Here is a 1,077,421-nt window from a genome sequence, read left to right as displayed (position 1 = left end):
CACCTTCTCCTTCCTAGTCGCTGAGCAGCTTGGCGCTTTAGGGTTCCGTGGTCCCGCGCGGGACAAGAGTTTTCTAGTCTTTTCCTACATCCCTCCCCCTCCCTCGCTCTCTAGTCTCCTGCTTTCCCGGTCTCCCGTCGGTCTTCAAAGGGCATTGAGCTAAGGCTCGCAGAGCTAAGAAGGGTGTGTGTGCGTGTGTGTGTGTGTGTGTGTATGTATGTATATATATATGTGTGTGTGTGTGTGTGTGTGTTGGGCGATGGGGGGGGGGGGTGCGCGTGCCAAGCTCGCGGCTTGGCGACCGCCATTTTAAAAGCCAGTGAGAGATCTGAGCGCGTGGGGGAGGCGGCCCTGGTCGGTTGAAGATTTGATCCCAATCTCCTCGGTTCAAGAAGAGAATCGGACTATCCTCTCCCCCTGCTAGAAAGCCAGCAGATAGTAGAAATAAAGAGCAAGCTTGATAGGGCACCTGCCGGCACCAGGCAGGAAGTGGAGGAAGGGCAAGGAGAGTGCCTATCAATCTATATAGACTTGGCCCAAGTGCAGGGCACACCTTCCCTCCGAAGTCAAATCGCCTTGTTTCCCTGGTGAGATGAACTACCCACTTTGATGGATTGGTTGCTCCCTCCTCTTGGCGAAGCTAGTAAATTGGGCCCAGGATTGTGTCCCTGTCCCAACTAGAGCAGTTTGCTGTGATCCCTGGTAGTGCTGGTCAGGGCTGTCTCGACGCTTCTGGCTTTCCTGCCCTTGTCTGGCATGGTTGCAGAATAATTACTTGGGGACTGGTCTGAATATGATGCCTTACATGGGAATAAGTAGGTGGAAGGTGAGGACGAGGGAAAGATCCTGGACTCCCGCTGAAATGTTACAAGAGGGTAGGTGCTTTGGTGGGAAAAAGCACTGAACCAGGAGCCAAAAGATCTAAAGTTTAGTCGTAGCATCTAAGCATTAGAGAACCGCGGAAAGGACACTAAAAAGGCATCTAGTTACCTCCCTACAACTCTTCCCTCTTCATTTTACCCAATGAGGAAGCCAGATCTCTGGATAAGTAAATAAGTGGCAGAGCAGTTACTCGGACTCTGAGCCCAGAAACTAAATGCCCACTCGGATGTACTTCCATTAGCAAATCTTTTGGACTTTGGGGTAAATCATCTCTCCTCAACCTCAGTTTTTCTCTGAAATGAGAGATCACTGTAAAAGCAAGAGTTTGGGAATGGGTGATACAGGACCATAGTTTTAGAATTGGTAGAGACTTTAGAATCCAGGTGGTATCAAAATGGATAGAATGTTGGGCCTCAGTCAGGAAGACTCATCCTCAAGTTTGTCCTCAAACATTAACTGTGTGACCCTGGGCAGGTTACTTACCCCTGTTTACCTTAGTTCCCTCATCTATAAAATGACCTGTAGAAAGAAATAAAACTCCAGTATCTTTGTCAAGAAAACCCTAACCAGGGACTGAATATGACTCAATAAAGGAATTTCAGAGGACCCTATGTTACCTTTCAGAACAAACAAAATCAGGTCTTCTTGAACCCAGACCTAGAATTCTAAGTAATAATTCCATTAATTTTTTTAATTTTTAATTTAATATCCATCAATAAAAAATGGATCCTAAGTAAAACATGTTTTGCAACAGTGTGGAAAATGCAGATAACTCCTTGGAGTCTCCATAGAACACCAAAAGGTTAAAATATACCTATAACCTACAGCTTGTTATGTATGTCAGTGTCTTAAACCCAGATTTTCCTGTCTTCCAAGATAGTCTTATGCTGCAACAAGTATCAAACATTTGTCTGCCAAATGGTAGATGCTGGAGATATGACTTACAAAACAGTAGCTCCCTAACTTTAAGGAGCTTATATCCATTAAGCTACACACTCTTTCCTACAGCCTGTAGGAATAAACTGTACATATTAACCTTTGGCAAGATAACTTAGTGACCTCATATTTTCTATCTAAAACTTATTTTATAGGTGAGGAATTTGAAACCTGCAAAAGTTAAGTGACTTAAATATTCAAGGACCAGGATTTTAGTTATAAAGCTGAATTTGAACTCAAGGTGTGTGAACCAAAGTTCAGTTTTCCTTTCCACTTTGTCCCTGTCTTATATGCCAATCTAGTGCTCTTTCTAATATAACACTGTTTATCATACTGTTCTATGTTATGTGAACAGAGGTTCTCTTACTATTGTTTCTTTAGAAGTATGAAATTACACATTTTTAACTGTGAAAATAAGTGTTTCCTCTTTCCTTTTCCCATTTCCTAAGTGGAGACTTCCTACCCTTTTCTTTATCCTGGAGATTTTCCAGACCCCTAGATCAGCATTTATGGGTACCATCAGTGTATTTCAAGTCCAAAAGTATTCTGTGGCCAAAATATTTTGGGAAATGCTGTACTAAACCATTTTGCCATCTGCTTCTTCCATTATACCACATTTTCAGTATGCCTGCTTCTCACAACCCATGACCTAACTGCCTTTTAATTACTGCTTCTAACCTCATATCACTTTGTCTGGATCTTTTTTGCACTCAACAAATGTAATTTTTCAATTTTGTATCATCAGTGTCTTAAACATAGTAGAGCCCCCTATACTGAATCAATGTTAAATAAAACTGGGAGAACAAGTTAAAACACACTTGCATTGAATTTAAAATAAAGAACGAGACCTGATATTAACTTTGAATCATATAACTAAATGCCTTCTTCTCTGAAATAGTAAAATTGTAACTAATGAAGTTTTGAACTTTGTGTCATCATTGTTTAGCATAATGCCTGGAACATAGTATTTATTAATAAATGCTTGTTGACTGATGAGTTAAGGTCTTCAAAGACTATATAATGACTTTTAGAGTCTGAGATTCCTTCCAGCTTTGAAGTTCTTTGACTCCTATGAATAATGTATGGAAGACTTGGAAGTATTTTTTCAGATTATTCACAAATGAATAATGTGAATTACTATAACAAAAAATTTTCAAATTTAAGACCCTCTTACAAGTATCCAAACTATTGACTCAAAATTATGACATTCAGTTGCAGACAGCATTATTCTTTGATACTGTATTTTGTAAAGTGCACACAAAGTTTCTAATTGAGGTTTCTCTTTGCTGAATCTGGTTACATAGTTTCAAAGGATAAAAACTACTTATTGAGCTTTGTGGAGAAATGCCTAATGTTGAAAGTGACTAGTTTATTCCAAGGAAAACTTTGAAACATCTGTCTTCTATTTGGTATTACTTTAGGCTCCAAATGATATTTTTAAAAGATAATTACAAATGTACTTTTTAATGTATCATAGATACATTTCAGAAATATTTTGCTTTTTTTAAAAAGACCAGCAGAGCCTTAAGATACTGCCTAATATAGACAGTAGGCCAGCAAATGACGGTCAAATAGGAAAAAAAAATAACTTTTGTTCTTTGCACAGATCTCAGCCCCTATTGTCAGCTAATGGGTAATTATAGAACCTTAGAATAGAAAGAGATCTGAACCTGAAAAGTCAATTGATCTAATCCATACCTGAATAGGAATCACTAAACATTCCCAACAAGTGATTATTGGTTTTAAAATAAAGCCCTCCAGAAAAAGAGGACTTGACTATCTCCGAAGAAAAGTCATTCCACCAAGGCAACTTTATCAAGAAGTGACTCTTATTTTGAGTCAAAAACCTACCTTTTGATTCAACAAAATTTTATTAAATAGTAATGCTGAGATATACAAAATTCAGCTAAGAAAGGAGCCCTGCCTTCATGAAGCAAATGACATTAAATAGGGAGAGAAGACATACTATTTGTCTATTCCTACCCATTTTTAAAATTACATTTTTTCTAACCAACTTTAGGCCAAAGTCAGTTTTTCACTATCACCTCCAATACCCCATAATCGAATCTATTGTCAGTGCCTATTAATTTCACCTTTGTAATATGTCTCTTATATGTTCCCTTTTCCAATATGGCCCCTACTGTAATTCAGGTCCTTATAACCTCATGCCTCCATTATTGTAATAACTTGCTAATGAGTCTGCCTTAAGTCACTTTCTATTCCAATCCTTCATTTCAACATTAAAATGATTTTGGCCATTGGGCTAAACAAGATTGGGGGTAACCAACAGGCCTCAAACCTATTGGTGAATTGGGTGGATTTCTATCCCAAACATGTAAAGACTTCCTCTGACAGAATGGACAGATGAGAAGAATTTGTTCTAATGGCCATGAAGGTAGCTAAAGCAGGTACCGTGGAGTCTTAGAGCTTGGTCAAACATCAAAGATATCAAGGCCTCCACTGATCCTGGGATGTCACCTGGTGATGTCTTTGATCCTCTTCCAGAATGATGAACCACAGTGATTTTCCTGAAGTCCAGTCTGATCATATCATCCCCACACACACCCCTTACTCAAACTCTAGTGACTTTCTATTGCATCTAAGATCAAATACAAAATACTCCACAACACATACTTTTGATCTATTGGCACTGATATCCTGGCTATTCCATAAATACCACATTCCATTTCTAGGCTGTAGGCCTTCTCTCTGGCTATCTTCCATCCCTGAAATGTTCTCCTTCTTGCACCCTGACTACTGACTTCCCTGGCTACCTCTAGGCTCCAACTAAAATCCTACCTTTTACATTAAGCCTTCTCTAACTACTCTTAATTATAGTGCCTTTCCTTTGTTAATTATGTCCTTGTTGAGTGATGTTTTTCAGTAATATTCAACTTTTCGTGACCTCATTTGGGATTTTCTTGACAAGGATACTGGAGTAGTTTGCCATTTCCTTCTCCAGATCATTTTAAAGATGAGGAACTGAGGCAAACAATGTTAAACAAGTTGCCCAAGGCCACAAGCTACTAAGTGTCTGAGGTCAAATTAGAATTAAGGACCTACTGACTCCAGGTTTGCTCTATACCAACTAGCTTCCCCACAATTATGTCCTATTTATCATATATATATATATATATTAGTAGTAGTCTCTTGGTAACCGAGGATGACTATTGTCTTTGTGTGATTTTGTGCACAAAGACACTTGTGCATGAAGATTTAAGTGGAAAAGTCGATGCACAGAGACAGTCCCACTCTCTTGGCGTTGGAAGCCTGGGTCTAGTGGTACGAAAAGTCGTTACACCTGGAGACTTCCTCAGCTGCATTGGATGGCCGTGTTGTCTTTTGTGCTCCAACATGCCCTAAGCACTCCACAGTGCTTTGCTGCGTCGCCCTCTCAGCCGTTGAACTTTCTTACTGGTTTCTTCCGCCTATTCCGCCGAAATAGTCTTCACATGCTGGGTGAGCAAAGAGTCCTAGTTCACCAGGGGTCGACGACTACCCGATGGCTACCCTCCTGTCGAAGCCTTTGCCCGGGGTGTGGCCACTGCCTCATGCTAGCAGCTACTGGGAGCCACAAGTGAGAGCTGGGTGTCAGGTGAGGGTCAGAGGCTGGAGAACTGCCCTAAGAGGGCACGACAAGCCCTCCATACCAGAGATACTACCCCTCCCTGAGCACCCCATATACCCTATACATATATATAGCTTTTGAGAAAGGAAGGAAAGAAAGAGAGAAAAGAAAGAAAGGAATTAGAGAAAAAGAAAGAAAGGAAGGAAGAAAGGAATTAGAAAGAGTAGAAGAAAAAGAAAAGAGAGAGGAAAGAAGGAAGGAAGAAAGAAAAGGAAAGAAGATATATATTTACATTTTGTCTCCCCCATAAGATTGTAAGATCTTTCAGGACAAAGAATGTCTTTTGCCTTTTTTTTCCCCACCATCACTTGGGATGGTACCTAGCACACACCTAAATAAATATTGATTAATTTTTTTTTTTCTGGACACAAGCATAGATTTTATTCTGGAAAAGCAAAAGGTAAAAGACAAAATAGCTCACTTTGAAATGTATTCTCTGTTGGGTCTATGTGTCTGTGTGTGGGTATTAATTTTTTTTTCTGGACACAATCATAGATTTTATTCTGGAAAAGCAAAAGGTAAAAGACAAAATAGCTCACTTTGAAATGTATTCTCTGTTGGGTCTATGTGTCTGTGTGTGGGTGTGAGTATTTGATAATTAGCCCTTTAAGCAATGCTCTATACCCTTTGGACACTTCAACATTAATAGATTATGGGGTTCAATATTAAAATTGAAGCTTGCAGTAGATTTTAAAATGCATTTAGACAGTACAATCATGCATTGTTTAAAATATGTAGAGGTATGAAAGTGCCAGGTATATTCAGAGACAAGTGATTGATCTAGTGTGTCCAGAATATGGAGAGGAACACTTTAAGAAACAAAGGTTAATCTATGACAACAAAAATAATTTTATAAAGATTCACCCATATGTCATTAGATATGTTCCTAAAATGCTACTGTATAAAAGTTTGGGAAGTTGAATTATTTGAATTGCACACAGAGGTCACTAAAAATATTTGTGTTGAATCTTTTTATTAAGCAATCACTTGCTACTTGTTTTGGTTTGGATATAGTTCCAGCTTCTTTAAAGCTAAATGTATGCTAATTTTTTTCCATCTGAAAATTGAAGTTGGGCAATTCTGGAGGCAGAGACAAGTTAGCAGAGTAGAGGCACCAAAAATTTGGACCTTTTGGAGAATTCTCTCCAACCAATCTTAAAGTAATGCTTTAAAACAAAATCTAAAAATAATGCTTTGGTACTTGATGGTTTTAGAATTCATCGAATTTGGTGTTCAATGCATTTTGATGAAAGAAAAAAATTGTCACAGTATTCAACATTTGTTTGGCAACACATTTGCTAGAATTTCATGACCTCAGGAAGCATATGCACCACTCCAGCTGAATCAAAGAATTACATGTTAGTTCAGGGGCATGATAAAAAGGTCAATATTGAGAAGTTTCAGGAACTTCAAAGGGAGCAGCAACAGCTAGTGGGGGGGGGGGTTCTTCAGAAGAGAAAGCAAAAAAAGGATGTCCCCATTTCAATAATCAAAGAAATGTATATGTAAAATGGGAGGAAGTACAAGACTATTGAAAAATATCACATTGCTAAAGCTTTAAGAAGCAGAATTGTAAATTTGTTAAATGACCAGATCATTTCTCACTTTAGAGGAATTTTGAAACATAGACAAAAACAAATATCATTAGATAAGTTTCTTGTGAAGCTTGTACCTGATAAATCTCAAGCAGGACTCAGTGGTGATAAGAGACAGAAAGAGAAAGAGCTCCAGAAGGGAAGTTGCCCTCAGATATCACGTAAGGGGGCTTCTCTTCCAGATGGTAACATTTCTCTTCCCCACCATCTCTTTATGCCATGAACCCCTCTTAATACAGATAAAGTTAAATTGAAATTATTTTATTTAATTATTTTTATGTCTAAATGTTAATGTGTATTTAGTAAAATACAACTCCATTCATGTATATAATGCCATATAAAATCTGGATTATTATTCTTTATGGGAAAAATCCATTTGGTACTCTACCTTTTTGGTACTCAATCTGCCATCTGGAATGAATGAATGATGAGTAACAAGGTACCACTATACAGGAGTGACAGAATGAACAAGGGAATGGAATGAAGCAATTTTTCTGGAGAAAACAAAAGTCAAAGAGGATCTATTTCACTAGAGTGAAAGGGGAGTGCTCCCCCCTCAAAATCATGCAGGCATGCCAAGGAGTACCAGCATAAGTCAACAGCAAGCCATCTATCCCTACCCCACCCATACTACTACACATTCTGAACCTGGACCCAAGCCAACTTAGAGTTTCCTAGATCCTACCTGAGCTAATAGCAGATCATCTCGCACCCATCACTGGAAGTTCTAGACCTCAGGAGAAGCCTACAATGAGGCCCTAAAACTGAGTGTAAGAAAGTCCAAGGTGTTCCTGGCCTATGTAAACCCAAGGGGAGGCCCAGTGCCCTTGTCCAAGCATTCAATGGATGACTAGTGGCTAATGACTTCATAAGACATCAAGAAACACACGAACAAAAAATACTGAAAAACAGAAGAAAATAAAAAAATATCTCACTGAGGAAAAACAAACTGACAGAAAATAGATGCAGGAAAGACAATTTAAGAATTATTGCATTATCTAAAAGGTTTGATAAAAAAATCTAGACATCATATTACAAGAAATTATGAAAGAAAACTGCCATGTTATATTCTTAAACAAGAGGGCAAAATAGAAATGGAAAGAATCCACCAATCACCTCCTGAAATGACAACTCCCAGAAGTTAGCCAAATTCTAGAGCTCCCAAGTCAAGAAGAAAATACTGCAAACAGTCAGAAAGAAATAATTCTAATATCATGGACTCATAGTCAAGATTACTAGGACCTAGCAACTAATACATTAAGGGATCAGAAGTCTCAGAATATGATATTCTGGAAGACAAAGGAACTAAGTTTTCAACCAAACTACTGTAAAAAATAGAATTAATAAAAGCATACTTCTCAGATCATAATGCAATAAAATTATAATCAATAAGATTCAGGAAAGAAAAAATTTTAATTAATTGGAAACTAAAAAATCTAATTCTAAAAAAGAGATAGGTCAGAGAACCAATTATAGAAACAATAATTTCACAAAGGAAAATTACAAAGAGGAGAAAACATAAAAATTTATGAGATTCAACCAAAGCAGTACTTAGGGATAAATTTATATCTCTAAAGGTTTACACAATAAAAACAGAGAAGAAAATCAATTAATTTGACATGTAGCTAAAAAAACTAGAAAAAAAGAACAAATTATGAATCTCAGATTAAAGACCAAATTGAAAATCCTAAAAATCAAAGGAAAAATTAATGAAATTGAAAGAACAAAAACCATTGAATTTATAAATAAGACTAGGAATTGGTTTTATGAAAAAAAATAAAGTAAATTGAGCATTGGTCAAATTGATTAAAAAAGGAAAGAAGAAAATCAAATTGCCAATATAAAAAATGAAAAGATGAATTGAGAACCAGTGAAGAGAAAATTTGCACAATTGTTAGGAGTTATTTTGCCCAATTATATGCCAATAAATCTAACAATCTAAGTGAAATGGACATTTACAAAAATATAGAATGCCCAGATTAGCAAAATAAGAAGTTGAATACTTGAATAATCTCACTTCAGAAAAAGAAATTGGACAAACCATTAATGAACTCCCTAAGGAAAAATCCTTAGGACCAAATGAATGCACAAGTGATTTCTATCAAACTTTTAAAGAGCAATTAATCCCAATACTATATAAAGTATTTGGCAAAATAGGCAAAGAAAAAGTCCTACCAAATTTCTTTTATTACACAAATATGATGCTGATACCTGAGCCAGGAAGAACAAAAGTGGAGAAAGAAAATTATAAACCAATTCCCTTAACCTATGTAGATTCAAAATTTTTAAATAAAATACTAGCAAGAAGCAATATACCACAAGGATTTATTCATTATGACCAGGTAGTATTTCTACCAGAATGCAGGACTGATTTAATATTAGGAAAACTACCATCATAATTGACTAAACTAACAAACCCACAAAAATCATCAATGTTTCTATATGTTAACAACAAATTCCAGGAGCAAGAGCAAGAAAGAGTAATTCCCTTTAAGATAACTAGACAATATAAAATGCCAGGGAATCTACTTGTCAATACAGAAATCAGATAAACACAATTACAAAACATTTTTCACACAAAGTCATAGCTATACAATTAGGAAAATATTAATTGTTCATGGGTAGATTGAGCTAATATGATAAAAATTATAGTTCTACACAAATTTATTTACAGTAATTTACTTAGTGCTATACCAATCAAACTACCAAAAAATACTTCATGGAACTAGAAAAAGTAACAAAATCCATCTGGAAGAACAAAAGGATATCAAGGGAATTAATGAGAAAAATGTGAAGGAAGGTAGTCTAGCACCCCCTTTTACCAGGATAAGATCAAAATGGGTGCATGATTTAGACATAAAGGGTGATATCATAAGCAAATTAGGGGAGCATAGAAGAGTTTAACTGTCAGATATATGGAGAAAAGAAGGATTTATGACCAAATAAACCCTCATGATTAGAGAAATGCAAATTAAAACAACTCTGAGGTATTACCTCATACCTGTCAGATTGGCCAATATGACAGAAAAGGAAGGTGATAAATGTTGGAGGGGATGTGGCAAAATTGGGACACTAATGCATTTTGGTGGTGTTGTGAACTGGTCCAACCATTTTGGAGTGGAATTTGGAACTATGCCCAAAAGGTTATAAAACTGTGCATACTCTTTGATCCTGTAATACCACTACTACGTCTATCCAAAAGAGGTTTAAAAAAAAAAAAGAGGGCAGGATCTACTGGTAGAGAAATACTTATGGCAACTCTTTTTGTGGTGGTAAAGAATTGGAAATTGAGGGCATGTCCATCAATTGGGGAATAGCTGAACAGATTGTGGTATGTGATGGTCAGGGGATACTATTATGCTATAAGAAATGATGAGCAGAATGATTTCAGAAAAAAAAAAAGCTAGAAAGACCTATGTCAAGTGATGCATGATGAAATAAGCAGAACCAGGAGAACACTGTACCTAGTAACAGCAATATTGTATAGTGATCAACCATGAAAGACTTAGCAATTCTCAGAAATGCCATGATATAGGGCACTTCTGAAGGGCTTATGACAAAGAATGCTATCTACTTCCAGAGAATGAACTGTTTGCTTTGAAATGCAGTTCAAAACAATATTTTTCACTTTAGTACATTTGTGTTTTTATTTTTGGATTTTGGTTTTATGTGAGTATTCTTTTACAATGAACAATTTGGGAATAAGTTTTTCATGATAGTACATGTATAAACCATATCAAATTGCTTACCATCTCTGGGAGTAGGGAAAGAAGGAAAGGAAACAATCTGGATCTTAAAATTTCAGAAAATGTTATATTCAAAATTGTTATTTCATGTAATTGGGGAAAGTATTTTAAAAAATTAAAAAGCAAAGAGAAACTAGATCAATGGTATCAAACTCAAACAGAAACAGAGCCCTGAAAGCCTCATTTCGATTTAGAAAACCACAAATTAAAATCTATATTTTATTATATTTTTATATATTTGTTAAACATTTGTCAAATACATTTTTTTAAACCATTACCTTCCAACTTAGATTCAGTACTATGTATTAATTCTAAGAAGAGCAGTAAGGACTAGGCAATTGGGATTAAGTGACTTGCCTAGGGTCACATAGCTAGGGAAATGTCTGAAGCCAGATTTGAACCTAGGCCATCCTGACTCTATGCCTGACTCTCAATCTACTGAGCTACCCAGCTGCCCCATGTTAAATACATTTTAATCTGCATTAACCTGTATCTGCACTGAGAAATATTGCAGATCTCCTTAATGGCCCCAAACTATAATTTTGATATCTCTGAACTAGATGATCTTTAGAAGCCATTACAGCTCTAAATTTAGATGATTCCATGATAATTATCAGCACTAATAAGTAATGCCAAACAACAAATAATTTCCCCACCTACCCCCAAATATTTATCTTCATTTACAATGTAGTTTGTCCTCCCCTGTGAGAAATGTTTTTAAAAATTGTTTTCAGGAGTACATTTTAAAAAATTTAATTGCCATTTTATTTTCTCTTTCAAAGAAAAAAAGAAAAATATAATTTTCTAATGAACAGTAAGGAGATGGAAAAGATCTGGGGATCAGAACAGATTTCTATCCTCCTCCTACATTTCTTTGGCTGACCATGTCGGTTGTGATGAAATGCCCTCAATCTTTCTACTTATCTTGACTTTTTCGACTATCCCTAAGTCAGCTTTAAATGGCTTAATTTGAGTCTACATTTCATAGCTGCTAAAGGTAAGTTCAATTTTTTTCCTTTTGTCCCTTAAAAATAAAATATAGCACAGCTGTTTTTAATTACAGTGGCTGGATCCTGAGGCCCCACCTGGGGAAACTGTTCCCAAGCACCCACACACACACCTTGCAAACAACCCAATTAGTAGACCCTCAGGTTTTCACTTTGGGGAGGATTCTATCTTTCAGCTACTTTGCTGACAGCAAATAGAATGCTTCTTAATTAGCTGTGGGGGAAAAACCTGGGGAAAAGCTTTTACTCCCTCTCAAGATAGAAAGTAACCCTGTTCTGCCCAAACGGAATTTCATCTCTTGGCCTAAAATCTCTGAGAAAACAAAACTAAACAAAATAAAACTGCAGTTGATTTTTTATTAGAGTGATTATTAAGCTAAAATTAACAAAGTTTTAGCCTTTCTTACTTCTGAAAAATCTACTTTCTTTTTTCCAAACCCCACTGTCTTTAGACTTAAACTTAAGTGAGAAGTAAAACATGGAGAGATCAGTCAGGAAGAGTAGTGTTACAGTAACAACAACAACAACAACAACAAAACTGGTTCCTTTTTCCTTAAGAGACTTTCACAGACCAAATAAAGTAAAAAAAATTATTAAAACTCCTTTTTCCCCAGGCCATACAAAAAAGGGGCCTGGAAGCACATGGTAAAAACATGTGGTTATAGCAGTTTCACCCTGAGGGGGAAGTCAGATGCTTCCTGTTGCCCCTCCTATACTTAGCCTCCAACAAAAGGTTTCCTCTCCCACCCTCCAACCAAGGAGTTAATCAAATCAAGGTATGACATCCTTAAAGGGACCACACCTTTTTACCTTTAATTTTTACACCCAGACTTTAACTTCTAGCCATATCGCCATCTACTGACTGAAGCTAGAATTCTAAGCAATTTAAAAAATTACATATATATATATATGCACACACACACACACACACACACATATATATACATATATATAAATTTAAAAATATATGCTACTCTACATGAAAGTTTTCTGGATTTTGCACAATTAGGAACCTTAAAGGTTTCAGAAAATTTTCTGATCCTAAATATTGTGACAAGAAATGCTACCATATGAAAAATTAAAGCTGAAATGCAGGCAGACATGCAAATTCAATTGGACAATTTCAGATACTTCTTATATGATCAAATGGAAAATACCGACCCATGCAAAACATCTCTGATTTTTACCAGCCTGTTCCTGAACCACTAAGAGAGAAAAATCCTTCCCCCGAAATAGAGATGGAAGACCCCTCTCCTATATCTCAGCTTCAGAACTACCTCTCATGTGCCCTGCAACTCTTGGCTGACCTTACCTCACCTGATCCTTCTCCTGAAATCCCATCTTTTCCTGTTCCTTCTCCCATCCCATGACCAATTTCAGCCCCGAGGAAATCTCATCCTCCTAACAAAACGGTTCCTCCCCAAACTGACTCTCCCTTACCCAATTCAAATAAATTCCTTTCCCCCTTAAGGGAAGTGCCCAAAATAGGACATAATGGGGATGTAGTGACTCTAAGACACCATATGCCTTTTACTCCATAAGACATAAATGAATTGACATGCAATGTTCCCACTTATAAAGAAGATCCCTTTGTGGTAATGAAAAAGATGGCTAATATTTTTTCAGTATAATCTCCCTTACAAAGAGGTTGAAAATCTACTCCAGGCTTTCCTAAGAGAATGTGACAAAAATAAAATAATTTCTCATGTCAATAAAACATAGGGGCTCAATGCAGCACACTGGCCATTGCAGGATCTTGAATGGGACTATAACAACTCTGAAGATTATTTATAATTATATTGTAGGGAGGGTATTCTAGCTGCAATGAGAGATTGCTCTGAAAACACAGATAGATGGACAGAATTTGAAAAACTTAAGCAATCAGATGATGAGATGCCATTCAGATTCATGGATAACCTCACTGAGTTTGGGGGTTGGTACCTAGACTTTGATCTTTCTAAAGTAAATGACATAAGACAAATTAGAAGACACTTTGTCAATAACTCTTGCAAAGTGATCAGGAATTATTTTAAGACTCATTGCCCAAGGTGGCTTGAGATGGATCTTGATAAATTGAGGAAAGCTGCTATTTATGTTTCAATACAAAAAAACAAAACAAAAAAAAACAAGAAAAAGAGGAAGAGACTAATGATTTCATAGAAACAATTAGGAAAGAATTGAAATATTTAAGAAATAGGATTGATAAATAGGAAAAAGGACATGATACCCAATCAATGGCACTTGCCCCTCTCTGAGAATTTAACTGTCAACCCCTTACCTGCCACTTCTGTGAGAAGAAGGGCCACAAAATGATGGACTGTAGAAATTTATTTGAGGCAACCAAAAATAATATGTAGTTTAATAACTACAGAAATAACTATAGAAATTACTATAATAATGATTATAGAAATCACAATTTTAGGAATGATAACAATTCTAGGAATAGAAATTGGGAAAATGATAACTCAAAACAACTAACCCCAGAACAGTATAATTTAAGTGGAGCTTGTCCATGAAATACTCAGGGTGCTACTGCCCCTCCATGTGTGGCAGAAGGTGGTGCCTCTTAGACTCTATTGTTTTTGTTGACATTAATCCTTTTCAGTTTTGTCTCCCCTCCAAATAGTAGCAAAGAAAAAGAAACAGATTTTTGAATACAATACCTCTGTAATTAAGAAAAATACATATTTTAACATTCTTTTTTTCCTTCTTAAATGTGCCATAGAGTGTTTGATTTTTTCTCTCTCATTTTTTGCAATTGAAGTAAATGCCACCAGTATTTCTTTTAACTATTTTTTATTTTTTGCAATAGAATAAGCTAAATGTCCATTTGCCTAGCATATAAATCCATACCCAAAAGCTTTAGACCATGGAAACCTGCCATTTATTGATAAATGTTATGGGGCTATGATTAATATTTGTGTCTGATTCTAGGAAATGGGATCAAAAAGGAGCACAGACTCCATGCACACAGTACCATTGAAGCACTCATTTAACCTGAATAGTGCCCAAAAAGAGCACACAGGTAAAAAAAGAAACCAATTCAGGTGGGGTTGATGAACTTCTATGTCTATATTGTGATAATTAATATGTTTTGGGAGCAAGGGAAATATATAACAATTATGACTGCTGAAATATGTTTCTACTGTGTCTTGGTTTTATATAAATATAAGATGGTTGCCAGGGAATATATTCCCAATTTATGAATATGCCCAAGCCAACTGGGTTTTATAGAGAAATTTAATTTATAATACACTGATTAATCAATAGAAAAAGAGAGAAAGGAAGAAAGGAATAAGAATGAATAAATCAGTCAGTTGGTTTTATCACTCACCCAAGATCTCTCTAGGTAAGGCTTCTCATGCCAACCTCAGGCTCCACCTTCAAGAGAGCCTCCTTTCAAGAAATGGTCCAGAGAATTCTCCTCCTGATTCCTCCTGAGTTCTCCTTCCATAGCCTCCTTCAAGACCTCTCCTGGAGCTCTCTCTTCTAGGACCTCAGGCCCCACTATCTTTAAGGAAACAATCTCTAGTTCCCTCCCCTCAGTTCTCACATATACCAATCACTGTTGATGTTTCCCCTGTGCCAATGGTGGCTCTAGCTTAACCCAGGACCTCCCAGAGGTCTGACCTCTTTGCACATGTCTGTTGAAGGTCATATTCTCAAATAATTAAATATTGATCTTTGCTGCAGCCCTTCCTAAATCCTTTTACTCTGAGTAGGGTGGAGATTGTATTTTCCAAGACCTGGTTCTGTCATTCCAAGTATCTCTATTGTATCAATTCTAAAATCAATCATGACTCAAAGATTGATTTGACTCAAAGAACTCCTGTTCTATGCTTAAGCATAGGTCAAAACCTTTTCCATTGTTTACCAAAAGGTTTCTGTCCTAAAGTAGTCTTAAGTAGGGAGGAGAAGGATCCTCCCATGCCAAGGGGTTTCACATTCCAATAGAGTTCTTATTATCAGTAGGAAATTTTTTCCAGTATGAAATTTCCTAATGGGGAAATTTCCAACATTCATAAGTCTAAGAAATTTTAAGGTTTACAATCCCCCCTGATGATCATTGGGAGACTAGTCTCCCCATTGATCATTTAACATAATCATTTTGTAGTTCTAAATGTACTTCTAACTATAGATATACACAATATTCAATTTTCTAAGAGAAATTAGAATAGTGAGAGAGGAAATAGAAAAGAAAAGAAAGCAAAACCAATGTTTTGCTAGGCACATTGACAGAAAGCCAAATTAGGGGCAGTCCCTTTTGGCATAAATGTGTACAATTACAATAAATGTTCAATCAAAAGTTCAGTCCAATCAATCATATCCAAAGTTCATTCTTGATCTTCTTGATGAAGTGTAGGTTTTCGGCATCTTTCTGCAACAGTTCATTCTCTGGATATAAAAGTTTCAATCTTTTTTCTTGAAGATCTTTTCTCGAACAGAATCAAAATCTTTGATTTTTTATAACAGTAAAATCTTAAACAAAATTCAAAATTCGTGGATTTTTATAAAAATACAATCTCAAAAAAAATTCAAAAATTCTTAGATTTTAAATTAAAATACAATCCCCCCTGAAGTAAGTATTAAAAAATATCAAGTTTAGCTCAGAATGCAATGCTCAGTTATGGGGATGTATGTGTCAATTATCAAAAGAATAGAAAAATAATCAAAAACATAAGAAAAATTCAAAATAGGCCTTGTATAGGTCCAGTTTAAAGTAATTTCTATCCCACAAGTATGTAGGACAGAATGCAGTAATATTTCACTTAGCCATTTGTAGCCAAGACTACAGGAAGTTGCCATAATATAAGAAGAAAAGAATTAGAATTCTATTTTGATGGGGAAATGCCATTCCCTTGTCTGATTTTTTTTTCCTCAGGGATATAGGGAGCCAGCATGATAGTCAAGCTTTGTACTTGTTTGAGTACTTCGTAAAGAGTGTAGATACAAGGAAGCCCTACGACTTAAACATAAGTTAAGCGTCGCAACCTCGAGTCTCACTTTAATATTTCTTGTGTGCTCTATTGGCACTATTCAGGTTTAGTCTGTGCTCCTTGTTTTTATCCCTTTTCCTGGAATCAGACACAAACATTAATCACAGTCCTATAATATTTTATCAATAAATGGCAGGTTCCCATAGTTTAAAGCTTTTAGGCATATATTGATATTATAGCAAGAGTATATATATTAACTTGTATTACTGCAGGAAAAAAATAATATTAATATTAATTATGTGTACCTTCAGTACAAAAAATGAGAAAAAAATTCAAATATTCTGATCAAAAAATAAAAGAAAAGAAATAAGAAAAATAAGAAAAAATCAGTAATTCAATATATTCTTGAAAAAACAGCATCCATTTGTCTATGGATTATTATCTCCAATTCATATGATAAGATATAGTCACAATTCATATGATAGGATAGAGTCAATCAGTCTCAGCAGAAGATACTTTCTTCACATGTGAGCAGTGAATCCAAGAGTCTCTTTCTCCAATCTTTATAGATGTTGGAGTAGTTAATAATATTTGGAATGGTCCTTCCCATGAAGGTTGAGTTGCTCCAGTTCGCTTGAAATTCTTGATATAAACTTTATCTCCTGGGTTCAGGTCATGCAGAGAAAAGTCTAATGGTCCAGCTTGTACTGCAGCTCCAGATTCATGAAGTTCATGTAGTTTGTGCTGTAACTCCTGTATATAGGAAGCAATAGTAATATCTCCCCCTAATAGCGATGTATAAGCCGGGGAGAAAGGCTTAGTCTGTATAGGTGGATGTCCAAAAAGCATCTCAAATGGTGAAATATGTAAGTCTCCTCTAGGCCTGCTTCTAAGATAAAATAGGGCCAGAGGGAGAATTTCAGGCCATTTTAAATGGGTCTCAGTGCATAATTTGCCAATCATAGTCTTAAGTTCTTTATTCATCCTCTCCACTTGGCCTGAGCTCTGGGGGTGATATGGAACATGGAATTTTGGAGTTATCCCCAAGCAAGAATATATTTGGTTTAAGACAGAATCGGTAAAATGGCTCCCTCTATCAGAGTCAATACGTGCTGGTAGGCCAAAACAAGGAATAATTTCCTTTAAAAGTATCTTTGCAACAAAATCTGCTGTGGCTCGGGTCATAGGAAATGCATCCAGCCATCTGGTTAGTTGATCTACAATTACTAGACAAAATTTATAATGCCCAGCCTTTGGCATCGTTATGAAATCTATCTGTAGATGTTCAAAAGGTGTGTAAGCCAGAGGACGTCGCCCAAAGGCTTTTCCACGATATGCATGTTGGTTATATGCCTGGCAAATGGGGCAGGCTGAACATACTTTAGAGGCTATAGTAGTTATACCAGGGGCTATCCATACTCTCTTGACAGAGTCCACGATGCCCTGGGTGCAAAAATGACCATTTTTATGAATAGATTGGCAAATTTGGTTATAGAAACTTCTAGGGAGCAGGGGTTTTCCTTCAGATGACACCCATACTCCATTAATCTGTTTTGCTTTAAATTTTGGTTTCCATTTTTCCACTTCCTTTTCATTATAGGAAAGTGATAAATTTAAATTATCAGTGGTTGTTAATGTTAAAATTAATCCAGGTCCTTCTATGGCTGCTAGTTTTGCAGCGGCATCTGCTCGGTCATTTCCTCTAGAGACAGGGTCAGAGCCACCTGTATGGGCAGAGCAATGAACTACAGCTAGGGCTTTAGGCAGTTTGAGAGCACAAAGAACTTCATTAATAATTTCTGCATTAGCTATGGATTTTCCAGCTGAGGTTAAAAATCCTCTCTGGAGTCATAGCATCCCTACTGAGTGACAAATGCCAAAAGCATATCTAGAATCCGTATAAATTGTTGCCTTTTTATCCTTGGCAATTATACAAGCTTGTTTTAGAGCTATGAGTTCTACTCCTTGAGCGCTAATGTTAGAAGGTAGTGAAGCTGACCATTCAGTGGCAAATTCTGAGACTACGGCAGCTCCAGTGTAATGTATGCCATCCCTCATAAAAGAGGAACCATCGGTAAATAAAATCAGATCTGCATTGTCTAAGGGAGTGTCCAAGAGATCATCTTGAGGCTTTTCTGCCATGGACACTAATGTTTCACAGTTATGTAATGGTTCTCCTGAAGTAGGTAAATCTGGAAGCAAGGTGGCAGGGTTAAGAGTTGAACAGCGTTTCAAGGTAATATTTTCACTATTTAATAAGGTTATTTCATACCTTGTAATTCTCTGATCCGAGAATGCCTGTGTTCTATGTTTTATCAATAATGCTTCTATCTCATGTGGGCACATTATTGTTAATGGATATCCCAATACTAAATCAATGGTTTTTGTTACTAGTAAGGCTGTAGCAGCTACTCCTCTAAGGCATGGTGGTGTTCCTGCTGCTACTGGGTCTGGTTGGGCAGAATAATAAGCAATTGGGTGCTGAGAAGGTCCCAAAGTCTGAATTAACACGCCAGAGGCTACTCCTCTTCGCTCATGCACATATAAAGTAAATGGCTTGTTGTAATCTGGGATGCCTAGAGCAGGGGCAGACATGCTAATGACACCAGGCCAGCAGCATCTCAGCTGCTTTCACCACCTCCATCTGAATGTTTCAGAATCAGTCTCTTCAGAATGAGTCTCTCCAATCTGAATGTTTCAGAATGACTTTTCAGCTCTTCCCTGAGCTCTTATTTTTAAGGGCAAAATCTCCTCTGTCACCTCCCCTAAGTCCTTACATCTACCAATCACTGTAGATGTTTCTAAAGGACAGCCCATTCTTAGTCCACACCTAAGAAGGTGTGGATTTTTTAGAAATTCACTCCAGGAAAGCTCTGAGTAAGTTTTCCAGTTCTTTGTTCCTTGTAAATTCACAAGTTGCTTGTCCTTTATAGGTACTTAGCTTAAGAAAAGTATGGGTTTAAGTACTTTTCATTGTTCAGAAAAGAGTTTACAACTTTATCTTCCCCTAGGGCAGACCCAAGTAGGTAAAGTAGAATTCTCACATTCCTGCTTTAAGTAGAGTTCACTGCCCAAATGGGGAATGGTCTTAATCCAATCTTATAAAGCAGGGTCTGGGAAATTTTAAGGTTTACAATATGAAAGGACTTGAACCTAGTATGAGACTTGAGGCTTCAGCTCTTGATATATGTTAAGATGCAGGATTCCTTGAACTACACTCTTTGTAAAATACTTTCTATCAAAGTACCTAACAATTGGCTGTTCTTGCTTCCCTATCCCTGAGAAATGATGAAAGACCAGACCAGGGAAGGATACTTCCCTTTTACAAAAAAAATCTAGTCCTTTTTTCTCTCTTATAGTATGGCAACTTCTTACAGCCCTAGCTTATAATGGGTAAATACAATATTACTGTATTTCCTCCCTTACAGATTTGTAGGATAATAATTTACTTTAATTGGACCCTAATACAAGGGCCTGTTATGAATTTATTCTTGTTTTATTCAGAAATTTTATACATATAGTTTTTGATATTTTATTCTGATTTTGAATTTTTTATTTCTCCCAAAGTTTGAATTTTTCTTCTCTTTATTTTTCTTTTATATTTTTGGTTTTTCTTTTGATAATTGACTCATACACCCCCATAACTCAACCATATATGCTGAGTTGAGTCATGTGTTGGTGAATACCTTCTTCAGGGAGGATTGTATTGTATTTTCATAAAATTCAAAGATTTAAAATTTTGTTTGAGAAAACAGGAAAAGAAGCTTGCTAACTCCTTCAATCAAGAGAATGCACTATTTGGAGAAAGATGCCTCCAGATGCCTACACTGCATCAAGAAGATCCAGAATGAACTTTTGGGTGCAATAGATTGAACTAAAGGGAAGTTGAACATTTATCGTAAATGTACACTTTTATGCCAAAGGGGACTGCCCCCAATTGGCTTTTTGTTAATGCACCTAGCAAAACATTGGTTTTACTGTCTCTCTCTTCTATTTCCCTTTTATCTCTAATTATTGTAGTTTCATCTTAGAAGGTGAGATATTGTATACATCGGTAGTCAGGACATTTTTAGGGGGTACAAGATGATTATGTTAAATGATCAATGGGGAGACTAGCCTCCCAATGATCATTGGGGGGGGTTGTGAAAAATAAATTTAATTCTCCCCTGATTGTGAAAATAAAATTAACTCTCCCCTGATTGTGAAAATTAAATTAACCCCCCTGCCCATTTTTAGATTTAATCACCAAAAGTGTAAACACCCTACTTAAAGTTGAGTGGGAAGATCTGCCCATTTTTAGATTTAATCACCAAAGATGTAAACACTCTATTCACACTTGAGTGGAGGAGGTCTGTGACCCACATATGGAACAGTGGGTGACAAATCAGAATTAAACTGACTGCCCCTGGGCAGTCCTAAAGTAAAACTTCAACTGTGATTGGTAGATGTAAAATTAGGGGAAGGCACAGGAAGTGATGTAAAAAAGTCTTTAAAAGGGAGTTACAACTTCCTGAGTGCAGTTTTTACTTGGAGTTCTACTTGGAGTTGAACTTTCTGTGAGAGGTAGTCCTTCATTCTTTGGAATTGAGACTGGAGAAGAATCTGCTTACTGGACCTGAGACCCTGTTCCTGGTAAGGCTATTCTTAAATCTCTTCCTTTGGACTGACACATTGTGAGTGAAAATCCTTTCCTGGATTTTCTGAAAACAACAACAACAACAAAAAACAAACAAACAAACAAACAACAACAACAAAACTAGCCTCAAGAGAGACCTACCTCTTGAGAGAGACTTCCCTAGGTCCTCAGCTTTGCTGAGACCACTAAGGACTAACTCTCCTTCTCCTGGTTTTGAGCCAAGGACTGGGAATAAATTACTTAGTGCTTAGGATAGATATCTTCTCTATCCTCTCTCTGATTTTCTTACTTCATTCTTTCTATATTTTCTAAATAAAAATCTCTTTGGAATAAATTAAATACTTGGAGACTCTATTTTAAATATAATCCAGTTCAACCTTTTTATACAATTAATCCCTTTTTCACCGTTTACTCCACATATTCTAATTTCCAGTCACTGAATTATCAAAGATAAAGTCTATACTCCTGAGTCTAGCATTCAAGGCCAACAAAAATCTGATACTTTTCTAGACTACTTTCCAACTACTAACCTTTTTTTTTTTTTAAACCCATACCTTCCCTCTTGGAGTCAATACTGTGTATTAGCTCCAAGGCAGAAGAGTGGTATGGGCTAGGCAATGGGTGTCAAGTGACTTGCCCAGGGTCACACAACTGGGAAGTGTCTGAGGCCAGATTTGAACCTAGGACCTCCTATCTCAAGGCCTAGCTCTCAATCCACTGAGCTACCCAGCTGCCCCCCAACTACTAACCTTTTTAAAAAATTGTTTCACCCAAATTATTGTCCTCAATATGCAGTCCTATTTCTAACATTGGGGAACATTAACTTAGGTAGTTCCATTCATTTGTCCTTTTCTCTCTTCACCTATACAAATCCTACTCATCAAAAAGAATCAACTCAAATCACAACTCCTCACTATTCAAAGGTGATATCTCTCTAAAATCTTTTAGTAATTCATTTTAAAATTTGGAATTTCAAACAACTTTGTGACATTACTTTTATTATCTGGAGCTGTTAGTTTTCTTAACAACAACCAATTACTGATGACTTACTATGTACTCTGAGACATTGTGTTGTTTTAAGAAACTTGAGTTTTAGTTCAACCTAATTAGCAGAAGAAAGACAGCCTCAAAGGTTAGATAATTCTGCATGGAAAATTAGGAGATAAGCTGTTTTAGTCTCAGTCCTAACTCCAGTTGCAAAGAGGGTGTGATGGAAAGGAAATCTACATATCTATCTATGAAAGAAATGAAAAGTAAAGGCTTAAATCAAATATGATGAATAGTAAAGTTTTACATTTTCTTTACATCTGTGTCACCGAATGCCTTAGTTAGGTGACAGAGTTTTTACCTTTTTCTAAAGCAAGAATTTTGAGAAAAGGAAGGACATTTGGATTATAGTTCTGGTTCTGCCACTATGATCTTGGGAAATTCCTCTAACTTTTCAGGGGTGATGGTTACATATGCAGAATTTTAGCACTGACAGCTTCCTGAAATCTCAAAAGTAGTTCTTTTTATATTATGGACTCCATTGGAAGTCTAACAAATACAGTCTTTAAATAAAAAATAAAATGCATAAAAATACAAAGGAAACCACTTATGTTTAAATATAGCTATTAAAAAAACTAAAGTTCATAGGTTCTGGATTAAGACCCTCTGACCTAGATTGAAAATGAGGTTGTTTTAATTGAACTATTTTAAATCCTTTCCATGTCAGAAATTTTATGATTTCAAATACTGGTCATTTTTAGAATTTATATGCCAAGTGGATTAAATAGGGCACCAAATATATAATTTTTGTATAATCCCTTCATAACATCTACAAAATATTAAAAAGAGAGTAGCTATTTTTAGAAATCAACTTCATGGATATTCTATACTCACCTTCTGAATAGTGTAACCCCCATTTAGAAATTTCATAAGAAAATGAGCACTACTAGAAACTAGTGCTTGTAGCTTAATTAGCATCTAATTTGATTTCTACTGAGACAGAAATGAAACTTTTAGAAGATAGAGTTTCAACCAGTTGTGTTATGGATATCAACTTTTTATTTATAAAATATTAAAATTCTTATTTTAATTTTAATCTCTTAGATTTTATGTATTTGTATTCTGAAAAGTTTTACTAAATAAAGTTTTTGTTCTTTAAAAAATTGAAACTTAAAACTCACTCTTTAACAGAAACAGCTGGGAAAACTGGAAAACAGTATGGCACAACCTAGGTATAGTCCCATATCTCATACTCTATACCAAGATAAGGTCAAAATGGATATATGATTTAGATATAAAAAGTTATGCCATAACTAAATTAGGGGAACACAGAATAATTTACCCAGCAAATCTTTGGAGAAGGGAGGAATTTATGACCAAGCAGAAGATAGAAAGTATTATAATATGTAAAATGAATAATTTTGATTATATTAAATTTAAAAGTTTTTGTATAAACAAAACTAACCAAGATTAGGAGGAAAACAACAAAACTGGGGGTGGGGTAGGGTTTGTGTAGCATATGTCTCTGATAAAGATCTAATTTCTCAAATTTACAACAAACAAAAGTCAAATTTATAAGAATATAAACCATTCCCCAGTTGACAAATGGTCAAAGGATATGAACAAGCAATTTTCAGATGAAGAAATCAAAGCCATCAATAATCATATGAAAAAATCTTGTAAATTCCTGTGATAATCAAGAAATGCAAATTAAAACACTGTTCAGATACCACCTCACACCTATCAGATTGGACAATATGGCAGTAAAAGAAAGTGTCAAATGTTGAGGGAATGTGGCAAAATTGGTACACTAATACCTTATTGGTGGAGTTGTGAACTGATCCAACCATTCTGAAGGGCAATTTGGAACTACACTCAAAGGGCTATAAAATAGTACATACCCTTTTGATCTGGTAATGTTACTACTGGTGCTGTATCCCAAAGAGATAATAAAAAAGAGAAAGAATCTACTTACACAAAAACATTTGTATCTATTCTTTTTGTGGAGGCAAAGAATTAGAAATTGAGGGGATGTCCTTCAATTGGGGAATGGCTGAACAAATTGTGGTACACTTTGGTAATGGAATATTATTGTGCTATAATCAATGATAAGCAAGATGATTACAGAAAAAAGCTGGAAAGATCTATGGGAATGACACAGACTGAAATAAGCAGAACTGAGAAAACATTGTACACAATAACAGCAATATTGGACAATGGTTATCTGTGAAAATGCAACATAATGATCTGAGGCAGTCTTGAAAGACATAACAAGGGAATGCTATCTATCCACCTCCAGAGAAAGAATTGTTGGAGTAGTCTTTCACATCAATGTATCTTTGCTTTTTAAAGGGTGGGTTTTGGTTATGTATAACTTTGCTTATACCACAATGACAACTATATAAGTGTGTTTTGCATGACAATAAAAAAATTAAACTCCTAACCTACTTCACTTAAGAATAGTAATACCCTATTCAGGTTACATTTAAATTACAGATGAATAGTTATCTAAAAAATTTAGTATATGATTAAATATCTTGTCAGTAGTAAGAATTTTTTTCTGCCAACTTTCTTTAACTTCTATAATTACTGAGGATCAAATGAAGTCACAAATTCAAATTCTATGTTTCAGGCTCCTATAATACTTTTATTCTGAAATTTGAGAATATATATACATATATATGGAATGTTTCTCTTTTTTCTTCATCTAACATACATTGACTTAATATAGGCTTAGATAAATGTAAGTGTATATATCATAGTTTGATAAATTAAAAAAAATTTCAAACACTTTCTGAAATTTACTATAGCAAAATTTTTGCCTTAATCAAATAATTATGATGTGTGTGTACACATGCATAGGTGTGTATGTAGTATATATACAACTTAAGTATATTATAAAGAGTGGATCATCTTATGTTTAAATAATCTGTTTTTTTCCTTCTATAGATAACATGAAATTTTGTTGATATCAAAAATTACTATGAACTTGAGACTTCTGTTTTTCAAAGATCTAAAAAACAAGGTAATTTAATGAAGAAGTAGGAAGGCTTTTTAAAAAATGATCACTTGGTTGCAGTTGAACTCACTTCCCTAATTTGACAATAAAAATCTTCATTTCATTATGAAATGATGTATTAAAAGTAAATTAAAGCCAATTTGATTTATAATGTAGGGATACCCTATTTGTAGATTTAGCTATGTGATGCAATTATTATGGATTTCTTATTAAATGAGTTGTCATTCTTTACCCAGAAAAAATAATTCTTAAAGAAAGGATACTAATTTGCACCAAAAAATGATGAAAGACAAGCAGTGATAACATGAATACTTGGATGATATGTAAAAAATTACCCTCTGAGAAAGGATTTTTCATAGGGTCAAACATATCTATTTTCTAAATGTGAATTATAATTTTCTGTATTTAATTCTTGACATCAACCAAAAATTTTTAAAGAAAATTTATACAATTTCATTACTTAAAAAATATTAATAGTGAATCAGTGGCCCAACAAAGTATTTAAAAAACTTTCTATTGCTAAAAATGTCAAATTATAAAAGGACACCATCAACCCTAACAAATCAACAGCAAAGTAGGCAGAAATGAATAAGACAGATTTGTTTTCAATGAAAAGAAACTTGATCTGAGTGGGAGTTCCAGTTGCTAGAAAAGTAAATTTGTCTAAAGTATCTAAAAAGTAAGATTTTAAATATATAATATATTTATAAAAGGTAATATTGATGATCAAGGCACTGCAATTTAATGTATATTCAAAAAAGTCATGCAATAACTTATAACTGATTGCAATTGCAACAAATCACCTTTGGAAAGAAAACTTTGATCTTGAATGCTCATTAAAAAATCTTCATTACAAAAACCTCTGACAAAGGTCTAATTACTCAAATTTATAAAGAGCTAAATCAATTGTACAAAATCAAGCCATTCTCCAATTGATAAATGGGCAAGGGACATGAATAGGCAATTTTCACGTAAAGAAATCAAAACTAACAATAAGCACACGAAAAAGTGTTCTAAATCTCTTGTAATCAGAGAGATGTAAATCAAAACAACTCAGGTATCACCTCACAACTAGCATGACTAGTTACTAGTCTACTAGACTAGGCTAACATGACAGCAAAGGAAAGTAATGAATGCTGGAGGGCATGTGGCAAAGTTGGGACATTAATGCACTGCTGGTGGAGTTGTGAATTGATCCAACCATTCTGGAGGGTAATTTGGAACTATGCCCAAAGGGCACTGAAAGACTGTCTGCCCTTTGATTCAGCCATAGCACTGCTGGGTTTGTACCCCAAAGAGATAATAAGGAAAAAGACATGTACAAGAATATTCCTAGCTGCACTCTTTGTGGTGCCAAGAAAATTGGGAAATGAGGGGATGCCCTTCAATTGGAGAATGGCTGAACAAATTGTGGTATATGTTGGTGATGGGATACTATTGTGCTCAAAGGAATAATAAAGTGGAAGAATTCCATGGGAACTGGAAGGACCTCCAGGAATAGATGCAGAGCGAAAGGAGAAGAACCAGGAGAACAATGTACACAGAGACTGATACACTGTGGAACAATCAAATATAATGGACTTCTCCATTAGTGACAATGCAGTGATCCTGAACAACTTGGAGGGATCTATGAGAAAGAGCACTATCCACATTCAGAGGAAAAACTGTGGGAGTAAAGACACTGAAGATAAACAACTGCTTGATTACATGGGTCAAGGGGGATATGATTGGGGATGTAGATTCTAAATGATCCTGCTACTGTAAATGTCAACAACATCAAAATAGGTTCTGATCAAGGTCATATGTAATACCCAAGGGAATTGCACATCTACTACAGGAAGGGTGGGTGTAGGGGAGGGAGGGAAAGAATATGATTCTTGTAACCAAAGAATAATGTTCTAAATTGATGAAATAAAATTAAAATTAAAAATAAATCCATTACATGTATTATGGAACTTAGTCATGAAGGAGAGCAAAAGCAGGAATAAGAGTAAAAAAGTAGGCTCAGCTGGAAGAAGAAATGTTGGCGAGGTACTAAAGAATAGGCTAAGAAAGAGACAAGATAAAGAGTGCCTTTCTTCCCATGATGAGTCTTAATTTGATGTTGATTACAATTGAATGTTATCAAGTTAAGCAAACTTAAGTAATATAACCAAAAGACTAGAAAAATAAGGTTCATATAATTTTGAATAGGGGAAATTAAGTTGTTAAACCTCCTATGATAGCCCAAGGTCATGGTATGATCAAGACTAAGAATAAATCTGAAGGAACAAAAGGGTAGATTTAAAAAAAACTATATGATATACTATTTCTATATATATTTAATCTTCCACTATATAGTATATATGCATATAAATAATAGTATATATATTACACACACATATATATATATATATATATATATATATGCTCATAGTATTAAATTGTGGTACAGTAGTGTAAAATTGAGATTTGAACTCTGGACTTCAATCCCCACAAGCCCTTGCTCCACTTCCCCAAAATGCTTTGTAATCTCATGGAATTCTGAGGTGGGCAAGATCGAGAAGGTACTTAAGCTGATTGCAAAGGCTTTTGAACTCTCTCTCTCTCTTTTTGGACTTCTGTTTTTGGGGCAGACGTGGCTCTTTCCATAATGTAGGTGAGGTCTTGTCTAGGCCTCTGGCCTAGGCACGTGTTTTTTCTTACTTGTATATTCTTAAATTCTCAACCTTTAATAAACCTCATAAAATATAATACTCTTTGCAGAGAGAAACTAATTTCTACCTGTCTCAGATGCCTCAGTCTCCCCTAAATTTTAATCTTTATAGTAGTATATATAGTATACTGTACCTCCTACTGAATTTATATATTAGTATGTATATACATGTATATACATGAAGTATACTGTACCTCCTACCTAATATATATGTTAAATATCTGTAAAATATATGATGTCACATTATAAAAGGCATACTGTGCCTTCCTGCTCATACAGACATACACACAGATATCTTCTGAAAATGAGTCACAAATAAGTTTTGCATTAAAAGGAGTTTGATCTGAACAGAAATTCTCAGTGCTTTAATAGCAAAGAAAAGTAGTATCATAACATATTTTATTCCTGGACTGCTCCAATAGTTAGGAAAGTTTTCCTTATTTTTAGCTAAAATATGCTTCTCAATAGCTCCCACACATTGCTCCTAGTTCTTCTGTCCTTAGAGGTTAAATAAAACCAATGTAAATCCACTTCTATACTATAATCTAAGAAAAGTTTCATGATGACCAGTATTGCCACCCCCAACATACATATCCAAACAGTTTCTGTGCATATCTTCTGAACATTCCTATTTATTTCACTGACTCTTTATGGTTGGTTTTGGGTACATTTACCATTCTGGTTTCAATTTTCTGGAGAAGTACTCCAGCAAATGGGTTTGGAACAAGGACACATATGATACCCAGTGGAATTGTGTGTCAGCTATCGTCAGCTAGGGGAGGGATGGCAGGAGGGGAGGGAGGAAAAGAAAATTATTTTTGTATTCAACGAATAATGTTTGAAATTGACCAAATAAAATGTTTAAATTGAAAAAAAAGAAGTACTCCAGTATTTTAATAACCCCTTTGAAATGTCAAGCTGAGAACTAACTTGCCTAATATAATGGAAAGTGTTGAACTTAGAATCATAGCATTTGAGTTTAAAATCCTGACTCTGACTCTTACTGTGTCACCTTGGCCAAGTAACTTCTCTCTGAACCTTTATTTTTTTACCTATAAACTTATTGAGTTGTATTAGATAACTTGTTATGTCCCTTTCAACTCTATATAATATTTTGTGGTCTAATATAGACTAGAGATATGATGCACTTCATTTCTAATAATCTGTTTTTGTTAATGCACTTTAAAATCTCATGAGCTTTCCCCCCATGGTCCTGTCACATTATTGCTCATATTGAGCTGAGCTAAAGTCCTTCTGGTGTCTGCCATCTAGCTAATGCAGTAGTCGCCACTGTAAGAAACACTAGCATGGGAAAAAAAGTAGTCAATAGCTGAAAACCAGGCAGCTTCTATATAATAAGGGGGAACTGGGCTGATCCCAAAACCAAGGCTTAAGAAAATGTTGACGTATTTAAGAACTTGAGCAATTGAAATGAAAATGTGCACCCTTTGAGGTACATTTTAAACCCTCTTTTAGACACTTATTTCTTAGATACTTGACTCTTGACTTCTTTCCCTCTCCTTTCAATTCTGAAACTTCCTTCACCTCTGGCCTGTATTTCTAAGTCTTGAATATACCTCCTTCCTCTGCCCCCCTACCTCCTTGCTAATTGATGACAATCTTAGAATCACAACATGTCATAGAAGGAAGGGAACTTAGCAGTTAGCCAAGCCCCCATCATTTTACAGATAAAAATAATGAAACTTAAAGACATGGATTTACTTGTTCATTGCTATGAAGGTAATACATAGGGGAGCTAAGAAGTGAATTCAGGTTCAATTCCTAAATCTTTATTTAGTCCCATTTCTACTTGTGATAGGAGCAATATTCTTCACTCTGCCCCAACCATATTCCAGTTAGGTTAATTTTTACTTAAAAGGATTGGGACCATTCTTGAGTTTTGCTTGTTCAGCGTGCCAAAGGCTCAAGTTTCCATTAGGAGTTCTAGAAACGTTCTAATGCTTGGCTAGTTGATGACAACAAGCAACTCAAGCAAAGGAACTTCATTCAGCCAAATCAACTCAAGGTGACTTTAATGTCTATGCTTTTTTAATATCCTGATATGGTTAAGTCAATGCTTTTTAAACTATTGAATGACCTACAATTGTCACATTTTATTTCAGTATTGAACCTAAATTACTAGGGGTGTGACCTGAGTAACATAGAATACCACTACATCATACTATCTAACCTTGTATAATATTTTGCTTGTTTCTCACACAGATCAATGAAACTGTCTTAACCTTTGCTACAAAAACCTTGAACCAGACCTGCTACTAGCCAGATCTAGAGGCAAAGCCAAAGAAGAGCACAATATATCAGAGTTTTTTCTTATGGACTCTTGTCCAGATACATTTTTTTTTTCAAATTTGTTACCTGTGCAGATGCTTTTTTTTAAAACTTCAGGCTAGGATTTTACATTTTTCCATGCTAAATTTCAGAATTCTAGCATTTCTTATCTTTTGGATCTGAATCGTGTTAGGAAACTCTCCCAACTTTGTTATAGGAATGTAAAGGGATGCTTACAATTTCCAGAGCTTATCTATTGACTCTGGGAAGACTTAGCCCTTTCCATTGCTAAAAGAAGGAGTAGGAGAAGAAAAGGTCTGGTGAAAGGTAATGATGTCTGCAAGTTCAAGAGGAAATGAATGGATAGGCCATTCAGCAGGCCTCCACTGTCATTGTTGCCCAACCTCAGGAAAATGGGAAAGGACTGTAGCTGGGCTATGGAGCAGCTGCAGACCTGTTGCCAAGAAAAAAACAAACAAATAAAAAACTGGTGACATGCATCATTTTCTTCACTTAATTCTTGGGTTTTCCTCAGTCTTTTGCTTTCTCAATTTTGATTGATTTGGTTTGGTCATTGACTTTCAAAGAAACCTATTTCTCCAAACTAATATGTTTGCTTGTTGTATTGCTGGCTTGTACATATGTCCTTTATGATTAAACACAGATGAGAGGGAGGCAAGTCTATGGTAAAGTTCCTAGAAGGAGAAATTTATAGATATGATTAAAACTGGTAAAAATATGGGGGCTTGTAATGAAATGAAAGATATATTATTAGTTCATTTCTCCCCTTACTTTCCAAAAACAGAGAGAAAGATTAACTGAATGGGACTTAAAGTAATATAAGTACAAATGAGTATAAAGCACCTTATGTGGAAGAAGTGGAAAGACATATTCCTTGGAAGGCTGTTTTGCTTGGAGAAGGTATCTTCTTTAACCTGTTTGGGTTTAGGTGACTACAGAGAAAGCCATGCCTGAAGGGAAAATTTGAGAATAAAACATGACCCACAATAAGGTCAAGGCTAAGTAAGAGGAAACAACTAGTTTTGTTTAGCAAATTTTCTACCTTTTTCCCTGCCTCCCACTATTGAACTATTTGATAAGTGTAAAAATTGAGACTTGAACTTGGGACTCCATTTCCCAGGAGTCCTTGCTCACTTCCCAAAATGCCTTGTAACCTCACCTGGGCTGAGAGCAAGATGGGGTATTTAACCTGGCTGTAAAGGCTACTGGCTCTCTTTCCTACTTCCGCTTCGGAGCAGACAGGTCTTTTCATGATGTAGGTGAGGTTGTCTAGGCCTCTCTGGGCCTACACATGTGCTTTCTTATTCTGTATTTTCTTTAATCCTTAACCTTTAATAAACCTCTAAAAATATGATACTCCTTGCCGAGAGAAACTAATTTCTACCTGCCTCAGTTTCCCCCCCCCAAATTTTAACTTTTACATAAGAATGCCGTCTACACCTTCCTCTAAGTAATTAAAACAAATATTCAATAGAACAAGCATAAGGGTAGAGAACACAGTAGCCAGAGGACTCCCTCAAATTTTTTATGGATCATCTCTCCATGGATCTGGTTGCTTGGTTCTGAATCTGACTAACTGTGCTATCATCCAATCACTACAGCTGTATCGTCTCCATAAGAAGATCATAAGAATCTTTGTTGTTTGCCTTGCTAACATCTGAATAGACTATTCCAATTAGTATTCCCTAAACCTACCAATTTAGTGGCTGTCAAAAAAAGAAAATGATGGACCTATGCTAACCTGTAGTGATTGTTGTTTCCCTTCTAACCAGAGTTTGCAAAGCATTTTAAAAATATGCCCCCAGATTAAGCTCACTAACCCATAGTTTGAAGACTCTATTTAGCTTGACCATTTAAAAAATTGGAACATTTGCCCATATCCCATCACAGGAGTTTGAGCTGGAAGGGAACTTAAATATAATTTACTCTAATAACATTATTTAAATAATGAGGAAACTGAGGGCTAGAGGTAAGATGACTTGTCCAGGGACAAGTAAATAACAAATTAAACCAAATACCTGACTCAAAATTTAGAGCAGGTTCTACCCTACTATCACATAATTCTCTCATCCTTTACAGTTTTTAAAGTCCACCCCCCAGTAGTTCAGGAATTATGTCTGCAAGGCTTCTCTCTCTTTCCTCTACCTCCTCTCCTATCCTGGGATATAATTTATTAGGGTTTGGTGGTTTGAATTCATTAAGGGCAGTTAGATGTTCTCTTATCATCTTTTCCCTTATCTTGGATTCTAGTTAACTGTTAACTAATTTTGTTCAATGCTTCTCAACCTGTTGATCGTTCTCCTCTTTAGAGACAGTTTATGCCTATGAAGAAGCTTATACTTTAAATAAGGAGAGAAGACAGAGAAAAGAATTCAAATTGACAGTATATATTCTAAGATTGTGATTATATATGAGCCGTGGATTATAGTGAAGCACTTATTTTGAAGAGGAAGTTTAAAAAGGAGTTTTAGAGACAAAAAATTCTCCTTTATAAATGTCTCATTTCCATGAAACAGAGAAAAAGCTTGTAGGGTGGCAGTATGATACTCAAGAAGAGACACATCCTAGGTAGCAAGAAATATAGTATGAGACAAAGTGGGAGGTCAAGTCTAGAGATGTAAATCTGAATATTATATTGGTAAATTACTAGCTTAAATCCCATCAATCTCTAATTTATACTTCCACCTATCTCCAAAGTGGGGGAAAGTGCCATTGTTACACTTGAAACTAGAGAACTGAAACAGAAAATAGGTAACAAATGTGGACTAGTGGAATGTTGTCTGAATGATTTTAAAGGAAACAGTACATTTTAAACTCAGTCTCTGATAGAGTTTTATACTTATCTATCATATACTTTACTTTTTGTAGCCCATTACTTGCAAATACTTTGCTCCTTTAAAATGTGGAAAAATCATTTTTCAGTTAATTAAGAAAAAAATTTCTTTGTTCTAAGGGCCTCTTCAAGAAACTAAAACAAATTTAAAAAGCAGCCATATCCTAGCCTTTTGCTGTGATTAGGCCCATAGAGCAAGAAGACATTTTAGAACCAGGGGTTCTCAATGCCACTAAGCTCCCCCACTCTTTGAATCCTCAGTAGGTCTCCAGCTGTGATAATCTTTGGTGTAATCTAGGGGTAACTTTTGGACCTAATTGTTAGAGTTTTCTTGAAAAAGACTGAGCTCTCAGTAAGGAGTAAAACCTTATGGTGACAGTATCTGTTACACTCCCTTTAGCAGCAGGAGATTGTTAAAGAGTGTTATTGGGCTTTGTTAACCCCTCTCTTAAAGCAACTGGAGAAAGGCTTAAATGGAATCTTTATCTTTCCCCAAATGTTCAGCAGGGAAAAACCCAGCCAGTAGAGATATCTATTCCCTTTCCATATGGTATCATAAAAGATATAGGAGCTACAGACCACTTTAAGAGCATAACCCAATATAATTCGCTGAAGAAAAAAACCCACAAATTAGGGATCTGTCACCAACCCTCCTGTAGGGGACCAAAAAGCCAGTAAGAGGCTAAGGAATAATTAATCAGTCATGCACATTTTGTTTTTGGACTATAAACACTGAGATTCAAAGAAAACTCATAACTACTTACTTTCTTCAAGAGGTGATTCATTAGGTCCTTTTATGGTTAATCCCAAAAGGAGAATCAGGAAGGGGAGGAAATGGAAACTTTTTAATTTATAGGAATTAGATGTTTATTAATATCAGAGTAATTGAAGAATCAGACAATTATGTATAGTCAGATAATTGATTGGGGAGGGCAAAGCCTAAAAGAAACATAAAACTAGGAGAAAAGATAAAGATTAGAAGACCCTGGAGGCAACTAAAACAATCTGACCTACTCAAACAAGCTACTGATGTAGGAATAGGAGAAAATGGAAATATATATTGCCTTTAACTATTGCCATTTCTGACAGAAGTTTAACAAATGTAAAGTAATCTCCACCAGGAGGAGTCCAAAAAAGTCCAGAAACCATCTCAGCCAGCAGACATTTTATTTCTTTGCCAAGAATGGAGACATGAAAGCCAAGAGTCACATTGATTTAAAGATTAAATTTACTTAGAAAATGTTAAATATACAAAGTGAATGAACTTTTCCTCTGGGAGAAAAATAACAACTCAATTAAGAGAGTCTAATACCTTATCAATGAAAGAATTCCCCCAAATTTCTAGCACAGTAATCTGGAAATAGGGAACTTGTCCTGACTCCTCAATATGCTGATGGATTCCTAGAGACTTTCTCTCACTTGAGGGATCTGAAGAGATTCTGGAACTGCACATCTTTCTCTTTTAAAGTTGAAAACCAGAAGACCAAAATTTCTCCTTTAATTAGCTCTCTTCAGCTCCACTCCTCCTACATTTCTGGTGGGTCTAGTTCTCTTGTCTTTGACTGATCTTTCTAATCCTAGACCTGATAGTAGTTAAAATGGGTTAACTAACAGGATAATTATAGAGTTGAACCAAGAAACAACTCATCATTCAAGTAGCTCTGAGTAGAAAAGGCTTTGTACCTGGGTTCAATTCTCCTACCTTGTAATATCACATACATTCTGGGCCAGAAGATTCTAATACAACTGGTAGATAGTCTTCTTTTTTTTTCTTCTTGGCTTTCACTGGAGTGAGTATCCATCAGTTCTCTCTGCCTGTTCATTATAACATCTGACTAATTCTCATATAAGAAATAGTTGGTTGTGGTGATTAATACCTTTGATAATGATTTCCTCCAATCTCTGGGACTATTTTGTAGACAGATAAATTGCCCAAAAAGCTTTCTGTTGGTCTTGTAATTTGGGAGATCCTTAAATGCCATGACTTCTCAATAGCAACTTGTCTTCTTATAGCATGTTAGAGATTTGCTTACATTAGTTGGAGATTAGTTCTGTTAGAGATTAGTTTCAATCAGTGCTGACTTTTCAGGGAGTATTAGAATGTAGACATTCCAGAACCATTCTCCTGTTGATGTAAAGAACTTATGTGGGAAATTTCAAGCTCACCTTGATTTAGTCTAGGCACAGATGGTCTTTTACACTCAAATCACCAAGTCTAAGTCCTGGCATAGATTTTAAAGGCATTTTACCAAATGTGTCAGAAAAATATTGTATGGAAACTTGAGCTCCTCTGTGCAGGATAGTATTGAAATACACATTCTGAATTTCTACCATCACCTCTGTAATGAGTCCAGGGAGAAAAAAAGCATAAGGAATTGATGATGAATAACTATCTTTGGGGCCCAGTATAGACTCTTTTCCTGACCTTACCTCAGTTTCCTAAAGTGAGATCAGAATATTTTTCACTTCTGAATGACTAATGCTGCATTTTCTTTGCTAGAACATCTAACACAAGCATGGCTATCTAATCCATAATTATTTCAAAAGGTAAATATCTTACCCTAATTATTGTCTGATAGAGGTATTCTTAAGTTAGACTTTCGTGTCCTCTATTCCTTTGGTCTCCCACCTTAACTAGATGAGTAAGAGTGTACATTGTTCCATCTCTCACTTGATTATCTCTAGTCCTGGACCTGCATCTTGAATTTACTTCTTGTGGCACATACACAAGAAAGTCTGGGACCTGCTGAAGCTAAGCCCTAAGTATTGCGCTAACCTCTGAAATTCAGTATGACTTGCCTCTCCTCAGATTGTGAGCTATTGTTTCTATGTCAAAACAGCCATGATAACATTGGATGTATAAGGGTTAAGTACCAAGCCCTGGCTCAGTTTTCACAGTGTGATCCTCTACACTTATATATATCAATCTCTGAACATATCATTCCATCCTGAGGAACAACTCAACAGACTTTTTTTCTTTGGCACACTATTAGAGATGAGATTAGCATAAGCTTCTTCTGATCTTCCTTCTTCATTCATTTCAACTACAGTATGTATATATTCACGCCACGTAACATCTTGTTGCACTTTGCTGAAGTTATCTATTGCCTCTACAGCTGTCCCTCTAAGGACCTCTCTCAATTTCATCATTTTGGCTAGTGGACTTTCTAATGGCTCAGACCAACTCTTTCCTGTTTAAACCAAATCTTTCAGGGTTGTTATCCTGAGGAATCAGGGTTCATGTCCAGAGAAAATGCCAAATGTTTGGACCTATACTATCTGTCTACCACAATATAGCCTAAGCTTTACTCATAGATGAAATGGAATCTTTTGACTTAATTACGATATTCACTTTCTCTATAGGAATGCCTTCTTTGGTTTGAAGAACTCCTCCTTCTTTGAGCAATTGCTCCTCAGAGGTCAGACTAGTCCAGTAATATGTCTCTACTGTAAATCCCTTATGCATATTTCCATGATTAATATTCTCAACAAAGATGAGAAAAACTTTTTGAGTTGTCTTTCCTGCCTTAACATTAGTGTCCTTACTCTTAATCCTTTCATTTTTCTGTGCAATATCTTTAAGAGATCTTAAGAGAAATCTTTCCTTAAAGTAGCTAGGAAAAAACTGTGAGCATATAAATAAACTGTCAACCTCTGCTTTTTATAGAAAAACAATTCCAGTTTTTTCCCTCATTCTAGGAGATCCAAAATATAAACAAATTTAAGATAATACACTTCTTAAAATTAATGACTGAGGCTTTTGGAATTCTTCTGTATGATAGCTTGCCTAGCCTGGGACTTTTCAGGTTAAAAACTCTACTGAAGTATAACCATTCAGAAAACAATTGCTTGCTTTGGAAACAAAAGACTATAGAATCTCAGAACTGACAGCTTGGAAACATTACAAATTTAAAACAAAAAGGAAAAACTTTGTCAATTTCTTGCAAAAATAAAAGATCAGTAATTATTGATATGTATATGTGTTTATATATATGTATTCTTGTTGATGAGTGTTCCCATATAGTGTGTGTGCTGGTGTGTGTGTATGTGTGTTGCCTATCTATTTTATGTGAGTCCACATGGGACTAGTCTTCTCTGCCCACTCTTCTCTAAGGGAGACTGATTCCTTGTAAGAAGGGAAACAGTAAATGAGGTCCAAAGCTATTCTATTTTGCTTTGATCCATGAGGTTCTATCTAAAATTATGTGTATCTGCTCCCCTTCCCAAATCTTGTTAATCTAAGGGAAATAATGTTCAGGTTTAAGCTAAGTTCTTCAGAGCTATACCTTAGCAGAGAAGGAATTTCTCTGGCAATATATGCAAGGCTTGAATCCCTGCTCATCAAATTCCACTTGTATGATGAATACACATAGTAAGTGGCAAACAGTTCTATTTTTTTCCAAGTCATTAGTAATTAGAAATCAGAGAAGGCATGAAAATGAGAACATACTTCAAAAAAATACTCAGAAGAATGAATTTTCATGCTAGGATTGAGATATCTCAGTTCCAACCAAAAGGATTTTCTAGTCCTAGATCTCACCCCAAGAGAAATGCCTGAAATCTTGTGAAGATTAAATTTAACTCTCCCCTGATTGTGAAAATGAAATTGTAACCCCTGCCCATTTTTAGATTTAATCACCAAAAGTGTAAACACCCTACTTAAAAGTTGAGTGGGGAGATCTGCCTATTCAGCAAAAGTGTAAACATCCCACTTAGTAATTAAGTGGGAGGTCTGTGACCCATGTGTGCAATAGTGGATGATGAATCAGAATTGACTGACTACCTCCTGGGCAGTCCTAAGCAAGGCTTTAGACTATGATTTGTCCACATAAAAATTAGGGGAAGGCACAGGAAGTGATGCAAAAGAAAGTGTCTTTAAAAGGAGTGACAACTTCCTGAATGTAGTTCTACTGACACAGTTCTTTCTTTCTTTGGAGTGGAGGCTGGTGGAGAATCTGCTGACTGGACCTGAGATACATCTCAGTGAAAGGCTGACTCCTTTCATATTGGATTTTCTGAAGAAACTAGCCACAGGAGAGACTTCCCCAGGTCCTTGGCTTTTCTGAGGTCTAAGGACTTACTCTCCCTGCCTGGGTTGAGCCAGGGGCCTGGAGTAAATTACTTAGTGCTTAGACTAGATACCTTACCCTAATTCTCTCTCCCTGATTTTCTTACTTCACTCTCTATATTTTGTAAATAAATCTCGTTGGGAATAAAGAGATTAATTTCCTGGTGACTCTATCTTAAATATAATCCAGTTCAACCTTTTTATATAATTACCCCTTTCCCCCAATACAATCTCTAGTATAGTATGCTGGAGATAGTGACTGATTAAGACACCAGCTCCTTTACATGTTGACTTCTTCCCAGAGTCTTCCTCTCCCTGAAGAGAATCAGAAACCATTTGTCTTTTCTCGAGTAATTAGTCTTTAGCAGTGAAGAAAAGCTTTAAGAGAAACATTGAGCAGGGTGTATGAAGAGTGCAAGGGGGACTAACATTTGCAGTATGAGGACTTGTTGAACCCTTTTCAGGGCTGCTCATTACCTTTGGTTTCTATCTGTCACATAATTTTTACCTGTGACTCCAGGAACTTATAGCATGTTCAGTGAGGGTGATATTTTACCCCAAGCACATGAAGACTTCCTTCAGTTAAATGGTTGAATGAGGGCAATTTGTTCCAGTGGCCCTGAAGTTGATTGAAGCAAGCACTGTGGAATGCTTAGAGCTTGATCATACCTGGAAGATGCCATGATCACCCACTCCACTGTCATGATTTTAGTTTAAAAAATTAGTTTGTTAAAAGATTGCTCAAGAAAATCTAACTAGCCAGTAGACACTCACTACAATATAGACACCAAAGAACAAGAGCAAGGGTAAAAAGTGGGGCCCAGGAAAGAGGGAAAAGCTCCAGCAGCAGGGCAGGAGATCTGGACCTGAGAGAGAGTATGACCAGAAGAGAGGAGCAAAAAAGAGTTACTTCCTATGACTCAAGTCAATATATACCCCTTGTGATGTCATCACTTAGTCCTACCCCAGGACATCTCTGATTGCAAAATAGTCACACAGGAAGTGGACTCAGAGACCTCAACTCTTCCCCCCCACCTCCCAACACAGAAAGGGGAATATCCTAAGGATGCCAACAGACCAGGAAAATGCCAATACATTCTTCTACATGGCCAGGCCACAGTAGTCCAAAATGACAGTTGCCTATCACCTGGTGTCTAGAGCTTGTTGACTTAATCATTCAAGAGAGTTCTTGTTTACAGATAAACAAGGAAGAAATCTTTACCCTGCCTTCAACAAAAGCTAGCCCAGTGAGAGGCACTGAGGGCTGGGAGTAAATTACTTTTAACCTAGAAGTTAGCTGACCTTCTAAATTCAAGGTTTAAAAATTTCATATGAAAATGATTATAGTTCAATATTAATTTTCCACATTATGGAGTTATTGTCTTCTTCCTCTGGTATAACTCTTTGGTGTCTCATATTTTGTAATATTTCTTCATAGCATTATGGGAAGGGAATTTCCCTCCCTATTATGCCACTTTGTTTGACATCTTCAATCAGTGACCTGGATGTCCTTTACCAGTGAGAGTGTGCAAGTACAGAGAAACCCTCAGATAATGGAAGTTGAAATCAAGGGTATGGGAAACTGATCCCACAAGCACTGCCCCCTGGACAGTGCCAGGTAAATAAAGGAACTATGATTGATTCTTGAGATGTGATGTGGGAGAGCTAGTGGGTGGAGAAAATTGTTTATAAGGTGAGTCGAAGGCGCATCCTCTCCCTCTCCCTCTCCCTCTCCCTCTCCTGGCTGGGGTTTGGAACCTGAAGGAGCCCCTATTGGTGGTGAGCTTCAATCTATCAAATGACAAATAATGTAGTCAAGTCTTTATCTCTTTCCTATGTTATGCTCTCTTTTCTAATTCTACTTTGATGTAATAAAGCTACTAAAACTACTAAGAGCTTCATAATTTAATTTTAATTATCACAGCATTTAGTGTCTTCTGTTTATTCATATCTCTATATTCCATTGAGGGCAATTAGGTGGCATAGTGGACAGATTGCTGGACCTAGAGCCAGAAAGACTCATTTTCTTGAATTCAAATTTGGTCCTAGGTACTTACTAGTGGTGCGACTCTGGGTGAGTCACTTAAACCTTTTTGCCTTAATTTTTTAATTAATTTAAAAAATTTTTTAAATTAATCATCTGTAAAATGACCTGAAGAAGGACATGGCAAACCATTCTGGTATCTTTGTCAAGAAAACCTCAATGGGGTCCTGATGAGTCAGACATAACTGAAAAATAAAAACAATAGACTCTATTCATGGTTTGGGTATTTGTGCAGCAAATCAAAGGGCCAGGCGTTGCCAACTTCTGTTTATTTCTGATGTCCATTTATTAAACTTCTGCTGGCTTCCACCTCCCGAGATGGATTTACACTCCATGTGGGCAGTTTTCAGCCTCTTTGTATCATCTGGGTTCAGAATACTGGAGTCTTCATATGCTAGTAGAGAAGCTTGGGCAGAGTACTGTGAACTTCTATTCTTTCTACCCACTTTGATAACTACTGAACCCATGTTCTCAGTATGAGCAATCAAAGTGCTATTGATTCAAACTTCAAACCATATTAGAAAGCAATAGTCATCAAGCTATCTGGTATTGGTTAAAACACAGAGCAATGGAATAGACTAGACAAGGGAAAACTGGAAACAATGGAACTTGGTAACTTAATATTTGATAAAATAGAAAATGAGGAAAAATTTCTCATTTGATAAAAATTGCTGGGAAAACTGGAAAGCAGTCTGGCAGAAATTGGACTTAGACCTAAACTTTATGCAACTTTAACATTAAAGATAATACTATGAAAAATTACGTCTCTGTTATAGATAGGTGATGTATTCTTTTTTAAACCCTTACCTTCCGTCTTGGAGTCAATACTGTGTATTGGCTCCAAGGCAGAAGAGTGGTAAGGGCTAGGCAATGGGGGTCAAGTGACTTGCCCAGGGTCACACAGCTAGGAAGTAGCTGAGGCCAGATTTGAACCTAGGACCTCCCATCTCTAGGCCTGGTTCTCAATTCACTGAGCTATCCAGCTGCCCCCAGGTGATGTATTCTTAACCAAATGAGACAGAGGCAATTGCAAAAGATAAAATAGATATCTTTGTTTACTTGAAACTTCTGCAAAGACAAAATTAATACATCTAGAATAAGATATGGTCAAATGGGGAAAAAAGTCTTTGTATCACATCTCTTTGATTATGGTTTGGTATATGAAATATATAAAGTACACAAATATGTATACATATATGCACATGTAATTTGCAACTAATAGCCATACCTCAATAGATAAGTTGTCAAAGGATTTAAACAAATTCTCAAAAGAACTGCATGTTTTGCAGAACCACATGATGCTCTAAAAGATCTAAATCAGTGATAAAAAGAGAAATGCGAGTCAAAACAACTATGGAGTTTTACTTCATACCCTGAAAATTGGCAAAAATAACAAAATAAAAGGTAGAAGTTAATGGTGACGTTGTGGAATGATAGGCACGCTGTTACATTGTTGATAGAGCTAAGAAATGATACAACCATTTTGGAAAGCAATTTGGGATCATGTAAGTAAAGTTACTAAATTGTCTATACCCTTTGAAGCAGAGATTCCATTACTGGGTTTATATCTCAAGCAAACCATTGATAGGAAGAAAATACAGCTAAAACACCAAAATTTCCTAGCTGCCATTTTTGTGATAGCTAAGAATTGAAAACAAAGTTGATGCTCATTGTAGTTAAACAAATTGGAGTATATATGAATGTAATAAATATTACTGTGTGTTAAGAATGATATGTATCTTGAATACTGAGAAGCATGGAAAAATCTTTTTGAACTAATGCAGAGTGAAGTAAGCAATGCCAAGAAAACAATAAACACAGTAAATACAACAACATAAATGGAAAGGAAAATGGCACAATAAAAAAACTAAAATTAAATGTAATAAATTTATCAAGATCAAGCAGAACTTGAATGAAAAGATATAAAGGGGACACCTGCCCCTGAACCTACCTCTTTAAGGAGGTAGGAGGCCCACAGTTGTTACACACTGTACCATACATGTTTTTAGATTTTTTTAATGTGTCAATCAGTTAGGCTAACTTAAAAAATCCTCTCTAAAATTCTACTAGTTTTATGAGATGCATCTCAGAGAGGAAGAGGGAGGGTATGTATGATAACTATGATGATATAAGAAATAGAAGATATTAAGATAAATAAAATTACAGGGTTGGCCTAGATTGACTCTGAGGCCCCTTCCATTTTTAAATCTTTGATTCTATGATCTTGCTTTTTTCATTTTTATTAATTTTTCCTTCTGTATAGTTTCTCTGTTGGTTTATTTTTCTGTGAGCTATGCTTTTCCTTGGATTTTTCCCTTTGACCTTTAGGTCTTTCTGCCTTTTTCTTGAATTATCACTTGCTTTTCTCTGATTCCCATCTCTACTTTTTATATGTACCTTTCTACTGCTATACAACCCCCCAAGGCTCTGGACCTCCTTAGCCTTCTTGATTTGGAAGCTCCACCTAGGTTCCTAAATTAGACACTCAAATTTACATCTAATATCCACTCCTTCAGGTATGAAACCTCTTTCCCCTTCTAGCCCACTCTGTACTCTACTCTGTGTTGCCTACATCTTCTATCCCCCAACTCCTCCATTTTCTTTGCTTTTCTTCGGGATGGCTGGGATGAATCAGTGGGACCTTTTGTTGAGAGAAGAGAGGTTTCTGACGGAATCTTTCCTGTGAGAAGATGGCAGGAATCACTACTCAAACCATGAAGCACAGGACTGTGAATGCTTGAGCTTTCTACTACCTGGCATATCAGATGAAGGTGAATGCAAAATGGGAGTTTAAAGATTTTCGTGTTTTTTCATAATTTTTTTTGGTTGTTTTTAACTCGTATACTAAATCTGACTTCTTATCTTGTGGATATAACTTTATTAACTATAGGTGACTCATAGTTTCTTTTTATTGGAGGTTTACAGGAAGCAACTATTTGTCTATTATTCTAATCACATGATCCCATATTCTGTAATATACAGTGCATTCATATTATATATGCATATATAATATACAGAAAGAGTACATGTGTAAAATTAATTCCTATATATATGAATATATTTTATTATTGTTATAAAGCAAAGTATAAACTAGCTGTTTCTTTAAGGCTGGGCCTGATCAGTGTTTTTACCTTGGAGGGGTCTCATGATCTTGGTTTCCAAATCCACAGATTTTAATAAGGGTCAAATTAATTTGTTAGATAAGTGCCTAGATAAAAAGGGCCTTCTAGTAAGTACATTTTTATATAAATGAGTGTTGATTTCATAGATGTTAGAAAAATGTTCTTTTATCAAATGATGAAATATTCCCACTCAAATATTGATTATATTATTAATCTGATCAGCAAACCTTTTTCATATTTAATGGAAATTTGAATTCATAAGCAGTTGTCTTATTTATCAAACATTTTAAATTATTGTTTTAAATATGTAATACTCTCACAATAGCTTACTGTGATTCATCATTGCACTGTGGAAATGACAATGGATAAACCACTTAATTTCTCAGTGTCACAGACACTGTGTATGAGTTATAGTACAATTTGCTAGTGTACTTTGGTAGGTGAAATTTCCTCACTAGGAGTTCCCTTTACCAATAAAACTGAGGTCTGGATCGACAAACAAACAAATAAATAATCTCTAGCATTGTACTTGGTACACAGTAGAACCTTAAAGATAATTGTTGGATGGAATTGAATTTTATGTATTTAGAGAGCTACAAATAGAAAATAATTTTCCTAAAGTCAGATGGCTGATAAATGTCAGACCCAGGCATAAATTCAGTCACCTTGATTCTTAGTGTAGTGTGCTTAATACTACTCCTTACGTATATTATAATAATATGTATATTATATGTCAATGAAGCATAAACTATATTCATGTTATAATTTAAAATATGGTTTATTATTAGGTAAGCTCAGAGAAGATTTGGTAAGTCATGTAATATAGAAATAACACCAAAGAAGAAGAAATAAACTTGATATGGTAATGAATCTTTTTATTATAAACAAATATTTGAAGGAGTAATTGAAATATATGAAGCAAACTCTAACTGCCTATTAAAGATTATCATGGGAAAATAAAATCAGAAATTTGAAACATTCAAATGAAAGCTTCTATAAATTAATTTTATTAGGACTTCCAACAACCAGGAAAATCATCTACGGAGAGAGTCTGTTTTCAAATAAACAGGTGTCAGAATCTTTTTAGGCATGTATTTGGGAAGTCCTAGAATGTCATAACACTGACAGTGTGGTGACAAAAAGAGACAACTATTTTATATAGAATCATGGAAATATCATCACTGAAATAACTAAATATGAAGTTCCTGGAGAAACCAGAGCATTAGAAAGTATTAAGCCCTAACTTCCTGAAGAATTTTTGGTATAGTAATCTTATAATTGTAGGCATACTTTAGGAGTGAATGTACCAATTGGAGGTGTGTAGACCTGGTTTAATGATACCTAAAAAAATTCATTGCATCATGCCAATTAGTCAACAACCATTCATCCCAACTATCTTAGATATTATATCTGCCCCTGTCCCTGCCCATCCTATTTTCAATTGAGACAACACTGTCCTTTGGACCATTGAACATCTCTTTCTCTGAGCTTTAGAACTCAGTCCTTGGGCTAAGCTGAGTTTGATTAATGAGGGAGTGCCTGCTCATCTATTTGAGTAAGTCACTTTTCTCAGATTGTACTTCATATCCTATCTCCAGACATTCTGGAACTATTGCCATTTGTTCTACTTTGTGTACAACTTGCCCTCCAACTCCTTTCCATCTTCCACTTTTTACCTCCTGCTTTGATAATAGTAATGAAATCAATACTATAATTGCTTCTGGAAAAGCTATACAATCAATTCACCAAGATTCTACTCCTTGATCCTATGACCAAAACCCTCTTCCTAAAGCTACTACTTCCTGGTGTTTCCTCCTTATTAGAATTAAGTTCTTTAAGGCCAGGTATTGACTTGATTTTGTATTTGTGTTCCTTGTACCTAGCAGAATGCTTAGAATATAAGTGCTTAATAAATATTTTAATCCATTAATTCGTTAAAGTATTTAGTGAGTACCTACTATGTGCCATTTAGTGTTACCTGGAATTGGAAATAGTATGATAGGCATTGGGGATAGATACAAAGGCAAGTCCGAAATAGTCATTGCCCTCAATGAACTTATATTTTATCAAAGAAGAGCTGGAAGGATAATTCCAGAATCTAGTACTAATCTCATGCCCATAAACCCAAAGATTTCAGAGAATGGATTTCAGGTCAGTGAAGTTTTTCCTAAAATTTTGATAACTATTTTAATATAATAATTTCCTTTGTAATCTTATGTTTTATATTTTTATGCATTTAAAAACATCATTATGAGAATGGGTTCATAAAGTAAGACTGCCAAAGACATACAAAATAAAGAACAGATTAAGAACTCCTGCTCTAGTCCAACTTCCTCATTTGGGCCAAAGTGAAATACTTGGTCAAAGACACTCAGATAATAAATGACAGAGGATATCAAAGTTTTCTAAATGTAAGACAAAGGCTCTTTTTGCTATGCTACTCAGTTGAAAGAACAGCTAAGTCTAAACTACAAATTTGACAGTCCTTTTGGTATAGTTAATAGATGAGAAAGGAAGTATTTCCCAATCTACATATAATCAATCTGGAAGGATTGTCAGAATATTCATCAGCCTATGAAAAAGATATAAGAAGTGTCTTTGAAAATGAAAGATAGTCAGCTGCAGAGATCTCCAGTTATGTGGTAATTGTTCCTTTGTCTTTTAGAAACACTAAAAAGGATAATACTTTTAATTAATGGTGAATCATGCTTTGGTGATCTATTCATATTCTCTGGCATGTTGCTGTGGAGGTGGTAAGCAATGAAGTGTTGATAGCTATATTGAATCAACTTGGAAAGGGATTAAGAATCTCAGCATGACAACAAATATGTATTTTCTTGTTATAGAAACAGATCAGTCTCCTGTTTAAGAGCCTACCATGGTCTTTTATATCGATTCCAAACTACCCTGCTTAATTTTCAAAGCCCTCCACCAATTCACACCCCACCCTCCTTCATAATACCAACCAGATTTCTCATTACTCCTTTATATATATATACATATATATATACATATATATATATATATTCTTTCCCAGCCAAGAAAATCCATTTGCCATCCCCCTCACTTCAATTGCTTATTCCCATCTTTCAGCTTTTACACATGCCTTTTCCCATCTTATTTTAAAATTTATCTTTTAAAAATAATTTCTTTCAGTTTGATTAACACCACCCACCAGTCCACTGCCTTTCAATCATTACTTTCCTTATTAAAAGACAACACTTACAGAGAGATGTAGATCACCTATGTAGTATAGTAAAAAGAACACTATATTAGAAGCTAGAAGACTATGGTTCTGGTTCCAGTTCTATCTTTGACTTTGCAACTTTGGACAAAAAACTCCTTTCTGGGTCTCAGTTTCCCTAATATGCCCTATGAAGTCCCAATCCCAAGAGTAATAAAAATTTTGAGAAAACTAGGAGTGATGTGAGAGGGGATGTGTGAACTGGGATTGGTTTGTGGAGATTTCTGTGAAGAAGATCAGAGAGGCTCAAAGTTCCAGAAAAACTTTCAAGTTCTCCATATTGAGGACAAGAATTTAGTGGAATAATTTCTACATACCCCAGAGCCAATGTCTATGGGGACAGTAAGATGCTGGCAATGTGGATGGTATCATGACCTCTCTTTCTAGGTGAACGAGATTAACCCCTACCAGATATTCTTTTTCCTGCTAAGACAGCCACATGTAGGGAGAGGTATCAATAGCCCTTATCCCATATTTAAACAGAAGTTTTCTTGTTCCTTGTTGTCAGAGAATACTCTGACTGTTATTCTTTCGCTGATTTGAATAGCTCCTACCCACCCACTCCCCACTGAGTGGTCTGTTCACTGCTTCCTTTTTATGTTTTAATATATTCTTTTTTGATGCACAAAAATTATTTAGTATGTTCCTCTGGGCTATGAAATCATTAGGACATATAGGAATTTGGGGTGGGTGATAGGGAATAGGGCAGAGATCTAATTGGTCTAGAATGAGCAAAATAGTGCTCAGTTATGAAGACAGTCCCTTCATCAACTGTCAGGAAAAACAATGAGTTTTCTATAAGACCACAAGTTCTGACTATCTTGCTAGTGCTCAACCCTCAGAGTTTTAAGTTAATCCATGGAAGAATAAAAGAAAGAGAATTAATAGCTTAGGGGCAAGCTAGATGTTAAGGCTTGGAGGATCTCAGGAAGTATTGACAAAGTAGACAGTAAGCCTGGTGGTCCTTTTGTGTGGAGTCATTTTAGGTGAGTCTGACTGCAATTCTATTTTTTTTGGTCAAAGATTGCCATTTTCTCCATCTCGTTTTATAGATGAGGAAATTAAGGCAAAGAAGGTTAAGTGATTTATTCACTTTATTTATTTATTTATTTATTTATTTATTTATTTATTTATTTATTTATTTATTTATTTATTTATTTATTTATTTATTTATTTATTCACACTCCTAGTAAGTGTCTGGGGATGGATTTGAATGCAGGGATATTTGTCTTCCTAACTCCAGGCCCAACATTCTATCTACTATGCCTCTTAGCTGTCTAGCTCATTAAACAAATGGAGTAGTTGACTTTTACTGCATGAAATCCTATGCAGTCAAGCTGTAGGTCAATTTATAGGTGGGTTCTGAGACATCCTTAGAAGTAAGGGGGAAGTAAGGAGATAGGTATTTCAGGTGGAGGATGACCAGATGGCAGGAAAGAGAAGGAAGGTAAAGGGAATAGTGTTACAATCAAGTCTAATATTATGTATCTTCACATCTCCATAGTAGAGATTCCAGTCCCAGGAGATATATTAACCAATAATGACCTTGTCTTCCCTGAGGATATAGTACTGAATCCAAACTCTGACTAAAAAGAAGACTCTACCAAATGAGACTCAGCAACTTGAAAAATGTAAAGAAGTTGACAGTATTCTGGAAAGTCCATGAATAGATTAGCAAAAAGTGGAAGTACTTGCAAAGATAGAAGGAAAAGTGCTTTATTAATAGGGATGCAAAGAATGTCACAAAGGATATGGCAATAAAGAAGACGGTCTTCTTTTGTGTTCTGCAACCACAAACCCAGTTTAATTGTCTATGTCAGGCTATTATCTATCAAAGGAGGCATAGGTCCAGTCTTTTCATGAGTTTCTACCACCCTTCTACTAAAGTGAGAAAGGGATTTCTAAGATAGTCATTTCTTTTTCTTTTTCTCTCAGTCCCACCAAGGCACAAATACACTGGGAGCCTCTCTCTATCCCAGCTGATCCTGGGAATGAGGCTTGGGTATGGGTAGCCCTGAGATTTCTAACACTGCATTGGGATGGGATGAGTACCCAGATACAAGAGTTGGGGAAGAGACAGAGGTGGTGGTGTTGTGAGCTTGAGTGCTCAGTTTGAGCTCTCATCTTAGGTCAACCACCCTGAGTTTTGGTAAACGAATAGATGGGGCCCATGGAGCTAGCACTCTAGCTTCTGAAGATTACAATGGGAGCTATGACAGCAGGGGTTCCTACTCCACTTCCTACAGAGTCATGCAAGAGGGAGTATCTGGTCAATATTAAGTTGCGCTGGAACTACAAACTACCAACTCTCTCTCATCACAAAATCTCTGATGCTATTATTTCCATACAGGAGGAGGAAAGGGAGATTCTCTTCATCCCCCAAGGTCAACAAAGGACATGGGGCATATTTGTTTCTATTTGTTTCTCAATGGCAAAGTAACTAAATACTATAACTAAATATTAAAAAATAATAATTTATCAACTGCCACTTTCTCTCCGGATTTTGGGTAAAGAAGAGACAAAGGCTCACAAAGGTATACTTTGGACTGGTTCTATCATAATATTTTGAACAATGTCTTAAACTCTTTTTCAACATCTTTGAGCCTTGGTGGAATATTCCAGTCTTTTGCACCTTCTGTTTGGAGCTAGGTCTTATTCCCTATCAGCAAAAGAAAGGGGAGAGCTGGGTGTTTAGATAGAAGTGTAGGTCTCAGGCCAGTGAGAGGAGAAGGGTATTAGAAATCATCCCACCCCAACTACAAAATTTTTCCAAGGTATTATCATTGTAAAATCACATGTGCACCACATATTCCAAACCTGTTCCTACTATGCAATTCTTAACACATTCATGGTTAACCTAAGAAGAAATGTCATAAAATTAGTGCATTCAAAATCCATGTTTGCATATTCAAAGGACAAATATTTGAGTACCCAAAGGTTGCATACCATATTTACTCACTATTATGGGCATCCTTATACAATTATTGCTCCTTAAAATTAAGGCCTTTAAAATAAATCTATGAACATAAGTAATTTGTTGTTCCACTCTGAGATTTCTACTCATTCCTTAAAATGCACATGTCATTAGTATACTTAGCCATTAAAAAAAAAAAAAAGCTAATCTCATTCAGTCCAGAACCCCTAGTGAGGAAACTTATTCTACTCATACAAATCATCAAAAGTTCTGCAGTTTATGCTCTTAGAATATCTGGGGCAGTCAGGTTAAAAGATGAATTTAGAGTTCCACCAATGTGTCAAAGATTAGACTTGAGCCAAGTCTTTATCATTCCAAGGCTAATTCTATCTACCCTACCTTATTCTGCCTCATATGTAAGTGGGAAGGGTAGATGGGAATAGCACTCAGTCCCTTTCCAAATATTGCATTCAGCTGCACAATGACTCTAATCTCAATGATGTAGCTATCTCCCCCATCAGAGCAGACCACAATTAGATCACATATTCTCAGAGTTAGAAAGAATTTTAGGGGACAACTTCTTTTAGTCCATTTCTGAAAGAGACTTTTCTCTGTAATGTAACTGATAACATAGTCTTTGCTGTAATGCTTCCAATAAAAAGTAACGCACTACCTCATGAGTCAACCCATTCCATTTTGGGATAGCCCTAATTGTTTGGAAGTCTTATATTCAATCTACCTTTTCCTTGCTGCCACTTCTAGCCATTGCTCCTGGTTCTGCCGTCCAAACAAATCAAATCTAATCCCTCTCTTATGTGAGAATCCTTTAAAAACTTAAATAAAAAATTATTAATAGAAATCTACTTTCCCTCCCAGCAATCATCCCCTTAGAGGGGGGGAAACAAGAAAAGCAAATCCCTTAAAATAAGCATTCATGTTGTTGTTCAGTTGTTTCAGTTGTATTTGACTCTTTGTGATCCCATTTGGGGTTTTCTTGGCAAAGCCAATGGAATGCTTTGTCATTTTCTTCTCTAGCTCATTTTATAGATGAGGAAACTGAGGCAAACAGGTTAAATGACTTGCCCAGGGTCACGTAGTTAGTAAATGCCTGAGATCATATTTAAACTTAGATCTCCATGCCTCCTGGCCTGGTACTCTATCTACTGCTCCAAAGCTGCCCCATAAGTATTTATAGTAAAGGGGGTAAAAAAACCCATTATTGGCCATGTTCAAAGAAATACATTTTTTACTTTGTGCTCTGAAATTTTTATTTACTTTTCTGTTGGAAGGTTGTATGGTAGGTTTTGTCATTTATCCTCTGGAATAATGAATGATCATTGCCTTTTCACAATTGCTTGTTTTTTGTAATATTGATGTTATAGTACAAATTGTTCTCATTCTGCTCACTTTAACACTTCATCAGTACATATAAGGCTTTCCATGTTTCTTTGAAATCATTTATTATCCCATTTCTCATAGCACAATAATATTGCATTACATTTATAAACCACAATTTGTTTAGTCATTCCTTAATTGATGAGAGTCTGCTTAATTGCCTGTTTTTTATACAATGAAATGAGCTGTTATAAATATTTTTGAACATATAGGACCTTTTCTTCTTTTCAATTCTTTTAAACATTTTAAGTTAGCTTTCATATTTCCTAACCCATTCCTTCCTTTTCCCTTCATTCATTAATTAGGGATAAACTTTCAGTCCTTTTGATCAATTCCTGTCATGCTTTCCTGTCCTTTGTAGTTCTTGTCCATGTTCTCTCATGTATTTTTCTTTAAAAAAACATTTTTTATTCCAAATTTTACAAAACCAAATAAAACAAGCATTTCCATATACAAAGAAAAAGCAGACTGTACAGAAATGAAATCAGAAACATCTTATGAGTTTAGCTTATTTTTCTTCCTATCTACATAATAAATCCCATCTACCTGAGTCCCAGCCCCTCTCTACCTTCCCTGTATCACAGAAAGTATATTCTGGGAGACCAACATGTACATATAAATTAAGTCTTTCGTATTTCATCTTTCAGTTCACTTTCTTGAGGTAATACTAATAGTCTATTCTTCCAGCATTAGTTCTGTAACTGTGTATAATGTTCTCAAAGCTACTCACCTCACTGTCTTGTGTAGTTCTTTCCAAGTGTTTTTTTAAAATTACTTCTCATTGCTTCTTATGGTACAGTAGAATTCCATCACAACCATACACCACAATTTGTTTAGCCTTTCCCCAATTCCTGGGCATCCCCTCAGTTTTCAATTCTATGCCAGTACAAAGAGAACTTTTATAAATATTTTAGAATATATGGGTTCTTTTCATTTTTCTCTGATCTCCTTGGGAAAAAGACCCAGCCCTGGGTTTAAAGATATACACAGTTTTGTAACTCTCTGGATGTAATTCTAAATTGCTCACCAAAATGGTTGGTTAGTTCATGGCTCCACCAAGAGTGTATTGGTATCTCCATTTCCCCACATCCCTTCCAACATTTGCCATCTTGCCTTTTTGTCATTTTAGTCAGTTTCATAGGAGTGAGGTGATATCTCAGAGTTATTTTGACTTACATTTCTCTATTTAGTAGTGATTTAGAGCATTTAAAAAAAATGCCTACATATGACTTTGATTTCTTCATATGAAAATTGTCTGTTCATGTCTTTTGCTCATTTATCAATTGGGGATGGCTCTTATTCTTATGTTTGATAAAGTTTTCTGTATATTTTAGATAAGAGATTTCTATCTGAGAGGCTACCTTTAAAATCACCTCTCCTCACATTTTTCTGCTTTCCTTCTAATCTTGGCAGTATTTGCTTTATTTGTATGAAATCTTTTCAATTTAATGCCCCAAATTAACCATTTTGCCTTTAATGATATTCTCTATCTCTTGTTGACTCATAAATTCCTCTCCTATCCATAAATCTGATAGGTAATATGTTCCTTGTTCTAATTTACTTATGATATCTTTTTATGTCCAGATCATGTATCTATTTTGATCTGATCTTAGTGAATGGTGTAAGATATTAGTCTATACCTAGTTTCTGCCAAATTAGTTTCTGATTGTTGAAGCATTGTTGTTGTTGTTGTTGTTTTACCAAATAGTGATTTCTTATCCCCCAAACCTAGATCTATGCTTTTGTCAAATACAAGATTATTATAATCTTTTACTGCTGTTTTCAATATGTTTGTTTTGTTCCAGTGATTTACTTTTGTATTTGTTACCCAGTATCAGATAGTTTTGATAATTACTACTTTACAATACAGTTAAAAATCTGGTACTGCTAGACATCCTTCCTTTTTTTATTTTTCATTCTCTCACTTATTTTTTACAGAATATCTTCCCAACATTCTAGAGACCTTCCTTTAGATCAGAAGTTAGAGCTTAATTGTTTTGTGTGTGTCATGAATCCCTTTGACAGTCTGGTGAAGCCTATAGATCCCTACTCAGAATGATCTTTTAAGCAATAGAAGGGAATGTGAAATTTCAGGTAAAAGTTCATGAAAATAAAGATGTAATTATTTACCCACCCAAGTTCATGAACCTCCTGAATTCTATTTATGGACCCCATCTTTAAGACTTGCTTTCAGATCTGTTAGCCAACAAGCATTTTTAAAGTATCTCTTATGTGCTAAGCACTGTGGCTAGAAAGTGTAAAGATTAAAATTTAGGGGAGAGGGGGAGACTGAGGCAGGTAGAAATTAGTTTCTCTCTGCAAGGAATATATATTTTTTAGAGGTTTATTAAAGGCTAAAGATTAAGAATATACAAGTAAGAAACATGTGCCTAGGCCAGAGGCCTAGACAAAATAACCTCACATCATGGAAGAGACGCCTCTGCTCCAAAAAACGCGGAAGTCCAAAAAAGGGGCCGAGCCCTTCAAAAGCCTTTGCTTAAATATCTTCTCGATCTCGGCCCAGGTGAGATTACAAGGCATTCTGGGGAAGTGGAGCAAAGGCTCATGGGGATTGTAGTCCTGTATTCGAGTCTATTTTTTACATCCCCCCGTGTGATCATTTGTGGAAAAATTAATTTTTCCCCAAAAGGATCATAAAAACATAATAAACTTAAAAGATTACAATAGTGTGAGGATAAGAAAAAAAAGAATAAAACCAATAATTTCTGAACACATTGACAAAAAGCCGTTAGGGGGCAGTCCCCTTTGGCATAAAAGTATACATACAAATAAATGTTCAATCAACCACACCCAAAGTTCAATTTTGTGCAACTTGTGGTCTGGAGGCTTCTTCATGGTGGCTTCTCCAACAGTTCAGTTCTGGATTCAGAGAGGTAGCATCTTCTTTACCTAAAATTCTTCTCAAAAAGAATTTAAACTTTGCAATTTAAATAATGATATTTTTTACATTCCCCCGTGTTGTGGGTGATTGAAAGATTCAGAATCAGTTAGGGATGCATGGCTGAGGTATGAGGTATATGAATCAATTGGCAAGAGATATGCAAGGCTTTCTCACCAAAAAATGAGATCCATTTCCTCTTTGTATCTGGCCATGATCACTGTGAGTAGAAGGCAAATGAATTGAACAAGGTTAACAATTTTTTCATCTTTAAAAATACAGTAGTACAAATATGTAGATATCAAAATCCCCAAAATTCTCAATAGCCCAATTAATTACAATAGCAAACAAACACACTTTCATATTTCACATAAGTTGCTGTGTGACATTTTTAAAACCTATGAATTGATGGACATTTGTCACAATTTTTACAAACGTAGCAATCTTTCAACCTTGGTAATAAACATATATATATTTTTTTTTAAACAAAGTAAAACTCATCTTGGGTTTAGAACATAATCAAGAAATCTATATATCATCCTGGTAGAAGTAAAGTAGTGAGCTGAAGAGCATAAATAAAGGGGTGCTCCTTGTTCTTGGAGGCTTTTCCCAAGGGTACAAATGCCCTGAAATTAACTGCCCAACTTCCATTCACATGTGGGAAGGTTGGGGGTTATAAAATACATTTCACTTCAGCTACTAGAATGGGCCTTACCTCGTGGTAGGGGCAGGCAAAAATAACCAGACTGTTAAAAAAAATTCCAAAATCATATTTAAAAAACCCTTAAAATCAAATCATTTGAGGTATTTAGCACATTAAATTTTTCCAAGGTTGTTAATACAATTATAACCAGTTCTGAAGTCCATCTATCCTCAGCAAAATAGAAAAAAGCTGTTTTTTCATATATGGGCTTATTCACAACAATATTTGTTCAACAGTTATAGGGGAAAAACAACAGAATTTCAAAACTCAGTACATTCAAAATAAATTCAATCAACCTTCAGTTCACAGAATAATATTCAATCCAGTAATATATGAACTTAAAATCACAAAGTTATATCTTAAACAAAAAAATGCAATAGAATACAGAGATTTTTTTATAAACCATTGGAGTCTGAAATGCCTTAGAATATAGCCTTTAGTCTCTTCAAAGTTCCTTGGTTTTTTTTTTTGTTTGTTTGTTTTTATTTATCCATTTAAATGTCTATTGTCCGAAGGTAGAGTAGTAAAGGCTAGGCTAAGGGGTTCAAGGGATCCGTCCAGGGCCCCATAGCTGGGACAAATCGGAGGCCAGACTTTAACTAGAGACCTCCCGTCTCTGGGCTTGGCTTCCAGTTCGCTGGGCCACCCATTTTCCTCCCCAAAGTTAAAGTTGAATCTTTGGGCTGAGTCTGCTCCCAGACGGGCAGGTAAAATCAATGAAACTGTCAGAAGAGTCAAAAATCCTTTTAAACAGCCCATTGCTATTAAGTTTCTGTTTGAAAAGATCTGTTTCTTCTCTTTAGTCTTTTCTGTCTTTCCCCTCTCTGATACCCCTGTGGCCAATACCCCCAGCCACGTGGAGGCTTAGCCTAAGGGAAAATTACCTGGTCTCCTTTCCCTCTGGTCTCTCCCCTCCGCCCACGTGGCCAATACTGTTACCAGCTGGTCGCAATGAGTCCTGAGCGATCTGCTCCAAGGATCTGGGTGATGAGCCGGCTGGGTCGGGCTCCTGGGTCTGGGGCACAGAAATAGGCAGGCAGCGGGCCGCTGAGAGGCCAGGAGCAGGAGCGGCTGCGGGGGTGGGCAAGGCCGGGACCAGGTACCAGGTGAGGACGATCAGGGCTGCAGGCTGCAGGCAGGAAGCGGCAGGGCAGGTCCGGAGCCTGTAGCAGCTTTGCGAGGGTAGAAAACCTTGGCCAGAGAGATATGGCTCAAAAAAAAAATTTCTAGGTACTAGCTATTAAAACTGAATTTAAGATCAGAAAAGAAATCAGAAGATTGAAAGTTCTTTTTCCCGTAGTGGTTAGCCAAACTGTAAAGATTAAAATTTAGGGGAGAGGGGGAGACTGAGGCAGGTAGAAATTAGTTTCTCTCTGCAAGGAATATATATTTTTTAGAGGTTTATTAAAGGCTAAAGATTAAGAATATACAAGTAAGAAACATGTGCCTAGGCCAGAGGCCTAGACAAAATAACCTCACATCATGGAAGAGACGCCTCTGCTCCAAAAAACGCGGAAGTCCAAAAAAGGGGCCGAGCCCTTCAAAAGCCTTTGCTTAAATATCTTCTCGATCTCGGCCCAGGTGAGATTACAAGGCATTCTGGGGAAGTGGAGCAAAGGCTCATGGGGATTGTAGTCCTGTATTCGAGTCTATTTTTTACAAAAGAAAGGCAAAAGACAGTCCCTGCTCCCAAGGAGCTCAGTCTAATGAGGATGACACTATGAAAACAACTATGTGCAAACAAAATATACACAGGATAATTTGGAGATGATTAAGAGGAAGGGATCAGAATTAAAGGGGTTAAGGAAAGGCTTTTTATAGAAAATGGGATTTCGAGTTTTAAGAAAGTCAGGTAAGCTAGAAGGCCAGGATGAAGAGGGAGATAATTCCAGGCATAAGGTAAATCAATGAAAATATCCAGAGTTTGGATATGGATTATCTTTTTTGAAGAATTGTAATGGTAGGGTCACACCATAAAAACTATATAGGATGAGTAAGGTATTAGAAGAATGGAAATATAGGAAGGATCAAATATATATCAAATATAAATGAAAAGCTATAGTTTTTTTAACCAAAATAAGCAAATTATTTCTGTCACTGTGAATAAACAAAGTGATCACAAGGAACAGTCACCAATTTCTGCCCCTACCCTCACCTTTCAGCTCCCACCTCATACCACCTTTTATTTTGGCACAGAAAAGGATGAAGAAAGAAATATAGGAAAGTGAGGGAAAAGCTTATGAAGGGTTGTGAAAGCCACACAAATTATTTTACATTTGATCCTAAAAGTAATAGGGAGACACAAGTTGGTTGAATGAGGGGATGGCATACTCCAACCTATAATTTAGGAAGACCTCTAATAAGGAAGTTCAGAATGTAGGAGGGAGAATAATTTAGTTTTGAACATGTTAGGCATAAGATGTATATTAGTATCTATATGTATATAGGCATATATTGGGAGACTAGTTTGAAATGCCTACTAGGCAGTTGGAGATGAGTCTGGAGTTTAAGAGAGAGGTAAGGGCTTGATTAATAGATCTGAGAATCATCAGCTTAGAGATTATAATTGAATCCATGGAAACTGATGTGATCATGAAGTAAAATTGTATAAAAGGAAAAGAGAAGGCCCAAAACACCACTGGGTTGTCCATCTGTTAGTTGGTACTCATAACAAAATTAGACCACACGCTTTTTCAATTATTTATTTCCTTGATGACATTTCTTATACTATTTCTTTCACATAGATAATTTTTAGAGCTCTGCTGCAGCTTACTTATACCCACCATATGTTTCTCAATTAAATCTTTTAGATCACTTGAAACTTTGACTCTTTGATGATTTTAGTGTTCTAGAAGTCAAAACCATACACTGTCACTGGTAGGACAATTGCATGAAAAAAGTATGAGGTTTTGCAATTGCATAAGTTTTTATGGGAAAGGGTGACCAATATATTTTCTTTTTTCATTTTTTGTTTCCATATTCTTTTGAACATATTAAGTTGAAGCTATTGTAATTGTTTTTCATGTTATCTCTCCTTTATCCTTTTTCATAATTTGATGTTGATCTTTAACTCATCTCTGATCAGTTGGTAATCTGATTAGACCCTGACAAATGCTTCTAATTTGACTTCCACATTGTTAACCACTCATTTCTTACCTCCTATGAGATAATTAAATTTTTGTGTTCCTTGGTGTTTTCCATAGTCAACATCCTCTAACTCAATTCTAGAACAAAGTTTTCTTGATAGCAAAGAGTGATTTATTTGAATTCAGAGGACCCAAGTCAAATTTCTTGGATAAAAATAGCCTTTCTAAGTCTGCTCTCTCATCTATAAAATGAAGTTATCAGAATATGTGACTCCAAAGACTTCTAATTTTAGATCTTTGATCATATATTTAAACATGAGGCTTCTGAATTGTTAATAAATAAACTTTCATTTTCCATACTTGAGTTACATTTTCCATCATCCTATTCTGTATTTATCTTTGCACTGTAGTCACCTTTCCACAAAATCATTTTGACTTAGAGAATTCTTGTCAAGTTCTTCATATAACTTATCTAAATCTTTATTTTTTTTTTACTTCCGTCTCTGCAACAGATTTTGGCGCATGAACTGCGAGTATCTTCATTCTGTAAGGCTTGGAATATGGAAGTCCTTGGACGGGAGACCTAAAAGCAAGGATTCTTAACTTTTTCCTATGTCATGGACTCCTTTGGCAATGTAGTAAAGGTCATAAAATATAGAGGATTTCAAATTAAACCAAAGCATAAGGAAAATAATGATGTATTAAAAAAATTTAAATCCATAGATCCATATCCACAGACCAAATTCCATGTTAAGAATCTCTGGCCTAGAGAATGCTTTCTGATAATGATAGTCCTTCCCTTCCATTCTCTAGTCCTTTAAAGAGTACCAATATCATAATTTGAGCCTATAAAAAGTTACGTAAAGAGAATGATAACCTGGCAAAGCCTAGTGCATGACTAATCTCTGGTAAGAACCATAAATAAATACTATAATTAACATCATCCCATTTTAGGAATTTGAAAAATATACTTTCTGGTCATTGTTATTCATTTATTCAGTCAGTCAGTCATTTATTTATCCATTTATTGAATATTTATTTTAGATCAGCTATGTTGAAGATATGAGATATTGTGAGAAAAAAAGATATATAAGACACATTCCTTCCTCTGAAAGACCTCATAATCTAGGTTCAGAGGCATAATAAATAAGTAAAAAAAACGAACATTTAATGCAGTGATTTAAAGTTTGCAAAGTGCTTTACATTTATTATCTTTTATATTATTTTCCCCATTTTTTTTCTGATGAGGAAGCAGTCTCAGAGAAGTTACATGACTTATCAAGAGTCTCATAGTATCTGAAAGCTCAAGCCTTTAAAAACCACACCAATCTATCTCTAATTTTCTAAAATATCGTCTTGCTAAAACAATATATAAGGATCTTGTTGCTAGTTCTCAATCAACTTTATCTAGCATCCTTCTGCCTTCATGCCTGAAATGTACACCATTTGCTGCAAAGGGAACAAATCCATTCTGGTAGAAATGAGTCTTTGTCATTGGCCACTTTTCTGGCTTTGCCTCTGATTCTGATGCTAACCAGAAATATTCTGACTTTGACATATGTTCTGATTCCATTTCTGGATTTCCTTGATTCTGGTCTGACAAACCAGTTCACTATCTTCAGAAATAGGTTGATTCCAGACTTGATCTTGGACTGAACATTCTTTAGTGTTTCCATCACAATTATTTACCTTGCTAACTCCAAATGATTGGTGACCTGGTAATGGCCTTATGGAGTTTTCCCTTGATCTCTGACCCAGATAGATTGTGTCTGAACTGCAGTTTCTTTCTGGGTCTGGTCTTGATATTGAATCAAGTAGAGAATCACTTGTCATTGGTTGCTTAGCACCTGTCACTGGTACTTGTCTGCCCCCTAGTGGTGGTGTATAGCACTACTCTTTATAGATCTGCTTGAACATCAATTTAACCCCTGTTGTACCAGCCACATTTGCTTGGTATTTCTATTCCCTGGAGTTCTGGAGGATTTGAAGGAAGATCATTTCTTGATTTTGAGACTAAAAGCAAGGGAGTTTTAGAAAGACAAAAATCCCTTTCAATTGGAATGCAAGGAGAGCTGTCATGGAGTAGGTAGCATTTTAGCTGGGCTTTTTCTGTTGTATTAGAAAGATGCTTGGGAGGACCTGAATTCAAATTTCAGCACTTCTATTTATCCTTTTATTGGCCTTGGGAAAATGACTTCCACTTTCTGAATCTGTTTCCTCATATTTACTATGAGGGACTTAGTCTAGATGTTCTGTCTTAAAATCCCTTCAAGGTCAAAATGGCATGACTGAAGCTCTTTCAGAGACTCAGTAGGATTTGAATAAGTAGAGATGGAGAGGGGTACATTCTGTGAAGAGGAAATGGTATGCAATCTATAGGTTGAAGAGTACAAGGAAGGGAAAAGAATAGAAATTGTTTGGAAAAGTTTTAGTATGTGGGTTTGGTAGACAACAAGGCGAGACTTTGCATCCAGATTGTGGAAGACTGAATGTCTTTTTAAGGCATTTGGACTTTATTCTAGAAGCAATACAAAGTCATTGGAGATTTTTAACAGGAAAATGATATGACTAAATGACTTTGTAGATGGAATTTTCTGGTAGCCATATACAAGATGAATTGAAAGGTGATGGTTGACTAACTATTGGGCAACCAGCTAAGGAGGCTATTGTTATACTTCAGACATGAGGTAATAAAGATTTGAACTAGGGTGAGAACATTAAGAATAGAAAGAAAGGCACAAACGTTGTGGTTTCAGTCCAGTGAGGTGCACAGACATCTTCCAGAATTTCCCAGAAGAATGTAGTTTATTGTTTTCAAGTATATGATATGTAATCAATTCAAGTATTTTTAATTTCTAGGTAGAGGTTCTGCATTAATGAACAGACAATTTTTATTTAACAGCAACATTTTTTATGTAATGTGCTACACTTTTTATAAAAAGTTTTTTTTTGTTTTCTATGACTATTGTTGTGAGTTCTTATTATCCAGTTATATGTTTAATTGTGTGTGTGTGTGTGTGTGTGTGCTTCCTAAGTGCCCTTTAATATGGAGAGAGGGTCTAGACCTGTGATTTTATTAATATAGGCAACTCTAGTGTCAAGATACTCTCTTTACTGACACAGATTGTACATCAAGAAATTGTACGTCATCTACTTGGAAAGACACTACCATTGCTCAGTGAGTCGACCCCAGGATTGCATATCAGGGAATGAACATGTGAAATCACCTCTCATAAACTGAAAAATTCTTTCAATGACCCCAACCTTCTTCCTGGGGCAAAGGTCCATTTGAAAAATGCCAACATTTTTGTGTTGCCACGTGGCTACCAGTCACTCAAAAACAGCCACTGAATAAAAGAGTTGAAAGCTGCCTCTGCATCTTCTATATACCTTATAGTCTTAGGGTGTTGCCTAAAATAGTGAGAGTTTAAGTGTCTTACTCAGGATTACAGGAATATTATGAATCAGAAGCAGTATTTGGACTTAGGTCTTTCTAACTCAGAGACCAATATTCTGTGTACTATGCCATTCAGGATTTTGTCCTTTAATGTTCTTAATGGTTTAAGGTCTTATGCTTAGACAAATTAGGAGTAGCTTGATATGGAGAAGAAGAAACAAACAAGCATTTAAAATATTTAAAAAAATGATTGTCATGCAAAATATACTTCCATATTGGTCATTGTTTGAGAGCACACTCACACAATAACCCAAACCCTGAACTAAGACCAAAGATAGACTGATGTGAAGACAACTCCAACAATTCTTTCTCTGGAGGTGGATAGCAAGGAATAAGCATTTAGGCAGTGTCTACTATGTCCCAGGCACTGTGGGAAATGTTGTACAAATATTATCTCAAGTGATGCTCAAAACAACCCTGCAATGTAGGTACTATTATAATACACATTTTACAGTTGAGGAAACTGAGACAAACAGAGGTTGAGTGACTTGCCCAGGGTCATATAGCTAGTAAGCAGCTGAGGTCACATTTGGACTCAGGTCTTCCTGGCTCCAGGTCCAGTGCTTTGGTTTTTATGTTTAGTTAAAAACATATTTGAAATAACAATATGATGAGGTCATTTGTAAATTCATCCCGAAAACAAGCCAGTTAACTTTGAGCAATAACAAGACATGAATTATGATAGTAGCCTCCAATCCCAGTCAGCTATGTCCTGAATATACACTATTTTCCACAATAGGATGTAGATAGCTTCCTGTAAACTAACCACTGCTACTAAAAAAAACCTGCCACATACACAACATTATGTATATAATATATGTAATATATATATATTTATATATAAAACTGTTTTGAAACAGATATAATTTCTGGCTACAGAAAAAAACATGATAGTCTTCTAATCATGACTTTGCTCATGTTATTTCTAACAAGTTGTTAGTATAGTGTTCCCATCTGTGGGTACTTGAAAAACCATGTCAATTTTATCATGTAGTAAGACACAGTCAAATTATTTCCATAACTTTGGAAGTCATTCATTCCACATTTTTTTGTTAGTTTTTGGCATTCAAGGCTATTTTGTTGCTCTGACCAAATGTCTGTGTCTTGATAGCAACAACATTTGCTTTCTTCTCATCCTGATATTTTTGGAAGAACAAATTGACAGTTACTATGAATGATTCTGAGAGAGTAAGCAGGAGAGCATCTGTTGCATGATGGATCTTCCCTTTCTGAAGTTCACTGCAAAGTAAAACCTTGACTGTTTAAAAGGCCAGGAGGTATTGAGTGATTGAATGTAATAGCAAAAGGGCGTTAAAGTTTGAGTCTTTGTCAGCTCCTTTAATAGCCAGGAATAACTACTGTTCAGAATGGAGATGCTAACAACTCTTGCCCAGAATGAAGCTTATTTCCTTTCCAATTTCTAATTGCCCTGACCACTTACTTTTTTATTTAAACTAGAATGAGTTCTACTTTAAAGTAATTGAACATGTAAGAGGTTTAAAATGAGAGGTAGTCGCTGGTAATTGATAATGTTTTTATGCTTTAATTGATTATTTTCCCAGAAAAAGTTGAGAAAGAAGGCACTTGTGATACTAACTTGAAAACAATGCCAAATGATTTCTTAAAACATAAATGCAGATGATTTGTGATTTCATCAATGTAGACATTCCCTTCAATGCACTGAAGCATCCATGCCTGCCCATACTGCACAGCTCTTTTCTGTGTTCTCCAGAGAGGGACAATCCAGTTTCTCCTGAGGTCTAGTACCACCTATTAATAATAGCTAACACTTATATAACACTTACTATGTGGCAGGCACTGTGCTAAATACTTAACAATTATCTCATTTGATCCTCATATCAGCTCAGCAAAGCAGGTACTATTATTAACCTCATTTTACTGATGAAGAAGCTGAGCAGACAGAAATTAAGTGACTTGCCCAGGATTCCTCAACTAGTAAGTGTCTGAGGCTAGCTTGTAACTTAGGTCTTCCTGCCTCCAGGTCAAGCACTATCCACTGGGCCACCTAGCTGCTTATTGGACACTTAAAACTAGATGTTTCAAAGACATCTCAAATTCAAAATTTCCAAAACAGAGCTCATTATCTTCCATGCACCCCTCCCTCCAACTTATCCCTCTTCTGAATTTTAATGTTACTATGGAAGGCAACATTGCCTTTCCAGTCACTCAGTTTTGCAACCTTGGGATTATCCTTAATTTTGCTTTCTCTTTCACCTCGTGTTCCCATTCAGTTGCCAAAGTTTCCCCTTCTTTCTCTTCACATGCCAGTATCTTAGCTTAGATTCTCATCATCTTTTCCTCAGATTATTAAAATAGTTTTCTGATTAGGTTCCCTGATTCAAGTTTTTCCCACTCCAGTTGTTAGTTCCTTGAGGGCAGGTACTGTCTTTTGCCTCTCTGTATCCCTAGTGTTTACCACACACAGGACCTGGCACATAGTAGATGCTTTATTGATTGGTTGATCACCTTTTTCAGAACTTATTTTTCCTTTTTAATGTTCAAAAGGCAGATAAAACTCCCTCATCTTCAGACCAATAAATGTTACTTGCTATTTCATGAGATGATAGGGCTCATAATCTTGCAACAGCGATCTTCCGAAGATTTTACAAGTGAGTTTATAATCTAAATCAATGATCAATATCCTCTGCTTGACAAATAAGTTGAATGTGTTATGATTAGGATAGTTTTTAGATTCTTTTGCTCTTCTAAATGTGACAATTGATTTTTTTTAGTAGGCTTGTGATTACATTTCTAGATGGAATTCAAATGAGAAATTCCTTTATCAATACAGATAGGCACCTGCTCTGCAATCTATACAATTATGGAGTTGTCTTGTGAGACTGAGAGATTAAGTGATCAGTTTCATACAGCCAGTATGTATCTCATATGAAACTAGGACATAGATATTCCTAATTCTAAGGCTAGTGCCCTATCTACTACAACAGTAGTATCAAAATTAAATAGAAACCAATTCTTGTAGGTTGCAAATTGTCTTAGAAAAATCACAAATTAAAATTATCTATATGTATTGTATTTTTGTTTATTTTGTTAAATGTTTTTCAATTACATTTTAATCTAGTTCAGACTCTACCTCTGCTCTAAACTGTACCATTTCTTAGGGATTCTAATTTATATCAGTTAATCTGTGTAAAATTACAATAAGCAGTCAATATTCTTTCTTATATCCATTTCCTGCTTTTCAAAATAAATATCAGTCTTAAATGCATCAAGTTAGCTTCATTGAAATTGCATTCCATATGTTTCTCTCATTTTTATTCTTTTTACAAGAGTTATATTAATCTTCATCTCTGCTTTAACAAGTCAATCTGACTACGCAGATAGTTGATTCCAGAATGGCCCTCATATAGGTAACAAGCAATTTCCTGTCTGTGAAAATAAGAAGGTTATTCACTATATGCAATGTACAATGACTTTTCTTTCTTTTTTTTAGCTGTTCCTTTAGTGCTTTTTGTCCCTGTCTTATGATCATTTCCCATGCCTCCACACTGAACTCTTCCTTGGGATAAAAATATTAAGTAAAAAATATCCAATATAGAAATCTAGTATAGAATATCCAATGTAGAAAATATCCTATATAGAGATTGATTTTTTTCTTGAAAAACATTTCATGATATGTAGAATTTAGAGAAATCTACAGATCTTTGACTTCTAACACCTTCCTGATTTCCAAACTCTGTTTTCCAGTATATTCTCATTATTCTTGACTATTCCCCCTTCTTGTGTTAAAATCACCAAGTATTAAGGTATACATTGGTTAAGTTTATAAGATTTTTTCAATTCATGAAATTTCTGTCTTCCCATCCTTTTCAAAAGAATTAGCTTCATAAGCTCTTAGCATTTTTTTTGATGATCTCTTTATAAATATGTATCATGGGTATTGAAGTATGAGATGAAAAATATTTCAAGAAACAAACTTTCTTCTTGCCTTTGGTACTGGAAAATAAATTATTTGCCTCTCCATAGAGAATCTGTAAGCAACAATTTTTCTATCTTCTAGTTTCATTTATTTATCAGTAAGCAATGATATCAAGATGAATATAATTTAGTTCTCCCAGGGTTAGATCCATTTATTTATCATTGAAAAATGATCTCACATTTGGAATATCAACATTAGTGTTTATAGATGGTCAAAAAACTTTTTTCCTTTGGCTACTTCCTTGCCAACATCTCTTTAGAAGTGTAAGGGACCACTTAAGACTAATATCAATGTGTATTTTCTTTTGTTTTGTGGGTTACCATTCTAGGAGTATCCTACTGCTGGGATGCTGTATGAAACCTTCCTAGCAATTGTAGAAGCTGTCAGAACTTTTGCCTGACAGTCATGGACTTTGAGAACCAAAGGGGTCACTTACACATTGTGAAGAGTCATCAGACCAGGATGCTAAGTTGAAAATGAGTTCTTCTTGATTACTTATACTGATATTTTTTTCCTTTCAATTTTCAGCTTTCCTTCACTGGTCCATTTTATATATGTGCACTTTATTGACCACCTAATTAATTTTTTAAAGTGAATACATCATCAAAGATTTTTGGGAACATCTTCAGAAAGATTATTAAAATTCTGCACTTAGTAAAATTGTAAAACAAGGCAACAGAAGCCAGATTGATAATTATCTTGCCAACAGCTTTCAATACCAAGCCATTTGGTGAGACTAAATTAAAAAAATAGATAGTACTGTGATAAAATTTTTAAAAAATGTGTTCATACATATGTATATAAAATGTACATATGTGTAAAATGTGTGCTATTAGGTACATATATGTAATATACATACATCTCTCAAGTGTATTATATATAAATAATTATATGTATATCAGATCTAGGGTAAATGTATATGGTTTTTCTGTATATACATGTGTATATGGTACCCTGTATATATGAGATACATATAAGATCCATATATGATATATACATATACACACATACAGGGCTACATGAATATAATCTTAAGATATTCCTGGTGACAATATACAAATAATCGGTTGTAGAAAAGAAAACAATATTTGAATTCTCAGACTCAAAACTTATCTTATAGGAGTGTGGTTAGGCCTAACCCAAGAGCCATTATACAGCCCTGCTCTGGTTCTTGACTACAAGATGGAGAAAGGACTAGAAAGGAGTAGATAGCAACCAGACTAGACAGAATTTTAACCAAGCCCCTTTCCTATGTGATCCTTTTACTAGAGACCTCATTTCAGGCACCTATTCTCTTTCCTTTTCCCCAAACAAAGGGGAGAACTCCCCTGGTTTTAATGGAAATCCCAGTCTGGTTAAGCCAAACTGTGCTGGCCATTGTACCTCCAGGTTTCAGATCTGACTGAAGAGGGGGATACTATTCTAGAACCAAAGTTTCAGTTTAGGGCTATCTAGATATTGCTAACTAGCTCAAGTGTTCTAAGCAGAGAATATTTAGGAAGTCCCTGATAACTTCACTAAAATGTATCTTTTCCAGCAAAGATGAAAGTAGAGTTAGCATTCTTCCCATGTTGTCTCTTAATCAATTATGAACATTGCCCTAGAAAGGGATTCCTGTTTTGGCCCCAAATTCCCAGTATGTTTAAGTGAAGAGCCTAGAGCATTAGGTTTGACTGAACTCATTTAATCAAATAGGTGTGACTCCCAACCAGTTTTTAAACAATGAGGACAGAACAGAAATATTTGAGTATTTGAAACCACATGAATTTTCAAGAAAAAATTTAGTTCAATAAAAATATTAACTTTGATAATTAAAATAATTTTAAGCATACATTTTATAAATTTAGAATGAAATTCTAAATAACTCTTAAAAATATGATAGCATGTTGAAATAGATTAGTCTTGTCAGGAAGACCTGATTCATAGGTCTCTGACTCATACTAACTGTGGGACCATCTATCCAACCTTTACATTCTCTAGCAATAACATTGAACATTTTGGATGAATTTTCAATATGCATTAGTTGAAGGGGTTTCAACAGTTGGAATTCTTTATCCTGATGAAATCACAGGTATAATATACTCAGAGGTAATATATAACCAGGTAAGGAATTGCTAGCTGTGTGAGGTGTGAGAGTCTTTTAAAGTTTACTTGACATAAGAGTATGAGATTGGCAGAAAGACAGAAAGGGAACAAGACATACCTTAGAAGCTATCTAGTCTACCCCATCCCATTTTTCAGGTGAGGAAATCAATACATTGACTTTTGGTCATTCAGTCATGTTTGACTCTTTGTGACCCCATAGACTCATCCATGGGCTGTTCTTGGCAAAGATACTGGTGTGGTTTGCTATTTTCTTCTTCAAAGGGTCCTCATTTTATAGATGAAGAACAGAAGCAAATAAGGGTTAATTGACTTGTTTAGGATCACACAGCTAATAAGTATCTTCATCTGGATTTGAACTCAGATCTTCCTGACTCTACACCCAGTATTCTATCCACTGCCTTCCCCAAGCTGCCCCAAAATTGTCAGTTGGTGGCCCCAGTGAAATCTCAGAGAGATTAAATCACTTTCATCAAGTCACACAGTAAATAACAGAAACAAAATGTGAACTCAGATTCTTTGACTCCAAAAAATTCTTTTGACTATTGTAACAGTTAAAATTTAGGGGGAAAACTGAGGCAGGTAGAAATTAGTTTATCTCTGCAAGGAGTATTATATTTCTAGAGTTTTATTAAAGGTTGAGAATTTGAGAATATACAAGTAAGAGAAGCACGTGCTAGGTGGGCCGAGAGACCCATTTTAACCTCACCTACATCATGAAAGAGCCCTCTGCTTGCAAACGGAAACAGGAAAAGCCCCAGTAGCTTTTACAGACAGGTAAAATAGAAATTTTAACTTTGCCCAGGTGGAAATCTCAGTGAGATTAGAGGGTATTCTGGGAGCTAGCAAGGACTCCTGGGGATTGGAGTCCGGAGTTCAAGTCTCCATTTTTACATTTCACCGTGTGATCATTTGGGAAAAAAAGGCTTTCCCCAAAGATCATGAAAACATAATCAATTTAAAGATTACAATAATTTGAGGATAAGAGGGAAAAACAAAACCAAACCAATAATTGCTTGACACATTGACCAAAAGCCAGTTAGGGGGCAGTCCCCTTTGGCATAAAAGTATACATACAAATAAATCTTCAATCAACCATACCCAAAGTTCATTCTTGTGCAGCTTGTGGTCTGGAGGCTTCTTCATGGTGTCTTCTCCAACAGTTCAGTTTCTGGATTCAGGGAAGTATCATCTTTCTTTACCTAAAATTCTTCTTTAAAGGGAATTTAAACTTTGCAATTTAAATAATAATATTTTTTCATTTCCCCATGTTGTGGGTGATTGAAAAATACAGGATCACTTAGGGATGCATGGCTAATGTATGAGATATATGAATCAATTGGTAAGAGAAATTAAAAAGACATCAGAAAAATTAAAAAAAAGAAAATTTCTGGTTGAAAATATAGACTATCAAAGTCTTATGTGTAAAAATTTTAAGTAAAGGAAAAATAAATCCATAACAGGTCTTTGAATTAGGGCCCAATTAAAATGATCTAAGCAATGATGCATTTACCCAGTCAGTAGCCAGGACTACAGAAAGTTACCACACCATGAAAGACAGAAAAGAGGGACTAGATTATAGGAGCCAAATTTGAGATATTTGGTAGAATGTGGAACAAGGAAAACCTGACTTTAACACATGTTAAACAGCCGCAACCTCGAACCCCAAACACATTCAAGTCCTCTTTGTCTAGGCTCAAAATTACATCAATCCCACCAGGATTGGTTGGTCTCTTTGAACTTGTGCTCTATTGGAACTATGCAGTTTAGCTTTGTGCTTCTTTGGCACTATGCAGTGGCTCTTTTTGTATGCTCCTGTCCTGGAATCAGACAGAATCATTAAGCAAAGTCCCATAATTTTTTAAAATAATTAGTGGCATCATTTTTATACTCTCAAGCTTTGGGGGCATGCATTAATATTATAGCAAATGCATTTTAAACTTATATTACTGCAAATCAAAAAAGTTAAAGAAAATCTTAATACTGGCGACACTTGCTTCAAATATAAAAAAGAGAAAAATTTAAAAAACTGAAATAGTATATTGCACATGCAAGAAAAATATAATAAAAGAGTTTTAAAGAATTAAAAAATATAGCTTATAATCATTGATACACTGTGTCAGCTAAGAAAATGTAGAATACAAGGCTTTCTCATCAAAAATGAGATCTATTTCCTCTTGATATCTGGCCATGATCCACTGTGAGTGAAAGCAAATGAATTGAGCAGTAGTACAAATATGTAGTTATCAATATCCCCAAAATTCTCAATAACCCAATTAATTACAATAGCAAACAAACACACTATCATATTTCACATAAATCGCTGTATGGCATTTTAAAATGGATATTTGTCACAAGTTTTTACAGACATAGCAAATCTTTCAACCTTGGTAATAAACACATTTTTAAACAAAGTAAAACTCATGTTGGGTTTAGAACATCATCAAGAAATTTAGATATCATTCTGGTGGAAGTAAAGTAGTGAGCTGAAGAGTATAAATGAGTGTTGCTCCTTTCTTTGGAGGCTTTTTAGGGGTACAAATGCCCTGAAATTAACTGCCCAACTTCCATTCATATGTGGGAAGGTTGGGGTTTAAATTGTATTTCACTTCAGCTACTAGAATGGGCCTTACACCTCATGGTAGGGGCAGGCAAAATGACCAGAGATTGTTAAAAAATTTCTAAAAATCATGTCTAGAAAACCCTTAAAATCAGTTAAGATATTTAGCACATTAAATTTTCCAAAGGTTGTTATACAATTGTAACCAGTTCTGAAGTCCATCTATCCTCTATGTGACAATTTACAAAGTCAAAAATAGAAAGGCTGTTTTTTCATATATGGGCTTAGTTACAATGATATTTGTTCAATATGGTTATAGGGGAAAAGCAACAGAATTTAACAGTAGTTAAAACTCAGTACATTAAAATGATTCAGTGTAACAGAATAATATTGAAGGCAGTAATATATGAATTTAAAATCACAAAGTTAAATCTTAAACAAAGCAAACAGTAAAATGCAATAGAAATACAGAGATATGTATTAACCATTGGAGTCTGAAATGCCTTAAAAATATAACCTCCGGTCTCTTTAAATAAAGTTCCTTGGGTTTTTTATCCATTTAGATGCCTATTATCAGAAGGAAAATTGATAATGGTTAAGCAATGGGGGTTAAGTCATCTATCCAAGACCACACCACCAGGAACTGTCTCAGGCCAGATTTTAACTAATGACCTCCCATCTCTAGGCCTGGCTCTCAGTCCACTGAAACACCCAGCTGCCTCCCCAAAGTTAGCTAAAGGGTTGCACAGAGCTGAATTTTTTTTCCTGACATGCAGGTGAAGTCAATAAAAGGATCAATGCAATTAAAAAATATCCTTGTAAAATAGCCATACTTTTAAGTTCTCATTTGGAAAAACCTTTCTTCTTTCCCTCTTGTCTCTCCCCTCCTATGATACCCTCAGTCCACGTGGAGGTTAATCTAAGGGAAAATTACACAGTTTGTTACCAGATGGTTTTTGATCCTGAAGAAACTGGGTCTGCTATCAGCAGCCTCGGTCCTGGGTCTGGGTCTGGGGCGATGAGTTGGAGGCCAGTTATTTTTTTTGCTGGGCCAGGATCAGCTGGGCCAGATGGGCGAGAGACCACTGGGGTGGGCAGGGTCGGGACAGGAACACAGGAAAGCAGGGCCGGGAGCCAGAGCAGGGCTGAGATGAGTTTAGAGGCTTGCTAAAAAGGCTGGAACGAGCAGCAGCTTTGCAAGGGTAAAAAACCTTGGCCAGAGAAATGTGGTTTAAAAAAATGCTAGGTTAAAAATTTGGAGAAGTTCTCATCCAATCTAGTGGTCGCCATAACTGTAACAGTTAAAATTTAAGGGGTAAACTGAGGCAAGTAGAAATTAGTTTCTCTCTGCAAGGAGTATCATATTTTTAGAGTTTTATTAAAGGTTGAGAAATTGAGAATATACAAGTAAGAGAAGCACGTGCTAGGGGGGCCGAGAGGCCCATTTTAACCTCACCTACATCAAGAAAGAGTTCTCTGCTTGCAAGTAGAAACAGGAAAAGCCCCAGTAGTTTTTATAGACAGGTTAAATAGAAATTTTAACTTTGCCCAGGTGGAAATCTCAGTGAGATTAGAGGGCATTCTGGAAGCTAACAAGGACTCCTGGGGATTGGAGTCTGGAGTTCAAGTCTCCATTTTTACACTATTTCCATTGTACCACATTATCTCAGGTATAGAGCTAAAGAGAAAGTAGAAAATTTTAGCAACCATTGTTCCTCCTGTCAGAAAACTGAGGAAGAGAGAAAATGGAAGCCCTGGGTGCATCTTTCTATATTCTTTTATAGTAAGATATTGACCAAGAATTCCTCTGAAAAAAGAATCAAAATTCTCCCAATTTGCTTGATGAATTTATAGGTTATGGATCTTTTCAACAAAAGGTATATACTTCCCATGGAAGTAGATACTCATACTACTACTTGCTGAAAGATATTTACCATAGCAACTTACTGGAATGACAGAGGGAATTTCTAATTGGTCCCTAGTGACTGTAGACTGTGAGGAAGATAATTAAGGCCTGAGCATCAATAAGGATAAACTCTTGTTGGAGAAACCTTCTCTTAAGTACCTTATGGGTGAGCCTCTCTTCTCCTTTGAACCCTCTTGCCTTAGGATTCTTTCCCAGGCCTTTATATATCTTGATCCCCTATAAGAAAGTAGGGATGACATTTCTTTCTCTTCCTCTCCCTATAGTAGCAATGATGACTTGTGGTAGAAATATATTATCATATATTTATATATATAGTATATGTTACCTAATTGAGCCCGAGACTAGATTTAGTCATGAGATGGCTTATTCTACCTTTTTGTTTCTTTTCTGAACATATCAATCACTAGCAATTCTGAGAAATGAATATTTCCCACCTTGGCAGATACCTTGTGCATTGGGAGTTTCTGAGCTCCAGAATAGAGAAGTTCAAGTTCAAGACGAAGAAGATTTTTGTAAAAGCCTGTACCTCAGAGGAGAAGAGGACCATCATGAGCAACACTGCAAACTAGGACACTAACAAAGCCATACTCTAGCTGAGAGGGGTATCTGGACCTTTCTACTTCTCTATAATAATTGCTGTGACGTGCCCAGACAGTGTCTAAGGTGAATGTGAAGTCTCTGTTCAGCAGCCCCTTAAAAGGATCTTCTGGTGGAGCATGAGTATAATGAGCTATTTGAGTATTTTATATTTTTTACATTTCTTCTTGTAGGCCTTTGTATGTTTTGTATCAAGAATTTTCTGTGAAGAAATGAATAACTGTTCTATATTTGATTTGCACATTATACATTGAGTTCCTTTGTGGGAAGAAATCCTCTTTTCTATATTTGGGGGGATCTCAGGCATTAGCCTTGTATGATGAGCCATATCTAAGATTTGTTTTGGGGTGAGAATAAAGAGAAGAGAACCTCCTTCTCCCTCTCCCCAGGATAAAGCTAGGACTGGGTAGCACGGGTTTTTTAGGGGTCTAGTGAGGTTTTCAACTACTTCTGGTCTAATTAGGTCTCCTATAATTGTCTTAGGCTATATTTGCTATAGTTTGCTTTTTAGTCCCCTAAAGGCTAAAGTCTAGAGGTAAGATCTTATTCATAGCTTTTCTATTCCATCTTGTGTGGTCATTGGTGTTGTTAACCTTCCTGTTTAGAAGCAGGCCAATTTTACATTGAGTTAACATTCTCTTAACAACAGCAGGCTTCTTCCTCAGCCCAGTAAGAGGGTTCAGTGATATCTGTTTTCTTAAGTCCTATCATGCTGTCAAAGAAATTGTTTGTTGCCTTTAACGATCCCAATATGTATCCTAGTAATAAAATTCATATTTTGAATGTGAGCATTCTCCTAGTGATATTCTGTTGTTTTGAATCATGGTACCTGATCACTGTGGAATCGAAATTTCAGATGCTTCAAAAGGCAGTTTAAGAGACATAAGATGCTTAAGTATGTTCACTGAGGATGGTAAGGGAATGGGTTTACCACCCAGTGAGGGGAAGGGGAGAATCATGCAAGTGTTGCATGCATAGCTACAAAATATTTAAAGAAACAGATGAAAGCCTCTAGATCCCTTCTTTGGAAGGCTTGGATATAGAAAAGATTTGTATAAAATGAGAATGCATGGTTGGTTTGCTACCTGCCTTAGTAGGATGAGTATTGATACTGATGAAATCATCATCACTTTGTATTCTTCTGGCTGATGTTTGTGGTGTAGAGGCATCATCATGTAGCTCCTTCAAAGAGCTACAGGGTAACAAATTATAATACCGATAGATAATTATAATATCAGGTTTCTCTTAATGGAAGTTAGGTTTACTTTGAAATATTCAAATACATTCAGAAGTGAGGAGTGATTTCTTCACTTTACATAGTTATATATTAGGAATATTCTGGAAGTCTCTTTTCTGGTCCAACTTCATTTTGTTTTATTATTTTTAAAAATAGAATTTGTTCCCAGGTATTTTGATCTCTCCCTTCCCTCCCTGCCTCACAGAAGGCATCATGTGACAAAAAAGATATGTGTATATAGATTATGTCTTTTATGTTTCTATTTCTGGTAGTTTTTTTAAATGAATTTTTGTTGACTACTTTTTTATATCACTATAATTTCCCCAATGTTATTCCCCTTCTCTTCCCATAATCATCCTATATAACAAATAATATATATTTTAAATTTTATTTGTATTGTCATGCAAAACACTTCCATATTGGTCATTTTTGTAAGAACAAATTCATACATAACCAAAACCCCCAAATAAGACCATAAATGCACTGATGTGAAAGACAATTCCAACAGTTCTTTCTCTGGAGGTGGATAGTATTCCCCATTATAAATCCTTCAGGATTGTCCTAGATCTGTGTGGGAGGGAAGCTGCTCCCCTCCCCACTCCCTGTGCCTGAGGACATTTCTCATATGACCTGCCCCTCTGCCCAGTAGTCCAATGGGAGTGCTTCCTCCCTCCCCTATCTGGTGTAAGGGAGTTGGCTCATACTCTGTGTGAGGGTTGCATTTTAGACACTAAATCTCTAAAAGGTTTGCCATCACTGTCTTAGATCATTGAATTGCTGAGAGGAACCAAGTTTTCACAGATAAACATGGTACAATATTCAAATGATGTTTTTCAAAGAGGAAAAAAAGAAAAATAGGAAGAAGAGAATGAAATTCGCAAATGTATAGATTAATACATTGAAAAAGTTTTAAAATATATGTGATGTACCATACCTATGAACTTCCTTTTTTTTTTAAAGGAATGCAGTGGGAGTGCTTTTTTTTTTTTACTCCATTCTGGTTTTTTTAATTAAAATTTTTTTTGCCAACATAGAAATCAGATTTTTGATCCTTTCACCCATGTAAGTATATGTGTGTTTGTGTGTTTGTGTGTATGTGTGTATGTGTGTATGTATGTGTGAGAGAGATACAATTCTATCATCTCTGTCCTCGCCTCAATCAGAAGTTTGCCTTAAAGGCTTCTGGCCTCTTTCTGGCCAATGGTACAATGAACACTTAAGGGCCACAGACAGCTCACCTCCAACAGGGAATACAAAATAGGGCAGAAAAGAAGTTCTGCTTTAGGATTAGAGCTCATCTTTATTTATCCTCCTTGCTAGTGTTTTGTGCTTCTGGGTTTTGGATCTATCTGCCTTGGATAATTTCTCTGCACTAGAATAGTCAGACCTACCTAATCTTGCCAGGCACCTAGTGATTGATGTCTCTCTAATCCTCCCAGCTCTGTTTATTTCTTTAGATTCAATGTCTAGTCTGTGTGACTTATATTACATGACAGTTCCTTCCTGCCTAATTAAAATTATGGTCCTGGATCCTGCTAGTCACCTATTTCCTGATGCGATGTTTGCACAAGATTTATTAGTTCAGTTATTTTGTATGAATTAGTCAAATAGTGGGATGCTAGAAAATTTTGCCTAAAATTACAAATTATTTAATAACCTCAAACTAGTCAATTTGGTCATCTTAATCAAATAGTGAGAGGCAGAGTGATATAATGAATAACTAGAGAGCTGACCTTTAACCTAGAAGACCTTTGCTTAAAGCTCATTCCATACACAATACTGGCTGAATGATCCTGGACAAATGACTCTAGGTAAAAAAGGTTATAAGTTGGAGGAAAGGTGCCATTTTGCCTTAATAAAGGGAGGTTCCTTCTCACCTAAAAGTTTCTCCATACCAATGAAATCATGAGTCTGGTCCTATCCCTAGTCTCTGAATCAAATAATTATTTCAGTGAAAACCTTCTTTCAGCATACTTATTTAGTGCCATTTAGATAAAGCAACCATATAGCTAGTGTCATATAGGATAAATGAGGCAGAGTCTAGATTCCTGATCAACCCAAAGGTTTTAAGGATGATTTTATTTGCTCATCCTTTATTATGAATTCTTGAAAACTACAGTCCCTTTTCAGTGAGGTTCATGTTCATTGAAAAACATAAATAAGAAAACCAAAAATAAATGGATTAGTCAACCAACAATACACAAGTAAAAATGAAATGGTTCTTATCCTCAAGGATGTTATATTCTTTTGAGGAGAAAGGTACACAAATAAACATATGATAATATATACCTATATAAACATATACGTACAAAAGAGGTAAATGGTAGGGAGAAGACACCTGTACCTTGTGGGGTAAATCAGGAAAAGACTCATGCCTAAGATGGCATGAACTAAACTTTGAGGTAAACTAGGGAAATTAAGAACCAGAAGTAGGAGGGAATGCATTTAAGGATCAAGGGAACCCTGGTTGTACAAAGGCACTGTGACAGTAGATTGAATATCATGTATAAGAGATAACAAGGAGATCAGTTTGACTGAACTGTAGAGAATGTCAAGAGAAGTAATGTAATGACTAGATAGGTAGGCTGTAAGAAGGTTATGAAAGGCATTAAATGTTAACACAAAAGATTATATTTATTCATAGTGATAATCGTGAGCTACTGGATTTTATGGATAAGTAGCCATATTTCATATTTTTATTCTTGTAGAAGTGTTATTGGATTCATGCATATATCAATTAGAAAAAAATTAACCTTATAAATTATTTATACTTATTCCTCACAAGAGTGCAGTTAAACTTTTTAAAAGAAGATTCTACTATTTAGACAGGAAAGGGCAGGAATCTTTCAATCTTTCACCACCTAATATGTGCCAGTCACTGTGCTAGAAATTAGAAATGTAGATACAATGAATGAAATGCTCTATTCAGAAGAAGCTAATATTCTGGAATTAGGATTAAATGACTCTTTGACCTTGGGCAAATAATTAACCTTTATGTGCTTCAGTTTCCTCACCTGTAAAATAAGATGGCTGTATTCCCTAATCATGAATCCTTTCCAACTTTTCAGGTACACACATACACACATATGCATACATATGCATTCATAAATAAGATATGTATACATATAAGATATGATAATTGTATGAGTAATATATGAAGGTAAATCACTTTCCCCCATTTTCCAGGCACCAAAAAAAATTAGTTAATTTTTAACCAGAATCATTTATATAATTCTAAAATATTTGCCAAAGTTTATTTAAATCTTTATATACATATAGCCATGTGTATATGTATGTATGCATGTATACATATATTTGCATATCTATAAAATCTGATGCTGGCATTGGAAGTCTTTCATACAATAGTGTTTGAGGAATCCTATGATCAATTGAAATAAATTGTACAGAATATGGAGGTAGAAGCTGACAGTCATGTGGGAAACTGTGGTAATTAATTATTCCCTTAGTTAAATAACAGTATCAATATGCCATCAAAATTTAATATGTGATGTTCAACAGTTTGTAAGAGAAGGAAATAGGTGGGGGGAAAGAGAGAGAGAGAGTCAGAGAAAAGACTGTGAATTAGTTATTGATCACACATAGATTAGGAATAGAATATTGAGTAACAAACATAAGGGAGAAAGGGAATCCAGGTTTGGATCCTTGGAGTTGATGGTGTTGGATGCATATAAAATAAATTGTACTGCTTTTATGTGAATGATTTGTGGGATGCTGAGGGCTGTTGTTCAGAAGGAGCAATGGGGATGTAACCTGAGGCCCATTTTCCTCTTGTTTTTCATTCCCTTCCTTTTCCCCTGTTTTCCTTCCCCCTTCCCTACTTTGTGGTCTCACTCAGTGTTTCCTATACTAAATGGTTGCTCCAGTTGCAAGTGAACTAGGCTACCTCTTTAAGTAGAGTTGGATAGAGTTTCTTCATTTGAATAAAAGGGCTTAGACTGGGTTGGGGAATGGTTTCAGCAACTGTATTTAAGAATTTTTTTTTGCCCTCTGGGGAATACATTCCTGATTGTTGATTCTATAAGAGGAACTGAATAATGCATTATTTAAATCTTGTATTCTTTTAAATGAAAAAAATTCCAATTATGAATGATGTTAGTTAGATTTTATAATGCAGGAGTAACTATGAAATTTAGTTGGAACCTATTGGGTTAAACATAATTATGTTTGGTCTCTAATAATGCCTGAAAAGCTGCTTTTAAGACTAGTGGTCAGTAAACACTAGTGAATATTTTTATCCATCTTATGCCTCCATTATATCTTATCTAAATGACACTGGGTAACAAGGTAGGCTAAATTTTTCATTGAGATGAATGGTTAGCTGACTAAACTGGAGAGATTTTGATTAGTAATCCAGCTGAAGAGGGTCCTGGACCCTCTAAGTGATATTAACATTTTGGGGTGACAAAGCCATGGCAGATGTAAACATTTGATTAGCAAAGTTCTCAGACCCTAGTGGCTCAGGGGGAAAAGAGTTCTTGGAATTATAATATGTGAATATCTTTGTGTGGTCTTTATTAATCCAAGTCCAATGCTCTAATTTTACAAAGGAATTGAATAACTTGCCTGAAGTGATATAGACTCAAATCTTCTCACCTTTTCCACTAGATTATATAATTATTATTAGCTATAAGAGGATAACTTCTTTTCAATGGCTGTATAAGGAAGAAATTTTGATTTTTTTTGAGATATAAATTCTTAGGTCAAAAGGCCCCACTGTGAAGATTACCCGTTGAAGAGAAGATTAGGAAAGATAATCATCCCATGCACTAGATAGCCATCATACTCATCATTTTCATTGAAATCAAAAGTAATTTTAAAGTGTTTAAATGGATATGATACCATATTGGGATAATTACACAGTTATAGTTCTTTCACTTTACAAGCAAAAAGAATACTATATTTTGGAGTTAGAAGATACAGATTAGTATCAAAGCTCCATCTAATACTACTTGTGTGACTTTGGGCATATTTTTTTTCCTGTTATTTGGTAATCAGTTTCTTCATTTGTAAAATTAGAAAAGTTGGATTAAGTGACGTATAAAGTCCCTTTCAGATATAAATTCATAATCCTATGATCCTAGAGAAGTGGGGTGTGTGTGTGTGTGTGTGTGTGTGTGTGTGTGTGTGTACTACTGTGGGTGATACTGTCAACATGGAATCTAGGAATCCCAATGGCCTAGTGAGGTCTGATGAACCTCAGGTTTCAGGACTAGTTTATAGGTTGGAGACCCCAAAGCTTGTACTTGTTCCCTTTTCCCAAGGTAATCTACCCTGAAGGGAATCCCAGGTTAGCAGTTGCAGACTGAGTGGGAAACCCTCAGGGGAATGACAACCCTAGTTGGGTGAGACTAAGCATATGCTAAGGACCCTCTTTGTTTTGGGTAATCTCCCCTATAGTATCAGACCCTTTCTCAAGAAGATCCACACCTGGGCAGGAACCATCCTTTAGTATCCATTGTAAGCAGCCCCTACTCTTATACCCCAGCCTCTAGCTATGATTCCTTTCCCAAGCTTGACTGTATCCCATCTGTGTAGTTTGAACACTCCCATTTTCTTTGTAACTATAGTGATGTCAATCATCTTTCCCTGCCCATGCATTCCCCAAATGGTATAGAGGTTCCCCATATACTTTTGTTCCTCAGAGTAGTCATCTAGTGTTGTGGCACAACCAGGGATAATATCCCCAGAGTCCAGGGTTCATACCCTGAAAAGTTGTGGAGCCTGACTCTGAGTGAAGAATTAAATATTGGACTTATCCCTATCCTGATTAAAGACTTGTTTTTTTGTTTTTTTTTTGGACTATTTGATAGTTCTGTGTTATTTCCAAATTAACAATGCTAAATGATGCTAATGAGAAAGAAAAAAAATCCCTTCTTGTTTTGTTTTCATCTTCATTGTCAAGCAAAATGACCTCAAAAGCTTGGACAGTAGAAAGAAACTAAATAAGGTGAAATTTAATAGGGATAAATATGAAGTCTTGAATTATATCAACAGTACAAATATGGGAATTGGGGTAGGGAGTGATCTTCATGAATTAACATCAATTCCTAAAACGACTTGGGTTAATTTTTTTTTGCAAGTTTTTAATTTCTTTGGATCTCAGGTTCCTCAATCTATAATGGGGAAGTTGTAAGAGATGATCTCTAAGGCTTCTTCAAATTCTAATGGTCTCTGATTCTAAGAATCAAAAGGTTTGACAGGAGAATCTCCCAACTGTTAACCTCTGAGAAAGACAGTTTGTAATCTTCAATAAAATAAAATACTTGAAATTCTAGCTCCACATCTACATAAAGAAAGCTATCAGCACATTTAGAACAAAGATTGATTTGCTGCTTCAAGTACAGAATGAACATTGAACCAAACCAAACCAACTAACCAAAAAGACCAAAAACATTGACAGGACAACTGGATAATTATAACATTGAATGCTTTCTCTCAAATCATGTCCTCTTACTTAGTCCATCTGGAGGAGTCTCCTGTTAAATAGAGGAAATATTTAGATATAGCACTTGTAGATATGATAGGAATGATAAACATAATAAAGTCATGATTGGGTTAACTAAAATGGTAATCCATAAATCATCTCTGGTAATTGCTTTTTATTGTCTGGAGGATGAATAATGGAAAATGAGACATTTGTATTTAAACTCAAAATAAAAGTGTTAAAACTTAGGGGCAAACTTGGCATGATTAGGCTAATAAGACATTGTGGTTTGTTAAGCTATATGATGACAATTAATATAAACTGATTTTCCAAGGTCCAATTTTTCCTACTCAGTTACTATTCTTTGCTCTTTCTCTTTTCTCATTTCCCCTAAATTTACTTTTCCAAGAAGTCTAATTGCTTCACTTTCTAACCTCATTTATCTTCCATTAAAAAAGAGAAAGCTATAAATTTAACTCTCAATTATTTGTATTAATGCAATCCAAAGAGATCCTGAATAAATAAAAGCCAAAGATAACCTTAAAACTTCATTTTAGCAATTGCTTTGAGTCCCTTCCTCTCCCTTCCTCCATCAGGTTCTTTATCAGAATTGCAAATATCACTGGCAAAATTGGCTGATTTGAATTTCATTGACTTGTCATTTCCTTTCTCATCCATTCTTTCATGGCTAGAATGATGGATGTGGGGGAAAGAGTACATCACAGAAAAATCAAAAAAGTTCTTAAAGATTTCTACTGGTAGAAAAGCAAATCCTTTTGAGATGACTATACAGCCTTTTTGAGAGTCACTGTCACAGAGTAAGAACAGGTAGGTGGCACAGTAGTTTGAGTGCTGGGCCTACAGTCAAGTAGACACATAGATACATCTTTCTGAGTTCAAATCTGGCCCCAGGCACTTACTAGCTTTGTGACCTACACAAGTCAAACCTGTTTGCCTCAGTTTTCTCATCTGTCAAATGAGCTGGAGAAGGAAATGGCAAGCAATTCTAGTATCTTTTCCAAGAAAACTCCAAATGGGTTTACAAAGAGTTGGACATAACTAAAAATGACTGAACAACAACAAAGAGCTTCATAATCATCAGATTCAGATGCCAGTTTCTTACAATGTGGACAAGCTGCTTTCTTAGCATCATATTTTTAATCTGAAGATATTATTTATCCTACCTATCTCATAGGGGTGTTGTGAGAAAAGTACTTTGCAAACTTCAAAGATCTATGCATTACTATATCATGGACTTGTGATTTCACTGTTGAAGGATCTCTACCCTCCAAAAGAGGCAGATCTCAAACCCTTACATGACATATGCCTGAGTCTCAGAGAGGTAGGATGTCTGTGATCATATAACTGGTACACGGCAGGGGAAGAACTAGAATTCAGGTCTTGCTGATTCCAAGTTCAACACCCCCTATACTGTGCCATACTTCATATACAAAACTCTATAGAAATGAGTGTTTTTTTAATGTTGTTTCATTAATATGTGCTGTGAGAAGAGGAATAATGTAACTGAGTCTTCCAGAATATCACACAACTTAAACTAATACAAAATGAAATGGAGACTGAGCCTATGATTTCAATGATAAAAGGAACTGCTGGATGAGAAACTTCTTTTACTCATGAGGTCAGTATCTTCTCCAAAAAAAAATGGCTAGAGTTCTGACAGGTTAAGTATATTGCATAGTTCACTATGTGTCAGAGGTGGGACCAGCCTTCTCTATATATAGGACCCCACACTTTAGAATATAAATCATTAAAAAAATCAATAACTCCAAAACTGATTGTGCCATACACTGGGTGGAGTTGTGATATGATCCAATTATTCTGGAGAGCAATTTAGAACTATGCTTAAAGGACTCTAAAACTGTTCATACCATCAATATCATTACTAGGTCTATATCCTGAAGAGCTTTAAAAAAAGGAAAAGAACCTATTTGTACAAAAATATTTATTGAAACTTTTTTATTGTAGCAAAGAATTAGGAACTGCGGGTTTGTCCATCAATTGCAGAATGACTGAACAAATTGTAGTGTACAATCGTGATGGAACACACTTTGTACTTTAAGAAATGACAAAGAGGATAATTTCAGAAAAAATCTGGAAAGACTTATATGAACTGATGAAAAGTGAAGTGAGCCAGACCAGAAGGACATTTTACACAGCTATACTATGCCATACTTCCTTTTTTAAAAGTTTAATTAATTAATTAGTTGATTAAGAATATTTTTCCATGGTTACATGATTCATGTTCTTTCCCACTCCTCTTCCCACCTCCCTTAGCTAACAAGCAATTCTACTGGGTTTTACATGTGTCATTGATCAAGACCTATTTCCATATTTTTAATATTTGCACTAGGGGGATCGTTTACAGTTTATATCCCCAATCATATCCCCATTGAACCATGTGACAAAGCAATTGTTTTTCTTCTGTGTTTTTACTCCCACAATTCTTTCTCTGGATGTTGTAATAATTATAAGGATTGTTGAGATTGAAGAGGGACAGGGAATAAGGAAGGTTTGTAACAAGGAATGAAGAAGTTTTAGGGACAGAGGGAATAGTGAGAAAAGGAGAGGAATACCACCTGCTGAGAGGCTATCTTTGAAATTTGGGGTTCCTGACTTCTGGTCAAGATGGCAGCTTAGAGAAAGCTAAAGTTCAGAGCTCCAGAAACCCTTCCTTACTGATCTCAAACTGAATGCTCCTAGGGCACTGAAATTCAAAACAAACAACAGAATAGACCCTGGGAACACTCCTCCTGGACCTGGATCAAAAGGTACGGCCCCCCAAAAATCAGAACCCGAGTTCACTCGGATCTAAGGGGTAGGCAAAAGGAAGGTCCCAGGACCCATCCCCCCCCAACCCAGGCAGCAGCAGGAACCTCAGGGCAGGCAAAAGGGCCTCGGGAGCCGGCTATTCTGAAGGCCACACCCTGAAAACAACCTGAGCCAGTCTCAGGGGCACCCAGACAGCAGGGAAACAGAGAGAGACGGGGGGAGCCTGTAGCTCCCTGACCAGATCCTTCCATCTGAGTCTCACTGAAGGTCCCTGCCTCAGGGCATACTCAATCTGAGGTTAATCCTATCACCAGCCCTCAGAGCTCTGGGAAGCCATGGCCCCTCCCTCTCAGAGTGCAGGGTCATCTGAAACAATAGTAACCCTCAGGGCTGGCAAAAGGGCCTTGGGAGCCAGCTATTCTGAAGGCCACATCCTGAAAACAACCTGACCGAGTTGTGGGGACACCAAGACAGCAGGGAAACAGAGAAAGACAGGGGGATCCTGTAGCCCCCTGACCAGATTATTCCATCTGAGTCTCACCAAAGGTCCCTGCCTCAGGGCATACTCAGTCTGAGGTTAATCCTATCACCACTCCTTGGAGCTCAGGGAAGCCACGGTCCCTCCCCCTCAGAGGGCAGGCTCCTCTGGCCAGCAAAGGCATTGAAATACATCTGAGAGTGTCAAGCCAGGCTCAGAGCATAGAAGTAAGGCAACAGAGAAGCATCGGGAGGGAACTGAGGAGGGTAGTAACACCAAAACACCTAAACACCAGCAATTCCGGGCTTCCTGGGGAAGACAGACAATTTGCCTGGGGCTAAAGCCACTGAACACCAGACAGATAACAGAAGAGCCAACCCCTGTCACTCAGATAGAGATGGCAAACAGCACAGAAGCAAAAAAGCCTCAAAATTCCAAGAAAAACAAGAAGGGGGAAACTTTGGACACATTTTATGGAGCAAAAATACAAAATACAGAGGAGATAGAAGGGAAAACACAAGCAAATGCGCTGAAACCTTCCAAAGGAAATGGAAGCTCTCCACAAACTTTTGAAGAATTTGAATCGAAAATGATCAAAAAGATGGAAGCCTTCTGGCAGGAAAAGTGGGAATTAATGCAAAAGAATTTCATGCAACTACAAAACCGGTTTGACCAAATTGAAAAGGAAAACCAGGCTTTAAAGGTCAGAATTAGGCAACTGGAAGACAATGAGCAGGTAAAAGAGCAAGAATCAATAAAGCAAAGCCAAAAGATCAAGAAATTAGAAGAGAACATAAAATATCTCACTGACAAGGTGACAGACTTGGAAAATAGAGGAAGAAGAGATAATTTAAGAATAATTGGACTACCAGAAAATCCAGAAATAAACAGGAAACTCGACATCTTAATACAAGATATAATCAAAGAAAATTGCCCAGAGATTCTAGAACAAGGGGGCAATACAGCCACTGAAAGAGCTCACAGAACACCCTCTACACTAAATCCCCAAAAGACAACTTCCAGGAATGTAATTGCCAAATTCCAAAGCTTTCAAGCAAAATAAAAAATTCTACAAGAAGCCAGAAAAAGATAATTTAGATATAAAGGAATGCCAATCAGGGTGACACAAGACCTTGCAAGTTCCACTCTGAATGATCTTAAGGCATGGAACATGATTTTCAGCAAGGCAAGAGAGCTGGGTCTTCAACCAAGAATTATCTATCCAGCAAAACTGACTATATACTTCCAAGGGAAAGTATGGGCATTCAACAAAATAGAAGATTTCCAACTTTTTGCAAAGAAAAGACCAGAGCTCTGTGGAAAGTTCAATATTGAAAAACAAAGAGCAAGGAATACCTGAAAAGGTAAATATGAAGGAAAGGGAAAAGGAGAAAAATGTTATCTTTTTCTTTTACTCAAACTCTCTTCTATAAGGACTACACTTATATCAATCTAACATGTGGGGAAAATGCAATGTGTAAATAGGGGGAAAAGAAAGACCAAATAGAATAATCTTTCTCACACAAAGATTCACATGGGAAGGGGAGGGGAAGAAAACTCCTATAAGAAGGAGAGGAAGAGAGTTTTTACTTAAACCTTACTCTCAAGGAAATCAACTCTGGGAGGGAAAAACATGCAGATCCATTGGGATCTTGAATTCTATCTTACCCAACAAGCTTAGGGAGAAGGGAAAACCAAGGGGGGAAGGGGGGAGGGAAAACAAAAGGGGAGGGAAGTAGAGGGGGATGGGGGAGGGAACAAAAAGGGAGGGACTAGAAAGGGAAACATATCAAGGAATGGGACAAGGGGGACTGATTTAAAGTAAATCACTGGATTAAAAGGTTATAGCTAAAGAAGAAAGGTTAGAATTAGGGAAGGATATCAAAATGCCAGAGAATTCACAAGTCACAATCATAACTTTGAACGTGAATGGGATGAACTCACCCATAAAACGTAGATGAATAGCAGAATGGATTAAAATCCAAAACCCTACCATATGTTGTCTTCAAGAAACACACATGAGGTGGGTAGACACCCACAAGGTCAGAATTAAAGGATGGAGTAAGACTTTTTTGGCCTCCACTGACAGAAAGAAGGCAGGAGTTGCAATCATGATATCTGATAAAGCCAAAGCAAAAATAGACCTGATCAAAAGGGATAGGGAAGGTAATTATATTTTGTTAAAAGGGACTTTAGATAATGAGGAAATATCACTAATCAACATGTAAGGACCAAATAGTATAGCACCCAAATTTCTAATGGAGAAACTAGGAGAATTGAAGGAAGAAATAGACAGTAAAACCATATTAGTGGGAGACTTAAACCAACCATTATCAAATTTAGATAAATCAAATAAAAAAAATAAATAAGAAAGAGGTAAAAGAAGTAAATGAAATCTTAGAAAAATTAGAGTTATGGAGAAAAATAAATAGGGACAAAAAGGAATACACCTTCTTCTCAGCACCACATGGCACATTCACAAAGATTGACCATACACTAGGTCACAGAAACATGGCATACAAATGCAGAAAAGCAGAAATAATAAATGCAGCCTTTTCAGATCACAAGGCAATAAAAATAATGATCAGTAATGGTACATGGAAAACGAAATAAAAAACTAATTGGAAATTAAATAATATGATACTCCAAAATCATTTAGTTAGAGAAGAAATCACAGAAACAATTAATAATTTCATCAAGGAAAATGACAATGGCAAGACATCCTTTCAAACCTTTTGGGATGCAGCCAAAGCAGTAATCAGAGTTAAATTCATATCCCTGAATGCATATATTAACAAACTAGGGAGAGCAGAAATCAATCAATTGGAAATGCAAATAAAAAAACTCGAAAGCGATCAAATTAAAACCCCCCAGCAGAAAACCAAACTAGAAATCCTAAAAATTAAGGGAGAAATTAATAAAATAGAAAGTGATAGAAGTATTGATTTAATAAATAAGACCGGAAGCTGGTACTTTGAAAAAACAAACAAAATAGACAAAGTACTGGTCAATCTAACTAAAAAAAGGAAAGAAGAAAAGCAAATTAACAGCATCAAAGATAAAAGGGGGACATCACCTCCAATGAAGAGGAAATCAAGGCAATCATTAAAAATTACTTTGCCCAATTATATGGCAATAAATACACCAATTTAGGTGATGTAGATGAATATATACAAAAATACAAACTGCCTAGACTAACAGAAGAAAAAATAGAATTCTCAAATAATCCCATATCAGAAAATGAAATCCAACAGGCCATCAAAGAACTCCCTAAGAAAAAATCCCTAGGGTCCGATGGATTCACAAGTGAATTCTATCAAACATTCAGAGAACAGTTAATCCCAATACTATACAAACTATTTGACATAATAAGCAAAGAGGGAGTTCTACCAAATTCCTTTTATGACACAAACATGGTACTGATTCCAAAACCAGGCAGGACAAAAACAGAAAGAAAAATTTAGACCAATCTCCCTAATGAATATAGATGCAAAAATCTTAAATAGGATACTAGCAAAAAGACTCCAGCAAGTGATCAGAAGGGTCATCCACCATGATCAAGTAGGATTTATACCAGGGATGCAGGGCTTGTTCAATATTAGGAAAACCATCCACATAATTGACCTTATCAACAAGCAAACCAACAAAAATCACATGATTATTTCAAGATGCAGAAAAAGCCTTTGGTAAAATACAACATCCATTCCTATTGAAAACACTAGAAAGCATAGGAATAGAAGGGTCGTTCCTAAAAATAATAAACAGTATATATCTAAAACCATCAGCCAATATGATCTGCAATGGGGATAAACTAGATGCATTCCCAATAAGATCAGGAGTGAAACAAGGATGCCCATTATCACCTCTACTATTTGACATTGTACTAGAAACACTAGAAGTAGCAATTAGAGAAGAAAAAGAAATTGAAGGCATCAAAATATGCAAGGAGGAGACTAAGCTCTCGCTCTTTGCAGATGACATGATGGTCTACTTAAATAATCCTAGAGAATCAACCAAAAAGCTAATTGAAATAATAAACAACTTTAGCAAAGTTGCAGGATACAAAATAAACCCGCATAAGTCATTAGCATTTCTATACATCTCCAACATAATCAGCAGCAAAAACTAGAAAGAGAAATCCCATTCAAAATCACCTTAGACAAAATAAAATACCTAGGAATCTACCTCCCGAGACAAACACAGGAACTATATGAACACAACTACAAAATACTCTCCACACAACTAAAACTAGACTTGAGCAACTGGAAAAACATTAACTGCTCATGGGTAGGACGAGCCAATATAGTAAAAATGACCATCCTACCCAAACTTATCAATCTATTTAGTGCCATACCCATAGAACTTCCAAAAAATTTCTTCACTGATTTAGAAAAAAGCATAACAAAGTTCATTTGGAATAACAAAGGATCAAGGATATCCAGGGAAATAATGAAAAAAAATACAAAAGAAGGGGGCCTTGCAGTCCCAGATCTCAAACTATATTACAAAGCAGCAGTCATCAAAACAATTTGGTACTGGCTAAGAGACAGAAAGGAGGATCAGTGCAATAGACTTGGGGCATGTGACCTCAGCAAGACAATATATGATAAACCCAAAGATCCCAGCTTTTGGGTCAAAAATCCACTATTCGATAAAAACTGCTGGGAAAACTGGAAGACAGTGTGGGAGAGATTAGGATTAGATCAACACCTCACACCCTACACCAAGATAAATTCAAAATGGGTGACTGACATGAACATAAGGAAGGAAACTATAAGTAAATCAGGTAAACACAGAATAGTATACATGTCAGACCTTTGGGAAGGGAAAGACTTTAAAACCAAGCAAGATATAGAAAGAGTCACAAAATGTAAAATAAATAATTTCGACTACATCAAATTAAAAAGCTTTTGTACAAAAAAAACCAATATAACTAAAATCAGAAGGAAAGCAACAAGTTGGGAAGCAATCTTTATAAACACCTCTGACAAAGGTTTAATTACTCAAATTTATAAAGAGCTAAATCAATTGTACAAAAAACAAAGTCATTCTCCAATTGATAAATGGGCAAGGGACATGAATAGGCAATTTTCATGTAAAGATATCAAAACTATTAATAAGCACATGAAAAAGTGTTCTACATCTCTTATAATCAGAGAAGTGAAAATCAAAACAACTCTAAGGTATCACCTCATACCTAGCAGATTGGCTAACATGACCCCAAAGGAAAGTAATGAATGCTGGAGGGGATGTGGCAAAGTAGGGACATTAATTCGTTGCTGGTGGAGTTGTGAACTGATCCAACCTTTCTGGAGGGTGATTTGGAACTATGCCCAAAGGGTGTAAACCTTAAAATTTCTTAGACTAATGAATGTTGGAAATTTCCCCATTGGGAAATTTCATACTGGAAAAAATTTCCTACTGATAGTAAGATCTCTATTGGAATGTGAAACTCCTTGGCATGGGAGGGTCCTTCTCCTCCCTACTTAAGACTACTTTAGGACAGAAAACTTTTGCTAAACAATGGAAAGGGCTTTGACCTATGCTTAAGCAAAGAACAGGAAGTTCTTTAAGTCATGATTGATTTTAGAATTGATACAATAGAGATACTTGGAATGACAGAACCAGGTCTTGGAACTTACAATCTCCACCCTACTCAGAGTAACAGAATTTAGGAAGGGATGCAGCAAAGATCAAGATTTAATTATTTGAGAATATGACCTTCAACAGACATGTGCAAAGGAAACAGACCTCTGGGCGGTCCTGGGTTAATCTAAAGCCACCATTGGCACAGGGGAGACATCGACAGTGATTGGTAGATGTGAGAACTGAGATAAGGGACTTAGATGGTTTCCTTAAAGATAGTGGGGTCTGAGGACAGGAGGGAGGAGGTTGCTCAGAAGGAGGTTTTGCTTGGAGGAGGTTTTGCTTTGAGGATGTTTTGGCTCTGAGAGGTTTTGCTCTGGAGGACTCTGAGAGGAGAGAGGTCCTAGAGGGAGAGCTCCTGGAGAGGTCTGAGAGGAGGGCTTGCTCTGAAGGAGGCTGGAGGTGGAGGCCCCTGAGACTGTTTCTCCATTTTGGTCATGTGAGTGATAGGGACTGATCTCTTTTCTTTGCCTCAGCTATCTAAGGGCTTGGGCCTTTAGCCCAGCCTAAGCAGAGGGGGTATTTAAGCCCTATTCCCTTCTCTCCCCTTTCTCTCTCTCTCTCTCTCTCTCTCTCTCTCTCTCTCTAATACCTTTCTTCCTCCTGTCTGTAATTAAAAGCTCCATAAAATGTTGACTGCTGACTTGAGTTTTCATTTAGGAATTACATAGCTGAATTCCTTGGTGACCTTAAATTAATATATATCAGTCTTTTAAAGTGATTTCCATGTCACAAGGGTGATAAAAGCCTGTCTGCCTTTTGATCCAGCCATAGCACTGCTAGATTTGTACCCCAAAGAGATAATGGAGAAAAAGACTTGTACAAGAATACTCATAGCTGCGCTATTTGTGGTGGCCAAAAACTGGAAAATAAGGGGATGCCCTTCAATTGGGGAATGGCTGAACACATTGTGGTATCTGTTGGTGATGGAATACTATTGTGCAAAAAGGAATAATTAAGTGAAGGAATTCCATGGAGACTGGAACAACCTCCAGGAAGTGATGCAGAGTGAAAGGAGCAGAACCAGGAAAACATTGTACACAGAGACTGATACACTGTGGTATAATCAAAGGTAATGGACTCCTCCACTAGGGACAATGCAATGTCTCTGAACAATCTGTAGGGATCTAAAAAAAACACTATATCCACAAGCAGAGGATAAACTGCGGGAGTAAAAACACTGATGAAAAGCAACTGCTTGACTACAGGGGCTGAGAGGAAATGACTGAGGAGAGACTCTAAATGAACACTCTAGTGTAAATACCAACAACATGGAAATGGGTCCGAACCAAGAACACATGTGAAACCCAGTGGAATTGTGAGCTGGTTATGGGAGAAGTGGTGGGAGTGGGGCAGGGGGAGGAAAAGATAATGATCATTGTTTCCAATGAATAATGTTTATAAATAACCAAATAAAATAATGTTTAAAAGAAAAGAAAAGAAAAGAAAATTTGGGTTCCCAAGAAATGGACTACCTATGATCACCTGAGGCGATGTCTTCTCTATTGATTGATATTGAAGATACCCCAGACTAGGTAAACATGGACCCCTGTGAGGGACAAGCCTCTCCCAAGACCAAGAACTGGCAGGGGTCCAATAAGGACTGGTTGAATGGCTATCCTCAGGTTCTGCTTCCTCTATGTTCCCCTGAAATGATAGTTCTCTTATCTGACTCCAGTTATTTAAATAAAGATGAGTTTTAATAACAAGTTTGGATTTGGGAGGGTATCAGGGAAGAGGGAATCAGCATTTCCCTAGATTGGGTTTGAGTCTCTCTCAGCTTTTGAGCTGAGGCCAGGCCTCACAGGCTGATGGAGGGTTTCTTTTATTCCTGTCTACGCTAATCTATGCTAGCTTTCTTAAGATCAAAATCTTAGTAGTAGACATCAAGAGGAAGAAAAGGTTCTGATCTTCAGAGCTGGTTGGGACTGTCTCTTCAGGCTGATGCCACTAAAGACCAGACTAACAGTTCAAACTTCTCACCTTAAATCCTTTTGTGACACGATCACAGGAATCCAGGTAGAGCACACAGTTGGGAAAATCAGAAATAGAGGTAGTTCTATCCAGAGACAGGGAGAGAGGCTCCTTCCAGTCCGAGGGCCAGGAAGAGACCTTTGCGAGCCAACTCACATTTTCCATCTCCCCCTCCCCCCACCAACTGTCATTCTTGTCAATATCTTCTCTCTAACATTTCAACTGCTGTTTGCTCCACCTCAGTGGCAGAAAGTCCAAAACTAGCTTCAGTTTTCCTTTCTACAATGTGAATAGTATACCTTCTCATAAATCCCTCAGAATTGTCCTGGGTCATTGCATTGCTGCTAGTAGAGAAATCCATTACATTCGATTGTGGCACAGTGCATCAGTCTCTGTGCATAATGCTCTCCTGATTCTGCTCCTTTTGCTCTGCATCAATTCCTGGAGGTCATTCCAGTTCACATGGAATTCTTCCAGTTTATTATTCCTTTTAGCACAATAGCATTCCATCACTACCAGATACCATAATTTGTTCATCCATTTCCCAATTGAAGGGCATCCCCTCATTTTCCATTTCTTTTTGCTACCACAAAGAGCGCAGCTATAAATATTTTTGTATAAGTCTTTTTCCTTATGATCTCTTTGGTTTACAAAATCAGCAGTGTTATGGCTGGATCAAAGGACAGGCAATCTTTTAAAGCCCTTTGGGCATAGTTCCAAATTGCCCTCCAGAATGATTGGATCAATTCACAACTCCACAAGCAATGCATTAATGTCCCAATTTTATCACATTCCTCCAACATTTATTACTTTCCTTTGCTGTCATATTAGCGAATCTGCTAGGTATGAGGTGGTACCTCAGAGTTGTTTTGATTTTCATTTCTCTAATTATAGAGATTTAGAACACTTCTTCATGTGCTTATCATTAGTTATGATTTCTTTACCTGAAAATTATGTATTCGTGTCCCTTGCTCATTTATCAATTGGGGAATAGCTTGATTTTTTTGTACAATTGATTAAGGTGCTTATAAATTTGAGTAATTAGACCTTTGTCAGAGGTTTTTTATTTTAAAGATTTTCCCCAAATTTGTTGCTTCCTTTCTAATTTTGGTTGCATTGGTTTTGTTTGTGAAAAACCTTTTTAATCGAATATAATCAAAATAATTCATTTTATATTTTGTAATATTCTCTATCTCTTAAAATTTTTCTTTTCCCATTGATCTGACAGGTATACTATTCTATCTTCACTTAATTTACTTATAGTTTCCTTTATATTTAAGTCATTCACCCATTCTGAGTTTATTTTGGTGTAGGGTGTGAGATATTGACCCAAACCTAATCTCTCCCATACTGTTTTCCAATTTTACCAGTAGTTTTTTTCAAATAGTGGGGTTTTGTCCCCAAAGCTAGGATCTTTGGGATTATCATTCACTATCCTGCTGAGGCCATTTATCCCAAGTCTATTCCACTGATCCTCCCTTCTGTCTCTTAGTCAGTACCATACTGTTTTCATGACCACTGCTTTATAGTACAGTTTAAGATCTAGTACTGCTAGACCCCCATCAAGGGAAAAATTATTTCCCTTGATATTCTTGATCTTTTGTTCTTCCAAATGAACTTTGTTATAATTTTTTCTAATTCAGTAAAAAATAAGTTTCTTCATAGTTTGATTGGTATGGCACTGAACAAGTAAATTAATTTGGGTAGGATTGTCATTTTTATTATGTTGGCTTGTCCTATCCATGAGCAATTAATGTTTTTCCAATTGTTTAGATCTAGTTTTAATTGTGTGGAACATGTTTTCTAGTTGTGTTCATATAGTTTGTCTTGTCCTGTGTTTGTCTTGGCAGATAGATTCCAAAATATTTTATAATGTGTATAATTAAAAATCTGTTACCCCCCAAAAGAACTATATTTCCTAGGAGCACACTGACTTCCTGTCATTATGTACTTTCTGTAGACAGGGAATCTTAGATAGGGATATGGGGGTTCCTGGCCTATTTTGGCATGATGACAGCAAGCATGTGGTGGTAACACAGGCATTTTAAATAGGCTGATCAGCCATGGACACATGGTTTTTATTTTTTTATCTCTTATTTCTTTATTTCTAATGGTCATTAATAAATATCCTAAAACATTATATTTTATTATTGAGATCTAATTTTAATTTTTACAGTTGTGTAGGGTGATTTTAAATGGAATTTTTCTTTCTAACTCTTGCATCTTAGACGTGTTGGAAATATATAGAAATGCTGATGATTTATGTGGGTTTGTTTTGTATCCTGCAACTATGCTAAGGATGTTGATTAATTCCACTACCTTTTTAGTTGATTCTCTAGGATTCTTTCAAGTAGACCATCATCTCATGTGCAAAGAATAATAGTTTGGTCTTTTCATTGCCTATTTTAATACCTTAAATTTCTTTTCCTTCTCTGATTGCTACTGCTAGTGTTTCTAGTACAATGTTAAATAATAGAGGTGATAATGGGCATCCTTGTTTCACTCCTGATCTTATTGGGAAGGCTTCTACTTTATCCCCATTGCAGATGATGTTTGCTGATGGTTTTAAATATATAATGTTGATTATTTTTAGTAAAGGTCCTTCTATTCCTATACTTTCTGGTGTTTTCAATAGGAATGAGTGTTATATTTTGTCAAAAGCTTTTTCTGCCTCTATTGAGATAATCATGTGATTTTTGTTGCTTTTCTTGTTGATATGGTCAATTATGTGGATGGTTTTCCTAATATTGAACCATCCTTGCATTCCTGATATAAAACACACCTGATCGTAATGAATAATCCTTGTGATCACTTGCTGGAATCTTTTTGCTCGTATCCTATTTAAGATTTTTGCATCTAAGAACAGGAGGAGTTGTCAAGATGATGATGTAGAGGCAGCAAAAGTTCAGACCTCTGAAAACCCTACCTTACCAATTAAAAACCAAATGCTCCTAGAGGACTGAAAACCAAACCCAACAACAGTACAGACCCATGGAACCCTCCTAATGGACTCAACTTCAAAGTTATTCTCCAAAAAGCCTGAATTTGAGAATACTCAGTTTTAAGGGGAAGGAAGAAGGAATTTCCCAGGACTCTCCCCCACCTACAGTACTGAGCCTCCAGATGAGACTGGAATCTCTGGGCAGGCAAGGGCATTCGTCTGGAGGGAGTATCTTGCGGACAAAGCTGTGCCAGGCTCAGGACTTTGAACACAGGTAGTGGGGAAGCAGCTGGAGAAGAAGCACAGAGCAGGCAGCCTAGTCACAGCAGTGGAGACATGCCATGCCATATTGCCTCCCCTTCCCAAGGTTTTCATCTCAGGGCACATCCAGTTCTGTAAGATCAACTCCACCAGACTTAATCTTATCAAACCTTCAGAGGGCAGGATAGCTCAAGCTCCAACATCCTTCCCCCCAAAACTGCTCTGACAGCCTTGCTAAGTTCCAAGGGTGAAGGTTGACAGAAAAGCCCAAACCCACAGATCCAGCACATAATGAGAGAAGCAAGACTACAGGGGAAAAGAAGGGACAAATATGAGCAAACAACAGAAAAAGAAAAAAAGAAATTACAATCAACAGCTTCTATCCAGACAATGAACAAAGAGCAAATGAAACAGAGGAGGATCAAGGAACACCAAGAAAAACACAGAAACTCCAGAGAATTGGACATAGACTTTTGTAGAACTCAAAATACAATTCAAAACACAATTAAGGGAAGCTGAAGACAACTGGGAAAAGAACTTAAAAAGTAAGATAAGTCATCTGGAAACAGAAAATAGTGTCTTGAAAGCCAAAATTAATCAGCTTGAAAATGAGGAAAAGGAGATGAAAGATCAGAAGGAGAACAATGACCAAAAAGTAAAGGATGAAATTCAGTCACTAAAAACCAGAATACAACTATTAGAAGCAAGCAACTTCACAAGGCAGCAGGAAACTATAAAACAAAATCAAAAGAATGAAAAAATTGAGGAAAATATGAAACACCTCATTCACAAAACAGAAGATTTAGAAAATCATTCCAGGAGAGACAACTTAAGAATCATTGGTACCAGAAGATCATGACAAAAGAATAAGAAATCTGAACATCATCCTACAGAAATTATCCAAGAAAACTGCCCCAACATTCTAGAAAAAGAGGGAAAAGTGGAAATTGAAAGAATCCACAGATTGCCTCCTGTACTTAATCCCGACCTGAGAATACTCAGGAATGTTACAACCAAATTCAATAACTAACAGACCAAGAAAAAAATATTACAAGCTGCTAAGAAGAAGTCATTCAGATACCATGAAACTACAGTGAGGATAACACAGGATCTAGTTGCATCTACACTGAAGGACCAAAAGGTATGGAATATGATATTCTGGAAAGCAAGGGAACTACATCTACAACCAAGAATCAACTACCTAGCAAAACTGAATATATTCTTGCAGGAGAAAGTTTGGTCATTTAATAAAATAGAAGAATTCCAAGCATTTGTAAAGAAAAGACCAGACCTGAACAGAAAATTTGAGACCCAATCACAGAACTCAAGAGAATCATCAAAAGGTAATTAAGAAAGGGGGAAAAAACAAACAAACAAACAAACAAACAAAACCCAAACAAAAATACCCCTTTTTAAATGGACACAATAAGTTAAAATGATATGTATCCCTACCTGAAAAGAGGATATTGGCAACTCTTAAAAATTGTTATTATCACCTGGATAGTTAGAAGAATTAAACTTAGATAGAATAGTGACAAACTGTATAGGATGAAATGCCAAGAAATATATATGTATATAGCTATATGTGTGCATATATATATATATACATATATATGTATGTACATATATATACACAACTAATTATAAAAGAGGTTAATACTAAGAAATGAGAAAAGAAACAAAATGGGGTAAATTTATATGTAACAAAGAAGTGCATGGTGGGGGGAGAGAAAATCAGTACTCTGGGAGGGTAAAGAGGTTGGAGATAGGAAATACTCAACTCTTACATGCATTGAAATTGACTAAAAGAGAGAAGAACAATCCAATCCATTGGGGTAGAGAATTGATTTGTGCCCTATAGGGAAGTAGAAGGGTAACAAATGGACTGGTGGGGAGGGAAGTAATACAAAAGAGGGAGAGGGTAGGGGGTAGTTTAAAAAGACTGCAAAGAAAATAAGAGGGGAATAAGAAGGTAGAAAGGGAAGTAAAATAAGGGGGGGAGTAGGGGGACTGATTAAAAACAAAACACTTGAATCAATGAGAAAAACCACTATCCACATTCAGATGTGGGCGTAGAAACACAGAAGAAAAACAACTGCTTGCATACATGGGTTGAGGGGATATGGCTGGGGAGGTAGACTAAATGAACATACTAATGCAAACACTAACAACATGGAAATAGGTTATGATCAAGGACACAAATAATACCCAATGAAATTGCTCATTGGTTACGGGAAGGGTGGGTGGAGGGGAGGGATGGAAATAATGTGATTATTGTAACCAAGGAATAATATTCTAAATTGACTAAATAATTTAATTTAAAAATAAACCACACTTGTGTAGAAGGAAATAGTGAAAGAAGAAAGGGCAGGACTAGGAGTGGAAATCAAAATGCTGGGAAATTGTAAAGATAATTTTAAGGTTGTGACTTAAAATCTAGATTTAATTAGTTGCCAAGGGAAATCTCAAATAAAATACCCAAGTCAATCTGGAAATTTATGGTAATTTAATTAATATAGAGGGAAGGAATTTAAGGAGAAGGAGGGAAGCAGATATAGGATTTCTCCTGCCTGGCCTGTGCCAGGGGGAGTTTAAAATCCCTGCTTCTAGGTCTCTGAAGAAGATTAGAGACTTCTAAGAGGATAAAGTTGGAAAGTAAAGGAGGAAAACTCAGCCAGAAACTCTCCACCAAACCGGACAATAGCTTTTAAACACGCTAAGATGCCAAAAGGCCCAGCAAGCTGCCACCAGCCAACTGTCCACCACCAGAAAGGTGCCCAAGAAAGGAAGTGAGCCAAATATATAGATCTTTCACTCTTGTGTCTCCTCCTTTAAATGCCCATATCTTCTCCTAAAGTACAGCCTAAGTAGGGTGGAGTAATTTAATGTTCACAATCTCCCCCCCCGCCCCCCCGATTTTGTTAGACTAAGTATCTTCATTGTTAAAGTCAGGAAATAGCTAAATCCAATCTTCACAAAATACACAGCTGTTGATACTATGGAAGTGATTGGAGCTATTGGAAAACCAGAGAGAGTAGCAAAACTACAACCTAAAATGATTACCTTAGGTCCACTGACTGTGGAGAATGCATTTTCTTTGTATGCCAGAATGTCCAATGAACCTTCTCAGGAGGGACTTGCTTGGTAAATTGAAAGCAACAATTCAATGTACTGACACTGGGGATATATCATTACAACTCCCAGAAGAATCTCTGAAAGCTTTTCCATTGCTGTTCTTAAATTCAGATAGTGCAGAGAATGAGTTGAATTCCATCTATCCTATTCCTGAGGTTGTACCAGATTTATGGGCAAAGTCTTCCACAGATGTAGGCCTATTGAAATTAGCTAATTCAGTAATAGTGAGAACTAAGGAAGGGCAAGTTCCTTGTATTCCTCAATACCCTTTGAGTAAATAAGCTATAGATGGAATAAGACCTATTATTGAGTCCCTAATTCAACAAGTGATCACAATACCGTGTTTTTCAGATTACAACACCCCCATACTGCCAATAAAAAAACAAAAGCTTGATCAAAATGGCAGAATTGTCTATAGATTCATACTGGATTTGAGAGCTGTAAATGATCAGGTAATAAAGACTCATCCTATAGCACCAAGTCCAGATGCTATAATCTCATCCATTCCAAGTCAAGCAAGATATTTCACCATGGTAGATTTATGTTCAGCATTTTTCTCGATACCAATTCATAAGGATTTTCAAAAGATCTTTGCTTTCATATGGGACAGTGCCCAGTGGACTTTCACTCATCTTCCATAGAGTTACTATGATAGCCTGAGCCAATTCTTTCAAATTTTGAACAGAGACCTTAAAACAATATTATTCAAGGAAAGTAAAATAGTACATTTTGTATATGATATCCTCCTAGCATCTCCATTTGTTAAAGTGTGTTTAACAGTTAGATTGAATTATATAAACATGGACATAAAATCTCTAAAAAAAATTCAGTAGCTTTTGTCTCACATTGAATATCTTGGTTTTGTCTTGTCAGAGGGTTCCAGAAGTATCACTAAGAAAAGAATAGCTGATATCCAGAAACTGAGTGCACCTAAGACCAAGAAACAACTCAGAGCTGTTCTTGGAACAACTGGTTTTTGTAGAGAATGGATACCTGGGTATAATGAAATTACTAAATGTTTAACTGATCTCATCTTTCCTTTTACTTTAAAAGTTCCTTCAGGCCTCTTTTATGTATAATAATTTACCTCATTATATTTTTTCTCCTTCCCCTCCTTCCAATGGATTCCTCTTTCTATTGCCTTAATTTTATTTTTTTATATATCATCTCATCATATTCAACTTTGTCTACATAGATTCCCTTTTTAAAAAGCCCCTTTCTTCTGCCTTAGAATCAGTATCATGTATTGGAAGAGTGGTAAGGACTAGGCAATGGGGGTTAAGTAACTCCCAGGATCACACAGCTAGGAAGTGTCTGAGGCCAGATTTGACCTTAGGAGCTCCCTTTCTAGACCTGGCTCTTAATTCACTGAGCAACCCAAGTGCTCCCTACATATATTCCTGCCATAATAAGGATAAAATTCTTAGGAGTTATAAGAATCAACTTTGACTTGGGATGGATGAGATTATAGCATCTGGACTTGGTGCTATAGGATGAGTCTTTATTACCTGATTTATATAGTTTAACCTTATTGAATTTTTTTTTTATTTTCTTGAGGTTTACCTTTTTGAGATTTCTTTTCAGTCTTGTATTTGAGAGGGAAATTTTCCATTTAACACTGGCCTTTTCATCAGGAATGTTTGAAAGTCCTCTATTTCATTGACTATCCATTTTTTTCACTTGAAAGATAATGCTCAGTTTTTCTGGGTAAGTGATTCTTTTTTGAGGTCCTAGTTCCTTTGCCATTTGGAAAATCATATCCCAGGCCTTCAAGAATTTAATGTAGAAGCTGCTAAATCTTGTGTTATTCTGACTCTGACTCCATGATATTTTAATTGTTTCTTTTTGGCTATTTGCAATATTTTCCAGACCTGGAAATTTTAGAATTTGACTATAAAATTCTTGGGAGTTTTCCTTTTGTATTCTTTTTTTCTCAGGAGATGATTGGTGGATTCTTCCTTTTAAAAATTATATTCTTGCAAATATTCATCCATTTCACCTAGATTGTCAGCTTTATTGTCTTTTAATTGGACAAAATAGCTCCTAGTCAATGCTTCAATTTCCTCTTCATTGGAGATGAATTCACTCTTTTCATTTTCCACACTGGTGATTTGATTTTCTTCTTTCCTTTTAAAAATCATATTAACTGACCTCTGCCTGTGGCCGTCCCAGGGCATGCTGGGAATGTCACAAGGGTAGTCTCCGCTCCCGGAGGGCTCAGTCCTAGTTCCTGGATCTTTCTTGCTTTAGGGGGTCAGGGGGAGAAAAGTTAGCCAGTGCACAGGCGTGGCCGAGGCTCCCTTCTCTGGTGGAGGAGACTTTCTGCTCTCTGCATCCTGGGGAGAGAGAAGACACGGGTTGCCTCATTGCGGGTGTACAAAGAGGAAGTCTGCCCACCTCGGGGCTCCCATCCCCTGAAGGAGCACAGTCTGTCTGGAGCAGAGACTCCAGAGCCAGATGGAATGGCCCCCAAGACCCTGAGGTTACCTTCTCAGGGGTCAATAACATTGAGGGATGTGGCTGTGGACTTCACAAGGGAGGAGTGGTGCCTGTTGGATCATTCTCAGAAAGAGCTGTACAAGGACGTCATGCTGGAGAATGTGCAGAATCTACAATCTGTGGGGCTTATGGTTTCCAGAGAAAATTTTGTTACCTGTTTTCAGCAAGAGGAATCACCATGGCTGCTAGAGAAAGACGGCCAATGGAGCTCCTGTCCAGAGGCAGAGATTAAATTTGAAGTGAAGGAGATGTATACCAACCTGAGCCTTTTTATGGAAGGATCTGACCCCCAGAGATGCATCAGTGAAGGTTCTTGTGATTTCCTTTTGAGAGACATCTGTGACTCTGAAATTAAGGAAATGACTCTTCTCAGAATAGTGAATACAGCACATGCTTTCCTGAAGAAGTAGGATTTATTCAGTTGCCAGAGAAACCTCCTGAAATGCTTATGTATCAAGGTAACCTAGGTGAAATGGCCTTCGACTTGTGTTTAGACCTCATTAGATATCCAAAAAGTAAATGTATAGAGATGCTTTCTGTGAATGATAAAGCTGGGAGACCTTTCAGTCAACACTCTGAGCTTGGTTCTCATCAAATAATCCACTCTGGAGAGAAACCTTATCAGTGTAAACAGTGTGGAAAGACTTTCACACACAGTGGGAATCTTGCCAGACATCAGAGAATCCACACTGGAGAGAAACCTTATGAATGTAAACAATGTGGAATGGCTTACACTCGGAAGGGTCATCTTACCAGACATCTGAGAATCCATACTGGAGAGAAACCTTATGAATGTTCACATTGTGGAAAGTCTTTCACAGAGAGGGCCTCTCTTCATCTACATCTGAGAATCCACACTGGAGAGAAACCTTATGAATGCACACTATGTGGAAAGGCTTTCATTAGGAGGCACCAACTTACTTTACATCATGCAGTCCATACTGGAGAGAAACCTTTTGAATGTAAACAATGTGGAAAGGATTTCACACAGAGGGGTAATTTTAATGCACATCAGAAAATCCACACTGGAGAAAAACCTTATGAATGTATACAATGTTGAAAGGCTTATAGAAATGGGTCTGAACTTCGTAAACATCAGAGAGTTCACACTGGAGAGAAACTGCCACAGGATAGGGTCCAGTCTCACTCATAGCTTCAGTGATTCTTGGCATGTGACAGAATGGTTAGACAAGAAGAATAAAAGATGGAAGACAGCTATGTATGTATTTCAGCCAGGGGCAGACTTGCATCTAATGACTTCCACCATGCCTCAGTCTGGTCTTTTTTTAATACCCATTTTCTTGGCTCACAGATGCATTATTCAACACACATAATCGAGTAAAGATAATTGAATAGGTAATATGTTAACTAATCAATTGATTAATATTCTGAGATCATACTATATTCTTTTATTGTAACTATTGATTTATGACAGAATGAAGAGGTTTTGCTTAAGATAAATGATTTCATCATAGGTGGCTTAATTTTCTCATTAACCTGTGAGGAGTCTAAGCTTACAAACAATCAAGGAAATTTACTTATTAATTTTAATAAAAAGAGATGATCAATCAGAAACTCTTAAAGACAATTCAACAATCACAGTACTGAGCTTGAGTGATTAGAGGAGTATACAATTCAGATTGTTAGGCAGGGTTAGCAAGGAATTTCTATAAAGGAGTTTATGGTTAGTGAAATCGAGTTACTGAGGCATGGTGAAGCTTGCTGTACCTACACATTTTGTATGGGCCTTTATGATTGGTTTATATGCTGACTTCAGGAATATATGTTTCTGGGGGGGTGGAGGTGGGGTTAGGGAATGTGGTTATGGCCTTGCTGGGAGAGTACCAGAACAAAAGTTAAGCCATGACAGTCTTTGGGTTTGGATTTTAGAGTCTGATCTCTTGGTGATATTTTTGGGAAATAGAGTGCAAATATATTGCTCTTTCTTAGGCTAGGGAGAGAACAAGAATCATGTCACTTCCATTAGTAAGGGTTGTTGATGAGAGAAGTCATACAGAGGAAACTGAGTAGACAATTCCATCTTGCCAAAGGGCCACTCTGTGACCTCTTGGCTGCCACAAGTGACTTTGTCAAGGTGTTGTGGCTTGATGGCTCCCAGCAGGAAACCTTATGAATGTATATAATTTGGAAAGGCTCTCTTAATGAATATCTGAGAATCCACAATAAGAGAAACTTTTTGAATATAAACAGTGAGGAAAGGCTTTCACACTGAGGAGTCATCTTGCTAGGCATCAGAGCATCCACACTGGAGAAAATCTTTATGTATGTCATCAATTCAGTTAGACTTTCACATGAAGTTCCATACTTGCTTCATTTCAGAAAATCCTCACTGGAGAGAAACCTCATGCATGATGCTAATCTTATAATTGCCACTTTAACTTATTTAACATGAGAGAATCCACACTAGAGAGAAACTAGGAATATGATCAATATAGTAAGGCCTTCAGGCAACAATCATGTTATTCCCAACTGAGAATTCCTTTTGGATTGAAATCTTATTTCTCTCATGACTGAAGAAAGACATTGAAATGGAGAGTCCAGAGGATTCATAAATACCCCAAATTTCATACTGTGCAAAAAATGTTACAATGATAAAGACTTTTTCTCTGAGAAAAAAAAAATAAAAATCATATTAACCAATGATCAATTTTATTAATTTCTCCTTTAACTTTTAGGGCTTTTAATCTCATCTTTAATTGAGGATTTGTCATTTGTTCTATTTTTTAGTTTTCTCCATTGCATGTCCAATTCAATGGTCTGCTTTTTCTCTATTTTATTGATATACATATTCAGAGATATAAATTTCGCTCATAAGTATTGATTTGGTTATATTCCACAAATTTTGTTATGTTGTCATCTAATTGTCATTCTCTTTTGTGAAATCATTGTTTCTACAATTTGTTCTTTGTCTCACACCTTTTTAAAGAATTATATTATTTAGTATCCAATTAATTTATAATTTGTCTTCTGTGGGCCATTGCTGATTACAATTTTTATTATATTCTGATCTGAAAAGGATACATTTATTTTTTTGTACATTTGGTTGTAAAGTTTTTCTGCCCTAATACTTATATACTTAATACTTAAATAAATAATTTCTGCCCTAATAATAATTTTTTGCATATGAAGCATGTGCTGCTGAAAAGAAGATATAATCATTTTTATCCCAATTTAATTTTCTTTAGAGACCTATTAAGTGTAACTTTTCTAAAATTTCTTCTATTTTCTTTACTTCTTTCTTGTTTATTATTTGTTTAGCATTATCTAGTTCTGAGAAGGGAAGGTTGAGATCCTCCACTGGTATAGTTTTATGCTGTCTTTTTGCTCCTTAAGTGCATTTAGTTTATCCTTTAAAAAGTTGGAAGCTATTCCATTTGATGCATCAGTGTCAAGAACTGTTATTACTTCATTGTCTATAGTACCTTTTATCAGTAAGTACTTTCCTTATCTCTTTTAATTAGGTCTATTTTTGCTTTAGATTTGTCTGAGATCATGATTTTTACTCTTGCTTTTTTATTTCAGTTGAAGCCTATTACATTCTGCTCCATCTCCTTATCTTTACTCTGTGTGTGTCTACCTGCCTCAGATGTTTTTCTTGTAAATGACATATCATAGGATTCTGGTTTTTAATCCACTCTGCTATTTGCTTCTGTTTTATGATTGAGTTCATTCCATTTACATTTATAGTTATGATTGCCATTTGTGTGTTCCCAGCCATCTTGTTTTTCTCTATTGATCCTGCACCTTCTCCTTTTACTCTGTCCCTCCACACAAAAGTTTTACTTTTAATTCCCCCCCATCCCCTACCCAGTTCACCCTCCATTATACTACTCCCTTTCCTGGCACCACCCTTCTTATTCCCCTCCTACTTCTCTAATGGGTAATATTCGATTCTATATTTGAGTAAGTCTGGTTGTTATTTTACTCTCTCAGCCAATTCCAATGAGAGTAAGGTTTAAGTATTGCCTATCAACCCTCTCCTCCACTGTAATAGTTCCTTTTATTTTATTCCTCTTTAGGTGATATAATTTACCCCATTTTCCTTTTCTCTTCTCTTTTCACTCAGTGCACTCTTCTTTTTCACATACTTGGGTTTTTTTGCATGTCATCTTAAACAGCTTACTTCCATACCCACTCTGTATGTATACATATTCATTCATAACTGCTATGATAACAATAAAAATTTTAAGAGTTGCAAACATCATCTTTCCATGTAGGAATATATAAGTGATTTGACCTTATTGAGCCCCTTACATTTTATCTTTCTTATTAGTCTTTTTATACTTCTCTTGAATCTTATATTTGGACATCACATTTTTTGTTTAGGTCTGGTTTTTTCAACAGGAATGCTTGGGAATATGTTTTATTAAATGATCATTATTTTCCCTTGAAAAAATATAGTCAGTTTTGATGGGTAGGTTCTTCTTAATTGTAAACCTAGTTCCGTTGCCTTCTGGAATATCATGTTGCAAGCTTTTTTATTCTTTAATAGTAGAACTATTTAGCAATAGCGGCTAAATCCTGTGTAATCCTGTCTGGGGATGATTGATATATTAATTGTTTCTTTCTGTCTGCTTATAGAATGTTCTTCTTTGCCTGATAACTCTGCAATTGACTATCATAATTCTTTGGAGTTGTCATTTGGGGATTTATTACAGGAGGTGATCTGTGGATTCTTTCAGTTTCTATTTTACAATTTTGTTCGAGAACATCAGGGCAGTATTTCTGGATAATTTCATGTAATATGATGTTTAGGCTTTTTTTTATCATGAATTTCATGTAGTCCTATAATTCTTATATTGCCTCTTCTGGATCTATTTTCCAGGTGAGTTGTTGTTGCTATTTTTACACTGAGATATTTCATATTTTTCTTCTATTTTGTCATTCTTTTGATTTTGTTTTATTTTTTCTTGATGTTTTGTAAATCCATTAGCTTCTATTTGCCCAATTCTAATTTTTAAAGAATGATTTTTTCTTCTGTGATCTTTTGAACCTCCTTTTCTATTTTGTCAATCTAATTAAAAAAATAATTTTATTTATGCAATTTAGAACATTATTCCTTGGTTACAAGAATCATATTCTTTCCCTCCCCTTCCCCATCCTTCCCATAGCCGACACACAATTCCACTGGGCATTACATGTGTCCTTGATCAGAACCTATTTCCATGTTGTTGATGTTTGCACTAGGATGATCATTTAGAGTCTCTATCCCCAATCATATCCCCCTCTACCCATGTAATCAAGCAGTTGTTTTTCTTTTGTGTTTATACTCCTAGAGTTTTTCCTCTGAATGAGGATAGTATTCTTTCTTGTAGATCCCTCCAGGTTGTTCAGGATCACTGCATTGCCACTAATGGAGAAGTCCATTACATTCAATTGTATCACAGTGTTTCAGTCTCTGGGTACATTGTTTTCCTAGTTCTGCTCCTCTCACTCTGTATCAATTCCTAGAGGTCATTCCAATTCATATAGAATTCCTCCAATTTATTATTCCTTTGAGCACAATAGTATTCCATCACCAACATATACCACAATTTGTTCAGCCATTCCCCAATTGAAGGGCATCCTCTCCTTTTCCAATTTTTTTGCCACCACAAAGAGTGCAGCTATGAATATTCTTTTACAAGTCTTTTTCCTTATTATCTCTTTTGGGTACAAACCCAGCAGTGCTATGGCTGGATCAAAGGGCAGATAGTCTTTTAGTACTGTTAGATTTAAAATGGTTGAAGGCCTTAAACTGTAACAGTTAAAAGAGTGATGTTTTAAACTGTAGTGAGTTAAAATGGTGGAAGATATAAATTGTGATAGATATAAGAGAGGGTGAGTAAATTTGACCGCAGAAAATATGTTTCACTACAGTGTCTTGGTTTTTAAATCAAATATAAGGTGGTCACCAGGGAAATATTCCCAATTATTCAAATATCCAAGTCAACTGGGTTTTATAGAGATTTTAATTAATACAAATGTGGAATTAAAGAAAAGAAAGAGAGAAAAAGGAAACAAGTATGAAGGGCTTTAAGCCAACATGGCCTAGACCTGAGTCTTAAGAGAGAGAGAGATCAGTCAGTCAGTCTTTTAACACTCACCACAAGGTCTGTCTAAGCAAGGATTCTAGTGACACCAGGCCAGCTCCATCTCAGCTGACTTCACCAGAGAGAGTTCGAGCCAGAGTCCTCCTTAAAGAGCCTTCCAGCCAGAGACTGTTCCAAAGGGCCTCTCTCCAGAGCCTCCAGAGAGACAGAGTCCCCTCAGAGGAGCTCCAGTGAGACCTCCTTAGAGATTGTCCTCCAAGAGCTTCCCTTCTCCAGAGCCTCTCTCAAGAGATTCTTCCCAAGCGATCCTCATCAGAGATCCTCCAAAAGAATTTTTTTCTCAAGAGATTCTGCTTTTTCTTATATAGGGGTTTTTCTCCTATGTCACCTCCCCTAAGTCCTTACATCTACCAATCACTGTAGATGTTTTCCAAAGGACTGCCCATCTGAATTCCTGCTAAGTTGACTAATCTCCTCAGTAAGTCTGAACCAGTGAAAACACAGCTGAGTCAACTAATCTCATTAAGAGAAAACTTGCCTGACCCTTTTAGGTACCTAGTATCTCATTGTATCAATTCTAAAAAACAGGCACGGCTCAAAGAACTCCTTGCCTTATTATAAGCATGGGTCCAAGTACTTTCATTGGTTAGCAAGGAGTTTTTTCCCCTAAATCAGTCTTAAGTACAGGTGAAGTAGAGGTCCTCCCATAGCAAGGATTTTTCTCCCCTAAAGCAGTCTTAAGTACGGGTGGAGTAGAGGTCCTCCCATTTCTGATCCTGGCGAGTTCTCACATCAAAATGGGGAATGTTTCCCAGTAGGGAATTTGTTCCAATGGAGGATTCCTCAATGTGGAAATTTTTATTCCCATATATATGTGGAAATTCACAAGTCTGAGAAATTTCAAGATTTACAGTACCTTTTGGGCATAGTTCCAAATTGCCCTCCATTAATTGCATTAATATCCCAACTTTGCCACATCTCCTCTAGCATTCATTACTTTCCTTTTGCTGACATGCTAGCCAATCTGCTAGATGTGAGGTGATACCTCAGAGTTGTTTTGATTTCAATCTCTTTGATTATAAGATATTTAGAACAATTTTTCATGTGCTTAATAATAGTTTTGATTTCTTTAACTGAAAATTGCCTATTCATGTACCTTGCCCATTTATCAGTTTGAGAATGGCTTGATTTTTTTTTGTATAATTGGTCTAGTTCTTTATAAATTTGAGTAACTAGACTTTTGTCAGAGGTTTTTGTAATGAAGATTGTTTCCCAATTTGTTGCTCCCCTTCTAATTTTGGTTGCATTTGTTTTTTTTGTACAAAACCTTTTTAATTTGATGTAATCAAAATTATTGATTTTGCATTTTGTGATTTTTCTCTAACCCTTGCTTGCTTTTAAAACCTTTCATTTCCCAAAGTTCTGACATGTATACTATTTTGTGCTCACCTAATTTACTTATAGTTCCTTTCTTTATAGTCAAGTCATTCACCCATTCTGAGTTTATCTTGGTGTAGTGTGTGAGATGTTGATCCAAACCTAATCTCTCCCATACTGTCTTCTAATTTTCCCAGCAATTTTTATCAAATAGTGGATTTTTGTCCCCAAAGCTGGGATCTTTGGGCTTATCATAGACTGTCTTTCTGAGGTCACTTACCCCAAGTCTATTCCATTGATCCTCTTTTCTGTCTCTTAGTCAGTACCATATTGTTTTGATGACCACTGATTTATAGTATAGTTTGAGATCTGGGACTGCAAGGCCACCTTCCTTCACATTTTTTTTTCATTTTCTCCCTAGAGATCCTTGATCCTTTGCTCTTCCAAATGAACTTTGTTATAATTTTTTTCTAATTCAGTAAAAATGTTTCTTTGTAGTTTGATTGGTATGGCACTGAACAAGTACATTAATTTGTATAGGATTGTTATTTTTATTATCTTAGCTTGTCCTACCCATGAGCAACTGATGTTTTTCCAATTGTTTAGATCTAGTTTTAATTGTATGGAGAGTGTTTTGTAGTTGTGTTCATATAGTTCCTGTGTATGTCTCAGCAGATAGATTCATAAGTATTTTATATTGTCTAGGGTGATTTTAAATGGAATTTCTTTTTCTAATTCTTGCTGTTGAGATGTGTTGGTGTTAATCTACTTTTTATGGAACTCTTTTTGTCACTGGACTCTTGTATCCCTTTTTCATTTAGTCAATTCTACTTTAAAAGTTGTTATTTTCTTTTTGCATTACTTTCATTTCTTTTCCCCATTTCTCCTCTGACTCACTTATTTGATTTTTGAATTCCTTTATGAAATCTTACAGAGGCTGAGACTGTTAAGGGTAAAATTAGGGTTATTGACTGAATATATTATATTAGTGGTCACCAGGGATTTAAATTCAATCCTAATAAAATACTAAAGTCAATTTGGGATATTTATGGTAGTTTAATTACAATAGTAGGAAGAAATTAAGAAGAGAGAGGAAAGGGTATATGATTTCTCCAGCCTAGCCTAAGCCAAGAGAAGTTCAGAGACCTCAGTCAAGGAACCTTCTCAGAAGATTAAATCTTGCTCAGCTTCCAGCCACAAGGTCTCCTCTGAGTTGAGAGACTTCCTTGGAGGATAGCACATTTTCAGGAGGTCAAGGAAAGAAGGAATCAGCAGCCTTACCACTCACCAAGGTCATGCAGGGAAGACGCCTTACATAAATAATGCTATAGAACCCAAACCTCCAATCACCCCAAAATGCTTTCTCAGAGCTCCCAATGTTGCCAAGCAAGTTCCTAATGTTGCTGAGAGAGAGAGGAACATTGTTGAGAGAGCCAGAGAGAGAGGAAGTGATGAGAAATAAATAGGCAGTTCTTTGCATTACTTCCTGCATCTCACATGTATCAACAGTAACTTAAGCTTGGCTTAGGACAGCCCAGGGGGTCTGTAAGTTGTTTCTGATTTGTCACTTGCTAGCACATGTTGGTCATAGGCCATCCCCCTCAGAGTTAATCCTTAAGTAGGGGTGTATACATTCCTTGTTTCTAGAATTCTAATGACTAAGCAGGGTAAAGTAAATATAAAATTCACAATCCCCCCCTGATGATGAGTGAGGGACTAGTCACCCAATTGATCACTAAACATAATCATCTTACACCTCTAAAATCTTCTAACTACAAGTACATACAAAATTTGGTTTTCTGTGGGATTTCTTTGATTTCACTGTCTCCTTCTGAGTCTGTGCCTTGCTCTTCTTTGTCTTCATAAATATTTTTGTGATTAGGTATTTCTTTTGCTATATTTTTCATTTGAATTGGTTTACTTAGTCAATTTAGAACATTATTCCTTGGTTACAATAATCATGTTATTTCCCTCCCTCCCCTCCATCCACCCTTCCAACAGCTGACACACAATTTCATTAGGTATTACTTGTGTCTTTGATTACAACCCATTTCCATGTTGTTGATGTTTGCACCATGTGCAAATGTGTTCAGCCATTCCCCAATTGAAGGGCATCCCCTCATTTTCCAATTTTTTTTTTGCCACAACAAAGAGCACAGCTATGAACATTCGTGTACAAGTCTTTTTTCCTTATTTATCTCTTTCAGGTACAAACCCAGCAGTGCTATGGCTGGATCAAAGGGGAGACAGTCTTTTAGCACCCTTTGGGCATAGTTCCAAATTGCCCTCCAGAATGGTTGGATCAATTCACAACTCCACCAGCAATGCATTAATGTCCCAACTTTGCCACATCCCCTCCAGCATTCATTACTTTCCTTTGCTGTCATGTTAGCCAATCTGCTAGGTGTGAGGTGATAGCTTAGAGTTGTTTTGATTTTCATTTCTCTGATTATTAGAGATTTAGAGCACTTTTTCATGTGCTTATTAATAGTTTTGATTTCTTGAACTGAAAATTGCCTATTCATGTCCCTTGCCCATTTATCAATTGGAGAATGCCTTGATTTTTTCTACAATTGGTTTAGCTCCTTATAAATTTGAGTAATTAGACTTTTGTCAGAAGTTTTTGTAATGAAGGTTTTTTCCCAATTTGTTGCTTCCCTTCTAATTTTGGTTGCATTAGTTTTGTTTGTACAAAACCTTTTTAATTTGATGTAATCAAAATTATTAATTTTACATTTTGTGATTTTTTCTAGCTCTTGCTTGGTTTTAAAAGGTTTCCCTTTCCAACGATCTAACAAGTATACTATTCTGTCTTCACCTAATTTGCTTATAGTTTCCTTCTTTATATTCAGGTAATTCACCCATTTTGAATTTATCTTGGTGTAGGGTGTGAGATGTTGATCCAAACCTAATCTCTCCCATACTGTCTTCCAATTTTCCCAATAGGTTTTATCAAGCAGTGAGTTTTGGTCCCCAAAACTCTTGGTCTCTTAGCCAGTACCAAATTGTTTTGATGACCACTGCTTTATAGTATAGTTTGAGATCTGAGATTGCAAGTCCTCCTTCATTTGCATTTTTTTTCACGATTTCCCTGGATATCCTTGATCTTTTGTTCTTCCAAATGAACTTTGTTATGTTTTTTTTTTCTAATTCAGTAAAAAAGATTTTTGGCAGTTCAATGGGTATGGCACTAAATAAGTAAATTTATTTGCTCAGGATGTCATTTTTATTATGTTAGCTCATTATACCCATGAGCAATCAACGTTTTTCCAGTTGTTTAGATCTTGTTTTACTTGTGTGAAGAGTGTTTTGTAGTTGTGTTCATATAGTTCCTATGTTTGTCGCGGCAGATAGATTCCTAAGTATTTTATATTGTCCAGGGTGATTTTAAATGGAATTTCTCTTTCTAATTCTTGCTGCTGAAATAGGTTGGTGATGTATAGAAATGTTGATGATTTATGCGGGTATATTTTTTATCCTGCAAGTTTGCTAAAGTTGTTGATTATTTTGACTAGCTTTTTGTTTGATTCTCTAGGATTCTTTAAGTAGACCATCATATCATTTGCAAAGAGTGATATCTTGGTCTCCTCATTGCCAATTTCAATACCTTCAATTTCTTTTTCTTCTCTAATTGCTATTGCTAGTGTTTCTAGTACAATGTTAAATAATAGAGGTGATAAGGGGCATTCTTGTTTCACTTCTGATTTTATTGGGAAGGCTTCTAGTTTATCCCCATTGCAGATGATGTTTGCTAATGGTTTTAGATATATACTGTTGATTATTTTTTAGTAAAGGCCCTTCTATTCCTATACTTTCTAGTGTTTTCAATATGAATGGGTATTGTATTTTATCAAAGGCTTTTTGCTAGTGTCCTGTTTAAGATTTTTGCATCTATATTCATTAAGGAAATTGGTCTATAGTTTTCTTTCTCTGATTTTTACCTCCTATCTTTGGGATCAGTACCATAATTGTGTTGTAAAATGAATTTGGTAGAACTCCTTCTTTGCTTATTCTGTCAATTAGTTTGTATAATATTGGGATTAGTTGTTCTTTGAATGTTTGATAGAATTCATTTGTGAGTCCACCTGGACCTAGGGATTTTTTCTTAGGGAGTTCTTTCATGCCTTGTTCAATTTCTATTTCTTATATGGGGATGTTTAGGTAATCTATTTCTTCCTCTGTTAGTCTAGACAATGCATATTTTTGTAAGTATTCATCCATATCACCTAGATTGCCATATTTGTTGCCATATAATTGGGCATAATAGTTTTTAATGATTGCCTTAATTTCCTCATCATTAGAGGTGAGGTCTCCCTTTTCATATTGAATTCTGTCAATTTGGTTTTCTTCTTTCCTTTTTTAATTAGACTGACCAGTACTTTGTCTATTTTATTTGTTTTTTTCAAAGTACCTGCTTCTAGTCTCATTTATTAAATCAATAGTTCTTTGACTTTCAATTATATTAATTTTTCCTTTGATTTTTAGGATCTCTAATTTAGTCCTCATTTGAGGATTTTTAATTTGTTCACTTTCTAGTTTTTTAATTTGTATGCCCAATTCATTTACCTCTTCCCTCCCTAATTTATCAATATATGAACTCAAGGATATACATTTCCCCCTGAGTACTGCTTTGTCTACATCCCATAGGTTTTGAAAGGATGTCTCATCATTGTCATTTTCTTCAATGAAATTATTGTTTCTATGATTTGTTCTTTAACTAGCCAGTTTTGGAGAATAGTATTGTTTAATTTCCAAATAATTTTTGATATACCTCTCTATGTACCCTTGCTAGTTATTATTTTCATTGAATTCTGATCTGAGAAGGTTGCATTTATTATTTCTCCTCTTTTGCAGTTGTTTGCAATGTTTTTATGCCCTAATACATGGTCAATTTTTGTGAATGTACCATGTACTGCAGCATTCCACATAGTGCTGACCAGCATATGGGAAGAGGAAGACATGCCCCCAGAACTCAGAGATGCCTCCATTATAGCCCTATACAAGAACAAAGGCTCACGAGCAGCCTGTGACAACTACAGAGGCATCTCACTACTCTCCACTGCCAGAAAGATCCTCGCCCGTGTTATACTCAACAGACTCCTGTCATCTGTTTCAGAGCAGAACCTGCCTGAATCACAATGTGGCTTCTGACCAGATCGCAGCACCATCGACATGGTCTTCACGGTGAGGCAAATGCAGGGAAAATGCCTTGAGCAGAACCTGAGTCTCTACATTGTCTTCATAGACCTGACAAAGGTGTTCGACACAGTGAACAGGGACGCATTGTGGGTGATCCTCAGCAAGCTTGGTTGCCCAGCAAAATTCGTCAAACTGAACCAGCTCTTTCATGTCTACATGACAGGGGAAGTCCTATCTGGTGGAGAGACTTCCGATCCCTTCAACATCTCCAATGGCGTGAAACAAGGCTGTGTCCTCGCACCGGTACTATTCAACCTATTTTTCACCCAAGTATTATGACATACTGTGATGGATCTAGACCTGGGCTTCTACATCAAATACCGACTGGATGACTCACTATTCGACCTTCACCGCCTGACTGCAAAAACAAAGACAACAGAGAGACTCATCCTGGAAGCTCTCTTCGCAGATGACTGTGCTCTCATGGCCCACCAAGAAAATCATCTCCAAACCATCGTGGACAGGTTCTCCACTGCAACAAAGCTGTTTGGCCTGACTATCAGCCTCAGCAAAACAGAGGTGCTGTTCCAACCTGCACCAGGGAGGCCAACTAACCAGCCGTGCAATACAATAGACAGCACACAGCTTTCTAATGTCAACACTTTCAAGTACCTGGGCAGTACCATCGCCAGTGACGGGTCCCTAGACCACAAGAATACTGCCAGAATCCAAAAGGCTAGCCAGGCACTTGGGCGGCTGCACTCCAAAGTCCTCCAACACAGCGGTGTAAGCACTGCAATGAAGCTCAAAGTGTACAACGTAGTGGTCCTCAGCTCACTCCTGTATGGTTGTGAGACATGGACATGTGAGACTGGAAGCACATGAAACAGCTGGAGCAATTCCACCAACACTCCCTCCGGTCAATCATGAGGATCCGATGGCAGGACCAAATCACCAATCAGGAAGTCCTCGACAGAGCCAACTCCACCAGCATCGAAGTCATGGTCCTCAAAACCCAGCTACAATGGTCTGGACACATCATCCACATGGACCCACAGTGAATACCAAGACAGGTATTCTATGGTGAACTGTCAGCTGGACTCAGGAAACAAGGCTGACCAAAGAAAAGATTCAAGGATCAGCTAAAGTCCAACTGGAAGTGGGCTGGCATTACACCGAAGCAACTAGAACTCGCTGCCTCTGTCAGAAGCAGCTGGAGAACCCACATTAACCATGAAGCTACCACCTTTGAAGATGAGCGACGTCGACGTCTTGCCGCTGCTCGTTAACGCCAACACCAGGCCACAACCGCACCTCCCGTAACAACTGGCATCCCATGCCCCATGTGCCACAAACTCTGCACCTCAGCCTTTGGACTTCAAAGCCACATGAGGGTACACTGTAGATGAAACTGCACAAAGACAATAGTCATTCTCAGTCACTGAGAGACTACCACTAGATATATCTACTAACTCTAATATTTCTAAGATTTCATTCACTTCTCTTACCTCTTTCTTATTTATTTTTTGGTTTGATTCATCTAGTTCGGATAGAGGAAGGTTCAGGTCTCCCACTGTATAGTTTTTCTATCTATGTCTTCCTTGAACTCCACTAGTTTCTCCTTTAGAAATTTGGATTCTATGCCATTTGGTGCATACATGTCGAGTACTGATATTTTCTCATTGTCCATACTGCCTTTTATCAGGATGTAATTACCTTCCCTATCTCTTTTAAGTAGATTTATTTTTACTTTGGCTGTGTCAGATATCATAGTTGCAACTCCTTATCCTTCTTTTTATCAGTTGATGCCCAATAGATTTGGATCCATCTTCTTACTTTCACTCTATGCGTATCTATCTTCCTCATGTGTGTTTCTTGTTGAGAGCATATGGTAGGGTTTTAGATTCTAATCCACTCTGCTATTCGCTTGCATTTTATTGGTGAGTTCATTCCATTCACATACAGAATTATGATTACTAGCTTTGTATTTCCCAGCATTTTGATTTCTACTCCCAGTCCTACCTTTTCTTCTTTCACTATTTCCTTCTACAACAATGTTTATTTTTAACCATTGCCCCTATTTCCCACCCTTATTTTACTTCCTTTTCTACCCCCCTACCTTCTTATTCCCCCCTTATTTTCTTTGCAGTCTTTCAAAAAAAGTACCCCACCCTCTCCTTCCCTTGTACTGATTCCCTCTCCACCAGTCCATTTGTTACCCTTCTACTCCCCTATAGGGTGCAAATCTATTCTCTGCCCCAATGGATTGGATTGTTCTTACCTCTTTGGGTCAATTTCAATGCACGTTATAGTTGAGTATTTCCTGTCTCCAACCTCTTTACCCTTCCAGTGTATTGATGTTCTCCCCCCTCCTGCCATGAGCTTCTTTGTGACATATACATTTACCCCCTTTTGTTTCTTTTTCCATTTCCTTTAGTATTAACCTCTTTTTTTAGCTCTAGTTGTATATATATATATATATTATATATATAATATATATATACACACACATTACTGGTAGCTTTACATATACATTTATATGTATTTATGCATACATATATCTATATACCTATTTATGTCTTGTCATTTCATCCTATGCAGTTTGTCACTGTTCCCTCTAAGTATAATTCTTTTAGCTGAACAGGTGGTAATAAAAATTTTTAAGAGTTACCAATGATCTTTTCTCATAGGGATACATATAATTTTCAGTTATTGAGTCTCTTTAAAAAAAGTTTTTTTTTGGTTTGTTTTTGTTTTGTTTTCTTTTTCCCTTCTTTTTAAATTATCTTTTGATGATTCTCTTGAGTTTTGTGCTTGGGCATCAAATTTTCTGTTTAGGTCTTTTCTTTACAAATTCTTGGAATTCTTCTATTTTTTTGAATGACCATACTTTCCCCTGTAAGAATATAGTCAGTTTTGCTGGGTAGTTGATTCTTGGTTGTAGACCTGGTTCCCTTGCTTTCCAGAATATCATATTCCATGCCTTTCTGTCCTTCAGTGTAGATGCACCCAGATCCTCCTCACTGTGGTTCCATGGTATATGAATGACTTCTTTTTGGCAGCTTGTAATATCTTTTCTTTGGTCTGATAGTTCTTGAATTTGGCTATAGCATTCCTTGGTGTTGTCAGTTGGGGATTAAGTACAGGAGGTGATTTGTGCATTCTTTCAATCTCCACTTTTCCCTCATGTTCTAGAATATCAGGGCCATTTTCTTGGATGATTTCCTGTAGTAATATGTCCAAGCTTTTTCTTTTGTCATGGTCTTCATGTAGACAAATGATTTTTAAATTGTCTCTCCTCAAATGATTTTCTAAATCCTCTGTTTTGTGAATGAGATGTTTCATATTTTCCTCAATTTTTTCATTCTTTTGGTTTTGTTTTATAATATTATGCTGCCTTGTGAGGTCACTTAATTCTAGTTGTTGTATTCTGGTTCTTAAAGCCTGGATTTCATTCCTGGCTTTTTGGTCATTCTTCTCCTTCTCCTCTGATTTTCTTTGGAAGTCATCTTTCATTCTCTTTACCTCATCTTTCATCTCCTTTGCCTCATTTTCAAGCTGGTTGATTTTGACTTTCAAGACACTGTTTTCTGTTTCCAGATGACTTATCTTAGTTTTTAAATTCTTTCCCCAGTTGTCTTCAGCCTCTCTTAATTGTGTTTTGAATTGCATATTGAATTCTCCCAAAGTCTGTATCTAATTCTCTGGGATTTCTGACTTATTGTTTGATGATATGTCCTCCTCTGTTTCATTTGTTCTCTGTTCATTGTCTGTTTCTTTTGTAATTTCTTTCTTCTTTTTCTGTTGTTTGATCATATTTACCTTTTCTTTACTCCTGTATTTGTCTGTGGTCTTGCTCCTCTCATTTTTTTTTTGGTTTTGGGATTTTCTGTCAGTTTCCCCTTTTGGAGCTTTGTCAGGACAGTGCAGTCTGTGGGGGATGGGTGTTGGAGTTTGAGCTTCCCTGTCCTCTGGAGGCTTTTGATTGGATTAAAGCCCAATAGTCCCTGAGGGAGGGGTGTTGGAGCTCTTTCTTCCCTGACCTTTGAAGACTTTTGATGGGATTAAGTTCAGCTGGGTTGGGCTGGGTGTGCTCTGAGGCCAAAACCTCCTGGAAGGCTGGAGCAATATGGAGGTTCTCAGTAGCTGTGACCAGTCTGCCAGCTCCCTCTACAGCTCCTTCCCCACTGCCTGTGTTCGACAATCTGGGCCTGGCACAGCTCTGCCTGCAATGTAAATCCTCCAGACCAGTACCTTAGCCTGTCCAGAGGTTCCCAATGCCCCTGGAGTCATAGAACTGTAGGTTGTGGGCAGGAGAGGTCCTGGGACCTTCCTTCTGCTTTCCCCTTAAACCCAAGTGTTCTTAAATTCTGGCTTTGGGGGGGGGCATACCTCTTGACTTGAATCCGGCAGGAGGGTTCCTTGTCTCTGTCATGTTGTTAGGTTTGATTTTCAGTCCCCTGGGAGCATTTAATTTGTAATTGGTAAGGAAGGGTATTCAGAGGTCTGAACCTTTGCTGCTTCTAAGCCACCATCCTGACCCAGAATTTCCTTCTTTTGCTATTTTATCATTTTCCCTGCCTTAATTTTTTTAACTTTTATTTTTAAGGTGGGATTTGTTTTCAGGGTACATGACACATTCTTTAAAACTTTAGCTTCTCCTTGCTGCTTCCCTCAGCTCTAGTTCTGGTTTTCTGCATGTTTCAGTTTTTCCAAGATAGAATGATGGCCTGTGGATTGAGGGCTAGTGAAACTTCCTCCCATTTCTGATTCAATCTCCTCTAGGAACTGTTGATGACTTGCAGAGCTCAGAGCCCTGTGAACTGGGAGCTTCACCATAGGTTTGAATAGGTTAAGTGCCTTGAACTTGGGGCCTCAAATCAGGCTTATTCTAGGACTTGGTACTTAAAGGGGGGTGGTTGTGGGGTGTTCTGCTATTTGCTTAGCCAGAGTCCTTGGGTCTTGATGTTCTGAATCTGGAGCAGTAGGTGGGGATGGGTGGGTTGCACTCCTCTATGTGCAGCTTTATTTCAAGTTCCCCTTTCACCCAAGTGAAATAGACCTTCTCTGCCTACCTTTCAAGTTGTTTTCTGTAGGAGAATGACTTTACTGCCTTACCTTTCATGTTGTTTTCTGCAGGAGAATGACTTCACTGCCTCACCTTTAAATGACTTCACTCTGTCCCCTTGTTGGTTCTATGATGTTTTTGTTTTGAGGTGCTATTTTAAGGTTGGTTTGACAAGACTTTCAGAGTAATTCTAGCTTTCCATGTTGCTTCTCTGCCATCTTGGCTCTGCTGCCCTGGTAGATTTTTTCAATTTCCATTTTACCTTCTGCTTCTAGAATATCAGAGTAATATTCCTTGATAATTTTTTGAAATATGATGTTTAAGCTGGTTTTTATCATAGCTTTTAGTTAGTCCAATAATTCTTAGATTATCTCTCCTGAATTTATTTTCCAGGTCAATTATTTTTCCAATGAGATATTTCAAATTTACTTCTATTTTTTTTATTTGTTTGACTGATTATTTCTTGATAGTTCATGGAGTCATTAGTTCCTACTTGCCCAATTGTAATTTTTAAGACTTTATTTTCTTATGTGACTTCTTGTACCTCATTTTCCATTTGGCCAATTCTTCCTTTTAAAAAGTGCTTTTTCCTCAGTGAATTTTTGAACTTCTTTTTATATATGGCCAATTCTGCCTTTTAAGAAATTCTTCTTTTCATTGTATTTTGAATAATGTTTTTTTTAACATTTGGTCAATATTGCTTTTTAAGAAGTTCTCTTCAATGGATTTTTGTGCTTCTTACCATTTTACCTATTCTGTTTTTTAAAGTATTAAGTTTTTCAATATTGTGTTTCATTTACTAACCTGTTAACTCTTTTGCCATGATTTTCCTGTATCCTTTTTATTTCTTTTCACAATCTTTCTTCTATCTCTCTTATTGGATTTTCAAAATACTTTTTGAGTTCCTCCACTAATTATTTTTGGCCTTTAGAGCAATTCCTATTTTTCTTGTATGTTTTGGATGCAACAGTATTGACTTTGTGGTCTTGTTGTAAGTTTGTGTTTTGGTCTTCCATGGAACTAAAATATCTTTCTATGTTGAGTTTCTTTTTTTTTGTTGTTTGCTCATTTTTCAAGCCTTTCCCTTTTCTTTTAACTTAAAAAAACTCTTAAAGTTGGGGTTTGTAACTGTGGTGAATATAGCATTTTTCAAGATTCATATTTTTTTTTGTGCACAGCTACTTTCAAAGATGGCACTGGTGATCTTTCCACTTTTAGTTCTTCCAAATCACTATGACATAAAGAGAAGTGTGTTTAATACCCTACCAGCCTGTGCAATGGTTTTTGAGTAACAATAAGCATTCTTTTCCATCTTGGGAATGTGACTAGAGCCTCCTGCTCCCCTGTGGCTGCAAATACTGGTGTGAGCTTGTGTTCCTACTCCTGAATTTGCATATGGGTAATGCAACAATATTTTTGCAACCAGAGTCAGTAGAGAGACCCTTATAATCTTTTTCTGAATAGTTGTTCCACTCCTACTTACCATGTGTGTCTGAGAGCTCCAGAAACTTGATTCAGGATGATTCTGCCACCCCCATGGTCTATTGCCATGGGGTGGGGGTGGGGGCTATGCCTTGATATGATGCTTTGCTCACCACTTCCACCTGAGTGCAATAGATTTTTTTTTTTTTGGTGCTAGATTTCAAAATTATTTTGGCCTGGAAAATTATTTTACTCTGTCTTTTTGTATCCTGCTCCAGACTTTGTTTTGATGACTCATATCATAGTTTTTGGAGGTTAATTTGGTAGAGATCAGGTGAATTTGTATATTCTCTCTGTCATTTTGGTTCCACCCCTCTACTGCTTATCTTTACAGTTTAAATCTTTCCTTTTTTTAAATGAATAGATTTAGTTATGTAACCAGTTGGATGCTTTTCTCTATAAACTTTTCAATCCCTTCAATCAATAACCAAGCAAAAGAATGATATATCAAGGGTATATATATATATATATATATATATATATATATATATACACATATATACATATATATAAATATATTTATATAAAGGATAATTAGAATTAAATCCTTTCAACAATGAAACAGAAGAGCTACAATATATTTTTCTTAACTTTATCACAATTGGAAATGTTACTTCTTTCACAATTGATTCATGTTGTACATACAGTTTTTACATCTGCTATTTGGGAAAACCTTAGTTGTAAGTCATAATCTAAGTTTTAAGTTAAATTGACCTTAAGGCACTGGGAAATGCTAATGAGTTGAAGAGTGTGAGAATAGGAAGACTACCTAACTCCCCCTAAGCAGAGGACAAATTTCTCATTAGTGAATTCAGTATAAATCATATTCATAGGTATAAAATAGAAAATGGACATAGCATCTGTAAGTCCAATAGAAAGTTTCTTCTTATTCTATAAATTTTGGGAGAGTTTTGGGCATGTTTTAAGGCACTAGGGATAGAACTAGTATACTCGAGGAGGAAAAAAATAGAGAGAGAGAAGAGATGAATGAGGGGTTAATTGGCTGGGAAAGACATGAGATAATGGGATCAAGTGCACATATAAAGGTGGCATAAAAACCCATATAAAATTGGCTTTGGCAAGTAGAGGGCCATCCCCAGACTTGGGGAAAGGATATTTTATTAAGTGAATTTGGGATAAACATAAAGGGAGAAGCAGGAACTTATGTTCAATGGCCTTAGTTTTCTCAGTAAAGTAAGAAGTAAGGTCGTTGGTTAAAATAATTGGAGGAGGGAAAGATATAGGAGGTTTAAGAAGAGAATAAAAGGTTTAGAACAACTTCATTTGAGGACTTAGACTAAATAATTAGTTAGAAAGATATAAAAGGATTGCTTTGATGTGGTGGGGGGACTGGTTGAAGTTGGATAATGTGAGGTTATTGTGTGCCCAACTCTATGAGCACAGTTGTAGGACTTCTTTTAGCTCTTATCAGAAGCACATAAGGTGAAACCAAGGAGGCAGAAGGTGGGAATAATCTAGAAGTCATAAAAAGAGATGAGCTGTGGTGATAGAATGAGTGATTTAGAGGTCAGTTGATGAATGTTAGAGTCAAGATGAGGAAAGGGCTGAGGAAAGTGAATTTGGACTATTATAGGGGGTCTAGTAAGGCACTAATACTGCCTTGAGATAAAAGAAGGTGGAAAGGGAAGACCTTAGAGCTGTGTTGGTGAACCTATAGTACACTGTGCTTGAGAATGCCAGAGGGGACTCTTCCCTTCCCTATCTCTACACATTCCTGAGGACGTTTCTCATATGACCCACTCCTCTGCCTAGCAACCCAATGGGAGTGCTTCCTCTCTCCCATGTCTTGGGGAAGGCAGGGGGCTGACATGCAGCATAAGGATTGCAGTTTGGACACTTGGTCTCTAAAAGTTTTATCATCACTGATTGAGAGGCACCTAAAATTCAGTGATGTTCATTAAAGCAAATGTAAATGTAGGATCTGTCACTAACCACTAAGTGCAAAATGAGGACAATAGCAGCACCTATCTCATAGAGTTGATATGAGAATTAAATGAGATATTATTTATAAAGTACTTAGCACAGTACCTGTCTTATAGTAATGCTATAGAAATACTTATTTTGCTCCCTTTCTTCCTTTATTTAATGGGGCATATTGGCCATAGGTATAGCAAGGCTCAAATGAGATAATGGATATTAAACACTGCAAACCTTAAAAGTAGTGGTTATTTGTTAGCTAACAGTTTTATCAGGCCTCAGTTTTAGTGGTGACTTCATTCCTTGAGCCTTCTACAACTTTGTTGCTGAGGTATAGGAGTTGTTCAGGGAGATCTAGTATTTCTGGTGAGAGGGCTTGCTGTGCCTTTTTCAGGGTTGCTCACTCATGTTTTGTGTCCACATGTCACCCAACTCTCATCTCTGGCTCTAAGGAGGTGTAGCATATATAGAAGTCACAACACAGTAAAGCTGTCTAAGTAGGTTGGCTAAACTAGATTGAGGGTGGCCAAGGGCTTTAAACTTGTTGGTGGCCCAGGGGGATAGCTATCCCAAGCACATGTAGTTTTCTCCTGGTGGAATGGTCAGACCAGAACAATTTGTTCCAAAAGCTGTGAAGGTAGCTTGGAGTGCTTAGAGCTTGGTTAGACCTTGAAGATGCCAAGGTCATCCACTACATCCTGGGCCATCACTAGTTTTCCTGACTTTTGTCTTCTCATTGTACATTGATGACTCTGGAAGAAAGAATGAGGCAGATGACTTTCTGAGACTTTGTCTCAGCAAAATTCAATTCACAAGCAAGTCAAGCCATCACTCATGATGTCATTAGTCTTTGAAAACAAAGGATGAACAACATCTCTCCTGCTGAGCTCAAATACTAGTTTAGAGCAACATGGGTGTATGCTTGTAAATGCTTAATAACCAGGGTCACCAGGAAAAAATGTCACACATGTGTAAGTTTAATCTGTATTAACGTTTTTCTCCATTATTTTCTTAAGAATAGATAATAAGCAAAAAATAAATCAAGCCCTTTCTTGTGGCAGTTACTGATTTCTGAGGTGTACAAACTTAACTCTGAAAACAGCAACCATTTCTCAAAACTAGCTAGAATTGACTCTAGCATCCCCTTCCATATGACTAATTGGATGCTTTAAAGATTCAGTGTTGGATTGTCTCAGTGCCTTATTACTTAGAACATATTTAATATTTTTGAGTGCTCTCAATGCCACCTCAGAAACTGAGATTCAACAGAACATGGATCAATTCTCTTCCACTTGTGTTGATTTTAGCCTGGCAATTAACATAAAAAAACAGGTTCTCCAGCAGTCAGCATCTTGCTATTCACATGTGAAACCATTGGTTACAGCAAACAGAAATTCTGAATGCTGTGGATAAGTTCACCTACCTTGGCAGTATACTTTCCAGGTTTGTCCACATGCACGAGGTCGATACACGTACTGTAGAGCTAGCTCAGTGTTTGGATGGCTTTGAAGGAAAGTGTCGGAGAGAAGAGATAGAAGGCTGTTTACTAAAAGGAAGGTCTACAAAGCCATTATGCTGACCTCATTGATGTATGTCTGAAACTCATGCCAGGAAACTGAATCTCTTCTATTGTTTTAGGAAGATTCTAAAGACCACCTGGCAAGATAAGGTAACAGATACTTAGATCCTTTTTCCAGCTGATCTGTCAAGCATTTAAGCTCAACTTTGATGGGCTGACCACATAGTTTGAATGGTAAACATGCATTAACCTAGAAGACTCTTTTACAGAGAACTCACACAAGGCAAGCACTCATGCAGAGGTCAAGAAAAAGTAATACAAGGACATTCTCAAGGTCTTCTGAAAATTTTAGTATTGAGTGTTAGTAATATTGATGGGAGACACAGACACAGGACTATCCTGCATGGAATGCCCATTTTAAAGAATGTACTGTGCTTTATAAGCAAAGCAGAATTGCAGTAGCTCAAAAGAAATGTGAGATATGAACATTTAAAGACATCTCCATCCCAAATGTTTATTAAACATTTAACCTCCCTGAGCCTCAATAGCTTTATCTGTAAAATGAAAGTGTCAGACTAGATGGCTTCTGAAGTCCTTTCTGGCCCTGCTGAACTATGGAAATAAAAAAATAAATGTTCACAAACCCAAAAATCAGAGACAAGAAGGGAGAAAATCTGTAGAACTTAAAGTCTCTAAGTAAAATTTTTTCTAGCATTTTTCCTTAGTTTTATTGGAATTTCTAGTGAAATGTCACCAATTTTTAGTAGTCATTAAAAAAGTTGAATTTCTCCCTACCCCTCTGCCCAGCCCCTGAAATTAGCTTTCCATGTGAAACTTGGCTTTTTAACAAATGTGAATGAAAAGAATCCAAATCTTTTTTTTCCATCTGGCTTTTCATTTTGCTGAGACAACAATAACAATTCTGGGTGGGAATAACAATATTATTATGTACAATGTCTCCAGCCAGGTTTTGAATTTGTCAAACCTGAGATATATGTCAAATATTTCTAAATACTTTTGAAATATTTAGAGTTTAAAGAAACTCAAAGAATATTTTTTCTGTGTGATTTCTTTTCATTTTTTAGGCTTTGCGATATTTGAACAGGAAAGCAATCTGTATATGATACTCTAGACTGAAAAATGTTGTTGTGTAACAGTTATTTGATGTTTGACAAGTTTTTGACATTCTTTAAGTGAGCATTTTTATGCCTTTACTCTTAGAAATAAGATTAGAAATAATTTTACCAAGATCAAGCATGAATATCAAATAAAACGAGGTTAGCATTGTATCTTTAAAAAGGGTGGAGAACAATCTAAATTTAGTAAACCATTTTTTCTTTAAAAAAATTCCACATTTTCTTATCTATTTCTGCCTAAAACTTTCAGATCTTTTTACTCAAGTTTAATCCTGATCCTATTGTCTTACTGAGAATTTTTTTTTGGTTGGAGATGGGGAGAAAATGAAGAGGAAAGGAAGAAGGGGAGAGAAGATTGCTAAAGTTCCCCAGTTCCTATTATCTTTATTTTTAAAATTTATTTATTTGTTTGTTACATTAAAATTCCCAAATAACTCCCTCCCTTGTTCCCTTCCTCCATTAGCAAAGACATAATTTAGCAAAAAAAAATAAGCACATGTAAAATTATGTCTTGCTTATTTCTATTTCTCAGTTCTTTCTCTAGAGGGATTATGTACAAGTAATTCTTCAAATAATAGTTCTGTTGTGGTATATGATGTTCTCTTGACTCTATTTGTTTCACTCTCAAAATTAGAAAAAAACCCACTGATATTGTCTCAGATTCTAAGGAAGAAGAGTGGTAAGGGTTAGGCAATTGGGGTTAAGTGACTTGCTCAAGGTGACACATCTAGGTCATATTTGAACCCAGGACCTCCCAACTCCAGGCCTGGCACTTTCTCCACTGTGTTACTTAACTGCTCTTTCATTTCACTCTTCAAACACATACACTCTTTGTGAAGGTCTTTCCATGTTTTTTTTAAATTAATCTGTTTGTCATTTCTTAAGGCATGATAGAATTCTATCACAATCAGCTCTCTTTGTGATGGACACCACAAAGAGAGCTCCTATAAATATTTTAGAATATATAGGCTCTTTTACTTTTTCCTTGATCATCTTAGGAAATAAATCTAATATTGATATTTCTGGAACAAAAGGTATACACAGTTTTATTATTCTTTGGGTATGATTCTAGATTGCTCCCCAAAATGTTTAGATCATATTAATCCATAGAAAGTAGTTTAGGGGTTCATTATACCTAGAAAATTCCTTTTAAACTTGACTTAATTTATAAGATTATTTGGATAGAACATTTTATCAAAGCTATTATTTCAAAAAGGAATGATGAACAGGATGATTTCAGAAAGATCTGGAAAGACTTACATGAATTGATGTAGAGTGAAATAAACAAAATCAGGAGCAACAATACTATGGAACAATCAAATATGATTTCTACTAATAGTAATACAATGATCCAGAACAATTTTGAGGGACTTATGGAAAAGAATGCTATTGACCTTCTGAGAAATAACTATGGGAGTAGGAAAGCAGATGAAAGCACGGGATTTAGCACTGGTTTATTTGGGTATATATTTTGGGGTTTTGGCTTTATAAGATTATTCACTTACAAAAATAAATAATATGGAAATATATTTTGCATGAAAATACATGTATAACCCAGATCAAATTGCTTGCCAGATCTGGGAGGGGGAGAGAAGATGAGGGGGAGACAATCTGGATCATATAACTTTAGAAAATTTATGTGGAAATTTATTATTATATATAGCGTGTAATGAAAAACATGAACAAAGCTATTCTTTCATTAAAGAAAACAAAATGAGATTGAGGCTGAGTTCAAGTTCTGAATTGGTCATATTGACTTTGTGACCATTAGCAACATACTTAGCTCAGATTCTGAAGACCATCTGACAAGATAAAGTACCAGACACAGCTCTTTTTCCAGCTGAATTGCCAAACATTCAAACTCTACAGAGAGCTCAACTCTGATGGGTTGGCTATGTTGTTTGAATCCCAAGCATGTTTACCTAAAAGACTTTTTAAAATTATTGATTTATTTATTTTTCAGTTACATGTAGAAATACTTTTTGACAATTGTTTTCTGACATTTTAGGAATCAGATTCTCTCCCTCCCTCTCCTCCTACCCCACCAAGGGGGTAAATAAATATAGGTTATGCCAGTTCTTTCAGGAAATACATATTCCCTTATTGCTGATGTTGTGATAGAATTCACATATCACCCATTCAATAAAAAAAACTTATGAAGTAGAGGGCAGCTGGGTAGCTCAGTGGATTGAGAGCCAGGCCTAGATACAGGAGGTCCTAGGTTCAAATCTGACCTCAGACACTTCCCAGCTGTGTAACCCTGGGCAAATCACTTAACCCCCATTGTCTAGCCCTTACCACTCTTCTGCCTTGGAACTAATACCCAGTATTGACTCCAAGATGGAAGGTAAGGGTTTAAAAAACCCCCAACAAAACTCATGAAGTAAATAAAGTGGAAGATGGCAGGCATTATTCTGCCATCAGGCTCCAACAATTCCTATTTTGGCTGTGGATAACATTTTTTATCACAAATCTCTTGTGGTTATTTTGGAAACTTGCTTTACAGATAATGATTTAGTCTTTCACAGTTGATCATTGTACAATATTTCTACTACAGAACATATTGTTCTCCTGGTTCTGCTCACTTTACTTTGCATCACTTCATAGGTACGTCTTTCCAGGTTTTTATGAACTCATTCTGTTCTTCATTTCTTGTAGAGAAATAGTACACCATTACAATTATATAACACAATTTGTTCATCATGCCCCAAGTAATGAACCACCCTCAGTTTTCCAATTCTTTGCCACTATAAAAGGAAATGCTAAAATATTTTGGTAAAGGTAAGCCTTTTCCCATTTCTCTGACCTCGTTGGGATACAGACCCAGTAGTGATATTGCTAGATCAAAGTATATGCTTAGTTTTATGGCCCTTTGAGCATGGTTCCATTGCTTTCCAGATTGGTCATATCAGTTCATAGTTTTACCAACAGTATATTATTATTCAAATTTTCCCATGCCCCCTCCAACATTATCATTTTCTTTTTTGGTCATGTTAGCCAAAGTGATAGGTGTGAGGTGGCATCTCAGAGTTGTTTTAGTTTGCATTTCTCTAATTAATCGTGATTTGGAACATTTTTTCATGTGGCAATATGTATTGTTAATTTCTTCTGAGAACTGCCAGTTCATATTTTTATACAATTTTTCTATCAGGAAATGTTTTGTATTCTTATCAATTTGACTCAGTTTTTCATATATTTGAGAAACTTTGTCAGACACACTTTTTATAAAAAATTTCTACTAAATTTCTTTCTTTACTTAATGTTGGTTACATTGATTTTGTTTCTATGATACTTTTTAAATTTAATGTAATCGAAATTACCCACTTCATTTTCCATAATGATCTCTGTCTTGTTTGGTCATAAATTCTTCCCTGATCCATAAGTCTGGCAGGTCATCTTTTCCATGTTCCCTTAATTTGTTTATGGTGTCACTCCTTTTGTCTTTATCCTAGTGCGTGTAGTGAGATGTTGGGCTATGCTTAGTTTCTTTCATACTGTTTACCAGCTTTCCCAGCAGTTTTGATCAAACAGTGAGTCCCCATTCCAAAAACTTGGATCTTTGGATTTAATGAAAATTGTAGCTTAGGTCCATAGCAATTTCAATTATTCTAAGGGTTTTCCTAATATTGAACCATTCCTCAATTCTTGGTAAAAAATCTACCTGATAATGGTGTATGATCCTTGTGATTATATGTGTGTGATCTCCTTGGTAGTATTTTATTTTGAAATTTTGCATGAATGTTCAATAGGGAGATTGTTCTATAGTTTTCTTTCTCTGTTTTAATTCTTGTTTTGATATCAGTACCATATTTGTGTCATAAAATGAGTTTTCAGAAGAATTCCCTTTCCCCTATTTTCCCATATAGTTTATATAGTATTAGAGTTAGTTGTTCTTTGAATGTTTGGTAAAATTTACTTGTAAATCTATTTGTCTCTGAGACCTTTTTCTAAGGAATATATTCATGGTTTGTTTCATTTCTTTTTCTGTAATGGTGTTAAGTTTCAATGTCCTCTTGATAATCTGTGTAGTTTATGTTTTTATAAATATTCATCTATTACACTTAGATTGTCAGATTTATTGGCATATAGTTAGGCAAAATAACTTCAAGTAATTGCATTAATTTCTTCATTCATTATGATTGTGCCTTTTTCATTTTTGATACTGATAATTTGGCTTTATTTTTTAAACTAAGTTATATGAATGGCTTATCTATTTTATTTGTATTTTTTCCCATAAAACCAACTCCTTGCCTTATTTATTACTTCAATGGTTTTCTTACTTTAAATTTTTTAAATCTCTCTCTTGATTTTTATGATTTCCAATTTAGTATTTAATTGGTGGGTTTAAATTTTTTCCCTTAGTTTTTTTTAGTTGTATGCCAAATTCATTGATCTGCTATTTCTTTAGTTTATTGATATAAACATTAATAGATATAAATCTCCCCCTCAGTACCGCTTTGTCTGCATACCATAAATTTTGGTATGTTGTCTCATTATCATTTTCTTTGTTGATTGCTTTTATGATTTGTTCTTGACCCATTTGTTGTTTAGGATAAGATTATTCAGTTTTCAATGAATTGTTATCTTTCTGTTACACTTTGATGAGTATAATTTTTATTGTATTGTGGTCTGGAAAGTATGCATTTATTATTTCTTCTTTTCTACATTTAGTTGTTGGGTTTTTATGCCTTAACATATGATAAATTTTTGTAAAGGTGCCATTTACCACTGAGAGAACAGTATATTATTTTTTATTCCCATTCAGTTTCCTTTAGAGGTCTATCTTTTTTTTTAAACCTTTACCTTCTTAATTAATTAATAATTAATTAATTATAATTATTATTATTAATTTTTAAATTAATTAATTAAATAAATAATTAATACTGTGCATTGGTTCCAAGGCAGAAGAGTGGTAAAGGCCAGTCAATGGGAGTAAAGTGACTTGCCCAGGGTCACACAAGTAGGGATGTATCTGAGACCAGATTTGAACCTAGGATCTCCTGTCTCTAGGCCTGGCTTTCAACCCACTGAGCTACCCAATTGCCCCCTTGAGGTCTATCTTTTAAAATAATTTTCTTAAAGTCCTATTTACATTCTTAACTTTTTTTGCTTTTTTTTTTTTGCTTAGGTTTATCTACTTCCGAGAGGACAAAGTTGAGGTCCACACTATTAATCTTTTACAATCTATTTCCTCTTATAACTTTTCCTTTAGGAATCTGGAATTGATACCATTTGGTACATATGTATTTATTGTTGACATTGTTTCATTAACCATAACACCATTTATTAAGATGAAATTTCCTTCCTTAATCTGTTTTCATTAAATCAATTTTTACTCTTGCTTTCTTTGCCTGAGGTCATGGTTGCTACTCCTGCTTCTTTTAGCTGAGGCATAATAGCTTCTGCTTCAGGCCCTTGCTTTTACTATGAGTGTCCTCCTACTTTAAATGTGTTTCTTGTAGATAGCATATTGTAGAATTCTGTTTTTTTTAATCCACTCTGCTATCGTTTTCTGTTATATGGGTGAGTTTATTCCATTCACATTCATAGTTATGCTTATTATTTGTGTTTTGCTCCCTCTTATTTTTCATGTGTTGACCCTTTCTCTCTCTCTCTCTCTCTCTCTCTCTCTCTCTCTCTCTCTCCCCACCCCTCTCTTTCCTTTTAGCTTTTCCTTTATTTTCCTTTTTCACAAATGTTTTGTTTGTGATGACTGCTTCCTTCAATTTGGCCTTCTTTTTGTCAATTCTTCTCCCCCCCCCCCCCCCCTCATCTCATTCCTCCTACTCTACTACATCCATTTAGGGTAAAGTAGGTTGCTATAATTTATTGAATGTGGGTGTTATTCCCACTTTTAGCTAATTCAGATGAGTAAAGCATAGCCCTCTAGTCCCTCCATATTCTCTTCTGCTATATTGTGTCTCATGTGCCTCTTCATGAGAGATTGTTTGGTTCCTTCTATCTTTCTTCTCCCCATGTGTTTCCCTTTCCCATTCCTTGATTTTTTTTTTTTGGATATCAACCTAACCTAATCAGCCTCCTTCCTTCTTTCTACATATTCTTCTATTCATTGCTCTAATAGTGATAAAGTTCTTAAGTATCTTAAATACTTTAGTTATCTTGCATACTATGAATACCTTACATGTATGTTGTATAATAGATATTGTAAGTATTACCATTATCACTTTCTCAGGTATAAATTAGTCAATTTGCCTTGTTGAAGTTCTTAAATTTTCACTTCACCTTTTTATGTTTCTCTTGAGTATTGAATTTTCCCATTTTCTTTTCAGGTCTGATTTTTGGTTCAGAAAAGTTTGAAATTCCCCTGTTTTGTTAAATATCAATCCCCTTGCCTTGATGATGCTCAGTTTTTCTGGGTATGTAATTCTTGGTTGTAGTTTTAGATCCTTTGTCTTTTTCATATTTCCTGGTCCTTTAATGTAGGAACTGCTAAGTCCTGTGCAATCCTGACTCTTGTTCCTTGATATTTGAATTATTTCCTTCTGGTAGCTCATATCATTTTCTCCTTGACCTGGGAGTTCTGGAATTTGGCTATAATAGTTCTGGGGTATTTTATTTTGGGGGTCTTTTTCAGGAGGTGATTGGTGGATTTTTTCAATTTCCATTTCCCCTTTTATTCAAGGATATCAGGGAAGTTTCCCCTGATTATTTCTTATAATTTGATGTTGAAGTTTATTTGTTTGTTTTGTTTTTGTTTTTTTTTTGGTCATGGTTTTCAGGTATTCCAATGATCTGCTCCTGGATCTATTTTTCAGGTTAGTCACTTATCTGGTGAGGTATTTTAGATTTTTTTCTATTTTTCATACTTTTCATTTTGTTTTATTGTTTCCTGATGTTTTATGTATTTTAATTCTAATTTTTGGAAAATTATTTTCTTCTTTGAGTTTTGTGTTTCCTTTTCCATTTGGTCAATCCTACTCTTTAAAGTGGTGTTTTCTTCAGTGTGTTTTTTGATCTCCATTTCCAATTGCTCTATTCTATTTCTTAAAGAGGCATTTTCTTCACTGTATTTTTGTGCCTCCATTTGCTTTTAGGCTAGTCTAGTTTTAGGGAGTTAATTTTTTAAAATTGAATTCTCCCCTCCCATCCTCTACTTTTGAATTTTTCTGTTGATTCTCTTATTATATGATTAAAAAAACTTCTTTTCAAGTTTTCTAGGGGCTCTTTTGGGGACTGACACCAATTCATACTTTCCTTTGAATTTTCACATATTTTCTTTTTAATCATCATTCTCCTTTTATGAGTTCATATCTTGGACTTCCTTTTCACTAAAGTAACTTTCTCTGGTCAGGTTTTTTCTTTGTCTTTTGCTCATTTTTCTAGTTATTCCCCCCACCCCTACCCATTACCTTATTTATTTGTTGAGGCTCTCTCTTTCTAGGGTAAAGGAAATATTGCTTGAAGTTTGAAGAATACTCTTCTTTGGTACTTGGGGTAGGTCTGGCTGCCTTAGTTTCCCAAACATTTTTGTTAGCGAGGTAGCCCTGTTGGCTTGCTCTGGGGAGGCTTGTAGCTGTTTTGTCCAGCTACATTTAGCACCCAATGTCACCAGATCCCCTGCCATTTTGTAGACTGAGCTGGTTCCCACTCTGCTATTTCCTTGTTCCTGCCAAGTGACTTAGACTGGGCAAGTCCCCTTTCTGCGCTCTACTGCCTCAGGAACTCTATTACCTTATTACCTCAAGTTCTCTGTTGCCACCTGGGAGTGTGTAGGTTACTGCTATTTTTGCCTTTGCAATCCTCATGGAGTGTCTTAGGCTGGGCTATTCCCCTACTTTGCTGCTTTCTATAGCTATGTCATGTGGCTTGGACTGGGTGTGTTCCCATTCTGGAGCTTCATTGTCTCTGGTGGAGCAGTAGCATATTGGGCTGGTCCAAGTAGCATATTGGGCTGGTTCTTTCGGTTCCCATAGATGCTATGCTGTCTGGCTTTTTTTTCTTCTAGTCCTAGTGAGATGTGTTCCTCATGCTTTTCTTTGTTTTGGGGTGATTTCTTTTCTTCCTCCCCCACCCCCATATGTGTGGAGGAATCAAGAGAAGGAAGCTTTTAAAAAATTTCACCACTTTAACTCCCAGCATGCCTAAATGCCTTTTAAGGAGAACTCACAGAAGACAAGCATTCCCAGAGGTCTGAAGAAGTGATACAAGGACATTCTAAAGTTTTCTCTGAAGAACTTTCATTTTAGTTATGAAACATTGGAGATACTGGCATAGGACCTGCATCAAAGAAGGCACTGTACTTTTTGAGTAAAGTAGAATTGCAGTAGCTCAAAATAAATGTGAGATGGGTACATTTAGAGACATCTCCATCCCAAAAGTTCATATGGACTTTTGTCTGAACTATGGTAGAGCCTGCTTAGATCTTATTGGTCTGATCAGTCACAGTTGGACACATTGTACAATGACTCCAACATAGTATTATCATTTTGCTTCTTTGTGAGTATGAAGGACAACCAACTATCCATTCTCTTTCCCCAACAAAATTCTACAATATTTAAACTAAACCAAAGTAGTTTGGCAGTTGTTATTTTCTTATATAACATTTTTGTGGATTGGCCCAGTGGTTCCCTAACTACTTTAGCAATGAATCTTATTAGATTTATATTACTTTGAAAGAAATTCCTTTCAGTTTTTATAGTGCTATTAATCTCAAACGTCAGAGCATGGACTTTGAAATTAGGTAAATTAAGGAATGTAACTATGTGGTATCATTTGAGGGATATAAGAAGACTCTCCTTGCCAAAAATATTCACTCCATACATAGATCTGTTAAGAAGAGAAGTCTATGAATCTTGATTTTCCAAAAGTCTTTCATAAGATGAAAGTGTTGCTAATATAGGTAACAACTTGAACTACACTAACCAGTGCCTGGTTATATAATATATATATATATAATATATATATAAATATATATAAATAATATAATATATAATATATATATAATACTGGACAAGTCATCTAACCTCTGTAGTCTTAGTATGAAATGATCTTTTATGTTCCTTCCAGCTCTAAAATTCTATGAATCTTCATATTATCAGTTAGTAATTTGCCATAGTTCTATTAACATCTACTTGCCCTGCAGAGATGGGAAGTGGGAAAGACACTTGGGATAGATAAAAGAGGATTGGTGAGTAGAAAGTAGGATATCAAAAAGTGAAAGTTGAAAAATACTTAAGATGCTCTTTTGGGGGCCTCTGAGCTTATAGCTATTGTTTCTCTCTTGTTCTACCTTTTATATACATTTCTACATATTGAGATCTTCATTTCAATATCACTTATCAAAGAAATACCTGAGGTAATATCTAAAGAAATCATTAAAGTTTTCCATGAGTTTCCTAATTGTCTGATTATAATTTATATTCATCATATCTCTCCTAAAAATCAACCCAATGCCATAATTCAAAGACTACTTGAATCTTATCTCTAGGGATATGTCTCTCATGTTATACCTTAAAGTATCACATATAGTACCTAATCACAATTGTTTAATCATTTTAATTTATTAATTTTTTATTTGTCCAGTTTCTATAATCTTACCTGCCTTTTATTATATTGTTCATTTTTAATGTCCATACAACTCATTGTAGATGATAAACTTCCAGGAAAATCTTTAAAATATGATGACAATATGTTTTATAATGTTAATAACCCTCACCCTCTACTTTATCTGGTTTGTAAATTTGGTTTGGATTTTCTTATATAAAATCTACTAAAGTGAGTTCTTCAGCAATAATGAAATAAATTTAACTAAGGTTTCACAGGGTAGTAGTACTTTTGCCTGTGACTTGCTTTGTTCACTTCCAAATAATTTATTTTGTATTAAGGATTTTTATTAATATCAGACTGCCACTTTTTTTCTCCTCTGATTTGTATAAATTCTGACTATTCCTATCCCTTCCTTTCAATATCTTCTCTGTTGCTAACATCTTTCTTTTTCTATCTACTCTGTTTTGATTCTTGCAATCCACCTCCATTTTTCAATCAGTCTTACTGCCCTTTGAGATCTACTTGGTGATCTCTTCCTGATGTATAAAGAAGCCCAAAGAGTCCTTTTACCTTCTTGAGGCTGTGCCAAATTGGGTAGTACAAAGACAAGAGTGAATTGAATTGCAGTGACCACTAAAGTAATTTCCCTTGCAAACATAAGGGTGAAATAGAATTTTTCTCCTCATTGAGTACTACTTATATATCGATTATATCTGGTAAGCTTAAGAAATAAACTAAGAAGTATTCAGTTTTTGATAGAATAGTCCAAGAAATAATTATAAGGGTTTGCCAGTAAGTTTGTCTTTTAATCTATATAACTTAAGATAAGGATACATTAATAATTGATCACTTGATAGGGGTACTAAGAAGAAAACAGTGAAAGCCATCCATGAAAATAACTGGGTTTTCAATTGCAAGTACTTACTGAACAGAGGCATCCATGATGGTAGAGAGATAGAAAGATAAGCGACAGGGAGAATCAAGTTACTCTCTAAAATCTATTATTTTGTGGATTTGACATAAATCTTCTTAATTTTCATTGTTCAAGCATACTTCACCTTTAAAAAGATATGTATTCCTAAAATTTTATGTGTAAAGTTTTTGTAAACCTAATAAAGCATAAACTTAAATATTCCAATTTTTAAAATTCCAAGATGAAATACCAGGTAAAACACATATTTGATTACCTTTTATTTTTTGTCTTTGTCAATCTGACTTGAGTTTCTGTATAGTTTTTGCTTTAGGTAAGGGGAATGGAAGAAAACTACCTGAAGTCCTAGAGAAAAATTGGCATTTTGAATAATGGTTTCAGAGGAAATATGCTCTCTGAGGTAAGTTTAATTATACAATGATTAGAAAACTACTCCTATTTTATACATGGACAATTAAGTAGAAACAGTTAAAGTGATTTACTGCAACCCAGAGATTCATGTCCTTTATATTTTACTCTTAATTTGTTCTAACATTTATGTCACCTCAAGTATTATATATTAATAATATATGGTGATTAACCATAATTGTTTTCAAATATATAATGATTGTTTCACTAAAAGTTTGTCTGATATGAAATCTCTATTAGCTATGCTAATGTATCATAAAGCTTTTTAAAAATTTATTTATTTTCAATATTTTTCCATAGTTACATGATTCATGCTCTTTCCCTCCTCTTCCCTCCCTGATCCTGAAGCTGACAAGCAATTCCACTGTATTATACATGTATCATTGTTCAAAACCTATTTCCATATTATTCATATTTTCAAGATTGATCTTTTAATGCTAAAACCCCAATCATATCTCTCTCAAACCATGTGATGGATCATATTTTTTTCTTTGGTGTTTCTGCTCCCACAGTTCTTTCTCTGGATGTGGATAGCATCTTTCTTATAAGTCCCTCAGAATTGTTCTGGATCATTGCATTGCTGCTAGTAGAGAAGTCCATTACATTCAATTGTGTCATAATGTATCAGTCTCTGTGTACAATGTTCTCCTGGTTCTGCTCCTTTCACTCTGCATCACTTCCTGGAGGTCTTTCCAGTTCACATGGAATTCCTCCACTTTATTATTCCTTTGAGCACAATAGTACTTATCATAAGTAATTAAAAAAAAAAAGCTTTGTTAGTTTTTTTTTTCTCCCTCCATAGCACTGTTATTTCCTAATGATTACCCCTTGTAACAAAGAAAGTTAGTTATACAAAACAAACTACTATATTGTTTCTGTTAAACAGTGTAGGCTATGTTCTGTGTCTGTAGTTTACCACCCTTCACCTGAGAGGTGGGAAGTCTGCTTCTGCAACAGTCATTTGAAAAAACCAACTTTAATATCTGGCACATAGTAGGTATGTAATAAATGTTTATTGATTGATTTCCAGTTCATTTGCTTTATGATCATTCTTTGCAATTTACTGTGAAATTTTGCTTAACTGCTCTCAAGTGTTATGTCTGGACCATAAATCTTTTTGTATATCCACATGGCAAAGACTGCTTAGTTGAATTCAAACCATAAGTGGATCACATCTAATAGGTTTAATTAAGTTTCATTTGGAATTATTCTACCATTAAGCTCATGCCCACAACCTCTGAAAAATGGGATGGACCTTGGAAAATAACAAACCTTGAATATCAGGGTGAGAATTCATAAAGGCAATGTAAATCACATTTTGTGGGTCCTCAGGTGATGGACTTAAAAAGATAAGCTATTGATGTTTTGTCAGGGAGAAGGGAATGGAGAGAGAGAGAAAGCTAAATGAGAACACTGAAAAAAATAAAGCTCTGGAGGCCCCTTTTCGGAATGAATAGATTATGCTTGGGAATAAGATATTGCACTTATAAAAGCACACAATCATACTTGGCTTAGCCTAGTGTTGAAAGTGACCAAATCTCCAGAAGAGCATTCAGAAAAGCTGCTTTTCTGACTTTCTGCCTCTGCCCTTTTTGCTTCTGCTGCTGAGCAGATTGCAGGCGATGGATGCCAATTCTACATTGCTAAATAATAATTCTCATTAGCATGCTGCCTTGCATGTGCCTTATAGAGCAAAATTCGGCTCCTCCTTAGGCTGAATTAGAAAAGCAAGGATAGTCTCAGGATGTACAAAGGGTCTGCAGCCGCACCTGCCTGGGAGATAGATATCAGTGCCAGTGGAGCATGCCCACATTTTCTCCCCATTTTCTCCTCCCTCTCCCCTCCACATGAGTTCAGTGAAGAAAAGAAATGTTCATTGGGAATTGGGAAATAGGGATCTTGTGTGCTTTCTGCCAGTTGAGACTACAACCCTGGAGGTTTCAGTTGTACTGGCTTCTTGTTCACCAACTTGATGAATTTCAAATTTCCAGGGCATGTCTGAATCGAACTCCCCTTTGGAGTGAGTGCCATTGACCTTTCTTCATGCATTTGGCCACCCAGTGGCAGGTGGTGTCTACTTGATGTTCCATGACTTAGCCCCAGTCCTTCCCATTAATGTTCTTTCTAAAAGTAAACTGAATGTTGTTTACTTTGCAGCAGATGCCAAAGTGACTGAATGACACTCTGAGGATGTACTCTCCACCTTACACATTCACTGTCTATTTAACAGCGGCCATATTTCTCACAAAGGCTTTCACATGCCATCTGCTATCACATGATACCATGTGCCAGGTCCCTATAAGAAATGTATTTGATCACCCAATTTCTCACTCCTCCCTTTAAAATGGAAAATTGGAGAAGAGATCCAAAGTACATTTCCAACTCAAGGAATTCTGTGCATTTCAACTACAGTGAATTAAGAAGCCATTTTTTTCTTGATTCACTATAACAAAATAGTATTTGAATGTCCTGATGAGTCATTATCAAACTTACTGCCCATCTGGAAAAGTCCCACATTTTTCATTGGGTCTGTCTTGTCACATTAACAGCAAAAATATAAAGTAAACTTTAGATGATTTGTCCCATATATTTTGCATCTTGATTTAGAGGTTGGCCCATTTTGTCTTCTCTCTGATGAAGCCTTGAAATCTGTGGTGAATCTCTGTTACATCCTGAAAGGGCAATTGAAGCAGGAAGGATAAAGAATGAGGAACAAGAGGAGCATAGACTAAATGTACTAGAACATTATAATAAATTTCACTGTTTAAAAATGCCACCATCACTGTTAATTGGGGGAAGATGTTAAATGATAGCAGCAAAAAAAAAAAAAGATTCACTTCTGTTCTTTCTCTTTCCTTCTCCCTCATGACCTTTGACAGCATGCTGTAATGTCTCACATTCTTTCTTTTTCCATGTTTTATTCTGAGACTGTCTGCAGGGAGGCTAAAATGGGCTGTCTAAGAGAGAGTCTGTAATTGAAAGTTCTTTCAACAGAAGGACTTATATCAGTCCTGCTGAGGGAATAGGAGCTCCACCTGCTGACTTTTTTATGTTTGCCGACTCTGGAAGAATGACATGCATAAAGAAATTGCATGGCAGTCATTTCTTTTATAATTTCTCAGTGGAAATATAGTTTTTAGAAATATTGATAAGATGTACCAGTCAACCACAGCTTTCAAGTTGAAATTGCAATCTATAGCTTGTTTTAGGAGTGGGGATTATGCTTTGAGTCTCTGAGCCAGTCTATGTAATTACTTTAATCTGTAACAACATATAAATTCATAAGTTGTTGCCATCATGGCTCTCTGGGAGTACTAGTCTTTGGAAAAGCTGCATCTTCAAGCCATAAATTTACACTCTATTGTTGGCCCAAGAGTTTGCTGTTTTGAGATGCTATAGCATCTTGTGATGGAGTGAGAACATTGTTGATCTTTGATCTAAGTAGCAAAGATCAAATCTCAGTGAAAACAGTCATACTTTCAAAAGCAAGGATGGGATTTTAATTTTTGATGTCTGTCTTAGATGGAAAAGCTTTCTTGAGTTGCTTGTGCTTTTAAAAGAGCACTATCTCAAAATTATTCTTTTTAAAGCATAAGCAGCTCATTCCCATTATATATCCATTTTAAAGGCTATGCTATATATTCTAGAAGCAATGAAAACATTTTATATTTAGAGTCAGAAGACATAGGTTGAAATCCCGGCTCTGCAGATTTCTACCTGCATGACTTGGGGCAATTATTCTCACTGGACTTCAATTTCTTTACCATTTAAAGAAGCAGCTTGGACTAATTGATCTCTATGTCTGCTTCTAGCTCCAGATCAAGGATCATGTGATAGCATATAGATCAATATTTTCTTTACATATTTTTCTCTCACTTTATAACATCTAACCTGAGATAGTACTTAGAATAAATGAGATGCTGATTCTCTAGCATCTTTATAATTTTCTCTTCTTGGCCTATTTAAAATACATTTTCTACTATGTAACTTGTTCCTTACATTTCACTCAGTGCGAGGATCTGCCACTGCATTTATGCAGCATTATCCTGTTATCTTCACCACGTATTAAGTATGGCACGTGACTGAATTGATTATTTTCACTGTCTTGATTCAGCAAAAGATATAGCATGGCAATCTCATCTTTAAGACTGAATTATAAATTGTCAGGTTTTTAATAAAAAAAAACTGTTGGCTTTATTTAATGATATAGAGTCCCAAGAGTCCTCTGGTCATAACACTAACTTGCATTTAAAGCAAGGAAACTCTGTGGTGTAGTGACAAGAGAATTTTGAACTTGGAGCCATAGGACCTGGGTTTGAATCTTACACTGCAGAAAATTACTTTGTATTTGCAGGCCTCAGATATTCTGAAAAAAATTTAGGACTTTTGTAAAAACAATGATGGTGACATTTTTAAACTGTGAAATTTATTATAAAGTTTTAGTACATTTAGTCTATGCTCCTTTTGTTCCTCATTCTTTATTCTTCCTACTTCAGTTGCCCTTTCAGGATTTAACAGAGCTTCACTATGGATTTTAAGACTTTATCAAAGGGAAGACATAATGGGCCAACCTCTAAATCAAGATGCAAAATATATGGGACAAATCATCTAAAGTTTACTTTTTATTTTTGCTGCAAATGTGACAAGACAGGTTTCTTTTTGAGCTGGACTATATCTCTAAAGTCTGTTATAGCCCTGTATAGATAGTCCTATTTTTGTATATTGTTGTAATTATGGGGAGTAGGACAAAAGAACCAGTGCGGGAAATGGAAATGTTGAGAGCTCTTCAGTTGCATGAGGCAGGAATGACAGTTGGAAACTGGACAAAGACTTCTGGGAAATTCTCCTGAGGAGGATTTCTTGAGTGCTGAGACACAGAAAGGAGTGGAAGGAGGAACTGTTTCTCTGGGCTATTTCAAGACACCCTTTGGAGATTTCCATCACTGACAGAAATTCTAACATTGAGGGTTCCTGTTAAAACATCGTTGGTTCCTATCAACAAACCTAATTTTTTCAAAAGCTTTCATTCCATGAACTCTTGAGATACTGGACTCAAATCAGTGAGCAGTGTTTCAGAGGTTCTTCCCTTTTTTTTCTACCTCTCCCCTGCCTAAAGAAAATTGTGTACTTCAGTAATTAGTTTTATTTAGAAAGAGATTTAGAGTGACTCACAATCTCTCTAACCTCTACCATTTGCCCCAATCAACAATTAAATCAAATAAGCAGTCAGATAGGGAATTCAATCTTTTTTATTTACATCCAGAGAGTAAACCCATTGGCAGACTCCATCTTGTTGCCAGTTTTCAAGAAGACACAAAGGGGAAGCTTGTGAGTGCCCCAAAACAGTACATATCTGGATTGAGGTCCCATATACCTCTCCTTGTAGAGAAGACTTCCCTGTGTCCCTTGAGGGCAAGCACAGCCATCAAGGGACAAGCCTTCACTGAGGACATTTTGACTCCCTCAAGTAATTCAGGGACTCTGGGAGGGAGTCATGAGGGAAGCCATTTTTATCAACCCTTTCCTCACTGCCTTCAACCCTCATTTGTCCATCTAAGGAGTGCGAGTCCCCCAAAATTTTCTTGAGCTGTACTATATCTGTAAAATCCATTATAATCCTGAATAGATGGCCCTATTTCTGTATAGTGCTTTAGCTTTGCAAGGCATTTCCCAAACATTATCCCACTTCATGCTCATGACAATCTTGTAAAATAAATAGGTAGTCCAATTATTAGTGTTGGTTAGTAATTTTCAGTCATGTCTGACTTCATGACCTCTTTTGAGGGGTTTTCTTGGCAAAGATTCTGAAGTGATTCACCATTTTCTTCTCTTCATTTTAGAAGGGGAAAACGGAGACAAAAAGCATAAAGTGACTTATCTATGGTCACACAACTAATCAGTGTCTAAGGACAAATTTGAACTAAAGGAAATGAGTCTTCCTGACGCCTGATTTGGCACTCTATCCACTATGCCACCTAGATGCCCCCAGTTGTTGGTATCATCCACATTTTATAGAGGAGGAACCTGAGCTTCAGAAATTTTGAGTGTTTTCCAAATGTACACAAATCCAAATAGTGTTAGAGCTGAAACTCACACTTACATCTTGTCACCACAAGGATTTCTATAATTGCTAGACTCTAGAATATTAGCTAAGCCCATTCATAAATACTCTTTGCTTTTTAGTACTTCAGCCTTTCTCCTTTCCCCATATATGTCTTCATATAAGAGATAGAAGAGAAAGATTTCATTAGTAATGTTCTTCTTCAGTAGCAATTAATATATCCAGAAGAGAATTAAGGAGATCCATTTTCAACATCAGCTAGAATTATACAAAATAGGTTAGGAAAAAGGGGGTCAAGAATAATGAATACACATGAATTAAGATTTAAATAATAGTTTAAATTTTTCAAGAGTGGAAAGAATTCCTGTTTTTTGCCATCATTTTAATGAAAGAAATAAATATGGAGAGGTTGGACCTTGAACTAAAGACTCAGCTTAGCTTCTTTGACCTCAATAGAAGGGGACTCCATTCCGCAGGTGGCCACAGGAATGATGGAATATCAAATTGTGATAGCCAGGAAGTGAACTCAGACATTGTGCTATGTTATATACTGATAGCACAAAGAAAGGCAAAAAACATTCCTGCCCTCAAGGAGCTCACACTTATCAATGTTTTCTAATATACCCCTCCCTTTTCCTTTCCAAAACATGCACATTTTTAATAATGAAGATCAAAAGAGAAAAAGTGTGTTCAATACAAGTAATATGAGCCAAACTCAACATTATTTGCTGGATTCTACACCCCGAGTCACCTACCTCTGCAAAGTCTCTCATCTTTATTCTTTGAAACTAAGCTTGGTTATCATAACTGTAGTAAGGGATTTTAGCAGGAGCCAGCAGATAGTAAGAGATTCTGCAAACCAACATTCCACACAGAACTCTCAGAAGCTGGGGAACTGAAACTCAGAGGCAGTTGCTGGACAGAGTTGGCGGACACCTCTAGAAGAGGAAGAGGCTGCTTTTCTCTAGCAGTCAGGAAAGCCCAGAGAGTTTCTGTCTGGTACCTATGGGGTGGACCCAGAGAGCCAGTGATTCCCTCTTCTTTGGATTTCTTGATATTCTGTCTATCCTTGCTGCTGCTGCTGCTGCTACAGAGAAATGGATTTCAACAATGCAGGTGACTTACTACTGGGATTACTGTTTGAATCAAAGAGATCTCCTGTTTTGTGAGATTCTTTGTCCCTTCATCCCTGTTCCTACCAAAACCCCCTAACCTTAATTACTAATTTAAGAATTTAGTTTATAATAATTATAGGAAGAGTATAAGGATTTAATCTCTATTTGGGTTAAGAGTTAGTTATTCCCTAATTCCCTTTTTCCCTTTACCCTTTAGCTAAATAAACCTTTTATTTTATATATATAGTTAGTTTTGAACTCTTTCTTTTAACTCACCTATTACATAACTTAATAGCACTGCTCCAATTACTTTATTGATTTTTCTAACTTACATTATATACATATATTTTTGGTTTCTACTTCCTTTTGCGTCAATTTTTTTCAGGTTTTCTGCAGTTTATCAGTATTTGCCATATTATTATATTCATTGTTTCTTATAGCACAGTAATATTCCATGACATTTCGCGTACCACAATCTCATTTAGCTACTCCTGAATAGATGGTCAAAAATTAAATATATGCACATGTATATTTACCTATATGCAAACATACATATAACACATACATGCACATATATGTATATGTAACATATGCATATGAAAGATTGTTTAAAAATTTTAAATATTTGTATGTTTCTCACTAATATTCTTCAGCATAATGACTCTCTTGTGCTATATACCTTTCTCTAGTCACTTTTGAACTTTGTAAAAACTTCTATCAGTTGCTGTTCAGTGAATAAAAGCATTTCATTTATAATCTTCAGATTATCTAAGAAATGAGTTTTTATGTATATATGTGAGTTTTGACATGCTGACCCAAGAAAAAGTGTAATGGTGATCAATCAGGTGACAAGCAAGATAATCTTCTCTACAGATCCACCAGTCTTGGATAGCTTCACCCAGAACTAATCATGCAGAAAATGCATGATGACAGGGTGCTCTATCTTGTTAAAATTTAAAAATGTATCAATCAGAAGTCACAAAACTAAGCAAGTATAAAATAGATTTAAGTAATCTTAAAAAATAATTATTTTTCTTTATTTTATTTTCATTATATATTGAGCTTTGATTTCTCTTCCTCCTACATGTCCCTTTTCCTCCCATTGAGAAGCCAAGTAATATTATATCAATTAAACATGTGAAGTCATATCAAACATTTCCATATTAGCTACACTGAAAAAAATGATTTAAAAAAGAAAGTGAAAAAAATGTGCTTCATTCTGCATTAAGAGTTCATCAGTTTTCTCAGGATATAGGGCACATTTTTCTTTATGAGTCTTTGTAATTGTCTTATATCAATGTATTAGTCAGGGTAAGCCAAATCTTTCACAATTGATTATTGTTACAATATTGCTGTTATTGTGTAAAGTGTTCTGGTTTTATTCACTTCACTTTTCATTAGTTCATCTAAGTCTTCCCAGGATTTTCTAAAACCACCCCATTGTAATTTCTTATAGCATAATAGTATTCCATCACAATAATGCACTAGAATTTATTCAACTATTCACCACTTGATGGGAATATCCTCAGTTTCTAATGCTTTGCCACCACAAAAAGAGCCACTAAAATGTTTTTGTATAGATAGAACCTTTTCCCTTTTACTTTAATATCTTTGGAATACAGTTATAGTAGTTGTACTGTGTGGTTTTAAAAACGAATAATCAATAACTAAATATTATATTTTATAAAGTTTTATTAATAATAACTAAAACAAAAGAACTGCCTGAATTCAGCCTGTTTGCAGGTCCAAGAGAGGAAGAAAGAGGAGTTATAGCTACTTAAATACAATCATGAAAAATGCAGGGACACAGGAAAAGGGAATTTTGGGAAATACTAAGGGACTTCTGGGGGATGAAGTCCAAAGGCTCAAAATCTCCATTTATCCATAACCCCCTGTGATCCTATTGAGAAACCAGTTTCCCCAAAAGGATCAAGGAAATATAATCAACTTAAAATGGCAATAATTTCTGGATAAAAGGGAAAAAGTAAAGAACAAAACCAATGATTACTAAGTTGACAAAAAGACAATTTTGGGGCTGTCGCCTTAGGCATAAGAGTATACATTCAAAATAAAGGCATTTCAACCCCCCGTAGTTCAATTCACATCCCAAAGTTCACTCTGGATCTTCTGGTGTAGCATGTGTCTTCTGCAGGCATCTATCTTTATGGCGCATTCTGGATTCTGGTAGGCAGCAAGTTTTTTATCCTAAAATTGCTCAAATTTAAATCAAAGTTCACAACAATAACTCCCCCCCCATGTGAATAATAACAAAGACAGGGATCACTCAGGGATGCATGGCTGAGTTATGAATTATATGAATCAATTTGCAAAAGAAAAACAAAGACATGAAAAAATCCCCCCAAAGAGAAAATTAACTTGTGGATGAAATACAAAATGTAAAAGTCTTATGTCAAAAAATATCTAAGTAAAAGAAAAACAAATCTATACCAGGTCCTTGAAGCAGGGTCCAATTAGACTGATTTAAGCAATTATGAATTTGCCCATTTGGTAGCCAGAACTATAGAAAGTTTGCCACACCATGAAAGACAGAAAAGGGACTAGATTTCAGCAGTAAATGGGAGCCAGTTTGGCAGCAAAAGTAGGTACTTGATAGAATGTGACTCAGAGGAAGTCCAGTCCCTGACATATGTCAAAACAGCTGCAACCTTAAACCCCCCAAAAGTTCAAGTCCTCTTGGATCTGGTCTCTTTGACCTTGTGCTCCATAGACACTATGCAGGTGCTCTGTGCTTCTTTAGCACTGTACAGTGGCTCTTTTTTTTTTTTTGTTTATTCCCTTCTGAAATCAGACAGAATCAAAGCAAAGTCCCATAATTCTTTTAAACAATCAATGGCATAATTTTTATAGTCTAAAGCTTTTTGGGCATGCATTAATATTAGAACAAATGTATTTAAAACTTATATTACTGCAAAATAAAAAAATAAAGAAAAATCTTCTCAATACTGTTGATGTGCTTCAAATACAAAAATGAAAGATAAAAACCTCAGATACTATAGTGCACATGCAAGGAAAAATATTCGAAGGTTTTTTTTTCTTTTTTTTAAATTTTATAATATTTTATTTGATCATTTCCAAGCATTATTCATTAAAGACAAAGATCATTTTCTTTTCCTGCCCCCCCACCCCTATAGCCGACGCATGATTCCACTGGGTATCACATGTGTTCTTGATTCGAACCCATTGCCATGTTGTTAATATTTGCATTAGAGTGTTCGTTTAGAGTCTCTTCTCTGTCATGTCCCCTCAACCTCCGTAGTCAGGCAGTTGCTTTTCCTCGGTGTTTTCCTTGGTGTTTCTACTCCCACAGTTTGTCCTCTGCTTATGAATAGTGTTTTTCCTCCTAGATCCATGCAGATTGTTCAGGGACATTGCATTGACACTAATGGAGAAGTCCATCACCTTCGATTGTACCACAGTGTATTAGTCTCTGTGTACAACGTTCTCCTGGTTCTGTTCCTCTCACTCTGCATCACTTCCTGGAGGTTGTTCCAGTCTCCATGGAATTCCTCCACTTTATTATTCCTTTTTGCACAATAGTATTCCATCACCAACATATACCACAATTTGTTCAGCCATTCCCCAATTGATGGGCATCCACTTGTTTTCCAATTTTTGGCCACCACAAAGAGCGCAACTATGAATATTCTTGTACAAGTCTTTTTCTCCATTATCTCTTTGGGGTACAGACCCAGCAGTACTATGGCTGGATCAAAGGGCAGACAGTCTTTTATCGCCCTTTGGGCATAGTTCCAAATTGCCCTCCAGAATGGTTGGATCAATTCACAACTCCACCAGCAATGAATTAATGTCCCTACTTTTCCACATCACCTCCAGCATTCATTACTTTCCTTTGCTATCATGTTAGCCAATCTGCTAGGTGTGAGGTGATACCTCAGAGTTGTTTTGATTTTCATCTCTCTGATTATAAGAGATTTAGAACACTTCTTCATGTGCTTATTAATAGTTTTGATTTCTTTATCTGAAAACTGCCTATCCATGTCCATGTTTTGGAAGTTCAATGGGTATGGCACTAAATAGATGAATAAGTTTGGGTAGGATGTTCATTTTTATTATATTGGCTCATCCTACCCATGAGCAGTTAATGTTTTTCCAGTTGCTCAAGTCTAGTTTTAGCTGTGTGGAGAGTGTTTTGTAGTTGTGTTCATATAGTTCCTGTGTTTGTCTCGGGAGATAGATTCCTAGGTATTTTATTTTGTCTAAGGTGATTTTGAATGGGATTTCTCTTTCTAGTTCTTGCTGCTGAATTATGTTGGAGATATATAGAAATGCTGATGACTTATGTGGGTTTATTTTGTATCCTGCAATTTTGCTAAAGTTATTGATTATTTCAATTAGCTTTTTGGTTGAATCTCTAGGATTCTTTAAGTAGACCATCATGTCATCTTCAAAGAGTGATAACTTGGTCTCCTCCTTGCCTATTTTGATGCCTTCAATTCCTTTTTCTTCTCTAATTGCTACTTCTAGTGTTTCTAGTACAATGTCAAATAGTAGAGGTGATAATGGGCATCCTTGTTTCACTCCTGATCTTATTGGGAATGCATCTAGTTTATCCCCATTGCAGATGATATTAGCTGATGGTTTTAGATATATACTGTTTATTATTTTTAGGAATGACCCTTCTATTCCTATGCTTTCTAGTGTTTTTAATAGGAATGGGTGTTGTATTTTATCAAATGCTTTTTCTGCATCTATTGAGATAATCATGTGGTTCTTGTTGGTTTGCTTGTTGATGTGGTCAATTACGTGGATGGTTTTCCTAATATTGAACCAGCCTTGCATCCCTGGTATAAATCCTACTTGATCATGGTGGATAACCCTTTTGATCACTTGTTGGAGTCTTTTTGCTAGTATCCTATTTAAGATTTTTGCATCTATATTCATTAGGGAGATTGGTCTATAGTTTTCTTTCTCTGTTTTTGACCTGCCTGGTTTTGGAATCAGTACCGTGTTTGTGTCATAAAAGGAGTTTGGTAGAACTCCCTCTTTGCTTATTATGTCAAATAGTTTGTATAGTATTGGGATTAACTGTTCTCTGAATGTTTGATAGAATTCACTGGTGAATCTATCAGGCCCTGGGGATTTTTGCTTAGGAAGTTCTTTGATGGCTTGTTGGATTTCATTTTCTGATATGGGATTATTTAAGAATTCTATTTCCTCTTCTGTTAGTCTAGGCAGTTTGTATTTTTGTATATATTCATCCATCTCACCTAAATTGGTGTATTTATTGCCATATAATTGGGCAAAGTAATTTTTAATGATTGCCTTAATTTCCTCTTCATTGGAGGTGATGTCCCCCTTTTCATCTTTGATGCTGTTAATTTGCTTTTCTTCCTTCCTTTTTTTAATTAGATTGACCAGTACTTTGTCTATTTTGTTTATTTTTTCAAAGTACCAGCTTCTTGTCTTATTTATTAAATCAATAGTTCTATCACTTTCGATTTTATTAATTTCTCCCTTAATTTTTAGGATTTCTACTTTGGTTTTCTGCTGGGGTTTTTTAATTTGATCGCTTTTGAGTTTTTTTATTTGCATTACCAATTGATTGATCTCTGTTCTCCCTAGTTTGTTAACATATGCACTCAGGGATATGAATTTACCTCTGATTACCATTTTGGCTGCATCCCAAAAGGTTTGAAAGGATGTCTCACCATTGTCATTTTTCTTGATGAAACTATTAATTGTTTCTATGATTTCTTCTCTAACTAAACGATTTTGGAGTATCATATTGTTTAATTTCCAATTAGTCTTTGATTTGGTTTTCCATGTACCATTACTGATCATTATTTTTATTGCCTTGTGATCTGAAAAGGCTGCATTTATTATTTCTGAATTTCTGCATTTGTGTGCCATGTTTCTGTGACCTAATGAATGATCAATCTTTGTGAATGTGCCATGTGGTGCTGAGAAGAAGGTGTATTCCTTTTTGTCCCTATTTATTTTTCTCCATATGTCTATTAATTCTAATTTTTCTAAGATTTCATTCACTTCTTTTACCTCTTTCTTATTTATTTTTTGATTTGATTTATCTAAATTTGATAATGGTTGGTTCAAGTCTCCCACTAATATGGTCTTACTGTCTATTTCTTCCTTCAATTCTCCTAGTTTCTCCATTAGAAATTTGGGTGCTATATTATTTGGTGCATACATGTTGATTAGTGATATTTCCTCATTATTTAAAGTCCCTTTTAACAAAATATGATTACCTTCCCTATCCCTTTTAATCAGGTCTATTTTTGCTTTGGCTTTGTCAGGTATCATGATTGCCTCTCCTGCCTTCTTTCTGTCAGTGGAGGCCCAGAAGGTCTTACTCCATCCTTTAATTCTGACCTTGTGGATGCCTACCCACCTCATGTGTGTTTCTTGAAGACAACATATGGTAGGGTTTTGGATTCTAATCCATTCTGCTATTTGTCTACGTTTTATGGGTGAGTTCATCCCATTCACGTTCAAAGTTATGACTGTTACTTGTGGACTCCCTGGCATTTTGATATCCTTCCCTAATTCTAACCTTTCTTCTTTAGCTCTACCTTTTAGTCCAGTGATTTACTTTAAATCAGTCCCACTTTTCCCCTCCCTTGATATGTTTCCCTTTCTAGTCCCTCCCTTCTTGTTCCCTCCCCCTCCCCCCTCTTCTTCCCTTCCTTTTTTGTGGTCCCTCCCCTCTAACCCCCTTGGTTTTCCCTTCTCCCTTCCCTTGTTGGGTAAGATAGAATTCAAGATCCCAATGGATCTAGATGTTCTTCCCTCTCAGAGTTGATTTCCCTGAGAGTAAGGTTTAAGTAAAAACTCTCTTCCTCTCCTTCTTATAGGAGTTTTCTTCCCCTCCCCTTCCCATGTGAATCTTTGTGTGAGAAAGATTATTCTATTTGGTCTTTCTTTTCCCTCTATTTACACATTACATTTTCCCCACATGTTAGTATACATAGATTGATATAAATGTAGTCCTTATAGAAGAGAATTTGAATAAAAGAAAAAGATGACATTTTTCTTCTTTCCCCTCTCCTTCATATTTACCTTTTCAGGTATTCCATGCTCTTTGTTTTTCAATATCAAACTTTCCACAGAGCTCTGGTCTTTTCTTTGCAAAAACTTGGAAATCTTCTATTTTGTTGAATGCCCATACTTTCCCTTGGAAGTATATATTTAGTTTTGATGGATAGGTGATTCTTGGTTGAAGACCCAGCTCTCTTGCCTTTCTGAAAATCATGTTCTATGCCTTATGGTCATTCAGAGTGGAACTTGCAAGGTCTTGTGTGACCTTGATTGGCATTCCTTTATATCTAGATTGTCTTTTTCTGGCTTCTTGTAAGATTTTTTTCTTTTGCTTGAAAGCTTTGGAATTTGGCAATTACATTCCTGGGAGTTGTCTTTTGGGGATTTAGTGTAGAGGGTGTTCTGTGAACTCTTTCAATGCCTGTATTGCCCTCTTGTTCTAGGATCTCTGGGCAGTTTTCTTTGATTATATATTGTATTAAGATGTTGAGTTTGCTGTTTATTTCTGGCTTTTCTGGTAGTCTAATTATTCATAAATTGTCTCGTCTCCCTGTATTTTCCAAGTCTATGACCTTGTCAGTGAGATATTTTATGTTCTCTTCTAATTTCTTGGTCTTTTGGCTTTGCTTTGTTAGTTCTTGCTTGGTGTCTTTGAGTTGCCTAATTATGACCTTTAAAGCCTGGGTTTTCCTTTTCACTTTGGTCAAACTGGTTTTGTAGATGCGTGAATTTCTTTTGCATTATTTCCCACTTTTCCTCCCAGAAGGCTTCCATCTTTTCGATCCTTTCCGATTCCAATTCTTCTTGGGTTTGTGGAGAGTTTCCTTTTCCTTTGGAAGGTTTCAGAGCATTTGCTTGTATTTCCTCTTCTATCTCCTCTGTATTTTGTATTTTTGCTCCATAAAATGTGTCCAAAGTCGCCCCCTTCTTCTTGTTTTTCTTGGAATTTTGAGGTTTTTGTGCTTCTGTGGAGTTTGCCATCTCTATCTGAGTGGGGAGGACTAGCTTTTCTTATCTCTGTCTGGTGTTCAGATGTTTTAGCCCTAGGTAAATTGACAGGTTCTCCTCAGGTGTTCTGTCTTCCCGGGGAAGCCAGGAATTGCTGGTGTTTCCGTGTTACTGCCCTCCTCAGTTCCTTCCCGATGCTTCTCTGTTGCCTTACTTCCATGCTCTGAGCCTGGCTCAGCACTCTCCGTGAGGTTTTTCAGTGCCTTAACCGGCCAGAAGAGCCTACACTCTGAGGGGGGAGGGGCCGTGGCTTCCCGGATATCTGAGGGGTCCTGATAGGATTAGCTTTCCCTGGGTTGAACTGAGTATGCCCTGAGGCAGGGACCTTCCATGAGACTCAGATGGAAGGATCCACCCAGGGGGTTACAAGATCCCCCCCATCGTCTCTCTCTGTTTCCCTGCTGACTGTGTTGGGTGCCCCCTCATCTGAGTCAGGTTGTTTTCAGGAAGCTGTCTTCAGAATAGCTGGCCCTGAGGCTCTGAGGTTCCCTCTACTGCCTTGGACTTGGCACTCTGGGTTGGGGGGATTGGGTACTGGGACCTTCCTTCTGCCTACCTCTTAGGTCCGAGTGATCTCGGGTTCTGGCTTTTGGAGGGGGGAGGCGTACCTTTTGATCCAGGTCCAGGAGGAGGATTCCCGGGGTCTATGCTGTTGTTCGTTTTGAATTTTGGTGCCCTAGGAGCATATAGTTTGAGTTCAGTAGGGAAGGGTTTCTGGAGATCTGAACTTTAGCTTTCTCTAAGCCAACATCTTGACTGGAAGTTCTCGAAGGTTTTTAAAAAAGTTTTAAAAATAAAAAAAATATTTAGCTTAAAATCAGTGACACACTGTGTCAGCCATGTGTGAGTACAAAATGGTTTTCAGAATAAAACAGTAACACAGTAGATAATGCACATTCAAAGAATTACCAGTCTCCCAAATACACAATAGCCCAATTACAAACCCATTATCATATTTCAAATATGTCTCTGTATGACATAAAAAACCCTATGAACTAATGGATATTTGTCACAATTTTTACAGATGTAGTAAATCTTTCAAACTTGGCAAGTATATTTTTAAAGAAGGTAAAACTTATTTGGGTCTGGAACATCATCAAGAAATCTAGATTGTTCTGCTGGACGTAAATTAAAAAATGAAGAGTTTGGCAGGATCTCTTTTTTTTTTCCAGATTCTTGATTTATAGAAATACCTTGTTAGGAACATTTCTTTGTTTCTCTACCTTTAATACAACATTCTTTATAATATAAATATAAATAGAAAATATCATTCATTCAGAAACAACTAGTTATATAAAATTATTTCTGAAGCCCCCCTAGAATTACCATTTAAATTCTTAGCTCATTATGTTCTCCAAAAGTTGCACACAATTTAACCACTTTTGTTGAAATCCACCCATCATCATCTATGTGACAATTAACAAAGGCAACATGTGATCTTCAATGGATTTAGTGATAAGGGTTTTAGGCAAAATGTTCATGGGGTTTATACAGTGATATTTTGTTCAGCAGAGGTAAATGTACAAAATAAAGATCAATATAGGCAAAACATAGTAGCTTAAAATGATTCAGTATTACAGAAAGGTATCAACTTGAGTAATACAGATAAACTTAACAAATTTAAACCTTAAAGCAACCAGTATATACAATAATATAAACAAATGAGAAGGTGCAGGCAGTGCAGTCAAAATCCTTTTCACCAATCCCAATAGACTTATTCTATATTTTAGAAGAATAAACTCAATATAGTTAGCAATAAGCTTTCAGATCTTTTTTCTCTTTTAAAGTTTCCTTCCCCTCCCCCAGTATTTATTATCCATTTAGATTTCATTTGTCAGAGATCTGAATTTCTTCATAGAAGCACAGGCAGAATCTCCACTCTGCATGTTGAGAGCAGTTAGGACTTTTAGAACTTTGTCAAAATATTACAGGTTGGTTTGTATTTTAAGCAGGCTAGTTTGTGGCATATTCTTGAATAGAAGGAAATAAAGTGGGAAATCTCCAATGAAAATAAAAAGTCCCAGGAAAAGAATTTAGCAGATCCAAGCTGAACTTTATAGCTCTACCATCTCAAACTGTTGTTTCAGAATTTCAAGCATGCTTTTCAATGGCATTTTTCCTGAAAGACACTGAATGGGGTTTGTTTAAAGAGTAAACAGAAAGAAGCAAATCTTCTAGGGAAAACAATAGCATATTTACATATGAGAGAAAAAAAATACTTCGTGTTTTGTGTCAAGAAAGAAGAAAAAAATGGGCTTATTCCCCAAAACTGACTTTAAATCTATTTTTGGATTTGGAACTAACTGCCCTCCCTCTGAAAAAGCTTTAGTAACCCCCTTTCTAAACTAGGAGTCTAGGATCAGCTTTAAAAAATCTGCTTGAAAATCAGAAGGTGTGGGGTTCTTTTCTCCACACTGAAAAATGGCTAGGACAGGCTAGAAACACAAATGTGGAGTGTGGAAAGGGATTGGGACAGAAAGAGTTTTATATGTCACTATCTGAGGGGGAAATGGCTGGGATTGGCAGGTCCTTGTGGTGGGTCTGGTCTCAGCAAAAGGAGGTTCCAAGCTGATTGGAGAGCAGTAAGGAATGATGGCCAAGCAGATGGACAGTAGAAACAGAAGGCAGTGGCAGGCATTATGGTGGGGCAGGAGCTCAGGCACACCCACCACTGGACCCTCGTGGTGGGCAGCAACCAGACAAATGCTATCTGATCAAACATTTTTGAGAATTCATAGTCCCTTCATGGTCACCAAAATGTGGGTTTTAAATGAATAATCAATAACTAAATATTATATTTTATAATGTTTTATTAATAAAAACTAAAACAAAAGAACTGTCTGACTTCAGCCTGGTCACAGGTCCAAGAGAGGAAGAGGGAGGAGTTATAGCCACTTAAATACAATCATGCAAAATGTGGGGACACAGGAAAAAGGAATTTTGGGAAATACTAAGGGACTTCTGGGGGATGAAGTCCAAAGGCTCAAAATCTCCAGTTATACAATTGCTGAGTCAATGAGGGTATATGTAGTTTTATAGTGGTTAGTTCATAGTTCCACATTGTTTTTCAGAGAGGTTGGAACAGTTCATAAATTCACTAATAGTACAGTAGTATCCTTATTTTCCCCACATATACTCTAGTTGTCAGTTTCCTTTTCTGTCATGCTAAAATCTAAAAGATGTGAGATAATATCTCAGAACTGTTGCGTTTCTCTAATCAATAGTGATTTGGGGAATTTTCCTGTTAACTATTGATAACTTTGATTTCTTCTTCTGAAAACTTCCTGTTCATATCCTTTGACCATTTATCAATTGAGGAATGATTCTTATTTTTTTTAAATAAATTTAGCTCAGTTCTCTATGTATTTGAGAAATAAGGCCTTTAATAGAAAAAGGATAAAAAATTCTATCCCCCACTCTTAAATTTCCTTCTTTCTTCTAATTTTGGCCGTATTAGTTTTGCTTGTGCAAATCCTTTTCAATTTCATATAATCAAAATTATTCATTTTAATTCCATTAATCCTCTCTATCTCTTGTTTTATAATAAAACACCTTTAGCCATAGATCTAACAGGTACATTTTCAATGGTTCATTTTTCAATTTACTTATTATTTTACCCTCTATGTCTACACTATGTACCTATTTTGACCTTATTTTGATATATGGTGTGAGATGTTGGCCTATGCTAGTTTCTGACAAATTGTCTTCCAGTTTTCCCAGAAGTTTTTGTCAGATACTGAGTTCTTTGACTCCAAAACTTGGATCTTTGAGATTATCAAACATTAGATTACTATGGTATTTTACTGCTATATAATGTATATATATATATATATATATATATATATTTTATTCCATTAAATAACCACTCTATTTCTTAGCCAATATAAGAGTATATTGAGGATTATTGCTTTGTAATAAATCTTGAAATCTGGTACTCCTAGGTCACCTTCTTTCACACTTTTTCATTGATTCTCTTGATATTTTTGACATTTTTCCCCTTCCAGTTGAGTTTTGTTAATTTTTTTGTCTTTAAAATGATTTTTTGGTAGTTTAATTGGTATGGCACTGAATAAGTAAATTAACATAGGTACACTTGTCATATTAATTATATTAGTTTGGACTACTCAAAAACAATTAATATTTCTTTAGTTGTTTAAATCTGTCTTTATTTGTGTGAAAAGTGTTTTGTAATTATGTTCATATAGTTCCTGGGTTTGCCTTGGCAGGATACTCAAGTATTTTTGACTGTGTGCAGTTATTTTAATTGGAATTTCTTTTTCTATCTTTTTTTTCTACAGGATTTTGTAGGTAATATATAGAAATGCTATGATTTTTGTGGTTTTATTATAATTTTTATTCTGAAACTTCATTAAAGTTTTTAATTGTTTCAACTAGTTTTTAGTTGATCTCTGTGTATGCTGTCATATCATCTGTGAAGAATGATAGTTTTGTTTCCTCATTGTTCTGATTTTTCTATTTCTTTTTCTTGTTTTATTGCTATAACTAGCATTTATAGTACAATATTGAATGGCAATAGTGATGATGAACATCTTTGCTTCACCCCTGATCTTGTCAAGAAGATTTCTAGTTCATCCCTTTTATAGATAATTCTTGCTCTTAGTTATAGAAAGTCACCGCTTATGTTTTTTAAAAAAAAAGATTATTGATTCTTATGCTTTTTAGTGTTTGTAATAGGAATGGGTGTGGTATTTTGTCAAGTTTTTTTTGCATCTATTGGTATAATCATAAGATTTTTGTTATTGATATGACAAAATATGCTGATAGTTTTCCTAATATTGAAGCCAGTCCTGAACTCCTAATGTAAATCCTACCTACTCATGCTTTATGACTCTTGTGACATATTTCTGTAACCTTCTTGTACCTTATTAAAAATTTTGCTTCAATATTTATATTAGTGAAATTGGTTTGTAGTTTTCTTTCCCTGTTTTTGCTTTTTCTGTTTTAGGCATCAAAACCATATCTGTGTCATAGAAAGAATTAGATAGGACTCCTTCTTTATCTATTTTCAAATAGTTTATATAGTATTAGAATGAATTGTTCTTTAAATATTTGGTATAATTAACTTTTAAATCATTTAGGTCATGGGGATTTTCGTTATGAATAATATTTATGGCTTATTTAGATTATTTTTCTGAAATGGAGTTAAGTTTTCTATTTCCTCTTTTGTTAATCTGGGTGATTTGTTGTGTTTTTTTATTTTTGGTAAATATTCATCCATTTCATTTAGATTGTTAGTTTTATGATCATTTAATTGAGAATTTAATTGAGAAAAATAGCTCCTACTAATTTCTTTTGATTTTATTTTCATTGGTTTTACATTCACCCTACTAATTTTTGATACTAGTAATTTGGTGTTCATCTTTCTTTTACAAAAATCACATTGTTAAAATTTGGCCTCAGACAATTTCCAAGTATGTGACCCTGGGCAAGTCACTTGACCCCTATTGCCTAGCCCTTACCACTTTTCTGCCTTGGAACCAATACATAGTATTGAAAGAGAGAAAGAAAAAGATTGTGTGTATTGGTTCCAAGGCATAAGGTAAGGATTTTTATTAAATAAAAATCACACTAGCCAATGGTTTATGTATTTTATTGTTCCCTCTCATAAAATCAGCTACTAGTTTTATTTAATAGTTCAATAATTTTAAAATAATTTCATCACTCTCTCCTTTGTTTTCAGGAATTCTATTTTGTTGTTTAATTAGGAACTTTTATGGATGTAAATTTTCCTCTCAGTACTATTTTGGATGCATTTCATAAGTTTTGAAATACTATTTTATTGTCATTTTTCTAATGAAATGATTACTTCTATGATTCACTCATTGACTCATTCTTTCCTTAGGATTACATTATTTAGTTTCCAATTGCTTTTTAACCTATTCTGTCATAGTCCTTTATTGAATGTATTTTTTGTTATATTATGGGTCTAAAAGAATGCATTTAATATTTCTTGTTTTTGTATTTGTTTGTGAGGTTTTAATGCCCTAATACATGGCCAATTTTTTTGTTAAGGTTCCATGAATAGCTGAGAAAAGGTATACTCCTTTTTATCTCCATTCAGTTTTCTTCAGATGTCTACTATATTTAACTTTTAAAAGATTCTATTTATCTCCTTGAATTCTTTCTTATTTATTACATTTATCTAGCTCTGAGTGGGGAAAATTGAGTTTCCCCATTAGTTTTACTGTCTGTTTTCTCCAGTAAATGATTTAACTTTTTCTTTAAGAATCTGGATTCTATGTCATTATATATATATATATTATAAATATATATATATATATATAATGACATATATATATATATATTAAAAAGGAGTTCTTTTCTTTATTGAGGTTTGTACCTCTTTTACCATTTGGTCAAATTTGTTTTTTAAAATGTTCTTTTCCTGAGGTTTTGTGTCTCTTATGAAGCTTTTAATTCTTTTTTCATTACTATCTTGTATTGCTCTCAATTCTTTTCCTAATTTTCTTTTACCATTTGATTTTTAAGCAATTCCTTTGCTCTTTCTTTAACTCTTCCAGGAATTCTTATTAGACTTCTGTCTAATCTACATTTTTTCATTCTGAGAATTTGCTCATAGCTGTTTTCACATTATTGTCTTCTGTATTTGTCTCTTCATCCTTTTTGTCACCCTCAGAGATTTTTTTTCAGTCAGATTCTTTTTTGTTGTTGTTTGTTCATTTTTTTCCAGTCTATTTTTAACTTTGAACTTTGTGTTTAATTTGGGTTCTATTCATCTGACAGGCACATGGAACTTTGTTAAGCTTCCAGCTTTTTGCTGTTGCTCTTTTCAGAGCTAATTCAGGGATTTGTAATTTTTCAGTATTTCCAAAGCAATGTGATCTGGGGAAAAGTGTATTCACTTCTCTCCTGGTCTGTGTTCTTGTCCCGACTCAGGAAATGTCCCTCTTTTCTTTTAGTCAGAAACTCCATTGCTTTTTATGGCCCTTGATCCTTTGGGGCCCGAAGTGCTAATGCTCATCTCTACTCTGGAACTTCAACATGGAAATGGTTATGCATAATGGAATTATGAAAGAGTATGAGTTCCTGTGCCTTTTACTAACATAGGGGTATCTCGTAACCTCTTTTTGACCAGTTGACCAATCTTAATATCTCTGAATCTAGAATCTAGAATATCTCTGAAGCTCTAGAATCTGCTTTTCCTACTATCATGACTGCCTCCACAGCACATTGCTGGTATTGCTTCCTCTGCCCCCATCCCTGTGTCACAGACTTTCACTTTACACTTCCTTAGTTGACTTGGGTTGGAAAAATGTTGCACCCAATCTTTTTTTTTTCCTGTGTGGGTCCAGAGATCAGTTTTACAGTTATTTGGGAGGAGTGAGCTATAGTCCTTTCTTTACTTCAAAATCTTGCCCCAAGTAATTAATCTTTCAAGTGATTTAAAAAAAAACCATAAATTTTTAACATTAATATTTTAAAAGTGATTAAAACTTAAAACTACACTAAGACTTTTGGGACATTGAATTTTTGTGTCAATGGGGCATTTTTTAAAATAGTTGATCTCTTTGGAACAAGGTATGTGCTTAGAAATTTATTTTCGTTGTCAAAAAATATATGGATGATTTCTGGTTTATTCTGTGATTATCTTTTTTTGTACATTGTTATTTCCATATTATTTCCTCCATTAAAGTGTTAGCTCTTTCAGAACAGATATAATTTTTTCCCTTTTAAAAATCCTCATTTAATGCAGTGTCGGGCATATAGTATGCCCTTATTAAATACTTGTTGACTTAGTATAATTCCAAAATGCTTTCCAGGATGATTGGACCAATCCATAGTTTCAACAGAAATGGAAACTGCAGACTTTAGTCGTCAGCCCTATATAAAGTTTTTACATTTATCCAGGTTTCTTTTGTATTAACCTGTAAGGTCATGATGGAAGGAGGGTTCAGGCAGGGAACAACCACCTTAATCTTGAACAAATGCAATGAATTTTCATTTTGTCTTTGCCATCACTATTTCCTTAGGTAGGCATAACATGGAAAATATTTAACTAATGACTTAAAATATGATGAAACACCAGGAAATCTTTTACTATAAAATAAACATTAAACCAAATATCCTCCTGATAAGCCTTCTCAACAGGTAAAGTGAAATTCTCTACCAAAGAGTGTTCTACACTTCAAATACTCTGTTTTGGATGTGTCAGAGGGGAAGGTTTGGGGCAGAAACTAAAACTCAATAGTCCACAGCAAGTTTTTAGATATGCCTCTGAGGAATATAATCTAAGAATATGATTGATTAGTATTCATAAATGTGAAAATAAAATCTTTTTAGTTTTGTACATGAAGAGTATATCAGAAAGGAAAGGAACAAAAAATAAACAAGATGAACTCAAAATCCTCTAACAAATGTTAGCCTGAAATATTGCCAGGTGTGGAGGTGTAGAAAAATGCACACATATTGTAGGTGGCAAAATCATAAACGGTTTAAATCCTTCTGTAGAAGTTTCCTTTGCAGATTTCAATTTAAGCACACATCTACAAACTAGCTATTGTGCTTCTTTAAACTTGGAACTACATTATAACAGAATTTGCTGTTGAAGCTAATCTCTAGTTCATTCCCTCCATGTTTTAGATGAGGAACCAGATGAGACCCAGAGATATGAAGAAACCTTCCACAAGTCAAAATCGAATTCCTCTTCCACATAGTTGCTTACAAGTACTTGAAGTCATTTTTCATGTTTCTTCTGAGTCTTCTTTACTCTGGACTAAGCTTCCATAGTTACTTCAGTTTATCCTCTTTTGGCATGGTCTTGGGCCCTTCAATTTTCTAGGTGCTTCTTAAACTATGGTACTGAGGACTGCACACAATACAATAGATGTGATCTGACCAGGGCAGAGGGCACTGTAATCATCAACTGGCCACTGGAACATACAATAAACCATTTTGCCATTTAAAAACACTATAAATATTAGCTATGATTATTAATAATAATAACCCTATTACCATATATATTATACAGATAAGGAAAGAAACTTTAGATTTGAGTTAAAGAATGAGTCACTGGTAAATTTACCAGGAATATCATTCCAAAATTTTGGACTTTTTATATTTCCTGGCTCTTTGTCAAGCTTGGAAGTGAGTAAGTGGAAAATTTAAGAGGCTCCAAAATCTACTTGACTTGGTATTGACTTGGGGGAACTGTGCTGGCCAGTCAATTAACTTGGCAGAACATGTTACATCCCTGGGCTCAGAAACATATTCCTGAGGGAACAAGCGCATGAGCCCTAATGCTGAACCTTATGACAAGTGAATCTACTGATAGATAGAAGCATTCTGATATTTTTTTAAAAAAGGAAAACTTTATGAGCTTAACTTTCCATATATTTCTAATCTACTCTTGGATAGGAAGTGGGTAGAAAAGGAATAGCATAGGATGGGAAAAGGATGTCAGTGGACTTAGGGTCAGGTAGACTGGGGCTCAAATCCTGCCTTGGACACTTAATGACTGTGTTTCCCTAAGCAATGCAGTTGACTTCTCTCCTCTTATTTCCTTGCCTAGAAAATGGTGATAATATATTTGTAGCATTTACCTCACAAGTTTATAATGAGTCTTAAATGAGATTTCTATTAAGTACTTTGCAAATTTAAAAGTATTATACAAATATCAAGTGTTTATGATTAGTTATTAGTATCATCACTAATTATGTTATCATTGTCATCATTATCACCATGATCAAAGATTTCCAGAGGGAAGGAAAAGGACATTAATGGAGGCAGTGGAAATTACACTTTACTATTTCTCCTAAGGCTGGTCTAGAACATGCCACTCAAACTCAGCTCATGTGCCACCATTAATACACATGCCATAGGTTGAAGATTTTTGATCTGTGGCAAATATATCATACTGAGACATTGGAAGGTATTGTGGTAGGTCATCATAACTTCCTCAGAGTCAAATCTTTCTCTGAAAATGAGTATTACATTATACAAAACTGGAATATAGAGGCACAGTGAATTTTTGATGGGAATATTTTAAGCCAAAGAGAACATCATATAAATAACTAAAACTGACACTTCAAAGACTTTAGCCAAGTCAGGTTAAATGCCAAGATACTGCTAAGCATCCCTGTTTCTCCCCGAGACACTTGCCCATTTGCTTTTCACTATCTGCTATTCTCAGTGCATCATTATTTCTCTTTCTCTTAGGTTATCAGGTTGCTGCCAACTTGCCTCTGTCTTCACACATGCTCATCTGACTTTTCTGTAAAGGTCTTTTCAGTCTAGCCTCTAGCATCTTTCTCAAACTGCTACATTTTCACTTCTAGGCTTATTCCTTTATTTTAGACTTCCTTCCTTCCTTCCTTCCTTCCTTCCTTCCTTCCTTCCTTCCTTCCTTCCTTCCTTCCTTCCTTCCTTCCTTCCTTCCTTCCTTCCTTCCTTCCTTCCTTCCTTCCTTCCTTCCTTCCTTCCTTCCTTCCTTCCTTCCCTCCATCCTTCCTTCCTTCCTTCCTTCCTTCCTTCCTTCCTTCCTTCCTTCCTTCCTTCCTTCCTTACCTCCTTCCCTCGTCCTTCCTTCCTTCCTTCCTTCCTTACCTCCTTCCCTCGTCCTTCCTTCCTTCCTTCCTTCCTTCCTTCCTTCCTTCCTTCCTTCCTTCCTTCCTTCCTTCCTTCCTTCCTTCCTTCCTTCCTTCCTTCCTTCCTTCCTTCCTTCCTTCCTTCCTTCCTTCCTTCCTTCCTTCCTTCTTCCATACCACCACACCAGACAATGAATACCACACTTATATGTAACTTCTTATCTCTTCCTGAAAGAAGGAGGTGTATTTCATCATACATTCTTCAGGACCAAGAATGGTCATTATAATAAATCAGAATTTACTTATTTATTTACTAATGTTTTCATTTACATTAGCCATTTTGGATACTTTTCTTCTGGTTGTGCCTTTTTTTTTACATCTTTTCATACAAGTCTTTCCATGTTTCTCTGATTACTCATAAATGTCATTTCTTATGATACAGATATTTTCAATTATAATCATGTGCTTCCATTTTATTCAATCATTCCTCAAAAATAATTATTTACTCACTTATTCCCAGATTCTTTATTACAATGAAAAGTACCATAATGGATTTTTTTGATATGCATGGAATTTTTTATATGTTTGATGATGTTTGGATATAATTCCAGTCATGAAATTACTGACTAAAAGCATGTAAAAGTATTATAATCTTTGGGGGGCAGCTGGATAGCTCAGTGAATTGAGAGCCAGGCCCAGAGATGGGAAGTTCTAGGCTCAAATCTGACCTCAGACACTTCCTAGCTGTGTGACCCTGGGAAAGTCACTTAACTCCCAGTACCTAGCCTTTACCACTCTTCTGCCTTGTAACCAATACACAGTATTGATTTGAAGATGGAAGGTAAGCATTTGATAAAAAGTTTGTCATTTTTCCTACATAAATTGAAATTGTTCCCCAGAATGATTGGACCAATTCTCAGTCCTGCCAACAATATATTATTGCGCTTGCTTTCCCACAATCTCTCTAGCTTCAACCAGGTTCATCTCTTATAATCTGAGTCACCTTGAGGAATGTAAGATAAAACCTCAGAGCTATCTAAGTGAATTTTTGTTAAATTTATATTTCTCTTATTATTAATGATTCATAATAATATTTAATATTGTTAATAGTTTACCATTAAAAAAAAGCAGATTGTGCCCTTTCTCCTCTTATCTCATGGGAAATGACTTGATTGTGCATAGAGATATTTATATATATGTATAATATGTGTGTATGTCTATGGGCATCATTTCCCTATATGATTTCCCTTTTTGATCCCCTATATGATTCCCTATATGATCCCCTTTTTTTTAAAGACTATTATCCAAGGCATTTGACTCATGAATGTTTCCCCCACACTATCATTTATCTCTTAAATTTATTTTTAAAAAATTATATAATGAAAATCATCAATTTTATCTTCTTGTTACTTTTACTATCTCTTACTAGTTATGGGTCATCTCATGTGCATGAGTCACAGGTCCAAAAGATATAATTTTCCTATAATTTCTTCATAATGTGATTTTTATATGTCATATATACATTTGTGGTATTTGCTTTGCAATTTTCCTAGGAGTTCTTCAGAGAATATTTCCCTAAATAATTTGATTCTTATGTTTTATCAAACATGAAATGTCATATTCTTTTGTTTCTGGGTCCTCTAAAGAATCTAGTATGTTTTTCTGATTACTAGTATTAAAATAGTTTTACTAATAGATGCATCTGGTAATGCTGTGCACCTTTCATTCTTGATTTGAAAAAAAATTCCTCTGAATCTAGTAGCAAGAGTTAGAAAGAGAAATTCCATTTAAAACCACTCTAAATAATATAAAATACTTGGGAATCTTTGTGCCAAGGCAAACATAAGAATTATGTGAACGACATTTCAAAACATTTTTCACACAAATAAAGTCATAGCTACAAAAATGGAAAAATATTAATTGCTCATGGTCAGGCTGAGATAATATAATAAAAATTACAATCCTGCCTAAATTAATTTACTTATTTAGTGTCATACCAATTAAAATACCAAATAATTATTTTATAGAACTAGAAAAAATAAGAACAAAATTCATCTGGAGTGACTAAAGGTCAAAATTATTAAGAGAACTAATGAAAAAAAATCATGAAGGAAGCTAACCTACCAGTACTGGATTTCAAACTGTACTAGAAAATGGCAACCATCAAAACAACCTGGTACTAATAAATAGAATGGTAGATCAATGGTGTAGATTAAATACACAATATACAGGAATAAATGACATAGTGACCCAGTGTTTAATAAATCTAAAGATCCCAGCTTTTGAAATAAGAAATTGCTAGGCAAAGCATAAACTAGACCAATATCAAGATAAGGTCAAAATGGTTATATGATTTAGATACAGAGTGATACCATAACTAAATTAGGGGAACACAGATAGTTTACCTGGCAGATCTTTGGAGAAGGGAAGAATTTTTGACCAAAAAAGAGATAGAGTGCTTTATATGTTGTAAAGTGAATAATTTTGATTACATTAAATTGAGAAGCTTTTTAAAAAACAACTAATGTAACCAAGATTAGAAGGAAAACAACAAACTGGGAAAATTTTTATGACAAATTTCTCTGATAAAGGTCTAATTTCTCAAGTTTATAGAGAATGAATTCAAATTTATAAGAATATAAATCATTACTCAATTGACAAATGGTCAAAGGATATAAACAAGTAATTTTCAGATGAAGAAATCAAAGCCATCAGTGATCACATGAAAAAAATGCTTGAAATCCCTCTTAATTAGAGAAATGCAAATTAAAATAATGAGGTACCAAATCATACCTATTAGATTGGTCAGATATGGCAGTAAAGGAAAGTGGCAAATATTGGAGGGGATGTGACAAAATAGGAATACTAATGCATTATTGGTGGAGTTGTGAACTGATCCAACCATTCTGAAGGGCAATTTGGAATCATTCCAAAGGGGTTTAAAACTGTCCATTCCCTTTGACCTGGTAATACATTTATTAGGTTTGTATTCCAAAGTGATAATAAAAAGGAGAAAGGATCTACTTGTACAAAAAAATTATAGCAATTCTTTTTCTCAAAGAGCTTTTTTTCAAATTTTGTCAAATTTGTCAAAGATTTAGAAATTGAGGGGATGCCCATCAATTGGCTAATGACTAAACAAATTGTGGCACAAGTTGGTTATGGAATATTATTGTGCCAAAGACATGATAAGCAAGATGATTTCATAAAAAAAACTGGAAAGATCTGCAGGAACTGATACAGAGCTAAATAAGCGGAATTGGGAGAACATTGTTCATAATAGCAGCAATATTGTACAATGATTATCTGGGAAAACTTGGCTACTCTCAGCAATGCAATGATCTGGGACAACCCTGAAAGATTTATGATGGGGAATGCTATCTGTCTCCAGAGAATGAACTGTTGGAATCCTCTTTCACTTAATGTATTTATGCTTTTATTTTGAGGTTTTGGTTATTTATGAGTTTGCTCTCACAATCACAAATATAGAAGTGTTTTGGATGACAATAAAAAAAGCTAAAAAGAAAAATAATTCTTTTCAGATTCAAGACATTTTGTTGCTCCAAATGAATATTGTTACTATTTTGCTTTAGAAAACAACCCCTTTGTAGCTTGATTTGTATAGCATAAAATCTGTAATTAAATTAGATTTTATAGTCTCTTTTTTTTATATTGGTACAGCCTAACAATGAACAGTGAACCTCTCTGCAAGTATTTGTCTTCTTCATTATATCTGTTTTAAAAAATATTTTATGGTTTTATTTACTATGTGTAAGTCTTAAGTGTATCTTGGTGGGTTAACATCCAAATATTTATAAAATTTGTAATATTCTTTGTTTTCTTCTAGTACTGAATAGAATTGCTGATGATATTTATGCTTTATTTTGTATCTCACTTCTTTCCTGAAGCTATTAATTGTCTTACTTAGCTTCTTTAGTTTTTGGGATTTCAAAGTAAGCAGTCATGCCATAGATAATTATGGATGATATTATGAATATATTGTAATTTATATACTTTAATTTCTGTCTTTTGCTTATTACTATAGCTAAAATTCATCCAACATGTCAAATAGTGATGGGGTATGAGGACAGTTTTGCTTTACTCTTGTGCCTATTGGGAAAGCTTCCAATGTTTCAATATTGAATACTAGCTTTTGATTTTAGATCTATAGATGCCTTTTATTTTATTAAAAGAAAGTCCTTCTATGCTTCTGCTCTTTTAGACTAACATAAACAAGTGCTACATTTTTGTCAAGGGCTTTTTATGAGTCTACTGATATAATCATGCTTTTTCTGAGATTTATTTTAATTGTTTTCCTAATGTTGAACCATTCTTGTATTCTGTACAAATTTAACTTGGTTTCAGAGCATCATTTTTGGATATATTACTGTAGTGTCTTTGACAAGACTGTCTTTAAAACTTTTGCACCAATATTTGTGAGGGAGATTGGTCTGTAGTTCTTTTAGATCTGTTTTACCATACCCTTATTTAGGAATCAGAACTACATCTTATTAAAATATTGAATAGAGTGCCTTTTCCCATTACTTTTGTAACTACTTTTTATAATATAGGTATAACTTGATCTTGAAACTCTTAATAGGAAACATTTATAAATCCAGACAGACAAGGATTCTGTCCTGTTCTCAAACCTTTAGGAAATAAATTTCAGATTCTGCTTCTCTTTATGAGATTGGACTTTTCATGATGTGTATTTCTTGTTTTGTTGATTTGGGTATTTAAATTTTTTTTGGTCACTAACCAACCATCTCTTTCAAGTTTTTCCTTTTATTGTTATATAATCACATACAGCAGTTTCTGATAATTCTCCTTACTCTCCCCTCATTTATTAAGATTTCTTCTTTTTTATTTTGGAATTTTATAATTTGACATCCCCTCTTTTTTGACCAGTTTTGTTAGTTTTAAAAATCAGTTTTTGATATGCAAAAAATAATTTCTATGTTAACTTAAAAATTCTATCACAATTTTGTTTTCTTTAAAAACTTTAATATATGCTATATTTCATTCTTATGTTATCTTTATTTCCTCTATATTACTTCTTCTTTACCATCCCAGAAAGCCATTCTATATAACAAAAATTTGAAGAAAAAAGTGGAAGAGAAAAAGTCAGTAAAACAAACCATCACATTTAATAAATATGGCATTATATGATGTATTCTTCTATAATTTTTGAAATTTCATCTTTTGTGGTTTTTTGGAATTTTTCAATTTGTTGCTTTTGTAGTTTTAGAACTTGCATGTTCAATTCATTACTTTTCTCATGTATTTTGTTTATGTTTTCAGAGATAAAATACCCTCCTCCTTGGTACTGTTTTAGCAATATCACCAAAATTTGGATATTTTGTTTCACTTGTATAATATTCCAGGATACGTGATGCTTTTTGTATACCTGGGTCAATAAAAGATATTTGAACTAGTAAGAAAAAGATCCAAAATGACATTCAATGTCTACAAAGTACAAGACTTATTCCTTCTTTGTACAAAGGAATGTTACCAAGTTGTGCTGCCTACTTGGAGAATATGAATGAGTCAATGTGTAATCTATATAGAGTCTATGATTCTTATCCTAATTCTCATTTGTATCATTAAGCTGTATCCCTAGAATAAGGTTATATCTCCACCTTGAGATACCCCAAAAGGATTATGGACTTCTTTTCATGCTGTAATTTCAAGTTCCCACTTGGGCATATTGTTCCAATATTATTGATACAATGTCATTGCTCCTTCTTTCATTTAACCAATTGGCACCAAGTATTTTTTTTATTTGAGCATTTCCAAACATTATTCACTGAAGACAAAGATCATTTTCTCCCCCCCCTCCCCCGCACCTCTCCCATAGCTGATGCATGATTCCACTGGGTATCACATGTGTTCTTGATTCGAACCCATTTCCATGTTGTTGGTATTTGAATTAGAGTGTTCATTTAGAGTGTTTCCTCAGACATGTCCCCTACACCCCTGTAGTCAAGCAGTTGCTTTTCATCGGTGTTTTTACTCCCACAGTTTGTCCTCTGCTTGTGGATAGTTTTTCTCCTAGATCCCTGCAGATTGTTCAGGGACACTGCATTGCCACTAATGGAGAAGTCCATTACATTCGATTGTACCACAGTGTATCAGTCTCTGTGTACAAGGTTTTCCTGGTTCTGCTCCTTTCGCTCTGCATCACTTCCTGGAGGTTGTTCCAGTCTCCATGGAATTCCTCCACTTTATTATTCCTTTTAGCACAATAGTATTCCATCACCAACATATATCACAATTTTTTCAGCCATTCCCCAATTGAAGGGCATCCCCTCATTTTCCAATTTTTGGCCACCACAGAGAGTGTAGCTATGAATATTCTTGTACAAGTCTTTTTCCTTATTATCTCTTTGGGGTACAGACCCAGCAGTGCTATGGCTGGATCAAAGGGCAGACAGTCTTTTATTGCCCTTTGGGCATAGTTCCAAATTGCCCTCCAGAATGGTTAGATCAATTCACAACTCCACCAACAATGAATTAATGTCCCTACTTTTCCACATCCCCTCCAGCATTCAGTACTTTCCTCTGCTGTCATGTTAGCCAATCTGCTAGGTGTGAGGTGATACCTCAGAGTTGTTTTGATTTGCATCTCTCTATTATAAGAGATTTAGAACACTTCTTCATGTGCTTATTAATAGTTTTGATTTCTTTATGTGAAAACTGCCTATTCATGCCCCTTACCCATTTATCAATTGGAGAATGGCTTGATTTTTTGTACAATTGATTTAGCTCTTTATAAATATGAGTAATTAAACCTCTGTCAGAGATTTTTATGAAGATTGTTTTCCAATTTGTTGCTACACTTCTGATTTTAGTTACATTGGTTTTGTTTGTACAAAACCTTTTTAATTTGATGTAGTCAAAATTATTTAGTTTACATTTTGTGACTCTTTCGATGTCTTGCTTGGTTTTAAAGTCTTTCCCTTCCCAAAGGTCTGACATGTATACTATTCTGTGTTTGCCTAATTTACTTACAGTTTCCTTCTTTAGGTTCAAGTCATTCACCCATTTTGAATTTATCTTGGTGTAGGGTGTGAGGTGTTAATCAGTTCCTAATCTCTCCAACACTGTCTTCCAATTTTCCCAGCAGTTTTTATCGAATAGTGGATTTTTGTCCCAAAAGCTGGGATCTTTGGGTTTATCGTATACTGTCTCACTGAGGTCGCTTGCCCCCAATCTATTCCACTGATCCTCTTTTCTGTCTCTTAGCCAGTACCAAATTGTTTTGATGACTGCTGCTTTGTAATATAGTTTGAGATCTGGGACTGCAAGGCCCCCTTCCTTTGTATTTTTTTTTCATTATTTTCCCTAGATATCCTTGATCCTTTGTTCTTCCAAATAAACTTTGTTATGTTTTTTTCTAAATCAGTAAAGAAATTTTTTGGGAGTTCAATGGGTATGGCACTAAATAGATAAATAAGTTTGGGTAGGATGTTCATTTTTACACATGAGCAGTTAATGTTTTTCCAATTGCTCTAGTCTAGTTTTAGTTGTGTGGTGAGTGTTTTGTAGTTGTGTTCATATAGTTCCTGTGTTTGTCTCGGGAGATAGATTCCTAGGTATTTTATTTTGTCTAAGGTGATTTTGAATGGAGTTTCTCTTTCTAGTTTTTGCTGCTGAGCTGTGTTGGAAATATATAGAAATGCTGATGACTTATGTGGGTTTATTTTGTATCCTGCAACTTTGCTAAAGTTGTTGATTATTTCAATTAGCTTTTTGGTTGAATCTCTAGGATTCTTTAAGTAGACCATCATGTCATCCACAAAGAGCAATAACTTGGTCTCTTCCTTGCCTGTTTTGATGCCTTCAATTGCTTTATTTTCTCTAATTGCTACTGCTAGTGTTTCTAGTACAACGTCAAATAATAGAGGTGATAATGGGCATCCTTGTTTCACTCCTGATCTTATTGGGAATGCATCTAGTTTATCCCCATTGCAGATGATATTAGCTGATGGTTTTAGATATATACTGTTTATTAGGAAGAACCCTTCTATTCCTATGCTTTCTAGTGTTTTTAATAGGAATGGGTGTTGTATTTTATCAAAGGCTTTTTCTGCATCTATTGAGATAATCATGTGGTTTTTGTTGGTTTGCTTGTTGATATGATCAATTATGTGGATGGTTTTCCTAATATTGAACCAGCCTTGCACCCCTGGTATAAATCCTACTTGATCATGGTGGATGACCCTTCTGATCACTTGCTGGAGTCTTTTTGCTAGTATCCTATTTAAGATTTTTGCATCTATATTCATTAGGGAGATTGGTCTATAATTTTCTTTCTATGTTCTTGACCTGCCTGGTTTTGGAATCAGTACCATGTTTGTGTCATAAAAGGAGTTTGGTAGAACTCCCTCTTTGCTTATTATGTCAAATAGTTTGTATAGTATTGGGATTAACTGTTCTTTGAATGTTTGATAGAATTCACTTGTGAATCCATCTGGCCCTGGGGATTTTTTCTTAGGGAGTTCGTTGATGGCCTGTTGGATTTCATTTTCTGATATGGGATTATTTAAGAATTCTATTTCTTCTTCTGTTACTCTAGGCATTTTGTATTTTTGTATATATTCATCCATATCCCCTAGGTTGGTATTTTTATTGCCATATAATTGGGTAAAGTAATTTTTAATGATTGCCTTAATTTCCTCTTCATTGGAGGTGATGTGCTCCTTTTCATCTTTGATGCTGTTAATTTGCTTTTCTTTTTTCCTTTTTTTAAATTAGATTGAACTGTACTTTGTCAATTTTGTTTGTTTTTTCAAAGTACTAGCTTCAAGTCTTATTTATTAGTTTAATAGTTCTATCTCTTTTGATTTTATTAATTTCTCCCTTAACTTTTAGGATCTCTGGTTTTCTTCTGGGGGTTTTTAATTTGTTCACTTTCATATTTTTTATTTGCATTTCTAATTCGTTGATCTCTGACCTCCCTAGTTTGTTCATATATGCACTAAGGGATATGAAGTTACCTCTGATTATTGCTTTGGCTGCATCCCAAAAGGTTTGAAAGGATGTCTCACCATTGTCATTTTTCTCGATGAAATTATCAATTGTTTCTATGATTTCTTCTCTAACTAACTGATTTTGGAGTATCATATTATTTAATTTCCAATTAATTTTTGATTTGGTTTTCCATATACCCTTACTGATTGTTATTTTTATTGCCTTGTGATTGAAATGGCTGTATTTATTATTTCTGCTTTTCTGCATTTGTATGCCATGTTTCTGTGACCTAATGTATGGTCAATATTTGTGAATGTGCCATGTGGTGCTGAGAAGAAGGTGTATTCCTTTTTGTCCCTATTTATTTTTCTCCATATGTCTCTTAACTCTAATTTTTCTAAGATTTCATTTACTTCTTTTACCTCTTTCTTATTTATTTTTTATTTGATTTATCTAAATCTGATGTGGTTGGTTCATATCTCCCACTAATATGTTTTTACTGTCTATTTCTTCCTTCAATTCTCCTAGTTTGTCCATTAGAAATTTGGGTGCTATATTATTTGGTGCATACATGTTGATTAGTGATATTTCCTCATTATCTAAAGACCCTTTTAACAAAATATAATTACCTTCCCTATCCCTTTTAATCAGGTCCATTTTTGCTTTGGCTTTGTCAGATATCATGATTGCAACTCCTGCCTTCTTTCTATTAGTTGAGGCCCAGAAGGTCTTACTCCATCCTTTAATTCTGACCTTGAAGGGTGTCTACCCGCCTCATGTGTGTTTCTTGAAGACAACATATGGTAGGGTTTTGGATTCTAATCCATTCTGCTATTCATCTACGTTTTATGGGTGAGTTCATTCCATTCACATTCAAAGTTATGATTGTCACTCATGGATGCCCTGGCATTTTGATATCCTCCCCTAATTCTGACCTTTCTTCTTTAGGTATAACCTTTTAAGCCAGTGATTTACTTTAAATCAGTCCTCCTAGACCCCTCCCTTGATATGTTTCCCTTTCTAGCCCCTCTCTTTTTGTTCCCTCCCCCTCCCCCCTCTCCTTCCCTCCCTTTTTGTGTTCCCTCCCCCCTTCCCCCCTTGGTTTTCCCTTCTCCCTACCCCTGTTGGATAAGATAGAATTCAAGATCCCAATGGATCTGGATGCTCTTCCCTCTCAGAGTTGATTTCACTGAGAGTAAGGTATAAGTAAAAACTCTCTTCCTCTCCTTCTTATAGGAGTTTTCTTCCCCTCCCCTTCCCATGTATATCTTTGTGTGAGAAAGATTATTCTATTTTGTTATTTTTCTCTCCCCCCCTATATCTTGGAGTATATCTTAGTACCATCAACAATTCCCCTCTCCCTTTTCCTTTCTATCCCCCATTTTCTTCATATCATCTTGATGCCCCAAATATTCCCTATGCGTGATTCTTCTTACTACTCTGATGATGCATATAATTTTTGAGAGTTACACATTACATTTTCCCCACATATTAATATATATATATATATATACATATATATATATATATATAAATTGATATAAATGTAGTTCTTATTGAAGAGAATTTGAATAAAAGAAAAAGATGACATTTTTCTCCTTTCCCCTTTCCTTCATATTTACCTTTTCAGGTATTCTATGCTCTTTGTTTTTCAGTATCGGACTTTCCACAGAGCTCTAGTCTTTTCTTTGCAAAACCTTGAAAATCTTCTATTTTGTTGAATGCCCAAACTTTTCCCTGGAAGTATATAGTCAGTTTTGATGGATAGTTGATTCTTGGTTGAAGACCCAGCTCTCTTGCCTTTCTGAAAATCATGTTCCATGCCTTACGGTCATTCAGAGTGGAAATTGCAAGGTCTTGTGTGGCCCTGATTGGCATTCCTTTATATCTAAATTGTCTTTTTTCTGGCTTCTTGTAAGATTTTTTCTTTTGCTTGAAAGCTTTGGAATTTGGCAATTATATTTCTGGGAGTTGTCTTTTGGGGATTTAGTGTAGAGTGTGTTCTGTGAACTCTTTAAATGCCTGTATTGCCCCCTTGTTCTAGAATCTCTGGGCAGTTTTCTTTGATGGTATCTTGTATTATAATGTCGAGATTATTATTTATTTCTGGTTTTTCCGGAAGGCAATTATTCTAAGATTGTCTCTCCTTCCTCTATTTTCCAAGTCTATGACCTTGTCAGTGAGATATTTTATGTTCTCTTCTAATTTCTTGGTCTTTTGGCTTTGCTTTATTAATTCTTGCTCTTTTGCAAGATCATTGTCTTCCAGTTGTCTGATTCTGATCTTTAAAGCCTGGTTTTCCTTTTCAGTTTGGTCAAACCGGTTTTGTAGTTGCGTTTTTTCCAGCTTCAAATTGTTGAATTCCTTTTGCATTATTTCCCACTTTCCCTGCCAGAAGGCTTCCATCTTTTTGATCATTTTTATTCAAATTCTTCAAGTGTTTGTGGAGTTTCCATTTCCTTTGGAGGGTATTGGAGCATTTGCTTGTGTTTCCTCTTCTATCTCCTCTGTATTTTGTATTTTTGCTCCATAAAATGTGTCCAAAATCACCCCCTTCTTCTTACTTTTCTTGGTATTTGGAGGTTTTTGTACTTCTGTACTGTTTGCCATCTCTTTCTGAGTGAGGAGGACTGGTTCTTAGTGTATCTGTCTGATGGTCTGTGGCTTTAGCCCCAGGTAGATTGTCCTTTCTCCATAGCTGTTCTGTCTTCCTGGAGAGGCCCATGGTCTGTCCTCCCCTGCCTGCCGGCATTTTGGGAGTTACTGCTCTCAGTTCCCTCCAGTTGCTTCTCTGCTGCCTTACTTCCACACTCTGGGACTGGCACAGCACTGTCAGCAATGTATCTCAGTGCCTTTGCTGGTCCTGAGGTTTCTGTTCTTTCAGAAGACCCTGCTCTCTAAGGGGTAAGGGGTCATTGCCTCCCTGGGTTCTGAGGGCTCCTGGTGGGATTAAGTTCAGCTGGTGTGGGCTGAATGAACCCCAAACCAAAAAAACAAAACAAAAAAAAAAACCTCCTCCTCTACAGTCTGTGTTGAATGCCTGGAGACTGGCCCAGGTTACTTTCAAGGTAAGTCCTTTGGACCAACCCCTTTGCTGGCCCTTAGGTTTCTGTCTTTTCAGAAGCTCTGAGGGCTCCTGATGGGATTGGGTTCAGCTGGTACCCTAAAGCTTGAACCTCCCTTAAGACTCAGATGGAAGGACCCAGCCAGGGGGCTACAGGCTTCACCCTTCTCTCTATGTTTCCCTGCCATCAGTGTTGGGCACCCTGGAGACTGGCTCAGGTTGCTTTCAAGGTGAGTCCTTCAGAGTAGCCAGCCCTGAGGCCCTTTTGCCAACCCTAAGGTTCCCGCTGCTGCCACAGGCTCAGCACTCTGGGTTGGGGGGATGGGTCCCAGGACCTTTCTTCTGCCTACCCCTTAGATCCGAGTGTTCTAGGGTTCTGGCTTTTGGGGGGCTGTACCTTTTGGTAAGGAAGTGTTTTCCGAGGTCTGAACTTTCGCTGCCTCTAAGCCACCATCTTGACCGGAAGTTTCTTTCTCTAAGTATTTTTTTTTAATATATTTTATTTGATCATTTCCAAGCATTATTCGTTAAAGACATAGATCATTTTCTTTTCCTCCCCCCACCCCCCATAGCCGACGCGTAAGTCCACTGGGCATTAGATGTTTTCTTGATTTGAACCCATTGCTTTGTTGTTAGTATTTGCATTAGAGTGTTCATTTAAAGTCTATCCTCTGTCATGTCCCCTCAACCTCTGTATTCAGGCAGTTGCTTTTTCTCGGTGTTTCCACTCCCATAGTTTATCCTTTGCTTATGAATGGTGTTTTTTTTTCTCCTGGATCCCTGAAAGTTGTTCAGGGACATTACACCGCCCCTAATGTAGAAGTCCATTACGTTCGATTATACCACAGTGTATTAGTCTCTGTGTACAATGTTCTCCTGGTTCTGCTCCTCTCGCTCTGCATCACTTCCTGGAGGTTGTTCCAGTCTCCATGGAACTTCTCCACTTTATTATTCCTTTGAGCACAATAGTATTCCATCACCAACATATACCACAGTTTGTTCAGCCATTCCCCAATTGATGGGCATCCCCTCGTTTTCCAGTTTTGGGCCACCACAAAGAGCGCAGCTATGAATATTTTTGTACAAGTCTTTGTGTCCATTATCTCTTTGGGGTACAGACCCAGCAGTGCTATGGCTGGGTCAAAGGGTAGATATTCTTTTGTCGCCCTTTGGGCATAGTTCCAAATTGCCCTCCAGAATGGTTGGATCAGTTCACAGCTCCACCAGCAATGAATTAATGTCCCTACTTTGCCACATCCCCTCCAGCATTCATTACTTTCCTTTGCTGTTATGTTAGCCAATCTGCTAGGTGTGAGGTGATACCTCAGAGTTGTTTTGATTTGCATCTCTCTGATTATAAGAGATGTAGAACACTTCTTCATGTGCTTGTTAATAGTTTTGATTTCTTTATCTGAGAACTGCCTATCCATTTCCCTTGCCCATTTATCAATTGGAGAATGGCTTGATTTTTTGTACAATTGATTTAGCTCATTATAAATATGAGTAATTAAACCTTTGTCAGAGGTTTCTATGAAGATTTTTTCCCAATTTGTTGTTTTCCTTCTGATTTTAGTTATATTGGTTTTGTTTGTACAAAAGCTTTTTAGTTTGATGTAGTCGAAATTATTTATTTTACATTTTGTGATTCTCTCTATGTCTTGCTTGGTTTTAAAGCCTTTCCCCTCCCAAAGGTCTGACATGTATACTATTCTGTGTTTACCCAATTTACTTATGGTTTCCTTCTTTATGTTTAAGTCACTCACCCATTTTGAATTTATCTTGGTGTAGGGTGTGAGGTGTTGATCTATTCCTAGTCTCTCCCACACTGTCTTCCAATTTTCCCAGCAGTTTTTATCGAATAGTGGATTTTTGTCCCAAAAGCTGGGATCTTTGGGTTTATCGTATACTGTCTTGCTGAGGTCGTTTTCCCCCAGTCTATTCCACTGATCTTCCTTTCTGTTTCTTAGCCAGTACCAAATTGTTTTGATGACTGCTGCTTTGTAATATAGCTTGAGGTCTGGGACTGCAAGGCCCCCATCATATGTGTTTTTTTTCATTATTTCCCTGGATATCCTTGATCTTTTGTTCTTCCAAATGAACTTTGTTATGGTTTTTTCTAAATCAGTGAAGAAGTATTTTGGTAGTTCAATGGGTATGGCACTAAATAGATAAATAAGTTTGGGTAGGATGGTCATTTTTATTATATTGGCTCGTCCTATCCATGAGCAGTTAATGTTTTTCCAATTGTTCAAGTCTAGTTTTAGTTGTGTGGCGAGTGTTTTGTAGTTGTGTTCATATAGTTCCTGTGTTTGTCTTGGGAGATAGATTCCTAGGTATTTTATTTTGTCTAAGGTGATTTTGAATGGGATTTCTCTTTCTAGTTCTTGCTGCTGAGCTGTGTTGGAGATATATAGAAAAGCTGATGATTTATGTGGGTTTATTTTGTATCCTGCAACTTTGCTAAAGTTGTTGATTATTTCAATTAGCTTTTTGGTTGAATCTCTAGGATTCTTTAAGTAGACCATCATGTCATCCGCAAAGAGTGATAACTTGGTCTCCTCCTTGCCTATTCTGATGCCTTCAATTTCTTTATCTTCTCTAATTGCTACTGCTAGTGTTTCTAGTACAATGTCAAATAGTAGAGGTGATAATGGGCATCCTTGTTTCACTCCTGATCTTATTGGGAATGCATCTAGTTTATCCCCATTGCAGATGATATTAGCTGTTGGTTTTAGATATATACTGTTTATTATTTTTAGGAATGACCCTTCTATTCCTATGCTTTCTAGTGTTTTTAATAGGAATGGGTGTTGTATTTTATCAAAGGCTTTTTCTGCATCTATTGAGATAATCATGTGGTTCTTGCTAGTTTGCTTGTTGATGTGGTCAATTATGTGGATGGTTTTCCTAATGTTGAACCAGCCCTGCATCCCTGGTATGAATCCTACTTGATCATGGTGAATGATCCTTCTGATCACTTGCTGGAGTCTTTTTGCTAGTATCCTATTTAAAATTTTTGCATCTATATTCATTAGGGAGATTGGTCTATAGTTTTCTTTCTCTGTTTTTGACCTGCCTGGTTTTGGAATCAGTACCATGTTTGTGTCGTAAAAGGAGTTTGGTAGAACTCCCTCTTTGCTTATTATGTCAAATAGTTTGTATAGTATTGGGGTTAACTGTTCTCTGAATGTTTGATAGAATTCACAGGTGAATCCATCAGGCCCTGGGGATTTTTTCTTAGGAAGTTCTTTGATGGCTTGATGGATTTCAATTTCTGATATGGGATTATTTAAGAATTCTATTTCCTCTTCTGTTAGTCTAGGCAGTTTGTATTTTTGTATATATTCATCCATTTCTCCTAAATTGGTGTATTTATTGCCATATAATTGGGCAAAGTAATTTCTAATGATTGCCTTAATTTCCTCCTCATTGGAGGTGCTGTCCCCCTTTTCATCTTTAATGCTGTGAATTTGCTTTTCTTCCTTCCTTTTTTTAATTAGATTGACCAGTACTTTGTCTATTTTGTTTGTTTTTTCAAAGTACCAGCTTCTTGTCTTATTTATTAAATCAATAGTTCTATCACTTTCGATTTTATTAATTTCTCCCTTAATTTTTAGGATTTCTAATTTGGTTTTCTGCTGGGGGTTTTTAATTTGATCGCTTTCGAGTTTTTTCAATTGCATTTCCAATTGATTGATCTCTGCTCTCCCTTGTTTGTTAATATGAGCTTTCAGGGATATGAATTTGCCTCTGATTACCACTTTGGCTGCATCCCAAAAGGTTTGAAAGGATGTTTCGCCATTGTCATTTTCCTTGATGAAATTATTAATTGTTTCTATGATTTCTTCTTTAGCTAAACGGTTTTGGAGTATCATATTGTTTAATTTCCAATTGGTTTTAGATTTGGTTTTCCATGTACCATTACTAATCATTATTTTTATTGCCTTGTGATCTGAGAAGGCTGCATTCATTATTTCTGCTTTTTTGCATTTGTGTGCTATGTTTCTGTGACCTAATGTATGGTCAATTTTTGTGAATGTGCCATGTGGTGCTGAGAAGAAGGTGTATTCCTTTTTATCCCTATTTATTTTTCTCCATATGTCTATTAATTCTAATTTTTCTAAGATTTCATTCACTTCTTTTACCTCTTTCTTATTTATTTTTTGATTTGATTTGTCTAAATTTGATAATGGTTGGTTTAAGTCTCCCACTAGTATGGTTTTATTGTCTATTTCTTCCTTCAATTCTCCTAGTTTCTCCATTAGAAATTTGGGTGCTATATTATTTGGTGCATACATGTTGATTAATGATACTTCCTCATTGTCTAGAGTCCCTTTTAACAAAATATAATTACCTTCCCTATCCCTTTTGATCAGGTCTATTTTTGCATTGGCTTTATCAGATATCATGATTGCCACTCCTGCCTTCTTTCTATCAGTTGAGGCCCAGAAGGTCTTACTCCATCCTTTAATTCTGACCTTGTGGGTGTCAACCCGCCTCATGTGTGTTTCTTGAAGACAACATATGGTAGGGTTTTGGATTCTAATCCATTCAGCTATTCGTCTACGTTTTATGGGTGAGTTCATCCCATTCACGTTCAAAGTTATGATTGTCATTTGTGGACTCCCTGGCATTTTGATTGCCTTCCCTAATTCTAACCTTTTCTTCTTCGGCTCTACCTTTTAGTCCAGTGATTTACTTTGAATCAGTCCCCCTTGTCCCCTCCCTTGATGTTTCCCTTTTTAGTCCCTCCCTTTTTGTTCCCTCCCCCTCCCCCCTCTCTTTCCCTCCCTTTTTGTTCTCCCTCTCCCCCTCCCCCCCTTGGTTTTCCCTTCTCCTTACCCTTGTTGGGTAAGATAGAATTCAAGATCCCAATGGATCTGGATGTTTTTCCCTCTCAGAGTTGATTTCCCTGAGATTGAGGTTTAAGTAACCCCCCCCCCCTCTCTTCCTCTCCTTCTTATAGGAGTTTTCTTCCCCTCCCCTTCCCCTGTGAATCTTTGTGTGAGAACCATTATTCTATTTGGTCTTTCTTTACCCCCTATTTATACATTACATTTTCCCCACATATTAGTATACATAGTTTGATATAAATGTAGTCCTTATAGAAGAGAGTTTGAGTAAAAGAAGATAACATTTTTCCCCTTTCCTTAATATTTACCTTTTCAGGTATTCCTTGCTCTTTGATTTTCGGTATCAAACTTTCCACAGAGCTCTGGTCTTTTCTTTGCAAAAAGTTGGAAGTCTTCTATTTTGTTGAATGCCCATACTTTCCCTTGGAAGTATATAGTCAGTTTTGCTGGGTAGCTGATTCTTGGTTGGAGACCCAGCTCTCTTGCCTTTCTGAAGATCATGTTCCATGCCTTACGATCATTCAGAGTAGAACTTGCAAGGTCTTGTGTGACCCTGATTGGCATTCCTTTATATCTAAATTGTCTTTTTCTGGCTTCCTGTAGGATTTTTTCTTTTGTTTGATAGCTTTGGAATTTGGCAATTACATTCCTGGGAGTTGTCTTTTGGGGGTTTAGTGTAGAAGGTGTTCTGTGAGCTCTGTCAGTGGCTGTATTGCCCCCTTGTTCTAGAATCTCTGGGCAATTTTCTTTGATTATATCTTGTATCACCATGTCCAGTTTGGTGTTTATTTCTGGCTTTTCTGGGAGTCCAATTATTCTTAAATTTTCTCTTCTCCCCCTGTTTTCCAGATCTATCACCTTGTCGGTGAGATATTTTATGTTCTCTTCTAATTTCTTGGTGTTTTGGCTTTGCTTTATTAGTTCTTGCTTTAAAGCCTGGTTTTCTTTTACAGTTTGGTCAAACTGGTTTTGTAGATGCGTGAATTTCTTTTGCATCATTTCCCACTTTTCCTCCCAGAGGGCTTCCATCTTTTTGGTCCTTTCTGATTCAAATTCTTCATAGGTTTGTGGAGAGTTTCTGTTTCCTTTGGAAGATTTTGGAGAATTTTCTTGTATATCTTCTTCTATCTGCTCTGTATTTTGTATTTTGGCTCCATAGAATGTGTCCAGAGTCGCCCCTTTCTTCTTATTTTTCTTGGTATTTTGGGGCTTCTGTGCTTCTGTGGAGTTTGTCATCTCTGAACGTGGAGGATTGGCTTTTCTTGTCTTTGTCTGGTGATCAGAGGCTTTAGTCCTGGGCAGATGGTTCTATGACTTTCCCTGGGTTAAACTGAATATGCCTCACTGGAACTGGAATGGAAGGGTCGGACCACGAGGCCACACTCTCCCCCTGGCTCGATTTCCGGAAGTTGCCTTCAGAATCCCTGGCCGTGAGGCTGTTTCGTCGGCCTGCGGGGGGATGGGCTGCCGCTTCCCCAAGCTCCGAGAGCACAGACTTTCACTGAGACTTGGATAGCAGGATCCAGCCCATGAGGCTGTCTTGCCCGCCCTGAGGGTTGCTGTTGTTTTGACCAGCTCTCTGCAGCGGAGGCCCCAGGCAGTAACTTTCACCCGGACCGACGGGCTCTTTGCAGCGGAGGCCCCAGGCAGTAACTTTCACCCGGACTGGGACTTGGGTAGAAGACCCTGAGGGTTGTTGTTCCTCAGACCCTGCTCTCTGAGCCCGGCGCGGCTGCCGCTTCCGGGAGCCTTGGACTCTGCGCTCCTACCCCTGAGGTCCGAGGGATCTCGGGTTCTGGCTTTTAAGGGGAGCCGTACCTTTTGAACCGGGTCCAGGTCCAGGAGGAGGGTTCCCAGGGTCTGTGCTGTTGATCGTTTTGAATTTCGGCGCCTTAGGAGCTTCTAGTTTGAGATCGGTCGGGAAGGGTTTTCCGGAGATCTGAACTTCAGCTTTCTCTAAGCCGCCATCTTAACCGGAAGTCTCTAAGTATTTTTTTTTTAACAAAAGAATATGTACTGAGAAAATAAACAAAAGTTATAAGGCATCTTCTCCCAATGACCAGGACCACACTTTATTACCTTCTATTTCATTGGAGAGTCATCTCAAACTTAAAGTGGTTGCACCAAAACACTAGTCTCACCAAATCCAGTTTTGAATAGCACAGTTGATGGATGAAGTCGCTCCTTTGTTTTCAGAAAGTGGTGCCTCTTTTGTCAAGGCAGATTCAGTTCTGGGACTGATCCTGTAAAACTTTCCTCTGGGCAGAGCTGGTGCCTCAGCTAACCTAGCTGCCAGCAAGCTGTGGCATGGACTTCAGTTTCTGGATGTCTGGTGCTCTTTCAACCATTCAAAGCTTGACCGTTTCATTGCTAATTCCTCCTTTACCTAAAGCAAGGAAGACTAGACAGGCATTGAAGCAACGGTGCAGCTATGTGCTCGTGTCCACCCAGGTGGGAAGATGAGGCTACTAGCCCTCTCCCCATCCAATGACGTTCAGCAGTTCTTGCCCACTCATTCAATTGCACCAAAAGGGGAAAGAGACTAACTTGCCTTTGGAGCAATTTTTTTTTTATTCAGCCCAATTTTGGCTGAGTAGTCTATTAAAAGATTGGGAGCAGTTGTCGAATCCCCGTTTATTTTCTAAAGTTCACTTGCAACATTTCATCAGACTATATATGCTGCATATACTCTTAGGGCTTGGGATTTTATGGGCCACTCTGTATTTAATGGATAATGGATAGAGAGAGAACTTTTTCAGGAAGACCTGGGTACAAGTGCTGCCTCTGACACATAATGGTTGTGTGACCCTGGGCAACTCACTTGACCTCTCATTGTTCTTGACAACTATTTGAAATAATGTTACAAAAAGGCACTGAGTTGCTTTAATAGAGTAATTTTCATTATCTAGGCATTTCTTAAATTAATCATTCATAAACCAACCATATATTTTGTGTGAAGCACTGTGCTAAGTGCTGGAAATGCAATACAAACAGTGAGACAATCCCTATCTTTAAGAAAAGGAGAGAAAACAGGTAAAAGGGAGCCATGACTAGGAAAGGAAGCTATTTTCTGTGGAGTCACAGGGACAGTTTACTGAGGTATTCACTGGATTACTGGAAAGAGATGGAGGCGAGAGACAGAAGGCCTACTACTATATATGTGGTGGCAGGGATAAGGCAATGAGATATCTTGAGCTAGGTAAGTTTGCACTAGTTCAGTCTCCAATCAAGATAATTCTGCCTCATTATGGGAATTTCTAAATGTGAGTAAATTAATCTCCTTAAAGCCTGAAGGCATAGCTTCTGGAGGTCCAGTGCTGAGTGAGCTGATTCAGGTGAGGAAGGAGAAGCAGTGAAATGATATTAGGGTGGATGGTAAGATAGCTAAGGTAGACTCTTGGACCACTTGGATGGCACATGAAGGAAACCACCAGGGGTTGTGTTTATAGAATTTTTATCTCTGGAGAGAGATAGGAATAACATAGTGAAATCCTAGTGATGAGGGATTGCTTCTTTATGTATATATTAGTGTTTCCAAGAAGGAGCGAGAAAGGCTCTGAAGCTGCAAAAATGTTATGGTACAAGGATTTCACTGTATATGTCTTCATGACCAGAAGCAACTCTAATCCAAATAAAGACTTGAAAAGCAAAGTATTTGATAAAATGTTGTTTTTGACAAGAATCAAGCTATTTAAATTCAAATTTTACCACTCTCCCGGAGTCCCAAAGTTTGAGCATTTCAATTGCACACTGATGATAGTGCCCAGCACATAGTAGTAGGTACTTAATAAATGCTTATTGATCGACCAATTGACACCAGGGATGTCTGAAAGAAAGACGCATTGGAATCAACGTGGTACAATTTCAGTGCCTTTTTTATGATACTGCTAAAATGATACCAGGAAAGAATAATTCATTCCAGTACTACATTAACTATTTGGAAAAGTAGATGAAGAAAGTATTTTACTAAATATGTTCAGGAAGAGAAAAAAAACAAGAGAAACAAAACTCTAGACCAATCTTCTTAATGAATATTACAACAAAAATTTTAAATAAAATACTAGCAAGGAGATTACAGCAATATATCATAAGGATCATATATTAGGATCAGGTAGGCTTTATACCAAGAATGCAGGAATGGCTCAGTGTTAGGGAAACAAAGCCAGCAGAAACCATATGATTATCTTAATAGATGCAGAAAAAGCTTTTGACAAAATTATCAATAAAAACACTAGAGAATATTGGAATAAAAGGAACATTCCTTAAAATAATAAATGACATCTACCTAAAACCTTCAGCAAGCATTACTGTTAACTGTAGACAATATAAAATACCTGGAAATTTACCTGTCAAGACAAACTCAGGAACTTTATGAACACAACTACAAAATACATTTCACACAAATAAAATCAGACCTCAACAATTAGAAAAACATTAATTGTTCATGGGTAGGCCAAACCAATATAATAAAATGATAATTCTGCCAAAATTAATCTATTTAGTGTCATAACAATAAAAATATCCAAAAATTATTTGATAATTAGAAAAAATAATAACAAAATTAAAAAATCCAAAAATATCAAGGGAATTAATGGAAAAAATATGAAGGAAGATGGCCTAGCTATACTGAAGGTCACACTATTATAAGGTGGCAACCATCTAAATAATCTGGTATTGACTGAGAAATAGAATAGTGGACCAATGGGAAAGATTGGCACTCAACACAGAGTAGTCAAAGACCACAGTAATCTAGCATTTGACAAACCCACAGATCCAAACTTTTGGAAGAAGAATTCACAAAAATGGAAAATGACAAATTTTGGAAAGGATGTAGAAAATTGAGATATTAATACACTGTTGGTGGAGTGGCAAACTGATACAATTGTTCTGGAGAGCAATTTGGAACCATGCCCAAAGGCCGATAAAACTGTGCATACCCTTTAACCCAGCAAGGTGTAAATAACTTAGCTATTATCACAATGTAAGGATTCAAGATGTCTCCAAGTGATTCATGATGAAAAAAGCTATTAACTGCCACCAAAGAAAGAACTGATGGAGTCTGAATGGAGGTGGAAGCATGCTATTTTTCATCTTATCTCCTTCATGATTTTTTTCTTATATGTGCTATATGTGTCTTCTTTCACAACATGATGAACATGGAAAATGTATGTTGTATGATAGGACATATATAACCTATATCAAATAATCTGCAGTCTCAGAAAAGGGCAAGGAAAGAGAGAGGGAAATAACATGAACTACAAAATGTCAGAAAACAATTATTATAATTGTATCAACATGTAAATAAAAAAGAATGATGAAAAGGCAGCTAGGTTGCTCAGTGGATAGAGTGCTAAGCCTGGAGTCAGGAAAACTTGATTTGAAATCCAACCACAGATATTTATTAGCTGTGTATCCTTGGTCAAGTCATTGAACATTATTTGCCTCAGTTTTTTCATCTGTAAAATGAACTGGAGAAGGAAATGGCAAACCACTCCAGTATTTTTGACAAAAGAACACTGAAAGGGGTCACAAAGTCTGATGACAGAAAATGATTAAACAATAATGAAAGAATGATACCCATGCTTACTAATTACATACTGATATTTGGATGAGATGTACTTGCCTACTGATTTGTGCTTCACAGTCTTTGAAGATGGACAAGATATGAAAATTCACAGTTAGTACTTTCTTCAGTTGACATACTGGCTAAAAGACATTTACCATGTGGTTTAATCTCAGAAACCCCGATAGGAAAAGTAATAGTATGATACTCAGTTTTGTTGTCTATATCTTTAGCTAGGTAATAGAGTTTTACTAAGAAAGTTTGTGTTCAGGGAATATATAAAATAGTAGACCTGTGTCAAGGCATCCTATACTAAGTAGTTGAAAGATGTTGTTTTTTAGTTGTGCTCAACTGTCCTTGGCTCCATTTGGGGTTTTCTTGGCATAGATACAATACTGGTTTGCCATTTCCTTCTCTGGCTCATTTTATAGATGAGGAGCTCATACAGGGGTAAATGACTTGCCCAGAGTCACACTACTAGTAAATTTGAGGCCAGATTTAAACTCATGAAAATGAGGCTTCCTGATTTGAAGCCCAGTGGTCTAGTCACCTACCTATCCCACTTGAAAGATACGGGCGCTGATATTCTACAAAATAGCTCTAGAGAATTTTGGAGTCTTGCAAAATAAACACATAGCAATTATCCACTGCTTTTTGGAGAGTAATGTAAAAATTATCTTTATTTAAATTACAAAGTTTAAATTCCTTTTGAGAAGAATTTTAGGTCAGGAAAGATGCTACTTCTCTGAATCCAGAAACTGAACTGTTGGAGAAGACACCATGAAGAAGCCTCCAGACCACAAGCTGCACAAGAATGAACTTTGGGTGTGGTTGAGTGAACATTTATTTGTATGTACACTTTCATGCCAAAGGGGACTTTCCCCTAACTGGCTTTTTGTCAATGGGTCCAGCAATTATTGGTTTTGTTCTTTTTTTTCTCTTATCCTCACATTATTGTAATCTTTAATTTGATTATGTTTTCGTGATCCTTTGGGGGAAAAAAATTATTTTTTCCAAAAACGATCACACGGAGAAATGTAAAAATGGAGACTTGAATCCAGGATTTCAATCCCCAGAAGTCCTTGCTCCACTTCCCCAGAATGCTTTGCAATATCACTGAATTCTCACCTGGGCCAAGATCGAGAAGGGGTATTTAACCTGATTGGAAAAGGTTTTGGTTCTCTTTTGTCTTTCCTGTTTCCACTTGCAAGCGGCTCTTTTCATGATGTAGGTGAGGTTGTCTAGGCCAGAGACCTAGACACATCTTATTCTGTATTTTCTTTAATCCTTAACCTTTAATAAACCTCTAAAAATATAATACTCCTTGCAGAGAGAAACTAATTTCTACCTGCCTAAGTTTCCCCAAATTTTAATCTTTATAGTTAGTAGGACTCCCTGATGTCCAACAGAAAAGCAGTTCTGAAGAATCAGACAGGTATATTCTGTAAAGGTGAGTGACTTTTTATAAGTTGTAAAGAAATGGTTAGAACTGAGATGATGATTTAAGAAAGAAACAGGGTGTTATAACCTGAGAGAGGGTCAGAAAAATTAACTGAATTTGTTCCATCTCAAGGAAGGAAGCCCCTTTTTTATTTTAGTTCAGTTGCGAAGACAGCTAGTTAATAGAATATAATAAAAAAAATAGAAGTGATAATCTGAAGGAAGATGAATAGAAAGAAGATGAGAATGATAGAATAAAGAGGAAAGAATAATTTCAAGGTTATTTTACCTCCTAAGGAAGGTCAGTAACAAGCCAACCAGTCTTTAAATGACTTTTTGTTTCATCTTTTCCTTTCTTCGGAAAGGCCCTATTTCATATAGAGTGTATATCTCAGAAATGGAGCAAAAGTGATGTAAATACATTGAAAATTAGCTTATGGAAGTATTTCCTTCAGAAAAAGCAGAATGAATTCAACCAGACAAACAAAAAAGAACAAATATCCTTTGAATAAATTAAGAGCTGTTGGCCTTTTTAAATGGTAAGGTGGGTATTATCATGGCCTGGGAAGTGGATCAGTTAGCTCAAGCTTCTTGTCCTTGAATCACCAAGAGAAGAACCTTAATAATTCTGCAGAAAATTCACATACTCTCTCAGCCCATGATGTACCTATCTCATCAATGCTGACATATTTTTTCCACCAGGAAAGCACTGTCAGTATCATTGTCAAGTTGCAGTAAAAAGAAAAATAGCATGAGAACAAGTGGTATTTTAATTTATTTTACATTCTGAATAGCTTCTACTTATGATAATAAGTAATACCTAAAAAGCTACAGAGAACAAAAATTAGCAGACTATGAATATTTATGTAGCAATCTTTTTCTTTTCCTAAAGAGCAGTGGATTTAAGCTTAGAAGATGTAGGTTCAAATCTTCTCTTTCATTTCTTGTTTGTATGACTTTGATTTAAGTTATCATACTTCTTGAGGACTCTTTCTTCATCTATAAAATTAAATAATTGTACTAATGTTCCTTACACATCTAAATTCTATGATAGTCTGACCTCCTATTATACAGGGTTGATTCCAAGGTAAGAAATACCTTGATAAAAATCATAATATTAATGATAATGATTGTATATTACACTTCAAGGTTGACAATGCACTCTATCTATCTATCTATCTATCTATCATCTATCTGTCTGTCTGTCTACCTACCTATAATCTCATTTAAATTTTACCACAACCATGTGACTTAGGTACAATAGTTATTTTCAATTATTTCTACTTTTTAGGTGAGAAAACAGACTTGGTTGGTTAAATAGTTTTCCCATGGCCACAGAAAGAACTAGTAAAAGTTAGGGCTGGAATTTTAACTCAAGTCTTCCTGACTCCAAGTACAGCACTTTCCCTACTATATAGGCCAAAGAGCAAATTAAATGACATTTATCATAGAAGATCAAATTGAAATTTCTACCTGATAACAAAGATCTGGAACTCAAGAGGGGAATAAGGGTTAGGCATCTAGATCTTGGGGCTAAACTGGCCCATCTGCTGTTCCCTGAACAGCATTCTATCTCCTTTCTTAGAACCTTTGCAAAGACCTCCATATCTTGGAAACCCAAACTTTCTTTACAGTTTGGACTGTGTGGTATTTCTTATGGGAACTCTTTTCTTTCTTGATCTCCTCAGTATTTTTTCCTCCTCAAGCATTATGGTCAGACATACCTATTTACCTGCTGTTTTTCTTCTCTTCACCTCCTACAAAATGTAAGTTCCATGGAGATTGATGCTATTTAGTTATTCAGGTATGGTTGACTCTTTGTGACCTTGTGGACCATAGCATGCAAATATTGTCCATGGGGTTATCTTGACAAAGATACTCTACTGGTTTGCCATTTCTTTCTTCAATTGATTAAGACAGAAGTTAAGTGACTTGCCCAAAGTGCTATGGCTAGTAAATGTCTGATGTTGAATTTGAACTCAAGTCTTTCTGACCCCAGACCCAGTACTCTATCCATTGAGCCACCTAGATGCTTTTCATTGGAAGTAGGAATTAATTTTCTACTTTGCCTTGTAATATCTCAAGCACCAAGTACTATGCTCTGCACATAGTTGGCACTTAAATATTTGTTTGGGTTGGATTGAATATGATTACCTATTGCTTGTAGATTATAAAGGAAAAAACAAACAAACCTTTGACCTAATATTTAAAGTCCTTTACATTTGCTTACTTTTCCAGCCTTATCTCCCATTATTCCTCTATAATTCAGCTATAAGAGAGAGGATAAAAAATGGATAGAGAACTAGCCTTGATATCAGAAAGACTTATCCAATTATTGACACAATGCCTGCATGACCTTGGACAAGTTATATAATTTCTCAGTGATTTAGACAGCTAACACTTTTAATTGTATAGGATACACTAACCTTCATGGGTAAAGAGAGTTTTCTTACTTGGCATTCCCTATGCAATAGAAATCACAAATCTAGTTCATAGCTCTATACCTATTTTTTCCATCAAACCAAATTATTTACTATTTACTCTGTCTTCCACTTATGTGAGTTACACAGACCATTCTCTGGGTCTCAGATATATTCCTCATTTATTTTTTCTTCTCAGAAACCTTGTTCTCCTTCAAGGTTTCACTCAGGTGCCACCTCTGTGAAATCTTATTTAATTCCTCTAAATATTAGTGCCCTTTCCTTCTTTAACTTTGTGTAGAAAGGAAGTGTTTAGCAAGCAGGAACTGCTCTTTTCCCCCTCATTTGTTTTTGTAGAGCCAATAATCTTAGAACACAAGAGGATTTAGAACTTTTAGAAATTAAAATTATGGATACTTTTAAAGGTGATATATTTGTAATGGGGGATTGGCCAAAAAGATTCCAGTCCTTAGGAACATGCATGGCATACTCTGTTTTTTCAGTTTTTCAAATGGAGGCTTTATGATGCTAATTTTGGAATTTTATGATGACTTGAAATGGAGGGACCATTCTCTCCATTCCAGGGCATTTTCAGATAGTCTGTGGCTCTCTCTTATACATTTACTGAGGTGCAGGGTCTTGTGAAACTTTAACAGGTCTAATAAAGACATTGGACCATGCTAGAGTTTGCTAGATGAGGGATCTGGTACTCCAACACAGTCTTGAAGATTGACTTCTTTGGCCCAGTCCAAGAGTGAATAAACCTAGGAACCAGATATATTATCCTGCTCCTAGGGAGCAACTTGTCCAGTGACTCTGCTGTATTTGGAAATAAATTTGGTGGGTGGGAGTGGGGAGAATAATTTGAGCAACTTCTTTAAGTTTGAACCAATTTTCCATTAGTGATTTTGTGGTATAGAAGGGAGAGTATGTCCCTGGTTTAGTGAGATGTTATAGTACTTGTTTTCTTACTCTGTCTTTTCAGTAAATGTCCCTTGGTAAAAGCTAACTGAAGTTAATTGGTTAACTGTTTTGAGGAGATATTAACTAGCACTTGAGAGTGACATGGGGAGTAAATACCCAGAGGAAGGGGAGCTTGAGCAGAGAGACAAAATCCCATTACCCTTGAGAGTTACCCTAGAACCTTGAAGGAGATGAAATCAGTTTCACTGCTAGTAGTCAGGCATGAATGTTGGGAGAGTAAGTTCAGAACATCACTACATTTTTATCTTAGCCCATTTGCTCTTATCTAATTGAAAAACTGCAAACTTCTGAATATTCTGTTGCTTACCATGCTAACAGATGTAGGCAAGAACAGAATAGAAGTAGTAAAAAAATAATCAGGACAGAAATAAATAGGAAGGCAACGAAAATATCAAGTGCTCATTCCTAAAAGAGTATAGCATCCTTCCATTCCACTCCCCATTCCACCCAGTGACTTTGGAAATAAGGCTCTCAATGAGGCATAAGCAAGACTCCAGAGCTACTATACTAAAGAGAATGGGAATGTCAGTGTAGGTATCATTGACCTCACTTATAAAACAGTCTCTGTGATGTGCTCCCATTATTCCTTCACTGAGTCTTCTGACTTGGACTGATCATCCCTTTCCCCTCTGAATGTAGCCATGATTCCTCAGCTTCTTCATAGCCAGAGCTTCTTACATTATTGTATTCCATATGGTCATGAAAGCCCTAATCAGTCATTTGGTTGAGAAATGTATTTATCAGAGTCCTCTGCCATAATACATAGAGAAAAATAGATCTCTGTTAGGCAGATGAACTATACACAGGTACCAAGCTGTTTCTGGCTATGTGTGTACCTCCAGCACTTAACACAGGGTCATGTACATTTTAGATGCTTTATTAATACATATCCTTGTTTATTTGTTGAGTTGAATGGCACACAGAATTCAGGTCAAATATTGAACTTTCTCCCATATATGTTGAATAACAGGATGTTGTAGTTGTTAGGGATTTTGCAGATTAGCTCATCTAAAGCTATTCCTTTCTAAAGATGAGAGAACTCAGGCACAGAAGGGTTAATTGACTTGTCCTAGATCACATGGCTAATAGTAACAGAGCTGGTACTTTTTTGCTGCCCCAAGATACCTATCATGGTATAACATTTATTCATTTGACATTCTGGGAAATTTCCCATCCCCCTATCCAGGAGTCTCAGAGTATTGGGTGGCTTCATAAAAGATCACAGGATTCATCCATGCATTTCTGTATACTTGTATATTTACTTTCTCATTTAACTTTAGAGAAGAAAATGAGGGAAAATGCTTTCCCATGTCATTTAACTTTTCTTGTCGGTTTCCCAACCCCCAAATTTTAGCACCAGCTCCTTAGAGAGTTTAAAATAATGTTTAACAATTCATTCTTCCATTAGGGAACATTTTGATTTTGTGTTCTAGGATACAAAAGCTTGCTCTAAGACAAAAAGAGAAAGGGACTAATTAAAAAATGAAGTACTTACCTCAGTCTGTATTGAGATATGGGGGAAGAATGGGTCAATGTGCCCTTCTCTCAAAAAATAAGCTGTCTTTGTCCCACCACTCCTGGGTAAGGTAGAATTTCACAATCTTTTGAGATTCCAATGAATGTCTAAACCTTCAGGAAAACACTGATGCAGAGAGCTGGGCCAGCAGCAGCTGTCTGATCCTTTTTATCCTAAACTAATTTCCCAAACCTGAAATTTGTAAAGGAAGAAAGTTCTAAATATAAACACTTCTCAAATTATTTTGCACTCAATCCCCTTCACTATTTCCTTTCTCCATGTGTTATCTCAGAAATATACTGACATATCCACATTCGCACCTTCACATGGACTCTCCATTGAATTTCTCACTTAGTTGTTGTTTTTGCTCTGAGCCATGGGCAGCAGCAGAACAGTTCACAGATGCTTGTAGAATCAATATCCTAATTTTTAGAGTATAATTATGAGAGAGAAAGGGAAATTATGGGAGCAAAAATGATACTTCCTTCTCAGTTCTAAGTACAGCCATTGGTAGGAAGAGCTGAATCCAAGTGTGTTGTTTGTGAGTATATGTACTTTTCTTTTTTTAAAATCATAAATGAACTTTTAGCATTCATCCCTATCCACCTACAAAATCCTATACTGATGCTTTATTGCATCATGAAAATGACCTTGAGTCCTCAAAAGATCATGACAGTGATTTGGCAAGTTCAATCAAGATGAATAAACTTTGAGAAAGATGGACTGTGTCTCAAGTCTGAGGATCAGTCTAACTATATAGGCATATCATCTGAACACAATCACCCATCAATGTATTTGGTTCCAGGAATTCATGACGATGATTCACTGAGGCACAAAGGAATTATGATTTGTGTTGACAGAGGAAATGCTTACATCAATGAAATTCTGGATTGTTGGAATATTAAAAGATGTGTAGGAAGAGTGGCAATTTTGTTGCTGGCAGGAATACAGAACAACCTCTCCCTATCCCACCAATCCTGCCAAGTTAGACTCCTGAGACGATTTTCATAGAGCCATGTAATGACCCAGGATATAATGAAAAGAAACTTTTATGACCTCATAGAGTAGAATTAATTTAGAGGGGCAGTTTAAGCAGATGTAAATATTTCAAAAACAGGAGTTCATGTTTAAGGATTTCCCTGAATGACTAGCTTCTTTGACTGGCATTTCTGAGTTACAAAAGAGCTAAAATATTCTCTGGAGCTCCATTGCCATGAACAAGGAAATGGCAGTGATAGAGAAACAGTAGAAGGGTGATGAATAGGTTTGCTAGCAAATGGTAGCAAAGCAAGAGAGAATTAAGCTAGCAGAGAAATGCAATAGTGTAGAATAGCAGAGAAAAATAGTGAATGGCAGATGACCAGTCTGAGGGATGATATCAGCAACTCTTAAAAGAAGTAACCAGTGCCACTAGCAGTAGAAAGATGTCACAGTAGAAATGACATCATAAAAGCATGAATTTCCCTGGCTATGTGTGTTCATAGAAGTTCTCTATGAACATGTCCTTTCTCCATTAGATGATTTCAGTTATGCATATTAATTATATATGTTCCTGTTGTTTGATGGTATAGTGGAAAGAATATTCTTGTCTATATGAGAGGAAATTTTCTTGTTACTTATTTGCTAATTTGTCTCTTTTTAAAAGTATAAACCCTTACCTCCATCTTAGTATCAATACTAAGTTTATTGGTTAAAAGGCAGAAGAGCAGTAAGGGCTAAGCAATGGGGGTTAAGTGACTTGCTCAGGGTCACACAGCTGGGAAGTGTCTGAGGCCAGATTTGAATCTAGGACCTCATGTCTCTAGGTCTAATTCTCAATCCACTGAGCCACTCAACTGCCCCTGTCTTTTTCTTTGAATGTGAGTAATATCTGGTTAGTCTGGTAAAGGAAACTGGAGCCGCACATGCAGTTTTTTAAAAAAATGTTTATTTTTTAGTAAATATTTCCTAATTACATATGAACGTTTTTAACAATAATTAAAAAAATTAATATCCCATTTCTCTCCCTCTTTTCTGCCCCTGACCTCACTTGGAGAAAGCAAGCACTTTGATATTAATTATACATGTGAAATCATGAAAAACTCATTTCCATATTTATCATGTTGCAGAAGAAAACATAAGCAAAATTTTTGAAAAAGAAAGTTAAGAAAAAAGAAGTATGTTTCAGTGTGAAGTCAGAATTCATCAATTTTCTCTAGAGATGGATAGCATAATTTATTATGGGTTCTTTGAATTTTCTTGTATCATTGTATAGATCAAAGTAACTGTCTTTAATATTTGATCATCTTTATAATATTACTGTAATTGAGTATAAGGTGATCTTGGTTCTGTTAACTTCCTGTAAGTTCTTGAGTTCAAATAAGTCTTCCTAGATTTTTTCTGAAATCATTTTACTTATCATTTCCAATTGCACAATATTACTTCCTAATCATATACCACAACAGATTCAACAACTCACCAATTTATAGCTATCTCTTCAATTTTAAATTCTGTGTCACCACAAGAAAGCTGCTACAAATGTTTTTGTACAAACAGGTCCTTTCCCTTTCCTTTGATCTCTTTGGGATACAGACCTAGTAGTGGTATTGCTGGGTCAAAGGGTTCACCCAGTTTACAGAACTTTGTGCATAGTTCCAAACTGTTCTCCAGAATGGTAGGACTAGTTCACAACTCTACCAATAGTGCATTAGTTTCCCAAGTTTTCTACATTGCTCCTAGCATTTGTCATTTTCTTTTTCTCTGATGTTAGCCAATCTAATAGGTGTGAGGTGGTATCTCAGAATTGCTTTAATTTGTATTTCTCTAATCACTGAGTGATTTAGAGCATTTTAAAATGTTATTGGATATTTTTTATTTCTTCTTCTGAAAACTGCCTGCTTCTATATTTGACTAATTGTAAACTGGGTAGTGGCTTGTTTTTTTTTTTATAAATTTGGCTCTGTTCCCCACATATTTGAGAAACTAGGCCTTTATGAGAGAAAAGTATTATAAAAAGTTTCCTCTCACTTTCCTGCTTCCTTTCCAATTTTGGCTATATTATTTTTGGTTGTACAAAAGTGTTTTAATGTCATGGAGTCAAAATTATCTATTTTACTTCCCATCATCCTCTCTATCTCTTGTTTGCTCATAAATTCTTGTCTTATCCATAGATCTGACAGGTACATTTTTCTGTACTCCTTTAGGTTATTTATTATCTCTCTCTTTGTGTCAAAACCATGTGTCCTGGCATATTGTGTGAGATGTTGCTCTATGCCTAGTTTCTGCCAAACCATTTTCTAGTTTTCCCAGCAATTTTTGTCAAATGTTGAGTTCTTTTCCAAAAGCTTGGATCTTTGGGTTTATCAAACAGTTGATTACTGTGGTCATTTACTACTGTGCATTGTGTTCTTAACTATACTACTCCGTTTCTTAGCCAGTACCAGATTGTTTCGATGATTTCTGTTTTATAATATAGTTTGAAAACCAGCAACTGGGAGCTGCCTTCCTTAATATTTTTCATTACTTTTATTCTTCCACATGAACTTTGTGACTATTTTTCTTAGTTCTATAAAATAATTCTTTGGTAGTTTGATTGGTATGGCATTCAATGAGTAAATTAACTTACGTAGAATTATAATTTTTATTTTATTTACTCAGCCTACCTATGAGCAATTAATAATTCTCCAATTATTTAGATGTCTTTATTTGTGGGGAAAGTGCTTTGTGATTATGTCCATATAATACCTTGCTTTGGCAGGCTCCCAAGTACTTTATATTATCTGTAATTATTTTAACTACACTTTCTCTTTCTATCTCTTGCTGCTGAGTTTTGTTAGTACATAGAAAGCTTATGATTTGGGTGGGTTTCTTTTATACCTGGCAACTTTGTTGAAGTAGTTAATTATTTCACCTTGTTCTTAAACTGATTCTCTATGGCTCTGTTAATATACCACCATCGTTTCTGCAAAGAGTAAGTGTTTTATTTCCTGATTCTCTATTTTTATTCTTTTAATTTCTTTTTCTTGTCATTGCTATGGCAAGCATTTCTAGTACAGTATTGAATCATAGTGGTGACAATGAAAGTCAGCTTGACTCTTGATCTTATTGGAAAGGCTTAAAGTTGATCCCCATTAGAGATAATACTAGCTCTTGGTTTTAGTTAGATACTATTTATCATTTTGCAAAAGGCTCCATTGATTCCGTGCTTTTTAGTTGTTGATTTTTTTTTTTTTAAATATATTTTATTTGGTCATTTCCAAGCATTATTCGTTAAAGACATAGATCATTTTCTTTTCCTCCCCCCCCCAACCCCCCATAGCCGACGCGTAAGTCCACTGGGCATTAGATGTTTTCTTGATTTGAACCCATTGCTTTGTTGATAGTATTTGCATTAGAGTGTTCATTTAGAGTCTATCCTCTGTCATGTCCCCTCAATCTTTGTATTCAGGCAGTTGCTTTTTCTCGGTGTTTCCACTCCCATAGTTTATCCTTTGCTTATGAATGGTGTTTTTTTCTCCTGGGTCCCTGCAAGTTGTTCAGGGACATTACACCACCACTAATGGAGAAGTCCATTACGTTCGATGATACCACAGTGTGTTTGTCTCTGTGTACAATGTTCTCCTGGTTCTGCTCCTCTCGCTCTGCATCACTTCCTGGAGGTTGTTCCAGTCTCCATGGAACTTCTCCACTTTATTATTCCTTTTAGCGCAATAGTACTCCATCACCAACATATACCACAGTTTGTTCAGCCATTCCCCAATTGATGGGCATCCCCTCATTTTCCAGTTTTGGGCCACCACAAAGAGCGCAGCTATGAATATTTTTGTACAAGTCTTTGTGTCCATTATCTCTTTGGGGTACAGACCCAGCAGTGCTATGGCTGGGTCAAAGGGTAGATATTCTTTTGTCGCCCTTTGGGCATAGTTCCAAATTGCCCTCCAGAATGGTTGGATCAGTTCACAGCTCCACCAGCAATGAATTAATGTCCCTACTTTGCCACATCCCCTCCAGCATTCATTACTTTCCTTTGCTGTTATGTTAGCCAATCTGCTAGGTGTGAGGTGATACCTCAGAGTTGTTTTGATTTGCATCTCTCTGATTATAAGAGATGTAGAACACTTCTTCATGTGCTTGTTAATAGTTTTGATTTCTTTATCTGAGAACTGCCTATCCATTTCCCTTGCCCATTTATCAATTGGAGAATGGCTTGATTTTGTGTACAATTGATTTAGCTCTTTATAAATATGAGTAATTAAACCTTTGTCAGAGGTTTCTATGAAGATTTTTTCCCAATTTGTTGTTTCCCTTCTGATTTTAGTTATATTGGTTTTGTTTGTACAAAAGCTTTTTAGTTTGATGTAGTCAAAATTATTTATTTTACATTTTGTGATTCTTTCTATATCTTGCTTGGTTTTAAAGCCTTTCCCCTCCCAAAGGTCTGACATGTATACTATTCTGTGTTTACCCAATTTACTTATGGTTTCCTTCTTTATGTTTAAGTCACTCACCCATTTTGAATTTATCTTGGTGTAGGGTGTGAGGTGTTGATCTATTCCTAGTCTCTCCCACACTGTCTTCCAATTTTCCCAGCAGTTTTTATGAAATAGTGGATTTTTGTCCCAAAAGCTGGGATCTTTGGGTTTATCGTATACTGTCTTGCTGAGGTCGCTTTCCCCCAGTCTATTCCACTGATCTTCCTTTCTATTTCTTAGCCAGTACCAAATTGTTTTGATGACTGCTGCTTTGTAATATAGTTTTAGGTCAGGGACTGCAAGGCCCCCATCATATGTGTTTTTTTTCATTATTTCCCTGGATATCCTTGATCTTTTGTTCTTCCAAATGAACTTTGTTATGGTTTTTTCTAAATCAGTGAAGAAGTATTTTGGTAGTTCAATGGGTATGGCACTAAATAGATAAATAAGTTTGGGTAGGATGGTCATTTTTATTATATTGGCTCGTCCTATCCATGAGCAGTTAATGTTTTTCCATTTGTTCAAGTCTAGTTTTAGTTGTGTGGCGAGTGTTTTGTAGTTGTGTTCATATAGTTCCTGTGTTTGTCTTGGGAGGTAGATTCCTAGGTATTTTATTTTGTCTAAGGTGATTTTGAATGGGATTTCTCTTTCTAGTTCTTGCTGCTGAGCTGTGTTGGAGATATATAGAAAAGCTGATGATTTATGTGGGTTTATTTTGTATCCTGCAACTTTGCTAAAGTTGTTGATTATTTCAATTAGCTTTTTGGTTGAATCTCTAGGATTCTTTAAGTAGACCATCATGTCATCCGCAAAGAGTGATAACTTGGTCTCCTCCTTGCCTATTTTGATGCCTTCAATTCCTTTATCTTCTCTAATTGCTACTGCTAGTGTTTCTAGTACAATGTCAAATAGTAGAGGTGATAATGGGCATCCTTGTTTCACTCCTGATCTTATTGGGAATGCATCTAGTTTATCCCCATTGCAGATGATATTAGCTGTTGGTTTTAGATATATACTGTTTATTATTTTTAGGAATGACCCTTCTATTCCTATGCTTTCTAGTGTTTTTAATAGGAATGGGTGTTGTATTTTATCAAAGGCTTTTTCTGCATCTATTGAAATAATCATGTGATTCTTGCTAGTTTGCTTGTTGATGTGGTCAATTATGTGGATGGTTTTCCTAATGTTGAACCAGCCCTGCATCCCTGGTATGAATCCTACTTGATCATGGTGAATGATCCTTCTGATCACTTGCTGGAGTCTTTTTGCTAGTATCCTATTTAAGATTTTTGCATCTATATTCATTAGGGAGATTGGCCTATAGTTTTCTTTCTCTGTTTTTGACCTGCCTGGTTTTGGAATCAGTACCATGTTTGTGTCGTAAAAGGAGTTTGGCAGAACTCCCTCTTTGCTTATTATGTCAAATAGTTTGTATAGTATTGGGATTAACTGTTCTCTGAATGTTTGATAGAATTCACAGGTGAATCCATCAGGCCCTGGGGACTTTTTCTTTGGAAGTTCTTTGATGGCTTGTTGGATTTCAATTTCTGATATGGGATTATTTAGGAATTCTATTTCCTCTTCTGTTAGTCTAGGCAGTTTGTATTTTTGTATATATTCATCCATTTCTCCTAAATTGGTGTATTTATTGCCATATAATTGGGCAAAGTAATTTCTAATGATTGCCTTAATTTCCTCCTCATTGGAGGTGCTGTCCCCCTTTTCATCTTTAATGCTGTGAATTTGCTTTTCTTCCTTCCTTTTTTTAACTAGATTGACCAGTACCTTGTCTATTTTGTTTGTTTTTTCAAAGTACCAGCTTCTTGTCTCATTTATTAAATCAATAGTTCTATCACTTTCGATTTTATTAATTTCTCCCTTAATTTTTAGGATTTCTAATTTGGTTTTCTGCTGGGGGTTTTTAATTTGATCGCTTTCCAGTTTTTTCATTTGCATTTCCAATTGATTGATCTCTGCTCTCCCTTGTTTGTTAATATAAGCATTCAGGGATATGAATTTACCTCTGATTACCGCTTTGGCTGCATCCCAAAAGGTTTGGAAGGATGTTTCGCCATTGTCATTTTCCTCGATGAAATTATTAATTGTTTCTATGATTTCTTCTTTAACTAAACGGTTTTGGAGTATCATATTGTTTAATTTCCAATTGGTTTTAGATTTGGTTTTCCATGTACCATTACTAATCATTATTTTTATTGCCTTGTGATCTGAGAAGGCTGCATTCATTATTTCTGCTTTTCTGCATTTGTGTGCTATGTTTCTGTGACCTAATGTATGGTCAATTTTTGTGAATGTGCCATGTGGTGCTGAGAAGAAGGTGTATTCCTTTTTATCCCTATTTATTTTTCTCCATATGTCTATTAATTCTAATTTTTCTAAGATTTCATTCACTTCTTTTACCTCTTTCTTATTTATTTTTTGATTTGATTTATCTAAATTTGATAATGGTTGGTTTAAGTCTCCCACTAGTATGGTTTTATTGTCTATTTCTTCCTTCAATTCTCCTAGTTTCTCCATTAGAAATTTGGGTGCTATATTATTTGGTGCATACATATTGATTAATGATATTTCCTCATTGTCTATAGTCCCTTTTAACAAAATATAATTACCTTCCCTATCCCTTTTGATCAGGTCTATTTTTGCATTGGCTTTATCAGATATCATGATTACCACTCCTGCCTTCTTTCTATCAGTTGAAGCCCAGAAGGTCTTACTCCATCCTTTAATTCTGACCTTGTGGGTGTCAACCCGCCTCATGTGTGTTTCTTGAAGACAACATATGGTAGGGTTTTGGATTCTAATCCATTCTGCTATTCGTCTACGTTTTATGGGTGAGTTCATCCCATTCACGTTCAAAGTTATGATTGTCATTTGTGGACTCCCTGGCATTTTGATTGCCTTCCCTAATTCTAACCTTTTCTTCTTCGGCTCTACCTTTTAGTCCAGTGATTTACTTTGAAACAGTCCCCCTTGTCCCCTCCCTTGATGTTTCCCTTTTTAGTCCCTCCCTTTTTGTTCCCTCCCCCTCCCCCCTCTCTTACCCTCCCTTTTTGTTCTCCCTCTCCCCCTCCCCCCCTTGGTTTTCCCTTCTCCTTACCCTTGTTGGGTAAGATAGAATTCAAGATCCCAATGGATCTGGAGGTTTTTCCCTCTCAGAGCTGATTTCCCTGAGATTGAGGTTTAAGTAACCCCCCCCCCCTCTCTTCCTCTCCTTCTTATAGGAGTTTTCTTCCCCTCCCCTTCCCATGTGAATCTTTGTGTGAGAATGATTATTCTATTTGGTCTTTCTTTACCCCCTATTTATACATTACATTTTCCCCACATGTTAGTATACATAGGTTGATATAAATGTAGTCCTTATAGAAGAGAGTTTGAGTAAAAGAAGAAGATAACATTTTCCCCTTTCCTTAATATTTACCTTTTCAGGTATTCCTTGCTCTTTGATTTTCGGTATCAAACTTTCCACAGAGCTCTGGTCTTTTCTTTGCAAAAAGTTGGAAGTCTTCTATTTTGTTGAATGCCCATACTTTCCCTTGGAAGTATATAGTCAGTTTTGCTGGGTAGCTGATTCTTGGTTGGAGACCCAGCTCTCTTGCCTTTCTGAAGATCATGTTCCATGCCTTACGATCATTCAGAGTAGAACTTGCAAGGTCTTGGGTGACCCTGATTGGCATTCCTTTATATCTAAATTGTCTTTTTCTGGCTTCCTGTAGGATTTTTTCTTTTGTTTGATAGCTTTGGAATTTGGCAATTACATTCCTGGGAGTTGTCTTTTGGGGGTTTAGTGTAGAAGGTGTTCTGTGAGCTCTGTCAGTGGCTGTATTGCCCCCTTGTTCTAGAATCTCTGGGCAATTTTCTTTGATTATATCTTGTATCACCATGTCCAGTTTGGTGTTTATTTCTGGCTTATCTGGGAGTCCAATTATTCTTAAATTATCCCTTCTCCCCCTATTTTCCAGATCTATCACCTTGTCGGTGAGATATTTTATGTTCTCTTCTAATTTCTTGGTATTTTGGCTTTGCTTTATTGATTCTTGCTCTTTTACACGATCGTTGTCTTCCAGCTGCCTGATTCTGGCCTTTAAAGCCTGGTTTTCTTTTACAGTTTGGTCAAACTGGTTTTGTAGATGCGTGAATTTCTTTTGCATTATTTCCAACTTTTCCTCCCAGAAGGCTTCCATCTTTTTGGTCATTTCTGATTCAAATTCTTCATAGGTTTGTGGAGAGTTTCCATTTCCTTTGGAAGGTTTTGGAGCATTTTCTTTTATATTATCTTCTGTCTGCTCTGTATTTTGTATTTTGGCTCCATAGAATGTGTCCAAAGTCGCCCCTTTCTTCTTATTTTTCTTGGTATTTTGGGGCTTCTGTGGTTCTGTGGAGTTTGTCATCTCTGAATGTGGAGGATTAGTTTTTCTTGTCTCTTTCTGGTGTTCAGAGGCAGTCCTGGGCAGATAGTTCTATGGGCTTTCCCTGGGTTAAACTGAATATGCCTCACTGGAACTGGAATGGAAGGGTCGGACCACGAGGCCACACTCTCCCCCTGGCTCGATTTCCGGAAGTTGCCTTCAGAATCCCTGGCCGTGAGGCTGTTTCGTCGGCCTGCGGGGGGATGGGCTGCCGCTTCCCCAAGCTCCGAGAGCACAGACTTTCACTGAGACTTGGATAGCAGGATCCAGCCCGTGAGGCTGTCTTGCCCGCCCTGAGGGTTGCTGTTGTTTTGACCAGCTCTCTGCAGCGGAAGCCCCAGGCAGTAACTTTCACCGGGACTGTAGAAGGCCCTGAGGGTTGTTGTTTCCGAGGACCCTGCTCTCTGAGCCGGCCGGGCTGCGGCTTCCGGGAGCCTTGGACTCTGCGCTCCTACCCCTGAGGTCCGAGTGATCTCGGGTTCTGGCTTTTAAGGGGAGCCGTACCTTTTGAACCGGGTCCAGGTCCAGGAGGAGGGTTCCCAGGGTCTGTGCTGTTGATCGTTTTGAATTTCGGCGCCTTAGGAGCTTATCGTTTGAGATTGGTCGGGAAGGGTTTTCCGGAGATCTGAGCTTTAGCTTTCTCTAAGCCGCCATCTTAACCGGAAGTCTCTAGTTGTTGATTTTGTAATAGGAATGTATATTGAATTTTGTCAAAGGTGTTTTCTGCATGTATTGATATCATCGTGATTTTTTTTCTTATTGGTATGGTCTATTATACTAATAGTTTTCCTAATATTGAACCAGCCCTATAATCCTGATAAATATCCCACTTGGTCAAAGTGTATGATCATTGTGATATATTGCTTGTATCCTTTGTTAGGGTTTTATTTTAAAATTTTACATTAATCTTCCTTAAGAAACTATAGTTTTATTTTTCTGTTTTTGATGTCTCTGATTTGATTATCCAAATCATATTTGTGTCATAAAAGGAATTTAGTAGGACTCCTCCTTTGCCAATTTCCCCCAGAAAATTTATATAGTTCTGAGATTAATTGTTCCTAAAATATTTGGTAGAATTCACTTGAAAATCCATCTGGACCTAGAGATTTTTTCTTAGGGAGTACATTGATGCTTTAATTTCTTTCTTTTTTTTTTTAATGTTTCCTCTTCTGTTAGTCCAAGTAGTTTATTTTTTGTGTAAATATTCACGCATTTCATTTAGAGTACAAGTTTTACTGGCACCAAATCCTCTTTTTTAGTGAGAGTAGCTTAGATTCATGGCTCTTCATTTCCTGCCCCTTCCAATACCACTATTCACTCCCTCAAATCTAAGCTAACATTGAAAAATTCAATGTCCTTCTAAATGCACAACTCTTGATCTCCCATTGCCATCAACTCCTTTCCCTGACCCTGTTCTTCCTTGTAGCACATCATTTTACTCCGGAGCTCTTAGCCTCTTCTTCTCCTTGCCCTTTACTGCCTGACTTTTCTTCCTCACTTTTCTTCTGTTCTTCACAGTCTCCTGATTGGGGCAAAGTAACATCTGCTGCTCTTGTAAGCCCGCTTTTTTTTCAAGAGGCCATTACAAATTTACAGAGATAAAAATAACAATATGAAGGATGTATTGTGCAAATCTTTTTAAAAGCCTGCAAAAACAGCAGAAAGAAATCAATTAGAATTGCCATGGCAACTACCAACAATTTTATATGCAAGAAGGAAAGAAAATAAAACAAGGGGAGTAAGAAAACAGAAAATGCATAAATTGATTGAAATACTACGGACTTTTAAATAAATATTATAGGGTGTATCCTCAGAAAATCAAAGGTCTTTCATTGAAATGATTGAATTATAATACAATGCATATAATCATAAATGAGCTAAGTGTATGGATTTTTACTCATGTAGTGAAATAAACTATTATTGATAAACTTGGAAACTATATATTTCAAAAGGAATACTAAAAATACAGATATTGGGAAATCAGAATTTTTATTTTTTTAAGCCAGATGTAATGAAACTTTAATTCAATTCAGTGCCTTCTAAAAGCCATTTAATGTATTAGGTGAGACAGAAAGGTAGTATCATGAAGACATGGAGTCAGAACGCTCTGACTTATTTTCCTTCATCAGGGATTTATCACCTTTGGGACTCTAGGGGTCACTTAACCTTTCTGTGCCTGTTTTCTCAGCTGCAAAATGAAGAAATTAAAGTCAAAAGACACTTCCATCCCCGAATCCATGATATCTTTGGTCCCTGCCTTCTAAGCACCCTCCCCAATATAGTTATAGAAATAGTTTCAGATTTGCCAAGTGCTGTTCATATATGATCTCATTTGAACCTTATAGATAACTCTATAAAGTAGATACAACATACATCATAATTCTTATTTCACAGAGAGAAGTACTGAAGCTTATTTCCCACTTTGGGAGACCTATTTTTTTTTGGATTCTTTCTTTGAACTTCTTTGGAGCTCTTCCACATCATCCACAGGAAACTCATCTTTGGGAAGCTACAAGACTGAATTAAGTATGTGAACTGGAATTAAGCTACAAGACCCAATCTGCCTCTCATTTATTTCTCATAAGTCCTCTCTATCCCACTGCTTGGACTATTTGATTGGAGAGCAGAGCCATAACATTGCTTACTTCTATCTAGGCTCTAGGGCAGTTTTGGCAAACTTTTAGAGATTGTGTGCCCAAACTGCACCTATAAACTGCCTGTGAACCCCTCATCCCATATTACCTCAGAAAGCAGAGGAAGGGCTTACTTACATTGGGCTGTTGGGCAGAGGGGTGGGGCATACAAAAATGTCCTCAGGCATTTTGGAGAGGGGGAATGGAGCAGTCCCCTCAATGACTCTGGGGCACACGTACCATGTCTTCACCAACATTGCCCTCCATTTTACTTTATTTATTTAATTAATTTAAATTTTTATTTTTTATTTTTTTCCATGTTACAAGACTCATGTTGTCTTCCTCCCTTCTTCCCACCCCTCCTCCTAAAGTTGAGCAGTGCCACTGTGTTTTACATGTATTATCACTCCAAACCTATTCCCATATTATTCATTTGGGTAATAGAGTAATATTTAAAAACTAAAACCCCAAATCATATACTCATAAATCATTTGTTTTCTTCTGTATTTCCTTTCCAACAGTTCTTTCTTTAGCTGTGGAAAGCATTCTTTCTCCCTCGGAATTGTCCTGAGTCATTGCATTGCTAGCAAAGTCTATTACATTTGATTGTCCCACAATGTTTCAGTTACTGTGTATGTTCTCCTGGTTTGGCTTATTTCTTCTGCATCAGTTTATGTAGGTCTTTCCAGTTCATAAAGAAATCATCCAGTTCATCATACCTTACACCACAATAGTATTTCATCAACATCATATGGTACAATTTGTTTAGCGGTTTCCCAATCAAGGGACATCCCCTCATTTTCCAATTTTTTTGTTTAGGTTCTCTATTTAAAGAGAGAATTCTCAGCACACTATTTCTCAAAAGCTATTTTGTTTTAAACTTCTTAGAAACTCTTCATCAAGCCCAAGAATAGAGTACCTTCACTACATCTCTTCCTTTTTTAGCATTTTAATGGGTATATGTGTTGTCTTCCCCCATTATATTGCAAGCTTCTTGAAGGCAAAGGTTATTTTTTTGGGTGTTTGTATTCTCTGGTACGTAGTACTGTGGCACATAGTAGGCACTTAATAAATATTTATTAATCAAAATGTTAATTCATAATCTAAACATTCTGGAGGACAATTTAGAACTGTGCCCAAAGGGCTTTAAAAGAATGCCTACCCTTTGGCCCAGCCATACCACTGCTGGGTTTGTATCCCAAAGAGATAATAAGGAAAAAGACTTGTACAAAAAGATTTATAGTCTCACTTTTTGTGGTGATAAAAAAATTGGAATATGAAGGGGTGTCCATCAATTGGGAAATGACTGAAAAAATTGTGTGCTGAAAGGAATAATGAACTGGAGGATTTCTATGTGAACTGGAAAGATTTCCAGGAATTGATGCGGAGCTAAAGGAGCAGAACCAGGAGAACATTGTACACAGAGACTGATACATTATGGCACAACCAAATGTAACAGACTTTTCTACTAGCAGCAACCCAGAGGAACTTAAAAGAAAGAATGCTAGCCACATCCAGAGAAAGAACTGTGGGGGCAGAAAGGCAAAAGAAAAACATGATCAATAACATAGTTTGATGGGGATATGATTGGGGTTTTAATGTTAAAAGATTATTCTATTGCAAATATGAATAACTTGGAAATAGGTTTTGAACAATGATACATGTTATCCATGTATACCCAATGATACATGATACTCAGTGAAATTGATTGTCAGCTCTGGGAGGGGGAAGTGAGAGGGTTGGGAAAAATGGGAAAAAATGTAACCACAAAAATATTATAAATATTAAATTTATCAATTTAATTTATGCATATAATGTATAATTTAATATTAATAATATTAATAATTAAAAATTACTTTAATTAAATAAATAAATAATTTAAAAACTAAAAAAGATTAATTCAGAGAGATTAAGTAATTTACTAATGATCATATAGCTGACAAGTATCAGAGGAGGGACCTGATGCCAAATCTCTCCTACTCCAACTTAACTACCACAATAACATTCAATTTTTATCTGGAAATAACAATAATTTGTGAGTATAAAGGACTCCCATGTATGTTTTCAAAGAGTTTTAAATAATTATCTTATTTTGACTTTGCATGAGCTCTATCATATTATTACCCTCATTTTACAGATGAAACTGATTTAACAAACTTACACACGATTTTAGTGACAAGAAAATATGACACAGCCTAAAAACTATAATAGATTATAAGATTACATAAGAATCAGAAGCCAATATTCATGGTGAATATGAGAAAATAATTCATGGAAAACAGGGAATATAACATGGGCTCTTGAAGGATCATAGATATGATGTCAACAGGTAGAGATGGCAGGATTGGCAGGAACATCTGTTCCTAGGGATTTTTTCTTACATACATATCAATTACAATTAAAGTCCAGCATGCAAAGAGAGCAGTGAACATACCTCTCCCCAGATCACATCAACTTAGAAGCATCAAAAGGTTCTAAACTTCCAGAAATAGCTAGGAAGACAACAGTGGGGAAAAAAAAACCTGAATCTTGAGACAGGGGCCCTCCCAACCCTACAACAGGACAAAGCCCAATATAACATAAAGTTCCAACTCAAGAAATCAGAAGGAAAATGAGCAAACATTAAAAAAAACCTGACCAAAAAACTACTCTTATGCCAGGGAAGACAAAAACATAAAATGAAAAGAATAAAGGAATAAAAAAGGTTACAAAAAAAACTAAAAGAAAAAATTTGAATTGGAAACAAGGGGGAAAAATCATTTCCAGAAGAGGAAAAAAAGGTTTTAAAAATCAAGTTTGTAGAGGAAAAATTAGGCAAAGAAACCAAAATCAAAGAAGAAAATTATGAAAAGATAATTAACAGCTTGATTTTAAAAGAAGGCACAGTAAAATACCAAAGAAAATAACACCTTAAAACACATAATTGACTAAATGGAAAAATAGGTGCACAAATTCACTGAAGAAAAGAAGTGATTAAAAAGTAGTATTGGGCATGTGGAAACTATTGATCTCAGGAGAAATCAAGATACTAAAATAAAGTCAAAAGAATGAAAAAAGAAGAAAAGGTAAAATATCTAATTAGAAAAAAACAACTAACCTGGAAAATAGATTGAGGAGAGAGAATTTAAGAATTATTAGACTACCTAAAAACCATGATCAATGAAAGAAATTTAAAAATCATATTTCAAGATTATCAAGAAAAACTGCATCAATATTCTAGAATCAAAGAGTAAAATAGCAGTTGAAAGAATCCTCCAATCACCACCTAAAGGAGATCTCAAAATGAAAATTCCTAGGAATATTTTTTGCCAAATTTCAGAGCTCCCAAGTCAAAAAGAAAATACTTCAAATAGAATGAAACCATTTAAATACCATGGAGCCACAGTGAGGGTCATACAAGATTTAGCAGCTATCACATTAAAGGAGTGGAGGGCTTATATGATATTCCAGAAGTCAAGACAGCTGCAATTATAACCAAGAATATTCTACCCAGCAAAACTGAGTTTAATCCTCCAAGGGGAAAAGTTGATATTTAATAAGATAGAGGACTTTCAAGCACTCCTGATGAAAAAGATCAGGACTGAATAGAAAAATCTGGTTTTCAAATACATAACTCAAAAGAAGCATATTAAGGGGAATATGAAAGAGAAATCAAAGTATTTGATAAGATTAAACTATTTTTATCTTTATATATGGAAAGATGATACATGTATTTTCTAAGAATTTTATCATTAATAGAGCAGTTAAAGTATTTTACATAGAAAGAGGGTGTAGGGCAGTTGTGTTAGGACTATGTAAAAGAAATGGAGAAATATTAATTGTTCATAGGTAGGCTGAGTAAATAAAATAAATATTACAATTCTACCTAAGTTAATTTACTCATTCAATGCCATACCAATCAAACTACCAAAGAATTATTTTAGAAAAATAGTCATAAATTTCTTGTGGAAGAATTAAATCAATGAAAAAATATTAAGGAAGGCAGCTCCCAGTTCCTGATTTTCAAACTATGTTACAAAATAGAAATCATCAAAACAATCTGGTTCTGGCTAAGAAACGGAATAGTATAGATTAGATACACAATGCACAGTAGTAAATGACCACAGTAATTAAGTGTTTGATAAACTCAAAGATCCAAACTTTTGGGTAAGAACTCAACCTTTGACAAAAATTGCTGGGAAAACTAGAAAATGGTTTGGCAGAAACTAGGCATAGAGCAACATCTCACACAATATATGCCAGGACACATGGTTTTGACACAAAGAGAGAGATAATAAATAACCTAAAGGAGTACAGAAAAATGTACCTGTCAGATCTATGGATAAGACAAGAATTTATGAGCAAACAAGAGATAGAGAGGATGATGGTAAGTAAAATAGATAATTTTGGCTCCATGACATTAAAACACCTTTGTACAACCAAAAATAATATAGCCAAAATTGGAAAGGAAGCAGGAAAGTGAGAGGAAACTTTTTATAATACTTTTCTCTGATAAAGGTCTGGTTTCTCAAATATGTAGGGAACAGAGCCAAATTTGTCAAAAAATGAGCCACTACCCAGTTGACAATTAGTCAAAGATAGAAGCAGGCAGTTTTCAGAAGAAGAAATAAAAAATATCCAATCGCATTTTAAAAAGCTCTAAATGACTCAATGATTAGAGAAATACGAATTAAAGCAATTCTGAGATACCACCTAACATCAGAGAAAAGGAAAATGACAAATGCTAGAGGCAATGTAGAAAACCTGGGGAATTAACGCACTATTGGTGGAGTTGTGAACTAGTCTTACCATTCTGGAGAACAGTTTGGAACTATGTCCAAACTTCTATAAATTGGGTGAACCCTTTGACCCAGCAATACCACTACTAGGTCTATTTCCCAAAGAGATCAAAGGAAAGGGAAAGGATCTATTTGTACAAAGATATTTATAGCAGGTTTTGGTGGTAGCAAAAATTTGAAAAATGAGGGGGCAGCTGGGTGGTTCAATAGACTAAGAGTCAGGCCTAAAGATGGGAGGTCCTAGTTTCAAATCTGGCCTCAGACACTTCCCAGCTGTGTGATCCTGGGCAAGTCACTTAACCCCCATTGCCTATCCCTTACCACTCTGCCTTGGAACCAATACAAAGTACTGATTCCAAGACAGAAAGTAAAGGTTTAAAAAAATTGAAAAATGAAGGGATGGCTGTGAGATTTAAAATGGTTCAGGTCTTAAACTGTAGTGAGTTAAAATGGTGGAAGATATAAATTGTGATAGATATAAGAGAGGGTGAGTAAATTTGACCGCAGAAATATGTTTCACTACAGTGTCTTGGTTTTTAAATCAAATATAAGGTGGTCGCCAGGGAAATATTCCCAATTATTCAAATACCCAAGTCAATTGGGTTTTATAGAGATTTTAATTAACAATACAATGAGTAATCAAAGAAAGAGAGAGAGAGAGAATAAGAAAGGAATAAGTATGAAGGGCCTGAAGCCAATATGGCCTAGACCTGAGCCTTAAGAGAGAAATCAGTCAGTTTTTTAACACTCACCATAAGGTCTCTGACTAAACAAGGATTCTAGTGACATCAGGCCAGCTCCATCTCAGCGGTCCTCATCAGAGATCCTCCAAAAGGCTTTCTCCAAAAGGATATATATCCTCAAGAGATTCTGCTTTTTCTTATATAGGGGTTTTTCTCCCATGTCACCTCCCCTAAGTCCCTACATCTACCAATCACTGTAGAAGCTTTCCAAAGGACTGCCCATTTAAATTCCTGCTAAGTCGACCAATCTCCTCAGTAAGTCTAAATCAGAAAAAATGCTGCTGTATCGACCAAGATCCTCAGTAAGTCTGAACGAGAGAAAACACAGCTGAGTCGACTAATCTTATCAAGAGAAAACTTGCCCGACCCTTTTAGGTACCTAGCATCCCACTGTATCAATTCTAAAAACAGGCCTGCCTCAAAGAACTCCTTGCCCCACCATAAGCATGGATCCAAGTACTTTCTTTGTTTAGCAATGAGTTTTCTCCCCTAAAGCAGTCTTAAGTATGGGTGGAGCAGAGGTCCTCCCATTTCTGATCCTGGCGAGTTCTCACATCAAAATGGGAAATGTTTCTCAGTAGGGAATTTGTTCCAATTAAGAATTCCCTGATGGGGAAATTTTTAAAATTCACAAGTCTGAGAGATTTCAATATTTACACTCCCCCCTGATGATCATTGGGAGACTAGTCTCCCCATTGATCATTTAACATAATCAATTTGTAATCCTAAATGTACTTCTAACTATAGATATACATGATATTCAAATTTCTAAGAGGAATTAGAATAGTGAGAGAGGAATAGTAAAGAAAAGAAAGCAAAACCAATGTTTTGCTAGGCGCATTGACAGAAAGTCAAATTAGGGGCAGTCCCTTTTGGCATAAATGTGTACATTTACAATAAATGTTCAATCAAAGTTCACTTCAATCAATCATATCCAAAGTTCATTCTTGATCTTCTTGATGAAGTGTAGGTTTTCCAGCATCTTTCTGCAACAGTTCATTCTCTGAATATAAAAGTTTTAAGCTTCTTTCTTGAAGATCTTTTCTCAAACAAAATCAAAATCTTGAATTTTTATAAAAGTACAATCTTAAACAAAAAATCAAAATTCTTGGATTTTTATAAAAATACAATCTCAAACAAAAAATTCAAAATTCAAAAATTCTTAGATTTTAAATTAAAATACAACCCTCCCTGAAGAAGGTGTTAAAAAACATTCAGTTCAACTCAGAATGCAATGATCAGTTACGGGGGTGTATGAGTCAATTATCAAAAGAATAGAAAAACAATCAAAAACATAAAAAAATTCAAAATAGGCCTTGTATAGGTCCAGTTTAAAGTAATTTCTATCCCACAAGTATGTAGGACAGAATGCAGTAATATGTCATTTAGCCATTTGCAGCCAAGACTACAGAAAGTTGCCATAATGTAAGAAGAGAAGAATTAGAATTCTATTTTGATGGGGAAATGTCATTCCCTCGTCTGATTTTTTTGTCATTCTCAGGGATATAGGGAGCCAGCATTATAGTCAAGCTTTGTACTTGTATGAGTACTTTGTAAAGAGTGTAGATACAAGGAAGTCCTATGACTTAACATATGTCAAGTGTCGCAACCTCGAGTCTCACATTAGTATTTCATGTGTGCTCTTTTTGGCACTATTCAGGTTAAATCTGTGCTCCTTGTTTTTTATCCCTTTTTCTGGAATCATATATAAACATTAATAATATTTTATCAATAAATGGCAGGTTCCCATAGTTTAAAGCTTTTAGGTATATATTGATATTATTAGCAAGAATATATATTAACTTCTATTACTGCAGGAAAAAAATTTAATATTAATTATGTGTACCTCCAGTACAAAAATGTGAAAAAATCAAATATTCTAATCAAAATAAAGAAATAATAAAAATAAGGAAAAAATCAGTAATTCAATGTGTTCTCAAAAAACAGCATCCATTTGTCTATGGATTATTATCTCCAATTCATATGAATCAGGGGCGATTGTAGTCCTGTATTCGAGTCTATTTTTTACATGGCCATAAATGGGTGAATAAGTATTCTATTGTGGCATATGACTGTGAAGGAATAAAATTTTGCTATAAGAAATGATAAGATGGTTTCAGAGAAACCTAGGAAGACTTAAATAGGCTCATGGAAAGGGAAGAGAATAGAACCAGGAGAATATTGTACCTAATTATAGCAACACTGTTAAGACAATCAACTGTGAAAGGCTTAGCTATTCTGATTAACAAAATATCCAACAAAACTTAGAGACTCATGAAGAGAAAATGCTATTCTTCTCATTTGAGAGAACTGATAAACTCTGAATGCAGATTAAAATTTTAATTCCAAGTTTAATTCTAAAAATTTTTTTAGTTTTATCTTTTATTTTGTTTTCTTTTTCAACAGGGTAATATAGAAATATATTTTTTGCATGACTTCACATGTATAATTGATATTACATTGCTTACTTTCTCAAATTTGGGACAGTGATAAGGGTAAGGGACAGTTTGGTACTCAAAATTTGAGATAAATGATTATTAAATTTTTTGCAAATATCAGGAAATATATAATGAAATAAATAAATATCAATTTAATAAAAAGAAAAAGAAGCTTTGTTTTCTCTCTGGGAGCTTTCAACCCACCTCTGACCATCTGCACACATAAATGCACACCCACACTGTGCCCCAACCCACAGATTTAATAATAATGGCTCACATTTATATATAGTTTTTAAAAGTTTGAGAAACACTTTCCTTAGGTATATTATCTCATTGAGTCTCACAATAATACTGTGAAGTTGGTGTTATTATTACCCCCATTTTAAGGATGAAGAAACTGAGTTTTAGAGAGTTGAGGTGAATTGTCAGTAGTTATATGGCTAGAAAGTGTCTGAGGAAGAAGGAAACTCAAATTTTCTTTACTCCAACTCTAAATCTCGAAGTACTACACCATTGGTGTCAAACTCAAATAGAAACAGAAGTCACTAAACTATACCTAAGGATCCTCAAGGGTCACATATTCACTTAGAAAACAACACAGGCTTATGACCTTTTTGTTAATACATAAACATTAAAATTATATAAGAATTACAATTTCATTTGATTTGGACCTTTCTCTGGAGAATTGTGGACTACATGTGATCTCTGGACCTTGTGTTTGACCCCTCTGTGTTACACACTGCTCAAGTATACCTCTTTGTCTCCATATCACATGCAAATCTTTATAATCACAATAAATGACTATAAAATGATAATTTACAATTAGAATTATTTTAGAAATTTAGAAATTTATGATTTTGTTCCTGATATAATCTCACCACTGGTGTAGAACAAACTGCACAATGATTTGCTAAACAGTTTAAGCTAAATAGCATTATGTTAAAGACATGATGAAGAACTTGGAGTTAGAAAGCTGGGCATTAATTCTACCTTGGTCCCTCACTAACTGTGTGATCCTAATGAAGTCACTTAAGTTTTCTGAGTCATAGATTTCTCATCTATAAAATGGGGATTATCAGGGTTATTTGGGACTCACATGAGATAAATATATACAAATGCCTTGCAAACCCTATTAAACTGCATAAAAGTCAGCCATGATTATTATTCCATTCTTATCTTTTTAGGTTGTCATTTATATAGAAATGTTCTTGAGCCGAGTCACTATCCTGCTATTATTCTTTCATAGTTAATATTCTCTGGGCTATTTAACAGGTGGATACACTAAGTACTTTTTATAATTGAATAATGTTTTGGGATATAATCATTCTTATTCTAGTTTTTCTCATTTATAAATGAGAAAGTTTCAACTTTGAATTTTAATTCAATGAAGTTCCGATAGATGATTTATCTTTATGCAGATAAAGCTGCCCTTCTACTATTGTTCCTTGATGCTTCATATTCAGCAGATTATTATGCAATTAAAGGAAATGATTACAAATAGTGGGAATGTTAACTCTTTCTATATGTTCAATGAATCATCTTTGGAACAATTTTAGTAGTAAGCAGGATGATGGGGATGACCCTTACTTCATCCTATTTGAACATGATTTTGATTTTATTGACTTAGTCTCTCTTTTGAGAGCATTTCTTGATACCTAGTTTGGAAGTCATGAGCATTTGTTAAGGAGATATCTATTGAGAACATTGAGGTTTTTGTTTTGTTTTAAGTAAGCCAGTATTATGTCCCAGTGATTGCGGGCAATAGTTTGTGAGTGTGAGCACATATGTGTGTGCACATATATGTACATGTATGTGCATGCATGTGTGTGATGACACACTGGTTCTAGCATAATTTAAAACAATTGAATTCTTAAAAATATTTTGGGGTTTATAGTTATAGTATGAGGATTTGTTATTTTTTCATTTATAAAGAATAGCAAGCTTCTAGTATATAATTCTGATACTTTCTTGTGTCTTGATAGATATTTAAGAGGTGTTTTTTTTTATAACTTGCAGTAATATATTGCACATTTTCTGCCATTGCCTTCCAAAATCTGTACCAATCGTTAAGTCCAAATGGATGATATATAACCTCAAGTGACCTGTCATTGCTACAAGGGAATCATTTTACACCTTCCCAATTAGTTTGCTATCCCACTTACCACAGTTCTTTTCATCCTTCCTTATACCTCCTATGGCTCTCCTCCCATTCTCTAAAGTTAGAATCTTGACTTATATTTCACTCAAAAATTTGAGGCCATTTTTAAGAGTTCTTTCTTCTTCTCATCTCATATCACCCTAATGTTTTCTGCCACTATCTTCTCCTTCACTCCATCTCACATGAAGAAATGGCCTTTCTTCTCAGCAAGGCAAATCCTTCTACATATACAAGTGATCCAATTCCATCCCATCTTTTCCACTAGATTGTCTTTTCCTTCATTCTCACTCTCTATCTTTGGTCCATTCTTGTCTACTGTCTGCTTCCCTGCTAAGTACAAACATGCTCAGTTCTGCCCTGTCCTTGAAAAACCCTCACTTGAGCCATCTGTCCCTGTTTGCTATCTCCTCTCTCTTTAGCTAAACTCCTTCAGAAAGCTGTCTATAATTTATGCTTCTCTCTCTCTCTCTCTCTCTCTCTCTCTCTCTCTCTCTCTCTCTCTCTCTCTCTCTCTCTCTGTCTCTCTCTGTATGTCTGTCTGCCTCTGTCTCTGTCTCTGTCTCTCCCCTATTCCATTGTCCCCTCTGGGTTCAGACATTATCATTCAATCAAAACAGCTCTCTCCAGAACTACCAATGCTCTCTTTATTACTAAATCGAATGGCCTTTTTCAATCTTCACTGTTCTTGATTCCTCACACTCTCCTCTTTGATATCCTCTGCATTGTCCCTAAATTCTAGTGCCTTCCTTCTGTTGATCTTAGATTTATCCTGCATATGGTATATTTGTACAAAATTGCTTGCCTATTATCTATCCTATTGGATTGTGAGCTCTTTGAGTCTTTTTTCTATTTTGTCTTTCTTTATATCCCTTGCACTTAGCACAGTGCCTGGCACATCTCATGATATTGATTGATTGATTAATTGACTAACACTATTCTATCCTGGCTTTTTTCTTCTTCTTCTTACTTGTCTTACTATTCCTTCTCAGTCTTCTTTGCTGGATCTTCATTCAAGTCACTCCCATTAAAAGTGAGTATCCTCCAGGTCTCTTGTTTTGGGCTCTTTTATATTCTTCTTTTATCCTATTTTACTTGATGATCTCATCAGCTCCCATGGCTTCAATTACCACCTCTAGGCTGATGACTGTCAGGTCTACTTATTCAGACCTGACCTTTTCTCTGACCTCCAGTCTTGCATCTCCAATTGCCTATTAGACATCTCAAATTGGATTTACTATAGACATCTTAAACTCAACATGTCCAAAGCTGAACTCATTACCTTTCCCTCCAAACCCTACCCATATCCAAATTTCCTTCTTTTCTCTCATATTGCGACCACTGTGGTGCAGGCCTTTTTCACCTCATACCTGGACTATTTCAATAGCTTGTTGGTTGTCTCCCTGACTCTAATCTTTCCCCACTCCAGTCCATCTTCTAATTAGCTGTCAAATTAATCTTTCTAAAAGGAAGACCAGGCAATGTCAGTTCTTTGGTCAATCAACTCCAGTGGCTCCCTATTTACCTCCACGATCAAATATAAAAATCCTCCATTTGACAGGTAACTAGCCTTCACAACCCGGTCCCCTTCTACCTTTTCTGTCTTCTCATAGCTGACTCCTTAAATGAATTCTGAACCATTGATACTGGTCTCCTTGATACTCTTTGATGAAGAAACCATTTCCCAAACTCCAAGAATTTTCACTATTTTCTATTTTCTATTTTTCCTCCTTGTTCCTATTCCTTGGCTTCTTTTGAATCACAGCTAAAATCATACATTCCAAGTAAATTTTCCCCAATTCCTCTTAACTCTAATATCTTCCTTCTATTTCTTCTATTTCTATTTCTATTTCTTCCTTCTATATCTGATTTATCCTGAATATGACTCATTTGCATATTATCATTTTTATGACATTTACACCATTAGATTGTAAACTTTTGTCTTTCTTTGTATCTCTAGGGTTTAGCTCAATGTCTGGAACATAGGAGGCACTGAATAAATGCTTATTGGTTGGTTGGCTGACTTCAGAGCCCCTAAACTCTCTAGTAGGGCCAGAGTAATATAACTGTGCACAGTAAATGAAGAAATGCTTTACCTGCTCTAATTTCAGCTGTCCCTGGTTTTATAGTTTTATACTGGCTTCTGTGAATTTTAAACTCCACCCTACTCACGCCATACTTTAGAAGATCTGATTTAGCTATTTCCTGATTAGTAACAATGGAGATACTTGGTAGAACAGAATCAAGTCTTGGGAACTATACATTTCTCCACCCTACTTAGTTTAACAAGGTCAGGATGCCTGCACCATACTCAAAGATTTAATTATCTGAGGAAATGGCCTTTAACGGACATGTGCAGAAAAAGCAGACAGACACCTGGGCTGTCCCAAGTCAAGCTAAGCTATCATTGGTACAGATTAGACGCAGGAAAGTGATGTAAAACCGTCTATATAAGGCACATCACTTGCTCTCTCTCCCTCTTTCCCTGGAGAGGCGACTCTGACTGGCAGTGTGCTAAGCATTCTGACTTGGCGTGGCGGCAGCTATTGTCTGGATTTGGTGGTGAGCTGATTCAGGTTCCTGCATCTTGGAGTTCAGGCTCATTCCTTCCTCCTTGTTTTTCAAAAACCTTATCTTCCTAGAGATCTCTGGTCTTCCTCCTGGCACTAGCCAGGCAGGAGAAATCCTACACCCTTTTCCTTATTCCTTCTTAATTTCTTTCCACTATATCAATTAAATCACCATAAATTTCCAGCTGACTTGGTTATATATATTTTTTACATATTTGGGATAACCATGGTGACCAAATAATTAACATAGTTTAGGTCACAATGCTAAATTATCCTTTACACTTCTAGAGGATTGTAGATAGGAAAGAAATCTTAAATCCTACCTCCCCCTGAATTAGATCTAGTCAATAGTATTAAAAACTCCAACAACTCTCAGGCTTAACCCTAGAACCTTGCCAAAGGGAGTGAGGGTAGAAGAAATAGCTCTAAAGGTTGCCACATTATGGTGCTAATATAGACATTCCTTTAAAGCTTTGATGCATTTTCCCCTTGCATGCATAAAGTTTCTGGGGAGAGTGTACTCAAAATTAGAGGGCATATATAGCCAAGGAGTAAATGAACAGTTAGTTACTAACAATCCTTTTATGTCTTGTGGAGTGCTCATGAAGTTCCCCTTTGATTAACATTTTTTATGGGTTCCAAGAGTCAGTAGCCTTGTAGAGTCCTGAAAATGCCTTTCCTTGAGGTGTCTAGATTGTTCTCAGTTGGGCCTCAAGTCTGTCAGTGACTCAGAGGGATGTCTACTCCAGGCATATGAAGACTTCCTGGAGGAATGGATGAATGAGAACAATTTGTTCTAATGGCTATGAAGGTGGCTGAAGCAGGTGCCATGGAGCACTTTGAGTTTGGTCTAAGACATCAAAGATGCCAAGATTATCCACCTCATCCTGGGCTACTTCCCATCATCCTGACTTTTTATTTGCTACTGGACTTCAAAGACTGCAAGAAACAGTAAGGTTGACTACTTTGTGCAACTCTGCCTCACTTCAATCCACACAGTCAAGACATCAGATGGTCATGTCATTGGTTGTCTTTGAAAATGAAGGATGAAGAACAACAACCATGTCTCAGATCTTAAGGTGGAGGCCCATCAACCACTGCTCCTCTGTGGATAGGTCTACTGGTTCTATAGATATTACTACCTCATTGGGAACTCTAAATATTCTGATCTTTTGAAGTTTACAAGGCCGACCTTGGTGGAAGGGGGAAGATATTCACTCCTCTCTCCCACCCATTCATCCAGCAATTCCCTTTCAGTTGATCTTGCCATTCATTTGGATCACCACTTGCCTGGCCTGATCTTGAATTGTATAATCCCTAATGGATTTACTGCATTAGACATGAGCCCAGAGTTGGGTTTGATTATTTTAAGTCACAAGATATTTTCCATGTGGCATTATGTACTTTCATTCAATGACCCAAAGACCATATGATCATTTGAGACTGATTAAGAATTTGTTTAAGCCTAGTTTTCTTTTGATTGATTTTCATTCGATTGAAATGAGATGTCTAGCTATTATCATATTGTAGAGATGGGTGGCGTGTATGTGTGTGTGTGTGTGTGCATGTGTGTATCTATATGACTGTCTAGATGTAGCTTGCAGGAAAGTATGAATAGATCACTGGAGTCTTCATTGCTTTCCTTTCTCTAAGAAAAAGTTTTGATTTATCCTAAGGATCTGGCACCAAAGGCTAGCAACTCTGTTCTCAGAGAAAGGATACCAGGAGCAGCTGGGTAGCTCAGTGGATTGAAAGTCAGGCCTTGAGATGGGAGGTCCTGGCTTCAAATCTGGCCTCAGATACTTCCTAGCTGTGTGACCCTGGGCAAGTCACTTAACTCCCATTGCCTATCCCTTACCACTCTTCTGCCTTGGAACCAATAAACAGTATTAATTCCAAGATAGAAGGTAAGGTTTTTTTTTTTTAAAGAAAGGATGCCAGATTAGTATAATATCCATTTGTCTCCTAAATATTGCTCATCCAGGGAAGGTGATTTTTTTAGGTCCAGCCTGGGGAAGGAATACCCAAGCTAGTGGTGTCAAATTCAAACAGAAACAAGGTCTGTTAAACTACATATAAAGATTCCTATGAGCCTATATTAACTTAAAAACCTTCCCACATATATTTCTATAATTAAAATATATCAATATATTAAAATCAGACAGGAACTACATTTTAATTTGGTTCAGGTCACACTTGGATGTGTTGAGTATCACATGTAGTCCATAGGCTATGTATCTGACACCTGGTCCCATGCCAAATATTCAAGGTTCTACTCCTTTTTCATTAAATGCCTGCTTCACAAATGATATACAGAATGGTTAACAAATAAACCTATTAATCAAAGCCAACAGTAAACATAAATCAGAGAAGGCATACAGATGAGAATATTCCAGACAATGGATGGATGAGCTCTATCATTAGAAGTGAGAAATCAGCTCACCCAAGAGAAAGTACCAGATCTCATTCAAGGAGAAAATTTCCTGAAGTCTCTAGTGTAGAAAATTGGCGATAGAGATGCGATCAAGATTCTGGATTCTCTATGTATCAGCTTTTTTGCAGTCTTTCTCTCCCTTCAAGGATCTTTCCCTGGAGAGATTTTGGAACTCTGTTTCTTTTCTGTCAAAACTGAAAGCCAGAAGACAAGGATCTTTCTTCTCCCAAACTCTTGTCAACTTGTACCTCACATAAATATGGAGGGTGGATTAACCCAATCAGAAGAGTCTTACATAATGGACTCTGAGCCAAAGGTTATAACATATTCTAGGGTGGGAATAGAACCCCCAAACCCTTTGTGTACTGTTCTTCATAAACTAAGTTTTAGCCAAATTCAATAACTAGCTATTCTCCTAATTTGCTATTCAATAGTCTCTCTTCATGCAATCACAAAGGCCATTTTCCATAAGTGGAATTCACTCCTACCTCATCATTGCATTTCATAAAATCTTTGCCATTTTCCCCGTTCCACTCACAGGTTACCTCTTATATGAAGAATTGATCCCTCCAGTTACTGGTTCTCTGACGCTCCTCATATTACCTTGTATTATATTCAGCTGTGAACATCTTTTATTGACCCTTGTAGAAAGTTTGCTCCTGGAGATCACAGACTGAGTTGTCTTATTTTTTTTTGTCTTGTATTCCCAGAAGCTTGCAAAGTGTTTTGCTTAGAATAAGCATTTAATAAATGTTTGCTGAATTCAGTTGCATATATATACTAAGCTATAGCAAATCTATACTACTGACTAGACCCTAAACCCATCTTCTACTCCCATATCTCTTTTCCTTTACTCATGCTGTTCCCTACTCCTGGGATGTCCTGGCCTCCCCATAGCAACTATCTAGTCAAATTGGGTTATGAACTAGTCCCCATTGCTCAACATTCTACCTTCTATCTGGAGTCTCCCATATCTGGAATGTTATAATAATAATAATAATTATGACAGCTAACATTTACATAGTGCTTTAAGGTTTACAAAACACTTGATCTCAAAAAGTTGAAGTCAGTTTTTCAGGGGTTTATAGCTAGTAAGTTACTGTGGCACAATTTGAACTCAGATTTCCTGACTCCAACACTTGATCTAGGTATTACTCCCTTCTCACTTTTATTTCAAAGAACCCTGATTTCAGTTAAAACACAACTCATTGACACCTCCTACGTGCCTTTAAGACCTTTCTTGATTACACCAGTTGATCCTGGTTCTCTGCTTGAAATGAATTCATAAGACTTCCTTTATGTTTGCTTTGGATTTATTATTCTGCGCACATGTTGCAATCTTCCAGTACAATGTAAACTCCTCAAGGGTGGGGACCCTTTCTTTTTCATCTTTATGTCTGCAGAACTTAGCACAATGTCTGACATGTAACGAACACCTAATGAATGCTTATGGAATAGAATAAACATTCCATAATACGGCAAGGTGCCACACATTGTTTACCTGTCTTCTATACAGAAAAGGAGCTGTTACAACATCTGAAATACTTGTCCAGAAAAAAGAGCTTGGGAACCTTGAAAGGTCTCGGTATTTCAGGACGAATTGGTTGGTGGTTTTGGTCATGCATAGAAGCCCAGCAAGTTATTTTAAGAAGTGGGATTAGAACTCTAAGCATACCTTGGAAAATTGTCCCAAATTCTTTGCAAGGGAAAAGGACCACATTTTATATACCAAATAACATCAAGACAGCTTCGACTTTTGCTTGACAACAGACATGAGAGGATAGAATCTTTTCTGTGTTTACTTGGAAAGGGGACTCTCTTAAGAGAGCAAACATGATTTTTCTGAGTGATCTGTTGTACACGATACATTACACTACACAGCATTTGCTTATGAACTATGTAAAAGGTTTAGGAAAAAATCACTTGGAACAAGCCACCACTTCTACATAGATATGCATATATAAATTTGCATCCATATTATATATGGATTATTTTAAGCTTGCCCTATTCATATAAACAAGCAAGAAAACACTTAAGGTAAATGCACTATATTATATTTTAGTTTAGGAAGAAATCATGTGCAGATTCAAGATGGTATAAAAAACAAAATTTAAGATCCATTCTGCCTTTGGCAGTCAGAAAAAGGTATCTGGAACCAAAAACATATGCTTAAATTTAGCTCCACATGTGGCAGCTAGCTATTGATTGAACACTGACGTGTGCTTCAGCTCTGGGGATCTCAACCCCCTCTCCACACCCCTCCAGCATGTGTGCACACACGCGCATTCACACACACGCACACACACACACACACACACACACTCCTAACACAGCTAGTTCTGCCTGACAGTCAAAGGGAATTTAGAGTCTATCTACTGTTGTACACTTGCTCCGAACTCCCCAGGTAATCGTCAGGTGACAGGAGAAGATTATATAGGAGGAGATTATTTGAAGAACTGGATGCATTATTTGCCTGTGGTCCCTGGTATTCAAAGCAGGCTATCTGTGGAATGAAAGAATGTTATGCAAAGCTGGGTCCAATTCCTTGGAGTGCACAATGGTATGATTTGCAGCAAATCCAAGACATCTTTCAAACATGCCTAGGTCATCAACACATTTGTCCTCTGTGATGGTATCTCAGTGATGGACATGACATCCCCAAGGGGGCGGATTTCTTAAATCAGCTCTACCTCAGGTAGCTGAGAGCAGTGTTCTGATGGCAGGATATAATTAGCAAATTAGAATGTGGGGGATAGTTTCTGGAAAACAGCCTGGGCTCATTTCTTTCAGTTACACACTGCACGTGTAGTTTTAAAGGTGAATTTGTATCCTTTTTATTTAATGAGATTAGTGAAACTTCTCCAGCTGGATCAAATAAGAGGCAGCATAGAATGCTAGACTTGTAAATAGGAAAACCTGGGTTCAAATCTTAGTTCTAGGATTTATGGGCTGTATGGACCATGAATAGGAAACTTGATTTCTTTGGGCTCTGGTTTCCTCATCTGTGAAATGAGAACAATAATATCTTCTTCATGGCATTGCTGTAAGGATCGAATGAGATAAATAATAAGTATTCCTTAAGTTCCTACTGTGTGTCAGGCACTGTCCTGAGTTTGGGGAATATAAAGACAAAAATAAAAGAGTCCTAACTCTCAAAGAACTTGGAGTCTATTGTCATCAGTTAATAAACTTAATGAATATTAAATATCTACAATTGATCAATAAACATTTATTAAGCATGCACTATGTGCCAGAGACTGTGCTAAAAGAAATGTATTAGAAATACAAAGAAAATTGAATGAAAGAAAGCAATAATAGCTAGGGAATCAGGAAAAGCTTCATACAGGAAGTACATATCAAACAGAGGCATCATGGAGTTGTGGATGAAGGGCGAATCTTGGGATTAGGACAGTTTTAGAGTCAGGATGGCCTGGATTTCAGGTTAACCTCTGGCACATGCTAGCTAACTAAGTCTAAAGGACATAAAAAATTTGCTGTTTTGCATTGGTGGAGAGAGTTTCCTTTCCCTTGAATTTCCTACACCAATGAAATCAGTGGTTTGGACAAAAATACCCCCACAAAACAATTTCAAAATACTTTATAAATATGTTAATCATATAGTCAAGAGTTAGTACTAAACATTAGGTTTTATGTAGTGAGCTGGGAGCAGGGGCATATGGTGATTTTTGAGTGTGCTGCAACTTCCCATGGATTCAATCCTTGGTGTCAAATTTTCTGTTTTTAATTGGAGTCAGTTTTCTTTACTTTCTTTTTAAATCCTTGCCTTTCATCTTAGAATCAATATTATGTACTGGTTCCAAGGCAGAAGAGTGATGAGGGTTAGGCAATGGGAGTTATGAGCTAGGAAGTGTCTGCGGTTAGATTTGAACCCAGGACCTCTTGCCTCTAGGCTTGGCTCTCAAGCCTGAGTCACCTAGCTGCCCTTTCAGAGATAATTTTTAGTCTATCCTCTAGCCTGAGAAGCAATAGTACTTCCATTATCTCTAAAAAGGGAAAACTGTCTCCTTGGGCAGAATTATAAAGTGTAGTTGAATGTAGGATACTTGAAGGCAGCCGGCACTGCTTTTCTTTTGTCTTTGAATTTCCAGTACTTTGCAGATAGTAGATACTTCATAAATGCTTGTTGATTGAATGGATGTTGCTCTTCAGGATCACATTTCCTCACATTATTTACATTTCAGATTGCAGGTTTTATTTGTCCTCACTTTTCAGATGGAGAAACTGAGTCTCAGAGGGCAAAATGACTTGCTTAGGATCACACAGAAAAGTAATATTTGATAGTTGAGTCATCTGGGACCTGTTAATGAGGTCAAGATTGGGAATGAGGTTTGATTTCCACAAAGACTATTTAGGCTCCAGTCTGACCCATGATCACAGGTTCCTTCCCGAACCTTAACTATCTATCTTGCAAATGTGTGGTATTAGTCAAAAGAGGACCAGAATAAACTTGTTGATGATGAGATGCACATCTATTCCTCTCTTGGGGAAAAGGATTTCCTCACATGCACCCCACTACTCCAGGTCTTTATGTGTGCAGGACAGCTCATCCTTGTGCCCCGGGCATCACTGAACTATCTAGGCGTCCTGGCATAAATAGCAGATGAAACTTTGCTCATTACTATTCACATGTTTGAGGACAATTCATTCAAGATTCACATAAAGTTAGCAATGGGCTTTTTCTAAATAGAGCTCAAACATCTTAAAAATAAATCTGAGCCTTTTAATGCTCTGTAATTATCTTGTCTATTATCTCATCTGCTGCTTAATCTTTCATTCCTTCCCTTGATCTTTTAACTATATGGGGGGTGTATGTGATGTTTTTGCATATCTCCTGAAGCAATTTCTGGATATTTTCAAAAGCTTTAGGTAGGGGGAGGGGCAAGGATCTGTCACATTCATAATACTTAATTTTCTAAAAATTAACTCCTCAGGTACCTTGAAGATAACATGCTTCTAAACTGCTAAATCCTGAATGCTTCAAAGTATCTGGAATGTGATAGAAGGGAAGGAGTGTGTAGAGATTCTCTCTCACGCTGAAAACTTTGACCCAGCCCCATGCCTTCCCAGTCCATTTTTTTTTAGTCATAAATTGAACACAGAGAGTCCTAGAGGGCTTCTCTGAGATTTTTTGACATTGAGAGGATAACACTGGAATAGCTAGACCACCCATTGGTTTTTCCACATTCTTTCTATATGATCCAGCCCATCTTTTCCAGTCATCCACTAGTTTTATGACAACCTTGACTATTTCTACATGATTCCTTTATTGTATTGGGCTGCAGCTGGCCCCAGCCCACCATACAGTACTTTGAATTAGAGAATCATAGAATTTGAGAGTTCTACAGCACCTCAGTAGCCATCTTGTCAAACTTATACACAATAAGAATTCTTATTATAACAAGCTTCTGCCTGAAGAGACCCCAAGAAAGGAGAGCCACCATTGTATCCAGGAAGCCCTTTCCACTTGAGTATTGCAAAAATTGTTGAGAATTTGTTGTCATTGTCATTTTTGCTGATAGCACACCTAAGACTACCTTTTTGCCATTTTCATTCATTGTTTTTGGTTTTGCCCTCTGGGGCAAAATAGAATAAATTGAATCTTCCTCCTTGTGGTAGCTTTTCGAATGAATACTCAAAGACATCTGCCATTTCCCCTCTCTGTCTTTTCTTCTCTGGACTAAATGTGTCCAGTTCCTTCAACCGTTAATATGATATGGACTCAAGATCCATCCTGTTTATCTTCTCCATTGATCTCTCAGTAATCCTTAATGTCAAAAATTTTAATTGTGCCCTGTCACTGCTGTACAACTTAGTTTTAGGAATGAAAGAATTTAAAAATCTTGTTTGAAATGTTATATTCTTAGGGACTTCATCTTTAATAACCTCAAAATCTTATTTAAGCATAGAACATCTATTGAAGTAAGTGTATTTACTGGTTAAAGATGGATACATGTATTTTTAAAGTTCCTACTATGTGCCAGGAACTGCGCTAAGCACTTAACAAACATGATGTCATTTGATCCTCACAACAACAGTCAGTGATATAATGACTCGTAATTTACAAATGAGGAAAATGAAGCATACAGAGATTTGGTGACTTGTACAGTTTAATATAGGCATCAGGTATCTGAGATCAGATGCTAATGCAAGTTTTCCAGGTCCTGGACTCTACATTCAACCACTGTGCTACCTAGATCTCTCTGAAAAAAAAAATCAGTCCTGCTATATAATAGGGACTCATGTAAAAAATTTTCAGAGCATTTTCATATGAGATTGGTGAGGCAATTATTATTACCTTTACATCTTACAAATGAAGAAATGATACTCAGAGAGCTGGAATGACTTGTCTATGGTTCCACAACTAATGAGAATCAGAGGTGGGACTAAAACTCAGATCTTTTGATTCAAAGACTAGCATAGTTTCCAATACCCCAAGACTCCTATTTGCTGCGTGTATCAATTAATTTTGTTATAGCTAGTAAAATTATAGAAGCAATCTAGGCATATCCTTGAATTCAATATTATCATCATTAAAAAAACACTTTTTAAGCACCATCTGTAAGTGGTAATGTGCTAAGTAAGGTAGTACCTTGAATAAATCAATTGACATATTTCTTACCTTCTGGTAAACTATAAGATAAGACAGACAACAGTCACACAGACAGATGTAAAAGACACCTGAACACATATTGAACAAGTGAATAGAGAGAGATGAGAGAGAAAGATACATTTAAATGCTTGAATAGGCCAATAATAGCAATAATAGTGTTGGCACTCAAGAGGCAGCAGCTAGTGCATGGATCAGAGATGGACTTGAAGTCAGAATTCCAAGGTTCAAATTCCAGTTCTTATACTTTCAATGGCAAGTATTTATGAAGTACCTTGGACATTAGTAGCCAGATGTCACAGTAGATAGAACACTGGACCAAGAGTTAAGAAGTCCTGAGTTCAAATGCTGTCTCAGATATTTACTATCTATGTGACCCTGGGTGAAGTCACTTGACCTCTGTCTCTCTCAGTTTTTTAAATCTGTAAGATGGCAATGATAACAGCACCTGTCTCTCAGAGTTGTTTTAAAGATAAAATGAGATAAAAAGTATAAGGTACTTTATTCATCCTAAAATATTATGTAAATGCTGGCTATTATTATAAACTATATTAGGGATGTTGGGCTAGATGTTGGGGATAAAAAAAGCAAAGAATATTACAGTCTCTGTTCTCAAAGAACTTCTGATCTTTTGGGGCTAGGGATGCAATATATATATCCACATAATTATAATACAGTGTGATAGGAACAAAGGACAGCTCCAGACAGGGCACTCTAAGAAAATTTTAGAGAAAAATTTTTACTAGTTTGTTAGCAGGTCTGGTTGGTAAGGTCTATAAGAGCAAGTATTGTCTTATTTATCATTTTTGGGTTGGACTAGATAATCTCTGAGGCTCCTGAGGAGATGATATCTCAGTATGACCTTGGGTAAATCACTTCACTATTCTAGTCCTCCATTTCCTCATCTATCTGTAAAACCGGGGAGTTTCAGTAAATGGTCCCTCCCAGCTTTAAATCCTAGTATCACAATCTTTTGATCTTTCCACAACTGTGGGTTACAAAAAAAAAAAGCTACTTCCTTGAAATTTTTGCAGTTCTTGTCTGCAATTTTTTTTTTTTGAGAAAAGAAGCACCCATTTCATTTGACTTCTGAACAGGATATGATTGTAGATTACAACCCATCCATTCTTCCTCATTCAATATAATTCTTTCCCACATCATTCTCCATTAGAATTCTATCAAAAATATTAGAAACCTTATATTGATACTTCCAATATTTCCTGGTGTAGCCTGATGCTTCTAAATATTCTTTTTACTTCCAGAATTTGTACAACAGAGACACAGAGAAGTTCTCCACTAAGCAAATAATTCTTGGGCTAAGATAAGGTGTTATATTCTTGTCCACAATTTCTAGAAAATCTCCATAGGGAACTGACCAACACTTAATGCCTTCTCCTAATTCAGAGGTTCTTAACCTAGGGTTCATTACTTTTTAAAAAAATGCCTTAATAATTATATTTTGACTTAATATGGTCTCTTTTGTAATCCTACATATTTTATTTTATGAAATTAGAGAAGATATTTTGAGAGGGGACCAAGAGGTTTTCCCAGAAAGTCTGAAGACCTATGACATAAAAAGATGAAGAGCCCTTTCTATAGTTTCTTTTGCATTTAGTTTCCAAGTAGAGAGTGAGTTATTTTTATTTGCAAGTAAATAAACATAACTAACTTAGAGTAAGTAAGTAAATAAACTTACTACTTTCCTAATGGAATATAAGCTCCTTGAAGGCAGGGACTGTTTATTTCTGCATCTCTTGTACTTCACTAGTAGGCCCTTGATACATGTTTGTGAATTAATTTTAATACTTTGTGCCACTCTTAGGCTGTCTGTTATCCTTCAGTCTCCACACACCATAGGATCCCCTCTTTTTTACTCACTATAAACACTGAATGTCTTTATGAAACTTTTCAAATGAGAATCACCTTTAGAGCAACAAGCACAACATCTCACATTTATTATAGCAATTCAAAGTTTGTGAAGCATGTTCTTCTTGAACATCCTGTGTCCTAGACACTGCTCTAGCTTGCTTATGCCCACCATTGAAAACAGTTTTATGTGTGAAAGGTTGTTTTAGAATAGACAAGAACAAATAAAATACAAACCAACCACATCCCTCATGAAATGGTGAATAAGAGGTGTTCTATATATAGTCAATTTGAAATTGAGACACATATAAATTAGGGAGTTTATGTCAAAGGAAAATAAAAACTGTCCTAGAGAACCCCCTTTTTAGCCATTCTAAAGGTTGCAGAGTTACATTTTTTTATTTGCAAAGGAGTACTGACTTTTTCTTCTTTTATAGACACAAGGAAAGTCATGTAAGGTTTTTCTTTTATGGGGAGAGTGCCCCAATATGGAGCCTTCAACAGTTTTTGGCAAGTGGAGATATTCTCCCCAGTCCATTTTAGATCTGGCAGCAAAAGACCCATATTACTAGTCAGTCAGCAACTGCCTACACCAGATGTTTTCCTTGAGCATGAGCGTTAACACTCCATTTGGCCTTTTCAGAATTGTATTGCAAAAGGAACAGAAATAACCCAGGAGGCAGCATGGCCCAAGCAAAAACAAAAAACAAATCACGCACCCTCCCCCCCACCCCCACCTCACCCCCCCCCCATAGCTCTGGATTAGGACATGGAAATTGAAATTTAGTTATAGCTTTGCCACTGAAAAAGTCTGTGGCCTTAGGTCTATTTTTCCATCTGTTTGGAGATGGAAACCTCTGATAAGACTTTGGTTGGTCACAGTGACCCCAGTAACTGTAGTTCTTCCTAGCTTGGAAAAAGAAAAGGCTCATCATATAAGATCAGGACTGGATGGCAAGATTCTTTTTTCACCTACAGTGGGAATTTTAAGGGGCTTTTGAAAGAAGGGGATATTGGAAGGTAGAGGTTACAGGTAACTTGCATGACCATGGGAACAGGTGGCTGTGACATTTATAGTATACCTCTTTAAGATCATGGTAGATGACCCCTAAAGGGACAAATGGAGAGTTTGTGTATGACCATGTTCTCATCGCAGGCATTCTCTCCCAGAAAATAAAGGACTTTGTAAGAAAATGGAGGGGTGTATTTGTGAGGTCATTGAGGAAAAGAAGTTGGGAGGGAGAGGTTCCATGAAAATGGGAGCTTCTGGGGAGTAAGGCATTCAACCAAATTGATTAAAGCTATGATTCCTTCCTCTAATTTATAGTTAAGATGTAAATTCAGTTGATACTTGCCTCAGAAAGAGGAGGAGTAATAAATAGCTTGCTATCTGAGTGATTTTCCCACCAGAGTTGAACCCTTCAGATTTGGCTCCCAGGCACATTGTGAAGAGGTAGAAGAGAAGAAAATTTTCTGTTTCTTCTAAAGAAAAAAACCCTTTGCTTCCCAGCTTGTCAGTGACAGCTGTCAAAAAATCCTTTTGTGAACTCTGGACTTAGAAATAATGGGGCAATCTGGGTAAAGTTATCTGGTGAATCATTTCCTGATATGCTATGAAGCTGCAAAGTCCATTGGAGTAGCAACCAAAGAGGAAGAACATTGTTCATATTGTGTGGTCATAAACACACTTTTCTAAATAATGTTGTGTCCCTCAATTGCCTTTGAGAACAAAGGGTCATCTTCAGACCACAGTGAGGTACAGGGTTGAGGATTACAAAGGAAATCTTTTATCTTGAAATATAGTTTTAAAAACTACATAACTGAGCCCAAAGCCCATTGGATCATTCTAATCTATTTTTTAGATTGTTGTTTGTAGGTTTAATTAATGGTAAGTTTTTGGGTGACTACAACTGATTTCCATGTGTGCTGTTGGCCTGAAAATATTTTGTTTCCTTTTTTGATTTTCTGGCTGGTTTGAAGGACCTAAAAGATTAATTAGTTCCCTAATCTGTCCGGGTTAAATTAGTTGAGATTGTTCTCAATCCATTTATCATGTTGTTTTTCAATTGTTTCATACATGCCCTACTCTTCATGATCTTAAGAGGAATTTTTTTGACAAAGATACCAGAGTGATTTGTCATTTCCTTCTCCAGCTCATTTTATAGGCAACTGAGTCAAACAGGGTTAAGTGACTCTCTTAGGGTCACACAGCTACTAAGTATCTGAGGCCATATTTGAACTCAGGTTTTCCTGACTCCAGACTCAGTAATCTATCTACCATATCACTTAGCTCCTCTCTCTCTCTCTCTCTCTGTCTCTGTCTCTCTCTCTGTCTCTGTCTCTGTCTCTGTCTCTCTCTCTGTCTCTCTGACTCTCTCTCTCTCTCTCTCTCTCTCTCTCTCTCTCTCCATATATATATACACATATATATGTCATTAGTTTGTGCATAAAAAAGATTAAAAGAAATTAAAATTTCCTTAGCTTTCAGAATATTAATCAAGGTATTGGAGAAATTCTTACTTTATCCTCATCTCCAGTTGTGTATAGAGTAAATTAATTAAAAAAAATTTATACTGGGTCCTGGATATGCTAGACAAAAATGAACCAGTTTCTGCTCTTAAAGGAGCTAATTTTTCAATAATCAAATCATAGGGAGTCACTGATATTGATAGTTAAAATTAAGTATAAATGTTCATTTTTAATATGGTGAACAAAGTTCTTATGCACAGAAAAGAAATACAAAGAAGATTATTGAATAATCAGTCACATTGACTCCTTGGTTAGAGATATGTTTATTGTCCCTTATATTTATCTCAGATTCTTGACTTTGGTTGTCCTCCATGCTGGAGTGTACTCTCTCTTTATCCCCACCTTTTAGAATCCCTTTCTTCTTTCAAAATGCAAATTAAACAACATCTTATATGGATAATTCTTTCCTGATTCTGCCATCTCCCCCAACTATTTTGTGTTTTTGTATATATTCTGTATATACTTGACCATATACTTGTCTCCCAATTAGAATATAAATTTCTTGAGAGCAAGGATTTTAAAATTTGTATTCCCAGTGATGCAAGACTTGGTATATGGTAGGCACTGCATAAATTACTTCTTCATTGATTTATGGAAGATTATAAAATTGGTTTCAGACATCTTTAGGCACTAGTTTATAAAATAATGGGTATTATATGGGGATAACAACAGAAACAATTTTCTTTATTGTTAAAAGGTCCAAGTAGTTCAGAAATGGGTTTTAAGATATTTACTGGAATTATAGAGATTAACCCACTCTTGGCACTTTTATCCATTTTTCCAGTTGACTGAATGAAAATGGGGTCTGAAACCTTGAAAGTGGAGAAATTAAATATTCATTTTCTTTTTAAATATGAAAACATTTAACAAATATGAACTTATAAACATACAATGAACAAAAAGAATGTTAATTATAAAATTATGAAGTTTTGCAAACTTTTAAGTTATTACTATATTAAACTTAATATAGTATATTATTATATGACAATATAACAATTCTTGTGTCCCATTCCAAATGCCTTTTCTTTTCTTCTGTATATTTAAAATATTATATTATTCCTTTTATAAACGTATCTTGAATGATAGCAATGGACCATAGATTTAGAGTTAAAAAGAACCTTACAAGTATCTTGCCCAACCTACTCATTTTACAGAAAAGGAAACTGAAATCCAGAGAAGCTGTTAGACCTGCCCAAGATCACACTGGTTTTAATTGGCAGATTTAAACCCAGAAATCTAATTGTAATTTTAATGCTTTCTACTGTACTATATAGAATGCTAGAGTCATACAAAGCTCAGGAGAGCTATATATTTGTTTTAGCACCACATTCTTTCTATCCAAGTCTCGACTTCCTAGAGAAGAGAAAAAATGTCATTTCTGCTTCTAAGCTGGGCCTCTTCTCTTATGCCTCTATATTTTTTTACTTAGTGATCTCATCAGCTCCCAGGGATCCAATTAGCATCTTAATTTTAATAATTCTCTGATCTATTTATCCAGAGCTAGACTTTTACCTAACTTCCAGATTTGCATCTCTATTTGCCAATTGGACATCTCAAACTAGATGTCTTTCATAAGTCTTATAAAACTCAACTTGTTCAGAACTTAACTCTATCTTTCCTTGAAAACGTTCCCTTTACTGCAAGCTTCTATATTACTGTTAAAGGTACCACCATCATCCCAGGTAAGTACTACTTAATATTTTTACCCTCTCTCCCTCATTTCCTATTTCCTAAATATAGTTTGTACATGATTGTTTGCTTATTAACTTCCCCATTAGACTGTGAGTACCTTAAGCCAGGAACTTCCTTTTGCCTTTCTTTATATGCCCAACATTTAGCATAGTACCTGGCATATAATGATTGACTGTCTAAGTGTCTAAAACCACTTTGGTACACAGTATTGACTGACTGACTGATAAAACTTGGTTGATCTCTCAACCCCAAGAGTCTCCCATGTATTCATGTACTCTGAACCAGTGACACTGGCTTCCTTGCAGTTCTTCAAAGAAGATACACCATTTCCCAACTCTGGGCGTTTTTAGTGGCTGGAATGACTATGCCTGGTATGCTTTCTCTCCTTATTTTTGCCTCCCTCCTTCCTTGGATTTCCTTAAGTCTCAAGTAAAAACTCATCATCTTCCTAATTCCTCCCACCTGCTTCCACACTGTTTCCAGTTTATTCCATATGTCTTAGTTCAACATCATTGTATGTATATTGTCTCCCCAATTAAACTGTGAACTCCTTGAAAAACAGGGAATAACTTTTACCTTTTTTGTATCTTAGCACAGTGCCTGATTCATAGTAAGTGCTTAATAATTGTTGCCTACTAAGAAGAGGCTATAATGTAAAGTTTACAATCAAATTCCAACCACTTATAATAATATAACATCGCTATTTCACTTCAGATTAGTAAGTATCAATTGAGAATCACGTCTCCAACCAAAATCATGCTAAGTCCTGAGAGGCATGAAAAATGAGCATCCATATGATGGATAGGTTAGGATGCTTGCAGGGTCCTGTCAGTTTCACTAGAAGGATGAGACATATTAGATGGCATTTATTTTGGCTTCCTCCCCACTCACCCATTTTGTATTCCCAGAGCTTAGCACATAATGCTTAATTATGCTTGTTGACCAACCAAAAAAAAAAAGTTGCCTAGCTGTGAATCTAGCTATGAAGGAGAAGTCCTCATGCATGATCTCAGATAAAAAAATGCTGCTTGTAGTGTTGCTGTGTGTGAAGTACAATGGTGGAAAAGGGTTTGATATAGGTTGTGAAGTTTTAGAAGCCAAACAGAGGAATTGGTATTTGATCCTAGAGAAAGACACAGGGGGGTTTTGAAAAGGGGAATGACATGATCAAATTTAAACTTTAGAAAAACAACTTTGGCATTTGGGTAGTAGATTTGTGGCAGGGAAATAATTAAGAGATTATTGAAAAAGTCCAGATGAAAAGTGAGGAAGGTTAGAATTAAGGTTGTATCTATGGGAATGAGAAGCAAGAGGCTGTTGTGGAAATAGAAGTGATATGATTTGGCATCTGACTGAATATGTGAGGTAGGAGTCAAGTGTAATGAATAAGTTAGTGAACCAGAGGCTGGAAGGATAATTTTGCCTTCAAAAGAAACAGATAATTAAGGGAGGGCTGTTTTGGGGAAAAGAAAGTGAGTTCCATTTTGGATATATTGGGTTTGAGATGCTAATGGAACATCCAGGATGAAATGTCCAGTTGGTGACATAGGACTGACGATGAGACTGGACAGAAAGACATGAGGTTCATCTAAATAAAGATAATAATTAAATTCATCATAGTTAATGAGGTCATAAAGTGAGAAAATATAGAAAGAGAAGTGAATAGCTCAGGGTAAAGCCTTAGGATATACCTATAGTGTTGGGCAGAAGGAAAGGTATTATAGTAGGGTTAATAAGCCAGTAAAGAAGAAATGGTCAGATAGGTGGAAGAGGAGACAGCAAGTACCACAAAAAGAGAGAAAGAGAATTGGGCAGGGGGTGAAGAGAGAGAGAGAGAGAAAGAGAGAGAGAGAGACAGACAGACAGACAGATGATGGATGGACAGTCAGACAGATAGAGGCAGAGAGAGATTGATACCATTAAGTGCTGTTGAGAAGTCAAGAAGAAAGATTGAGAAAAGTCCAGCAGATCTGACTATTAACAAATCACTACTAAGTTTAGAAAAGGCAAATTCTGTTGAGTGACATAGTTAGAAGCTATATTTCAAAGGGTCACAGAAAAAGAGAAATCTTTATTCCTCACTAAGGCTGTTCCTTTATTCCTATTCCCTCCTGCACTTTGCTCTAGGAGTCACTCCTGTCTCATACATGTTTAATCTCTCCTCCACTGGCTCCTTCTCTGCTTACATTCTAATGGGGGAGACAATGTGTAGATAAATAAGTACAAAGGAGACATTGACTTTTTATCTGCTTCTATATTTGCTTAGAGGTTTCCATTCCTTTCAAAAGAAAACTTAACTTTTTGAAGCCATTCAGGAATGCTCTCTTTTCTTCATTACTAAATATTTCCTCAAAATTACAAATTTCCTATACATGATGCTTTTACCTCCTTCCTAAGCAATGTTTCCTTAGTCCTTTGCAGTCTTATTCTAAACTTGCCACTTTACTGAAATAGCTTCTTAAAGGTCACCAACTACCTTCAAATGAATCAAATAGCCTTTTCTCAGTCCTCATTTTCTTTGTGGGATACTTTTCTTATTGGTGATGTGCTCAGGAGAGAAAAGAAAAGAGGGAAAATCTTGATTTGGAAATTTTGGATAACTATCTTATGACTACTGGAGGCAGACTGGTATTAAGATCAGGGCTATCCATATTGGACAGTTGATTTTAAAGTATCTCAAACACAAATTAATCTCCTATTTATTTCTGGAGTAAAAGTTCTTTTGGGGGGGGTCAATCCAACTTCTTCCTAAAACTTGGCAATCTGGGAGCATAAATGAATACATATTGGGGTTACTCAAGGTAAGGGGTTGACATGGTAAACATAGTGGTATGAGAAATATCAAACACTAGAACATGGGGCCCCAACTTGGTAAAAAGTCAAGATGATTCAGAATGGGGCTGAGATACCGGGAGAAGTTGAAGGGGTCAAGAAATTGTACGGAGAGAAACATTCAGTGAGTGTAAAGGATTGGGAAATTCAGTATTTACTATCCAAAATCTTGCTCACCCCCAAGTTTCAAAACTTCAAGAATCCATTAATGCCTCAGTGTGGTTATTCCCTCCACAGACAGAGGCACAATCTCTGAGCCTTAACAGATGTTCGTAAGTCATGACTTCCAACATTCATTGTCAGTTTTAGTTGGTGCCAAATCCTCTGGTGATGAGCTTCCCTGAAATTTGCTAGACCTTTTTCCTGAATCCTTACTTGAAAAAGGAACATGAATCCTTTTCATCTTTGGAGATCTCTTCCACCAGAGCTCAGCCATCTTTTTAGTAGCATTCACTAAATGCCTACTTTATGCCAAGCTAAGGTTTTTTGTCTGTGTAGTCTTGAGAGCCCAGACTTGCCTTCACATTACAAAGAGGTGGAGTAGGATTTAGTGGATCAGGATGCCCAGTAAAGGGAACAAATTCATGAGCTATTTAATGAAATAATTATTTTATTAACTGCCCAATTCTACAAGATTTGTTTTCTTCTATGATTTAAGTCCTTGACTGTAAAATGAGCTGGAGAAGGAAATGGCAAAACACTTTTTTTTTGCAAGAAAACCCCAAATGGTGTCATTCAGTTTATGAGCCCATGACTACATACTTCAAAAAAGCTTTGGTTTCATCAGTTTGAAGCCTTCCTTCATAGATCAAGATTGCAGCCCCTTAGATACGACTTTGTGAGTCGTATCTGTGGCCAACTAGAGAGGGGTTTATCAAGGTTGGTCCTCAGATGATAACCATCTACGTACAAACATTGCTAGCTTGTGTTTGAGGCCTTTCTGGGTCCTGTCAGAGACTTTACAGAACTCTGTTGGCAAAGCAGTGAAGAAACCAGGGTTACTTCTGTGCACCAAAACAAGGATTTATGTAAAGGATTCTATTCTTTTATTTAACTCTGAAGCTAAGCAGAAAAGGCCTGTGGAATTTCAATATGACCTTAAATTCTTTTGTCATTTTTTAAATCATTACCTTCCTTCCACTGATACAGACATTAAAATGGGTTAGTAAATCCTTGTAAAAATTTATGGACTTTATGAATGGATGTTTTTAATATTTTCAATTGCTGATTTATAGGAAAATTTCTTGTAGGCATGAATTGTCTGTTTAATATTAAAAAGATTCTTGCAGAGGGCCATCTGTTATGTGATCAAGCATGGAAATTCTTCACCCAGCTTTACTTCAGGAAAAATTTGAATATTTGTCAAGCTTTAAATATCCCAGGCTTGTTTTCTATTCCAAATGGAAAGGTGAATGACTTGGCTGAAGGAAATGATGTGTTTTAAAATATTCAGTAGCCATGCCTAGTTGCAGAAACCTTTGACCTGGCCATGGCTTTAAAAATAATTATTTCTTAAATTTCTCTCAGCACTATAGCTGCATAATTATAAAACACTGCTTTGAGGAAATGATAGGAGTGACTATCTGTGGATTTGCTAGCAGAATTATCTTTACATAACTATCACAATTAGTATTCTGCTTACTATTACAGTTGGGAGGGCAGCTAAGTGGTACAGTGGATAGAGTACTGGACTTGTAATCAGGAAGACTTATCTTCCTTAGTTCAAATCTTGCCTCAGATGCTTATTTGTTGTGTGGCCCTGGGTATGTCACTTAGCCCTGTTGTTTCAGTTTCCTTGTTTGTAAAATGAGCTGGAGAAGGAAATGACAAAACACTATTTTTTTTGGCAAGAAAACCCCAAATGGTGTCATAAAAAGTCAGACATGACTGAAAACAACTGAACAACAATGTCATAGCAATTAAGTCACTGGTGATCCAAATCAGTTTCCTATTTTTTATATACCAAGATGGTGCTACATGTCATCACCAAGGAAAACTGTACTTTCACTTAATTTTTTTGTCTGTGGTATTGGCAAAGCATCTGAGAGTGATCTCTGGGTAACTCTCTCCTTCTGTTCCTTTTTTGTTGATGTGAGAGGTCTGCCCTGGTTCAGCAGTAAAGTCTATGGTCATGAAATGGGATGAAACTAATCTATTCAGAGAGGGAGGATTCAAACTTGAATTTGGTCTCTTTGCGATGATATTCCCATTCCTCCAACGTTCCTAATAAACAGTTTAAGTAACAGAGGATATAAAACCACCTTTACAATATTTTTAAAGAATGTGGTAAAGGAGCAGCTGTGTAGCTCAGTGGATTGAGAGCCAGGCCTACGGATGAGAGGTCCTGGATTCAAATATGGCCTCAGATACTTCCTACCTGTGTGACCCTGTGCAAGTCACTTGACCCCCATTGCCTAGCCCTTACCACTCTTCTGCCTTGGAATCAATACACAGTATTGATTCCAAGACAGAAGGTAAGGGTTTAAAAAAAAAGAATATGGTAAATATGGAAAACTATTACTATATATAGGAGACATATAAAATGACCAATGGGAAAACATGATATTAGAAAAAATGGACCTTGAGATATAGACATTCTTGCAATTAATAAAAGGGAAAAACAAAAAGAAACTGCAGATGATTAGAGGGATGACTCAGAGTTTTCTTCAGAAAAACAAAGGAGCTATTAGAGTTGGTTTCCTGTACTATGTAATAAGAAACATAAGACATCACTTGGTTACTTAGTCCTGGTTTATGATGAACAAAGGAAAAAAAGTATCATGAAGATAATTGTAGTTTATGCAGCAAAATCTGTTGCAAAGGATGAAGAGAGAGAGAAAAAAGTTGTACAAGAATTTTACAACTCTCTCCTGTGGTCAAATGTTTCCCAGTTGGGGGTTCTCAATACTAATAAAGTCATAGACCTGGTGTGCCAAGAATAATTTGCTTTTTGTTTGTCCTTCTAAGTTTTCCAATTGATTTGAGTTGCTAACACAGAGTATTTTGTGATCTTGGCTTTCAGAAATGAAATATTATTTATAAAAATTACATACTTATAAAGTAAAAACATACTTACAATTCCTAGTATCCACTAACAATGATAGTAGCTCTTATTTATATGATGGATGCTTTAGGGTTATGAGACATTTCCCTCACAAGACACATATGATATATAGGGACTTTGTCAGTCTATTAATTCCTGCTTTTACAGATGAATCTAATAGTTAGAGTTTGAATAATTTGCTGAAGGTCACCCAACAGGCAAACATCGGTGATGTGACTTGAACTCAAGTGGTCTAACTTCAAGTCCAGGACTCTTTCTACTGTTCCATGATAGAACTCTGAATTTGCCTTAACCATCAACCTCTTAGTCCCATTTTAGGCAAAGAGAAATGGCCACCAAGAGAAAGATCAGTGTAGAATCAAAGCTTATTTATTGGATATCTTGGAGGAAGATGGTGGAAAATGAAGCAGTTAGAAGGTGGTGAAAAAACCCCAACCAAACTCAGAGATAGCTTGGCATGTGATACAGCTAAGCCAGATCATCATAAGAATATTTCTAGATAAAAGTGGAAGTAGGACAACAAACAGATGCAAAGTAGAACAGATTCATTGTTTTTTTTTTACTCTAATATATTTCAATTGGCTATAATAATGGAAGTGCCATATTTCAATTTTAGCATGTCAGTATCTAATGTAATAAGCAAAGAAGATGAATTTGGGGAAGAGTGACTGGACCTGATTTTATATATATACATACATACTATATATATACATATATGTATATATATACCTATATACATATATGTATATATACATATACATGCATATATGTATATATCATACTTTAATTATATATTTATACATTAATTACATATTTATATATTTAATTATATATTATATAAATATATAATTTTATATATTAATTTATATACTTAATAATATATTAATTATATATTTATATAATTATATATTAATTATATATTTGTGTACATAAATAACATATATATATATTTGTGTGAGTATGTATGTATTCAACTGTTTTTCTGTTGTGTTCAATTCTTCATGACCCCATTTGAGGTTTTCTTGGTAGAGATACTGTGGTGGTTTGTCATTTCCCTCTCCAGCTCATTTTATAGATGATAAAACTGAAAGCAAACAAGGTTAAGTGACTTGCCCAGGATAACATTGTTAGTAAGTGTCTGGGGTCAGATTTGAACTAAGGAAGATGAGTCTTTCTGATTCCAGGGCTAATACTCTATCCACCATGCCATCTAGCTATATATATATATATATATTTTTTTTTTATGAATGCGTATTTATATATTTATGTTCATGTAACCTCATGCACACATACCTTTCATAATAGATGCAAAAAAGGGACACTAAGAAATCAGTTTTCACAATAGTTTGAAGCATGAATTTTAAAAGATTGGATAATAGCGCAGATTTCCTACCTCTCACAAGGGAAAAAAAAAAGGATAACTAGAAACTTTTTGCAACTATTTTCTCTGCTTTCTTATCACTCTACAGTCTTTTTAAGAATCATCTTTGCATCCACTGAGATAACCTAGGTAAAATATTAGAAAAAGACTGTTGGATTTAGGGACTTTATAGATCACCTAGTCTAACTCTCTCATGTTGATTACAGAGGATCTGAAGTTCACAGTGGTGAGGGGAGTTGCCTAAGATCACAGCTATTACAATAAGTCTCAGGGATGACATTTGAACCTGGAACTTCTGACTTCTAACTGAGGCTATTTATGTTATCCAAATTGAGGTGGAAATGTGGAGAATATGACTTCCTACCATATTTATTTTGTAAAAATTGCATTTATTTTCACTTCACTAGTCCTTGTAAGAGGCTTCATTATGTAGAAGAGATGACTTGTGTTCCATAAGCATATGGCAATGCATCTCAGATGCTGGTAGGTCCCTATAAACTGGAAAGACTGAGTTATTAGTCTAGTATTATATACAGTCTGCACAGCTTTCATCCTAAGGTGAATCTAGATTCTTTCAGAGAAGCTCATCACCAGAAGGTTATCCATCAGATAAAAGTGGTGTAGAGGCTAGAGTGCTGGATCTGTGTGTGAGAAAACCTTAATCTGGGAGACCTATTAAGTGTGACCATGGGAAAGTCACTTACCCTCTCTATGTCTCAGTTACCAAACCTATAAAATGGGGACAACAGTAACCCCCCTCCCTCACCAGGATTGCTATGAAAATCAAATGAGATTAACCCAAGTGAGACAATTTGCACATCTTCAAATACTGTGTAAATGCTAGCTGTCATTATACAGTCTATTAAGGCAATGATGTTTTGTAATCAGTATATGTAAAAAAGTGCTCAAATAAAAGAACTAAAAGTTTTGAAATGTAAAGAACTGAAATATGGGACTTGGTAGAACACAATCCAGCTTTTAAGGCTCTTTTTAGAAAAAAGTATCTCCCATGAATACCTACATCAAGATGAGATAATTACAGATTTGATTTTGGAGATTCTGTAGCTTAACAAATACACTGGACACTAACATTAAATGAGGTCTTCAAGTAAAAGTCACATGACTCCTTTTTAAGATATCTTAAAAAAAAAAAGAAAACAAACCTTACCTGTTGTCATGGAATCAATACTGTGTATTGGTTCCAAGGCAGAAGAGTGGTAAGGGCTAAGCAATGGGAGTTAACTGACTTGCCCAGGGTCACACAGCTAGGAAGTGTCTGAGTCTGAATTTGAACCCAAGACCTCATTATCTGGGCCTGCCTCTCAGTCCACTGAACCACCTAGCTGCCCCACCCCCTTTTAAAAAACCTTGAGGAAATCTTTCTCTTTTTTTTAACTTTTAAAAATGGTTTTGTAATTCAACCTCTAAAACATTTAATGTATGAAATTTTGAAAAAGTCCATAAATGGGTAGTACAAATTAATATGATTTTATAAACCATCAAATTTCTTTTCAGGGCATTTGCAGATATACTAGCATCATTGTTTGGACTTTTCTTCTGTGCTTGAATTCTCAGCCTACCCATCTATATTTTTAAATTTATTTAATTAATTAATTTGTTTTTTACCATTCACACAAATCCTTTCTTCCTCTACATCCCAAATCAGTAGGGATTCTTTTTTTTTTTTGAAAATTTTATTTAATTAGTCAATTTAGAACATTATTCCTTGGTTTCAAGAATCATATTCTTTCCCTTCCCTCCCTCACCCCTTTCCATAGCTGACATTTAATTCCACTGGGTTTTACATGTGTCCTCGATCAGAACTTATTTCCATATTGTTGATGTTTGTACTAAGATGTTCATTTAGAGTCTACATTTCCAATCATATCCCCTCGACCCATGTAATCAAGCAGTTGTTTTTCTTTTGGGTTTCTACTCCCACAGTTTTTCCTCTGAATGTAGATAGCATTCTTTCTCATAAGTCCTTCAGAATAGTCCTAGATCATTGCATTGCCACTAATGGAGAAGCCCATTACATTCAATTGTACCACAGTGTATCAGTCTCTGTGTACAATGTTCTCCTGGTTCTGCTCCTTTCACTCTGTATCAGTTCCTAGAGGTCATTCCAGTTCACATGGAATTCCTCCAGTTCATTATTTCTTTGAGCACAATAGTATTTCATCACCAACATATACCACAATTTGTTCAGCCAATCCCCAATCAAAGGGCATCCCCTCATTTTCCAATTTTTTGCTATCACAAAGAGGCTTTGTACAAGTCTTTTTCCTCATTATCTCTTATGATCCAACAGTGCTATGGCTGGATCAAAGGGCTGGCAGTCTTTTAGTGCCCTTTGGGCATAGTTCCAGATTGCACTCCAGAATGGTTGGATCAATTCACAACTCTACCAGCAATGAATTAATGTCCCAACTTTACCACACTCCCTTCAGCATTCATTACTTTCCTTTGCTGTCCTGTTAGCCAATCTGCAAGGTGTGAGGTTATACCTCAGAGTTGTTTTGATTTGTATCTCTCTGATTTTAAGAGATTTAGAACACTTTTTCATGTGCTTATTAATACTTTTGATTTCTTTATCTGAAAATTGCCTAGTCATATCCCTTGCCTATTTATCGATTGGAGAATGGCTGGATTTTTTTGTACAATTGATTTAGCTCTTTATAAATTTGAGTAATTAGACCTTTGTCAGAGATTTTTGTAATGAATTTTTTTTCCCAATTTGTAGTTTCTCTTCTAATTTTTGTTGCATTGGTTTTGTTTGTACAAAACCTTTTTAATTTATTGTAATCAAAATTATTTACTTGACATTTTGTGATTTTTGTTTATAACTCTTGCTTGGTCTTAAAATCTTTCTCTTTGCAAAGATCTGACATGTATACTATTCTGTGTTCACCTAATTTACTTATAGTTTCCTTCATTATATTCAAGTCATTCACCCATTCTGAGTTTATCTTGGTGTAGGGTGTGAGATATTGATCCAAACTATGAATTTCAAAACTACTCCACCCTATTCAGATCATTCTTTAGAAGACCGGATTTAGCTATTTCCTGATCAATAACAATAGAGATATTTGGAATAACAGAATCAGGTCTTGGAAACTACATACTCCACCCTACTCAATGTAACAAGATTAGGAAGGGCTGCAGCAAACTCAAGATTTAATTATTTGAGAATATGGCCTTCAACAGACATATGCAAAAAAAAAGGACAGACCTCTGGGCGGTCCTAGGTCAAGCTAAAGCCACCATTGGCACATGTGAGATGTAGTTTGTGAGGTAGAGAACAACTTCTGGAGTTCTCAGGACTTCCTGTGAGGAGGGCAAGAGTTCATTTGGAAGCTGGTGCTTGAGGTTGGAGGAGCCCTGCAGACTGCTGTCCTTCAGATTGGTTACATGAGTGATAAGGACTGATCCCTTTCTCTGCCTTGGCTATCCAAGGCCTCAAGGCCCGCTTTGGGTCAGCCTGAGCCAGAGTGGTTCTGAGTTAAACTTCTTTCCTTCTCTCCCTTTTTCCTTCTCTCTCTCTCTCCCTCTAATACTTTCTTCCTCCTCTTGTAATTAAAACACCATAAAAAATGGCAGCTGACTTGAGTGTTTCATTTAGGAATTACATAAGTGAATTCCTTGATGACCTTAAATTAATATATATCAGTCTTTTAAAGTGTTTTCAATATCACAAAATCCAATCTCTCCCATACTGTCTTTCAGTTTTCCCAGCAGTTTTTATCAAATAGTTTTGGTCACCAAAGCTGGGATCTTTTGGTTTATCATAGACTATCTTGCTGAGGTAACTTACCCCAAGTTTATTGCACTGATCCTCCTTTCTGTCTCTTAGCCAGTACCATATTGTTTTGATGACCAATTCTTTATAGTATAGTTTGAGATCTGGTACTGCAAGGTCCCCTTCATTTGCATTTTTTTTCATTATTTCCCTGGATATCCTTGATCTTTTTTTCTTCCAAATGAGCTCTGTTATGGTTTTTTCTAATTTATAGGAAAAAAAGTTTTTCGGTAGTTCAGTTAGTATGGCACTAAATATGTAAATAGGTCTGGGTACGATGGTCACCATGAGCAGTTAATTTTTTTCCAATTTTTTAGATCTAGTTTCAATTGTGTGGAAAGTGTTTTGTAGTTGTGTTCATATAGTTCCTTTGTTTGTTTTGGCAGATAGATTCCTAAGTATATTATATTGTCTAGGGTGATTTTAAATGGAATTTCTCTTTCTAATTCTTAGTGCTGAGATGTGTTGGAAATATATAGAAATGCTGATGACTTATGTGGGTTTATTTTGTATCCTGCAACTTTGCTAAAGTTGTTGATTATGTCCACTAGCATTTTAGTTGATTCTCTAGGATTCTTTACGTAGACCATCATATCATCTGCAAAGAGTGATAGCTTGGCCTCCTCATTGCCAATTTTAATACCTTCAATTTCTTTTTCTTCTCTAATAGCTACTGCAAGTGTCTCTAGTACAATGTTAAATAATAGAGGTGATAATGGGCATCCTTGTTTCACTCATAATCTTATTGGGAATGCATCTAGTTTATCCTCATTGAAGATGATGTTTCCTAATGGTTTTGGATATACTGTTTGTTATTTTTAGGAAAGGCTCTTCCTTTCCTATACTTTCTAGTGTTTTCAATAGCAATGAGTATTGTATTTTGTCAAAGGATTTTTCTGCATCTGTTGAGATAATTATGTGATTTTTATTGGTTTGCTTGTTGATATGGTCAATTATGTGGATGCTTTCCCTAATATTGAACCATCCTTGCATCCCTGGTATAAATCCCACCTGATCATAATGAATAATCCTCATGATCACTTGCTGGAGTCTTTTTGCTAGTATTCTATTTAAGATTTTTGCATCTACGTTCATTAAGGAGATTGGTCTATAGTTTTCTTTCTCTGTTTTTGACCTGCCCGGCTTTGGAATCAGTACCATATTTGTGTCATAAAAGGAATTTGGTTGAACTCCTTCTTTGCTCATTATATCAATATATTATATATGTATGAATATATAATATATATTATATCAATAGTTGGGATTAGTTATTCTTTGAATGTTTGATAGAATTCACTTGTGAATCCATCAGGCCCTGGGGATTTTTTCTTAGAGAGTTCTTTGATGGCTTGTTCAATTTCTTTTTCTGATATGGGGTTATTTAGGTGTTCTATTTCATCTTCTGTTAATCTAGGCAATTTATATTTTTGTAAATATTCATCTATTTCACCTAGATTTCCATATTTGTTGCCTTATACTTGGGCAAAATAGTTTTTAATGATTGCCTTAATTTCCTCTTCATTAGAGGTGAGGTCTCCCTTTTCACTCTGTTATTGTTAATTTGGTTTTATTCTTTACTATTTTTTATTAGATTGACCAGTACTTTGTCTATATTGTTTGTTTTCAAAATGCCAGCTTCTGGTCTTATTTATTATCTCAATAGTTCTTTCACTTTCAATTTTATTAATTTCTCCCTTAATTTTTAGGATCTCTAATTTAGTTTTCATCTGGAGTTTTAATTTGTTCACTTTCAAGTTTTTTGACTTGCATGTGCAATTAATTGACCCCTTCCCTCCCTAATTTGTTAATATACAAAATCAAGGATATAAATTTCCCCTGATTACTACTTTGGCTGCATTCCATAGATTTTGAAAGGATGTCTCATCATTGTCATTTTCTTCAGTGAAATTATTAATTGCTTCTATGATTTGTTCTTTAACCAATTTTGTAGAATCATATTATTTAATTTCCAATTAATTTTTGAATTGGCTCTCCATGTACCCTAATTATTATTTTTATTGTATTATGATCTGAAAAGGTTGCATTAATTATTTCTGCTTTTCTGCATTTGTTTGCTTTGTTTTTATGCTCCAGTACATGGTCAACCTTTGTGAATGTACCATGTTCTCCTGAAAAGAAGGTGTATTCCTTTTTGCCCCTCTTTATTTTTCTCCTATTAAGTCTAATTTTTATCTATTTTTATCTATTTTATCTATTAACTCTAATTTTTCTAAGATTTCATTAACACCTCTTTCTTCTTTCTTATTTATTTTTTGATTTGATTTATCTAGATTTGATAGAGGACAGTTCAGGTCTCCCACTAATATAGTTTTACTATCTATTTTGTCCTTCAACTCCACTAGTTTCTCCTTGAGAAATTTGGATGCTATACCATTTGGTTCATATATGTTGATTACTGATACTTCCTCATTGTCTATACTGCTTTTTATAAGGATGTAGTTACTTGCCCTATCCCTTTTAATCAGATCTCTTTTCACTTTGGCTTTGTCAGATATTATGATTGTAACTCCTACCTTCTTCATATCAGTTGAGGCTCAATAGATTTTGCTCTAACCTTTAATTCTAACCTTGTGAGTGTCTACCCACCTCTTGTGTGTTTCTAGTAGATAACATATGGTAGGATTTTGGTTTCTAATCCATGCTGCTATTTGTTTTCATTTATGGGTGAGTTCATCCCATTCATGTTCAAAGTTATGATTGCCACTTGTCTATTCCCCAGAATTTTGATATCCTCTCCTAGTTCTGCCCTTTATTCTTTTGCTATATCCTTTTAAACCAGTGGTTTGCTTTTAATCATTCCCCTAATCCCCATCCTTAATATGCTTCCCTTTCTGCCCCCATCCATTTTTGTTCCCTTTCTCTTATTTTTTTAGGGTCTGTTAAGTTCCCTCCCTCCCTTTTTGCACTCCCCACTCCCTCCTCCCCTTAGTTTTCTCTTCTCATGTTCCCTGTAGGGTAAGATATAATTTGATACCCCAATGGATATAGATGCTCTTCCCTCTCAGAATTGATTTCACTTAGTGTAAGGTTTAAGTATCACCTATTAGCACTGTCTTACTCTCCTTATTATAATAGTATTCTTCCCCTCCTCTTCCCATGTGCCTCTTTGTGTATTTAGATTATTCTATTTATCTCATTTCTTCGATTCCTCCCTTCCTTTTTCTTTCTTTCTTTTTGCATATCATTTTATACCACTTATTCCAATCTCTACCTCTGAATGATTCTTCTAATTACTATAATAGTGAATATAATTTTTGGGAGTTACAAATAACATTTTCCCGTATATTAATATAAACAATGTGATCTCATTGAAACCCTTAAAGAAGAAAGTTTGAATAAAAAAAAAAAACTTCCCCCTTCTCCTCTCTATCTTATTTACCTTTTAATGTTTCTCTTGATTTTTGTGTTTGGATATTAAACTTTCCAATTAGTTCTGGTATTTTCTCTACAAACACTTGGAAATGTATTTTGTTGAATGCCCATACTTTCCCCTGGGAGTATTTAGTCAGTTTTGATGGGTAGGTGATCCTTGCTTGAAAACCCAGTTCTCTTGCCTTTTTGAATATCATATTCCAAGCCTTGAAGTCGTTTAGTGTGGAAGCTGCCAGATCTTGTATAATCCTGATTGGTACTCCTTGATATCTGAATTGTCTCTTTTTGGCTTCTTGTAAAAATTTCTCCTTACCTTGGAAACTCTTGAATTTGGCAACTACATTCCTGGGAGTTGTTTTTTGAGGATTTAGTGTAGAGGGTGTTCTATGGACTCTTTCAATGTCTATTTTGCCCCCTTGTTCAAGAACATCAGGGCAGTTTTCTTGGATAATTTCTTGTAGTATGATGTTAAGATTTCTGTTTATTTCTGGGTTTTCAGGTAGACCAATGATTCTCAAATTGTCTCTTTCAGACCAGTTATCCTGACCTGTCATCTTGTCAGTGAGATATTTTATGTTTTCTTTGATTTTGTCAGTCTTTTGACTTTGCTTTATTAATTCTTGCTTTTTTGCAGGATCATTAGTTTCCTGTTGCCCAATTCTGGTCTTTAAGTCCTGGTTTTCTGCTATAATCTTTTGATTTTTCCTTTTTGGTTTGGTCTATCCCATTTTTTTGTGGCTTCCAACTGTTTCTCCAATTGGGAATTCTTGTCCTTTTTAAACCGTTATTTTCTTTTTGAACTATTTTCCACTTTTCTTGCCAGAAGGCTTCCATCTTTTTGGTAAGCTCAAATTTAAATTCTTCAAGAGTTTGTGGCCAACTTCCATTTTGGGGGAAGGTTTTGGTGCATTTATTTGTATTTCCTCTTCTGCTATTTCCTCTGTAGTTTGGATTTTTCCTTCATAAAAATTATTCAGGGTCAACCTCTTCTTCTTGTTTTTCTTGGTGTTGGGAAGTTGTTCCCAGGCACTGTTTGCCATCACTATGGTGGTTTTTCCTTCCGTTTCCAGTCTGAAATCTGAGTGAGGAAGGCAGGCTCTCTGTGTATAGAGCTAAGGAGCAAATATTTTGCCTGAGGCTAGTTCTTGAGTCTCTGCAGCTGCTGCTGTTTGCTGCCCTTCTCTGTGCTATCTCCCTGGGGGCGCCCATGATATATGCTCTTCAGCCTGCTGGTTTAGCTCCTCTCAAGGGTAGGTCTTTGGTGGTTTTAGTCAGCTGCCAAGGACCTAGAGGTGTGCCTCACTTGCTCACTGATTGTAGTGCTTGCTGGCTCTGACTCTGGCTGTGGAGGTGGGGTGAGGGAGGATGGATCAGCTCGCATTTTGTTGGAAGCTTTTTCACCCCCTTATGTTGTGGAAATGCCCAAATCCCACATAACTTTAATGCTGTGCCCTACTATAGAGTCCCTTTGTTCATATGAACTTTTTTTTTTGCCTTTTGAGGTAGTCTATATTGGTAGGTGTTGAGGAGAGGAAGAATCCTGCATCTAGACTGCCACCATGTTTACCTGGAAGTCCCAGGGATTCTTTTTTCAGGTATGAATTAGATTGGATGGTCCATAATGACTCATAAAGCTCTGAAAATAGGTGACTATTGGACTTGGGTACAAATCCCATGAATATCACCCAAAATGCCAAAGGAAACAATTCTTAGCATCACAGATTTAGAGTTAGAAGAGGCATGAGAATTTAAATTCATCTTTTTATGGGGGAAGAAATTGATTTCTCAAAAAGATTCGGTGACCAATCAAAAGTTACATAACCAGTTAGTATCAGAGTTAGGATTTGAATTCTTGTCCCTGAATACAAATCCAGCATTATTTCTCACATACTATTTTGTTTCCCTGAGGTTCAAAGTTCTCCATAGTGTTGCTCTCCATGTATAGGCCATTTATTCCTATTGCTCTGTGTACACTGACCTCATTTCTTAAAATAGTCTTTGATGCTGTTAGACCAGACTTGGAGGATGGGGAACTTCTTTTTTATCCCTTGCCTCCCAGTATCACTTCAATTTTTATAATAGCTAGCATGGGATTTGGCTTGTTGGCACCCTCTACTGGTTCTTCCAAAAGAATAGCTTTTTCCTTCCGCCCCTTATTTATTCAAGTTTCTCAAGCATCCCAGTGGAGGCAGTTCAAAGTTTATCCTCTTCCATGTCTTTCTTTTTCCTGTTTGTAACCACAACACACTTCCCTCTGGGGTATTTTAAAAGTGGCTGGTTAAAAGCACCTTAGGGGATTGTGGTAAGTCTGGGTTCAACTACCTGGAACTAGAAAGTTGATAAATCTCTCCTACCATTCTCTCCAAGAATCAAATGATTCTGTGGTAAGTCAACTCACCATTCCACTAAATAGAAAGGCATAGCCCAAGGCACAGTCTGTGTTTCCAAACCAGGTTTATTGAAGGGTCTGGTCTAGCTGGTTGGATTCCAAATAATGGGGAAGGGTGTTGGATCAAGCCTGTTTCTGGCATTCAGTCTGATCATGTCTGTCTTCATGTCAACATAGACAAAAAAGGCTTCATTTACGATACGTTATCTACGTCTGATTTTTAATCTACATCTCAGATGTTTTGTAGACACTGATAGAACAGGATACAAGTGACCAGGTTCAGGACTGGTTGTTCTGAGGACTCAACCACACACAATAACCTTCCTACAGGACCTTGGAGGTAACCTTTATCTGGGGATGAGTCGTCTGCCTGGTGAAATTTCTCACTGTAACCTTAGTGATAGCCTTGTAAATAGCTGTTATCATAGAGTGGTATGTCTACACAATGAGGCTTCTCAGAGCTCAAGAACGTCTTCATGCAGGAAGCTCCCTCTAGCCTTGAAATCCCACATTAGAAAGTGACAGGCAGCATTCCTCCTCTGTCCCTTCTGTCCCTCCTCCCACCCCAGCAAATGTCTCAAATCTAAAACCTATTGGACTTTCCACAGAACTTCTCTTAGACCAGAACAGACCTATGATTTCATTGGCATAAGGAACTCCCAATAAGGGGGGTACCTCCATCTGTTTGTCACCTTCTCTGCAAAAGCTTTGCCCAGGGGTAGTGAGGAGGTAAGTGTTTTGTCTAGATTAGCAAAGCCAGTAAGTGTCAGAGGTAGGGTTTGAATCCACTTCATCCTGAAAGTACATACCCATTTCTTTCTTCCAAGAAGACTGAGAATTATGCATTAGATCACTAATAATTTGGGGGAAGCTGTTCTTAGAGTTCATACCTTTTCAGATAGCACTTTGGAACTTCTCTACTCAGCCCCAGAGTACCCCCCAAACCTCTTTATCCTGGAGGCTCATTCTAGCCTCAGAATACACACTTTGGACCCCTCCTTCTTATTGGTGGCCTTCCAGAATCTCCATTATTTTTCAGCCAATTTGGTGGTAAAATTTTTTTGCTAGACCAATTGCCTAGTACAACAGGTATGCCATCTATAAGTAGGTCAGTACTTGAGGCTTTTATAGCTTGGAGGGATCTATTAGACCTAACATTAGTTGGCATAGTTTTCAAGAAGCAAGTCAGTTCCATACCACAAAGAGGCATTGGAGTAGATCTTTAGTGATGATTATTATATCTACAGTCCAGAATCAGAGAATATTACTCCCTGCTGATGATATTTGTTCAAAAGTTTTCCCACTGCATTTCCCCAGAAAAAAAATACAATTCTATGGTGTTATGAAGAGTGATAGCCTGAAACATGAAGGATAAGGAGGATAGCAGGAAGATTAGATGGAATAATGCTTTCCTTCCCAACCTCCAAGGGTTAAAGTAAATAGGCAATAGATTTGGAGGAGGGGCTGGGAAAGATGGAGGTTGAGTGTCCAGCTTCAATGAATGGAGTTGGGGTGAGTGTCAGAGAGTGGAGGAAGCTGGTTTGGAATTACAATTTATTAACCTGAATTTCAGATACAAACCTGTCAGAGAAAAATATATTAAATTATTTTAATTCTAAGTACCCCTATTTAGAGAAATCTGAAAAGAGCAGAGTTTCCTTAGACCTTTATTGATATTTTGAACATAGGTCATGTTTGAATAAAAAAAAATCTACAATAAAACAGGTGAAAGTTTATTTAACAGTTTTGAATCAAATAGTAAAACACTAGTCTCTTAGAATCATTTCCCTAAAACCATTCAATCTAGTGAAAGGGTAGAGTTAGGTAATGATTGTAATTAAGTTAGAGTGCTCTCATTTTGTCTGGTTACCACCCTGATTCATTTTCCAGGAGCTTAAAGAGCACCTTCTTTTTATTTTTTCAAGAATATACTTTTTTCCAAATTACATTTAAAAACGATTTTAAATATTCATTTTCTAAAAATTTAATTCCAAATTCTCTCCTATCTTTTCCTTTCCCACTACTTGAGACGATAAGTAATTTGATATAGGTTCTAAATGTGAGATCATGCAAAACTTATTTCCATATCGGTCATGTTGTGGAAGAAGACACATAATTAAAAAACCCTCAAAAATAAAGTTAAAAGTAGTATATTTTGATCTTCAATTGGAATTCATTAGTTCTTTCTCTAGAAGTAGTGAGCATTTTTCATCATGAATACTTTAGAGTTGTCCTGGATCATTGTATTGCTGAGAATAGTTGTCATTCAGAGCTGATCATCATATATTATTGTTGTTACTTTGTACAATGGTTCTGCTTGCTTCACTTTACATCAGTTCATGTAAATCTATCCAAGTTTTTCTAAAATCATCCTCCTTGACTTTTCTTATGGCACAATAGTATTCCATTATAATAATATATCATAACTTTTTCAATTATTCTCATTTGATGTGTATCCCTTCAGTTTCTAGCTCTTTGCCACCACAGAAAGATATGCTATATTTTTTTGTACAAATAGGTCTTTTTCTTTTTTTTCCTCTGGTGGATACAGCCCAGAAGTGGTATTGCTGGATCAAACAGTATACACAGTTTTATAGCCTTTTGGACATAGTTCCAAATTGCCCTTCAGAATCGGTAGATCAGTTCATAACTTGACCAACTATGCCTCTTAAGGGTTCCTTAAATTTCTGCTCAGTTTTTTTAAATCATAAAGTGTTTAAAGCTTTGGTAAAAACGACATAAGAAGAGTTCATTGTTGGACCTAGTTTTACATGGATAGTGAAAGACTGCAATATTTCTCCTTCCATTGGAACCAAGGATTTCAACTAAAGCACTGTTAAAATATTAGTTTGTAATTTGTAGCTTGGAGGGAAGGGAGTGGAGAGAACTCTTAGCATTCTTCCCCCTGGGAGGATACTGCTTTGGCTGAGTAAATGATGATTAAGACATGAAAAATGCATGGGATTCCAGGTTGAGGAGGGCAAATAATAAGAATCAACATTTATATATCACTTTAGAGTTTACAAAGTTTTGATGTACCATTGCTACCTGACTCTCAAAATCATCCATGACGGATGGATAGAGAGAACAAATATCATAATCCCATTTTGCTAATAAGGAAACTGAGAATAGGTAATGAACTTTGCTCTCAAGTAGCTGATGGAAGATAATATACATGATTCTGCCATTAACATTTATGACCATAGAATAAATCCTATAACATAACAGTTCTCAGTTGTTTGGTTTTGGGGTGCTTTCCTCACAACAACTCTATGAGGGAGGTAGTTCAAGTATCAGTGTTCCCTTTTTATAGATGAGGAAACAGAGGCTCATAGAGATCAATCGACTTGCCTGGGGTCAAACTGCTAGTAAGAAATAGAACTTGGATTTAATCCTATGCCTCTCCTGAACTCACACTTTTTGCTATGCCACTCTGTCTCTTATAGTATGTTTTCTTACCACATCTAAAGACTATGACAGTAGAGAAAACAGATCCCATTTTTAGTGATTTGAAGAATGACGATTGCCCTCTAGGAACTGTTCTACCCTTTGAAGTTTTTGCTGTTTATGTCATTTTAGCCACATCTTTTTTTTGTTAATTGGCAATTTATGAAATCAATAAAAATAATCCAAGGGAAGGACAATTCTTAGTTTTACAGAATCTTTGGAAGATTTAGAGTGTGCTGGGCTTTATGTGCCTCCCTATCTGAGTACTGGAAGAGACGCAGCTATTACTATTAGACAAGGTATCTTTAATCAACCTTAATGTGGAGAAAGGATGGTCAATATTTATCTTAGATATTGAGTATATGCTATTACTTTGTGGTGATATCCCATCCTAAGTATTACCAGTCTCCCTTTTCCTCTCTCTAAACCACAGATTTACAGAATGTCAGAGCTAGAAAATACTGCAGAGGCCATTTAGTTAAGCCAATTAGAAATAATGCTCTTGGGGCACCTAGATGTCAGACCTAGAGACAGGAGGTTCGGGGTTCAAATCTAATCTCAGACAGTTTCTTAGCTGTGTGATCCAGGGCAAATCACTTAAACCCAATTGCCTAGCAATTACTGCTTTTTAGCCATGAAACTGATACTTAGTAGCAATTCTAGGACAGAATGTAAGGTTTTTAAAAAAAGAAAAATACCCTAGACAGCATCTCTGACCAATGACAATCTAGCCTCCACTTCATGACCTTTAGTGACATGATCTGCTCACTCTCAAAAGAGGAAAATGCAATTTGCTAAGGATATAGATATGAATCATACTACTTATTAGTAATGACCTCAGACTCTTAATAGCTGTGCAAACCTGAGCTAGTAATTTAATCCTGTTTGCCTCAGTTTCCTCATCAGCCAAATGAGCTGGAGAAGGAAATGGCAAAGCACTCCAGTATATCTACCAAGAAAATCCCAAATGAGATCACAAAGAGTTACATATGACTGAAATGACTTTACAATAACAACAAAAATCTCTCTCCTGACTTCTAGACTCACCTTACCAGCTGACTATTGGACATTTCCAACTAGACACCCTGCAGACACCTTAAACTTGAAATACCTAACACTGAACTTAATATTTTTTTTCTCAAACCCTCCTTACTTTCATACTTCCCTGCTACTGTCTAGGGTGCTATCATCCATCCTATCCAATCAGTTACTAAGACCTGCTATTTCTATTTTCACAATATTTCAAGTATATGCACCCTTTCTTCTGTGATACTTTCACAACTCTAGTGAAGGTCTTCCTCACCTCCCTCCTGGACTATTGCAATAGCAAGCTGGTGGGTCTTCCTGTAACAAGTCTTTTCCCACTTTACGCTATCTCCCACTCAGCTGTCAAATGGATTTCGTTAAAGCATAGGTCTGACCATGTCACTCCCTCCTTACTATTCAATAAACTTTAGTGACTCCCTATTGCTACCTCTAGAATCAAAACCAAAATCCTTTTTTGTTAAAGTCCTTCATAAATTGAGAATGAAATGTGTGGAACCAATAGAACATTATATACAGTAACAGAAATTTTGTTTGAAGAATGATTTGTATGTATTCTCCTCCAGAGAAAGAACTAATAATGAGCAAGGTATGCATACCTTTCATCTTCTTATACTATCCTCTTCACTGACCTCCTTGCCATTCCTTGCATTTTCACCCAGCTATTCTTCATTCCTAGAAAACTCTTTCTCTTTATTCCTACCTCCTCTCCTTGCTTCTTTGGCTTCCTTCAAGTCCAAGCTAAAATCCTACCTTCTGTAGAAAACCTTTCCCAATTTCTCTTAAGTCTAGTTCCTTGCCCTTAAGATTATTCCCCACTTATCCTGTACAGAGCTTGTTTGTACATAATTTTTTTGCATGTTGTTTCCCTCATTAGACTGTGAGTTCTTTAAAGACAAGGTTTGGTGGTTTTTTAAACCTTATTTTTGTTCCTATTGCTTAGAATGGTGCCTATGAATTTAAGAAATGCTTGTTAATTGACTGACCTGAGCCAAACAGAAGAAGTCTAATTCTTCTGACATATGACAGCCCTTCAAATGTAGAAGACAATCATTATGTATCTTTCCTCTAGGCTGCATCTCTAGTTCCTTGATGGATTCTCACGTGCCTTGATCTCTAGTTCTTTCACCTTCCTGGTGACTTTCTACTGAATGTTCCTCCCCTGGACAGTCACTTTCCAATAGTATGTTGCTCAGAATTGAACCAACTACTTAAGTATGGCCAGATCAGGGCAGTTCAGCAATATCCCTTCTTTTGTTTGGGTATCCATCTCTTAATGAAGCCTAAAATCAGTTCAGGTTTTTGGACTCCAGTATTGCACTGAGAGTCATAATTAGGTTGTCTAAGCCTTGGAGCCGAATTTAGAGGGTGCTGACAGCATTTGAAGTCCTTCATCAGTTTAGAAACAACAGAGCTTAGCACCTAGTTAGCAGGAATAATTAGTTAAAATAAGCATCTCCCAGATGGCAAAGGGGGAAAACACCCCCAAATCCCATCTACTCTGTTCCCCTAACCCTCTTGTTGTGGCCTCATGCCAGGTTTTGTAAGGTATCAATCTTTCTCCAGCCTGGTGGTAAGCTTTTCCCCTGCCCTCTGCAAATGAGGTCATCTTCCATAATGCCTGTCCTGTGTGTGGCTTGTGGGGTCACCTAGGCTGCAAAACTTTCAGGTTGCATTGTTTGCCCATTTGGGCTATCTTTGGAGATGAGCATGGTGGTTACTGCTGCCAGTTGTCATGATTTCCTTTCTATCTATAGTCCTGGACAGAAGGCAAAACGAGGTCTAGCCTCAAGGGCAGGTAGGTTAGATGGATAGCAATAGAGTGTTTGCCTCATAGAAAAGCTTTTGTATCTAAAAATCTCCTTCCCCTTGTCTTACATAGGGATAGAGGTTAGACCATTAGACTGGGAACTCCTGAATAAGGAACTTCCCTCCAGAAATACAGCTTAACATCTTGTAGGAAACTTCGAGTCTTATCAGGTCATCTGGACTAGAGCAGTGAGGTCAAGCAACTTGCCCAGGATTGTCCAGATAACAATGCCTCAGAATCAGGGCTTGACCTCAGGTCTTCCTTGCTCTGAGGCTAGCTCCCTAAAGGTTATATACCACATTGTCTCTTTATGTTTTAACATAGTGCTTTGAGAGACACCTTTGGCAAGGCCATGCAATAAGTGTGAACTAATGGGACCTTCTGGTTGTTATTTAAAAAGTAGGTAAATTGAGGGGAAGAGAAGGAAGATTTCCAGTTGGATTACAGATGTTTCCAAATGGGGGGGATTTTTACTTTTGACAAAATTATGAGTAGACAGATTTGATTTTGAATCCATTTTACCTCTGTTTCTTTGCCCTTCTTCATCTTTCTATGCCCTAGATGCTCAGCATCTTCAAGTGTGATGCTTCTCTCAGACTTCTGCTCCACATGGCCTCCATAGACATTCTAAAGTAGTAGCAGGAATTCAACCTTTTGCAATATCATCTTGTCTCCCAATGGCTTCAGTTAAAATTCACACCTTCCTTAGGAAATAGCAACCCATTGCTAAGAACTTGTTTATCTTATTTTCCAGTATGGTGTGGATAAAGAGCTTTAGATTTTGAGTTAGGTGACCTGGGTTTGAATTCTCCCTTATATACCTTTGAATAATTCACTTCATACTTTCTGAGCCTTAGTTTCATCCTTTGTAAAATGAGGGTTTGAGAACGGTGATCTGTAACTTCCTTTTACTTTGAAATTCTGTGATCTCTAGAATAATCAGAGAATTATATAGGAATGTGATGGTAAATGTTTAAGTTAGCTCTCTGGGAGGAAAAATATAAAATCTGCATTATTAACATTTTCTCTATCAATGTCTTAGGACTAAAAAATCAACAAAACAATAAGCCAAACAGTAATTTGTATTATTTGCTGATTTCTGAGGTACAAATGATCATACAAAAAAATTTAACAACCAGCTTTCCTGGGCCAATCTTAGCTGGCTCCAACACACTTCTGACCTGATTGCATTGAGACTCAGGAGAGATATGGAATTGCTATGTGGCACAGTAGGTAAAGTGCTGTGCTTGGCAACTCTTTTTTTTGTACAAAGAATTGGAAATTGAATAGATATCCATTAGTTGGCGAATGGTTGAATAAATTGTGGTGCTTGTTGATGATGGAATACTATTGTGCTATAAGAAATGATAAGCAAGATGATTTCAGGAAAAGCTAGAAAGTTCTACATGAACTGATTCGGAGCAAAAAAAAAAGCAGAACTGGGAGAATATTGTACACAGTAACAGCAATATTGTACAATGATCAACTGTGAAAACTTGGCTACTCTCAGCAATGCAATGATCTGGGACAATTCTGAAGGGCTTACACTAGGGAATGCTATCCCCTTTCAGAGGAAGAACTGTTGAAGTCAAATGAATGCAGACCAAAACATACTATCTTTCACATTTGTATTTAAAGTTTTATTTAAGAGTTTTGGTATTTAAGAGTGTGGTCTTACAATAATGACCTACACAGAAGTGTATTTTGCATAATAAAAATAAAATCTAATAAAAAATGCTGGGCTTGGAGTCAAGAAGATTCATCCTTTTGATTGAAATCTGGGCATAGACATTAGCTGTGTGACTTTGGGCAAGTCACTTAACCCTGTTTGCCTTGGTTTTCCCATCTGTAAAATGAGATAGAAATGGAAATGGCAAACCACTCTAGTATCTTTGCCAAGAAAACTCCAAATGGACTCATTTTTCCTATAGATCTTATGAAATAGGAAGTACAAGTACTTTTATTTTTAAAAGATAAAGGAACTGAGGCTCTTGAGACATGATTTGCCCTTGACCTCCTATTAGGAGTGTCAGATCTCTTAGTTTTAAGTGTATTGTACATCAGTCCCTGCCATTATGGAGCTTACAATCCGGCAAAAGGAGAAGACTCATACTGATGTAAAATGATATCACAGGATAAACGCATTTGAAAAGTACATTTGATATCTACCCAGTGTCTCCAGGAATATATTGAACATGCTCAAATACTACAGTTTGGTATTTCTTTCCTGAGATGCCTGCCTTATCCTGAGAGATTCTGATCCATGTCCTCCAAAAGTTCACTATGGGTGGGGTGAGGGTCTACTCCTCCTTTCTTTCTCCTGACATGTTGGAGGGGGGCATGGAGGTGTATAATTAAAAATCTGTTACCCTAAAAAAAGAACTACATTTCCTGGGAGCCCACTGACTTCCTGTCATTACATACTTCCTGTATACAGGGGATATAAGGCAGGGACATGGAGGGTCCCTCCTCTTTACTTCCTGTTCCAAGCTTGGTGGTTGTAAGGCAGGCATTTGAACTGGCCAATCAGCCATGGGCACATGGTCTTTCTTTTGTATCCTCTTTATTCCTTGATTTCTAATGTTCATTAATAAATCTCCAAAAATATAATATTTTATTATTGAGATTTAAGTTTAATTTTTACATTGATGGCAACCAATAGTCAGAGAAGAACCTCTTGATTTTTTAAGATAGCCTAGATAAAATTTTTTAAGCCATGTTTCTCCTGCCAAGGCTTTTTTGCCTACCCCACCCACCCTTGCAAACTCTCTTTGGAGCTGTTGCCTTTTTCTTTCCCTACTTTTTGCCTGGTCAATCTCCCTAATGGCTAGGCTATTTTTAGCCGGGGGGACTCTTGGCTAAGAAGAGATAACCCACTTCTCACGCCCATCTGCTCAAACCCATGTTCCTCAGTTCCTTGCTGTTGCCTCTGGCATTGATGATGCTTCCTCCTGAGCTCTTGCCCCAGTCCTAGCCCCAGGTCCCAGACTGCTGGTAGCTGCCTTTGTGTCTTTGGAACTCACAAACTTGGAGCCACTCTTCAGACAACTGGTAAAATATGGGGTGTATTTTCCTTAGGCAATGATTAGCCTCCTAACTCCCTTCCACATGGCTGGGGAAACTAGCATTTTACCTCAGGGGGAAGGGAAGAAGGAAGTTACTCTTCCAAATAGGAAGCAAATTACAAGCATGGTGTACTCTTTGAAAGAGCAATACCTTGCCTATTTCAAACACCTTTTATCATTCATGAATGCACTGATCTTTTCACTTATCTTGCCTGAGATTCAGGGAAGAAATTCATCTCCCTACAATCCTTTGCCACTTGGACCTGCCCAGTCACTAAGATTCATTCAGTTTGAGATTCCTAAAACCCATGTTCTCCCTCGTTATGGGAAATACCACAATTCTGACAAAAGTAATCTGAACGGATAGAGAAAGGAACTTTAAGGAGACTGGAGGTGAAAATTTTAAACCTTTTCATACCCCATTATTTTATGAAAGTCTCTGTATTTTATCATAGTTTGCTGATTGTTTTGTTTAAGATTTAATTTTGTTGTTTTAAGTTCCTATATTAATGTATTCAATACTATTCTATTATACTTAATCAGTTTAATCTACTGCGTTTTTACTATTAGATATATTCTGTTACCTTTCCCCTATGACTACTGAAGAAAATATTGTAAAATATTGTAAAAGCCAATGAACAGCTTTTTTTCCATTTTGAATTTGTTAATTGTCACATAGATGATGAATGGAATCAACCTGACTAACAACTTTTGAAAATTTAATGAGCTAAGAATTTAAATGATAATTCTAAGGGGTATTCAGAAATAATTTTAATTAACTAGTGGTTTCTAAATGGATGATTTTTAAATATTTATATTATAAAGAATGTTATAATAAAGGTAGAGAAACAAAGAAATGTTCCTACCAATGTATTTCTATGAAGTAGGAAACCAAAAAAGAGGTCTTGCAAAACTCTTCAGTTTAATTTACTTCCACCAGAACAAGTTAGATTTCTTGGTGATGTTTTAGTCCCAAATAAGTTTGACTTTGTTCAAAAATATATTTGCCAAGGTTGAAAAATTTGCTCTGTCTGTAAAAATTGTGACAAATATCCATTGGTTCATAGGGTTATTTTTTGTCATACAGCAACTTATATGAAATATTATAGTGGGTTTGTTTGCTATTGTAATCAACTGGGCTATTGTGAATTTTGTGGACTTTGGTATTTCTTTGAGTGTGCATTATCTACTGTATTACTATTTTATTTTGAAAATTGTTTGTACTCACACAGTGGCTAAATTAAAAAGGAAATAGATCTTACTTTTTTGGTAAGAAACCTTTGTATTCTACTTCTTGGCTGACACAATATGTCACTGATTGTAAGCTATATATTTTTGATTTTTAAAACTCTTTTTTATTATTATTTTTCCTTGCATATGCAATATAGTATCTGAGTTTTAATTTTCTCTCCTTTTTGTATTTGAAGCACGTATCAATAGTATTGAGAAGATTTTTCATTAATTTTTTAGTAATATAAGTTTAAAATACATTTGTTCTAATATTAATGCATACCCAAAAAGCTTTAGACTATAAAAATGATGCCATTGATTGTTTAAAAATAATTAAGGGACTTTGCTTAATGATTTTGTCTGATTCCAGAAGGGAATAAAAAAAGAGCCATTGCACAGTGCCAAAGAAGCACAAAGCTAAACTACATAGTACCAATCGAGCACAAGGTCAAAGAGACCAACCAATCCCAAATGGATTGATGAAATTTTGAGCCAAGACAAGAGGACTTGAACTTGTTTGGGGTTTGAGGTTGCAGCTGTTTTGACATATGTCAAAGGCAGGTCTTCCTTGTCCCACATTCTACCAAGTATCTCAAATTTGGCTTCTACCTGGCTCCTATAATCTAGTCCCTATTCTGTCTTTCATTGTGTGGCAAAACTTTCTTTAGTCCTGCTTGCTGATTGGGTAAATGCATAATTGCTTAAATCACCTTAATTGGGCCCTGATTCAAGGACCAGTTATAGGTTTATTTTTCCTTTACTTAGAATTTTTACACATAAGACTTTGATAGTTTATATTTCATCCACAAACTATTTTCTCTTTTATTTGGATTTTTTTTGATGTTTTTGATTTCTCTTGCTAATTGATTCATATACCTCATAACTCAGCCATACATTCCTAAGTGATCCCTGTGTTTTTCAACACCCTCTCTTCAGGGGGGAATGCATTATTATTATTATTATTATTATTCTAAATTTCAAAGTTCAAATTCTTTTTGAGAGTAATTTTAGGATAAGAAACACGCTACCTCTCTGAATCCAAAAGTGAACTGTTTGGAGAAGGCACCATTAAGATGCCTCCACAGACCACAAGCTGCACCAGAAGATCCAGAGTGAACTTTGGGATGTGGTGATTTGAACTGTGTGGAGTTGAATGTATTTGTTTTGTATGTATACGCTTATGCTGAAGGGGACTGCCCCCTAACTGACTTTTTGTCAATGCACCTAGCAATCATTGGTTTTGTTCTCTTTTATTCCCAAATTCTTGTAATTTCAAAGTTGGTTATGTTTACAAGATACATTGGAGAGACTAGTCTTCCATGTATTTCAGGGGGACAGGTATAATTAAAAATGTTACCTAAAAAAAGAACTACATTTCCCAGAGCCCACCGACTTCCTGTCATTATGTACTTCCTGTAGACAGGGGATATTAGGCCAGGACATGGAGGATCCCATCTCTTTACTTTCTGTCCCAAGCTTGGTGGTAGTAAGGTGGTGTTTGAACTGGCTGATCAGCCATGGGCACATGGTCTTAATTTTGTATCCTATTTATTCCTTGATTTCTAATGTTCATTAATAAATCTCCAAAAATAGAATATTTGTATTATTGAGATTTAAATTTAATTTTTACAGAGGGGAGAATTCTAGCTCTCTGTATTTCATATTAGTTCCTTGGTGGTCATATGTTACAATTCATTGATGATCACCATGCCTTTCCATTACCCTCTGTTTGATGCTCCCCTTTAGGTCTTTGTAGGTTGGGGTATTACTAGACTTGATGCCAGATAGCATCACCAAATAAATCACAATTAATCAGTAATTAATTAATAAGTAGATTAATTAAACAAGGTAAGTCTCAGAAAAAAACAACTAATCATATACTTGGAATTGTGCTCCTAGAGCCAGCACTCTTGAGACAGATTTTTTTCCCTTCTTTTTCTTATTAGAAGGCACAAAATATAGTAAGGTCTGTCCTAAATATATCACGTTAATCCTAAAAAAATCAGTAAAAGTCCTATCAAAACATCAGGCTATAAAGCAAAAAAGGCATTGTTTAGAGCAACAAATAAGACCCATCTCATTAAAACTGAGTTGTTATTGAGGAGGGGGGAGGGAGAGAGCATGGATTGCAAAATGTCAGAAAACAAATATTAAAATTGTCTTGACATGGAATCTGGAAAAAATAAAAATAAAAAAAAAATCTGAGCTGTCAAAAAAAGTCAGAAGAAACATCAAATTGAACTTCTCTTTTTTTTCTATTTTTAATGAAGGACAGCAGTCCTCCTATTTTTTCTTTTTTTTCTTTCCAATGCCCATAAGTGCCTTCTGTTTATGCCTATTGCTATTACCTTTTTTGGTTTCTTTAAAGAAATGTCCCTCTCACTATTCAGCTATTTATATACACTAAAATGCAACTTAGAGGCAGCTTAGGTAATAATTTCCTGGATTTATAGTCAGGAATCCTACTTTAAATGTATGATCCTGGGTAGGTCACTTAACCTCTTGGTGTCCCAGGAAATTTTCTAAGGCTATAAATTATAAAGAAATTGAAACACAGGTAGAGGAACTTTCTATAACCGGAGTTCCCCCATAATGATAAAAACAACAGTTTGGGAACTTTTTCCACCTGCCCCAAATGACTACTTAATGACAGCAGCCCACAAACATGGCACTTTGGATTCAGAAGGGCCAAAAGAAACTAACATCTCTAACTGTATAAAACAAAAAAGAAACCTGCCAAACACCTAAGCCATTGCTGACATTTTTCCCTTTTCAAAGTTTTGAAATGAAATGAAGGGATTTCAAGAAGTGATCCCTAAAGTCCTTTCAGCTCTAAATCATTCAATAATACCACCCTCTTTAAAAAAAAGGTAAACAGAGTTAAGTGATTTGCCCAGAATCACAAAGCTAGTTAAGTGTCTGAGGCTGTATTTGAACTCAAGTCTTCCTGACTCAAGTTTCAGTGTTCAATTCACTGTGCCAACTAACTGTCTCTCAGCAATAACTAATGTTAGCACTTCAGACTTTGAAAAACATTTTTACTGAAATTGCCTGATTTATCCTCAGCGAAACTGTGGCAAGTAATAGTGCCCTCATTTTATAGAGCCTCAATTTGACTTGACCACAGTAACACAGGAAATGTGTTAAAGGCAGAATGTGAATTTCTCACTGCAAGTTGAGTGTTTTCTCCACTATCACATCACCTTTCTATGAATTCTGTGGTTTTAACTTGGCAAAGTTTGATTTTGGCCCTTTGTAACTCCTCCCCTATCCGACTGTGAGCTCCTTAAGGGCAGGGACTGTATTTTTTAGCCTGGCACAAGAAGGGCTTTAATAATTGCTTGAGTGTCTTACTGTTCTTTTAAACCCTGGCTGCTCTGATGGAGTAACCCAATCAGCTCTGGGTTTACTGATTATCATCCTTTGTTCCAATATTATTTCTACTTCCTTCTTCTTAAACTTCCCAATTGCCATCTTGAATTGGTTGCTGATCAAACCATCTGGACCAAGTTGTTGATAGGTAATTTAATTAAATTATTAATATTAATTAATATTATATAATATATTCTCATATATTATATAAAATATTAAAAATAAAATTAATTAATAAAAATATTAATAAAAAATTAAAAAGTAAAAAATAAAAGCTTATGCGTTACTCCTCTTGGGAGATTTGCATTTTTGAAAAGGCCAGTTGGATCAGCAAGGCTCTACTCCAGAAGAATTGTCTCATGGAGCACCTAATTAAAGCATCTCTCCTTCATGTCTTTTCTGCCCCTGGCTCCTCAAAGAAAAGGACTAGATCATTTTTGTCTTTCTAACTCTAGGACCAGGTTCCAGTCTTGCTCATAATAAGAGCTTAGCCTTAATTTGATTGAATGACGATTTGTTAGGGATATTGTAATGGGAGACAGAAAACTGCCGAGAAAATGAACATCAGGACAGAAGTCTGATCAGCTTGGGGAGAGCAGAAGGGAAAAGAAATATTGCTTCATACTTTCTCATAGACAACAGCTGGGGGCAGCTTCTATTTGTAGCTGGGCTTTGGCAAAAAAGTTTCTAATTATGGATCAAAGGCAGCTGAGCAAGTCAGACTCTTAGTGGGGGAAAAAAGGTAGGGATGCCCTGTATAAATGAAGCCTTCCTCATGAGCCAGAGGTTTCAGGAAGTGAGTTTCTCCTGCCTAGTGCAAAACTGAAGAGAAGTTGCTTGTTTGTCTTGATGTCTAGCAACGAGAGCCACCTACAAAGTTAAGAAGATAAGTGATTATCTCGTTTACCAAAAATGGGGGGTGGAAGAAATGGGACTGATGGGAAGTTTTCAGGGAGCTGCAGAGATTCTCCTTTGTTTGCTTTCCCACCAAGTCACTACTTTGTTATCTCTGCAAAAATGAGGAATTCGTCTCTCTGTTGGAGAAAAGAGCTTTCTTTACCTCCAGATTAAATCTATTGAAATATTTCTGGGAAAAAAATGGGGGTACTTCAAAAGGGAACAAAAGAATCGGAGGCAGTAAGGAACTCTAATATGTGTGAGAAGGTTGGAGGCCAGAAGAATTTGACACCAGGGGAAAGGAAAAATGCCCACCTAATGCTTAGCACTATCCTAGAGATAAGAGTCTATCTATTTGAAAGGATTCCTAACATTTTTTTGCTTGTGTTGTTGCTCTCTTTGCCATTTTGATGAAGCTTATGGATTGCTTCTCAGAATAATATTTTTAAATGCATAAAATACATAGAATTACAAAGGGAAACAGGTTGAAATATAGTTATCCATCTGTTTTATGTGAATCTCTGAATATGACTATATACATAGATACGCATATTATGTATTCATGCATATTTGTACAAATAGGTGTATAAACATACACATATCACGTATATATATATATATATATATATATATATATATATATATATATATATATATATATATATTTTCCAGGTTTTATATATATTCCAGATAGGAATCCCTGCTTGAAGTTGAAGATGAATCCTTTAATGAGAAAGAGGTTTCTTATATTTCAAGAAAGGATGATGCAGATGTAAAATTTCTCTCCAGAGAGGGGCCATCAAGTAATGTTCAGAGCAAGGAGAAATGGGTCATGGTGGTTGGTGACTCCCTTCTGAAGTGTGCTAGTCAGTGCAAAAAAACCTGACATGAGAGATGTAGAAAGATGCTGCCTTCTTCAGGCATATATCTGAGATACAGCAGAGTCTCCAAAGGCTTGTTAAACCTGATTACCATCATTTACTTCCAGTAAATGATTTTTTTGAGGGATAAACAAATGATACTTCTGGAAGGATCCAAGAAGCATTGTAAGGTATTTCAAATCCTGAACCAGAAGCTGATAACCTTAGGGAAATAGGGTTTTAATTACTGCTGATTAAAAATAGGGACTTTAGAAGTTATTGGGGAAGTGAACACAATTCAGAACAGAATTTTGATTTCTGGGTGACAACATGTAGACTTGATAAACTCTCAGTTAGAAATGGAAGTTTATCTAACTTCTACTGGTCTGGAGATGGGCAAATCTGATCAAGGGGGTTTTAAACTTAAAAGAGAGGTAGACACCTTCTTCCATATATCTGCCAATCCAGATACCATGAAGAATAGTGCTTAAAATATAAAAATATAAATAAACAAGCCAAATGGATAAAAATAAATAAAATAAATCAGAGTTCTTAATTTGAAGGCATAAATTTGATCTCAAGTATTATTGATAAGATGAGATTTGTAACTAGACTATGGAAGAGTGTACTTTACTCAAAAGCAAAACAATTGTTTAATGGGATGGTACAGCAGCATTATATATGGGAAAGAATACATTTGTATGAGAAAATACAAGAACCCAAGGTTGGAAACATGGTGGAGAGCATTTGGGTGAAGTTCAGTGGAGAGAGAAATAGGAGCAGACTTTAGACCACCTGGTCAGAGGAATTATCAGGTCATAAACCTAGAACACAAAATGAGTAGAATAATGGAGAGGGAGATGAATCAACTAAATATCTTTTGCAAGCCTCTATTTTCTTTAAAAAAAAAGCAGCTGATAAATTCTTGACTTTTCAACAAAAACTTCCTTTTCCAAAAGGCAGAGCAAGCAAAAGTGGGAGCTGCTGGTCTGGGCTTAGTTTTGACTAATAAGGAAGAACTAATTGCTTAGAAAAACAATGAACATTGGAAATAAATAATTAATTTCACAATGGAAAAGAAAAAAGTAAGTCATCCTCTGCCAAAGGGTAGACACATTGGAGTGAATTTTTAGATAAGTTAAAAGATAGGATCAGATTACCTAAACTCCATAATTGGAGTTGACTCAAGATAGGAAGACCTTATTGATGAGTCTCTGAAGATAGATATCAATAATAAACATATAAAGAAAACTAAGGAGTTGCCTAGCAAGACTGATATTGGTGTGTTAGGAATCCACTGATAAACAAAAAGAAGGGAATCATCCAAAGAAGAATACAGAGGAGTAGCATGGCCTGATAACACTAATGTGATAAACTCTAAAAATCAGAAGATGCTAAAACTGTCTATGCCATGAAGGAATTTATAAAACTATGTTGGGGGAGAATGATCAAAGCTGGGGGAGAACTTCACTTTTCTTTCTTCCATTGGCTTTCAGAGAAATGTTCTCTCTTCCTTATGTGAGTAAATAACACATAAATATAACTGAATATAAACCTGGAACTTTTGCAAAGCTTTTCTTGTCTACTCTTTCAAATAGCTGCTTGAACTGACTACTTCTCTTTCCCCAGGCCTTGTACATTTGCTGTAAAATCATAAATTTAGTGTTGGAAGTGTCTTCAAAAGTCATCTAAGATCAGCTGCCTCATTTTACAGAGTAGGAAACTGAGGTCCAGGGAAGGAAATAATTCTTCTCAGGTCCCATAGCTTCCAAGTGGCAGAGCTAGAATTAGATTCCAATTCCTCCAAATTCCAATATTTAACACCATTGTTTCATTTTTGTCTTTGTATCCCTAGAACCTACCACAGTGCCTGTGATTAATCAGTGATTAATTGAGTGATAGTTTGCCTCCATTCTGATGATTCAGTTTAACAACCCTAAGAACCCAGATCTCTGGGTCCTAGTTTCCTGGCACTTGGATTTCCTGGGATGGGTGCCAGGAAAATTGGGTCCCAACCCATTTTGGATTGTCATTTAATCATTTTTCAGTTGCGTCCAGCTCTTTGTGACTCTATTTGGAGTTTTCTTGTCAAAGACACTAGAGTGGTCTGCCATTTTCTTCTCCAGATCATTTTACAGATGAGCCAAACAGGGTTAAATGACTTGCTTAGGGTCACATAGCTAGTTAGTGTCTGAGGTCAGATTTGAACTCACAAAGATGAGTCTTTCTGACTGCAGGTCCAGTACTTTATATGCTGTGCCACCAAACTGCCCCCAGTTTGGATAGTTCCACTATGTTCTGATTTACTTTTGATCTTGGCTAATAGTACTTGCATTCTCTCCTGTCTTTTTCCTCAGAGCCTTATCTGCCAGGTTTAGCCCTTACTTTTGACAGGTGTCTTGGCATATCCATTCTAGTAATAACCAGTCCTTAGACTTGTTACCATAGTCCGATGCTCAAGCTATCTTGACCTCTAGAATCTCTAGAATGCTACCTAAGCTCACCACCTCTTTCCTTCTCAGTGTTTGGCATTTCTAACACTTTTGTCTCTTTTCTACGTGTTATGCTAACCTACGTGGTGATATCCACCCTTGATATTCTATTCCCAGTTTTTCACTGGCGATGCCCCATTCCTGGAATGTTTTTCCTCACGTCTGCCTCTTCATTTCCCTGCCTTCCTTCAAGACTTAACTAAAATGCTACCTTCTTAAAATGCTATTTCCTGGTCCTGCTCTATCCCCATCACCTCATGCCCAGTGCCTTCCCACATAAGCTTTCCATCTACTTTCTCTACCTTGTGTGTATTTATCTATTTATACCTTGTCTCTCTCTTTATATTATTTGTATATTCTCCCTTAGAAAGTGAACTCTTTGAGGAAAGACCGTTTTTGTCATTCATTGTATACACAGCACTTACTCCAATGTCTGGCATATTCTAAGCCTTTAATAAAATGCTTATGACTAACTATTCCTGAATCCCTGTAATAACATAAAGAATTTACTAAGGAGAACAGTGAAATAAAATAATTATGAAGGACATAATGTTTTTTTACCCATGGATCACAAGCTATGCCTCGACATTAACTCAAGGTTACAGGGTTTTGGCTGAGAGATTTTTGTAGCTAATACATGAACAAGTGAGTCTTTGAAAATACTTTAAATTGTAATGACTTCTAGTCTATTATCTAAAAAAGCTATTCTCTTTCTTTCCATATTATCAGCCTACTCTTTTTCCCCCTTTCAATCAGTTTCCACTTATTTTTGTATATGTTGATGGCCAGGTATGATTTTTGTGCCTCAATGGATTGTCAGTCCATTTGAAAATAGACCAAGGCTACCAAAGATACAAAAAGAAGATACAAAAAAGACCCTGACATCCAAATAGCATTTAAAAAATTTGAAAATTCTTATGTTAAGTTACTTATTTAACACAACAATCCTCTGAGGCAGATACTAGAGTTATTATTATCTTCATTTTACAGAGGAGAAGATGGAGGCTCAGAAAGGTGATGGGGGTATTCAAGGTGACAGAGCTAAGAGCTAGTTAGTGTCAGAAACAGGACTTGAATCTAGGTCTTTGTGACCTCAAGTCCGGTGCTCTGGCCTCTGAGGCTGTATGGTGAAGACAGGTCAAGTGAGGCCAGGTTGCATTGAGGTTAGGGTTCTTTGGCCAGATTTCAAGCAATTTGCTGAGCCCAACTCTTAGCATTTTTAGTGTTCTCGTGTTCTTTTCCTGGAATTTATAGTTTTATGGTTTCAGTGTTATTATTGCATTGCTCGTTCTGAATGTCACTCCATCTGTCTGTACATCTCTTTCCCTACCCCATCTGTCTTTGCATCTCTCTCTCCCTATGACCCCATTATTTGGGTAAATGCAAGATGTCTCTTTGGCTTTCTCAAAAGAGGCCTTTGTGTTGATAGCTCTCTCTGTGTAAACAACAAAGAGAAAACAGGTATCTGTGTGGGAAGAAAGAGGGAGGGAGTCAGGAATTAGGGCTAAGAGGGAGGGTTTTTTGGTTATTATTGTTGTTTCCTCTTTTTGAAGAGGAGAAAAACTGACATTAGGAAAGGAGGAGACTTCTTGATTATATGCTCAGCATGAGAGGGAGAAGATAGACTTTTAGGCAGCTGGGGAAAAAAAAGATCTGGACAAAGGGCAGAGGAGAGGAGTTTATCTCAGTCAAGTGAGAAAACCAATAAGTGTCTCAAAACAGAACTGTGGTTCTGGTATATAAACACCATGGGACTGCCTAACCTGTACTTAAATGATGATTATATTATTGTCCGTGCTCCGTGTACACAAATAGTTTTGCTCACCTTAGGAAGACTGGCATCAGTGTATTTTGCAGTCATAATGTTAACTACCTACATTCACCCTTCTTTTTGCCCTCTAGTCTCAGTCCTAGAGCTGAGGACAGACAACTCTGGCAACTGATTTTTGGACCAAAGGGAGAGAGGGGTAGGAAACAAGCATTTATTAAGTAACTACTATGTGCCCGGCCCTATGCCAAGCCCTTTGTAAATATTCTCTTATTTGATCTTAACAGCCTTGGCTAGTAGGTGCTAAGATTATCCCCATTTTACAGTTGAGGAAACTGAGGTAGAAAAAGGTGAAGTGACTTGCCTAAGGTCACAAGCTAGTAAGTATCTGAGTTTGGATTTGAATTCAATTCTTCCTTACTCCACACCCAATACCTCTATTCACTATGCCTATTTAGCCACAAAAGGACTCTCCTAAGAGAGGTGGATGCTCTGTTCAGGGTTAGAAGGACTCAGGAAAGATGGAGGCAGGAAGATTCTTTTTACTGTGTGGCTGGTGGGTCCAATTTAGCCTGTTCCATGAGGAGATGAGCTAACTGGAGTAAAAAGCAGATGGAACTCCTTCCTAGTGTCAGATAGCAGAATCCAAGGAGAGAATGGTTTGTGGGAGAATTTCTCTTCTGAGTACATGTTCCTAGGGTAGAGGAGGCTCTGACAGGTAATTGATGGAGGACTCAGCAGTTTCTGAGTCTTCAGTTTCAGGCTCTATTGTGTGTACCTCATTGCTTATACAAAAAAGAAGTAAAGTTCTCTCCTTTCCTTCCATGATATAACCAGTTACAATCATGTTGGTTCTCTGGCAAGAGATGTGTGCCGAGTTCTAATTGATACTATGTAGGTTTTGTTTTTTAATAGTTTGCATGTAGTCTCCCACATTGGAGCTCCTTTAGTGCTGGGGGACAGAGGATAGCGTAGGCACTAATAAATGATTTATTGGCTGTCCCATATTTGCCAAGGATACTTAATAAAAAAATGAAGGCATTAAATTTTGAGAAATGTATGTAAATTCCAAGACTGAAAAGTGGGGGCTGTTTTACTTCTTTCCTGTGGTAGGAAGTTCCTAAATGTTTTCTGACTCAAGTTAACACTCTCAGTGGAAAGATGTTGACGGTCTAGCTTGTGGCCTTTCAAGGAAAGATTTCTGGGGGGGCAGAATGTAAGAAATTGGAGAAATAACACATCAGAGAGAGGCTGAAAAAGGATGGAATTAACAATTTAGCTCTGAAGTAAACATGTCTCCTTTGACCAGTAGAAAGCAATCATCGGAAAGACATTCTCTTGCTAGAGAAGAAAACTGATTCTGAGAGCTAAAAAAAAAGAAAAACTGTCAAAGACTTTTGGTATCAACTTGAGATTCAGCTAAGTTATGGTAGCTTATGCTAACCTTTCCAAAAGATTTGCACAATTCTATATACATCTGCACACACATAAACCTATAGCACTAATTAAAGTTCATTGCCCACATTGGGTACTTAATGCATATTAAATATCCTATAAAGTTTCAGTTTTTATGTAAGTAGGCTTAAATTTATAAGTCTCATTATCTAGAGAGTAGGCTAGATTCTCTGCGCCTGCCATTTGGGGTGGAGGCCTCCAGGTAGATGATGATATCCTAGTGTAGATCTGGGTAACTCAGAGTGGGGGGAAAAAAACGCTAGCCAAGTCAGTGAGAGGATTAGGGCTTTTCCAATAAGTGCTTAAATAAAATACTCAGGAAAAAAGTGAAAATGAACTCGCTCTAACAAAAAAGCATATAGAATATCAATTATCTGTAAAGTGAAGGGCTTAGGTCAGATGACTTTTCTGGTTCTTTGCATTAAAGCCTTACAATTATACTTTCATTTCTGAAGTCCCCGATTTTATGGAGTTTGTAGAGCTGATTTGGGTTTTCTAAATCTATGTTATTATACCTGGAACCAACCCTAAGTTCAGAGAAATCTATCACCAGAAGGCAACTGATGAATCTTTCTATTGACAACTCAAGAAAATAATCTACTATGGGCATAGAGAGGTAAGAATCTAGGTTGGTAGAAGGAGTGCCTTCATGAGTGAAATTCCTCATGCTTGTAGTTCCAAACCATGTAATGTTTCTGCTTCAGAGGACAGTTTTGAGGTTTTGTTTTTCTAAATTGGCTGAACTTGTTATTTTGTACCAAATGAATTCATTAGCCAGTCCGTATGAGTCCAATGAACAAAGAAATTAAGACCTTCTTCAAGTATGGTACAGTGTCTTAGAATAAAAAAAACTCCCTGTGGATGAAGTAAAGCTTTACTGGATGCAAAATATAATTGGACCAGCAAGAGTATATAGACTAGAACATAGAATCAAAGACTTCTTTGGCTTACAAAGTTTTTATACTATAATGTAATTAATAGCTCTTATGTAATGAATTAATATGTACTCCAAATAGTAGTCAAAGAATATGAACAACAGGATTTGTTTTCAAGGGTGATCATTTTACTGAGATTTCATCAAATCATGGTTTTTTTAGCAGCTTAATCTCAATGGAATAATGAAAGATACACATTGTTTTTATTAACCCTTTAGAAGTCAAAGCATCTTTTTTGGTCTCTATTTTCTGGAAGGCTATTCAATCAGTTAATAAATATTTATTAACCATCTATATATGCCAGAAATTTCACTAACCACTGAGGTTACAAAAAGAAGCAAAAGAGAATTCCTGCTCTAAGGAAGCTCACAATTGAATGGGAACAATAGGCAAACACGAATGGGTAAGCAAGCTATATACAAGAATAAGCAGAAAATAATTATCACAATGGAAGAGACTAGAGTGAAAGGGTGACAGAAAGTCTTCCTGTAAAAGATGGGATTTTAGTTGGCACTAGAAGGAAGTCAGACAAGGCAGTAGGTGGAGATGAGTAGAGAGAGTGAACATTCCAAGTATGGGGGGAGAGCCAGAGAAAATTTTTCCCAGAGCCATGCATTACCATTAATGGTAATTTAGCTTGGTTGACATATTTTCACTGAAAATGAAATAACGTAGAAAATGGGAGTAAAATCAGAATTGGATTTGTAGTCAGAGGAATAAGTTCAAATAATGATCCTGGCATTTATTAGTTGTATGACCTTGGAGAAGACATTTAACCTCCTAAAGCCTGACTTTCCTTATCTGTAAAATAAATAAATTGAACCCTAGGTATCTAGACTATTGAACTCTTAGCAACCACTGGAGAACAATCCCTCTATCTTTCTGTTCTCTTGAGTAACAAAGGGGATAACTTCCAAAAGAAATTATCCTAGGGAATCATTAGAAACTTAAGAGTTGAAGAGAGATTACATACATGATATCTTGTCCAATGACTTCATTTTACAGATGAGATTTGAGTCTAGAAAGTCTATGATTTAACTGAGTTTACACAGCTGGGCTAGAACTCATGTTCCAGGGACTCTTATAATAATTTTTCAGCTTTACTGACTTAAGAGTCAAGAACCTGTATGATTTCCCAAACTGCCGAAGGGAAAATATAGTGGTAACCTAATCTAAATAGTAGTTCTAGTTGGGTTGGACTGACATTCTTTTCTTTTGCAGTCTTAGCTACTTCTAATTATGTCCCTTCCTCATCACAAGTATTGTCTTTTAATGAAGGCTTAAAAAAAGTTCAGCCAGAACCAATGTACATCAAGTATGTTATATGGTATATAAAAAATTCTATATCCATAGTCTCCCACATCTTCAGTTAAGACAGTGAGTTGTTTTATTTTTTTTTAATTTCTAAGCAAGGGGCAAATTTAGCCTTTATAATTATACAATGTTTAATTTCATTTTATTTTTGATCTTCTGTTGTTATAGTAACTTTTAAGCTTATACATACCTCTAAAACTATTGTTTTCTTTGTTCTTCTTACTAATTCTGAATAGATTCATTTATGTTTTCATATTTTTTTTGGAATTTTTCCTTTCATCACTTCTTACTGCACAACATTATTCTATTACACTAATGTATAACAATTTGTTTAGCTATTGTCCAGTCTGTGGCAGCTGCTTTGTTTATATTTCTTTGTTACCACAGAAAGACAGAAAAGAGAATTTTGGTGTATAAATAGGACTTGCCTTTCTGACTTTGACCTCCTTAAGGCATGTACCCAAGAGAGGTATCTCTGCAACAAAGGGTAGAGGCATTTTTCCCCCACCATAATGTTCCAAATTGTCTTCCAGAGTGTATAGATCATTTTCCAGCTCCACTAACAGTACATCCATGCGGTTTTCTTCCCATAGCTCTTCCAATAATGACTATTTCTATCTTTTGACATCTTTGTAAAAAAGGTATTGCAGTGAGGTGAATTGTTTTAATTTGTATCCTCAAATAAGTGATTTGCAGTAGTCTTTTAGATGGTTGTTGACCATTTGCAATTCTTTAGAAAACATTTTTTGGGAGATATCTTTAGATCATTTACATGTTAAGGAATGATTCTTGATCTTCTGAAATGGTATTATCTGAAGTATTTTGAATAAAAAAAATATGTTTCCTCTTCTTACCCTAGTTGCTTGTGCTTGTTTAAGAGTCTTAGTGTTAGAGAGTCAAAGTTCATTCTTATTGGTGACACCTACTCTCTGTATAGCCTGAAGCAAATTCCTCCTCTGAAAATTAGAGGGATGGTTTATAGAACTTTTAGAGACCTTTCTTGCTCAAATTCTATGATTCTCTGAATGAAAACTTGTCAATTTATTGTAATTAAAATTGCATATTTTATCTCCTGTGATTTCATCTATCCATTGTGTAGTAATGCCTCTTTCTTAGCTATATTTATAAAAGACACCTGCATCCATTCTTTCCAATTTATTTTATTTTTCATTTTCTCAAATTATTATTTTTTTTTTACAACATGACCTCTTATATTTATATATCCAGATTGGATACACACATATCCATTTGGAACTTATGTTATCTGATATAAAAATGGTATAAGGCATTGTTAAGCCCCAATTGTGTGCCAGGTTCTTACTGTTTTGAGTTTGGGAGATATAAATACAAAAGTGAGAGAGCTTATGTTATACTAGTGGAATGAGTCTAAACATCTCCCGTCTTTTTGACCAACCTACTTTCCAGTTTGTCTAGTAATATTTACCAAATAAGAATTTTCTGTTTGTTTGTTTCCCGTTCTCAAACTACATTTTTAGATTATAAGGAGATCTGGTGTGCCTCATTATGAGTTCCCTTTGGGAGATATGCTTCCCAAGATAGCAATCTAGATATTATTTCCTGGATCTTGTAAGCCTTTTGCCTTCATACAGGAGGTATAATAATGTTCAGAGGCAGGTTCTGGCAACTGACATATATAGATCTGATAAAGAAGTGCCCTATATTTCCAGACTCTGTCAAAATCCTTGATGCCAGCTAGTGCCTTTTCTTTCATCCTTTATGCTGGGATGGGCAAGACCAAAACATGGCTAAAGATATTGGCATCAAGAACTACCTTTCTCACTTCATAAAACAGTTTTTCAGTCTTAACAGGATCTATCATTCCTCCACCTTACCATATTCTATTAATGTTTAATTCCTGCTTTGGCATTATTTTGCTATCTTAACCATCTGCCCCTAGAATTGACCCTTTAGTTTACTATATATCAATTCTCTACTCTTGAATTCCATCTCCTTTTGTCCTCTCATTGTGTAAAAATGGAGATTTGAACCCCGGACTTCAGTCCCTAGAAGTCCTTGCTCTAGTTCCCAAGATGCCCTCTAATCTCACTGAGATCCCCACCTGGCGAGATCAAAATTTCTATTTAAACTGGCTGTAAAGCCTACTGAAGCACTCTCGGCTTCTGCTTCGAGGGACATGTGGCTCTCTCTACCTAGCCGGCAAAATGTAGGTTGCACATGCATTCTTATTTTGTATTTTCTTTATTTCTTACTCTTAAATAAACCTCATAAAATATAATACTTTTATAATGCTTTTATTACCAGAAACTAAACTTTTAATCTTAACAGTTGCTCATGATTTCACAGACTTCATAGCTGGGTTACACTCCCCTTCTATATTCTACCTTCCTATTCCTGTGCTACTGAGCAGAAGTGGAGAAATTGACACTTTTGTGCCAATTTGGTCTTTTAAAATTGATGTTATCTAATCTCATTTGAGTTCTTATTGCAGTTTGGTAGTCCTTTTATTTCTTCTTGAATGATTTTTTTTTACCCCAAAGCCTTTCTTAGGCTTGGCCATTATACAGATCTTAATTGGTACTAGATTTATCATTAGAGAACCTAGGCTCAAATTTATACTCTGCCATGCATTGCCCAAGTGACCTTTAGCAAGTCTTTTAACCTACTTGAGCCTCAGTTTACTCATCTGTAAAATAGAGGATTGGATTAGATGACCTCTACTATCTCTTCAAGCAATAAATCCACAATCCTATGATCTAAATATTGTCTCAAATTGCATTAATTGCTTTGGCTCTCATTGCACTATTGATATTGCAAACTCACCTTTTTCACATGAATCATTGTCAGCCACATTTCCTCCATCTTGAACTTTTAAAGCTGATTTCATGAATCCAGCTAAAAGCTGTTAATTTTTTCTTATTCATCCAATGTTCAAACTTGCTATGTCCATTTGGCATCCTTACATTTTCATTCAGTGTGTTAGCTGTTCCTTCTAGGTTTGAGTCCTCTGCAAATTTGATAAACACATGACCTATGCTTTTATTTAAGTCATTTATTTGAAACCTACTCATACAATGAGCACTCCTTGAGTATGTACAAGGTAGTGTGCTAGGTGCTTGAGACACAAATATGAAAAGAAAAAAGTGCCTTGCTCATCAGGAGTTTCCATTTTTTTCTAGGAAGGGGGTGAGGATATAACATTTACATAGACAGGTAATTACAAGATGATTTGAGGAGTGGAAGAGCAATTAGTGATAAAAAGTATTAAATGGCACAGGGCCAAAAACAGATCTCTGAAGGACTTCTTTTTCAAATGGACCTTGAATCATTTATGACTGCTTTGTAGGTCTAGACATTCAATGTGTCTTTAGTCTGTTACTCTATCATGCTCTAAGCCAGGCTTGAGATCTCTTTCCTCAACTACTCAAATATTTATATATTTCTACTTTCTGTCCAAGTATTAAGTATTGGTTCTAAGGGAGAACAGTGATAAGAGCTAGACAATTGGAGTTAAGTGACTTGCCCAGGATCACACATCTAGGAAGTGTCTAAGGTTAAATTTGAACCCAGGACCTCCCATCCCCAGGCCTGGTGCTCTATCCACTGAATCACCTCACAAATTTCATTTGATTATCCCACTAAGTCTGTTGGGAAGTTGCATGTTAACAGTACTATAGTTTTTACATTTGTGTATAGACATCTTAGTCTTTCAGATTTTTTTTTCAATCAAGACTCAGTGTAAGTGCCACCTCTTATATGAAATATTGCTTGTCCTCCCAACCCACAAAGGTTGTTAGTAGCCTCCTCCTCTTTAAATAACCTTTTGGGTATTTCACAGAATTTTAAAACCAGAAGGGACATTAGTAACCATCTAACCTGAGATAGAATCCTCACTGTAACATATGTGGCAAGTGGTCATCCATCCTTTAAAGGAAATGTGTTACCTCCCAAATATCCCATTCCATTTTGAAATGGCTCTAAATTTAGAGGAGTTTTCTCCCATAACAAGCACAAATTTGTATCTTGGCAACTACCACCACTTGCTCCCAGTTCTCTCCTCTAGATCAAACAGAAAAAGTCCAATTTTTCTTTCCTATTACATCCTTTCAATAACTAGACAAGAACTATCATTCCTCCCAGATGTCTATTTTTCTCCAGGTTAAACATCCAGTTTCATCAACTAATCCTCATCTTGTATAAATTAGGTATTTCTCTACCCTCCTTATCCTACTCTGATTGTTTTCTAACTTATCAGTGTCTTTCCTATAATGTGATTCTCTTAACTGAACATAATACTTGAGATATGGCATGAACAGAAAGGAGTACATTGATTCTGACATGTATTTATTCCTGAAAACCATACCTCCCTTAAGGCAGTCTAAGATTGCAGGAGGGTTTTTGGCTGCCTTATCACACTATTGACTTATGTTGAACCTACAGTCCACTAAAACATTCAAAACTTTCACGGACCAAAAGAGCCATCTCATCTTGTTTCCCCCATCTTATGCTGGCAAAATCCATTCTTTGAATACAAGAATAAAACTTTGTTTATCCCCCATACATTTCCTTTAATAGAATAAGCCTAAGGACTTTGGTGGCAAGAATTTTCTTTTCTTGATCTTCAATAGCTGTGACTCTATAGCCTGCGCAGGGTAGTTGTCAGACTATTTTTACAGGTAGTGTTCTTGGCATGATAGCTATGGATGCTGGACTAGAAGCATTATTATTGCCCTGGCTCTTGGTATTCAGGGGCCTGAGCTATTTCCATTAGAGTCCAAGGAGATATTGTGGTCAAAGTGGCAATGGTGGTCTGGCACATGCATTCCCCTGGGTGTTCCCCAAGAATCCTTGCTGCCTTACCTGCTCTATGGGTGCTAATTGGTTAGCAAGTGATCTGAATGGTTGATCCATTCTCCACAGGACTTGCTTCCCCAGATGATAGCTGAAAGGGCTGGGCTGGAAGCTTGGAGTGTGCCATCATTCCCAAGATTCCAGGGACTATCTGTTCGAGGACCAGGCTGGAAGTATACCTTATGATTTGGATATGGCATTACTATTCCCATAGTATTTGAATTGAGGTTCCTGCACTTTTATCAAGGTTTCCAGAGAAATAGTGGTCCAAAGAATGATGGTGACCTGCCCTACCTAAATCATGCTGCCTTCTCTTTCTTCCTTAGAGGTCCTGACTGTTTCAGTCTTGTACATGAAACATTTCTTCCTATCTCTGGTGGATGTGTGAGGGCTTCTTTGATCATTTCCCCCCAAAACGAGCTGTCTTATAGTGGATAAACCTGAAGTTAGTCATTAAGAACAATTGTAGAGCCTCATGCTGGGTAATCTTGCCAATTCCTTCTCCACTCCACCCCCAAATAGAATTCCATTGTATTGGGGGGTTCCATGGGGGTACTATCTAGAGCAGGAGTTTTTAATGTTTTGGTGTCCTGGGCACAAAGTCTATGAATCTCTTCAAGAAGAGAGTCGCTAAAAGCACAAAATTCAACCAATTATTTTGAAATAAAAATGTATTTTTTTCCTATCCAAGTTCATTGACTCTTGAAATTTATCCATAATATCCGTTTGGGGTCCAGGGACCTTGAGTTAAATATCAGTCCAAGAGTATGTGTAGACAACTTTAAATTTTCCTTCTAGACCTTTGCTTTAAAACAAACAAAAACTACTATTAATTTCCTTGGCAGCCAAGAGCTAATAATATATTAGGCTACATTAAGGGAGACTAACATCCAGGAATGAGAAGGTAATAATCCCTTTGTACTCTGCCCTGATCAGATCATTGTTGGTGTATTGTGTTCCATTCTGGGTGTTCCATTTTTAGGAAGGATGTGGATAAATAGAGAGATAAAGAGAGACAGAACAAAAAAGGGAGGGAAACCAGGATGATGAAAGATCTTGAGTTCATGTCAAATAAGGATAGGTCCAAGGAGGTGGAGATGTTTCAGTCTAGAGAAGAGGATTTGGGGATAAGATAGTCCCTCTTTAAGTATTAAAATGACCGTTATTCAGAAGGATCAGATCAGTCTTTTTTGGCCGCTGGGGGCAACGAGCAGAAGCCAGAATGACAAATTTAGGCTTTATGTCAGGAAAAGCTATTAATAATTAGATCTATCCCCAAATGGGCTGTCTCAAGCAGGGGGGTTGGGTTGGACCAGAAGGTCTTTTTGGAAATTTATACCTTTAAGAGTCTGAGATTTGAGAATTTTAAAAGGAGAACATTTATGTATATTTGTGTGCAAACTTCATTGATTATATTCTAAATTAATATTCTACAGACATATCTATATACATATATATATAATATCATGGACATTTCTTGATATATAATATCTTACCTGTTACTCATAAGGAGTTGTACCTTATAAAAAGTATAAAAAATAATTCAGTAAAACTAACGTATCAACCAAATCCAATATTATGCATACTGATTCTTATCCACAATCTCTGACCTATGCAAGGAAGAAAAAGAGAGGCCTTCTCATACACAGCTCTTCTTTGGGATCAGGCTTGGTGAATAATTTTTATAGCATTCTGTTTGCATTGCAATTTTTGTTTTGTTTGCCTTGATTTGCTTTTCATCTACGTTCAAAGCAAACTTTTCTGTGTCTTGATAGAATATTGATACTGGGATACTTAAAACCTTTATTTTAATATGAAGGCATTGGGTTATACTGAGTTTAAGAGTGATGTAGTTGTAAGAGCCTTGGTCCTGAAGTCAGAATAGGTGGATGTAAGTCCCTGCTTAGTTTGAGCACTTAACTAGCCAACTATATCACCTCATTAAGCCTCAGTTTCCTCATTAGCAAAGCAGGAACAATATATTTGTGTTTCAGAGTTGTTGGTAGGAAAAGACTTTGTGAAACTCACAAATGTAACTTATTACATTGATGTCAATTAACAGTATACCATGGCACAAAATGAGAACACAAGGAAGTTCTGTGGTTTAAAAAAAATGTCAAATGATTTCCTGACAATTAAAAGAAGTAAAAAATCTCTAGCACCTTTATAGTCATCACTCCAGTTGTCACACATTTTTCCTTGTCCTTACTGAATTTCTGAAATTTACTTTGAATTCATCTTTTTACTTAGAACTTAGACACCTCTTAGGTTCACATTACTCCAGGAAGATCCTTACATGCCCATATCTCCTTATTGCTTGAATATGGGGAAGATATCATGATTATTGTGGCAAGAACAATGGCTAGCACTTATAGAGCAATTTGCTAAGCCCTTGACAAATCTCTCATTTTATCCTAATAACAATGCTTGGAAGTAAGTGATATTATCTCCATTTTATAGATAAGGAAACTGAGTCTGAGGACAGTTAAATGACTTACCTAAGGTCATTCAAGCAGGGTTTGAGATTAGACTGAAATTTAGGTCCTCTTGATTCAGCCTAACACTATGTCATGTAACTGCCTAAAAGCACTAACTAGCCTGGGAGTCTGGACATCTGGGCTCTAGACTCAATTCTGCTACTATAGCTATATGACCATGGGCTGGTCGCTTCTTCTCTCCCAGCCTTCATTTCTTCATCTATAAAATGTGGGAGCTAGACTAACAATCATTTAAGATTCCACCTTGCCTTAAAAACTCAAGTACAACTCCTGTAATTTCATTAGAAAAAAAGAGGGGAAAGATAATTAAGTTTTTCTTGAGCATTTTGGGAACATTTTTCCTGCTTTCATTTTAACTTGGGCTCATTTATTTCTTTTTAAAAAAATCATTCCTTGGTAGGTGGTGAGAAAACAAAAGGCGAAAGAACGAAGAAACCCTGTCCAACTATTCTACCCAGTGGGCGACAATCACAAATAGGTCAAAATGACCCCAGCTCAGCTCACACACAGATAGTCTAGAAGTTGATAGTTTCAGTAGCCAAATGGTTTTCATCTGTGTTATATTAATTGCACATACTCTCTGTTATCCCATGTCCCTTTAATTGGACAAATTGGGTAAAATTTTCAGACCATTTCAAATGATTGCAGAAAGACACTGAAGCATTGCTGTGGGTGGGGACCCCACACTCACAGCCTGCTAAGTTTCCTCTGACTTCATTTTACAGTATACTGTTTTCTTTTTGAGGTTTTGCTCCCAAGATGATAGAAGGCTTCAGACATACAGCTCCTACTTAGCACTGCTTGCAAGACATTCATTAGTCCAGCTGAGATGGGAATTGATGAGGAAGTTAGGAAACCTTAGATGCTTAACCTAGTCATAGAAAACTAATTGTATTTTAAGTATCTGACTTTAAATTTGGGTTACATAAGAAGGTTGGTTCACACCTTACAGATCTTCCATAAAACATTACTAAATATATATTCCATCTGAACTGGAACTACAGAGCCTGTTTTGCAAGGACTGGGGAATCTTGAATATCCATGTAACTAAAATGAATTTCATCTCCAGAGCTGGAAAGGGTCCCAATCCAAATTCAATGGAGTAGAGAGTTCTTGGAGAACAGCAGATGCCAGAGTTGAAGGCAGTTCTAGTGTGTGACCTGTAGGAATAAGTCAGGGATGGTCTGGTTTTCTAGGGTTAGTGAAGGAAGGGAATTTTGAGATAAGCCCTGGGAAAGGATTCTGGGTGGGCTATACCATCTTACATCACTTCCCCATTACGGACTTTCTGCCACTCTGTGAGACCAAAGAGCAATCCATCCATTTACTCTCTGGATTTCCAGTGCCCTTACCTGGGAAATGGGGGTGGTTGTGAACAATGGTGATGACCATCTGATCTCCCAGAGTTTAGAGGAAGCTCAGATGAGAGGATGAGCGCTAAGCACTTTGCAATCTTTAAGCCCTACGTGAATGTGAATGCGAGTTACTGTGATGCATAAACACATTTCTGAACAGCAGCGATGGAAAGGCGCAGTTATCCCTGGCCCAGAGATTTGTTGGGAGCCACACAGATGCTTGAGCAACTGTGCTAATAAAATGCCTGCTATCTCAAGCCCGCAGAATAAATTAGGCACTTCCAACCCCCTTCCCTTCTTCCTGGCTCTAGGGGTAGAAGCCGCCGGGCGGACTTTACTTCCAGTGAAATCTGGAGCTTGGGCTGCACTTCAATGCAGTGCTTACTTTATTCACCAGGGGTCATCAAAGGTCTGAATTTTCTTTGTCTACTCCTTGACTCTTGCACAAACCGTACACCGCAGATCAACAGTTTTCTTTAGAATGTGGCATTTGGAAATGTGGGCTGTTGTTCCATCCTCTCTCCCCCAGCCCTACTCCCACTACCTGGCATGAGAAATACATATTGCTCTTTCCAGATTGCTATCACGGATTTATTTCAGCAGGCACTTCTTGTCAAGGTTTAGAATGGAAATGCCTTTTCTAATTGAGCTGCCTTTCATTAAAAAGGGAGCCTTGTGGAAAAAGAAAGGGGAGGTGGGAGATGGGCCTCGGTATCTAATTAGCTTTCTATAAATCTCTCAAATATTTTTATATTTATAGCTCCTAGTCATTGATGAGCAGCATTTTGTTTCTGTGGATATTAATAACAACAGCTGGCATTTATATACCCCATTTAAGGTTTCTAAATCACTGGCTATATGTCGGCTTTATTTCAATAGGCAAGAAGGTAGGTTTAGGGGATGAGTTGGAGTTCAATTCAATCAATTACTTTGTACAAATCACGCTAGGATCTAAGCTTTTCGAGGTCAGGGACTGACTGACTAGCTTTTGTATATATTTCCCCAGTACCCAGCACAGTTCTTGGCACATGGTAAGGGCTTAATAAATGGTACTCCTTTATTCTGCAACTTAATGGGCTAGCTGTGTAACCTTGGGAAATTAACTTGCTGTCTGTGGACCTTGATTTCCTCAAATGTCAAATAAGAGGGTTAAACTGAATGATATCCAAGCTCCCTTCTAGCACTAGAACTCAAGAGCCTATTAGCTGTTTAAGGATTTAACATCGAAGTGCGTTTATTATTAGTAATGACATCATATGTGCAGAATACATTTTTGGGCAAAATTCAAAGAGTACTTTATATATATATACATATATATATATACACTTATATTTGTATTCATATATTTTTGGCAATGATTGTTGTGTTACTTAGTATTTTACTATGCAGACTCTATATACATATATAATTTAATATATTTAACATTTATTTTAAATTTAATTTATTTTTAATTATTTATTTTAAATTCAAAGTTATTTAAAATAGCTAATAAATTGCATAAATATATAGATATATGAATATACATTATTATATTAAATATATATAAATATAGGTAAATATTAAATATATTAAATATATATAAATATAGGTAAATATTAAATATAGTAAATAGCCAACCCAATGGTACTATGTCCAGTGACAAAACCTTAAGGGGGCGAGATGGTGATAGCTCCTTCAATACCTTCTTCAATGAGCCTGGGGCTGGCAAGCATGTCCCTAGAGCAGTCTATGTAGACCTGGAGCCTACTGTAAATAAGTGGTTCAGACCAGCATCTATAAACAACTATTGTACTCTGAGCAGCTAATCTCTGGCAAGGATGCTGCTGCTAATAACTATGCCTAGGGCCATTATTCTAATGGAAAGGAAAGGACATAGTTGATCTTGTATTGGAACACTTCTGAAAACTGTCAGACCAAAGCATAGGCTTGCTAGGATTTCTGATGTTCTATAACTTTGGGTATAGCGTAGTTTTAAGTTTTACCTCTTTGCTGATGGAGACTCTCTCTGTTGATTTTGGCAAGAAGTCCAAGCTGGAGTTTGGCATCTACCTTGCTCCACAGGTATCCACAGCTGTGGTAGAGCTCCATCCTAACCACTCACACCACATTGGAGCACTTGGATTGAGCCTTCAGGGTGGACAATGAAGCAATCTATGACATCTACTGCTGGACCCTGGACATTGAGTGCCTTACCTACACCAACCTCAACCTACTCATTGGCTAGATATTTTTCTTCATCACTAACTCCCTGCACTGTGATGGTGCTCTCAATGTATATCTCACAGAATTCAGGTCCAACCTAGTACCTTATCCTTATCCTCAAATCTACTTCTCCCTCATCACTTACTTCTCCATTGAAAAAGCTATCATTAGTAGCTCTCTGTAGCAGAGATCTCTTTTGCCTGCTTAGACCCCCTCCAATCAGATGATGTGACCCTTTTCATGGCAAGTATGTGGTTTCCTGTATGCTATACAGAAGAGATATGGTACCTGAGGATATCAATGCCACCATTGCCACAATTAAGACCAAGAGAACCATTTGGTTTTTCAACTGGTATCCCAATGGCTTCAAGGTTGGTATCAATTTCAAGCCTCCAACTGTGGCACCTGGTGGAGACTTAGCTAAAGAATAGTGGGCAGTATGCATGCTAAGTAACACAATAATCATTGCTGAAGCATCAGCCCACCTAGATCACAATTTTGATATTATGCAAAGCAGCCATTTGTGCACTGGTATATGGGTGAAGGCATGGAGGAAATATAATTCTCTGAGGCTTGGGAAGATTTGGCTGCCCTGGAAAATAATTGTGAGGAAATAGGTATAGATTTTGTAAAGGGTGAAAATGAAAGAGAGGAATCCTAGAAGGCATACAGCACCTAGCCTCATCTACTCTTAAATCTATGTATATATCTAGACTTCTATATCAATTTTTCATATTAGCTGCTATAGGTATCTTTTAATGAAATTAGAGTGAATAAGTCTTGCACTCACTGAGCCCCATATTACAAACCAAATGACACAATTTGAAAATTCCAAAGAGATACATACTTTAGAAGAAAAAGGACTAAATGAGGTTGCAGAATTCTCTGGTTTTTTTTATAGAACTTCCTGCTCATCAAAATCTAATTCCCTACCCCTTTCCTCCTAATAGAGAATTAGTTTCATTATCTCGCCATTGTTGTTCAGTGGTTTAGTTGTGTTCTGACTCTTCATAATCCTGTATGGGGTTTTATTGGCAAAGATACTGGAGTGGTTTGTCATTTCCTTTTTCAGTTGATTAAAGGAAACTGAGGCCAGATTTGTACTCCTGTCTTCCTGACTCCAGGCACAGCATCCAATCCACTGAGCCACCTAGCTTCCTCCTCTCATCTAGTAGAAGGAATAATATTTTGAGAATGTGGTAGAATTCTCTGAGAAATGGAGGCACAGCAAATGTTTTCCATTCAGGTAGTCTAGAAATATAAGTTTAAGAGCCTCAAACTATAGAATTGTAGCTTTTATAGCAAAAAGGAATCTCAACAATACTACCTAGTGCAAAACTTTAATTTTACAGATGAGGAAGTGGAGGACCAGAGAGAAGTGACCACGAAGTCAGATGTAGAGTTGGGTCTAGAATTTAGGTCTTCTGACCCCCTGTTTTTGCCCAACTTTGGTAATTTGTCACTAATGTAATTTGACTTTGGGATCAAACTGGGACTAAGGCCATTCCACACAAGGTTAAGGTGGTAATATTATTTTGTTTTATCCCCCTGGAATAAGTAAGAGCTCTCACCTGATTGGAAATTGCCCATTAACAACCATAAAGCTTTGGGCTATAAACCTCCTTTTAATATAGCAGATCAGAGTTTTTAGGGGAAGGACATTGGGAAAGATGTTTTAGGCAATGATTTCATCTTCTTGGAATGGGGAACTTCTAGTGTGGTTCCTCACTTCAATAGTAACAATTAGTTACTTATCTATAACCTAATAGTCTTAGGTGATGCCTGAGGTCCTAAGAAGTTAAGTGGCTTATCTATGACAACCCTGGAGATATGCTTCAGAGGCAATACTCTAGTCTGGGTCTTCTGAATCCAATACCAGACCCTTTCTACTACACCATGCTACTTCTCATGGCAGCACTTACTAGTGTAGCGTAAATATTTGATGAAATGCCAAAGCATATGGAACCATTTTTCATGTTAATAAACTAATGCCCTTGGCTTACTCTTATGTATCAGGTACAGATGAAAGCCAGGGAGTCTTTGATTTTTCTCTTGGTATAAAAGCTTTCTTCCCAAACTTCAACTCAAAAATCCTCCCAGAGCCCAAAGTCTTCATTGCTGTTATTTGAAGGCGTGTTTCGACCCTCTGTGCAACTAGCTGGTCACTTGATTTATTTAGAAGCAAGTGCATTCCTTTTACAGCCTTTCTCAAACTCAAAAGCAGGCAAAGGAGATATTTCAAAGTGACATTTCAACTGCTCTAGGGAATGCAATGGCTGAAGGGTAAGACTGGAGATCAGAGCTTTCTTAATCCACGGGCCAAGAGGAGGCAGGTGTCTGTGGAAGAGATAAAACCCTGCCAGAAGCTGGTGAGGGCATTAAGACATCCACAAACTCATTTGATTCCCAAATCCCAGTGTTGGCTGATTTGGTTTCATGACAGAAGTTAGCAATAGGCTTCCCTCTAATCTCCTTTGCCCACATGTCTTATTGTGCCTCCAGTTCTGGTAGGTTCGTCCCCTTCACAGCTAAATAAAATCTATTTTTCAGCAGGGTACCACTCAGTCAATCAACAAATATTTTGAAACCTTTTCCATCTATGCCTTTTTTCCCCTTGGGGGAAATCTCCATGGCTCCTCTTTGCTTGTTACTCATTTCCCCCACCAAAAAAGTCTGTGCTTAAAGATTAGGGAAATGGAGATGATTCCGTTTAGCCAAAATGGGGGAAAAAATAGCTAAAAAGAAGAGCTCATCATGATTTTCAGATAAATGAGGAATAGGGGAAATAGTAGATCACTTTTTCCCATTATCTCCTCGAGAAGGGAGAAAAAAAAATAAACCATGTTTAAAAGGACATTGAAAAGCTATAATATATCCAGAAGAAAATTGTTAGGATGGTGAAGGGCCTGGTGAAGAAATTAAGGATATCTAGACCAGAGATGGAGGCAGCAAGGTGGCATAATGGATAATCCTGGGCCTGAGGTCTAGAAGAAAAATTTTCATGAGTTTAAATCTCACCTCAAACACTTATTAACAGGTCAGAGGGAATTGTATGAGCAATTAATGCTCTTTAAACTTTTTTTCTCTTTTTTTTGGTAGCCTAAATTTTACACAGCATTCATTTCACACAGCATTCATCCCATTTCTAAAGAGATATCCCATTTAACAAAAGATGATCTTTAAAGTAAAAAAGAAAAGAGGAAGAAAAATAAATAAAACTGATCATACATTGGAAAAGTCTGAAAATTTATGCAAGTGTTACACACATGTGGCTCTCCTGCCTCTACAAAGGAGGTAACATTTCTTCTCTCTCTCTCTCTCTCTGTCTCTGTCTCTCTCTCTCTCTCTCTCTCTCTCTCTCTCTCTCTCTTTCTCTCTCTCTCTCTCTCACACACACACACACAGTCACACAGTCAGGCTTGTACTTTGTAATTCTGTAACATTTACATTTAATGTTGGAGTAATTGTGTTCTATTCTTGACTCTGCTTATGTAATATTGCATTAGATCATATTCTATGCTTCTTTGTTTTAACCCTACTTGTTATTTCTCATAGATCAATAATATTCATTAGAAAAACAACCCTTACCTTCTATCTTAGAATTAATACTGTATATTGGTTCCAAGGATAAGGGCTAGGCAAAGGGGGTTAAGTGACTTGCCCAGGGTCACACAGCTGGGAAGTGTCTGAGGTCAGATTTGAACCTAGGACCTCCTGTCTCTAGGCTTGGCTCTCAATCCACTGAGCCATCTAGCTGCTTCTAACAATATCTTATTACATTCATATACTTTAGTTTATTTAGGCATTATCTAATTAATGGAAATCTATTTTGTTTCCAATTGTTTATTACTGCAAAGAATGTTATTATATATATATTTTGGTGCATATATAGATTTTCTTCATTTCAATGTCCTTGATGGGAAGTATGCCTAGTAGTGGAATATGGGTCAAAAGTTATGGCTACTTTTTTCACTTTATTTCCATCATTCCAAATTGTTTTCAAATGTGGGTTCAAATTTACCAATAAGGCACCAATGCATCTATCTTCCCTCAACCTTTCTGAAAAATGACTATTTCTGGTAACTCTTTTGCCATCTTTGCCAGTTTGCTGGATCTGAGGTAGAATCAAGTCCTTTTGATTTTGAGCAATACATTTTTAAAGTATATGCTTATTATTTTATTAAATATTTACTGATTACATTTTAAAGATTATTACATTCTTTTTAAAAAATTTTGAGTTCCAACTTCTTTCCCTTTCTCTTGCCCTTTTCCCATCATTTGAGAAGGCAAGCAATATTCTATCAATTATACATGTAAAGTCATATAAAACTTGTTTCAATATTAATCATGTTTAAAAAAAGAAATTGAAAAAAGTATGTTCAATCTGCACTCAGAGTTCATCCGTTCTCTTCCTGGATATTCTTCTTTATAGATTCTCTTGAATTGTCTTTGATTATTGTCTTGATCAAAGTAGTCATATTTCACAGTTGATTATTGTTATAACATTGTTCTTACGGCGTTATAAAGTTCTTCTGGTTTTGCTCAATTTACTTTGTATCATTTCATATAAGATTCTCCAGGTTTTTCTGAAATCATCCTCTTTATCATTTCTTAGAACATAATAATAGTTCTTATCATGTCATTATCTTCCATTTGACCAATTTTAGCCATCTTTTTTTCCCTAAGACTTTGTGTTTCCTTTCTTAAGGAGTTATTTTTCCTGTTTGAGGTATTATATTTCTTTGTTTTGTTTGGTAAGTTTTTGTTTTAGGCTGTTGATTTTTTCCATAATTTTCCCCTAATTTTTTTCTAAGTCTTTTATTATTTTTAATACCTTTTTAGCTCTTCCAGGAGTTCATTTTGGACTTGATATCTTTCATATTTTCCTTTGAGGCTTCACACATTTTCATTTTTGTTTTACTATCCTCTTCTAAGCTTGCATTTTGCTTATCTTTATTGCTGAACTGTTTTGTTAATGTTGGGCTTTTTTCTGTCTTTTTCTTGTCTTGGAGTAATTTTTTTCCTTTGATTTTTTAAATATGCTGAAGTTTAGCTACATTCTTGAAGAGAATATTGTCCAGTACTTGTATTGTGCCTGGGGTCAAGTTAGCTGTTTCAGTCCCAGATTGAGCACTCTATCTGGTTGGTCCACTATGTGGAGGTTTGCAGGTGTTCAGTTCAGATGCCATTTGCACTGAATCAAATTGGGTTCTACCCAGTCCCATTGGGCTTAGTTCCTCTTGTTGCTGCCCACTCTGGGTCATATCCAGACTCAGGTATTGCTGATCTATGTAGAGCTCCTTTCCTCCTACTGCTACCTGTACAATATTTAATTGGTTTCCACTCTAAGTCTGCTGAGGCAGGACCAATCCGGCTGGGTTCTTTACCCTGCTACTACTTGTAGTGAACCATATCTAAGTTTTTTCTAAGGCTTATTCAGCACTCTGTCCTTATATCACAGCTAGAGATGAGTTCTCCTTGCTGCCCCTCTATGTTGTTCTGGGCCTGAACACTGCTTTGTACCTTCTTCTGATGGTTCTGCAACTCCACGATTTATTTTGAGGCATTTTTGTTCATCTGTAGTCTTTTTGAGAATGATTGAAGAGTTCTGGAGAGTTTCCTACTCTGCCATCTTGGCAACTGCATTGATCTCAACTCCAGAGAACTGTCAGTGAGACATTAATTTCTCCTCTTATTAGAGAAGCAGTGGAGTATAGAAGTGGAATGAAAGTCTCAGTGGGACAAAGATGGGCAGAGGACACAACATATCTTTTGATACTCTTTTCTCCCTAGGTTTCATGACTTTGCTGTCTCCTGGTTGTCTTCTCATCTTGCACAATAGTATTTCATAACAATAATTTATCCCAACTTATTCATTCATTCCTCAGTTGATGACCATTTCATCATTTCTCTATGTATTTGCAAAGTGATGCCTTTCTTAGAGACTCATAGAAACTCTCCTTTTAGCCTTTTCTCTCTCCTTTCATTCTGTCCAACCTGAAAAGTATTTAGCTTCTTACCACAACATATCCCAATTTACCTTCTTTTCTATCAGTTCCTTTTGGGATCTCTTTTGGGAGATGGTTAGAGGATTCTTTCAATTTCCATTTTGTCCTTGGCTTTGGAATATCAGTTCAATTTTACTTGATAATTTCTTGAAAGATAATGTCTAAGCTCTTTTTTGATTATGGCTTTCAGATACTCTAATAATTCTTAGATTATCTCTTCTGGATTTATTTTAATGGTCAGTTGTTTTTCCAATGAAATATTTCACAATTTCTTCTATTTTTAACTTTGATTGTTTCTCAATGTTTCATGAAGTCATTAGCTTCTTCTTGCCCAATTCTAATTTTTAAGGCATAATTTTCTTAGGTGAGATTTTATGCCTCATTTTCAATTTGGATATTTATGATTGTTTAAAAATTTTTCCTCAGAGAATTTTCATACTTTTACCAATTAGTTTAGTTTGATTTTTAAGATGTTACTGTTCTTCAGTTTTTTGTGTCTCCTTTACCCAGCTGCTGATTTTTTGGTGGAAGATTTTCCTGTATCACTTTCATTCCTTTCCCCATTTTTTTCTTCTATCACTCTTACTTGATTTTTAAAACCCTTTCTGTGCTCCTTAATTCTTTTGGGCTTGTGACCAATTAAACTTGTTTTCTTGGAGATTTTGGATGCAGCAACATAGACTTTGTTGTCTTTTTGTGAGTTTGTTTCTGTCTTCTCTGTTACCATAATAACTTCATTTGTTGAGCTTCTTTGTTCTGTTGCTCATTTTCCAGCTTTTTTCTTCTTTTCCTTTAACTTAAAAAACTGTAAAAATTGGGTTCTTATGGTGAAAGGATCACTGTTCCAAACTTTAGGTTCTTTGTGCAGCTGTTTTCAGAGTAAATTCTGGGAATCTATGAATTTTCAGCTCTTCCAAAGTGATATGTTCTAAGGAGAAATGTATTTAATGCTCTCTTAGCCTTTGTTCTGATCTGTGAGCAAACACAAGAACTCTTTTCTGCCTTGGAACTATGACCAGGTTTTCCTGCTCTTCTGATGTGTACTAGTGCTCCTCTTAACCCTAGATCATGATCCAGGTTGTGATCTTGATGTGCATATGGACAATGTGACAAGAGTCTTTTACTTGGATCCTGCAAAGGGACCCCTATAATCTCTTTCTGAGAAGTTGTTGACTCCCCCTTACTATCTGTTGCTAATTGCTCTGGAAGCCTTTGTTGTTGATTTAGGTGCATCCAAGATCTGTTGCCAAAGTAGAGCCTGCCTTTGTATGCTACTTTGCACTTCACTTCCATTCCAGTTGAATAAATCTTTCCTGCTGGCTGTCTAAGATGGAAAAAATTATTTCACCCTTTTTTGTGGGTTATGCTGCTCTAGAATTAATTTTGAGACATTATATCAGCAGTATTTGCAGGGTAATTTGGTAGAGATCAGGTGGCTCTGTGTACCTTTTCTACCAAATTGGTTCTGCCCACTATTTCTTAGCCAGCATTGTTTTGATGATTACCTCTTTATGATATAGATAGAAATCTAGAATTGCTGGACTGCCTTCCTTCAGATTTTTCATTAATTCTTGATATTCTTGACCTTTTGTTCTTTCAGATGAATTCTGTTATTATTTTTTCCAGGACTTTAAATACTTTTGTGGTTTGGTTAGTATGTCATGAATAAGCAAATTTAGGTAGAATTGTCCTTTTTATTTTATTGGCTTGTTTAGATCTGTCTTTATGTATAAAGTGCTTTATAAATGTGATATAGTTACAAGTTTGTCTTAAAACATAAAGCCCCAAGAATTTTAAATTATCTGCAGTGATTTCTAAATGGAATTTATCTTATTTCTTTCTGTTGGATTTTGTTGATAGTACAGGGCAATGCTGATGATTTATTTAGGTTTATTTTATATTCTGCATCCTCACAAAAATTCTTAATTGCTTCAGCTAGTTTTTTTAGTCTATTCTTTGGGGTTCTCTAAATAGACTATCCTATTGTCTACAAAAAGTGATAATTTGTTTTCTCATTGCCTATTTTCATTCTTTCAATTTCTTTTCTTCTTGCTTCTTGCTATTGCTAGCATTTCTAATACAATATTAAATAATGACGGTGATAATTAATAGCTTTGCTATATCCTGATCTTATTGAGAAGGTCTCTATATTATTTGCATTAAAGATGTTTGTTCTTCATTTTAGATAGATATTCTCATTTTAAGAAGGTTCCATTTTTCCTGTGTTTTCTAGTGTTTTTAATAGAAATGTGTTATATTTCGTTAAAATGTATTCTGTATCTTTGATATAGTCATGATTTTTGTTGTTTTGGTTATTGATATGGTCAATTACACTTATAGTTTTCATAGCATAAAAACTAGTATACATCCCTGGTATAAATCCCACTTGGTCATAATGTGATCTGTGATGTATTACAGAATTCTCATTGCTAGACATTTTTTAAAATCAATAGTTATTAGGGAAATTGGCCCATCTTTCTCTGATTTTGTCCCTCCAGTTTAGGTATCAGCATCATATTTATGTTATAAAAGGAATTTGGTAGGATTCCTTCTTTAACTACTCTTCTCCAGATAGTTTATATAATATTGGGATTAATTATTCCTTAAACATTTGTTAGAATTAACTTGTGAATACATCTGGTCCTGGAGATTTTTTTCCTAGGGAGCTCATTTATATCTTGTTCCATTTCTTTTTCTAACATAGGGTTATTTAAGTATTTTGTTTCCTGGATGCTGTTTTGTGGGTATTTATATTTAGTATTTATATTACTTCATTGTCTATGGTACCTTTTATTAAGATATAGTTTCCCTGATTATCTCTTTTAATTAGTTCTATTTTTGCTTTTGCTGTGTCTGAGATCATGATTGCTACCCCTGCCTTTTTTACTTCAGCTGAAGCATAAATTCTTCTCTAGCTCCTTATTTTAACTTCGCATGTGTCTCTCTGTTTCAAGAGCATTTCTTGTAAACAACAGATCATTGAATTCTGATTTCCAATCTATTCGAATCCATTCTGCTATCTGCTTTTGTTTTATGGGTGAGTTCATCCCATTCACAGTTATGATTACTAACTATGCATTTTCCTCCATTCTATTTTCTTCTGTTTTATCTTTGTCTCTTTTTATCCTGTTTCTACTCAAAAGTCTCTTGATTTCAACCACTGCCTCCCTTAAACTGCCCTTTATTTTTATCACTCATCTCCTTTTTCTTATGCCCTTCCCCTCCTACTCTCTTGTTGGGTTGAATGTGTATGTGTGTGTGTCTTTGTGTATGTGTATTTTTCCTTCTTTGAACCAGTCCAGATCAGATCGAGATTCAAGAATTGTCTGCCTCCTCCTCCATTTCTCCCTCCACTATAAAAGCTTTTGCTTGAATACTGATTTTATGTGAGTTAATTTCCTCTATTCTTCCCCATTCTACCTTCTTCTCCAACCCCTCTCTTCACCATATATTACCTGCCCTAATAACATTAGAGTTCTTAAGAATTGCATGTATGATCTTACTTTATAGGCATGTAAACAGGTTGACTTTATTCTGTTTCTTGTGATTTCTCCTCTTTCCCTTTTGATAATTCTTTTTTAAGGAACTCTGTTTCTGTTTTAGAAAATCAGTATTATGTATCAGTTCCAAAAGAGCAGTAAGAGCTGGGCAATTTGTGTTAAGTGACTTCCCTAGGGTCACAGAGCTAGGAAATGTCTGAGGTCAAATTTGAATCCAGGATTTCTTGGTCTGTCACTCTCTGTCACTCTCTGGCACTCTCTGGCACTCTCTGGCACTCTCTGTCTCTCTGTCTGTCTCTCTGTCTGTCTCTCTGTCTCTGTCTCTCTCTTTCTCCCTCCCACTCTCCCACCCACTTGCTTCCCCCCCCCCCTTATCTTCCATCTTATAATCAATACTTTGTATTGGTTTTAAGGTAGAAGAGTGATAAGGGCCAGGCAATGGGAGTTAAGTGACTTGCCCAGGGTCATGTAGCTAGAAAGTATCTAAGGCTAGATTGGAACCCAGGACCTTTAGTCTCTAGGCCTTACTCTCAATCCACTGAGCCACCCTAGCTGTCTCTTTTTGATAATTAATAAGTATTATATTTGAAGGTAAAATTTTTATTCATTTCTGATCTTTTCATCAAGAATATTTGGAAGTCTTCTCTTTCACTAAGTATTTTATTAAGTCCTTTTTTTCTGCTGAAGCATTATACTCATTTTTGCTGGGTGGAATTTGGTTGTAATCCTAATTCCTTTGCCTTCAGAAATATTTTATTCCAAACACATGTACCCTCTAAGTTGGTAGCTGCTGTAAGAGAGAAAAATCAGCTCTAACATGCAAAAGACCAACCCAAATGGAGGAAGGGCAAGGAAGAGCCAAGATTCCAAAAAAGTAACAGAAGAGCTGAGAAGATTCAGAACAGTTACTTCACTTCTTTTTGGGAGCCCTCCTGGAGTGGATGGTCTGAGAGGAAGCCTCTGAGACAGAGAACCTCTCTGAACATTGATCATCTTTCAGTGAACACAAAATTCCTCTGGTTCCAGTAGAAGACAATAAAAATAGATTTGAGACTTTGTAGAAAGCCATCTACCAAAGAAGATTCTGTCCCCAAAATTGTCCTTGAACTTCATTTTACAACTAGATTAGGAGGAAGGTCAACCTCAACAACTGACCAAAGGAGGGTCAGATGGACAGTCTGAACCCTCATTGGAGAGGGGGAGGTCAAGTTGTTAGTTCATAAGGATTCCCACTTCCCACACTCCTCATTCAACTACCCTATTCTCCCTGCGTTGTGTGTCCCCTAGAATAAAGAGTTATCTTTTTTAGACCAGGTCTGCTTTCTAACATCACTGAAGGGCACTGTTGGGGGGAATTATATCCTTCTCTCCAAGGAGGGGAGTTAGCTCCAAACCAGGCTATAGAGTGACAGGTCTAAAAGGGAGAAAGGTGGCAATTGGGAGATTGGGAAATCCAGGGGCAGGAAAATTACTCTGCCCTTCAACAACAGCTCAGATCAAGAAGGGAGGCATGGGTCAATTCTCTAGCACCTTCTTCTTCAGTCCTTAACATCCATATTGAACCTAATCTCTGAGGGGACATATTCTGTCACTCTAGAAGACAGTTGTTTTACCTTCCCCAAGGGGAGGAGAGGAAAGGATAAGTCTCTTCCTCTCTCTTCATTTCTTTAGCTCCTACACCTCTCTCTCTCTAGTTCCCTATTGTAAGTGTAGGAGACCTCATTCTGGTCCTATATTACACCGCTAACTCTTGAGTGATCTTGACTATGGTATTTGAATTATTTCTTTCCAGCTGATTGATTGTAGATTGATGAATTTTTTACCTTCACTTTCTATTAACCTTCTGGTTCTAAGATATCAAGGCAGTTTTCCTTGATACTTTCTTGAAGGATGGTGTCCAGACTCTTTTCTTGTGATTATGGCTTTCAGGTAGTCCAATAATTATTAAATTATCTCTCCTTAATGTATTTTCTAAGTCAATTTTTTTCTGATAAGATATTTCATAGTTTCTATTTTTTATTCTTTTGATTTTGTTGTTTGTTGATGTCTGATGGAGTCATCAGTTTCCTATTAACAAATCATAATTTTTAAAGAATGATTTTCTTCAGTGATTTTTTTTTACTTTCTTTTCTAGTTAGGCAGTTCTGATTGTTAAGGAATTTTTTCATACTGAAATTTTTTACTTTTCCCGCAATTTGTCCAATTATGTTTTCTAATGTTTTTTCCCCTCAATGTTCTTCTGTGCTTCTTTTACCAAAATTAGTTGTTATTCTATAAATTCCTTGAATCACTCTCATTTCTTTACCCAATATTTCCCCTACTATTTTATTTAAAAATTTTTAACTCTTTTAAGAATTTTTATTGGACTTGTATCCCATTTCTAAGTTTTTTCTTTTAAAGCTCTGCTTTTAACTATTTTGCCATCAATATCTTCTTCTGAGTTTGGGTCTTGACTTTCCATCTTACCTTGGTAGATTTTTGTGATCAAGGTATTTTCTCAGCCTATATCTTTACTTTGAAATTTATGTCAGAGTTGAGCTCTGTTCTGGGATGGGAGGTGGGATCACAGTTCCAACCTTCTGGCATTTTCACACTGCTGTTTTCAGAATTGATTCTGGAGGCTTGCAGATTCTCTGTGCTTCCAAGGTAGTGTGATTGGGTAGCAGTATGGTCACTGCCTTTCCGATCTGTGCTGTGGTCCTCAATCAGGAAGGGCTCTTTGCTCCTTTGGGACTGTGGATATCACACTACTCTTCAGGGCCCCTGCTCCCTTGTGACCAAAAGTACTCCTTTATATTGTTCAACCATGGCCTAAAAAAGGATATTGTCAATGGAATTGCCAAACAGAATATAGGGGCACAGGACTATATTCTGTTTGGCAACTCCATTGACAATATCTCCTGTGAGCTCTTTTTTGCCCAATTGCCTCCTTACCATCTCTGATGTGAGAACTCCCTAAGTTGCTGTTGCTGCTATCACCACCAAGTCACACATCTAGTGTTGTCAGTCAGCATCCTGCTTTCATGTCCCAGACCTCTCTTTCAGACTTCCTAAGTGGCCATGGGATGGGAGAATGCCTCACCTTAATCTTTTGTTGTCTCTGCCACTTCAGATTTCTATTTGAGATGTTAAAGTGGTTTGGAGGGAAATGCTGGGTGAACTTGGCTATTGTGCTTTCTCTAATCCACCATCTTGGTTCTGCCTTTGGAAAACCACAACTAATTTTCATTCCAGTGAGGAACTAGTTTTTAAGTAGTGGATAGGAGTTTTCATCTTCTGAGAATTTGACATATTTAGTTACTGTATAAAAGCACACAGTTTAAAAAAGTGTTAGGCATTCATGGTCCGTGACTGACATACTTTCTGAATGGGCTGTCATGTGCATGGCCTTGCTGCTGGATCTTGTGGAGTAGGCTTTTGTGTTCCATTTTGTCAGACTTACTGAGATTATTGTTTAGACCTTAGTTATACCTATAACTTTCCACCTGATACTCTAATAGAAAATATTTTAAATGACCAAAATTGGCAGAGCTATGGAAATTTTCAGAAGTATTTTAAATTACCTTTGGGGAGAAGATTGTAGGGGGAAAATGTTTCACAAGGAATCAGAAGCCCAGACTTTGAAAGTTTATGATTATCCAGTTCAACCAACACTTGGGAAAAAATCCTTTCTCCAATATCTCAGAAGAGATCAATCAACTACTGCTTATAGAACTTGAGTGATGGTTAGTCCGCTATCTTGTGAGACTGATAATTTTACATTTTGGACATCTTTAATTTTAATTAATTTTTCCTTGTTTACCTCAGGGTTAGGTCTGTTTTTGCTCTTTCAGGGTCAAGCTGAATGTCTATTATGACATTCATACAATGATCCTTCAAAGACTTGAAAACGACTATAATATTTCCATGTAAAACATCCAAAATTTACTGCATATATAACCATTAAATGCTTCAAAGGTTCTGGAACTTTGGTAACATGGATATTCCTTCCTTCCATTTCTAGATGCTACTTTTGTTAGGTACAAAAGTTATCCATGATTGGTTGATGGTCAACATTCTGACTCCATCTTAGTCCTTATTAAAATGTATGATTGCTCATTGAGGCTATGCTCAAAGGCTCCTTTTGGATGAATAGGTTTTGCTCTCATTCTTAAATTATAGTAATATATCTTTTGGTATGGTAGTCTTAGTTACTTCCAGGGCACAACCAGTTGAAGGAGGACTTGTATCAATGTTTATTTAACATCACCGATGAAAATTCTAAACTAAGTTAAACCTCAAATATATACAATGCATGTCACATAATTAATCTGGACCTGAGTACTTAATGTGTGATTGTTCACAGCTGAAAAGAATAAGGCTTTGGGACAAAATAAGAGAAAACTAGTAACAAGTTCAAAGGAAAAGGCAACTGTGAGCTTGTTGGGACATGCATTCCTCCTTGATTCATGCCTGGTTTTAGGTTCAAGGTCAAAATTCAAAATGCATGGGTACATGGGAGATACGATAAGTTTGCTGGTAGGCAGCAGCTGTTTAGCAGTATATTTAATGGCTGGAAAAAATTGCTTGTTTATACTTATAGTAAGAGGGATAAGGAATGTGCTCTCATTCAAGGTTTTAACTAGACTTTTCTGATCATCTGTCTTTTAAAATAAATAAGATAGACTAGATATTATAGGTCTTTTTCTATCTTTCCCCTGATTCTGGTCATTTAATAAGAGGCTTCTCACAGTTAAGAAAGAAAATTCAAACTTATTTGATTTTCAAAAAATGAAAAACAATAACTAAAAGCCACAGCACCCAACAGAAAGTCTGGAGAAGTGTACAGTCAACTTCCTGGGTGAATTCAACCCAAATTAAACATTTGTCATATCCTTCTATGTATCCAAACAACTGTCCACATTGCTCAGTCAAACAGGCTTAAAATCTATCAGTTTAAGAGATTAGTAATTATCTTATCTTCTCCTATGTGGTCAGACCTGAATGTCAAGTATTTCTGGGATCGTTTAGCTGGAATAAGAAATTCATCTTGATAGACATAGTGTACCATAGCTTTTGGGACAATGTTCCATTGCTGCATCGTTAAGAAATATCCACCCATACAGTGTGTGCTTTATTGTGAAGTCATACTATAGAAAAAGCCCACATTTCGGAAGATTTTCAATAGTGTTTTTTTCTTTTATATTCTACATCTGATCAAATACTGAAAATGTGGATTAGTCACGGTATTATATAAATCTGAGCATTATATAACAAACATAAAAGGAGTTTAAGAGTGAACCCTTATGTAGTGTGATAGAAAACATCCTGGGCTGAGAAAGGAGAGTAGGGTTTCCTAGTCCTTGTTCTAATGCTGGGAATCATTGGAAAAGTCACCTTTATGTTTTCTGAGATCCCTTCCAGTCCAGAATTCCACTGTAAGATTCTGTGTTCAGCTAAAAAACACAGGGAAAAAAATCTGACATTAATGATAACTACTACAATTGGGAACACAAGACAGATCAGCGAGGGGAGCAGGAAGGCAGAAACAATTGTCAATAACTCTAGGTAAGACATCAGGAGATAAAGGAAGGAGAGCCCAGACTTCAAATAGTTTTTATACAGAATCCATATAGTTGAGTTTTGTGATAAGGAGAGGAGAACAAAAAGTCTTCTAAGACCTGAAAACATGATAGAGTGAGAGTATTGATTGCATTCAGAGGAGCTGAGTTCAAATTCTGTTTGACTTACTACCTGTATGACCTTGGGGAAGGCATTTAACTTCCTTGGATCTCAATTTCCTCTTTTGTGAAATAAGGATGCTGAATTAGATCAACATCTGAGAATTCTTCCAGCTCTCGATATAAGATTCTCTGATGTGAACCTTAAAATTTCTCAGACCCTACTTCATAAGGTTAGGATTGTGAACCTTAAAAAATTTCCCCATTGGGACCATTCCCCATTTGGGCAGTGAAGGTACTTAGATCAGGAATGTGAGACCTCTACTCCATCCCTACTTAAGTCTGCCCTAGGGGAAGATAAAGTTGTAAACTCTTTGCTGAACAACGAAAAGTATTTAAACCCATACTTATAATAAGACAAAAAGTTCTTAAGCTATGCCTATTTTAGGACTAATACAAAGGGGTGCTAAGTACCTATAAAGGTCAGGCAACTTGTGAACTTACAAGGAGCAAAGAGGTGGAAACTTACTCAGAAATTCTAGTCTACTCAGGTGTGAATTACTCAAAAGATTAATCTACTCAGGTGTGAACTAAGAATGGTCTGAACTTTGAAAAACGTCTACTGTGATTGGTAGATGTGAGAACTTGGGGGAGGAGACATAGGAGAAAATTCCCTTTAAAAGGAGAAGAGAAACTGATAACAGGGACAGTCTATTGGAGACAGTCTGTTAGGACAGTCTCTTGAGGACAGTCAGAAGAATCTCTCTCTGGAGAAAGATGGCTGGCTGAACTGGTGTCTATATTCTTGCTTGGACAGATCTTGTGGTGAGTGATTAAGAACTGACTGATCTCTCTCTTAAGACTCAGGACTAGGCCATGTTGGCTTAAGGCCCTTCATACTTATTCCTTTCTTATTCTCTCTCTCTTTCTTTAATTCCTCATTTGTATGAATTAAATTCTCTATAAAACCCAGCTGACTTGGGTATATTCATAATTGGGAATATTTCCCTGGCGACCACCTTATATATTGATTTAAAAATAAGACACTGTAGTGAAAACATATTTTCTGCGGTCACAATTTACAATCCACTCTTATATCTACTACAATTTAAGTCTTCCATCATTTTAATCACTACAATTTATGGCCACAACTGTTTTAACTCTTACACTGACTTCCTGGTAGTAAAGCAGGGTATTTCTGGGGAATCTGATCCTGTAATCTGGATAACTTGTCTTGTGTGCTAAATCCTTATATATTGGATGGAACAGTAAGCTAATGGAGGCATGGAGACTATCATTAATGATGGCTCTGGATCACAAAATTGTCAGCAGCTATGTTCATGACAGCATATTCTGAACCCTTCCTCATTTCTCTGTGTGCCTCTGTCAGAGACTGAAAAATCTGCCAAATGGCAAATTAATAGTGACTTTTTTATCCAAAGAGTTCAAATAACTTTTCAGTCATGAAATTAACCCTTTGAAAACTACCTCCATACTTGTAAGGGAAAAAAACTCTGACATAGTTTGGACAGAGAGTCTATTCTTTGACTCTGGTGATTTTGGTCCTGGCAAAGACATAGATCAAAACTGCAAATCTAGTGTCTCTGTAGTTCTGACACGAATCAGCTTTTGTTAATGCCCCAACATAGTTTAGAAACACAGGAATGCCAACACACACCAGCATCTCTTATTTTAAGCATGCCTGGACTCTTCTCTGGGTTGTTTTCTTCCTGAATCATTTAGTAAGCCTCAGTTATGCACTGAGTTCTGCTCAGAAATTATATTTGGCAATTCTATTCCTCTGTTGTCTTCTATATTTTGTGTTCATCTTGTTCTTGGAAAACATGGAACATTTTATACTTGTACTATTTACTTGCATATTGCATAGGATGTTCTCTACCTTCCTAGTTGACTTTCTCTGTAAGATTGTATACTCCTTGAAGGCAGGGATCACACTGGATTTATCCTTCTCTTCTCTCAATTCTCCCTCATCCTTCTGTTTTGCACAAAATAGGAGCTTAATGCAACATGCTCTGCTCAGAGCCAAAGATATAATGGTAACATGAAATGAAATGAACTCTCATTTGAAAAGCTTTTAGTCTGCTGGGATGATAAAACACATAAATATTTGCACGATTGGAAGTGCTTATTTACTAATGTAAAGCTCATTATAATTAGACATTTTTCTCACTTATTCCAGGTTCTTCCAATATGGACCCCTTTTGTCTAGATCTGTTAAGATCTGGAAACGATGCTCAGAAAGTTAAAGCTTTTAATATAAACCAGTCCCTTCCATCCCGACACAAGGAAATTTTCTTTAATTCATTGATAACCACTTATGTTCCTGTCTGAGGTCTTAATGAGGACATTTGGTGGGTTTTTTTGTCAGGCACAGAATTAAGTACCAATTAGGACATCAATGCTAAAACTGTTGTACTTCTATCTCTGTTTTAAAAACACGTTCTACTTTTAACCATTGGCTTTAAAATGTTTTCTTTGAGATCTTCATTGATGTGCAGTTAAGCGTGAGTAGGTTTAAGAGAGTCAACAATCTTTAATTAAGTGTGGAACTGAGCAGAAGGAGCCCATGCTGATGCCAAACAGTGTCATTGTTGACTTTTTTTGTCAGGTGATAGGCACCTTGGGGGGAGGATAGTATCGAATCAAAGGAACCAAAGAAGGGCTGGTTCTGGGCAATGTCAAAGAGCAGTCAGATTGCCTTTATCACTCCCTATACCTCTAGTCAATGTCCATTCGTCCACTGTTCCTGGCTACCCAGGTATTTAGTGCCCCATTTCTACTAGCACATGATGGAGGGAATCCTGGAGTTAGCTACACTTGGATTTAAATTCTTCAGCCATTTATTAGTTGTGTGAACCCAAGCAAGGTGCATTATCCCTTATGGGTCTGGATTTTTCCATTATATAAAATGAGATTAGTCAGTTAATAAAGATTAATTAAATGATATATATATATATATATATATATATATACACATATATAATATATAGTAAGACCAGCTATTTTATTTTGAGGACCAGAAAGAGACAATAAACATAAAGCATTGTGTTGACCTTAGAAGGCTATATAAATGTCAATCATCACTGTCTACAATGCTCAAGACTAAAGTCCATATCTAGTAGGGTTTCAATTTTAAGGTGGAGGTAGATTTGGGCATGGAGCCTTCTCAGAGGTTGCTCAGATAGATTGTTATAATGTTTAATATTCCTGTGTACAGTAATAGCTCACCTTTATACTACTTAGAAGTTTATAAAACATTTGATTTCTGCAAAGCTAGCCTTGAATAAGAAGGCTCTAGAGATCAACTAGAAACACAGGATTTTATATAATTACCTTCCCTATCCCTTTTGATCAGGTCTATTTTTGCATTGGCTTTATCAGATATCATGATTACCACTCCTGCCTTCTTTCTATCAGTTGAGGCCCAGAAGGTCCTACTCCATCCTTTAATTCTGACCTTGTGGGTGTCAACCCGCCTCATGTGTGTTTCTTGAAGACAACATATGGTAGGGTTTTGGATTCTAATCCATTCAGCTATTCGTCTACGTTTTATGGGTGAGTTCATCCCATTCACGTTCAAAGTTATGATTGTCATTTGTGGACTCCCTGGCATTTTGATTGCCTTCCCTAATTCTAACCTTTTCTTCTTCGGCTCTACCTTTTAGTCCAGTGATTTACTTTGAATCAGTGCCCCTTGTCCCCTCCCTTGATGTTTCCCTTTTTAGTCCCTCCCTTTTTGTTCCCTCCCCCTCCCCCCTCTCTTTCCCTCCCTTTTTGTTCTCCCTCTCCCCTTCCCCCACTTGGTTTTCCCTTCTCCTTACCCTTGTTGGGTAAGATAGAATTCAAGATCCCAATGGATCTGGATGTTTTTCCCTCTCAGAGCTGATTTCCCTGAGATTGAGGTTTAAGTAAACCCCCCCCCCTCTCTTCCTCTCCTTCTTATAGGAGTTTTCTTCCCCTCCCCTTCCCATGTGAATCTTTGTGTGAGAACCATTATTCTATTTGGTCTTTCTTTACCCCCTATTTATACATTACATTTTCCCCATATGTTAGTATACATAGATTGATATAAATGTAGTCCTTATAGAAGAGAGTTTGAGTAAAAGAAGAAGATAACATTTTTCCCCTTTCCTTAATATTTACCTTTTCAGGTATTCCTTGCTCTTTGATTTTCGGTATCAAACTTTCCACAGAGCTCTGGTCTTTTCTTTGCAAAAAGTTGGAAGTCTTCTATTTTGTTGAATGCCCATACTTTCCCTTGGAAGTATATAGTCAGTTTTGCTGGGTAGCTGATTCTTGGTTGGAGACCCAGCTCTCTTGCCTTTCTGAAGATCATGTTCCATGCCTTACGATCATTCAGAGTAGAACTTGCAAGGTCTTGTGTGACCCTGATTGGTATTCCTTTATATCTAAATTGTCTTTTTCTGGCTTCCTGTAGGATTTTTTCTTTTGTTTGATAGCTTTGGAATTTGGCAATTACATTCCTGGGAGTTGTCTTTTGGGGGTTTAGTGTAGAAGGTGTTCTGTGAGCTCTGTCAGTGGCTGTATTGCCCCCTTGTTCTAGAATCTCTGGGCAATTTTCTTTGATTATATCTTGTATCACCATGTCCAGTTTGGTGTTTATTTCTGGCTTTTCTGGGAGTCCAATTATTCTTAAATTTTCTCTTCTCCCTCTATTTTCCAGATCTATCACCTTGTCGGTGAGATATTTTATGTTCTCTTCTAATTTCTTGGTGTTTTGGCTTTGCTTTATTAGTTCTTGCTTTAAAGCCTGGTTTTCTTTTACAGTTTGGTCAAACTGGTTTTGTAGATGCATGAATTTCTTTTGCATTATTTCCCACTTTTCCTCCCAGAGGGCTTCCATCTTTTTGGTCATTTCTGATTCAAATTCTTCATGGGTTTGTGGAGAGTTTCTATTTCCTTTGGAAGATTTTGGAGAATTTTCTTGTATATCTTCTTCTATCTGCTCTGTATTTTGTATTTTGGCTCCATAGAATGTGTCCAAAGTCGCCCCTTTCTTCTTATTTTTCTTGGTATTTTGGGGCTTCTGTGCTTCTGTGGAGTTTGTCATCTCTGAATGTGGAGGATTAGCTTTTCTTATCTCTGTCTTGTGATCAGAGGCTTTAGTCCTGGGCAGATTGTCGGTTCTAAGAGCTTTCCCTGGGTTAAACTGAATATGCCTCACTGGAACTGGAATGGAAGGGTCGGACCACGAGGCCACACTCCCCCCCCTCCCCCCCCCCCCCCCCCCCCCCCCCCCCCCGCTCGCTTTCCGGAAGTTGCCTTCAGAATCGCTGGCCGTGAGGCTGTTTCATCGGCCTGCGGGGGGGATGGGCTGCAACTTTCCCAAGCTGAGGGCAAGGACTTTCACTGAGACTTGGATAGCAGGATCCAGCCCGTGAGGCTGTCTTGCCCGCCCTGAGGGTTGCTGTTGTTTAGACCAGCTCTCTGCAGCTGAAGCCCCAGGCAGTAACTTTCACTGGGACTCGGGTAGAAGGCCCTGAGGGTTGTTGTTCCGAGGACCCTGCTCTCTGAGCCCGGCCGGGCTGCGGCTTCCGGGAGCCTTGGACTCTGCGCTCCTACCCCTGAGGTCCGAGTGATCTCGGGTTCTGGCTTTTGAGGGGAGCCGTACCTTTTGAACCGGGTCCAGGTCCAGGAGGAGGGTTCCCAGGGTCTGTGCTGTTGATCGTTTTGAATTTCGGCGCCTTAGGAGCTTATAGTTTGAGATCGGTTGGGAAGGGTTTTCCGGAGATCTGAGCTTTAGCTTTCTCTAAGCCGCCATCTTAACCGGAAGTCCGAAACACAGGATTTTAAAGGCAGAAGAGACTAAAATTAATCCAGCCTGTCTTTCTTCAAATATTTCTTTTCCCCTCATATTGTCAAGGCAATGGGAGATATCCAGTTGTTAATCTTTCACATAGAAGTCAAACTTAGGCTTTATGTCATCACAGGGTTTTAGAGGTCAAAGATCTACTCCAGATCACCAAAGGGAGACTAGTAGAGAGGGGAAAACATTCCCAAGTAGGATTAGCATCAGGAACCATGGGTTTAAATCCTGACTTTGATACTAACTAGGTAAATCACTTAACATTTCTAAGGCTTAATTCTCTCATCTGTAAAATGGAGTTATAAATACTCACCATGCCACAAGATTGAGGGGAAGTAAAATACTTTAAAAATGTGAGTTATTTTCTAGACCCATGCTTTAATTATGCAGATGAAAAACCAAGGTCCACAGAATTTATTTCACAATTACATGTGTTTTTACCATTTGCTTTTTTTAAATTTGGAGTTCCAAATTCTCTCCTTCCCCTTTCCCCCTTGGTACTCTTTGAGAAGTTAAGCCATTTGATATAGATTTTATTTATATAGTTTGGGCAAGTAGTTGGTATGGTGGATAGAGTACTAGGTTTGTAGCCAATAAGACTTATATTCTTGATTTCAAATCTGGCCTCAGACACCTACTAGCTGTCAGATCCTGGAAAAGTCATTTAAACCTGTTTGCTTCCATTCCTTATTTGTAAAATGAACTGGAGAAGGAAATGGCAAACCACTTTAAACTCTTTGCCAAGAAAACCCTAAATGGAGTCACAAAGAGTTGGATATGACTCAAATGACTAACCAACAAAATAACTGACACAATGAGATGTATATTCACACAAAGCATATTTCATGTTAGCCATGTTGCAAAAGAAAACAGATAAAAATTTTTAAAAGCTATGCTTCAATTTGCATTGAGATTCCATCAGTTCTCTTTCTCTGGAGATGGATACCATTTTTTATCATAAATCCTTAGGAATTATTTTAGATCATTGTATTGCTGAGAACAGATGAGTCTTTCACAGTTGATCATCATACAATATTGCTGTTACTCTGTACCGTGGTCTCCTGGCTTTGCTCACTTCACTTGGCATGAGTTTATTTAAATCTTCATAGGTTTTTTCTGAAAGCATCATGCTCATCCTTTCTTATGGCACGATAGTATTCCATCACAATCATATACAGCAACTTGTTCAATCATTTCCCAATTGAAGAGTATCCCCTTAAATTCCAATTATTTGCCATCAAAAAAGAGCAGTTATAAATATTTTTGTACAAATAAAAGGTTTTTCTTTTTTCTTTAATCATTTTGGAATATAGACCCAATAGAAGTATTATTACTGGGTCAAAGGGTATGCACAGCTTTATAACCCTTTGGGCATGATTTTCAATTACTCTCCAATTGGTTGGATCAATTGACAACTCTACTGACAGGGCTTTGGTGTTCCAATTTTCCCCACCCCCTCCAACATTTGATTTTTTCTTTGATCATTTTATCCAATTTTATAGGAAAGAGGAGGTACCTCAGAGTTTTTAATTTGCATTTTTCTAATCAGCAGTGATTTAAGGATTTTTTCCCAAGTGATTATAGGTAGCTTTGATTTCTTTTGCTGAAAATTACCTGTTCATATCCTTTGACTATTTATCAATTGGGGAATGACTTTTACTTTTATAAGTTTGACCAGTTGTCTGACCCCCTTACAATCAGTGGGAAAAAAAAAACTGCTCAAGCTACTGGCACCCTCCAAAACTAGCTTCTGGTCTTTTCATAGCATGGTGTGCTCTGAACTCTGGGCAAGAGCACCATTTTGGGATGACAAACATTTCCTTCCATCTGCTAAGTTGTCTTGGGCAGGAAAATAATTTCACTTTGACTTTTTGTTGATTCTGCTGCTCCAGAATTTTATTTGAGATGCTATTTTCAAGAGAATTTGGAAAAATCCAGGTGAGTTCTCTCTATTTCACTCTGTTGGCTCCTCCCACTTATAGAATTTTAAGGGGCTTGTATAAGACCACCCAGGTAATGAGTGAAAAAGCCAAGAATTGAATTCATATCTTGTGCCTTCAAACATAGTTTTGGGTTTTTTTTACTACTTTATGCTTTGCAGTAAGTGCTGAATGCTGGGACTCCAATACTTTCAGGAGAATAGGACTTATATCTCAGTTTATTTTGTGTAAAGACAAACATTGTTCTGGCTTGACTCTGCCCTGTTTATATGATCCTCTCAATCTCCTTATGCTTACAACCCAGGGACTTTCCCTCCCTCCTCCTTTTCTTTTCTCTCAGTTGTGTTCCTTCTTGTATTTCCTGTTAGTGGGCTTCCTTTAGCTTTACCCAAACTCCTAAAGCCTCTACTCCAAAACCTTTCTGGAGAAAAATGCTCTGGAGGAATATTTTTTCCCTGAGCAGTCATTTTATGGTTTTAAATGACTAGGTTTTTGTTTTCATAAAATGATATCCAAAGCTACACCTTGTTGCTCAGTCAGGTTAGTGAACAGTTCAGCAAAGAAAGTAACAAAAACTAATCTTAAATCATCAAAATTTCTTTTTGAACTCTTAGTGAGTCAACATGTGCTTAAGAGAAAAAATGAGTCAGCAAAGAGTTTACCCTACTGAGCACATTCACTTTGGCACAGCTGACTCATTGGTGCCTGTTCCCTGTGTTAGGGGCTCCTAGCTGGGATGATGGGGTTTGCAGAGGGAGGGGGCGGGGCAAAAAGATATGTTCTTTTCTTGAAGCTCCTATGAAAGTTTAGCAGAGGACTTTTTATAGACAGAAACCAGTTGAGAAAACAAACCTTCCCGAGGCCTTTTTGGTTACTGCTTTAATCAAAGGACTGTCTTTTCAGTCATTTCCTCTCCCTCAGGTGACTCATTCCAGTGTCTGCTTGGTCTTAGTTAAGCCACAATTCCATTTTGTTTCTTATACTAGAACTCTTTCATGCAGAAATAGAAGTAAAGACAAACTTTAAATTATGACCTCATCTCAGGACTTACCAAAAAGTGATTATCTGGTTTATATGGATGAATCCAAATTAAGAGCACAAAATGGAACTTTGGGATGTGGGTAATATATATAGCACAATAACACAGACTATAAAAGAAGCCTCCCATTCATTGATCATTTGAAGTTCCTTCTTGATAATATTTTCTCTTGGATATAGTGGGAAACTCTCTAATTATGGCTTCTTTAGTAAATAATACAAGTACTAGGAAGTCATTCTGACATTCACCCTCACTGTTCCACTAAAATTACTTCTCAAATGAGTGGTGAATGATTTCCTACTTGCCAGATTCAATGAACTTCCTTTAGCTCCTCTTTTCGTTAACTTCCCCGAAGCATTTGTCACTTCTGAAAACTTGAAAATCTCTTTGAGGGGGTTGGACTATGTGGTTTCTGAGGTTACTTCCTGCTCTGTATCTATGATCCTGTGATCCCTTGGACCTCCCTTTGGTTCTGAGTCACGTCTGTCATCTTCTCTGCTTCCTTGACCTCTTAAAATGGGACTTGTCCTTGATTTTCATCATTCTCTACCTCTTCTCCTTTGGCAATCCTACTCACTGTCCCTTATTTACCAATCACTCCTTGTGTAGACAAATCCAAGTCTATACTTCTAGACTGGTTTTCTCTTGTAAGCTTCAGACACACAAATATAATTGCTTATAGGTCATTTCTATTTTGCACGCTCATTGGCACTTATAATTAAGCCTGACTAGATATGGAATAGTTATTAATTACATAGGATCTAGTGAGAGTCCTCTAAGAATTAGAAAGACTTGGGCATATTCATAGGCATCAGGGAGAACCAGTAGATGGTGAGTATAGAGAAGAAAAAAATTGGAGGGAACAACGTGCTGGAGGAGATGGATGGGAATGTGATCAAAGGTCCAGGCAGTGGGATTGTCCTTGACAAGAAGGGCCATCTCTTCTTCAAAAGTTAAAGTAAAAGAGGAAATAATGGAGGATGGACAAAATTAAGTAGTCAGAGGGTGAAAAGGGATATTGCAGAGAACAGCTTTAATTTATCTCACCCCAACCCTATCCATCCTGCTGCTAAGAAAAATTTTCTGTTGATCAAAGATTTATTTAGCCTCTTCTCAAATCTTCAACGCTTCTTGGATTATTTGCTGCTTAAAAATGTCTAATCAATAAGATTCAAATAATTTTTCTGGTATTCAAAGGAACACACAATCTCATATCACTTTCCATTTCTAGCTATGGAAATATTTCCTCCATTCTTTATGCTAAGATCCACCCAAACTACATTATTATGCTTTCCTCCAAGATTTCCTTGCCTCTGTCTTTGTGTATACTGTTCCACAACTAATCTTGGATTTTGAGTCTTTTCTTGACACTATATAAGATCCCTTCCACATCAAAATCCATCCTTGTACATAGTAAGTACTTAATAATATTTGTTGATCTATTGATCATTAATATTCTTATTCCCTTTTTCTTATTGTATAAGTTCTACCCATCCTATAAAATCTAATTAAAATATGATTTGTGAGGATCAAATGAGAAAATAATTGTAAAGCACTTACCACAATGCCTGGCACATAGCAGGTGCTATGTAAATGCTAAGTTAGTTATCAACTTCCTCCATATACCTTCCCCAATTGCCCCTCTTCCTCCAGCATAGAAACTTGCTTTGCACTCTTCTCATGCACCTGAGTGATACATTAATATCCTCCTTGAACTTGATGTCATAAAACCCAATTTTACATATCTGGTCCAATGCTTAGATAACTTTTGAAACATGAAGGTAAAAAATGGTAGCCAATGACTCCAGACTACTGGTAGTCTAATTGGGAAGGGGCATAAGAAATATATAAATATATAAATACATATATATGTATATATATATATAATACACACAATTAACTATGATAAAAGGCAAGGCAATAAGATAAAAGATTCCCACAAGATGTTTTAAGAAAATTTGGGGATGGAGAGATAAGTTCCACATGGGTGCTATTGAAAAGCTTCATGAGGCAAGTAGCAATTGAGTTAAGATTCAAAGGAAGACATTAAGTGAAGGGTTTCAGGATGTGAAGAAAAACCCCATTATATTTTGAGAACTGAAGATGAATGATCCAAGCAGAGCAGATCCCAAGAATTTAAAGGACCAGACAAGAATAGAAGGTAGCATAACAGTTTAGTTACTTCAAAGTCTTATGGCATAATAATAATGATTTTAATAATAATTAGAGTTCATACAGTATGTTAAGCTTAATAAAGCATTTTCCACATATATCCCTTGCTCTGGTATCTGGCCCTGAATTATGATGGCCATGGAAATGTCGATACGTTCTCAGAATCCCATAGATCACTGGAACCATGAATTGTGGTGAAAGCCTCTACAATTATTTGCAGAGAATTCTTGTAGAGCGATTTGGGAACTGAGGAGAAAGCTGTTCCGTTGTGCAATTGCTTCCACATTGGAAATGTGTGGGGAAGTGCTGGCTTCCAACTTTACAGAGAAACCCTGGTCATTAAAAGGCATTCCCAGTGCCCAGGGCAAGAAAGAAGAGGCCCTGTGATTTTGAGGTGAAGAATGGAATGGGTTTGGTGACATTATTCTATCACAGACAGTTTTTGTTCCTCTCCAATGTCTAAAAAGAAAATATTTTTCCTGTTTTTGCAATAAGATGTTTAGCAGTAGCTATGCTGTTTTCAGTGAAATTCATGTACTTTCCCAAACCTTCTTGTTCCCCTTTACCTTTCTTTCTGTCCCTTCTTGTTATTGGCTATTCTACTTCCAGATTTTTTTTTTAATGGCACACAATCCTTTGGTTTTAAATTGTCATTTAAGTGGTGGAGGAGGGAAGAAATGAGTCTAGTATAAGAGCAGTAGTCTCATCTTTTGTCTGCCACAGAAATGGGTACCAGGCTGCTTGCAACTACTTTCTAGAATGTCTCAAGGTGATTAAAAATAAAATAAATTTATAAAGTGAAGTAAATAATTTATGAGCTGAACTTTCGTTCTCCTAGAATGTGTGTATACGTATGTAGGTGTATATATGAAAAATTGAGTTTCTCTGACCAATTCTTAAAGACATCTGATCCTAAAACTTTTTCCAATAATAAAATGTCAACCAATCCATGCCATCTCATCCCATGTGACTTTTTGTCTATATTTTCCCCAGAGGTTCTAGCCATTATACTGGGATCCTTTCTTGAGAATTTGTTTTGCTTATGAATGGAACACTTAGGTATACTTTACCTTCACTTCATGCACAAATTAATTCTTTTTCATTTATGCATATTTGATGACATGCCCTCATATCACTTCACTTTTGTAATTCCTTGTTGGGAAAGTGTGGAAGCCTATTCATGCTCTGCATGAACCTTTCCTTTGCCTTTGGGTTCACCTTAATTTCAAATATTTCAAGACTGTGATATGCTAAGACTCCAAGTCATGTTGAATCACTGAGACAATATTAATATTAAAAGTTGGGCTCTGTTCCACAGAGAAGTTTGGGGTTGTTAAAATAACCAGGTACTTTTCCAAAGACAATCCAATTTGCAATTTTCTTCCTGGTTGATTCTGGATCCAGCTTATGATCCTTTACTGTTTCCTCCTAAATGATGGGATTCAACATTAATGAAACAAATTTTTGAGCTAACCCCTCCTTTTCATAATCTGAACAACATAGTAAGGCTAATTAGAGCTAAGTTTTGAGTGAATATGGATCTAATTTTGTTCTTACTATTGGGTCATTTTTCAGTCATGTCTTGTGTGTGATCTTATTTTGGGTTTTCTTGTTAGAAATACTTGAGTGATTTGCCATTTCCTTCTCCAGCTCATTTTACAGGTGAAGAAACTGAGGCATATGGGATTAAATGACTTTCCCAGGTTCACACAACTAATAAATATCTGAGATTGGATTTAAACTCGGGTCTTCCTGATTCCCAGCTAGTGTTCTACCCTCTACACCATTTATCTCATTTAGGAGAACTGAAGGCACTCAGGTTAATGTCATCTAGAAACAGGAGAATTTGGAGAACTTTGCCATTCATATGGAATCCTCCTTTCATTTCTACTTGATTCTGGTTATTTCCCATGATGGTGGCACACACCTTGAGTGGTCTGTTTTATGTCTCACTTGAATTTAATAGTTAGAAGGTCATTAAATGGTTATTTCTTGTATCTTTCAATTTTTTGAATTAATTTAAATTTGGCATGGGGGGAAACTTTTTGGAATTGAGACTTAAAGGTGATGCTTTTGCCTTACCAAATCAAATCTTTTAAAAAAAAACAGACAAATAAACACATTAGAGGTAGGTGTCTTAGTATATAGATATCTGGGCTTAGAGTCAGGATAATCTGAGTTCAAATTTAACCTCAGACACTTAACAGCTTGACTTTGGACAAGTGACTTATTTAACTTCTCTCAGCCTCAGTTTCCTCATATGTAAAATGGGGATAAGAATAGCAACTACCTTCTAGAGTTATTGTGAGGATCAAATGAGTTAATATTTTTAAAGCACCTGGCACAGTACCTGTCACAAAGAGTAGGTGCTTAATAAATCCTGGTTTTCTTTTTTTTCCACCTTCCTTCTTTGTAATTTTTAGACAATTGTGTGGCTATAAAGATGTATTTTAATATGGAGCATTATAAATGAAAAAATACCCCTTCCCTTCTCAGGTCTTAATAAAAATGCCATTATTGTAAGTATAGATTATTCTCATAAAATTTTGTAGGAAAGTAGATAGGTTGGTTGTATAAGTTGACATTTAAGATCTAAGATGTAAAGTTTATTATTTCTTCCTCCAAGTTTTTGGTATCATGCTGTTTTTAAGATATCTTGAGAATTGGTCTGTCAGTGCTTTCAAAATGATGTCACCTCCAACATAGATCTCTTCTGGACAAACTTTGTCTATTTTAGCTCCTCTTCTCATATTTGCTTTCTTTCATGCCATTTCTATTTTCCCATGAAGTACATTGGAGACAAGAATGTTAAGAGTGCAAATGTGATGTTTACACAATCACTGAAGGTGAAGAGTCTATTATTTTTGAAGTCTATATAGATTTTTTCTATTTCTTTTTACTCATTTTTGGTCTTCATTCCAATTTTCTTAAATGAACCTCTGGAGGATTTGAGCTTAGTTAAGCTTCTCATTAAGTTTTCTATAAACCATTTTTCCTTCTACTATATCTTGCTGTTTTATATTATACTATTATTCATCATCTTCAACTATGCTTTATGAAATTTTAAAATATGCTTATTTGCTAATTGTTATTTCCCTTGACTCTACTAAAGTATAGAGATGATGAAATTGCTGGCTGAAGTGTTTCTTTTGATCCTAGTTTCCTAGTTTCTTTTGGTCTCCTTGTTGTGCTAGTTAACTTGAATTTGTTAAGTTTCCTTGGTAAGAGTCTATGTCAATGTTTCTTCTTTTATTCATTTCATATTTTTCAGCATCAACAATTTGGTTAAATAAGTCATTTTGGAGTTGTAGTGATTGCTTTCCATATCTTTTCATTTTTCAATGATTCTAATTTTTGCTCTAATAAGTTAATAGTCTAAAACTGTACGATAAACTCAGAAGTAAGCCCCACATTAATAATCATTTCTGTTTCTTAAAACATCATCAGTTTCATTTTTGTATGATCTTTCATGCTTTCTATTTCCTGTGTCTCCCAACTATCTTCTTTTGTGTGTGTTTTATTTTATTTTATTATTTTTCTTTTTGAATTGAATTTTTTATTTAATTGACTTAGAATATTTTTCCATGTTTACGTGATTCATGTTCCTCCCCACCCCTTGGGTGGACACACAATTGCACTGGGTTTTACATGTATCACATTGATCAAGACCTATTTCCATATTATTGATAATTGCACTAGGATGATAATTTAGAGTCTACATCCCCAATCACATCCCCATCCACCTTTGTGATCAAGCAGTTGTTTTTCTTCTGTGTTTCTACTCCCAAGGTTTTTCCTCTGAATGTGGATAGTGATTTTTCTCATAAGTCCCTCAGAATTCTCCTGGAACATTGCACATTACTGCTAGTAGAGAAGTCCATTATGTTTGATTGTGCCACAGGATCAGTCTCTATATATGATGTTCTCCTGGTTCTTCTCCTTTCACTCAATTCATCATTTCATGGAGGTTGTTCCAGTTCACATGGAATTCCTCCAGTTTATTATTTCTTTGAGCTCAATAGTATACCATCACCACAGATACCACATTTTTTTCAGCCATTCTCCAATTGAAGGGCATCCCTTCATTTTCCAATTTTTTTTGCCACCACAAAGAGTGTGGCTATAAATATTTTTGTACAAGTCTTTTTCTTTATTACCTCTTTGGGGTATAAACCCAGCAGTGGTGTGGCTGGATTAAAGGGCAGGCAATCTTTTAAAGCCCTTTGCTCATAATTCCAAATTTCCCTCCAGAATGGTTGGACCAATTCACAACTCCACTAGCACTGTATTAATGTTCAGTTTTGCCACATCCCCTTCAACATTTATCACTTTCCTTTGCTGCCATATTGGCCAGTTTGCTAGGTGTAAGGCGATAACTCAGAGTTGTTTTTTCATTCACTTCTAAGCCATCTGCAATGTTTTTCATGACAGCATCCTTTAATAAATAAAAATAGCCTCTCCAAATGTACTGAAGATCTCTTATTTGCCAGTTCGAATAGCCTTTTTGGGTCTTCTTACTCTTGATCTCACTCCCACTTTGGCACTGTTGATTATTGTCTCTGCCATTTCTACATATTCATTTTTCTCTAGGTTATTGTGACATTGTTCTCTTCTGGTTCTCTTCCTTCTTTTTCTGAACCTCTTGCTGAAACTTCATGCCATGTCAACTAACCATGGGTTTCTCTCTTTTTTAAGGATTTGTTTCTTTTTTCTTTATACAATTTCACCTCATAATGTCAACACCTCCCAAGGGTAATATTAATGGAATCCCTTCCACATCATGGGAGTTAGAGTTGTAGTGCCCCTACAATTTGGAAAATCCATGTAAAATTTTTTGGCTTTCCTTTGTACCAGAGAAGAATTCTGAATTTTTTTCTTTTTTTTTTAATGTGATGTTTACAGATTCATGAGTTAATAAACTTTTAAGTATATCTCTAAATTTCTAACCTTTCTGTGTCATATTTTGCCTTTTTGCAAACTTTAACTTTTTTACCTACCACAACTTTAAAAAGGAAATTATGTATAGCTATAGTATTAAGAAATAAATTCTATTGACATTATATAATAACATAGATGTATTTTATTTATTTCTGATTTTCTAATCTTTTTCTGGATCATCTATGGCTTCCACAAAACTTCCCCAAAATTCCCTTTTATTTCTTATGCCAACCCTCAGAATATTGAAAGCATGATGGGGAAAGTTGTAATGTGTAAGGTAGGTTACTCCCATTATCTCTACAAAGATGATTTCTAGAATCAATCCCTCTCTCTTCTCCCATTCTCTTTTTTTTTTTTGAACCCTTACCTTTGGTCTTAGAATCAATACTGCGTATTGGTTCTAAGGCAGAAGTGTGGAAAGGGATAGACAGTGGGGTTTGTGACTTGGCCAGGGTCACCCAGCTAGGAAGTGTCTGAGGCCAAATTAGAACCCAGTACTTCCCATCTTTATGCCTGGCTCTCAATCCACTGAACCACCCAGCTGCCCCCTCCATAAATATTGATATATAGGTCTAGACTATAGTTCCTAATTTGTAAAATGAGAGGATTTGACTAGACTAGGTGTCCTCCAAAATGCCTCCAGTCTTTAACTATCAGAAAGTTGTGGAATTGGAAAGGATGTTGAACTACTCATATAATAAGAGTGAAGGATAATCAATGAATAGCTTATACCCCTCACAAGTATCTACAAAAAGTCAAGAAAACTAGAATGTCTTTTTCTATGTTGGATGGATTCTTTAGGGAATATTGTCAGAGGACATGGGCAAAAGTTTCATCTTACAGGATGAGAGAACATTAAAGAGGTTAAAAAAATTCTTCATTGGTGAAAGAGTATCCACCTGAAAGAGAACACTGCCCTGCCACTACAATGTTATTCTACTGGTCTGACTCAGTTAGGCTAGGAGCCATAAAATCCCGTAGTTCTCATTTTAAAATAAATATTTATTCAAATGGTACCAAAGTTGCATGATATGTGTGTGTAGACTGAAGTGCACCAGCAAGCAAGAATTATGTAGAAGTGGTATACAACAGATTATCAAGGCATATGACTAGAAAACAAAGACTATGTTAAGAATGAAGGATGTCCTTAGTGACAAAAAATAGTAACTAAGGGATTGTCCATCAATTGGGAAATGACTAACCAAAGTTGTATATGTGAATGTAATAAAATACTATTATAATATAAGAAATAATGAAAGAGAAGACTTAAGAGAAACCTGGGAAGGCTTTTACAGATTGGTGTAATGTGAAGTGAGTTAAGAGAACAATTCATACTGTATTTGATCATTATGAGAAGTACTATTTGAAATACTTAAGACGATTCCATGGAACAGATGATGAAGAATGCTATTCAACTCCTGACAGGGAGGTGATAGACTCAGGGTGAAGAATGAGACCTTATTTTTGTACATAGGCAAAAGGAGAATTTATTTTGGTTGTTTATACTTTGTTAGAATGGTTTTGTTTTTCTTTTTTGGGGGAGGGGGAGCAAATATTTATATTAATTAGGAAATATAAAACAAGATAAGTAGGTGTCTCAGTAAATAGAGAGGCAGAAGGTCCTGAATTCAAATTTGGCCTTAGATGCTATGTGTACCCTAGGTAAGTCACTTAACCCCAGTTGCCTAGTCCTTACTCTTTTACCTTGGAACTAATGCTTTGTATTGGTTCTAAGACAGAAGGTAAGGATTTGAAGTATATAAAAATGAAACAATTTTTAAAAAGTGGATAAAGGATGGATAGCCCTTGTATTCCACTGATAGTAACACATTGATAATTCACTAAGAGTAAGTTCTTTAGTGGGTTGAATACACATATGGGAGGGCAAGACTAAGTTACAATTTACATTCTCGTAGGTAGTACCAACATTGATGGAATGAAAATTTCACCAAAATATGGCAGTACTGCCGTAATCCGTGCATTAATCCTATATATTTTTTGTAAATGAATTTGTATTCTAGATTGGTTTTGTCCTTGGATGTCATGTCCTTCTCCTTGGAAAGGACATGAAGTTTTGCAATTGATAGAGTTTATACATTTCTTTGGCTTCTTCTTCTGGTGATTGTATTACTTTAAGAAATATGAGTAACACAATTAAAAAAAAAACCTTTAAGCCCTTACCACATATGAGGCACTCTACTAAATACATATAGGACATAAGGGGGAATGAAAAATTCTTTCTGACCTCGTGGAGTTAACATTCTGTTGAATAATTAATATTGGCACTTTAATTTTAATTGATATCCCATTTTCTAAAGGCCACAACTTATTTAATAAATCGTTTTATGTCTTTTCATCTGTATCCCAATTCAGTACTTTGTTTTTATCTTTAGTCTAATCAGTCAATAATATTATTTCTCTCTCCAGCTAATTTTAAAATAATGATTATGGTATTGTCTAGTCATTTCCTGTCTTTTAACATACAGCTGGTTTAATTTTTGTGATCTTTTCCGCTGTTTAATACATCCATAGCATCTTGACTCTTCTTTTTTTAGTAAAAGAAATTATTATATAAGGCTTTAAGCTTTTGAACACTCTATACCCTAAAAGGTTTTGGCCTTTTAATTTCTTTTTTTTTTTTAATAACCTTTACCTTCCATCTTAGAATCAATACTGGGTATTGGTTCTAAGGCAGAAGAGTGGTAAGGGGTGGGCAATGGGGTTAAGTGATTTGCCCAGGGTCACACAACTAGGAAGTGTCTGAAGCTAGATTTGAACCCAGGGCCTCCCGTCTCTGGTCCTGGCTCTCAATTAACTGAGCAACTTAGCTCCCCCTCCCCTTTTAATTTCTTTATCGGAACCATACTTTCCTAGACAAGATCATAGATTTAGAATTAGAAGAGAACTTAGAAAGAACTTTGGGGGTACCCCATCCTTCTCCTTTTACTGATGAGAATCTGAGGCTTAAAAGGGTGAAGTGACTTGTCCTGAATCAGACAGTTACAGCCTTCTGATTCCAAATCTAGAATTCTGTCTACTATGACATCTTGCCTCTCAGGGATGTTGTCGTTTTTTTTCTATTATCCAAAACACGCTTTGCATTGCAACCACTGAATATTTTGGTATCTTTTGATTTGGTTTAGAGGATCTTGCCAATTTTTTCATTTAATTTAACTGCTTTTCATCCTCTGCAATAGATGTTGGCACATGAAAAACCATAGTTATCTTCTTGGTGGTCTGTTTATTTATGCTCAGCATGAACATTGCAAGGCAAAATGACTAAATGTCCTAAGTGATGATGTTTCTTCTTGCCCTTGGGCACACAGTAAAATGTATTCTGCCAATGCTTTTATTTGCCCTACTGAGGAGAACCTGTGAACCATCCTTCCATTCAGCTGACTTTCACGTTCACGTGTCTACTTTTAATTTAAAGTGAGAATGTCAATATGAACACAGTTGAGTTTTTTTCTGGTAATACATTTCTTGTTGGTGTTTAAGAATACCATAGTATGAAGCAATATTAAAAGATAGTTTTAAAATTTGGTGACCCTAAGCACCAACATCCCCTTCTTTTTCCCTGCTGATCTTCCATCATTCTGGCAACAGTAAGGGAGCTATAAGAGCTGGGGGTTCCTTTAGAGTTTCTACTTTTTTGTTGGTTCCATTGCTAGAGAATTAAGTAAGCAATCTTCCATCTGGCAATGAGGTATCCTCTTGGAAAAGAAGGCCAGAAATGTTACTGGGGTTGTACCTGGATATTCATAGATAGGTAGCAACAGGTTTGCCTACTCACTTAATAAACCAGGGTTATTATTCTCCATGATGAAATATCAGATTAGGTCTTTGGAAAGTACTTAAACCAATCTAGGGGAAGAAAAAAAGTCAAAAAAAATTTCCCTATTTTACTCTTGATTGGCCTTTCATAAATTGGGGAGGAAATTCATGTTTATCTCTAGCCCGAACTCCTCTTGCTGCCTTTTCAACTATTTCTCCACTTCCTGTAGAGTCATACTTCTTGTATTAGAAAATGATGAAGTCTTCTTTTCACCAAATAAACCCAACTCCTTGAAAATTTACATATGAAGTCAATTGCAAAACACTCAAATTATCTTTAGTTCCCTTAGACTCTTGGGTCTTGGCTTTCCAATGGTCCAGCTCATTGAAGCTAGATGTAAAACAGTGGGCAGAATGTTAGACCTGAAGTCAGGAAGAGCTGACTTCATATCTTGTTTTAGATATTTAATAGACATGTGACCCTAGATAAGAGGTCCTTAATCAATCAGCCTCAGTTTCCTCAACTGCAGAATAGCAGTATTAATAGTACTTCTACCTCACAGGGTGGTTGTGAGGGCCAAATGAAATATCGTATGTAAAGCACTTTGTAAACTTTAAAGTTATATATATGTCAGTAATTAATATTGATTTTTATAGATGTTATTGGGACATTTTCCATCTGTGATTTAATATTCCTACCTATGTAACTATTAGCACCGTTTATAATCATTCATTGTTAGCTTATTCCTTCTTGGCTTTGATATCCTTTGCTTCAGGTGTATTACCTCAAAGCCAAGTGTATTTATCCCTAATGAATTTCACTGTTTGCTTTTAAATCTTTTACCAGGAATTCTAGCTCTCTTCCAAAGCTTTTGGCACCCTCTCCCAAGTTAATGTTACCTGTGAATTGAATGGATAACTCGTTGTGCCAGAAATCCAGGGATTAATCATCACACTTCAATGGGGCTAAAACATCACTCTATTTCTTGACAGATAAAGGAGCATTGATAAAAAAAAGTTCTCATTTATATAGTTCATTAAGGTTTACAAATAGCACAATAGATATGGGAGCTAGAAGTGACCTTAAAAGTAATTTAATTAAGTTCTTTATTTTATAGATGAGGAAACTGAGACCCAGGGATAGTAAGTGATTTCTCTGATGCTAGATATATAGTTAGTCATGGAACTTGAATTTTTGCTGCAAATTTTCTAGTTCTATTTGTAGTGTTTTTTAAATCTGAAAGAAAATTATTATTGTCAATATGCAGCATATTTTATGGTAAGCAAATCTCATTTCTGGAAACAAGATGTGTATGGACAACTTGAAGGCTATGGTAACTGGAAAACTATGGAACAAGTCAAAGCTCAATGATGGAGTTAGTCCTCCTCCATTTCTGACCTTAGGCAGCCTGCTTTCCCCTATTTTCCCTGAGGGCTCAAAATGTTGGACTAGTTCTTCATCAGCACATAACTCCAGAGCTTAGGGCTATCAGGAACCACAGGCAGTTGCCACCACACATGGCTTTTGAATTATTTCTTCCTTCATAACTAGAATGTTGGAGAAATCCCCAAAAGTTTGGAATTTTTCTCTTGAAACAACTGTGTGGTGTTTTATCTAACCTCTCTGGTTTAGTTCTTAGAGGCAAAACAGATATAAATTGATCTTTTGGACTCATGATATATGTCTTAGCACATGCTATGAATCATAGGATTTAGAGCTGAAAGAGTAAGGAAACCAGATCCAGATCTATATTCACCATATGTTATGTATGGTACTTGGGCAAGTCACCAACCTTTTATAGTTCTGTTTTTTTACCTTTAAATCTAGCTCTAAATCTTGTGAACCTAAATACTTGTTTGTAAGAGATGACATCTTTGTTCCTCAAGGGGGTACAATGCACTTTTTTATCACTTTATCTTTACTGATGCTCTCATCTTTGTCTTTGTGTGCCTCCTCACTCATCTGCCTATACTTATATAGAAAATCATGGAATTTCATAGTTGGTCATCCATTCCACTCCATATCTAAGCAACAATCTGGCAAGTGGTCATCCAGTCTCTGTTTAAAGACATCTAGTGACAGGAAATCCACTACTTCCTGTGGCAAACTCATTCTACTTTTAGATAGTTCTAATCATTAGAGAGTTTTTCTTTACGTCAAGCTTAAGCCTGCCTTCTGATCTGTGGTGATAGGTAGAACAGGTTTAATCTTTGTCATAGTCTATCATGCCCTTTCTAAAAAAGTAAAATCCAGAAGCACCCAAAATTCACCTTGCTAAAACTTTCGCATGCTCCTAGATCTGTTTTTTTTTGAGCCAAATCGAATATCTATTTCTTTTTCCACAACCCTTCAAATACATGAACACAACTATCATATCCTCTCTTTGTCTTCCTTCTCTAGTCTAAACATCTTCACTTACCTCAAACAACCATCACAGGGCTATAATCAAAGGTATATGAAGACCCTTCATCATCCTAATTGTATCCTCGGGACAATCCACACATTCATGACCTTCTTCCTAATATTTGTTGCTCAGACCTGAAGTACGGATAGCAGTTATGTCCTCACCAGGGCAGAACATAGGAAGACTGTAATCTTCTCATTCTTGGAAAATGTGCATCTCTGAATATGGTTCAAGATTGCATGGGCTTTTTTGACTGTATTATGATGCCTTCGACTCAAACTTGCTATCCACTGAAACTCAAATTCTTTCAGGCAATATATTCTGTCTTAGCTGTGCCTCCCCTGATCTCTACTTGTGAAATCAATTGCCTTAACACAAATACAAGACATTATATGAGTTATGAGTTCCCATTAAATTATCATCCCACTTAACTTTGAAGTAGGGAAGGGAGCAAAATCCCGCCGCTAACATATTGGCTATGTGAGCCTGGGCAAGTAACTGGAACTAGAACTTTTCAGCACCCTAGAGAACTCAGCAAGACTAAGTGAAGGTGCTGATTCTATCTATCTATCTATCTATCTATCTATCTATCTATCTATCTATCTATCTATCTATCTATCTGTCTGTCTGTCTGTCTGTCGATAGTTGAGAGAATTTCTTCATGTGGAACTTCTCCATGTCAATAAAAATTGTAGTTCTAATCTCTGTCATCTCCCTCTAAATGATCACACACTTGATTTGGTTAAACACTCTAGCTTGTTAATATTTTTTTGAATCTTGACTTTGTTATTTAACTGCTAGTTATTCCCAGAAGTTAAGGCCTTAGCATAGGGCCAATCACTGAAGCCTGAGTCACTCCTTTGAGAAGCTTTCTTCAAGTTGATATTGACTCATTAATGATTAGTCTTTAGTTCCAGTCATTTAAAATGTTCTGAATCCACATAACTTCACCACTATCCAGTTACTATTTCTCCTTTTTGTCTTTAGGAATAGAATAAGGGAGCATGCCAAAAGCTTTGCTCAAGTCTACGCAAATTAAATCTGCTACTTTACCCTGGGCTCAATTTAACTCAAATTTAACACAAAAGGAAATGGGGTTGTCAGGTTCTTTTTGATCACTTCTTTTCTGTATTAACTATCTTATTGCCAGAATTTTACCAAGACAAAATTTTGAAAATAGTGACTTATAGTTTGCAGATGCTGTCTTCTTCTTTTTTTAAAAGAGATATATTTATCCTTCTCTAATTGTCTGGTACTATGGGACATTCTTAATAATTACAGCTATCTACAAATGAAATGGATTGCCCTAGGAGATAGTGGGTCATCCTTCATTGTACATCTTCAAGCAATCACCTGTTAAGTATTTTTAAGTGTTTTTTTAAAGGGGTGGAGAGCTCTCAAATCCAAACCATGCCCTTGGTTCAGTGAAACAAAGCTTGAATATATGCATTTGGTAGTTTATATGGTGGAAATCTTAAGCTCTCAGCTATACTTCACATTGATTATAATGGGTTGTAATGGAGTCTATGCCTTGATTACTACCAGGAAACAGAGGCTAATTCATCTGGTTCATGTAGTTTCTATGTCTGGCATTGTACTAACTGCTGGAATAAAAAGAAAGACAAAAACAAATAAAAAAGACTGAGTTCCACCTAAAGAGTGAGAGAACTCTAACAGGAAAGACAAAATGCAAACCACTATACAAATAGGACATACAGGATAAATTAAAAATAATCTCAGAGGGAAGGCACAGGCCTTAAGGGGGATCAGGAAAGGCTTCTTGATAAAGGTGGGATTAAGTTGAAATTTGAAGAAATCAGAAGGTGAAATCAAGGAGGAAGAGACATCTAGGCACATGGGAAATGGACAATGGAAATATCTGCAGCAGATAGAGGGAACATCATGTATAATGAATAGCAATAGTCAGCATACAAAAAGCCTTTTCTTCACAATACACTAAGTCAGAAAGAAGCAGAATATTTTTGAATGCTATGAATTGGAGAGTCATGTTCCTCTATTCTATTTCATCATGGAATTCCAGAAGGAAGCTCACCACTATTTTTCATGAAAGACTACATTTAGGCTGAGCTTAATGTTCATAAGGTGTCCAGTTCCTCTGCTGCAACAGAAAACATAGAGGAATTGGAAAATTCCACCACTAATATTTGAGAAATAGAGAATAAGGCCTTAGTGTCTCATAAATAATATATTAAAATAAAGATTTGATTAATTCTCTTAAGAAATCTTAATAGGAAAAATAGTTACAGAAGAGTCTACTTCCACTTCCTCAAGAGAACATTAAGAACAAAAATAAAATGTCAGAATAGACATCAAAATAAGTATAATATCAAATGTGAATGGTCTAAATTCTCCTATTAAAATAAAAAATTATAGAATAGATTAAAATTACATCTATGGCTATACTACTTAAGAGAAATATTTCATAGAAAAAGAGATCATATACTTCAAAAGCAAGTAGGAAATATATAACTACAAATTTTATAAAAAGCAGCTATAGCAATAATATGAGACAAAATTGAATTCAGATCAGGAAACAACAAAGGGAACAGACAATATAATAGTAAAAAGAAGAGTAAGAGATGAACAGCTAAAAGATTTTTTAATATATATGTACTAATTATTTGACAATTAATTTCACAAGAGAAAAAGCTAATAGCAATTCAAAAAGACAAACTATAATAACTCCATTATCTGAGTATGAAAATTTAGTAAAATTAACAAGAATGCTTTATTTCTTTTTAAATTAACTAGAAGTAGCAAATAAAATGAGAGACCTAAATGGGAAGAAAATGGAACATTCATTTTTTTTTCTGTACACAGGACCTTTCACAAAAAGATCATTTTTTTGTTGAAGAAAAATCCCTAGTAAATAAAAACTGTAGAAATTATGTATATTCTTTTTTAGATCACAATGCAATAAAATTAACAACAATAATATAGAAAGAATCAAGGTTAAATGAAAACAAAAAGTAATGTATTAAATAATAATTGAGCAAAAGAAGAAATCAGAAAATATTTAAAATGAAAAGATAACACTAATACCATATTCTAAAACCTATAAGTTGTAGCCAAAGGATTGCTTAAACTCATTGTTTACTAGTTATTTAATATTAATATCATTAACATAAGTGGAATGAGGTCAAGTTTGTGTTAGATGAAGAAGCTAAAATAATTATAAGGAAAATGAAAGTAGATAATGTAACTAACAGCAAAAATAGTAATTACTATCTGTGTAACTTTGAAAACAAATCATTTAACCTTTCTAGAACTCAACTTTATAATTTCTAAAATGAGAGAGTTACAATCTCTTTGAGTTCTACATATATGATGATATTATTTAAAATCTAAGAGCAATGTAAAATAAAAATGATAGAAATTTATTAGCAAATAATTTTTAAGGTAGAAAAAAGTACTAATCACCAAAATTCAGAATTAGAAAAATAGAGATCAAAATAACATAAAAGAAATTAAAATCACGATTGGGGACTATTACATGCATTTATATTCTATATAATTACAGAATGTAAATGGAATGAAGATGTATTTGCTAATAAATGACTAAATTTACCATAGGAGTACATAGATAATATTTTTCCTATGTGCACAAGTGTGTAAGCACCCTGTCTTCTACATAACTTGGCCAGCTGACTCCATGAGTGATTTAAAAAATTGTACAGCATTCTCCAATAGATGAAGGATTAAAGAAAATGAATAGGCAGTTTTTTTGGGAAGAAATCCAAGTTATCAATAATTATCAAGAAAAAGTGTACTAAATCACTAATAATCATAGTAATACAAATTATAGCAAGTATGAGGTTCTATTTCATAAATATCTTTGACTAATCAAAATGACAAAGAGAAAAATTACAAATATTAGAGAAGTTGTAGGAAAATAGGTACATTAATTCACTGTTGATGAAGCTGCAAATTGGTTTGGCTAATCTAGAAAGGAGTTTGGAGTTCTATCTCAAATGTTGCCAAATGTGTATACTTCTAATACCATTACTAGAAGAAATCAAAAAGGAAAAAAAGATATTAATATACAGAAATATTTAGAGCATTTTTAATGGTAGGAAAATTGGAAGCTTATCTGCTAACCTATTAGGGAATGATTAGACAAATTATGGTGCATAATTGTAATGGATTTGTGTGTGTGTTCTACAAAATCTACAAAACAAAGTTTTCAGATGAAACTTGGAAGATATTGATTAATTATTGTAGAATAAAATGAGCAGAACTGGGGAATGAACTTATATAATGACATTATAGAGGAAAAATGTTTTTTTTTCAGGATCAACTATGCATAATGATAAACTCAAATCCAAAATAATAAAAATGAAACATGCCATGCATCTCCTGTCATAAAGGTGGTGAATTTAAAATGTAGGAAGAGAAATACTTTTTAAAGATATGGCTAATGTGGGAGGGTTTGGATTTTTTAGCCAGATTATGAGTATATGTCTGATATGTAGATACAACCCATAGGCTATAGGGTTAAATTTTTTTTTTTGATCAATGAATAGGAAGTGGGAAATATTGGGAAGGACAGATTGTTTAAAAAAATAACTAAAATACCTTGTTCTTTGAAAGAAGTTATTGTAAATTAATAATTCCCGTATCCTTATTTTTTAAATACATCACCATATTGTGAATTTATTGGTATAGAATCTCACTCTACCATGATAGACTGACTCCGTACTGAAGACAGACTTAAAAATACTAAATTAGATTCTGAAATCTTCAAGAGCTGGGACTGTTTTCTTTTCCTTTCTTGTTTCCCCAGTGCATAGCATAGTGCTTGGCTCACAGTAAGTACTTAATAGTGTTTGTTGGTTGACAAGATAAAATGTTAGTTATCAGAATATAGCAGTTTACTTAAAATATGTTTAGAATAAGATAGATTCACAATAGGCATTTATGGCTAAATTAGTATTAGACAGATTTTAAATGTAATATATCTATAAGCAAAAAAAAATATTCAACAAAGCCATATATTCATATAAAAGTATTCCAGAGTTTTGGATACAATCCAACCTTCATTCATGTTTTTTAAAGTTTTAAAGAATAAGAATACATTTTCTATTTAATAAAAAATATTGATTTAAAACTAAGTACCTATATTAAAATTCTTAATTAAATTAGTTACACTTTGAAAATATTCAGTTTTACTAATCTGATAAATTATTCCCAATACTTAGGTGTTACAATCAAACCATTAAAAATATTAGAAGGTGTAATGCTGGAATGAAGTGGCTAGAATATCATTTTTTTCCAAATAACATAGATGAAAATCCAACCAAGTTAGCAACTATTCCACAAAAATAGAAACAACAAATGAATTTTAAGAGATGACAATTAGTTAAGAATCACCTAATAAATATCTGCAATATGCCAGAAACTGTGCTGAGAAAGTAAATGACAATATGGTAAATTTAAATATAAGTAAAATGTCATAAATAAAAAATCTGCTTAAAATATTTAAGGCAGAAATAAAGGAATATCTAAATAATTGGAGAAATATTCAACTTTCACGAATGAGTCAGATCAGTGGTGTAAATATAGTTATCCCCACATCAATTTATGGATTTAATGCACTTTCCATCAACATTCCAATGAGTGTCTTTATATAACTAGATAAAATTATATCCAAATTTCTGGAAAAACAAATAAGCAAGGGTAAGAAGAAAAATTCTGAGGAAGACAGTCTTTCACTTTCAGACATTAAAAAATTACAAAGCGATTACAAAAATAATTTAATATTGAGTAAAAATATTAGGAGGTTGGTGAATGCTTCATTGAAGATTATGCTGGGTCTGTAGTAAGGAAGATCTGAGTTCAAGTGCAACCTCAGACTACTTGCATAACCTCCAGCAACTCACATAACTAACCTCTATTTGACTTAATGCCTAGAAGAAGGAAATGACAAACCCTTCCAGTATCCTTACCAAGAAAACCCCATGGATAGTTGTGTTGCGCAATGGTCCAAGAGGTCACAAAGAATCTGATACAATTGAATTGCTGAACTACAATAAAAAAATATTGGTCACTGGAATGAATTAGAGAACCACATTGATACAAAACCTGTTTGATTAACCAATGGAAATTAAAATCTAGAAAAAGGACTTATTATTTACTATAGTTGGAAAAATGTTTAGTGTTATGTGGGAAAATAAATTTAGATCTGAACCTCACACATATACCACATTAATTGGCTTACAGAGACACATAAAAGTGAATGATGCAAATAATAGAATAATTTGTCTATATCAACTCTGGAAAGTAATTAAATTTTTATCTAATCAATAGAAGAAATAATTGGAGACAAGGTATCACCAAATCACAGAATCTTAGTGTTAGAAGAAATAGACAGTTCTGGAGATGGAAAGTCCTGTCTTTAAGTTGGAGCTCAGATACTTTTCAGCTATGTCACCCTGGGCAAGTCATTTAACCCCCATTGCCTAGCCTTTACCTCTCTTCAGTCTTGGATCCAACAAATAGTATTGATTATAAGACAGAAGGTAATGCTTTTTTTTTTCCTTTAGAAAGAATAGCAATGGCCTTTTAGCCTCACTCATCACTTGGTTAGAAATACTTTCTTTATCCTAGGCCATTGCTTTAAGATCCCTAGTGCCCATGTCTTCTGAGGCAGCATATTCGACTTCAAAACAGTTCTGATGGGGAGGACTTTTTCCTTACCACAAACTGAAATCTGTCTCTCTCTAACTTTCACCTATTGTTCTCAGTAACCATATTATATTACAAATTGAGAAGTTTTTGTCTGAAAACAAAAAAGTCCCTCAGAAAATGTCGAAAATGCATTGCTCTAGTAAAGTCCATTATATTTGATTGCTCCACAGTGTATCAGTCTGTGTGTACTTTGTTCTCCTAGTTCTTTTCCTTTCATTCTGCAACAATTCCTAGAGGTTGTTACAGTTCACATGGAATTTCTACAGTTCATTATTCCTTTTAGCACAAAGTATACCATCACCAACAGATACAACAATTTGTTCAGCTAGTCCCCAATCGAAGGGCATCACTTAATTTTTCAATTTTTTCCTACCACAAAGAGTGGGGCTATAAATATTTTTGTACAAGTCTTTTTCCTTATTATCTCTTTGGGGTATAAACCCAACAGTGATATGGCCTAATCAAAGGACAAGTAGTTTGTTAAAGTCCTTTGGGCATAGTTCCAAATTACCTTCCAGAATGGGTGGATCAATTCAAAACTCCACCAGCAATGCATTAATGTCCCAATTTTGCCACATCCCCTCCAACATTTATTACTTTGCTTTGCTGTCATTTTAGCCAACCTGCTAAGTGTGAGGTGGTACCTCAGAATTGTTTTGATTTGCATTTCTCTAATTATAAGGGATTTAGAATACTTTTTCATGTGCTTATTGATTGTTTTGATTCCTTTATCTGAAAATTGCCTATTCATGTCCCTTGGCATTTATCAACTGGGGAATGGCTTGCTTTTTTGTACAATTGATTTAGCTCCTTATAAATTTGAGTAATTAGACTTTTGTCAAAGGTTTTTGTTATGGAGATGTTTTTCCCCAATTTATTGCTTCCCTTCTAATTTTGGTTTTGTTTGTACAAAAACTCTTTAATTTAATATAATCAAAATTATTCGTTTTATATTTTGTAATATTCTCTATCTGTTGCTTGGTCTTAAAATTTTTCCCTTCCCATAGATCTGACAGGTAATTTATTCTATGTTTACCTAATTTACTTTTATTTTACTTCTTTATACATGTCGTTCACCCATTCTGAATTTACCTTGGTATAGGATGTGAGATGTTTATCTAAACCTAATCTTGTCCGACACTGTTTTCCAATTTTCCCAGCAGTTTTTGTCAAATGATCGGGTTTTATCCCCAAAACTGGGATCTTTGGGTTTATTGTACAATATCTTGCTGAGGTCACTTAGCCCAAGTCTATTCCACTAATCCTCCATTCTGTCTTTCAGTCAGTACCATATTGTTTTGATGACCACTGCTTTATAGTACAGTTTAAGATCCAGTACTGCTAAGCCCCAATCCTTCACATTTTTTCCATTATTTCCCTTGAAATCCTTGATCTTTTATTCTTCCAAATGAATTTTGTCATAATTTTTTTCTAATTCAATAAAAAAAAACTTTCTTGGTATTTTGATAGGTATGGCACTGAATAACTATATTATTTGGGTAGGATTGTCATTTTTACTATTTTAGCTCATCCTACCCATGAGCAATTGATGTTTTTTCAATTTTTTAGATTTTCTTTTAATTGTGTGGAAAGTGTTTTGTAGTTGTGTTCATATAATTCTTGTGTTTGTCTTGGCAAATAGATTCCTAAATATTTTATATTATGTAGGGTGATTTTAAATGGAATTTCTCTTTCTAACTCTTGCTGCTAAGATGTGTTGGAAATATATAAAGAAATGCTGATGATTTGTGTGGGTTTATTTTGTGTCCTGTAACTTTGCTAAAGTCATTGATTATTTCCATTAGATTTTTAGTTGATTCTCTAGAATTCGTTAAGTAGGCCATCATAACACCTGCAAAGAGTGAGAGTTTAGTCTTCTCATTGCCTATTTTAATACCTCCAATTTCTTTTTCTTCTCTAATTGCTATTGATAGAGTTTCTAGTACAGTGTTATATAATACGGGTGTTAATGGGCATCCTTGTTTCACTCCTTATCTTCTTAGAAAGGCTTCTCGTTTGTCTCCTTTGCAGATGATGCTTGCTAATGGTTTTAAATACTGTTTATTATTTTTAGGAAAGGCCTTTCTATTCCTATACTTTCTAGTATTTTTAATGGGAATGGGTGTTGTATTTTGTCAAAGGTATTTTCTGCATTTATTGAGATAATCATGTGATTTTTGTCAGTTTGCTTGTTAAAATGGTCAATTATGTGGATGGTTTTCCTAATATTGAACCATCTTTGTATTCCTGGTATAAATTCTACCTGATCAAAGTGAACAATCCTTGTGATCATTTGCTGGAGTCTTTTTGCTAGTATTCAATTGAAGATTTTTGCATCAATGTTCATTAAAGAGATTGGTCTATATTTTTCTTTCTCTGTTTTTGCTCTGCCTAGCTTTGGAATCAGTACCATATTTGTGCCATAAAAGGAATTTGGTAGAACTCCTTCTTTGCTCATTTTGTCAAATAGTTTATATAGTATTGGCATTAGTTTTTCTTTAAATGTTTGATAGAATTCCCTTGTGAACCCATCTGGCTCTGGGGATTTTTTCTTAAGGATTTATTTGATGGCTTGTTCAATTTCTTTTTCTGATATGGGATTATTTAAGTATTCTATTTCTTCTTCTGTGAATCTAGGCAATTTATATTTTTGTAAAAATCATCCATATCCCCTAGATTGAATATAATTGGGAAATAGTTCTTAATAATTATCTTAATTTCCTGTTCATTAGAGATGAGGTCTCCCTTTTCATCTTTGTTACTGTTAATTTGGTTTTCTTCTTTCCTTTTTTAAATTATATTAACAGTACTTTATATATTTGTTTGTTCTAAGTAGCAGCTTCTAGTCTTATTTATTAACTTTATTAACTCAATAGTTCTTTAATTATAAATTTTATTATTTTCTCCTTTAATTTTTAGGATTTATAATTTTGATTTTATCTGAAGATTTTAAATTTGTTCTTTTTTCTAGTTTTTTTTTTAAATTTTCATGCCCAATTAATTGACCTCTTCCCTCTCTTATTTGTTAATATACAGACTCAGGAATATAAATTTCCCCCTGAGTACTGTTTTGTCTGCATCCCATAGATTTTGATAGGGTATCTCATCATTGTCATTCACTTCAATGTAATTTTTAATTGTTTCTATGATTTCTTCTTTAACCAACCAATTTTAGAGAATCATATTATTTAATTTCTAATTACCTTCTGATTTGCCTCTCCTTGTACCATTGCTAAATATCATTTTTATTGCATTATGATCTGAAAAGGTTGAATTTTTTTTTTATTTCTGCAGCTTTCTTGCCTTTATTCGCCAGGTTTTTATGCCCTAGTACATGGTCAATCTTTGTAAGTGTACCATGTGCTGCTGAAAAGAAGGTGTATTCCTTTTTGTTGCTATTTATTTTTCTCTATATATCTATCAACTCTAATAATTCTAAGATTTCATTCATATCTCTTGCCTCTTTCTTATTTATTTTTTGGTTTGATTTATCTAGATCTGATAGAGGAAGTTTCAGGTCTCCCACTAGCATAGTTTTACTGTGTGTTTCATCCTTAAACTCCAATAGTTTCTCCTTTATAAATCTGGATGCTATACTGTTTGGTATATACATATAGAGTACTGCTATTTCTTCATTGTCTATACTGCCTTTTATCAGGATGTAATTAACCTCCCTATCTCTTTTAATCAGATCTCTTTTTACTTTGGCTTTGTCAGATATCATGATTGCTACTCCTGCCTTCTTTTTCTCAGTTGAGGCCCAATAGATTTTGCTCCAGCCTCTTATCTTTACCCTGTGTGTGTCTACCTGCTTCATGTGTGTTTCTTGTAGAAAATATATAGTAGGATTTTGGTTTCTATTCCACTCTACTATTTGCTTCCATTTTATGAGTGAGTTCATTCCATTTACATTCAGAGTTATGATTGTCACCTCTGTATTACACATTTTTTAATTTCCTCGCCTAGTTCTGCCCTTTCTTCTTTCTCTATTTCCTTCTACACCAGTGTTTTGCTTTTAATCAGTCCCCCTAATCCCTACCCTTATATTACCTCCCTTCCCAAACCCTCCCTTCTTATTTCCCTCTTATTTATTTTAGGTTCTATTAAATTCCCTCCCCCTTTCCTTCCTTTTTTGTACTCTTTGCCCCACTCCCCCCTTGGTTTTTCCCTCTCAAGTTCCCCATAGGATAAGATAGAATTTGATAACTCAATGGATCTAGATAGTCTTCCCTCACAGAATTTATTCCACTGAGAGTAAGCTTTAAGTATTACCTATTAGCACTCTCTTCCTCTCCTTCTTATAATAGTATTCTTCTCCTCCCCCTCCTCTTTATGTGGTTTAATTTATCCTAATTTTCTTATTCCTTCAAGTTTCTCTTGGTGCCATCTTCTATTTCCCCTCCCCACTTTTCTTTTTTTAATGTCATCTTAAACCACTTAGTACTCCAACCTCTACCTATGAATAATTATTCTAACTGCTATGATAGTGAATACAGTTGTTGAGAGTTTTAAGTTTCATTTTTCCCACATAGGAATTTAAATAATTTGACCTTACTGAAGGCATTAAAAATCCCCCCCCCTCTTTCCTGTTTACCTTTTCATGTTTCTCTTGATTTTTATATTTGGATATCAGATTTTCCATTTAGTTCCTGTTTTTTTCTTTACAAATACTTGGAAATCTTCTATTTTGTTAAATGCTCATACTTCCCCCCTTGAAGTATATAGTCAGATTTGGTAGGTATGTGCTCCTTGGTTCTCTTGCCTTTCTGAATATGATATTCCAAGCTTTGTGGTCCTTTTGTTTGGAGGCTGCCAGATTCTGTGTAAACCTAATTGGTCCTCCTTGATATCTGAATTGTCTCTTTCTGGCTTCTTGCAATATTTTCTCTTTAGCTTGGAAGCTCTTGAATTTGGCAATTATATTCCTGAGGTTTATGTTTTGAGGATTTAATTTAGAAGGTGATTTATGGATTCTTTCAATATCTATTTTGCCCTCTTCTTTAAGAACATCAGGGCAGTTTTCTTGGCTAATGTCTTCTAGTATGACGTCAAGGTTTATGTTTATTTCTAGGTTTTTAGGTAGGCCTATGATTCTCAAATTCTCTCCTGGACCTGTTTTCCAAGACAATCATCTCAATGAGATATTTTGTGTTTCCTTCTAATATGTGATTCTTTTGACTTTGCTTTATTAATTCTTGCTGTCTTGTGAGATCATTAGCTTCTGCTTGCCCAATTCTAGTCTTTAAAAACTGGTTTTAAACTATGATTTTTGATTTTCCTTTTTGGTTTGGTCTATCTTGCTTTTCATGGCTTCCAGCAGGTCAGTTCTGTCCTTCAATTTGTGTATCATTTCATTTGATTTCTGAGCTTCTTTTTCCAAGTGAGAAATTCTGTCTTTTAAACTGTTATTTTATTTTTGAATGATTTCCCACTTTTTGCCCAAGTTTGTTCTCTCTTTCTTACTTGGTTCTCCACCCCCATTCTGATTTACTGGAGGGCTTGTGACAAATTTTCATTTTTTAGGGAAATATGTTTGCTTGTTTGTCACTCTCTGCTATATACTCTGTGGATTGCTGTTTTTCTCTGTAGAATTTATCCAGGGTCAAAGTTTTTTCCTTATTTTTTTGTGGTTGTAGATTATAGTTTTTGGGTGTTTGTGGCTATTTCTTTGTTAGTCTTTTTCCCTTTCCTAATCAGAAATATGAGTGAGGATGGTAGGCAGATCTGTATGTATCAAGTTACAGAGTGATTTTTGCCCTGAGACTATTTTTCAGTCTCTGCTGCATCCAATGTGGGCAGTCCATCTCTATCCTATCTCTGCACCCAAGCTCTGTGTTCCTTAGCTTCCTGAGTCCAAAGTCTTGCTGCTCTCAGGGGTAAGTCTGCGGTGTCCTCAGCAAGCTCCTGAGAACCTAGATTTTGCCCTGTGCTCACTCTGACTCTGGTACTATAGGTGGAGTGGGGGAGAGGTGATCAGCTAGTGTTTTGGAAGGAGTATTTTTACCCCCTTGTAGTGTAGAAATGCCCAAACCTGCCTATTTCAAGGCTGCACCTTAGAGTAGAGCCCCTTCACTCATCTGATTTTGGTTTTTGGTCTTTTGAGGAGTTGAGGAGAAGAAGACTCTTGCTTCTACTCTGTGGCCATCTTAGCCCAGAAGTCCCCCTAATTTTTTAAAAAGCAGAAATGTCTTGTAGAAAACATGAGAATGAAATTTAAGTCAATGCTAGAAAAAATTTTGTAGCTTCTTAATTTTACCTCACTTTTTATAAGATTTAAATATTAAGAAATCATCTTCCTTAAAATAAATCTGTAAGTTAGTGCCATTAATTATTTCTATTTTACACAAAGTAAATTGAGATCCAAGGACAGTCTCTTAACTAGACAGTTCATGGTGTTAATTGATCGAAGTGACATGCCCAGGATCACAAATCTAGTAAAGCTGGGATTTGAAGCTAGGTTTCTCTGAAATCCAAGTTCATTACTTCCATATACTCTCTTGTTTTTCATGTAAGTTATGGCTGAAACCAAAAAAATGGAATACCAAATGAGAGATAAAGAAAAGAGTTCAATGCCAAAAATAGAGTTTTATGAGGCATTTGCATGTAGGGATCAGGAGAGGAAGGAGGAGCCATTAATAGATGGTTGCTGAATTGAATTTTTTTGATGAAATGTACAGATAAATAAAAAGAAAATCAATGAATTGATATTAAGTTTAATCCACAATTTATTAAGTGCTATAATGTTTAAGACATTACACTACATGCTAAGGATACAAAAACAAAATAAAAATGATTTCTGACCCTCTTGGAAACTAGATTTAGGTTGGTGAAAGTGGAATAGGTTATAACCTATACACAAATAAGGAAATCATCAATAATTTGAGAATGAGAGCATAACAATTAGGGGAGTTAGGAATATTCTTCCTGGGAAAGTAGCACTTGAGTTAAACCTTTAAAAAAACTTAAGGGTGCGACTAGTTGGAACAGAGCAAGGAAGGTATTTCATTAGTGAGACCTGGGAGAGAGTTCAGTATGTGAAAGTCAAGGAAATAACAGATGGAATGCAGTTCATGTGATTTGAATGTAGAATAGATTAAGAAAAATAGTGTGAATAAGGTCTAAAAAGTTAGGAAACAGATTATGAAAGATTTAAAAAGTATCACTAATTCAACTGTTTTAACTTATGGGGTAAGAGCTCGCTCACTGACAAGTACTACAAGGAAAAGTAAAAAGCAGTCTGCCAAAAAATTGGTTTTAGACCAACATTTCCCATCAAAATAAATCCCAAATATAAACTCATCATAAACAAAATAAAGGGGCAAGGAAGGAAATACTTATTACAACTTTGAGTACTGGAACAGTTCATGACCAAATATGGAATAGAGCTGATCACAGGAGATAAAATGATTAATTTTGATTGCATAATACTGGTAAGTATTTGCACAAACAAAGGCAATTAAAAGAAGTAAAACAATTAACGTGGAATAAAATATTTGGTGTAAGTTTCTTTAACCAAGGTTTTATATATAATATAGAAAAAGAACTGATTCAAATATCTAAGCTTAAGAGCCATTCCCCAGTAGACAGTGGTCAAACTATATAAATAAACAATTCTTAAACGAAACAATATAAGCTGTCAATTACCACATGCAAAAGTGTTTCAAATCAGTATAAAGGAACCACAAATTAAAAATTTGAAGTTCCATACAATACCCATCAAGGGAAAAATTGACATGAAATGGAAGTGATAACATATAAAGGGGCTGCAAAAAACAGTTACTTTTAACAAAATGGTGGAGTGATGAATTGGTTTAGTTATTCTGGAAAGCAATTTGGAAGTATTATCAAGTAGTCACTAATTTGAGCATGACTTCTTATCCTTAAGATTTCCCAAAAGATATCAAGTAAAGAGGATAAGACATATATATGTGTATATATACTATATATTCAAATATAAATATTTAAAATAGTGGTTTTTGTAGTGATGATAAACCAGAAACTAAACATTTCCAATTGTTTGGGAAGAGGGGGTACCCATCTACTGAGGAATGACTGAGAATAGCATATGAATGAAATGTAATAGTATTGCACAATAAGGAATAATGAAAAATAAAAAATCTATATAATAAATTATTTCAAGGTTGATTGTCTTTACAATGTAGGACTAATTTTGCATAATTCTGAAGAATCAGTACTCATGACCTGACAGAGGGTTGAGTTTTGCTCTATTTTTATACAGGCCTATTGATATTATTATTTTTATTCTAGCAATGTATCTTTGATTAACTAGCCTTGTTTTGCTTTGTTGCTTATGATTAATCACTATGTAATATAGATATGCACATTTTCTTGAGATGTTCATAGGCTATGCTCTGCATGTAAATTAGGTATGTTGCCATGAAGGTAACTTATCAGGAGTTGCTCTGTATGTGTCATGCCTTTTGCATGTGGTTAATATTTTCTTTGTTTCCAATAGTACCATAGGTTAGTTATTAGGACTCTAGAAAAATTTCCCTCATTGTTTTAAAGTGCTTGAAATTATGTTTATGCTACAGGAGATCCTGATTTTAAGCTTTACCCCAGGGGATTTTTGCAAAGATCTCTAAGGTATTTTGCTTCAGAAAAGCAGCATAACCTAATTCTTGTCCCAAGTCCAGGGCATATGGCCAATGGAATTTGTTTTGTCTGACTATTCATATTTGTAAAGGAGAAAACATAAATGATGATTTCATATTAAAATTTAATTAAAAAATTAAAAGGAAACATAGCTCTATGACCCAATGACATGCTTTTTGGATAAGGGACTACTGAGGCTGAGATGTGATGTACTTTTCTATCTACACAGAGAATATATTTCTTGAGATTTAGAGAACTGACTGGAAGAGGCAGAAATGGAGTGAAGGAGAGGTATAAGAAGTATAAATTTGTGAATGATAGACTTGAGATCTCTTCAGTGTCAGACACTTAGGGAATCAAGTCCCCAATATATCTATCAATTCTCAATACATGTAACCCTAGAGAATATCAAGAGTGGATTTCTTCCTGGTGAGTTTATACCCTCTCCTTATTTGAACTGAGAACTTCTGAATAGTTCTTTTACTCTTGTATATTCCTTCTACTTTAATCTGTCCAGATTCTTAGATTTGTAGTTACTATTTACTTTGATCATAATCTTTTGGGTAACCAGAATTTGGTGAGAGAGGGATATGGCTGGTGAGAGCAAGTTAAGTATTATTCTTGCCTTAAGAGAGTGATCAGGGAAAGTACTATTTTTTGTACTTCCCGAAAGAGTATCATAGCCCTAGTCTATAAATATTTGAGATGAAGTTGATATGTAGAATTATGGTTGAATATTCCTCTTGGAAATAGAAAATAGGAGGAAAAATCAAAAGTCAACAGCAATAGAATCATCTCCTTATCATCCTACTCTCTACAAAGTTGTAAATCAGTCTCCCTTTTGAGACATGGAAAGGGGTTTAAAGATGCTAGATAAGATATTGATCTATACATCCTATTCCCATGTCAGCAATTTGATTCTATACACATCCAAATCATCAATAGACATAGGCTCAGGCTTTATTTACTCTATCAATCTTACTATAGCTGTGTTTTTGTTCATTTGCTATTATTATTAATTTATAACAAATTCTAACAATGCTTTGCACAAAATAAGTGCTTAATAAATTTTGAATTGCTCATTATATTAATTCCTATTTTTACCAATTTCATTATAGTTTTAGAAATCAAATAATAATTTTATCAGTTCTACTGCTTTCACTGAAGTTTACATATTTTATAATCTCAACAGTAAGGATTAACAGGCTTAATGCATTATCACTTTTGAGAATTTATCCTTTTATCATTCTATAATTCCGTTTCCCCCATTATTTGTAGGTTTTAAATAAATTCTTAGGCAATATGTGGCACAGTGTGTAGGACCTGGAATCAGGAAGATTAATCTTTCTGAGTTCAAATCTGGCCTGAGATGCTAGCTGTGTAACCATAGGCAAGTCATTTAATCCTGTTTGCCTCAGTTGTCTCATCTATATATATTTTTTCTTTAAGTATTTTTTCATAGTTACATGATTCATGTTCTTTCCCTCCCCGTCTTTCTCCCCTAACCCAGAGCCAACAAGTAATTCCACTGAGTTATACATGTATTATCATTCAATATCTATTTCCAAATTATTCATTTTTGTAATAAAGTAATCTTTTAAAACCAAAACCCCACATTCTATATCCATATAATCAAGTGATAAATCAAATATTTTCCTTCTGCATTTCTACTCCTAACAGTTCTTTCTCTTGATGTGGATAGCATTCTTTCTCATTAGTCCCTTGGGATTGTCCTGTATCATTGCATTGCTATTAGTAACAAATTCAACTACATATAATCATCCCATAATGTTTCAGTTTCTGTGTACAACATTCTCCTGATCCAGGAGAGACAATTTAAGAATTATTGGATTACCTGAAAGCAATAATCAAAAAAAATCTTGGATATCATAATATATGAAGTTATCAAAGAAAATTGCCTAGATATACTTGAACAAGAAAAAAATTGAAATTGAAAGAATACACAAATCACCTCCAGAATGAAATCCTCAAATGACAACTTCTAGGAATAAAATAGATAAATTCAAGAGCCTCCAAGCCAATGAGAAAATACCACAAATAGCCAGAAAGAAACAATTCAAATACCATGGAGCTACAATCAAGATCACACAGGATGTAGCAGCTTCTACATTAAACAATTGGAAAGCATGGAATATGATATTCAGGAAAGTGAAAGATCTAGGTTTATAACCCAGAGTCACCTATCCAGCAAATTATATTCTGAGTATATTCTGGACATTCAATAACACAGAAGATTTCTAAGCATTCCTGAGGAATAAGTCAGATCCAAAAAAAAATTGAAGTCCAAAAATGAGACCCAAGAGAAGCCTTAAAAGGTAAATAAGAGAGAAATTTTGACAGACTCATCAAGATCAAAATGTTTGTATTTCTACATGGAAAAAAGGATATCTGTAATTCTCTAACATTGCTCTTAGTAGTAGAGCATATAGAAGAAATATACCTAGAAAAAGAGTGGGGAAAGTAAGGTGATTATGATGATACATACATATATATGATATGTAATTATATAATGTGTATATAAATGAAATGATATGATATGTATGTATATGTTGATAGATAAAAATCAAGGAATGAAAAAAAGGATTGCAATAAGAAAAGGGAAGGAAGAGATAGAATGGGATAAATTATATGACATAAAAAGATGTGAAAAATCATTACAGGGAGGGGAGGATAAGGGTGCTGATGGGCAATGATTAAACTTTACTCTCATTATAACTGGCTCAGAGAGGGAAAAGATAATCATTGGGGTATAGAATTCTATCTTACTCTATAGAGAAGTAAAAGGGCAATAAGACAAGGGAAGGGGGAGGTAATTGGATGGAGGAAGAAGTGGGGGGTGATAAAAAGCAAAACACTGGTGAGGATGAATGGAGTAAAAGGGAATAGAGTAGGATCAAAAGAGGAAAATAAGATGGAGGGCAATACACAATAATCATAACTGGGAATACAAATGGAATGAATTCATCCATAAAACAGAAGCAGATAGCAAAGTGGATTAAAAACAAGAATCCTACAATATGTTGTTTACAAGAAACACTTTTGAGGTAGAGTGACACACAAAGATTAAAGGTAAAAGGCTAGAGCAGAATTTATTATGCATTATTTAAAGTAAAAACAGCACAAGTAGCACTCATGATATCAGATGAAGCTAAAGTAAAAATTGATCTGATTAAAAGAAATAAAGAAGGAAATTGCATCTTGCTAAAAAAGTACTATAAACAATAAAATACTATCAATTCTAAACATTTATGCACAAAATGGTATGGTATCCAGATTTTCAAAGGAGAAATGAAAGCTTAAGAAAGAAATAGATAGTAAAACAATACAAGTGGAGGACCTCAACCTTCCCCTATCAGAATTAGATATATACCGAACCAAAAAATAAATAAGAAAGAAGTAAGGGAAGTGAATAAAATGTTAGAAAAATCAGAGTTAATAGATATCTGGAGAAAACTGAACAGGGATAAAAAGGAATATACCTTCTTTTCAGCAGCACATTTTACTTCTCCACTTTTCCTCTTCCTCTCTTAATTGTTTTTTAAGTCTTTTTAAAGTTCTTCCAGGATCTATGTCCAATCCATATTTTTCTTGTGGACTTTGTGTTTTCTTTGCTTTCACAGTCCTCTTCTGTGTCTTCATAAAATTCTTTAGGGTTAGATGCCTTTTTGTTATTTATTCATTGTTCCCACCTTTTTCTAGGTAGGCTCTGTTTTCTGGGGGTTAGGGTACCCTATTAAACTTTAGTCCTTCCTTGATGCTATTCTTAGCTTATTTTCTGGGTTTTTATCAGTTTCAATTCTTCCAAGATGTTAGGATGGTCTAAGTACTGGGAGCTCTGAGAATCTTCTCCCACTGCTGATTCAATTGATTCTTGATATGCTAATACCTTAAAGACTTACCTTAGGCTTGGGCATAAGCTTTTGGTCGCACTCTGAGTCTGATCAGATCAGAGACTGCTCAAATTCTAGCCCCAGGCATAGGTGTAAGTCTTTGGTCTCACTTTGTACTTGATCCAATTCGGCCTTGTCTTGGAGCTGTGCCCTGAACCCCTGGCAGAAGGATACAGATCCTGCCTTGGGTCAACAAACTACCCCAAACTGGGATCTATGTCCTCACCATAGCCCCAAACTGTAACTCTTGGCTTCACTCTAGGCTCACAAAAACCAGCCCACTAAAGCATATACTGCTCTGGGCTGGAATTCCAGACTTCACCACAAATTTGAAATCTCAAAGGGTTTGCATTGGCTTGGACCTCTGTTTGCCCACGTAGGGTCTCAGGATCTGAATGTTAGCTTGAGATTGGGTTCCAAAACTGGAATAACAGATGTGGAGTGGGAGTATATGGCTTTTTCTTGACTTGTTCTTCACTTCTTGCTATATAACCTGTTGCTGTGCTCCTCTCTCATCCCATTGCCCCAAATGTTCTCTGCCTACCTTTTAGGTCTTTCTTTTTTTGAAAGTTGTTTCTTTCACTCCTCTATTCTTTTTGTGGAATTATTTTTAATGTTGGTTGTAGGGGATTCTCATGGTGACCTTAAGCTTCTCTGCTTTACTCTGCCATCTTGGCTCCCAGTTTCATCATCTATAAAATGAGCCAGAGAAAGAAACTATAGGTCACTCCTATATCTTTACCAAGAAAACTCCAAGTGGGATCAAGAAGAGTTGGTCATACCAGAAAAAATAACTCAACAACAAGAATAAATTCTTTCAGTTCTTGATTTGGGAGGGATGTTGTATTTCTCTTCCTAAAACAATTGCTCAGGTTTTCCTGATATATGATTTTAGAACTAACTCAATTTAATATATGCTTTTCTCCAGTTTTGTATTCCTTTCCCTGTTGTTGAGAAGTCAAATGATATTCTAATTATTGTTTTTTAAAGGCATTAGCTTTTTTTTTCTTTGTAAGTGCTTTGTAGAATCCTTTTTTGGGGTTATTTTTCATTTTGTTGTTCTGTAATTTTAAATTTTAGTAAGAAGAACATTAAGTTTTTAATATTTCTCCATGTGGGTTTCCAATGAAATTTATTTTTCCATATCTAGTTGCCTAAGAACATTTTCTCTATTTTAAAAAAATATGGTATCTCATTTTTAATGAACTTTAAAATTCTGACTAATATAAGGTTTGAACTTATTGCTTTAGCTTTCATAAATATTTTTTTCCTGCATATCCACTAATTACTTTCTAAGTTCTTCTGGATTTTGACCCTGTCCTTTGATTTTATTTTCATTATCCATTTATCTTTTCTTAACTATATTTGATCTGTACATTGCTATTTCCATTGATGTTATATCTTTCTTACTTTTGTTAATTTTATATTTTTATTCCTTTCTGTGCCTTTTCTCAGTGTTCAATTAGAATATTCTTTTATTTCTGTCAATGCTTTCATTATCTGATTTACTATTCTGTTCATAGTTATTGTACCACTTTTTAGCAATATTTCACTATGGATTTTTAAATAAGCTTTGTCCTTCAGATATTTTATGTTGTTAAACTTACCGTGTTAAGAGGTTTTTTAATCTTCATTATTTGGATGAGTTTTAGAGTTTTTATTTTTTTTTTTAGTGTGCTACAGGCACTACCATAGGCCTCTGCCTCCAAGTCTTTGTACTATTCCTTTAGACTTTCACCTCCAGTTTACCTCCCTTTTTGATATTCTGCCCCCTTTCCTGTGAAGAAACTCTGTGGGATGCCATTGTTAATGCCTGAATAGTAGTCTCTGGATTTCAGTCAATTCCACTTTTTGTTAACTTTTTTCCTAGTCTACTTACATTATCTCCTTTAGGAACAATGATGGTAGCAAGTCTGAAAGGAAGCTATCCATGTGGTGGCTATCTTTGTATCTTGGACCTTGGGTAAAGGGTAAAAATTATAATCTCCTAGGAGCAAAAGCAGGAACAGCTACATGGCCTCCATAGAGGATGTAAGATTGTTTTGCATGCTGTGCCTCAATAACTGTGGGCTTGAACTTGTGACTTCAGCCCTTTAATCTATGGGGTGAGATGGGGAGTGGTGAATTGCTGAGATGGGAGATGAAGCTAGGCTGGATGCCACTGCTCTCAATATAATGGCAGCTAGACAGAGGATTTGTTGCAGTGAAGGGGTTAATGCTGCATCTCCTTCACTTAAAAAAAATTCATTTGTTTATTTGTAACATTAAAACACCTAGTTAACTCCCTCTCTTCTCTCTCCCCATTAGAGAAGGCATCATATGACCAAAAGATTATGTATAAGATTATGTATATATAGAACAATCTTTTACTAATTTTTATTAGTAATTTTTCTAGGGGTGGACATACACAAGTCATTCTTCAAGCAATATTTCTGTTGCTCTATAGAATGTTTTCTTGGTTCTGCTTATTTTACTCTTCATAATTTCATGTGGATCTTTCCATATTTTTTCCAGAATTAACCTGTTCATAATTTCTTAAGGCAACATAGTATGCCATTACGATCTTATGATACAACTTTAGTCATTTCCCATTTGATGGGCATCCCTTCAACTTCCAGTTGTTTGCCCCCTCAAAGAAAGCTGCTATATATTTTTTGCAGGACATAAAAATTCTTTTCATTTTTCTCTGATCACCTTAAGAAATAAATAATAGTAATATTTCTGGATCAAAAGGTATATACAGTTATGGAGCAGCTAGGTGGCTCAGGAGATGGAGAACCAGGACTGGAGACAGAAGGTCCTGGATTCAAATCTGACCTCAGACACTTCTTATTTGTGTGACCCTGAGCAAGTCACTTAATTCCAATTGCCTAATCCTTACTGCTCTTCTGCCTTGGAACTCATACTTAGTATTAATTCTAAGACAGAAGGCAAAGGTGTTTTTTTTTTTGTAACTTTTATAAGAGTCTTATAACTGTGAACATAATTTCAGATAGTTCTCCAAAATGGTTCATTGTTTAGATGCTGGAGCTGTAAAATTGATGTGAGGTGAGGGAGAAAAATGAGCATCTGTGTGGTGGCAGTGAATCTTCCTGCCAGGCTAGAGATGGAGAGTGTTGAGTGGAGAGAGGGGGAGCCCTACATATAGAACATAGATTGCACCTTTGAGGTTCAGGTGGAGGCTATGGTAGGGCCCTCAGTACCCCAACTTTCCCTATGATGTCAGAGGTAGGTCTAAGCCAACAACCTCATATTTACTGGTAGTAGCTGAGAATGGGTCTATGTAACAACATCTAGTCTTCTGTTTCCCACCCATTCTTTCAGTTAAATAAACTTCTCTCTTTTTTTCTTCCTTCCTTTATGCATATCTATCTTCTTTCTTCTTCCTCATTTCCCTTTCACCCATATTTCTTCTTTCTTTCACTCTTCTTCCTTCCTTCCTTTTCTCCCCTGCTCCTCCATCTTCATTCTCCTCTGATCCTCCTTTCTTCTTCTCCACTTTATTGTTATTGAGGGGTCCTCAGCAGAGCTGGTTTCTTTGCTGCTTTTGAAAAAATTACATCAATACATCAATACATCAACAACAACCATCAATAAAATAACACCAAGTGAATTTATGAAATAAGAACTGCAATCTTACAAAAAAACTTAAATATTTAATAAACTAGAACCAGACAAATTGATAAAACAAATAAGCAAGAAATGCAATGATTCCCATCTCATTCTGAGACTGAAGTTTTGCCACTTTTTGGCAAAAATCTAGTAGTAGTCAGATCATGAGATCTAGATTGAGAGTCAAAAAGAACTTGCGAATTCATCTAGTTTAGTCTTTCATTTTATGGTTGTGGAAAGTGAAGCTCAAAAACATTAACCCTGGGTAGGTAGGTGCTATTATTATATCTCCATTTTTCAGTTTAAGAAACTGAAGTAGAGGTTAGATGATTTGTTTCAGGATCACACAGGTAATGAGTAGCAGAGCTGGAAAAAGTTCCATAACTTCAAGTTCAATGCTTTTTGCAATGAATATGTAGGTCTAGATATGCTGACCTGCCTTGCATCAATTTAAATAGACCTTTCCACACTTCCTTGCATTTATATCTGGAATTTCTACAGTGCTCTACATTTTCAATTGTAATTTTTAAGTTATCTTATCTAAAGTTATCAAAGGGTTATCTTAATTTTTGTTTTCCTTACTACCTGGGAAACTGAGCATCTTTTTGCATTTTTAGATTCTGTATTTCTTTAAACATTTTCTTCTTATATAAAATGTGCAATTACAACTTCAGTTTGACTATTAAATATTACTAATCCTCAAAAACGGAAGAAGAAAGGTTGTTGATACCAATTAGAATTATCCATACGGAATTAAATAATTTGCCACATTGAGACTAAAAATAACCTAAAAACACTTTATTTGCCAAGAGATATAGCAGCCCAAGAAAATATAGGTTGAGTGTAAACTTGTAAAAAATCTCCTGGAGAATGATGGCGGAAGATGATGAACAGTATCTCCTCATTAGACAGCAAAAAGTAGGAGAGAGAAAAGCCAGTCTTAAGAAAGCTTGGCAAGAGACCCAACTAAGCAAAATAGTCCTGAGGGCATTTAAGGATAAAACTGAAAAGAGATGGAAAAGATCTGCCAAGATTTTTATTACAAACTCTTTTCACAATCAAGTACATTGAACCACAGCACTTGGATTTTTGACATTATGGTTCAGGATGTGCTTACAAAAGACATAGAATAGGTCAAATGTGTATATATATATAAATTGTGGAGGCAAGACAATTGTAAGCCTGTCAGTGGCTACACTCCTGAGGTACCTGAAGGGAGGGAAAGGCTCCAAAGTTACCAAAAGTTAAAGTGACCTGCCTAAGGTCACATAAATAGTATTATGTTAGAGATAGCATTTGAACCCCTCTTCTGAATTACAAGGTTGTCTCCACCTACAAATTGCATTTCCTTTCATACCATGTAGATGGACATATGCAGGTGTACTACTCACTGAATTTCACATCAGTGTCCAGGCAACAAGTATTTTTGGCCTGCTTTCCTTTAGGTGGGTGGGATGGCCAAACTCTTCATTTTACTTGAAATTTTGTTTTTGCACCATAGACATTCTCCCTCAAGCATTACAATTACAACCAAGAAAACCACTTAAGTAAAGCTAAGAGATTTAGTGAGTGCTTCTGGTGGCACATATCACATTCTAACTTGGAGCCCCTCACCTCTCAATGGAGAGGAGGGAGATGTCTTTCATCATTAACTCTACATGGTCAAAACTATGGACCAGTTTCTTTGATGTTTCAATGAATTTCATAGAATACACTTTGTTGTATTAAATCAAGCAATTTAAGGAATCAATATAATCTTATCTATAAAGAAGGACTTTTAGAGAATAAGGGAACCTTTCTAAGTTTATACAATGAGTAAGATAACTTCCATGGCACTGGGAGATACTGTAGGTGGATATATCTCTTCTTGCCTTAGTTATTCCTACCAAATAACACCTTATTTGATTTCAGTTCTTTGCCTATGTACATAGACTTCCATGATATTGGCAAACACTTTAAGTGGCTATATAGTGTAATATTTATTGGGAAAGGAAATTGGATTTGGAAAACAAGGGGATAATGGGAGGTTTATATGGGATATGGAGGAGTTAAGGGAAGAGAGGGAATATTGCTTGGTGATGCAAAGGAGGGAGATGCCCCCTGCTGAGAGGAAACAGTAGGGGTCTGATAAGATCTTTTATTGCCTTGATGACTGAACTGATTTTCAGCTCCCTCTATGACCAGAAAAGATAGTCCACTTATCTGACTGTGAATTCAAATAATATAAAGTTTAATAATCCAGTTGGAATTGGAGTTTTTCCTTAGCTTCAGAGTATAGGGCCAGGCCCTAGAGGCTGGCGGAGGGTTTTCCCACTCCCGTCCACTCTATATCAGTCCAGTTTTATATACTTCAGAATCTTAGCAGTAGATAGAAAGCAAACAAGAACAGGTCTAACCTTCAGAAGTGACTGGGCCTGAATCTTCCAGCTGAACCAAGAAGAGCATGCCACTCCAGATTGGGCTGAACAAGCTCCTCTCTCCTCCAACACCCGGAAGCAAGTCCCCCCACGGCAGGAAGGAAGTGCTAGTCACAAGACCCAACTGCCACTCCCAGTAGGCCCCTTCCCCCACAACTGTGAGTCTAGTTTCCTTTCCACAATAGCTTCCTACTTAAGATATTGCTACCATATTTGATTTCAATACTTAGTCTTTTGTTAAATAAACTTTGCCTTTCTTTTTATACTTAGTGCTTAGCTGTTTCTGGTATATAGTAGCTATATAATAAATGCAAGTTGACTGACAAGCTGTTTCTCTCATCATTTTGAAAATTTATAACATGTGATTTTCTTGACCACACACATCAATATTTGTGAAATGCAGGAATTTATCGGCTTGCATTTAAGTCTCCCCTCCTCTAATGTTTTCGGAGCACTTTGTGCTTTGGAGATATCTTTGTGTCTAGGAAAATTTGGTTGCTCAAGGTTAATATTAAGTTGATGATATTTTTCAAGCTTAGGTAGGTTGGTGCTTTTACTCAAAGCCTTTCCAGATTTATTGAATTATTTAGACCTGGATTGATCACTGGTATAACCTTCATAATGTCATTGTAACCCCCATGCCAAAAAAAAGCTGCCAAAGGAAGAATCTAGTGGAAATGTTTAGAAGTAATAAATCTGATAGAAAACACATTATTTGACAAATTTTCAATCTCATCCTATTTGATTGGATATTATCATCTTTAGTACTTCAGTGGATCTCACTGACATGAGTTTTGTCTCCATCAGTGTGAGCATTCCCTCCACTTATGTAGATATTCCCTCTCTCCATACCACTTGCAACCAAGAAATGCTCTCTTAGCTTGTGCCATAGGTCCTCTGAAATGGGAACCACCCAATATACTGGAGGTCTTAATTGATTTTCTAGTAACTTCCCCAACTTCCTAAACAAAGGAGCTTTTCCCTCCCCACAGATAGTTCAAACCATCGAGTCACCTTGTCAGAATGAGGCCAGCAGTAACACCCCAGAGCTCTTTTCCTGCCAGTCAGGAGTTTGGATATTAACTAGCCACCAATTTCTCCAGAAATCTTGCCTTCCAATTTTTACAAATCAGCACCAGTTGCTGTTTGGGTTCCTCACTCTGCCTCCGATGTCTTGGTCATATTTGATCCAGACAATAACCCTCTAAAACCTGCTAGACTTTACTGGTTTAGACACTCCAATTCTATCCAGGGCCCAAGAAGGATGAGCTCACTTTCACTTAGGTCCCAGCATTCCTGACCTGTTTCCACTTTCTTCTCTGACTCTACCCTTCTTATATTAAAAGTATGTCTCCTCAACAAAGAAGGCTTGCTGAACTACCTTGTCATGTGCTCTCTGGATTTCTTTTTCTTTTTTTTTAAACCCTTACCTTCTGTCTTGGAGTCACTACTGTGTATTGGTTCCAAGGCAGAAGAGTGGTAAGGGCTAGGCAATGGGGGTCAAGTCACTTGCCCAGGGTCGCACAGCTAGGAAGTGCTCTCTGGATTTCTACTGGACTGTTAGTATTTTGATCTTTAAATGCATATCAAGACTCCCTCTTCTAGGCCTCTTTACATTTTGTGGGTATCAATGTAGCAGTCAGGATCTTAACATTATATACAAAATAAAATTCTCATATATTATAAAAGTCTTATTAATGTACTGATTATATATATGTATGTACATACACACACAGGGATATATACAAACACATATGTATACACATATATTTAAATTAGGCATATATATGTATATTTAAAGATTCAAAGGAAAGCTTGGAGTACATTGTGTAGATCTGCTATGGAAGGTTTATGAAAAGACACAAACAAGAAAGATATAGCATCTTCTGGGAGAAGATAGTGGGGAAGGGTTGGAATCTGCATTTGCATAGAGGTCACCCATTTTGGTGAAGAGATCACAAAGTCAGTAATTGAACTATTTGCTAAAATCTATGACCAAAACCGTATTTAAAATATTAATATCTGTGTTAAACACAGACTTGGGGTTTGGAGATGAGAGGTGGAAGAAAGTGATAGATGTGAATTATTAAGAAGGCAAAAATCAGAGAGCTTGAGAGAACAGGCATAATCCCTCATTATCCCCTCATGAAAAGAGAAAAACTGAGGTCCAAGTAAGTAACTGATATGCTTTGTACATTTTTTATCCATTGCGGAAGGAAGAAATTATATGCAAAATCAAATTTTAAGTAAGTAAAACATAGATGCTTGCCGTTTCCTACGTGTCTGATTGTAAATGGGAACTATGTAATTTCGAAAGCCACTCCTTTGGGCAGCAGCAGCTCTGCCTACCTTGAGAATCCGAAATACTTGGCAGTTGGACGTCAGTGTTTCAGAAAACCAACTGGCAGGGTTGTGTGTGCTCTTGGCTATGCCTTTCTACATCTCTAGGGTTTATCTGGGCAAAAAAAAATGTATTTTTTCTCACAGAAGAAAAGGAGAATTTTGAAGGAGGTTGAAAGAAGAAATATGTGCCTTTCACCCCTATCTGCACTCTTCACTGGTTTTTGAAGTGAATCCTAATTCCCCACACCCAAGGGACAAGTGGGAGTTCAGAAAACAAGGCTGAAAATAAATATAAGAGTTTAGCTACCCCCTGCTCCACCACCATGAAAATATTGCAAACCAATACAAACGTTAGCTCCATTACCAAATATTTATAGCTGTCTTTCCCATCCTGCATTAAAGGCACTGTGGGATGAGCAGTCAGAGCAAAGCTGAAGGTTTAAACTAAGCAGTTCTCATCCAAGTCCGTGGGAGTCACACAGCAAGAATCCTGTAATATCTCAGAGGATTTATTCCTTTTAACTTCTTTTATAAGAAGCCTTTGCTAAGGGATTTACAAGAAATGGAGATTATTTAGTGATAATGGATGAGAAATTCCACTTGAGCTGTAAAATGAAGCCACATTAACTGCCCCCTAAGAATTCCATATAAATAATGTTATTACTGTACAATGAGCACCAATTGAATTTAATCATTAGCTACTAATTGTGGGGCTTGGCCAAACTTGAGTCTCCATGCTACTTTATGAAGCTATTTTCTATTAAGTGTGACATTGTAGCATGTGAACAACTAGCAGGTGAGAGAGCATGACTAATGAAAAAAGAAAAAAAAAACCTAGCAAGGCAAGCCTCGGTTTGTGGGAAAACAGGATTCCATCAATTGTTTTGGTAATGGCCCAGCACTGGTCCCATTGAGTTCTCCAAACATCTTTCACATCAGCAGGATTTTGGCCAACGGACATGAATTGAGGCCCATTGCAAGATGCCATGGCTTTATTCTCCCAAAGAGTGGGCCAAGTACACAACTGAAAGCTTGAAACAGATGACTGCATTCAAGTGGTATAAGGTAGAAAACAAAGGACTATGTGGAGCCTGAGGAGGTCAGTTGCCAGCTGGAGGGATCAGAGAAACCTGAAATCGTGGATATGTAACAATTGGAATTGATGAAGGCAAGAAAAATGTCTTATTCAAGCCTATTTTCCTCCCAGTACCTAGGAAAATGCTCTGAACATAGTAGACACACAATGATACATTTAAATTAAAATGTATTATACAGAATTGTAGATGAGATAAAAGCCTGCAGGCAAGATTGTTCTAACTAGGAAATTTTGTACCTAGTCCAAATACCACAACCTACAAATGGCATTAGTCCAGAGCAAGGGACATATCAGGGAGACAAACTTGCCCCAGCCCATCACCTAGTAACATGCTAGTAAAATCCTGCAAGTACTTTTCCCCAAGGGCTAAGCATTAATATTTTTGCTAATGCAAGGACTTAAAGTACTGTCAGGACCTTCTAAATTTGGGACCTTCCAAACCTGATACCACTGGTCAGAACCCTGACTACCTCCACCTAATTATGGCCCTGCCCAGGATATATCCTAACAGCTTTCTTAAAAAAAAAAAGGAAAAGGAAAATATATATATATATATATATATATATATATATATATATATATATATATCCAGCTTCTCTTTCCTTTTACTCCTCTCTCTTTTTTTCTCTCCATTTCTCTTTTCTCCTTTCAATCTTCTTCTCTTCATTCCTCTTTTCCCTCTCTACCTGCTCCTTTCTCCTCTCACTCTTCTCTTCCACCTCTGCTCCCCCTTCTCCCAATACTTTCTCCTCTTTTTCCATATCCTTCTGATCTCTCCTCCCTCTCTCCTTTGTTTTCTCTCTCTTCTCTCTCCCTCCTCTCCCTCTCCTTCATCTTTTTTCCTTCCATTCTCTCTGTCTGTCTGTCTGTCTCTCTCTTTGATTTACTTATTTCCCTTAAAAATACAATATAGAGGAAAATTCTGGTTAATTAATGTTTGAATTCTACTGTTTCCATTCACTTTAATTCTATAAATATTATTTATGATGTGTACTGAGTTTTTTAAAAAATAGTTTTAAGATACTCCAAAAGGAGATGATCAAAAATTCAGTCATTTAAATAGCAAAATATAAAATATGATGAGGTTGAAAAGCAGTCTTGAAACCAGGAGGGATTGAGTCAAAAGTCCTGCCTCCTAACTGACTGTATGACCCCAGACAACTCATGTAACCTGTCGGTACTCTAGGAATATTATTAGTTACAGAAAAGATGGTAAAATACAGTAGTAGACAGTTACTTCAATTGGGAGATCCGAATATAACATGTCTATCAACTTAGGTAGGGCAGTGCTCTGAAGAACAGACCTATGAGACTGTTGAACTTTGTGTAAGGGAATGTGGAGACCCCTGAATTCAAGATACTGTACCATAACACACATGAAGGTAATGGGACTTCAGATAATTGGAGAACTTCAAGACAAGTGGTTAAGAAACTCAAACACCAACTTTTAGAGGGTGGGCAGGTAGGCGATGTTCTTGACTTCCAGTACTTGCAACTCTAGATATTAGGATTTTATTCTCCCTCCCCTCCCTCTTTCTTTCCCTCGACCCCAGCAGAATCTTAGGCTATAGAGGTTTTTCCTTAGTTGACTAAGATATTGTTTTGTCCAAGAGGAACATCTCACTTAATCTGTATAGTCTATTGTTCTAACTTATCCTGTACAATTACCCAATTCTTCTTTACTATCCACTTCACTGAAAAAAAAAAGTTTATTAGTAATGTGTGATGATTGCTTTATAACAAGTATTTAGTGAGAAGGAGCTCATAAAGACTAAATATTACCCACACCTTGAGAGTGATCAGGGAAAGTGGGTTTCATTTTAAGCCCCCAAATATTATAGGCTACTAATATTTGATGTAAGATGGATCAATGTAATTCTAGCTCTAAAAAGACTATCCACTGCCATAGAAAGATCTAATGGACCTGAATGCAGATTGAAGCATACCGTTTTCACTTTCTTTCCTCCATGAGTTTTTCTCTAGTCTAAGCAATATGTGTCTTCTTTCACAACATGAAGAACATGGAAATATATATTGTATGATAATACATGTTAAAACCATAATATATTACCTGCCATCTTGAGGATGGGGGAGAGGAGAAAGGGAAGGAGAGAACATGTATAGCAAAATTCAGAAAATAATTATTAAAAATTGCATTGGCACATAATCTGGAAAATGTAAAAATTAAAAGAAATATATTTCTAGGTTACTAGTCCTTTTAGAGATAGGGAAGTGGCTAGTACCCAGTTATAATTTTCTTCTTATTCTCCCCAAAGGCAGAAATCAATCTTTCATGTAGACAAGGTGGGACAGATCTCTGATCAGATATCTATGCCACACATGAGTCAGTTGTATGTAAATCATTCATGGTGCTTCACAGAAAAATGAAACCAAAAGTCACAATGTTTCTCAACTCTCTACTGTAACAGTTACTCATCACTCAGGCTTTTTGCAAATGACCCTGTTAAGGAAATGTCACTGAGGAAAGCAGCAGAAACAAGGTTATTAGATTTTTAAAGAATCAGTATCCATGAGATAATTTCAGAGGAAAGGTGTATGGATTTGCCTATTTTCTCAAAGCTAGTGAGTGTGCAGAAACCCTAAACCAAAGCTAAACAAAATCCTCAGTGATCTTTCAAACAATTTCATTAAAAACAGAAAGAATAAAAATGAATGGAAATTTTTCCTCCTCCTCTCCGTTCCCTCTCCCTCATCACAAGCTAGATTCTTGCCTTCTAGGATTCCCTAGTCCAAAACAACCTCTTCCTTCATGTTTAATGGTACCCTTTGAGCAGCAACATTATATTTTTGATCGTTAATAATCGCATATCTGTATGTTGCCTGCATTTTTTGTCCCCCATTAGAATAGGAACCTCTTGAAGGTGGCAAATACTAGGTTTTTGTTCTCCTTCATTTCCACAGTGCTTGGCACATAATGTGTGCTTAATAAATATTTGTGATGGGTGATTATGATGATCTCTTTCTCATTAGTATTTAGTTCTAGCCTTATGGATAAGTAGAATAGTACTGATAATCTCACTTTCTCATGAAAGGTCTTCAAATATTTGAAGACAATTATCATGGTCACTCCCTTAATACCACTCCCTGCAAAACCTTTTTTAGCTTTTCAATGATAACCTGTAAAGTTGTAGACATTACAAATTAGACATTCTGGTCTTCTTCCTTTGGAGCCTTTCCAAATTATCAATATCCTTTAAAAATATGGCACTCAGGGGGGCAGCTGGGTAGGTCAGTGGATTGAGAGCCAGGCCTAGAGACGGGAGGTTCTAGGTTCAAATCTGGCCTCAGAAACTTCCTAGCTGTATAACCTGGGCAAGTCATTTAACCCCCATTGCCTAGCCCTTACCACTCTTCTACCTTGGAGTCAATACATAGTATTGACTCTAAGACGGAAGGTAAGGGTTTTAAAAAAAAAGATGGCACTCAGAACAGAATACATTGCTTTTTGTGTGTACTATTTGCTCACCAACCCTATCCTGGGGATAACTCTTCCCTAATCTTCAGCAATTGAAATCTCACCCCTCCTTTAAGAGAACTTAAATTTTCTGGATTTGTGGTTTCATTGATGAAGGGAACTTCCAGATGAGTTTTCTATATTCTTTCTTTCAATGCAGGTCAGCACCTTCTGTGCAATTAAAAGTCTTAAAGGGAAGCTTCTCTAAGAATCACTAAGAGGTTGTAATTTATACAAGACCACACATATTGTATCAGAGGCAGGACTTGAACTCATGGTCTCTCTGGTTTCAAGGCCTACTTTCTAATCCATCATTCCATTTTATTTCCCTTTAAGAATAATACTCAGCTCAAATATTTCCTCCTCTATAAAGATTATAAAGTTTCTGTTGACAGAAACTGTCTAATATATACAGCATCTTATTCATCTAAAGTGTTTGATAAATGTTGAATTTGCTTAACTGAAGAAGTAGCTTCTTTCCACTTTTTTTTCACAATTAGGTCAAGTGGATAACCTATTACAAATTTATTTCCAAATGTGGGAAATGTATCTATCTCTCACCAGCCAGCCTTTGAAATTTCTCTTTGATTCAAATCAATTCAGCAAATATTTTAAGCACTTCCTAAGCAAATTTCTGTGTTAGACACCAGGGAAAGATGAATCATACAATCTATATAGTGAGGAAGAATATGATGAGGTTAGAGTCAGAGAGTAATAGCCTATGGGGAACAAGATGCTTATACAAATAAGAAAGATACAAAGTAAAAAGTGACCAGGTCATTGGAGAAGTCAAGAGAAAATATTGTAAGGGATGCAAAGGAGAAATCACTTTCACTCTGGGGAAATCAGGGAAAATATCATGAATAATCTCATATCTGAGCTGCATCTTGAAGTGAAGAATGGATTTCCATAGGCAGAGATGGGAATGAAATGAATTCCAGGTACAAGGGATTATCTTTGCCCATATACAGAGGCAAAAGAATGAAAGATGATGCTGACCAATAGCTAATAACAGTTTGGCTAAAGCATAGCATCTGTGAATGGGGGAGTAATGTAGGATAAGTCTAGAAAGAATTTTAGAACCATGTGGAGGACCTTAAATATTGAGTGAAAGCATTTGGATATTAATTTGGGCCCCAGTTTCCTCATCTGGCAAGAAAGGGGCTAGAAACCACCTTAGATCTCTTCCAATTCTAAATCTACTTAGCTTTCAACAATGAGGAGTCCTTGAAGTTTTTTTAATTGGGTAGACCCCTTCATAATAGAGGTGATAGATATACACACTATTCTGTCCAGAATGGCTTTGGGCAAAATTTTGAAATAGGAACCATTTTGGATATCCCTTTATTTGCAGATAGGAAGGAATTAAAGTGGTTTGTTTGAGGAAAGGTGTGTAATCCAGGTTGGTAAACAATATGGAGAGAAGGGATGAAAAAAGATAAAGCTTGAAATATAGGTTATAGTCACAGAATAGAGATGCCTAAATGGCAAGTTAAGGAGTTGGGCTTTTACTTGAAAGGAAATGAGGAGTCAGTGAAAGTTTTTGAACATTGGTTTAATGGGATGAGAGCTATGCATTTGGAGGCTTAATGTGGCAGTCATACATTAAGTTAACTATATCAGCAGAAAACATAAGGCAGACATAGCACTTAAAAGGCAATTTTAGTAGGTCTAGTTGAAAGAAATTTAGAATGTTTTTATTTTTCTAAATTATTTATAAAAACAATTTTTAACATAAAAAAATACTGAATTCCAAATTCCCTATCGCCTTTCTTCCCTCCCCACTCCAAAAGTATGCAAGTGCTTTGACATAGATTATACATGTGTAGTCATGCAAAACATTTCCATATTAGCCATGTTGCAAAAGAGACCACAGACCAAAAAACAGACAGGTAAAATGCATTAAAATAAAACACTATTGCCTCAGTATGCATTCAAACTCTAACAGTTCTTTCTCTGAAGGTGGATTTTCCTCATATGTCTTTTGGAATTGTATAAGATAATTGTATTGCTGAGAATTGTTATCATTCACAATTGATCATCATACAATATTGCTGTTGCCATGTATAATTATCTTGTTCTCCTCACTTCACATCAGTTCATGTAAGTCTTTCCAGGTTTTTTCTGAAACCACTCCTTCATAATTTATTTAAAAAAAAATTTATCATTCTAAATTTAAAAGACACAAACATGAACATTTCAGTACAAAGAAGATAATGAGAATTGTGTGTAAAACTAAAAGTCTCTATCACATACAACTTTTAAAAGTATATAATAAAATAATTTCATAGTAATTCTACTTCTCTGAGTGTTTCTCTAAACTTTCTCTATCATCTGTGCATTTTGCTTTATTTTATTTTATTCAGTCCTCCCCTACTCTCCCCACATCATGAAAGGCATCATCTGGCAAAATATATAGCCTATCTCTTTCAGGTTTATAATTCTCAATTCATTCTCTGGAGGCAAACATTCAGAAGTTATTTTTCAAATATTTGTTGCTGAATATAATGTTCCCTCAATTCTACACATTTCCCTCTTCATTTCCCCATGTAGTTCTTTCCAAGTTTTGTTTTTGAATTTGCTCATTGTTTCTTACTGCAGTAAGTGCCCCTCATCATTTTTATAGCACAATAGTATTCCATCACAATCACATGTAAAACTTGTTCAGTCATTTCCCAATTGATGAGCATCCCTTTGATTTCTAATTGTTTGCTGCCACAAAAAGACTGGCTATAATAATTTTGTACATATAAGTCCTTTTTCTTTTTCTTTGAGCTCTTTGGGAGACAGATCTAGTAGTGGGTTTGCTGAGTCAAAGGGCATGTGCAGTTATATGGCTTTAGGGCATAGATTCAAACTATTCTCCAGAATGGTTAGACCAGTTCCTTATTCCAAGAGTAGTTTGTCAGTAAACCTATTTTTTTTAATTCCCTCCCTCATTTGTAATTTCTGATAAGTGTGAGGAGATACTTGAAAGTTCTTGTGAACTGCATTTCTCTAATAAATAGTGATTTAGAGCACATATCTATATGAATGTAGGTAGCTTTGATTTCTTTTTCTCAACACTAACTGTTTATATCCTTTGACCATTTAACATATGGGGAGTAGCTCTTATTTTTATGAATTTTAGTCAGTTTTGTACTCAGTATATACTTGAGAAACTAGGTCTTTATCAAAGAACCTCAGTATACATTTTTTTTTTGCTATTACTTCATTGTCTATGATACCTTTTAGCAGAATATATTTTTTCAGATTATTTCACTTGTCAGTTTTTGCTTTTGGTTTATTTGAGATTGTGATTATCATCCTAACCATTTTCTCTTCAACTGAAGCATATTAGATTCTGCTCCAGCCCTTTATTTTAACTCTGTGTATGTTTTTTAGTTGCAAGTGTGCCTCTTATAAACAATATATTGTTAGATTCTGGTCTCTAATCCATTCAGCCATCTCTTTCCATTGTATAGGTGAGGACATTCTATTTATATTTACATTTACAGTTCATATTCATATTCACAGTTACAACCATTAGCTGTGTATTCACCTTATCCCCATTTTTTCTGTTTCTTCCTTTCTCTTTTATCATTTTCTTCCACAAAGGCTGGGGGCACCTAGGTGGCACATTTGATAGAATATTAAATCTGGAGTAAGAAGGACTTGGGTTCAAATCTGACCTTAGATATTCCCTAGCTGTGTGACTTTGATAGCTCTTCCTTCTGTCTTAGGACAGAAGGCAAGTTTTTCAAACAAAAGTCTTTTTTGTTTCAAATTACTGCCTCCCTTAATCTATGATTCCTTTTATCATTCTGCTTTTCACTTATCCCCTTCCTCTTCTATTCCCCACTGGGTAAATTACATTTCTTTATAAATTGTATAACTAAGATATAAGTCTATCTTCTTTGACCAATTTTGATGAGAGTGAGGTTCAAACATTGCTCACTAGCTTGCCATTTACTCCTACATTGTAAAAAACTCTTCCTTGTGTGCCTCTTTTATGTGACTCCCTTCTCCTTTCTCTCAATGCATTCCTCTTTCTTATCCCTTCATTTTTTGGAGATTATTCTAGCATAATTGAGTCACACCTATATGCTCTGTCTATGTAAATTGTAACTGTTCTAATAATGATAAGGATCCTAGGAGTTAAATTAATACTCTTCCCATATAGGGATGTAAACAGTTTAGCTTTATTGATTATGCTTTCATGTTTACCTTTTTTTCTTTTTCTTTTTTGAAAATTTTATTTAATCAATCTAGAGCATTATTACTTGATTACAAGAATCATATTCTTTCCCTTCCCTCACCCGAACCCTTCCTGTAGCCATCATGCAATTCCATTGGGTTTTACATATGTCCGTGATCAGAACTTATTTCCATATTGTTGATGTTTGCCATAGGGTGATCATTTAGAGTCACAATCCCCAATCATATCCCCCTTGACCCATGTAATCAAGCAGTTGTTTTTCTTCTGGGTTTCTACTCCCATAGTTTTTCCTCTGAATGTAGATAGGGTTATTTCTCATAAATCCCTCCAAGTTGTTCAGGATCACTGCATTGCCACTAATGGGGAAGTCCATTACATTCGATTGTACCACAGTGTATCAGTCTCTGTGTATAATGTTCTCCTGGTTCTGCTCCTCTCATTCTGCAGCAATTCCTGGAGGTCATTCCTGTTCACATGGAATTCCTCCACTTTATTATTCCTTTGAGCACAATAGTATTCCATCACCAACATATACCACAATTTGTTTAGCCATTCCATAATTGGAGGGCATCCCCTCATTTTCCAATTTTTTTTTTTGCCACCACAAAGAGCACAGCTATGAATATTCTTGTACAGATCTTTTTCCTTATTATCTCTTTGGGGTATAAATCCAGCAGTGCTATGGCTGGATCAAAGGGCAGACAGTCTTTTAGTGCCCTTTGGGCATAGTTCCAAATTGCCCTCCAGAATGGTTGGATCAATTCACAACTCCATCAGCAATGCATTAATGTCCCAACTTTGCCACATCCCCTACAACATTAATTAGTTTTCTTTGCTGTCATGTTAGCTAATCTGCTAGATGTGAGGTGATACCTCAGAGTTATTTTGATTTACATCTCTCTGATTATAAGAGATTTAGAACACTTTTTCATGTGCTTATTAATATATTTGATTCCTTTATCTGAAAACTGCCTATCATGTTCCTTTCCCATTTATCAATTGGAGAATGGCTTGATTTTTTTGTACAATTGATTTAGCTCTTTATAAATTTAAGTAATTAGACCTTTTTCAGAGGTTTTTGTTATAAAGATTGTTTCCCAATTTATTGCTTTCCTTCTAATTTTGGTTGCATTGGTTTTGTTTGTACAAAAACTTTTTAATTTGATGTAATCAAAATTATTTATTTTACATTTTGTGATTTTTTCTATCTCTTGCTTGGTTTTAAAGTCTTTCCTTTCCCAAAGATTTGACAAGTATACTATTCTGTGTTCACCTAATTTGCTTATAGTTTCCTTCTTTATATTCAAGTCATTCACCCCTTCTGAGTTTATCTTGGTGTAGGGTGTGAGATGTTGATCCAAACCTAATCTCTCCCATATGGTTTTCCAATTTTCCCAGCAGTTTTTATCAAAAAGTGGATTTTGTTCCCTAAAGCTAGAATCTTTGGGCTTATCATAGACTATCTTGTTTGGTCACTTACCCCAAGTCTCTTCCACTGATCCTCCTTTCTGTCTCTTAGACATTACCATATTGTTTTGCTGACCACTGCTTTACAGTGTAGTTTGAGATTTGATACTGCAAGGCCACCTTCCTTAGCATTTTTTAAAATTAATTCCATAGATATCCTTAATCTTTTGTTGTTCCAAATGAACTTTGTTATGTTTTTTTCTAATTCTGTGAAAAAGTTTTTTGGTAGTTCAATGGATATGGCACTAAATAAGTAATTTGGGGAGGATTGTTATTTTTATTATTTTAGCTCATACTACCCATGAGCAATCAATGTTTTTCCAGTTGTTTAGATCTAGTTTTAATTGTGTGGAGAGTGTTTTGTAGTTGTGTTTCTATAGTTCCTGTGTTTGTCTTAGCAAATATATTCCTCAGTATTTTATATTGTCTAGGGTGATTTTTAATGGAATTTCTCTTTCTAATTAGTGCTTCTGAGATGTGTTGGAAATATACAGAAATACTGATGATTTATGTGGATTTATTTTGTATTATGCAACTTTGCTAAAGTTATTGATTATTTTGACTAGCTTTTTAGTTGATTCTCTAGGACTCTTTAAGTAGATCATCATATCATCTGCAAAGAGTGATAGCTTGGTCTCCTCAGTGCCTATTTTAAGACCTTCAATTTCTTTTTCTTCTCTAATTGCTAGAGCTAGTGTTTCTAGTAAAATGTTAAATAATAGAGTTGATAATGGGCATCCTTGTTTCACTCTTGATCTTATTGGGAAGGCTTCTAGTTTATCCCCATTGCAGATGATATTTGCTGATGGTTTTATATATATTCTGTTTATTATTTTTAGGAAAAGCCCTCCAACTCCTATACTTTTTAGTGTTTTCAAGAGGAATGAGTGTTGTACTTTGTCAATGGCTTTTTCTGCATTTATTGAGATAATCATGTGATTTTTGTTGATTTGCTTGTTAATATGGTCAATTATGTGGATGGTTTTCCTGATATTGAACCATTCTCTCATTCCTGATATAAATCCCACCTGGTCATGATGAATAACCCACTTGCTGGAGTCTTTTTGCTAGTATTCTATTTAAGATTTTTGCATTTATGTTCATTAAGAAGTTTAGTCTGTAGTTTTCTTTCTCTGTTTTTGACCTGCCTGGCTTTGGAATCAGTATCATATTTGTGTCATAAAAGGAATTTGGTAGAGTTCCTTCTTTGCTTATTCTTTCCAATAGTTTGTATAATATTGTGATGAATTGTTCTTTGAATGTTTGATAGAATTCATTTGTGAATCCATCTGGTCCTGGGGATTTTTTCTTAGGGAATTCTTTGATGGCTTGTTCAATTTCTTTTTCTGATATGGGGTTATTTAGTTGTTCTATTTCTTCTTCTGTAATCTAGGCAATTTATATTTTCATAAATATTCATCCATATCACCTAGATTGCTATTTAATAGGACATAATAGTTTTCAATGATTGACTTAATTTCCTCTTCATTAGAGGTGAGGTCTCCCTTTTCATCTTGAATACTGTTAATTTATTTTTCTTCTTTTCTTTTTTTAATTAGACTGGCCAGTACTTTGTATATTTTATTTTTTTCTTCAAAGTATCAGCTTCTAGTTTCATTTATTAAATTAATAGTTCTTTGATTTTCAATTTTATTAATTTCTCCTTTGATTTTTAGGATCCCTAATTTAGTTTTCATCTGAGGATTTTTAATTTGTTCACTTTCTAGTTTTTTTAATTTGTATGCCCAGTTCATTGACCTCTGCCCTACCTAATTTGTTAATATATGAGCTCAAGGTTTTAAATTTCCCCCTATGTACTGCTTTGGCTGCATCCCATAGATTTTGAAAGGATTTATCAACATTGTTATTTTCTTCAATGAAATTATTAATTGTTTCTATGATTTGTTCTTTAATAGATTTTGGAGAATCTTACTGTTTAATTTCCAATTTTTGATTTGGCTCTCCATGAACCCTTACTAATTATAATTTTCATTGCATTGTGATCTGAGAAGGTTGCATTTATTATCTCTGCTCTTTTGGACTTGTTTTGCAATGTTTTTATGCCTTAGTACATTGTCAATCTTTGTGAATGTACCTTGTGCTACTGAAAAGAAGGTGTATTCCTTTTTGTCCCTATTTATTTTCATCCACAAATCTACTAATGCTAATTTTTCCAAGAATTCATTCAGTTCTCTTACTTCTTTCTTATTTTTTGTTTGATTTATCTAGTTTGGATACAGGAAGGTTCAGGTCTCCCACTAGTATAATTTTTCTATCTATTTCATTTTTGAGCTCCACTAGTTTCTCCTTTAGAAATTTGGGTGCTATGCCATTTGGTGCATACATGTTGAGTACTGATATTTCTTCATTGTCAATACTGACTTTTATCAGGATATAATTACCTTCCATATCTCTTTTGACTAGATCTATTTTTACTTTGACTTTGTCAGATATCTTGATTGGAGGTCCTGCCTTCTTTTTATCAATTGAGATCCAATAGATTTGGCTCCATCCTCTTACTTTTACCCTATGTGTGGCTACCTTCCTCATGTGTGTTTCCTGTAGACAGCATATGGTTGGGTTTTGGATTCTAATCCACTCTGCTTTTCACTTGCATTTTATGGGTGAGTTCATTCCATTCACATTCAGAGTTATGATTACCAGCTGTGTTTCCCCAGCATTATGATTTCTACTCCTAGTCCTGCCCTTTCTTCTTTCACTATTTCCTTCTACACAAGTATTTTGTTTTTAATAAGTCCCCCTAATTCCCACCCTTATTTTACTTCCCTTTTTACTCCCCTTCCCCTCTTATTCCCCTTATTTCCTTAACAGTCTTTTTAAACTACCCCCTCTCCCTCCCTTGTATTGCTTCCCTCCCCACCAGTCCATTTGTTACCCTTCTACTTCCCTGTAGGGTGCAAATCAATTCTCTGCCCCAATGTATTTGATTGTTCTCTCCTCTTTGAGTCAATTTCAATGCATGTAAGAATTGAGTATTTCCTATCTCCATCCTCTTTACCCTTCCAGTGTATTGATTTCTCCCCCACATCCTGCCATGAGCTTTTTTGTGACATATAAATTTACCCCATTTTGTTTCTTTTCCCATTTCTCTTAGTATTAATCTCCTTTTTAAACTCTAGTTGTAAATATATATATATATATGCATATATATATTTATGCATATATATACACACATATTTATGTATTGGCATTTCATCCTATACATTGTTTCACTTCTGAGTATAATTCTTCTAGCTATCGAGGTGATAATAACAATATTCAAGAGTTACCAATACACTCTTTCCTTATAGGGATACATGTCATTTTAACTTATTGGGTCCCTTAAAAAAAGTTTTCTTTTGCTTTGTTTTTCTTCCCCCCTCCACTTTCTTAATTACCTTTTGGTGATTCTCTTGGTTTCTGTGTTTGGGCATCAAATTTTCTGTTCAGGTCTGGTTTTTTTCTTTACAAATGCTTGGAATTCTTCTATTTTATTAAATGATGATACTTTCCCCTGCAAGAATATAGTCAGTTTTGCTGGGTAGTTGATTCTTGGTTGTATACCTAGTTCCCTTGCTTTCTGGAATATCATTCCATGGCTTTCAGTCCTTCAATGTAGATGCAGACAAATCCTGTGTTATCCTCACTGTAGTTCCATGGTATCTGATTAACTTCTTCTTAGTAGCTTGTAGTATTTTTTCCTTGGTCTTGTAGTTCTTGAATTTGGCTATAACATTCCTGGGTATTGTCAGTTGGGGATTAAGTACAGGAGGCGATCTGTGAATTCTTTCAATCTACACTTTTCCCTCTTGCTTTAGAATATCAGGGCAATTTTCTTGGATAATTTCCTATAGAATGATGTCCAGGTTATTTCTTTTGTCTTAATCTTCTGGTAGTCCAATGATTCTTAAGTTGTCTCTCTTAGACCTGTTTTCTAAATCTTCTGTTTTGTGGATGAGGTGTTTCATATTTTCCTCAATTTTTTCTTTCTTTTGATTTTGTTTTCAAGTTTCCTGCTGCCTTGTGAAGTCATTTACTCCTAGTTCTTGTATTCTAGTTTTTAAATACTGAATTTCATCTCTGGTTTTTTACTCATCCTTTTCCTTCTGGTCTGATAATCTTTTGAGGTCATATTTCATCTCCTTTGCCTCATTTCAAGCTGATTAATTTTGGCTTTCAAGACACTATTTTCTCATTTTAGTTCAAGTGCCTCTGTTTCCAGATGGCTTTTATCTTGCTTTTTAAGTTCTTTTCCCAGTTGTCTTCAGCCTCTCTTAATTGTTTTTTTTAATTATATTTTGAGTTCTTCCAAAGCCTGTGTCAAATTTGCTGGAGTTTATGTGTTTTTGCTTGGGGTTCCTTCATCTTCCTCTGTTTTATTTGCTCTTTGTTCATTGCTTGGATAGAAGCTGCTGATTGTAATTTCTTTTTTCTTTGTCTGTTGTTTGCTCATATTTACCCCTCCCCCTCTCCCCCTTGTAGTTGCCTGTAGTCTTGCTTGTCTCATTATGTGCTGGATCTGTGGGTTTGGGCTATTCTGTCCTGAAGGGGCTTCTCTGCTCTGCTGAGCAGAGAGTCGGGTTGAGCCCTGATGCCACATCTTCCCTAGTTGTCAGTAGAAGCTGAAAAGGAGCTGGGTTTCCCACCTTGTTATTAAGGTGTTCTCTAATAATTGTCGCCTTCACCCTTGGAGTTTAGTCAGCAGACTCTCAGTGGAGTCAGTGGGGGGGGAGGTGTTGAAGCTTGAGATTCCTTGTCCTCTGAAGACTTCTTATTTTCCCTATTAATAAGATTAAGCCAGGGTAGAGTTGATCTTGTGCAGCTAGATGTGCCCTGAGGCCAAAACCTCGGGCTGGGGGGGGGGGTTCAATATGGAGTGTCTGCAATTGGGCTGTCTTCTCTGTGATTCCCCTCCAGCTGCCTTTCTATTGCCTGTGTTCAAAGCTCTGAGCTAGGCACAGCTGTGCCCACAAGATACTCCCTCCAGACTAGTGCCCTTGCCCGACAAAAGATTCCAGCCACCTCTGTAGGCTCAGTAGTATAGGTGAGGGAGGGGTCCTGGGACCTTCCTTCTTCTTTCCCCTTAAACCCAAGTGTTCTGGAATTGCAGGAGGGTTCCTTAGCTCTGTCCTATAGTTATATTTGGTCTTTAATTGGTGAGGAAGGGTTTTCAGAGATCTGAACTTTCACTGCCTCTATGCCACCCACCATCTTGACCTCATTTTCTCATGTTTACCTTTTAATGCTTCTCTTGAGTCTCATATTTTAATGTCAAATTTTCTATTCAGCTGTTTTTTTTTTCTTAGAAAAGCTTGAAAGCCCTCTACTTCATGAAATATCCATTTTTTCCCTGATAGATTACTATTTTTTTTTGGCTGGGTAGATTATTCTTGGTTGTAATCCTAGCTCCATTGTCTTCCAGAATATCATATTATTTGCCATCTTCCCCTTTAACATGGAAGCAACTAAATCTTGTGTGGTTCTGACTGTGCCTCCAAAATATCTGAATTGTTTCTTTCTTGGCATTAAGTATTTTCTTTTTTGGCCTGGGATATCTAGAATTTTCCTGGTAGTTTTCAGGTTTTGATCTCTTTCAGGAAGTGATTGGTAGATTTCTAATTTTTTTATCATTTGTATCAAAAATACCAGAGGAATTCTCCTTAATAATTTCTTGAAATATGATATCTATGTTCTTTTTGTGATTGTAACTTTCAGGTAATTATATCAATTCTTACATCATCTTTCCTCAATATAATTTTAGTCCACATGTTTTTCTAATGAGATATTTTATATTCCCCCTATTTTTCATTCTTTTAACTTTGTTTCATTATTTTTCAATATCTCATGCAGTCATTATCTTCATGTTTTCCAACTCTAATATTTGGGAAATTGTTTTCCTGAGTGAGATTTTGTAACTCCTTTTCCATTTGACCAATTTTGCTTTTTAAGTTCTTTTCTTTCGATATTTTGTGTCTTTTAAAATCACAATTTTTATGATTCTTTTACCAACCTGTTAATTATTTTTGCTTAATTTTCCTTGATCATTATAATTTGTTTTCAATCTTTCCTCTTTTGATAGAGACATGAAGAGAGAGAGGATTTGCAGTACAAACCAAGATGCAAAAGTCAAGGATGGGGACCTCTCTGTCAATCAAGGAGAAGGTTCCAAAACAGAATGTTCCAAGGAGTGGAAGTTAGGGGTTTTCTGGGCACAGAGAGGAGAAGAAAGGACTATTGAGTTGGTTGTCTCTCTGAGAGTTAAGCTGTCCAGGAGAAATTGAGAAATTTTTGGACTTTGTTTTCTCTCTTGGAGAATTGTCTCAGACTGAAGGCTTCAAAAATTAAGCTGAGAGACCTTGCTGACTTTGTGAAGAAGAAAGAAGATATTAAAAGCTGCTGTCCTCCATCTATAACTGTCCCTCTGTCACATTTGTGACTTCCCAAGCCCTTATAATCCTCATTTTAGATTAGAGACATCCTCATTCCTCTTACCTCAGTTTTATATCCTATTATCCCAATAAACCCCTTGACTTGAAAAAGGAAAAAAAAAGAGTATCTTTATAATTTACTCAAGGGGGGAGGGAAGAAGCCAAAGGCTTCAAGAAGAACTGGGGGGTGAGGGAGGCAGAAAGGAGAGGGTTGGAGAAGGGAGGGAGTGAAGGGGGGAGGAGGTTAGAAAGATATAATGATTCATCAGCCATCAATAGGTATTAGTAAGCAAACCTCAAAGCAGTTCCCTTGTGTAGCAGTTCCCCTGTGTGGCAGCATCCCTGTATTATCATCCCTCAGCATTTCTCATTCCTACCTCCATTACAACCAAGCAGTTTCAGGTTCCCCTCTAGAAGTTCTCTAGTCACAAGCCAGAATACAGCACTGGCACTCCTCTTGGCACTGGAACTATGATGCAGATTGCATATGGACAATAGAGTTGCCAATCAGAGTCACCTCTACCAAGTGCCAGTAAAGGGTTCTATGTTCTCTTTCTGACAAGATTTTCAATTCCTTCATCTTTTTTGATCTGAGATCTCCCAAAGCTCCTGCTGCTGCCTCCACTGTTGCTGCCACCCTGTGTGTTAGCTCTAGACAGGTCACTCTGTGACACTAAGTATCACAGACTTTTCCTGCTGCCTGTTGAGTTTTCTTAGGTTGGAAAAGTTTTCTTAGATTGACTCTGCTGCTCCAAAATTTAGTTGAGGCATTAATTTAAAGGTGTAAGAGGAATGTAGGGAGAGTTCAACTCAGTGATTTCTCCTTTACTGCCATATTGGTTCTGCCTCCTGTCTAGTTGCTTTGAACTTGAGGGTCTGAACTTCCTCCTCTGTGAAATGAGAGATTTCAAAGTATATGGTTCCCAAGATCCATTTTGGCTCTAAATACTATGGTCATTCCCTACTCATTTTCTCTGATTGGAATCTTTATTTTCCTTTAAAGCTCCACTCAGAGTTTGGAAATGACCAAATAAAATAATGTTAAAAAAATAAAGCTCAACTCAGAGGCCAATCTGGGAAGTTTTTTTTCCCATTTCCCTTAGCTAATAGTACTAAGAAAGAACTTGATAACTGGTTACCTGTGGGGGATAACTAAAAGTTAAAGCTGACCTAAATATCAAGCATAGTGCCTGGAATCAGGATGACAGAAATGGAGAAGTCAACAATAGGACCATGTTTGGGAGCAAAATTGAGTTTAATTTTGAAAATATTGAGTATGTGACACTAATGGAAATTCCAGGTATAAATGTCTAATAAGTAGCTAGCTCTAGAGATTGGGAGAGAAACCTGAACTGAGCATGAGGGATTGGGGAAGTATGAGAATGAACAAGATTACCAAATAAAAGGGTAGAGAGATGAGAAGATGGACAAGGAAGATTGTGTGAAATGCCTTTTAGAAAGAAGAAGAAAGCAAATTATTAAGCTAATTGTGAAAGATACAACAAAGTTCTAATCTTAGAAGGCTCAAACGGACCTTGATGTAGTCAAGGTTCTGAGTACTACTTAAAGGACAGCTGACATTTTAACCCCAATCATCATATGGCTCCTAATCCTGTCTGGGGAAAAGTAAAAAAAAAGACAAACAGATTACTCAATGAATGCCTGGAGAATGAGTTTCATTATAATTTTATGGTTAAAAGTCATGAAACACTTTATAGTGTGTAAAACACAAGATGATGGCTCAATCTCTTCCCAAGAGTCATTTCCAATTTATTTCTCTTTTTCCACTTGATGAGCTACAGACCCTTTCAAATATCAACAAAGATTAGGAAGTATTTCTTTTCCAAGTCAACACTATCAAGAAGCTAAATACAACAAACTGGGGGTTGGTAAAAAAAATAAATCCATAAACAAATAACTGTGTTGAATGGTAGTGGTTACATTTTCATGACTCTGGCAATTTCAGAAAGAGGAAGGAGGACCAGTTGGAAAAGATGACTGAAGGAGCTCATGAACCTTAGCCCTCTTTCTTGGAAATCCACCAATGGACTACTCTGTTGTTCATATATTTGTTATCTCAGGACTATCAAGATCTATAATATGGGAAAATCTTTTGAATTTAATAAATCTGATCAGTGCCATGACCAAGCACAATTCTAGAGGATTGATGATGAAACATATTACTTACCTCCTTACAAGCAGTGCAAAACAGAATATACACTTCTGAATACAGTCAATGTGAGGGTTTTTTTTTTTTGTTTTTTTGCTTGAATACAAGGATCAGTTGCAAGGGTTTACTTTTTTTTTTTCCATGAAGGGGAGAAAAGGTTGAGAAAGGGAGAAAAATTCTAGCAATTGGGTTGCCAGAAAGAAAAAAAAAAGATGGCATTTGAAGCATTTTTTAAAAACACTTACCTTCTGTCTTAGAATCAATACTGTGTATTGGTTCCATGGTAAGGTTCCACTGGTAAGGGCTAGGCATGGCAGTTAAGTGACTTGACCAGGGTCACACAGCCAAGAAGGGTCTGAGGCCAGATTTGAACCTAGGACCTCCCTTTGCTAGGCCTGGCTCTCAATCCACTGAGCCACTCAGCTGCCCCACATTGAAGCATTTTAAAAAACTATAGATGATCAAATGACACATGTAAAACCCAGTGGAACTACTCTTTGGCTATGGGAGATGAGTGGGAAGAGGGGAGGGAAAGAACATGAATCATGTAACCATGGAAAAATATTCTAAGTCAATTAATTAAATAAAAAATTTCAAATAAAAATATAGATGATCACTTTATTTCCTTTATGAATTTTTCTCTTGTACAAATGATATTTGTCTTCTCTCACATGGTGAACATAGAAACATGTATTGCATATGTTGCTAGAATTCTAAAGACTAAGCAGGGTGGAGTAAATCTAAAATTCACACATATACAAACTATTTAATAGGGAGGGGATGGTTGGAGGGAGAGAATATGATTCACAAAGTGCCAGAAAATGATTGCTAAAACTGCATCAATATGTAATCTGGAAAAGATAAAAACTAGAAACAAAATAAAGCAAAAAAATGCATAGAAGAAAACAGAAGAAAGGCCAGAAAGAAGATGCAAATTGAATTTATCGTATATGGGCTATCCTAAAATTTTCAGTGCAGTGTTAAGTTTTAATAGTTTTTCACTTAAAACTTTAAAGCTCTAATAGTTTAAAACTTAGCAGAGAAGTTTGAGACGCTAGTATTTAGAAGGAAAAACTATTCCTATTAGAGATTTATGGTTTCATAACCATTTCTCTTTTTATGTTCTACTTTGTACATGGACATGTTCTCTCTTTCTCATTAAGTTCGGGATTAAGAATGTCTTGCCATAGACTTGCACCCTTAATTAGCGTCATGAAAACTGTTGTCGATATTCCTCGTCAACAAAATTTAGGAGGAAAAATGTGTCACTTTCGGCTACTCCTGGAGAGATGGTTGTTGCCAGTATATACTGTTTGCTTATACAGCATGTTTGACATTACCCATCAGCTAATATTGGTCTGCTATTTATTTGTAGGTCTGTATGCGTGCTTGTGTGTGCTGCTTTCCAGAATAAAACTCAGAACAGTGGGCCTCTAAGAATTCTGATTACTTTCGGTGCTATTTCACTTCAGCACTCACTCATCCCAAATAGAAAAAATGAGGTCCAATGATTTTAGTAGAATTAGCAATGTAGTGGAAAGAAAGCTGGGTCAAAAAGACCTGAATTCAAATTCTGCTGCTGACATATGGCTGTGTAACCCTAAGACACTTAAATTCTCATTGTCAATTTAGAAAGAGGAAGCAGCACCAGCAGGAAAAGACGACGGAAGGAATTACTCTCTGTGACCACTAGTTGCAAAGTGGCAGCTAATTCCATTGGTTGAGGGAGTTTCACTCATTGGCATTCAGGGCACCTCTAAAATCACAGATCTGGTAGGAGAGTTTTAAAATATGAAAATTTCAGTGAACTAGTTAGACAATAAGTATTTGTTAAACAGCTGCTAAGAGAAGTACTTTGCCAAGTGCTGAAAAAAACAAAGACAAAACACCATCCCTTGATCTCAAGGAGCTCCGTCTCCTGAAGGAGATGATGTGGAAATAACTTTAGAGAAACAAGATATAGAGGGGATAAACTGGAGGTAAAAAAACAGACAGAAGAAAGACACTAGCATGAAGGGGGGTCAAGAAAGGCTTCTCACAGACAGTGGGATCTTAGCTGTTAGTCAAAGGAAGTCAGGGAAGACAGGAGGTAGAGATGAGAAAGAATTCTAGACAAGAGGAAACCTAATGCATCTTTGGCTGCATTAAGAGGGACTTGGCTTTCAGGAATGAGGGAACAATATTCCTGTTCTTAAAAAAAATTTTAACCAACCTTTATTAAGTTCCTATTCAGCATTGTGCTAAACACTTAACAAATAGTGCCTTATTTGCTTCTCACAATAGTCCTGGGAGGAAAGTGCTATTTTATAGGTGAGAAAAGTAAAGCAGGCAGAAGCTAACTGATGTTTCCAGGGATGTCAAATTTGAACTCGGGTCTTTCTGATTCTTTACCTTGCACTCTATACACTATCCCACCAAACAGTTTTCATTGCAAGATGCCATATCCTGGAAAGGAATTTCATAAGCTAGAGGAGGATGGAGACAGTCAGGATAAAGGGAATTGAAATTATATTGTATCATAGGTAAAGGAATTAGAAATGTTTAGCCTAGAGAAGAGAAAGTGGTACCTTATCCTTAAGAAATGTAACATGGGAAGGGAATTTAATATGTTTTGCTTAATCTCAAAGACACAAATAGGCTCAAAGGGTGGAAGTTTGGTCTGACATAAGGAAAAATAGTCCGATAGAATTTTCCAAAAGTAGAACTGGATACCTTGAGACACAGTATCTTCTTCCTCACTATAGGTCTCAAGGAAAGTCTGGAGGATCATTAGCAAGAACTCTTGCCCCTTCTTTTTCTTGTACTGTTTGCACTTGGATGGTCTTCTCAATCAGCTCAGAGATTCTAAAAGACTGAGGCGTAGAGAGGAAAGGTGATGGGCTCAAAATCATACAGCTAGTAAGCAGCACCAAGAGGATTTTTAAGGAATCAGAAGGCAGAGACATATCACACTAAGGTGTCCTCTCTTTGTCCTTAAAGTACCACACTTGGGAGGTGTATTTATTTCTCTTTCACACACACTTGAGCAAAATTCACCTAGGACACATTTGTTTCCAAGTGCCATAACATTCAGATAGAGGATAAAGTTAATAAAGGACTTAATTCTTTTGACTTGGGGTGGTGCTCCAGCCTTAGTTTTGCCCTTTTTGTTGCCACCTCCCTTTGCCCATGTGTGGCCTTCTACCTAAATTGTGTCACTTTTAAAGTGGCATGCTTGGAATTCCTTAGCATAATTTTCATGATTAACTGTGGGGAGCCCTGTAACACGGAGGGGGAAAAATCTGCCCCGATGTCTCTCCCCCAAAACACTACAGGAAGGTTGGAAGCAGGACAACCTGCCCAGGTAGAAAAAAGCAAGCTTCTTGTCTGCCTTTTTGAACTGGATTCTTTCATTCAAATGAGAAGAAACCTGTAAAAGAAGAAATTTATGGAGGATGCAAGAAGCCACTCTCTCTGGCTACTCTGCTTTCTCAGAGGCCTCTGGGTGAATTATTAACATTTCATCCTGTCAGGTGTTCTTTGTCCCTGGCCTTCTCTCTGTCTCGCCTTTCCCTCCTGATAATTAGTTTGCATTCAATAATGCTCCCTTTGTTAAATGCTTACTGAATGAGGTAAGGCTCTTAGACTGAGGCCAGGGCTTCTGTGGCTGGGTGTTTGTGTGGACACACACACACACACACACACACACACACACACACTCACACACTCACACTCACACACTCACACTCACAGGCTGCCTTTTTAGACATGCTTTATAGAAACAATGGAAATAGCCACAGGAAGTCTGCATTCCCTTTGACTCCTATGCCAAACATCTTTCTATGTTGGTATGAAACTATACTCTTCAACATTCTGCCAGTATCTATCTATGTATCTGTCTGTCTGTCTGTCTGTCTGCCTGCCTCTATATTTAGCTTGACTTTATTAATGACACTCAAGGTAAATGGGCTGGAGCATGTGGTATAACAATCTACCTCCACACTGTGGCAGCATAGGGTAATATAAAGAGCACTGGCTTGGGAACCAGAAGACCTGGGTTCGAATACTCCCTTTCTTCTTGATTACCTCTATGACTTTGACCAAGTCACTTCACGACTCAGTTTCTTTTTAAGACGGGAAGGTCAGGAAAAAAAAATAATGATCTCCAGGATCCCTTCCACCTCTAAATCCAATGATTCCATGAACTAGCCCCAGTTCTTACAGACCCTATCAATAAGGACATGGTGTGTCACAAATGGTTGCTCTCAAAGTTTCACTCCCAAAGCCATGAAGTTCCTCATTGGCGCCATGTCCTACACTTCATGATTCTGTCAGGAGCACGGATGAGGAAGGGAGCTCAGTGGGAAGCAAACTTCTCATTCTTGCTGACCTGTCCAGCTACTTCACTAACACAATGCTACCCTGAAATAGTCTGAAGGTCTAAGGGACATAAGTAGGTTTGTATGAGAAGGTTGGGATGCTGTTCAAATCACTTTGTGGGATACAAAGCTTTGAACAAGAAAAGTAGCTCATGATTTCCTCATAACCTTAGGGAAGATCTGTGACTTTTTGATTAGAAGGCGGATTCTTATATCAAAGGACTCCTCACATTTTAATCTTTGGAGAATATTGCTCGAGCTCTCCTGGTAACACCCTTTCCTTTCCTATTTCTATACCTTCCTTTCTACTTTTTCTTCCCCAATTATTTCTAACTTAGGTGCCCCTTCTTCTATGAAGTTTTTCTTGATGCCTTCTACTCCTTTTCCCAAGTGAGAATGAGCTTCCCCTCCATGCATTTCTGATAATATTTTGCCTGCCTACTGTGCTTTGCACTTATCTCACTTCTACTTATCTAATAGATGTATGTGTGAGTGTGTCACTATCTATAAAGGCCAGCTAAATAGCATAGTTTATCTGAGTGCTAATCTGCCTCAGACATTCACTAACTATGTGATCCTGGTCAAGTTACCTACCCTTTCTATAACTAAGCCTCCTTATCTATAAAACAGGGATAATAGTACCACTTACCTCCCAGGTGAAGATTAAATGAATTAACTAACATATGCAAAGTACTATGTAAATGCTAGCTGGCTATCTCATCTCTTAGTTTGGGAATTCCTTGAAAATGGAACCTATTTCACATCTGTCTTTGGGTTCCAGTGTCAAACAAAGCAACTTCTACATAGCACTTTTTCAGTGGATCTGTGATCTTGTGTATGTGGACATCCTTTAATCAGTGTAGATTGCAAACCATCCATTCAGAGGATCATAGATATCAAGCTGGAAGGGACTTTAAAGGCCATCTAGTTCAATTGCTTTATTTTATACCTGAAGTACCTGAGACCCAGAGAAGTTAAGAGAATTGTTCGTAACTGACCAAGTATTAAATGACAAGCAGAATTTCAACTGAAGTCTTCTGATACCCTGTACCCTCCCAAACCCAGCAGTGATTTTCCCAATCTCATCTCATGATTATCGTATATACTTGTGTTGGTACATATGAATGTATACATACATAAATCTCTATTTGACAAAAAAAAAAAACCATTTAACATGAAGGAAGTGTTTGTCTACCTAATAACATTTTGTGGGTGTCAAGGTCAATATTCAGGCTTTCCATTTGTTATATGACTGGCTCACCTCTTTTTCAGATCATATGCATATTTGATGTCTCATAAGCCACTTCTTGAACATATTTGTTCAGTTGTTCCAGTTGGGTCCGAGCTTTTATGACTCCATTTGGGGTTTTCTTGGCTGAAATATTGGAGTGGTTTTCCATTTCCTTCTCTGACTCATTTTACAGATAAGGAACTGAGACAAACAGGGTTAGTGACTTGACCAGGGTCACATAGATAGTATGTGTATGAGACCAGACTTGAACTATGGAAGAGGAATCTTCCTGATGCCAAGTCCATTACTCTATCCATCATGCCACCTGTTATCACTAGAAATAGCTATAAGCTTATTTGTATGCACATGTGCTTCCATTAACATTTAACTCACCCAAAATTTAAACATGAGTTAATCCATGATTACTAACCATACAGAATCTTTAAAAGGATATATATTTTTAAGTGAGTTAATGCCAGGTTGCTGCTTGAAATCATTAAATGCATTGCTTACCAAGTTAAATCCAATCTTATCTTTTCCTTCTCTTCAACTTTATTTTAATTGCCTATTCAGGATATCTTTTTTAATGTACTAATTCTGTAGACCAGTTATTTTTGTAAATGCATATCATAATCTGGACAATAGAAATTTTCTATTCATTTATGTTTTTCTGTATGGAGTATTAGATTGATTTTTCTATTCTTTTTGGGGGGGGTGGGGAATTATGAATTTCATTGAAAATGATACTTAATGTTGTAGAAATTGCTAAAATGACCGTAATGTTATCCCCAAAACATCTTTAGGATCTCATCATTTATAGGCATTCTCTTTTTCTAGCAGACATGATATATGAACCCTCTATGATGATATCAAACACCTTAGTGAATTATAATGTTTTTGTTTTATTTCTCACTTGATATTAATAATCGAAGGATCATTGAGAAGAATTATCTCCATGGCTATGTCTCTTAAGAATTTTGGTTACCATTTAATTAGTTGTGTGACTACATCTGCTGGAGAAAACCATTGGCAAGCGTTTATCAGTTTTCTTCTTATATTTTTCATCATGAGTATCTTTGATACATGTTTGGTCATTCTCATAAATATTTTTGGAAAAAAGGACATGGTAGGCATATTGGTAGATATTGATATTCTCTCTTAATCACATATGATTTCTCCACTTCCTTTAGAATTTCTCTCAAATATTGAGCAAAATTGTTCAATGTTTTCATGATTGAGTTACCAGAAGCACAATTTGTTTGTTGGTGTGCAAATGGCCTAGTCCAGCATTTTTTTTGCAAGTTTGCTTTAAGAGGCTTTTAAAATTTGTTAATTGACATTTAGGGAATTGAGATGACAGATGAATGAGATGGTTATAGACATATTGATGTTTGTTCTATTTAGTTTTATCAGCTTCACCTACTTTTTCCACCTTTTCCAAAGTCCTACTTTGATACTTTGTCCTGACACAAAAGTGATAATGAAGTCTCAAAGTATATGCCATCAGGGAAAGTTTGAAGAGTTTGAGTACAGGTCTGGTGATGACCTGGATCTCTGTGATCTGAGTCATAATCTGCCTCGTTATGCTCTGAGATAATTGTGGAGATAAGAATAATGATTAAGACTGGATGTATGATTTCACTGATATCCAGAACTTCATGAAACTCTCTTCTATCAGTTCATGTTAGTGCCTTCTTTATATATTCTTAGAGACTTACTTAGAGCAGTGGTAGTAAACTATCCCTGTGGGCTACATATTGGCTAAGAAAACCACATACTGATATTATCTTTTTTTCTATTTTATTTTTATTTATTTTGTTAACTATTTCCCAATTACATTTGTTCTGGTTCTGGCCATTCTGGTTTGACATCTCTGGTATTAAAGGGTAAGTGCCTGGCTTAGGGTCAAATATTTAGTATAAGAAGAGCCTGAAGACAAACTCTCTACCCATTACTTGCAAATAATTGCTTTCCCCCTTCCCATTTCTGATTTTTCTCTAATGCAGTCCATTTGAATAAGTCAGGTTGAAGCTATTACAATCATTTTCAGTATCTTCTCATATTTATCTTTTCTTGAAATTTAACTGATGATTTTTACATTTGCTCTACTGAGTCAATAGTCTGAGTGTACATAGTGTATTTTGATGTGATACACCAGGAACCAGTTATTTCTTGTCCGTTAAAAGAGAAGCAATTTCATTTTGTGAGTGTGATGTTCTTTAGGGATTGTCACGTCTGGCACCTTTTGCTTCTCTTGTGGAAGACAGTATTCATGATATAAAGGTGTGAGATTTTTGAATAGTCTACCAGTCTTCAGTGCCTTTCACTTCTCATACTCCAGCTCTGTTTTCCAACATGCTTTTCCTTGTCCTCCCCTGTGCCCACCTTCACTCCAGAATCACTACATGTTAAACTCTATGTTAACTCAGTTTGGTAGATTTAGCTGAGTTCTTTTTAGAACTGTTCTCTCTCTTTATCCTCTACAACTGCATTGTTGAGTAAGCTGAGGTTATCTTCATGGTATGCTTTTTGCTTATGTTTGTCATAAATCCTGCAGGATGAGATAACCAAAAGGTGTTTTGAAAATATTTTATTACTTTTGGGTACATAGTGAAAATTTACTTTGCTTTTCTAAGAAGGACCTAGGAAACATTATTCCATTTGTCTTGTTTATTTGATATGCTCATGTTCAAGTCAAAAGTAAATTTTTGTTTGTTGTATCCAGCTTGGCTTTGCCTTTGATTTCCCTTGTCTCTGTCTGTGTCTATGTCTCTCTCTCTCTCTTCTCTGTGTCTCTCTGTCTCTTTCTTTGTTATTAAGCTTTTTTGATTATATCCAACTCTTTGTGACTTTTTCTGGCAATGATACTGTAGTGGCTTGCCATTTTCTCCTCTACCTCATTTTATAGATGATGAAACAGAGACAGAATTAAGTGACTTGCCCAGGGTTACAAAGCTACTAAGTGTCTGAGGTCAGATTTGAAGTCACAAAGATAAATCTTCTTGTCTTCAGGTCTGGCATACTATTTACTACACCTCCTAACTGCTCCATATATACAAACATGTAGATATATGTGTATGCATGCATAAATATAGTAGATTTGTTTATATGCATATATGCATACATATTAGTCTTCATCTGAATAATTTTTATGATTCCTTCTCATAGACAGAGTACTACTATTTGAGATAAAACACTATGGGAACAAATGGAAAGGGGGTAATCATAGGATTTAGAGCTGGAAGGGAATTTAGAGTTCATTTTGGCCAAATTTCTATATTGATCAATCCATGAATAAGATTAAACACCATATTAGGGACTGTCGAGATAATTTTAGGGTTGTGACTTAAAATATAGATTTAATTGGTCACCGGGGAAAATCCCAAGTAAAATACCCAAATCAGTCTGGAAATTTATGGTAATTTAATTAATATAGAGGGAAGGAATTTAAGGAGAAGGTGGGAAGAGGATATAGGATTTCTCCTGCCTGGCCTGTTCCAGGGGGAGTTTTAAAATCCCTGCCTCTAGGTCTCTGAAGAAGATTAGAGGCTTCTAAGAGGATAATGTTGGAAAGTAAAGGAGGAAAACTCAGCCAGAACTCACCACCAAACTGGACAATAGCTTGTAGCCATGCTAAGATACTGAAAGACCCAGCACGCTGCTATCAGCCTACTCTCCACCACAAAAAAAGGTACCTGAGAGAGGAAATGAGCCAATATATAGGCCTTTCACCCTTGTGTCCCCTCCTCTAAATGCCCATTCTTTTAGAGTTCTCATCTTCTTTGATTAGATTATATCTTTAGAGTTACTTAACACTTCTTTGTTAAGTTCACCTTTTGTGAGTTACTTAACCTTTTTGTGATTAATTTAACCTTTATAGTTACTTAACTTAAGATCTTAAAATAGACAGCTTAAAGTTCTAGTTTCACAATAAGGTAAGAGTTAAGTACCTTCATTGTTCAATCAGAAGATTACAACTTTATCTACACCTAAAGTACAATCTAAGTAGGGTGGAGTAATTTAGAGTTCCCAAGAGACATTCCTGATTTTCTTAAACTAAGTATCTTCATTGTTAAAATCAGGAAAAAGCTAAATCCAATCTTCACAGCACAGGAGATATAAAGATGGATGGAAAAGAAGACATTTTTTCCTGTATTCAAGAAGATTACATTCACTTGACCAGTGAGGGATCTGTGATCCAGATTAGTGAAGTTTCTTTTCCAAAGCCATATAGGTGCTAAGTAGTAGAAACAAATTCAATTATAGGCCTTTTGTCTACAAACCCAGTATTTTCCTCACTAACCCACATTATTGCTATCAGTGAAGAAGATAATTCATTTTGTTTAGAAGAAATACTCAAATTGGGGAGAGGACAGGAAAATAGCATTATTGATATGGAATATGATTACTAGGGGCCTTTCCAAATTTGGATTTGTGATCCTAGAATCAGTGACTTCAATTCCCAACTCTGATATGTACTAGTTGTGTTATCTCAGGTAAGTTACTAAACTCCTTAGTTTAGTTTTTAAGACTAAAATTTCTTATAAATTAAAAATTTATAGAATATAAAATAAGTTTCTAAGAATAAAAGTTTCAGAGAAGTGATCATCTGTATTTGGTGGAGGGAATGGCCTCACTGGGAGTTCCTAAAAAAATCACAGGTTGAGACTTGAAAAATAAACAATCAGGGATAGTTAAAGAGATGAGATTAGTAAATGTTTCCTATGTGCCTAATTGTCAGGATTGCCATACTTCTTTTTTCTCTTCTTTCAAACACCTGCCAAGTTCCCTGAGTATAGCATGGGAATTGGGAGAGAAGGAAAAAAAAACAACTAAAGGCTATTTTTAGTGCCCTTTTCAGTTCATTTTATTTGAGACCTGACAGGCACACCTGAAGAAAAACAATTAGATTAGAACAAAGCAGGAAAGAAAAGGCCACAAACTCTTTATTTAGTCCCAGTCCTACATGTCTTAAACTCAGTTTCCAAAGGGGCCTGGAGAAGTGTATTGATTTGGAAAGCACACCCTCCCCTCCCTTTTTTATTTTTTCTGAGTTAGTATCCAAAATAATTGCTGGTTCTCTTCCAAAGGTTTTTGTTTTGTGAGTGGTGTGTATTTTCAGGCAGAAAAATAGAAAGCTGATGGCAGTTTTTTTTCCCCCAAAGTTCATCCTGGGGTTTTTCAAATAGATCTAAGGGTCTCATAGAAGGCTCTTGGATTTAAGCCTCTATATTTTTGATCCCAATATTTCTCCTTATTTAAAAATGCTAAAACACCAAACTTCTCCTCTTCCTAAGATGACATTGATTAATTACCTGAGGGATTTGAAGTGTATTCAGGTGTGGAGCATTATTATCAGGAGGGACCAGTATATTCAACCATGATATACTTGTTAATATTATTCCCTACAAATATAATTCAGATTTCTAAAGAGTGGACATTTCATGATTTACCTCACTCCATTTTCAAATGTATCAGAGTCTACTATACTGTCTAATTCCCTCGTGTACAAGGGATTTTGCTTGTTAATGGAGTTAGCTACACACACCTACTTAGAGGAAGTTAACTGACAAATATCATGTTTTGCATTTTATAATTGAGGAAACTAATGTTAGAATATGATGGGTTGATCAGAGCTACAGGATATGGAAATTTGGAGGGGATACTGATGAAATATTTGATCCATAAGAAAACAGAAATGACTGATTTTAGTGTTAAGGTAATAAAAATAATCAGACTAGAAAACCTTGGAAAGGTGGGAAAAGGTGAAGATTGGGAAAAATATATGGAAAAGCATGATGCAAGAAGAAAAAATGAGAACAAAAACTTGTAGATTATAGAGATGCATCATGAATCTAATGAACATTTTCTTCCAAAAACAGAAATAGTAGGTGCTAGAAATGGTGAATATCAAGTAACACCATAAGGAATGAATGAAATTATTTTAATAGTAAGAAAAAACCTTCTTATTGATACGAGAGCTATGAGTCAACTTCCTGTATCAACTCAAGACCATCAACTCAATAGGTCTAGGATAAGAATTTTTTTCTTTTTTTCTGTATCTATAAACATTTTTTAAATTTTTATTTAGAATATTTTTCCATGGTTACATGATTCATAATTTCTTCCTCTCTTGCTCTCTCCTCCCCCCCTTACCAAATCTGACAAGCAGTTCCACTGAGTTATACACATATAATTGTTCAAAACATATTTCTTTGTTATTTATATTTGCAGTAGAGAGATCCTTTAATATCAAAACCCTAATCACATCCCTATCACTCCACTTGATCAAGCACATTTTCTACTCCCATAGTTCTTTCTCTGAATGTGGATAGTGTTCTTTCTCACAAGTTCCTCTGGATTGTCCTGGTTTATTGCATTGCTGCTAGTAGAAAAGTCTACTACATTTGATTGTGTCACAGTGTTTTAGTCTCTGTTCTGCTCCTTTCACTGTCTATCAATTCCTGGAGGTCTTTCCAGTTCACATGGAATTCCTCCATTTGATATTAAACAAAGATAAAAGAAAAAATAATGAGAAAAATGTAGTGTACATTTAAAATAGTCTAATCCTGAATTATTTAAAAAAGTAATTGAAAAAAAGTGAGAAGTAGACTATGGACACAGAGGATAGTAATTTCATCCCCAAATTTACCAATGTAAATAAATTACCACATTACAGAGACCTAAAGAGCCCTTAAGTACCTTGAGAAACTTCTGCTTTACTTGCCAAATGGAGAGAGACAGCTGCCAATGATAATACCATGTTAGAATATAAATTCATTTTTAACATCTTATGAAGAAGGATGATGGACAATTATGATCAATATCATCTCATCAAACATAGAGAAGCAGAAGAAGATAAAACCAATAAAGAAATTTTGGAAAGATACATATTGAAGCAAAGTCTTCCCAAGGCCATTCAAGGATGATGCTAGAAGGAGAGCTATTAAAAAGAAAGGGAAAATTTTATATGTCTTTTTGTTGAGGACAGAGGAGCCATAACACAGACTCAGGTGTGCTGACAGAGGAAGCAGAATTGGCAATAAGAACAAAGGCATGGAAAATAGCCTTATTACACCAAATTTACATTAAAAAGATACATGCTGGATGTGATACAATTGTGCAGGCACTGAGGAATCAAACTGCAAGATATTTGAAGAAAAGAAGATACCAAAGATGCAGAAGAGAATTCCAGATTTTATTAAAAACAAACAAAAAAAAAGTTTTAAAGACTAGTGCAATGGGTCTTCTAACCCTTGTAACTCCATTGTCATTTATATTTTCCTCCACCAAAACCAAAAGCCTACATATGCCTATCTCTTAGTTCTATAAAATCTTCATGGGAATCACAAATGCATGAATCAACCTTTATGAGGGAATCATCAGAGTAAGTAGGATTTTGCATGCAAAAAAAAAAATTTGTGCAATTTTGAACAATTCATTTCCTTATAACTATTTTAGAGGTGGTCAAGTGTCACAGTTGATAGACCACTGGACCTAGAGTCAGGAAGAGGCAAGTTCAGATCTGTCCTCAGATATTTACCAGTTGTGTGGCCCCTAAGCAAATCACTTAACTTTTGTCTGCCTTGGTTTCTCCAATTGTTAAAATGAGGATAATAATAACACCTATGTTCCAGGCTAATTGTGAGGATCAAATAATATAATATTTTTAAAGCACCAAGAACAATGCCTGGCATATAGTAAGTACTTAATAAGTGCTGTTTCCTTCTTCCATCTTATTTCACAATTAAATGAACACTATGGAGAATATAGAAGGTCATGTTGTTTATGAAAAAAAAAACATTTAAATGAACAGATTAAAATACTTTCCAGGCTCTTTTGCAGCAACATTCCTCCCATCTGTATATCAGAAGCATTCAAGATCAAGCAGAAGATGTAACAACAGAAATAACCTTGCTCAATGACCCTTTGACAGTAAATATCAGTTAGGATACAAAACAGAGACAAATATGTTCATTGAATGTATCAGCCACCACAAAGGATGAGATACAGCACAGAATCCAGGTCAAGGGAGGAGGAGGTCCTCCAGATGCTCCTATTTTCAGATGTTATTGTACTAATTACATCAAGTCAAAAGACACTGCAAAAGATTCTGGAAGAGATCTATAATAATTCAAGGGAATGTGGTCTCTCTTTCAACAGGAAAGACCAAGTGGATGAAAGATGTCTTTTAGGATTACAACATTTATTTTGATGGGCACCCTACGAAGTTTGCTCTATAGTATGTTTATCTAAAACTAACAGTACAGATGGATAAATAGTTGGGATGAGAATTAAATAGGAAGGTGATAGTGTCCTGGATTGCTTTGGGGAAATTACAAAGCTCTTTTCCTGACTTCATGCTTCCCATCAAAATGAGGGTTCGTATTTTAAATACTAATTCTTTACTGGCCTTTTTTTTTAATGGAGCACTGAATAATTCCAAAGAAAGAATAAATATTAAATAAAAACACCTATAGAATGTATTTTTAATTTCTCTTAGATCAGACAACCCATAAATAGCAAATAGCCCACTCTGAACCCAAGAATTCTAGGGAAAGCATGTGTTTAGTTGTCTCATAACAATTCATTTTGTGAATAGTCAAGGGAGTATAGAAAACACAACACAAATCTCAACTGATTGGTTTAATAGAAAGAGCAATGAACCTAGAGTCTGTGAAACTGAGTTCAATTCACAGTTCTACTGTTTAATATCTACAGTGACCAATAATTTAATACCTTAGGTGAATCACAATTGGAAACACAATTTCCTAATCTATGGAATGAGAGGGTTGGGTTTCTATAAAATGAAAGTATGATCTCTAGGGTCCTTACTGGTCTAAATCTAGAATTTATTTTAGTTATGATCCTTGATGATATTCAAGTCACTTTATGAAGTCAGGTTGATCATTAGAACTTAGGAACATTGGATTCGGTCTTAGCTCTTCTTTGTAGTGTTACAATTAAAATGTTTGGGAGACAGGGAATATAGAACAATTATGAATATGCCCAACTCAATTGGGTTTTTTAGAGATTTTAATTAACAATACAATAAGTAATCAAAGAAAGAGAGAGAGAGTAAGAAAGGAATAAATATGAAGGGCCTCAAGCCAATATGGCCTAGACCTGAGTCTTAAAAGAGAAATCAGTCAGTTTTTTAACACTCACCACAAGGTCTGACTAAACAAGGATTCTAGTAACACCAGGCCAGCATCCTTCCTCAAAGAGTCTTCCAGCCAGAGATTGTTTCAAAGGGCCTCTCTCAAGAGCCTCCAGAGCTCCTACCCCAGAGGGACAGAGCCCCTCAGAGGAGCTCCTCAAGGAGCTCTCCTTCAGAATGAGAGTCAGAAATCCAGATCCTTTGCTCTTCTCTGAGCTCTTATTTTTAAGGGCAAAATCTTCTCTGTCTCCTCCCCTAAGTCCTTACATCTACCAATCACTGTAGATGTTTCTAAAGGACCACCCATTTTGAATTCACAGCTGAGTAGTTTTAATCTCTTTAGTAAGTCAGGAAAAAAATGCTGCTGTGTCGACAAATTTCATTAAGAAAAAACCTCTGAATAAGTTATCACCCTTTTAGGTTTAAGTAGTTTACAAGTTGCCCCACCTTTATAGGTACTTAGTATCCCATTGTATCAATTCTAAAACAGTCATGACTCAAAGAACTTCCTGTCCCTTCCATAAGCATGGATCAAAGTACTTTCATTGTTTAGCAAACAGTTTTCTGTCCTAAAGCAGTCTTAAGTAGGGTGGAGCAGGGACACTCCCATAGCTAGGAGCCCCAACACTCAAGTAGAGTTCTCACCATTTGCTAGGGAATTTTTTTAAGTAGAAGATTCCCCAATGGGGGAAACCCCTAACATTCATAAGTCTGAGAAATTTTGAGGTTTACAGTAGCATGAAGCATGAATATGGCAGCCACCCTTATTCATGGTACCTGATCACAGGTCAGCAAGCTCAGATTGACCTTTTTACAACCCTTTTTTTTGTAGCAGTGGGATCCAAAATAAAAAAAAAGAGAGGTTAGACATGGAGACAACTCTGCCTTTCTTCCCATCTTGCTTCTCCTCTTCTGCTCTTTTTTCTGATCTTGACCTCTTCCATTCAAATTCTATGTAGTCAAGAGGCATTCCACATTTATCTCAGAGCCCCTATATCCCCCAGATCTCCTCTGCTTTTTTATTTTATTTATGGAGCCAACTGGAGACATAGGGCCACTGCTGCAAAATAAATTTTTGGGCCATGCTGCAACAGCATGCATTGTGAGTTTACTTTGTAAGCCAAGCTTTGGGAAACCTTCCGTCAAAAATTTCCCTAAGATCTATTTTTTTCCTTTCATCAACTAATTGTGAATTCTAGGCCATAATAATCTTTCCCTGAAGTATAAATGCTTGGGATCTACATGCAGTGTTTGGGATGTGTTTTTAGTTCCACCCTTTCCATCCCTTTCTCCCCATCAGCTTGCCCCCAGTCAGTGGTTAAGGGAACCAACACAATATGACTGAGCCAAGTTTCTTGTTTCTTTTTTTTTAAGTTGGCTATGAATGAAAAGTCCTTTTAGCTCCACCTGTGTGTAACTTCCCACCTCACCCAGAGACTGTCCTGGCTCCAGTAAAGGCTTTGGAACATGGCTCTCTTCCCCCTTTTTACTGTATAATGTGTTCAGTGCTTTTTCTCTGGTTGAAATTAGCATCTTTCAGTCTGGACTGCTAATTTGGTTCACTTAAGAACTCACCCAAATTCAAAGGGTTCCTTTCTTCTTCATGAGGTTTTTATCTTTCTAGAAGGAAAAAAAAAACAACCCTTAAAATGCAGTTAAAATTAACTCTTTAGGGCATCAACAAGGAGATATAAATATTTGAAATTAATCATGCCAAACCAGAAATAGACTATTTTTCTAGGGGGAAAAATAGAAATACCTGTTGTGGTTTCATCACTTGCTTTGGCTTAGAGGCTGCCATTTTGGGGAGCCAAGTGAGTTTCCATTCTTCTCACTTCCTTGCTTATATGAATAGGAAAAGCAAGAGACCTTCCCACCCCCGCCCAACTCTGTAGCTCCCTATTCAGGTGCATCTGCCAACTAATTAACACCTCCTTTGCAAGCTGTAAATTGGATGACAGATGCATATGAATGTAGAGCACAGTGGGGAGTCTCATGCATTTTATATATATATATATATATATATATATATATATATATGTATTTCATGAATATATATTTATGAAAGGCAGGAAGCAAAATCAAGTAGGCTGATGGGAAATTCATTCTGCCAAAATGGCCTCCCCCAGGTTCCTTAATAAGGTTTATGGGGTTTTTAATATGAAATGATTGTGCCATTTCTTTGGAGAAAAAGGATCAGCTTCATTGTTTCCCAAACACAATCATAGTTTTCCAAGATTTTTGATGTGTATATTGATATTACCCTTTAAACAGCCCCCAGGATAGAGTTAGTGAGGTGGTCACATTTCTTAGAGTCTTTCATTATGGAAAGTAATAACTTTCCCTCCTGTCTTCTAAGCCCCAAGATATAGACCAGATTTCTGAGCATGAAGTTGTATGGCTCAACCCCATTCAAGATTGGGACTAAAGGGTCCCATTTGATTGTAGTTCCCAGATCCAAGTTCTTAAAGCTCCTAAACACTCTTAAAAAAAAAAAATCAAATCTTTGACCTTCCTAGTAGTGTGTAGATGATTCTGTGTTCTAGTGAGACAAAAAGTCTTCAAGTATAATCCTGCTAATAGACTAGATATTTATCATCAAAGGAATATTGGATCCAGAATCAAAAGACCTAAAGTAAAGTCATGTTTCTTTGGGGCAATGGTTTTTCTACTTATTATCTGTGACCTTGGACAAGTCATTCAGACTCTCTGACTCTCAGTTTTATCTTCTATCAAATGACAATATTGGACCAGATGGTCTCTATAATCCCTTCTACCTCTATATTTATGATCTTATTATCTTCCCTACATATACATAAATCCAGTTCTCTCTCTAGTTCGTATATGCCTTTCTCCAACTTGAAAACTAGACTAGTAACTGATTATCTTGTTATTGAAGAGATTGTTGTCATATATCTTTCATATATATCTTTCTATTACCTATACCTAAAGCCTAATTCCAGAAGCCTTGGCTTTCATAATCTACCTGCTTCCTTGACACTATTCCCTAGTCACCTGGAACTTCTGTTTTCATCTCCCTGGGTGCTAATTCTTTTTTTTTTTTAGTTTTTAAAACATTATTTTATTTGGTCATTTTCTTACATTGTTCATTGGAAAGAGATCATTTTCTTTTCCTCCTCCCGTCACCCCTTCCCTAGCCGAGGGGCGATTCGTCTGGGTATCACATGTGTCCTTGCTCTGAATCCATTTCCTTGTTGTTGGTATTTGCATTAAGGTGCTTATTTAGCATCTCTCCTCAGTCATATCCCCTCAACCTCTGTAGTCAAGGAGTTGCTTTTCCTCAGTGTTTTTACTCCCTCGGTTTGTCCTCTGCTTGAGGATAGTTGTTTTTTTTTTCCTCGTAGATTGCTGCAGGTTGTTCAGGGACATTGTAAAGCCACTAATGGAGAAGTCCATTACGTTCTCTTGTACCACAAGTGTCAGTCTCTGTGTACAGTGTTCTCCTGGTTCTGCTCCTCTCACTCTGCATCATTTCCTGGAGGTTGTTCCAGTCTCCATGGAATTCCTCCGCTTTATTATTCCTTTGAGCACAATAGTGTTCCATCGCCAACATATACCACAATTTGTTCAGCCATTCTCCAATTGAAGGGCATCCCCTCATTTTCCAACTTTTGGCCACCACAAAGAGCACAGCTATGAATATTCTTGTACAAGTTTTTTTTTTTCCTTATTATCTCTTTGGGGTACAAACCCAGCAGTGCTATGGCTGGATCAAAGGGCAGACAGTCTTTTTTCACCCTTTGGGCATAGTTCCAAATTGTCCTCCAGAATGGTTGGATCAATTCACAACTCCACCAGCAATGCATTAATGTCCTGACTTTGCCACATCTCCTCCAGCATTTATTACTTTCCTTTGCTGTCATGTTGGCCAATCTGCTAGGTGTGAGGTCATACCTCAGAGTTGTTTTGATTTGCATCTCTCTGATTATAAGAGACGTAGAACACTTTTTCATGTGCTTATTAATAGTCTTGATTTCTTTAACTGAAAATTGCCTATTCATGTCCCTTGCCCATTTTTCAATTGGAGAATGGCTTGATTTTTTGTACAACTGGTTTAGCTCTTTATAGGTTTGAGTAATTAGACCTTTGTCAGAGGTTTTTGTTATGAAGATTGTTTCCCAATTTGTTGTTTTCCTTTTAATTTTAGTTACATTGGTTTTGTTTGTACAAAACCTTTTTAATTTGATGTAGTCAAAATGATTTATTTTGCATTTTGTGACTCTTTCTAAGTCTTACATGGTTTTAAAATCTTTCCCTTCCCAAAGGTCTGACATGTATACTATTCTGTGTTCACCTAATTTACTTATAATTTCCTTCTTTATGTTCAAGTCATTCACCCATTCTGAATTTATCTTGGTGTAGGGTGTGAGGTGTTGATCCAGACCTAGTCTCTCCCACACTGTCTTCCAATTTTCCCAGCAGTTTTTATAAAATACTAGATTTTTGTCCCAAAAGCTGGGGTCTTTGGGTTTGTCAAAGACTGTCTTGCTGAGATCATTTACCCCAAGTCTATTCCACTGATCCTCCTTTCTGTCTCTTAGCCAATACCAAATTGTTTTAATAACCGCTGCTTTGTAATATAGTTTGAGATCTGGGACTGCAAGGCCACCTTCATTTGTTTTTTTTTCATCATTTTCCTGGATATCCTTGATCCTTTATTCTTCCAAATGAACTTTGTTATCATTTTCTCTAATTCAGTAAAATATTTTTTTGGTAGTTCAATGGGTATGGCACTAAATAGATATATAAGTTTGGGTAGGATGGTCATTTTTATTATGCTAGCTCATCCCACCCTTGAACAATCAATGTTTTTCCAGTAGTTTAGATCTAGTTTTAATTGTGTGGAGAGTGTTTTGTAGTTGTGTTCATATAGTTGCTGTATTTATCTCTGCAGATAGATTCCTAAGTATTTTATATTGTCTCGGGTGACTTTAAATGGAATTTCTCTTTCTAATTCTTGCTGCTGAGATGTGTTGGAGATATATAGAAATGCTGATGACTTATGTGGGTTTATTTTGTATCCTGCAACTTTGCTAAAGTTGTTGATTATTTCGATTAGCTTTTTGGTTGATTCCCTAGGATTCTTTAAGTAAATCATCATATCATACACAAAGAGTGACAGCTTGGTCTCCTCATTGCCAATTTTCAATTTCTTTTTCTTCTCTAATTGCCACTGCTAGTGTTTCTAGTACAATATTAAATAATAAAGGTGATAATGGGCATCCTTGTTTGACTCCTGATCTTATTGGGAAGGTTCTGAGTTTTTCCCCATTGCAGATGACATTTGCTGATGGTTTTAGGTATATACTGTTTATTATTTTTAGGAAAAACCCTTCTTTTCCTATACTTTCTAGTGTTTTCAATAGGAATGGTGTTGTATTTTGTCAAAGGCTTTTTCTGCATCTATTGAGATAATCATGTGATTTTTGTCGGTTTTCTTGTTTATATGGTCAATTATGTGGATAGTTTCCCTAATATTGAACCATCCTTGCATTCCTGGTATGAATCCTACCTGATTGTAGTGGATAACCCTTGTGATGACTTGCTGGAGTATTTTTGCTAGTATCCTATTTAAGATTTTTGCATCTATATTCATTAGGGAGATTGGCCTATAGTTTTCTTTCTCTGTTTTTAACCTGTCTGGCTTTGGGATCAGTACCATGTTTGTGTTGTAAAAAGAATTTGGTAGAACCCCTTCTTGGCTTATTCTGTCAAATAGTTTATATAGTTTTGGGGTTAGCTGTTCTTTGAATGTTTGATAGAATTCATTTGTGAAACCGTCTGAACCTAGGGATTTTTTCTTAGGGAGTTCTTTGATGGCTTGTTCAATTTCTTTTTCTGATATGGGGTTGTTTAGGTAATTTATTTCTTCTTCTTTTAGTCTAGGCAATTTATATTTTTGTAAGTATTCATCCATATCACTTAGATTGCCATATTTTTTGCCATATAATTGGGCATAGTAGTTTTTAATGATTGCCTTAATTTCCTCTTCATTAGAGGTGAGGTCTCCCTTTTCTTCTTGGATACTGTCAATTTGGTTTTTTTCTTTCCTTTTTTTAATTAGACTGACTAGTACTTTGTCAATTTTATTTTTTTCAAAGTACCAGCTTCTAGTCTTATTTATTAAATCAATAGTTCTTTGACTTTCAATTTTATTAATTTCTCCTTTGATTTTTAGGATCTCTAATTTAGTCTTCATCTGAGGGTTTTTAATTTGTTCACTTTCTAGTTTTTTAATTTGCATGTCCAATTCATTGACCTCTGCCCTTCTTAATTTGTTTATATATGAACTCAAGGAGATACATTTCCCCCTGAGTACTGCTTTGGCTATGTCCCATAGGTTTTGAAAGGATGTCTCACCATTGTCATTTTCTTCAGTGAAGTTATTAATTGCTTCCACAATTTGTTCTTTAAATAGCTGGCTTTGGAGAATCATATTAATTTCCAATTAATTTTTGATTTATCTCTCCATGTACCTTTACTAATTATTATTTTTATTGCATTGTGGTCTGAGAAGGTTGCATTTATTATTTCTGCCCTTTTGCACTTGTTTGCAATGATTTTGTGCCCTAGTACATGGTCAATTTTTGTGAATGTACCATGCACTGCTGAAAAGAAGGTGTATTCCTTTTTGTCCCTATTTATTTTTCTCCATATGTCTACTAATTCTAATTTTTCTAAGATTTCATTTGCTTCTCTCACCTCATTCTTATTTATTTTTTGATTTGATTTATCTAGTTCGGATAGGGGAAGGTTCAGATCTCCCACTAGTATAGTTTTTCTATCTATTTCATCCTTGAACTCCTCTAGTTTCTCCTTTAAAAATATGGATGCTCTGCCATTTGGTGCATACATATTGAGTACAGATATTTCCTCATTGTCTATACTGCCTTTTATCAGGATGTAATTACCTTCCCTATCTCTTTTAACTAGATTTATTTTTACTTTGGCTTTGTCCGATATCACGATTCCTACTCCTGCCTTCTTTTTATCATTTGATGCCCAATAGATTTGGCTCCATCCTCTTACTTTCACCCTATGCGTATCTACCTTTCTCATGTGTATTTCTTGCAGACAGCATATGGTAGGGTTTTGGATTCTAATCCACTCTGATATTCACTTGCGTTTTATGGGTGAGTTCATTCCATTCACATTCAGAGTTATGATTACTAGCTGTGTATTTCCCAGCATTTTGATTTCTACTCCTGGTCCTGCCTTTTCTTCTTTCACTATTTCCTTCTACACCAATGTTTGTTTATAGTCAGTCCCCCTCGTCCCCCGCCCTTATTTTACTTCCCTTTCTACCTCCCTCCTTTCTTATTCCCTCCCTTATTTTCCCCTGTAGTCTTTTTAAAATTTCCCCCCCACCCTCTCCCTCCCTTGTACTGCTTCCCTCCCCACTAGTCTGTTTTTTACCCTTCTACTCCCCTATGGGGCGCAAATCTATTCTCTTCCCTAATGGATTGGATTGTTCTTCCCTCTTTGGGTCAGTTTCAAAGTATGTAAGAGTTGAGTATTTCCTGTCTCCAACCTCTTTACCCTTCCAGTGTATCGATGTTCTCCCCCCTCCCACTATGAGCTTTGTGACATATACATTTACCCCCATTTGTTTCTTTTCCCATTTCTTTTAGTCATAACCTCTTTTCTTTTTTAGCTCTAGTCATGTATATATATACATGCATACATACATACACATGTATATGTATTTATGCATGCATATATCTATATACCTTTTTATGTCTTGTCCTTTCATCCTATAGTTTGTCACTGTTCCCTCTGAGTGTAATTCTTCTAGCTGCTCAGGTGATTATCAACAGTTTTTAAGAGTTACCAATGACCTCTTTTCTTATAGGGATACATATCATTTTAACTTATTGAGTCTCTTAAAAATTTTTGTTGTTCTTTTGTTTGTTTCTTTTTTTTTGCCCCTCTTTTTAAATTACCTTTTGATGATTCTCTTGAGCTCTGTGGTTGGACATCAAATTTTCTGTTCAGATCTAGTCTTTTATTTACAAATGCTTGGAACTCTTCTGTTGTGTTGAATGACCATACTTTCCCCTTTAAGAATATTGTCAGTTTTGATGGGTATTTTATTCTTGGTTGTAGACCTAGTTCCCTTGCTTTCTGGAATATCGTATTCCATGCCTTTCAGTCCTTCAGTGTGGATGCAGCCAGATCCTGTGTTAACCTCATTGTGTTTCCATGGTATCTGAATGGCTTCTTCTTGGCAACTTGTAATATCTTTTCTTTCATCTGATTGTTTTTGAATTTGGCTATAACATTTCTTGGTGTTGTCAGTTGGGGATTAAATACAGGGGGTGATCTGTGGATTCTTTCAATCTCCACTTTCCCCTCTTGTTCTAGGATCTTGGGACAGTTTTCCTGGATAATTTCCTGTAGTATTATGTCCAGGCTTTTTCTTTTGTCGTGGTCTTCCGGTAGTCCAATTATTCTTAAATTGTCTCTTCTTGAACGATTTTCTAAACTGTCTGTTTTGTGAATGAGATGCTTCACATATTCCTCAATTTTTTCATTCTTTTTGTTTTGTTTTATAGTGTCCTGCTGCCTTGTGAGGTCACTTGATTCTAGTTGTTTTACTCTGGATCTTAAAGATTGGATTTCATCTCTGGCTTTTTGGTCATGTTTTTTCCTTCTGGTCTGATTTTCTTTGAAGATCATCTTTCATCCTCTTTACCTCGTATTTCATCTCCTTTGCCTCATTTTTCATCCCCTTTGCCTCATTTTCCAGCTGGTTGATTTTGGCTTTCAAGACACTATTTTCTCGTTTTAGTTCAAGTGCCTCTGTTTCCAGATGACTTATCTTAATTTTTAAGTTCTTTTCCCAATTGTCTTCAGCCTCTCTTAGTTGTGTTTTGAGTTCTTCCACAGCCTGTATCCAATTCGCTGGGATTTCTGTTTTATCGTTTGCTGATCTTACCCTCTGTTCCATTTGCTGAGTAGTAGCTGTCTATTGTAGTTTCTTTCTTCTTTTTCTGTTGTTTGCTCAAATTCACCCCTTCTTTCCTCCCCGTATTTGTCTGTGCTCTTGTTCCTCTCATTTTTTTTTTGTTTTTTGGGGGACTTCTATCAGTCTCCCCTCTTGGAGCTTTAACAGAAGATCTCTTGGTTTAGTCTCTGGGGGGAGGGTTGTTGGAGGTTTGAGCTTCCCTGTCCTCTGGAGGCTTTTGATTGGCTTAAAGTCCAGCAGTCAATGAGGATGGGTGGGGAGCCTGGGCTTCCCTACATTCTGGAGACTTTTGATGGGATGGAGTTCAGCTTAGTTGGGCTGGGTTTACTCTGAGTTTTAAACTTCCTGGAAGGCTGGAGCAAATATGGAGGATCTCCAAAGCTCTGGCCAGGCTGCCAGGGCTATGTTCCTTCTAGGCTGCCATCTTAACTCCACCTCTAGGTTTATATTTTTTCAGAAGACCTGCTCTCTAAGGGGGGAGGGGTAGTGGCCTCCCTGGGCTCTGAGGGCTCCTGATGGGATTAGGTTCAGCTGGTTTGGACTGGATGAGCCCTGAAGCAAAAACCTCCTCCTTCTCAATCTGGGTTGAATGCCTGGGGACTGGCCCAGGTTGCTTTCAAGGTAAGCCCTTCGCAGGCCCTAATGTTTCTCTGAGGGCTCCTGATGGGATTATGTTCAACTGAAGTGGATCAAATGATCCCTGAAACAAACAAAAAAAAATTAAAAAAAAAACCCTCCTCCTCCACAATCTGTGTTGAATGCCCGGAGACTGGCTCAGGTTACTTTCAAGGTAAGCTCTTCAGAGCAACCCCTTTGTTGGCCCTGAGTTTTCTGTCCTTTCAGGAGCCCTGAGGCCTCCTGATGGGATTGGGTTCAGCTGGTGCCCTAAAGCTGGGACCTCCCTTGAGACTCAGATGGAAGGACCCAGCCAGGGGGCTACAGGCTTCCCCCTTCTCTCTATGTTTCCCTGCCTTCTGTGTTGGGGGCCCCGGAGACTTGCTCGGGTTGCTTTCAAGGTGAGTCCTTCAGAATAGCCAGCCCTGAAGCCCTTTTGCTGGCCCTGAGGTTCCTGCTGCTGCCATGGACTCAGCACTCTGGGTTGGGGGAGATGGGTCTTGGGACCTTCCTTCTGCCTACCCCTTAGATCCGAGTGATCTAGCTAGGGTTCTGGCTTTTGGGGGCTGTACCTTTTGATCCAGGTCCAGGAGGAGGGTTCCCCAGGTCTATCCTGTTGTTTAGCTTGAATTTCGGTGTCCTAGGAGCACTCAGTTTGTGATTGGTAAGGAAGGGTTTCCGAGGTCTGAACTTTTGCTACTTCTATGCCGCCATCTTGACCAGAAGTCCTCTCAGTACTAATTCTTAAATAATGTACCAGTGAGATTTTTTCAAGCCCCATATGGTGGTATGTCCAAGGAGCTAGAGGATTCTGCCATTGTCACCAAGTTGTGATGCTGCAAGGTATAATGGGTTTTCTAATTCCGGTATCTCCACTATTGTTTATTTTATTGCCCACCAATACAAACCTACATTCTCAGTATGATTTTACCACTTAGGGTTTTTATATCTATCTAATTCTGAGCCTGTCCTCCTAAATGGACCTACTTCTAGCTTTCCACTAGTGATTTAGTTAACCTAACAAATATACCCTTCAGACAATAGAGTCTGGGTATTTCAGCTAGGGGGTCCAACAAACTTTTAACGTCTTGCCAATGAGATATTGACTCTGCTTGGAGTCTACTCTCTGGTCATCTAGTTCATAGACTAAGTTGTTTTACAATGGAACAGCTCCCAACACACTGTATAGCCTGTAGTAGGTACTAATTACTACCTGTTTCCTTCATCTTCCTCTGGAAACTTGGAGTTTTGAACTTGGAATAAGAATAATTTTTACTTGTTTGAGCCACCATCAAAGGAACTATGGAAGTATCTAACCTGACCATGAACAAGATTCCATAGCCACCCCAAACTCCCAACTTTCTGCCTCAAAAACTATTGCTACTCTGCTCCTCACTGCAGCAACTCATCTCTTTCCCTCATAGCTGAGCTGAAACTCAGCAAGGCTTCCTCTCATCATTCCTCAGATCTTTGCAATCTGACTTTCAACCTTTTTGCCCAACTGCAACTACCTTCTCCAAAATGACCAATTACTTTCTCTCAGTATTCATTGTTCTTGATTTCTTTTTCTAGCATTTGTCATCGTTAAACACTCTTTCTTCCCTCGTTAGTCACCATTGAGTTTTTAAGCCTTTGCTCTCTTTCTGTTTACCTCTTAACTATCTGATGACTCCTTCTTAGGTTCATTTGTTGGCTCATTCTCCATATCCCACCTCTTAATTTTGAACATACCCTAGACTCTCTTTTCCCATTATATTTCCTATCCTGGTGACATCATCTGTTCCCAAGGGTTCAATTGACTCTATTCAGATGACCCTCAAAATATCCCAATCTCTTTCCTGAGTACAAGAGCCATATCATTAACTACCCATTGGATATTTCCAAATTATTGTGCCATAGACAAATCAACATGTTAAAAAAAATAGCATATTTCCTTGCAAACCCATGCTCTTCCGAACTTCCTTATTTTTGTTGAGGACATCCCTATCCTTCCAGGTTTGTTGTCTCTCCTCATTCACCCCTCTCACCCATATCCAATCAACAAATTGTCAAATCTCATCAATTTTACTTCTACCACATCTCTTGAATCTGTCTCCTTGCCACTCGTGTGGCACTACCCAGGGTCAGAGTTTCATCACATCTCTCCTGGACTATTGCAATAACTCCTAATGGTCTTCCATTTTCTATTTTATCTACTTTGTATTCATAAAACTACTGAGGTAATTAGTCTGACCCATGTGGAAGTTAGGAGGAAATTCTCAGGAAGTTCTGGTGGTTCAAGAAACCCCTATTCAGGAACCTCCAGGAGCTCCCTCTTTTTGGGGGGGATAAAATAGATCCTTTTTTGTCACCTTTCACAATCTTTCTCCATTTTATCTTTTTAGGCTAATAGCATATTACTCTCCTTCACACAATCTACATATGGTCCATACAAATTGCCCTACTTGTTCCCTATTTATGACATTACATCTCTTATCACTAGATCTCTGCACTGACTATCCCCTCTTGTCCTCCATTCTCCATTTCATAGAATCACCAACTGCCTTCCATGCTCAGCTCAAGGCTACCTCCTACGTGCAAATTATCCTGATTTCCATCCACTTAGTAAGTATCTTTTAATTTCTGTATTTATTCAACTGTGTGCACGTTGCTTCTCCACCAATAGTACATAAACTCCTTGGGGGCAGGAATTGTTTTATTTATATTCATATCCTAATCCTAGTGCCTAGCAATGCTATTTGAAACATAGAAGAAGACTAATAAACACTTGTGACATAACACTTACTTTTTGGACTCTAACTTTCTACTTTGTCTTTAAAAGAAGATAATGGGTTAGAAGACGATCTCATGGGATTATAAAATTTAGAATGGAAGGGAGTTTAGGAGTTATCTTGTCCAATTTCTTCCTTTCACAGATGAGGAGGATGCTGAAAAAAGGTTAAATGACTTTATGTTTGCAAGGTGGAAAATACTTGTGCCTGAATTCAGTCTTCTGAATCCAAATCAAATGATCTTTCCACTAAGCCCAATTAATCTCTGAAGTCACTTCTACTTTCAACATCATGTAATTCTGAATTTTAAAATATATGTAACATAGCCAAAATATCAACCTATTCTCACCCCAATAAGTTTGGAGGGCTATTTCACTATGCAAAGTCTCATTTTAATTTTTTTTCTCTCTCACTCGAAGCAGGACTCAGAAGATATAGTTTCTCTAGCAAACTCCTCCAAAATACAACCCCGATTTGCCACCATCTCACATTTACCCAATCCCAGAAATGCTAATCTCCATCTTATCTAGAGAGCTAGGAATTAAGTTCATTTACTTTTGCTGACCTGCTATAACTTTCTTCACAGCTCACCTTGCCTCAATACTTATCAGAGTGAATAGTAGCTCCTGTCCTTTTAAAAGCCAGGAGGGGAGAGGACCAGGATGCACGTAAAATGATGTCAGAATGTAGGTTCTTTGACCATCACAAAATTGCAAACAGGTGAGTGTTATTCTTTTTCCTGAACTCAATCCCTTATTGAGCTCATTTTTCTCACTTGCTAATTTTCTCTCCATCTTGCTCATTTCAGTAGTGACCTTTCTCTAGTGCAGCTAGTCATCTGATTTCAGGGGATTGAGATTTCTTTCTTGGGACCTCTCTTTGCCTTCTTATTATGATCACCTAGAGATGAGGCTTAAGTTTCTGTTGACAATGCTTCTTTGGTCATTTCCTTTGGTAATTATTCCTCCTGTCTATTGTGGTTCCCATTTTATGTGGATCAATTAATCATCAGCCCTAAGTGCCCTATTCAAGGTATAATGTAAAAGCTGGTTGGATAGAAGAAATAACATTGGATTTGAAGTTAAAAAACATGAATTTAAGTCTGAGATGTGGTCATTCTGAGCTGTATAACTATGGACAAATAATGGAGAGGCTTCAGGGTACTGCTTTCCTCATAGAGTTGTCAAGGAAGAACTTTGAAAACTGGAAAATTCTTCTGTAAATTCTTTTGATGTAATCTGTCTGTCATAGCAGGAAATACGTTATATAAAGGGCCCACCAAAGGCTTGAAAATCAAAGAACAAGAGACGGAACCTTCGAACTGTTGATGAGTATCTCCATTTTATAAAAGTTAGTTTAGGTCTCTTCCAGAATAGTCAAAAATTGAATAACATTCCTTAAAATAGAATTTGATTCTCATTCTTAAGTGGAATAAAATATAAAATATTATTCAAGGAGTTCAGAGTTGGAAGGTCACCAGTGCAACCTGAACTAGAATAGCAATTCCCTTTGTGACATCTCTGAAACTTGGTCCTGCTTAAAAACAAAGAAACAAAACGACACAAAAACCCTTCCTTTATCCCCTAGTTATTAGTACTTGACTCATCCTTAAATAAGTTTGCATTTCTTTATCTGTGAACATACTATATTCCCTCAATGACAATAAGCTCTTTGAGGGCAGAGCAGGATTTGTCTTATTTCATTCTTCCCTGGAATCTCCTTCTACCTCTCTGGATTTTCTTCACCATTCCTCATTCTCTCTGATTTTTTTTTTTTTGCTCCCTATTATGTGTAGTCATTTCCCATTAGAGTGGAAGCTCCTTGGGAGCAGTACTACGCACTTAGCATATTGTACAGTATATCATAAGCACTTTATAGATGTTTGTTGACTCGACTAGCAGCTATATGGCAAAATGGATAAGTGATAGACTTGAAGTTAGGAAGTCCCAGTTTTGAAAATGAATCCTGCTTTAGACATTTACAAGGTGTGTGACCCTGGACAAGTCACTGAACTTTTCTCATCTGTAAAATGGGAATGCTAACACTTTACTCAAGTGTAAAATGGACATAAAAACAGTACCTATTTCACAGGGATTTTTGTGAGGATCAAATGAGATAATAAAACTTAAATAATATATAAACACAGGAATTATTATTATTATTATTAGCTGTTGTTTTAGTTTTGCATCTCCAGTACCTAAAAAGTGTCTTGTACACGACAGACATTTTAATAATTGTATATTGGATAGAATTGGCTTTTCAATATTTGCTTTATAAATGGAATGATATCATTTGACAGTCATGATTGAGGTTGGACTTGGAATCAGGAAGACCTGTATCCAATACACTTTAGGCATGTGATATTCATTTAGTCTCTTCATCTCAGTTTCCTCATCTGTAAATGGGGATAATAATAATGCCTACCTTGCTGGGTTCTTGTGAGAATAAAATGAGGTGACATATTCAGTGCTTTGCAAACATTAAAATAAATACTGGTTCTATGATTATTATATGATAAGAATCAGGGAATGAAGACACTTCCCAGCTGTGTGACCCTGGGCAAGTCACTTGACCCCCATTGCCTAGCCCTTACCACTCTTCTGCCTTGGAGCCAATACACAGTATTGACTCCAAGATGGAAGGTAAGGGTTTATTAAAAAAAAAAAAAAGAATCAGGGAATGGAATGCTGTAAGCCCTGGTGCTGCTGCATAGACTTGGATCTCCTCATCTTGGGCTAGTTTGAAGTGTGGACATATTGCCAAGCATTGGTATTGGTTCAGCATCTTGACTGGCTGCTTCCAAGTTTCCAAACATTGTGTTTCTGAATTGAAATAGCAACAAAACATGCTAGCTGTGATCTTGGTGCTCCTAGAGCTGCCCATTGGAATTCTACCAGCTAAGCCCACTTCTGATTCTCCTATCTGCTCCTAGACAAAGCGACTTACTGGCATTGGCCTATATAACATTGGTTACAGCTTCTTCCTAGCTAAACCTCACATGTATTCCAGAGTTGTGCATATATAAAAATATATAAATAGATGTGTATATATAAATATGATTCTTGAGTATATATAAATAAATCAAATATGTATATACATATATAATGTGTATGTATATATATCACGTATGTATATATCAGAAAGGGATTTTATGAGGACATTTAAAAATAGGTTAATAGATTTCTCATCTTATTAGAGATCTGGAGATAGGTAGGAAGACCCGAGTTGAAATCCTAACTCAGACACTAACTACATGACCCTGGGCAAATCACATAATTTCTGTCTGTCCAAATTTCTTTATCCCTAAAATGGACATAAGAAGAGCACCTATTTTCCAGGATTGTTGTGATGAGGAAATGAAGTCCTATTGAGTGCTTTGCAAACCTTAAAATACTATATAAGTGCTAGTTTCTCTTGTGCTTTTTGTTGTTTGATGTGGGTACTCCCCTCAGCAGTATAAATCGCATCTAATCCATTCATGCGTTCTCTTCTGGTTTGGCTGTAGGGGCTCTGCTCAATGCACGGAGACCTTTCCTCTTGGTATCTTACCAATGATTTCATAATAACTGACAATGCAAGCTGTTCATTTGTTATCTCTCTTTCCATACATGACCAGGTCACATCTTCTCCTTATATATTCGTTTAATGATATTCTTTAAGCTAATTTTCTTGGGTGGATTCTTCATTGGCAATATACTCTAGCCTGTTTATGAAAGAAAAATATACACTTTCCCATTGGCTTTTGGGTGACCATCAAGTTGAATTGCTTAGAGTCTTTGGTATCCCATGACATAGACATTCTGAATCATGTAAATATATGTAGCTTGGAAGGGAGAAGAAACTAGGTCTGATGTGACATATGCTTACATCAAAATACTGATATTAAAAACATGAGACCATGTTTTAGAAAGAAGATCAGAGTTATTAAAGGCACTGTACAATTTCTCAAGGGAAACCGAGTCCACTCTCTTCTTTTTCAATTCTAAGACCACGTTATTTTCTGTTTGAAGTTTGGGTTCATTATATTTTATATTTTACCACAAACATCCCTCTTCCAGACATTCCTAGATTTGTTGAGAACACCAGTCTTCCAATAACCCAGATTTACTACCATAGGGCCAGCTTCTTTCTCCCCAAACTCCCATATCCTATCTGTTGCAAGCATTATTGAGTCTATTCCCATCACATCTCTCATATGTACTCCCTTCTCTCCACTGACACAGACTCTACCCTATTTCAACCTCTTATCACCTCTTCCTATCCCTCAACTGTTATAATAGCCTCCTTTTTGACTGCTTTGTTTCTTTTTCAAAAAAATATTTAATTTTATTTAATTAGTTAATTTAGAATGTTTTTCTTTGGTTACAAGATTCATGTTCTTTCCCTCCCCTGTCCCCAAACCCCTCCTGTAGCCAATGCACAGTTCCACTAGGTTTTACATGTGTCATTGAAAAAGACCCATTTCCATATTATTGATAATTGTACCTGGATGATTGTTTAGAGCCTACATACTCAATCATATCCCCATCCACCTATGTGATCAAGCAGTTGTTTTTCTTCAGTGTTTCTACTCCCACAGATTTTTCTCTGAATGTGGATAGTGTTCTTTCTCATAGATCCCTCCTGGTTGTTCATTATCACTGCATTGCCACTAATGGAGAAGTCCATTATGTTCGATTATACCACAGTGTATCAGTCTCTGTGTACAATGTTCTGGTTCTGCTCCTCTCGCTCTGCATCACTTCCTGGAGGTCGTTCCAGTTCACATGGAATTCCTCCAGTTCATTATTCCTTTGAGCAAAAATAGTATTCCATCACCAACATATATCACAATTTGGTCAGCCATTCCCCAATCGTAGGACATCCCCTCATTTTCCAATTTTCTGCCACCACAAAGAACACAGCTATGAACATTTTTGTACAATTAACTTCTTTGTTTCCATGTTCTCCTCTTTCCAATTTATCCTCCATCTTACTACCAAACTGATATTCCTAACACAGATAGGAACATATCACCTTAACTGCTCAAAATTCATTTGGCATTTCCTTATACCTCTAGAATAAAATATAGGCTTAAATCCAAGGTCACTATGATTCCCACCTGCCTCTCCAATCTTATATCATACCATTCCCCTTCACATACTTTCCATTGTAGTCAAACTGGTCTGCTGGCTGCCCCTTCTACACAACATTCCATTTCTTGTCTCCAGCATTTTGGACAGGAAATCTCACATGTCTGGATTCCTTACCTGTATTTCTTAGAATCCCTAGGCTCCTTCAAATCTCAGCTCAGATCCCACCTCCTGCATGAGGCCTTTCCTTATTGCTTTAGTTTTTAGTGCTCTCTTCTCTTGGAAATAACTATGTATTTCTTAGATATTTCATATTTAATTATAAAATAGTAGAATGCAGGATCCTTGAAGACAAGAATTATTTTGTTTTTGTTCATTTATCACTAGGACCCAATACAATACTTTGCCACTGAGTACTTTCAATGAATCTTCAGTAAATTGAATTGCATTCCAATTGCACTTTTTAGATAAGCTTTATGAGTTTCCCATTTAATTGCCTGTAAAAATTGGGATAATAAGCATTCTTCAACTACTTAGCCTTTCCTGGGGGGTAGCCAGGTGTTTCAGTGGATAGAGAGCCAACCCTGGAGACAGGAGGTCCTAGGTTCAAATTTAGCTTCAGGCACTTTCTAGCTGTATGACTTTGGGCAAGTCACTTAACTCTCATTTCCTAGTCTTTACTACTCTTCTGCCTTAGAACTGATACCTAACGAGGGTTTAAAAAATAGACTATGCCATGATCCAGAGTTTTACATATGATGTCAACACAATGTCATCTGAAAATTATAGCATCTGGAAGACCTTACCAACTGCGTGGGGAATCTTCTTTCATTTGACTGTTTGAGGCATCTTCTGTGAAGGCAGTAAACACCTTTAGTGAATGTAGGTCTCTATACTTTATGCCTCATTTGATGTGAATAATTAGAGAATCATTAACATATTTCAAGGAGGTTTATATGGTTTTTACACAGACAATAAAGTCAAATTGTTTGAGGAGAGTCTGTATTTTGCTCTATAGAATCAAATACTTAAAAAAATCCAACAAACTAAGTATAATGGAATCTTTCAGTGTCTATCTCTTTTTATCAGATGCATGTCTGTAAAGATTTTTTTGACTAGCAGTTGGCATTTGGAAAAAGGTTCTCTTTTTATTTCCTTATAAATTATGTTATTAATGCATATGATCATTCTCATAAAAATTTTGTAATGGGGACAACTGGGTGGGTCAGTGGATTGAAAGTCAGGTTTAGAAAAAGGAAGGACTGGCTTCAAATCTGGCCTCAGATACTTTCTAGCTGTGTGACCCTGGGCAAGTCACTTAACCCTCATTGCCTGGCCCTTACAACTCTTCTGTCTTGGAACAGATACACAATATTGATTCTAAGATGGAAGGTAAGGGTTTTTTTTTTCTTTTTTAAAAGACTTTGTAGAGATAGGAGAGTAGACATTTGTTAGTTATTGATATTTTCTTAGTTGCTTTTTAAAATTTCGATTAAAAATAATGTCCAAGGCTTTTTCTAAGCATTTGGTGTTGTCTTCACTTTTGGTTATATTTAGAATTGATCATACCATAATACCTTCAAAATTGAAGCCTTTTCAATACACCCCTCCTCTCTCTTTGTTACCTTTAGTTTGATCTGCTTTTTTCATGTATCCTATTAGAAATTATGATGTTATAGCAGAAATAGAGTGGCTTGACTGTCATTGATGGAGAAAAGGGTTTATTCTAGAAGGAGTTTATTCTATACATCTTTTCCATTTTTCTCTGTTATCCTCTTAGTTTCACACAGAAATCCTAAAAACAAATCAGATTGACTGATTAATTAAATACTTTCAGGGTAACCTGGATTATTTGGGTCTTCCACCATGCTTTCTAGAAATTTGGTTTTCTTTCCATTGCTTCTTGACATTTTTCAAGCTGGTAATCTTCTATTATTTCTTTCTTTAAATGAGTTTGTTGTCTAAACTGGAGTTGCACTTACCTTCCATATTTTTCCACTTGACAAGAAGTCTAAGTATTCCCTGGCTTAAACAGTTTCTGATCTCTTGATCTCCTCATAGTAGTAATTGATTTACATTAATTAAATTTCCTCAGGAAATGGTAATAGCCTGTGCCACTGTCTATTATTTTTCCTATTTTTAGGCACTGATAGTCTGTTTAAATAGGTCAGATTAGAGATGCCTCATTTATATACTACAACTTATATTTTAATTCTTCCAGTTTCATATTGATTTTTATCTTTTTTCTAAACCAAAAGTCCATCTATATCCTGAAAGCATATTAAAAATGACTACCTCATCAGTAAGTAATCATTTTCTATCTGTTAATATACATAACAATTTTCATTTGTGTATGTGTGTTGTAATTTGTTTTGTCCATCTCTAGCACCTTCCAGCTTTCCTCTTGTAGAAAGTATTCAAGATATGTTGGCATTGGTTTTCTGAATATCCCATATGCCTTTGGTCTCTAGTGTTGTTATTGTTGTGGTACTCTTGAATTATGTTTTTTAAAGCTTTTTTTGGATAGTGGGGAGTACCCTTTTCTTAATCTCCACATTTGCATTGTCATCGAGTCTTAAAATACATATTAGTTTAATTTGTAGGGTCTTACTGAGTTGTCCATAGAACTTCCCTCACTCCCCAGATCTACAATAGATTTGAGCCCATATACTGAATTATCCTCCGGAGGACTTTTTTCAAAATGTTAAAATCAATATTATAATATAATACAGCCAAATTCCTCATGAAAAAATGATGTTTCTTAAGCCCTTTGAACTCATCATATATTTACCTTATGAGAGGCTTATGGATTAGCATTCCATTTGAGGGCAATTTACTTTTGTCTTCTGGTTTCATTTATAGTGACAGGATTAAGATTGATACAATTCTCTTATAGTAATACCTTTGCCCATTGGTCAAGACTCTTACCTTCATGGTATCGTACAGTTAATTTAATTTGGAGGGTCTTATTAACATTTTTGTAATTAACAGTCAATCAAAAAATAATGACCCTTAGCAACTGTTCCCCCTTTTCTACTACTCTGCTAACTTCCCTGCAAATAGAGAAGAGGATGACATAGAGCTCAGACCATTTGGTATTTATTTTCGTTTCATGGATTTCCTTGGTCTATGAATTCATCACAAAATGATCAGCCTACTGGTGTCCAACCCAACTAACTGATGCTGGTCCTTAGAAAAGCAGCCATAATCTGCTGCCATGACTGTACTCAAATGTACTTCACTTGCAGAAAGGCTCTACGCGAATAGCCCTAAAGAAGTTAGGGTCACTACAAGGTCCACAATGAAACATAACAATAACAATTTCACCTACATTTATATGGCATTTTACGTTTGTAAATATCTTTATATACATGATCTCATTTGAGCCTCACAACAAATCTAAAGTAGATGTTTTTTAATCTCTTTGCTGTTCTCAACATTATGGACAGCCTGGTGAAGTGTATTCTCAGAATAATGTTCTTAAATATATGCAATAAAATGCACAGAGCTACAAAGGAAGCCAACAAAATTAATTACAGTTATCAAAGCATTAAAAAAACCTACAAGTTTAGGGGTCCCAGATTAAGAACTCTTGCTCTAGGAAAAATACTGAAGTATCATATCCCCATTTTATAGTTGAGGAAACTGAGTATCATTCAATATTAGTCAAGGAAATAAGGAAAATAGTGAAAACATTATTACACTAGTTTTACAAATGAGGAAATTGAGGCTCAAATGGTTGAGGACTAGGTAATAGTTAAATTGGCTATTTCATATTGCATATACTTGAATAGATTCTAAAGAACCTACCCCCCCCATTATTTTCTGCTCAAGTCCCTTTCTTTTTACTTCTACCTGTTCCTTTCCTATGCACAATTCATCTTGTTTTGAAACAGTAGCCACTCTGCCAGCAAAACACACTTACTTTTTAATAAAGACTACTAAGATTAAATTAGAATCCACTGGATGATATAAGAGGAAGGGATATAACAGGTTAGTTAGTCCTTATTCCTTTATCCTTATCTATTTCCTTTGCTTTCTTATTGCTGTATAATGTAAACATCCTCTGTTCTGGTATGATAGGACTATCTTTCCCCATTTGTCAATATACCCATGACTCTGTGGAAAGATAGTTCCTTGGCTCCTAGGAACAAAGATGCTTAAGTTCCAAACTTGAAAATTGAAAGGAAAGGAAATCTCAAATATAAAGACCACTATAAATCACATATAAGTTTACTGTCCTTTCTTTTATTTGTATATATTTCACAAACAGCTCTAACCATTCTTAAAGTAATATTGAAGAATTGCTAAAGGAAAGAAGAAATGTTAGCTGAGAACTTCCTGCTATAAATTTGTGATCCCATAATCCTCATCCAAAAAAGAACCACTTCTGTCATTGATTGTTGAACAAATCTAGATGATTCACCGATGCTCAGTTAATATGAGTCAGACCATCAAAGACCATACTAAGGATGGCAATGAATAAGAAACCAAAACTGAATGAAAATTCTGTTGACCATATTTTTTCTATTACAGAAATAACTCAAGTTTAACTCAATTAATAAATTTTGTCCTTTAGAAAGTGTTTTTCTCACAACAAAGCCTTGAGGAGTATGACCTCTGGCAGTAGAGAAGAGAGACAGATAAAGATTCAAGTAAGAATTAGACCTGGCAATTATAAATTCAGTTACGGGGAGAAAGAACAAATTGCAAATCGAGCGTCGGCTAGGGAAGGGGCGGGGGGTTTGGGGGGAGGAAAAGAAAATGATCTGTTTCCAATGAACAATGTATGAAAATGACCAAATAAAATAATGTTAAAAAAAAAGACCAAATTGCTCAGATGATCAACCCACCCAGCAGAGTTAGGGAGTAGCACCACAAGAAGAGAATGGACATAGAGGTTTGCCTTGGTCTTATGTATACCCTAAAAATGAATGTCTCTTCATCAATACACCTTGTGTATGTAACCATTTTTCCTACTGATGCCATTTATATTTGGGGCAGAATGTGTTCTAGGTTTATGGGAGTTACCATTCTATGAGATATTAATTAATATCTTTACTTTGAGCTATTTTGTCTATTGGCTGACTGAAGTGAAAGCACAGCAGCAGGGGCTCATGGCCACCTATAGTTTGAAGAGTAAGAATCCCTAGAATATCTTGAACCAGGGAGTAGCTACCCTCCTGACAACCCAAGCTAAAAGGTCAAGTTGAAGGAGAGACCGAGGGAAAATGACACTGCAAATTTGCTTTTAAACAACAATTTAGGGGTTATAGAACATTTTCCAAACAACCCTGTGAGGTTGGTGGTACATTATTACAGATAAGAGAATTGAGACTTTAATAGATAAGGTGATTTGGTCAATGCCACACATTATGCAATGAAATTCAATCTAGCCAATATTTATTAATCATTTAACAAATCTAATTAATAGACCTGGAACTCAAACCATTGGTCATAGGATCGTGGACTTAGGGTAGGGATAGACCTTAGAGGCCACCTAGTTTAATCCCCTTTATTTTGCAGATAATGAAAATGATACAATGGGAGGTAAAGTGACTTGTCCCACATCACAAAATCAGCAAGTGTCTTAGGCAATATTTGAGTTCAAGTCTTCAATGCCAATGCTTCAGTACTTACTGTATTACTTAGCTGCCCTATCCTGTTCTCCTAGTTCAGAAGTCTTTTCTCTCTGAGATGGTCCTAAAAATTGAGCCAGACTACAGCTAACTTAATGTATGTTTCTGACTTTCCTTCATGTCCTCACAGGTCCCTTGGCTTCTTTCTTTCCTGGATTACTGAAACGTTCTTAACTACCTGGCAGCTTGGGTTACAATCTATTGAAAGGACTTTTCACAGAGTAAGGGAAGTAAATTATTCCGTTGAAGTTTCCTTCTTGGGAATCTACTCACTGTATCACTGTACTTTCCTCTTGGCTTTCAATTAGACTAGGCATAAGATTGGCATGTCCCAGTGACTTCAAAGCTGAGCTGGAGATCTGAGCAGAGAACACAGAAAAAAGTTCTTTGTCACAGTTCACCAAACAGGTCCTTCTTGTCTGTGAATCATTAATGACACTGACTACCAGGCAAATATACTTTGGCAGTAAATCTATAAGTTGGCATGGGAAGATGTGGTACAATGGTTTTCATATCTAACTTGAAAATGAATCCAGTCATGTTGGGAAGTAGGACAAACCAAGAGAGAAATTAATCTTGGAGGCTTGAGAGAGGGTCATGGCAAAAGCTCTTGGGAAATAAGCATCTTTTATGTGGGGATGAAAGAGCAAGACAGCCAAAATGACTTACATATTGCTCCTCATATACAGCATTCCATTTCCCATCAACATGCCTTTGTCTAGACTACCATCTATATCTGGAAAGCATTTCCTATTCATTTTCATCTCTTAGAATTCCTACCTTTCTTCAGATACATTTGTTACCTTCAACATGAGTCTTTTTCGAGTCTTTCTACTGCTCATGTCTCTCCATCCCCTTGAAGTTCCCTTGTATTTGCCTTAATTTACTTTGTCTCTACTTGTGGGATCAAATATGAAATCCTCTGGCATTCAGATCCCTTCTTAGCCAGGCTCCTTCCAACCTTTACAGTCTTTTTACATCTTACACATCCCCACATCTTCCTCAGTCTAGTGATACTCGCCTCCTTACTCTTCATTGCAGGGGCATTCCATCTCCTAGCTCTGCTCATTTTCACTGACTCTCTTCCATGTTGCCTCCAGAATATTATGACTTTCTTCGGTTCTCATAAAAAAAATCCTGTCTTCTACAAAAAGCCTTTCCTGATCTTCCTTAATGCAAGAGCCTTCCCTTTATTATGTCCAATTTATCTGATATGTATGTGTACATATATGCGCTCTAGGTTTGTTTATTCCCTAAAATGAATGCATTCATTTTCAAGTTAGATATGAAAACCATTGAACTAAATCTTCCTGTGCCAAATATATGTGTGTATGTATAGGAACATACGTACATATATACTGGCACGTAATTATTTTCACATTGTTTTCCTTATTGGGCAATGAGCTCATTACATTACTTTTACATTTGTAATAATGTAAATTACATTTACATTACTTACATTACAACAAGTAATGCTTGTTGGCTAATGTAATTTATCTCTGTACATAAAGAAGAAAACTAGTTCTTGAGTCAGAGGGTCGAGTTCAAATCCCACTTCCCTTAATACCCATATGACTTTGAGCAAGACACGACCTCTTTGGGCTTTAGTTTTTTTCATCTGTAAAATTAATTGGTTAAAGTAAATGGCTCTCAGCATCCTTTCAATCTATGATCCTATGGCTATTTCATCTCAATAGAATATAAGATCCTTGAGGACAGAAAGTACAGGGAGTTCTCCACTTTTACCTTCAAGATTTTAATATTTATAACAATATTTATACTACTAGTAGTGTTTTTATAGCATTTCAAAGTTTGTAAAACATTTTAGTTGATCTCCTTAGAACTGTACAACTCGTTGGGGGGTATTTGCTGTTATCTGGATCCATTTTACAAATGAAGAAACGACACTAAGATAAAATAAGTGATTTTCCAAGATCACACAGATCATAAATATCTGTGGTACTGTTTGAACTTGGGTGTCCCTAGCTCCAACTCTGACACTCTCCACTGAACCTCTTCCCTACTTTGTATCCTTAATATCTACCTAACAAAATAGTAGGGATTCAAGTGCTTGTTGAATGAATGGAATGACAGGACCTTTAATAACAATTATGGAATATAACCATATAATTTTAGAACTGAAAGGGATATTAGAGATCATTTAAAAAAGGGAAAGTGACTTGCCTACAGTGAACAATGAATTAACGACCAAGTCAGACCAAGGACCACACCTCCTAGTTCTCAGGCTCATGTTCTTTGAACTATGCCATGTATCTATCATGTGTATGAGCCAAAACACTGACCTCAGCCCAATCAAAGACAAAGCTCAATGTAGGTGATTCAGATCTGATGCAAAAGGCAACATGGATTAAGGACCTGGGCAACACCCAGGGAGAGTTCCAGGATTTTCCTGTTTCTGTTCCTTGTGGGTCTATCTTCAAACAAGGGCACAACAACCAAACCTATCTATGATTCTGGCTCTATTGGCTAAAGTTATTCAGGAACTTTTCTAGTTCTAGCCATCTCTTCACTCTACCTTGCTTCCTTTCTAAATGAATGACTTATGGGGAACTTTAAAGTGTACATCTGTATTGGCATGGAAGGGATTTACATAAGAAAATCTTTGAATTATGGAATGTCAGGTACATTTTTCTAGCTAACTTCTCATAATTGAGTTCAACTGATTTTCCGTCATATTTGAGGGTATCTTTGTCAGAATGAGACTTCACTTGCTGCTAGTCAACTTAATCTGTGATGTAAATTTTGATGATAATAAGAGAATGGTAGAGGATGGAAATACTGGTGTTAGGATAAAAGTCATGGGTCTTGTGTTATGAATTCTTCAGGTAAATGACTGCCAGGCTTTTAAAACAACTCCAACTTGCATAGAGCCCAGTGACATGTACAAATGGAAAAAGAATAACTGTAATCTGGCAATAAAAACTGAAGAATCGATGTAGGCTAGAACAGTTTCCAGGAGCTTTTTCATATGCAGGGACTCTGCTGTTCAGAGCCATACAGTATGTTATGTGCAGGACAATGAATCATGTTATGTAGCTATTTATTATGATGGGTCAAATTGTACGCAGTATTGTGCACAGAGCAAAGCCAAATCAAGAAACATATGGAATGAAAAAATGACAATGTATTACTTTATTTTAAAAGTATCAGACTACAACAAATGCTCAAACCATTTGCTGTCTGGCAAGCTTCAATGTGTTGAATGATGCTGTGGTGTTGCTTAAGGTTTTTTCTTGGATTATTTTAGCACCTTCATCATTTAACTTCCATTACAGTGTAAGGGTCCTATGATCTCTGGCTGCAAGTCTCCCAAATCCTCTGGTATGGGCACAACTGAGAAGACTCAGAACATGCTGTTAAGTTTGCAGCGATCACTTCCTCTGTGCTCTTGGCTTATCAGAGTCTGACTTATCACTATGTACTGGGTCTTAAGACCTCCAACAGTTTGACATGTAGTCTATCTAATTGGTCAATCATTCAGTAATGAACACACAGTTCTTATTGTATTAGGAACCGTTCTAGGCACTGGGGATACAAAGAAAAATGGGAGCTAGTGTCTGCCCTCAAGGAGATTATATTCCGAAGAGTTCAATATTTCATAGATAAGCCAATATATGCAAAATAAATTCAGTGATGGGGAGGAAGCCCAAGTGGAGGAATCAGGAAGGGATTCTTGAAGACGATTTCAGGAGATTCAGCAGATGTACACACACACACACACACACACACACACACACACACACACACACACACACACATCAGGTAATCAGATTGCTCTGAAAAGTGCTGCCTCACTAATTTGGGGTGTCACCTGGTTTTTTGTGTCCCTTCTATTATCTCTGTCGTATTCGGTTCTGCTGTATAAAAGCCATTTCGCATTGGTTGGGCTTTTTATAAAAAGAAGCCTCTAGGGAGTGGGGAAGAGACCGGTGTGCTTTTCAAGATTATTGTCAACAGTTTCTGCATTCTTGTCTCACAGAGGAATAGTCCTTCCTCGACTGTGGCAACAAGTAACTTAATGTTATTTGCCCATGTGCTATAAGCATCTCACCTCCAATGAACACACAGGTAAGTGACATGATAAGTCAGCTAACCTAGAATTCCAGATAGACCTCTGTTTCTTTGGCATTTTGGACCAAAGTCCATGTAAATGCAAACCATCATAAATACCACTGTCTTGAAGAGATTCTGAGTTAATTCTCTATTTCTTATTTGGTTAATTTAGGTATCTTTATATTTCATAGATACTTTATCCACTGAATCCAGTTTCGATGACATATAATTAGTTATGACAGTTTCTAATAATTTCCTTTATTCCTTTTCTGGTGAATTTGCTTATTTAATTTTCTTCTCTCTCTTGAGTAGACTGGCTAATGATTTATCAGTTTTGTAAGGGTTTTTTTAAGCTCTTGGTTTTATTTATCAGTCATACAATAGCTTTTATGTTTTATGTGGATTATTTTAATGCAAATATTCTTTTCAATTTGTTTTTAGGAATTCCTTAAATAAATCTATTATATTTTTATTGTCCAACTTTTTATTGATAATTAGTTTCTATCTGGTTTTGGTTGCAGTTTTTAATTCCTTTACTCTTTGAATTACATTATTTCAGTCTTTTTATAATTTTTCATGACTAGAGTTAGCTGATGATGATTGACTACATTGATATTTGCTATTGAAATTGTGAAATGTAACCACCGCATTCCTTGGTGTTATAAGAATGAGGATTTTCTGTGATAGTGATTTTTGTATCCCTTTGATCAGTGCTTTGTGTGTACTGGAGAGTTTACTTGTATTATTTTCTGTCATATTGCTTTCAGGTTTTTGATGTATCTTATTCTCATAGTAGACTTGTGATTCTCAAATTATCACTGTTCATACTGTCTTTTAGATAAATTACCTTAAATTACAGAGAATTAATGTGCTCATTTAAAGCTGTTGCCTTTTGCTTCTCTTCTGTATTTTATTCTACTTCTGCATTTTTGTGTTCCAAATCTATCATTCTTTTAGGTCTGCTTTTTATTTGGAGAGAGTTTCTGTCAGGTTTTCTATTTTTCTTTACCCTGACACTTGTCTTTTTAAATTCTGAATTTATAGCACTTCTTTCTAACCTGATTTCATCTTTATTACCTCCTTTTAAAACTTTGATTGGAAGTTTCTTATTGTTATTCATGATCTCTGGGGAATCCACACCATTTTTTTTTATCAGGGGATTTTGGTTCATTTTTCTTCATAGTATAATACTTTTTCTTTGTATTTTTATTCCCTTTGTTTCATTTTCTTTATGAGTCTATTGGTATGATTACTTGTGAGTTAGATTTTTACTCAGATTTTTCCCCTTATGTTTTTTGTTCTTTCAGTCTTTCCCTTGGCCATTATCTTAGTCCCATTGTCTGAGTCCATTATTTTTGGTTTTCTATCTAGTTCTTTATGATGACAAACTCAACTTAATTAATTTGGGGGTTATAAGCCCAGCTTGGGTACTTGAGTAATTCCTGATTGGAGATGATTGGCTCTAACTATCTCCAAATGGGTTTATAGGATTCTTGCACTTCAGGCATTGAAATTTTCACTTTCTAGTTCACTCGGCATTGTCCATATCTCCCATGCTCTTCTCTACTTTTTAAAAATTTTGCTGCCTTTTGTGGAATGTTGGAGGTGGGTTTCTTACTGAATTACTACTGTAGAAGGAAAGTTTAGGAATTTCTACAGCTAGATATGGAAGCAATTGCCTACAAACTTACTTGTACTGACTGTGCCAAGGAGGCAGTATTTATGTGGTATGAAATACTGTTTGGAGGCTCTACATTTTTAAGTTCTCTAAAGTTATTTCATTATGCTTTTCTTATACTTTGTGTATCATTTGTCTCATCATATGCATTCAGGCCCAGTTACTATCGATTCAGTGCATAATTTTAAAAAATCGAATTGGAGAACTTTACAGGAAACAATTATTTTACTATCTTGTAACTGGTCTCACCTCTGTTGATCCTATCATGTCACCTTCTCTAAATTTTAATCTGTATTTTCCTGTATATGTTTAATGCACTTCTTTTGTGGAACACATAGTTGGGTATTGTTCCTTTATTAATTTATCTGCCATTTTTCTTTTTATTAAGCAATATAGACCACTAATATTTAGGGTTATAATTATTATATTGCTATATTCTTTCATTAAACTGATACAGTTCTCTCATATTAAGTCAGTACTTCAGCTCTGTAAATTATAATTAATAATAATGATTAAAGTTTCTTTCTCCTGATTTCAATTTCTTTTCTGTTATATCATTCCAATTTCAAATTCCCTGAGTTTCTTTTGTTATTCTCACTCATACATATGTATGTTCATATATATATACACACACACACACATATATATATATATATATATACACAGACATATATAAATGTATATAGTCATTGACTGGGTCTAGTTCAGGTTTAGGATCTCAGATTTCTCATTTCTAGAACCAGAACCTGGAACCTCAGACCCTTGTATCTATGCTCCAGTACTGAATCAGAGATTGGATTTTAGATCATCAGGATCATCAGGGCTTCATTTATGAGTAGGACTGCTATATCCAGGATGAATCTTTCTTCTCCCCTATGAAAGAATTATTTTGCATAAAAATGCATAGAAGAGAATTGATACTTCCCTCTGTTATTCATAGAACTATTGAAGGCAGGAGCCCCATTAAAAGGTACTGATCCTATTGATAGCAAACCTGACCCTCTTTCAGAATCCAGATACTATCACATACCACTTAAATAAAAATCATTGCCCTTAGTGGCCTTCTTTTACTACTTTTATCTCTATTCATCTTAGACTTATTGCTCCAAATTTCCTATATAACTCTTACCCCAATTCAGTGTGCCCCTTGAGAGTATCATTCCATAGAAAACAAAGTTTCCTTCAGTTGTTTCTTCTTTTATACCTTCCATTTAGAACTCATGGAAACATCTTCTCTCCAAGAAGACACTACAACCCTTATTGTTGTGGTTCAGAATATTGGTGGAACTGGGGAGGCTCCAGTTAATCCCTTATCCTTGTACAACATCAGCTGATACTGTTGTGGGAAAGAAATTTTGGAGCATCCCTGAACTAGGCTGATCAACTTTGTCTCAGTGGATTGATCTGGGATGCAACTGTGGATTCTTTGGGCATTGAGGATCTAAAGTCAGCTTTAAAATTTTGGGAGAGAATTCTTCTGACCTGAGAACTTCCTTGACCATTGCTTTTAACTGTGATAGCTTTTGTCTGCATTTATCTTCTTACAAACTGCTTTTTAATCCTATTGGGAATTACTTTTATCTGTGGGTACTTAAATATATATTTTAATAAAGAGATCAGTTATTGTAACACTAAGGCTCAGAGTGATCCATGTACCAGATGCAGAATTCCAGAGGTACACTGGCCATCTTCTCTGGGATCAGAATCACCTTCCTTTATGCATACTGGATGATCAGAAGAGTAGGAATGTACTCTTTCAGGCTTTTATCCTTATTCTAGCTTTATATTTCTTTATTATCAGTCTTGACCTTTTAGTTAATCACTTTAACAGTAAAGCATCCTTTGTGTTTGAATACCTTATCCCCTTGGACTATTGTTACTCATATGTTGCCAAACAATTACCTTAAAAATGTCCCAATTCCTCTTTTTATTTTCAGAAATGGGGACAATGGGTCTGGAACATTGCATCATATTATACTTTTTTCATCTGTTGGTTAGTTTTGATGAACTGTGCTTTAATCTTTAAAGAATTTTTCTAAGGCAAGAATATACTGGGAAGTGATGAAAAAGTTAATTCTATAAAATATAAACTTAAAAATTCAAAGTTGATACCTAGCAAAATTTTAGAGAAAAGTACGAAATAGATGGTTGTGAAATTTTAGAATAAACATTGACCACTTTAAGTCAACATGGGTTGACTATTCATGAAATTTTCCAAAATAATCTTGCTTCCATCTTTGAAGAAAATTAATATACTGATAAATCAGGACAATGTTATAGGCAAACTATTTTTTGGGAATCTTTAGTCAATCATTTAATGCTACAAATTGCTTTTAGGCAAACTATTTTTAAAAATTCAAACACTTCTGTTTATTTCACCCAAGTTGAAAGTAACACTCGACTTCGTCCTCCTCTCATTGCCATGGGGGCTTTGGCCTGCTCTGTTTCTGACCTGGGCTAGTTTTTCTATCCTTTGGCAATTGTTAATCTTTTAAGGAGACTCAGTATATTGATGTCAGTGTGTATACCCAATTATCATAGCCCACTATACCTCAGAAGTCTTGAGCTCAAGATATCTACCAGCTTCAGTCTCACTGTTATCACAGATTATAGGCATGTATTACTAGGTCAAGTTAAAGACATAGTATTACATAGATTTCTTTAAGGTCTTTATCAACTCCTAATCCTGGTGGAACTAGACATACATATTATATATAACACTTATTAAACATATAAAGATATCTGTTTATATAAAGACTGAATAACAATTAAATAGATAAATTCATGATTGTTTCAATGACTAAACCCAAAGAGAGAAAAGGTCAACCTAAAAGGGAAGCCTTTTAAAAAAGTGGTCTTTCAATAGAATCTAAACCTAGGCCTTGTAATATTAACATTTTTCATTATTTTAAGTTGGATATTTTGAATAGTAATCATATTTTCAGATTTCCCAAAACTGAGAGGGACAACAAATTCATTGGATGACAGAAGTGTCTGCAAAAGAAGTCAGTAGCCTAGAATGATGGGTTGATTTCCATCAGAATAAAGTTAGTTAGAATTCATAAAAATGAAGGTCAAACAAAAGTTAAAAAATAAACTATATAAGTATAGGATAGGAAAATATGTTTTTAATAATATTTCATATGAAAAAGTCTTGGGAATTTTAATGGAGTACAGGAGAATTATGAATTAATAGTTTGACAGGGTGACCAAAAACCTAATACAATATTCGATTGCATTAGCAGAAATGCAGCATCCAGGCCTTTTCTCCTCCTTTGGTGTCCACTTGCCATCCAGCCCTCACCTATGGCTCCAAGGATTATGTGTTTTAGCCAAATCCCAGCGAACCATCTAGGCAGACACAGGCCCTGGTAGAGTGCTCCACGTTTGATTTAACATTGAAGAAGCCAAAGCTATACATTCCATCCTGAGCTATCATTAGTCATCTTCAGTCTTGTCACCAGACTCCCATGGCTTTGGGAGAGAGTGTGGCTGATGAGTTTGTGCCTCACTTAAATCCAATTATGCACAAGTGAAGACATCACCCTTGTGATGCCATTGGTCCTCTTTGAAAAAACAAAGGTTGAACAAGAACAACAATTTTGTGCTAGGGCCTGTGCTAATCACTTTACACATATTATATCAATTAATCCTCACAACAACTTGAGGAGGCAGATGCTATTAATTATTCTCATTTTGGAAATTGATTCAACAAGGTTAAGTGTCATGCCAAAGGCTACCTAGGTTAAAAAGTATCAGAGGCACGATTTGAACCTGTGTCTTTCAGACTCTAGACCCAGTACTCTATCCATTATGGCACTGAGATGTTTTTGGAGAAGATTCAGAATCCAAGAGGAATAATTTAAGAACTCAGAATGTTTAGCCTAAAGGAGCAATGATTTGGTGATAGGTTACAATATATCTTGAGGGAGGGAATCTTCAAAGTGTTGAAATCATAGACCCCCTGATTATTATTACATTATTATAATTATTTTCTATTAAAGTTCTATTCTAATACCTCATTGCAGTAAGGAGCCTTGGCTTCCTGAAGACTAACACTAAGTACCAGTTCTGTTGGGCTGGAAAGAGGTGAAGTCTTGCGCAGCTTTTGTATGTCTTATTGTGGGTTTTAAAGTGTTGTGGCCAAGGGAACTGCATCCCCCAGCGTGCCTCAGGGGTCCCTCCCTACTACTTCCTGGCATGGGATTGGTCTTGAATGTCCCCATTACTGTGCTGAGGGAGGGACCACGCCCTCTACTTCCTAGTATGGGATTGGTTTTGAATTGGACCAATTCTGTGCTAGGGAGGAAGCACGCCCATGCAACATCCCTCACTTCTAGGAGTGGGATTGGTCTATATATAAGGACCAATCCTGTGCCTAGGAGGGAACTTTGAATCTGAGAAGATTCAGAGTAGCTGGGGTTTACTTAATTTTAGCTAGGGAATTCCAGTGTTTTTTTTTTCTTTTAATAAAGTTTTTAAAACTTTATTAAACTTTTATTTTTTTATTAAACTTATTTAAACTTATTTTATTAAACTTATTTAAACTTTATTTTTTAAAAAAGATCAAAGATAGTTTTCTTTCTCCTCTTTTGTTATTGACTGAGGCCCAGCTCAGTTAAGTTTGGAGAAAGACTCATTAACTGAAGATTAGCCACTAGATGATGTATTTTTTTGGGGAGCATGGAGGTGAATTTTGGGACTATTTAGATATGAATGAGTTGGACCTGAATCAGTGGAAAGATCAATCACATTGATGATGTTATAGAATTGAAATAATACTGAAATCGCCATTAAGATTATTTAGTGTGTGTTGAAAATTGTGATTACAAGTAATTGGGAAACTAAAATATTAAAAAAGAGACTATTTACCAAGCTGAACTAGAAGCCGTCTTTCTAAACCAAATATAACTGTAGTCTTCTAGAATTAGCCCCGTCCTTTCTTGAAAGTATTAGCCATCTTGATTTATTTTATTCCCTCCTTTACTCTAAAACAAATGACGTTCTAGAAATTAGAACATGGTTAGTCTTCTAAGAATGATTTCTTTGATAATGATACATATTTAGGCTGGGTTCCCCTCATTTATTTGTATTGGTTTTGAAAAGATTTCTGCTGCATTTAAAATGTTTTGAACAGTCTCACTTGAAAAATAGTTTGGGACAGAACTAACCAGCAGCTCTGCAAGATGGCACATTGCAGACTGGTAAAAATTAGACCACTTCTGATGGAGATATTCAGGGCACAGTAGCAATTTGACACTTCTGTCTTGCTGAGCACTGTCCCGGAGTGCAGCTCAGTGAGAGAGACCTTCACTTCAGTCATCAGCACACAGAAATCCCATCACCTTAAATATCAAGCTTTCTGGACTTTTCCAAAGCCTGATGTATAGAGTATCATTTCTGAAAGACCCCCAGCCCCTAAGGCCCTGCACACATTTAACCACTTTGGGAAGCAGATTAATAGAATAACAAATAAAACATGTATATGAGTTTTAATTAAGTCTGACGAAACCAAACTTCATGTTTTATTTATGGGCAGTCCCAACATGTAAAAGATTCAGAGAGACACACGCTTTTACTGTCATTTCTTCCTCTCGTATCTATAATTGAATCCAGGCTTCGACCCTGGCCCAAAGCTACATGGCATTTAAAAACTGCCCTTGGAGGTACTCCTCCCCTCTCCCCACTTATCTGCTTCTAATTATATGAGCCAGCTCTAATATGAGAGCCTAATGGCAAAATACAAAAACAAAAAAGAACCCCAAACAAAACAATAGCTAGGCCAGTTGTTCTTGCAAGGACACCCCAAAGGACAATTTCCACCATGCCGAGGTTGTTATACATTTCCAGTTTTATTTTGTACCAAGTGCACAAACCCTTCATTTTACCTTTGACATAAAAAAAGGACTTCATGGAACAAGACAAAATAACTTATGATTATATGAAACATAACTGTGACAAATCACAAAACTATACATATTAATAGAAAAAAGTACCTAATTCTTTAAAAGATTTACGACAATAGGCACCAGATGTGGCACTAGAGTAGAATCAGCCCGATATACAGTATGATATATGCAGTTCATATCTATATGTGAGCATATATAACTATGTACAAGAGTCTGTATGAGTTATGGAAAACAGATTTCCACTTCTTTTCCTCCAAAGTGCTTTGTGTAAGCAACATTACACAGGATGCTTTGCTGTCTGTACAAAATAAATCTTTTCTTTTCTCTTTTTTTTTGCACACACCATTATTTTCCTGTGTGTGTCTCTCTGCTATAAGCTGTTCTTAGAAAACAAAATAATAGCCACACAAATTCCATACCAACAACCAAAAGTGCCATTTTAAAAAAATGCTGCAACAAATTTACGTGGTCAAGAGTAGGACAAAAATCCCAAACAATGCACTGAATGTTGACAAAGTCATTATTTCTAAGCCTTCAAGGCAATCAAGATAGAGTGATGATCTCAGGCAAATGAGGGCAACATTCCCACCCTTGAGAAATTGGTCTTATGACGAAGTTTTTAAATTTCCTCATGATTAGCCATCCCTAACCCCGCAAGCGAGATTACTACTGTACTCCAGTAGAGAGGTCCTTTTGCAACCATTGAGTTAGCTCTGTGATACTTGGAAAAGAAGGCAAAGAGAGATAAATGAAGGGCTGGTGAGGATTTAGATCAGATTGGATCTGGATCTAAACTGTAGCAGCCTTTTGGATATAATCCTTTTTTTGAGAATTAAGATAACGCAGCAAACAAAATGTTTTCAAGGCATGTTGCTTTTAATACCATCAGATAACTGGCATTGAACTGTGTGTATGTGTGTGTTTTCACAAGCACCTCTTTTTTAAAAAGAGAGAGAGATAGAAAAGAAAAATACAGGGGAAAGAAATCCCCATTAAGCTATTCCAGAAAAGTTACATAATAAGCTAAAAATGGATAGGGAACAATTTCCTGAAGTAAGCTTACAATAATACCAGAATAATAATGAAAGCACATACACACTTCCTGCAGATACTTAGGTAAACAAGACATACCATCTAAAGCAGGGCTAGGATTTGGATCCCTGGGAAGGGATGACACAGAGACTTGAGTGGAAATGGGAGATTGTTACACAGTGTTACCCACTCTCTTACTCTTCCCATTTATCCGATGATATATTGTGAGGGTGAGTCAAGAGCAGGGACAGGGGAAGAATGGACAACGTTGGGCTTGCCTTCTATGGTGTAATGGAAAGAATGACCCAGGATTCAAAAGACTTTGGTTCAAGTATTGATTTTGCCACTAATTACCTGGGTGACTTCAAGCAAGTCACTTAATATCTCTTGGTCTCAATATGCTCATCTACAAAGGAAGCTGGATTACATGATCTCCAAAATCATTTTAAAAGATGTTCTAGACCAGCGGTTCTCAACCTCTCAATTGGTAGCAATGAGAATACATAATGCATATCAGGTATTTACATTCCGAATCATAACTGTAGCAAAATTACAGTTTTGAAGTAGCCACCAAAATAATTTTTTGGTTTGGGGTCACTCCAACATGAGGACCTGTATTGCGGGGTCACGGCATTAGAAAGGTTGAGAACCACTGGTCTAGGATTCTATAAATCAATAATAGTAACAGTATTATAAAGTACTTCCAAAAGAATCTCACTTTCTCTGACAAGAAGGATATTGCTATTTTAACCTCCATTTTGCACATGAAGAAACTGAGGCAGAGTTTAAATGCCTTGCCCCGGTGTCACACAACTAATGAATGTCTGAAACCAGATTTGAATTCATGTCTTCCTGATTCTAGGTCCAGCACTCTATCTACTCAGTCACCTAGCTGGAATCCCTGATTTTACCTCCATGGCCCCTTTTCTAAGTAGCTTTCACGCCATAAATGCTGTGGGGTTAGGAGAGGTGAACAATGGTTTAAGCTATCACTACCTACTTAGCCTCTTTCCTGGCAGGTGCCAGTGATGGGGTGTCAGTTCCTAAAGAGGGGCTAGAAATGACACTAGTGGTCATAGAACCAAATATGTCTTCCTAGGAAGGCATAATGTTACTGGACGTGGGATGCCAGCACTTAGAATCGATTCTTGATATTCATCCTCAAATTTTTCTGCTTCACCTCCTGCCCCCTTCTTATTAGGATTAACGCTATAGCCACATGCTATGACACTGAGATTAACTGGTAGCATCACCAGTCTATGAACTGTTTCACCCAATATATCCCCTTTTCTCCTTTCTTTATACAAATAAATTCTACGTATTTTGAATGTCATGAATGCTCCAGAGATTAGAATTAATGGATTACCTGTGAAGATTCTAAAGCAATTTTCTGTTTTAACCTGAGTTTGACAAAGGATCAAATATCAGGATGATTTTGACTCAAAAGAGTCAATTTTTACCATACTCACTTTTACTATACATTGTACAAAATGGGTATGGATATATTAACTCCCCACAAAGAGTATAAGTTTCTTGAGGGCATGTAATATTTTATTTTTGCCTTTGTATTCCTGGCACCTAGCATAAAACTGGAACCTAGGAGATGCTGAATTAATACTTGCCAACCTGGTGATTTATGGGCTCTTGAAAATGTGCAAAGCAGTTCTAACTATTTTTGTTTTAAATTATATTTTAAATGTATAAAGGAGCTTCTTAAATATCATGAAAATGGAGTAATTTTACATAAAACAAAGTAATTGCTTCTCAAGCTCTCATAAATTTGAAACTTTGTTTACTGATTTTTCTTATGGTAGAGCCCATCTGTGTACAGAGAAATTAATTCCATCTGGGTCCATAGTGTAGACCAGCAGTATCAAATTCAAATAGAAACTGGCTACTAAACCTTAAGCCATGCATAAAGATTCCTGCAGGTCATATATTACCTGAGAAACATTTTATATGCTATATTGTAATTTTACATATTTTGTTAAATAATTCCCAATTACGTTTTAATCTGGTTCAAGTACCTATATTGCAGCAAACGAGCACATGGGTCATTTGTTTGACACCTCTAGTATAGTCTGACACAGATATTCTGCTCTTGATTCATCCTTTGACTTGCATTTGGGCCTGGAGTTCAGAATCCTCTAGGGAAGGATTTGCTACTGAAACTCACAAATCATTCAGTCATATTTGAAATTACCCATGATTTTATGCACAACACCAGATTTCTTTATTGTCCTATTATTAATGGTTTTGCCAACAAGGTTATTTCCCTTCTGCTATTATTAATAAAAAAGGAAAGGTAGCTTTAACCTTTAAATATCATGACATCAGGATGACCATTAGTGCCTGTCCAACGTTCTGGTAGTCTTATGCCCCAGAACATGCTAGCTTTAAAAAATATAAAAAATAGTGGCTTTCCATCTAGTCTCAAGATCTATATACCAACCTAGAGTACAACTTAAATTCTGGGCTGCCAAGCTAGCATTTCAGAAATGGTGGTTTCCCATCTCTCTTTCGTCCCTCAATCTGTATTCCAGGTCTCAAATCTCCTTCATTGCCACTTTTAACTGGTTTCCTAGCAGATCTCTCCAGAGTTTGGAGCTAGGTGTTAGGGTGGATTGGGTCTGGACCAGCACTGGGGTTGGAGGAGGATACACATAAGTGGGGAAGAGATGGAGAGGAGGGGAAAAGGAAGAACCAAGAACAAAGAGAACAGTGCAAGGCTAAAAGAGGAGGGAGGAGAACAGAGTAACTGTTCACCTCAACCCCCATTAACTTCCTCCTCTACCACATCTGGAACCTCCCTCTTTCCTCTCACATCCCCCAGACTGCCTCAATGGAGCCAAAGGTCTGCCAATGTCTCACCTGGCCAGAGCACTGAAATAGGATTTAATTTATCAATTTGTAGCCCTTCTCTTGGCACAAGTTCCTTGGAGTGGGAGGCCCAAAGCTTACTGAACTAAATCAGCTTTAAGACTTTGCATTCAGTGCTGGAGGAGCACATCTAACATAATTCAGCCACTCATCCTCTGCTAACTATAAAACTGAAAGATCAAAGGACTTCCAAGCACTGCTGGGTCTGTGTGGGCAGGATTTTAAAGGATGAGGAAATACAAGTAGGAGTGCTTTATTTATTTATTTGGCTTTGCCAGAAAGAGGCCACAGAAAAGTTGTTGTTGGTTTTTTTTTTCCTGCTTGTTTGTTTTTTCTTTTTTTTAAGTGACAAAAAGGTGCCCTAATTCTTATAAGTGGAAGAATTAGCTGGGATGAAAGTAAATTGTCTTTCAAGTCACTGTACTTGGCAGATTATTTTTATTCACTGCATAAAATAATGTAATTAGAAAAATAGTAAAAAAGCAAACTACTGGTAAGCCTGTGGGTATAAAATGGGAGAGCTGAACCAAACTTGCTGGAGATCCTGGAGCCAGGTAGCATCCCTGGAGGGCTTCTGGGAGGTGGTGCCTCCAAAGGCATCTGTCAGAAGCTCTATTTTTTTCCCTTTTGTGTTTGGCTTTGCTTAGCTGCAGAAGCACCACAGAGCTGTGTGCCTGGCATAGCTCTGTGCCTTAAGAGGCTTGTACTGTGCCTCTATGTTCTTGTGTGAAAAGAGGATTGTCCCCAAACCAAGCCTGAATTTTTTCTTTCATGATTTCAGTGGTTCCATGGGAACAGTCTCCCAACAACAGCCACTTTCTCATTCAGTCTTTGAAAAGATAGTTGGGCTGTCCCAAGACTCAGCAGACCAAAGGAGAAAGAGGCACGCCTGCTGACGTTCTGGAGGCTTGGTGAGGACCTGCATCTCCCAGCCCTCTTTTGCAAGGATCCTTCTGTGCCCCTGGGCTGCGCTCACCCGGGCACTGAGGGTCCTGACTGGGATGGAAGGAAGGGGATTCGAAGCAGAGGTTTTGGGGATGAGCATTAGATGCCTGGGTGGCTTTTAGCCTTCAGTATAGACCGAAGAGAGCTGGCTGGGGCAGCGATCCACGGCGCTGATCTGTAGGAAGGTGGCATCTTCAGGTCCATTTCGGAGAGACTCGCCAAAGATGCCGGTGGGACCTGATGGTAGATCATACACTAGAAGAGACAAGAGGAAACCAGTAATGATGAAGGGTGACTTCATAACAGAGGCTGACCAGCCAACAACACCACTCAACAGCAACATTAGCAGGCAGGACCATTTAGGGTGGACTGGAGCGAGTGAGGAGTCCCCATTAAAATACAAATAATGGGAAAATAAATGGCACAAATAAAGGGAAATTTCCCCCTTCTGAGAGTATGCCCCGGGTTCTAAGCTACTAATGTCAAACAGACCTGTGATGCCTGAATGAGCGGAGAAAGCTCGATGGAAAACATCGAATCCTGCCTGACCCATGGATGCTGGGACGAGGCAATCTTCAAAGGAAGGCACCATATTGCAGGAGTTGCCATGGGCCATGTTTCTTTGAGGATCACTGTAATGCGGGGGACAAAATGTCTGCAGCTGCCCGTAGAACCCTGAAACAAAGAAATAACCTTGAATATACTGCAAAGCATGAAAGGAGCAACAAAACATTAAAAACGGAGCTTCAAAGATCCCAATAAACTCACTGAAGGATCCCCTTTAGAATTTTCATTTCATTGGTGAATTCATTTCATTTCATTTCATTTCATTTCATTTCATTGCCATTTCAGTAACACCACTGGTGTTTGTCAAAATATGGAGGCAAGATAGTATAGTGGAAAGACTATATTTGAATCTCTATCCTCATATTTCTTCCATGTGTGACCCCAAGCAAATTACTTTCTTTGGTCCTCAGTTTCCCTGTCTGTAAAAAATGGGATTTGACTATATATCTTGGTTTTGTTGTAGCTCTAACTTTGATATCTAAACCAGCCTCATGAAGGTCATATTGTAGGTGAGGTACCACAGACCATTGAAAGTCCATTCAAAGTTGTTTGTATAAACTGTTCTTCTAGATTGTTCACTTTGCATCAGTACATAAAAGTCTTCCTAGGTTTCTCTGAAACCATTCTCTTAATAATTTCTTAGAGCATATTATTATTCCATTGCAACTTCTTCAGCCATTTTCTAATTAAAGAACACCCTCAGTCTTTGCCACTTCAAAAAGATGTTATAAATATTTCTGTTCAAATAGTTCCTTTTTCCTCTTTAATCTTTGTGGCATAGACCAAATAGAGATATCCTTGGGTCAAAGTATATACTCATTTTAATAGGTTATTTTGTGCATAGTTCCAAATTGCTTTCCAGAATGCTGGAACAGTTCATGGCTCCCTTACTATTGCATTAATGTACCTGTTTCTCACAACCCATCTGGCATTTGTAATTTTCCTTTTTTTGGTCCACTTTGCCAATCTACTGTGAATGAGGCATTACCTCAGAATTGTTTTAATTTGTGTTTCTCTAATAATTAGTGATTTAAAAGATTTTTTCATGCTGTTTGTGATCGTTTGGATTACTTCCTATGACAGATTTCTTTCCTCTACTAACTTCTGGTTCATATCCATTTTTTAAAGATTTAAATAGCTGGCTTGCCCAAACTGTAAGATTTAAATTAATATCAATAACTCCAAGTATTATTTTTATAAAGTTTATTAATAATCACTTGAAGTAGAAGAAATAAAAAAAAGAAGTCCAAAGCCTAATATTCTAACTAAAGTATGACCACATGTGTAAACTCTCCTACGGGCTCTCAGTTGAACGTGGCTGCTGAAGCTAGCAGCCACGTTCAGGATAAAAAAAAAAGAGAGGGGCAGGGTCACACCAAAACTTTATCCTCTGTATGTTCACGCAGTGTTAGCACATAAATGGGATGCTGGGTAAGAGTCTTGGGGGTGAAATTCTATCCACACACTTTAAACATTTCTTATAAATTTTACTCAGTTTCTTGAATATCTTATGAGTGAGTCCTTTATCAGAGAAACTTCTGCAAAGTTCCCCCCCCCCCCCAATTTCCTACTTCTTTTCTAGATTTCAGTTCCACTGGTTTTGTTTGTATAAAAACTATTAAATTATATTTAATCAAAATTTTCTATTTTACCTCTTTTACACCTCTAATTCTTGTCTGTTCATGAACTTTTCTGTCGAAAAGTCTAGCAGCTCATTTCTTCCTGCTCTTCTAATTTGTTTATGATGAATGTTATCTTTTATGTCTAAATCTTGTAGCTATTTGGAGATTACCTTCATACATGGTATAAGATGCTGTCTATACCTAGTTTCTGCTATATTACTTTCCAATTTTCCCAGTAGTTGTTTTTTTTTTAAATAGTGAATTATTGCCTTAATAGAAGGAAGTTTGCCAAACAGGAGGCTACTCTGTTTCTTTACTTCTATAAGTTGTGTACCTTATTCGTTTCACTCTTACTTATTACCAAGTGACAGTTTGGATGATTATATCTTTGTAGTATATTTGGCTAATAAGTTTCCTTCCTTCTTGCCTTTTTTCATTAATTCCCCTTATATTTTTGATCCTTTGTTCCTCCGATGAATTTTGTTGCTATTTTTTCTAGACTTATAAAGTTATATTTTGGTAGTTTGGTAAATTAGTTTAAATAATATAATTTTTGATACATTGCCTCAGTCAACCCACAAGAAATTCATATGTCTTCAATTTATAGATTATTTTTGGACAAAATATTTGCAATATTTGTTTTCCTATAGTTCTTATGTGTGTCTTAGCTGACAGATTCTAAAATAATTTACATTTTCTATATCTATTTAAACTGAATTTGTATTTCTAACTCTTCCTACTATATTTTGTTAATATACAGAAATATAAATGATTTGTGTTTTTTCTTATATCCTGCACCTTTGTTGATGATGTTAATTATTTTAGTTTTTTTGTTGATGCTTATTTAAAAAATGTTTTGTTAATTGACTTTAGAGTTCTTGAAGTAAACCATCTTTTCAATTATAAAAAGTGATCATTGTTTTTCCTCTTTGCCTATGCTTGTTCATTTTATTTTTCTTTCTTATTCCTATATTTCTTTTCTTTCTTATTCCTATATTTAGCATTTGTGACAAAGTATTGAATACTAATGATGATAATGGACATTCTTGTTTTCTTCCTGATCTTATTGGAGAATCTTCTAGCTTCTTGTCATTACTGATTACAAAAGGTTTTGGTTTTATATAGACACTACTTATCAATTTTAAGGTAGTCTTCATTTATTCTTGGACTTTCTAGCATTTTTAACTAGAGTAGCTGTTATAGCTAACAAAGACTTATAATAAATCAAATAATATAATCATATAATTTTGTTGTTTTTTTATTTTAATGAAGTGTTTAATTTATAGTTTTCCAAATATTGAACTGGCCCACCATTACTGATATAAATCTAGCCTGGTCATTGTGTATAATCTTTGGATATATTGACTAATTTTAAATATTTTATTAAATTCTTTTTTTGCTTTAATGTTCATTAAGAGTTGGGTTTATAGTTTTCTTTCTGTTTTGACTTTCCATAGTTAAGGCATCAGAGCCATATTTGTATCATAGAAAGAATTTGGTAGGATTCTTTTATGTATTTTTTCCCCAAACAATTTTTCTATTACTAGAATTCATTGTTCTTAAATGCTTAATAGAATTAATTTGTAAATCCATCTGGTCCTGGGAAGTTTTTCTTTGGGAATTAAGTTATGGCTTGCTCAATTTCTTTTTCTAAGAGAGTATTATTTAAGTATTGTAGTTCCTATTTTGTTAATCTAAGAATTTTGTATTTTTGTAAACATTTATCCAATTTACTTAGAGTGTCAGTTTTATTGGAATTTAGTTGGAAAAAAACAGCACCTAATAATTGCTTTGTTTCTTCTTCATTGGTTACAGATTCACCTTTTTCATTTTTGATAATGGTATTTTTTCTTTTTAAATTAAGTTAGCTGGTGGCTTACCTATTCTTTGATTTGTTTGTTTTTCAAAACAGGTCCTAGTTTTATTTACTAATTCATTTTTTATTTCCATTTCATTAATATTTCTCTCCTTTTCCATTTTGCTACTTAATTAGGATTTTCTCATTCTTTGAGTTTCATATCTCATTTATCATTCTGTTCTTTCTGTTTTTCATTGATAGAAATATTTAGAGATAAAAATGTTTCCCCAAGTATGGCTTCTATTTCATCCCCTAAATGTTGATATGTTTTCTCATTGTTGTATTATTTAAATGAAATTATTTTTGTTCCTATAATTTGTTTTTTCACCTATCCCTTGTTTAGGTTTAATTTACTTGATTTTCAATTGATTTTAAACCATTGTTTCAAAGGTCCTTTATTGAAAATTATTTTCATTGGATTATGATTGGTCAGTAAAAAAATGCATTTAGTGTTTCTGCTTTTCTATATTTGTTTATGATGTTTTTATGCCCTAATACATGGCCAGTTTTTATGATGGCATCATGCATGGGTAGCTGAGATATAGGTATACTCCTTTCTATTCCCATTCAATATTCTCCAAAGGCTTATCATATCTAACTCTCTGGAATTCTATTTAGGTTATTTTTTGTTTAAAATTCCCTAGGTTTTAGAGATGCAAATTGAGGTTCCTATAACTATTGTTACACTGTTTATTTTTCCATTTAGCTCACTTATATTTTCCTTTGTGAATTTAGCATGTATATTTAGTACTGATAGTAATTCTTTCTATGGTACAGTTTACAAAATATAGTCTATCACTTTTAATTTTGAGAAGAAAATTAGTAACTTTTCTGGAGGAAGACAAGCAAGATAATGTAACTCTAGTTCACATCTTATGAGTATTTTTTGAAGGGGATAGGGATGATTAGAAAATATTTGGCAACATGATAGCTGTTCTCAATGGTCTTTTAAATCCTGACTCTCTTCTTGGATATTTATTCACAATTCATCCTCATCAGCAAGCTTGACAAATAGAATCTATGTCTATATTGAGTAAATGATAGAAATCCAAAGTAGACCAACATCTTCTGGAAATTATTGATTCTTTTACAAAGCTATCCTCAAAATGAATTATCCGTTGAAGCAGGCCTGAGTAAATAGTTTCATCATCAGCCATGGCTAAAAAAAAAATCACCTAATACTTAATGACTTTCATTTAGGTTGACTGGTACTTGGAGAGTAGATCTGGTCATTCACTGGGCTCTGACACAAAGCTTTTCTATGTTGATATAATCTGTCAGAATTCTGTTGGCTGAGCTTTCAAAGACTTAGTGTCATAATGACAACCCTATATGGCATCAGAAGTAGATTTCACTGGAGAATTTAGTTGCAAAATATCTCCAATTTTAGCAGATATTTTTGCTTCCAAAAAGGGATGGGGAAGAGGAGCCATGCAAATAAATAACTTTAATAAGTCACAGGGCTTTGAGCTCAAGTGAACCTGGCACTGTAATCATTGTAGCCAGTAGCATAATTTTCACTACATTATGGGTCCATTCCAAAGGTGTGGTCAGAGCAATCAATAACTGTGAATGGCTCCTTGAGCACCCTTGTTTTTAGCACATGTGCCCAGAGCTTATGAACTCCTAGGACTGGAAGAGAACTTAGAAATCACATAGTTATTCAAATCGATTTGGTTGCCCTGTCCAAGCCATCAAAGAAGTTCTTGCTATAAATTCAACCAGAGCCAGCGTCAGGAATCCATAGTCTCAGTGGGAGTATAGGTTAATGGAAGGAACAGATTGAGTTTTTAAAATTCGTTACTTGAAAAATAAAAATAATAAATCTAAAAATAAAATCAAACCAATGGTCTTTCTTCCTCCTCCCCAGTTCATTAGGCTTATCTACTATTATCCAAAAGGCACAGAGGGCACTTTTAAAAAACACTTCTTGGTTCCAGTATTATCAAAAACACTTATGAAACTCTTTAAAAAATATAAAAACCCAACACGTTAAAATTATGGGCCTGACTACAGAAAACCAAAGAATGGCATGTGGCATTTTTAAAAGGGAGTTCAGGGAATGTCAGACAATCAATATAAGGGCAGCCTAAGGTACTCAGTAAAGAACAGTGATATAAAGGTAAGAGCATTAGATTTAGAGGCAGACAACTGGGGTTTGAAACTTTCTTGCTATGTATTTATGTGGCATTGTAGGAAAAGTATCAGACATACAGAATCGGGATACTGTAGCTGGAAACTTAGCTCTAGCTTATATTATAGCTGTGTAATTATGGCAGCTTGCTTTATGTCTTTGAGTCTCAGTTTGATCATTGGTAAAATTGCAGAGTTGAACTAGATTTTCTTCAAAGCCTTTTTTTTAAAGCCTCCAAATACTATAATACTATGAAGCATAGGGGTCAAATACAAGGCCTAAAGGTGACCACAACATTACCCAATATGGTCTGAGCCATATCAAAATGTAATTGGTGGGACAGCAAGGTAGCTCAGTGAGTTGAACGCCAGACTATGAAACTGGAGATCCTGGGCTCAAATCTAGCCTCAGACCCTTCCTAGCTGTGTAATCCATTGCCTACCCCTTACCACTCTCCTTCCTTAGAAGATTCTAAGACAGAATTAAGGGTTTAAAAACAAACAAAAACAAACAAACAAACAAAAACATAATTGGAAAATATTTGACTGAATCAAAATACAGTAGAACATACATAATATTATTTTCTAAGTCAATAAGCAAGTGTAGTGATCTTTGGATCATGTTCTCTCTTTGTCCAGTGATGCATCCTTCAGTAGAATGTAAATTCCCAATAGAATCTAAGTTTCTTGAAGACAGGAATTGTTTGATTTCTATTGTCCCCATGTCTTAAGACAATGACTGGTAATCAGTCAATAAACAATTATTAAATACCTACTGTAGACCATGCTCTGTATTAAGCCATAGGAATACAAAGAAAGGCAAAAGACAATCCCTATCTTCAAGGAGTTCACAATCTAATGAGTGAGACAACCTACAAATTACTCAATTCAAAAAAGCTCTATAGAATATAAAAAGGAATAATCAACAGAGATTAGAATTAAGGCACTAGAATTAAGGGAGATTAGAGAATGTTTTTGTTTTTTTTTTAAACCCTTACCTTCCATCTTGGAGTCTTGACTCCAAGGCAGAAGAGTGGTAAGGGCTAGGCAATGGGGGTCAAGTGACTTGCCCAGGGTCACACAGCTGGGAAGTGTCTGAAGCCAGATTTGAACCTAGGACCTTCCATCTCTAGGCCTGGTTCTCAATCCACTGAGCTACCCAACTGCTCCCTTAGAGAATGTTTTCTGTAGAAGGAGGGATATTTTCCAGGAGCCAGAAATGAGGAAGAAAAATGTTTTAGATAAGGGAGACAGCCCAAGAAAATGGCTGGAACTGAGAACTGTAGTGTTTTGTTCATGGAATGACCTGGGGGGGGAGGGGTTAATATGACTGAGAGAGTTGTGTGGGAGGGCAGGGGGAGCCTAGTGAGTATTTTTGTAACTGTATTTTGTTGCATTTTGAATTTCTGTAATTGTATGTTTTGCACTTGCATTTGTGCAAGTATGTTTTCATTGATTATCTGTTTTCATTGAAATGTTCTTTTCTTTGATTTATATCCCTAGTGCAGGTTAGCATAGATAAGGTGTAGCAATAAGAATAGGATAAAATAAGTATAAGATTGACTATGTTTTTAGGAAATATAATATTAAGTTTAGGCATAGCTTTAGAATTACATAGAGTAGAGAGCATACAGGGAGATTTTTTTTTTTTATCTCTCCATGTGCTCGAAGTGGGGAAATTATAAGGATGGTATTAGAAATTGAGTCTTGTTATATTAGTTTAGAGATAAGAAGTAGAGAATCTGGCTTGAGGAAGAATTAGAGTTTGAAGCAGATCTAAGACAGAATGTCAACTTCAAATGTTGACAGTTTAACAGTTTTTCTGTGATAGTTGCAAACTCTCGGTGTGGCAGTTACTCTGAGGGAGTTGGAGTTACTCTCTGGGAGGTAAGAGGAGTTTCTCTCTCTCTCTTTCACAGTCCTAACTTGGTTCTTGCTGAGACTCAGCCAGCTAGCCTTTGTTATTTTTATAACTTGGAGACAAAGTTAAGAATAATAAGGCTAAGAGTGTTAGTTTATTGTAGAACAGAGAAAATTTGCATTAGTCAGATCAGGAAGGATCAGTATAGCATGCAGACACTGGAGAAGCAGTTTCTTGCAGAACCAGGGAGTTTTATTTGGGTGGAGTTAGAATCCCTTAGAGTTAGACATCCTTTTTTATCTTTATATATTTCAATAAATATTTATTTTTTCATAACAAGAATCTCTTTAGCGTCCTTGTGCCTGGCCCTGAAGAGAAGTTCACTTATGACCTTTACTTCATTTATATAAGCTGAGTATACATTGCATGCACAGCAAACAGAGTATCAAAATTAGTTTATAAATAATAATCAATTGTTATATTATTTTTATAGTTTGCCTTTTATTTCTACAGTATACAGTATTACTTATTGTTTACTACTTACATGTTTAATAAATGATTGTAGAATTGGAAATGAACTAAATGGAGAAAAAAGTGAACCAGTGATAAAAGCTGGCATATGAATTTGTATGACCTTTGTTGTATCATACACTTATTATTTCAGCTTCTAAAATAGTTTTGTGAGGATCAAATGAGATGACATGCATAAAACACTTTAAGATCTAAAAGAGATATCAAAATGGTAATAATTAGAGCTATTATCATCAGCTGGTCATCTGAAATATCCACAAGAATTAACCATTATGGAGTCATCAAATCAAGATAAATATACATGAAATTCTTTAAAATTATATCTTGATACATAAATACAAAGAAAACATCATCCTCACTAGAATGAATTCAAGTAGTGAAGAAAAAGAAATTAGTTGGTTGTCTCCTACAAAAATAACAGGTATTAGATATGTTATTTTAATCATAATTTGAGTGAAATTGTCCTGGGGCAGATGGTGTAAGCCACACACTGAGTCCAGTCATTCTGCTGAACACAGGCATGTCTACTGCTGTTTTTCTTACCAATGGTGCTAAACCATCTAGGCCTGGAGAGTGGAATAAGTAAATGTTAGTGGTTAGAGGCAGAGCTGGCAAACTCCTTCTTTCTTGGTGGCATAGCTTTTTCTTGCCAAGTAGAAGAAAAGATGTGCACTTCTAAGCTTTATGATTCTAATTATTTTTCCTCAGGGACTATAATTTTGTGGGCTTCTTAAGGAAGTATAGTATTTGGGGCCATGCCACTGACACACATACTAGAAAGAAAAATTTGGTGCTTATTAAGTGAATGCGCATACAACCTGGTAACACAATGGGAAAGCAGCAAACCCAGTCTCTAAACAAACTTCAGGTTTGGAAGCTGGTCCTTAAGGGAGTCGCCCCTCCATGCCCTGTCATTTTTCACTCATCTTTCTGATATAGTCAGGGATCCAACAGGGAGAAGAAACATTCCTAGCATGCCTTATTCAGGCTTCCATACCAGGCCAACTCAGCAATGACTTAAAATCTCATCAATTAATGTGGACTCAAGAATTTTCCTATTTAATTCAACAACTCTTATGTACGTACTACGTGTAAGGCACTATGCGAGGCAGTGGGGATATGAAGGCAAAAACCTAGTAGTCTCTGACTTCAAGGAGCTTAAATTCTATTAGATGATATAATATACAATGAGAATGCATATACTAAAATAAAATAATTTGAGGAAGGAGGAGGGAGTATTATTAGCAACTGGAGGTGTAAAGCTTTTATGGAGTATGTGCCCTCAAGTGGAGTCTTGAGATTCAGAGAGGTGGATAAGAGAAGAAAGTGAACTCTAGGCATCAGGGAAGATAACTGACTTGGGAAAATGCACAGAAAATTGTGAACAAGGGAATAATGATCCAGTTTGGTTCAAATATGGCATGTCAGTGTATGAAGGGTATTAAAAAAACAAAATTGGAAAGGTGGATTAGAGTTAGATTGTTTGGTCCTTAAATGCCAGGCTGAATAGTACATATTTTATCTTATGTGTAGTAGAGAACTATTAAGGGTTTTTTAAGCAAGAATGACATTGGATCATGCATGTACTTTAGGTAGATCATTATGGAAGCTTTAGAGCAGCAGTTCTCAACCTCTCAATTTGTAGCAATGAGAATACATAATGCATATCAGGTATTCACATTGACATACACATAGGGAAATTACAGTTTTGAAGTAGCCACCAAAATAATTTTTTGGTTTAGGGTCACTGCAACATGAGGAACTGTATTGCGGGGTCACGGCATTAGAAAGTCTGAGAATGTCTGCTTTAGAGGCTGGACTTCAGAGAAGAGGGATTGGAAACCAGGAAACCATTTAGTAGTCTATTATGATAGCCTAGGCAAGGGGTGACAGGACCTGCATTAAGGTCGTGGCCTTGGAGAGAAGGGGATGGTTATGAGAGATATGGAGGCAGAAATTAGTAATATTTGGAAATGGATTGGTTATGACAGATGAGGGAAAGATAGGAGTTAAACTCTAGTGTTAGAAACTTGAACAATGTGGGGAATCATTGTGCCTATTGTTTGCTAATGTTGTACTGGATCCTAAGGACACCAAAAAGAGGGTTTTATTTTTACCTATGTTAAGGGAAAGAGGAAGATCAATAAAAGTATGGGACCACAACTTAGGGTAGATGGTATAGTAACAATTGCCATCATAGAGAAGGTAGAGTGGCTCAAGTCATATTTTGCTTTGATTTTTCTCTGTTAAGGGGAATTATGTTAGAATCAGGAATAATAGAATAGAAATGGCTAATGGGTAAATCATACTCAAGAAAATGAAGGAGATACTAAAACAATACATTCCTACCCTTGATAAAGTCATCACTTGTTACAAATGGACATCTGTGCATGGCCCTAAGCTGTCTGAATGCTCATCAAATCTTCTGATGACAGAAAGCTGGGAGAGAGGGTTAAAAATATCACCTGTTAGATTTAGGATCCAGAAATATCTTGATATTGGAATGAATTCACAAAGATGAACTTCAATAGGGATAAATGTAAAATTTTTAAAAATCAAATTCCCAAGTACTAGATGAGGAAAATGGGGTTAGACAGTAGATTGTTTGCATAAAGGTCTGGGAATCTTTGTAGAATGTAAGTTTAATATGAGTAAGTAATATGAAGTAGCAGCTAAAACAGTCTTAGACTCCATTATGAGAAACATGCCTTCCAGAAACAATGAGATGTTGGCTCCTCTATATTCTGTCCTGGTCAGACCACTTGTAGAGTATTATTTTCCAATCTAGATAAAGATTTTTTTTTGCTATGTTGGAGATTTGAAGGCAATTGGATGTCAAAGGGCCATAAATTAATGTTATATAAGGATCAGTACATAGGATCTTATATTTAGAAGAGGATGGGATTTCAGAGGCCACTGGGTTCAACTTTCTTCTTGTACAGATGAGGAATTAGAAGCACACAGACTTTAAGGGAACTGCCCACTCTTACACAACTAGTAAGTGTCTAAGTTGGGATTTGAACCTAAACCTTTACTCAAAGTCCAGTGCTCTGTCTACTATGCTATCCTGCTTCCCATTTTAAGAATATTTCCTCCATGAATTTTTCTCTAGTGTAAGTAATATATATATATATTGTTTCATAACATGATGAACAGGGAAATGCATATTATGATATAGTTACAACCTATATCATATTATCTACCTTCTTTGAGAGTGTGTATGCGAGAAGAGGGAAGATTGAGAGAGAGTGCAATAAAAAGAATGAGACAAATTTGGGGGCATAGCTATTGTGAGAATTTCTATTGGATAAGCATATTTCTTATAATTTGTTAAATATTTGCAACAAATTATAAATATATATTATATTATGATGTTACATATTATATTGTTATGTATAAAAATAAATGATAAGACAAGAAAAAATCATATTAGAAAATGGGAAGTCAGAGAAGTTAGTTCATTTTTGGAGGACTAAAAGAGATTATGAAATTTAGTGTACATAAAGAAATTTTGGAAAGAATCTTCCAAAAAAAAAAAAAAGAATTCTATGTAGCTTGTAGTAGAAACAACCACAGGAGGAGGAATATAATAGGTATCTTTGAGTATCTGGATGTTGTGTTTTACCTAAGTGGGCAAAACAAAGAGCCATGCATAGATATTGCAAAGAGGCAATTTAAAGCTAGATAATAGGAGAAATTTTCCAACAATCAAGGATACTTACTAGTAGAATGGTCTGCCCTGTGAGGAAGTAGACTCCCCTCCTTGGAGTTTCCTCCAGAGAGTCTGGATGACATTTGTAGAGCATGTATTGTAGTGGCAATTCATTTCCCCATTTGGGTTGAATTAAATGGTGATTGAAGTCTTTTTCAACTCTAAAATTCTTTGATATTTGTGATAACTATATTGGGAAAAAGAAATTGATCAAGGAAACTCAAGATAGGAGGAATAATGATCGATAACAGAGAGAAGGTAGGACTAGTCAGTTCTTTTATTTGTTTTTTCTATGCCCAGAAGAAAGATCTTTGGGTTGGGAAGAACTTAACCAAAGTGGCTAACAGGGAGTCAATACCCAAGTAAGCAGATGATGAGGCAGAATAGGAGATATTATTTTAATCAGTTCAAGGCACTGGGCCCTGTCAAACTTTCTGTTAGGACACGGGGAAAAAATTACAAATATAATTACTGAACTATTGTCAATGATCTGTGAAAGATTACAAGCAAGGGAGAGGTGCTATAGGGTTAGTGAACCACAGATGTTGTCCTAATTTTCAAAAAGAGAAGGGAACATACCCTGAAAGCTAATGGCTAGTGACCTTAATCTTAATTCCTGTCAAAACTTGCAATATATTATTAAAAGAATGTTTATTGAGACCCAGAGTGGTGATCTCAAAGTCAACATGGTGTTAACAAGAGCAGGTCATATCAGAGTAACCTCATTTCCATTTTTGACAGACTAACTAGACTAAAAGATCAGGGGAATGGTGTAGATAAATATTTACCTAGATTTCCAGCAAATGATTTACTAAAATCTCACATGTTATTCTTGTTGAAAATTTATAGGCTAGGGAATAACATAGTTAAAGTGGATCTGAATGGCTACATCTATAGAGTAGTTATGAATAGGTTAGTGCCAAACTTAAGAAGTCTTATTAAGGACACAAATGTAGATGGGATACCTAACATATTGGACGCTAAACTCAGGATCTCCTGACAGAGGCTGGCATATAAGAAAAGTGCCAGACTGGAGTGTGTGGATCTGATCACCTTAATGGGGGAGGGGCCCAAGGAGGATGGAATCTTGAGGAGAAGCAGGAAGTTCCCTTCTGAAGAGCAGTTTAGAGAAGCTGAAGAGAGAAGGTTACATAAGACTTTCTCCAGAGGGTTACCCACTTTTTCCTGCTGTGACTGGAAATCCTTCCCCCCAACATTTCCCAATTGAAGAGGTTCACTGAAGAGAAAACCTGAGAAAAGGCATTTTGAATCTCTGTCAGACTTGACTTCAGCTCCTGTTGCCCTGGGTCTGAACTGTGGCTAAGGGGCCAAACCCAGGGTGAGTCAACCTGACTTTCTCTCAGGGGGATTAGACTGCCAAGCCCAAGTTCCTCCCAAACATGAGGAGGGAGGAAAAGGGTTTTAGATAGAGACAGGGACTCCATTTTTCCCACTTTCCTTTCCCATTCTTTCCCTGCCAGTTATTCCTCTGTATTACCCTGATTGAGTTAAATGACATTAAAGTAGTTATCTTTTCTCCAAGCTGTGAATCAAGTGTAAATGAACAGATCAAGGGGAGAGACATCTTCCTAAAATGAAACCCTTTGGTCTCAAGTAGAGGAGGGGGGACAAGAGGGACAAGAGCAAATCTGGGAGAGCAGCCATAGCTAAGGAGGGAAGGCAGAAAAGGGAAAATTTTCAAACCCCTCTCCTCTCTCTGAGCCAACCCTTAACATCAGCTGTCCTTTCCTAGATCCTGGTCCCTTTATCGATCCCCAGACCTTTTTCTCCATTACAACTGCTGTCTCCCCTGAACCCCACTTTGAGAAGGGATGTGAATCCACTCTTTTTCTCTCTATATACTGAAAGACTTAACTCTTACTTACAAGTCCAAGGGATCTCGATAAGTTACAACATTGGTCCCAATCTAATAAAATAGCATTTACAAGTAACAAATGTAAAGTATTCTGTGTGAATTTAAAAGAATCAACCTAATAAACCCAAGATGATAGAAGCATGGCCAGAAGGCAATTGCTCTGAAAAAGAGATCTTGGTGTTTCAAAGGTCTGTAGTCTCTCATTAAACCCCATGCATGATGCAATGTAGCAGCAAAGACAAACTAATGAGCTTTTAGGGTTGTACTGAAAGACACAAGGTTCAGAAAGAGAGAGGCAATTTTCCACCTGTATGATGCATTCTTTAAACTCCAGCAAGTATGTTGTGTTAGTACTGGATATCACAGTTTAGGAATAATATCAATAACCTAGAACATGTCTAGAGGACTGTGGTTAGGGTGTCAAGGGCTTTGTAATTACTTTACAAGACTATCTATCACTGAAGGAACTGAGGATGGTTAGTCTGAAAAAAAAGCAAACTCAGTTGAAATATTATAGTTTTCTTTAAATATCTGAAGGGATAATATGTGGAAGAAGGATTAGATCTGTTTGATTCCAATGAAAATAACGATTCCAATGGAAGTTGAACAAATGTAGGCTTAGGGTAGATATAAGTAATGATTTCCTAACAATTAAATATATTCAGGGGCAGCTGGGTAGCTCAGTGGATTGAGAGCCAGGCCTAGAGACAGGAGGTCCTAGATTCAAATCTGGCCTCAGACACTTCCCAGCTGTGTGATCCAGGGTAAGTAATTCCTATTGCCTAGCCTTTATCACTCTTAGGCCTTGGAACCAATACACAGTATTGATGGAAGGTAAGGGTTTTTAAAAAATAAATATATTCAAAAGTGGACTTGGTTGTCCCCTTACTGATAATTTTTAGGCAATGTCTTGATGTTATATTCAAGTACTCTGACTTCCAATACAGTAGGATTATTTCACAACCAGTATTCAGATTCAATTTGTTCAAGAAATATGTCCATTTTTTCTGATCAACCCTGACCTGTGATAATTCTTGAAAATCAGCTGGCATACGTTGAACAGGTTAGTCAGCCTACCTAAAGTAGTAAGTCACTATGTGTCAGGTAATGCATACCACCATCACCTCCTTAACCTGATCATTCCTTCCACTTCACAGTGGTTCTGAGCTCCTTCAGGTCATCATTCAAACTCCTTCCCCCATCCTCCTCAATATGTATCTGCTTCCACTGTGCTGTCTTTAATGCCTACAGTACAGACAAATTTACTTTCATCTTCAATCTTTTCCTTTTCTGAGCCTCCTTCCATCTTATGGTTATCAATATGACCTGGCTCCCTTTTATTACATAGCCTCTGTGGCTACCCTTTCCAACACTGACTGCATTTTCACTCATTAACTCTGATGAACTGATTGAGGTGGGGGATTCAGAATACTCCTTGCTACCCATTACCACTTCAGGTTCTCCTCTATTACCTTCACGCAGTAACCTCTCCTTTGAGGTCTGTACAGTTCACATGTTCTACCCAATTATTTATGGTCCATCAGTTATGGTCCATAGGCTTCCAGAACACCATTCTTTCTCCCCCAAAGAATTCAGTGTCTGGTTCACAATCTTTCTCATCTTCCTAATTTTTGCTGTCATACTAAGGCACTTCAATATTCATATTGATCCTCTCGCAAACACTCTAACCTCCTATTTTCTCAACTTACTCCTCCATGTTATCTTGGTCACACATAAAGATGGTAACTTTTGGTACAGCCATCATCCATAAATGTACCACCTCCATGTTAAAGAATTCTGAAATTCCCTTAACCAATTACAATCTATTGATTTACCACTTCTCCTTCTTGTGCCCTTACTTCTCTTCCAGGCTACCATGCTTGAACTAACTATTTTCTCTTTCTCCCAATTTGATCTCTTGGTAAACTAGTTTGACTCTATACTGGTAGAATCCCTGGTCCCATTATCATATCACGAGTTGTTTTCTATTAAGCTTCAGCTCCCCATCTACTAACTTTGTGTAGGAACATATGTGTTGTTGAACAAGGGTGAAAAAAATTATGGAATTGTTCTGGCTGGATCCTTTGCAAACTGATGCCACAGTTCCTCAACTGGGCCCTCATTGATACAAGGCAATCCTTCTACACTTCTGTTATTATCATTATTCCATACTCCACAGCAGTTCTTTCAACTCTTTTCATTCTTTCTCACACCTCCCATTGTTCCCCTCAGTCTCTCAGCTGAGAAACTTGCTCATAATTTACTGAAAAATTGAGGCCATTTGTTGAAAAGCTCCTTTCCCTTTCCTCCTTTTTATACTTGTGCATGGTTCAATGTAGTTGCTCTGTGAGCTCTGTGAGCTCAGTGAGACTCAGATATCTTCTGCCACTATTTTCTTCTTCACCCCTCTCTACTGTCTGCTTCCCTGCTGCCCTTAAACATGTTCACATCTCCCCCATCCTCCAAAATCTTCACTAGATCCTTCCATCCCTGCTAACTAACATCCCACATCTCTTCTGCCCTTTATGGTTAACCATAACCTTTTAAAAAAGCTGCCTATTTCAGGTGCCTGCACTTCCTTTCCTCTCCCTCTCTTCTCAGCACTATAATCTGGCTCCTGGCTTTATTATTTAACCTAAATTGCTCTCTCCAAAGCTGCCAATCTCTTCATTGTCAAAACCAATGCTTGGTTCTCAATCCTCATTTTCCTTGGCTTTTATGTAACCTTTAACATTGCTGATCACCCTCTTCTCTTTGTTATAATTCTTTCCTCTATATTTTCTCTTCCTGTCTATCTGACCTCTTGTCAATCTCCTTCCCTGGATCCCACAACTTCGTCCCTCTTGTCTTCCATCAAGAGCCTTACATTCTACTTTATGGAATTCATATTCTGTCTTTTATACAAAAAAAGTTACTCAATGTATTTATGTCCTTGTTTTTTCTAATCTAGTGAGCACTTAATAAATGTTTTTTCATTAACTAATTAATTCAATGGAAAAATATGACACTGGAATAGAAAATGAAAGGTTTCCTGGTTTGGGAATATTCTTAAGGGAGCCCCCATGCCTGAACATCCTCATCAAACTGAATCTCTTCCTATTTGCCAGAAATAGTGACAATACCCCTTGTCTAAGTCTATACATGTGGAAAATTTGGGAAGGTATCTTCACTTGTGTGGTTGGAAGACGATTTGTCCCCCAGAACGGAACCAGTTAGCAAAGCCCTTGAACTATTTACAACTGACTAGTTTAAGCAACTCTGAGCTAAATTAGGAAGATAATAGACTTTTAAATTTTATAAAACCCAATTAAGGTTACCAATAGCACCTTGTACTGGCTTTTTCCAAAGGATATTCTGGACTGCGTCTCTCATGATGCACAGCATAGGGAAGGTGGCCAGGAAGAGCATTACTAGCTCCTATTTCCATTGCTAAGTTTCAAAGCCAGTTGGCTGGGAGCAGTTAGACACATACTGGGAACACTGCCCCATCCTTCTCTATTTGGGCCCCTTCATTTCATTGTAATTTGCTAATAGGTTCTCATTTAGAGTTAGAAAAAGACTCAGAGATCATTTTGCTCTAATTCTTGGATTCTTAACCTGGATTCTATGATCATGCTTTGTTTTGTTTTTTTAAATTTGGATAATTACATTTCAATATAATTGGTTTCCTTTGTAACCCTATACATTTTGTTTTATACAGCTAAAACGGCATTGCAGGATAAAGTCCATGACACATAAAAAGGTTAAGAACTTCTGCTAAAACCTCATTTTAAAGATGAGGAAGATGAAATCCTCAAAGAAGTGAATGGGCTTGTAAATGGGTAGTTAATAGTAGAGCTAGAATTAGAACCCAGGCCTCTAGAGTTCTGGGTTAGTGTTTTTAACACAACTAAAACTTGGTACTAGGGTTTATGCTAACAAACCACAGGATGGCCTTCCAGTTTGTCCACAGACTGCCCTTGTAATAATAAGTAAAAATATTTTTTTTGCAGTTGTAATGATATTTTAGTAATATGCATATGGATTTTTAAGGTTAGCAAAGTGCTCTGAATAAATTAACTCATTTGATTTCCCCATATCTCTCTGTCCCCATTTAACAGATGAAGACTTTGAGGCTGAGAGAGGTTAAGTGACTTGCCTACAGTCATGCAGTTAGTAAGCATCAGAGGCAAGATTGGAATTCAATCTCCCTAACTCCCCAATTTAGGACATTATATAATATCCATGGGGTAAAGTCAAAGGACTGAAATGAAAACAGCAAGACAGAATTTGGAAGGAGTATTTGTCTTATGAAGGATCAGAGGAGTTAAAAGGACTTGAGTGATCATGAAGTATATCTTCTCAATTTACATAAAAAGTTAAAATTAAGTATCAGAAAGGATTACGTGACTTATCAAAGGTATTATGGTGAGAAAGAATGTTAGATTTGAAGTTAGCATTTGGTTTCAGATCCCATCTCTATCCCTGATAGAACCCATGGAATTTGGGTAGTTGACAAAACATCTCAGGAACTTAAATTTCTTATCTATAAAGTAAGAAAGTCTGACTAAATGACTTCAAAGTTCCTTCTATGTGTTTATGATTCTACAATTATAAATAGGGTCCCAGGATTGGAACCCAAGTCTTTTTCTGTGTTATTTCCATTAAATGAGAAAGAAAATAAAAACCAAACACCTTTACATGTGTGAGGAGTAAGATAAGTGATGTTACTGGATTTTACATGTGATTTTTGTAATTCCACACTAAGGAGACTCCTTTCACCAATGTAGGTTGGCAAGTTCTCTACAACTTGGAGTCTGCAAGAAATTCCTACAACAATGAGCTGGGAAGTGACTCATCCACAATCATAGGACCTCTGTATATCAGAGATAAGACTTGAACCCGGGTTTTCCTGGTTCCAAGAACAATTCTCTTTCCATGCTGCCTGTTTATACTATGACAAATTGGAAAAGTAAAACAAACCATTTCACCACCAGGACAAGCTGGAAATTTAGGTAGAAATCATCAAATTTTGGAAGAATGAAGTATATTAATTATCTTCTTACGCAATGCTTAAGAGTCAGCTAGGTGATATAGTAGAAAGAGCACCAGCCTTAGAGTCAAGACTTGAGTTCAAACTGACCTCAGATACTTATTAGCTGTGTGACCCTAGTCAAGTCACTCAACCCTGTTTGCTTCAGTTTCCTCATCTACAAAATGAGATAGAGGAGGAATTGGCAAATTACTCCAGTATCTTTGCAAAGAAAACCCCAAATAGCCATAGACTAATATCTCATCTGGTATGGCAAGATGCAGTTAAAATGGGTTCATGATTAGACATAAAGGGTGATATAATAAACAAATTAGGGGAACATGGAAAATTTTGACTATTATATCTATGGACAAGGGAAGAATTTATAACCAAAGAAGAGATAGCATTATAGGATCTAAAGTGGATAATTTTGATTACATTGTTAAATTTTTTCATGCAAATAAAACCGATTCAGCCAAGATTAGAAGTAAGGAGAGACACTGGGGAAATATTTTACAGCACGTTTCTCAGGTAGAGACCTCATTTATCAAATATGTAAAAAATGGGATCAAATTTATAAGAATATGAGTTATTCATCCTCCAGTTGAAAAATGGTCCCAGGATATGAACAGATAGTTTTCAGGAGAATAAATCAAAGTTTTCTATAATTATATGAAAAAAATATTCTAAATCAGAGAAATTCAAATTTAAAAACTTCACACCTATCAAACTGTCTAATATGACAAAAAAAAGGACAATGATAGATGTTGGAGGGCATGTGGGAAAATTGGGACATTAATCCATACTATTGGTGGAATTATAAACTGATCTAATCATTCTGGAGAGCAATTTGGAACTATGGTCAAAGGGCTATAAAACTGTATATAACCTTTGATCCAGCAATACTACTATTAGGTCTGTATCCCAAAGAAATCAAAAGAAAAATGAACTATATACAAAAAAATTTATAGTGACTCTTTGTGGTGGCAAAAAAATGGAAACTGGGGAATTGTCCATTAATTGGGGAATGGTTGAACAAGTTGTGCTATCTGGTTGTGATGGAATTACTATTGTGCTATAAATTGAGGATGAGTAAAGCTGATGCAAAATGAAGAACCAGATTATTATACAGTCACAGTAATATTTTATTATGATCAACTGTGAATGACCCAGCTAGTCTAAGCAATATAATGATCCAAGATAATTTGAAAGGACTTCTGAAGAAAAATGTTATCCACTTCCATGGATAGAATTAATGGAGTCTGAAGGCAAATTGAAGCATACTTTTATTACTTTCTTTATTTTTCTTCCTTTTCTTGCCTTTTTTTTTCTTTTATAACAGAGCTAATATTGGATTGTTTTACAGGAATGCACATGGGTATTTTTACTATACGTATGTTGACATATGCAAATTGCTGTGGAATACAGAAACAATTAATTAGATAATTTAGTCTGTCTCTTAAAAAATGTAAAAATTTGGTTTTTATGCATGCTTGTATGATACAAAATCATCTTTCCATTCAAACTTACCAGCTTCCTATGGGTACCACCATATTTCCATAGTCACTCAAGTTTGCAACCTTAGGAGTCATCTTCTACTTTTTTCTCCCTTCTCCTGTCCCCCAAGTCTTATTGATCCAACCCAAATAATATCTTTCTTATTTGCATATTTCTGTTCATCCACACCACAATCAATTTAGTTCAGGCCCTTATTACCTTTCTCCTTGGGCAATTGCAATGGCCTATCATTTGTTTCTTGGTTTCTATCTTTTTACCTCTCTGATCAATCTTTTACAAAATAGACTGTTGATCCAGTTCAAAAACTTCAGTGCTGTTTTGGAAAATCAGTGGCTTCCAATTGCTTAATTCTGGTTTATAAGGACTGGTTTTCCACTATAATCTTTTGATTTTCCTTTTCAGTAGGTCTATCCTGCTTTTTGTGGCTTCCAGCTGTTTCCCCAATTGGGAGTTCCTGTCCTTTAAACTGATATTTTCTTTTTGAACTATTTCCCACTTTTCTTGCCAAAATCCTTCCATATTTTTGATAAGCTCCAATTTAAATTCTTCAAGAGCTTATGGCCAATTTCCATTTTTGGAAGGTTTGGGTGCATTTACTAGTATGTCCTCTTCTCCTGTTTCCTCTCTAGTTTGGATTTTTCCTCCATAAAAATTATCCAGGATCAATGCCTTCTTCTTGTTTTTATTGGTGTTGGGAAGTTGCTTTTCTTGGGCACCGTTTGCATCACTATGGTGGTTTTTCTTTCTCTTTCCAGTCAGAAATCTGAGTGAGGAGAGCCGGTTCTCTGTGTATGGAGCTAAGGAGAACAGTTTTGCCTGAGGCCACCTCTGAAGTCTCTACAGCTTCTACTGTTTACTGCCCTTTTCTGTACTCTTTCTGTATGGGCATCCAAGGTCTGTGCTCTTCATCAAGCTGGGGTCTCAGACCTAGCTGCTCTCAGGGGTAGGTAGTTGGTGGGAAAGAGTTAAAAAAAATTTCTTTTCCTGTTTAAAGAACAGGAAATCCCAAATGGAGAAACAACTGGAAGCCACGAAAAACAGGACAGACCAAACTGAAAAGGAAAATTAAAAGATTATAGTGGAAAACCAGTCCTTAAATACCAGAATTAGGCAATTAGAAGCCAATGATCTTGCAAAACAACAAGAATTAATACAGCTAAGTCAAAAGACTGACAAAATAGAAGAAAGCATAAAATATCTCAATGACAAGATGATGGATCAGGAAAACCAGTCTCAAAGAGACAATTTGAGAATCATTGGTCTACCTGAAAACCAAGAAATAAACAGAAATCTTATCATCATAGAAGAAATTATCCAAGAAAACTGCCCCGATGTTCTTGAACAAGGGAGAAAAATAGACATTGAAAGAGTTCATATAACACCTTCTATACTAAATCCTCAACAGATAACCCTCAGGAATGTAATTGCCAAACTCAAGAGCTTCCAAGCTAAGGAGAAAATTTTACAAGAAGCCAAAAAGAGACAATTCCAATATCAAGGAATCCCAATCAGAATTACACAATATCTAGCAACTTCCACACTAAAGGACCACAAGGCTTGTAATATGATATTCAGAAAGGCAAGAGAATTGGGCCTTCAACCAAGAATAACCTACCAATCAAAACTGACTATATACTACCAGGGAAATGTATAGGCATTCAACAAAATAGAAAATTTCCAAGTACTTGTAAAGAAAAGACTGGAACTAAGTGGAAAGTTTGATATCCCAACAGAAAATTAAAGAGAAACATGAAAAGGTAAATAAGAAAGAGAGGGGAAAGGGGAAAATGATTTTTTATTTAAATTTTCTTCTTTAAGGACTGCAATAATATAAAATTATTTATATTAATACATGGAAACATGTTATTTGTAACTCTCAAAAATTATATTCACTACTATAGTAATTAGAAGAATCATTCACAGGTAGAGATTGGGGTAATAAGTGGTATAAGATGATATGCAAAAAAAGAAAAAGGGAGGGGGAATAGAAGATGGCACCAAGAGAAACTTGAAGGAATAAGAAAAATAGGATAATATATATCACACAAAGAGGCACATGGGAAGGGAAGGGGAATAATACTATTATAAGAAGGAGAGAATGTGCTAATAGGTAATACTTAAACCTTACTCTCAGTGGAATCAGTTCTGAGAGGGAAGAGCATCTACATCCATTGAGGTATTGAATTCTATCTTATCCTACAGGGAAAGTGAGAAAAGAAAACCAAGGTGGGGAGTGGGGTGGAGAGTACAAAAAGGGAGGGAAAGAAGGGGGGGGAGTGAACTTAACAGACCATAAAAAAGTAATAATAAGGGAACAAAAAGGGACGGAGCAGAAAGGGAAGCATAATAAGGGTGGAATTAGGGGGACTGATTAAAAGTAAACTACTGGTTTAAAAGGATATAGTGAGAGAAGAAAGGGAAGAACTAGGAGAGGATACCAAAATGTTGGGGAACACACAAGGGGCAATCATAACTTTGAACATAAATGAGATGAACTCACCCCAAAAATGAAAGCAAACAGCAGAGTGGATTAGAAACCAAAATCCTACCATATGTTGTCTACAAGAAATACACATGAGGTGGGTAGAAACTCACAGGGTTAGAAGTAAAGGTTGGAGCAGAATCTATTGGGCCTCAACTGAGAAAAAAGAAGGCAGAAGTTGCAATCATGATATCTGACAAAGCCAATGTAAAAATAGATCTGATTAAAAGATATAGGGAAGGTAATTACATCCTAATAAAAGACAGTATAGACAATGAGGAAATATCAGTAATCAACATATATGAACCAAATGGTATAGCATCCAAATTTCTAAAGGAGAAATTGGTGGAGCTCAAGGAGGAAATAGATAGTAAAACTATATTAGTGGGAGACCTTAACTGTCCTCTATCAAATCTAGAAAAATCAAACCAAAAAAAAATAATATAAGTAAGGGATGTGAATGAAATCTTAGAAAATTTAGAATTAATAGTTATATGTAGAAAAATAAATAGGGACAAGAAGGAACACACCTCCTTTTCAGCAGCACATGGTACATTAAAAAAGATTGACAATGTGCTAGGGCATAATAACATGCAAACAAGTGCAAAAAAACAAATAATAAATGCAACATTTTCAGATCAAAATACAATAAAATTTATAATTAGTAAGGGTACATGGAGAGTCAAGTCAAAAATTAATTGGAAATTAAATAATATAATTCTACAAAATCGGTTAAAGAATAAATTGTAGAAACAATAATTTCATTGAAAAAATGACAATGATGAGACATTTTTTCAAAATCTATGGGATGCAGCCAAAGCAGTACTCAGGAGGAAATTTATATCCTTGAGTTCATATATTAACAAATTAGGGAGGGCAGAGGTCAATGAATTGGACATACAAATCAAAAAACTTGAAAGTGAACAAATTAAAAATCCCCAGATAAAAACAAAATTAGAGATCCTAAAAATTAAAGGAGAAATCAATAAAATTGAAAGTGAAAGAACCATTGAATTAATAAATAAGACTAGAAACTGGTATTTTGAAAAAACAAATAGACAAAGTACTGGTCAATCTAATAAAAAAAAAGAAGAAAACCAAATTAGCAGTATCAAAGATGAAAAGGGAGACCTCACCTCTAATGAACAGGAAATTAAGGCAGTCATTAAAAACTGTTTTGCCCAATTATATGGCAACAAATAAGTCAATCTAGGTGATATGGATGAATATTTACAAAAATTGAAATTGCTAAATTAAAAGAAGAAATAGAATACTTAAATAATCCTGTATCAGAAAAAGAAATTGAACAAGCCATCAAAGAACTCCCTGAGAAAAAATCCCCAGGGCCTGATGGATTCACAAGTGAATTCTATCAAACATTAAAAAAACAATTAATTCCAATATTATACAAACTATTGAGCAGAATAAGCAAAGAAGGAGTTCAACTAAATTCCTTTTATGACACAAATATTATACTGATTCCAAAGCCAGGCAGGTCAAAAACAAAGAAAGAAAACTATAGACCAATCTCCTTAATGAATATAGATGCAAAAATCTTAAATAGGATACTATCAAAAAGACTCCAGCAAGTGATCAAGAGGATTATTCATTATGGTCAGGTGGGATTCATACCAGGAATGCAAGTATGGTTCAATATTAGGAATATCATCCACATAATTGACCATATCAAGAAGCAAACCAACAAAAACCACATGATTATCTCAATAGATGCAGAAAAAGCTTTTAACAAAATACTCATTCCTGTTGAAAACACTAGCAAGTATAGGAATAGAAGGGCCTTTACTAAAAATAATAAACAGTATATATCTAAAACCGTCAGTAAACATCATTTGCAATGGGAATAAATTATAAGCATTCCCAATGAGATCAGGAATGAAACAAGGATGCCCATTATCACCTCAACTCAACATTGTATCACAAACACTAGCTTTAGCAATTAGAGAAAAAGAAAAAAGAAACTGAAGGTATTAAAATAGGCAATGAGGAGACCAAGCTATCACTCTTTGCAAATGATATGATGGTCTACTTAAAGAATCCTAGAGATTAAAATAAAAAGATAGTGGAAATAATCAACAACTTTAGCAAAGTTGCAGGATACAAAATAAACCCACATAAGTCATCAGCATTTCTATATATTTCCAACATATCTCAGAAGCAAGAATTAGAAAGAGAAATTCCATTTACAATCACCCTAGAAAATATAAAATACTTTGGAATCTATCTACCAAGACAAACACAGGAACTATATGATAAAACTAGATCTAAGTAATTGGAAAAACATTAATTGCTCATGATTAGGACAAGCTAACATAATAAAAATGACAATCCTACCCAAATTAATTTACTTATTTAGTGCCATAACTATCAAATTACCAAGAAATATTTTTACTGAATTAGAAAAAAAAAACATAATAAAGTTCACTTGGAAGAACAAAAGATCAAGAATATTAATCGAAACAATGGAAAAAAATGTGAAGGAAGGTGGCCTACCAGTACCAGATCTCAACCTATACTATAAAGCAGTGGTCATCAAAACAATATGGTACAATCAAAACAAAGAGACAGAAGGGAGGATCAGTGGAATAGACCTGAGGTAAGTGACTTCAGCAAGCCTGTCTATGATAAACCCAAAGATCACAGATTTTGAGACAAAAATCCACTATTTGGCAAAAACTGTTCAGAAAATTGGAAGACAATATGGGAGAGATTGGGTTTGGATCAACATCTCACACCCTACACCAAGATAAATTCAGAATGGGTGAATGACTTGAATATAAAGAAGGAAATTATAAGTAAATTAGATAAACACAGAACGCTATACTTGTCAGATCTTTGGGAAAGGAAAGATTTTTAAGACCAAGCAAGAGGTAGTAAAAAATTACAAAATGTAAAATAAATAATTTTGATTACATTAAATAACAAGTTTTTGTACAAACAAAACCAATGCAACCAAAATTAGGGAAGCAACAAATTGGAAAATCTTCATAACAAAAACCTCTGACAAAAGTCTAATTACTCAAATTTATAAAGAGCTAAATCAATTGTACAAAAAAAAAAATCAAGCCTTTCCCCAATTGATAAATGGGCAAAGGACATTAATAGGCAATTTTCAGATAAAGAAATCAAAGCTATTAATAAGCACATAAAGTGTTCTAAATCTCTTATAATCAGAGAAATGCAAATCAAAACCACTCTGAGGTATCACTCTACACCTAGATTGGCTAACATGACAGCAATGGAAAGTAATGAATGCTGGAGGGGATTTGGCAAAGTTGGGACATTAATTCATTGCTGGTGGAGTTTTGAATTGATCCAACCATTCTGAAGGGCAATTTGGAACTATGCCCAAAGGGCACTAAAAGTCTGTCTGCCATTTGATCCAGCCATAGCCCTGCTGGGTTTGTACCCCAAAAAGATAATAAGGAAAAAGACATGTACAAGAATATTCATAGCTGTGTTCTTTGTGGTGGCAAAAAATTGGAAAATGAGGGGATGCCCTTCAATTGGGGAATGGCTGAACAAATTGTGGTATATGTTGGTGATGGAATACTATTGTGCTCAAAGGAATAATAAAGTGGACTAATTCCATGGGAACTGGAACAACCTCCAGGAAGTGATGCAGAGCAAAAGAAGCAGAACCAGGAGAACATTATAGACAGAGACTGATAAACTGTGGTAAAATCGAATGTAATGGACTTTTCTAGCAGTAGCAATGCTGTGATCCAGAATAATTCAGAGGAATTTATGAGAAAGAATTCTATCCACATCCAAAGGAAGAACTGTGGGAACAGAAACACAGAAGAAACCAACTGCTTGATCACATGGGTCTATGTGTATATGATTGGGGATGTAGACTATAAATATTCTCCCTAATGTAAAAATCAACAATATGGAAATAGGTTTTGATCAAAGACCCATGTAAAACCCAGTGGAATTTAGCATAGGCTATGGGAGGGGTTTGGGGAGGGAAGGGAAAGAACCTGACTCTTGTAACCAAGGAAAAAATTCTAAATTGACTTATTAATAAAATTTTAAAAAATACCAACAAGGATTTTGGTACAATAAAAATAGGAATAATTAAAAAAAACAAAACAAAAACTTCAGTGTCTCTAAGGTCCAGTTCAAATTCCTTTGGCATTCAAAGTTCTTATTCCATCCTATCCTTCTAATTTTCTTTAAGCACTGTATGATCTAGTATAATTAGCCTACTTGTTGTTTCTCATACATTTCATGGTATAGGGGAGAGAGTATTGAATTTAGAAGGCTAAACCTATCATCTCAGCACAAGAATTCCAATTTTTAACTCTTCCCCTTACTACCTGTGTGACCAATTATGTACCCTCTATGGACCTCAGCCCTCTTATCTATAAAATGAGGGGGATTGACTAGTTGATTTCTTAGGTCCCATTTAAACCTCAGATCTAAGATACTATGACCTCCAGTATCCAAACTTTTGCACAAGCCATTTGTCCTTCAGTTGGGAATGTACTCCTCCAGACTCCCTCACTTCTTCCTCCTAGAATTCCAACTTACCTTCAAATTTCAACTAAATGACCATTTTCTTCATTAAGGCCTTCTTGATTCCCTCACCTACTAATAAACTCCTTGTTTAATTAATTAGTTAATTACCTTGCTCCTACCCTTCTCCCCAAAGTACCATGTAAGCTCTTTGAGGGCACAGATCTCTTTTGTTTTTGAATCTCTAGTACCTAGCTTTGTTCCCAGAATATGAGGCCCTTATTAAATGCTTTTTAAAATAATTTATCATAGGTATATGCAATCTGCTTATGTGTGTGTAGGAAGTCCTGATCTCTGAATTATCCAATAATTTTCTGAGTTCTTCACTTAAGTGGATTTTTATGCCTTGAGAGTATGTATAATGAGCCTTGCACAAAATTTTGGTAATCATAAAACCAAGTTGGGGTGGGGTAGGGTGAGGTATAGGGGTCAGGGTCAACCAAAAGAGAAGCAAAGATCCAGTAATCATTTGGTAAATCTTAAATGCCTAGGAAATGTCATTTAGCAACATAAGCCTGAGCCTGGGTCATGGATCTGAGGGGGGTCAATCCAAGCCAAGGTCTGACCTTCTTTGTTCTATTAAAATGATTTGACACAATGGCCTCATTACCAGTAAGCCAGATGGTGCTGATGTGTTGTTTTGATTTAAATATCCTCCCTCCACCCATTTCGGCTCCTATTCCTCCTTACTTCTCCACTCTACACCCAAACCAACAATCCCTTATGTTTATAAGAAAAATCTCAGTTGCAAATTTGGGGATTACAAAATCCACTTTGACGTGGACATGATCAGCCCATAAGATTCAAATGAAGCAGTCACTTAAACATGCTTATTTCAAAAGCACTTAATTTGCTTTTAAGAGCACCACTCTTTTGAGACAGGGTTTTATGAGTTTGGGGCATAAATCAGGCAGTTGTTCTCTGGAGTGATGACACCAACTTCCCAAATGAAAAGAAATATTTATAAAATATAATACAAGTTACAACTATGGGCTGAAAATACTTTCCTTCTAGGAGCTGGTTCTTACCTAACATAATTGGCAGCAAACAAACCAATGGAAACTCCCTTTTCTATTTAGGAGAACTTGGTTTGAATTCCTAGTAAGAAAATCGAGTGGAGGATTTTCCTAAATGAAACTAAAACAGGCTGGTTTTGAGGAAATAAGGGAAATTTTAAAACATTGAAATATGAGTGTTATTTTCTGGTAACTTATTAGACTTGTTCATCTCTATTTTACTAAAATTGCATACTCAGAGAACAGTTATTCTTGGATTTAGGATCCGTTTGTTATGGGAACTGTCATCCTACCAATGGGCTTTAGAGTTACCACTTCTGGTTGAGGTTAACCTTATGGAAGGACCCTGCTATAAATAAGGGCTTCCAGATGATACGATTCATCATCTAGGGCCTAATACTATGAAATAATGAAAAACATCCTTACTGGTTACAGATTGTGGTATTTTGTAGTTGTTCAATTGTTTTCAGTCATTTTTGACTCTTCTTAACCTCATTTTGGGGTTTTCTTGGCACAGATACTAGAGTGGTTTATCATTTCCTTCTCCAGCTTTTTTTACAGATGAGGAAACTGAGGCAAATAGTGTTAAATGACTTGCCTAGGGTCACACAGCTAGTTAGTGTCTAAGGCCAGATTTGAACTCCTAACTCCAGATTTAGTAGTCTATCCACTGTACCACCTAGATGGCTAAGAACTTAGTAATCAGTATATTATTAGTAATCAGTTCAAAATAGAGGAGCCTTTCCCACACCTTTTTACTTCCTCTACTGCTGTGAATTATATAGGACTATTGATCTTCTCTAGAGAGTTGGGTAGCATGGAGATGAAAGGCCCCATTCTTCTGCCCAGTCTCCACAAAGCTATAGGCACAGTGCAGCTAAACTGTGTTCAAAACTTCCATGTGATTGCCTAGAACTCAGAATGGTAATTCCCAGGATGCTCCATGGAGAGATTGGGGTAGGGGACGGTTTTGGTTCCTGATCTAATAGGATCATAGAATTTGAGGAAATTGGAGTGTAAAAAGGTGAAGAGGATTGCTAATTAGTGGCAGATACAGGATCTGATTCCAGTTTAATCCAGCCCACTCTAATAAGTACTTCCCAAGGACTAACTAGGCAATGGGGCATAGTAACCAGAGTTGTCTTTGGAGTCAAGAAGACCTTTTTTCAAGTCCTAGATCAACCCATCTGAATGTATGACCTCGGAAGCTTACTTCTGGGTGCCTAAGTAACTCTAAAATTGTTGGGAAGATGCCCATAGAGACAGGCAGAACTTCTTCACAAACAGGTGAAGTCAGAGTTTCATTTAGAAGGAAAAAATGTAGAAGGCACTGTTAGGTGCCAGAGATGCAGAGACAAATCCCCCAATCTCTATCTTCAATACTCTTCTTTTGTGTACACATCCAGAGTATTGCACTACTTCTCTACATAAGGATTTTTTTTCTAGATACTCCTTAATGCATATGCATAATAGAATCATAAGAATCCATTACAATAGGGAAAAGGAAGGGAGAGTTGGGGAGTACAGTGGATAGAGTACCAGGCTTGAAGCTGAGAAGATTTAGCTTTAAATCTGGCCTCAGATACTCCCTAACTCTGTGACACAGGGCAAAGAACTTAACTCCTTTTTGCTAGCCCTTGTTATTCTTGTATCTTAGAATTGATGCTAAAACAGAAGGCAAAGGTTTAAAACAATCAAATAACAGGGAAAATAAGCCAGATTGCTATGGGAGGTAAGAGCTAGGAAGCCCCTTTAAAATGATCTAATTCAAGACTTGGGGCAAAAGCCCAAAGATCACAGCTTTTGGGACAAAAATCCACTATTTAATAAAACAACCTACACCAAGATAAACTCAGAATGAGTGAATAACTTGAATATAAAGAAGGAAACTATAAGTAAATTAGGTGAACACAGAATAGTATACATGTCAGATCTTTGGGAAAGGAAAGATTTTAAGACCAAGAAAGAGAAAAAAAATCACAAAATATAAAATAAATAATTTTGATTACATCAAATTAAAAAGTTTTGTACAAATAAAACCAACACAACCAAAATTAGAAGGGAAGAAACAAATTGGGAAAAAATCTTCATAATCAAAACCTCTGACAAAGGTCTAATTACTCAAATTTATTAAGAGCTAAATCAATTGTACAAAAAATCAAGCCATTCTCCAGTTAATAAATGGGTAAGGGACATGAATAGGCAATTTTCAGATAAAGAAATCAAAATTATTAATAAGCACATGAAAAAGTGTTTTAAATCTCTTATAATCAGAGAGATGCAAATCAAAACAACTCTGAGGTATCACTCTATACCTAGCAGATTGGCTAACATGACAGCAATGGAAAGTAATGAATGCTGGAGGGGATGTGGCAAAGTTGGGACATTAATTCATTGCTGGTGGAGTTTTGAATTGATCCAACCATTCTGGAGGGCAATTTGGAACTATGCCCAAAGGGCACTAAAAGTCTGTCTGCCATTTGATCCAGCCATAGCCCTGCTGGGTTTGTACCCCAAAGAGATAATAAGGAAAAAGACTTGTACAAGAATATTCATAGCTGTGCTCTTTGTGGTGGTCAAAAATTGGAAAACGAGGGGATGCCCATCAATTGCGGAATGGCTGAATAAATTGTGGTATATGTTGGTGATGGAATACTATTGTGCTAAAAGGAATAATAAAGTAGAGGAATTCCATGGAGACTGGAACAACCTCCAGGAAGTGATGCAGAGTGAAAGGAGCAGAACCAGGAAAACATTGTACACAGAGACTGATACATTGTGGTACAATCGAAGGTGATGGACTTCTCCATTAGTGGCAATGCAATGTCCTTGAACAATCTGCAGGGATCTAAAAAATACTATCCACAAGCAGAGGATAAACTGTGGGAGTAAAAACACCCGATGAAAAACAACTGCTTGACTACAGGGGTTGAGGGGATATGACTGAGGAGAGACTCTATATGAACACTATAATGCAAATACCAACAACAGGGAAATGGGTTCGAGTCAAGAACACATGTGATAACCAATGGAATCGTGTGTCAGCTATGGGAGAGGGAAAGGTGGTGGGAGGGGGGGTGGGGAGGAAAAGAAAATGATCTTTGTTTCCAGCAAATAATGTTTGGAAATGACGAAATAAAATAATATTTAAAATTTAAAAAAAAGAAATCAAAATTATTAATAAGCACATGAAAAAGCATTTTAAATCTCTTATAATCAGAGAGATGCAAATGAAAACAACTCTGAGGTATCACTCCACACCTAGCAGATTGGCTAACATGACAGCAGAGGAAAGTAATGAATGCTGGAGGGGATGTGGCAAAGTTGGGACATTAATTCATTGCTGGTGGAGTTTTGAATTGATCCAACCATTCTAGAGGGTAATTTGGAACTATGCCCAAAGGGCACTAAAGTCTGTCTGCCATTTGATCCAGCCATAGCCCTGCTGGGTTTGTACCCCAAAGATATAATAAGGAAAAAGACTTGTACAAGAATATTCATAGCTGTGCTCTTTGTGGTAGCCAAAAATTGGAAAACAAGTGGATGCCCATCAATTGGGGAATGGCTGAACAAATTGTGGTATATGTTGGTGATGAAATACTATTGTGCTCAAAGGAATAATTATGTGGAGGAATTCCATGGAGACTGGAACAACCTCCAGGAAGTGATGCAGAGTGAAAGGAGCAGAACCAGGAGAACACTGTACACAGAGACTAATACACTGTGGTACAATAGAATGTAAAGGACTTCTCCATTAGTGACAATGAAGTGATCCTGAACAACTTGGAGGAATCTAAGAGAAAAACCACTAACCACATTCAGAGGAAAAACTGTGGGAGTAGAAACACAGAAGAAAAACAACTGCTTGATTATATGAGTCAAAGGAGATATGATTGGGGATGTAGACTCTAAATGAACATCCTAGTGTAAACATTAACAACATGGAACTAGCTTCTGATCAAGGACACATGTAAAACCTAATGGAATTGTGTGTCAGCTACAGGAGGGGTAGAGGAAGAGAAGGGAGGGAAAGAATATGATTTTTGTAACCAAGGAATAATGTTCTAAATTGACTAAATAAAATTTTCTAAAAAAAAAAGACAAAAGTGGTAGATGGGCTCTCCTACAAGCCACAAAATAAATATTCTCATGAGCTGTCAGTTTTTGTGACAGCTAGAAAGCATTAAAGCACAAGAAAGAATAACTTGAGGCAAAATGTAGTTACAACATAGAAATTTTTGGCATATAAACTTCATTTATGTGTTAGGAACACTTTTTTTTTAACATCCTACACTATACCCAGAAAATTGTGGATGATCTATAAGTATTGATTTATTATTAAAAGTTGATGATTTAGACTGATAAAAATAATAATCTACTTCAATTCCAATGTGATACAGATGAGGAAACTGAAGACCAGACCAGGAAAATGACTTCTTTAAAATCATATATATAGTGTGTTAGTGGTAGAGCTGAGAATGGGAAATTCCATTGTGTAATTGTGACTATCATATAGAATATATATAGGGATGGGCCTAGACTCCAGTCACTTATAGGGTTGTACAGATTCATTTCCCATTTTAGCTTCTGGCTATAGAGCATAAAAAATAGAAAAATAAACATGAAAAGAAAAAAATCATCTCAACTGAACTTCCAAGATCTCAAGGAAAAAAAAAAACAAAAAACCTTTAACTTTAAGTTCTTTTACAGATTTAGTTTCAGAACTGGAAAGGACTTGAGGGGAAAAGTTGAGAGCAGAGTAGAGAATTCTTATTTTGTCCAAACGAATTCTCTCTTCAATCCTTTAGATCATGGGTTCAAGGGGTTTGTGAACTTGGGAGGAAACATTCCTCCTTTATATTCAATAACATTTTGCTTCATTATGATCTTGTGTGCTTTAGAGTAAGCATTCAAGAACATTGTTCTAAGAAAAGCTTCATCAAGGGGCCTAATGGGTCCAGACACAAAGAAAAACCTTCTAAGAGCCCTTCATTTAGAGGGAGACGCATAGAATATATGTAGTGTCCAAATGTATGCACTAATTCAATTATGGTTCCAAAAGTTCAGTTATAAGTTGTTTTTTTAGAACCATTTTAATAGAAACATTATAAATAACCTCCCAAGGCCATTTTGTCAATAATGGAGATTAATAATTATTATAAGAGTACTACTATAGGACCTTTAAAAATCCCATATTACACTGTTTCAATGGGGAAATGCAATCTAAATTTCAACTCCAAGTTCCAAACAGTAAGAATCGTGAAACATCACAGTCTCTGAAGGATGGAAATTGAGAGTTATCCTATGAGAAATTCATTCCTTTGGGTTTATCTTTCAACATGCTACTATTCGTGGGAAAAGAGGAACCAGATTGTGCAGTGGTTAGAGTATAAACCCTGGAGTTAGGAAGACTTAAGTTCAAATCTGGTCTCAGACACATATCAGCTATGTGATTCTAGGTAAGTTATTTAACCCTGTTTGCCTCAGTTCCCTCATTTGTAAAATGAATTGGAGAATGGAATGGCAAACTGCTCCAGCATCTTTGCCAAGATAATCCAAAATAGGGTCATGAAGAATTGAACATGACTAATGGAATAAATTCATGGGAAGGGAAATATATTCCTTGCCTCTTAGGAAGTTACTCAGTTAATACCTTCTACAGGAAGCTTTTCTAAATCTTCTCAGTTGTTACTTTTCTATATCTTATAATTACTTAAGGTTATAGATTTAGAATTAGGAAAAATATCAGAATTCACCTAATCCAAGCTTCTAATTTTATACTTGTAAAAAGGCAATCATTTTACTCCTCTACTATTCTATAGCAACTATTCCAAATTTTCCTTTTTCTTCTTAAATCTCCCACAACATTCCATCTCCCTCACAATTCAGGATCTCTCATATTGTACTGAGAAAATAGAAGTAATTTACTGTGAGTTTACTCCCTCCTATACCTCTCAAAATCATTCAACACCATCCTACATTCTCTTGTTCTTTTCTCTAATTCCTAATGAAGAGTTGGCTCTTCTAACCATTACCTTCTCTATTTGTACCCCTCATCCCATTATCTTTTCCCTTAAATCATTCTCTAATTTTCAATCTCTCCCTATCTACTGGCTTTTTCCTTGTCTCCCAGTCCTTAAAAATATACAAAAAAACTTTTACTAGACTTGGGAATCTTAAAAACTACTCAGACTGTACTTTAGAAGATTTGATTTAACTATTTCCTTATTGTAACAATGGAGATACTTAGTCTAACAGAATCAGGAATGTCTTGGGAACTTTACATTACTTCACCCATACTTAGATATACTTTAGGGGAAGATAAAGTTGTAAACTCCTGATTGAACAATGAAGGAACTTAACTAGAACTTTAAGTTAAGTCTATTTGTAGATCTAATACAAAAGGGTGTTGTTAAGTACCTATAAAGGTTAAGTTAATCACAAAAGGCAAGCTTAACAAAGAAGCATGAAGTACTCAAAAGATACAATCTAACCAGAGAAGGTGAGAACTAAAGAGTGGTGAGAACTAAAGAATGGGCAGTCCTGGAAAAAGCATATATTGTGATTAGTAGACATAAAAATTTAAGGGAGGTGACATAAGAGACAATTCTCTTTAAAAGGAGGCTAAAAAGTCAGTTCAGGATTGTTGGAACTCAGTTCAGGAGATTGAGTTCAGTGGAGGACTGGAGCTTCCTTGGAGACAGTCTCGAGGTGAGTGATAAGATTGACTCCCTTTCCATTAGACTCAGGAAGGCCACTTTGGCCAAGGCCTTTAACTACTGCCTGGCTCAGCCTGAGCCAGAGCAGTTTAAATTAGTTCTCTCTCTCTCTCTCTCTCTCTCTCTCTCTCTCTCTCTCTCTCTCTCTCTCTCTCTCTCTCAGTCTCTCTCTCTCTCTCTCTCTCTCTCTCTCTCTCTCTCTCTCTCTCTCTCTCTCTCTCTCTCTCTCTCTCTCTCTCTTCCTTAATTCCTTCTCTCTATATTAATTAAAATCTCCATAATTCCCAGCTGACTTGGGTATTTTATTATTTTAAGGGAATCATCCCTAGCAACCAAATTATTTAGATTTAAGTCAAAACACTAAAATTATCTTTACAGACTATACCATTCTTTCAAGATATTCTGTATCTCTTCTCCCTTTCTCAAACTCTTAGAAAAAGTTTATGTATAGCCAGTGCTTCTAATTTCTCTCCTTTCATTCTCTCTATCTAATATCTCTGCATTTTGGCTCCTGTACTCATCATTTAGCTGATATGGCACTATCTGTTTAGTGCCATACCCACTGAACTCCCAAAAATTTTCTTTACTGATTTAGAAAAAAACATAACAAAGTTTATTTGGAAGAACAAAGGATCAAGGATATCTAGGGAAAATAACGAAAAAAAATACAAAGGAAGGGGGCCTTGCAGTCCTAGATCTCAAACTATATTACAAAGCAGCAGTCATCAAAACAATTTGGTACTGGCTAAGAGACAGAAAGAAGGATCAGTGGAATAGACTGGGGGCAAGTGACCTCAGCGAGACAGTATACGATAAACCCAAAGATCCCAGCTTTTGGGTCAAAAATCCACTATTTGATAAAAACTGCTGGGAAAATTGGAAGACAGTGTGGGAGAGATTAGGAATTGATCAACACCTCACACCCTACACCAAGATAAATTCAAAATGGGTGAATGACTTAAACATAAAGAAGGGAACCATAATTAAATTGGGTAAACACAGAATAGTATACATGTCAGATCTTTGGGAGGGGAAAGACTTTAAAACCAAGTAAGACATAGAAAGAGTCACAAAATGTAAAATAAATAATTTCGACTACATCAAATTAAAAAGCTTTTGTACAAACAAAACCAATGTAACTAAAATCAGAAGGGAAACAACAAACTAGGAAAAAATCTTCATAAAAACCTCTGACAAAGGTTTAATTACTCAAATTTATAAAGAGCTAAATCAATTGTACAAAAATCCAAGCCATTCTCCAATTGATAAATGGGCAAGGGACATGGATAGGCAGTTTTCAGATAAAGAAATCAAAGCTATTAATAAGCACATGAAGAAGTGTTCTAAATCTCTTATAATCAGAGAGATGCAAATCAAAACAACTCTGAGGTATCACTCCACACCTAGCAGATTGGCTAACATGACAGCAGAGGAAAGTAATGAATGCTGGAGGGGATGTGGCAAAGTAGGGACATTAATTCATTGCTGGTGGAGTTGTGAACTGATTCAACCATTCTGGAGGGCAATTTGCAACTATGCCCAAAGGGCGATAAAAGATCCTTTGATCCAGCCATAGCACTGCTGGGTTTGTACCCCAAAGATATAATAAGGAAAAAGACTTGTACAAGAATATTCAAAGCTGTGCTCTTTGTGGTAGCCAAAAATTGGAAAACAAGTGGATGCCCATCAATTGGGGAATGGCTGAACAAATTGTGGTATATGTTGGTGATGAAATACTATTGTGCAAAAAGGAATAATAAAGTGGAGGAATTCCATGGAGACTGGAACAACCTCCAGGAAGTGATGCAGAGTGAAAGGAGCAGAACCAGGAGAACACTGTACACAGAGACTAATACACTGTGGTATAATCGAACGTAATGGACTTCTCCATTATTGGTGGTGTAATGTCCCTGAACATTCTGCAGGGATCTAGGAGAAAAAACACTATTCATAAGCAGAGGACAAACTGTGGGAGTAGAAACACCGAGGAAAAGCAACTGCCTGACTACGGCGGTTGAGGGGACATGACAGAGGAGAGACTCTAAACGAACACTCTAATGCAAATACTAACAACATGGCAATGGGTTCAAATCAAGAACACATGTGATACCCAGTGGAATCACACATTGGCTATTGAGGGGGGGAGGAAAAGAAAATTATCTTTGTCTTTAATGAATAATGCTTGGAAATTATCAAATAAAATATTATAAAATTAAAAAAAATAAAAACGCTTACAAAAGAAAAAAAAAAGTTTATCATCTCTATGTTGATGGTGCCTTTATCTACATATCAAGACTCATTCTCTCACCTCTGCTTTGGTCTCTATGACCCATTGCTTTTTCTATATTTTCTAATTCAATATTTTATAGACATCTTAAGCTCAACATATCCCAAAAAGAAATCATTACCACTACCTTCTCATATACCTCTCTCTGCCAAATTCTAATATTTTTGTCAAGGGCACCACCACTAGGTTTCCTATCTCAATGTTATCCTCCATTTCTCACTTTCACTTATCTTACATATCTAGTCAATTGCCAGATATCATCTCTCTATTCACACAACTACCATCTTACTTTGTACCCTCATCACCTCTCACTACTGAATTGTAATAGCTTCCTAACTGGTCTCTGACTTAAATTTTCCATAAAACCGCCAAGTCGAATTTTCCAAAGTAAAGGTCTGATCCAGGGTACTTCCTTTCTCAATAAACTCTGATGGCTCCATATTACCTTTAGAAACAAATAGAAATGCCTTGCTGGCCTTCTTAATATTCTTTATCCATGTCCTTCTCTCTCTATGCATTTCCTAGGCCCAGGCTGCCTCCTATGATTAGGATGCATTGCTTCTTTTTCTTAGAATTCTTTATTGTTTGTGCTACCCTCTATATGAACATCTTCGAGAGTCTCCCCAGTTACCAGTGCTCTTCTCCCAATAATTGTCATAGAATCAGAGGTGGAAGACATCCTAGAAAATCTATCTAGTCTAGCTCCTTCCTTTTGCAGATGAGGAAACTGAGGCCAAGAGAGACTTGTCCAAGGTCACCTACTACTAAATATCAGAGCTATGATTGAATTTTGATTCAATCCAGTGCACTCTTTCTTATAAAGAGATATTTTGATATACCTACATATGTACATGTTGTTTGCTCTAGTAAAATTATAAATTCCTCAAGGGCAGGAAATATTTCACTTTTATTTTGTTTCCCCAGTGTCTGACACAGTCCCTGGCACATAGTAGGCAATTACCAAAAGCTAATCGATCAATTTATTGATCATAAGTAGTTAGCGTAATACCTTAATTGTAGTAGATGCCAAATGAATATTGATTGATTAGTTTTAAACAATCATTGAAAATGTTAGTGACTTAGAATAGTTTTTTTGGTTGTTGTTGTAGGAAGGAACTAGGGTGGGTTGCAAATTTGTCACCTGGGTAAGTGATAGGGTGCTGAAAAGAGGAAACTGTCTGAATTGGGGAGAAGAAGTGTGCTGGAACACAAATGTCTTTGCCTGTACAGTGTTGCTCAAAAAGAGAAAATATGATGAAAGCAATAATCATAAAGTGAATGGACCAACCAATATGTGTTAGGAGGTCTTCTTTTACAAATGAGCATATTTATTATCCATATTTAAATTATGTGCCTTGGTGGGCTGTAACCTAGTCAATTCAGTATCAGAGTTTTCCCCATAATTGCTTGTTTAAATAGGCTATTTAATCATTATGGGAAATGAATATGTGAAGGATCTGTGATTTCATTAATATAGAAAACTCCAAATGGAGGAATTCTACCAAGGCAGATGCCTTAGGTATCTTAGGACTTAATTCATATGAAGTCTAAGTTTTAGTATGTTGCTAGAGGCAATACAGACTGAAGGATTTATCCACAGATACAAAGAATCGCAGTTTCAGCTTTAGGATGGGTCCTAACTCTCATCTGGTCCACTCCTATAATTCCTAAAGAATCCTCATTTCAATACATCTCAAAAGTGGCTTCAGAGAGAGGGGACCCGTTCCCTCTGGAGACAGCTCATTCTTCTTTTTCCTTTCAACTGGTCAAGGGTCAAAGGTGGGATTTGACTCTAAATCTTCCTCAGGGAAATATTCTATTCACCCTACCTTGACAATTAAATATTTGATTATTAAAAGTGCAAGAATATATTGGATAGTCTTTACTGGTGTGTGTGTGTGTGTGTGTGTGTGTGTGTGTGTGTGTGTGTGTGTGTGTCTAGGTGCTGCCTTAGCTCTGTAGAATTGCTAGGCTTCATTAAGGTTTAGATAAGTAAGTTATTCTTAGAGTGATTTTGTACAGTGATCTACACTGATTTCATACACTCATTTATAATTTCCTTGGAGCAGGCAATTAATCCCTAGTCCTCTGTGAGCATTTAGAACAGCATTATTGAGCTTAATGTAATTATTCATGTAAATGATGATTAACGATGATAACAATAAGAGAAACATCCTAGCACATATTGATTGGCTCACTCACTTAGTGACTATTCATTTCACCAGGGTGTCTGGTACATAGCTATTTCCTTGTTGGTGAAGAAATCAATCTTCCTGCACCATTATATTGTTACTGCCATTACAGACAGGAGTTTGAACGTGGGCTCAGCCCATTTTCTACACAGTCCCCAAATTCTTAGCAGTAGTTTTTCTTTTGAGCATATTGGCATTATTTCACAACAAAGCATCTGCAGTTGTGACTAAATTTCCCTTGGGAGAAGATTCTCTTTATTATCTCCATATCTTTCTTTTAAAAAACAACAACACACAAAACAACGCACATACGCAACAAAACCTAACCACACATTTCAACATTCAATTCATGATACATTTTGGGAAACAGGACAGGTCATCAGTCCTGCTTCCAAAATGACTCTTTCCTGGAAATTAGAAGTCAGGACTTGATGTGAGCAGCTGATGGAGCATGAAGTTAGTTATACTCATACCTGCTACTTCATTCCTATTTAAATATTAATGTTGGTTGATTTACATGAACTCGAAAGATGCTTCTGCTAAAAGCCAGAGAAACCATTTACAAATCATTCTGTTCAAAAGGTATATTGGCCATGAAATACTTTCTTTCTTGATGGAGCCAATTTGAACTGAGTTGACAAGTTTAAGACTACACATCGAGACAGAAAAATGTCACCATTGTTTTGGTAGCAGATTGAATGGAGGGTTCAGTGGCTGTAGCTACAGCTCTTTAAATTATGAGAAGGCTGGTTATGAACTGCAGGAGACAGAGACTAACAGGGGAAGGCTCCCACTCCCCATAGCTACATAAGATATATCAAATGGCTTAGGCTGGAGAAAGCACTCCATGGTATTCTCCTTAATGAAATCTAATGACTTGACCTTGCCTGACTGAAATCTTTGTGTTGGCTATTGGGAAATTTTAGAGAAGGAGGGAGGGGGAAAATGAGTAAAGAGTGCAGGATTAGTTTCCAGAGGAAGAATTTCAGTTGTATGGGGATAAACTGATGAAGAGTGAGTATGGAGAATATTATTGTCCCTTAAGCAGGATGATCTTCTAAGGACTCAATTTAAGGAGCATTTTTTAAGTGCTTACTACATATCGGGCACTATGTCAAGTGCCGGGCAGCTAGGTGGCACAGTGGACTGAGTGCCAAGCCTGAAGTCATGAAGACTGATCTTCCTGAGTTCAAATTCAGCCTCAGATTTTTACTAGGTATGTAATTCTTGACAAGTCACTTATACTTGTTTGCTTCAGTTTTTCAACTGTAAAATGAGCAGAGAAAGAAATGACAAACCACTCCATTATCATTGCCAAGAAAATCCCAAATGGGGTCATGAAGAATTGGATATGACTGAAATACGCTAAGTGCCAGGGATAATAAAGGCAAAACAACAATAAAGGCAAAAAGGCCTTCACAGACTTTAATGGATTCACTGGGTTCTGTAGTATCACAAATAATGGAGATATAATTTTAGATCTAAAAGGGGCTTTAGTAGTTATCCATTCCAACTCTTTCATTTTATAGATGAGTCTGAGACTGAGAGATTAAATGACTTGCCCACAATTAAACTGCTTACAAGTTACAGACATGGTGTTAAACCCAAATCTTCTGACTTAAAGTCCAACGTACTTTCCATTGTACTATTCTGCCGTACAAGGGTTTTTACTTTTATTTAATCATTATAAAATAAAAGAAATAAAAATGAGGGTCTTCATAAAATAGCTTATTGTGGTAGTTCTTTGTCCTGGCTGGTGGAGCCTGTGATCCTAGAATTTACATCTGGGAAGGTGCTCAGATATAATAAGATAAAAGGATCATAGATTTGGAGTTGACAGGATCTCCACTTCTTGGTTTTATATATGAAGAAGCTGAGGCCTAGACAACTTGAAACAGAAAGAGTTTGGTTCAAATCCCCACTCTGATACTGACTATCTGTGTGGCCATGGGAAAAATCATTTCGTTTTTTTCAAACCTCAGTTTCCTTTCTGATAAAATGAGGACATTAATGTACCAACCTCATGGGATCACTATGAAGCTCAAGTAAGATAACATATGTAAGGTGCTTTTCAAGTCTTGAGGTGCTACATAAATGTCAGCTATTATTACTTTTTACAGAATTATAGTAGATCAGAGAAAAACGTTCTGGAAAAGAGTTTTATTTTTAGAGTTTTAAAAAAAAGAACTGAATCCCATGCCATAAAATAGTATTGAAAGTCTCCGAGTGATGTCCCAGGAGAGGAAAAATGTGTTTAAAATGGCACAGAGGAAGCTGAGATCTGAGAAGGGATGTGTTCTTTGTCTAGCTAGCTTCTAATCTGTACATGACCCAAAGGAATATTCCTTCAGTCTTTGCATGGAGTTAAAATTCCCTCCTCATCCACCCAGGTCTTTTTTTTTTTAATTTTTTAAGCACAAAGCAATGATTAGTATTCTTTTTAAACTAAATGTGAATCATTCTTCTGTGGCCATTACATATTTAAAGAAATGGACTGAAATGAGTAAAAAGAATGTATCAGGCTCAAAGCTGGACCCCTGCTGAAAGCTAAGCTGACCAGCAGTTTTCAAAAATTCAGGGGCAATGGGGCATCACAGATTGGGAGTGTGTAGTCCTGGGTCCAAGTCCTGGCTCTGATGTTGATTTACTTTGTGACCTCATATAAAGTCATATCCTTTTTCTCAAATTTCCTTATCTGCAAAATGACAAAATTGGACACAATTTTTAAGAGCTTTTGTAGTTTTTAAATTAATCTTGACTGTCATTTTACTGGTTTCTTCCATATAATCACAGAAGAACTGAATGGAAAAACAACAATTGCGTTCTGGCCTCGAAGAACTCATTGGGTGAAGAAACTTAATGGTATATATATATATATATATGAATCTTTTTGAAATGTGCATTTCATCAAACACTTCTTTAAAAAGCTATTAATGGAACATCAGCTTGACTTGGTTTCTAAATCAGTCACCATTAATGTAGATTCTCTCTCAAAGGTGACTTCATACCTTACATTCAGCCAGACAATTTATGTTCCCCTTTGCCTTGGTTCCTCCATTTTAAAAATGGTAATAGCATTTCTTCTTGACCTCTATCTACTGTGGAGAACTCTGAAGACATCTGAGTCAGATGCCATCAGAAGACTGAGATGATGATCAATTAAATCACAAACTCCTTGAAAGACACACTTAACAAGAACACATGGATGTTATCAGATTACCATCAGTGGCACTGATTGGACACAATGGGATTTCATTAAGACATAGTTACAAGCTATTGTTATGACCTTGCTAAACAACCTTGAGTCTGCCACTTAAGCATTGGGAACATCAGTTTCCTTGTCTATCAAATGAGGGGATTATACTAGTTGATCTCTAAATTTCCTTTTGTCTCTAGATTCTGGGATTACTGATATCAAACAAGACATAAAATGGGGCTAACTTCTTGCCAAAAATATTTGCCATTGTCATGGAAGTGGTCCTATTCAGAGATCAAATGAAGATATTTCCCTTACAGATAGTGACTTAATTCAATTATTCTTGCCTATAGAGGTCTTGGGACATCAATGCACAAATGGGAAAAAAAAACATATTCCTCAAGAAGTTACTATATGCCATATAGTAGGCTAAATGATAGATACACAACCAAAAAAGGAACAACAGTTCCTGTTCTCAAATAGCCTCCATTTTAAGGAGAGAGACAACATACAGAGTAGGACTCGCCGGGGGATCACTTTAATCTGGAAGTTACAGGGATTGTAAATGGGGCCATAAGGGGACCTACTCCAACCAGGATCAATAACGGAATTGGATCATGGTTTCTGGCTCTAGACCTGGAGGGTGAGAGGGAAGAAGAAAAGACACTTGAGCAATGGTGAGGCGTTTGTACAAGAGGTGACTGGAGAGGAGAGGATGATTAAGACCCAGGATGCAAAAAAGATTTCCTTAGTAAAATTTACAAACACTCAAAAAAGAATGGCTTATAAATACAAACAGAGAAAAAATGGTAAAGAATGTTTATTGCCTAGCCAGAGGACAGCAAACTATGGCCCCTGGGCTGAATCTGGGCCCCAAACAAATGTCAACTTGTCTCATAGGCTGAGTTTTCTGATTTGTGACCTAGATGATGCCATGCCACTGATTTAGAACATCAGAACATAAATATCTTAGAAGGGTACTACAGCTGTGGTCATAATTGAACAGAAAGAAGAGAATGGGCAGATTGTAATTGGTCACATGCTCAATGATCTCAAATTTCTCTAACACACACACACACACACACACACACACACAACCTTATCTTTTTAACACCAATATTCAGGGAATGCTTATGCAGCAAAACTATAGAATAACAAAAATTCCAATGAATCAAAATTTAAGGTGATTTGAAGGAAAATGAAGACACTAGTGATTGGACCTGACAAGACTGCAATCTATAACCTAGAGTGGTCTAGAACCAAAAGTATCCTGATATTAAATGAGATAAGGAATATGAAGCATTTGCAAACTGTAAAGTGCTATACAGATGCCAGCTATTATTATCAATCTTGCTTTTATTATTATCGTAATTATGATTAACCTAGAATCAATCACCAGACCTCTAGATGATTTCATTCCCTGAGCCTTCTACTGCATTGCTGTTGAGCTCAAGCAATGATTACAGAGTAATACAAGGGTGTTCTTTTAAATGTTTAACAACTATGTTCTACATGGAAATGTAAACATATATACACATATATATTACCCACACTTATAAGTTTAATTTATATTATCAACTTTTTTTAAGTACAGGCAATCAACAAAGCAATAAATCAAGCCCTGATTTATGAAGATTACCAATTTCTGAAGTGTAAATGCTCACACTAACAATTTAGCAACTAACTAGGTAACAAAATCAGATTAGAGCTGGTTGGAAATCAGATTCCCTGATAAACATTCTTGTATTCTTTCTAATTATTTAATTAAAAATGATAGATGCTACAAAAAAAAATCTTTATACCTCTTAATAAACCTCCATTATGATTTAAGACAGGTCATTCAAGTAAGAGGTGGAACCACAAATTAAAATGAATTTGATGTGTTGATCATAGGACTGTAGATTAAAAGCTGGGAAATCTCAGGATAGCTAGTCCAACAGCTCCATTTTAGAGTTGAGGAAAATGAAGGCCAGAGATGTTAAGGAATTGTTTAAGATCACATAAGTAGTCAGTGTCAGAGGTGGAATTTGAACCCTGCTCCTCATACTTGTCAATTGATGCTCTTTGTACCATACCTCAGGACCTCCATCTGACCCATGATAAAGTGAGTGGAAGTTAAAGCTGGCCAAGCTTGGACACTGCTCTTTAGAAGTAGGTAGGGAGAAGAATCCACAAAGGAATTCTCTACCCTGTTCTGCATTGATTGTGGAAGATTATTGTCATTCTTCTTTGCAGAGATGGTGCTGATAAGATGCTGGGGTCCAGCTTGAATCTTCACCCTCTCCCTGAACCTACTTCCCCATAAACTTTGTTCTGCTTGCAGAGCCAAGCATCTTTGTGACTACCAAGGTTTACACTACTCTTTTCCAGGCTACAGGGTCTAATTCTGCTTTAGAGGTAGCAGGTGTCCTGTAATGTATTTTGTTTTCCTCTCTGTCTTTTGGAAGCAGACTGTAATTATACATGAATGGAGATTGTGATGGGAGAACCCTAGGGGAAAGGGGGCTGGAGGATCCTAGACTTGCAGCCTGGATTCTCTCGGTTCTGCAAAATGAACTATTTGTGAGGATCAGAAATGAGGCCATCTTATTTTTCAAGTCTGCAAAATGCAGATGGATTCCATGGCTTATTTTATTTTTATACATTTCATTGCAGAGAAGGGCCATAAGAAACCAAGACAGAACCTTCTTTACCAATTTGAATGGATTTTAAAAAATCAAGATATTAAAATTTTCTATTATATTTTTCCCCTTACCATGGACATGGATGCCATTTGGTTGAAAAGAAGAACTTGTTACTGGCTGGTATGACTTCAAGTGTGATCCTGCTGGCTGCTGAACATGGGAAGGTGGTGGTCTCTGCATGACTGTAGTGGTGGCTGGCATTCTCCGGGGGCTGATATGGTGAGGAGATGGAGCAGAAGGGGCAAACCTAGGGAAACGATCAGATAAAAATAGAAGCAACATAAGATGACTGAAGCAAAGGTTAAAATTTTTAAAAATCTAAGAGCTTTTAAGGCAATGTTAATGGATCACAAACCATGATTTATGAAACAGAATGACAATATACTCTTAAACAAGTGAACCTTTTTACTCGTTTCTCATCCATTCATTCCCTCTCCTGAACCCCTAGCTTCTCATTTCACTTGCATCTTAACTATGATTAATAAACAAACCAGAAAAGGAGAGGGAAAAAAAACCCAAATACTGGTTACATGTGGGTTTGTTAAGTCTTTCAAACTTCATTTCCAACATTTGGAAGTTGGCGAAACTCAGAACACATTTTTGCCAGGCCCCCTTTTTCTGCTAATTTTTAAATCCTTTTATATTTTAAGGGAAATTTAATCCATATGTTTCTGATTCATTTACACTTAGCTCATCAAAATTTTGTTTTGTAAGACACATGTGATGTCCAAGAAGTGTTATGGGGCTTTGGTATGATGGTCTAATCCTTTCTCTTCAAACAATGCATTTCCCTTTGCCAAGAGTAAATTGACTTAAACCTCAAAAGGGTCAAGTATGGTTTGAAATGCAGAGCCCCAGAGGCTGAAGTGGGTTCAGTGCCTGGCATAAAGCATTCTCTTGGCTCAAACAGAAACAGGATGGGAAAGCATCTTTTGCTACTATTTATGCCAATCATGTTCATACCAAAGGGTAGTTTTTAGGGGGAAAGGAGGGCAGGAATGTTGGTAATAATAACTCATTACCTAGCACTTAGGATTTACAATGTACTTTCAACAGCTGCATAAGGTAGATAACATAAATGTTATCATTAATTTATAGAGGAGGAAACAGGTTCAGAGAGTTTGTGTCTTATTATGGTCACACAACTAGTAAGTACAAGGAATAAGAGGCCCAGTCATGACTCAAGTATCCTGTATTTTTCTACTCTACTCCTGGCAATTAAACATGGCTATTTTTCAAAGCAATACAGAATACATAAGATGGATATATATATATATATATATATATATATATATATATTTGTAATTCCAGAGTCAGAAAATGATAATGATAAATGGTAAAATGACAAATGTTGGGGAGGACATGGAAAAATGGGGACACTAATATGTTTTTGATGGAATTATAAATTGATCTAACCATTTTGGGGAACAATCTGGAATTATACTCAAAGAGTTATAAAACTGTATGGCTTTTGACCCAGCAACATCAGTATTAGGTTTATTTCCTAAGGTGATCAAGGGAAAAGGAAAAGAAAATATATGCTCTAAAATATTCATAGCAAGCTCTTTTTGTGGTGGCAAAGAACTGGAAATCAGAGGGATATCCATCAATTGGGGAATGGCTGAACAAGTTGTGGTATATGATTGTCATGGAATACTATTGAGTCACAAGAAATGACAACAAGATGAGCACACACACACACACACAAAACAACAATAACAACAACCAGAGAAAGATTTATATGATGCGATGCAAAGTAAAGTGAATAGAAACAAGAGAACATTTTTGTCAGCAAGGCATGAAATTCATAATGGAAAAGGATATTCACTGCTATCTAAGGGGCAGAATCTGAATACAAATTGAAACATACCATTCTTCATTTTATTTCCTCCATAAATTTTTCTCTAGTGTAAGCAACATGTGTCTTGTTTCATAACATGAAGAACAGGTAAATCTGGGGAGGGTGGTGAGAGAACATGGATTGTAAAATTTCAGAAAATTAATATTAAAAATGTTTCTGAAATTGAAGAGAAGATATATTTTTAGGTCAGTATAATAGCTGAGAATATGCAGGATTGATATGGTGTCTTAAGGTTTGCAAAGCCCTTTATCTCGTTTGAGACTTACAACAGCCCTGTGTAAGTAGGTGCTATCATTGCCCACATTTTACAGAAAGACACATAGAGGCAGAATGACTTTTGGTGATCACACAATTAAGTGTCAGATGTAATATCTGAACTAAGGTCTTCCTAGATCCCAATTACATACACTATTCACTGTGCCACTTAGCCAGCCATCCATGGAACATTTATAAAGAGGTCTTCTCTCTACAATGGCACATAATCAGAGTTTGAAGACATTTTGACACTCCTGGTGGCTTGGGCATTAATGAGCATCCATCTGGGGGCATTAGTCATAACACTATTCCCAGTTCATATTTAGCTTTGGTCTCTGCTTGTTTGTGAATAGGAAGGTAGAGGAAGGAAATAGATATAGGCTAGTGGTCACCAGTCCTCTGGCCAAGCCATAGATAGCTCAATAAGTGCTTTAGACTCTGCTCTCTTGAGCCTTTTCAGAGATATTTCTAATCCAACTAAAGACCTGAGGAGACCTAAATTTGGGTGTCAAACTGGGAAAAAGAATCAATGCCATTTGGTAATCTGGACTTGGCTTCCCTTTCCTCCTACATTTTCTTTTCTTGAACAACTGTGGAAGGCAGTGTGCTGGTGCCTTCATCACAAAGATAAGAAAGGGCACAGTCCTTAGGCATACAGATTACTGAATGGAGAGTAGGCAGGAATATAACACCTATGAAAATAAGTCTAAGTCAAGGAAAAAAGGGAGAGGGGAACTGGATCAATCCAGATAAGGAATTCTAGGAAATAGAGGAATGTTAGGGTCAGGGAAGATGAGATAGTGTATGGCACAAAGTAGGCATTTAAGAAATGCTAGTTGACAGACCACTGACCAGGAGAGAGAGAAAACCCGAGCTGAATCATGAAAAAAGAGGATTTAAACATCTGGGAGGAGTGGATGTGTGATGAGTTTGGGGGATTAAGAAAGGACTATATTCCAGATATTGGGGGTGGAGTGTGTAGCTTTCACAGTATATGCAATGAGGCTGGAGATGGCAAGATGAAACTAGAGGACAACTAACAATGCAGTCCGTCCAGATTGTAGAATCTATAATAAGGAATAATGTGAAATAAATCTGGAAAGGATGGAGTCAGAATATGAAAGACCCTAAATGCTAGGCTGAGAAATTTGCATTTAATTCTCTAGGATTTAAGAAGCTAGACTTCTGAGCAAGAGAGTGATGTGTTTTGGGAAGACTATTTTAATAGCTTTGAGGAATATAGACAAAACAGAGGAGAGTTTAGAAATAGAGGGATCCAGTTTGGAGACTAATAGTCCAAATAATCCTAAAAGATGAAAAATTCACCTGACATAAAATTTAGGGTTTCTAAATAAGAATAAATTATGATAAATCCTAATAAATTGAGCAAGTGCTTAATTTATTAATTCAGTAATTATAATATTAATATGTTGAGAGAATACATTGGTTCCCCAAAATTAATATTTTCCTAGACAGTGGTTATAGGTTTAGCAAAAGTATAGATTAGTAAGTTACCAACTTTTCAACTGATTGTTGTTCCATCCTCTAAGTATAAGCTATGAAATTCAAATTCTTATAACAAGGCAAATGATTTCTCTGTCTTTTAAAGTCCACATATGACAAAAGGATGACTCTCCAAACTGATATTTCCTCCCCTCTTCTCGCCTTTCCTCTCTTCTCCATCTTCTCTTCTGAAGCAGTTTAGGTAAGACTATGTAAAAAATTATTTTGATCTTTTTACTGGGATGTAATAGATGTGTTAAGAAACAATGAAAAGACAGGGAAGAAGGTTGAACTAGAAGACTTGAAAGGCCCTTTACAGCTCTTAAGAGTGAGATTCCAGTGGACAGAGGGCAGTAGTTATTAAAGTAAAATAGTTGAATTAAGCCATCTGGTTTACTGATGGTTTTCATTTCTACTTCTTTAAAAGAAAACATTAATTGAAAATCTCTTGCCAGGTAAATATTTTCTTTAGGAGCCTATTATTGTTTCAATAGAATTTACCCTGAGAAGAAGTGTTGAAATACTTAGGTAAACAAATACAGGGCTTACACTGAGAATCATCTGCATGGATATTTCTAAGACCTTCCCCAAGTCCTCCTTCAAAGCTTCATCATGGCAAGGAGGTGAACTGTGGAGTTTGACGGTTACAGGTAATACAAAAATCATTTCATACAGACTGACTTTGATTGTGAGGAAAGAGACTCATCACCAGGCCACTGGCCAGTAGGTGACAAATTCTTTGGCCATAGCAATCAATCAAACAGAAAAAGGGGAAATGGTCCTTTTTCTTAGGTTACTTCCTTTGCTTCCACAATGGTGGTGGTGACAGAAAAGAGAGTAGAGATTAACATGAATTAATTATTCACTTAATGGTTGCTACACTAAGTGTGGGGTATTTGTCCAATGACTGGTGAAATAATATACTATTGGAAGAAGTGAACTACATCAATATTGAAATGCTTGTAATAAAAGAAACAAAAGGAAGTTGCAGCTAAATGGATGGATGACTCACAAGTCTCCTTTAGAGAGGCAAATAAATAAAAAAAAAGTTATTGTAGTTTCAGTGTATGTCCAAAGGCAATGTGAAATATCATTTTATGAAACACTTGGTTGGTTTCATCTCACATCATTCATGATGAATGTAATAAGCAAAATAAGGACCATGAAAATTAATGCAGCTTGGGTACCAAAATTTGCTATAGAAGGGGAAATGGAAGGAAAATGTTACAAAGAATTTAGCAAGATCTTCCCAGCCGAATCAATGTATTCCTTGATATACACATGCTGATGACTTGAATGCTAAGGTAGACACAAGAGAAGATGGTGAAAAATATGTTTTAAAATATGGTTTAAGGTTAAGAATATTAAGAAGTCTCATACCTATTTGGAACTTTAAGATTATATATTACAGTTAGGGGCAGTTGGTTTGCACAGGGAAATGAGCACCAGGCCTAGAGTTAGGAAGAGCTGAGTTCAAATTTGACCTAAGACACTTAATAGCTTTGTGACTCTGACCAAGTTACTTCACCCTGTTTGCCTTGGTTTCCTCATCTGAAAAATGAGCTGAAGAAGGAAATGGCAGACTTCTCTAGTATCTTTTGCCAAGAAAATCCCAAATGCAGTCATAAAGAATAAGGCACAGATGAAATTACTGGATAGCAGCAACATATTTAGAGTTTGAAGTACAACCTTCACAATTTTCCTATGGGGGAAAAACATGCTATAGCTTGGGGAAGTTATAAGATTTGCTTCTCTTCACATAGATATGAACACAAGTATTCCTGACTCCAAGTCCAGGCATGGTAAATACAAATTAACATCATATCCAAAGAAATTTCCTTTATCAAAACAGACATAAAACTATTGGTTATTGGTCAAAGTGGTAATATCAAAATCAGATATTTTTATGCAGACAGATCATTGAAAAGATAGAGCAAAAATCAATATCAAATTAGAAGAAGGCTTAAAGATGAGGAAATGTTTCATAAGACTAAAAACTACCACTTGATCTGTCAAAACTCTCAGTCCTGAAAAATATCAAGTGGAGAAAGTCCAAGATGTCTTTCATTAATAATGCTTGCTTCAAGAATCTAACACATAGGGGGCAGCTGGGTAGCTCAATGGATTTAGAACCAGGCCTAGAGATGGGAGGTCCTAGGTTCAAATCTGGCCTCAGACACTTCCTAGCTGTGTGACCCTGGGCAAGTCACTTAACCCCCATTGCCTAGCCCTTACCACTCTTCTGCCTTGGAGCCAATACACAATATTGACTCCAAGACAGAAGGTAAGGGTTAAAAAAAAAAAAGAATCTAACATGTAAAAAACTTGCCACAGTGAGGAGCCCCAAAGAACCAAAAATCATCTCAGCCAGCAAATACTCAATTTAGCCAAGAGTTATAGCTAAGGGCAACATTGGCTAAGAATACAAATACATTTGTGTAGCATGGGAGGATTCTGGAATCCAGAGTCATACATAGTAGCAGAGTCCAGGACCTGTCTGGAATAGTGCTCCAGGTTCAATATAGTTTTATTTGTTGAATTCTCAGTGATTAAGGGAACTTGTATTTGTAGTTATAGGAAGTTGTTGTCTGTTGGTTCAAAGGATAGCAGTCTTCTGGCATATAATTCTAGCTACCTGATAATTTTTTAAGGTATCTGGTAGATGCTAAATTTTGTATTTTTTGTCTTTTCTGTAATTTCTAGTAGCATTTAGCCTTAATTCATCACTCTCTATCACCCAATATATCCAAAGTCACATGTTAACATTTCTCCTCTACCCATCCCCATACTACTCTACCATATCCATATACCCAATTCAAACCCTCATCACTTCTTGACTAGATTATCACAACAGTCTTTTAATTGGTCTTATTTCAAATCTCTTCCCACAAGAGTCCATCCTATATACTACTGCTAAAGTGATTTTCATTAAGTACAATTATAATCATGTCATTCTGCAACTCATTAAATGTCACTTTGGTATTGATACCTCTAGGATGAAATACTGTCTTTTAAATTTAGTTCTTAAAACCCCTCATATCCTGGTTCTAACCAGGTTTCCAGAGTCATTGTATGTTTTCCTACATTCTGTGATGTAGCCAAATGGCTTGTCTCTATGTGTTTTTTTTCAGTGGCAGTTTTCCTTTCCTAAAACGAATTCCCACTTCACTTTACAGAATGAATGCCCTTTTCTTCAAGAAGGAGCTCAAAGACTGTATTTTACACGTCGACTTTCTTGATCTCCCAACTGCTTGGAGCTTTCTTGAATTATCTTTTGCTGATAAGGAAGGCAAGAAATCATAAAATTCACTTTGGAAAGATTTCTATCAAACATTAAAACTAAACAAAAAATTTGCAGCCAAAAAGATAAGCTTTGATACTAATATAATCCTCATACTTTCTTCAATTATATACTCATTCATTCAACAAACATTTAGCAAGCACCTACAGTGTTCAAAGAACTTGGAAGGTGGTGGGGAAAATGCAAGTTTAGATACATCCTGATTCCTGTCCTCCTAGAGTTTACAAGTAGTCATGGAATAAACCACCCAGAGCTATCATCATAATATACCACAGTATACAAAGGGCTATGTTAAGTCTGGGAGAAAGGCTGACTGGGAAGAACATCTAATCTTTCCTGGAGAAGGTGGCCTCAGAGCTGGGCTTCAAAGGATTGGAAGGAATTTACCAGACAAAAAAGGGAAAGGGAAGTCCATTCTAAGTAAAAGGAATAAGGAGATTAAAGGCATGCAGGTAGAAAAGTGATTGAAGTTTTTGAAAAAAAAAAGACTAAAGTAATATGAGATATCTGGAAATGGAGGGTTATAGCACGTTTGCAGAATGTCAGGTAAAGGAGGCTTTTACTCAATAGGCATTTTTGAGCAATGATGATAAACATGATCTCTGAATAAGAAAGATTATAATGGTAAACAAATGAGTCATTATATAATTCAGATTCACTCTGCTAGGTTCATGCCCAGAAGCTAGAGAATGGACTCAAGAATCTCTGAAGTTCTTTTCAGGCTAATTATTCTGCAAAAGATGATTCCATGATGCAATAACCTCCATTTATCCCTTTTTTCCCCCAGCTGCTAATCTGCATGCTTTAGTGTTTATTATTATTAACTTTACAAGGCTTACACTTTACAAGGCTTAATTTGCTCCCACTTACTGTCTTCTTCCTTGGTCTCTTTATGATTTTGAAACAATAGATCACTGTTATATAAATATACAAACCACTGAGACCAGCAAAATCCTTGCTTACAGGAAACAGACTGCATTGAAGGAAAACAAACATAAAATCCAGGCTGTCACCCTCCACTCACTTAGTGTAGTTGGAATAACCTTACCATGAGCTAGAATAGATCTGCCAAAAATTCAGGAACCAGGTTTCAAATACAGAGGGACAGAAAATACAATTAGCAAAAGAATATTCTCCTTAAGGATATACCTGATTTTCAGCTTTCTTTAGTGTTTTTTTCTACTCAACTTCCCTTCCCTCCCCAGTTCCCCCACATAAACCCATCCTTAACTTTACACTATGAAACAAGGAAAAGCTTTGTGCCAGTTTACAAGACTTGGGTAAGGATAGCAGATAGCAAAGAGGATGGAACAGAGGGAACTACCACCTTGGGCTACATTCATCAACATTATTGAAGTTTTGGGACAGGTAGCTGGCTCTGTGGATAGAGAGCCAGACCTGGAAATGAGAGATCCTGGTTTCAAATGTGACCTCAGAAATTCCCTAGATCTGTGATCCTGGCTAAATCAATTAACCCTTTCTGCTTTATATTCTTCTGCCTTGAAACCAATACTTAGTAGTGATTCTAAGACAGAGAATAAAGGGCTTAGGGGGGAAGGGGGGAAACCACCACAGAAGTTTCCCAGAGTGACTTTCATAGGCTTATTGAACAGTAGATCATTAAAGGATTCTGAGTAAGTGAAAGTGATCTTTCCTTCCTTAAAGTCATCTTTTTTCTTTATCATTGACTTTTCACCATCATCTTCACTTCCTGGAGAGATGATGGATTTGTTTTAATTGTAGGTCTTCAAGCAGGGATCAATGAATATTTGTTGAAAATGTCCTACTAGAGACTCCTTTTGAGCATAGGTTGGACTGGATGGTCTATCAGGTCCCTTTCAACCCTAAAATGGGATGATTCTGTTAAATCTGTGACATTTCTTTTTTATATAATTTTATTCAAAGATATTTTATTTTCCCAGTTACATGTAATGACAATTTTCAGTATACATTTTCTGAAATTATAAGATCCAAATTGTCTCCCTCCCTCGCCTCTCCTATCTCAAAGATGGTCAGCAATTTGTTTTGAGTTATACGTGTATTGTCATTTAAAACAATCTTCCACATTGATCATTGTTGTAAGAGAATATTCATATTGTATTGTCATGTAAAACAATCTTCCACATTGATCATTGTTGTAAGAGAATATTCATATAAAACCAAGACTCCAAAATAACACCATCAATAAAAGAATATGAAAGATGATATGCTTTGATCTGCATCTGACTCCAATAATTCTTTCTCTGAAGGTATACAGCATTCTTTGTTATAAGTCTTTAGAATTGTCCCAGTTCATTGTATCACTGAGAGTAGCTGACTTTCAGAGTTGATCATAGCATAATATTGCTGTTTCTGTGTGCAATGTTCTGCTTCTGCCCATTTCACTCTACATCAGTTCACGAAGGTCTTTTCAGCTCTTTCTGAAATTATCCTTCTTATTATTTCCTATATAGCACAATAATATTCCATCACCAACATATACCACAATTTGTTCATCCATTCCCTAGTTGATGGACATCCCCTCAATTTCTCATTCTTTGTCACCACAAAAAGAACTGCTATAAATCTTTTTGTATAAGTAGGCCCTTTTCCATTTTTTATCTCTACTGGATCAAAGGGTATGAACAGTTTTACAGCCCTTTGGGCACAGTTCCAAATTGCCCTCCAGAATTGTTGGATTAGTTCAATCTATAATATTTCTATAGGCTTTTTATAGACATTTCTATAGTTTCAGGGTAAAGAAGACCTTAATTCAAGTCTCCATTGGGACATATCCTGGCTGTGTGCCCTTTAAACAAATCAGCACAGTGCCTGGCACATAGTGAGCATTTAATAAATGCTTGTTCAATTATTGATGTCTTAGTGTCCTAAGAAACTCTCTAAGACTAAATTGTAGGCTAGATACAATGAAGAGGGAGCTTTTTTCATCAGTGAAATCTTTCTCTTTATCCCTGTCTAGGGCTTGCAAAATTATTATCTCTGATCCTTAGGTCAAACCAATAGGTATTATAGGTATTGCAATCTCCATATTTGTTGTTCAATTATTTTCAGTTGCATATAACTCTTTGTAATCCCATTTGTGGTTTGTTTATAAGATATTGGAGATGAGGAAACTGAGACAAACAGCATTAAATGATTTGCTCAGGGTCACACTACTAGTAAGTGTCTGAGACATAACTAGTAAGTGTCTTAAGCCAGATTGAAATCAAAAGATGAATCTTCCTGACTCTGGGCCAGGCATCTATCCATTGTGCCACTTAGCTGCACAAACTCCATAAGCAAATTGAGGTATAAAGGGTTTAAGTGACTTGTCCATGGTCACATAGCTACTAAGTGTCTGAGATAGGATTAGAATTCAAGTCTCTCTTATTCCAAATCAAAAGCTTAATCCATAAAGCCATGTTTTCTTAAGTAATACTTTTCTAGTCTCTCTCCATTTTCTTTTCACATGCTTCTTTGTATTGATGTCTCTACTCCTTTCTGCAGAGCTAGTCAAGTTACTTCCCTTTCTAAGCTTAAGTTTCCTCATTTATAAAATGAAGTTAAATTAGAATATTCTTAAGAACCCTTCCAATACTAAATCCTCTGATTGTATGACTCTACTGGACTGGAATCTCCTTTAAGGTTCTTGAGAATTAGGTCTCTTATATTGCTCATCTTTCTCTCCTGTGAACCCAGCATGGCACTTTGCTGTAACAGCTGCTAAATAAATGTTTCTTATGCTGACTTTGATTCAACTTGAAAGATTGTTACCATTGAACTTTCAAATGTAGTAACACAGGCCAGTGACAAGCATTTTCACCAAAACCAACCACTCACTGTGCTGCACTGATTTCCAAAGGAATATGCACGATTTCATTGAAAAGGCAATGTGATGGTGGAAAGGACATGGGACATAGAACCAGGAGAGACAGTAATGAGTTAAAAAGAAAACTAGTTCTAGTATTAGAAGACCTGAATTCAAATCTCACCTCTGTCCCTTATTTTCCATGTGACCTTGAACAAATTCACTTCCCTGGGCCTCGTTGTTGGCGATGGAATTCTATTTACTTAGAACATGAGGTTTAAATTAGATGGTTGCTAAGGTTTCTTCCAGCTCCAAGTTCTATCACAAGGGTCTGAATCCTAGCTTTTCCTTTTATGGGCTGGGTGATCATGCCTCTTGAGTTGTTTCGACTTCTTACTAGTGAGAACTAACTCTATCTAGATGCCTTGTATATCCCCTCCCTATATACCTCTCTCTACTCCTCACCTGCACTTTACCCACTGCCAATTTTCCATTTCTTACTATGGGAACAATAATGAAATGAACATTAACATTCTGGGACAGGACAAGTCAATCAATTGTTTTATGACTTTGCTGACCCCTCCCCTCTGTGTTTTATCAGTCCCTATTAAAATGTAAGGTCCTTGAGAGCAGGAACCTTCTCACTTTTGTATTTGTAGCCTCTCTTTGGCTCAGTGCCTTGCACATAGTTGTTGATGGGAAAAATTATTTTTCCTCCATTTATTTTCTGAGTATTTTTTTCCTTTTCTATAAAATAGGAATCATTGTACTTACACTTCTTGTTCTGAGGATAATGCTTTGCAAATTTTAAAAATGTTGTTTAAGTATGAGTTATTATTCTTATCCTCAAGTGAAGAATACATAGAAATTGGATTGAGTTCCAATCCAAGCTGCAAAGAGGATTAGGGAAAAGAGAAGACCCATGGAGGGGGAGGAGAAGATTAAAACAACAATGACAACAACAACAAGATTATTCAAAGTAAAAAAAGATGAGATTTTTTTTTTTTACTGTGATTTCAAAGCAACCACAGACTCTCAGTCAGAGGGGACTTTTAAAGGTCATTTAGATTTAAGGAAGCTCTTCAGGTATGGTAAGGTTGTCACAAAGAAGGTGGACAGCAATCAGTCTTTCTCTATTTTTCCCCAGGCCAAGACCAAAAGAAATGGGCTTAAATTGTGGCATGAGAGATTAAGCATACTGTAGGAGGAGTTTCTTGACAGTGAGAATTATTAAATGTTGGAATGAGTTGCCAGGGGAGATGATGGAATGTCCTTCTCTGGAATCTTTAAAAATAGATTCTCACATAGATTGGAAACATCCGGATGATTGACTGAATTGTTCACTTTTTGTCTTGATGTCTGACATCACATATGCATAGCCTCTGGCTATGTCCCCAGTCATTACTTTCTCCAATAGAGGGTGGGCAGAGGAAGGAGGAAGTGGTAAAACTCAAGCTAGTCAAATTAACTTTGCTTAACAGTTCTGATAAGATATGACCTTTTTTAAGTCTTTAAAACCTATTTAAAATATTATTATTGTCATCTTCACCATCACTCATAAATTCTTATTCCAAAGCCTCATCATAGCAAGCAGATAATTCTGGATTCTAAAAGGCTATATCCATGGAACATAAGCTTTGGCAGAATTTTCTATAATAGAAAGATAAGTACGGTCCCAGTGACAGAGTATATACTATATGAAGTATATACCTGCCTGAAATAGAAAGGTTTCGGTATTGATTTCTTTAATCACAATAACCCACAATGCACAGAACCCTAAATGGCCCTCACTTTTAGGTGGCCCTTTCCCCCTTGCAGTAATAGAATGATGGAAAAGGTGAAAGAGACATCCATAAATATTAACACAATTAGAGGTACTCTAAACATGAACTTTTTGTCCAATGAACAGTGAGCTTCCATTTTATTGGGAAGAAATAAAGTAAATCATAATAAGGAAAACTAGAAGACAAAAAAAGAAATAGAAGCTAGATGGGATGATTCAAATTTATTCTTTGGAAAGCTCAAAACAGGAGTCAGCAGAATTTGTTTCATTGTGCACATAAAAATAATAAGGAACATCATTTCATAGGATATTTTTTTATCTTTTTTATAGTGCTTATGGTGAGTAGAAGTAAAAAGACAACCAAGAAGATGTAGTTGCAGTTTATGTACCAATTTCTGGTGCAGAATACGAAGAGGGAAAGACACTATGAACAAACTAACAAGGTCCTCCAAACCAAGTCAACTTCAGTACTTTATGACAACAGTGTAAAAGCTGACACAGGGAAAGATGGTGAAAAATGTTATGAAATATGGTTCATCCTTAAAGAATTAAAAAGACCAAAGGTGTGTTGTCTAGTCATGTTATATCAATATAGCATCAATTATGTTCTTTCAGAAAAATCATGGTCCATGACAGACTTAAAAAAAGAATTCATTAAAAATAAGATTGATAGACTAAATGTGTCTGGTTACTGCTATGGATATCATGAGAAGTAGTCAGGCCTTTAACTCTTTGGACACCGTGGTGAAAACCAATATTAAATAAGAAAAAAAGCTAAAGTTGAGAAAAAATGGAAATAATTTAGCAGCTTTAACCTGATACATTCAAGGGAACACTAAGGCCTTAGAAAACTTTTCATCCTGGAAGCTCACTCCAGCCTTAGAATTTATACATTGGAAGCACCTTTGATCCCTTTGGTCTGTCCCTCCAATAAGATGGTCCTTCTCCCAGAACCTTCATTTATGGAAAACCCTCAGGTCAGATATGATTTCATTCCTCCCCAGACTGCATGTTACTCCAGATTATTTCTACCATGTTCCCTTGTTAGTTCTCTCCTTATTATTTCCTGAGAAAAGTTTGCAGGAGACCCAACTGAGTCAGTCATCCCAAGAACATGCAAAGATAAAACTGGTTAGAAGGACAACAAATAGATGGAGGATTACAGAGACTTGTCAGTCTTTTCAAAACAGTTTTTTTTTTCATTAGTGAAAGAAAAATACACACTATATCTGGACCTTATCACTTCCCAAAGACAAAGTAGTTAATAGCCACTGGACCAGACCAGGGGATACCCTGATGAAATCCATGCTGGAAAAGTCATAACCTTGAAAGCCCTGTGAACTCTCTTATAAGGAATCTCAGTGAGGGGAATATAATAGAAGAAAAGAAGGACAATCACACATGATAATAATGCCTCCAAAACAATACCAAGAAAATGCCATTAATTACTGACATATGTCCACGTTCTAAATTTCAATAAATTATTTATGAGAATGATCAGTGTATGTTTCACACACATCCTAGATGAAAATATGAGAAGCGAATAAGTAAGTCTCATAGACAAGTCTTCATAGCAGACTACATATGTGTAGTCACATGGTTGAATAAAGGGTACAGAGAAGACATGATCCTGGTGCATTTTTGTTGTTGTTTTGGTTCAACAGAATTAAATGCAGCCTTAGAAGCTCTCTGTATTCTGAAGAGAAATCTGATGCACATGTTTAGATCTTAGACTTCTTGACAAATGCAACCATAATGATAAATCTGTTCAATGACATTATTATCCATATAAATAAGACATAAAACAGGAAGTGTGCTCATCAAAGACGTTTGTCGTCATTGAAGATTTCTTAGGCAGGGTCCAAATAGAAGAGGTATTTCCTAGGAATGGTAAGGCCTTCTAAATGTTCATGTTTGCAGATGATACTGTGCCGATTACATAAAGCCCCAGGACATTTCAGGACTCCTCAGTGAAAACTATGATTCCTCAAAAAAGACCATCAAAAAAACTAAATGGATTTTTAAAAAATGCTTATTGTTTTGATTATGATATATTGTTACATGACCTGTCAACTGAGTTAATATATCAACAGGCATTTGAGACAAGGACTGATGGATAGACTGAAGACCATGGGGATGGCTTGCACTTTAGAAAATGTATAGTGATTTAAGTGATCCTAAACTTTCCCAGGGCAAAGATTCACATTTTCAGCAGAAATATTCTCTCAGAAAAGATCTGTTTGTAAATATTGAAGCACCATAGTTTCTGAGAAACTAAAATTGTGAATGGCCTAAGAGTAATGGAGATATACCTAGTGAGCACAGATAAGCTACTGCAAATTCCAAATAATGAGCTATAGTCACGAAGTGGTTATCATGGAGGAAAGGCATAAGGCAAAAAAAGTGGGTTAGTCATTGGTTATAAGTAAGAGATAATGTATATGAACAGCTTTTGTACTCCACTGGTACTTTCCAAATAGGAAAAGGGAAAGAGAAAGGACTCCAGCATGCTCTTCTGGTTTTGATCTAGCAAGATATATGTCTAGAAATTATATAGGGTAGAAGGTATACATAAGTCATCATCTGCTCTAATGGAGGGAGTTCTCATATCAAAAAAATCATAGATTCATTGAGATATTGAAGTATTTTTATCATATGAAAGTAATTTTAATTTTCTTGACCTTGGCTTACCAAAATACTTAAGAGATTTATGGTTAGAACACTGATATAGAACCTTAAAATTAAAAGCACTTATACAGCCTTAAAAGTAAATATATTGAAGTTATATGGAATAGACACAGAAGACCTAGAAGCCCTGTCTTTAACATTTTTACTAGCTTAGTTGATGTGGGTATATGGATTAAGTTATTTTTTCCTCCATGTCCTCACCAGCAAAATGCAGGTATTAGAACTATATAACTTGCAGGATTATCAATGTGAGGAAAGTTAAGGGGCACTTATCATATCCTACAAATGGTAGTACTTGTTATTACTATTTTGAATATTCAAATTTAAAAATTAAGGAGAAAAAAAAGAAAGAAAAAGGGAAGCCATCTGTAAACTTGAAAGCACCATACTATAAAACAGTTTTCCTCCTTTAATAATTTTGAATAAAGAAGTCCATTGAGCAGTACTGGACCAAATTGAGCCATTCCTATGGGGAAAACAAAACAAAACTAAGAAGCATGGAGGGCTCACTGTTTAGACATGGTACTGGATTTCTATCACTTTTAGGATTTCTTATTTCTATAGTCATAAAAGTCTTCTAAGAATTTCAAAGTGTTTGGAAGAGACTTTGAGGTCCACATAGTATAATCTGTACCTAAACAATAATCTACTCTATACTATAAGTCTGTGATGGTGAACCTAAGTTATGTGTGCCAGAGATAGCACACTTAGACCTCCCTGTGGGCATGCATGTCAAGGACCCAGTGCCCCAAGGACTTACTTATTGCTTATAGTTCTTCCCTTTGGGGTCAAACAGAACAAATCCAATTCATTTTCTATAAAATATTCCTTCACATCCTTGATGACAGCTATCCTGTCCCCAAGTCTTCTCTTCTCCAAGTTAAGCATCCCCAGTTCTTCAGCTGATTCTCCTGTGGTATTAACTGAAGGTCTTCAATTATGCTGATTTCTCTCCTTTCAAGACTTCAGTTTATTGATCTCCATCTTTGAAAATGGTGTCCAGAACTACACAATATATTACAGATGAGAACCTGATGTGTGTAGTATACCATGGAACTTTTAGTTGCATGTTTCTAAATCCATCCCTCTCATAGCCCAAGATCACATTCTTCTTTTTCTAGTTGGCTGCCACATCACTGCTAACTCATTTTGATCTTGCAGTTCACTAAAACTCCCAGATGATTATTTTTTCCCCAGATTATTTTTTAGACAAATTTCTAACTATGCTTCTCCCACCTTGTACTTGTCAAGTTGATTTTTTAACCTGATTGTAGCATTTTACATTTATTACCAAATTTTCTAATCATTTAGGTAGCACGGATGATATAGTCCTCTCTGCATCCTAGTGGTTTTTATCCAGAAGTGCTCCAATTTTTAAAAGTTTCTTTTATTAAAAACATTTTTGAAACCCTTACCATCTTAGAATCAATACTGTGTATTGGCTCCAAGCCAGAAGAGTGGTAAGAGCTAGGCAATGAGGGTTAAGTGACTTGCTCAGGATCACACAGCTAAGAAGTGTCTGAGATCGAATTTGAACCCAGGACCTCCTGTCTCTAAGCCTGGTTCTCAATCCACTAAGCCACCCAGCTGTAGCCTAAAAGTCTCTTTTAAAAGGAAACATCAAGAACTTGACATATTACAAATATGGTCTGCTTGAAGGATAATAGAGTAGTACTATTTTCCTTGTTATACTCAATATATCTCTTAACAAAGCCCAAGTTGGTATTATTATATATTTTTAAATCAAGTCACATTTCCATACAGAATCTTTGTAAATGAACTGACTCTAAAGTCAGAGGACTTGTGCTCTTTCAAATCTTACATTTGACATTACTATCTATGTGACATTGGATAAGTCTCTTCACCTTTTTTTTAAGAATGTTTCTTCTCGTCTTGTCTTCTCTGCTCTCCTCTGCTCTCCTCTGCTCTCCTCTGCTCTCCTCTGCTCTCCTCTCCTCTGCTCTCCTCTCCTCTCCTCTCCTCTCCTCTCCTCTCCTCTCCTCTCCTCTCCTCTCCTCTCCTCTCCTGTCCTGTCCTGTCCTGTCCTGTCCTGTCCTGTCCTGTCCTCTCCTCTGCTCTGCTCTTCTCTTCCACTTCTCTTGTCCTCTTATAAACTCTTACCTTCCATTGCAATAAGGGCTGGGCAAAAGTGACTTGCCCACTATCACACAGCTAGAAAGTATCTGAGGTCAAATTTGAACCTAGGACCTATCATCTCTAGGCCTAGCTTTCAATCTATTGAGCCACCTAGCTGCCCTCTTGAGTGTTTCTTAATCTATAAAATGGGGGAAAAATAATTCTGCTATTTCCAGTTTGCTATGAGAAAAGTACTTACATATATAGTAAAGATTAAAGATGTCCATTATTACTATTTAATATGGTACAAAAATTGCTAGCTATCATGAAAAGGTAAGAAAAAAATTGAAGCAATAAACTTAGTCAAAAGGGAAACAAAATTGGTACTGGCTAAGAGACAGAAAGGAGGATCAGTGGAATAGACTTGGCGTAAATGATCTCAGCAAGACAGTTTATGACAAACCCAAAGATACCAGCTTTTGGGACAAAAATCCATTATTTGATAAAAACTGCTGGGAAAATTGGAAGACAGTGTGGTAGAGACTAGGTTTGGATCAATACCTCACACCCTACACCAAGATAAATTCAGAATGGGTGAATGACTTGAACATAAAGAAGGAAACTATAAATAAATTAGGTGAACACAGAATAGTATACCTGTTAGACCTTTGGGAAGAGAAAGGTTTTAAAACCAAGTAAGACTTAGAAAGAGTCACAAAATGTAAAATAAATAATTTTGACTACATCAAATTAAAAAGTTTTTGTACAAACAAAACCAATGTAACTAAAATCAGAAGGGTAGCAACAAATTGGGAAACAATATTCATAAAAACCTCTGACAAAGGTTTAATTACTCAAATTTACAAAGAGCTAAATCAATTGTACAAAAAACCAAGCCATTCTCCAATTGATAAATGGGCAAGGGACATGAACAGGCAGTTCTCAGCCAAAGAAATCAAAGCTATTAATAAGCACATGAAAAAGTGTTCTACATCTCTTATAATCAGAGAGATGCAAATCAAAACAACTCTGAGGTATCACCTCACACCTAGGAGATTGGCTAACATAACAGCTATGGAAAGTAATGCATGCTGGAGGGGATGTGGCAAAGTAGGGACACTAATTCATTGCTGGTGGAGTTGTGAATTGATCCAACCATTCTGGAGGGCAATTTGGACCTACGCCCAAAGGGCAATAAAAGACTGTCTGCCCTTTGATCCAGCCATAGCACTACTGGGCTTGTACCCCAAAGAGATAAGGAAAAAGACTTGTACAAGAATATTCATAGCTGCACTCTTTGTGGTGGCCAAAAATTGGAAAATGAGGGGATGCCCTTCAAGTGGAGAATGGCTGAACAAATTGTGGTATATGTTGGTGATGGAATACTATTGTGCTAAAAGGAATAATAAAGTGGAGGAATTCCATGGAGACTGGAACAACCTCCGGGAAGTGATGCAGAGCAAAAGGAGCAGAACCAGGAAAACATTGTACACAGAGACTGATACATTGTGGTACAATCGAAGGTGATGGTCTTCTCCATTAGTGGCAATGCAATGTCCCTGAACAATCTGCAGGGATCTAGGAGAAAAGCACTATCTACAAGCAGAGGACAAACTGTGGGAATAAAAACACCGAGGAAAAGCAACTGCTTGACTACAGAGGTGGAGGGGATATGACTGAGGAGAGACTCTAAATGAACACCCTAATGCAAATACCAACAACATGGAAATGGGTTTGAATCAAGAACACATGTGATACCCAGTGGAATTGTGTGTCGGCTGTGGGAGAGTTGGAGGGAGGGGGGGAGGGAAGAAAAGAAAATGATCTTTGTTTCCAATGAATAATGTTTGGAAACGACCAAATAAAAATTAAAAAAAAAAGGGAAACAAAATTATCATTTTTAGAGATGATATGATAGTTTTACTTAACTATATATTTTATTTAAAAAAAATTAATGTCTTCATCAAAGATGCAGGATATAAAAAGTTCATATAAACAACCAGCATTTCTTTATATTGCTGAGGAAGCAGTATTTAATTTTTGAAAATTCCATTTAAAAAATACAGAAGTATAAAATACCTGGGAGTTTACTTGCTAGGACACACTATCCAATACTTTTTACTTAATACAGATCTATGTAACTGAAAAAATACTAATTGTTCATGGGTAGACTGAGCCAATAAAACTATAAATGACAACAATATCTAAGTTAATTTACTTATCCTGTACCATGTTAATCAAATTACCATAGGATTACTTTACAGAGAATTCATTGACTGAGGAGCCAAGACAGCAAAAGCATGGGCAGCAGCTCAGCTGAACTCTTCCCAACATTCCCCTCCAACCAACTTTAAAATAAAACCTCAAATTGAATTCTGGAGTGGCAGAGTCAACAAAAGGTTGAGGTGAGACATTCTTCCTTCCCAAGACAACTTGGGAGTTTGGCAGGAGAGGTCTGTGACACCAGGGTGGGAGCCAGCTCAGAGTCCAGCAGTAGGAAGCAACAGTATCAGGGGGAAAAAAAAGCCTTGAAAGAAGCTGCAACAGCAGCAGCAGCAGCTTTGGGAACTCTCAGCTCAGAGTTCAAAAAGGAGTAGACAACTGGTCAGAAAGAGATTACAGAGGATCCTTTGCTGAAACTAGGCGCAAGGCCTTTTTGCATTGCCTGTACAGTTTTGGGTCACACTTCCAGGGTGAAGAGGAGCATGAGGGCTTGCAGCTGAAGGGAAACAAGGGCTCTGGTCCTCATTCTATGGTCAAGAGGAGTGATAGCACTTGCATCTACAGGAGAGCAGGGGCTCTCCATTCCAGTTCCAGAGCAAAGAAGAATGCCAGAATCAGTACATTGTGCCATCAAGCTAGAAGCAGTGACGTGATTGATAGCAATAGAGGAAGAAAAGAATTCCTAAATAAAAATAAAGAGTTTCAGAACTAAGCCAAAGATCTGGTTCAACCAGGAGTTGTAGAAGTTGAGGAGAAACACAATTCAGAGCCACCATAAAGAGTAACAAAACAATACCTTGACATCAAAAGTCCTGTGAGCCATGGAGGATATGAAAGTCTGGGAAACACATTAGATGGGAATGCCACCTCATATAAGATTCTAACTCTGCATAGGTCTCTTGGGAGGGTAGAAACCTATGTCTAGATAAGGCTACTTAACTCTGTTAACAAGTTCTTTCTCCTTGGGGGAGCCCTTACTCTGGGTAGTATTTTAAGGCAGGAGGTCCATAGAAGGAAATGGTTGATGCTCCTCAAACCCCATATTCCTCATGAGAAGTCATAGAGGTTATTGTTATATGTCGAGCAGACTATATATTTTCAAATAACTTTTTACCTTTTGTTTTTCTGAGTTTGACAAACACTATCCAAAATGAATATTTCCATTTATAAAGAACAGAAAAAGGACTGCACAGAATCCACAATAGATAACTCCATTTTCTGGCTGCTTATAAACCCTTGCTTAAAATCCTTCTCTCTAAGAAGACTTTCTCATTTCTCTTTAATGCTAATGCTTTCCCTCTGCAGATCATCTACAATTTACCCTGTATGTATTTTGTATATACAGAGTTGTTTGCATGTTGTTTCTCCCATTAAACTGTGAGCTCTTCAGACAAGGGATTCTTGCCTTTCTTTGCACCCCCAAGTACTTAGCACTGTGCTTAATGCTTAAAAGATTCTTTTCCACTGTTTTCTTTTTAAAAGAATATAACAAATTAAACACAATGGTTCCAACCTTGTCCTGCTCAGTCTCTTAACCTTTGTTTGGACTATAGCTACATAATGAGTCATTCATTTACAGACATAGACCAAGGATGAATTTGTTTTATTTGAGTACGTTTATTTGTAAAGAGGGAGTTTTTGTTGTTTGTTTTGTGGAAGAATCTAGGGAGGGAGAAGAGGACTAATGATAGTGATAACAAAAGAGAGAGAGAGAGAGAGAGAGAGAGAGAGAGAGAGAGAGAGAGAGAGAGAGAGAGGAGAGGAGAGGAGAGAGAGAGAGAGAGAGAGAGAGAGAGAGAGAGGGAGGGAGGGAGGAAGGAAGGAAGGAAAGAAGGAAGGAAGGAAGGAAGGAAGGAAGGAAGGAAGGAAGGAAGGAAGGAAGGAAGGAAGGAAGGAAGGAAGGAAGGAAGGAAGGAAGGAAGGAAGGAAGGAAGGAAGAAAGAAAGAAAGAAAGAAAGAAAGAAAGAAAGAAAGAAAGAAAGAAAGAAAGAAAGAAAGAAAGAAAGAAAGAAAGAAAGAAAGAAACGAAGAAAGCTGATCTAAGAAGAGAACAGAAAGAGGTTCAGAGATCTGCAATTGGAAGGTATTGTGGGTAAGGTGAGGGCCCACTGGACAAGGAAGGGGAATTGCCTTGGCTGTTGAGGGACTTCCATGGGATTTTCTTTTTGCCTTTTCTTTTTGGTTAAATAGTATTTATTTTATCATTAATGTGTCATCAGCTCCAATGACTTATATCAGCCTGAGCCAAGGGCTTTTTTCTTTTGTTTTGGAAATCTAGACAGTACCCAAATTTTGTTTGGAAAATCTAGACAATACCCAAATCTAGATGTTCTCAGAGGCAAACCTGGGTTGGATAAAGATCAACTAAATTTAGAAATTCCTGAGAGAAACTTTGAGTAGGGTTATAAGCCAAACAATATGATTATTAAAAAGTCCTAAAGATTTAAAAGAATATCTGTCCCTAAATTAAATAAATTAAATTAAATTAAATAAATCATTACATTACTGAGAAGAATATACTGTAGGCAACTACCCCCCCCCCCCCCCATTTCTCAGATCAAAACCACTGGCTCCTATAAAGTTTTTTATGCAGCTGATTTTCTGAACAGAAATAGAAATGCAGGACTTTACATTTATTCTCATTAAATTTCACTTATCAGATTCATTCTATTATTTCAGCCTAAAGAAATGCTTTTGGATTCTGATTGTCAGCCAGCATATAAACTATTTCTCTCAGCTTAGTATCATCTTCAATCAACAAACATAACAACCATGTCATCGTATGAGTCACTGATAAAAAATATTTAAAATTTTATGAGGACAAATATCCACTTATACATCACCAAATAGCTTCTTTCATGTTGACAATGACCAATTATCTTTGGGTAGGGTCTTTCAATGTACTCAATTATGTACTCAATTATGCAACCATTTACAGTTTCTGAAAGAAGACCCAAAGATAGTCTTAGGGATTGACCATAGTCATATAATTCTCTTAAAGAAAAATCTATTTTAGTGCTATAATGTTCATAGCAGAATCAAAGTGAAGAGTGAACCTAGAATCAAATTACCTTCAATTAAGGCATTTGGGGTAAAGCAGTTCTTTTTCTGGAACAGTTGGGCTGGGACAGTCTTCTACCTTTGTAAATTCTGCTCATTGGTTTGGCAATGTTGGTGTTTGATCAGTGTGGTTGATAGAATGCCTGCTATCTCCATAGTCCCATGTCTACCATCTTGATTTCTCTCTCTCTTTCCTCTCTACATTTCTAAGAGATGCTTCCTTTTCCAAGATTACTGTAGCAATCCAGACATGTATGAACCTTGGTTATATTTTGGGTGTACTCAAAAACCACTGCTCATTTTTACCAAGCTAAGTTCTATGTCCTTGGTTCAGTACTTAATTAACCTTGTCTAATTGCAACCCATCCCTGAGGCTACTTTCTGGAAGACTGGCCTTGTTTTGCCAATAATAATCAAGTAACATATGTATCAAACAAACTTAGCTGCTTTAAGCCATATGTACTCTAGATTTTGGGCATTAGATCTTAGGATCTAGTACTTCAATCACTCTATGAAGGAACTTTGATGGATGTTCCCCACTTTCCTGTCTCAATTTCTCAAATTGTCCCAAAGTATCTGGTCTTTTTGAAAAACTTTTCATTGCCTCTAATAGATCTTCTATGGCCTTTTTTAGATAATGCAGATTTGCATTATTAGATAACTCTAAGTCTGTTCCTTCCTCTGGCCATGATGTTAAATTTGAATTGTTTCTAGTTTCATCAATGAATTGTTGTTTTTCCTTTTTTGAAAATAATTCTGAGAGAAGAATTTCAGTGTCCTGGAAATCTGGATCATAAAGCCTAATAGCTCTTTTAAATTTTTGCAAACATCTCATAGGTTCTGAAAACCAGGAAGGCATCCATTTTTTTTCAGACTTTCAAAGGTCAGCTGCTGTAAATGGTTTATGTGTTTTAATATGAATTATGCCACTGTCTGGTTGTAGGCTTGTTTGATCTCTTAGTGGCAATATTGGTATTCCCTCTTCAGTCTCATCTGTTTTTTCTTGCTCAGCTATATTGTTATTTTTAGGTATGTCTTGTGTGTTAATATATTTGCTACTTTATTTTTCCTCAGTCAGTTGCTTAATCATTTGCTTTAGTTTTGTCATCTCCTCCCTCATGGCTAAAATCATCACAGCCATTTCATTGTCTTTTGCTTTTCCCCCCATAAATTAGATGCACCATTTTTTAGGGCATAGTATAATTGGATTAAGAAGAATAATGCTCCAGCATATGTGGGAATGAATGAAATCAAGCGATTTACACTTATTTTCAGCCATTGAAAACTTTCATATATGGTTAGCAGAAAATAAATATAATCTGGAATATTGACAAAAAATAAGTTGTAAACCATATAAAAGAAATGTCCAATCAAGGCTAGATAACCCATGGCAAGTAATAGTTTATTTGCCATCTTGTATCTTGAAAAGCCTTTGCAATGGAAAAATGTTTTTTAAATCTGGCCCTTTAAGAGTTACCTCCTCCCTTCAGAAGGAGTGGTTTATTTTGACTGTGGTATTGCTTGGCAGATTAATTGCACTCAACACTGCTCTCAAAAATGGCTGCTTTCCACAATCACACAGGCTTTTGAAATGTATGTAGGCCCAATCTCTCTGAAACTTCTCTGACACCTCCAACTGAGTTTGAATTCCCAAATTCTTGACAAAATATGTTGGAAAACCTAGCTGACTGCCTAAAACTGTAATATTTATAGGGGAAAAGAGTGGGATTGAAGATAAGGGATACTGAAGGTTTTATAACAGGGAATGGAGGAGTTGAAGGGAGAGAGGGAATATGGCTGCTGTTGAGGTAAAGGGAGAGTGAGGCCCCATGCCAAGAGGCTATTTTTGAAAAATGGGATTCCCGAGAAATGGGCCACTTATGATAGCCTGTGGAGACGTCTTCTCTATGGATTGATGCTGAAGATGCCCCAGAGTAGGTAAGCATGGACCCTCCTGAGGGACAAGCCTCCCCCCAGACCAAGGTCGCCCAGCAGGCATCCAATAAGGACCATTTCTATTTGAATGGCTGTCCTGAGGTTTAGCTCCCTCTATGTCCCCTGAAAAAATAGTCCCCTTATCTGACTGTGATATTCAAATAAAGATAAATTTTAATAACAAGTTTGGATTGGAGAGGTATCAGGGAAGAGGCAAGAGGGATTTCCCTAGATGAGGTTTTGAGTCTCTCTCAGCTTTTGAGCTGAGGTCGGGCTTCACAGGTTGCTGGAGGGTTTCTCTTATTCCTGACTATGTTATATCTGTGCTAGCTTTCTTAATTTCAAGTCTTTAGTAGTAGATAACAAGAGGAAGAAAGTTCTGACCTTCAGAACTGGTGGGCCTGTCTCTTCAGGCTGATGCCCCTAAAGACCGGCCTTACAGTCTAAACTGCTTCTTTTAAGTCCTTTTGTCGATGACATGATCACAGGAATACAGGGAGAACACACAGTTGAGAAAATCAGGAAAATAGTGGCACTCCTATACAGAGACCAGGAGAGAGCTCCTTCCACTTCCAGGGCCAGGAAGGAAGTCCTAGTCACAAGATCAACTGCCACTCCCAGTTGCTGCTTCCCTCTTCCAACTGTCAGTCTTGTCAATATCTTCTCTCTAACATTCTAACTGCTATTGGTTTCAACTCAGTGGCAGAAAGTCCAGAATTTGCTTTCGTTTTCCTTTCCACATCTACCAGTGTGCATCTTGTGATGATTACCTAGCTTGTCAGACCACCTTTATCCCTCTCCCCCTTCCTTTTTGTAACCCCAATAAAAATGAGTATGTCTAAACACCAGGAAGCTCTTAACTACCAAAGTTCTTCACCATCAGAACACAATTCCACCTAGAGCTTACTCCCTGTAAGGACTACTCTTTTGCTTCAATTCTCTCCTCTCTGAGTCTTTCTTTATTGTGTTCCTCTATCTTATCACCATCAGAGGAGCATGCCAGCTGGAGCCCAGGTTGTTGGATTCTTAAGCTCTGAGTATTTCTTCCTTTATTGTTTCCCTTCTCCTTTTCCCTCATCACCCATTCTTCCTCAGTCTTCAACTTCCCTTCTGAGTATTCACCCATGAATATATTAACTTGTGGCTGATGGCAGCCACAATTACCTCATTGATCCTGTTAGTGGCATTTGCTTATCTCAAAGATTAAACCATGCATGTTGAAATATAAATGACCAATATATCAAAATCACTAATGTCTCATGCAATTGATTGTGGTTGCTTTATCTTATTTGAATAAAATTTGAATCTTTGTTTTGCTATTTACTCTTTGAGAAAATCACTTTAATTCCCTGGGACCCTGCTTCTTCATCTGTGAAATGAGGCAGCAGGCTCAGATGCTGAATTAGACAATATCTAAAGTGTCTTCCAACCACAAACCCTATGAGTCGATGGGAATTGTGGTAATGATACATCTAGTACAAACTGAGGAGTACTTATCCTCTCCAGGAGATGTGCTCATTTATCAGACCAAATTCAATACAGTGGCTTTACCTTCATACCCCAAAGGGAAGTCTAACTGATTTAGTTAATATAGATAACCTAACAGACCCCTCACTTCTCCTTCCACTCAACTTTTTCACTTCTTTGTCATCAATGGTACATGTCCAGTCTATCAAGGTGATCATGGATAATGGGAATTGGAATTAAATTCTGAAAAGGAACAATAAACTATGGTTACTTCTTTCAAAGAAGGTAAGGCTTGATGGTGCTAATCACTGACCTCATCAGTTTTTCAGAGTGACACACAAAGAAAGTAGTACTCCTTTTAAGAATTTTTTGACCTGGCAATTTCACATCTCCCATTCTTCCTATGTCTCATCAGTTGCTCAGTCATTTTTTTTCAGTTATATCTGACTCTGTGACTCCATTTGGGGTTTTCTTGGCAGAGATATTGAGGTGGTTGTCATTTCCTTTTCCATATCATTTTATAGATGAGGAAACTGAGGCAAACAGGGTGAAGAGATTTTCTCAGGGTCACAGAACTAGTAAGTGTCTGAGGCCAGATTTGAACTCAGGAATGGATCTTCCTGACTCTAGGGCCAGCACTCTATGCACTGTTCTACCTCATTGCACCTCTGTCTCATTACTATATCACTTTTGTCTCTTGGATCTAAATTTTCCGAGCAACTTGAGTAGAGGTCAAGAACATGTCAGACATATTTGTTCCTTGCTAATCAATTATATCCAACTCTTATACAGTTCTAACAGGGATGCTGAGTGTTTTAGGATTGCAGGGAGTCTGAGCAGTTTCCCAAGGAAAAAAAACCAACAACATATGTGTATTTACACCAGCAGACAGATGCTACATTGGTTGATATGTACTGTGGTATTTCGTGTCTTGTTTTCTTTCCTGTGGAGTTAAAGGTCTCAGGTTGAAGCAAAAGAAACTTGGAATAGCTTGGTTCATAGTATCTACATGAAAAGATTACTGATTTGCTGCCAGGGAGCAGGAACAATGAACACAAAATGGTCTATGGAGGGGGTGTTATGGGGGTGTCCCCCTCTGCCAAAGAATTACAGGATATCATCCTCTGGGGTTTTAAAATTCATCTGTGAAAACTAATCAATGAAAAATGGCTTTAGCAGTCGGCCAACTGCAGGGAAAAAAAGGAATCCTTTTCAAAACCTAAAATGAAAAGCACAGTTTTAAGGATTTCACATTTGATTTAACATCTAAAAAAAAAACCCAATGATAATACCCCACTTTGTATAGCCAGACAGGGCTCCTTTTTAGTAGACTTTAGTGGTCTTTATAACGATTTATGAATCACTTCATGAATTCCTGGCTTACTCATCTGGGTGACTATAGTATCTACTTATACTTCCCTTCTGTCTCACAAAAGAGAAACTTGGACTCATTTCAATCCAGATTTGTCCCCGAATGAATCACAGTGCGTTACTGGGGGAACTGCAAATTGAATTCTGCTTCTGAAACAATCAAGACCAGCTTTCAACAGTGAAGGAACTGCCATCAAGGCTTGTGGGCTGTACTCCATGGTCTACCCAGACAAGACCAAAGCAGGCAAAGAACTCTGTGTCTTTAGGAGTTGACCCATTATGTCTAAAGACCCAAGAGAACACAGCATCCAAACTATGAGAAAGCCTAATTATGGGAAGTTAAGTAAAATGGAAAGAAGACAGGGCTTAGAATTGGAAGGCACTGGATTGTACTACTGCCTCCATCACTAGCAATGTGATGTTGAGTGAGTTATAACTTTTTTGGACCTCAACTTCCTTGTCTAGAAAATGGCAGAACTCTCATGATTTTGGTGAAATACACAAAATTGAAAAATCCTAAGAGGTATATGGGACTTCAAGTCATCTAGTTCAATCCATAATTGAGGGAGAGGGCATCTTTCTCTGATACTTTTGAGAAAAAGAACTACACTGAGCAGGAATCCACTCTGCTTCCCAAAGCTTTTATTTAATAGAGCCTAATTCGGCCTCCTTTCAACTTTGACCCACTTATACTTCCTTTGCTTTGGGACCAAAATAACCCGCATCTTGTCTTTCTATGTCATAGTCCTTCAGATACTTAAAGATAGCCATCATTTCTCCCCATAGTCTTAGAGTAATGAGACTAAAATCAACCTGTCCTTCCTTAGACCAGTCTCTTAACCTTCCTGGGTTCTAGTTTCTTCATTTGTAAAAATAGAAAAGTTGGACTATGCACCCTCTGTAGTCCTTTCCATCCCTATATCTAAAATTCTTTAAGTCTAATCTTTTTTCTGGGTTAACAGTTCCCTAGGTCTTCCTATTAATTCTCCTTTGTCATTCCCTATCAGAGGAAATGCTAATGTTAGACCTACCTATCTCACAAGGTTTTTGCAAGAATCCAACAAGATAATGGAAGCAAGTATGTTCCAAGAATCTAGAGAAAACTATGGAATTCTTTTCTTCATGGGCTATACATTTTGTTTGGTTTGGTTTGGTTTTTATTGAAGGTTGGAACAGTGTTCACTGCAAATGAGTCACCAGATATCCTTTGTCTTTTCCACTGAGAAGTAGATGATAGCAAAATTTATGAGTGTGTATCTCTAATTCCTGATTGTAAGAAAGCTATGAAATGATGGCTTCCCAGTGGGTTGAACTTTATTATTACCACCACACAGTTTTAAAAAAAAAGGTTTTACTAGGTTGAGTACTGACAGGATCTGGCCAGGACAAAGAGTTCTACAAGAGTCTTCCCTCTGAAGTCAAAGAAAGCAAGCTGTGCATGAAGAAAACACTGTAATGGATGACCAAAGCTTGAAGGCCCTTTTTATTTTTTGCTGGTAAATGCCAAAATGGAGCCCAGAGCACATTGAGATTTTCCCCCCTCCTTCCCTGGGTGGAAATGAAAAGGATAGGGGGTGGGGAACCCTGGGTATGTCAGCAAAATGAATTATGCAAGGCAAACTTTCACCAAGAGCCTGAGCTGTCTGAGATTTCTTGACTGTGAAATTGGCTGCCACTGGGTTGTTTGTGCATTTCTCACATGATGGAGAAAGGGAAGAAAAGTCTGATTCTGCCAACTTCTCACAAGATAGAAAAAGATCTCTCATCCAGGGTACTCCTCAGTGTTTGATGTCAGAATTCTTGCTGTGATATCATTACTCTAAGGGAGGCAAGGCAAAATTAATTTGGATTGCTCTGGGGAAGGGGTAGGAAAGCTTGCTTCTTTCTCTTATAATGATGATGCTGAGGACAAAAATAATGACTCATATTACTACAACAATCAAGCTTTTTATTCCATGCTGTGCTCCACAGTAACCTTGTGAGGTTGGCTGTTCGAGTATTGTTATCCTTGCTTTATAGGTGAGGAAACAGAAGCTCAGCGGGTTGAAATGACTCATCTAAGGTCTAACAGATAGTAAATGTTGCAGTTTAATCCTTATTTCAAGTTTAGCACTCAAGAATAGTGTAACCCTGATTGTCTCCAAATGGCATCCAAGTGAATTTTAACTCTTGTCAAAATTAAGTACAACCTCAAAGAATGAAGAAGTTTTCCAATGAGGTCGGCTGGCATTCCTCACTTTGGCCATTAACCATGGCTGCCTCATTTATAATCATTTCAATTCAACTCAATAAATCTATATTAAATACATATTCTCTACAGAGTACTATGGAGATGTTAAGGATACAAAGACAAAAATAAAAAAGTCTATAATTTTAAGGAGATTACATTCTACTACTGTTATTTGCAGATAAGTAAATATGCTAAACTGATATATCAACATCAGCTAAATTGAGAAAGGAAGAGTTCTTTCTTACAGGAGGCAACATTTAAATTGAATTGATTTCTGAGGGAAACTAAGTATAATCAAAATGAAGATGAGTAAGAAGTGCATTTAGGCATGGAAATCAGCCTAAAAAATGCACAAAAGCATGTGATGGAATGCTGGGTTCAAGGAACAGCTTAATACCAGTATACCATTATATTACATACCAGAATTAAGCTGGCATATAATATAAAGGGAAATAATGTGAATTAAGTCCAGAAAGATTGACTGGGGACTAGGAAGACCTTTAAATATCAAATTGTAGAGTATATATTTTTATCCTAGAAAACAACAGGGAACCACTGAAGAATTTTGAGCAAGCAAGTCATATGGTCAGACCTGTGTTTTAGGAAGACTATTTTGACAGCAGTGTGGAGGATGAATTGAAAAGAGGACATGCTTGAGGTGGCGAGACAAGTTAGGAGGCAGTAGAATAGATGTATGGCAATGAGAGACTGAACTTGGGTGAGCAGAGAAAAAGGAAAAAAAATGTGAGATGTTCTGGAGGGAAAATCTGGAAACTCCCTACAAAATTAATAGGGATAATGGAGAAATAAATTAAGAAAATCCTTTTATTCTAAAAATCTAGAGCTAGATGCTTGATGGATTACTGAAAAATAAACTGGAGATCTCAATTTATTTTGCAAAATGAATGACTTTCATGATTTCTAAGACTGTTCACATTCAACTCAGTGTTTTGCCTTCAGGATAAAAATCACAGGGGGAAAATGTGCCAGAAAATTAGGTTTATGGCAAGAATTCAACAGAAAAAAAAGCAACCAAAAACCATTGCTTAGATGAAAGATTGAGAAAAGTTGGTAGGGTGGGAAAAAAAGAAACTTACTAAATCCAAATCTTTTTACAATGTCTCAAAATGCAAATATGTGAGTCACTTGAAGATACCATTGGCAAATACATTTTAAATAACTTCAAATAAGTTACTCATGTATAGCTAGATGCCTTTAAAATGTATTGCCAGAAGAGACCACAAAGGTAAATATAAAATGTGAAATTTAAAAGAAACTGACTGAGTGATGATTTGGCAATAAAATTTTAATCCTGAGGATGTCATATAATCACTATAGTAACCACAAAGGAATTTTCTACACCTTCTTTCCTGAATAGGACTCAGCAATTTGAGTTGGGGGGGGGGCGGAGATGGGGGAGGGAGAGTGATGGTGAAAGAGAGACAAAGAGAGAGAGATACAGAGACACAGAGACTGAGATAGAAAGACAAAGAGGCAAAGTTTTTACTTTTGTGATGCACCATGTACTGAAAATCTAGAAACGACATGGTATAGTGGATAGAGTGAGACAACCTCAGCTTTAAATACTACTTCTGGTTTTTACTAGCTGTGTGACCCCATAGGAAAGTTATCTAGTCTTTCTCCGGCTTATCTACTAAGTTAGAGAGAGTTAAAAATAATTTGCCTTGGTAGAAGGTGTTCCCATGAGGGAAGTTTCCTATAATAATCAAATCATTGTTCTTTCTCATATTCACATAACACTAAAAATTTGTGGCTGGAAATGGGTTATTTAAGCAGATCCATCTATAGAACATAAATTCATTTGGTGTGTCTTAAAGTCTTAGAAAATGAAATGTTTTGTAGAGGGCTATCATAGGAATTCTGGTATTTGAGAAAAGCACAAAAAATCATGCCTGACAAAAGAAACATTCACAGATCAACTTAAGACAAATTCAAATGTTCTGTGTGGACCAAAGCTCAAGACAAGAGCCCTGGGACACTTTGAGGTCATTGTTAAAGACAGAGCAAGGCAGTGACATACCAAGGAGGAACTTGCCTGAGCTCTGGTCCTAGAACAGGGTGGAGAGAGGAAGAGGACCATTAATCGATCAAAATAATGATGAATAAGCATTTATTAAGTACTTATTATGAGTGATACACTGTGAGAGAGTCTGGGGATTAAAATATAGAAGTAAAAGAATCCCTAATCTCAAGGAGTTTATAATTTCCTATTTTAATGAATTATTCTTACCAACTAACAACAGAAACAATAATAATTATGGATAAGAATAATAGGTAATATTTATATAGCACTTAACTATGTGTCAGTCACTTTATTATGAGTATATTATAGAATAATATACTATTTCTTAATAATATGTTATTGTTTAACATATTATGGAATGAGATATTATTGTTTAAATATATATTATGAAATGTATTACTTAATAATAATAATAATAGTTAACATTTATTCATGGCTTACTATGTGCCAGGCACTGTGCTAAGTATTTTGTAATTATTATCTCATTTGATTCTCATAACAACCTTGGGAAGTAGGTGATATTATTATCTCTATTGAATAGATGAGGAAACTGAGGGAAACAGTTGTTTCTGCTTCTCAGGTTGGACTTGTAAATGCTGTCTGTAGCCTCTACATTTCGGAGCCATGGGGCAAAGCTGAAGAGCCTAGGACCCCAAGCACTCAGTGGATGTTTGTTGTCATGGAGAACGATATGTTGTAAATGACTTAGCCAGTCTTCCCTGGTGTCACATTTCATTGCTAGTCAGATATGTCATTGCCAGCCATCTTTTTGAAGAAATTACTTTGGTCACAAGAAAAGCTCTCCATATGTGTGTTCTCAGCTGCATGAGCTTCACTTCAAATTAGAAGAGAAGGTTGATGAGGACAAAGAAACCTTTTGCCTCTTCGGCTTCGTTTTCTTAACTGAAGAAGCAAATGCTGGTTATTCTTGGGAGAGGAAGAGAAATTCCTGTTAGCCTTTATTTCTCTCTATCCATGGTGAACAGAGATGTTCACTCCCTTAATGAGAAGGAGATACAGCCTCTTAGCAGCCAAGTCTCCCAACTGTCCCCACAGAGAGGAAATTACTCTGTTAATTCCAAAACCACATTGTTAAAGGCTTTAAGTATAGGCTTTCATGCAACCAGCTTGTTTCATGCCAGATACAAGGAGCTTTGTAATATGTGAACATTAGATCTCTCAACGCAGGCTGGGACCACTTGTGGGCTTATGCTTTGGGCAGTCTGGCTCGGGGTTATTTGCTGTTTCACAGAAAGCCTATGAAAAGAGCATTCTCAAATAATCAAATAATGCCTTGGTTGTACTGTATATTGCTTCATGCTAACAATCCCTCAGTCTAGGTTCAGAAAAAAAGGAATTCCATTTTACCTCAAGCCTTCCTTTCTAATATCATGACTCACTTTTCTTACTGAAAATGTAGGGGGATTAAGAAAACATCATCCTGTGCTTAATAGAAGGTGGATTTGTTTGGAATGTGGGAATAAAATAAATGTGGCTGATGGGGATTCGGGCAGCAAGGGGAAATTACTTCTTTGGAACCTGAAAAGAAAGTCTTTCTTCCCAACAACCAAATATCACTGAGATCTCATTTGTAGTTGTGACTAGTCTTCAAATGAAGCATTATGAGTGCTTTTGCAGAGGAAAATATATGAGGAAAAATTGATATTAAGGAAATCTTGTATCAAGACTCAAAGCTATAGGTACAATAACAAGCTGTGCATTCAGATATCACAGATTTCTGATTTTCTATGAATGATGATAATAAGATCTTATGTTTATGTAATGCTTTAAAGTTAGTAAAATACTTTGTATATATTATCTTATTTGATCTCCACAATAATCCTGTGAGCAAGATGATATTTGTTCTTGTTCAGGTATTTCAGAGGTCTGACTCTTCATCACCCCATTTGGAGTTTTCTTGATAAAAATAGTGAATTATTTGTCTTTTTTCTTTCTCCAGCTTATTTTATAGAGGAGGAAAGTGGCCTGCCCAGGGACAAACAGTTACTAAATATCTAAGGTTAGATTTGAACTCAAGAAGAATTCAAGAACTCTATCCACTGTGCTACCTAGTTGCTCTAAGGTGATATTATTATCAACATTTTACTTATGAGGAAGCTGAGGTAAAAAGAGAATAAATGACTTGACCAGGTTCATATAGCTAGGAAGAGACGGATACAGAATTCAAACTTCAAGTCCAGGGTTGTCTAGCTGCCTCATTAAGTAACAAATGGAGTAATCACATTGGAGAACAGTGTCCATGAAGAAGGAACTGGATTATATCAAGGACATATGATTCTACTTGAGCTCATCTACCATCTTATTCCAGGACTAGTATGACTTGGGGTTTTGGCTGAGGTGATTACTGTCCCCGGTACAGGAATAACTCTTCATTCATTTCACTGTCTACATCTTTCAAAGGGTAAATAATTCTCACTTATTCACAAGACAATTTTAGTGGTCCTCTTTGGTCCTGACTCTAAGTAGGATGTATGGATTAGAAACCTATAAGAGGAGAGACAAAAATCATTCATTGAGAGGACCTACCAACACCACGAATATTTACATTGTGAGATGAAGTGTGGCTGTGGCCCATAATTAAACAAATGGGCCGCTCTGAAGGAAGCATGACTTTTGTGGGCTACTCTCCATGGAAATAAGCATGGCTCTCTGGAAAAGTATGTGTGTGAGAATGTCTTGGGAAAGTAGCCCCACTCCTTTTGCACAGAGAGCTCTCTTGCTCAAACAGAGAATGATGACATTGATTATTTTGCCATGAGCCAATCACTGACATTTAAAGGCATAGAATAGGCAATAACATGATCTCCAATAAACAGACTTAAAAAAAAAAGGTAGCAGGGGCTCACTTTTTAAAAATTGTTGCCCCTTTACAGAACCCTACTATGTCAAATATTTCATTTCTGGTCTATTATATGGGTTTTTGGAGAGTCTTGATGAAAAATATGTCCTTTTTCACTGAGGAAACCATGTCATGAGGGGAGTAATTGGTGCTTTCCAAAGCAGTCTGTCCACAGCCTATAGGTGCTCACAAGATGATGCACAACTATTTTGAGTATCCTCTGAAAACATTAAGGTCTTACCTGAGTCCCAGGCAACTAAGTGAGAGGTTGATTTCATAGCTTTCTGGTCTCAATTTCTACTCTCAGAAAAAAAGACTTTACCCTTGTATCCTGATTCTCAACATAGCATTGAGAAGGATGATGTTTTTAACAGAGAGACAAAGCAATGTAATGGACATGGTGTCCAGTTTGGGAGACAGGAAGACCTGGGCTCAATTTCCACTTCTCACATGTGCTGGACATCTAACGTCTCAGAGCTCCACGCAATGTTAAGAAGTAAAGAAGGGGCCAACTTGCATCTGCAGAGGGAGTTTCCTTTTCTGGGAATTCTCTATACTAATAAAATCACATCACATTCTCCACCCACCCAAATACCTATGCACATACACACCCCTATCCCATATATCAGTCCCTTGAGATGATACATACAAATGCTAGGTACCTATCGAGGGGTTAGAGATGTATGTGTCTACAAATGTGGATAAGCACATATCTCTATCCCACATATATCCACATATCTAGGTACCTCATTCCCTAATGTGTACATACACATATTTATGAATATATTATAAGCCTCTTAGGAGAGTTACTGGCATACAGTAAGTATCATATAAAATTTTATGATTATTATTAATGCAACAGATAGATGGATATAATCACATAAATAAATATAAAACCTACATATAGGTACCATGTATTTGTTTGTATATGCATATAATACTTGCAAATATACTCAGGCAACTAAGCAGTGCAATGAATAGAGGAGGAGGGCTACCGAAAAGAAGACATGAGTTCAAATCCAGCTTAGATATTTGCTGGCTCATTCAACTTCTATTTGTCTCAGTTTCCTTAATGGTGGGAATAACAACAGTCCCTAATTCCCAGGGTTGTTATAAGGCTTAAGTGAGACAATATTTGGAAAGTCTGGCAGAGAATAGATGCTATATAAATGTTCTTGTGGTTGTTTAGTCATGTCTCACTCTTTATGACCCCATCTGGGGTATTCTTGGCAAAGATGCTGGAGTGCTCTGCCATTTTCTTCTCTAGATCATTTTATAGAGGAGAAAACTGAGGCAAACAGGGCTAAGTGTCTTATCCAGGGTCACATAGCTAGTAAATGTCTGACACTGGATTTGAACTCAGGTCCTTCTGATTCCAGGCTCAGCTCTTTATCCACTGAAACACCTAATTGTTCACAAAAAGGACATATTATTATCATATACACATATCCTTTTAGACACACAAAATAGCCATAGATGTATATGTATGTTGATATACACATACATATATACACACATATATAGACATATATGCATTTATTTATGTAAACCTATATGAGATACACATATATACACAGTCAGATAAGGTATCCCAAAAGTCTTAGTGCTTTGGTCAGTTTTAAGCCTAGAAGTGTGGGAATATCATAAATCTAGAGAGACAATATAGACATATTATAGAAATATAAATATTAGATAATTATATTAGAAAAATATTATATATAATATAAATGTATTACATACATATTTATATAAGTGTATATTATATAAATACAATATAAATATATTACATGAATATAGATATGTTAAAATTCATATGTAATTATATAGATATAGACACCTAATGACTCTTGAAGCTCTTAACAGCTCATAAATGCTGAAATATCCTTTGGAGTTCTAAGGGTCCTAAATACTTTTGTGATTTTGCCCAGAAAGGAATCAAGGTCAAATTTATCACTGCTATTATCCAACTGCCTCATGGCAGCTCAGTCTAATTGTCTTCTCTGGATACCTAGCTAGCTATCCCATAGCTTGATTGTGAGGAAACACTACAGAAATGGAATTAACCATAATCATAATTTGATTTTTCAGCACTGGTTTATATATATTTAGACTAGCTGAAAGATCAATGTTTTTTGAGTCTTTCTCCTTTCTGGGAATTGCTGCTTTCAGAGCTCCTGTTAGGTGATAAATGAAATGTAAGAGAGAAACAAAGAACAGACTCTTGGGCCAGCCCTGATTTGGGGAATATCTTTAGCACAAAGAGCTGGAAGAACAACTGCTGATTTTCATGGCATTATTATAGATTTTAAAAGTGGAAAAGACCTTAAAGACACAAAAAATAATAATCTTATTGTTTTACAGATAAAGAAATTGAGGCCAAAAGCAAGGAATTCATTTGCCAAGGACATATTGGTAGCAAAGTAGGAGAATTGTTATTCAAAACTAAGCCCAGACTCTATTTGTCAAGACAAACACAGGAATTATATGAACACAACTGCAAAACATTACATACAATTAAAATTAGAACTAAACAATTAGAAAAAAACATGAATTGCTCATGGGTAGGACAAGCTAACATAATAAAAATGACAATCCAACCAAGCTTATTTACTTATTTAGTGTCATAACCATCAAATTACCAGGAAACTTTTTTACTGAATTAGAAAAAAAAATATAACAAAGTTCATTTGTAAGAACAAAAGATCAAGAATATCAATGGAAATAATGAAAAAAATGTGAAGGAAGGTGGCCTACCAGTACCAGATCTCAACCTATACTATAAAGCAGTCATCATCAAAACAATATGGTACTGGCAAAGAGACAGAAGGGATGATCAGTGGAATGGACTTGATCCTAGCTTTTGGGACAAAACCCCACTATTTGACAAAAACTGCAGTGAAAATTGGAAAACAGTATGGTAGAGATTAGGTTTAGATCAACATCTCCCACCCTACACCAAGATAAACTCAGAATGGGTGAATACTTAAATATAAAGAAGGAAACTATAAGTAAATTAGGTGAACATAGAATAGTATACCTGTCAGACCTATGGGAAAGGAAAAATTTTAAGGCTAAGCAGGAGATAAGAGACTATTACAAAATGTAAAATGAAAAATTTGATTACATTAAATTAAGAAGTTTTTGTACAAACAAAGCCAATGTAACCAAAATTAGAAGGGAAACAAGAAATTGGGAAAAATATTTATAATGAAAACCTCTGAAAAAGGTTTAATTACTCAAATTTATAAGGAGCTAAATCAATTGTACAAAAAATCAAGTCATTCCCCATTTGATAAATGGATAAGGGATATGGATAGGCAGTTTTCAGATAAAAAAATCAAAACTATCAATAAACACATGAAAAAGTGTTCTAAATTTTTTATTAGAGAAATGCAAATCAAAACAACTCTGAGCTATCACCTCACACCTAGCAAATTGGATAATACTACAGCAAAGGAAAGTAATGTTGGAGAGGGTGTTACAAAATTGGGACATTAATGCATTGCTGGTGGAGGTGTGAATTGATCCAACCATTCTGAGGGGCAATTTGGAACTATGCCCAAAGGGTGCTAAAAGACACAGACTGTCACTTTGATTCAGTCATGCCACTACTGGGTTTGTACCCCCAAAGAGATAATAAAGAAAAAGACTTGTACAAGGATATTCGTGCTGCACTCTTTGTGGTGGGAAAAATTTGGAAAATGAAGGGATGCCCTTCGATTGCAGAGTGGCTGAACAAATTGTGCTATCTGTTGGTGATGAAATACTACTGTACTAAAAGGAATGATGAACTGGAGGAATTCCCTGTGAACTGGAAAGACTCCAGGAACTGATGCAGACTGAAAGGAGCCGAACCAGGAGAACATTGTACCCAGAGACTGATACACTGTGGCATAATCAAATGTAATGGACTTCTCTACTAGCAGCAATGCAATGATGCAGGACAATTCTAAGGGACTTATGAGAAAGAACCCTATCCACATTCAGAGGAAGAACTGTGGGAGTAGAAGCACAGAAGAAAAACATATGATTGATCACATGGTTTGATGGGAATATGATTGGGGATGTAGACTCTAAACAATCACTCTAGTACAAATATTAATTATATGGAAATAGATCTTGATCAATGATACATGTAAGACCCAGTGGAATTGCTCATTGAATATTAGAGGGGGGTGGGAGGAGGAGAGGGAAAGAACATGAATCATTTAACCATGGAAAAATATTCTAAATTAATTAAATAAATAAGTGAACTTAATTTAAGAAAATAAACAAACAGAACACATAAATAATAATAATAATAAAGCCCAAGATTCAGGGTGCTCAATTAAAACTTATGTATTTGGTACCTACTACATGCAAACAACTGTACTGGGTCTGTTGGGAGACACAGGGAAGTGTTCCAAGGTGTGATCCTTACCCTCAGAAACCTTATAATCTAATTGGGGAAATGGGGCAAACTACAGATATCCACAAAATGAAAATAAAAAATAAATGCTAATAATGAATGATCTGAACTCATTGTAAAGACTCTTAGCAGTGGATCTAGTTAAAAATGTTTTAGGGAGCAAGAAGAAATAGAAACAGATCCATGAGAAAAAGAAAGACTCAGATGGTTTTGAAAAGATTGGGTGGTAGCTCCAGAGAAGTATGTTAGGCAAATGATTGAAAACATTACTTAGTAAGAAATAGGGAGGTTTTAAAAAATTAGGGGCAGAGTAGAAAAATTGCATGGCTAAAATATATACAAATAGACACATATACAGAAATAAGTGTTTCAGAAGCTTTAACTTCATTGAAAGAATTTCCTCATTGGACAGTTTCCTATATCTATGAAGTCGTAGGTTGAGCCCCTTCTTCTATTCTAATATTGTGTCTCTTTACTAAACTCTAAACTTGAGAAGTCATAGGTTTTAGAATCAGAGGGCTTGAAGTAAAAGCATCCTTGTCCACGGACTAATTTTGTGACCTGAAGCAATGTCTCTGGGACTCAGTTTCCTCATCTATCAAAATAAGAGTGTTGATCTAGATTTTCTCTAAATTCTAATTCAGCTCTACATCTATGATCCTAAATCCCTTTGGAGGCATCATGGTAGGGATTATATCTTATCTAATTCTGAACATATCCCTGAAACACTTAATAATGCTCTTTATAGAATAGATACTTAATAAATATTTATTGTATGCTATGGCATTTTGGGGAGGGGAGAAGAAGAGGTTAAAGTACTTTGTATGTTCAAGGCTGGAGGGATAGTTGTGCAGAGTAGGTGAGAAAAGGCAACACGAAGGTGGGTAAAAATTGAGGTCTCTTTTTCCATCTCTGGAATCCATCAAAGGTATTTTCCATTTCCAACTTCTCTTTAGAAATGGTACACTTATGGAATTCAGCAGAGTATACACACAGCAAGGTGGAGAAAGGAACCAAAATGGAAGAAACCACATGCCGATGAACCCAGAGTGATGTAGTAATGCTTCATTTGAAACATTAATGAATAATGAGTGAAAACCAGTCAGAGCTGCCAGGTGTTGCCCTCAATGAGGACTTGTGGAAATGGAATCCTTTTCCTGTTGCGGATACTTTGATGAATTTCTCGTTATTCTCCCTAATGTCTCCTCTAGTTATTTCAGGTTCAATGTTTTTGCTTTCAAGCTAGACTGTACATTCCTGAGGGAGACATTGTGCCCTTTTTTCTTCTCTAATCCACAGGTAGTTCAGAGCTGCCATAATAAAAGTTGTCATTTATATAGTACTTTAAGGCTTACAAAGTGCTTTACCCACATTATCACATTTTATTCTTACAACAATCTCATGAGGAAAGTACCACAGATATTATTATCATTATTTTACAGATGAGGAAACTGAGGCTTAGAGAACTTAGTTGGAGTGACTTGATTATAGTCAAACACCTGGAAATGTCAGAAAAGGGATTCCAATTTAAGTCACTACCAACATGAATGAATGATATGAATACTTGGCAAAACTTGAGTTAAGCCCCACCTTTGCTCTTTCCAAAGAACTACAAGATAAATGAATGTTCAGGTCTCTTACTAGGAATAAGTTCAAAGCATGAGAAACCTCTTTGGGTCACCAAATTCTTGTCTGGAGTTATAGAATCTCAGACTTCAGAGTCACCCAATCTAACATATACATGAAATAAACTCCCCTATCTGAAGGGGTTCTCTATCAATCCTCCCCTTGAAGACTCTAATGGAGGAGAAACCATGACCTCCCCAGGCAATTCATTCTACTTCTGAACAATTCTATCTTGCATTGCAGCAAGTTTCCCTTCATAGAACTCCCTCCTCCCCTAGCCTTCTCTTCTAAGGCTAAACATACTACATTCCTTAAAGTGATCATCATATAGCCTGGTCTCCACTCTCCTCCACATCTTGGTCACTCTCCTGTTCATCACACTTGTCACATTCTATTTTGTCAATATTGTTTCAAAAACATGTTCCTGCTATAGTACTCACTGGATGGAGTGCCCTGTATATAACAGAAAAAGGCTGTTTTATTTTCACATTCTTTTGGACAAGATACATACACATGCCCACAAACTGGTAGCTTACCATCTGACCCTACAAGCCTAATTATATATTTTCTTGAAGTTTGACTTCCATATTAAAAATGAGAATGAGATGACTACTCTAATTCTCTCCAATATTTTCTCCACTTCCTCCATAGACTAATATACTGTGGCATACAATCAGTTAATGACCTACCAACATTCTGACTTTTATTGGTGATAAATGAAAAGGTGTACTGGTTTATCCATTTTGACATATAATAAAAGTACCATTTAGTATAATAAACTTGAGTCGATATTAAATGATAGGGAAGAATACTACTTAAATAAATTAAATGATGTGTTATTTGGATCACCTTAAGAGATAAAACAATGAAACCCCATCAAATGAAGAGAATTTTATTTTATTTTATTTTAATACAGTAAGTATAAAGGAGCTTGACTCTAACCAAAGGTGAACCTTTCATGACTTCTTACTATGACTCAGGTCTTTTTATTAACAAGTTCAAGCTAAGCAAATGATGAATAAATAGCCCCCAAAAAGGAAAAATGCCAATTTCCTGCTTAAAAATTGCAAAGTGTGATAAACCCATTTCCGTTAAGAAAACTGTTTTAGTTTTTGCTGGGGAATTTCCCAGCTAAACACAGAGTAAGAGGCATCAAGCCAAATCCTTCATGTAGGCAAATTTCCTCTTACTCTTTGCATGGGAGGCAATAATACAAACACACTTAATAATTCAATTCTATTTTATGTTCTCCTTTTGCAAAATCTAATGAAGTAGAGGTGACTTGATTAACTGAAAATAGCTGACAAAAAGTATACAACTCATGTAGCTATGCCATTGATGTTGGATAGGACCTTCAATGGCAAAGATTCTTATGGTTCATTCATACAAATCCTCCTCCTTCTATTCTACTCTGTTCTCACTCATATTAACACTCTTTTTGGTACTTGCAAAATCAATTCATAGCTTCCTCTCTCACTCAAACATGAACCATTTGTCCATTTAAATGTTGCCTGACATAGAGTCTACTTTGCAAGTCCTTGCAAGAAGGCAAGGACTGTCTGTCTTACTCACTTGATAGAGAATATCACTTTCATTCCTCCATGCATTAATTTATTCTATGATCCTGTATTAAGGTGAAGAGGATGAAAGCATAAGGACTTGGGAAGACTCATTTTCCTGAATTCAAATCTGGCCTCAATCACTAACCAGTTGTGTGACCCTGAGTAAGTAATTTTACTCTGCTTGTCTCAGTTTTCTTATGTGTAAAATGACCTGTGGCAGGAAATGACAAAATATTCTAGTATTTTTGGCAAGAAAATCCTCAATGGGGTCATGAAAAGTCAGACAAGGACACAACTTAGCAACAACAATCAACCTGTTTTGGGTGCTAAGGATACAAAGGCAAAATTAAAATGGCCCAGTCCTTAAGAAAATGATATTCTACTAAGAATTATTATTCTATTATATTCTATAATATGCAAACCTATAAATAGATACTGCATAATTTGAAAAAGAAGAGAGCCCCAATAAAGAAGAGGATCAAGAAAGGGTTCTCATAACAAGGTACCTGAGCTGTGCCCTGAAAAAAAACTCTAAGGAGTCTGAGAGGTGAAGGTGCGGCAGGTATCCATTCCATGGAATACTGTGTTTAGAGAAACTGTGAATATGACAGTTTAAGTGCATAAAGTAGAGATGCAAATTAGATGCTTTGTACATGTACCTATTTACAGTGTATTGTACTGGCACTGACATGTTTAGTTACTTTCCATATGAAAAAGATGCCTGTAAAACTAATGGTAATATCTCTGGTGGTTCTTCTCTGAGAAATGAGTGAGCCTAGAATAGAGACTATCTCTAGCAAGAGTAACACATAGGAATCATATCTCACCCAGGCTGCTGAAGGTATCAATCAGCAGCTTATCCAGGGGACTAAGAAGAGGGTATAATAGCTGCCTAAATTCTTGCAGAGCTTTAAAGAGGGCAAGGAAACTTCTACTCTTATCATCTTCTAAAGATCGTTATGGCTATTGATAATGAGATGAAATGGAGCGATGGAAAATTTAGATTGATCATCACTGAACTCATTGAGGTCACAGAAGAGAGTTCTCAGTAAAGCTAAATTCAAAGAGATGATTTTTAAAAAAAAAAGGCTTTGGCCAATATCATTTATAATAGAGCTGAAAATGAGTTCCCTTGTGACAAGGAGTTAAATTTGCCTCAACTTATGAGAATGTATAAGATATCTTCAAAGATTTCCTGTCTCCATTGCCTGGGATTTAGAGTATAGTTATCATTTGTACAACCCTAGTGACAGATGTTGCAGGAAGTTGTTAGATGAAACGGGTTATCTTTACCCTTCTTCCTGAAGCAGTTCAATAGATTTTTTTTTTTTTGATGTTTAAGAGTTTAAATATATAGATTGTTACTGTGGTTGTTGTTAATATATTATTCCTTTCCCCCCATCAAGACTCCTATAGGCATGCCAAAGAGTGAATAGTACAAAGAAGATGGAAGATCCCAAATCAGAAGATGATAGAACTAAAGCCAGAAGGAGTCTTAGAAGCCTCTGAAAGCAAACATCTGCCCTGTATTGCTCCGATGAAGAAACTGAGGCATCAGAGGAACAAATATACTTGTTCTAGGTCAAATAAGTAGCATGCATCAATTGTTGGTATTTTCACTCAGGTATCTATTTGACTTCCAGGCATTCCTTTGAGTTAGCTGCTAATTGATCAGTCCTTTAAACTGTGAATTGATATGGAGGCTCTTCTTTTAAGAGTGGTGCTCCAGGAATCCCCCTGTGCCCAAGGAAGAATGGATTGGCAGTGTGTTCAGCTAGGGAGGGATGGAGGTCCAGTGCAAGGGTTTGGGGGGTCACCAAGGTGGCTCAATGGTTTGGGAGTCAGGCATAGAGATGGGAGATCCTGGATTCAAATCTGGTCTCAGATGCTTCCTAATTTGTGTGACCTGGGGCAAGTCACTTAATCCTAATTACTAAGAAAAAAAAAAGAAAAAAATAATTCATCAATTTTTCCTTCATACCATCTTCTATTTTAAACTTCCTTATTTCTATCTAAGTTACTATTATTCTCCTGATCTAACAAATTCCCAACTTTGGCATTACCCTGGCCTCATTTTCCCTCATCCCACATATCCATTCATTTATTAAAGGTTGCCATTTCCACCTTCACAAGATCTCTTACATTCGAACTCTTCTTTCCACTCACACAGACATTTATGGTTCATGTCCCCATCTCTCTCTTAGATTATTACAACAGCCTCTTCCTGGGTGTCCCTTCTTTCACCATTCTACTTCATCCTATAGATGGTGTATAGATAATTTTCTTTAAGCATAGATCTGATGGTGTGACTCGCCTACTCAGTTATCTCCAATGACTCCCTCCTGCCTCCAAGATAAATCATAAATTCTTCTCTTTAGCTTTTATAACCCAACATAACTTCCCCTACACTTACTATGTGTTAGGTACTGTGCTAAGAGTTGGGAATATGAAGAAAAGCAAAACCCCCCCAAACCCAAAACATTCATCCCTGAACTAGAGGAGCTTGCAATCGAAGGGGGAAGACAACATGCAAACAGATATGTACAAATAAGCTATATAAAACATAAACTGGAGAGAACCAAAAGAGTAAAAGTAGTAGAATTAGAAGGAATGGAAAAGGCTTCCTGTAGAAAATGGGATTTTTTTGCTGGGACTTCAAGGAAGCCAGGGTGGCCAGAAGGTACAGAGGAAAAAGGCATAGGAGACAGCCACTGAAAGTGCTCAGGGTGTTTTGTTTGAGGATCAACAAGGAGGCCAGTGTCACTGGATCAGAGAATTCTGATGGAGATGGCGGTGTAAGGTATAAAAATACTGGCCAAGATTGGGACGGAAGGGAGCCTGGGTTATGAAAGGCTTTGAGTTCCAGACAGAATTTTATATTTGATCTTGGGGGTGATATGGAGCCACTGGAGTTTATTGAGCAGAGGGGTGACATGGCTGGACCTGCATTTTAAGAAAATTGCTTTGGCAGCTGAAAGGAGGATGAACTGGAATGAGAAGAGCCTTGTGGCATGGAGGCCAATTAGCACTCTATTAAAATAGTGGAATGTATGCTCCTTGAATTTGACAATTTTTTTTTGTTATATTTGTCACTGTAGTACTATGTGATGGCAAGCACTGGGAGGCTTTGGGGGACTGAAAGACATTATATCCAATTCTGTGACAGACAATTCAATAATCTAAAAATATTATTAAGCACCTGCTGTATGCAAGACCTTGAATTGAGCACCAAGGAGACAAAGATGGATATGCCATTGATGCTGCTCTGAAGAAGGAATAATAATCTTATTGGAAGGAGGGTGGGTCAGAAATATCAATCAATCCAAAAGTAGAGGTGGTACCCAAGGGAGAATTGGGGGAAGCACTATGAGACATTTTAGGAGGGAGTGATTGCTGTCACCTGGGTGGGTCAGAGAAGTCCCTCGAACCCTGAGATGAGCTTTCTTTAATTGAAAGGAGAGGAAAGGACTTCAACAGATATTTTGATCAGTGGTCCTTTAAAACCATTGGAAATAGTGCATTCTTTTACGTTACAAAATAAAACTATACACTGATCAACAGACAAATACGGTCATCTTAACATGGCCTACATATGTGACAACTGAACAGGAGGTGTTGAAACAACAGGGAAATTCTGCTGCTTCCCCCCCCCCCCAAAACACTTTAGGTGACTGTCACTAATATCTTTTTCCCCCCAAACAGGCAAAAAAAAAAAGAAAGAGAGAGAGAGAGAGAGAGAGAACGAGCAGACTGGATTCTTGTGAAATGTGTATGTACTTTTTAAATGTCACCTTTGGGTAAATCTACCCACCAATGTATTATTAATAAAATTTAGCAACTGTCAAATCATTTCTTGGTGCAGGGAGGCTTGGCTGTGTCACTGCTTAGGAGGAAGAGACAGATGGTCTTACCTTTCAGTTCCTGAGTCCACAGCCGAGAGAGGAGGTAACTGGGAGGAGGGGTTGTGGGGGCTCCCCTGTACATTATGTCCCGGAGAAGGGTGACTGACGGGATGTGGGGGAGGCCCAGCCCCAGCAGCTGTTCCACTCCGGCTTGAGTGAGTGCTGGAGAAAATCGTGGCTGAAATAAAAAAAGGACGATAAGGAATTCAAGCTAAGCCACGAAAATAAAATAAAGCACACGTGTGCGCGCGCACGCACACACACACACACACACACACACACACACAATGGGGAGGGGGAGGAAGAAAGCGAATGCTTCATCTGTAGAGGACTGACAAGATGCTGAGGTGGGGACTGGAGGGTGCTTCTTTCAGTACAGTTCTTGGCTGGCCGAATACACGCAGGCTTTGTTTTAACTCATTGGAGGGGGGTCCACCGTTGAACAATTAGACAGCTGGCTAGCTGATGTTTTCCTCATTGCCTCTACAGCGAGGAGCCCCTCAGCCTGCTCATGCTGGGAGCTGCTGTTCAGTCATTGCCTTTCACTACAAACACCTTGTCTGAGCAGGTTGGAATTACCTGAGCTTTTAAGGTTTCCACTGGTGTTCCTCTATGTTATCACTTTTCATTTGGTCGGGGATGACAATAAGTTGGTGGGTTTGTTTCTGATTCCTTCTACCATGTCACTGATGGCAAGGGCTGGGAGGTGAGGGATGGGGGGGCGGTTGGGGGTGCTATAACCCCAATCGGGTTCCATTTCCCATTATTGCTCAGATGTATTTCCTTGCCCGGGGCTCAGCCACTACAACTGAAGGGATTCTCTAGGTGGCAATTTGAAGTAATGGACACTAGTTGTTGTTTTTTTTTTTATCAATTTATAATAATAATATGATCTATAATAAAATAATAAAATTAGAGCTAGAGGTGGCACCGTAGGACATCTAGTACCAGGATTCTTTACCACTTTTGGTGATACAGATCCCTTTGTCAGGCTGATGAAAACTATGGATCCCTATCTTTTAAAAGGCCAAAATAAAATGCTGAGATTACAAGAAAAACTTATAGTGAAAAAATGTAATTTTTTCCCATCCAAATTCACAATCTCCTGGGAGGAGATTTCTGTGGACCCTGGATTAAGAGCCTAGAATGGGAGCAGTTAAATGGTTCATAGGATAGAGTGCTGAGCCTGGAGTAGGGAAGAGTCATCTTCCTGATGTCCAATCCGGTCCCACTTACTAGCTGTATGACCCTGGGCAAGTTGCTTAACCCTGTTTGCCTAAATTTCCTTATCTGTAAAAATGACCTGGAGAAGAAAATGACAAACCTATCTAGTATCTTTGCTAAGAAAAACCCAGATGGAGTCACAAAGAATAAGACAGGACTAAAAAAATGACTCAACTACAATCTTTGGGGCAATTGCATAGCTCAGTGAATAGAGAGGCATGCCTGGAGATAGGAGGTCTTGGGTTTAAATCTAGCTTCAAACCCTTCCTAGCAGTGCGATCCTGGACAAGTCACTTAAACCCCCATTGCCTAATCCTTACCACTTTTCTGCCTTGCAACCAATTCTTAGTATCAACTCTTAGATGACAAGGGTTTAGGGTGGGAGGGGAAAGCCCATGATCTAATCTTACTTCCTAGTATCAATTAATCAATTCTTGAGCACTAGATAAGCACCTACTATGTGCTTTGTACTGACTTATACCCTGGAGATACAAAGACAAAACCAGAACAGTTAATACTCTCTAGTAGCTTTAATTCTGTTGGGAGAGACAATGTGACTATATCTAAGTAATAGGAAGTATCTACAAAATAAATATGCAATCATTTGTTTGGGGGAAGGCATTCACAGTTTATTGATTGATTGACATGCTAACCTTCTATAGCTGAATGCACCCTAAGGCTTGAAGCCTGGTCCTGCCTAACTGGTACAGTGTTACAGAGGAAATCTTTGCTTGTCACTTTTGGAACCTGTCAGAGAGGAGTCTGTCAATGTATCAGAAGTACCCAGCAGAGATCTTACTCTGCTGAGCCCAGGGTATTCTGGAGTTATTTTGAATGGGCTTCAGAGAACTGATTGTTAAATATTCAGTGTGAGCATCTACATGTCAGAAATTGGCAAACAGTCCAAATCACAGCTTGGTTTATTGTTTTGTTGATTTTATAGACTTAAGGAAGCATCAATAATAAAAATGTAAGGGCAGGTAGATGCTACAATGGATGATAGAATACTGAGTTTGGAATTAGAAAGATCCATTTTCAGAGTTCAAATCCTATTTCAGACATTTACTAGCTGTGTGACCCTGTTCAAATCACTTAACCCTGGTTGCCTCAGTTTCCACATCTGTAAAATTCAGCTGGAGAAGGAAATGGCAAACCACTCCAGTATCTTTGCCAAGAAAATCCCAAATGGCATCATGAAGAGTTGGACATAACTGAAAAATTACTAAGCAACAAAAATAATAATAAATGTAGATTAAATTTTGAACAATTCTTCTTTTTTGTTAAACCTTCATCAGCACACTCTTGATATCTTCCATCATTGCTAAGAAACTTTTGTCTTGCCTCCAAAGTATGTTAGAGTTTTAATACTTAAATCTTAATCCTGTCTCTGCCACTTCTTATAATTAGGCCTTATTTCTTTATTTAGCAAATTAGGAGGCTGAACTCAAGTAATCCTTATCATCTTTTCTAGCTCTAGTTGAGGGCAACTTGTAGCAAAAGCACATGAGAGGAGTAAGCATTGGTTTGCATGTGGCCTGAGAGGTAAACAATACTGGGAACCCCAACTCCTTGGTGAAGAGGAGATTTGAACTTCTCAGAATCTAGTTTTCTAGTCTGAGAAGGAAGATGTCCTGGACAATGCTACTTATGAGAACTGTCTTATCGGCTATCCTAAGTAGGATAATTGGATTGTCAGAGAAATTAGGGAATTAAAGAGGGGAAATGGTGTGGAAGCTTTACTGATAAATTAGTATTCTTTTATCCCAAATCCAGGCACAAAACAGTCAGATACAATCCTTGGTAAGAAATTGCTTCATACCAATTCCTCTTCTGTACTTTGTTAATGAGGCAATAGCTCTGGCACTTAAAGGGTTCCATTAAAATGCAGCTACTACCTTTCCCCTCAAAAACTACGGATACTAGGATAACTTGATTCCATAGATTCATTGATGTTCTTTGTGGGTCTAACTTTTGTCCTGTTCGCCAATGCCTATTTCTACCTTCCCACTGCAATAACCACCACTGCCCCAATCCCAACTACAAAAGACTTTGAAGCAGACTGGAAAATGCTTACCAGCTAGAAAAGGTAATGTAGAGCTTCTGTTCTGTGCGTCAGGCTCAATAAAAGTTGCACATTTGCAAACACATGAGAGTTGCCTTATGAATCACTACCCTCATTTATTTCTATACTCGCTTAGGGAGTCAGAATTCAGCTTTTATTCCAAATAATAATTTCACCCAGGGGAATAGGCTGTTTGGAATGATTGTGGCAGTAGCCTGAATATTGGTATTTGTAAGGCTGGGGCTTGGTCTCCTATATTACTCTAAATACTAATGGAAGAATAAGAGGTCACAAAGACACTTTGTAAACATTTTCCCCCTTACATATATGGTAGAAACTGTTAACCCTACTAGACATTTTAAAAACTGTAATTACTGAACATATCCCTCACTTATTAGCCCATGTGAAGCACATGGATAATGATCATAACAAATGAAACACTGCCATTATAGTTTATGGACTGGCAAACCAAAATTCTGCATGGTTCCTCCCTAGACATTTCTAGTAAAAGAAGAAAACATGATGTCCTCAGTCTGGTAGGAGACAGGGAGATGAGGGGGTTGGGGTTGGCGGTGGAGACGAAGGGTGACACATATTTTGGAAATTAAATATGGTGGATAATTTGGTGCATTCTGGGCTGAATTCATGACCAACCCCCAAATCACCTCTTCGTACAATTTGAGGAGTCCTGAAAAAAAGCTCCCCTCTACTCCAAAATATCTCTCTAACCCAAGTATCACCATATCATTCTTAGGGGTGCTCGGTGGAAATTTTTAGTCAAGAGCCTGGATGAAATTCTAGAAGGCGGATGGTAACAGAAAAGGAATTCTTAGTCATACATGCATTGAACTATCTGGCTACTGAAGCTTCTTTTACTTCTATGATTCTTCATACATAGCAGCAGGGAGGTGACCCTAGGTGATGGAAGGTCATGCTAATGAGGTACAAGCTCTGGAAGTTTCTACCTACCTGGAAAACCTTCAAATATGAGTCTAGTTTTGGTCTGTATTCCTGCTGAGACTATTTGATTAGAATATCCTTTTCTCCCCTCCTCATCTCACAACTTCTTAACACCATCTCAGCCACTTGTTGCTTCGATCCCATCTTCTCCTGTCTTCTTTAACAGTTTGCCCTCACTACCACTCACCCTCTTTCTAGTCATCAATCGTTCCCTGTCTTGTGCTCCTTCCTTGCTGTTTATAAATATGTCCAAGTTTCCTTGAGCCTTAAAAAACCACTAAATGTGACCATCCACATCATCCTATACCTCTTTTACCATTAAAAGTCATCTACACTCAATGCCTCCACTTTTTCTAGTCTTCTATTTCTTACTTCCTCACAAACTCATTACTTAATTAAAACTATTTTCTGTAAAGATAGCAAAAAGCTCTTAAGATGACAAATCTAATGTCCTCTTCTCAATCTCTATCAGAAGTCTATTGCTCTGATTGTTCTTATTTAGTCGTTTCAGTTATGACTGACTCTTCATAACCCCATTTGACGTTTTTTTCAGCAAAGATACTGGAATGGTTTTCTACTTCCTTTTCCAGTTCATTTTATAGATGAGGAAACTGAGACAAACAGGGTTAAGTGATTGTCCAGGGTCACACAGCTAGACCCCAGGCCCATGCTCTAGCCACCATGTCACCTAGAATCTTTATTGTTCTGATTAAGTAGTGTCTTTCCAGATCCCCTTACTAACAATATAAATAGCTAAGGAAGAGAAAATGGTAAAGTCATTAGCATTTTACTATAAATGAATTGGCAAGGTACTTTTCGTGTCTCAGATATTCATATTGTAAGAAAGTTTGTAGACATTATCTTATTTGATTTTTATAACACTCCTTCGATGAAGTTATAGTGGTCACTAGTCCTATTTTGCAAATAAGGACATGGAGACTGAGGCATCATAAGTCACTAGCCACTGTCATTGTAAGGACCCTTGGAAGGATTTGAACCATGCTCTCTTCTGATTTTGAGACTACCTTCTTTTTTTTTTTTTCATTTTATCACACTGCTCGTCTCCCAGCCCTATTGTCACATAGATGACATGATCAGGAACTGGCAGGAGCTAATAGTCATAGTGAAATGTCATCTTCCCTTATTCCTCAATTTCAAATCACTGTATCTTGGCAATGACATGAGTAAAAATAAAAATTTATTCAATGGAGTCCTCAGCCTCTGCCATTCTCTTAGGAACTGCTAATACTAAAGAATGGGAATATTTTCCTCATCACCACTTTAGTACGTTGTTTTCTATCAAAATCTAAACTCCTCAAAGGCAAAGATTACCCTTTCTAAAATACTCAAATCCCTAGGAGTTTTGTTGTTGTTGCTTTTAAGCCCTTCTTCCATTCATTCATTCATTCATTCATTCATTCATTCATTCATTCATTCATTCTAATTACTTAGGCATATGCTTTATCCTTCTACTAATCTATTTACCTATACAAAGTTTTTTTTTGTAAATATTAATATACTATAGAAATGTGAACTATTTTTATTTTTATTTACATGACTGTGTAGAATGGGACCTACTACACATACATGTTGTCTCTTCCAGTAGAATGTAAACTCCTTAAAGGCAGGTACTGTTTACTTTTTGTTTATATCTCTACCATTTATGGTATGAAGTATATAGAAGGTAGTTAATAAAGTCTTTTTTATTGGTTGATTAAAATGTTTTAGCCTTTTTGAACAACATTGGAACTTATGAATAACATTTATCAGATATCAACCACTCTTCCTTCTTCTTTTTTTAGCTCCTCCTAAACAAAACACACCTTCCTGGTTACCACTCCACTATGTTGTCATCTTCTATCAAAAGGCAAACTAACTGAGGACAGAGATTAGCTCATTTTTAAAAACTCATATCCCCAACTTTTTTTATATTCTCATTCATTCATTTTATAATTATTTGATATATGATTTATCCCTTTACTTGAATATAACCTATAAAAAAGTTTGATAAATATTATATAATAAAATAAATATGAATTATAATGTAAATAAATATTATTATATAAATATTATTATTATCATTACACCACTGAATTATTATTTTTCCTAAAGTCCTGCTTTAATGCCCTGTCTTTGCTTGGAAGTAACCCTAGGTTATTAAAAGAAGATGTCAATGTAGCCCCAAATCTTGTAATTCCCAGAGTTGGAAAGGAATTTTATATGGGTCAGTAATGGACACATTTGATGTAAGCTTAATGAGGTTCAATCTAGGTCAGTTTGAATAAGGCTGCCACCAAATTAGCCATGGGGTGAAACCTTTGGCCAAAGACACTGAAAAAATATCATTTCCTAAAACTTAGAGGGACTGTAGTTTGCATAGGATAGCCCAATATTCATGGAATTGTAGCTCCTTAAACTACTACTCTTGGGGCAGCTACATGGCTCAATAGACTTAGAGATAGGAGGTTCTGAGTTGCAATCCATTCTCAGATACTTAGCTGTGTGACCCTGGACAAGTCCAATTGCCTAGCCCTTACTGCTCTTCTGCCTTGGAACTGATACTTAATATGGCTCCTAAGCCAGAAGGTAAGGATTTTCTCTCTGTGTGTATGTCTAAGTGTGTGTTATTCTTATCACTTTTATTTTCATATAACTTTTATATCTTGCCAAGCATATAGAAAAGCACTCTGTATACATCAGGCACTTAATAAATGTCTGTTGTATTTTTTAATAAATTAAGTTTCACATTCAAACATCCCAAGAAACTATCTTGGATGCCAGCTTATTAGAGCATTTGTCAGTACATCACTTATTTCTTGTCTACTATGCAAACATTTGGCACCAATTGTCTCCCTGAAGTCCATATGTCAGTGAAGGCTCAGCTTAGGAGAAGCAATTCTCTTATCTCAAGGGGAAAAAGCTCTAATACTAGTGTTAACTAGCCAACACATCTATGATTGCACTGATTATTATTATATTCTTCCAATTAAATATACAATTTTGTATAGAACAATTGATGACATGGCAATGAGGCATACAATACTCCTTGAGTGGTGCCCATTCCTCCAGAGTGCATAAAATTCTTAGCAAGCCTGAAGTGGATAAAATCCTTCAGGATCAGTATGATACCTAAAGGGGTTAGCATTCATTGTTTAGTGTTATCACTGGGTCATTGACATTTTCTTGGCTGGGAAAAGTCTTTTAAGTCTGTCTTCAGATATGGCCAGTGATTGGCAGATGGAACAATTAATTAGGTGTGGTAGATGAACATATTGGATTTTCTTACTGTCTTTTTGATTAAGAGATGAAATCCCTAAAGAATTAAAAGTATGCATTCTGGATTAATATATGGGTCCCCTGCTCAAGCAAGGTGCCATAAGATAGATCTCTGACCATTTTATCAGTTTGAGGTGGAAGTTCTTGCTTCTGCTTTGGCTGCCATTGGGGCTGCAGTTGTCCCACAATCATGGCCATTCTCTAGCCCCCAGCCACGGGCCTTAACAAGGGTCACAAAGTTACCAAGCATGTTTGAAAGCCATGACACTGCCACCACTGTGAGTGCTTGACCAAGCATATCAAGTTTGTTAGAGATATGATCTGGGAGGTGTATGAGTTTGTTCCTTATGAGAGGCAGGCCATAGAGTGGATAAAGGTCTCCAAGGATAAGCAAACTCTTAAGTTCATCAAAAAAAGGATGGGAACTCACATCTAGGTCAAGAGGAAGAGAGGAACTCAGCATCATTCTAGCTGTTATGAGGAAGGTTGCTGCCATTGGAAAGGACTAAAATGGACCCTGTCTCCCTTTCCTACCTATACAATGTAAGAGCAGGTTGCTCCTCTAGACCATAAAATACCATTCCCAAGTATGATCATTAAAACAATGAAGATTTGAAAAATAAAAAATAAACAAAACCAAAAACAAAACAACCTTTGGCTCTTAAGGAAAGTGGGAGGAATAACCCAATTATGCTTTGTACTTCTGATCAAGAAAAACTGCTCTGATTTTTCTGATGCCATCTCAAAGTAAATCTATAAAACAGGGGTAGTAAAAGCACCTGTTTCACAGGGTGGTTGTGAGATAATATATGTTAAGTGAGTTAAAAATCTTTTGTAAATTTTATAGAATCATCAAATTAAAAGGGATCTGGGTAACCATTTGGTTCAACCCATACCCTAAGTGGCTATCAAGCCAGTTATTATTAGTAAAGACAAGAGGTCATTCCTTGCCTTGGAAGGATCCTCTCTGTAGGATGTCTCACCAAGATGAGGAGAGATGTATATAGAAATAGTATTCAGTGTCATAAAGCATTTTGTGGTCATCAAAAGAATCAGTACTCAGAGTCATAAAGTATTATGTAGTTATCCAGAGTCACCCAGATTCAAAAAAGGAATTCCTACAATATCACTCCCGAGGAATAGTCTTCCAATATCTGTTAGAGGTCCTCCAGGGATGGGGGAACCCATCACTTCTTGAGGCAGTTCATTCTATTTTTAGGTAGCTTTAATTGTTGGAAAATTTTAGTTTTTGTTATTCTTCTAGTAATATCAAATCCAAGTTGTCTTCTTTTTTAACTTACACCTGCTAGTCCTGGTTTTGCCCTCTATATCTAACTAGAACAAATGATATTCCTCTTCCATGTGACAAACTCTTCAAATACTTGAAGACATATATCATGTTCCCCATTAAGCTTTTCTTCCCCAGGCTAAAGAGTCTGAGATCCTTTCATCTTTTCCAAATCATCCAACTTTGATTAGAACACAAATCTTTGAGGTATCCATATATCTGTTTAGATATGGTAACGACATTTAAAGTTAGTTCCTTTATGTGGCTCAAGTGATTTGGTGTGTAATGGGCTGTTCTTTCATACTAAATAGAAGTAATTTCTTTACAGTTCTAATCAAAGGAAGTATTGCATTGAATACCAACCTTTAGGGTTATTTTTCTATTAGGGTTATTTCTATGAAGTAGAACAAACAGGATAAGTTGAATTGTTGGTTCCTGGAGCAGAGGTGCTCTGTTCATGGTACTGGGCAAATGGGACGAAAAAGAAAGGGTTCTTAAAATCAACTTCACCAGCACAAGATAGGGAAAATATGGATAGGTAGCAAATTCTCAGAAGAAGAATAGACAAGGTTAGTGGACATCAAGCTCCAGATGAGTCAGTGGTGGGATATGATAGGCAAAAAAGCTAATGTGATCTCAAGCTGCAGTAAGAGACAGTGAACAGAAGAAAGGAAGTGACAATCCCACTGAACTCTGTCCTGGTCAAATCATATGTAGGACATCATATTCAGTTCTTATTCAGGTACTTATTTTAGGAAGGATATTGATGAATTGGAGAATATCTAGAGGAGACCCACTAGGATGATGAACATCCTTGAGATCATGCCATATATGAATTGAGTGAAAGAGTAGACAACATTCAATCTGGAGAAAAGAAGAAATTTTAGGAAGGTCACAATAACTATGTTCAAGTATTAGAAGGATTGTTGTGTAGTGGAGGAATTAGGCTTGTTTTGCTTTGTCCTAGAGAGCCGACCTAGAAGCAATAAGTGAAATTTACAAATGGGTAGATTTTAGCATGACATAAAGAAACACTTCTAAAAAAATAGGGCTATGTCAAAAGGGGAGAAAGCTGCCTGAGAAGTAGGTTTTCTCTCAGAAGGGGTTTCTTTTCTTTTTTTTCCCTAAAGAAATAAATAAAAACATTTTTTCAAGTACATAGCTAATAAAGTGACATGAGACATTCCGACAATGCCCAAATAGAGTACTCAGGATTTTCAGACAGAGACTAGATGATCATTTGTTGGGTAATATAGAAGGAATTTTTAGGTACGAGTTGAACTATACTCCATTAAAGTTGCTTCTAATTCTGATAATCTGGGAGTGTTCATGGAAGCATGGAGGTCACTCTGGGGTTTGGAAGATTAATGAAGTTCAAACTCTTGAAATTCCCACCAAGCTGGAAAGCCTTTACATATGGGCCACTTAGTGATAGACGAATTAGTTATACCACTTATACAATCTCTTAAGTGACCAATCTAGTCATGGGGGATGAAAATCTCCAATATAAATCCTTCTCCAGAAGAATGCTAGAGTCAGCTCAAACTGCTTTGGAGAGCCAATTGTTAAATTTTCAGTATGAGTGTTTATACCTCAGAAATCAGCAAATGCTACAAATCTGGACTTGATTTGTTATGTTTCTACTGCAGATTACATTTAAGCATACATTTTAGGTATATTTCCTCCAATGTACCTCATCCCCAGCCAGTGGTCAAACATTCACCAGCATAACCCTGTTCTTATAGTTGACCTTTCTAATATTTAGTATCCTTTCTTCTTAGATGCTCTTTTATTAATAGACTTTATGATACTGATGGCAATGAAGTGATTTTTTTTTCAGCCATAGAAACTCTTAGAACTTTCTGTGAAGGTTGGGAGGAGTTATGGCCTGAATTAATGAAAAGAGCCATACCTATAAAATCAAGGATTCTGGGACTTCTGAAGGAGGTTAATTTTTCACATGGCCGCAGTTTAAATGAAAGAAATTGTGTGCATTTTTGGGGGTGGGGTTTTTTCTGCCTAATTAAAAATACAAGGCATTCAAATTTACTGTTTAAAATACATCAGATAATAATATACAGAATTCACATGGTTTGCCCATGAAGAGGGAAAACAAAATACATCCATTGTTAGGTCATAGAATGATGTATATTTTTAAGCAAAATTCATCATCAAAAAGGGTTTGTTCTAATGTTATTTGTGTTTCAATGACAACATAAAGAATCTGGGTCCTGGGAATAGCTACTTTTAAATTGTAACATCACACATAACATGGAAGTGTAGATTAGCCATTAAACTATCAGTTAGCTATGCACAAGTATTTGCCCATTTTTGCCTTCTCAGCTCAAAAACGGCCCCAGTATTTAAAATGGCAGTGTCCAGCTCTCAAATATAAAGAAGACATTTACTGAACAACTTGATTTAGAAAACAGGCATCTGATAGGAAATGTGCCTGTTTCTCCATAAAATTTCAAGTGCACATCAGGGGTATATTGATCTGAGGCATGGAGAAGCAGTTATTAATGAGCAATTAGAACAGAACCTATCTCTTAGAAAATGTATACAGCAGACTTTGCAGCTGAAATGTTTTACACTCCGTCAATAATGTAGGAGGGAAGGGATTTACTGGGTAGGTTTGTATCTACCAAGCTGCAATTAGAAATATGCATTTGGAGAAGACATTTAAAGGGAATGTGCTAAAAATTAGGGCACTGTCTCACATTTTGGATATACTGCCATAGCGAACCAAGAGAGATGTAATTATTACTCATGGGAGATGAATTAACTCTTTCTGAGCAGCATGGCATTAATTTCATGCCCCCAAATTTGTCTGCTATAGGAGCAAATGGGGAGAGGCATAGAGACAGGGACAGAGTTTTAGAAACAGACAGATGACAGAAAGAGGAGCAGAGAAAGAAATTTATTTGTGGATCTTTTTTTTTTAAAGGAAATAAATGTCAGATTGGAAGACCTGTGTTCAAATTCTACCTTTGCTCCTTTTCTTTATGACCTTGGACAAGTGACTTAACCTCATTAGAGTTCTCTTTGCCATGTATAAAACAAAGGGGTTGGACTAGTTGTTCTCTGAGTATTTTTCTATCTCTAAACTCTAGACCACACGATGACATTTTTAACCCTTCTGCTACTGTCAAGAAATGGCTATTTAAATTAAGGGCCAGTCATAGGACAGTGTGCTACCATGAAAAGAGAACTGAATTTGAATCTCAAGTGCCCAGGACTGAGTTTTTTATTATTGTTGGTCATTTGTTTCACTCATGTCTGACTTTCTGTGACCCCATTTGAGTTTTCTTGGCAAAGAAAGATACTAGAGTGGTTTGCCATTATCTTCTCCAGCTCCCTTGATAGATGAAGAAATTGGGCAAATTGGGTTAAGTGACTTGTCCTGGGTCACACAGCTAGTATGTGTCTGAAGGGAACTGAATTTGAAGTCTGAGAGCCTAGAACTGAGTTCCTGCTCTGCTAGTCTGTGCCCTTCAAGCAAGTCCTTTCTATCTTTTTAGGATCTAGCTCCTATTATCTTATGACTTGCTGTTTAGTAATAAGATGGCTTCCTAGAAATGGTATGATATTGTAATAGTGACATAGGCACTGTACCCCCAGAAACCCAGGCAAACTATTACCAGGGAAACTCCCTTGCCTTTGCATCCTTGTGACTCTTAACCTAGAAAGACCCAATGACCTCACCCAGTGTCCTGAGATGTTTGCCCTCTTATGTCCTCTAGATTTAAGATGGACAAAGAAATGAATCTTTATGCCTCCAGGCAGACCCCAGTCAGATGAATACCCCACCCCACCAAATGCCTGAGGGACTAACAAGAGGTCATGTCCACACCAGGACATAGCATCTAGTAGTAGTCTCTCAGAAGCCGAGAATGACTATTGTCTTTGTGCAGTTTCATCTATTGATGTACCCTCATGTGGCTTTGGAGTCCAAAGGCTGAGGAGCAGAGTTGGTGACACATGGGGCCTGGAACGCCAGTTGTTATAGGAGGTGCGGTTGTGGCCTGGTGTCCGCGTTCATGTGCAGCGGCAAGACGTCGACGTCACTCATCTTCAAAGGTGGTGGCGGCATGGTTAATGGGGGTTCTCCAGCTGCTTCTGACAGAGGCAGCGAGTTCTAGTTGCTTTGGTGTAATGCGAGCCCACTTCAAGTTGGACTTTAGCTGATCCTTGAATCTTTTCTTTGGTCGGCCTTGTTTCCTGAGTCCAGCTGACAGTTCACCGTAGAATACCTGTCTTGGTATTCGCTGTGGGTCCATGTGGATGACGTGTCCGGACCATCGTAGCTGGGCTTTGAGGACCAGGACTTCGATGCTGGTGGAGTTGGCTCTGTCGAGGACTTCCTGGTTGGTGATTTGGTCCTGCCATTGGATCCTCATGATTGACCGGAGGGAGTGTTGGTGGAATTGCTCCAGCTGCTTCATGTGCTTCCAGTACAGTGTCCATGTCTTCCAACCGTACAGGAGCAAGTTGAGGACCACTGCGTTGTATACTTTGAGCTTTGTCGCAGTGCTTACACCACTGTGTTGGAGGACTTTGCAGTGCAGCCGCCCGAGTGCCTGGCTGGCCTTTTTGGATCCTGGCATTGATCTCGTGGTCTAGGGACCCGTCGTTGGCGATGGTGCTGCCCAGGTACTTGAAAGTGTTGATGTTAGAAAGCTGCGTGCTGTTGATTGTAATGCACGGCTGGTTCGTTGGCCTCCCTGGTGCGGGTTGGAACAGCACCTCTGTTTTGCTGAGGCTGACTGTCAGGCCAAACAGTTTTGTTGTGGTAGAGAACCTGTCCACAATGGTTTGAAGATGATTTTCTTGGTGGGCCATGAGAGCACAGTCATCTGCGAAGAGAGCTTCCAGGACGAGTCTCTCTGCTGTCTTTGTTTTTGCAGTCAGGTGGCGAAGGTCGAATAGTGAGCCATCCAGTTGATATTTGATATAGACGCCCAGGTCTAGATCCATCACAGCATGTGGTAATACTTGGGTGAAAAATAGGTTGAATAGTACCGGAGCGAGGACACAGCCCTGTTTCATGCCATTGGAGATGTCGAAGCGATCGGAAGTCTCTCCACCAGATAGGACTTCCCCTGTCATGTCGACATGAAAGAGCTGGATCAGTTTGACGAATTTTGCTGGGCAACCGAGCTTGCTGAGGATCACCCACAATGCGTCCCTGTTCACTGTGTCGAACGCCTTTGTCAAGTCTATGAAGACAATGTAGAGACTCAGGTTCTGCTCAAGGTATTTTTCCTGCATTTGCCTCACCATGAAGACCATGTCGATGGTGCTGCGATCTGGTCGGAAGCCACATTGTGATTCAGGCAGGTTCTGCTCTGAAACAGATGACAGGAGTCTGTTGAGTATAACACGGGCGAAGATCTTTCCAGCAGTGGAGAGTAGTGAGATGCCTCTGTAGTTGTCACAGGCTGCTCGTGAGCCTTTGTTCTTGTATAGGGCTACGATGGAGGCATCTCTGAGTTCTGGGGGCATGTCTTCCTCTTCCCATATGCTGGTCAGCACTATGTGAAATGCCTGGAGTGCCTTTCCATTTAAGGCCTTGTACACCTCGGTTGGGATCCCGTCTTTAGCGGGTGCCTTGCCTGCACTCATTTGTTTAATAGCTTTTTGGACTTCTTCTAATGAAGGAGGGATGTCAAGTTGCTTGATGATGCAGTTTTGGGGGATCTGATCAAGGGCCCTTTGGCCGACTGAGGAGGGTTGGTTGAAGAGCTGGCTGAAGTGTTCTTTCTACCTATTGCTGATGCCTTTTTTATCTTTTATGAGAGTGTCACCGTCAGAGGATAGCAAGGGGGCGGTGGTGGGTTTTAATGGCCCATAGACAGTCTTGGGGGCACTAAAAAATTGTTTATAGTTTTTCGTGTCAGCAAAGCGCTGGATTTCTTCTGCCTTTTTTTCCCATCATCAGTCTTGCATTTTCCTGATCTCACACTGCACCGTGGCTTGGAGAGAGTTGAATCTGTCCTTTTTAGGAGCAGAGTTTGGGTTATTTTGCCACTCCAATTTTGCCACATAGCATCTAAAGAATATATAAACCCCAGAACTGATGTCCTCTAGGGGAAAGCCTTTCCATCCATGCTGTCCCCATGGAGGAACAGCCTTTCCTTTCATGCTGTCCTCCCAAGGAACTGCTCCCCATCTTGCTGTCCCACCTTGCTATCCTCCTGGCCATTCTCAACATTACTTCCTAAATTAATAAATCTCTTTTTTTTGTTTTTAAGCTAAGTTTTGAAGTCTTGCATTCTTGCAAAAGGTATCCTTCCCAAACCTCAAAGGTATCCTTTTTGCCCATAACATTTTGGTGTCCAGAAGAAAGAGGGAAACCCCAGGGGTACACATCAACCCCCGTAACAATAGCGTGTACAAAATGTTAAACTTTGAGTCAGTTGAAGCTGGGATAGAATCCCAGTTCTGATACTTACTAGTTGGATGATTTTGACCAAGTAAACTCTAAGCCTCAGTTCTCTCTCATCTCTAGTATAGAAGATAATGATTTCCTATACCTCTCAAGTTTGTGGTGCAGGGCAAGTGAGATAATATATGCTACGTGTAATATACACTCTATAGGATATATGAAGGGTTGTTGTGAAGACAAAATGAGACAATGGATAGAAAGTACTTTACAGGCTTTCGAGAATATACAGTATCAGAGCTCTGGAGGTGAAAGGGACACAGCTACTCCAACCCTCATTTTAATGTTAAGGGAAATGAAACACAGGGAAGGTAAATATCTTGCCCAAAGTTAAGTAGAAAGATGAGTTACCTAAAAAGATAGAGCTGTGATTTTGCTGGTCCAGGAAATTCCAGGTAAGGAAACTCCTTCTACCAATGTAGATAGCCACAATTTGCAGCTTTTGAGTCTTTTTGGGAGGAGCATTGGGCAATTAAGTGACTTACCCAGGATCATACTGTTGGGATGTGCCCATGATGGAAGCCAGTTCTGCATGACTCCCAAGCCAGTTTGCTATCTGCTACATGATAATGATTCTCAAACTTTTGTCATTGTCTTTGCACCTTCTGAAAAGTCATGAATTGAATGGAAACAAAATCTTCCAGTTTTTCTACTAAATGTAATAAGGGGGAAACTCACAGGCTTAAATACTGTTTTCCCCCCTTGGGGAATAGAGGGGGATGGTAGGACTAGTGCACAGCTTCCCACTCACAAATCAGAACACATTTCAGTTTAAAAAGATAACAAGTCATTTTCATGCATAACTGCACTTCCTTAAGGAGTGAAAATGGTTGTTACTAAAATGTCAACACAATTGTCCTCCTTCAAGCTTAGTTTATCTTGAAGTACTTTACATTTTCAGCACTCTTTGTGTTTGTTTCTCTACAAGCAGAAAGATACTGTCTTGGTTAATTTCCTGAATTTAAAAACAACTTCTGTCAAGTTATTCCTAGAAGAATGAAGTGTAAGGGCTGTGTGATTAAAGTTCTGGTCCTTGAAAGGGAAAAATTGAGGCTGGCCGCCCTCTGTTTCAGTTTTTATTTCCCTTTTAAGCAATTCAATTGTAGTGTCCTTTCAGATCCTAGAGGAAACCTCTCCACTGAATATTTACAGCACAAAGCAGAGGACATTTTGGGGAGAGGAAAATATTTTGTAAGGGTCACTGGGAGGGAGAAATTGGATCATGGAGCTAATTGGTGAGCTAGAGAGATACTTCAGCAAACCCTTATTCTGCCATTGTCTCTGGCTACAATGGGCTCTCTTACCTATTTCCTTTTTCAGAATGCCTTCCTCTCCACCCAGGAAGCACATCATTACTCATTCCACCTTTATTATGGAAAAGGAGCTTCTTGCAGCTTCATAGTCATCCCCCTGATCTTTTCCTCTCCTCCTTGGGGCATGAATAATTTTAATATTGCCATTTCCTAAAAATCCATTCTCTCTGCCTGTCTTTTTTTATTCCATTTTGCCAAGGAGCAGTATCATTATCTAGCAGCCCTGATGAGTGGATAATGAAACAATTCCTTTTCAATTGGATTGGGTGGCTGTCAGAGGGAAATGACACCAGCTTATGTATCCCTGACACAAGACCCCAAGCTAATTGATGGCAAACAATAGTACCTGTCTTCTGTGAACCATGACAAAGAAAACAAACACATGCCACCTGATGGAGAGCTTTGGCAGAGGATAAACAAATGTGTTAGGGAGTCCCATTTATTAGCTGGAGAAAAGATACAGACCTGAAGAACATGCCTATTAGCTTTTAGCTTAAGAGTCCCACTGTTCACTGGGGAACTGAAATAAATAAGGTAAAATGAGGATGTGTTGATGTCTTGGAAAGTTACATGAATATTCAACTTCTCGTACAAATAGATATTCCCCAGAGAGCTCCAAACTTCTGTGTTAGCTGCCTGATTACATTTTCCTATCATGGATGCAGGTCTATAGCCAGGAAAGAAATTATTAGTGTCTAGAGGAGGCATGCTTAGGGGTCTGCCCAGTTCCTCTCCCCTATCATTCTACAAAACACACAGGGTAACTGGGGCAGTGGGGGGAGTGGTGGAGGTCAGAGTGGGGGAGGAAGGAAGGAGAAAGAGAGAGAGAGAGAGAGAGAGAGAGAGAGAGAGAGAGAGAGAGAGAGAGAGAGAGAGAGTTAGTTTTGTTTGGATATGCGTCAATTGAATTTCAAAGGTCATGGTGAAACATGCTGAAATGCCAGATATAATTAACAACTGCATTTTGAGAGAGCCATTCAAGATATTTCAAATTCAGAACAAAGGCATTTTGCTTAAACACACACACATTTCACTACAGCTATCATCTTCTTGGCATATTACTAAAGTTTTCTTTTGCCAATCCCTTATGCATCAAGCTGTGCTCTCTCAATAATATAGCTAATCCTAACTGATAGCACTTCCCCCTCTTTACTCATTCTAACCCTAACCCAAGACATTCACAAAGCCTTAGTTTCAGAGAAAGCTATTAGAATGACTTAAGCAGGGGTAGCTGGATACATGGTGGATAGAGTTCCAGATCTGAAGATAAGTGGTTCTGGGTTCAAATGTGACTTCAGACACTTCTTAGCTTTGTGATCTTGGGTAAGTCATTTAATCTCAATTGCCTAGCCCTTGTTGCTCTTCTATCTTAGAATTGATGCTAAGATGGAAGGTAAAAACAAACAAACAAACAAAAAAAAAGGATTCAAGCAGCAATCTGTCAGTCTCCCAGTGGGAGACCCAGCATTTGTCTGGGGGTTTCTTGGGTTTCTGGCAGCCAGGTAACAGTGAAAAAGTTCTAGATAGTAGCAACCCTGAGTTGAAATCCTGTCACAGCCACCCAACAGTTCTGCAAGCCCTAAGCAAATCACTTAGCCTCTGCCTGCCTCAGTTCCTTCAGGCATAAAACAGGGATGATGATAATAACATCCATAACCAATTCTCCATGCCTATTATGAGGACTAAATGAGATAATGCATGCAAAGAACTTTACAAACCTCAAAGCACTAAATAGAAATGTTAGGTATTTTAGGAGGTGCGGGAAGGGAGAAGGTAAGGTGGAAAGAATGTCAGAAAAAGCACCATCAATAGTGTGCCTCCCCTAGAAACATGCATAGATGCCCTTTGAAGCAGTTATATGACTGCTAAGCTTATACCCCAAAGATATAAATAGGAAAAGTTCTCAAATGAGCTATAAATATTTATAGCCATTCTTTTTTTTGGGGGGGGGGTGGCAAAAAGCCGGAAACTAAAGGGTTCCAATCAACCAAATAATGGCTGAATGAATGGTGTTATATGAATGTGATAGAATACCATTGTGCTGCAAGAAATGTGGAAATATGATTTCAAAGACATATAGAAGGACTTACATGAACTGATGCAGAGTGAAGGGTGCAGAATCAGGAAAACAAATTTATAGTATAATTGCAATATCATAAAGATGAACAACTTTGAGGATTTTTGTAAACTGATTAACAATGAATATTCATCTAGGGCAGCTAGGTGGCTCAGTGGATAGAGAGCCAGGCATGAAGAATGAGGTCCTAGTTTAAATCTGGCCTCAGACACTTCCTAGCTGCATGAACCAGAGCAAACTTAACTCTAGTTGTCTATCTCTTATTGCTCTTCTGCCTTGGAATCATTTCTTAAGACAGAAGACAGAAGTTTATGGGGGGGGGGGGAGGGGGGGGAATGAATGATCAGAACCAGAACAATTTACATTATGAAACTAGAATTCTAAAAATGAAAATTTTGAGGATTTTATAAACTTATGAAGAATGAAATGAATAGAATCAAAGTATTTTATATAATAATTATACTACAAAAAGAGGCAACGTTGACAGTTAGGAGAATAAGGAATCAAAACAATGGCCATTCATGATTTTAGACCACTGAAGATGAAACATATTGACAAATGTCTCTTGACTGAGAGGTGATAGATTTAGAGTACAGAGAGTAACATAAATATTTTTATATGTAGTCAATGTAGGAATTTATTTTACTTAACTATGGATATTTGTTACAAGATATTTGTTTTTCTTAGCCTTTTTGTCTTTCCCAGTGGGATAATGGTAGGAGAGAAAAAAAGATAGATTTCTGTTAATTATAAAACACTTTATAAAATAAAGGTGGGGAAAGGGCTATAGATGTAGACAGATGAGCTCGTTGCATTATTGCTTTTGCTTAATTGTTTTGCTTTATCAAAAAAGACTTCTCACGGGTAATCAATAAATGTGATGTAAAACCCCCCAGCATAAATCAAACTTTAAAAAGAAAGAAAGATATGTTTAGGAGCTTGGTTCCTAAAATCTTGGGAATTTTCTTAACTTACTACACAGTGATAGTTTAAATTTATAAAAATGAGAAATGGAGAAAGAGAAGAATGTTTTCCCTTGTACAAGACTATTCTTTGTTTCTTTTTTAATCACATGCCTATTGTCTTCAGAAGAATGTTTCTTCTCCATCTCCTGAAATTACTTTGTATTTACTTCCTATTATCTTCCTTCAGCAGAATAGAAGCTCTTTGAGGGCAGGGTCTGTTTAATTTTTAATTATGTGTCCTGGCAGGGAGGAGAGTATCTTATACATAGAAAACACTCCATAAATGCTTATTGAATTGAATTGGACACTAAAGGTTAGAATTTATGAGTCTATAAATGGAAAGTTTTTTATTTCCTTATCATTGCTCTCAACACCTTGGTGTATTTTTCATTGAATTGTTGTAATCCCTTATTCCTATAGCCCAAATCAAATGATTTTGTTTGGTCCTTCATTGACTCACCCTTTGAAAGCATGTGGGGTACTCCTCAGGCCCCTTTCCTAACTTTCTAAAACAGATTATCTTCTTTGGGAGTAATAAGTATTACCTATAATCCATCTTGGTTTCGGGTGAAATGATTATCATTACTTACAATAATAATGATAATAGCTAGCATTTACAGAATGTTTTAAGGTTTGTAAAACACTTTACCAGTACCAACCCGTTACATTTACACAGAAACTGAATGAGATAAGATTAAGTGACTTGCCCAAGGTCACACAGTAAGTATTTCAGAGGCTATATTTGAACTTGTGAAATAGGCAGGTTATCAGATTGTCTTCCCTTGTCATTTATTTATTCATTCATTCAACAAACATTTATTAAGTGTCAGGCACTGTGCTCTGCACTGAGGATAGAAAAAGAGGTAAAAGGTAGCCCAAGTCTTCAAGGAGCTTATAATCTAATGGTTAAGATAATATGCAAATAGATATAACAAAGTAAGCTACATGTGAGATAAATTGGATATTTATGTGAGATGAAAAGAGATAAATTTGAAATAATTGAAAGAGAAAAATATTAAGAGGGGTTAGGGAAGATTTCCTATAGAAAGGGAGATTTAAGGAAAGCTAGGAAGGTCAGTAATCAGGGTAGAGGAGGGAGAATGTTCCAGATGTGAGGAATAGCCAGAGAGAACACTCTTGCAACTAAGAGATGGAGTAGTTTGTTAGCTAGAGGGCCAGTGTTACTGAGTCAAAGAGTTTGTATTGGGAAGTAAGGTGGAAGAAGAGACAGAAAATTGCATATAGACTATTTAAACTTTGACTTTCTCCCAGGGCTATGCATATATGGCTCTAAACAAAGTATGTGTTTAATTGCTGAATGAAAGAATGAATGAATCAGTCAATTGGGGGATGGTCCAGTGGATTCATCTTCCTGAGTTCTAATCTGACCTCATATACTTACTAGTTTTGTGACCCTAATCTAGTAATTTAATCCTGTTTGCCTCAGTTTCCTCATCCATAAAATGAGCTGGAGGAGAAAATGACAAACTATTCTATTATCTTCACCAAGAAAACCCCATATGAGGTCATGAAGAGTCAGACAAGGCTGAAAGATGACTGAGCAACAACAAAAAGTACTTGTTTTACAAGATTGTTTTGTAAGACTCAGGTGAAATAATACGTAAAGTGCTCTATAAATATATATATATATATATATATATATATAACTATTAGCTATTATTAAATAAAATTTGAATGAGGTATATAGTTGGTTTTAATTTTTCACTGTCTAGATATATGTATGTCAATGTTTGTATACACACACATACACAAGAACGCCTTTATTCATCTCCCTACCTCATCACTCTCCACTCCAGTCCATCCCCTAAGTAGCTGCCACAGCGGTTTTCCTAAACCTTAGATCTAACCATGTTCCCACACTCAATAACTCCAATGGTTCCCTATTGCCTCTAGAGCAAAATACAAACTCCCCTATTGAGTTCTGTATCCTTTGCATGCTGGTGCCAGCCTATAATTTGACTCACTCTTGTACATTCTTCTGTCTCTCAAACCCTGTGGTCCAGACAAACTGGTATCTCTTGTTTCCTTGTCCATTTGAGTTTTATCTCCCTTTACTGTCTCTCTGCACTGGCACTCTCTCCTCACCTCTGTTTCCCCAAATGTCCCTCCCACTGAAAGCAATTAACAAACAATTGTCGAGATCAATTAATTTATTGAATTACTTAATCCAACTCTGTCCTCAGATGAGTTTAAATAAAGCCTCAGACACTTATTAGCTATGAGACCCAGAGTGAGTGACTTAATTGTTCTCAGCCTCAATTGCCTTAGCTGTAAAATGAGGAATAATAAGGGCATTCACCTTAGAGGGTTGATGTGAAATGAACTATGTAAAGCATTATATGAATGCTATATAACATCATAATGTAAAATTGTGAGTTATTATTACCATTAGTAGTAGTAGTAGTAGTAGTAGTATGCATTTAAATAGATATGCTACCTTTTCCAAAGATGTTTGCATTTAAGCCCTCCAAGTATAGAATAAAAGGACTGCTGTTAAAGGAATTTTTCAGTCATTGAAGCAGGTGGCATAGGTACTATACAGAGATCTGCCTGCAAAATGTGGTGCCAGTAAACAAATAAGGTGTTCTTTTCCCCTCCATTCCTATAGCAAGGAGGTGGGTGGTATTATCAGAAGAGGAGTCAGGCAGGTATGACAGAAAAAACACCTTCCTGGAAAGCAGGAGATGTGGGTTCTAGTGCTCACTCAAATACTAATTCATCAGTCACTTCATAGTCCTGGGGCTCATCTATAATATGAGGAGGTTAGAATGGTTTCTAAAGTTTTCTCCATTTCTAAAATATAATCTCCCTAAGAGGAGAGAGCCTTTGGGAAAGGTACAGTCACCTCTCTTAGCCTCAGTTTTTTTCTTTTGTAAAATGGGTATAATGATAGCACCTACCCCACAGAATTGTAATGAGATTTGAAAGAGACAACAAATGAAAAGTGTTTTTGCAACCTTAAATATAGATATACATACTATTATTGTTCTTATTCCTAATATCTGACTCAAATAATTGAAGACAGAGATTCTTCGTTTTTTGCCTTTGTAGTCTCAAGTCCCAAGACCCAGCATGCTACTCAGAATGCTATAAGCTTAATAAATATTTGTTGACTAGAAGTGAATTCAATACCCCTCCCTCCCTCCCTGATTTTACCTCTTCTCCTTTAAGTGGTTACCCTACACCCCCACCCTCACTAAGCCCCTTCCAAATTCTTAATATGAATAAAAGTAGAACAATTTAAATCTCTGCTTTTCATGGTAACAATAACCCAGGCTCACCATCCAATGTCTTCAGGCTTCTTTGCCATTGTTTTTACTCACCACAGAAATATTTTTACAGCAAAAAACCATACATATTGTAAAACTGTATAATTTAGCTTAATCTTGCGTGAAAAACTAACATGACTAGAAGGGAGTTAGTGATTGTGGAAAATTGAAACACGAAATTACGCCGTTCTCTCTAGCACATTACATTTAGTATCGTACAAAGATGTTCTCTGTGCTGGCAAAGAAATAGAGCCTTGATGTTCCTCACTCTGGTGAGTATAAAACCCTCAGCCTTAATCAAAATTTGTAAAACACCCAATAGAACGATGGTGTCAGGGGATGGCAAGATAATACAGTGGTTCTAGTTTTATTGTTATGGGAGGAGAGGGATATTGCAAATAAACCCTCATTGTAACAAAACTCCCCAAGACATTCAAATAGCTTTGTTGTCATGAGATTTTGTTAAAAAGAAGATTTTATATATGCTTTCAGGAATAATAATAATAGCTAGCACTTTATAGCACCTACTATGTATCAGGCACTGTCCTAAGTGCTTTAGAAATATTCTCTCTTTTGATCCTCACAATATCTCTGTGACATAGTTTCTATTATTATCCACATTTTACAGTCGAGGAGACCAAGGCAAACAGAGATCAAATGAAATACTTAAAGTCACACAGCTAGTAAGTGTCTTAGACTAGATTTGAACTTGGGTCTTCCTCTCTCTTAGCCCAATGTTTTATCCACTAATTGTACTATCTAGTACCTAAATGAAGTCAGCAAATCTTCAGGGAACACTTACCATGTGAAATTCCCTCTATCAAGTATTGGGAAGGGGATGGGGGAAAAAGAGAGAGGAAGGAGGGAAAGGAATGTGAAGAATGTGAAGAAATAGAAGAAATGCCCTCTGCTTGCTGTCATATAATTACCAGGGAAGGCAGAACATAAATATCAATAAAAATGCATTCATTAGCAGCTTAGTCAGTGCAGAATGTGGAACCAGGGAAACAGAATTGGAATCCTGGCTCTAATAAATATAGCTTGTGTAACCTTAATCAAGTGACTTAATTTTTCTACCAAGTTTCCTCCTTTATAAAACCAAGGGCTTGGCCTGGGTAGTCTCTAAGGTCCCTTTGAGCTCTCAGTGTATAATCCTGTGATAGTCTTATGCTAGTACAAGTCAACAATAGAAGAGATAATATGTGGTGGTGGTACATGTGTACTTTACCAGCTGATCCCTCCCTATAATCTGCCTTCCTCATCCACTTTTTGTAGCTGCCATAGTGATTGCTAGAGTGCTGGATTAGGAGACAAGAAGATGTAGGATTCAGTTTTTTCTCTGCTCTTTACCAGGTGTGTGACCACAGATAAACCACTCAGTTAACTCATCAGTAAAATATAGATCATACCTTCCTCACAGGGGAACAGAGTATTGTATATAAACCATCTGGCAAATCTGGAAGCACCATATAAATGTTGGTTATTATAATGATCTCCTGACCTTCTCAAGTCATCCTTTCTCTACTTCCTCCACTACCTTACAAAATTGATACCAGTTGTTCTAAAGATGGTACCAACTGAAAAGGAGGGGCTTTGATGGTAATGGATAATATAATCATATAAAATGTAAAATAAAAACAGGGACACTTGGGTGATACAGTAGACAGAGAGCTGGGCCTGGTATCAGGAAGACTCATCTTCATTAGTTAAGATCTGACCTCAGAAATTTATGATCTGAATGACCCTGGGCAAATCACTTAACCTGGTTTGCCTCAGTTTCCTCATCTATAAAATGAGCTGGAGAAGGAACTGGCAAACCATTTCAGTATTTTTGCCAAGAAAACTCCAACTGGGCTCAGAAAGAGTCAGACATGACTGAAATGACTGAACAAAATAAAAATATAATTAATCATTTAACTGTATTCAATGCTGGAAGAATTAATTAAAAAATGAGATAATGCCTGCCCTCAAGAAATGTACATCCCAATAGGTGAAGACAATATAAAAAGAGGAATAGTGTTGAGGGAAAGGAGTTTTGGACTGGGAAGTCTTATGGATGACCAGGGGGTCCCTAGAGCAATTACTTGACAAGTCCAGAAGCAGGATGGGTGGATGGCAAGATAGCTCAGTAGATGCCTGGATGTTAAGCAGGGTCTGATATGGATCACTTGTTTGCTACTGTTCAATAGATGCATATTATTATTTTCATTGATATAAGGAAAAGGAGAAATCTTATCTCTTAAGATAAGCAATCCGTGTTTTTCAGGTGTGGGGTCTGACTTAAGTGCTTAAAAATATTCTTTTCACTGCACATTTCTCTATAACAACTGAGCAAGACACTAATGCCTCTTCAAAACCCAAAGCCATGTTCATGATAGAGATTTTATCAGGATTTGCAAACCTGCCTCAAAATGTGACAAGACTTCAGACAAAACTGCTTTCTAATCAGTGCAGAGGGCACAGGTGAATCTCTGCTACACTAATCTTCTGGAAGCTGTCCTTTCCCATCAGGATCTCAGTTTTTCGTTTCATAGATCTTCCGCGGTGGGGGAGGAACAGGACTTCAACGACTCAGCTACATTAGCTTGCTGACATCTTCATAGCCCAAGTCACAGGAGTGCCATTTAGTGTTTTTCCTCCCTAAAATTCAAAGGGAGTTTTTTCTGACTTAGTAAACTCCATGGCCTCTTCATTGCTTTTGGAATAAAATGTGAATTCCTGTCTGGCTTTGAAAGTCCTTTGCAAGCTCACCTCAACTTACTTTCTCTACCCCATTATACATAATTCTCTTTCTCCAGCTCTCTGCTACAAACTGGCCTTCTTGCTGCTCCCTATCTTCATGCCCAGGAAGGTTCTTTTTCCTAACTTCTCTATCACAAAATCTTTTACTTCCTTCAATACTTGACTCAAGCGTTGCTTCTATGAAGCCTTTTCTGATCCCAGCTATGAAAGCCTAAAACTGCATTAAGACTTTTGAGACACTTAGAACATATTCATAAACTCATAGGATCAAAACTCCAGATTTGGAAGGTGACCTCAGAGACCACTGAGTCCAACTTTCTCATTTTACAGATGAGGAAACTGAAGTCAAGGGAAGTTAAGACTTGTCCAATGTCCCTATTACGCATCAGATGAGGAGGGATCTGAACCCAGGTCCTCTGACTCTAGTCATTCATTGTTCTTTACAGTGTACCTCCACCTTATGGAGTTTAAGGTCCTTGAGAGGAGAGCTTATTTCATTTTGTCTATGTATCTCTGATCCCTAGTGCCAAGAACAAGGTCTGGCAAATGTGCTATCCCACTTGCCCCATCTACTACACCACAGAGAGAATTGGTATTGGCATAAGGATTTCTAGTTTCAAGCTGCCAACTATAATTCTAACTGGCTGTGTGACCCTATGCTTAACCTTTTAACTTAACCCCTCCAGGAGTCAGTCTCTTCATCTTTAAAATGGGAACGATATTACTTGTCTCTTGTATCTCTCATAGAGTTGTGAGAAATAATATTTTGTAAGCATCAAAGCTTCATATAACAGCGAGTTTAGTCTTTTCTCAGTTTGGAATACAGATTATCACCTGGAAAACAATTGTAATTATTGTGGATATTCCATGACTGAGCAGCTGTCCAGGGTACCCATGTCGTTCTAAGACTCAACCATGCTTCCTCTAACTGCAAGTTTATCCTTTCCATTAATTCTTACTGACTGGCCTAGGGCATTACTGAAAAATTAGGTAATGCCTTACTGTAGATTAGCAGCACCATAACAGTGAGTGACCCATTCCTGAGGAAGAATACTTGACTATCCTTTCTGTTTGATTGCCAAATTGTTAGTAGATTCTGGATGGAACAAGCCTTCACAGAGTTGGGATTTTCAGAATGGTTTAGGAGAAAAGCTTCAATCTAAAAGAAAGTCTTTAACACTATCTCCAAGAAGACACACCAGGCAATATTTGATAGCAGTGAACCCTGGTGTAATCATATGTTCCACAATGTCCTCTAGGATACACCTTTCCAATAATGACATCTCATCAACTGGCAAAATTCGGTGATGGGTGTACCCACCTTCTTCGACAGTTGTTTTCAGCACTTCAGGAAACTTACAAAATGTAACTGTATTGGAGATGGCCACCTTCCCAGTTGACTTAATTTTATGCAAACTATGGCTCCCTTAAAATTTTGCAAACCACTCTTGACTGGCACTAAAAGTTTCCATTTCAGAGCTTTCGTTACGTCCTGTAAAGACCTTCTGCCAGCTCTAAAAGTTTCCATTTCAGAGATTTCACCTTCTTCACACTTTAAATTCCCAAATGTTTTGCCCTGTCCTGAATTATTATTCTGTATTCTGGTGTCTAATGTCCCATTACACAGGTTCTAGTTTTATACCTTGAGGGGAATGAGTCCATCAAAAGGCACTTACAACAAAGTACACTTGCTGTGCTTAAGGGTAAAACTGGGAGGGAGGTTTATTTTTCCTAAGTCTTTCTTTTTATTGTTATGTCATTAGGGTTGTAAAGGAAGCAAATCCTAATTCCTTTTCAATTTACTTAAATTGTTCATTTCTCTCTCCTCATCTCACCTCTTCCCTTTTTACATGGAAGTTAATTAGTTTATAGGCTTTTATTTTAGCTTTTTTTGTACTTGTATTACTTTTACTTTCTGACCTTTGAGGAGAAGGAAGATTATAATTCGATTCAAAGTTTTATATCCAAATTTTAGCTCTGTGACTCTGGGTAAATCATTCAATCTCTCTGGATCAGATTTTTCTTCTTTAAAATCAGAGGACTAGAATAAACCATCTTTGTATTCCTCCAGCTCTAAATTCATGATCATTTTCCTTTTCATTCCCTGGTATGTTCTCGATGGCTTAGTAAGTTTATATTACATGATGTATCCTGAAAATAGCTGGGGAATATCATCATGTAAATAGAGCCACAAAGATGAATAGATAAACACAGCAGCACTAAGCCTAGTCCATTACAGGGGACTTAATAAATATTTTTGAAAATGGATAAAAATGAATTTGTGCAAATCAAATACACATGAAATGAGGAAACCTGTCTATGAACCTAGAGAGAATTCAGCCCCATTCTTTTACTGTAGATGTTGTACATGAGATTGTGTGTGGGGCAGCTGGGTGGCTCAGTGTATTGAGAGCCAGACCTAGAGAGGGGAGGTCCTAGGTTCAAATCTAGTCTCAGATACTTCCAGGACATGTGACCCTGGGCAAGTCACTTAACCCCCATTGTCTACCCTTACCACTCTTCTGCCTTGGAACCAATATACAGTATTGATTCCAAGTCAGAAGGTAAGGGTTTTAAAAAAAATAAGATTGTGTGGCATATATATATACATATATATATATACACATATATATATATGTTTATGAATGGATATGTGTTGTTAGAGATTGGATGTATTTTTATGTAATATTTGGCCATTTTGGAATTTTTGGTCATCATGATACATGTTCACCACACAGGAATTAAATAATTTAAAAATTATAGCCATGGTAATGAACTAGACTCTTCAGTAATTTTTAGTTTGGAAATAAGATGGTCTCTGCCCTTAGGGTCTGATTCAATTTTCTTATCTGTAACATAGGGATAATAATACCCATAGTACCCACTTCATAAGAAAGTGAGGAAGCTTCAATGAAACGAAGTATGTGAAATCCTTTGCAAACATTAATGCATCATATAACTGACTCTTATTATTACTATACATTTCTTGAGGATGTGGCCTCACAGAACAACTTGCTTAATGTACTTTTTTGGCATTTGAATAAACAGATGGAGAACTGTCAAGTTTGAAAACACACCCACGCATGTCTTTCACCTAAGTGATGCCACCAAATCAGTGAGTCTTGAGAATGAAAATAATTTGCCTCCTATATGGGGGGTCCTTTCCCATTTCTCAATACATACATGAAATATTCAGACATGAAGTCAGCTATTTCTTAAACCGAGCCAGGGTAAAGACAACTTGGAAACCATGGCATTATGGATGGTGACAAACAGTAATGAAAAAGCATCCAGCCTAATTTGCTGATTTGTATTTTCCTAGAGAACATGACTTAATAGGACTTCCTTTTAAAATGCAAAGAAGACCATGCTTTATGTTGTTCTATTAGGAAATACACAAGCAGTCCGTGACCTGCTTCAAGAGGAACATTGCTTCTGAGTTCTAAATCAAGTTTAATGAATTTAAGGTGACTGAAAAGGGATGAGTGAACAAAACTGTTGGCAGCAGTCCAGTTCTAGTAGGACAAATGTTTTCCTTGATTTTGTTTCTTCATGAGAAAAAACAGTCTGCTGCCAAAATTATTTCAGGAATCATGAAAAACACATACATGCCAATCTGTAGCTACCTGTTAAGTACAATACAATAGATTTGAAGGAGGAGGTTTTTCTTGAGTAAACATTTTTTTTAACAACAAAAAATGAAGAAATAGAGGACTAATGTCATTTTGCTTCCATTCTCTAAGTTTTACCTGAATAGATGTCGTGGACAGATCCTGGAGATCTTCCCATGGTACCATCGGCAACATCCTGTGGGGAAGTAGTAGGTTGGAGAGGCTGAATGGTGAGGCAATTATTGAAGATATCTTGATCGAGCTCCATGCTTGACCGCAGCTAAGAAAATGGGGAAGGAAAAAAAAAAGAACCAAGATGGAAAAGGAGAACTTCTTGGGAATATTTTCCTGAGAAGGCAGAATGATATATAAGAACCAAGAAAGGTACAATTAGCTAAACCAGTGTATTGGCATTTGGTGAATGAGGGACAAATCCCAACGGTATGATGGGAAGTGAAAATTATCACATTTTTTTGGTATCTGTGCTTTCAAGAGCCTAGTTTCCTATATTTCTTTCTCTTGTTAAAATGTATATTCACAGTAGTACTAATAGCATCAGCAACATATTTAGTTGGACTATCAGTTGGTATCTAAGATGTTACAAAAATAATAGAGTCATGAAAAATTTACTTGTGAAAATTTTAATCCTAAGAAACATCAGGCTACCAGAGACAGAACATGGATTTTGGAGCCAGAGGACTTGGGTTCAGAATCTGTCTCTGATGTGGTGTGAACTTGGGAAATAGCCTTAATCTCCCTGGACCTTAGTTTCCCCATCTGTAAAATGACTAGATGGCCTCTCAGGTTTCTTCCAGCTCTGATCCTATATCTTTCCAGTATTTCAAGGATCATCAGAATAGACAGGCTCTTCTACCACTGGAGATATTGATCTCATTATACATTAGGGGACCGGAGCTCAAAACTAACAAACAAACCATTCCTCTCTCTATCACCACTTGAGTAATAGATTTTTCTCGACTTTACTAGGCTGGTCCTTTGCTACTGGCCTGATACTCAGAGCTATTCCAGCTTAGTTGGACCTCTAGGGCTTATATTCTGCTAGTATAGCTTTCAAGAATCCAGCACCTCCTGCAAGCCGAGGTGAGGCATCAAAGAAGTACCTTGGTGGTAGAGATCTCAGATTATATAAGCTTGAAGAAGGGGAGAGAAAAGAAAGCAGATGTTCAGTAAAAGTACGGTGGATTATTTTTGGCTAGTTTGTGTGTTTTTTAATCAGCAGTAAGTTACTGTTTAGAGAGAAGTATTTTTCCAACCTCATAAAGTCGAGTGATTTATAAACATATGTCCTGTGCTCAGTCCAGGAAAGCAGAAATGGTACAGTGACCCTGTCTGAGGGAGAAGACCATTTAGCATGTGCAAAATAGCTTTTGCAAAACCATTTGCTCAGCGTCAGCACACGCTAGTCTACATTTGCATTTCTGACCAAAAATCTCAGTGAATGCCTAATCCTCTTGAGGCCTTTGTAAGGTATGTTTGTTATTTGGGTGCTAACCTAAAAACACATGCTGCTTAAATAAAATTGGAAGAAGGAAAAAAAATCAAGGCTTAGCATGAATTCTGGTAATCACTTCTAATTTATCTTCTATACTTAAAATGTGTTCTGGGGCCCATATGTTTTACCCAGAGTAGTAGTCATCAGACCCCTATCTGCTTTCTATTACCTACCCATTCTCGAGGCTTTTACTGTTATCGGTAGTAATAAAGACTTTTCATGAAATTAAGGTCACGTGTATGCCTGCAAGTTTTCCTTAGCATTGGCATGGCTTTATAGTTATGTTTTTATAAAGTGGTTATTATGAGCTGCAAAGGGAGAGTTAGATTGCTTGTCTATAGGATTTAGGTTTTAAGCAGATTGCAGATGGGAACAATAATGAGGGAGGTCATGGGAGAATTCTCCCAAAGGGTCAGAGGGATGAAGGACAATAACATTTTGATACAACAGCCTTTCTAAAACCATGGCAACTCTACCACCAGTATTACTCTTCCTTCTTCCCCCTCACCACTTGATTCCTCATTTCTTATCCTTCACCCCACCATCACATAATAGACTGTCATGAATAAAATTATGATCTATTTAAAAATTTTAATTTAATTTTTTTGAATGAAAAAATATTTTCTTTTATTTCCACTGCCCCCAGACCACTGAGAACAAAGAAAAACCAAAACCATTATAATACATATATCAAACAAAACAAATTTCACACTGGCTATGTGTGCCCCATTTCTTTAAGAAGCATGGTGGACTAGTGTAAAGACAACTGGTTTCTAAGTAAGAGGATCATAGTTCTGCTACTTATTAGTTGAATGACCTTGAACAATGTCTTTCCCTTCTAAATTTCAGTTTACTTCAGTATAAAGTGAGAAGAATTGACTAGAACAGATAGAACTCTGAACTTGGAGTCACTGGACCTGAGAATGAATCTGAATTCTTTCATTTACTACATATGTAACTTCAGATAAATGACTGGTCCTCTCTATAAAATGAGGCAGTTGACTTCAAAGGCTCCTTCCAACTATAATCCTTCTTAATTCTAAAACCCAAGATCCAATAATCATTCTGTGATTTCAGACTTTGGGGCCTCAGTTTTCTATCAGCAAAATGAAAAGTTTGGGCTCACCTAGCTGTTCTCTTAAGGTCTCTTCAAGTTCTAATATTCTGTGTTCCTAAGTATGTAATGAAAAGTCATGCTAAAGAGTAGCACTGTATAGATAGAACCTTAAAATACAAGAAACATAGTAGAACAGTCAAGGTGAGATCATTTTAAATAGTCTTTCCTCTAAAGAGATTGAATAAATTAATGGGTGGGTGAAATCACAGACCGACTTCCATCTGATTCTGTTCTACTTTAAAGTAGGAATTTCTATGTTCTGGAAATGTAGATTATTAGAAACACATTCTACTAACATCTATTGTGAGGTGCAAATTCTTGAAAAATTTGGATTCCATGAGAAAGGAGGAGTTTTTTGCTTTTAGAAGAAAATGGAAATTTTCTCAGAGGGCAAGTCAAAAATACTAAATACTTATTTACCTAGTATTCCTTACAAATCTAGCCATTATGTCAGTTTAGAAACATTAAAATGCACTATTTTTCCTTCATTTGCACATTAAAGTACTGTGTTTAGCATATTTTAAAATGTGAATGTCTGGGAAAATAGAGAAAAAGAAGGTAGACAAATTTCTGTTTTCCATTTCCCAGAAAACTCTCTAAGAGATCAAGAAAAAAATGTTTTGTATTTTTTTCTAATATTCCCTATTCCCATTTTCATCTATCTCTTTCACATGTATGACTGAAAACTATAGTGTGAAAGCCTAAAGATGGAAAGGCAAAAAAGGATGCTCTAATTTTCTGGAAGTATAGCAATAATGTTATATAATTATATATTCAAATATAGATTATGACCACAATACTTTTGGAAGAAATAATTCAGTGTTGAGGAATGGAAAAGAACATCATTAGTAAAACAATCACTTTCTTTTTTTTTTTTAATAAATCTTTACCTTCTATCTGAGAATCAATGCTATGTAAAGGTTTCAAGGCAGAAGAGTGGAAAGGGCTAGGCAATAGGATTTAAAAGGCTTGCCCATGGTCACACAACTAGGAAGTATCTGAGGCCATATTTGTACCCAAGACCTCCCATCTCTAGGTCTGGCTCTCCATCCACTGAGCCACCAAATTGCCCCTCAAAACAGCTTATTTGTGAGTTAAATGATGACTTATTTGAATCTAGTTTCAGACATTACATGATTCAGAAATAGGATTTTCCAATGTGGAAATGGTGGTTCTGAACATAAATAATGGCAGCTAGAAAAAAATAAAGTTTCAGACCTGGCATCTTCTGAAATTTGTATACCTACAGGATATGTTTACAATACTTATGTGACTTTGACATCCACATTTCAATCTCCTGATTGCTAATGCATTTGGCATTAAGATGGTAAAAAATTATTACTCATCCCTGTCTTGAAATGAAATGATACAATCAAGTCATTAATGATCCCTCTCAGGGCTGTTCCTCATGACATACTAACAGACATATGGCCATGTATTAAAAAGTAGTATATGATTATTATCCCCTATCATGGTCATTAGGATTAGCACGGTTATTATCTTGACAGAGTTGTCCGTTCTGATAGAGATGAGAAATGGGGGAGTTATTTGCCAGTACTACCACCACCACACCACACCTACACACACACACACACATCATCATTATCATCATCATCATGATCATCATGATCATCATCTTGTTTTCCATTTTTTAAAGGGAAAGCCTCTAGAAAATTCCATTTTTCTCTAATTTTTTAAAAATCCAAGTGTGTTGCACTCATAGGGAGTCCCTGAATTATTGGTGAAAAGGGTGAAGGAAGACCAAAGTTCTTCATTTATCCAGTTATTTCTTCCTTTGTGAGCTAGGTGGAACACTGGCTAGAGCACTGGACCTGGAGACCAGAAGATGTGTGTTCAAATTTGACCTGAGACATTTACTAACTTTGTGACTCTGTGTATGCTATTTAACCTCTAGCTCAGTTTCCTCCACTGTGTAATGGAGATAATAATAGAACCTACCTCCCAGGGTTATTGTGAGAATCAAATGAGTTATTATTTTTAAAGCACTTAGCATAGTGCCTGGCATATGGTAGGTGAAATACTAGCTATCATTATCATTATATCACCAACATCATCATTTCAAGTCATGGACTAAAGCTTTTACCTTCTCTTTGTTAACCAACTTGTTAAAAGAGTAGTCTACATCTACTGTGTCCATTCTTCATCATTCAACTTGTAACTTCCTGAAGACCCTTAAACCTCTTGAATTCTTATTTCTTTAATCACTCTTGCTAAAATGATTATCTCAAAGTTCTTTAATTATTTTCATTTTTTGTAAATCCAGTGGCTTTGTGTACCAAAGTTGAAAAGATAGGAATGATGGACTCTTAGCAAGGGATGAATGGAGTGAACTTAACATGGGCCAATAAAAACATCATCTTCTGGAGACTTGCAAATTGATTCAAGGGGACCATAAACTGAAACTGGAGAAAAACTGCTCACATAATTCTTATATCTGGTACTTCAGATAGTAATAGGTATTAAACAGAAGGAAGAATAACTGAATAGAGAAGTGTTCTTCAAACTTTTTTGAAAAATCTCCATAAAAAACAACTTAAGTATACAACCCCCACATATGTATATTTAATTATTTATAAATTAAATACCTAGAGTACTGTACTAATAACTATGTATCATATAAAACTTTTACAAAATACAAGGTTGACCAGGAATGAAATAATGATGAAATGACTGAATTCTAGAGTCAATAGGGAAATACTGGAATTTATTGCCTAAGCAAGTGACATGATCATATGTCTGCTTTAAGAAAATCACTTTGGTGGATGTGTGCAAGATGGAATGGAAAGGGGAGAGAGAGACTTGAGGCAGGGAGACCAATTAAATGGCTGCTGCACAATTCTGATTAAGAGTTGAAAAAAGACTAGGAGGTGGGGGGTCTCAAGTAGAGAAAAGGGAGAATGTGAGAGATGGGGAGATAGGAGCTTTTAAAATCTAAGTGCCATGATATTCCTTTCCATCCACATAGGTCTTTTTAGGCATCTCTTCTCTTTTCTGCCCATCAATTTATTTTCTTTCTTTTTTAAAAATTTATTTTCTTTCTTGTATGTTCAGAATTTCATTTTTAAGAACTTCTCATACTTCTTGGGCTAACTTCCCCTTAGAAAGTGTTAGGTTCTTATAATCCTATTTGTTGTTTGTTTGAACATTTAAAAATCTGTTTTCCTAAGTTTATCTTTCACAGCAATCTGTCTAGTATTCCACTCCTTTATCATGAACTCAGTGATGGAATATCTACTTCCCCTTAAGGTTCTTGTTCTTTCTATTTTAGCAATCAATGTTTACTTTTTACTTTAGCAACCTATTTACTTTAAAAATCAACTCTTGCCCCTTTAGTCAGATACAAGTCCAGGATCAGGTACCATCATTATTTTCCCTACCCTTTAAAGGATGAGATCATGATTTGGTAGTCACAGAGCACAAATTTATTGGTTGCTCTTCTTAAAAAAAAAAAAAGAGTACTAGCAAATTACACATAGTAGAAGTCCCCTAGAACTCCAAAATTATACGTCCACAATCGGTTTTTGATCTGTTCCCCAAATGTCTAACTCCTCCCTTGTTACAATGTGTATGAAGCAATATCATTTCTGTTTCAGACTTCATTGATTCTCACCTAGATATGCTCTATCATGCCTACTCAGATTCCTACATTTTCTCAAATAAGTTTATACAGTATTACTAAGACATATACCAACTCACCCCTTTCTTAGTCTTTTCTTCCTTTTGAATGGGGCATAATGGGGACTTCCATTTGAATGGGGAATGGGGACTTCCAGAGTCCCATTCCATTGTAAATCCCATCACTTAAAACTTAACTAAAACCTAAGAGGGCAGGTTGGCTACTTTGTTCTAGAATCTCAAATTTGATCTTTTTAATAATCCATAGATAGCCAATGCAATAGACTTTATTCCTGGCCTTCTTCTTTATTATCTTCCAGGAATATAGTCCTTTTTTCTAACAATTTCCAAAGGAAGGGCCATGCCCTGACCCAAAGGGATAAGTGATCAAACAATTGGAGGATGGGAAAACTAATTCAATACTTCCCTCCCTACAAGAGCTGATCAGAGAGCTTGTTTCAAGTACAACTACTCTCACCCTTATCTTTCCAAATTCCCAATTCCATATCCTCCTTTGGTTATGCAGGCTTCTAGCCTCCTCGGTTCTTAGCTATGTGTTGGTGCTTAAGGGTCATAAGTAATCTTACTACTTCCCCAGGCACCTATAGAAGCAGTTATGCAAGTGCCATTATGGGAAAATTCTACCACCCTCCCACCTCCACTAGTTTGTCATGTAATAATAACTAATTTTTGCATAGCATGTTCAGGTTGGCAAAATACATACATTAACTTTTTTGAGCCTCATGACAATCCTCTGAGAGTTATAACAGATCCCCATTTTATAGATGAGGAAACAGGTTCTGAGAGATTAAGTAACTTGCTCCTGTTTAAAGAGTTAATGTCAGGAGCAGAGTCCAGATGCAGGTCCTTGGGATTTCAAGCCCAGCATTCTAAAACTATGCCACACTTGATTCTAAAAAATCATTTGACAAAGTCTCTCATGCTATTCTTGTGGAAAGTACCCAAAGAAATGCATGAGTACATTTTGGAGATTAGGAACTAACTGAATGACCATACTTGAACAGTTAACAGGAGGATGTAAATTCCAGGAGAGTTCTCTTGTAGACTGCCCCAGGGATCTAGGCTTGGCCCTGTGTGCTTAACATTTTTATCAGTCACTTGGAAGGTGTACTAACAAATTTAACAAAATTTTCAGATTTCATGAAGCTTGAAGGCATCATTAGCAGATTTGATGACAGAATTGGGATCCAGATATATCTGAACCAGCTAGAATGACTCATCAAATGAAAATAAATGGTACTTAATAGGGACAAATGTGATTGGGTTACAAAAAATATGGGAAGAATGAGGCAGTGTCAACTCAAATTCTTTGTAAGTAAGATTTGGAAGTCTTAGTGGAATCAAAGCTCAATAATTTTTAATCTGGTGACATAGTAGCCAAAAGACTAAGGCTAGTCTAGGTGATATCCAAAGAAACATTGTGACAAGAACAAGAGATAGATAATATCATAATATTTATCATGATTGCATCACAACCAAAGTACTATGTTTAGTTTTGGTGACCCTGTTATAGGAAAGAGAACCAAACATTTCCAAAAGAAAATGGCCAGAATATTTAAAACCTAGAGAAAATATAATATAAAGAATAGTTAAAGGAACTAGAGAGGTTTATCATGGAGAAGAGAAGATTTAACAGAGGAGATGTAGCTGACTTTAAATGACTGGAGGGGCTGCCATTTGAAAAAAAAATAAAAGTAGTTAAGAGTTTTCTCCTTGACCCTAGGGAACAAAGCCAGGAATCATGGGAGGGAGAGTAATAGATTTCAGCTTGATGAAACTAATAACTTCTTAATAGTAGTGATTACAAAATGGAATGAGCTGTCTTAATTGGTAATGGATTCAGAATCATTGAAGGTCTTCAGGAAGAGCCTTGATGTAAAGAATTTGTTGAAAATTTTGGAGAAAGAATGTTTGGTCATGTCTGTTGGTTAAATAAGATAAACTCTAAGATTCCTTTCAGCACTTATAGGCTATAATTATATTAATGAGAATGTTCCCACTGAATTAACATCTCTACCCCTGGTCTTTCTATTGTACTTTTTATACTGAATTGTCTAAAGCAGAGATGTCAAATTTGCAGCCCTTTGGGAAAAATGTCCCCCACCCCAATTAAACTTAATTGAGAAATGTTTAAAAACTTTGGTTATTAAGAATTGTTTAGCAAAATAAATGAAAATATAACAGAATATGTAATAGAATACAATATAAAATACAATATAAATAACATGTGATAAATAATGTGAAGACTGGATTTGGCTCTCTCCTGGTTGTTACAATGAAGGTACTTAACTCTTCCTTGATTATGAAGATTAAATTGTTATCCCCGTCTATTTTTAGATTTTAATATCCAAAGTGTAAAGCACAGTACTTAAAGTTGAGTATGGAGATCTCTCCATTTTGGATTTTAACCACACCCATTTCATACATTGAGTGGGAGCTCTGTGAAAGAGTGGACAGTCCTGGAGTGGAGCATCAGCTGTGATTGGTAGACATAAAAATTTAGGGGAAGACAAGAGAAAAAGGTCTTTAAAAGTAGAAACAGAGACACACAGAGGACAGACACTCGGACTTGGAGTGAAGGGACACTTGAAGGGAGTCACTTGGAGTGAAGAAAGACACTTGGAGTGAAGAGTCACACTTGGAGTTTGAGGCTGATAAAAGAATCTGCTGATTGAACTGACAATGTGGTGAGTGTAAAGGCTGACTTCCTTCCTTGCCCTTTCTGGTGGCATGAGCCCATTGTTTGGATTCTCCTTTCCCCTGGCTGGGGCCTTTGAATTCCTATCTGGCTCAGAGGAAGCCAGAGCTTGCTCTCGCTCGCGCTCTCTCTCTCTCTCTCTCTCTCTCTCTCTCTCTCTCTCTCTCTCTCTCTCTCTCTCTCTCTCTCTCTCTCTCTCTCGCTCGCTCTCTCCCTTAGTATGTTTCCCTCTATTGTAAATAAACTACCATAGATTCCATTTTACTTTAGTAATCATTTTTGGGGTTTAGATATCAAATCCCTGGCAATATTCAGTCCAACCATAAATTTAACAATAAGTTGTGGTTTTCTGAATCATTATGTGGATGGAAAGGTGTTTCTATTTCAGTTGGACATTACTGGTCTAGAAAACATCTCCAGTGGTTTGTCTCACAATTACTTCAAGGTCAATATACCCAAACTAAGAAAATCACATCCCTGGTAACCATTTCTCAGAATACCTGGCTTCCTTTAAGATTCAGTTCAACCTCTACTTTCTACAAGAAGATTTTCTGGATCCTCTCAAGTTTCCAGTGCCCTCTCCTCACCCCAAATTATATATAGTATCTTATATTATTTTAATTAATCAAACGGATTATTTTTTCATTTTTGTTGTCATAACACTGTTGCTTAGCACAATGTCCAACATATAAAGCAGGTGCTTAATAAATGCTTTAAGGCATCTAGGTGGTCAATGGATAGATTGTCTAGACTAGAGCCAGGAAGATTCCTCTTCAGGTTGAATCTGTTTTCAAACACTAAACTAGCTGTGTGACTCTGGGCAAGTAACTTGATCCCATTTGCCTCAATTTCCTCATCTAAAAAATGAACTAGAGAAAGAAATGGAAAATTAATATCTTTGCTAAGAAAAGCCCAAGTAGGGTCATGAAGAGTCAGACATAATGGATAAATGACTGAATACCACCAACAATAAGTGCTTATTGAGAATTCATTACTTCTGGATATCTCATCTACAAGGTATGGAAATGGCTAGTTGGAAGACCTGGATTTGAATCCTGGCTCTGTCGCTTGCTACCTATAGAACCTTGGACAAGTCACTCCATGGTCCTAGGATTTAGTCTATTCATTTGTAAAATGGGGGTATCCAATTGTATGACTTATAGGTTCAAAATATATGTCTTAAAATCTCAACCCCTCTCAGATCTCAACCATCTCAGAAGATAGTTTAATTTGTAGCGGTGGCACGGACCTTGAGACCCTTGGACCCCACCCCTTCCATGCTACTATGAGGCATGAGTAGATGACGGTAGTCCAGGATCCTTTGGTTATGGATGCTGTCTTCCATGGTAGAAACTTTGGGGTCATCTTTGGCCCATTCTTTCACATGCCCTTTATATTTCTTGTGAACAAATTATTTCCTTGTGTCATCAACCAAGACAAGGCAGCAGTAGATTGAAATAAGGTCTCCTTGTATGTTACATGGCAGTCAAAAAGAAGAATTGACTAAGACAGGTAGAAGGTGAAGGGAACTACTGGAAAGGGTTTCAGCTCTTTAGGAATGACAGAAGAGGCAGGAAATCCTCTCTTTGCTGAGGTCTGATTCTTGGTTGTTCTCCCTTCTCTTTAGCTCCTCTGATTCTCATACCATTCCCCTCTACCCAAACTTCATGCCTATATCCTCCTTCCTAGAATTCAACAAACATTTATTAGGCACCTAGTAGCTATAAGGAATTGTGTTAAGCTTTAGAGATATAGAGATAAAAAAGGACATAGTCCTTGCACTCAAAGAGCTTATACTCCTCTTCTAGGGATATGATACATACACAAGTAAATGCCATAAAAGGTGGGTTATGATATGGGTGAAGAAGAGATCCAGATTAAGTTGTCCTAAGAATATTTGAGTAAGGAGAGAGATTTCATCAGAGAGACTTTGGAGAGAGGGTATCATCTGTGCCAAGCTTTGAACAAAGAAGACAATGTACTGAAAGGATGAGAATATAGTCTCTTCTGAGAAGCTTTCAGGTAAAGGCGATGGCTTGCATGAAAGCAAGGCAGTGGACGATAGGGTCTTGAGGTAGGGAATCTTGTCACAAATTTAGAGCTATAAGCACCTCTCAAAGGTCATTTAGTTCAATCCCTGTAATTTACAGATGAGGCAACTGGGGCTCAGTCATGTTAAGTGATTTATCTAACACACAAAATAGTATGTGACAGGTTCTGAACCCTGATCTTATGACTCCAGAGCCAGGGATCTCTACCTTACTATAAGGAATAAATCTCAGTCCAGTTTTAGATACAGAGCCCTTCTTTCTCTCATTTACCCCTTGTGATCCTTTCCCTAATTCAAAGCCCACCTTAAATGCAATATTCTTCCTGATATTACCCAACCAAATTGGGTCATACTGATTTCTCCTTTTTTGGAAGATCTGTTTCACTCCTATTCAAAACCATCAAGTTCATCACAAACTCTTTAGTATTTCATTCACTAAGATTGTAAGCTTCCTAAGGGTAGGAGTCATGTATAAATGTTTGGAGACGTCCCACAGGAGGTGGCCTAAATCAAGAAGCACATTGTAGGGGCTTGATATATACTTGCCAATGGATTAGAAATATTTAAGTATAGGTCACCGTTCTAGGTCTCAAGATGCTCGTAATTGAATTATGTGTGAGGACAAATGTGTTTAAAAACATCCAATGTCACCATTGCTCAATGATCTTTGCTAATGGTGGAGAAAAAACTAAGCCTTCTAAATAACAGATTAACCAGTATCATTTCTGTTGGGTTTGGAATGCAGCCTGAGCCGCATGCTCAATGCACAAGGGAGAAATATGTTCAGATACGTGTATCTGACCCTGTCCATGTCCCTGCTCTGCCTCATTCTTGGTGGCCTGGGACCCAGCTGTGCAGTGAAAGGCTGGTGACCGGGGGTCACTGCTGAGATGCCTCAGTATGGATCATGAAGCACAGGCACATAATTGGAAGCTGGCTTCATGTTTCTAGCTAAGACTAAATATGCAATATGCCATAGCAGGAAAAAGTGCTACAGTACTGGGTGGAATGCTATGATAATAGTACAGCAAAGAGTGGGAACCTGTCATTCACCAATCTATGTGCTAAAGACCTGGGTCTTTGGTGGACTACTTTCATGCTTAATCTCTCTTTCTGTCCAGGTGCAAGTAAACAAGCAGGCTGCTTAGCTCCTATATAACCTTCCATTATGAAATATTTGTTCCAAATCATCATTATTCCACCTCCATAATGAAATCGCCCATCAGGCTTGACCAGGTTTCTGCATTCAGAAACTTGAGCTGTTTCCCTAACAATGTAGGGATTTTTCTTCCTATATAAAAACAAGGCAGTGTCAATTGTGATTTGTATTTGTTTTTGTTCACAGCTATTCTGTTAATGTTTATAAGCTCTCAGAAGAAGAGATGGAAATTCTACTCCTGTCATTTTCTCATTTCAGATATGATTGAATAATCACCCAAGATTAAGTGAGTCAAGTGGAAGTAATTGTGGGGGGAGGCTCGTACTCTTCCATGTTTGGTTTCATTAAATTTTCTTCCAAGAGCAAAGGCTTTCTGCTTGCCTGAAGCATGACATGCTTCCAAAGAAAATTTGGAGCAATCAAAGGCCCTTTTGTTTTGCATTTCTCCAATGAGGGGATTCTATCTGGGCTGTGCATGTTTATGCATCACCTTGCAGGGCCTTCTTTTGTTCTTCAGCAATCAAATGCCACAAAAATATGTTTCTGAAGAAACTTGGCCAGAAGGAAAGATGGGGAGGATTTTTCCAAGGGGGTTAAGGTTAATTACCAGAACATTCTTCTGTCTTCCACAACACCTAGAGCAGTGTTGACGCTCAGTGAATTAACTTATTGCCAAAAGGATTATTCATAATTACAATGAATTGACCTATTTTAGTTATTACAAATAACTTCCAATTGAGTTTAAGAATTCCCACTCTAGGGTATTTTTCCGCATTGAAATTTATTAAATGGCTTTGGCATATCATAGATAATTAATCTCCAAGTGATTTCCATTAAACCAATTTCCTTTGGGAATCTCTAATTTACAGAAAGAGAGGTTCAGGAGAATAGCAGGCAATCCAGAAAATAAGGCTGGAAATGATCTCTGGGTGAAGGATTTTTCACATGGAATTTGGAAATGAAATGAAATTAGGTAACATCTCATTCAATCCCTCCTTTTTCATGAGGAAATGGAAGTTCTGGATAGGTTGCAAAGTTGGGAAATTCAGAATCAACACTTGAATGCTGGAGTTCTGAAACGTTTTCCCACCTATATTCTATTTCCTCTATTTCTGAATGTAGGACTCTATCCATTATGCTAGATTTCCTACTTGGAACACCGAACTTATTTCTCCATATTATTTTCATAATATTATGTTCCTTTTGTTTTTACTTAAGATTTGTTTAAGAAATAATGCTATAATGGAGAATAGTACTATAGTAAAAGATCCTAAGTGCCATATATCACAATATTTTTCTAAGAAATATTCTGAGTTCCAAATTGGGATGACACGAGTACCCCTTGTTCCCCCTCACCAAAGTAGGAGAGCAAGGATTTCTTCATCTCTAAGAGATTAATAATGAACTCTTCTTCGAAGAGCTTTTAAGAATGAAGACTGAGGTAAGATAGGGCAAGGGAAGAGGAATGGCTTTAAGAGTAGGAATGAAAGCTGAAGGATCTCTGGGGTACTTTAGCTTCCTACCAGTATAAGCTTGTGAAGATACATGTTGGACTCAGGCCAGCTCCTTCTTTCTTCCCCTTTCTTCCTTCTCTTCTCCTATTCCATTCATTGGCCATCTGCCTCCCTTTCTACTGAAGTCACCTCTGGCTTTTGACTAGTGTCTCTTCCCTTCTCTAGCCTATGGTAGAACAAAGCAACCTTGCAGTTTCTCCCTCACTCTCCAGTCCAGAAGTTTTCCAAGGGTTTCATGCAAATTAAACACATGTACATACATACATATCAAAGAAACAAAAAAAAAGTTCATGAAGAATGCATATTGCTCAGATTATAACATGTAGCTAGTGAGTTAGTACATTAGTACATCAATTTCCTAGGAGCAACTAAGTGCATAATGGATAGAGTAATGGTCCAAAGTCTTGAGTTTTAAAGAGTCTTGACTCATCTTCCTGGGTTCAAATCAGACCTCAGATACTTACTAGCTGTGTGACCCTGGGCAAATCACTTAATTCTGTTTGCCTCAGTTTCCTCATCTGTAAAAAATGATCTGGAGAAGGAAATGGCAAAATGCTCCAGTGTCTTTGCCTAGAATGGGGTCATGAAGAGTCAGTTGTGACTGATACGACTGAACAGCAACAACACCGGTGTCTTAGACAGGTGCTACATAGGAATCATGAACTGGTCCAGGTATTAAACAGAAGGAATGAAGCCAAGATGTATCTGAACAATTATGTCAGATTTTAATTGATCTATTGTTGCTTGTTAGAGAAAAAGCCTGTATTTTAAGCACTAATATTCTTCTTTAATACTACTTGACTATGAATCACAGAACTCTATGATCTCAGCAGAATCATAATTCCAGGTAACATTCTGGATAGTGAGAGTGGGTAAAGAATAATGGCAGCAAATTTTTAATGATTACTGTTGCAAAAATGGACAAAAAGATACCACTGAGGATTTGTAGGAAAAGGGAATTAGTGAGTCATATAAGATTGTATATTTAGAGCTAAAAGAGAGTTTTAGAACCAAACTTGTCCAATGCCCTAAATTTTATGGAAGAGAAAACTGAGGCAAACTGTGGAGGTAAAACTTGACTATAGATACACAAAAAATAAATGGAAGGGGCAGAATTTGAACTCAAGCACTCTTTCTCTGCCTCCCAAAGTAGAAAGAGGATTAGAGATTATAGATGGATAGTCTAAATGTTTCATTGACTTAAAAAAATGTATTATAAAAAACTAGAGGAATTATCTAGTGTGCTGGTCATCTAGATCCCATAGGGCAATGGTGTTAAACTCAAATAGAAGTGGGGACTACTTAATCATACCTAAAGAAACCTTCAGGCTACAGATTGACTTGGTTTTAAATGTACTATTATCTGTTTTATTGAATTTTTATTTATGTTATTAACTATTTCACCATGGTTTGGGTTATTCTCAGGAGTGTTGTTGGCCCTTTACTGCTTGCTGGCTATGTATTTTGGTACCTCTCTTCTAGAAAGCATTTATGGTTCTTAACCCAAGACACTAGATTTCCTATATCTGTGCCTTTGCTGTCCCCAATGCCTGGAATGCATTCCTCCATCATCTCTTAGAACCCATGATTTCCTTCACAACACAGCCAAGTGCTATCTAGTCTATGAGGTACAATCATGTACCTGTAACTACTAGTGCCTCTCTTGATATCCAAGTTACCTTGCACATGGATATTTGGTATGCCTGGTGCACGTGCTTAATAAATCCTTTCTTGACTCGTTATAAGGTCAAGTATACTGATTTTGTTATTCAGAAAATCTGCTCACCATTCATAGAGCTAATAAAACTGAGTATTTGGTTATACAATGGAAAATAAAACTTATTCATGTACCATTGTAGGGGGAGAAATGACTTTTAGTGTCAGGGGATAGAACAGGAGTTCTGGGTATAGAAAAAAGGAAGAAAAAGAGGAATGAAGAGATACTATCAGGGCAGTGAAGTGGTTCAGTGGCTATAATGCCAGGCTTAGAGATGGGAGGTCATGGGTTCAAATCTAGCCATAGACATTGCTTTCTTGTGTGACCCTTGGCAAGTCATTTAATCCCAATTGTCTAGTCATTATTGCTATTCTGTCTTGAAACTGATACTTAGTATTGATACTAAGACAGAAGGTAAGTCTTGTTTTTTTTTTTTTTTAAGAGTGATAATAGGGAGACCAAGGGCCATTCTATTTATTTATTTATTTATTTTCGGCCTTAAAAATATTTTATTTAATTAATTGATTTAGAATATTTTTCCATGGTTACATGATTCATGTTCTTTCTCCACCCCCCCCCATAGCCAACATGCAATTCCACTGGGTTTACATGTGTCATTGATCAAGACCTATTTCCATATTATTAATATTTGCATTAGGGTGCTCATTTAGAGTCTATATCCCAAGGATCATTTTATCCACCAAATAGCACTAGGAAAGAACTCCTTACCTCTTGTAAGTTCCACTAAAGACTATCCAAGATCAGTGTCGGGGCAGGTGGTAATTCAGGTATTCAGGGAGCAGTGGGTAGTACAGCACTGACAGGGAAGGAATCACATGCTGTGCTTATTGACAGGGAAGGGGAACCTCTATAGGCCACTTGGTTGAGGTCACCATTTGTATAGTAGGTGTCTAGTTAAGAAAGGAAGTCCATAAACTGGAGATGGACTATATTCAAAAATTAATTATGTATCTAAAGTTTAAGCCATAGTTAAGCAATACTGGAATTCCAAAATCCAGGACAGCAACAAAAAATGTTAAAGTAGGGATTGTTTCTTCCTTGTACCGGAATACCGAACTCTTAACCCAGGGCATGGCCCACAGCAGGTACTTAACAAATACTTGCTGATTGATATATAGTATAAAATGCGTTTGCCACAAACTCCTTAACACTCCTCTGTCCAAGTATTTCATCTTAATATCCCATTTAAGATAACAAAAGCAGTGCTGCTATCCAACTAGCTAAGGCATCCTCTCCCCCTTCCCCCCTTTTTGGTTAAGATTCTAAAGAATGTTGGCAGCTGAAAAGCATGTGGAATGGAATTTGTCTATTGCTACATTTGTAAAAACATCACTTTTTCATAAGTCAATATTATTCTAATACTGACATCAAGGACTTTACATTCTTTCTGACTGGAAAATGATATACAAACCCAGACAATCAGAGGGGGAAATCAGGCTTTATCCAAAGAAAGCCAAACATTCAACTGTTGGACAGATTGCTTTTTTTTTTTAAGAAGAGATAGGAAAACCAAAGTGGAATTTCTCATTGTTATTAAAAACATCCTCCTTTGCCCTTCATAGCCTGGTTATGGGTCTGTGAACACACAAAGCAAAACTGAATAGTTTGCCCCTATGATAGCTACCTAAATTCCTTTAGACAAAAGCTGACATGAAATAATATGACCACACACATTCACTCCATCCATTCAAGCATATCATTTTTCTTTCTATTCAAATATTCTTGAGGTTTAATTAAGTTGGCCTGCTATCTAGTAATTACTTTTTTCCTCACATAACCACCTTCCTATTGTCTTTCATTGAATTGTTTTGTGACTATAGATACTGACTATACTATACTTGTGCAAGTGTAGGGATAGATGTTGAATTTAAGGCATGGGATGTATTTTTCCTCTTTATGTTAATTAAAAAGTTTGACTGGAAGAGATTTAAGACTGCATAGGTACATAATTTATTCATAGAATCAGGGGCTTCTTAGGTCATCTAGTCTAACACTTTCACTTTGCAGATGAGGAAACTGAGTCCCAACGAGTGACTTGATCAACATTCCAGAAGTGGTAAGCAACAGAACTAGGATTTGAACCCACATCTTCTGTCTCTAAATTCAGGACTCCAATCAACAAAATATGTCATCTCTCTGGGTTATATAGAAAAAGTCTACCTCCACAAACAACTCTTTTAATTATATTTCTCTTGAAAATCATAATTGCAATTGCCTCTTGAGTCATTCCCAAAAGGCAGGTGGAAAAAAAAATCCCTAAGCAATATATTGAGAAAAAATGGTTAGAGCCATTTTCAAGAAGCCTTTCCATGTCTATACAGTTAATTATAAAAAAGAGAGAAATAACCAATTGAATTCAGAAGCAGTTAAAAGCAGAACACACAAAGATTTTTTTCTCATATATTACTGGGTCTACATTAGTGTCATGTTTTCTATATAACAACATTTCTTTCCAATTGTGTTCCATATTTTGGATGTGATAACTAGAAATTCTTATATCTGAATATCTTAGTATTTGGCAAATTCATAGTTTCATCAGTGAAGCATCCTTTCCCCATGGAGAAGATTATAGCCATAATAATGCCTTTTTATCTTGTGTGATTCTTCACCACAACTTTGCATAAATTGTCCTTAGAGATCTATCCAATATCCTGGAGGATTTATTTTGTAGTTTAAAAAAACATTTCACACAGACTTCTTTATTTCTCACTCTTTTTACAAGATCAATCCACCTGATTTTCTGATTTATTTTTTTTAGTGTTCTTAAAAATGTCTTTTACATCCTTATGTAGGTGTCATTGTTGATAAGATGCTAATCTCTATTTCTACCTAATACATGATTTCTTTGTCTTTTGAGCTACCTGCAAGTTTGATTCTTCAGACATTATGGTGTTCAAGATGAATATAATGACTAAAAGAATTAATTCTTGCACCAGGGATAATTTCCTGAATGAATTTGATATAGCCTAGTCTCCTCATTGTCTTCAATTCTAGGTCCATAGTTTGTTGTTCTTTTTCAGTTCTTTTGAAGATATTCATAGTGCTGGACTAATTCAGTGGTCTTCCTATTCAATGAGTTGTCATATTTTGGATGATGTTCATTTTTTAATCCACTTTGTTTTTCTAGTATAAGTGGTTAGACCAATCTCTTTCTATTGGTGATGAAAAAAATTTTTTTGTAGTGTTTTGGAACTGGATGTGATTAGTATATGAATAGGAAATTTGGAAAACCTTGCCACAAAAATTCTAGCATTAAAAATATTTCAATAAATTTCCATATTATAATTCTGATTACACATGAGAATGCAGATAAAATTCTCCTAAATGCTTTAAAGATTCAAAGTCTGGCATGTGTTTGATGCCTAGAAGAAAGAATATTGAAAATGAAGGTTAGGGGGATGGTTGCCATTTTCTTCATCAGAGATGTGTTTTCTCTGAGATCTCATGACTTCTAAACTATATATGTATGTTACATATGCATGTTATATATGCAATATAATGCACATTATATCTATATTTACACATATCCATTTCACTTTATTCTCATTTCATTCATCTGGTAATGCAACCAAACCAAAAATATTAATATTAAAGTGACTATTATATGGAAGAAGAATTAGTTCTGCTTGTCACTAAGACCATTATGAGAAACATCAGGAAGACAAATGTAGATTCAATCTAAGGAAAAACTTCTAAACGATCAAAGTTATACTAAAATAGAATGGATTGTCTTAGTACATAATGGCTTTTCTATCTTTAGAGATCTTTAAGAAGTTGGAGGTCTACATAGTAGCCATATGGCTATGTTGTGGAAGGGGTTTCTGCTCACATAAGAACTCAATAATCTCTATAATTTTTTTTCAACTTGGAGATACAATGATTCTTTGAAACTTTCCCAGTTGTCTTCTCACTGCTTATAAGATGTGGTGCATTTCTTTTATTTATCAGGTCTTAAAGATCCCATAAAGTCAATTTTCTTTTATGTTTCAATTCACTCACATATATTTTATGTTCCACATAGCTTGTCTGTCATACCAATTAGTATATCCCTCCTTCATGTTTAGTTGTCATTATTGGAAATCATTTCATGAGTCCCTGGGAATCAGGAATATTATTTTTGAAATGATTCTTTGAATGTGGACAGTTTTGCTCCTACAAATATAAATTGATAAAATGAATGCTTTCATCTATTTTCTGAGAAGGGAATGAATGAACTATTCCCTGAGAAGGGAATATGAATAAGAACATTTCTCCCCAAATTCTACTGATTGAATGAATAAATCTAAAGGAGGGTTAACTCAATGAAAGGATGGAAAGTTGTCTCAAAGAAGAGTGAGAAAAGACCAAATTGCTATAACCTAATATGACCAACACTTCATTCAAGAAAAGACATGGCCTTTTAGTGTGTCTTTGGGGAAAATAAAGGCAATTCAAGACAGTCAAAATAAACAGAGAATATGATGTAGTGGAAAGATTGCTGGATTTGGAACCTGAGTTAAAATCCCTACTCTGCTCTTTTCTGCCCTTGCAACTTTGGGCCACTGGCAACCCTTCTGGCCCTCAGTTGTGAAACAAAAGGATTGGACTAGATGATTCCTAAGGTTCTTTCCAGTTCCAAATCAATAAGCCAAGGAAAGTAGAACTTCGAGAATAATTAAGGAATTAATTCAAACCAACCAACACTTTTGGTAGAGTAAAATCTGAGAAACAAATATGAGAACCACTAGAGTGTTCAGGAAATAACAGGCCTCTCTTCTCCCCAGGTGCCCATCCCATTGTCACAGTCCAAAGCAGCTGGGCATCCTTCCTCTAAATTTAAATGCCAGAGTAGCCTGACCAGAGAAGACATATTCTTTTAATACTCACCACAGGAACAAAGCATCACTGAAAAGTGAGATGAAAAATACAGCTAGCTTTATTATTTCCAACCCCCTCTCTTGAAGATCAAAAGCGTGACTCTAGGCCGCCATTGAAACACCCCCAACCTCTTGCCTCCCCCATTGGGGAGCACCAAACCAATTCCCTGATTTCTCATGTCCTTACAACAGGCGGCAATGATGTAACAACTCCAATAAACAGGGGTGTCTGCCTGCGCCAGCTCTCTAATCACTTTCAAAGTGCGTTTTGTTGTTTCTCATTGACCACACTCAAAGGAACTGGTCACTCGTAGTCTCAAAAGTTTTACAACAAATTGTGTGATTAAATTCCTTAAACACTTCTGTCCATTACTAATCCTCTTTTGCCAACATCCCTTTCAGGAAAAATTGCTGCGCTGCACGGTGCCTGATTTATATTTCATTTTGAGAACAGGAAGTAAAGGGATTAAAGTTAAGGATTAAAACACTTACTCTTTACTGCATTTTTTCTGCAGAATGGTTTCCTGGTTGTCATGGCTACTGCTCACTGACCCTTAGCCTTTGAAGGCATTTCTCTTTGCATTAATAAAATATTTTAAATGAGACTCCAATGGAAAACAATGGGGGAAATAGCCTTAAGTTCAATTGCTCTCAAAAGAAGAAATCAGATTTTTTTTATCTTTTTTTTTTGCATCCTCAAGAGCAAAACTTAAACTAAAAGATTGTACAGAGACAGTCTAAGACTGGAAGCTGCAGGACAGGAATTATTCAATCGTGACACAATAGGCTTGTGGAATGGTTACTTCATCTCCATTGTATAAAACTGATGCTTGGAGAAAATTGCCTGGCTGGCAGGGGATTTCTCAAATGTTGCAACACAGCAGAATGTACTCAATGCAAAAAATGCACATAAACTGGGTGTTGCAATTCTAAATTAAAAAATTCCATCTGCAAAGTGGAAAACAGAGTTTTCCACAATAATTCTAAGTTCCATGAAGATCAAGTTATAGTTTAAAACAACAAAACCAAACAACACACTGGATTTAGAAACAGAGAACTTGGGTTTAAATTTACGTTCTTCTACTTATGTGTGCCCTTGGAGTCTGGTTAAATTCTACTTAAAATAGTTATTAGTCATTCTCATTCATCTCTAGTTGAACCCTAGGTCTAGAATGTGCTCCCTCTTTATTTCTGTCTCAAAGAAACTCTTTCCTCTTTTGAGATGAAATTTAGGCACCATCTTCTACTTTTGAAATGAAATGAAAATGAAAAAAATGTAACTTTTATTAAACTATCCAACTGCTACTCCCTTATATTCAGTTATTTTTACAGATTATATTTATGCCACATATATTTTATATGTCCTTATTTTCCTAATTCGAATATAAACTGCTTATGAGTAGGAATTGTGTCTTTCTTTTTACGTCCACCCCTCAGCTTAGATCACTTTTTAGTACAAAGGTAATCAGTGCTTAATCAATATTTTTGGATTGATTGATAAGCACCTATCATGTGCCAGAAGCTCGTATTCTACTTAGATGATCACCAAGGCCCCTTCCAGCTTCAAAATCTAGGATCCTTCAATTCCTGTGAAGGTCAATGTCATCCCTTTTTTAGTGTTTATGGGAAAACTATTTATGTGGAAGAGTATTGCTTGTGACTAGAGAACAGTCGATATTAACACCCTAAGATTATGCCCCACTGAATGTACTAATAAAGACTAATTAGGGAGGCAGCTACGTGGCTCAGTGAAGATGGATGGTTCCTGGTTCAAATCTGCCCTCAGACATTTCCTAGTTGTGTGACAGTGGGTAGATCACTTTACCCCATTGCCTGACCCTTACCATTCTCCTGCCTTGGAATCAATATTGAAATTAAGGGCTATTTTTTTTTTAAAGAACCAATTAAGGCCTTTTACTATCCATGCATGACCGTCCAAAAGTACTGTCCTTTAGAACTGTTTTTATTTGACTCATCTTGGTGATATTTTTGTTCAGTCACATCCAACTCTTTGTAATTCCATCTGGGAATTTCTTGGCAAAGATCCTGGAGCAGCTTGCCATTTCCTTCTCTAGCTCATTTTTCAGGTGAGGAAACTGAGGCAAACAGGGTAAATAAACTTACCCAGAGTCACAAAGCTAGTGTCTGAGGCCAGATTTGAATTTAGGAAGATGAGGTTTTCTAACCCCAGGCTCAGTACTCTATCGACTGTGTCACTTAGCTTCCCTAGTGATATTTACTTTGGAATTATTTCCTGGAAGCCTTTAGAAACCCAGAGAAAACTATAGGATGTGTCATTATTGTTGTCCAAATTCCAAAGTATCTTGAGGCTAAAAAAAAAAAATTGCTTTTTAGCCACAGCCACTTTGTGAAGTAGCTAGCAAATATATTATTATCCCAGTTTTAAAGGTGCCAAAACTGAGCTCAGTAAAATAAAGTGATTTATCCACACTCACACAGATAGCAAGGGTTGACTGATAGTTTCAACTAAGGTCTCCTCTCTTAAGACCAGTACTCAAACCACTGTTAATGTTTCCCTTTTCAAAATTATGTAATATTTTTGTTTTCAACTGAATTCATCACATGCAAATCACAATCTAGCATATTAGAGCCTTAAAATTATTAAAAATATTAAGTCATTTAAATCATCTAGTGAATAGGTTCTGGTAGAATCCCCTCATTTTATAAAGAAGGAAACTGAGTTCCAGAGAGGTTAAATGATTTGCACAAAGTCATAGATAATTGACATCTAGGAATACTAATGGTTTTGTTCTAGAGAACTGGAAATAATAATGATATTAGTTAAAGTGAGATCCTACCTGTTTATACTGTGTTGCCAACCAAAAGGAGGATACCAAGCAATTAACTAAGTCATGCAGGCAGAAGAATTGATAATTAATATTGAGCACTTTCAAAGATGGAAGTTGACAGTCATTTTTAAGTGGTTTCAAGTGTTTACCTAACTTTTCTCTTTTCTTGATTTTCCCTGTTTTTGTTAAAAAGCCACCATCCTGTTAGAATTGTCCTCAATTCTTCAGCCTCCCTACCCATCATATCCATTCAGCTTCTATATCTTTACTTTGCTATATCTTGTTTATCTTGTTGATTCTTCAACATTTTTTGCCTCTGGCCCAATCTCACAGCTAGGGTGGACCCTCATCACTTCTCACCTCAATTATTGAAACACCATTTGGTCTTCCTTGCCATGAATCTCTTCCCTCTCCCATTTATTATTCACACAGTTGATGATGTGATATCTTAAATCAGAATTTTCGCTGTGTCAGTTTTTGGTTTAATAAACTCCCATGACTCCCTATCATCTCTAGAATCAAATACAAATTTCTCTATTTGGCATTTAAAGTCCATATATAAAATTATTTTATTTTATTGATTGTCAATTAGTTGGGCCTGACTCTTTGTAACCCCATTTGGGGGTTTCTTGGCAAAGATACTAGATTGGTTTGTCATTTCCTTCTCTACTCCAGGATACTGAGGCAAGATCACATAGCTAATAAGTCTCTGAGGCTGAATTTTAATAGGTGGTCCCAGTTCCACTCTAGGGAAGAATCAGGAGTTAATTCTGGATCCTTAAAACTAACTAGGAATTTTTACTGAGGATCTAAATACTCAAAGAATGTTGGAAACAAGCCTGATTTTTGTTGTTTTCTGTATTCAGACTGGTTTTGTTTTAACTAAGTCATTTTTCAGTTATGTGGGATTCTTTGTGATCCCATTTGGAGCTTTCTTGACAAAGCAGTTTTACCATTTCCTTCTCCAGCTCATTTTACTGATTAGGAAACTAAAGCAAATTGAGATAAGTGAATTGTCCAAGGTTACATAGTTAAGTGTCTGAGGCTAGATTTGAACTCAGGAAGAAGAGATTTCCTGACTCCAGACCAAGTGTTCTATCTACTGGGCCACCTTATTGCCCAAAGACTAGGTTAGCTTAACTCAAAATTGCCTTACTTTGGGTTCATCCTGTTCTCAGTTGAATTGGTGGCATTTATAGTATTTCTATTTATTGGCAGAATTAAAAGGCACTCACTGAGAATTTCATTCTTTCTCTGCTCTCCTCCTATCTGGGGACAGAGAGATGACTGGATCTGTGATTTATCTGATATTGAGAGCCTCTTGTGAGGAATTTTCTCTACCAATGCAGGCCGGCACCTTCTCTGCAATTTATTGTCTTAATTGCTTAGAGCACTGAGCAGTTAAATGACTTTGGAGATCACAAAGCCAGTATGTGTCAGAGGCATGAAAAACATAAGTCTTCCTGGCTATTTGGCCAGCTCTTTATCCACCAAAACCACTATACCTCTGATATCAGGGGCAGGTAATATTAAATGAGTATTTTTCAGCCTTTAAAGCTAAACTACATGTATTATGTGGTCCAGGGGCTTGATAAAGTAGGACTATGCAGGAGTCAGCTTGAATCGGCTCATGAAAGACCATCGTTAAATTTTTACTGTGAGTACACCTTAGAAATCATTCAGCCCTAAAAATCAGAGTTTGATTAATTATTTTGTTGGCTGTTTTGATGTAAGAAAATAATGGAGAACATATTAATACTGTACATTATACTTATAAGTGTGTTGTGTATAATTTTTTCCTCAAAAAGTCAGTTGTTAAATATTTAACAATATGCCATAGAATTTGATACTATTTCAGACCACCTTCCTTATAACTTAACATTTGGATTTCATTGATGGTTGCTTAGACAGCTGCTTATTTGATAAGAGATCGTTTGTTGTATGATTCAGGCTCATAAAATCTCATAAAGGACCCAGGAGACCATTGAGTCCTACCTGGATATGATTAGGAACTCCATCTGCAATATCCCCCCCTTTTTTTTTTTAATACATCTTCCACTTGGAAACTGCTGGTAGTAATGAGAGACTCACTACTTGCTCAGGCAACCAATTCTCCTACAATATGGTTTCCAGTCCTTTCTTACCACTGGAGTCACCTGCTGCACCGGATGCATGTCCTTTCCCAAGTACAATGATTGGAACTGAACAGTCATCCAGAAAGTACAGAATCCAGATGTGGCAATAGGATTCCAGAGCACAATAAAACTGCTGCTCTTTCCCCTTTTTAACAGAAGTATAGAACTTTATATTTGATCTTACTAGGTTTCATCTAATTAGGTCATTAAACATTCCTGTCTGTTATATAAAATAATAGCGATCTCTCCAGGAAATGTTCTGATAAATATTTAATAATCAGCTTTCTAAGAAGAAAAAAAATGTGAGCATGACTCATGATTAAGTTTAATCTACAGTATTAACATTTTCTTCATTACTTTCTTATGTTTAGAAATCAATAGTATAGCACATTTGTAGCACTGGCCAATTTCCAAGGTGTAAATGCTCATAATGAAAGTTTAACAATTGGCTTTTGTAAGCCAGGACTAGCTGGTTCCAGCACACTCTTCCTTCTCTCCCATCTTCCCATCTTATACAAATTTGACCAGCACCATCTTTGCCTTCATTCAAGTGAATAACAGGACAGCATAGGCCCAAGGACAGAGCTTCTCCATGCACTCTAATGGCTATTTTCAGATATTAGGAGAGTAATCATATAGTAGAGGAAATAATCTCTAACAACTCAAAGTGATTACAACCCTGGAAAGAAAACTGGACCATTGGACCTTTTGGGCTCTGTCCCCTCTGAGGTCCTCCACTTCTGGGCTTCTATTTTAACTCCAAAAAAGCTGCCTTTCAATCTGCTTCTGGTCTTAGAATAAACAACCATTTTAATCAATTACTTCGAGGAAACTCCAAATCTAATGGAGCCGACTAAAGTTTTATCTTATCCCTACTGAGGTCTTCCAACCATTAAATGGAAGATAAAGTCTTACCCTAAAGGAGCACAACTAATCAGCGATCACAAGGACAAGTGACATTTATTGTTAGGATTTTAAAGTTGTTTTTCATTTCTTGAGTGGGAGAAAAACAGTTTGCCAAAATGTCTGGCAAAAAGCCAAGATTATACTGAAGGGAGCAGGCATTAATTGATGGCTTTGCCTTAGTCAGTATTGAATAATGTTGGTGCAGGGCTTACAGAATAAGGAAAGGCTATCTCCTCTGAAGTTACCTTCCATCTATCCTGTATTAATCTTGCATGTTCTGATTTATATATGTTCTTTACCCATTAGAATATAAACTTTTAAAGGAAGAGGCAAACTGTTTTTCTCCCACTCAAACAGGGAAAAGTCATGTTAAAAATTCTAACACCAATAGGAAGTTGTATTTTCAGCACCTAGCACAGTGCCTACTACATAAGATTTATTTAAAAATAATTTTTATTTAATTATGTAGGAATTAATTAATGTAGGATTTAATTATGTAGGAAAGGAAAGTACTACCTTCCATACAATAGAGTACTTGCTTCTCTTCCCATTTTTCATCTTTTGTCTTTTGGATTACACATGAATGAAAAGTAAACCAAAACCCCCACATTTTTTGGTAAATACCAGATTCATTATGACTCCTGAGGGCAAGAGAGAATAATGAAAATCTGGACTCAGAAAACTTGTGTTATAGCACCCCTCTTTTATCTCTCTTTATCCTTTTGAATAAGATATACCCTTCCAGAGTCATTTGCATCTCTTAGTTAACTTTCTCAAAAAGCTGTGCTAAGAGAGATTAGACTTCAACTGTTTGACTCCAGAAGCCTGAAATAGCAGTAATGGATGGAAATTTTTTAAAAGGTGAATTAAGACCTGAAATAATGAAAACTTTTATAACAATTAAAGCTCTTCAAAAATGTGAGGGCTTGCTTTAGAAGGCAGTGACTTTTCCGATCACTTGAGGTCTTAAAGCCAACACCAGATAACCAGGTAATACTCAGGGTTCCTTGGGCACAAGGACAGGACGGGGCTCATTGGCCACCGAGGTCCTTTTCATTTCTGAAATTCTATTCTATGATCTTATCAAGTCACAGTGACATCTAAGAAGTTAAATTTGTATGCTTGCTATGGTATCTCTATCAATACCTTAATATTGTTTGTTGCATATAATTTGAAAATTTTGAATATAAGCTCTAAAGGCCATGGGCTCCTTTTATGGATTTTTTCTTCTTCTACAAATTCCTGAGCATTTCTATTACTATTCTTCTGCCTTATTCTCTCTCATATTTCATTTGGTGGTATATGAAGGCACTTTTCTACTTCCTTTCCTTTTCAGGTTAAAGCCTTTTTTATTAGATTTACAAGATGCCAGGAAAATACATTTTTATCAGCTCTTGTTAGGTACACTCCAACACTGGCCAAGAGCCCATCAGTCCTCTATTTCAGGCCTGGAGTACTAAGTAAGGAGCACAGCTCAAAAGAGGATCAAATTGCAACCTATTTCCTGGCCAAGGGCCCATACAATGGTAAACTTATATTCACTGTCTATAAATTAGATTTCCTTAGGTACTTGTGTGAAGGCATCCAGAAAAAAAATAAAAAAATCTTCACAGCTCAGTGAGCCAATTCAACAAACAAAGATGGAAGAAGAGAGAAATATCATCAAGAATATAGAAGGTTCTAATGTAGTAGAAATTTACAGCCCCTTCCACTAAGGATGGAATCTCAGACAGCAATCAGTCCTAGCTGGAGATTAGAGTGAGTTTGGGGAATAGAGAAGGTAAATAGCAAATGAACATTTTAAAACACTCATCACTACCAGTCATTTTCTCAGGCTGCACTTTAGACTTTGAAATTAAATGTAGAAATCCCAAGAAGAGCATTCAGAAGGCTGAGTTAGTCTTTGGTATTGTTTTCTTTAAGTAAGTAGCATGAGAATTTGAGTTGAATCACTGCCTCCTTCCCCCGTACCCCCCAACCCAGCTAATCATTTGCATCAGGATTCAACAGAAACTAATCAGCCAAGGGAATGTGAAGCTTAGAAGAAAGCTTAAGATTGTCAGTCAATCAATCAAAAAGCAATTAGTAAGTAACTCACTGCACATGGGACAATGCTAGATACCATACATGCTGAGTTGATCATGAGAACAATTGTCAAAATGCCCTGATTCTTTGGGTAGTTATCTGGTGGTCTATGCAGAACTCGGTAAAATGCAATGGTTTTACTTTTCTAATAAATTTAGAGGAAAAAATAAAATTCTGTCACATAAAATTGTAGGTTTGGAAGACACGACTCTAAAGTAGCAGTACAATTTACTGATTCTAATTCTCACTGAGTTCAAATTCCAAGGAAAAATAAATTCTTGAGAATGACTATTACAAAATATTGAGAGTTGGAAGAGATCTCAGCAGCTATCTGGTTCAGAGATTTCAAAAACACTTCCTATGGCACTCTCTAGTATGCCTAACCAGAAAAAAAATATGAATAGGAATCTCATTTAACAAAATAAAAGCAAAAATACATTCAAATGTAGTTAATGGTAATTTGTAGTTTTCTAAAGCAATATGCAGCCTTTTCAGATCCTTATAGTGGAGCATTCCAATTTCTATTTGCATTTGACACCACTGATTTAGTCCAATTTATACTCCCTAAAGAAGCCCCACTACTAGGTTCCCAAGGAGCAGTCACTCAGACTTTGCTGGAAGAACTTCAGTGAAAGGAAGCTACTCTATCTTCTAAAGCAGCCCATTCCACTTCTGAACGTATTTCTTTCATTTCAGATCTCAAATTACTTCTTTGAAACTTTATCCCACTATTCCTAATGCTGCACTCTGGGGCCAAATAGAAGGAGCACCATCCCTTTTCCTCATGATCACCTTCAAATATTTCAAAATAGTTATCATGTCTGTTTCTGAGTTATAGAACCCTAACGTTCCTTGTCTGGCTACATTTTGACTTCCACTGGGACCTTTAGTGATTCAATTCCTCCATTCCAACTCTCTATCCACTTTAGGCTATACCAGCCTACACAAACACACTTGAACCCCACACCCCACCACCAGGATTAGATACATAAATAGTGTTCTCAATAAGAATCGAGAACACTTCATTGTATCCCTCCATCTTTATGTGTCATTGGCATCTCAAACAAAAGGACAGCCTTCATCTTTTCCCCAAACCCATACTTCTCCTTGACAACAATTTTTGTTGATGCTTCCTATCACCTAGGTTCAAAATCTTGGTATTGTCATTGTGGCATAGTGAACTAAATGGTGGGCTTGGTGTCAGAAAAACTGAGTTCTGATCCCACTCTAGACACATATTAGTTGGGTGATTGTGGACAAGTTACTTAATATTTCCATGCCTCATTTTCTTTTTTTTGCAGATGGGTTACCCTCAGCTATAATATGAAAAAAATGATAGAACCTATTTCAAAGGGTTGCTGTGAAGTTCAAAATGAGATAATATATATAGGCACATAAAGTGTGACAAGATTTTATTAATCATCCGCTATGTATCGGACATTGTGCTCAGTGCTTTATAAATATAATTTCATTTAATATAATATAAATGTAAACTGTTCTTAAATTTCTCCCTTTCTCTTCATATGTGGTCATTTCCAACACAAAAATGCCACTTGCATCCATCTCTTCCTCTTCCTTTCCACAGCCACCATTCTATTTAAAGTCGTGGACTACTGTAATAGCTTCTGAAATGGTCTTTGTTCTTTTCATTTGCTTCTCTCTGAGCCATCCTTCCCACTATTACTAGATTAGATTCTGATCAGGTTGCTTTCATTCTCAATAACTTTCAATGACTTCTCACTACCTGTGTTCAAACTCATTAACCTGGCATTCAAGGCTTTATGTAGACTGGCTCCAATTTACCTTTTTAGTCATATTTTCAAGGAATGAGGGATGACTTGTGCAAAGGCATAGAGATGAGAGAAATCTTGCACTGTACAAAGAACAACAAGGTACTTTGGCTGTATTGGAGAGTGAGTGAAGGGGAATAATATGTAGTAAGTCTAGAAAAGTAGGTTGGTTCCAGATTATAAAAGATTATAGATGCTGGTCAATCTATGAATAAACATTTATCAAGATGCTACTTTGTGCCAGGCATTGTGCTAATCAGTGAGATACAAATATGAACCAGAAAGATTCCTACCTACAAGGAACTCATGATTGAATGGATGAAGATGACACACAAAAAAAAGCACATAAGACAAGAGGGCAGATGGCACCCAGTGCTGGGATATGACCTAAAAATCCAAAGCAATGCAGCTGAGTGAGATATGAAGAGAGAGTTGGCCTGGAACTAGGGTGATGGCTATGTGAATAAAGTGAAGGAGATAGGTTGTGAGAGATGTTATGGAGAAAGAATCAAAAACAATTGGCAAAGATAAAGGTAAGGACAACGATCACTCTGAAGTTGCCAACCTAGATATGGTGTTACCATCTAAAGAAATAGGGAAGTTAGGAAGAAGAATGGCTTTGGGGGGAAAAGCAGATGAGTTCTGTATTAAATATCTAGAGCTTGAGCTTTTTAAGATAAAACCATTTGGAAACATCTAATAGTCAGTAAGTGATATGAGTGGAATTTTGGAGAGAATGAGGATAGCTAAATATATAGATCTAGAAGTCATCTGCATAAAGTCTTTAATTTAACTCATTGGAACTGATGAGATCACTGCCAGAGAGAGAAGAGAAAGAAGAGATATACTGGCTCCAGGACACAAGGTCACTACTGCTTCATCATCAGTAAGACATGTCGTTTGACCTGTTTTTCAACAGTGACCATAGATTTGCAGTGAATCATCCATATTCTCATCCTGGCTACTGATAACCTATATTTCACCCAGTTCCCTCAGATCCCCAAAAACATTCATTTAGGATATGTCTGGCTGGGATCAGGAGTGCCAACCTAAAACAGGGCATTTGCCGCCAGTGAACAAAGTGGCTAAAACATGAATCTTGGTCTTTTAGGCATTATGCTTCTTCAGTTTGAACAAACCAGCTACCTATATGGTATAGCTTAACTCATGCTGCATTTTTTACTTTTAACGTAACAATTCTTTCCTATATTCTATAAGGGAAAAATAAAATATAGCTCTCCTAAATATTTTTTATGACATCTTGTTGAAAGAGGAGATGTGGGAACCAAATCTAGATTTTAGACATTCTAGGATATCTGCCTATATCTAATGTCCACATAGTAAATGTTCTCCTCCAAACTCTCCAGAAAAAGAACAAAATTTCTCTTTGCTATCTTCTTACCTTCATTGACTTCCCTTACCTAAAGGGATATTTAGAAAAATATTTACTGAAAACTAAAATCATCAGCAGCATCATATCAAAATAATTATACATTATCTAGCTCTTTTAAGCTTGCAAAGCCATTACATATATTATCTTATTTGAAGAGCACAACAATGCCGTGAGATAGAGTAAATACAGGTATTATAATCCCATTTTACATTTTAGGAAACTGAGACTCAGTGAATTAAGGGAGTAATCCACTTTTACACCATTAGTAAATCTTAGAAGCATGATATGTACTCAAGTCTGTATCAGCTCTGAAACCATTCCATTGTCTTTGTCAAGAAAACCCCAAATGGGATCCTGTACTACAACATTCCACCTCTTAAACACTTATGGCTATCTGATATTGTACCTGGGGCTATAATATCAGGGTCCCTTAAATAACAGCATAGGAGATTGGAGACAGGGTGAATAGTACAATTCAATTATTGGGGGTTATATGGAATGTTAACTTTTTGATAAGCAGGGATTTTGACTTTTGTAAAGACACAGGGAAGTAATTGGATCTCTCTCTATATATATATATCTTATATATTTATAAGTTCTTCCATGAAAGGTCAAGGCAGTCTGGAACAAAGGGGCAGAGACATTCACCAGAGTAGTCTGTTAAGCCATACTTCATGACCCATGATCTTCCTGGTGTATGAAGGCATTGATTTTCATCAGGGTTAGAAAGATTCTGCTTCTAGCATCTGCAAGGACCAAGATGATACTCAGGAGGGTAAGCAATTGCTATTGAGCCCGAGAATGAAGTCATCCAGGAAGAAGTAAAACAGTGAACCCCTTATCACTTCAGGGGTTAGGATAAGTAGGTTTAGTTTTAGCACTCATATGAGTTGTCTCTGGCTGGAACTTTGGGTGTGATTGGGGGAAGAATGGGATTTCCTAAAGCTTGGCAAGTGGGTTGACTGTGAAATATTCCAAGATGACTAAAATTTGGGTTGTTCTTGTCTAGAACTCCTCTGTGCCATGATGAACATTGAAGAAAGTTACTCCAGAAGGCAGAGAAATGGGAGCCATGCTCAGCCTAGTTTTTAGCAAAATAACTAGAGTTTCTCAAGATCTAGAGAAGAGAAAAATTTTATATAAAAATAAGCAAAGGCAAATATCTTACTGATGGTGAGGGCCAATAGTAAACCATTTGAACCTTTGTAAGCCTTGAAAACTTTTTGTTTGTAGTCCTACCTCCTCCTTCAAAATATATTCCACTTAACACTTCCTAGTAACTTCTTCTTCCCCCTCTAAATACACAAGAGTTTCTCAGGAAACAAGGGAAGGGGCAAAAAACCCTGTGGTTTCCTCCTTACAGGAGAACTGAGGTTTACATACTCTGTTAAGCAAGGAGAATTATGGACTGTTTGAAACCAGAAGAGGGCACCTGTGAGTTCAGACATGGACTTGCTTTGGTGGTTGTGGTGGTGGGGAATGGGGTTATGGGATTAAATAGGTCTCATAACCCAACATATCATATATTTCCATTGAAAACCATCATTAGCTTAAAACTCATTAACTTCATCATATCTAAACTGTTGAACCATTCAGAAATCCATTACATACTATTGTTTTTAATGGGGATTATCACTTTTTTCTTTTTTTAATGGGGATTATTGCTAATTTTCCTAGGATAATATGTAAGAATTGAAAGGACCTTAAAAGGTGATCTTATTTCTATTGACTCATACAAGTACATCCCATTTAAAAAAAAACTTAAATGATTGTACAGTGACAATTTAATAAAAGAATTATTTGCTTTGCAAAAGAATTCATCAGAGGATTATTTTAAATAATGCCATCCTCTAGTCTATTAAAAATATGACCCAAATTTTTGCACAGCTTTTCAAGAGCATATTTACCATAAACTGAAGGTTAATTTTTGTTACTCCTAACTTTTGGACTCCTGTCCCTTTTGTTCTTAATCTTTAATTTTTTAGCAGGGCAAAATCGAAGGGAAAATCTCACGTTTATGAACCTCATAGGTAAAAATGAAAAAAAAAATTCTGATAAAACTTTTGTTGCTTTAAGAAAATTTTCAAGTGGCTTATTGCCTGACTTGTCTTTTTTTTTTTCATCCTCTCTTCAGTATACTGAATTGAAAGACAAGGATCTGCTTTTTACCCCACAGGATCAATTCTGTGCTCAGTCAAGACCATAGCTGGTGACTCTGGGCTTCAATGCTCTTTTACCTGTAGAGATCATTTATTTAATGAATTCAGGATCTGCAAAGCAGATTAGATGGAAGAAGTCTGCACACCAGCTGATGAGCTGTGTGGGTGTGCACATATTATGCTATGAGAAAAGTTACTCTGCATGCAATGAGTCAAATTATCCCAATTCCTCTGCAGAAGAGAATATTTTTGCACAGCTTGAATACCAATTAACTGCAATTTTAGGCTTTTTCTTATTTTATTTCACCTCCTTCCATGAAATAGGTGTATATTTTGGCAGAAGCAGGCTGAATACTGGACACTGGGTTCCAAAGATGGATTTCAACAGGTGTGAGGACAAAAACAAGAGGTTTATAGTTGGGAATATTCATCCTTAGATGTGTGGTATCTCTGCCATCTACTTAGACACGTTTCTCCTGTGGTTGAAGGTGCTTGGTCTCTGGAACATATTTCAGGGTGCAGTCTCATAAAGCCAGCAACTTAAGACACCAAAATAATGTCATTTAGTGTCTAGGGGGAGGTTAAAAAGAGGATTAGAGGCAGTCAGGCAGGATATATTAAACGAATCCATGACTAACAGGGTGTGACAGTAAAGGGTTTCATTCTTTTCAACAGAACAGTTCCCTAGGGCTGGAACTATTACTCCACTGTGCCTTTATCACCTTGGAATTTTTATGGTTATTTTTGATGAATTCACATTTTTGTAAAGGCTTTTTTGACATGATGCCAATTTTCTATTTTAATTAAAGTCGTAAATAATCTTAATTCTGCCTTAAAAGGTTTATTGTTTCTTGCATTTTTTTATTATTATTGCCAGGAAATATTTCAAATACCAAAGCATGATGTGAGTTAGCAATTAGAATTTCTCGAAGGTCCAGTAACTCCATTGTACCTTGTAAACATTATATGTTAGAATGCCAATGCAAGGCTTAAAAATTCAAATTGCCTGAAGTCAGATGCATTAGCTTTGCTCCTCCTGGGGGTTAATGTTTGTTTTCGCTTTTGCTCCTGTTTTTAAGTACTTGGTAGATGAACAGGTTAAAAATATGAAAGTAATACTGGCCTGGAGATAATAATAAGCCAAGACTAGCTCAGCTATTTCTTAGAAATGAACCCAGTGGTAGCAATGATGCACCGGACTACCTCACTCTACATATGGCAATAAGAAGAGCACATTCTTTTCCATCCTTTTATGCTTTGTCCTAGAAAACTGGTTTCCTTGTTGTCTAAATTGCCTTCTGAAGGTTGCCCAAGAATTGGCCCTCAAACTCTATTTTGTGGCCTAAAAGGCCATTCTGTTAAAATTCTGTTTTTTAAGCATTTTCCATAAAAATCAACATCAACAAAATCTGCTGATTCCTAACTTGGAAGAGCTGGGATGAGGAAAAAAGGAAACCAAATTACTAACCAAAGGTCCCCTTTTTCTGTTTCATGATCTGTCTCCTTCTGCCACCTCTTTTAAATTGAGTAAGTGATGAAAAGAGAAGAAGCAATGATGTGTTGGAAAGGCAGTGTATTAATTATGACTGGACCTGAGTTCTGGTTTTGGTTCTGTCATAGACTAAATGAATGACACAAAAGAAGAATATTAACCCCTTTGGGCCTTTATTTCATGAATTCTTAACCTTAGGTTCATGCATTGTTTTTTTTTTTTAATATTTTGGTAGGGACAGCTGGGGGTTCAAGGGACAGAGAACTAGGTCTTGAAAATGAGAAGTCCAGCATTTAAAGCTGGCTTCAGACACTTTCCAGCTGTTTGACCCAGGGCAAGTCACTTAACTATGATAGGCTAGCCCTTAACATTTTTTTTTGCCCTAGAGCTGATACTTAGTATGGATTGTAAGTCAGAAGTAGGAGTTTATTATATATATATATATATATATATATATATATATATACATATACATATATGTATATATATATGTATATGTATATATATATTAGTATTTATGTTATATATATTTATATACATAAATATATATGTTAAATAAAATATATGTATATACATATATATATATACACTTTGGTAACTGTATCTCAATATAATTAACTTCCTTTGCTATCACATATATATATTTATACATAAATTAAAAATATATATATAATTTCATTTACTTCAAAACATTATTCTGAGAAGGGGTCCATGCTACAAAAAGGGCTAAGAATTCTTGGACTTAGTTATCTTTGAGGTTCATTCCACCTTTCAAATTCTTTGAATCAATGATATTTTTTAGGTCTGAAGGAATATTACTTTTTATTTTAGTTATACTAAATAAATATATTTTATTTATATATGTTTATATAACAATTATATAAATATATTTATATAAAAGAAATAGTACCATATAAAATATTATAATAATAGTATTTTAATAGACAAATATTAAGTACCTCCTGTATGTAAGGCACTTGACTAGGTAAACAAAATGAAATTGAGACAGTCCATGCCTATATTCTACTATGTACTCTTCATATTCTGTCTTCTACACCAAAATATCTGTATTTTCCATGTCTTGCATGTAGTAAGTACCTAATAATTTTTTTTCCTTCACTTCATTCATTCATTTAATGGAAAAGGAGAATAGGCTGACCTATAATGTCATTTGTGTTATAGACTTGCTATTATAGTAAAATCTCACTAACTAACAATGAAGGAAGGTCAGCATGAATCAGTGAAAAAATCTGCTTCTGGAACATTTGTTATGGCAGGTAGTTTTATTCATGGTTAAATGGGAATCACCGTCATGGGGCTACCCAAATAGTAGTTCTGCTAGATCTCCTTTAATTCTTTTCAATTATTTATGGTGTGAATTGTGCTTCTAAGTGGATTAAATCCTTTTCTTGTACTCTTGTCTGCATTAGTGATTTGCTCAGCAAATCATCTCCTTGACTGATGATGTAAAAAAAGCACATAATCTTTCTTTTCAGGGAAAATACAAAATTTTAGCCCAGCCTGTGCCTAAATATTGCACATCCTAACCGGATGGGGTCTGAGCTAGGGAGGCTTGATAGTATTTCAAGAAGAGAGATAGAAATGATTCCTGTACCTCATTTCCCAGGGTAGGAGCCCACATGATTGAGAACATCTATCACGTTCTTCCACACCTAGGCACCACTCTATTCAGAAGAGGTCAGAGCATTGAGCACCTTAGCTAACTTCGTGCTAGCAACTCTTTGGGAAGGGAAAATGAACAATACAAAGGATTGTAGAGCATTTTACCAACATAAAAGCACTAAATCCTTTTCAAAGCGTCAAAGAACTCATAGCTTCTGACTAGAAAGTGGGCTGACCTGAAACCATCCTTTGATTCCCCTGCCACACAGTTCAATCTCTTGAAACAAGTTGAGTCTCAGACTGCCTCCTGGACTGTTTAGAGGGTACTCAGATGACACTCTCGAGAGATGGGCAGTCACTGACGTTACAAGTCAGATATGAAACTCATCCCTAGTCCTACACCCTAGGAGCCAAAATCAGATCCAATGGGCCAACGTGGTTTACTACTGTGGCAGGACATTTAAACCTTGCACACCTGACTTTTTGGCTGTCACATACATCAGACCTCTTTGTTTACAAACATAAACCAGTATCTCCAGCTGGATGCCAAGAGAGAAGAAAAAAAATTTTTTTAAGTTCCACTTGCTAAGAAAATATCTGGGTGGGGGGAAGTATGTGTTTGGGGAAATAATTTGGACAGATAGAAGTGACCAGGCAGATCAGGGCTCCTGACTTGAGCTACAGTATATTTATTTTGAGACTTTTGTTCCTTTTATTTTCAGTAATGGAACAATTGTAAGTGACCAGTTTTTATGAGAACATGTGTAACTCCTCTAATTTATGTCTTTTACTAAATATTCAGCTCTTCTTTTGGCACATGATCTTTTCAACTCAAGGAACTTCTCTCCCATTATTCTCTCTATTTTCATTACACATTAATCGTTCCCACGGATTTATAGCTGTCTATTTTAGCTGTACAAACACTAGGCTTAACAATCCTTCATGGAAGACTTCCCTCATCAAACAATCTAAAGCGCGTTACACCTTGAACAATCTAAGTATGCCCAGAGTTGGCCCTGTGCACAGTCCTAATGCTATAATAGTACCTGGGTATGTATTTTCCTGACTGGGCAGCACTCTTAAAAATTACCTTTTTTCTTGCCTGTTGGTCTTTGGAAGAATGTGCCTTGACGTGCTTTCTTAGGGAACTTGGATCTGTGTAGCGTTTGGTGCATCCTGGAATTTGACATGCATAAGGTTTCTAAATAAAAAAGAAACAAAGAAACAGCTGTGGTTAAATCATGAGGCAAACGAGGGAGAAATCCATGCTAAGCCTCCTGATTTCCAAAACATGCATTGTCACCGACTCTGATCTCAACACTGGATAATAAACACAAAATCTATGTAGAAAACCTGGTAATTTTATATCAGAGGAAAAAAGGAAGGCAGGCTTTGTGGCGGGGGGGTGGGGGAAAGGAACAAAAACAAAGAGATGGAGAATCTTTGATCATTGTTAAGAATCTACTTTACAATTCACCAGCCTACATAACATGAAACCTTGTGACATTTTTTAACATTGAAATTATTAGTGAGTGTGTCAAGTTGTACTTACAATTGTGCTGCCCTGAGAGTAATCTTTGGCATAATCAGAAACTAGCAAACACACATTCTTTAGTGAGTCAGGTAAAGAGGTTGAAGTAAAGTCCAGAAAAAACTGGGAATGTTACAGAAGAGACCTGATTCAGAGAGAGAAAGAATTAAGAGGGAAAAGTTAGTGTAATAGAAATGGAAAATGTTGAAAAAAAAAATCCAAAAAACAGGTCTAAAAGATATGACAGAAAAACAGACCCTTATTAAGCAGGTTGTTTTACATACTTTTCAGATGATTAGTTGCAGAATAATGTATATAAAAGTAATATCTAGAAGTTCTTGGTTGATTCAGATGTGACCCAACGTTCTGATGATTCCAATCCACCAAAGGCTACCTATACAATTGTGTGAGTTGTAGGAGGTCAGAAAAACTGGATGTGGCTGTTTGTAGCTCCATCTTAACAAACTGTGATGATGTAGAATCTTAGAATTATAATGTATCAGAACTAGGAACGACTTTAGAAAGCATTCATTTTAGACTCAAAACATAATTTCAGTTTTTGGTAAAGCATAAGCTTTTACCTTTTCTGGAATATGTCCTTTAGAGTGTACTATAAATTTAATGCAAAATGTATCCCTATCAATAACCATATCAACCACACTAAAAGGTAAGTGTTTGAGAAAATATGCCTTTACCTTTCAAAGCCTTTTGTTAGTCCCCAACAGAAAATAAATATATCTACAATTCATAGAAATAACCAACAATTAAATGAATAGGCGTTAGAATTGACAAGTGATGCATTAAGATAATGTCTGCAAGAAGTCCAGTATACAAATGGAAAAAAAAAGTCAAAAGATCTTTTGGAAACCTAGACTCCCTGTTGTTGTTTAAAGACAACATCTAGACTTTATTTAAATGGGTGTTTTCTATTTTTAATCCCCATGTTTGGCATTATATAAACCAAGACACAGGGGGATAACATCCTAGTCATGAAAAACTATATGTGATTTTCTTCATATTTAGAGGGCTATACTTGCTTCAAAGAATGAATGAGATCACATTGTCAGTCTTGAAGAACATCATTGTTTACCCTGATTCACCCTGTTGAGTTATATACCAATAAGCTTAAGTATAATTTGGATTTTTAAAGTTCTTTTGGTCTAGATCTCTGTTTTTATTTGCAAAGTAAGCTGAGTAGAGAAATTCCTTCTAGTATGGCCAATCAGTAAATTGTCTATACAATATAATCCTGAGATATCACATAGCTAATAAATGTCCCAGGCTGTATTTGAACCCAGAACTTTCTGATTACTAAACCTGTGCTCCATCTACTATGTCATATTACCTCCCTTAGAGCACTGACCTTTATAATGAGTCACCAGAGTTAGGAGACAGGGCATTCACTCAGTGATTTTCTCTTCAATTAGTGAAAATTTGAAGTGAGAGAAAGAACAATGGATCAGAGGATCTAGGTTAAAATTCTGCCCTTACCATTTTCCACTTTCCATTTATTGTTATTAATTCTTATTAGTAGTATCATGACTACTGTTATTGTTAATAATAATAATAATAATAATAATAATAATAATAATAACTACTTTCATTTCTATAGGACTTAAAAACAAAGAACTTTATAGATATTATCCTCATTCATTACCTTGGACAAATCTCTTAATTTCTTTGACTATTAGTTTCCTTATCTGTGAAATGAAGGAGTTGGACTAGGTGATCTCCAATTTTAATTCCAAATATAAAGTTCTAAGATCCTAATTTTCAGAAGCCAGATTGAATTTTAGAAATTCTAGTGGTTATTTTATTTTATTTTATTTTATTTTATTTTTTAAAACACTTACTTTCTGTCTTGGAATCAATACTGTGTATTGGTTCCAAGACAGAAACGTGGTAAGGGTTAGGCAATGGGTGGGTGTGAGGGGGGTTAAGTGACTTGCCCAGGGTCACACAGCTGGGAAGTGTCTGAGGTCAGATTTGAGCCTAGGACCTCCCATCTCTAGGTATGGCTCTCAATCCACTGAGGTACACAGCTTCCCCCTCTGGTGGTTATTTTAGAAGAATGTGACTTGTTTCTTTTCCACTTGGCAATCAGTCCGATGCTGAAGATCACTTCTGTATTTATGCAATTATCTCTTTATTAACTATGCTGATAGAGAGGAAATTTGTACAATGCAGAATAATGGGTGGTCAAAATATCATTTATATTTATTTTTGGAGTTTAGTCAAAGAAGTACTTAGACTCACATGTACAAAACATGCATACATTTAACATGTTTATCCCTGAATTCTGTAGTCTGAGACCTAACTGGTATAGAAAGCCCAGGTTCACTTGTCTGATTTTGAAAATGTTTAACTTTATTTTTTCGATAAATAAAATTAATCTTATTTTATAATCTTTCCTTCTCCTCTAGATTTAACCTGAATATTTGTCCTTTTCATTCTGATTTTAACTTATAGTTGATGACTAAAAACCTATTATTTTTAGACTTTTTAAGACTCTGAAAATATTTTCCTCTAATTGGATATGAAGGCATCAACAAGGAAACACAAAGCAAAAATTTTCAAACTTATAAGTAATAATCAAGTGATATTTTAATGAGCAAAACTATTAATGAGCAAAACAAGTGTCATGAATGATGAGTTTGTTGATAGACTCATTGCTAATAGGATAGTCTTTTGATCATAAATGTATACAAACATATTTTATTTAGAAATCTATGATGAATATTTTCTTCTATAATTCAAGGATATATAATTTCACCAGGGTGGGTACTGTCTCTTTTTATGAGCAGAGACAATTCCTCTTTCCTAAGGAGACAGTCCTCATAGGTAGCTGTGATAGAAAAATTCATCTCCCTGTAGCCAAGTTTATGGTGAGTTCTTCCAATTTAGCTAAACTTGAACCTGATCAAACAACATACAGTTCATTACTGGACCCATAAGTCAATGTTTTCCAGCTAGACAACCCTCCTTACACAGCTGGCACACTTTCTGAGGGGCCAGGGGCACTTTCATGGGGCAATAAGTCAGCTAGAAAGTCTCTAGTCCAGTGGTTCTCAAACTGGTTTTGTTTACCAATTCTTCATACTGCTCACCGAGCAATCTTCCTTAGGCAAAAATCTTAACAAGTCACTCTTTCTCATCAAAACTTTTTTTCTAATTTTTTTTTAAACCCTTACCTTCCATGACTCCAAGGCAGAAGAGTGGTAAGGGCTAGGCAGTGGGGGTCAAGTGACTTGCCCAGGGTCACACAGCTGGGAAGAGTCTGAGGCCAGATTTGAACCTAGGACCTCCCATCTCTAGGACTGGCTTTCAATCCACTGAGCTACCCAGCTGCCCCCTCATCAAAACTTTTTGAACGACTACTAACTAAAGATCCAGCTTTTTAGATGGGGGTTCTAGGTTCTTCCCATCCCGGCACTATATCCCACCACATTCACCTCACAGGAATTATTCAATCCTGCATTGTCTTAATTCCTGTGCTCAACTTTAAACTTTTTCCTAGGCAAAGAACAACTGTGTCTATGTAAATCCTTTCGGGAACAAATATCATCTCTACCATATTGCCTTTGCCGATTTGCAATGATTCTGTCTATTCCATACTTCTAGTGGTCCTTTGCTTGGACCTTTTTTCTGCATATACATAGCATTTTTGTATTATAGTTTTATTTAAAATTATGCCTTCATACAGTAAGTCCCATGATTATTTGATTTGATTTTTTTAGCTCTCCTCAGTTCCAGGTGGTGAAGAGCCTAGAACCCCAAATTAAACAACTTAATCCTTAGTAGTCATTCAAAAATTATTTGAAAGTAGTATAAACTTCATATATGTATATGCATGGTTTATTTGTGCATGTGTTTATATATGTAGATGTGCATTCATATATGTATGTAAATGTCTTGGCAACCATGTTGCATAACTAATAATAACAATAACTTGTGTGTGTATATATATATACATATATATATATTAGCAAGTGCTTTATACATATTATCTTATTTTATCCTCCTAATATCCCTGTGAAATAGGTGCTGTCTTTATCCTTGTTTTATAGATGATGGCAACTGAGGCAGGCAGAGGTTAAATGACTTGGCCAGGATTACACAGATACTAAGAGTCTGAGACCAAACTTGAACTCAGGTTTTCTTGACTTCAAGTCCAGAGTACTATTCACTGCTCTCCCTGGCTGCATCTAAATGCTTTCTAAATAGAAATATCCTCCTTCAAAGGGATATAATGTTTGTGTACTGGAATACTTCTGAAATCACTAGTGACAAATAGGATCTGATAAAAAAGTAATAAATATGTCAAAGATGATATCAGAATCATTGTAAATATGTATGAGAAGGTGTGTAGAAATAACAGTATCTTTTTAAAACTCAAGCTCTGCTATAGTTTAATAATAGACACCAGAATATTAACACTGAAAAAGTGCTGTCATGAATACATTATTTGCAAGAATGTGGGATAAGAGATACCGATATGTATTCTACATCTATCCCGATGCTTTTAAGTTAAGTAGAATTACATATCGTCAGAACTAGCCTCATATGAGGAAAATATGACACATATTGGAAAAGCAAATAATAGAAGTATATCAATGCAATTCAAAAAATAAGCAGAGATGTCTGAAAGGTATACGAAGAAGAGAGATAAAGACAGAAAGAGAGGTGAAGGCATAAGAGTGAAAAGTAATTGTTTTCACAGGGTTTATTTCAAAGTTCAAATTGTTGTAGAGATATGGCACACACAATTAAATTATACCCTCAGGATTAATTAGCTGAATACTAACACTGCAAAATGAGACTACTGTCTACCTCACAAGGTTATTACAAAGATCAAATGAGATCAAATGTGTAAAGCATTTCATGAACCTTAAGACACTAGATTTTTATGTATTAATATAATTATATATTTATAATGATGAGAATAACACATTATTATATTAACTTATATAATAATTTCTAATTAATTATATATTGGTATATCATATGTCTATATTACTATATGAGACAATTTTGGGGGTTTAGCAATGGACCTGTGTTTAGGCTGGTATGGGGGCACTCCTGGGTGAGGAAATACCCTGTAACAATGTAGATCAACACCTTCTCTACAACCCATTGTTTTGTTTTATTTTATTTATTTTAATATTTATTTATTTTAGTTTTTTATTTGGAAAATAGTATTTAATTAATTTAGACTATTTTTCCATGGTTACAAGTTTCATGTTCTTTTCCTCCCCTTCCCCCAGCCCCCTCCAGTAGCCCATGTGCAATTCCACTACAACCTGTTTTTTTAGAGACTATGCAAGATCCCTAGAGATTAAGGGATTTGTTCTGTGTTACACATCTAGTAGGTGAGAGTAAAGACTTGAACTCAGATCTTCCTGGTTTGAGACCAGCTTTCTATCCATTACAAGATATTGCCTCTTTCTATTGTTAGCATTATATTATTCCCCTACTAAAGCCAACTTTAGTGTTTCCTAGCAGTTGGGGAGGGAACTTTGGGTTCTACAAGTTCATGCAAGTGGAAAGCAAACCAAAAGGTCTTACTAACCTGGAAAAGCTCTAGGTACTGACTTGGCAATTGGCTGGAAGAACTTTTGTCTGAGAACTGGCCTGGCTATATTCAGAGGTAGTCATTACCCAAAAGTTGGCTCTCAAGTGATCAGGGGTTTAAATTTGGGGACCATGACAACTCACAGAAACTATCTACTAAAGCACAAAGCATCCACTTTGAGGAAATCATGGATATTTAAATGTGGCACAGTATGAAGCATTAGGTCTACAGTCAGGAAAACAAGTTCAAATTCAGTCTCAATTTACTTATTTGTGCAACCCTAGGACAGTCACCTAACCTCTGCTTGTTTGGGCTTTCTCATCTGTAAAACAAGGATAAGAACAGAACCTACTTGACAGAGTGCATAAGGCACAAATAACATATCTAAAGTGCTTTACGAGGTCGACTTCCGGTTAAGATGGCGGCTTAGAGAAAGCTGAAGCTCAGATCTCCGGAAAACCCTTCCCGACCGATCTCAAACCAGAAGCTCCTAAGGCGCCGAAATTCAAAACGATCAACAGCACAGACCCTGGGAACCCTCCTCCTGGACCTGGACCCGGTTCAAAAGGTACGGCTCCCCTTAAAAGCCATAACCCGAGATCCCTCGGACCTCAGGGGTAGGAGCGCAGAGTCCAAGGCTCCCGGAAGCGGCAGCCGCGCCGGGCTCAGAGAGCAGGGTCTGAGGAACAACAACCCTCAGGGTCTTCTACCCAAGTCCCAGTCCCGGTGAAAGTTACTGCCTGGGGCCTCCACTGCAAAGAGCTGGTCGGTCCGGGTGAAAGTTACTGCCTGGGGCCTCCGCTGCAGAGAGCTGGTCAAAACAACAGCAACCCTCAGGGCGGGCAAGACAGCCTCACGGGCTGGATCCTGCTATCCAAGTCTCAGTGAAAGTCTGTGCTCTCGGAGCTTGGGGAAGCGGCAGCCCATCCCCCCGCAGGCCGACGAAACAGCCTCACCTGAAGGCAACTTCCGGAAATCGAGCCAGGGGGAGAGTGTGGCCTCGTGGTCCGACCCTTCCATTCCAGTTCCAGTGAGGCATATTCAGTTTAACCCAGGGAACGCTCATAAAACCAACATCTGCCCAGGACTAAAGCCTCTGATCACCAGACAAAGACAAGAAAAGCCAATCCTCCACGTTCAGAGATGACAAACTCCACAGAAGCACAGAAGCCCCAAAATACCAAGAAAAATAAGAAGAAAGGGGCGACTCTGGACACATTCTATGGAGCCAAAATACAAAATACAGAGCAGATAGAAGAAGATATACAAGAAAATTCTCCAAAATCTTCCAAAGGAAATAGAAACTCTCCACAAACACATGAAGAATTTGAATCAGAAAGGACCAAAAAGATGGAAGCCCTCTGGGAGGAAAAGTGGGAAATGATGCAAAAGAAATTCACGCATCTACAAAACCAGTTTGACCAAACTGTAAAAGAAAACCAGGCTTTAAAGCAAGAACTAATAAAGCAAAGCCAAAACACCAAGAAATTAGAAGAGAACATAAAATATCTCACCGACAAGGTGATAGATCTGGAAAACAGGGGGAGAAGAGAAAATTTAAGAATAATTGGACTCCCAGAAAAGCCAGAAATAAACACCAAACTGGACATGGTGATACAAGATATAATCAAAGAAAATTGCCCAGAGATTCTAGAACACGGGGGCAATACAGCCACTGACAGAGCTCACAGAACACCTTCTACACTAAACCCCCAAAAGACAACTCCCAGGAATGTAATTGCCAAATTCCAAAGCTATCAAACAAAAGAAAAAATCCTACAGGAAGCCAGAAAAAGACAATTTAGATATAAAGGAATGCCAATCAGGGTCACACAAGACCTTGCAAGTTCTACGCTGAATGATCGTAAGGCATGGAACATGATCTTCAGAAAGGCAAGAGAGCTGGGTCTCCAACCAAGAATCAGCTACCCAGCAAAACTGACTATATACTTCCAAGGGAAAGTATGGGCATTCAACAAAATAGAAGACTTCCAACTTTTTGCAAAGAAAAGACCAGAGCTCTGTGGAAAGTTTGATACCGAAAATTAAAGAGCAAGGAATACCTGAAAAGGTAAATATTAAGGAAAGGGGAAAAATGTTATCTTCTTTTACTCAAACTCTCTTCTATAAGGACTACATTTATATCAACCTATGTATACTAATATGTGGGGAAAATGTAATGTATAAATAGGGGGTAAAGAAAGACCAAATAGAATAATGGTTCTCACACAAAGATTCACAGGGGAAGGGGAGGGGAAGAAAACTCCTATAAGAAGGAGAGGAAGAGAGGGGGGGGGGGGTTTACTTAAACCTCAATCTCAGGGAAATCAACTCTGAGAGGGAAAAACATCCAGATCCATTGGGATCTTGAATTCTATCTTACCCAACAAGGGTAAGGAGAAGGGAAAACCAAGGTGGGGAGGGGGAGAGGGAGAACAAAAAGGGAGGGAAAGAGAGGGGGGAGGGGGAGGGAACAAAAAGGGAGGGACTAAAAAGGGAAACATCAAGGGAGGGGACAAGGGGGACTGATTCAAAGTAAATCACTGGACTAAAAGGTAGAGCCGAAGAAGAAAAGGTTAGAATTAGGGAAGGCAATCAAAATGCCAGGGAGTCCACAAATGACAATCATAACTTTGAACGTGAATGGGATGAACTCACCCATAAAACGTAGACGAATAGCTGAATGGATTAGAATCCAAAACCCTACCATATGTTGTCTTCAAGAAACACACATGAGGCGGGTTGACACCCACAAGGTCAGAATTAAAGGATGGAGTAAGACCTTCTGGGCCTCAACTGATAGAAAGAAGGCAGGAGTGGTAATCATGATATCTGATAAAGCCAATGCAAAAATAGACCTGATCAAAAGGGATAGGGAAGGTAATTATATTTTGTTAAAAGGGACTCTAGACAATGAGGAAATATCATTAATCAACATGTATGCACCAAATAATATAGCAGCCAAATTTCTAATGGAGAAACTAGGAGAATTGAAGGAAGAAATAGACAATAAAACCATACTAGTGGGAGACTTAAACCAACCATTATCAAATTTAGATAAATCAAATCAAAAAATAAATAAGAAAGAGGTAAAAGAAGTGAATGAAATCTTAGAAAAATTAGAATTAATAGACATATGGAGAAAAATAAATAGGGATAAAAAGGAATACACCTTCTTCTCAGCACCACATGGCACATTCACAAAAATTGACCATACATTAGGTCACAGAAACATAGCACACAAATGCAAAAAAGCAGAAATAATGAATGCAGCCTTCTCAGATCACAAGGCAATAAAAATAATGATTAGTAATGGTACATGGAAAACCAAATCTAAAACCAATTGGAAATTAAACAATATGATACTCCAAAACCGTTTAGCTAAAGAAGAAATCATAGAAACAATTAATAATTTCATCAAGGAAAATGACAATGGCGAAACATCCTTTCAAACCTTTTGGGATGCAGCCAAAGCGGTAATCAGAGGCAAATTCATATCCCTGAAAGCTCATATTAACAAACAAGGGAGAGCAGAGATCAATCAATTGGAAATGCAATTGAAAAAACTCGAAAGCGATCAAATTAAAAACCCCCAGCAGAAAACCAAATTAGAAATCCTAAAAATTAAGGGAGAAATTAATAAAATCGAAAGTGATAGAACTATTGATTTAATAAATAAGACAAGAAGCTGGTACTTTGAAAAAACAAACAAAATAGACAAAGTACTGGTCAATCTAATTAAAAAAAGGAAGGAAGAAAAGCAAATTCACAGCATTAAAGATGAAAAGGGGGACAGCACCTCCAATGAGGAGGAAATTAAGGCAATCATTAGAAATTACTTTGCCCAATTATATGGCAATAAATACACCAATTTAGGAGAAATGGATGAATATATACAAAAATACAAACTGCCTAGACTAACAGAAGAGGAAATAGAATTCTTAAATAATCCCATATCAGAAATTGAAATCCATCAAGCCATCAAAGAACTTCCTAAGAAAAAATCCCCAGGGCCTGATGGATTCACCTGTGAATTCTATCAAACATTCAGAGAACAGTTAACCCCAATACTATACAAACTATTTGACATAATAAGCAAAGAGGGAGTTCTACCAAACTCCTTTTACGACACAAACATGGTACTGATTCCAAAACCAGGCAGGTCAAAAACAGAGAAAGAAAACTATAGGCCAATCTCCCTAATGAATATAGATGCAAAAATCTTAAATAGGATACTAGCAAAAAGACTCCAGCAAGTGATCAGAAGGATCATTCACCATGATCAAGTAGGATTCATACCAGGGATGCAGGGCTGGTTCAACATTAGGAAAACCATCCACATAATTGACCACATCAACAAGCAAACTAGCAAGAACCACATGATTATCTCAATAGATGCAGAAAAAGCCTTTGATAAAATACAACACCCATTCCTATTAAAAACACTAGAAAGCATAGGAATAGAAGGGTCATTCCTAAAAATAATAAACAGTATATATCTAAAACCAACAGCTAATATCATCTGCAATGGGGATAAACTAGATGCATTCCCAATAAGATCAGGAGTGAAACAAGGATGCCCATTATCACCTCTACTATTTGACATTGTACTAGAAACACTAGCAGTAGCAATTAGAGAAGATAAAGAAATTGAAGGCATCAGAATAGGCAAGGAGGAGACCAAGTTATCACTCTTTGCGGATGACATGATGGTCTACTTAAAGAATCCTAGAGATTCAACCAAAAAGCTAATTGAAATAATCAACAACTTTAGCAAAGTTGCAGGATACAAAATAAACCCACATAAATCATCAGCTTTTCTATATATCTCCAACACAGCTCAGCAGCAAGAACTAGAAAGAGAAATCCCATTCAAAATCACCTTAGACAAAATAAAATACCTAGGAATCTATCTCCCAAGACAAACACAGGAACTATATGAACACAACTACAAAACACTCGCCACACAACTAAAACTAGACTTGAACAATTGGAAAAACATTAACTGCTCATGGATAGGACGAGCCAATATAATAAAAATGACCATCCTACCCAAACTTATTTATCTATTTAGTGCCATACCCATTGAACTACCAAAATACTTCTTCACTGATTTAGAAAAAACCATAACAAAGTTCATTTGGAAGAACAAAAGATCAAGGATATCCAGGGAAATAATGAAAAAAAACACATATGATGGGGGCCTTGCAGTCCCAGACCTCAAACTATATTACAAAGCAGCAGTCATCAAAACAATTTGGTACTGGCTAAGAAACAGAAAGGAAGATCAGTGGAATAGACTGGGGGAAAATGACCTCAGCAAGACAGTATACGATAAACCCAAAGATCCCAGCTTTTGGGACAAAAATCCACTATTCGATAAAAACTGCTGGGAAAATTGGAAGACAGTGTGGGAGAGACTAGGAATAGATCAACACCTCACACCCTACACCAAGATAAATTCAAAATGGGTGAGTGACTTAAACATAAAGAAGGAAACCATAAGCAAATTGGGTAAACACAGAATAGTATACATGTCAGACCTTTGGGAGGGGAAAGGCTTTAAAACCAAGCAAGATATAGAAAGAATCACAAAATGTAAAATAAATAATTTTGACTACATCAAACTAAAAAGCTTTTGTACAAACAAAACCAATATAACTAAAATCAGAAGGGAAACAACAAATTGGGAAAAAATCTTCATAGAAACCTCTGACAAAGGTTTAATTACTCATATTTATAATGAGCTAAATCAATTGTACAAAAAATCAAGCCATTCTCCAATTGATAAATGGGCAAGGGAAATGGATAGGCAGTTCTCAGATAAAGAAATCAAAACTATTAACAAGCACATGAAGAAGTGTTCTACATCTCTCATAATCAGAGAGATGCAAATCAAAACAACTCTGAGGTATCACCTCACACCTAGCAGATTGGCTAACATAACAGCAAAGGAAAGTAATGAATGCTGGAGGGGATGTGGCAAAGTAGGGACATTAATTCATTGCTGGTGGAGTTGTGAACTGATCCAACCATTCTGGAGGGCAATTTGGAACTATGCCCAAAGGGCGACAAAAGAATATCTACCCTTTGACCCAGCCATAGCACTGCTGGGTCTGTACCCCAAAGAGATAATGGACACAAAGACTTGTACAAAAATATTCATAGCTGCGCTCTTTGTGGTGGCCCAAAACTGGAAAACGAGGGGATGCCCATCAATTGGGGAATGGCTGAACAAACTGTGGTATATGTTGGTGATGGAATACTATTGTGCTCAAAGGAATAATAAAGTGGAGAAGTTCCATGGAGACTGGAACAACCTCCAGGAAGTGATGCAGAGCGAGAGGAGCAGAACCAGGAGAACATTGTACACAGAGACTAATACACTGTGGTATAATCGAACGTAATGGACTTCTCCATTAGTGGCGGTGTAATGTCCCTGAACAACTTTCAGGGATCCAGGAGAAAAAAACACCATTCATAAGCAAAGGATAAACTATGGGAGTGGAAACACCGAGAAAAAGCAACTGCCTGAATACAGAGGTTGAGGGGACATGACAGAGGATAGACCTTAAATGAACACTCTAATGCAAATACTATCAACAAAGCAATGGGTTCAAATCAAGAAAACATCTAATGCCCAGTGGACTTACGCGTCGGCTATGGGGGGTGGGGGGGAGGAAAAGAAAATGATCTATGTCTTTAACGAATAATGCTTGGAAATGATCAAATAAAATATATTTAAAAAAAAAAATAAAGTGCTTTACGAGACTTAAAGTGCTATATAAATGATAACATTATTTCAGAGCCTCTTAAACTCTGCCTCAGTTTCCTCATCTGTAAAAATGAAGATAATGAGAACTTCTATTATATCACCACAGGGATGCCGTGGAGATGAAATGAGATATATGTAAAAAGTTTTGCTAACCTTAAATAACAAAATAAACACTATCATCACCACCATCATTATCATCCAGCAGCAGCAGCAGCAGCAGCAGGTTGAGCCATTGTACCAGCCTACTTCAGGATAGAAACATCTCTAGTGTCTAAAGCCCATGGAGAGTGATACTCAAAACATCCTTCTTGCTGATCAATTCATGGCTTGGGACAAGGAAACAAAGCTTTAATGCTTCAGAGGGCCTTCAAATAAAATGCAATAAAATCTAAAGGAGGAGGGATAGGGATAGGGTTTTCACCTGCAATTTCATTAGTATGGGGAACTCCCAACTCAAGTGAAATCAATGGAATTTTATCAATTATTTACTTATTCTGAGCTAGCAATTACACTAAACAGGAAGATGTTCCCTGCCCAAAAGGACCTCGTGATCCAAGTGAGGAAGCAATATGTAAACAGCTAAATACAAACAAAATATACACAGGATAAACTGAAGACAGTCTCAGAGGCAAGGTGCTACAATTAAAGGGGACAAGGAAAGGCTTCTGCAAAAATGTGGGATCTGGCTGAGGTTTAGAGGAAGCTGGGAGTTCAAGCAAGGAGGAAGGGGATTTGTGTATGGAGGGTAGCCAGTGAAAATGCCCAGGGCTAATGGTCCCTCTAATAATGCATATTAGCATTTCTTTCTTTCTTTTTTTTTGCAATTTGAGACTCAGAGTTGACTAGAACACTGAAAGATTAAGTGATCTTGCCCAAAGTCCCACAACTGGAATATATTAGAGATAATATTTCAACTATTACATTTCTATAATGATCATAATCAATATATATATAGTGATCCATATGTATATATTACTATATATATATACTATATGCCATCTTTGTGCATAGGTAATAATGACAATTGATACCAGCTAGTTTGTCCATTTAAATTAATATGTATTATTCAATCAAATTCCCTTTCTATTCCCAGAGAATTCACTGATTTAAAATGCTTTCATATCAGTTTTAAGATTGGCATTGAATCTACCGAAAGAAAGGGGAGAACATCTGATGGTGGCACCTTCTAACCACTCTCCTGTTGGCTTTCCTGCCTTTGGGAAGAGTCTTGGGCAATCCATCAATATGCAGGTCATCAAGGGAACTTGTCCCCAACTTAACTCTAATCTTTCTAGCTGCCATATTAAGAGTTCTTAAAAACAAACAAACAAATAAACAAACAAAAAAAACCCTCTTACCTTCAGTCTTACAATTGATACTAAGTACTGGTTCAAAGGCAGAAGAGTGGTAAGGGCTAGGCAATTGGGATCAAGTGACTTGCCCAGGGTCACACAGCTAGGGAGTGTCTGAAGCCCAATTTGAACCAAGGTCCTCCTGTCTCCAACCCTTGTTCTCTATCCTAATTGCCCTAATATTAGGATTTTGTTTTTAACACTGAGAATTAAAGTTTAAATTGGAAAAACCTCTGTCCATTCTTACAGTGTCCAGATGAGTTCTCTGGTGCTTGGCTCTATCACTGGAATTACTGAAGGCTTTCTGACATCCTGGATGCTGGCACAGGTATGGTTTCTCTCCTGTGTGGCTTCTTAGGTGAATCTTGAGATTTTCTAGCCTTGAAAAGGCCTTCTTGCAGCCCTCAAACTGGAAAAGAAATGTATAATTTTTCATTGTTGAGTTGTGAAGGAAATCCTAAATTTTTATTTTTATTAATCAATTGATCAACCAACAAGCATTTTATCAAGTACTCAATACTGTGAAAGATATTGTATTTGCTTTGAAAGATGCAAAGAAAGGCAATAGCACTTCTTGAACTCAAAGAGCTTATGTAATTTTTTTAGAATTTGCAAATATATATTTATTCATTTTAAAAGCTATTTTATTTAATTACATGTATTAACACTTTTCCAAATAAGTTTTCTTAAGTTATATGATGGAGATTGTCTCCCTACATCCCTTTCATCCCCCATTTTGGATCTGTTAAGCAATTTGATCTGGGTTATACAGATATTATGATGTAAATCATATCGCTATATTATTTATTTTTATAAGAGAATTCACATATGAAACCAAAATCCCAAAATAAAAACTCAAATAAACTAAAGTGAAAAGTAAGATGCATTTATCTGCATTACAACTGTAACAGTTATTTTTTCTGAAGGGGGGATAGCATTCTTTGTCATGAGTCCCTCAGAATTGTCTTATTGCTGAGAGTAGCTAAGTCTATCACAATTGATCATTCCACAAAATTGTTGTTATTATGTATAATGTTTTCCTGGTTCTGCTTATTTCTCTCTGCATCAGTTCATGCATATCTTTCTAGCACTTTCTGATATCATCTTGTTCATCATTTGTTACAGCACAATAGTATTCCCTTACTATCACATACCACAATTTGTTCTTCCATTCCCCAAACAAAGGACATCCTCTCAATTTTCAATTCTTTGCATCACAAAAAGAGCAGCCACGAATATTTTTGTATAAGTAAGTCCTTTCCCCTCTTTTTAAAATTTCTCTGGGATACAGATCTAATAATGGCATTGCTGGATCAAAGGGTATGCATTATTTTATAGCCCTTTGGGCATAATTCCAAATTGCCTTTCAGAATGCTTGGATCAAAGAACTTATTTTCTAAAGGGGGGAAATAATGCAAGTAAATAGGCAGTTAAGAAATGCATAAAGAGTAGATAGAAGGTAACCTTAGAAAGAAAGGCACTAGCACCTGGGAGTCTTTAGAAAGATTTCCCATGGAAGGTAGCAATTGAGATGAGTCTTAGAGGAAGCCTTGGATTCTAAGAGGTAAAAGTGAGAAAATAAAGCCTATCAGGAATGGCCATTGCAAAGATAAGGAGATAGGGAGTGTCCTGTGCAAGGCTAGTACTGCTGGATCATAGTGTATATAAATATAAAACTAGAAAGATAGGAGGCCAGATTGGGATGGATTTTGCCTGCCAAAGAACTTCCTTTTTGATTCTGGAAAGAATGGTGCAGATAATATAGTTATATGATAGATAGATAGATGGATAGATAGATAGATAGATAATATAGTCAAATTTGAACTTCAAGAAAATAATTTTGGCAGTTCTATGGAGGGCATCTTAGAATGGGAAGAGACTGAAGGAAGGGGAACTAATTAGGAAGCATTTACAATAATCCAGGCGAGGTATGATGAAAGCTTGAACTCTAAAGTACTTAATGAATACTTACTGACTGAACAGATCAACCAAGAAGATGACTGTGTGAGTGGAGTTATGGGAAAATAGTTGACTGATGATGTGAAGACATAAATTATGAGAACTGGCAATTGGGTGATAGATGGGGTGAATGAAAATAAGGATGACTCTGTGAAAGCAAGAGTAGGGGTGAAGAGGAAGACTATAAACCAGACACCAAATTCATTAAGGAAGGAAGGAAAATGGCTTGGGAATTGGCAGACTAAAAAGCAATCAGTCAGCAAGGAAACATTAGCTTTAAAAACATTTAGATGTTATAGGAACTGCATTTCTCCACCAAATATACATGTCATTTTTTTGTACCAGATTTGGGTTAGATTTTTGTGATTACTTATGTCAGAGAAAATTAGCTGTGAGCCATCTGGACAAGTTTGTAAAAATACAGTGATGCGTGTCTTAAAGATTTATTAAAAAATTAACACACTTTTCCATTCCCAAATTGGTCTAAATTGAAGGAACCAAGAGAGAAGAAACTTTCTGGTAACTGGTAAACGAACAAAAGTCATAGTAATAAATTAGCATAATACAGAATATAGAAGCCCACAGAGCCACTGTAAAAGGCATTGTGTATGCCTGCCAATGCTTCATAGCGATATCATTTCTCTATGTCTTTGAAAATATCTTTTATATGAAAGCAATATGTCACCATGTCAAAAGGAAAATATCTGAGAACATGCCACACCTAATAAGATGATCTGGGCTATACAAAACTATTCTATGGCTAAGACATTTTCAAAACAGGTAATAAATTTGTAAGCTCTGCTGTCAGACTGATAAAACAATATTACAGAAGAGCAGGAGTAAAAATGAAACCTTGAAAATTCAAAAAAGTTCCTCAATGGCTTGTCAATAACAGTGCCAAAGATGTTTACTGTATTTAATTTCTAAAACATTCAAGGCATTTTCATGCTTTTAATTCAAAGGATCATAAGACCTAGAGTTAAAAGGGATGTTAGAAATTATCTGTTATAATTCCCTTGTTTAACAAATGGGCAGACAGAGAACAAGGGTGGTGAAGTCACTTATTCAAGGTCAAACAAGTAATAACTTACAGATTTAGATTTCTAAGGACCTTTAATGCCACATCTAATATTCTACCCATTAAACCATCCACTTCAATTCAGCAAACATTTATTATGTATCTATGAAGCATAGGACAAATTTAACACACACTCTATTTTCCAAATGACCCAGTGAATAGAATGGTTGGCCTTGAGTCAGGAAGACCTGAGTTCCAATGTGTCCTGAGACACTCTATGCCCTTGCATAAGTAACTTAACCTTTGCCTCCTTTTTCTAAACCTTAACATGAGGATAATAACAACAGCTACCTCACCGGATTATGGTAAGGATCAAATGAGATAATATATGTAAAGCACTCAGCTCAGTGTCTGGCAGAGAAGAAGCAATATATAAAAATGCTCATTTCCCTCCTACCCCAATCCCCCATCTAAAGGAAAGAAGGATAAATGCATAGTTAAATATGATACAAAGGAGAATGAGATAAGTATACAGCACTTTGAACAATTTGAGGGGGAGATTGTTTTTTAAAGGGGGAAAATTTCCTAGAAAAAGTGGGTCTTTAAAAAAAGTAGGGACTTCAAACAGGGGAGATGGGAGTAGGGAAGGGTAAATCATTCATGGGAGTCTGGAAGGGTTTCTAGGATGGGGAAAAGCATAAACAACCACAGGGAGGGGAGAGGCATGCGGAAATGGGGGACAGAGAATATAGAGTGTGTATGAAGTGTAGGAAAGGCAAATAATTCTGGAAAGGCAAGCAGAGGCCAGATTGCAGATCTCTGAATTCAGGATCACAAGGGGATACTGGGGAATTCCCCAAGCCATGAGCACAAACATATTGGTGCATCAGGAAAATTACTTGGTGAATAGTATGAAAATTTGATTAGAGAAGGGAGATAGAATTGCTGGACAAGTCAGCCCTGTCCATCTCAGTTTCCTCATTTGTAAAATGATCTAGAGAAGGAAATGGCAACTCATTCTACCATCTCTGCCAAGAAAATCCCAAGTGAGGTTTCCAAGAGTGGGACTGAACTGATCAAGGACAATGGTTGTAATCGGGTCTTAAACATTTAAAGCACACGCGAGTATATAGTTTTTGCACTCGAGGACCATTTTCAAAGATAAAGTGACCCATAAAATTAAAATAGCCCTTGAGATATAATATCTTCAAAGATTCAAAGCTATTAGGGACATTCAGGTCTTAAGATCCAAAATGATTCTCACTTAAGGTTAGCAGATATAATATACATTCCCAAGGGTGATGTCATTCATTGTATTTCTTTCCTAACTTCAATGGCTGGTAGAGAATACATTCACGTATGGAGCTACTTTGGAATGATCCAGCCTTCTTCATTAAAATCTTGATCTTTAAAGAAAAGGCAACCCACCTCATTAAGGTGATCCAATAAGCCAAACTACGATCTATTTAAATGCCTGGATTCTACATGCTGAAATATTTAAAGAAATTTATGAAAGTTGTATTTATTTTTGATTGAGTGTTATACTTGTTTCATAGACATATGTTGGTTTATTTCGATTTTGATATTTTGCTTAAAATAATTTTGGTGTTTTCCTGATTTCTCCTTCACATAAGAAAGAACAAATTTAGCCTGAACGGAAGATGATTGCTGATGAAGCCAAAGGCTTTTACAACAGAGTGAAAGAAGTACAAGGTTTTTGGCTTTGGGGAGTAGGGCTGATGGGAAGAAAAGTAAAGGGGACCTCTCCCCTAGTGTTTTGCAACTGAAAATAAAGGGACTTCCTAATCATTAGGTAAGAGTGTCTTTTTATAAGGTTCTCTCTAAATGACAACTCAGAGCAAACTCCTGGAGCTGAGTTTATTTAACTTGGAATCAGCTAATGAACCACACTTAGGGTTGTTCTGAGCCTGTGGTTTCAGGGTGTGCCAGACCTGTAGCCTGGTTCCTAGCATGGCTTCTTCTTGGCTTTGGTTCAGTTATGGGGCCCACCTGAGGGTGAGCGGGGCAGGCCCTAGTGCCCACTCCATTCTACATTTTTCCATAATCTAAGGCAGAGTGAATACTGGATTGGAAGGCTAATAGAGCGGGTTGCGGTCACCATAGAAGAGTAAGTCAGTATCTCTGAATGTCCTGGGATAACTTATGCCTTCTGCATCTTCTGTGGTGATTCTGAACCTCCATTAAAGATCCAGAACCTATGTGATTCCCAGGAGCCCACGCGGCTGGTAATAACCAATTTATAGGCTTCCTTGACCTCCCTAGACCTCAATTCAATTATTAGCCAATTGCTTTAAAGCATATATATAATTATTTCCAAAATTGCTGGCCTCTCCCAGAATATTTACAGAATTCTATGTATTTGGACTGTTCTCCCAGGTAGTCTAAATATGTCCTATGGGTAGCTTTCTAGAGCTTCATTTGAAGTCTAGCTAGATCATGCCTTTAGCCTTCTCCGTGAGCCTTTGTATTTTCATTGGAGTATCCTTAACTGTGGAGAAATATAGATAAAAAGATAGATATCCTACTTTTCTCCTACCATATTTTATGTTGTAAAAAAATAACCTATCATAAGAATAAAGCAACTTGTCTTTTCCAAATTGTGGCTTTCTCTGGCTTTGTAGGCAGGCTACCATAATAGAACAATATATGATGGTTAAATGTAGGCTCTAGGGTACTATCTAGATGATTTGTGCCCCCAAAGGAACAAAAACAATATATCTGAGAACCTTTTTTGATTGGAAAAAAGGAATGACTTGGGGAGGGGGCTACTAGGTAGGTCAGTGGCTCGAAAGGTAGATCTAGAGATAGGAGGTCCAGGGTTCCAATCTGAGTTTAGGCATTTCCTAGATCTGGGAAAGTAACTTAATTCCCATTGTGTAGCCCTTAGCACTCTTCTGCCTTGGAACCAATGCACACTATTGATTCTAAGATGGGAGATAAGTATTTTTTAAAAAAGGAAGGTGGCTTAGCCATGTAGCAAGAATGAGAGATAATGGAAGGAGAGCTGAAATCCTGCTTTGGCACTCTCCCCCAAAATAAAAGAACCAGAGGAGTCATAAGTCTTAGGTGGAATATTTAACGAAATAGACAAGAATAGCATAGGATAAGAAGGGGTAGAGAGAGAGCAGTCTGAATGGTTAAATGGAGTCTTCACAGCTGAAATCATTGATCAAATTAAATGTGCTAGAAAATAAGGGAACTTAAAATTCCCTGAATTTTGAAATATCAAATCAAGCTTCATTTTGAAAAGGAGACAACAAATAAACAACAGCAACAACCAAAAACAAGAAACCTCTGACACAGTAATTCTATATAGCTGTTTTTAAATCACAAGATTTAATTAAAAGTACAACTTGCTCAGCCTTCAGAAATCTGCTTGCTTGTAATGCTTTGCTAATTTTTTGGACTATTTCTTGTTTAAAGAATCAAAAGCTGGGCTATAATCATCTTCTCTATATATATTGGCTTGATTACAGATCATTGACATTAAGTGGCATTAAGATGACCTTTGAAATATTACTTTCCCTTTCTATTAGAGGCTTTTGTGTAAGGTACTGAAAATGAAAGGCTCATTAGACACCATTAAAATAGGATTTATTCCATATGTGTAACCAATAATCAAGGGAAATATTACTCCCTCCCCTAATCAGCTACTTAGTCTACTGAGAAGCATAAGTGCATACCCCAAGTACTAATAACAGAAACCATTTCCTGATCAGGTTTCCATAGCATCTGTAATGTCAACAGACCAAAGGCAGAGGGGATTCTATGATACTGGACATTTTTTAATATACATTTGAATTCAATTAAGACACCAATGTTTATGACCCTTAGCAGTCTGAGCTTTTACAATTTCATCAGTCAAGTTCAATTAATCCCATTAGTGTTAGCTGGTTGTGTGGCACAACTTACTGGCTGATGAATTACGTGCTCACTTACATCTCATGTATGACCACTGAAAGAAAGGGCTGAGAGGCATTAGTGTAAAGGTCAGCAAACATTTTTAATGCTGTGCATATAATCGCAGTAAATTCAAGAATTCTCCATTAAGATTACAAGGGGGAATAATTCTGTGATTTGAGGGACTCTTAAAATGGAAATGAAAATATAATTTTTTTAAATTTTAAATTATTTTATAATGTAAAAAAAGTTTTATAACCTTTTAAGTAAATTATAAATTTTATAAAATATAATTTATAATTCTCATGTAGATATACAGAGGGAGACATAGAAACAAAACACTAAGGATGATACCTGAGAGGGGGCACTCAGGGATCAAAATTTGAAGTTCTAGCACATGAATTCACTCGTTGATCAATTTTTTGAACAAGGCTATAACGAAACAGCTAGGTTATAGAGACATCAGTAGCCTAGGAATACCAGGGTTGGGGCTCAGAGTGGGAAATTTAGAGGGCAAATGTGTTCAAGTCTGAAATCCTATCCTCTCAGTCACTCAAGTAACTAAACTTTATTCCTGCGCAACTAACTTATTGCTTTTTGTATTATTTTATCATGAATTACAAAGTTGATTCAAAGGTGCATTTAGTGTTCTTTACCCAGTCACGGCTGATTGCCATGGGTAGAAGTTGCCTTAGTATCAAAACTGCTGGTGGAGAAAGTTCCCATCCTCAAAGAAATCAAAGAAAAGGAAAAGGACTCATTTGTACAAAAAATATTTATTGCAGCTCTTTTTGTAATTTCAAAGAACTGGAAACTGAGGGAATGCCCATTAATTGAGCAAATTGTGGTATATGATCGGTGATGGAATACTATTGTGCTATAAGAAAAGACCAGCAAGATGTTTTCAGAAAAACTTGAGAAGACATATGAACCCATGTAAAGTGAAGTGAGCAGAACCAGGAGAATGTTGTACACCATAACAGCAGTATTGTAATGATGATCACCTATCAAAGATTTAGTTACTCTGATCAAAAAAATGATCTATGACAATACCAAAGGGATTGGGCAAGGAAGATATTGGGAAGAATAAGTAGCAGTAGCATGATTCAGAGAGGCTGCTTCTGTCCTGATATTTCTTCAGCAGCAACATGTATTTGGTAAATTCTGAGGGCTGGTGGAGACTTTCTGAGGAGAGAAACAGCTATCTGTCCTTATCACTGGCCCTGCCAATTTGCCCTCCAGACATGGAAGCATTGCCATCTGACCTTCCAATACTCCTCAGGATCCTAGGGCTATGTGATCACACCTGAAGCTAGACTTTCTTATATGTTGTCTCCCACAGTTAGAAAGTGTACTCTTGAAAGCAAGTACTGACCTGCTTTTTAAATCTGCATCTCTAGAACCTAGCATAGTATTTAGTACATCACTATGTATTAATAAGTTATTTATTACATATTTAATAAAAATTTTTCATTCTTTCCTTCTTGAGAAGATGGAATAAGAGTATGTAGAAAGTCCTTATAACCCCTCTCTCCCACCTTGCATTTCCAAGATAAGCTGTCAATCAATATTAATCCAAATAGATCTGGATCATAACCAATCAAAGCTATTGTTCCATTTGTTTGTCCTGTGATTGATTGAAAATTCAATCAACCAATGAGATTGGTAGAAAGTGAGGGTACAGATTCATCACCCTACTTTTTAATGTACTCCATAATTATTTATTTTACTACAGACTACTTTAGTTCACTGAGAAGCATAAGTGTTTAATGCAAGTACTTATAAGAGCAATTCTCTCCTGATCAAGTTTCCAAAACATCTCCCATATGTGGCCCTGATAGTGAATGCCTTCTAGTAAATATGAGGTCATATCTGTAGCTAAAATTTGGTATAAAGTGTGACCAATGTGACAAGACAACAAAACAAAGAAGAATCCCACACTTATTAATATATTTCTGGCAAGTCTTGTCTTTAAAGTCATGTCAAGCACTTTGAAATGCCCCACATGAGTATGAGTTGGGAAGATGCCAGAAAGTGTTGCCTAGAAATGAGGAAGAAAAAGACATGGAAATGAAACAGGAAGGTTCTAAAGGAGCATTTCAGTTGTTTGCTTTAGTTTCTTAATCAGGATTCTTTGCTTCATGACATATGGTTTGGCTGGTTTCTACTTAGTCGTTTCTGTTCCTAATGCATTCAGATCAGTCTGAGACTCTCGAGAAAATCTTAATATGATACCATATTAATTTGTTGAAAGTGCTACATGAGGGTTGAAAAAAGAAAATCATTCAACTAATTCTATGCTTTTAAGGATATCTCAATTCATATATTCATCACAGTAAGTGGAGTTCCACTTTGTATTTTCTTCCCAACTGTTAATTCCACAGCGAGAATGGGGGACAGATGAAATACGCTATATACTCTCTCGTATTTTGTACCTGCCCCAAGACTTCACTAATCCCTTCATCCATTTGGTCCAATTCCATCTGTCTATCCCTGTTTGACCAAGCTCCCCTGATTTTCTTTCCCTGATCCCTGTAACTCTTGGGTCATACTTGATCACAAGGAAATAATGAGAAAGAAGGGTCCTTAGAGGTCACCTTTTCCAACTTTACCATTGTAGATATGGGAGATGAGTCAGAGATTTGGGGTTAGTCAGTCCAAGGTTAGTTTCCTGGGTCTTCCCTTGAGTTATCATTTTAAGCAACAGTAAGAGGTTCTAGACAACAATCTGGAACTATGCCCAAAAGGTTATAAAACTCCATATTGGGGGCAGCTAGGTGGCTCAGTGCTTTGAGGGATAGGCCTAAATATGGCAAATCCTGGGTTCAAACCTGGCCTCAGACACTTCCTAGCAGTGTGATCCTGGGCAAGTCACTTAACCCTCATTGTCTAGTCTTTACCACTCTTCTATCTTGGAACCAATACTTAATATTAATTCCAAGATGGAAGGAAAGTTTTTTTTCTTAATTGCTTCATACATTTTGACCCAGTAATATCACTACTAGGTCATATTCCAAAGAGATCAATTGTCAAAGACTTAGTTATTCTGATCAATACAGTAATCTATGACATCAACATATGAGTCATGATGAAAAATGTTATCCATTTCCAGAGAGAGAACTGGTTAACTTTGAATGTATCTTGAAACATATTTTTCACTTTATCTTTTTTTGCTCCTCTTCCCAACAAGTGGCTAATATGGAAATCTATTTTCCATGCCTGTATATGTGTAATAATTATCCTATTGTTTGTCTTTTTAATGGATGGGAGTAAGTGGCTAAAGAGAGGGAGAGAATTTGGATCTCAAATTTTTAAAAAATGAATTGTAAAAAATAAATAAACAAAAACAGTAAAAGTTTTGACAGAGAAGCCTTGGTCATAGCTCTAGAATCAAAAGGAATTTCAGAAGCCATCTGGTGTAACTCTTTCATTTAACCCATGAAGAAAATGAAGCCTACAAAGGTTAAATCACTTGACTGAAGTCATGCAGGTAGTAAGCATTAAAGGGAATTTGGAACTAAATCTTCTGATTCTACTGTCCCATGAAGAGTGTCAGAATCTTCCTACTCTAAGAAGTTAATATACCAAAGCTATGATTAGTTAAAGGAGCCAAGAATCTAAGCAGAATTGCAATTTGTACTTTCAAATAGCACCTTTCTGTTTCCAAGGTATTCTTTGTGGTGGTGGCAGCAGGAGAGGGGAAGAGGATATAACACCTCTTGGCCTCAATTAGTCAGCCACTTTAGCTCATGCCATGTATTTGGCATTCCAAAGTGGCAAAGAGTCTTGATTCATCCTGATTTTCTGGACGTATTAAAGTTTTGTGGGATTAATATAAAACCCCCTCTGTAATGTTTTCCTAAATTGCAATAAAGAAATCATAGTTTCTGTGTTTTTCTTTTACTATGGCGTGCAAATTAAAGCCATTAACTAGCTCATAAATACAACTTCCTGGCTCATTGTACTCCTTGATTTTGATTAAGAATTCTGGATAACACAAAGGTTACCTAACTAAGCATTTACTGTACTCTGCAGGGCTAGAGCTGTTTGTCAAGGGAATCTATTGATGGATATAAAGCAGATACAGCAAAATTAATGTACCTTAAACATTTTAAAAGAATGCCATTTGACATTTGAAAAAAAAAAGAGTAACATGCAAGAAGTATCTTAATGTCCTTTGTAGCATATTGAAGTTCTGATGTAGCTTCCTTTTTGTGTGTGTATGTTTTTTGGTTTTTGGTTTTTTTCCTGAGCCGATGTGGATGACATGCGGATGGGGTATGGAGGTTAATGCACCCGTAGATTCAGGGTGGTAAGTTGGATTCTCTATGTGAATCTGAGAGGGCATTTCAGAGATGGAACAGTTCTGGGGATGTACTTATCACCCATCTGCTGTCAGTGGGTTAGACTTAAGGCAGTCAAGTTGTGCCCTCTCCTTTGGATAAGAAAACCACATAGGTAAACCAAATTTCCTCAGAATAAGTGTCCTGGCTATGAGATTTGTTGTTATTCATTTGGTTCAGTTGTATCCTACTCTTATGATCTCATTTGGGATTTTCTTGGCAAAGATACTGAGAGTGGCTTGCCATTTCCTTCTCTAGATCATTTTACATATAGAGAAACTGAGGCAAACAGAATCAAGTGACTTGATCAGGGTCATAGAGTTAATAAGTATGTGAGGCCAGATATGAATTCAGGAAGATAAGTCTTCCTGACTCCAGGTCTGCACTCTTATCTACTGCACCATCTAGCTGCCAGTGTACCAGGGTATTATAGCTGAAAGAACATTGCATTTGGTGTCAGGTGTGGGTTCAAATCATAAATCTGCTCCTTATTCTTTGTGTGGCCATGCCTAAGTCACATAAAACTCTAGACCTTGGTTTTCTCATAGATAAAATAATCATTTGGGGTCAGATAGTTTCTTAGATTTTTTTTCCAGTCCTAAGTCCTTTGATTTTATGACCAACATGTTAAATCAAGAAAAATGTCCAAGAGATTATGAATGCAATTGTGTTGGATTGAACAAGGTAACTAGAGGAAAATGAAATATAATCAGGGGCCACTTATTCCCAATCGTAAAAAAAAAAAATTGTCCAAATGACCAGTTTAGAGATTTTTGATGACCTCATCACCCTCTATCCTCAAGTGATATCCCAAATAATATATACTTTTGTCCTTCCCTATGTGCCAGGTCTTTCAAAATAATATTCAATAGGATTCTAACACTAATTCCATAATAATTCAACAAGATTCCAAAAATGGGTTAATTCAAGACTGTACGAAGGGAGGGAAGAATCTCCTAAAGAGACTTTTTGGAGTCAATACTTCAGTAGTTCTCCAGTAACACTGATACCTTCTACAACAGAGCGGACCACAGTCATCTATTTCATGTCGTCCTGTTCGGTGCATGTGTGTGAGTCCAATGTCTTCCCCTAAATCCTCCATGGGGGATCTACTCAATGTCCCAGAGACCTGCCTCTCATTTACTTTTCTTTCTGGAGATTTTTAGTAAAACATAATATAGTTTTTCAAGGGAATTTAGCCCTTTATCCTTACATTCAATTTTGGGACCAGCTCATTGTCCACTCATATTGCTCATCTAATATGTTATATCTTTCACAAAATCTCGTATAGGCAACGAAGAGGAGAGAAAAGTTGGAAGAAAAGAGAGAAAAGATCAGAAAAAGAGTAAAAGAGAAAGATGCCTAACTAAACTTTCTCCTTCCAAGGCTCACAATTTAGCAATCTAATGTTTCCTAAATTTCCTAATGAAATGGGGCCAGCTATCCCTGAAGATGACATCCACCATTCATCAACACAAAAGTTATAGAAAATATTTATGGGCTTTAAATGCTAGATTTTCATGATTTAAAATTAGGGTATGTTATACATTTAACTATTTTAGTAATTACTCATGTGGGAAAACAATACTAATAGCAACATATGGTTGTATTTTTTTGTAGTTGTTGATGCCATATATTCTTCATTGATGTTCTGAGAATTTTGTAGAAATGTTGATGGATGGATTGAATGAACCATTTCACTTCCACACCCTTTCTTAACTTGAACTAAAATATATAAATTTCTGTGAAGAGCATTTTGAATTAGTAATATCTTGAGACATGTGCCCTCTTTTTTACATCCAGAAAACAAACACTTCCAAAAATTCTTCTAAAGCTGGGCTAATGGTTTGTTTTGCTTTCTCAAATGTTCCAAGATAGAGACTGAACCCTCTTCCCCTGTAATCTAGGATGAAGAGAGCCTCATTAGAGCACATGAGAATGTCCACTTTTTACAAAGAAGTTAAGTCTTGGAGCCTGATGTGCCACTTGCCTCAGGTCAGGCTATTTCCATCAGCCATGCCATGATGAGAGCCAGGACACCTTGCATCTGCTTGCTGTGCTGTGGTTAGAAACTCCAGAGGGGGCCACCATTTAGGATCAATGCTGGGGGTTCCTAATTATGTCTTTTCCCCTCAGGGTTGGTATGCTCAGAGCACTTAGGTTACCACCAAGGCCTTGGGTTTGCCCTTTCCAACTGTGGCACTTAGCTGCTGTACTCCCAGATGGAAAGGGTCATTAGAGCCCATCAATTCCTTGCCCTCGAAGCTGAGAAATGCCACCACAAATCAACAATTTTATTAAGAATTGGCATCCTCGGTTCTATGTAGTTAAGTGATGCAGTTATTTGCTGAGATGAGTTCCCTGGGATGGAAGCTGAATTCTGTCATCTCTGATGGTGAAATTATCTGTGGATTTCAACAGAATGTATGCCAACATATATCCAGCAACATAAACCATGGAGGCAAACTGTTTTAATCAATTTACTTAATCTTATCAGAAACACGGGGTGCAACTCTCTGCATATGTGCCTTCGAATACCCCCATGGGCACCCGTTTTTAACACTTAGACACCACCCACATGCCCATCCCCCAAACCATCCATGAACACACATAGAATGCAGAATTAGTATGTGTGCTTAAAATCTGTGAGTATGGTTGCATAGGCAAGCAGGGATTTGCCAAGTGAGAAAGGAAACACACACAGAGAGAATAATTTATCATTAATTGGCCTACACTGAGTTAATTCCAAAAAATGCTGAATACAGTACATGGTGTCTGTTAATGGCTTTTGCCACTTAAGGCCTGACCCTGGGAACTTTTGGAAAGGATGCAAGGGGGCAGGAAAGACAGGATTAAAAAAATTATATCTAAACCTACTTTTATTTACAAATGTAAAATTTCCATCAGTGCAATATGGGTAGAAAGGATTATGGAAATGTTTTCTTGACCTTGTACTTTCCTGGCTAAAACTTCCTGGATTTTTATTATGTTCTGCATGAAGATATTATTCTATATATCTTTTTGCAGATCATCTGAAACTGGCTGAATTTTTTGAAACAAGTTGGAAAATATTTGAACTTGGTCCTAAAATTGAGCCTCACTCAAAACTTCCATTAGCTTTCTCTGCCATCACAAATTTATGTGCACTCCTCACAATTCTACCCAGGCTGTGGTCCAGATTACAGGTTTACCTCTCTCTTATTAAAAGCCTTTATGACAACCCACATTGACCCTTAGAACTTTTCACTGTCTCCTCAAGTCCCCTGTCTCATTGCTTTTCTTCCCTTTCATCCCTGACATTGTCTCGATAGTCTTCCCAAAGACAAGCATATTTTACTTTGCTCCCCCCCACCTCACCTGGATACAATTATAAGATTTCCTTTCAATTCCTGAATTCCAACCTTTTTTTTTAACCACTCCCACTATGTCCTAGATGTTGAAACACATTTTTTTCTCTCCATTCTTCTCAATCTGTTTCACCTTGCTCTCTTCTCCCCTAAACCCACAGACCACTTTTCTCCAAGAAACCATCATTAGACTCAACAGCTCTGCATCACTGGCATTTTGTTTCAGCCCTGTGGAGTGATCAGTTGACACATATTTCTCCTATTCTGGTTTGAATTCCTGCCACTCATAGGGATTAGAGATTTAGAACTGGAAGGGAACTTTGAGGTCATTATGTCCAACTACTCCATTTTACAGATAAAGAAACTGAGGTTAAGAGATTTCTCTAGGGTTGTATAGTAAGTATAAGAGGCAGGATTCAAAACTACATCCTTCTGACTTCTGGTCCAACCTGCTAGCCACTCATCCACGTTTGCCTCCTTTCCAAAAATTATCTTTCCTAGGTCATTTAGGAATCTAACAGCTGCATGCCTTTTCTCCTTAATCATGCCATTTAACAATTTCAATCTCCTCCAAATTAGAATGGACCTAAATGATGTTCCATACATCCAAGGATGACTGTATCAACTGAAATTCTCCCCAATTATAAGGGTGGATATAGATGAGCAGTCATGTGTTTCACCCAACAGGATCTTGATGTCTTGGATGCAAAATATGGATGATTGGATTTTTTTAAAGAGGTAGCTGGATCACTTATTCCCCTCTCTCCTTTTATATTTTATGTTCAATTTTCTTTCTTTGAGAGGAGTTAGAGTTTAGAAATGGAGGTAGATGATAAAATAAGAGAAAAGCACTTGGAAAACTAGACTCATTTTTACTGTTAATTCTATTTCTTTTAGATGGGGGATTTAAAAAAAGCATATTTTTGGATCCATTGCAAGAGGCAATGATCCTAAATGACATTAACAATTTTCTCCAAATTGAAATTATACAGGAGAATCCCTGGAAATGGCAAAAACTATTATAAGCCCTTTTTCCTGGCAAAATTGTTCTCTTCAATGATTGCAGTCCCCCAGTTTCAATGGAAAACAATCCAGCTAATTATTCCCACAGTGTCTAGCACTATGTGGTAGGTTAATGTGAGCAAAGAACCCATCTCCTGATTCTCCCTAAGGGTCAAGCCCACATTTATTGAAGTGCTTTGAGTTCCTGTAGTATGTTCAAGCATAAACTGAAATACCACCCAGTGAGAACCTTTCCCTCTTCCAACAAAGGTAAGCAGCCTCAAAATCCACCACAAAGTCCATGCTCAAAAACAAAATGAATATACTATTTATATATTTGTGATTGTTTCTGTTATCCTTTAAAGATAATAAAACTGTGGATAGGGAAATGATGAAGAAATAATTTCCTAAAAATCATATCATCATAGGTTGCAGGCCATCTAGTCTGAATTAGTAAACTGAGACCCAAGGAGGTTGATGACTTGCCTATGATCAATTGGGTAGTCAATTTTAGAGGTGGTGTCTGACCTCAGGAAATAGGACTCTAGAGTCAAAGCTCTTTCACTTACACCATGCTGTTGTTCATTCCTTTCAGGCATGCCTGACTCTTTCTGATCCAGGTTGGGATTATCTTGGTAGAAATAATGGAGTGATTTGCCATTTCCTTCTCTAGTTCATTTTATAGGTAAGGAAACTGAGGCAAAAAGGGTTAAGTGACTTTCCCAAGGTCACACAGCTAGTAAGTGTCTGAGATCAGATTTGAACTCGGAAAGATGAATCTTCCTGTTTCTAGGCTCAGCATTTGATCCACTATGCCATCATATTGCCTTTCTATAGTACAAATGGGGCCATTTTTGTATCTTCATAATACCTAGCCTAGGGTTTCTGACACTAGTTCAGCGAATAAATGAATTTTGTTTTTGGTCCACATCTGTAATTTTATAGGCATAGGGAATTCCTCAGTCTGGAAACTCTTGCTACCAATGCAGATTGCAGCTAATGTTCTGCAATTTAGAGTCTCTCAGAGCTGCCTGAGGAAACCCAGAGTTTTCCCAGCTCAGGATCACAAGGCCAGTGTGGTATTAGAAACAGCATAAGGTCAGGCATTTCTGACTTTCAGGCTAACTCTCTAACCAACACACTACTCTGGCTGAATGAATAAATATTAGTTGGCCTGATGGAACCACATAAAATGAAAATCTGCTAGATGAAGACAGAAAAATTGGAATCATGTTATCATTTCCTTTAGTTGGAAAAAAGTACCTCACCTTTTCTGGGTTGTATTCTCTTACTTTTCCAGTATTTCCCAATATATTACATTCATTACTATATTTAATACGGCTCATATGTGGCTATTTTGCCAGAATTTTAATTCTGGGAAGATGAGGTTTTCATTCCACTTAAATCTATGAGAAACTCACTCAAGACATCCCCAACATGAAAGTCCTGTCCCCATTGTTCCCCTCCCCTATTTGCCAGTTCAGCTTGACCTCTTTTGATTAGAGTTTAAGCAGTGATAAAAACAGAAATCTTTTACTCTGGGAACAGAGACCTTATTCATATTAAATTATTTGCATATAATTGAATATTTTACATCTGGGTGGGGCCCAGCAGGTCTCAGAATTGTATTTTTCTTCTCTTTCCTTCTTTTTGGCTTCCTTCCTACCATAAAATTTCAATTCAGTTCCACAAAAATTTATTAAATGTGTCACTTTCCACATGTGCAAATGAGTGGGTTGGACATGAGACTTTCTAGGGTCCCATCCAATTCTCAATCATGATCCTATGACCCATGTTAGGGGCTGAGGATACAGAAATAGAATTATTACACTTTGTTCTCAATTTCAAAAAGGCTGGGCTTTATGGTGGGGGCAGTAGAATAAATGCTAGACTCACGAGTCAGGAATGCCTAGGTCCAAATTCTGTTTCAGAGACTCACTAGTATAATCTTGGGTAACTTGCTTTCTCAGGTCCCCTATTTTCTACTGTTAATAAAATGAAGGTTTGGACAAAATAGGATCTAGAGTCTTTTCCTGTGCTAAAACTTGTATATCATATAAGTTGGTTTTCATGCAGGCACAGGTCATCTAAGATAGAGGTGCTTCTGGGAGAATACATTCCTCTACTACTTGCAATAGCCTCTTTCCACTAGCTGTTTAGATGGAACAGGGCTTGTCTTTACACCTACCAGACTGGAGACAATCTTCCTCTTTTTCCATCTGTGTTAGGGTGAGGGAATGGGCATAGCGCTATGGGGTGGGGGTGAAAATCATGTTTACCCAGAGATGGGTACTGAGGTTCTCTCAGGTGGCTGCCAGCTTTATCTCAATCCTGTGCTTTAATAACCTAGGATCTACTATTAAAAGACTCTATGGTAGGTGCTGAGAACACAGAAATTGGGACTTGGGACTTGGTGGACTCATGCTATAGAGGAACTAAGTTATGCTGTGACTATTTTCCCTGCCCTCTCCAGAGATGGAAGTGCTAAAAGGAAGGATTGGCTCCCAGTTACTGGGGGAGATGTTTGTGTTTTTCTCCTTGCTGTACTCTTTTTGGCAAATATTCTTTTGTAAAAAACGAATCTGACTGCTAAGTGGTTAAATGGAATAGGGTGTTCCATTCTCCCTAAAACTGAGAGCATACAAGGGCTTGAGCCAATGACAAGAGACAAGACTTCCCTAAGCCACCTTAAGGGTACCAGAGAAAACTGGGATGAAACATAACACAGCTGGCTTCCAGGCAATGGAGTCCAAGATAGAGAGCCTCAGTATCCAACTCTGGGGAAACATGATTTTCACCCCCTATAGCACTATGCCCATCCCCTAACCCTAACCCAGCTGGAAAGAGAGAAAGACTGTTTCCAGTCTGATAGTTGTAAAGACAACACTGTAACATCTATTATTAACTACTACATAAGATTGCTGTGAAGTACAAATGAGATAAATGAGAATGGTGCTTTGCAAACTTTAAAATGAAATATAAATTCCAGTTATTGTTATAATAAAGATTAGCATTTGTATAATGATTTAAGGCTTGCTAAGTGATTTATATATATTAGGTTATTTGATGCAGTGACTATTATTGCCATTTTACAGGTGAGGAAACTGAGGCACAGAGAAATGAAGTGACTTACCCAGGGCTTAGTCAGATTTAGAACTCAAAACTTTCTGACTTCTTCAAGTATAGTACTCTGCCCTATCTACTGTACCACCTAACTACCTACATGAATTTTACAGAGGAAAATTTTTGTTTAGCCATACATAATGTGGCACAAAACTATATACCAACCTCTGGACTGGACACAGCACATTTCTTTGCAACTCTGGTTTGTCTACCTCAATATGTATTTATTTTCTTTTTGATTCTCTTATGTACCACCGCCTTTTTTTTTTGCTCTTATTCTCCTTCCTTTTAAGACCCTGGAATGGTAATTGCGCCTACTGAGATAATTTAAGAACCCCTGGGCATTGCCATCTGTCCTGCAACTGTATTTTCATTTATGTGCTTTCTCTCCCAATTAGAGTGGTATGAACTGGTGGAGAGCAGGGAACATCTCTCTTTTAATATTTAGCATACTTGGAACCTAGGAAATGCTTAATAAATGCTTTTTTTTTTTGATACATTCATTCATCTCCCATGTTAATTTGCTTACACACTCCTAAATTCTGGTAGTGTGAAAATGAGAGAACAAGCTTCTTCTCTATCCCACCCCTAGCAAATGATTATTATTTAAAAAAATTTTTAAAACATGTTTTTTTTAAATATGTTTTCCTCCTCTTCCTCTTAATCTTCTCATTAGGTTTACTGAACAGTGCTTCATCAGAAGAGGAAAAAAGGGAATAATAAAGGCTGGGTGGGGCTGTAGAGATCAGACAGGTTGGTCAAGAAAAGAAAGAGGGAGAAAGAATGCATAAATGAAGCCCTCTGTCATTTCCAAATGCTATATGAAATGCAAATGTTTTCTAGGTTCCAACTGCACAGACATAAATATCTCAACCCGTTTTGACAAAGCTATCCTACAGGGAGATGAAGAAATAGCTAAGCTGCATACATATGGTGCAATCATTCTGAGCAATAAGTGACAATGGGCTTGACTGTACAGTAATCTGAAAATTCAAATCCCAATTATTTCAGCTGTTCTGTAAATAATATCGAAGAGTATTGGTACCACAGTAACTTTGGGACATGCATTAGTAAACCGATTGTCTTATGATTTATAGAGCCACTTCTTTTCTCCTTGAGGCTTTTCTTAAATTAAGAAAAAATAGCCATCCTGAGCCCCAGCCAAGAACAAAATGAAATCGGGGGATGTTGCTTTTGATCTTCCAAGAGTAGTATTTAGTGAAAGAATGCATGCTGGAAAACAGAGAAACATGACCAGAGACATGAGTTCAGAGCCCGGAAAAATCCTGTCCTTGGCAGTTGTCCTTAAATTAAAAAAAGAAGATGGTCCTCCACAGCTCCAATTTTCATGGCAATTTGGAACTGACTTCTAATGAAAGGCATCAGCAGCTTCAAACCCCTTCTCAGAACACAGAAGCCCCACCAGTAATTGACTGAATTATCTATTTAGATATGCAAATTAGTCTCAAATTTGAAATGTTTCTGGCCATTTCAAGGCAGAGCCTATGGAAAAGATGACCTTAAAAAAAATAAAGAATCCTTCCAGGAGTCTATGTTAGACTTCCTATTTCCTGGGAACATAGTGAAGGAAATATCGGGAGGAAACAACTCAAGAAAGAGAGAAATAATTCTTTCCAGTCCAGGACATAGAATGTTGCAGGATGACAATAGTTCCTCTGAGTTGGGAATGGAGATGGGCTTTTAACAATGATTTTACTTTTATTGTTTTCACCATGCCTCAAACTTTACTGAGTTGCTCTGGACTCCCACATTCTGCTTATTGATTTGGATGTGGATGGTTGAATTTTTCAAAGGGTTTTAATTAAATACACCTAATTAAATTTTAGTCTGAGGCTTGCTAAGTGGCTCAAAGTATGCACTTCTTGACCCAGAAGTCAGGGAGACCTGAGTTCAAATCCAACTTCATCAATTACTGGTTGTATGAACTCAAACAACTCATTTAGCCTCTCTGGATGTTGGGTTCCTCACCTGTAAAATGGGGATAATGACAGCACCTACCCCTCAGAGATGTTGTGAAGTCCAAATGAGATAATATTTGTAAAAATTTTATAAACAAAGTGCTGTGTAATGCTAGCTGCTATTATGATCATTTGACCTAGTGATTCCACCTCTTCCTCAGACTTTTTCCTCCACAAATCAACATGTTTGTTAATCATCTACTACTAACAAGCATGCCTTAGATTTACAAAACATTTTACAGTTATTGTACTTTTCTGTCTGTTCCTTCATTTGACTAAAGACCAACCCTTTGGGTTAGAAGGAGAGAGATTACTATTTTCTTTTTACAAATGTGAAAACTGTTGCCCCTGATCACAGAGCTAATGAGCAGCAGCACCAAAAGCTGAAATACTTCTAGCCTGATGTTCTTTCTATTACAAGACCCTGAAAGAAAAGAGCTATGCTCAGGAGTGTGCTGAAGTCAACTCCCCCAGGTCCTGGGAAAGCCCACTTTAAATTTTCAGTGTGAACATTTGCTCAGAAATCTTAGAAACCTCAGAAATCTAACAAATCAGAGCTTGTTTTATTATTGTGTTGATTGTCTGGACTGAAAAAAGTTAATAAAGCAGATTAAACTTAAAAGTGTGTGAATATATTTGTTTTCTCCCTTCTCCCTCACTGCAAAACATCTAACAAATCAAAGGGCAATCAGATGAGTGAGCCTTCTTCATCTCCTACATTTGATTCCACCTCTGTGATTTTGGGCAGGTTGCTTAACTTCCCTGGGTTTCATAACTTCCCTGTCTCTCAGTTTCCTCAACTACAAAATGAGGGGGTTGAACTAGATGGCGTCTGGGGTCCCTTCCAATTCTAATTCTATGATCCTATGATCATCTCTAGTTAGATTCCCCAAGGTGGGGGTAGAGAAGGATATAAGTACTAGAAAGCTGTATAAATATTGTCTAACTTGAATGAGGTGATCAACTTCATGTTTTCCCCAATTTTGGAACTATTTACATATCATTAAGTTCAAATACTAAAAGAATGAACTCTACCTGTCTAATTTTCTTTGTTAAAGATTTAGAGAGGGAAAAGTAGCTCAGTGGGTAGTTCATTATTATCATTTGTCCTTCCTTTTGAAGAGGACCAGGGACATCATGGGGTGATACCCTTTTTTTTTTTAAATTATATTTAATTAGTCAATTTAGAACATTTTTCCTTGGTTACAAGAATCATATTCTTTTCATCCCCTACTCCCACCCTTCCCGTAGCCGATGCTACTGGGTATTACATGTGTCCTTGATCAAAACCTATTTCCATGTTGTTGATGTTTGCACTAGGGTGATCATTTAGAGTCTACATCCCCAATCATATCAGCATCAACCATAGGGTGATATCTTAACCTGTGAATTGTATTTAGCTGAGGCAGAGTTGCAGAAAGTTTTCAGGTCCACTCTAATCCTCCAGAGTCATCAAAGTCCATTGTTAGGAAAAAGTCAGGATGACTGTGATGGTTGAGGATACAGGGGATGACCTTGGCATCCTTGTTGTCTAACCAAGATTTAGAACCTCTACTGAATTCGCTTCTGTTGCCATCATGGCAATTAAAAATAAATCATCTGCTCATTCTATCAGGTTGAAGGCTTCAAAAATCTGGAGTAGGATACCCTATCAACTTACTGATAGGTTGAGGCCTGTAGGTTATACTCAATCTTGTTTAACCTATTTGCTGAGATGGTTTTACCACAGTGTGGTTTCTATATATATGCTTCATCTTCTTGGGGCCAAAGATGAGAGTTGGGTGAAAACTGGGGACCAAAGGTGGAAGAACAGCCCTGTAAAGTGTTTGGCAAGCCCTCACACCAGAGATATTGGTTCTCCTTGAATACTTCATATACCCCACAAGTTCATAAGATATAGTTCAAGTTCAGCCTCTGACATAGAGACTATATGAACCAAGGCAAATCATTTGAACTCTCAACCTAATAAAGGGAGTTAAATCACAGGTCTACTTAGAGAATCATAGATTTAGAGCTTAGAGGCAATAAGTCTAGGGGGCTCAGTGAATAGAGTACCTGGCCTGAAATCAGAAAGACCTGAGTTTATATTTGACCTCAAACATTAGCTATATGACTCTGGGCAAGTCACTGTTTGCCTCAGTTTCCTTATCTGTAAAATAAGCTAGAAAAGGAAATGGCAACTGTATATCTCTCCCAGGAAAAATGTCCCCAAAATGGTATAGTGAAGAATCTGAAATGACTGAAAAACAAAAGCAATGAGTCTAACTTCATCACTTTATACACAGGGGAGAAGGCCAGGAAGAGTCCAAGATAGGATTCAAACTCGTCTTCTTCTCTCCAAGACCCTACCTACTGTTTTCCTTAGCCATCACAACTTCCTATCCTTTGTATTTCATGGAAAATTTGTTAAAGAGTTAATAATATTAGAAATTGGGGACAAATAATGCTCTAAGCAGGTCATGAGCAAGTCTACACCAGAGAGCATGCCCTAGAGGAATTCCTGGCACAATGTCTGGCTGGGAACTGCTTTTCCTAAAACATTATTTCAGAAAAGCTTCCACCAAGCTTCATTTTACTCTTTTCTCTCTGAATGCTTTCCCCTTAGCTCCTAGGCTAACTAACCACTGATATAAATACCCTTTCCTATCCCAGGATGCCTCTTGGTAGGTTCAGAATGCAAAGCATGATTACATCAATTCTGCCATTTTTTTTTTCTGAGTTCACTCTTCTTTGGTTCAACTCACCATTCCAAAAAACATTTCTTGATTCAAGTGCCTCTCCTTGGCCAAGCATTCCCCAAAGCAAGAGGTCTCAAGAATGTAAGCTCCTTCAATGTAGGGTCTGTTTTTATGTATTTGTATCCCTTGCACAAACAAATGGTTTTTCTTTCATTCATTTTATTCATCCCATCTTCAGGCCTCTCACCAACAAATGTACACAAATTGAACAAGGACTATGGATGAGCAATAAATAGAAATTTGTCTGCACTACAGAAATTCTGTGGAGAACTCACCTATTCTTCTGAGGATTTCACTGTCTTAACTGCCTAAATGAAGACTTCACTTGCATCAAGGAAATTAGTGGGAAGAGAGTGAAAAAGGATTATCTCAGGTTTTCAAAAGGGACAGCATCTAGTGGGAAAATCTCTAGAGAATATTGTTCTTAATTTTTTTTTGCAGTAATAATTCACATATCACTTAGGTACTTTAAATGAAAATGGCTCTCTTTTTAATAAAGTTTTTTTCTCATCTACTCAATCAGTGTTTTGCAAATCCTTCCTCTGACTACTAGAAAATGACGAGCTTCAATCCTTTATTATCATTGATTCCCCAGTCAGGGGGATGTTGCCACAGCACCTGCCTCATCTTCTCTTTTCTGTTACTGCCAGGTGGGCAAGGCTTCAGCTTATCTTGTAGGGATTAGATTTGGTGCCCTTCTCAGTTTGATATCTATTACCACATGTAGAAGTAGCACCTGTACTATCTTACATTATCAAATTTTTGGACATGTAAACAATGCCCCAACCACCCAGGTAAATGGATGCTACCAATGGCATGGAGGGATAAGAGGCAGGAGCCCCTTGTCTTTATTTCACCATCACTTAGTTATGAGAAGGTAGGGCTGTAGCCTCGAGCACATTCTTAGGATTTGAATTTGTCAGCCCTCTCATCTTGGAACCTATGACTACTTGTAAAGGTACTGGCTTCATTGAAATGGAAGGGGAATAAAGCATTACCCATTACTCAGCCCTCTATAACCATTCAGTGTCCTGGCTTCTAGTTGAAGTACTCAAGATAATGATCTCAAATACAAGGCTGAGTCAGGAGCTAAGAACACATCATGTTCAGGATGTCTCCCCTCCATCTTAAAATGATACAAAGCAGTTGATAAAGAAGGCCAAGTGAGATGACAGTATGATTTCAGGCAGGCTTCTGAAGACCAATTCACCAAATATCTACTGACTCATTATCTCTGATGCATCAGTCAAACTCTTCTTGCCTGGCATTTGGAGAGAGAATGTGTTGATTATACCCTCCATCATCAGAAGATCTTGGAGAAAGGAAGATAAGATAATTAGTACTTCTCTTATAACAAGGAAAAGCAAACTTCCATCTCCTTTTTTAAAAAAATCCCTATGGTTCAAAATCACCGTCTAAGCTCCCATTTCAGTTCTATTCAGCTTTATGCATCCCTAGTCCCTATCCTCCCCTTGGTCATTTTCAGTTGTATCCAACTCTTCATGACCCCTTTTAGAATTTATTTGGCAAAGATTCTGGAGTGGTTTGCCATTCTTTCTCTAGCTCATTTTATAGATGAGGAAACTGAGGCAAACAGGGTTAAATGACTTGCCCAGGGTGACATAGCTACAAAGTATCTGAGGCCAAATTTGAACTCAGGTCTCCCTGACTTCAGTCTGTGTCACCTAGCTGTCCTCCTCTGTGTTCCATTTTCTCCGTGCATACTAGAACCTGGTTCTTCTATGATTTCCCCATTTTGTACTGGGGATCCTTTTAATAACAGTGCTTTGACAGTGCCTATGACTATGAATAAACCACCCTTTCCACAGAAACTTCAGACAACCCTGCATTTTAGACCTCTTTCTTTCATACCATTTCCATCATTTTCTTCTTATGGAAACCTGGCTCTCTGCTCAAAACACTGCCTTCTTGATAACCTCCATTACTGGGTCCTCATTCTGTAATGCCTTGCTCCCCAAAACATGGGCCAGAAGGAGTAATACATATATTATAGATTCCCACTGCTATTTCCAGAGCCTCTCTACAGGCATCACTTGGAAACCTCTCCTTTAAGGTTTACTTCAACTTTCTGTACTGGACTCCCTGTCCAGATCTTAGTAGAGGACATCTACATCATGCTCCCTTTTTCATAGTTCAGCATCTAGTTTACAGTCTTCTTCTTCCTTCAAATTCCTATACTCTTAATCAAGAACTCTGGTCTTCTCGCTGAGGTCCCCTCACACTAGCCTCCCAGTTTCTCAACCTGCTCAACAATCATGGACTATATAGTTTTACTTTATCTCATAGAGAAGGTCAGAATTAGGTCTTCTCATAATAATGCTACTTCCTGTGTCCTTAACTTTGAAATCACCACCTCTGGTCAAAAAGTTCCTTTTCTTACATCTCTCACTCTCACTCTTCCTATCTCTCCATTATCATCAATAATGCATTTCCTCTCCTGCCATCCTTTCCTCTTCTCACAATCCATCATCACACATGCTTTGGTCTCAAGTGCTCTCCCATTCTCTCATCTCCCATTTTTCCTCCTTTGCTCTAGTCTGATTAAGGAGCAGGACTTCTTGCCAATATCAACCCCTCTAAACTGTACCCTTGAGTCAATCCTCTTGGAACTTTTCTGGGAGTTAGAGCCTAGAAACATTCCTTTGGTAAAACATCTTAAATCTCCTTGTCTCCTGGCTCCTTCTGTGCTACTTACAAACCCCATCACATTTACCTTCCTTAAAATACTTGTAAAAGACTGCCATCTCCTCAAACTATTAGTAGGTATTCCTTTTTTCCTCACAGAGTCAAATTATTAGAAAAACTCATTTTTATACATTTTCATACTTCTTTACCTCACACTCTATTTCTCAACTTTTTGCAATCTGACTTGATTTGATCCCCTTTTCTCAGTCCTCATAATATTTTACATCAATGTAGCTTGTAATACTGTCCAATCTTCTCTGGTTACTCTCTGTTCCTTGGTTATTTTGTAGTATTACCTACTCAAAGGTAGATAAATGCTTGCTGGGGGTTTAGTGAAGATACTTGTTCAAGTATGGATGGCTAGAAAGTCTCTGAGGCCCCTTCAACTTGAAGAATCTATATTTCAGTGGTTCTGTTCTTTCCTAATTTTTCAACATATTTAACTATTCCTCCTCATTCATTTTTGCTAAATTATCTCCCACATCCTAAAGGTGTATTTCCCCCAGGCTTGGTCTTGGCCCTTCTTCCCTTTTATCTTTATGCTGTTTCTCTTGCTGACATCTATTTCCTTGAATATGATGATCATATTGAAGAACTTGACCCTCCCCATTCCACCCCACCCCCCAAAAAGAAACCAGAGATTTTCTCCTGAATGCAAAATCCATATTCTTCCCTTCCTGCCTGGGGAATATTCCCATCTGGATGTTCTAATCATATCTCAAATTCTGAATGACCAAAATGGGAATGTGTTACATTCCCCTGTAAACTTACCACTTCTAAAATGTCTCTCTTTCTGTTGAGGGTACCCCCACTTTACTTTGGCAGTTACTCAGGTGTGAAATGAGGCAGTCAATTTTTATTTTTTATTTCTCTCCATCTCCTTTTTTTTTCCATTCAGTTGCTCACTTTTGTTGACTCAATACAACTCATATCCCATATCTCTCTGTTCACATGACCACCATGCTTTAGACCCTTATAACCTCCAACCTGGAACTACTGTAATAGCCTCATGATAGATCTGTCTCCTACTTGTTTCCCTTTCTGACCCATCCTCCCCACAGCTAGCCAAAAAACCTACCACTATGGAGCTCCCCGGTCCAAAATTTTTCAGTGGCTCCCAATTGCTCCTATATAAAATGTAATGAAGATAAAATTCAATAAAGATAAGATGCAAACACCTTAGCCTGGTATCTGAATCTATCTTCCACAATCTGAATCTTCCCTATTTTTCCAAGCATATCTGTTATTAATCTCCTTCAGATACTCTATGCTCTAGCTAACTTGTATTACTGGCTGTTCCTGGTATTTCATCTCCTAGCTCTAGATCTTCCCCCTGGTTCACCTTCTTGGAATTGTAGATATAGAGTTGAAAGGAATCTAATATACACCCCTTACTTTACAGATGAGGAAACAAAGGCCAATAAAGGTGAAATGTTTTGCATAGCCCTCATGGCTGAAATATCTTCCTTCTGTACCTCTCTCCTTTTTGGAATGCCCCGCTTCTTTCAGGAGCCACTGCCTATATAACAAGCCTCTCACTGAGTACTCCCTATATGTCAAGTTGTGGGCTCCCCAATAGAATAGAAACCCTTCAAAGGTGATGCATGCTTTGTTTTCATGTCTATATCCCCAATGCCCAGCACTGTCCTCTGATCACAGTGAGAACTCAATAAACATTGGTTGAATAGGATTTAATGGAATACTTAGCCACTGTTGGAAGGCTTGCACTTAGTTAATATAAATCAATTTTTTGATGTCTTACTCTGATGTTGAATATCCTTAATTTTGTTCAAGTTATTTAAAGGGATACAGGTCATCTTTTCGTTTGTCTGTTTGTTTTAACTGTGACCCTGACGACATAGATGAGTCTTCATCCAGCTCTCTTTCCACTCAGGTCACATTCAGTGATTTTTAATTGGCTCAAAGTTCAATGGTTGGAAATATCCATTTGATAGCAACCCCTTTGTTATCATTTGATGTGTGCTCTCCAGTGTAAGCATTGGCTCTGTTAATTAGAATCACTCATCATACAGCTAGCTTCTTCTTCCCCCTCCCCCCAATATTATTGCTTGCTGAAAACAATCAGCGAAATGCTTTTGGTTTTTTCTCTCTCCTGTATTATGCCAATTGGTATATTAAAATATCAATTCAATAGCTTGATTCACAATATTCCTTCCCTCCTCCCCCCACCCTCTAAGGAATAAATGAAATAGCAGCAAATCCTTTGTTGGGAAGGAAATAGAAAATGTATTTCACACATACTTTTAACAGTAATCTGTTCTTGCCAGCATAATGATGGCTCCAACTTCTGTGGAATTTTACATTCTGGGGTGTAGAGCTATTTTGTAAATACTCATTAATTTCCCTCAAGCCTTTTGTGAGGGGCAATATGGAGAAACTGAGGCCCCATGGAGGAACTTGTAGGCTACCCATTCAGTCCATCACTACTTAACTGGACAAGGGAATCTAGGAGTCATTGATTCTCTATCTGCCCTCTGATTAAGACACAACCAGGTTCTTAAAAGGAGCGTAAAAAAAAAAAGACTGTTTTTCAAAATATGGAAAGCCTGATCGTATTCTAAACCTTACCATTTCCTCAATTTTGTCCTTTTCCTGGTACAGAACATACCACCGGACTAGCTATCCTGTGGCTAAAGAGAAATGATTACAGAAAAGAACAGTTGGAGAAAACAAGGCAAAAGTACTTGGATTTTAGTCAGTGGGAGTCCATCACTGTAACAAATGGGCTGAGAATGTTTCTATTTTTTCACAAGTAATCCATATGCAAATTTTCTGCAACATTCAATATGCACTTCCAAGCTCAGTAAATGTTTTTTATTCTTTTGTGCTTAGCTCTCTCAGCTTTTTCCAATTAGGCCCTGTTTATTTAGAAGAAGAAGAAAAAATTGTCTAAAAGAAAGGATTAAGCTCTGTATCTTATGGAGAAAGAACATATATTAGAAATTCTTTTAGAATCTAGAGTATGCATTCTTTACTCCTCCTCCCTGCTGAGATGTGTAATAAGAATAAAGGGGGAGGGGGAGAAGCTTTGTATTTTATTTGATTTGCTCAGCTAAAAACATGCTTTTGACTATCTGGAACTAACTCCAAAATTCATCACAATTCAGACAATAGCACACATGCTATAAGTCAGTGGGTAGAAAGTAGGGATGAGAAAATGAAAAGGAACCCACCTGGTGAGCAGAAATCTCCCAGGAAAAAGCTAGAGAGGCCAGAAAGTGCACCAGGGGAATCACCATGGTGAGAGGATGAGCTATTGCTTGAATTAGTGGTGATGGCCCAGCTCATGGCACCAAGGAAAGAATGGTTTAAAATAAGAGGCAGGGGAGTTGAGTCATCGGCAGGAATCATGGTGTATAACTTAATAGAAATCTGGCAGAGATTTAGGCCTCTCCATCTTTGATGGCTACTCAAGAGCATGTGTTAGTTCTAGTCAATCTCAAGGGTCATCTAATGCTTGAAGGGGAAATCTCAACCTAGAGACAGCTAATTGGCTCACTGGATAAAGCATTGGGATTGGATTTGGGAAAACCTGGGTTCAAATACTACCTTCTATATACTTTTGATCTGTGAGATCCTGGATAAGTCACTTAACTTTTCTCTGCCTCAGTTACCTCATCTGTAAAATGAGGATAATAGCACTTAACTCCCAGTTAATGAGGATCAAATGAGTTAAGATATCAAATGTATCCTGTAAGCCTTAAATCCCAATTGGAATGATAGGTATTATTATATCAACCTAGCTAGAAACATTTTCTATCCTTTTATTGCCACACAACCTCACAGCTTAAACAGGGAGTGTATAGTTAGATCTGAGTTCTGGTGGGAAAAGGGTGGGAAAAGAGTGAGCAAGAGGATAATTTGGGGAGGGAATTTTTATTCATTTTATTCTCCAGATAGTTTTCTGATAATTCAGTGCTTTATAGATTCCAACCTAGAGACTTTTTTGATCATTTTGTTTAAAAAAAAAATCTACACATATACACACAATTTAAATGTAAATCATATAGCCAGACCTGAGTCTAGTAGGAGAACTAAGAGAGCAAGAAGTATATTTATGAGGGAATTATTATGCTATTATTATTCTCCACATAAGATTTTTTTTTGATAACTTGACAAGATGGTACTTTCTATCCTGTGTGCCAGACTAAGCTTAAGACAGGATTCATTTTGGTAAGTCCAATAAACATTTAATAAAAGTCTCTTGAAGACAAAAATGAAGACATCCCTGCCCTCAAAGATCTTAGCAGTCTATGGGTAGAATTGGGGGACAGCATGTATACCAACAGAGTGCCAACAAATGGAGAGATCAGAGAAATCCTTCTCTATGCCCCTTTATACTATATATGATATAACCTATTCACTGAATGATGCTAGGGATTTCTGGAGGTGAATGGGAGGAAGGAAAGCTTCTGGATGTCAGGAGCAGCCTAGCAGAAGGTAAAATGTTTTGAATGGGTAATAAAAAAAAGATGATTTTGAAAGAATTTTCAAATTTCAAAAAATAGTCCTTATCCCCACATTCTTCAGAGACATCAGGACAGAATTTCACTAAATAGCACTGCCATCAGATGAAGATAAATGCCCAGTTTCAATTCTCCAATCCCTTACCTGCAATCTTCACATAACTCCCACAACTATTTTTTAAGTGTGAAAAAACTAAAGGAAAAAAATGCTTGAAAAATTATAATTGCTGATTACTCACCTGAGACTGAAATAATAGATGGAACCTAAATTTCACTTAAAACTTGATTGGCTTAGGGGCCAGTATAATAGGAGGATTCACAAATTGAGTCTGGAGAAGAAGAAATACTGATCAATAATGTGTTATATGCATTTTTCTTTTCACACAGGGGAAAGCCTGAGGAAAATAGTCTACTCTCATGCTGTAGTAAGACTAAGAACTAACCGTCATCTGCCTTTTCCTAGGAATCATTCTATTTCCATTTATATTCCCTAGATTTTGTTGTTCAGTCCTTCAGTTGTGTCCAACTCTATGTGACCCCATAAAATTTGTCTATGGGATTTTCTTGGCAAAGATATTGGGGCAATATTCTACTTTCTTCTCAAGTATGTCCCCATTTTACATATGAAGAAATGAGGCAAATGAGTTTAAATAACTTGCCCAGGATTACACAGCTGGTAACTGTCTGAGGCCAGATATGAACTTGGATCTTCCTAATTCTAGGTTCCACTGAACCACCTGGCTGCCCATAGCTAAAATCCCTAAAAGAATCCCACATCCCTACATTTAGGAAAAGGGAGAAAACCCCAAATAAACACATCTTCTAGAACTCTAGGCAAATAACGTGCCTACATCTCTTAAAAAACAGCAACTCTGGTTAGGTAACCCAATAGTCAATTGTAAAAACTAAATTCTGATTCTTCAACAGGGTAATTAAAAAAAAATCTTTCATGTCACTAAAAAAATATTTCAAGTCACAACAACTGCTCTCAAATTTCAATTACTTAAGTCTCAAATCAAGAGGGAAAAAATGCCAAACAAAAGCCTGCCAAAAATCCAGACTGGGCTATTAAAATTTTACAACCAATGAGTCTTGGGTTTTAGACCCTAGTCTCTCTGCCAATCAACAGGAAAGTCTTGTGAACAGAAGCCTGCAAATCACCATGGAACAGGCTTTGATGCCCTTTGTCAAATTCAGCTGAGATTCTGCCCTCCAGTAAGAAGGTTTTTGCCAGCCACATAAAGGCCTTGTTCCATAGAACCAACAGGGGTCTGAGACATTACTTGAATTCTGAACTCATTTGTAAGTAACAGCTAACTGGAACTAGAATCCTGTTGTACAGCGCCAAAGGGCTTTGGAAGTACTTTTTCTCTTTGCATCCCATGCATAAACAAGATCTGAATTGTTTATCAATTAAAGACACCATCATGTAATACTGTTGATTTCTTATGAGTGGCATGAAGACCCTGTACCTTCTGATCTTATCCTTCTGTTAAATAAAGTCATTCATATATGGAGAACATCCTCCAATATCTAAAGTTCAGACTCAAAGTCCTGGAGCAATAATCTAAGACTGCGCTTTCCCTGAGGATAAGGGTTATGTTATATTCTTCTTTAGATCATCAGTTGTGTCTAGTGAGCAGAAGGAGGGCTGAACAATGGAATGACTTGGGTTTGAGTCCCTAGTCTGAAGTTTCGTAGTTGGATTAGGTGGTGCAGAGGATGGATTTAGAGTTAGGACAACTTGAGTTCAAATTCAGTCTCAAAAATACCTTAGCTTTTGACTCAAGTCACTTAAACTCTCTCAACCTCAGTGGGGACAGCTGGTACAGAGAAGAGAGTGCCTGTCGTAAAATGAGAGAAAATCCTCCTCTTGAGTTCAAATATGGCCTCAGACATTTACTGTGTGTGACCCTGGGCAAATTACTTAACCCTTTTTGCCTAATTTCTTCATCTGCAAAATGAGCTGGAGAAGCAAATGGTAAATTCCTCCAGGATCTTTGGCAAGAAAATCCCAAACAGGGTCATGGATTGAGCACAACTAAAACAATTAAGCAACAAAAACAATAGGGATAATAACACCTACCTTCCACAGTTGTTACCAGCATAGAGTAGAAAATATTGTAAAGAACTTTGCAAACCTTAAAACACTCTAGTAATGTTAGTAATTATTATTATTGGTATTGCTTTTATTATTATTATTTCCTTGAATCACTTAACCTCTCCAAGCTTCAGTTTCTTTACCTTTAAAATAAAAAAAATTTAAAATAAAACTTCTAAATGAAAAAAAATCTTTAATACTTAAAACACTTCATAGAGTTGCTCTACAGATCAAATGAGATAATATTTTAAGCATTTTGTAAAACTTAAATTGCTGTATAAACGTTAGCTATATATTATGAGTTTCCTTGCAGCTCCATGTCTTAGAGCTTTTAATCATTTCATCTCCAGAATAGTTGATGGATGACTGCCCCAACTGACCCACTATTTCAGACAGGTCCAGGCATTTACTTTACTCCTATTTCCCAGCCATCTTCTCTCTATCCACTCTGGATTTCCTAGAAACACGATAAAATTAATTCTGCCCTGGATATTCTGGGAAATATTTGTTAGTCTGCTCCTCTTTATTTCCACTCATCATCTCTGTAACTCTGCAGATTAAAAGGCTACTCCCTAGCCACCACTTCCATATGTTTGTTTCCCCCTCATTAGACTGTAGACTCCTTAAAGTCAGGGATTCCATTGGTGTCCCCCATGCTTAGTACTTGGCACATAGTGTTTGATAGATTTTTTCCTTCTATTTATTCAAATTTCCATTCATTATTACTTTTCAATTTCTTTTCTTCCTTTAAAGGCCAGTTCAGTTACCATATTCCCATTTGAAAGTTTACCTGATTATAGCCTTACCCCCATCAGAAAGTAAATCTCAGTATTTTTACATTTTCCTACACTATTATGTTTGGATATTATCTTTTTCTTTTGCTCCCATTGCCCTTAAAGATTTTAAGCTCTTGGAGGGCAGATACTGTATTCTCTTAGTGGGCATAGTGCCTTGCATATAGAAAGTTCTTAATGTTCATTAAATGAATGAACTGCAATAATAATAATAATTATGGTTATAATAAGAACTTGGAAAAATACCATGATTATGCCCACACATCTTCCCCTCCCTAATTAAAAAAAATGTATTCACGATTAGCCTCAAGACATACACCTGTCAAAAACAAAAACCAGACAACTTCAAACTAGATCTTTAACCTATCTCATTTTTACAGGACAAGGAGATAAGAAAATCCCATAGTGTCCTCATATCTGTTCTCTGAAGGTATGGCCTGGGGGGAAGTGAGAATGGGGGGTCATTTATGAAAAAGTGGAAAGAAATAAACAGTCATGAGTTGTGAGGACTTTTTGGAGATTGTTTTACACTGCCTACACATTAAACCTGTTCTTGTTTATTCAGTTATCAATGTATTTGGATTTAATAACACTTTTCCAGTTTGTCTGACTAACCAATTAATGTCTTTAATTTCACCTTTATAATTAGCACGTTTAAAAAGATTTTTAAAGATGCTATTGAGGTGGCAGTGAAAGGAGTAAACAGAAGTTGAGTATGAGATGAACAAAGAGATAAACTAAATGGAAACTGTATGATTAACCAAGAAATAGATTCTTCTCATGACAACCAAAGCACCTCTAAACGAATTCTACGGATACACTAACAGTAGAGAGTTAACGCAGAGAATTAAAACCTCATCTTGACATCTCATCCCAACATTTCAAAGATTTGTTATTTCATCAACATACCCTTTAATGATAAAAATCACAAGTCTAACATTATAAGCCTTAGCTTCTGTGGGTCCCTATGCAATGTTATGGCAAGAAAAATTCAGTACTAGCAACCAATGACATAGAGATGAGTCTCCCTCTATCTGTATCTGGTCCTTCAATGAGAGAAATTGTTCAACCAAGACCTTTATGCAATATCCTTCCAGCTTGGGGAAATCCATCCAAACTCACATTATGTTCTAACATGTTATAAGAATTTGGTATTATCTCTATGAGACCTTGGCGAAGAGTGTTAGTAGTGTGACTCTAATAGAGTGACTTTAAATTATTGGTATATGAATCTAGGAAAGTTATGCATTTATAAAACTTTAAAATGAATGATTATTGATATCTTTTGTTTTATATTATGCACATTTCCCAATGTATCATGACTTTCTTCCTCTCCCTGATTGCCCACCTTTATAATGAAAATTTTTAAAAGGAGAGGAAAAAACAGTTGAGCAAAAGGAACTGATATGTAGCAAAAGTCTAATGTTATATGCAGTGCACACTGCATTTACTTCAGTTCTGCAAAAAAGAAGGGAGAGGTGTTTTCTCATCTTTCTTCTTTGGAGTCATGAATGGTCATTTTAATTTTACAACTTTCAGTATCAATTGCTTTGTCACTGGCCTTTCCATTTCCATTATTGCAAATGTGGTGCTTTTTATTTTCCTGGTTCTGCTTACTTCATTTTGTATCAGTTCATATAAATCAACATAATTCTCTGTATTCATCATATTTATCAATATTCCATTGCATGCATGTACCACAATTTGTTTGGTCATTCCTCAGTTACTGGACAAATAATTTGTATGAGAAATATTTTTTAAACAATATTGAACATTTACAGATTGCTACATCTGCAAAACAACAACAGGAATCTTAAGACTTAGAGACTTCCTGGTGATTCCCCTTTCTTGTTGAAGCAGAAAACACTTACCAAAGAAAGTCGTGACATTTCTTTAACTTCCAAGTTCACATTTCCTATGCTATATCCAGGAAACTTTTAGTTCAAATCCTGCCTCTGCTATACTAGTTGTTTGAAACACTTACCCTCTCCATGACCTAGGCAACCCTCTAAGGCTGTAAATTGCATGGAAGATGCTAACTTGCAGTGGTACAAAGAGTTTCCTCACCCAGGAATTCTGTATATCAATGAAATCATAGGTCTAATCCCTAATCCCATGTTCTCATGATTTTTCAAAGCCTATAACCTAGAAATGAGATGAGAAACCAAACTTTTACATTCATGAGTTTCTCAGTGTCAAGACTCAGGCTCTTAGGAATTAAAAGAATGCCAATGAACAAGAATTTATCATGGCTAAAGGATTAGATAGATATTTATAGGATGTCCCTTATGTTGGGAATTGTTTGACACTCTTAAAAGCTGTTGTCACAGAAATATTGTGTAAACCAGAAAACATTGCATACATTGTTCTTGTAATTTTCATCATCATTACTAATTATATATTCACATACTCAAATATGATGCAAAGGGAGAACTATGTCCGTCTATCCTATGTAACTTTTTTCATGTCTTCTAATAAGTTTATCAAAAAAGGATCCATCTACTGAAGCCTTCCTCACTCTCTTTTGATGTGATAAAGATACCAAAGGAACATGTGGGCTGGTTCATTTGTCGTCTCATGACTTTACTGCTCATGCTTTACTTGGTAACATTATGAGAATTATGAACAAAGGTAGGAAAAACTTCATTCCAAAAAGGCGACTGTTAATTCAGTCATTATTCTACAACCTATCTAATAATTACAGATTAATGAATGGTAGAGGGGAAGAATACAATTATAACTATAATAATTACAGGACTTAGCAGAGTGCTTGGCATATTGTAGGTGCTTAATAAGTGTTTAATAACTGACTGATTAATCTGAACCCTGAGGTGCTGTTTTTCATCCTTCAACTCCCTGACAACAGAGTTTTGAAGATGAACTGCAATGAATTACGAGTTGCCAAAAATCTCAAGTGTACAACTGTTCAGTTTACAGTTTTCCCTAATCTTTTCCAGATTTATTTTGTTAACAACTTGGATAACCATAATCTTTTCTAATACTGAGTTAATATTTTTCCCACTGGAGAAATGGGATTTCCTTTAGTCCATTCCTTTAATTAACTTATCATTTAGTACATAAATCAAATTACAAAAAGGGCTACCCATCCTTCACCTGCCATTTCTAATGAGAACCATTATGATGTGATGGAAGGTACATGGGATGTGTTATCCAAAGACCCTGGTGAAGGTTCTGACTCTACTATTAATACTAGCTTTGTGGTATTGGGCAACTCTCCATATCCTTTTACTCTTCAATAAAATGCAACTAGTTCTGCCTACCTGTTATTCTAGCCATCAAATGAGATACTGATTATAATAGGCTTCAAAACCAATTAAGTGTCATATAAATGTCAATTTATGTCCAATTATTATTATTATTAATATTATAATTATTCATAACTATAGTTCAGTTCATCAGGATTGCTGTGATCCCTTACAAAAGTTTTTATTTGCTGTTCTGCCCAAGTTTTTAACATGTACATAGCTTGAAAGGTTCAATTGTTTCTTCCAATGTCCTGATTCCCTACCAAACTAAATGGAATTGATTGAAATACAGCCTGTTGATGCTTTTGTAAAGCTATCAAAGTTGATGGCAACCTTCCACCCCTTTGCTGAATGGTGTAATTGGCCTGCCAGAGAGGATTGGGGATTTTTTTTAACAATTCCCCAGCTCCTCACCCCCTCCTCCTTGGCCGTGCTCACCAATTATTCTGCAGTTGCTATCAGAGCCACAGACTTTTCTTCCTTGGGGTCATTAAGCTTGTCAAAACTAATTTGTCACCACAACTGCTGACCCTCATTGCTCTGACAGCAGCACAAGGCATACACTAAGAAGGTCCTTGTGTTACAAGAAAGTAAATGCCTGATCAGAGCTCACCAGGCCCTGACCGTAGGGCATGTGATGTCATTTTGACCCTGCAAGAGGGAGAAACAGTATCAATAGAATGGCCTGAATCACAAGAGCTATGGACTAATCATCATTTAAAATAATAATAATAATAATAATAATTAAGGCTTGAATGATAGGAAGTATGATGAAATATTCCCTCTCCCAGGAAAGAATCTCTACATATTATACCTCCACCCAATGCTTCAATACTTTTAGCAAGCTGTGACTTCATCCCTCTACAGAGACAAGATGGTCACTCCTTCATGCTTTTCCTGAAGGTCTTGAGGAGTTGGCATAGCCAAAGACATCTTCCTACAGCAGCCAAACTGTGTGTGTGTGTGTGTGTGTGTGTGTGTGTGTGTGTGTGTGTGTGTGTGTGTGTGTGTGATGGGCTCCCTGAACTCAGGTAAGGCTGTTCCTCAGATTGTAGACACAAATTCTACAACTTGGACCTCAAAGCTTTTCCCAGCTCGGTGACCTTGAGAGTATGAACAGTCATTCCCATGGTGTATTTTTCATAACAGGGCCCCTTTTTAATGCCATAATGAGGCACAAGAGGAGCACATCAGTGGGAGAAAAAGGTCTTTAGTTTCTCCATCCTACCATCCCTTTAACGAAAGTCAGATATAATACAACTTTATATAGTATGAGCACCTAGTAAACCTTAGCTAGTTTAAATTCCTTTGGAGAGTTTTTTGAAATGAGACATAAAAGTATTCCCATGCCAGGGAAGTGATAATTTTCAAAAGAAAGTAGGGAAACTTGCTTGGCAAAAACATTCATTTTGGGTAAAATACATTGTAGGGGGTGGTGGTGTGGTATAATGGATAGGATACTAGATTTGGAATTGGGATGATGTGGGTTTGAATCCCACTTCATATATTTACTAGCTTTGATCCTCTGGATAAGTCGGTTAAAGTTCCTTGTGTTCCTGTTTAGTTGGTCTCTAAAGTCTGAGGTTCCTATCTGAGATTCCTTCTTTTTCTAAATCTATGTCTCTAAATTAGAATATACGTTTCTTAAGAGACCAATTTTGTTTTTGCATTTCCCAGCCTTTAGCACCGTCTAACTAATAGTAAGTGATTATTCAAGACTTATTTATTACTTGAATTAATTTATGTAGTCATCAGATGAAGAGATTCCAAATTCAAAATAGTCCTTGCCATTTAGGAATGGCAATAAAATGAGTGTAGGCATAATCAAATGTATGCAAAAAATCTATACTTACGTATTTGACCTCTTTCTCATCTATATCCACATGATCATTTGAAAATCACAAGGTAATCATTTGGTATCTAAGGACTCTCAAGCTGTGCTGAGAAGGAGCACTATCTCTTTCAGGTGTTTTGAAGGACAAGAACCTTGTAATATCACTAGAAGTGACCTTATAATTCATCTAATTCAACTACCTTATTTTATAATGGAGCAAACAAATCCAGAAAGAAGAGAAATGCTTTAATGAAATCTGAACAGGTAGAAATTCATATGTTTGCCAGTTTCACTTTTGACAAAATTTTCCAAACCCTGGTAGACAACTCCACTGGGGAAAGACTAAGAAACAATGACCAGAATTAATGAATATTTTTGTGTATAACCACCAAGTAAATCTACCCACTTTTTTTCAATGACAACAATGCTCATATCAAATCCAATGAGAGTAAGTTGGTTATTTCAGTAAATTATAAATATTTTAATGTATTTTATAAAGAAAAATTCCTTTATATTTAGTATTTTTACTGTAAATTTAAGACTTTCTTGTGTTTTCATGAAACTTCTAATGCATTATTAATTTTAGTTGAATAAAATATGATCTTAGGAAAGTATTTACATGGATTTTTTCTGGAAGCATCATACTCCTGACTCTCTCCAGCCATCTACAACTCCACAGAGATATCTTGCTCCTGCCTATGCAGCCTCAAGTCCTCTACTTTTTCTGGTTAGTCTACAGTATATAAGCATGCCCTCGGGTCATCTCTATCTACAGATTTAAAAACCTATATGGAAAATGATATACTACCTGAACTCTTTCTTCAATGATTAATATACTCCTACCCAATCATTCTCTTTCCCATCCCAGTAATTCTGAATCTCAGGCTTCCATTGTTTAAACCCCTGCTCTGTTCTCTGGTGATAGCTATGTCATTGCCATGCTTCTTAACCCAACCCTACCAACATGCCACTAAAGCATTCCATGCTTTCCACTGTGTCTTCTGAAATATCTAGATCCTCACTACAACAAGGCAATTCTTTTATACTTCATTCATTGACAATAACTCTCCCTCTGCAAATCTCCCATGGCCCCTCTTCTTCCACACTATCATCTGAGTACTTTCATATTTCACTGAAAATAATGAAGCCATTCACTGAGAGCTTCCTCTTCTGTTTCCACATCTCATATCTCAGATGCTTTCCACCATTTTGTCCTTCTTCAACCCTCTCTCATGAGAAGAGAGGGCTCTTCCCTTTGTTAAGGCAAACCTTACTACATGTACAAGTGATTCCATTACATGCTGTCTTCTATAGTAAATTTCCCCCTCTATCATCTCTCCTCACACTAATCTTTATTCTCTCCCTTTCTACTAGCTCTTACCTGCTGCCTACAAAGATGGCCATAGGACCCCATCATCAAAAAATTTTCATTTGATCCATCCATATGATAGCTATCTTCTGATATCTCTCATTTTTTGGCTTAACTCCTTGACTAGTACATCTACAATCAATGTGTGTACTTCCTTTATTCTCACTACATTAATTGAAGTTTTGACTTTCCATCTCATCAGTCAATTAAAGCTGATTTCTCCAAAGTTAACAATGATCCCTTAATTTTCTTAATTCTCATTCTTTTTAACTTTCATGCAGCCTTTGATATGGCTGATACCCCCCTTATTATTATCTTGTCTCTCAAGTTTACAGGACACTGCTCTCGCCTGGTTTCCCTCTTACCATTCTGATCATTCCTTCTCAGTCTCTGTTGCATCTTTATCTCAGCTATCCTCACTAGCCAATGGTATAACTCAAAGCTCTCTCCTGACCCATCTTGTTTTTTTCCCTCTGAACAATTTCACTTGGTAATCTTTTCAGTTCTCATGGATTCTATGCAGATGATTTTCAGAGCTATTTATCCAGTCCCGGCCTCTCTGCCAACCTTTAGTCTAACAACTTCAACTGCCTATCAGAATCACATATTGGGTTCTTGTATACAGACAAATTAAACATGTCCAAAACTGAACTAAATATCTCTGTTTCCAAATCCTCCCCTTTTCCTAACTGCTCTGTTACTATTGAGTGTACCATTATTATCCTAGTCACCCAAGCTTGCAAATATAGATGCCATTCTAGATTCCTCACCCTCTCTTATGCCCCATATCCAATCATTTCTCAGTCTTGCCATTTCTATCCTTGTACAATCTCTTAAACACCTCTTTCTCTCTTCTGATGCTACCACCACCCTGGTGGAGGTCCTCTTAGAATATGCCAATAGTTTTCTGTTTGGTCTTCTCAATTTTTTCTCTTCTGACTCCAGTCCATCCTCCACTCAACTGTCAAATTGTTCATCTTGGAGTCTTTCAATATTTGCCCCTCCTTCTACTTAATATAAACTCCAGTAGCTCTCTCTTGTTTCTAGAAACAAAAACCAAATCTTGGACTGCTTTTAAAGACCTCCATAACCTTTTCAGTCTTCTTATACCTTACATCCTCCTATGGATTCAGTTATGATCTGATGACCCTGGCTTCTTTTCTTGGTTCTGTGGCTTCCTTCAAGTCTCAGGTAAAGTCCCATCTTTTTCAAGAAGCTTTTCCCAATCCCCCCTTAATGCTAGTGCCCTTCCTCTGTGATTTATCTCCAGTTTACCCTATTTATACCCTCAGTGTTCATCATTATTGCATGCTGCCTCCTCCATTATGATATGAACATCAAGGATTGGTTGGTTTTTGCTTATTTCTTTTGGCCTTCCATTGTATCCCCAACACTTATCACTGTGTCTGGCATATTTCTGCCTTTTTCCATTCCAGTTTCACTCTTCTGTAACCCCATTTAGACTTTTCTTGGCAAAGATACTAGAGTGCTTGCCATTTCCCTCTCTGGTTCATTTTACAGATGAAGAAACTGAGTCAATCAAGGTTAAGTAAATTTCCCAAGGTCACAGACCTAGAATAGTTTGAACTCAAGGAGATGAATCTTCCTGACTCCAAATCGAATACTCTATCTATTGTGCCATTAGCTGCCCCAGTCTCTGAAGTTACTTTATATTATCCTGGACACATATTGCATTTAGTCATCTGTTTGTATTATGCATTCACAGTGGACTGCAAAGCCTAGAACAATGTTAATAATAGGGGTTTATTAAATGTTTTTCAAATATCCTTAAAATATCACAATCCTAGATTATCTTTGGCAATCGATGAATGGATTCCAGAGATAATATGAATAGAAATCTAACCAAAAGGGGAGAAATCAATAGTGGCAATGAAAAAAATTCATCTCACTTTCAGCCAGTAATTTTAATCATTCCTTCCCATACTTTGGACTTGTGTCAATCAATCAACATTTAGTAAGAGCTTACTATGTGCTAGGCACTCTGCTAAGCACTGAGAATACAAAAAGATGCAAAAGACAGTCCCTGCCCTCTAGGAGCTGATAGTCTAATAGGGGAGAGAATACACAAACAAATACAAAGCAAGGTATACACAAGATAAAGAGTAAATATTAAAAGAGAAAAGGTACTAGCATGAAGAAGGGATACTGTAAAAGGTCCAGTTTTCAAACTTCAGAGAAGCTAAAATATTATAGCTAATAATCTCATTAAAGACTTCTTCTTTTTCTCACCAGCAAAATTCATTTCACTCCTCAAGAAAAGGTCCTGTTTCCTTTGTGGAGATTAATACCATTAGGCCCCACAGTGGGATTAAATCTCATGAGCAAAGGTTATTTCTCTTTGCACTTAATTATATTTATTCAAACAAATCTGATAGGCCTCTGGCTCATCACTGATGTAGCAATGCCTGTAGGTAATTGCTTTAAAAATGTGAGAAATTATTGTAGAAAGGAAGGAGGAGGGACTGTGAAGAAAAGGGAAAAAAAGAGGGAAAAAAGAAAAAGGCAAAGACAAGAACTTCATGGGATCCTCAGATTTAGCTGAGTTCTAATGATGTCATTCACTCTTTATTCTGGCAACAGGGACTTATCCTCCCTCCTTTCAGCAAAGGAGTAGGCTAAAAACTTGGCAGATTCCATGTTAACAAAGTCCTGAATTAGCAGCCAAGATCTGGATGTGAATTTGAAGTTGTTTTCTCCCCAACTGTCCAATGAGATCAGCCATGATTTAAAAGGGGATAAAGAAGCAATTTTTCTTGATATATAAAAAGCTCTGTTTTAGAGTCGTTAATGCTAATCAATAACTGGCAACTGACAAAAGTCCATGTTAGGTTCAATAATGAAATATACACATATATCAAGGCAAATATAATTATGTATTATAAATAAGGGAACGATTGCCAGGTGCTGTGTTTTGCCAAGTGCCTCAAATATATCTATGTTCTTTGAAAGACTTATTTTTGTTACAATGGAGGATGGATAAACGGAGCTGGAAAACTGAGGCCCTCCCAAACCTTTGCTCATTTCTGGAACTGAATCATTTTGCAGGTTCTGAAATGTTTAACTTGGTTTTTCATTAATTTGACATGTTCACACATTCCCTGCACTTCTGAAGTTCTGAGCAAGTCTGGAAGCAGCATTAAAATACCCAAAGAAAGACTGTTCTTGCCATATTTTTGGCTCTGCCAGATATCTGGCTCTTGTTCCCGTGTTAGGTCAGACCACACCCTGATGAAATCTGAACATTCTCAGGAAACTGAAGACTTTCTAGGGCTTTGCCAAATGGAATCCCACCTCCAAACCTTCACTGATTCAGCCAGAGAGAGATAAAGAATGGTTCATTCTTGTTGGGATAATTATCTAATGGAGTGGGGAAAAAAAAAAGATTATGGCTAACAAATTTCTGAACTAGAAGAAAATTATTTTCTGAACCTAAGCCCCAGAGCTCCAAAACAAAAGGAACTTGGAGAATTGATTTTGGCCTTGGTGGCTAGCTTTCACAATGTAGGCTGAATATCGTACACCCTTTTTGCACAAAGGACAGGCCTAGGAATCAGAATGGCAGGGCTCTTGTTGTTGGGTATTGATAAATTGACCAAAAGTGCTGATTGCAAACTTTAAGACACAAAAGGCCAAGATACCTAGTAAGAGTGCACATACGTTTAGTGACTAACTTGAAACATTTTTCATTTCCATTTCTACATCTTAATTTCAACATCAACATGGAATCTCAATGAACCAAATTTTACTTTATGACCTAACAGTAAGTGAGGCAATTTGGGAAACTATGGATTGTGTTTTGCTAATAAATGATGTCATTGAGGCATTATATTGTAGTGAAAAGAGTCTTGGATTTGCAAATAGGAAACTGATGTTCAAACTGGCTTGGCAACTTAGTCAGCTTTTATCTAAGACAGCCTTTGATAAGTCCCTGTACATGCCTTGGCCTCAGTTTTCTCATCTGTAATATGAGGATAATAATAGTGAGAAAGATTGTCTTGAGAACAAAATGAAATAATGAATATAAAGCTATAAACATATGCATAAAGATTTGAAAGAGAGACAAAATGGCATAGGGGGTAGAAAGTCAATCTCAAAGCTAGGAAGAACCAAATACAATTTCCATCTCTGATCTACTGGCTCAATGAAGTGTCCTTTAACTTCTCAGTCCTCTGGATGATTCTCTAAAACTGTAGGTTACAGAGAAAGTTTTTTTCCTCATTGGTAGAGGGAGTTTTCTAATCTTGGAATTTTCTGTACCAGTGAAATATCAGTTCTGGTTCCTATCTCTATCCTTAAAGTGCTCTAAAAGTATCTGAAATTGAGGGAATGTCCGTCAATTGGGGAATGGCTGAACAAATTGTGATATATGTTGGTGATGGAATACTATTGTGCTATAAGAAATAATGAACAGGATGATTTCATAAACAGCTAGAAAGACCTACTTGAACTGATGCAGAGTGATATGAGCAGAATGAGGAGAACGTTGTACACAGTAACTGAAATATTATACAATGTTCAACTGTGAAAGACTTTAGCTACTATCAGCAATACAAGGTTCTGAGACAATTTGGAAGTATTTATGACAAAGAATATCTACTGCCAGAGAAAGAACTGTTGGAATCAGATGCAGATCAAAACATGCTTTCTTTCACATTACAGTTTTATTTTGGGGTTTTGGTTTTGTTGAGTATTGTTGAGTATATATAACAATGACCAATATAGAAGTATATTTTGCACGATAAATACATGTTCAATTCAGATCAGATTGCTTATCATCTCTGAAAATGAGGAAGGAAGGGAAGGGAAGGAGACAATTTGAATCTTATAATTTTGGAAAATGTATTTTGAAAATTGTATTACATATCATTGGGAAAATAAAATATCTTTGAATTAAAAAAGTAAAGTGTGTTGGAAAAAAATTATAGTAGATTTAAGCTGAGCCCTAAGTCTACTTAAGCTCCATTCTATTGTCTCATTGGGACACAGAGGGAACTTAGATTCCTGCAGGCTATCTAGGCAAGTGTAAGCTTTAGAGGGTCCTACCAAGCTTGAAAGGCTTCCAAGGCATGACCAGTGGCAGATGCTATTTTTTGTCTTTTATCACAGAATGAGAAAAACAGTTCAGAGAGACACATGACCTTCTAAGCTTGCCATTAGGTGTGTGAATACATGCACACACATTTACATCTCTATATCTATCTATCTATCTATCTATCTATCTATCTCTCTCTCTCTCTCTATCTATCTATCTATCTATCTATCTATCTATCTATCTCTCTATCTATCTCTCTATCTACCTACCTGCCTGTCTGTCTGTCTATCTGTCTATGTTCCCTCATTTGTTAAATGAGCTGGAGAAGGAAATGACAAATGGATTTAGCCTCTTTGCCAAGAAACCCAAAATTAGTCATGAAGAGTTATACATGACTGGAAAACAATTGAACAACATCTGTCTGTCTGTCTATGTATTTATCTATTCTCCTCTATAAAATGAACTGGAGAAGGAAATAGCAAAGCACTTCATTATCTTTGTTAAGAAAACTCCAAATTTGGTTATGAAGAATTAGACATGAGTGAAAAATGAATATCTATCCATCCATCCATCTATCTATATCTATCTATCTATCTATCTATCTATCTATCTATCTATCTATCTATCTATCTATCTATCTATCTATCTATCTATCTGTGTATGAGTCTGTCTATACATCTTCAATTACAAAACCCTAAAAAACTGTTGTCTGTGACATCAAAGGATTATGATCTGTATCAATAAGTGGGGTACCCACATTGACAAACTCCCAGATATTTGAGGCATAAGAAGTATCAATATTTGAATTATTAGTGTATTAACTAGTGTAAAATACCAGTAAGCTGAATTAATACTGAGATAGTCCTAGAGAATCAGGACTTGTCACTATCACTGTTGTTGTCTAGCTTAATGCTCCATGTAGCTAGGAGATTGATGAGACTAATTCAAAAGACTCATCCATTAATGCTACACATCTCCTCAAACTTTCATGTAGCCTTTTGTAGACAGAAAGATGAATCTGATACTCAGCTGTGAGCTCATTTAATTTTCAGCTGACAGCCAGCAATAAAGAAAAGCACCTATAAAGGTTATGTTTCAATGGAAAATCTATTACTGAGCATACTAAACACACTTGCATTAATTACATTTTCTAAGCACTGCATTGTCAAAAGGTCAAGAAAGAAAGAAAGAAAAAAGAAAAAAGTAGAAAGGAAAAAAGGAAGGGTAAGAGAGAAAGAAAATATAAACATGAATCCTTTATATTATTTGAGGTTTGATTTTTCAAATTTTCCAAGATTTCAGGTAAAATACTACATATTTTATCTAGTCACTATATTCAAACCAATCTTTATGTTCTACAGATTTGGGTAAGAACATTCACAAATTTATTTTTAAAATCAAGTTTCAATCAAATGATAGTTTCAAGTAACCTCTATAATACTTTGCATAGTATGTTGAAATATTGGAAAATTATGTAGAGTAAACACAGAATCTTTTATTTATGTTTTCTTTATTATTCTATAAGAGATATCAACTCAAAATGATTCAGAATAAAAAAATGTTATAGATTCTGGAATATTTCCTAACTGTTTTAAAACCCTTCTACAAATACACCAATCATTCTTCTCATTCCTTTCCCACTGTAACCTGGATTCAGCCCTTGGCACCCTGGACTAGGCAAAAGATTTCATCTGGCATCAGGCTTCCATGTCACTTCTTGAATACTTCCACATCCTCATTCTTATCCCTTCTTAGCTCGCTTTTTATGTGCCATTTTCCCTTATTATAATGGAAGATCCTTGGAGGTAAGGACCTGTTTGCTTGTATTTATATGCCTAGAGTTCTGCACAGTGCTGGGCACATAATAAGCACTTTTTAAATATTTATTCATTCATTTGTCCTTGTCTATTGGTGGAATTAGCAGATAAGTTGAGTCATTAAATAATGAATATAATAATGATAGTAAACATTTATATAATAAATATTATGTGCCAAGCACTGTTCTAAATACTTTACAATTATCTCATTTGACTTTCACAACAACCTTGGAAACTAGCTGCTATTATTATCTCTTTTCACAGATGAGAAAAACTCAGGAAAAGAGGTTAAATGACTTGACCAGTATTCAAGTATCTGAGTCAAAATTTGATCTTAGATCCTCTTGACTTCAGGCTCTATCCACTAGGCCACCTAGTTGCCCAATATTCCAGAAAATTCTAGAGAGTTGATCTTAGAGGTAAGAAGCTCTCTTTGATGAAGACAACTTTGTAGAAACAAAGACTATTACATTTTCATGAAGCCTCTTTTTAATAGTTTTAATATCTTAAATAATAATCTTCTAGTATCTGAAGATTTCTAGTGAAAGAGTGTATTAGCTCACAAGTCAGTTCATTCCATTTCTCCGGAATTTTAATTATTATTGTTGCTGTTGTTACTGTTATCTTCTTTTTTCTTGGGATTCAGATAGAAATGGCCCATGGACAAATTGCTATTCTGCTATTATTTTGTTGTTGTTTTTGTTCAGTTGTTCCAGTGGTGTCTGACTCTTCATGACCCCATTTGGAGTTTTCTTGATTAGAATGGTTTGCCATTTCCTTTTCCAGCTCATTTTACAGAGGAGGGAACTGAAGCAAACAGGGTCACACAATTAGTAAGTATCTGAGTCCAGATTTCAACTCAAGAAGACAAATCTTCCAGACACTAGCCACTAAATCACCTAACTACACACTATTATTCTCATATATTTAATATTATGTAGACTCTCACCCAGGTTGATAAAATGATTGCTTTTCGTAACTAAGCCAATCACTCAATTATCAAGCATTTATTATAGTAAATATTTATATTGATTTATTATAATATGTTAACTATTATTTTAAATTATCATTATATTAATAATTTATTATGTATCAGACGTGTTAACTACTAAGGATACAGTGTCTGTGCTTAAAAATCTTATATTCTAAAGGGAAAGGCTACAGATAATATGTACATCTAGAAGTAGATACATAGAGCATGTGTATGTTTTTATGCATATACATATGAGATAATTTTTAAGGGGATACAATAAAAGCTGGGGATTCAGGATGAATATCATGTAGAAGGCTGTGCTTGAGTTAAGTCTTGAAGGAAATTGGGGATTCCAAAAAGGTGGGAGGGAGGAGAAGGAGGATGGCTCTGATGCCTGCATCCTGTTAGTTTGGATTTCATTTGGGAAAAAAATGAGACACTTACTGGTTATTCAACATTTTATCAAAGTACTCTTTCTTTGCCCTAATATAGCAAGCTTATGTAACAAGGATACAGTGGTCCTTAGCTTCTTCAGATGGATTTCCCTGCTCCACTTCTCACCTCCCTATGGAAACTCCTATGGTCCACAGAGAAGGACATGATGATTACAGTCTTCAGACATCTATCTACTGAGTCAGAGGGTGCAATCTATGTGGGTAAGATTTTGATGCCATTTGTAATCAGAAAGGAAGCAGAGGACAATCAGGTATTTGAATTAACTTTATTCTTTTCTAGGGAATTAACTATCATCTTTTTTTATCTTTTTCCACCCTATTGCTGAAGACAAAGAAAACCCTGATCCAATCAAAGGGTACATTCTAGGAATGGGGGGGGGGGGGGAGAAACCAGAGACAGGAGATGCAGTGTCCTATGTGGGATGGATGGCTTGATAACAGAATACACGGAATGCAGGAATGAAAAGATAAGAAGGTACTTGGTTTTGAAGCATTTTAAATGTCAAACAGGATACATATTTGATCCTAGAGGCAAAAGCCTCCAGCAATAGATTAGCATTATCACTCAAGAGTGGATGAATTGAAGTGAGGAAAAAGTTTAAGATCAGAAAACCAAATAAAAGGACACTTCAGTAGTCATGGGGAGATACAGTAAGAACCATTAGTGTGGTTGCTGTGTGAAGAGAATGAAAAGAACAAGAGTAAGAAACATTATGAAACTAGAAACATGATTTGGCCGCTGTTTGGAAGTGAAGGATGAATGAAAATGAGTAACAGAGAATAGCATTGAAGTTTGAAGTCAAGGATTATACTGAGTGACTGGAAGGAGAGCATCACAATAGCAATCAGTATATCAGCAGGGCAATTATTGGCTCAGTGGTTAGAGTGCAGGACCTGGAGTCAGGGAAACTCATCTTCCTGTGTCCTAATATAGCCCCAGATACTTATTAGCTATGTGACCCAGGCCAAGTCACTTATCTTTGCTTGTCTCAGTTTATAATCTGTAAAATAAGCTGGAGAAGGAAATGGCAAACCACTCCATTCTCTTTCCCAGGAAAGAGATGGGATCATGAAAAAATGCACACATTGAAAGTGGCTGAACAATGACAACAAAAAATGATGGAGTATAAGGTCATTTGCTTAATACTTTCATTTTCTTCTACTTTTTTTTTACCTCCATGCTAACCATTCCTTATCCTTCAGTGAATTATCAAATAATATGGTTTAGAATTCTCTCACAAGAGGCCACTTTCTGATGGAACAACAGGATTTTCCTAATATATGGTGCCCTAATTAAATCCTAAGGACTCTGCCTCCTATAACCCCCTTCCCTGGACATAATATACTTTATAACCACCAGGATTTTATAGAAAGGTCCTCAGAAGAGAAAGACAAGCCTCCCAATTTGATAGCTAAATATAGACTGGGATGGAAATGGAAATATATGTTTCTAGTAGAAAGAAAGATAGGAGGACTAGAAACTGTTTCCAAGACAAGTCTCTTCACTATACACAAAGACAATAAGGATACTAGTGGCTTCCTTCAATAATGACTTGAAAATGCCCCTCAGTTCTCTAAAGGTGGTGGCTATGGCTACCTTTTGTTATTTGGGCTGCTTAGGAATTCAGGGCCTGAGTAGGGAGGAATGGAGAAGCTCAAAGCATCAAAACGAATAAAAGATTTGGAGCTAGAAGGAACATCATAGGTCTTTTACATCAGCCCCTTTAATTTTAGAAATATGGAAACTACAATACTGAGATATAACAATAAGTAACTAGCATTTATATAGTACCTATTATGTGACAATATAATTATATATACAGACAGATAGACATTAATAGACAGACAGAAAGACAGACAGACAGATGGGTCGACAGATAGATAGATTACACTGTACTAAGTACTTTATAAATATTAGTTCATTTAATCCTAACAATAGCTCGATGATATAGAGGCACACAGAATTGAAGTGTGTAAGAACAGAAGCTAGTAAGTATTTGAGACCAGATTTGAATTCAGGTACTCAGGGCCAGAGCTCTAACTACTCTGCTTCCTAGCTTCCTAAACTCTAGAAAATAGCAACTTCTTTGAAATGGAAGAACAAAATTAGAAAGCCTCATTAATCAAAACTCCATTAATTCACAAGTTTATTTAAGCAAATCTTTCATAAAGTATTGGTGTAAAAAACATCTTTCTGAAAGATTCATAAAAGAGCCAACTATTATAAGAACCCTCAAGTATCTTAGAAGCACAATTTACATATGAACAATTGATATGATAATTACAAATAATTCTTATTCATTTCACAAAGCAATTCCCCTAAGATTCTCATAAGGATGACTACTAAGTAAGTTTTTATTTACCTAACTGAAGTTACTGTATGCACTTGAAATAAAAACATATACACATACATACACAAAAATCCAACACCAAACAATATATTTTTAAAATCATATAATTAGCTTTTTATCACATAGTTTTTCTTCTAATTAGTCTAAATTAGTCGGATCATAGAAAAGAGGATGACTAGGGAAGTCTTCTGTGACTTTACTAATAAGTAGATTATTACTTTTTAGGATCTTGGATATGATTTCAAATTTGTGGCAGATTCCATGAGGGGCTGAAGGCCATAACAATCTGATTTCATCTGTTAGAAGAAATATAGCATTCAGAATGAACTCTCATGATTAGGTTGCCTTCTGACTCATCCTAATTATGTGGTAGAGTTGGGAATCTAGATATGACAAGTGCTCACATATTATATAGCTCAGGAGGAATGAGAATTGGTCAAATAGCATTGATTATGTGACTCACTGTTTTCTTATTATGTATGATGCAAAATTTGAATATGCAGTAAGACTTTATAAAAGATTTTTTGAACAATAAATGAAATTATTGCTAGAAGCATATATTTGTGGGATAGCCTGCTATAAAAAGAAACACATATGGAGTGATACAGTCCATCTCTGGAGGAATTCTGGAGACAATGAGGGGCAGCTAGGTGGGGCAGTAGATAGAGCTTGAGTTTGGAGTCAGGAAGACTCATCTTTCTGAGTTACAATCTGGCACCATATGCTTACCAACTGTGTGACTTAACCCTATTTACCTCAGCTCCTCATCTGTAAGATGACTAGGAGAAGGAAATGGCAAATCACTCTAGTATCTTTGCCCAAAGAGCCCAAAATGGGGTCATGAAGAGTCAGACATGACTGAAATGACTGAACAATAAGGAGGCAATGTGGTACAAGGGAAAGAGTTCATAGATTTGGGGTCAGAAGACAAGTAGTGGTTTTGTGAAGCTGGGGAAAAAAAAATCCAGGCCCAATGTTTCCAACATTAATTAAGATCTCCCCTTCTCTCCTCTTTTCCTTTTCTCCTTTTCTCTCTTTCTCCTTCCCTCCCTTCCTCCTTCCCTTCCTCTCTCTAATATATATATATATATATGTATATATATATATATAATTTAGATAGATATAGACATATGCATATGTATGTATGTGTTCTGAGTTTTTCTTCATCTGTAAAAACTGGAGATTACCTAAACTAACAACCTCATAAGGGTCTTGTGGAGGTCCAATGAGACAACTGAAGGAAAGAACTTCTCAGTTATGAAACATTATATAAATACAAATTGCTGTAAATACTGCTGCTACTAGTTAAAAACACTCTATGTGATCATGATTATTTTTTCATGGGAAAGACTCTTAAGATGTTTTCCAGGAAGAATGAACCATTTAAGTTAATCTCAGGACATCATTATCCTTAAAAGAAATTCAAGCTTTTAATTCCCTGAGAAGAATCTCTGAACCACCAAAGACGTTTGTGAATGTTTAAGAAGGTATGAATTCCACCCCCACAGGGGCTCAGAGCTGGCTGTAGGGATGGAATGAAATTGGAGTGAGCAATAGTTTTCCTCACTCTCCAGGGACAAAAATATCACTAAAAAATGTGCTTGTGTTCCATCAACATGGCTTTCCACAGATCTTTTCCATTTTATCACTGAAGAGACTGTCATGTCAGATGACTTGTCCATGGCTGAGTCACTGAACCATAGCCAAACCCTTGACTCATCTTTGGGTTCTTTTTTACCGTTAAGCTTTCTTTGTCACCAAGGTGTACTGTAATGAAATGCATATGACCTGGCACACTGAACAATGAGGCTTACTGTTTAAAAGAGCAAAAGGCAGACGATTAATTTGTCAGCACGAGCTGAAGACTTAGAAAGCTGAAATATCAATTTGTTTTTTCAGACTATTATTCTTTTATTGAGTAAAAGGTCGCTCAGAATTCACATTCACGTCAAAAATGCAAAAAGTTTAAAAGAGAACAAATAACAAATGATGAAGGTCCCAAGATTTTCCCTGGTACCTAGACCTAAAATCTTTCCCAGAGATGGATTATTAGAGGAAAAGATCAAGATCATGGCTAGCAGATGTTTGGGATTTTTAGTGATCCTAAGCTGTCTGTTTTTTGCCACAAAGGTCTATCTCTTTCCCCCAGTATTCCCCCTCTGATCCTATATATCTGATAGAACATTGAGATCTCAAAAGAATTCTAATTTCAGGCAACCCCAAAAGGAAGTGGAAAGATGCAGAGTGGGATAATGTGCCTCAGAAAATGCTGACTTGTGGGGATATACGAAAAAGTACTTGTCATGTAAAATGAAATTGTTGAACAGCATATAAAGGCTGAAAGGGAGGTGGTCTAGGCATGTCACCAGAACAGACATAATAGAGGAATACTCTGAATGGTATACTGGTCCCTGAGAAATAGAAAGAGAGTGAAAGAAAGGCCTCTAGAATGGGTAGATATGCTGAAGGAATTAAAGGAAGACAACAACAGGAATCAGACAATGCCATAAGGCAGGAAGGTATTACAATCTATAAATATGGGCAAGGGGCACTCACATTAATGGAAATGGAATTGAGAATTTCAGTGTTGGAAGAGTCCTCAGAGGTCATCTAGTACAAGCCATGGCTCTACCATTTGTCCCATGGCAAGTGTTTATCTAGCCTTGGTCTGTAGACCTACAATGATGAGATGAGATGGATGTTCAAGGGATGGAGGAGAATTCTAATTTTCCATAGTTCCACTTGTTATCATATCCTGATAGCAAAACTAAAATTTTTCTCTTTGCAACTTCTACTCATTGGTCTAATTCCAGCCTCTGAAGCCAAGAAAAGTCTAATCCTTCCTTCTGTTTGTAAAAACTGTTGACAGTTGGAGCTTCTCTCTCTCTGCCCCTCCTCTGCTGCTCTTCAGTTGATCTCCTTCTTACATTGCATGTTTCATGATTGATCTCAATTACTCAAAGATAGCTTTTTTCTGAGCCTTCACACTAACTATCCCTTTCTCTTTTAACAGATCCTCATATGGCATGAAGTTAGGACCCTTTACCATACTGGTTGCCCTCCTCTGGTTACTTTCTAGCTTATCAAGGACCTTCATAAAACTAGATGCTTGGATTGAAAATAACACCCCACTTATAACCTGAAAACATGAGGGATTCATCAGTATTAAAATTATTGATGGGTGAAGGTTTTTATCATTCATTCTTTACTCTTCCCCTTCACCTAAAAGCTCTCACAGAGTAGGTACTCAATAAATATTTTTTTGCTGTTGTTCAGTTGTTGTCCAACTCTACCCTAGTTGAGGTTTTCATGTTAAGAATGCTAGAGAATTTTGACATTTCCTTCTCCAATTCATTTGCATAGAAGGGCAACTAAGGCAAACAGGGCTACATGATGTGTTCAAGGTTTCACAGCTAGTAAGTATCTGAGGCCAGATTTTAATTCAGGAAGATGAATCTTCCTGACTTAGGTCCCACACTCTCCACTGTGCCAACTAGCTGCCCCAATAAATCTTTACTTATTTGATACTATTGTATGATTCTTAGCACCAAATTCATGAAAGAAGCTATTTCATTGATTCAGCCAAGAATTAACAAACATTTGATATTGTTTTATAAACCATAATCATTATCCTCAAGAGTTTGTTTCTAAGATATTTCTTTGATGTCAGGATTAATACCTACTACCCATCTTTCTCAAACCAACCACCTTTGGACTCTTCCAAAAAATGGCATTCTAGTCATATCTCATAACAAACCAAATGAAATGGTTTCAGTTCATTCCTCCTGATTCATATGATCTTGTCAAATTAGCTTAAAACAGAAAATAAAATGAGGGACCTGATTAGGTAACTTCAGTGCCTCTTTAATTCACATTTAGGTGCCATTACTTTAGAAGAGGCTCAGTTGTACAGTTCTTTTATTATAAAAACCCATATTGAAGCTTGGAAATTAATCCAAACTCCAGAAAACACAGTATCAGCACATTGGAAAGAAGCTTTGGCTGTATAATCAGAGGGCCAATGTTTGAACCCTGGTTCTGCCAGTAAGTTTTTTTATGATTCTGAGAAAGGCTTTTGACTTCTCAGGACCTCATTTTTATCCTTAAAATAAAGGAGTTGGGCTAGATGAGCTCTAAGGACTCTGTGAGTTTTAAATCTATGATGTCCTTTTCAGGAAAGTTGCCAAAGAAATCCAGGGGTCACTAAACTGGTTGTTTTCCGTGGCTTTCCATTTGCATAAGCCACTGCTATCTAAGATCACCTTCAGTTTTTAACTAATCTTGTTTTCTAGATGAATGATGGACACCAAATTTATAGATTTGTCCTTTTCCACCCCCTCAGTATCAGGAAAACAATAATTTGATTTCAGCTTTCTTCCTCCATTAGGTTTAAAGAACTAGCTGTTAGGGTAATTTGAAAACAATGATTAACTGTGGCTTTCAGTGCAAGTACACACATATATAACTACCATAGTTCTGGCACAGATCCTTCTGTTTAAGCTCAGAGATTTCCTAAAGCTGCAAGTAAACAAGGCCCTCATTGTTGTTTTTTTTCCTTGATGTTGGTAAAGGACTGGGATTAAAACAGTCATAAGCAAGGTATTTCAACAGGAAAAGAATATCTCAAAACCAATTTGATCCTATAGTATTTTTTTCTCTCTAATCAGGAAGAAATCCAATTTTGAAGGAATTTTAAAGGCATTAAAACCAATAGAGATTGTCTTAAATAGAGAGTTAGCCCTAGTATCAGTTAAGATTTGGAGTCAAATTTTGACTCTGAAATATACTGGTTATGGAATATTAGATGAATCATTTAATTTTACATTTCTATAGGCAGCTGTCAATAAGAAGTGTTGACCTATTCATATAGGAGTTTCCTATGGCAATGAAATCATAGGTCTTATTTTTAAGATCATTCTGAATATTTTATCCTATATTCATCTTTCCTCAGGAACCAGCAAACTCCATGAGAGCAAGAACTATGTCATTTGCAAAATCAATTCATTCCCTGGTACCATGGATGATTATATGGAGGTCTTGCCATTTCATTAGAATAGGGAACTCCTAGTGTGAGAAGTCCCTAGTCCACATATCATAACCACTATAGTCATCTGCTCAATAAACAATTTTAATAAAAAGATGGATTATTTAGAAAATGGGATTCCTGAATATGTTACTTATTTGCTGCTTAATCCTGAACAAGCCATTTAACATCTATGCATCTCATTTTCCTTAGCAAACTGGCAAAGATAAGAAAAGACAGAAATAGCACATGTTGGAGAAGTTGTGGAAAGACAGGCACACTAAAGCTTATTGAGTTGACTTGGTGGAGTTGTGAATTAATAAAATCATTCTGGAAAGTAATTTGGAATTATGCAAATAAAGTGACTAAGACATTCATACTCTGACCTATTCATTCCACCATTAGGCACAGATCCCAATGAGATCATTGACAAAAAGAGTGACTCAATATACATGAAAATATTCATAACAGCACTTTTTGTGATAAAAAATAGAACAAAAATGCCATTAATGGGGAAATGGATAAATATACTGCATTTAATTAATATAAGAATAGATTACTATAAGGCATATATGGATTGGTTTTGCTTGTTTTTTCTTCCTTTTCAAAAAAATCCTTAATAAGCAGGATGACTATCTGGGAGGGGAAAATGGAAAAGATTCAAAAGAAAACATAGGAGATATAAAAAAAAACAAAATTTATCAATAAAAAGATATTTTAAAACAAAAGAATAGGAAGGAATAATAAAGGCTTTCAAAGATTTGCCCAGAGTAACATAGCTAGTAAGGATCTGAATCCAGATCCTGTTGAGTCCCAAGTCCCAAGTCCTATCCATCATGCCATGTTACTTCTCAATTAAATCCCAATTTCTGCTTTCTCACTTTTTTTTTACTTTTGACATATCAGATCCACTCTCTGGGTCTTAGTTTCCTCATTGGTGAAATGAGAAGATTAGACTAGAGGGCCTTAAAATTCTCTTTTATCTCTAAATCTTTGACCCTATGGCAGAGGGGCAATGTTGGATTTTTAAAGATTAAACCAATGGAGCTCAAGCTCAGTCAGCTCCTAATGAGCTAAAGATTTTGAGTATGGGCCCAAATTATATACTGCAGATTACTCAAAGACCAATCTAGCTAAGACCAGAAGAATGGTGGCTCAAAGATGAAGGTTTTGGTCATAACAAGACATACTAAAGAATTTGGGGGCAGTAATCTTCATCAGTAGATGCACAGAATCTCTGCAATTGAAACAAAGGAACACTAAAAAATTGTTAAGTATTGTCTTCCTGTGGCCACAAGGCACAGAGCAATATGGATAGGTTGTAATCTCAATAAGGAAATGCTCCCATGGATGAAATCACAGATCTCTTGCAGGGTTACTAGAGCCCAAATTACTCAAGCTGACATTTTTACATAAAAGTGGCAGCCTTTCAAAATGATGACATCTAAATAAGCTGCTATTTTCCCCCACTAACAATTTGATTGCCAGAAAAAAAATTAAAAAGGGAAAGATACAGATCCTCTTATTATTAAGATATGTACACAACTGACACGCTTGGTCTCTGCTGGCCCCATGACTGCCAAGATGCACAGCCAATGCCTAAACACAAATGGAGCTCTTATCCCTGGTACACAAACATGGTTATCTGATTGGCACATGCTAAAGGCTTTATTTAGTATATTTGCACTTAATAAAAGGAGGATGTCTTGTGGTCAACTGATTATTATGCTAATGCACTTAAGGTAACTCCACCTGATCACTAAATTGCTCTGCTGTCTTTCTAGTGATAGAAAGTAATGAGTTGAACTAACTTTTGTTCAGAGGACCCCAGAATTGGAGGTATAAGGGGCATTTGAAATTGTGTAGGCTGGCCCCTTCATTTCCCAGACAAGGCCAAAATCATAAATCATTCACAAAGGGTCCAATGGACTGGGACCAATGGCTAAATTTTACATAACTGTATCTTTGAATAGTGCAAATCTAAATACATGTGATGACTTCATAGGATCCTTTTTCCATAGTACTAGCTAAAACTGGCAGAGGAAAAATCCAAGTCCTTTGATTCTAAATTCAGGACCCCTTTCAGTACATATTTTTTCAGTTAGGTTTAGTAAGTATAAAATACTTATAGGCAGAGAATATAATATGTCATGAGAATTTATTTTTCATACATTGTATTAATTCCTGTATATTAAGAATTGCTGTGCATTCCTGTGTCTGGGATCTGGGTCAGAGATACCATCTAGTCTATTGCTTTTTGAATTTTCTTTGTTCTTAGAAATCCCAAGGAATGTCTTCCTTTTGAACAGAATTTGGATAAAAGATGAAGAAAAGAAGGATCTTTTTTCCTGTGGATATGATCTGCCCATCTTTGTGGGGGTAGGACCACCTTTTAATTAGCTATCACCAATTAAAGATGTCTGGGAATGGTTAAGGGAAGGACTGAATAATAAGCTTCTAAAAATCTATTTATTAGGCTGCTTGACTCAGTTCAGATCATCCCCAGTCCTGAGAAAGTCATGGACATCTGTATCATTTTATTGGTTAGAATGCTGACCTCACCAAAAAAACTGATATAAATAAGCATATTCTTACCCAAAAATCACTCTCTCAAGACAACTTTAATCATAACAATGTAATTGATGTGTTATAGATTCAATTATACATTCTATTTGCTAAAATATTCTGCCGAGAGATACCTTTGGGCTAATGGGAAGCCATGCTGGGAATGGACCTGGTATACTGTCCATACAACCAGGAATATATTCTTCAAGGGAAGATTTCAGAGTAGCTTTACACTTCATTAGGTCATAAGGACTTTGGCTTTACCTTTCCTCCAGTCTCTAGTAGGTCTTAGGAACTCATTTCACCTTTATAGGAAGCCAAGAAAAAGTGGATGTCTTCTATGAGAAACTTAAAACCCAACCCATTTGGTATATGGTTGTACTTGAAGTTAAAATGGATGAAGTGTGATTAAATTTTCTTTTTATTTTAGGAGGCCTGAAAACAATATGAAAACATTTTAGATTTTAGAGTGAATTAGGGGCTTGTGACAAACTAGAAAACTATCTGATTTCTTTACCTGTAATAGTAAACAATTTTTCCCCACTCCCCAGCTGCCTATTATTAATTGATCAAATCCTGCATATGAAAAAGAAAATTGCTCACTTTTAGAAGATGCATTAAATTATTTCATATCAAAATTTCATTTATTATCAAATAATCCCATAATGTCCTAATTGGTATCTGCCCAAAGCAAGACATTAGCTATATTCTCAGTAGTTGGGGCAGGTCAATAAATAGCACTGTGTCGCCATATTCTGGGATGAACTTCAGGCAAGATCCTTCTGTTAATTTGTCTACTGAATCATTTTTAATTTGACTATCCATAACGATGAGCAGATTCCCAAACTTACTATTTAGAAAGATTTTAGAAAGGATGAAGTGAGGGCTAGGAATGGCCCTAGGAATCATTTGGAGCCAGAAGGAATGACATTATTAAAAAGTTCTTTCTACCAGTCAAGTTAAAAGTATCCTTGTTCCAAAAGATCATCAATTTAGGATCAGAAGGGAACTTGAAAGGATATCAAATCCAGTCCTATAATTTTATAGATAAGGAAACTGGGTTCCAGGAGATGAGTAATTCATCCAAGGGTATATAGGTATTTGAATTCTAGTTCTCTGACTCCAAATCTAGTGTTGAGGATTAGTGTACCACACTACCTCCAGGAAAAAAACAAACAAACACATTATACTAGGTTGTTTTGTTAAAGAAGTTGAACATTTCTGAATATTCAGGGATACTCCAATGACTGACTTCTAGTGTGGGAATAAGTTTAACACCAATGGATTAGGATCTCTATGATATGTGACATAGTCAAATATTAGAGGAGGAAGGATCCTTAATGATAGTCTAGTCTGATCTCTTAACGAATGAAGAAAATGAAGCAAAAAGAGGAAATGGACTCTTAAGAAATAAATCATTCTTTTAAAAGAAGAAAAGAAAGAATTTTGATAACAAAAGGCAGAATGATATAGTAGCCAGAGTGTTGCACCCGAAGTTAGATGAGACCTGGGTTCAAATTCTGAAACTTAATAAATGTAGAACATTAAATAAATCACTAAACCTCTCTGAACTCAGTGTCCTCAACTGTAAAATAAGGGTATTCATATCTGTAGAAGTTACCCTCCTCACGACTGTTGTGAGGATGACATAGGATTATATTTATAAAGTAACAAAATTACTTTATTATTATAACATTAAATGATATTACAAATAGGTGAGATATCGTACATTTGGAAGAATGAGGCATAGATGGAAAAAGTAGAAAAAGCCTTACATATTTGTATGGTGCATTGAATTTAGTAGAGGGTATGGGTGGGAATAGGGAAATGTTTCAACATATTTTTACTCTAACATATTTGTTTGCCATTACAATCTGAAGCCAACAAACTCAAATTTCCCATCAGAACTGCCCTAAAACTTGATAGACTTTTGTTAGACTTTGAAAAATAAAAATTTTTATAAAACCAAGATTTTTACAAGCTCAAATCACTTGTGATTCCTCTAAGTGCAAAAAATAAGTGGCCATATGGTTCAAATTCTCACTCATTTTTACTTTGTTTTACAAGCAAAATGTGTAAAGCTCCTTCAAGACCTTTTCTATGGTACATGAAAACAGAGTAAAGAGTTTTGGATTTACACCTTTTCCCCCCCTCCTCCCCTTTTCCTGATGTGCAATTGACGTGAAATTTTATGAATTATGCCACAATGGCAGGTCAGGCATGGCTTTGAATAAATGAATGAATGGTTTCCACTGTACTCAGTAAATCAATGAATACTTTGGACTGTGATTTCATTCCACCTTTTTCTGTTTTTTCCCTTTTTTTTCTCTTTTTATTTTTACTAATTAAATTCTGGGAATCAAACCTCCCTGCGATGCACAGCTAATGGAGGGGTTATGTTTCTATTCAACAGAAGCTGCTGAGTTACCTTTCTCTCCCATATTAATGAGTAGTGAGCTTCATAAAGAATCTCCAAACTCTCTTTGCTATTCCCATTTCCTAGCGATGCTAATACAGTTGAGACACTTCAGTGAGAAAAAAAAAAACCAACACTAAACATCAACAGTAACACTCCCCAACACATGTGGTTTATGTTATTCTGTAAAAGTCACTCAGCACCATTCACACCCTCACAAAAAAGAAGCAATTTTTCAGTAATGCAAAGGGCAGCAAGTACGTGGGGAATTTACAATGAAACGATTACAGATTTAAAAGAACAGCATTCCTGTGTTTTTTCCACCTAGGAAGTGTTAAAGACTATAGATTGTAGCTGAGGGAGAATTAAGGCCTCCTATTTACACATTTCACTGTTCCTGTAAAACTGAAGGAAAAAAAATGAACTCAGTTGCAAAAAAGTACACCATTAACAGAAGCAATGTCATTTCCTTGCCCTCGAAAAGTTTCCTTTTATCTTACCAGACGGAGGGCAACGGGTGTTTGGGGTTAAAGAGAACAGCTAATAAAACTAATAGTGAGGGTTGTACTTACACGGTTTGTGCTTTATCAGCTTCTTCTCTTCCCCCTCCCTATTGGTCTAGTAATGGAATTAGATACTATTTCCTATTTCTATTCAATTCAAGACAATGTGAATTTTTAAGTACCTGCTACCAACCCTAGTACTAGGCTGTGTTTACACTAACATCACAAGAAAAAGAATTCCTGTCCTCAGGGAGCTTACAGACCACTGGACTATAGCAAAATGGCTGTGATGAAGATGGTAACTGACAGTTCTGTATCATCTTAAGGTTTAAAAGTACTTTGAATATATTATCTCTGGGAAAAGAGACATATGTATGACTAAAGGATATTACCTGCAGGTAGCATGGAGGGACTAAATCCTCCCTGTAGCCTGGGGGTAGGTTATGTCATGGTATGACTTGATGGGAGGCAAAATAGATATATTTGGTTTCTTCTCCCCTGAGCCTTCTCTAAAGGAAACTTTCATTCCTGATAAAAAGGGAAGAAGAAAGCTGGGGCCAGAGTCAATAATTGTGTTTTCCTCAGAGAGTAGGGGTACCAGGCTAGAATTATATCTATCTACTCCCTTACATATGAATCTAAGTGATCATTTTATCATTACTGGGGGGAAATGAAGACCTCAACTCTATATCTAAGGCTTGACTACTCTCCCACCAAATACCATTTCCATAATGAATCACATAGTAAATAGTAATGAAACTCACTAGTCCAGATAATGGGAAAAGAGAAATCAGAGAAGGTATACACTGAGGCATTATATATCAGACCATACAGAATAAAGGAGTTTTCTGCCTGAGAGGAAGATAACTCAGCTTAATCAAGAGAGTCTTAGATCTCACCCAAGGAAAAACTCAGTCCCTAGAATAGCAAGTTGGGGAAAGGGACATGAAGGAGACTAACAGTTCCTCTCATGTCTTCCCAGAATCTTTTCCTTCAGCAGCATAATGGGGAGTTAGCCTCTTTCATTCTTTCTCGAAGCTGGAAACCAGAAGCACCCAAAGTGATTCCATGTTTGAAGAAGACTTGAAACTTGAAGAGTCTCAAAGAGTACGGAAGAAGACTGGATCTCTTCTGCTTTCAGTAATTCTGCCCTACTTTTCTCACAGATTAGGAAATTCACCTCTAAAAATGAGAAGGGACTCCCTTAACAGTGAACTTTGGGACAGGGGTTACATGTCATTGGATCCTCATCACAGACCTAAAATAAGTACTATAGGCATGATTAACCCCATTTTGTAGAAGAAAAAATCAAGGTTTAGAACAGTTAAAAGTGACTTACTTCTGTCACACAACCAGTAAATGTCAAAGGCAAGAATTGGTTTATGCATGTAATGATCTATGTTCTATGAAATTATATTCATGGGTATCAATAAATTAATGAATGTTCTCTACTTTCCTTGGGATCTGAGATTACATTGTGTTTTGTTACTAAAGTTGTACCTGGTATACAGCAGACACTTAATTTTTTTAAAAATTTGAACAAAATTAGGAAATGGGTCTGTGTTAAGTCAAACAGTTTTTAAATAATTATGATGCACAGAGCATTGTTGAGATGCTGTAAATGCAAAGCTGAAACCTAACATATTATTTGCCCTAGAAAAGCTTACAATCTGAAAAAGAGAATACAGTATGAATATGAATGAGAATGACTGAGTAAAGAAGAGATCTAGAGAAAGTGCCATAGGAGAATTTAAGGAGTGAGCTATTTTCAGCTCGAGGAATAGGAGGCATGATGGGATCAGGTGAGATATGGGGCCCAGAGAGTAAAGGTAAGTGTTTAGATAATTGCTTTTAGCTACTTTACAGTCCATGTGAATTTGGACAATTCATGTTGGTGACATTAGAACTAGGGAAATAAGGAGGAGAGAGTGAGGAAAAGATTGAAGGAGGAAAAGGGAAGAAAAGAAAATGCAGGAGAATGGAGAGAGGAAGGAAATAATAGTAATTGACACTTATATAGTATATTAAGGTTTACAGAGTACTTTACAAATATTATCTCATTTGATCCTCACTACAAACCTAGAAAGTAGGTGCAACTATTATCCCCATTTACAGAAGAAGAAACTGAGGTTGGAGTGACTTGTTGATTTACCCACAGCTAATAACTGATAAATATCTGAAGCTGGATCTGAATTGAAATTGTCCACATTCCAAATGGAGTCCTCCATAAACTCCACTATCTAATTATATCCATGAAATCTAGGAAGGCAAAAAAGATAATAAGGAGAAAGAAAGAGGAAAGAAGTGAAAAGGAAAGGAAAGAGGGAAAGGGCTGGATGAAAAGGAGGAAGATAATAGGAAGAGTTGTGGATAGAGCATTATTTCATGCATAGAAGAACAGTTAGAAATTCAATTTTGATTAGACATAGGGTGAATGAATGGGAGTAACATGAAATATCTAGAAAGGAACACTGAAGTCAGATTATGGAGCCCCTACATTTTAAGTAAAAGAGGATTCTATCCCCTAGCCAAGTACATATAGTGGAACCCTTAATTAATTGTATTTTTTTGTTGTTGTTTTTGAATTGCTGCATAAAACAAAAGAAGAGTAAGGAATTTTCAGCTGTTGTAGACACTTTACTATCTGGGAATGTATCAGGTAGGTCAGGGGAAGGGTGAAATAGAAAGAAAAAAATGGGTGGGAAGGAACAGTCATGAAAAGGTCTCATCACAAGTCATCTTGAGAACACATACCAAATTATGAAACTTTCTAGGTTAACTACTGTTAGAGCTGCAATTTATATTTATCACCTAAAAATAACCATAGGGAAAGTATTCTACTTCCCAAAACACAAAGTGAACCTTAGTGACATTGAGTAAGATATTTGACTTTTTTTTTTTGTATTTAGTTATAAGATGTCTCATATGAGTGACTCAAAGCACCTTAAGTGGATTCTTTTTATAATGTGCCAGGAACAGAGACCACCAAAAATAGATTTTTCCCTTCCATGATTCGTCATGGAGAAAACATATTTACAATTTGTCATTGAGAAAACATACCTGGGACCTATTTGTTGATATTGACTGGTTTCCAGTATAGTTTGGCTTTCATTTATTTGTTGTTTTTTCCTCTCAAATTAGCCTGAAATCTGGTATCAGGAGGGGAGAATTAAATGTTGATATTTTCAGGTTAGCTGCTTTTCCACCTGTCTGATCTTCAGTCTCTCCCCTATAAAATGGGGTTGGAATAGATCATCTCTAGCCTTTAACTGATGGCCCTTAGGTCATTTAGGCTTTTATTGTAGAGTTTCTTGATTGATTTCGGCATGGTGTGACAGGAAGATGATTAGACTTGAAGTCCAAAATGGTAGGTTTGAATTCTTGTTTACACTTACTAACTAGGTGACCTTGGACTAACTCCTCCCTACATTAGACCTTCACTTACTCTCCCATAGAACAACTCTGACAAGACTAGTGCTACCTCTCTCGGGTAGTACTAATATGAGAAAAAATTCAAAGCAAACTTTCATGCACTTTAGAAATGTGAGCCATTATTGTTATTGTTATGATAATTATGTCACTGCTGAACTATATTAGTAGAAGGAGTTTACTCACTCATTTGTTCTTTATACCAATGAAATTGCAGATTAATTCCTACCTCCTATTCTTATTGTCCCTGAATGCCTAATATAATTCTGATCCTAATGATGCAGCAGCAAAAGTATGAGCTGAAAGACGTGTCTTTCCCCACAGCTCATCTAAAAGAATGGTATTGTAACCTCTCCAAAGACCAGATTAAAATAGGTAGTAATGACTAGAAGTTGCTTAAGGAAAGTCAGTTTTGTAGGACATTAAAATCTGCTTAGGTGATATAGCATACCTTATGCTCTCCTCTCCTCTGATGGGAAACCAATCAGGACCTGGCTAGCCATATGTGAATTTATAAATATATCTGCTAATGTAAAGGTCACACTGCTTACTGCTCAGGAAAATCGGGCACATTTGGAGCCATCCCTAGAAGAATTTGGTTTTGTGAAAAAAATATTTTGACAATATATGATAACACTACCCTGCCCCCATATGCTTTATGTTATTTAAATGGAGTGACATCCAGTTACCTTCACATCAACACATGAGAAAAAATAATAAAATAATGAGAAAGTAGATGAAGTAGGATACGTTCTGTCTTCCTGCAAACTCAAAGGATGTAAATATCTTCTCCAAGCTTTAGATTTTCAGACCTTGAATGAAAAGGTAGAGCTTCCGCTTGTTCAGTATTGCATTAAATGCAATGTTATGAGGAAATGGAAATGATTCCAAATAAGAAGGAAAGGAGACAATGAATGAAGAGTAGATGTGATGGAATAGAGGATCCCGGTCTGATTCCAAATGCCACAGAATTTTGCCTCTGCATTCTGCTAGTCAGAATCCTGTCACTTGAGAGAAGCATTGGCTTTAGTTAGAGGACTCAGGTTCAGACACCAGCTCTGATACTTCCCGTGTAACCTTGGGCAAATGACCACCTCTCTGGATCTTACTTCCTTCAAATATAATATTACAAAGTTGGACTATATGATTTCTATAACTTTTCTCTAGATCTATTTTTCTTTATCTGAAACTGAAAGTGCTTAAACTGCTTTTATAATAGAGGCAATTTGGCAGGTAGAGAGGTACTGTTGGAGTTAAGATGGCTTGGTTAAAGTCCTGTCTCTGACCATACTGATCAAGTCACTTAACCTTGGTCCATTGAACAAAAAACATTTTGAAGCACTTAGTATGCAAAATCCTTGGAATATAAAGAAAGGCCAAATTAACTACTGCCCTCAACGAGCTTATGATTTAATGGGAGAGATAACATAAGAATACTGGGTACATACAAAATATATACAGAGAAAATGGAAGGCAATTTGAAAGGGGAAGATATTAACAGGGGAAGGACTATTAAAAAAAAACAACAACAACTCTCTTAGCAGAAGATGGGATTGAAGAAAGCCAAGGAAACTGAGATGTATTAGTAAGAGAGAAGATCATTCTAGAGGTAGAGGGCAACTAATGCAAAGTGTTGCTGAACTGTAGTGTACACAAAGGAGAATGAGATGTAAGAATACTGGAAGTGTAAGAATTATATTCACATTCCACAATGCTCCAGTCAGCTTACCATGACAATGAAATCACAGGTTCTGGCAAGCATCCAAAATTTTAGAGATATTTTCTATGACCCCAACTAGACAAGTTTTCCAAATTAATTTTGAAAGCACCAGTTATCTCATCTTTAGAGGGCTTCACAGGATAACTGAGTGAGCAGTAATGTGGGTGATGCTGTAGAAGGGATTCATGCTTCAAATAGGAATTGACTAAAACCTTCCAAGTAGGTTCTTAATGTTCTCTATAAAGATGCCTCAATTAAAGCTCGAAATTCCAATGAAGGTGTCTAGGCTGAGAGCAGACATGGGTTTGAACTTGGTTCTGACGTTTGTGGGTGGTGTGACCCTAGTCTGGGACTAATATTCCTTATAAGCAAATTGAGAATTATACTATTTTTGCACTTGCACTTTTTAGGGTGGAGCTGGAAGGCTTCTGAGGTAATTTCCAACTCTGAGGTTCTGTGGTGCCTCAACAGGGTAGTGGTGAGCAGAGCTCTGCATAATTCCTCTTCTTCCCAAAGAGTCACCACTAAACTCAGCCTAACCTGCATTCCTTCCTTTTATTTACTTCCTACCTATTTTCTTAAAACAGATTGAAAAGCAGGGTCTTCTGTTTGGAAGACCTGACAATGTGTGTTGACATCTCAGTGACACCATCGTGGGAAAACATTTTACTGACCAGAGGAAAGGTTTTAAAATGTTTTGAGAGAATTTATCTCATCAACTAGCTAAGTTTTCCATTCCCTTTTAGCCCTCAAATCAGAATAACCATGACAGATGGTTCCCGTTATTAAAAAAAAATCCTTAGTTAAATTTTCAGATAACTCAGCCTTCTGTCATGTTCTCCTACTCTGGGCTTTCTGTGGTTTGTTTAGCAAGCTCCAAAACTACAGGCTGCTACTTGGTGACCACCCTTAACTTGTTATCTGAAAATTCTAAGCACTTTCTATTGCGTACTCGAAACTCAAAGGAGGAAGAGATATTGTCAGCTGAGATGACAACCATTCTTGCTGCAAATGACTGCCCCAATTAGAAACAATGCCTACATTTGACATGTAAAGCCAGTATTTAAAACACTGGAACTGCTCTGAGAACCCTTATCTGTAGGAGTTTTGCTCTCTCTTTGAAACAAAATAAATTCATAGATCTGATGCTCTGATGAGAACCCTTGTGGACACAGGAGAAGATTTGGGTGTTAAGCCTCTACCTTTCTTATTAAATGACTAATGAGAGGCGCTCTGTAAGAAATTAAAGGCTAGACTGATTTACTCTGGGCTCAATGTAGCACCCACCACAGCATCAGATCCCTGCCCTGCCCCAGTATGTCTGGGAAGGATGTGAGCTGTGTTGCAGATTTTCAATAACAAATCTGTCACTCAGATTTTAATTAGATCGCTAAAAGCAGGAACATCAATAATGGTAGGATGACGGTTTAGTTCAAAGATCATGGAGATGTTACTCTGCTTTAATAGTTCTTTTACAGAAGTACCTGTTTTAGAAGTTTGTGAGGCATTCATCTCCTCCGCCTTTCTCGGAGGGAGAGAATGTGTCTCCTCTTGAAATGAAGCAGCCATTGTCGTTTCTGCACCAAGAGGTAACAACCAGTTGGGAAATAGGTTGTAAAGTAGGGGCTTGGGGAGGGCGGGGAAAGAGAGGAAGGGAATTTAATCTCTCACAATGCAGCAAAGAAATGCCATTCACATTTCTTAAAAAAGGGTAAAACTGTAATGTTTCATGACAGCAAAAGGCCAATTCACCTGGCTGAGTGCATCGACCCCTGGTCTAAATGTCAGAGACGAGGGGGAGTCAAAGAGTAAGGACTGACAGACTACAGGGTTTCTAATGAAAAAAAGCTCATGGGAGAGTAGAAAAAGGAGTCAGTCTGGGAGAAAGGTAGAATTCCTTTGGATGAAGTTCAAGGGCTTCAGCCTATTATGTGAAGAAAAAAAAAAAAACAAATGGCTACCTGAATGTGAAAAAACACTCTTAAAAGCCTAGAGAATGGTAGCCAATGTTTCAAAAATGATGGATGGGATGATTCTGTGTCCACCTGTTCCTGGGCCAGGCAGATGAAGCAGAGGTTTATTTAGAAGCAGAAAGAGGCTTGTTAACATGGGGCCCCACAATAATAGTGTCATTCAAACCTGCAGCTTTTGTTTTCACATCTTTCAAATTTACCTCTTCTCCATCTGCCTAGCCCAATTTTTAATCCCCCTACTTGACTGTAACTAATAAATAATGTCATAATAAATATAATTATTTATAGGAGTATCAGTATTGCTCACATCAGTTAATACAATCATATTGTACTGTGTTTAAATATTATAATTGATATTATTACTTATAATGATAGTTTTCATCTCTATAGCACTTCATAGTTTACAAAGTCTTCACAACAACCCAGTGAGGCAATTTGTGTTTTCTAATAAATATAATTCTGTATTCTTCTTCCTAGGCCTGGAACTAACTTCTTATCCTATAATTTGAATCAAGATCTAGATCCTTACCTTATATATCAAAGTTCTACACTGAGATTTCTCCCTAGTGATTTCTCTCCCATATCTACTCTTAATGGCTTGCCTCATTGACTCAGTCCTCCTTGATAATTTTATTTAGTCACCTTTAAACAATTATCTTATTCTAGTTCTGAGTTTTCTCCACAAAACACATAAGCTGAGAAAGCCTTCCATGCCCCTAGATGAATCTCTTCCACTTCCATTATTCAAACAATAAATGATATCCCACCTAATGCTCTCATTTCCTTCAATAATAAATATACTGTTTTGACTAAATATAGGTATTTTTGTATGTCCTAAATATCTTAATGTTTCAGTTCATGAATATTATCTCTCATAAACTTTAAGCTTCAAGATGGCAAGGATTGGGTCAGCTTCACTCCATTCATGTAGTACCCAGCACAGCATGTATGCAACTATAGTTTAAATTAACTTTAGCAGATAAGCTAGCTAACACATTGGATGACAGAGACAAGACACAAATTAATCTTGATGGAATAGAATTATGTCCCCAATTAAATAAGATGACATTTAATATACACAAATATGAAGCTCCATACTTGGACTCAAAAAATCAATTTCACCATTATTGATGGGAGCAGTGTCTAAACAAAAGATTTTATTAAAAAAAGAGGAAGGTTTTAGTGGACTGCAAACTCAAAATGACTCAGCAATGCAATATGGCTGCTGAAGAAAAGGTAATGTCTTCTTGGGTTACATTAGGAAAGAGTAATTTAGTAACTGGAAACAAAGCTCTCAAAACTATAAATTTTAAAATATATTTATTTTATTATTTTAAATTCATTTTTATTGTTTAATCAATTATTTAACAAATAGTGCAAAGTCTTTTTGTTGTGGCAAAGAACTGGAAACTGAAGGGATGTCCATCAATCGGGGTATGGCTGAACAAGTTGTTGACTATGATTGCACCATGAGAAATGACAAATAATATGATCACAAGAAAAAACCCTGGAAAGACTTATATGAAGTGATAAAAAGCGAAGGGAACAGAACCGGGAGAATGTTGAATACAGTAACAACAATAATGTATGATGATCAACTGTGAATGGCTTAAATAGTATGAACAAGGCAAGGATCCAGGACTTCTCTAAGGAACTCATGATGAAAAAGAATATCCACCACTATAGAAGGAATGGAAAGAGTCCAAATGCAGATTGAGACATATAATTCTTCACTGTATTTCTTCCATGAATTTTTCTTTAATGTAAGCAATATGTGTCTTGTTTCACAACATGATAAACAGGGAAATATGTATTATGTGATGATATATGTACCAAACTATACTACATTACCTGTCCTTTTCAGAAAAGGGAAAAAAATGGGTAAGAAGAAGGAGGGGGGAAAAGGATAAATGTAGATTTTTGTATATAGCTAATTTGAGAATTTGTTTTTCTTGGATAAGCATATTTATTATAATTTGTTACATATTTATAGAAAATCATATGTATTATATTATTATGTTAAATAACATGTTTTGCATAAAAATAAAAATAACTGCACAATAAATAATGCAATACATGTTTCATGATTTATTACTATTTTTGAATTTTATATTTTATTTCATTTATATTTAAATTTATATCTTAAATTTATTTTAAAATATTTTAAAATGTGATGAGTGATTAAAAAAAAAAACACCATGTCCTAGAAAGCACCCTTCCTGGCCTTGCTTTTATAAAGTTTAAATCAGATCACTAGCTAGCTTTGTCTTCTGTATCTTTCTTCTGTTTGATTTCCCCTTTCCAGCTGCCAGCAAATCTGATAATTAAATGATTAAATGGAAAAGTGGGGACATGTGGCTTTTTGCTAAGTACTGTGTATTTACTACATGGTTTCTCTCTGCAGCCCTCTCATTCAAGATGAATGCAAGTTGTATATTGAACTGCTGAATGGAAATAGTCATGGTTGAAAAGTAGGACAACTTGAAGGGAGAGAGAAATTGTGGCAATTGCGCAGGTCTGCAAGGTGTCAGGCACCTCATTCCCTTCCCCAAGACATCCAGTTTTCAATTCAGTTGCACTCATTTGAATTGAATCCCTCTTATGTGTTCATCACTAAGCTGGAAACTTTGAGACAGATTCCCTACGAGAGGACACAAAAAAGTGTAAGGCTTTCTTTCCCCAACCAGATTTTTCCAGTCACTAAAGCTTTTTAAAGCTGCCCATGACTGCACATGGAGATAACTTCTCAAGGTCACCAAATTATCCAGTTGTAGAGCTTTATAAAAAAGATGCTGGTACACTTAAAATGATTCCAAAAGTCAATAAAGTTTTCTAAGATTATTACTTTATGATCCTGGAGGGTTTAGGACCTGAGAGAATTGGATTTATTCAAAAATTTCCCTTTACACCAAAACTGTGCATAGTTAACACGTGAACATTTAAAATACCTTTGGTGGAGTTCATCTGGGACCCAGAAAGGGCAATGAATGATGTTAATATAGGAAGCAGGGAAAGATGGTCTATACAATGATGCTCCTTAGACATCTCTCCCTCATGTGGTTCCTTTGGGACTTTTTCTCTTCGAATTGCAAGTATTACTTTTGAAGCTCCCTGTTAGGCATGCTGAAGCAGCAGAAGCTGTCTCAGGCAGTTCTCCTAGGGACACAGCTGCCATTTTGTCTAATGACAAAGAATCATTAAAAGCTTTTGCTAAAGGACACTGTCTAGATTGAAGATGAGTTAATTCAACCAAAAGAAATAAAATCCATTGTGTTCATGTATACAAACACACAGATAATTTCAGATACGCACAGACCCAAAACCATGATAGTCATACTTTGTTGATGTTATTATTCAATCATGTCAGTTGTGTCTGACTCTTAGTGACCCCATTTGGAGATTTCCTGCCCAAAATATTGGAGCGGTTTACCATTTCCTTTTCCAGCTTATTTTACAGATGAGCAAACTGAGGCAGAGAGGGTTTAGTGACTTGCTCAAGGTTACACAAGCAATAAGTGTCTGAGGACAGATTTGAACTCATAAAGAGGAGTCTTCCTGACACCAGAGCCAGCACTCTATCCACTGTGTCACCTACCTGCTTAACGGATTGAACTCAAGAGTCCTCCTGTCATCCTTATTCCTTTCTGGCCACATTGTAAACACTAACTATCCTAGGCCAGTGCCACAATCTGGAATGAAAGCACTGTAGCTCTCATTTATAAGTGTGCGCCACATGGATCCTCCCCTGGGGACAGCATTTCCAGGTTGTTTTCTTGGTGCAATAACCAAGCCAATTGACTTCAAACTTCTCTCGTTCAACTGTCTTACCTCTAATTCAGGGGACATTTGGAATGGAAAGGACTTTAGAAGCCATCTGGCATAATCTATTCTTTTTTTTTCTTTTTAGAAATCCTTACCTTCTGTCTTAGAATCAATACTGTGTGTTGGTTCCAAAGTAGAACGGTAAGGGCTAGGCAATGAGGGGTTAGGTGACATGTCCAGAGTCACATAACTAGGAAGCATCTGAGATCAGATTTGAACTCAGGATCTCTTGTGTTATAGTAGGATTTGTTAGTTTTCTTGTTAGATTTCTCTAGTCCTGGCTCTCAATCCATTGAGTCACCTAGCTGCTGCTTAAAAACTTATTCCTATAGCTATTATTAAACGAGCTAATGTCATCAAAAATTCAGTAATAATTAAGACTTTTAGATTTCTCAAGAATATTCTTTTTATAAGAAAAAATCCCCAGGGCCTGATGGATTCACCAGTGAATTCTATCAAACATTCATAGAACAGTTAATCCCAATACTATACAAACTATTTGACATAATAAGCAAAGAGGGAGTTCTACCAAACTCCTTTTATGACACAAACATGGTACTGATTCCAAAACCAGGCAGGTCAAAAACAGAGAAAGAAAACTATAGACCAATCTCCCTAATGAATATAGATGCGAAAATCTTAAATAGGATACTAGCAAAAAGACTCCAGCAAGTGATCAGAAGGGTCATTCACCATGATCAAGTAGGATTCATACCAGGGATGCAGGGCTGGTTCAATATTAGGAAAACCATCCACATAATTGACCACATCAACAAGCAAACCAACAAGAACCACATGATTATCTCAATAGATGCAGAAAAAGCCTTTGATAATATACAACACCCATTCCTATTAAAAACACTAGAAAGCATAGGAATAGAAGGGTCGTTCCTAAAAATAATAAACAGTATATATCTAAAACCATCAGCTAATATCATTTGCAATGGGGATAAACTAGATGCATTCCCAATAAGATCAGGAGTGAAACAAGGATGCCCATTATCACCTCTATTATTTGACATTGTACTAGAAACACTAGCAGTAGCAATTAGAGAAGAAAAAGAAATTGAAGGCATCAAAATAGGCAAGGAGGAGACCAAGTTATCACTCTTTGCAGATGACATGATGGTCTACTTAAAGAATCCTAGAGATTCAACCAAAAAGCTAATTGAAATAATCAACAACTTTAGCAGAGTTGCAGGATACAAAATAAACCCACATAAGTCATCAGCGTTTCTATATATCTCCAACACAGCTCAGCAGCAAAAACTAGAAAGAGAAATCCCATTCAAAATCACCTTAGACAAAATAAAATACCTAGGAATATACCTCCCGAGACAAACACAGGAACTATACGAACACAACTACAAAACACTCGCCACACAACTAAAACTAGACTTGAGCAATTGGAAAAACATTAACTGCTCATGGGTAGGATGAGCCAATATAATAAAAATGACCATCCTACCCAAACATATTTATCTATTTAGTGCCATACCCATGGAACTCCCAAAAAATTTCTTTACTGATTTGGAAAAAACCATAACAAAGTTCATTTGGAATAACAAAAGATCAAGGATATCCAGGGAAATAATGAAAAAAAAAACACTAATGAGGGGGGCCTTGCAGTCCCAGACCTCAAACTATATTACAAAGCAGCAGTCATCAAAACAATTTGGTACTGGCTAAGAGACAGAAAGGAGGATCAGTGAAACAGAATGGGGGCAAGTGAACTCAGACAGATAGTATACGATAAACCCAAAGATCCCAGGTCTTGGGACAAAAATCCACTATTCGATAAGAACTGCTGGGAAAATTGGAAGACAGTGTGGGAGAGACTAGGAATAGATCAACACCTGACACCCTACACCAAGATAAATTCAAAATGGGTGAAAGACTTAAACATAAAGAAGGAAACCATAAGTAAATTGGGTAAACACAGAATAGTATACATGTCAGACCTTTGGGAAGGGAAAGACTTTAAAACCAAGCAAGACATAGAAAGAATCACAAAATGAAAAATAAATAATTTCGATTACATCAAATTAAAAGGCTTTTGTACAAACAAAACCAATGTAACTAAAATCAGAAGGAAAACAACAAATTGGGAAAAAATCTTCATAAAAACCTCTGACAAAGGTTTAATTACTCAAATTTATAAAGAGCTAAATCAATTGTACAAAAAATCAAGCCATTCCCCAATTGATAAATGGGCAAGGGACATGGATAGGCAGTTTTCAGATAAAGAAATCAAAACTATTAATAAGCACATGTAGAAGTGCTCCACATCTCTTATAATCAGAGAGATGCAAATCAAAACAACTCTGAGGTATCACCTCACACCTAGCAGATTGGCTAACATAACAGCAATGGAAAGTAATGAATGCTGGAGGGGATGTGGCAAAGTAGGGACATTAATTCATTGCTGGTGGAGTTGTGAACTGATCCAGCCATTCTGGAGGGCAATTTGGAACTATGTACAAAGGGCGATAAAAGAATGTCTACCCTTTGATCCAGCCATAGCACTGCTGGGTCTGTACCCCAAAGAGATAATAAGGAAAAAGACTTGTACAAGAATATTCATAGCTGCGCTCTTTGTGGTGGCCAAAAATTGGAAAATGAGGGGATGCCCATCAATTGGGGAATGGCTGAACAAATTGTGGTATATGTTGGTGATGGAATATTATTGTGCAAAAAGGAATAATAAAGTGGAGGAGTTCCATGGAGACTGGAACGACCTCCAGGAAGTGATGCAGAGCGAGAGGAGCAGAACCAGAAGAACATTGTACACAGAGACTAATACACTGTGGTGTAATCGAATGTAATGGACTTCTCCATTAGTGGCAGTGTAATGCCCCTGCACAATCTGCAGGGATCAAGGAGAAAAAAACACTATCCATAAGCAGAGGACAAACTGAGGGAGTAGAAACACCGAGGAAAAGCAACTGCCTGACTACAACGGCTGAGGCGACATGACAGAGGAAAGACTCTGAGCAAACACTCTGATGCAAATCCTAACAACATGGCAATGGGTTCGAGTCAAGAACACATATGATACCAGTGGAATCACGCGTCGGCCACGGGGGGTGGGAGGGAGGAAAAGAAAATGATCTTTGTCTTTAATGAAAAATGCATGGAAATGATCAAATAAAATACTATAAAATTAAAAAAAAAAAAGAATATTCTTTTTACTCTGGTAGACATCATTTGGGCAATAATGAGCTCCAGTCAGTAGTTGTTTGGGTAACTCAATTTAGTAATCTCTGAGGTTCCTTCTGTGTCTAGCCTTTGAACCTGCCCTATAATCTTTTAATTCTTATACTCATGAGGCTCAGACACAATTGATTAATTGGGGTTGATTAGATCTAGGTTTTAGAACTGGAAGGTACCTTAGAGATTAATGAACTAGTCCAATCACCTATTTTACAGACCAGAAAGTTGAGTCTCAGAGTAGTGAAATGACTTTTCAAGGCAATGAAGGTGGTAAATAATAGAGTTGTGCAAAAGTGCCCATTTGATGTTTATTTGTTCTTCCTTTTTAGTGGCTGTGGAAATACTGGGGCGTGACAACTAGCACCCCAAACATGCTAGATACTTTATAGAACAAGCAAAATAATGACAGAAATAGAAACTTTATCCCCCAGAAAATTCTGTTGAGGAAATCTCAATGAGAAGTCACAAAATCTTGCAATTATATGGCTCTATTCTTCCCCTGAGTCTCCATTTCTCCTTGATTAAGAAAAAATGTTTCTTGGGGGCAGCTGGGTAGCTCAGTGGATTGAGAGCCAGGCCTAGAGACAGGAGGTCCTAGGTTCAAATCTAACCTCAGACACTTCCCAGCTGTGTGACCCTGGGCAAGTCACTTGACCCCCATTGCCTAGCCCTTACCACTCTTCTGCCATGAAACCAATACACAGTATTGACTCCAAGATGGAAGGTAAGGGTTTAAAAAAAATTTTTTTTAAATGCTTCTTGCCTTCACGGACTATCCCTAAGACATAAGATCATATTATAGGTTATAAGGACCATAGTGGTCATCTAATCCAACCTCCTCATTTCACAGATGAAAGCTCAACACCTAGAGAAGTTCTATTTGGCTTATTCAGTCACAAAATCAGCTGGATGAATATTCAACTTTATTGACTGCTAGTTAAGATGAGTCAACATAGCGGTCTACAAGATGCCAGTGAGAAGGGAGGAAGAAATGAGAAGGAAGAAGAAAAATAAAAAGGAAGGAAGTAACAAAGGGCAGGCAAGCAAGCAGAAACAGTTAACCAATGAAATCAGGTACTCTGCGGTTTATTCTTTACTTTTGTGGAGGACTAAATTCTTCTTCCAGCAACCCCAGGATTTAGCTCTTATCTTCTCTCCATATTCATAAAGAGCACGAAACTGGATTTAATATATTTGTGAAATTAATTCAAAGATTCCTAGTATTAGAAAAGCACCATGATGAAGTGGAGAAAATGGTAGACCCAAAGACTTGGGTTCAAATCCTGAACTCACTAAGAGTGTCACTCTGGACAAGTCATATCTCTGAATGTAAGTTTCCTCATCTATAAGAGATGATGATATATATGATCTACAGAGGTGATAATAAATACATTGCTTACTCAAAAGGGTCCTTGGGAGGAATTAAACATTAAAAGGATTTCATCAGTATAAAAAATCCCAAGTCTGGGAAACCACATAAGGCATTGGTTAAAATCTAAGGTGTTGTGGCACAAACAAATTAAGTAACTTGCCCAAGATCACACAATTAATGTGGGGTGCAAATCGTGGTCTTGCTGACTCTAAGCCCATTATTCTCACTAGCCATACTTCCTCTTCCCATAAACTTCAAAATGTTATTAATATTGGCTTTTTATTTTTCAAAGCCTTGAACAAGCTGTTCAAAAATCCTAAAATCAGGGGATTGGATCAAGTGACTGCTAAGGTCTTTTATAGCTGTCAATAAAATCTTGATTATACATATCTTTAAAATAGCACAGTCAAAACATGCTGGAGTAATCTAACAAGAATTGCTGAATAAAAACCAAACAATAGAGTCCAAATCCTCACTACTTGTAGTTTGATAATTCAATAGCTACAATATTACTTCCAACATGACTGCCTGGATAGGAAAGAGGCTTTGCTGAGCCAAGGCTTCCAACCTCCCTTTCCCATCTGCATGTTCTGAGGGATCAAAGGGTTGGTCAGTGTGTCCCTGGGTCCTCAAGGTTGAAAGAAATTCTTCTGTGTTGTTGTAGCCTTTCACTAGGCGGAGAAAGGAGAGGAGGACTGAAATCTGTAGGGAGGGGCTTTGCTTTTCTGAGGAAAGGACCTGAGAGCCTTCACAGCATCATGGAACAATCAGACACCAGGACAAAGTGCAGGGGCAGCAAGCAGCCTTTACAACCACAAATTCTTGTAAAAAACCACTGAGTTCTGAATTTACTCCTTTTCACATTACAACGCAAATGGCCCAGAGGTAGCTAAAAAACCATAGCCTAATTAAAAGTAAAGGAAGCTTTTTATGATGGCTCACTACCACACACATAAAACCCTTTTCCCATGGAAATGTCTTTATGTTAGAATGAGGTTCTGTTATTTTGTTGTTGTTGTTGTTTCGGAAAGACCTTTTGTTTTTTGTCTCCATTACTTAAGCAGATAGTGCTGCCTTAGGGTGCAACAGTTTGGGGTCCAGATGGAGCAGGATGTCCAGTTGCTTACACCAGGCATTTGACATGGCTGGCATAAATCCATTGAGCACAGAATCCTAGTGTAGATGGGAAGGAAGCATATAAAGACATTTAGTCTACTCCACTTCTATAGTTCTGGGGAGCAGTAGTACTGAACTGTGTACTCCACACCTGACTCTCCACGCTCTTTCATTTGGGGAGAACTGCTCTATTGTAAGGTTGGGAAATTATAGGATCCCAAATTTAGAAAAGGGAAAGGTCTTTCAAGGACATTAAGTATATTATATTGCAGATGAAAACACAGAGGGCCACAGAGGTTAAGGGACTTGCCCAAGACTGAATAAATAGCAATGGGACTTGAAATGAACGTTTTCAAGACTCAGAATACTATGTCCTATTCACAACTCCAAGCTGCCTCTTGAGTGCTATTTTGGGGTAGGCTAGTCAAGAGCTCTGATCAATTTTTAAGATATCTTGGTTAAGTTTAAACCCCATAAAATTCCCCTGTCAACAATTAAAGTCGTGTCTAAACCTGTTTATCATATGTACTTCTGAAAATCTGGCATTCTAAAATGATAAAGGTCCCTTCTAGGTACTTGTGGTCCAGAACATTACTATTTCTTGGAACCTACAATAACTAAACTCTGAGAAGCACCAGAACCATTGTATGGGTTGCTTTTATGACCCATTTTAATTCTTGAGACAAAAAATAATGAGATTTCATTTTGTGAAAATCAGAAATGTGAGTGGAGCTTCTTCTTCTTCTTTTCCCTCCACTAATAATACCAGTCCATTCTATCCAAGTTAGAATAAATGAGTACTTACTATGGCTACTCAACAAGAGAATTAAGGGAGGATAGTGAAGTAAAAAAGGGAGGGCATACGAGGCCAAAATTAAAAGGATCCCTGAACAAAACACTAGAAGCTGTCAGAAAATTACAATTCCACTTATAATCAAAATGGAATTATTCATTTTGCTGTGAAGTAAAACTGAGTCTCATAAAACTTTAAATAAAAAGTTCTTAATTAAAAAAAAGAAAATGGACAAAATTACATCTATCAAGATGCCAGCTGGATTAGGCACAGGAGAATTAAAAGGAGAATGTGTCTTCCCTTAGAGAGACGTCTGGTAACACAATCTTTGGCTCACACACCCAGAATTTTGGACAGTTTTCTCTAGACTCCTGCCCTGGGGGTTTATTTGCTTTGGAAATATCAACTTCACCACACACCTGGACTTGAAATTGTCCAAGATCCCTGCCACATAAGGATTCTAATCTTTTCTCAGAGTTCTGGGTAGAAATCTGCCCTTTTGGGAAGGCCTGGAAACCAATTATTGCTTCTATATGCATCCAATGGATTTCATTTATTGTCCACATTAAGCCTGCTCTCCTCATTGTTTCTGATTTGGATCAACATTGATATGAGTGGATAGGAGAAATACTATAAAAGGAATCTAGTTTATTATTTTTTCAAGGGGTTGTTTGACTTAATAACCCAGTATTACTAGTAAGAACCTCCTGGGTACAGGAAAAACACTTATAATTTAGAGTTTGAAGGGATGTTAGAGATCATCTAGCCTCTCCCAGACCTTTTCTCTTAATCACAAAAGTACCCGATCTTAGATTTAGAGTTGGAAGGCACTTAGAGGCCATTGAGAAACATCCCTTTACCTTCTAGATAAAGAAACTAAGGTCCAGAAGGGTAAAATCATTTGCCTGGTACTGATAGTTTTCAGCAAAAACAGAATTCTAATTCTGAACTTCTGAGCCTAGAGAAAACATTGTTTTCATTGACCTATTCTGCCCCTCCTTGCTCTATGCTAGGAACTGTCCGGGACTGAAAGATGTATAACACATAGATTGCCTTCAAGGAGACGATCATCTGAGTGAGAAAATAATACAGACCTCAAAACTCCAGTGGATCCCTGATTTCTTCAATACACAAACTCTTTCTGAAGCCAGGCTTCTCAGGTTATTCACTTCTTGCCCACATCCTCCCATATATTCCCCACAGAGAATCTATCAATAGACCACAAGCTTTCTTCTTGGTCTGCTAACATTCTTCATTTACTCATACTAATCTTACAAGGCAGAACATTGCCAAGTGATTTATGCTGACATTAAGAGGAGGGAGTGTTGTTTATATGTGTGTGTGTGTGTGTGTGTATGTGTGTGTGTGTGTGTGTGTGTGTGTGTGTGTGTATTATAGACAGAAAAAGAAAGGGGGAAGGAGAGAGAGGGAGAAAGGAGAAGAGAGCTGGGGTTTCATAGAGCAGATGGACATTTTATTGTGTATTGAAATGAGGGATAGGATTTCTGTAAGTGGACATGAAAGGAAGTTGCTATTATAAATGAGAAAATATTGTGAGCAAAGTACAGAGACAATAGTGCTTTAGGTATGTTTTTTAGATGAATCTTCTAGAGATGAGAGAAGTAGTGAAATGGTTATAGTATTATAATCTGCATTTTCTAATGAAAATATTAAAATTAAAAAAAATACATTTTCTGAATGAGAATGTTACTTGGTAGTATTGAACTGTGCTCAGTGGTATCAGAGATGCAAGAGACAGAATGCTAAATCTGGAGAAACAGAGACCCGAATTCAAATTCTTCCTCTGACACTAGCTGTCAAAGATAGTGGGAAGGAAAATTAAACTCTCTGAGGCTCAGGCAAACCTTTAAGATAACATTTTAAGAAAAGTTATAGATGAGTTAGAGTTACAATGTGTTCCAATGGGTAGAGAGAATTCTCATACCAATAAAATCATAAGTCCATGATATGGACATTGAACACAGCACAGATCAAATTGCCATGATTGTTCATGGAATCTAATTATGTCTAACTAGGACTGGAACCTTCTTTTTCTGGTGTCCTACAACTCTTCTATGAATAGTTAACTCTATTATTAAATCCCAACTTTTAAAAATTAAACTCTTAATATTTTTGTTTTTATTATGGTTAGTTTCCATTTGTGAGTAAGATAGTCTTATAAACAGATGAGTGAAACCCACTGACTTTCACTTTTTTTACATATGCATTTCTGGAACACCCAGTGTCTAACCCCTTCGAATTGGGTCTGACACTATTACTCACAAACCAACCTAATAATCTACTCTTGGAGATGTGTACCAAGGCTCTCAAAAATATATATTGACACTGTCACTCAAAAACGCAAACTAGATGACAGAAGTCAGTGTCTGAAGCAGACACTGGAATTTATTTCCCAAGGCCTAAAGAAACACAAATGACACCAGTTGGCCAGAAAAGCCCCCGGCTGAGCTCCAGGGAGCCAGAATTCCTTTTCTCTTCTGGCTTATTTAGTGTGCTAAATAGCTGGAGCCTTATGTGTATGGTCAGGTTGAAACTTGGCATCCCCAGTTAGGCTGAAGTGTGAGTAGAATCTGCATAAAGGAGACCACAACATGTTTGGCCCCAATCTTCCCCAATGCCTACAACAAGGATACAATTCTTCCAGAAAGCAAGCTGTGTTAAGAGATGCTACTTGACAAGCTGACATAAAAGAGGCTATAAATATGCCATCAGTTCCTGACACAAAAAAAACTCTTCCTAGGAAGGGATCAGTGAGTTTTCACTGATGCTGAGCAAAGATACTACTTTTAGTTAGATTTGGGCCAGCTTTATCTGAGTGAGTCTTTCAATGATGGTCTTTCCCAGACAGTGGTAGTGCAAAGGATTCCTTTTCCCTTTACCTGACATACTCTCACCACTTCTGAGTACCCTTCAGTGCTCTGGCCACATAACATAATGGGCTCTAAATCCTACTCATATTCTGAAAGTAAAGGAAATACTCTAAGAGTATTCTGAGCACATTTTGAGAGAGAGTTATCATGCTCCCTTACTCCTTGGCTGCTTTCCAAGGGTGAAACCAACCATAAATCAATGGTGCCATTGCTACTGGAAAGGACATGCCAATAAAGTCTCCTATAGCTTCAAGCATCATCCCTGGGTCTTCCTAGACAAAAAGATCCCTGACCATTACTTCACTAAATGCACTGCCTTCTCCTATTAGAACATGTGTCCTTACCTTTAAAATAGATACTTGTCTTGATTTAGTATCCCCAGAACTTAGCACAGTGTCCACTTCATAGTAGCCCCTTAATAAAAGCTTGGCAACGGAGTGATGGATTGATTGATTGACTGTAATCTTCTCCTTAATACAGGATTTACCATCAAATGTTATCAAAGGTACTATGTTATGGGCCTGGGGGTTCAAAGACAACATGAAACCAGGTCCTCTCCCCTAAGAGCTTACATGCTACTGGGAAGAGGCATCAAACAGGGAGAGTCTTCAGAAAGAGAGTATTCTAATAACCAAGGATATTTACAAAAGGCCTCTTGTTGAAGATGATGCACAGGCTTCTGTCACATAAGAGAGAAAAATGGAAAGACCTTCTGGGAGCAGCACCAGAATGAACCAAAGTAGAATAGCATTGAACCTTGTCATCAAAAAGGATAGCATGAGATCAAAGAATGCTATCTTTCACATTCGTTTATTATGATTTTATTTTAGGGTTTTGGTTTTATATAAGTATCAATGACCAATATAGAAATATGTTTTGCATAATAATATATGAATAACCCAGATCAAATTGCTTACCCTCTCTGAGAGATGGGAAGGTAGGTAGGGAAGGAGACAATTCAGATCTTATAATTTCAGAAAACATATGTTGAAAATTGTTGTTACATGTAATTGGGAAAATAAGATACTTTTGAATAAAAATATTGAATATCTAAAAATAAAAAATGGTGGGAAACAAAAGGGTAACATGTCTGTTAATGGCTGAGAGTGATAACTTGGTATGAATCTATCAAGAAAGAATATAGCATTTGAGCAGATCACTTGTCAGTAAAATAGAGTCTGAAACAGTGAGAGCAGGTATAGTTTCAAATCCAAGAGAGGTAACAAAGGGGAGCAGTGTTATATGAAGTTTTTTTTTAAAGTACTAGCTCTCAAAGAATTTGCAATCTAATTACAAAAATAAGACAAACAAAATTAGCATCAAAAGAACATTAAAACCAGTTAATTAAATAGCAGCTCTATTAATGCTAATGATATATTAGCATTTAGTAGTAGATGCTGAAATACTGGTTCACAGAATGAATGAGTGGATGAATAAAATGAATCAGTAAAAGCAAGTTAAGAAGAAAAATGTAGAAAGGTTCACAGTCCAGATTTATTTTAGTCAAAAATTTATCTAGATTGATTCTTTCTTGGATGTTTTTTTTTAAAAAGAGAAATTTACATAATTTTAAAGAATTAAAATTGTGTTTTGATAAGCAAGCTATTGTTCCATTATTAATTTCTAAATCTTTCCCATCTCAAAATAGGACCAAGAAATTTGCATAAACCTGTATTCTTACTCAAATCTTTGATTTTCCATCCAAAATAAACTTTCTTCATCTTGAACCTTCCACTTCAGAGAGTGGGGGGGGGAGGGGAAGTCATACCAAATTAATAATTTATGTTTGTTCATTTAGAGTCTTTTGGAATATAAAATTTTGCAGTTAGGGTCTGTGTATTCTCAACACTAAACATCTAATGGGTCCTTCAACTAGCATTTTCCTCATTCAACCAATAAGCATTTAAGAGACATTACTAGGTGACTAACACAGTGCTATGAACACTGAGTGATAGGGGAAAAAAAAGATGAGATGAGAGAGAATCCAGCCATCAAACAAACTCAGGAAGACAAAACTGACCCTTCATGATGCCATGTGGGTTTGTTTTTGGCCAAGATATTGAAGTAGTTTGCCATTTCCTTCCCCATCTCATTATATGAATGAGGAAACTGAGGCAAACAGAGTTAAATCACTAGTCCAGGGTCATACAGTTAGGAAATGTTTGAGCCCAGATTTGAACTCTGGTCTTCCTGATTCCAGAGCTGGATACTTTATCCACTGGGCCACTCAGCTAGTTATATATTAGACAAAACAAACATTTGAGAAATCCTAAGAAACCAAGCAAAGACTAAATTCAATGGTACCAACTCAGTGTCTTACCAGGGAGCTGTGACCAAAGCTGAGCCTTGAAGGATGAGTATTTAAAATGAAGAGAGGTAGGAAGACATTCTAACTGAGCAAAACCTCATGATTAAAGGAATGGGGTCAAGGATGAAGAAGGAATTGGAGCAACAGCAAAGAGTGTTCGAGGACAGTGAAAATCAACTCAGATAAAATTAAAGAATAGCATTCAGAGTGAGAAAGGATCTTTAAGATTACAATTCCATCATTTATAGATCAGAACACCAAGAGCCCAAGTTTCAGTGACTTGTCCAAGCTCACACAGATACAAAGTATCATGGGCAAGACTTCATACTGGCTCTCCTTGACTCTACAGATTATATGTGCCAAATATATAATTTTAAAATACAGTTGTACTCATTATAAATTCTATGTGAAATAGGAAAATTGTGCTGTCTTCCCAAAGAGTCCACAATGGCACTAAAGTATAGTAATAACATTATGAAGAGAAAAAAATCCTTTTGAGATCCTGTTTAAAAAAAAAGGGAATATCAGAGGGGAAATAAACCTGAAAGTACAGTCATGATGACATTCCATGTGTCAAGAAGATTGCCCAAAACATCTGGGATTTCCCCCATGTGGAAGCCAATATACATAATATGCATTGGCCTTCACATGAGGGAAATTTTAGATGTTGGTGAGGTTGATTACTGAGTGGTCTGGAATTTGGTAGGATCTGTCAGAGCTAGTGCCCTCCTGACCTAGGCTTCAGGAACCCAGGATTATCTCTAATACTGTGCAGTAGCCAAAGACTTTAGCAGAGGAATGGGGTAGGAATGGTGGGGGAGGTTCAATAGAGGGGAGGACTTGGGATAATTATGATCTGAATTGGTAATCTTCGTTAGAGTTTCACTAGCTGGGTGATCTGCATAAGTTATTTACCTGCTTTCAACCTCAGTTTCCACATCTGTAAAATGAGAATAATTAATAGTACCTGCCTCATAGGCTTTTTGTAAGGACCAGATGAGATAATATATGTAAAAGATTTGCAAACTAGAATGGGTTATACAAATATTAGCTATTATTCTCATTATTGTACTATTATATTGCTAAATCTTGGATCTTTTTAGAATGGGCTTATTTCATTGGTAGAGGTAACTTATGATAAGGAAATGTCCTCTGCCATTTCAGAAAACCACTTCCTTTGGGATTTACAATCTTGGAAAATAGCCTTGGTCCCATGAATGTTACAGTGTCAAGGTCACCTAGTTGTTATGTGCTAGAGATGATATTTAAAGCCAGACAATACTGACTCCAAGGCCAGCTTCCCAACCACTGCTTTACAGCTTCCTTTCATAGGATTATTAAAGATTTTTTAACAAAATTGCTATCTAAAACAAGATCCAGTGGGTCAGAGAGATCTAACTATACATCAGAGACTTTTGGGACAGAGAGAGGTAGAAGAATGTAGTTAAAGCTAGGAAAATTCATAGGCTATGAAGAAACTGAGGCACAGAGAGGATAAATTGCTTGATTAGGGTCACCTAGCTAGTAAGTGACTCTATGGTATTTTAACCCATGTCTTCTTGGTTCCAAATTCAGGGTTTTCTCCAGTTAGGTATTTCACCTAGTACATAGAATACTCTTCTCCAAACTGACTAGTAGTTAAGGAATTCAACTCTTCTCTCAAGTGGGTTCCCAGTCACCTTGATTTTCCTTTCACAAGGTGGGAGTAAAGAACCTCAGTAGTGGGTTTGCTTGTTTGTTTGTTTGTTTTGCATAAGGCTTTAAGGAGCCCCAGGGCTTTACAAATCTGCCATGATGGTGGTCACCCAACAGCTTTAATTCTCTCTTTTCTCCCCCCCCCCTCTTCTCTCTCTCTCTCATTCTCTCTCTCTCTCTCTCTCTCTCTCTCATTCTCTCTCTCTCTCTCTCTCTCTCTCTCTCTCTCTCTCTCTCTCTCTTCTCTCCCCCCCTTCTCTCTCTCTCTCATTCTCTCTCTCTCTCTCTCTCTCTCTCTCTCTCTCTCTCTCTCTCTCTCTCTCTCTCTCTCTCTCTCTCTCTCCCTTCTTGGATTGCCCTTTCTTGGTTCATTATGCCTCTACAGAATGGCACGTTTTAATTCCTGTGCTGTTTTGACTTAGTGCTATTGTATTTACTTACTAATGCAGAGAACTGAAAAGATCATGACATTCCAAATTGCACTGCTTCCCATGATTTGCCTAGCCTCAAAAGCAGCATGGGGTAATTTTGCCTTAGGTCTACTGGTTTCCTTTTTTTCAACACAGCTGCATATTTTTAATGGGGGGAGAGGGAAGCAGACACCCTTTTCAACCACTTAAACTATATGTATACATATGGATGGGTGTTTATGTATATGAATATCTGTGTGCAGAATATGAATAGATAGAAATTGTGTGCACAATTGTACATGTGTGCATATGTATGCATACACTTGCAAAATTATAGATTTCCAAGAAATTTCAGGTGTGTAAATCTTCATATATGCATATATTCATATATACTAATGTGCACATATATGCACGCCTGCATGAGTATATACAAAACACTACCATTATCTAGAATACTTCATCTCTGAGATGCCTGTGCTATGCTAGACCTCTGTGCTCCATACCACTTGCTATGGCTCAAGTCACAGTTATTTGTCAAGATTAAATGTTGTTCTACATATGACCACATTTCTGTGTCTGGCTATATCCCTCAGCAACAAGTAGCCCATAACAGGAAACAAAGAAACTTCCTTTTCTTTTGCCAAAGGATGCTTGGGCCCCTATTAAGAACACAGTCCTTCTTAGGGATGAATTCCACAAAACTAATTGCTAAAGAAGTCCCTATGCATATTCAGCCAACTTTTGAGTGCCCACAGGTGGAAGAATTAGACTTAGAATAGATCATTAAAATCCATGATACTTCTTCTATCCCTGAAAGGACTTCTCTGAACCAAATGACTGTTAAGAAAAAAGGAGTTGGCTGAGTTTATACTTCTTTAATGTCTCCATTTTTATCTTCTGATAAATGGCAGGCATCCAGAGAGAAAGAGAGAGAGAGGGAGGGAGGTGGTTGGTTGGAGAATGAAATGAGTTGGATGACCTACTACTGGATAGTTGCCTCTCTTTTTAAGCAGGAACATTTCTTCCTGGTTCAGGAGTTCTCCAGAATTATGGAATGTCAGATCTAAAAGGACCTTAGAAATCCTATAATTCCTTATTTATGTGTAAGGAAACTGAGGCCTCAATCCCCATTTTTGAAGTTTTTTTTTAAAGAAGGAAACAAGAGTAGAGCACATTAGCCAAGAGACAACATTATCCATTGCACAAAATCATCCCAGATGAATAAATTTAATACATAGTTAATGGTAGTATGACACATATACTTTACTTTTTTCCTCAACATTTCTGCCCTTACTAGCAACCCAAGACTCATTTCTTCAAGCAGATGAAAAGCTCTGTAAGTTTTGATTTTATTATGTGAAATATTTTTCTTGACTATTTTTGGCCATGACATTGGACAAGTCACTTGATCTCTTAATGTCCTAAGAAATGCTCTAAAGGTGTCAATTGCAAAAAAAAAAAAAAAGGATTATTGACTTGCATTGGCCCTGTAAGACTGAGAACCAGATCAGGCATGAGATATTACCTAGTAAAATCTTCATTTTATAGATGAACAAACTGATGTTGAGAGTTTGAAGTAATTTGCCCAAGATCGTAAGAAATAGAACTAGATTCAAACACAGTTCAAATTCCAATCCAGTGTTTTTATCTATATCAACCTACCAAACTAAATAGAAACTGAGGTCAATAACAGTACTTAAAGATCCTTGAAGGCTACTACTGACTTAGAAAACCACATATTAACACTTTCTAGGTTCATTGTATTTTTATTTATTTTGTTAAGATATTTCCCAATTAAATTTTAATTTAGTTCAGACAGCACTTGGGAGTGTTGTGTGGCAAATGGGCCACATGCTTGACAACTCTGGTCTATACCACCAAATGGCTTCTTCTACACCTTCTATAGCACATGACCCAAGGTACCATCTGAGGTGCTATTTCTCATCATGCTTTTAGAATATAACTTTTTAACATAATGGGATAACTGAAAACTAAGCAGAGAATTAAAGAAAAAAAGAAAATCGAATTGCTTTGATTTCTTATGAGAAATCTGAAGCTATTCTGGGAAGGGAAGATTTATGAATATGCAGCACTCTTTGGAAGAAGCAAAAGCAATTTGCGTTAGGCATATTATGAAACAACCAAAACAAATCAGTGATGTAACAATGTATTTCAGTAAAGGATAATTCATAGCAAATTTTCCTCGTAAAATCTCACCATTCAGCTCTCAATTAGAACTTCATAGAGATTACTAAATTATAAGTGCAATAATTCATTGTAACCACATGATTTTATATACATTTGGGGAGGAGTGGAAAAAAAAAAGTGCGTGTGTGTATATATATATATGTGTGTGTGTATATATATCTGTGAGCATAAATATAGATTTACACATATATGTATTTATACATACGTGAAATGTAAGAGGGAAACCTTCATGAATAACTATCTTACAATAAATCTGATTATTTAGTCATTTTACAATTATTTGGGAAATAAGAATAAAAGACTAGATCCTCATATTCCACGAAATCCATGGTCCACGGTACTCAGAAGATGGGTGGGGGGAGTTATTTCCCATTTTATTTTTTTCAAATTACACTTTAGCCTGCATGTGAAAGGCAGCTTGGCTAGCACTTGTGACAGGTGACCTCACCTCAAGTCCTAAGTCTTGTTGTGTGTTAATACCTTTGCCACATTGTATCTCTTCACTCAGTTACTTCATCATTTCCTTTAGTTGCATCATCTCCTCTTTTATGGCTAAAATCGTCACAGCCACTTCATTATCTTTTGCTTTTTTCCCAAAAATTAGATGCACACCTATTTTTAGGGCATAGTATAATTTGGTTACTACGAATAATGCTCCAGCATATGTGGGAATGAATGAAATCAAGTGATACATACTTATATTCAGCCATTGCAAAGTTTCATAGATGCTAAGCGAAAATAAATAAAATCCGGAATCGTGACAAACAATAAGTCAAAAAACATATAAAAGAAATATGCAATCCAGGCTAGAGTACCCATGGCAAGTAATAGTTTCTTTGCCGTCTTGTATCTTGAAAAGCCTTTTGTAACAGAAAAAAAATGTTTTTAAGTCTGGCCCTTTAAGAGTTGCCTCCTCCCTTCAGGAGGCGTGGTTTCTTTTGGGCGTGGTATCACTAGGCAGATTAGTTGCACTCAGCCCTGCTCTCAAAATGGTTACTTTTCACAGTCACACAGGCTTTTGAAATGTATGCAGGCCCAACTTCTCTGATGCTTGACACAATAGGTTGGAAAACCTAGCTGGCTCTGCCAAAATCTGTAATATTTACTATTGGGAAAGGGAATGGGATTGGGAAAAAGGGAAATAAATGGAGGTTTGTACGAGTATGGAGTAGTTGAAGGGAGAGAGGGAATATTGCTTGGTGAATCAAGGGAGAGAGATGCCCCCTGCTGAGAGGAAACCGCAGGGGTCCAATAAGGATGGTTTGTCTTTGAATGACTGAAACTGAAGTTCAGCTCCCTCTATGACCAGAAAAGATAGTCCACTTATCTGACTGCGAATTCAAATAACATAAAGTTTAATAACTAGTTGGGATTGGAGTTTTTCTCAGCTTCAGACCTGAGGCCAGGCCCCAGAGGCTGGCAGAGAGTTTGTCCCACTCCCCTACTCTCGTTCTAATTCAGAATCTTAGCAGTACACAGAAAGCAAACAAGAACAATTCTAACCTTTAGAAGCCTGTGTCTTAGGGCTGAACCAAAAAGAGCATGCCACACTCCTCTCTCCTCCAACACCCAGAAGCCAGCCCCCTCCCCCCCCAAGCAGGAAGGAAGTGCTAGTCACAAGACCCAATTGCCACTCCCAGTTGGGCCCTTCCCCCACAAGCTGTCAGTCTCATTTCCTTTCCACAAGCCTCTAGTACCTATAGCTAGGTGACTGGTTATCCTGGTGAATTCACTTAATCTTTTAACACAACTCTCTAAGATTCTGAGTTGTCAAATAGTTATCTGCTGATTTTCATTGTTCCCTAAATCATTGAAATAACACGTCCAGCTCCCCTCCAAAATTATCACGAATTATAATAATAAATAATCACATCTTTCACAAATAAGCACATATGATCGTGTTAGTATAACAATTAACTTTTTTAGCAATTCAGGTGTCAAAGATCAATGTGAATGTGGTTTTGGCTGCTTCTGCTCCCAATGTGCATAGGAGATCTCAAATTTTGGGATGATAATTATATAGAGCCATAAGTGTGACAAAGCACTTCTATTTGAGGGGAGAAAAAATTCTGGAATTCATTTGCCATGCCTATGAGATTTTTTCAATGGATATATAAGTAGCTGCTGTAAACAAATACTCAAAGATGGACCTTGTACTTTTTCTTTTGCTGTTTTGGCAATGGAGATATGTAGGGTAGGAGTGAGTGTGCTCTCGTACATGGCCTACGATGGCTTGTATGCCATTATGGTCAATGATATCATTAAGGAAATCATAGGATTCATATTTTGAGTTGGAAGGGCTACCAAGTTCAATGCCTTTATTTTACAAATTAAGAAATTAAATTACAGAGAAGTTAAGTGACTTATCTAAGTCTAGACCTGAAAACTCTCTGAGGTAGATTTGAATCCAGGTTTTCATGCCTGATCTGATCCCTTTTTTAGTCTCCCTGTTGCTGTTGAGGGCACCACTATCCTCCCAGTTATCCTGGCTCACAGTGTACATGTCATCCTCCATAGTTCACCACCTCTCACCCTCATACCCTTTCATCCAGTCTGTTGATAAAGCCTGTTGATTTATCCTTAATAATTCTTGTATGTGGCCCCTTCTCTCCTCTGACACTAACATTACTCTGCTTCAAGCTCTTAGCACCTTACATCTCGGCTGCTGTAATAGTCTATTGGCTGATTTCAAGTTCTTCCCTAATCCAATTCCATTCAGCCACCAAAATGATTTCCAAAAGTGCTGGACTTCTACTCAACAAATTCCAATTGATTATTACCTTCCTACTCAATAAACTCCAGCAGCTTTATATTATCTTCAGGATGAAGGACAATATTCTCCATTTTACATTCAAAATCTTTTATAACCTGCCCCTGACCCACCTTTCTATTATTCTTACACCTTATACATTCCCCTCTACCACCTACTGTATGATCCAGTGATATTCCATCTCCTCATTCCAGGCATTTTCATTGGTTACCCCCCATGCATTGAATTTCCTCCATAATCACCTCTACCTCCTGGATTCCCTGGCTTCCTTCAAATTCTAGCTAAAATTCCATGTTCTATAGAAAAGCTTTTCCCCCTCTTAATTCTAAAGATTCCTTTCTGTTGATTATTTCCAATTTATCATGAATATAGCGTCTTTGTTTTTACTTGTTGTTTTTATGCTATTTCCCCCTTCAGTCAGTGAACTCCTTGAGGGAAGGGACTATCAATTACTGTGTATTCTCAGCACTTAGCACAGAGCCTAGTACATAGCAGACACTTAGTTTATCTTTATTGAATGACTATTCACAATACCCTGATATGGCAGAAAAGGACATAGGCCAGCTATGTTATGGAGGTAAGGGGTGGACTTCCTATGCGTTGCATTGTATTCCATGAAGTATCAAAATAAATACACAGGAAGATCTCTAGAACATTAGAAGAGTTCTCTTGGGGAGGAAAGGGATATATAGAAGAATATGAAAGATAGCTTACTGTAGCATAGAGTGATAGATTTGGAGTCTAGGAGAATATATGATCTAGGACAACTCACTTAACCTCCCTGGTCTTAGGAAATAGTAAAGACCTAAATAATTGCAAGGGATGCAGTGATCATGTCTGGGCTGTGCTAATGTAGCAAAAAAGAAAATAATACTCAAATTATTCTATGGATGTTATATAATACCAATTAAGCCACCAGAGGAATACCTACAAATAATAAAATTAATTGGAAGGTTAAAAATGTCATTAGATGCAATAGGAAAAAAAAAAGTTAGGACAGTGTTGATATTACCAGATCTCTATACTGAAAAGTGATAATTGCCAAAACTCTGATATTGGTTAGGAAAGAAAACAGTGAACCAAAAAGATAAGTAGTATATGGGAAAAGTAAGACCTGATCACTAAAGCAAATAGCAGTCTACTCTCTGCTTATCTCCAGAATGCAAACTGTAAATATGGGACTGACAGTTCAGTTCTATAATGCTTTATTAAATATATGCAAGGTATAATATGTTAGATGTCATAGACAAAAAAAAAAAGATAAAAACAAAACAATCTTTGCTTTCAAGAGACCATACATTCTACTGGGGAACACCTGAAAATCAGTTTTCTGGAAAACAGAGATAGATCAGCATCTTGATAGAAAAGTACCACATAATGGAGAAATAACTGTGACTAAAAAAAAATCACACCATACAATTTTAGAGAATGTAATTTTATATCTTTAATAATATGTAACAAAAGGATAGAAGAAATCGTAAAGACAAAATGGACAATATTAATTACATCAAATTAAAAGACTTATTCAGAAAAAAAGTATAATTTAAAAGAACCCTGAGGTATCACCTCAAAACCTACCAAACTAGCAAAGATATTGAAAGATGGGATACTTCATTCATTATTAGAAGATTTAAAAGAAAGGCATATTAATTCACTGATAGTAGAGCTTTGATGTGGTTCTACTCTTCTGGAAAGTTTTTTAGAATCATGTAATATTGAAGTTATATTTCAAGAAGGTAATTAACAGATAGAAAACTTTCTGATTTCTAAATTGCCCATAGCAAGATTAATTGTCACAATAAATAATTGGGCATAAAATGTGTCCAACAGTTGGGGAATGGTTTAGCAAAGTATGACATAAAAATGGAATGAAATGTGACTTTACCACAAGGAATGATACATATAAAGAAGAAGTCAGTGAAACATGGGAACATTTGTATAAAATGTTGGAAAATGAAGAAAGTAGAGTCCAATACGAATATGCATCATGATTAAAATAGTATAAAGTTATCATGGAGAAGTAAAATAAACAAAATACCCAATGCTTAGATATGGTGATCATTGTTGGAACCACATTCTCTGATGTAAAGGATAAATCTTACTATTCTGCTAATAATCAATGACCCTAAACCTATGCAGAAGCCAAACTACGCAAAGTCCCTGACTCTAATAACCATTTATCACATAAAACACTATTTTAAAGTTGGCCATACAATTTAGAATTAGAAGGGATCTTGGCCATCATGGAATATGGAACCACTTCATTTTATGGGGAAAGTAACTGGGGTCCACAGAAAGTAAAACAGCCTTTCCAACACCACTAAGTTTACAGAACACTATCCTTAAAACAATCCTGTGAGTTAGGTAGTGTAAGAATTATTACACCCATTTTTATACCTGATGAAACTAAGGCACAAACTTGCCCATAGTCACCTAGCCAGAAATTGCCGGAGGGAAGACTCAAATTTTTATCTCAACTTCAAGGACTATCTTTCCACTCTACCAGGCTTGCCATTCCACAAATATGCTTGGGTGAAAGCAGTGCCAGTGGCTGGCAGTAGCAGTGAGGAGATGTGAAAGCCAGGATTCACTTCTTGCTGAAAGCTTTGAATTGCTGTTGCTGTTACCTTCATGTTACTTTGCAGAGAAGTGTTATTGAAGTATCCAGGAAACAAGTATATTGAACTTTTCCTGCTGTGGCAACTCTTAGCATTCAGTGAACAGAGGGCTAGAACAGAAGAGAGATCTTTATCGCCTTATCTATAAGTGGATAGACTTTTTTCCTAGACTTTACCTTTACCAATCCCACCCAAAAGTAAGAACTTGTAGCTATGCCACAGCCTTTTGAGCAAATCACTTTACCTTCTCCCTTTCTCCATTTGCCCAAAAAATGTAGAGGTTGAAGGTGATGACCTCTAAGATGGTCAATTATATAGTACAGTAGGTAGAATGCTGTGACTGGGGTCAAGAAGACTCATCTCTCCGAATAAAAACTGATTTCAGAAATTTAATAGTTGTGTGACCCTTGGCAAATCACTTAACCCTGTTTGCCTCAGTTTCCTCATCCTTAAAATAAGCTGGAGAAAGAAATGGCAAACCACTCCAGTTTGCTCTGGAAAAAAAACCAAACCAGTGGCTCTGTCAAAAAAAAACAACAACAAGAAAAAACAAAACCCAGATGGAATCATGAAGAGTCAGACATGACTGAAATGACTGAACAAAACAAAAAGACCTTGAGAGAATATAAACTCCTTGTACTCATAACAATAGCTAACATTTATTTATATAGGGTTTGAAGTTTATAAAGTGTTTGGCATATGTTATTTCATTTGATTTTGATTTGATGTTCTCAATCTTATAAAAGAGGTGCTTTTCCCTTGTTTAGAGATGAAACTAAGATTAAGGTTAGATTACTTATCAAGGGTCAGATCTAGTAGGTGGCTAAAGAACTATTTGATCACCGGTCTTCCTGACTCCAAAGGTAGCATTCTCTCTATGCTACCTAGTAGATAATGTTTCAGTTTATTATTATTATTAGTAGTAGTAGTAGTAGTAACTCTAAGATCTACCTAGCATAGTGCCTGGAACAGCAGATGTTCAATAAACTCATTTGGTGATTGAATCAATGATCCCTTCTAGCCCCAAATTTTATAATCCTTTAATAAGCTATCAAGACAAAAATATAAATAAAACTGACCAGGTATTCCTGGGCACAAAAATTCCCAACATTTGTCTGTTGCTTTAGGGTTTGAAAATCCCTTCTTATACTTTTCCTTATTTTTATTGATTTATTTTTATGTTGACTATATTCCCTGCTATTTCTTTCCCTTTCCAAGAGAATTAATTCATATAACATTCAAGAAAAAAGAAAAGAAAATATAAAGGTAAATGGGGAAATCAACAAAACTAGAAAATACATTGAAAAAATTGACAAGATGTGCAGTGTTAAGCAAGATAACTTCACACCTTTGCAAAAGAATGGGGGAGATGTCTTCTCATATCTCTTCTTTGGGGGCATGCTTATTTTCTGTAATTTTGCAATATTCATTTTGAATTGTTCCATGATTTGTTTCCTTTTACATTGTTGTAATCATTGTGTATAATGATTTTCTGATCTAGTTTACTTGATATAGCATCACTTCATAGAAATATTTACGTCACCTTATACATGTTATTGATTACATCACAGCAATATTTTATCACATTAATATATCAGAGTTCAACGAGTCATTCCTCAGCTGATGATGATATACTTTGTTTCCAGTTCTTTGTAGCCACAAAACTGCTACTATAAATATTTTAGTATATATTCAATCAGAATTATCTATTTTATCTTTATAATTAGCTCTATTTCTTGTTTAGTTAGGTATACATCTCCTCTCATAGTTATGAAGGGCCTTGTATTCATTTTTATGTTATTAAGGACTATGGTGAAAGGGTCTAGTATAAACCTAATTCCTGCCAGACTGCTTTTTAGTTTTGCCAGCAGCACTTATCACATTAGGAATTCTTTCCTAAATAATGTGAGTTTATCAAAATTGGATTATTGAGTTACAATATTTCTTATTCTTCCTTGCCTACTCTATTCTTTGATCTACTCTCTTTTTAACCATTAGGAAATGGTTTAAATACTTCTTGCATGAAATCATTTTAGTCATAGGAGTTCTATTTTTTCCTTTATTCTACCTTTTTTCATTATTTCCTTTGATATTCAAGGATGTTTGTTCTTCCAAATGCATTTTGTTATTTAGTCAAGCTCTGTAGTTTACTAGGTATAGCATTAAAACTATAAAATAACTTTGATAATATAATTTTGTTATAAACATTATGTTATATATATGCATATATATAACATAATGATGAAAACTGAATATTCCTCCCACTGTGTAAGTTGTTTTTATTTTTTAAAGGGCACTTTGTAATTATATCTAAGCAAATATTGAGTACTTTGATATAATGATCCCTAACTTTTTTCATTTTTAGTTATTTTGAAGGGGATTTCTCTTTCCACTGTTGCCTTTTAGATTTTATTATAATTATAGAAATATAATTTATTTTTATAGGTTTTTACCTTAACTTATTTGACCCTTTAAGTGAGTCTTGTGAGGTAGGAACTACAGATAATATTAATCCCATTTTACAGATAAAGAGCTAGGCTCTAGGACAGTGATGGTGAACCTTTTAGTGACCATGTGCCCTGCCCCCTCACCTAAAGACCATGTGCCATGCCCCATTCCCCACCAACTATTGTCTTATGAAAGACTGGGAAGCAAGAAAGTGTTCCCAGTGGGCTGCTGGGCAGAGTGGTGGGTGAAGTAAAAAAAAATGTCTTCAGGGTTTGGGTTAGGGTTAGAAACAAATTTTTAGGTTTAGAGATGAATTTAGGGTTAGGCCTAGGGAGGGGAGTGGTCTGCTCCCCTCTGCCTCTGCTGCCTGTCCTGCCTACCTTATCCCAGATAGGGGAGTACCTTTGCCTTTCTAATAACAAACTCTGGTGGACAAGAGAAGTGAGCCCACAAAGAGAGATCTCCTAGTGTCCTCTCTGGCACACATTCTATACATTCATCTTCACAGCTCTAGGACATCATTAGGCAGGGAAGATCAAGGATATAGCACTGATATCCTATGAAAGGACTCTTTATAAAGTCAGAGGCATTTGTAGAGGCTTTAATATGGAATGACTCCAGAGCAAAAGGTGTCAATGAGCATCTATGGTGACATTTGGGCTGCCCAACTTTATGCTATGATCTACTACAACTTTCTTCAACTCAGGAAATGCTTATTAATGTTTTCTTTTTCAGTCCTAGTCAGTATGCTGATTAGATATTTAAGTGAGGCTATCTACTACTTTCTCTGTATCATGTTCATTTGAATCTATCCCCTGAAATACAACAGGTCAAATAATCCAATGTCAGTTAATCTCTAATTTGCACAGACTTGCTAATGTCAAACCATCCTGTCCCCATAAGATACTATACTTTGGAACCAGATCCCCAGAAAATCCCAGTAGAGGGTTTTCTGCCATGCATGCATGACACACAGCCAAACATTTAAGCCCTTGAGGAAGGACAGTTGCCAGTGTAAATTTGGCTTTTCCTTACTTCACACATGAGCCAGATGTTGGATCTTTTTGACCCCATAGAATCTTAGAAGAAGCAGGTTTTAGATTTCTTGTGCTTTATTTTGAGTTTCCAAGTCTGAAGACAATACAAACAGGTTGAAAACACCACACCATTAGCAACTCTCATGCAAATAACAGTTGCAGTTAGATCCAGTTAAAATGCATCTCAGGATGCTACAGGATCAGCTATGCTTCAAAGATACAACCTGATCTCCTAGTCATGTAAAGAGTGCCCCTCTTGTCTGTAGTAATGCAGAAAGCCTAGAACGCTGGTTTGTTGTCATATCTGATTGTAACAGCAGCATCACTGTGGATTTCTCCTATAGTTTTAAATAAATTTTATCGCAAAATAGATTTTCAAAACCATTTTTCTAACAGAAAGACAGGCATTTTTTCCTTAATTATTCACTTTGCTGTTCTATTTAGTCACATGATTCATCTATAAGCAATGGTAGAGAACAAAGAAGATCAGTCTGACCTTTAAGACACTTTATAGTGAGTCTTTACTTTAGCCTCAGCATCTTTCCCTACTCTTTTTGGGGAAGGAGGTTTCAATCACCACTCTTAGTAGCTGGGCATGTGCCAAAGTCCTTCTTTATATTGAAAAAGAATTTGATGAATTACTAAAGCTGGGAAGAAGCATTGTAGTCTTGACATCTAGGACTAGATCTCTAAATCATTGATCTAGTCAAGAATTTGGTGAGATGACCTTGTATCTCCTGCAGGATCAGACCATGGAAATGTTAATGGAAGGGCTGATTATAAGTATTACACAGATTCCCTATTAGGCACAAGAGGGTAAGCATTACACAGACCTCATTTTAGGCATAAGGGTCATAAGACAATTCTGGTAATGAATAATTTAAAAGCACTATTTTGGGCATATTTAATTTAAAATTCATATCTAGAAATGGCACAAAGGATTTAATTTTCATTGGTTATCTGCCCTAAGATTTTTAAGGACTACAAATATTCTATGTTGGTCAAAGAAGGCTGTGGCACACCAAAGGGAATGTACTACTTTTATATTTACTGAGGATATTTTAATAATCTGTATGAAACACTTGCCAGAGAAACCTAACTTTGAGCTTCCTAATTGAAATTCTGATTTAATGCATAATATGATACTCAGCAACAGCACATGACAAGTTGTGTGGCTGAACCAGCTGCACAAGTTCCAAGAAGTGTGTGAAATGAATATGTGTTACAAAAAAGGATTGTTCATTTCAGTCATCTCTCGATAGAAGGTGTGTTTGGAAACATGTTTGTTGGTTGTTACTTTTCTTTAAGGGAAAATGTCCAAAGAGACTTCTCCCTTTAAGTGCTATACATTCCAAGAGCTGTTGCAATCTTAAATGAAAGTTTAGTACTTTTTTTTCCTCCACTCCTATGAGAAAAGTATGAAATATCAGTTTCCAATAAACTGAATATGTGAGAGTAGATGCTCTATCTATGAGTCCCACCTCTTCACACCATCATATATGATGGGCCCTTCTCTGTATCTAAGCCAGCTTCTTTATTTCATGCTTCATACCCTTTCTAACATCTTTCTTGGCCCAGAAATTTCTCCTAATTGGAAGGCACCTTCCTCCCTCTGTCAAATCATGATCACCATTTTGTGTTGTTGTTTTTACAATTCTAGGTTAATATTCACTTCATTTAAGGCTCTTTACATGAAAAAATTTCATGCATAGTGAATGTTGCTTCATATTTTCTCATATTGGTGCACTGAAGAAAAGTTTATATTCTAAATTAAATTTAAAAAACATTTACTTATTTATTTCGAAAGGCAAGAAGTTGGAGATTCAAAAATAAGAGGGAGACACACACACACACACAGAGAGAGAGAAAGAGAGAGAGAGAGAGAGAGAGAGAGAGAGAGAGAGAGAGAGAGAGAGAGAGAGAGAGTTCCTTTACCTCAAGGAGTTAATAATCTAATCAAACAGTTATGCCATTAGCAGAAACAATAGAAAACAAGGTAGGATAAAAGAGAGGCAAAAGGGATAATCAGAAAAGGCACTTTCATATAAGACAAAGTATTGATTAAGTGCCTTCTATGTAAAAAGATGCTGTAGCTACAAAGCCCAAAGTGAAATATTCTGTTTTATCGGATCAAGGAGGGAATGGCACCTGAGCTAGACCTTGAAGGAAGAAATGGATTTCTGTAGGCAGAGAAGAAGACAGAGTGCATTCCCATGCATGGGAGCATTGGATAAGACTGGAAAACAGCAAGAGATATTCTAGCTGGAAAAAAGAGGGTGTGAATGAAATAAAAGGTAAATAAGGCAGGAAAAGTAGGTTGGAGTCAGAATGTGGAAGTAACAGGAAACATTTGACATTTTGTATGGTAATAATCAAATTAAAAATAATTAGAGGATTTATTATTAGAGTATTAGAATTATTAGATTATTAGAATTAGAGGAAAGACAAACAGCACGAGATAAGTCAAGAAACATTTATTAAGCACCTTTTACATTGTAAGTGCTGGATTCCTAGATCAATCAATAAACCTTTGAGTGCCTACTATGTACCAAGAACTGTATTAAGTGCTGGATGCCTAGGTGTCCATGCCTTTACACAGACAATTCTTGTGGGTTTATTGAGTTAAAGCTGAAAGAGTTCTAGACAACTCTCTAAGACCCTAAGATGACAGGCAGGTTCCAATTTGTGTTGATAAAGGGTACTTCCTCATCTAGGAATTCCATTTACTGCTGAAATCACAGGTCCAGTCTTATCTTGAATTGCACACAAGTACTTCTTTAATGTTTGGGAAGATTCGGAGGAAGGCTAAAGAAGGAAGATGCTTTTATAAAGAGAAATGTTTTAATTTCATTTAGCTGTGTTTGAGCATAGCTTGTAAATTAATTAGACCTTGACCTTTGTTTAGGATCCTCTTTAGGGGCAATTCCTTGGAGTACCTGCTAATCTTCCTCAGTAATTTAAGACAGATATTCAGTGCTCTACAAAGTGTTCTGACACAGGGTGAATCACTAGTCCTCATTTTGTTCATCTGTAAAATGAGCAGTTTGGACAAGATCATCTCTAGCCTCCCCATCCCAGCCAGAAACTTGAACTCCACCCTCAAGTAACACCAGGCTTTGACATATGTTTTTGCTTTATTTTCTCAGATCTGGGCCTATATATATATATAACTTCCTAGCTATATCACCTCACATTCCCCTGGATTAGGTGGTGATGTCTTTCCTCATGAGGATGAGAGTCCCTGGAGGGCAGAGATTGTATTACCTGTATTTATATCCTCAGTGTTTAGTAAAGTACCTGGCTTGTAAGTACATACTAAATGTTCTCTCAATTTGTGTATTTCTGTTCAACTCTGTCTCTATCTGCGTATCCATCTTCCTATCATCTAGCAAGCTAGCCAATTGCCAACTCTTTCCAGTTCTAGATTCTATAATCCTTGCAGGGGGACATACAGAGCTAAATACTATTTTTTTCTTTCCCAAATTGTCACTATGCCCAGACTTTCTTATATCTTATCTTCTATCCTAAGATACCTCGTCATATATTTTGGAGAGATTTCTTAAGAAGACCTTTCAAACATAAGATGCCCCTTTGTGTATCGTCTTCTCTCATTAGATAGAAGCTCTTTTTGAAGACAGGGACGTGTTTTTGTTTTTGTTCTTTTTTGCTTGTACTGTATTTGTATCTCCAGTGTTTAGCACAAAGCCTAGCATATAGCAATAAATACAAGTTTATTTCCTTCTTTTCTTCCTTCCTTCCTTCCTTCCCTCCCTCCCTCCCTCCCTCCCTCCCTCCCTCCCTCCCTCCCTCCCTCCTTCCTTCCTTCCTTCCTTCCTTCCTTCCTTCCTTCCTTCCTTCCTTCCTTCCTTCCTTCCTTCCTTCCTTCCTTCCTTCCTTCCCTCCCTCCTCCTTCCTTCCTTCCTTCCTTCCTTCCTTGTCCTTCCCTCCTTCCCTCCCTCCTTCCTTCCTTCCTTCCTTCCTTCCTTCCTTCCCTCCTTCCTTCCCTCCTTCCTTCCTTCCTTCCTTCCTTCCTTCCTTCCTTCCTTCCTTCCTTCCTTCCTTCCTTCCTTCCTTCCTTCCTTCCTTCCTTCCTTCCTTCCTTCCTTCTTTGAAAATGTTAGGTCAAAATAGCTCCAGAATTTGAGGATGCAACTCAGAACAACAACCTCAAACTAATGCATACTGGTTGTCTCACCTGATGGATTATAAGCTCAGTAAGGGCAAGAATGATTTTTTTTGGTCTTTGTAGGCCCAGTGACTAACACAGTCCCTTATATGTAGTAGAAACATAATAAATGCTTGCTGATTTGATTGACTAGTTGAAATAAAAAGGTTGAGGCTTGGAGTTTAGAGAATCTCAGTTCTAATCCTGACTTTGCCATTTCTGATCTGTCTGATTTTGGTCATCAATTTCTTGCATTGAGGTTTTTTCTAGCTCTGACGTTCTGTAGATTACCTAATCTGAGCCTGATTTCCCTCTCCTCACTGTCCCTAGCACTGTGAATTTTTTCTTTTTGATATCTTCTATATTTACTCCTCTATGAACATATTTCATCCTCCTAGTAGAAAACAAGTTTCTTGAGGACAGGAGCTGTCTTACATTTTGTATTTGTGTCCTGAGAAAAACATTTTTCTACTCACAGTTTTCATCCATAGTTTGCTTAGTGAATTTCTCCCCTCCCCATTCCAATAACCACTGATGGGCCCACCAGCCATTCATGTGAATCATCAAAACCCTGCTGCCAGGCACCAGGATGAATGTAAATAGGAAAAATAATATAATTAAAATCATGTGTATTAGCACATAGGTGGAGCATCTTTTCAAATCTATACAGGATCTTCCTACCTGCTGTTCATAATTCACAGTCTGCAGCTATTATTGGAAGAAGAAAAAAAAAACTTATTAGCCCCCTTCATCTGTTCTCTTATTTCAACTGACTTTCCACAAAAGCTGCCAAAAGAATTTGGGGGAAGCATGTTCCTTATCCCTCCCCTTAATTCTACTCCCTAGAGTTCTAGTTTGAGGGCCTTGGCTATAAATTCTCCCCTTCACACTCCTGCCTGACAGGTAAACAGTGTGAAAACTGTTTCAGTCACTATTTTAAGCATTGGTTTTTAATCTAAAATGTATCACTGTCTGGATAAAAAAAGAAGTTTCGAAATTTGCATTTTACCCCTTAGATGGAATATTTGAGAAGACTGAAGAACTGACAAATAAAATTGACCAAGGGCTCTCAAGAATTTTTTTTTCTACCTCCTATCGGAATGATGAGAAAGATTTTTCTAACCAGTCCCATTCCTATCATGGCACTTCCCTGAAGGCTGAGGGGCTAGGAAAAATATTTTCAGGATGAGGAATAGCTCAGAAGTTAATAATAATGATAAGAATTCACATGTGTATCACATTGTAACTTGAAAAAAGTACTTTCTTCACAACTACCCTGTGAAGTAAGGATAATTATCCCCATTTTGGAGATGAAAAAGCCTGAAATCCAGAGTGATGAAGCTGCTGTCCAACAGCACAAAGTTAGTAAAAATCAGTAAAAAATCAGTAGTTAAAAAAATCAGAAAAAAAAGTTAGTAAAAAATCTTTACTCCAAAATTAGAAATCTCATCTCTTTGTTTGGTATATGTAAACTATGATGGGAATAATGCACTGGTAGCATGAGATGGTGCATACAGTGCAGATTTAGAACCAAGAAAGCCTAGATTCAAGTCCTACTTCATATCCTTTCTAGTTGTTGGACCTTGAGCAAGTCACTTAACCTCTTAGTGCCTCTTCTTTAAAATGGAGATAAGGGGAATTAACAGTGAAGATCAAATAATATAATGTGAGATAAGATCTCTGTAAATATTCAAGCAACATATAAATATGAACTATTATTATTATCCCTTATATCATAGTGTTAGAGGAAGGACACAAGATGCAACATACTACTGAAGACATCTAATTGACTTTCCATCTCTGCTTATTGACCAAATTCCTATCCTCTCTGTGAAGTGACTAAAGGGAAAAAAAAAAGGAGAACCTCAGTAAAATAACCAGCATTTCATAAAGATCTCCCTTAACCAGGTCATTCAAACTTGGTCTTGAAACAGAAATCTGTTTTATTAACCTAAGGTACTTGGCCAAGTGGAAATCATACACAACAGGGTCTCTAAGAATCCTGATTACTATGTGAGGTTAGGTGATCATTTTTGGAAACTAGGACTTGGAAATTCTACAGAGCAGAAAATTCATGTATCCTACCTATCTTTCTGAAAGAGTAAAGGTCTACTCTGAGGATCTTGTTAAGGAAAAGTTAGTTGGATGAAAGTCTTGAGACTAGTCATATCCAACCAGGGCCAATCTGAGACAAAATTGAGAAGTAAATAAAATGTGTTCAACTCCCCAGTTGCATGCTTTTCACTACCCTCTTTGCTTTTGAGTTCTCTTCTAGGTCTGTTTTCTCTAGCCTAAACTCTTTCGCTGCCCCTATGATTCCAGTCTTCATCTTTGTCAAATTCTTTATTGCTGATACCTGAGAGTACTGTGTGGGTTGAATTTGCTCCCCAGGATTCTCTTACCCAGTCTCCCATTGCGTGCTCACACTGAATGTAAATACTATGGGCAAACTTAGGGAGGGAGAATATATTTTGATGTAACTCCACTCCTCTCTCTCTCTTTTTCCCAGGGACAAGGTTGGGGAGGATGGGTGGGAGCCAGGCAGGAGAATTTATTCACATGGTCTTATTTTTTGTTAGATAATTAGGCTTAATTCTTTTGTTCTTTTATTTCTTCTACTTCCAGTGATTATTAATAAATTTTATAAAATAGAATACTTAGAGCTATTGGGCATTAATTTAAATCTTACAATACTCAGTCACTTGGCCAATGACTAAATTCTGTCAGTGGGTGCTAATATATTTTAAGTGGGACATTCTACTTCTTAGGTGGTTTTGGTCCTGGTGATTTCAAGATGGAGCAGGAATGTGGAGAGAATTCTAGGAATTATACACTCTTTATGATGTTTCCCCTCATTTCCCCAGTTGTTGCCATAGATACATTGTATATTTATTTTGTATCTTCTATTTTTACTCATCTGTGAACATATTGTACTCCTCTACTAGAATGTAAGCTTCTGGAGGACCAGGACTGTCTTACTTTTGTTTTTGTATCCTTGACATCAAACATAATGCCTGTACAAAGTAAATTTTCCTTATTAGTATGTCAGTGACAGCATTTAATAAACACCTACTATGTAGTGGGCACTGTGCTCAAATCTAAGTGACTTTTGCATATATTTATAAATACGTATACTGCCCCCCCCAAAGAAGTTCCATATACTAAAAGACTTTAATTTTTCATCTTTAACTCTAGCATCCAGCATGGTGCATAGGACATAGCAGATGCTTAATAATTTCTTGTTGAATAACTGATGGCTACACTTAAACCACACTGTTTCTATCTGGGCTTCTCATAGGACTTGCTGGCCAAGAAATTCCTTCAATAGCCAATTATTCTCAACTATGAAGAAAAAAAAAAGCTTTCCTATCACTTTCATTATGCATCTATCTTTATCTCCTCCTCAAACTAAAGAAAGCATTGAGATGATAAACTTGTTAGGTTTCAATTAAACACCAAAAGAGAAATTAAAAATTAAATTAAAAACGTATTACATACTACAGTGGGAAAGGTTCTCCAGGGACAAGATATTTTATTTTCTCCAAACCAACTAGTAATTAGTAAATGGATATCAGAGCATTTGGGGGGGGCAGATCCAGTTGTGGAGTTCCAAATGTTGAGATTGCTAGAAGGGAGAGGACACAGAAGACAGGTAAAATTCTGTCCATTTTTCATCATAGAAGATCTGCCCTTAGATGCCGACTCTCGCCATCAAAAGTATTGCAGCCAAGGTTGGCAAAACCATTTAAAGAAAGTTAAAAAAAGAAAAGAGAAGGAAAAGAAGAATTTTCTTTGCACTCTCCTGCAGAGCCATTCCGGAGCACCATGTGCGAGAGACAACAACAGAACTGCTCAGATGGAGCACGAGGGAGGATGGCCGACTCCCTCGTTCAGCCCATGTGGAAAGCCGGCTCCTCAGCTGTGCCACATACACAAGGTGGTTGGAGCTCATTGTTTATGGTGACAGCTGAGGATCCAGCTGGTGCGAAAATCACTCCTAGTTAGGGAGAGGCAGCCAGGCGGTGAAGGGGCTGGCTGCCCCTCCTGGTGACCCTGCAGCTTTGATCAGGCAATGATCAGGTGGTGCAGCATGGAAGGATCCTATCAGGCGCTGCATTTAGCCTGGCCTTTTGCAGTCCCCAGGAAAACCCAGTAGAAAAAGCAGGAGCTACAATGACAGTTGGGAGGGAGGAGAGGTTGGGTGTGATCTGGACTGGGCTGTTCGGACCCTGCTGTTCCTGCCAAAGGTTGTTATAATGTTCTCTGCAGGTCTGTGTTACATTTGGCAGAGAAACAGCAGTTTGGGACAGGGCAAAATAGAGGAAGAGGAAGGGGGGAAGTGTTTCAGATGAAAAACACTCCAGGATAGGAACCAGTGAAGGTGTGGGCTGAACACTAATGGGATCTGGCAGCAGCATGGATAAGAGAAGTCCACTTTCCTCCTGCCAGATCCACCTCAATCCACCTGCCAATGCAAATAGAAAGTCAGTGGTAAAGCTGGGGCCCTATAGCCTTCAGTCTGTCCCCCTGCCCATTTTTGAATTTTCCTGCTCTACTCCTGAGCCAAAGGAAAGCCAGATCCTACAGCTTAAGTTCTTTCCTTTTCTTTTTTTAACCCTTACTTTCTGTCTTAGAATCAATACTAAGTATTGGCTAGAAGGCAGAAGAGAGGTGAGGGTTAGGCAATGGGGGTTAAGTGACTTGCCCAGGGCCACACAACTAGGAAGTGTATGAGACCAGAATTACAAGCAGGACCTTCAGCCTCTGGGCCCAGCTCTCAATCCACTGAGCCACTTAGCTGCTGTCCCAAACCCCCACCCCAACCCCAGCTCAGGTCCTTCCCTTGTTAGTGGCAGTGGTAGTGGGTTCCAATGCCTGAGTTGACCCCTAGTCCTTTTCAAAGGGTCAAAGTGGAATCCCTGATGACCAGAGGGAATGCTGGGCTCTGTATTCCCCATGAAAGGAAGGCGAAGGATAGTTTTACAACCCTAAAGAAAGGAGCTAAATGGGAGGTGTCAGGGCAAGAAAGGGTGCAGAAGGGTCCTTTGTCATCTAGAAAGGTAGACACCAACAAAGGGATGACACTGCCCAAATGTTCAAACCTTTATTTCTGTCAGACTCCTGTTAACTGTAAATGTAATACCTAGCACCATGCTAACAGTACAATAGACTTAAATATACATATACAACACTTATATAATAATTTATTTACAAGTATTTGTTGAATAGAAAAGGAACAGAATCAATGAATTACCAAAGTTTACAAGAGAAGCAGAACTGAACAGAGCCCTGAGAAGATGGATGAGAAACAAAGAAAACTGTTTTAAAAACCCTTATTTTCTGTCTTAGAATTGATACAAGTATTGGTTTCAAGGCAGAAGAGCAATAAAGACTAGGCAACTGGGGCTATGTGACTTGCTCAGGGACACACAGCTAGGAAGTTCTGAGGCTAGATTTGAACCCAGATCTCCAGTCTCCAGGACTGGTACTCTATCCATTGAGCCACCTAGCTGCCCCAAGATAGGTAAGTTTTGAGAGTATTATGTATGTGACCAGGGAAAGTGCCTGACTAAAATTGGGTGGTTTGTCAGAAAACACCCACAAATTTGCTCCAAGATCCAACTGATGGAAGAAAAGCACAAAGATCTTTGGTGGTGCTCCTTGCCCAGCTTGTGAGGTATAGAATTATCTGAATGGAAGGAGGGAAGAAGCATAGAAAAAACCCTTCTGCTTTACCAGCCTGACCCAAGGTCTGTAATCCTTTTATTCTTAAGGTATTTATTTAGTTTAAGGCATTTTTGGCTCCTGGAGTAAGTCTATTAAAATGTAACTTCCTCTGGAAAAGGGCAGTACAATTGATATAGTCCCTAATACTGAAGGCAAGATTTATTTATCCTTTTTCAAAGCAGAAAACAAGACCTTGAATGTGATCAAATGAAAAGTGTCCTCAGCTCAAGTTGTGATTCTATTAAATATTACCAAAGTCAGAATGGACAAGTCTGTAAAATTGGCCTCATCTGTAAAAGGAAGATATTGGAGTAGAGATCTCTATGCTCTCTTCCAAGTATAAACTATAGGACCTCATTTTCCATGGCCAAAACATTCCAAGACCCTTGAGTATGTTGAAAATTGTACATTATAGCAAACCTCATTATTTTACAACTATTTCTTATGCAAACATACTAGGCACTTGATAACTTTTCTTGGGCTTAGAGGAGCTACTGGCATCACTACTCTTGTACTTTGGGGCCATAATTAGTAACTAAATAGTGTTAATGAAACAAAGAGAAGCATTGCTTAATGCAGTCACAACTTGTTCCAGGTGAAAACTCTCAACAAAGACTAATGCAAAAGCTAAAGTCCATTGCAAAGCAATGCAATGACTCACACGAACACTTCTTAGATCTAGAACAAGCATGATTAGGAGAACTTTCAGGAGACTTTAAGATGCTTGGGAAAATTGCAAGGATTTAGCATGAAAAGATTTTTATTTTACAAAATTATCTGCCTTTGTTTTTATTATTTTGATTATCAGTCAAATATACCTGAATTGATGTAAAATGAGGTCCTAATGTTTTCTAAAAGGGTGGTAGCTCAGTATATGGAACATTGCACCTGAAGTCAAGAAGACCCAAGTTCATATAGTGTCTCAGACACATTACTTGTGTGAACCTGGGCAAGTCACTTAACCTGTCTGTCTCAGTATCTTCATTTGTAAGACTTAATTGGGGGGGGGGGGGGCAGCACATCTATAAATTAACACATAAAATGCATTTGAAATAAAGAGCAAGGTAATGGGTGCCTTTTCCAGTGTTGGTGTCATAGGAATGGTGACAAGGAAGTCTTGAGTCTCTCTCATTAGGTTCTATGGGATTTTTCACTTTTTCCTTTCTGTGATTCAACATACTGCCTGGTATTGTAAGGATAATTTTAGGGTTGTGACATAAACTAAATTAATTTTTTGTCATCAGGAGATATCCCAAAGAAAATACCCCAGTAAGCTGGAAATTTATGGTGATTTTAATTAATATAGAGGAAAGAAATTAAGGAGAAGGGAGAGGGAAAATGTGTAGAATTTCTCCTGCATGACCTGAGCCAGGGGGAAGATTAGACGCTTTCTCTAAGAGGATAGTGTTGGAAGGTAAAGGAGAAAGGAATCAGCCTAAACTCCAAGAGGGCTCAGCTAAGATGCCTGAATCTCAACTAGCTACTCAGCTTCTCCCAGTATAGGATCAAGGGAAAACTCATCACCAAATCGGACAATAGCTGCCACCACACCAAGATGTCAGAACACTTAGCACGCTGCCAGCCAGAGCCAGAGCCACCTCTCCGGGGAAAGAGGCCAAAGAGAGGAAGTGACGCAAAATATATAAACGGTTTTACATCACTTTCCTGCATCTCATCTGTTCCAATGGTAGCTTAAGCTTGACTTAGGACAGCTCAGGGGTCTGTCAGCTGTTTCTGATTCATCATATGTTAGCACATGTCTATCAAAGGCCATCCTCCTAAAGACTTAATCCTTAAGTATGGGTGTAGACATTCCTGATTTTGTTAGACTAAGTAGGGTGAAGTAATGTAAAGTTCACAAGACATTCCTGATTTTGTTAGACTAAATATCTTCATTGTTACAATGGGAGATAGCTAAATACAATCTTCACAATATCTTTCTTTCTAATACTACTTTCAAATCATTTGGAGGTCAGAAACACAGGAAGGTTAGGGTCCTAGGCTAAGAGTTAGAAAAATATCAGTTAAAAACCCAGAAAGATCTCTGAAACAAATCAGATAGTAAGTAAGAAATAATAACTGGCATTTGTATAGGTCAGTGATGATGAACCTTTTAGAGACTGAGTGCCCAATCTTCAGCCCTCACACCTCATGTGAATCCCCCACAGGGGAGGGAGAACGAGCTCCCATTAGGCTGCTGAATTGAGGAGTGGGTGATGGGGAAAATGGCCTCAGGTGCTTGAGGAAAGGGGGAAGGGAGCAAGCAGCCCCCTACAGCACACATGCCACAGGTTTGTCAACATGGGTATAGGATTTTAAGGTTTGCAAAGTACTTTTATACAGACCATTCTTCTACAACAGAATATAAAGTCTTGAAGTCATAATCATCCAATTGAAGAAGTACTCAATGTAATTGCTAGAAATACATATACACAGCGAAAAATTTTTTGTTTTTTGCGTACTCTTGGACCAACTCAGCAACTGGAACATGGTTGGTAGGTAGGTATCATTCAAATGCTCCTAGAATGAATGATATTTGTTCACCTGTATGCTTTTATGGATGAAGAAATAGGGGTGCAGAGAGATTTAACAAAGTGATTTACTACTTTGTTTAAAACTAGGCTTTTCTTGAGTTCAGGCTAGTACTTTCTCCACTGTGACACACTACCTATTAAGTCAGTAAAGAGTCCAGGTACATTGTAATATCAGAAGCTAATCAGGTCTAGTTAGGCAGACATGAATCATAAAAAGCAGACCTTGAGAGAACTCAAGTTTGGGAAGGCACATCAGATTCCTGATTCAAAAGCCTCCTGGAGAGTCAGGAACCAGAAATAAAGTGAAAGGATGTTATTGTAGTCTTTCACCAGTAAAGAACATCATCCATACTTCCACCCTTTTACTTCTGTTCAGTATTTAGCCAGTTAAAGAGTTGTTCAGTTATTAAGTGCATCACAATTTCAAAAGAACTATTGAAAAGTGAAAAATTAAGGTACTTGTTTTTCTATATATATCTTTCTATATGTAATCTACTTATACTCTACTACTATTGCTTTATGTTAGAAATTTAATACTTGGTTAAGATTCTGCATTAAGGCCCTAAGGGGATAGTCATTTTTGCCATTGAACCTTCATTAAACTCAAAATATGTAAAGTAGAATACATGTTTTCTGCTTTACATACAACATATAATAGTCTTATGGGAACCAGGGAAGTACTAGCCCAAGGTCACATCAAATGGATTCAATACCAAAGTCTTGGAAGTCTCCACAATATTTTAAATTTCTTTTGTTACTAAAAAAACACTTCTTGGCCAAAACCTTTCATGTTTACTCTCCAGGGGCCAGTTATCTTTCTCATCTTTCCTTCCTATTTTCCTCCTCATTTAAAGAAAAATTATTACCCCAAACAGTGCCAAGGATTTTGATGAGAATAGTGCACAGTATAGCAAGGGTTCTTAGCCAGGTTCCTCTTAGCCAAGTCCCCTTCGGCAGTTTGATGATACTCATGGACCCCTTCTAACAATTATGTTTTTAAATGCCTAAAATAATACAATATTACAAAGAAAACCAAGGTCAGTAAAAATATAAATATTTTCTTCATTCGCATTCATAGACTCCCTGAAATCTATTCATAAGCCTCTTGGGATGTCTGTGGACCCCATGCTTGGAACTCCAGCATTAGTCAACTTAAAAATAAGAAGAGAGGGAGGAGAATCCAGCCAGTGGGGGATTGAATGTTAGACCATTCCATTTGCTGTAACTCCATGGAGCCCCCCCCAAAGAAAAAAATGCCTTGTTTCTGGCCTTCAGACTTCTCTTTACTTGTAATAATCATCTTTGCCCACCCCCATTCTGTACAAGAACAGGCTCTTATGTTTGACCACAATTGCTTGGATTTTAAGGAGACTGAAAAAATTCCTCCATAAGACTGTACTCAATCATTCAGCATTAAATGAGACATCTAAGAATGCTGCCACTCACTGTTTCTGTCATGTTTCCTCAGCCCTTTGATGACTCCATTGTTGTGCAAAGCCACTACAATCCCATTACCAGCTGGCAGATGATCAAATGATAACTAAACAGAAAGCAAACACTTAAACAGTTCAAGGAATGACTGAGGTCTCACTCTTGGGCTATGCAACCCTGGAGATTTTCAGACACCTGATCCAGAGCCTAACAATTGCATAGCAAAACCTTTCTCCCTCCCCCCAGTATCCAGGAACTGCTGAACAATTGACCATCATGTGCCTGTCATCTGGTCCTGAGTGCTCATGACAAAGGCCCATCAGCCTTTATTCTTCCATTAATAACTTCTCTCTTTCAGGAACCACTAAATTATTCTAGCCTGGAGTATTTCTGTCCCCCACCCCCTTTCCCCATGGTTTTAAAATGCCTGATCTCATTACAAGGTTGTCTTGTTTTGTCTGTGCACAAGAGCCAGAGGCTGGCTGGAGGACTGATGCAGCTTTGGATCTAGGGAAGTAATTGTATCCCTGCTTCGATGAGTCATTTAACCATGACTTTTCTGTCACTCCTTCTACCTGAGAAGCCAGCTCTGATACAAAATCAGTCCATCAGTGCATCAACAGTTATCTCTGGAGAAACTACTTTGTGCCATGACCTATGGGGTGGAAGTTGAGGGGCAGATGGAAGAGATTTGTTTTGTTCCCTCTCCATTAGACTGTGAGCTCCTTGAGGGAAGGGGCAATATTTCCTTTCTTTTGTCCTTGCCTGACATTTAGTAGGCACTTAACAAATGCTTGTTGACTTTATCCTCAAGAAGCTTCCAATCTAGGGTTTAGTCAGTAAGTATAGTATATAGGATATGGTTCTAGAGATGGAGTCGGAAGACCTGGACTAGTACCATTCTGGCCAACTCATTTTACTTCACCAATAGCAGTGATATATATATTTGTGTGTGTGTGTGTGTGTGTGTGTGTGTGTGTGTGTGGCTTAATATGTTTGTTGTTCAATCACATTTACTCTCCTCCTATCTTTGTGTCAGCCAGACTATACCTCCATCAGTTCCTTTCCTCTAGGAGATTTTTTCCTATCCAATGAAGCCAGGAAAAAATAGAAGGATAATGGCAAAGGACTCATTTATAGCACCATCCAGCTAGTCATATACCCTCCCCTCCCCTCCCCACCCCAAACTGGACCATTCATTAATTCATGAATTGTCTTCAGATCAAAGTATAAATTTTTCTGTCTTGATACATTTCTAAAACACTGTACCTCTCTGTCTCTGTCTCTCCTCCTAACATTGCCTTAAATCCTCTCTCCATGGATCTATATAACACAACAGTTTACTGAGTATATCATAAATTTGACTTCAAAATAGAGTGAAAGAAAAAAAGGCAAAAATTCACAAAGTAGGCCTAAATCTTTTAAGGAAGAGGGAGGGGAAGAGAAGAACAAAAGACTGAGAAATCATCACTTTGGCTCTCTAGTGGGGGGTGGGGTGGAGGATAGGATCAGAGCTACATTATCTATCCCAACACTTCCCAAGCATGATCCTCCAGCAAGCTGCAGTCCTGGAGTTCAGGGTTCAGGATCTCAATGCCTAGTGATATTTCCCTTCATAGCTCTATTCCCTGGTGCCACCTTCTTCTGTTTTCCTGGTGCCAGGATGGGACTATAGAAAGGAGATGTTCTCCTAGTTTTAAGTTAAACCAAAATCTCATAGGTAATTAAAGCCCTGTTTATCAGTAAAAGACTAGCCCCAATAGTCACAGGATGAAGACAGCTCCTTAGGAGATGGAAAATGGGAGAAAACACTGGGAGAAGGGAAAGGAAAAAAAAAACAACAACATTTATATAGCACCTATTATGTGCCAGGTATTGTGCTAAGCACATCACTAACATTGTCTCATTTGGTCTCCAAAACAACCTACTAAGTTAGGTGATGTTATTATACTATTTTACAGTTGAGTAAACTGAGGCAGAGGTTAAATGACTTGCCCAGGATCACACAGCTAGTAAGAGCCTGAGATCAGATTCTAACTCTAGTCTTCTTGACTCCAGGCTTATAGATACTACCCCCCTTTTTTTTGCCCAGACTTATAGGAATTCACTTTTAGCATCTTAATTTCCTTGGCAATGCCATGATAGCATGATACACAAAGTATTTATTAAGAACCAGCTGCATACAGATCATTATGCTAGTAACTGAGTGAAATTCAAATTTAGATAATATAGACCCCTGCCTTTGTGGACCTTACAGTATCAAAGCAATACAACTTGCGAGAGCTTTAGCTTGGGACAAATAGTCAATCTCTCAGTCACCATTTTCTTATATATAAAATGTGGAGCAACCCACCTCCTCTGACAGGCTATAACAACAGCCATTCCACCTCAGGACTATATATCTACCTGGCACTTGAACAGCTTGTCAGTTTGGGAAAGGCAAGGGAAGAAGAAAGGCCCTTTAACTAACTGTTTACTTTTAAAATCAGTTATATCGGATTCATGTTGGAGTTGTTTTAAGCCCTTTCTTTCCTTCTTAGAATCAATACTCTGTATTGTTTTTAGGCAGAAGAGTGATAAGAGCTAGGCAATGGGAGTTAAGTGACTTTCCCATGGTCACACAGCTAAGGAGTGTTTATGGTCACATTTCAACTGTGAAGATTGGATTTGGCTCTCTCCTGATTGTAACAATGAAGGTACTTAGCTCTTCCTTAATTGTGAAGATTAAGTTGTAATTGCCTATCTATTTTTAGATTTTAATCCCCAAAGTGTAAACACAGTACTTAAAGTTGGGTATGGAGATCTACCCATTTTGGACTTTAACCACAAAAAGGTATGAACATCCATTTCATACATTGAGTGGGAGGTTTGTGACCCAGTGTGAACGAGTGGGCAGTCCTTGAGTGGAGCATCAGCTGTGATTGGTAGACATAAAAATTTAGGGGAAGTGACACAAGAGAAAAAGGTCTTTAAAAGTGGAAACAGAGACACACAGAGAGACTTGAAGGGAGTCACTTGGAGTGAAGAAGACAGAGTGAAGAGAGACTTGAAGTGAACAGGGACACTTGAAGTTTGAAAGAGACACACTTGGAGTGGAGCCTGCTGGAGTTGAGGCTGATAAAAGAATCTGCTAATCAAACTGACAATGTGGTCAGTGTAAAGACTGAACTCCGTCCTTGACCTTTCTGGAGGTGTGAGACTCCAAGAAAAGCCCATCTTCTTGAGACTCCTTTTCTCTGGCTGGGGCCTTAGAATTTCTACCTGGCTCAGAGGAAGCTGGAGCTTGCTCACTCTCTCTCCCCTTTTCTCTCTTCCTTAATATCTTTTGTCTATTGTAAAAATAAACTACCATAAATTCCATTTTACTGTAGTAATTTATTCTTGGGATTTGGAAATTAAATCCCTACTGACCAATTAAATATTCAGTCCAACCATTAATTTAATACAACTCAGGACTTTCAATCTCCAAGCCTCCCACTATCCACTGAGCTAACCAATTGCCCTCTGATTCATATAGGTTTTAAGGTCTAAGAAGAAAAAATGAGAAATATCTATTTCCTAAAACAAATCCTGCCACCTTTCTTTCCTTCCCCCCTTTTTTCTCTTTTCTTTTCTTTTTTTGTTTCCTTCCTTCTCTCCTTCATTTCCTCCTTCTTTCCTTCCTTCATTTCCTCCTTCCTTCCTTCCTTCCTTCCTTCCTTCCTTCCTTCCTTCCTTCCTTCCTTCCTTCCTTTCTTCTTTCTTTCTTTCTTTCTTTCTTTCTTTCTTTCTTTCTTTCTTTCTTTCTTTCTTTCTTTCTTTCTTTCTTTCTTTCTTTCTTTCTTTCTTTCTTTCTTTCTTTCTTTCTTTCTTTCTTTCTTTCTTTCTTTCTTTCTTTCTCTCTTTCTTCATAACATGTTTTGATCTCTAACTTCCATCATTATATCATCATGACTGTTTAGTGCTTTAAGAATTAGCATCAAGCTGCAGTGAACACATTAAAACAAACAATACACACAGTGAATCTGGTTTCATGTTTCACACTCTCTGACTGTCTCTTTGATATGAACAAATTATGCTAGGCATTCATTTCCTAATCACCTTAGTAGTTCAGCAAATTCTAATCAACATCTATGTGCCCCTGCTGCTGGAGCCAAAAGGCATACTCTGTGTGACCCCAGGGAGACAAGTGCTGCTGCCAAGTGTCTTTAAAAGGACATCACCATCATTCCTACTCTTAGACTATCTATAGGCAGTAAATAAAACCAGGGAGCACAAGCTTCTGGTCAACAGTTAAAAATGGAGTCTCAGACTTCTATCTAAAGAAAAGAGAGAGATGGTGGAAGGAGAAAGAAGGGAGACAGGTTCTTCATTGCGAAAAAACACTTCAGTTCAGCTTTCCTCAGAGGTCTGTATTTGTGGCCCATTGTGTTCTGTAAGTATTGTGCATTAAAATGTGTTTCATGCTTCATCAGGTCTCAAGGACAAAATACAACAAAGGTTTGGGCAAGGATGAATGTATGTCACAGTTAGTCATCACCTGAATCTTTAACATTTTCTAAGCCACTTGTTTCTCTTTCTGTCTCTCACTAACTCTATCTTCTAATATTTCAGAACTTTACACATAGCAAAGTATGAGAGACAGAAAGAGAAAGAGGGAGAGAGATAGAGAGACAGAGACAGAGACAGAGTTTTAGTGAGTGTTTTAGGTCTTTGACAGTATGAGATTCTACTGAGGTGGCTCAGTGGATAGAGTGACAGGTCTGGAGGGAGGAGGTCGTGGGTTCAAATATAACCTCAGATACCTCCTACCTCTGTGACCTTGGGCAAGTCACTTAACTCTGTATCCATTTTGCCCTTCTTTTTTTAAAGTTGTTATTAAGACAAAAAGTAAGGGTTAAAAAAGAGTAGAGATTCTTAGAATCAATATTTGGTTTGAGAGATTAAAATAAGAAATTCACAGGCCTGAGATGAAATTTACTTTCAGACAAGTCATTCATGTTCTCTGATGCCAACACTATATCAAGCAGACTATGTTCTAGCTAAAGGTCAGATTCTGGATGATGACAAAATTAGTACATAATATGTTAGTTTAAAAGAACAAACACATGTACAGCTTGATTATTACTAAATTGATACAATTACAATCAGGAATTACTAGCATTTCATGCATAAGTTCTACTCCTAGTTAAAGAAAAGAGCCTTCTTTTGTTCTTTGTAAGACTTTGCATTACCCAGAATTCACAGATATATGTTTAGCTTGGGGTATCGATGTGAACACTGCCCCAAGTTTGGACCTTAGTTGGTGGATCTCAAGATTCCATTTTTACCTGAGGTGTCATTATTTACAAAGGTGTGTCTTGCCAACCTTTCGTTTCAAATATGTCTGATCTCCTGCAACTTTTAGTGTCTCAATTATTTCCACTCCTTAAAAATGTACTTTCAACACACATGCTTCCATTGTGCCTTAGTCAAGTTTCCCATTCAACAGTCTCACCAAATGTAATACAGATGAACCTCATTTTAATGAATAGTATTTTTAACACCCACTTTGACATAATGAAGCTATTTTCACATTTCCTGTTACAAAGTGTCTTGGAACCTAAGGGACTAGTGGGTACCTTTTCCTGAGCTAGTGCTGGAAAACAAGCCCCTGGTGCTAAACAGTAGATAAGTTAATGAAACACCAGCTAAGCTCTATGATTACTTTAGGCAGTAACACATCAGCAGCCTAGCTTCAACATGGCAAATTACAAAGGGACATGCTGGTCTTCATTGCTTTCCTGGAATGATATTCAATTCCCCTTCCACATCTGTTCATGATATTTCTGGGTGTTACAGTACCGTGCACATAGCTTAGAGCTCTTGAAGCAACAGAAAGAAAGTATCATTATATCAGCATGATCCCAGTCCCAATGACAAAGTCTTCCAAATTTTGCTTTCTAGTTCTAGCACCATTTCTGAATTCCATAGTTTATAGAAAATCTCTTTACATGAAAAAGTAAGGACCTTGGTTCTAATCCATTTTGCTAAAAATGGAACAAACCTTCAAATATAGATATATACATTTGTATGATTATAATTCATCCACAGATTTAGCAGGTATTTAACCAGGGGCAACCAGATAGTTTAGATAAAAAGCCAGTCCTGGAGATGAGAGGTCCAAATCTGACCTCAGATACTTGCTAGCTGTGTGACCCTGGGCAAGTCACATAACCCGGGGTACCTAGCCCTTATGGTTCGTCTGCTATGGAACCAATACTTAGTATTGATTCTAAATCAGAAGGTAAGGGCTTCTTTTTTTAAAAGATGTTTGACCTCCAGATTTGCCCCAGATATCCTTTCCTTGGTATGTGTCTTCTGTCCTCATACATTTACTCCCTTTGAATCATTTCAGGGTCTAAGCTCATGCTTCTCAATCCTGTCAAGTGTCCAAATGGCACGACATACAGTAGAGCCTCTGGAATTGTGGATGACATTCTCACTATGCCCTGCTCCTCTGTAGCATTTTATAAGCCAGTGCGGGTAAGACAGCAGAGTGAATTTGGCTGTGCTGCTCACTAGACCAGAAAAAAAAAGGAAAGAAAGAAACGCCTCTTCAGAAGAGATTGCTGGACAATGTGACATTCCTTCAGAAGCCCAGGCTTCAGTATCTCTGAGTACATGTAGAGGAAGAATGTCAGAAAGCCTTTTAGCAGCCTCTTTCATATCCAGAAACTTCCTGGGCAGTTTGGATAAATTCATACAATGGGAATGATGGGTAGAAAGAAAAGGCAGAGGTTCTGTCACTGAAAAACCTTCAAGAGGCTGGCCCTGAACTTCAAATTACACACAAACTATGGTTAACTAAGTATAGATGGGAAGTGGCACATGGTACGATCAAGAAAACAGACATGTATAGGCTGTTTCCCTCAATAGAATGTAAGCTCCTTTAACATAGGGATTGTTTTCTTTTGTCTTTGTGTCTGTGGAACCCAACATAGTATCAGGCAAGAGTATTTATATAATGTTCTGTCATTTCAGTCATGTTAGACTCAGACTCTTCATGACCCCATTTGGGATTTTCTTGGCAGAGATACTGGAGTGGTTTGCCATGTCCTTCTTTATCATTTTACAGATGAGGAAACTGAGGCCAACAAGGTTAAGTGACTTGCCCAGGGTAACATAGGCAGGAAGTGTCTGAGGTCAATGCAAGAAGTTGAGCTTTCCAGACTTCAGACCTGGCACTCTCTCCACTGTTCCACCAAGCTGCTCTATTTAAATGTTTATTGACCCATTTATTGGAAAATAATCTCCTTTCCCCAAATACTACTACTCTGTTCCTGGACTCAGACACTTCCTGTCTAAAGAAACCCAGGAACATTTAAAACATCACTTCTTAAGTGACTTATGATGAAGAAATTTTAAGCAGCAATGCTGATATTTTTAGATAGACAACAGCCTTTCTCCTTCCTCTGGCCAAATCTTTGTGAACCCTGGTCTGCCTGAGGGTGCTTGGATCAGGTTTGTGAAGTCAAATCACATATACTTCCACTGAGGGGATGTTTATCGAAATTTCTGTGATCCCATTCTAATTAGTAGCATGGATGTACAAGCTGCAAATGTGGCTGTCATCACATCGAAAAATCAAAACCAAGGTCGTGATAATGACTGTGTGGATAGAATTAATTAATTTTACCCTATCTCCATCACAGTGTGAGTACACTGGTTTTTCAGTTGACACCACTCTTTGGAGACCCTCCGCAGCATGAGCTCGGGATATATGTGGCTATGGCATAAAAGAAATCAGTCCAGGCCCTGAGGAAGTCCAGTGAACTCTGTTCCTTCTTGCTCCTTGCTTTTCACAAGTGTTTGTCCCAGTGGGGAACTCTGATTGTGTTTTCTTTGGGCACTTTCTTTAGAGGAAAGGAAGAGAAAGCATGGGCAGCAGAAGGGTATGAAATTAATGACAATCAGTGGAACTATTCAGTTATAGACTGGCAAAAATGCAGGGGGAGGGGGTAATGGAGGGCTAAGATGGGGAGGTTCTGGAACCTATCAATAGGATGGAAATCCTCATAAAGGGGAATTAAATCACTTAAGGATCTCAACTTTTATATCCTCTTGAGAAGGATTTCCTTTGACCTATTAGTCACTAAATTGAAAAGATAGGATTAATTATGAGTCCTACACAGCCAATAAAAGTAGCTTGACTCTAGATTTCTAAAAGTGACAAATGCTTTTAAGAGGGGACAACCTATAGTGACGGAAGCCTTATTAATCTAAAGGGAGAGAAGTTCCTAGGAATTAAGAGGTGAGAAATTTACGATGATTGGGTCCTTTGGGGCTTTTGAAATCATTCTCTATTTCTGCTAGCCTGAGTCAGAAAGACCCAGAAGAAGAATGGCTGATGTCCAGATGGAGAATAAAAACTAGAACTGTTTCTTTACTGGACTAGTCTACAGGGAGTCATTTAATCAGGTTATTCAATATAAAAAATAGTCTGAATTATAAAAACAAAAACAGCTAGTATAGTAGAATTCTTTTGTAACAGTTTGTTCTTAAATGGATTTGGATATGCCATACGTAAAATCATATTACCTGCCATCTGTAAACTGTGCACAACAAAAGCCTGATAAAACTGACTTGTCTATGAGGTAGAGCTTAGCCCTGACATCTAACAATAGGGTTACAAAGGTCCCATCATCACTTTACAGATATTTAACCTAAGTGACATCCTTAAAAATAAGTATAAAGATGAGTAAAATGATTCTCATTTTAGTTGGGAGAAAATTATTATAATTTTTTTAACAAGTAGTAGGCACAAAAGGCACACTAGGCATGGCATGAATTAGTTTTAATGATTTCTTTCCTTTCAAAATCACAGGATCATTGAGTTTTCATAACAAATAAACAATTACTTTTCACATCTAACTTTCTACAATATCTACTCTGACCAAAAATGTCTCTGGCCGTGCATATGTTTCAGACACTCTTTGTGGCATGTTTTACTGAAAATTAAATTTTGAAAGATGGATGATGGAAAGAAAATCTGTATGTGATGAATATGTTACTTCAGATACTTCAGATACTTAATGGTTCTACTTCCTTGATTTCATTGGGGTAAGTTCTTACCATTCATAGCATCTATGTTGTAATTAGCAACAACTTCTGGGGTTGCAGAGATTCCTGGATGGTCTTCATGAGTGAAAGTAGATATTTATAGAGCACTTTTCTGGTTTAGAAATGATTCTCTGTGGCCAACAGAGTTGGACATATAGTTATGAGCCTTCATTCTACTGGAAGAACTTAGAACTGGGCTAAAATATCTTCAAGTAAGTACAGTATTGTCTGATATGTTGTAGAGTGGATTGTTTCAAATCGTGTAATTAAGTAGAGTCTGAGGTCCTCCCCAGTTCCATGACTGCTACTATTCGAGGATATATACAATTGGTTATGTGCTAGCACATGACCTCTGCTGACATAATTAAAAAAAAAGAAAGAAAGAAAGAAAGGTCACCTCCATGCTACAAAGGCATTATTAGAATTATTAGAAAATATTAGAAAATTAAAATTACTAGAAAATGATTTTAGAGGTAGGTATCATTTAATTAGACTTTTTCAGGGGATGGGAGAGGCTAATATATTACTAGCAAGCAAGATAATACAGTAACACTCAGTTCATGTTATACTGGATGCTATATTTTAAAACTTAGAATACCTCCCAGTTAAAAAAAAATTCCTATCCTACCTCCAGGTTTTAAAAACACATCTATTTACTTTTGAAAGAAAAAAACTAATTTAATTTTCAGGTGCCAACTGAAAATGAGCGAAACAGCATATTTCATTGATGTAAATTAATATAGTTGCAGAGTTTTATGGGACAAAACCTGAGATAGAAAAGAATTCCTGCACATTTCTTTGGTTGGGGTAGGTGGGAAAATAAGGAGCTCAGTAGTTAGGATTTTTCCTAATCTGATCCCTGTCTTCACTAAAGGGGACCCTAAAGGGGCAGAGCTAGCATCATTTAGACAAAGCTCCATCCAATAGACATCCTCTTATCAATTCACCTCCTATTCTACCTAGTAAACAACTCCCCAGGTCACAGCTTTAATGATTTAGCTTGAAAAGAAAAGAAAGAAATCCATGTCCAGGAGCCAATCCATCCCTTTCTCACATTTGCTGAAATGTCTCCATAGCACTCTGAAAGGGTCATGCTTCCAGGGCGTTAAAATACAAGGGTATCTTTAGCTTTGCAAATTGGCAGCTGCTCACAATAGAGGAGTTTTTGCTGAAATCAAGAAACACTGTATACACAGGCATGGTTTTCAGGTCCACACATAAATTCTTTTAAAGCAGTGCCATGTAACGGAAAACCAGCTTCATTTTGTGACTGAAATATTTTCAAGATAGACTGAGGGTACAGAAGGAGAGTGGAATTCAGCCTATCCTTTTGTCCTAGAGGTTTGAGTTGTTTAGATTTGTTTCCCCAACCCCCATTTCCATCCATACTCACTTGGTTTCATTGTTCCCCTAATCTAGATGCTGAAGAATATTTTAGCTTACATTTGAGCAGAGGACATATTATATTTTGTTTCCAAGGCATAAGATTGTGAATGTCATATATAACATGTATTGTGCTTATTCCTTGTTCCTAAACAATTTTATTAACTCGTATTGAAATCATTTAGACAATCTCACTTGACAGCTTACTAAGAGCTTGTTCAATCCAGCTTTCCAGTCAGTCCATTATTCCTGCCAATTTTCAGGAGGATAAGACATTCAGAAATCAGGGTCTGAACAACAGTATTCTCTGGCAGGGTCCTTGAGAAAGAGGTGTATTCTGAGCAAGCCAGCTGTTTATATGTCAGTCCCTCTTAAGATTCTTCATAGACGTCCAACTCAAGGGAAATTTAACACTAAGAAAAGGGATGACACCCATTGGTGAGGCACACATTATGTTTATTTCAGTGGGCCCATAGGAGATAATCTGTGGCCTCAAATTAACCAGGACAAGCCTGGTTAATCACAATTTGAAATATTCATTTAATGTCTACAGAGAAGTACCAATATCTGGGTTAAAATTCTTCCTCAAATACTTACTAGCTGTGTAACCATGGGCAAATCATTTAACTTCTCAAAACCTTTGCTCCATTATCTGTTAGAGGATAATAAAAATATTTGAAATATCCACCTTACAGGATTATAGTAAGGAAAGAATTTTATTAAGCTTAAACCACTATGTAATATAAGTTAAAAGGAGAGAAATACTCTAATATAAAGTTACCATCAATCCCCTCAAAAAGATTCATTAACCCCCTACCTACCTATGCCAGGACCAGGACCCAGGTCTGACTATGCATTGTAATCCCTTCATTATACTCAAGGGGTCCCCATTACTTCCAGGATCAAATATAGAGCAGTCTGTTTGGCTTTTAAAGACTTCCTGAACCTGGCCTTTTTCTATGTTTCCACTTTTCTTATTCCTTACTCTCAACCATGTACTCTGTGATTCAGTGATAATTGCCTCCTTGTTGTTCTTGAACAAGACAGTCTACTTCCCTCTTCAAAGAACTGGAAACTGAGAGTTTGTCCATCAATTGGGGAATGGCTGAATAAATAGTGGTGATGGAATACTACTGTGCTGTAGGAAACGATGAACAAGGTGATTTCAGAAAGAGCTGGAAAGATATATATGAACTGATGCAGAGTGAAATAAGTAACATCAAAATTGTAAAATGATCAACTGTGAAATACTTAGGTACTCTCAGCAATACAATGATCCAGGGACAATTCTGAAGGACTTATGGCAAAGAATGCTATATACATCTAAAGGAAAAAAACTATTGAAAATGTAAATCAACACAATTTGTCACGTTAGTTTATTTGGGTTTTTATTTTAGAATTCTGGTTACATGTGAATATTTTCTCATAAAAACAAACAATATGGAAATATGTTTTGCCTAATAATTTGTATAGCCCAGATCAAATTGCTTACCAGCTCTGGAAAGGGTAGACGGACAATTTAGATAATATAATTTCAGAAAACTTATGTAGAAAATTGCTATTACATGTAACTGGTAAAATAAAATATCTTGAGGTGCAGTCAAGATGGCGGTGTAGAGGCAGCAAAAATTCAAACCTCTGAAAACCCTTCCTCACCAATTAAAAACCAAATGCTCCTAGGGGCCTGAAAATGAAATCTAACAATAGGATAGAGCTAAGGAACCTTCCTGCTGGACTCAACTTAAAAGCTACACCCCACCAAAAGCCAGACTTCGAGAATACTTGGGTTTAAGGGGAAGGAAGAAGGAAGGTCCCAGGACCCTTCCCCCACCCATAGTACTGAGCCTCCAGCAGTGGCTGGAATCTCTGGGTAGGCAAGGACACTAGTCTGTAGGGAGTACCTTGCTGGCAAAGCTGTGCCAGCCTCAGGGCTCTGAACATGTGTGGCTGGGAGGCAGCTTAGGGAGTAGCACAGAGGAGGCAGCCTAGTTGCAGCAGCAGAAACACTCCATATTCCCACCCCACCCCCCAACCCCCTTTCTGGTGGTTTTGGCCTCAAGGCATATCCAGCTCTGCAAGTTCAACTCAGCTGTACTTAATCTCATCAAGTCTTCAGAGGGCAGGGAAGCTCAAGCTCCAACACCCCTCCCCCACAGACTGCTCTAAAGGCCTTGCTAAACTCCAAGGGTGAAGACTGACAGAAAAGCCCAAACCCACAAATCCAGCACACAAGGAGAGGAGCAAGAGTACAGGCAACTACGTGGGGGGGGAGGGGGAGGGAAGAAGGGGCAAATATGAGCAAACAACTGAAAAAGAAAAAAGAAATTAGAATCAACAGCTTCTATCCAGGCAGTGAACAAAGAATAAATGTAACAGAAGATCAAGGAACCCCAAGAAAAAACACAGAAACTCTAGCGAATTGGACACAGGTTTTGGAAGAACTTAAAACACAATTCAAAACACAATTAAGACAGGCTAAAGACAACTGGAAAAAGAACTGAAAAAGCAAGATAAGTCATCTGGAAACAGAGGCACTTGAACTAAAACAAGAAAATAGTGTCTTGAAAGCCAAAATTAATCAGCTTGAATATGAGGCAAAGGAGATGAAAGATGACCTCCAAAATCACCCTAAACAATATAAAATACTTAGGAATCTATCTGCTGAGGCAAAAACAGGAACTATATGAAGATAACTACAAAACACTCTCCACACAATTAAAACTAGATCTAAACAATTGGAAAAAAATTAACTGCTGATGGGTAGGACAAGCTACTATAATAAAAATGACAATCCTACCCAAATTAATTTACTTATTTAGTGCCATATCCACTGAACTACCAAAAAACTTTTTTACTCAATTAGAAAAAAAAAAACCATAACAAAGTTCATTTGGAAGAACAAAAGATCAAGGATAACCAGGGAAATCATGAAAAAAATGCAAAGGAAGGTGGTCTTGCAGTACCAGATCTCAAACTATACTATAAAGCAGTGGTCATCAAAACAATATGATACTGGCTAAGAGACAGAAAGGAAGATCAGTGGAATAAACTTGATGTAAGTGACCTCAGCAAGACAGTCTATGATAAGCCCAAAAGATCCCAGCTTTTGGAACAAAAATCTACTATTTGATAAAAACTGCTGGGAAAACTGGAAGAGAATATGGGAAATATTAGGCTTGGATCAACATCCCACACCTTACACCAAGATAAACTCAGAATAGGTGAATGACTTGAACATAAAGAAGGAAAATATAAGTAAATTAGATGAACACAGAATAGTATACATGTCAGATCTTTGGGAAAGGAAAGATTTTAAAACCAAGCAAGAGTTAGGAAAATAATCACAAAATGTAAAATAAACAATTTTGATTACATTAAATTAAAAAGGTTTTGTACAAACAAAACCAATGCAACCAAAATTAGAAGGGAAGCAAAAAATTGGAAAATAATCTTCATCACAAAAACCTCTGACAAAGTCTAATTACTCAAATTTATAAAGAGCTAAATCAGTTGTACAAAAAATCAAGCCATTCTCTAATTGATAAATGGGCAAGGGATATGAATAGGCAATTTTCAGATAAAAAAATCAAAACTATTAATAATCAAATGAAAAAGTGTTTTAAATCTCTTATAATCAGAGAGATGAAAATCAGAACAACTCTGAGGTATCACCTCACACCTAGTAAATTGGCTAACATGATAGCAAAGGAAAGTAATGAATGCTGAAGGGGATGTGGCAAAGTTGGGATATTAATGCATTTCTGGTGGAGTTGTGAACTGATCCAATCATTCTGGAGGGCAATTTGGAACTATGCCCAAAGGGTGCTAAAAGACTGTCTGCCCATTGATACAGACACAGCACTGCTGGATTTGTACCCCCAAAGAGATAATAAGGAAAAAGACCTGTACAAGAATATTCATAGCTGTGTTCTTTGTGGTGGCAAAAAATTGGAAAATGAGGGGATGCTCTTCAATTGGGGAATGGCTGAACAAATTGTGGTATATGTTGGTGATGGAATACTATTGTGCTAAAAGGAATAATAAAGTAGAGGAATTCCATGGGAACTGGAATGACCTCCAGGAATTGATGTAGAGTGAAAGGAACAGAATCAGGAGAACATTGTATACAGAGACCGATATACTGTGATACAATCGAATGTAATGGACTGCTCCATTAGTGGCAATGCAGTGATCCTAAACAAATGGAGGAATCTACAAGAAAGAACACTATCCACATTCAGATGAAAAACTATAGGGGCAGAAACACTGAAGAAAAACAACTGCTTGATTAAATGGGTTGAGGGGAATATGATTTGGGATGTAGACTCTAAATGATCATCCTAGTGCAACCATCAACAACATGAAAATAGGTTCTGATCAAGGACACATGTAATACCCAGTGAAATTGCACATCAGCTATGGGAAGGGTGGGGAGAGGGGAGGGAGGGAAAGAATATGATTCTTGTTATCAAGGAATAATTTTATAAATTGACTAAATAAAATTTAAAAAATAAAATAAAATAAAATATCTTTATTTTAAAAAAGACAAAAAAAGACAGCCCACCTCCTGATTCCTACATTGTTACTGGCTTTCTGGCTTCTGTCAAGTCTTACCTAAAGTCCCAATTTCTACATGAAGACTTTCCCAATAATATTATTTTACTGCCTTTCCTCTGAAATTATCCCCCATTTATCCCATATTTTTTTGTATATAGTTGCTTACACATAGTCTCCCCATTAGAATAAGAGTTCTCTGGGAACAGGGACTATACTTTGTATTTCTTTGTATAGCTAGAGTTTAGCCCAGTGCCTGGCCATAGTTGGTGCTTAATAAATGCTTGTTAATGGCATCTGACTCAAACCAGAATTTGGACCAGGGTGCCTAAAACCATTCAAATTTGTGCTTTTTTTTTTTTACAGAAATAGGTATCTGTATTATTCCATAGGTTCATAAATGCCCTACCTTTGAGTTAGCTAATAAGGAACAGAGTTGAAGAAAGCTTTAAAACTCTAGTCCAAGACCTTCCTTTTATAGATGAGGTAGCCCAGAGAATACTAACATATTCAAAGCCATATAGCACTAACTTCCTGATTCCAATCCTAGAGCTCTTTATACTATCCCATACTCCCTTTTGTTAAAGGACTGATCTTAAGGATAAAAAAAATCCGGAAATCAGATCTATAGACAAATAACAAATGGATGAAAAATTATTTAAGATACATTTATTGCATGATAAATACTGCATTTAGCACTGGGAATAAAAATACCCAAGAGAATCAATCTCTGCCATCAAGTATCTTATATTCTAATAACTGAGTGGTGGCAAGGGATCAGTGTTTTGGTCTAGGAAGCAAAAAAGCTGATAAATGGAACCACTGAGCAGGTGACTGGTATAACCTTTCTTGGAGCAAAGGCAGTATTGATTTGCTTATAGTTCCAGATCTAGAAAGGGCACAGTAAAGGAGAAGGGGCAGTAGACCTACAAAAGGATGGCAAAACATGAATGTGAAGCCTGGCTAGAGACAGCTAAATATAATGGGTCATGTGACATGCTCATTAATCAGGGCAGTTTGGGCCTGAGGAATGATTTCCAGAACTGAGATGGTTAAACCTCCTGGGTATAGTTTGTAGCCAATCTATTTTTAGATTTAATGAACAAAATGGTAGAAGCAAATAAAGCAAATAAGCTGGGGCTTTGGGAGGATGAAATAAGAGGCTATATTCCTTAGAATTACTGTATAAGACGATGAAAGCTCTTTACAATGCTGTCTAATTGAAAATGATAGGAATGGGAAGATAATCTCTATTCTTATTATTTATCACATCTTTGTTTTTTTTTTTGTTCTCAAAAAATTAATGATGGCAGCTTTTTGAAACAGAGACATGGATCCCAATCCCAGTCTGTTTTTAATAGGGGGAAATTATATCCAAGATTATTATCATCGCTAAGCTCCCAAAACTGTTTCTGTTCTAAATTTTTTACTTAGTAAACTATATTATCAAGTGAGATATCATGAGATATCAAGTGAGGGAACCCCAACAAAATATGCTCCTCATTGTCCATATTTAGACTTAGAAGGGGTCTTAGAGCCCATTGAGCATAACCCCCATCATTTTTTTCAGATAAAGAACATGAGGCTGAGAGGTCAAATGACTTGACAAGATAATACACGTCTGAATAAGTATTTGAGGTATAATTTGAATTTGGGTCTTCAAAAATCTAAGCCAGCATTTTATCTCTTACGCCACCTACTGAACCACATCCATGCTGCCTTTCAGGTTCAGTCATCTTATGCCAATGTTCATTTGATAATCTGGAAAATGGCTACTGCTATAAAGGTCAAGAGTAATTCTTATGGCTACATCTTTTTTATTATACTTCTGTAATCTAAAATGTCTGTTATATATACCAGAGCCTTGCCTTGGCTCCCCTCCTTGTATCTGTGATATCAGGAAAACAAACAACAACAATAAAAATCCCCTAAAAATGAAAACTGTTTTCCTTGAGTGATTACTGTAAACAAAAGAATGTATGGGAGTGATTTATTTATATATTTATTAATTGGTTGATTTAATATTTGGGTTTTCAGAGGAAAGAATCTGGAGAAACTCTCCACAGAGTATATGAGCAAGGTATAACACATGATTACTTGTATTTCTTTGATAGTAGATAAGTAAAACTTATTCATGCTAACCCACCAGTCCTAAGGCATACTTGAACCTTTGGGTACAATGCAATATGACTGCTAAGTTTATCACAAAGAAACAGAATTACTAAGAAGTGTTAAAACAAAACAGATAATATTTGATCTGTTCTAGAGGGTTTGGAGGTCCTTAAGCAATCACAATGAGCAAAAGTCACAATTTCTTTGGCCACTTCTTTCTTTTTGAAAAAAATGTCTGATTTACAAGACTTTGTCAGTGCATTAATTTTTAAATGGCATTCACTCTTTCAATTGTTTCTGAAAGTTAAATCTCTAGATGCATTTCTTTTTTTTTTTTTTTAAATAAAAACCCTTACCTTCCATCTTGGAGTCAATACTGTGTATTGGCTCCAAGGCAGAAGAGTGGTAAGGGCTAGGCAATGGGGGTTAAGTGACTTGCCCAGGATCACACAGCTGGGAAGTGTCTGAGTCCAAATTTGAACCCAGGGCCTCCCATCTCTAGGCCTGGCTCTCAATCCACTGAACCACCCAGCTGCCCCCTCTAGATGCCTTTCTAAACCAAAGTTGGCACCTTCCATTTCATTCCCCCCCTCTCCTTCACCATAGTATGGAGAGCAAATATGTGCCCATTACAACTCATAGGTCATTTTCAGTTTTTCTGAGCAATAACTCATGATTTCATATCATGAATACTGTTAAATATGCCCCAGGATTCCATTTCCCAAAAGGTGCCTGAGGACCCAATTCAAAGTTAATTCAGAGTAAGGGAACTGAAATTGATGTCTTCAAATGCATATGTTTCACTCTAATAACTTTAAAATATTTAATGGAAAGAAAAGTGAGGGTCTTTTCCACTGGCAACATAGTGATTCACTTTGTTATATATAATGTGCTTAACTGTTATGTTCACTGACTCCCCCACCCCTTAAAGATCCAAGATCCTTCTGAGCTGGTTGGATATATGAAAATCATTTCATGATGGGAATTGTTAGAAACCAAAAGTAAGGTTGACTCTCAAACTTTTGAATTTTAATCCAAAGATATAGAGTATCCAAAACTTCTTAGAACATGTTTAAGGTTATAAGACCATGTACTTTGTGCAGAACCTTGGGTAACAGTCAATCTTTTTGTGTCTCGGTTTCCTCATATATAAAATGGTGGAAATAATATTTTTATTATCTACTTTAAAAGGATTTGAGGAACGGATTTTTTAAATCTTAAACTGCTATAGAAATAAAAATTGCTATAAATATTAGTAATGGATAGAATTATCACAAACAGAAGAAAGGGGGCAGAAAGGAAGGAAGGAAAGAAAGGCAGGAAAGGGTAGAGTAGGGAAAGAAAAGGACATAAAGGAAGAAAGGAAAGAAAGAAGGGAAGCAAGAAGAGAGGGAAGAAGGAAGGTAGTAAGGAAAAAGAAACTCTGCATGTTTAATACATCATCATCATCATTATTATTTTGATAGCTGTGAAAACAGGGAAGTCATTATGCCCAACAAGGGGGGGAAATCACCTCAAAGGATGGAGCTACAAACCAGCCTCTCTTGGGAATGGAGAAGAGCTTTAGGAAATAGAACTTTGGTTTAAAGACTAAAACCTCCCTTCCCACTTCCTGTCCACCTGGTTTACATGCTATAAACCTGGTATAAAACTTCAAGGAAAAGTGAGCACATTTTTAACACTCTTGGATAATTCAGTTTGCAATTAATCAAGGATTTTATTTAGGCTGATTAGCAGTCAGTCATTTTTCAGTTTTGACATTCCAAAAATATTATTCTTTGATTGACTTCTCCTTTTGAAGTGTGGCTGAAAGTTGCCCAACTAGTTACCAAGCACCAAAAATTCTTTCTGTTGACACACAGGGAACCCTCTCATTACATGAGTCAGTGTCGTTTTGCAACTGAATAAACTGTTAACTAAATTGGAAAAAAACTGTCATGGAGATGATAAAGGCCATTCAGGAGAGAGCCGCCAACACTCTCTGAACTCTTAACTTCTACCTTTCAGTGAAGAGGCCCGCTTGTAAAGAAATTGATGTCTGAGAGATTAAAGGTGAAATCCAATACATTTTCCTGCCCCAACATGCTGCCTCCCAGTGATTAAAAGGAATTGCCTAGACATGTCCCTAATGTGACAGCAGCCTAGCAGCAAGTGGACTCAGAGCTCAATCAGCAACCCCACATGTAAGTAGTAGACCAAAAAGACAGGACTCCATGGTTTGTGATTCAGTTTGTCAATCTAATAACCCTTTCCAGGTCCTGGGGAGATGACTTTCACCTTGATATAATTCTTTCCTTTTTTTCAAGCTTACACACACAGAGTCACAGATTCCTGGCACCTAAATCAATAACTCCAGGTTCTGCACAAACTAAGGTTTTACATATTTAAACATGGTATGAAAAACACTGAAACAGGAAGACCAGGTTCAAATACTGACTCTGCTTGTGTAACCTCTGGCAAACTCTTTCAGGGCTTGTTTCCTTTCTTTATGAAATGAGAAGTTTAGGTTAGATGATTTTCTAACAATTCGTCTAGATCTAAAGGTTGCCATGCCATTACATCTAGGATTAAGTATAAACTCTAGCATTTAAAGCTCTTCACAATCTAGCCTTTTCCCATCTATTCGTTATTCTTGTACCTTATACTTTTTAGCATGCTATAGTATAATTAATAATAACATATAAATATATGATTATATAATTATAATATAATAACTATAATAATTATGATATACATATATAATATAAATAATAACAAACTGGCCTACAAGCCATTCCTCATGCTCAACACTCCATCTTCCAACTACGTGTCTCTACATTGGCTATTCCCATGCTTTGAAGGTGGTCTCTCCTCACATTCATGTATCTTGAAATCACTGGTTTCTTTTAAGAATTTACTGAAGTATTGCCTTTTCCTTCCCTCCTCCCTTCCCTTCCTCCGTTTCCCCCTCCCTCCCTCCCTCCCTCCCTCCCTCCCTCCCTCCCTTCCTCCCTCCCTCCCTCCCTCCCTCCCTTCCTTCCTTCCTTCCTTCCTTCCTTCCTTCCTTCCTTCCTTCCTTCCTTCCTTCCTTCCTTCCTTCCTTCCTTTTGAAAAAAAAAACATTTCATTTGACAAAGGAGGATCCTGAGGTCCAGAGAGAGGAACCCATTTGGCTAAGATCATATAATTAGTTGGTGACAGGACTAGAACTAGAATGGAAGTCTCCTGCATTTGGCCCAGTGGTCTTTACATTATACCCACTTATCCATGAACAGACTACAATATCCTATTCTACCCACATTGCTTAGTTAACTAATATAGATGCCATTAAAAAAACCTCATCTTTTGTTCAAATCAGGCCCATACAGAAAATGTGGATTGCTGGGAAAAGTCCCTGTTCTGGGCTCTTTTTAAAAATTTTTTTTAATTTTTTGCTTAGGGAGAAAAACAGTAGTAGTAGTCATAGGACAGTCCAATGGGGAAGAGGGGAGAGCAACAGAGGCATTCAGGATTCACCGACAGTATTTTTGCCCTGGTAGTGCAGAGGTCAGTCTAACCAGTAAATTATTGACATCTTGGGCCAGGCTTCATATTAAAGTCCTTTAGATAAAAATTTTACTAAACATTGTTTTTGCCTGTGCTCTCATCAGTTTTCAAGCTTCAATAAGCCTATAATTTTTTTCATTTAAATTTTTTATTAATAAGCCTCCTAAAATTAATTGCTTGCCATGGATTATTTGGAAACTGTATTTAATAACAACCCTACAATATTAAAATTAAATTAAAATATGCACATGAAAATTTCCATCTGATATTCTTCATAGGTTTTTTCTATGGGAATTCATGTGCTTCCTTTTCACTTAAAAACTGGCAGGTGAATAATCAGTTGTGTAGATAGGCTCATTGAAGCTATGGAATATTAGCACTAGAAGGGACCTGATGTTCACATCTAGCCCAAGGTAATTATTTTTACAAAAAAGGAAACTGAGGTCTTGAGTTCTGAGGAATTTGATTTTGTGACATATTTAATCTTCAAAACTAGAAAGTGTCCCCCATTCTAAGCTTCATTCCATTAGATCTTTAGAAAAGAAAACTAACACATCCCAAATCACCTTAGACAGACCAAATAGAAATCCATAAAAAGAGAGGGAATGATTGGCCTTAGATTGACTGGACAGAGCATTAAAACTAATAGCCAGATAGACTCAAAGAGGTTAATTGACTTTCCCCAAATCACCTATGAGGAGCAAGGACTAGAGCCTAAGTCTCCTGATTCCTGTTCTACTATACCACAGAGAAGTTCATTTGCTCCTTCCACAGGGGACTCTATCCAAACAAGATTTTTTCACAAGATGATTACTCAGAATCCCATATGAGATTTCATTTTTTCAATTTCATTGTCATTGATTCACAATACAGAAAATTTAAGGATTTTCTAATATAAGGGGAAGTGTCAGGATCTAAACCTGAAGATTATTATAGGGAAGGGAATCATTTACATACTTAAACCTGGTTACAGGAGACACTGTATTCAAAATCTAGAGGCCACTTCAGTTTGGAAGAACCTTCTTTTAGATAAGATGAGTTTACTAGGGAGATATCTTCATCCAAGAATGCAAAGATGCCCAATCCAACTGAATCTGGGTTCCTCCAGTTTCACTGACCTATCTTTAAACATTAATTCAGCATAGATTGTGCTACATCAAACAAGATGAAAATTTTTTCTTCTCTACTCAAGTTCCTCAAAGTACTTGACATTGTTCTCTTTTGCCCATCTGATTCTATTTTGCACTATATTTATTTCTGTACATATGCTATCACTATTTCCTCTCCTCCCATATTTGATTATGAGCTCTTTGAGAGCAAGAACTGTTCCACTTTTAATATTTGTGTACACAGTGCCTGAACACAGTGCCTAGACATGCTTTAATGTAACTATGACTTCATTCATGTAGAATGCATAAAACAGAATTTGAGAATTGTCCATTGGTTATTACCACTCTGGATCTATGCACTACTTTCCATCCTTCCAATCTAATTTTCTAATCATATATTCTCTAATGATATCATTTATGTCATTTTATCTATATAATTATTTGGTGATAATATGCTGCAGTCTATATCTGCCCCCCCCCCCATGCACTTTATTGCCTTTCTGGTAAGCTGTAACTTGATTTTTTGGATATTAGAGTATTATATGACTCAAAGCCATATATCTTTAGATAAAATTAAATAATATTTGTAAAGAACTGAACACAGTGCCTGACATCTAGCAGAAGCTATAGAAATTCTTTTTTGTTGTTTACACGTTTTTAGCCATGGCCAATTTTTTGTGACTCCATTTGGGGTTTTCTTGGCAAAGATAATCGGATGGTTTGCCATTTCTTCCTCTAGCTATATAAATGCTAGCTATTGTTGTTGTTGTTGTTGTTGTTGTTAGATGAAGAAAATTGGCTAGGAAAAGATTCCTTTATTTTAAAGAGAAGCTTAGGGTCATTAAAAAAAGCATTATGAAATTTCCCAAATATAATACAGCTTGTTTACCTCCCCTTATTCCATTCTTTTCCCAGTTCATTATCCATCTCCACTTGGTGCAAGATATATGTGTTTCTGGACCTCTTAAGAAAATAATGTATAGGCTTTTCACCCAACTGCATATTATAATTTGGTCAATATGACTCATTTTCCATTTATTTTCTTAATGGGAAGATAAACTCTTAAGTAATTGTGAATATGAGTAATTTTGAATCTCATTCAGGAAATTCTTTATCTTTCCCAGGGCTTGATGCAATTAGCACAAAGGCAATTGCAAATAGGAGAACCTCAGTATTCATAGGCAATCTCTACCCATACCTGGCAGAGAGTGGGAGTTTAATAAATGATTGTTGAAAAGAAAAATTCTGGAGTGGAATGTGGGAAAAAATACACTAATGAACTGTTGGTGTAATTGAGAATTGGCTCAACCATTCTGGAAAACAATTTGGAACTATACCCAAAGGGACACAATATTGTGCATACCCTTTGACATAGAAATACTACTATTAGATATGTATCCTAAAGAGATCAAAGAAAAAAGGAAAGGATATATATATATATATATATATATATATATATATATATATATATGAAAACATTTATAGTAGCTCTTTTTTGAGAAGGCAAAAGATTGGAAATTGAGGGGATACTGATCAAGGGGGAATAGCTTAGCAAACTGTGGTATATTATTGAAATAGAATACTATTGTGCTATAAGAAATGATGAGCAAGATGGTTTCAGAAAAACCTGAGAAAACTTAAATGAACTGATGGAAAAGTAAAATGAGCAGAATTCTATAACAGCAATTTTGTGTGATGATCAATTGTAAAAGTCTTAATTACTCCAAAGGTCTCAGTGAAAAATGCTATTCACCTTCAGAGAAAGAATTGCTGAACTCTGAAGTGCAAATTGTATAGTTTTCTTTCTTTCTTTTTCTTGCTTTTTTGTTACATTGGAAAATACAAAAATCTGCTACAAATATTTTCACATGTATAACTGATGTCATATTGTTTGCCTTCTCAGTGACTAGGGAGGGCCTTATAAGAAGGAAGAGAATTTAGAATTCAAAAAAATTTAAATGGCAAAAATAAACAATAAATTGAATTTTTTAAAAAGGAAGAAGGGAGAATTTTTCAGCACTTTTAACAGCAATAGATGCATTTTAGTTGTTTGGGGTTTTTTGGCTATAGTATGAGTAAAATTGAAATAATCTTTCAAATAAATTAATAAATGAATGAATAGGTGATTGTCAATTGATTCCATTTATATACTTCCTGCACTTCCTTCTTTACAGTATGCTTAGGGAGTATATCTCTTCCTGATTTTGTCTTGCTAGATATTAATAGAAGATTTGAATTATAGTTATTGAATCTTTCCAAGAATCATATGATTTTGACATGCCTTGGTGTCACCTTGTTGGAGAATAACCTTTAAGGTGACATTTTATTCTAAAGAGTCAAATGCTTTTGGTAAAGTCAACAAAATAAGATTGACAGTACATTTTTGATCATTTCAATCAAACTTTGAAGATGTGCTAACTTGTAAAATATCATTTACGAAAGGCTATCTTTATCAAGGATACCCTTGATATATTTATAGATAATTTTCATTAAGATTTTGTAGAGATGGAAAGGTAAGTATATGGGTTAGTCTTTACTGACATGAATGCAGCATGACATGCATTCAACCCTACCTCAGATACCTACTAGCTTTATGAACTTGGCCAAGTCATTTAACTTCCCAATGCCTCAAGTTCTTCCTCAGTAAGATAAGAGTTTGGATTTGTTGGCCTCTTCCAACTCTGATACCCTATGATAGTTTATGTAACTTTCAGCACAGAATTCCTCTGTGTGTAATTGACCTAACCCACTTGCTTTTCATATCTTTGTTTTTGTTAATACCATTTCTATTTCCTTGTACTTGCAAATATTAAGTGCCTAATAAATGGGTGTTGAATTATTCTGGTCCTTTGGAGTGTCTTTTCATATAAGATTACATGTTCCAGTTTATTTACTCAGTAAGCATTTTCTGGAACTCTAGCAGTATGATGAACAACATTAGGAATATAAACAAAGCAAAAGACATAGTCCTTTCCTTTACAGAGCTTAAATCTAATTATAGAAATGGCTAATACATTTGAAAATAATAGAATAATATACAATATAACAAATTGGCTTTTTCTGAAAACAGATGGTCTTCTACTTGAGAACTAGCTAGGTGGCACAGTGGATAGAGTGCCAGACTTGGAGTTGGGAGGACCTGGGTTCAAATGTAGCCTCAAATAATTCCTGGCTGTGTGACCCTGGGCAAGTCACTTAACTGTTTGTCTAACCTTTTCTCTTCTGTCCTAAAGTCATTAGTAAGGCAGAAAACAAGTCTAATTTTTTTTTTTTTATAAAGAGAGAGAGAGAGAATTAGTTAATGTTTAATTTTTTGTTATAGTAAAGACTTTAGAATCCTAAACATGCCTTCCAATAGAAGTTAAGCTATAAACATTAAAAGCCATAGCTTCTCAAAAGCCCATTTAAATCATAATGTATTAAAATTTTTTCATTCTCCATAAAGATGGTAAAAATATTGTGGAAATATAAACAATTAAAAAAACAATTAAATCAAATAATAACTTTGAATTTCTCTAATACTTTACAGTTTGCCAAGAGCTTTCCTTGCAACACCCCTGTGAAGCAGGTAGTATAAATATTATCTTCTTAAAAAAAAAAAGCATTGAAGGTGAGTTATTTTCTTAAATGCTAAATGTTACATAGCAATTATATTGGTTTCAGAAAGCCAAATTGCCTTCCCAGATTCCCACCAACAACACTCTGGTTGTAGGCACTTTGGTTGGCATCCTTCTAATGTCCTTGTACAGCATTAGGTATCAGGGAAGGAATAATGTCTTATCTAAGCTTTGTATGTTCACTAGCATAATGCCCTACCCACAGAAGAAGCACAATAAAGGCTTATTGAATGAATACATATTTTTACATGAATGCATGGCATCTTGGGGGAAGTAAAACGGCTTATTGAAATAATTGTACAGCAAAAGGCAAAGCGGGGCTTCAAGCCCAGATCTTCTGATTCCTCTTCTAATGTCTTTTCTGTTATAACACTCTGACTTTCATAAGAGAGATCGATGGCAACAGATATATCTAATTTTACTTTAAATTTGTGGGTTTGCTTATTCTTGCACATTCTTCAGGAGTTCTGTGCTGAAGGTTACATAATGTATCATAGAATAGTAAACTTACAACTATCAAGTCCCAATTAATTATTCTTAATGCCTTTGTATCTTACTTTGTCATGAGAGCAATCTGGCCTCAGATTCAAGTCTAGTTTCTAATACATACTGACTATATGACCTTGGACTAGTCACTTCACTGATCATTGCCATAGGCAACTCAAATTTGCAGGATTACTGACTCTCTGTGCCAGTGTGATTTTAGTTTCTTCATCAGGATCTCCCAACTCTAATGAAATTGTTGGCTCAAACCAAACCAAATCAAAACCAAACAAATGAGGGGCTCACACAGCGAATAGAAACAAGAAGACAGAGATTTTCTTGAGATAACTCAGCAAGCATTGTTCGAAACTGTGGAAAGAGGGAAAAGAAATAAAGAGTACATTGCTATAGGAGGGGACAAAAAGATTGCTCGAGATGATAGTACAGAAAAAAGAACAATGAAAGCATGTCTATTTTCCCCCTGAGGGAGAAGAAAGAAGGCTGTGGACAAGAGAGGTTAGGAAACATAGTACTTCTGTTAGCCATCAGGTGGCAACATTGACCCAAGATTCTTCAGAAATTGCTTTCTGGGCCATGTGGGGTATAAAGGTGAGGAGGAGAGGGGATAGCAAAGCCTCTAGTCTGGAAAACATGGAGAGAAGAAGGCAGTGTGAAAGTAGCTATCTGTTAATATGCACCAGGCTTTGACAAGCCAGATATATGTAAAACGGGTCCTATCTTTACGTTGAAAGACAAACATAATAAGAACAGTAACTGATCAATAAGGTGAGAATAGCCATAGGTTTCTTGGGGGAAGTAGCACTTGAAGTAGATCTTTTAAGATGGGCAGAATTTGGTGGCCAGAATCCATTCATTTTCCTAGAGGTCCTCCAAGGATCCCAGATCAAATCAGTCCTCCCAGAACTTTACTCTGGCTCAGACCTTCTGAGTCTCCCATGCCCCACAACAAAAACCCTTCTAGAACTGAACAGGAAAATGAGAAAATAAAGATAGGCAAGTCCATGCCTCAGAGAGCTTTCCTCACCTTAGCACAGAATTATATACTTATGCTATATTTCTTCTCTCCTGGGAGGAATAGGTTTATGGAAACTTAAGCTGCACTAATAGAAGAATAGAGCTAAGAAAGAAGGAGGTGATAGTCCTACTGTCTTCTGTCTTGATCAGACCTTGATATAGAACATTGAATTCCAATATGGGTACCATATGTGAAGAATGGAAATTGCCCAGTTGTAATCCACCCAGTGAAGGATGGCTTAGATCATAGGAGGACTGAAGACTGTGCTATACAAAGGTTAGTTGAAGGAAGTTTGGGATAATTAGTCCAGAGAACAGAAGACTGAGAGGAGATATGATATCTGTCTTCAAGTATTTGAAGGATGGTCATGTGGAAAGGGAATAGATTTGCTTTGTTTAGACCCCCAAGGGCAGAACTAGGAACAATGAATGGGATTTTCAAAGAGACATATTTGTATGACATATGAGTGGTTGGGGGCAGGGGGGAGAAAAAGTTAACAATTAGAATTGTCCAAAAGTAGAATAGGCTATTGCAGAATGTTTTCTGTCTCTACCCCTTTTGTGCAGACACTGAGATTCTCATCAGAGAGCTCTCCATCATTGAAGGACAAAACTAGATGAAAACTTCTTGGAAATATAGTAGAGGTAGGATTTATTCAAGTATGGGTTGGCCAAGATGGCTTTGGAGTTCCCTTCTAATCCTAAGGCATTGTGATTTTGTGGAAATGTTTGGCAAAAATGTCATGCTTTTTGTTTACATACATGTGTCCCCACTATTTAAGCTATGAGACTGAAACCTTCACCTGACAAGATTCTCCCTTGGCAAAGAGGACAAGATTATCCCCCACCATAAGCAGTTGCATTAGACTTGTAGACACCACTCTTCTATGTTGAGCTATAAAAATACACCATTCTTCCCTTTTAGGTTCTACTGCTCCTGTATCTGCTGAAGAGCAAAAGTGATTTGGCAACAGTCATCCAGGTAGAAAGGGGAGGGGGCAAATTCATGACTTGAACCCATGTTTTATGACTCCAAATCAGCTACTCTTTTCACTATACCATACTGAGTCTTTACTTAAAATTCCAAATTCACTTAAGATTCCAAAGACCATGACAATTGAGAAAATGGGGAGTCATATCCTGATCATCAGGGGACAAAGGAAGGATTCAGACTCCTCTGATAGGACTATATGATTCTAAGTCTTCTTTGTTAGGGAGTCTTTCCTCTTCCCAGTCAAATGATGGAACATCACTCTCTCTACTCTTAAAATCTCTAGAAGCAGATCTGTGTCCTAGTGGTTATGAAAGGGTCTAACATCAATAAATTTGGAATAACAAAATCTCCTCATGAAAATACAGCAGGGGCTTCTTTCCAAAGTGACATACTAGGTTCAACATTTTAGTATATTTCAACACATGTCCAAAGGCTACATTGCCCCCTAGCCCCCCCCCCCATATTTTGCAAGGCAAGATGTGACAGTAAAGGTAGCATAAGCACAAGAAAGGTAGTCAAATGAAAACCAAATTTGGGGCTAAATGATTTGAGTTCAAATTTTAGCTATTCTAACTATTAGCTGTGAGACTAGTTCCCTTTCTCATCTTTAATTTCTTCATCTGTCAGATGACAAGGATGACTGTATAATTTTTATGATCATTTCCACATCTGAGGGTCTATGATATGTATATATGTACATACTCAGGAAGACATTGGGAGAAGTTTTAGGCAAAAATTTGATTACTTAGTCTCATGCCATCTATACGAGAATTGAGCTTGGATTGATGACCCAAAGTCAGTGTAATATGAGGATATCTTGAAAGAATGTTTAACCTTAATGATTTAGCCTTGAAATAGGAAGAGATACAAGAAATATAATATCCTCTCTCAAGTATCTGATGAGTTGTCATGAGGAAGAGTTCTTGGGCATGTTCAGTCTGGGCCCAGAGGGCAAACTAGGAACAAGGGGTAGAAGCTGCAAAGGGATTAATTTCAAGTTGATGTCAGAAAAACTTCCTAACAATTAACACTGTTCAGAACTGAAATAGGTTGCCTTGGGAGGTGATGGGTTCTTCCTCTTTGGAGGAATTAAAGCAAAGTATGGTTATCTACTTGATGAATCTAATTTAGTGGGGGTAAGGGAGTATAACAGGGTACACAATGTTTGAAGGCCTGGAATTACCCTCAATTCTTCTCTTTTCCTCATTTCACTTCCTATATCCAGTTGGTTGCCAAGTCTTGTTGATTATTTCTCCACAGTGCATCTCATATCTCTCTCTTTCTCTCCACTCACCTAGCCACTACTGTCCTGGTTCAGGTTCTTGTATGAGTAGAATTATGTGGATTCTAAGATTACTTCTAACTCCAGTGTTCTATAATTCCATAAAAAAATATGGGAAGGGGAGGGGAGACAAGTTTCAAGATATTTTCTGATAATAACTGACATTTCTATAGTATTTTATAGATTAAAAATTATTTCCTCAAAATAACCTTGTGAGGCAAGCAGGGTATATATTATTATCCCCATTTGACAAATAAATAAATGGAGGATCACAGAGCTGATGTGATTTGGCCACAGCCATACAGGTAGAATGGGGTAGACTCAGTACTTGAACCCACATTTTCTGACCCCAAATCAACTACTCTTTCCACTATAGAACACTGACTCTTCATTTAAAATTACATAATATTCCAAAGGCTGGGAACATAAAAGATACGTCAAATTAATCCTGTGTTCCTTAAAAGCATTTTCTCCCAAAGGAAATGGTACCAGCCTTGGAACCAAGCCTTCAGAGTATGTAATAGGGAGCCCATGTTTACCTATGTGGGGGCTCAAGCTCATTAAGGCTTGCTTGAAGAAAATGAAGGGAGCTGAAAGAGGAATGTGACCTCTTAGAATAACAATTCAAGAAATATAAAAGAAATGGCCTTGTTTCTGTTGAGCTGCCATTCCCTTTGCATTTAAAAATGTTACCTGCACCTTCCACTTCAGTTCCATTCTCTGGTTGCCAGTGTAACATAGGACTTTTAAATACCCCTTTGGGTTTTCTTTCTCATAATGGACAATAAGCAACTTCTTTAGAAGGGAGTGGTGTTACCAAGGATGGCATGAGATGAGTGGGGGAACAGTGATGAGAAATGTAATATAGGTGAAGTTCATAGCTATCTATGCAGAGCTTGAAGATAGAGCTAATGAGAAAGGGGGGAAATTTTCAAAGAAGCCAAAGAGCCTTCTAAATCATCCCCAAACCTGACTCCCAAATTTCTTCTTTCTGTTAAGGGCACCCTGAATTTGAAGCCCTGTAGTCACTCTCAATGCCTTCCTCTTCCTCATTCCACTTCCCATCTCCAGTGGGTTGCCAAGTCTTGTTGATTCCATCTTCATAGTATATCTCATATCTGACCCCTTCTCTCCAGCCTAGTTCAGTCCCCCTGGACTATTAAAACAGTTGCTTCATTGGTCTAATTTCAGTATCTCCCAACACCAAACCATCTTCTAAAGGGCTGCCAAAATATTCCTCCTAAAGCACAAGTCTTTACTCAAGGAGCTATAGAGGTACTCCACTGCCTCTAGGATAAAATGGAAAACTCGTTCACCTACCTTTCTAGGCTTTTTACATCAAACCCTCTCCTGTACTCTATGTTCTTACTAAAGTGGTCCTTTTGTACTCACAGGACACAAATTCTCATCTCTGCCTCCATGCCTTTGCAAGGCTTATCTTCCATGTCCAGAATTATTTCTCTTCCCCTCTTTTGCCCCTTGAAATTCTTAGCTTCCTCTGAAGCTGCTCAGATACCACTGAATCCATGAAGACTTTCCTAACCCTTTTAGTGCCTTTTAAAGATAGTGCTTTCCCTCCTCTGCAATGCCTTAGTGCTTGCTGTGTGTATGACTATGTTTGTGTATAGATTTAGCTATATACACACATATGTGTGTATCCATATATGTATGTATGTGTGTATATCTAAATATATGTATATATCTAAAATATATTTTTTTTCTTCAGTCATTTCAGTTTTGTTAGACTCCTCATGATCCCATTTGGGGTTTTCTTGGCAAAGATCCTTGAGAAGTCTGCCATTTCCTTCTCCAGCTCATTATACAGATGAGGAAACTGAAGCAAACAGGATTAAGTGACTTTCCCAGGGTCACACAACTAGTAAATGAGGTCTTAGATCTACCTTACTCTGAGACCAGTGCTCTATTCACGTGTGTGTGTGTGTGTGTGTGTGTGTATGTGTGTGTGTGTGTGTGTGTGTGTGTGTGTGTGTGTGAATCATAATGCTCATTTCCCTGTATTAAAACTACCCAAATTCTTAAGGGAGAGGTACAAACAGAACTAGCAATATCCAGACACAAGCAGGAAATACTTTTTGTCCATCAAAGGGAGAACACAAGCAGCCAGGTTTTAAAGTAGAGTCTTTTGGAGTCAGCAAGAGCCTTCCACTGGTTACTTTCTTTAGAGAGATTAGAAAGATCAAGGGCAGATGAAAAGATAAAAACTGGTCTTAAGAAAGGGTTTTGTACATCTCAGATTGCTCCAATCCATACCAAACCCATTCTCAATAAGTTTTCTAAATGGCAGACTCCAAACAAAATGAAATCTAAAGTGTGTGTGTGTGTGTGTGTGTGTGTGTGTGTGTGTGTGTGTGTATTTAACTCCCTTTAGAAATAAGTCACCTCTCAGTTTAAGATTGTACTGAACAAGGATAGGTCTGTTGGTCTTTTGACTGTTTGGAAGCATTTTTTTCCTGTGTCTTTTTAAAAAAAACCATTTAGTTTAGTATATTGACCTCAGCTTGGCTTCATTCTAAAGAAAAGCAAAGGACTATTCATCAGGATGAGAAAAATTGCTGCTTTCCATAATACCTGGGCCAGAAGGTTACATGGAGGCCATTGTGAGCCTGACATGATGGGAAAACAGTCCAGTTAATACAGTATAAAGACCAAGTGCCCTGAATGGCTAATAGGAATTATATAAATGCATTTCTACAAACATAATACAATAATAACACCACCTTATATTTGTTTCATGGGTCAAATGAAATTACCCCAGGCATTCTTTCCTTCCACACATCCAAGGTCTAAAGAAAATCAGATAGCAGACCTGAGAATTTCAACCAACTCTGGAACTCTTATCTTCTTATTTTGATTTTTTAATTGTTTAATGTTCATCCTCCCAGTTCACTTTAGTTTATATAATATGGCATTCTCTTGCTTTCCTCCTGTGCATCTGACTTCATTCTTCTATCTCCTTTACAGATGCCTCCTTCCTTCTTTCTCCTCTTGTTTAGTCATTTCAAACATGTGCAATTCTTCCTGACTCTATTTGGGGTTGTCCTGGCAAAGATATTGAAATGGTTTGCATTTCCTTCTCCAGATCATGTAACAAATGAGGAAACTGAGACTAGCTGGGATAGGTGACTTACCTATGTTCACATAGCGAGTAAGTGTCTAAGGCCAGATTCGAACTCAGGAACAGGTGCTTTCCAGAACTGGTATTCTATCCACTGTGCCACCTAACTTTTTTCCTATCGCTATCTAATTCTCAGTCTCAGCTTTCTTCTATTTTATATTCCTTCCATTGTGATTTCTTCCATTCTCACTTTTTCTCAACATTAATAATAAAGGAGTTGAGTCCTCAGGGTCCAATTCCATTGCTGTTTCTTACTGCCCACCAGATATTTTGCCCAGATGTCCTATGACTTCAGACTGAACATATTCCAAATTGTCTAACCCTAATTCCTCCAACCAAGTCAGCTACATTCCCCTAGAGTCCCAGAATATTGGAATAAGAATGGACTTCAGAAGTCATCTAATCCCACCTCCTCCCTTTATACCTCCTTTAGACCCAAAAATGAAGTGACTTTAAGTAATAATTAACCCTGGTAGAATTCAAACTCAGGTCTCTTACTCCAAATCCAGATTTGGATTCTTTGGATTCAAAAATTCTCTTTGTTATGGTTCTTCTCTTATTTTGACCCTTTTCGACTTTGTTAGTTTCTCATTTGACCTTTAACATGTTCTCTTTCTAATGCTGGATTTATTCAGGCATTCATCATATTCTCCCTATTGAATACTAAGTTCCTTAAAGGAAGGGCTATCTAATTCATTTTAGTCTTTCTGAAAGCACCCAGAATCAAGCAGGGAGGATGCTTCAAAGTGTTTATGAAATTCATCTGATGGCTTACAATTCCAAGTGGAGGTAGGGTGGATTCTAAGCTCTATAGTCTTTAAAAATGTTAGAGATCATTTTATATATAATTGGGGAAAATAAAATAACATTTAAGGATAGAAAATTCATTAAAATTAAAATAAATTTTAAAAATCCATCTGAGAAATATATTTACCAAATATAAAATTATACGTCTGGATATAAAGGAATATAGTTGAGAATGCTTGGTATATCTGATTCAATAGCCTACTCTGAAAATTGACATTTTCTATAGCCAACATTTATATTAAGGTAATATCTTATTGTAATAACAAAACCCTGACTTCTACAAACAAGATATTATTATGCCTATTCTACAAATGGGGAAACATTAAACGAGGGTATTAGATTAGATATTTCCAAAGATCCCTTCCAGATTCTAGGTCCCACAGTGGTGAAGGGTTCAAGGTTAATCAATAGTAGCAACTCAGACATTTTCACACACACACACACATACACACACACACACACACACACACACACACACACACCCCATAGCTAACTTTCACATGGAAATAATATTGGATCTGGTACTGAAGACTTGAGGGAACTAGCAATTGGGCAATCTAGCCTTGGACAAGCATCTTATCTACAATTTGGTAAGTCTTCTGCATTGAGGCTTCATTCTGGGAATAAGATGTGGTGTGACATTGTCCTTCTAATAACAATTTCAACATTACTATTTAAAACCATCTCTGAAGTGGCAATGACTTCACTGCATTCTTTTACTTTGAAATAGTCACCAATATGGGGTGATGAGTTCAGAGCAGGCCAAGATTCAAAATAGTTACAGGCACTGGAACTTAGTCAACGAGACATATCAGCCCTGAACATCTTGTGCATGTATCTGCATTGAGCAAATATCTTGTTTGATGCAAATTGGGTTCCAATGGTACAATATTTCATGTTAATACCAACAGTGGTTGGTTTGTTTGTTTTTTTAAGAATATTCCAAGTATAATGGGCAAGAAAGAGCCCAGAAATGCCTTGGATATCAAGGAGAATAAAAGTCAAGTTTTGATTACTGAGGAATTCTGGAACATTGACAGAAAGCACACTTTGGCACAATGTCATTGTTGGAAGATGACCAGCACTAAATAGCATTTTGTGCCTTCCTCTATCTCTTTTTATTACCTCAAATTTCTCATATCTTTTTGCCTGACTCTCCTTTGTCCCTCTCACATTCTCCCTTACTTTCTGGTATTTGGCATATCAGTCTCTCAAACACTATGTCCCCACCATACAAACACACACACACACACACACACACACACACACACACACACACACACACAATTTACTTCCTTCCTTTGTTTGATTCTTCCCTGATTCATATATATGGATATAAGGCTTATATTTGTCTCATAAAAAGAGTTTTATAGAATGCTTTCTCATTTTTTCAGACTAATTTATGTATAGTACAGTTATTAATTATTCTTTGAAAGCTTGATCGAATTGTCCCATGAATTCATTTAGATCATTTCCTTAGCTATTTTAAAAGGAGTGGTTGTAAATAGTTGATACATAGGGTATTTCCTATAGCTCTGCCTTTTATTTTTTTTGGAGCTTCAAAAACAATTCTCAGAACATTCATTTTCTACAAAAAATTTTATGCTACTATAAAACATTAGTTCTGTTGTTTTTTTAATTTTTCTTTCTTTTCTGTTTTTTTTTTGGCTGGTATTGAAGTGGTTAGGTAAGGAAGAAGGGAGCAAGAAAACAAACCACAAAGAATAGTTCTAATGATTTTTCTATACTTATATGTGACCATGATTTCATCAATGCACATTGCATCCGTATCACACTATTTTATATTGTGCACTTCTCAACTAGGTATTCTGTGAATCTCAAGGGAGATTTAATTTCAAAGGATTCCCAATGTGACACCTATAGAGTGGGCATCTCTTCTGTCTCATTTCATCTCATTCTTCTTTTCTCCTTTTCCTATTATACAAGTCCTTTATTTAATCTTTATGAGCTGCTTTTCATGCCCATTTCTCATTATTTGCAAGATACTTTTCTCTTTGTGCATTCTTCCATGTTGAACTATGAAATGGCAAAAAAAAAATTTCCCCCAATAATTATAACAATGTTACAGCACTTTCATTTGGTTGATCAAAACACATTTATTAAGCATCTACTATGTTGCAAACACTGGGACTACAAAAAGACAAAAGAGTACTTGTCCTCAAGGAGCTCCCAATCAAATTGGGGAGGAAACAAACAAATACATAGGTACAACACAAGCTATTTACAAAGAATGTTATCCATAACAACTCTTTGAGGTAGCATATAAATATCATTATCCCCATTTTACTAATTAGGAAATTAAGGGTCAGAGAAATGAAGTAACTTGCCCAGAGTTATGCAGCTAATGTGTGTAGGATCCAACCCGTGAATCCAGGTCTTCCAACTACAATACTAGTCCCCTTTCCACTATACAGTGGAGTATATACACTATACAAAGAATCATAACTTCAATATGTTCAGAGCATTTTTTACTCCACCACCTTAATTCCTGGAAGTCAACTGAAGGGATTTTTGAGGTCATCTATTTCAATTTCATTTTACAGATAAAGAAGTAACTAGGCTAAAAGCAACTGAGTCAGGATTCGAACATAGTTCTTCAGACATCAAATCCATATCTGCACAATGACTATTTTTTATTATTTCATAAGAATATTTGCCAGTTGTGATTTCCTTTTCCCTTATGTTATTCTGAAGAACAGGGAGGGGATCTAAGCCCTCAATTTATCCTCCTTTCCACATGTCCCATGCCCTCTCACTAAAATCTGTATCTGTGAGCACCAATACCCAATGTGTACATTATTGACAACATACACTGAATATTATGTTTATCTGGGATGACAAAAAGTTAGAATATCCTTAGAGAACTAAGAATGATAATGATGATGATAGTAGCTAGCTTTTCAATTCTTCTTTAAAGTTTGTAAAACACTTTTCATACATGATCTTGCTTGATTCTCACAATAGCCTCACAATGTGAGGCAGATCTTATCATTGTCCCCATTTTATATATGAGGAAACTGAGACTGAGAGGATCAACTGACATGCCTAGAGTCACACAGCTAGCATGTGCTTGAGACAAGATTTGAACTCAAGATTTCTTGACTGTAGATATAGTAGTTCTCTATTCACGGCAATCTAGTGATGTGGAAAGAGCAAAAGATTTGAAATTAGGGGAGATGCATTCAACTCCTGATTTGTCTACTTATTGTCTAGGGGGGGATCTTGGGAAAGGTGATTCATATCTATGAGCCTCAGTTCCCTCTTCTGGAAAATATAGAGTGTAGCCTCCATGATATTTCAACTCTATTCTGTAAATCTATATCAATAAGTCAAGGATTTGAATTTTCGGCAGACATTTATGAAGTGCTTACTGTGTGTCAGGCATTAGGGTAGAACTCTCTTTACCAGGGAAGGTCACATTCTATATAACTTAGCAAAAGGCACAAGAAAAACGACAACAACTGGATTTGTAAATAAGACCTGTGTTCAAATCCTTCCCTGTTACTTGCTACCAGTATGGCCTCAACTTTCCTCAACTGTCAATGAGAGGACTGTACTGCATGGGGTCTGAGGTCCCTTCCAGCTCTAGATCTATGATCCAAGTCATAATTGCCTGAAGCTCAGAAATGAGAAGAGACTTGTCATTGACCATAGTCATGCAGTAATAAGTATCATAAGTAATATTTGAACTTCCTGACTCCAAGTCCATTAATCTCTATTATTAAATATTTCCTCCCTGTGTAGATAAAGCAACCACATAGGATTTGCGATATGTCTCAGTTAAGTGAAGTCTTTCAGAGCCTTTTCAAAAAGGAGGAATCTCAAGTTCCTATTCTGGTTCCTGTTCTACTACTTGTTATAAAATCCTCCCAAGACATACTGGGTTTAATTTAGAATCTAAATACCCATTTTTGAGGCTCAGGGTCTATTTAGAAAAGAGCATTACTACATGGGCCAAATGTAGGACAAATAATTTGGCCACCACTTGAATAGTCCTTGTTAATCGAATATTAAGAAAGGGCTTGAAACAGTAACCACAAGTTCTATTCTTTTCTTTTTTTGGACAGTAAATTAACTGAGCTCATGTTTGAGTATGTACATGGTTCAAAACCTTGGCTCCCTGCAGCGCAACGCTGCAGGTGGCCTGACTTCACCCACTGTTGATTCCAACCTAGCACTCTTAGGGCCACTTCAGTGGATAGATAGCTTTCCCTGTAATTGCCCAAGGTCAATGCAGGTAGTAAGGAGCAAAGCTTATATGAACCACAGTTTTATTAGTAAAATCTCTTAACCTTTTGGGTCCTCCAGTTTTTTTTTTATTTGTAAAATGGATAGAGAAGGGGTTCCCTTTCATTTCATAACAACTAGTGATTCTACTGCCAAGAAGTGTTAAAAACCAAATTAATTTCTAAAGTTGTACAATTATAAAATCCTCCCAAGATACACTGGGATTAATTCAGAATCTGAAGGCCCATTTTTGAGGCTTTTAGTTTGGAATGTGTAACTAAGAGGTCATCTAATCTAATGTCACCTCCAATGCCCTTTCACAGATGAACATAGGGGAGTTTAAATGATTTGCCTGAGGTCACATGGATATGGGATTTGAATCCATGTCCCCTGATTCCAGATTCACTTATAAGAATTTGACTTCTTACCCTATGGTACTGCATCTGTTTTCAGAACCTCAGAGTTGGAAGGAACCTCAGAAGTTAATTATTTCAAATTATACCTGAACATGAATTTCCTCTACCATGTACCAAATAAGTCATCCAGGCTTGGCTTAAAGTTCTCCAAATGAGGGAAAAACCATAGCCACAGAGGAAGCCCAATCTCTACTTTCATAGTTCTGAGGATTCAGAAGTGTTTTCCCATGTTGAAACTAAATTGGTCTCTTTGTAACCTCTACCCAGAGCTCCTAACTCCTTCTAAGTATACAAGAAGTGCAAGCCTAATACCATTTGGCATGATAGACATTCAAATACTTGGAAGATAGCTATTATGTCACTGAGAAATGTTTTTTCTAGAGGCTAAACATCCCCAATTCTTTTATTTGGTCCTCATATGACATAAATTAAAATTCTACCTCCACTGGATATCGTCCTCCTTAAATAGGGCTATCTCATCTTCTACTTGAAAGTGACCCAATCAAGCAGATTCTCTTGGTACTTTATTTCATATTCATAATAATAATAATAATTTTCTTTAAGGTTTACAAAATAGTTTCTGAATGTGAGCTCATTTTACCTGAGGTAAGTAAATTATTATGACCATTTTACAGATGAGGAAATTGAAGAAGGGAGAAGTTAAGTGACTTGCCCAACATCACTCAGCTAGTAAATGCCTGAGGTCAGGTTTGAAATCAGGTCTGCCTAATCAAATCCACTGCTCTATTGACTAAATCACCTAACTGCCTCTATCTGAATTACTACTACACTTACCTAATGAATTGTGATTTCCAAGACTGATAGGAAGGCTTTCCTGCCCCCTGAAACCCATATTTCTCTACTAGTTTTTCCATTTCCTATTGAGAGGTGATAAAAATTCTGCTTCACCATTAAGGGTACAAATATTTCTGGGAAAGATGATAAAAAAAGCCTTCTGCTCCACCACAAAAGAAGCAAATATCCTTGGGAAAGATGGTGAGTCATTTCTCTGTGAGACCACATTTTGTTCATGTCTAAAATAGCAGAGTAGTTCTAAAGGATCTGTGGAGGTCTCTTACAGTTCTCAAATCTGATGTACCTAATATTGCCTAATATTCACATTGAGGAATAAGTTATTAATTTGAGATCTTTTCCTCTTTCTCTCCTGCAAGAACTACTTCTAGGTGGTGGTAGAAATTGGGAATATATATGTAAGCTACAAAAAAAAAAAAAACCCAAACAAACAAAAACAAGAAGGAGGCATTTCAGCAGATTGTGCAAAATGCCCAGAAAAAGGAAGTTGGAGGCACCAAAGACACAATTCCCCCATTCCATAAATATGCCTTATGTCAATCCTGATCCTCTGGGAAATAAATTGTGAAGGTTCAGACAGTTTGGTGTTTTCAAAATGATTTCTAAGTGTGTTTTTTCTGCCTGTAGATTTGTACTTTCCCAATGCACTAAAAGTACCCAAGAGAACAGCTAAACATTGGATGGAGAAATCAGAATAAAGCTGTGATAATCCAAGGACTTCCCTCTTCTCTCTCTTTCTTAACTACAGTTTGTCTACCAGAGGAAAAAAAAAACTTGGAGATATAGCTGAGTATCTCTTCGATGAGCACAAACACAAAAGCCCAGACACAGGTGGCAATGATAATTAAATAAATGGATAATTAGGAAGAAAGGAACAAAAAGAATAAGGGCATTTTTTTTCATTCCTAGGAAAGAGTTCAGGTTCAATAAACATTTGAGGACAATTTCAGGCTTATTATTTGTCCTTGACTGAAAGGCACAGTGTAAAGTCACATTTTGTATGAGCCAGTTCACCCTTCTCAAATGAAAGAAAAGAGGGGAAAAATAAAGGTCATATTGACTTCCCAGGGAATATAAGAGGAGCTTTTAAAAAATAGTTTATTCAACTTTTTCCTCTATACCAGGAAACCCGTGACACTTCTTGGAAGAAATGTGAGAAATGCTGTCAGTGCTAGAGATTAGAGGGTCTCAGGATTTTTGAGTTAGAAGGGATCCGCCATTTAATTCGATCCTTTTCTAAAAATGGAATTCTTTCTGCCATATCCCAAACAAATGGTCATGTAGACACTGCTTCAATATCTCCAGTGAAGGGGAGTCTACTACCTCCTAAGGTAGCCTATTATACGTATGAATCCCGATAATTTTTAGGTAGTTTTTTGAGTTTGGTCTTTTCCTCAAGCCTCAAGCCTAAATTTCCTTTGCTAATTCTATTCATTGTATCTAGTTTTCCCATTTGGGACCAAAGAGCCCTAATCTAATCCCCTTTTCACATTTAAGTCCTTCAAATACTAGAACATGGCCAATACATTTCACCTGAATCTTCTTTTCTCTAGAGGAAACATCCCCAATTCCTTCAAGTGATCCTCATATAGTATAGCCTTAAAGGCCTTTGATCACCCTTGTTCCTATTATCTGGATGCTCTCCAGGCTACCAATACTCTTCCTAAACTGTTGTGCCAAGAACTAAACATAATATGTGAAATGTAGTCTGATATAATACAGAGGACAGAATGGACATGGCTTTCATATTTCTGGAAATGATATCTCTACTAATAAATATCAAATAAGCTTTTTATTCATATCAAACTGCTAACATATTGAGGTTCCAAACCACTGGAAGCTCCAGACACACTCTTCTTTACATTCCTCCCCCCCACCCCTTGTCTGTACTTATGGACAATGGCAGATAGGTAGTTCAGTGAATAGAGTATTGAGCCTGGAGTCAGAAAGACCAGAGTTCAAATCTGGTCTCATAAATTTACTAGTTGCATGACCCTGGACAAGTCTCTTAACCTCTGCCTCAGTTTCCTTATCTATAAAATAGAGGTAATAATAGCACCTACATCCCAGGGTTGGGAATATGAAATGAATTAATCATTGTAAAGCTCCTAGTTCGGTTCTTGGTATAAGTGCCATAACATATAAATATTAGCAGTGATGATATTGGCTTTTTTTAATCCAAGTATGACTTTACATATATCAGTAATTCTTTTATTCAATTCATTCCAAAGTTCTAGCTTGTCAGGATTTTTTTAGATCCTACATCTGTTGTCAAGTGTATTAGCTGTCCTTCATAGCTTTGTTGGATCTGCAAATTTGATAAGTATTCCAGTTATGGCTTTATCTAAATCAATGATAAAAATAGTAACACGTGGGTGCCAAACAGAGAACTTATAGCATTTCCTTGGAAATCTCCTACCAAGCTTAATGATCATACTCTCTCTATATATATATGTATGTATGTATGTATGTATGTATATGTGTGTATGTATATATATATACACAAATATACACATACATATAAAATATATATCTATAGATCCATTAATACCTAGTGGGTTCTTAATAAATGTTGACTGAGCTAATACTTTATAGATTCGTTCTGGCAATTTAATTCTTGTCCATGTGCAACTAAAGAAGGGGAATGTAGTTTTTCTTTTGGACATATCTTCAGAGGATTCCTCTTGTGTTTGGGATAAATGTCACCAGAAGACAATAGTCTGCTCACTTATTATCCTGACCAGAAGACAAGGCAACAAACATTTATTAGGTGCTTACTCTTTGCCAGGTATTCTGCCACCCCATGGTCAATGAACTTGGATTCACCAAACACGACTACTCATTATTTCTTTAACCCTACTAAATGACCAATAAAGGCCTCTTAAGGTTATCAAATCAAATCTGATGTACCTAAGATTGCCTAGTATTAGCATTGAGGCAATCTATCAGCTGAAAGTTTCTGTAGTCCTTTTTTCATTCCTTAAAATATAACTACTTCTCAAAGAATATAGCTCCATTCTCTTCAGGAAGACCTTAAATTGTAGGGATTTTTTAATCCTTCTGTTTTATAATCTATACTGTGTATTGATGTGATTTACCCAGAGACTGAAAGCTAAGAAGTCTCTGAAATCAATTTGAACACAGGACCTCCTGTCTCTAGGCATGACTCTCAAACCACAGAGCCACCTAGTTGCCCCACCTCAAATGTATTTTGTTTTGTTTTTAGCTTCAAATGTATAGTTGTCCTTTTCCTTCCATGCATCCTCAGTAAGATTCTCTTCCAATCTCAGATTTCCCACCAAGGATCAAGTTTCCGTTCTATTACTTCAAATTCTTTCTGCCTCCACTACAGCCTCACATCTCTACTCCCTCACTCTCATAAAGGGAACATTTCATCATCCCTGATAAATCTACATTGTGGAGAGGCATTCCTTTGATCCCTTTATCTTATTTCTTAGGAAGGAGACCAGCCTACACCTGGTATAAAGGGAAGGGTCTCCTCATGGTGGCAACAATATAAATACCCCATGTAATACAAATTACTACAAAATTCTCCTTGCCCTTCAAACTGATGGCATGGCAGAATGGTCTCTGCTTAGTAAATCTTAGAAAAGAAGACTAAATGACAGACATTTGTAAAAAGGATATGCCTTCTGCTAAAAAAAAAACCTTTAAAATATTTACATGTTGAAATCCAAGTGCAAAAAAAAACCATAATATGCTATAAATATCTATAGGTGCCCCCCCCATTTTGAGCTTTAGATTACATAGATAATCTTTGCTTCCTTGCTGCCTGTTTCTGTAGGGACCAATAATTACTCATTCAAGGCTTTAGAAAGGGCAAAGAAAACATTATTTGGAGGACAACCTGACAAACATATGTACAAATGTCATGTTTCTAGGAACAAGGTCCAAAATATGCATCTTGATTTGATTATGCCCAGCTATCATTGAAGAAGGAGATCCAGTCTCCGTTAGCTAGGAGTAGGGTCTACCTACAGACCTCATATCTTTGACCTCTTTCAACTTACAAGGGCTTCACAAAGTCAGATGGTAGCCTAAAAACAGAGAAAAATCCTACTTATATTTGTTCCAAAATAAAATTAGCAACCAGAAGTATTATTATAGACTAGTTCATTCCACAAATCATAGAATATTAATGCTGAAGCTTTTGAGCTTGTTAAATCCAAACCCTCTCATTTCTCAGAGGATTTCCTACCTGGAATCCCTGGTTCTTCCCATCTTTGCTGAATTCTTGGCCCTGGTGCATTTCCTTACTTTCAGGTTTTAGGATTTGTAGCTAAAAGGAATCTTAGAGATTTTCTAATCTTATTTAGAGATACTTAATTTATATTTTGAATAAAACTTATTAAAAATTAAACACATTTATTATCTTATTTTTGAGGAAAATGAGTCTCAAAGTCCATCCAAAGCTACCTATGTGATAAATAACAAAGCCAAAATTTGAATTAAGGTCCTCCTATACCATTTAGATCCATGTTCTTCCTTCCTTCCTTCCTTCCTTCCTTCCTTCCTTCCTTCCTTCCTTCCTTCCTTCCTTCCTTCCTTCCTTCCTTCCTTCCTTCCTTCCTTCCTTCCTTCCTTCTTATTCAGATAGTAGTGATGGAGTGGGGAGGAGTAAACAGGCTATCCAGCAGTTAATTAGTCATAAACTGTTACTTGAAATTAGAATGAACTCCATCATGCACATGAGAGGCAAAATGATTAATGGAAATAGCACTGATCAATCAATCAGTTAGTAAGCATTCATTAAGCCCTCATTATGTGCCAGGCACTATGCTAAGTTCTGTGGATCCAAAAAAAAAAAGACAAAAACAGTTCCTGCCCTCACAGAGCAGACATTCTAATAGAGGAGGCAGTGTATAACTAACTACATACAAGATTTAGACTGAGTAGAAGTAAGGTCATCTCAGGGAAGTTGATTCTACTAAGGATTCCTACAATAACTGGGAACTTAGACAAATCTTTTCATATCTCTAAGACTATCTCCATATTGGTCAAATGAACACACTAAACCTTGAAGTTGTTATGGGGAATTTGTTTTGTAAACCTTAAATTTCTATGAAAAGGTGGGTTGACTTCAGAAACACAAACATTTATGAAGCACCTCCTGAGCACAGAGCATCTTGAAAGATACCAGTAGAAATCCACATTTTAAATAAGACACAGTTCTTGCTAAGACAAATATATCTGACCAAGACCCATTCCCAAATAGGTAACTGGTCAGGTGATATGGATAAACTTTTTCTAGAAAAGGACTGGGAATGAAAAAGGACACAACAGATTCCAAATCAGTCAGTCAATAAACATGTATAAATGACCACAAGGTGTGATGCTAAGCATTGGAAATACAAAAAGGATCAAGAAAGTCCCTCCCCTCAAGGATCTTACAATCTAATGTCTAGCAAAATACTCATAGAAGCAGTTTTTAAGGATAAACAAATGGAAAAATTGGGATGCCCAAAGATTAGGGAAACTGAACAAACTGCAGCATTTGAATCTAAGAATATAATTGTTATATGACATTATGAATATGAAGTCAGAGAAACATGAAATGGTGTAGAATACGGTAAGTAGAAACTGAAAGGGGTAAGCTAGATGGTCCAATGAATTGAGAGGAAGTCCTTGAAGTAGAAGGTCTTGGGTTCAAATATGGCTTCAGATACCTACTATCTGTGTGACTTGGGGCAAATCACCAAACTCCCATTGCCTAGTTCTTATATCTCTTCTGCCTTAGAATCAATAAACAGTATTGATTCTAAGATGAAAGGTAAGAATTAAAAAAAATAGAACCAGAAATCAATGAATAATATAATAAATTGAATAACGAGTTAAAAGAAAAACACAGAAAAGTTGAATGCTCTGTAATTATACTGAGCAATATTGGCACACAGAAAAGATAAAGGAAAAGATGTACCACCTTTCTTTCCTTGGAAAGATGGGACATGCTCAGTCACACCCTTCTACCAATTGCTGTTGCTTAATGGTTTTCTGCTATTACAAGTATAATGGTAATTTAAAGCATTTCTTCATGTGGAAAAGCATCATGATTCTTTGCAAGGCATGTGCCTTAGTATCCAATTCCAGAGAAAGAACTGATATAATAGAAATATAACAAGTCATAGTTTATACCTATATCTATCTTTTAAAATATTTATTAAATAATATTTTTGTTAAATATTAAATTTCTCTACTGTGGAGAGGAGAAGTTGAGTGGGATATACCTAGGAATTTTAATTTAATGTAAATTTATAATAATTTAAATATTTACATTTATATATTACATATTACATATATTCTATTATAAAATTAAAAAAAATATAAAATTATATTCTAAATTTTTATTTAAATATTATACTTAATTACATACTTTATTAAAAGTATATATTATTATATATCATAAAAATTTACACTTAAATATATTCAAATAATAAATGTAATTTAATATAACAAATAAACTAATTAATTTAAAATGAGGCAAGACTTGAAGGGGACATGCACATTCTTAAACTGGTTATAATCAGCTATGTAATGAAAAGGATGCTCTTTAATTGGTTCCAAGGCCTTCACAAAGTTCTATCATTTTCAGGTATGGCCTCATGGCCTTGGCACTTTTTGGGAGAACTGAAGAAGAGTAGGGCCCAAGACCTTGTGAGTTCAAAAATCTCAGAATTTTCCCCAGTATCCCTTTATTCCAGAGTTCACATTTGCAGCCAATGCAGCATCAATGCCTTGACATATGAAGACAAGGGAGCTTCCCAGGATATTCTATCAATCATTCCCAAACTGGGTTTCCCAGATGGTGCAAGATGCCTTGAGGAGCAAGGAGTAACTTTTCATTTGGGAACCCAGCCCAGTGATAGCTCCTTCTGAAGCATCTGGACATGACCTCAGTAGGACTAATGCTATTTAGAACTGAGCTATAGGTTGAGCCTAATCCTGGTACCATCAGAGAACCAAGAAGAACAGTAGAGATGATGACCCCAAGGTACTGGACAAACATTTTTTGAACTTTGTTCTGGCCATATTTGGGGGTAAATAAAGTAAATATTGAGAAGCTATTCTTCTTTAAAAAGTTTTCTGGGGCAACTAGGTGGTGCAGTGGACAGAGAACCAGGACTGGAGACAGAAGTTCTTGGATTAAAATCTGACCTCTGACACTTGCTAGCTGTGAGACCCTGGGTAAGTTGCTTAGCCCCCATTGCTTATCCTTCCCTGCTCTTCTGCCTTCAAATGAATACTTAATATTGGTTTTAAGAAGATAAAGGTTTAAAAAAAAACAGAAAAAGACCATCTGAGGTTAAGTATTTGAAAGAGCTGTGGTGCTGGTTGCTGCCAGTTGGGACATTCAAGTCTATGGTGGAGAAAAGAAGCCTCCACAAATTCTTCAGAGCACCTGTATATGTGTGAGAAAGTGGGGCTGGGTGTTATGAACTTAAATGACTGTGACATAAAATCCTCAATAAAAAGAACCAATAAATCAGTAAAGAATAATACAGGGGCTAGCAATAAGATGATAGACACAAGTATACATAATGCATTATATGTGCATTAGCAGAGTACAAAACAAAATACTATATGATACATGAGATGAGAACTGGCATTTTCAAGAGTATCATATGATAATGAAAATGTAAGATTTAAAATGTTAATTATTTCTAAATTTTGTGTTTGTCATTTCAAATAAATATTTCAATAGGAAAAATGCTCTATGGTGCAAAGAAATAACTTTAAAGTGCTTCAAACTTCTAGAAAGTAAAGCAATCTATTATTTTTTTCAATAAGCTTTCTAATACTGGGGTCAACTATATTGTGTTTCATAGGGATTTCTACTGCATTGTTTACTCTGCTCCTCACTTAACAAATATCAAGTGGCTTACAAGCCTCAGGCTGTCCTAGAGGGTTTTCTTCTCTCTGAGAAAACTCAGTTTAAGAATACTGAAATATCCCAACATTGTCAATAACTGGGGAATCCCTTTTGACTCCAGTTTCTTCATCTTTAAAATGATAGATAAACCTTAAATACACAATTGTATGCCTCTAAAGTTGAACATTTTAAATTCATGGAAGTTAATCCATAAAAATATACAGTCTCAGAAAACAAACCTGAACAAGCTCCTTCCAAAAATTCAACAATGGCAAAAAAAAATCATTACTTAACCCTGGTCCTGCTACATTAAACACAAATTTTAACAAATACAAAAGACAGTTAATACTCATGCTACAAAAATTAATCTAAAAAAATTAGAGAAATTACTTCAGAAACCACTCTCCTTTTATGAGAAAATTATAGTCCTAATACCTAAACCAGAAGATGATAAAAGAAACAAAAAGAACTTCAGATCATGATAGTAAATGAATGTTCATGTGAATTTTTCACTTTTTCTGAAAAGACTATAGCAATATGTCAAAAACGTATTCTCTGTGACTAAATTGTTTTTATGCCAGCAATGTAAGCATGATCCAATATTAAAGACAACAGGATACACAATTGTACTAAAAATCAAAATTTTCAAATCTATATGATTATAGTAATAGATGCTCAAGAAGTCTTGGGTAAAGTACTATACTAATTTATGCTAAAAATCCAGTGAAGCAATAGTATAGAAAGATCCTTTTAGCATAATAAAAATCATATTTTTAAAATTAAAAGTTTATATTTGCAATAGGAAAACAATGACACTCCCAATAAATATAGGAACAATATAAGGATGCTTCCTTTCCGTATTTTTCTTTGATATATTTCTTGAAATATACAAATACAAACTATGTCAATCAGTCAAAAGAATTAATGCAATAAATATTAAGAAGGGAAAAGTTATCTCTACTTATTAATGACATGACTTATTAAGAAAAAATTAAGATAATAGTTTTAGTAAATTAAAAAGTTAGAAAATAAAGTCACAAAAAGTAATAATTGTTTGATGTAGCAATAATAGAATCAAGGGAATTATAATAAAATGGATGTCCTATTCAAAATAAAACAAAAAAATTTAATTAAGATATATAAAGCTAATCACAAAACATCCTTTAAAGAAAAAAATCAGAGAGATATTCATTCTCCTGATTGGGATATATACACATATACATCCCAATCAGGAGAATGTGTGTGTGTATATATTATATTATATTATGTTATATATATATATATATATATATATATATAATATGTCTTCCAAGAGCTGTTCTGATCTGGCTCTAGCATCCTCCTGAATTGGATATAATCAAGAGACAAGGCATTAGCATTAAGGGAGATCAAGAAAGACTTCTTGTAAAAGGAGGAATTTAGTTGTGACTTGAAGGAATCCAGGGAAATTAGGAGGCAGAGTAATGGAGGGAGAGAATTTCCAGCATGAGAAATGGAAAAAGAAAATGCTCAGAGTTGGGAAATAGTATTTCATGTGAAGAACAGCAAGGACAGTGTCACTAGGTCTCAGAGGATTTAGGATTTAGTGGGGTTGTAAAGAGTAAGAATACTGGAAAGACAGGAGTGGACCAGATTATGGAAATTTGTATAAACTAGAGGATTTTATATGGGATCTTGGAGGCAATAGGGAGCCCCTGGAATTTATTGAAAGGAGAGATTATTATCTATCGGCATGTTATTATTAGTTTAAATCAGGAAGGATGAAAGAAGTAGCACAGCCTCTGGTCTTCCCTAGTCATCCTTTCCACTGGGAAGGTGGGAGACTTTGGTGAAGGAGCTCCTGACTTTTTACTTTTTCTTTTATTTCTTTTAAAATTTTCTTATCAAGTTCTAGACCTTTTGTTTTTCCACATGAATTTATTTATTCATTTTGGCTACTTCTATAAAAAACAAACCACTTAGAAGTTTGATTTATGTTACATCAAGACTGTAATTTAAATTATTATATATGTAATATAGATTACTGATATAAAATTATCATTAATTTTTATGACTTCATTTTCTATCTTTCTAATTTACTGAAGCTATGATCTTAATTTCTTTGATAATTCTCTAAAGTTTTCTAAATAAACCATTATGCCATGGTATATAGAGACAATTTATCCCTTCTTAATATTTATGGCATTAATTCTTTTGTCTTATCAACATAGATTTTCCCCCCTAGAATATATCAAATAAAAATAGAGAAAGGAAGTATTCTTATATTGCTCCCGTATTTATTGGGAGAGTGATTTTTTTTCCTATTGCAAATATTAACAACATTTAATTTTAATTATGTACATACAAATATATGTGTGTATATATACATATGTATGTATATATGTGAATATATGTATATATGTGTGTATATACATACATACATACACATATATAGATATATAGATATAAATAAACTCATGTGCCATACAGCTTGCCCAGGGTCACACAGTTAGGAAGGGTCAGGTCCCATTTGAATTACAGACTTCTGGTCTCTGTCATGGGTCTCAATCCACTGGGCCACTTGGCTGCACCCTACCAGAAATAATCTTTTGCCTTTCTTTGTATTCTCAGTATCTACCACAGTGCCTGGCATATAATATAGTAAAATAAGTACTTAATAAATGGTTGATTAAATGAATGATTGAATCACAGAATAGCACTCCAAAACTTCATATTGTTTTATGAAGCAACAAGCATCAAAATTATTTGGTAATAATTAAAAAAATTAGAAAAGTAGATCATTGGAAGAGACAAGATAGCAAGAAATGAGAAATAGTCTCAGTATTACAATGCTCAGTAAAACCAAGAAAATAGATTATTTGGAGAAGAATTCCTCAAATGACAAGAAGTGCTGTGATATCTGGAAAACAATTTGGAAAAGAATAGATTTATACAATAATTTTACACCATATGCTATAATAAGTTCAAAGTGCATATATGACCTGAAAGTTAAAAATTAGACATAGACAGTTTATAAGAGAATAAAATCAGTTGCCTTTTGTAGTTATGGTGGGGAAGAATTCTTTTTTTAATTTTATTTAATTAGTCAATTTAGAACATTATTGCTTGGTTACAAGAATCATATTCTTTTCCTCCCCTCCCCTACCCCGCCATAGCCAACACCCAATTCCACTGGGTATTACACGTGTCCTTGATCAGAACCTATTTCCATGTTGTTGATGTTTGCAGTAGGATGATCACTTAGGGTCTACATCCTCAATCATAGCCCCCTCGACCCATATAATCTAGCAGTTGTTTTTCTTCTGTGTTTTTACTCCCACAGTTTTTCCTCTGAATGTAAATAGTGTTCCTTCTTGGAAATGCCTCTGAGTTGTTCAGGATCACTGCATTGCCACTAATGGAGAAGTCCATTACGTTTGATTATACCAGAAAATTCTTAATTAATCAAAGAACAGGCATTCATAAAAGGTTCAAGGCATAATTTTAATTACATTGAAGTTGAAAACAAATTAAATGAATACAATTAATAAAAATAACATACAAATGGAAGTTGTTAATTGGGTAAAACCTTTGCAATAGATGTCACCAATTGTGATTTGAGAGCTAAGATACATACAGAACTAATGTGAATATATAAATGCAAGAACCATTCCCCATTGGATAAGTAATAAAGCATGTGATTGAGAGGTCTGGACAAGATGGTAGAGAAGGAGGAAAAAGAGTCCAGCTGTCTCTGACAACTACTGCCACAAAGATGTACACACTCAGAGAGTATGTTCTAAAAATACCTTCAACTCAACATGGAAGAAATAGGAAGAGAAGAGAGGGGAAGATTAAAGGAGAGAATCAGTTCCAGGTGGGATTAGTCAAAATGAAACAAATTTAATTTTAAGAGGTGGATATTGCAGATAGGTTTTGAAATTAAAAGATAGAAAGGGTGAGAACCTGGGATTGGGGTCTGGGTGAGGGGAAGAAAAGAAGGGTAGTAGAATAGAAGTAGATTGCATCAATTATAGAATACTGGTGCTAAGCATGCTCCTTTCTTATTACCCTTTTCATGTTTGTAAAGAGTGCCACATAGGCAAAAAAGGAAAAAATATGAAAGGAAAACATATAATTAATAATTGTAACTTAATGCAATTGGGTTGAACTCAATCATAATTGAAGAGGATCTCAGAATAGATTAGAAACCAACCAATAAAATGTTATTTACAAGAAACATACCTGAAATATGTTTCACAAAGGGTTAAAATATGTTAATTAAGAAAATTCTATAATGCTTCAGGTGAATTGACAAAAGCAGAGTTAATAATAATTCTTTCAAACAAAGGAAAAATGAAATAGATATAAAAGAGATAAAAAGGGAAACTACATTATGGTGAGGTCTTGTTTGCAAAGATTTTGTAATTATCTGGAAAACACAGAATTGTAGTTTATTCAATAACATTTAGTTCTACTTTATTTTGTATGTTTCAGGTTTTCTTACCATCTCATTTTCCCTGGAGAATCAGAGATTATAAATTAGTATCATACTTAATATAAATCCACTGAATGGAATAGAATCCAAAACAGCAGTGTCAAATTCAAGAAGAAACAGGGGACACTAAACCATAAATCCCTTTGAGCTTCATACTCACTTGGAAAATCACTTGTTAGCATAATCGATGTTTTCATTTTGTTAAATATTTCCTAATTACATTTTAATCTGGTTTGAGGCATATTTGGGAGTCTTGAGGGATGAATGCAAGCTGTGGGCTATAAGTCTAACACTTTAAATCCAAACATGATGGAAAAGTTAAATAAATTATAGGGAGAAATAAAGAAACATTTCAATTAACAAGAAATAATTGAATGAATTGAATATAATTTTGGAAAAATCATACATTCTCAATTTTTGACAATTACTACATGGAAATAAAAAGTGCACATATAACATAGCATTGCATGGACTGAATATTTATTAGAGAATGAAAACTTGACAGACAAATGTAGAAAAGTAAAAATGTTAAATGCACATTTTACTAGCCATGCCCAATATGAATTAGATTCATCAAAAGACAACTGAAAAGGGTTTACAAATGACACTAAATTATTAAATGCTAAGAAATTGATAAATCAAAGAATGAATTATAGATATGATAGAGTATTTCCTCAGTGAAAATGATAACAATGAAACAACATGCCAAAATTTGGGGATGCAATCAAAACAATTCTTTTTTTAACCTATCTTTTGTCTTAGAATCAATACTATGTATTGGTTCCAAGGCAGAAGAGTATTAGGGCTATGCAATGGGGTTTAATTAGTTTGCCCAGGGTCCCATAGCTAGAAATTGTCTGAGCAACTCTTAAGAAGAATATATCCATCTAAATATTTTCATCAACAAAAGAAAGAACAGATAAATTGGTCATTAGAAAATTCATATAATTCACAATAAAACAAAGAATATAAGCAAATATTAAAAAAAACTTACTGTGTATTGGATCCAAGGCAGAATAGCAGTAAGGGCTAGGCTAAGAGGGCTAAGTGACTTGCCCAGTGTCACACAGTTAGGAAGCGTCTGGGGCCACATTTGAAGCCAAGATTTTTCATCTCAAGCCTTGGATGCCAATCTACTAAGCCACCTAGCTGCCTAGGAAATATTTCTTAAAGGAAGAAAGGCAAAGTATTTCAATTGATTGATTCAATTCAATTCAATTGATTCAATTCAGTTTGAATCAATTGACACAAATCATCAATTAAAAAATAGAAATAAAAATAAATCCCACAATATCAATAAATAAATAAATAAATAAAGATGACAAAAGATTGGAAATAATCAAAGTTTGTCTAACTGCAGAAATATAAGTATACTAATACACTGTTTGTTGACAAGTGAGTTACTCTAACCATTCTGGAAAGTTTCTGGAAAAATGTCCATGTGCTTGGTAAACTCATCACACTGCTAGGTATATATCCCAAAGAGGTGAAAGACAGAAATAAGAGGCTCAAATCAACAACCAGACATCCATAGCATCACTTTTCATGATGGCAAAGCACAACCAGAAAAGGTGATGTTTATCAATTGGAAAATGGCTAAACAAATTAAGTAGATGAATATAACATAATGTTACACAATAAGAAATTGTGAATATGAACAATTCATAGTTTCCAAGTTCTATTAATTTTGCCTCCAAAAATTTTTCCTGAGTTCAGGTCATCACCTCTCACCTATCCTATTTTAATATCCTTTTAATTTGCCTTCATACTAACTCTCTTCTCCCATTTGATCTACAAAATAAAAAGCTATCAAAATAATTTTTCTAAGACCCAAGCCTAATTATATTATGCTCCTATTTCAAATTGGAAGTTCTATATGAACCGATACAAAATTATACAAACAAAACCAAGAAATAATATACAGATGATGACCATAGAAATGTAAGCAGAAAGAATTAAGATAAAAGAAATTGAATGCTATACAATTATGATGACCATGTTTGGTCCCATTTTTTAAATGGGGGATGGGAAGAGATCTTATTTTCTTTTTTTTTTTTTAATTTTCAGAAATGGAGGACTATTGGCCTGGAACAACATATATACTATTTGACTCTATTCAAATACTTGGAGAGTTTTACTAAAATGTTTTTCCCCTTCTTTCATTTTTATTCTTTGTCAAAAGGAATAGCTTGTGGCAGAAGTAGGAGGAAGAATGTATTCAGAAATTAAGTTGATATAAAAAGAAAGGATATCCATCCACATCTTACAAAAAATAAATTAAATAATGGCTGGAACAAGATGAATATATTTTGCTGGCTTCTCCTGGAGCATCTCCTATTCCCTATGTATGGGTGTTCTCCAAAGCTTTGTCTTGGGTCCATTTTTGAGTATTCTCTTCACTAGTGATCTCATTCAATATTATAATATCAATGATCATTTCTATTCTAGTTATTCCCCAAAGCACATATCCAGCCCAGACTTTTCACCTAAAATCCAGTTCTTCATGACTGATTTCTTGCTAAGCCAATTTGGAGCTCTATCCACTGTCCCACCTAGCTTCCCAACTTCTACCAACACTTCAAATATGTCAGTCCAAGGTAAAAAAATATTGAAAATTAATGATAAGTTATGGAGAAGCTCATATTGGAGGTTGTCTAGTTGTTTCCAATTTCAATTAATTCATCTTGTTATATTCTAAGAGGTTGTTTCTATGCTACTAATAGACCACTAAATTTGGTGCCCTGGGACTAAGGCCCATTGCCCCATTCTCGTTATAGAACCTGAACAGCAAAAAGAAATCCTGGTTCTAATATATGTTTCCATGTGGTAGGTCACATTTCCTCTTGTTACCATGATTTTCCTGATAATAAATTAAATGGAGCCACTTTATCCCTAACCACTCTGAGCAACGAGTATATAAAAGTTAAAGTCTGTAGAGTTCTATGTAATACATTATTGGATGATGTTAAATAAATATAAAGAAGCAGCTAATTGTCTCAATGGTTAGAAAGGTGGGCCTAAGGTCAGAAGACCTGAGTTCAAATCCATCCTCAAACACTTAATATCATGATTCATGGCAAGTTGCTCAACCTCTATTTGCCTAAATCCACTGGAGGAAGAAATGGCAAATCACTCTAGTATCTTTGTGAAAAAAAAAAAAAAAACCAAACATGATAGTACACAAGGACATAAATTCTCATATATGAGTAAATGAGTAAATGTAAAATATTATTAAAATAATACATTCTCCTAGGTCTTATTTAACTATTTCCATTTGGGAAATTAACATTTATTTTAATCTCTACTACTAATATCTGCATTTTTTGGTTCCTTTACACTTCACAAAGCACTATCCTTACCAGAATCCTATGAGGGAAATAATGTAAGTGTTAGAATCTCCATTTTTGTAAGGCAAAAAGAGATTTCAACAGAGTTGAACTGGAAGCAAGATTCCTGACTCCTAAATCTAGAGTTGTTTTCATCAAACCATTCTGTCCCTTTAAAACTCTGGTAATCCATTTAGAATTGTGCTGATGTTCCCTAATTATTTTCTTGTTCATCACTACTTTGACAATGTGGGTTTTAGATCAGAGGAAAAGTTCTGGATTTTTCTTCAATCCTGTCTATTCTGATGCCAGGCACTGATCACTTATATCCGACCCTCCCCCACCCCCCCTTTTTTTAACATTCTTACAGCAAAATCAGTCCTGAATCTAAGATCATATGACATCTTTTACCTAGCAAGTCCAATAGTTTGAGTTAATCATTCTAGTCTGTGAAGATCCTTTGAAATTTGATTCTATTGTCCATCTTATTTTTTTCTCCCTTCTAGTTTTTTGTTATCTGCCAATCTCAAAAATTTGACTTCCAATTCTTCAGATGAATTATTTGATAAAAATAACAATTAGGACGGAATCCTTTAGTGCATGACTCAACAGGACCACCATAACAACACTGAATCTTTGCTATTCTGGATAGGGTTGGCTGGTTGTTGTCCTTGGTACTAGTAGGGGACCAAAATGGTATCCCTGATGATGTCTTTTCACTTATTAATGAATTAGATTTAAATGAAGCAGAACTAGACAAAGTCACTGGACTCATTCTCTCTTCCAGAGTCATAGAAGTCCAGTAGAAGACAAAAAGTCAAAACAACTAGTGATGAACTGGATGGAGGGAATGACCTTTGGCTTCCACGTCTAACCAAGCTCCAGTGATTCAAATGGCTCAGAGTTAAACTAATACCATATAAGTAAGTACAAGTGAGTGGTGATACACAATGTAGGGGAAATGCCACATTCTAAGCTCACAAATCCCCTGAAGCACTGAAATAATTGTCAGTTATGTTACTTTAAACAACATCACAGGCATTTATAATGAGTGCAGCATGTGAAATCTTCTTCATTTGAATTTGGCTTTTGGATTGAAGGGCATGACCACAACAAATCAGCCCACACAATATCAAGGAGTACTTCTTTATCTTCTTCCCTTTCCCCTTTTGCTAGGATCCCTCCCCCTGGAAATCTTTTATGTGCTCTAGAATTCCCTATGCATGTGCTATCTCCTCTCAATTCGAATGCATATTTTGCCAGGGCAGGGGCTGTTCTATTTTCCTCTGCCTCCACTGGTGCTTATCCACATTGCTTTGCACACAGGAGGAGACTTGGAAATGTGTCCTAAATTGAAGTTGGATGCAGCATAGGAACTAAGGCATGAGGTGTCTTTTTTGGTAAAGGGAATGTCTAAATGTACAAACAAAAACTAGAAAATGACCTGTGATCTCCAAGGAAAGGGTTGACAAATAATCACTAAGATCACTATGGATCCTTTCTTTATTAAGCCTGGGTCAAGCCTTGCTCCCAGAAAAATCAATCAATCGATACTTATTAAGTACTTATATGCTAGACACTGAGGCTAAGCACATACCTACAAATAACTATATACTGTAGTTAAAAGAAAATCTGGCCTGTTGGATCACACAAAGACAGGAGTGTAACATTTTTGAGGGCCCTTTTCCAGCTTTTTTTCTGACTCATGATGGTGTTATTTATAAACTAATACTGTGGCAGCCAATGACAAAGGCAAAGAAGCCCTGGGATATAGATATTGTTTTTCAGTCATTTTTCATTTATTTGTGACTCTTCATTACCCCATTTGAGATTTTCTTGGCAAAGATATTAGAGTGCTTTACAATTTTCTTCTTCAGCTCATTTTACAGACAGGAAAATTGAGGCAAATAGGAGTGTCTGAAGCTGAATTTGAACTCACAAAAATGAGTTTTCCTGATTCAAAATCTGATTCTCTCCATTGTGCTACCTAACTGCCTGGGATATAGATGACCTGAGAGTGAAAAAGAAGGCATTTTTAATTATTGTTTTCCTCATTTTACCTCCATGTCTCTGGTAGTATCTTATTTCAGTGGTTTTGAAATTCTTTTAGATAAATAATTATAAATCTTCCCAAGTGAAAAAGTTTTTGGCCTTCTTCAAAATGACACATTATATGTGTTCCTTTAATAGAAATTCCCAACTCTTCAAATTAACACATTAGGTAACACAAATGCCATGCTTTACCAATTAGGGAATTGTCTTGCAAAGATAATTCTCTACATACTAACCTTATAATTTTTCTCAAGGCCATAAAAAAATAAGGTTAAAAAAAAGGAAACCTAAACCCAGAAATCAATCTGCTGCCAATTAATTGGATATATCCAGTCCAGAATATTATGGGTGAAAAGACTTATTCAATATACCAAGATTTGGTGCTAAGATAGATTTAGTTTATATTAGTAAAAATAATTCAATTATAAAACCCCCTGTCTTTCAGACATCAGAAGAAAAAAAATGCACAGTAGTTATCTAAAATTAGGAAGAATACAAGAAAACCAGGATCACAGGATCTAATTTTTTTAAATAATCAAAATGAAGGATTAGATCTGAGACATAGCTCGAAATGTCAACTCCCCCAAACCCTGACTCCCACAAGTAAAAATTTAAGCTAGGGTTTTTTATCCTTTATTAAAAGAAAAATAAACAGATCTCAGGACTAGACAGGACACCCTATTGGTACAGGGATGCATTGGGTAGTATTTCCACCCACAGAGAGAAAAAAGTAGATACTTGGGAGAGATCATCTTCCCTATCTCTGACTCTCTCTTGATTTCTATTGACATTTCTACTTTTCTAAAGGAGGTAATAACCCCAAGCAAGCTAGGCATAGAATTTTAGAGCTGGAAACTACTCTAGTCTAATTCCTCTCTCTGTCTCTCTCTGTCTCTCTCTGTCTCTGTCTCTCTCTCTCTCTCTCTCTCTCTCTCTCTCTCTCTCTCTCTCTCTCTCTCTCTCTCTCTCTGTGTCTGTGTCTGTGTCTCTGTCTCTGTCTCTGTCTCTGTCTCTCTCTGTCTCTCTCTCTCTCTCTCTCTCTCTCTCTCTCTCTCTCTCTCTCTCTCTCTCTTCTAAGGAATCTAAGGGTCCCAGAGGAAAAGTGAATAGTCTAAGATGGAAAGCATGTTTAGAGGTTTGGCTAATGGAAGGATAGTATCTAAATAGCGGATTGGTGGTTCTTTTAAATGAAGGCTTTATTGAATATACAGAGCCTGAAAAGGGAGTGAGTTACTTTGAAGTCAAAATAATGGGACTTTGAGGTAGATCTCTTGGTATCCCTTCAGTTTCGGAGAGAGGGATGTGCTAGTAAATGTCTTAAAAACTCTCCTCTTATCCTTCTTTTTCCCACCTCCCCCAAATATACATATACAAAGCCAAGATAAACATTTATATTTAATTTGCATTTTTTGCATTTTCTCCATCATTTTCTTTAGTCTAGACAATCAACAAAATAATGATTCAAGCTCTAATTTGTAGCATTTATAAATCAAAGCTAGTTCTAACATAAGACTACTTGGAAATAATGTGGCAAAAGGAAGAGAATATGGAAAATGGGTTCAGGAGGACTAAGATCCCAACCCTATCTCTTAAATTTATTTATCAGTTGTATATACAAATATCATGTTCAAATAATTTTAATTCTCTGTGCCTCAGTTTCCTTATTCTTATAGTACTTCAAAAAGCTATGATAAAACTCAATTGCAATAATAATAATAATAACAACTAACATTTCTATGAAAATCTATTATTATGCCAGGCACTGCTATAAGAACTTTACAATTATATCATTCCATCCTCACAATAACCTTTGCAGGGAGGTGCTATTATTATTTCCATTTTCCGGAAAAGGAAACTTTTCTAGAAATTAAATAACTTGCCTAGGGTCACACAGGTAATCATAAGCTTCTGAGGCCAATTTGAAAGCAAATCATCCTGACTCCAGATGTATATATACTGTGCCACCTGCCTGCCTTGGACATATAAGGTATGCAAAGCACATTGTAAATTTTAGACTATTTAATAAATGCCTGTCATTACTCTTATTAGCTAAAGCTTGCAGAGGCTGCTTGAGGGCTGATATTCTTTAGTGTCAGGATCTTCCAACCCTCTGAGACACCAAGCCTCTGAACTTTTCCGTTGTAGCATGAGAAGGTAGCATGAGAAATACCCCATTTACCCTTAAATACTATGCAATAGGTTCAATTTTTTCCATGAAAAGACTCACTAAGGGCTCCATCTCTGAGTCAACATAAACCATCTAGATCAGCCTGGTTATTTGTTTTGCAATTAAGATCTTTTTTCAATTTTGCTGCCAGCTACCAGGCATTTTTTGCAGCTTATTTAAAAAAAAACATCATTTTTCAATTTCATTCTTAGATCCAGGTTGAAGCAAGAAGTACTCTGGAATGAAAACTTATTTTTTTAATCTACATTGAATACTTAAGGAGAAATTAAACCACTAAATTTAGACAAGGGCCTTTTACAGCTGTTACATTTTTTTTTTTTGCCAAAGCTCTTTTATGTGAGAATTGGGATTATTTCTAGAAAAGCACATTTCATTTTAAAAGAAAAAACTAAACACATACTTGCTTGGGGGGGGGGTACTCTTGTTGTCCAGATATTATACCTTTGCTGATTTGGGAAGTTAGTCAAGAGAAAAATCACCCTGGGAGTAACCTTGGGGTTATATCTGATGGCAAAAAGGGATGATGCTTTGAGGATACTCCAGAATTATTGTTTGACATCCATGACACAGGGCAAAAATACAGTGGAGGCAACCCAGGGCAGTAATATCTCTGTTTTGACAATAAGCTACTTATTTATAAATATTTGGAGTTATAAAGAACTTTAGAGATCATCCAGTTTAATCAGAAATCTTTTGATAGTGGGCTACACTAGCAGATATCCATGTGTGTAGCCCATATTATTTGATTAAAAAAAAAAGTTGAAATAAAGGGTGTTCCAACAGTCTTTTGTTGTTTTTTTTGTTGTTGTTGTTGGTTTTTTAAGTTATGTCCAAATCTTCATGACCCCATATGGGGTTTGCTTGGCAGAGACACTGGAATGGTTAACTATTTCCTTTTTCACTTTATTTTATGGATGAAGAAACTGAGGCAAATGAGATTAAGTGACGCATAGAGACTGATAACTTTGGAGAAACCAGTTTTAGTGGAATGATCAGCCTAAAAGCTGGATTAAAAGGAGTTTAAGAGAGAGCAAGAGGAGATAAAACAGCAGCACCTATAATAGAGCATAGCCTATTTGAAGAATTTAGCTCTAAAGGGCAGAAGAAATATAAGATGGAAGCTTCAAGTGAGGTTGGTTGGTTTGTTTTTTAGGTTGGGGTATACATGGGCATGTTTGAAATGAGGAAAAATTGTCCGAGGCTGGATTTGAACTCAGAAACATATTTTCCTGCCTCCAGGCTCAGCACTCTACCCATTGTGCTACCTGGATGCCCCAAAAAGTCTTAGTGTAGGTAAAATTGTACTAAAACTTTTGGGATACCGTCTTTAACCTATTATCTATTCAAAATTATAACAATTTTAGCAATGATATAAAAGCACTCCAAAAATTTTTAATCAATTTATTCTAAAAGAGTATAACTATAATCCTAATACTGTTAATCAAATTCTATGTAGTCACATAGAAGAATTATTTAACTAAATTAAACTATTCATAGCATCTCAGTTGGAAGAGACTTCTATGACCATCTAGTGAAGCCTGTACCTAAAGAAAAATGTTCTTTACAATGTCCTTGGGATCTCAGAGTATAACTATATCTGTGGGATAAATCCCACTATGGCACATTACAATTCTGATTCCAAATTGGCCATCCTGGTGGTGATAACTCTTGGCTTTTATTCCAGCAATTTCATTGAAGGAGGATATACTTTTACAAAACTAGATAGGTCCAAATACTCCCCGGAATTTTCCCAGTGAGTCAGAGATTCTAGTTAAATTCAACTGGTGTATGGACCTAGCTAAAAAAGGTAAAAACTTTTTTTATAAATAAAATTCTTGGGCAAATCATATGCCCTAAGTTCAGCAGCTACAGGTCCCATTTTGGACCTAGTGATTCTATTTTTTTCATTTGCCAGGGGAGAAAATTAAGATTTACTGAGATAAAAAATGGCATTCCCAAAGCCATGCAGCTACTCTACGGGAAAACTGGGAATCTATTTCAGGTTTTCAGAATCCTTTTCCAAGACATTCCAATAGATTATGCTGAATTCTCTTCTATATTAAAAGGGCACTGAAGCTTACATATTTGATGACAAAAAGGGCATGATAAGCTTATGGTGTCCCAGAGAAGAATATAACATTTTCAAAGTCAGGCCCATTATTTTTTATAAAAGGTAAACAAATATTAATTAAGATCATGCACCTTGATAAAACACTGACAACGAGTAAATGAAAAATTTGTGGAAGGTGAGACATGTTTGTGTAACTTATATCCTAGAGCACCAATGGCCAGTTCTCATCCAAAGTAAAACATCAGAGCAATTCTTGAAGGAACAAAGATAGTTACAAAAGTACATTACATGGAGTAGAATTCTTACATTTCATGAGTGATCATTTGCAGCATTCAGCCTATGATTTTTCAATTTTTGTGACTATGACAAATTATATAATACTTACAAGCTTGATTCATGTAGTTATGACATTGTCATCGCTGACATTTTTGATTATTGACAGCAAAATAAAAGTATTTTAATCTGAACTGAAAATCATATATCCCAATCTTCCTGCCTTCCCAATCCCTCCCCACCCTACACATATGATGCATGATATTCTCTACCTGCCTTTAGGAAATCACATTGAAACTTGAACGTGTGTGTTCATACCCTCTGACTACTCCCTGTCCCTGATCCGACTACATCCCTGATCCCAGTCCCCTGACAGGTTGTTGAAAAAAAAAAAGTTTTTTTCAAAAGAAAAAGGTTTTGTTTTATTTTTTTTAAAGAAAAGTTGATGGCAGAAAAGCTGATGACAAAGATGCCATGCCTTGTATAACAGGAGGCAGAGGAAAAGGCTTTTGAAGGCAGTTTTTTAAGACTTTGACTCTAATAGGGATTAGTAGAGATCATGGTAGCCCCTACCTCACAGATTTATGAGAATCAAGTGAGATAATATTTGTAAAGCACTTTTACTTGGTTACTTTTTCTCTTTCTCTCTGTGTGTGAAGACAGCCAAGAAAGAAAGGGAGGACTCTGGAGCTTTTGTCTTTATCTTGCACCAGGGAAATGATATTCAAATATAAGAAGACTGTAGAGAATTGTCCTTGCTCAGATGTTGAAGTTGACAGCCCACATGGTCATATTGCTGACTAAGAAGAAAGCAAATCAGAGGCAGAGAGAAATGATCTCCCCATTTTGAGGGGCTTGGAGCATCCAGTCATGGCAGGACTTGTAGATAAAATCGTGTGGATAAACTTGTGGATAAAAATTATAAAAAACAAAACTGGAGGAGTTGTGTTCAGGACTATAAATGACTTATATCCATGTAACTAATGGTTATCATTCAAGAATTTATTTTGTTTTCTTCTTTAAAATAAAGCTATATACTGTGATATTATGAATTACATGCTTTTAGGTGGAGATCTGGTCTTAGAATACTGGCGATAGGCACACAAACAACTATGTGCAAATTATGTATATACAGGATAACCATCCCCTCTAGCCTTATTCCACTAATTATCCATAGCCTTCCTTTCATCTGTCCTCTCTCTCTTTCACCCCCACTCTGCTTCCTATGCTAAATATGCTCTTATTTTTGTGAATTTATACATACTATTCTCTAAATCTGAAATACAATGTTTCCTAGGCACTGCCTATAGAAAACTTCCTCTTTCTTCAAGGACAATAGATTAGATAACTATATATTATTCCTTGCTCCTTATATTTCTGTGCACTTTTTTCTATTCTAACTTATAATATAGTCATTTATGCACATCTTTTCCCCTTATTAGATAAGTTCCATAAGAGCAGGAGCTAGCTATTCTCTGATATATTGCACAGAATTCTTCACCCAGTAGACACTTAATAAATGTTCATTAAATAAAACTGCTAAGTCAGCTTAGCCCTGGTGAGATGCATCCATGATGCTCTTAAGAATTATTGTAAAGGGAACCAAGATGGTGATAGTATCAGCAAAAGCCTAAACTGCTCAGAATTATTGTAAATATTGGCTTTGGGGGAAAGGGACAACTTTTACATGGTACTAACTAGAAAAGCCTTAGGGAAGCATCCTAAATATTCTCAACTATGGGCAACCTGGAGAGCCACTATTCCAAGACACCTATACCCCTATTGAAGATAAGAATCATTGACTTTACTTAGTCAATGACCTATGGATAACCATTGTTTAAGAGTAGAAAGGTAAGGCAAGGAAAGGCAGGAAGGAAAGGAAAAGGGAAATAGTTAATGAATTTATAGTTACATAGACTTATAGACCCGCAGAGTTTGAAAGGCCCTCAGAAGTCATCAAATATATCCTGCATCTGAATAGGAATCATTTCTCCCAATTTCCAGCACTCAAGCTCTGACTGAAGACTTGAAGTAATGAGTAACTCAGTAGCTATTAAAGAATTCTATTCTACTGTTTTACTACTTTAGTTATCCCAAAGCTTTGTTTTGTTTTTTGATAATTAGTTTAAATCTGCTTATTTCACCTTTTACTCCCTGCCTTCTGGAGACAAGTGGAAAAAGTTACATTTCTCTTCTTCATGGCAGCTTTTCTATTATGTGAAGACAGCTATCATACTGTGACTCAGTTTCCTCTTTTCCAAGCTAAGTATCCTCAGTTCTAATAATCAATACCTGTATGGCATGGTTTCTAGCCATACACCATCCTTTAGGTATAAACCAGTTGATAAATATAATTCTTAAAAATATGGGGTCCACATCTAAAGACAGTTTTCATCTGATCAGCAAGATTATCACCTCACTCATGAATCTAATGGAATTTAAAATAGTTACATATTATGTAATACATAACTTATACACACTTATATGTATACTTATATATTTATAATATATAACTTATATATGGTTATATAATATACCATTGTAATAGCCAACATTTGACTGTAAATAAAACATCATTTTATTTTCCCTGATTCCTTTTCCTATCAAAGAAAAAAAAGCAGATTAAGTGGGAACATCTTATTATTGCATCCTGCCTATGATAGAGATTTCTGAATATGAAGTAAGCTGCTTCCCAATTACAGCTGTACTTTTCTTGTTTCTTCTTTTAGATTTTTTTTTCTTTTTTCAGGCAATGGTACACCTTAAGGGGATCAGGGATTAGAGATGCTATCTATGAGATGACCGGTCATAATAGCAGAGCTATTTTTACTAAAACATTTTTACCAAAATCTACCATTTTTCTCAATCAAAGCAAAAATGCTAATTAATTTTTAAAGCAGTTAATTAGAAGCAAATGCTTTGGCTCTGATATTTAAATGCATTTAATGTCAAAAGTGAAAAATCAAAGAGATATTGTTTTTATTTTTAAATATTGGTCCATAATTTAAGGAAAAAATCTAGTAACCACATGTTACCATCTTGATTTGTTATAACTTGGACACAATTACATTTATATTTATAGTTTTGAAAAATTATAAAGTAAGAGGATACATTGAAAAACTTTATATTTGTGCTTTGGCAAAAATCATAAAATGATGTAAAGAACTCAAGACAAGGCAACTAATCTGAGGCTGGCCACCTATTTGCTTAGAGGCAGCTAAACAATAGATAGAGTACTGGAGTATTAACTGACCTTTTTTAGACCCTTGTTAGCTTTATGAATTAATCAAAGTAACAACCAATGCCTGCCTTAGGTTCCTCATCTATAAAATGGGGATATTGTTAATATCATTAATTAGTGTTTATAGCATTACCTCTCAGGATTATTGTAAGGATCAAATGATTTGATATTTATAAAGGTCTTTGCAAACCTTTAACCTGCTACATAAATGCTAGCTATTATGATTATTAGTTTTGTTATCTATACTTTGAAGAGTTTGTTAGTAGATAACCTTTGAATTCAATTTTGCTACTCAAAAAGTGGCCAGCAAAAGGCATGGTATCTTATTTGGACATTTTACTTATGGAGTTATATTCTAAACTATGGTAGGAATTTATAAGAACTCGGCAGATTTACAAATGTCCAACACAAGTCCAAAAATAGTATAAAATATGCTTTCAATGATAATAAGAAATTGGAGGATTTTTAGAGTTGTTATTCAATAGTGTCCAACTCTTCATGACCACATTTTGAGTCGGAAAGTCCTAAGCTCAAATACAGCCCCAGACACTTACTAGCTGAATGGCCCTGTGAAAGTCATTCAACTTGTTTGCCTCAGTTTCCTCAATGGTAAAATGAGAATAATAATAGCACCTACTTCCAAGGGGGGTTGTAAGGATCGATTGAAACATTTTAAAGGGATTAGCACACTGCCTGAAACATAGAAGGAGATTAATAAACTTAGGTCCCCTTCCTCTTGCTTTTTAAAATACTCAAGTGCTTTTATAACTTTGCATGTCATGCCCCCCCACCCCAATCTGGGACTTTCAGTCTCCCACCCAGAATCATCTCTTCCTACAACTACTACCACAGAGAGTCACATCTCCTTGCCCTCATTTCTGGGCTATTGTCTCTTGTCTCATACAACATTTGTACAGAACAATAGGATATCAACAGCTCAATTACACTCCAGTCCTTTTGGCTTCTACTAGAATGGGAATATTCCCAAATGTGCAATAATTTTGGAGCAGGAAACTCTCTGTGGTATGCATTTCTGCCATATCCAACCACTAGGCAGTATTTTGGCATAGGCGATAATTGCTCTTCCCTAGTGTCGCATAAAGAAATATGAAAAACTCAGGTTATCCTAACGATCATGAAACAAATATCTAATTGCCCCTTTGGTATCATCCAAAACACTCCTCATAGCTATATTTAGAGAAGAAAAATAACTATGCACAATTGCCATGCACTCAACTATTAGGTTCCAGACTCAGAAATAAAACCAGATACTGAATTATTATCGTTGTTATTAAAAATAATGGACTCTTATATTGTTCAGACCTTTCAAGTCAGGTCTGACTATTCATGACCTCATTTGGGGTTCTCTTGGCAAAGATATTAAAGAAGTTTGCCATTCCTTCTCTAGCTTATTTAGCAGATAAGGAAATGAGAGAGTTAAGGGACTTGTCCAAGGTTACATAACTAGTAAGCATTGAGGAGAGGAGTCTCTCTGACTCCAGACCCAGCTCTCTATCCACTGTGCCATATATAAAGTAATGATATATTTGAATATTTGAATTTGAATATATGAATCCTCACAATTCTGTAATCAAGCATTACTTTTAGATATGGAAAATAATTCAGCAAGATGAATTAAATTACCCCAAATAACAAAACAAAGGGGTAATAAAATTAATTGTACCATAAGCAAGACAGTACAGTACAGTAAATGAGTAATTTCTCATATTTGAGCATGGAGTCAAATTGAATACTCACCTCTACTTGAAATCTCTGAAGTGAAGCACTGTCCCTGGATAGAACAAACCCTGATTTCTGACCCTGGACTCTAAGATTGTCTTTAAGCATCTTTGACTCTCAGGTCCCACTATCCTCTCACCAATAATCTTACTCTACTCGGAATAATGTCTTGTGATCATTTAACTCTGTTTTTCCCATTCCTTATTCCACCTCTGACATAATCTAATGGAGAACCATAAGGGGGAAATGGAATAGCTTTATAAATCAATGTGGCCATGTAGAGAATTCTCTAAAGCACTTAAGATTTCACCAGAATATACATAAAGCTGAAAAGACAAGTAAACAACCAACAAAATACTAGGGAATAACAGGAACCTGTAGACTCTGGAAGGCTAAATAAAAGCCACAAAAAGCTAATTTGAGAGATATTTTGGCAACAAAAAATAGAGTTCCAGATCAAGACAAGTAAAGAAAGAATTGGTCCAGTGTTTGTGGCAAATAACATGGTGCTAAAACAAATTTGTGTAGGACAACTTGACAATTTTACTTCTGCCCTCTCTATCAAAGAAAATGATACTCATACTGGAAAAAACAGTAGAAGGAAATAAAACATATTACTAGTAAGTCAAAGAAAGTTAAAGTTGAAGAAAGGTAAAAGACAATCCCTGCTCTCAAAGAGCTCACAGTTTAATCATGGAGACAACCTACAAACAGTTCAGTACAAACAGGAAAATTTCAGAGGGAAGGCACTAAGATTAAAAGCAATTGAGAATGGCTTCTTATAGAAGGTAAAAAAGATATTAGCTAAGACTTAAAGGAACATGGAAGTAGGTAGAAATGAGGAAAAGAGTCCCACATGTTGGTGACAGCCAGAATCAGAAGATGGAATGTTTTATGTGAAGAACAGGAAGGAGACCAAAGTCATTAAGATTATTAGAACTGAATAAAAGCAAAGGGATAATAAAAGAGTGCCCAGATATTTTAAATGAATTTAAATCCATGGACCTAGATGAATCATCCCCCAGATTATGAAATGAATTTATAAATGCAACTGCTAAGTCATTATTGATAATTTCTCAGGAATAATGAAGAATAGATTGAGATATTAAAAAAACTCATCCCTTCAAACAAATGGAAAAGTCATTCTAGGAACTTCACCCCCAATTAACTTCATGGTAATCCCTAGCAAAGAGCTAGAATAAAAAAATTTAACAGGTTGCTATAATCAGTTACAAAATGAAATGGCATAAAACTGTGTATACCTTTTGTTCCTGTAATACTACTACTAGATCTATATCCAAATAAATTTTTAAGAAGAGTGGGAAGGACATACTCATACAAAAACATTTATAGTACTTATTTTTAAGGTGGCAAAGAATTGGAAATTGCAGGGATGTCCATCAACTGGGAATGGCTGAACCAATTGTGGTATATAATGGTATTGGAATACTATTGTGCTGTAAGAAATGATGAACAGAATTTCAGATTTCAGAAAAAACTGGAAAGACCTACATGAACTGATAAAGAAATATGGAGAATCAGGAGAACACTGTCCACAGTAAAAAAGATGTGAGGAAGGGAGACACAATTTGGATCTTATAATTTCAGCAAATATATCTATATATATGCATATATATATATGTAATTGCTATTACATGTAATTGGGAAAATAAAATATTTAAAAGATAGCAAAATGGGGGCAGCTGGGTGACTCAATGGATTGAGAGTCAGGCCTAGAGATGGGAGGTCCTGGGTTCAAATCTGACCTCAGACGCTTCCCAGCTGTGTGACCCTGGGCAAGTCACTTGACCCCCATTGCCTAGCCCTTACCACTCTTCTGCCTTGTAGTCAATACACAATATTGACTCCAAGACAGAAGGGTTTTAAAAAATAAATAAATAATAAAAGATAGTAAAATGGAATAAAACAAAATAGCGATCACAAAGGGCCAATACTAGATCAGCTAAGACTGAAGAAATCAAATTAACCTCATTTTGGACAGATTCCTATATTAGCAGATGAGGTAAATGCTAAAAACAAAGGCCATATTGATTTTTAGTAACGGATGAAGAAAATGTCTTCTGATAGATATCTTTGCAAACAAAATGAAAAATGAAGGTGAGATGACAGAATATAGTTAAGTGTATTTCACAGTTGGTTGAATAACAGGACGTGAAGAATGATTAATAATATATCAAACTAGAGAATGATCTTGAGTGGCATTCTACATAGCCGCATATACTACTGTATCCTGATCAAAACTTTTAAAAAGCAATCAATCAAAAATAAATTAAAAATAAGAAATAACACATATTTATCAAATTCTTAGACTACATAAACTTAGTCAGAACAGGCAATAATTTGAATAGCAGAAACAAAATTCAGAAAAGATCTTGGTAGTTTGAAATTACAGACCAAAACTAGTAGGATGACATTTAATAGGGAAAATATACTGTAACATCCTAGATTTCAGTTTAAAATGTCAACTGTACAAATACAGAATAGGGATTAATAGCAGTTCACATGAAAAAGACCCAAGAGTATTAGTTGACTACAAGCTCGATATGAATATAACAGAGTAATGTGGTTGTTATAAAAGCTAATTCAATCTTAGGTTGCATTAAAAGAAATGCTGTCTAGATTAAGAAATAAAGAGTCCCCACTGTACTGTGGTCAGTGATCAGACTACATATGGGAAATTTTATTGAGTCTAAAGTACAACAATTTAACTAGGATATTGACAAGCTATAACATACCTAGACTGATGTAACTGAGAAGCAGGCTATGAGAAAAGGGAGCAAGGAGAGATTTCATCTAGAGGAAGAAATCCAAAGTAACGTGGTTAGGAATATGGTAGGAGTTTTCAAATATCAGTACTGTCATATGTAATAGAAATTGGGTTTATTTAATACTGTTCCAAAGGTCGGGAGAAGGACCAATGAAACCTACTGAAAGCTAGATGTTAGTTTGATGTTTTTCCCAGTAATTAAAACTGCAAAAATGCAATAGGCTATTTGGTAAATCGCTTCCCTTCACTAGATGTCTTGAGGCAAAGACTTGATGGTCACTTACCAAGTAAATTCTAAAAGGGATCTTTGTGGTCCTGGACTCTTTCCTTCACATTTCTCTTCATGTGAACTATGATGAGAGCTCACAATTATAGAACGTTTTAAAGTCTCAGTGTACTGACGAATATAATGACTGGTATAGAGCTTTCCCAACAGCAATGTTATGAAAGAGGTATTAAGAATATTATTATAAAAGCAGCTACAAAGAGCAATGGACAGATTTCTGGACCCAGAGTAAGGAAGACTTGTGTACAAATTCTGTCACAGATACTTATTTAATAGCTGTGTAACCTGTACAAATCAATTAATCACTTTCTGCCTCAGTTTCCTTATCACCAAAAAATGGTGATAATAATAGTACCTCCCTTCCACAGTTATTGTGATGATAAAATGAAAATCATATTTGTGAAGCATTTTGCAAACCTCAAATAATGATTAAAATTATTATAATTATTATTAAAATGTAAAAATACTAGAGTACCATTTTCTAGCATGGCTCTCTGTATTGGTATTTTAACCCATTATAAGACTATAAATTCCATGAAATGTGGAACTTACTTATCTAAGATCTGCAATACTACCTACCTCCTAGCTAGTGCTCTGCATACACACATAACATATGTGTACATGTGTGTACATGCATACATATATATACAGCAAATAAGTGGTTTAGGGGATAGAGTAATTGGCTTTGAGTCAGAACCTAACACAAATGCAGGTTTAGACACTTAATTATCTTAGATATTGATCTTAGATAAGTTTATCAACCTTTATTTGCCTGTTTCCTCACCTATATTTTTATTTATACATATACATATATTTTTTCTTCCTCCTTCATAGAAAAGGAAATTGAAGCTCAGACTTAGCCTGTGCTAGGAAGCAAATAAGTTATAGAGACAGGATTTAATCCCAGATCTTTTGACTCCAAGAGCCATATTGAATGGAGGAACAAACTTCAGTGGGTAGCTAAATGAGTCAGTGGACAGAGCACTGGTCCTGGAATCAAGAAGATCTGAGTTCAATTCCAGCCTCAGGCACTCACTAGCTGTGTGATGCTGGGCAAGTCACTTAACTTCTGTTTACTTAATCTGCTGGAGAAGAAAATAGCAAATAACTCTGGTATCCTTGCAAAACAAAACAAAACAAAACAAAACAAATCCATGGATAGAATCGTTCATGGGGTCATGAAGAGTCAGACACAAGTGAACAACTGAACAACAGTACGGGACTGTTTACTGTGCCTGGCTTGCCTTGATCTCACTGCTAAAAGTACTAAATGGAAATATGAATTTGCTTCTGAATTCTGTGAAAAGCAGGAGAGAAAGAATTATAATTGTGGTGCTGGTTCCTGATGTTAAGGCCAGGTCAGCATTTTGTTCATTATAAATCTCCTTTCTTTCAGGAGTTTATAACATGGCTATAAAAATCCTCTCTAGCTTGAAGTTGGGCATGAGAATTTCTGGCTCAAGAGTGCATTCCCTTTCATTGCAGCTGCAAAAAGAAAAAAAAATGTGTTTCATTGCCTCAGAGTTCCAAGAGGGCACTGAAAGTCCCCAATGAGAGAAACTTGTGTTTTTAAGGCTGTGTACATGTTTTGCAAACTACTAAACCTGCTTTCATTTGAATTTTATCCAGGTTGTTTCGTGGTAATGCATTCTCAATTGTTGGAAGAACTGAATTAGGCACAATGATATCTTTATGACACTCAACACCCCAAACGTAAAGTAATTCACATGAATGAGAATGTATAAAAGTGACTTGCCGAACCCTTGTTCCACTATGGTTTTGTTTTGGTGAATGCCCTTCATTTTTGTAAACCCCAGAATTCTATGTTGGTGAACTCTAGGTGTATTCATTTTTCTTATTAGAGTATTAATAGTTTGGATAGAGATAATGGAACATATTATCAGGCATTAAAGGGATCTTAAAATTCTTAGTACAAACTTCTCACATTACAGATTGAGAAACAGAGACTCAGGAAGGTTAAGACAATATGGTATAATATTAAAAATCAGATATTATTTTAAAGTTTGTTTTGGAGGAGAATTTTGGGAGAGTTCAGCTGATTGCTTCCTGTAGTCTAGCATCTTAAGAGTTCACATTTCTAAAGTTTGCATTTCCCTGAGACAACCCTTAATATAGTTGTCATTATAATACCTTGACTAGTAATTCTTTCTACTCCCATACCTTGTCACAGTTACCATAACTATTATAATTCCATTATATCTCCAATTTACAGATGAGGAAACCAAGACTCATAATGAGGCAGTGATTTGATTTGCCTAGGACCACATGATCATTTAGTAGTATCTCCTTTGATGTCTAAGACAGTGTTTTGTGCATAATAAGGGTGTATTAAATATTCATTAATAGAATACATGAATGAATTCATTTCTACTCCATTGCAAAATATATACAAAATAGCACATGTTCAAATTTAGGCCAACACTACAAAATATTGATATATCACTGATGATTTCAGTGAAATACAATTACCATTCTGTAAGAAATGGTGTGATGGAAAAAACATTGGGGAAAAGCAATATTGTCACCATTTTTGTTTGTTTTGAGTCACTGTTGCCTTTTCTGGAACAGAATATTTAAGAAGCAACTCTAGAGATGACTCTCATAAAGCCATTATGAACCCTCTAACCATCCCCACCATTCCTGTCAACATGACTAATCATTGAAACTGAGTTTTCCAGCTCATGCTACCCAGACTTAGAGAAGGAGGGGATATGGGAGAGACAAGAGGGAAAACCAAAATATTCCTAGAAACCCCAGTTAATTACAATCAACTCAAGACAAATGATTCATACTTCTTAAATACCACCCCATGTGCTTAATCAGCTAATAACTTAAATACAAATAAACATGAGGGAAGGGGGAGAGGGAAGAAATCAGAATGGTAGCTGCCAGGAAAACATTTAGGGTTTTTTCTGCATGGATTTCTAATACATTCCAGTGTCTTATAAATATGATTGTGCTCAGAGTATATAATAGTTGACATCTTGTCAAAACCAAGAAATTTAATTGCATCCTGGAGTAAAAGTATCATGAAAGCTGCAATTTAAAAGTGGCATTGGTTATCAGCACCAATTTACTAACATCTTACTTTGTATAACCATGTGTGGTTATACAGAAATGTATATTTCCTCACTGATGATGATGGTCCTGCCAAAATTTAAACTATTTCCCCTTTCTGGTCAGATTGTGATAGAAGAATGGGGAGAGAGATAAGAAGAGAAACTAATCCACTGTCCCCTGAGAAAAAAGTCTAGTTTTCAAACTTTTTATTATCGTTTATGTTGCTGGGCAGATAGATGCCAATCTGTTCAGATCTTGAGGGGGAAGAAAAACAACCTATCTTTCGAGGATATTAAACTAACACCTCAGTAAGCCTCAGGCATGCTTCTCATTTATTACATAAAACTTAAGTCTTCTGACAGTCCATAATTATGTGCTGGGAAGTATAATGAATAACTCTGTATCAGAAGGATTCAAAGAACTTTGATCAGTGTCCCGCGAGGCATTGGGTCAAGATGAACCTTGAAATCTGATTAACATCACCATCTCAAGCCAGGATACTAAAAAGAGAGATTTCCCTTCTTCCCTTGAATGTTTTGAAAATATTTTTCTGGGATTTCCCTAGTACAATGTGTAAAGAAATTAAGCAGTCCTTCTAATACAAGCTATAGAAATATTTTACATATACTCTATGCCATTTCTTGTGATTTTTCTTGCTTCAAAGCCTATAGTCAGGGGAAAAAGGGGGTAGAGAGAAGGAGGGAACTTTAGAGCTAAGGAATATATTTCATATTATGAAAACATCTGATTGGTCATCAGTAAAAATAATCTGATATCCTTGGAAATGATTCACCATCTCTATGAGATATAATCTGAGTTACGTTTACCATAGAAATGGTGATGAGGCATCTAAAATTTCTCTCTTGGTCCCACCTATGTTCAAAGACACACATTTAAGCTAGTAAACTAGAGTTTGGGGAGTGTACAAATTCAAGTAGTCTGTTTGAGAATGGATTTTGAGCCTTGTACTCCTCGATATTTTGCTCTACACTCCAATGATACCATCACATCGGTAACAAGCACTCTGGACCAAGCAACAACTATCTTATAATATTCCCTAAAGTAGAAGGTCTATCCAACTAACATGACTTTTCCCAAGATGTTTGGGTTTTCCAACATTCATATTCACTCTTTGTAGAATTTATGTCCCTAGAGTTTGTACTACACAAAATACCACAGATCCAAGGATCAAGAAGTTTATTTAGAATATATTCTCCAAATCAAGATAGGAAACTGATCCTATACTACAGAGTATGTGACATTTTAGGACACGGGCAATGTGGAAATTAGTTTTGTATGGCTTTGGTTATTTGCTTCAAGGGTTTTGTGTTTGTATTTGTTTTACAAGGGTGGAGGGATTGAGGAGAAAATTTAAACACTTGATAATTAATAACTAGAAAAATAATTTTAAAATATCTTCTAGTTTTAATTTCTAGTGCAGGGGAAGATATGCTATTGCATTGCCAAACATATTTCCACCATAGAACATTAAACTAGATATATAGTCTGCTGTTTCCTACCCTATCTCACTCTTCATTCATGTATGAAATGGTCTCTTGATGGAGATTTCTCTTTCCATTTCCATCATCATGATCACCATCATATTATCATTTATATAATGCATTAATATTTTAAAAGTGCTTTACACAAGTTATTTTATTTTGCCCCCACAACAATTCTGTGGGGTAGGTGCTATTATAATCCCTATTTAACAAATGAAGAACCTGAGACACAGAGAAGTTGAGTGACTGGCTCAGAGCCATTTAGCTAGTGAGGATCTGAAGCCAGATTTGAACTTGGGTTTTTCTGACTCCCAAGTCCCATACTCTCTCTATCCACTACTCTTTATAATTGTTTTAGCATCTAGAAAGTAATGATGCTTCTTTCCTCCAGTCTAATCCTTATTTCTTCCCACACACAAAGCCATAAAACTTTGAAGGTTGATGATAATGTTTATAATATGAGTTTTCTTCCCTTGGTTTTCTCCCAAGCTCCTCAAGATCTGTGACATCTCTTTTCCTTGAGATTGCTTTAAAAATGTGGAGAACTTTTTCAAAAGAAAAGTTCCAAACTCTTTAAACTAACATGCCAGAAAAGCCCCAAGTAAAGCTCAGTGCAATAGAGAAGGAATAAGAATTTGGAGAAGGAGTAGGCCAAGAAGAGAGAAGAGAAAAAGGGAGAGCATCTGGAGAGGAGGTGGAAACGAGTGACTAAGATAAGGAGCCAGAAATGGAGTTGCGATATGGAAGGGAGAAAAAAGGCTGAGCAGCCGAAGAGATGGTGGTTAAAATAACTCATGGTAACAGAGTGTTCTTTGTTACCATACACTGTTCTTTGTTATCACACATTACAGAAAGTTATAAACAACAGAGGCATGCTGTACAGGAAAGATGTGCCTCCAGCTTGGGGCTCTACTGACCCAACAACTCCCTGGCTTCCACCTCGTCAGGAGGGACGCTGGTTCCAGAACACCATGTTAGAATTCAGCCATTAATCTGTACATCTAAATCTACACATAGTAACCCTCTAGAATGGCCAAGGCCCAGGCTCAGAAGCCACTTGGGCTTGTGCTGACATGAGTAGAAATACATGAACGGGTTGGTTCAGTCCAATAATGACTCCAAAATTTTACCAGCCAAAAGGAATATACTTTTTTTTTAAATAAATGTTTACATAGAAAATGACAGACCTTGAATTTTCACAAAAATTCAAATATGTAAAAGTCATGGGGGAAAAAACCCCCAACAAAATGTGACAAAGTAGATGCAATAGCCCAACATTATCCTAAGTGGAATGGTAAGAATGCAAGTTCTAAGTTAATTTACTGATCATTCACTCATTTTTACTTAATCACTTCTTACTAAATTCCACCCATCTATCCACCAAATTCAATCCATCAAGGCAAGACCAACCCTCAGCAAGTTCCTCCTTGCTCCATCTCCCCAGATATTAGTGCTTTAAAATTCCCACCAAAATGCTGAAGTTATCCTAATTTTAAATCCAGAGACTTGCCTTTCCTCATCAGAATGTGTCCTTCCTAAGCTCTATTTTTCTCAAAACTCTTGTGTATTTTCCAAGATAAGAGCAAATTAAAGTGAAAATCCTAAACCATGATAATGTATGATTCAGGGTTGATGTATTAATAGTTAATCTAACCCAGAAGTCCTATTTGGGATAGGAATCTTTTAGAAATAATTGTCTTTAGAAGGGAGCTAGGCTTCTCTGGACTGAGAGCCTGACCTAGCTGGGTGACCCTGAGCGAATGACTTAACACCCATTACCTACTCTTAGGGACTTTTCTGCCTTGGAACCAATACATAGTATTGATTCTAAGATGGAATTTTTTTTTAAGAAAGAAAGAATGCCTTAGAAAACAAATCATAAATATTTAGTCAGGTACTTGTATGAGCAATAAGTTTCCAATTTTTTTAAATGTAAGAGACCATTTTACACACACTCATTTTTGTAAATGAATTGTAAATGAACACACACACACACACATATATAGGGTCTCTCTTCTCTTCTCTCTGTCTCACTGTCTCTGACTGTCTCTGTCTCTGTCTCTTGCCCCCTCTCTCTCTGCCTCTCATCTTTTCTGTGTTGCTAAAGTCTAGCTGTCTTCTCACAGTTTGAAGGTTTGAAGTTGTAAGTTTTGGGTGATTTTGTAAGACCTGCTGCCTGGTTATATAGTCTCTTGGACAAGTCTGGATCTCCGGAAACTCATATAACAAATGGTTTACCTCTAGGTGGCAAAACTGGCTTTGCATGTTCTCTGGTCCAATCACTGCTCTTGTACTCAAATGCTGGGATAATGAGAATTTGATTTGTAGTCCATATGGCAAAAGAATTGGATCTGGAAGGAAACTGAGAATCTGATAATTTTGTTTAACTTTCTCATTTTAGAAATAAAAGAATTGATAGAAGAAAAGGAATTAAATCAAATTTCAAGAATACTTGACAAAAAAATCTTCCATTTGATGTAAATATCCTAAATTTAACTTTAGGCAGTGCTTTCACATATTTCCTCCAATCTTTTGGATACTGGAATTAGAAAAATGGTAAATCTATGATTCTTAGCAAAAGATACCTTTCTAAAGGAGCTAGAATTCTAAGCTTAGTGATAAGATGAAAAGTGAAAAGTCAAGAAAAACACAAAAGTTGACTCATTGTAGCTGCTATCCATAAGATACCAGATGGCCCATCAAAAGCCAAATGAGGAGCACAGAGCAATGATAAGTACTTTAAGGAGGAAGATGAAACTCTGGAGTAACCTAGGCAGACTTCATGAAGTAGGTAAACCTTTAAAGATAGGAAAGATTGGAAAAGGGAGAGTCTCTCAGAAGGGGAAGTAAGGGAATAAGCAAAGACAAGAAACTTGCCCATTATTTGGAGTACGACAGATAAAGGACAGGCTCCTTTGACTAAAAGGAATAATGAAATTTTAGACAACAAGGCTGGTAAAGAGAAAACCACAAGAAGAGAAATATTTCATCATCCCTCAAATCATATCATGTAATGGAGAAAGTTAATATTAATCTTTACCTCTTTTCCCACCCCAAGATAAGCTTTGAATTTTTTAAATTGAAATACTATTTATTCTTTTATTTGATGATCATAAAAACTTGGTCAAGTAAGTACAGCAGATATTATTATCCCCATTTTATAAATGAGGAAATCAAAACTCAGAGAGTTTAATTGACTTGAAATGAAGTTTAGTATAATATAAAGAGTTCTGGAATTAGTATCAGAGCCTCTACTTGTATGACCATGGACAAGTTATTTAACTTTTTATATTTGTAAAATGAGGTAATAATACTTAGATGATCTAGAAGAACCCTCCTATGTCTAATATTTATGGTCAATTCATATTCATAAAACCTTTAAATGTTAGAGTCAAGATCTAAACCCAAGTTCTAATGAACATGTTATCTACTTCACTCTTTTCCCTCTCTAATGAAGGAAGAGGGAGAATCATCTTCAGACAGAAAGAGCAAGAGGAATTTTCTTTTTTTGCTCAGTTATTTCAATTATGTCTGCAGCTTTGGGTTTTAAAGAAGAAAAAGTTTGATATTAATATTGAAGCTACAAACTGGTTCCTTGTCTCTTGCTGAAGCAATGTGGAGACAAATTCTTTGTTAATCTATAAATGGTGAAGCAATCAAATAAGATGGGCAGAGCCATGCATAAGAAAAGTGTACATGCATGCCTTGTAGCCATTCTCAACTTCACATGGTGACTTCTGGAATCTGAAAGACCTGCCTCTTTTCTGGATTGAGGTTGAGTTCCTCCAATCAAAAAGGCTTGTGATAGGGGTGTCACAAAGAGCACAAATTGAAGTAGTGGAAGGAAGTAGATCTCTTTCCTTGGAATCCCATACAGAGGAGGATTTTAGTCTGCCTTAGGGCTGCTGCTGCTGGCTCATGGTGGGAGGCAGTGAAGAGAACAGCTAACCAGACATGGTTGGTATCTTTTCTTTCTCTGGCTCACTTTTTATTATTTAATAAATAATTATAAATTAAGATATGGTCTCTGGAGAATTTTAATCATAACATTAGATAACTACCAACTCTGTTTACAGAAAGTGTTAGCCCCATTTATCTGTTCTCTCAGCTACCTCACATACTTTGTTAGAATTTTTTTGTTTAAGACAAAAAGCACATCTTCCATAGAGAAAAGATGACAATCCCAGGGGAGGAGAGAAAAAGACACTGGGATACCAACATAAAGTCGTATCTAGGGGCCAATTGGTAATACAGGATGGAAGGAAGGGGATAGAGTTCATTCCTAGCATGCAACTTTATTTCTTCCTCTTTTAACTATTAAAAAATTAAGTGATAAGCTCTATATTGTCTATGCTCCTGAAGGACTATAAGTACTGTTAAGATTCTCTAAATGTAATGCACTGGGACAAAGCCCTGTTTGTTCCATCCTAATTATGAGTACACCTTGAGCTATTTACTGTCAGCCATAAAAAGAAATACAGATTTCTTGTATGTGATTTGCTCTGCTTTTTTCTGTGCATGGCTATCTATAAATATTGGTATGAATGCCTACATAGCTACGTGTATGGACCCATGGGTGAGAGATGGTCAAGAGTGTATAATGACAGAATTATAGCTTTAAAATGAGAAAAGACTTTAGGTTACTGAATCCAACCCCTTCATTTTGTAGATAAGAAAACTGAGGCTCAGAGATCTTAACTGTAGATTACTTAATGTAGTTGTATATGGGGTTGATATGATGGGGTTGTAGAAATATAATATATCACAAGGATGAGACTGGGCTCAAGAAAGGCCAGTGGATAGTCAATGGACTCTATCACTCACAAAATTTTCGTAGTTTTGACTTTGGGGATAGTTTCAAGGCTAATTCTTTTAAGTGATAATCATTTAATGACACAGTAGAAGAATATTGGCTTTAGAGTCAGAGTTTGGGAGTTTAAAACTCACCTCAGTTGCTTGCTAGCTGTGTCTTCTTGGTCAAATCATTTATAACTCTCTAATCATCAGTTTTCTCACCAATAAATTGAGGGGGCTAGACTAGGTATCTTTTAAGGTCCCTCTAGTTATAAGTCTATGATCCCAAGAATCCTTGTGAAAATTATAACACTAAATTCCATTAGAAATGCATTTATGATTCTGATGTTATGGTCAAGGTCTAAGAGGGTAGTATCATTCCCTTCAATCATCCTCTTCCCTCTAAACTGATCTCATTTCTCAAATCTGCTTCTCTAGATTCTCTGAAGAGAAGAGACTAGTAGAAGGAGAGGAAGAGGATCAGAAGGAACAAAGGATCATAAATCAAAAACGGCAAGGATCCCCAGAGGCCATCTGGTCCAACTGTCTCATTTTATAAAAAACAAAATGGAGCCCTAGGAAAGTTCACTGACAAAGCCAAAGTCACATGGGGAATGTCAGAGGAAGGACCACTCTAGTACACTGCCTAAACAAAAAGAAAGAAGAAGCAATGAAAAGGAAATGTCAGAGCAGTGTGAAAACTCTCTGAAGTGTGGGGGTAACAACTAAAGATAATTGGATAAGTATCCTCTGTGAATAGAAATCTGAACCCAAATTTTTTCCATTGGAAAGGAAGGTCTATAGATGGTCTGTGTTTTAAACTGAATCTGTATTAACACAGCAAATTAAATACCCAGACTCCACATAGCCTTGCCAGATTTTATAACCTTTTGTTTGCCATTTCAGATCCTGGTTTAGGTATCTATAAATAGGACTACTTGTACAATGCAAAAGAAAATAAACATAATTAAATATCATTGTATTTTTTTGTGAAGTCCCCAGTCATAAACCATGGCCAGATTTCTTTAAAACATGCCTCAAAGCACATCCCTTATCCAGTATCCTAGAAGCCTTCATGCCAACCAGGCCAACATCACCTCAAAGATCTAGTTTTCCTTCTTCAGAGAGAAAATGGCACAGGCAACCATTCAGATAAAGTTACCAATATATACATAATTTTGACAGAGATGTCTCTATCCCTGTATTCATTTGAAAGTTTCAACAAGGTTCTCTTACTTTTAAAAAATAAATGTTTGCTTTTCTTTTTTTTTCTTAATGGATGCCTCTCAAATAGCCTTTCAGTTTGCATGAGTTTTCCATTCCTCTCTTAATAACCCAACTAGTCATGTCTGCTTCAGTTGCAATTGGATGGTTTAAGCTCGAGGACTATGGGTATGCAAACCTCCCCAGCAGAAAGAGTACTGTACTTGAGAAGCAATTATCACCTCTGAGAGAGAGTGTTCTGTTTTAGCCAGAAGTAAAAATAACCTTAAAGGTCTACATTGGAGAGGTGATGCAGTATTTAATTTGATGTGTTTTTTTTTTCTATCACAGAACTACTATTGTGAAAACTATGCTAATTCAAAAAAATCATTACTTTAAAAGTTAGTATCATATCTGTGTATATGGTTTATTTATATATATATATATATATATATATATATATATATATACCTATATGGACATATATATATATATATATATGCTTTTTTCTATCTCAATATCCCCCTCCTCTTACCCCTAGAAAATCTCAAGAAAATTTTATACCCAAGAATTCTAACTACCTCTAATATTACTGCCAATGCAAGGTAAATGTGTTTGAGATGAAGGTAGGATGGGCATAATACTTTATGGCTACTTCAGAATTACTGGAAAAATTTTTTAAATTAAAAAAATCCAGGTAACAGTGACCTCCCCCAAGATTCAATCCTCGTGTCCTCTTCTCTTTCTACAGTCCCTTTGTGCTTATAAACTGCCATGGATTCTACAATTTTTTTTAAATAAATAAGTCCCAGTTGCAAATATCCAACTCTAAGTCCTATCTGGAACTCTAGTCCCAATTGGACACCTCTAACTAGATATTCCAGAAGTAACACAAACACACTGTTATCCAAAACAAAGCTCATTATCTTCTCCCCACTAAATGATGACCTTTTGGAATATCCCCATTTCCATTAAGAACACTGCCATACTGTTCAGAGCACCAGTATCCCCCCAGTCACCCAGATTTACAATCTCAGTCTCTTAATAGGTTAGCTAACATTTGTTAAGGACTTATTATTTAGGCCAGGGACTCTGCTAAACACTGGGGATCCAAAGAAGGTAAAAGACAATCCCTGCTTTTGAGGAATTCGCAATCTAAAGAAAGAGAAAACACGCAAATCACCATATAATGACAAGCCACATAGAGGGAAATTGCAGATTAATTTTAGGATGAAAACAATGGAGTTACTTGGCATGGGGAAAAGCATCCTGTAGAAGGTTGGATTTTAGTTGATACTAGAAAGAAGCAAGGGTAGCCTGGAGGTAGAGATGGGACAGCATACCATGCCTGGGGGCAGCCAATATAGAATATAGGAAAGAGTAAGAAGGAAGAGAGAGTTACTGAATTACAGAGTACATAATGGGGGAGGAGGGAATAAGGAAAGCTTAAAGGGCATAAAAAGATTGGAAAGCTGGTGGGGATAGAAGTTATTGAAGGGCTTTGAATGGCACACAGAGAATTTCATATTTGATCCTGGAGATGATAGAGGGCCATTGGAGTTTATCAAATGAGTGGTAACAGACTCAGACCTAAACTTCAGGAATATGAATTTGACACTTGAGTGGATGATGGACAGGAATCACAAGAGAGCCTTGTAACTACAGGCCAATGAGAAAGCTATTGCAATAGTATTATCAATACCATTACATTAATATAATTAACCTGATATTAATAGTAATTAATAATATTCATAATTGATATCTTCCCATCTCAAGTTATGAACTTAGTATACTAGGAATTTATTCCTTCTTCCATTAAAGAATTAGTTAGCATTGATGGGTAGAATCTCAAGGGAAGAAGCTTTAATTTAATTTTAAGGAAGAAGCTTCCATCAGAGGCCTTCAATCCTCACTTGAGAGAATAACCCAAGTCCATTCTTCCTGCAACAATCAAACAATTTAGAGCAGAATTCCCTGGGAAGATTCACACCTGTGTTAAATTGCTACTATCCTGTAAATTCATATAGATTTAATTGTTTCCCACTTTCTTTTACTTTCACCACTAAAGTCAGGGGAAAAGGTTTCCCCTCTCATTGTATAATTATAACTTCCCGAGTGTCTTCTTGGACCCAAAGAGCCCTGAGATCATAATAAGTAAGACCTGTTCCATGCCCCTTGTTTGTTGACCTTTAATGGGTCAACTATGCTTTATATCCCATTCAACTACTGGGATTTAACTCAAAGATCCCAAAACATATATCTGGAAGCAAGGTATCAGGTACTACATAGAGGTAACAAATTTATTCTCCAGTAATCCCTATCTTAAAATTCTTGGGATAGAAAAGAGCTTGTCTTACAAATACACATACGAAGAGGTAGGTGATATAGTAGAGACAACACTGGACCTAGAGACTGAAAGATATAAATCTTTGGAGTATCCTATTATCCCCCTTCCAACTGCTCATCTTTCTGAGAACCTCAGTTGTGGCTCTAAGGAATGTGTTTGATTAAATTTCATTTGGGTACCTAATGAAAGTAGGTAGGTAGGCTTTCTGCTTTTGTCTTCCCCCCCAAAAAAAGATGTTGAAATACAGAAATACTCATATGGAGAGACCTTTTCATCAAATCTAGGAAATGAAAGTAGTAGAAGAAAGTGACCAAATCTCATTTTAAAACTCATTAAATTCACACAGAAAGTCTTCTTTCAAATTGCTATAATAAATGGACTTTTTTCATATATCTTGTTGATTCTTCCTAATGTATCTTATATCTATCCCCATTTTGCCTCCATTCTCACAACCACCAACCTGGCATAGGCCATCCTGAACTCTTTTACTTACCCTATTGCAATAGACTCCTAATGTTCTTACTGCCTCAAGTGTCTCCATTCTCTGTTTCATCTTCCACACAGATGCCAAAAGGATATCTTAAAGTGTTTCATACAATGTCCCTCCCCTATATGCTCAAGAAGCTCCAGGGGATCCTCCTTGTCCCTACGTAAAAATATAAATTTATCTGGTTGTCTTGAAAAGTCCCCCCAAGTCTGCTATCAGCTTACTATTCTAGACTTTTATACTTCCTTCATGAATATCTGCCAGTCTGATTGACTCTATTTGCTATTCCTCACACAAGAAATGTTATATCTTATTTGTGTGCCTATGCCTTCCTGGAATGCTCTCTGCTTCTCCTTTATTTTCAGAACAAAAGAAAATGATCAACAACTAATGGAAAAGTAGTCTAAATGTATAGAAATAAAAGAAATACACATGGAAAAGGATTTACTTTCTACTCAACAAATTTACGAAGATGATAAAATTACAAACTGTAAAAATTATAAAAGATAAACAATCAAAGTTGGAGGGGCTGTGGTAAGAAAGGCATATTAATACATCCCTGGTAGAGTTATGAATTGTCATACCCATTCTGGAAGCCAATTTAGAACTGTACTGGAAAATTATTTTTCCAGAGGAAGATAGAGGGAAGGAAAGGTGGAAGGAAGGAAGGAAGGAAGGAAGGAAGGAAGGAAGGAAGGAAGGAAGGAAGGAAGGAAGGAAGGAAGGAGAGAGAAGGAGAGAGTGAGGGAAGGACAGAAGGAAGAGAGATGGAGGGGATAAGGGAGAATTACAATCAATAGAGAGTAGGTTGTGTTCTCTATTTCTCTCCAATTTAATACTTGAATGCAGCAGTTCCTCAAAGGATTTCCATAGCATGCCATAGATACTGCCAAGGGAAATAAGGAACTCTGCTCATTGTTAGTGAAAGAAAACAAGCTCTGTGCCTTACTAGGTAAAGGAGGAAAGAAGTATTTACTAAAGATTTTGAGATGGAAACTTTTGCAGATCTGGGTCACTATTTGTTGTGCCTCTCAAAGGGCTGCTACTTCTCACATAGAGAATCTAATCATAAATTTAAAATTGGAAGGAACTTTAAAGATCATCTACTGAAATGCTGCTTCCTCCTTTTATTTTTATCAAAAAACAACACTGAAGCCCAGTTCATAAAAGTAGAATTGAGCAAAGAAGAGATTCAATGATAAGTCCTGTGGTTAAAGATTTAACACTCTTTCCACTGTAGCACCTATAGTCTGACTCAAGCCAAACCAAAAAGCCATTCACATTGTTTCTGAAGAGTAAGAAAGGTATAAATTCACTTCACAATCCTTTCTATAAATGAAAATAATATTAGTAATACTAATGATAATCACCTAGACATAACACTGCTCCATAAATATTCAAGAACAATATCTTTTTTGCCCATACCAAATACTTATAATATCTGAGAAATGTGAAATAAAATGCTTTCAAAACATAAAAGCTTAGTGGATAAAATTAAAACCATGTGGGAAAAGGAATGGATACATGTCATCGCCATCATCCTGTTTGCTATTGGAGTTGTCCCAAAGATGCTTTGAATGATTCTACATAAGATGGGCTTGCATCCCAATACTTTTATTCAATTACAAAAGCAATTATTTTTTCAACTGTGCAATAATACACAAAACATTTAACATAAAAGAAAGCATTATAGTAGTATAATGATTTCTACCCATGTTGTTTCCATCTGAGCTCCAAAAACAATACAAGAATGAGACTAATATTCATTAGTACATATAAAAAGACTTCTAAGTTTACAAAGTTCTTTGTAAATATTATTTCATTTGAGACTCACTATAAACTGGGAGGTAGCTGTTATTATTATCCCTATGGAACAGACAATGAAACTGATATAACTTAAATGACTTGCCTAGGGTCATACAACTAGTAAGTGTCTGGGGCTGGATTCAAACTCTTGTTTTCCTGACTCCAGATGCAGCACTCTATATTCACTGCACCACCTAGCTGCCTGCTACTGCCAAATTTATGCAGAATTTTAATGTTTAAAAAGCCTTTGAAGTCATATGGGAATGTAATCAGAGATTTAGAGCTATCAGGTCTTTGGACATCATCTTATTCAACACTCTGATTTTACATATGAGGTTATAGATGCCCAAAGATGGGGAAATTGCCCAGTGTAATTCAGCCTCAATTGGAAAGAAGCAAGATTCAAATCTAGGTCTCCTGTTTTGAAATTGAAGGCTATTCTCAGTAGGACTGGGCTCAAATCTAGCTTAATCATTTGCTACCTTGGGACTTTTCTCAAATTGTTTTATTTCTTTAGGCTTTCTTTCCTCATCTGTAAAATGAGGGAATTGAACTAAATGACCTCTAAATGAACCCATCCAGCTTCAAATCTTATGGTGTCTATGAAAATAGCAGCATTTCCACATTATTTTGCAATAACAGGTTTGGGATACTATCAATATATAAATAGAAATCAAATTTGAGGGATGTTATATACAGGAGAAAAATAAAACTGAAGTCCTTGTTCTTTGTAGAAATATAGCAATGGGATTTTTTTAACATTTCAATTCTGTATCACATCAAAGTTTATAAAATTCTTTCCTCATAACAACTGTGTGAGGTAGTTAACATAAATATTATTATTTCTAATGCTGGGTGAAAAGAGATATCATATCATCTCCAATCCCTTTCTGTTTCCTCTCTCATGAATCTTTCTTTTTTCTTGATGTTATTGTATTCCAGAGGGCAGTTTAAGCAAGTTTTGTTTGAGTTGGCAAGTTTGAGAGTTAGCCACTATTTGAGAACTAGAACATGTTGAATAGTGCAAAGAATATTTACTCAAGAGAAGAGTTTGAATCTTATTTCTGATGCTTACTATCTATCAGATTTTGGGCAAATCACTTAACTTCCTTTGGCCTCAGTTCCCTCTTCTGTGAAATGAGTAGATTAGATTCTAGCCTCTAAAATGCCTTATAACTCTAAAACTCTGAACTATGAAGTTTGCTAAACTTAGTACAGTCAGTCATCCTTCACTGAAGAAGCTTTGTTGAATAGAATTGTTCTTAGTAATGAGATGTGTTACAATAGGATGTTATCTTCTTCAATACTTCAATGGAGTTATGATCTCACCAGTCATATAATATCTTTCCATTGATACAAAATAATCAATTTTATCTTTTGTAATATTTTCTGTATCACAATCCTTTACAAATTTATTGTTTACCCATAGTTGTGAGAGATAATGTTCTGTGTTTCTGTACTTTTTATTGGCAAATCTTTTATATTTAAATTCTCTATTGATTAGAAATTTATTGTAGTATGTGGTACAAAATGATAATATGAGCCTATTTTCTGACAAATTGCTCTCTAGTTTTCTCAGTGGTACTTTGTATTTATTCATGAGCTTATTGAAGACTAGATTATTGTATCCATTTCCTTCTAAGTATAGCTTATATTCTATTTTAATTTTATTCTATTTTGTAGCAATTACAAGATAATCTAGGTAATAATAGCCATTTTTATTGCACCTATGATTTCATAGGTGTAGAGACTGCCATTGACAGAAACACCATATGTGTGCAGATTGGCATATCCTTAATTGTATGCATTCTTAAAGATTTCCTAGAGTAATTACAGAGTAATTGGGGAAAATGACTTTCCCAAGGCCATACATACAGTTTAGATAAGACATACGGTATGAAATCAGGTCTTCCTAGCTAAGATGCAAGCTCCCAAGTGCAACAATCAGTTTCTTGTTGACTAGTATTTTATACTACTACATCAGCTCTGGTAATGCTGATTTTGTTATTTATGTATTTTTATTTGTTCATCTTTTCAAGGTTTTTTACTTCCATAGGAATTATGTTGCTAAATATTATGATTTTATGAATGATTCTATTGGTAGATTGGTACAGTGTTGAAAATTATAGCTTAATTTGGATAACACCATTATTTTTATTCAATCAATCCATCCTCATAATGAACAATGATTATCTCTTATTTATATTTTCCTTTAGCTCTGTAAAAAATGTTTTCCAGTTGTATTTATAGAAGTACTATGAGTGAATTGTCAAGTTAGTTCCATGATATTTCATGTATTTTGTTGTTATCATAAATAGTACTCTTTGTTATCTCTCCTTGGTTTTTATAAAAAATAAGCAGAAAACAATGATTTAAGATTATTCTTATCTTAGTTTGCTGCAACAATTAGCTATCTTGATTAATTTACTTTAATTTTCTTTTTCTAATTTTTTAAACCTTTACTTTCTGTCTTGAAATTAATACTAAGTATTTGTTCCAAGGCAAAAGAGTGATAATGACTGCACAATTGGGGTTAAGTGGCCTGCCCACGCTCACACAACTAGGAGATGTCTTGAACCCAGGACCTCCTGTATCCAGGCCTCACTCTATTCACTGAGCAGACCAGCTTCCCCTCTCAATTGATTTCTCATTAATTCTCTAGAGTTTTCTTCACAAAAATACTATTTACCAATAATTTTTTTTCCTAATTCTTTCTCAATATCTTTTTCCTTGATTTGTTTTTCTCTTTATGGCTATAAGTAACTTTTCTAATACAATGTGAAATATAAAGGTGACAAAAGATGGATAGTCTTCCTTCTCTAGTAGTCATATTCATTACATTTGGGTAGTAATACTAGGTTACAAGGAATGCCACGCTAAGATTTTGTTGTTGTTCAGACATTTCAGTTATCTTTGACTCTTTGGGACCCCATTTGGGTTTTCTTGATAAAGACACTAGAATGGCTTATCATTTCCTCTTCCAGATCATTTTACAGATGAGGAAACGGAAGCAATCAGTTAAGTGACTTGCCGAGCTTCACACAGCTTGTAAGTGTCTGAGGTCAGATTTGAACTTAGGAACATAAGTCTTCCTGACTACATACCTGGCATTATATCAATTGTGCCACTTATCTACCTCCCATGTGGTTTTAGGTAAATGTTTTTAACTATCTTAAGAAATTATCCTTTCATTCTTAAATATTTTGTGTATTTAAGATGAATGACTGCTACACTATAATGATAAATTTTCCTGATTTTTTGCTACTACCACTTGACTTTTTTAATTGAATATTATTTACTTATTTTCCTAAGATTATGTCATCCTTAGATTTCTAGCATAAATTCAACATAACTACAATGAATAATTTTAAAATAAATTGCTGTAATCATTTTCATTTTTATTTGATGTTTTTATGAATGGTCATTAATGATATATCTCTAGTCCTCTTTCTCTACTTACTTCCCCCTTGATTTGAGAATCATAAGTATATTTGCTTCACAGAAGGCATTTGATAATTTTTTCTTTATTTTCAGACAATAATGTAACATTGATCTTTTAATGTTTCCAAAGATTCCTTTTATAGTTCTTTAAAATCTTAAAAATATCCCCTTCCCTCTTCATGGAAAACAATATGTATTTACTTAATTTTTTACTGGTGTCAGGTAAGTTATCTATAAGTTATCTATTTCTGTTTTGTTAATTTGAGTATTTTATATATTTTCTAGATAGATACCATTTTGTTTAAGTTTTCGGTTTTGTTGTGATGTTATTTGGTATTTAAGTTTATGATATTTTCTTTTTTTCCAAGTCATTTGTCATGAATTCTTCATTTTAAATTTTGTCTTGTTTTATTTGAATAATCAAATTAGCACATATAATTTTCTCTTTAAATTTCAAATTTTTCTCTTTATTCCAACCTGGTTATCTGTCTGGCCTTCATCAGACCTCTGGATCTATGTTTTCTTTCCTCATTAGACTGTTAGCTCTTTGAGGGCAATGGCTGTCTTTGTTTTTTGTTCTGTTTTTTTGTTTTTGTTTTTTATCCCCAGGGATTAGCAAAGTGTCTAGCCCATAGAAGGTGCTTAATAAATGTCTACTGATGAACTTTAGTACTAGTTTTGGGGTTATTAATTTACTGGTTTCCCAGTGTGCCTTTCAATATGCATTTCAATTCATTAGTCTTTAAAATAATTCTTCTTTTAATGGTTGTCAGCCATACACATTCCAGATTACAAGTGTTCAGTCTGGATTTTTCTACATTAGATCCTACCCCTTTTCCCTCTTTTTGATCCGTACCAACAAAGAAAGCATATCTTGATTTATAACAACCTTTTCTTCTTTTAATTAAATTTTGTTTTATTTAAAATATATCTTTTCTTTCTAATTCACATAATCTCTCCTTCCATAAGAAGGCTATTACTTATAATAAAGAAAACAAAAAGAAAAACTGTTCAGAATAACTAACTGGTATATCAACAAAGTCTTGCATTATCAGCTGTGTTCTGTAAAGAATGGAGATGGATTTCTCATATAAATTAAGAATGAAGCTTATATCACAGGCTAAGAACTACTTTACATTCTGCAGATATAAATACAATTACAGAAACAATGTCTACTCTTAAAGGAACTTAGATTGTCTTCTTTGAAGAAGATATCTCTTCTTTAGAAATAAAATTGGTCTTCATAATTTCATTGTATTTAGTCTCATTTTTTGATTTGTTACATTTATATTTTTATAGTGGTTTTACATATATGCATACATATAGTTTTCTTGGTCCTGCTTACTTCACTTTGCATTAGCTCTTATCAGTCTTTTCATCCTTCTCTGTTTTATCATTTGATAGAATATTGTAATATTTCATTACATTCATGCATGATAATTTGTTTAGCCACTGCTAAATTTATGAATAACTGTTTTGTTTGGACTTCACAGAACCTTTCATTTTATCATTGACATCAGTGGGACTTTATGCCTTCACTCTGAATCAAACAATGTAGAAATTTTAGTCATTTTCTTCACATAATTCTAAATTGATTTCCAGAATGGACAGGCTGATTCACAACTCTACCAACAGTGCATTAGCACACTTATCTATCTTTCCATAATCCCTCTAACATTGATTGTTTTCTGCACAATTGGCAGACTCTGGTGAAATTTCATTTGCTTTGATTTGCATTTCTCTTCTTGTTAGATTGCTAGTTATTTGAAGCATTCAAATACATGTAGTAAAAACAATCTATTATAAGTCATAGAATCACTATCCTCTCCCACCAACAAAGAAATATCTTGAGAATTTACTTTTACTGAATGTTTTTAAAAATTGTTTCTCCTCACAGCCAAGATGAGAATGTTATCATCATTTCTCTTCCTACTTCTTTCTTTAGTTAATCTTCTCCAATGGCATAAAAATTTCTATTATTATTATTTCATCTCTTATTTCTTCCCTTCCCTTCAATCTTCCACATGATATAATTCTTTTTTATTTTCTCATCTAGAGTCCAAACAAATTTCCTTTCTTTATGCTCCTTTCCTACCTCTAACTCTGTACCATCTGGTCCCAATAATTATAATTTACTCCCTCCTCACTTATTTCTTTCAAAGCTCAGCTCAGGTTCTATCTCTTATTTGATACTCTCCAATTATCCCAATTGCTAATTGCCTTATATTTATTTTGTATATATTTTTCAAACACTTATTGTACATACACTATTTTCCTTAATAGAACATGTGATCCTTGAGGATAAGGAAAATTTCACTTTTTACTTTATATACCCAGTTTTCAACATAGCATACATTGGCATTAATTCAAAACTTTTTGATTGATAATCTAGGGATTTTTCTCTCCAATTCCTGGTCTTTATGTTTTCAATTACCCTGATATTGAATGTAGTTTAAAAAACAGTCGGGGGCAGCTAGGTGCCTCAGTGAATTGAGAGCCAAACTTAAAGATGGAAGGTCCTGGATTTAAATGTTACCTCAGATACTTTGAAGCTGGCCCTGGACAAGTCACTTAACACCCATTTCCTGGCTCTTCTGCCTTGGAACCAAATACACAATATTGTTTCTAAGATGGAAAATGGGGATTTTTAAAAAGATATAGTCAAATTATTACCTCCTGGTAGCACATAAGTATTGATGCAACCCTTTATCATTACATGCATTCAAAGCTAAATTATCTTTTAGAGCTTCAGTTGCTTGGCCAATCTGTATGTCAAGAGCATTTTTTTTTTTCTGAATCTCTTTAAAATGGGCCAGAATGAAGAAACTAATTTTTCTAAAATAATATTTTGTCAAGACGAAACAAGTCCAGTCTTGCAAGATAGGTTAATTTGTGGTAAAGAAAATCTGTTTTGCATTGTTGTTGGTATGCTGAATTCCCTTGACGTTAATTTCATTTTTATCATCATTGAGTAATCTGACATAATTCCAGTTAGTGATTTCTGATATGTGAATTCTTTTCAAGTTCTTCCACACTAAAACTATGATACGAGATGATTACATTTCTGGAAAAGTTAAACTTCAGGTTCCACTTTTGTCATTTTATAGATTTTACAGTCTTCTCTTTCCATACTGCAAGGTGATTTTCATTTTCTGGTACATGGTATTCAAATTCTTTGTTTTTATGTCCTTTTTTCCCCTAGAGTCTACTGATTCTCAGATTGTAAATGATTCAGTAAGCACTTAATAAATACTTGTTGATTGATTAATTAGATTACAGCAATTTTAAGTCTTCTTTCAGTTTTTACATATAAAAAAATTTCTTCAGGTACTTGTTGTTCCATGACTACACTTCTTTTGTTCTCTTTTTGCTACTGTATTCTTTGTAGTGTCTATAGATTCACTGAAATTTTCCACTGTCTTTTCTATATCGCCAATTTTATGTTTATCTTCTTGACACCTTATTTTCACTTTATTATTTCTAATTTTTTAGATTCCAGATATTCTTCTTTTATCTTTTATTATTATGCTAAATGAATGTGGAGATTCTTATGTTAAGTTTAATCTCTCTTCTAGAGATGTAATTGTAGATGCAGTGTACTTGGTGGGAATTCATTGCTAAAGCCAGCAAAAGTTATATATCAATCAAAGTACATATAAAGTACATCATGCTCCCAGAGTTTCTGCTTCCACAGTTCTTTGCTTAATATTAATACCCAAAGAGTCATTGAACAGTGTTATCTTACTGGTTACATTTATCAAATAATCTCATATGATTTTAGCATATAGATGAGATTCCTTTCTAGAGGTGAGCCTGTAAGGGTGTGTTTTGATCTATCAGTCAAATGATCATTCTTAGTCAACCAGACAAACCCAACAAGATCATCTTTTTATTGGTGTGATGTATTAAAACTGAAATCACCTTTTTGTTGGATTCCAGAAGTAAAGAACAGAAAGAGGCAGGGCCATTCAAAGGAATAAGTAAGACTTCTCTAGAGTAAAAGAATGTGATTTCAAACCCTGTTTCTTATTTCTTATATCTTATATCTTATTAGGCAAAACATGACCTTCCTGACTCTTAGGGGGTTGAACTACATAACTTTTGAGGCCCTTCTGCTACTAGAATCTACAAGCCTCAGGTTATTACATGAAGACTAATAGTTCAATATTTGGGGAAGATAAAAACTATAATATGTCACCAAAGAAACATATTATTGCCTGACAGAGTTTAGAACATAGTATTAAAACTTAGAGAACATCTAGTCCATCTTCCTTATTCTCCAGTTTAGGCATTTGGGCCTAGAGAATGAATATGTTTTGTTGAAGGTATAAAGAAACAAAACCAGTATTTGAACCCAAGTCCTTAAATTTCAAGTCCTTTCTAGTGTATCATTCTATATTCTCAGAAAATATCTATATGCTTTCAAAACAGAAAGCATTAGTGAGAAAATCAGACTTATTATTTGGCATTATGTAGACCTCCAAAAACATAGCTATTAGATTTAAAAAAAAAATAACCTTCTACCACTTGTGTAACATAAATATGGTTTCTCATCCTGAGATACAGCCCAGTAATCATTTCTACATAGGGACTATTTAATAAATAACTCAGACTGAAATGAAAGTAAAAACATCTGTCCTTTGAATTGTTCCATAATTCTATATTCTGTCTTCCTTCAGCATAATGAGTTTCTGCCCAAATGAAAACCATCTAATGCCTAAGGAAGGAACCTCCCCAAATTAAGGTGGGTGCCCTTTGATAGGTGGAAATTATAAATCAGAGTGATCATAGGCTACATAGCTTGCCTACAAGAGGACTTCAGTTCTGGGGCTTCATATTTGATCTGATCCTGCTTCCCAAGAAAGGCAGCCTTGTATTAGAGACCAGACAGACTTCAGTTCAAATGCCAGCTCTGACACTTGCTATCTGGGACACCATGAGCAAATCACTTAATTGACTGGTTAGCAGTATCCTCACTTGTAAAATAGAGATACAAATATTTACACTATTTGCCTTAAAGGGTACTTGTGAGAAACGAGCTTTGTTGGCATTAAAGTGCTATGTTAATATCAAGTATTATTCTAAATTGGGGGAAGGATGGAGACAAAGAGGAAAAGAAATAGTAGAGTAATAGAAGAAGCCAAGAATTATGTGAATGGGAGAGATGAGGAGAAATAATAAAGAAATAAATGCATCTATTCATCCATCCATCCATCCATCCATCCATCCCTTTTTCCATCCATCCACCGATCCACCGATCCATCCATCCATCCATCCATCCATCCGTCTATCTATCTATCCATCTCTATTTGTCTGTTTGCTTTTTTATAGATTTCAATGTCTGACCTCCCAATGTCCCCTTTAATCCCCCTCCACCCCTGACTGCTCATTGTACCAGTGGGTTTCATACATACATAATATATACCTATACATATAAATTAAACTTTTGATTTTGTTAGTAAAGGGAACTTAAAAAAAAAACAATCTTCTAACTGTCCAGCAACTTAGAGTATTAGAGAGTTGCTTGGAGAGCTGAAAAATGATTTGTCTGTCATCACATACTATATATCATGAATAAGGCTTGGACACAGGTCTTGGTGACTCTGAGACCAGTCCTCCATTCATTATTCCACATTGCCTTAATGCATGTCCACTTAATCTCAAAGGGTGATTTGTTTACTGGATTCTGCTAGCAGACACATGGGTTGTTTTGTTTTAGGGGATATGGATAAGCTGATGAAGTGATTTGGGATGTTTCTGTTGCAAAACATATTAATAGTATTCATGGAAAATGTTAAGTCATTTGCCTGTCATATATACATTCTAAATATAACTCTGGGTCCTCTTCAACTTGTGTACCCTGAGGGATTTCCCTATCCCATTTATTTTTATGTTACCAACCTATAGAGATTCTTCCACTGAAGACAGAAAAACAATGGAAAAACCCATACTCCCAGGCTTAATTATTAGTAAGATGAATAAAAATTTATCTGTACCTCTGATGTAAATAGCCTCCTCTGTGTTCCTCAAAAAAAGACACTCCATCTCTGTGCTCCCAACTTTTTTCTCTGGCTGTCCCCCATGCATTGGAATATTCTACCTCCTCTTCTCTGCTTCCTGATTTCTCTGTCGTCCTTCAAATCTTAGCTAAAACCCCAACATCTTTTTAAAAAGCCTTCCCTAATATCTCTTAATTCTAGTGCCTTCTCTCTGTTGATCATTTCCAGTTTCTCATGTAAATGTCTCATTTGACCATAATTATTAGAATGTTGTCTCCCCCATTAGACTGTAAACTCCTCAAGGGCAGAGACTTTTTGTATCCTCAGTGCTTAGTACAGTGATTGGCACATAGTAAGTGCTTAATAAATGTCTATTGACTGATTGACACTTTAACAGGGGACATAAGGGAGAACTTTTATGTACTGATCTAAACACTGGACCTTCAGGGCTCACCTACACACAATATGTGTGCCCATTACCAGTTGGTTTTCATATGTCACAAACCTCCTGAGAGACGTGTCATTATTTTGACCCGGCTGATAGCTCTCGTAGATAAAATCAAACCAAAATTTGGAAAGCACCATTTCTTGAAGGTAGAGGATGTGAAATCCAAATGAGGAGAAAAATCATAAATCAAACGTAGACCAGGCTGGTATAAGTATCAAAAATCCAAAGAATTGAAAAAAAGTGAAAAGACTCGAGATATTCACATCTTGGGATCAATACTGAATCTGAATGAGAAACACAGTCAGTGGAAGGAGTTAGAGATTTGTCTAGATCAAATTGGTCTTCCCAAAGCACCAGTATTTTGTGGCATTTGCTGAGGTACCCTTTCCTCTATCCTGTGTCAGTGTGGTCAGTGATTGGGTTTGCTTTGCCCTCTCTTGACTCAGTCATTTTGTAGACTATGGGTTCACATGAGGTTATCCTCACTCAGCTTCAGAATAGAAAGGATGCACAAAAGGATGGCTATCCTTTCTTTCTTTTTTGTTTTTTTCTTCTACCTCTCTCCCTTTTTCCCTGACCTCCCTAACCCCCCCTCCACTGAAATGCTGGCAACTGAGCTTTATTTTGCCTTAAGAAATTATTAATTGCTGTTTAAGACAGTACAAGATGCCAGGGACTTTACCAGCATTGCACACTGACATTTTGCAAGGATGAATTCTTTTGGCCTAAGATCAAGAGTCCACACATGCTTTTGTTCAACATTAGGCACACATGATAGATGTTCTGTTCCTTAAGCAGCCATTATATGGCCTCCATTTTCTTTTTATGTAATTGAGCTTCCCATTGTACTATTTATGATGATGGTTATCATGATAATCTTATTTTTGTGCACTCATGAAGAGCCTAATTATGCTGCCAATTGCCTCTTGCATAAGCGGGGTTAGCACAGTTGCTAAGCTGAGCATTGCTCCATTATCCAGTGGGTTTGGGACTGCCTTCAATAGCCCATTTAGAGAGGTCAGGCCAAAAATGGAAATGGGGCTTTGCACCACAGGGTCCCATGGTTCTTTCATGCTCTGGGGGATGTTTACTGGTTGCCAAAGGAATTGCTGGCATCCTCGAGGGGATGAAAAACAAACCCAAAAGTTCTGGACCCTCCAACTCAGCTTTCTCATTGAAGCCAAGAGGTTTCCACTTTCAAGCCTTCCTAATATTCTCTGATTTAAGTGCAAATTCCCATTTGTAGTTCTAAGTAATGTTCAGCTTGAAAAACATTATAATTTCACAGACATGTTATTTTGTGACTTTGGTAGATCCCTAATGAGATTTGCCTCAGTGACACAAGAATTACTAAAAGGGGGGGTTGAGAAAATAGGAAAGGACAGGAAAGGAAGAGGAAATCCCCCCCCTTTCCATGGAAGGATTGGATGGAGTGGAAGATGAGCAACAAAAAACACTAAAAATTTTCCATGAGCAAAATCAATATGCTTTGCAACAGAAACATAATAAATCGCTTCATCAACTCACTTTCAGCCCCTAAAAAAGCAACACATATGTCTGGCAGCAGAACCCAGTAAACAAATCACCCTTGGAGATTAACTGCACATGAACTCAGGCCTTTCTAGCATTTCTTTCAACAGACTGCACACAGCATAAATATGCCTTTTTAAAGGCAGTGATTGGGTGACTTTAAAACTATTTCATTTTAATATTTGTTGTAATATTTTTGGTCTACCAGAATCTCTCTTGTGAAGCTAAAGAACCCATAAAGAAAAGATAAGCATGAAGTGTGCATTACGGGCATGGGGGACACAGCCTTGGTGGAGGTCTGGGGAAGAGGATGGCAAGCCACATAAAGTGAACAGCAAGCAGGACACTCTGGCTCTCGAAAAAGTACAAGGAGAGAGACTAATGTAAAATAAGTTTAGACAGGGAAAGATGGAATCAGATCTTGAAGTGTTTTAAAGGCCAAAAACGAGGACTCTGTATTTTATTCAAAGGCAAGGGAGAGCCACTGGGACTGAGGATGGAAAGGAGGCGTTTTTCAATTCATTTACACATCTCCTAGTAGTTTACAGGAACATATTATGGTTGAACCCATGGCTTTAGAATATTTATTTGGTATCAGAATGAATGATGGATTAGAAAAGGAGGAAACACTAAAGACTGGGACAACAGTCCCAGGCTATTGCAGTAGTTTAGGAAAGAAGGAATTTTCAATATATTAATTTTGCTATTCTACTTCTCTTTTTTTGTCATACTTTGTTATATGTGATTGTTCCAAAGGTTAAGGTTGTGGAGTTTCTTTGAGAAATATAAGTCATATAAACACAAATGATCAATAATAAAATTTATTTTTTATTAGAAACACAATCTGTGTAAGAGCTAATGAAGATCTATTCTAGACTGGAGCTGTGTGAATGGAGAGAAAAGAGTGAATATCAGATATTAGATGAAAGGAAGGAGTAATATTACAAAGTTTATGAATAGTATTTTGGTAGAAAAAACTCAAAGTATCATATGGTTTGGTATGTTAGCACAGGATTCTCTGAATGTTGATTCTCAGGTCTCCCTCCCATAGTATTCACAACAAAGATATTCCCACTGGATTATGGATATCTAATACTGGGACTCTAGTTTGCCACTCCATCAACCTTTCTGCCCACAGGGAAAATGTGGCATTTATGAAGTCAAGTTTTGCTTACCTCCATGTCAAAGAAATTAATTAAAATCATATAAAAGATAGTGGTAATCATAGGAAAAAACAAAATCCTATACAACATCAGGAGGTTTGCTACAAAACTTAACTCATACTAAATGCAAGATCTTGAATAAGACACATCATCTATATGAAGCCCAGTCTGTTCATTTCTAAAATTGGGATGGGGGAAGAAAGAGAAAGGGAGAGAGGATAATTATGATGCCTCTTACCTCATAGGTATGTTATATGGAAAATGCTTTTATAAATCATAAAAGTATAGAAAGCTGTTACTAATATTATTTTATAAAAAGCAAAATAAATGACAAATTTTGATTTCTAATGCAAAACAAATTTTAATATTTACAATGACTGTTTCTTTGGGATGATAATAATGTCCTCTATAATATCAACCAAAACTCAGTAACAACTAGTAAGTTTAATTTTATGGAAGCTTGCATATAAATGTATACATGTATATGTGTATATCCATGTATATATATAATTATATATGTGTATGTATATCTGTTATTTCTGTATGTGTGTATAGAGATATACATATAGATATATAAACACATACATATTATAAATATACCTAAGGATGGTTATAAACATTCATATTACATACTTGAGGGGTTGGTTCCTATTCAAAACTGCCTGGTAAATGTTTAAGAACCAGATCTCTTAGTGGGGGATAGGAGAGGAATATATACATTACACACTTTAAAACTTAATCTGCATTACTAACATTTATTCCATCACTTTCTTAAATCTAAACAATCACCAAAACAATAAATCAAGCTCTAATTTTTAGAGTTTGCTAATAATTCATATTGAAAATTTAACAATTGTCTGGGAAAGCTGGTTCTAGCACACCCCTGAAATCATGCCACATAATTAAGGGGAAGGTAGGTGGCACAGTGGATACAATGCTATGCCTGAAGACAGAAAAACTTAAATTCCAATTCAGCTTCAGATAGCTATAAGCTGTATGACCTTGGACAAGTCATTTCATCTCTCTTTGCCTTCATTTCTCCATTTTTAAAATGGGGATAATAACAGCAGTGGCTTCATAGAGTTGTAGTGAGGATCAAATGAGATAATATTTATAAAATATTTAGCATAGTTCTAGGCACAATATAAATGTTAGTTGCTATTATTACATCATAGTCTCACTTTCTGCCTTGCCTGAATTATAAAAAAAAGCAAAAACAAAAACCTAACCACACATAGGCAAACACCAACCAAGTAAATTACTCATATAAGGAATTTCAAGTGGTTATCGGAGACAGAAGGTCAGAAAATCATAGGGTTAATTCTAGAAAAACAGAAGTGAAGTCAACTCATACAAAAGGGAATTCACTTGTCTAGACAGGTTGGTTCCAAGGATCTTCAGTGTCTGAACCAAGGTCACTGGCTATATATAAGTTATACTTTTCCTAGGCTAATGGAAAACCTGAGAGTGCCTTTGAATCATAGTAGGAGAATGACAAAATGGTAAAAACAAAGAAAGCTGTAATGATAAAAGTGAATGGCATCTTCATAGGAATTAATCAAATGGTTACATCAGAAAAGGAAAGAGAAATGATATCACCATTGTTTGAACTTCCTCCCTAGTGATGGAGCTGTGGATTGATTGACCCAAGGATTCTCGTAAACATTTTGCCATTGTGCTAAAGAAGTGAAAAATCTCCATACCCTTTGACCTATAGTTTCTACTGCCAGGCATATATCCCAATGAGGTCAAAGACAGAAAGATAGGTTCTCCTAGATGGAACAATATATTCAAGTAGCCGTTTTTGTGGGAATCAAAAACTATAAGTGAAAGTAGAGGTTCAATAATTAGCTACCAGCTAAACCAATTGTGATATATGAATACAAAATGCTCCAGAAGAAAAAAATGCAGAGAAACATGGGGAGATTCATATGAACTGATACAGAGTATGGTATGAAGCAAAAATCAAGAAAAAAGTATACATGATGGCTACAATATCATAAATAGAAAGAATGATAGTAAGCAGCTGAATGTTATATAATAAAAATGATTAAGCCTGGTACCATAGAAGAGATGAGAAAATGAACTTCCCTCCCTTCTTTGCAGAATTAAGGAATTACAGCCATTAAATATTGCCTGTTTGTTTGATTGGTTGTGCTAGACTTTTTTTTTTTAATTCATTGTTATAAGGGGATAAAGAATATACTTAAAAACCAAAAATGACTGAATTTTAAATAACACACATCACCTCAAATTAAGAGACTGTTTTTTATCATGTCCGAAACCATGTCCTTTCTTTAACTAAATTTTTTAAAAGAAAAAAAATTGTATTTTCTTTTTTTATTCCCCTTTAGTGAGTCTCAAGTGGCTACTTCTGTTCACAGGGAAGTGTGTATTATAGTCTTTTAAGTGATAGATCTCATGGAGCAAGAAGAAAATGGATCAATCTTCTCTAAGCTTCTAGGTGGGTGCAGTCATTTTATCCACTAAATGCATCATTCTTCAGTTTCAGGGCCAATGTTAACATTACAATCAAAGTTGCTTTTTCGGATTAAACACTGAGTACATGTATGGTAGCAGAGGTAAGATCTGGGGGAAATTAAAGCAGTCATTGGGAGATCTATGGAAAATTCTAGAGTAAAGAAATGGGTCCTACCTTTTCAGACTTGCCAGACCTCCTGCTCATTCGTCATAATCTTCAAATTTCTAAAGTCAACTCCCAGCCATGATGACAGCCCCCCATAGTGACATAGTGGCTTCGTGAAGAGTGGCAAAAAATGCAAGCCAATTTTGTATTTTAACCTCTTGTCATAAGTGGATGGAAAAAAGTAGATGGCAAGACATTTGTGCTTTGGAAACTGTAGTTCTAGCAACAATACAAATAATATAAATCTACTGTGGGCAGAATGATTTGAGTTGGCCTTCGAATCAGGAATATTTGGGTTTGAGACCAGATTTCTTCAAATATTAGCTATTTGGCCTTAGGTAAATTGCTTAATCTCCAGGGGTTCCAAACAATTAAGATTATAAATTGCAAATACAATTGGCATAGGAAAGGAAGTTACTGACCAGAAGCTGACAAGCAAAGAACATTCTCGTAAACATGATTCTAGGAATATATATCACATTATACTTAGATTATCTTTCAACCTAGGTTATGGTTGAAATATTGGTTCATTTATTAATTTATCTATCAGTATATTCTGCATGATACAAATTGTTGCATTTTAGGGTCATGATTAGCATAGAAAGTACAGTATTCTCATTACTTTCTCTAGTCTAGAGACTTGTCTAAAGACAGTTCTTATTTTTTTACAATCTCTAACAAATAACTGGCAAATTATTTTTAAAATTCAGTGGGATTGCAGAGTGGGTCATATAGCAGTAGCTGCTGTTCCCTTCATAAAACTAATTTTTCTCAACTTCTTTTCTGTGTGACCCTGAGCAAGTAATTTAACCATTCTGTATATCTGTTTCTTAGATGTAACATGGAGTTAAGATTCAATGACCCCAAAGATCCCTTTAGCTTTAAATCTAAAAACCTATGATGATCTTCCTGGAAATAGAGTCTATCATTGTTAAGTCAGGCTAAGTATTCTCCCTTGTTTTCTTTGGCTGAAATTTTAAGAGTTTACATAATATATTCTACTAATCAAAGTAAGAGGAAATCTACATACACACACACACAAATACTAAATTATCTTTGACATGCAAATGGGCCATTTTCCAAAAACTTATTCATATACTGATTATATGGGATCCAGAACATATTTCCCCCTGAAACTATATGAGATCATCCAGGTTAGTTTTGTGTATTGGATTAGGAACCAAAACACCATTTATTTTATTTCAATGGAAAATTTTGATTAACATTCTACTTTGGAGCTTAGGGCACAAAGGACATGTATTTCTGCTTCCCCAATTTTGCCTTGCAAGGTTGAGACTATCCCCTTCCTCTCTCAAAATGGTACTAGCATCCCCCTTTCCTACTCTTCCAAGGGAGATATACAGTTAACTGAAAGCTAGACAAACTGTAAGAAAGAAATAGGTTATAAATAAGGAAGCAGGGGTGGCAACTCTGCTGAAAGCAATGGTGGCAGAGGAAAGATGAGAAATAAAAGAAGAATATTAATATGTAAAGATAATGCATACATGGTATTATATTTCAATCCCCCCTCATTAAAACTTCATGTCTTCCTTTCTCCCTCACTACTTTCCACCATGCTCTGAATAGGCCCTAAGTAAATTTATTTTGGATTGTAAAGAATTTGAAACACTGGAACAACTTAACTCAGATGTTTGTATCTCTAGAACTTCCTCTGGTGTCACAGCTTTGGTTTTCCAAATGTATTTTTGGATAGTTGAGCCCTGACAGTTTGTAGATACAATCAGCCATGTCTCATAATAAAATGAAGAGTTAAGTGATCTCAGATATTAACTGTGTGAAGCCTTGGCAAGTTACTTAACACTTTGCCTTGGTTTCCCCTTATATAAAATGAGATCGAGAAGGAAATGGTAAAAAAAACTTCAGTATCTTTGCCAAGAAAATCCCAAATAGGGTCATGAAGAGTTAAACACGACTGCAAAATGACTCAACAACAAAGAGTATTACTTGACTCAACTGGTGTGCCAAATATTCCATTTACCACAGTAACCAAATCATTTTCAAGCACAGATTCCAGAAGCTATGAACTCTGATTAATCCATAAAAATAGAAACATACCATATTTCAATCAATAAGCATTTATCATTTTCAAATATATTCTAGACACTGTACTATGTATTGGTGTCTTAAAGAGAAAACAAAATAGTCTCTTCCCTCAAGGACTAAAACATCCCATCAACAAAATTGCCAAAGTGGGAAACATAGGCAAAAGAGATACTGAGATTTAGGGAGAGAACGTTTAGCTGGAGATATCAGGGAAAGCCTCTAAACTCAGTTTACCAATGACATCAGACACTAATCACTTTCTAGGAGCAAGGTGCTTTACTAGGCAATAGAGTTGATGATATAGGTCTCCCTTCTCAAGAACAATGTGAACACAAATAATCAGATAAAAGGAAATTTAAGAAGGGAGGAAGGCAGTCCTGTTAACAAGGAGTACGCTAGGAATCCCTAATAGTGAAAGTGAAAAAGATAAAAAAGCTTGCTTTTAGACATATTGAGTTTAGGGTAGTAGAATATCCAAGTAGAGGTTCCATATAGGCAGTTGGAGATATATATCTGGACCTAAGGAATCTAAGTATCTCTGTGGATCCTAGGAGAGGGTTCTCCAATCAGCAGCCACTTATTAAAAGTTGAGTTGTTGATTTTTTGATGGTGGACCTTTTCTGTCAGCTTGAAGCTCACCTCTAACACCTATGTGCAAGAATGTAAATATGATATATATGGCATGGCATAATGATATGATATACTATACTATGACATGATTAAACATAGTATGCTATGACTTGGGGTCATATAATAATAGTAATAGCTAGCATTTACATTGGATTTTAAAGTTTGCCAAGAACTTTACATATGCTAGCTAATTTAATAATACCGATATCTTATTTAACAGATGAGGAAATTGAGGCACAGAGAGTATAAGTGATTTGTCTAGGATCACATAGCTAATGTCTAAGAAAGGATTTGAACTTAGCTCCTGAATTTAAGGGAGGCACTTTATCCACTGTGCCACCTAGGATAATATAATACAATATAATATCATATCATATATTACATATAATATCATATATCATTGGAGAATAGTGGATGAGAAAGGAGAGAGGAAGAGGATAAGAGAGGAGCTAATACAAAGCAGAAAAAGATGAGGAAAGAGAAAAGAAAAGGGAAGAAATAGAAATTCGGGGGAAAAATACCCTAATCTTTTCTCTGGTTGTAGACATTAAAATAACATTTCAATTAAACAAAAGAAGCATACTGCCTGAGCCAATAAAGTTTTATTGCTATGACCATAAAGATCATAAAAATTTCCAAAGGTACCAATCTAGGGTGTTTTCTCCTCCAGATATCATAATCATGAGTAAACAAATTCAATACCTGATATACAACATGTATTTTATGAACATGTCAACAGTAAAAGGTGTTGACTGTGTAGAGGTGTTAGTCTTAAAAGGTAAACCTTCTGTTTCCATACAGCAATTCCTATTTTGGCTTTAATAACCAAAGAGGTAGGAGAGAATTATGGGATCACTGATTTAGAGCTACAAGAGACTTTGGACTCATCTAGTCGAAACCATTCATTTTATAGATAAGAAAAATATAGTCCACAAGAGTCTTTTAAAACTGAGAAGGAGGTCTTGAACCCAGGACCTCTGGCTTCAAACCTATCATACTTTCTTTCCATTGCATCATTCTGCTTTGATTTTCATAGGAAAAACACATTTAGTAAATAAATATGAGTACAAATCCCTCCTCCTTAAAGCCAGATTACCATTAGAGTTACAAGCCATTATTTTCAGTGGGGCATATCTTCCCAGTACACTATGTACTCCCTAGAAGCAAATCAGGGACTTTAGTAAGCTTCAAGGAACCATTTAAAGTGGTAGAGAAGTGATTTCTCAAATATTACCTTGATGGCATGAAAGATTTCATACTGTCTCAAATGAGATATTTGTAAAAAGCACTTAGCACAGTACCTGGCATATAGTAGGTACTATATAAATGCTGATCCCCTTTTCTTCTTTCTCTTGAGTGTCTTTCTTCCTAAATAGCTCACACATTGGCAGAACCTCATTCTAAAACAATTAAGATAGCTGGGTTTATATATCACTTCTGTACAATTTTAAGAAAAATTGAAGGGGGAGCCTAGGTGGCTCAGTGGATAGAGAGCCATGCCTAGAGATGGGAAGTCCTGGATTCAAATATGGCCTCAGATGCTTCCTAACTATGTGATCCTAGGTAAGTCACTTATTAAGCCCCATTGCCTTTACCACTCTTGTGCCTTAGAACCAATATACAAGATTGATTCTAAGATGGAAGATAAGAATTTTTAAAAAAATAGAAAAGAAGAATTGAATCAAGTTTTTCTTCATGGTTTTCACATCGTTCCAATTCTCCCTGATTAGTTTTCTGATTTGTACACTTCTGAGAATTTGAAGATGAAAGGAGCTAGATTCAGATTTCCCCAAAGTCAAGCAATATTTGTTCCTTACCAACTCATTCCTAATAGCCTCAAATTCAACGGCCCTTTGATTTTTCCCTGCTATCCCAGACGATCATATTCCCTATCAAATAGAAATGTGAGGAAAGATCATAACAAGGTCAGGATTAAGCCTAATTCAAAGGGACAGCAAAGAGTCAATGGGACTATCATTAGAGTGATGGGACCATGACCTAGGTAATCAGAGTATTGACCTTGTTATGTGTTCTACTTAACTGCATTTCCAAAGGATCCTCCTGTTATGTAAAATGTTGTCAATAGCATTCTCATTTTTAGATAACATGGAGGAGTAAAAGAATGCTGAGGCAGAGATGTCTAATTGAAAATCTGTTACCCTAAAAAAACCTAAATTTTCCTGGGAGCCCACTGACTTCCTGTTATTACGTACTTCCTGTAGACAGGGGATAAATTCAGTGGGCATTCTGGTTCTGGGCTCTTTTTACCTCCTATTGGCAAGCAGGGTGATGGTAAGAGAGATTTTGAACTGGCTGATTAGCCATGAGCATGCAGTTTTATTTTGTATTCCCTTTTATTCCTTTATTTCTAATGATCTTTAATAACTCTCCTAAATATAATATTTTTATTAAATGCACATTTAATTTTAATTTTTACTATTTGGTGACTGGAAGTTGGAGAAAAGAATTTTCAATTTTTTAAGATAGCCTAGGTAATTTTTTAAAGACATGTTTCTCTTGCCACAGGTTTTCACATACACACACACCCCCTAGACAATTTTTCTTTCATATACACATATACTTTCATATATATATATATATATATACATAAGGTTAAAAGAAAGTACCTTATACAAAGTCATTATTCTCTTGAAATAATAGTGATTGCTGTCTTCTCTTAAAGATAGCTGATCCAACCACCCTTATCTGTGATAGAAGATCACATTCTCTCTTGTGTCATTTCTGTGGATTTTAGAGAGAGTTAAAACTATGTGATATACTGTGAAAGGGAAGAACTCTTCAATCCCATCCTATATAATCATATATTATATATATATATATTATATATCATAAATAACATATTTTAAAACAAATAAGTACATATATGCATATAGAGATGTGTGTCTGTGTACTTGATTTTAATTTTCAAAATATCTAAATGCTTTTTGATTTAAAAATGCAATGCAAAGCTGAAGCAGGGAAAGGATGAAGACTTCTATTTTTTCTCAATATAAAGGTAATTTTCCTGACCTGAAATCTGGATTATACCTCCCAGAATGGATATGGAAGAACCAGAGAAAAAGTGAATAATAATTTAGAAGTGGTTACAGTATCTGATTAGTGAAAAGTATGTTCATATTATGAAGATAAAAACTGATCTGCTTTGCAAATACTTTTAATAAAGCCTATTCTAACCTTAAAGAAGTGAGAATCTGACTTCACAATTTCAGTCCTGGATTCAGATGCTTGCCTAATTTGGTAGGAGCTTTTCAAGATGCTTGGGCTTCTAATCCCATCCAAGCACAAAAGTGTTTTGTTTTGTTTTTTTCTTTGCCAGCCCTTATTACCTCTTGATGGTGATTAGCTAAGCAGTCGTTGAAGGAAATGTACAATCAGGCCACTAAAAACACCTTTTATGAAACCCCCTTTCTTGAAATAAATCATCAACAAAGCAAACAGTCAAGGTGTACTTTCAATTTTGATCTAAATTAGCCATTGATTTTTACCAAGATCTATGCCCTTGAGACTGAAATTCATTTTTCTCCAAGTTCTAAATTCCAAAAGAGTGACTTGTGAATACCTGTTGTTGGTTCTAATTAACTACCTCCATGGAGCAAACAATCAGAGCATTTCTTCTTTATTCACCCAACCCCTAGATCTCTTTCCTTGACTGGTTTCACCATCAAGGACCCATGCCCCATGTACGGCACAAAACCAGCATCCCAATCATAGCCCACATTCCCAGTTTATACAATAGAGCTGGGATCATGCTGACCCAGACAGCCATAGAAGACAAAGTCCTTGCTAAATCAAGTAGACTAGTAGTTTGGGCTCCCTATAGATAACAATAACACAATCCCATGTCAAGTACACAAATGTTCTCCCAATGGATTTATGAAGGAAGCCAAGTTTTCTTAAACAAACAGAGCCTATTTCATCGTCACACTCCTGAACAATTATGCCAACTCACCCCTCCAACCAACATCTTGGACAGGTTTTGACAAATGCCTCTGAATCACCTGAGAAGGGCTAAAAGGTCATGGCCCTGAAACTTGGTCAGACCAATTTTCTAAAGGGACTGGAGGGCAATCAGAATATTGCAAGGAGGAGAGAAAGAAGGATTTTTACTTTACAAAAGCAGCTTTGTCCCTTCATGAGATGACTCCTAATTAGAATAAATGATGATTTTTTTCTTAATTGTCATTCTTGATAAGTCTGTTTGCATAGCTTCATTTTTTTAAAGCTGTCTAAATGTTTCTAGGAAGTGAATGCTGTCGGCAGTACACCGAGACAAGCCTTGAACTAGGACTGAGGCATTGCTCGATGTTTACAATTTGTCATCCACGGGGGTAATTTTGCAAGTGTAACACATTAAAGGGCATATTATAAAAAGCCAGGAGATTTCATTTTGTCTGAATATATTCATGGAAATGTACCAAAAGTACCCATAGAAGCACATTGTCATTTTTTCCTTGAGCTTTTGCCAGTTCATGACCAAAAGCAAGCAGAGAATAGAAGAGCATTTATAACCATGCTGTGTGTATCAAGCAAACGACTTTAGGAATAGATGGGGAATATTGTGTTTCAGGATCCTAGGCAGCAAAACAGTACTTGCAACCAAATTTCTTTGCATAATAGTGGATCTTTTAGTGGCTCTTGGATGGTCCTGCCCTCTGTAATGAACTGTTCACCCTCAAGGGCTGGTGAAGGCAGTAGGGGAAAAGGGAATTATGGACATGAAGACTCAGAACATCCTCACCATCACCAAATGATGAGGAAAAGAAGGAATTAGGCACCAAGAACATGCAACTTAGAAAAGGTGGCAGAAACTGACTAATCCCAAAGAGCTAACAAGATTTCTCTGCAGGGGTGATTGTGTGGTAAAGGAACCTACTGAGACCAAGGGTGATTGACTATACCACAAATAGGAGTCAACAAATCTGAAGTCAAGCTATAGTCATTTATACAAAAATGGAAGATGGTATTTTACCCCAAACTACTCCTTCATGAAGGTAGAAAGTCCAAAGTTGTTACATGTTGCACATGGTTTCTGACTTTTTCAATGTATTGTTACATTGTATTGACTTTTTTGCTCTCTAAAAAATATTATATGTCATATAAGTTGTCTCTTTGGAAAGAGGATGGAGGGACACTTGGTATTACTAAGGTGATATAAAATGCATCAACAAAAACTTATGAAAATAAAAGAAAATGGTTTTTGAAGTAACTTTTTCACAGAAAATGGTCACATGTGTGGCACAATTGAATGTAAAATGGATCTACCATCGGAATTTCTGGGTTCAAATTCTTATTTGGTAACTGATCAATTATGTGAACAAGGGAAAAATCAACCAACTTCAAGAGGTGTTAATTTCCTTATCAATCAAATAAGAAAATTGGACCAAATTTCTTTTAAGGTACCATCCAGTTCTAAATTGATGCTTCTAAAATCCTAGTACTCCTTTAAACTAGATATTTCTTTTATAGAGTTATTTTTGCATCCTTTAAGTAGAAGGCATGACAAAATTAGGTATAGAGGTCAAGACCTAAGCAATTTCTTCTTACTGACTGGCATAAAGGGAACATAGAAAGAACAAATACAGACTAAGGAAGGGTTCTATTTCCATTTCTATACCATTTTAAGGAGATAAATTTTCAAAAGTCATTTCATCATCATTGGATTTCATTAGTCCTATCTTGAAATAGGATGATTTCTACCAACTTCTAAAGCATTTGAAAATTCAACCACATATACTTGTCTGATCATCACAATAAGAGTTACCCATAAGTAAAAGTTAGTACTTTAAATTAAGTGCTGGGGAGTTGAAGGAAACAAGAATTATTTTCATTGTATCCATTCTCTTCTCTCCACTAGGATGTCTTTTCTACTCATTATCAATGGTTGGGGGTAGCTGGTGACTCAGTGGATTGAGAGCCAGGCCTAGAGACAGGAGGTCCTGAGGTCAAATCTGACCTCAGATACTTCCGAGCTGTGTGACCCTGGGTAAGTCACTTAACCCCCATTGCCTACCCCTTCATGCTCTTCTACCTTGGAACCAATACACAGTACTGATTTTAAGACAATGTAAGAGTTTTAAAAATTGATTGGATTTAATGTTCTAGCAACTATATATGGTATAGTAGATAGAGAGCTGGGATTGAAATCAGGAAGACCTAAGTTCAAATGTGGACACAGACTTACTAGGTATGTGACAAGTTAATTAACCCTGATTGCTTCAGTTTACTCATCTGTAAAGTGACCTATAGAAGTAAATGACAAGGCACTCTAGTATCTTGCCAAGAAAATCCCAAATGAGATCATGGACATGACTGAAACAACTGAGCAACCATAGAGCCATCCAGAAAATATTTGCTTTGTTTGTAAGATGCCCCCTGTTTGATTTGAAGTTTCATTTCCGGATCCCTTTAGTCTTCCTAAATCTTTAGGGCCTCCTGGTACAAAACCCTAACTATAATCCTGAAATGAGATTGCCTATATTACTAAGAAAATGGAAGAACTTAAGTAATAATTTCAGCAATTGAACCAATTATCAAGTGAAAGTCAGTGGTCAAAGTCAATAGAAGAAGACACCATTGCAAGATTTCTAGGAGCTAGCTCTGAAATTCTGCTTTTTCTCTTTCCTACAGTGTCAATACCTCAAACTTAAAAAAAATTCTACTTTTTTATCAAATTTTTTTTTCAAAAACTGGCACAAAATAAAGGAAATAAAAGCTTAGAGACACACTTGGAGGAGGTAGCAATGGTAACTGCAGCGAGGTTCACTGAGAATGCTAGAATTGTGACAGAAGAAGAAATGTCTAGGAAGCTTTGAACTTGGGTGGTATCAGTGTGTCTGGAAAAGGAAGGAAGGTACAGAATAAAGACAAAGAAATTGAGCAAAAATAGCATTAAAGTAACAGAGAGGCAAGTTAATGAAAGTGATTTATACAAATATGGAAGTGGGAACCACTGAGCTACCCAAGAGGCACCAAACTACAAGAGCCACTCCTAAAGTAACACCCAACATGTCTTTAGAGAATAAAGGATATCAGCCTTTGGGAATCTCCTTACCAAACTGGTTTGGTGATTTAGCTTAGAGATTCTGTCATCCAACTATCATTATACTCCCTGAGTGGAAGGCATGATAAAACAGTCCTAAGACAACACGTTTCCCATATCTGATCCATAAGAAAAATATGGGAGACAATAATGGAAAGTAGCTGAAGAGGCAGATGAGTTAAAATGCTGGGGAAAAGAAAGAGTTAGAAGAATTTCCTTTTTAAAAATTTTTAACATTATTTTTTATTTGGTCAATTTATAAAATTATTCCTTGGTAACAAGAATCATATTCTTTCCCTCCCTCCCCACTCCCCATCCCCCCATAGCCATCACACAATTCCACTGGGTATTACATGTGTCCTTGATCAGAACCCATTTCCATATTGTTGGTGTTTGCATTAGGATGTTCATTTAGAGTCTACATTCCCAACCATATTCCCTTGACCCATGTATTTAAGCAGTTGTTTTTCTTTGGTGTTTTTACTCCCACAGTTTTTCCTCCGAATGTGGATAGTGTTCTTTCTAGAAGATCCCTCCAGGTTGTTCTGGATCACTGCATTGCCACTAATGGAGAAGTCCACTACATTTGATTGTGCCACAGTGTATCAGTCTCTGTGTACAATGTTCTCCTGGTTCTTCTCCTTTCACTCTGCATCACTTCCTGGAGGTTGTTCCAGTCTCCATGGAACTCCTCCACTTTATTATTCCTTTGAGCACAATAGTATTACATCACCAACATATACCACAATTTGTTCAGCCATTCCCCAGTTGAAGGGCATCCCCTCATTTTAGGAGAATTTCTAATCTCAGGAGTAGCCCCTTATAGAGAAAAAATGGGGTCTGGTTTAGAATCTGATGGGTTATAAATGACTCTTATTGGTAAATAGGAAATATATGAAGAAAGAATACCTTCAGGCAACCAAAACTAAATCTGACCTATCAGCACTGTTACTTAAAGAGGGCAAGTAAAGGTTTAAATATACCATTACCATTCCCTCCTCCTCCAAAAAAGAAAGAGACACATGTATTATTGGTACTTAAAATTTAAGCCTTGGGGATATTATTCTCTAGTTTTAAGCTTGCTAATATCTTATTCAGTCATGTCTAATTCTTCATGACTCTATCTGGAGTTTTCTTGACAAAGATCCCAGAGTCATTTGCCATTTCCTTCAGCTAATTTTACAAATAAGAACTGAGGCAAACAGGGCTAAATGATATGCTCAGGGTCACACAGCAAGCAAGTATCTGTGACCATATTTGAATTCAGGTCTTCCTGACTCCAGACCCAGGAACACCACTGCAATACCTAGCAGCCCCCAGTTCAAGACATGACCTCTGCTAAAATGCAAGGTGGGGAATAACACATTAAGCTCTGCCAATTATTAGCTTTTACTAATTAGATTTTAATTAATATAGAGAGAAGGAATTAAGGAAGAAAGAGAGAGAGAGAGAGAGAGAGAGAGAGAGAGAGAGAGAGAGAGAGAGAGAGAGAGAGAGAGAGAGAGCGCTAAGCCTCAGACATTTAATATCTGTGTGGCCCTGGACAAGTCAATTAACCTCTTTCTGCATCAGCTTCATCATGATATGGGGATCACAATAGTACCTATGGCCCAGAGTTAGGGTGATGATGAAATGAAATAATATTTGTGAAGGCTTAGCACAGTTGCTGGCATATAGTTGATTAATAAATGTTTGTGTCTTTCCCAAGAGAATAGAGAAGGAATTTCTCAAGTGATCTCGTGATAAGAGTCCTCACTATCCACACCTTTGGGATAGGCTATTTGTTGGAGGAATTTTACATCACAGTCCAAATAGCAAAACTCTTTTCAGAATACACATAACATTGTAGATCAAAGGTAAACACATTGAGAAAGTAGCCAGAGGTAAATAGATGCCCCAGAATTTCTTTATTTCTACTTAATATATAGTTATATGGTCATTGTATAAAGTCCAGTTTAGAAAAGATCAGACAAAAGGCTTTACATTTCCACCTTTATAAAATACAGAAAGTCAACTTCAGAATAGGGGGGATACTGGCGCTTTTAAGATCTATTAGCAAAAAAAAAAAAGCAAAAGAAATAAAAAGTAAAAAAAAGAACTATTGGCAATAGTTATTATGCATCTGTTTCCATACCTTAATTGTCCTACCTCCTTGAAAACATACCCAAAAATGTATTCTCTATTTTCTACAAATTTACTCTGCTAACTGCCAAAATTACTAGCAACTTTTCTTATCATATGCTCTTAAATTCTTATAAATTCAACTTGGAGACTATTAAATTTTGAGCCATTATAAACAAGATTTATTAAACTTTTTCTATGTGCTATTTGCTGGTAAAACAATGAAAAAATGTCAGTGTCTCTTCAATGAGTTTACAGGAAGGGAGAGAAGGAGATGGATAGTAGGAGTGAGGAAGATGTCACAACAGTTATACAGATAAATAGTGTATAAGATTTGTGATTTGTCTTTTTTTATCTCCAGCATCCAGTTCAGAACATGACCCAGAGTAAATATTCAAATGTTCAAGTAACATAATTGTTAAATGAATGAAGAAAAGGAGTAAATAAGATAAAGGAGAAATCAGACGAAAGCTTCTAGGAATATTTGGGAAGGAAAAGAACAGCAATAGCTGGGAATTGGGGAAAAACAGAGAGGAAGAAAGATAGAAGACTTCACCAGGGTTAAAAGTTTCTCCCAGTAGGCAAGACCTTGAAAACAAAATCAAGGATCTCTCTTCTTACTTTCTCTTAAAACAATGAATAGGGTCATCACTTGTTTTAGCAATGAACTGCAGCCCCCCCTCCACCACTGGCCCTCCATGCAGAGGCTGCACAACTGCCTTTTCCACAAATCAGAAACTGACTTCTTTTGACTTTTGGGGTGGGAAGCATGGCATGGCAGCTCCAGAAGAGGACATGGAGCCAATAACCTCATGATGCCAGATGTGAAACTACTTTCATTTCTTCCAGTTTCTTTTGCCCCCCATTCTCCGTAACTGAATCTACTGCACAATTGGTAGTACTAGCCTTGATTGCATAATTACTGTAAGAGTTTGTAAAACCTGTCTGGAAAAAATAAAAATGTTCCCTCCATGGCACTTTACTCGGAACTTGAAACAATTTTTTAAAAGATCAAAGAAGGGCTAATTTTTTAGAAATCTTAAAAAAAATGTTCACTCTAAACAGTCAAGTCTTGTCTGGACTTGGAGCATGTCAGCACTTCCACTCAAAGAAAATGTATCCTTTGCAATTTTTTTGGCCCACTGAGCATCAGTAAGTATTCAGATTTAGACGAGACTTTACTAAGAATGCTCCAAACTTATTTTACACATTTGTGCAATTCAAATAAGTTAAGACAAACATCTACTGATTGTTATCCATATGAGAACCAAACATTCAAAGCTAGAGGTTGTTTTTTTTCTTTTCTGATATCACATTTGTTAATTGGTGAAAGCTTTCACAGAAATTTTATGAAAATAAAATACACTTTGTAAACTATAAAATAAGATGAAGCAATATAAAAAGGAGGCAAAGAGGCATGGTACCATCATGTATTTAATGATTTTTTTTCTTTTTAGTAAAGATGAATTCCCTCAAACAAATATTTAACTTCTTAAAAGGGGCAAGATGATTATATAATAATTTTCATTAATGTTGGAATTTCAGAGAAAAGAAATACAAACCACTACATGCTTTGAAATATTGGCCCAAATCTGCTACTAATTTTTCTTCAGGACAAAGTTCATGAAAGGCTAGTTCCTCAGGTAAACTGGATCAAATGCCTCCTCAAGGGAAATGAAATTACTCCCCTCCTCCCTCCAACAGCAGATTCCTAAATTGGTTGTGTGATGTGAAATCCGATTTGGCAGGTACCTTATATACCTCAGCCAATGCCACATCTGGAGAGAATTTATGAGGCTTCTCCTTTACCTTTTTGGGAGGATATGAAGCCTAGAGTGGTCAATATGGGTCTATAGGATATTTGTTATACATGCAAATATACACAAATATATGTATATGTATGTTTCTTTACTATAAGAAAATCACTAAAAGATATCTTGGGGAGAAATGATATCTTGAGATATAGTCTTATCTTTTGGGGAGGAAATCTTTTAATTATGTTCATAATATTGGATATTCAATAGATTGATGTCTTATGGGATATGAACTAGAGGTACACTTGTCTTTGATTTTTACCAGATGTTTCACCAGTGGCATTTCAGCCCTGATAGGTGAGGGAGATATGACTTGTAATTTTATTCATTTAATCACATCAGGCATTTTGATAAAAGGGAAAAATCAGTGTTTTGGTAGTTGACTAACTCTTTGGTATCTGTATCTAAGTAGCAGGAGTGTGCTTGAATATTGGGTATTATTAAAAGCAGAAGGCTACCTCTTCTACTGGAAGAAGAAAATATTCTTATTTTCAAAAAGTCCTCCAGTGCCATATTTCAAGTCAGATGGACTTGGTTCACATCTGAGGTCAACTGCTTACTACCAGGAAAACCTTGAGCAAAAGTCTTTCTTTCTGTCTCAGTTTCTTCATATGTAAAATGGACTAGAGAGTCTCTAAGCTCTCTTCCATCTTTAAAATAAAGGTCCTACAATCACCCAATGGCCCATTAGCCCAAAGGCTAAGACTGAAGTAGAAGATCTGAAGAGTTCTCACTAGCTACCAAAGCAGGTTTTTAATGAGTAAGTCAGTCAAATGATGATGACTTCTCTGGCCATAGCAACCTGTGAAATGAACAAAACACAAAACAATCTTGTTTCTCCGTTTTGTCCTGATTTTTAAATGAAGATAGAACTTTTTTTTTCTATTTGTGAACACTTTCAGAACTAATTCCTAAGGCTCAGCCTTCCTTTCAAGAAAGTTCTGGAACCATGAGTTCATTGTCTCTTGTTTGGAGAGGAAGGTAACTTTATAAGTAAGATCACCCAGTGGAAAAGGAAAAAAACTAAACTAATAATATGACAGTCATTGCCAATGAGTCTAGCCATTTTTGTCTCTCTCACATAAATTTCATTTTAAAATAATTACTCAGTTACTCGCTATAATGTAACTTAAAAAAAGCTTTTAACAAAAATAAATTCCCCCCAAATATCTAACCTCTTACAAAGGATCATAACTAGTAATATTGATAGTTTAAGAAATGTTTCTCTTAGTATTAATGATGGTACTTAAAGAGTGCTTTAAAGTTTGCAAATCACATTGCAGAGATCATTTAATTTGATTCTCAATACAACCCTGTGTGGTAAACTTCCAAAGTTATATAGATTCTACAACCATCATTTCAAGAGTCATTGCCAATTTTTGCCTAAAGATCAGTGTCAGAATGCAGAAGCTTTTGGAACTTATAAGTAAGAGATAATTATAGATCAGCAATTAGGAGAACCTAGTTTTCAATTCCTGTTTCACCACTAATTAGTTCTGTGTTGCCAGACCAAAAGCCAGGAAGACTTGAATTCAGATCTTACCTCAGATATTTACTAGCTGTGACTTTGAACAAATCACTTAACTTCTGTTTGCCTCAGTTTCCTCTCCTATAAAAAAGAGAAAACAATGCCTCCTAGGCTTGTGAGGATCAAATGAAATAATAATGGTAACGTGTTTAGCACACAGCAAGTTCTATATAAATGTTAGACCTTATTATTATCCACTCCAGGCCTCATTTTCTTTGTCTGCATCTGTTGGGTGAATGTGTACTCTAAATGACCCCCAAAGATTTCTTAGATTCTATAAGTCTAGAATCATAAGTGCCAAATCCAACCTATTAACACAAAAAAGTTATCTGCACCTTTTGCCCTTTCCTGAGATTCATAATAAATTAGTTTTCCACCAGAAATATCCTGGCTGGATGGTGTTGGCTTAGAGATTCTGGAAGTAGTCAACAAAAAGAGTAATAGCCTAGGCTTTGAATTTATTTTCTTGTATTCACATTTGAATGTTACAGAGATATACTTAAAAGTGAACTGCCAAAGCAAATATTCTAGGTTTTGCCAGGCAAAATGCCTGTGGAGAAATGAGTCAATTCATACAAAATTCAAAGCTGTCTTTTGGTTAGTGACATTTTTATGAAAATCCATGGGTGGGTGAAAGTTTTGGAAAAGTCTCTTTTGTGATTGGGCAGGATTCATCCAGGAAAAATAAGCAACTTGTAAGTGGCAACCCACAGTCCCTTAGGTCCCTTGGTTCCACTCCCTAAACTTCTGGCATAATTGCTTTCTATTGTGCACAATGGTAGGCCATCAATTTCTCTAGGTCTTGGCAACACTTTACAGCTAGGAACTAATTTCTCTGAAGTTCAATTTCCTCATCTGTAAAATGGGGATAATAATGTTTGCATGGCAAACCTCAAAGGATTGTTGTGAGAAAAGGCACTTTGTAAACCTTAAAGCACTCTCTCTATATATATACACACACACCCACAATATGATGATGATAATGTATCCTGCCATCCTTGCTAATCTACTCCCTTTTTACTCAGAAAATAAGTAAATGCAAATATAATTTATTAAGAATTTTATCAAGGCAATAATTCCACATGCTGAATATTGTTCAGTCTGATAGACAAAAGTCTATACATGTACATACATACAGATATGTATATCTATCTTCCCATATATAGATAGGGATAAGTATTCTTCTAGGTTTAATGGAAGCATAAATATTATTAAAAGACAGTCACTACATATGCAGGTGGAAATGGTTAGGAGAAATCAATTCAATCTTTAGGGTACAGGGGTTCTCGCTCCTATTGCCTTTTAGGAGCTGATCCAGTACCATAGGACTTAGGGACAAAAGCATATTAAAAGTCAAATAGTCTAATCCCTTCTTTTTCTGAAAGTGGGAGGAAATTAGGAAGATGATCCTGAGAAAGCCTCCTTTCCACTTCTGGCAATCAAGTCAATGCTGCAAAGGTTACTCTAAAGAGTAAGTCAATCTAATAACTACATTCCACCTCCAGGTTAACTTTCCAAACCAAAATGCTGTACTCTTCCTGGCCACCACTCCTCTTTTAGAAAATAAGTTCCATTGGGACAGGAACTCTCTCTGGTTTGGGTTTGGGTTTTAAATCCTCTGAGTTTAGCAGAGTCCTTGGTACACGGTAAGTACACAACAAGAGCTTTTCATCCATTCTCCCTGCAAGTTTCATTTCAGGTATCTCTTCCTTCTCTGTCTCCCAAATCCAACCCAATCATGTGGAATTTTCCATTCTCTTGAACCCCATAACAATGTCTAGATTTTAAGGAACTTATATCTTCTAAATAATAATTTCCATACTTGTATCTAGATCTAGAGCAGGGCAGACACTGGGGAGACAGAGATAGAGATAAGAAAGCATTAGAGACACAGCGATCAAGAGACAAGACTCAGAGAGATACAGAGAAAAAAAGAGATAGGAGACAGAGAAAGTCAGAGGACAGAGAGACAGAGGGAAAGAAATGAAATTATTTCAGATTCAGACTATAAGAGACAAATTGTTATTCATGGAAGCACTGTTCCATTGACCTACTGTGTTGCTCTCTTTACAGATTTATCCTGCTCTGCCCTCATTTTCACACCTCCAGACTAGCCCAGTGATTTGATTATTGAAATCTTTTCTGATTCCTAAGGACTTAACCCATTCCCTTTTCCATACATCCTGACTAGAAGTGATCTCTCCTTCCCCAAAACCCTGATCCCACACTAATCTCTGACCACTACCCATCACATTTTCATTTGAATAACAGTTAAGTATATTTTAGCCAGCTCCTGGATTGTAAACTTAAGGAGAGGGGCTGTGTTACTTTTCATCCTTGTCCACCCACTGCCTAAACAATTGCTTGCATGGAGTAAATGTTTTAATAATGCTTGTTCAATAGAATTGTTTTATGCCCCCAAACTGAACTTGGCACTAGTCTCAGTGGCAGTAGCCTCTTACAGCAAGCACACTGTCAGTGGGCGGACCTTTCACATACTCTCTTCTTTTCACTGTGCCTTTCAAAATCTCCCTGTGTTGCCTGTAGTCATGGTGATTAGGCACAATTGGGCCATCATATCTGCTTGGGTCAATAAGCTAAGTGAGTGAAAATGATGACTAGCTCCCAAAGTTGTACACACCAAATTAATCACAGTTAAACAATCATGAAGAAAAAAACTACAAACTGCTTTAAAATAGCACGTTCCTTACACTGACCCCATGTGATGCAGCCACAGAAACCAAAAGATCATTTCATGCTTCCAAAAGAGAAATGTGGTCATTTTACTTGGCGCTAACTCTGAAACTCCAAGTCTACTGCCACCAGATTTTTTTCAAGTGAAGAGAGATATAATACTGCCATCTTGGCAATTATTTGGAGCTGGCTTCAAAAGTCTAATGTTCATAGAATGAGAAATATATTCTTTGCAATAGGTAAATGAATATTTTCTTGGGTGCATATGCACACTTACAATGGCAGATAGCTCTTCTCCCATCATCAGTTGAGAATATTGCTAAATCTTTATTACACAATACTCTTTTTTAGCATTTACGAACAACAATCAGAAATTGTCTGGCAACATAACAGCCTGAATTTTAGAATACTTGGTGACTATGACTCATTCTTATGGTTAATGGAAGAATGCTTTGCTTACCAAAAAGGAGTCCTAAAACTAGAAACTAGAAATGCAACTTTTAAAAAAACATTCCAAAGTAAATACTGATGCCATATTGGTTTATACATTCATTGCTATGATGTACAAAGCACTACCTATTGGTAGTGATATCATTAAGTCATGGCTCTGCCCTCATGGAGCCTTCAATGTAGCAAAAGAGGCATGAGCCCCATTCAAATATTAATGTTATATAATATTCTACAGTAACTAAAGAGTTGAATAGAATGGCATCAGAGCCTAAGGCAGGCACCAAGTGCCTGGGACAGGGAGGCTGTAAAAAGTATTTCCAAGGTAGGAAATAAAACTCTAGTCTATGAACTGTGCTTCTAAGTTTTAACAGGTTGCACAGTGATTCTACTAAATATAACAAGAAAATGAAACTGACTTCCATGTTATAACCTACCTTGGAAGAAAAAGTGGCAATGGATTGGGACAGGGTAGAAGGCAGAAATGCAACCCTGATGTTCATCCTAACTGAAACAGTGAAAAAACTGGAGATCAGCCTGCAAACATTCACCTTTTGGCTTTCTCTTTCACTGAAGTATTTCTATTTTTAATTGGGATTTTGGAGTTTGACAATAGTTGATCTTATGCCAAGAAAGATTTGTGCATCTGCAAACCCTTGCAAACAATGACTAAGAAAGCTACTAAATAATAGAAATTTGGAGAAAATCTTCTAGAGAATTCTTTTTGCAATGTAATTTTTTTTCAAATCCATGACTTATTTGCTTAGTTCAGCCAAGCCAAGTCCAATAAACTATTTTCACCCAAGGTTAGTCAGAACCAAAGGTTGGACTGATTTCCTTTAAAGTCTGAAGGTTTTTTTTTCTGACTGGAATACAGCTGCAACCCACCAGCATGCTTAGAACAGTAAATGTTATTGCCAACAATTGTCTTTCCTCCTCCAATACATGTAATGTTGCATACCAATGACAGAGTAGGGTTTAGCTAGCTGGAATGGTTTGATTCTTCTGATGGGTATAAACCAGAATTCTCCCAATGTATCAGTTTCATATTTCACCTTAAGAATAACAACATAATGTCACACACAAATACAATTTAATCTTTATTTTTCCAAAGAATATTTTAAAGATTGTTTTTAAAATAACTATAATAAAATTTTAAAAAGCTGCTTGCATTAATAACCTGAAATCAGTTGACACCTGTCTTGTTTGCTCATAACATTAATTAAGTACAACTCAGCATATCATGTTGACAATCAAACACAAGCATATGGTAGAGATTCTTTATTATCAGGACCTGCCACAAAAGGGAGAGGAGGGTGGGAGGGTAGAATCATAGTTCAAGTCAGCGCCTTTTCCAAGAGATTTATGTTTCAGATATGTAACATTGTCAGTGTACAGGGAATTCCTGGAATTCCCACTTTTTAACTCTAATGAAATTTCTTTCCATTCGCAATACTAATAACTGTTCAAATAAGCTGTCTCAGGCAGTGAAAATTCTTCCTGTGATTGCCAAAACTATCATAATTGGGGTGTCCTTGATTAATGCAATGAACAAATAAAATTGGTATCAACCAAATTCAGATCATTATTTCAGGCAGCTTTTTTCACTATATAAAATCATAGATTTAGAGCCAGAAGGAATCTCAGAGTCCAAATGCCTCAATTTACAAATAAGGAAACTGAGGCCCAAGGAGGTGAAATTCTTTACTCAAGCCAGATAGGGGAATTTGAGCCTAGGTCCTCTATCAGCTAAGTGGCTCAGTAAATAGAACATGGCATCTGGAATCAGGAATTCAAACTTGAGTTCAGATTTGGCCTCAGACACTTACTAGCTATATGACCCCAGGCAAGTCACTTAACTTAGTTTGCCTTAATCCACTGGTGAAGGAAATGGAAAACTACTTCCATATCATTGCCTCCACAAAAATTTTAGTCACAAAGAGTTGAATACAACTGAACACAAACATCTCTGGATATACTTCTAGTCCTTTCCCCCTTATATCATGTTGTTTCTCTGTTCTTTATCTATTCTCAGAATATCTGCTAGGTGTTATTTTAAAATAGCTATTTAGACTCAAAGAAGATATATTTTTAGGGCTAACAATGTGAAAGTAAGAGAGGAAAAAAATTCAGCATCCAAATTTTTCTTCCTCCAACACTAAGGGAGTATATCTTTCTCAGCTTCTTCTTACACTTCTTCCTCAAATGCCCTTACTAGAGTAAATGAGGTTTTTGCCCATACAAGCCTGCTCACTTTAAGTCCTGCACATTTTAACTATATATAAATCATTATAACTCATCTGCCCATCTTAAAAAAATGGCATGGAAGCCTATTTAGGCATATGAAGCATAATTTTTCCTAGCAAAGCTAAATGATGATTTCTTTTCCAAACAGAAAACTTACTCCCACCCCAATCCCAGTTATTTTTTTTTTTACATCCTGTGAGGAATAGAAGGGAAAAGGCTTAGAAAAAGTCTAAAATTTGGTTGCTGATTTTTTGTGTGTATATGTTACTCAGACCATTTATATCCATAAATAGGTGAAAAACCCTACATTTGTATCTAGTCGAGCCTTATCCCATTGGTTTGGAGAAAGGACAGTGAAGTGCTTCCCCATAACCATAGTGCACTCACTCCATTAGGTTAGTGTCAAAATATCAACAGATCCAGGAAGCTTTGGCAAACTAAAGATTTGTTTCTTGGCTAAACACTGACATCTTAAGAATGATCAGGAAATATTTTATATGATAATTAGATACTTCTCCCCTCCTCATCTTTTAGTTTCTTAAATGGTCATCTTTACTTTTCCCCCAACATGCATATGTGAAGATGATCTAGCCATACCTACAAGCTATGGTTAGGAAAATTATATATTGGACCTTCTACAAAATTAAGCTTTGATATCCCACTGAATGTGTGTATGTGATAACACCCAGGAAGTATCTCTCTATATCTATATGCCAATGCTTAGAACACACACTCATACATACATATACACACAAACACATCTAGTTCTCAGGTGGTTCCATCAAGATATTTTTGTGCATGCGTGCGGTCCATATATGAGTGTACATGTATTATTAATACATTGGCCTCTGAAGACCAATGACAAAAATAAATTTTGGTACATCATATGTCAAAATATATCAAAGGTAGCAGAGCTCTGTATGACAACAACAACAACAAAAAAAAAAATAAAACCTAGAATCAAAACAAGTATTCACCAACTGGGGAATTGTTGAACAAATCAGATAATAGGATATTATTGTTCCATAAGAAATGATATAAGGAATTTTAAAAAGCACAGAAAGACTTTTATGAACTGATTCAAAGTGAAGAAAGTGAGACCAAGCAAATAACATACACAGTGACTAGGATAATGTAGATAAAAATAACATTGAAATGCTATTGAATTCAGAAATATTGCAACCTATTTCCCAGAGAAAAGAGAAATATTGCACACACACATATGTATATACATATGTGTGTGCCTTTTTTCAATAGAAATGTGGTGAATATCAGGGAAAATGACATAAATACATTAAAATTATTAACTTTCTGAATGAGTTTCCCTACATTTTTTTTCTCTCCTAGAAAGCAGGATTCACCTAAAAAGTATATTGGAAAACAATTTTGACATTTTTTTAAAAGCATACATGTGGGGCAGCTAGGCAGTTCGGTGGATAGAAAGCCAGAATTGGAGACAAAATGTCCTTGGTTCAAATCTGGCCTCTGACCCTTCCCATCTGTGTGATCCTGGGCAAGTAACTTAAGTTTCCATTGTCTCACCCTTACTGCTCTCCTGTCTTAGAGTCATATTGATTCTAAGCAGAAAGTAAGGTATTTTCTTAAAGGCAGAAATAAAAGTTATTGATTGTGGAATAGAAAAGACAACAAAGGAATACATTTAATGGCACATAAAAATAGGCTTGGCCTTAACACATTCAGGTTTGGGCTCTTAAGACTCACCATAATCCAACCTTTGGGGACAAGAACTCACTGTTTGATAAAAAATGTTGGGAAAATTGGGAAACTATATGGCAGAGACTGGGATTAGACCATACACCAACATGAAGAATGAAGGGTACATGATCTAAATATAAAGAGTGATAGCAAAATCAAATTAAAGGAGCAGAGAATAGTCTACAATTTAGGAGCAGAAGTCTGGGGAAAAATTTTTGCAGCAAGTATCTTTGATAAAGAACTAATTTCTCAAATAGAGAACTAAGTCCAACATGTGAAAAGAAAGGTCATTCTCTAATTGATAAGTGGTCAAAGGATATATAAATAGGCAGTTTTCAGATGATGAAATCAAAGTCATCTATAGCAATGTGAAAAAATGCTCTAAATCACTCTTGATTAGAGAAATGCAAATTAAACAACTCTAAAGTACCACCTCACACCTATCAGACTGAATAATATGACGGAAAAAGAAAATTATAAACGATGGAGGGGAAGTGGGAAAATTGGGGCACTAATACATGATTGGTACAGTTGCAATCTGATCCAACCATTATTCTGAAGAACAATTTGGAATTATGTTCAAAGAACTCTAAAACTGTATACCCTTTAATATATCAATACCATTTCTAGGTCTATATCCCAAATAGATAAAAAAGGGAAAGGACCTATTTATACAAAAAAAATTATTGCAGTTCTTTTTTGGAAGTCAAAAATTGGACATCGAGAGGTTGTCCACCAATTAGGGAATGGCTCAACAAATTGTGGCATATTCTAGTTATGAAATACTATTCTGGTATAAGAAATGACAAGCAGGATGATTTTAGAAAAATCTGAAAAGACTTACATAAACTGATGCAAAGTGAAATAAGCAGAAGCAGAATATTATATACAATGACAGCAGTGCTTCTTGAACAACTGTAAATAGCCTAGTTATTCTCAGTAATACAGTAATCCAAGATAACCCTAGAGACACATGATGAAAAAAGCCATCTGTCGTCTCATAAAGAATTGATGGAGTCTGAATGTGGATCCAAACATATTATATTTCATTCTCTTTATTTTTTTTTCATTTGAGAACTCTTCTACAAAATGATTAATATGGAAAAGTGTTTTATATGATTACACATGTTAAATCAATATCAGATTGTTTGCCATCTCAGGAAGGGGGGTAAAGGCAGGAAGAGAGGGAATATAATAAGAAGGGAGAGAATTTGGAATCCAAAACCTAAAAAGAATGAATGTTAAAAAATTTTACATGTAATAAGGGAAAAATTATTTTTAAAAAGACTCACCGTACACTTGTTTGGCTTCTCTCCTGAGTGGACTCTCATGTGGATCAACAGTTTGTATCGGGCATTGAATGGCTTGTATCTTCTAGGGCAACCAGCCCAAAAACATGTAAAGTCCTCTCCTTTCCTCTGGTCTATGTGAACTTTCTCTATGTGCCGTACAAGCTCCTCTTGCTGATCATATGTTGCACTGCAATCAATCCAGCGACAGCAGTGTTTTCCATTAAAATCATCTAATTCTCCATCCTCTTCTTGATGGGGACCTTGGGCAGAAGGTGGCAAAGCAAGTGGGTGGGGATGGTGAATGAGCTCAGGCTGGTGAAGGTGCGGATGGGCATGGTAAGGTGGTGGGGGCCCTTGTGGTGGTGGTGGTGCTGGCAAAGGAGGAGGTGGAGGGGGAGGAGGAATATCAATGGCACTACCTGGAAAGTCATCCAAGCGTTCACTTTTTAATAAACCAGCTGATTGTCCCTCTGAAACAGGCAGGCCTTGCTGTACCACCATGTTGTTCATAATTGCTGACTGTAAGCTGTTCTGCTCCAGCTGTTGCATGCGCTGGTACTCTACCACCCCATTCTCATTGTAGGCAGGGATGGTGAGACTGCCACTTGTCACCAGAAGACTTCGTTGAGTGCTTGGAATAGAACATGACTGGGGAATACAGCTACCCCTAACTCCTAGAAAATGCCCATAGACCTCTGGTTGTGGGGAGATATTGGCAGGTGATGCCCGGGAACCATTAATATAGGCAACTAAGGATGTTGGGGAAGTCCGGATGATTGTGTTGAAGTCAATGCCAATGCCATCAGACAAAGGGGAAAGGGAAAGGGCTCTCTTCTTAGAACGGGCTGAGTGAGACCTGGTTGAAGAATGTCTGGGGCTAGGATAAGGAGAGTGGCTGTTTTCCATGCCGAAGAGATAAGATGGTAATGAATTGGAGACACTATTGTTGGACATAGATGTCCCAGGTGGGATGCTAAGTAAGTCTCCTAGATCACTGCCATTCTGAGAGCCTGAGTTGGAATGAAGGGAAGGAAGAGCCCTGTAGCCATGGGACCATTCTTGCTTCACACTCAACGCTGACTGACTTTCTGATAGGCTCAAAGTTGTGGATGCCAAAGACTCCCGTGACATGAGGGACCTAGAATGGCCAAGAGAAGAAAAAGACAAATGTTTTAGCAGGTTCTTGATTTCCAAAGAATTAAAAGAATATCTATAAGCATCTATGTCTTTCTCTTTATCATGTACTGAAATTAATAGCCCCAGTTCAGGGCTATAATTAAACTTAAACCCTTTTCTTCTTTATCACTGACATTTATTGTGAAGAAATATAAAGGTTGGTGCTCACAAGGATGACAAAAGTCTATTGTTATAAAATTTTTTGAAGCTCAGAAATGACTAATAAGTAGATCTTAGATTGTCTTTGAGTTTTGCAGCATTCAGGATAGAAGGAAGAAGGAAAAGAAAAGAAAAAAAACAATATTTTAAGGGATATTACTCTTGAGAATTATAAACAATTTTTATTCATACCTTACATACCAAATCAACCCAACCAGTATGCAGTATGCATTAGTTATTGTACTATCTGTTATAGAGAATACCACCATCACCCCACCACCCCCTTCTATCCCTTCTGAATACTTTAAAGAAATGAAGAATTTTAATATTTCAAGACAACCATAGAAGTAAGAAATGTCTAGAAGGTGACATATGATTGTGGATATGGAGATAGATGTTAGTTTATATAGAGATAATCAGGGAAGGTTTTATCAAGGAAATGAGATTTAAGTTGTAGGACTGAAGGAGGAGGAGTATTTGGATGGAGAGAAGAAAAATGTTGACATATTGGATTCCAAGACCCAACACAATGAAATAGAAAAACAAAAGGAATAATGGGTAGAAGTTTATAGGGAGGAAGAATTCACTTATGAGGGAAAGGCTATTTACAATCAGCACTATTCAAAAAATGGAATGGTTTGGTTGCTCTATGAAATATTTGGTTTCCCATCATTAGAAGTGTTCAAACATTAGATGGTTAACCATCCATCAAGCATGTTAGAAAAGGGATTCTCACTAAGCTAATAGGTAAGAATTGACATGTAAGGTCCCCTCAAACACTGATATTTATTCACTGTAAGAACAAAGAGGGTTGGAGGTTCAATGTGTAAATCGATTAAGCTAAAATGAAGTATTGAAGAATTTGAGTTTTAGGTGATAAGGTAGAAAGTAGGATGGAGTCAAATAGGAAGTAACTACATATTGCCATCAATAATATCAGCAATGAGTGCTATAGGTATCTTCACATTTGAACTATAAAATCCAAGAGGTAGCAGCTATGTCTAAATTATTTTTCTTTTTGGTCCACTGTCCAATAATAGAGATTTGCACATAAAAAGTGCCTAATAAGTAGCTATTGAATGGATGGATAGATTCAAAGGCACTACTCCTTTGAAGCCAAATCAAAGTTATGAGAATGACTTGCATAGAGGACTGAGAGGACTATTTCATGACTCCCAGAAATTTTTGTCTGTTGTATCTTCAGGCATCATATAAACATTTAAAAAACAATTTCAGCCACTGATAATACTTCAGCCAATTATGAATACAGATCTATCTCATATCTTTGGAATGTAGCATTGGAATGAGAAGCAAAACTGAGTTCAAATCTTATCTCAACCTTTTAATTACTGTGTGCCTGTCACTTGACTTCCGTGAATCTAAATCCCTTAATCTGTCAAATGGGAATTAAAATGTTTACTACCCACTTTAAAGGAGTTAGTGAATGGATTAAATAACATCTATAAAACACTTTTGAAACCTTAAAGTGCTTTATAAATGTGTCATTTTATTATCATTCTATTATTAACTTTGAAAAATCTCATCCTAGAAAGAATTTGACATCTCATAACTTATGATGAGATAAAAAATCCAACCCAATTCCATATTTTATGATTTGTTTGGACCTTATATATTATAACTTGCTAAACTTAAGTTGATGATCACCACAGCCCCTCTTAGCTCTGACATTTAGGAGTCCAACACAAATGGTTTTTGTTCTTGCTTTAGCCACTTAAAAATTTCATCCTGTTCTATGATTAAGCTGTTTCCTACACATATATGCAAAAGTAATTATGGAAACAAATGTGTTGGAAATGGCAAGGTTATCATAACATAAAAATTTATATGCCTCTTTTTACCCCACTATATCAACACAAGATGGGTCTAGAAAATTGGGTTGCATTCATCTGTATTTGTACTGGCAATCTATTGAGATGTATGTGGACATGTGGGAATCGTTATCAATTTTTATTGAACCTTAAAAAATCAGTCTTAAATCAAAATTGCCTAAATCCTCATGAGGCTTCTCAGACCAAAGAGCATCATTATTTCTGCTAGAAAAGAGCAAACCATTACAAAAGAAATGGGATAAGGAGTAGAAAGTATCATCCAGGGTGCCAATTTCTCTCTTTTTTTCCCTACAAAGTGAATCCAAGGACACCATTTTCTGTATGCAAATATTAAGGCATGTATAAGGAAAACATGTCAGTTTCCAGGTTCTCCACATAAGGTGATCAAAAAGGGATCAATGAGCTTTTCCCAGTGGATGAAGTAATGTTTGCCAATGACGTTAATGGTTAGAGTGCAACTAACTGACCTTGACATAATTTGGCTTGTTCCTACACACCCTCATATTTCTGAAATTCAATCAGATCACACCCAAAGAGAGAGTGAAGGTCTTGTAGAGGTATAATTGGACTGAATTTTGATGCCTAATTCAATCATTTTTCATATTTCTGTGGATTGGTCATCATTGTGACTCCCACCATGCATTCCAGATAAGTCCCTTAATCTTATTGTTGAGAGTTTTCTGGGTTCCATTGGTCTCCCAGGCTTCTTCCAAGACATGGAGTGGAGCAGTAGTGCCTCTGGTTCACTGACAATGCCATCTTAAGTAAGTAGTGATAGGTCCTGATTCCTAATCAATAGGTTGCAAGTCCTTTAGAAAATATAGAATCAGGGTTATAAAGATCAAGCCCAGTGATCCTTATTAGGTGGAGGATATACATCCTAGATTCAGTAATATTGGTATATTCCTTTTTTAGAAGTAAGAATTACGTTTTAAAAGAATTTTATTCCTTTTCGCTTGCTTTGCTTATTAGAAACTTAAAGTTGTTCTAGGTTTGAGGTCAGGAAGAGTTCTCAGTAGCTATTTGGTTCATTCTCTCCAAAGATAAAGAATTTATTTTGTATGCATCAGATTATGGCCAATTTATGGCTAGGACTAACCCTGATTATAGAATAATAACTCACATTTCTATAATGCTGTGAGACTAACGAACTGCTTTCCTCACAAAACCTTGGGAGATAGATCCTGCATATATTATACCCATTTTACAACTAGTTTCAGAGGCTGGATTTGAATTGAGTCTCCTGATTTCTGGACTCCAGCACTCTGTCTACTATACCATGTTGCCACACAGAGATGAACTCCTCATAAATAACTTAGCATAGTGCCTGGCACATAGTGGGTGTTTAATAAGTATTTATTCCCTTCCTCTTTTTTATTACTTTTCTAGTATACTTGATCATCCACATATTCTACATGCTATGAGAGCAAACTGAGTTTAAAAAAAATAGTGTCTGGCACATGAGAGGCACTTAATAAATGCTTGGTTATTGATCAATTTTGTTTTTCTAATATTTTTGTAATGAATTTTCCCCAAGGTTAAAGCAACTATATTATTCTTGCAGAAACAAAAAGAAAACTCTTTATTCTCTATGTTTCTAATGGCTAGTAAAAATGATACTTATTATAAAGGCCAGATTGAACTTCTTTTCTCTCTTCTCTTTATCTAAATCTTTGTCATAAATAAGTTCTAGACTTGATCATCTTTAATATCCATTCTAGCTCCAAGACGTAGAACCCTAAAAATTTTTCTAGATTCACTCTTTGTGAAGGCTATTCTAAACGCAAAAGCCTTCAGGGATTCAGTTTACATGAATTCCCATGATATTTATGGCCTCTTGTCATTTTTAAGCTTAAATAAATACAACTCCTGTTTATTTATATACTCTTATAGCTTTTTCAAGCACTTCCCTTAGAATTACTCTGTGAGGTGGATAGTAGAGGTATTATAATCCACATTTTATAAATGAAATTGCTGAAGCTGATAGAGCATAAGTGAGTAGCCTGAAACTACCTTACACAGGTAGTTTGTGCTAGACTCAGATTATATACCTAAACCTCTTGATTTAAGGTCCACCCACTCTTTCCAAATAGGGCTACCTTTCATGAACCCTTTAATAATACCACTTAATTTATCAGTTGCATATGCAACTTGCCACCTTATGTGGACTTGGGCAAGTTAGTTGCTTTCCTAGAACTTCAATTTGTTCATCTGGAAAATGAGGCAGTTGGACCAGATAATCTCTAATGTCCTTCAAACTTTGATTGCTATGATCCTCTGTTTTGTTTAGTTAAATCAGATTATAACCTCTTCAAGATCAGATTTAAATCAAATTGACATGTACTTGACAAGTATTAATAGGCATCAATTCTATGTCAGACACTGTGCTATGCACTAGCTATACAAAGGCAAAAATGAAAGAGCCCCTTTCCTCAAAGAACTTGCATATTTGGAGTCCATATTTTATATTACTCTGTATAACCCACAGAGGCTTTCCCTCCAGTTTTCAATATGGAACATTATATATATATATATATATATATATGTATATATATATATATATAATCATCAGTCTTATTGGCCAAGCGATGGCTCCGAGAGAGGTTGCAAAGTATTCAGAGCTTCATTTCTTTCAATAGGTTGATAATACTCTACTTGTTCTCTGATCCTAAAGGTGTTATTTCTGGTAGATGGCCAATTTGGAGATCTGTCTACGTAAAAGGAAAGCAGATATGGTTCAAATACAATAGAATGGATAGGAAAGCACAGAGCCTGTGGTTGAAATGCCATTGTGGTTAATGAGGTAACAATCACTTGTCAGGGCATGACACATGTGTGTTTGAGCTTTAAGACAGGAGAGAATTTTGGTGACTAGAGGAACTCAGTCAAGTGCTATGCCAAAGAGGATAGCTCGCCAATGCTTTTCCCACAGATCCTCTGAGCTCACAGGAGCTAGTCTTTGGGGGTCTAAGCTGGTTGCTCATAACCTTTATGGGATGTTTGGTCTAGCCTTTAACTGCACTGGGAGTCCTGGTTCAGGAAACTAGGGAATTCTGAACTATGCAACTTCTAAGACTAGAATTGCCTGGACTTCTTGACAGTGAATGGTTTCATAATATGGAAGAGCTGAAAAAGTATCCTTAGGGATATTTCAACCCAACCCACTCCAATTCCTGCCCTCACATTGTACAGACAAGGAAACCAAGATTTCCTAAAGCCCATAAATGTATAGGGCATTCCATAATCTGTCTATTGGATATACTCCAAGCAAACCATAATTGTCACTGGAGAAGTCTTGCTCCTCTGCTAGCCAAGAAAAAAGGTAACTATGGCAGTTCCTTCTAGCATTTATTAGCTGCTGCCTTGTCTCTGTCACTAGCTATGTAACCTTGGCCAGGATTTTTAACCATGGTGTAGAAGAAAGAGCACTAGATTTAGCCTCAGAAAACCTCAAATCCAAAACTCTCAGTCGCTATATGACCTTGAGTGAGTTTTCATCAGAAAAGTGTTAATAATGATATTTGCTCTAGTCAGAATGGATCCTGGTAAGGGGTCATGGAGTTCATCTCATCCAATCCCTTCATTTTATGGATGAGAAAACTGGGGTTTGAGGAGTCTTACAGATCTTCTAATTCATTATTTTCATTTTACAGATGAGAAAGCAAAGCTTAGAAATGGAGAGTGACTCCCTCAAGATCCCATATCTCTTAACCAGCAGAGCCAGGTTCACAGGATTCATATAAAGGAAAAAATTTTGCAAAACTAAATGCTATGAAAATTTCATTCAAAATTAAAGAAATGAACATTAAAAAATAAAAATGAATTCACATTTATAATTCCTTGGTTTCTTGATTATTATGGAAAGACCTGGAGGGGAAGAGAGAACCTGGAATTCACAATATAAAAACAAATGTGAAAAAAATAAAAGTGGGAAGATAAAAGAAAAAGAAGGAAAAGAGAAAGAAAGAAAGAGAGGGGATAAAGACAGAAAAAAGAGAATGAGAGAAAGAGAAGGAATAAGAGATAGAGTGGAGGAAAGAGAAAAGAAGGAAAGAGAGGGAAGAAGGGAGGGAAGGAAGGAAGGAAGAAAGAAAGGAATAAAGAAGGAAGGAAGGAAGATGCTTTACCAGTCATTGTTCATCATCATTTGTAAAATGAGTATCAAAAGAATTATTATACCTTATATAATTCAGAGGATACTCAAAATAATAAAATCTACATTAGTATTAGAAGAAATAAATTTTTAAAAGGCAAGCTCCATATAAATACTAAATCATTTTTATTCTTCTTTCATCTGATCAATAATTGTCTTAAATTATGGAAGATGGCATCTTGTTAGCATCTTGGGCTTCTCAGTTAGGGAAATTGTTTACCTTTGTGAATAAGGTAACTTGAGGAATAAGTGATACTTCATTTGCCATTTTTAAGCAAAAGTTACAAACATACTTATGAGACTATGTGATGTGTCTCCAAAGTCTTAGTGACACTTTAAGTACTAATAACATAAAAAGACTTTTAGATCCTCCTGTAATATAAAATATCTATGTTCTATCCCCTATGATGTTTGTCTTCCCAAGCAGTCTCACTGAGTAAAACAAGGAATGATTTTTGCATAACCAGTAGAAGTTTGGGATTTGCACAAGACAGTCACATCAACCCCCCTCATTTTTATTAGTTGGTTTGTTTGATTCTTCATTCATTTTTGCAAGGTACCCTGTGGTGGGTAAACCATGGAAGTAACATTTTTCCCTTCCATCTTCTACTTCTCCCTAGAAACCAAAATACCTTCAATTTAAACTAACTACCTCTCCATCCTCAATATGCTTGATGGAAACATGTACCTTCATTTTATGCAGCACAAATAAGTCTTCCTATAGCTTAAATTTAAGTTTCACATCTTTTAAGAGCCACACCCCTCCCCCTATTCCCATCCCAGCTTGGACTTCTTTGTTCTCACTGTAAAAGATTCTTACTTTAAGGAAAACAACCTAGATTTCTCCCATAAAGAGTATCACACACACACACACACACACACACACACACACACACACACACACACACACATGCACCTTTAAAGTACTTCCTTTCAAAAACAGAAGTCATCCTAAGAAATTAAATATGTCTGAAACCAAGATGATAATGATTCATTCTTGGCCAATTCAGGGAAAAGGTGCTACTAGAGTTATATGGCATAAATTTTCTATGCCTTCCGTCATGCTGTTCAATTGATTATGAAGACTCTGCCTTCAAGGCTTATACCTGGACATGGCATGGACAGGAATATGAAGGGCTCCTGATGACACATACCCCATGAGCTCAACTAATTTTGCATGCAGTTCTCAGGAAGTTGGAGGAATCTCTTGAGGCATAATCATCAATGGGGAAATGACAGGCTGCTTCCTATCATGAAATATCTTAAGTTAAAAAAAAACAAGCTTCTAGTTTGTAAAAAATAAAAAAATTAAAATGGCCTTTTTCTTTTGCTCTTTTAAAAAAAAAAACCTAACCTTCCTAGAATTCTATGATTTCATAGCCACTCTTAAAACAAAGTAATACATAATATTTTCAGAAAGAATAGAAAAAAAGAAAAAGAAACCATTTTTTTTTACAAATGGTAGACCCTGAAAGAAGAAATAATGTATTCCAATTATTGAAATGAATAAAGTTTATCACATAGGAGCCTCCAACTTTAACTGAGCCTCCAAACTTTAAAATGACTTGACCAAGGAAGATGGCTACCCCTTCCTTTCATTATCCATTATCCAACCTGCTTGATGGATCTCCCAGTAGAAAGAAAAAAATGGAACTTATTTCCAGTATTATTCACTGGACATTTACTCATATTAAATGATGATCTTAATACTTGAACCACAGTCCTAAGGTAGTTCTGTGGGAAAAGCACTTTGTAAGCTTTTAGATGTTGTATAAATGTGAGATGTTGATATAGCTATAATTATTGCCTTGCACTCATATAGTTTATCTCCTCAGCTAGGTTTTAAGTTCTTGGAAGGCAGGGACTAGTTCCTTTTCTTTTTGTCTTTTGTTTCTCCCACTTAATTCTTGAAACTAGAGCTCAAAAAAATTATGAATGCTGAAAAAATTAATGTTGAATGAATGAATAAATGGCAAAGTTATAAACATTTATTAAACATTTACTATGTTTTGGGCTTAATCCTAGGGAATGTTGCAAATAAATCTACAAAAGTATTATTTTATTTAATTGCATATTATTTTTGCAATCATATATATGCATATATATACACATATATATGATTTTCAGGCACCTTATACAATGGATTAGCAAGGAAGGTAGGCATTTTGATCTCAGATTTCTGTTGATCACATTATTATTCATGCATTTATGTCATCCTTATCAGGGACTTGACAAGATTACAAACAATTGTAATGCCTACTAGGCACCTTAAAAATCCTCCCTGTGCTTTATTTAGCCCTACTAATATTACAATTCCCATCACTAACCATTTTGAAGTAGATGTTGGATGGTTACTTGCTAGAGATTTTTATGTGGAATCCTACCCAGTTATAAGTGTGACTGGATGATTCCTGAGGTCCTTATCCTTCTTTGATCCAGTAATATTTAGCTCTTATATGCTTCCCCATTTTAAAACTCTTCCTCCCAACCAATATTTTAATGAATCAAATATAAATTCTACATTCATGTCATACTTTTAGTGATTGAAATAGCATGACTACATGCATGTAACTTTGTGTGTAGTAGGGGAAATGGAGGGAAAACACTCCTGGGGAACGTCATTATACTGTAGAGAAAGAAAAACAAATAAATAACTCAAGACCTGGTATCTGAAGGAGGTATATTCATGTTGGTTGCATTCATTGCTCTCTGTAAGCTAGGACTGATCTGGTTGCATGCTGTAGAGACCTGGCTTGCAGGAGGTGATATGGGTCCCAGCCGTTGAACCATCATGGGGCTGCTGGTGACCACTAGATTGTTGCAGCTGCCTTTTCCAATGGACTTGCACTGAGGTCCATAGCCAAGACCCCCTAAAAACAAATGAAGCAGATTAGCTTTCATGTCCTATATGCAAGACAGTAGCATACATACACCCCCCCCCCCATTCATGCTAAACCCCTTTTACTTTAAACTTCCGCTTAATTCCATGGTTTTTGAGGTTGGAGAAACAAAGGGGAATTCTATTTATTTATTTTTTTACAGTAGAGATGAAGTTACCATAATTATATAGCAAGGACTTTAGCATTTATACAGTGACCTGTAATCCATAATATTCTTACATGTTGCTCTTTCTGTGAAAGCTGTAGCCCGAGCCAGGAAAAACTGTTTTACATGCTTACATATCTAAAAGCCCTTCGCAGTTTTACCAAATACTTTCTTGAGAAAGACCTTTATAGGTGAGTGGGACAACTATACCCTTCCTCTCTGGAGAAATAAAGTGAGGTTTTGAAATGTGAATTAACTTACTCCAGATGCCCAGCAAATACATATCAAAATTATAATTAAATCCAGATCTGCCTCTCTATGAAAGGAGTATTAGAAAGATTGCCAGAGGGACTGGAGGCAGCCAGACTTGAATTCAGATCTGGATTCAGACATTTCCCAGCTATGTGGCCCTGGGCAAATCACATAATCCCCATTGCTTAATCCTTACCACTCTTTTGCTCTGGAACCATTTCATAATATTGATCCTAAGACAGAAGGCAAGAATTTCACACACACACACACACACACACACACACACACACACACACACACAGTGTTGGAACATTATATTGATTAGATTTGTTAAGTCTTTCATAGTTGAAAATCATTACAATATTGCTGTTATATACAGTGATCTCTTAGTTCTGCTTACTTTATTTTGCATCAGTTCATGTGAGTCTTCCCATTTTTTTCTGAAAGTATCCTTCTTGTCATTTCTTTTAACATAATAGTTTTCCATCATAATCATGTACCACAAAGTATTTAGCCATTCAACAATTGGTGGGCGTTCTTTTGATTTCCATATTTTTGCCACAGCCCCCCAAAAGAGTTGCTATAAATATTTGTGTCTATATATATATATATACATATATATATATATGTATAATCTTTCCCTTTTTCTTTGATCTTTTTAGGGTGCAGACCTAGAATAAGTATTGCTGGATCAAAAGGTATGTACAGTATTATAATATTTTAGGCATTGTTCCAAAATTTTATCCAGTTCACAACTCCACCAACAGTTAATTAGTGTATCTATTTTCCCTCATATCTTTCATTATTTGCCATTTCTGATTGATATGAAGCAATCCTTAAGAATCGTTTTGATTTGCCTTTCTCTAATTAATGTTTATAGTATTTTTTTTCCTATAGATAGCTTGATTCTTCTGAAAACTGCCTGTTCATATCCTTTGAACATTTATCAGTCGGGGAATGGTTCTCACTTTTATGATTCAGTTCCCCATATATTTGAGAAAAGAGCCCTTTATCAGAAAAAAAAAATAACTTCCTGCAAACATTTTTCTATTATTTTATTATCCATAGTACCTTTTGTCAAAATGTAGTTTCACCACTAATTATCTCTTCAAACTAGATCTGTTTTTGTTTTTTCTTCATCTGAGATTATAATTGCTACCTTTGCCTTTTTTCCTCTGCTGAAACATAATTGATTCTGCTCCAGTCCCTATTTTAATTCTATATGTGTCTTTCTGTTTCAAGCGTGTCTCTTGTAAGCAACATTTTGTTGGATTCTAGCTTCTAATTCATTCTGCTATTCACTTCCATCTTTAGGGTGAGCTCATCCTATTACATTCATGGTTATGATTACTGTGTGTTTTCCTATATCCTATTTTCTTCTTTTCCTTTTAACTCTTTTTGAAAAGGAAACTTGATGAGGACATGTAAAAGAAGAACACTATTATAGGTTTAGCTTTCCAATCCTAGCTCATCCCCATCCTTCCAATAATCTGTTTCTTAAGACAAGGCCAGGTATCCAAAAACCAGAATGATGGGATTCTTGAAGAAGTTTTCTTCCTGACAGCAGTAGAGGAACCAACTCTGGCAGAAATTTTTTTTTATTTTCATTAGGAACAATCTTCCAGTGTTAGAAAATTTGGGACAGTCCCAAAGAGAGGGGAAAAAAAGAAAGAAACCCACAAGAATCTTTGCTGTGAGAGAAAAGTGAGAAGTAGAGAGAGGAGAGGCAAACACTGTCATGAGTCATTTGTAAAAAATAATAATCATAGCCAAATCATTCAAGACATTCATTCTGCAAGGTTATACTTTTTTTCAAACATTTTAGCAAACCACCTGGTCAAGTCTGGGTGACTGTACATTCTGTTCCCATTTCTTCCAAATGAAATATTTGAGCCCAGTTTTAGCAAATGAAGTTTTAAGAATTTCTCACCAAATTCATGTGTGTGTGTGTGTGTGTGTTTTCCCCATTACTGGGACCTGGGATCAAAATAATCCAGGATCATGTGACTACAATCTTCCTTAACCTTATTTCAAAGTAAGAATCATTTTGGCTCATTTTATTTAATTTTATATATTCTTAATGATATAAATAAGCTTTCTTAAATTCACTTGGTCATCTTCCATAACAGTCACATCTAAGAATTCTAAACACAGTGAGACACTGGACCTCTAAATGGTCATCTTGACCAGATCTCTGAATCATGTACAGTTTAATTTACTTCTCAAAAAATCCTAGTAGTAGTCCCTAGGATTTCAAGGAGGCACTAGTTTGGTATTGGTTTTAGGAAGCTTAAAATCCCATAACTTCGCACTTTCAATTTTCTCTAATGTTTAAACTAAATGTTTTCCATTCATCCCCAAATCATCCAGACTTCTTGTACGTTCATGAATCAGCATCCTCGCTGTTCTGTATTCCTTAATCAAGCACAGACTTCATCTTGACAACAAATATGTCGAATACTTTTTGTTTAATTCATTGTAAGCTTTGGAATTAAGGTGTGGGTTTGACTCCCCCTTCAGATTCTTAGGTGTGTGACTGGATAAGCCATTTAACCTCTATCAGGCTCAGTTTCCTTATGTATAAAAAGGGGGTAATAATAGCACCTCCTTCAAAAGTTTGTTATGAGGATCAAATGAGATAATGTATGTATTGTATTGTATTGTTCACTTGTGACCAATCCTTCATGACCCCATTCGGGGTTTTCTTTGCAAAAACATTGGAACGGTTTACCATTTTCTATTCCAGCTCATTTCTCAGATGAGGAAACTGAGGCAAACAAGGTTAAGAGATAAAGTCATCCAGCTAATAAGAGTCTGAGATCAGATTTTGGAGCCTTCCTGACTCCAAGGGTAGTTCTCCATATACTGTGCTACCTAGTTGCCCTATTAGCGAAGTAATAATCTGCAAACAACAAAATATTATTTAAATGTCAGCTATTGTTAATAGTAATCCTAGTCTTGTCCTAGTCCTAGTAGTAGTTGTAGTAGTCATAGTAGTAGAGTGCTACATTTGGCATTATCTTCCATCTCTTAGATCAATCAAAAATATCTATTAAATATTTACTATATATCAGGCACTGGACTAAGCAATGAGCATACAAAAAGAAGCACAAACAGCCTCTGAACTTAAGGACCCCTTGAACAAAGTCATTTATTTATTCATTCCAAACTAGTCTTCTTAGCAAAATAAGACTTACACGGAGTAGTACCTAATAATAAATAGAGATCTTTTTTTTTTCCAGAGCAACCCTGTGAAACCCTTGTGAGATAATAGTGTTTTGAGATTGACAGATTGCTCCTCCAGACTGTGAGGTGGGGGATTCAGCCTTCTTATTTTCCAGACAAGGATACTGGGTGTCAAGGAAGTAAAATGATTCATCCAAGGATATGGAGCTAGATAGTATCAGAACCAGAATTTGAATTAGAGTCTCCTAATTCAAGTTCAGTAGCTTTTCCCCAAAAGTAGGGAGGATGCCTATAGAGAATACATGTTAGGAATATTACTCATAGAACCATAGACAACTCAATTAGAAGGGATGTTAGAAATCATTTAGTCCAACCCCTTTATTTTGTAGGTTTAGAATAAATACATGGACCAGAGAAAGTATTTCCCCAAGGTCACAAAATATAAGTAGAATATCTCAAATTTCAATCCAAGATTCCTGGCTTGGATTCTAGGACCCTTTCCACTATTCCTCACTGTTTTCCTTTCTTTGTTTCTTTATGTACATTTTCTTAGTATCTTTAGCAACTTTTTCCTACATTCAGCATTCACAAATTTTACTAATAGTGCAGTGTGCAAGACCTCACATTTGGGAGTTTGCAACCTAAGAATGAATGGTACCCAGTGGTATAGTGGTAAATGTTTGACAACCAGTTCTCAGAATATATATGGGATACACTTTATTTTAATCTACATTATTAACGTTTTCTCTATCACTTCCTTAAGTCTAGACAATCAAAGAAACAATAAATGAAGTCCTGATTTATAGCATTTATTGATTTTTCTTATATATAAATTGCCACATTGAAAATTTAATAATCAATTCTCCCTACACAATGGCACTCATCTCTTTTTTGTACATGTGCAAGCAAGTATGTGTCTTGCCATTTTTGTAGTAACACTACATAGTAACACTACATAACACTGATAATTTTCTGTGAGAATAAATCAAGTCAGTTTTATAAAGATACATGCATCATGTACCTTATAAAGTGGAGGCAAACAGCTGTTTGACTACAAATTATTATAACAATCTACCTGTATGACAAACGTCTCAATCCTATCCTCCCATCAACACATGCTCACATTTAGATTTTAAACCTGTTGTATATTAGAGACTCAGAACTTTGCCAATCAGAAATCCATATCTGCCAAGGGTCTCTCTTCATTACTTCCTAACTTCTGACACTACTTCCTCAGAGGACTCTAGAACCCAAAACCAAAGCTTGAAGGACCAGTTGAGAATAGGTGGTACTGGGTAGTGCAAAGTCCAGAAGAAGACATGGGTTCATAAAGGACACTTTCTAGTCCGTGTCAATATGGATCAAGTCATTTAACCTTTCTCCATGTCAATTTTTTCCTATAAAATTGGGAGGAGAGTAGACTCTATAATAGCCTCTATGGTACCTTCTCAGTATAAATCTTTGGTCCTAGTATTCTATAATAACCTATGCCAGATCACATTCCAAGCTTACTTAAAAATTTAGATTCCAACTAACCCTCTCTCTCTCTCTGTCTCTTTCTCTGTCTCTCTCTGTCTCTGTCTCTCTCTCTCTCTCTCTCTCTCTCACACACACAATCATACATAAATTCAAAAATCAAAATGAACTAACAGAAGAAAATTAAGTTTTGTCACAAATATAATATCATTAGGAAGGGACCAAAAACTTATGCAGAATAAGACAGAGTCAGAGATGCAGAGATAAAAACGGAGATTCAGAGACCCAGAGATAAAAACAGAGATACAGAGACTAAACCACTAATTAATCAGTCCACTCTACCCCCCAATCCATTCTACTTTATTAACTCAAAAACTATTGTATGCACCCTGTCACAAGTATAACCAAGAATCCAATAAAATTAAATAATGTTTGTAAGAACTTTGTAAACCTTAAAATACTCTATAAATGGTTGGTTGCTATTTTATTTTCCTCATCATATTGTAGCTTCTCCTCCACCAAACACACTCAGTCAATAACAGCAAAGGAATGAGCTGATTTATTGATGCTTGTTAAATAACAATGGGAGGATAACTAACAGTTGCAGATATCTGCACAAATGAAACCTTTTCTCTGAACAGCTGTTGACCTTTCCACATTTGGCTCAGCTTTAACACTATGTAATTACCATAATTCTAGAATTATGGGTAAAAATCCCCATTATGCAGGTATACAGTTACCTCTTTGCATTCCTATCTTTTTGCTAAAGACATTTAGATTTCATTGGAAGTAAAAAGGAAAGAATGTTTCAATTCAAGAAATTTTTATCAAGCAATCATTATTTTCAAAGAACCATTTAACTTATAAAAGCAGATAGTATAAGTATAGTGGAAATGGCTTTAGAAGCCTGATTTTGAATCCTGGCTCCATCCTTCCCTTCCTGGGTCTCAGTTTCCAACTCTGTAAAGTGCGAGAAATAGGCTAAATGATTGGTGTGTTACGTTGGAAAGAAAACTAGATCTTGAGTTAGAAAACATGGGTTCAAATCTCAGGTCTACCACATTGTATGCCAGTTTTAAGAGTCTTTTGATAAGTCTTGGTACTTCAGTTCTCTCTTCTGACTAAACAACCTGATTGTTTCTTAATATAAAATCCCAGGCTTAAGTGAATTATATACAGTCTATTCTATGCCCCTGAGCATTTGAAAATCCAATTCTACCAGATGTCTTCTGTTTTTATAAGGTACTTGGTACATTACATCTTTATATTGTGAATTCCAAATTCTCTCTTCTTGCCAGTCCTTCCCAAACCCATTTAAAAGGCAAGCAAAACAATATCCATTATACAAGTAAAATAATTTTTCTTTTTCTTTTTTCTTTCTTTTTCACTACTCAATTTCAATGTTGGACTTTTTTTTTTTTGGTTATGTTTTCAGTTTGATGAAACCAATCATTTTACCAGGTGTCAATGTGACAGAACAAAAAGTTTTCAGTTGGCCAGCTTTGAATGTTCTTTGGCTCATCATTCCCTGGAAACAAACTGTATATCTCTGCTAACTACCAGATGTGCCATCTCTACCCATGTGCTGGTTTTCTTTTTGAAATAATGCTTAATTTTAGACACCACATAGTTTTAAAATTCACTTATTGCTCAAATAAAAAAAGTATGTACCTTAAAAAACATGTATGTTTTAGATTTGACAACCTAGTAAATATGGGAAATGAGATCTATTTCAAAGTCCATGAATTAATAACTAGGCCTAACAAATTTAGTATTTTTGATCAGTGTTTTCTATTTGGGTCATAAGATTATAAAACTTAAGATTGTAAGAGGCATCAAAAATCATCTCCAACCTCCTTCATTTTATAGAGCTAGAATCTGTCATCCAAGAAGGAAGTTACCCAAGTTACTGACTCAAGATCATATAGTAACTAACTGTAGTTAGACTAGGACTGGAATCTTATCACTTTAAATTCAATTAAAGCTTCACTTGATACCGTGCTTGACATGGTTTAGCAATTTGTACTTCCCAATTTGTTTTTCATAATGAGTCTCCAAAAATGATGAGGAAACATTCAAATTATAGTCAGTGTCTGGAAGATATTTAATTTTCATCTCACCCTATCAAAATTCTTGTCTTCAAGACTATGGAGCTAACTCAAGCATGAAGTCTTCCCAAGTTCAAAGCACATCGTCTTCTCTTCATATATTCTTATTTCTTTAAAACCCTTACCTTCCATCTTGGAGTCAATACTATGTATTGGCTCCAAGGCAGAAGAGTGGTAAGGGCTAGGCAATGGGGTTAAGTGACTTGCCCAGGGTCACACAGCTGGGAAGTGTCTGAGGCCACATTTGAACCCAGGACCTCCTGTCTCTAGGCCTGGCTCTCTATCCCCTGATCCACTTAGATTGCAATATCTTATTAAAATTTGAATCTGTCTATGAGTTAGTTCCTTGTGTATCCACCCAAAGCTCTTTTGACAGCCCAATGCTTATGCCTTTAAGAATTTCACCCTATGATTGAGTCAACTAGTTGAGTCAACTAGTCATGCAAAATATTAGCCCATTGAATACTTTTCCTGAACTCCTTGAAATATGTTCTTCCCAAGTCTATTTGTTGTGATCTTTTATGTCCAATTTTCCTCTCCTTCCCTTTCATGAACTCTAGGATGATAGGCTTCCCCAAAGTTCCTATCATTTCTACTTTAGCAACCAGATCATTCTTTCTGGCCAGAATCAAGATAAGAATAGAAATTCTTCTTGTCATTTCCTTCACATTTTGATGTATGAAACTATCAATAAAGCAGGTTTCAAATTTATTATCTTCTCTGAATATAGTGAAAAGAAAGAGGAAGTACCAGAATCTAATTGGAACATTTTGTTAAAAACCTAACAAAAATAAAATGAACCCTAATATACATGCAATTCTCTCCTCTGAATTTACTCTAAATGAAAAGCTATAAGTACAATCACAATTATTCTGAGCCCTCCCCCCCCAGTTGGAAAATTCCTAACATTTAGGCAATGGTTCTCTGCCTAAATTTACATTTATATTCATTCTGATTAATCTTTGGCTTTTCTGTTGAAATAAAAATTCAGGTTCCTAGAAATATATAATTAAAGAAATGGCAAATTACATTATGGTGCCTATGGATAGGCAGGAATCTGGAAGGGAAGTTTCATGGGAAAGTGGATTTTTTTCTCAGAATTTCTGTTAGTCATTGAGTAAATGGGCACATGGAAACAAGGACCCAGATCTTATGATCTGAAATGCTTGTGGAGCAAGTTGCCCTCATCTATATCACTCTCCTCTAACACAGTTTGCTCCAACCCACTTTTTTCTCCTTTTCCCAGTTGCTGTGGGGTAGATGGCTCTCTTCACAGCTCTCTAAGTGTAGCTTTTGACACTGTTGATCACTTTTTTTTTCCTAGATACTCTCTCCTCTAGGACTTAAAAGACACTCCTATCTCCTATCTTCTTTTATCTGTTTTTGTTTGTTTGTTTGTTTGTTTAATTCTTAGCTTCTGTCTTAGAATTGATACTAAATGTCAGTTCCCAGACAAAAGAGAAGTAAGGAGCTTAGTGGCTTGCCCCAGGTCACAGGACTGGAAGTTTCTGAGACTAGATTTCAACAGCCTGGCTCTCTATCCACTCAGTCACCCATCTGCTTTTTTAATGTTCCTCTTCAGTTTCCTTTACTGGATCTTTATCCAGGTTGTACCATCTAATGGTTGCTATTCTTCAAAGATCTGTCCAGGGTATTCTTGTCTTCTTCAATGCTATCTCACAATGAATTTAACAGCCTCCATGAGTTTGAAATTATTATATATAGATGGTTCTTAGACTGGCATATCCAGCCCTAAACACCATCCTTAGCTCTAGACTCAAATTACCAGATGCCTTTTAAATATTTTAAATTCATCACATAAAAAACACAACTCATTATCTTCCACAAGTGTGTACATACACACACACATTCTCCCTCTCTCTCTCTCTCTCTCTCTCTCTCTCTCTCTCTCTCTCTCTCTCTCTCTCTCTCTCTCTCTCTCTCTGTCTCTCTCTCTCTCTGTCTCTCTCTCTCTCTGTGTCCCTCTGACTCTGTCTCTGTCTGTCTCTGTCTCTGTCTCTGTCTCTCTGTGTCTCTGTCTCTCTCTGTCTCTGTCTCTCTCTGTCTCTCTCTCTCTGTCTCTCTCTCTCTGTCTCTCTCTCAAGCATCCCTATTAATATCAAGGCCACCAACATCTTCCCTATGATCCTGGTTTGCAACCTTGGTGTCATCCTCGATTCCTCAATAGCAACCATCCCACATTAAATTGTTGCCAAGATTTGTCAGTTTTACCTTTACAATATCTTTCCTCTACATTCCCTTCTCACCACTCACAGTTACCTTCCTCATATAAGTCTTCATCTCTCACCTGAGGTGGTGCTGTAATCTTCATGGTTGGTCCCCCTGCCTCAAATCTCTCCCTATTCCACTCCATCTCCCACTCAGCTGCCACTATGATTTTCCTAAGCACAGATCTAACTATGTTATTCTCCTACTCAAGAAACTGCAGTGGTGCCTTATTGTCCCCAGGATCAAATGTGAAATCCTTTGCTTAGCTTTGAAAGCACTTCACTCTTTATATCCTTCCTGATTTTCTAGCCTTCTCATATTTTATGACATAATCTAGAATCCAAAATCACTGGCCATTTTCCAATTCTGTCTTTTCATTGGTTATACCCTAAGACAGGAAGGTTCTCCTACCTGTTATCTCCTTCTTGACTTCCATGAAGACTTGACTTCCACTCAGATCCCACTATATTCAGGAAGCTTCTCCCTTTATACACACACCCACACACTCACAGCTAGTGTATATATGTAGTCATTTACATATTGTGGAAGAGAATAGAATAGAAGCTACTTTGAAGAAGGTTAGTATCATGTTTTTGCCTTTCTTTATATCCCCAGTATTTAGTAGTACAGTGTTTGGCACACCGAGTGCTTAATAAATGTTTGTTAACTATTGCTGACTGACTGGCTAGTGGAAGACCGCAATATCATGTTTCGATGTCGGATTTTAATCCTATTAATCAAACTCCCTATCTAGGTCCTCCTCTCTTAGGGGTCTATAGTATGAACATCAATACGTTGGCTTCTATCTACTCCTTGAATAGAAAAAAGACAGTACTTAGTTATGGACCATCACTGATATACAATTGTCAAAGTTTGTTCCTTCTTAGTGAGATTTTTGGCATAGAGCATGGGAGAGTGCAGTAATAAAATGCAAGGAAAGCTTTAGAGGACCTCATAGTGGTTCTACTGAGTTGTTCAAGTGACATTTTGCATTTATTTCTATACTCTGTGCTTGTTTTGTGTGTCCTTGGAAACTATCCCTCTGAGAAAAGCAGGTCAGAGTACAGGTGGTGTGCCCGAGTTCCCTTTATGCAGCTTTAGGGTCAGAACACACAGTACATCAAAGTCATGATCTGAAAAACGTGTCTTGCAGATTTAGCCGTAAGCTATATATCCAACCCTCCATGACTGAGCTTAATTCTTTTGTCCCTAGAAAGAATGCAAAGCAACACATCATCACATGACACAGATAGTGAATTAGTGACATTAGGTTCAATCTAGGTAAATTTGAAGACATCATCCAATAAACATTTGTAGCTTGGCAATTCACAAAGACCATCTACAAAAGATCAAAGGCTATCTGATCTTTGATGGTGAAGCTATTACCCACACAAGCAAAATGGAGACCTTTTAAAGTATAGGAAAATATTATTGTTCTACCATTATAAAATGAGATTTAATGTAATCACAGTCTATATCTCTCCCACTCTTCTCTTTCACCAAAAGAGGAAGAAATATCTGAATGTAAAACATCCTGAATTTGACATCCTTACTGTTCTTTACAATTTCAAAAGATTCATAGAGGCACAATGAAGACAGCAGGAATTCATATTTTCTACTATACTTAAATATAAGAAAACTAATAATTTATTTTATTTTTTCATAACCCTTACCTTATGCCTTAGAATCAATATTGTGTATTTGTTCCAAAACAGAAAAGTGGTAAGGGCTAGGCAATGGGATTTAAGTGACTTGCCCAGGGTCACTCAACTAGAAAGTATCTGAGGTCGGCTCTGAACCTAGGACTTCCCATCTCTAGTCCTGGCTCTCAATTCACTAAACCACTAGCTGCTCCCAGAAAACTAATATTGATTAATGAAACATAAACTGATATAAACAGATGACTCTTCTACCGATACTGTACTGTTTTGAAGCATCCAAGACCTTACTGAATTCCCTCCATTGTTCAAGATGACCACGTCAGACTCCAAATTGGGTTACTTTTTCCTAATCAATCCTTTAGAAAAATTCAAATTCAAGTGATTAAAATATGAATTGTGATCTCCTCCCTCTTCTACCCTCAAGAGCTTTGCTGGCTTCCTTTATTCTGTTTATCCCACAGGGAAGGGTATAACTTTCACATTAATACTCTTCTTAGTTTCAGTCACCGCTCAGGAATGTTGACCACATAGCACAGAATCTTGAGCATTATTCACTTTATTTTCTCCCAGAAGTAAAGAGAGTCATATTTGTTCTTAGAGTGATTGAAGAATATCATTTTCCTTCCTGCTCCTATCAGTACCCCGGATGTGCTCTCATGGATCCTTTATTTGGTTTTCCTACCATCTGATAAGAATTATTAAGAAGACCTAACTCCTCTCTGTCTTATGAGGAAATAACAATGACTAAAATAACAATATACATTAAGTATGTTACTTCTAAAGTCCATTGGTAAGCTAACAAATAGAGAAGGAAAGGGTCTTTCTGCTGATACTTCTGTCCTCCATGCCAAAATCTGCTTGTTTACCTAAATGTTGCCACCTTCCATAATACTACTTAGCATAAGAAAAGAATGTTAAAATGCCCATTCTCCAAACAACCACTCTTGGAAACCAAGGAGGAAATACAGGCATTATCAATCATTCTGCCACTGTCTATATTTGTTGTCTTGATCTACTATAACCACTAATGATGACAACAAACGTATTTGTTGAGTCAGGACATTACAGTGTTGAGAACTAAAAATGTTCACAGGGAAAAATTGTTGAATTTATGGATTGCTGAGATTGGCTGAAGTAATTACAGTGGAAATTTAGTTCCAATGATGTATCTTTATCTGCTTAAGTCCTACCTACCATTTACAATCTAATTCCAATTCTGTCTCCTCCTTGAATCCTTTTCTGATATTCTCTCTTGGTAATAATCTTTCCTCTTGGACCTTGCTTGAAATTTACAACATGTATGAACTGGGACAAATCACTTAACTTCAGTGGGTCTCAGTTTTCTTAACTGTAAAAGGAGAATATTGTACTAAAATGACCTCAGGGATGGATGTCTTCCAGCTCTGGATCTATTGATCTATAAGAGGAATAACCTCCTATAGCCCTCCCTTTTGTACCTGTCTAGGATTCCTATTCTTTTTCATATGTATTATAATTCATTTGGGTTTCTTTTAGGGACCCTTCCAGGAAAGAATTCCTTGAGGAGTAAGAACTATGTCTGACTTAACCTTTGTTTTCCCCCCAAACCTAGGACAGCATTGTGCATAAAGTAGGAACTTAATCGAGGTTTGTTGCATATGAATATATGTGAGAGAAAAGATTATCTCCTTTGATTCTAAGGTTATTTAAAAATTTTTGTTGGAGGTTTGGTTTTTTGTTGTTTTTTTTGTGAGGGAGGGGTACCTTTTTTACATATCCTCAGTATTTTTTATACACTAGGTGCTTAACAAATGGTCTCTGAATGAGTGACCTGGCAAGCTCAGAAAATTAAAAAAAAAAAATTAGTAGGTTTTCAAGCAGGGGAATGATTTGATGAAATAGGATTTTGTGAAGTAATCTGGTAGTGTTGTATAGTATGAATCAAAGGAGAGAAAAAAAGGATACCAGCTAAAAGACTATGTCATAATTCATTTCCAAAGTGAAAAGGGCTTGCATTAGAACAAAAGAATGGCATCAGGGGAAAATAAAAAGGCAAATCTCCAAGACATTCATTCGAAAGGGACAAAAGTTAAGATGTTGTAAAGGATATGAATTTTGTGTTATGCTAGATCCCAATCTCTTTCTCAAAAGTCAAGTATGTTTTTCAGTTCAACAAACATTCCTTCCAAACATCTTTCCCATGCCAACCGAACAGAGGTATCCAATCCAAGATGCCAAGGCCAACTATTTAATTTGAACCCTGACTATATGAAACAAAGACCATGACTAATGTTCTTTGTGGAAGACAAGTTAAAAGTTTTATGTATTACAAGGGCATTGTGCCCACAGAACACACCACGCCCTGCATTCACCCAGCTCTGTTCCTTAGACCTGGAAGGTCCTTCCTCTCCCTCTTCATCTGAAAAAAATAATCTTGCTTGTAACTGAGGATCCAGTTCAAAGTCAAGGTCTTGGTTCCCTAGACCACTAAAAACTTTCTCATTCAGCCTTCACACAACCAACCTTTTTTTTTTTACCCCTCTATAGCAATAATTCAATTCAACTAACAAGTATCTTCTATGTGCCAGGTAGGCTATGTGCTAGGCTCTGCAGATTAAAAAGGGAAAAGGAATTACTTTCCTGAAGTAGAATTCTTTCAGTTCTACTGAGATGATATAAATTATAAAGCCTTATAGAGGCACCTGAGCTAAGCCTTGAGGAGAGCTATGGATTCTGGAAAGTAAAGCAAGGAGAGAGAGTATTCTAGGTACAAGGGGCAACCTGTGAAATAGAATGCTTTGTAGCAAGATTGGGAAAGTAACCACATAATAGGGTAAATGTGATCCTGTGATTGTGTACTAGAGTTATTTCTATGTCTTACACTCCCCCACCCATAAACAGTTCAATGAAGGCAGAGCTCTGGTACCATCAAAACTTTTCATTTTCCCAAAGTGAATTGCATAGAAGTAGGTACTTAATAAAAGGTTGATGAATGAATAAACTAAGGTTTAAATTAATTAGTGGTGAATCTATGGGTCTTAATAATAAGTGTTTGTGGTAGTTCATAAAATGCACAGAGTAAGAACTAGGGAGTCTACTTCAATGACTTTTAAAATAACCTTTTTATGAATTTATTTCCAAGGTGATTATAAAAACTATAAAATATTACAAATTTGTAAAATCCCCAACTGCAGCTTTCCCCAAAGTAATACTATATCACTTCAAGAAATGCATTTCTTTATCAGATTAAAGTGCTTAAAACCACCTAGTTGGTGATCATAATAAATATAGGCTTTAAGGTTTTCAGAGGCTTATACAAACTTTATTTTATGTGAGCCTTACAACAGCCTCATAAGCTACAAATATTATGAACCCCATTTTACAAATGGGAAAAAACAAGGCTCAGAGAGGTCAAGTTACTTCTTCAGGGTCACATTGCTAGGAATTGTTGAAAGTGCCACTTAAACTTAGGTCTTTCCATTATACCATGATAGGTAAGAGGACCCCAAAAGGCATTCAAGTGAATGCATAAATGGAAGAATTATCTTTAAGGAGTACATAGAGCATTAACTGCTCCTGAAAGCTTACTCCAAGGCAAATAATTCAACTTAACTTTTAAAACCATGGAGAATTAATTAAACATCGGAGTTTATTGGAGCAACTAATTAGAACAGTAAATAGAAGGCTTAACCTACAATCGGGAAGTTCTGAGTTCAGATTCTGATTCAAAACATGTGCTAGTTGTGTGACCCTGGGCAAGACACTTGACCTATATCTGTTTCATTTTCTGTAAGATGAAGTTTAATAATACACTATCTATCTCTTAGGGATGTTGTGAAGATAAAATGAGATAATATTTGTAAACCACTTTGCACACTTTTAGATGCCATATAAAGATGAAGAAAATTGATTCACTGAAAATGCAAACATACAAGAAAATAGAGTCAGCTAAGAATCTTTAAGAATATAGAACCGAAGATGAGACCCAATATGAGCCCAACTTTATCTAAAAACCTACAAACCTGAATTTAGAGCATCCGTTACTAAAGAATATTTGCCAATATTGGTGAGGGCAAAAAACTAGGTCAAAACCTATAACCAGTAAAAATCACATCCCTTCTCATTACACTGAAAGAATAAGGGGAAAATTTTCATACTTACTATTGCTAGTAAATAAAGCCTAAATTGTTACCGAGTTGACACTTTCCTCAAATTCACTATGTTTTGTATACCATGTTACAATAATCATATCATAACTAACAAATAGCATGAAAAGGTTTTAAAAGTGCTTTTCTTGCAACAGTTCTATGAGGCAGGTTGTGCTAATATTATTGCTCTCTGTCACACCTCCCCATTTTATAGGGAAGCCAAGTGAGGCTCTTAAAAGTAAAATGTTTGCCAAGCTCATATAGCTAGAAAGCATCAAAATCAGAACTAGAAAAAAAAGACTTTCTAACTCCAGGATTGAAAATATATCTATTTCACTCTGATATATCTCTAGAATAAATGATGAATATTAGAACCAAGAAAAATGACATGAACATACAAAATATTTAGGAAGTTCTTTTGTGCAACCTTTTTGTGTGTGTGGTGTAGAAAGAAAAGGTGTATTTCAACCTGTGATTTCATCACTCTAGGGAACTCTCAGGGTAAATTTCTTTTCCCTGATAAAGAGGGTCAATTCATATATAACTTATAAAGTCAGAGTTCCTTGACACTCCAGGTTAAATGACTTCTCTATGGTCACACAGTTATTTTGTATCAGAGTAAGAACTTGATCCTAGATTGTCATGACTCTAAGACCAACCTTCTGTCCACTATGCCATGCCACCTGTCTTTTGGGAACAGAGAAGGGTGTGAATAATGCATAAAAATCGGTACAAGATCTTATCACCTTTGAATCAAAACTTGCAGATAATGTTAAAATCCATAGTGGTCCATCAAAGGTTTGTTTAAATATAATTTCTGACCAAGTTCTAGCCAGGGTCTCTCAATCTGGCTGGTTCTAGTAAATAAAATGATAAATCCAGACATCACTCCTATTTCTTCTTAACATTTCCTAACAAGATAGGCAATAACTTCTGGAGGTAGATGCCTTATTTAGTGTTTTTCTTCCATGGTGAATGAAGTTCTCTAAGCCCCATTTAAACAATGAAACATGAACCATGAAACAAGTGTTTCATGGTTTGGAATGAAAATGGTAAAATAATTCCCTCATAAAGAACTGGATCTTTTTAGCTTGCTGTGATGAATAAAATGTTTATTAAGGTACCTCTATGAAGATTTTCAACATGCAGGATTTCTTTGAGATTCAACCTAGCAAGAAGATCTTACTAATCCTAAATTCTTCAAGTGAAGCCAAAAATAACTTCTTCTACTCCTAAATATCACAGATTGCTAGACCTGGAAAAGGCCTTAGAAATAGATCATTTGGTCCAATTCCCTTCAATATACAAATGAGGAAACTGAGACCTAGAAAAGATTAAAAAAATTTGCCTAAATGTGGTTCAATTAGTAAATGTCAAAGCCTAAAACAGAAATAAAGTCTCTTGATTCCAATTGGGTCTGACACTCTTTCCATGATGTCATGCTTCCTATTAACCCTTGATTCTTCTGTTGGATGCTAAAGTGTTTATGAATTTCTATCTTTAGTATAAGTTTGGATTTTGGAGCCAGGGCATTTTGAAATAATAAATTTGTTGACTAAGAATCAGTGAGAGAAGGAGCAACGCATGCCGAATTTTCATGTTTATGTCTCTTGGAAGATTTTAGTTGTTGTTTTGTTGTCTCAGGCATGTCCAACTCTGTGTTGATCCCATTTGGGGTTTTCTTGGAAAAGATACTGCTGTGTTTTGCCATTCATTCTCTAGTGCATTTTAAGATGAGGAAACTGAGGCATCATGGTTTAAGTGGCTTGCCCAAGGTCACATAGTTAATAAATGTCTGAGACCAGATTTGAACTGGCATGTCCCTGACTCAAAGACCAGTCCTCTATCCACTGTGCTGCCTAGCTGACCAACCTCCTACAGTTACCAAATGGTAATTATTAAATCAGAAGTTTTGTGCAAATGTCTTCAAATTACTTTAATTTTTCCAAATTTCCACCAGAAAATGTCAAGAGATGTTTATTTTTCTCTTGTTTCTCTTTTTCTACATTGAGTAAATTGACATAGGGATGAGATAAACATATTTATTTTTTAGAGTCATCTGGATACTTAGTAGTTTCTGATAGGTCTTTTGAATACCACTAAGAAACAAGACAAGAAATAAGAAGTAGGAATAACCTGACTCCTTACCTCCTATTTAAATACAGTGAAGACTGTTGTTCAAAAAAAAATTCCTACCACCTACTTTCAAAATATGTCAATCAAGATGGTTTTGGGGGAGGATGGGAAGGAACAGGAAGGAAAGCTAATTGGAATTGTGCTTATTGTACCTTGAGGGAGAAAAATGGAGGGACAAAGATTGAGAAACCTTGCCACAGAAATGTTCAACCGCTACCTGATACCTAGCACCACTGGGAATGTGAGTACCACCTCCATATCAGAAGGAAGAATGGTTCGAAAGAGATTTGAAAAGAAGACATATAATTCAGCTTGACCAACTTGTTTTTTGACACGTAGACATGAAAAGAACAATTTTGTCTCAGAAAACTTGGCAAATACAAACTGATTTTTTTTGATAAGTTATAACTTGCATTGAAAACTCATAGAGGGAGGGAGAGGGAGAGAGAGATTGGTGGGAGAGAAAAAAAGGACAAGGGGTGGGGAGAGAAAATCCAGGTATCAGAAGACAGGGAGGTTGTCAGGTTCCTCTTTTCTGTGTCATTAGTATTTAGTCGGTCAAATGAAAATTCAAAACCATATAATTAGATGGTTGTTTATACATGATTAAGCATGAGCTCACTGGACTTTACATGCCAAAAAGTCAGAGATGAGGTTAAGTGCAAGAAGGAACTATTAATAAAAGGATATAAAACTGTGATACATTTTTCACTTATGAATAAAAAATGCTTCAAAGGTCTCTAAATGGAAAAGGAGCGAAAAATCATCCATTAGTGGGGACTAGAAACCGGATGATTCTCTTAATGATAAGCTGTCATAAGGAGCAAAAATGGAAGCCTGGAAGGAGGAAATTTTTGTTTCTCTATTATTATAAGTCAGTTTTTCCCCTTAGTAAACCTAACTCTGAATAAGGACACAATCATTTACCTGTATCATATTTCTTTAGGACTGTTCTAGAGAATTTTTAGCATGAATATACTGTTCACTTGACACAGTCACTTGCATATCTCAGTCACGTCTGTGTATAACAGAAGTCTTCTTTAGTTGAGCTGGCACAGTTTCTCCACCAAAGCAAGTGCTTTGCAATCTCCATAAATGTTGAGTTTCTCATTACATCAAGAAAAAAGTGCCCACTGGAAGCAAAGCTAAATTGTCCATAAACTTCATTAAAAAGGAAGGAAGAGCTCTAGCCTAAAGCACTTGGAAACCAGGTCATGTCTCTGAGGAGTAGCAAGACAACCTACTCACAAGTTGAACGCAAAGCTCCAAGATGAGATCAGTGACCCAGTCATGAGGATGACAAAAATAATGGTCAAGTTTGGGGTCAGACAACATCCACAAAGGAAGCCATTAGGTAGTGACAAAAGATCACTTTTGTCCCCTTCTCCTCCTGGAAAAATATAAAGCCCAAGTACCAAGTTGCCCTTGATTGTTCTATTATTTTAATGATCTAAATAGTATGATACAATGAAAAGTGTTGTTTTACAAGTCAAATGGCTTAGATTTTAATCTTACTTCCAATATTTACTCTTGACATGGGTTTGGGTAAGTCATTTCATCTCTACAATGTGAGAATTTGGACAGATCTTAGAAATCAAATCTAACACCCTCATTTTTATATATGCCCTGAGATAAAGATGGGGACAATGACTTGTCCAGTTTCACAAAGCAAGTCATCAAACTTGGATTTTAACCCAGGTTTTATGACTCCAAAGCATGGGTTTTGTCCACTCTGCTAGTATTGTCTCTCCTCAGAGCCTGTTTTCTCACTTAGAATTAGTGAGAATTAGATACATGTAATGGATTTCCCAAAGAACTGTTATGAGGAAAGCTCTTTGCAAACCTTAAAAAGTACTAAAGACATACAAATGATAGGCAAACTGGCTCAGTGGGGTCACACAATGACCTAAAGTATAATTTAGCATTCAAATGAAAAAATTCATCTGGCTGGCTATGGAAAGATGGTCTGAGACTGGAAAATGTAAACTAGAACATGGAACTCTAGAAACAGTCCTTGTGTAGGAAGCTTAAAATAATTCAATTAAAATTCTTAAGCTTAAAAATGCCAGATATAAATGATGGAGACATTCAACATGCCAAGTTTATCCCAATTCGAGTAATTAATATCTGACTGTGATATTGGACAAATTATTTCTTCCTCTTAAGATTCAATTTCTTTTTTATTTCAATGTAAGATTTTACTTTTTCCCAACAACAATTATCCCTACCATATCGTGAGTTGGCATGAGAAATTAAATGGAAATTTGGGGGGAGATTTATAGAAGCCACAGAAGACAAGCAAAGGCCAGCAGATGACAAAGAAAATGTTTAGAAACTCAGACATTGATACTTAACTCCAAATTTATACAGTATTGTAAACACTCCATAAAAGAAAAAGGAAAATTCAGACTTTTCCCTGGTATGAAAGGAGGGCCAAAAATTTATGCAGATTTTCTATATAGGAGGGCTCTGAACCCTAACCCTTGCAATGTGGAAGGGATAACTGTACATGCAAAAATAATTTTCAATATTCACTTTCCAAAGTTAAGATTTAATTCCTTTATCTGTAAAGTTAGGGTATTGGACCAGGTAATTTCTAAAGGGTTCTTCCAAAAACACTATGATCCTATGACTAGGTAACTCAAGACTGTATTTCTCTATGACTCAACCACTAACAGCCTTCTCTCAACACATGGCCTCTAAGCTGCAAAAAAAACCTCTATATTTGAATGGGCAGTCTTACCCACAGGGCTAGCTCAATCTCTCTGGATTAAGATCACCAACACAAGAGTCAACTGGACTACTTGCCAGCAGATTGTGGAGAAGATTCCAGTTCAAGCATGAATGGGACTAATGAACTCCTGAGATATTTTACTACTCAGATTCTGGGATTCTACAATTCTAGGGGAATGGGATGCTATATTTTCTCAAATACAATATAATGAACTACCAAATATAATATCCATGAAAGTAACAGAATTCTAGAATGCAAGCCTAGAAAATGTTTAGAAATATAGAATAAAAGACATCACTAATAACTAAGAACATTTTCCATCTTCTAAAGTAGTTATAATCATTAATCAATTATATATAAACTAGGGTATACTTTTGGACTTCACAAATTTTCTACTCTGAAAGTCATATGAAATCTGAAAAAAAAAGTTTAATCCACCCAGATTTCATTGCAATATTTAAAAAACTAAATCTCGTGAGTATTAACAGAGTCTATCTTTAGTTTAGTTTTTTAAAACCTCTTTACATCTGTTGAATTAATAAAAAATTATTATTTTAAAAAGTTTAGTATCTGCTAAAAGGAATTGCCCCAGATAAGAAATAAGGTAATCCATTCCCAAACAATGCATGGTGTGTAACTCAAAACCATTTCTCATCAATAATTAGTATTAATAATTAACAAGTATAAACAGCAAAAATACCTTTTGGAAATGTTTCAATCCATCTCTTTCCTCATTCCTCAGCCTGCCCATTTCCCCTCTTTACCCTCTATTTTGGGTTAATAACTAAACCTCCCTCATCTCTGACATGCAACACTACCCAACTGCAATCTTCCCAAGAATGTGCTCACAAATACATAAAACTGAAAAGAATAAAAGCCTTATCAAAGCCACCCAAATCTGGCAAGCTTATTTTTAAAATAAATATCCAAACTTGTACAATACCTTCTCAGTTGTGTGGGGCCCCCATTCCCTTCCCACCCCAGTAAAAGGTTAGGAGACTGAAGAAGTTTAGCCTTAAACATATTCTTCCAACTACTATAAAGACAGTCACTCTCTGGATGGATTCCCTTGCATTTTCAAATTCAAGATCATCTAAGTGTAACAAATAAACCAATTCTTATTATCAGTGGGGAAGTCACACTCATTGCCTTTATTTTCCTACAATTATCAGTTTATCAGCGATAAGCTGAGAAATATTCATAGAAAAACAACCAGTCCTGGTAACCCAACTACTTGCTTCAATTGGAAGAACATACAATGAGTAACCTGAAAGAAAAGAAGATTTAGAAGATAAATATGTTGTCTTCAAGTATGTGAAGGGCTATCACTGTGGAAAAAGGCTTCAAACTATTCAACTTGACCCCAGAAGGCAGAAATGAAAATAACTAGTGGAATTCACAAACAAGTAAATTTAGATATAATATAATGAAAAACTTTCTAACCTGACTCATAGAAAAAGACTCCCAGAAAATAGCTACCCCAGGTTTAAGGTTCCATATTCTTAACCTATCATGACCTATACCTTATAAGGCATCACTATCACTATTTTCTGTGCCTTTAATACTAAATCAGAAGAGAGTTAACTCAAAATAATGGCATTTCTTAAAACAGTAGAGAGAGAAAAGTAGCAACAAAATATTTTCTGCCTAAAGCTAGGATGCTGTCCTCTACAAATGTACCTAGCAAAAGCAAGAAAAGCTTAGATGTGTAGAGAACACATATAAGAGAAGTAGAGAAGAATCCACTCTACTGGATTCCTGGACCTCTAAGTAAGGTCCAGTCCAGTCATCTAGACTGAGAATGAATGAGGACCAATGAATGTTTGAGGAACACTGAATTTTGCTGATGCTAGTCCCATAGCCTCTGCCTGACACTGAACTCTGAGAATCAGACAACACTGCTGAATTGTAGTCTTTACTTGCTCCAGCTTCTGGTTCTGCTGATAACCTTAGCAAGGGTACCACTTTATTCATTTAGCTAACTCTTTCAAGAGAGAGCAGAAATCATGACCATTGGACTAGCAAAAGCCTACTTCTTTTATTTCCTCAAGATCTGGGCTCTGAAGCTTCCCAACTTTCACAGGTGAGATTTTGAGATGCAAGCTCCATAATCTTAAGAACAAAGAGATGAGTAGTGCCAGCTAACTAATATCTAAGACTTGGTCTTAGACTGTTCCTGTAATGGGATTTGATCCCTTCAGTCAAAGACCCAACTTTGGATTATGGTGATTGTCCAGTAGAACGCCAAAACTTGTATCTCTGCAGGACAGGGTATAAATCAGACAATAGTTATTTGCCTAATAATTAACCTTAAGGGTTTGGAATTCCTCAGTTTTTTAAACTTTAAATCTCTCTAATTCGTCCAAGTCAATAAATGAATAGAAAAATGTACAGAGGTAAGCTAAATCCCCTAGCAAGAGAGATCCACATATCAAACAGGTTTTTTCCCCATGCCCTAATATGACATAAGAATCAACTAAAACTTATATGATCTACCCTCAAGGTAGAATACCCTTCATTAGAGGTCTTTAATCACTTATGAGGTTGTTGTTGAGATGACTCATAGTTATATATAGGTTGGAATATTTGATACCTGAGGTTCCTTCTAACTGAGAAACACTGTGGTTCTGTGACACCCATGAAACACCATGATCAAAATGGTACAGTTGATAGAGCATTGGACCTGGAGTCAGGAAGATGAGTTCAAATCCAGTCCCAAACCCTTATTTGCTATGTGACCATGGACAAGTCATTTATTCTATCTGGCTTAGTTTCCTTCTCTGCAAAATGGAGATTATAATAGCATCAGATGAAATGGATAATATTTGTAGAGCACTTAGGATGGTACATGATGCATAGTAGACACTTTCAAAATGCATATTTCCTTCTTTCTTTCCTTCTATCTATCACAAAATAATTCCAAGGTGGAACTCCAAATGACCCAAAAGACAATGGCAAGATAGTAAAAAATATAAAAGGACATAGCTTATTATCAGTGATGACTTGTATGTGAGAAATAAGCTAGAAGACATTTTCAGGAATGTGTCCTGCCAGCAGAGGAAGTGGGCAGTCGCAGAGCAAACAACAGTGTAGTAATTGCAGAGGAATAGCATCTGGGCAGTACTGCTACCTACCAAGTAGTAAAAGAATCAAAGGAAGGGCGGCTGCACAGGTTAATTTCTTTACTAAAGATGACAGGAAAGGGCAAGGCTAAAAATCATAAAAGATGAAAAAAAGTATGTCAAGCTATAATAAGCAGCACTAGAGTGAGTATCCATATCTGGGAGATCACAGATTGATTAAAGATTCAAGGAGTTATACATACTCCCACCTACTTCCAATAATGGCTTGGAGTGGTTTGCAAAATTAAGCACAATATAAAGCAAGATAATTAAAAACAAAGTCACCAAAGACCAGCTATGAGGGACAGAAAAACAAATGTCGACAGACTCTTGTGATGAGTTAGCTAAGAATTGGAGACTTTAGAGAGTTATAAAAGACCTTGGCGGGCCTGTAGGCTAACACAAGCTGTTTTACCCTCTATCTACATCCCTCATCTCTGGATCTTCACAACTTTCCACCTTCACGCCTTGAAAGCCTTGGCCTCTGAGCTTTATCGCCTCACCCTATATCCACAGCTGTGGTTGGAGGGGTCTATCTTAGGAGAAATCCAGGGACATTCTATGGGAGGACTTATCCCCAATACACCTTCCATCTTCTTTTTCTACTAAATATAAGGAAAACAAAATAGGGTTAGGGAAGAAAGCCTGGAAAAGCAGATGGAAGGAGGAAGAGAAAGAAGAGAGACAGGAGCTATGATGAAAGGGGAGAAGCAAGGAAACTGGACACTAGACTGGAAAGATCAAGTTAGGTTTGAATCTAGGTGAGAAATCAGGAAATGGGTCCCTGACCTCTTCTGGAAAGCCCAAAAGAAAGGAAAGGATGAGTCTATATTTAACCTAAGGGAAAGAGGGTCCCTCCATAACTCTTTGAGCACACAGAAGGGGTTAGAATCACCTTCACAGCAAAGAAACCCATTAGCCTTAGAATGAGGATCCTAGGGGTAGAAGACAGAGAGATTATAAATTCAGCAGTGACCCCTTTTCAACCCTAAAGTCAGCTGTGAAGGTGCTAAATAATTAAGGAAATTATTTCCTCCTTGACCAATGCCTGTAAGGTATAAAGTGGTGCAGGGGTACTGAAGAATGGTGGTAAACCTTTTTTTTTTTTAAGTATCATTTTTGACAGTTCTTTCCTGCCTGAATGATTAGAACCTTAAACATCTATCTCAATGATTCTTTCCCAGGGTAAGGTCTCCCTAAACCCCTCCCTGCAAGAGTCTTAAACTAGAACTTCTTCCCACCCATAGGGGCTGAATTTTCATCCCAGGAGGCAGTCTGAAAGCATTTCTCCAACTCCTCCATCTGAATCACCCTCTAACAGGTCCCCCCTTATCTTTACCTCTTCACCTCCATCCTCTTCACCTCTATTATTCCTGTCCCATTTACCTCTGCCTGAACTTAGCTCTGAATTTCCTACCAGCTAAGGTAAAAAAGGTAAATTCACTGGGTTTTTAGATCTCTATAACTTCTAATTAACATAATGCAGCTTAAAGTGGTGCTCATTTTAAATGAGTTGTTTATCTGCTAGTCATGAAAAGCCTTAGACTTAATTTTTATGATTGTAAAATATTAGGTCATTGATGGTGGCCTCTTTGTCCCGCTGGAGTGCCCGAACAGGGCAGAAGCTGGCACATCAGTCCAAGGGAAAGGCAATCATGGATCCACATTCTCTTCTAGCTTTCTGTCCAAGCATATGATATCTAAAAGCATATGTTTAAAGAGTCCAATACTGGGATGTTCATTCACCCAGAAAGAATTATGTTTATGTATCAACCTGAATGGTGTGTTTTTGATATAGTTAAATTCTTACTGCAAAGATGACAGGGTTCAGAGGAAGAGAAGAGAAGATTCAAAGAGAATTTTTCTAGTCTGTACCATTTCATTGTGCAGATGAAAAAGCTGAGGTAAAGACAGGGGCAATGATTTACTCAAGGTCACAAGGGTGACACAAATTTTTACCTTTCCAGTCTTCTCCCTCCCACTGTCAATGTCAAATCACAGAACATTAGACATGTAAGGGACCTTTAAGATCATGGAGAAGTAATGAGGATTCCCATCTAGACATGGGTTGCTTTTGAAGTCCTTTACAAATCTGTGATGCTGGGATTCTGCAACCCTCATGTACATTTCAACATTACTCGTGTGAATAAGAAATGAACCAAATTATGACATACTATGAACCCTCCACTTGAATTATTCATTTCGGCATGCTGTGTTGTATCTAAGGTACAAAGTAGGATAAGTAAAGTGTCCTTAAGGCATTATAAATAAGGCATTATAAGGCACTGAGTATGCATTTTCATTTCATTTTAAATCAAAATAGAGAAATAAACTTGATAACAGAACAACAAAAATGCATACATGTATGCATATACACAGCATATACACAGTGATAGATATGTGTGTAATCAATCAGTCAACAGGCATTTATTAAATACCTACTATGTACCAGGCACTGTTCAAGGGATAAGAAATTTAAAAAGACAGAAATGGAATAGCCCTATCCCCTAGCAAGCTTCTACCTATGCATTCTTTGATGAGGAAACACTTCTAAATTCATATTCCTCTTGTACTGAGAATGGATGCCCTCTTTTGCTACTTGGTAGAGGCTATGTTTTTGGCACTTTTTTTAAAGCAAACTCTGCAAAATGCCTTGCATGAATGTGAATTCAGCTCCTTGCTGTGATAATGTGAGATAATCAAGCCCTTGGATGGAGCCAAGTTTGTGCCCTCCCCAATTCTAGTGTACAAAGGGAAAGAAACCCACAAAATGTGCAGAGAACACAATGTCTCTCTTCAAGTGGAACTGCCCTGTGAAGGTAGCCAGCACTGGCCGGTGCAAACAATATGGAGCAGGTAATTAACTTGACTAGTTCAAAGCAGACAGCAATGAGATCATCCACCTTTCTGGAAGCAGTTTTCAGAGGCTAACTTTATACAAATAAAAGCACTGGTTTTCTAATGGCTAAACTCAGAGCAAGTAGTGCTCCCAAATACCCCCATCTGTAAGAGCTCTAAACAGAACCTTGCAGGCATGGCCAGAAGGCACATGTACATCTGCTCCCCAACTTTGTACCCAACTTCCTAATCCCAACAGATGTATTTTGCTCCAGGTATGGGTCAGCATGAGTAAACCCAGCACTTAATTAAAAAAACAGAAAACGTCATCCATCCATTCCCTTGAAAATAGCTGTCTTTGTGCTTTCTCATTTTGGCTTAGGAAAGAAGTTAGTGGTTAACTCCCCAGAGGAGTTAACTTTTAACTTGAGCAATGAGAATATGGTCACCCTCAATCTTTTGTTGTTCTTCTCTTTCTTATATGGGGAATCAAACAAGGATTCTTATTAATGAGCATAGTTCCTGAATGGAGTTTCCATACACAAATACTAGAGTCTTTCTATTTCATTGTATTTACTTCAATTCAACAAAACTTCAGCAAGTCATTAGGGACACTAAGATAGGAATGAAACTATCCCTGACCTCAAGGAACTTATAGTCCAAGGGATGGAACCAATATTAGCACAGATGAGAAAGGAGAAAATAAATTCAAGAGAGAACAATCACTAACCACTTGGGAGTTCAGGAAAGATTTCTCTTATAGAATGAAGAAAGTTAAAATTCCTTCTTTCTGAACTACAACTGGTTGGATTTCAGAGACCCCTGGGAGTAACCACTTCTCTGCCACAATAACATAATGGAGGTAGCCATATCTACACCTTTACCTCATTTGAGGATAAACTTCTTAATAATTAGAGTTATTTAAAAGTGGAATGGACTGCCTCAGGGATAAGTTGGTTCCCTTCTCTTTGGAGGTTTTCAAGAAAAGATTGGGTTATCTATTTTTGGATATTCTATAGAGAAGATTATTGTTCTAATGAAGTTGAATAAGAGGATCTCTGCGTTTCCTTAATACAGCTATATTTAGCCTACTCTGGGGCTTCCATATGACATGGAAGCAGCATTAGGTTCTTGGAGGCTATTCCACTGAACAGCAAGCAGGAAAACTTTCAAATCCTCACTAAGTAACCAGGAGAAATCTGTAGTAATGGTACTGTATGACTGATGAACTATTTCTACAGTACTATAATATTTGCAAAACACTTATTAACATATTAACTTATATTATCCTCACAACATGATATTATCCTAGCTTTACAGATGAGGATATTGAGGTAGACAGAGATTAAATGACTTGGCCAAGATATGGCTATTAAGTGACTAAAACTGGATTTGAGTACAGTTATATCCTGACTCCATGCCTAATACTCTATTCATTTTAGCATCAGCTGCCTCACTTTGCTGTGATCCAAGGAACAGCCTAAAAAACCTGAGGGGTCTCCTCACCAAACTGGCAACAGCACAGAAATATTTGAATTTCTACTAAATCACAAAGGAGTTGTCATGTGTCAATGAAGGGAAAAAGTGCCCAATCCCATGATAGTCCATAGAAATCTTCAAAGTACTGAAGAGACAATACTTAACTCCCAATACTGTTATGGAAAGTACTTTGTGGAGGACTTTAGGAATTTGAGTAGTGATGATGATGCTTTAAGTTCAACACCAACTTCAATATCTCCCACATAACCCCTTTAGCTTTCAGTCACTTCTAGGAGGACTATGGGTATGGGGAAGGAGTTGATTAGAAAATGATCATTGCAAGTGACTATTATTATTATTATTATTATTATTATTACCGAGGAGATGGGCAGGAATATTACTTAGTCACTTAACCATTTTGATCTTTCATCTGCTCATGCTACATTATATAACAGTCTCATTACCCAAATAATCTTTCCTCTTCTACTCCTAGATTTAATGGTTGGTTTGTGAACCTCTACTAAAGTTGCCATGCACTCTCCTTGTTTTCCTTCAAAACTAGTTTGGAATGCCTCATCCTCCATGAAGTCTTCTCTCCTCTAACCAAGTGGGAACAAAACTAAGAGCCCCCTCTCTAGTCTCCCAATTAGTCACACATTCTAGGAACTCAATACCTAAAGCTATTGCGGTATCAAATGACTTTTGAAAATGAGAGTTCACAAAATGTAGACCTATCTGATCTTTAAATTGGGGCACTTAGGGCTACATCTCCAAGTAGAGATATTTCTAGCATGAGGTGAAGGGTAGCTATTGTTCTGGGCAATGAAGCTGGGTTAACCTTTACCCTCTCGACCCCTTGTTAGGCTTTATGCATAGGCTAAATAGATGGTTATTTGCCCAGTCTGATTTCAGAAACACATAGGAAGCCTTAATCAAAGAATGAAAATAAGATAAGAGGGACAGCTGGATAGCTCAGTGGATTAAGAATCTGGGTTCAAAAGTGGCCTCAGACACTTCCTAGCTAGTATAGTATTGGTTCTAAGACAGAAGGTAAGAGTTTAAAAATTGGCAGGGGGTATACAATAGAGACTTTTGGGGCATTAGGGACATTAATAGTGGGAAAATAAGGAGAGAATTCTTGAGAACAGAGAGGAGAAAGGGAAATTTGGAAGGATTTCCCACTATACAGTTTTGCTTAGAGTCAACATAGAACATTAAGTCAGAAAATATCACTGAGCTAAGAATCATAATATTTAAAAAAGAAAAATTACTATAAAAATGGTCAAATCTTGCCTCGTCCTCTTAGAAATAAGAAAACAGGCCCAGAGAAGCTGAACTAGCTCAAGCTAATAACAACAGATTCTGGATTCAAACCCAGGACCGTTAAAAACTTAATGTTGCTTCGAATACTCCTAAATTGCCTTCTCTGTCAACTGGCAAACACTGTCTCCCCTTTGGATTATAGCTTTGTAGATACATTTTTGTTACTGTTCAAATAAAAGTTACAACATGAAAATTTCCAGAGTAGAAGAGAAACAATTCTATTTTTCTTGATCATTTAGGAATTTAGTCTGGATTTGTTCAGAGACTGAAAATCTCAAGTAGTTGTTCATTTAGTGAGGATTGGCTTCTATATACTCATAGGAATTTAAATTTGCCACCAAAACAATCTTTAGACTGCTTGTAAATAGCAAGCACCATGTTAAAGGAAGAAAAATATAATTGAGGCATTTCAAATTTAACAGTACAACTTTTTTTTTTCTTTTAAAGACCATCTCTCAAAGGAAGTTTATGAGCAGTCCATGGAACTTTTCATTATTATTATTATTATTATTATTATTATTATTATTATTATTATTATCTTGTGTCATGGTAATAATCACCAAACAATTGTATAATTCACAATTGTGTGCTTAGGGAATTTCTTTGTATCTTTTCCTGGCTTCTACAAGCCTTTGTTCTGAAAGAAAATTACGTCTTCATGATTCTAAAATAATGACGCTCCATTATACTAGTGGGATTTGATGGATCCCCTATGATATGGGGCTTTGCCTAGTGATGGAACACATCTATTCATTCTTAAACCTCCTCATGATCTCCTCTACAAAACCTAGTGAAAGCCTGATGAAGAAATCTCATTTTGGTACCAAACACTGGCACACTTAGCTCAATGATATGTTCAGATTTCATGCTCTATATTGGTTTCTGTTGGTGAGAATCAGAAGCTGAAATGAGTCTAACTATGAATTACAAGAATATTAAGCAGAAGTACCCAAATTCCAAGGGAAATAAATTTTCCATTAAAGTAAAGGAGAGGCAATAAGGTATAATGGATAGTGAGATAAGTCTGTAATCAGGAAAATCTAGATTGAATAAGCAAGATGATTTCAAAAAAACCTGGAAAGATATGCATAAAGTGATGCAGAGCAAAATAAGCAGAACTGGGAGAATATTGCACATAGTAATAGCAATACTGTGTGATGATGAACTATGAAAACTTGACTACTCTCAGCAATTCAATGATCTGGGAAAATCCTGAAAGAATTATGATTAGGAATGCTATCTACCTCCAGGAAAAGAACTGTTGGAGTTGGTTAGATATGGACCAAAGCATAGTATATCTTTCACATCAGTGTATTTATGGTTTTATTTGAGAGTTTTGATTTTATATAGAGTTTGCTCTTACAACAATGACCAAATGGAAGTGTTTTTCATGATAATTAAAGTATTTTTTTAATCTTGGCCAAAAAATAAAAATAAAATCTGGATTGAGTCCTATCTCTGACATAGTGGCTATGTTACCCTAGGCAAATCTCTTAATTTCTTAGCACCACAGGTCCTAAGACTATAAGACTGAGATGATTAAAATGGCAGATCCATTGCTGATTTGAATTGTTGGATGAAGTTAAATGTATATTTTCCTGACAGGGAATGCAACTACAGATTGGAAAAAATAAATAAAACGTGACACATTTTTAAAAGGACATTGATAAGATTGGTGAGGGCATTCACAAACATGCTAAATAAAGAAAATGGGATACAGCATAACCTAAGAAATAAAATTTGGTGGATAATACCAATAATTTTAAGGTGAGCAAAACTAGGTGCGTTACACTAATACACTATTGGCAGAGATATGAATTATTCCAATAATTCTGGAAAGGAATTTGAAATTTTGCTAAAAACATATACTGCAAATAATTCAAAGATTGAAAGAATAGCCCCAGACACACACACACACACACACACACACACACACACACACACACACACACACATATGTCAGCATTTTTTGAAGTAATCGAAAACCAGACATTAAGGGAAAGAAACAGAAAGAAAAAGCATTTATTTTAAGTGTTTATTTTGTGCCAGGCACTGTGCTAAACACATGACAAATACTATCTGATTTTATCCTTACTACAACCCAGTAAAGTAGGTGCGTTTATTATCTTCATTGAGAAAACTGGGACAGACAGAGGTTGTGACTTGCTGAGTTTATATATATATATATGGATCTGAACACGGGCCATCCTGACTCCAAGCCTAAGACTCAATTATTTACTGTGGTACCTTTTTGCCTATCAGTTGGGAAAAAGTAGTCACTCAAATAAAGTAGAATGCTATCCATTGGGAAATGGATGAATAAATGGTAGTACATGAATGTAGTTGAATATTACTGATGAGAAGAAATCATGACTGAAAATTTTGGAGAAGCCTGATAAAACTTAAATTAACTGATGCAAATTAAAGTAAACAGAACTAGGAGTATGATAAACCCAATGACCATAACAATGTAAATAAAAAGAAAAATAACAAAAAATGAACAAAAATGAAACAAAAGTCTATATAAATATAGCAGAGAAGACTGGCTCCAGAGAAGAGCCAAAAAAATGTTTCTCCTGTCTCACCTTAAATAAAGGTGGAACTATGGATGGAATATTATGTATATTATCAGATGTGATTAGTTTTGCTGAACTTTTTTCTCTTTCCTTTTAAATCTCTGTTACAAACAATGCCTTACTGATAGGAGAAAGGTGCATACATTTGGAAACAAATGGAATGAAAAAAATCAATGAAAATATATTTTTTTAATTGAGAGGATAAAAAAAATTGGAGGAGAGTTGGAAAAGAATTCTTACTAGCTCTTGGTCCCTGAGGATAGCACTTTGACAAATTGATGGAAATTATAGGCAGTTAGATTTTGGTTCAAGTATAACAGAAGCTTCTAATATTTAGAACCTTACAAAAATAGAATGGGGGGGGCAGCTGGGTAGCTCAGTGAATTGAGAGCCAGGCCTAGAGATGAGAGGTCCTAGGTTCAAATCTGGCCTCAGACACTTCCCAGCTGTGTGACCCTGGGCAAGTCACTTAACCCCCATTGCCTAGCCCTTACCACTCTTCTGCCTTGGAGCCAATACACAATATTGACTCCAAGATGGAAGGTAAGGATTTTAAAAAAAAATTGAATGGGCTGCTTCAGAGAGTAGTGAATTCCTTATCATAGGGAGTACTTTGACACAAGGTTATATATGCATATATAAGTTTAGGTCAAATAGGAATATAATTTGCCTTACTTTTGCTGCTAGGACCCTAGGATGGCAAGCAGATAAGTGATGAGTGATTTGTAGTTCTATAAGCTACTATGTAAGCATTTGGGGAAAGCTAAATACTTTAAAAATATTTTTAAGATCTGATGTTATCAAGTGAAAACTTACTCTCTGAGCGTGAAAAGAAATCATTCTATAGGTGAGAAGATGGTCTTTGAGAATGGCTTTGAGTGAGAAAGTAATTTCTCTCGTGAAACTTCTCTGAAGTTGGCTAGCCTCACCCTTGGCCAAGAGACATGAAATTTATCACTGAGTCATTACTTCAAAAAAGTGTGCAAAAAGTCTGAAGTTAGAGCAAGAAACCATGGGTTAAAATCCTGGGCGCATCTCTGGGCCTCATTTGCCAAATGAAAGGGTTAAGCTAAATGCTTTCTTAAGGTCCCTTCCAGTGATGTTGATAATCCTGTGAAGCATCTCTGGTTGAGTTTACCAACAGTTTTAGGCTCACAACTCTTGAGCTCGCTCTTTGCTATTGGGTAGACATGGTCATTCACAAGAAGACACATTGACAGCAAGGCAGTCATGAACTACCCATCAGTCCTTATCATCTGCCCTAAATACCACCAGAGCTTACTATCTTCCCTGGCACTAGGCTTTCTAGCACAAACCCTCTGCCCTGCTGCTAAAGCTAGCACCCTCAGACACCAAAGAATTGTCACCTAAGCTGCCAATACACCCAAAGAAACTCATCTGTCCTGAAGCTGAACCTACTATATATTCAGGCTCCTCCAATCAGGATGTAAGCTCTTGGAGAACAGGCACTGCCTTCCTCTTCTCTGCACCCTCAATGTCTTGTATTGTATTGGCCCATATTAAACACATGATAAATAGCTTTTGATTCATTCATTGGTATAATCTGGGAAGAGTTTTACTTAGTTGACTTAATCGTTGAGAGTGAAAATCATCTGGATGTGGTAATGGGGTCTCCTTCCAATTCTATGTCTTTTTATGATCCCACTTTCTTATGGAGTTCATTTATAGCAATGTGGCTTTTCATGAGCACAGGACTGTATGTCCATTTATGAATCAGTTGCCAAAAGAAGAAGGGAGGAGCAAGAGACTGGAAAATAGCATTAAAAAGACAAGCATCAAAATAGCTAAAAATGTGCTAAGCACTGATCTCAGAATCAGTAGACCTAAATTTGAATTCTAGCTGGGAACTTGAAAGCTGTGGGAGCATGGATCAACCACTTCTCTATTCTATGCCTCCATTTCCTTCTGTGTAAAATGGGAAAAAGAAGATGCACTAATCTTACATGTGAAAATGGTTTCACTATCTAATAAGATAATGTTCTGGAATATAAAGAACTCTTTCCATTGAGGCCATAGAAATGACAACATTATTATTGTTATTATTATTATTATTATTATTATTAGCATATCATTACAGCCTGTATACTTGAACCTACTGTGACATGTCCCCTTTAATCTCTAAGAAAGACACTTTCCCAGATTCATGACTGGTGGTTTTATATGAATCTACATTTCTGACATATTCTCAGAGAATGGTTTGTCCCAACTGTTTTTCAGTCTTCCTTCCTTTCTGTCTCACTCAAGGAGTATCTTAATTATTTTTCATAAAAAAAACTGAAATTATTTCTTTTCAAGCGGGTTCTTCTCATGATATAAAATATATGGAAACAATTCTTTTTTTTTTTTTTTTGGAAAAAATTTTTAATGCCAATCCAGAAGAATCTTGGATTTTTGCAACCAATTCCTTCATAGAATATTGCCCTGGATTTTAGAGAAGAAGGAGCTCTGTCTTGGGTAGCCTCTGCTATTTCTTAGATTACATGGAGTATTGGGTCTTCGGAGGTCAGGTTATTAGAGGCTTCCTATATTACAGCTGCTAATAGGATCACAAGACCTTATGAACTTCTTTGGTACTATTGGGCTACTGCAGTTCTGAGTTGAATTACAAGTGAATGGCTCATTCATCCTCAATATTCTGTGTGGTACATTTTGGGGGCAGTATGAGGGAGAGTAATTCTAAAAAGAAACTATAACAAGGTGGATATTAGTGGTAACTGTAGAGATTTAGAAAGTACTATGGTTTCAGGAGATTGGTCTTTGAATCCAAATTCCGCCACTTAGCCCTTGCGTGACATTGTCGTCCTCATGCTCATCCTTGTGCTCATCATAATATATGGAATTTCTAGGATTTCCAAGCACTTTATGCATATTATCCCAGTTGAGCCTAGCAACCCTGTGAGACAGCTTATATTGCTTTGTCCATTTTACAAGTAAAGAAATTGAGGCTCAGAGATCACAAGCAACTTAGCTAAGGTCACAGAGCTAGTAAATATCTGAGGCATGATTTGAACTTGGGTCATTTTTGTTTTAAACCCAGGACTCTAGACACTATAGCACCTAGAGTCCTAAAAATGTCACTCAAGATCCCTGGTCCTCATTCCCCTCATCTTTAAAATGAGGCATTTGGACTAGATGATCTCTGCCTCATGATTTAATTCTTAATGACTAAATCCTACTGGAAATTATGGTAAGCATGTCTGTAAGCAAAGCCATATGGGAATGGGATAAAAAAAATATGTATCACCAGGTTGACAGAAGCCAAAAAAAAATTCTGAGAGGGCAAGTGGCAGAGTAACAGTGAGAAAGAAGGAGTATGATATAGTGGGGAAAAGTCCTGAATTTTTAAGTGGAGAATCTGGGTTCAAATTCTGACTCTTCCATTTACCATAGGATGACAAACAGATTACTTCCCATCTCTGGAACTCAATTCTCTTGTTTTCAAAATTGGAAGAGGAAAGGAAATTGAACTAGATGACCTCTAAGGTCTCTTCCTATAACAACCTTTGTCCCTTTCCCAGTTTTAATCATGGTCTACCCTATGAAGTGAGATAAGGTAGACTACCCCAACTTTAAACAGCCAAGAGCTGCCTCTATAAGAGAGGGCTAATGCTGCTTGCTTTCTAGAATTCTCTGATTTCAGCAGCTCAGCCACAAGCCACAGAAACAGGCTCCCATGTATCTATCCCCACTGTACAACAGAAGACTCCCACACATAAAACTAAGCTTTCAATGGTGAGTATATGTAAGGAAGTGGAGGGGGGGGGGGTCATATTTTAAACTAGATGGTGATTTATCATTCAGTGGAACAGCAAGAATGGAGGCTTAAATCAAGTGTGTGGAAATAATATGTTGTTATTACCAGCCTTAACCCCGCGAAATTATAACCTATAAACCTGCACAGCCTGACTTAAACATCCCATCCAAGCTTTCAGGAAATCTAAATGGTGATTTCCTCTTTTATTACCTGCATTACAAGCAGGATTGAATGCTCCTTCCCCAAAGCATATATGAGAATGTTATCCAGGATGTCAACGTAACCAGGCAGAAATAATAAGCATACAGCCCACATAACATATGTATTCTGGGAGCCTTTATGCTCAGTTAATTAGTTTAGCTATTGCTTTCATGGTTCATTTAAAAGCTTCATGCTTCATTAAATATCAATAAATTTTATCCTCAAAAAACCTTTTCAGTAAAAATACGATTGTCTCTTCAAGTGATAATCTTGTTAATGGATGTATATATTTCAAGCATGTCTATCAGAGGCTACAAAAGTTTGAATTGCTATGGTAGCAGTACCCTGAAGTAAGATGCAAAATGTATTCCATCATTTCAAATATGCACATAACACATACGTAGATATCTTTCCTAGAAGAGGAAAATAATCTTTTGTTTTTTAATTGAAGCCTTTCAATTTTTTTACTGCCAATAATGCCTACCTATATGCCAAAGTTCATTTATCCTCATTTTATGAATGTATGAGTTGCTCATGTTTTTCATGCAAAGATGAGCTCTTTAGTAACCCTAACAAGAGGATGAGAAAGAAATTTCTGAGATATAATACGGTCATCTCCTTCCATGTATTCCTCTGCAAAATGGCATTCTATATACACTAGCAGAACTAGAAGACTTCTCCATTCCCTGAATATACTTATGCTTTTCTCTCAATATAAAATTTCATGCCATATTCTCCACCCTTTCCCCCCACTTGTTGAAATCCTACCCCCTCTTAAATTTAACAGCCAGTTCAGCTATCAGTTATCCCCATGAAGTCTGTCTTTGTTTCCTCCAGCTGGAAGTAATCTTTCACTCTTCTATGTACCAGAGGACCTGTAGGTCTCATAATACTTCCATGTTCTGCCTTTTTTCTAGGTCTTATTTCCCCTTGATTGGACAATCTTTTTTCTACCATACTATACTATGTTGCTTCTGAGCATAGTACAAGCTCTTTGAGGGTTGGGGCTATTTTTTTTTTGTCTTGGTATCCCCAGTGCATAGGAGTGGAACTTTCATATAGTAAGCATTTCATCAATTATTTTAATATTTAATGATACAGAATATAATATATGATTAATTTTTAATATCTAATAATTAATTATTTTATTTTATTTTATTCATCTTTATTTCTATTCCCTCTCAACCCCACCCTCATGTATTATACATGGCAGGCCCCTATTAATGTTCATTGATTCTAATTTAATGACTATTTAATTTATCCTGTTGCTTTTATAATCAACTCTGTGAATAGCTGTTCTGGATTATGGATTTCACTGGTGATTCTTGGGATAAGTAGATTCAAGATAAAAGGAAGTTGGAAACAGATTCAGAGTGGAATGATTGTAAGACTTTGTAAACACCACTATTATAGTGTGTCTTTCTTAGTGCCTTACAGTACCAAATATGAGTAACTTGGAATTTAGCCATCACTTCAAATAATCAGAATTTTATCTTTTCTGTAATATGGGTTTTAACGTGCTACTCTTTGCATACAGTGATTAATGCTACTAACCCTTCACCAAAGTAGGTCAATTATTTTGAGAGTTTTTTTTCCAAGAGTAAAAGACTTGTGCTAATTTATGTACATTCTCTTACCCATTTCCTCTTGGAAATAATGTCATATATTTACACAATTAATAGATTAGAGGCAACATGTACAGCTAGTGATCAGCTGACTGACTCATTGGAAATTATACTGATAATGTTAACTTTATTCATAATTTTAGCACCTTGACCAAGGATAATATTGAAGCACAATGGAGCAAGAAAAGATAGTATTTGCCACACTGCCTAATTGAACTGCCATTATAGGCTAAATAGGGCAAGATGTTTATTTGAAGATTTAAGTAGAGAGGAAGAGTAGAATCTATTTTTAAGAATTCATAGGTGACTGCTATTGTCTAATACTTTGATAGAATTGGTTATCTACATAGCAAAAGGTTCCAACCCAGTAAACCTTAAGATTTCCAAAAGTGCATGACTACATTGTTTGGGATCATTAAGAACTTTTCTTATTGTTGACCTATTTATGAATTTTTCCTCAAGGATGACAATCCATAGGAAGGTGTCTAGGGAACTCAACTGAGTCTTTCCCTTGGTACTAAATAATATTCATATAACACTTTAAAATTTGCAAGGTACTTTACATATATTTTCTCATTTGATCCTCATAGTGACCCTGTGTGTTGTGTCTGAACATGGTACCTTGTTGGGGACAGATTAAAAAAAAAAGAATGGGAGGTTCTGAGAACAACAATGCTTGCATTATCCCAGCATATGGCCAGACAAGAAGCTCAGGTGGCAAAAGTTACTAGGGAGAATTAGAAGAAGCTCAAAAACAATTGGCTTGCCATGATGTGGACCTCAAAGAGGTGTGTGGAGAAATGTCCTCTGAGTTGAATCAAACCAAAATGAAGAAGGATGAGGCAGAAAAGGAGCACAGAGTATAGAACAAAAAAACTCTAAGGGAACTTGATTCTAAGGATCAGGAACTGGCAGCCAGATTGTTCTTTCCAAGGTCCCCTTTGTATCTCTTCAGTTTACAAAGCTCCTGTCAACTCTGTTAGATGCATAATACACAAAAAAGACTTAGTGCACAAAGAAATGAGAAATATGGGCTTTCTTTTTTAATTAGGATTTAGTTTTATGTTTGTAAACAACATGTGTAATTTTATACATTAACCTGTATTGGGTGTTGTAATTTTCTGTGTGAAATAAAATAAAACTCTAATGAACCTATCACAATCCTTATTTGTTATAATACAAAAAAAAAACTACACACACACATACACACACACACACACATACACACACACACACACACACACAAACTGAAGAAGCCTTCATGAAAGCCCAGGTTGCATCACTTCTGGATCAGCTGCCTAAGACTCTCCAGTCAACCTTGAAGTGTGCAGAGAGGCCAAGAAATAAAAGAGTTTTAAATAATTAAGATAATCTAAATGTGAATAATTTTTAAAATAAATATTATTATAATCATCATTCTCATCACAATGACAATGCAAAAATTCATTGGTTTTCTTGTTCATATTTGTAGTTGTTAGATTTTACTGCATAATCTTTTTTTTTTCTTTTTCCAACCTGGTTTAATCCCAGGGACCTAAGAATCTATGTGTTAGAAGGAAAAACAGAGACTTTATAAAATCATTCATATCTAATCTAGAACATCCCCGACAATAAGGATTTCAAATTCCAATAGAAATGGGGGTTATTAAGCCACACATAGGGATCCCTGCAGGGCATATTGACTTAAATAACCCTATCTTAACATTCTCCACATTTTATATTTCTATTTATTTCATTAAGCCTTTTCTATTTGCATTTCAATCTGTATTCAAGGGTGTTGCAGGACCATTCTGCAGGTTCAAATATTTGACAACTCAGTTTTACAATATACACAATAAGTAGTGATCCAGTCTTTAAGACTCTCAAAGAAGGGGAAATATTACCTCCTGGGGTACCCCAAGAATAATTACAATTACAAATGGATGATGGAACTCATCAAAGTTGGTCTTAAACATTCTCTCTGTGCCTTTCTTGTCAAATCCACTAAGCAAGTAAGATCTATACTGCATCCATCTAAAACACTAACTCATTCACTCAAATCACATCAACAAGTACTCTGAGAGGACTAATGTATCCTTACCCTACCCACAAAGCTTTGATTTTTCAGAAAGTCCATTGCCTACCCTGGATGCCTGGTTTAGTCCCAACCCCACAAGATGGACAGAAATGCAAATTATGCCTGTTTGGGCAAGGTATAGTCTAATGTTTAGGATTTATGATCTCTCCTCATCAACCATTCCTGGAGCTACACAACTGTCAGGTCTTTATATCATTTCATTAAACAATTTCAAGGATTTTCCATACTTTTCACTCAAGCAAAAATCAGCATCCATTCCTAAATACATATTCTTGCCACCATCTCTACATCCATTCTCAGATTACCTACAATAATATTATAGCATCACAGGATTTCAATCTAGAAGGGAATCAACTTAAGGAATATGTATTCCAATCTAACATAAGAGAATTTCATACTTTTCAAGTTAATTTTTTTCTCCAGTGAGGATTTTTGATCTATGAACATGTTGAACTTTGGGGAGAATGTGACAGGAGTTAAAAAGAGTATTTAGAACCAACTTGACAAAGTGCAAGGAGTTCCTCTGCTGTGGATGTTATAAAGTGACAATCTTGTTTTATGGATCCCTAAATCTTGTCCTATGAGAACTTGCCTTCAAGATTGACCCTTGTCCCAATTCTGAACAACAAACCATCAAGCACCATAGACAGGACTAAGTATTCTTTTTGCCTTCTTAGTTTCTCTTATTGTATCTAGGCTACTCCCAGGTATTCCAGCATCAGACTATATCTTCTTTCTCAGGCCTCTATATAACCAGTCAGTTCTTCCTCCTTGTCTATTCTCTAAAGTGTGTGGATAGATAGATAGATATAGATATAGATATAAAATATAAAGTACATATATGTATATGTATACATATATATATACATATATATATTTAAAAATCCAAGTTCTTTAGTGAAAATTCCCATTAGTGGCATCTTTCCTAGAGCGAATATTCCAAGAGTCCAGAGCAAGGGCTCTGTGTGTGTTGCATGGTGACCAGAAGAGCATTGTCTCCTTGGTTCTGATTAAAGATGTGTTCCATTATGACTGCTTTGGGAGTTCTGTGTCTTTTTTAGGTTAACAAAGGTATAATGGAAAATTCCTTGGACTCAGACACAAAGGACCCTGGGACTCTCACTTATTAGCTAGCTAGACTACCATGGCAAAATAGGTCTCTGAGCTTCAGTTTCTTCCTTAGTAAAACAGAAACAAAAATGCTTTCTACCACCTCTTTCATGGGTTTGTTGATAGGAGAGCACTTTGTAAGTCCAAAAATATTCTACAGATGTGAGATGTGATTAGTATTTCTTGTCACTGCGCATTCCTAGAAGTCAAATTCTATGAGATTTACAATTCAAAGGCGTAATGAAGCAATTTATTGATGTTAAATGACTGATCCTCAATGGACTTCCCAATCTGCTCAGTGATAACTTGGTTACCATAGTATACAATGTTCCCCAAACCTGCAAAATGCCCTTCTCTCAGTTTTAATTACACTGGCTTTGTGGCCCCACCTTTAGCTGCCTCCTTCAAATTAGGATTTGTTATTTAGTTTTTGTAAAAGCCGACATGTTACTACATCAAGATCCAAACAAAACCATCCACTTGTCTCTCCAATCTTATCTCTTCAAGTCGCCAAAAGGAAAACCCTGGGAAAATTATACAAACAGACCCAAATATTTGAAACCAGCATTGTCCTTCCATGCTTACACTCCCTGAAAGCTTAAGGCTTTTCTCCTTCAGTTTTATTCTTTCATTAGCCCAAGGCGTGCTAATTAATTGGAATTTTCCAGACCTTTTGTCACTTTGACAAAACAGAAAAGCTCATTGCTTCATGTTAAAGAGAGTCCATCTACCTTCCAAAGAGGAGCACAAAGCCAGTGGGAATAAGAGGGAGGATTAAGCTGACTTTGAATGGTTCAGACCCTGTAAAGGCTACTCTAGTTCCTGCCCCCAGCCTTCATCCTTGCCCAAACTGATTTATGGGGAATGACATCTTAACCACAGCTTTTATCCATCCATATAAGAGGCTGCTTAAGGGATATTGTCTGGGATCTAAAATTAGATGGCGAATAACATCCTCTAGAGATGAGGAAGACAATATTGAGAGGCTAAAGATACTGTAGGACGTGGGAGGGCTATTTGAGGACACAGAGATTTCATAACTAAAAGATGAGAGTAAAACACACAATGACATGTCAAGAAAAGAAAACACTATGCTTGAATGAAATAAAAAGATGCTGCATTCTTCCTGAAAGCTCCAGTGTTTATTTAAAAATAAAACCAGCAAGGTGCCTGCAATGTGAAGAAGAATGAGGACTGATTAATTTAGAATTTTCCCCAATTTTTCTTCCAATAGGAAATGTTATGATCTAAAGAATAGTGGTAAAGTGACATCTAGAATTCAACAAAGGCCTGATTTTATCTGGACTATGTCACATTCTACAAGCATACTACCCTTTGGGATTATTAGGACATCTGTGAGCAATAGTTACTTTGGGAATACACAGGACTAAAGTGTGGAAACTTTCTCTGCAAGGCCCACTTTTGTATGAATAGCTATTTAAATTTTTATTCTCTATACCTCAAAAAATATTGTCTTAAAATAGTTATTTTTCCACAAGGAAGGTATATGATGGTTTACAGAGGGAAATGAGAGTTAGAAAATATAATTAATACCAAGAAACTGGTATAAACACCAAATAACATCTGGAGGCTCAACTCTTATAAATTACATTTCTTTGCTGCTTTCAAGTGCCGCCACCCTCTCCAAGAAGCCCTCCTTTTACCCTTCAAGGTAAGTCATTTTACTCTGAAGTGTTTCATAATATTTTACCCAGGTCTCTGCTTTGCCCTTCTCTTAGATTCTATTCTATAATAGTTATTAATCTGTCTTTTCAAACCCCATTTACATCAATGTTAATTACTAGTGAAGAGCAGATCCTTCAAGGTAAGGTCTTTAACATGTATCTGTATTTCCAGGTCCCAGAGGAAAGGACTTGGCACACAATGTGTACTCAATAAAGTGTACTGATTGGTAAATAGAAAACTTATCAAGATGATATAATTTCATTAGCACTAAGAAAATTCTCTTGATTCTCAAAATTCTTAGAATTGTATAGTTACACTATCATTCTTTTCCTTAAGATTTTGCTTCTATAAAACTACAAATAATTCAGGAATAATAAAACTTATGCTGTATCAATAATTTATACTTCAGTATTTAGTAAATTAGTGATGTTTTTGCCTCCTTGCAAAAGCCCAGAAACTCCCTTGGAAAATGGAACCTGAATTTCCTTGTTAAGCATAAAGAGATGGAAGCCAAAGAATAATATAGAAGATTACAGAAGACTAAGAACAGTATGGATTCATAAAGCAGACAAAATGGTAAGCCTACCACAAACTTGTACTAGATCCATCTTCACCACATTATCCCATAAGCATTCAGATATTAAATTAAAAGAAGCACAACCAAACAGAATAGATTGTTGAAGTGTCTATAATGATTTATTTTTAACCTCAATGACCAAGAAACCACTCCAATTAGACTCTATTGCCTTAAATTCAATGTGGTTCTTGAATCAACTGCACAGAGAACCAAGTACCAGACCAAGTACACACAAAGGAAACCCATGGTGGAGGCAAAATAGTCTTCAAAGCATAATGGAATTATTTTTATAACCTTTTTTCAAGGAAAACCAAAAGAATGGAGGAAATTGCAAATGTTATTCATCAGAGAAGGCAACTGAGAAAACATCAATAATTGCTGCCCTCATGCCAATTTTTGTGATCATTATAAAAATCTATGGGAATGAACTACACATGTATCAAAGGTGATAAAACTGTGAAGAAAAAACAATCAGGTTTTCACAAATAAATCTCTATAACAGATAACATCTTCATGTACACAAATAACTGAATGATGCAAATGATACAAAATGTGTTTGTTGATTTCAAGAAAGCATTTGACTCAAAAATGTAAAATGCAGACATAAAGATTACCCTCCAATGAAGGTGATCTGATGGATGTTCAGATTATAAAAGACCCTTGATAAACACAACCACATGGATTACTCTATGTTGTAACTATGAACCATAAGAATAACTTTAAAGTGACCTTAACATCATTAATAAATGAGGCATAAAACAGATGTATACTTATTAAAGATGTTTGTCATTATCTTGGAGTCTCCTGTGCAAAGTCTAAATATAAGAGGGCTAGAACTTCACCTATAAATTGTGAGTTTCTCCAGATGTGCTGGTTTGCAGATGATTTTGTGCTAATTGTATCAAAGCTCATAATATTATAAGATCTCCTCTATGAGATCTGTGATGACTCAAGAGGCTAAAAAAATACCTATTACTCAAAATATATATAATTGCATGGCTTGTCCATTGAGCTAGCACCCCAGGATAGATATCTGCAATCAACACTGAAAAATAAACAAAGAGTTGGTGGGGGCAGCTGGGTAGCTCAGTGGATTGAGAGCTAGGCCTAGAGACAGGAGGTCCTAGGTTCAAATCTGGCCTCAGACACTTCCCAGCTGTGTGACCCTGGGCAAGTCACTTAACCCCCATTGCCTAGCCCTTACCACTCTTCTGCCTTGGAACCAATACACAGTGTTGATTCCAAAAATAAATAAACAATAAATAAACAATGAGTTGGGTCAAGAATTGGAAATAAGTAAAGAGGATGGATAATATTTTTGTTAAACTGCATAGATTTTTTTAATTATTTCAAACTATTTATCAGTATACATATCTAATTTTTAAAAACCAAAAATGTTCCCTTAGTCATACTGTCTATAGATATTAAAATAGTGGTAGAATTTGAGGGTTACTCAAATACCAAGGAAGATATACAGTGGGTGAAGACTTGCTACAACATCTCAATTTTTTTTCTTTTAAGAAGTGTCTTAAGAGAGATCTTCCAGGAAATGTATATTAAAAAAAAAAAAAAAGAATTGAGCCAGTCATTTATCTGGAGTAAAGAATTGCAACATATGTATAAACTGAGTGCTACACTGGTACCCAGGAAATGTAAAAAGATCAAGAAGAAAGGTTCCAGCCTTGGGTTGTTCCTCTATAAGAAGACATAGTAAAGAATCTTGGGATAAAAGCCAAGGACAACTTTCCATCTTCTACAACAAAATCATAGAATAATTGAAGTATTTAAAAAGTAAATTCGCATGTCAGATCCTCTCCTGGGAATAAGTTTTGAAAAGGGGAAGGACAAAGAGGAGGGTACCCAGCTAAGATATGGGGGAAAGAAAGCACTGAAGTCAACAATGATTTCTAATATTTTTTTCTAGTTTTATTTACTCCTAGATATAATGTTCACATTTGAAAGTACTAACAGGAAGTATAATCAGAACTCTATAGTTCCAATCTGAGGTGTGCTGATAAATTGTTTAATAACTGAGCTCTTTGGGGAGAAAAATGTATCTATTTTTTTTAATTCAATCTATTACTAACACTTCCTAAGTCTAGACAATCAACAAAATAATAAACCAAGTCCTAATTTGTAGGATTGACAATTTCTGGGGTACAAATGCTCATAATGAAAATTTAACCCAGTCTCCAATTAGTTAAAACTAGCTCCAGCACATTCCTGCTCGTACCATAGCCTATAAGTGGATGTCTCCAAAACATATGACTTTTTGAAACATCTACTCATAATGATGTTACTAGCTTGAATTCCTTTCCCTCTCACTTTACACAGGGAAAATCCTACCCTTCCTTCAAGGAACAATTAAAATGTTTCTATCCCTATAATATTTTCCCTAATTACCTACTCCTCCCCCAATAAGAATGGTTGTCATCTCCATCTGAACCACCATGATCCTTTGGATCATGCTTATGGTATTTAAGTTGTTGCAGAGGGGCAGATTTCAGCTTGGAGTAATGAAACACATCCTTATAATTAAAGCTACTCAAAAGTAGACTGGACTGCCTTTAGGAGTTAGTGGTTTCTCTATTACAGGAAGTCTTAAGTGGAAGACTGACAACTACCTGCCAGGGAAGGAAATTTCTTTTCAGTTAAGAGCTGACTTAGATATTCCTAAAGTACCTTACCACATACCATATACCACTTGGAGATTCTTTGCTTAGTACCATATAGAGATACAGCTTAAATTTTGCTGATCTCCTCAATAAGAGGATAAAAATAAGCAACCCACACACATTGAGAACCTGTGCCAGATGCCCTGCTGCTTCGGTGACTTACTAAATTTCTCTCCTGAGCCTCTTAAATTAATAGGTTCTAACTGGGAAGATCTGTTTCACTCACCCACCTCTATCTCCATCATGTCCACATTTGGAGATGACTATGTAAGAAGTTGGCTATGTAACACAATACTAAGAGTTTGTATTTCTGCCCTATGCTAACCCTCCAATTCTCTCTTATAGATAAAGAGCCAAAAGAGTATTTATACTTGAAGGTTATTGATTTCTATAAGGATCCACAAATGGAACACAGATGTGAGTGACTTGAGGAGAAAAGTGTATACCTTTTCTCCATATTTGGGTGTCTACCATACCCAAAGTGAATATCACAGAACAGATGTGGCAAGATCAGGATGGGGGATGCTGTGGGACTTCAGAAGGAGAGCAGAAAAGCAAAGTTCTGTTTTATTATCAGGGCAGCTAGGGGGTACAGTGGATGGAGTGTCAGGCTTGGAGTCATTCTAATTTCCCTTAGTATAGCAGCTGGATCTCATATGGAGAACTTCTAGAAGAACAAAAACAGCAGTAAATGAATAGATATAGATGGGCAGCAATCTGTAACACAGAAGAGAACGCACACTTCAATGAGATCATCCTCCTGGGTTCCAATTTGACCTTAGACACTTAGCCATGTGACATTGGTCAAGTCATTTAATCCCATTTGCCTCAGTTTCATCATCTGTAAAATGAACTAGAGAATGACAAACCACTCCAATATCTTTGCCAAGGAAACCCCAAATGGGGTCACAAAGAGTCAGACAGAACTGAAAAAAAAAATCAATAATAATGAAAATCTTTATTATCACTGTAACGTGAAGGATGTAGGGTAAAGGGAACAGAGGGAGAGGAAGGAGACTGAGATATCTTGATGTCTCATAACTTGATGTCACATAACTTTTACATTTAATCTGGATGGGATGTTTCTTGGTAGAAGCCATCAGGGGATATAGTAGAAACAGAAAATGTGTGCTGTATACTAATGAAGAATAAGAGAAAGAAGGAAATAACTGCCATTATGTAGTACTAAATGGGGGTTCTTGCCTCTACAAAAAAAAAGTGAAATAGAAAAAATAGCTTGTTTCTGTCACACAGAACAGGTAGGCTTTTTGTTTAATGTAGCAATTTTATGTAATTATTTTCAACCATATGCCTGTATATTTTTCCCTTTCAAAGGAAACCCATTTTAGGGTTGAAACCTTTATCCTTATGAATAAATTATTTCAGAAAAATAAAAATGTTAGATTATTTCTCTAAATATTTATGTGAATATTAATGAGCATGTAAGCTTTTGTTTAGTACATAATGCAATGCAATAAACTGATAGACAATAACTAAAGATTCCCTAAACAACTTTCAACTATCATACCCTAATTTCCCTTAGTATAGCAGTTGGATCTCATATGTAGAACTTATAGAAGGACAAAAACAGGAGTGAATGAGAGGATATAGATGGGCAGCAATCTGTAACACAGCAAAGAACACACACTTCAATGAGATCACAGAAACACTAGAGAAATGAAGATTAAAGCATTTATCCTTTACCCTTGCTTCTTTCTTATTTATCATACTATATAATTATGGGAAGGAGGAGGAGGAGGAGAAAAGGAAGAGGAAGAAGAAAGCAACTGGCACTAGGTCAGTGATGTTGAACTTATGGCATGGGTGCCAAAGATGACATGCAGAGAACTCTGTGGGCACGTGGCCACCCTTTCTGTTCCCCTCCCCCAACCAGAGTTGGTTACTAGAAAGGCAGAGGGACTTGGGTGGAGCTGCTCGCATCCCCTCTCTACCATACCTGATGACATTTTTTCATATCCCCAACCTCTGCCCAGCAGCCCAATGGGAGCACACAGGGAATAAGGTGGGCAGCTCACAGGTGGCATAGATTTAGGGGAGCAGAGTGAATGCTCAGGCCACTCCCCCCACCTCTCTTCACTGAGGACATTTCTCACTTCGCTCACCCACCAGCCCAATGGGAGTGCTTCCTCCCTCCCCTATGTGGGGTGAGGGTAGGTGTGCCTGGCACTTGGTAGGTGGGAGGTACATGGCTCATGATCTCTAGAGGGGAAAGGGCATGGCACTCAATCTGGGGGGTCAGTGGGGGCACTCCATCTCTAAAAGTTTCACCATCAGTGCACTAGCTAGTACTTTACCAAGTCCTATGGCTTCTGTCTCCAAAGCATCTCTTGCATCCATGACATTGTATTCCCATGGCCTCTACCCTACTACAAGCCCTCCTCTATACCTAAAAGGGCTATTGCAATAACCTCGTAATAGCTCTTCCACTTTTCCTCTCTTCCTTCTTCAATGTGTTGCTGATACTCCTGCTAAACCAATCTTTCCTATGCATAGAGCTGATCATGTCGCTCTCTGTTTCCTGGACTCTATTGCCCCGATTCCAAATTCTCTTTCCTGGCACTCAAAACCCTTCACTAGGTGTCCACATTTTATCTCTCCAGCCTCATCTCCTATTGCTAACCTCTATGTACTCTATACATCATGTGAATGATGCTGGCTTCTGTCCCTTGAATTTACTAGATGTTCCCCTGCCTCTTCCCTCTCCCCACTGCTTCATTTGCTGAATTCATATTGGTTCTTCAAAGAATAACTCAAATGTTATTTCCTCCTTGAATTCTCTCCTCAACTTCTTGTTAAGGAATAATCTTCCTTCTTAGAATATATCTATGAATATATGCAAGTGTACAAGTATATATAATGTGTATATTTATATATAAACATATATGTCTGTACACACACACATATATGCATACATGTATACATGCAGACATCTAGATGGTATAGTAAATAGAGTCAGGCTTAGAGTCAGGAAGACCTGAGATTAAATCCAGCCTCAGAAAATCCTCACTGTGTGACATTGGGCAAATCACTTAAACTCTTTTTGCCACTGAAGAAGGAAATGGCAAACCACTCCAGTATCTTTGCCAAGAAAACCCCATGGACAGAGGTCGACGGGATCAAAAAAATTCAGATACAACTAAACCACTGAACAAAAACAAACACGTGCATATACGATATACACATATAGATGCATACATATAACTGTATTGAACTTTTAATACATGATATTTTATTATTATTATTATTAGCTGTATTTATAGCTTACCTCCATGCTAGATTGAATTCCCCAATAGTGAGCACATTGCTTAATAATAATAATGGCTAAGTTTAATATAGCACTTGCTATGTGTCAGATAATATGTTAAGAGCTTAACAAATATTATCTCATTTGATCTTCACAACAATCCTAGGAGGTAAGTGCCATTGCTATCCTCTTTCTACAGATGAAGAAACTGAGGCAAACAGCAGTGAAGAGACTTGCCAGGTTGCACAGAGCAACACAGCTACTAAGTAAGGCAAGTCTTCCTGACTCCAAGCCCAGTCCTTTCTCCACTGTATTCCTTAACTTCTCTACAAACAATAAGCATTTATTAAATATTTGTTTAAATAAAAAATGAATGATTATTTGAAAAAAGGTTATCTACCAAGCAGATTCTTATTTTATTTACATGATTATTGTCTTATCATATTATTTCATTTTTTCTACTCTGATCTCAATGATGCTCTTTCTTTTTATTTTAAATTTAATTAATTAATTATTTTAGAATATTTTTCCATGGTTCCATGATTCGTGTTTTTTCCCTCCCCTCCCTCCTCCTTCCACCCATAGCCAAGGAGCAATTCAATTGGGTTTGACATGGATCATTGTTCAAAATCTATTTCCATATCAATAATGCTCTTGATAACAGCATTATTCTCCAAAGGGGACTAGCAGAGACCATCCCAAGAATGAAAAAAACCACTGGGTTCTGCCCTCTCTGGCCCCAGAGACCCTTGTCTTTATCCAGCCATATTTCTGCCCTAATGCTGCACCTCTACACTGCTTTCTCTGAGAATCATAATCAAATCAGAAACATTCCTCCAATAGCAACAATCAACTACCCTGTTATTCCAATTTGCCATATTATCATTTCCTTCCCTGCCCACCAACCTATATTTGCTATTATGTCATCTCCTTGAGGACAGGGCTATCCTTGATGTTGCATTCATATTTCCAGGTGACAGCACAGAATTGGACATGTACTAACTGCTTAATCAATGTTTTGTTTTGTTTTAGCATTAGCTCATCTAAGAAACTCAGATTTTTCCACACATCTCTGAAGGCATCTTTATTTTTATAAAGAGCTAGCTTGGGGTTCAGGAAGACATGAGTTCCAATCCTACCTCTGACAGATACTGGCACTGTGACTACAGACAAGGAAATTAGCCAATCTGTGCCCTAAAGTCCTAAAACTTTACATTTCAGAGAAGGTGACAACCTGCATTCACAGAAAAAGTTTCCACATTTGGGAGTTTCCTATACAAACTAAGTTATCCCCTGCCACATATAAATATATAGACATATAGACATACCCACATATCTATATATGTACAAATATGTATATATAACTGTGTATATGCATGTGTGTAGGAATATATGTATATACCTTCCTTAATCTCTCTGAGGGAAATCTTAGGTGATCTCTGAATCTACTGAGGAGGACACATTTGAAAGGGCAAGTATAAGAACAAAACTACACCAAGAACCCATAATCACATGCTGAAGTCTGGGACAAATTCCTAACCAATAGAGATTTCTAAGATAAAATGCTAAAGTGAATAACTAGCTGAGTTTACATATAATCTTGCCTTCGCTAATGAGATCAAAGTTTTCATCTCACAGCTCAAAAGCAATTTGTCAGGCCAACTTTTCATTTCTCTGTTTTTTCTTTTTCTTTTTTTTTAAGAAACCAGGTATCATCAAAACCTTAGATTATCTCTTAGTTATAAATGACTGTGTAATGAATAACCCAAAGTAAAATTCTTTAAATTAAATGTCTTAAAACAAATCATGTTTTAAAGATATTTTTGACTTGAGGCTACTAACTGGACTACATTTATTTCATCTATGAAAAAACTAGTAAATTGGACAAAGATCCAAAAGAGACAGTGCCCAAATTTTTCTGTATATTATATGCTAAGAAATGTGGCCACAACAAAGATCTTAAGTGAGTGCCACTATTGTGAAATGCCTGAATAGAGGAATGAAATTGAATTGTGATAAAAGAGAATTGTTTAAGGAATCTTTAACCAATGTCTACCACATTAGCTTGCAACATTATATGCTGAACAAAAGTTAGAGACTCAGTATAATTCAGCAATAGAAACATTTGGAGAAATAATCCTACTTTTTAAAAACTTCTTAAAAATAATCTATTCACCATCTTCTTGTCTTGTATGCATTGTGATGGTCCTTAAAACCTTTACACGATGCCAAATTGTTTTCCATCTGTACATTCTGGTACATTGTGCTCCCCTTCTCTAATCCTGGAGTGAAAAATACAATAAAATTTAATAAATTAAACTAGAAACTCTACTGGCATAAATGAGAATCCCCCATCCCCAATTAGAGCTACAATTCCTCCAATACATACATCAGTACTCTTATGAATACTCCTGTTTAGAAGAACAGAAAATTGGATTATATTCTATAAAATTTTGCTAAACTCAAAAGCACTGAGAAATAAATATCCACTTAAATGGTTTGATAAGCAAAAATAAATCTTGTGAGGAGCTTCTTTAGAGAGGTTGTATTTATTTTTTTCATTTTGGTAAAATAAGGGATTTTTTAAAAAAGTGCACAGTCCTCAATATAAGCTCAGTGCAAAGGAAAAAACAATTATGTGTGAAGGAAAATTTTAAACTAATTCTAAATGTTTTAAAATGGAGGATTACTTGCCCATTATGTTATAGCAGGGACTCTCTTTGGGTATAAAGTGAGTTAGATGATAGCTGAGGTCCCTTCCCAAACTAAAAATCTGAGATTCTATGAATTGAAATCATATCCTTCTGTTGGGTACTGGGATTAAACCAGAAACCAGAGCTCTTTCCATAAGTGACTGTAGTAAGCATCACCCTCACAATTTGTGGAATTGCTCATTAAAAACAAAAATTCTGTAAAGTGAATTTTTGTATATTGAGTCATACTTCCTCACTTAAAATAATTATAAATCATAAATTTGTTTCTGCAAAAAGCATTAACTTCAACATATAATAAATTCCCTCTTAAGAGAGCAATGAGCCTTTAAAATCACATGAAAGAATAATTATTCTGGTAAAATGTTTTAACTACCACTTAATCCAATATCTGAAATATCAATTGTCCAGGGTTACTTGAAATATTAGCCTTCATTATTTATTACCTTTGGTCTCCATTTGAACAATGAGCTCATCCCCAACCTGGATGCCATATAGCAGAGACCAAATGACCACCTCTCCAGGATACTGTGGAATAGATTTCCACGCTGCATAAAATTTTTGGGTAGACAATTTTGAAAGTCCCTTTCAATTTAATTTTAACATTTTGTAGGACATGGCAAGTTACTCTTGGGCTATTCTATCCTTGTTTACTAGACTACTGTGGAAGCTACTCAGTTTTAGAAAGGAACTTCCTGACTTCCTACAAGGAAGAGAATTATCACCATGAGCCAAAGATTCACAGCAAAATAAAGAAGTAAATGAATTAGAGAAATCCATTAAATGGAATGCCACAACAAAGGAAGTTTGGATGGGGAAAGGCACATTTACTTAAACAGATTGACTTGACAATGTCAAAAATATAAAGTGAATTGTCCCTGACTATCTCATATTGAAATACCCCTCAATTTGCAACTGAAATATTCCCCCCTTAAGTATTTATAACATTGCTGGGTAAAAAACATCTGTATATGAAATTATTTTATGTATAGACATGTGAGCATGCTATATCTGAATTCAATTCAACAAATACTCATAAACCCCCTACTAGATGCAAGGCAGTTGTTGCCTTCAAGAAACTTGAATTCTCCATGACTTACCCTTTACTTTTCCATGATGTTTTCACCTCAAATAGGGAAAAGAAGGAGAAAAGAAATTAAGCACCTATCTGACTGGCTTGTCCATTGTAAGTGTACAATAAATATTTGTTGAATGAATGAATGAATCCCATTGCTACCATGACAACCTTTAGCAATCTTTGTGAGGTTTTCATGCCCGTTTTCTCAAGAACAGTGATTCACCAAAAATTACACAGCAATCAGTTTCAAAGTTCATGGGAAACCTCTATTTCCTAACATTCTCTCTTCATTTGTCCTAGTCAAATACTGTTATCTCAAACTGCCAGTCTAGCTGTGAAACTGAATGTTATTTGAAAAAAAAGAAACTCTATATAGATAGTCATACTAGTTATTTTTTTTAATTTTATATGTCAAATTTTACATTTTTTCTTATGGAATCCCTGACTATATTATCATACACAATGGGTGAAAGATGAGAAAATTGATCATAGCTGAAGTAGGTTGGATAGGCAAACTGGCTTGAGCAAATGGTAGTTCAGCAAATGGACCATTTTTCTGTCTTTTAAAATCTATTTTGAATGACCCCATTCAAAAATTCCACAAGGGATCTCAAAGCTCATATGATAGAGGACCTCAAAACCCAGTGCACCTATCACATATAATAGTATTCATTAAGATAAATGTTGACCAAAATGAAATGAATCTGGTATTTTGGAAATACAGAAAATAACCATGATTTCCTTAGAAAATTCAGAGGCTAATGGGGATAGCTAGGTGGTGCAATGAATAGAGTATCAAGCTGGGAGTCAGGAAGAGAATTTTCTTCAGACATCAAAGCAAAATTTCATTCTTTGCAGGCTCTCCAGAACCATTGTTTCAAGTTCTCTCCATTAAGCCAACAAAAGCATGCCTGATTCCCATTCCACATGACAGCCCTTTAAAATATGTGAATATAGCTATCTGTCCTCTCTTAAAGTGCTCTTTTCTCCAGGCAAAACATCACCAATTCCTTTAACCACAAATATTCTCCATTTGCCTGAGAATTCTTGGTCTATGTCTTCTTATACTGGAAATTGCCCAACATCATCAACCAGGTGTTTCTGGGAGTCTTATCTCATGAATGTGACCTTTGCTGCCTGGCAAACTGAGAAGAATTAAAAGGAACAACATAAAAATTTCTACATTGTATTTACTGACCTTAAAAAGTCATTTGACACCATCAATAATAACCCTGGACTCTGGCAGATACTAAGTACTTTTGGTTCTCCAGAGTTCACTAAGATTATGATTCCCCAATAGTAAACATGCTAGTAATGTTAGAGGTAAAGTTTGAAAGTGAACTTGATTACACACTAGCAAATCAAATTTGGAAATTCTGAATACCTCTTGTATTGGAGAACATGCAGTTTGTAGGGAGTAGTAAATAGCAAAACAAGAAGCAATAAGCTTTCTGCCCTCAAGAGGCTTACATTCTAATCCTAGTAATAAAACACATGCAAATGAAATTATATGATAATTATTTCAAAGTAACATGTAGCTAAAAGTTAAAATCAAAGGGTATAAAAGTGAAAATGTAGATGCTGAGCTGATACAGAGTGAGTTATAGTCAATGGAGAAACCTTCCTAGAGAAAAGAAATTTTAAATTGGATTTCAGTCTCAGCAGAGCCAAATAAGGGAATTAGCAAAAAGTAAGAGGGAGAGAGAAGGAGAGGAGGGAAAGGAGGGAGAAGGAAAAGAAAGAGAGGAGGTAAAGAACAGAAAAGAGAAAGAAGGAAAGAAAAAGGGAAGAAGAAGGAGAGAAAAGGGAGGGAGAACAGCAGATATTGAGAGAAGTAAAGAGACAGAAAGATAGAGACAAGAGAGATGGAAACCTGGGAACTATTTAGGTAGAGCTGTAACCTCTGTCTTTTGACCCTCCTGATCCCAACCACATTTCTTTTATCTCATTCTGTGACCCATAAATAACTTGACAATGTAAGATCTTTCAATTTGAATTCACACGAGTCAATGTTTTCAAAGTATATAACCAGTAAAATATAATAAAGGTTGGACTTTAAGGACCAGCTTAGGTGACAACTTCTCCAATAGGGAGCTAGATACACCATTGGGCAGCATCTTGTTGTTACTTAGTTGCTAATAATAATAGCTAACATTTGAATAGTACTTTAAAGCTTACAAAGTTCCTTATACATGTTATCTAATTTGATCGTCAACAATCATGGGAATTAGATGCTGTTATTCTCCTCATTTTACAAATTATGAAATTGAGACAGGCAAAGAAGTTTAAGTGACTTGTCTAGGTCTCACAATATGTGTAGAAGGCTGTATTTGAACTCATGGTTGTGTTTTTGACTCCTGGACCAGTAAGTACTCTATCCACTACATGATCACAATATTGTGTATCACAGCTATTTCATCTGCTACCAATGCATAAACAGGAAGTTGAGGACCACATATTAAGATTATCTTCCCTAGCACCCTATTACCATGATCTGCACACATTTAGCACTTAATACATATTTGTTGAATTTAATTAAATTAATAATTAAAAGTTGGTCTCAAATAACAAGCCTCTTCAAATAACAGTTAATATTTTTTATTTTATATCATATCAAAACAACTATTCATTATGCTTTAGTCCTTCAAGTCACAAATTAACAACCCCCACAATATATGAAATATTTGTCATTGATTGTGCCATCAGAAAACCCAGGTTTCATATCAGATGTGAGCTCTCTACCACTTAATAGCCCTCTGATTTTTGACAAGTCACATGACCTTTGTAAGCTACACAGTCCTCATCTTTAAAATAGGAATTCAGACAATTCAACAGTCATTAAAGAAGCACCTACTATGTGTCCAGGCACTGTACAGGGTTTTAGGAATACAGAAACAAAAGTAAAAAGTTCCTGTCCTTAAGGATCTTATATTCTACTGAAAGGAAACCATATACACACACAGATAATGATTAAATGCAAAATATATGCAAAGTCAATGCTGAGTAACTGGAGGGAGGATAGAGGTTGTAAGAATGGGTGCTAATAATTGGATCAGAAAAAGGTGTCCTTTATAGGTCACCCTTAAACTCAGCCTTAAATTAAGGTAGAAATTCTAAGAACCAGGAGTGAGAGGGATTGAATTCAAAACACCACTGGACAGCCTGCATACAGGGATAATTATTTGCACTAATTTCCACCCTGAAATTTAGTGAAAATTGAATGAAATATATCTAAAGTTCTATGTGACTGTAGAATATTATTTTCTCTCTTTTTGGTTTTGTGCCCTCTTGTTTTGATTCCTTTTGTTATATCTAGCTTTCCTTCAGCTAAGTATATTTCTAGCTTTGTTTCTTCCTTTTATTTATTTCTACATTAACAGTTATCTCTTACATAAATTAATGGGGTTCTCCTTCCATTGTTTCTCCTTCTCTCTGTATTCAAGAAATTGATCAATTTACAAAAAGGAAAAAGAGCCCACATACAAGATGGTATTGAGTATTTTGTATTTGAAAAGTCAGTGCAATGACTTTATGAAGACATCTTCTCTCACTTCTAGTCCTTCAAGTTAAAGTGATTGTTAATGTGCCTCATTATAAGTTGACTCCATCGTAGTACAGATAAATGTTATGAAGGAATACAGAAAGAATGAGTGTTGAGGTCTGAAGTCAATGAGTAAGTCAGTCAATGAAATGTGGACAAGAATGACCACACATTACTGGCCTTGTTTCCACAATCCTAGAGGTTCCAGGAATGATCATCAACACTAGCAAACAGTGCCAGTTATATAAAACAAAGGCCCAAATTATTCTAGTAAAATGTCTATGATGTGTTCTGATTGCTTCACTGAAAATATGTATGTCTGACATTATAATGAACTCTATCTGATTTATAATGGCCTTTGTAAGAGATGTTTTCTGCTCTCATGATAGTTTGCCAATGGTACTTAGCCCAATGAACTTTTTTTTAATTATTGTTTCCACAGACCTTTCCCACAGCTGGACAGTGGCTGTATAACTATTTAAAAAAACTGTTTTTGTTACTGAAACATCAAAATAAGTTCTGTTAAAGAGAGAAAACTTAATGCACTAGAGAATGAAACATTTATCACATGAATTAAAACTTAATAACAAGACAAAGTGTCTACAAGAGCACTAAATCTTGAGTCAGAGAGTCTGGGTTTCTCACTCAATTCATCCCTTAATTATCTGTGTGACCTGGTTCAAGCCATTTCCCTCATTGGGCCTCTGATTTTCTATCTCTCACGTCCTTCCCAAATCTAAAGCTGATAATCCTATAACTGTTTTCTTCCTGAATTTGGCTTGCCAATAATTACTATTGAGTAATTATGTAGCTGGCATTTAAATAGCATTTTGCATGTATTATTTCATTCGATCCGCATGACAATACTGTGAGGTAGTTACTGTGATTATCCCCATTTTACAGATAAATTTAGCCTTTCCAGGGTCACACAAATAAGTGTGTCTGGGGTAGCCCTGACTCCAGATTCAGTTCTTATGTATTATGCCCCACAAATATAATTTGGACATTGGGGAAGCTGCTCAACAAATCCTCTATAGCACACGCTCTCACAGGCAGATGACTCCTACTCTCATAGGAAGTTAAATTTCATTTTCTATACCTCCAATTGATCTGAATCTTTTTTGTCAGATTCACATTTTTATCTATTGATCTAAACAAACTTAGAGAACCACACTATTCCCTCAGAATATTCCATTGGAAGGAAGTCCCTTTTCACTACAAAATAGTCACAGGAATACTATCTACATGTGGTTTCAAAAATATATTTGTTGTACTTGGAATCTCCAGCCTAAATTAAGGAAAGTATCCATGAGGATGGCTTAGCAAGAGATTAGGTAAAAATTTAACCAGTTCCTTTTTGTTCTTCCACCAAAAAAAAAAGAAATGCTGACATTGTTTGAAGAAAAGAAATAAAATGAATCTCATTGAAGAAATGAAATACAATCTCAAATAAGGATTTTCAAATTTCAGCTAAAGGAAGATTTCTACTAGTAGCTTCTTTCAAAAGCTTTCTTTTCGGTGGTCTGAGGGGAGAACCATTTGCCTCACTCCGTTTGACCTTTAATGAACTGATAAGTTACCACATGACACTGGAATTTATGACCAGAGCAGTAATGTGGAAGGAATCTGTCCATGATTATTTGTCCACATATTTGACAACTTCTTTTTTAATCTGGTGGGCATTGGTGGTTTCCATTTAGAATCGGATTGGTGACATTTGCACTTTGTAAGTTTCACAGCAGTTGTCAATTGGAACTAGAAAATGAGAGCTAGTGTTCAATCTGATTCCCACAGGATACAATCAAAATGTTCATTTTAAAAAGGAGAAAAATCTAAACTAGAGATTTGAGAATGTATACAATGTCTCTTGCATTTGGCTTCCTTTAAAGCAAAAAAGTACAATGAAGCACCAATTTTTAACACTTCTATCCATTAACAGCTTGCTGAGCATTCCATTTTGGTAAAAAAAAATAATAATAATAAATGCTTTTTTTTTTAACGTAGTGCTATTACCCCAAGGATCCAAATGAATTGAAGTTGAGTTCACCCTCCCAAACACTCGGGATCTTAGAAACACAGATGCCAGCAAATGAATCACTTTTAGATTTGGAATAAATCCCCACTTCTGAGCACGTATTTCCTTGTTTACTTTGAAAGTTTTGTTGATACATCTGTCTTTTCCTACTATCAGTAAGCCTTTCTCATTTTTCAGTACTATAATATGCCTTGCTACATGGGCAAGTGGTACAGATGCAAACGAACTCTCCCTTACTCAGTAACACCATTATGGACCAGGAGAGACCAGGTTACAGAAACCAAATTCAGCATCTGCCTATCCCAGAGACCAAAGTCATGTTCATTTTTGACACTGTTGATGTTGTACCCTCCCAGGATCATAGGATTTGCATTCAGTTCATTATAACAAGAAGACAGCTGTTGTGATACATTGGAGTGATGAAAGTTGAATGAGGGGATCCAAAAGCAAATCCTGCCTATGCAACTTGCTGTATGACCTTGGGAAAGTCACTAAATATATCTCTGAGTTTCAGCTTCTTCATCTGCAAAAGAGGTAGTTGAACTAGATGCCCACTCAAGTTCCTTTCAGCTCTAAAGCTATGATCCTATGAATAAATATTTATTAAACATATATTTTAGATGAGGCTCTATGGTAGCATTAGGTCTATAAAGACAAACTTCTGTTTGTCTTTGTATCCCAGTGTCTGACTGATGGAAAGGGAAGGAAAGCTAAAAGAGGAGAAAGAACCAGCAGTTTCTTTGGCTCTTGAGTTAACTAACTAGCTGGATATAATATTTGAGGCAACTATTCATATAATTAATATATTAAAATATGGAGAGATACTAAGTTTAGGAAAAGCATTCTTTGCCCATTTAAAATTTATAATTTAGTAAGAAAATAAAATACATAGGAAATTATAATAATAAATGATAATATTTTACAAAATCCCATGTATATGTTTATATGTACACATGTCTGGGTACATGTGTGGGTATGCATAGGTACACACATGCATGCACACACACACACACAAGCATTGAGTCTAGAGTGAGTTCAGATCCTGCCTGGGACATTTATTAGCTCTATGACCCTCATCAAGTCACTTAACTTCTCTTGGTTTCTTCAGTTCTAAAATGGGAACAATAATAGGATTGTTGGGAGGATGAAATGAAGTGTTTGTCAAGAACTTAGTAGAGTGCTTGGAACACTGGTCCTTAATATATGTTTATTCCTTTCCTTTCATTTTTTCCCATTCCTTTATTTTTATTTAATTCACTTAATTTAATTATTTCCTTTCCTTTATTCCTAAAGACCAAACACTCCCAGACCTACCTAAAAAAAGAGGCTAAATAAGACCAGAGGAGGAAGTTGAACTCATGTCTCCCAAAACTAAGTCAAGAATTGACTGTATTGTATGAGGAACTGAAATGAACCAGTGTGTGTATGTGTGATATAGATATACATGGATAGCCATAGAGTTAGTAACACTTATATACACACACATTTATATTTTTTCAGTACTAATCAAGGAATAATCCTTGAAAATATTAGATCATGATGTCAAATTATTTCTATTCTTCTGACTACTGAAATCTTCTTTGTTATTGTTCAGTCATTTCAGTCATGCCTGACTCTTCATGACCCCATTTGGAATTTTCTTGGCAAAGATACGAGAGCATTTTGCCATTTTCTTTTCCAGCTCATTCTACAGATGAGGAAATGGAGGCAAACAGGAGGAAGTGATTTGCCCCAGAGCTAGTAAGTGTATTAAGCCCGATCTAAACTCAGGAAGATTAGTTTTCCTGACTGCAGGTCCAGCCTTGCTGCCCCATTAAAGTCTATTGGAAGTACAATCCAAAGCATTGGTGATAACCCCAAATGCAAGGATAAAAACTTGATCTTATTTAAAGAATTGTAGAATTTCAGACATGGGAGTGGGAAGGACCTGGAGGTCATCTAATGAAACCCATAGATAAACACAAATTCCCTTTACAACACTCATCAGGTGGTCATCCACCCAGTTTTTGCTTGAGGACTTTTAGCTAGGAGGAACCCAATACTCACTACCTCTCAAAGCTGCTGATTTCCCTTTAGGATAGCACCAATTGTTAAGAAGCTTTTGCTTCTATTAAGCATAGATTTGCAGCTTCAACCCACTGCTTCTATTTCTGCCCTTTGGGGTCTAATAGAACAAGTTTAATCCCTATTCAGCATGACAGCTTTTAAAATACTTGAAGACAGATATCTTGTGTCATCTTGAGTCTCTTCTCCAAGCTAAATATCTTCTGTGTCTTAAACTGATCCTGATGTGGCATGATTGCTTGGTCTGTCACAAGCCTGCTTCTCTTCTTGGATAATCTTCAGCTTATAAATACCCTTCCTAAACGGCGGCACCTAGCACTGAACACAATAATTCAGACTGGTCTGTCTAGGATGAAGTGCATTTGGGCTCTCCTCCTTCTTGGTGAGGCTCTCAATTCAGCAAAAGAATCTAATATCTTTTAACTGCTCTGTCCCACGATTGATTCCTTGAGTTTGCAGGCCAGAAAACTCTGAAATCTTTTGCAGAAATCTTTTTGTATAGTCATGCCTTTCTCAATAGGCCCTAGAATGTTGGATTTTTTGAATCTAAGTCAAAGACTTTGCATTTATTAGTGTAATTTAATTTGAATTTTGTTGAATATAAATTTAATTTTGTTAAATTAATATTAAATTTAATTTCACTGATTTTCACCAAATATGCCAGCATATAAAGATCTGGTTTTGATCCTGGCTCTTTCATCCAACCAGGGAAGAGGGAGAACAACATAAGCTTTTCTGTAAATGGAAAATTTGTAATTCTTTGTCACTCTATCTGGCCCTCCTGTTTCTACATAATTAGACCTCCCCCGTGTCATGGATTACTAGAGCTAGAAGGGGCCTTAAAGATCATCTAGTTTAACTACTGAGCTTACACATGAGCTACTGTCACAGCAGCCTAAAGGGGGGCAGGAGCAGTGACTGAATTTAGGTCACATATAGTCAGTTTTAAGACCAAAAGCGACCAAATTCATGTCTCAGTTAGGTCTAGTGATCTTGCCAAGATCAACGACCCAAACAGGTAAGACACAGAAAAACTTAAACAACAGACACATAACCCCTGAGAAAGGAATGTCACAAAGAATTATGAAGCAAACAAAACAAAGACATACCAAATATTCCAAGAACTAGCCAATTTCTCAATTGCTTACAGTAGTACAATAGAAAGCATTCAAGTCCTTATCAGTGAGTACAGTCCTCCTCTATTACATATACTTAGCAAAACAGCATAATCTCTAAACTTCAGCTCAAAAATGTTCTTTGAAGATGCCAAAGAAAACACACACTTTCTAAAATTTATTTATATAAAAGTTCCAGAAATCTCAGATAGAAAATGGCCTACAAAAATAGTCTTTTTTTTCCTCTTCTGATGTTGAATTCTTAAAAGATATACAGCATACAATGAAGAAAATTGGGTGCCTTCTGCTAGACAAAAATGAACAAATTCCTGCTTTCAAGGAGCTCACAGTTTAATGGGGGGTCGTGAGACAGCATGTACAATCTCAAAACAAAAATTTGATAATTTGGGGGCAAGTGGGATAGGGGCACTAGTAACTAGTGAATAAAGAAAGACCTTAGGTTAGCACTCATATTGAGTAGAGTTATGAAAGAAACTAAAGAAAGGGGCAGAGATGAGGAGGGAATGGAGTCTAGGGATGGGGGGGGGGAGGGGAATTAGAGAATATAGGATTATCCCCATTTCAAGCTGATGAATCAGAAAAGAATTATAGTGAAAACTTTTTTAAAAATCCAAGTACTTTTTTCTCCATTTGTGTAATTATAATGGTGTGGAAGGGTCAACAAAATATCAGCGTTTGCCTTGTCTCTAGACTTTCCATAAGTCTCTAGACTAGTTCTGTACCCCCTCTGTACTTCCTTATGTGTATAAGGATATAATTTTGCTTCTTAGAATTTTGTAACTCAAAGTTCTATTCCCATGCATGTACATTTCAATACATAGCTATAATAATACATGAGCTCTGTTTTACCTTGTTAGGATTTTTGTGTTTGGGAAGTTTATTCTCTCTCTCTCTCCTCTAAAATCTAAATTTGCATTTCACATGTAGAATCCAAATAGGGATGAGGAGGAAACAAGTACCTCTATGAGGCCTTTGATGCCTCACTTGAGAGAATAACCCAAGGCCATTCTCCCAGTATTTGCCAGATAACTGGCATATATCCCATAAATGTTAGAAGTCTTTTGTTTTCACTTTCAACTGTAAATTCAGCTCCAAATTTCTCCCCCTCTATTTTTAATAACTTCATAGATTACGGTCCATCTAGGCTCAGACTGTCTATAGCACCTGGCACAATTCTCTTGTTAACTAACCTTAAGTAAATCAGCAAACATTCCACTTTCATACTCTCATCTCTCTCAACTAATTATAATTACCAAGCTAAAAAAAAAAATCCCCAAATATAAAATTGAAAGGAGAGGTAACAGATAACACCTTCTTTCCCACCAATTACCATGCTGGAATCCCTAAAAAGAAGGAAGTATCTCCAATATAAGAAGAAATAGGATTTCTAAACAAAAGGAGAAATCTAGGAAGTCATCTTTTGACTGTCACACTGCTATGACCTGGAAAGCTCCCATACACTTGCCCCAATCTTTATTTCTTTTCCCCCCATCCTGCTTTGCCTACAACATGTAATCACTCATTTGGAAATGAATTTTCTACCAAATAAAAGAATCAAAATGGATAAGAGAAACTGATGAGGTCTCCTCATTTTTAATTTATTTGAATTCAAGAATCCTTCATTTCATTTGCTACAGTGAGTGGCCCTCATTTAAATAAAAGGAATAAAACAGTTCTCATAATCAATAAGGCAAAGAAGTTGAGTGGCAGACACAGGAAGATGGAAGCTGTGCCTAATATCCATAATGAAGACATCAAACTTTCTCCCATTCTGGGGTTACCCATAGGTAGGTAGGTAGAGACTTAGAACTTCTGGCTTTGTATTCTCTAACCCTAACTTTAAATGGTAATTTTAATTGTGCTAATAAAAGAAGCACATTGACCAGGTAAGATTTCTTTCTTACAGAGAATTGCAATGCTGACACAGTGTGATTAGCTAAGTGGCTTTTGTGTTGGTGTTTTTATTCCTTTGTGCCGTGTGTATCTGTGCCCTTATGAAAATTTTGTGCACAGAGTACTCCAAAGTGCTGGGGTTGGACAGAGGTGGGTAGGGGAGCAAATGATGCTTCTTTGACATAAGTCAGAAACAACACTTTCTAAGACTTTGCCTATTCTTTCCATCACATCTGTATCGTAGATGACAGAATTCTGGGAGCTATAGATCATGGGACACTGACACCAACAATGTCTTCTTTTTCCTGACAATGACCAAATCATAAACTTAGAGTGACTAGGAAAATGCTGGAACTAGATCATCTCTTGCTCTGAGAGGACCTGGATGAAGGATAAAAGGACAGAAAACTTTGCAAGGACAAAAGGCATTTTCAGCTTAGTGAATGCTGATTAATTAACAGCACTAGGAATGATAACAAAGAGGAAGTCATGAACTGGACAGTCTCTTCTTTGTGGGGAGCATGGTCATAAAATGAAAAGGGTGACTTTGGTTTATATTACAAAGAACCTCCCAAAATCTCAGGAACAGAACCTTTCCTTGAGAGTATTTTTCCCAATTTAAAAAAGTAGATTTTATTGATCTGTTTTTTTAATATCACCTAAATTTCCTTATATACATCAACTCCATATTCTCTTCCCATCTCTGTTCCAGAGACCCACCTTTTTTGAACAAAACCAATCAACACACTAAAAAAAACAAACTAAAATTATATGGTATGTTCTAAACATTTTGTCTTTTCTGTGAGGTCTTTCTTCTGCTTTGTAATTTTGTAACACTTATTTTCTATTGTTTTGTGGTGATTATTCTTCTACTTATAGATATGTATGTTAAATAAATATATATAGATACTATATAGGTATATAGATGTATAAATATTTTATATAGATATAGATATGGTATAACTGTACATATTTTTGTTTTCTTCTCTTTTTATCAGTTGATATCTTTCCATACTTCTCTGTGTTCATCATATTAATGTTATTATATAATTATAACATATATGTATTATAAAAGATATCATAATATATAACATAATTATAACATTAACATTCCACTACAAACTATGCACCACAATTTGTTTATTGGTTTCCCAAACAAGGGAATCTATTTTGTTTCCATTTATTTGCTAGCACATTCTGCACTGCTTTAAATATTTTGATGAATATAAGACCTTTATTTTTGTTGATGACCTCTTTGAGGTATATACCTAGCAGTCAAATCTATAAAGTAAAGGTTATTTTAGCCACTCTGAATAATTTCAAAGTGCATTCCAAAATAGTTGTCCTGATTCAAAGTTCCACTAACAATGCATTCATGTACCTTTCCATAACCTAAGGTTGACTATTCCCATCCATTGTCATCTTTGCCAATTTGCTGTTGTAAGACGAAACCTCAAATGGTTTTGATTTTCATTTCTCTTGTTATTAATGATTTGGAACATTCTTACATATGGTTGTTAAAGAGTTTGCAATTGTTCTTTTGAGAACTGTTTGTTCATATCCTTTATTTATCTTTGGGGAATGGCTTTTGGTCTTGTATATTTCTGTTAGTTGTCCTTATATCTTGGATACCAAATCCTTATTGAAGAAATTCGATACAAAGGTTACTTTTTTCCTTGGGGATACTTTCAATAGATGTTTAAGAGATAGGGATCTGGTTTATTTTTTCAAACAAACAAAGCAAAAGAAGTAATATGAGTATAGTCCAAAAGGGATTATCCTATTTCGAGAATGAGTCAATGCAAGTACCTTTATTCATTGAGGGCATCACTTACCCCTTTTTAAAAATAAGGCAGCAGGGGTTAGTGTATATAATCTCTTAGAACTTTCCAATTATTTCATTTTTGACCCTATGACTTAGGCAGTAATGCTTCTAGTTTATAAATATTATGAAACAATTTAAAACTTTTTGTTGGTTTGAAATTGCCCCTGATTTTTCTGGAGGAGCAGATTGAAGCACCGAGAAGTTATATCTAGATCATAGAATCCTTTTTCATGTGAAATTGAACTCAGGACCCCAGGGGCAAAATGGTAGAAAAAGAGGGTAAGAATGAGTGGTGAGGGAAAGCCTTCATCATCAGTGTTATGGTAAGCTAGGTAGTACAGTGGATAGAGCACTGGGCTTGGAGTCAAGAAGGCTCATCTTCCAATGTTCAAATCTAGTCTCAGACATTTACTAGCTGTATGACCCTGGGTAAGACACTTAACTCGGTTTCCTCATCTGTAAAATGAGCTGGAGAAGGAAATGGTAAACCACTCCAGTATCTTCGCCAAGAAAATCCCAAATGGGGTTACAAAAAGTCAGCCATGGCTAATACAACTGAACAACAAGGAATCAATGTCTTTGTGGGTTTCAGAATTTATTTTTCACTTTAGTTGGCAGAGAAAATGCAAAGGAATACTAAAAATTTGTATGACAGACAGATGTGTTTTTTTCCCCAAATATTTCCAAAAGAAGCATCAGCCATTTTTTAAATTCATTAACACACATCTTGGCATCGGTACTGGACAAGCCAAATCAATGTGAAACATTTACTTCATGATTCATCTAGCAAAAATCTGAAGTAAAAGCTTATTGATTGCCTCAGAGATAAGTTAGCAATTAGGTAATTTTTCAGAAGCACTAAATTAGGCTGCTCATCTTTTCATGAAAAGTATTTCTTATTTTTTTAAGGGATTTTCCTCTTAACTTCAAGCAATTTTTACACAGAAATAGCTGAGCAATATTTTTGACTGACACACATACTTCAGGGCCAGGAGGCAGAGTGAGCAGCCACTTACAAAGAATGATTTGAAGAATACTTGAAAAGAATTCTCTACCCACCCCCCAGTCTCCTTTCCATTGGCTGTACAATAGTTTCTAAATTGCCATTTTACTTCTTTTGTTGGTGCTATTCAATCATTTTCAGTCATGTCTGACTCTTCATGGCCATATTTGAGATTTTTTTGGCAAAGAAATGGAATGGTTGGCCCTTTCCTTCATAGGGTAACAGAAAAAATGATAAGGAATATGGATATTTGGAAGACAATATAAAGGTGCTTAGTCTCCCTGCACAAAGATGATTCTCAAATGTGTGAAACACTTTATAGTTTAAGCGCCTTCCACCCCTTCTTCAGGATACACCTCATGTCACCTCTGATGTAAATCCTTTTGTAATTTCCCTCAGCTAACAGTGATCTTTAAACCTCAAGAGATTTTGTAATACTTTATATTCCACTTACACACCACTAATACAAAATGCACTTTGTATTATATTTGTCTAAATATGTTTAATTGCCTCTACTAGATTATAAACTCTTCAGAATAGTGCCTCCTCCTCTTTTCATTGGATCTTCCGTGGAACACTAAATTATAGAACATAGTGAATAGATTGAATGAATGAGTGAAATAATGAAGTTAGGACTGAGGAATCATCAAAGATAAACCTTATTTCACAATTTTGTGTATTACTAGTCCCACACATACCTAAATAACTTGAATTTTGGCTGACATGTTAATTTAAATGGAATCCATGCATACATTTCATATATCTATTACCTCTTGGTCCTCAAATTGGCCAAATCTCCTGCTATCACTGGCACAGCTGTGCCTTTAGGCTGGGGAAGTGTATCAAGAAAGAATGAGCATCCACTGACCTTGGGCAGATATACACCATGGCCCCTTTCCTCAGGTATAGACATATTCACTCTCAGGCAGGTATCAGTCAGTATAGACAGACAAAACTCCCCTCACATCTAAAGTATCCCATCTCCATTAACACAAAAGAAATAAAGATAGCACATGGAAATACACATACACCAAGGCCATGCCCTGGGTGATGTTGTCTTAGACTTGCAACCTTCACCTAGTTCCTTTGTACCATCCTCAAAAATGTCACAAACTCACAGGTAGAATCAATCCTACATATTGTTTCCAAGACAGACGAGTGGTAAAAGTTAGGTAATGGGGGTTAGATGATTGCCCAGGGTCACTGCCTCTAGCATCAACTGGATTGAAGTGAGGCAGAGTTTCACAGAGTTGTCAGCCTCACTTTCTCTTCCGGTGACATCAAAGTCCAGTGGCAAGACAAAAGTCAAGATGATGGGTGATGCCCTAAGATGCAGTGGATGACCTTGACATCTTTGATGTCTGATCAAGCTCTAAGCCTTCCAACAGTGATCACCTTAGTCATTTTCATGGCCATTTTTTTCCTCACTCATTCACTTCATTAGGGCAAATCTTCGCATACTTGGGGTAGTGATCCCTTAAACTTACCTATAGGTTCAAGGCTTGGCAGTTACCCTTAACGTCTCTGACCAGACAGTTTTGCCAGGATGGCTCCAGGTGGCACAGGGGATATAGCACTGGATCTGGAGTCTAGAAGACCTGAGTTTAAATCCAGCCTCAGACACTCACTAGCTACATGACCCTGAGCAAGTCACTTAATTTCTTAATCTGCCTGCCTCCAAGGATTGTTATAAGGGTCAGATAAGATAATGTTTGTAAAGTTCTTAGCATAGGACCTGCAGACACTTAATAATGGCATATCATTAATAATAACTTAATGAATGGAAACTCATAGACCTGAGTTGCCTAAAGAAATCTGAAATGTTTACCTACATGAATTAATATGCAAGGATTCCTGGACATTGGTACTTATAGGTTTAACACAAATCATAGAATAATAGTTAGGGAACTTAGAAATCATCTACTCTGATCCCATTTTTCCACAAATGAGGACACAAGAGCCCCAAGAAATTAAAGTGACTTGTCAAAGGTTGCACAGGCAATATGTGGCAGAGGCAGGATTTGAATCCAAGTCTTTAGATTCTAGATCCAGTGCTCTTTCTATTCTTATTTTCCCCTATTTCTGAGGTTGATTTTTTTTTTACTTCAGTGTACACCAGAAGACCCAGCTAAGGCCCTCCCTCCTATCCATTAATAGTAATATCTCATTAAAAGACAAAGAGAAAGTATACACTTTGGAGATAAGGGGATAAGAGAGAGAACATTAACAAAATTACAACACAACATCCAAAATAAAATTAAAAGTAAAGATAATGAACTTTTAAATCTAGATTATGATTTAGTGTTTGCTACTCAATTAAAAATGCATTTAGGAGAAAGGGAACAAACAACATTGAATTTTTTAAGTACAGGATTTGCCAGGTTTCTTACTTTATTTTACATCCTGGCAAAAAGCCACTTTTTAATCACAATAAGTCACACTTCAGCCTGAATTATGGATGGTGTAATAATTCACACCTTGAGCATTGTTTCCAGTGAGTATTTTATTGCTTCGTTAAAGATGTTTATATTTGGGTAGTTTGCAAGTGTTCAGTCTGAAATGCAAAGCTCAAAATGTGTGAACCATACCAGCAAAGCTTTAGTAGCAACCTGGAGGCACTCAGGCTATTAATAATCAAAGGGGAAAAGAATTTGAGTTCTGTCATCATGTAAAAGTTAGTCCCAGAGCCGTGCATTATATACTTTCAAATTAATATTTTATTTAAACTATCAACTCCATCCTCCACCAAGGCCCAGTTATAGACTTCATTTCTTCTCATGATATGAAGGTATCCATGTGTTCTCAAAGGTTACGGCTAGTTGAGCACAAGCTTTGGCACTTACAACCAGGAAATGCTTTGAGAATGCTCCCAGTGGCAGAATGCCTATTGCCCTTCCAGTGGCAGAATGCCTATTGTCTTAGGTCCAGTCCAGCTAAATTGATGCCGAATCACACAATATTAGAGTTGGAAAGGGACTCAGAAGCCAACTAGTCCAACCCTTACATGAAAGGAATCCCAACTCTAAAAGACTAGACAAAGGGTCATCAAGTGTTTGCCTGAAGACCTCCAAGAAAGGGGGAACAAATAACCTCTTAAGGAAGCCCATTGCACTTTGGGATAGCTTACATTGTTAGGAAGCTTTTGTTTTGTTTTGTTTGTTCCCTGACAGAGAGCCCAATTTGCTTTTTTGTCACTTGCATCTATTGTCCCTCTTTCTGCCCTTTGGGCCAAACAGAACAAGTCTAATCCTTCTTTCACATGATAGCCTATCAAAACACTTGAAGACTGCTACCATGGGCCCCACAATTCTCTTCTCCAGGCTAAACAAACCCAGTTCCCTCAATTAGTTCTTTAAATTCCAAGTGGCTCTTCACCAGAAAGCCAATTCTTCTGATGACAACAATTCATGAAAAACATGTCTTAAGGCATAGAGTAATTTGTGACTGGTGTAAGTAAAGAGAGTGCCAACCCCAGTGAAATGACAGATCTCCTGGAGGTTTGGAAGGATCTGGTCATTGGCTTACCAAAAAAAAAATGGACAGAGAAAAAGTCTAGTTCCTAACTATTGTCTGTTTAAAACTTGCTTATCTGTTTAGCATAAATGGACAGATTCTCCATCAACAGCAGTCCCCCATATTTAGGAGTGAATAGCAAGAAAAAGTTATTAAGTTTTTTTCAAAAAGAGAAAGACTGCCAGGTTCCTAGCCAGGGATATAGCTTATCTAACAAGGACTGACAACAATGTATTTGCCTGGAGTCTCACAATGTAATTTTTAAAGAAAACTTTACACAGAAAAGGATGGGAGAGAGGGGGAAATGGAATAAAATTTTCACTGAACTTGAAACCATAAATAGTAGCTACAATAAAGGAAAATACCAGTAGAGATGACCAAAAGTTTACAGAAGATTAAACTATGTCACTGGTAGATAAGTTCTGATAGGTTCTACCATATTGGAAAGGCTTCAAATGCTTTCAAGTACCATCTTGAGCCATCAGCAGGTTGGCCACAAAAAGATGGATTCTTTGGTTGTGTAACCCATGAAGTAAATTTAAAAATAGCTTCCTGTCCCTTGAAGTCCCTTGAAGCCCTCTTCTGATTCATCACTGAAGATGGAAGAATGGTGAAAAGGGAGCAGAGGATGCTAAGAATCACAGTTTTCAGACGATTTATTTACCTATATGTACTTCAAAAGTGAGATCTGATGACTAACAAATTAACAAACTATTAGAAGCACAGAACCACATCAATATTAATATTCTTGTGATAAACAAAAAGCAGAATGCAAAATCAAGTTGCAGTTTAATGGAAGATTAGCTCAATTGTTGGACACAATCCAATTATGAAAGCATTGAATAAAGCTCTAAGGAACGGAGGTTACAAAGAAATTATTCTCCCAAAATATGGCCCTCTAAGAAGGTGATTATAAAGACATCAGTAATTACCAACCATTATATTTATTTTCTCAACTTTATGAAATATTTTATGTGGATGTTCTACAAACATATTGAGAGTATTTGAAGAAATATGAAATGGGAACAAGCAGGCTCTTGCAAATAATTTCATAAAGCAGACATTTTTATAGTCACAGTATTACCTGAAAAGTGCTGCTGTGTTTGTTAATTACACACACACACACACATTCACACACACAACCCTATTAGAACTGATAATACAAAAAGTTAGATTTAAATGTATTCCTCCAGCAAGGAATCTGTCATGTATCAGTTTAAAACATACTAGATTCCTAGAAAAATATAACTGCAGAGAACTTGATTCATGGGCCTTTGATTATTAATAGGCATAAAATAGGGACATATACTTATATCTATGGGTCATCTACACAAAAACAATAATTAAATCCATGAGAGCTCAAGAGGTAAACAAAAGAAAGAGCAAAAAAAAGGATGAACAGAATTCTAGGGAACATTTACTGTTGAGGGGAAAATATGGACAATGAACAAATAAGATGGAGAAAGAACTTTTCAGGTGACAGAACTATAAGGTGAACAGGTGAGAATATTGTCACAAAATCCAGAAGAATAAGGTCTAAAACTAATATGACAATTATATAGCTCTTTAGGATTTACAAAGAGTTTTGCATATCCGATTTGTGTCCCACGACACCTCTGTAAAGCAGATGCTATAATTACCTCTACTTTGCAAATGAGGAAACTGAGGCAGACAGATTAAATGACTTATCAGGAATCAAATGGCTAGGTAAATGTCTGATTAAGAATTCAAATTTAGGTTGTCATGATTACAAATCTGGCCTTCTATCCAGTGCACCAGTTCTCTTCTAAGAAGAGAAAGTGATTAACAGTGGCAAAGGCAGCATGTAGATCAAGAAGGTTGAAGTCTGAGAAAAGATCATTAGATTTGGTAAATCAAATGACAGATCCACAATAGAGGTACTACTTCAGTTTTGTTTATTTGTCCCCAGTGCCTTCCACACTGCCTAGCACAAAGTCAATGCTTTAAAAAAATTGCTGAATCAAATTGAATTCAAGAAATCTAGATCATTTTAAGGCAGATTTCTGTAGCTTGAGGTCAATTCCAATGAGGAAGATTCCCAGGGAAAATTCCTCCTTTCACAAAATATTACTTGTTGCCACCAACATATACAGAACACAGAGTTATAGAGAAACTAATTCAGTCTCACACATTATGACATTCCCTATGTAATTAAGTATTAGTTACTGTTTAAGTGGCAGTGAAGTGGCACAGTGGGTAGGGTGCTGAGTCTGGGAGTCAGGAAGACTTGAGTTCAAATCTTGTCTCAAATACTTATTAGCTCTGTGACCCTAGACAAGTCACTCACCACCTGCCTCAGTTTTTCATCTATAAATGGCAGTAATAATAACACCTATTTCTCAGGGTTGTTAAGAATATTAATTGAGATAATAATTATAAAATTATTGGCATAGTTCCTGGCATATAAAAAGTAGTATATAAATATTAAATATTATCATTGAGTTTAGCTCATAGTCTGGCACATAGTAGGTATGATATATTAGCTATGATATTGATGATGAAAATCCCTAAAAGTGATAATCAACCCATAAGTAAAATGAATAAAATTGCTAGTATTTAAAAATATATCCAATTTTAATACTAAATCAAAAGAGAGGGAAAAGAAAAAAAAGCTTCTTTCAGTCAAGTGATCAGAGCAAAAAGAGACAGAGACTCACACCTGCAACACTTTACCACAAGCACAAGCTCCGAAAAAGGAGCCCCTCAGCCATGGGTCTCAGCCAAATTTATCTCCTAAGCATCCTTACGTAAAATGAGGACATAACGTAAAAGGATGCTGGGAATGTAGCTCCAGTATTGCAAATGTTCCATCTGCATAATATACATATATAAAAAATAGTACATATTTAGAAGCAATCTAGCAAATGAATCCCTTGGATCAATTTACACAGTAAAGCTGAATTGTTCAAATATCTATTTAAGTGAGGTGCCAAGGATATCAGAAGAGAATATGATAACGGGCTAAATATACTCTAATGTAAATATTTGGTATGTTTAGATTTCAGAAAAATAACTAAATCCACTAAAATGATAAATAATTACTATTAACCTAGGCCAGTTCCCTTTCTTTGTCTATTAATGTCCACTGAAACCAAATACCATTTTTTTCTAGCATTGCAGAAGCAAAGGGCAGTTCATATTGTTAAATCACAGAATCTCTGGGCTGGATGAGAGATAGAATTCATTTCCCCTACATTCTAGTAAGGAAAATCCTATTTCTAATGCTATACGGTGGAAAGGATTCCATGCTCTTTGCCTATAACCCATGACAATGTTTTAAATCCTTCCTTGTATCTAAACTCAATATCTCATTCTGCAGTTTAAGCTTCTCTTCAGTCTTGATAAAACCAGCTCCTTGTCTTATTTATTAGTTTAATGGTTTTCTTACTTTCCATTTTATTTATCTCTCTTTTGGTTTTCAGGATTTCTAATTTGGTGTTTAATTGAAGATTTTTAATTTGTTCTTTTTCCAGTTTTTTTTAGTTGCATGCTCAATGCATTGATCTTTCTCCATTTTATTGATGCAAGCATTTAAAGACAAAAATTTTCCCCTAAACACTGCTTTACCTTCATATGTTCACTCTTAAAGCTAAGTAGTTGGGTACTGCAGCCTTGAGTTTAGACATATTTCTTAAAAGTAGGGAGAGGGAAATGTTTTCTACTTATTATCCATAAAACAACTCCTAGCAAACAAACACATCCCTCCAAAGATTAAGGTTAGTAAGCCTATACTGCAGAAAGAGGAAGGGGAAGGGCTTGTCTTCATTTGCAAAACTCCCAGTTTATGCAAAAGCCAATCATCATAGCCAAGTTTTGGGCAAGTCCTTTTCACTGAATGCAAAGGGATGCCTTTAATATTAAAATGAATTTTCATTATTCCTTCTACCCACTAAAGCAGACTGGAAACTTTTATAAATAGATTCAAAAATTCTCAGTCTAGTCTGGTTCCATTGCACTGCTACTTCAAATCAAGATGTCCTACCACCATCAGTTGTTATGCTGAAAAGGGGATTCCATTTGAAGTCAAAAGACCTGGATTCAAGTCTTGCCTCTCCCCTTAATAGCCCATTAATTTGGAGAAGTCTGGACCTCTCCAGACCTCATTTTCCCCACTTTGTAAAATGGAGGAGCTAGACTAGATGGTGTCTTAGCTCCCTTCTAGCCTTAAATCCATTGTCCTTTTACGGCACTTGCTTGTTTTATGACTCTGTGATTAAAACTTTTCCCTAACTGGCTAGAGTAGGGTATGTCTACCTTAATGAAAGTAGAAGTGATATATATGCATTGAACAAAGCTGCTGACAATGACAGCCTTCTTGAAACAGTATATTTAGTGTGTGTGACTCGATAACAGTTTTGTAAACCAACAGCGAAGTTACTTCTATTCCACTAACGTCACATTAACCTTCTTGCCTGCCAACAGCAGTCCTGACTGAGCCTGGAGTACTCAGTTTAGCTAAATCCCAGGAGTGAAAGGCTTTTATTTGTCAAAACAGATCTCTGCCACACATAAGTAACCCGAGAAACTGGATGATTTTTAAAAATATTTCTCTTTTATTTTTTTAAAGGCAATCCATTTCCCTAGTTAAATGACTAAAGCCCAGTAGATAGACAAGAGCCTGGGGAAGGGATAGGGACTGGGCTGAAATGAGGAAAGGAAGAATAAAGATTTTTCAAAAAACTAAAAACCTTACAACTTCAAATGGCAAGGGTCCAGGTCTGAAATACTCACACTTTACTTGGAGCTTTGACTGACGTCAATGGATGGGGTCTGAGAGAAGACCATGGCAATGAATGATTTCCAAAGAGTGGTCTTAAAAATATAGTCATTCTAAATTGCTCAATATGGTGTAGCATGTGTGTTTTAAAACAAGAACTGTGTTCTGCTTTTCAAAGAAGGGCATGAAGCATGAAATGCCCATTTTTATCCAGTACAAATTAACTCCATAGAGTGCCCCACCTACCTGACCTTGGTAAAATACCAATAGAAACTTCTGTAGCAGGGACACTACATTCCCCATTGAGTGAGAGAATGGCAAGTGGGTTGCAGGTGTTTTAAAAAATACATGTCATAAGATCATAGATCTGGAGAAGGAAGGGATGGATTGACCAAGACTATTTTTGATTTATCTAAGGTCATGTAGTAGTAAATGACAGAATAGTTTTTAAACACAAATTATCTAGCTTCAGGTGACAATAGAAATATCCAAGTAGACATTAAGCTTCCAGAATAAAACACAAGATTTAGAGATGGAAAGAACTTTAGATGTCACCAAGTCTAACCCTCTCATTTTTAGACATAAGGCAACTGAGGGTCAAGCAAACATTTTCTCAATGTCACATAGAAAAATAAGTAGCAGAACCTCAATTCAAAGTCGGGTCCACTGACTTCAGAGTCAATGTTCATCCCACTATGCCTGATTTTATTTTCCTTGAGTGAGCTCAACAACTGAAGACTTCATTAACTTCTAGGACTATCAATATTCACTTCCCCAAGTGACCAGGTATCAAAGCTAAAAAACTGCAAAATCTTGAGAAAGGGAAAGCAAAGAAGGACCCATGTCATTGCTCGTTTATCTCCTTTGTTTTTGCATTTGCTTTTTGTTTTCTAAAGTATAGTCTATGAATTGACATTGAACTTCACTGAAAGATGACACCAGATAACCCTGGCTCTTCATTCTACTTTAGTTTCAAGTTCTTCAGAATAGCATGTATTTCCGTTCACTTAAGCCTCTTTAGACCAGACTAAGTGAGCTAAGGGAAGCCCCACATAAAGCCCTTCTTGAGAAAAAAGGACTACGAACATATAATGATGACTTTGTATACAAAAAGGATTTGTGGCATGAGTAATCATTCCATCTGTAATCAATCTGCCCAGAAACTCAAAATCAAGTTATACTACCTATGGATATCAGTAAAATGTAAGCATCTAATTGCCTTTACAATTTTATTGCAGGCTGAGTTTATTTGATATCTTAATATATTAGCCAAGAAGCCTATTTAAATCACTGATCTGAAAACATGGCTGTGCAGGATGCTTTGAACCAGAATAGAATTTCAAATTTAGTCAGCTTAAATTCATATTCAACAAGCTATTTATGACTGTTAAACAGGGCTTCAAAAAAATCTTGCTGTACTGCACTGCTCTGAGGATTCTTTTCCCATTTAGGGATTCTAGATTCCATGGAATTAAAAATTTTAGTTTGAAAAATAGCAATGCCTAACTCCCACAAAGAAATAAATGGACATGGTGATGATCTTATTAATCCTATGAAGCTAACTCTTTCATCGGATCCATGGTCATGGTCTGGCCCCAAAGCACATCATCATTCCTATTCCTCCATGTTCCCCAAACACAGACCTGATGCTCTTATCAGACAGGTTGTTTCACTGTCTAACTAACACTCGAACATTTCTTACACTTTGACATCACCTCCTCTCCCCCCCACACACACACCTGAAATGCTTTTACTTTCCCTCTTGGCCTATTCACATCTTATCCATTTTTTAAGACCAAACTCAAAATCTACTTCTTCCACAAAGACTCGTCTCTTTGCTTAGATTATTTCTGGTTGGAAAGAGAATACTGGATTCAATACTGGAGGATTTGGATTTAAATTCCAGTTCTGACATAGACATCCTGTAAAATCATGGCAAAGTTACTCCTCTCCTCTGGGTCTCAGTTTCTTCATCTATGGAATAAAGGAACTGGTTTCCCTTCTTAATCTATGAAAGTAAGATTTTTCTAGTCTTCTGTATCTCAGTTCCTAAATTATATCAGAGGAGGTAGTTTCTACACTGATATAATTACAGGCACAAACAAACAACAACAAAAAGAAGCAGCTAGCCTCCTTTTAAGCAATAGTATAGAATTTAGAGATTGATGAAATCTTAGCAATAAACCCACCCAATCCCTTCATCTTATCAATAAGTAGATTGAAATGCAGGGCAATTAAGCAACTTTCACCTACTTCCAGTTAGTTTCAAAACCTTGATTTTAACTCATATCTTCCAACTCCAAATCCAGCTTGCTTTTCATCATGCCATTCTTCTTCCTCTAGACTCAAGAACTCATTCTGAGTATGTATGGTATGTGTATGTGTGTGCAGCTCAGTGCCCTAAAGAGCTTCTGTCAATCCATTTCTAGCACCACTCTGGTAAAACTGTCAAGAAATATGTAACTGAAGTCATGGAAATATAAAACCTTTTCCCATGGTAGGGACTGACTTGGCCATAGTATGTTCTAGTAAGAAGTCCAGTCTCTGAGACTGAGACAGATGACACAAGATGAAATCTAAGTTCAAAACAATAGCAATAGAGAGAGTTGCTTGGCTGTTTCTATTAGTATTTTACCATATAGTTGAATTGGCAAGGTATTTGTGGCAATGAAGCTCTCAGCCACTTAGTATAGATGGCTTGTTTCTTGGGTTGGAATCAAGAAGATCTCAGGAGAATTCTTTCTTTTGTTTTTAAGATGTCTATTTAATAAAGAATGTAATTCAAAGTCACAGAGCCCCACCTTACCCCGAAGTTGCTTACTATAATTTCCTTTCTTAAATCTAATGTTTCAGGAACTAACTTAAATAAATAAGTAGAACTATGTCTAATTTTCCATTTCAGAACCACCTTAGCACATTCACCCTTTCCCCTTTAGAAAAGAAGGGTGCCTATTGACTTGGTTTGTTGTTGACTTCTAAATCCTACTATCTGTCAACACTCAGCTCATGCCCTACCCCTAGCAAAGTGGCTGGTATATAGTAGGCATTTAATAAGTGGTTGTTAACTGAGGTTCTCCATAAGGTTCATCATACAGTGGATAGAGACCTTACTTAGAATCAGAAGAATTAGTATCAAGTATGATATCTGTAGAGTTTTTTCATATTATAGAGCTCTGAGAGATCAAATAAGATAACATTTGTAAAGCACTTAGTACAGTTTCTGAAATATTTAGTTGTTCAATCATTTTCAATTGTGTTTGACTCTTCATAACCTTGTTCAGGGTTTTCTTTGCAAAGATGCTGGAGTGATTTATCACTTTCTTCTCCAACTTATTTTATAGATGAGTAAACTGAGGAAAACAGGGTAAAGTGACTTGCCCAGGGTCACTGAGCTAGTAAGTGTCTGAGGCTGGATTTGAACTCAGGAAGATGAATTTTTTTCCTGACTCCAGTACCTATCTGCCCTTGCCTAGTACACAGTAGAGGCTTAAGCTTGTTCCCCCTTCCACCCTAGAAATCAGGAGATCTAATCCATAGTCCCAATTTAGTCACTAATTTACTTAAGCAAAAACATTCACTTTCTTTGAATCTCAGTTACCTTATTTGAAAAATGAGATGACTGAACTAGATGATCTCTAAGTCCCTTCCCTTTCAAACAATCCATGACCCTTCATTTCCATCCATGATACATTTAAACCCTGCACTCATGCCTTTGCCAAGGTCTTCACTCTTCTGTATTTCAGCAGATATCAAGCAAAACTCAAGCTGAAAGTTAATGGAACAAACATTAACACAAAATATGATAATTGTTCCGGAAATAAATTCTGCTCTCTGGTCATCTTGTCATAAAAGCTTTCAAATATGCATTTTTGTGGGAAAGTGGCAGTGGTAAAATTGACCCATATGTTATTTCAAAGCTATTAATGTGTCAAATGGATGGTCTAAGAAGGCAGAGAATTTGTGCAAAGTTTGGAGAAAATATCTTCTATATTGTTCCATATAGTTAACTGTGTCAACATTGGTGGCCAGTCAAAGTATTTTTTTTTGTTGAGTCTAGATCTTTTGGGTTGACTTGTTTGGATTTTTAATTAAATCCACAAATGTTTTAAATCCCCTAGAACCAAGATTATGTCAGAATTTAGGATTCAGAGTTTTTAAAAGTCCTCCTCTAGGATCTTTACCTAAAAGGCATGGATTCTCACGTCTGAGACATGACAAACTATGTAATGATGAAACTGTCTGGTACCATAAAAATACATTCATGTGCTCAAAGAATAAGGTGGGTCAGAATTCTGTAACCGAGTCACATTAATAACTTTACCAAGAGATAGGTCTACACTTTGATTGGCTCATCAGGGCATTAAACCTGGAAAGAAAGTGTTAAATAAAGGAACCAAAAGGAGGCAGAAACAGAAACAGTAGTCTCATAGATATATGGAAAAAGGACTTCTCTGAGACTATCCCTCATAAGTGACATATATAGTCTTAATCTTAATCTTCACCTTCCCCCAATATCTAGGAAAGTGGGTGCAGGTATTTGGTTTTCAAATCTTGAGGAGCTTAGATGGCTTAGTATACAGAGTACTGACTTTGGAGGCCAGAAGACACTAGTTCAAATCCCAAAGATACAAGTGACTGTGTAAATATGTTCAAGTCTCTTAACCTTTCACAGTCTCAATTTCTTCTGTAGAACAGAGAGAATAATAGTGCCTACTTTAAAGGATTGTTCTGAGGATCAAATGAAATATGATATATATTTTGCAAACCTTAAGATTCTATATGAAGTTGTAAGGTAGATACGACTGTAATTTGACAACTACATCTGCAAAAGAACTGAAAAGAGTTCTTTGTTAGTGTGCAGATACATTAATTTTTCCTATTCAACAAGCCCCTAAGACAAAAATACTCTTTTAATGGTGAACCAAAAACATTTTTCTAACTGCTCTCTAGCAGCCTTTCCAATGGTCAAAGCAACTAGGTAGGGAAGAAAACCATACACATTTTCACAGAAGACCACCAAGGAAGAATAGGCCAATCTTCTTCTTCATTTACTAAAACAGATAGAAAACTGCTCCCGTGGTACTTTTCTTTCCTTAGTTTTATGAATTTCCTTGAAGAAAAAGAAAGGTGGGTTGATTTGGTCAATTGGTTAGACTTGCAAAACACAATCCAAGTTGTCATGAATACAAAATTGACTTCTGGCAACCACAGATTTCAGTGCCTGGGCTGACTGGTTTGTTGTTTGGTTTTTGCTAGGGCTTATTTTTAATCCTATTCCCTTAACCAAAAAGATATTTCTCTGGGTTCCAAAATATAATCTTTGGCATTTGGAAAGTCCAATTTGGTCCTGGATAGATGTTTCTAAATGATCCAAGCTTGGTTTTTCCTAACAAGTTCTCCTCCCTCCAAATTCCTCCTGCCTTAGCTTTATGAATATGTCAATAAACAACAATAATAAAGTTAGTGGTGAGACAGAAAAGATGAGATGCTATCACAATCATGATGACTCTGAGCAATTCAAAGATGAATACAGGAAGGCAACATCTATTGTCAATAACCCTAAGGACGATATTACCCTCATTCCCATTTTGAAGCTTCCTATGAACAGCTAAAAAAAAAGCAGAGAGACCCCAGCACTCAATACTGATATTCCCCGAACTAGCCCTTTTATTGTGCCCATATGGTTGATTATATCAGAAGGAAGGAGAACAAGTCAAGAAATACTTCAATATAAGTACAGCTTGGCAACTTGTAGGAATACGTGAATGAGTGAATGAAAAAAAAAAAAACATTGAGTTCTCTATAGGGCAGGTGCTAGGTTAAGCTCTGGAGATGTAAATACAAAAAAGGAAGCCATTTCCTACCTTCTAGGAGCTTGTATTCTACTAATAAGAGATTCTTATAATGGAGAGATAGAATGCTTTTTGGTCAGAGGAAATCAAAGGAATGGTGAGGAGAAGTTTAGAGTCATTGACTGACAGATCCTTTCCTTGAATGACAATATTGATTTGATTACTGTTCCCAGAGCAAAACATGGAAAACAGGGAAAGGTGCAGGCTTGAGAATAGCAGGAAAAGAACCAGGGAACAACAGCATGGTGGGTCTGGATGAACTAGAAATGATAAAGGTTCACCAAGCACAAGTCCATGCCCCAAAATGGGAGATATAAGCTGAAGACCTAAGCACAGAATGAACATGACCAAGGGTCAGGTCCATGTGTCTTTATTTTAAATTATGCTTCATTGTATATGTGTCCCTGAGAAAAGTCTAGTACCAGAGGTTGCCTAAGAACTCAGAGTTCTTAGGAAGATGGACCTCTAAAGATGATGATTACTTTGTCATAAGGTCAGTGGCAGTTGTACTGCTGGCAATACTTTCTGAGCCCTGTTTTGGTCTCTCTACTCCAGCTGCATGAGACATCATGGGACTCTGATGAGAAGTGAACAAAGAAAACTGCATGTGTCATTTTGAAAAGTTCCCCATCAATTAATTAAATAAAAATGTCCAAATTAAAAAGAAAAAGAAAAGAAAATTGTCAGTTAAAAAAGAAAAAGAAAAAAGAAAAGATCCCCATTGCTAAACAGTAAACAAAAGTGAGTTTCATCCACATGACAATATAAAAGTCTAGTGCACCTTAAGATATTAAAGGGTGAATATTCAAAGAGGAGTTAAGCCTCAAAACATCCCTTCAAAGAAAAGACTGCAGCCAAAAATTGTGGCACTGTAAAACATTAGGGGAAAGTGAAGAAAGGAGATGGCAGCATTTCCAAAGCAAATTCTCTTTTGTTTTGGTCAGATTCCCCTATAATCTTTTCCACTGGCACTAAGCAATTATGTCATTTTTTGAAAAGTAAATTGGGTATAAGTAAAAATGGCGAACCCAAACCCTAGCAGTCCAAGAGAACTTTATGCTTTAGAATGCATGCAAGAAAGAAGGCATGAATGTAGCCTCATTCATTTGGCTCCAATCCTATACCTGGATATAGGCCATATTCTGAACTAAAGCATTATAGCATTTCAAAAACTTGCTTGGTGCTCCCCAGGCAGCTACTGTCAATATAGTGCCTCTCTCTCTGACTACATGAAAAGCAAGTGGTTCCTTCCATAACTGTGGCTCTGCTTGCAAATATTTCTAAGAAAAAAGAAAAATTATTAATATGCACATGAACATACACATACAGTCACACATACACATACATTACAAGTGGGCTAAACGTATGATCTGTCTGCAAAAGACTCAAGAACTGTTAATAATTCCAAGCTATGTCGTTCACTAAACAGTCTCCTAGTCACCTATCCAGGGCACAGTCCTCACCTTTAGAAGACATATAAAAATGAATACTAAGAGGTGACCTCAAGGATTGTGAAGCTCAAATAAAAATTAATGCAAGTATTTTGAAAGACAGAAAATAGTTATCCACATATATGATATATTATATATGTATATATGTATGTACATTTCAGCTTAGTCCAATCTAAGATACTTCATGAAAATCCAGAGGCTATATAGAGGGAGATGAATGTTTTGAAGTAAACTTCAGCTGTATTTAAATACTCCTGTCATGAGTAGATCAGATCATCTGAAATACCAAACTCTCTTGAAAGACGTTCATTTAATTCTAGGCTTGCATGTGATGGCTATACATCAGTCACTTTAACTGGCTTTGTCTGCTAAGCCCTCTTTGGTCTCTGGTTGAAGGAACTTATTCAACTTACCTCCATCAGCAGATAAGGTGGCATTATTATATTTTTGGATTATAAATTCCCAGTGTCAGATGAGTGTCAGTTTAATCGATTTATATAGGACTCACAGCAGAGATGTAGGATGTAGAGTCTAAAAGGGTATTAGAAATCATCTAGGCTAATCATTACATTTTATAGATTAGAAAACAAGTCCAAGAAGGAAAGTGAAGTGATTTGCCCATGCTAAAACAGGTATTAAGTGGTAGGGTTGGGATTTAAACCTTCTTGTTGTACCTCTAAATTCAGTGTTCTTTCCGCCCCTCACAATGGTCTGCTCACTGAAGACTCTTCAATAATGATGAATTACTCTTTTTCTAGTGGCTTACACCTGGCAGCCCAAAGGAGAACTTAACATTTAAACATAAATGAGAGTTCTATGGGAATTAAAATCCATAGCAGCATCAAATAGTATTCATGAAAAAATCTGACAGATAATAATGGCTTCTTTGAAATTAAACCAAGATGAATACTTACAAACATATGGGACTTATTTAACATCTGGTACAAGATGGAAAAGCTCATCAAAATGGACTTTCTCTCATCTCTATTCCCATTAAGACTAATTTCAACTTCACACTTAAAATGATAAAAATTTTCTCTTAAATAACACATTCTAAGAAGATGACTTTACTGACCTATCAGCAATTCAACATGCATTTTGAGTTCATTTTTTCTAAAGGTGGAGAGGTGGTGATTGGTGGAACTTAACCACCCACACTCTTTATATCTCTCAACCAGTCTTCCTTATGACTACTGTAACATCTTTGCAAGGCAAGTGAATACTAAAGGGGACATTGTGGCCAAGGGACAAAGATTCTTCTAAGCCAAGCCAACTAAATTCATAGAATCAGAGCCCATGATGTTGGCCTCCTTAGCAAATGATCAAAGTATCAGACAAATACATCCACAAAGCATGAACTCAAAAAATAATTGGACTCTAGAAATGAAATCACTTCCATTGTCAGAAATATATAGACTAAATAATACTGCAAAATGAAAATGTTAGACCATACACAGAATAAAGCCAATCGCTTAATGAATTTTAATTAAATAGGTGATTACTCAGATAAAACAAACTTATCTAAAACACTCAACATATTGCCATCCAACAAAAGTACTTATATTGATAGGTAGATGAAAACATAAAGGAAAAAATGAACTCTTTCCTATAGAATGATGTCACAGTAGCAGAAAGAAATCTATATTTATAAATGGAGGATCTCAATTCAGATCCTAGTTCTATTAGTCTATGTAAGATTGGGCTAGCAACTTAATCTCTCTGAACTTCTTTCTATTTCTTCATTTGTGAAATGAAAGGGACTAAAATAAATGACATCTGAGGTCCCATATAACTTGAAATCTACAATCCTACTACATGATTTGTAGAAATATAATTAAGTATAATTAATTATTCTTTACTATAGTGTAGAAAATTATTATAGTTTTACATATTATAATATAGCATATTAGTATACTTTATTAGTATAGTATTCAATTCTATCATAATATAGTAGATTGTAGTAGATTATTAAACAATAAATGATTGTTCTGGGGGACTGCTTGGTGACTCAGTGGATTGAGAGCCAAGCCTAGAGATAGGATATCCCAGGTTCAAATGTGACCTCAGATACTTCCTAGTTGAATGACCCTGGACAGGTATTTTAATCCCCATTGCCTAGTCCTTTACTGCTCTTCTGCTTTGTAATCAATACAATAAATTCATTCTAAGATGGAACATAAGGTTTTTTTTTAAAAGGGTTCTTGATTCAGAACCAGAAAGACCTAGGTTCAAGTTCTGACTCTGACATTTATTAACTAAGTGACCTTGGACAAATAATTTAACTCTTTTATCCCTAGGCAACTAACTAATGCTTATCCCCTAAATAAATAAACTCTATAAAGGCAGAGATCTGGTCTCTCATCTTTTTTATTTCCATTAGTTCCTAGAAGAGTTTTTAACATAGAAGACCTAATTAAGAAATGTTCATTAAAAGAAGGAGTCAACTGGATGGGTGAATGAATGAATGAATGGGCTATTCTTAAGGTAATCATCATCATTATTATCACTTATAATACCAGCATGGAGAAAGGTAGCCTCAATACTAGAAAAACTTAGGTTTAAATCTTATGTATACTACATTATCCAGGGACCTGTTCAACAATAATGAAATGGTTTGTTCAGAAACTGGGGGTTCATATAGCATTCCCTTTGATAATAACAATAATATAGTGCTTATTATTTTCAAATATCCCCAGATAAAAGTATTCTTCAAAGAAGCTAAAAGACAGTTCTGGCAAGTAAAAGATCCTAGCAATGGTAGGGAGTCATGGGAGTTTACAGAGTTGGAGGGAATGGAAGGGTGGGTAATATGGGTAGCCTTATATTTTAAAAAGACCATTTCGATAGCTAAATGGAAAATGAGTGAGTTGAGGAATTGAGAGTTAAGGTGTTTGAAGTAGTATCATGAATGTGTATGTTGAAGTTTCTTACAATAAGGGCAGGAATTGGAGAGGAGAAAAAATTGAGCCAGGAACTAAACTCATTGAATGAAAAAAAGAAAGTGTGCTAGAGGTCAATACACAGCTATCATAACCTTAATTTAATGATAAATATGGACTGAATGAACTTCAAAGGATGAAAAGTAAGTAAGGGAAGCTGGAAATGGAAGTGGGATCAAGGAATATTCCAATTCCTCTCACTCAACCAAAGAAAACAATAAAATGCAATGGATGCTACATTTGGAAGGAGAAAACCTTGATTCTACTCTGGATTTTTGATACCACTAAGATATATGACTTTGGACTAGATATGATTAAACTCTCTTCCTAAAATGTATGCACCATGTTGTCTGTCAATATATCATTCTCTTAGATTTTTGCCATTTCTCATATTTAGTATATTAACCCAACTATATATAAAATATATAAAAACCTGACTTTGACCTAATAGTGATTGATTTTTTCTCAGAATGTGCCTCTTCATTTTTTCCCCTTTCAAATGAGTCACATTTTACGGGAATAATCGGCCTATATTTGGAGAAAGATTCAGGTGTTTTTCCAGACTAATATGTTAGAACTTATTTCATGGGCTTCCATAACCTAAAACTTCATCACTTCTTGGTCAATCCAGATTTAGCCAAATTGTTCTATTCTCTTGTTTATTGGGCTACACTTAGAGTCTTCCTAGTTTGATAGACTATACCATGCTTGCACTTTATTGGCAGAGCTATTGACAAAATAGAATCATATCTATTCTATGATAGAACATCAAAGAATGATAAACTTAGGAGCAGTTACACAGCTTAGTGGATAGAGAGCGAGGTCTGGAGTCAGGAGGACCCGAATTCAAATTTGGCCTCAGACATTTCCTAGCTCTGTGACCCAGGGCAAGTCACTTAATCCATGTTGTCTAGTTCTCACCACTCTTCTGCCTTAGAACAATACTTAATATTAATTCTAAGACAAAAGGTAAAAGTTTTAAGTTTTGTTAAAGAATAATAGACATAGAGATGGAAGGAACCTTAAAGGTTATGAAGTCCAATGTCTTAATTTTATGGATGAAAAGAATTTAGACTCAGAAAAGTTACCTTGACATGGCCAAGTTTACACAGGGAGTAAAATGGTAGAGATAAGATTTGAAGTGTATCCCATTAACTAAAAATTCAGCATTATTTGTATTGGCCAATGCTACCTACCTTGTCTTATAGTATTGCAAGAACCTCCAACTAGAGATGTACTCACCACCTCACAGAACCATAAAATGAGACATACATTTTTGGACATGAGCAATTTGGGCATTTGTTTTACCTGATCACACCACCCCTGAAAGGAGAAGGGATTAGCCAAAAGAGGACCTTAGAGATCATCAAGTTCAATTCCCTCATCAAATGGATAAGGAAACTAAGAAGCAAGGAGATTAACTTACTTGTTTAGGGACTGATGGCTAATAAATATCTGAATCAAGAATCAAACCTAGATCTTCTTGATCCCAGAAAGTGGAAATAGGCAGTCCCCTACTCTTCTGTCTTAAATGGAAGCCCAAAAGATGGTGTCTTTGTCCCAGAAGGTCTTCCTGTGCCAGTTCCTGATGGTCCATGGAACTCATTCTGGCAAGAAGGTAAACCTGAGATTTTGAAGGGCATGATAATAGCCCACAAACCCTAGTGAGTTCTTGTTTTTGTTTTTTCAGTCAGATTTCAAATTCCATTGCATGAGGATGTATAACTTTAGAATATTTAACTTTACTAAATTCTAAAAGGGGTGGCATAAAGAACCCCCATAAGAAACCTTCCTCTACCAATAAAGATCAGCACTAGAGTCTTAGAGAGGCACCAGGATAAGTCACCTTTCCAGGACCAAAATACACACACACACACACACACACACACACACACACACACACACACACACACAACTAGTATATATCAGGGGTGGGATTTGAATCCAGGACTTCCTAACTCAGAAACAAATTCTTTGCTTACTATACCCTACAACATTCTTATTATTAGTGTCTTCCCCCTGAAATCATCTCCAATTTATCAGATATTTTCTTCAGATACTGATATATTTATACATCTCAGTTTTTGCTTTATCTATATATGTAGATCTCTATGTATAGAAATAGGAATCTATAGAGACATAAATATAGTAATATCTGATTTGGAGAAGATAGATGGCACATTAGACAGAATGCAAGGCCTGGAGTCAAGAAGACCTGAATTCAAATCCAGCCTCCAACACCTTGTAGATACATGGCCCTGGGCAAATCACTTAATCTCTATTTGCCTCAATATCCTCACTTTTAAAAATGAGAATAACCATAGCCTCTACCTCCTAGGTTGTGAGGACCAAATGAAATGTTACTTGTAAAGCATTTAGCACAGTGCTTCAAATATAACAGATGCTATATAAATCTTAGCTCTTATTATTGTTATTATTACATAGTGGTTTGCATGCTGTTTCCTCCTTCTTCTCCTGCCTCTCCATTAGATTTATAAGCTTCTTGAGAGCAGGGGAAATAGTTGCTTTTCTTTGTATCTTCTGGTGTTAGAACAATGCTTTGTGTTTACTAAATACTTGCTGACTATACTTGACTTGATGAGTGCCAGTAATCTGGAAAGGATTCAAATAACAGCCTGATAACAGGACCAGCCTAGGTAAGCTTATCATCATCATCCTCATCCTCATTCTCATCATTATCATTATCATCGTCAGGTTGCCCACCATGTGATGATTTCTTTTTCAGCCACATCAATTTGAGAAGACTTTCTGTGGATAAAAATGGTGACCAAGTCAAGAAAATCATTGATCCTATCATATATCACTAATTCATATATCACTAATTGAGAAGATCAAATTTTCTAATGATTTAGGGGACAAAGATGGTGCTCCTTGAAAAGAATTAAACTGGCATCTAGGTCAAGTAGAGCAAGGAGAAACCCCTGCCTTGAAAGTACAATCTTCAGGGGAAAGTACCATAGTTCAGCCATATGTTAACAATTTAACTCATAAAAATGTTGCATACGTTTTGTCTGGGGTTTGTATACCTAACAAATTGGCTTAGCAAGTGCATATGTTTGAGATAAAACATATCAATTCTTTTTTGCTGTCAAGAACATGGAAAATTTGCAGGGTTTCATTTCTCATACCAGGGTGTGAACATTCACAAGGCCTGTGCTCAGTTCAAGATGAATAGATGCTTTTATCTCTGCCTGGGTGACTTTTCAGTAGCCTTTAGTTTAGCTCTGACAATTTCTGCTCTTGGTGTTAAAAAAAAGGCATCTTTTACGAAAAAAATAAGGAAACCTGTGCTCCACAAGTATTGGCATTTATCCCATCCACATTTAGTCTGCAAATTTCCCTTTCCTTGAAGTACATCCATTTTCCTTCTGCTCCACAAAAGAAGTGACACATGGTATTACAAGGAAGAACATGGAATTGGTTATTGGGATTCCTGGGTTCTCCTGCTTCTCTCAAGAACTAGCTAGATGACTTTGACCAAGTAATTTCTTTTCTTAGATGCTACCTCTGAAAATATCCAAGATTGGGCTAGATCAAGAGTTCCTTATCTGAGATGATTATTTTTTTTGTTTACAAGAATATTTTATTTTTTATCAATTTTATGTAATAACAAATTTTTACATAAGTTTTCTAGGTTATGTGATCCAAAAGCTGGCAAGCAATTCAATCTGAGTTATGCATGTATTACTATGCAAAACACATTTCCATATCATTCAAGTTTGTAAGAGAATAATCATATAAACCAAAATCCCAAAATAAAAACCCAAATAAATTAAATTAATGTGAAAAATCATATGCTTTGATCTGTATTCTGATTTCAACAGTTCTTCCTCTGGAGGTAGATAGCATTCTCTCTCATAAGTCTGAGGTGTTTAAATTTTTAAAAGATAGTTTAGAATACATTTTTCCCTTAGTAATTTTCCCTATGTTACTTATGCATTTAAAGATTTTATTCTAAGAAGTGATCGACAGGCTTTACCACACTGACAAAGGGGTCCATGACACCAAAAAGGGTGGGGTATAAGAATTTCCGGACATCGGGATCTCTGATATTCCTTACAATTTTAAGATTTTATAATAGTAGGCAAATGGAGGATCTGCCTAAATCCAATGGAAAAAAACCAACACAAAGAATAGAAATGAAAGGTACAGTATACCTACCTCCACAATCTGGTACCACCAGCCTTATCTCACCCTATTCTCTTCCAAGTGTTTTCTGTTCAAGATAAAATGAAACATGTTACCAGTCCTCACGCATTCCTTCTTTTCTGCCTCACTAGCTTTGTTCATGGTGCACCCCACCACAGGTTCCTCCTCTGTTAAATTCCTGTCCATTCTTTCTATCCAAACTTAAATTTCATCACTTTTGGGAAATTATCCCTGATTCTCCCACCTGGCCGTGATATTTTCCCAGCTTTGGCTTCATGTGGCACTTTGTACGTGTTAGGCACTTATGTATATTGTTTTGTATTATAGCTATTTGCATATTGATCCTATTTTGCTACTAAACTGTAGGCTTCATTAAGACAGGGACTATATTAACCATATATATAAATATATCTGTAGATATATACACATATCCATTCAATCCTTAAAATATATATTATGTGTATACTATATGTAAAGCAGGGACAGATAGGTGGCTCAATGAATTAAGTCCCATTTCTGGAGTCAGTAAGCCTCATCATCCCAATTTCAAATTTATCCTCAGACACTTAGTAGCCATGTGACCCTGGGCAAGTCACTTAGCCCTATTTGCCTCAGTTTCCTCATCTGTAAAATGAGCTAGAGAATAAAATGGCAAACCATTGCACTATCTTTGCCAAGAAAACCCCAAATGTAGTCCCAAAGAATTACTTACACACCTGCAAAACAACTAAACAACAAAATACTTAAGGCACAGTGATGATGCTGAGAATACAAAGGTAACAAAGTAAAAAATACAGTCTCTGCCTTTGAGGACATTACATTTAACTGGAGAATACAACATATAAACAGGCAAGTAAATACAAAACAATTTGGGAAGGAGAGATCACTAATAACTAGGGCATCAGGACTGACATTCTCTATGACAGTGATATCAAACTCACACAGAACAGGGGCCATTAATCCATACAGAAGGATCTCTACAGGCTTGAGGAATAAAAGATTGAATAAAAATGTGGTATCTCTCCCAATGCTCTGAACACAATAGCCACTTAAATACAAGCTCATTTTGGTTTCTTTTAGACTTCTTTCCTGATTCATTCTAGATCTATCATTCTTTCTTTTATTTATAATAATAATAACTCATAGATATTTCCAGAGCACCTTCCTCAGAAGAGCACAGTGTGGTAGGTATTTGAAGTATCACCAATTCCATTTAACATGAGAAAACTGTGTCTGAGAGAGGGTTTAAGTGACTTACTCAGGATAACACAACCAGTATGCATCAGAAACCAGGTCCCGCACTTCCACTATTACTGCCCGATGCTTCTTTAAAAGTTCCTAGACACCTGGACTGCTGCTTGTTTTCATGGCAGACCTAAAGTTCTTTGAAGTGAAGGACTATGTGTTTGTTTTGTTTGGTATCTAGAATACCACTGGAACTTCCTGAACCAGCTTTGCTCCTATTGGCAGTAACATGCCATGAGATTTGGGCAAATAAGTGTGTTATAAGATCTGACCCAAACCTCCCCTAAATTCCTAGCTAAGCCTTTTCTTCGAGTTTAAATATTTTTCATACTTAAGGTTTGAGTTTGTTTTGTTTTGAAAGTCCGTATTCTTCCACTTTTCCAGGGTACTAGTTTGATTAGAAAGCCTGGAGGATGACAGCTTTTGGGGAGATTATTCCAAGTGGTACAACAATAATTTTTTTTGGTTGTTTTTTAATCCCTTGAAAGGACCTTTTCTCTCCCAATAGACTTCAAGTCCAGTTTTATAGACCAACGGTCATTTCCACAAGGACAAAGAAAAGCAAACCATATGCACCAAAAAGCTTTCCCTGAATGGAATCAATTCTATAATTCTTTGGTGTTCTTTGGAAAATCACAGGGATGCATTGCCAAACTTAAAAGGTATACTTGAGACAGATGGTTAGAAAGTTACTGCTAGTTTGTTCAGTGTTGAAAGGATCAAATGGTGGATACTGTTGCAAATGAAAGTGCAAAAAGCTCAGTCCAGGAAGAGCTCAGAATAAATTATTTTCATTTGGTGGCCCCTGAAAGACCTTGGCTCTTTGTTCCAGTTGCTCCTCTAACTAGCTTTGATGACCTTGGGCAAGTCACACACAGCCTTCTTGAGTATCAACATTTTCACTTGCAGAATGTGGGAGGAGCAGGGCAAAGATGGAAAGTCAGCCTGGATGAGTGTGAAAGCCCCTCCTCTCAGGCTATTTCTTGCTTATGTAAAAATATGTTTTACCTCCTGTCACCAATGCAAAAGGAGAGAGGAAGGAAGGAAGGAAGGAAGGAAGGAAGGAAGGAAGGAAGGAAGGAAGGAAGGAAGGAAGGAAGGAAGGAAGGAAGGAAGGAAAGGAAGGAAAGGAAGAAAGGAAGAAAGGAAGAAAGGAAGAAAGGAAGAAAGGAAGAAAGGAAGAAAGAAAGAAAGAAAGAAAGAAAGAAAGAAAGAAAGAAAGAAAGAAAGAAAGAAAGAAAGAAAGAAAGAAAGAAAGAAAGAAAGAAAGAAAGAAAGAAAGAAAGAAAGAAAGAAAGAAAGAAAGAAAGAAAGAAGAAATACACAGGAAGGAAGAGAAACACTGGAAGGAAGAAACACTGGAAGGAAGAAAGGAAGAAAAAACAGAACAGGAAGAAGGAAGGAAGGAAGGAAGGAAGGAAGGAAGGAAGGAAGGAAGGAAGGAAGGAAGGAAGGAAGGAAGAAAGGAAGGAAGGAAGGAGGGAAGAAAGGAGGGAAGTAAGAAAAAGCAAAATAGGTTTACCCCCAAGAAGATCAAAGATAAAAAGAAAGGGTACATTCAAAATAATTGTCATATAACCAAAAAAAAAAAAAACCCTAGGAAAAAAGTGAATACTCATTAATTAAGGATGATCAAATTGTACTAGGTGAGTGGAATGGAATTCTATTGTGTCACAAGAATTGAAAAATATTTGGAATTAAGAGAAACATGGAAAACATATGCCCTGATGCAGAAAAAAGTAAACAGGACCAGAACAATGTGTACAACTACAAGAGTTAAGGGTTCACAGTACTAAAGGAACAACACAAAAGAGCAACTGAACTCAAATTAATTGTATTCATTTTATACCCAGAAAACAAAGGACAAGTAATGTCTCCCTCCTCTTTTATAGAAAGCGGGTAGACTACAGATACAAAAAAGACACATGTGCTATCAGCATTTAGATGTTTTTACTTAACTGTTTTAACTTTGTTACAAAAAAGGGGGTGGGGGGCTTGCTATGTCTGTTAATGAAGATAGAGTATACTGGGAAATGATGGGTGTTTAAAAAACCAAAACACATCAGTAAAACTTACCCACCCCTGCTCGACCTACTTGACAAAAGCCAGAATGGTGTCTTTGGTCATGGTCATTTTTCAGCAGCCTACTCCACTTTCCCAGGAATATAAAACACTCACACTATGACCAAACCATCCCAGTACTGGAAGGTTCATCTTCACTAATGTTCTGCACAGTATGATCTTGTATGGCCAAAAGTTAAACATATAATTGGTACTTTAGTTAGCATCATAAAGGGAGCCTCTCAAAAGAGTTTACTCTGCAATTTTGTCTTGGAATTTATGGCTTGGATTTTTTATTTAGTTGGTCTTTCTAAGTAATACCTGCCTGCTACTCAAATTATACCAATGACGATTTGGTAATGGAACTGCTACATGATGAGAACTAGACAGCCGAGACACTGGAAAATTTTTTAGTCATTAGAAAATGCATGAGTAATTTTTTTTTCTTCATCCTTGGAATTCAGTGATGGCATTAAGAAAACTCATTCCTGCAACCTAACCAGAAACATAAATGCTTTCATGTGGGCTGCTAGAGAAGAGTCATTCAGGGTATATAAACTGCTGTTTGAGTCACCAGGCCTCCTGAAATGAATTCAGTAGTGGTCCATGAAATTTAGACCAGTCTAACCTAAGGGAAGATCTCATTAGCTGTTCCTTGAGGGTGAGGGTGACCTCAGCAACTTTGAACATTATTTCAACCACATCTGAAAAAGAGTCATGGAGTTCAAGTATTCTTAATTTCCAAGTGACTAAAATTATTAAATGCATGAGAAGGGGAAAGATTGACAACCTGAACTCTGGAACCATGAATAAACTATCGTCTATTCATCATAAGAAGCATAAATTTGAGTGGTGAGAGAAAAGACATCAAATGTAACCTTTTAAGCCTCAGTTTCTTCATTTGTAAAACAAGTGGGAGGTAAACTAAATCACTAAAATCTCTTTCAGTTCTAACATTTTATAATTTTATTAACATGCATTGATTACAAAGGTAAAGATAATTTGAATCTTTAATAAAGCTTCTAACTTTGGCCAGAATTGAAAATAGAGATTTTTATAGTTGTATCACATATCAGTTTCAAGCTCAGAAAATGTTAGCAAATTATGTGTAATAGAAAGTACACTGGCCTGAGAGTAGAGAGACTTGGCCAAATTCTATTTCCAATTCTGCTATTTGAGAAGTCACATAATATTTCTGGGACTCAATTTCTTCCTCTGTAAAATAAGAAGTTTGGACTTTATGATCTGTAAAGTCCCTCCCACCTCTAAAAACCTGTAAATCTATCAATTATTTTAGGATCCATTCTTATGCTATCACAATGGTTTTAAGTTTTTAGAAAATTTCAGTTCAAATCACAGTCTTGCTCTCTGTAGCTTTAGAAAAGTTCTTTTCAACCTTTCTGATCCTCAGTCTCCCCCTCTATATAATGGAATTAGACTAGATAATTTCTAAAGTTCCTTACACCTCTAGCCCTCTGGTTTTTGAGTCTCTCCTCCTTTGTGTTTCATGTTATTGCTCTCCTACCTCTCTGTCTTCTCCTTCTCAAATTCTATATCCAACTGTTTACGTACCTTAATGCTCTTCTCTGGACCCCTTTATTTTCCCTCTCTTGTTCTCTTGTTAATTTGACCAGCTCCCATGAATTCTTTTTATTATAAAGGTCTTATTGAATATTTCCATCTGTGTATCCCAAAGTCAGCTCATGCTTAACTAGTACAATATTGAACTCTATATTTCCTTCCCAATCTGCCCTTTTCTTGAAGTTCCCAAAAAGTATAACATCATAATTCTACTCAGGTTTGTAATCTACAACAAATTCTCAGTTCTACACTTTCCCTTCTCCCATAATCCAATCTGCCAAAATTATCAAGTCTTGTCTATTCATATAGACACTGAAATAGTTTAGGCTCTTGTGGTCTCTTTCATAGACTATTCCAAGAGTTTCTTAGAAGGTCTTCCTGCTCCCAAACCTGTCCCCACTACAATCTCTCCTCCATGCAACTGCCAAATTGATAGTCTTAAAGCATATATATGACTAAGACAGTGTTCTTGCAGAAATCTTAGTCACTTAAACTACAAAACCATTTCTTTGATATTTAAAGTGCCACACTACATTCCAGCAAAATGGACCTGCTGGCTGTAGCTCACAAAGAAAGAACATTCCCTCTCTCCTACCTCCATGCCTTCCTTAAATGCCTGGTATGCAAATGCTTCTAACTTTAACCTCTTAGAATTCCAAACTTTGGCTGGACATGGTTCCTCATTACCTATAATCCCTGCTACTGAGTGAAGCCAAGACTGGATTATTTCAATTTAGAAGTTCTGAGTTACAGTAGGACTGAAATTGATCTAGTCCAACATAGTGTGCCCTTAAGAGCAAGGGTAGGTATCACCAGGCTCTGTAAGGAAGGATGAAGAAGATAGGAAATTGAGACCCAATCTTCCCCCAATCCCATTCTGATACCACTACCACTACCACCAGCAAAAAAGAAAAAAGAAAAAATTCCTAACTTCCTTTAAGACCATATGCAAGGGGCACCTAGGTGGCTCAATGGATGAGAGCCAGGCTAGAGATTGAAGTTCAAATCTGTCTCAGGTATTTCATAGTTGTGTAAGCCATTTAACTCCAACTGACTATACCTTTTGACTATACTGGGCAAGCCATTTAACTCCAATTGACTATACCTTACTGCCTTTCTGCCTTGGAATCAATACTTTGCATCAATTCTAAGACAAAAGGTAGGAAGTTTTTATTTTTAAAAGACTCAATTCAAGTATATTCTTTTCCAAGAGACTTATCTGATCCCCCACCCCTTCTAGTTGTTAATGCTTTGTGTTCCTGGAAACTACTTTGTTTCTACCCTAGATTGATAGAGAGACAGATAAATGTATAAATATAGAAATTATATTATGGATAATTTCTATATAGAGAGAAATATGGATTATATTGCATATATACTCCATCTCAGTCCATCTATGTGTATGTTCTTAAATCCTCACAAATAGAGGCTGTTTAATTACTTCCTTTTTTCCCCAGCAACTAGCACAGTGCCTGGCCCATAGTAGGTGCTTAATAAATGCCTATTGAAGAAAGCTATATAATTATAATGACACAGTGACTAAATATAGCTCAGGGAAAGAGATGAGAAAATACACACACTCCCTTCTTTGCAAAGATAAGGCACTATGAATGTGCCACAATGCCCAGAATTAATTGGTTTGTGTATTAGTTTTCATCAACTGCTTTTCTGCCATTCTTTTGGTTCTCTCTTTCTTTTTCTTAAATGTTACTAAAGATGGAATGGAAGAAGGATGAGAATATTCAGATATGAAGATGTTAAAAAATTTAAAAAATAAAATAATTCTTGAATGAAAAAAAGGATTCTGTAATGCTCATACTTAAATTAAGCAGTACAATACAGTCTAAATTAATATTTTCCTACTGACACCCATAATCAAAGCAAATGGACTTAATCAAGTTAATAATAAACACTAAAGCCCATGACAGAATGACAACTAGAACCCCAGTTCCTAATTGTCAATCCTTCTTTCCCATTTATTAGATTCAGAGCAATCATATCTTAGGATATGTTCAGACTTATCAAGAAACAGATTAGACATTTAAACTTTGCCTTTCACTTGTGAGCAATAAGTAAATGAATTTGCATACATATGTACATACATATATATTATATTTATTTATATATTTGATTATTTAGTTTATTAGGGCAGCTAGTTAGCACAGTGGACAGAGGGCCAGGCCTTGAGTCAGGAGGTCTTGGGCTCCAATCTAGCCTCGGACACTTCCTAACTGTGTGACTCTGGGCAAACCACTTAACCACAACTGCCCAGCCCATGTTGCTCTTCTGTCTTAGAATTGATACTAAGACAGAAAGTAAGTGTTTATATATATAAACACTTTATATATAGAGATATATAGATATATAGATATACACGCAGAGGTATCCCTTCCACATCTCAGGGGTTAGGGGAATGCCACCCACATGACCTGGATAATTAGCATACAATTTCATTACCTTCCCATTGTACCAAAGAAGAAGTCTGATTTTTTCTTTTTCTTTTATGGGGAGTTTACAGTACCATATATGCATTTATGAATTAAGAAAACTTTTAAGATACCTCTACATTTCTAGCCTTTGGGTGTTGTGTTCTTTTCGCAAACTTCAACTTTTTTGTTTAGTTTAGCCTTAAAAAAGAATGTGTTTACTTATGTCATTAAAAAATAAAATATATTGATATAATACTATACATATATTTTATGCATTGCTGAGTTTCTAAACTTTTTCTGTGTCTTCTTCTGGGCTTCTCATATTGTCTGTGGCCTCTGCAGTATTCTCCCCAAATTCCCATTTAATTTCTTATGCCAGCCCTCTACATATTGAAACCACAATGGGAAAAGTTGAGATGGGGAAGGGATATCTGGGTAATATCATGTGTTTTCTCTATTTTCTCTGATTTGCATGATTCCTACATCCCAGTAAGAAAATCCTTTGAAACCCTAACACTTGAGCCATTTTCTCTGCTCCTCTCTATGGAAATTTACAGTACCTAAAGTTCTATTTAGGATTGCACTCTATCAGAGAGGAATGTGGTCCACATTGCTCTCATGGAGTGGATTGAGTTAAGTAAGGATCAAGTTTAAAAAAAAAACTGGACTGCTTTCTGGATCCTTTTGATCAGTTCTTCACAGTATAGCCTAAAAGTGAATTCCCAAGAAACAAGAAACATTCATATTTAAAAGCAAGCAAAATTCTTTCTCCTTTCTCAGATTCAGAGGCCTGGGTCATCTTTAAGTGAGTATGAAACAGAGAGAAATCACACATTTTATTGCCATCCATGTGTACACATACACATAGTGTGATAGAAAGAATACCAGATTTCAAAGCAAAGGATTTGGGTTGGAGTTCTAATAGATGCTGTAGATACTTTTTTTTTGTATTTTTTTTCTCCCATTAAAATGCAAACTACTGGGCAGTGGTGGTTTTGAGGGCAGTGTCTGTTTTTGTTTTGTTTTTGTTGTTGTTGTTGTTTTTTGCCTCCCTCTATAACCTCAAAGAATAGCACAGAATCCAGCATCTAGTAAACTCTAAATAAATTCATTTCAACTGACTGCTTCTTATTGCTTCTGGATCCTTAAGTAATGTCACTTAATTTTTCTTGGCTTCAGTTCCCTCACCTACAAAAAGGAGAGGATTGGATTAGACAATCTCTTCAATCCCTTTCAGCTCTAATTCTGTGATCCTATAAGACTAAAGCATTTTAATTATAGTAAAAATAAGCCTTCTTTACTAGGCTATGCAGATGACCTTGAATGCTCAAAGGCTATACCAGTAGAGTACTTGTACTGGCAGGCCCTTCCTAACTATGAAAGTTTCAAGTATAGACTCAAAGATGGCTTCCCAAGAAATAGTTTATCTTATAAAGGCTCATCACCACATTAGCAATAATTGACAGATTATCTTTGGCCATAGAAACTCATAAAGTTCTTTATTAAAGAATGGAGGTTAGCAGTGTATATTCATTCATTCAAAAAAAATGTTATCTCCCATTCTCATGAAATTCCAGATCCTTCAGATATCAAAACAAGAAACTATGTCTACATAAACATCTCTACAGTCTTTAAGGGAAAAGGAAATGATAAAATAAACAACATGGAATTGGAGAAGGGGTGAAAAAGAAAAGAGGAACCCATTTTTAGCACTCATTGGTAGAATCATCAATTTTATCCCTTATTACACATTGACTTTTTCTCCATCAAAGCTCAAGCCATTGATATTGCCAGAATCTCTTTAAGTATGGTACTCATCTCAATTGCCAACCCTAGAGCTAGAATAGTAAGTTCGGAAAGTTTGAGGACCCATCTAAAGAGTTTGGATTTCATCCTGTGAGGAATAAGGAACTATTGAAGGCTTTAAGATGAATTTATATAGGATGTATTGAATGATGGAGAGACAATGAAACTATTTCTGGAGACTCTAGTGATGATACATACCCAGAGTGATGAAGACTTGAACTAAGGGCAATCAAAAAAGAAAAGAAAGGTTTGAGAGGAATTATTAGAAGGAATATTCAAAGGCCAATGAGAAATAGAAGAGAGCAGAAGAAAAACAAATAAAAAATGATTAGAAGTTTTCAAGACTAAGTGACTCAATGATGGTGAAAATAGGTAAGGGAAAAGATCTGAATTGTAGAAAAGGAGATGAGTTATTTTAGTAAATTAGTTTTAGGTTGTAATATTCAATAATATGGTGGGGTAAGCATGAGGTAGTTGGAAAGTGTCAACCGTTTGAGCTAGACAGGTAATGCCTGAGAGGCCAAGTCATGCCAGGGAAATTCATGTTAAAAGAAATAGAAGGTAAGGGCAAGGTTAAGGGAAACTGGAGCAGAGGACTTAGATAGTGAGGAATTAGAAACAAGGAAATATGATGTGGGAGTCCACAGGGAGATATTGCATGGCCAAAGTTGTGTAGGACACAAGGACACAGGCTATCTTTATTTTAGAGTCTTATTCCATTCGATCTGCCTATTATTCTCTTAGTCTTTGGAATATATACCATCAGTGGGGGAACCTCCTCCATTCCCCAGCTCCCACAAGGAGAAGCAGTTACAAAGAAAGATGTAGGAAGCATTTGATGATGAAGATCTAGAGCAAGGGCCCTTCACAAGAGCCACAGACAGATTTTAGTTTGTATATGAATTTTTTTGCTTTTTATATTTTAATAATTATACTTCAAAATGACTTTTTTTCTTAGTAAACCTAGCTTTTTATTATATACATTTAAAAATAAATATTATTCTGAGAAGAAATTTATAAGATTGATTGGGCTTCCAAAATTGTTCTATGACAAAAAAAAAAAGGTTAAGAACACCTGATCAAAGATATATGAGTCATGCACATATGGGTAATAATAGTTGAAACTATGATTATATACAACTCTAAAAATAACTTATGTAAGAGCCATACATTTGATCCTTGGTACACCAAAGTTTCAACCAAATTCATAGGAGATATACTTCAAAATATTTGTTCAGTCAGTGTAAGAGTGTCCTTATAAAGAGTTAAATTCTGCTCTCAGAAACAGTACTTAAAAGAGTCTGTGGTTTCAGCAATTTGATTGCTCTCACCCATCCATACACAAGTGGCTATCCTATGCCTCTTCCTTACAATTTTGTTTATTTTCAGGTATTGACTGTTGGGGATATTGAATATGGAAAGAGCTATGGCAAGCTTATAATAATATGGCTTTTTTCCCCCAAAGATGCCCAAAGTTCCCAGTGTTCACTGGAATCAAAGAATCTTAGCAATGGAAGTCACTTCAGAGGTCATCTAGTAGAACTTCTAACATAGATGTGAATCCAATCGACAGAAGTCATTCTGCAGGTTCTTGTGCTTACCCTATTTAGAGCCAAAGGAAATGTGTTTATCTTCTAAGAAATACAACACACACCATGCTTCTAAACTCATCATTTCACCTTTCTATAGCATTTTAATGTCTGAAAATTCTTCCCACAAAAACCCTGCAAGGTAAGTAATATAAATAGCACAATCCCCATTACATAGATAAGGAAACTCCGAGCAGTTAAATGAATTGCCCAGGTCTGTTGACTAAATAAAGGGACACTAATGTTCACAATGGATCAATCCAACATTTATTAAGCACCTACTATGTACCATGAATGATACTAAGGGCACCATAATACAAATGCCCTGGGATTTTGGAGGTGGAAGTTCAGTGCATCATGGAGTCAAAAGGGATCATGGGTATCCCATGCATTTAGGCAGGACTCCACATAAAGTCTCCAACAGAGATGGTTCACCAACCTGTCACTCTCGCCAGAATTCAGACATGAATGTCTACATGTAAAGGAAGCTAGATTTGCAGGAAGACATTTCTTTGCTTTTAGACATTTACAGAGACAGCAGCATGAAATGAAAAATGATAAAAATGATGATGTATCTGTCTATATCCAGCATCAATACAGAAATGGCTGGTGCCACCTATTGCTGAAAACAGAGAACTGAAAGGAATTTTTTTTTCTGATTTCCTTACAGTAGATCTTTATTCTGTTGATGCCAAAAGCCCAAAAAATATGCTTCCCAAAAAGACAGAAAAAGAAGGAAAAGCATCCCTTTCCTCTAAGATCACAGGGGCAAAGAAAAAATCTCTCAGAAGATAATGATGAAATAAATACTCCATTTAAAGTTCAGCTCAATAGCTAGTGATATTTGCATGTGGCTGATGAATTCAGTCTTTTGGGTATCTTAAAATAAACCCTAATGCAAGTCATTAGGCAAAGTTCAGGCTCTGAGCTCAGACAAAATGCCAACCAGTTTATTCCACTATGGGCTACTTGAAGCCTATAGTGAAAACAAGAAGCAATTGGGGCATTTTTATGATCCAACAGTCCTGGAGACATCCTAAGAAGTTGTCCAGGACAAGAATATTTCTGAAATTGTAGTTTATTAATTTAGAAATTGTTTGGGATTTTTTTTTACAAAATAAACTGTTTGTATTTTTGTTATTGTTTTAGAAATTCCAACCTTGGTATGAAGGAAGATTGCCTCCTGAGCCAAAATAATGTCATTTTTTTAAAAAAGAAAGAAAAAATGGTTCATGAGGAGTATTTAGCTGTTTTGCAAGAATACATCTAAAAGCTAAAGAGGAAGTTTATACTTAACGCTCTATCATATCAAATGTCACATCCTTTGAAAACTGGTTTTTGAGGAGAATTTCTGGAAACTTGCTTCTTTCCTAATATTATTCTTTTTAAACGATACTTGAGGTTGACATTTACATTCAAGGTAGGACTAAGAGGCCCATTCTAAACTTTGCCCAATCAAGCTAACCACAAGAGGAAATCAGATCCTCTATGTTCAGAACTGCTGCAATAAGAGTACCTTATAAATAGCACAGAAAACCGAGTGAAAGGTCTTCTGGGAGGACACAGATTGATGACCTGGGCAACTATATAATGATGGAAATAAAACTGGATGTTGCAGCTAGAGGTTTGGGTTCAAAGCATCACTGTAACATTTAATAATTCTGTGACTTTGCAAAGTCATATAATCTCTCTGTGCCTCACTTTCCACATCTGTAGAATGAGAAATAATAACACGACTACAGCAAAGGATCATTGTGTGCTTTCTTTGTAAACTTCCATGCACTACTGAAATGTGAGTAATTTATCATGATTAATATAAAAAAAGAGTTGGAATCTGAATTAAGTTGGCTCAAATTTCTTCTTTATCTTTCTCCCTTCATCTCTCCTCTTCTCTTCCCTAATATTTGATTCATATTCAAGAAGAAAGATTTCAACTAGGTTGTCATTTACTTAAGCAGATGGATCATGAATAGCTTTGGTGTGTTAAAATTGTATATTGTTCTTCCCCTGACCATCCCCTCCTTTGTAGTCAGAATAAAGTTCATAACTAGTCAGTATAAAGAAACAATAATAAGAAGTAAGAATGCAAAGGAGAACCAGGAAGCTTCATATGAACCATCTCAAAGGAACATAATTTACAAATTATATAACATATTAACCAAAATTCACATCCTGGTAATATATGCTGAATCAAGGGAACTATAGCTTTGCTGTCAGCACCTTTTGATCCTATGATATATAAATTCCAGACAAATTCCAGATCTCCACAATAAAGACCAGAAGATCACCAAATGGCTTTGATAATTTTGAGAAGATGCAAACATGTTCATATTAACATTTTACTGGCAACGTTGAAATGATTTGGATATGTTAATGAACTAACCCCTAGAGGGCATGAATTTATTCCCCCCAAAAGTCTATCTATATAAATAGGGCTTAGACACCTGCTCTCCCTCAAGGACTCTTCCATCTTTATCAGGTCCATGCTATCTAATGTTTCCAACTTTAATAAATGGATATATGAGTGATATTTTCTGCCTCTCCCCTCCTTATCCTCTTCCTCATGTTGCCTACCTTTGCCTTACTGTCCTCTCCCCTGCCTCAAAGCCATCTACTTCTTTACCTTTTTTGCTATGTGTCTATGTACTTTCTGTACTATTTGCCATCATAACCTCAGTGCCTTATTAAAGTATGATTAAAGCCCTGTTTCCCATTGCCATCATAGTCTTTCCCAGTGAGTACCCAGAGAACCAAGCATGGCTTGCTCCTATTTCATAATTTCATAAATTAACTATAATTTACTTGCTAATCAAAATGAATAGCCAATCCATTTAAAAAATAAATATTAAGCACCTACTATGTGCCAAGTACTCTGCTAAGTGCTAGAGATACAAAAAGAGGCAAAAAACAGTCCCAGCCCTCAAAGAGCTTGCATTCTAATCACTGAGAACACATTGAGTAAAATATTTTGGCACAGGAGACCTTTTGGTCATTCTTCTTTACTGTAAGCTACCACCCAATTCCATCCTCAACCCACAACTAAATTAATGATAAATACAATGGTTTTGCTTAACACAACAACCCCACTATGGGATCATGCACTTAAAAAAAACCAGTTTACAATGAGAGGCTCTAGATGCAAATTATAATTCAACTATCTATAAGCAACATAGCCTTGGAAAAATCACTTTCCCTCTCTTGGCCACAGTTTCCCTCTTTATTAAATGGAGGAATATAAAATATACTAGATGTTCTCTATGAGTCTTTATAAAGTTCAATGATCATATATTAATTAGTAGCACCAATTTTTAAAATAATTCTAGTCTGAATAGGATTTATTTTTAAAGTCAATGGAAATGATGGGGAAAATGTTTTATTTTCATCTCATCATAGTCTAATTACTCTTATGATGTAGAGTATAGCATCATACATTCAGTAGGGACTTAAGAGATGCTTGCAGAGTTGGGCTGAGTTGAATTAACATCCTTCTTCAGTGCTTCACTGTAATGTGGAAATGATCCCAAGACTTTGAAGACTATCCAGCAGAACAGAAACTTTGGGTTTTAGGTGTACAACCAGCAACAGACTACACCTATTTTTTCAAAAGACCCAGCTAAATTAAGTTCATGACCAGAAAATAGTAATCATAATAATAATAAAATACATCTAGCATTTATATGGCACTTTAAAGATTTTACAAGGCTCTCTACATATGATACATTCCTCATCTTCTTTTTTAATAACAGTAAATCACCAAGACTATCTGCTAAAGAATGGAAGGGTTGCCATTTGCACAAGTGAAGGGTGATCCCCTCCAACACCATCACTGATCCTTCAAGTAAATTTGGAAGTAATAGCTGTCTATACAACACTTGGTCAAACAAAATGAACTTCAAACATTATATGGACCCATATTCACATCACTTGACCTGTTTAATGATTTATACTTACTAAATTCTATAAGATTCCATGAGAATTGGGGGCTGGTAACAAGGAAGAGAAACATTTTGAAACAATGTCCAGAGAAGAAAAATCTGTGACTGAATTTGTCAAGAAATACATTCCGAGGGGACAGCTGGGTTGCTGAGTGAATTGAGAGCCAGGCCTAGAAATCCTGGTTCAAATCTGGCCTCAGACACTTCCTAGCTGTGTGACCCTGGGCAAACCACTTAACCCTCATTACCTAGCCCTTACCACTCTTCTATCTTGGAACCAATACATAGCACTGATTCCAAGGCAGAAGGTAAGGGTTTAAAAAACTTTTTTAAAAGAAATACATTCCACCTCTCTTCCTTGTAGATATTAGCTTCCATTCTCTTGTATCCAGTGTACCAGTTGATTTTATTTTTCTTACTTGTAATGATTTATTTACATGTTGTGTCCTTCCCCCATTATAATATAATAAAGTCCTTGAAGGCAGGGGTTATTGTTGCCTTTCTTGGTATCCTAATATTTAGCACAGTGCCTGTAATATTAATTAATTTTTAAATTAGTAATATATTGATTAATGTTTTTCTCTTGGCTAATTGATTAACAGTAGCATCAATAATCTCTATGGAGAAGCAGAGTTGCATTATGGAAAGCATGTTAGACCTAGACTCAGAATACTTGGGTTCAATTTCCAAGCTGGGACATTAAAAATTAACCATGGACAGGTCACAACTTATCAGAATCTCAGTTTCTTCATTCTTAAAATAGGGATAGTTGATATATCCCTGTACTATCCAACTAACAGAGATATTGAGCAGGAAGTGCTTTATAAACCTTAAAGATCTATAAAAATGTAAGTTATTGGTATAGAACCTTCCCTACTGAACGTCTCCATTATAGGAAGGCTTCCACTCTTTTTACTTTCTTGCCACTAACTTATTCATGCTCTTCCATTATCACTCCCTATAATGCAAGAGAAATAGACTTCCTAGATATCCTAAGATCATAGATTTCATATGGAAAGGACCTTGGAGGCAGCCATCTACTTCAATGGTCATTTTGTAAAAAAAAAAGCACCCAAGGAAGTATTTGGCCCAGTGTCACATAGGTAGTAAGAAACAGAGCCAGCTTTTAAATTCTTGTCCTCTGTCTTCAAATATAGTGCCTCTTCTTCAGGTCTATACTGCTTTTCTCCCTCCCTGAGAATTCCCCATCCCTTCCCAGTGATGTGCAGGCAAGAATGAATGCACATGATCATTTCAGGCCTTGCCTTCCTTCCCCAGAGAGTCATCTACCTGAAATGGTGCCACTGCCCCTTCACCTCTCCTCCCAGCCTGGTTCTGAAGAGACAGCAAGTTCCCACAACCCTGTCCACACACAAACTGACTCTGTTCAAAATGAGTTTTGTTCCCAGTGGATGTGTTAATTAAATCTCCCTGGAGTCCACCATAAAGTAAAATACTTGGGATGAATATGAGTAGTGTCCTAAAGACTTCTCTCACACACTCACCTTTTCTAACCTTTAACACAGAAGTATGGACTGGAGAGAGAATATTTAGCAATGGAATTTGAAAATAGGAATGGACAATCCCCAAATAAAGGGGGCTCCCATACACTAAGGAGGCATTAAGCCTCAAGGCCAACTTTGTTTTCCACCACTTATTCCCCCACCCCCATTCCTAGTTTCCAACGGCTTTTACTTGGTCATTAAAACCCTGCAAGAATTAGGCTAAGGGAATTTCTTGTACTAAACCCTTTTGATAAGAGCCAAATCCAACAGAAGAATTCTCCCCAGTTAGTCCTATTGGCTCTAGCTGTATACCTCTCCCAATTGCCAGGAGCCCTCATTTCTAGTTTCTGTGTGATTAAGGTCTCTCTCTCTCTCTCTCTCTCTCTCTCTCTCTCTCTCTCTCTCTCTCTCTCTGTGTGTGTGTGTGTGTGTGTGTGTGTGTGTGTGTGTGTTAAACACCATGATCAGGATACTGCAATATTTCTGAAGCAGGGGGAAAAAAATCTGTCATCTTGGACAGGCACCAAGATCATTATCATTTAATCACTTTTCTGTACTTAAACAGCAATAATAACTAGGCTGTAAACTGGTGGAAACTGATTAAAGAGAACTTAAAAAAAAAAAGACTGAGTCAAGCTTTCTATGTTAGAAGCATCCCAGCATACTGATGAATTCCTTTTTCAGATGGTGCCAACTGACAGAAACACAATAGCCCCTAAACAGCAAAATAACTATGTAAAAGAGATTTTGAGTATGGCTCAAGCTGCTTACTGATTAAATCTTTTGCACACAACACTCTTCCCAAACCTGCGTAGTCATTGTTCCTAGTAAAACAAGCCTTTGTTGACAACTACAGGCAAAGGATTCTGGCTGACCAAGTCCATGGTTCTCACACAGCTTAATCGAAGGGGACCTGTTCCTTTTTTCCAACAGAAGACTTGAGGAGGTTGTCAAAAATAAAGGGGGCTGGAGGGAAAGGAAGGAAGGGAATTCTTCCGGCTTCAAGGTGAGGAAGGGTCTGAGTGACTTCATTCCTGAGGCATGTGGGTGGTTTTCACTCCTGTGTCTTTCACTTATCCACATTGTAATTTTGAACTTTTTCACTCCAAACAAAATATCAGGGACACTCTGTATTTCCCCTTTGTTTCCTGCCTGGGGTATGAGGGACAGAAGAGTAATTCTAAAAAAAAAAAAATTGAAGGTTTGATTACTGAGAATTAATTTCTTGGCAAATACTGTACTAACTATTCCCTGGTAAGGGTGTGTGCCTCATTTTAAGAAAACTTGAAAACCTTCACTTGGTTTCCCTAAAATATATCGGTTCCACTTACCACCAAACTTCTAGTCACCTAATCTTGAAGCTATTTCTTTCTTCTCCCAGCCCACTCTTCAATCTACCCTTCCCACTACAGCCTTCCACCACTGTGTTCCACATAAGCAGCAACTAAACTCTACCCACATGATATCCCTTCCAACCAACCCCTCCCCTCTTTTTTCTGTGGCCATAGCCCTAGTTCAAGGCTTCATTACCTTCTTACCTGGATAGCTAAAAAAAAAAAGGCTCCAAACTGATTCCCTGCATCCATACTTTTCTTATTTCTATTCATTCTTCATAGCACTACTATGTTCATCTCCCTTAAATTATGCTAGATCTTCTTATGTCACCTTGCTGCTCAAAAAACTACAGTGCCCTCTTCTTGTCTATGGATAAAAGTACAAATTCCTCCCCAAATTTGCAGCTTTGCAATTGACCTCCTTTGTAATATGAGCCCAATCTCTCCATCCCATTAGTCTTCTCCTCTTCAATAATTCTGAACTACCAAACTAAACTACATACTATTCATTTGCTCATATGTTCCCTCCAAGTGGAATACTCCCTAGCCAACCTATCTGATCTTTGCCTGGTCAATTCCAACCCATTCTTAAGGCTCAGCTCAGGTATCACCTCTTCCATGAAGCCTCTCTGATCCATCTTTCCCACCATTTTCCCTCCTCTGATCTCCTTCAGTACTTTTTTAGAAATTCCCCATGATACTTCCATATTCTGCTCTTTAAAATATAGAAATGGTTTTCTTTGTGTAATAACCACAGTATAGCTTTTTGTATGCCTAGTTTGTAAGCTAACTGAGGGCCCTGAGACTTAAAAGTTGTGTCACCTTGGGAAAGTCACTTAACCTCATCAGACTTCAGTTTCTTCTATAAAATTAGGGCTTTGAAATGGATGAATCCTAAATTCCCTTCCAGCTCTAAGCCATAATTAATGACTTTCTTATTCATATTGGTAAGCCTCTAGCCCAACAATGGTGACCAGTAATGTCTTTCACACAATAGGCAAATAAAGAAAAAACTCTGAAATTTCAAGATGGAAAAATTAACTCTTCTCCTTCAGAAGAATATAAGTTCTTAGAAAGAGTAGGTAATTTTTTTTTACTTTTCTATCTTCAGCATTGAATCCAATGTCTTGAATATAGGTTCTCCATAAGTATTTACTGAGTTAATTGGAAAGCGTAGCTTTTGTCATTAAAAAGGGACAGTCCAGTTTCCCAATGGACTCACTCATTTCCTTGAAATGTTAGATTCCACAACTGACTGGTATCCCTAACCCCAATGATTTTTATTTATGCAAATATATGCTGAGGTTTAGTTAATTAGAAATTAAATGGTATTAGTGCTATTTTGAAAATACTTTTGACCATATGGACCCCTTGAAAGTGTCTTTTATGAATGTATAAGAGTCCTGGGGCCCAAAAGTTTGAGGACCACTAATCTAGAACTATAGCTTTGGTTATACCAAGGCTTATTTCATTTGGCTAACTCCTTGTGTTCTCTTGCCTCCATAACAATAGATTAAAAAAATCACAGATTTGGACAGGATCTTTAATATCATCTAATGTGATCTGTACATGGACAGTAGTGATCCCTTCAATAATATCTCTGACATAGTCACTTGTCTCCTCTTGGTGATTTCCAGTGAGGTAGAGAGAATCCATTACCTCCTAAGATGACTTATTTCACTGATGCACAGCTCTAACTGATCAGAAGAGATTTCGGTGTGGGTATTTGCTTCTCATATCAAGCTGAAATCTATTTTTTCTTCAGCATTCACTCTTGCTCCTAAGGCCGCCCTCTGAAGTCAAGCAAACAATTCAAGGCTATTTTGACATGGCAGTGTTTCAGATGCTCAGTCACGTTCCCCAAAGTTTTGTCTTGCCAGGTTAAATATTGCCAGTTCCTTCTTTACCATTTCCATCTTTACATTTGTCATTGCTGCTGTTCAATCATTTTCCAATCATTTTGAAAAGAGTACTGGATAAGTTCACCATTTCCTTCTCCAGAACATTTTATGGATGAGGAAACCGAGGCAAACAGGGTCAAGTGACTTGCCCAGAATCACACAGCTAGTATTTGAAGTCAGAATTGAACTTGGGAAGATTTCTTCCTTTCTCTTGATCTGGTACTCTATCCACTGTGTCACCTAACTGCCTACCATCTCTGTATTAAATTATCTATATCCAATCCTGTTTGCACCTCCCTAAACATGCTCTAATCTATCAGTGTCGCAAGTTAGCCTATTTTGACACTAATTTTCTGGACAGCATAGTTTTTTAATCATTATCTATCTTTGTGCCCCTGGTGCCTAGAACAACCCTATTATAGTGACTTGAAAATCATAGTTTTTAAATAAATATTTATTGAATGAATAAAATGTTTGTTGAACATCTTATCTCTTCTATCGGGTCATAAGCTACTTGAGATGAGAGATTAATAATAATTTATAAATGGATTTAAGGTTTCTAAATCTGTTTCCTCACAACACAGTTAGCACTATAGTACAAGTATCTTTGCCATTTTACAGATGAAAAAGAGCTTCACAAGAATTAAGTGACTTTTCTATGGTCACAAATCTAGCAATCACATGAGGCAAGCAAGATTCAAATGAAGGTCTCTTGATATCAAGGTCAGAACTCTTTCCTCTATAGAACACTATCTCCCATTTGGTTCTATATTCCTCTTTGTCTGACAGGGTGCCTAGCACAGAATGTAAATTAATTGTTGGTTGAATCCGTCATTCAACTCATCACCCAATGATTCTGGAAGGATCATACAGGAGATTTGACAAATTTGGACTTGAACAAAGGCAAGGTTCCCTGAAGGGGCAAAGAGTAATGGGGTTACTGTCCAATGTGACAATGTGTCATAATGACTAGGGCTGAGAAAGACAGTTTTACTCTAGTTCAATGATATCTAACCCTGGAGCAAGGGTAGAAGAGACTTCTAGTAAAATGTTGACACATAAATATGAACTACTTTGCCAGAGACAAGGCCTCTTTAGTCCAATGGGGTGCTTTCATTTCCTAATTCTGATTTTTGTCCTAAAGTAAAAAAAAAAAAGGACACTTGAGCAAACTGTCAGATCTCATGAACTCACTACCTACTTGGAAAGACGGGAAGGGCTCCTATTGTTTTCATTTTTTTATTTTTCACTTGAGATTAAATTTAAATTTAGGGACGAGTCTGGCAGATCCATTCCTCTCCACATTTTCCAATGAAATCACATTTGTTTTTCTTCAAGCCTTAATTTCCTTAATGCTTATCTGATTTATTTGTGTATTTTCTAAAGCAGCCACTAGAGTTACTTTTGTAGTAACTCTACTTCATTACTATGTAATACATAAAGTCTCATTTTATCCTCAAAATAGCCATTGGAAGAAAATGCTACTATTAACCACATTCTATAGATTAAAAAAAATTCTAAAGTTAAGTAATTTGTCCAGAATTACATAGCTTGTAAAATATCTGAAGCAAGATTTTTAATTCAGGTCTTCCTGACTCCAATCCCAGAATTCTATCCGTCATGCCACCAAGTTGCCTCTAGAGAATGCAGAAAGCCTTTGGAAAGCCATTGGTAAAAGACTAATTGAAAGAAAAATACCATCAAAACCATAAAAGCTAAGAATTCTGGCATTCTGGATTAATAAAATCTGGGGTCAAGAAGCAGACGTAAGAGAAATTCGATGGGTAAGACCTTAGACCACAGCTTCTGAGCAAGAATCAGAGCAGATTGAGGCCAGAGAAAAATCTCATAGGGTTTATGGAGGCAAAAGGATATCACCTAGCACACAGTATGACTTGTCAAGGCCCTTGATTCCATATTCCCTCTGAAAAATATAATACAGAGTCTCTAAGCCTACAAAGCAAGACACAGAGAACATTCTTCCTGATTAGATACAATCATTTCAGTAGAACTTCCCTATTCCCCCAGAAAGTCTAGTCCATGCTCTTTATATCTCCCCTCATCCTAATACTTCAGGCCTCAATATACTATTATTTGTCCTTTCTTTCTTTTTTTTATGAATACATGAAGAAAGTGATGTTTTAATTTGCATTTGGATTGTATTTAAGTGAGGCAGTTACACAGCCATCAGTCTCACTCTCTTCCAGAGGCATTGAAGTCCAGTGGCAAGACAAAAGTCAGGACAAGTGGAGATGGTGTCTGATGCAGTGGATGACCTTCTGATGCAGTGGATGATCTTGGCATCTTCAATGTCTGACCAGGCACTAAGAGCTCCACAGTGCCTGCTTCAGCCACCTTCATGGACATTGCAACAAAGTGCTCTTATCTACTCATTCTGCTAGAGGAAGTCTTCACATGCTTGAGGGTAAATACCCCATTATCTCATTGAAGAGCTTAAGGCTTCCTGATTACCCTCAGCTTGGTTTAGCCTATCTTCTAAGACAGTTTTACCAGCATATGGCCACTGTATGTGCTATAGCTCCTTGGAACAACCAATATTATTCTTATGTAAGGCTTTTTGTGCAGTACCGTTCATCAGTTGTAATATCACATTTATATTCTTGCTTTTCAGTCCTCAGTGTACTATATGATGCAAAAATGGTCACTAAGAAAATGAGGTCAGGAAGAATAGTTGGACCTAACCAAAATACAGAAAAAAAATCTATCCTAGATGCAGTGCAAATTGAAAGATATTATTAGTTTCAAAATATTTGAAAGAGGGGTACAATTCCAAAGAGTAGCAAATATCATGAATGGAAATGTAACAACAAAAGTGCTATCCAATCAGACATTGATAACTACTACTTGCTTTTTTTTCACTAAAAAATGTGTATCATAATGATTTGTATTAAGAATATCCTTGATGAAAGCATTAGAAAAGAACAGCTAACCTTTGAATATGACATTTTTCCTAGGTGTGGACAACACAAAGAGTGCATTATGTTTATTATTTGTTGATGTAAAAAGTATTTGACTTAATAATGCAGTATATTGTTTTAAAGGCTCTCTACTAACAAGATGTCTCATACATATGTTAGAAGTATAGAACATTTTTTAAAGATTCAACCAAAAGGACAACTTTGCCCCCAAGTATAAATAGTATGCAAAACAGAGAAATATGATCACAAAACATAATTTGTCAGTGCCATGTAGGATACCCTGCATAATCCAAATAGAAAATGGATGTTAGAAATCAGAAGTTCTTAATCTTTTTTTGAGTCACCTCTTGATAGTCTGATAAAACCTACAGATCCCTTCTCAGAACAGTTCTTAAATATATAAAACAAAATCCATAAGACTGCAAAGGAAAGCAATCATATTAGATGGTTATCAAAATATTTTAAAAACATGTTCATAGGTCCCATGTTAAGAACTCATGCAATAGGGGAGGAGGATCTCCTAATGCTCCTATTTGTGGAGGACAGTGTTATTTACTGCATCAAGCCATAGGACACTATTGGGTCTCCCAAATGCTATCCACAACCACAGATAAGTTATAATTCTAGGGATATAAATAAGAAAAGTCATGTGAATAAAAATATATATTGTTGAGATTATGACATACAACTAGTCCAGCAGATAATTTCATTTGGTTCACTGATATGTATATCTTAGACAGTTTGCAATAAGCTAGACAAAGAACTGGGTGGAAAGAGGAGAGTGAGCTAATTCATATTTTGGAAACTACACTTTCAGTGATATCACACTATTCCAAGTTGCAAAGGCAATGAATTCTTTTAACACCAATATTTTCATTAGCAATATAAAAAAATTTAAAGGGGAATTCAAAACAAATGAAGAAAATAATAAAAGATATTATTAGAAACTGTTTTACTCAATTATATATTATTAAAACCAAGTTAAGTGGATTGTTATATACAAACATATAAAATATCCAGATTAACAAAGCAAGAAATAGAGAATTTAAAAAAACCCAATCTCAGAAAATAGAATTTGGACAAACCACACATGAACTCCCAAAGTAAAAAAAAAATACTAGGAGCAGATGGATTTATTAGCAAATTCTATCAAAGCAATTAATTCCAATATTATACAAACTGCAGAAATAGAAAAAATATATCTGACAAATTTCTTTTCATAATACAAATTTGGTCTTGATATTCTAAATCAAAAAGAGTCAAAGTAGAGAATGAAAACTAGAAATTAATATACCTAATAATATCAATGAAGATTTTAAAATATAATCTTAGTAAGGGGACTAGATAAACACATTACAAAGAGAGAATATAACTAAATTAGATCAAAACCCAAATTCAGGGCTGGCTCGATATTATGGGAGAAAAACTTAGTTGACCATATTAATAACAAGAACAAAAAATGCAATGATATGAATAGCTGCAGAAAAATCCTGTAACAAAATATTACACTCACTTTTTTCTATGAAACACTAGATAACATAAGAATAGAAAGAATTTTCATCAACAACGGAATAGGAAGGGAAAAGAGTAGGCTTTTGTGTGGTACCTGCTGATTCAGGCCCTATGCTAAGCATTTTTACAAATATCTCATTTGATCCTTACAATAGCCCTGAAAGATGGGTGCTTTTATTATACTTTACATGACAAGTAACATATATATATATATATGTGTATATATATGTATATATATATGTATATATATGTATATATATATATATGTATATATATATATACTCAAGAACCATTATATTAAATGAAGATAAATTATATGCTCTTCCAATAAGATTAGGAGTAAAACAATGATGTTCATTGGCACCACTAATCTTTAATATAGTACTAGAAATGCTAGTTAAAACAATAACAAGAAAAAATAAAATGGAAGGATTAAATATAGACAAAGAAGAAATAAAATTATTGCTTTCTACCAATGTTATGATGGTATATTTAGAGAACCCTAGAGGGGTTCAATTCTAAAAATGAATTAAAACAATAACTTCAGCTGCATTTCAAAATATTAAAAACATCCACATAATTCTTCAGCATTTCTACATATTACCAAAAAAATAAAAAGAGATAAATTCCACTTAAAATAAATATAGAATTATAAAATATTTCTGTCTACCTACCAAGACAGATGTAAATAAACATTCTTTACATAAAGAAAGACTTAGATAATTTTTGAAAAATAAATTTCTCTTGGATAGCCAAATCAATACAAATAATGATACATCCTAAAGTAATTAACTAATTTGATGCCATATAAGTCAAATGATCAGAGAATTAATTTATAAAGCTAGGAGAAAGAAAACAAAATTCACCTGATGGAAAACAAGGAAAATTGGGAAGGGCAGAAGTCAAGCAGTATCAGATCTCAAAATATACCACAAAGTGGCAAAAATAATCACAATTTAATCACTGTCATTGATTAGATACACAATAAATATAGTAGCCTACTGTTTGTTTGATAAACACAAAGACCCCATCTACTAATGTAAGATACTATTTGAGAAAAACTATAGAAAAAACTAGAAAGCAGTCTGGCAGAAGCTAAGAATAAGCCATCATCTCATACCACATACCAAGATAAGGTCCAGATGAGTAAATGACTTAGACATAAAGAATGGCATCAGTCTATACTTAGTTTCTGCCAAACTAGTTTCTAGTTATCCCCATAAATTTTTGCCAAATAGTGATTTCTTTTCCCAAACCTTGGTTCTATAATTTTGTCAAATACAGGATTACTATAATTTTATTGTTATTTATTTTATGCTTGTTCTGATCCCCTGATCTACTTTTCTATTCCTAAGCCTGTACCAGATATTTTTGAAAATTACTTTATAATACAATTTAAAATCCAGTACTGATAGATTTACTTTCTTTATTTTTATTAATTCTTTTGATATCCTTGATCTTTTATCCATCCAAATTAATTTTATTACTTTTTCTAACTCAAAATACTTTTTCTTAATTTAATTGGGATATCTTACATAATTTACTATGATAGGATCAAAATGGATACATCATCTAGCCATAAAAGGAAATATCACAAGTAAATTAGAAGAACAAAGAACATACGACCTAACAGATTTATGGATAGGAGAGGAATTTTATGAATCACCAAGAGATGGAGAGCACTGAGAAATGTAAAATGGATAATTGTGGGTACATTAAATTGAATCATTTTTGTACAAATAAAACAAATGCTGCCAAGATTAGAAGGAAAGCAGAAAATTGGGGGAAATATATATAGAAGGTCTTTCAAATAGAGGTCAAATATCTAAAATACATAGAGAACTATGTCAAATTTATAAGACTAACAGCTATCCCTCAACTGATAATGGGGCGAAAGATATGGACAAACTATTTTTAGATGAAAAAATCAAAACTATAAATAGGTTTATTAAAAAATGCTAAATCACTACTGACTAGAGAAATGCAAAGCAATACAACTCTGAGATGTCAACTCAGGCCATTAGACTTTCTAAAACAACAAAATGACAAAAAGGCAAATGCTGAAGAAGATGTGGAAAAAATGGGGACACTAATGCAATGTTGGTGGAGCTATGAATTGATCCAACCATTTTGGAGAGCAATTTGGAATTACACTTAGAGAGTTATAAAATAGTGTATATCCTTAGACCTTTCAATATCTTTGCTGGATCTGTCCAAGGAGATCAGGGAAAAAGGAAAAGAACCTTCATGTTCCAAAATATTTATAGCAGTTCTTTTTGTGGTGGCAAAGAGTTGGAAACTAGGAGAATGTCCATCAATTGGGGAATGGCTGAAAAGTTGTGGTATTTGATTTTGATGGGATACTACTACACCATAACAAATTATGAGCAGACTGGTTTAAAAAAAAAACTTGGAAAGAACTACATTAGATAATGAACAATGAAATGATAGAACCAGGAGAATATGATACACAACCACAGAATAAATGCTGGAAGAATAAACTGTGAACGTTATCTTCAGAAACTGAACAGAAGAGTGTAACACAAAAGGTTTAATTTATATGTAAACATCTTGCTCTTCCTGATAATATCTTCTGTGATGCAGGAAGACTGAAGAGGGGCCAGGACACTTGTGGACAGGATTTATTATGTAGCTATGAAAAAAAATAAACTAAACATATAGAAGATTCGTGATTTCATTTGTATATTTTCTTCTTTTTCTTTCTTTATGGAAATGCTTCTTTAGTTTGGTTTTGTAAAATAAAGTCTAAATAATAATTTTTAAAAGAATGACATAAGCAAATGAAAAGAGCACAAAGCTATTACCTTTCTGATCTATGGATAAGGAAAAATGTCATTACCAAATAAAGAATGGAGAGAACCATGGAAGCTAAAAATAACAATTTTGATTACATAATAGTGAAATGTTTTTGTACAAACAAAACTAATAGAGCTAAAATTAGAAAAGAAGTAAGTAATTGGGGAGAATTCTTTGCAACAAACTCTGATAAAACTCACATCTTCCAAGATATACAGGGTGTCTCATAAATCTTTTTTGTAATTTTAAGCTTTAGTCACTTCAAAATATAAATGGTATAAATTTACTCTCCAAAGTTTAATTACTTTAATGCATTTTACACTTATTTCAATAATATGGGATACCTTGTCATTATGTGCAACATGTATGACTGTTTCTGAATCACACAAAGACCATCCATGATTCCAGATCTCCTAATACAGAAGTGGTGAATAACTTCTTTTTGTGTGGGCAATGCAGACATTTGTTTTATTTGGCTATGCATATTTATTATGAATTTTTTGTTTTGGTTTTGTTTTCTAGAGGAAAAAAATTTGTTTTGTTCATTGAAAAAAATGAACAACAATGAAAAAGAATCATCAATCTTCTCCCCTTGAGGGAATGGATAGCATTGTAGATAAAGAGGTGGCCAGACTTAGAGACTTGAGTTCAAGTCCTGCCTCTGACACATACCTGCTGTATAATCTCAGGCAAGTCATTTAATTTGTCAGTGCCCCAGACAATTTTCTACCACAAGTTGCAGTGAAGTTGCTAACCTGCATCGGTAAAGGAGGCTTCTAAATCATGAGTTTCCATACACAGTATAATCTAGACAAAAAAAAAGAAAAAGAAAAAGAAAGAAAATCTCCAAGTAATTCTAAATGCCTATGAATCATAATTTCAGAATGATAAAAATCACAAGTAACACTAAGGGCAATGAAACACATGTGTCTGATAAAATTAGTTTTAACATATCACCAGTATTATGTTGAATGAATAAAATAGCTTCAGAGGACTAGTAGAAATGAGCCAGTGGAAATGGAGGTGGGTCATGTAGCTGAGTGGAAGATTACAGTTGGATACTCCAAGTACTGCATTTGTTGTCATGAAATATTTAAAGACTGAAAAGAAGGCAGCAAGCACTGTTGGACAAATTATGGTGAATTTACAAAAGGGCATGGACAAGAATCACACAGACTGAGAGGTAGAAATGGATTTCAACTTGTGCTAGCAGTGCTCATACTGATAAGATTATGGATCAATCTATTAAAGCACTGCATATATTTTGCATAATCATTTTTCAGTATATTCTTAGAGACACAAACTAAGTAACCTCTATGGACCCTCCTCTGTCTAATCCTGTGAAATCGTGTGACCTTATGTGTGTTATTTTGAAAGAGGTCTAATGGAGGGAGGGAGATGAAGGATTGTCTATATTTGGAAGTAGCTTATATTCAGGCAAATAAAACATGTCTCCTTCAATTTGCCTATTCAGAATTCTTTCTGCATTCATTGTTTTCTTGCCAAAATTCTTCAGGACAATATTTCCCAGAAAATCCTTCTCATATTCTAAAAGTTATGAGTCAATGGGCTGAGTTAAGACTCACTCAAATCAATCCTAGAGGAGAGATCTTGGAGAACTTCCTATGACTGTCTCTAGAATCTTTTCCTGGACTTCCTGGGGCACTGTGGCAAAGGACTAAAAAAAAAAATAGGAGAGACTAAGGGGTAAAGTCTGTTTTTTTAGAAGAAAGGGGAAAATGGTGACATTTAACTACTAATATATAAAAAAAGACAAGTCAGTCTTTTTCCATCCTATAGTTTACCTTAACAGTCTTACCAACTTTGCCAATAGTAGGATATTATTCCATTTTGGTTTGGTTTGGGGGAAGAAGTCATTTGTCTCTGATCCTTTTGAGATTGAGATTTGACTGCCCTTATGAGAGTACATATTAATCTTCCCCCAAAACTCTGCCTTCATTCCAGGAATATTCCAAGTCCAGATTGCCTATAGTAAAGATTAAATAGATAAATAATTGCCACAATCTCCACCCTCCCCTCTACCCTGCAGAGCCCTAGTCACTCATTATGAAGACTTCTATGAGTCAGGCAAAATAACTTCAACCTGGAAGGAGCAATATAATTAATGTGTCACCTCTGTTCCTTTTTCAGATGACTAGTTATTTTAATCTGCTTAATTCTTGAAATTAAGTAAAAATCAAATTCCAGGAAAAGTTTTCATCACATTCTGTTTCTTCCCACTACTCACTATTTTTCTATGGAATAATAGATTGGCACTGAGCCAAGAGGGACAGAGGAGTTTGCTCTCTCCCAGTAAGGTACCCTTAGTTCTGGTCTTATGTGTGAACAAGTTTCAGTTCTAGAAGGAAAGGAGTCAAGTTCTTTTTCATATTCATTAGTTCTTTATGCCTCTACTCTGGAGCCTTAGAGAAAAATACTTAAACCTTAATTGTGGCCCAAGTCTGGGACTGCCCCAAAGGGAAATAGAAAGATGCTTAATATAAAATGTAAATCTAATATAGTTATTATTTTGTTACTATTTTTTGGTATTTATTTTTATTTATTATTTCTACTATTTATTTTTTCTTTATTTTTTAAATTTTATTTTATTTCTTCAATACTATTTATTTATTACTTCAACCCAAAAGACTCAAAAACTTAAGTGTGACACAGAAACTTATAAATATTACTTTACTAGTATGAAGTTGATCTTTAAAATAAAGGATATTTAGGGGGGCTGCTACATACACATCAGACCTTTACCTAACTTTTATATTGGTCAAACAATTCCTTCAGATTACTTTGGGAAACCAAGACAGGGTTTGGACTCTTTCTCCAAAGGGTTTTTCTTCTCCTTGAAGCATTGAAGTAATTGTAAAGGGCAATAAATAGGGAACCCAAGAATATCTTCACTTTCAAAAATTCTCTTTAATGATTGCTATTTAGTCATCTATTCTTAGGGAACAAAACACAAAGCAGCAATGACCCACCCTTAAGCTCACCAAAGGTAAGATATGCTCTAGCTGACATTTATAGGCAATTGTCATTACTTGGAAAGAGAAGCATCTCCCCAGGGGAAAAAGGAGGTAGAGGATGGAGAGGAAAAAAGAGATATAAAATGAGAGGAAGAAGTAGAGGGAAACAGGGAGAGAGTGGGAGAGGAATGGAAGTAAGGAGAGAGAAAGGGGAGGAAAGAGAAAGAAGAGGAAAGGAAAATAGAGGGAAGGAAATAGAAGAAAAAACAAGAGACAAAGAGGGAGAAAGAGAGAAAGGGGGAAGACAGAAAGGGAGAAAGAGGGAAAAGGAGGGAGAAGGGAGAACAGGAAGAGAGAGATTCTGAGGAAGAGCTTCAGAAAGGGTGGGAAAAAGTCTGAAAAGGCAGAGCTCAGGCAGCCTTTTCAGGATCTACTAAGTAGGTGGCCACTGTTGCCTCATTGGCTGTTAAAAGGATTGTTTCAACACTCCAAAGCATCATGTCCTTCAATACTGAATCTGTTCACATTGAATTCTGAACTCATCAGATGTAACCTAGGATCCCACAGATAAAGGGAAAGGGAGGGAATCACCTATTTAACCTACTATATCCGCACATGAGTTTTACTACCTCTTGCCACACATCTGCCTTTGTTTCTCAAATCTGAAACATATATTCCTGAAGGATCAGAATTATAGCTTTCACAAATATCCCAAGGAGTTAATATGGTTTCTGAGCCATCGTTAGTGATCACGGGATTGGGAAAAACAGGAAAGATATCACATAACTAAAGAAGGTCAAATATCCCTATCTTTGTTTGTTTTTAAAGGAAAAGATAATTAAGTGCAAAGTACTCAATAAGTTTACCTTTTGTTTCCGGAAAATTCTAGAAGAGATCTTTAAAGAGAAAGCTAATGATTCCCTAGAAAACAATGCAGTGATTAACAGAGCCAACACACCTACATAAAGAACAAGTCATGCCATATTAATTTGATTTCCTCTTTTGACAGGATTTCTAAACTGATAAGCCTGAGGAATGTTTTAGCAAATAATTTAATTTATACTATTTAATAACTTAATATTATCATCCTTGTGACAAAGATGGCATAATATGGACTAGACAATTTCTGGACAAGAAATTAGATAAAATTCTGAACTGGTTGAATGGCCAGACCTAGAGAGTAGCTGTTAATGGTTCAAAATCTGTGCGGTAGGACATCTCTAGAAAATAACCCGAGGGATCTCTATTTTGTCCTCTGCTTTTCAATATGTTTGTCAACAACACATAAAATCAGAAATGGCATGTAGAGGAAATTTGCAAGCTGGATGACAAAGTCAAGATTCAAAGAGATCTTGACAGGCTAGATGAGGGGTGAATCAATCTGCTTCCTAGTTAGTGTGCTTGGGAGAACTGAACATTGTTTTTACATTTTTAAAGCTCATAGGACACACAGAAAGAGTTGCCAGGCCATACCTGACCCTGAAACCATAGTTTGTCAACCCCTGGACTAAATCATTAGAATGAATCCAATAACATGAAATCCAACAAGGAAAAATGTAAAGTCTTGCACTTAAAGTTCAAAAAATCAGTTTTATACATATAGAACCAGGCATGGTTTGTCTGAAAAAATATATGGAGATATTTGTGGACTACAAGCTTAGTATGACTCAACAATGCCCTATGATGGCCAAAAAAGTTCATGGAATCTTGGGCTGCATTAAGAAAGGTATAGTAGCATCTAGGACTAGGAAGAAGAGAGGTCTTCTGTGATTTTCTCTAATCAGAGAATTGTGTTCAGTTCTGGGCACCACAATTTAAGAACACAGATAAGCTGGAGAACATATGGGGGTGGGAGGTGGCAAACAGAAAGGAACAGGATCTGGAATCCACTTCATAGGAGGATCAGTTGTAGGAAATGGAAATGTTTAGCTTAGAGATGACTCAGAAGGGATGTGATAGCTATTTTTTAAAAGCTATCCATGAGGAAGGGGGCTAACTTTGCTCTGTTTGGTCCCAGACAGCAGAATCAGGAACAATGGATACAAGTAATGACAATGTTGTAATGATGATCAACTGTGAAAGATTTTGCTGTACCATCAAGTCAAGAACCTAAGACAATCCTGAAGGATTCATCATATATATATATATATATATATATATATATATATATATATATATATATATATATACACTATCCAATTCCAGAGAGAGAACTAATGAACTCTTAATTTAAATTCAAGTATAATTTTCTCAATTTATTTTGGGGGAGTTTTGTGACATGACTAACATAGAAATACTTTACATGATTCCATAGATATAATTGATATATTATATGTTTTCTCAATGAGTAGAGGTGGGCCCAGAGGGAGGGAGGGAATTTGGAACTCAATTAAAAGAATATTAAAAATAAAAAAGGTTTTAAAACAAAATTATTTCACCCATTTAAAGCTGTGGAAACTGAGATCCAAAGAGGTTGTGCATTAATCAAGGATAATAAAGTGCCTTTCTTGCAAAAACTCTGCGAGGTAGACAATTTAAGAATGATTACTTCTATTTTACAGATGAGGCAACTGAGTATCAGAGAAGTCAAGTTACTTGTGCAACTGTTATACAATTAATAAATTTTGAATCCAGGACTCAAACCAGCACCTTTATTGGACAGGATTATAGATTGTAAGAAATGGACAAGAACTCCAAGCCTGGCAATAATAAGATGGCATAACCCAGGAAGAAACTGCCTATTCTGTGTCACTCTCTCACCTCTGTCCATCACAATAGCTCCCAACCTTCTCAGTCTCAGGATCACTTTTGTTTGTTTGTCCTTTCTTTCTCTAATGCTTGGCTGTTTTTTACATTCTCATTTCCAGAGTACCTCCAAGAAAAGGGAAAAATAGGTGCCAACTAATCTATAGTAAAATTGCTCCTAGATGGATGGCTATGATCCAAGAAATCTTCTACTGTGTTCTCACCAATTCTCTTCTAAAAAACCCAAGCCACTTTATTCAGAGTTCTATACAAATCTAGCTTCTTTCTTTGAAGTAAAATCAACAACACAGGGGCTATATCAAACTCTCAATCTTAAAATGAGGTTCTGACTCCACTGGTTATTGAATGTGACTCCTGCCTGCCCTGATATCTTAGCTCCCTGAAGTTGTCAAAGGACATGAACAATGCATCAGTTCTCCAGAATCTATATGTGATAAGCCTAGTCTATCCCTATCATAATCACTTACAGTCTATTATAGCATGGATGAATTGGCCTATGGTAGTTATTCCTTAGAACCTGCACATATATTTTCTTCCTGTTTCCCTTCAACTGTGAGAGCACTTAGGAGAAAAAGACTTTTGTCCATGAATGACTGAGAGGCTTGCAATTAAATAATGAGGAAGAATTCTCTAATTGACTGTTGAGCTCCAAGGACTGATAACTCAGGGGATTTCAGTGGAAGATGACAGTTCCCTAATTAGCTACTAAGCTGAAATTAAATAATGAGTAATAATAACAATAAAACTAGCATTTATATAGAGCTTAAGTATTTTATAAAAATTATCTCATCTTCACAACAACACTAGGAGACAAATGCTATTGTTACTTTTTGCAGATGAAGAAACAGCCATATAGTGGCTAAGTGACTTTCCCAAGGTCACATGACTTAATAAGTGCCTGAGGCGGGTTTTGGACTCAGGTTCTACTAATTCTAGGTCCAGAATTCTATCTATTGAACAACCTTGCTGCTGCAATAAAGATACAAAGGAGGCAATCTGCCATTCTGTCTCACTCTTCCTCTCTTCTTCCCAATGGCTATGAAAGAAGTAGAACTGGTTTGAGCTGCCTTCCAGAAAGTAGAGAAGGGGCACCTGGTCCCCATTCCCATCTCGTGGCTATAAGCATTTGGCTGGAGAATTAGGTTTCCCCAAAGTTTGGGGGAATTGATACAAAGCCAAGAATAGCTTGTGTGCTACAAGGAATGGACCCCTCAGGGCAGACCATTCTATCCTGGTCACAGTGTGAGTCTGACCACCACAATAGGTGAGCTCACCACAAGGCAAAAATAAGACTGGTCTTATGACTGTGATCTGAGGGGATGCCAGAGAGGGATTCCTGCCTAAAATTAACAACCTTGATGTCAACTATCCCTCTCTTATTAGGGATTTATTTATTTGGATGCCCAAAGCTTTTCATCTTCAAGAGTCCTGTGTTCTTGTTGTTATCCTACAGTAGTTAGCTCTGTGCCTAGAAACAAGAGGGCACTCAATAAATGCTTATTGACTTGTTACCAACAGCAATGTATGCTGCCTCCTCTCGGTGGGAAAGTAGTGAATTTTCGTTGCTGTTATTGATACTAGTCAGTCATTTCAGTAATGTCCAACTTTATGAACCCATTTTGGGCTTTCTTGGCAAAGATATTAAAGAGGTTTGCCATTTTCTTCTCCAATTCATCTTACAAATGAGGAAACTAAGGCAAACAAGGTTAAGGAATTTGACCAGGTTGGTACAGCTAGTAGATGTCTGAGGCCACATTTGCATTCAGGTCTTCACTATACCAGGCGCAATGCTCTATCCACTCTGCCATATAATAATGTACTACAGGTATGGAATAAGACACACTTTATCAGTCAAGGCAAATATGAAGATTTGGTGTATTTAACTATACTGTTCACCACAAAGGGGAGGAAGACATTGAGGAGTACTGGGTTTTAAAAAAGTTAATAAATCAACAAACATTTTGTCAAACATCTACAATATTTTAGGTACTGAGTAAGGAAAGACAAAATTGAAATATCTTCTGCACTCGAAGATCTTACATTCCTAGGGAGAACCTATATGAATATATTAAGTATCTATGAAATAAGTTTGTATGTATGTATATATGTGTATGCATTTATATTATATATATATATATTTACATATATAATAAATTCAAAGTAATTCATTGAGAGCAACACTTAGAGAAAACACAAAGACCTCACATAGGAGATGAAATTGGAACTATGGATAGAAGGAAACTGTGGCTATCTATTAAGATTCAGCTACCACAAGAACAGCTAAGTTGCATGATAAATTGAGAGCCAGGCCTAGAAATGGGTGATCCTAGGTTCAAATCTGACCTCAGACACTTCCTTGTTGCAAAACAGTGGGCAAATCACTTAACCCCCATTGCCTAGTCCTTACTGTTCTTCTACCTTGGAACACAGTATCTCTCAACAGACAGAAGATAAGGATTTTTTAAAAAGGCTCAACTATTCCAGAGAGGTATCTTCTATCTCATATTCAATATTTGCCCCAAATTATTTAACCTTCAGAGAAGTGATTTCCAGTGATTTCTGAGACTATAAAAATGGAACACTAGATATGAGAAACGGAAAGGGAGAGTGCAAAAGAGAGACAAAGACAAAGAAACTTCTGTTTCCTTTACAGTTTAGCCTTAGGGAGGGTCCCAATACAAATCTCAGATTCTGTCCACAGTAATGCAATACTAATGCAAACATATTTTATGGTTAATTTGGCTGTTGTACAGAAGAAGTTAGGTCTTCTTATTTCACTCCTTCCATTTTTCTCTTTGGTTGATGATGTAAATCATGAAAAGAAACCATTAAACACAATATGATGCCAATATATGTAATAAAATAATTATTGTTTAATAACCACAATAAAATAATTACATATAGCTAAATACCTTAACATACCAAATATTATGCAAATTACTATGTTAAGAGCTCTGCTAATGGAACAACTTACCTTAAAGAAAAGAGGGTTAAGGAAAGAAAGGTTGTATAAAGATCATCAGCTCCATGAAGCACTGGCCAACAGAGGATGGTGAAACCAGATGGAATACTAAGGAAGGTTAATGACATTTATTAAAGTTTCTTAAAATAGAGTTCTTCTTCTCCACTGTCTGGGAATTTTCATTGTGGCCTTGATTCAAGGTAGAAGAATGGACTAAATGAACACTGAAAATTCATCCCCACTGATGCTAAGGATTTTCTAAATGAAGTAGAGAGGAATCTTCCCTCTTTCCTTTTAGTCTGAGCACATTTCCTGGGTTTTTAATGGAAGGAGGTATGACTGGGAAGGGGGATGTAACAGTTCCATTTCTTTTTGTAAAACAAGCTTCCATTCCTTGACTGACTAAGGAAAAGGGGAAATTACCTTTTACTTCTATGGGAGAAAGAATCCACTTCTTAAATAGACTGAGCTCATATGCTTCATATGCCTAAGACTGGGGCAGGCTATCTCCTCACTCCTCCCATAATACAGGATTCATAGTGGTAATGGTAAGTCACTCACCCTATGACTCCCTTAGTACAGTGCAAAAATCCAGGCTACACTGAAACAGGGCAACAAGGTGACATGATGGATAAGGTGCTGGGCCTGGAAGACTCATCTGCTAGAGTTCAAATATAGTCTCTGACACATAGTCATTCCGTGACTCTGGGTAAGTCACTTCACCCTGTTTGCCTCAGTTTCTTCACCTATATTAGAGAAGCAAATAGCAAATCACTCCAGTATCTTTGCCAAGAAAATCCCAAATGGGGTCACAACAGGTCAGACATGACTGAACAATAACAACAAAAGAGTGAAGTAGGTCTGGGCGACATCTCATCTTACTGGATGTTTCCACTTGGATAATCCCCTTACACTTCAAACTCAGCATGTTTGAAGTCAAAATCGTTGGCTTTGGAGCCAGAAAGAGCTGAGAGTAAGCTAGTCTACAGCTACCATCAAAGCCTTTCCCCTCCCTGTCCCCTTGCATTTTACATTGAGAAACTTGAAGATGATAGAAGAAGAAAAAAAAAGGGGGGGGACTTCCCCAAATTCACACAGGCAAGTAAGTACCTAAGCCTTGTTTTATACTCAGGCTCTCTAAATCTACATCAAAATGATGTGAAGATTGGAGTTGTTATCATCAACTCTAAATTGGTCTTTAAATGTGTGTGTGTTTTTTTTTTAAGATCACCACCTGAAAGCTGGAAGAAAACATAAAGGACAATTCCCTCATTTTATAGATAAGCAAACAAGCTTAGAGAGGTTAAATGATTTGGCCAAAGCCACATAGGTAGAGAGTGGCTAGAATAGGAATGGAACCCAAGTCCTCTGGTTCCTAAATCAGTTCTTTTTGCACTGCATGGCAGGTTGTCCTGGGAAATCAAATAGGATATTGTGGACAATGGTGACTTGAAAATTATAATGAACTATACAAATCTAAGAGATTATTTCCTCAGTAAGTATTAGACAGATGGATAGGTGGATGGATGGATGGATTGATGATTGATGGATGGATAAACATATGTGGGACTGTACCCCATCAAGGCTTTGGGGCAAGTGACTCTAAATCTGAATCAAATAATTCCCTGACCCTGATGACAGGAGGACACAATGTTTAATGTCAATGTGGGATTTTTCAGAAAAACCTGATGAAACCCAAATGCCCTGCCATCCTCTACTAATGTCCTTTTCTTCCCAACAATTATCAAAGGTGAGCCTACTTTACTACTAGTAGTTCTACAGCATATTCCAAATAACAATTAAGTTGCCTAAGGTTTACTGACTTTACCTTCTTGTCACTGTCTTGCTAATCTTTATGTTCTTTTTCAGCTTCTCTTAGTAAACCACAAAAGGATGAGTCAGAGAAAAGAAGACTCACTTCTCTGTGCCTGGTCACTCACTTTCCCAACTCTGGGCAACCCCTGTCCTAGTCTAACTAACAATCCTGATTTTCAAAGCAATTAAATTTCAATGCTGAAAAGCATTAATTCCTAGACAAACATTTTCTTTACCCTGAAGGGTTAAAATATCTTTGTCAAAATTTAAAATGTATCCACGCAAACAAACAGACTTTCACTCTGCCTAGAGGAAGAAGCAAGTCACAGTTGTTTCTCCAAGAACTCAAGATAACAAAATTTCTTTGCCACCTTGCTAAAGGCAAAATATTTTCACAGCTCTCCAGGGGGCCTTGTGGGGCTACAATTTACACACACTTTCCTTAAAAGATCTCTTTTCTATTTCCATCTTCTTTTGCCAATTCTGAGGGTCTCTAGTGCTTGCCCCTGGAATTGAACTTGAGAGACATCACTTGGAGATAAAACTTTAGCCCATTCAAAAATCATCTTCCTTCCAAGATAGAAGCATCATGTCAGTTTCAGCACCTTGAATTTCATGGAATCATTTCTAATGGGACATTTATAAAGTCTGTGATCATTTTTTCTTCCTAAGGTGTCAAGTCAAACATTTTCCAAATAAAATCAAGCCATGAACTCATTCTCTTTGGAGACCTGAACTGGCATTGTGAGTTCTTTTCTTTGAACAGCAATAAAGCTATGCATTTTTTTATTTGTTTTAGCATAAAATTATCTAAGGAGACATTCTCTCTTTTTCCTGGAGCCATATTCTCCATTTCATTTGTTCAAACATTAGCACTATCTGACTTGAGTGGCCTTCTCTCTGCTAAGTAAGCCAGACTTGCTGCTACACATTGGTTTCATTTCAAACAGATCACAAAAACAGATTCATTAGACACCATCAAATTCATCCTTCTGCTATTAAAAGATTATCCTCTTTTTCAGTTAAATCCTGCTCCATGTCAAAGTTATTTTGTTCTCTTGTCTCAAATTCAACAAATACTTCATTTCTGGGGTCCTCTTTGCCTTTCTTTCTCTGTAAATTACTTCAGTGTATATCAGTTCTCAGATTTATAGGCTCAAAGATCTAGTGTCTGATGGGGCTTCAATTGTCATTTAGTACAAACTTCTCATTTTATATGTAATCATCCTCTGAAACAACTATCTCAACTTCCACTTGAATTTGCAAAATCCACCCCCCAAAAGTGACTTCTACTTGTTCTTTCAGGGCTCTAAGATGGTGGTATTTATATAAATGGGGGCCATGAAACCATATTACAAGGATCATTCTAGGCTACATATTGATGTAGAAAATTCCTTCATCATCCATTTTGCACATATTTTCTAGTATCCATTCTGAAATTAACAAAAGATCATAGGATTGGCGCAAAAAAAAGGCCATAGAGACTGTCTATCCATTCATATCCCATCTATCCCTATCATATTCCAACCCACTCATCTTAGAGATGAGAAAAACAATGAGAAATGTGAAATGACTTTCACAAGTCACAGAAGAGATGAGTTTTTGGACATAGATACTACAACACCAGAACCAATATCCTTTAAACTACTTCTAACTCTTATCTTGGAACATAAGATTGTAGATTTAGGGAACAGAGGACATTCACAAAATATCCAATGGGAATCAATGAGTGGGAAAGATATATTATTAAGTTAAGTTATTGTGGCATTCTTTATTTTCAATACAATTTCACAAAGAAATAATAAGTGTCTGATGTATGCCAAGCATCATCAGATATGAGGACAGATACAATGTTTGGATAAGGATTGTCCTTTGTGGGCCCAGAACTATATTCATTCTCCTTTCACTCCAATTTATCCAAGAGTAGATGCACATTCTTTCAACATTCAGTAAAACTAAAGCCCTGTGCAACTGACAAATATTTTTAAAACTTGAATCCTAAATTTAATTTTTATTATCACCACAAAACTCCTGAAATCATCCAGAAATCAACCTTATTCTAGTAAACACTTGCAGACCCATATGACTCTATTATCTCCTATATTCTCCTCAATACATCCTATCTCTTCTCTGAATATGCTTCATTTATGCTCAATAAGAATGGAAATTCCGCCCATAGGATGCCATCTCAAGCTAAGTCTAGACCTCAAAACATTGTAGGAAAATCACAGGTAGTCAAAAACATTTTTAAAAATTTAAGCTAGAATGAATTTTAGAAATCATCTAGCCCAGATCCCCTAGATAATCAATCAATTATGATCAATTGGTCAGTCTTTAAGATCAGCCTGATCACTCTTCAATCTGATCATATCTCACACCCAGCCCACTCAAGCTATTAAGCATTTACAATGGAAAGGGAGGCTAGAAATTAATGTGATCCCCTCCCTGAATGCATTTGAGGCAGTGAACAGAGTAATCAGTGTCTCTGCTCCATTTTCTCTTTGTCAGTCTCCTCCCCCTTATATGGTAGTTAATATCATGGGCTTTATTTTTCAGGTAAGGAAGGTAAGGTATAGAAAGATTAAGTGATTTGCTAATAGGTAGAACTGAAACTGTATTAAGGTCTCTAGTCAAGGTTATTAGTCTTTTCATTATTTTATAGTCTTGCCCTAAATAACAAAGAACTACGTCTTTCTTGGAGTTCAAAGATGTCAAAAAGCATCTGAATGTCCAAATGTGTCTCCCCCAAATGAAAGACTTAAGTGGGCAGAAGCAGTCAATGTGACTGATCAGGCTTTATCAAAAGCCATTCCTTTCTTTTATCAATAAGTCAACAAGCAATAAGTCAACAAAACAATTAACTCCAGGCCTAAAGGAATTCACTTTAATGCTTATAAATGGTCATTATAGAAAGTGCTAAAGATCCTCATTCAATTACAACAATGAAGGATTCAGCTCCCCCAAGTACAAATAGGCAATTTTCTTGGGGTTTAAAAACAGTTGACTTCACAATTCCAGAAAGAATGGATTTTGAACTACCTTTCTCAAGATTTTACCAGTGCCAACATCAAGGGGTTAAATGGAAGGGACAAAAAAAAAAAGGGAGACTCAAAAGATTACAATTGGGACAATATTCTGTTGACATTTTTCATACATGACCTTTAATCTCTTTCCTCTGTGCTTTAAACAGACCGTTTCCTATGCCTTTCAAGTTTCTACCTCTAAGAAGGCCTGCTTCTACTCAAGGCTCCCTTGTTGTTGGTCCAAAACTCTCCCCCCCTAAATTGCCTGATATGTCTTCTTTGCATTATATGTATATATGTATGTATGAATATATTTCACATTTATTTACCTACATATACATTGTTTCCTTGAACAGAATGCAAACTTCTTGAGTGCAAGAACTTTTTTTTATTATTACCTCCTACCCTATAGCCTGATATTCCTTTTTAATTGATCTGAATTCTCACCTAGAGCATCAAAAGAATTTACACAATGATCCAACATATGGAAAGTTGAAAGACAGAGCAGAGCAAAATCTAATTTCACAACCCTACCAATGAACTTCAAAAGGAATAATATTTCCTTTTGGGGAAAGATGAGAGAGGTTGGGACTCAGGATTTAGGAGAAGGGGAAAAAATCATATATAAAAAAGATGGCTATGTATTTATTTAGTGTCTACCATGTCTCTGCACATATTGCCTCTCCTCATTGCTTCCTTCATTGTAATGACCTCTTTAGTTTCCCTTCTACATAAGTGGAATTCAGACCAAAGTTTGAATCTAAGACACGGTGTTATGCAAGAGTGATTCATGGAAAGGAAAATAATGCTTAACTAAAGCAAAGGAAGCAAGATCTGTCCCAACTTGCCTTTTAATTCACAGAGAAAGAAGAGCAGTGAAATAAAAATTGTACTTTGTCACTATGACATACAGACCAAGAAAACTGTTAATCTTACATCCATGACTTTTAATGCTTTCTGGGATAAAATACCACCTGGTAGTCCATCTCTTTTTTTCTTGGGGGATGGGATGGGAATATTCCCCCTTCCCAAGCAAATCAAGAGTAATAAGAGGAAAGAGTAGAAAACTATCTCAGAAGTTGCAGAAATCAGCTTCAAATACAAGTTGTTAACTACAAATATAGCCATCTGTCCACTGAACCTTAAAATTCAAAAGTATCAATTGCAGCTCCTATTCTATGCAAATATAGCCTTTACTTGTCTTACTTGAGATCGTTTAAATTTACAAGGATCGGATATTATAAATGCTAGCAAAATAGTTTCCAATTATCTATTAAGGTGAGGCACACAGGTCCAAGCTCACAAATTTATGTCCCAAAGCTCATTGATCAGGTAATTGCTTGGAACTCAGGAGCATCTTTCCATAGAAATGTTATAAATTATGATTAGGTTCCTAGAATGAAACCACAAAAAATTCCTGAACCCAGAGCATAACTAAACCATCACATTAATAGATTTAGATTGAATTTGGGTTCTAGGAAGAGAGTCCTCCTATGTAGGGCAGGAAGGAGAAAAGAAAGTTTCCATCTTCTTTGGATACACAGCCTCAAAGAGCTGTTTGTATGGATAGGTCATTTGTAAGTCAGATGTTTGTGAGCCAGAGTTTACTAGCATATACCTAAAGGGGAAACTCTTATCTAAGAAATATGAGCAAAGCTCATTAATATTCATTAAACACAATCTATTTATTTCAATTTTTAAAATATTTATTGTGCCATTAGGTACAAAATATTGTGTCTATCAGCCTCCCGTTTACTTTATTACAACCCAACCACCCATAGAAACATGAAAGCACACTTAAAGAAGCCCTTTTGTCAGAATATTATGGTGATGGTGAATGTCATTGTCCTTTTCATACAGAAATCCTTTTTGGGTTTCCTATTTGGAGTTTTTCTGAAGGAAGAGGAGGAGGAAGGAAAGCAATAGGAACAGTATTGAAGGGAAATGAGTATTGTTACTTCTGTCCTCTCAGTTGGAAAAAATCCATAATCATTACATTCTAGCCATGGAAAGTCACAAGAGATTTGACCACTCCATACCCTGGAGTCCTGCATCATTTCTCAGGGCACTGGGTTGATAGTGAGAAACTCTGGAATGATGTCAAAAGTTAGAACTGGGTCAAAACACAGAGAGAAGCTTTCCTTGGCAAAGCTGCTTTTCAAAATACGATTCTGTTTGGACCCATTCTTTCTTTTCTCTTTCCAAACACAAAGGGACCAATTCTGCCTCTGTGAAGTTTAAATATAATTCTTCTTAAAGTCAGTGGGATACATATTTCAGCCGTAGGCATTAATGGGGAGTCTTGTGAACATCTCTCTAAGTGAGATTTTGCATCTGTATTTGTGAATTTCTACGTAGCTCTTGCTGTTTATTGAGCATTGTAAACATGTCAGCGGGAAATAGCAAAACCACCTTCTCAGCCTCTCTCTGCCCATATATGCAAACACAGACAACTGGAATCATGCCTTTGTAAAGCTTCTTATAAGAAAAATTCTAATGACCTAGATAACAGAGTCAACATAGTACAGCAAGAAGTACTAAATTGGGGGCGGATGGAGCTAGTGTGGGAGAGAGGAACTAGGTGGCACAGTAGATAGAGTGTCAGGTCTAGAATGAAGAAGTCTTGAGTTTAAATCTGGCCTCAGACCTTTACTAGCTGTGTGACCCTGGGCAAGTCATCTGCTTGCCTCAGTTTCCTCATCTGTGAAATGGAACAAATGAACTTCAAAAACTAGATTTCAAAAACAGAATAACTGAGCATTATGGGTGGATGTGACTTTGAAGACCTCTTAATCCAGTTTATACCTTAACAAGAATCCCTTCAACAGCATCCCCAATGAGTGGTGAACTAGTCTTTGCTTGAAAAAATGTCCTTAATGCTAATCTTCCCTCTGAGATTATGTCCAATTTATTCTGTACATATCTTATTTGCACATAGTTGCTTGCATGGTGTCTCCTTCATTAGACTATAAGTCTCTTGAGAACAGAAGCTGTCTTTCTTTGCATTCCTAGTACTTAGGACAGTTTCTAGAAGAGATAAGGCATTTGATAAATGCTTTTTAACTGAAGAACAGTGAAGAGGAGAGTGATTATTTCATCCTACAAAGGGTAGAGGTAGTGCCAAGAATGGGTTTTCTAGACCTATTTATAATCTAATGGGCTAAAGCAGAAATAAGAGCAACATATTGGGCCTAACCTCCATCATAAAGATCCTGATCAAATAGGAGAAGGTTGCTAGTCACAGTCTGACATGCAATCTAGTTTTTGAGGGTAAATTCTAAAGAGATCAGAGAATGGATAGATTATGTTCAATGACCTAATATTTTGAAGAAATTGGCCCCAAAGAAAAAGAATATCCCAAGAATGAAAATTTGAAGATTCGAGCAAATATTCAAATAAGAAGAAAAGAATGGAGACACTTAAATAATACAAGATATGTATATATTCATTCATCTACATATAAACACATATATTCCTAATGATTCATAAAAATGATGAGAAATGGAGGCCAAATCAAATATGCACAAAGCTTGGCATAAGATCTTATTAAGCTATTCTACTTTGATAATATTCATAAATAAAACTGGCAGGAAGACTACAAGTAGAAAATGAAATGGATTTGTTGGCATGTCTATAATGATCCAATTTTATAACTAATGTAAGTAGAACCATCACTTTTTAAATTAATCTCCAACATACTTTAGAAGGAAGGGAAAATAGTACTTAAGAAGATGATGCAGCCAAGATGGTAGAGGACAGGCAAAAACCCAGGTAAATTCTCTCAACATTCCACTCCAAAAAATCTTAAAATAATGCTTCAAATCAAATTTTGGAGCAGCAGAGCTAGCAAAAATGTTTGGGTGAGACATTTTTTCAACCAAGACAATTTAGGATGTTAGCAGGAGAGGTCTATGACACTCAAGTTGATGCCTGTCCAGAGTGGACACATGCAGCAGAAGCACCAGCAGCAAGCCTTGGAGAAACAGCATCAACTGTTTTGGGAGCTCTCAACTCAGTAATGGTTAGGGGGTCAGAAAACTGGTCAGAAAGAGATTACAGGCAATCCTTTGCTGTCACAGAGTGCAGCTGGCACTGATTGGCAACTCTATTGCTCATAACTAACTCTGGGTTACAGTTTCAGGGCTGAGAGGAGTACTTGGTCACAAGGAAACAAGGTCCCTGGTCCAAGTTTCAAGGAAGAGCACTTGCACTTATGGCTACAGGAAATCAGGGAACCTGGTCACAGTTCTAGGGCCAAGAGGAACATTAATACTTACAGCTTCAGAGAAAAGAGGCCCTTCCTGGGTTACTCCAATAAGGAGAATAGTGACCACACCTCTCTCCACATCACACCACTTCCGAAGCACCTAAAACTTGCAGGCTCCCAGTACTAGCTCTGAAAACAACAGATGCTTGAAAAAGCCTAAAGCTTGGGGCAGTGCCTCCCTAAACAAAGGTGAGCAAAGTCAAACTTTAGCATAAAGTTCAAAGGTCAAGAAATAGGTTGGAAAAATGAGCAAATAACAAAAAAGGGCTTGACCATAAAAATCTAATATGGTGGCAGGGAAGACCTAGATACCAATTCAGAAGAAGAAAATATGAAAATTCCTACAACCAAAGCCTCAAAGAAAAATGCTAATTAGATCCAAGCCCAAGAGGAATTCCTGGAAGACTTCAAGAAAGACACAAGACTAGCAGAGGAAGAACTGGGAAAAGAAATAAGAGCAGTGCAAGAAAATTATGAAAGAATTAATAACTTGGTAAAAGAGACATACAAAATACTGAAAAAAATAACACCTTGGAAAACAGAAATGCACTAATGGTAAAAGGACAGAAATTCACTGAAAAAAAAAGAATTTCTTTAAAAAACAGGACAGGCAAATAGAAAATAAGGATCAAAAATTCAGTGAAGAACTCACTGAAAGCAAAATTGACCTAACAGAAAAAGAGGCACAAAAACTCACCGAAGATGATCATTCTTCATAAATTAGAATTAGGTATCTAGATGTTAATGACTGTATTGTACATCAAGAAACAATAGGATAAAGTCCAAAAAATGAAACAATAGAAAAAGACATGAATATCTCATTAGAAAAGCAATGGTTAAAAAAAAGCGATCGTTTTTTGTTTTATATTTTTAATTTTTATTTTTAAATATTTTTTTCATATTTACATGATTTATTTTCTTTTCCTCCTCTGTTCACTCCCACCTCCCAGAGCCAACAGACAATTTCACTGGGTTGTACAAATGTTATCACTTCATACCTATTTCCACGGTGTTCATTTTTGCTATAGAGCAATCTTTTAAAGCCTAAACCCCAAATCACATACCCATATATATATTTGATAAGTGAAGTCATCTGTTCTTCTTTTGCATTTCTACTCCCAGAGTTCTTTCTTTCAATGTGGTTAGCATTCTTTTACATAAGTACTCCAAGAGTGTGCTGGCTTATTTCATTGCTACTAGTAGCAAAGACCATTATGTTGGATTGTTCCACAGTGTTTTACTTTCTGTGTACAATGTTCTCCTGGTTCTACTCACTTCACTTTGCATCAGTTCATTGAGGTTCTCCCAGTTCATATAGAAATTCTCCAGATCATCATTCCTTGTAGCACAATAGTATTCCATCACCATCATATACCACAATTTGTTCAGTCATTCCCCAATCAATGTACAACTACTCATTTTCCAATTTTTTGCCACCACAAAGAATGTGGCTATGAATATTTTTGTACAAGTATTTTTCTTTATTATCTCTTTGGGGTACAAATCTATTAGTGGTATTACTGCATCAAAGAGAGGTCATTTAAGAATTGTCAGACTATCCGAGGAATATTTTCAAAAACAGAGCCTAAACAATCTTGATGAAAAGAACAGGGATAAATAGAAAATATAGCATTCAAACACAAGGGAAATATAAAAAGGTAAACATGAAAGAGAAATCATAAAGAAACTTAATATGTTTAATGTCTCTACATTTCCATATAAAATACTTGTAACTCCTAAGAAGTTTATCATTATTAGGGTAGTTAGAATGAATTTGCATAGACAGAGGACATGAGTGCAAGTTGCTTATGTTGGGATGATCTCCCCAGAAAAGTTCTGGCATGAGAAAGAGAGGAATATGGGGGTGGGGAGAGCTTAAGGTAGCCTGGGAGATTTTCTCACATAAAAGAGGCATGGAAAGAAGAGTTTTCCAGTGGAAGACAGAGTGGTTCTTAGTGCTTAAACTTCCCTTTCATTGAAATTGGTTCAAAGAGGGAAAATATATATATGCTGACACTTATATGGGTATAAAAATCTATCTGACTCAATAGGGAAATAGAAGGAATATGGGGGGAAATTTGTGGGGGACAGGGAATGATAAAAGAAAGAGAATTAAGGGAGCTAATGGTCAGAAACAACAGATTTTTGAAGGACAGCATAAAAAAAGAGAGAAGAATAAACAAAAAAATAAGATGGAAGGAAATGTATAGTAATCATAACTGAATGTGAATGGGAGAAGCTCATCTATTTTAAAAAGTAGATAAAAGAATGGATTAGAGAAAAGAATCCAGCAATTTGTTATTTACAGGGGAAACACTTGAAACAAAAAGATACACAGAAATTCAAATAAAGGATTGGAGCAGAAGTAATAAAAGGAGGGGTAGCAATCATGATCTCAGACAAATCAAAAGAAAAAAAAAGACATAATTGAAGGAGATAATCAGGGAAAATGCATTTTCCTGAAGGATACCATAGACAATGAAGTAATATAAAAAAATATATCAAGTTTCTCTGATAAAAGTTTCATTTCTACAATATATATGGAATTGACTTAAATTTATAAGAACCATTTCCCAATGGATAAATGGTCAAACAATCATAGCTGGCAACTTTCAGAAGAAGAAATCAAAGCTATCTCTAGTAATATGGAAAAAAGCTCTAAAATACTATTAGAGAAATGCAAATTAACACAACTCTAGGTTACCACCTCACATCTATCTGAAATGACAAATGTTGTAGGAGTTGAGGGAAAATAGGTACATCAATAAACTGTTGGTGGAATTATGAACAATTCTAATTATTTTGGAGAATAATTTGGAATATGCCCAAATGGCTATAAAAATGTATACCCTTTGACACAGCAATATGACTACTAAGTCTGCATCCCAGAGTGATCAAAGGAAAGGGAATTATATATGCAAAAATATTTATAGTAGCTCTTTTTGTGATGGTAAAGAATTGGACATTGAGGAAATGTTCATCAATGAGGGAGAAGTTGTACACGTTGTGGTGTATTATTGTAATGGAATACTATTTTGCTATAAGAAATGATGAGGGAGATGGTTCCAGAAAAAAAATGGGAAGACCTATATGTTCTGATGCAGAGTAGGAAACCATTGTGTACCATAATAGCAATATTGTAATGATGATCAACTGGGAAAGATCTGTGTACTCTGATAAACATGCTGATCCAAGAAAATTTCAAAGGACTCATGACGAAAAAATGTTATCCACCTCCAGAGAGAGAACTGACGAACCCTTGCCTACAAATTGAAGTGTAATTTTCATGCTTTAAAATGTTTTTAATATTGCTAAGATGGAAATATATTTTGCATGATTTCTTACATACATTGATATAACTTTGTTTGCCTTATCAGTGGGGTGCGGGAGAGGAAAGGAAAGAATTTGGAATTCATTTTAAAAATAAAAACATGTTTTAAAACAAAGAAATAATAAAATATGTTTTTAGAAAATGAAGCAATGAATGAGTATGTAGACTGACTACATGCAGAGGAAATTCATGCCCAATATAATATAATCTTCAGAAAAAACAAACACTGCTTTGTGAGATATGCCTAGAAAAAGGTACCAAAAGGTTGGGAAAATTCTGAGTGATTATTATATGGAAAAAATCAAAAGACAATCAATATCTTCTAATTTTACATTGTAAACTAAACTAATATAGGAATTTATCTCAGAACTCATTTCATCTTTGTGCCTCGGACCAGCTGTCCTCAGTGCCTAAAATGTACTCCCTCACTACTTCTACTTCTTAGGATCCTTTGCTTTTTTGATGGTGGTGGTGATGGCCATCATGTGCCATTGTTTTAACAGTAATTAATGTTTTTACATTACCTTAAAGTTTGCAAAATACATTTCACATTAACTCATTTGATCTTTATAACAACATGGTGAAACAGGTGTTATAGTCCCATTTCACAAATAAAAAAACTGAGTCACAGAAAAGTAAAGTGCCTTATCCATGGCCATACAACTGAGTAGTATATAAGGGTTCATACTCTGGTTCTTCCTAACTCCAAGTCTTGCACTTTATTGTCCCTAATAGCTGCCCATGAATCTTCCTTTAAAGCTCTGTTCAGGTGTCCCCTCCTTTGTAAAACTGTTCCTGATACCCTTGACTGTTAGTGCTCTTTCCCTCCTGATATTATCTGGCATTTACTTGTCATCATATCTACTCCATAATCAAGAAGTCCCTGATGATAAGGGCTGCTTCTATTTTTGGAATAGTGTTGTACATATAAGTGGGTGCTTAATAAATGTTTGTTGAATGAATGATCTACATTGTTTCTTTTTTCATTTATAGAAAATCTTGATCAGAAGAGTATATACATATGTGTGTGTGTATAGTCAAGGGAATCTTCAATGAAAATGTAAGAAAGAGGAAGAGAGATGTTAATGTTAAGAGTTCCTAATCAATGCAAACATGTAAAGAATTGTTAGAAAATCTTGTGATGTAATATATGCTCCCCAAAAGTTTTTTCTACTACTATTAGGGGGATTTTACATTGATTGCATGTATTGCCAATGGATGGTGAGGTACTTTAGACATTCCTCATTAGACTTTATATGGATTGCATCAATCTAACAAATATTCTACAACTACTTCATGAAGTCCAGAATTACCAAAAAGAGATGATCATGTTATGATAATGAAGGTAAAGAGAAAGAGAAAAAGACAAAGAGAATGTTAATGATGATGGTGGTGATGATACATATCTGGCATGACCAGTCAGGAAAACATGGGTTCAAATCATCACTCTGATGCCTATTGGCTAACAGTGAGCAAGTTACTAAATCTCATGGCTCAGGCAACTCTGTAAGACTGTAAGTTACAGAACCATTGCCAATCTGCATTTGTAGAAGTAATCTCCTCATTGGAAGATCCCTATGCACATGAAAATCATTTGATGGTACCCAAAACAAACAAAAAAAATCCCATTATATTTGTAGAATTTTAAGATGTGAATCTACAGCAATTCAAGGTGTGTATCTTCATTGATAAAATGAAAAAGCATTTAAGTACCAATATAAATAATTCCCTTTGCTCCAATGGTCTACAAAATGGGTATGTGGACTCCCTCAAAAAGCATGACCTGACTCCTAGGTAGCTATATCCTGACTCTGACAGGTGAATTCAATCAGAAGCTGAAAATATGGGTCACATCCCCTTCCCTTAATGGGGCTTGCTTCCAATATGAATGTAACAATCTTTAGAATTCAGTCTGTCCCTTTCCTTCCTTGTGAAGTTCCCAACTTTCATCCTGAGTTAAGTTGGTCCCTCAGGGCAGTCATAACCCAACTGATACCCCAGATGTACAGGTGCCACTGATAAAAGTCTTCACCCTTCCAAGTCTACCCACCCTTCATAACCCAGTTAACCTTGTGACTCTTGTAGGTAACCCTTAGAAGTAAGGCTCAGAGCTAAGGACTGTCTGAGACTGGTAAGAACCCTTCCTCCTTTCTTTCTGTTTTGGAGACAAAATAAATTGTACAACATAAGCATACAAAAGATATGTTATGACCTACAACACAGATTGCATTACATTATCTTTTTCCTCAAAAACCTCCCTTTTTCAAGGCACTAGGATTGTTCTAATCAACCAGGTTAACAATTAGGATATCACTTTCAACTCTTCACTCTTACTTCATGTATCTAATCAGTTTTAAATCTTGTCATTATTCTGCCACAACATTTCTTGCATCTGTTCTCTTCTCTATTTGCACAGCCACCATCCTAGTTCAGGCCCTTTTCACTTCTTACCTGTACTACTGTAATAACCTCAAAATGTTCTTCCAGTCTTTCTCTGCTCTATGAGCTACATAGCTACCAAGGTGATTTCCAAAGCACAAGTCTAACCAAAACACTCCCTTATTTGTTAAATTCCAGTTGCTCTCTATCAATCTTAGGATAAAGTATTATTTCATTTTATCTCTATTTTCTGATTTCTATTTTTGTACAAGCGTTATACTGTATATATTAGTATACTAGTATATGAACATAATTTTATGCAAATATAGACATATTGGATGTATGTCCTCAAAATATTTACTAATAGAGCTCTGTAATCAAAATATTTGTACTTGTATTTTATTTACATTTTTTTTAGTACGTATGGACCCTGAAGGGATGATGGATTTAGCTGCTACCCCTACTGGTAGTTTGCTTGTATTTCCTATTAAAAAAAAAAAAGGAAAAACTCTTTATTGAGTTATGGGCAAAAGGATTTACAAGTCACCCATATTAGTCTTTGTACTCACACCTGACTTATACACAGAAATGTTTTCAGTAGTGTTCCTTTCCCAAATTATTTTGCATTTGCTTGACATCTTTTAAATATGGCAAAAACAATAGGAGAGATATCGATATCTATGTGTCCACACACACACACACACACACACACACACACACACACACACGAACATTATGTGGTGTAATAATGTTAAGGTATAAAAGAAGCCAATTATCATTGTCTGAATTTTACATATGAAAAAATATTCTCTATTAAAAAGTATAAATTTTTATCAAGGACTACAGAAATGACAAGTTTGCAACCTGATGTCAACCAAGACAGAAGTATTTTTGTTCAATTCATACAGTTTGGCTCCTGGTTTTATTTGTCACTAAGTAAAAATGCCAACTGTCTTCAGATGAGCCAACTGGCTAAAGGAGAAAGAACCAAACCAATACCCTTATCCAAGACTTTTACTGATTGTGGTTAAAATTAACTGAAATCTTATAGATGTCTCTCTCCATTTGACATATCTCCAGTGGAGAAGTTTTTTGTGTGATTTTTTTTAGACTTCTATCTTGTTCAGGGTTGAATGAATGATCTAAGAACAGTGAGTAAAAACAAGAGGGAGATAAAGAAAAGACTATTCCCACATCCACTCCTTCCCACATGCAAACATATAAATTTCCTTTTCTCTTATGGCAATATAAACTAATAAAATCTATTCAATATTCACTATCTGTGGCCTAGACTACTTTGATTTTTAAATTCTAGAATGTTTTCCATATTAGGTTTTGGGATTTTTTTTTTTAATTTTGCATGTGGTAGTATAATCATCTCTCTGTAGCCTTTAGAGGCAAGGAGACTACCCGGAAGTAGTTTTGCCAGCTAGAAGGAACCATCATAGGAAGTGAAGTCAAATAGGAGGGAGAAGGCAGGGTAGGAAGTCCAGAAATTTGGGAGATCTGGGGTATAGACATGCAACAGGTTAGCAACCATCTGATTGCAAGGGAAGGGCACTACTGATTGGAACTGAACATAATGAGCAGTAGAAGCTTTATCTGGTTCCATGACCCACTAAGGAGTGATCTTCCTTCAAAGAACTTGCTGCTATACTCAGACCTGGTGAATTTATCTACTTTCTACTTCCTCTCTTTAGCTTCACTATTTACTCATTAACAAATTGGCATCAGTTACCTTTGGGAGTTTCCTGTACTCTTAAAACTTTACGTATTTGCTGTCTCTACTTTTATAATGGGTTGCATCTCTAGATAAAGATATGATGGTTTTCATCATATTCCAAGTAAGTGTTTGCTATTAAAGAGTGGACTATACTTTGGGGAAGGACCTATAGCCTTAAACTTAAATGGGAGCCTGTACTACACTGTGTTCCCTCTCTTGCCTCTCTTCTCTCTCTTTCTCTGTCTCTGTCTCTCTCTCTCTCTCTCTCTCTCTGTCTCTCTGTCTCTGTCTCTGTCTCTCTCTCTCTCTCTCTCTCCTTGTGTGTGTGTCTTTCTCCAATTAGGAGTTTCACACTGCAATAACTATACATAATATTTCACTATAAATATATACATATGTGCATATATGTATGTGCGTTGTACACACACATACATAGATATTCTAAAGAATGACAAAAAGACGCACTCTACAGTAATTACAAGATTATAAAGAATTATTTGGAAGAGAAATCAAGGATTTTTACTCAAGCTTACTGTTGAACATCAGCCAAAATTATTCTTTTGTTCAAAATTTGCCAAAAATAAAAAAGTGACATTTGGCAACCTCCTCTGAATATAATTTAAAATCACTTCTGGCTCTGAATAAACCCATAAATTTCACAAAGCTGCTGATAAGCACTACACAAGAAGCAGGCCACAGGGACCTTTGATTCCTTCACAAAAACCAAGACTTTGTAATATGTGTGTTGGTAGGGGGAGGAGGAGAAGGAAGGAGGTGGGTGGGTGTGAGGGGAGTGCCAACCCTTCAGAAGTTAGAGAAACACTCCCCTCTAAACACCCCCATGCCCATCCCTAACCTCTATGAGCAGCATTTTCAAGCCAGCGCAGCTTGTCTCCCAATTTTATGGGACTTTGGCCAGATTCCTGAAGTTTGCAGGCATTTTCTATTCACTAGGTTCCAGGTCCTCTGGGCCTAAGATGAACAGAGATGGGAAGGGTTGGCCAGCCTGACAGATCAGCCAGTTTTATAAGAAGTAGTCATACTGTTGAGAGCACAGGACCCTTTACAAGCCAACCTGTCTGGCAGAGATGGCTATACTCTAAGCTCTGGCTCCAGGAGAGAAGAAAATTCTAGCCAGTCCTTGGCCTGGACCATTTGCCCTGGCATTGTTAAGCTCTGAATTGAAGACAGCATCCAAAAAAAATTTTGCTTACTACACTGTAAGCTACCTGAAGGCAGGAATAAAATCTCATAAATTAAAAAAAATTTTCTAAGTACCTAGCAGAGGGTTCTGCACATATGGGCACTTAATAAATGTTTGTTAGATTTCATGATGTTCTTTTCAAATATTGTAGAAAGTGACAACAAGTTCCATAGTGCCAAGACTTTCTAATAAAACAATTTCTTAGCCAAGGATTATCAGGTCTTCCCTCTTTCCCCTTCTATAAAAATATCTTTTACAGAGTAGCAATGAAGAAAGGGAAACCAAAGAATCTTTGGACATCTTCCACAGGCATCTCAAATTCAGTATTTCCAAACCAGATTTCATTTTTTCCTCTAAAACTCGCCCCTTCCCAACTTCCCTCTTACTGAAGAAGGCACTACCAGAATCCCAGCCCCCCCAGCTTACAACTTTTGTCTTCTCTTACTTCTCATTCTCTCACTTATATCACATATCTAGTCAGTAGCAAAATCTGGTTTCTAAGTTGACAGGAACTCTCATATATTTCCACTTCTTTCCATTCATACACCATTCATCCTAATGTAAGCCCATATCAGTTCAAGCCTAGATTATTTCCATAGCCTTCTAGTTGGTCTCTTTGCCTCAGATCTCTCGCTGTTTCAATCCAACTTCCCATCAACAGCTCTAGATTCTCTTAAAGTGGAGGGCTTGTATGTTACTCTTCCCCTAAATAAAGTCTAATGACATCCTATTACCACTAAGGTTAAATATAGTATCCTTTGCTTGAGATTTAAAATTCTTCATAACCTGTCCCTTTTCTACCTTTCCAGTCCTCCCCTTGAACTCTACAATCCAGCTTCATTGGCCTATTTGTTATTCCTCATTCATAACACTTCTTTTCCCATTTCCATACCCTCCTACTGGTTATCCTTCCTGCCTGGAATACTCTTCTTTCTTACCTCCACCTCTTAATTTCCTTGACTTCCCTCAGATTCCATCCTCTACAGGGAGTCTCTCTAGTCCTTTGCCCAGCTTCTCCTGAATTCCATCTGCTCTGTATATTTCTTGTATATACTCTGTTATTTAAATATTGCCACCACCATTAGAGAGTCTTTGATGAGTGATTATTTTCATCATACTTTGTTTTCCAAGAGCTTACTACGAGGACTGAAAAATAAATGCTTTTTGATTATTTCATTAGTGAGAAATGGCTCACTACTTGCCTAACTCTGGTTTCCAGGAAAGGAATAATTCATTTATTCAATATATGTGTGTATGTGTGTGTTGTGTGTATGCATGTGCATTACACATAGTTGCTATTGATCCTTCATTTTCAGAGGATCAATAACATCATGGGGTGATATCTTGACTTGCATGTGAATTAGATTTAAAGTGAGGGGGGATTGCACAAAGTCATCAAGGTCACTTTCTCTGCTGGAACCATAGAAGTCCAATGTCAAGGCAAAAGTGAGGATGACTGCTGATGACCAGGAATGCAGTGGATGACTTTGGTATCTTCAATGTTTAACCAAGCGCTTTAGCCACTTTCACAGTAATTGGAACAAATTGTTTTTAACTGCCATTTCCACGAGGGGAAGTCTTCACATGCCTGGGGTAGACTTCCCTCTAACTCACCAATAGGTTTGAGGCCTGTCATTCATTCTCAATCTGGTTTAGACCATCTGCTGAGATAGTTTTACTGGGATGTGGCCACTGCAAATAATACAGCTTTTTGAAATTCTGGATGAGAGCTTCTTGGCAGGTGGATATGAAAGGAGAAAAGCAGTGGTATTCCTTCAATGCTAGGGCAAAGGTTTAGATTTTAATCTAGAGGCAATAGGGATCCATAGAAGCTTTTTGAAGTCATAGTCATACTAGTGGTTTAGGGAAGTTATTATGACAATCACAAGGAGAATGAACTAGAGAGGGGAAAACACAAGGAACACCATTTTGGAGGCAATTGCATTATTTTATGTAAGAAATATTAAGAACTTGAACTAGAGTGGTATTAATATAAAATTGTCCAAAAAAAAGTCCAAGAAATTTTAAAGGTAGAAACCAGGTTTGGCAACTAATTAGGTATAGGAAAAGGGATTGAGAAGGAACAAGAATGTCTCTGAAATTGTGAAACTGAGTGCCTGGAAAGATAGTGATGAACTCTATAGAAAAAAAAGAAGTTTGGGGAAGAAGGGTATCAGGGAAGAAGATGATGCTCTTTGGAAAATGTTGGTGAGCAATAGGATATCAAGGTGGCCATGTCCAATAGGACTTTTGAAGAGTGGGATTAGATTTCCTAAGAGACTAAGGCTAGATAAAAATGTGTAGCAATAATATTTAGACTACAAGAACGGGGGGGGGGGGGTGACAAGAGATAAAGTATATAGAGAAATGATATAGTAGCAAAGATTTCAGTAAAAGAATAAAAGATGGATGGTGGTACAACAAAAAAGAATAAGGCATGTTCAGTCAGGTAGGAAAAACCAAGGGAATGCAAACATGCCATGATAAGATTATCCAAAAGGAATGATGGCCAATGAAGCCAAAATTTGCAATCTTAAGAGTTAGTCTGTTGAAGTATCCTTAATAATGTCATATTTATTGACTGACACCCAGTTACCTTATTTAAAATGGAGAACCCAATAACTCATTCCTCCCTAATTCAGCTCTAGTCAGAACAATGAGTGAATTCCAAAGTTATGGTGACTGGATTAAAATTTTTTTAATGGTTTCTATTGTCAGAAGGTCAGGTCCTCCTTGACCCCAAAATATTTTCTTCCTTAAAGAGGAGGAAATATTGCCTTTACAAATGAGGCAAATGGGATAAAAAAAAAAAAGATTAATTGACTCACCCAGGATCACACAGCTAGTTAAGTGTCTGAGGCCAAATTTGAACTCAGAAAGATGAGTCTTTCTGACTACAGGCCCAGAGTTCTATCTGCCTCTATCACCTAGCTGCCCTAGTAGTCCATATGCTAGATAGTTTTAATTAAGATCTTTATCATGCATACACAAAATTTTGTTTATGGAATGAAGTTATCTTATCAAACTTATCTTAGCCTAGTTATTCAGGCTCAGTTTTAGAGTATAATAAAACTCCTAAATATGGTCAAATAACATAAACAAATGATTCTCAAAAGAATTACAAATTATTAACAACTATATGAAAAAATGCTACAAAAAGTTTTAAAAATACAATAAAAGTTAAAACAATGTTGAGGTTTTCTTTTGCGCCCCCAAAATTGGCAAGTATGACAAATGATGGCTCTAGTTAATGTTAGAGTAGCTGTAGAAAGCCAGGGACACTAATGCATTTTGGTTACTGATTCCATGTATCACCATTGCCCTCCATAAATAAATATTATATATATATATACATATATACATATATAATATACATATCTAAATATAAAAAAAATAAATAAAATATAAATCTAGCAGGAAGAATTCCCTTATTTTGCAATCTGAAACAGGTAGAAAACTATTGCACAATATCTAATAATATGTGATCGCCCTTCCATATGTACCTGAGAACAATTTTTTTCCATTCACTTACTCTGGTCAAATTCTGTCAGATGAGTCCAATTAAACTGTCCCCTGAATTTAAGGGGTCTTGGGGATGATTTTTGGATCAGAGAAAATCTTACCTAAAGTAGGAATCCCCTCAACAAAATTCCCAGTGGATGTTTAGATGAAGACCTCTCTGCCTCCAGAAGCCTTATATTGACCTGAAATTTATTTCTATAAGTTCTGCTCTTTAGGTTAGCATTTTGGAAGGATCATCAAATCCATGAAGACACTAGACCTTGAAGCATTTAAATGGTTTTCCTATACTCACACAACCAGTTAATGATAGAAGTGATAGCTAATTCAAGAATTTGTGTTGCATGGCTATACTATTTGTAACTGACTTTGCCTTGCATTCTCAATTAAGGGAAGAGGGGAAGTAGGCAAAGAATTTAGAAATAAACATAAAATAAAATTGAATTTAAATAAATGTATACATAGATACATATGCAGAAATACATACATGCATACTAGAGGTGAGACCAACCCATGTCTCCTGATTCCTTACTGCAGGGTGTTTTCCATTGCACCACAAAGTATTGCAATTTGGGGTTGAGCAGAATGTTTCAACCTTTTCTCAAATGGTAGTTCTTCAGATATTTAAAATCAGAGACTACATTGCCTCCTCAATTTTTCTCTTCTCCATATATTCCCATTTCCTTCCATGAGTTTTAGAGAGGGATGTCACAAGAACTTTTTCAGACTGTAAAGATTAAAATTTAGGGGAAACTGAGGCAGGTAGAAATTAGTTTCTCTCTACAAGGAATATTATATTTTTAGAGTTTTATTTAAGATAAGGAATTTAAGAATATACAAGTAAGAGAAGCGAGTGCTAGGTAGGCCGAGAGGCCCATTCAATTTTCACTCACATCATGAGACCCGTCTTCTCCGAAGTGGAAGTAGGAAAAAGAGAGCTCAGTAAGTGGAGAACTCCTTTAAATAATAATTTGTGATCTCACCCAGGTGAGAATTCAGTGTGATTACAAAGCATTCTAGGAAGTGAGCAAGGACTTCTAAGGATTGGAGTCCTGGATTCAAGTCTCCATTTTTACATTACAAAAGCTTTTCCAGACAATGAACTCCTTGGGATCACCAAATTGTTTAATACAGAGCTGTTGCTGTCCTTTTGTTAATAGAATGATAATTTTGATTTTAATAATTAACATAAAAGAAAGTATTTTATATCTATAGAATAGTCCTAATTTTTACAAATGATTTTATATTTATTATCTCATTTTGTGGGATTAGAAATGGAACAGAGTTAAATCCTAACCTTTCTTATATTAAACAACAAATGAAAAATACCTAGGGAACTACTGGAGCTTTTCAAACAGGAAAGTAACATCATCAGACCTATGCTTTAGGTATGCCAATGTTGTAAAGTGCCTGGAAGGAGAACTGGGGAGGTGAATGCTATGAGAATTTCTGTGATCTTTCAATTGTCCAGTTAAAAAGTGATGCAGAAAATGAAGAGAAAAAGTGATGAAGACCAAACTAGGGTGGTCATAATAAGAGTAGAAAGAAAGGAAGAGAGTTAAGAAATATCGTCAAGGGACAAAATAAACTCTACAATTGTCAAGCAAAACTGTACTTTTTAGCAGTTCCCTGGATTTTATGGCCCTTCTTTCACTTCTAAGCATTCCTATAAACTATACCCCATTCCTGGAACACACTCTTTCTCAGCTTCATCTTTTAGAATCCATATTGTTATTCAAGGCTCAGCCTAGGTAGTAGAAGTTCTAACTAGTAGTCCTTCCTGATCTCTTCCCTCCACCCTGTCACCACATAATGGAGACCTAATGAGTTACCTCCAAAATAAAATATTGAAGGTAGAGTGTGTGAAGGGTAAATTTTGATCTCTGTTGATCTCCCTTGCCTCAAGTTATCTTATCTTTAATAGGCATTACACACACACACACACACACACACACACACACACACACACACACAGAGTACTTTCTACAGTCTGGGAAGAGAGATTCTGTTACAGGTTTGTTTTAGTTGGGTTTGTTTCTCTTTGTATTTTCAATACCCAGCATAATGCCTTGCATAGAAACTGTTTAACAAACATTTTGTGATTGAATTAAAGATTGTCCACTCCAAGCTCCTCATTTCACAGATGAGGAAATGGACTCTTGAGTAAGATGATGTGATTTGCCCCAGGTCACGAAGTTCACTGGTACTGGAAAGGTCACTGGGTTTGTAGTCAGAGGAACTGGATTTAAATCCCACCTCTAACACTTAACTACCTGTGTGATCTTAGGCAAGTCACCACCTCCTTGGGCTTCAGTGTACTCACTACACCATGACCTCTGAGGTCCTTAAAGTCCTAGTTATACTCCTACAATTATCTGACCTACAGTGCAACTCAGCTTATAATCAGGTTCTTTCTTTACTCCAAGTGATTGTTGTAGCCAATGTTCAGGAAATGTATTTGTTCCAGAGGATAACTCTGTTGTAGAGTATTCATTATAACTGTATCATCAAAGCAGTGTTTCAGCCAGCCATCAAAAAGAACATGGAAACAGCTCTGCTACAAAGAGCCCTTCTTTGTAATGGTAATGACTGTAATGGAATTTTAATAGTACTATGGAATGCCTTCACTAAAATCCTGCTGAGATGACTCATCTTAAAATGGAAGTGACCCTAGACTCCCCAAAAGCAAGGTCTATGGAATCGAAGCTCTGGAAGGGCCACCTAAGCTGGAAAGGCTCAAAGGAGACCTGAGATCCAGTCTAGTGAAATTCAGAGAGGTTTAGCATGAGAAGGTTGCCCCCAAAGGAACTAATTTTTTTTTCTGCTACAACTCAGAAAGACAATCTGCTGGGATCTGAAAGGGCTGAGATTTATTTCAGCAAAAAAAGGGGGGAGGGCCCAATTGATGGATTTACAAATCCATGAAGGACTGCCTTATATGCAGTCATTTTTAATGAAACTATATGAATTAAGTGCCCCACTATCTAATACATCTAAAAGGACTTCTTCACATCTGAGAATTTAACCTATTCACCAACAAATTGCTTATAAAGACCAATCTAATATTTGTACTTGTGCATAATTAAAAAAAAAAAAACTCAATTTGGAGATAACAGACCTGGGGTCAAATCTTAACTCTACTTAATACCCCTGTGGTATTTTGAGCAAATTATTTCATTCAAAAGATCTAAAATTTGTCTTATGCAAAAATATTAGGTTGCACTAAATTCAAGCATTTTTAACTGTTTTGGATTCCAAAGTCTGGTAAAGTGTACTGTATGAACCCTTTCTCATAATAAAACAATTAAGACTGCAGAAGGAAACCACTAATGATGAAATACAGTTATTAAAGTAATGAAAAATAAAATAAGCTCACAGAACCCTGGTTAAGAACTCCTGGCCTAGATTATCTCTAAAAATTATTTCTAGCCTAAATCTTAAAATCATTTTTGTTCCAAAAATCCAATATTTCCAGCCATGAATTCTTAGTTCAACTTTATTTACATACATAGAATTTCAGTTAAGCTCTACTTAGTGTAATTTTGCTAGTAAGCTGCCTTTATTTTATTTTGGATTTTTAAATTTTTTATTATTACTATTATTATTCTTTTAACAAATTACATGCAATAACAAATTTGCACAAAACTTTTCTGAAGTTACATGATCCAAATTGTCTCTCTAACTCCCTTCCCTCTTCCCTCCCATAGGTGGCAAGAAAATTTGATCTGGATTATATATGTAATATCATCTATGCTGCCTTTAATCAAGATAAATGCATGATTCTTGCTTTGCATTTTGAAATGCAAATTCTATTAACCAGTCAACAAGCATTTATGTTTCTACTATGTTCTAGGTATTATACTAAGTGCTAGGAATGCTAAGAAAGGCAAAAATAGTCCCTACCCTCAAAGAGTCCACAATCTAATAAAGGAGACACCATCCAAACAATTAGGTACATACAAGATATTCCCTAGCTGAATCTGAAAGAGAAAGGCATTAGCAACAGGGAGCACTGGGGAAAGCCATCCAGCAAAAGATGGAACTTGAGTTGACTCTTGAAGGAAGCTAAGGAAACTAAGAGGTCAGGGTATATGGAAGACTGCCAGTGTTACCTCCAAAAATTTCTAAGGAAGCATACTGCCATATTAAGCTTCATGATACGTAAATCTGGCCACCCCACTCTTCTGATATGGTCCATTGTCCATTATATGAAGTTCAAACTCTGCTGGGATTAAAAGCCTGCCACCTGCTTTTGGTTTATAGATTTGTTTGGTACCTTTTGTGCTCTGATCACACTGGCCTTTCTGTGCTCCTTCCTTCTCTAGAATACACCCTACACAGTCTGACTTCTATTCCTTTGTACAAACTGTTCCCTGTGCCTAGAAAGTCCTACATTCCTCATATTCATCTAATGAATTCATATGCATCCTTTAAAGTCCAACTCAAATGATTTTCCCTGTTTCCCTTCTAGTTAGAAACAACTTTCCTTCTTTGACTTCACAAGGCACTGTTTAATGTATTTCTCTAACTCAGAATGGATTATATACATTTATGTCTTTATCTCAGACAGAGAGAGAGAGAGAGAGAGAGAGAGAGAGAGAGCTGTGATCTCTATGAGACCTTAAGTTTATATCTCCCCCAATGCCTAATACTTTGACTGTAAAATGAGGATGTTGGACTATATGACCTCTGAGGTACATTCCAACTCTTAATCTATAATCCTATGATTCTTTTAAGGAGAAATTTTATGAGACTGACAAACAGCTTTTATAATTGGAACAAATCATGCATGCCATTCAGTAATACTTGGAAATCCATCATGCATTTGATTTACACCCAGCATTAATAAATCACACAAAAGTAGCCCCTGTGCAGCCAAGATAGTAAACAAAAGTAAACATTGTGTTTCACCTACCTATTTGGCTAGACTTAGTGAAAACTCTGGCTGCATCCACTGGAAGAATGCCTTTAGTATTTGACTAGATTGGTTATTTCTGGAACCTTTTCTGGAATATTAACTTTATTTGCTCTAAATCTACAGGAAGCCACAGTGGAAGTGCAATGAAATATAAATGATTAAAAAGCAAAGGAGAAAAAATGTAGGTTGCTGTGTGTGTTTTTGCCACAACTTTCAGCAGCTCATATATTAACCACCTTCTTCCAGAGGTGGCAAGACCCTTATTGCTCTTCTTATTCAAAATCCTTCAGAGTTGGGCTCCTTCATCAGTTGTTCAGGGAGGAAGTTTTGACTAGGGGGAAGCAGTCTAGATTCAAGTCCTGATTTTGCCACTTAACTGGGCAAGACATTTTTCTCTGGACCTCAGTTCCCTCATCCATTAAACAAGGGGGTTGACCCTCAATGAATTTTGAAGGTCCTTTTATAGCTCTAACATTCTCCGATTATTATAGGCCACTAAGTTCTGTGTGTTTTCTCAAATGCACATAGTGTTCTAAACTAATGTTTAATGTATGTTTTTTAAAGACAATTATGTTGCTATGGAAGGTGGCTGGTTCAGGGAATTAAATCAACTGTCCCATAATGAGGCAGTTTATTCTCTAGAAGTTTCATTAACAACATTCTAACCAGTTGAATTCCTTTCCTAAGAAAGTAAACCCTCAAGAAAGAAAGAAAAAATGTCTGACATTTCCATTATTTAGAAGTTTAGTATATTATATTGACCAAACTGGTTTTGTGTAAGGGAACTATCACCACTGATGTTAAATAGGACTAGAGGTCTAAATTGGTTTAATGTCCTATGTTGATGCCATTTCAATTTTTTCTAGCAATAATGATCAGCTTACAAATGCTAATGAATACAAGGATATCAGTGAAGTAAAAAGTACTTTAAAGTGAAGAACTTCTCATTTCCATAGGCTTCAAGGTTTTCAGGAAACTGAAATGTCTTAAATCTTTAAATGTTTGTATTAAAAGTATGTAACATGGCAAGCACAAAATTGATTTTCAGCAGTCTTATACCTAGTCACTCATCTACTTAATTATTTTAAACATTTATATGTGAAGCAAATGGAAGTGCAGTGGAGAATGCCACCATTGGTCACATTATAAATCCACATATAATACTCTGATACCTCAGTTAGATGAATGCTTTTTCAAGTTTTTGAATTATTCGTTATTCACCAATTTAGTCAAATTACACTCACAGCCATACGCATGTATTCTTACTTATTTCAGCACATTAAAAATAGAATTTAGCGTTTTCTCTTTGAAAGATAATTTCTACTAATTTCATGCAGATAGAAAAGAGGATAAAAATGTATCCATTACATAGCTACAAATCCACAGGGGAAATTTTATTTTTTAAATGGCAGTTAAAATGCTTTGGATTTTATTAAAGCATATAGTGGATCTACTGCCTTTCTACGATGGAATGCAGAGCAAGAATGTGTTAGAATAAGATAAACATCTACCTTAAAATGAAAAATATTATGATGAAATATATATTTTCTAAGTATATCTCATCAAAGTATCTCTTACCAGCTCAGAAACCTTATATTTACATATATACTCTCAAACAATCTATGGTTCCTCTATGAGACAAATCCTATTCATAATCAAATCAATGAACATTTGTTGAACATATACTATATATATATATTACTATATATATACTATAGTATGCATATATGTATATATACAAGTCATTGATACATTTTTCCCCTTTTTAAAAGAATTTGTATCCCAGATCTGCTACTAATTAGCTTTGTAACTTTAGGCAAACTATTCCCCTTCTCTAGACTTCAGTTTCCTTCTCTATAAAATGAAGAGGTGAGACAAGATGCCTTCTGTGGTCCTTTCCAGTTTTATTGGGAATACACATTTGAGATAATCATTGCAACCATGCCCTAAACTCCTTACCAACACTTGCCATGCAAAAGTTAACATTACAGGCTGCAGTTCACTAGCCAAGCATGAGAGAAAGAGCTCACTGGATCTCAGCCTCCTCACTGCTCAAATTTGCTTTTTATGCTAAAGAGACTTTACTTCCTAAACTGCCAATTTACCAAGATGGTCATCGTAGCAATATAATTAGAATGAAGCCTCTGGAAAACCTGTTCTTGCATTTATTTCAAATGTCAGTACCAGAGATGATTACTTATCTTATAGATGAAAAGAGAAAGATCAGATCTCATGACCTGAACATTTTTTTAATTAGTTCTTGAGACTCCTTAAAAAGTCTTCCCTTCACATAGGATTATGTGGATATTAAAACAACTGCAGTCTGCATTTGTCATTTGCTGATATAAATCATTGCCCACCAGAATTAAGGGAGTGAGTGGCTATTTCTGTGGCTGCTTGATAAATCAATGTTGTGTTTGCTGCTGCTTTTTTATATAAATATTTAAGACAATTAAAGATAACAAATACCTCGAGGAATATATAACTGTGAGCTGTTTCATTACATGATACTTATTTTGCAAGGGACACATTCATTTTTACCTACTAACGACAAGCAATGCCACTTGCAATAAAACCTTATTAAATCAATATCAGTTTATCAAAATATTGTGTATTTCAAAGCAAACCCTATTTGTCCCCCTCATTGTATATCCTATCATTCTTTAACAAATGTATTCATACTCATTTCATTTTAAATGCAATTTCCAGCCCTATGGATTGCAAATTAGTGAAGGTTTATAGTTCCATATTTTCCCTATTCTTTGAAATATTTGCCCATATAAGTCAACAACTACATTATGATTTCATGTCCTACCATTAAGAATATTTTCTTATCACGTTTAATAACAACACCACTCTACTTAAATAAATTGTCTACACTTACACTAAGCAACTGGTTAGTAAGCCCTCCCTTCTCCCTCTATATCATTTCTCTCCTCAGATTGTATTCCTCCCCCTTCTCCACCTTCTGTCCCCAGATCCCAACCAACTTTTGTGAATCCTTGAGCCAATTGCCTACCATGGCTTCAGATATCAGACACCAAAAAGCATAAACATTGCCAGATTCATAAACCAAAGTCAAGCTAGAATTGCTATTGCTACTCTCTGCCTTTGTCCTATTTAGTTCCTAATCTTCCTGTCTTTACTTTAAACATCCTACGACTCTTTCCTCCTATTTTCACAACTTCCATATGGAAAGGAAGCAGTCAGAAATGATGGTGCTTTTTGGTAAAGACACTATCATCCAAGGCCCAATTAAATTCAAATTTTGCCATTTGTTTTTCTTGGATCATTGATGACACAAATACAGACAGACAGACAGACACACACACACACACACACACACACACACACATCCACCATACATACTGCCTCATACAACAATGGAACAAGTTATACATCATTATCAGAAAGTTGTACATCATTATCAGAAAGCTATCTGTGATTCACATGTTGGCTTGTAGTTTTTAACAAGGTCTTTGAGGGAGAAAGAGAGGGATTATTTGGACTGGAAAATAAAAGCAATTTCAATTCAAAAAAATTTTAATATGTATACAGTCTTACCTTTCCCTGGATTTGTTGGAAAGGGGTTTCCAAATTCTTGTTGTTTTGGCTTCAAAGAATGTGGCATTGACATTCCTGGCCCTTGGGGGACTTGGAACAGAGGTTTCCCATTGGTAACCACTTGTCTCCTGGGGCTCAATGCTGGAAGGTGAATAGGGCTATCAGCTGAGTTGCTCTGAGGAGCTACCCCTCCTCCTGAGGGCAGCTTGAGATGGAGGCTTCCAACAGCAGGGCTAGGAGTACTACCATTGGATGATGGGCAAGATGTCCCTGATGGAACTCTGACAGGGGGAATGTGCTGGCCACTGATCATCCCTGGCCCTTGTGGAGTGCCTGATGTACGGTGAAGATTCATGCTGCATGACCTTCCATTCATTGTGAAAAGCCAGTGGCTAGGGGTCAATAAATCCAGTGGCACTGGTGACTCCTTTCAGGCCAAGTCCAGTAAATTATCCATGGTGTAGGATTTATGCCTGTTTTAAAAAGCAAACATAAAGATTTTTTAAAAATAAAGAATGAAAATATTTTTGGAATAGTTCATAACAATAATCTTCATATAAGGATTTTTGAAAGGGATATTTATGTCACAAATGTGTTAAACAAATTATCTCTTTATCTAGGAGATCCATAGTAGTTCATTTGAACAATTATAGATTTATAGCCTAGGAGAAACCCAACAATTCAATCTTTCAGAACTATTAAATCTCTACTTAAAAAGTTCCTAGTGACTCCTTTAATTCTAGAAATCAAGACTGAGAGACTTGAAAACTCTGATCAATGCAATGACTAGGACTGGTGTTAAAGAATATTACCTACCTCCTAAAAGAGAAGATATGGACTGAGACTATAGAATGGTACATATTTTGGTCATGACCAAGACAGAATTTGTTTTGTTTGACACTGAATATTTGTTTAAAAGGTTTTCTTATTTTTCCTCAATAGGGATGGGAAGGGGGGGGGAAGCAAACTCTTATTAACTAAAACAAACAAAAAACCCTCAATTTTAAAGAAACCAAGGACCTACAACAGTTCTCTGAATCACCAAAAAAAAGTTAGACATTACCCATAAGCAAGCTCTCATAGGCACATTAAATTCCAAAAATGTTTTCTCTCTATAATAAATCTGTTGGGTTTCCCTTTTATCCTTCAGGAAACATGTTTCTAAGACTGGGATTCAATATGTATTCTTGCTCAGATGGTTCCATTGAATGGCATAGAATAAAAAGTGAGCCATGACATGTCTTGGATGCTAATGAGTTTAGGTAGTCACCTGCATAAAATTAGTAGACACTGCCAGTAATATTAAAGCAGTTGTATTATTACATATTACATATTACATGGACAATATTAAATCATATTGTCCATGAGCAGAGAAATAAGTCTAAGCCACAATACCAAAGACAATTTCATTTTTTAAACCCTAGAAGGTGAGGAAGAAGAAAAGGGAGAAGGAAAAAGAAAACAGGAGGGGAGAGGGAGCATGAAAATGGAATATAAACAAAAGCAGGGGACTCTAATTTTCTAAGTTAGATTCATCAAACACAGAATTACCAAAGCTAGAAGGGAACTTGGTGATACCAGACCAATATCTGATTTCATAAATGAGGAATTTATGACTTAGAGCAGGATAATTACCAGTCTAAAGGACATGTAGGTAGCAAATAGAAGAGTCAGAACTTGAACCCAGGTCATCTGACTGAGTCTACTGCCATTTTGTAATGCTATACCAAGCCCCATATGTAGAAAAATAAAACCCAGGGATGAATAATCAATACTTTCCTGCCTTTGTTCTACCAAAACAAAGAGAACAAACAATCAGTACCCACAATCATCAGGGCCACACTCTGGAACTGAGCACCAAAAATGTCAGATGCCCCCAAAAGATCTAAAGGCTCCATTTGAATCTGCCCCTCAGAAGTAAGAAGTGATACTGGAGAATCAGGAGACAAAAAACTCCAGAAGGAGGTCATGAATTCCCAAATCAGACATTTCCCAACCCCCCCCCCCCCCCCCCCCCCCGTGCTACTCAAATGTTACCTAAACTGTTTTTTTTTTAATTTCCCTGGTAGTGTTATTGTCATTCTTGGAAACTTGGATTTATTTTACATTAACTTTATATATATATATATATATATATATATAATCTTTAGGGAAGTGTAAGCTCCTTGAGGACAGGGACTATTTGGTTTTTGTCTTTGTATCCCCAAATTCTTAGCATAACACCTTGAACAATTATGATGATTGATAAGTATTCATTAAATGAAACTGACTACAGATGTGCATGCACTTTTAAAGGAAATCTTTTAACACTTCTAGTGCTGAACCAAGGAAGGTTTTCCCCTGACTTTACCCCAAAGTCCCAAAGCCCCAGGCCAAATATCAATCTGACAGTTGAGGTGGCTAATTTGGTAACAGGACAACTTTAATTTTGTGAGTTGTAAATCCATCTTGTAGGCACTTTTAAATGCTGCTGATAAGCACTCACATACTGTATTTGCATGGAATTAAGTGAAAGCTGAACAAATCAAGGAAGTAGCAAAGAAGTTAAAGTCATTATGACAATGACCCCTGCTATTTCATGAATGCCATTAGTATCCTGCAAAAATAGTGCTGACCCAAAGAGACTATGAATCATCTAATAACAATAATAGTGATGATTATAATCAGAATAATAATTCCTAAAACTTAATGCTCTTCACCTATTGAATCATAATTGGGATTTAAACCCAATTCAGTTGCCATACTTTCAAGAAGCCTTCTCTGAATGGTTCAATGACCTCCCTCAGAACTCATAATATACTTTGTTTTATACTTCTCTAATATACTCCTTAGGTAAAACCGTGAGAAAAAAAAAAAAGATCTATCTGGATTGGCATCTTAATTCGTCTCTTAAACCATAAACTTCATGGTCCACTGTGATGTTAATAAATTTGTATCTTCCCCAAGAGCAAGCACAATGATCTATATAGACCCTAAATAAATGTTTGTTGAATGAATCAACTAATATTTATTTGGTAGCTTAAGACTTATAAAGTACCTTCCTCACAATCCATCATGGAGGAACCAAATAAAGACAGACAAGGGAATGCATAGAACCTCAAGAGTGGAAAGGTACCTCAGAGGTCATCTGGTCAAATCTATACCTATGTAAGAATCTCTTCTACAATACTCCCAACATATACTTATCCAGCCTTCACTGAAGAATTTCATGGAGGGAGAAGTTACTACACACATCCCCTAAACATGACGTTCCACTTTGGGATAACTCTAATTATTAGAAAATTTTTTCTCACATCAATTTTAAATTTGACACATCATGAATTCATTAAGCAGAGGAAATTTTGTATTCAATCTAGGCTTTTTATTATTGTCATTCTTTAATGCCAAGCTCCCCTTTCATCTAATCTACAGGATCCTTGCTACTCACTTTAGAGGCATGTTGGATATCAGCACCTTTAAAAAAGTGCTATAACTCATGAGCCCCTGCTGATGTGTTTCTTTTGCCCACCAAACACAGGATGCTTTAGTTCAAAAGAAAAACCATTTAATTAAATATTATATTAAAATAACTGACAAGAAAGATTCTTTTTAAAAAAAGATTCTTTTTTTTCTTGTCACATAGAGATACAGATTATTACACCATCAGTAAGATATGAGATTTACAAAGGGAATATACATGGTCAGGAAATAGGCAAATTCACTCCCAACTCATGCTTCCAAATTGGCATCTTTGCTGGTACCTTCTTCTGCCATTGTTTTGCCTTCTTATTTCTTCACAATGCTACTGATCTTGTTCAGTGATAAAATAAAGTGGTAAGCTTCTTTCTTGGAGAATGTCCTCTACTTAGTCTTCTCTATTTTGTTATTTTTACTTCTGACCCAGATGATCTGCTCACTGCTACCATCTTCAGGTGTTCATAAGCTATGAGGTCTCTCCTACTAGAAGAGAGTACCAGCTACTTTAGCCCATAGCCCCAAGCACTGTTGTTGGTAAGTTTCTCATTTGAGACCAAGTAACTAGAGCAGTTTTCAAACAATTGTCTCTCTTTTGAAGTGAACTCCACTGTCAATATATAGATTTTCCTGGTCTAAATTATTTGTTATGGTCAGAAAATCCCTTTAAATTCTATCATGCTTTTGTGTGCAAGCTTGTATCCATGTATAATCCCAAGAGTCTGCCTAAAATAATAAAGGACCTGGGCAAACTGTGTAAAAGATGAGAAGATTCCCATTAAGCTCCTGGTCTAACCTGAGTCCATTTAAATCAGAGGTGTAAAATAAGGAGACACAAACAGCACTCAGATCACCAGATCAAATGAAATTGGGAAATATTTGAAAAAATAAAATTTTAAATCAATAGCACATAGATAATGTTAATATGTGGTTTTCTAAGTCAAATGCAGTTAACAGGGATCCTTATGAAAGTTCAAGGCAAGGAAAAAAAACACTTAAAGAAATATAATGAGAAAAATCTAATTTTCTAGGGCCAGAGCCAGCCCCAAGTAGTCTAAGAAAGTCAATTGTTAAAATGTTCGGTATGAGCATTTATACCTCTAAAATCATCAAAGTATAAATTGGACTTGATTTGATTTCTTTTTTTTTTTGCCAATTTAGACTTTAAAAAGTGATTGGAGAAAATGCTAATAATGTAAATTAAACTTAAAAGTAGTTCCTATGGAGAATTTTTGATGTTTTTAATTATGTTTTTTTTTAACCCTTACCTTCTATCTTAGAATTAATACTAAGAATCACTTCCAAAGCATTAGAGTTGTAAACTCTAGGAAATTGGGATTAAGTGATTTGTACAGGGTCACACAACAAGGAAATTCTAAAGTCAAATTTGAACCCAGGATCTCCCTTCTCTAGGCCTGGATCTCTATCCACTGAGCCACATAGCTTCCTGTTTCCTTTGTTTTTCAGAGAGCGGATTATTAAATATCTACCAGCGTATCACTAGATATTACATTTTATGTTGTCCTGACCAAAGCTCTTTCATAATACTGTTAATTCCTATTAGCCAAATCCTATCCTGTTATGCCACTGTTGACTGTTCAGCTGATTGGTGTGTTAAAATGGAAAGTTTCAGAATCACAGAACTTAGGTTTGAATCCTCTAAGGTCCCTTGTAGGTCCAAATCTACTACCCTGTGGGCATCTTAGCCACATAAATTATGTAGTTTCTTTCTGCTCCTTTCCTCCTTTTGCTTGCTCCATTCCTAGGAGAATATTTTCTAACAGTTTATCTCTAGGACTGCATAATTGACTATTTAAAAGTATGTTTTTTAAAATGTAGTATAAAAAGTAAATTCAAACCACTTGCATCTTGATTGAAGCCTGCTAGAAGAACAAAAATGGGAAAGAAACAACAATTCAGGCTTATTGCCCCATCTTTGCCCTGGAAAGATATCAATGCAATCTTCCTACTATTCGAGTTTAAGAAAACTAGATTCTATTCCCAGTTAGTCTATTGATTCACTGAGTGATTATGGCAAATCATTTTGTTTCCTGGTGTTTCACCAGATAATATTTGCCATTTCTCAGATGTTAATTAAATAATGTTTGCAGAGCCCTTTGAACTCTACAAAGGAAAGCACTTACTCAGTAACAGAAAAAATCAAAAGAAATATGATTTACTGGCAATTTATTTAAACTGGGGAATTGTCCAACAGGACTGGAAACATGAGTCACTGAGTCTATGGTCCAAGTGACAAGTGTCTGTAAATTTTTAGACTGTATCCATTTCCAGGTTTTTAAAACAAGGGAGTCATTTTTGGCAACAAGAACACATGCAATCAGGAATTCCCATCAAAAATCTGAACAAAAACATACTTACTTATCTTACCTTTAAGATGGTTCATTAGGCTGGAGAGGTTACAGAAAGGAATGAGAGCTTAATTGGGTATTGGACCCTTGAACCTTCCTGCCTTTGACAAGATATTTATTTTGTTTTCATTTTGTTTTGTTTTTACAAACAGTGCCCTTCATTTTAAATACCTTCAGGGTGAAAGTAAAAAAGTTTTAAAAGATTATAATTAAAATATGATATCTAAATAACATAGCCAGCAAGAAAAACTATTATCAACATGAGGAAAAGTGATGAATCTAGTGGTAGTTTCTTCACTTAAACTCATCCAAAAAGACAAGCTTTTGAGATAAAAGAAAATATATTTAAATATATCCATATTCCAGTTTTTCCAAAATAACTATCACTGAATATATTTTTCAGTGTCAGACCTCCAGAACAAAAAAAAAAATCATTTCAGTAAATTCTAAATTAACATGGCAGCTTTAAAGTGGTATGATTGTATGGGCACCTTTCTTCTTAAGAACTCATTGACTAATTGAGTTGGATAGTATGTACCTTTCTCAAGAAATTCAATGGATTTCCCATTTCCAACCAAAGAGTAATCAAACTTTTCACTGGCATTTAAAGCCTTCTTCAGTATGATTCTAACCTACTTTTTAAAACTTATTTCATACTACTCACACAAAGTTCCAAACAAACTGGACTCATTCTTCTTCCCCAACACATTCCGCTTGTCCTAAAATCTCGAGGTTCCCAAGACCTAACTCAAATAAATATCCTCTTCAAAAAGTTTTTTCCTAACTGTACCACACCAGTTGTATATTTTTCTAATGAAAAAATTACCTTGTACATATTTTGCAAATACCTATATGTATATGTTGTACCTGTTAATAGAATGTTAGGTCCTTGAGGACAAGCACTATTTAACTTTTATCTTTGTAGTCTCAATATAACTGAATTAAATGCTTGGCCCATAATAAGTATTCTTGTCTTCTCTCATCTCCACCCTGAACCATCTCTATGCCTGAAATGGATTTCTAAAATATCCGGTTCTTGAAGTTTGTCCCTTCCTTCAAGGACCAAGGTGCCATCTCCTTTATGGTATTTTCTTTTTCTTTTTAAGAAAAATTTTTAACCCTTACCTTCTGTCTTTGAATCAATACTGTGTACTGGCCCCAAGGCAGAAGATTAGTAAGGGCTAGGAAATGGAGGTTAAGTGACTTGTCCAGGATCACACAGCTAGAAAGTGTCTGAGGCCATACTTGAACCCAGGACCTCCCATCTCTGAGCCTGGCTATCAGTCTACTGAGCCACCTAGTTGTCCCTATTCATGACATTTTCTTGACCTCTTATACCCAATCCTTGCCTCTCACTCCCAAAAGTGATCTCCTTTTCCTTAAATTTATCATAGCATGTACCCTACATCCTATGAAACTCGACTAGACCATAAACGTTTACTAAGCACCTGCTTTGTGCCAGACATTGGGCTAAGTGATGAGAATACAAATTTAAAAAAAAAAGAAGAAAATAAAAGAGAAACACAGTCCCTGCCTTCAAGGGCCTTATAGTCCAATGGAGGAAAATAACACACAAAAGACAGAAAAGAAAGGGAAAGGCATTCAATGTGGAGACATAGTAGAAAAATCAGAGAAGTTCTATCATGCAGACAAGGTGAGAAAATGTATAAAGCTGAACTTTCTCCTTTAATGGCAATTTGGGACTTCATGGCTCAACTTTCCAATCAGAAAGCCAGACGGTGGTAATGAGGTGGCATATAAAGGCTGATGGGATCCTGCAGGATGATAAAGTTTTCTCAACAATAAGTTTCCTGGGATCTGATTCTACTCTGCCTTATATCACAATTATTTATGCAGAGGGTATAGCCAAAAGAAAAAGTCTCATCAATATGAACACCTCCTAATCAGGTTGACAATATTAAAGAACAAAGACTTTGTCCTAGTATTAAATACGTCTCCCTATACAGGGTAAAAAGCCTCACAGCCACCCATAAAAGAAGTCACTGCTGTCTCTTTGGCAAATGTCTCAAGGTGCAGGTTGTTATACTAAATCATGGGGATACTAAGAGGTGATATTTGTTGCCCTTAAAGAACTCTCCATTTGATGGGAGACAATAAGAAAACAAATAAATACAGCACAAGCTCATTGGATGTTCCTCCTTCTTTTAGAAGAGGACCAATAAATTCACAGTGCCATTTCAGCTACTTTTCATGGCATTTGGAACAAATTGTTCTCCTTCACCTGTTCCAATGTGGGGGAGGAAGGGGAGTCTTCACATACTTAGGGTAAACATCCCTTAACTCACCAATGGGTTTAAAGATTGTCAGTTACCCTAACCCTGGTTTAACCCAGCTGCCAGGATGTGGCCACTGCACATGCTACAGCTTCTTGAAGCCACAGGTTGGAGTTGGGTAAAAGGTAGATATCAAAGGTGGATGGGTAGCCCTGAAAAGGTGCTATTCCTCACTATATACTCCATGTGCCCCAACAGGATGAATAGGAAATAACAGAGAGAAGGAACTAGAATTAAATGTTGAAGGCAATATTTTAGTTGGGAATTAAAAAGGAAGCCAGGGAAGCCAGTAGGCAGAGAAAAAGAGAGAATCCCATGCATCAAAGAGAGCCAGAAAAAATTCTGGGAGCCTAAAGATGGAATGTCTTATTCATGGAACAGCAAGGAGACCCGTGTCATTAGATTGAAGAATATGTGGCATGGAATGAGGTTTAAGAAAACTGGAGAGGGGGGCTAAGATGTTGACAGGCTTTGAACACTAAATGGGAATTTATATTTGATCCTGGAAACCTTAGGGAACCACTGCTGTTTATCGATCTGCGATGAGGGGTAAGTGTGTGACATGATCATATCTGCACTTTTGGGAAATCACATTGGTGGCTCAATGGAGGATGGATTTGAGGGAGAAGATTCAAGGAAAACAGACCCACCAGCAGGCTTTTGCCATGATCCAATAATGAGATGAAGGGAAAAGGGAAGAGAGTGGTATTATGAAGGAAGAAAGAGTTGGTACTCAACCATTTCCCCCCCAGTTACTGCCTTTCCCTTATTTTGAGGGAGGGACTAAAACACTGACTCAAGAACTTATATTCCTTAGGGAATGTAAGATTCATGATAGAGACAATCTTCTCATCACTGTAACAGCCCTGAGTATTGATTCCCATGTGAGCTTTTAACTTTTCCTACAAAGTCTTAGATCTGTGATGTTCTAGTATACCCAAGAGAAATCCTGGATGGGTCAAAGAGAATGGTTTGTGGAATACCCCCAAGATCAAACCTGACTGGTATAAACTCGGTGTTCTGGTTCTTGGCAAAAGGTTATATTTACGTTCTTTTGCTTCTCACTCATTTCTATGTTCTCTGAGAGGCAAATAGGTGGTGCGGTATATATAACTATACATAATGTATAGAGAGAGATATAATGTTTATATATGATGTGTATATATATATAGCATGTATAGGTATAATAGCATGTGTGTGGACACATAGCATATATATAGCATGCATATATAGTTTATACTATATATATACATATAAATATAGCATGTATGTAGAACTTAAGTTCAATTACTGCCTCAAACACAAGCTGCAGTATCTTGAACAGGTCACTTCATTTCTGTCTTGGTTTTCCTGGCTAGAAAATGGGATAATACTAGCATCTACTTCACAGGGTTGTTGTGAGGATTAAATGAGTTAACTTCTAGAGCACTCTATATAAATGCTGGCTATTTATCTCTCTTGGTGTTCTCAGTGTCTAGTATTAATGTATTTTACACAAGAGGCAATTAATAAATATTCATTAAATTCAACATAATCAATAGTATTTAACTCATGAAAACAAACCCAGTAGTGGAAATACCCAGTAGAGGAAATAGTCATGACAGTGGAGGTGAATCCCAACTCTGCAACAAGAGAGCTATATAACCTGGGACCCTTCATTTCTCTGAGATTTTTCTATCTATAAAAGGAGCATGACTAGAATAACAGTCCAGAGGTTCTTTAGAGCTGCAACATTCTTAAAATTAATAATAATCTTTTAGACTAAGAAATATGTAAATCAAGGAGGGAGGTATATGGAATAAGATGATAGAACTCCCATCATGGCCCTCCTTTGGTGTGGTCCTAAGTCCCTGACACCAACCAGAGAATCAGAAAAAAGACTCTTTGAGTTGGATGTGTCAACTCTTACCTTGATAAGCCACAACCAATCAATATTATAATCCATCTCTTTTTTTAAAACCCTTACTTTTTTTCTTAATAACAATTCTAAGATAGAAGGGCAAGGGCTAGGCAATTGAACCCAGTGTCCTACAGCTAGGATATATCTGAAGCCAAATTTGAATCCAGGTCCTCCAGATTCCAGGCTTGGCACTCTATCCACTGAGACACCTAGCTACCCCTACAACTTCTCTCCTAATGGTATATTTTAAAACATAACTGGGAAATTAAAGGATTAAACACTTTAAAATGCAAGTTTTCCATATGTTGAAATTTTTTCTTAGCTCTTCTTCCTTATGGAGTTTTGAGGAAGTGCTTTCAGCAAACATGCAGAAGATTGGGGGAAGCAGGGTAGAAAGAAAGGGGAGATGAGTATGTGACATGAGTGTAGATTTTGGTCACTCATATTTGGGATACTTTTTTTTCAATACGTTATTATTTCACATGGTGACATTGTCCTTTTCAAAGTCCCAAACAACATGAGAAGTAGTTTAAACATCATGTGGGCTAAAATATTTTCTTCCCCCATTAGATTTCAAACTCCTTTAAACAAGGACTGACTTTAGGCTCTTTTTGTATTCCCAATGCTTAGCACAGTGCCTGACTCATAAAAAGAGTTTAATAAATGCATACTGACTGACCCACTGGAAATACTTTAATAGTATTTCCTTCTTTTCCAGCACTTATAACATAGCTTTTTTTTTTTAAGATTTCTATCTTTAGGTTACATAAAGATCATTTCATTTTACAAACTATGAGGAAACTAAGACCCAGAGGAGGATAAGTAGTCATTTGCTCTAAGATTTGAGCCCAGATTTAAATCCCAAACCTCTGCCTCCAAGACCAGTGCTCTCTCCTACAAAATCCCAATAGCACAGTAGGAAATTAGGGGTATGGAGAAACTGGATCAACTTCAGGCATTTCCAGGGGGAAATAGGATTAGGACTCAGAAGTTCTGACTCCCAGTTCTGTGTCTGACCCTGTCAATTCCATGCTGTTTTATGGAAGCAAGTGAAAAATGAAGAACAATGCTAACCAAGTCAGGAACAAGAAACCATTCCAAAAAGCCTAGGTCCTATCATGTCTACCTGAAGTCAAAAGCTGTTTCTTGGCAAATAACATTAATAGGCTCATTTAGAGTCATCATTCATTTGATGAGCCAGTTAATTATTAATTTTCATACATCATTTAATTTCCTTAGGCTACATTTAGTCTTTGTTGCATTTTCCATTCCTCTTGCTGTAAAGCCTTTGCAAAGTAGCTATTACTGTGCACAGATAACTCAGCGTTAATATAAAGGTCAGAAAGGAGAATGATTTTACCTCTTTGCCAGAGAGGAAAGTACCTAAAAGGCAAACCTGAATTCTGTACTGACTCTTATTTGTATACACGTATATTTATGTATACATATCCAGAGATATATAGCTTCCTTTATAGTTAGTAATTTCAAAATTACATGAAAATGACCTTTTCAAAATCAGAATGTTTCTACCTTGGTTACTAATGTAACTGATGTCTTTTCCTAATTGTTTTCATTGTTAAATATTTTATAGCCAAGAGAATATAAATGAGAAAGCCTATTAATGGGCAATATAATTTATTCTCATGCCCGGCTGCAGGGTGAACCATATTTTGCAATTCAATCAAGGACAGATAGAGCTGAATGTTCTTAGATCCCAAGGGTTCATTTTAATAAAGCAGAATGTACCTTGTCCTAACACAGGTGACTGACTCCCCAGAAAAGATTGTATAAACAAAAACCAATCATGTAAATCATTTTATTGGCAACAATATAAACACAGCTATATTAGATGTCACCAATAAATCAAAACTATTCTTGTCTGTAATTTTAACAAGAGGAAAGTGCAAACATGTGGAAACAGGAGGTTATTACAGGGGAGATGTATTGGTCAGGCATCATGCTCTTTCTCTAAATGAATACTAGATAATATTACAGGTCTATATATTATAAAGTCCATTTTTACAAAGTTTAATTTACTAGTGCTAATCCTTCAGGTTTTTGTTCAACAAGATATTTTATGTATTTGCACACTCCAATGCTCCAATGCTTAGAGATTCTAGTGATACTGAAATATCCCCAGCTTTCCCAAAATCCCATTCAAAGGACTGCTGACTCACAGCTTTAGAGTTGAAAAGAATATGAGAATTAGAATTAGAATATTAGAAATCTACAAGTTCAAATCTGCTGAATTTACAGAAAAGAAAACTGAGACTAGTAACAGGCAAAGGCAGGATTCAGAACCCACATTCTTCTATTCCAAAATCCAGTGTTCTTCCCAGTGAGCCCCGAACCCTAAAAGAATGTGTTGTACAGATTTTACTCAAGGAGATCCTGTTCTCCCTAACAATGAAACTAAAAGAGACTTCCTTTTCAAAGTATGCATTTCCACTGAGAACAACAAACTGCTAACAGTTCTTCCCCTCTCATTTTCTAACTTCTTTCAGTGGCAAGTCAAAAAAGATATCACAAAGATTCTATGAAAGCCTACCAGTTAGGAACTTTGATTTATGCAATCAAATCCCCAGCACACAGTTTAGGGAGGGAGAAAAAATCTCAACCCCACCAGAAAAAAAAATATTCCTTCCATTTTGAACCTTTTTTACATTGAAAGGGGGGGAAAATCAGGAAGAAAACCTAGAACCAAGTTCTAAATTGGGAGTTACCTGGGAGTGCCTATTTACACTGAAATCCTGAAATCATTAAAGAAACATTTCTAAAGGCTCTTCTCTTGCTAATTCTTCCTCTAATGCTTACTTCTGAATTTTGGTATTTCCTGAATTGTGTGATTCTTTAATACATGCTTTTTTTTTTCCTGGAGATTTTAAAGAAAGGCATTTCTACATATTCTCTCCATAAATGTTTAGTATCTTTTTTTTTATCTAAGGAGCTTCTTTTTTAAATTTCTTTTAAAGTGAGAGGGAAAAGGACAAAAAATGTTGTTAGCCAACTCCTTTTTCTTAAAAAAAAAAAAAAAGAAAAATATAGAAAACCATGAAAAAATTATTAAATTACCAATACATTTGAGGAATTAATGCTTCTGGCTGGAAAATTCCAATTAATACTTAGAAAAATAAATGTCTCCAAAATGAGACATTACCTTTTGGGGCCTCAAGTTAGTATCTATAAAGTATCATTCGATACCAAGCAACTACAGGTAAAATAAAAATATCTGAAACCTGGAAAATATCGGGTTTTGGTGGTATTGAAGAATTAAAACTCTCCATTAATTCATTTTGCCCACTTCAGTACATTCATATAACATTCATTACGTTTCAGCATGGAGTAATTGTAACTCCCCTTAGTGTTGTCCCCTTAGTGACAATTATATAGCACATCATTTTAATTTCCTTTTACTCATTGTCTTATCAGTGCCTGGTGATATAACCCCAATGATTCACCAGGAATAGGGACTTAGAAATCATAAATATAGTTCATGATTAAAATAATTTTTTTTAAAATCACTGCAACATAACTAGAAAGCAGGTTTTACTTCTTGAACCCTGGCACCACTTTCAAGAATGTTTATTTTGTTTGTTGCATTATATGTTCAGATTCTTCTAAGAGTGACCTCTGCTCTGTGGTCATTCCTTGGTATATACCTAGACAGAGAGAGATTCTCAATGCAAATTTAGCCTTCCACTTTCTGCTTGATGAAAGAACTGTCTAGTCTTAAATAGTCATTTTCTGTTTTTAAATTCTAAAAAAAGTAACTAAATGATACCAGTCTTGCCACCAAATTCATTCTCTACCAGGTCTTGGACAAAGTAGGTACACAGTAAATGTGCTTTGATTAATAATACTCAGTGATTGAATGATTTAGGGTGAAAAGCATGCTTCAGGATGCAGAGATGGCTTAATGTAGTGAGAGACATCGGGATGCAGTGGAAATAAGTCTGGAAGAAGGGGTTAGAAGGCATGTGTTCTTATCCAAAGTTTACCACATACTAGGTGAAGTAGGTCCTCTGTGAGCCTCAGGTTCTTTATCTCTCAAATGTAGATAAAAATACCTGCCTCCTAGAGTTGCAAGGATCAAGTGTATGCAATGTTTGCAAAATCAATTTTTAAAAAGTAGTGTTGTGTATACTGTAATTTAGCATTACTAGATGACATTCCCAAATATAACCCTCCTTGCCCAGTTCCTGGAAGGCACCTACAAGAGAATGACCTGATTTTTTTTTTTAGCACCTGATGTTACAGACAAAAAACACAAGAGGTATAGAGGGGAAGCCCTTTTTGCCTCACTCTATATAAAATTATCTAAATATCCTCAAATTTCCTGTGCATATGAATCCTCTTGCTAATTTCCCCTCATTATCCCTGTCAATAGGCTCTATCCAATGAGATAAGAAATCATCCATTTTCTCAAAGATTGACCAAGACCACCATATCCATTTTGGACTCAGTATCAGAGTACATACTCTCAACTATAGCACCAAAAATTGATCAGAAGATATTCCATTGTAGGAAGATGTCACAAAGAAAAACAGTAGCTTTAAAAACTTTTCTCTTACCTCGATTCCCCAAAGACTTCAGTATTCAGTAATGCATAATATGAATTAATAATCATGCAAGATACCAAGCTTAGAGTGAAAAAGAGGCTAATACATTTAGCTGTCTTAAAATTGAAGTCTTTCACAGAGTGCTTTTAATATGAGCTACCCATTAGAGTTTGAAAAAGGGAATTTGAAATGGAAAAATGGACACATTCCCAATGATGTCACTGCTGCCTTCATTACCTGAATGGCAAAGAGTGAACAACTCTGCATGTCAATAGCTTGTTTAAGACACAGTCTTCTTTGGAAAAGAACTGTAAAAATAATTTGTCTTTATAAAAATATTCAAAATGACCTCCTATAATTTCCTTTTAAGGGGATTTTTTTGGTGGTGATGGTTGTGGGGTTCTTTGCTTGAATTTTTTTTTACTCAACTATTCTTACCCCAGGAGGTACACAGGTAATAAAATACAGCCAATGAAATGAAAAGGACATTTTTGTCCACTTGTCTCATTTAAATCATTGCATCAACTCACATGAATGGCAGCTGGCAAGACTACAGATTGTAGCAACTTTAAAAAAGGAGTAAAAGTGGATCTACTTCAGGAAAATTTTTTTTAAAAATTCAAACCACTTATCAAGTTCTTAAACATAAATATGCTAAAGTGTTGCTCTCATAGCTTAAACTTTCCAGTTTGGTGTTAAGTGCAAATGAATATTTATATCCTGATGTGTAAGAATTGCTTTAAAGTGAGCAATTTGCCCATTTCTCAAATGACTTCTCCAAACCTGGAGCCTGTGAGCAAGAAAGAGTGTTTTTGTTTGCTGACATGCCTGCAGAGGTATGAAACTCCATAACAATGAGTATATCCCTAACCAACATGACATATTTATTCAAAAAAATTTCTAGGTGACTCATCTACTCTCAGTCAAGTCACAGACAGAGTTGGAATCTATTGGTCATGCTGAGAAGGGTTGGGAAAACATTAATCCATTCCTTCACACGTAGGAATAACAAGAATTCCTGCATATCTGTGGCCTCTGGTTGTGGTGTGCAGTATTTAACATGCCTAAAATAACAGAGAAATGCCACTTTTACACCTCAGGAATAATGATATATTCAAAAAATTCATAAAGTTCTTTAATGAGCATGGCTTAGTCTTATTCTACATATACTCTGATTCTACCTGCCCATGGACAATACTGCAATATGAATTGGACCTAGTGACTGGACCTGTGGTCAGGAAGTCCTAAGTTCAAACCTAACCTCAGACTTTTATTAGCTGTGTGACTCCGGCTAGGCAAATCACTTAACCTCTGTCTGCCTCAGTTTCTTCAATGGTAAACTGGAAATAATAATAATACCTTCCAAGGTGGCTATAAGAATAAAGCGAAATATTTTTAAAGTACAAACCTCAAAGTGCTATATAAATGTTAGCTATTATTATCATTACCACTATGAATTCCTGAAGACTAACCAAGAAGAATGACATCATACAGTTCTTCTTTTACAAATCAATCAAACTAAAATGTCTCCATGACAGACATTATGCATACAAATCATCTAGTTTGGCTCCCAAAGAGAAACATAAAAATCTCTGGACCTCACCTTCCTCATCTGTAAAAAGAAGTATGGGAATAAATGAGTTTTAAGGTTCTTTCCATCACTAAATTCCTATGATCTTTTGTCCCTCCTTCCCCACTCCTCCACACATATTGCACTTTTATTACAATGTATATTGCTATATGGTATTTCCAAGGGCTGTTTTTATAAAATATTAAAATGGATTAAGTATTTGTGAATCTGTTTTATTACTTAATGAATATCTCCAATTACACATACTTTTCAAATCTATTCTTTTTCCTCAAAATGGAAATTTTCACAGAAATAACACTACTTAGAACTCTTGATTATTCTATTATAGTTTGATCTTGCTGTACAAATGAAGACCATCCACCTAAAAAACTACCAGAAGAATCCAACATAGGTCATTTAAATCAAGCAGATTTGCACTCAACTGTGCATGGAGCAGCTAGAAGGCTCACTGAATAGAATGCCAGACTAGAAGTCAGGAAAACTCATAATTCAAAGTTCAAATCTGGCCTTAGACATTTGCTAGCTGTGTGACTGTAAGCAAGTCATTTAACCCTGTTTGCCACAATTTCCCCATCGGTAAATGAGCTGGAGAAGGAAATGGCAAACCATATCTCCAGTATCTTTACCAGGAAAGCTCCAAATGGGGTCAGAAAGAGTCAGTCACAATTGAAAACAAATAAATAACAGCTCTTTCTTAGGTTGGTAAATGATCTCCAAGATCAGTTGAGTAACCACCAAAGTCTCTTCATCAGACTGTTGGGGGACCTGGGTTTTCAAAGACCATACACAGTATGAGTATACAAGTTATGTCACTACCAAATCAAAGATATCATGTTTGTGTAAAGTACTTAGCACAGTGCCTGGCACATAGTAAGTGATAGACAAATGCTAATTCCATTCCTCTTTCCTCTTCTCAACAACCTGGAAAGGGTTCAGTAATGGACCCAAAGATGGTCAATTTGTTTGTTTCTGTTAAACATATAAATCAGTTTCCAAAGGTCCACTGTCTACATGAGCTAGTTTACAGGGTGTTAAATTCTTGAGTCATAATATCTCTTTAAGCCTACTTTCTAAATCACCAAGCATTGTGATCTGCATAAGTGAAATTAGTTTAACTCACACACAAAAAGGCAAATCTTTGAAATATTAATGCAAGAACCAATAGAGATAATGGTCATGGGGAAGAGATAGAGCTTATTCAGAACTCATTCATTCATTCAATTATTAATTAAAGAGTACATTGAATTCAATTCATGCAATCAATTATTTATTCATTAATTTGTGAACTTATATAGAGAATATTGATAGAAAAAGTAGAATGTGAGTTTAACCTTGAAAGCTAATTATAATTACTCTTTATAAGACCAATACCTAAAATAGCGCTTTCACATATTCTACACATGCTTTGCATTGACTAAATACTTTTTTATTATTATATTTGTACTTTTCACACTACTTTCTCAGTTCTTAAATCTATTCCATTTTTATGTGTTTCATCTCATATAATCACAAAATATGACAAATGGAAGGAACTTCCGAGGCCATTAAAATTAACCTTTACCCAAACAAGATTCCATCCAAAACATTCCAACAAATGGTCCTTTAACCTTTGCTTGAGGACCTTTATTTAGAGGAGCTCACTACCTCCTTAGGCAGCTCATTCCAGTTTGGAATGGACCTTTTTTGGTCAGAAACTCCTTCAAGGTTAGGAATTTTTTCCTTACATTAGTTCAAGTCAATTAACATTTATTAAGCACCTACTCTGTGCCAGGCACTGTTTTAGGTTCTGGGGATACAGAGACAAAGATAAAAACAAGAGTTCTGAGCTGAGCATTTGGAGTTAAAGGTTCACAGAGTTGGAGGTATGAGAAGGGAGAACATTTCAGTCACAGAGAATTGTGTAAAGGCAAAGTTGCAAGAGACAGAAATTTTGTGTAACAAACATCAAGAAGACTTATTTGGCTGAAAATGAAGGGAAGTAATATGTCATCAGTCTGAAAAGTTAGGCTGGAGATAAATTATAAATGTTTTTAAATGCCGAAGAGAGGTATTTGTATTTTATCCTAGAGGCAATAAGGAGCCTCTGAAGATTCTTGAACAGCTGAGTAGCAGAATCAAATCTGTGCTTCAGAAATATCAATTTGACAGTTGGTGGGTTTACTTCACTATTACTTCAGCCTCTTCCTCCTAGTTCAATCTTTTACAGTTAAATAGAATAAATGCTATTTTGCTTTCCTGTCACAATCCTTCAAATAAGTTTCAAAAAGTGAGTAATCTTTTATCTCTTTCTAACCTGCTTCATCTTACCTTCCCATGGCATGATCTCAAGTTCTTTCATCATTCTGCTTGCCCTCCTTTAGATGCTCTATAGCTTATTGATGTCTGTTTTAAAATGAGGTCTTCAGAAAAGGAAACTATATTCCATATATGATCTGATCAGGGCAAAGAGGAATGGAACTAGCCCTGCCCTGCTACTAAACACTTTTCCTCTTTGATTTGAGCTTAAGTTTATATTCACTTTTTTGCCTGTCACACAATATTGGCTCATTTTGAGTTTGTGTCCAGCCCCCTGGTCTTTTTCAAACAAACTTCGATTTAGCCAGCCTTCCCTGATCTTGCATTTATTGATTTTTTAAACTAATCATAAATTTTTCAGTTTTCCATAATGAAGTTCATCTTGTTAGATTTGGCTCAAAAGTGTAGTCTGTCTTACTTCTACAATTTGATTCTCTCGCCCAACCACTCAACATGTGAACTATCTTGCCTAGCTTTGTATCATCTTCAACTTTATAAGTATAACTGTTAATGTCTCTGTCTCTGTACACATCACATATACAAATGTTTCAAATGAAGCACAGGATGGCATATGATTGTGATGGAATACTATTGTGCTATAAGAAGTGGTGAGCAGGATGGTTTCAGATAAACCTGGGAAGACTTCCATAAACATATGCAAAATGAAGTGAGCAGAACTGGGAGAACATTGACTACAATAATAGCAAGATTGTAATTCTGATCAACTGTGAAAGACTTAGCGTTATCTATAGAAAGAAGTGACAAAGTATGAATGCAGACTCTAGTATACCATTCTTCACTTTATTTCCTCCATGAATTTTTCTCTAGTGTAAGCAAATAGTGTAAGCATGTTTTGTTTCGCAACATGAAGAACATGGAAATATATATTGTATGATAACATATGTGTAACCTATATCATATTCCTTGCCTTTGGAGGAGGAGAAAGAAGGTATGAAAAGGAGGGAAAGAAAGTAGATTGCAAAATGTCGGAAAACAGTTTCTAAAAATTGTATTGACCTGTAATATGAGAACCTAAATAAAAAAAATTTAAATAGTGAAAAAAAAAACACTTAGCTACTCTTGATCAAGGTAATGGACTAAAACAATTCCAATGAACCTATCCTAAAAACTACTGTTCACCTCCAGAGATAGAACTGTTGATCTCCGAGTGCAGATTGAAGCATCCTTTTTTGACTGTATTTTTCTTGTGTGTGTGTGTATGTGTGTGTGTGCTTTATTTTGCAATATGGCTAAAATGGACATATGTTTTACATGAGTTCACATATATAATTGATATATTGATTTTTATAATTCAAGTAATTCAATGGTACAAATGCTTACAAAATGCATGCTATGCACAAAGCATCATATGAGGTATTGAAGATTTAAAGACAAAATAGAAACCCTCTGATACAATAGGAAGAACTGTAGTTCTGTCCAAGGTTATATAGGTATCACAAAGTGGAAAGAAGCTTAGATTTAGAGTCAGAGAACATGGACTCAAATCTTTCCTTTGATGATTATAACCTATTGACCTTGGGCAAGTAACGTAACACCCCAGGGAAGTATCACTTTCCTTAACTTTAACATCAAGGTGTTGGACTATAAGGCCTTTAAGATTCTTTCCTTTTCTTTGATATTAATACAGATAAATATAATAGAGGCTACAAAATAAAGAGTTCAAAAAGGAGATCAAAGTGCTACAGATACTTGTTATTTTTGCACCAAAGCCTTATTTTGAGGCTGCAACAAAGCATGGACATGATCCTAGACCTGTAAAGGTTAAGCCAATAAATGAGAAATTCTGGTAGTTTCTACCAAGATAGAATTGTACTGCCAGTACTCTGAGGAAAAAGATAAGCCTAGTTTGGGAAATTGGATGTAAGCAGAGGAAGGAGCTGGAGAGAATTGTCCCAGTGACTAAGAGTAGTGACCAAGAATCAGTCTAGCTCAGTTCAGAGGAGCCCACCAGGAGGCTGGCCATCAGGTCATGTATGGGGGTCATGATGACCCAAAAAATGAAGGGTTGTGATCTAAATTGATGGAAGGAATAGAAACCAGACTGACAGGATGTGAAGGAAAAACTCCAAAAAGAGAGCAAAGAAAGAAAATAAAAGGTTTCCTTAATTCAGTTGATAGGGTTTAGAACTACAAAAGAAGTGAGATAATAGTCAAATCCCACATTTTACTGGTGAGAAATCTGAGACCTAGTAGAGAGACATTGACAGTAAATAGTAAATTAATTCAAACCTGGCACCTCTAACTCCAAAAGTGTTCTTTCCAATATACCATACTATCAACAACAGTAAAACAAAGAAAAAAGGATCAATATACCTGAACTCTAATCTGAGGCTGGTGAAGGAACATCAGTGATAGAAAACAGCTGGATATTTGTCCATGTGATCTGTCTCCTGCCCTTCCATCCCCTTTTGGTCTAGAGGGAATCCATCCTGCCAGTGGCCTTATGGATTCCACCAATCCAAAAATTGTTTTTTCCTATTTCTCATAATCAATTTATCTCTTTCCAACAAATATACCCCAGGAACTTGATGTATTCCAAATCTGAAAATCATCTATATCCTTTGTATATAGTCTCCTAAAATTCTACCAGAACAGATGTAGGGAGAGTATGTTTCCCCTAAATAGCCAGAAGCAAGTCAAGGAGGGAAAATAATTAATTTAACAATAGTTTGATTTTTCTATTTTCATCTCATAATTTCTGTTTCTGCCAAGTCAGACTGAGATAAGAAACTAACATTACAAATCAAGAACATGTTTAGAATGGCCACAATGCAATTCAAGAATTAATTAAGAATTAATCTAAGTACCTACAGTATATAAGGAACTATGGTAGATGTTAGGAATTCAAAGAAAAAACCAAATATTCCTTGTTCTCCAGGACTCTTGGGGGAATAGAAATGATAGAGACTATAAAGTAACCCTAAATGTCTCCCTCGTTTCCAAGAGGAACTTTCTACTTTGGTAGTATAAGTCTAGAGCTTCATCATGAATCTATAAGATCACATGAAAATCAGTGCTCTTGAAAAGTGATTTTTAAAACTATTGTGAAATATTCTCAAGGCTACCAATAATATCAATAATTATCATTTTAATAGTGCTGTAAGATTTACAAAACATTTTTCAAAGATTATTTTGTGAAATATTACCAATTTATAGTATTTATTTGATTTATTTACTAAGATATTATTTCTTTATTTACAAATAGCATCTAATATCAAACCTTCATTTACACTTTTTCTATAGAGACCTATCATTTCCTCATTGATTTCAGTATTCTTTAGTGCACTTTTGTCCTTCTCCCAAGGGTCTACAAACTTTCCATGAATGACCCTCAATGACAATTAATAGCCACACATAGCCTTCTCATACAAAGTTCAGAATTTACTGTGTGGCAGGATAGAATTCCCCTCCCCCCCCCCCCCCCCCCCCGAAAAAGGCAAAGCCTGTCCTCAAGGGGTTTCGGTTTCGGTGCTAGTGGGCCAGAGACATCAGATAAAAGGCAACTTCAAAGGGCCAGGAAGAGGACATGTAATAGAGAAAGAAGTCCATAGAGTCAGAACCTAGACAAGTCAGGAAAAGAAAAAATGAGAGGAAAGAGCAGGAAGATTTAACTAAAGATGTATCTTTGACCCAAACTATCAGTATTCTGAGGAAAAGGGCAAGTGTATTTGGAGAGGCTTAGGGGGTGGGAGAGGAAGGAATCAAAGGAGAGATTCCCATGACTCCTGGAGTAAAAATCATTACTAATGTAGGGTTGTGGAGGAGCCAGAAATAAGACCAGAAATTCCTAAAAATGGTTGAGAAGTGAGACTTTTGTAGGATGGAGGTGGAAAAACCTGTTCTTCAGTTTTGAGGGTGATAGAAAGAAGGAAAGTGGTGTTTCGTGAGGGCAGAGATGGGTGGGCAGGTCCTAGGTCAGTCACAGGACGGTTGACAAAGAGATGAAAGCAACTTTAGAAGTTATCAAGTCCAGCCCCCTCATTTAACACATAAACTGAAGTACAGAGAAAGGTCAAACATACAGTAAATCTAAGAGGAAATTGGAAACTAGTCTTTTCTCTCTATTGCACATCTCTCATCTTCATATCTACTAAAGAGTCTCTCTAAGATAGTGCTTTGTATAGGGGAAGGGGTTTAATACATTTCTATCAAGTGAATAAAATTGTTGACTAAGAACTTCTGCACCCTCTAGACACCCACCCTCTTATAATTAAACAAGTCACATAACCTCCTTAGCCCCTTTTCTTGCCTGTAAAAAAATGGGGGTTAGGATAAGGGATAAGAACATCAGTAGAGTTTAAGGAGAAAAGAGGTCAGCCAAGTTCAAATTCTAAGTTGGCCATTTACCAAGTACCCCTGGGGAAATTATCTTAACTCCCTAGGCCTCAGTTTCCCCATCCATGAGACAAGAAGAATGGACTAGATTATGCAAAAATACTCTTTCTGTTCTCAAGAACTAAAATTATCTAATTTTTCCAGCCCCACAAACTAGAAGTAATTTCACCGCTGGAGGGAGCCCAAGAACTTCCCTCCTCTAACAGGCACCCAGGCCCCTCTCCCAACCTGAAAAGAGAAGAGAATCTCTCTTCGACCTTGGAAGAAACAAAAACAAACAAACAAACAAACAAACAAAAAATCAGAGCTTCAAAGAAAAAGGAAGGGTCTATGATAAAAGGAAAAGGAGAAGATGGGAAGATTGAAGAATGCCAAAGCAAACCCTCAACCAGCAAAGCAGGAATGGTCAGAGAAACTGTCCTGCAACTCCAGGATTGGAGCCTGCCGGAAAAGACGATGGATGGGGAACAAACAGGGTGCCCAAAAGGAGAAGGGGAGATGAGCAAAGTCAGTGCCCCCTTAGCATGGGGCAGAAAAGAGAGGATCCCAGTGGAGGATGCCAGGTCTCCCGGGATTGAATCCAACCTGTTCTCTCAATTCTTGCCTATCCCAGGAACTTGAAAGGAGGAAAGAGCTGAAGAGGAGAAAGGAGAATGGGCCTTTAAGACAATTTGCCTCTTATTCCCTCATTTCCAGACAGACCAAGGGTAGCCCCGAAACTCAGTATGCTTGGGGCTGGGCAAATGTACCCTCTCCACATGTGCTCCTCTTCACCTTGGCTACCTGGGGAAGCTCAGGCTGGGGTGCGGGTAAGGGAGTTAAAGTGCAATGCAAGCCTGAGAAGAAGGTGGATAAGATTGGGGGGAGGAGGGATCACGATTCCCTTCCTAGTTCTTTGTCACAACAACCAAACTAATCCATCCTATCAGAAAGAACAACAAAGCAAAACAAAAAGCGCCCAGGCTTCCTGTTGTGCAACTCCGTCCTGAATAAGCCCTTTGCCGGGAGAGCTCCGGGTTCACTCTTTAATAAAGTCACATTCATGAATGGCTACCCGGACCAGACCAACAAATAAAGTACGGGCCCGTTCTCCTCCCCCTTTCCAAATGCCTCACGCCACATCACCCCCAGACTGGGGCAAACTGAACAGCGACCCCTGTCCTGAGGCACAGTTAAGGAGGGGGGTAGGGGGAGAGATTTCATTAATTTCGTGGCTACAAGCAGTCCACTTTTGCTTCCATACAGGCAACTACACTACCACCACCCCAATCCCCCAGCGCCCTGAAGATAATAAAACCGGAAATGAACTTTCCCAAAGTTTCTCCCTCCAGGTACCTAATTTAATCATCTTCGTGATGACAAATAGTTCAAAACCAAGGAGATGCGCGTCCCCAAAGTTTCCAGACAGAACTGTTGTTTCTTCATTCCCTAACCGATTTGTCAGCTAAAGTGAGTAATTTGAAAGTCTACATCACCGCAGTGCTGGGGGATGGGGGTGGGGAAGAACAGGATCCTGAGTGTGCATGTTCGTATGTGTGCGTGTGTGTGTGTGCTTGCGTACGCAACAACTCGAACTGCAGACTCATGCTTTCCGGAGAGCAGCTTGGACAGACTTCCTTCAAAAACACACAAGGGTAATTTATAGAGACTGGAGCGGTACAAAGTCCTTTTAGAGTGAGAATGAGACATTTTCAAAACAGTCCTGACATTTTGCTATGCACGATCAAAACGTAAACGTTCGGTGACACATGCAACCGGGTGTTTGCCTCTGACTATGTCTGTGTGCTGGCAACACGCAAGGATACTGGATACAGGTGTGTGTGTAGACAGCTACACAGGGCAGCCCTTTAGATGGGAGTATATTCGCTCTGAAATACACTTAGAAGACCAACACTGTTTTCGTGTATATCAATAAACACGTGGGTTTCTTTTTTAAAAAGCACCCCAATGGATCTATTTGCTACTACAATGTGTATATATAAAATACTACATATCTGCTACTATTATACACGTATACAGTGGAACTAGGAGACAATATAAATGATTAAAGATTATTGATAGGCAGATAGATGATAGATAGATAGATAGATAGATAGATAGATAGACAGACAACGTCTGAAGAATTTATGGCACCCAATCAATTCCCCAAACTTTCCCTTCTACACAAACTTTTGGGATGGCATACACTATGTCTTAGCGTCCCTTAACTTGAATTGATCTCTTAAGTAACAGACCTACTGGTCCTTTGGGCAAAAACGAATCCTCCCCTTTACGGAGTATGCTTTAAAGCCTCTGCTTTCTTTCCAGTTCCTTACCGCAATCCAGGAGGACTCTGTCCCGCCCTGACCCTAACCCTTTGGGTTCTCTTACACAACTGACAAGAAAAGTGTATTCACCCCCACCCCAGCATTAAAAAGAATACTAATTTTTAAAAGCCGAGCTCATCGAGAAATAGGGGCGAGGGACCCAACACTTAAAACAGCGCGTAGGCACAGGGTTCCCGGGAGAAACTATTTCTAATACAGGTCCAGAGAAGCTTTAAGATTCCCCCTCCCCCCAACTCACTTTCTTGCTGCTAGCGAAGTTCCTATGGCATCCACTTACCAGGTAACCAGGATTTCCACAACAAAGCTCAACGTGCATTTTTCCTTTCCCCAGGCTGCCTCTCTCTTGCCTCTCCACCAGCGAGAATGACAGCCCTGCTCGCAAGGGGCTGAGTCTAAGACAGCAACTTTGGTTCCCAGCACTTCAGCACGCTTGAAGGGTTTGGCCTTTGGAAATGCAAACTTCCATCCAAGTTGAGGAATGGGGCAGCAAAACCCAGCCGAGGTGCTTGGTGCTGGGGGGCGTGTTGGCTTCGCAGCATGTGCACGTGTAAGAGACAGAGGTGCCCCCAGGGCATCAGCTCATTCTCTCCCCCACTCACCCCCCCAAAAAAAACCCTAAATTTAAAAATATACACTAAAGTTGAGTTTCCAAGTTTCCATTTCTCTGTGACTGGCCTGCTCTGTTCATCCCTGTCCACCGAGGGAAAGTTAGCTAGGGTCTGGTTGGTGATGAGGCTGTAGGCTGGCGGGTGATGCCCAATGGTTGCGGGGGGTGGGGGGAAGGGGTTGGTTTGTAGCAGGGGGAAGGGGTGCGAGGTTCCTTGGCTAGGAGGGATGGGGAGGAGTTGGGGAATGGGGCGGGGGGGGGGGGAGCTTGCAGCAGCGACAGCGGAGCTTTCTACTGCGTGTCGGTTCTTTCAAGGCTACAAGGACTTGGGGATCACTAGGACCGAGAAGAGGGAGGGAGAAAGTGAGTGAGAGAGAGAGAGAGAGAGAGAGAGAGAGAGAGAGAGAGAGAGAGTTAGTTGTGAAGGCCAGCAGCCAGCAGCTTCCTGAGTGCGAGAGCCAGAGGGGGGAGGGGGAGGAGGAGGGAGGGAGGGAGGGAGCAAGAGAGGAATGAAAAGGGGGAGGGAGGTGGGAGGGGGGCAAAGGGGCGGGTAGTGCCTGGTCACCCGGTTGGCTAATTCAAAGGCTGAGCTTGTGTCTCCCTCTCTCCGTTCACACACTCATATGCACAGAGGGAGACGGAAAACTAGTCAGAAGAGACACTACTTGGTTACTGAGACTGGTTTTTTTGTTTTGTTTTCTTATTTGTTTTACTTTTTTTTTTTTTGAGGTGGAGAAATTTCAGTGGCCTGAAGGAAATGTCAAATCAGGCATCATACACAGAGAACTCTCCATCTGGGGATTTGAAGAGCTGAGTTCAATTCCTGCTCCACTAACGACCTGGATGACCTTGGGTGACAATAACATACATTTATTTAGAGTTTTATTGGTTCCACAGTGCTTTCTTCTCCATTGAAGTAGATACTTGGGAAGTAAGCAGCTGTGGTGCCTTGAAAAGACTGGGAATTAGGAAACCTTAGTTCTAGTTCCAGACTTGCCAAAAAATAGCTGTATGACTTGATTTACAAGACAGTTCACCGGACTGGGCCTCAGTGTTCCCACCTGGAAATAAGAGAGTTTCTGCTTGACATCAGAACGTAGAGCTAGAACCAATGAGTTGAAGTTGCAGGGAGTCACTAATTGGCTCCATGTGCAGAAAAGTATCCTAACAATTAGGGTTGTCCAAAAAGTAAAATGGACTGCCTTAGGTGGTTTCTCATTGGAGGTCTTTAAGCAGAAGCTAAATGACCACTTATTGAGAAGATTTTAAATGAGTTTAGGGTTGGACTTGATTCTGGGATCCTTCTGTACTTTATAATTATTTGACTCTATTATCTCTAAAATTCCTTCCAGTTTTGATCCACTTATCCTTAGAAGAAACTACAACAAACAAAAATATTTAAATAATATTAAATATTACTGGCCAAAAGTAAAAAAAGATGGAAACTATTTCAATGACCTGTGATTTTCTAGAAATGAGAACACCCCCCACCAAATGGATCACTAGCATATCTATAATTTAGTCTTAGAGAATTTACCTGAAGCTCAGATAATTTAAGTAATAACTAGTGTGGTCACAAGTTAGTTTCAGAAGGAAGATGTGAACCCAGTTCTTACTAACTCTAAGTCCAACACTATCCATTGTGTGCGATCTAAAGAAATAAATGTGTTTGCTTGTGTAGGAGTAAATAATATGGAATATATCATAGTGCTTCACAAATAATAATTCACATAGCCCTCAGCCATCATGAGTTTACAAAGCATTTTCATAAATGGATAAATGTAGTTCAGATGCTGCTACAATCATGGTCTTAGAGAGGGAAGGTAGCTGAGAGGATATTTAGAGCCATTTGCTCATCACATAGATGAAGAAAAGAAGGGCCAGAGAATTAAATCATAAAGTCAAACTCTGAATCCAGTTTCTTTGACTCCCTTTTGTTTTTTGCACCATGACTTGTATCTTCAGACAAGAGGGATGACATAGATAAAAAATCTTGCCAGTTTTCAACTATACTGTATGTACATGTATATTCATATGTTTTGGTCACATATCTGTATACTCTGCATTGTCATCACATTTGGTAAGTAGGGGAGGGGGACTAAAATGGGTTCTAATTCTGTCTCTACTGCTAGGAGTGTCTATGTAGCACAATGGATAGAAGGATAAGCCTGGAATAAGGAAAACTGAAATTCATCCTCAGATATTCATTAACTATATGGCCCTGGTAAGGTCACTTAACCTATGTTTGCTTCAAGTTTCCTCATCTGTAAAATTAGGATAATAATGTCACCTACTTCCCATGGTTCTTAAGTGGATCAAATGAGATAATATTTCTAAAGCACTTTGTAAAACTCAAGGGACTATATAAATGTGAGCTATTATTATTTCTAAATGTCTTTATGACATATACCACTACTACAAGAAGCTAGTCTCTCCTCTCTGAGCTTCAGTTTGCCATCTATAAAAAGAAGAGTTTGAATTAGGTGATTTCAAAGGTTTCTTGCAGCTATTTGACTCTGAAACCTCAGACAAAATGCTTACAGAGTAATGAAAATGATCAGATATAAACTTTGACTATTTGTACTTCATTTAACTGTAATTCATATGAATGAACATGTCAAAAGTCCCCTCTAAGAGCACAAATATAAACATTTCTCCATATGGAAATAATATATATATATATATGTATTTGATGTAATTTAACAATATATTAATTGGAGAGTGGAGCAAAGATGACATTGTATAAGCAACAACTCAGCTGAACTTTCCCAACATTAACCTCCAAACAACTTTGAAATAATGAAATAATGCCATATATCAATTTCTGGAGTGCCAGAGTTTACAGAAGGTTAAGATGAAACAATTTTCAAGCCCAGGAAAACTTGGACTTTCACGGGAGAGGTATGTGACATAGGGTAGTGGTTGGCTTGGTGCAAAATGCATGCCATGGCAACACCAGCAGCAGGTCATGGAGGCAGTTGCAACAGTGGCAACAGAAGCAGTTTCAAGCTTAAGACCACTGGGCAGATATATATTACAGAGGACCCTTTGCTGGCACTGGGTTCATGACCCTAATGCCTTGCTGACAAGTATTTTCAGGTCTCAATTCCAAGACAGAAAGAAGACTAGAAATTGTGGCTGCAGGAGAGCAGAAAACCTGGTCAGAGTTCCAGGATCAAGAAGAACACTAGCACTTATGGCTGCAGGGGAATAAGGTTCCTTCCTGAGTAAAAATCCTGAGCACAGGCTAAGAGAGCAATGACCAAATCTGTCCTCTGAACATAGCACCTTGGAATCACTGAAAACATTAACCACCAGAAATATCTGTGAAAACAACAGAAAGAAAAACCTGAAGCTTTGGACAGTGTCCTCTCCACCCCAGAAGCAGAGCCTAATTTTAACAAAGTTTAAAGCTAAGAAATAAGCTGGGGAAATGAGCAAACAAACAATCATAAAAATCTATTAGTTGATAGCAAACATCAAAGCACAAACTCAAAGGGTAGCTAGATGGCTCAGTCGATAGTATTCCAGGATTAGGGATGATAGGTCATGGTTTTGAATCCGGCCTCAGACATTTCCTAGCTGTGTGACCCTGGCAAAGTCACTTAACCCCAATTGCCTAGCCTTTAATACTCTTCTGCCTTGGAACCAATATGCAATATCAAATCCAAGACAGAAGGAAAGGGTTTAGAAAAAAATAAAAAACACATAAACTCAGAGACAATAATGTCAAAACAGCTATAAGCAAAGGCTCAAAGGTAAAAAAAAAGTAAAAGGGAGCAGGGGAGAGAATGAGAATGAGAATTTCTTAAAAAGCAAAAATAGCCAAATGGAAAAGAAGGTAGAAAAGTTCATTGAAGAAAATAGTTTATTTAAAAATTAGAATTAGGCAAGTGGAAAACATTGATTCCACAAATCATCAAAAAACAAATAAACAGAGATAGCTATATAGTTCAGTGGATTAAGAGTCAGGTCTAGAGACAGGAGATTGTAGGTTCAAATCTGGCCTCAGACACTTCTAGCTGTGTGATCCTGGGCAAATCACTTAACCCCATTTGCCTAGCCCTAACTGCTCCTCTGCCTTGGAACCAATACATGGAATTGATTCTGAGGTGGAAGGTAAGGGTTTAAAAAAGAAACAAAGAAACAAAAAGGAGAAAAAAATATAAGAAAATGTGAAATATCTCATCAGAACAATAACTGACCTAGAAAATAAATTGAGGAGGGATAATTTAAGAATTACTGGACTACCTGAAAGCCAATCAAAAATTTTAAATAAAAAAAAAAGAGTCTTCTCATCATATTTCAAGAAATTATCAAGGAAAACTGGTCTAGAAGACTTTCAGACATTCTGATGTAAAGACCAGAGCTGAATAGAAAATTTGACTTTCAAATATAAGTCTCAAGAGAAGCATAAAAATGTAACTATGCATAAAAAAAATTAAAGGAGACTTAATAAGGTTAAACTGTTTGCATTCCTATATGACAAGATGGTACCTGTAACTCCTAAGAACTTTATCATTATCCAGGCAGTTAGGAGTATAGATAGAGGGGATGAGTTTGAATTGTCTATGATAGGATGATCTAAAAAAAAAATTAGTGGTGAAAAGAAGAAGAGGGAAAATGAGGAAGATTATCTCCAAAAACAGGCACCCCAGCAAGAGCTTAACCAGTAAAGGGAAAATGAGAGGAGGTGGATGGGGCAATATTTGAACATTATTCTCATCAGAGTTGGCTCAAAGAGATAAAAACATGCACAATTAATTGAGTATAGAAATCTATCTTATGCCACAGAAAAGTCGGAGGGGAAGGGGATAAGAGAAGAAAAGAGGCATTGATAGAAGGGATGGTGGGGTTAAGAGAAGCAGAAGTCAGAAACAAAGCAGATTTTTGAGGACAGGATGGGCAAGGAGAGAAGTAGGGGATAAATGAGGAAAAAATATCGAGAGAAATACACAATTAAGAATGATAACTGTGAATGTGAATGGAATGAACTCCCCCACAAAATGGAAGCAGATAGCAGAATGGAATAGAAACAAGAACTCAACAATCTGTTGTTTACAAGAAACACACTTGAAATAGAGACAAGCAGAAGTAAAATAGAGGGCTGGAGCAGGGCCTGTTATGCTTCAGCGGAGGTTAAAAAGGGGCAGGGGTAGCAATCATGATCTCAGGCAAAGCAAAAGCAAAAAGAAGAAATAAGCAAGGAAACTATACATTTCTGTTCAGTTCTGGCCTTTTCATCAGGAAGGCTTTGAAATCTTCTGTTTTATTAAATGAACTTTTTTCCATGAAAGAATATATTCAGTTTTATAGGGTAGGTGATTCTTGATTATAAATCTAGGTCCTTTGCTTCCTGGAATATCCTATTTCAAGTCTTATGATCCTTTAACATAGAAGTTGCTAAACCCTGTCTAATCCTGACTGTGGTTCCATGACATTTACATTGTATCAGTCTGGCTGTTTGCAATATTTTCTCCTTGCCCTGGGATCCATGGAATTTTGCTATAATATTCCTGTGAATTATCATTTTGGAGATTTCTTTCAGGAGGTGATTGATAGATTCTTTCACTTTCTATTTTACCTACTTGATACAGAATATCAGTGCAGTTTTCCTTGATTTTTTTTTATAATATGATACCTAGGATCTTTTTTATCATAGCTTTCAGGTAGTCTAATAATTCTTAAATTTTCTCTCCTGGATCGATTTTCCAGTTAAGTTGTTTTTCCAATGAAGATCTCATATTTTCTTCTATTTTTTCATTCTTTTGATTTTATTTTGTCTCCTAATGTCTCATGAAGTCATTAGCTTCTACTTCCCCAATTCTAATTTTTAAGATATTATTTTCTTCAGTGAGCTTTTGAATCTCTGTTTCCATTTGACCAATTCTGTTTTTAAACGTGTTTTATCTTCTTGTATCATCTCCACTTCTCTTCTCCATTTTTCATCTTCCTCTCTTATTTGAATTTTTAATTCCTTTTTTGAGCTCTTCCAGAGCTTGAGACCAATTCCCATTTTTCTTTGAAGTTTTGCATGTGGTTATTTTGATCTCAACATCCCCTTCTGAGTTTGTATCTCGTTTTGTCTCCATAATAATTTTCTGTGGTTATATTTTTTTATGTTTGCTCATTTTCCTGGTCTTTTCTTGACTTTTATTTTTCTTTTTAAAGTGGGGTCTATTTTCAGAATGGAAGGGCAACTCATTAAACTTCAGTTTTTCCTTGCTGCTACCCTCAGCTCTGGTTCTGGGTTTCTGCAGGTTTTAGTTTTTCTAGGGTGGCATGAAGGTCTGTAGGCTGGGAGCTCTGAAGGCCACTCCCTGTGGCTGATTCAGTGCCACTCCCACCCTTCCCAGGGTCTTCTGATGCCTTAAAGGACTCAGAGTACCATTAGCTACCTTGTTCTGGGCTTCAGGTCCTCTCTTTGGGCTTGGGCAAGGGCTCCAGTCCTCACTCTGTGCTTACACCCCACTATGTGCATGACTGGACCCACTGTAGACTACCTTGCACTGGGACTTCAGCATCACTGCAGGCTTGCACTTGGACTTAGAATTTCAATGGTGGGGGTACTTTGCTATTGACTTAGTCAGGATCAGGGGTCTTGACTTGAGCTTATGTTCAGAACCTTGAGCAGTAGGGGTGGGGTGGGAGGGCTTGCTGGTAGTTTGCACTGATGCCTCTCTGTGTGGCTTTGCTGAGGGCTGCCCCTCCCTCTCACCCCAATGAAACAGACCCTCTCTTCCTACCTTTGAAATTGTTTTCTGCAGAAAAATTGCTTCATGCTGTATGCATTTTGGTTCTATCACTCTGATATTCATTTTGAAGTGTCATTTTAAGGTTCATTGGAGAGAATTCTTAGAGGTTTGAGCTTTCTGTGTCTCTACTCCACTATCTTGGCTCTGTCTCATTTTCAAACTACATTTTTCTAAAAAGAAAATTGACAATGAGGCAATAGCAATACTAAACATTTATAAACCAAATAACATAGAATCCCAAATTGTTAAAAAGAAAAACTAAGTGTTTTGGTGGATTAAGAGCTGGGAAGTCTTGGGTTCAAATCTAGCTTCAGATACTTTCTAGCTGTGTGACCTTGGGCAAATCACTTGACACCAATTCCCTAGTCCTTACCACTCTTCTGCTATAGAATCAATAAATACTATTGATGCTTGATGGAAGATAAGTGTTAAAAAAAAAGAAAAAAGAAAAGATGAATGGGTTACAGAAGAAAATATGTTGTAAAACTATACTAATGAGAGACTTCAACTTTCTCCTCTCAAAGATTTTTACAGCTAAGCATAAAATAAAAAAGAAGTTAAGAAAATTAATAGAATTTTAGAAAAGTTTGATATGATAGACCTCTGAAGAAAACTGAATGGAAATAGAAGAAAAATATTCCTTTTTTTTTAGCTAGCCATCCCTGGTGCTTTACAAAAACTGACTACATGTTGGGTCATACAAACTTCACAAATAAAGAAAGCCAAAAATACTAAATGCAGCCTTTTTAGACCATAGAGCAATAGTAATTACATTCAATAAAGGGCTGTGGAAGAATAGAATTTCATTACAAATGAAATAATCTAATACTAAAGAATGAATAGATCAAAGGGAAAATTATAAAAACAATCATAATTTCATTAGAAAGAATGATAATAATGAGGTAATATACTAAAATGTATGGGTTGGTAGTCAGAACAATACCTAAGGAAAATTTCTATCTCTTAACACTTACATTAATAAAATGGAAAAGGAATAGATCAGTGAATATGGCATGCAATTAAAAAACTAGGAAAAAACAAATTAAATCATCCCCATTTATAACAGATTTAGAAATCTTAAGAAACAAAGGAGAAATTAATAAAACTGAGGAAAATAACCAGTGAAAAAAATAAATAAAACTAGGAACTTGTTTTAAGAAGAAAACAAGACCTACTTCTACAAAAATATTTATAGCATCTCTTTTTGTGGTGGCAAAGAATTGGAAACTGAAGGGATGTCTATCAATCGGGGAATGGCTAAACAATTTATAGTATATGATGATGTTTGAATATTATTGTGCTGTCTGAAATGAACAGGATGATATCAGAAAGAGCTGAAAAGACCTATTTGAACTGAAGCAGAATGAAATAAGCAGAACCAGGAGAACATTGTACACAGTAACAGCAATATCATACAATGATGAACTGTGAAAGACTAAGCTACTCTCAACAATACATTAATAAGGGACAACTCTGATGGACTTAATGACAAAGAATGCTATCCACTTTCAGAGAAAGAACTATTGGAATCAGAAAGCAGATCAAAGCATAGTATTTTTCATTTTAGTTTATTTGTGTTTTTCTTTTGAGATTTTAATTTTATATGAGTGTTCTCTTACAACAATTAACAATATGGAAATATGATTTGCATGATAAATAGAACTATAAAACCCAGATCAAATTGTTTGCCATCTCTAGAAGGGGAAAGGAAAGAGAGGGAGGGAGACAATTTGGATCTTTTAACTTCAGAAAATGTATGTGGAAAGTTGTTATTACATCTAATTGGCCAAATACAGTGTCTTGAAATAAAGAAAAAAATCAATAAACTAGATAAACCATTCTCAATTTGATTTTTAAAAATTAAAGAAAACCAAATTACCAGTATAAAAAATTAAGAGGACAAATGTTCCACAAAATGAAGATGAATTTAAAGCTATTATTAGAGGTTATTTTGTCCAATTATGTTCCAGAAAATCTGACAACCTCAATGAAATGGATATATATATATATATATATATATATATATATATATAACAAAAATATAGATTGTCCAGATTAAAAGAATGGGAAATAGAATACTTTTAAATTACCATATCTTAGAAAAAAAATGGAACAAGCCATAAATGAGCTGCCTGAGAAAAATCCCCAGGAACAGATGGATTCACAAGTGAATTTTCCAAACATCTAGAGAACAATTAATTCTATTCTACATAAACTATTTGGGAAAATAATCAAAGAAAGGATACTACTAAATTCCTTTTAGGACACAAAGTTAGGGCTGCTAACTGAACCAGGAAGAGTCAAAACAGAGAAAGAAAACTATAAACTAATTTCCCTAATGAATATTGATGCAAAAATTTAAATAAAATACTAGTAAGGCTACCACAGCAATATATCACAAAGATCATACATTTATGAACAGGTGAGATTTATACCAGGAATTTAGGACTGGTTTGATGCTAGGAAAATTAGCATAACTGATCATATCAGTTTCAAAATCATGTCACTTTCTAAATAGATGCAGAAAAGAACTGACAAAATACAACACTCATTCATATTTTTTAAAAGCAAGAGAAAGCATAGAAGTAAATGGAACTTTCCTTAAAATGATTAGTGGCATCTATGTAAAACCAACATCACGCTTTTTCAACAACGGAAATTAGGTAGAAGTCTTTCTGGTAAGATCATGGGTGAGGCAAAGATGCCCAGTATGACCACTATTTTTTCAATATAATGCTATAAATGCTGGCAATAGCAACAAGATAAGAAAAAGTAATTGAAGGAATTAGAATAGGCAATTAGGAAACAAAATTGTCATTCTTTGCAAACAATATCATGGCATACTTAAAGCATCCTAGAAAATGCATTAAAAAACTGTTTGAAAGACAATAATTTCAGCAGAGTTGCAAGACATAAAATAAATGCACATAAATAATCAGCATTTCTATATATTACCAACAAAATCAAGCAGGAAGAGAGAAAGAGAAATTCCATTTTAAAAAAACTACAAGCAATATAAAATACTTGGGAGCCTCCAATTTCATGAGCTTGCAAAGATCCTCTGTCAATCTATATCACAATCTCTCAAAAAATTATGGCAGTGTCTAAAATGTTGTCATTTTGTGACCAAGCTGGAGACCTACCTCTTGGAACTTAAAAGTCTAGTCTACTTGCTTCATCTCATTCCTCCATTTTATTCATAACCCTAACCCTGAAACCCAGAGAGACTAAATCACTTGTTCAGTCACACAGACTAATAGACAGGGCTGAAATTTGAACCTAGGAGCCACTGAATCCAAATCTAAGACTTTCTCCATTGAACTTTGGAGGTAATGCTCTTTCTACTGTTGGGCTTAATTTATATATATATATATATATATATATATATATATATATATATATATGTATATGTGTATGTATGTGTATATATGTATATATATATATACATATATAACTAAGTTTACATCTATTTTCATATATATGGGGGTGTTTAGGGTATAGAGAAATAGAAAATCATCTTGGCATTTGTATATGTGTGTGTGTATATATATATATATGTATATGTATATGTATATATATATTGGGGTGGGGTGGGTATGGGTATATATAGAACAGAAATTATTTCATTAGTATAAGGAACTCCCAGTGAAGAAACTCCCTTTACCAATGAGGAAGAGCAACTATGATCTAAAAATGATGATCTTAGAGAGCTCTCTATGTATCCTTTGACCCAGCAATACTTCGTCTGATCCCAAAGAGATTAAAAATAGAAGGAAAGGACATACTTGTTCAAAAATATTTATAGCAGTTCTTTTTGTGTTGGCAAAGAAATGAAAATAGAATGGATGTCCATCAATTGGGCAATGGCTAAGTATTGTGTCCTAAGAAATGACAAACAAAATTATTACAAAAATAACTGGAAAGGCTTACATGAAATAATGCAAAGAAAAGTGAACAGAACTAGGAGAAAGTTGTACATGGTAATAGCAATGATGTATGATTATCATCTGGAAATGACAACTATTATCAGCAGTGCAAGCATCCAGGGCAACTCCAATAGGAGTTTGATATAATAAAAAGGCTATCCACAGCTATAGAAGGAACTGATGGAGTTTGAATATAGATCAACACTTTCCATTCTTCACTTTATTTTCTCCATGTATTTTTCTGTATTATAAGCAATATATATATATATATATATATATATGTCTTCTTCCATAACATGATGAACATGGAATTATGTATTACATGATAGCACATGAGCAACCAACATCATATTATGTTTACCCAGAGAGGAGGGAGGTAGGGAGGAAGAAAACATAGATTGAAAAATGTGAGAAAGCAATTATTAAAATTATATCTATCCCTCCTGATTAGAGAAATTCAAATTAAAACAACTCTGAGGTACCACCTTATGCCTAGAAGACTGCCCAATATAGCAGCAAAGGAAAGTGATAAATGTTGGAGGTGATATGGCAAAATTGGGACACTAATACACTGTTGGTGGAGTTGTAGATTGATCCAACCATTCTGGAGGGCAATTTGGAAGTATTCCCAAAGGACTTTAAAAGACTGCCTGCACTTTGATCCAGCCATACCACTGCTGGGTTTGTACCCCAAAGAGATAATGAGGAAAAAGATGTTCAAAAATATTCATAGTTGCACTCTTTGTGGTGGTAAAAAATTGGGAAATGGGAGGATGCCCTTCAATTGGGGAATGGCTGAACAAATTATGGTATCTGTTAGTGATAAAATACTATTGTGCTCAAAGCAATGATGAACTGGAGGAATTCCATGTGAACTGGAACAACCCCCAGGAATTGAAGCAGAGCATGAGGAGCAGAACCAGGAGAACATTATACATAGAGACAGATACACTGTGGCACAATCAAATGTAATAGACTTTTCTACTAGCAGCAATGCAATGACCCAGGACAATCCAGAGGAATTTATGAGAACGAATACTATCCACATGCAGAGAAAAAACTGTGGGAACAGAAATACAGAAGAAAAACATATGATCGGTCAGATAGTTCGATGGGGATATGATTAGAGTTTTTATGTTAAAAAGATCACTCTACTGAAAATATGAACAACATGGAAATAGATTTTGAACAATGATACATGTATAACCCAGTGGAACTGTTTGTCAGCACCCAGAGGGGAAGGAAAGGGGTGGGGGGTGGAAATCTTGAGTCATGTAACCATGGGAAAATATTTTAAAGAAAAAAATATTTCTACAACTTATCTGGAAAAATATTAAAAATTAAGCATAGATTATGAAAAAAAGGAGAGAGATCTGCTTGAGGCAGTGAGAATAAGTAAGTGAAAGTGCCCATAATTATACAGTTAATATGTGGAATTGGCAGGATGTGAATTTAGGTATTCTTGACTCTGAGACTCAGTTCTTTATTCTCTATCCATTATGCTACATTCCTCATGTAGTATCTATATATTAATAAAAGCATATATATGTCACCTTGGTATAAATATGTAGTATGTATATAACACAATGAATATGCATATATACACATTTGTATATGGGTGTTTATATATATATAATTTTTTCAAATTTTCAGATACAGTGGGAAAATTCATGTGTTTATCAGTACATTAGAGTACACTATCGATGATAAATTATGCCTGAGAAATGTTATATAAGAAGAGATGTGCAAGAGCGAGAGCCTATTGTTAAATTTTCATTTTGAGCAGATATCAGCAAATTCTACAAATCAAGTATTGATTTGTTGTTTTATTGTCTAGATTTAAGAAAGTGATGGGGAAAATGCATAAAATGTACATAAGCTTCAAAGTGTATCATGGAGTACATTTTTGGAGAGTCAGTTATTAAATATTTCCCTGTACACCACTGCATACAAGATTCTGTGTGTGCCTACAGGGGTGGGGAGACAGAGACAGACAGAGAGAGAGAGAGAGAGAGAGAGAGAGAGAGAGAGAGAGAGAGAGAGAGAGAGAGAGAGAGAGAGAGAGAGAGAGATGGTTAGAGATATAGATTTAAGTGCCAGAAAATGGAGACTGTTCATTTATGGAAAATGTAATTAAAAAGGCAGCCCAAATGCTGATATCCATTAAATATTAAAAGAGTCATTCCCAAGCCTGGAGAGGGGAGGTCCTGGATTTGAATCTGGTCTTAGATATTCCCTAGTTGTATGACTCTGAGCAAGTCATTTAACACCAATTTCTAGTCATTACTTCTCTTCTGCTTTGGTAAGGATAGTTTTTAAAAAGAATCATTCAATAACCAGTCAGTATCAATTAAAAGAACAGATTAAGTACCTACATGCCAAGCACTGTGTGAGTGTAGGGGACCAAAAACCCAAGTGAGACAGTAGGGTAGACTCTCTTAGTTAAAGACATAGGTAAGAATACCAAATACTGACAGACTGTGGATAGTCAGCACTCCCCACTGGTGGATGGAATGAAATCCCAGCTCCCTTGGAGCATTGGAATATATGATGCTCATCAGTATTATGAAGTGATTAATATTATTATTGTGATTAAATTCAGTATTTTTATTCTCAGAGTTAAATGAGCATTTAAATAAGGAGCTTTTGCCTGGCTGCCATTAATAAATAAAGATGCATTTGGATTTCATAAGCCCTTTGGAATTTCACAAGCCTTTTGCTTACCTACCAGAAAACTCTTTTCTCCCTGCCACCCCTCCCCAATCTCTCTCTCTCTCTCTCTCTCTCTCTCTCTCTCTCTCTCTCTCTCTCTCTCTCTCTCTCTCTCTCTCTCTCTCTCTCTCTCTCTCCCCCTCTCATCCAATTTAACTTCCAGGTGGCAAAGGCTAAAACAAAGGTGGTGGGGGCTGGGGGTGGGTGGGTGGGGTGGAGAATTACTTAATTAAACAAGTGATTAGCCTTGGAACTGTCACTAAAAGACAACGAAAATGTTAATTTTCTTCCCTCTCTGGGGACTTGAGCTTAAGTGAGTCTTTGGCTCTGAAATAAATATCCCAAATAGCCCTATTTACACAATATTTTTACATAAACCTTGCTATAATACTATCCACAAAGTTTCCCCTTTTAGGGAATTGTTATTCTTATGCCTGTGACACAAATTCATACCAGAATATTTTTTTTCCAAAATGCAAAAGCAGTAAAATAATAAATGCTAAGGAAATGTCATCATTCTGTCAATATTCCAGCTTCTCTTTCTGTTCTTCATCTCTTCAGTGCAAGTGTTTGGACCCAGGATGGAAAGAGATATGCTTAACCACAGACACACATACAGAAATACTCAAATAAAATGAAGCATGAGACAAGCTCACAAAAACAAAGACACTCTGGTTGAAATCGCCATGACTATCCCATTGTGGCTAGTTATTGCAACATCACTGACATTCACATAAAAACTCTTGCTGCAATTAAGTCCAGCTTGTTGGATTCAACCTTAGCAGAATAAGATGAGAACACTGACCCTTCAGATGCAACATTATGCACTTTGTGGACTCAGATTCTCCTACTGCATTGGCCTAGGAATGAGACTGATAAGCTTGGAAACTGCATAAAAAGTAGACATGACTTTGGGGAAATAACTTGGGCTTGGAAATCAGGGCAACTTAATATAATGGTTGTGTCCCATCATGATCAACGTGACCCTATCTAAACAATTTCATTTCTCTGGACCTTAGTTTCCCTTCCTGCAAGACAAAAACTGGAACCTCAAAGAGTTTAGGATTCAAAATCCTACACATTCTTTGTAGGCTCTAGCATGCCATCTATTATAAAACACTGAACTTTGTACCCTGTTGACCCAAGAAGCATTATTCAAAATTTTCCAATTCTTACTATTCCAAAGGATTCACACTGTAAAGGAAAGATGTCAAGGCACAACATGTGACATTCTCTATGATAATTTGACAACTTGATGAAATACATCAGAGAAGAAAAACACTGTTCTTTAATGTGTCATTGCCCAGGAGAGTCCTAAAGTTTATCTACCCTCCTAATGAGGCAAGTGATAGCTAGCATTTCATCAATTATTTAGGATTTACTTGAATTTATAATCATCATGAGACCTATAATACTCAAGATGTATCTGAAGCAATCTAGTTCAGATGGCCTGGGTTGGAAGGGTAGGTTTACCACTTTATTTTTCTTTTCCATATCCAAAACCAAGGTCATATGCCAAGGCAGGGTGTTGGAACATAGTGATACTAATGCCAGATTACAGTGACACAGGATGAGATCTACAACTCTTCTGGGATCTGAATGTGCTAGAATAGAAAGGGCACAGTACTTAGAGTCAGGAGGTATGGAAAAAATGGGCCAATCATTAGACTTCCTCTATGCCTCAATTCCTAATCTGGAAAGTGGGTTAATAGTTCTTATACCATTGATTTTCCTCCTAGAACTGTTGTTAGGAAAAGGCTCTATAAACTTTAAAGAGCTACAGACATTTTATATCTATATTTTTTTTTGCTGTATGGATCATTAGAATAATCTTTATTGAATAACTATGAATATCATTAAGGATGACTTATTTTGGAACTTGATGCAGTCAGTTCATTGTTCTGTCATTTTTCAGTTATGTCCAACTCTTATCATTATTATTAACTCTTATTATTATTTTCAGTTATGTCCAACTCAAGATCTTATTTAGAGTTTTCTTGGTAAAGACACTGGAGAGGTTTTCATTTCCTCTTCCAGGCCATTGCACAAATGAGGAAACTGAGGCCAACAGGGTTAAATGCCTTGCCCAGAGTCACTCAGAAAGGAAGTGTCTAAATCCAGATTTTAACTCAGGAAAATGAGTCTTCCTGACCCCAAGCCCAACACCCTATCCACTGTGCCACCTATCTACTCATGCAGTCAACTTGGTCATCTGCAGACTGAAGCATCTAGAGTGCCTGCTAACTTAAGAAAATCCCTCTTTCATTTTAATCTCTTGTAGGACCTCGAATATTCTCTACAAAAGTCATGAGTATCTTTGGCAGATGGCAAAAAAAAAGTATGGAGATGTGTGTGTGTATTTTTCTCCCTGTTTTTTACCTTTACAATAATCCAAGACTAATTATACACTGTCATATCTGTGGTTTCATTGATCAGAGAATCTCTTACGATCTCAATGTTAATTCCAGGCCAGATGGTGCCCCTTCCACTAAAGGACTTCATCTGGATCCCAGAGTACTGGATACATCAGAATGACTCCTAAACGAAGGGATCTGGACTTTTTCTTGAACTCCAGGGCTTATGATCCCAACCTGGAATTCCAGGAGAATCTCTTAAATAAAGCTTAGGTACAGTTCTTGGCCAAGATCTCTCCAAAAAAGAATTAGCAACGAAGTTAGTCTGTATGAAATGATAGCTCTCAGGTAGAAGACAGCTATATATTTCCTCTACCACTAAAGAAATGTCTAAAACACTCTTAAGAATGCATTAACAAATACTTAACAATCTGTGGGACTACTGAACAGGTATTTCACCTCTGACTTGCTGTGCCAGCAAAGAAGAGAATGGTCTGAGCACTTGCACTGCAAATACAGAATCCTCTTCTCATAATGGTGCATCTTCTCCTCTGAAGAACACAATTGTTACTCAGTATATCTCACTACTAGTCAGTATCCAGTAACTCTTTGCCTTTTGGATTCACAAAGTTCCTGCCAGTGCTAGAATTATCTTTCTCTTAGGATTGCAATTCAGTGACCCATGCCCAGGAAAGGTAACACAAAGTAGAAGGGGCAGCCAGAGACTTGGAATCTGACTTGAGGATCACTGAAGCAAGTAGATGTTCTTGCTGGGATTTATTTACAGAAACAAGGGAAGGGCAACTGCTGCTAGAGAAGAAAAAGAGAAAGCCTCACTCCCCCTTCTACACTAAGAAATCCAAGAGAGAACTAACTTTGACTTATTCCCCAATAGCAGTGCATTCAAAAAGAGAGGGACAGAGAGGCAGAGACTTTATTCTTTCCTTTTAAAGCCTACTTAGTGATCAGCTTTTTCTGGCTTTCTGGCTCATCTTTAACACATTCCCCTATCACCGGGCCCAAGGAAGGGAGGAATCAGCATCCTGCCAATTGGTGCAAATGTCTTTTAATAAATGACACATATGACCCACCAGAAGATACCAGAGCTTAGGCTGTCTTCAAATATACTCCTTGGGACATCCACAAGAGTATAAACATGTCCCTAAGATTCTGGAGGAAATCTTTGAAATAGCATTTTCCTTCATATTGATATATTTTTTCTTTTCTTTTTTAGTTTTATCTTTATTTAATTTTAACAAACTTATACATAAATTTTCCAAAGTTATATGATTCACGTTGTCTCCCTTCCTTCTTCCCTTCCTGCCTCTTGGAGTTGACAAGCAATTCAATCTGGGTTGTACTTATAACACAAAACATATTTACACATCATTCTTTTCTGAAAGTGAATAATCTTTTAAAACCCAAACCCCAAATCATATATACAAATAAACAAGTGATAAATCATATGTTTTCATCTGCATTCCTACTCCAAGAGTTCTTTCTTTTTCTTTTTAATAAGCAAACAGTAAACACAAAAGAGGCTATTCCCTGTACTTTTCATTCAATTATGTAATTGTAAAATTGTTGTTTGCTATAAATGTTCTCCAAAGCCTACCTTTCCCCTTCTTGTATGCTCATCAAGGATACTCTTGAGACATAGATCATTCTGTGAATATAATAATAATAGCTAGCATTTATAAAGAACCTTATGGTTTTCAAAGTGTTTTATGACCCTTATTTTATTTGATCCCCACAACAGCCTTAGAAGGTAGATGCTATAATTATTATCATACAGATGAAATTGAAGCAGAGACTAAATTACTTGCCCAGGGCCAAACAGCAAGTTAGTGTATGAGACCAGTATTTAAACCCCATCCTGACTTGAGGGCCAGAGCTCCATCCATTATGCAATCCAACTGACTCATTACATATGCAAAGTTATATGGAGGATAATTTTGCATATTGTCCTACTCTTTTAATATCCTATCTGTCCACCTGAGATACATTCTAAAATAAGTCTTGTCCAACTTGTATTCCTTGGCATGTGGTCATCCCTTCCAACCTATCTTCTTGAGTTCATCTCCTTAAGTGTCCCTTCTAGTACTTATATAGAACATCAGGATCTAAAGTTATATGGCTCATATGTGGTGATTCTACTCACAATGATGATGAAAAGAGATTACTCTATGAACATTGTCCTATTTTCCATCTATTTATGTTTCTCCTGCCAGTTTCATATCTGAATACTTTGGAGATGATATGGCTTGATGATCTCACACTAAGCTCTCTATATATCTGTTTTTGCTTCTATTGCACTGATGTGTTTTATGAAGCAATGGTAGTCATCATCTTCCACCTTCTTGCCTTGCAGTGTTTTACAAATGAATTTTTATTATAAAGCAATGTTTCTGTGAGCTGTCATGTTGCTATACTTAGTCAAGTCAATGTCTGCTGGCTATGGCAGTTGGTGGTTTTATTTGGCCTCTTCCTCAAGTTAAAATGCCTTATATTGCTTAAACTTTTAAAAGAAGAGGGGAAAATTAAAGTCAATATTTTTCTGTGTTTCTCATTTTTAATCTTCACTGGTTCATCTGAATAAGTCAGGTTTAAGCTGATGCAGTCTCTTCTCTTTACATTTAGCCTTTGGATTTTGTGTCAGTTTTGAGAGTTTTTATAATGCCTGTCCATGATCTGACTGCAACTATATACATACATATATATATATATATATATCTGATTAGGATATTATTACCAATCATTTCCTATCTTAAAATAAAGTCCATTTCATTTTTTTTGTTGACGTTTCATCATTCACCATGCCCAAAATCTTCAGGTTCTCTCTTGAAAAAGACCTGGAGATGGTTTAGTCTACTACAAGTAAAATTTTTTTTCTTTCTTCATCCTCAATCATATTTTCCAACATTTTTACCAGTTTCATCTAGACCACTGATAATGGACTTTTAGAGGGGTGGGTGATGTGAGAAATGTCCTCAGGCAAGGGAAAGGGGAGGAGCCTGGACCCACATCCCACTGGCTTTCTAGTAACTTACTCTGGAAGACTCTGTTCTGGGGAGATGGTGCATATTCCCACAGAGAGGGCTCTGAATGCCCCCTCTGGCATGTGTTCCATAGGTTTGCCACCATGGCTCTAGACCATTTTTAAACTTAAATCACCCCATGTATATGTTTAAGATCTTACTCATATTCTAAACAAACACTCTGATGCAAATACTAACAACATGGCAATGGGTTAGAATCAAGAACACATGTGATACCCAGTGGAATCATGCATCAGCTATGGGGGGGGGGTGGGAAGAAAATGATCTTTGTCTCTAATGAATAATGCTTGGAAATGATCAAATAAAAAATTATTAAAAAAAAAGATCTTACTCATTTCTTCAATTTCTCTACCTCCCTGGGCTCTGTAACAGATGCTGACATATAAGCTACAATATTTTTAATGATGAGGTTTTTGCAATTTATGTTCCTCATGAGCATTTTAAGGCAAGTTGACCACATGTAACATGAATTAGTGGTATATACTGTCTGGGTACATGATGGAACTAACCTCCTCTGTTTACGTCTTCAAAAATAACCTTGGAATTTATTTATCTTTTACATGTAACTCTTTTTAAAATTTATTATGAGAATAACCATATCAACATGACTGTTTTCCCAAGTACATGTTAATTCATATAAAGATCTCACATGTAAAGACGCTAATATTTATAGATGATCTAACAAATGTTAGTCCTAGCATCCTCTGCCACTTCAAGACCCTCCAAATAGAAGTAAGAAGAGGTCATGTGAGACTGAGGGACATTTTCAAGGAGTTTTTTGTTTGTTTTATGGGTTACCATGAAATGTGGCGAAAGAATTTATTTCCTAAAACTAATACTCTGTCCATGGAGTTGTGAACTTGTCCAACCATTCTGGAGAACATTTTGGAATTGTGCCCAAATAGCTTTATTAAACTGTGCATACTCTTTGACCTAGCAATACCACTACTTGCTCTATATCCCAAAGAGATCAAATAAAAGAGGAAATGACTCATATATGAGAATATTTATAGCAGCTCTTTTTGTAATTGCAAGAAATTAAGGGGCTATCAATTGGAAAATGACTGAATAAGTTGTGATATATGACTGTGATAAAATACTATTGTGCTATAAAAAATGACAAAGGGGGTGGTTTCAGAAAAACATGAGAAGATCTCTATGAACTAATGCAAAGTAAAGTAAGAAAAAACAGAAATTTTTACACCATGACAACAATATTGTAAGGATGACCAGCTGTGAAAGATTTAGTGACTCTGATCAAGACAATGATTCAAAATAATTCCAAAGGACCCATGATGAAAAATGCTGTCCACCTTCAGAGAGGGTCTGAATGCTGATGGAAGCATATTTTTTCATTTTTTCTATTTTTCTTGTTTTTTCTTGTTCTGTTACATTTTTTATTTTGTTTCTGCAAAATGACTAATGTGGAAATATGCTTTACACGATTTCACATGTATAAATGATGTTTATTGATTGCATTCTCAAGGGAAGAAGGGAGAGATCTTGAAGAGAATTTGGAATTTGAAGGTTTTCAAAATAAATATAAAATAAACAAATAAAATGTCTTCATTATCTAATGGCTAATCCACTGATGAAGAGTCTCTAGGTATTTAGCTAGTCCTCATACCTTAAGCACAGTCTGTCTCTCTAAGTTTTCCAAGATAATGGGACCAGTTAGAACTTGCATTTCTCCTTTAAGAACCTAGGATTACCTCTGTTCCACAATAAAATGCTCCAGTAGAAATTTGTAGATTAGAATGATTGCCCAGATGAGGATATGTAGGTGGATGACCAGGTTATTGTGTTAGGACATCAATGAATGCATCTGGAACAGGTATTGCAGAAGGACAATGAGCTGAGAACTACACAGGAGGAATAGAACATTCTGGAATTATATTTGGTCAAAATTTCAGAGCTTACAAGGATTCCAGGGTACTCCTGGGAAGAAAAAAAAGAACTGTATCTTAACACAAATGTTTAACCACTGATGCTGTATGATTAAGTACCAAAAAACACCAGAACCTCCAAAGAATCAAAATGCAGTCAACACTACAAAAATACCATGGAGAGATACATGGTAGCTGCAAGTAGGTTTCAATGTATTTCTAATGAAAACATATTCACAAGATGTGGTATAGAGTATTTGTTTTTATTTTTGGTCTCAATCGGTATTGATAGGATGCAACGGGGTTGGGGTGGGGTTTTCCTGACTGAGAGGCCATCCTTCTATTTACTTGGCTATGCTACCTTTCAATGAGTATAAGGTATTATCCAAAAATATAGGCTCTGAAAAGAAAGAGGGTAGATCACATCCTAAGAGGGAAGGATAACAAGGATGACAGACTGCCCAAGTATTCAGTGATACAGTGAATGTATCAAGAACTGGAAGAAGAATTTCAACATGGTGGATGGGAGGCTTTCTAAGTAGAAAAACAGATTTCATTAATCTGGTTCTTTATAGAAGATGTATTAGAAAATATAAATAAGAACTACATGGAATGATAAAACATAAGTGGGTTGTCATCTCCCCTAAAGGAGGGAACACACACATCAGTGAGATCCATTGAATCATCAGTATTCAAACAAAGTACTATAGAGGTGTGAGTTATTGCTGCCATGAGTGAAAAATGGTGGGGAAAATGTGGGAATGGGCTGTCATGGGAATTATGATGAGCATTAATATTTATGTTGTGGTTGTTCATTCATTTTAGCTATATCTGACTCTTTGTGACCCCATTTGGAGTTTTTTTGTTGTTTGTTTGTTTTTAACAAAGATACTGGAGTGTTTTGCCATTTCTTTCCCTGGCTCATTTAACAAATGAGAAACTGAAGCAAACCAGGTTAAGTGATAGAGGCATAATGGATAGAGCACTAGGCTTGGAATCAGAAAGGCTCATCTTTATGAGTTCAAATCTAGTCTGAGACATTTAATAGCTATCTGAACCTGAGTAATTCATTAAAAGCTGTTTGCTTCAGTTCCTCATTAACATTTATAAAGCACATTAAAACTTAGAAATTATTATTATAAATATTAATAGCTAGCATTTGTAAAAGGCTTGTTTATAAAGCACTTGGCACTTAGTATCTCAATGGATCTTCACAACAATCCTATGAGGTAGGTACTAAGATTATCTCCATTTTACAAATGAGGAAACTAGGCTGATAAAAGTTAAATGGTTCAGCTTCATACAACTACTTAATATCTAAGAGAGTATTTAAAATCAAGCAAGTCTTTCTGATTCCCAAGACCAGTACTCAATCCACTGTGCCACCTAGGTGCTTCTAAGGAAATAATTCATGTCACATTATTATCCAAAGTGAGCCAAAAATGACCCCATCACTCCTTGGGCTTTGCTCCTTAGGAAACCCACTTCATTAGATATTCCACCTGATTGGTAAGACTTCCCATAGAGCGTTCCTCAGTCTTCCTGGGCTTATACTGACTGGCCCCAGAAACTGCCTCAGTGTATGTTTGCAAACAAAATTCTATTATCCATATTTGCTATTCATTCATACAGCAAATATATATATATTGAACACATCCCATGTACAAGGCACTTTGCTGAGCCTTGTGGGAATGTAGAAATCTACAAAACACAACTCTTATCTCAAGAAGCTTACAGCTTATAGAATATCTATAAGATATCTGTACTTTGAGGCAAGATGTATTCGGCGCATCATAAGAAATACAAAACTGAGTTGTACAGGAATAAAATGAAGAGCTAGATCCTTCAGTTGAGCTAGCCCTGGTGACCAAGGAAGATTTTCTGAAACTAGGCAGCTTTTAAGCTGGGTCTTGAAGTATGAGTTTGATTTAAGTAACTGAAGATCGAGATAGAAGAAGCAAATATGAGATAAGGCACCAAAGGCAAGAAAAAAGGATGAACATCCTATATAGACCCAGAGACTTTCATTATTTGGGAAGTGCTTTAAAATTTGTTTAGTCCTTCATTTTATAGATGAGGAAACTGAGGTCCAGGATGAGTAATTTAATAATTTAACAAATGATTTAATAATCATCAAAAGTCATAGAGCATGGAAGTAACAGGGCAGAGACTAGAGCCTAGTTTTCCCAAGACCCAGTCCTGTTCTCTTATTTACACATGAATATTTACATGAGGTCATATTTTTTGTCAGTGTGATAGGAATATTTGAAGCCTTGTATCTGAAGAATTATAATAGAAGCTGTACGTGACAGAATGGCTTATAGAAAATATTCTGAAAACAAAAATTACCTAGAAACTCTCATATGTGGAAATCTGGGTGAGATGATAGAATACTTGCAGCAAAAAGAATTATTGATGCATTCCTGAAACCTCCCTTCCTTCCACTCTCCAGAATAGTTTACTACTAGTGTCCATAATGGAATGGAGGGGCAAGTTTTAATCCCCAATCTAAGGCAAAGTTGGGCTGAAAACATTGGTGATATTCATGCACAGCTAGACAAAAATCAAACACAGATTGGCTTTCATACAATTAGGTAGAAATTCAGTGGAAAAAGTCAATGTTTGCCAACTTGAAGAGGGGAACTAAATGTGTAAGATGGAAAATTTCCATTTTTACCTTTCTAGGAGAGCAGTACAAATAGTGGAATATAACAAATCTAACATTACTTTATCATTGTCTGGCACTCATGTCTGATTCATCTCTCTGCTAGTAAATTCAACCACAAGCTCTCCCTCAATATACAAAGGTTATGCTATTTTTCATTATACTCAATCAACATTTTTCATTATATGCAATCAGCATGATTGGTATAATAGTCTTATTTCAATTTTTACTTATAATTAATAATAATCAAATCTTTTATGTTCATAGTATTATTTCTCTTTCTCTTCCAAGACCAAGATCATATGTTTAGGTCAGAATACTGAATCATTCTAACCTTTAAAGAGTCATTTGAAATACCACTCATCATATTGTGAAATATTTTCCTAATCCATGGATTTCCATTTCCTATTGCTCCAAAGACAACCCTATTGGTATCTACAAAAAAGAAGAAGACCCAGAGGGATTCTAGATTACATCATCTATGGATAATTTTTGGTAAGAGTTGAATTAAAAACAGTATTGTATAATGGAAAGGGAGTCAACCTTGGAGTCAGAAAGGTCTGTGCTTCAATCTTAACTCTCACCCAAACTGTAATCCTAGGCAAATGACTTACCCTCTCAGTTCCCCAGGCAGTGCTGTTCCTGGTCTGGGGGTAGAGGAAGTTGCTTTAGTAGGAGTTCCATGTGCCAACAAAATCATAAGGCTTGTCAGAAGAGGAAGCAAGGAAAATATGAAAAGGAAGAAGAGTTGTGATCTGCATAGAAGTAGGAAGACTCACCAAGGTCTTTTTCATGGATCAAAGTCAATGAAAGTGTGACAAAGATACACTTTCTTAGGTTCATGAGACCTTCCTGACACATACTAAAGTGACTGCAAATATCTTGAGGAAGCAGGGAATATATGATCAAACAAAATATTCTCTGGGTCCATTCTTAGATCACCCACTGGGAGACTGACATGTGGATTTGATTGGGACAATCATTAGACCTGTTGGGAAACCTCCTCTTGGAGAAAAACATACAGGGTACAATGTACAAGTTTATACTACCACTTAAGTCAAATCAGGAATGGGGAGTTTCTGAGAAACTCAATTCCCAGGACTGAGCAGGAAGCTAAGTGCCAAAGCAAGAATGGAGGTTTAAGGTAGGGAACTCTCCACTGACATTGCCAGAAGGGTTGGAAAAATGACTATATGATGCAGTATCCTTCCACAAGGCTTTGATCTTTTATGTTGAGTTGATATTTCTAGCCCCTTGCCATTTGCAGATAAAGAGATGGTCATAATTGGCACTCATGCCTGCTCCTGACCAGCTGTTTGGCATCTATTGACACCTTGCCCTCTTTTAACACTTAATTTACAAACATCAGTAGAGGGAGGTGACATCTGGATCTACCACATATTAATCACATAATTAACTGCTCAATATTATTCATTTTCTTTTCCTGAGTCTTGGAGCAATGTTGCCAGGTAGGCACTAAGTAAGGTTCAGTTCAGTAAGGTTTTTTGAATGAATCAGAATTTGAAGGTTCTCCACAATATTACTATCTTTCTATTTCACTCAATAAACATTTATTAAGTACTTACTCTGTTCCAGACACTGTAGGGACACAAAAGAGAACAAAAGACAGCCCCTGCCCTTGAGGAGCTCATGATCTAATGAGGGAGACAACAAGCAAACTGGCAGGTACAAAGAGAAACAGAAAATAAGCACCAGGGCAAGACACTAGAATTAAGAGGGATCTGGAAAGATTTCCTAAAGTTTTAGCTGAGACTTGAAGGGAGTCAAAGAAGTAAAGATCAGGAGGTAGAGTAGTCCAGGCAAGGGGGGATAGCTAGAGAAAATGCCTGAAGTCTGGAGATAGAATGTCTTAGGTAAGGAACACCAAGAAGACCAATGTCACTGGATTGAAGAATATGTGGTATGATAGAGTATAAGGTTTAAGAAGATTGGAAAGGTCGGGTGGACAGGTTATAAAGAGTTTTGAACACTGAGCATATGGCTTTATAACTAACATGTACATGAAGCAAGAGGCATAGCTTCTGGAGTGTTAGTCCAAACTTTAGGACCCAATTTTGGGCCAGTGGCATATTATAGTACACAACTAAATATAATTGAGAAAGGAATGATTCCCTGTTTGAGAGCAATCGCAGCTACAGCAACCATGATCCAAAAGTCATCTGATTTGGTATTAGGATCAAAACTTAATGTATACTCTGCACACCAACTAGAATCCATATTGAAGAAATGTCATTTACAAGCTTTCACACAGCAAAGACTTTCTCAATATGAAATTGTGTTGCTAAGCAACAAAAACATCACTTTAAAATGTTGCCAACCATTGAATCTGGCATCCTTGATTCCAGATCTGCCGTTAGAAGGGGAACCCATACATAATTGCCAAGAAACAATATCAGTAGTAGAAAAGCCAAGAAATGACTTAAAAGACACTCCCCTGGAACAACCCGACATTGAAATGTATACCAATGGTTCGAGCAGGATAGTTAACGGAGAAAGGTATACTGGAGCAGCAGTAGTAACACTAACAGAGACATTATGGTATGCGTCCTTACCAAAGCACGTGAATGCTCAAGGGGCAGAGCTAGTTGCTTTATTAAATGCTTTGCAAATCGGTAAAGATAAACGGGTCAATAATATTTACACAGATTCCCAGTATGCATTTTCAGTAATTCATGCCACTGCAGAAATTTGGAAACATAGAGGATTTTTGACAAGTGCAGGTAAAGAGATCGCATATGCCAAACTAATAATGCAACTTCTTGAGGCTGTACAACTTCCCAAGGAAGTGGCAATAATCCACTGTACATCACACACAGGGGCTAATGATCGTGTGTCTTTAGGAAACCATAGAGCTGACATTACAGCAAAATTTGGAGCTAGAGAAGGACCTTTTCATGTATTGAATTTCTCAATAGTTGAACAGGACAATCTAACTGATGCCTTTAATGAGCAGGAAATTCAATCGTGGATAAAGAACTTAGGAGCAAAACAAATAAGAGGAATATGGTTTTCGCAACTAGGCAAGCCCATCCTGCCTAAAAATTTATTTTATCATGTGTGCAATGCAATACATGCACAAGGACACTGTGGAACCCAAGCTGTGATCGATTCAGTGAGACAATTTTGGACTGCACCAGGAATATCCTCATATGCCATAAGAATTTGTCAAAAATGTAAAATTTGTTTGCAATTCAATCAGGGAGTTTATAAGACCAAAGGCTTAGGAGGTCGTCCCTTAGCATATACTCCATTTGAATGCATACATATAGATTTTATCAATATGCCAAAAGACAAAGGAAGGGTTTAAGTATTGCCTTGTCATCATAGACAGACTGACTAGATGGCCAGAAGTTATTCCTTCCAAAAAGAACAACGCAGCATTTGTGGTCAAAATCCTATTAAAAGAAATCATACCTAGATTTGGGATTCCCTCAAAATTGGACTCAGACCGTGGAAGTCACTTTACTCAGTCAATATTAAATGAAATTTATAAAAATCTAGGAATACAAGCAACATACCACACACCATATCATCCCCAAAGTTCAGTGCAAGTGGAAAGATTAAATAAAGACATTAAAACATTGATAGGAAAATTTTGTGCAGAAACACACCAAAAATGGACAAACATTCTGCCATTAGTTCTGTTCCATCTTAGAACACGACCCAGTGGAGATTTGCATATCTCTCCATTTGAGATGCTATATGGACATACAATTTGGCAAGGAAGGACTTGTAAACCAGCTTACATTGCCATGATAGGTGGAGATTGTCAATTAACAAAATATATACAAGCTTTACAGACAAGAATAGCAGAATTGCATGAAATGGGCTTGATACAACAAAGAGTACCCCTGGATTACAATTTGCACAACATCAAACCAGGAGACATAGTATACTTAAAAAATTTCAATAGAAAATTGGCTACAGACATAAAATGGAGTGGACCACATGAAGTATTGCTTACTACCCCAACGGCTATAAAAGTTGCAGGGAAAGACTCATGGTTTCACTGTTCCCACGTGAAACCAGAAAAAGTTCAACACCACTGTAATAGACATCGAAGATAATTGGACAACAGATAGTGCTGAGAAATGAAAACAAAAACTGATTAACATAAAAAGCACACCATGAAGAAATAATAGTGACACATAATGTTTAAGACAACTTTCCAGCCCAGAGGAAAAGCAACCCAGAGGAAAAGCAACCCAGAGGAAAAGCAACCCAGAGGAAAAGCATCCCAGAGGAAAAGCATCCCAGAGGAAAAGCATCAAGAAAAGATGCTAGAGACAAGAAATGAAAAAAAAAGCTGAAATGGACAGCTAAGACTTTGAACTTTGTAAATGTGTTTATATAAGAAGAGGACAGATCAAAAATGAGATTTATATGTAAGACTGAATGTGTTGAAATAATAAAACAAAAGTAATTTCACATATTAGGGAAATAGCATGCATCACTATATAACATGGAAGAAAGAAGAGATCCATCAGTCAACATGAGAAGTGGAAATCTGAAGAAACTTGATAAGTATTAATTCAACACAACACTATTAGACACAAAACACAAAATCACAAGCTGACATTGAGAGACCTTGTTTATATAAATAAGGGTCTGAAATTGTATTTATGCAAAATGTAAATATGTATATAGTTAGTTCCATTGGGTCTTAGGCAAATAGAAAGATCAGTAGATATTTCTATTTGACTGACATCATGATGTGGAACAATGTGTATTATTGTATTATATGTAAACAATTTCTGTAAAGAAGGTATTAGTTTTAGTTAACTTAGAGTAAGTAGTATTAGCACTAAGATTCAATTTCTTGTAATAGTTTTGTTTGACATTTTTGTACTGATTTTAATGTAAAACCCCAAAATTACCCTTACCCTTACTTTCCCGCAAAGAATCCTTAGAGTAGGTTTAGTAAATTGGTAACTATAATATAAATATGTGACTTGGGAAGGTCACAACAAAAAAAGGGGACAATTGTGGAAAGGAAACTAGACTAACAGTTTGTGTGGGGGAGGGCCAACTGGGAGTGGCAGTTGGGTCTGGTGATGAGCACTTCCTTCCTGCCAGGAAAGGGCTTGCGTCCTGGTGTTGAAGGAGAGAGGAGCTTGTTCAGCCCCGTCTGGAGTGGCATGCTCTTCTTGGTTCAGCCCAAAGACACAGGCTTCTAAAGGTTAGAATTGTTCTTGTTTGCTTTCTGTGTACTGCTAAGATTCTGAATTAGAACAATGAGAGCAGATGGGAGTGGGACAAACTCTCCGCCAGCCTCTGGGGCCTGGCCTCAGGTCTGAAGCTGAGAAAAACTCCAATCCCAACTAGTTATTAAATTTTATTATTTAAATTCACAGTCAGATAAGTGGACGATCTTTTCTGGTCATAGAGGGAGCTGAACTTCAGTTTCAGTCATTCAAAGACAAACCGTCCTTATTGGACCCCTGCTGTTTCCTCTCAGCAGGGGGCATCTCCCTCCCTTGCCTCACCAAGCAATATTCCCTCTCTCCCTTTAACTCCTCCTTACCCCATACAAACCTCCCATTATTCCCCATTTATCCCCCTGTTTTCCAATTTTCCTATTTCCTTTCCCAATAAATATTACATCCTAGAGGTGATAGGGATACATTGAAGTTTATTGAGTGATTCAATGGACCCATGCCTTAGGAAATCACAATCCCCAATGGTCACATATCCTATGATAATGTCCCTAACCAGTTAAGTTAACTTAAAAGTATCATTATTTGTTAGCTTGGTCCATTTCCATTTGTAAGGCAGAGTTTAAACATTGACTTTGACTTTCTTGGATCCTAGATTTAGAGCTAGAATCAACCAATAAGAATTTATTAAGAACCTACTATCTGCTGGCACTACACTTTGCAACTGCAGCTCTTCCTAGTTTCAACTCCATGAAACAAGATATCCCTGTGCCAGGTACCCCAGGTGTTGTCCCACACACACTTTTCTACCTTTTTGCATGCTATCTTCCCTTTTTGATTGTAAACTCCTTGAGAGAAGGAGCTATCTTTCTTCTTAATTGTATCCCCAGTGCTTAACACAGTCTTGGGAACTTAACAGGTGCTTAATAAATGTTATTGGATTAGTTTGGATTGGGATAAAAAAGGGGGTAAAAGATAATCACCATCTTTCTGTAACCTTCAAGATAGTAGGGGAGACAATATGCAAATAAATATGTAAAGGAAGTATATATAGGACAATTGGAAATAATTAAAGAGAGGAAAGACATAATTCGGAAAAGTTGGGAAAGGCATTCTGTAAAAGATGGGATTTTAATTGGTACTTAAAAGAAGCCACAAAGTGAGGAGGGAGAAAATACTCAAGTCAAGAGATGGAGTCTCTTGTTCATGGAAAAGCCAGGTGGCCAGGTTCACTGGAAAGAGTATGTGTCAGGGAATAAAGAATAAGAAGAAAGGAAAGGTAGAAGTACACTGGGCTATGAAAGATTTGAATGCCAGAGAATTTTGTATTTGATCTTAGAGTCAATGGGAAGTCAAGTGCAAGGTTAAAGGGAGCTTATATTTTAACTAGTCTAATTCATTAATTTTGCAGGTGAGTAAATTAAGGACCCAAAAGGTAAAGTGACTTGCCCAGTCTCACCCTGATAATTAAGTGGCAGTATCAGAATTTTAACTCAGATCCTTTGACGCCAAATCCAACACCCTTACCACTGCACCATGCTGCCTATATGACATAGATTTCCATGTAAATGGTGACCAATGGGAACTGGCCAATCCACTAAACAAGCTCATTTATGGCAGGAAGTACTTCTGATTTTCAATATGGGTTGTATACTCTATGTGTGCTTCAATATTTGTTGATGACTTCTGTTACAGCCAGGGACTCTGTAATTCAAAGTGAATACTCAAGAACATGGAAACTTAAAAGAATGAACAAAAGAAAAAGAAAGTTTCATGTGAATTGCTCTAATTTGGCCATTCATGTAGTCATGTACTTATGTATTTAAGAAAGCTCACTTCCCAGATATTGGCATTTTTGGAATCACAGTGACAATTTAAAATATGTATAGAAGACGACAACCAGAATTGAGAGAGGACCATAGGCCTTCTCAATTGAGAACAGGCCATAGGAGATTTGGCTGAAGGAATCAGAGATGTTTATCCTGGAGCAGGGTAAACTTATGAGAATTTAATAGCTATCTTCAAGTTTTTCAAGGTCTGTCATATTATAAATAAGATTCAACTTGTTCTCCTCAGCCCCAAATGAAAAAAAGAGTAACTAGAGGAAGTAGCATATTTCAGCATAAGGGGGAAAAAAACTTTCTACCATGAGCTGTCCAAAAGTACATGGGTTACAAAAAGATCATAGGGAAAATACATGTATAAAAATATTTATAGCTGCACTCTTTGTGGTGGCAAAATTTTGGAAAATGAGGGGATGTCCTTCAATTGGAGAATGACTGAACAAATTGTGGTATATGTTGGTGATAGAATACTACTGTGCTAAAAGGAATAATGAACTGAAGGAATTCCATGTGAACTGGAAAGACCTCCAGGAATTGATGCAGAGTGAAAGGAGCAGAACCAGGAGAACATTGGACACAGAGACTGACAAACTGTGGCACAATCAAACGTAATAAACTTCTCTACTAGCAGCAATGCAAAGACCCAGGACAATTCTGAGAGACTTATTAAAAAGAACTCTATCCACATCCAGAGAAAGAATTGGGAGAGTAGAAACACAGAAGAAAAATGTTTGCTTGATCACACAGTTCGACTGAGATATGATTGAGGATCTAGATTCTAAATGATCACTCTATTGCAAATGCCAATAATATGGAAATAGGTCTTGATCAATGATACCAGTTGATTTGCTCATTGGCTATGGGAGGGGGAGGAAAGAGGGAGAGAAAGAACATGAATCCTGTAACCATGGGAAAATATTCTATATTAATTGATGAAATGATTTTTAAAAGTATATGGGTTACCTTAGGAGATAATAGAAGCCTTTGGAGATCAAAATTGCAGAATTTTTAGTCACCATCTAATCCAACCCATACCTAAAAAGGGATCACCACTATAACATACTTGAAAGAAGTCAGCTAGTGCTTCAAAATATCCAAAGAACAGGATTCACTTCATTTTCAGTCAGAGGATGAATGACTACTTCTCAGGGATGATGTTGAGAGGATTAAAAAATGGATTGAACTAAAAGACCTCTCTTCTAACTCAGAGTTTCTGTGATCCTTTTTTGGGTCATTGGATGAGTAGTCCATTGAGTTAGCTGATGAGTAAGTGCATTTTGGACAGGCCCTTTAAATGGACAATAAGCTGGGTCTGAACAAGGGAAGAATTGAGCTGGATCACATGTGGAAAATTGAGTAGTGCTTTCAATGATCTTGAGCTCTTGCCATTAAAGTATGTCTTTTTACCCTGATGTTTTCCTCCTGAAGCCATACCTCTATGAATCAAAATTATAAGGATTCAGAAGGCCCATGATGGATGTAAATAGATTAAACTATGTTGCCAATGGTGATTCATTTCTGAGAGACAGCATAAAACAGCCATATCTTTGAAAACATCCATGACTAGAAAGGAAAATGGACTAATTATGCAGCAAGAAAAAGAGAGAGGGATAACTGATGGAAAACCAAAATGATGCATGAAATACTGAAGGAGCTAGAAGGAAGACTCTGTATTGTGTGATAAATCATTTCATGCAAGAGTTCCTAAATGTTTTTGTGGCATGGACAGACCCCTTTGGTGGTCTGGTGATACCTATGGACTCCTTGGAAAAATGCTTTTAAATGCATAAAATGCCTATAATTAAAAATAATTAAGTTGAAATATGGTTCTCAAAATAATTAAAAAAAAAAAACCAAAATACAAGTTCAGATTCTCTGGGTTAAGAAATACCACTTAAACAAACTGGGAGAACATTTTTATAACAAAACTCTCTGACAAAGGTTTAATTTCCCAAATATATAAGGAACTAAGTCGAATTTACAAAAACTCAAGCCATTCCCCAATTGATAAATGGTCAAGGGGCATTAATAGGCAGTTTTCACACAATGAAATAAAAACTATCAATAAGCACATGAAAAAGTGTCCCAAATCCCTCTTGATTGGAGAAATGCAAATTAAAACAACTCTGAGGTAACACCTTACACCTAGCAGACTGATCAATATGGCAGCAAAGGAAAGCGATAAATGTTGGAGGGGATGTGGCAAAATAGGAACACTAATGCACTGCTGGTGGAGCTGTAAATTGGCCCATCCATTTTGGAGGACAATTTGGAACTATGAACAAGGAGCTTTAAAAGATGTCTGCCCTTTGACCCAGCTATACTACTGCTAGGTTTGTACCACAAAGAGATAATAAGGAAAATACTTGTACAAAAATGTTTACTTTGCGATGGCAAAAAATTGCAAAATGAGGGGTGTCCATCAATTGGGGAATGGCTGAACAAATTGTGGTATATGTTGGTGATGGAATACTATTGTGCTCAAAGGAATAATAAAGTGTAGGAATTCCATGGAGACTGGAACAACCTCCAGGAAGTGATGCAGAGTGAAATGAGCAGAACCAGGAGAACATTGTACACAGAGACATACACTGTGGTAAAATCGAATGTAATGGACTCCTCTACTAGCAGCAATGCAATGACCCAGGACAATCCAGAGGAAATTATGACAAAAAATGCTATCCACATTCAGAGGAATAATTGTGGGAGCAGAAACACAAAAGAAAAAACATGATTGATCAGGTAGTTTCAATATAGATGTGACTAGGGTTTTGATATTTAAAGATTACTGCAAATATGAATAACATGGAATTCAGTTTTGAAAAGTGATACATGTATAACCCAGTGGAACTGCATGTCAGTTTCAGGTGGGGGGGGAGGAAAGAGTAGTGGGGTTGATCTGAGATAATTCCAAAGGACTCATGATGAAAAATTCTATCCATATTCACAGAGAACTGATAAAATTTGAAAGCATATTGAAGCATACTTTTTCACTTTCTTTTTCTAGTCTTTTTTTCTATATGGTAAATATGGAAATATGTTTTGCATGACTTCATATATATAATTGATATCATATTATTTACCATCTCAATAGGCAGAGACTAGAGAGAAGGAGAGGATGGGGAATTTAAAATTTTAAAATATGATTGTTAAAATAAAGTATATATGTTTAAGAGAAGTCCTATTGCCACTCCTAAGTACAATATCTCCTGTGGTAGGCTACTATGGCGAAAGCAGATAAATGTAAAACAGAGCTTCTCCCATCAAGTATCTCAACAAGCTAATTCATTAGGCACCAACAATCTAGAAATCACTTTTAAGTATCAGCAATGACATAATATTACACAGGTTTTAAATAATGAAGCAAAAAATTATTGCTTGTCTACAATAACTGGATCAAGGTAGTACTAAGTAATACCTTCTATCAGTAAAGTTTTAAAAAGTAAAACTTTTAAATTTTATCTGCATCATTAATATTTTCTCCATCATTTTCTCAAATATAGAAATAAGAAAATAATAATAATAGCAATTACATAGCTTTCAGGCTTGCAAAGTATCTCATTTGATCCTGGGAATATGTGAGATAGATGCTATTGTTATTACCATTTCACAGATGAGAAAAGCAGGATAACAGAGCTTTTGCCAAGTTAAAAAATATGTGTTCACACTAAAAATCTTAAAATTTGGTCTCCAAACCCTATTGCATGATGATAGAAACCTACAAAGACTTAATTCACATTTTATCTCCTCCTTAACAAGAAGCCTTTATTAAATGCTTGCTATGTGCAAAGACATCCCTTGCTCTCAAGAAACTCATATTCTAATAGTGGGACATGATTCACAAGGAAGATTTCAGACAAATTGATCTATTGGGGTCAGTTTTAATAATCCATTCACTGAGGAGTTAGACTATATCTTGAAAGTCTGGGATGCTAGTCTAAAATTATAAGCTCCCAACCTCAATGCTTATTAGGAAATATAAAAATGTCTAAATTCCCATTACAACTGAACTTTTTCTCAGTGCCTTTTAAAGTACAACCTCAGGGATTTACTTGGATTGTGGTATAAAGAAGGAAAAAGAACTATGTCAAAGCATAGTGCCTGGGAGTCTTGTCTCTTTTCTTTGCTGATTGTATTCCATTCTTTTCTACACTGGAATGCTAGAATATCAACTCCAGTTCAGCCTAAAGCTATTTCACATGACTGCCCGGATGGATGCTTTCCTATCTTATGCATTATCGATAACCTGCCTTTTAAAATTCTGAGTAGAATTTGGAGGTGCTGGAGTAAAAGGCAAGTATACAAATCACTTAGAATGTTAGACCCCATGCTGAACTTAAAACATAATTAGATAATGTAGGGATGGCAGTAATAATGATTTTTTACTTAATATGTCATATTGTTGAGGGCATATGTATTCTTTCTTCTACTGTTTTCCCATTCCTTCCAGAAAGAAGGGAAAGAGAAAGAGCTATAGTGAGAGAGGGAAGGAGAGAGAGAGAGAGAGAGAGAGAGAGAGAGAGAGAGAGAGCAAACTGAGATAAAAATCATTAACAATTTGAGCAACTCAATTGTAAGTACTACTGATAGTGTGGTTTCTGACATGAATGATAATGGGGCCAAACAAAATGATCGTCAAAATTTAATGACATTATAGCCATATATAAATAGCTACATCTCCCAATTATCTGTAGTATAGCAGAGCAATGAAAGGCAATGAAACCACCTCAAAACGTTTCTTTTAATCTTAACTTTCAGTCTCTTTTCTCCAAATGAACTTTGTCAGCACTACTAATGAGTAGTTAAATTGATATGAGCTGCCTGTCATGTCTGTGCCATTATTCATCTTTTGTTGGAGAGGTTAGGGTCCATTGAAGTCATAAAAAGGCAAGCAAATTGGAAAAAGAAGCCATAAGCTTTGGACAACTAAGCAGACAGGTAGCACAGTGATTAGAATTCTGGGTCTAGAGGAGCAGCCTCAGACACTAGCTATGTGACCTCAGGCAATTCATTTAACCTCTCTTTCCCACAGTTTTCTCAACTGTAAAATGAGGACAATAATAGATCCTATCTCTCAAGCCTGTTAAGATGATCAAATAAGATAATATTTGTTAAGTGCTTCACAGAGTACCTGACACATAGGTGTTATAGAAATGCTAGCTATCATTATTATCATTATTTCTCCATACTTGTAATACTCTCTATACCCATGTTGGCAAATCTATGGCATGTGTGCCAGAGGGAGCTGCTCCCTTCCCCTTCTCCAAATACACCTGGAGACATTTCTCACTTTACCCACCCTTCTGCCCAGAAGCCCAATAGGAGCACTTCCTCCCAACCCTGTCTAGGGTGATGCAGGGGACTCAGATGTGTCATGAGGGTTTTAGTTTGGGCACTCAGTCTTTAACAGGTTCACTATCACTTCTCTATACTATCCTTCCATTGAACCATCCATTCATTCATCTAAATCCTGCCCTTCCTCGGTCCCACCTCTTCCATAAAGCTATCTCTGATCATTATATACACAGTGATCTCTCTCATACATGCATTCATGGCACTCTGAGACCCAGTTTCCTCAAGGAAGGACATGGGTTATGCCACTGTATGTTACACCTCCCTGCATCCAGGACAATTATTCATGAAAATAATTGAATTAAGGTCCCTTGTGTAAATCAAAATATTGATATAAAAAATAAAAATATTTATATAATTCACAAACTAGTCATCGTGGGAAAGATCACATCTTGTGGCTTTTATTTCATAAGAAAAAGGAGATCAATTATTTAAATCAGTACTTATCTATCTCCTTGAACACTGGCCCACCTAAATTAAAAGGAGTAGCTCAGAAGTTTCAGAAGGATGGGCTTAGGGAAGATCTGTATGAATCTTTATTTCTGGGTCTAGTTACTCTGCTCTTCCCTTCTATGACAATAATGAATACTTGCAGGAAGTGGAACAAAATAGGCAGTTGCTTAAGTGATAAGGATTTAAAAACACTGAAAAGAGTATCCCCTGTGGGAAAGAAAAAATCTTTACCACTACTCCTCTCATAGTACCTGAAAGTCCCACGATATTCATTCTTTGGAGTTAGGTTTTATGTTAAAATGAAAGCATTACTGGAGATGGTAAGCATGTAAAAACATCTAACTACTATCAACCATGGTGGCAGTTAGGTGGAAAAGTGTTTGGAGCAATAGTCCTGGAGTCAGGGTGACTTATCTTCCTGAGCTCAAATCTCGCCTCAGATATTTTCTAGCTATGTGACCCTGAGCCACTTATTTAACCCTGTTTGCCCCAGTTTCCTCGTCTGTAAAATGAAAGAAGGAAATGGCAAAGTACTTCAGTATTTTTGCTAAGAAAACCCTAAATGGGATCACGAAGGCTTGGACACCACAGAAAACAACACAACAACAATACTAGTATCTATTAACATATTGGGCCAAATGAGCATTCAGATTTGCTATCAAGTATCAAGCAGTGCTTTGAGGGAATGAAACACAGAACCAGCAAGTTTTGATAAAGGAAAGAGGATGATAGTGGTCCAAAGTCTAGGGCATCAGTGGGAAGAGTATCACAGTAGGACACAGGGGTACCAGGCACTGAGATGATAGCACCAGGCAACGGATGAGATGAAAGGACTGAAAAGGAGGAAAGGTAGTTTGTAATGGAAAGGAACATTCCAGAAAGGTTCAACAGGCCATAGAGTCTACTCAATTTTAAATTTATATACTTTATAATTTTTATATGTCACCTAGCATAAAAATTCAAATATCTTTTACCATTAAAAGTAGGAAGTCCATATGCATATTTCTTAATCTGTTTGCTTACTCTTGCTTATTATTTAATCTCTCTAAATTAGCCTAATTTTTAAAAATTCCCAGCATGATACCATCATCACAGTATCTGTCTCACCACAGGGACCCTAGAGTAACACTGAAAGAGATACTGGATAAAAGATGCAAGACCTCTTCCTAAGACTCAAAACAATTTATAATGCACAACTTTCAGGGCCCAGAGGTTCCTTTCTAAGGTATGAAAAATGTCTGTAGTCGATTTTCAAAGACAGAGAATAAAAACTAGACCCTGAATCACTGTCTGAATACAAACAACATTTGGCTTTGATCTGAGTTGTTGAAAACTATGACCAATTTATACTGTGGATGCCAAACCATCAGAGACTGTTTTTAAGTTCAGATTTTCATATCAGAATTCCACAGCACACTTTTCTTCTTCATTATATGTTACATGAAGTCTACTGAAAATGGACTTATGTCAATGAACAGTGTTGGTGTGAGTTATTCAGCCTAACATTAAAAGGAGAAAGAAGGAAAAAAAGACCTTTTTTTCCCTATGGAGTCATTAATTTGGCCTGGAAAAAATGATTCAAATCAATTTAAATTAAACCCTGGAGTCAATTATTTAGAACACCCTCCTCATGCACCACATAAATGATGACTTTTTATGCCGGCACTGCTAGTTTCGAATTGACCATCGATAAGGAAAACACTGAAAATCACTTCTCTTATTTGTGAGCTCCAGCATGATTCAAATCACTTTGGCGCTGTTCCAGTCACACTGCTTCCTTATTTTCTACTCCTAAGGCCTTTGGGGGTTTTCCCTTTAGTTTTTTTCTGAATATCTTTTTCAACCTTAAACAAAAACCTTTACATTATGTCCATTTGCTCCAGTGGATAATGTTCTTTCTCCCAGCACCCTCTCTCCTATCCATCTAAGCTCTAAAAGTATCTAAAAGATACTCAAGGGGTATGGGGAGAAACAAGAATTTTATCCCATGAGTAAATGCATGAGCCATCTTGTAAGCATATGTTACATACCAACTAACTCCTGGAAGACAATAAACCCAGGATAAACTCGCTTCTTTAATTTAGCATTTCTTGGAATTCTATGGAAACTTGAATAGCTCCTACAACCTCAAAAACACTTTCCATCCAGCTGAAGTTCAGACTATTAAAAAAATGTTCAATTCCAGGATAGTCCATGTTACAGTTCTGCAAGATTTATTGGCATACATGTCCTGAACATTTTTACACTTTATGTGAAAATTCCCAGTGCGCACCAAATCACATCAATACATGCAGATTCCTATCTGAAGAAAGAGGGCCTGGGGAAAGAGGGCCAAGCTTGACAAACTAAGCAAGTTCTGACAGATAGGGCAAAGGATTTTAGAGATTAGCAATTTCATGGAAACATGGAATTTCTGAGCTGGACTGGACCTTGGAGAGCTTCTTATCCAACTTTCTCATTTTTTGAGTGACCAAAGTGAGGCTTAGGGTAAGGGATTTGCCCTAGATAGCACAGCTAATTAGTGACATAGTTAAGAAGACACTTACTAACTCAGTCTCTTGATTCTCAGTGTAGCGTTCTCCAATGTGGTTTAGTGAAAAGATGTCAGCACTCCTAGGTTTGAATCCTGCCTCTCACTTGGTTTTTTTACTCTAAACTTCAGCCTCTTGATTTGTAAAATGGAGATAATATTACTTGTATTACCTACCTCACAGAGTTGTTATAAGGAAAATATTTTGAGGAAGCATACTCTATATGGTGAGGTTCTCAAAGAATATCCAAGGTCCTCTGAGGGTCCCAGAAACCCTTTTCTGGTCATCTATTAAGTAAAAACTATTTTCATAATAATTCTAAGACATTTTAATTTCTATCATGGCAAATACAGATAAGTATAATGCACATAAACAAAAGTTCTTTGGGGAGTTCTCAATAATTTTTTAACCCTTACCTTCCATCTTAGACCCAATACTGCGCATTGGTTCCAAGGCAAAAGAGTGATGAGGGCTAAGTAATGGGGCTTAAGTGACTTGCCCAAGGTCTTACAGCTAGGAAGTATCTGAAGCCAAATTTGAAGCCAGAACCTCCCAACTCTAGACCAAGGTCTCAATCCACCAAGCTACCTAGATGTCTATTTCTCAATACTTTTTAAGTTTTCTTAAGGCCAAAAAGTTTGAGAACTGTTGGTCTACTGGGTGGACTTGAAGAAGAAAGAGTTGGGTTCAAATCCTTCCTCAGTTGTGACCCTAATCAAATCACAACCTCTCTAAACCTCAGTTTCTCCTTCTATAAAATGAGAATATAATAGCGCCAACTTTACAAGGTGGTTGTGATGAACCAGAAAGGCAGCATATGTTAAGTGCTTTGTAAATGTAAAGGCACTAAATACACATGTTATTATAATAAACCTGAAAAAAAATATAAAATTCATGTGACTATTATTTCTACAACCATTGCTTCTGTTCTCCCATTTGTGAAGATTGGATTTAGCTATCTCCTAATTGTAACAATGAAGATACTTAGCTCTTTATTGTGAAGATAAAATTGTAATCTCCTGATTGTAACAATAAAGGTACTTAGCTCTTACTTTATAGTGAAGCTAGAATTTTAGGCTACAATCTATTTTTAGATTTTAACTTCAAAAAGGTGTTAAGTAACTATAAAAGGTGAACTTAACAAAAGAGGAGCTAAATAACCCAAAAAGATATAATCTAACCAAAGAAGGTGAGAACTAAAGAATGGACAGTCCTGGAGAAAAATCTAACCAAAAAAGGTGAGAACTAAAGAATGGGCAGTCCTGGAGAAAAGTGTCTGCTGTGATTGGTAGACATGAAAATTTAGAGGAGGTGACACAAGAGAAAAAGTTCATTAAATATAAAAAAAACTGAAGAGTCATTGGGTTTCAGACATTCAATCAGTCACCAGGGCTTGGAATGAAGGACAGAGGAGCAACTGAAAGACCGACACCCAGACTTCTTAAAGACTGCCACCTTTGATGAGTGAAAAGCTGACTTAGTGACCCCGCCTTTCTGGAGAGGTGAAGCCTCCAGGTATGGCCCATAGTTCTTGAGACCCTTTTCCTCTTTTCCCCTGGCTGGGACTTAGAAATTCTAACTGGTATAAGAAGAAGCCAGAGTTTTCTCTCTCTCTCTCTCTCTCTCTCTCTCTCTCTCTCTCTCTCTCTCTCTCTCTCTCTCTCTCTCTCTCTCTCTCTTTCTGTGTGTGTGTCTCTCCTTAATATCTTCCTTCTATTATAAATATTATAAATAAATTACCACACATTCCAGTTAATTTAATAATTCATTTTGGGATTAGAAATCAAATCCCTGGTGACTACCTAATTAATATATTTCAGAGTCCAACCACAATTAATTTTAACACATTCCATTGTCCAAAACATAGAGAAAATTCAGATCAATAGACCAACATACATAGAGGATTGCAGGATGCAAGTTTGAATTATGTTTTTGTTGCTTACAACCTCTGTGACCTTAGGTAAAAAAAGAATAACAAATATATACAGGACCTTCAAACTGATCCACATTTTTCTGAAATAGTCAGAAAGGATAATTAATTCCTGAATTTTTCTTTCTTCAATCTACCCCATTTAAAATAAGGTAGCAACTCTTTAAAATATAAGTAGTAACCTATAATTCTTAAATTAAAACATAATTTTGAATATTACTTAACATTGATTCAGATATAATGTAGACCTCTTTCATGCTTAGACTATGGACATTATTTCATATAAGAGAAGATTGGCATATAAGATATTTAGAAGACCATCTTATTAAAATAAATAAATAAAAATAGAACATTCATGTGTGTTTCACATAACCTCCTCTACTTTATCTGACCATATCTTCATGACCCATCTACTAAAACATCACATAGCTCTGTTGCTGTCAATAGCTTGAGCCATGGCCATTTAAGGCTGCCATCATTGCCAGAGATGAGAAGCATTCTTGGCAACACAGACCAGCTGGATCCAAAGTTCCCTATGTCCACTGATACAAAGTACAGAGATAACTATGTTCATTGTTCTCTCAATCTTCTATTTTTAAATTAATTAATTCATTCGTTACTAGAATTTATTGACAGGTATCCCAGTCTTCCCCACCCTCCTCACATAGCAGAAGGTATCATAAAAGAGGCAGATATGTTGATACAAATTAAATCTTTCATGTTTCTACCTTTCAGTTCATTCTCTGGAGGCAACATTCACAGTTTATTCTTCCCATATCAATTCTGTAGCTGTGTATTATGTTCTCTTGGTTCCACTCATTTCACTATTCATTATCCCATGTAGTTCTTTCCAAGTTTTCTTTTAATTAGCCTGATCATCATTTCTTATGGTGCGATAATATTCTATCACAATTATATACCACACTTTGTTTAGCCATTCCCCAACTGATGGGCATCCTCTCAATTTTTCTTTGCCATTATCTCTCAGTCTTCTAATAAATTTCTAAGAAGAAAATGTCACTATTCAGTAGATGGCACCTTCTCCCCAGAGTCAGTCTTGACTAGTACCCTGGCCTACTAATGAGGGGTTCATATCATAAATCAAGAGACCCAGCAGAGGTAGAAGGGTTTCCATTAACTTGACAGGCATGCCCAGAGGATCTAGGTTCTAGGCTAACTGTCACTATTATAGATTCAAGATTTTTCTAAAAAAATGAAATGTCAAATATGGCTGAAATTTAGTAGGGATTTCATAAACTTCTAATATAGTAGCTCCCAAATTTTTTTCTATGCAATCACAAATTGGTTATCAATAAGGACTTAAAGGAATTTAAAACTGGTAGAACTATTTTGTTATTTTAATTGTATTTTGTAATAATGATTAATATAATTTTTAAAATTATATATTTTATATATATATATAATTATATAAAATTATATAAAATTACCCTTGGATCTTTAGGCTTGTTTGCAACAGATGTAATAGAGGAACTCAGCTAAGTCTTTATACCAGAGCTCAATGAGTCAATCAGTTTACACACATTAATTAAGCCCTTATATGCTCCAGATACTGTGCTAAGCTCTGGGGATACAGAGAAACTCACTCTTAAATAGTTAAGTTAGTTTTTCCAGGCTTTCAGTGTTGACATACCCCAGTCAGGCTAGACCATCTTTGTGAGAATTATAGTATAGTGAGAAGAAGAGTGGAGGAGTTAACCTTATAAGACTGGGTTTTGGCTTCTGTCTTCCCCTTGTGTTGTATGGTTTGGGCTCTTCCAGGCAAAGTAATCAGAAGTTTTTGTCATGGGATCTGTGTTATCTTCTTCTCAGTTTCTTGTGTGGGTCACAGTCCTTGCCTGAGATAGCTCCATCTTGAAATAATCCACCACAGCTAAACTCAGTGTTCTATCACTGCGATTGTACCATGACAGAGTTGTGCCATGTTCACTCCACCAGTTAGTTACCTGAAAGCACAAGCAGAAAACCAAGATAATAACAGGAGCCACTGTCTCTTTGGAACTGGTAAGCACATTACATAGATTGAGATGATCATTGCTGATAGGGAGAAAAATGTGTCATGCATCCTCTTACTGTGGCTGTTGTATCTGGGGGAAGGTTGCTCCTGAAATCTGCCTCTCCTCTTGGTCACTCCCTCTCCAGGCTTGTAAAAATCTTGCCTTTGGATAGAAGGTGAAATCCAGGATTTGCCAGAAGGTTAAGGTAGCAATAGACCATAGAATTTTTGAGCTAAAAGGAACTTTAGAGAAAAAATCTAGTTCAATACCTTCATTTTATAGAAGAGAAAATTGACGACTATGGTGGCTAAATAACTTACCCAAAGTCACAGAGATAGCGTATAATGGAAATAATGTTTGTATTTATAATTTAAAAGCACTTAGGAGGGGGAAGCTGGGTGTCTCAGTGGATTGAGAACCAGGCCCAGAAATGGAAGGTCTTGGGTTCAAATTTGACCTCAGATACTTCCTAGCTGTGTGACCCTGGGCAAGTAACTTGACCCCCATTGCCTAGCTCTTACTGCACTTCTGCCTTGGAACCAATACACAGTATTAATTCCAAGACAGAAGGTAAGGGTTTTAAAAAATAATAAGAAGAATAATAAAAAATAAAAGCACTTAAGAGTTTACAAAGTGCTTTATATTATAATATGTGATATATTGTTTAAATTACATATTGTCTTATGGTATCATATATTATACATGATAATATATTACATATTATATGTATTATTTCACTTGAAATAGCACCAAATTTGAAGTCAGAGGACTTTGGTTACAATTCTGGCACTACTAGTGTGGAAAGGAAAACTGAAGCAAGTTTTGGACTTTCTGCCACTCAGGTGGAACAAACAGCAGTTGGAATGTTAGAGAGAGGATATTGACAAGAATGATAGTTGGTGCATGGAGGAGAACTTGGAGAGGGACAATTGGTCTCATGACTGGCTCTCTCTCTCCTGCACAGTACTTGGACTAGAAGGAGCACTCTCTCCCTGTCTCAGGATAGAAGTGCCTCTATTCTTGATTTCCCCAACTCTGTGCTCTACCTGGATTCCTGTGATCATGTCATCAAACAAAAGGATTGAAGGGGAGCAGTTTGAACTGTAGGGCCAGTCTTTAGGGGCATCAGTCTGAAGAGACAGGCCCAACCAGCTCTGAAGGTCAGAATCTTTTCTTCCTCTTGCATCGACTGCTAAAGACTTTGAACTTAAGAAAACTAACATAGATTAGCATAGACAGGAATAAAAGAAACCCTCCACCAGCCTGTGAGGCCTGGCCTCAGCTCAAAAGCTGAGAAAAACTCAAACCCAATCTAGTGAAATCCCGATTCCCTCTTCCCTGATACCTCCCAATCCAAACTTGTTATTAAATTCACCTTTATTTAAATAACCTGCAGTCAGATAATAGTACTATCATTTCAGGGGACATAGAGGGTGCTAAACCTCAGGACAGCCATCCAACTATAAATGGTCCTTATTGGACCCCTGCTGGGAGACTTTGGACAGTGGGAGGTTTGTCCCTCAGGAGGGACCCTGCTTACCTGCTCTGGGGTTTCTTCAACGTCAATCAATAGAGAAGATGTCCCCTCAGGCTATCATAGGTGACCCATTTCTCGGGAACCCCAATTTTCAAAAATAGCCTCTCAGCAGGGGGTATCTCCTTTTACCTCACCAGTAGCCATATTTCCTCTCTCCCTTCAACCCGTCCATTCCCTGTAATAAAACCTTCCATTATCCCCTGTCCTCTCTTAAATTCCCTACAATCTTTTAAATATTATACTAGCACTACCTATGATACCTTGAGTAAGTCATCACTTAAACTCCTCAAGGCTCATTTTCCTCATGATATGAAGAGGCTAGACAAAATAGCCTTTTAAAAAAACCCTTACCTTCTGTCTTGGAGTCAATAGTGTGTATTGGTTCCAAGGCAGAAGAGTGGTAAGGACTAGGCAATAGGGGTTAAGTGACTTGCCCAGGATCACACAACTGGGAAGTGACTGAGGCCAGATTTGAAACTAGGACCTCCCATCTCTACAAAATGGCCTTTAAGGATCCTTCTATCTCTAGATCTAGGTCCCTATGATTCTAAGGCATGGATTCAAATCCAAATGTTTCCACTTATTACCTATAAGATGTTGGTAAGTCACACCCTCTCTGATCTTCAGTTTTCCTCTGTATAAAATTAGGCACTTGGATTCAATGATTCTAGGATTTCTTCTACCCTAAATTTTATGGTCTGGTTCTTCCTATTGTTTTTTTTTTTTAAATATAATCCCTACAAACAGGAGTGGGAAGGGCATCTGGGTGGTTTAGTGGATTGAGAGCCAAACCTGGAGATGGGAGGTCCTAGATTCATATCTGGCCTGAGACACTTCCTAGCTGTGTGACCCTAGGCATGTCACTTAATCCCCATTGACTAGCCTTTACTGCTCTTCTGTCTTGGAACCAATACATAGTAGTGATTCTAAGACAGATGGTAAGGGTTTAAAAAAAGAAAAAACATCATCCCTAAAACTCTTGTTGCACTTATTCAAACTTTAACTATTAAATCCATGCTCTTACATTTTTTGGCTCCATAAAATTATACATTCTTGATTAATTTAATTATCCTTGAACTTATGCTAAACACACTTCCCAATCTGACTATAAACTAACTTGTCAATCTAATAATAATATCTCACATTTACAAAGTGCTTTATATAGCTTTTTTCTCAAGACAGCTTTGTAAAATAACTAATGATCAAAGGATAGAACTACAAAAAATAAAATGGACTTTTCTGAATATATAATTGAAAAGGTTTTGAACAGAACAAATGCAGCTAAAATTAGAAGAGAAACACCTAATCTTCAAAGTTTATTTATTTAGATTATCCAAAAAAAGTTTCAGCAAATTTCTTTGATAAAGGTCTAATTTCCAAGATGTATAAAGAATTTGTTCAAATTTATAAGAATAGATTCTATTCTCCAATAAATGGTCATATGATATGAACAGGAAGTTTTCTAAGAGAAAAATCCAAACTATCAACATCCACATAAAAAATTCTAAATCAATAATAATTATAGAGATACAAATTAAAGTAATTCTGAAGTCCTATCTTACAGCCATCAGATTAGCAAAGAAGTAAAAAAAAAAGGGAAAATGACCAATCTTTGAGGGCCTATAGGAAATTAGGTGCATTAATGCACTATTGCTGGAGCTGTGAATTGGTCTAAAACTTTGAAAGACTTGCAATCTCTGATGAATGTAATGACCAAATAACTTCAGAGAGCTGATGATGATCTAAGCTACCCATCTTCTGATGGAGAGGTATTGGATTCAAGCTGCAGAATGAGACATTTTTGTGCATAGACATTTTAGGATTTTGTTTTGCTTGGTTATTATACACATTTGCCACAAGGGTTTTGTTTTTATTTTAAATTGGGGAAATGAATGAGAAAAGACAAATTCTTGTATTTAGACATCTTTGTGACTCTAGATTTGATATCTAACTGAACCCCAAACCCAAGTTTATAGTGTTTACGTCTACAGTTAAAATCAAAATCCAAAAGTCTTCTTCATAGCTTAAGACAAAGCAAATTAAAAGATATGAGTATGAGCCAATGCAGCAGAAAACTACTGCTATCTGAATGTTTATGACTATATTATAGGAGTATAGATTATTCAGACTGAATGCTTTGCAACTATAATGACTAAGCTTATCTCGAAAGGATAAATGTAATGCACCTCCCTTTATTATTTGGAATGGAGAGGACAGGGAAGAGCCCTGTGGATATGCATATAATGTTGTATGTGTTTGATGTGTTGGTTCATTTTACAAAAATTCATTTCATCCCTCCTTTTAAAAAGTTATCTGCTAAAAGACACAGGTGTCCCCAAAAGTCAAGAAAAGGAGAGGGCCATAATAAGTGGGAAAATGAAGGTGATGTGAAATACAAACGTAATGATGAAAAGGTTTAAAAATAAAGGAGAAATGATGGCGAGGTTTTGACACATGGACAAGACCTCTAGGAGAAAAAATATGGAACTTAAGCTGAGTTTTGAAGGATGATTGTATTTTACTAGGAAAGAGTAGGGGAGTAAGCCAAGGTAGCGCCTAATAAGGAGAAATTTGGAAACAGACTGGGCCATGGCATGAGGGAGAAATGCACAAGATACCTTTGAAAGACTTTGAATAGACTTTCCTGCCATCACAGAGGGTTCAAATTGGGGAAACGATAGAAAGGCAGTGGCATGGCATCAACTCCTTCCAAGCGATAACAATAGGCTACTTTCCTTTTCCAAAGTTCATGCTTTCCTACAGGGAACCTCCCAAACCTTCTCATTTCTTCTGTTAGGGCTATCTCTAGATCTCAATTAATTTATAGGGCTAATAAAAATAGACAAATCCCAAGATATGAGAACAAGCAGAGCATCATCCTCACCAACTTTCCCAAATTCTATTTTATGACTTGTCACTCAGGAACCCCCAGAAAGAGGTCTTTCCTATCATTCTAATATTACCTACACTTTCCCTTACAGTACTAATATAGACAAATTCCACCAAGAGCAGAGGAAAGACCTTTTCTTTCTAAAGTCTTTGCAGTGCTTCCACTAAATGGGACAGTAATGTCAATACCATTAATCAAATCATTCATCACACAAAAATGACATTATAATAGAAGTAATTCAGCAGAAAGCTTTGTAAAAGGGTCAGGATGCACAAAATATAAAAAGAAAAAAAAAGAAATCTATAAAGACAGAACAAAAATTATGAGTCCTGGTTCATCTGCTAGAAATTTTGCAAAAGGAGGTGAGTTTTTTGGTCCCATTCTCAATATTCCCAGACAATGTAAAGCAGATGCTGTGTGCACTGAGGTATGTGGGATTGTAGACTGAATTGGCCTCTCACGAGAATATAACACTATGGCAGGGATTCTTTAAATAACCTCAGTAGTGGCAAATAGCCATCTTTACAGAGTGGTTTTGATATTTTGATATAGCCAAAAGTTACTTTGAGCCAATTCTGATGAAAAGAGTAGGTGATCAAACCATGTGATCATGTTTTTAGTCCAAATGAAGTGTGGTTAAAAGTCATAACACTGATTCTCTTCCATGGGCTCAGAACTGCTTCCAAAGGTGATTATGACAGAAAAGACCTGAAAATGTTTTGAGAGAAGACAGCAACATATAAAATAAGTACCTAGTTTCCCAGGGGAACTACTTATAATTGGGGATACAATTGTTATATTATTAATCATGTAATTTTGTGGGCATAATGAGTAGTCAGAAATGCTCCTGTTTTCTTAAATTTAATCTAAAATGAAAGTTCCACTCCAATGTTTCATGTGGTCAAGAGGTAACCCAAGGCAATCAATGTCTCTACCAATGGATTTGAGGCTTTAGAAAGTGCTTCTAAATTATAAGGGATTCAAAGATGGCCGTAGTGGCAACTTTTGTTGTTCCAACACCAGCTTGGCTAACTTCAAAGTTTCATCATCACATGATCACAGAGGGAGGATTTTTTTGACCATAGCAACTGTCTTCTGAATTATTGAAAAAAAAGTTATGGTCAGTCTTGGTGGGGGAGCTACCCATGTGGATGAAAACAATGATCCTCCAAGTTCTAAAGTGTCAAGAAGTCATTATATAAATCTTTCTTTGAAATTAACTCATTTGATGTGGGAATGCTTCCCTCTCCCTTGATAATACCAGCCTTTGATCAGACCTTCCACTCTTCTCCAGAAAAGTGGTTTAGTGACAAATTTAGGTACTGAAATATTTGACAATATGGCACTGAGGTCATATGGTCAAGGGACATTTTACGTAGAAATCCTCCCAAACAAAAAACATACATGAAAATAAGCTACAGCAACTCAGAGAGCTCACCCATTGACTCAATAGACACACATTTTGATAAAGCATTCCCTTTTATTTTAACTTTAGTATTTTGTTTTGAAATTTTAGTTCCTTATTGTTATTTGCTCCAAAGACAGGACATGTTCTTAACCTGTCTGATTCTTTCCTTTGCTCATTGGAGGTTCTTTATCAAAAGCATGCAAGTAAGTATCTTCTAAATTTTATTAATCTGAGTTTCTGAATAATGACATTTTTCTTGTAAGAGTTTTCACCCACATGCTTAGTTCTCAGGTCTGGCACAAGGCCCATTCTGGTGTTGGTTGTGTGCTCAGTCTTAGAGAATGAGAACTCCCCACTGAAGTTGCTTTAAATAGTTCAGGAGATACCATTAGGGTGATGATCATCATGGAAAATATGCTTACACACATTCTAGCTATCATACCTAAAGATACCCTCACTCACATATAGGAACTCCAAAAAGCTATCATACTTTAAAGAGACTCAGTGGATCCATCTCCACTCAAAACCACAGCTCAGACTCCTCCACCAACATGTTTCCTTTTAGTAGTTAGCCAGAAGACAGAAATAGTTAAAATTCTTATAATAAAAAGAGGTTTGGGGGCAACCTTTCCCCCATAAACCTGGTGCATATCCTCCTTCAAAATAAATTCATCATCAGAAGAACAATGGAAATTTCATGGGAATATACAAACAAGGACATATGTCCAAAACATGGGTGACTGCATGACAATAGGTCCAAAGATAACGATATGTAGTCACTAGAAGATATGTGACCCTGCAGCACCAAAGGCAGGATTTACCATCTACATTTATACTTTCTTCACACACATTTCCTATTTGCTTCTTTCTCCAAATGTGTACCTTGGTCATACATTCCTCACATGTGTTCCCTAGGCATTTTTCTTTACACTGATGGAGGGTCTCCTTCATTAGTATGTAATCTCCTTGAGGGCAGAGATTGTTTTAGTACTTCTTTCTTTACACTCCCAGTGTTCAGAATCATTTTTCAGCTGTGTCTGACTCTTCATGACCTTATTTGGAGTTTTCTTGGCAAGGATGCTGGAGTGGTTTGCCATTTCCTTGTCTAACTCATTTTATAGATGAGGAAACTGAGGCAGTTAAGTGACTTGTGGCCACATGTTCTATCCACTGCACCACCTAGCTAGCACAGAGTAAGACTTAAATGCTTGTTGGTTGATATTTGTAAAAGTATAGGCTTCAGGGTAGAGGGGAGAATATTCTAGTTGTAATTTATTTTTATTTTTTACTCTGCTCAAATTTGGTAAGGAATAAGCAGTCATAGAACAGAGATTGAGGGATTCTGGTCAGAAAATGGCATAGAGTATAGCTGGCTATAGGGAAGAGAGTTTGAGAGAAGAGGCCAGTGTTATATGAAGGCATTCTTCAAGCTTTTGAAGGACTATCGTGGGAAAATTAAGTTAGACTGATTATGCTTTACCACCATAAGAAATTAGAAGTGTCAGAAATGGAATGTGAATCCGTATGTCTTTGCCTTTATTTTGGATGCCAAGTCCAACATTCTTTCAGGCAGTACAGAATCAGGAGCAAGGTGATGTGATATGTAATAGAGATCAGTGCTAAAGGAGTACAGAGAAAGGGAATGCAACTATTTGAAGGAAATGGATAAGGATTCAGATCCAGCCTTGGACTGGCTAGCTACATAACCATGGAACAAGTCACTTGATCACTGTCGGCCTCAGTTTTCTTATTTGTAAAATAAGAATAATAATAGTACCTATGTCCCAGGGTTTGGGGGAGGATCAAACGAGATAATAATTATAAAGTTCTCAGTATTGTAAGCACTTAATAAATGTTAGCTATTACTATTATAATTAATATTATTATTATTGGCCCCAGGTCCTGGAGGGGAGAGACTATGTTCTATGCTTTTTTTGTAGCCCTAGCTGCCACGTACTTAGCAAGAACTCAGTCCGTACTTGTTTAATTGAGATACAAATGAATGTAATAAAAATTGAGTCTATAAATGCTGAGACTGGGCAGAGCAGAAGAGTAACTATGATGAAATGTGGCCAAGAGGGAGATGTTGCTGAATTGGGCAAACTTTGAGGTGGAATTGGAAGGAGGGAAGGGGAACTGGATTTGTTAGGGAATAAGGATGCACATCATCAGTTTCAGGTTAGTTTGTGGTTCAATCTCCTACACTTCAGCATTAAAGTTTCTTACACACTTCCCCCTCCTCCAGTGGGAAAATGAATTATTTATGTTTAAAACCATCCACCAAATCAATATGGAAAGATCAAAGAAGATTCTAGGTCTTCATTTTTAAAAAGCAATGCCGAATGGGAACTCTGAAAATTGAAGTCTGGATCTTTTACTTACTACTTATGTGATCTTGGTCAAGTCATAGCCTTTCTGGGCCTTAGTTTCCATAAGTGTAAAATGAGGAGTTGGACAGGACAATCTCTAAGGATCCTTTTAGCCCTAAATCTTCAGTTCTCTAAATAAAATAAGTTTTAATTTTCAGATAATTTGGCCACATGGATTCATTTCCTTCTAGCCTGGAAGGGCATTAGCCATAAAGACAAAAAAAAAAACAACTTTCTGATTCATTCCTCGAAGCTGCCCAGTGACCCAGTTTAATGCTTAATCATCCCTGAAAAACTTCATGACCATTGCTCTCACCATGCTTCCAGCTGTACAACAGCTGAGGGAGTTTCATTCCACTAATCAATTTTTTAACATAGTCTATAGAAATTTGAGCCTCTAAAAGTCCCAAGCAATCTAGGGAGAGTCCTACAATAATTGAGAAAACCTAATATTCACAGCTTCTCCACCATAATCACTGTGACTGGGAATGAAGGGAATGGCTAAAGTCAGTCTCTTCATCAGTTTGGTAAGCAGTGCCTTATTAAGGATACATTTTCTAATGAGAAAAATATGCCCAAGTAAATGAGTTGTTGAGTCAACCCAACTCCCTCCCTTCCCTAAATGCCATGGAGATATGAGGCTGACCAACAAGAACTCATTCCTTCCATCCCTCATATAGGTAAGTCCCCTGCAAATGTTTGGTCATATTAAAGAGAAAATGGAAGGCATCCTTAGGGTCCGAGGAGTCACACAGAATAGTAACCATTATGAGCTCTGGTTTTTGCTTTTCCATTTTTGAGAGAATACAACAAATATTTATTAGGTGCCAAATGCTATCCAAAATGCTGGTACACATCTTCTTTGAGGATGGCAGGATCTAGAGCTGGAAGAGCCCTTAGAAATTATCTAGAGCACTTGAAGAAGCCAAGTCCAAGAGAAGGGAAGGATCATAGATCTAGAGTTGGAAGGGATGTTAGAGACCATCTAGGCCAACCCCTCATCTTGTAAATGAGGAAACAAGCTCAGAGAGGTTGTGACATTCCTACGGTCAAACATGTAGGATGCATGAGAGGTGGGACTGTTGAAACTGGGCCCTTTGACTTTAGTGGTAAGACTCTTCCCATTGTACAATGATGTTTAACAAGTCTTTTAGTTTTATGTTCTTTGTACTCCCTCAAAATCAATAGTTCTCCCTGGACCTAAAATCATCTTGTATGTATTTTGCATAGACTTTTTTCTAAATATATACACGTTGTTTCACTCAATAGAATATAATCTCCTTGAGATCATGAATTATTACATAGAATCACAGATTTAGAACTGAAAGGTACCTCAGAGATGATATAGTCCAACCTTCCCATTTTAAAATAATATTTTATTTTTTTCCCTCAATTATACAAAAAATTGAACTTAAAGTTTGAGTCAAATTTTCATTTTCCCTTCCCACTCCCATCCTTGAGACATCAAGCAATCTGAAATAGATCTCATAAGTGTAATATTGTAAAGTATCTTCCCATATTTGTCATTTTGAGAAAGAGAACTTGAACAAACAAAAGTAAAGAGATAAAGTGAAATATAGTAGGTCTCTGCCCGTGTTCAGATTCTTTCTACTTCACAGATATTTTCTACTTCACCATTTTTCCATGTCATATTCACTAACAGTGTATGTTTTTTCCCATGAGAAACTAGATTGTATAAATTTTCTGTTGTTCCATGGGTTTGCAGGAGGTTATAATTAATTAGCATCTTTGAATAAGGGACCTCAAAATTTACATATTCCCTCCTACTAGGTTGAAACCTATTCTTTTCCCCTTCCAACTTGGAAAACCCCTAAACTTCACTCCAATTAGAAATTAGATTACTTCATTTTGTATCCTGAATCATATCCTGGTTAATTGTTATTATTATAATTAACTGATCTTTTGTACATCTGATTAATTAGTTTGGGGATATAATAATTTGTTTTATTCTGTATTTGGCTCTTTGGATTAAAACTGGGGCATCTATTGCCTTTTTAATTAGCTAGCCAATAAATCAATTGTGACCAAATTGTTCTTCAGGAACTTTTATTTTTTTCTATTACACAGGGAACCCTCTCTACATGTTTTCTAGCTTCCTTTAAGAATCAGTTAAAATCCCACTTTCTGGGGGAAGCCTATATCACCCCACCCTACTTCTTTACTGCTAAAGCCTTCTTTCAGAGATTATTTCCCATTTACACTCTATCTTATATGGATATAGTTATTTGTTGACTCTCCCATTAGAATATGAGCTCCTTGAAGATGGAACTCATATTTTTTTGCCTTCTTTTGTATTCCCGAGCTTTATGCAATGACTAGTTTATAGTAAATATTTAATAAACGCTTGTTAACTAACTACTTGCTGATTGATTGCCTGAAGAGTTTCTAAGCTCAGGAATTAAGTGAACCCTCTCAAATTCCCTATCATCCTCCTCACACTCCATGAACAAAGCAAGAAGTGTCAATATCATAAAGTATGCCATTTATTTACCGCTTTACCAAGTTCTGAAAAGAGCTTTCCCCACAACAACTCCATTAGGCAGATCATACATTTTGTTTTATCCCAGTTTTACTGATGAGATAAATAGGACTCATGTAAAGTGATTTGCCCAAGAATACAGAACTCTTAAGAAGCAGAGCAAGCCTCCAGGAAGTGATGCAAAGCGAAAGGAGCAGAACCAGGAAAACATTGTACACAGAGACACAGATACACTGTGGTACAATCAAAGGTAATGGACTTCTCCATTAGTGGCAATGCAGTGTCCCTGAACAATCTGCAGGGATCTAAAAAACACTATCCACAAACAGAGGATAAACTGTGGGAGTAAAAACACCGATGAAAAGCAACTGTTTGACTACAGGGGTGGAGGGGATATGACTGAGGAGAGACTCTAAATGAACACTCTGATGTAAATGCCAACAATATGGAAATGGGTTTGAATCAAGAACACATGTGATACCCAGTGGAATTGCGCGTGGGCTACGGGAGAGGTGGGGGGGGGGAGGGAAGAAAAGAAAATGATCTTTGTTTCCAATGAATAATGTTTGGAAATGACCAAATAAAAATTAAAAAAAAAATAAAGGTAAAAATAAATTTTAAAAAAGTGTAACTCAGGATTTGCTGAGTTAAAAGTTATAGCATAAAAAAAAAGAAGCAGAGCAAGCACTCAAACCCAGATCTTTTGTCTCTAAGTCTAATGATCTTTTTCTGCAGTGTTCTTCCCTTCCAGTGATGTCAGTACTTCCTAGTTCTGCATTCTTGGATGAATATTTGCCTTTTCCCTTCTTCCAATTCAAAATTGACAGCCTCATTCCCTTCCCTTTCCAGGTGAAAAAGGTTCCCATAAATAAGGGGTTCTTAACTTGGGGTCCATGACTTTTTAAAATATATTTGGAAAAATATATTCAATGTATTCCTTCACAATCCTGTGCATTTCTTTAATGCATTTCATAATCTTACTCCAAGAATTCCATGAACTTAGCCAGAGTATATAAGAGGTCTATGATAAAAAACAAATTAAGAACTTGCACTGTAGATGGTGTCACCAATGGTCATTTGTTGCTGTTTGGCATAGACTAAATCTAGCACAAATGTCCAAATGGATATGCTGAAATAACCACATGGCATCATTAGATTCAGAAGGGACCTTGAATGAAATTATCTTGCCACAACTCTTGTTTTATAAATAAGAAATCTGAGACCAATAGAAATGAAACCTAAGACATTGTCTAAGGTCACACAGATAGTAGGTATGAGAATCAGGATTCAAATCCAGCCTCTGCTTGAAGACCTCCAATGACAGGAAACCAATACTAAATTATCTTGTTCCACTTTGGGAAAATTCTACTCATAAGAAAGGACTGACTTACATCAAGCTTAAAATTGGCCTCTCTGCAGCCTCTACCTCAATGCTTCTAATTCTTTTCTCTGGGGCTAAGTGGAATAAATATAAAGTCTTTCCCATGAGAAAGCCCTTCAGATACTTTTAGAATAATATCACTCTGCCACTAAAGCTTTTCTTCCCCAGGCTAACCATCTTCAGAATCATTTTAATTTGAATTTAATTAAATTTATTTTCAATTTAATTCAACAAACATTTATTTATACCTATACTCTGTTTGCCAAGAAGTTTGAGTAATAAAGAAAAGAGTCAGGAAGAGCCCTTAACCTTTTGAGAGCCTAGTCTAGTAGAATAAAGAAGATACAGAGATATACAAAAATCATGCATTATAAGATAAAATCAATTAATAAACATTTATTAAGTGTCTTTTTTGCACTAGGCATTGTGCTAAGTGATAGAATATGGAAATTCAATAAGAGAAGTATATATAAATGGATGGAAAAAGAATTTGGTACATGCTATGTGAATTCATATGTGCCATATGAAACACTGGAGATACAAAGAGAAAAATCAAGACAGTTCTGCACTCAAGAATTCACACTCTCATGGAATAAGAGAGTACATAAAACAAAAATTCAATTTCTTAGAGGCTCAAAAATCTTGGAAAGTTCTAAGTGGTCAATGTTGAGAAAGATAAGAAGGTTCAATGGTCTTTACTCTATGTCAGTAAGTCAGATGGCAGTACCTGGATGAGAAGAGATCTATGTACAATAAAAGCCTATGTAAGTCAGGCCTGGGAGAATTTAGGAAGCAATGGAATGGCAAATTATAAGGTCTGGTGCACCCTATCAATGAAAGGAATAGATTTGGTAATTCCAGTCTTGACTGGATGAGCTACCATGCAGCCCAGATGGGTTCTGGGATGGCCTATATCTGGGAGAGGGAATAAAGAGGCAACCCACAGGTACCCCTGGGAGCATTAGGTCTTACCACTACCTGATAACCCCATACAAGTTCAGATATGAAACTCTGTTAAATTCATTTTTTTTTTTTATCACCAATACTTAGCACAGAGCCTGGAACATAGAAGTCACTTGAGAACTAGGGGAAAACAGTGTCACAAAAGCAAAGAGAGGAGAAAATGAGAGAAGGGCAGTCAGCTGACCATATCAAAAGCTTCATAAGGATTAAGAAGGATTAAGCATAAGAAAGGGCCATTGGTTTTTAGCAATTAAGACATCATTGACAACACTGAAATGTCAACTCAGTGCTGAGATTGGAGAAGGTTGGGTTGAGGAGTGGGAAGCAAGGAAATGAAGATTGGGAAGAGCAATACACTTAAGTATTGAGAACGGTGCATAGTTAAACCAGTGGAGAAGAGAGGAAGTGAGGGAAGTAAGACCAGAGCAAGAGTAATGGATTGAGGCAATAAGAGACTAAATGGATGAGGAACTGGTGATCATGATGAGAAATAGGTTTAGACGGAGAATGGCAGGAGGTTAGAATCAGAAGTATTTCAGATTTCATATTCATTGTAGTAGCCTTCATGTTTGATAGTGAAGCCTGAGATTTTACCAGTCCTGGACATGGCTAAAGTAGAGTGAAGGTGTAACTGTAGGTCATAGGTGTTCAGGAAGATGATGAATTTATAAGCTAGCATGCTTGAGGGAACATCCACACATATGCTGAAGTTTGTGAGCATGAGGGCAGAGCTTAGGGGAGAAGAGAAAACTCTTAAGTGAGGTCCTGAATATCTTGAGAAAGGAAGATGAAGGACTTGGAAGTCAATAGAGACCTTCATTGCTTTAGACCACATTCTACCATTTATGTTGCAGAGTAGGGGCTGACTAACTTAAGTTGTAGAGGTATGCTTCCTGATTAAGTCATTTAAATTCTCTGGGTCTCAGTTTCTTCTTCTATAAAATGAGGGATTTGGATTAGTCTTCTAATATCCCTTCCTGCTTTAAACTTATGATTCTCCAGTTAGACATTCTGAATATTGTCCTTAAGCCTATCTCTGTCTCCTTCTGTCTGTCTGTCTGTCTGTCTGTCTCAGTCTCTGTCTTTTTCTCTGACTGTGTCTCTCTGTCTCTGTCTTTCTGTTTCTCTTTCTGTGTCTGTGTCTGTCTGTCTGTCTGTCTGTCTGTCTCTCTCAACATCAAGTTGTGTTTAGGAAACCAATACGCAAAGAGATAAGAGTGGAATATTGCACCCCAATGGAAGAGAATTAAGAAAACTTCCAGAAGCTACATTTAAAAGGAAAAGCAGCAGCTCTGATATTAGAGGAGGAGGAGGAGGAGGAGGAGGAGGAGGAGGAAAAAGTCTTCCACCTCCTTCCATACAGATGGATTCAGCACCAGAATACTACTGTTAGGGCAAAGATGTCCAGACTTGCAATCTGCCTCCAAGATGCCTTCATCCAATTAAACTCAATTTATAAACAGCACCATAATAATCACACAGGAGTGTTTTCTTTCACACAAAAAAGCAAGGGTGCCTCAAACAGAAGTGCCACCGTTTTGTTTACTGACATTTATGCCTTCAAAAACAATTGACACTGTTTTGAGAAAAGATTTACAAACAATAGATGCTTAAGCAAGATGCAATTATTTTTATTATATTTGTTGCAGTTGGGTAAGAGAGAAAAGAGTTAAGGGTGTTCTAGTGATGTCAGGCTTTTTATCTGATAAAAGCTTGAGACACTGGGAGTCTGGCCTCCCTTTTATGCCCTCTTCTCTGAAGGTTTCCCTTTGTCTGATGTACTCCTTAGAACTCATTTTCTCCTATTCTATCAAATTTCTCTAGTGGTGGAAGTAGAGGACTGATGAATTCATTGCCTAATAAATTGTTAGGCACTGTGTAAAGCAGAAATAGTCTTGGATTTAGAATCAGAAAACAAAGGTTCAAGACCTGGTTGTGAGACTTCCTAGTTGTGAGACTTGAGCTCCAATTTCCTCAACCATAAAATAGAGATCACAATGCCTGATAAATATCTACCTCATAGAGTTGTTTTAAGAAAGTACTTTATGCCATTGAAATGTGAACTATTAAAAAAACAGTTAAGTGAGAACGATGTTCAATACAAAGAAATAAATTGCTAATGGTAGAAATTGAGGTAGTTCATTCAGTACATTCCATTAGAGGTGCGGTCTCTATCCCTATCCTATTCATGAAGTCACAATGAAGAAACTACTTATTGTGTTGGTCTTTGAGGATGTTATAAAGCTGTTTAAGGCATAATCTCTGCTTCTGAGCTTTTAGGCTAATAGAGAAGAGAAAGTAAATATATAAAAACTTGTTCGAGGTGGAGAGAGGCACAAAGTAATATGGGAGAGTCAGCAAAGAAACTGTTGTTGTTGGGTTTTTTTAAGGGGATAGTAGGTTAGCTTTCCTTGGCCCCGCAAATGTCCTACCACATTGATAGACTCCTTCCCTAGCATTTAAAGTAATCTCTGATGACCATTGATGCCCTGACAAGTATAGCTTTTGCAAAGTTTGGAGGCATTCTCATGCAAACACCTTTTGAGGGTTTTAGGTAACATCATTCTAATCCTCAGGTCTTTGAGTTTGATCTTCGGCACCATTAGAACATCTGGAGCTGGTTAGTAGAGGGTGATGCCAAAGTCATGGGTTTGGTAAATTAGCTTTGCTCTGTTCTGGGATGAGATAGCATAGTTTGGGGGTTCCACCCTTTGAGAAGATTCACAGGAACTCTGTTCCAGCACACTAGAAGCACTTCCTGGAATGTTATCATTTGATGTAACAATGACGAGATCAATGGATGCAGAGTCCTCAGATAGGAGTTCTTGCCCCACTTCTGCCATGAGCTAAGACACTGGGCAAAGTGCTAGCCCTCTCTGAGCTTTTGTGACAAGAGAGGGTTGGACAAGAAAAACTCTAGTCCTTTGCATATCTAAGAATCTTATTATCTAATACTTTAAGTGAATCATAGTTCCAAAAGACAGACGTAGATGTGAGGGGTGAGGGATGGGGAGGAGAGTGGTCTGAATATGTGATTTCATCATGTAAAGGATGCCCATCATGTGTAACCTCCATTCACAGATGCAGTTCATCAACCCATCTATGATTATGTCTCAGAGTATTGCCTGAGAAACCAACAATGAATTCCATACTGACCAGACTACCCTCAATTTGCTCATGGATAAAAAAAAGGATAAAGGATTAATCAAGTCAGGAGCGGGGCAGTAGCAAATCCTGAGGCGGACACATGAGAGGCCCATTAGTCTTGGAATCACAACAAGAAAGCATGTCTCTAGGAATTATAATGAATTAATCCTGCAAATACATAGAGTCAGAGGATTTTGTATTTGAAAGAGATCCCTTATTTTCTAGATGAGAACCCAAAAAGATCAAGGGTCTTCACCAGAGTTGATTATTTCAGGAGTAAGTAGCAGAGAGAGGGCTGGAACCCAAGTCTTCCATCTCCAAATCCAACAATCTTACAACTAAAACATGGAATCATCATGATTGCAGATTGTAAAACATATGATCTTTACAACTTGTGATCTCCCAAGAATATTAGATTTGGAGTAAGAAGATGAATTCAAATCCCACTTTGCCATTGACTAGCCAATCCCATACTTAACCATGATCTGTGCAACAACACGGATCAAATTGCCTAATTTCTGTTTCCTTGTTTTCCAAATGAGGGTGTTGGACTAAGTTGCCTCTATATACCCTCCTAGTTTTCAATCAATGAGTCTCTGATTCTATCTATAAACCACCAAACTCCCCTAGGTCACATTTAGAAAATGACTAAATGACCTCTAAGGTTCCTCCCAGCTCTAACTCTGGGACCCAATGAACTCTGGGAGTTAGATACTATTATTTCCTCCATGTTTCAGAAGAGAAAACTGAGAAAAATTAAATGATGTATCCAGAGTCACACAACTAATGCCAAAAGAGAAATTTGAAGCCATGAACCCTTTAAAAAATCTTCTTTTTTAGAATCAATATTAAATATTGATTGCCTAGCCTTTATCACTCTTCTGCCTTGTTTTTCAATGTCACATCTGACACTTTGTGACTCTATTTGGGATTTTCTTGGCAAAGATACTGGAGTAGTTTGCCATTTCCTTGTCTAGCTCATTTGACAGATGAGAGAACTAGGGTCACACAACTCATAAGAGCATGAGGCCAGATTTGAATGAATCTTCCTGGGCCCAGACCCAGCACAGTACCACCTAGATATCAGGTACATAATAGGTATTTAATGTTTGTCGATGGGCTGACTCTCAGCTCTTCCTCTAGTGTATGAGAACATAAAGAAAGAAGGGCCTCCAGTGGTCAGCCAGTTAAAGACTAGATAGTCCCACATAGTCCCCCAGATTAGGTGACTTGCCCAAAGTGCACCAAGTGGCAGAAGCTGTGATCACCCAGAGATCTGACTTTCATATCTAACCCAAGTTCTACACCAAAGCCTGGAGCAGAGGAGCTGTTTTTCTCTATGTTGGCTTATTCTGAAGCCAACTTGCTCTCAAACTTGCTTTTCTAGGCCCTGTTTGCATAGCCAGAGACCTTGCTCCAGGGTTGCCATGGGGAAGTTATTGTTGTCCTGCTGGCAACAGGTTACCCAGGCAAATGTTGAAGGTCCCTAGCAGGGCCAAATGAGCAATGAGCTTCCCCAGACAGCAGCAGCAGCAGCAGCAGCTGGAGGGCTGCAGCTAGTCTTTAGTTAGACCCTAGATTTCACCACTTTGCTTTTACATCCAGAGGTGGCCACAGGGTCTGCAATAAGCCACTACTGTCATCAAAGGGCAGAAAGAAATCATTTTCACATTAGGAGTATTTTGTTCCTAATTCCATCTTTCTCAGTTTGCTTCTTAATTCTCAAGGGCACTTTTCTATCCCAGCTGGTAAATATATTGCTAAGAAAGGGGGACCAGATCACTATTCTGATTAAAATAGGGGTTGTTTCCATTCTTTAAATCTCTCTTAAGTGTATTTTTAAAATTGGAAGGCCTCATCTAAAACTGTAATATTGAAGTCTAAAAACGCCAGAATTTCATCGTTACAGGGGACAGTCTGATTATTTACTATTTTTTAGATGGGGCAATGGAGGCTCAGAAAAAAGTTAAGTGACTTACACGAGGCCACACAGCAACTAAGAAGTAGAACCAAAAGAAAAATCTCTAGTTCACGTAAAGACTAAAGGCTTTCCATAAAGCTCACATTTCTAGGGTGTTTTAAGACTTACAAAATTCCTTCCAAAGATCTTCAGTAAGTCAAAGATCTGTGAATTCCTCAGCTAAATTTAAATAAGTCTAAGAAAGATGCTTGAGGTTCAGAGTTTTATGTATGTGGTCACCTAACTAGTAAATAAATGTCAGAAGCAAGATTTGAGCCCCATAATCACAGAAAGTTCAGATTTCTATTGAATTCTAAGGTTTGTGAAGGACTTTCATTTTAAAAAGGCAGGAAAGGGAGTAGATAGACCAAGTACTATTATCTCCATTTTACAGATAGGCAAACAGAGAGATCACCCAACTGTGGTGTGGTCACATAACTAGTAAATGCCCTGAGGCAGGACTGAAACTCCAAGAATTCTAACACCAGCATTCTAACCACTACCCTGCAGTCAGTTGGCTCCAAAGCCAGCAGTAAAAGGATTAGCACCTAGAAGTGACATTGGAGAAAATCAGGTCTTCCTTAGGTAGACAACATGACTGAAGCCAAAAGGAAGGAAGAGATTTAGCCATGGTTACACCAAACCAAAAAGGCAAAATTCCAGATTTGATCTGGAATCATCTAGCTCTCTTGCTCACTCCTGGTGCTGAGAGGAGATTGGTCATTGAGGGACAGCCTTTTGGAATGTTAGAAAATACAGAACAAAAACTATTCTTATTTTAGAATAGGAGGTCTCAGTGAAGCCTCTGGGCTTAAAGCATCCCTAGAGTGCTGAATTTGGTTCTCAGGAAACTTTTAACCATTTAGATGAGATTGATGAGTAAATTTAGGAGCCAACATATCTAGGTCTGGAATATTCTTTTATACCAACTACAGGTTTATTTTGTCTTTGGTTATTAATTTAGAACTCATGTATTCACTTCCTTTGTAAACAAAACCTCCAGGATCAGAGGGTTTGGAGATTGAAAGGATCTGGGATCATGTAGCCTCCTCATCAAGGCAGCTTGATAGGCCAATGGCTAGAGTTCTGGGTCTAGAATCAGAAATGTATTATTGCTGTCCAGTCATTTTTCAGTGGTGCGTGACTTGTCATGGCCCCATTTGGGATTGCTGAGTGGCTAGAATGTCAGACCTAGAATCAGGAAGGCTCATTTTCCTGAGTTCAGATCTGGTTTCAGACACAAGCTGTGTGACCCTGGGTAAGTCACTTAAACTTGCTCCTCATATATAAAATGAGCAGGAAAAGGAAATGGCAGACTGCTCTCATATCTTTGCCAAGAAAACTCCAAATGGGGTAAGGAAGAGTCAGACACAACTTGAGCTTAAATATAGCCTCAGATATATACTAGCTATATGAGCTTGGACATATCACTTAACCTCTATTTTCTGCAGCTTTCTCTTCTGTAAAATGTGGATGACAATAGCACCTATCTCTTAAGCTTGTTGTGAGGATCAAATAAGATAATATTTGTAAAGCACCTGGTGCATAGTAAATGCTATGTAAATATTATTACTATTGTTATTATCTTACAAACAAAGAAACTATAGCTCCACAAAAGGTCAGGGGGTTAATTTATATGACACTTTTACCCCCATTTTATGGGAATGATTGATTTCTGAATTTCCAGTTTCATGGCAATTGATGGACAATCTTCAATCACTTGTTTAATAAAATGTAAACCTTTTTCAAAACAA

The 1,077,421-nt window shown here is 36.3% G+C and overlaps 1 protein-coding gene, 1 long non-coding RNA gene and 2 pseudogenes across 2 annotated transcripts; 3 read left to right on the top strand and 1 right to left on the bottom strand.

Annotated features, from left to right (window-relative positions):
• Positions 1-25,294: 25,294 nt before the first annotated feature.
• On the top strand, positions 25,295-30,857 carry LOC107649650 (uncharacterized). The gene is made up of 2 exons (XR_001623628.2): positions 25,295-25,379; positions 30,292-30,857. It is a non-coding gene; the product is annotated as an uncharacterized LOC107649650 (long non-coding RNA).
• Positions 30,858-280,038: 249,181 nt separating this feature from the next.
• On the top strand, positions 280,039-281,282 carry LOC107649651 (tubulin alpha chain, testis-specific-like; annotated as a pseudogene).
• Positions 281,283-413,766: 132,484 nt separating this feature from the next.
• GLIS3 (GLIS family zinc finger 3) lies at positions 413,767-1,015,306 on the bottom strand. The gene is made up of 11 exons (XM_056805458.1): positions 1,014,524-1,015,306; positions 989,103-989,575; positions 835,433-835,640; positions 825,433-826,570; positions 591,871-592,032; positions 577,484-577,594; positions 539,837-539,978; positions 510,455-510,623; positions 464,575-464,750; positions 419,192-419,374; positions 413,767-418,954 (listed from the first exon to the last, which is right to left on the bottom strand). Exons 2-11 carry the CDS (start codon positions 989,476-989,478, stop codon positions 418,818-418,820), a joined length of 2,802 nt encoding a protein of 933 aa, XP_056661436.1. The 5' UTR covers positions 989,479-989,575; positions 1,014,524-1,015,306; the 3' UTR covers positions 413,767-418,817.
• LOC130455511 (60S ribosomal protein L36-like) lies at positions 518,158-518,549 on the top strand (annotated as a pseudogene).
• Positions 1,015,307-1,077,421: the final 62,115 nt, after the last annotated feature.

This window comes from Monodelphis domestica, chromosome 7 (assembly GCF_027887165.1).
Source record: "Monodelphis domestica isolate mMonDom1 chromosome 7, mMonDom1.pri, whole genome shotgun sequence".
NCBI lineage: Eukaryota > Metazoa > Chordata > Mammalia > Didelphimorphia > Didelphidae > Monodelphis > Monodelphis domestica.
The sequence above is the reverse complement of the archived record's forward strand: the minus strand, read 5'-3'. Positions and strand labels throughout refer to the sequence as shown.

What these genes read in the sequence shown, in the direction of transcription:
- GLIS3 (XM_056805458.1), bottom strand. Translation starts at nt 989,478, where the DNA reads ATGAATGGAAGGTCATGCAGCATGAATCTTCACCGTACATCAGGCACT. An exon ending in ATACCTCCTTCAGATACCAG is followed by an intron (nt 826,571 to 835,432) that starts GTCTTGAGTTAT and finishes TGGCCATTCTAG; the next exon opens with GTCCCTCATGTCACGGGAGT. An exon ending in ACCAACAGGCAAGAAAAAAG is followed by an intron (nt 539,979 to 577,483) that starts GTAATTTTTAAG and finishes CCATTTTCTTAG; the next exon opens with CTGCGGTCAAGCATGGAGCT.